This window comes from Rhinatrema bivittatum, chromosome 6, assembly GCF_901001135.1.
Source record: "Rhinatrema bivittatum chromosome 6, aRhiBiv1.1, whole genome shotgun sequence".
Taxonomy (NCBI): Eukaryota; Metazoa; Chordata; class Amphibia; order Gymnophiona; family Rhinatrematidae; genus Rhinatrema; species Rhinatrema bivittatum.
The window spans coordinates 101,150,056-102,303,488 of NC_042620.1; the positions used below are offsets into that span (position 1 = coordinate 101,150,056).

General features: G+C 44.8%; 2 protein-coding genes across 10 annotated transcripts in view; both read right to left on the bottom strand.

The window, feature by feature from the left end:
* TTC21B (tetratricopeptide repeat domain 21B) overlaps positions 1 to 759 on the bottom strand; it is a 450,819-nt gene extending 450,060 nt beyond the window's left edge. The window contains exon 1 of the mRNA XM_029605659.1: positions 603 to 759. Within this exon, the coding sequence (XP_029461519.1) occupies positions 603 to 629 (27 nt within the window). The 5' untranslated portion in view covers positions 630 to 759. The remainder of the gene's footprint in view (positions 1 to 602) is intronic.
* A 75,746-nt stretch (positions 760 to 76,505) lies between these two features.
* LOC115093628 (sodium channel protein type 2 subunit alpha-like) lies at positions 76,506 to 599,649 on the bottom strand. 9 transcript variants are annotated; one of them, XM_029605661.1, is made up of 28 exons: positions 599,383 to 599,649; positions 591,676 to 591,794; positions 589,459 to 589,548; positions 548,397 to 548,525; positions 537,392 to 537,483; positions 536,020 to 536,283; positions 515,789 to 515,852; positions 512,190 to 512,331; positions 498,211 to 498,417; positions 484,836 to 485,135; positions 482,149 to 482,502; positions 475,629 to 475,640; positions 475,142 to 475,153; positions 462,384 to 462,516; positions 393,946 to 394,184; positions 356,896 to 357,069; positions 327,521 to 327,877; positions 303,964 to 304,434; positions 276,056 to 276,188; positions 271,107 to 271,261; positions 234,652 to 234,825; positions 221,236 to 221,358; positions 190,972 to 191,244; positions 164,705 to 164,758; positions 144,081 to 144,218; positions 103,139 to 103,243; positions 100,437 to 100,707; positions 76,506 to 77,952 (listed from the first exon to the last, which is right to left on the bottom strand). In XM_029605661.1, exons 1-28 carry the CDS (start codon positions 599,647 to 599,649, stop codon positions 76,757 to 76,759), a joined length of 6,048 nt encoding a protein of 2,015 aa, XP_029461521.1. In that variant the 3' UTR covers positions 76,506 to 76,756. The 9 variants fall into 9 exon arrangements, with proteins under 9 accessions (XP_029461521.1, XP_029461525.1, XP_029461529.1 ...); XM_029605665.1 differs by having other exon boundaries at positions 498,208 to 498,417; XM_029605669.1 differs by lacking the exons at positions 475,142 to 475,153; positions 475,629 to 475,640 and adding an exon at positions 474,000 to 474,004 and having other exon boundaries at positions 144,081 to 144,214; positions 164,701 to 164,758; positions 482,310 to 482,502; positions 498,208 to 498,417.
* Positions 599,650 to 1,153,433: the final 553,784 nt, after the last annotated feature.

Below are 1,153,433 nucleotides of genomic sequence, written 5' to 3' on the forward strand. Positions count from 1 at the left end.
ACCACTGCTTCGCCTGTCCACCACGTCCCAATTTATTTGGTACTACTTCTCAAGCACTCCCTAAAAACAGAAAAGTGACCTCTCCTAGGCACCAGCCAGATTTAGGGATAAAAATAAGCTACAGCTAGAGCCATTCTGCTTCTTCTTAACAAGCTCATGCACTGGTAAAACAAGGGTCTGACACACAGCGAGCACACAGTAATCGTGGCAGAGACAAACGGTCAAAACCATCTATTGGAGGTCACATCATTTGTGATAACTGTCAGCGCTAAAGCAGCCCTAAGTTTTATTCACGTTTCCAGCTTGTCTTTTTATTTTAGTAAAGAGAGGCCCCCTTGAAGACAAAGGCTTACTTTAGCTCTTATACACTGAATCAAAACCGGAGCTTTCCCTGATGGACTTCAGGGTTCATGTTTCCCCGGCATCCAAGCAGAGATTCAGGGCTCTCGGAAAACGGACGGAAAAGCCCACATTACACCGTGAGCTGCTAGGTAAAAACAAGAATGCAGCGGGCCATCCCGACGACAGCATCCGCGGCATGGAAAGGAAAGAGAGGAACACCCGGCATTTTAAACGTATAAGAGCCCAAGACCTGCCCTTACCAACGAGACAGCATCCCCGCCCGCCATGGTCTCACAATTTCTTTCCAGGAACTAGCGGCGCCTCTTCCCTCTAAGCGGCCCGCAGCTGACAGGAAATGGCGGCCTTGGCTGGCGTCGTGGGCGGAGCTCCGGGCTCCAGGCAACGGAAGCCGTTTCCGGTGCGAGGCAGGCGTTACGTGTGGCTGCCGCTGGGTAGTGCTACGTCATAGGGCCCGGATCTTCTCAAAGTCTGGGAGTAGGGTAGGGGTTCTTTCTGCTTTCGAATGCCGGCTCCGTTAAATGAGCTGGTGTTACAGGTCAGAATTAATCTTGACTCGGCTCTTTTGGCACTAGCAGGGAGTGATAGTGTGCTGCTTCTTTAAGCAAACGCACGCTGGATTGGACTCGATGGTCACGTTTGAGTACAGTCGGTGTTTAAAAGGCTAGCTTACTGGGCATCCAATCTGGCAGTCTGTTGCTGTTTCAAGTTAGTTACTTCAGTGTAACTTGAGGATCATCTGACTATATTCTTCTGAACTCATAAGTCCTGATGTTTGATTAAATGGGCTGGATAAGTCTAGCGGAAACAAAACAGTAAATAAATTCAAGAAAGCCTTGGGCAGTTAGAGAGGATATTATGTAACATGTATATACTGCCTGCTTCAACAAAGTTTAACCCAACGTGGTTTACAGCAATGTGTAAAAATAAACATTATTATATATATAGAACATGTGTTATGTAGGTTTATCCAAACCCCCAGAAAATTGAAATAAGGTGCCCTCTTCCTGATCAATAAACCAGGGAAAATAAAAGGACCCCTCCGATTTCTCCCCACTCCCTGACCTAGCTTTTATTCCACTGGCAAGTAGTCCAGGTACGGGAGCAATCCTTAGATACTCGGTTTTTCAAAATGGCCACCAGTCAACCTGAGCCCAGCATCATTATGTTGTTGGACTATTTCAGACAGCCTTTCCTTAACAGTAGCATCGGAAATGATGGCAGAAAAAGATCAAAATGGTCCATCCAATCTGCCCAGCACCTATACTCTGGCAGATGCACACAGAAATTCCCACATGAAATGCAGCATTCACTCCCTCTTCTCCCATGTACCTTACTCAACCTCTCAGTTTGTGTCATTGCCTTTTGGTTGTAACTGTTGCTCTGAACAGGGTACCCCTATACCTTCTGTTTAAGATTGTAGTGCTGCTCCCTGCAGGTTACCTCAGTACATAAGAACATGCCATACTGGGTCAGACCAAGGGTCCATCAAACCCAGCATCCTGTCTCCAACAGCTCTATGTAGGTTACCCCAGTGCTTTATTATTGTCGTCTTACTAGTAGGGATCCTCTCTGTTCATCTTACACCTTTTTTAATTCTGTTAACGTTTTTGTCTCTGTTACCAGGCATCCACTACCCTTTCTGTGAAAAAATATTTTCTGATATTGATTCTGGAAACTACAGCCTGATATCAGTGCTGGGAAAAATGATCAAAACTATTATAAAGAACTAAATTGCTGAACATATTTATAGTCATAGTTTAATGAGACAAGCCCAACGTGGGTTTAGCCAAGGAAAGTCTGGCCTCACTAATCTGCTACATTTTTATGAAGGCGTGAATAAAGGTGAGCTAGTTGATGTAGTGTATCTGGACTTTCAGAAGGCATTTGACAAAGTATCTCAAAAGAGACTCTTAAGGAAATTAAAAAGTCATGGGATAGGAGGCAATGATCTGTTGTGAACTGATCAAAGGTTAAAAGAAAACAAAGAATATGACTAAACGGTCAATTTTATCATTGGAAAAAGTAACTAGAGGAGCGTCCCAGGGATCTGTACTGGGACCGCTGCTGTTTAACATATTTATAAATGACCTAGAGATGGGAATAACAAGTGATATGGTCAGATTTACTGATGATACAAAATTATTAAAAGTTCTTAAATCACAAGAGGACTGTGAGAAATTGCAAGTGGATCTTGCGAGACTGGACATCCAAATGGTAGATGGCATTTAATGTGGACAAGTGCAAAGTGATGCACATAGGGAAGAGGAACCCAAATTATAGCTACACGATTGTAGCTATAATTTGGGTTCCACCCAGAAAGGTTCCACCCAGAAAAATATCTAGGCAACAAAAAATGAGGTTCCACCCAGAAAATGAGGTTCCACCCAGAAAAATATCTAGGCAACAAAAAATGAGGTTCCACCCAGAAAAATATCTAGGCAACATCGTGGATAATATGTTGAATCATCTGCCCAGTGTGCGACAGCCAAGAAAGCAAATAGAATGCTAGGAATTAGTAGGAAAGGAATGGAGAATAAAACAGAGACTATCAGGGGAGGAGTCAAGATGGCACCTGAACCAGAAGTGCATGCCTGAGCTGTCCCTTAATTACCCTTTTGAATATGGAGAAGAGAAAGGGAGCAGTGTGCTACTTTCCTGAAGAGGGAAGATCACAACAAACAACTATGCCTAAGTATGTCTCTACTTCTTCAACCTCCACCCCATTGAACGGCTTGGCTGGAATTGAGGCCCCCCCCCCCCCCCCCCTGCCCATCATCGGCTAAGGTCTCTCAGCCCCGAGGTGCATTTGGCCTCACAGCTACCCAGTAATGCTGCCAATATGGAGGCTTTGTCGCTGCAACAAGGATTAGGTTTCAGTCACTCCACCGTGTTGTATGGCGGCATTTCCCTGATACAGTTTGGAGGAGGGAATCTCTGCTCTGAACTACAGGTATCTCCTCGAAGCCAGGAGCCAGAAGAAAGGTGGGAGACCATTGTGGATCCAGCCCCATAGACTGGAATCAATTTGCAGTTATTGCAGACTGCTATTTTGGGTATTCAGGTTAGACCTATTTTGATTAAGCCACCCTGTCTGTCTCTTGAAGCCCTATGGCAGGTCATGGCTTCTATGGATAAGACCTTTTTCTCCTTAGTGGTTCTCACCTTAGATATTCATACTAAGGTATTTGCCCAAGACTCTAGATTGCAGCAATGTGAGAAAAAGGTAACTGATCTGGAGTCTTCTGCTAGACAAGTGAAGCAGTGCAATCTGAGAAGGATCCTGGAACGAGACTAGGAACAGGTAAGCAGGAACATGAGCTAGGGCAATCTCAGGAATAAACCGACCCGATTGCCAAGGCAAGGAAGCAAGGCCAGGAACTTCCTTTTAACTGTTATGGTTAAGCAGTTTTTGGGTGGATTCCTAAGTACTGTGGCAGATGACCACGCCCACGGAGAGGAGCCCCGTGAGGTGCCACAGCACCGGGCTAAACGCAGACGCACAAACAAAGAGTTAGTTCTTTTATTAGACAGCTTGAGATGTACCACCAGGAGTGGCAGTAGTGAGGTAGTCTGGATGTAGCAGTCTCAGGACCCTCGGCAGAGGGAACCCTTCTCACCCCATTGGTATAGGGGAAGTCTGGTGTAGGCTTCCCAGCACTGCAGTACGGTGGATGAGATAGACTGAGAGTTAGATTACATAAGAACATAAAAACATAAGAAAATGCCATACTGGGTCAGACCAAGGGTCCATCAAGCCCAGCATCCTGTTTCCAACAGTGGCCAATCCAGGCCATAAGAACCTGGCAAGTACCCAAAAACTAAGTCTATTCCATGTTACTGTTGCTAGTAATAGCAGTGGCTATTTTCTAGATGGTTGCTATAGGTATGTGATTCCACCAGGTTGAAGAAGTTGGTACTTGGCACCGAGGCAGGGAGAGCAGGCCCTCGAGGAGCGAGTACCTGATCCCTGTAAGGCACCTGAAATAAAGCAGAGGGTCCCCGAGGAGCAGGTTCCCAGGTTAGCAATACCCCGAAAGGCAGAGAAGGAGCTTCCAGCGGCAGCACGGAAGCAGCAGAGTAGCTCAGACCGGCCAAAACCAATCTTTTGTTAACTCAATGAGCTAGCAATGACATCATGCCCGGATGGCGTGATGTCAGTAGAGGGGAACGCCCCAGAGGTTCGCGCCAATCCTGGAATAAAGACGTGCGCGCGCACCCTAGTAGACGCTTGGGAGGAGCATTGGAACATAAGAAATTGCCATGCTGGGTCAGACCAAGGGTCCATCAAGCCCAGCATCCTGTTTCCAACAGTGGCCAAGGCAGGCCATAAGAACCTGGCAGTTACCCAAACACTAAGAAAATCCCATGCCACTGATGCAATTAATAGCAGTGGCTATACCCTAAGTAAATTTAATTAATAGCCGTTAATGGACTTCTCCTCCAAGAACTTATCCAAACCTTTTTTGAACCCAGCTACACTAACTGCACTAACCACATCCTCTGGCAACAAATTCCAGAGCTTTATTGTACGCTGAGTGAAAAAGAATTTTCTCCGATTAGTCTTAAATGTGCTACTTGCTAACTTCATGGAATGCCCCCTAGGCCTTCCATTATTCAAAAGTGTAAATAACCGATTCACATCTACTCATTCAAGACCTCTCATGATCTTAAAGACCTCTATCATATCCCCCCCCTCAGCCGTCTGTTCTCCAAGCTGAAAAGCCCTAACCTCTTCAGCCTTTCTTCATAGGGGAGCTGTTCCATCCCCTTTATCATTTTTGTTGCCCTTCTCTGTATCTTCTCCATCGCAACTATATCTTTTTTGAGATGCGGCGACCAGAATTGCACACAGTATTCCAGGTTAGGTCTCACCATGGAGCGATATAGAGGCATTATGACATTTTCCGTTCTATTAACCATTCCCTTCCTAATAATTCCTAACATTCTGTTTGCTTTTTTGACTGCTGCAGCACACTGAGCCGACGATTTTAAAGAATTATCCACTATGATGCCTAGATCTTTTTCCTGGGTGGTAGCTCCTAAAATGGAACCTAACATCGTGTAACTAGAGCAAGGATTATTTTTCCCTATATGAAACAACTTGCACTTGTCCACATTAAATTTCATCTGCCATTTGGATGCCCAATCTTCCATTCTTGCAAGGTCCTCCTGTAATGTATCATAATGCGCTTGTGATTTAACTACTCTGACTAATTTTGTATCATCCGCAAATTTGATAACCTCACTCATTGTATTCCTTTCCAGATCATTTATATATATATATTGAAAAGCACCGGTCCAAGTACAGATCCCTGAGACACGTCGCTGTTTATCTTCCACTGAGAAGATTGACCATTTAATCCTACTCTTTTTCCTGTCTTTTAACCAGTTTGTAATCCACGAAAGGACATCGCCTCCTATCCCATGACTTTTTAGTTTTCTTAGAAGCCTCTCATGAGGGACTTTGACAAACGCCTTCTGAAAATCCAAATACACTACATCTACCGGTTCACCTTTATTCACATGCCCTTGGGTAAATCCATGTTGACTGTGTTCCATTAAACCATGTCTTTCTATATGCTCTACGATTTTGATCTTGAGAATAGTTTCCACTATTTTCCTGGCACTGAAGTCAGGCTCACTGGTCTATAGTTCCCCGGATCACCCCTGGAGCCTTTTTTTAAATATGGGGGTTACATTGACCAGCCTCCAGTCTTTAGGTACAATGGATGATTTTAATGATAGGTTACAAATTTTAACTAATAGATCAGAAATTTCATTCTTTAGTTCCTTCAGTACCATAGGATGCATACCATCCGGTCCAGGTGATTTGCTACTCTTTAGTTTGTCAATCTGGCCTACTACATCCTCCAGGTTCACAGTGATTTCGGTCAGTTCGTCTGACTCATCACACCTGAAAACCATCTCCGGAACTGGTATCTCCCCAACATCTTCATCAGTAAACAAGGAAGCAAAGAATTCATTTAGTCTTTCTGCAATGGCCTTATCTTCCCTAAGAGCCCCTTTAACCCCTCTGTCATCTAGTGGTCCAACAGACTCCCTCATAGGTTTCTTGTTTCGGATATATTTTAAAAAGTTTTTATTATGATTTTTTGCCTCTATGGCCAACTTCAATTCAAATTCTCTTTTTGCCTGTCTTATCAATGTTTTACACTTAACTTGACAATGCTTAACTTTTATCCTATTTTCTTCTGATGGATTCTTCTTCCAATTTTTGAAGGATGTTGTTTTGGCTAAAATAGCCTCTTTCACCTCACCTTTTAACCATGACGGTAATCGTTTTGCCTTTCTTCCACCTTTCTTAATGTATGGAATACATATGGACTGCGCCTCTAGGATTGTATTTTTAAACAATGTCCATGCCTGTTGAACACTTTTAACCTTTGCAGCTGCACCTGTCAGTTTTTTTCTAATTATTTTCCTCATTTTATCAAAGTTTCCCTTTTGAAAGTTTAGTGTTAGAGCTGCAGATTTACTTATTGTCCCCCTTCCAGTTATTAGTTTAAATTTGATCATGTTATGATCACTGTTGCCAAGTGGCCCCACCACCGTTACATCTCTCACCAAATCCTGCTTTCCACTAAGAATTAAATATAAAATAGCTCCCTCTCTTGTTGGTTCCTGAACCAATTGCTCCATGAAGCAGTCATTTATTACATCCAGGAACTTTATGTCTCTAGTAAGTCCTGATGTACATTTACCCAGTCAATATTGGGGTAATTGAAATCTCCCATTATTATTGCACTGCCAAATTGGTTAGCTTCCCTGATTTCTCTTAGCATTTCATCATCTGTCTGACCATTTTGTCCAGGTGGACGGTAGTATACTCCTATCACTATACTCTTACCCAACACACATGGGATTTCTACCCATATAGATTCTACTGAGCATTTAGTCTCTTGTATGATCTTTATCCTGTTGGACTCTATATCCTCCCGGACATAAAGTGCCACAACCCCACCAAGTTGATCCTCCCTATCATTGCGATATAATTTGTACCCTGAAATAGCACTGTCCCATTGGTTATCCTCCTTCCACCAAGTCTCTGTGATGCCAATTATGTCAATCTCATCATTTGCTGCTATACACTCTAACGCTCCCATTTTATTTCTTAGACTTCTGGCATTGGCATACAGACACGACGGGAGGCAGCACCATAGCTGTTTCGGGGACGCCGGAGAGGTCGGCTTGTAGACGTGGCGGGTAGACATTTTCCCCAAGGAAGTGGGAGGAGCTGTGAACAAGGTGAGGCAAATGGGGCAAAGCTGTCTAGCACAGACGGACGCAACAGTACCCTCCTTCAAAGGGCGTCCTCTGGACTGTTTCCTACCTGGTCTTGGTTTGTGAGGATGCATTCTGTGGAATTCTTGTAGCATCTCTTTATCCAGTATATTAGCCAAAGGTGCCCACGAATTATCTTCAGGTCCATAACCTTCCCATGACAGGAGGTATTCCCATACTCTGCCTTTTCTTCTTACATCAATGCCGCGCGCATGTTATAAAATCCAGGAACGTGCGCATGTTATAAAATCCAGGAATGGCGCGTGCCGAGCCCTAGGAGAGGCCCGATGGCTTTCCCCATTCTCTCCAAGGCCGCTCCGAAATTGGAGCGGCCTTGGAGGGAATTTATTTTTGGTCCCCCCCTCCTTTCCCTCCCTTCCCCTATCTGACCCACCCCCCAGCCCTATCTAAATACCCCCTACCTTATTTCATTGAGTTACACTATGCTGGAGCAATCTGCCCCGCCCCCGGGCCACCCCCGGACCGCCGCCATGCCCCTGGCCCGCCCCTTTTTTGAAGCCCTGGGAGATTTGCGCATCCCGGGGCTTGCATGCGCCGCCGAGCCTATGCAAAATAGGCTTGGCACGCGCAGGGGTAGGGTTTCAGGGGTTACGCAAACCCTTTGAAAATCTACCCCTTAATGCTTACATACGATATATGCTTTTTTGCAAAATACTGTTATGGTTTTGAGGTGTTTGAGTGGAATCCTGGGTACTGTGGTAGGTGACCACGCCCACAGGGAGGAGCCCCGTGGGGAGCCTCAGTACTGGGCTAGACTCAGGATGCACAAACTCTGAATTGTCTTTATTATAAAGCAGATGAAAGCCACCAGAGGTGGCAGTAGTGAGCAGGTATTGAAGTAGCAGTCCAGGGACCCTCGGCAGAGGGACCTTTCTCACCAAGTTGATATAGGTAGGTTCTGGTGTAGGGTTCCCAGCACAGCAAGCAGTAGATGAGATAGACTGAGAGAAGTTATATTACTCACTAGATGGTAGCTGTATGTAGAAGGTTCTCACCAGGCAGAAGTAGATGGTTCCAGGCACTGAGGCAGGGAGAGCAGGCCCTCAAGGAGTGAGCACCTGAAAGAAGAGGAAGGGCCCCTGAGGAGCGGGTACCCATATTAGTAGTTACCCTGAAGGGCAGAGAGAAAGCTTCCAGTAGCAGCATGGAAGCAGCAGAGCATCGTAGGCTGAACAAATCCAATCCGAATCCAGTCGTAATCCAGTCTTTGCTAACTCGATGAGCTAGCACGTAAGGGAAGGCTAAATACCTGAATGTTGTGATGTCACTCGAGGGGGGACACCCCTGAGGTTTGCACCATACTCAGAATAAAGATGTGGGTAGCGCGCGTGTACCCTGGTAGGTCCTTGGAGGAACATGGTGGGGGGCAACGCCATAGCCGTTCCGGGGACGCCGGGGAGGGCGGCAAGCAGATGCGGTGGTAGCCATTTTCCCAAGGTAAGCTGGAGGAGCCAAGAACAAGGTGAGGCATAAGGGGCGAAGCCATCTGAGACAAACGGATGCAACAAGTACATTGTACTGTTGCCAATTACCTTAACGTGGTGAAAATCTGTATGCCTAGGCAGCAGACTGGACAGTCTGATTGATTTCAGTCTGATTGATTTCAGTTGGATTTTTACTCCCGTAGGTGTTACGCTTGGGCTGTGTTCTGGTGTTGTGAACACCACCCAGAAGGGTGGCTCCAGGTGGAGAGAGACAGGGATGGCTGGAAACAGTGTCTGGGTCCAGGCTGGGTAAGGGCAGGTGGCAAGTAGCAGTGTCAGAGGTCCAGGCTGGGTCAGGGCAGGCGGCAGGTAACAGTGTCAGAGTCAAGGCTGGGTCAGGGCAGGCGGTAGGTAACAGTGTCAGAGTCCAGGCTGGGTCAGGGTACCTAGTAGTAAGGCAAAGAGCCCGAAGGCCACACACACACACACACATGGCAAGGCAGAGCGCCCGTAGGCAACACACGGACACAGGGCCCAAAGGCCTCACACACACACACAGCAGAGCAGAGGGCCCGAAGGCCTCACTCACACGGCAGGGCAGAGGGCCCGAGGACCGCACACGCAGTAAGCAAGGCAAGGCAGGGCAGAAGGCCCGAAGACCACACACAGCGTAAGGCAAGGCAAAGCAGGGTAGAAGGCCTGAAGGCCACACACACAGCGCAAGGCAAGGCAAAGCAGGGTAGAAGGCCCGAAGGCCACACACAGCGCAAGGCAAGGCAAAGCAGGGTAGAAAGCCCGAAGGCCACAAACAGCGCAAGGCAAGGCAAAGCAGGGTAGAAGGCCCGAAGGCCACACACAGCGCAAGGCAAGGCAAAGCAGGATAGAAGGCCTGAAGGCCATACAACAGCGCAAGGCAAGGCAAGGCAAAGCAAGATAGAAGGCCCAAAGGCCATACACAGCGCAAGGCAAAGCAGCCATAGCCGTAACAGTACCCCCTCCTCCTGGGTCCCATCTTTGCAGGGGGCACTCAATAATTAAGTCAGACCCCTTCTGGGGCAAGGCGGCAGGTTCAACTCCTTCCTGAGGCAGCAAAGCAGTCCATAACCCCTCCTGGGGTGATAAGGCATACACAAACCCCACCTGGGGCAGCAAAATAGTCCATAACCCCTCCTGGGGCAAGGCGGCAGGGTTAGACCCCTCTTGAGGCGACAGGGGCAGGTGCTAACCCCTCCTGGAATGACAGCAGGGCTGGTCCGGAACCCTCCAGGGGCGGCAGCTGGACCGGTACATGCCCCTCCAGGGACGGCAGCAGGACCGGTTCGGGCCCCTCCAGGGGCTGCAGCAGGACCAGTTCGGGCCCCTCCAGGGGCTGCAGCAGGACCGGTTGGGGCCCTCCAGGGGCGGCAGCAGGACCGTTTGGACCCCTCCAGGGGTGGCAGCTTGGGCCGGTTCAGCAGGCTCGACAACTGCGCAACAAGGTCTGTCACTAGGACTGGTTCTGATCCCTCCGGGGACAGCAGCAGGACCAGTTCAGGCCCCTCCAGGGGTGGTAGCAGGACCGGTTCAGACCCCTCCATGGGCGGAAGCTGGGCCGGTTCGGACCCCTCCAGGGGCGGCAGCTGGGCCGGTTCGGACCCCTCCGGGAACGGCAGCAAGGCGACCGGCTCAAGTCCCTCCTGAGGCGGCAGCAAGGCCGGTTCAAACCCCTCCAGGGGCGATGCAGCAGACTCGGACCCCCCTTGAGGCAATGCAGCGGGCTCAGACCCCTCTTGAGGCAATGCAGCAGGTTCGAACCCCTCTTGAGGCAATGCAGCAGGTTCGGACCCCTCTCGGGGCAATGCAGCGGGCTCGGACCCTTCTCGAGGCAATGCAACAGGTTCAGACCCTTCTCGAGGCAATGCAGTGGGCTCAGACACCTCTTGAGGCAACGCAGCGGGCTCGGACTCCTCTTGAGGCAATGTAGCTTGTTCGGACCCCTCTTGAGGCAATGCAGCAGGTTCGGACCCCTCTCGGGGCAATGCAGCGGGCTCGGATCCCTCTCGAGGCGGTGTAACAGGTTCAGACCCCTCTCGAGGTGATACAGCAGGCTCGGACTCTTCTCGGGGTGATGCAGCAGGCTCTGACTCCTCTCGGGGTGATGCAGCAGGCTCATACCCCTCTCGGGGGGATGCAACAGGTTCGGACCCCTCTCGGGGTGATGCAGCAGTCTTGGACCCCTCTCGGGGTGATGCAGCAATCTTGGACCCATCTTGGGGTGATGCAGCAGGCTCGGACCCCTCTCAGGGTGAAACAGCAGGTTCGGACCCCTCTCGGGGTGATGCAGCAGGCTTGGACCCATCTTGGGGTGATGCAGCAGGCTCGGACCCCTCTCGGGGTGAAACAGCAGGTTCAGACCCTTCTCGGGGTGATGCAGCAGCCTTGGACCCCTCAGGGTGGTGCAACAGGTTCAGACCCCTCTCGGGGTGATGCAGTAGGCTTGGACCCCTCTCGGGGTGATGCAGCAGGCTTGGACCCCTCTTGGGGTGATGCAGCAGGCTCAGACCCCTCTTGAGGTGATGCAGGAGGTTTGGATGGCAGAGCAACAAGGTTAGAAGTAATGCGCAGGGAGGACAAAGATTGTACTGCCGTGGGCTTGATACCTCGAGACAGAGTCTGAAGCTCCTGCTTTTGTTTGTGGATGAGCAGTTTAGAGAAGGCACAGGCAGTTCTAGGACGTCTAGGGGAGGTGCTCGTTAGTGTCTCAACAACAGCTGTGGGAAGCAGAGCCCTGCTAGAGTTAATCAGCTTTCTCCGTTTTAGAGAAACCTGTTCCCGAGGCTCTAGCACTGGTGTCACAGAAGCCTTCTTTGCCAGGTAAGTCCTGGGTTTTTCTATCCACAAACTGCCAACTAAAATGTCTGTCTTGGTTGAGCCAGAAGCAGAATACCGGTTAGGAGAGCTGATTGTTTTCTCTAATGGAACAGCTGGTCCTAGAGCTGAACAACAGGGGCACGGTTTGCCTGGTGGTAACAGACATGGAACACAGGAGCATTTCCACCACCCTGGTTTTGGAGTTACACAATTTAAACATTCCTGATAAACTGAGACGTTCCTCTTATGACAACTGCTACATACCCAGTGTTCTCGGTCTGAGAGCTGACAGGCAAGACAGTTCTTGTAACTGGGATAGCTTAGGGTCTGGCAACGAGTACAGACATAAAATCTTGGAGGCTGAGGCATATTGTGAGTAGAGGGGGAAAAAGAAAAATTGACTCACCGGTAGTACCAAGACCTATCTCTTCCCCTGGAAATTGGTGGCTTCGGCATTCTGTTACGCTCGGGCTGTGTTCTGGTGTTGTGAACACCACCCAGAAGGGTGGCTCCAGGTGGGGAGAGACAGTGATGGCTGGAAACAGTGTCTGGGTCCAGGCTGGGTCAGGGCAGGTGGCAGGTAACAGTGTCAGAGTCCAGGCTGGGTCAGGGCAGGCGGTAGGTAACAGTGTCAGAATCCAGGCTGGGTCAGGGCAGGCGGCAGGTAACAGTGTCAGAGTCCAGGCTGGGTCAGGGTACCTAGTAGTAAGGCAAAGAGCCCGAAGGTCACACATACACACACAGCAGAGCAGAGGGCCCGAAGGCCTCACTCCCCAGCAGGGCAGAGGGCCCGAGTACCGCACGCGCAGTAAGCAAGGCAAGGCAGGGCAGAAGGCCCGAAGACCACACACAGCGTAAGGCAAGGCAAGGCAAAGCAGAGTAGAAGGCCCGAAGGCCACACACACAGCGCAAGGCAAGGCAAAGCAGGGTAGAAGGCCCGAAGGCCACACACAGCGCAAGGCAAGGCAAAGCAGGATAGAAGGCCTGAAGGCCATACACAGCGCAAGGCAAGGCAAAGCAAGACAGAAGGCCCGAAGGCCATACACAGCGCAAGGCAAGGCAAAGCAAGATAGAAGGCCCAAAGGCCATGCACAGCGCAAGACAAAGCAAGGTCCAAGACCACAAGCACAGCAAGCAAGGAAGGCTAGAGCAGGGAGCCTAGGCGAGCTCGATGCCGAAGCACTGAGGGAACTGCCAGGCAGGGATATAAAGGGAAGTCCTGAACATAGAGTGAACAAGGGAGATGGACTGGGCCCATCAGGAGAGCCAGCTCTAGAGGGACCCCTGGTGGTGAGGCGGTTGCACAGCAGCCATAGCCGTAACAGTAGATGCCTATCACTTAAGTGCCCAGCATTTTAAATTATACAGGTTTTGAGTTTCAGAAACACGGACTTTGTTGAAATGGGGAAGTACCTGGAGGAAGAACTAGAAGGCTGGGAGAAAACGAGATATGTGGAACAACATTGGGCCAAACTAAAAGGAGCAATTACTGAAGCGACTAATATATATGTTAGAAAAGTAAAGAAAAGCAAGAAAAGAATGAAACCTGTCTGGTTCACAAAGGAGGTGGCTGAGAAAATAAAAGATAAAAGAACAGTGTTTAAGAAATATAAAAGATCCCAAAGGGAGGATCACAAAGGAAGACTATCTGGTAAAACTGAGGGAGACGAAGAAAGAAATCAAGAAAGCAAAAAGTCTAGCAGAAGAAAGGATTGCCAAAGAGGTAAAGCAAGGTGACAAAACATTTTTCAAATACATCAGTGAAAGGAGAAAAGTCCAAAGTGGTATAGTGAAATTGAAAGGTGAAAAGGATCAATGGGTGGAAACCGATGAAGAAAGAAAGAAGATCCCGGAGAAGGACCGTTGTTAGTTAACAAGAAACTGGAGGGGAGTGGAATGGATGAAACTCCGTTTACGGAAGAGAATGTATGGGAAGAGCTAGGAAAACTGAAAGTGGACAAAGCCATGGGGCCTGATGAGGTTCATCCCAGGATACTGAGGGAGCTAAGAGATATGGTGGCGGCTCCGCTGTGTGACCTGTTCAATAGATCCCTGGAAACAGGAGTGGTGCCAAGTAATTGGAGAAGAGCGACGGTGGTGCCTCTTCACAACAGTGGGAGCAGAGAGGAGCTGGAAACTACAGGCCGGTTAGCCTCACCTCGGTGGTGGGAAAAGAATTGGAGTCGCTGCCGAAGGAAAGAATAGTGAACTATCTACAAGCAGCAGCATTGCTGGACCAGAGGCAGCATGGTTTCACCAAAGGAAGATCCTGTCAGACAAATCTGATCGACTTTTTTGATTGGGTGACTAAGGAATTGGATCGAGGAAGAGCGCTCTACATCATGTACTTGGATTTTAGCAAAGCTTTTGATACAGTCCCGCACAGGAGGCTTCTGAATAAAATGAGAAGCTTGGGAGTGAGTACCAAGGTGGTGGCCTGGATAGCAAACTGGTTGACGGACAGAAGGCAATGTGTGATGGTAAATTAAACTTACTCGGAAGAGAGAGCGGTGATGAGCGGAGTGCTGCAAGGGTTGGTGTTGGGACCGGTCCTGTTCAATATCTTTGTGAGCAACATCGCGGACGGGATAGAAGGTAAGGTTTGTCAATTTGCGGATGATACTAAGATCTGCAACAGAGTGGACACACCGGAAGGAGTGGAGAGAATGAGACGGGATTTAAGGAAGCTGGAAGAGTGGTCGAAGATATGGCAGCTGAGATTCAATGTCAAGAAGTGCAGAGTCATGCACATGGGGTGTGGAAATCCAAAAGAAATGTATTCGATGGGGGATGAAGTACTGATGTGCACGGAGCAGGAGAGAGACCTTGGGGTGATAGTGTCTAATGATATGAAGTCGGCAAAACAATGTGATATGGCGATAGCTAAAGCCAGAAGAATGCAAGACTGCATAGAGAGAGGAATATCGAGTAAGAAAAGGGAAATGATTATCCCCTTGTACAGATCCTTGGTGAAGCCTCACCTGGAGTACTGTGCTCAGTTCTGGAGACCGTATCTCCGAAGGGACAGAGACAGGATGGAGGCAGTCCAGAGAAAGGCGACCAAAAAGGTAGATGGTCTTCATCGAATGACTTATGAGGAGAGATTGAAGAATCTAAATATGTATACCCTGGAGGAAAGGAGGGGCAGGGGTGATTATGATACAGACGTTCAGATACTTGAAAGGTTTTAATGATTCAAAGTCAACGACATAAGAACATAAGAAAATGCCATAATGGGTCAGACCAAGGGTCCATCAAGCCCAGCATCCTGCTTCCAACAGTGGCCAATCCAGGCCACAAGAACCTGGCAAGTAACCAAAAACTAAGTCTATTCCATGATACCATTGCTAATGGCAGTGGCTATTCTCTAGGTGAACTTAATAGCAGGTAATGGACTTCTCCTCCAAGAACTTATCCAATACTTTTTTAAACACAGCTATACTAACTGCACTAACCACATCCTCTGGCAACAAATTCCAGAGTTTAATTGTGCGTCGAGTAAAAAAGAACTTTCTCCGATTAGTTTTAAATGTGCCCCATGCTAACTTCATGGAGTACCCCCTAGTCTTTCTACTATCCGAAAGAGTAAATAACTGATTCACATCTACCCATTCTAGACCTCTCATGATTTTAAACACCTCTATCATATCCCCCCTCAGTCGTCTCTTCTCCAAGCTGAAAAGTCCTAACCTCTTAAGTCTTTCCTCATAGGGGAGCTGTTCCATTCCCCTTATCATTTTGGTAGCCCTTCTCTGTACCTTCTCCATCGCAATTATATCTTTTTTGAGATGCGGCGACCAGAATTGTACACAGTATTCAAGGTGCGGTCTCACCATGCAGCGATACAGAGGCATTATGACATTTTCCGTTTTATTCACCATTCCCTTTCTAATAATTCCCAACATTCTGTTTGCTTTTTTGACTGCTGCAGCACACTGAACCGACGATTTCAATGTGTTATCCACTATGACACCTAGATCTCTTTCTTGGGTTGTGGCACCTAATATGGAACCCAACATTGTGTAATTATAGCATGGGTTATTTTTCCCTATGTGCATCACCTTGCACTTATCCACATTAAATTTCATCTGCCATTTGGATGCCCAATTTTCCAGTCTCACAAGGTCTTCCTGCAATTTATCACAATCTGCTTGTGATTTAACTACTCTGAACAATTTTGTGTCATCTGCAAATTTGATTATCTCACTCATCGTATTTCTTTCCAGATCATTTATAAATATATTGAAAAGTAAGGGTCCCAATACAGATCCCTGAAGCACTCCACTGTCCACTCCCTTCCACTGAGAAAACTGTCCATTTAATCCTACTCTCTGTTTCCTGTCTTTTAGCCAGTTTGCAATCCACGAAAGGACATCGCCACCTATCCCATAACTTTTTACTTTTCCTAGAAGCCTCTCATGAGGAACTTTGTCAAACGCCTTCTGAAAATCCAAGTATACTATATCTACCGGTTCACCTTTATCCACATGTTTATTAACTCTTTCAAAAAAGTGAAGCAGATTTGTGAGGCAAGACTTGCCCTGGGTAAAGCCATGCTGACTTTGTTCCATTAAACCATGTCTTTCTATATGTTCTGTGATTTTGATGTTTAGAACACTTTCCACTATTTTTCCTGGCACTGAAGTCAGGCTAACCGGTCTGTAGTTTCCCGGATCGCCCCTGGAGCCCTTTTTAAATATTGGGGTTACATTTGCTATTCTCCAGTCTTCAGGTACAATGGATGATTTTAATGATAAGTTACAAATTTTTACTAATAGGTCTGAAATTTCATTTTTTAGTTCCTTCAGAACTCTGGGGTGTATACCATCCGGTCCAGGTGATTTACTACTCTTCAGTTTATCAATCAGGCCTACCACATCTTCTAGGTTCACCGTGATTTGATTCAGTCCATCTGAATCATTACCCATGAAAACCTTCTCCATTACGGGTACCTCCCCAACATCCTCTTCAGCAAACACCGAAGCAAAGAAATCATTTAATCTTTCCGCGATGGCCTTATCTTCTCTAAGTGCCCCTTTAACCCCTCGATCATCTAACGGTCCAATTGACTCCCTCACAGGCTTTCTGCTTCGGATATATTTTAAAAAGTTTTTACTGTGAGTTTTTGCCTCTACAGCCAAATTCTTTTCAAATTCTCTCTTAGCCTGTCTTATCAATGTCTTACATTTAACTTGCCAATGTTTATGCTTTATCCTATTTTCTTCTGTTGGATCCTTCTTCCAATTTTTGAATGAAGATCTTTTGGCTAAAATAGCTTCTTTCACCTCCCCTTTTAACCATGCCGGTAATCGTTTTGCCTTCTTTCCACCTTTCTTAATGTGTGGAATACATCTGGACTGTGCTTCTAGAATGGTATTTTTTAACAATGACCACGCCTCTTGGACATTTTTTACTGTTTTAGCTGCTCCTTTCAGTTTTTTTCTAACAATTTTTCTCATTTTATCAAAGTTTCCCTTTTGAAAGTTTAACACGAGAGCCTTGGATTTGCACACTGTTCCTCTTCCAGTCATTAAATCAAATTTGATCATATTATGATCACTATTGCCAAGTGGCCCCACCACCGTTACCTCTCTCACCAAGTCCTGTGCTCCACTGAGAATTAGATCTAAAATTGCTCCCTCTCTCGTCGGTTCCTGAACCAATTGCTCCATAAAGCTGTCATTTATTCCATCCAGGAATGTTATCTCTCTAGTGTGAACCGATGATACATTTACCCAGTCAATATTGGGGTAATTGAAGTCTCACAAAAAAATGGACAGTTAATTCTTAACACAACGAGTACAACATCTAACAAGAAAACGTTATGCAATTCAATTTTTTCTTTCAATGTGCAATATGATCTTTTAAAGGACCATCATAACACCCATGGGCATACTGACTCATTTGCAATCACGTATTGCCTCCTCGGGTCATGCTTAATCATGGGTCCATGTCCTTTATTACTAAACACTTTTCTCTTATTTTTTGTCTTATTTTTTCAAACGAATTTTTCTTTAAAATGAAAATTTTCTTTTAAAGAAAAATAAGACAAAAAAATAAGAGAAAAGGGGGTAATTTTCAAAGGAGTTACGTGCATAAATGTAACTACTATTGTAGCAATTTTCAAAAGCCATTTACTCATGTAAAGTGCACTTATGCGAGTAAATCCTATGGACGATTCAATGGCATATATTGTAGCAATTTTCAAAAGCCCACTTACTCGAGTAAAGTGCATTTACATGCGTAAAACCCAGTTTTACGCATGTAAATGCTTTTTAAAATCAGACCCAAAGTGTATAGAAATAAGGGACATGGACCCATGATTAAGCATGACCCGAGGAGGCAATAGATGATTGCAAATGAGTCAGTATGCCCACGGGTGTTATGATGGTCCTTTAAAAGATCATAAAGCACATTCAAAGAAAAAATTGAATTGCATAACGTTTTCTTAGGTAATTGAAGTCTCCCATTATTACTGCACTACCAATTTGGTTAGCTTCCCTAATTTCTCTTAGCATTTCACTGTCCGTCTCACCATCTTGACCAGGTGGATGGTAGTATACCCCTATCACTATAGTCTTCCCTGACACACAAGGGATTTCTACCCATAAAGATTCAATTTTGTATTTAGTCTCATCTAGGATGTTTATACTGTTGGACTCTATGCCATCCCGGACATAAAGCGCCACACCTCCTCCCGAGTGCTCCTCTCTGTCATTGAGATATAATTTGTACCCCGGTATAGCACTGTCCCATTGGTTATCCCCTATCCACCATGTCTCTGAGATGCCAATTAAGTCTATGTCATCATTCACTGCTATACATTCTAATTCTCCCATCTTACTTCTTAGACTTCTGGCATTAGCATACAAACATTTCAAAGTTTGTTTTTTGTTTGTATTTTCATTCTGCTTTTTAATTGATAGGGATAAGTTAGAATTTTTTAGCTCAGGTGAGTTTTTAGTTTCAGGCACTTGGACTACTTTTCTAATTATTGGAACCTCACTGTTGGGATGCCCTAATTCTAATGCATCATTAGTATCCTTTAAAGATACCTCTCTCCGAACCATGCGCTGCTGAGCGACTGTCGGCTTTCCCCTTTGTTCTAGTTTAAAAGCTGCTCTATCTCCTTTTTAAAGGTTAGCGCCAGCAGTCTGGTTCCACCCTGGTTAAGGTGGAGCCCATCCCTTTGAGACTTCCCCTTCCCCAAAAGGTTCCCCAGTTCCTAACAAAACTGAATCCCTCTTCCTTGCACCATCGTCTCATCCACGCATTGAGACTCCGGAGCTCTGCCTGCCTCTGGTGACCTGCGCATGGAACAGGGAGCCTTTCAGAGAATGCTATCCTGGAGGTTCTGGATTTAAGCTTTCTACCTAAGAGCCTAAATTTGGCTTCCAGAACCTCCCTCCCACATTTTCCTATGTCGTTGGTGCCCACATGTACCACGACAGCCGGCAAACCTTTTCGGTTGGAAAACAATCAGCAGAACCAGGGGTCACGATTTAAAACTCCAGGAAGTAAGACTCAGAACCAATGTCAAGAAGTATTTCTTCACAGAGAGGGTGGTGGATGCCTGGAATACCCTTCCAGAGGAAGTGGTAAAGACCAAAACTGTGAAAGATTTGAATGGGGCGTGGGATAAACACTGTGGATCCATAAAGTCTAGAGGATGTGAATGAAGAGAAGAGGCATGGGGGTGGCTTGCAGGAATGACAGATACTACTTGATGATTAATACCCTTATTCAATAAACATACACAAGGTTAATGTAACTCCAACATTGCTCTGTGCTTCAATGGCAAGAGGAAATGTGGAAAAAAGGATTTGCATTCACAAATAAGCGGGGGAGTAGCTTGCTTGTTGTGGCGGTTACTACCCCAAACCAAATAAGCCTGACACTTCACTTTCAATGCATATCCAGCATAGCTATCTGCTTCAATGGCAGTGGGGAATGAAGATAAGAGAATTTACATTCAGACAACAACCAACAAGGACTGAATTGCATAGTTTGGGTAAACAAATAAGCGTGGGAGTAGCTTGCTTGTTGCAGCAGTTACTACCCCGAATCAATTAAGCCTGGTACTTCACTTTGAATACATATCCAGCGCAGCTCACTGCTTGAACAGCCGGAGGGAATGAAGAAAGGAGGATTTATATTCAGACAACAACCAACAAGGACTGAATTGCACAGACTGGGTAAACAAATTGTTGCGACCGTCGCTGCTCGATGCCCTCACTCCGCCCTCTTTACCTCTGTGGTGACTCCCTCCGGTCTGATGGACGGCTGGCTGCTGCGGTGTCACCATACCGCTTCCTTCCAGCGTCCCTGGACTGGCTCGACGTTGCAGATCCGCCATGTTGCCTGAAGACTTAGGGTGCCCACGTGCACTCTGATTGAAGTACCATCAAGGGCGTGAACCTCAGGGGTGTCCCCCTGAGATGACGTCATCCGCTTCCAATATTTAAAGGTCTCTGTTATCGTTAACTAACTGATTTAGCAAGGATTTGCCAAGGATTCGCTAAGGACTTGATTTGGTTATCCAAGCTACTGTTGCATTCGTGCCTGTTCTCACCCTCGCTCCACCCTCTCTACCTTAGTGACGACTCCCTTCAGGTCTGACGGACAGATGCTGCTGTGGCTTCTCCTCGTCATACTTCCTGGAATCCCTGGGCTGGCTTGACGCGGATCTGCCATGTTGCTGTTGATGTAAGGGTGTGCGTGCGCGCGCGCTGCAGAGTTTGTACCAGCAAGGGTGCGAACCTCGGAGGCATCCCCCCGTAGTGACGTCATCCGCTTCCAGCTTAAAAGGTCTTTGCTTGCAACTACAAATTGAGTTAGCAAGGGGAATTCTTTCTCTGCTGCTCTGCCTCCACAAACCTACCAAGGGGTACCCGCTCCTCGGGGGCCCCGCTCTCTCTTCTTGATTTCAGATTGCTAAGACGGGATCCGGTACTCGCTCCTCGAGGGTCTACGTCCCTGAGTGCTCAGAAGACTCCGGACTACCTGGAAGCGATCGCAGATGTGAACACAGTGAGTTCTATTACAGATAGGAAACGGTATTCGCGCCACAAGGGCCCATGTTCCTAAATCCCTTCTCAACTCTCTTCTATCTAAGAAGTTATTACATACCTATATCTGGTGCACTACTATTTCAGATTGCAGATAGGAACTGATACTCACTCCACGAGGGCCCATGTTCCTAAACCCTTCACATACTCTCTTCTATTTCAGAAGCTATCATATACCTATATCTTGTGAATTACTATTATAGATTGCAGATAGGAACCAGTACTCGCTCCACGAGAGCCTATGTTCCTAAAACCCTCCAAGACTCTCTTCTATTCCAGAAGCCATCTCATACACAGATATTGTGAATTCTCATTCTAGACAGCATCTAGGAAACAGTACTCGCCTACGGCTCCTGTTCCTGAATATACTGAAGATTCTCTGTTGCATAGAAGCCATTACAGATATCTACAATTGTGAGTGTATCATCTACTACTGGTTATGTATCCAGCATACCCTGTCTAATCATTACCTATAGTCTCTCTCTACAGCTCAGCAACCGAGAGACTGCAATTCCAGTATCGGATGGTCTCAGTAACTTCTGCTGCTGATAAAGATGAACTGATGCAACTTGGTCATGGACACTTGACCTCCAAGGAGAGAAGATTTCAGAAGAAACACGACCTGGGCATGTACTGTGGTCAGCCCGGCCATGATGTCCCTACATGCCCCATTCGTCCGGGAAACGGACAGGCCTAAGTCCCGTGGGTGGACTGTTCTTGGGCCATACTGCGTTTTTTTCTCCGCCCTCTCTTCCAGTCTCCGTGATCTGCAAACCGGCTACGGTTCAGACTCCTGCCCTGATGGACTCAGGGACAGGAGTCAACCTTATTTTCAGACGTCTAGTGGAAGACCTGAGGAGTCCCTTCGTCAAATTAGAAGATTCATTATTGCATTCCAACTTGAAGTGGGCTTTGGACGTTCCTTTACAGTGCCACTTCTCCTGAAGATCTCAGTGTCGTCAGTTCAACTCATGGCTGCTGATATTCCTAGCGCCTTCTACGTTTACTTTGGCTCAAAGGCGTTCAACATCTATCTGCATGCATGGATTATAAACTTAGAGATATCTGCCATGTTCCATCCATTTGGAGGATGTGTCTGATGAGCCACAGCACTTTTAGTTCCGAAGAAGATATCTCTGGCAACCAGCTAGTCTGTTTCTGCTGGTAATGCCACCATCTCTAGAAGTGGATTTTTGGACGTACACCACCATCACCACTTCCGCTGAAGTCTCAGTGACGTCCATAGCATCTACTGTTGCTGCTGAATTCTACTTCATCTCTCATCCAGCAAATTCTACTGGAGAGTCATCTTTAGAAGTGGATTTTGGACGTACCCCAACATCGCCACTTCCACTGAAACCTTCAGTGACGTCCACAGCAGCTCAACCCATTGCTGCTGATATCATCAATAACACTCTGCAAGATTTTTCCAAATCTCAAGATCCACCTGTCATCAATGTAGAAGATGAATTAGAAATTAAGATCAAAGAGATTCTGGATGTTCGTATCAGAGGCAAGACTTTTGAATACCTTGTGATTTGGGAAGGCTTCGGCCCCGATTTAATCTCTTGGGAGCCTTGACCAATATCTTGGACAAAGAGATGCTTCATCAGTTCCACCTCGCGTATCCTTCTAAACCTAAGCCTGGTACCCGAAGAGGAGATTGCCCTTTGAAGAGGGGTACTGTTGCGACCGTTGCTGCTCGACGCCCTCACTCTGCTCTCTTTCCTCTGTGGCGACTCCCTCGGGTCTGATGGACGGCTGGCTGCCGCGGCGTCTCCATGCAGCCTTCCTCCAGCGTCCCCAGGACCAGCTCGAAGTTGCAGATCCGCCATGTTTCCTGAAGACTTAGGGCGCGTGCTCTGATTGAAGTACCAGCAAGGGCGCGAACCTCAGGGGCGTCCCCATGAGATGACGTCATCCGCTTCCAATATTTAAAGGTCTCTGTTATCGTTAACTAACTGAGTTAGCAAGGATTTGCCAAGGATTCGCTAAGGATTCGCTAAAGACTCGCTTTGGCTATCCAAGCTACTCTGCCTCCTCGGACTTACCAGAGGTACCCGTTCCTCGGGGACCTCGCTCTTTCCTTTACTTTCAGATTACAGATAGGAACCGGTACTCGCTCCTCGGAGGCCCATGTTCCTGGACACTCTGAAGATTCTCTACTGCCTGGAAGCTATCACTGCCACAAACAATTGTGAGTTACCATCGCTCTCTCAGAGCTTTCCCTGGAACAAAGTACTCCGCTCCTTGAGGGCCTAAACCTTTCCAGCTCTTGAGCTTCCTTGAGACCTTACGTGAGTGTTTGTCATCAGTTCTGTTCATGAACTCTGCCTACTCTACCTACTCACTTCTACAGTTTTCTCAACAGCTCAGAGCCATTCCTGGATCGCTGTACCCTTAACTGAGGGACTTCAACCCTGCCGGGCATATCAGCTCACTACTGCCACCTTCTGGTGGTTTCAAAAACTTAGTTTAATAAAAGAACGAATGTGTGTCTGTCCTCCATACTCAAGCCTAGCCGGTGGTCCCTCTCGGGATATCCTCCCGGGGGCGTGGCAGCTGCCACTGGCCCAGGGATCCCCCACTACTATATCAGAATTACAGATTGCTACTCTCAGCTCTACACAGAGCTTTCCTAACAAATTTGCTAACTCCTCCCTCTTCAGGAGTCCGCAGTCTAACTAACATCAGATTTCTAATAGATTGCTACTCCTGATTGCTCCGCCCATCAGGCATCAGATCTATGACAGATTGCTAACTCCAGCAACTCGTAGCTTCAGATCAATAACACAAATAAGCGTCGGAGTAGCTTGCTTATTGCAGCGGTTACTACCCCTAACCAATTAAGCTTGATACTTCACTTTGATGCAGCTCCAGCACTGCTCTCTACATCAGTGGCGAGGGTGGAAGGAAATTAGAACCATAAAGTTACCAATAAGGGCCCTGAACTCAGCGGTCAGAGTAACAGATAAGTATGAGAAAAATAAGTATGAAAGCTTGCTAGGCAGACTGGATGGGCCATTTGGTTTTCTGCTGTCATTTGTATGTTTCTATACAGTACTTCCATTAAATAATACTTTTCACTTCTTTTAAGTGTCTTCATAACACTGGGGGAGTAGATCTATGCAAAAAATACAGTTTTAGTTTGCCAAATAAGGAAAATTTATATACAACATTTATGAACAGTTTTGTAGCCAGCAAACACCTTTTGAATCATTCAACCTTTTGTACTCTTATGTTCCTAATAGGGATTTATTTTTGTACAGGCTAAATATGTACAAAACACCAGCATGGAACAGAGTGTGGGTGAGAGGCTTAAAAACAGCAGTTACAGTAAAGAAAAAAAAAGGCAATGTAGGCCAGCCCAGTGGCTGAAATGGTGCTGAACACTGCCATGCAGAAGGTCCTAGTTTGATTCCCAAGTCAGGTTTTCTTCTCTACGAGTCAGCTAGGGTTGGGGATGCTGCGGAGGCAGTATTCAGTATTCACAGCCCCCTGGGGAGGGAGTAATGGTCCTTGCTTAAGGTTGACAGGTGTATATCTGTGTGAGATTTCCCTTTCTCTTCTCTCTCTTAAGCATATAATGAATTGCCGTTTTCTTTAACTGGGTAACAGCAGTGCAATTTATATTTTTGGTCTGTGATTCATGCTGCTGCCTCCTTCAGACTGTGATAAATAAAGAAATATGTAATTTTGTAAGTGACAGAGTGTACAACTTGCATCACAGTGCTACATGCTGAGTGCAAGGTACAAGTCAATACACATTCACACCATCCCCACTGAACCCGATGTCAAGAATCAGGCTTGCCAGACATTTTTATTTCTATTCTGCAGGCACTTATGTTCCAGGATTCTCTGTATGCACTCTCAAGGCAACTGATCCTTATTGGATAATGAATAAGGAAACAAAGATGTATGATACTGTAGCATTCAAAATCAAGCAAACAAAAATAAGTAGACCACAAAATTATTTCTTTCCAGTATCTCTGTCTGTTTTCTTAATCATGTTAATAATTTAGGGGATAATTTTGCAACAGCCTACAGTGGGGTAAAGACTGTGGGTTCTTTATACCCACAGACCACACCATTTTCAAAGGGAAAGTATGCACATATTTTCTCTGTACAAATTATCCCACCACGACTTACCTGCACACATTTACACCTGATAATGTGAGTGAAGATATTTTTTTTTTTTTAGGAAAATTACATCCATACTTTTGAAAATGTAAAAGTAAGTGCATAATTCCAAACCCTGTTCCAATTCCACCCACAAACAAACACCGTTTCAAACTGTAGGTAAAAGTATGTACATTTAGGTTCTATGTGCATATCTTTAAGAGCATATCAGGTGGGAAATTTTGCCCACTGAAATGGCTTTGAAAGTTACTCTTATAATGTCAATATTAAGAAATCTTCTGTACAATTTTGACTGCCAATAATCAAAGATCTGAACTGGATGTCTAAATTACTGGATATCTAAATAACTAGATAGTTAAGGAGGAATGTGGAATGCTCCATGTTATTTCCATCTTGTTTGATTATATAGAGCAGTGGTTCTCAACCTTTTTTTGGCCGGGACACACCTGACAGATTGTTCTCACATGCGTGACACACTGAACATGTGACCATCACGGGGCTAAATGTAAACATGCACTCTGCATCCACAGGAATCCCCTCAACCCCCCAGCAATGAGTGCAGAGCAGATCTAGGGCATTACCCTGTACAACTCGCCATACAAAAAAAGATATTCTGGTTCTGATGACATCTCAGTAAAAGCAAAACTAACTCCTTTTACTACCAGGCAAAATAGCCTTCCTTATGAAAAGACAATAATTTACCACTAATGCATATCCTATTGAGAAAACACAACAAATAAGATTGATATAAATGCCTACATGCTAGTTAAATACCTCACCTCGGTCACACACCCTTCACCAAGTACAGAAAAACTACAAATTATAAATATGGAGACAGAAACTGGAATGAAAAACCAAAAAAGCCACTCTGCATGCAGTGTGAACCTGGAGAAATGGAAAGAGAAATATAGCACCTAACAGACTCTCAGGATTTGCAATAATGCACACAAACTAACCCACACAAAGTTACACCTGTATTATGGAACACACTCAATCAGTATCAGCCCTATCTAAGAAATACAACTATTAAACCAGGACCTAAACACTAATACATTTCCTATTGGGAAAACAGAATAAGCCAAGCTGCTATAGAGCCCCACACAGAAATAATTGTAAAGCTACACTAAAAAATCTTACAAAACAGCTGCTAAACAAAATAATATCCAACAATTAAAAAACTCATAAAATTATTAAAACATGTCCAAATATCAATAATATTTCAAACAGCAGACATCACATAATACCCAATAATTAAAATGGCAGTCAATCAAGAAAAATAACCTTAAAAAGCCACCTTTACTTACCCTCTCCAGCAACTCTCCTACTCCTTTCCCTTCCAGGCCAATAGCACTCACCTGAAGCAGCAAGGGCTGCTGAAGCTCTGTCCTCACAGTCCTCTTCCTTAGCGCCCACAACCAGTCACCCCCCCCCCCAATTAGACCCCCACGACCAGTCTCGGTCTCTTTCTCACACCAGTCATCTTCCTGACCAGTCTCTCTCTCTCACATACGCACACTAATCATCTTCCTGATCAGTCTCTCTCTCTCACACAGAAACACATCACCACCCTGACCAGACTCTCTCTCAATCACACTCATGGTCTCTTATATACAAGCTCTCTATCACACACAGATGCTCTCGCACCCATTCACACCAGCTCTTACCCAGGCTTCCATTCACACCCACAGACACAAGCTCTCACCCAGGCATCCATTCACACCCACAGACACAAGCTCTCACCCAGGCTTCCATTCACACCAGCTCTCATCCTGGCACCCATTCACACCCACAGACACAAGCTCTCACCAGGCTTCCATTCACACCCACAAGCTCTCACCCAAGCACACCAGCTCTCACCCATGCATCCATTCACACACACACAGACACAAGCTCTCACAGAGGCTTCCATTCACACCCACACACACAAGCTCTCACCCAAGCACCCATTCATACCAGCTCTCACCCAGGCTTCCATTCACACTCAAGCTCTCATTCACACCAGCTCTCACCCAGGCACTCATTCACACCCACATACACAAGCTCTCACCCAAGCACCCATTCACACCCACACACACAAGCTCTCATTCACACCCACACACAAGCTCTCACCCAGGCGTCCATTCACACCCACACACACAAGCTCTCACCCAGGCATCCATTCACACCCACACACACTCTCACCCTGGCATCCATTCACACCCACAGACACAAGTTCTCACCCAGGCTTCCATTCACACCAGCTCTTACCCTGGCACCCATTCACTCCCACCCACACAAGCTCTCACCTAGGCATCCATTCAAACCTCCACACACAAGCTCTCACCCAGGCATTCATTCACACCCACACACACAAGCTCTCACCCAGGCATTCATTCACACCCACACACACAAGCTCTCACCCAGGCATCCATTCACACCCACACCCACAAGCTCTCACCCAGGCATCCATTCACACCCACCGACACAATCTCTCACCCAGGCACGCATTCACACCAACCCACACAAGCTCTCACCCAAGTACCCATTCACACCCACCCACACAAGCTCTCACCCAGGCACCCATTCACACCCACCCACACCAGCTCTCACCCAGGCACCCATTCACAAACACCCAAACCAGCTCTCACCCAGGCACCCACTCACACCAGCTCTCACCCAAGCACCCATTCACACCAGCTCTAAGCCAGGCACTCATTCACACACAGACGCACCAGCCCTCAGCCAGGCACTCATTCACACACAGACCACAGCACCAGCACTCAGTCAGGCACTCATTCACATACAGACCACAGCAACAGCATTCAGCCAGGAACTCATTCACACACAGACGCACCAGCACTCAGCCAGGCACTCATTCACATACAGACGCACCAGCATTCAGCCATGCATTCATTCACACACAGACACTCCAGCTCTCACCCAAAAACTTCTTCCTTCATTGCAGGGATGGACTCCAGTTCCGCTGTGGCTTTACTCCGGCGGGTCTTCTTTTTTTGCCACCACGGGAATGGGCTCCCGTGGTGGCCTCGGTCGGGGTCGGGTTTTCTCTTCGCCGCCATGGGCTGTGGCGGCCTTGCTTGGTCGGGGTCTGATTTCCTCTTCGCCGCCATGGGAATGGGCTCCCATGGCGGCTTTGCTTCTTCAGGGGTTGGGTTTCCTCTTCACCGCGCGGCCTTGCTTCGTCAGAGTTCAAAAACTTCTATTCCTCCCACCCCACCCCACCCCTGGGCTTCCTCCCTTCTTCCTACTCCCACTAGTAGGGAGGAGGCTTCCAATTGGCCTGCGCGAGGCAGGCAGAATGAAGGAGGCTTCCCATTGGGCAATGGGGGTAGGAAGAAAGGAGGCTTCCAATTGGCCCGTGGGGGCTGGAAAAAGGCATAAGGAAAGTAGAACGGGGTAGTGGGACACCGGGAGACGCGACACACCTGCCGGTGTTTGGCGACACACCGGTTGAGAAGTGCTGCTGTAGAATGTGCAGGTTTTATATTGGGATTTGTCCCACTCCTATATGGAATAATTTTTGATTTGTGCTCTTGAATAATTTTAGTGGTAGTTTTACTAGATGGTTGGAACTCAGGTGTTTCTTTGTTGCTTAGAAGGTTCTTCTGTCTAGAAATGCAACTGACATGCATGTCCATCACCTTGTGCAAAATGTTTGTAGCAGTGCCTCTTACTTTATGAATAGGGGTGTCCTGACTCTGCATGTATGGAATTTGGTGACAGCGAGGTGTGGAGAGAGCCATTGGATCCCTGTCTAGATCAAACAGCATGGTTTCCCTGCCATAGGTGATTTTCTTCAAAATAATAATTTAATTAAAATAATACCATGATGGGGGGAGGGGTTTGAGAGGGAAATATGTGCACCAAATCTCTCGCTACATTTCCCATTTAGTGATGTGAGTCTGTCTCAAACATCCCTCTTTCCCTCTTCTCTACCTTTGTCTCACTCTTTATCTTTGCTCCACAGTCCATCCCATCCAGTCTCCCTCTCACTCCAGTCCATCCCTGCAAGTCTCTCTCTCTTATCCTCCACAGTCCAGACCCACCAGTTGATCTCTCACTCATGCCACCAGTCCATCTCCGTTAGTCACTTTCTCACCCTCACCAGTCCAGCCCCACCAGTTGCTTTCTCTCTCACTCCCCAAGTCCAGCCCCGCTAGTCACTTTCTCTCATCCTCCACCAGTCCAGCCCCACCAGTCACTCCCTCTCTCCCTCCACCAGTTCATCCCTGCCATTTGCTCTGTTTTTCTCCACCACCCATCCCCATCAGTCATTGTCTCTCTCCACCAGTCCGTCTCTCTCTTGCCAGAAGTCCATCCCCACCAGTCTCTCTCCCTCCACCAGTCTATCTCCACCAGTCTGTTTCTTTATCACACCCTGTTACTATATTTCTCCAGTCCATTCCTTCTGATCGCTCCAGATCCAAACATATCAAGCTGTGTGGCTACCTGTAGTTACACTATATAAGTTACTAATATGAGTGCATTTCTGCACATTTACGGCTATGCTTTGCAATTATTTGTATTCAATTTATAATGTTGTATATATTATCAACGAGTCTGGTGTGTATATAATTATTTCTTTGTTATTACATTAATAACTTTTCTATATACGGCACATAATTGCAGGTAAATATGCAAGAGAAGCATGTGGGAGTCCATGAAAATTTTGGAGACTGAAAAGAGTTAATCCTCGCAAAAAGGTTGGGATAAAGTGTTCCAAGTCTGATGCTCTGTTCAGGATCTGATACTAGGAGTTAGCAATCTGTTATTCTGTTACTGATCTGATGCCTGATGGGAGGAGCAATCAGATAGTAGTTAGCAATCTGTTCGGGATCTGTAGTTATATATGAGAGTTGAGGGTGGATCCTTGGACCAGTTGCAGATGACCAAGCCCCCGGGGGATGATCCCGAGAGGGACCACCGGTCAGGCTCAGAGTTAGGAGACAAACACACACTAGTTCTTTTATTAGACAGTATACTGAACCACCAGAGATGGCAGTAGTGAGCTGGTAAGCCCGGCAGGGCTGTAGTCCCTCAGATACTGGAACAGCGATCCCTGGAGGCTGAACTGAAGAGAGACTGAGATATAGTGAGTAGGCATGGTATGAAGATGGTAGCATTCACACAATGTCCCAATGAAGCCCAGAGACTGGAAAGTATAGGCCCTCGAGGAGCAAGTACCTGGTTCCAGGGACAGCTCAGAGAGAATGATGGTAACTTACTGATGTAGCTGATATAGCTGGTAGTGAAGACTTCCAGGCAGAGGAGTATATGAAGAAAGTCTGGGATCAGGGCCCTCGAGGAGCGAGTACCAGTTCCAGACTGTCACCTGAAAAAACAAGGAGAGAGCGAGGCCCCCAAGGAGCGGGTACCTCTGGTAAGATTGAGGAGGCAGAGTAGCTTAGGTAGCGAAACCCTTGCTAACTCGATGTGTTAGCAAATTCCAAGTCCTTAAATATCCGTCGTGGGTGACGTCATCTTCGGGGGACACCTCCGAGGTTCACGCCAATGCCGGTACTTCAATTGGGGCCGTGCTGCGTGTGTGCCCCTAGACCTCCAGGAACATGGAGGTTGCAGCATCGAGCCGGTCCGGGAATGCCCGAGGACAAGTGGCAGGAGAACGCCGCGGCAGCCAATGTTCCCGTGGATGGAGAGGGAGGCGCCAGAGAGGTAAGGAAGGCGGAGAGAGGGCGTCGGGCACCGACGGACACAACATAAAGAGATAAAAGAGAAACCATGCAAAAAAGTGTGAAGGAGACACCAGTTGCCACATTATGCTTGAAAGACATACTTTCCCCTGAAGCAGAGCTTTCAAAACATGGTTTGTGTCAGGGAGTGACTGTGATTTTTCAGTCACTGTCTTTTTCAAAGTTAAGTCAACATAACATTTTATATGCGTATGACAGAAAATGTAAAAACAGGGATGGTGACTTTGATATCGGTGAACATATATGCGCTTATACTGGCTCGCTCATGCCAAAGAACACAGCCATTTTATGTCATGCGCCCGTATATGCATGCATGGCATAAAATAGATTGTATGTGCGTTCATGTTTGCACAATTTTATATGGCCGCGTGAATGTGCGCACAAATGCCGCCTCTACCGCTTAAGTGGGGAGATTTTAGTAGACATGCATGCTGACACAATTACCAGTTTCTCCAGTTCATTCCTAGTGTGCCCAATTAAAGGAAAGGACTTCCTAAGCCCCCAAGTTAATTAGTCTCCTCTTTACCCTGAAAGCCCTGACCCTTAAAACCCCGCTGACTTGCTTAGTTTTTTTGTTTTAGGACTTATACACCATCCATAACAGGAGTAAAGTTTCGCGATAGGGGACCCCGGCGCACTTTTGAGCGCATAAGTATTTACGTGCTGGTTTCATTCATAAATCCTGGAACGCCCATGCCCCACCCAGAGCATGCCCATACCCTGCCTTTTCATAAACAAATTTTTGTGCGTGTACCAGGAAATACACGCAGATGCAGGTGCCTTTTAAAACTGCAAAGCATACGCTGACCCAACTTCTATGCATATCTCCCGGCTTTGGCACGTGCTGGGTCTTTAAAATTCACCCTAATGCCTTTCAAAGACTTGTTTCGTACCTATGATTAAAACGGTTAAGCCAGCACATTTTTTTATATGTGATTGGTTCTTATTAGGATAGTCCTATTTAAAATTTATTCGTATTTATACAAATGATGGCTTTTTGGCAATTAATTCTGAGGGAGGATTCAGTGCAATTTAATCATAAACATATTTTTTAAGAGAACATACTAAATCGATAGGATCTTATAGTCTTGCTGAGACTGATATCTAAATATTATTTATGCACTATAGGGCACTGTAGGGCAAACTGACAAATTAAAGAGTACAAAATCACCTGTATACCTCTCAGAGTGCTGAAAAACTGAAAACTGAATCTGCAGACCTGTTATTAGAAATCTGTAAACTATCATTAAAATCAGGTATGGTACCTGAAGATTGGAGGAAGGACAAAGTAATGCCAGTTTTTAAAAAGGGTTCCAGGGTGGATCCAGGAAACTACAGACCGGAGATCTTGATGTTAGTGCTGGGAAAAATGGTTGAAACTATTATTAAGAACAAAATTATTGAACATATAGATAGTCATAGGTTAATGCCACAAAGCCTGACACAAAGCCTGATTCAGCTAGCAGATGAGGATTAGATGTAGGCCACTTTTATATCTATTTTGTTCTGATATTTTTTATGTTGTTCATTGATTTTATGTATATAATATTATATAATCTGCCTCAAACTTTTTGTTGATGAGTACAGACAATAAATTTTAATAAATTCTAATTCAAAATTCAAAGCCAACATGGAATTTAGAGAAAGGAAGTCACCAATGTGCTCCACTTTTTAGAAGGTGTAAATAAACATGTGGATAAACGTAAGTCAGTTGATACATTTGACAAAGTACCTCATGTTGCGATTCGGCCTCTCCACCTCCCTTCCTCCGCGGCTGGAGCCGTGCTGTACTTCCTCGCGGCCCAGAGGCCGCTAGCACTCCCTCGTGGCAGGAGCTGAGTTTGCTTCAACCCTCGTGGCCCAGAGCCGCCGTCACACTTCCCGTGTGGCAGGAGCCGCGGTACTGCAGCCTCTGTAACCCGGAGGCTGTTCCTTCTTTCTGTTGTGGTTGGAGCCACGCTGTGTCATCTGGTGTGGTCCGGAGACTGCTGGCACCCTCACCATGCGGCATGGAGCCGCCTATAGTATTCCCATGTGGCTCGGAGGCCACTAACCTACCTCGGGCCCTCCGTGGGGAGAGGGCCTGCATCCCCGGACTCGCCTGGCAGCTGGAGCTGCCTGTGATCCTCCTTCAGCAGCAGGGAGTCATCCCTGACGCTGGGTCCTGCCCTGAGGCCTGCTTCTTCTCTGCAGCCATCCATTTTGTAGCAGGGCCGCTGTCCAGGGTCCTGCTCTGCTTCCTGCTTCCTCCTAAGGGGCAACGCTGCGCCTCTCTGCCCTTCTTAAAGGGCAAGTGCAGGTGTGGGTCCTTTCTGACTCCTCCCAGGGTGTTTCCTGCTTCTGCCTACAAAAGGCTTCCACCGTCATTCCTTCCTCACCTTCGCAAGGAGCAACTTCCTTCCTGGAGCTGGTCTCCTGAGGATCTCCGTTTCCAGCTCCTGCCTGGCATCCTTGTCTTGGGATCCCATTCCTTGTTCCTGACTTCTTTGAGGTTCTACGTTCCTAGTCTCTTGTCTTCGTGATGTCTTCAGTATCCTGATATCTCCGTTCCAGCCTTATCCTGATGTCTCCATTCCAGCCTTGATGTCTTCTGTATCCTGGTTCCGTTCCAGTTCAGAGGTTCCTGAGGTTCTGTCTTCCCATCCCTCATGGTCTGTGACCAGTCTGGCTGGGCTGGTAGGGCGTGTAGTGGCCCAGTGGTCCGCGACCACCCCGGCTGGGGTGCGTAGGGTGCTGGTGGGATTCCTCCATCTCATGGACCGAAGACCCTCCTCTTCCATCTAAGTTCCGTCTTGGATCTTCATCCTCAACTCATCTGAGTTTCATCTCGGATCTTCATCCTCAAACTATCTGAGTTTCTTCTCGGATCTTTATCCTCAATCCATCTGAGTTTCGCCTCGGATCTTCATCCTCATCTCGTCTGAGTGGCAGTTCAAGCAACTGAGAAACCCAGTTCCTATTCTCCCAGCACTGGGTTTCATCTCAGTGTTCCTACACCAGGTATCGTCTCGGTGCCCCAGGCTCCGAGTTTCGCCTCCGAGGTTCATCCTGACTCCGAGTTTTGCCTCCGAGCTTCATCATTCTTCTCATATCCTGCCTGGGTCTTCAGAGTACTTGTGCCTGCTTCTTCCTTCATCAGTCAGTCCTGACATCCTTCATCTTGGATTTCCAGTCCTGTTCTTCAGTACTCATTGTCATTTTGAACACTAATGTAATTGAGTCAATGTCAGCTTGCTGCTTCGCCTCCATTGTGGTCGGCGACCACCCAGGCTGGGGTATGTAAGGCGTAAGGCGCATGGCATCAAAGCACTCCTTTCAAGTTTACCTCAATTTCTGAGTCTTCATCTGAATCATCGTCTGAATCCTTGTCCTGTGTCTTGTCCTTGTCTGCCTTGTCCTCTGTCCGACCTGCTGCTTCCTGCCGCTCCCTAGCGGCAGTCTGAAAGGGCTTGGAACAGTTGGAGGACCATTCAGAGACCACCATTGCGTTGGTGGTCTCAAGGAAGCATGCAGGTTCGGTCGAGGCTCAGTATTGTTCATTACCTGAGGGCTGCGTCACTCAGGGAGTTCAAACCATTCTCTGCTACCAAAATGTTAAAAACCTTGAAACTTACCCTGCCTAGTTTACTTCCCAGAGATAGTCAGTAATAAGACAGACTTTCAGTTTCAAAACATAACATTTATTAAGTAGCTTAGAGATCTTATAAGAGCTGACAAAATTTGTTCATTTCATGCATGCATACAAAAATCAAGATAGCGGAAATGATAAGGAATCAGATTGTGTTTCCTTATGGGAGTAAACGTAGCCGATTACAGAATATACTGTTTCTCGAGCCATGCCGTTTGCTCAACTCTTTAAATTTGCCTTAGTCTTTTTATACATTGTTAAACATGGCTCGCAATTGCTTGTCCCCTCCCCTCTCTCACCCCTTATGTTTGCTGGTAATTTTCCTTCATGTGCCTCTCAGACGTCTGCTTACTCAGTAGTTCTTATGTTTCTTGTTTTGGCACCTTTCTTATCACTCTCATGCCATTCTCAGCCTTGAGCTGACAATTACATTTTTCCCTCTTCAGGCCTTTAAAACTGAGACTGTTTTCTGAAAGCAGTAATTTAACAATTAACCTAAATCTTCATTTCCCTCTTGATGATTGGAGACAATCATCACACTCAGAGCCATGCAACTGTCTTAGGTTGTCAAACGGCATACTCTGATCTTACCCGTCATTGTCAACATGACTCATCCTTAAGAGGTCCCTTTCCATTAGAGCTGCAGTATCAAGGAAAGCATAGAGGTTCTGTGTCATAATTGACCTCTGAATGTTGACTGTATTCAAGGTGATAGGAGATGTTCTTTAGGCCCAAAAACAATAAACAGGTAGGTAAACACATACACACAACTATCACAACTATAAGAAGGACCAGAGCAAACCACAAGAAACCCCTACCAAATTCCTCTAGGGATGTGAACCAGTTTACCAGTTGTTCCCACCAGGTATGTTGGACACGGACAGTCCCACCGGTCACATGGCTTCGGCAAACTGTTATGGCTAGCGTCAGTCTCGAGCAAGCACTCGAGGCTTGGCATACCAAGGCTCTCTAGGTAGAAGAGAAGTGAGGTGTGTCCTTGCAGTGGTGAGGACGGTCCAAGTCCCAGCCACTCTGCCAACCTACATGCCGCGGGAGACCACACAATTATGGTGGTCTCTGAACAGTCCTCCGACCGTTCTCAGCCCTTTCGGACCTGCCGCAGGGAGCAGAAGAGGTGGCAGGCTGGACGGAGGTCAGGTTGGCACAGGACTGAAGTGGAGAAAGCAAGGCCTTGGAACTTGGAGCAAAGCACAGAGGAGGTCAGGACGAAGACAGGAACAAGAGGGATGAGCAGGACGCTCAGGCGCCCTACCATTCCATTACCAACGAGCGGCCCCAATGGATGGTCGCGGACCACACTGTCTCCTTCGTGCCCTACACAGCCCAGAGGCTGGTCGCAGACCACGAGAAGAGCGGGAGAAGCTCGGGAAGTCACTCAGCCCAGGGAAGTGGAAACCCCTCGTGTCCTCCAGAGTTGGAACTAGGAATCAGAAGCAAGAGTCTAGGAACTCAGAACAGAAGCAGGAACTCTCGGAGGCATGGGTCCCACATCCTGGAGTATCAGGACTGGAACATCAGGAGCAAGTAGGAACATCAGGACTGGAACATCAGGACTGGAACATTAAGAAGTCCAAGGGAGACACAGCCTAGTTAGACTAGTGCCATTGCCGAAGCAAGGACTGAGTGAAAAGGTAGTCCTTTTATAGGACAGGAAACAAGCAACTCCCTGTGAGGAGTTCAGATGAGCCACACCTGGCTGGCCCTATAACTGGACAGAAGAGCTGCGAGCTGGCCCCTAGGGAGAAGGGCGGGGCCCAAACCAGGAAGTCTATGTGGAGACTGAAGCAGGTCTCAGGCAGGCCCCGAGGATGGTGAAGGCCTCCCAGGCCATGGAGCAAAACCTGGGCAACCAGATCAGGTGAGGCCCCGGCTTCGGAGCAGCCTCCAGAGAAAGGTGAGAGGCCTCCCGTAGCTCTAGCTACGGGAGGAATTGTAACAAGGTAGACCAAATCCATTACTATTTCAGAATTATCTACGGAAACACAACCTTGTCCTTTTACAAAAGCACATACTCTACCTTGCGATAATAACAGATAATCATTTCGTTCTGCATATGGCTGTAATAATTCATTAATAGTTTAGTTAAAAGCAAATTCAGACTCATAAAGCATAACTTCTAAAATGGCTTGTAAGCACTGTATTTTTGTACCATAAAGTGGAAAAGGAACCCTCTAACTAATAGAATGACACCTATAATGGATAATAGGGAGGTTTTGTAAGAATTAAGGAAATCTAACGACTGTTGCAATTCTTGCTTCAATTGGGAATAATTAGAGTAAACATTTGGAATTACAAACAAATTTGGATAATGTGTGTTTGTAGGATAAAACACTTGCACTGAAGTGCTCGGTATGCTTTGTGTCCACATAAAAAATGATGTCCTTGTAGGGCTACCAAACCACCTGGGTGAGTCCCTGCACAGGAAAGTAAAGGAAGTCAGGAAAATAAAATCAAGAAATAAGAGAGAAAGAATTATATATCCTTCTTGATCCCTCTTGAACCTTAAATGTGATCAGACTAGCTTCCATAGATGAGGATAGAGGAGAACATATCAAGCAATGATTTAGCTAACTCAGCAAGTAAATGCATATATGCATTAGAAGTTATAGGACTGGAAAATGCTACAAAACGCTTGGAATGTTGAGACTAATAAAAACTGCATTAATTCAGACTGTTATGATTAATTTGAAAATCTAAATAATGGCTTCAGCAAATAGGTACCTAACCAGATATTGACTAGGTATAGCATAAAATATTTCTGTTATGACAATCAGTTATTACATGTCAAATAAGGGTACATTGACTCATAAAACAAAGGAAACAGCATTTAGGTAAGGCATAGAACAAGACAAACATAAAGAGAAAATCAGGCAAGAAGTATAAACATTTCAGTTCATATAATGAAGGGTGAAAGATGGCTTCTGTGGCAAAGGATGGGATGATTTCTGAAATTAATAGCATATGGCATATACAGTATGGTATATTGTTTTGACATCGAAGCATAGCCTCTTAATTCATTATTAAGTGAGATGTATATATTACAGATCAAAACCTAATATAAGATCAAAACAAATCCAAATTAATCAGTGAGAAGACTCCATCATGGCCATAACTCCCTAGTAATCCCTACATATATACTATTACTATAGTATTCCCACTTTATTATTAGGTAACATGCAATAGTCAGAACCACAAACAACTTAAGTGTCGGGGCGGTTTGGAATCCTTTGCCAACTGGAGTCTCATCAGCCAGACTGTGTGGGACATTTGTGTTGCAGTGTGAGTTATTGCCTGCTTAAAGATTTCTTCTTTGAATTCGGACGCCAGTGGGAGGAGCCAGAGGCACGCATAAGATCCGCGACCAGAGAGAGCTCACCGGGCTGTTTGGAATCCTTTGCCAACTGGAGTCTCATCAGCCAGACTGTGTGGGACATTTTTGCTGCAGTGTGAGTTATTGCCTGCTTAAAGATTTCTTCTTTGAATTCGGATGCCAGTGGGAGGAGCCAGAGGCGTTCATAAGATCCGCGCCTCTGCGGTGCCCCGCTGCTGCTAGCGCGTGGCTTTGTTCGGCTTAGCCCGGGTTTGTACGGATTTGTAGGATAGGAAATTTCCATTGTTCAATTGTATATTATAATTTCTTGACTTAGGGAAATTCTGAACCTCCCCATAAGAGGTTTTTGAGTATTAGAACTTGATTGTATGAGAATGTTTATTTAGAAGTAAAGGCATTGTTAAAACTAATTTCCTAAGATAAAATGGCTCATAAAAGTTAAGGTGAGGGTTTTTCCAGCAGAACCCTCTTCCTTATTACAACAACGCCTCATCCCTGAATATACAATTTCGGCCGTTTTACAGGGGAATGCTAGTCCCATTGGTGAAGCGGTGGGAGGGGTACTGCTATCACCAGGAGAAATATATTTAAGCCCCCCTGAACCTCGCCAGTTGCTTACAACTTCCCCCCCAAAACTCTCCCTCGTTGTTGATGGAAATGGAGATAATTCTAACATAGTACAACAACCAGCTGGAAACTTGGCAGAGGAATTGGTGATAGTTAGGACCTCTACACCAGAATCAAATTCTGGAATTGTAGAGGATGAGATACTGACTGGGATTAAAGAACTATCAGCTGTGTCACTAGAGTCCCTTGCAGACTTGATCAGAAAACTGTCAGTTAGCATTCAGGAGCAGTCTTTAATTCTTAGAAATGTTTCCCAGAAGTTAGATTTTGTATCTCAAGATCATCAAAAAATTCTTACAGAGCAGTGTGCGCAGATACAATCACTAGGAGAAGAAGTAAAGGGGTTGAAAGATTTATCATCAACTATCACCCGAGATAAATTGGCAACATCTAGAAAAATGGAGTTTCTAGAAAAGTCCATAAAATATCTAAATATCCGGGTGCTTAATTTCCCAAAAATAAAGGAAGAGCAATTGCTTATCACCTTTAGGAAGTATCTGGTGGAAAATTTAAAAATGTTATCAGATATATTACCAGTAATAAAAAAGGTTGTTCAATTATCACGTAAGCAAACTTCCAATAATGAGAACATAGTGGGAAACCTTATAGATTTTCAAAATCTTACTAAGTTTTTAGAAGAATCTCAAGTGGAAATACTCGCACATATAACATTATTGATAACTTTTCAATCCGAACAGGATAAAAACTTAGTGATGAAAGCTTATTTTAAAAATATGGATAATAATTTTCTGGGTAGAAAGGTCAGGATATTTCCAGACCTAGCAAAAAATACTCAGCTACACCGTAAGGCTTTTCTATCTTTAAAACCTGAAGCTGATGCAATAGGAGCAATAATGACAATAAAATATCCATGTAAATGTGTGTTAAAACTTCGTGGGATAACATATATTTTCTTTGAAATAATTCAATTAAAAGAACTCTTGAAAGCAAAGAAACAGGTTCTGAGTATTGAAAATGTTAATGGAGGTAACTAAATATAAAGGTCGACTCTTATATAACAATTTCATCAGATTTCATTTTTAAAAATGTTCTTTGTATTTCCCCTAATTAATCTATACAGAAATCTCTTGTAAGTATTGCCTCTATGATGTTTTAGCAATGACATAGGCTGAGATAAGAAAACATTTTTCTTTTGAAATATTTTCTTTGTTTGATTGAGGACTATCCAAGTGTTATGACATTCTATTGTATTTCAAGTGCAAAGTGTATTTGTTTACTTTGTAAATGTTAAAAATTTAATAAAGAGATAATTAAAAAAAACAACTTAAGTGTCCAGACATTACATAGAAACATAAATTTCACTGAACTGACACACAAATTCAGTCATTCCATTCTTCAGGTGTCACGACACACAAATATTTCAAAAGACAAAAAACAATTAACACATATTTGAGCTCAAAAGCTAGACCAGAAAGTGTTTGGGAAGTGATGGATTGATCCAGAATAAAACAAAACTCAGAATTAAAAAATATCTGTTTAAAAATGAAAAGAAATCAAACTGGGAAAAATGTCATCATCAAACGTCACATCTTTCATGGCAGGAAGACTGTCAATCTGGAAAATATAAAATCTTGCATACGACACGATTAAGGTAATGGTTAAAGTGAAATTTTAAAGTGACATTGCAGTTTTCCTTGAAACCAAACATTTTGATATGCCTTAATTCAGCAATTAGCATTCATGAAGCTACTTTCTAGTTTCTATTGTTATGCCTCTAGGAGGCACTACCACAAGCTATGCTGTAGTCAGCTTTAGTTTTTAACCTTGGAATAATTTGTTTCAGTGGAATCTTAGCTACAGAGATATCTGCCTTCACTACGGGGAAAGCCTCCTCCAACCCTGAGAAACAGCAAATCATTGTTAGTGCATACTTGTAATTTTGACATAAAGACAATTCATATACAACTAGCTGTGCCCGGCCAAGCGTTGCAGTGGCAGAGTCAGGTTCTTTCCCCCCCTCCCCCTTCCTCTTGCTCATATACCTCAGTCACACATCGTCTTCCTCCTTGGTCACTCACCCCCCCCCCCTTTCCTCCCCTGTCCCCACTCTCCAGGTACAGAGAAGGGCTACCAAAATGATAAGGGGAATGGAACAATTCCCCTATGAGGAAAGACTAAAGAGGTTAGGACTTTTCAGCTTGGAGAAGAGACGACTGAGGGGGGATATGAGGTGTTTAAAATCATGAGAGGTCTAGAACGGGTAGATGTGAATCGGTTATTTACTCTTTCGGATAGTAGAAAGACTAGGGGGCACTCCATGAAGTTAGCATGGGGCACATTTAAAACTAATCGGAGAAAGTTCTTTTTTACTCAACGCACAATTAAACTCTGGAATTTGTTGCCAGAGAATGTGGTTAGTGCAGTTAGTATAGCTGTGTTTAAAAAAGGATTGGATAAGTTCTTGGAGGAGAAGTCCATTACCTGCTATTAAGTTCACTTAGGGGTAGATTTTCAAAAAACGCGAATAGGCGTACTTTTGCTGGCGCATCAGGCGCAAGCAAAAGTACGCTGGATTTTAGTAGATACGTGCGGAGCCGCGCATATCCACTAAAATCCTGGATCGGCGCGCGCAAGGCTATGAATTCTGTATAGCCGGCGCGCGCCGAGCCGCACAGCCTACCCCCGTTCCCTCCAAGGCCGCTCCGAAATCGGAGCGGCCTTGGAGGGAATCCTCTAACGCCCTCCCCTCACCTTCCCCTCCCTTCCTCTACCTAACCCACCCGCCCGGCTCTGTCTACACCCCCCCGTTACCTTTCTCCGGGGATTTACGCCTCCTGGAGGGAGAAGTAAATCCCCGCGCGCCAGCGGGCCTGTTGCGCGCCGGGACGCGACCTGGGGGCGGGTACGGAGGGCGCGGCCACGCCCCCGGACCGCCCCGGGCCAGAGCCACGCCCCGTACCCGCCCCCAAAACGCTGCTGACACGCCCCCGCCACGCCGCGACGACCGAGCCCGCCCCCGCCACGCCCCCCTCGGAGAACCCCGGTACTTACGCAAGTCCCGGGGCTCTGCGCGCGCCGGTAGGCCTATGTAAAATAGGCTCACCGGCGCGCAGGGCCCTGCTCGCCTAAATCCGCCCGGTTTTGGGCGGATTTAGGCGAGCAGGGCTCTGAAAATCCGCCCCTTAGAGAATAGCCACTGCTATTAGCAATGGTTACATGGAATAGACTTAGTTTTTGGGTACTTGCCAGGTTCTTATGGCCTGGATTGGCCACTGTTGGAAACAGGATGCTGGGCTTGATGGACCCTTGGTCTGACCCAGTATGGCATTTTCTTATGTTCTCCCCCTTCTGTCAATAACCCCCCCTTCACTCCCCTGTCTCCACTCCAACTCTCACCCCTCACACTCACCTCTCCCCTCTGTGTCTCTCCACTGACACTCACTGCCCCCTTCATTCACCCTCCCCTCACTGTCCCCTCTCCCCGCCTACTCCCTATCCTTTTGTCAGTGACACCGCACCCTCTCAATCTCCTTCCCTGATTCTGATCCCCTCCGGCTCGCAATGCCCTCCCAGCTGTCCCCCCCCCCCCCCCCCCGTCCCTCTGCCTCTTGTACGGTTCTGCGTGGCCCGCTCCCGAAGGCGCGAGGTCAGCGAGGATCCCTCCCTGTCGTGCACGTGAGCCGTACCAGATCGCCGCCACAGCTCCTCCCAGGTGTTGAATTTCGGCCGGCCGACACCACCACACCCGATATTGCCGCCGGTCCGCCGCTGCTGCTCCTCCCAGCGCCATGTTGGTCCCGCTGTGCGCGACGTGCACCGCTGCTGCCCCTCCCAGCACCATGTTGGTCCTGCTGTGCCCGACGTGCGTTCCCGCCTGCGCATGCGCAGTACAGCAGCTTCATTTCCCAAGATAGATAGCGTGTGTTGCATGTCTGTCCAACAGATGTCGCTGTTTTCCCCACACACATATAAAAACATGTTTTTTTCTGTAACCGTGTGACATCTATGTAATCTAGATAGAGAAGAACCTTGCCGAAAGTGAAAGCAAGGTTGTGTCCAAATTTGAAAGCAATTGGTGCAGTAGCTGAGCCTGGTTAAGTTGAAAAAACAGAACAGAGCAGAAAGGTTACAGTTTGTGTTTTTTTTTTTACCCCAAATGAACAGCACCAGCAAAGAATAGTTTAAATATGCAAGCACGCCTTCCTGGCCCCCCCCCCCCCAACCCAGCGAAATAGAGCAACCCACGCTACAGCCCCCCTCTCGGGAGATGTGGAGAATCAGTGGCCCCCCCCCTGTGAAAAACGCGCGGCGGAAAATAAGAACGGTCCCTCACCGTGCTCCTCCCCAGCTACATGTGTAAACTGCCAGCCGGTGGTGAGGGTGTGTGCTAGGGTTTGTTCCGCCGGCTGCCATGTCGCAAAACTTCACCGGTGAAAGTGGTGCGTCATGATTCCTGACCTAGTAAGGGCAAATGTCCGCTGAGGATATGGTGCCGACGGGCTGTTGCCCTTACTATGTCACATAGTGTACCGACGTCATTGTTGTCTCCATATAGCATAGTAAGGGCAAGGTCCACTGGCGCCATTTTTGTTGCTGGCATCCGACGGCCCTACTGAATGTGATGTGTCCCGGACTGTTCCTGTGGTGCCGGCGGAGAAGCACGGACTTGTATCAGGTGTAGTGTGTGATCGGAGTGCAGTGCGTGGGTGGGTGGAAGAGCGTACTTTAATTTAAATTCGGAGGGTGTGTGAAATGCATGGCTTCCCAATGTAGCAGCCAGGAATTCATGTTTTGGTGTGTTTTGGGAGGTTGGGTGAAGTAAGTGACATTGGCAGGCGTGTGGGTGGGGGTGTGTGGTGTGATGAGTGTGGATTTCTGTGTGTTATGAGGGAGTGTGAATGAAAGACAATAGCCCTGTGTGGGGGTGTGGTGTGGTGTGTGAGTGTGTGTGAAAGGTGTAAGAGGTTGCGCTTGCGCTGACGGCCACCAGATGTCGCTGTTTTGTGTAAGCAATTTTTAAACTTGTATTACCTGTCACAGGTGTGACCTATATGTAATGTAAGTGTATAAGATCCTTCCCGTATGGGAAGTGAATGTTGTGTGCAAATTTGAACGCATTCGGTTAAGCGGTTGGCAAGATTGGCAATGACATACAAACTATTTAACATTTTTATTTATATAGATTTGATAAAAACAATTTGGATTTGCAAGAAAGGGCCTGGGGGGGGGGGGGGGGGAGGGGAGGGGTATGGGGTGTTTTAAGTGTGCAGGTATGATGACCAAATCTTATCATGCCAAGGAATACTCGTAACTTTTTCAATGTCCTAGGGACCTGTACTTTCAAAACAGTCTCAATCCATTTCCTTTTAATTAACATTACCATGCCATCTCTTACTCTATCAGATTCACTTACGCGCACCTTGAAAACAACTTACAGTAGTAACGCTCTGTTTAAACAAACAAAACTCTTTCCAAAAAAAGGAAGAGCCATTCAATTCTGCATTCCCTGCACTGACAAGACACAGATTTTATACACTGTAAATGAACCTAAACATTCTTGCTAAATCAAGGTTATTCTTCTTCTTCTTAATGACTTCAAATTCCTCACCAGTGTGTCTCCAAAGACAAGATTGATTCATTGAATGGATGGTTTTTTTCCCCTCCTGAACAACATTTTTCTGCATCACCCACTCTCGCTCGACCCACTTTCTCTCTGCTGCTAACCCCTTTACTGCCTTGTCCTTTCAAGTTTTAAACTTTACCACTAGTAATTAACTCCCTTAGGGATTCTAAAACAAGGAAAAACAATATATCTTTTTCTGATAAATTAAATACTCATAGCCTTTTGAAATCTAATTATTATATGAAAATAGCTTCAGATGAGCACATTTTGCACAAACATGTCTCACTATAGAGCAGGAAGCAGGAATGCCAATAGATAATATCCAAAATAAAGGCAAATAGTAAAAATGCTTTCTTTTTAAGTCTAATCACCTGAGAAGATATTTTCATTTACTAAAGAAACGTGAATATTTTACCCAAAGAAAGAAATCCTATTCTGTCCTAACCACGTGATTTTTAATTTATTAAAGCAGAAAAGTAAAGAGGAATCTTATCTCATCTCTATCAGATCATGGTGTAAACAATTTCAAAAATCCTGCTTTGTTGAAAGAGAAAGGCACTCAGAGCTGAGAAACTACAGTCTTCAAACAAAATTAGCTACTATGAACAACATACAAATCTTAAAAACAGACAGTCCAAGACTGTAAATGTAAGTTTCCTTGCACTATAGCCTAACCAAGGGTTAAATTCTGATTCTTTGCTCTTGTAAGGGGGAGGGGAGCGTGGAGCTGATCCTGAACTCTGGAAATCTAATCTGGTAACTATCCTATGCTCCCGTGTAACCATAAACATGTTAAAATAATACAAATGTCATGTCATGGATTTTCATGTCTTTTATATGCTTAATGTATTGCGGCAATTCTTGCAAAACAGGGGCTGTGAAAGGAGTAATGATTTTAACTTCATGTGGGAATAATTCACAAACTAATGCTAGAAGACTGGGGAATCCTGTACCTTGTGACAAAATGAATTTAAACTTGGAATGCCTTAAAACAAAAAAAATTGCCAACTTTTTAAGCTACTATGTATCAGTCAGTAAATGATATCAACCATAGGGTGGAGGGAGTTGGTTAGCGGGGACTGGAGCTTTAGAAGAAGTGTCTCAGAACTGGCATGCATTGTCTGTGCCTCTGCCAGAGCAGTAACTTTGTAACTTTCTTTTTACAAAACTGTCGCATCTTAAAAAAGAAATAAAGACATAGAACTCGCAAGAAAAATCAGCTTAATAAAACAATAAGAAGTGTGCACATGTTTATAGCAACAATATAAAATAATAAAACAAAACTGTAACTTAAGCTATTTCATCAATTTTTTTGCTTACTTCAATCACATCAGCAGTGGTACCACGTGAGTGTGAATCACGTCGAGAGGTCACCAATTATGTTCATTACCTGAGGGCTGCATCACTCAGGGAGTTCAAAGAATCATTACCTGACCTTTCAGGGAGTTCATATCATTTCCTGAGGCTTGTGTCACTCAGGGAGTTCAAACCATTCTCTGCTACCAAAATGTTAAAAACCTTAAAACTTACCCTGCCTGGTTTACTTCCCAGAGATAGTCAGTAATGAGACAGACTTTCAGTTTCAAAACATAACATTTATTAAGTAGCTTAGAGATCTTATAAGAGCTGGCAAGATTTGTTCATTTCATGCATGCATAGAAAAATCAAGATAGCGGAAATGATAAGGAATCAGATTGTGTTTCCTTATGGGAGTAAATGTAGCCGATTACAGAATATACTATTTCTCGAGCCATGCCGTTTGCTCAACTCTTTAAATTTGCCTTAGACTTTTATACACTGTTAAACATGGCTCACATATGCATGTCCCCTCCCCTCTCTCATCCCTTACGTTTGCTGGTAATTTTCCTTCATGCACCTTTCAGACATCTGCTTACTCAGTAGTTCTTATGTTTCTTGTTTTGGCACCTTTCTTATCACTCTCACACCATTCTCAGTCTTCAGCTGACAATTACATTTTTCCCTATTCAGGCCTTTTTATTCCAGTTACTAGTCAACATGAGGCAGTTTTCTTAAAGAAGTAATTTAATAAATAACCTAAATCTTCAGGGTAAGGACGTTTCACCACAAGGGCACACATTTCTTCCCGCGCTGGAGAGCACTCCCTGGTGCTCTCATCCATCACAGCGCAACAGATTGTGAAGTCCATGTGCCCGGTGGGACATCCTGTCCCGGGTCTCGTCTCTGGACTTTGTTTCTGGCCTCACGAAAAAAATGTTTTGGGGGGATTTATTTTTTCCAAGATTTTCCTCTGAGCTTCTCATAACCTGCAAGAGGCACCTGCACCATCTTTGTTCTAGATGTCTTCGCTTGATGTTTTGACATCCCGAAGGACGGGAGGGGACCCCTTGAAGGGGGGCGTACTGTTATGATTCGGCCTATGGCAGGAGCCACAGGCTGCCTCGCCACCTCCCTTCTTCCGTGGATGGAACCGTGCTGTATATTGTTGCGGCCTGGAGGCCGCCAGTGCTCCCTTGCGGCAGGAGCCACGTTTGCTTCAACCCTCATGGCCCGGAGCCGCCGTCACACATCCCGCGTGGCAGGAGCTGTGCTACTGCAGCCTCTGTTACCCGGAGGCTGTTCCTGCTTTCTGTTGCGGCTGGAGCCGTGCTGTGTCATCCGCCGCGGTCCGGAGGCCGCTGTCACCCTCACCATGTGGAATGGAGTCACCTCTAGTGTTCCCATGTGGCCCGGAGGCCACCAACCTACCTCAGGCCCTCCGTGGGGAGAGGGCCTGCATCTCCAGACTCGCCTGGCAGCTGGAGCTGCCTGTGATCCTCCTTCAGCAGCAGGGAGTCGTCCTTGATGCTGGGGCCTGCCCTGAGGCCTGCTTATTCTCTGCAGCTATCCGTGTTGTACCAGGGCCGCTGTCCAGGGTCCTGCTCTGCTTCCTGCTTCCTCCTAAGGGGCGATGATGTGCCTCTCTGCCCTTCTTAAAGGGCCAGTGCAAGTGTGGTTCCTTCCTGACTCCTCCCAGGGTGTTTCCTGCTTCTGTCTATAAAAAGCTTCCACCGTCATTCCTTTCTCGCCTTTGCAAGGAGCAACTTCCTTCCTGGAGCTGGTCTCCAGAGGATCTCTGTTTCCAGCTCCTGTCTGGCATCCTTGTCTTGGGATACCATTCCTTGTTCCTGACTTCATTGAGGGGGTAATTTTCAAAGGAGTTACGCGCATAAATGTAACTACTATTGTAGCAATTTTCTAAAGCCATTTACTCACGTAAAGTGCACTTATGCGAATAAATCCTATGGACGATTCAATGGCATATATTGTAGCAATTTTCAAAAGCCCACTTACTCGAGTAAAGTGCATTTACATGCGTAAAACCCAGATTTACGCATGTAAATGCTTTTTAAAATCCACCCCTGAGGTTCTACGATCCTAGTCTCTTGTCTTCGTGATGTCTTCAGTATCCTGATGTCTCCGTTCCAGCCTTATCCTGATGTCTCCGTTCCCTGATGTCTCTGTTACAGCCTTGATGTCTTCTGTATCCTGGCTCTATTCCAGTTCAGAGGTTTATGAGGTTCCGTCTTCCCGTCCCTTGTGTTCCATGACCAGTCCGGCTGGGCTGGTAGGGCGCATAGTGGCCCAATGGTCCGCGACCACCCTGGCTGGGGTGTGTAGGGCGCTGGTGGGATTCCTCCATCTCACGGACCGAAGACCCTCCTCGTCCATCTAAGTTCCATCTTGGATCTTCATCTTTAACTCATCTTAGTTTCGTCTCGAATCTTAATCTTCAACCCATCTGAGTTTTGTCTCCGATCTTCATCTTCTATCCATCTGAGTTTCACCTCGGATCTTCATCCTGATCTCACCTGAGTGTGGCAGTTCAAGCAGCTGAGGACCCCGGTTCCTATTCTCCCAGCACTGGGTTTCATCTCAGTGTCCTTACACCGGGTTTCATCTCAGTGCCCCAGGCTCCCAGTTTCACCTCCGAGCTTCATCCTTCTTCTCATATCCTGCCTGGGTCTTCGGAATACTTGTGCCTGCTTCTTCCTTCATCAGTCTGTCCTGACGTCCTTCATCTTGGATTTCCAGTCCTGTTCTTCAGTACTCATTGTCATCTTGAACTCTAATGTAATTGAGTCGATGTCAGCTTGCTGCTTTGCCTCCATTGTGGTCCGCGTCCACCCCGGCTGGGGTGTGTAGGGCGCATGGCGTCACAGTACTCCTTTCAAGTTTACCTCAGTGTCTGAGTCTTTGTCTGAATCATTATCTGAATCCTTGACCTGTGTCTTGTCCTCGTCTGCCTTGTCCTCTGTTGATCTGCTGCTTCCCGCCGCTCCCTAGCAGCAGTCCGAAAGGGCTGGACCTCCGGGGTGCGTACAACCTGGTAAGGACACAACCAGGCGACAAATGGAAGACTGCGTTCAACATGAGAGACGGGCATTATGAGTACCTGGTCATGCCATTCGGCTTATGCAACGCCCGTGCGGTTTTCCAAAACCTAATGAACGAGGTGTTAAGGGATATGTTACACACCTCCGTCATAGTATATCTAGACGATGTATTGATTTATTCTAAGGACCTGACCACGCACCGCATGCACGTTCGATGAGTGCTACAGAAGCTTAGAGACAATCGTCTCTTTGCCAAGATGGAGAAGTGCCAGTTTGAACAAGAATCCTTGCCCTTCCTTGGATATAGTGTGCTTTCCACGGGCTTCCACATGGATCCTGATAAAGTAGCGGCTACAAAGGATTGGCCTTAACCAGTAGGGATTAAGGCTCTTCAATGCTTCCTTGGGTTTGCCAACTTTTACTGCCTGTTCATACCCCATTACTCCCAAATGGTGGCCCCTCTGACCGCTCTTACCAAAAAGGGAGCTGATGCAAAGAAGTGGTCTCCGGCGGAGCTAAGTGCCTTTCAGGAGCTGAAGAGAGTCTTTCTTCAGGACGTATGTCCCCATCATCAGGACGTATGTCCCCATCATCCTGATCCCCAGTGTCAGTTTATCGTGAAAGTTGATGCATCTGACCTTGCGGTGGGAGCCATTCTGAGCCAAGAATCCAAGAAAGGCAAATCAGTGCCATGTTCCTACTTTTCCCGGAAGTTCTCATCTGCTGAGAAGAATTACAGTATAGGGGATAAAGAGTTATTGGCCATAAAGCTGGCATTTGAAGAATGCCGTCAGTGGCTAGAGGGGGCCCAACATCCTGTGATAGTCTACACGGACCACAAGAATTTAGGGTTCCTGTGCCAAGCTCAACGCCTCAACAAGCTCAATGTTCTCTATTTTTTAGCCAGTTCAACTTCCTCCTCCGATACAGACCAGCGTCTAAGAACATTCAGGCGGATGCCCTCTCTCACACTATGGAAACAGAAGCTAACCCCAATCTGCCTCAATACATCCTTAACCCAGCGAAGGTCCTTATTGCAGCTTCAGAGGTGGTCCCCGCTGGAAAGACGGTAGTGCCTGCTCACTTGCGTAAGAAAGTTTTGTCATGGGCTCACGACTCTTTGACCACAGGTCATTCGGGAGTCGCTCAGACCTTGGAACTGCTGACCGAATACTACTGGTGGCCCCAGGTCAAGAAAGATGTTTACCTATATGTCAGTTCCTGTCCCACCTATGCCCGACAAAAGCCTCTGCCCAGCCGTCCCTGTGGTTTCCTCCGTTACCCATTCCCACCGAGCCATGGTCCCATCTGTCTACAGATTTCATAGTAGATTTACCACCTTCGGAAGAGAAGACTGTGATATGGGTCACGGTCGACAGATTTTCAAAGATGGCCCACTTTGTGCCTCTAAATAAGTTACCAACCGTGCCCGAGCTCGCGCAACTCTTCACTCAGCACATCTTTCGTCTACACAGACTCCCTCTCCATGTTGCCTTGGACCGAGGTTCATAGTTCACGGCTAAGTACTGGAGAGCACTCTGCAAGAAATTTGGACTCCAATTGGACTTTACTACGGCCTTTCACCCACAAGGCAATGGTCAAGCAGAGCGCACAAACCGAACCTTAAAAGCATTCCTTCGAGCATTTGTAGGAGACCAACAAGACGACTAGGTGGCTTTACTTCCATGGGCGGAATTCTCCTATAACCACCATCGGCATTCCGCTACCAATATGTCCCCCTTCCAATTGGTTTATGGGAGACGATTCAGGCCTCCTCTGCCCCTGCTTCTGGCGGTCCCGTCTCTAGCCGTGCAACTCATGGCCCAACAATTACGTAATCTTTGGAAATCCACTCAAGAAAAATTGCAACGTACTGCAGCTACTGCAAAGAAATATGCAGACCGTCGGTGACGTCCAGCCCCTGTATTTCTCCCAGGTGATAAAGTGTGGTTAAGTACCAAGATCCTTCAACTGCGGATTCCTTCCATGCGCCTGGCTCCTAGATACATTGGCCCGTTTACAGTAACGGAACGGGTAGGTGCCGTCTCCTACCGCCTACGTCTCCCCTCTACGCTATGGATTCATAATGTTTTCCATGTATCTCTACTCAAGCCCTTGGTCTTGTCTGTTTTCCACGACAAATCCCCTGAATCTGCCAACCCGGTGGCTCAAGAAGATACCATCTATCAAGTGAAAGAGGTATTAGATGTATGGTTCCATCATAAATGAAGGGAGTATCTTCTCTCCTGGGAGGGCTATGGTCCTGAGGAAAACACTTGGGAACCTGCCTCCAACATTTTGAATAAATCTCTTCTCCACAATTTTCATCTACGCCATCCTGCCAAGCCAAAACCCCCAAGAAGGGGGCGTAGAAGGGTGGGGGTACTGTTATGGTCCCGACCCACGGAGGTCCCTCGCAGAGGGAGCTCCTTCGCACGGCGCTCCCTCTGCGAGGGAGATGCCGCCGACATCATCAGCTGGCCCTGCCCATCTAGGCGCGCGCACACTGGGGCACTGAATTTAAAGAAGCCAGTGCAGGAAGAGATGGCTCCGCCCCTCGAAGGACGTCAGTTGCCGGCAGGGATTTAAACCCTGCAGTCAGCCTTACTCCTTGCCTTGCAATGAGGTTAGCTCCTGTGAGTGTGCTAGTTGCTGTTCCTGCCTTGCTTCCCTTCCAGCCCTTCCTTGTCGTCCTCTGGCTTCTGACTTCAGCTCGTCCTCTGGCTTCTGACTTCGGCTCGTCCTCCGGCTTCTGACTTCGGCTCGTCCCCTGACATCCTGCTTGCTGCCTGCCTCGACCTTGGTTTGTCTTCAGTCTCTGCTGTCTGCCCTGAATCTTGGTTTGCTTTCCTTCCTGCTCTTCGTCTTCCGGACTGCTCCGTCTAGTCCAAGCGGCTCGGGTCCTCATGGTCTCCTTCTGGGGGGACCTTGGTCTTCCAGTGGTGAAGTTCCGGTTGGCCTCCTGGTTCCAGCTTCTCCTCCTCTCTGTACTCCTGGACTACTCTTTGAATACTCACCCTCAGGAGACCACCCGTAAGTCCAAGTGGCCCGGATCCTCAAGGGCTCCTCCCAGGGGGATCTCGGGTCTCCAGTGGTGAAGATTCGGCTGGTCTCCTGGCTTGAACTGCCTCCCAGCTACAACCTCCACTGTGGGCCTTCCCACGGTGTGCCATCATCGGTTCTAGCCGGCTCAAGGGTCCACAAACTCATCAGTAATCCATAACCCTGGAAGTTCAGAGAGTGCTAGCCTTGCTTGCATTGCAGATGGAGAAGCACTTGACCAGCTGAGAAAAGAAATCTTAGTCTTCCTAACCAACAGCTCATACTATATAGAGAATGCAATTTGAGTCTAGTGGTGAGCTTGGCACTAATGGATAACTTGTGCACTGGAGCCCTCCTGGAGAGGGTTTGTCTCTGGTCAACAATCTTGCAAACAGTACTGATTTCTGATGAGAATGGGAACACTTGATCTGGGCAAAGTGATTTCCTGGCAGCTGAGGTGGAGGATAAGTTGGACACTTTGATGGACCTTGGGGGGTTAGTCTGTAGAGGTCTTCTCCAGGGATAGTGTCATTGTCGTCAGTTAGTGGAACTTCCCTTCTCCTAGTTAAACCAGGGTTTGCCATATCCATTCCATTGTATGTAAATATATTTTATGCATATTCATTTTGGATATCCTGAAAACCACATCTATTTATGACTCTTGAGAACTGGAGTTGGCTACCCTTGGTGTAACTAGATAAGGGGAAGTTCCACTAACTGACAATGATGGCGCTTGAGGAGTAGAAATGGCCATATCCATAGCACAGGTAACATAGGCATATGCCTAGGGTGCCAAATTCTGAAGGCACCCAAAAATCAGGGACTTCCCCTGCTGCTCTTTGATTTCTAAGGGAAAAACCTCCACCCCCAATCCTTTGCATATGGGTGCTGTAGTCTTAAATCCAGCCCTGGCCATACCTGAGTTAAAACCTGTGGTGCCTCTCAACAACCCTGGTTAGGTTAGATACCTCAGTTTCTAGAAGTTCCTTAAATATAAATGTCCTGGTTCAAAGTATGAATGCACTGGCACAAGAGCATAAGTCCTGCTCAAAGAGTTTAAAGGAAGGTTAGAAGCTCTACAGGGGTAAATGTCAAGAATTTAAGATCAATAAATTCTGCTCTGATTCAAGATAAAATACAGTAACATCATAAAACAGAGCAGCTGGAGAACTATTCCAAGCATTTGAATCTCCATTTTTTCAAACTTCCACAAGATATCTAGCATGACACTTAGAGATGCTTTAAAGAAATATCTAATGGAAGTTTTGAGCATTACGTTCAAATTTATTCCTGTGAATAAAGTTTTTATCTACGGGGAAGATGGATGCCAGCCAGCCAGAGGAACAAGGAGCAGCCTAGATTAATTTGGATAGTCTGGACTTAATCACCATATTGGAAAGACTATTTTGTAAGATCAGGAAAGAACCAGTGTGGAGGCCACACAGTTTATAAAATACTGCTTATTACTGCCCTGACAGTTTGCATGCTATGGGCTGGATTCACTAATGCCGCAAGGCATAGTGAATCCCGCGGTAACGGGGGGGCGGTCCTGCGCTAGCCGGCAGTGACAGCGAAAAACATGCGTACCTTTCGCTGTCTGGGAAATCTTCACAGAATCGGCCCTAGTGCCGCCCCGACTCCTCCTCTTCCGGGATCTACTCCGCTCCGAGCTATCGCACACATGCGATAGCTTTAGAAAATGACCCCCTATGTTTCAGTACATGCATATTTTTTTAATGCAGGGATCCACATAATTTATGTCTATTTTAGAAACTTACACACATATATTTTATATGTTAAATAATTGTAACATGTGAGCAAAGAGGCAAGTATTTTATAAAGTTGGCTGATGTATACACATATGGGAAGCAGATTACAGTTTACAAATCAACTCCTCTTGTTAGAATTTTCATCATTTAAAAGGTCTAAAATTCTTTGCTGATGTCAATTTTACAATGAATACCTCTGAATGTGTCTGTAACACCACTACCCCCTAACCTCAACCCACCTCCTGAAAATTCACCCCGAATCAAAGTGCCCCCTTACAATGGTCCATATATATACGACCCTTATAAAGAGTTTCTCTCTCTCTCTCCCTCCCTCCCTGAAGAGCTGTAGCAAAGTAACACATGCCAGTGCTGGCCTGCCTCTGGAACACCCATGCCCTGCCCCCTTTCCACCTATTTTTTCTACACGCACCCTTCCCGACTATTAAAAATGCATGTAGCTACCGTGCGTAAGTGGCTGTTTTTCCGCACGCAAGGCTTTTAAAATCTACATCATATTGTACTTATAAAAATACTTGGTACATCCAAGCACCAGTTTGCCTAGACTTACATCAGTTAACTCAGAGCTTCATCAGTTCACCCATACCCTCTACACATTCATCAACATCCTCCAACACTTGCTCTAGACCTCTCCACCCAAGAAATATAGGCAAAAAAGAAGTCAGATTTAATATCTGTGACTTAATTTGTAGGTGTAAAAGCATGTGTGCATTTTTGATGATGTATACATGTATTCTATTTATAAAAACTTGCAAACATGCACATACTTTCAAACTCCTCCCTAGAATGCTTTTTAATGCCCTCTGTTTGGCAGATTTTAAAACACATATGCACGCTGAAGCCAGGAGATACACGCATGAATTGGCGTAGTGCATGCCACGCGGATTTTAAAACCCATGCGGGTATGCACGTATCAACCGGTACATGCATGAAATTTTTTCACCATAAGGGGCGGAGAATGGGTGTGGTCTGGGCAGGGCATGGGCGGGCCAGAGCTGCACTATGAAGTCTGTGCATGTTTACACGCACAAGCATTTGCTGGAGTCCCCTACCGTGTAAATTTACTTCTGCTATGGATGGCATGTAAGTCGTGTAATAGAAAAAACTAGTCTAGTGAGCAGGTTTTAAGGCTCAGGGCTTAAATGGTAAAAGAGAGGCAAATTGGCTAGGGAGTTTAGGAAGTCCTCTCCTTTATTGGGCTGAACTGGGAACAAACTGGGGAAACAGGTATTTATTTATTTATTTAGCATTTTTATAGATCGATATTCGTTGGGAACATCATACCGGTTTACATATAACATTAATGCAGAATAACATTGCTTTACAGGGAACGTGTAAGTACATGTAGTATTTGGAACATCGATTAAAAGTAACATTGGAATTAACAGGAAAAATTAACATTGCAATTTTGTTCCAATTAAGATTGGAATAACATTAACATTGGAACATCGATTAGAATTAACATTTCTTTACAGGGAAATTGCTTTAGTACATATAGTATTTGTTACATGGATTAAAATATATGATAATTGTAATGAGGATTCATAACGCGGATTGGGGCATACCATGTTTGGAACCAGTGGGCTAGAAAATAATGTTAATGTTTAGCTGTACAAGGTACATAGATTAACACGTATGCTATTTGGAGCATAAATTGAATATGAGGTGATTGGAACAAAACTTGAAGTGTAATCTTTGGAAAACAGAAGGCTAGGGAAAGGATGTTTGAGTTTACAATGAATTTTGATTAGAGTGTTTAAAATTAGGGTTAAGAGGGGAAGATAACAATGTAAATCTCTGTATGTAGTAGCGTAATAGCAATATTAAGTAATAGAGGGTTAGGCTTTAGTTAGTTTAATGGGGAACAGAGTATTTGAAAAGCTAGTTGAAATGGAGTGCGGGAGGCAGGGAGGTGGCGGGCATGAAAATGGGGGGGTGGGGGGGTGGAGGAGTTGAGGGGTGGAATGGAGTGCTTAAAGGGCGGAGCTGGAGATTTTACTGCTAGGTTTTAGTTATAAGCTTGCTTGAATAGCCATGTTTTGAGTTTTTGTTTAAATTTTTGGGGGCAGTGTTCTTGTCTTAAGTCAGCTGGCATGCTGTTCCAGAGTGCTGGGCCAGCAATTGAAAATGCACGTTGTTTCGTGGATTTAAAGGGAGTAGATTTAGGGGATGGTGTGCATAGTGTAGCTAGGTATTGTGTTCTAGTGGGCCTTGCGAGAGTGTGAAAAATTAGTGAATCTTTGAACCATTGCATGTTTTGATTATGTAGGGATTTGTGTATGATAGTCAAAACTTTATATTGTATTTGGTATACTACTGGAAGCCAGTGTAAGTCCTTAAGAGTACGGGTAATGTGTTCGTTTTTGCATGTGCTAGTGAGGATCCGTGCTGCCGCATTTGTAGCATTAGGGTACATCATGTTTTTAGGAAGGCCGAGGAGTATGGCATTGCAATAGTCAACTTTTGATAAAATGGTGGACTGGAGCACTGTCCAGAAATCATTGAGGTGGAGAAAGGGGTTTTAGTTTTTTGTATGTAAAGTTTATAGAAGCATTCTCTGATTGTGGTATTGATGAATTTTTTAAGGTTAATTTGGTCGTCTAATGTAACGCCTAAATCTCTTACATGTTGTGTAAATGATAGGGAAGGGTGTGGTGTGTGTGACATGAGGGGGTTATTGGTGATTTGTTGTGGGGATATTAACATGAGTTCTGTTTTGGTTGCATTGAGGGCAAGCTGGAGGTTTTTGAGGAGATCATTAATTGTAGAGAGAGCAGTTTCCCAAGTACTGATGGCTTTGGGTATGGTGTCTGTGACAGGAATAAGTATTTGAACGTCGTCTGCATATATGAATTGCGGAAGACTAGCCTTGGATAGTAGGTTGCAGAGGGGGAGTAGGTATATATTAAAAAGTGTTGAGGATAAGGAGGATCCTTGTGGAACACCTCATGCAAGACCAATTGCTTTGGATTCATTATTGCCTATTTTAACTTTGTATTGTCTTTTGTTTAAGTTTGATTTGAACCACTGGAGAGGGACTCCAGTAATGCCAATTTCTTTGAGTCTTTCTAGTATGTCATGGTTGATGGTATCAAAGGCTGAGGATATATCAAGTAGAGCTAGGATGTATGATTGACCTTTGTCTAGACCTTTTAGGATGTAATCTGTTAGTGAGATGAGGAGGGTTTCGGTACTATGGTGTTTCCAAAATCCATATTGAGAAGGGAATAATATGTGATTGTTTTCAAAGTGGTCTGTTAATTGCTGATTGACTGTTTTTTCCAGGATTTTTGCTAGAAATGGGAGGTTGGATATAGGGCGATAGTTTGAGAGTTCAGCAGGGTTGAGTTTGGGTTATTTTTATTATTGGTTTAACTATCACTTGTTTCAGTGAGTGTGGTACAGTACCATGGGTGATGGAACAGTTGATAATGTTTACTATAGATTTGGATATAGTGTTTGTGATGGATAGGAGGTATTTAGAAGGTAACATGTCTTCGGGATGGGAGGAAGGTCTCATTTTCTTAAGGATGGATTCAAGTTCGGTGGAGGTAGTGGTCTCAAAGGTATTTAGTTTGATGTTGGAGTTGAATGGGAGAGTTTTAGAGGGGGATGTTGTGGCTGGGAAGCGTGCCGTGAGTTTGGTGATTTTGTCCTGGAAGAATGTAGCTAGGTCTTCACAATTAGATTTTGCATCTTCGTCTGGTATGGGGTTAGGTAACGTTTTGGTAAGGGTTGAAACATATTCAAAGAGGGCATGTGCATTGAATTGCAGGTTGTGTATTCTTTGGGCGTAGAAGTCACGTTTGGTTTTGTTTAAGGTTTCACGGTAAGAGTGAAGTGAAAATTTGTATTTTGCAAGTTGTGTGACGGTTGGTTCTTTGTGCCTTTTTCTTTCTTGGTTTCTCAGATTGTGTTTCAATGTCTTTAGTTCATGTGTGTACCATGGTTAGACCTGTTATTTGTACCCTCTTGTTCGATAGAATGTTCGATGTAATTTCCAACTTATGGTTCTATGTAAACCGACGTGATATGTACCAGTACATGAACATCGGTATATAAAAGCTCTTAAATAAAATAAATAAATAAATAAATAAATAAATGTTTTTTTGAATTTTGAGATGGGTTTATTTCTTTGGTTTGCAGAGGACATACTTTGTTGATTGTGACTTTCGTGATGTTAGTCCATGAATTTATGGCAAAGTTCACATCAGTTAAGTCAAGGTTGTCTAGTTCGTTGGATAGAGCTGTGATTAAGTCATCTCTTTTGAATGTTTTCTAAATTGAAAGGAGTTTTTTGAGTGGGGTAAGGTGGCGTTGTTTTTTATGGAGCAGTTAGTTTTGATGAGGAAGTGGTCTGACCAAGGAACAGGTGTGTATGAGGGAGTTTCAGGGCTGATGTGGGAGTTTACAAAGATCAAATCTAGTGCATGACCTAGTTTGTGTGTGGGTTTTGTTATGATCTGTTTGAGTCCTAGTGCGCTGAGTGAGGAAAGGAGTGCTTCACAGGTGTGTGAGGGTGGTGAGGAGTCTGTGTAGATACTGAAGTCTCCTAGGATGATGGCAGGGGAGTCTATAGTTATATTTTTTGTGATGAATTATATAAGGGGGGATGGTTTTTTTTCAAGTATGCCAGGTGGGGAGTATATTAGACAAATTTGGAGTTTTGAGGATTTGAATAAACCAATTTCTATTTTGGAAAGGGGGTTGATGGATTGGGGTAAGAGTTTGATGTCCTTTTTTTGTGGCTAGGAGACCCCCTCCTCTTTTCTTAGGTCTGGATATTGAAAAGATGTCATGTGTATTTGTTGGGAGCTGATTTATTAGCACTGTGTCAGTTTTCTTAAGCCAGGTCTCAGTAATAGCACATATTTCGGGGTTCTCATCAAGGAGTATGTCGTTGAGAATGGGTGTTTTCTTAATTATAGATTGAGAGTTGAATAAAATGAGGGTAAAGATTGTTAATCCTATGAGTTGAGTGAGTGGAGTAAGGGTAATGTGTAGTAATGATCTGGCACGTGGGCGTGTGAAAGGAAATGTATTGTTTGGAATGGTAGTGTTTAAGGATGGTGTGATACCCTTGGAGTCAACCCTAAGACAGGAGAAGGTCAGAGAACAGACCAGGCTGGAGTCTGTTCTGCTTTTCAACAGTTTAATTACAAAAAGTTCAGCAAGACAAAATCAAAATGGCTGCTTACCTCAGCAGACTGACAATGCAAGAACAGTTTTCAACAAGAGCACAGCACTCCATTTCAGCTTCCTTCTTCTCCTTCGGGCCTGACTAACTCTCTCAGGGCCTCACCTTTGTATCCCTTACCTCAGGGAAATGCCCCCACCCGAGGATCCCTTTCCTGTCTTTCTTAAGGTGGACTGGGCCAGATAGCTGGAGCCGGTCCGTTAAGGCAGTCTGAGGCTCTCTGTCATATACTCTATCACAGGCAGTCTGAGGCTCTCTGTCATATACTCTATCACATTCCCTCCCCTTCAGCTCAATCTTCCTTAGTTGAGCACCTGCCTGTACAAGGGAGACTTCTCTAGAAAGGAAGTCTGAATTTATATTCGCCTTCCCTGCTCTGTGTCGGACTTTAAAGTCAAATGGTTGGAGTGCCAGAAACCACCTCATTACTTGTCCATTGGACTCCTTATTCCAAGAGACCCAGACAAGAGGTTGGTGATCTGTTAGCAGCGCAAAATGGCGGCTCAGTAGATAATAATGAAAAGCCTCCAAGGCCCATTTGACAGCTAAGGCCTCTTTCTCTATTGTTGAATAGCATCTCTCTTGGGGTAGTAGCTTCCTGCAAATGAAGGCTACTGGATGTTCTTCGTTTTCTTTCTCTTGTGTGAGGACAGCTCCTAGCCCCACCTCTGATGCGTCTGTCTGTACTATAAAGGGCTTAGTAAAGTCTGGACTTAGCAGAAAAGATTTTGAGCATATGTCTTTCTTTAAACCCTGGAAGGCTTCCTCCGTCTCTGCAGACCATCTAACCTTCTCTGGGGCTTTCTTTTGTAATAGGCATGTGAGGGGCTCTACTTTTTCTGAAAAGTTTGGTATGAACCGTCGATGGTAACCAATGAGACCTAAAAAGGCTCTCACCTTACTCTTTGTCTGTGGAACTGGGATTTGGGTAATTGCTTCTATTTTCCGCGCCTGCGGGTGGACCTTTCCTCTCCCAAGGGAGTATCCCAGATATTGTACTTCTTGATCCCCTAATTTACATTTCTTGGGGTTGACTGTCAGTCCAGCCCTTTGTAGACTTGTAAGTACTGCCTGTAATTGCCTTAGGTGTGTCTCCCAGTCTCTATGGTAAATGACGATGTCATCAAGATAGGCCGCTGCATAACCCTGATGTGGGTGTACAAGCGGTCTACCAAGCGCTGGAAGGTAGCTGGAGCCCCATGAAGTCTGAACGGCAGTACTGTAAACTGGAAGTGTTCTTCCGGTGTTAAGAAAGCCATCTTCTCCTTCGCAGTTGGTGCCAGGGGAACTTTCCAATATCCCTTTCTCAAATCAAGCGTGGATATGTACTGGGCAGTTCCCAAGCATTCAATGAGTTCATCCACGTGGGGCATCAGGTATACGTCCAGCTTCGAAGCCTCATTGACCTTCCAGAAGTCAATACAGAACCGGATATTACCATCCGGTTTAGGTACCAGTACATTGGGAGGACCAATCACTATTGTATTCCTCTATGACCCCAAGTCGAAGCATTTCTTTCACCTCAGCTTCTACAACCTGCCTCCTGGCTTCGGGAATCCGGTAGGGCCGTTGTTTAATTATTACTCCTGGGTTTGTAATAATGTTGTGACATGCTAAGTGAGTTCTCCCAGGCATAGTCGAGAAGACATCTTTATTCCGAGTCACCAGTTTATCTAGGTCCATTTTCTGCGTTGTGGAGAGTTGGTCCCCATATAGGATCATCTGGGGCCCAGAAATTTGTGAAACATCTGAACCAAAGTTCTTCTTGGACCAGACTGCAAGTCGGAGCAACCCATTTTTTTAGTAGATTCATGTGGAAGATCTGGGCCTTCTTCCGTTTGTTGGGTTGGGCCACTTTATAATCCACCAGGCCCATCTTCTCCAGTACCTCATATGGACCTTGCCAACAGGACAGCAATTTACTTTCTTTCTTTTTTTTTTTATTTACACTTTATTAATTTTTATAACGCATGACAATATATTTGCCATATACAGTAGGAATGTCTAATTCAAAATAACAAAATAAACCACTTACAAAAGCAAGATCGGGAAAATCATTATTTCATTTAACAATTTAGCAGTCATATTTAAACCATATATTATCCCTTATTTAGACATCCTATATCAATGTAATAAACACGAGTCAAATTCTGATTTGAGCTTACACCAAGAAATTTATGATTAAATAAAGAAAAACTGGAATACTTTTACCCTATTATTTACTTTTGCGAATACCCAAAATCCCTTAATTGGCTGCCATATCCCCAATCAAATTCTTTGCCTCCAAAAACTTTTTCAAATCTATTGGTTCATAATAGATGTAATTTATATTATTCAGTTTTAACATGCATTTACTTGGGTATCGAATGGTCATTTGTGCACCAACTTGATCCGCCAAAGATTTCAAAGCTAATAATTCCTTCCTTCTTTTTTGAGTTACTCTGGTAACATCAGGGAAGATCCAGATTTGTTGATTGTAATACTTAACAGCCCGGTTCCTCAAAAATAATTTCAAAACCATGTCTCGATCTGAAGGAAAAATAAATTTAACCAGAACTGTTCCTCTCCTTTCAACTGTTTCTTCACTAGATAATTCAAGCAACTCCGTCACGTTAAGAGGTTCTTGCTGATCTTCTTCTTTAGTTTTTCTCTCATTTAGGAAGTATATTTTTGCCAGTGGTGGTCTAGATTCAGTTGGTATCTTTAACACTTTATTCATATATTGTTTGAATTGTTCATGGGTTGAGATACATCTAACTAAGGGGAAATTAATCACCCTCAGATTCAAGTATCTCAACTCATTTTCAATTCTTTCCATCTTTTTCTGCTGGACAAGTTCCCCTTGTATTAGTCCATTCTGTATTTTCTCCATTTGCTCTACTTTCTGATCTAGATCTTTCATTTGTGCCTTTTGGTCTCAGTCTGTTGTTCCGTTTTCAACATCCTACTATTCACATCTATAACAACATTAGTCAAGGTGGATATAGATTTTTCTAAAGTCATGATAGCTGTCCAAACGTTATCGAGGGTAATTATTGGAAAAAGAGGCAGCCAAGTCTGGGACTCCGACACTAGCCAGATCTTTATTTGTGTCGGAGATTGCACCTTCTCCTTGCTCATTAGGTCCTGCTTCAGATCCTCCTTGCAGGACCCTTTCCCCAGATGTTGTGAGGTTAAAGTCCACTGGGCTAGATGGGGTTACCCTATCTCCATATGGAGGAGAAGGAGTATTCGGCACTCCCAGGCTTAATGAGGTGACTGAGACAGGTGATTCCACTACAAGCTCAATTGTGGATAACACAGCGCCTCCCACTCCGGGAGTATTACCAGGGTTAGTATTGAAGAAATTTTCAATTTTAGGTTGTGAAGGGTTCACTGGAGAGGAAGTGCTAATTACCTCTCTCAGCTTTCCCTTCTGCTTTGTATGTGGCATTATTACTACCAACAAGAAATTGAGATAATAAAAGGAAATTCAAAAATTTCTTACAACCAGTATTTGCTAATTTGACTCCTGAATGGAGACTTTGGAGTAAGGATCATGCAACATCAAGAAATTTAAAGTTACAAACTAATACTCACTGTTGGTGGAGGAGGCCTAATTGATCTTCACTGTTCAGAATTCCGTCTAAGCAGCGCGCGCCCCTTAGGCAGCGCGCCGGCGTCAGCTGCGCGCCGCTAGAGGGTCGGGTTTTGTAGGCCTACCTCCGACTCCTCCCCGATGACGTCAGGACCCCGGAAGTTCCAGCGGCTCCGTCGGGGCAGATTAGTGTCCTCTGCCCCCGGTCTCAAACATACAGGGAGATGTTAAACAGTTGCCCAGTGTTCTCCTTCCTCCTCCACCTCGCCGAGCAGTTGCTAGAGGGTCGGGTTTTGTAGGCCTACCTCCGACTCCTCCCCGATGACGTCAGGACCCCGGAAGTTCCAGAGGCTCCGTCGGGGCAGGTTAGTGTCCTCTGCCCCCGGTCTCAAACACACAGGGAGATGTTAAACAGTTGCCCGGTGTTCTCCTTCCTCCTCCACCTCCAGCAATTTACTTTCTGAAGTCGGTAGTAACACTAGTACGCGGTCTCCCAGCTGGAAGACCCGATGAACAGTGGACTGGTTATATTGCCGGGCTTGGGTAGTCTGGGCCTTTTCCTGGCATAATTGGACAGCCTCCCCTGCCCTCCATAGTTGGTCCTGCATCTGGATCACATAGTCGGCCAAATTCCGTCCAGAGTTGGGTTCCTCCTAACAGGTCTCTCGTACTACATCCAGGATTCCCCGTGGTCTTCTTCCATACAATAATTTGAACGGGGAAAACCCAGTCGAACCTTGAGGGTCTTCTTGAATAGCGAACAATATATATGGCAAGAGTAAGTCCCAATTCTTGCCATCTTCCGCGATGAACTTCCTCAATACCTGCTTGAAAGTTTTGTTAAAACGCTCCAGAGCCCATCAGTTTATGGATGGTAAACTGATGTCTGCAGGGATTTTACCTGCAATAATGTGCAAACTTGCTTCACCACTTTAGAGACGAACAGGGTCCCTTGGTCGGTTAATATCTCTTTGGGTAACCCCACCCGGGAAATCACCTCCACCAAGGCCGTGGCTATTGTTTGAGTCTTCATATTTCATAGGGGAATAGCTTCTGGATACCTGGTTGCATAGTCGAGAATGACCAGAATATATTTGTTTCGGCGGATAGACCTTTCTAAGGGGCCTACTAAGTCCATAGCGACCCTCTCAAAAGGTGTCTCTATAATTGGCATGGGCACTAGGGGAGCTACGTGCGTTGCTGCCGGTCTGGTCAGCTGACAGGTAGGGCAGGACTGACAGTAGTCCTGAATGTGTCGATATAAGCCAGGCCAATAGAACTGGGCTAGAATCTTTTCTCGTGTTTTCTCTTCCCCTATGTGCTCCCCCAAAAGATGACTATGTGCGAGCCGTAACACTTGCTGACGATACTGCTGGGGAACCAAAAGCTGCTCAACTGTTTCGCCCTCCAGATTCCCCTTTGCTACTCTGTATACTAGATTTTTCTTCACTACAAAAAAAAGTGGGGGGGGGGGCTGGCTTTTGACCCTCTACCCCAGAGACTACTTCCCCATCTATCATCTGTATATTCTTTCGGGCCCCTTTTAGTGTCCCATCTTCTTTTTGGGCCAGCCTTTTTGGACTCGCCTGTCCAATCTGAGGGAACCTCTATGGGTTGGGGATCCCCCTCTAACTCCCCGACTGCCTCTAAACCTTGGGAATAATTATACTTTTCTATCCTATGTTGCCTATGAGGTTAGGTGTCTTAGGATTATTAATATACAAGCCCAGGTATTCTAATGGAAAGACCCCCGGAAATGAGGTGTCTTTCTCACTGAAGTCATCTGGGCCCCTCATGAGCCGGGCCCAAAGAGTCCCAAAGTCTGGATAATCTCATCCCAGTATCACAGGATGTAGTATCCAGGGGTATCCAGTGGTATCCAGGGGAACACTCCCATTTCTATTGTAGCTTGTCCCACTGGAGTCTTCAACAGGACGTGACTAGTCGGGTATTGTCTCTGGTCTCCATGTCTCTGGTCTCCAGTTTCTGCGTTGTGGAGAGTTGGTCCCCATATAGGATCATCTGGGGCCCGGAAATTTGAGAAACGACTGAACCAAAGCGAGGGTCACTGTATGTACATAATCAATCTGTGTTCTTTTGATCAGTTCCCTCCGAATTAGCCTTTATACTTCCCGAGTCTACTAAGGCTTGGGTCGGGTCGACATCTAGCTCCACAAGAACCACGAAGATTGTAAACCCCGAGCGGGGAATGTCCACAAATGAGCATGAGTGAGGGGCCACCAAATTGCCATCCATAAGTTCATCCTCTACTCGATAGCAGTACCGAGCAAAGTGCCCCCTCTCTCCACAGTTGAAGCAGGTCCCTTTGGTCATCCTTGCTTCTGGGTGTTTACTTGTTCCGCCCTCAGGCCCCTCTAATGCATTATCAGGGTCTCATGAGGTAGGGAGACTCTTAACTTCTTGGTCGATATAGTGGCTTAGGGTTCCGCCCCTCCATTCTCTCCTTCCTTTCTCCAAGCCCTTTACTCGGGAATTCTTCTCTGCTGGAGTAAGCCCATGGCCTGTATCTGCAGCATCCAAATAACGCTTTACTAGGAAAACCACATCCTTCAAGGTCACCGTTGTCTGTTGCCACACCCATTTGCACACTCGGGAGGGGAGAACGTCCACAAACTGTTCTGTCATGACAGTCTCCGCAACTTCAATTCCCCTTTTATTATCGGGTTCTAGCCACCGCCAGCCCTGATCCTTTAATTTCTGAGCCAGAACCCGGGGACTCTCTCCTAGTGTAAAGGTTAAGCCCCTGAAACTTTACCGATAAGACTCTTTAGACAGTCCCGGTATATCAAATATGGCAGCCTTGACTTCCTGATAGTCTTGGGCTTGCTAGTTGTCAAAGGCCCAGTATGTGGCCTGGGCCTCACCGGTTAAATGTGGGTTCACTCTCATGGCCCACTGGGACCAAGGCCAGGCCATGGCCTCCGCCACCCTTTCAAAGGTGACCAGGAATGCCTCCGAGTCATCTTGGGGCCCCATCTTTGTCAGCCGAATTTCCAGTGTTGGTGGGGTTGAACTCTGTTCCGTTCCGGTGTGTACCCCATTGGTCCCTGGTGCTGGTGTCCTTAGTAGTAATTGGCCGTTAAGCTGTGCTTGGGCTTCCAGGTGTTGCTGCAATTGTTGCAGTAGCTGCTGGTGGTGCGCATAATGGGTCTGAGCGGCTGCCCGGAGCTGTTGCTGTCCCTCCACCAGGGCTTGCAGTAGCTGCTCCATTTCCCAGTGAGGTTCCTGCAGAGCTATTCTGAGTTCCTGCCCCTTCAAGACCAGAAACCTTTCCCCTTTTTCCAAACAAAAGAAAAGCCTGCTTCACTAGCTCTAACTCACTTCTTCTGTTGCCTCCCTCCGGTGGAGCTTCTCTCCTTAGCCGGTACCAACAAACAAACAAAAAAAACCCAAACCTGTTTGGCTGCCATTGCAGCCAGGCCCCCCCATTTTTTTTTTTCTGCTAGTGTGGGTCCCTGTCTGTGCAGACGCTTAGACCAGGTAATCCCACTGCTGCCACCATATGGGATGCCCTTGGAGCGGTCTAAGACAGGAGAAGGTCGGAGAACAGACCAGGCTGGAGTCTGTTCTGCTTTTCAACAGTTTAATTACAAAAAGTTCAGCAAGACAAAATCAAAATGGCTGCTTACCTCAGCAGACTGACAATGCAAGAACAGTTTTCAACAAGAGCACAGCACTCTATTTCAGCTTCCTTCTTCTCCCTCGGGCCTGACTAACTCTCTCAGGGCCTCACCTTTGTATCCCTTACCTCAGGGAAATGCCCCACCCGAGGATCCCTTTCCTGTCTGTCTTAAGGTGGACCGGGCCAGATAGCTGGAGCCGGTCTGTTAAGGCAGTCTGAGGCTCTCTGTCATATAATCTATCACAGATGGGTATTGTGTGAGTAAACATGTTTCAGTAGGGTAATTGTCAATTGTTATATTGGGTGATGTATGTGGTTTGGAGGACCAGTAGGAGGACCAGAGGGGGTGGATTGGTTGATGTATGTTGTTTGGAGGACCAGTAGGAGGAAGTTCCTATGTTTTGGTGTTAATGTGATTGGGAGGGGGTAGACTGGATAGGATTTCAGAAATTGGTGGTGGTGGGGGGGGGGGGTTGTGTGGCAGATAGGGCTGACTGGAAAGATGTTGGAGATGTCTGTTGTGGTGTGAATATTTGCTGTTTCTTATTTCTTGTTGCCTCTGTGTTGAGTACAGAAAAACTGGAACAGCACAGAGAAGCAGCACAAAGGGGCGCACTAAGGGGTCTGCTCCTTAGTTGCGTTCCTTTGGCATGTGACGCCCGGTACGCGGCGCCTTAGGTAGGGGTAGAGGTTTTAAATCCCCTTACCCGGCGCTTGTGCTGACGTCCTGGTCAGGGCAGGCCTCGGGGCGGGCCTCGTGGCGTTGTTCGGGGCGGGTAATTGCATCAGCGTGCGTAGCTATTAAAATTCACATCAATTATGCACTCGAGTCGCCATATGTGTGCCAATGCGTGTCAATATAAAATCGTTCACATGTATGCATGTATAGCTGACTTTATAATGTGTGCGCATGTTATCAAATTGCCATGTCTATGTATGCATGCCGGCAAATGTGTTCTTTTACTTCTATATGTGCATACTTTACAGTGTGGCAGCGACGGCACATGCATACTCTTGCCCTTCTGAAAATTTGCTTACAACACAGGGATGTATGTGTGTGTATGTCAAAACCTCTGTGTATGTCTGAAAATTCACCTCTGAAAATCTATTCCTCATAAACATGATGTTATAAATGGGAAGATAATTCTAAAAAGCTAACATGATTCTGGTTTGCACAGGTGAAAAAAGCAGTAAAAGGATGGAATGGCAGGCTGTCAAAATGAACTGTGAACTTGAGGAAGAGGACAAGTGAAAGCAGGCTTACAGGTTACTTAAGAAACTAGATTCTGACAATTGCATCTGCCTTGATTCTGCAAAATACATTACCAGAAAGCATATAATCTATTGCCAGGGCACAGAAACAAAGGAAATTTACCTTCCATCTTCAGGAGGTGGAAATCTTGGTCCAGGAAGTAACCATAAAATTCACCCAACTTTCTGGAGAGCATTCTAGAATCACCAATAATGTTTGATAAATGCAGATTTTGAATCAAATCTGTTCTGATGTCAGCAGCATGGGATGGCCCTTAAAGAGATGCAGGAACTCAAACATAAGTGAAATCTGTAACTGCAATTTCTCTACAAGGTGGACAGAATTTGAAGTCATGCCCAAGGAATGAAGGGAACTCTCTTCACAGCCCTGGATAACTATTCAGCCAGAACTGCGCTGCTGACCCCACTCTCCAGGGGAAGCTTGAAATACACACCACCTCTCAGAAGTAAGATAGGAATGGAAGGCAGTCACTTCCATCACTATCAGACTAAGGCAGGAAAACAGCAACAGCTTTCTCTTCCACCTTCCTTAAAACATGTATATTTAACATGGGTATTAGTGCAGGCATAATGATTTTCTTCATTTTGATATTGATGTTTGTCATGTATTATGTATCTATTATAGTTTTGGTGTATGAACTCTGGTAGGGAAGGAAAGATCTTTGGATTGGGATAAGAAGAGCATAACAATGGGAGTGCGGTATATATGAGGCCATGAGAAAGGTAGTAGTTGTGTGACTGCAAATTGCCTAGCTAAGTGCTGGGGTATAAAGGATGAAGAAAGAAGGAAGAGTAAGGGGTACCAGTGAGGATCAAAGATGAATAATGGAAGACAAGAATAGGAGAAAGTAATTGTGGGTAATACAGAGACAAGTTTGGGGAGAAATAGTTGTTGAGATTATTACAATGGCTAAGTGGGTGTGGAAAAAGTACTGGAAAGTTCAGGTAAACAAGATGCAGGAAGAGAAATAAAAGGGGACTGATGGAATTTAAATGTAAGAAGGAAAAATTTGAATGGAAGGTGGGGAGGGAGGAACCATACGCACATTGGGGTGGATTTTAAAAGGGTTACACGTGTAATATACACTTGTAACCCTTCTAAAACCCTCCTTCATGTGCTGAGCCTACTTTGCATAGGCTCGGCAATGCGCACAAGCCCCAGGATGCGCGTATGTCCCGGGGCTTGAAAAAACGGGCGGGACCGAGGCCTCTGGCACAGCAGTCGTGCCAGGGGCTCGCGTGCCAGCCGAGGTAGGCATAAATACAGAAATAAAGGTAGGTAGGGCTGGGGGGCAGATTAGATAGGAGAAGGGAGGGGAAGGTGGGGGGGGGGGGGCAGAAGGAAAGTTCCCTCCGAGGCCGCTCCAATTTCGGAGCGGCCTCAGAGGGAACAGGAAAAGCCATCGGGGCTCCCCTAGGGCTCGGCATGCGCAAGGTGCACAAGTGTGCACCTCCTTGCACGTGCCGACCCCGGATTTTATAACATGCGCGCGGCTGCGCGTGCATGTTATAAAATCGGGCGTAGATTTGTACGCACAAATCTACGTCCGTGTGTAGATTTGAAAATCTTGCCCATTGTAAGTTAGGAGGCAGCACAAGGAAAAGGAAGGGGGTCACAAATAAAAGAAATGAGAAGTTTGGGGGAAGACTGGAAGGTCCTTTTCTGCTGTCAGTTCTATGTTTCTATGAGAAGAAGGGAATGGGGTACTGAACAAAGTGGGGAAAAGAAATGTTGTCAAAGGAGCAAATAGGTGAGAAGTCTGAGGTTATGTGAGAGGGACCTCTGTTAACTTGCTGGAGGTAAGTTTATTCATTCTGTAGGCATTTGCATGGTTTGCTGGAGGCTCCTACAAGTTTTACAGAATATCTGTTGTAGAGATGTGAATCGGAACTGGAATTGGTTCGGATTCCAGTTCCGATTCACATGTGGGTTTTTTTCCATCGGGCCCAATCGCGTTTTGTTTATCGGCTGCGCCCCAGCCGATAAACAAAAAACCCACCCCGACCCTTTAAAAGTAACCCCTTAGCTTCCCCCACCCTTCCGACCCCCCCAAAAACCTTTTACAGGTTCCTGGTGGTCCAGTGGGGGTCCCGGGAGCGATCTCCCGCTCTGGGCCATCCTCCCGCTCCCGGGCCGTCGGCTGCCATTAATCAAAATGGCGCCAATGGCCCTTTGCCCTTATCATGTGACAGGGTATCCGTGCCATTGGCCGGATCCTGTCACATGCTAGGAGCACTGGATGGCTGGCGCCATCTTGTGCTCCTACCATGTGACAGGGGCTGACCAATGGCACCGGTAGCCCCTGTGACATAGTAAAGGCAAAGGCTATTGGCGACATTTTGAATACTGGCAGCCGATGGTCCGAGTGCAGGAGGTCGCTCCTGGACCCTCCTGACCCCCACAAGACTTGCCAAAAGTCCCTGGTGGTCCAGCGGGGGTCCGGGAGCGATCTCCTGCACTCGGGCCATCGGCTGCCAGTAATCAAAATGGCGCTGATAGCCTTTGCCCTTACTATGTCACAGGGGCTACTGGTGCCATTGGTCAGCCCCTGTCACATGGTAGGAGCACAAGATGGCGCCGGCCATCCAGTGCTCCTACCATGTGAGAGGATCCGGCCAATAGCACGGATACCCTGTCACATGGTAAGGGCAAAGGGCCATCGGCGCCATTTTGATTAGTAGCAGCCGACGGCCCGGAGCGGGAGATCACTCCCGGGACCCCCACTGGACCACCAGGTACCTGTAAAAAGGTTTTGGGGGGGGTCGGGAAGGTGGAGGAAGCTAAGGGGTTACTTTTATAGGGTTGTGTTGTGGTCAAGAAAAGAAGACAGAGCTGTAGCCTTTTTGACTATATAGGAGTACAAATCTCCTTGGAAAAAGATATTTCTTCCAGTTGGCCCAAACATCTTTTTGCAGCATAATAAAAACTTATGTGAACCAAATATTCTCAGATACTCTGCCATTTAAAGGAATTTTGCAGAATCATGCATATAATCACCTGGGGCTTGATGCAGGTAGATATATATATATTTTTTTTCTTTTGTCTAGATCTAATCCTTGATTGTGACGCCCTCTGTAATTTATAGGTTCAGCCATATAAAATTCATCTACAAAGTGCAGTTTCCATTGATTATACTTGCAAGTACTTTGCAGTATTATGGGTTTCTGTTAATATTACAGATAATATGCACATTTTCTCTCCGTTCTTTTACTTTCGATTCTGTTTAAGTTCTTTTCCATTTTGTTAAGATTATTCCTAATTTTTACTCACTTTAGAACATAAAAACAAACACACACCAAGTAAATATAATTTAAAAAACCTCATCTTTATTCTTTTGGCTCATTTGTAATGTAATTTACTATTATTTCAGGTAATAGTATTTTCCTGCATGCAGTTCACTAATACATTACAAGTCAATAGTTTTAGTAAAAGGAGTCTACATTTAACTTTTGCTTGTATCGAATACAAAATGTCCCAATGTGATTGATTATGCAAATTTTCTTCTTTGTTGTGAAAAGATCGAGGGCTCCATATTCTATTTAGAACATTTCTAGTGCAGCACGAATTAACAGAAATAAAAAATAATCTATGTAAACACTCACACTGGATGAGGATGAAAAGGTCTTGCTTGAAATAGATTGAATTCAAGAAAAACCTTCCCATCCTCTTCCAATTCCAGAGTATAACTGGAAGAAAGAGAATTCTACACAAATTGTTTCATATTAAATGTGTGAAGTGTAATATTAAAAAGGAAAGTCCCACAGCTACCCACTCCCTTCTTAATTTCTTATTCTGTGACTTTTTTCAGTGATGTAGTGCTATGGAATAAAAATAAAACACATGACTAACATCAACCTATATTTTCATTTCTTATTTTATATACAAAATGCTGAAAATAAAATAAAATGATTTTGTACATTATTTATATTTCCTTAGAAAATTCTAGCCACATATTTTCAACAGGTTCAGCAGTTTGCAACATCTCCACTGAGTTTGGCTATACCCCAACCATGATCCACTTAAAATAAGAAAAGAAGCTTTTAAATACCTGCAAACTATTGCTTAATGACAAGAAAGAATGAGGTCTTGTTCAACAACTGTTTTTCACTTTACCACTGACATATGATTTCCCATATTAAAGACTTCTGGATAGTGGAAGGAACAGAATACAGCAGCACTGGTGATATTAACATGCATCTGTCATAGCTTCAAAAGTATTTATAATGGTACAGGATACTTCCTATTATCAGTCGAAAGCTTAACTACAGTTCTTGTGGTACATATTTGATGCAATAAATACTGTTTTTCATTATTTGTTTGCTCAAAAATCCAACACAGGGCAAAATAAATATTTACATAATAGAGAAAGTTTCAATGGCATATAATATATCATCTTTGCTGAGTTGATAGATAAACAGTACTGCACAATAAAGCAGAATTTTATGAGGGTTATAGTTTTTGGTCAATTCCATAATCTAGGACAGATTAATTCAGCATTTTATTTTATACAGAAGAGCACTTGACAAAAAATATGTGTCACTAGAGTCTGGAATAAAGATTGCACTAGGTGAGATTTAGGGGCCTATTTACTAAGCTGCACTAACATGTTTCCATATGGTAAACAGCATTTGCAGTGCAGTAAAACACATTAGTGCAGTAAAAAGGAAATAATGCATGGAGTTTGCACATTCCATGTATTATTTCTTGACCCCTATACTTGGTGAAATATGCGAATGAGTTGTGTTGTAAGTGGATGCATGCAAAGTACTGATTAGTATGCCATGTATTCCAGGAAAGTTAACTAAACTTCAAGATGTGTAATTAACTTCCACCTAGAAGCTATGGCATGCAACCATGTATACTGATGCTCCCAGAGCACCAGTTAAAGGTGCCCTCCCCCCACCTGCCTTAGAAAATATGATCCTGGTGGTCTATGGTGCAAGTAGCTGTTTCCCTGCCCACCCATCCCATAAATATAAAAAAGATGCCCTTTTCAAGCCCCATCCCTGTAAAAAAATATCCTTGTAGTAAACCCCGCATACATTAGATGATCGAGGGGTTAAAGGGGCACTTAGAGAAGATAAGGCCATCACGGAAAGATTAAATTATTTCTTTGCTTCGATGTTTACTGAAGAGAATGTTGGGGAGGTACCCGTATCAGAGAAGGTTTTCATGGGTAATGATTCAGATGGACTGAACCAAATCACGGTGAACCTAGAAGATGTGTTAGGCTTGATTGACAAACTGAAGAGTAGTAAATCACCTCGACCAGATAGTATATACCCCAGAGTTCTGAAGGAACTAAAAAATGAAATTTCAGACCTATTAGTAAAAATTTGTAACCTATCATTAAAATCATCCATTGTACCTGAAGACTGGAGGATAGCTAATGTAACTCCAATATTTAAAAAGGGCTCCAGGGGCAATCCGGGAAACTATAGATCAGTTAGCCTTTCGTGGATTATAAACTGGTTAAAAGACAGGAAACAAGAGAGTAGGATTAAATGGACAATTGTCTCAGTGGAAGGGAATGGGCAGTGGAGTGCCTCATGGATCTGTATTGGGACCCTTACTTTTCAATATATTTATAAATGATCTGGAAAGAAATATGACGAGTGAGGTAATCAAATTTGCAGATGATACAAAATTGTTCAGAGTAGTTAAATCACAAGCAGATTGTGATAAATTGCAGGAAGACCTTGAGAGACTGGAAAATTGGGCATCGAAATGGCAGATGAAATTTAATGTGGATAAATGCAAGGTGATGCATATAGGGAAAAATAACCCATGCTATAGTTACACAATTTTAGGTTCCATATTAGGTGCTACCGCCCAAGAAAGAGATCTAGGCGTCATAGTGGATAACTCATTGAAATCATTGGTTCAGTGTGCTGCGGCAGTCAAAAAAGCAAACAGAATGTTGGGAATTATTAGAAAGGGAATGGTGAATAAAACGGAAAATGTCATAATGCCTCTGTATTGCTCCATGGTGATACTGCACCTTGAATATTGTGTACAATTCTTGTCGCCACATCTCAAAAAAGATATAATTGCGATGGAGAAGGTACAGAGAAGGGCAACCAAAATGATAAGTGGAATGGAACAGCTCCCCTATGAGGAAAGACTCAAGAGGTTAGGACATTTCAGCTTGGAGAAGAGACGGCTGAGGGGGGATATGATAGAGGTGTTTGAAATCATGAGAGGTCTAGAACGGGTAGATGTGAATCAGTTATTTACTCTTTCAGATAATAGAAAGACTAGGGGGCACTCCATGAAGTTAGCATGTGGCACATTTAAAACTAATTGGAGAAAGTTCTTTTTCACTCAACGCACAATTAAACTCTGGAATTTGTTGCCAGAGGATGTGGTTAGTGCAGTTAGTATAGCTGTGTTTAAAAAAGGATTGGATAAGTTCTTGGAGGAGAAGTCCATTACCTGCTACTAATTAAGTTGACTTAGAAAATAGCCACTGCTATTACTAGCAACAGTAACATGGAATATACTTCGTTTTTGGGTACCTGTCAGGTTCTTATAGCCTGGCTTGGCCACTATTGGAAACAGGATGCTGGGCTTGATGGACCCTTGGTCTGACCCAGTATGGCATGTTCTTATGTTCTTATTATGACTGAGGGATGTTGCAGGAGCAAGAGTGATTCCTCCACTTGCTCCTGCCCTGCTGGTGACATCTTGGAAAATAAAGCTGGTTGACCCATGGCTCTCCTTTGCCTTTTATTTTATTTATTTATTTATTTAAATGATTTATATACCGGAGGTTCCTGTATAATATACATATCACCCCGGTTCACAAGGAACAGTAACTGTCGCTACATTTAGCGGTTTACATAGAACAGAATAAGAATAAAACAGGAGTTTTTACATTGAACAAATTAAGTAAACAAGTTTTAACATTGCAAAAATTAATCTAAGTAGGTTACTTTTCTTCGTGTTCTTGGCTCTAGGGGAAAGCTTGTTTGAACAGCCAAGTCTTAAGGTTCTTTTTAAATGTAGAGTGGCATGGTTCCAGACGAAGGTCTGGAGGGAGCGAGTTCCAAAGTGAAGGGCCCGCTGTGGATAATGCATGTTTCCTCAGAACGGATTTCGCCGGTTGTGTGATTAGTCTGTTCTGATAGGCGCTTCTGGTTGGTTTCACGGATGTGTGTAGTTGAATTGGAAATGTTAGGTTGAGAGGTGCGATGTTGTGTAAGGCCTTATGTATCATCCTTAAAGACTTAAACTGGATCCTGAATTTAATCGGAAGCCAGTGGAGATGGTGGAGGATTGGGGTGATATGATCTCTTTTTTTGGCATTTGATAGAATTCTTGCAGAGGCGTTTTATTACAAGAATGGGGCAAAGGAGAGTCATGGGTCAACTGACATCATTTTCCAAGATGGCGCTAGTAGGGCAAGAGTAAGCAGAGATTGTTCCTGTATCCTCAACAACCCTTCAAAGATGGGATAAGTTTAGGGGGTCTGGCAGTATTTTTTTTTAAAGAGGGCAGGGTTAAAAGGCTGGGGGTAGATTGAAAAGGGCACCTTTTAAAAATATTTACGGAATGGGGTGGGAGGTCAGCTAGTTGCCGTATGCAGGACTGATGCAAGAGTATTTGGTGCCCTAGGCAAAACTTCAGTTATACACCCCCCCTCCCCCAACTAACCTATTGGCAGCTCCAGCAAAGTTCTGTCTTCTTTGGTGGTATTGGCTCTGGCACAGCACCCTTCCGGACCTCACGCTGGCAGGATTTTGCTGCCCCCATTTTGGCACTTAGGTTACTGCCTAGTTTGCCTAATGGAAGCACAAGCCATGCCCCACATATCAACAGAGACAATCTCTTAAGGGTGAGGGGGCTTTTTACTAATATTTGTGGGCCCTTTAACTGGATGCTCAAGGAGGGTGCTACCACTGTAGATTGCAGAGGCTGGAAATCTGAGGTTTTTCCAGCTATGGCGACAAGACTAAAGAAATTATGACAGGATTCACTAAATAGTGGTATCAGGTACCATAGTTTAGTCAATCTTTTGATAATTTACTTGAGGTAAATGGCATGATAACACACCATTTTACTGCAGCTTAGTAAATATGGTCTTTAATGAGTTGTTTAAAACAAATGTATCTATTCTCTATTTGTGGACACATAGAGAACATTACCTGTATGTTATGAATTTACTGATGTGACATTGCATAACTAGTTAAGCGCTGCAACAGTTAGTTCCACACTGAAGCACTTAACTAATTAAACACGTTTTCTTCTGTGACTTTATGCCTTTTCATGCATGCCCATGTGCACCTTTGTGTATGTACACACTGCAGGAATCATAGTAGAATATTTGGTCCTCATACCTTTGAAATACATAACCCATCTTCCCAACATATTGTAAAACCCATTTACAAAAATAGGCCTATATTCACCAATAATGCACTGATAATGCATATGTTATTGAAAAAGGGGTGTGTTTATGGAAATTGGTAAGTTAGTACCCCATGTGATAACTTACCACTTTGATTAGGTATTATTTCATGGTGTGGTAAATTTAGCACACTCTGTGATAATCCCTATTTTTGAGAGAGAGAGAGAGAGAAATTCTATCTACAAAGCCCTCATAGTAGTTTTTTATATCTCTATAGGAGGGCCACCTGATAGGTCAAGATGAGGTGTTAGAGGTGGTTTAGGATTTAGGGGCCAGTTTCACATGTAGAGTTAGACGTACGAACAGCACAGTATACCTTGGTGAAGATTTGACATCCTTTGGAGTGAGGAAAGTCTCAAAAAGATGAAAATAGTACAAAATTTCATCTTTTTGAGACTTTCCTCAGTCCAAAGGACATCAAATCTTCATCAAGGTGTACTGTTCTGTTCATATGTCTAACTCTACATGTGAAACTGGCCCCTAAACCACCACTAACACCTCACCTTTACCTATCAGGTGGCCCTTTACAGAGATATAAATAGATGCACACAGTGAGATATAAATAGATGCACCCAGAGGCTGCACAGAGATATAAATAGATGCACCCAGAGGCTCTCTCTCTCTACTCCACTCCACTCCTTTCTCTCTCTCTCCCCCAAGCCCAGAAATGGCTAAAATGCAATTCAAAAAATTTATCATAAATTGCATAATTTCTATTTCAAACATATCGCATAGCTTAATGCCAGAGGAAAAGGTTTAGTTATTTCTGGCATTAAAACTGTACGATAGCATGCGTTATGCTATCGCACTGCACGATATGGCCCCTAAATTTACTAATTCCCACCCAATAGCCCTCCCTGATCCTGCCCTCCCAAAAAAATTTGCATTCACATTGGTGCTACAGCGTTTTTCGCAAGCAATAACACATTATCACATGTGAAAACGCCATAACACGCTTTCATGCATGACTTCCATAGTCACATATGTTAAGAAACAAAATAAGAATTAAAAAATTGATAATTTTACAAACACAAGTTCTGTAAACATAGGGCAAGTATGGCAGTTTTAATACAGAGGATACTATTTTAGTACTAAAGTGTTTTACATGAAACACACAAGCATTAAAGATTTGTATCCCTTTAAATGGTCCCAAAAGAAAGAGTAGCCATTTTGATTCTCCTCTATAGCAGTGTTAGCTGGCAGCAAAAACAGTAACCTCTAGTCAATATTCTTGCACTTTTCTTGAAAAGGGGCTATTGTCTTATTATAGGCACTGACCGTTAGTATGTATTTATAAGAACTGTAAGTTTGGCATAGATCTCCTATAGGAGTCCTGTTGATAAAATGGGTCATCTTCACAAGTTGTAAACAATTTGTCACATAAATGGATATTTTTGTTTGCATTTTACTTTTTACTCTCTCTTAAATCTTTCCCTTTATCTTCTTTTTCTATTTTGTCTTTTTCATGTTTCTCTTTGTCTGGCTTTGTTACACTGTCATATGAGGGTGGAGAAGTTGTGGAAGGAGTCATGTCAGACTTTTCTGTAGTGGAATTTCCATCGAGCTTATCAATGACCAATTCTTCTTTGATAGGCAAACTATTGTCTCCATTAATTGTATCTTTCTTATACAAATATGAAGCCCGTTTTACTGTTTTCCATAAACGATAACGACGGTAACAACGCTGAATAACAACAGCAGAAAGTTCCTCTTGTTTGCGTCGTAATGTAGTTGTAATTGGTTCATAGGATACTTTGGAAGGATTGGATGCCATGAATCGTTCTTCCATTGGTTGACGAAGATTATCCATTGAATCACCTTCACCCAAAACACGCTTTGTAAAAGCAAATAAGATGTCAAGGCAGTGAATCCTGTCACCACTTACCATGGGAAGATCCATTGCAATAAGTTGAACTTTATTTGGTTTTGGTACACGAAGAGGAGGATCCAGTGCATCTGCAAAATCAGAAAGTTTACTGTATTCTATGAACTGGGTTGCATCAGGATCAAACTTTTCCCAAACTTCATAGAACATCTCAAAATCGTCTTCACTCAATGGTTCAGCACTTTCTTCAGTAGCCACACTGAAATTCTCCAAAATAACAGCAATGTACATATTTACCACAACTAGAAATGATATAATAATGTAACTGACAAAAAAGAAAATTCCAACAGATGGATTTCCACAGTCTCCTTTAACAAGGCTTCCAGGGTGATCTTTTTCTGGATCACAGTCTGGACTTCCGCTATTCAGAATTGGTGCTAGCAAAAGATTCCAACCACCAGATGTTGTGATTTGAAACAGGCAGATCATACTATTGCCAAATGTTTCAAAGTTAAACATATCATCAATCCCAAATTCTTTCTTCACATAGGCAAAATTAGACATTCCAAAAATGGCATAAATAAACATCACCAGGAAGAGCAGGAGACCAATGTTAAATAAAGCAGGAAGTGACATCATCAAAGCAAAAAGCAATGTACGTATTCCTTTAGCACCTTTAATAAGCCTCAGGATTCGACCTATCCTGGCAAGTCGTATAACTCTGAATAAGGTAGGTGACACAAAATATTTTTCAATCACTTCAGACAGAGACAAACCTGTAAAAAAATAGAGTTTCTTAATAATGGAAGTGATTCAATTTAAAAAGACAGACACATTTAGGGGGTAATATTCAAACATCCCTATCTAAATGTAAAATCTATGGGTACAAGGTATTCACAGACCTGGTGCCTAAATTTCAAAGGGAAACTGCATAGTTTCTATATGAAAATTGCCCATGGGCCCAAAGCACCTGTAGATTTTGCACTAGCTTTTTTTGTGGGCAGATTTTTGCTGGAAAATGACGTGTGTAGATTTGAAAATCTAATTTGTATGTATTGTTGTCTCACCCTGCCATAAAAACACCCCTGCGACTGCCTTCCCTCAATGGCTAAAAGTAAGCATGCTCAGGAACACCATGTGTACTTTTAGCCAGATAGAGTAAGGGAAATTTTGGAGATAGCCAATTTATGTGTGTGAATCACTACCCAGGTAAATGACTTTGAAAACTGTCCTCCTAATGCCTACAATTGTTAAAGAACATTGATCTAAATGATGATTATAAATCAATATGAAAGCTGCATATAAAGGAATTTAAGAGAGGATACTGTGGGATCTATTCATTTAAGTCCAATATGTAAATGTAAATTTAGACAGGAAAACAGCATTACTCTATTCACCAAGGACATCATATGACATTTTTTCAAGGCAAAACAAAAATTCAGCAGGTTGGTAAGGGGGAAAGCTAATGAGTATACGTTTGCTGATGAATATACCTAAGTAAAGTTACTCAAATAATTTTAGGCCACTAAAGCCTGGATTTTCTAAAATCGCACGTCTTCCTGAATCCCGCGGTAATGGGGGGGGCGAAACGGGGGGTGGGCCTGCGAAAGCCAGCAGCGATTGCACCACTAATACTAAATATCATTGTTAACCAGATAATGCCTTGGAATATCTTTTATCAACTTAAATGTTAGCTGATAAACCCTTTTGAATATTGATCTCTGAATTTTTAGGCTCAAAAAGAGTTAGAGGCCAATTTTCAGCCTCTCAACATAGCATGCACAAAGGTATCTATAAAGCTGTATGTGCATTTTCAAAGTGAAACTCCCCATAGAGTTTCCCTTTGAAAATGTCTTGGAACTCTGTGCAATGGGAATTATTTTTATCTCCCATACATTGCAGGTACAAAGCAAATGAGATAAACAATGTGCAGGGATTTCAAAAGGAAATCCTCATATGTACTTCTCCACGTCCTGCTTCTTTACCCAGCTAGGGACAAATTTCCATTGCTGGCGGAGGAGGGGGGTCAACTCCTAGCTGCTTACCTAAAGAAGCGTTGTTCTGATCTTGTGGCATGGAAGCAGCAACCTAAATGAAATTCAGCATGGTGAATGCCCAATACCCTGCCCCCACTTCCTACTTGGAGGCAGGCCTTTGAGCGTGTAGCCATGGACTTGAATGAAACTATATTTTAGGAGCTTTTAGATTAGGTTGAGAAATTTTATATATTTTGAATTTATTTTAAGGTATGTAATGTATGCTAGCTTTAGGTTTTACTATGTATTTTAGTTTTTAACTGTTTTTATTTGTTGTGAACCGTTTCGATGGACTCTGAGCGACGGTATACAAAAATGTTAAATAAATAAATAAATAGGTAGCTGCTGCTGGTGCCACAGGATCAGAACAGCACTGCTTTAGATAAGTAGCTACGAGGCAGGCAGGCCCCAATGGAAGAGGCCCCAATGGAAGCACAGCATCAATGTCAATGCTCCAGTACCTATCAAAATTTGGCACTGGAGGCAATTGCCTATCACTAAATTCAATTGTGTATCCAGTAGGGAAAAAGACATGCACTTTTTTTTCTATGGGTAAACATCCATTTATCCATGGAAATGCCTTTGAAAACTGGTTCTATAGTCATGGTTATAATATACTATAGTAATTTCTATATTAATAAGCACTTTTTAGACAAATTAACCATCAATGGTATTCATTAAACTGTGATAAATTGTGCCACAATTATAACACCAAATGTATTGGCAGACGTTTTAACCTGGTTGAGGCAGGTAAAGATGATCAATATAAAGCACACAGCTTGCAGGAACGCCTTTTTGGGGGAAGATAGAGCCTTTATTGCCACTGTAGGTACTTGGAAGGAGGATGCAGAGACAGAAATAAAGTAGAAGGAAGAGAGGACATGTTTGAAAGTGCAAAAAAGAGAAGGTAAGATGGATGTTGATGAAGGCCAACAATTTACACAAAGAACACAAGATATTTTTACTACAGAATGGTAGATGCAAAAATCTTTTTATTTGAAGGCAACCATTCAAGACAAAACAATATATCATTTATTGAATCACAATAAAAAATCAAGATCAACACAGAAAATATGAATTGAACAGGGCATTGTGACATAATCAAGGTGCAGCTTAACACCATTTACTACCCGAATGCTTATTTTGGTAAAAACTGCTTATTTATACACACATGCCACTTCACTCCCAACTGATTTGGCCTCCAGGAAATGAAGAGTAGTCAAATATTGAGCTTTCCTGAATAGTAGAATGGCCTCCTGGTTAGAATAGTGGGCTGAGAATCAGGAAAGCCAGGGGTCAATCCTGTTTCTCCCATTGACGCTTCTTGTGACTTTGGACAAATCACTTCACTCTCAATTGCCTCAGGTACTAATTCAGATTTCAAGCCCTCTTTGGGGCAGAGGCCTACCTACTATATCTCAATTGTAGCTCACCTTGAACACAGGTTTGGAAAGGTAAATAATTAAAATCCAATCCAATTAAATCCATATTGAAACTCTGAAAACATCATTGTAAGGGCCTGAATTCAGATATTAGTAGCAAGCATGAAGTACAGACCTCTTGTACTTTCCATTTTCAGGCTTTGCTCTGCCTTCTTTTCCACCTATAAATGGGTAACCACCATGCCACAGTGCATGGGCATCTATGTCCTAGTGCCACCCTGACTCATCAAGCAAGGAGGAAAACATCCTTTCTTCTTCCAAGACACATGGTGGTTGGAACAGCATTGCTAAGCAACCTATTTGGTGGTCGACCTGGCGCATATGTTTGACATGTTCTGGTGTTAGTTGACATCAGCTGCTTCCATTGGTACCTGTGGGTATGATGCAGATAGAGGGGAGGAGCGAGCAGGAGGTTGGGAAGTGGGAGAGGGCCTGCTTCCTCTCTCCTGCAGCCACTGCCTCCCACTCTGTCTGCACATCTCTGTCTCCTGCTGTAAGTTGTTCCTTGATTGGCCGCCAACTTCCTTTTTTAGCCTGTACCAGCAACTTAAAGAAAAATTAAAGGCACAGCACTAGGCAGTATAGTCTGGTCCAGATGGGCTAAACCTGCATGTCCCACTGTCAAGACTGGTGGCCCCAGCTCACTGCACGCTGCTGCAGTGTGGCTTCAATAGTGACAAAGCCTCAGCGATGCCCCAAGAGTTGGCTTTAGTATGCCAACCTCATGGTTAATTTAACCATGTGGAATGAGAGTTAAGGGCAGCCATCAAGGAGATCAGGTGTGCCCCCTGGGTCCCTTTGGCCTTAAAAGCTAAAGTTGCAGCCAGTGGGCTGGCAATGGGTGTCTTGTGGGCACATCTATTCTGCTTGGCATGAAGGTAGATGGTGGGGGTATTGGTACCCGAAGAAGGAAAATCAGTACAGAGCATCCAGGGTTAACCCCAGGAGGGGGACAGGGGCCAGGTGTGCAGCTACTGTGCAATGCTCATCCCCTAAAAGGCAGCTCCAGGCAGTTGGATGGCAGTAATCCTCTTCCCCGAACAGGGGGTACATCTAGATGGTCTAGGCAATGGTGGCAACAGCCCTCACATGGCGGTGATTGCTGGGTGAAACTTTCTGCTTTCCCAAGTCCTCAGATGTAGTCATGTCTATGATCCCAGGAAGGGGGCTACAGGCTACATATCCTATTACATTTATACCCCACCATATCAATCCCTAGAGATCACCCTAAGAGGCTTACAACAATTAAAAAAAATACAATTCATAAAAAATACATTTCATAAACACAATAAAAAATAATACAAACTAAACTATAATAATAATAGTAATTGGGAACACGTGATGCTGTGAAGGAAGGCAGATATGTTGTAGCTCGGCTCCTTTTGGGTCCCCCTGCCATGTGACCCAACTACTTTTAATCTGAGTCTGTGGACAGCCATTTGACCCTTATTACCTTTGGGAGAATTATGCTGAAAGGTTTAGTGTCTGTTTGAGCCAGGTCATGACGAGCGGACTCACTAAAAAAGAAAAAGAGTCAAACCAGCCATACAAAGGCAGTGAATTAATGCATTGATCGAAGTGGTAACTAGGGCAGTAGAAAAGGCCATCGATATAAAACTGGACAGGAAATTTACTGAGTTTTTTGAGAAATCTGATGTTCTTTTGGGAACAAGATTCCACTGCCAAACGCTTAACTGAGATGGAGCAGCATGTTTCAGATCTTGAATGTGGTTCACGTGACAATGGCAAAACCATGAGTAAGATTGAGAAGCGACTTGTAGCCATGGAAAACAAACTTGAGGACTTAGAAAATCGTTCATGACGCAATAATTTGCGGTTCGTGGGGCTACCCAAGACTCTCTCAGATGCTGAGCTGCGGGGTTTTTTGGAAACATGGCTTCCAAACACACTGCAGCTATCTTATTCGTTAGGCCCCATACAAACTGAAAGAGCACACACCATGTTGGGCTGAGGCAGGAGAAATGTGCCTGGCCACAGGTGGTTACTGCCTGTTTCTTGAACTTTACACACAAGGTAGCAGTCCTACAAGCAGTTCACAAAGGAATACAACCCTCCATAGGGGAGCCTAAAGTCTTGATATTCCAGGACTACTCAATGAAGTTGGCTGGGCTCCACAGAGCCTTTTCTCCAATTGTAGTGCTTTATTTCAAAAAGGTACAATTTTCTCTACAGTACCCGACAATTTCGGATCACACATGCTGGGTACACCATTGTGTATACCGACCCTGAGGAGGTGCAGCGTTTTCTTCAGTTGCTGGACGGTGACTGAATTTCGAAGATTGGGTAACTGCGCGCCAGCGGGCTGCTAGCGCGCCGAGACGCGACCCGGGGGCGGTTCTGGAGGGCGCGGCCACGCCCCTGGACCGCCCCGGGCCGAAACCACGCCCCCGGGCCCGCCCCCGAAATGCCGCGTCCCGCCCCCAAAACACCGTGTCGATCGGCCCAGCCCCCGACACGCCCCCGACAAAAAACCCCGGGACTTACGCGAGTCCCGGGGCTCTGCGCGCGCCGGCAGGCCTATGGAAAATAGGCGCGCCGGCACGCAAGGCCCTGCTCGCGTAAATCCGGGCGAATTTACGCGAGCAGGGCTTTTAAAATCCGCCCCATTCAACACAGTAAATTGTGCAGATGGTGGGTGGGGGATGTTTTCTGGGCCTCTTCAGGTACTCATAGTAACGAATCTCACAAATGACAAACAAGAATCACCTCAAAGTCTTCCTGAATGAAAATGCAATGAATTAGCTAAATTTTTTAGTGACAAAATATTAAACCTAAGAAACAAACTCCCAAAAACCAGCAAACAAGCAATTGTAATGCAAAAAAGAGATGTTAACATATGGTCCTCATTTATAGAAATATCAGAACAAGAAGTTGAATCAATGATAAAAAAAATATAAACCCTGCTCCACACAAAATCGATACAATACCAACAACTGAGATAAAAAAGATTACCAATGTAGTAACCCAAACATTAACTAATATCATAAACTAACTGAAGAATTAATGCCAGATACACTAAAAGGGGCAATCATTAAACCAATCATCAAAAAGAAAAACAGTGACCCACTAATCCTCATTAACTACCGCCCAGTCTCAAACCTCCCATTATTAGCTAAATTAATAGAGAAAACAGTACAGAAACAGCTAGCTGAACACCTAGACAATAATAACATACTGTACCCTTCACAACACGGCTTCCGAAAACACTACAGAACTTCTCTCACTAACAGACAACATACTAAGAGGTTTTGATAACAGTAAACATTACATCCTTATAATGCTCGACTTATCTGCAGCCTTTGATACAGTAAACCACAAAATACTACTAAAAAGACTTGAAGAAATTGGATTATGTGACAAAACAATAAACTGGTTCAGATCCTAACTAAACAACAGGTTCTTTCAAGTCCAGATAAAAAACACATTATCAGAAAAATTTAAACTTGAAACAGGAGTACCTCAGGGTTCAGCGCTGTCTGCTACCCTCTTTAACATATATATGCTACCCTTATGTCATCTGCTGGCAGGCCTAGGGATAATACATTACATTTACGCAGACGACATTCAATTAATTCTACCAATAGACGACACAATTGAAAAAACATTGTCTAGCTAACATGTACCTAGACATAATTAAACAACTACTAAACCAAATGGAACTGGTTATCAATATTGACAAAACTGAATTCCTTCACCTTGAGAGAAAACATACTGAAATCACTCAAACACCGATAACCCTAAGAAATAACCAAAAAATTGAGCTAGCCGAAAAAGTAAGGAATCTGGGAGTAATAATGGACCCAGAAATCAACCTGAAGCAACACATATCTATAAAAGTAAGAAAAAGCTACGCAAAACTTCCAAGTTATGTTCATCCAAGTTGTTCGCTTCCCTGTTCAATGTTCAATGTTGTCATTGTTCGCATATTTGTTGAATGTAAACCGAACTGATAAGTAACCCTGTTACTTGAAGTTCGGTATATTAAATAAATAAATAAATAAATAAATTAAATAAAATAAAATAAAACTTATGGTCCTCAGAAGACTGAAACCATTACTCACACCTGCCCACTTCAGAACAGTATTGCAAACACTTATCTTTTCCAGCACTGACTACTGCAATGCATTCTTACTAGGACTCCCAAGCACATCGATAAGACCACTCCAGATACTTCAAAATACTGCAGCCAGAATACTGACGGGAAAAAAGAGGAGGGACCATATAACCAAAACTCTAGCAGACTTACATTGGTTACCCATCGAATACAGGATAAAATACAAGGCCTTATGCACCATACACAAACTAATATATGATAAAGAAGCAGACTGGCTAAACACAGCCTTACGAGTACATGTTCCACAAAAAAACCTCTGCTCAGCAAACAAAGCACTACTAACAAACCCTTCAGTAAAGTCAGCAAAATTAACCCAAGTGAGAGAAAGGGCTTTATCATTGGCTGGGCCCATACTATGGAACACGATGCCCCCCTGAACTCAGATTACAGAATAGTCTCAAAACTTTTAAGAAAAATTTATAAACATGGCTCTTTAAAAAAGCCTTCACTAAAGAGTGTGGAGGGTAGAGAATGAAAGTACAGGGCAATGCAGATGAGAATGAATTTACTCAATCCTACATTTAAGAAGTAATATCTCAAAGAGATAGTAACTCAATAATATACCTGGACTTGACCAACATTACTCAAATAATGATTTTATTTATGAAATTGTAACCGAACTTTATTGGCACCTGTTAGAATGTACGATATCCTACATTTACTTACCTTAGTCTATGTGCCTATTTGTAAACCGTTGCGATGGTATATAACTTGGCAACGGTATAGAAAAGTTTTTAAATAAATAAAATAAATAAATAATAAAGCAGGTGTGGCAATCTTAGTAAGTAAAGCCTTACACTTTCAATGTGGGGTTACCGGTACCATTACAGATCCGGGTGGTCGTTATTTGCTTATTCGGGGGTTCTTTAATGGGAAAACCCATTACTCTACATAATGTATATGCCCCTAATCTATATGATCATGGGTTCATTAGTCTCTTTTGCAAACTCTCTGGGATTTTTCTTTAGATCTCCTGGCTCTTGGGGGAGATCTTAACATGGTATATGATCCAGTGATGGATAGATCACACTCTGGGCCCACGAACAAGCTGTTACTGCATAAGGGGTTCCATTTATCTGTAAGAAACCGGATCTGATAGATGCATGTCATACTCTGCATTCCATAGAACATGACCTCATACATGTATCACAGGCGCATGCATCCGAGTCTCCTATCGATTATCTTTTAAAATCTTCCTCTCTTTTTTCCAAAGTTTCTGATGCGGTGATTGTGCTTTTAGAGATTTCAAATAATGCTTTAATTTGGTTAAATCTATATTGGTTGGATACTGGGAGAGCTTTTCATCAATGGCATTTCCCAGCTTTTTTAGCTAAAGATTAAAAGTTCCAGGCTTTGCTACATCAAAAAATGGCTTGATTATCAGGAACATAATAAAGCACACGTTGATGACCCAATTCATTTTTGGGAAATGGGAAAAGTAGTGCTTCGGGGTGATATTATCTCCTTTTTAGCACACAGGCATAGGGCCCTAGATGCTAAATTATTGCAGCTTGAAAAACAGGTAAGAAAGGATAGAGCATGATTGATTAGATGACGATCAGAGCAGTTGAGGGCTGCTTATTTTTCAGCCTTGACTGCTCTGAATTCCATGATTCAGCAGCAGACAATAAAATTCATGTTCTATTATAAGTATCAGCTTTTCCAACATGGGAATAAGGCTGGGAAATTGTTGGCTTCTCTGGTTAAGTATAAACTAGGGACTAAGTATATTGCTGTAGCATGAGATGAAAGGAGTCATATAGTTAATTCTCAGGAGGGATTGCAAAATATTTTCTTGGAATAGTTCCAACAACTTTACATTGAACAGCCTGGGGATATAGAAGCAAGGGACCAATTTCTTCAGAGGATTGTACTCCCTCAGCTCTCTGAAGAACAACTCACTAGATTAAATGCCCCTGTTAGTTTAGAAGAAATACATTATGGGATCCTGAATGCCCCTCACTACAAAGCACCCGTACCCAATGGTAACGGAGGCGAATTTTACAAAATATTGCTAGAAAGAGAATCTCCTCCCTTGCTTCTCATATATGAATATCTCATTGAATTGCAGTGTTTCCCTTACAAGACTAATAAAGCATTCATTACTTTTATACCTAAGAAGGATAAGGACCCTATTACCAGCATCATATAGACCTATTTCTCTGCTGAATTTCGACCTAAAAGTGTTGGCTAAGATTTTTGTGGATCGCCTGGACATAGTTATACCAGATTTGGTGGCAAATCATCAGGTGGGATTTGTTTGTGGACAACACTCCATTTTGAATGTGCGGAAGGTGTTGGCCTCCATTACTTGGAGTGTATCTCGTATCATCCCATCAATGCTTTTTAGCTTTGACGCCAAAAAGGCATTTGACCATGTAGTTTGGGATTATCTTTTTTATGTTTTAGACCACTCTGGTTTTTGTGGTACCTGACTGAATGTGATCCACCTATTATATTCCGACCTGTCAGTCCAGATTTTGGTCAACAGATCACCTACTGCCGAGTTTTCTCTGCAATGCGGTACACGTCAAGGATGCCCCATTTCCCTTCTTTTATTTATTTTATCCTTGGAGCCACTTTTGAGATCCATACAGTTATACAAAAATATAGCTGGCATTCAGATGGGTAACTCAATGTTTAAGACAGTGGCTTTCGCGAATGATATGATAGTACACCTCAGTAACCCAGTGGGTTCCTTAGCTGTGTTGATGGAGTTCTTGGTATTTGGTTTTTTTTCTGGTCTGAAACTTAATTTGGATAAATCGAGGCCATGGGATCTCACTCTCAGGTTCATGCATTATAGGGGACTGAGCTTTCCCTTAAGTGAGTTGGGAATGTTGAGGTCCTGGTGTCAATGGATCTTACCGGGCTATATGATCTCAGTGTGTTGTCACTATTAAGAACGATGAAATATACGTTTTTGGCTTGGAAAGATCTCCCTCTTTCGGTGACAGGCAGCATTTACTTGTTTAAAATGCTTTTTCTGGCTTCAGTGGTTAAATATTTTGCAAACAGTACCCTTACTACTGAAAAAAAGGGATATTCAATTGGTCTGTGCTATGCTCTTCCATTTCATTGGTAGGGTAAAAGGGCAAGGATATCGGTAGTAAAAATGCTGGGAAGCCTGGTGACAAGAGGGGTTGGGTATTCCAAATATTGAGGAATACAATAGGCGTGCTTATTAAGGCATGTTAAGGACTGGATATTTAACACAACATATTTTACTCCTCTTGAGTTGGAACAGGAAATCATGGCAACCTTATACTTTTGTTATATATTACTTACCAAATGTAATCAATTGCCATGGCCCCTCAGACAAAATCTTTTAATAAACTCTCTGCGGAAGGCATGGCCATATTTATGTGTTAGGATGGGACATGATCTATGAAACTGTTTATTTCCTGATTAGGTGCAATTTGGACTTCACTGATGTATTCAGTAAACAGCAGGTGGAAGTCCTACTGCCTCAATGCTCCTATGATTGTGCCACAGAGCTAATCCCAGGCAAGGTTCCACCTAGAGAAACAATCTATCCATTTTCTGTTCCTGAAACAGAAGCTATGTTTAGCTACATTAAGGAGAATCTGGACCGAGGCTTTATTTGGCCCTCTTCCTCACCTGCAGGAGTTGGATTCTTCTTCGTTCGGAAGAAGGACAGGTCATTACATCCCTGCATTGATTATTGAGGTCTCAAGTGTTATGGATCTGTTGCTGAAGACTCCTGATGTGGGAGGAGTTAGCAATCTTGTTAGGATCTGCTATGCTGATGGGAGGAGCAAGCAGATAGAAGTTAGTGATGACTCCTAAGGAAGGAGGAGTTAGCAATCCTATTAGGCTTTACTCCTCAAGATGGGAGGCATTAGTAATCTTGTTGAGGATCTGCTAGGGAATTAGTAATCCTGTTATGGTTTGACTCCTAAGGAGGGAGGAGTTAGCAATCTGTAATGCTCTACTCCTCGAGAAGGAAGAGTTAACCATCTGTAAGGTGTAGACTGTGGAGTTAGCAATCTGTTATGAATCTGTGTTGCGGACTCCTGAGAAAAGAGGAGGTAGCAAACTGTTACCAGCGGAGTGCTTAGAGAGGGCACTCGGCTATAGAGGAAAGTAGATAGGTGAATCCTTGGGCTGATGGCAGATGACTGCGCCCCCAGGAGGATATCCTGAGAGAGACCACCAGCTAGGCTTGGGTATGGAGACAGACACAGATAGTTCTTTTATTAGGTTAGTAGAAACACCAGAGGTGGCAGTAGTGAGCTGATATGCTCGGCAGGGCTGAAGTCCCTCAGGTACTGGAATGGCGTTCCCAGGGTTGCTGAGCTGTAGAGAAACTATAGATAGTGAGTAGACAGGGTATGCAGTGTACATAGCCAGAACTGGATGACAAAACTCACATAAAGTCTTAAAGAAGCTCAGTAGCTGGAAATGGTTAGACCCTTGAGGAACGAGTACCTGGTTCCAGGGAAAGCTCTGAGACAGCGATGATAACTCACAAAATGTCTGTATCTGCGATAGCTTCCAGGCAGTAGAGAATCTTCAGAGTATTCAGGAACATAGGCCCTCGAGGAGCGAGTCCCGGTTCCTATCTGGAATCTGAAATAAAGAAAGAGAGCGAGGCCTCCGAGGAGCGGATACCCCTGGTAAGTCCGAGGAGGCAGAGTAGCTTGGAGGAATCTCCCCCTTGCTAACTCAATTTGTTAGCGAATACTGAGACTTTTTATATTGGAAGTGGATGACGTCAATTCAGGGGGACGCCCCCGAGGTTCGCGCCCTTGCTGGTATATCAATGGCAACACGCGCGCCCTACGTCATCAGGCAACATGGCGGATCTGCAGCGTCGAGCCGGTCCGGGGACGCCCGAGGGAGATGGCATGGAGACGCCGCAGCAGCAAAGGCGATCGGCGCCATTTTGAATACTGGCAGCAGATCACCTTTGCCCTCACTATGTCACAGGGGCCGACCGTCGGTACCTGTGACATAGTGAGGACAAAGGCGATTGGCGCCATTTTGAGTACTGGCATCGGCCGGCCGGTGTGCAGGAGGTTGCTCCCGGACCCCCGCTGGACTTTTGGCAAGTCTTGTGGGGGTCAGGAGGCCCCCCCAAGCTGGCCAAAAGTCCCTGGGTGTCCAACGGGGGTCCCGGAGCAACCTCCTGCACTCTGGCCATCCGATGCCAGTACTCAAAATGGCGCCGATAGCCTTTGCCCATACTATGTCACAGGGGCTACCGGTGCCATTGGTCAGCCCCTGTCAAATGGTAGGAGCATAAGATGGCGCCGATGACCATGTGTCAAGGGCTGACCAATGGCACCGGTAGCCCCTGTGACAAAGGCTATCGGCGCCATGATGAAACCGGCACCGAGGGTGTGAGTGCAGGGGATGGCTCCTGGACCCCCCCGCTGGACCACCAGGGAGTTTTGGTAAGTCTTGGGGGGGGGGTTCAGGAGGGTGGGGGGTTTGTTTAAATTTTTATTTAGGTGGCCGTATAATTCGGCGAAGATTCGTGTATTCGTGGGGAGTCGCGATACGTTTCGCTTCCCTACGAATACTACGAATAGTGCAATATACGTTGCGGATCGCCAATACGGCGAAAACGAATGCACACCCCTAGCGCGAAGTGAAACTGATGAAGCATCTTTTATCCAAGATATTGGTCTGAGGCTCCCAATTGATCAATCGGGGCCGAAGCCTTCCAATCAGAAGGTATTCAAAATTCTTGCCTCCTTAGCGAACATCCAGAATCTCTTAAAAATTAATCTCCAATTTGTCTTTTGCAATGGTGACAGATGGATCTTGAGATTTGGAAGAATCTTTCAGAGTGTAATGATGATATCAGCAGCAATGGGTAGAGCTGCTGTGGACATCACTGAGGAATTCAGTGGAAGTGGTGATGTAGAAGAAATGGCCAAAATCCACTTCTAAAGATGACTCTCCAGTAGATGATGCTGGATGAGAGATGGTAGAATTTAGCAGCAATAGCAAACTGCTATAGACGCCACTGAGACTTCAACGGAAGTGGCAAAGTTAGGGTACATCCAACCCCACTTCTAAAGGTAACTCTTCTGTAAGTAACGGAATGAGGTGTAGAATTCGGCAGCAATAGCTCAGCTGCTATGACGTCAGTGAACCTTCAGCAAAAGAGGCAATGTTGGTGATCGTCCAACCCCACTACTAAGGGTAATCTCTTCAGTCATGTAACTGGATAAAGTGTTGAATTCAGCAACAATAACTCAGCTGCTATAATGTCACTGAAACTTCAACAGAAGTGGCAAGGTAGGTACTTCCAATTCCACTTCTGGATAACTCTTCCGTAGATGAAGCTGGAAGAGAGATGGTGGCAGCACCAGCAAACCAAACAGGCTGGTAGCTAGAGATATCTTCTTCAGAACTAATTGTGCTGTAGTCCTTCAGACATGACTTCCGAGTGAAATAAGCGTAGCAGATATCTCTAAGTTATAGTCCGTGAAGACGGTAAAGATGTAGAGCGCCATCTAGCCATGGCAAACATAGCAACCGCTATGTATATCAGTCCATGAAGACGGTAAAGATGTAGAGCGCCATCTAGCTGTGGCGAACATAGCAACCGCTATGTATATCAGCCCGTGAAGTAGAACGGCTATGGACGTCATTAAGATTCTCAAGAGAAGTGGCAATGTAAAGGAACATCCAAAGCCCACTTCAAATTATGATGTAGTAAAGGATCTTCTTGTTTGACGAAGGGACTCCTCAGGTCTTCCACAAGACCTGAGGAGTTGCCTCCTGCCCCAGGGCAGGGGTACCAACCATTGCTGGTTCAGAGGTCACAGAGACTGAACGAGAGAGCGGAGGAGATAACGCTGAATGACCCAAGAACAGTCCTCCCCTGGGACTTAGGCCCGTCCGTTTCCCAGACGAATGGGGCATGTAGAGACATCATGGCTGGGCTGACCACAGTACATGCACAGGCCGCGTTTCTTCCGAATTCTTCTCTCTTTTGAGGTCAAGTGACTACGACCAAGTTGCATAGGTTCCTCTTTATCAACAGCAGGAATTGTTGGACCATTCCGAGGTGCAGTGGTACTGGCCTGTTTCAACCCAGTTAACACCTTAGGCCAGAGTTTCTTCACCTTGTCTTGGAGCCGACAATCCATCCGAAGTGCAGGGGTACTGGCCTGTATCAACCCAGTTAACTCCTTAGGCTGGAATTTCTTCATTTTGTCTCGGAGTCGAGAATCAATCCGAGTAGCTAAGGCTATCAATTCTTCCAGCAAGTCAGGTGTCTGTCGAGCAGCCAGCTCATCCTTCAAGTGGGTATCCAGGCCTCTGCAGAAGAGAGTCTTGAGACAACTGGGGTCCCAGAGAAGTTCCACTGCAAGAATCTTGAGACAACTGGGGTCCCGGCGAAGTTCCACTGCAAGAGTCTTGAATTCTATGGCAAATTCAGTCAAAGATCTGTTGCCTTGCTTCAAGACCACTAAAGCAAACCCGGCAACAGACATACGAGCAGGGTCAACAGAAATGGCTTTAAACAAGTCCATAAATCCTTCTATGTCCTGCAAAATAGGGTCCTTGCGTTCCCACAAGGTAGATGCCCACGACAAGGCTCTCCCATCCAAGTATGACAGAATGTAGGTGGTCTTAGAGAGGCCCGTCGGAAACAATGAAGGCTGTAAGGTGAAATGCAAGCTGCACTGGTTCAAAAAGCCCCGCATCTTCTGGAGTTCTCTGGAGAAGCGAATAGGAGCCGCCAGTGGAACAGCTGTCTTTAAAGTTACCTCCTGTAACTGACCTTCTTGAGTAGAAGCTGTGCCTTGTATCTTCTGTGTGTGAAGCTGATGAAATGCTGCAGTAAGTTTCTCCAAGGTTTCTTGCTGTTCTGAGATGCGTTGAGCCAGGCCCGGTATAGCCTGCAAAGCGGAGAGGTGTGCTGGGTCTATGGGTTACTGACATCCCATACCTTAAGCTGGATTCCCAGGAGTACTGCTTTCTCCAAATTAAAGCCGGATCCACTGGAGTTAGGAATCTTGTTAGAGACTCCGTGAGGAGTTAGCAATCTTGTTATGGATCTGTTGCTGATGACTCCTGATGTGGGAGGAGTCTTCAGCAATCTTGTTAGGATCTGCTATGCTGATGGGAGGAGCAAGCAGATAGTAGTTAGTGATGACTCCTAAGGAAGGAGGAGTTAGCAATCCTGTTAGGCTTTACTCCTCAAGATGGGAGGAGTTAGTAATCTTGTTGAGGATCTGCTAGGGAGTTAGCAATCTGTAATGCTCTACTCCTTAAGAAGGAACAGTTAACCATCTGTAAGGTGTAGACTGCGGAGTTAGCAATCTGTTATGAATCTGTGTTGCGGACTCCTGAAAGAAGAGGAGGTAGCAAACAGTTACCAGCAGAGTGTTTGGAGAGGGCACTCGGCTGTAGAGGAATGTAGATAGGTGAATCCTTGGGCCGATGGCAGATGACTGCGCCCCCAGGAGGATATCCTGAGAGGGACCACCGGCTAGGCTTGGGTATGGAGACAGACACAGATAGTTCTTTTATTAGACAGGTTAGTAGAACCACCAGAGGTGACAGTAGTGAGCTGATATGCCCGGCAGGGCTGAAGTCCCTCAGGTACTGGAATGGCGTTCCCAGGATTGCTGAGCTGTAGAGAAACTATAGATAGTGAGTAGACAGGGTATGCAGTGTACATAGCCAGAACTGGATGACAAAACTCACATAAAGTCTTAAAGAAGCTCAGTAGCTGGAAATGGTTAGGCCCTTGTTCCTTGTTCCAGGGAAAGCTCTGAGAGAGCGATGGTAACTCACAAATGTCTGTTTCTGCGATAGCTTCCAGGCAGTAGAGAATCTTCAGAGTATAAAGGAACATAGGCCCTCGAGGAGCAAGTACCAGTTCCTGCAATCTGAAATAAAGAAAGAGAGCGAGGCCCCCAAGGAGCGGGTACCTCTGGTAAGTCTGAGGAGGCAGATTAGCTTGGAGGAATCTCCCTCTTGTTAACTCGATTTGTTAGCGAATAATGAGACCTTTTATATTGGAAGTGGATGACGTCAATTCAGGGGGACGCCTCCGAGGTTCGCTTCCTTGCTGGTACATCAATAGGAATGCGCGCGTGCCCTATGTCATCAGGCAACATGGCGGATCCGCAGCATCGATCTGGTCCGGGGAGGGTGATGGCATGGAGACGCCACGGCTGTAGCCGTCCATCAGACCCGGAGGGAGTCGCCACAGAGGTAGAGAGGGCGGAGTGAGGGCATCGAGCAGCGATGGACACAACATCAAGTCTATTACTTAGAAAAATTGATATCTGCTTTCTTTGATCTCAGAGCTCTTTGTTCACTTCCGGGGAGCACAAGTATTCATGAAGTTGGACTTCAGGGGGGCATACAACCTGATCCAAATCTCAGAAAGCGATGAGTGAAAGACATTGGGGTAGATTTTAAAAGGTTGCACGTGGGTATACATGTGCAGGCAATCGCGTTTTATAAAATCTGGGGTCGGTGCACGCAAGGGGGTGCACAATTGTGTACCTTGCGCGTGTCGAGCCCGCTCTGAGACGCGCTGCCTTCCCCCGTTCCCTCCTTCCCTTACCTCCCCCGCTCTTTCTTCCCTACCTTCTTTGAGTTCTTTTTGTTGCTAAACTTACTTCAGCCCTGGGGCTGATCTAAGTTGCGTGCACCGGCCAACTGCTGGCATACAATCCCAAGCACAGCGGCAAATCTCCGCTGCACCTTGAGCCTCTGGCCCCACCCTGCCCCCAGACCGCCCATGCCCCACCCCCTTCCTGCAAGCCCCGGGACTTACACACAATCTGGGGCTTTACGTGCATCGCCGGGCCTTTTTAAAATCCAGCCCATTATGAGTACCTAGTAATGCCCTTTGGGTTGTGCAACACCCTTGCAGTCTTCCAATTTAGGGTAAACAAGATCTTCCGGGACTTGTTCTACTCCCATGTGGTGGTTTACCTACATGACATCCTGATCTTCTCAAAGTCATTGTCAGAACACCGACACTATGTGAAACAGGTTTTTCAAAGGCTCTGTGAGCAGCATTTCATGCTAAGTTAGAGAAGTGTATCTTTGAATAGGAAGAACTCCCCTTTCTGGGGTATATTGTCTCCTGTCAAGGCCTTTGGATGGATGCAGAGAAGTTAAAAGCCATATCAGACTGGCCCCCGCCTGTAGGCTTCAAAACAATACAACTCTTCCTGGGATTCACAAACTACAAAAGCAATTTATACTTGAGTATTCTACTTTGGCAACCTCACTGATGGCCCTCACAAAAAACGGTTCAGACACCAGGAATTGGACCTCAAATGCAACTCAAGCCTTCGAACAGCTAATGAGGGAGTTCACCTTTGATACGTGCTTACACCATCCAGATCCATCTCAAACATTCATTCTGGAGGTAGATGTCTCTACCGTCCTACAGCACAACTCAAATGGTACTCTCATGACTAGCTCCTATTTTTCAAGGAAATTCTCTCTGGTAGAGAAGAATTATACTATCAGTGATTGTGAACATCTAGCAGTTAAGCTAGCTTTTGAAGAATGGCAACATCTACTGGAGGGGGGCCATGCACCCAGTAACCATTTATATGGCTTAAAGAACCATGAATATCTGGCACAATCTCAGCGACTAAACACCATGCAAGCCCATTAGTCTTTGACCAATTTGACTTTGACTGTGGTACCAGCCTGCTGACAAGAGCCATTGAGCTGATGTTCTCTCCTGGTCCTTCAATACTGAGGGAATCTCAGAACCTCCTCAGCACATTATTGACCCAGCCAAGATTGTGATTGCTACCACTTTCACAGTCCCTCCCGGCAAAATGGTGGTACCCCAACAACTACATCAAAAGGTTCTTGAGTGATGCATGGCTCCCATCTATCTGGTCATCCTGGCATTATCTGGATACTGGAATTAATTGTGTGACCTTACTGGGTGCCTCAGATGAAGACTGAGCTCTACAGGTGCCATACATAAAACTGTTAGAGCAAGACTGTGGGGGTTGTTACAACCACTGCTGGCCCCTACAGAACACTGGGGCCTATGTGGCTAGAGATTTTGTCAGTGACCTTCGCCTCTCTGGTGGCAATTCCATGATATGCTGGTTGTGGCTAGATTCTTAAAAATGGCACATTTCATCCCCTTCCCAGACTCCCATCTGTGCCTGAATTGGCTAAATTCATTGTACAACACATGGTGTCGGCTATCACTTCACATCCTCTCAGACCAAGGAATTCAATTCAGAGCCCGAAATGGGAAAGGCATAAGTAGTAAACTTGGAATTACTTTAGCGTTATGTCTGTGAACCTTTGGGCTGAGGCAAGATTGATTCTACCTGCTGGGAGGAGCTCTGCAGGTTCTCACGATTGGCAGGTGGACCTCGGTAAAGGAGAGACTCATTAGGACCTTCCCCTATACCAGACCATGTTCCCCTTGGGTTGAGCTTTGGGTTCCGGGGCCAGTAGGATGTAGGTGGGGGTCTCTGCTGATGACAGAATGTCCAATATCAGCAAGGGACGTAAGCAGGTGGTGATCAGACATATCCAGGGTCCAGGCAGAGGTCAGAGACAGGCAGTGGTCAGGCGAATCTGGAGTCCAGGCAGAGGTCTAAGGCAGGCAGTGGTCAGGAGTATCTGAAGTTCAAGGCAGGGTAAAAGGTAGGCAGTGGTCAGGCATATCCAAAATCCAGGCAGAGGTTGAAATTAGGAATCCATCCAAAGGAGAGGGAAAGGGGTGACAGGCTAAGGCAGGTAGGCTAGAGTTGGAACAAGCGAGCAACAAAAAATGGCACAGACTGGAATGAAGACTGAAGACAGGTTGGAACGAAGGCAGGAATGCTAAGACACAATTCGCACTACTAGGCAGTAACTGGACCTGTTGCTGAGGCATGGGCAGGCGTCTGGGCAGACCTTATGTATGGCGAGGTTTGTGATATCATCTAAGGATACTGTGGGGGTTTCCCCGCTGAGAGCCCTTTAAGGCTTGGAATATCGGTGTGCATGGGTGGTCTAAGGGCGTCATTGACGTCCTTCTCTACTGGCGGGGGAATGGCATCGTGTGGGCGCGTCGATGGGAGAGACTACGGTGTCCTGCTGTGCTGGGATTGAATGCAGCTGTCCTGGCCATGGAGGTGAGGGTGGCAGTTCTCTAAGGCAGCCTGTGCACCGCCAAGTACAACAGTTAGATTTCACCTTGTTTATTACCCTGAGAATAATGGACAAATTGAATGGGTGAATCAAAGCTTCAAAGCCTTCCTGCAGGCTTAAGTGATTGTACATTATGATACTTGGGCCTCTCTCCTTCCATGGGCTGAATTTTCCCATAATAATCATGTATCTCCACAGGATCATCATCTTTTTATATCATCTTTGGATGACATCCTCGTGTACCCTGACCAGTTCTTATCTCTGACAATTTTCCAGCGGCCAACCTGACAAGACAGGAGCTTCAAGAGCTTTGGTATAAGACCAACCTTCTCCCGGACAAAGTGGCAAAATGCTCTAAAGAGCAAGCCGATATGAAACATCATCCTGTTCCTCAGCTGCGTCCAGAAAGCCTAGTCTGGCTTAGCACCAAGAACCTGAGACTCAAGATGCCTTCTACGAAGTTCACTCTGTGATTCACAGGATCCTTTCCCGTTGACCAACAACTAGGCCCTGTGGCATACAAGCTCAGACTACCCCTGTCCTGAAGGATTTATGACATATTCCATGTTTCATTATTAAAACCATCAATTCTATCCTGGCTGTTGCGCCCATTGGTCGCAGACGGCGGTGACCTCTCATGCTCACCTCTTTTCTTCCTGCACCGGCTTTCCTCCGACGTATGACGGCATCCGCCTGCAAACGCCGACTCCCTCGGCATCCCCAAGATGGCATGGGCATTGCCGACCACCATCTTGGAATTGGCATAACCTAGGTACGTGCATGTGCGCGCGCACACGGGACTTTATTACACGTCATGGTGGGAATCTCAGGGGCGTCCCCTCCGCATGACGTAATCTCGCTGGTGTACTTAAGCCCTCTTCACTTCTCATGCTATGAGTTAGCAAGGATTCGTAACGACTTCGTTTGGACTTCCTTCCTGCTATTCCACTTCCTGCAGCAAGTCACTGTTCTCGCTCCTGTGTCGGATGCTCTAGGTACCCGCTCCTCGGAGGGCCTTGCTGACTGGAGCATCTACCTGAACTCTATCCAAGAGACTACTACCTTCGTGAGTACCGATTCCATCTGCCTCACTGGGATTCCTACGGCGTACCCCATACCTCGGGCCACTACCGTATTCTCTATAGAGGCTGCTACCTTGTACCATGCTACCATCATTGGTTCCTACAGACTTCTGCACCTCAACCACCAGCTACTGCGCAGTCTCCTCGGCATACCCCGCGCAGAGGGCCACTACCGGGCCTGCGTTTCTGAGGTATTCACATTCCTAAGGAACCCCTGGTGTACCGGATCATCACTACTGGTTACGTGGAACTGTATTTACATTTCCCGCTGTGTGGGCTTGCATATTCTCTCCTCAATAAAGTCTACCTTACAGCTGTGTCTTATGCTGCTGAGGCAACGCCTACCGACGTGAGTCCCCACAGGGCTCTTCCCTGTGGGTGGGAACAGCTCTCACTGCAGCCAGGGGTCCACAATCATACCAATTCATAACACTGGCTGGGCAGACCGCCCCTCCAGACAACCCAAAGTTGCCTCTGAGGAGGAAACTCAGTTTGAGGTCCAAGAAATTTTAGATTCCTGAAGGTGCTGCAAGTACCCGAGCACTTGGAAAAACTATGGACCCGAGGAGAACTCTTGGGAACCAGCTTCCAATCTATAAGCCCGCCAACTTGCAGCAGAATTACACAAAAGATTCCCTAAGAAGCTCAGGCCCAGAAGACTGGGGAAGACTTTAGAGAGGGTTACTGTTACGTTTCGCAGCTTGCAGGGAAGCCCTATGAGTTGCTGTACTCACCCCTGACACCACAAACAGCTGTGCTGCTCGTTCATGGTCGGAAGCCACTGAACTCCTTATGTGCGACAGGATGCCGCCACTACTGCCGCCTCTCCTTAGGTGTGCATGTGCCTGACCGCATTTAAAAGGCCCGTGCCACCCTAAGATAATGTCAGCCACTAAGCCCTATTTAAGAGCTTCTTGCCTTGCCTCAGCAATGGATCTCCTGCTCGCAGAATGTGTTGCTACAGCATTCCAGCCCAGCCTCATCCAGCCTGCTTTCAGCCCAGCCTTGTGTTGGCTTGTCGCTCTGGATTTTGACCTCTTGCCTGGAACCAACTATGACTTCCTGTTGCCTGGACCTGACCCCTTGCCTGGATCTGACCATTCTCACCTGCTGCCTAACCAACATTGGCTCTCCTCTGACTCTCTTGCCTGCTGTCTATCCTGGTTCTGGTGTGTCTCTGGACTCTAGTACCATCTCCACCCTAGGATCCTGCTGACTGCCAGAATCGAAGAGCTCAACCTGTGGAGGAAGCGGCTGGTAAAGGTGAAGCTCCAGACTGTCCCATTACAAGGCACATTTGCCAGCTGCCAGTGTAATCCTCGGGGATTCACCCTCGAGGCTGCATCAACTGTGCTGCAGCACTAGGGGCTCAAAGCCCCAACATCCCTTACGATAGGATGCGTCCCAAGTCATTAATGGTAATGTTTACCTCTAATAAGCATTTTTTCGAATGCATATAAGTGCTGGGAATTTCCTCATTGTTTCCTATGTAGCTATGAATAAATAACTATTTCTGTGAATGTGCAAATGAGGCAGTGTGGTGACTGAACTGTGGGCAGATGTTTTTGTCATTTTCCATGTAAATCATTATGACATGATATTAGCATGCTTGTAGGGGACCAATGGCACTTAGAATGACTCTGCATGTCTGAAAAGGGATAATCAAGTTCATGCATACAGAAATGAGACAGTTAATGCACTCCAAAGCGCAGAGCTAGGTATGCCTGAAATGTTTCATTAAATATTCCTTTTTTTACCTATTCACGGCTATTTGGTCTTCTGTGCAAGCCCTGTTTCAGATTTGAATAGTAAACTTGTTTATTTGCTGACATGCCTGAATAGTTATTTGTTTCTGGCTGCTTTCCAGTACTGCAATGCATAAATTTACCTGACAGAAATTACCATAGCTCCTTAAAACTGTAGCTGAACCTTTTGTATATAAATTTAATATGAAAAAGTGTTGTAATTTGTTCTTAGTGAATAGGGAGATACTGTAGCTTTGTGTACTCCTAAATTCCACAGAATCCTCTGTAAAACAGTTGTAGCCTTGTGAACTTGTACTCCCAAAATTTTATGTAGAGAGCACCAGCAACTCTGAGATTTTAATTGCTGCAAGAATGACAAAGTTGCTCTTGTTCAAATCTTTAAGATAAGTGTCATGATTCCACCAAACACTTCATCTAAGAGTCATGAACAATGAGTTTTTATGTAACTCTCTCCAAGAATACATGTATACATATTTTCCCTTTCATTTTAAATTTTCAGTTCACTTTGTGTGCTACTATGTGGTTGTAGGCTTTACAAGTGGGATGATATAACTGATCTAAATTTCATCGTTTTCTTTTTTTGTACAATTGACAAAAACAGAAATAAAATTAATAAAAGTAATATTTCCTCCTTACATTATAATTTATTATAAAACATTTTTCTTACCTACTATAGAGAGGATGACAACCACAAGATCAAAAATATTCCAACCTATTGTGAAGTAATAATGGCGTAGTGAAATCAACTTCAGAACAAATTCACCGGTGAAAAGAATAATAAAGACTACATTGATCCAGTATAAATTGTTTTCCATGGCTTTGCTCTGGTCATCTGTTTCTACCATCATAGTTACCATGTTAAGGCAAATAAGAATCATGATGGTAACATCAAATGCTTGTTTTGTGACAAAATCGAAAACTAGGCCTTGAAATTTATTCTGGAAAAAGAACAGAGATAAATTATGCTTACCTTTAACAATTTTCATTTTTTATCTATATTAATGTACTTTGTATTTATTTATTTATTTGTTCAGTTTTAGATACCATCATTCGGTTCAGCCATCATAACGGTTTACAAAAATCAAACAGAGAATAAACCATTCAAAACATTGATGCATAAATTAATAGTGGAAAAGAACAAGTAGTCTGATCTGTAGAATTTGCCATTCTTTAAATATTTATTTTATGTTATATTGTTTAAGAATGCTACTACCCTATATTTATCTTTTCCTAGCTGGCATCTTGTACTAACTTGGTTATCTAGTTGTGATGCCATAGCAATTAAAGATGAACTTGCCATTACTTCTATCATAAAATAAAATAACAATCTAATTCCATGCATTAAAAAGGCAGAAGAAAGACCAGACGACTGCCAACATAGTTAAATGGTGAGCTGAGAGAGACAATTAAGGCCAAAGCACATCCATCAAAAAATGGAAGGCAGATTTATTTTAAAAGATTTGTAATCCTTCGTTCAAGGCAGGAAACATAAAACCACAAAGAATTGACATATAGCAAAATAAAAATTAAGAAATATCATAAGCCGAATGCATTCTAGATGAAATATATAATTCCCTGAAAGATAACTAAAATGAGATCTAAATGAGAAACTAGGAAAGAGCATCAGCACTAATAAGTTAGATGAAAAACATTAACAAGGGAGATCAAGAAAGATTTGGGGAAAAAAAAAAGCTTTTCTGACAGGCAAAAACAAATAATAAAAATGGTTTCAAGTACATTTGAAGCAAGAAGCTTATGAAGGACTCAGCTGGACCACAAGAAGACCAAGTAGTAAAAGGGGCACTCAGGGAGGACGAGGCCTTATAAGATAAACTAAGTGAATTCTTTGCTTTGGTATTTACTGAGGGGCTGTTGGGGAGATACCCACACCAAAAACATTCTTTGATGATGATAAATCAGAACTGAAGCAAATCACTGTGAAACTGGAAGATATAATATAATAAATTGACAAATTAAAAAGTAACATATCACCAGGACTGGATAGTATTCACCCCAGAGTTCTGAAAGAAATCAAATATGAGTTTGCAGAGTTATAACTAGTAAACTGTAACCTATAATTACAAATATCCACAGTATTTGACTGTATAATGCCAATTTTAACAAACGGCTCTGAGGTAATCTGGGACACTACAGACCGGTGAGCCTGACACCAATGCTGGGCAAAATGATAGACATAGTCTTAAAAACAAAATTACTGGCCACATGGATATACATGGCATAAATAGGGAAGAATCAACATGGAGTTAGCAAAAGGAAGTCTTGCTTTACCAATCTTTTAGATTTTTTGAAGGCATTAATAAGCATGTGGATAAGGGTGAGCTGCTTGATAAAGTTTACTTTGATTTTCACAAGGCATTAGGCAAACTCTCCTGAAAGACTCTTCAGGATAGGAGGCAATATCCATAGGAAACAGAAAAAGGACTAAATAGTAGGGATGTGATTCAGCCGAACCTTTTGGTTCGGCCTTCGTTATTGGCCCACCGCAGGAAATTTCATTTCCCGCAGTTCGGGCCGATTTTTTTTTGGCTGTCCCAAACCGAAAAAACCAAAATACCCCAACCCTTCAGATTTAATTAATTACAATCCCCCACCCTCCCGACCCCCCCAAATCTTGCCTAAAGACCCTGGTGGTCCAGCAGGGGTCCCGGGAGCGATCTCCCGCTCTCGGGCCGTCGGCTGCCAGTAAACAAAATGGCACCGGTGGCCCTTTGCCCTTACCATGTGACAGGGGCTATCAGTCCCATTGGTAGGAGCAATGGACGGCTGGCACCATCTTAAAATCCTCCGGATTTACATGCGTAACCCTTTTAAAATCTGGCCCTTTATGAATAACTGCTGTGGTTAACATAAAATAAGTGGGATATACAAATATTTTGATCTGGAAATTGTTGTGTTTATATAAAAATAAGTAGGATATACAAGTATATTGGAATATTTGGAACACTTCACATTATATAAAAATATGGAGGCTATCATTATAATATAAATGATGGATAATATAAGAGCCATGTAGCTCTAGTGATTTACCTCCCGCATTTATGTATGCCTCTCACTAATATTTTATTTTAATATGGATGATATTTGTGAAAAATAGATTTAAGAGATACTTGGTATTCTATATAAAAAAAGTGAAAATTGTCCATCATATTTTTTGAATATTCATTTTAAAAGTTATGAATGACAGCAAGAAAGTATTGTTCAGATCTATGGTTACAGATAACATATACTGTAAAAACATCTCTTTGAAATCTTTTTAAAGTTTTCTGCATAGCCCTACTGTGAGAGAATATGTCTCACTCTATTTTCTGTCTTAACTAAAATTGTTAATAAAAAAAAAATCATTCTTACCGGTGGTCTAGGTATTGGTTTCTGTGGTTTCTTGGACCCCAGTTTTTTCATTGCATTGTAATATTTCTTTTGTTCTTCTGTCATGAAGATGTCTTGACCTCCAAAGTGAAGAAATAAGATCTAAACTGGTTATAATCATATTCATAGACATATTGGAGCTAATTTTATAGAAGTGCATGTAACTTGTATCCATTTTCAAAGTTAATTTATGTGACCCATACACTTAAAAAATTATCCCAACAAATTTACACAAAAGTACACCCACAAATTTTTGGTAAAATTTATACACATGCTTTTGAACATCTAAAATTATATGTGTAAGTCCAAAACTCTTCCCAACTCTGCCCCTGTTTAGTCTGGGTAAACTTATGTATGAACAGGCAGTTCATGAGTAAGTTTACCCATATAATGGGTGAGTAATTTTGTACAAGGTGATTTCTGCGAGTAAAATATCTTGTTTTTTTCAATATCTTTATTACGTTTTTCATAACAGTACAGATGGTTACGAAAAACAAAAACTGTACTAGTACATAGCACTACTTTTTGTAATTTAACCAGCAATATCCCTATAACTTCTCTCTTCCCACCCCCACCCAAACCTGTATTACGCACCCCCCCCCCCCCCCCCCATCTCCATGACTGAAGCTATACAGCTTTCCAGACCATCACATGGCATGTGTACTCACTATCTGATGAACAGTAGAATATTCATACCTCTATACCCCGGATTGTAAGATCACGTGACTGTAAGCAAACGGTCTAGTACCCCATATCTTATCCCTAAAGTGTAGCTCTTACTTCATTCCCATCAGAAAGAGAGAGTTCCATATTTCAACTGGTACCATTGAAAAAAGTGGCTTCCATACCCCTAAAAAGCATTTTTTGCTTTTCATACTTAATGGATCTACAGATGTATAATCGAGCATCGTCAGTTCCACCATATTTGCTTTCCACACTCTTTCTGAAGGACCCACCACATCCATCCATGTAGACATCATACATTTCTTTGCTACTAAACTAATCTTGATCAATAATATTTTATGAAACTTATTGACTTTAATTGTATCCCCCTTTATACCTAATAAACAGAAGGCTTCTGACCATACAATTTGGGAGCCTAGCAATGAGTTCAGGAACTGTAAAACAAGCCGCCAAAACTTTTGAATTTTGGCACATTGCCAGAGACAATGCAGAAAAATTGCCTTTATTTCATTACATTTTGGACACTGGTCAGAAGAAGTGATACGGACTTTATATGCCTTCACAGGCCAAAAATATAACTTATGAAATATTTTAAACTGCATTTCTTTAAGGGCCATATTCTCCGTGGATTTATTGATGGACAGAACACCTGCCAGAATCTCTTTTCCCCATAATATTAATACCAAGGTCCCGCCTTCACACATCCATTATGGCATCCAGTAAGTTGTATGCGGTAATAGAGTGAAGATATTTATAAGCCACAGTCATTTTCCTCGCTTTTTTTCCAAATGGAGAAAACTCTGAAAAGCACCGGAGGTGCATTCACTGATCCCATTTTTGAAAAGGCTTGAAATATAACTCTGCACTTGAAGAAAGAAAGTCTTTGGAGCTAAAACCCAAGAGGTAGATTTAAAAAAAATACACACAAGCATCCATGTGCGTGCGCTACCTGGTGACGAGATTGGGGCTCCCCCAGTTCCCTCCCAGTCCACTCCAATTAAGGAGCGGACTGGGAAGGACCTTCCCTACTCCCTACCCTAACCTCCCTTCCCCTTTCCGTCTCTTACCCACCCCTGATCCCTATCCTAGGAACCCCAATTTTTTTAAATTTACCTTTTGCTCCTCCAAAAGAGCATTAGCAAGTTGTTGTGCTGGCACAGCGGCAAATGGCCACTGTACCAGCTGCCTCCAGCCCCACCCTGTTCCCCCGGACTGCCCCTTATTGAGGCCTGGCTCTTGTGCGCATAATTTACGTGCGCGGCTGGGCCCCTTTTAAAATGAGCGCGGTGCGCGCAAGGCCCAACCACACGGAAGTCATTTAAAATCGGGCCGTTAGTGTTCAATACAATATGACAGTGAGTGCATCTTCCCCAATCTCAAATCATAGGATTGTATGGAATTGACTCTTTTAGCCTCTAGCTTCCTGAATATTACATTACCCTCAACAGCCCTAAAGTACGGATTCCCAGTTAGCGGTATGCAGGGAGAAATTTCCCAGGAAAGATGGAGTAACGACCTAAGAAATTTCCATGTCTGTCGAATGGTTCCAAAATACAATGACTTGAGAAATTTTAACAGGAAGTGAATCCATAGGGGCATGGAGTACAAATTTTAAATTCAGAGGATGTACACAATTTGCTTCTAGTTCTAAGGTACTAGAATTCTCACGACAACCCCCCTCCGCAACCATGGTGATTATATTACATGCCATATTGTAGTATTTGATATGAGAAAACCCATGCCACCCTCTGTTTTAGGATAACTAAACTTAGCCATAGAAAATCTCACCTTTTTTGACCTCTATATAAATCTAGCGCATAAGTTATTTATAAGCTTAATATCCTTATGCTTCAGTATGATGGGGACCATTTGTAAGATATATAATAACTTAGGAATTAGTATCATCTGCAAAAGAACAAAATGACCCAGGGTAGATTTTGGAAGATCCATCCAAGGACTGGTTTACTGTCGAAAATCCTTTATTAAAGGCTGTTTATTACCTGTATACCAATGCTTAGGGTTTCTATGGACCATAACCCCTAGATATTTAAATTTCTCCCCTGCCCACTTCAGTGGAAATCCAGTCCAACCTACCTCCAAATGCCCCAGTCAATTCAACCCCTCGGATTTATTTAAATTCAGCTTCAACCCTAAACATTTCCCAAAATCTGTAATTAACCTTAACACATGTGGAAGAGAAGATTATGCCTCTGATAAGGTCATTAAAATATCATCTGCAAACAGCATGATTTTAGAATCTAGTGGGCCAAAATAAATTCCCTTAATAGACTCCTCTTGCTTAATTCTCTGTATCAAAGTTTCCAAAGTTAGAATAAACAACAAAGGTAATAAGGGGTATCCATGTCTGGTCTCATGATATAAAGGGAAGGCCTCCAAAAACGCCCCATTAACTTGAATATAGGCTAATGGGTTAGAGTATAATATCTGTATTGCTTCCAGAGTATAACCACTAAAACTGAAGGCATCCAGCACAAACTGAAGGCAGGACCAAGAGACCATGTCAAAGGCCTTTTCCATGTCAAAACTAACAACTAACGGGTCTTAGATCTTATTAAACAAACTCTCTTCCATAGCCTATAGCAACCACTTAATATTAGCATTAGACGGCCTTCAAAAAACAAATCCTGACCTGTTAAGGAAGGTAGTATGTATTTTAGTCTATTGGCTAAGAGTTTGGCATACATTTTTATGTCTGGGTTAAGCAGTGAAATAGGGCAATATGAGGTAGGACAACCTGGATCCTTCCCCAGCTTGGGCAAAACAATCACCACAGCTGCCCGAGACGATTCTGGCATAGTCCCAATGTGAATCATAGACTTAAAAAGACAGGTGAGTGGCTCCTGTACTTGCTCAATTAGCACTTTATAAAAGAGGGCATGCAAACTATCCGTCCCAGGAGACTTGCTACTTGGATTTCAGCAAAGCTTTTGATACAGTCCCGCACAGGAAACTGGTGAATAAAATGAGAAGCTAAGGAGTGAGTGCCGAGGTGGTGGCCTGGATTGCAAACTGGTTGACAGACAGAAGACAATGTGTGATGATAAATGGAACTCTCTCTGAAGAGAGAGCGGTTTTAAGTGGTGTACCGCAAGGATCGGTGTTGGGACCGGTCCTGTTCAATATCTTTGTGAGCGACATTGCGGATAGGATAGAAGTTAAGATTTGTCTTTTTGCGGACGACACTAAGATCTGCAACAGAGTGGACACGCCGGAAGGAGTGGAGAGAATGAGACGGGATTTAAGGAAGCTGGAAGAGTGGTCAAAGATATGGCAGCTGAGATTCAATGCCAAGAAGTGCAGAGTCATGCATATGGGGAGTGGAAATCCAAATGACCTGTATTTGATTGGGGGGGGGGGAAGCTGATGTGCACAGAACAGGAGAGAGACCTTGGGATGATAGTGTCTAATGATCTGAAGTCGGCGAAACATGTGACAAGGCGATTGCTAAAGCCAGAAGAATGCTGGGTTGCATAGAGAGAGGAATATCGAGTAAGAAATGGGAAGTAATTATCCCCTTGTACAGGTTCTTAGTGAGGCCTCACCTGGAGTACTGTGTTCAGTTCTGGAGACCGTATCTCCAAAGAGACAGAGACAAGATGGAGGCAGTCCAGAGAAGGGTGACCAGAAAGGTGGATGGTCTTCATCGAATGACTTATGAGGAGAGATTGAAGAATCTAAATATGTACACCCTTGAGGAAAGGAGGAGCAGAGGTGATATGATACAGACTTTCAGATACTTGAAAGGTTTTAATGATCCAAAGACAAACCTTTTCCATCAGAAAAAAATCAGCAGAACCAGGGGTCACGAGTTGAAGCTCCAGGGAGGAAGACTCAGAACCAATGTCAGGAAGTATTTCTTCACGGAGAGGGTGGTGGATGCCTGGAATGCCCTTCCGGAGGAAGTGAAGACCAGAACTGTGAAGGACTTCAAAGGGGCAGGGATAAACACTGTGGATCCATAAAATCTAGAGGACGTGAATGAAGAGTGGGTGGCTCGTGGGAATGACGGTTACTGCCTGGAGATAATACTCTTATTCAATAAACATACAGACGGTTAATGCACCTCCAACATTGCTCTAAGCTTCAACGGCAAGAGGAAATGTGGAAAAAAGGATTTGCATTCACAAAAAAGCGGGGAGTAGCTTGCTTGTTACGGCAGTTACTACCCCAAACCAAATAAACCTGATACTTCACTTTCAACAGCATAGCTCTCTGCTTCAATGGCAGGGGAGAAAGACTGATACTTTACGCATATCCAACATAGCTCTCTGCTTCAATGGCAGGGGAGAAGGTCTGATACTTCACTTCAATGCATATCCAGCATAACTCTCTGCTTCAACGGCAGGGGGAATGAAGAAAAGTGGATCTATATACAGACAACAACCAACAAGGACTGAATTACATAGTCTGGGTAAACAAATAAGCATGGGTGTAGCTTGCTTATTGCGGCGGTTACTACCCCTAACTAATTAAGCTAGATATTTCACTTAGATGCAGTTCCAACACTGCTCTCTACATTAATGGTGGGGGTGGAAGGGAAATAGATCCAAAAGGTTACTAAGAGCCAAGAGTAACAGATAAGTATGAGAAAAAATAAAAGTGCGAAGCTTGGTGGGCAGACTGGATGGGCCGTTTGGTCTTCTTCTGCCGTCATTTCTATGTTTCTATTTAAGCTCTCTAATGACAGCCGCTACCTCCCCCATCGTAATTGGTTGATTTAATTTCCTCAAACCTACCTCCCCCACCTGTAGCAACTTGACCTTGGACATAAATTCCCACCACAACAATAAATCCTCCACCTCAGCAGAATACAGATCTTGATAAAAGTCCCTGAAAACCTTCCCTATCCCTTTAGTTTCAGAACAAAACTCTCCCGTGGTAGCCTTTATACCATTCAGATGTACAGAACCTCTCTGAGCCCTCACCAGATTTGCCATAATCTATCAGGTTTATTACCATGTTGATAAAGTTTGTGCTTTAGTGCAAACAGGAAATTTAAAGCCCATTGGTGAAGGGAGTCATTTAACAGTTTTTGGGTAGAGATTCCTCCTGCTACTTAATGTGTCCAGTGTCAGTGAAATGTTGTTTACATACACTCAAATGCTTAGTAAGGTCTAAAATATTTTTATTAAAGGCTTTATGCTTAAATGGCACATAATTGATAATTTCCCCTCTCATAACAGCTTTTGCCATTTCCCTTCCTTCTCTTTTTGTCTGTATATGTGTTACATTGTATCCTGCTCTGAACATCTAAATGTTCTATATTGTACCGTGCTCTGAACATAGGAAGGGCAGATAATAAGTGCTTTTAAATAAACAAATAAATAAAACAGGGTTCCCTTGATGCTATTGATTACTAATTACATAATCCTGCCATTTTTCTTACAGAAATGAATGAAATGGGAGACCAGTATTTAACCACATAGGCGTCCGCCAAAACAGAGAGTTAGAATTAAGATTCTGGCGAACCAAGGTACATTGTACCGGGCAATGGTCAGAAAGAACTAAAGGACCAATCGTAGCTTTTGAAATTTGATGGAAAAGGACCTCACTAATCAATATATAATCTATACGAGACTTAGTCTCGTATAGATTATATATACAAAATGGGTGAAGTCTTTCTTCCCTGGGTGCAGGGTCTTCCAAATATCTAAAAGATTCAAAGTGGAGCACAGAAGATTAACTCCTTTATGCACATTAGTTGTCAGCGAGTTTAAGGTAGGCCATCTATCTATGGTAGGATCAGCTATAAAACTGAAATCACCACCTGCAATTAGAGGAGCAGGGCCCATGTCCTGTAAACAAGAAATTGAATCTGTATAAAAAGTATGCTGATTAACATTGGGGGTATAAATGTACGCTAGAACTATCTCACATTCAAACAGTTTCCCCTTTACCAACACATATTGATCTTCAGGGTCAGCTTTCAACTGGTCCATTTGAAAAGATATATTTTTGCTAATGAGAACAGTTACCCTGCATCGCTTAGTGATGCCTTGTGCTGAGAATACCTGTGAAATCCAATGGCACCAAAGCTTCTTATGTTCCCTATCCATCATATGCGTCTCTTGTAAAAATATGATACTCCCTTTAAATCTTTTTAGTTGTGATAACACTTTCTCACATTTGACTGCGGGTTCCTAATCCTGCTACATTCCAGGATATAAACTCAATGCGGGTCCCCATCCCAAACCTCACTGGCCCAATATAAGAGATAGCCAAATGTCACCAGAGAGACTGGACTGTCCCATATTGAACTCCAATCTCCCCCTGTTATGAAGATAGTAAGTACTCCAAAACATATATCCAACGGAATTGCTCTCGCCATGTGATCCAATCACTGAAGAATGCCCTCCACAAACAGCCAAATGGTGAAGAAAGGCCTCCCACCCTCCCTCCCTCCCCTATATTCCAACTCTCCCCATAAAGAAAAATTAGACCTCCCCCCAAATAGAATGCCTTACTATAGTATAAGGCCAGGACCACTAATAGGTGCAATCAGGTGCTACCCCCTATAGTAAAGAATTATAGGGATAAATATACATCAAACATTATGCAACGAGCACAGTCAAACGATAACATCTGATCATAACTTCATCTATAGAGCAATATGAAAAAAGCAGTACGTAGACCAAGCAGATCTTAAATGTTTATACATAGCTCAGTTCCAGATGAAGATATTATGGATAGTCTAAATAAAACTCTATTATTTATTTATTTATTTATTTATTTATTTATTTATTTATTTAAGGATTTATATACCGGAGGTTCCTGTATAATATACATATCACCCCGGTTTACAAGGAACAGTAACTATCGCTTCATTTAGCGGTTTACATTGAACAGATTAATCGAAGTAACAAATTAGTGTATATTACTAAACAGCTAATAAACATGCGAGTTAATAAATAAATAACATGGTAATATGATTGTCAACATGAATGTATGTATATATTATGTCCACCACTACAAGCTGTTTCCAGTGTTCATGCTGAAACAATTAAAAATGTAAGAATAGAAGTCTCAAAAACTCAGCGCGATATTATGCACTGTAATAATAAACCAAAGTCATCATTCCCTGGCTGGTCATACCAAAATTTTCTTTCCACCACAGAAAAACTGGAACCTCAAAAATTGAGAACAGGACAGCGTTTTCAGACTGTAGATGTAGGTAATTCCTCTACAAATGTTTGTGCTTCGGCCACCAATTCAAAATTATGAATCTTATTATTGACCCAGAATATCAACTGTGCAGGGTAGAGCAATGCAAAGCAAATCTGTTTAGAGATGGCAGCCTCACAGACCGTTGCGAACTCCTTCCTCCTAGAAGAGACTTTGGGAGAAAAATCCTGAAATAATAAAATGTGCTGATCACACAGCCGGAATTCTTTGCGCAAAATTAAGCAGTTTAAATATTATCAACTTCGACTTGGTTCCTCCTGCCGCCACGTCACTGAGCTGATGTGTACTTTCAATAATAACAGGCCCACTGTCCGGTGGAAGGCCCAATTCCTTAGACAGACCTGTTTCCAACAGCGATTTTAATTGCCTCTTCTCCACCAATTAAGGGATTCCTTCCGCTCTCAAGTTGCTTCGTCGAGAGCAGTTTTCCAAATCATCTGTTTTTTCAGTCTGATCCATGATCAATTTCTCCAGACTCTGTATTTTCACCGCAGCTGTGATAGAGTCATCCTCTACCACTCTGATTATCCCTTCCACCACATCTAAGCAAGAGCTAAAGTCCGCAATCGTGTTTTGCGCCCCCACAATCTGAGCAGAAATGGCTTCAAATCTGCTACTCAGCACCTTCACTACTGCTTCAGTAGGGGCCGTGATGTTTGCATCTTTTACCTGATTCGGGGAAGCAGTCTCCTTTGTGGCGGCCATTTTGGAATCGGCCAAGCATAGTTTTTCCTTTTCTCTTTTTGCAAATCTGGTGGACAATACCTTTGGAATTCTTGTTATAAATCTGTCTATATGCTGTTTAGCTGCCATTATGCAGATATTGGATGCAAAAAGATGAGATTCCACTGCGATGGGGAACGATGTTTCAGGGGAAGCACCTGGAGCCCGAATTCAATCGTCCATCCGGGTTCATAGCATCACGTGGTCCATCTGAAAATACTTTTGTAACAGAAGAAATGGCTGTGAAAATTGACTATCATTATAACAGGAGATCCAGATGTGTTAAAAAAAATATATATTTTGGGCAGGTTGTGACTTTCATTCTCTTTTTTAATGGTATTTTTTTATTCAATAAATTGTATGTGTGTAATCCACTTGAAACAATTGTATAATAGTATCATGACATAGGAAGGTGTGGGGGAGGGAGGTGCTGGAAGCCAAATTTAGGCTTTCAAGTATAAAGCAGAAATCCAGAACCTCCATGGTAGAATTCTCTGAAATGCTCTCTGTCCCACACACAGGTAAAGTTCCGGAGTCTCGATTCTTGGATGAGATGCTGATGCAGGGAAGAGGACTTTAGTTTTGTTAGGAACCTGGCAACATTTTGTGGAAGGGAGAGCCTATTTCGAAAGGATGAGCACCAATTTTAACCAGGGTGGAACCAGGCTGCTGGAATTAACCTTTAAAAAAAAAAGGAGAAACCTTTAAAAAAAAACAGAAGATACAGCAGCTTTTAAACTAAATGATGGAAGAAAGCCAAGAGTCATTCAGAAGCACATGGTTTGGAATGATGCATATTTGAAGAATACTAACAAAACAGGGAAGTTACGACATCTTGATAGAGAGATTTGCAATACATGCTAAAGTAGACCAGTGCCTTTAAGTAAAGGACAGAGCAGAAAGATTCCAAATTATCCCTGTCAATTATCAAGCAGGTTGTTAATACAAATAACAAACATACTTTGACATGTCTGAATACAAATGCTAGAAGTCTTTACAATAAGATGGGAGAGTTAGAATGTATAGCACTGCATGAGGAGGTAGATATAATTGGCATCCTAGACACCTAGTGGAAGGAGGATAATCAATAGGACACTGTCATACTAGAGTAAAAATGATATCACAAAGAAAGGATGGATCAAATTGGTAGAAGGATGGCGCTACATGTTAAAGAGGGCATATTGTTGCGGCCCCGACCGCCTCCCCCACGATCGGGGTCGGGGCCACTTACCTCCGCTCCGGACCGCGGAGAGACGCGCTGTGGTCCCGGCTCTGTGGGCTGCATGGCCGCGGCGTCTCCATGTGGAGAACGCCGTCCAGGCCGGCAGAAGCTCCGCCCCTCATCTCTGCCTCGCGCGCGCGAGGGCAGTTCTTTTGAAGATCCAGCACCCGGAAGTGCTGGACAGCCCCCTGGCTGATGTCAGACGCCAGCTCTGCATATAACCGGCGTCCAGACCTGGAGAGAGTGCCTTGCAACGAGGTTCCCTGTGTTCTAGTTGCCGTCCTGTTCCTGCTTGCTGCTGGTTCCTGGTTCTCCTGTGCCTGTTCCAGTTCCTGCTTCAGCTATCCTTCTTCTGTTGTCTCCCTGGTTCCTGATCTCGGCCTGCCTCTGACTCTCCCTGCTTGCTGCCTGCCTCGACCTCGGACCTGCCTCTGATGCTTCCTGCTTGCTGCCTGCCTCGACCCCGGACCTGCCTCTGACTCTCCCTGCTTGCTGCCTGCCTCTTCCACCGGCTACCTCCAGCTCGTAAGTCCCAAGGGCCCGGATCCCTACGGGCTCCTCCTGGGGGGATCCCGGGTCCTGGGTGAAGCCTTCCTAGGCCCGCTGCCTCGTGGCCCTCCTAAGTCCCCGCGGTCCGGATCCCTACGGGCTCCTCCTGGGGGGATCCAGGAGCTCCGGGGTGAAGCCGTCCCCAGGCCGCACTAGACTCCGCCTCCAGGTCTGCCCTAAGGAATCCTCCTTCGCCAGGCCAGCCCAAGGGTCCACCGTCTCACCACCATAACAGTTTGCAAGGCCATGGACCCGGCGGAGGTGCCTAGCCTGCAGGCCATTCCCGGAATGGCACAGCGCCTGCAACAGCAGCAGCAATGCCTTGACCTCCTCGCCGCTACCGTGGAGCGGCTGGTCACCTGTTTGGAAGCGAAGGCCCTGGAAGTGCCTCCAGCACCGCCTCCGGTTCCCACCATGAGTGTAACACTGGTTACCCAACTTCCTGCTCCTACTCGCTACGCAGGGGATACCAAGGCGTGCCGGAGTTTCCTAAACCAGTGTTACGTCCGGTTCTCCTTGCTGCCCTCTCAGTTCCCATCAGACTCTGTAAAAGTAGCCTACATCTTCTCTCTACTCGATGGGAGGGCGCTTGACTGGGCCTCTCCTATGTGGGAGCGACAGGATCCCTTACTACACAACCTCCAGGAATTCGTCCTCAACTTCCAACAAGTTTTCGACGATCCGGCTTGCCAGACCACAGCTGCTGCTGAATTGCTGCAATTAAAGCAAGGATCTCGGTCCGTAGCGGACTACACCCGCACCTTCGCAATGGAGGTAGGGTGGCGCGACGACTGTCTGAATGGTATATATTTGGAGGGATTGGCAGGCCATATCAAAGACGAACTGGCAGGTTGGGACATCCCTGACGATCTAAATGACCCCATGGACGTGGCTGGCCGAGTTGACCAGCAACGGGCAAAGGAGGGGCGCCCGCTGCGCAGACTTCTGACATCACCTCCGGCACCCTCCAGAGCTACGACCTCCACGAGCACACCCAGAACACCATCCGCAACCTCTCCGTCAGACGAGCCTATGCAGATAGGCCGCGCGCCTCTAACTGCGGAGGAAAGGAGGAGACGTCGCACGCTCGGGTTATGCCTTTACTGTGGCGGGAAAGGGCATTTCTTAGCATAGTGCCAGGAGCGCCCGGAAAACGCCCAAGCCCAGGATGTTCCGGGGAGCTACTCCTAGCTGTGCTAGTTCAGCTCCTCAATGTACTGCCCCTGTGACCATTAAGTACCCTGGAGGGTATTTCCAGACATTGGCCTTCATTGACTCAGGGGCGGAAGGGAACTTTATAGTAGCTGATTTGGTTCATCAATTACGCCTTCCCACGATTCCTCGATGCCCTCCGCTACGGGTCACGTCTATCCGTGATACTTTGCTTCCCGGGACCATTTCCAGGTCCATGACCCCTTTGACCCTCCAAATGGGGGTCCTCCATTCCGAAGAAATCTCCTTCTTGGTGCTGGAAAAGGCCGTGCACCCTCTGGTGCTAGGATTACCCTGGCTACGACGTCACTCTCCCGTGATTCAGTGGGATACTCTTCAACTGGCTCAGTGGAGTCCCTTTTGCTTCACCCATTGTCTCCAGATTCCACGACCTACTCGACTGGCCTTGCTCAGCGCTTCGGCTCTCCTACCTGCACCCTACCAAGTCTTCGCTGAAGTGTTCTCCAAAGAAAAGGCGGAGATCCTTCCGCAACACCGGCCCTTCGATTGTGCAACAGACTTGCTGCCTGGCACCACACCGCCTCGTGGCCATGTGTACCCGTTATCCTTACCAGAGACTACTGCTATGTCCGAATACATCACAGAAAACCTAGCCAAGGGGTTCATTCATCCCTCTCGCTCACCTGCCGGGGCTGGTTTCTTTTTCGTGGGGAAAAAGGATGGCTCGCTCCGACCCTGCATTGATTATCGAGGGCTGAACGCCATCACAAAAAGGGACCACTACCCGCTCCCGTTGATCCCCGAGCTCCTGGACAGACTGCAAGGGGCTAAGCTGTTTACAAAACTCGACCTCAGGGGAGCTTACAATCTTGTTCGCATATGCCCAGGTGACGAGTGGAAGACTGCCTTTAACACCAGAGATGGGCACTACGAATACCTGATAATGCCCTTTGGGCTGTGCAATGCCCCGGCAGTCTTCCAAAACCTCATGAATGAGGTCTTGAGGGAGATGCTCCATTCCCACGTCATAGTATATCTTAATGATGTACTAATTTACTCTAAAGACTTGGAATCCCATCGACGACATGTCAAGCAAGTGTTACAGGCCTTGAAAGATAACAACCTGTATGCTAAACTGGAGAAGTGCATGTTTGAATGTGAGTCGCTGCCCTTCCTAGGATATATCGTGTCCTCTATCGGGTTCCGGATGGATCCAGAAAAGGTGTCAGCGATCACCAAATGGCCTCGCCCCTCAGGATTGAAAGCTTTACAGAGATTCCTGGGATTTGCCAACTTGTACAGACATTTCATTCCTCACTACTCGCGCAGGGTGGCTCCCCTCACCGCTCTGACCCGTAAGGGACTGGACGCTAGAATATGGCCTGATGCGGCTATTCAAGCCTTTGAGGATTTAAAACAAGCCTTCTTGACAGATACCTGCTTGCATCACCCGGACCCGTCACGCCCTTTCGTGGTGGAGGTTGACGCATCAAACCTTGCGGTGGGGGCTGTTCTCAGTCAGTGCTTGCCTACAGGGCGGCTACTTCCCTGCTCATACTATTCGAAAAAGTTCTCACCCGCTGAAGCGAATTACTCTATTGGGGACAATGAGCTCCTAGCCATCAAATTAGCTCTCGAGGAGTGGAGACAATGGCTGGAGGGAGCAATCCACCCGGTGACGGTCTATACAGACCACAAGAATCTTGAATTCCTATCTCAAGCACAGCGGTTGAACCCCAGACAGCCAGATGGTCGCTCTTCTTCAGTCGCTTCAACTTCACTCTCCAGTATCGCCCAGCCTCGAAGAATGTCTGAGCCAACGCATTATCCCGGACTTCGATGTCCGAGGAGGATGAGGAGCCCCCACGATACATCCTCGATCCGGTGAAGGTCCGCCTAACAGCTGTTGTGGTCCTGTCCTAAGAAAGGACCGTAGTTCCCAGACGCTCGCGAATAAAGGTGTTGCACTGGGCCCACGATTCACTAACTGGTGGGCATGCTGGGCGTGAGTGGACACTGGAATTACTAAATAGATACTACTGGTGGCCCAACCTCCGACGAGACGTCCGAGCCTACGTGAGCTCCTGCCCCACCTGCGCCAAGCAAAAACCCAAGGTCGGTTCCCCCTGGGGCCTACTGCAACTGCTTCCGGTTCCCACAGAACCGTGGACCCACATAGCCACGGACTTCGTGGTAGATCTACCCACGTCCCAGGGAAAGACTGTGATCTGGGTCACCGTAGATCGCTTTTCCAAGATGGCCCACTTCATGCCAACTACCCAAAGCTACCGTCTGCTCCTGAAGCTGGCACTCGTATTCGCACAAAACATCTTCTGGATCCACGGCCTTCCTCAGGACATTGTGTCCGACCGAGGACCACAGTTTACAGCACGATACTGGAAGGCCTTAAGTAGGTTGTTTTTCAAGGTCCAACTCAGCTTCTCCACACAGCCTTCCACCCTCAAAGCAACGGCCAGTCAAGAAAGGATGAATCGCTCCTTAAAGACATTCCTTCGCGCATTCATAAATGAGAGACAAGACAACTGGATGGAACTCCTCCCCTGGGCCGAGTTTGCATATAACAATCAGATCCACGGCTGCCACTGGAAGATCGCCCCTTTCAGATTGTATATGGGAAGCAACTCAAGCCTCCGCTGCCTCTTGCTATGCCCAGTTCTTCTCCCGCAGCGCAGTTGTCTGCACAACAACTACAGGGTCTATGGCAGACCATCCAAAGCAAGCTTGCTTTCACCGCCAGGACAGCTAAGAGATATGCTGATCGGCAACCGTCGGTCCGCGCCTGTATTCCCTTCCTGGTGACCATGTTTGGCTCAGCCACTAAGAACACTCCATCTAAGGCTGCCCTCTAAGAGTATTCACTCCCAAGTTCTGTGGACCCTTTCGGGGTGCCGAAAGAATCGGAATGGTGTCATACAGGCTGCGATTGCCATCCACCTTACAAATCCACGATGTCTTCCACGTCTCCCTCCTAAAACCAGTGGTCCTCTCCCGTTTCCACCGCAAGTCACCAGAATCCACACCTACACCCATGGCCGAGGACCCCACCTACCAAGTGAGGGAGGTTGTTGATGTACGCTTCTTCAACCGCCGATGGGAGTACCTCTTAGCCTGGGAGGGTTGCGGAGATGAAGACAATACTTGGGAACCTGCTCGCAACATCTTAGATAAATCCCTCCTCCGACAGTTCCATCTTGATCATCCTGGAAAACCTGGTCCCGAAGAGGGGGAATAAAGGAGGGGGTAACTGTTGTGGCCCGACCGACTCCCACACGATCGGGGTCGGGGCTACTTACCTCCGCTCCCGGACCGCGGAGAGACGCACTGTGGTCCTGGCTTGGTGGGCCGCATGGCTGCAGCGTCTCCACGTGGAGATGCCATCCAGGCCAGCGAAGCTCCGCCCCTCATCTCTGCCTCGCGCCGCGCGAGGGCAGTCCTTTTGAAGATCCAGCACCCAGAAGTGCTGGACAGCCCCCTGGCTGACATCAGACGCCAGCTCTGCATAAAACCGGCGTCCAGATCTGGAGAGAGTGCCTTGCAATGAGGTTCCCTGTTCTAGTTGCCGTCCTGTTTCCTGCTTGCTGTTGGTTCCTGGTTCTCCTGTGCCTGTTCCAGTTCCTGTTCCTGCTTCAGCTATCCTTCTTCTGTTGTCTCCCTGGTTCCTGATCTCGGCCTGCCTCTGACTCTCCCTGCTTGCTGCCTGCCTCGACCCCGGATCTGCCTCTGACGCTTCCTGCTTGCTGCCTGCCTCTTCCACCGGCTGCCTCCAGCTCGTAAGTCCCAAGGGCCCGGATCCCTACAGGCTCCTCATGGGGGGATCCCGGGTCCCGGGTGAAGCCTTCCTAGGCCCGCTGCCTCGTGGCCCTCCTAAGTCCCCGCGGTCTGGATCCCTACGGGCTCCTCCTGGGGGGATCCAGGAGCTCCGGGGTGAAGCCGTCCCCAGGTCACACTAGACTCCGCCTCCCGGTCTGCCCTAAGGAATCCTCCTTCGCCAGGCCGGCCCAAAGGTCCACCGTCTCACCACCATAACACATATAGTCAAACAGGATGAAAGTTGTGCAGGAAACAAAATGTACAGTGGAATCTTAATGGATAGAAATTCCATGTAAGAAGGAGAATAGAACTACAGTGGGGGCGTACCACCGTCTACCTGGCCAGAATGAAGCAAAAGATGATGAAATACTAACAGAAATTAGGGAAGCTAACAAAATTAACAACACATTAATAATGGATAATTTCAATTGCCCTAGTACTGACTGAGTAAATGTCATATCCAGACATGCTAAATATGTATAGTTTCTAGATGAAATAAATGACTGCTTCATGGAGCATCTGGTACAAGAATGGGCAAGAAGGGGAGCTATTTTAGATCTAATTCTTAATAGAACACATCATTTAGTTTGAGAGGTAACTGTGTGGTGCCACTTGGCAATAGTGATCATAACAACATCTTGGAAGCCCAGAGCAGATGTATTCCACATATTAAGGTGGAAGGAAGGCGAAATTACTGCAGGCATGGTTAAAAGTGAGGTGTGAGAGGCTATTCTAGCCAAAAGAACAGTTAGGTTTTGTGTGTGTTTGTGGGCCCTTGGCCTGAGGTGAGAGATGGGTACCGTCCACAGGGTGGAGCCCCACTGAGACTTACCATCAGGAGGCAAGGTCTGGCAGTTAGATATGTAGCACAGCAATTACTGGAGAGAGAGAGAGAGAGAGAGACAGGGCCCGGATGGGCTGGTAAGAGTTCTTGAGTCTCTCAAGTATGCTAAGGCACAGCCCCGCAGAGCGGGGGATGTGCTGGCAATCACACAGTCACAAATGGTGCTAAAGCTGTAGTGCGGTGTGCACCACGGAGAGGTCCTCTATAGAGTACTCACGGTAATGGTCCGCAACATGGGGAACACTGGGTGAGGTCCTCTGTAGAATACCACAGCAGTGGTCCACAGCACGGGGTACACCGGGTGAGGTCCTCTGTAGAATACCACGGCAATGGTCTGCAGCGTAGGGTACACCGGGTGAGGTCCTCTGTAGAATACCACGGCAATGGTCCGCAGTGCGGGATACACTGGGTGAGGTCCTCTGTAGAATACTACGGCAAGGATCCCTAGAGCAAGGTACTCACTCAAGGAGAGTCTCCGGTAGAACAGCAGGCGACCGAGGCATAGGCCCTCGGAGGAGCGGATAGCCAAAGACAGAGAGAGGGCCCCCGAGGAGCGGGTACCCAGATAGTCTCACACCAATGGAGCAGGAACTGGAGGAGAAGTCCAAAGTGGTAGTAGCGGAATCAGCAATGAAGGAACTCGTTGCCATGTCATTGAAGGTCAGGACCAGCGGGCTTAAGAGACTGAGACTGATTATGTCATCCGAGGGGGACGCCCCCGAGGTTCCTGCCATGATGTGTTTAAAGCTGGCCCGGAAGAATGCGCACGTGCCTAAGTGACTCCAAGGGTAAGATGGCAGTCGACAGCATCCTCGCTGCCCTGGGAGGTCAGAGAACAGAGACAGGAGGGTCAGAGTTAACTAGCGGATGCTGCAACTCTACCCAAATGATACAGAGAAGTGAAACAGGAGGTGAGCAACAGCGGTCGCAGCCATCTGCGGCCGATGGGCATAACAGTACCCTCCTCTTAGGGGCTCCCCCGCCAGGGGTTTGGGCTTCCTTGGGTGAGAGGCATGGAACTGCTTGATTAAGTCCTTGTCCAGGATATTGGCTGCCGGCTCCCAGATATTTTCTTCTGGTCTGAACCCCTCCCATGAGAGAAGCAATTCCCAATGCTTCCCACGCTTCCTTATGTCTAAAATGTCCTGTACCTGATAAGTAATGTCCTCCTCTGTCATCAAAGGTTGAGGTTCAGGCGATTTTTGGAGAACTCTGACAGGATGAGAGGTTTGAGAAGTGAGACGTGGAAGGCGTTGTGTATCTTGAGTGATGCGAGTAAACGAAGACTGTGTACGTAACCGGACCCACCTGGCAAGACTATAGGAAAAGGTCCAACGTATCTGGGAGCGAAGGATGCGGGTGCTAAACCACACTTTGTCTCCTGGGTTAAACTGTGGAGCCGCTTGATGGTAGGCATCATAAAACTTCTTTGATTTCAGAGCTGCTTGTTGAAGAAGTTGTTTAATATGAACCCATAATTGCTGCAGTTCCTGTGTGGTGGCCTGTGCTGCAGGGGAAGGCACAGACAGAGGCAAAGGAAGAGAAGGCAGCGGTTGGTGTCTGTATACCACATGGAAGGGTGAGGACCCAGTGGAAGCAGACTGGTGAGAATTTAGGGCAAACTCAGCCCATGGTAACAAGTCAGACCAGTCATTCTGACAAGAGTTTACGTATGCATGAATGAACTGTTTCAGCATAAGATTCGTCCTCTCAGTCAGGCCATTGGCCTGTGGGTGGTAGGCCAATGTGAGATCCAGGGCGACGTTGAACTTTTTACATAAGGATCTCCAAAATCTGGCCGTAGATTGTACTCCTTGGTCAGAGAGTATATGTTTTGGGATTCCATGGAGGCGAAAAATGTGGCGGATAAATAATTTGGCTAATTTCGGGGCCGAAGGGAGGCCAGGTAATGCCACAAAGTGAAAATCGGTCCAGGGTGATCCAAATGGTGTTATTGCCACTGGAGGAAGGAAGATCCACTATGAAATCAGTAGCAATGTGCGTCCACGGTTCACTGGGTGCAGGGAGCGGTTGTAAGAGACCCCAAGGGCGACCCACTGGCGGTTTATGACGGGCGCAAGTGGGGCATGATTCTACATATGCCTGAACATCCTTCTTCAACACTGGCCACTAGTAGAATCGCCTGAGTGAAGCAAGGGTTCTGGGTGGCCTGCAAGTAAAGAATCATGTGCCCAGCGTAGGATTTTCCTTCGGAGTTGTCGAGGAACAACCGTCTTCCCTGAAGGCGCGGTGGCAGTGGTGGATAGAAGAACCTTAGTTGGGTCTATGATATGCTGAGGGGCATCTGGAACTTTTTCGGTCTCAAATGATTGGGAGAGTGTGTCGGCTCGAGCATTCTTGTTGCCAGGGCGGTATCGTAGCACAAATTAAAACGAGTAAAAAAAGTGACCAGCGGGCCTGTCAATGGTTAAGGCGTTGCACCTTGTGCAAGTACTCAAGGTTCTTGTGATCAGTATATACTGTGATCTGGTGTTGTGTCCCCTCGAACCAGGGATGACACTCTTCAAAAGCCAGCTTGATTAATTCCTTGTCCCTGATAGCATAGTTCCGCTCAGCAGGAGAAAAGCGTTGGGAAAAGAATGAGCAGGGGGGCAAGGTGTGATTCGCTGAATGCTGGCTGAGTACTGCTCCAACCCCAATGTCAGAGGTGTCGACTTCGACGTTAAAGGGTCGTCGGGGATCAGGGTGGCGTTAGCATGGTTCACTAAGAAATGCGGCCTTGAGATCCTGAAAGGCATTCCAGGCCTCAGGCGACCACTGAGAGGGGTTGGCCTTGATTGCCGCTAGTGTGGAGTAGTGGTGAATGAATGACCTGTAGTAGTTAGTAAAGCCCAGGAATCTGCGAAGCGCCTTGAGACCAGTCGGTTGAGTCCACTCACGGATACTTTTAGTCTTTTGTGGATCCATCTGGAACCCTTGGCTTGAAACCACGTAGCCCAGGAAATGGACAGACTCTTGTTCAAAAGAACATTTCACCAGTTTGGCGTACAACTGGTTTTCTCTAAGGCGTTGAAGAACGTTGCGGACGTCCTGGTAGTGGCTCTGGAGGTCCTGCGAGAAAACCAGGATATCGTCCAAGTAGACAATGACGCAGTGATAGAGCATGTCTTTGAAGATCTCGTTCATCATATTCTGAAACACCGCTGGGGCGTTGCACAGGCCAAATGGCATTACCAAATACTCAAAGTGGCCATCACGTGTGTTAAATGCAGTTTTCCATTCGTCGCCCTGACATATCCTGATTAAATTGTAAGCTCCCCTGAGGTCCAACTTGGTGAACAACTTGGCCCCTTGAAGTCTGTCAAAAAGATCTATGATTAGAAGCAAAGGATAACGGTCCTTTAGAGTGATCTAATTGAGACCACAGTAATCAATGCACGGACGGAGGGAGCTGTCCTTTTTTCCTACAAAGAAGAACCCTGCTCCAGTGGGCGATTTGGAAGGGCAAATGAATCCTTTTGCCAGACTTTCTTGTATGTATTCTGACATCGCTTTAGTTTCGGTTAAGGAAAGTGCATAAATCCTTTCTCGAGGAGGCTCTTGTTAGGTAGCAAGTTTATTGCGCAATCACATGAGCGATGAGGGGGAAGAGTGTCAGCAGCTTTCTTAGAAAACACATCCGTGTAGGAGGAGTACTGTGGTGGAAGGCCTGGAAGGGATGCAGTAGTGGCGAGACAAGGTATGGGAGATACGACCTCCAAACATCTATTATGGCAGGAACTGCCCCAATGAGTCAGTTGTAATCAAATTGCGGAGCATGTTGTTTCAACCAAGGTAGTCCAAGAACCACCGGTGGATAGCCTTGTCCAGTAGAAGAAAGGATGTCGTTTCTGTGTATAGAGATCCGGTACGGAGTCGAATGGGAACTGTGGATCAAGTAACTTCGCCTGGTAAAGCTTCGCCATGAATGGATGAAAGCAGTAGTGGCATGGGAGTGCGAATGATGGGCACCTGAAGGTGTTCCACTAGTTGTCTTAAAATAAAGTTTCCCCCGGCCCCGAAATCCACCAATGCTAATGTGTGAAATTCTTGGTTGTCCGAAATGATGGAGGCCGGCAGAGTTAATGGAGGAGACGGTGAAGTCAGGCCTAGGAGTAGTCTTCCGGCAGAGCCTAGGCCGGAGAGTTACCCAGACAGAGTGGGCAAGAGGATACCGCATGGCCTGGTTGGCCACAGTACATGCAAAGACCTGAACATTTGCGACGATACTTCTCCTTTGAGGATAAATGACTACGGCCTAATTGCATAGGTTCTTCCTCCTCGATGCCTTGGGTAGGGACGCTTTGGGTTGCAGGTGTGATACGACTGTTTAGTGTACTAGGCACCCTCCTCTTGGATCCTTTGATCTCTTGCGAGCGTTCATGAAGACGACGGTCAATATGGCTAGTGAGGTCTATAAGAGAGTCCAGAACCCCCGGAAGTTTTCGTGCCGCTAATTCGTCTTTGATACGCTGACTTAATCCTTCGAGGTAGATGGCCCGTAGGCAGCCCGGGTCCCATTGTAGCTCAGAGAACAGAGTCCTAAACTTGATTACGTAGTCGGTCAGGGTTCTGGAACCTTGATGCAGATGAAGAAGTGTAGACCCGGAGAGGGACTTTCACCCTGGATCGTCAAAGACAGAGCAGAAGAGGGTGATGAAGCCAGACATATCTTGGAGGATCAGGTCTGCTAGTTCCCAAAGAGGTGATGCCCAGGCCAGTGCCTTCCCATCTAAAAGGGATAGGATGTACGTAGTCTTGGATACTACATCAGGAAAATATGCAGGTTATAGATAAAAGTGCATGTTGCACTGGTTCAAGAAACCCCTGCAATGCAAGGGATCACCTGCGAAGCGAAGGGGTGCCGGCAGGGGCACTGTAGGCCGGATTGGTGACGTATGCGGAGTAGGGCCTGGTTTGGCAGACATCGAGGCGGAGTCCAACCGGCTGTTCAGTTGATTAATGGCATTAGCCAAATTCTCCAGAATCTTTTGCTGTTCATAAATTCATTGGGCCAGGCCAGGGATGGCCTGAAGAGCCGAGACCTGTGCTGGGTCCATGACTTGGCAATCTGTTAGGTTTTGTGTTTGTTTGTGGGCCCTTGGCCTGAGGTGAGAGATGGTACCACCCACGTGGTGGAGCCCCACTGAGCCTCACCATCAGGAGGCAAGGTCTGGCAGTTAGATACGTAGCACAGCAATAACTGGAGAGAGAGAGAGAGAGAGACAGGGCCCAGATGGGCTGGTAAGAGTTCTTGAGTCTCTCAAGTATGCTAAGGCACAGCCCCGCAGAGCAGGGGATGTGCTGGCAATCACACAGTCACAAATGGTGCTAAAGCTGTAGTGCGGTGTGCATCACGGAGAGGTCCTCTGTAGCGTAGTCACGGCAATGGTCCGCAATGTGGGGTACACCAGGTGAGGTCCTCTGTAGAATACCATGGCAATGGTCCGTAGCACGGGGTACACCGGGTGAAGTCCTCTGTAGAATACCACGGCAATGGTCCTCAGCGCAGGGTACATTCGGCAGCGTGGGGGTACACCAGGTGAGGTCCTCTGTAGAATACCACGGCAATAGTCTGCAGTGCGGGGTACACCGGGTGAGGTCCTCTGTAGAATACCATGGCAAGGAGCCGTAGAGCAAGGTACTCACTCATGGAGAGTCTCCGGTAGAACAGCAGGCGTCCGAGGCGTAGGCCCTCCGAGGAGCGAATAGCCAAAGACAGCGAGAGGGCCCCAGAGGAGTGGGTACCTAAATAGTCTCACGCCAATGGAGCAGGAACCAGAGGAGAAGTCCAACGTGGTAGTAGCGGATTCAGCAATGAGGGAACTCATTGCCAAGTTGTTAAAGGTCAGGACCAGTGGGCTTGAGAGGCTGAGATTGATGATGTTATCCGAGGGGGACGCCCCCAAGGTTCCCGCCATGATGCGTTTAAAGCTGGCCTGGAAGCGTGCGCGCATGCGCCTAAGTGACTCCAAGGGTAAGATGGCGGTCGGCAGCGTCCTCGCTGCCCTGGGAGGTCCGAGAATGGAGACAGGAGGGTCGGAGGTAACTAGCGGATGCTGCAACGCTAACCAAATGAGACAGAGAAGTGAAACAGGAGGTGAGCAACAGCAGTCGCAGCCGTCTGCGGCCGACGGGCGTAACAAGAACATCTTTCACAAAATGGAAAAGGGAACTGAATGAAGAAAACAGGAAAGAGCATAAGTACTGACAAGTTAGATACAAAGCATTTGTAAAAAAGACAAAGGCAGAATTTTAAAAAAGCTTGCTGTGTAACTTTTTCAGGTACCTTGGAAAGCAATAAGCCTGTGAAGGAGTTAGTTGGATCATTACATTATCAAAGAGTGAAAAGGGATTTAAGGGAGAGCTAACCACAGGAGAGAGATTAAATAAATTCTTTGCTTCAGTCTTTATGGAAGAAAATATAAGGCAGATACCCATGCCAAAAGTGATATTTAAAGGTGATGATTCAGAGGACCTGAAACAAATCTCAATGAACTGGATGATGTAATAGGGCAAATTGACAAACTAAAGAGTATCAAATCACCTGGACCAGATGGTATACACTCCAGATTGCTGAATGAATAGATAAAATGAAATTGCAGAGGTAGAATTAGTAATCTGTAAACTATTATTAAAATCAGCTACAATACTTGAAGATTAGAGAGTAGCCAGTTTTTAAAAAGAGTCCCAGGGATGATTTAGGAAACTACATATCGATGAGCCTGACGTCAGTGCAGGGAAAAATGTTTGAAATTATTATAAAGAACAAAATTATTGAACATGTAGGTATTCATAGTTTAATGGGACAAAGCCAACATGGATTTAGCCAAAGGAAGTCTTGCCTTACCGATCTTTCACATTTTTTAAAGGTATGCATAAACAGGTGGATAAAAGTGCTCCAGTTGATTATAGTATATCTGGATTTTCAGGAAGCATTTGAAAAAGCACTTTATGAGAAATTCTTGAGGAAATTAAAATGTCATGGGATAGGATGCAATGTTCTATTGTGGATTGAGAGCTGGTTAAAAGAGATAAAATAAAAATTGGATTAATGGTTAATTTTGTCAATAGAGAAAGGTGAATAGTGGAGTGCTCCAGGGACCTGTACTGGGAACACTGCTTTTTAACATATTTATAAATAACCTAGAGGTGGGAACAATGAGTAAGGTGATCAAATTTCTTGATGATACAAAATTATTGAAAGTTGTTAAATCACAAGATGGTTGTGAGAAATTGCAAGAGGACCTTGGGAGACTGGGCATCTAAATGGCAGATGACATTTAATGACACAAATGCACAGTGATGCACATAAGGAAGAATAACCCAAATTACACAATGCAAGGTTCCACAATAGGAGTCACCACCCAGGGAAAGGATCTAGGCATCATCGTGGATAAAATGTTGAAATCATTTTCTCAGTGTGCGGTGGAGGCAAAAAAAAGCAAATAGAAAGCTAGAAATTATTAGGAAAGGAATGGAGAATAAAACAAGGAATATCATAATGTGTCTGTATTGCACCATGGTATGACTGCACCTTAAATATTGTGTACAATTCTGGTCACCAAATCTCAAAAAAGATATAGTGGAATTAGAAAAGGTACAGAGAAAGGCAACAAAAATGATAAAGAGGATGGAACAATTTCCCTATGAGGAAATACTAAAGAAATTAGGGCTCTTCAACTTGGAGAAGAGATGGCTAAGTGGTGATATGCTAGAAGCCAATAAAATAATGAGTGGAGTGGAATGGATAAATGTAAATCAGATGTTTAATCTTTTAAAAAGTACAAAGATTAGGGGACATGCAATGAAAATACTAGGTAACACATTTAAGACAAATCAGAGAAAATAATTTTTATTCAGCTCATAATTAAAATATGGAATTGTTGAAAACAGGATATTGGGCTCAATAGGACCTTTGGTCTGACCTAGTATGGCAAATCTTATGTTCTTATACTTTCAGATTTGTAGAAATTCCAATAAAAACAATTGGCATTGTGTGTCTATTATCTCAATTAAACTGACAACTATTATAAGGAGAAACTTTCTTACCTGTTAATTTTCTTCCCATGAATCCTGCTACACCAGTCCAGGCTGGTGGTTTATGTCCCCCTACCAGCAGATGGAGGCAGAGCACGTGTTTTCTACATTACATCACCACTACCTAGAGAGGTGGTGCAGCATAGAGACAGTATTGTTATGAAAAAGAAGTAAAACAGCATGATAGAAAGCAGAGTTGCTTACCTGTAACCGGTGTTCTCCCAGGACAGCAGGATGTTAGTCCTCACAGATGGGTGATATCATCAGGATGGAGCCCTGTCATGGAACACTTTTGTCAAAGTTTCTAGAACTTTGACTGGCACACTGAGCATACTCAGCATGCCACACGGGGTCTCCCTTCAGTCTCGTTTTATAGCAGAAGTACGAGTGAAAAATAAAATAACAAAACGAAAGTGAACCCAACTCCGCGGAATGGCGGGTGAATCTTGAGAGGCCTAACATCCTGTTGTCCTGGGAGAACACCTATTACAGGTAAGCAAGTCTGCTTTCTCCCAGGATGCTAGTCCTCACAGTTGGGTGAATAGCAAGCTGCAGGCTGCTCCCAGAACACCCTGGGACAACAGATACCCAATAACGTGCAACAGGGGTGCTGTTGGCAACAACGGGGCAGCCTGAAGACCAGACGGACCCTAGTTTTGAAGAGCTGGGTTGTTACACTGGAAACAGATTACGGAGGTCAGATTGGCCAAAGACACTGTCCTGTCGACTGTCCGTATCCAGACAGTAATGGGCTGCGAAGGTGTGAAGGGAACTCCATGTCGCGGCTTTGCAGATTTCAGAAACAGGGACTGCTTGGAAGTGTGCCACTGACGCTGCCATAGCCCTCACTGAGTGCGCTTTTACTCGGCCCTCTAGTGGAAGGCCTACTTGCTGGTAGCAGAAAGCAAAACTGTCTGCCAACCAATTAGAAAGGGTCTGCTTGCCCACCGGAACTCCCAATCTATTCTTATTGGAGGAGACAAAGAGTTGGGTGGACTGCCTATGGGCTGTGGTGCGCTCTAAATAAATGGCGTTTGTAGTCCAAGGTATGCAGAGCCTGCTCACCTGGGTGTGAGAGTGATCTCGGGAAAAAAGTGGGCAAAACAATGGACTAATTTAGGTGGAAGTCCGTAACTACCTTAGGCAGGAATTTGGGGTGAGTGCGCAGTACCACCCTATCATGAAAGAACCTCGTGTAAGGCAAATAGGTTATCATGGCCTGCAGCTCACTGACTCTGCGAGCAGAAGTAACAGCCACGAGGAAGAGGACTTTCCAAGTGAGGTGCTTGAACTCGCAGGAGCACAGGGGCTCAAACGGAGGCTGCATGAGCCATTTCAACACTATGTTGAGGTCCCAAGCCACAACAGGAGGGCGTAGCAGAGGCTTTAGCTGTAGTAAGCCTCTCATGAAGCGCTTCACTAGGGGTTGCACTGAGATTGGGGTGTCACCCATCCTTCGGTGGTATGCACTAATGGCACTCAGAAGTACCCGAATTGAGCTGGTCTGTAGACCAGACTCCGAAAGGCACCAGAGGTAGTCTAAAAGGGTCATCGTGGGGCAAGAGAAGGGGTCAAGGCCTTCTTGCGTGCACCACGAGGAGAACCTTTTCCACTTCGCCTGATATGACTGCTGCGTCGAAGGTTTTCGCGAAGCTTCTAGGACCTGTGAGACATTGGCAGAAAGGTTGAGGGGCTGGAATATCAGGCTTTCAACATCCAGGCTGTCAGGGACAGGGACCAGAGGTTTGGGTGGCATGGCCTGCCCTGATCCTGTGTGATGAGGTCGGGCGATGTGCCCAGGTGAATGGGTTCCTGGACAGAGAGGTTGCGGAGGATGGGGAACCAGACCTGACGCGTCCAATGCGGGGCTATGAGGATCATGGAGCCTTGGGCCTGTTGTAGCTTCACGAGAGACTTGGTTATTAGTAGAATCGGAGGGTACGCATATAACAGACCCGTGCTCCAGGAGTGGGTGAATGCATCCACGGGTGGTGTCCTTCGATCCCCCTGTAGGGAGCAGAATCGGTCCACCTTGTGGTTCTGCGAGGATGCAAAGAGATCGACGTCCGGCTGACCCTACCGGCAGAAGATCCTGGTTGCCACACAGGGATTCAGAGACTACTCGTGGGGCTGGAATGTCCGGCTGAGGCGGTCCGCCACTACATTCTGTGTGCCTGCCAGATAGGTGGCTCGCAGGAGCATTGAACGCGACAGGGCTCAGGCCCAAATCTGTGCCACCTCTTGGCAGAGCAGGTAAGAGCCTGTGCCCCCCTGTTTGTTGCGGTACCACATGGCTACCTGGTTGTCCGTCTGGATCAGGATGACCCTGTTGGACAGGCAGTCCTGGAATGCGTAGAGGGCGTACCGCATCGCCTGAAGTTCCAGGAAGTTGATTTGCAGGCCGCCTTGGCTCTCGACCACATTCCTTGTGTATGGAGGCCGTTGATATGGGCGCCCCAGCCCAGTTTGGAGGCATCGGTGGTCAAAGTTATTTGAGCAGTCGGGGGCTGAAAAGGAAGCCCTTTGTTCAAGTTGGATTTCTGCATTACCAGGCGAGGGAAAGCCAGAGTGGAGTGGTTATGTGGACTCGTGCTGAGAGTTTCTGAGAGGCTTGGCTCCACTGAGATCGCAGGGTCCACTGCGTGACCCTCATGGTCAGGCGGGCCATTGGAGTAATGAGGACAGATGATACTATGTGCCCCACCAACCTGAGGAGCAGGTGGGCAGAGATTGTCTGCTTGCGTTGGATGGAGGCTGCCAGGTTGGCCAAGGTGGTTACGCGTTCGTTGGGAAGAAACACATTGGCTAAAGTCATGTCCAGGTCTGCGCCGATGAACGACAGCTTTTGAGATGGAGTTAAATGGGATTTCGGGTAGTTGACCAGGAAACCCAGTGACTGAAGGAGTTGTAAGTTTAAGTGGAGGGAGTGAAGGGCTCCTTCCTTGGACGAGCTCTTGATGAGCCAATCTTCCAGATATGGGAATACATGTACGCCGCTTTAGCGCAACTGTGCTCTGACAACTGCCAGGACTTTGTGAATACCCGGGGTGTGGAGGCAAGCCCAAATGGAAGTGAAGGTGGCCCACGATGAACTGCAGATATTTGTGATGAGGTGGGAAAATCGCAATATGTGTGTACGCATCTTGTAGATCCAGAGAGAAGAGCCATGCCCCCTGCTGCAGTAGCAGGAGTAGGGTGCCCAAGGACACCATTCTGAACCGCTCTCTGTACAAGAACCTGTTTAAGGCTCGAAGGTCGAGGATAGGATGGAGGCTGCCTGTCTTTTTCGGGATTAGAAAATAGCTGGAATAGAACCCTTGGCCTTGCTGGGTCCGGGGAACCAGTTCCATGGCTCTGGACTGTAGCAGGGCCGAGAGTTATAACTTGAGAGCCCCTGTGTGATCGACCAGACTCCACGTTGGAGAAGGTGGGTAGTGTGGTGGCACCGCGAGAAGACTGAGGTGGTAACCGTGGGCTATGATGGACAATACCCATTGGTCGATGGTGATTGGTATCCAATTCATGGCGAAGTGGCAAAGATGACCTCCGACAAGTGGATTGGTTGGTGCAGGCAAGGGGGGTTGGATTCTGCTCTCTGGACGAGAATCAAAATCCAGCTGCAGGGCTAGATTGGCCTCATTGAGAGGGCCGAGTTGTATGAGCATGGGATGCTGGGGGGTTGTATCTCTGTGATTTGTAGAAGTGTTTCCTGGTGTCCCGGATGCAAAGAGATCAACGTCCGGCTGACCCTACCGGCAGAAGATCCTGGTTGCCACACAGGGATTCCAATCGATGGAATCTCTGTGTGGCATCGATTCCAATCGATGGAATCTCTGTGTGGCATCTCTGCTACCATCGATGCCCCCTCAGTAGCGTCGGGCTACTGAGGGGGCATCGATGGTAGCAGAGAACTGATGCAGGGTCTCATGGTGATCCTTGAGTTGGGCCACTGCGTCACTGATTTTATCACCAAACAGGTTCTCTCCTGTACAGGGGAGGTCCGCCAATTTGTCTTGTACCTCAGGATGAAGGTTTGAGGCTTTAAGCCAGGTTGAGATTCTTGAGGCTGTTTCGAAGGCGTCATAGGCGGCCCTCACCTCGTGCTTTCCGGCTTCCAACCCCTTTTGGAGTATGGAGTCCAGACCCTCCTGAAACTGCTGTGGCAGGGATTCCAAAAACTCCTGGACTTGTTTCCAAAGGTTTCGATTATACTGGGTCATATAAAATTGGTATGCCGCTCAGAGGAGGGAGAGGAGAAAAGATCTGACTGCTCGGGGTGAGGTTCCCGGCCCTGCGGCCCTACTCTAATTTGCTGACGTCACCTTTTTGCGACTGGACTGCCTCCATAAAGACGCTGCTGCCGCGGCGACATCTGAGGAGGGAGAGGAGAAAAGATCTGACTGCTCGGGGTGAGGTTCCCGGCCCTGCGGCCCTACTCTAATTTGCTGACGTCACCTTTTTGCGACTGGACTGCCTCCATAAAGACGCTGCTGCCGCGGCGACATCTGAGGAGGGAGAGGAGAAAAGATCTGACTGCTCGGGGTGAGGTTCCCGGCCCTGCAGCCCTACTCTAATTTGCTGATGTCACCTTTTTGCGACTGGACTGCCTCCATAAAGACGCTGCTGCCGCGGCGACATCTGAGGAGGGAGAGGAGAAAAGATCTGACTGCTCGGGGTGAGGTTCCCGGCCCTGCGGCCCTACTCTAATTTGCTGACGTCACCTTTTTGCGACTGGACTGCCTCCATAAAGACGCTGCCGCCGCAGCGCACAGCGTCCGCCGGTGCGTCGTCTAAGCCGCGCGCCGTCGAAGGGGCGCGCGCGACTTAATTTTGACTTGCTTTCGACGGCTGGAGAAGGAGGAGTATATAGTTTTCTTCATTATAATACGTCTTTGACCTCCCCTGAACCTCCCAGAGGACCAAGAAATCTGTATAAGGAAATCCGGAGTGGTAAGAACCCTTTAATTTGAATAAAATATCATGCCACACACTAAGCAGAAAGGACGTTTGCGCATGGATTCCTCTGTTCCTGTGCAATCTTCCCTAACGCAGCAAGTAATAGAAGGTTTTTTCACACCGGCTGCAGTCTCAACGCCGGGTGCTAAGTCCGCTGAAGGTGTAGGTTTGGAGCAAAACCTCACCCTCTTGGACATTCAGACTTCTTTAAGCCCCGGAGCACCTCAAATACCTTCGCACCCAACCCCGGGAAACTTTCAAAGTTTTGCTCATGAGAAGCAGCTAATTGCTAGCAGATCTATGAGCTCAGAGGAAGAACTGGGAAAGGATCCCACAAGGGAAAAGTTAACATCTGAAAGAGGTGAAGTGAACCTGGCAACTGAAATCTCAAAGATTTCAGAAGTCTGCCAGGAAGGAGGGGAGTCTTTTAATCTCAATTTGGAGAAAATAGTTCAACCTGATGTGATCACATTGGATTCCATATGGAAAGCCTTGATAACTATGGAAAAATCGATAACATTATTAACAAAATCTATAAATGCATCTCAAAGTAAAGTGAATAATATTGACTCTGTTGTGAATACTCATGATGTTAAGCTAAATGAGCTTTCGGTTCAGGTGTCATCTATGAAAGAAATACAGGTAAATCTGATTAAATCAGATGAGTTAATGAAAAGAAATTATGAAAAAATTGAGAACAGGATGAGATATTTAAACCTGAGATTATTGAATTTCCCAAGTGTGAAATTAATCTCACCGAAAGATCAATTTAAAAAATATCTGATGAATGTTCTTTTAATATCACAAGATAAAATACCTGCTCTTTCAAAAATATATTTTGTTCCCAATAAGGGAGTTAGAGAGGAAGCTAAAGCACCAGATGTTAATATAGAAGCTGAATTGACAGCCTTTCTTGAAGCACCCTCTGAAGAACAAATTGATTTCAGAGGGACATTGATAGTGTCCTTTGTAAATGAAATGGATAGAGACATGATTTTGAGAACATTTCTTCAAAATAGAGATAAAGTATATTACGGTCAAAAAATATGGATCTATCCAGATCTTACAAAGGACACGCAGACTAGAAGGAAAAAATTCGTAGAAATGATGCATGAGGTTAGGCCATTGGGAATCCAAGCAGCTATCAAATATCCATGCAAATGTACTTTTTCGTATAAAAATAACAAATATGTATTTTTTGAACCGGTACATTTAAGAGCTTTTATAGACAAATGTAAGAAAGAGATAGAAGAAACCAACCTAAGTTAATTTGAGGCATAAGTAAAGAGAGAATCTGTTTATAATTTCCTTACTTTGACTAGAATTATTGTTTGGAAGCTCCTGTTAAATTTCTGTGGTCCTTATTGCTTTATAACTATGATACAGAAGAATAGTTTATATTGGTATGTTAGTTTTCTATCTAATGGATTAAAATATGCTGTAAAGCAATGTTATAAACTATCTGTTATCTGTAAAACTAAAGAAAATGAATAAATAAAGAATTAAAAAAAAAAATTGGTATGACGATATGCGAGCAACCAGCATAGACCCCTGGCGTCTAGGGCTCTTTGGTCTTTTCCCAGAGGGGCAGAGGTGTTGTGTGTGCCGGCTGCGGTAGGCCCACGGCCAGGCCCTCTTACCCCCATTTGCCTGCTCCAGCGCCTGGTTCAGCTTCCCTTGTGGCCAGGGGCCGTCTCCTCTGACTCCGGTCCACTCCCCCTGATCCCAACTTCGCAGCGGACATCCCAGCTCCATGGGCAGATGCCGCCATCTTGCGCTGCGCCCTTTCCTAGGCGCGCGCACATCTATTCTCCTTTTGAAGGGGCCGTGGCGGAAATCCAACCCACGGCCCCAGATGATGACATCACTGGGTCCCGGTATATAAGGCCGGGCCCAGCCAGTGCTTCTCTGCCTTGGCAACAGGTCTCCACGCTAGTCGAGTGCTTAGTTGCTTCTTCCTGCGATACCTCCGAGTTTCTGGTACCTGATTCGTCTCCGTTCCTGTTCCTGATCATGGTACCTGTTCCTGCTCCTGTGTTCCGTGTCTACCCTGTTTGTCGCTACTGACTGACTCCTGGATCTGACCACTGCTTTGCCTGACCACGCTACTGACTGCCTTCTCGTTTGACCTCTGCCTTGCCTGACTATTCTCTCGCTGACCTCTGGTTTTGACCCACGCTTGTCTTGCCACTCTTGCTTGCCTGCCCTGACTTCAGCCTGCTCAACGACCCTCCTTTCAAATTCACTCTGGACTTGGCCTTTCAGGCTTCGGCCTGTTCTTACTCAGGCGCCCCCTGTCTGCCTTCTGTTCTCTTTGGTGCCCAGGTCTCCGGGACTCCGCCTCGTCCAGATCAGACCATCAACTCCTACTGCTGCTGACCCCTGGCTGACCTCCTCGTCGTCCCTTAGAAGACTTCAGACGAAGGCCCACCTAGGTCCAGCTGGCCCCGGTACCCAAGGGCTCAACCTGCGAGGAACGAGGGCTGGTATTGGCGAAGCTTCAGCCAGCCTCCATCAGTCAGCCAGCTCCGCCTGCCGATGGTGGGGACCCGTAGGGCTTGCCCTGCGGGTAGCGTCAACCCCACCTCGGCCCAAGCGTCAACCTCCTGCGCAACAAGAGGAATGACGGCGGGTCCTCTTGGCCTTCTTCTGGGCTGATTCTATGACCACTGACTGGTGGGGCAACTGGCTTTTTTGAAAACCTAGGGCCTGTTGTACTAGGTACTTGGCATCAGTCTTTTTATTGAGCTGAGGCACAGTACCGGGATGTTCCCAGAGATAGTGCAGGAGGTCTAGGAGTAAAAAAAAAAGAGACTGAAGGGTGACCCCTTGTGGCCACAGAGTTTGTGGCATGCTAGCATGCTCAGTGTGCCAGTCAAAGTTCTAGAAACTTTGACAAAAGTGTTCTGTGACAGGGTTCCATCCTGCTTGTCCTGGGAGAAAAACAGAAAACTTCAAAATGTCAACATTCAAAATTTGGAAGAAAAGATCCTTTCAGAATAATATCTGTCCTAATTCTAGAAACAAAGGTGGAACAGACAAGATAAAAGTAGAAGGGTAAAAGCATCAGGAGAAGTACTGTGTAAATGAGGAAATATTCACACAATATGCACAAATAGACATAGGAACTAGCACCTCTACCCTCCTATAATGATCTCAATTTCTGGGCAGGTCCTGGACTGGTGTAGCAGGATTCATGGAAAAAAAATTAACAGGTAAGAAAATTTCTCCTTCCATTTCATCCTATCTGCCATTAGTCCAGATAGTTGGGAAATACCAAAGCCTCTGGGAGGGAGGAAGTTAGAGCTGCCTCGAAAACATCATTCCCAAAAGCTGCGTCCTGCTTGGACACTACATCCAACTTGTAATGTTTGGAAAATGAATGAAGCAATGACCACTTTTCCGCTCTATAGATGTCCACCAGTGCAATTGCAACTGTCTCTGCCCATTAAAATGAGCTTGAACAATTTTGACATCTGCCAGCCTTTGAACAGTTGCTAAAGAAATTATTTCATTGATCTGATGTGCTAGAGTAGCTTTAGAAGCCAATTCACCCTTACAATATCCTCCAATATGTACAGTCTATATGTCTTGCGGAAAGGATTTGTGACCTCCAAATAGTAAAGGAGAACCCAGCCAGCATCCAGCAATCTCAAAGACTATTTGTTGCTTTGACATTCCTCCTTACAGAAAGCTGGCAGAGAAATAGACTGGTTGAGGTGGAACATTGATGTAACCTTTGGAAGAAAGATGGGTCAATATGAAGGGTCATCAAATCTGGTAAAAATACTAAAAAAGGAATTCTACAGGAGAGTGCCTGAATCTTAGAAATATGCAAGACAGAATAGCTACTATAAAAAACATTTTCAAAGATAATCTTTAGTCAAGCAATGTTTCAGTGGCTCAAAAGCAGAAACACTAGTGCCTTCAGAACCAAATTGAGATCCCACAGAGAAACCAATGGCCTGAGTGTAGGCTACAGCCTTTTCACTTCTCAAAGAAAATGGACACAAACTGAAAGGAAGGTGACTATGATCCCCTAAATTCTACTCTTGAAACAAGAGAAGGAAGCTACTTGAAACTTCAAAGAATTTAAGGCTAAGCCCTTATCTAAACCCCTTTGTAGGAAGGCTAAAATGGAAGGGATATTGGCACACCAAGAAGAGATCATTTCTTCCTTACACAAAACTTCAAAGATGCGCCAGATCTTAATACAGGCCAACAAAGTGGAATACTTACGAGCTTTCAAAAGAGAAGATATTACTGAAGAAGACCTTTCAAGAGCCAAGCCATAACATAAAATGCAGACAGATCCTCATGAGATCGGTATACTAAGGTCTTCTTGGCCAGTCAAGTCCCGCAGGACCACATAAGAACATAAGAAATTGCATACTGGGTCAGACCAAGGGACCATCAAGCCCAGCATCCTGTTTCCAACAGTGGCCAATCCAGGCTACAAGTACCTGACAAGTACCCAAACACTAAGCAGATCCAATGCTACTGATGCCAGTAATAGCAGTGACTATTTCCTAAGTCAGCTTGATTAATAGCAGATAATGGACTTATCCTCCAAGAACTTATCCAAACCTTTATTAAACCCAGCTACACTAACTGCACTAACCACATCCTCTGGCAACAAATTCCAGAACTTAATTGTGCATTGAGTGAAAAAGAATTTTCCCCGATTAGTTTTAAATGTGCTACTTGCTAACTTCATGGAGTGCCCCTAATCCTTCTATTATCCGAAAGAGTAAATAACCGATTTACATTTACCCATTCTAGACCTCTCAAGATTTTAAAGATCTCTATCATATCCTCCCTCAGCCGTCTCTTCTCCAAGCTGAACAGCCCTAAACTCTTCAGCTTTTCCTCATTGCAGAGCTGTTCTATCCCCTTTATCATTTTGGTTGCCCTTTTCTTCGTTCATGTCTAAGGTAATGAAACAGTCTGCACTTTGCTCAAGGTAAAAAGTCTGCATATCTCAGTGTATCACCCACAGAATGATGACTTCGTTCAGCATTATAATCAGACACTCAAGCAAATATTGAGAAAATGTATGGAAGAGGATGGCAAAAATTGGGACTCACTGTTATCCTATGTTCTGTTCACAATCTGCGACGTACCTCACAGCTCGATGTGGTTCTCTCCTTTTGAGTTACTATATATGGGAGGAGGTCGAGAGAAATCATGGACATAGCTCATGAAAATTGGAAAGACAAAAGAAACCCCTGGCAGAATCTAACTGATCTCATTCTCTGAGTGCAGGATTGTCTAAAAAAGGCTGGGGAGGCAGCCCACCTATTCCAAGAGAAGGCTCAGGCTACCAAAATCCAAAGTTGCAATCGCCCCTTGGTCCAAAGAGTATTCCAGCCAGGGTACCGTGTCCTCCTCCTATCTTCAGAAAGCAAGCTGTTAGCCAGGGGGCAAGAATCCTATGAAGTTTTGGAAAATACAGGGCCTATGGATTACAAAGTAGTCCAGCCAGATAAAAGAAAACACAAATCTCCCATGTAAATCTTCTGAAAAAATGGGCTACACTGGTGTGTGGAGTGATCCAAGAAGAAGAGTTTGGTCTAGAGATCGGGTCTGGAGTGGACCAAACCCAGGTTTCTTTTGGACAGCAGATGTACATGGCACAGAGAGCTGACTTAAATCATCTGGTGACACATAATAAGGAGATCTTCTTGAACCTAACAGGTTGTACCCACCATTATTATGCCTCCTGGAGTTGTTGTATGGCAATGACCCTATAGGATTCCTGAGGCCAGGTGTTGCATGATTGAGACTGAAGTGAAGGAGATGCTCTGGCTCGGAGTTATAGAGGAGTCTAACAGTGACTGATCCTCACCCATAGTGCTGGTGCCGAAGCCAGATGAGAGCATAATGTTCTACATTGACTTTAAAGTGGTCAATGAGATCTAAAAACTCGATGTGTACTTGATGCCTCAAGTGATTGAACTGATTGAGTGTCTGGAATCAGACCAGTTCATTTCTATCCTGGACCTTACAAAAGGGTATTGGCAGGTGCCTCTCACACCAGAAGCAAAGAAGAAGACTACGTTTTCCATACCAGGTAGACTGTTCCAGTTCACCATCCTCCCTTTTGGACTCTATGGTGTCCCTGCATCATTTCAGTGCTTGGTCGACTGCCTGCTCCACCCGCATCAAGGGTATGCAGCTGGCTACCTGGATGACCTTGTGGTGTACAGCCCATAATTCTTAAGGAATACATTACCTAATATATGAGGGTTGAGATTTCCTCTCTATGGAAGAGACAAATGTTGGAATCATCCTGTCTATCTGGAGCCACTTCACCCTCCTCCAGAGAAGCAGAGCAGGCAGAATCCTGCTGCTCTTCAGGGAACTTCATAGTCTTCTCTGAATCAACAAATGGAGTCCCCAAAGATAATCTGGGGCGCTTGATAGATACCTGGTCCTTAGGCTCCATCCTGGTGGAAGGATCCATGGGAACGGCACATAAACTTGGGAGAAGATTCCTTATTAAACCCATCTCCTGGCTGAAGGAATCCTTAACAGAAGTCCTCCCTACCAGTGCCAGCACCAGAGAACAACCAAAATTATCAGAAAATTCAGAGAGGGACTCTGGAGAAGCAGAAGCAGCCACAGGGAAAGGGACCAAAATGGCAGCCTTTCATGCCAATACGTACAACTCTAAGGCATACCCTGATCTGAGGGTTGAATACTGCACCTCAAGATATTGCTTTCCCACAGTAGCAGAAGCTTTGGAAGCCTGACCCAAAGCTTTGGAAAATGCTCCAGGGATCTCCCCCTGCTTCACACAGACCATACACAGCAGTTCCATGGCAGATGTGGACCACTTACAGCTACAGGCCCTATAACACCAACTGCAGTTGGCCCATTTCATACTGTGGAGTACCTCAGTGCTGAAGCAGGCAAACAAAGCTTCCCCCACTCCCCACTGGAGGAACTTATCCTCACTGAATCAGGCTGCTAAACTCAGCCCCTGTCTTCCAGTGCAAGCTAGAAGCCTTTTCATTCATTTAATGTGGACAAGTGCAAGGTGTTGCATATAGGGAAAAATAACCCTTGCTGGAGTTACACAATGTTAGGTTCCATATTAGGAGCTACTACCCAGGAATAAGATCTAGGTATCATAGTGGATAATACTTTAAAATTGTCGGCTCAGTGTGCTGCAGCAGTCATAAAAGCAAACAGAATGTTAGGAATTATTAGGAAGGGAATGGTTAATAAAAAAGGAAAATGTCATAATGCCTCTGTATCGCTCCATGGACCGCACCTTGAATACTGTGTACAATTCTGGTCGCTGCATCTCAAAAAAAATATAGTTGCGATGGAGAAGGTACAGAGAAGGGCAGCCAAAATGATAAAGGGGATGGAACAGCTCCCCTATGAGGAAAGGCTGAAGAGGTTAGGGCTGTTCAGCTTGGAGAAGAGATGGCTGAGGGTGGATATGATAGAGGTCTTTAAGATAATGAGAGGTCTTGAACGAGTTGATGTGAATTGGTTATTTACACTTTCGAATTATAGAAGGACTAGGGGGCATTCCATGAAGTTAGCAAGTAGCACATTTAAGACTAATCGGAGAAAATTCTTTTTCACTCAATACACAATTAAGCTCTGGAATTTGTTGCCAGAGGATGTGGTTAGTGCAGTTAGTGTAGCTGGGTTCAAAAAAGGTTTGAATAAGTTCTTGGAGGAGAAGTCCATTAATTGCTATTAATCCAGCATAGCTCTCTGCTTCAACGGCAGAGGAGAAGAAAAACTAATACTTCATGCATATCCAGCATAGCTCTCTGCTTCAACGGCAGGGGAGATGAAAAATAACCAATAAGGGCTGAATAACATAGTCTGGGTAAACATATAAGTATGGGTGTAGCTTGCTTATTGCAGCGGTTACTACCCCCCTAACTAATCAAGCTTGATAGTTCACTTGGATGCAGCTCCATCACTGCTCTCTACATTAATGGTGGGGGTGGAAGGGAAATAGAACCAAAGGTTACTAAGAGCCAAGAGAAACAGATAAGTATGAGAAAAAAAAGAAGTGTGAAGCTTGCTGGGCAGACTGGATGGGCCATTTGGTCTTCTTCTGTCGTCATTTCTATTTTTCTATGTGATCAAGTTTACTTAGGTAATAGCCACTGTTATTAATTGCATCAGTAGCATGGGATCTTCTTAGTGTTTAGGCAATTGCCAGGTTCTTGTGGCCTGGTTTGGCCTCTGTTGGAAACAGGATGCTGGGCTTGATGGACCCTTGGTCTGACCCATCATGGCAATTTCTTATGTTCTTATGTATAGTCCAGGAGCTGGGGGGGGGGGGGGGGGGTGTATGTGTCAAGGGGGGAGCAAGTGCAGAAAAGGATCTTCTTCTAAACTTGAAACTTGCTAGCACCTTCTCCTTTGCCTGATTTCAATTCAATTTTTTAAAATAAGTTCCAAGAGCGAAAAACATGCCCCCCTAAGCTCTACCCGAGTTCCTACAGGAACTAAGAACAATGCAAATGGTTTGCTAATCTGGTAGTACCAGGTGCTTGGCCCAAGAACAAATGGGCACTGATGAAATCTCTCTAAGTGGGAGGCAGGCTCACAGAAGAATCCTATTCTAGCACCAGTTGTTCTACTATCTGCTAGAGGCAAAGAATATTGGCTCTCTCTATGCTGCTCCACCTCAAAGTGCTGGTAATGACGTCACAGAGAAAACTGTGTGCTCTGCCTCCATCTGTTGGTACAGGGATATAACCCACCTTTCTGGACTGGTGTAGCAGGATGAAACGGAATTTAAAACTTTCTAGGTGGTTTCCTTGTTCTCCTGTCTCTGTCCTATCTAGAATCTGGAGCTTGTCTTCTTCATCAGAATGCCTTCCTACAAAGTTTGCGCTCTTCATTCTATCAGTCCACCTTCTCATTTACCACCTTACCTGCCACCTGCTTCTCAATGCCAATGCTCCAATTTTCTTTCTATTTGTTCCAATCACTTAATTTCCAAGGAAAAATATTTTCCAGATTCAGGGGCGGCTCAAGGCAATCTGCTGCCTGAGACGAGCGCATGTTAAATCAGCGAGGAGGCAAAGAGAGAGATCCCTATTGGAGCCTGGCCCATTTGGTGATCTGAAATGCTGGGGAAGGGGGAGGTAGGGGTCAGGGTTCCCAGAAGAGTGGCAGATAGATTGTCAATGATAATATTTCTAGGAAGCTGGCAACAGGAATCCTACCACCTGGCTCCCATCCTTCCCTAGTATCAGCACTCTGGGAAAGTGGTAGATGGTTGAACAGTGGGGGAAGGGGGGGAAGGGGGGGGCACACTCTCAAGGCCATTGCAAGGGTATTAGGCACCTTAAGTTAATCTTACAGCCTTGTTTCCCCCAACCTGGCCCTTTACACACCCACAATTAAAAAGTATTCATTTCTAATAACAGTTAACATAAAAAAGGATATCAAAGTACAGTCTTCTGAGCTAAACAAAATCACTTGCCAGATGTATATTATATTTACATGCACTGCTGTGGGGTCAACCAGACAATCCTGCAAAAATGATACTTGGAATCCATATAGTATTAGGCTATGATAACAAGTTTTAGGGTTGACCTGGCCCACAGAAAGTTATAAGTAAACTGAACTACAATCACAATACAATAAACCTCCCATAACAAAACAGCACTAACTGTCAGCACTCAAACAGTAATATCCCTACCTATGAAAAGGCAACACGCAAGTATTACATCAGGCCCTAAAATACCCATACTCCTCCTAATAGGAAAACAGAAAAATTGAGGCTGCTATAGACCGCTACACAGAAAACTTCATATCTGTCACATAGACAGAACACAGATAGATCCTCACCAAATACAGAATAAAGAGACCATAACGTATAAATAGAAATGTGCAGACAAAAGCCATACTAGAAACTTCAACAAGCCAGACCCTGTATGTAGAATAATAATGGAAAAACAGAAACATCATTCTTAATCTCAAACAAAATCAAGAAATATAAAACAACCAATCACATTAGTAAAGCCATAATAATAAAAATAATTTTTTAAAAAAGGTTATGATTAGAACATCAACAATTAAAGAATAATCTAAATTTTTTAAAATTTCACAAATACCAATAACATATTTCAAAAAGAAGATCACCAAATGACACCCAATAAGTAAATATAATAAGGAATAAAAAATTCCCAGCTCTCATTACCTCATTTTTGATATCCAATTATCCAGAGATTGTCAGAGACATGGAGGGAGAGTTGGGAGTGGGACAAACAAACACATTTCATCTCCTCCTCTCCCCAACTCACATGCTGGCTTTCTTTCACAAGTTCCCCCCCCCCCCCCGTACCCGATGGATCTCTCTCATATACTCCTGACCCCTTCCCCCATCCCAGTTCTCTCTCTCGTGCTCCTCCCCCCAAAACCAGGTTCTCAAAGGTGCCCCTTCCTCCAACTCACATGCTGGCTCGCTCTCATACGTTCCCTCCTCCCCAAAATTCTTGCTTTGTCTTATATACCCCCCCCCCAAATGCTGGCTCTCTCTCACATGCCCCCTCTTCCCTCTTACACACTGGAACTCTCACAAACCCACCCCACAAAAATGGTGGCTCTCTCACATACTCCCTCTTCTTGACACACACTGGCTATCTCTTGCACATACTCCCTCTCCCCCCTATTCACACACTCTCTCCCTCCCTCTCCTGCTCATGCATAGGTTGTCTCACATGCACCCTCCCTCTCTTTCTTACTCACACACATGTTGAGTCACATGCTCTCTCCTTCTTTCTTATGCATATGATCCCTCCCATTGTCTCCTCCACTCATCCCTCATTCCATCCTTTCCCTTACCTTATCTTCTCCACTAGCTCCCTTCCCTGTCATCCCATACCCTTTCACCACAATCTCTACTCTTCCCTTTCTCAGGCCCTGTCGTCCATTCAGCCTCCCTTACCCTAATTTCCCACTCTTCTTTCTCTCACCCCATTCCTCCAATCACTCGCCCCTCCTCCCTCCTCACTTGGCAGCTATGGTTCTTCGACTGACAGGAACTAGTCTCTTCCCCATCTGCTGTCCTCACTGGCATGGCTACTGAGTCTTCTTTAGCTGGTGGGACCTGGCCTCCCCGCCAGCTGCTATCCTACTTGGCAGGTCTGCCGGGTCTCTTTTTGCTGGCTGGGCCAGTGCGCTGCAGAGTAGGACTTTAGCTTCCTGGGGGTGGGATTCCCACTGGCATGTCAATAAATCGCATGGGACTCTTTTTGTGCTAGCAATATCTGGGAACCCTACTAGCATCTTGACTTTTGTTTGGCAAATGATTGATGCAGGGGTATTTTTGGGATGGCATTTTTTGTGGTCCCCATATTTTGCTGCCTGAGGTGATTGCCTCACCCTGCTTAATGACAGAACTGCCCTTGTCTAGACTGAAACTTGTACCGTGCAGGATGTTGTACATATATCTAGGAGAAAATTCATACTCCTGTCTCCAAATTTTGAATAATGGGATCTGCTGCTTTACATGTGTTTGAAAGTAAATAAATCATACAAATATATATATGTTACATGCTCTCTATTATTTTACACACTGTAGTCCTACTAACATGTTATAACACACATCTCAGCATTAGAAGACATTTGATCATACAAAGCAGTTAATCCAAATTCACTGTAACAATCTAAACAATTTGTTTTAGTTTATAAAGCACAATACTTATCTTCTTTTTTTGCTGGTTGAAATTATCGATGATGACACCAATAAATAGGTTCAGTGTGAAGAATGATCCAAAGATGATAAAAATTACAAAGTAGATATACATATATTTATTAACTTCATATTCTGGTTGTTCATCTACCTACAAAAAAGTAAAAAATTTTACAATGATAAGAAAAATATTTATTGTTGAAATTACAGATAATCAAATGAAAACATTGATTGATGAAACTGAAGAACTGCTTCTATATTTTGTGAGGAGATCATGTGTACAAACCTGTAATTCCATCAGTGGATTAAAGCAAGATCACAATATGACTGATATTCAACTCACTGTGAAGCAGATACATAGAAACATTTAATATGATGGCAGATATGGACACTAAGGCCCGTCTAGTCTGCCCAATTTATTGCTTGGTGCATGCTACAGAGTCCAGTTAATATCTGACTTCACGTCTTCACAACTAAGAATCCTTTATGTTTATCTCATGAATTCTGTTACTGTTTTGCTTCTACCACCTCCCTTGGGAGGTAATTTTCAAAGGAGTTACATGCGTAAATGTAACATACTATCGTAGGAATTTTCAAAAGCCATTTACTCGCATAAAGGGGCCGATTTTAAATTTTACGCGTGCAGGGTACATTTGTGCGCGCTACTCGGCGCACACAAATGTAAACCTGATTTTATAACATGTGCAAGCTGCCGCATGCATGTTATAAAATCCGGGGTCGGCGCGCGCAAGGGGGTGCACACTTGTGCCCAAGGGGAGCCCTGATGGCTTTCCCCGTTCCCTCCCTTGGCAGGAACATTTTTGGATCCCCCCCCACCTTTCCTTCCCTTCTCCTATCTAATCCACCCCCGGCCCTACCTCAATCCCCCCCCCCCCCCCCACCTTATTTGATGGAGTTACTCCTGCCTCTGGCAGGCATAACTTGCGCGCACTGGCGCGTGAACCTCCGGCACGGCCGATGTGCCGGAGGACTTGGGAACGTCCCAGCCCCGACCCCGTACCGCCTCCACAGCTGATGGAGTTCCACCGCAGAAGCCTGGGCAGCCAGAGAGGATATTGCCAAGGGTAGTGGTAACAGAGGTGGCTGACGGCCATATACAATCTGGAAAGGTATAGATCCAGTGGCGGCAGAAGGATGAGAGTTCAGGGCAAACTCAGCCGATGGGAGTAATTCTGCCCAATTGTTCTGTCTTGAGTTGACATATGAGCGTAAGAACTGCTTAAGAGTTCTATTTGTTCTTTCAGTTTGGCCATTTGACTGAGGGTGGTATGCTGACGTTAGTTCTAGACTAATGACCATTTTGTTACAAAGAGCTCTCCAGAATTTTGCCGTGAATTGCATGCCTCTATCTGAAAGGATATGCTTGGGTATACCGTGGTGGCGGAAAATATGCTGTATGAACAGCTTAGCTAATTCTGGGGCCGAGGGTAGTCCAGGCAATGCCACGAAGTGTGCCATCTTTGAGAAGTGGTCTACTGTGACCCATATAGTGTTGTTTCCACTGGAGATAGGTAGGTCAACGACGAAATCTGTCGTGATATGCATCTAGGGTTCCTCGGGCGCAGGTAAAGGCTGTAGAAGACCCCAAGGGTGACCGGCCGGGGGTTTTTGTCTGGCACAAGTAGCAGATTATTCAACTTACGTCTTTATGTTTTCCTTCACAGACGGCCACCAGTACTATCTTCCCAGTGTGGGTAATGTACGAGCTTGCCCGGGGTGTCCAGCTAAACGAGAATCATGTGCCCACTTTAAAAGTTTCTTCCTTAGGCTCTGAGGCACGATGGTCTTCCCAGCAGGCACATAATGGATAGCATCTAGTATTATCTTCTCTGGGTTGATGATGTGACGAGGTTCATCTGGAACATCCTCTGGGGTGAATGAGCGTGAGAGGGTGTCTGCCCATGTGTTTTTGTCAGCAGGACAGTATTTGAGAAGGAAGTCAAACTGATTGAAAAAGAGTGACCATCGGGCTTGTTGATGGTTGAACCGCTGCGCATGGCGCAGATATTCAAAATTTTTGTGATCTGTAAACACAGTTATCTGGTGCTATGCGCCCTCTAACCAAGGGCGCCACTCCTCAAAGATGAGCTTGATAGCCAGCAGCTCTTTATCTCCAATGCCATAGTTCCTCTCGGCAGGTGAAAAACGCCTGGAGAAAAAAAAAACATGGATACAGCGTATGGCTATTACTGTGTTGGCTAAGCACGGCTCCCATGCCGACATCTGAGGAGTCGACATCCACAATGAATGGTCGTTGTGGGTCCGGATGATGGAGGCAGGGTTTTTTTTTTAGAAAAGCCTCTTTGAGAGCTTGGAAGGCGGCAACAGCCTCGGGAGGCCATTGTGAGGGATTGGCTCCTTTTCTTGTCATGGCAGTAAGTGGTGCTGTCAGGGTAGAGTAGTGGTAGATAAATGAGTGGTAATAATTAGTGAAGCCAAGGAAGCAGCGGAGAGCTTTGAGCCCTGTAGTTTATGGCCAGTCCTGTATGCTTCTAGTCTTCTGGGGGTCCATTTGAAATCCTTTGTTGGAAACTATGTAGCCCAAAAAAGGAACTGATGTCTGATGAAATGTACCCTTTTCAAGCTTGGCGTAAAGACGGTTCTCTCAAAGCCTCTGTAGAACTTTGGTTACATCCACTTGATGACTCTGTGGGTCTCGAGAGAATATAAGTATGTCGTCTAAGTACACAACCACACATTGATAAAGCATGTCTCACAGGATCTCATTCATCATATTTTGGAAAACGGCGGAGGCAATACATAGGCCAAATGGCATCTCTAAATACTCGAAGTTGCCATCACGAGTATTAAAGGCCGTCTTCCACTCGTCCCCTTGACAAATGCGAACTAAGTTGTATGCCCCTTTCAGGTCTAACTTAGTAAAGATCTTGGCCCCTTGAAGTCGGTCAAATAGCTCTGAAATCAGAGGTAGAGGATATCTGTCCTTAATGGTGATTTCATTGAGATCTCTGTAATCGATACAAGGGCGAAGGGATCCATCCTTTTTGCCGACAAAAAAGAATCCGGCTCCAGCTGGTGACTTGGAGGGACGAATAAATCCTTTTTGTAGATTTTCTTTTACATAGGCCGACATGGCCTCAGTCTCCGAAAGGGAGAGTGGATACACTCTTCCTCTAGGGGGCTCGGAGTCCGGTTTTAAATTTATTGCACAGTCGAAAGACCGGTGTGGTGGTAGGACGTCCGCTGCTGTCTTAGAAAAGACATCCTGAAACAAGGAGTATTGAGGCGGCAATCCAGGTGGGCTGGTAGAGGGCACAGGAGTTATCTTCTTCAGACATCTGTCATGGCAAGCTGTACCCCACTGTGATAATTCCAAAGTGGCCTGTCAAACTGGGACGTGTGTTCTTTAAGCCAGGTTAGGCAAAGTACTATGGGATGGATGGCTTTGTCAAGGACGAAAAAAGAGATGGTCTCAGTATGAAGAGATCCTGTGTGCAGGCATACAGGTTGCGTAGAGCAGGAAACTTCTCCTGGCAGTGGCTTTCTGTGGATTGAAGAAAGAAGCAGTGGAGTGGATCTCAGAATGGTAGGAATCCGAAGATGCTCAACCAGTCTTCTGAGTATAAAATTGCCCCCTGCTCCAGAGTCAACTAGTGCAAGTGTTTGATACTCAAGAGTCCCGGAAATAAGTGAGACCGGGAGTGTTAGTGGAGGAGAAGGTGTAGTAAGACCTAGGAAGAGTCCTCCCAAGGATCCTAGGTCTGATGTTTCCCAGACAGATAGGGCAAGATTGAACCGCATGGCCAGGTTGTCCACAGTACATGCAAAGGCCCATCTTCTTGCGATGGTGTCTTTCTTTGCTGGTTAAATGGCTGCGCCTAATTGCATGGGCTCGTCTTCCTCAAAGATTGATGAGGGCTGGGTCTGTGTAGCTGGGGTAGGTCGAGGGCGAACACCCCCTGCAGGATATTTCTTGAGGCTCTTTAACTCCGATGAACACTCCCGCAAACGGCGATCAATTCTGCTTGTCAGGTCAATGAGAGAGTCAAGAGTGTCCGGCAATTCGCTTGCTGCTAGTTCATCCTTAATGCAGGGGTTGAGCTATAAAATCATTCAAAGATACCCCTGGTCCCAGTGAAGCTCTGAGGATAGTGTCTTGAAGTCTATAACATAGTCCGAAAATAGCTTAGTTCCTTGCCGAAGATTTAGCAGGGCAGATCCAGCAATAGTCTTGCGAGCTAGGTCGTTGAATACTGACTTGATTAAAGCCAGAAACCCTGGCAAGTCACTGAGGATGTGGTCGTTGGGTTCCCAAAGAGGTGAAGCCCAGGCCAGGGCTTTCCCGTCAAGCAAAGACAGGATGTAAGTGGTCTTGGCTAGTACCATAGGAAGTAAATTGGTTGAAATCCAAAGTGCATACAGCACAGGTTGAGAAAGCCTCTACACATCAGGGAGTCTCCTGAGAAGTGAGTGGGGGCTGGTAAAGGTACTGCAATTCCTTAACATTAGCAGCTGCCACTCGTTCTTGCGTCCGTCGTACCGTCTAATATGGCATATCAGTGCCCTAATATTTTCTGTGCTTTAACACTTATATTAGTAATCACGCTGAGACTGTTTCTGGAGGTAAAATGGCCGCAGCTTTATTTTAAAACATAACATGTTAACTTTCTGGCTACCCGAGCCGGGGGCTTTCATGTTCCGCTGCCCGCCGCCTGTACCTAGCAAGGCAGCCCAGCTCTGTAGGCCCCCCGCCTTATTCCAAGCAAGGGGGCCGTCGCCTTTTACGCCTCCTGGCGCCATCGGCTACCATACTGTTATGCGATGACACCAGCACCGCTTGTAATCCTGCCCAACCGGCCCGGGTACCGGCCTTCTATCAGCTGCGACAAAAACAGAACAAGTAAATACATTTTATGGATCTAACTAACATGAGTCACCTTACTGCAGGTAATTGCAAAGAACTGAGGGAGGGTGGGTGGGTCTTGCTCGCTCGAGCAAGTCTGGGAAAAGGGGTAGCCAGCCGCGTGTTCGGCCCCTTTAAAGGGCGTTGCATGTCATTGGAGGGTGCCACAGGCGCCCCTGATGACGTCATGACCCCACCTTCGGAGCAGGGCTGAGGATTACCTCAAAGAAAAGTTTAACTAATATAACAAAGTGTGCGAGAAATAATGGTGAAGCCTAGAATTTCAGCGGCAGTGAGAAAAAAACGCTTAACTAATATGACGAAGTATCTGAGAGACAATACTACAGCATGGAATTTCAGCGGCAGTGAGAAAAATTGAGAAAACTTTACCGCTTGTGCCGCTGATCAATACATGTCGTCTCTGCTCAAGATAGATAATAACAAAGAAACGCTGCAGGGAGTTTTAAACCCAAACCTTGGCGCCAAAAAATGTCAAACTCAAAGAGGGGGTGTGGATTAGCGTATGTGATGTGGAAAAATGAACAAACTTTATTACACAGATAAAGTAAAAAGAAACACCATGTTGTATATAAAAAAGGGGAATTTTACACATTACTCGATTACTGCCGTTATAAACGCATACCAAGAGAACTACGAATCAATAAACCTCCAAGTATGTTCCGAGAAGATTCAGAATTTATGAACAGTTGGGAAGCCATACTCAACAAATGCTCTTTGGACTTAATGATTTTGGTCATTAAAACTTCAAAAAAAAGGGAGGAACGACTGAAGGATGAATTATACACTCAATTAGAATATTTGAAAAAAAAAACGATCTTTGTTTCGATATTATTCATGAGGATTTTAAAAATAATGTCGAAAGTTTTAAGAAGAGCTTAAAGCTACAAAATACCAGAAATTTAAAAGAGATGAAGTTGATTATAAAAATAATAGGAGCGGATTTTAAAACCCCTGCGCACGCTGGCGCGCATAAAGCTCCGGGATGCGCGTAAGTCCCGGGGCTTTCGAAAAAGGGGAGGGAGGGGCGTGTCCGGGGGCGTGCCGGGGCGTTTCGGGGGCAGGCCCGGGGCGTGGTCGAGGCCTCTGGACCACGCCCCCGGGACCAGAGGACGGAGCGGGCTGCCGGCGACGCACGCAAAGTTACTGTTTCCGCTTCCCGTGCCGGCGGGGCTGTCCTCCGGGGTCGGCGGGGTTCCGCCTCTGTCCCCGTTGTTCCCGTGGCGCCGACGGCGCGCCTTCCTCTTGCACGGGCCCGACATTCCCCAAGGACGTCCGTCCTCAGGACCGACGCCGCGGGCAAATCTCGCGCTAAAGCGCGCCGTGGACACGCCCCCTGACGTCAGACGCCGGCCAGCTGCGGTTTGCGCGGGAAAGGAAAGAGATTTAAACGGAGCTTCCTGCTGAGCTCCTCGCTTCGGCCACAGTGCGCTTGGTGAGTGTTTTGGTTGCTTCCCTGCCTGTCGCTACAGCTCTTGACCCGGACTGCTTCTTGATTATTCTGCCTGCTGCCTGCCCTGACCTTGGCCTGCCCCTCTGGATTCTGTTTGCTGCCTGCCTTGACCCGGACTGACCCAGTTGATTATTCTGCCTGCTGCCTGCCCTGACCTTGGTCTGCCTCTCTGGATTTCTGTTTGCTGCCTGCCTTGACCCGGACTGACCCAGTGGATTATTCTGTTTGCTGCCTGCCCTGACCTTGGTCTGCCTCTCTGGATTTCTGTTTGCTGCCTGCCTTGACCCGGACTGACCCAGTGGATTATTCTGTTTGCTGCCTGCCCTGACCTGGACTTCTTCATTGGATTTCTGTTTGCTGCCTGCCTTGACCCGGACCGACCCAGTAGATTATCCTGTTTGCTGCCTGCCTTGATCTGGACTCCTTCCTTGGATTATCCTGTTTGCTGCCCGCCTTGACCTGGATTCCTGCATTGGATTCTTCTGCTGCCGGTCCCGACCTGGACTGTCGTTTGGGTATTCTACTGATCACTGTCTCAGGGTTGTCTCTTCTTCATCCAGGAGAGGAGGACCTTCCGTTCCTGTGCTTCCCAGACTCAAGGTAAGCGGTGTCGACCCAGGTTCCACTTAACGAACGTAACAGTTACGCCTGCTGAAAGCAGGCGTAACTTTGCCGACAAAGGTAAGGGGGGGGGTTTAGATAGGGCCGGGGGGGGGGGGGGGTTAGGTAGGGGAATGGAGGGAAAGGTGCGGGGAGGGCGAAGAAAAGTTCCGTCCGAGGCCGCTCCGATTTCGGAGCGGCCTCGGAGGGAACAGGCAGGCCGCGCTGGGCTCGGCGCGCGCAGGTTGCACAAATGTGCACCCCCTTGTGCGCGCCGACCCCGGATTTTATAAGATACGCGTGGCTACGCGCGTATCTTATAAAATTTGGTGTACTTTTGTTCGCGCCGGTGGCGCGAAACAAAAGTACCCGCACGCGTAGTGTTTGAAAATCTGCCCCATAGAGTGTACTCCTGGCAATATACTAATAAACAACAGTATAGAAACAAAAATGTTCCCAGGCACGATCAGGCTAAACCAATCGATAGAGAATAAAGGAATGACAAAAGAACATAAGGTAGTCCCAATATAGATTGGAATGCTAAACGCATAAGAAGCAGTATTGATAAAGACATTGACCCTTTGGCATCTTTGTTTAGCAATACTATAACTGATAGACCTTTACTGGATAGACCTATGACCCATTTACATGAATTAGGTAAACTTTGGAAAAAAGATTCAGTCAGAGAAGAAACAATTGAGCCGAAGTCATCCACTTCTTTTTTCAGGGGAAGGGGGGAGTGAGAAGAAGAGGGAGAGGGAGAGGAGGGAGAAGAGGGAGTTTCTACAACAACTACAATCATTACCCGGATCAGAGGTACCACAACTAGATACTGATAACTAATTGAGTACTGCTTTTTTATATACAAGGAGATTTTCCTTTGGGCAGTCCACCATTACTGCACATAGAGGACAGTGAGCAAGAGAAAAGCAGTGTGATCCCTTGAAGCAATAATGGGAGTGTGGAGAATGTTTTTCATTTTGGAAACATTGAATGTGTGTGTGTGATTGATTATGTAACGGGAGCATATTTAGGGAGAAACAGCTTGAATATTGTGTACAATTCTGGTCGCCGCATCTCAAAAAAGATATAATTGCGATGGAGAAGGTACAGAGAAGGGCTACCAAAATGATAAGGGGAATGGAACAACTCCCCTATGAGGAAAGACTAAAGAGGTTAGGACTTTTCAGCTTGGAGAAGAGACGACTGAGGGGGGATATGACAGAGGTGTTTAAAATCATGAGAGGTCTAGAACGGGTAGATGTGAATCGGTTATTTACTCTTTCGGATAGTAGAAAGACTAGGGGGCACTCCATGAAGTTAGCATGGGGCACATTTAAAACTAATCGGAGAAAGTTCTTTTTTACTCAACGCACAATTAAACTCTGGAATTTGTTGCCAGAGAATGTGGTTAGTGCAGTTAGTATAGCTGTGGTTTAAAAAAGGATTGGATAAGTTCTTGGAGGAGAAGTCCATTACCTGCTATTAAGTTCACTTAGAGAATAGCCACTGCCATTAGCAATGGTTACATGGAATGGACTTAGTTTTTGGGTACTTGCCAGGTTCTTATGGCCTGGATTGGCCACTGTTGGAAACAGGATGCTGGGCTTGATGGACCCTTGGTCTGACCCAGTATGGCATTTTCTTATGTTCTTATGAGTGTGTATCTGTGTGCAACAGGGAGGTGTACTTGCATCATGTTCAGGGGTTATGGAATACAGTTGTAGACCCTGTGTGAAACAGAGTGTGTGCTAGGATTAATACAATGAGGATTTGTTGTATTAAAGGTGTGAGTTTCCCTAAGGGACATTCTGTAAGAGTTGTGCTACTGAAAGAGGTTCATTCTAAGGGGATGTACCAGGTGTGATAACCTGGTACAGCACCTTTGGACATGGGCTACAGAGGAGCTTATAACCCATGTTCATTTTAGGATTGGGGTTTTTCCAAATAAACAAGGAGGATGTAGCTGCTACTCCATCCAGGAGTTATAGTGTGGGAGAAGCAGGCAGGGATATTCTCCAAGTTTTCCAGTAAACCTGAGGGGAAAGTAGTATGTGTGTAAATTGAAAAGAGAAGTTGAGAAGAAGAATTGCTAACTGTGGTGAAAACCACAGAACTGGGAGACTAACTGTGCCTAGTCCTAACTTGCTATGGGGTTTGGATGATCTGGATAATTGTTAGTACAATACAGTGTGTAGAGAATGAGGGGGGCCTTGTAAGCTGAAGAGTGGATTACCAAACGAACTGTGATTTTTCCTTTATCTGATGTGTTTGAGACCTTGTTTTTGCTTCTGCTCTTCTTTTTTTGTTTTTTTGAAAAGCAATTTTTATTGAGTGAATGAAACAATGGAAATTTCAACAAACAATGGTGTCTCCTACTACAAAATATCATGCCCTATACAAATGAACAGCTGTGCACCATGAGCTTATCTGAGCCAACTCAAATTTGACCTTTACCCCCCCCCCCCAGACCCTCAACACCACCCCCCTTTTATATGGAAGAACCCCGAAATACGTCAACGCCTATAGAGTTACCTGTGGAGCAGCCACGGGCACATTGTTCCTTATACACCCTGCATCCCCCCCCAGGCTCAGCCACAGACACATACTATACAATACATCACACCCCAATACCTTCTCCCCCTCCCCCTGATCCATTCAATGATTCCCTAGTCTCTCTGTGTCCTTGATGCAATTAAATTCGAGATTCCATGTTGCAAAACCAAACCTTTAATCAAGAATACGGATGCTCAGCCAACTTAGTCATTGAGTATCAAACTTCTGGTGCGATGAGGAGGGGCCTGCAAATAGGCTTCCAAGATTTGCAGGAATGAGCAACGATGCTGTGGCGAAGATCTAGAGGTGAGGTTATCCATCTGCATCATACGATGAAAGTGTATGCGCCAGGTCCAATACAAAGGGGCAGCTGGGTCTTTCCAGAAAAGTAGGATAACCTTCTTCCCCACCAGCCCCGCCTTTTTAACAAAGCAACGCGGTCCCACCTCTCTAAGCACTGATTGAGGGATGCAATCAAATAGTATTAATTGTGGAGACATTGGGATATTCACCTTCAAGATATGTGTCAAAACCCTACAATTTTACCCCAATACATTTGTATCAAGGGATAAGCCCAAAATAAATGAGAGAGTGATCCCACAGCCAGATGGCACCGTAAGCAAGTAGCATCTGGCATCTGTTTGGAGTAATATGCAATCTGAGGAAATATATATGCTCTCCGCAAAAATTTTAATTGCATTTCCCGATAGTACATGGTGACTGTATTCCGATACACATTTCTCATACAAGCAGAGAAAGCCACAATAGGAACCTGAAACACTCCATCGCTTTCCCATCTTTCCACTGACAGAGCGTACATGGGTTCTGGTCTACCCTGGCATAGTCCCTTATAATATCATGATAGGGAGGGAACTTTTGGGTTATCACAATGAAAGAAATCGTCTAAGGCTGTTGCGGTCTCCACCGCTTCCCCTCTATCTGCTGTGCTTGGTGCTCACCTCCAATGGGGGGAACGCCGCTCCCGCGGCTCCGCTAGGCCTCCAGGGCGTCCGCCATTGCCAGATTATTTCGCTGCTGCCACGAGCGCGCGCAAGGACGCACATTATGGACGCACGGCCGCCGGAAGTCTGGCCCCGCCTGGGTTAACGACGCCACGCCCCAAGCCTGATTTAACCAGCGTTTGCCTGCCTTCTCATTGCCTTGCAACGAGGGTCGCTACTGTTAGTAGTTCTTAGTTGCGCTTCTGCTGTTCTGCATTCCGGTTGACCTCAGCTTGTTCCTGACTCCGCTTCTGCCTGCCGCCTGCCATTGACCTCAGCTTGTTCCTGACTCCGCTCCTGCCTGCCGCCTGCCATTGACCTCAGCTTGTTCCTGACTCCGCTCCTGCCTGCCGCCTGCCATTGACCTCAGCTTGTGCCTGACTCCGCTCCTGCTTGCCGCCAGCCTCCGACCTTTGCCTGTTCCTGAGACTGCTTCTACTGGCTGCCAGCCTGACTTGGGTTCGTCTCCGTTCCTACTCACCACCCGTTCCAGCTCTATTGCACGCTACAGACTCCAGTCCTGCCTTCAGCTGGTCACAGTCCACAATATGCTACAGACTCTGTTCCTATTATCTATCTGCTCCGCTCCACGGCATACTACAGACCCCGGGCCTGCTCACAGACTGCTTCTATTCAGCAAGCCAGGGACTCTATCTGACCGCCCCGCTCTCGCCGGGCCTTCCAGCTCCCTGTTTACTGGACTCTGTGATTTACTCATTGCCCAGGCCTTCATTCTATACAGACTGTACTGTGCTCCTAAGTCCCAAGGTTCTAGGACCCTACGGGCTCCTCCTGGGGGGTTCCTGGTTCCCGGGTGAAGACCTTTGCCTGTGGCTCCGCCTCCTGACCTACTCTGCCTTCAGGGTAGTTCGGCTCAAGGGTTCACACCTGGACTGCAGCTTCCCAGACTGCAACAAAGGCCTGGAATATAGAAGGCTTCCGAACATCGGGGCTCAACGTCTGAATGTAGTGCCTAACCTGCAAAAATCCAAAAATATGAGTCCCGGGTAACCCATACAGGTCTTTCAAAGTGTTGAAAGGTAGGAGAGCACCCAGGTCATCCAGCAAATGTCCCAAATATAGTATGCCCTGTTTCTCCCAAGTCTGGTATATGGCAGAAGAGGACCCAGGCACAAATTCCGGATTTCCTCGTAGGGGTTGCAAATAGGAACAAACCCTCGGCAGTCCCAATGATTTGCTGAGGGACAACCAAGCCCTCCGAATGGGAATAATTAAAGGACTGCGGGACAGTGAAGAAGGTAAAGCATCGAGAGACCCCATTAAAACAAATTTCAAATCCAATGGGACCACCAGAGTCTGCGCCGCCATGATATGCACATAAAAGGATTTCCCCAGAAGCCATTCACGAGCTACTCTCAAATTTGCTGCCACCTCATAGCGAAGCAGATCTGGAACCCTCATCCCTCCCTCTCCCCACTTCAATTTTAACCAGGAGAGTGGGATGCGAGCCCTCTTTCCTTGCCATATAAAGACACGCATCATACGATCTAACTTGACAAGATCCTGACTCTTTAGTGAGATGGGAAAATTCTGCAGCACATAGAGCCACTTGGGCAAAAGGGCCATCTTAAAAAGATTAATGCGACCCCCCAATGGAAAGAGGTAAACCCTGCCAAAGGCGCAGTTTGTCCTGTGTGCTTTTGAGCAATTTGGGAATGTTGAGACTATAGACAGCCGCTGGGTCAACAGATATATGGATCCCCAAATATTTGATAGAGGCCTCAGACCACTTCAAGGGAAATGGCCCAACCCATTGCTGCTGTACGGCCTCTGGAAAAGCCAAGGCCTCTGACTTGTCCCCATTAATCTGCAAACCAGAGCAAACACCATATTCACGAATAAGGTCCAGGAGGACAGTCAAGGAGCGACCTGAGTTCGTCAAAAATACCATGATATCATCCGCAAAAGCGGCATACTTAAATACCTCCCTCTGATCTCGATAATGGAATTGAATACCCCGAATGGCTGGAGCGTCCTGAACAGCCAATAACATAGGTTCCAATGTCAGTATAAATAATAATGGCGACAAAGGGCAACCCTGACGAGTGCCCCGCAGGACTGGGAAAGGAGTGGAACACTGTCCATTAACCACTATAGCTGCCATTGGGTTGCTATATAATAGTTGTATGGCCTGATAAAAGAAGCCCCCAATTCCCATTAGACCCAGAAGTTTGAACATAAAGTTCCACTCTACTCTATCAAATGCCTTTTCGGCGTTTAAACTAGCAATGAGAAATGGTATCTTGGCTCGCGTACATAACTCCATGGTAACTGTAAGTTTCTGAATATTTGTTAAGGCATAGCGCTTTTTAAAAACCCTACCTGCCCAGGCTTAATCAGTTGGGGGCAAGATCCCACTCAGCCGATCTGCTAAGATCTCGGCCAATAATTTCTGGTCGACATTCAATAAAGAAATGGGTTGATAAGATGCTGCCAACTGTGGATCTCTCCCTGATTTAGGGATGAGAGTCACATGGGCCATATTTCCAGGTAAGGGGAAAGCCCCTTGAGACACCATAGTGTTAAATACCAACGGGAGAAGTTTAGCCAAGGAATCTATCAGACATTTATCAAACTCAGAACTATAGCCATCAGGGCCCAGAGCTTTCAGTTTGGGGGTATTTTGAATAGCCAATCGCACCTCCTCTTCAGAAATAGGCTCATTTAATAACCTACTCTGGCCTAGCGTAATGGAAGGAATATGTGCACGTTCACAAAACGCCTCCCATTTATCGGGATTCCAGCCTTCGGATTGATACAGAGTGGAAAAATAAGAGCGGATTCTTCCAGGATGTTAGGGGTATCCTTGACAATCCTCCCACTAGCTTTTTTAAGAGACGATATATGGCGAGATCCCCTAGTAGACGATCAAATTCCCTAACAATTTCCCTGATGTGTTACCATATCGGTATAACTTGTGTTGAAAATACAACAAACTCTTCTTAGCCCTTTGATGTAAAAGGGAATTAATGGCCGTTTGCAAGGCTAAATAGGTCTCTCTATTAACCCTGGAATGGGATCTCAGTAAAGCTGTTTTAGCCGATCTCAATTGCTGGGTTAAACTCAGCAACCTACTATCCAAATTTTCCTCCAATGTGTCAAATAGGAAATAATGTCCCCTCTTAATACCGCCTTGGCGGTGTTCCAATATAAAACAGGGTCCTCCTTATGCTGTGCATTGAGAGTTGCAAAATCTTTCCAGTGGGTCCGCAAAAACTCTTGAAGAGAAGGGTCCTCCGCTAAATAATAGGGATAGTGCCAGTGAAACCCTACGAGCACAGTAGGGAGTAATGTCAAATCCAGCCATATAGGCGCATGATCAGAGAGAACAAGATCTCCTATCCCTGTATCAGAGACCTTAGAGAAAAATTGCGTGCTTACCAAAAATTAATCAATCCGGGAATGGGTCGCATGCGCTCTAGAGAGATGAGTAAAGTCTCTGTCAAAGGGATGTAACGTATGCCATGAGTCTGTCAGGTGTAATGTCCCTTCCAATAAGCTAATTCCTTTACCTGATACCCCAATTCTGTGAGCAGATGAGGACCTATCCCACTCTGGATCCTGTATTTCCTTAAAGTCTCCCCCACTACCACCATGTGAGCAATATATGGCAATATTTTATGTATGGTGCGGAAAAAAGAAATTGGAGCAGAATTAGGAGCATAGATATTGCATAGTACCAAGGGAACAGAATTAAACTCTGCCACTAAAATTATGTAGCGTCCCAGCAGATCTTTAATTTCCTTGTGGATCTGCACCGGGAAATTCTTACAAATTAATATCGCCACCCCAGTGGAATGAGTGCTAGCTGATGCAAAATGGACTGCCCCCACCCAATTCTGACATAGCTTCCTGTGTTCAGGGTCCGAAAGATGAGTTTCTTGAAGGAAAGCTATGTCTGCCCCTTTCCTTTTTAAAGCCTGAAGTATCTTGGACTGTTTGATCGGAGAATTTATACTGCAAACATTCTAGGACACCAGTCTCGTACCCTGATTAGCCATCCATGTGAAGCAGAATAAGTGTAGCGATGTCGCCAGCCCAGGTTGTGTAGGGGGACAGCTATCCCAGCAGTGACACCCCCCCCCGGTATTTCATGACTCTGACATAAGGTACAAATATATGACCAATCCCGATTTGAATGGACCGGAACCGCACTCCTTCCCAACCCTCCCTCTTCAACCCATCCCCCCATCCCCAACCTCTGCCCCAACTCCAGTAGAAGCAGATTTGCAAAAAAAGTGGCAAAGTCATATGATTGCTTTCATTTCAGAGAACACTAATGCTTGTGTAAACAACACTGGTTTTAAAAGAAGTATAATTTAAAAAATTTCCCCCAAAAGTTTTTTTGCATTAAAAATAAAAATTCAAGAGGTTTATAGACCTTTGATTATAACAAAGGGTTATTTAGAATTTGAATTATCATATTCTCAACCAGTGCTGAGGTCTTTTTCCTCTTTTTGACCAAAAAGTTTTATAATACAAATCAATGTAATTTTCTACAATATATAAGCAATCAATTGACAGTAAGGTCATAAAGAAAAACATTTTTTGAAGACCTATATGAACAATTGGTGGTATATATGTACTAGTTATTTTTGTTATTTTTGATTAGACACTAGTGGTTCCCTTTCTTAAGGCAGACCAGGCTGAATGCCTGGTTCCCCTTTGTTAAAGAGGGTATATCTGGCATCCCTTTGGGTTACCTCTCAAAGTAACTTATTTTCCCACTTTCTTTTTCCACCCTGCACTGGGACACTCTATCTTCCTCCGCTAGTGGGCAAAGATGGGATGGAGACCCCTAAGCCCGGAAATACGTTTTTCTTTATATGTTTCCAGCAATATTTCAGGGATCTACTGCCAAGTAATTCTCTTTTAAATTCTCTGGGTTTACACTCCCTCACTCTTTCTAGGGAAATAGTCAAGGGTTCCTGGAATGCCCCTGGAGCTGCTTGATCGATGGGGGACCATTAGTTTTGCTCACAGCCAGAGTTGTATTCCTTTATGAAATATAAGGGTCGGATTTTCAAAGGGTTAAACATGCCGGGCCTATTTTCAAAAGGCCTGGCGACGCGCGTAAAGCCCCGGGATGCGTGTAAGTCCCGGGTCTTGCAAAAAGGGGAGGGGAAAAGGGGGTGGCCAGAGGCCTCCGCATGGCCGCTGTGCCAGGGATCATGTGCCGACAGTTGGCCGACGCACGCAACTTCAGCCCCAGGGCTGAATTAAGTTTGGAAATAAAAGAAAAACAAAGAAAAAGGTAGGGGGAAAGAGTGTGGGAGGTAGGGGAAGGGAAGGGAAGGTGGGGTGGGGGGGTAGGGAACGGGGGGAAGGCACTGCGGCTCAGCACGCGCAAGGTGCACAACTGTGCACCCCCTTGCGCACGCCAATCCCCGATTTAATAACATGCGATCCCCGGCACAGCGGCCGTGGGGAGGCCTCTGGCCATGCGCCCACCCCACTCCGCTCCGCTCCTTTTGCAAGCCTCGGGATTTACATGCGTTCCGGGGCTTTACGCACGTCGTTGGATTTACGCATGTAACCCTTTGAAAATCCGGCCCATACCTTTTTGAACAACAAAACTTTCTCCCAACCTTCCTTTCTTTCCTGTTAATGTCCGGGACATACGTGCTGTTAATGTCCGGCCCTATATGTATTGTAAATCGATATGATAAGATATCCATCTTGAATGTCGGTATAAAAAAGGTTTAAATAAAATAAATAAATAAATGTTTTGGTTTGGGATTTCCACCTTTATCCTGTTGCCGCTTGTTCTAAACTATCAGACAACATGGCATATATCATTTCATTTAAACATTCACATGTAACTTTAGTGTTCAGCAAAATACTAGCCTGGCTAACAAACCCTGTCTTCTCCAAGCCCCACAGAGTCTCCAAATTCCAGTTCACCTTTCTGCCTAGCTGGCTGCTTGTCTCAAGTGATAACTCATTTTTTCCCAGGTGCACAGCTTCTGGACCTTTGCCCGGAAAGACCTCTTTGAATTCTGTAAGTTGTCCTTCTGTTAGCTGGTTATCTGAGGTAAGGAACTGCCACTGCTCTCCCTGAGCAATTGCCCATAGGTCTGAATCCCATTGCTGCTCCTTTTATGGATCTTCTAGATCCTCTTTCCCTTTGTTGTCACTCACAAGAGTTCCTTCTGGACCAGTTGTGCCATGCACCGCTTTACACCCTTCGACTTCCTTGTCTTTGTGGTTCATCTCTTTAAGGCTGGCCTGCACATCTAATGGTCTCAGTAAGACCCACACAGCAAGGCCCCACTGCGAGCTTTCCTGCACCCATGTTTCAGTCACTGTAGGGTCAACCTCATGACTCCCGGTTCCTCCTTCTGCCAGGTGCAGTGTAAGTTTTTGTATCGCAGTCTTTTTGTTATGATATCGAGGTGTTTGGTGGATTCTCAGGGGCAACAGTGATGTTATCTTCTACGGGGAGGAGCCCCATAGGGAGACTGAAGCACCGGGCTAGACTCAGTAGCACAGACACAGAGATAGTTTCTTTTATTGTACAGCTAGGATGACCACCAGGGGTGGCAGTAGAGAGCAGATTTGCTGGCAGCAGTCTGTAATCCTTGGCAAGGGAGACCCGTCCCACAATGCTGTATGGCCTCGATGCAAATGTCCAATAAGGCACTGTAGAAGAGACAGACTGGCAGATGTTAAACACACTCCCATGTAGCTGAGTAGATAGAGTTCCCAATGAGCAGTAGAGGATAGGTGGTAGCAGTCTGTGGTCCTCGGCAGAGAAGACCCGTTCCACAATGGTGGTATAGGGCTCGATGCAGAGAGATAGCGAGGAGCTGATGATAGACTGACTGGTGGAAGTTGTACTCACTCTCTGTAGCTGATAGGTAGAATTCCAGCAGGTTGAAGAATGGAAGCAGGCACCAGGTTAGTCACACAGGCCCTCAAGGAGCGAGTACCTGAAAGAGGAAAGGCACCTGTAAATAAGCAGAGGGCCCCCGAGGAGCGGAAACCCAGGTTAGAGAACCCCGAAGGGTGAAGGTGGTTTCCAGCGAGTAGCAGCAGCAGAGTAGCTTCAGACCAGAGCTGAATCCAATCCTTGTTAACTCGGCGAGAGTCAGCAAATGGGCAACCTTAAATATGCGGAAGCAGTGACGTCACTCGAGGGGGACGCCCCCGAGGTTCACGCCAACACTGCTACAAGAGTAGGGTCGTGCGCATGTTGCACCCTAGGAGGCCTCAGGCCAAGATTGCCGAATGCCGTGCCAGAGCCGCTCCGGGGATGCCGGAGGATTCGGCAAGGAAATGCCACTGACGCCATTCTCCCGAGGCTGGTGGAAAAAGCTGAGAGAAAGGTGAGGCATGTCGGGTGAAGCCGTCTGAGCCTGACGGACGCAACACTTTTAAAGTGGTGACCTTGCTTCCTTATTTGGTCTTGCCAGAGCTTGGGTTTGGCCCTCCCTTGAAGTCATGTCAGTGTCCTTGTGGAAGCCCCTCTCAATAGTACTGGGTATGGCACCATTTGCGTCTTTCTCCTGCCCACCCTGGTCTTAATATTCTTCTGTTTTAGCATAACCTAGTTCTGGTCCTGGACTTGGCTCTGATGTCACAGGAGTCTGTGGGTTACTCTAGATTCTTGTAGTTTGTATTGTTTCCATACACCGAATCCAGGAAGCTTGTTGCTTGACTGTCCAGGACGTAGAGAAATTCCCATCTGCTGATGTCTCTCCAGGAAGGATTGAAGCAAAGCTTCCATACTACTCACTTGTAAACAAAGCTGGTTGCTCTCGAAAGACTATGTCCTGCTTTCTATTTTTTTTCTTTTGAGGAAAAGGATAAACCCTTGCTGAGTATACACAAACTACTATTTCCCTCTTTTTTGGAAAAAGAAAGAAAAAAACTCTTGCTTATCCAACTCTTACTCACTTTTAAATCCTTCTCTCAGGTGTAGTTACTCTCCTTAGCCTATTTTTAACTCTCTCGGCTGCCTCTGCAGCCAGGTTCCTTAGAGAAAAAAAATATTTTCTTCCTTATATGCTCTTGTGCTTTAAACAATGCTTAGAGCCACAGTCCTTCTTATTCATAATGGGGCAGAATTTAAAACCCTACGTGCATAAATCCTGGTGGATTTACGTGCATAGTGGGAGTTACACACGCAGGGCCTATTTTCAAAAGGCCCAGCGGTGCGCATAAAGCCCCGGGACGCGTGTAAGTCCCGGGGCTTGAAAAATGGGCGGTCCGGGGGTGAGGCGTGAGCATGGCCAGAGGCCTCTTCATGGCCACTGGGCCTGGGGATCGCGTGCTGGCATGCGCAAGGCGTATGCCAGTTCTGGCAGGCGTAACTTCTGGGATAAAGGTACGGGGGTATTTTATTTTCGGGCTGGGGGTGGGACAGGTAGGGAAAGGGAGGGGAAGTGGGGGGCGAAGGAAAGTGCCCTCCGAGGCCGCTCCAATTTTGGAGCGGTCTCAGAGGGAATGGGGAAAGTCATCGGGGCTCTCCTAGGGCTTGGCATGCGCAAGTTGTACTAGTGTGCACCCCCTTGCGTGCGCTGACCCCGGATTTTATAACATGCGTGCGGCTGCGCGCACATATTATAAAATCGGGCGTACATTTGTGCACGCGTAGGTTTTAAAATCTGCCCCAATGGGCCTGATTTTCAAAAGCATTTACACATATAAATGCACCTTTCCCTTGTAAGTGGGCTTTTGAAAATTGCTACAATATATGCCATTGAATTGTCTATAGGATTTACCTGTGTAAGTGTACTTTACACACGTAACTCCTTTTTAAAATTATCCCCACTCTTTACAAACGTTTGGAGAAGGTTTACCAGCACAGGCCTTCTGCTCTGTGCAAGAAATAAATAGGAAAAATATTTGTCTCTCTTCTTTTCTTTGCTCTGGCATGGTTTCTATCTTTGCACAGCTTAGACAAGAAATCCCCTGACACCATATGAGGCACAGCATGAGCGCTCTTAGGCTTTTTTAAGTGCTTTTATTTACAGTGCAAACAAAAATACATCAGAACCTTCAATTACAGGATCACAAGTGAATAGGTCAGTTATGTTAGATGGGCTGCTTTACCCTTATACTTACAAATAGGACAACCATGTTACAGGAGAAGGAGCTGCCTTCTCCTGGAATCCCTGGGGCCTCTCTATTCCCACTTGGCTCCAAATCTTATTCCAGCTCTCAGGGGAGACACCCTGAGAGTTGACTTCCTTTCTGTGCTCTCTTAAGGTGGACCAGATTGAATGTCTGGTCCCACTTTGTTAACCTATTATATCCCAAATTTTTTAAGAAGCTATCCTGTAAATAGGACACTGGGACATGATGGGTTAAGGAATGCATAGCCTGAACTCCTTCATAGTTGTAAAATATAGTGGTAATTTGTGTGCACCCATAAAAACACATAAATGGGCACATGTGATCAGTTTTGAAACTTATTCTCTTATTTCCTGCAACTTCAGAAAAGCAAAAAAAAAAAAAAATCAATAGAATAACTTGTGCAAGCAAAACCATTGTAGATAAAGCATTGTAGAACTTTTACCTAACAGTGCTAATCAAACATCCTACACTGCCTTCTGCACAGTTTTTGCTTGCATGATTTTTTTCTTTGCAATTACGTCTCTTCCAGGTGCTGTAGGAAACTTTGATCAAAAAATGTATTTGTCCAAAATGTAAATCCATCCCTGTGTGTTTTAAGAATATTTTCACACCTCCTATGTTCTGATTAAGGATGCAATTACATCTAATTTCTATACCATATTTCTACTTCAATTTTGCATGTATAGCTCGCTTTTTTATTCCCTAAGGATTGCCCAAAGCGGCTTACAACAGGTTAAATACAATTCAGAAAACTTGTGTCACTTATGGATACTGTTAATATTGTATAATCAGAGAACAACAAAATCAGATTTGATTATATGTAAGAAAAAGAATATATCACGACCTATGAGTTATAGAATACATGAGGAACTCTTCAATATGGCATTCACTTTTACATTAAACAGATGATGAATAATAATATATGCAGACCATAATTAATGGTAATCTTACCGGACATTAACATTTCATTACTCATATCATGGTTTATGCAATTATAGAATGGTATTAATATATATACTAACCTTTTTGGAATCAACTGCTGCATACATAATTTCCATCCATCCTTTAAATGTAGCCTACAAGCAAAATACAAAAATGTATCATTTAAATGTAACTATAAACACAGGCAGCATTATAAGCTTTCTAATTGGGTTATTTTTGCATTCTCAAACACTAATATGAAACAAGATTCTTACCTAATTATAATTAAGGCTTCCATTTTTGGGGGATTTTTATTTAACAAGGCTTGGAGCCTAGTAAGGGCACCACGATGCCAGCAGTGCCGACTTCCTTCTGCTGCTTGCAGTTGTGGCAGCACAATGATTTCTAACTGTGAAAATCACTGTGCTACAATACCTACTGGCGGCAGAAAGAAGGCCCTGCTAGTAAAGGCGTGGGCTGCAAAACTGGGCAGCTGTTCTGGAGTGAGCTTTTGGTTTGTTTGTATGTATATACTGTATACGGTGGTCGGGGAGGGGAATTGTGTACAACAGTAAAGTTATAAACAGGTTTCAGTTGGTAGACTGGCTGGAATTTAGGGCAATGTGAGCTGGCTAATCTAGGAATTAGCAACAGGGAATCTAAGAGATAGTGAAATAGGGCAGCAGTAGTGGGAGGGAAGGCATTTAAGTATTGGGAATGGACTGATATAGCAGTATGACAGAAAGGCGAAGTTACATGTGGCCATTGGCTACACTTCACCAAAGCCACCAGTGGTGCTAGAACAGAACATGAAAAGAGGCAAGGTTTTCTTGGGGGTAAGATACAGAGGTTGCATGTTGTTGCTTGGGAAATTAACGCCCCCCCCCCCCCCCACCCCACCAGTTCCTGTGCTGTCAACTCCTGGGACATCAAACAGCAGCAACCATCCATTTGCTGAAACCCCAGCTCTCTCATTCCAGCCAGACAAGATCCCATGGTCATCAGTAAGCCTATCAATAACCCATGGCAAGCCCTGCCTCCCCTCTATTTCCTGGGTTGCTGTATCTCACCTTGGAATCTCTCTGGTTTCCTCCTTCCTTTCATCAGAAACATCAGGTCCAATTATTTCAACCAACGGTGAATTTCAAGCAGCCTGGCTGAAGACAGTCTTTGTCTGGCCAGCATCTCCATGTTCTCCCAGTGTCTGGCAGCACACCCTCCCCTCCATCATAGGCAGTTCCCACAGGAGGAATCAAGAACAGTATCTGTGCTGAGGCATGGCCAAATCCAACATGGCTTCTACCACAGCTCCGGTACATTCTCTAGCTGTCTAGCATAATGGCCTCTGTAGGCCAAATGCAAACCACTTTCCCAGAAATTCCGGCTGTGGAAAGGAATACTCAGATGCTTCAATCTCTCAAGACTACAAGCAGAACAGGGGACTCCCACAGCAAAAGACCCCATATTCCCAGCAGGATCCAGCATGTAACATGAGGGGCAGTGAAGGAGAAAACTATGCTTCATGTCATACTGAAGGGCTGAGCCAAAGAAGGAGCAGGAAGCTGAGCAAGAGAAGCACAAGAGAAGAGAAAGTCTTTATGACTTTAGACCACACATTTGCTAGATGGGAGGTTACATCCCTGACTCCTGGCTACAAGCATCTACAGCAGCAGAAGGGCAGGACACATCGACCGGTGACCAAGATCAATAGCGGCTATTCATAGAATGGATGGGTGCAGTAATAGGACACTGCCCAGCCATGCAACAATGAACAGTCATAGGAGAGTCTGGCTGAGATGTTGTCCCATTCAACTGTGGGAACTGGAGGTGAATATGTCCTATATATGGAGTGAGGGATACTTATATAAATGATGATATACTCACATTCTATTACATCAGAGGGCAGGAATATCAAACTGCCACATATTGATTTAGAACTCTACAACACAGGAGGGAATGGGAAGCAAGGTATGGGCTTGGCCAAGAAAAAAGGAAAAAAAAGAAATGGGGATGCAGTGTGTTGCGATCCCCCCTGTTGCTGGCGCTACAGGAGGTCTCTTACCTTCCTCCAGAGGCCGCTTTGAAGCCAGGGCCTCGCCTGTGTTTTCATCCGGGACTTGCTCCAGGGCCTGAGAGGCCTAGCTGTTCCTGTGGCGTCGTGCCTGTGTTTGGACTTCCTGCTTCCAGCCACGCCCGTTTCTCTAGGGGCTGGCCCGCAGCTCTCTTCCCCAGTTATAGGGCCAGCAAGGGGCGGTCCTGTCTAACTCCTCCCAGGGAGTTGCCTACAACCTCCAGTATATAAGGACTTGCTTGTTAGTTCCTGTTTGCCTTCGGATCAGGTTCTACATCGTCTGTATCCTTGCTGATCCAGGTCTTCCGTGATGATATGCTTTGATGGATCCCTGTCCAGTGTCTCTGCCTAGATGTCTGTTCCTGTTCCTGCCAGCCGTAAGGGCTTCGGATGTCAGTATCCCAGCATCGGAGTTCCTGTTCGCCTGGGTCTTCCCCGCACCCTCCTTTCTTCAGCGTGGTCCGTGACCAGCCTTCCTGGGCTGTGTAGGGCGCGTCTGGGACGGGGTGGTCCGTGACCAGTCTAGCTGTGCTGGCTGAGTAGGGCGCCCTGATGGACAGTGCCATGTTTCCGTCCAGCCTTGTCTACAGTGTCTTGCTTCAGCCCTTGCCCGGATGTCTTCGTGTCTCTGCCTTGACCTACGTCCTCGTCTGGTTCCTGAGCCTTCTGTCCTGTTGGGCCCTGGAGTGGCCAACAGGAGGGATTCGTCCCACGGGCTCTTGAGCTTCTGCCAGCCGAAGGGGCTTCGGATGTGAGTATCCCAGCATCGGAGTTCCTGCTCGCCTGGACCTTTCCTTCTTGCTTCAGCCCTTGCCCTGATGTCTTCAGTGTCTTGCTTCAGCCTGTCTTGGATGTCTGCTTCAGCCTCCGTCTGACGTCTTCTGTATAAGGACTCTGTCTGCCCTCGCCTCTGTCCGGCCTGCTGCCCATTGCCGTTCCCTGCGGCGGGTCCGAAAGGGCCGGGAACAGTCGGAGGACCGTTCATTAGTCAACTTCCCCGTGTTGGCTACCATGGGCATGCAGGTCCGGCTGAGGGTCGGACTCCCTGCTTCTGTTCCTGCCTGCCTGGCTCACCATGCCTGCGCAGCTCACCTCCCACGGTGTGGCTGGGGCTCCTCCCTAGCTTTCGCCGTGGCCCAAGGGCTCACACCCGCTTACGACGACCGTGCCCCGCGCGCGCTCGTAACACAGTGATGCCTTAGATAATGAAAGCATGAGGATGGGCCCGACTTAAGTTAACAGATGGAACTACCAGTGCAATTGACCACAGATAGTAATCGATCTGCAGTAACAGGTGAAGGCTGGGAATGATACCTTGAAATTCTGTGGAGTGCAGAATTTGCGCAGAATTCCCATTTTCTGCACAGAAAATAGTAGAGGAGACCCTGGCATGCTGCGAACAGAGCGCGCGAAGACAAAAGCCCCGATAAGAGAGATAATGTATGTGTGAGAGAGGAGAAGGGGGTGTGGGGGAGGGGAGGGGAGGGGTGAGAGAGAGCATGGGAGGTAAGAGAGCAGGGGGATGCTTGAGTGTGGGTTTCAGAGAGAGGGAGCCTATATGAGGGGAGGGGGTGTTGGGGGGAGGGGAGGGGGAGAGAAAACAGGAGGGTGTGAGAGAGAGCATGGGAGGTAAGGGGGTGGGGGATGCTTGAGTGTGGGTTTCAGAGAGAGGGAGCCTATATGAGGAGATTGTGAAGGAGTGTGCATGTGTGTGAGAGATTGGGAGCTCATGTGTTTGAAAAAGGGATCGTGTGTATGTGAGGGTGCTAGCCTGTGTGAAGGGATTGTGTATGTGTGAGACAGAGCCTGTGTGAAGGGGTGCGTGAGGGAGATACATAGGTAGCCTGTGGTGAGGATGTATGTGTGAGAGAGAAAGGGAGCTTGTGTGGGGTGTGTATTGCAAGAGAGAGGGCCCTGTATGAGGGGATGTGTGTGTGTATACGAGAGAGTGAGGGAGTGTGTATGAGGGTGTGTGTATGTTTATTAGAGAGAGAGAGGGAGGGGACAGACGGAGCCCTGTGTGAGGGGCAGTACTGAGAATTGGGTCAAACTCTGGGACTGGCAATAGTGGAAGGGTTTGAGCCTAGAGGTGGAGGGAGAGATACTGGCAGGTGAAGGGAGTTGGGTCCCAAGAGGGCAAAGTGGCCAAGGGAGTAGGGAGAGCGAGTGGAAGGAACACTCTTACAGTGAATTTCTAGGGAAATTCTGCTCAAAATATTTAAAATTCTGCATCTTTAATTAATAACTTTTTTCTGTATTAATTTAAAATGTAATTAAATATCATCAAGAATCTAGATCATTGCTTCAACTTAACATCGCAGGTTTTGGAAAAGCAAGATGGACGTTTGCAGCTCAACTTACACATCGACAAACCCACACTCTCAACCAGTTGTGAAACATTCCTTACTGCCATGTCCGCCATGGGATACAAACAAATAATCAATGAACCTACACACAAGGCAGGTCGCACACTGGACCTGATCTTTCTGAACTCAGGTATAACACATTCAGCACATCCTACATGCAAACTAGTTCCATGGTCAGACCACTCATTAATCTCCACCACATTTTCGATGACCCAAATGAACAACAAACACTCCCCTCAACACTCATTTCTCTACAGAAAAGTATGCTCCGCTGACGAACTCAGCAATCAACTAACCACGGAACTCTCACTCATAGACGTCACATCACCTAATGCAGCCATAAACTCCTGGTCAACCATAACAGAAACTGTGGCAAACAAACTATGTCCACTGACAACAAAAAAAGTCAAACAAGGTGCGTCCAAAAAGCAGCCATGGTTTACAAATGAACTTAAAAACCTCAAACTCAATTTACGTCAGAAAGAAAGTAAATGGCGTAAAGCCCCTTCCCCCGCTACACTTGCTACATACAAATTCGCCCTCCACTCATACAAGAGTTCCACCTTAAAAGCAAAAAAAGACTTCTACGCACATAAGATCCATCACATTATCTACGATTCCAAAGCGCTTTTCACTTTTGTCTCCAATCTAACTCAGGCCAATCCACCAGATATTCCAGCCAACCAAGCTCAATCAAAAGCTGATGAGCTGGCACTCTTCTTCAGTAATAAAATCACGAACCTTCTAACTCAATTAAAGCCCAATACAGGCACACCAGCCAACACTTACGTACTCCACAATAAGGACATATCCCTCCAAACTCTTGAACTCACCACTTCCTCAGAGATCCAAACACTTCTGAAGAAAATGAAACCTTCATCACATCCCTTCGACCAAATCCCGTCTAAATTACTGCTTCTAATCCCGGACACCATAACCAAAACAATAGCGGACATCATAAACTGCTCGTTCATCCAGGGTTACTATCCAGACAACCTCAAACTTGCATCCATCAAACCACTTCTCAAGAAACCTAACTTGGACCCCAAAGACCCTAACAGCTACCGTCCAATCTCCAATCTTCCTTTCATTGCCAAGGTGATGGAGAAACTAGTAAACACCCAACTATCGGATTACATAGAAGAACACAAAATTCTATTCCCTACTCAATTCGGTTTCAGAAAAGCTTCAAGTACCAAATCCCTACTCATCTCTCTGACGGACTACCTTACCTTGGGCCTCGACAAAGGACAGGCCTTCCTACTGATCCTATTGGATCTATCGGCAGCATTCGACACTGTAAACCACGCCATATTACTAAACCAGCTGGCGAACATCGGTATTGCAGGATCAGCACTAACATGGTTCAAAACTTTCTTAGAGAACAGAGGTTTCAAAGTTAGAATCCTCAACAAAGATCCCATAGATTCCCATCTTCACAAGGAGTTCCTCAGGGTTCTTCTCTCTCACCAACACTTTTCAACTTATACCTTCTCCCGCTCTGCCAACTGCTAAATAAATTGAACCTAAAACACTTTATATTTGCAGACGACGTCCAGATTGTAATCCCCCTCAAGAGTCCCATCACTAAAACTCTAGAACTTTGGGAAAACTGTTTTCAAGAAATTAATGACCTCCTATCCAGCTTAAATTTAATTCTAAACCAATCAAAAAGTGAATTCCTGCTAATCTCTCCAGATAATTGCAAAATCACTATGAACCCGCCAGACAACTTGCAAATCACAAAAGTAAGAGATCTAGGAGTTTCTATAGACAACCGGCTAAACCTAAAATCATTTATTAACCAAACAACTAAGGACTGCTTCCACAAACTACACGTATTGAAAAGAATAAAACCCCTATTTCATTTCCATGATTATAGAACAGTGCTCCAAGCAATAATCTTTGCTAAATAGATTACTGCAACGCTATCCTACTAGGCCTCCCATCATCACATACTAAACCGCTCCAAATGATTCAGAACACGGCAGCAAGAATCCTAACAAACAAGAGGAGAAGAGATCACATTACACCAGTCCTTAAGGACCTGCACTGGTTGCCAATCCACTACAGAATAATCCATAAATCTCTCACCACAATCTACAAAATATTCATGGACTGGCTCCACTCCATCTACAAATAGAACTCAAAAAACACTCCTCCAACAGACCCATCAGAGAAACATACAGAGAATATCTACAGGTACCACACGCCAATACCACCCAACATATAACATTGAGAGACCGGGCATTCTCTACAGCAGGCCCACCACTATGGAACTCAATCCCCTTAGATTTACGACAGGAACCATGTCTTCCAACCTTCAGAAAAAGACTTAAAACATGGCTGTTCAAGAAAGCCTTTCCGGACCTTAATGATTCTCCTACACCAAATACAGCAAGACTGATCATCATCCATTAAACTAATATAGACATTAACAACCACCGCAAAGTTCTACTTCTTGTTAAACTTCTATCATCCTCTTCTTCTACTCCCAGTTAGAATCATCCCTGTTTTATTGTAACTTCTTTTTCTGAGCACTTGTTATAATTTGTTTATAAATTGTTATAAGTGTGTAATGTATATGCTCAAGTTATAGTTATATATTGCTCACCCCTTGTTTTATGTAAACCGACATGATACGAACTCCGTGAATGCCGGTATAGAAAAAACACAAATAAATAAATAAATAAAATAATTTTATAGAGAAAAGATAAGTACTTGCATTGAAATCAATAAGAAAAATTAGATGAATACATGTTCACTGAAGTTACGCACAGAAAAATATCCAAAAAAATATTGAACTCTCTGACTGATGATTAAATATACGGCCGAGTCTTGAAGTGTTATACTAAATGATGAAGCCTATTGTGATGGTCATATTTTCAAAGCCCCATTTTGAGTAATTGTGGTTCATGTGTCATATATAACAACATTGGAGCAGATTTTAAAAGTACGTGCGTGGCGTACGATTGTGCGCGCAACCCGGCGCGCAAAAATGTACACCTGATTTTATAACATGCGCACGCAGCCGCGCGCATGTTTATAAAATCAGGGGTTGGCGCGCGCAAAGGGGTGCACACTAGTGCACCTTGTGCGCACCGAGCCCTCGGGGAGACCAGCTGGCTTTCCCGTTCCCTACCCCCCACCTTCCCCTCCCCTCCCTTCCCCTCCCTGTCCCGTCCCCCAGCCCGAAACCTCCCTTACCTTTGTCTCATAGTAGTTACGCCTGCCAGAGGTATTGGCACACCTGCCAAGTGCCAGCGAGCGATCCCCCCGGCCCAGCAGCCTTGCAGAGGCCTCTGACCACACCCTCACTCTGCTCATTTTTCAAGCCCTGGGACTTACACGCGTCCTGAGACTTTACGCGCGCTGCTGGGCCTTTTGGAAATAGGCCCGCGCGCATAACCCCACCTACGCGCGTAAATCCACCTGGATTTACACATGTAGGCTTTTAAAATCTGCCCCAATATATTTAGGGGATTTGAATTGGGTATTGATCAATGTTGTTTGCTAAATCCAACCAGCCTATATATATTAACTCACCTGTTGCTTTCTTATAGATTACTTAAAGACTGTCATGTAAATTGTTATTTTGACCAATATAAAGTTTGCAGAATTTTAAGTTTTTGTGCACAGAATTTTGTTTTTGTGCGCAGAATTGTATGTTTTTTTGCTCAGAATTGTATGTTTTTTGCGCAGAATTCCCCCAGGAGTATAAAGAGCTTATTTATTTAGCCCCCTAGTTACTAGGCAGGTACATTTAGGTGGCCAGATTCTCGGAGGGCCCAGGGTGGAGTTAGATAAGGAGACAAAGATAGGTGACTAACACCATTTTTCAGCACTAGCCACCTTACTTGATCAGGAAACCTAGGTGCTGCAACAGCAAATCTAAATCTGGATGGCCATACTTTTTCTGGATGCCAATAAAAACTGAAAACAAAAAAACTTGTCCAATGCCTCGATCCCCCACCTGATCCTCTTTCCATCTTTATAAAAAAAAAAAAAGTGTTTTGTACCTAACAACCCCTCCCCCAATTTCCTTCTGAATTATTTTAAAGAAATCACTGTTCTATGGTGGTGTCTCAATAGTCTCTTCATCCTTTTTTTTAAACACTACTGCATCGGCACCTCAATTCCTGCACTTTTGATCCCCTTTTCAGCTTTTCCTTTTTTTTTTAAAGCACTGTCCTATAGTGACTCCCTGATCTTTCCCCTACCCATCCCCTTTTCAGCTTAAAAGAAAAAAACCCACATGGTCCCCATTTCCCTCTCCATCCTCCAGAACCTCACAGAACCCACAAAAGTCTTCCCCATGCTGAGGCAAAAGGAGGACACAGACTTACTTCTTTTCTGCCTTGGTATGGGAAATGGATGGATTCCTTTGGGGTTCTGGGTGGGGGAGTGGAAGGCCATAGGGAAAGGGAGGGAAATGGAGGAGACTTGGAGGTTTTCTTTAAGATGAAAAGGGGATTGGGGTACAAGGAGGCAAGATGGCGTCCTGAATGGAGCCATGTTTGGGAGCTGCTCTTAGACTTTCCTCTCACTATTGCTTTTATAACTATGCTGCCTAAACAGAAAGGCAAAGTGAGGGTTTTTTCCCTCTATCTCTACTCAGCTTAACGAACAGCCTCTGATTACCGGAGTTGCATCTATAGGTGGGGTTTCCCCCGCTGCGAATCTGGTTGAAGGAGAGCCGCTTTTGCCTGGGGGAGAGATTTCCCTCAGTCCCCCCGACACCCGACCACTAGGAGTGAGTTAGCTCCAGGCGCTCTGCAGGTGTCGCTGCATGATAACGTCAGCGAATTGGTACTGCAGGAAGGAGAACTTTCGGCATCTTTGCAGTCGGGGAAAGGAAAAGATTCTTCTGTGGGAGATTCATCGATAAAAGTCGGATCCCTAATGTCACCTTTCCCTGATGGTGTCCCTTTTATATTGGGTGAGCTTATGGTATCTCCAATTAAACTTGTGGTGGTCACTTTGGATACTTTATGGGAACTTACTGCTGGGCTCTCAGCGGCAGTTAAATCTTGTAATAGTAAAATGGATTTACTCACTGCCTCCTTGAATTCAAAAATTAAAGCCCAGGAGGTCACTCTTCATACTTGAAGTCCTCTGTTGCCAAGCTGGGAAATAGATATTCAACAAATTCAAAGCTTTAATGTGGCCCTCAGTTAAAGATAGATCAGCCTTATCCAGGAGGCTTGAATTAATGGAAATTGGAAAATTGGAGTCAATGTTTTGAATCTTAGATTGATACATTTTCCTAGATTATGGGTGCACTTCCATTAGTTACCTTTAAGAGATATCTTCGGGATATCCAGAAATCTCTTATTCCAGAGATAGTGCTTCCCTCGATTAATAAAGTGTATTTTGTACCTATTACCTCAGTGGAAAGTCACCCAACAATGGACCCTGGAGGACTTTCTTTGGGTATGCAAAATCTTACTACCTTTTTGGAATCATCAGGCATTGAAATCATTGATCATCCTACTTTACTTGTCTCATTACTTGATAGCTGAACAGGACATTAGTAAATTAATGTCCTGTTATTTTCGTCATTTAAATTCTCCTTTCATCACGGTTCTAATGTACGAATGTTTCCTGATATTTCAAAATTACACAAGAAAAGGAGAAAATGTTCTTAGCTATGAGACATGAAACTATTTCTTCTGGAGCTACTTTCCTATTGAGATATCCTTGTAAATGTATAGTTAAGAAAGATAGTGATTGCCTATATTTTTTTTGCCCTAGAACAGCTGAGAGCTTCCTCCCTCGATTCATCTATTACTTAGTCTTTAAATCCATAAAGTTACAACGCGCGTAAAACCCGGGGCTTGCAAAAAGGGGCGGGATGGAGGCGGTCCAGGGGGCAGGGCGGGATCAGAGGCTGAAGTAAGTTTTGAAACAAAACAAAAAAGAAGAAAAAGGAAGGGGGGAAATGGCAGGGGAGGTAGGGGAAGGGAAGGGAAGGTGGGGTGGGGGGTATGGAAGTTCCCTCCGAGGTCGCTCCGATTTCAAAGTGTCCGGGAGGGAATGGGGGAAGGCAGCGCTGCTTGGCGTGCACATTGTGCACCCCTTGCGCGCGCTGACTCCTGATTTTATAACATGCGCTCGCCTGTCATAAAATCGGGTGTACGCCAGGAAACCCAATCTCTAGGCGCAACCTTCCAATTAAGATATCCGTGCAAATGCATTATTAAGTTCAACAATGATACCTATATTTTTTTTGTCCCTGAACAACTTAAATTGTTGCTGGATTCTCATAGAAGGTTGCTGTCCACTTCTTCACCCATTGAGAGTTCTATTACTTAGACTAAAACAAGGGTAAAATTAACAAGTTAAGGTATTTCTTAATCTGATTTATCATTTAGTGGCTCCTTTTTTTTCCAGCTCCCCGCCTAGATAGAAATTTGTGGTTTGTATTAATATTTGTTCCTAATGTGATTATTACAAAAAATTGTGTTTCTATTTTCTGTACAAAGATATTATGCTTTGTAATTTTGGTAAAATGCAATAAAAAAACGTAAAAAAAAAAGGGTAAATAACTACACAATATTTTTCAAGAAAGACATATATTTGCCCGGACCAGGGGACGTAATTTACATGATTATCTAGTTAATACCTTGCCCTACTTTGAATCACAAAGTGAACATTTCAAATTTGGACAGTTTCCTTGTGGTAGATGTGTGGTATGTGAAAAAGCTTTACAACTCCAGGAGCTGCAGCACCCCGTTTGCCATATTGTGTATAAATTGTATGGTCATTTCACTGGCGATACTAAGCAAATAATTTATGTCATTGTATGCCCTTGCTGTAAAATCTATATAGGACATACAAAAACAGTCTATAAAAACTTGTATAATTCAGCATTAAAGCTGCATATACACTAATAAAATAGAAGCATCTATTGTGAAATACTGGATGGAATTCAAACACAAATTAAATCGGTTGCAGTTTTTTATGATTCAACATATTTCAGCAAATCAAGGGATAATGTGTCCTTAACTCTACAGAGATATTGAATAATTCTATATTTTCTATTGGCAAACACTACATCCATGGGGTTTGAACCAAGCTATAGAATGTGAATCATTCATGTAATGTTCATTGGATGATCAATAAAGTTAATTGAAAATGCATTGAGCAAGTTATACTTTTCAGTAATTAAAATGGTGGGGGAATACATAATTCTTGTTTCCAGTCCTTTTGAGCCATGATCGATGACAGCATGAGGCTTTGCTGAATAGTTGTTCTAAATATGTTAACCATTTATGACACTTCCAACAACGACAGTGTGAATACAACTGGGAAATAGCCAAGATAATCCAAAGAGAAAATGCCCCCCCCACACACATATATATGCAACCTGAGTTGCATATATGTGTGTGGGGGGGGGGCATTTATATGCAAACCTGAGTTCATTGTAAACCGGCATGATGTGCTCCACGAATGTCGGTAAATAAAAGTTAATAAATAAATAAATAAATAAATAAATAAGATCTTATATAATCATTATGCCATCATAATAGACACTACCAGTCAACCGACCTTCATTGTCTAATGCTTAACCATTTGGCAAAAAATCAAAACTTTTTTAAAAATAAGTTTTATATGCAATTTTTAGAACTATCTCATTTCAGTGTCACAAACACAAGTCCCATCCCGATATGGTCTGCATTTCGAAACCACTGTTTCTGCATCAGGGGGTATGAAGCGTATAGCATAACTGCATCATTCCAAATGTATTTATCGATTAATAAAAAGGCAAAAAACAAATGTTAATGACAAAGGAGACCAACCAAAAATATGTCAAACTCATCTCTACTCACACATCACATTGCAATAACACAGAAACATAGAAATGACGGCAGAAAACAAACAAATGGTCCATCTAGTCTGCCCAGCAAAGCTCCCACACTTATTTTCCCATACTTATCTGTTTCACCGACCACCAAGTTCAGGGCCCTTGTTAGTAACTGTTTGATTCGAATTTCCTGCCACCCCCTGCCATTGATGCAGAGAGTAATGTTGGAGTTGCATAAAAAATGAAGCATAAGGCTTAATGGTTAAGGGTAGTAACCGCCGCATCAAGCAAGTTACCCCGATGCTTGTTTACCCAGCCTGCACAGATTAATGCCTTGTTGGATATTGTCTGAATGTAAATCCTCTTTTCCACATTTCCCCCTGCCGTTGAAGCAGAGAGCAACGCTGGATATGCATTCAAAGTGAAGTATCAGGCTTAATTGGTTTAGGATAGTAACCGTCGCAAAAAGCAAGTTACCCCCATGCTTATGTGTTTACCCAGACTGTGCAGTTCAGTCCTTAATGCCATCTTAATAGTTTAAGATGGCGTTGAAGTCTTCAACCGGAAAAGACAATTGTTGAATGACAGGTATATAAAGTGATTTCCTGCAATGTCAAATGAATAACGTAAGCATCACAGAGATAAGAAAATTATTCCTTACCTGCTAATTTTCGTTCCTGTAGTACTTAGGATCAGTCCAGACCGTGGGTTATGTCCCCCGTCCAGCAGATGGAGTCAGAGCAAACTTCCAGGGGTGCTGACATATAAGCCTGTGCACCCCCTAGGGATCCTCAGTATCGAGAATATCAAAGCCCAGAGCCAGAAATACTGGACAGGAAAGTAGGATGGATCAAGCACCAAACAAATTGTAACCACAGAACACAAATAACCAATGCAACTTGCAATGCGAACTGTGAAAGAACGAAGTAACAAACACAAACATCAGGATGTAGAAATATGAGAGACAGAGGGTAAAAAACGTACACGAGCAGGCGTCTGACCAGCACTTAGCAACCCCGGGCGGGCGTCTGGACTGATCCTAAGTACTACAGGAACGAAAATTAGCAGGTAAGGAATAATTTTCTTTTCCCTGTACGTACTAGGATCAGTCCAGACCGTGGGATGTACCAAAGCTTCCCTAAACCGGGTGGGTCCCTGAAGACCCTGCTCGAAGAACCCTGTCTCCAAAGGAACCCGAATCACCTACCGGTAGTTGCAACCGGTAATGCTTCGAGAAGGTATGCAGCGACTTCCATGTCGCCGCGCGACAGATTTCCTGAATGGGAACGTGTTGAGACTCTGCCCGGGACGTGGCCAGAGCACGCAACGAATGAGCCCGGACACCCTCCGGGGACGCCTTCCCGGCACCGATGTAGGCCGAGGAAACCGCATCCTTGAGCCAGCGTGCGATAGTCGTCTTAGACGCTTGCCGTCCTTTCTTATTGCCGGACCAAAGCACAAAGAGATGGTCGGAAGCCCAGAACTCATTGGTCACTTCCAAGTAGTGTAGCAGAGAGCGCTTCACATCGAGACGCCGGAGGGCCTGAGGCGCATCCGACGGGAAGGCCGGCAACTCCACCCACTGGTTCAAGTGGAAGGACGACACCACTTTAGGTAGGAAAGAAGGCATCGTACGAATAGAAACTCCCGAATCCGTGAAGCGTAGAAACGGTTCCCGGCACGAGAGCGCCTGAAGCTCGGAGATGCGTCTCGCCGAGGCTATGGCGACCAGGAACACCGTCTTAAGTGTGACATCTTTGAGGGAGGCCTGCCGCAGTGGTTCGTAGGGAGCCTGTCCAAGGAGGCGGAGAACCAGGTTGAGATTCCAGGAGGGATAGGGATGCCGCACCGGCGGCCGCAGGTGTTTGACTCCCTTGAGGAAGCGCGAGACGTCCGGATGAGACGAAAGGTCAGGATGCCCCGTGGTACGAGCCAGAGAAGCTAGAGCCGAGACTTGCACACGCAGGGAGTTGTAGGAGAAGGCCCTTCTCCAAGCCCTCCTGGAGAAAGGCTAGGACCTGACGGAGCGAAGGTGTGGTCAGCGGATGCTCCGTGCCCGGCACACCAGATCTCAAGCACCTTCCAGACCCGTACATAGGCGACTGAAGTGGAGGTCTTACGTGCCTTAAGCAGCGTGTCTACCACGGTTACCTGTGTATCCTTTGCGCAGGAGACTCTGCCTCTCAAAAGCCAAGCCGCGAGACAAAAGTGTTCCGCCTGGTCCGAAAATACCGGACCCTGATGGAGCAGTCGCGGAAGGTGTGACAATCGCAGGGGTCCGTCCACTACCAAGTTGAGTAGATCCGCAAACCACGGACGCCGCGGCCACTCTGGCGCCACCAGGATGACCTGTCCTGGATGATCTTCTATCTTCCGCACCACCTTGCCCACCAGAGGCCACGGAGGAAAGACGTACAGCCGAAGACGAGGGGGCCAAGGTAGAACCAGGGCGTCCACTCCTTCCGCCCCGTGGTCCCTTCTGCGACTGTAGAACCGCGGGGCCTTTGTATTGCACGCCGTCGCCATGAGATCCATGGCGGGCGTTCCCCAGCGCCGAGTGATGAGCGACATTGCCTCGTCGGAGAGAGCCCATTCCCCTGGGTCCAGCGTCTGCCGACTCAGGTAGTCTGCCTGAATATTGTCCACGCCTGCGATGTGGGAGGCCGCTAGACGGTCGAGGAACTGCTCCGCCCAGGCCATGAGACGGGCCGCTTCGACGGCCACACCCGGGCTCTTGGTGCCTCCCTGACGGTTGATGTAGGCTACCGTGGTCGCATTGTCCGAGAGAACGCGGACCGCCCGCTGTCGGATGAGGGGCAGGAATTGAATGAGAGCCAACCGGACTGCCCTGGTCTCCAGGCGGTTGATCGACCAGGTCTTCTGTTCCTGTGTCCACTGCCCCTGGGCCGAGCTTCGGAGACACACGGCCCCCCAGCCGGTCAAACTGGCATCGGTAGTGACCACGATCCACTCCGGCGACTCCAGGGGGCACCCCTGTGCCAAGTTCCTGGGGTCCAGCCACCAACGAAGGCTGAGTCTGGCCGCCGGCGGAAGGGGTAGTATCGCCTGATAGTCCTGCGAGACCGGTTTCCACCGCGAGAGTAGCGCCATCTGCAGGGGCCTCAGGTGTGCAAAGGCCCACGGCACTAGGTTGATGGCGAAAGCCATTGATCCCAGGATCTGCAGATAATCCCTCGCTGTTGGAACCGGGAGAGCGGCAAAGTTGCAAATTTGCTCTCTGAGCGTCTGGGCCTTGTCCGGCCGCAAGAAGACCTTGCCTTGAGCGGTGTCGAAGCGCGCGCCCAGGAAGTCCAACTGCTGCGACGGAAGGAGACTGCTCTTGCCGAAGTTGACTACCCAGCCGAGAGACTGAAGAAAGCCGACCACCCTGTCGACTGCTTGCTGCCCTTGAGAGAAGGTCTTCGCTCGGATGAGCCAGTCGTCCAGGTATGGATGTACTAAAATCCCCTCTCTTCGGAGCGCGGCCGCCACAACCACCATTATCTTGATGAACGTCCTGGGCGCCGTTGCCAACCCGAAAGGGAGGGCCTGGAACTGGAAGTGTTGATCCAGTATCTTGAAGCGGAGGAGCCGGTGATGGACCGGGTGGATCGGAATGTGTAAGTAAGCCTCCGTCAGATCCAGGGAGGCCAGAAACTCTCCCTGATGAACCGCCGCGATGACGGACCGAAGAGTTTCCATACGGAACCGGGGTATCCGAGGGCCTTGTTGACTTCCTTGAGGTCTAAGATGGGACGAAAGGATCCATCTTTCTTGGGCACCACGAAGTAAATGGAATAATGACCCGAGCCCACTTCTCCGGAGGGGACGGGTGAGATGGCCCCCAGGGCTAGGAGACGGTGCAGTGTGCTTTGTACTCCCACACGCTTGTGACTTGCTCCGCAGGGTGAGAAGACGAATCTTTCTTTGGGGGGATACCGCAAATCCAAAGCGTAGCCTCGCCTTAGAATGTCTAGGACCCATTGGTCCGTGGTGATGTTGGCCCACTCCCTCGAAAAACCAGGCTAGTCGTCCTCCGATTCTCGGGAGGGGGGAGTGAGCCGGCCTAACATCATTGGGTAGACTTGCCGGAGGAGCCCGGAGCCGAGGAGTCCCTGGGTGGTCTGCGGCCCCGAAAGGACCGAGTCCATGACTGAGACCTGTTCGAGGGATTTCTCGGCCCCTGAGACCTGGAACCCCGAAATCGCCGTTGAGAGCGGGACCGATTCCTGGAGAAGGAAGTAGACGGACGATACGACCGCTGGCTGGTCCTCGGGCAACCTGTGTACGGAATTTTCCCCCAGGGATTTGATGATCTGGTCAAGATCCTCACCGAAGAGGAACCTACCCTTGAAAGGTAGAGACCCTAGGCTGGATTTGGACGAAGCGTCCGCCGCCCAATTACGAAGCCACAGCAGGCGCCTGGCGGAAACAGCCGAAACCATGGTCCTTGCCAGGACTCGTAGTAAATCGTGGAGGGCATCAGCCCCGTAGGCAATGACGGCCTCCAGCCGGTCCGCTTGCGCCGCTTCTTCCGGTGGTAGTTGCTGTGAAGTCAGTAGCTGCTGCACCCACCGAAGCCCGGCTCGCTGGGTAAGGGAGCCACAGATAGCAGCACGGACCCCCAGCGCCGAGACCTCGAAAATCTTTTTGAGGCAGACTTCCAGCTTTCTGTCCTGTACATCCCGGAGGGCCGTTCCCCCTGTCACGGGAATTGTGGTCCTCTTAGTGACGGCAGAGACTGCCGAGTCGACCTTGGGTACCTTAAGCAGATCCAAGAAGTCGCCGGGAAGAGGGTAGAGTTTGTCCATCGCTCTGCCCACTCTGAGAGAGGCCTCCGGCGTGTCCCACTCCCGCACCAAGAGATGGAGGAACGACTCATGAATCGGGAACGTTCGCGCCAGAGGACGTAAGCCCGCCAGGACCGGGTCCCCTTTTGAGCTAGCGGAGGCTACGGAGGGGGCTGGGGGCCCCGGCGGTTCGACGGGCGGATCGAGATCCAATTCCTGGAGGACGTGTGGGATGAGGTCCGACAGCTCCTCCTTACGGAAGATCCGGAGCACCCGTGGGTCGTCACACTCCAGGTGCGCTGCCAGGAGCGAGTCATCGTCAGCCGTGGAGGCCGGATCGTTCCCAGGGTCCTGCGTGGGATCCACTCCGCTGGGTGGGAGAGCCAGGAGCGTCTTATGGCCACTCCCAGATGGCGCTGGGTTGGCCCCCCCCCCCCCATCAGTCGGGGAATCTTCGCGGGCGTGGGGTTCGCTGGAGCACCCCCTGGGGATCCCCCCGCCGGCTGCAGGCTTTGGAGGTACGCCTGGTGCATCAAAAGGACAAAGTCCGCCGTAAACCCCCCTGCCGGTGGAGGGACTGCGAGCGAGAGGTCCGTGGAGGGGCCCGCAGCGATGGAGGGGGACGATGGCGTTGGTATCGGCCTGAAACGCGGTGAAAAACCATGTGTGGACTCCTCCGCCTCTGAATCAGCCGCGCTTTCCAGCTCTAAGATGGCCGCCGCTCCCGCCAAAGAAGGGGGCGGGGCCTTTCCCCTGGAGCCGCGGCGATCGGAGTTGGACGGCGAAAAAGTCGGGGAAGCCGATCCGGTCTCTCCCCCGGGGAGGCCAACCCCGGAGGGCCCGTCTCGCGATCCGCCCTGCCCCGGGTCGGGGCCGGGAGACCCCTTAAAGCGCTGCATGGCGCGCGGCCGGAGACGAAGAGTCCCCTCAGCGAACCGCCCCTAGGCCGGAGCTGAGCACTGCGCGCCGCGGGAGGAGCGAGCTCGTCCGCCCAGGCTCAACCAGGCACCCTCCCCGCAGGAGCAGCAGGGGAATGAGACTTCCCTGCTGCCGCGGCCCCGGGGAATGAAACGTCGCGGGGCCGAGGGGGAGAGAGTGCGAATCGCGGCGCGCCGGAGGGGAGAGGCTGGCCCCACCAGCATCCACCTAAGCCGTCCGACGGCGACCCTGTAAAGAAAATTTCACAAAAACTCACCGCCGGAAGGGAGGAGAAGAGGGAGAAACAGGTAGGCAAGAAAACATACCCAGTCCCGCTGGCAAGCTGACTAGGACAGGGAGGCCCGGGCAGGGCTCCAGGCTCCCTGAAGTGAGAGGAAAAATTTCCCTTTCTTTTTTTTTTTTTTCTATTTAATAAATTTAGCAGCCCAGGTCCGCTTGATCCAGTCAAAGAAGAAATAGGAGAGAGTAAGAAATGTAGCAAAAGCCACACACTGGGGAAGCAAAGGTTCCCCCACTCACATCTGCTGGAGTCAGAGAGATACTGAGGATCCCTAGGGGGTGCACAGGCTTATATGTCAGCACCCCTGGAAGTTTGCTCTGACTCCATCTGCTGGACGGGGGACATAACCCACGGTCTGGACTGATCCTAGTACGTACAGGGAATGACATTTCACTTGTCAAATTATAGAATACCATTCTATTTCTAAGTTCATTCACTGAGGAGGGAGTCACGGAATGTAAATAAAATATCCAAAATTGCTCATGCCAATTCAGTCTTTTAGTCCGATCACCCTTCTGAGGTGAATCGCTGATTTGCTCAATAATGCCCCAACGCAAATCACCGAACATGTGTTGAAAAGCCAATGTGCGACCTAAGGAGCTTGTTCCTTTTTAGTAGTCAAGTAGCTACGATGTTCAGTAAGGTGAATACAGATCATCCTCTTCGTTCTTCCTATATAAATCTTGGAATAGGGGCATATTATGAGATAGACCAGAAAAGATGACCTACAATCGGTGGCAGTTGCAAAACGTATTGGGGCGGATTTTAAAAGGGTTACATGCATAACCCTTTTAAACCCGCTCCTGTGTGCGCTGAGCCTGTTTTGCATAGGCCTGGCGACACGCACAAGCCCCGGGACACGGGTATGTCCGGGGCTTGAAAAAAGGGGCGGGGAGTTGGCGGGGCGGGGCGGTCTGGGGGCGGAACTGAGGCCTCAGGCACAGCGGCCATGCCGGGGGATCGCACGCCGGCACTCGGCTGGCGTGCGCAACCTAAGCCTGCCTGGAGGCAGGCGCAACTTATAAAATAAAGGTAGGGGGTGATTTAGGTAGGGCTGGGGGCCGGGTTAGGTAGGGGAAGGAAGGGGAAGGTGGGGGGCGCGGAAGGAAAGTTCCCTCCGAGGCTGTTCCAATTTCGGAGCGACCTCGGAGGGAAAAAGCCATCGGGGCTCCCCTAGGGCTCGGTGCGCGCAAGGTGCACAAGTGTGCACCCCCTTGTGCGTGCCGACCCTGGATTTTATAACATGCGCGCGGCTGCACGCGCATGTTATAAACTTGGGCGTAGATTTGTGCGCGCGCACAAATCTACACCCGCACGTAGCTACTAAAATCTGGCCCATTATGTGGCCTGATTGTGGCTCGTGCCATTCTGTTCCTGTTATGGTAGTAGAAAAAAAAGAACAATTGCCACAGGGATAATGTCCGGCACTCTGACATATTTCACATAAAGATGGTAGCGTGGCATGGACTAAGTAGTCCTTGAAGTTTTTTCCCCAGCTATATGCTATCAAGTGTGGTACTAAAAAATAGGATGCAGACGTAAAATCCTCCAGTGTTGTAAAAGGATAGCTTTAATAATAGATGATACATGTGAAAAATGTAAAACACATACCAAATGTTCATTGGATGGTTTCACTTGCTCACACAACAACCATTGCCGTTCAGCATGAAAAGCTCGTTTGTATGCTTTTTTTATTACAGCAAATGGATAACCCCTTGCTAGGAAACAAGCACTTAAAATTTGTGCTTGAACAATGAAGTCCTTCTTATCCGAACATAACTGCCTAATATGTAAGAATTATCCCACTGGTAGATGGCGCCTAAGGTGGTACAGATGAAAACTTGAGAATAATAAAAAATAATTTCATTCCCTAGGTTTGTGGTTAAAGTAGTACCTACTTGATGACCCATCTTATAAATCAATGTATCCAAAAAAGTATTCTTGAATTATGAAATGAAAGAGTCACACATTGTTTGGCTTTTCAACACAAGTTCGGTGATTTGCGTTGGGGCATTTTTGAGCAAATCAGTGATTCACCTTGGAAGGGTGAATGAACTAAAACACTGAACACTGGTACGAACAATTTTGGATATTTTATTTAAATTTCGTGGCTCCTCAGGGATTGAATTTAGAAACAGAATGGTATTCTATAATTTGACAAGTGATGCTTATGTCATTCATTTGACGTTGCAGGAAATCACCTTATATACCTATCATTCAACAATTGTCCTTGTCTTTAAAACTTAAGGCCATCTTAAACTATTATTGGCAATGTGATTGTTGAGTAGAGATGAGTTTGACATATTTGTGGTTGGTCTCCTTTGTCATTAACATTTGTTTTTTGCCTTTTTATAATTGATAAATGCATTTGGAATGATGCAGTTATGCTATATGCTTCATATCCCCTGATGCAGAAACTGGTTTCGAAACACGGACCGTGTCGGGATGGGACTTGTGTTTGTGACACTGAAATGAGATAAGTTTTATATGCAATTAAAAAAACTATTTAAAAAAAAGTTTTGATTTTTTGCCAAATGATTAAGCATGACAATGAAGGTCGGCTGACTGGTAGTGTCTATTATGATGGCATAATGATTATATAAGATCTTGCATATATATGTGTGTGTGTGTGTGTGGAATTTTCTCTTTGGATTAAACCATTTATGATAGTCATGGAATTGCATGGAAGAAAATATTTTTATAGAACATTTTGTAGATGATATGAGTAGTGCAAATATATTTATATAAAAAAATAAAACTATTTATAGTATACATACAAATTACAATGACTAACATTGTGAAGGTTCGGTTCATTTTCGCCATAAAATCGACTCAATACCAACATTTGAACTTAAGAAAACAGCTAACACAGTCTCCCCTACATTAGCTAAGATCATAAACCTATCCCTTAAAGAAGGAAATATGCCAGATATGCTAAAAGGGGCAATTATAAAACCAATCTTAAAGAAAAAAAACAGTTACCCCATGATCCTGAACAACTACCGACCAGTCTCAAATCTTCCCTTAATAGCTAAACTAATAGAAAAAACAGTACAGAAACAACTAGCTGAACACCTAGATAATAATAACATACTATATCCATCTCAATATGGATTTTGAAAGCACTACAGCACTGAGACACTACTTCTCTCGCTAACAGATAACATTCTAAGAGGTTTTGATAGCGGTAAACATTACATTCTAATAATGCTAGACTTATCAGCAGCCTTCAACACAGTAAACCATAAAATAATACTAAAAAGACTAGAAGAAATCGGATTGCACAGCAAAACAATAAACTGGTTTAGTTCATATCTAAATAATAGGTTCTTTCAAGTTCAGATCAACAACGCATTTTCAGAAAAAGTCAATCTTAAAACAGGAGTACCGCAGGGATCAGCCCTGTCTGCAACCCTCTTTAACATATACATGATGCCCTTATATCATCTGCTAGCGGGTCTAGGAATCATACATTACATTTATGCAGACGATATTCAACTAATCTTACCAATCGAGGACACACTAGAGAAAACGTTAAACCTAGCTAACATGTACCTAGACATTATAAAACAACTGCTAAACCGAATGGAACTTATGATTAATATTGAAAAAACAGAATTTCTACACTTAGAACGGAAAAATATTGAAATCATCCAAACTCCAATAATCCTCAAAGACAACCAGAAAATTGAACTAGCAGAAAAAGTACGAAACCTTGGAATAATAATGGACCCAGAAATCAATCTAAAACAGCATATATCGCTAAAAGTAAAAGAAGGCTATGCAAAACTCATGGTACTCAGAAAACTAAAACCACTACTAACACTAACTGATTTCAGAACAGTACTTCAAGCACTAGTTTTCTCCAGCATGGACTACTGTAATGCCCTTTTACTAGGACTCCTGAATTCAACATTAAGGCCACTTCAAATACTTCAAAACACAGCAGCTAGAATACTAACTGGAAAAATGAGGAGGGACCATATAACCGAAACCCTGGCAGAATTACATTGGCTACCTATTGAACACAGAATTAAATGCAAAGCCCTATGTACCATACATAAACTAATACATGATGAAAAATTGGACTGGATAAACACAGCATTGCGAGTGCACGCCCCACACAGAAACCTTCGATCGGCAAATAAAGCACTCTTAACGATTCCCTCAGTAAAAACAGCGAGGCTAACTCAAGTGAGAGAAAGGGCCTTATCTTTAGCAGGCCCCACACTTTGGAACACAATGCCTCTAGAGATCAGATTGCAAAGAGATCTCAAAACCTTTAAGAAAAGTTTAAAAACATGGCTTTTTAAACAAGCATTTTATAAAGAGACTGTAGAATGGAAATATACAGGAATAGGCAGAAGAACACCAGCACACAGCACTATTCTAAGAATGTGCATTTTAATAATCTATGAACTCTACCTCACAATAAATGTCATTGTAAACACTATAAATATGATTTTTACCTGTGAACCGTACCTTACAGGTAGACTTAGTCATGACCTACTTCACTAAACAACCCGTTGTCTTTAACGATTTATTGTAACTGAACCTTTTGTGGCACCTTTTAGGATGTACTATAGTACGCATCCACCTACATTAATTTATGTGCCTACATGTAAACCGTTGCGATGGTATATAACTTAGTGACGGTATAGAAAAGAATTTAAATAAATAAATAAATAAATAAATATTGGATGATTGTGTAAGATATTACTGAACAAAGTTATTGGTAGATATACAACTTATAATGAGCAAGAATTTGGTGATATTCATCTGTGAGAAAATATACAGAAAAATATTTCTGATGTAAAATCAAGCAAGAATAAGCTATCTGTTAAACAAGATCTTTTTAAGGAGCTCCCTTGAGGAATCCTTCAAGTAAACGAAAGAAGGGCCTTTTTTGGATCGTATTCATCGGATTGGAATGTATGGACTGTGATGGCATCATTTTAAACGGGTCCATCTGGAAATTTGTTGAGAAATGTGGATATGGTCTCTAGATGATACCACTTCAAATAACCAGATTGGCAGAAGTGGTGGTCTGTGCACATTTGGATAAGTGATGATTAGTCTATTTTCATACAATCAGAAGATTGTGAATAAGTACATTTTTATTATTGGTAATGTACATATGTACTGTGATAATAGGTATAACAATAAGAAACAATTTAGATGATAATTCAAATGTTTAAAATAGAGTAGTTATATATAATTTTGCTAAAAATAAACAATTTTCTAATACAAGATAGTGTAGTCTATTTTTTGAGCACACCCATGTGAGTTGATGTTACTGCCATATTTATAGTAGCAAAACAAACCACATTGGCACCTATCAAATTTCCAGGTATATGCGCAAACGATTACACAGTAACACTAATGATATAGGGGTAGATTTTAAAAAATAGCGCGATCGCGTACTTTTGTTCGCGCACCAGGCGCAAACAAAAGTACGCTGGATTTTATAAGATACGCATGTAGCCGCGCGTATCTTATAAAATCCGGGATCGGCGCGCGCAAGGCTGCCGATTTTGGGCAGCCTGCGCGCGCCGAGCCGTGCAGCCTGCCTCCGTTCCCTCCCCTCACCTTCCCCTCCCTTCCCCTACCTAACCCACCCCCCCAGCCCTATCTAACCCCCCCCCCCTACCTTTATCCATGGATTTACGCCTACCGGAGGCAGACATAAATGCACGCGCGCCAGCGGGCTGCTGGCGCGCCAAGACCCGACCCGGGGGCTGTTCCGGAGGGCGCGGCCACGCCCCCGGGCCTGCCCCCCAAACGCCGCATCACGCCCCCGAAACACCGCGTCATTTGGCGACGCCCCCGACACGCCCCTTTTTAAAAGCCCCGGGACTTACGCGCGTCCCGGGGGCCTATGCAAAATAGGCGCGCCAGGGCCCTGCTCGGGTAAATCCAGCCGGATTTACGCGGGCAGGGCATTTAAAATCCTCCCGATATTGCACAATCCCACTGAAGAAGAAAATATACAGAAAAAGCATCTATAAGAAAAACTCACAAGCAGAACTTTAAGTTGTTGCTCAACGGGGTTGTTTCTCCTAATAATATGAAAGAGGATTATTGAGAATTATAGGGGCAAATTTCCAAAGCCTATGGGGTACATTTTAAAAAACAGCGCACACGCGAACAAAAGTACGTCGGATTTTATAAGATACACGCGTAGCCGCGCGTATCTTATAAAATACAGGGTCGGCGCGCGCAAGGGGGTGCACATTTGTGCAACTTGCATGCACCGAGCCCTGCGCGCGCTGCCCATTCCTTCCGGAGGGAACTTTCCTTCCACCCCACGTCCTAGGGCTTGCGCGCGCCACCGAGCCTATGCAAAATAGGCTTGGCGCGCGCAGGTTTTTTTTTTAAGGGTTACGTGCTTAACTTAAGCATGTAACCCTTTTAAAATCCGGCCCTATGCGTGTAAATCCAGGTGGATTTATGCGTGTAGGGGGGGTTACGTGTGCCAGGACTACTTTCAAAAGGCCCGGCGGCGCACGTAAAGCCCCAGAACGCGCGTATGTCCTGGGGCTTGAAAAAAAGGCGGGGCATGGGTGGGGAGGTCCGGGGGCGAGGCCGGAGCCTCCAGGCACGGCGGCCATTTGCTACTGTGCTCGGGATCATGGGCTGTCTGTCGGCCAGCGTGCGCAACCTATGCCTGCCCAGAGGTAGGCACAACTAATAAAATAAAGGTGGGGTGGGATTTAGGTAGGGCTGAGGGGTGGGTTAGATAGGGGAAGGGAGGGGAAGGTGGGGGGGGGCCCGAAGGAAAGTTTCCTCCGAGGCCACTCCGATTTCGAAGCGAACGGGGAAAGCCATCGGAGCTCCCCTAGGGCTCGGCACGCGCATGTTATAAAATCCGGGGTCGGCGTGCACAAGGGGGTGCACACTAGTGCACCTTGCGCACAACGAGCCCTAGGAGAGCCCCAATTGCTTTCCCCCTTCCCTCCGAGCCCGCTTCGAAATCGGAGCGGCCTCGGAGGGAACTTTCCTTCGCCCCCCCCCCCCCCCCACCTTCACCTCCCTTCCCCTGTCTAACCCGCCCCGCAGCCCTACCTAAATCCCCCTCCACCTTTATTTTATTAGTTGTACCTGCCTCCAGACAGGCGTAGGTTGCGCGCGCCATACCTAAATCCCTTCCACCTTTATTTTTTTATTTATGCTGTAGGTTGCGCATGCTGGCCGAGTGGCGGCGTGCGATCCCCGGGTACAGCGGCAGTGGAGAGGCCTCTGGCCATGGCCTGCCCCAGGACTTCCCCGCCCATGTTTTCAAACCCCGGGACTTACACGTGTCCCGGGGCTTGTGCGCATCGCCGGGCCTATGCAAAATAGGCTCGGCACGCGCAGGAGCGGGTTTTCGGGGTTACGCGTGTAACCCTTTTAAAATCCGCCTCCTTGTGTGCGCCGAGCTGCGCTGCCTTCCCCCGTTCCCTCCCAGGCTGCTCCAATATCGAAGCAGCCTGAGAGAGAACTTCCCTTCCCCCTAGCTGGACCTTACCATCTCTTCCCCTAACCTTTTCCCCCCCTAGCCCTATTCAACCCCCCCCAAATTTTTTGTTTTACCTTTTGTGCCTGCCTCTGGGCAGGCGCAAGTTGTGCCTGCCGGCCAATGGCTGAAATGCGATCTCTGACATAGAGGCAAATGGCCACTGTGCCAGGAGCCGCTGACCCCACCCCGCCCCACCCACTCCAGATTTATGTGCGTAACCTTTTTAAAATCCGGCCCTATATCTTTAGTGTTACTCTCTATATATATATATATACATACACACATATATCCATCAGAGAACCCTAAAATAGGGTGTTATACCACTAATATTTTAAATGATTTGAGAGATGCTTAATATTGCAAGCTTTATTACACAATGACAAAGAATATCAAAACTATTCAAAAACACATTTATATTGATCAATTGTCCCAGTCAATCATTCTTCATTCACACACTTCTAAACTCTTTATTGTTATGCATTTTATGTACTATTTTAAGTATCCACATATCATTTTTATTTAAAGCCTAGATCAAATATACTATATAATTTATATACATATAAATATATACATACATACATTCATTGACACACACATACACATAATAATCAACTTACTACTTGAAGAAGAGCAAGATATCCAGCTCCCACATTATCAAAGTTTACTTGCACGTTTTTCCATCGGGCGCTTTCATTGAGTAATAAACATTCATTTTTAAACTTCATCACTGATCCGTTGATCATCTCATCGGTGGTGGTATTAACACAATAGTAGAATTTGCCAGCAAACATATTCACTCCCATTATGCTGAAAATCAGCCAAAATATAAGGCAAACGAGAAGCACATTCATGATAGATGGAATTGCTCCAATAAGGGCATTCACAACCACCTAGTTCAAAATTAAAGAAAAAAATACCTGTAAGAATGCATGTTTAAACTAAAGAGTAAGATAGTCTTTTACTAAGTCAACATATCCAGAAATTTAAAACATGTCTGCTTCTACAGAGGGTAAAATAAATAGTCTTATACTGTGTGTTGGGAAAATTAAAGAAGAAAGCAATATATAATGAAATCAAAAATAGCAACAGAACTAAAATGTCTAGATGGTAAACAAAATGTGTCAAATATAACAAAATGAAAGACCTGGTAGTGGAAAGATGATGTCATACAGTTTGTGCACTCTAAAAAAAAATAGAGAGGTAAATATTAAACAGAAACATAATAAAGTTGACACTTTGGGGTAGATTTTAAAAAGCATTTACTCGAGCAAAACTGGTGTTTGCTCGAGTAAATACACTTTACTCAAGTAAGTGGGCTTTTCAAAATTGCTACAATATATGCCATTGAATTGTCCATAGGATTTACTCAAGTAAGTGCACTTTACTCGAGTAAATAGCTTTTGAAAATTGCTACGATAGTATGTCACATTTACATGCATAACTCCTTTGAAAATGACCCCCATAATGTAGGAGATAATAGATTACAAGCTTAAATAATAGTAATGATATGAGAACTGACTTAAAGAAAAAAATAATATAGATTATATGTTTATGGATGTAAGTTAGTGTAAGACAAAATAGATATCGCCTGAGAAAATGTTTGTATAGAATTGGAAATCTTACAAGTCAATTTATTTATGCATGGTTATGGTTGCAATTAAAACTGAAGCAATATTGACAGAGACAATGTTAACAAGACTGCACTCTGCGCTAAACTGAATTAAAATTTGTTATACAGCAGTTACCACTGAGACATTTTCTTGCCATACACGAATTTTGCTCAAATGAATCAAGTAAAATTGTGACATTTCACAAGAACTGGGAAAAGAAGATGGGAATCCATTCTTATAATTCAAGCTCCAATTTCATTCTTCCTAAATATTTCATTTCAGTACAGTGTTTCCATTTGAGATGATGGAGGGAGTAGCTCTCAAAAGCTAGTGTGAAGTGTTTCAAGCTAGTCTTATAGAAAGACAGCACTGACATTTAGTTTGCTGACCTTTAATTTTTCGTAGTCAGGAGGACTAACATGGCAACTGCACTACATTATTTCAACAATAAAACTTCTGTGTTAAATTTAAATCTAAACAATGCAAAAACTAGGTAAAGTGAACAGGAATATAAAAAAATGGATGAGCTCATATCAAATGTAGCAAATTCTGCAGATTTAGCCAGTCCAAAACTGCAATGAATCATAGCCGCTTATCAGCCATTTTGAGGAAAGCATTTTTAAGGGAACCCCTTTCATAGAAAAATATTTTAGCTGTCCAACTATCATCACTGGAAGAGTGATATACAAGGTGGTAATAACTATTATACTTTTTTCACATTACAGTGCATTACTAGAGTAGTTCTGAATAGCCCATGTTATTTGCAAGGTATGCAGAAATGTTTAGCCTGTGTATACTGCAACCAAAGGGAAACCCACCCATAGGGGCAGATTTTCAAAGCCTAAGCGCGTAAATCGGGTTATGCACGCCGAGCCTATTTTCAAAAGGCCCGGCGGTCCCGCGTAAAGCCCTGGGAAGCGTGTATGCCCCAGGGCTTGAAAAAAGGGGCGGGGCGTGGGCAGGGCGGTCCAGGGCTGGGGGCGTGGCCGGAGCCTCCAGGCACAGCGATCATTTGCCGCTGTGCCCGGGATCGCAGGCTGGCCGTCGGCCAGTGCGCACAACCTACGCCTCCCCGGAGGCAGGCGCAACTAATAAATAAAGGTAGGGAAGGATTTAGGTAGGGCTGGGGGGGTGGGTTAGATAGGGGGAGGGGAAGGTGAGGGGGCCTGAAGGAAAGTTCCCTCTGAGGCCGCTCCAATTTCGGAGTGGCCTCGGAGGGAACGGGGAAAGCCATCGGGGCTCCCCTAGGGCTCGACGCGCACAAGGTGCACTAGTGCGCACCCTCTTGCGCGCGCCGACCCCGGATTTTATAACATGCACGCAGCTGTGCGCGCATGTTATACAATTGGGCATATATTTGTGCGCGCCGGGCTGCACGCACAAATCTACGCCCGCGCATAGCTACTAAAATCTGGCCCATATTGTTTTGCATTTGAAGCTGCTTTGTACTTTGCATCTGCTTATCTTTGTGGAAGGCTGAGGAGAGTAAAAAATAGTGTGCACCTGCTGTTTTCCCTTCCCTGACCTAAACATGCCTCCAGGGGCTCCTCTTTTTAACCCAACTAGTCATTGTGCACTGTGGAAGCCAGTTTGTACTTTTAACTGGGAAGAGGGCAATTTTCAGTCAAGTCATTTTACCAGAAAAGAGAGTTACTCATCCAAGTCAATGGCTTTGAAAATTTGCCTCTATATGATTATATCAGCTTGATGATTACCAGGGTGGTTATTTTCACCATAACTGGTCAAAGTATGTTGTGCTATTGTGTAACAAGATGCAGCTGTGGAAACAGAGATTGCAAAGAAAGGTGATTATCAACACATCACTTTTCTGATAGATCTATGGGACACATAACATAGCAGGGATATGTCAGCTTGTCTGTGCTGCTGAATGTAGAAAAGATGCTAAATAAAAATTACTGCAGGGAGTTTCATGGCCTCCATGATGTGAAATCCATGGGGTTTGTCAACAATTATCCAATTCTAAGATTCTGTAAACCATAAAACTGCTTTCAAATATTGTTTCAGACCATGAGCACAACAAATCTATCAAGAATTAAGTTGTGAAATGAAGTCTTCAGCAAATATAACAGAAATGGTGCCTAAGAGGTTAAATAGCAGGAGGCTAGATTAACTCTCAAACTGCAGTGTCAGATACTGATCTCCAGTATTCATATTTCTGATTTCAAAACATTGAGCAAACCTTGGGGCCTAGATACAAAAAATGTATTAAGAATTATGCACATGCAAACTGCTGTTAACATATATATTACACTCTAAAGGACCCAATGCATAAGACAATCTATGGTGTTTAGCATATATACAGGTGCTTCAAATTTTAATGTGCCCACATATGCTGAGCAAGTGCACAGAGTACTAACGTTATTAGCCATTAGTATGTTATATATTAGGATCCACTGACTAGGGGCTAAATTTATACACATATTTAACACACTAATAGAGTCATTTATCAAAATGCATTATGGCGTTAACGCATGCATTAATGTCATAATACATGCAATAATCGTGTTACTGCACAACGCGAATGCAAATTTTTTGAAGGGGTGGGACTGGGGAGGGGTTTGAGTGGGATTAATTAAAATGAGGGGCAATATCTTACAATGCAATACCATAATGCATGCTATCGCACATTTTTAATGCCAGAAATAACTACAACTTTTTTCCTGGCATTAAGCTGTGCGATATGCCCAAAACGGACATAACGTGATTTGCAATAAAGATTGCAAATTACATTTGGCCATTTCTGGACTTGGAGAGGGGAGAGAGGGAGTGGAGTGGAGTAGAGAGAGAGAGAGCATCTGGAGAGGCTGTTACAGTATTCAACTATTTATATTATTACTATGTTGTCTCGCCCCAGCTTGATGGTACCCTGTTATAGAGTTCATGAAGCTAGGGCGAGAGAACACTGTAGAAATCTTATCTTTGTGAGACTTTCTTCACTCCAAATGGCGTAAAATCTTCACCAAGGTGTATTGTGCTGTTCGTACGTCTCACTCTGGATGTACAACTGGCCCCTAAACCAGGGCTTCCTAAACCGGTCCTGGGGACCCCACAGTCAGTCGCGTTTTCAGGATAGCCACAATGAATATGCATGAGATATATTTGCCTAACCATGGAGACTCAGTATATTCAGATTTATCTCATGCATATTCATTGTGGCTATCCTGAAAACCCGACTGGCTGTGGGGTCCCCAGGACCGGTTTAGGAAGCCCTGCCCTAAACCACCACCAACACCTCACCTGGAGCTAGTAGCTAGCCCTCCTGCACCCTACGTTACACTACCTAGGCAAAGTGCTATGTTAGCGTGTGGTGCAATAATCCTAAAATTACCATGAACATGCCCCTTTTTCTTACCATGGGCGTTGTCCATAAATTTGCTCCCTTCAGCATGCTGTAGTAAACTACTAACACAACAATTAGGTGTCAATGTGCTTGCATGAGTGGGATGTTTGAAAGCAATACCCTCTTTATTCAGGCAAGAGACTGAGAGTGCAGAATAGATACAGAGATAAGCAAAAATTAACCAGATACATTTAACTGGCTAAATTTGCAGGGATATCCAGTGGTGTGGACACAATACTGAATATCCTCCATTATCTTAAAGTTAGCCGGAGAAGTATATTTGGATAACTATAGTGCAGATCTTCAGCTGTCCTAAAATTATCTGGCTATGTTAGTTGAATAACACTGAAAATCATCATTTATCTGGCAAACAGTGTTCTCTCGCCCTAGCCCTAGCTTCATGAACTCTATAACAGGGTACCATCAAGCTGGGGCGAGACAACATAGTAATAATATAAATAGTTGAATACTGTAACAGCCTCTCCAGATGCTCTCTCTCTCTCTACTCCACTCCACTCCCTCTCTCCCCTCTCCAAGTCATTCTTTATTGTGCGATGGGCCATTATCGCACGCAATAAAGCCCTACCGCATATGATACCGGCCGCATCATGGCGGTAAAATGCTAATTAGGAGAAGGGGAGGAGTGTGAGCGGGGTTTGGGCAGTGTTAGGCAGTGTTAGGACCTGGTAGTGCTTTGAGCAATAATGTTTTACACATTTTCGCCAGCAGCACCGTGGGAAATAACACCACCTTTTCCCATGGCGCTAAGAAGGCGATAGTGTGTAGTGTGGCCGCACCACCGCAATGCAGCCAACTGCACACTATTGCGCCCCCCCCCCCACCCCTTTTCTGGCTGCGGATCATCATTCTGCTATATGAATGATGAATCTAGGCCTAACTTAGCCAGATAGCCGACTCCTCCTCAGAACATCCTTGATCCACCTCCGAGTTAGCTGGACAACTTTTTATCCAGCTAGAAAGTAATCCAGCTAACATGGTCGGGACAGTGGGCTTTTCAAATTCTACCATTTGTCTGGCTAAGTCCGAATTTTGTCGGACAAATGGAGCTGAATATTGGCCTCCTTGTTGTGACAGATGAGGCTCATGTGCCTAGTACTCCTGACTTTGCTGCCTAGTGTGTAGTTGGAAGACAGTGAGGACATGCCAACAAAATAGGGATGGAGGACAACACAGTGTGTATAAAGGAAAGTTTTGTGGCTTGTATCTAATGAATCCTATCCATTCTTGAAAGGGACAGCTGAGAAACAATGGAGATTAGCATTTGTGTAGATAAGAACAAATGTTTTTGTTTACTTTTAGATGCATGCTGGCTTTGCATGCCAACACTTCATTCTGCCTTGCAGTTACTAAGCCTCTGGCAGTTTCTTTTCTGACGGCAGTAAGAAAATTTTAGCATGTGTGCAAGTGCTGGTGATTTTCTCACTGATTCCTACGGAACCAGAGCAAATAAGCCCTTGGGTTCTAGGGACTGGTAGGACTTTCTCTTCTGGAGAACATCATGATAATACAGGCACAGGCTTGGGGCTGGATTCAAGGCTGGGAGCTGGATATAGGCACAGGCTGGGAGCTGGATACAGACAAGAACTGGACTACACAAGGACAGGAAAGAACAAGCAACAGTAAACAAAAAAGTCCAAGCAGGGCACAAGGCTGGCTAGATGAACCTAGAAGGCCTGAAGGCCGCAAGGCAGGACAGAGACCTAGGAGGCCACTGAATAAGGCAGGAAGACCCAAGAGGGTACAGAGCAAGGCAAGGAGGCCTGGAAGGACACAGAGCAAGGCAGGAGACCAAGTTAGGCCATAAGGCAAGGCAGGAGCCCTAGGTAGGCCACAAGGCAGGAAAACAAGTTGAAGAAGCATGGACGGTCAGGTCAAGGAGCCGAGATGACTTGATAAAGAGGCAAGGAGAACTGGACAGGCTTGGTTAAGTAGGGCTGGAACTGCTGCATCATGTGATCAACGAGAGGGGCCTACCCTGCTCCAAGGTGTGGAATGCAGCATTCCACACCTTGGAGCAGGGTAGGCCCCTCTCGTTGATCACATGATGCAGCAGTTCCAGCCCTACTTAACACTATTGCGCCCCCCCCCCCCCCCCCCCACACCCCTTTTCTGGCTTCTAAATGGGTTTCTAAATGGGTTAACTGACCTCTTTAATTTTATATTATGATGTACATGTGTAATGTGCAGTATGTATAATTTTGAATATTATCTTGTTATCTGCTCTGCTTTATTGGAAGAAAGCAGAATAGAAGAACTTATAATTAAATTATAAATACATACATTTTTAACTAAATTTAACCTTATAATTTAGGAAATAGCATAATAAATGGAGTTTCACTTTTACAGACTATTACATTAGACCCTAACTGAAACAATTATTTTGAACATTCAAAGGTTTTAATCATTTTCTAATGCAAAGTTCTAGAAGCTGTACTGACTGGAGCAAACCTGATTCTTTACAGGCATTAATAGCTTTTAATAAATCAACAAAAAAATTATCCAAAGATGATGATAAGCATGAGCTTTTGAAAACATTTCTGAAAAGAGGAACTCTGTGGTCTCAAAAGTTAGCAGAATTGCTTACCTGTAACAGGTGTTCTCACAGGACAGCAGGATGTTAGTCCTCACATATGGGTGACATCATCAGGATGGAGCCCAATCACGGAAAACTTTTGTCAAAGTTTCTAAAACTTTGACTGGCAGCTACTGGGCATGCCCAGCAATGCACTGACCCTGCATCCAGCAGGGGTCCCTCTTCAGTCTCGTCTTATAGTAAAAATACATGTGAAAAATGAAATAAGAAAACGTAAACGAACCCAACACCGCGGGGTGGCGGGCGGGTTTCGTGAGGACTAATATCCTGCTGTCCTGTGAGAACACCTGTTACAGATAAGCAACTCTGCTTTCTCACAGGACAAGCAGGATGGTAGTCCTCACATATGGGTGAGTACCAAGTTGAGGATGCCCGAGCAATGCACCAAATGTACCCAAAGACGTGCAACAGGCACAACAACTGGGTTGGAAATTTGGTAGAGGGCATCCTGAATCCAAACAGGTTGGAAGAAGCTGTTGGTACTTCAATTCGCAAATAAATTGCATAGCACAGACTGGCCAAAGATGGAATCTTGTCTGCCAGCCTTGTCTAAACAATAATGGGCTGCGAAAGTGTGGAGAGAGCTCCAGTAGCAGCCTTACAATGTCGGGAAGTGGCACCGAGCGTAGGTGCGCTACTGAAGTTGCCATGGCCCTGATAGAGTGTGCCTTGCCACGGTCTTGAAGCGGAATGCCCGTCTGCTGATAGAAAAAGGCAATACAGTCCGCTAACCAGGAGGAGAGAGTCTGCTTACCCACAGGCTTACCCAATTTGATGGAATCGAAGGAAACAAACAATTGAGTGGATTTTCTGAGCAGCTGTACGGTCTAGATAAAAGCTAGAGCACGTTTTACAGTCAAGGGTATGCACAGCCTGCTCTCCTGGATTTGAATGGGGCCTGGGAAAGAAAGTGGGTAGTATAATGGATTGATTAATATGAAACTCCGATACTACTTTAGGCAGAAATTTAGGGTGAGTGCGGAGTACTACCTTATCATGCAGGAGTTTAGTGTAAGGCGGGTAGGTAACTAAGGCCTGTAACTCACTAACCCTGCGAGCTGAAGTGATTGCCAAAGAAAAATCACTTTCCAAGTGAGGGTAGCAGAGATCACAGGAGTGGAGAGGCTCAAACGGAGGTTTCATGAGCCGCCCCAAAACCATGTTTAGGTCCCAGGAAGGGGCCGGAGGGCGCAGTGGAGGTTTAAGGTGGAACAAGCCCTTCAAAAAGCATGTTACAAGGGGTTGTACTGAAATGGGTACATCCCTGATACCTTTATGGAAGGCGGCTACCGCACTGACATGTACCCTGATAGCGGAAGTTTTGAGGCCTGACTCTGACAGGTGCCAGAGATAGTCCAGAAACTTCGGTGTGGAACAAGTGAAGGGATCGATGGACATGGAGGTACACCATACCGTAAATCTGTTCCATTTATACCGATAAGACTGCCTTGTGGAAGGCTTTTGTGAAGCTACTAGGACATGGGATACCGGCTCTGAAAGGTTAAGAGGTTGGAGTATTAACCTTTCAACATCCAGGCTGTCAGGGACAGAGCCTGGAGGTTGGGGTGGTGAAGGCAGCCGCCGTTCTGAGTGATCAGAAGTGGGTCCTTCCCCAGAGGAATGCGCCGGTGCAGTGACAGGTCTTGGAGTATTGGAAACCAGACCTGGCGTGGCCAATGAGGGGCTATCAGAATCATTAGTTCCTTGTCCCTTCGCAACTTCACGAGAGTCTTTGAAATGAGTGGAAGTGGAGGGTACGCATAAAGGAGACCACTGGCCTACGAGAGGGAGAAAGCGTCTCTTGGTTGAAGGTATTGGCTGTGAGTGATGGAGCAGAAGTTCCTTACTTTGCGGTTGTGGATCGACGCAAAGAGGTCTATGTAAGGGTAACCCCAACGCCGGAACAGAGAGTCCGCTACCGTGGGGTCGAGGGACCACTCGTGCGGTTGAAAAGTGTGACTCAGCTTGTCCGCCAACACATTGTCCACTCCTGGCAAGTAGGTGGCCTTGAGGTACATCAAGTGAGATTACCGTCATGGTTAAAAGGTGAGGTATTTTAGCCAAAAAAATCCTTCAAAAATTGGATGAAGGATCTATCTGAAGAAAATAGGATAAAACATAAGCATTGTCAAGATAAGTGTAAAACATTGATAAGACAGGTGAAGAGAGAATTTGAAATGAAGTTGGCCATGGAGGCAAAAAAACTTTTAAAAATATATCCAAAGCAAGAAACCTGTGAGGGAGTCGGTTGGACCATTAGATAACCGAGGGGTTAAAGGGGCTCTTACGGAAGATAAAGCCATTGCAGAAAGACTAAATTAATTCTTTGCTTCCGTGTTTACTAATGAGGATGCTGGGGAGATACCAGTTCCAGAGATGGTTATCAAGGGTGATGATTCAGACGAACTGAATGAAATCACTGTGAACCTGGAAGATGTAGCAGGCCAGATTGACAAACTAAAGAGTAACAAATCACCTGGACCGGATGGCTATTAATCAAGTTTACTTAGGGAATAGCCACTGCTATTAATTGCATCAGTGGCATGGGATCTTCTTAGTGTTTGGGTAATTGCCAGGTTCTTGTGGCCTGATTTGGCCTCTGTTGGAAACAGGATGCTGGGCTTGATGGACCCTTGGTCTGACCCAGCATGGCAATTTATTATGTTCTTATGAGATAAGAACTGTTCAGCTTGGGGACGAGGTAACTGAGGGGAGGATATGATAGTGGTCTATGAAATCATGAGTGGAATAGAACGGATACATTTTAATCTGTTATTAACTCTTTCAAAACATAAAAAGACTACAGTCCACTGCATGAAATTAATAATTAGCATATTTAAAACAATTGAAAATTATTTTCACTCCATGTACAATTCAGCTCTGGAATTCATTGCCAGAGGATGTTGTAAAGGCGGTTAGCATACCTGGGTTTAAAAAAGGTTTGGACAAGTTCCTGGAGGATTAGTCCATAACTGTTATTAACAAATTAAGTCTTGGGCAAAACCACTACTTATCCCTGGCTATTAGAGCATGCTATCTACTGTTTGGGATTGTAGGGTGGTATCTCCTGTTTACCAATGATGCACCAATTATGAATTATAATAATGTACAGGCCAAATTCTGAGAGGCCTAGATGCTGCTACAACAAGAGATGGAATTTACCAGGTGAACTTTAAACTGCATTGCATCAGTGGAAACTAGAAGCCTTGTTCTAATGCAGAGAAGGATGCCTTATCAGATGTGCCTGTTTGTCAGTTCCTGTGTGAATAAAGAAACCAGACACAAGAGGCAATATGACTTAAGATCCTAAGCAAGTGTCAGGGACATTCAAGCAAGCAAGCAGAGACCCCCATTTTTGAAAGAAAGGGGGACAGCCTGAGACAATGCTGACACTCTGACACACAGCTTGGATTGCCAACATGGCAGTTCCCCCCCCCCCCAAAGAAATGGGAGGGGGGAGGGTAAAGGACCTGCAATGTGACAGGACCCCTCCCGAAGTAATGGGGAGGGAAAAAAGACCTATAATGCGGCTAGCAATCCTCCACCCACCATGAGGTTATGCATGAGCTGAGGCATATTTATCAGCTGTGAAGTATAAGACAGGGGGGCAAGGAAAAGAAAAGAGAGAAAAAGAAAAGAACCCTGTTATGGAGAGCATCCCTGAGAGAAAGAAAGAAACAGACCCCCTGGCAGGGCAACCCTGAAACCAAAAGTGAGTAGGGAGGCAAGCCACGGACCCCAGAGGAAGAGGAGGCACAAATCCTGAATGCAAACCTGAGAGCGAGAACCTGTGCTGAGGTGTCCCTGGAAGCGAAAGGAGGGTCGAAGGCTGACCAGATCTCCATGCTGTCACGAAGGGTGAGAACCAGCCCAGACAGCCAGCAAGCACCAAGCCAAGGAGCAAGCCTCTCCCCTGCCCACACTCTCCAGCATTCCAGCCAGAACCTGCTTCATAGTTGAACAGAGGAATCACATGAAAGTTAGAAGTAGAGGTAACTAAGTTAGTCATAAGTATTAGTATCTTAAGCAGGCTAAGGTTTATGGCATGTTGGTTACCATCCTTGATACAGAACTTTCTTTCTTTCTTTTATTTATTTATTTAGTGTTTTTTTATACCGGGCATTCACGATAGGCATCACATCATGCCGGTTTACATTTAACAAGGGGTGAAAAAAAAAAAGAGAAAATACAATAAAACTTTAACAAGTGCGGAGCTAAAAATGTTGCAGTTACAATAAAACAGGGATGTACACAACTGGGAGCAGAAAAAGAAAAAGGCGATAGGAATTTAACAGAAAGAGCAGTTATTTACAATTATGATGTAATTGTAATTGTTTACAGTGTGATGGTAAAGTCTGATAGTAAATTGATGGTGAGTTAAAGGTTCAGTTGGGGTCTGGAAAGGAAAAACTGGTGATTAGTAGCCAGGATGTTAAAGATAGCAATTGTTATTTTCTATATGCTATGTCCTGCCAAATCTGATAAATAAAGATCTATTTCCGAGGAGCATACATGTTGTCTTTTACCTGACTTAGGATTTTAAGTAAGGTGGGAAGGCAGCTGGCAGTTTCTTGTAGCAGACAGATTCCTGCACTCCCCAACCTGCCTACAGGATCTTACCAAGTACTTGTAACCTAAATTGGCCACTGTTAGAATCAGAATACTGGTCTGATTCAGTATAGTATTTCTTATGGTCCTATGTGATGCCTTTGAAAATTAACTTCTATATTTTATTACTAAGGATTAAAGAATTTGTTGTTTTTTGTTTATTAGGTTTATGAATGTAGAGGATTGCTGCCCTGGTTATGTCCCAGTTCAGAAGGGGGGGAGGCGCTAGGACAGTAGAGAATATGGTCATTTTGGTTTGGCTTCTGGAGTGTGAGGAGCTATTTTGTTTACTTCTGTGTTGCATTAGGGCCTCCCAGTCTATCTTGGTGTTTGCGAGGAGATTCCTGCAGTGCACTCCTAGCCTGTTGGATCTGCCTCCAGTTTAGTGGCAAGAGACTTTTGTTATAGTTTGGGCATTTTGGGATTTTAACTCTGGTGAGGGACAAGCCTAGGATCTGGGGGACAGGGGTTAGAAGACCGGAGTTCCCCTCTCCCTGCAAGTGAAGGGTTGCAGTGACTTATCACCTCAGAGGAAGTTTGGACTTTGAAAGTGTTTTCCACTTTTGATTTGTGAGGATGTCAGTACTACCCTTCTTCACACTGAAGCCGGGCTGTAACAGCTGGGGTTTTTCCCAGCAATAGACTTTCCAATAGGAGGTCATATCAGGAGAAAAAAGGATGAAGAAAAGAGGGAAGATCTTTGGAGACCCATCCCTGGGGTTTCCACCCTTTCGGGACACAGGACACAGGCTGGGGTTTGACAGTACTGGACTCTTGTGGACCTCAGGTACAATTTTGAGACTAAGGGGATCCTTCTTCACATAGAGATTTCCCTGCCCTACTGGGATATCTTATTCTCTCACTCCCTGAGGGATATGCTCTAGCCCAGGATCCTGAACTGAGGGCACATACACAGAGAGACAGAGAAGGGGGGGGGGGGGGGGGAGGGAAGAAGAGAGAGGGGGAAAGAAGTAAAAGTAAAAGAAGTAAAAGAAATCAGTTTGAACACAAATGTACTTGGGATCAGTTATTTCAAATTGATTGGATTTTATTTATTCTGAAGCAAATCAAAGTAAACTTTATTTACTTTGGCACAGATGTCCTGTCTGATCCCTGCAGCACCATTCAAAAGCAAGCACATTAACACACAGAATAAAGGAGGGAATTCCACCAAACCACCTGGGTCTTGAAAGTCATCCTTCCCCTCAAAAGAAAATAACTCATTCTTTAGGACAAGAAGACTGGGGAAAGTGAAAATTGGAATTAGTCCCGAGATATAAATTATTTTATGGATCCTTAGGGTCTTCTGTCTACAGGTATTCCTGGATTCTCAAGGCTTCCAAAAATGCTACATGAACTTTTACTGTTTAAAATAATTTAGAGCCAACTATATAAGATATGTATAATTGCATTATTGTGTGCCTTTGGTTTTTGGAGGGGCAGGTTTAACTTAAGCCAAGAAGTGTGGAATCCAGACTGCTTTTGAAGAAAAAAAAAACAACCCTTTATTTCTGGCTTTGTTCCTATAGGTCAGTGGGGCTGATTGACTTGCCTGGCCATAAGACTCTTGTGTTGAGGAAGAACAAAATCTTCTGTCTGCAGTTTTCCTGGATTCACAAGGCTTCCAAAAATGCTAAGTGAAGTCAGCTGAGTGAACTCAGCCCTCAGCCAGTGTTCTGGCTGTGGGCTGAGCAGCTTCCTGACTCCCGACTCCTAATTGGCTAAATTTGAAAACTCTAATTTAATATAAACTTTCTTCTTTATTTTTCCTCAATATAGAATATACTGCTTTATTTCTGTTCTTCTGTGAGGCTGGATTATGTTTTGCCAATAGATATTTTTATTCTGCTGTTGCTTTTGTCTGGTATGGGGCTGATAACATTCTCTCCCCCCCCCCCCCCCCCCACACACACAAAAAAAAAGTCTTCTCCATTAGTGTTTTATTTTTGCTGCTGCTTATTTTATCTTGTGTATTGCTTGGATTCTTACATTTTTGTTGCCTAGGTGATATTATCTTTGCTAGTTACTATTTTTAATTTCCTATCAGCCCGATACGTAAAGTCCGTGGGAGAGCGGACGAACGCCCCCCGCTCTCCCGGCGCACGCACCGGCCCTTGGCCGGTGGCGAGCGATTCAGTATTCAAATGAGCTGACGCGGTGCAAACGAGAAGAGGAAAAGGAGGCGCTAGGGACACTAGCGCGTCCCTAGCGCCTCCTTTTGGCCTGGAGCGGCGGCTGTCAGCGGGTTTGACAGCCGACGCTCAATTTTGCCGGCGTCGGTTCTCGAGCCCGCTGACAGCCACGGGCTCGGAAACCGGACGCCGGCAAAATTGAGCGTCCGGTTTTCGGCCCGACAGCCGCGGGCCGAATTCAAAATTTTTTTTTTTTTTTTTTTTTTACTTTTTTTACTTTTGGGGACCTCCAACTTAATATCGCTATGATATTAAGTCGGAGGGTGCACAGAAAAGCAGTTTTTACTGCTTTTCTGTGCACTTCCCTGGCGCCGGAAGAAATTAGCGCCGACCTTTGGGCGGCGCTAATTTCTTAGAGTAAAATGTGCGGCTTGCTGCACATTTTACTTACTGGATCGCTCGGGCATACCTAATAGGGCCATCAACATGCATTTGCATGTTGAGGGCGCTATTAGGTGCCGCGGGTGGGCCGCGTGTTTTCCTCCCCTTACTGAATAAGGGGTAAGGGAAAACACGCGTCCAGAGCAGGGTGACAGTGCGCTCCGACGGAGCACACTTTACTGTATCGACCTGTATGTGTTTTTAAGAGGAATACAGGGCTGTACCTAGCAGTCTTGTGGGTGCAGTGTGTAATCAGTTGCACAGCAAGAGGTATTGAACCAACACACCCAGAAATCTACCAACATAATCAAATGTCATTAAAGAGAGCTTCTTAAACTCAGACTCAGTCATCAGAGGAACCAATATGGGAACTCAATTTGTTGGGGACTCATTCCCCATCATTCATCTGGGGACCAATGACCTCGCTAGAAATGGTATCCATAAAGTGCAGAATGACTTCCAAAATCTAGGTAAGAAAATGAGACACATGCAAAAACTATTGCCTTTTCGTAAACATTACCTGTTCATGGAAAAGGAAGGGAAAGGCTATACCATATACCTTAGTCATGGTAATTAATAGCCCTACCTCATAAGGGCAATTCATCAATGCTTTAAGCACATTGTCTGGCATATTTGTTCTCTCTATTTAAACCCCTGCTTCTTTTCTCTGATCCAAGTTATTACTCCCTTGTTTTATTGTAACTGCATTCCTTAGCCTTCTCTTGTTTAATGTTTTGTTTTGTTTTTTTACTACTATTATTATTATTACTAAGATCAATGTTATTTTTTGCCTTTTGTTCCCTATCCACTTGTTAATTGTAAACCAACATGATGCGATATTTATCGCGAATGCCGGTATAGAAAAACTTAAAATACATAAATAAATAAATAAATAAATAAATAAATAAATAAAGATAATTTCAATTTGGGACTCAAAACCTGGTGTAAAGAAAGTGGTTTTGGATACATTGGAGGCTGGGGCCATGTATAGAACAGTAAAAGGTTATATGGTAGGGATGGCCTACATTTGTCTGTGGTAGGAAAGTGGATGCTAAAAGAGAAATTCAGATCATACATTATCAGGCATTTAAACTAGAGAGCGGGGATGGCAGCAGGTGGTCGATGATATTGGCAGGTCACCCTCAAGAAATACAGCAAGTAAGAGAGAATAACAAAATCAATCAGTTCAAAAAAGGAATAGTAGCTGAAAAGCTTTGATCATAAATGATCAGAATTTGGGCAATAAAATCCCAGACCTGCAAGCCCTAATGGTGCAGGCGGACATGGATATTGTTTCTGTTACAGAGACATGGTTCACTGAGTCTCAAGATTGGGATATGGCCATACTAGCTATAACTTGTTTAGGAAGGACAAAGAGGACAGAAATGGTGGAGGAGTAGCTCTTTATGTCAAAACAATATCCAAGCAACTGAACTGCAAGTAGAGAAGAAGCATTATGGTCTGTCCTAAAAAAAGATGGTGCTTCCATTTTTTCTCGTGTGATCAACAGGATTCCTTCGCAAACAGACAGAGATCTGATGGAAGGCATCCAAAAAGTGGGAAAGAAGGGAGACGTGTTGCTCATTGAAGATTTTAATCTACCAGATGTGGATTAGAGTATTCCTTCTGTGGAATCTACATGAAGTAGACTGAAAGTGGATGCCCTTCAAAGGCTCTGCTCAAACGGTAATGGAACCCACGAGGGAGGGTGTTATACTCAACTTAGTGCTTACCAATGGGGATAATATCTCTAATGTCCAGATAGGTGTCCACTGAGCACCAGTGATTATCAGACAGTATGGTTTGATATCGCGAATAGGATACAGAGAAGTCACACAAAGACCCACGTTTTGAATTTCACAAATATGGACGTTGTTAAAATGGGGATGCACCTTGAAAGAACTGGAAGACTGGGAGAAAATGGGTGAGGTGAAATAATAGTGGGCCAACTAAAAGGAGCTATTACAAAGGCAACAAATCTATATGTTCGAAAGAAAACAAAAGTAAGAGAAAAAACAAACCAATCTGGTTCTCAAATGAGGTAGCTGACAAAATAAAGGGAAAAAGAACAGCAATCAAGAAGTACAAAGGACCCAAAAAGAAGAACATGGGAAGAATATCTGGTAAAGCTAAGGGAGTCAAAGAATGAAATCAATAAAGCAAAAGGTAAAGCGGAAGAAAGGATTGCCAAAGAGGCAAAGTGAGGTGACAAAACATTTTTCAGATATATCAGAGAAAGAAGGAAGTTCCAAAGTAGTATAGTGAAATTGAAAGGAACAATGTGTGGAGAGAGATGTAGAAATGGTGAAAATATTAAACAAATACTTCAATTTGGTGTTCACTAAAGAAGAACCTGGAGAAGGACTGTTGATGGTTGACAAGACCGTAGATGAGGATGAGACAGACAAAACTCTGTTTACAGAAGAGAATACATGGGATGAACTAAATAAAATGAAAGTGGACAATGCCATGAAGCCAGATGAGGTACATACCAGGATACTGAGGGAGTTCAGAGATGTGCTGGCAAGTCTACTGAAGGATGTGTTCAATAGATCCCTGGAAACAGGAGTGATGCCATGGCACTGGAGAAGAGTATTGGTGGTCCCACTTTACAAGAGTATTAGCAGAGAGGAGGCTGGAAACTACAGACTGGTTAGTCTCACTTCGGTGCTGGGAAAATCAATGGAGACCTTGCTGAAGGAAAGGATAGTGAACTATCTGCAATTGAGTGGATTACTGGACCCGAGGCAGGGGAAGGTCCAGTCAGACAAAGCTGATTGATTTTTTTTTTGTTTGGATGACTAGAGATTGATCAAGGAAGAGCACTTGATGTAATCTTCTTGGATTTCAGCAAAGCTTTTGATATGGTCCCACATAGGAGGCTTGTGAATAAAATCAGAAGCTTTGGAGTGTGCGCCCAGGTGGGGGCATGGATTACAAATTGGTTGGTTTATTTATTTATTTATTTATTTATTTATTTATTTAAGGCTTTTATATACCGACTTTCTTGATACAAATCAAATCAACTCGGTTTACATCGAACAAAGCGGTTAACCGTAACCAAATAACAGGAGACACAGATTGAAGAAGCAAAAAGTTACATTGTAACAGGGGTGCAAAAACTGGGGATAGGAAATATAGGGGGGAGAACAGAGATAAATAACGTTTTACAGAAGAAGGTGTGGGAGGGGGGCAAGGAGCCCATCACATTATAACGTATGAGTACTTAGTGTTTGTTTAATCACAGTAGAGTTGGGATCAATTCTAAATCAAGCTATTGGTTTAGGAACAGGGAAAGGCTCGACAGAAAAGCCAAGTCTTAAGTTTCTTTTTAAAAGTTATGAGACAGGTTTCCTGCCTGAGGTCCGGTGGCATGGTGTTCCAGATGGAGGGACCTATTGTTGAGAATGCCCGGTCTCTGATGTAAGATTGGTGCACTGCTTTGATTGGAGGGACATGTAAGGATCCTTTGTAAGCTTCCGTTAAGGGTCTGGTCGTAGAGTGAAATTTGAGTGGGTGTAGCAGGTCAAGAGGGGTCTGATGGTGTATGCTTTTGTGAATAATTGTAAGTGATTTATGGAGAATCCTAAAGTTTACTGGGAGCCAATGAAGATCTTTTGATTGACATGAGGCAGCATGTAATGGTAAATGGAACCTACACTGAAGAGAGAACCATGTTAAGTGGAGTGCCACAGGGATCGGTACTGGGACCAGTTCTGTTCAATATTTTTGTGAGTGACATTGCAGAAGGGATAGAAAGTAATGTTTGCCTATTTGTGGAAGTTACTAAGAGCTACAACAGAGTAGACACACATGAAGGAACAGAGGGAATGAAAAGTGATTTCAGAAAGCTTGAAAAGTGCTCGAAGATTTGGCAGCTGGGATTCAATGCCAAGAAGCACAGAGTCATGCATCTGGGATGCAGTAATCCAAAAGAGCTGTATGTGATGGGGTGAAAACCTGATGTGTATGGACCAAGAGAAAAATCTTGGGGAAATGTCTGGTGATCTAAAGATGGTGAAGCAATGTGATAAGGCGATAGCTAAGGCTAGAAAATACTGGGCTGCATACAGAGAGAAATAACCAATAAGAAAAATGAGGTGATAATGCCATTGTCAGGTCCCTTTTGAGTCCTTACCTGAGTACTGTGTTCAGATTTGAAGCTCATATCTCAAAAAGGATATGTTTGCACTGATGGTGGACCCGTGGCCTGAGTTGGGGTTGGCGCTACCCGCAGGGCAAGTCCTACGGGTCCCCCCAGTCGGGTGGCGGAGCAGGCTAGGAGACGGAGGCTGAATGGAGCTTCGTTAATACTAGCCCACATTCCCCTTAGGTTGAGCCCTCAGGTGCCGGGGCTGGCTGGACTTAGGCGGGCCTCCATAAGACGACTCCCAGTTGAAGTAGACAAGAGTACGCCAGAGACCAGCAGAGGTACTGGAAGGCCGAGGATGGTCCAGACGAGGCAGGGTTCCAAAGACCCAGATGCCAACAGGTACAAAGGAGAATGGGGGGTGTCCAGGTAAAGATAGGCCGAAGCCTGAGAGGCCAGGTCCGTAGGAGACAAGGAGGGTCCAAGGCAAGCTGGAGTCAGGGCAGGCGGCAGGAAGACACAGTACCAGGAGCGAAGCAGAGGTCAGAGCTAGGAGATAGATCAGACGTAATCTAGACAAGCAAGGCTCAGTACCAGAGGATCAGTCCAAGCGTAATCCAAGCGAAGCAGAGGTCAATACCAGAGAATCAGTCCAAGCGTAGTCCAGGTAATGCAGGGGTCAATACCAGAGAATCAGTCCAGGCGATGCAAGGGTCAATACCAAAGTATCAGTCCGAGGAACGAGGGGCAGACAAGGGAACACGCAGGGACAGGAACCAGGAACGGTGACAGGAACTGAAGACAGGAACGAAGACAGGAACCAGGAACAAGCAACTAGTACACGAGCAATCGTGGAGACCTGTTGCCAAGGCAGGGAACAAGTGGCTGGTCCCTGCCTTTTATACAGAGGCCCAGTGATGTCATCATCTGGGGCCGCAGGCTACTTTCCTGCCGCGGCCCCTTTAAAAAAGCGTAAGTTGTGCATGTGCGCCTAAGCCAGAGCCCAGAGGAAGGAGGGTGGTGGTGTCGCTCTGCGGCCTGAGTGGAGAGGCCTGCCGGGGGCCAGGAGGAACCGTGCAGGAGTCAGAAGCGGAAGAGGTGGCAGCAGGCGCTCGGGGATGGAGCCGGCTGCCCACCGTCGTGAGCGAAGGTTAACCGGGGCTGGCAGCTGAGCTCCTAGGGTGAGTAGGCTCAGGCATGGGCCTTACATGGCTGGGACTTGTAACAGCACCCCCTCCTTTACACGCCCCTCTTGGAGGTCGGGGCTTGCCCGGATGGGCACGGTGGAACTTAAGGAGGATCCTTTGTCCAGGATGTTACTGGCCGGTTCCCAGGAGTTTTCCTCAGGTCCGTAACCCTCCCATGAGAGAAGGTACTCCCAATGGCGTCCTCTTCTCCAGACATTCAGGACCTCTTGAACCCAATATGTGGTATCGGTCTTGGAGGAAACTGGAGATGGCACCGGAGTTTTACGTGATGGCCATGAAAGTATCATTGGCTTGAGTAGTGACACATGGAACGAATTGCGTACCCCCAAGGTGGGTGGTAACCGAAGTTGGTAGGTAACAGGTCCAATACGTCGGGTCACAGGGAATGGACCAATGTACCTGGGAGCAAACCTTTGACAAGGTAACTTTAGCCGGATGTAGCAGGTACTCAACCAGACCTTTTGGCCTAGCTGAAATTCCGGAGCCGGGCGACGGTGAGAGTCGGCGGCCTTCTTGGCTTGAGCAGCTGCTTGGCGAAGATGTTTATTCGTCTGATTCCAGGTGACTTGCAGAGTATCAGCAGTGGTCTGAGCTGCAGGGAAGGCACTGACAAAGGAACTGGTAAGAGAAGCCGTGGTTGTTTGCTGTAGACTATAGAAAACGATGAGGCTCTGGTGGCGGCTGCCATATGAGAATTGTGCGAGAATTCTGCCAATGGCAAGAGCTTTGCCCAATTATCCTGTTGATCGTTAGAATAAGACCGCAGGAAGTTCTTCAGAGAGCGATTGGTACGCTCGGCCTGGCCGTTGGCTTGCGGATGGTATGCAGTTGTCAGGCTGATATTAATTCCAAATTTCCTGCAGAGGAGCGCCAGTAGCGAGTGACGAATTGAGGTCCTCTGTCGGAGGCGATATCTGTGGACAAGCCATGGAGACGAAACACCTGTTGAAAGAAAAGACGTGCGAGCTCTGGGGCTGAGTGCAAGGCAGGCAGTGGCACAAAATGGGCCATCTTGGAGAAGCGGTCTATGATGACCCAGATTACTGTGTTTCCCTTGGATGGGGAAAATCTATGATGAAATCCGTGGAAAGATGAGTCCATGGCTCATCAGGTGCAGGCAACGGCTGGAGAAGGCCCCAAGGACGACCAACTGGAAGCTTCTGCTGGGTAAAGGTGATACAAGAGTCCACAAAAGCACAGGTGTCAGAAACCATAGTAAGCCACCAATAGAAATGTTGTAGTAGCCCCAAGGTCCGGGCACACCCAGGATGACCAGCAAGTTTGGAGTCGTGCGCCCAGTGTAGGACCCTCTCACAGAGTCGACGAAGCACAATGGTTTTTACGGCTGGGACGGTGAAGGTGGTGGAAAGACAGATGCAAGCAGGATCAATTATATGGCTGGGTTCTTCTTGAATGCCATCAGGATCAAATGAGCGAGGTTCTTCTCCGCCGGAAGGTATTGGAGCTCAAAATCAAATCGAGAGAAAAATAAAGCCCAGAGGGCCTGGCGAGCATTAAGACGCTGGGTATGCCGAAGATGTTCGAGATTTTTGTGGTCGGTATAGACGGTGAATTTGTGCTGCGTGCCCTCCAACCAGGGGCGCCATTCCTCGAGGGCATGCTTAATGGCCAGCAATTCCCGGTCTCCAATACTATAATTCTGTTCAGTACTGGAGAACTCATGGGAAAAGAAGGAACAAGGTAGAAGAGTCCTCGAGTGGATTGCTGACTTAGAGCTTCCCGGCACCAATAGCCGAAGCATCAACCTTGACAACAAAAGGGCGACTTGGATCCAGGTGGCGCAGACAAGGTCCAGAAAAGAAGGCATTCTTAAGATTTTGAAAGGGGCTTCTGGGGACCAATTTCTTGTATCGCTGCCTTTTCTAGTCATGGCTGTGAGGGGTGTGGCCAACACAGAGTAATTCGCTATAAAATGATGGTAGTAGTTGATAAATCCGAGAAATCTTTGAAGTGCCCGTAGGCCTACTGGATGGGGCCAATTGCGGATACCCTTTAGCTTACTAGGGTTCAAGGTAAAACCTCGTTGGGAGATGATATATGCCAAGAATGGCAAACTGGACTTCTCGAATAAACATTTGTCCAATTTGGCAAACAGGTGATTTTCACGAAGCCATTGGAGCACGGTGCGGACATCAGCTCGATGAGTCTCCAGGTTCTTCGAGAAGATGAGGTCGTCATACAGATATGCAATGACCTTCATGTATAAGAGGTCACGAAAGATCTCGTTCTTCATTCGTTAAAATACTGCAGGGGCACTGCAGAGTCCGAAAGGCATGACAAGGTATTCATAATGTCCGACTCTTGTGTTAAACGCTGTCTTCCAGACATCCTCTGGGCGAATACAAACTAAATTGTAGACACCCCGCAGGTCCAGTTTAGTAAAGACAGTAGCGCCCTGTAGGCTGTCAAACAGTTCAGTGATCAGGAGTAACGGGCACCGATCCTTCCAGATGAAAGCATTTAGCCCACGGTAGTCGATACAAGGTCTTAATGACCCATTCTTCTTCTTAACAAAGAAAAAACCTGCTCCTGCAGGCGAGGTGGACGGTTGGATAAACCCCTTAGCCAAATTTTCCTGGATGTATTCGGTCATGGCTTGGGTTTCAGGTAAAGACAAAGGATAAGTCCTACCCCTGGGAGGGGCAGTGCCCAGTAGCAGGTCAATTTGACAATCAAACTTACGCAGAGGCGGAAGGATATCTGCTTTCTGCTTAGAGAAGACGTCCTCGAAGTCCCCGTTGGGAGGCAGAAAACCAGAGATGGATACTGCAAGGGGGACTGCAGACGAAGGCTCCACCTTCTTCAAGCATTGTTGGCATCAAGCAGGACTCCATTTGGTGAACTGCAAGGCTGGGGGGAGTAATGCTGGAGCCATGGCAATCCCAGAGCTATGGGATGGATGGATTTCTCCAACATGAGAAGTTCAATCTCCTCCTCGTGGAGGGCACCAGAAGGTAGCCAAACAGGTGCTGTAATTTGAGAGATCCACCGAGGTAGCGGTTCGCCGTGGATGGAGGCGATCTGCAGAGGGACTTCTATGGCATGAATAGGTATGCCTAAAAGGTGTACCAGGTCTTTCAAGATAAAACTCCCTCTTGCTCCAGAGTCAACTAGAGCCATGGTTGGAAAAGGATGGGAGTTCCAGGTTAGCGTGACTGGCAAGGATAATTGAGGGTCCGGAGTAGTAGTACCTAAGTTCAGGACCCCAATCGAACTTAGGCCCGGGAGTTTACCAGATGGATAGAATAAGTCTGGAGGCGGTGGCCGGAAACCCCGCAGTACAGGCACAAGCCGGAGTCCCTCCATCTGAGACTTTCCTCTGGAGTAAGGTGCCCACGACCCAGCTGCTGACTTGATAGACTGAACACCACTGCTAGTGGGCTTCATAGTGGGAGGAGAGTAAGATCGCTCAATAGCAACACATCAGGGTGTTCAAACTTCACAGTGACGGTCCTGGAGGCGGTGGTCAATCCGGCCTGTCAAGTCGATTAAATCCTGCATTTATGGCGCAATATTAATGCAAGCAGTGTTTCAAGGTACAGCAGGTAAATAATTGTGTAGGAAACCTCTATCTTGGTTCATTTTTATATTTTATTTTTTATTTTATTTCTATTTATACAGATTCCAGAATTTGATGTGATTATTTTTTTTCTCTCTAGCCTATGTATGACACTGAGTCACCAGCCCTGCAGGTTATTTTTCAGTCCTGCTCCATTTGAGTAAGCATTTCAGTTTATATATTCATCCTTGTTTTTTCTGTTTGTTTCTGCTTTCACCACTTATTTTTCCATCATGATCAGAACATAGTTTTTCTAACACAAAGTCCTCCGCTCCAGTCTCATATTATATGCACATTAATACAGTGTTTTAGTTATGTACTTGTACACAATATGGTTTTTTGTTTCTTAATCCACATTCTGTTTGTATACCATTATTTATATTTGTCACATATGCATGTATTATTTTAAGCTTTTGAGTTTGTACATCTATATATGTTTATTGATTTTAATTTTATTTGTTTGTATATTTGCTTTTAGTTGCCCCTGAGGCAGCTCTATTTAAGAGCGAAACTCGGCCAGAGTCGGGCATATTTTAATAAAGGGCTTGTTCATCATCCGATCCTCATTTTGTCTTACTGTTACACAGCCAGCTGGATCGACTACCGCTTTGTTTCTTGAATCTTCAAGAAGGCTCTTCACCCAGTAAAAATGTTGCTAGCAGTAAATATTTTATGGGTTATCATAAGGCTTGGGGATAACTGCACAAAGCAGCAGCTACTAGTCTTAAGAAATCATGGGGGTAACCTGCACGGTGTGGTAGATACTACCATAAGAGGCTTGCTGGGAAGACTGGATGGACCATTTGGTCCTTTTCTGCCGTCATTTCTATGTTTCTCAGGATACAGCCCATTCACTAAAAAGGGGTTACATATGAACTTTTCAAAATGTAGAATGTATGTGGTGGTATATCAAGGAATACAGCCAGATATCTAATTTGAATGAATTGAAAATTGCCTCCATCAAGATAAGGTAAGTTTTTTTCTCATTTAAAATACAGTAAGAGTAAGAATTAATTTTTTGTATTAATTGTTGTGACCAGGAATGTGGACCCTTGGGCCAGCCTTGCAGAGAAGAGTTGGAAGAGAAGTTGGACTCCGCTGAAGAGAAGACCAGGTTGGTGGCTAGCTAACCGAGTACCGTGTAGAAGCTTCACCCTGGAAGTCTGTGGTACACCCGGGAGGAGCCCGTGAGCACCCGGACCGCTGGGACTTAGGCGAGAGTAGTGAAGAGGGAGTCTTCACCCTGGAAGTCCAAGATCCCCCCAGGAGGAGACCATGAGGACCTGGACCGCTGGGACTAAGGCGACGGTAATGAAGAGGAAGTCTTCACCCTGGAAGTCCAAGATCCCTCCAGGAGGAGCCTGTGAGGACCTGGACCGCTGGGACTTAGGCGGTGGTGGTGCGAAGAGATGAGAAGACGATCCAGAAGTTGAAGCAAGCGGCAGACAAGAGAATCGGACGAGAGGCTGAGGTCAAGAGCCAGAGAATCAAGCTAGGGAATTTGAAACAGATACCGTGGACTAGATCAGGATCAGCAAGGCAGGAGTCACAGAAGCTGAAGAGTCAGGAACTGGAGTCACCGGAGCAGAAGTCACAGAAGCAGGAATCACAGGAGCTGGAACTGCAGGATGGCAACTACACTCTCTGAAAAGAAACTTCGTTGCTAAGCAATTCTGAGCAGGCAGATGCCGGCTTAAGTATCTTGCCGGTCTCTGACGTCATCTAGGGGGCTGTCCTCTGCCTGCAGGTGCTGAACAATTAGCAGCTTCCTTCTCGCGCGCGCATGCTCCTGGAGGGGTGGAGCTAAGATCGGACCTCGGCGGCGTCTCCCTCGTGGAGACGCCGCCACAACGCGGCCCGGCAGGCCCGACACTCTCCGCGACCTGTCATGGCCTCCCGGGGAAGGACAAAGGTAAGGACCCGGTCGCTAGGCTAGCGACCGGGTCCGCAACATTAATGACAAAAATTTGAAGATATTTTGACAGATATCGCAATTTTTTGAAGAAGTAAATAATGGGACTTATAGAGCAATTAAAAAATAAAAAATAAAACAAATACTGAGAACATAAGAACATAAGAAATTGCCATGCTGGGACAGACCAAGGGTCCATCAAGCCCAGCATCCTGTTTCCAACAGAGGCCAAAAACCAGGCCACAAGAACCTGGCAATTACCCAAACACTAAGAAGAACCCATGCTACTGATGCAATTAATAGCAGTGGCTATTCCCTAAGTATAATTGATTAATAGCCATTAATGGACTTCTCCTCCAAGAACTTATCCAAACCTTTTTTGAACCCAGCTACACTAACTGCACTAACTACCTTCTCTGGCAACAAATTCCAGAGCTTTATTGTGCGTTGAGTGAAAAAGAATTTTCTCCGATTAGTCTTAAATGTGTTACTTGCTAACTTCATGGAATGCCCCCTAGTCCTTCTATTATTCGAAAGTGTAAATAACCGAGTCACATCTACTCGTTCAAGACCTCTCATGATCTTAAAGACCTCTATCATATCCCCCCTCAGCCGTCTCTTCTCCAAGCTGAACAGCCCTAACCTCTTCAGCCTTTCCTCATAGGGGAGCTGTTCCATCCCCTTTATCATTTTGGTTGCCCTTCTCTGTACCTTCTCCATCGCAACTATATCTTTTTTGAGATGCGGCGACCAGAATTGTACACAGTATTCAAGGTGCGGTCTCACCATGGAGCGATACAGAGGCATTATGACATTTTCCGTTCTAGTAACCATTCCCTTCCTAATAATTCCTAACATTCTATTTGCTTTTTTGACTGCTGCAGCACACTGAGCCGACGATTTTAAAGTATTATCCACTATGATGCCTAGATCTTTTTCCTGGGTGGTAGCTCCTAATATGGAACCTAACATCGTGTAACTACAGCAAGGGTTATTTTCCCCTATGTACAACACCTTGCACTTGTCCACATTAAATTTCATCTGCCATTTGGATGCCCAATCTTCCAGTCTTGTAAGGTCCTCCTGTAATGTATCACAGTCTGCCTGTGATTTAACTACTCTGAATAATTTTGTATCATCCGCAAATTTGATAACCTCACTCGTCGTATTCCTTTCCAGATCATTTATATATATATTGAAAAGCACTGGTACCAATACAGATCCCTGAGGTACTCCACTGTTTACCCTTTTCCACTGAGAATATTGACCATTTAATCCTACTCTCTGTTTCCTGTCTTTTAACCAGTTTGTAATCCACGAAAGGACATCGCCTCCTATCCCATGACTTTTTAGTTTTCATAGAAGCCTCTCATGAGGGACTTTGTCAAACGCCTTCTGAAAATCCAAATACACTACATCTACTGGTTCACCTTTATCCACATGTTTATTAACCCCTTCAAAAAAATGAAGCAGATTTGTTAGGCAAGACTTCCCTTGGGTAAATCCATGTTGACTGTGTCCCATTAAATCATGCTCTACAATTTTGATCTTGAGAATAGTTTCCACTATTTTTCCCGGCACTGAAGTCAGGCTCACTGGTCTATAATTACCCGGATCGCCCCTGGAGCCTTTTTTAACTATTGGGGTTACATTGGCCACCCTCCAGTCTTCAGGTACAATGGATGATTTTAATGATAGGTTACAAATTTTAACTAATAGATCAGAAATTTCATTTTTGAGTTCCTTCAGAACCCTAGGATGCATACCATCCGGTCCAGGTGATTTGCTACTCTTTAGTTTGTCAATCTGGCCTACTACATCTTCCAGGTTCACAGTGATTTCGTTCTGTTCATCTGAGTCATCACCCCTGAAAACCATCTCCGGAACTGGTATCTCCCCAACATCCTCATTAGTAAACACGGAGGCAAAGAATTCATGTAGTCTTTCTGCAATGGCCTTATCTTCCCTAAGAGCCCCTTTAACCCCTCTGTCATCTAATGGTCCAACCGACTCCCTCACTGGTTTCTTGCTTTGGATATATTTAAAAAAGTTTTTATTATGAGTTTTTGCCTCTATGGCCAACTTCATTTCAAATTCTCTCTTCGCCTGTCTTATCAATGTTTTACACTTACCTTGACAATGCTTATGTTTTATCCTATTTTCTTCAGATGGATCCTTCTTCCAATTTTTGAAGGATTTTTTTTGGCTAAAATAGCCTCTTTCACCTCACCTTTTAACCATGACGGTAATCGTTTTGCCTTCCTTCCACCTTTCTTAATGCGCGGAATACATATGGACTGCGCCTCTAGGATTGTATTTTTAAACAATGTCCAAGCCTGTTGAACACTTTTAACCTTTGCAGCTGCACCTTTCAGTTTTTTTCTAACTATTTTCCTCATTTTATCAAAGTTTCCCTTTTTAAAATTTAGTGTTAGAGCTGTAGATTTACTTATTGTCCCCCTTCCAGTTATTAGTTTAAATTTGATCATGTTATGATCACTGTTGCCAAGTGGCCCCACCACCGTTACTTCTTTCACCAAATCTTGCATTCCACTAAGAATTAAATCTAAAATAGCTCCCTCTCTTGTAGGTTCCTGAACCAATTGCTCCATGAAGCAGTCATTTATTACATCCAGGAACTTTATGTCTCTAGCAAGTCCTGATGTTACATTTACCCAGTCAATATTGGGGTAATTGAAATCTGATCACCAAAAATGTGGAACCCAAAATACAACACTTTAATTAATAGCCTATGAAGGTGTCAGCAAGCCTTGACGTTATGTGTCACTTTCAAGTAGACACAAACCGGTCTTATCTATCATCCACCTTCATCATTATTTTAATGCAACACAATATTTTTTCTTCTTTTTTCTATTTTCAAATTAAAACAGTCCTCCATTCATATGAACAAAAATGACTCTTTCATATGTAGTTAGTAGGAAAGCCCTACACTGGCCGGTGTTTCGCTGGGTAAGCTTCCTCAGGGGCGTATAGTAATAATTCTAACAAGAGCCACATATCTTCTTAGACGGGACCAGACGTCTCAACCATCTTGAAAAGGAAACAAATGGATATGTGGCTCTTGTTAGAATTATTACTATACGCCCCTGAGGAAGCTTACCCAGCGAAACACCGGCCAGTGTAGGGCTTTCCTACTAACTACATATGAAAGAGTCATTTTTGTTCATATGAATGGAGGACTGTTTTAATTTGAAAATAGAAAAAAGAAGAAAAAATATTGTGTTGCATTAAAATAATGATGAAGGTGGATGATAGATAAGACCGGTTAGTGTCTACTTGAAAGTAACACATAACGTCAAGGCTTGCTGACACCTTCATAGGCTATTAATTAAAGTGTTGTATTTTGGGTTCCACATTTTTGGTGATCTGATTATGTGTTGTGGTTAACCGCTGACTCCTTTGTGTGAGTAGGGTAATTGAAATCTCCCATTATTATTGCACTGCCAAATTGGTTTGCTTCCCTGATTTCTCTTAGCATTTCATCATCTGTCTGACCATTTTGTCCAGGTGGACGGTAGTATACTCCTATCACTATACTCTTACCCAACACACATGGGATTTCTACCCATATAGATTCTACTGAGCATTTACTCTCTTGTATGATCTTTATTCTGTTGGACTCTATACCCTCCCGGACATAAAGTGCCACACCCCCACCAAGTTGATCCTCCCTATCATTGCGATATAATTTGTACCCTGATATAGCACTGTCCCATTGGTTATCCTCCTTCCACCAAGTCTCTGTGATGCCAATTATGTCAATCTCATCATTTGCTGCTAAACATTCTAACTCTCCCATCTTACTTCTTAGACTTCTGGCATTGGCATACAGACATTTCAAAGTGTGGTTTTTGCTTGTTTTAACAACCTGCTTTTCAGTTGTTTGGGATAATTCGGTAATCATTAGCTTTGGTGATTTTTTACATATAGGCATATGAACTATGTTTGCTTTTGATGGAACCTCTCTGTTGGGATGCCCTAACTCTCCTGTTTCATTAGTATCCTTCAAGGATACATTTCTCTGAACCATGCACTGCTGAGTGACTGTCGGCTTTCCCCCTTGTTCTAGTTTAAAAGCTGCTCTATCTCCTTTTTGAAAGTTAGTGCCAGCAGCTTGGTTCCACTCTGGTTAAGGTGGAGCCCGTCCTTTCGGAAAAGTCTCCCCTTTCCCCAAAAGTTTCCCCAGTTCCTTACAAAGCTGAATCCCTCTTCCCTGCACCATCGTCTTATCCACGCATTGAAACTCTGGAGCTCTGCCTGCCTTTGGGGACCTGCACGTGGAACAGGAAGCATTTCAGAGAATGCCACCCTGGAGGTTCTGGATTTCAGCTTCCTACCTAAAATCCTAAATTTGGCTTCCAGATAACAAAATTACATATAGATTTCTATTGTGGAATTCATTACAATGAAAAGTGGATCTCTTCTCACTATTTTTACAGGGTCCTTTTATAATATAAATGAATGAAGAATGATGAAAAGATGATTTATATTCAGACAAAAACCAACAAGGACTGAATTGCACAGGCTGGATAAACAAATAAGAGTGGGAGTAGCTTGCTTATTGTGGCGGTTAATACCCCTAACCAATTAAGCTGGATACTTTACTTTGATGCAGCTCCAGCACTGCTCTCTGCCTCAGTGGCAGGGGGGAAGGAAATTAGAACCAAAAAGTTACCAATAAGGGCCAAGAGTAACAGATAAGCATGAGAAAAATAAGTATGAAAGCTTGCTGGGCAGACTGGATGGGCCATTTGGTCTTCTTCTGCCATCATTTCTATGTTTCTATTAAAATTAACAGAAATTTAGTAAATCATAAAAAATTCTGCTGAATTAAAATACAGAATTTGATATAAATCTCAAGGCTGCTATCTACACTGAGGAGATTTACTTTCCAGTAAAGGCAGCATTGTTCAATCAGATTGAAGAGTCTTTCATTTTCGCTTCCTTGGTCTATCTATGCGGGAAACATGCATTGACCTGGGTATCTGAATAAACCCCACAGATTATAAATTCATTCTTTATTTATTCCTAGTAATGCTGTTAGAAGCATCAATACATCTATGCATCTGATGATTCTTTAACAGATTATTTAGGCCATGAAGTTGTCTAAATAACCAAAACTAATGTGTGATCCCATATGACTTTAGGTGATGTATCAAAGCAACTTTCAGCATATCTGTTAATGATGGGAAAAAGGCAAGATGGCACAAGAACATTTCTGCACAAATTCTTCATTCTCTACCTTTATTTTGCATGTATCATTTTTATGTATGCATTATTTCAGGATCATTTATTTTGTCTTACCCTCATCCCTTCAAATCGTGATAAGGCTCGGAGAGGTCTCAATGCTCTTAGTGTTCTAAGGGATTTAATGGCACCTAGCTCTGAATACCCCAAGGCATTAGCAATTAAGCTAATCAAAGAGACCTACAAAAAAACCAAAAACAAATATTTATTCAGATTGTCTTCCATACAGATTGATGCATTGTGTACCAAGGGCTTTTCAAGACTCATTAAGGTTTGACTTTCTCCTTCTTGAAGCCCTATTATGGTCTAGGAAAGAAAAATAAAAAGGGAAAAGTCATATTGGAAATATCAGTCAATAAAATTCTGTTGGTAAAAGAGAACATAAACTATAAAGGTTATACTACCTGTCATTTTGAAAATGATCCATTCAAGTATGAAAGAAAGCTAAGTCAATCAGAAAAGTACCTATAGTAAAGAAAATAGGTGAATGTGGGTAATATAAATGTAGAACCACTATTCAATTAGTGTATCACTCTATATTTCTATAGGCAAAGTTTGAGATAAGGTCTGTTTTATTATAAGTTACTCATTTTTATACAGGTCTATATTCAGACACAGTCCACATAGCAAAATTAGGGGGTTATTTTCCAACTCACGTTATGGCCTTTTCGCATGCGTCCATCAAGCTAGGTTGAGAGAACATTGTACAAATCTCATCTTTGTGTGAGTTTCCTCACTCCGAAGGATATCAAATCTTCACAAGAGTATACTGTTCTGTTCGTACGTCTCACTCTGAATGTCAACATGGCCTCTAACCCCTACACTACTACCTAAACCTCATCTAGAGTTACTAGGTGGGCCTCCTATAGAGGTCTAAATACCTAACTACTAGAAGGGCCTTATAGCTAGTCTCTCTCTCTCTCTCTGTTGTAAGTAAGAATTGCAACAATTGTGGTATTACTGCAAAGTGTGAAAAAGTTATTGCACTCTGTGGTAATACCTATGTGAAGTGCTAAGATAGCGCATATTGCAATAAATAGGCCATTACCATAAAACACACTTTTCCAATCGCATGCGATAGTTTGATGAATCTAGCCTTTAGCCGGATAAAGTTATTCGGCTAACTTTGGAGACATATTCTATAGTGCAGGACCCAAAAAACAAAGCGGAAGCCGATCCAGTTGGCTGTGTAACAGTGAAGACAATAAGAATCGGAAGATGAACAGAAGCCCTTTATTACAATGCTTCTGTTCATCTTCCGATTCTTATTGACTTCAATATTCAATAGTGCAGCCACACTATTAAATATAGCTGGCTATCTTAGGCCTGGATTCACCATTCTATCGCAGAATGGTGAATCTATTGGTAACGAAGGGCGGGCCTGCGAAAGCTGGCAGCCATCGCACCACCGCTGTGTTATCGCTGCCGGCTTTCGCACCCAATAGCACCACCGTGGAAGGTGGCCATGGCCAATAGCACCACCGTGAAAGGTTGTGCTATTGGGCGCGCTACTGGCGACGATAACATGGCTTACCTTATCGCTGCAAGTGAAGACAGGGGCGATAAGGTAAGCCACCTCGCCGCCCCGACTCCTCCCCTCCCCTCGCCACCCCCCACATGCTATTGCATGTGAAAAGGGACTTTTTGCGTGCAATAGCCGCTTATCGCATGCAATAAGCATTAGAAAATGACCCCCTTAGCTGGCTAAGTCATCTGGCTAATGCTGAATATTGGAGTTAGCTGGTTAACTGATCTGGCTAACTCAAGTCCTGGACCGCCCCTAATTTATCCAGTTAAATTCTAGTTTATTAGCCAGATAAGGGCTGAATATAGCCGGGTAAGCCATTTAGGTGGAAAACTATTACTTTGTCTGTCTAACTGGTTTCTGAATATGGACCTCATATATATTTTTTATCCCATGCAAATTAAAACATCGTTAAAGTATCAGATCTTCATTAATGACCACATGTGTTACAAAAACAGCAAAATGCAATATTCAAAATGTTCTTAACAGAAATTAGCTGGTGATAGCTACAAAGCACCCTGACACGGTGCCATGTTTTGTTCAATGATGCATCAGGTGGTCTTCTTACTGCCTCTTAATCCCACATATGGTGACATCAGCGCGGCTCATAATCCACAATAATAATCCTTTTCTTAGCTTCTCATTTCAATATCATTCACTTATCTGGGGGGATTTGTCTATTTTGTTTAATTTGTATTTTCCAGCTTTTTAGGTATTCAGGGCATTTTTGTGTTTTTCAACAGGTGAATGTGTATATTTTGCTAGTCTAGGTGTTTGCCTTATCCTAAGCCTTTCAAATCTTGATCTCTGCAGATATTTCAGTGCTCTCAAGCTTCTTAAAGATTTAATAGTAGTCAGTGGGTCTTACTCCCCTGACTCTGGCTACTGGCTAAAGGGGAAATTATATAAATTCAGAATTAATAGATATGTTAATAATTAACAAATTAAACTAATGCTACGTAATTGGGTTTAAGAAGAATTCTACTGCTGGCCAAAGAAATTTGTTGCAGTTTGCACAAAACACGTGAACTTCCCCCTTTTAAAATCTGAGCTACATATATGTGTCACAATAGCAAAGGTACAGTAATTATGACATCTATGAAATAAATATGAAAGTGGCATTGTGATCCTCTGAAAATATATATTTACCAAAAAAGGTAGTAACAATTGATATACACATACAGGTTGACTGATATGCCAAAAGTCCAAATACTTTACCAATGTTTTTTACATAAACACAGCATTGTCAGAAATGTCAGTTTACCATTCTCATGTATTATGTCTATTTTTTAACTCTATTTATAAGCAGAAAAAAACAGTATAATACAAAACTCAGTATGTATAGACAACTTTGAATTGCCATGGATATACAGCTCATATGACGACAGTTCAGGGTGACCTCTACCATCAATCCCCTTTTACTAAAATGATGTATTATGTTTTTGATAGAATGTTTTCTTCAGTTTTATAGTTATAATAAGAGTATCAGGAACTAAAATGGAAGTAGCATCCAATAGATGATCACAGTTGAAGGGAATACTTGCTATAAAAGAGTTGCTTGCATCTACTGTATGTTGAAGAGGTAGACCCCTGGACTGAGATGAGGTTGATGCTACCTACAGGAAGCAGCCCTGCAGGTCCTCGTCGTTGGCAGGCAGAACTGGTCGGCGTGGATACCCAATAGGACCTTCACCAATACCAGCCCTCATTCCCCACGTTGAGCCCTTGGGTGCCGTGGAGGGCTGGACTTAGGTACAGGTCTCCGATTGTGATGATTCCCACGAAGATGGAGGCTAGCAGCCGAGATGGTATCTACAGTAATCCAGCAGGCTGCAAGCAGTGTCAAAGCGTTCCATGGGTCAAGGCAGGTGGTGATCAAGCGAAGTCCAGAAGACATACCAGAGGTCGAGACCAAAGAAGAAATCTGGAGGAGAGACAAGAGAGGGACGTAGAGACGGAGACAGGAACACAGAACCACTTACTCCAAAGAGTTTGACCTGTTGCTGAGGCATCTAATGTGGATCTGGCCGGGCCTTAAATGGTAAGGCCTAGGTGACATCATCAGTAGGTGCTGCGGGAGGTTTTCCACCATGGGCCCTTTAGGTAGGGGCGAGATGTGCGCATGTGCATAGGGACGCTTGCACAGCTGAGCGGCATTCCCAGTGTGGCACGTCCCATCGTGCATGGCAGCCTGTCGAGCCTGGAGCCGGGAGGTCGTAGCGGTGGTCTTCCTGTCACCCGAAATCCCAGGTGAGAGCAGCCGCACCATGAATACTGTGTACAATTCTGGTCGCCGCATCTCAAAAAAGATATAGTTGCGATGGAGAAGGTACAAAGAAGGACAACCAAAATGATAAAGGGGATGGAACAGCTCCCCTATGAGGAAAGGCTGAAGAGGTTAGGGATGTTCAGTTTGGAGAAGAGACGGCTGAGGGGGGATATGATAGAGGTCTTTAAGATCATGAGAGGTCTTCAACGAGTAGATGCAAATCGGTTATTTACACTTTTGAATAATAGAAGGACTAGGGGGCATTCCATGAAGTTGGCAAGTAACACAGTTAAGACTAATCGGAGAAAACTCTGTTTCACTCAATGCACAATAAAGCTCTGGAATTTGTTGCCAGAAGATGTGGTTAATGCAGTTAGTGTAGCTGGGTTCAAAAAAGGTTTGGATAAGTTCTTGGAGGAGAAGTCCATTAACGGCTATTAATCAAGTTTACTTAGGGAATAGCCACTGCTATTAATTGCATCAGTAGCTTGGGATCTTCTTAGTGTTTGCCAGGTTCTTGTGGCCTGGTTTGCCTCTATTGGAAACAGGATGCTGGGCTTGATGGACCCTTGGTCTGACCCAGCATGGCAATTTCTTATGTTCTTATATAACCACATCCTCTGGCAACAAATTCCAGAGCTTTATTGTGCGTTGAGTGAAAAAGAATTTTCTTCGATTAGTCTTAAATGTGCTACTTGCTAATTTCATAGAATGCCCCCTAGTCTTTCTGTTATTCAAAAGTGTAAATAAGCGATTCACATCTACTCGTTCAAGACCTCTCATGATCTTAAACACCTCTATCATATCCCCCCTCAGCCGTCTCTTCTCCAAGCTGAACAGCCCTAAACTCTTCAGCCTTTCCTCACAGGGGAGCTGTTCCATCCACTTTATCATTTTAGTTGCCCTTCTCTGTACCTTCTCCATCGCAACTATATCTTTTTTGAGATGCGGCGACCAGAATTATACAAAGTATTTAAGGTGCGGTCTCACCATGGAGCGATACAGAGGCATTATGACATTTTCCGTTTTATTAACCATTCTCTTCCTAATAATTCCTAACATTCTGTTTGCTTTTTTGACTGCTGCAGCACACTGAGCCGATGATTTTAAAGTATTATCCACTATGATGCCTAGATCTTTTTCCTGGGTGGTAGCTCCTAATATGGAACCTAACATCGTGTAACTACAGCAAGGGTTATTTTTCCCTATATGTAACACCTTGCACTTGTCCACATTAAATTTCATCTGCCATTTGGATGCCCAATCTTCCAGTCTCGCAAGGTTCTCCTGTAATGTATCACAATCTGCTTGTGATTTAACTACTCTGAATAATTTTGTATCATCCGCAAATTTGATAACCTCACTCATCGCATTCCTTTCCAGATCATTTATATATATATTGAAAAGCACCAGTCCAAGTACAGATCCCTGAGGCACTCCACTGTTTACCCTTTTCCACTGAGAAAATTGACCATTTAATCCTACTCTCTGTTTCCTGTCTTTTAACCAGTTTGTAATCCACGAAAGGACATCGCCTCCTATCCCATGACTTTTTAGTTTTCTTAGAAGCCTCTCATGAGGGACTTTGTCAAACGCATTCTGAAAATTCAAATACACTACATCTACCGGTTCACCTTTATCCACATGTTTATTAACCCCTTCAAAAAAATGAAGCAGATTTGTTAGGCAAGACTTCCCTTGGGTAAATCCATGTTGACTGTGTTCCATTAAACCATATCTTTCTATATGCTCTACGATTTTGATCTTGAGAATAGTTTCCACTATTTTTCCCGGCACTGAAGTCAGGCTCACTGGTCTATAGTTATCCGGATCACCCCTAGAGCCTTTTTTAAATATTGGGGTTACATTGGCCACCCTCCAGTCTTCAGGTACAATGGATGATTTTAATGATAGGTTACAAATTTTAACTAATAGATCAGAAATTTCATTTTTGAGTTCCTTCAGAACCCTAGGATGCATACCATCCGGTCCAGGTGATTTGCTACTCTTTAGTTTGTCAATCTGGCCTACTACATCTTCCAGGTTCACAGTGATTTCGTTCAGTTCGTCTGACTCATCACCCCTGAAAACCATCTCCGGAACTGGTATCTCCCCAACATCCTCATTAGTAAACACAGAAGCAAAGAATTAAATTAGTCTTTCTGCAATGGCCTTATCTTCCGTAAGAGCCCCTTTAACCCCTCGATCATCTAATAGTCCAACTGACTTCCTCACAGGTTTCTTGCTTTGGATATATTTAAAAAAGTTTTTATTATGAGTTTTTGCCTCTATGGCCAACTTCATTTCAAATTCTCTCTTCGCCTGTCTTATCAATGTTTTACACTTAACTCGACAATGCTTATGTTTTATCCTATTTTCTTCAGATTGATCCTTCTTCCAATTTTTGAAGGATTTTTTTTTGGCTAAAATAGCCTCTTTCACCTCAACTTTTAACCATGATGATAATTGTTTTGCTTTCCTTCCACCTTTCTTAATGTGTGGAATGTATATGGACTGCACCTCTAGGATTGTATTTTTAAACAATGTCCATGCCTGTTGAACACTTTTAATCTTTGCAGTTGCACCTTTCAGTATTTTTCTATTTTCCTCATTTTATCAAAGTTTCCCTTTTGAAAGTTTAGTGATAGAGCTGCAGATTTAATTATTGCCCCCCTTCCAGTTATTAGTTTAAATTTGATCATGTTATGATCACTGTTGCCAAGTGACCCCACCACCATTACCTCTCTCACCAAATCCTGCATTCCACTAAGAATTAAATATAAAATACCTCCCTCTCTTGTTGGTTCCTGAACCAATTGCTCCATGAAGCAGTCATTTATTACATCCAGGAACTTTATGTCTCTAGCAAGTCCTGATGTTACATTTACCCAGTCAATATTGGGGTACTTGAAATCTCCCATTATTACTGCACTGCCAAATTGGTTAGCTTCCATGATTTCTCTTAGCATTTCATCATCTGCCTGACCATTTTTTCCAGTTGGATGGTAGTATACTCCTTTCACTATACTCTTATCCAACAAACATGGGATTTCTACCTATATAGATTCTACTGAGCATTTAGTCTTTTGTATGATCTTTATCCTGTTGGACTCTATATCCTCCCGGACATAAAGGACCACACCAAGTTGATCCTCCCTATCACTGCGATATAATTTGTTTCCTGATATAGCACTGTCCCATTGGTTATCCTCCTTCCACCAAGTCTCTGTGATGCCAATTATGTCAATCTCATCATTTGCTGCTATACACTCTAACTCTCCCATCTTACTTCTCAGACTTCTGGCATTGGTATACAGACATTTCAAAGTGTGTTGTTTGTTTGTATTAACAACCTGCTTTTCAGTTGTTAGGGATAATTCGGAAATCATTAGCTTCGGTGAATTTTTACATATAGGCACATGGACTACATTTGTTTTTATTGGAACCTCTCTGTTGAGATGCCCTAACTCTCCTGTTTCATTAGTATCCTTCAAGGATACACTTCTCCGAACCATGCACTGCTGAGTGACTGTCGGCTTTCCTCCTTGTTCTAATTTAAAAGCTGCTCTATCTCCTTTTTGAAAGTTAGTGCCAGCAGCTTGGTTCCACTCTGTTTAAGGTAGAGCCCTTCCTTTTGAAAAAGTCTCTCCCTTCCCCAAAGGTTTCCCCAGTTCCTTACAAAACTGAATCCCTCTTCCCTGCACCATCGTCTCATCCACACATTGAAACTCTGGAGCTCTGCCTGCCTCTGGGGACCTGGATGTGGAACAGGAAGCATTTCAGAGAATGCCACCCTGGAGGTTCTGTAATTCAGCTTCCTACCTAAAATCCTAAATTTGGTTTCCAAAACCTCTCTCCCACATTTTCGTATGTCGTTGGTGCCCACATATACCACAACAGCTGGCTCCTCCCCAGCACTGTCTATAATCCTATCTAGGTGACGCGTGAGGTCTGCTACCTTCACACCAGGCAGGCAAGTTACCAGGCTTCCACTTGACTATTGGCTTATGGGTGGTATGCAGTGGTAAAATCCAGTGTAATGTTGAATTTATGGCATAAGAAATGCCAGTACTTGGTAGTAAATTAGGCACCTTGATCTGAGGCAATGTGCTATGATAATCCATGTAGGCGGAAGATATGGGCGATAAAAAATCTTGCCGATTCAGGTGTGGATGGTAGGCCAGGAAGGGCAATGAAGTGGGCCATTTTAGAGAACCAGTCAATCACAACCCAGATAATATGACACCTATTTGAAAGGGGACGATCCACCACAAAGTCAGTGGACAAATGGGTCCACGGTTCCTTGGGGGCTGGCAACGGCTGTAACAGCCCCCAAGGTTGTCCCACCATAGGTTTTTGTTGGGCGCAGGCCAGACAAGAATCCACATAGGCCTTGACATCTTTTTGCATTTGGGGCCAGCAGTAATACCACTGGAGAAGTGCGAGTGTCCTGGCCCGACCAGGACGGCCTGCGACTGTAGAATCATGGGACCATTCTAAAACCTTTTAACAAAGTTGTGGATCGACCGTCTTTCCCGGAGGAACAATCATGGTGGTAACCAGCAGGATTCATGCCGGGTCAATGATGTGACCGGGAGGGTCAGGTGTATCTTCTATCTCGAAGGACCAGGATAGAGCGTCTGCCTTGTTTTCTTAGTTGCCGGCTTATATCTCATCTCAAAATCAAAGCGGACGAAAAACAGGAGCCACCGGGCTTGGCGGACATTCAAATATTGTGCAAGAGGAGGTGTTCTAAATTTTTATGATCGATATAAACAGAGATGTGGTGTTGCGCACCATCTAACCATTGTTACCATTCTTCGAATGACATCTTTATGGCTAATAATTCCTTGTCCCCAATGTCATAGTATCGTTCTGCAGTGGAAAATTTTCAAGAGAAGGAGCATGGACGGAGGGCTCCTATATCTGAATGTTGACTCAATAAAGCCCCTATTCCCACGGAGGAAGTGTCCACCTCAAGTATAAAAGGATGTATGGGATCAGGATGGCGGAGGCAGGGTTCACGAAGGTAGGCTTGCTTCAAGTGAGGAAGGTGTTGACTGCCTATGAGGGCCAATCATTGGTATTTGTATCTTTTTTCAGTGAAAGCCCTGAGGGGTGCGGCGATCTGGGAGTAATTAGGAATAAAATGTTGGTAGAAGGTCGCAAATCCCAGAAAGCTTTGCAGGGGGCGAAGGCCGGAGGGCTGTGGCCAGTTTAGAATACTTTTTTATTTCTTCACGGTGAGGGTGGTGGATGCCTGGAACACCCTTCTGGAGGAAGTGGTGAAGACCAAAACTGTGAAGGATTTCAAAGGGCATGGGATAAACACTGTGGATCCATAAAGTCTAGAGAATGTGAATGAAGAGAAGCGGTATGGGGGTGGCTTGCAGGAATGACAGCTACTACCTGGAGATTAATACCCTTATTCAATAAACATACACACAGTTAATGCGACTCCATTGCTCTATGCTTCAACGTCAAGAGGAAATGTGGAAAAAAGAATTTGCATTCACAAATAAGCGGGGGAGTAGATTGCTTGTTGTGGTGGTTACTACCCCAAACCAAATAAGCCTGATACTTCACTTTCAATGCATATCCAGCATAGCTCTCTGCTTCAACGGCAGTGGGGAATGAAGATAAGAGGATTTACATCCAGGCAACAACCAACAAGGTCTGAATTGCATAGTCTGGGTAAACAAATAAGCGTGGGTGTAGCTTGCTTGTTGCGGTGGTTACTACCCCGAATCAACTAAGCCTGATACTTCACTTGGGATACATATCCAGCGCAGCTCACTGCTTCAACGGCACGGGGGGAATGAAGAAAAGATAATTTATATTCAGAAAAAACAACAAGGAGTGAATTGCACAGGCTGGGTAAACAAATAAGCGTGGGAGTAGCTTGCTTATTGCGGCGGTTACTACCCCTAACCAATTAAACTAGATACTTCATTTTGATGCAGCTCCAGCACTGCTCTCTACATCAGTGGCGGGGGTAGAAGGTAACTAGAACCAAAAAGTTACTAATAAGGGCCAAGAGTAACAGATGAGAAAAAAATAAGTGTGAAAGCTTGCTGGGCAGACTGGATGGATTGTTTGGTCTTCTTCTGCCGTCATTTCTATGCTTCTATGTTTTTACTTCCACACGAATGCCGCTGCTGGGGATTATATATCAAAAGAAGGTTAAGCTTTCCTTTTCAAAAATGCACTTCACAAGTTTAGCAAACAGCTTGTTAGAGCATAGGCTTTGGAAAACCTGCCAAATGTCCCGACGGTGAAAAGAAGATCTTTGAAGAAAATGAGAATATCATCAAGGTAGATTACAACGCAGACGTACAAGAGGACTCTGAAAATCTCATTCATCATATTTTGAAATACTGAAGGGACGTTGCACAGATCAAAGGGCATTATCAGATATTCATATTGGCCATCCCACGTGTTGAACGCCTCAGGGATTTGTACTTGGACCGGTGCTTTTTAATATATTTATAAATGATCCGGAATGGAATATAACGAGTGAGGTTATCAAATTTGCGGATGATACAAAATTATTCAGAGTAGTTAATTCACAAGCAGATTGTGATACAGTACAGGAGGACCTTGCAAGACTGGAAGATTGGGCATCCAAATGGCAGATGAAATTTAATGAGGACAAGTGCAAGGTGTTGCATATAGGGAAAAATAACCCTTGCTGTAATTACACGATGTTAGGTTCCATATTAGGAGCTACCACCCAGGAAAAAGATCTAGGCATCATAGTGGATAATGCACTTTAAAACCATCGGCTCAGTGTGCTGCAGCAGTCAAAAAAGCAAACAGAATGTTAGGAATTATTAGGAAGGGAATGGTTAATAAAACGGAAAATGTCATAATGCCTCTGTATCGCTCCATGGTGAGACCACACCTTGAATACTGTGTAGAATTCTGGTCGCCGCATCTCAAAAAAAGATATAGTTGCAATTGAGAAGGTACAGAGAAGGGCTGAAGAGGTTAGGGCTGTTCAGCTTGGAGAAGAGACGGCTGATAGAGGTCTTTAAAATCATGAGAGGTCTTGATCGAGAAGATGTAAATCAGTTATTTACACTTTCGGATAATAGAAGGACTAGGGGGCACTCCATGAAGTTAACAAGTTAAGACTAATTGGAGAAAATTCTTTTTCACTCAACGCATCATTAAGATCTGGAATTTGTTGCCAGAGGATGTGGTTAGTGCATTTACTGCAGCTGGGTTCAAAAAAGGTTTGGATAAGTTCTTGGAGGAGAAGTCCATTAACTGCTATTAATCAAGTTGACTTAGGGAATAGCCACTGCTATTAATTGCATCAGTAGCATGGAATCTTCTTGGTGTTTGGGTACTTGTGGCCTGGTTTGGCCTCTGTTGGAAACAGGATGCTGGGCTTGATAGACCCTTGGTCTGACCCAGCATGGCAATTTCCTATGTTCTTATATGCCCCCCCCGGAGATCAAGTCTTTGCATGGTCATAGTGTACCGTCCTTCTGAGACATGAAGAAGAATCCTGCCCCGGCCGGGGACGTAGATGGTCGGATGAACCTTCTCTCAATGTTCTCCTGGATGTACTGAGACATAGCCTTAGTTCAGGTAGAGACAGGTGTGGTAGTGCCTGGTATAAGACTGATGGCACAGTCGAAGGACCGATGCTCCAGTAAGGTCTCAGCCTATTTCTTAGAGAATACATCTGCATAATCAGCGTACTGAGGTCATGGCTAGTGAAACAGGATAGAGGGGCCGAATTGAACGAAGGCAAGAGGTATGGCAGCAAGGACCCCACTTTGTTAGTTCCAAAGTTCACCAGTGAAAACTGGGAGAATGAAGCTGCATCCAGGGCAACACTACTAGGTGTACAGCCTTCTCAATAATGAACAAGGTTATCTCCTCCACATGTAGGACACTAGTGCAGAGGTGTAGTGGAGCGATCGTCAAAGCGATCTGGCCTGGAAGAGGTTCCCTGTAGATGGAGGAGATGATTAATGGTGAGTCCTTGGGAACCATCGGTAGCTTCAGGTGATCCTCCAGGGCCTTCATGATGAAGTTTCCTCCTGTATCGGAGACCACTAGTGGAAAAGTGAAGAATATGCAATCTTCCGAGGGGATTTCCACAGGAAGAGTGAGTTGGGGAGAGGGAACATTATAGCCTAGGGACATCTCCTCACTGGCTCCTAGGCTCAGCAGTTTCCCTGTTTCACTGGGCATTGTGCCAGAAGGTGCCCCTTCCCTGTGCAGTAAAAATAGAGACCCTGGGTATGGCAATGATTCTTCTCCTCCAACGTGATGTGGCTCCATCCGAGCTGCATGGGTTCCACCGGATGGGCTGAAGCAGGCGTTGTCACAGGAGCTGGTATATAGTGCTCACAACTCCCGAGCCCGTTGTTGAAGAAGCCGGTCAATCTTCCCGGTCAGATCAATGAAGGCATCTAGGGAGTTGGGCAGTTCTCTGGCAGCTAGCTCATTTTTGATTTGGGAGGACAATCCTTCTAAAAAAAAAAATACTCTGAAGACTGTCCTCCCATCAATTTAGTTCTGTGGCCATAGTGTGAAATTCGATGGCATAATCCATCAGGGTCTGGAGCACTGCCGCAGGTGCAGCAGCTCTGATCCGATAGTATCCAGATGGCCTGGTTCATCAAATATCTGCTTAAAGGCCTTGATGAATTGTTGTAGGTCCTGAAGTAATATGTCTCCATGCTCCCAGAGAGGGGAGGCCCAGGCTAAGGCCTTCCCATCAAGAGGAGAGAGAGAATAAAGGTGGAATAGTGTTGCTGGAAAACTGGGAGGGCTGAAGAGAGAAGTACTGATTTAAAAATCCACAGCATTGTCCCGGATCCCCCGCGAACCTGGATGATACTGGAAGACGTTCTGCTGGAGTAGCCGCCATGGTTACAGGTGTTGCCAGAGGTCCAGTGATTGTTAAAGCGGTGGTAGCATCAAGATAGGTGCTTAAACGTTCCATCGATCTTGCCAGTGCCTTCAGGAATTGTTGCTGCTACAGCATCTTCTGAGCCAAGCCCGGGATGGCTTGAAGGCCTGAGAGACACGCCGGGTCCAAGGCCTTAGCAAACTGTTGAAGAGGTGGACCCCTGGACTGAAATGAGGTTGACGCTAACTGCAGGAAGGAGCCCTGCAGGTCCTTGTCGGCAGGCGGAACTGGTTGGAGTGGAGACCCAATAGAACCTTCACCAATACCAGCCCTCGTTTCCCGCAGGTTGAGCCTTTGGGTGTCGGGGCTGGCTGGACTTAGGTGCGGGTCTCTGATGGTGATGATTCCCTTGAAGATTTCACCCGAAATCCCAGTTGAGAGTGGAGCTACCCTGCGATCGGCCAAGTGCAACATTGTACATAACAGTATAAAAAAAGTAGTATATTTTATGTTTGTATTTGTTGCAATTGAAACATCAGTCTATATAACATTTCAAACTGATTAATATCTAAATCTGCACAAAACAGCCTAATGCTTCATTTGGACAATATCAGACTCTGAAAAGAAACACAAAATATGCAACAAAACATACCATAAATATACAGCTCTAGAAACATCACAATAAAGTTAAAGAACATTAGCAAAATATATTCAGTTAGATAGAGCATTCATATTATTGATGCAAAAATGTAACATGAGGATAATACAAAACATTATAAAAGGAGAGGACTTAATTATACTTACATCAACAATAAGGAAGTCCAGCCAACACCAGGCATTAGTGAAATATTTTGCAAATCCATATGCCACCCATTTCAGAAGCATTTCCAAAATAAAAATATAAGTGAAGATCTTATCAGCATATTCCAGTACGGTCTTAATGGTCTTTCTCTGTTCAATATAAATGTCTTCAAAGGCCTGTACAAGAAGTTTAAAAGCAACAAATAGAATAATGAAGTACAAAGCACCCATTTTACAACACAATGTGGCTAACAGAATTTGGCACAGGAGGTGCTAAATAAATGCAACACTAAGTCTAACTTTGCATGTTGTAAATTCAGAATAGCTCATTACAGGCAAGAGATTAAAGAAGCCAAAAAAACATAATGTATCTCAAAACTTCTTGCGTTAGTCATGCTTCTGGAGTATGGTAATCTAAAAGAGCTTGGTGTGATGGTGGGTGAAAGACTAATGTGTATGGACTGGGAGTGGGACTGGCAATCTGAAGGTGGTGAAGCAATGTGACGAGGCAATAGCTAAAGCCAGAAGAATGCTGGGCTGCATAGAGAGAGAAATAACCAGTAAGAAAAAGGAAGTGATAATGCCCTTGTACAGGTCCTTGGTGAGGCCTCACCTGGACCAAGGACCAAAGACCAAGGTCAGTTTTGGAGACCGTATTTCAAAAAGGATAAAGACAGGACAGAGGTGGTTCAAAGAAGGGTGACCAAAATGGTGTGGGGTCTGTATCTGAAGACTTATGAGGAGAGGCTGAACAATCTAAATATGCATACCCTGGAAGACAGGTGCTGCAAGGGAGATATGATGCAGACCTTCAAATACCTGACCTTCAGATACCTGAAAGGTTTTAGTTCAAATCTGTTTATTGAAATTCAGCATAGTCACACAGAAACATATTCTCTTAATCCCAAACATTACCAATATATACAATAACAGATTATCTACATCCATAAACGTTTTAAGTCTCCCCCAATAAGTCCATTATCTGTGGTTAGCTGAGAGTCATACTCTTGTACACCCAGCCAGTAAGGGATTTATTCTATTCCCTCTCTTATACCCCTACTACCATCCCCCTCCCCTTTATTTGGAACCCCACCTGAAAGATTTTAATAATGCATATCCTTCGAACCTTTTCTGTAGGAAAGCAATCAGTAGAATTAGGTGTTGCGATATGCAACTTCAGGGGGGACTCAGAAGCAATGTCCGGAAATATTTCTTCACAGAGAAGATGTTTGATGCCTGGATTGCCCTTCCAGAAGAGGTAGTGAAGACGAAAACAGTAAATGAATTCAGGGGCAGATTGGCCTATCGGGGGATTGGGCATCCACTGTTGGGTCGGTTGCATGGTCTTCACCTCAGTTCCTGCTGAGAGAGGTTGCCCCGGGACAAGGCCTTTGGTGAGGCCACGACAGAACCCAACCTGTCGCAGCCTGAGGGAGATCTCAGTTGGGCCATGATGGAACCCAGCTGGTCGTGGCCTGAGGAAGGTCTCGGTGAAGCCGCGACGGAGTCCAGCCCATCGCAGCCCAAGGAAGGCCTCGGTGGGGCCACGATGGAACCCAACCCAATGTGGGCCGAAGGAGGTCTTGGCGGGGCTGTGACAGAGCCCAACCCACCACAGCCTGAAGGAAGTCTTGGTGGGGGTCACAACAGAGCCCAATCCAATGCAGCCCGAGGGAGGTCTTGGTGGGGCCATGACAGAGCCGTGGCTAGAAGAAAGGCCTACGACCTGGGGTTGGCAGAAGGATGCATCTGGTGGAAGCAGGGCACTAAATAAGCAGAATCGTGAGCACGGCGAAAGCCAGGAGGACACCTGACAGAGGATGGGTGTGTGTGTGATGTGTTTGTATAAGAGAAAGAGAACTTGCAAGTGTGCATGAGAGAGAGCACCTGTAAATATATGAGAGAGCACCTGCATGTGTGTATGAGAGACAGAGAGCATCTGCATGTGTGCATGAGGCAGTGAGAGCCTGCATATCTGTATGAGAGACAGCGACTGCGTGTATATAAGAGAGCACCTGCATGATATTTGAGAGCTGCATGTGTGCATGAGAGCCTTCGGATGTGTATCAGAAAGAGAGCCCGCGTGTGAGAGCCTGCGTGTGAGAGCCTGGCATGAGAAACAGTGAAAGCCTGAATGTGTGAGCGAGAGCCTGCATATGTATGAGAGAGAGAGTGCCTGTGTTTGAAGGAGAGAGAGAGAGCAGATATAAATTGTGGGCCCCCTTCACCCAAATCCACAACAATCTCTGGAAATCAAAAATTGCCAGGTATTTATTTATCTAATGGTATGGAGAGCTGGATATTTTTAGTTATTTAATTTTTTATTATTTTAAATTATGGGGTGTTATTTCATATGTCTGCCGTTTAAAAATATTTTATTGATGTTTGGGAAATAGAACAAATGTATGTGATTTTTTAAAATCATTAGGGGCCTAATATTGAAAGATGGCCGTTTAAGTAACTTGGCCAGATATAACTTATCCCATTAAATTACATGGTACATTCAGCGGCATGGCTATGTCACTGAACGTACGCGTATATATTTGTACTTAGCCGTATAAGATATAACCATCTAACATGGCTGGTTAACTTATGCAGCAAAGACTGAATATTGTTCCTTAGCTGCATTAGTTATATGGCTAAGTTGCTCCCACCCACAATTTATGCAGCTAACGTTTTAGCCATATAAGGGACATATGTGGCTAAACAGCAACTGTTAAATGTAAACGCATATTCAGCAGCCGCTACTTAACCAAAAAAGTCATGCTTATCCAGCTAAGTAGTGCTGAATGAGCTTTATTTATTTATTTAGACATTATATATACCGTCGTATAAAAGATTGCAATGGTTTACAACAGTAACATTCATAATTATAAATCAACAGGTAATAACGGGTAAAGGAGGTAGTTTTCACAAATAGGCATTGACATCTATCAATTGAATTGTTCTGATACATTTGACTCAAGGTTTAAGACATGGTCAAGGGTAAAGAAAGTTAAAATAGAATAAAATAAAATGATATAAAATGAACACATCTGTGTTAGGTATGAGTATAGTGATAGGAGTATACTACCGTCCACTTGGACAAAATGGTCAGACAGATGATGAAATGCTAAGAGAAATCAGGGAAGCTAACCAATTTGGCAGTGCAATAATAATGGTTAAAAGACAGGAAACAGAGAGCAGGATTAAATGGTCAATTTTCTCAGTGGAAAAGGGTAAACAGTGGAGTGCCTCAGGGATCTGTACTTGGACCGGTGTTTTTCAATATATATATAAATGATCTGGAAAGGAATACGACGAGTGAGGTTATCAAATCTGCGGACGATACAAAATTATTTAGAGTAGTTAAATCACAAGCAGATTGTGATATATTACATAACGACCTTGCAAGACTGGAAGATTGGGTATTCAAATAGCAGATGAAATTTAATGTGGAAAAGTGCAAGGTGTTGCATATAGGGAAAAATAACCCTTGCTGTAGCTACACGATGTTAGGTTCCAAATTAGTAGCTACCACCCAGGAAAAAGATCTAGGCATCATAGTGGATAATACTTTAAAATCGTCAGCTCAGTGTGCTGCAGCAGTCAAAAAAGCAAACAGAATGTTAGGAATTATTAGGAAGGGAATGGTTAATAAAACGGAAAATGTCATAATGCCTCTATATCGCTCCATGGTGAGACCACACCTTGAATACTGTGTACAATCCTGGTCACCGCATCTCAAAAAAGATATAGTGCGATGAAGAAGGTACAGAGAAGGGCAACCAAAATGATAAACGGGATGGAACAGCTCCCCTATGGGGAAAGGCTGAAAAGGTTAGGGCTGTTCAGCCTGGAGAAGAGACGGCTATGGGGGGATATGATAGAGGTCTTTAAGATCATGAGAGGTCTTGATCGAGTAGATGTGAATCAGCTATTTACACTTTCGGATAATAGGAGGACTAGGGGGCATTCAATGAAGTTAGCAAGTACCACATTTAAGACTAATTGTAGAAAATTCTTTTTCACTCAACGCACAGTTAAGTTCTAGAATTTGTTGCCAGAGGATGTGGTTAGTGCAGTTAGTGTAGCTGGGTTAAAAAAAGGTTTTGATAAGTTCTTGGAGGAGAAGTCCATTAACTGCTATTAATCAAGTTTACTTAGGGAATAGCCACCGCTATTAATTGCATCAGTAGCATGAGATCTTCTTGGTGTTTGTGTAATTGCCAGGTTCTTATGGCCTGGTTTTGTCTCTGTTAGAAACAGGATGCTGGGCTTGATGGACCCTTGGTCTGACCCAGCATGGCAATTTCTTATGTTCTTATATACTTCTCGATGGTTGTTCATGCTGTTCAGTGCTGTTTATTGTTAAAACTACAATAAAGACATTTATAAAAAAAAATGATATAATGGATTTTACATTTAGTTATTATGTTATTTCGATTCTTTAATTCTCTTCATGCTTCATTTAGTATTTTTTGACCTTCTTGTTTTTGCTTTTTTCTACATTCAGTTGCTTTAAGTCAGGTTATATGCATTTTTTAAAAACCATGTTTTTATCTCACATTTAAACCAATTTCTGCCTGGTATTAACCTTATCATCTTAAGTAGGGAATTCCATAGCTTTGGACCCTCTATGGAAAGCACATAATCTCTTACTTGTGTCAGGTATGTGCTCTATAATGTGCGAACAGTCAATAGTCCTTTATTTTGAGAACTTGTGTTCGCTGAGGTGTGTATGGTTGTATTGTTACCCCTAACATACCGTTGTTACTGGAATTCATGATTTTGAATATTAGCATTTAATACCTTAAAATGTATTCAAGATTGTACTGGCAGCCAGTGCAGAGAGATCAGAGATGGTAATGTGATCAAATTTCCTGGTTCCTAACAAAAATCTTCCTGAGGCATTTTGTAATACTTGTAACAATTGTAATAAATATGTTGGAAGACCGAGTAATAATGAGTTACATAGGTTTGAGAAAATTAGGGTTTGCAGGACAGTACGAAAGTCCTCAAATGTTAATAAAGATTTCAATCTTTGAAATATGCACAACTTAGTGTAACCTGCAGTTACTAATTTATTGATGTGCTTTTTCATCGTAAGGTTCTCGGCAACCTGGACCCCTAGATCACATATTTGATTTGGTGTAGTAATTTGGAAATTGCCCAGGTCTAGAGCTGGTAGTTTTACTATCAAGGAGTTTTTGCTTAACCAAATGATTTTAGTCTTTTTGGGGTTTAATGTTAATTTAAGTTGTGTTAATTGCTGTTGTATTGGTTTCAAATATGTAGAAAGTGTCGATACTGTATTTTCAAATGATTTGAAGAATGGAATGTAAAATTATATGTTGTCAGCATATAAGAAGAAGGTAATTCCTAATTCCACCAGTAATTTACACAGTGGGATCATATAGATATTGAACAGTGTTGCCAAGATGGCTGAGCCTTGAGGGACACCTGTATCAATATGGAAAGTATCAGAAATGTGGTTTTCTAATTTGATAGAAAGGAGGAGAACCATTTGAAAACACAGCCATCAAACCCAGTGTTGCTCAGCTGTTGGCACAGCAGGGTATGGCCCACAGTGTCAAAGGCGGCTGTTAGGTCGATTAGGTCTAGGAAATAAGAATCATTAGCATCAATCCCTAGTGAGAGAAGTAATGTTTCAGTTGAATGACTTTTTCTAAATCCAAATTGATTTGGGAAGAGAATTATCTTGGTCTTCCAGATGATTTACAAGTTGGGATAGCACTGCTTTTTCAAGTACTTTTGAGGGAAATGAGAGGTTGGATATTGGACGATAGTTGTTTCAATCGTCAATTCTACCAGTTTTATTTTTTTGAATGGGCTTTATTATTGCTGGTTTTAATCCCTGTGGAATGATTCCTTCTGAGAGAGAGTAATTAATTAAGGATGTAATTGGCATATTTGTTTCAGGGAACTGGCAGGAATTGGGTCACGTGGGTGAATAGCAGGATTAATTTTAGCAATGATTTGATCTATTTTGAAATTACTCACTCTGTCAAATGTGGACCACTTAACCTGGTTGTGTGGATCTCCTGGTACTATTTTAGGAGAACTGATTGGGAACTGAGTTTTCAACTTATTGATGTTGTTTAAAAATGATGTGGCATATTCCTTGCAGGTAGCCTTTGAGAAGTTATAGTTTCTCAAGATAGAAGATGACGGGACCTTAATTAAGTGTTTTACAACATCAAAGAGCAATTTAGAATTAAATATTACCCCGTGAATCTGTTTAGTCATCTTTTTTTGTTTTATTGGTTAGGGCACAGAATTTTGTTAGGAGAGATTTATATTTTACTAGGGATTCAGATGACTGGCTTTTCTGCAATTTTTTTTCTCTAATTTTCTAAGGCTTTGTTTAGTGTGTTAGATCATCATTGTACCAGGGCTTCTTCTGTTTAGAGGTATTCCTTTCTTTGTTAATAGTTTTCGTCTGGACAGGACTGAGGTTTTCAGTTATGTCATTGATAATCTTATCGATAAATAATCAACAAACAAAGAAGCAGAACACCTCTCTAATATACTCAAAAAACCAAAAGAGAGGGAAAAGGATCAACAGTCCAATCCACAAAACTTCAACTGATTAATGGCAAATGACGATATCATAAACGATCTTTGCTTTGAAATTTCAATCCGTGGCCTCTCGCCTCGCAATGGGCCGCAAGCCTTAATCAGCTTACAAAGCAGAGTAATATATAATCATCTATCGTCATTTGCTCATATTAATACTAAACTTTATTACAGTCTCCTAATTTTTACCGCAAATGTGAAGCAAAAACTATACTTCCCACCAATCTTAAAAATTGAAAATTTTTTTTTTTTTATATATATATCCAAAAATTTAGAGAGAAATACTTAGCCCATGCTTTATAGGATATCGATTAATTAATTAATTTATTTATTTATTAATCGATAATTAATTAATCGATAATTAATTAATCAATATCCTATAAAGCATGGGCTAAGTATTCCTCTCTCTAAATTTTTGGATATATATAAAAAAAATTTTTTCAATTTTTAAGATTGGTGGGAAGTATAGTTTTTGTTTCACATTTGTGGTAAAAATTAGGAGACTGTAATAAAGTTTAGTATTAATATGAGCAAATGACGATAGATGATTATATATTACTCTGCTTTGTAAGCTGATTAAGGCTTGCGGCCCATTGCGAGGCGAGAGGCCGCGGATTGAAATTTCAAAGCAAAGATCGTTTATGATATCGTCATTTGCCATTAATCAGTTGAAGGTTTGTGGATTGGACTGTTGATCCTTTTCCCTCTCTTTTGGTTTTTTGATTGATAATCTTATCCCAGGAATCAAATGCAGAGGAGGCATTGGCTTGATTTAGTTCATGTAGCTTATTTTCTTTTGTTTCTGCAAGTAACTCTGAGTCTATCTTTTTCTTGAAGGTAAAGGTTTGGTTATTTTCTATACTTTTGTGAGTTAGGTTGAGAAAGGTTATTTCTGCCTTTATTAACTGGTGATCAGACCACAGCAATATTGTGTGAGAAGTGTTGATTAGACAGTTACTGGTATTGGCAACTATTAGGTCTAGAATATGTCCTGCTTTATGAGTCGCTTTATAAACAAATTGGGACCATCCCAAAGGTTCCATTGTCTCTAAAAACGTTTCACAGCTATGTTTCTCGGTGTTTTATCTATATGGAGGTTAAAGTCTCCTATTATTAAGGTTGAATCTGGAGATGAAAATACCTTAAGCCCGGATTTTAAAAGCCCTGCATGCATAAAATCCGGGCTTTATGCACTTGGCCGGGCCTTGCACGCGCCAAGCCAATTTTCAAAGGGGCCCGGCCACAAGCGTAAAGCCAGGTAAGCGCATAAGTGCCGGGCTTCTTCGAAGAGGCAGGTCAGGGTGCGTGTTCTGGGCGGGAAGGGGGTCAGGCCGGAACAGCGCTACTGTTCGCTGTCCCAACAACCCCGCTGCCGGCATGTGTAACTTACTTCAGCTCGGGATCTGAAGTTATGTAACAAGGAAAAAAAAAATGAAAAAGGTAAGGTTTAGGAGGTGGTGAAGAGAAGGGAAGGGGAAGGTAGGTTAGGTGGGGGGGGGTAGGGAAGTTCCCTCTTAAACCGCTCCTTAATTGGAGTGGACTGGGAGGGAACTGGGGAAGGCCGGAATGCGTCACTGCACGGAAATCGCAGAAGTCTCCCCCCTTGTGCGTGCTGCCTGCACATACGCGCACGGATTAGAAAATCCAGGGTGCATGTGTGCGAGGCCCAAGGATTTTCCACCATGTGTGCGCCAGCACGAGCATGGTAGAAATTCGGCACGCGAATGGACGTGCAAATGCAAAGTGGAAAATCTACCCCTTAGTGAATAATTCAATCAGTGGAGAGCAATCTTTTTGTAGTATCCCTGGAGGACAACATACCAGTCATATGTTTAGTTGAGGAGATTTTAGAATTGTCACATCATAGGGAGGTTTAATCTCAACTTTGTAAGGTTCTAGCTTAAGTTCTTTTTTACTATTATTAATAAGCCCCCACCTTTTTGTTTAGGTCTAGGAAGATGAAATATATCATAGTTAGGATTAGAAATTTGATTTAAGAGTACATTATCTTTGTCAGTCAGCCAGATTTCAGTTATGCAAAAATATTGGGATTTAAGTCCTCTAGCAGGTCATTAATTAGGTGGATTTTTTTTGACAGAGACTGAACATTTAATAGGAGCAGAGTTAACATTAAGCAGGAAGATATAGTGGCATGATTGTTACTTATTGTAGGGAAGACCAGATTTGTATTCCTTCTTTGTTTCATTCTTGGTACACTTATTACATCTCCATAAAGACCCTGACCTAGCATAGGCTCAGTGAAGCATGTTTGATCCATGATAGTCACCGTTAGGTTCAGGATGCACTGAGTACTTACTTCGAGATTGCACTTCGGGTCTGCATGAAGGAGCACGGCAAAAGAATAGCTCCTTTGTTGTGCTCATTTGTGCATGTACCAATGGTGCAAGCGCCTTTGGCATCGCCACTGAAGTGCAGGGCTTCCGTCAGTGTGCAGGCGGTGGGCGGGAGGACCCAGCTTTGTGGAAGCTGGCATCTCCCTTGTCGTTCAGGGGTGGGACGGCCATTCCCTTGGTGGTGGAGACGACCAGACAAGTGCCACGGTGCAGGGCTTCTGTCAGTGGATGGGCAGTGGGAGGGTCCAGCCTTGTGGGTGCCGGCATCTCTCTCATCGCTCGGGAGTGGGAACGTCCTCACCTCCATTATCTCAGTGCTCTATCTGCCAGTGGTGGAGGCGGCCAGGCAAATGCTGCGATGGCCTCGCTCTCCGAGTCTCCACAGCGGTGCAGGGCTTCCGCCGGTGGCCGGGTGGGCAGTGGGAGGGCCCAGCCTTGTGGGCGCTGGCATCCCCCTAGTCACTCGGGGGTGGAGGGGGCATCCTCACCTCCTATTTTTGTTGGCTGTTTTGACATATTTATTCTTTTCATTGTTTTAATGTTATGAATGATCTTTTATATCTCTTGATTTTATTGCTTGATGTTTTGTGAGGAGTGATTATGTTTCTGTTTTTCTATTATTGCACTGCATAATACAGTCAGGCTTGTTTGGGCACTGGTTACCAGAGCACATTTGTGACCAAGAAAGAACAAGTAAGCCTATGAGCACATGTTTGAGCAAGAGGACTATTTAGGCCATTGGGCTTGTGTGTGAGTGTAAAAGAGAGCAATTGAGCCAGTAAGCTTGTGTGTGAGCAAGAATGAGTCAGTGAATACATGTGTGAGCATGTGAGACAACATGAGAGAACCAGTGAGCATATGTGTGAATAAGAGCATCAGTGTGGGACACAGTAATCATTTCTGTGAAAGAGTGCATGTGAGCCAGTGAGCATGAACGAGAGAGAGAATGTGATCTAGTGAGCAAGTGTGTGAGAGGGAATATAAGGGAGTTTGTATGAGAATGAACATGTGTGTTAGACAGAGAAGAAAGTCTGCGCATATCTCCCACCTCTTACTAATCCATGACAATTTCAGGGTAACTGGAATCTAAAATTCCCAGGTACAGAGAGGAAGGGATTTATTTTAGCTTTAATTTTAACTACTGGATGTTGTTTGCTGTGTCTGCTAGTTTGAAATATTTTATTGATGTTTGGGAAATTAAAAAAAAATGCTATATGTTCATAATCATTGGATGTTCTTTTCATCAGCTGTTTTGAAGTATTTTTTTTCTTTTTATGAATTTGGTTTTACTATTAGGATTGATGCTTTATATTTCTTGATGTTCTTGTTTGATGTTTAGTGAGGAATATTTGTTTTTCCATTCCATAGAAAGTCTGGCTTGTTCCACTTTCAAGTTCAGTTTTTCTCTGCATGTTTCTATTTATATTTTATCATCTTTTCATTTTGAATTTGGTAATGATCTGTCTGTGTTCTAAATGTGTGACTGATGTGAGATAATGTGCTAGAATGTAGCAATGCTTCCTCCAAGGAGTGACTAGGTGTCTACAAATTTTTTTTTGTGTGAGCAACAATTTTTTAAACCAACAATTTGAGCGCCAGCATTAGTGTTCCATTTCTGTATATAGCACAAAGAAACATTTATGTGAGCGATCATGTAAAACCTGTGAGCAGTGCTCTAAAATGTATGAGCAATCACTCATGCGCTCAGCTTAGAGGGAACTATAGCATGTAGTTTCTGTGCAGCGATCTATAACAGCTTGGCTTATTCTGCTTTCCTAATAGCAGGTATATTGGTGTTTTAGGGTCTGATGTAATATTTGTGTTGCGTGCCCCAGTCTCGCCAAGGCCGTGCCTGCTCACCTTGTTCCCAGCTCCGCGGGCTCCGGGCCTACCTCTCCCACTGCCGCAGCAAGTCGGCTGTGCCCCCGGCTCAGGGCAGCGGCGTCCCCGGCTCCCTCCAGCTTTTCGGCATCCCAGGCCTCACTCCTTGCCTGCCTTGACTCTGCCCTTTAAAGGGTCAATGGCGGGAAACTGGCGCGTTCTGATGATGTCACCTGACCATAATATAAAAGGCGAGGCCCTTTCTCCAGAAACCTCATCTTAGAAACAAGTCGTCACCTCGTGTGAGATAGTGGCCGTCCTCGTTCCTGAGTTCCTGTACTTATTCCAGTGTTCCCATATTCCTGTGCTTGTTCCAGTGTTCCTGCATCTGCTCCTGTGTTCCCCTGGTCCTTCCTGTGTTCCAGTACCTGATCCTGTGTTTCTTCGTTCCCAAGTGCCTCTCTACATTCTGTAGCCCAGGTCGTACTCCTTGGACTGATACCTGGTACTGACCTTGGCTAGCCCTTGACTAAGCTTGGACTGATACCTGGATTTGACCTCTGCTTGCCTCTGACCACGCTTGGAGTGATACCTGGAACTGGCCTCTGTTGGCCTCTGACCATGCTTGGACTGATATCTGGAACTGACCCTTGCTTTGGCTGACCATTCTCGGATGGATACTCTGGCTTTGACCCTTGCGCTCCATTCGGACAGTCGCCCTGCTACTCCTGAGACCACCAGGTTCACCTGCCTGGACGCTGTACATGGCCTTCCTTGAGCTAGACCGCTAGGCGCTGCCTACTCTGCCCGGAGGACCTTCAGCTCCTGCTTCACACCCATGGACTCCGGTACTCTCTGTTCCAGTCTAGCTCGCCTGTTTCTCGCCAGCCGCACACCTCTACTCCTGGTGGGCACATCTCTCTATCATCTCTCCGGGAGACCCTCAGAGGCCCACCTAAGTCCAGGTGGCCCAGGAATCCAAAGGCTCAAGCCATGGAGCCCCTGGGCTGTTATTGGCGAAGCTCCAGCTTGCCTGTCTCCTTGTGTGCTCCGCCTCCTGGCGGCAGGTGCCCTCTGGGATCCCTCAGGGGGCCGTACCAATCCTGCACCAGGCCAAGAGTCCACCTCCAGCGCAACAATTTGCAGTGTTGCCTTTACATAGGTAGTTATTACTGTTTGAGTGCTGGCAGTTAATGCTTTTTTTGATGGGAGGTTTACTATATTGCAATTCAGTTTACTCAAAGCTTTCTGAAGGCTAAGCCCACATCCAACACCCTTTATAATAAGCTGTAATACCATATAGTTGCAAGTGGCATTTTTGCAGAGTTTTCTGGTTTTGCCATAGTAGGGCATGTAAATAATGTACATGTTGTATGTGATATTTTTACATTAGAAGACTGTACTTTGAGTGCTCTTTTTCATGTAAACTCTTTTATTCTAAATCACCCTTGCACCAGCCCTGGCTGCACTGGCACCATAAGAGAAAGCAGAATTCCCATCTGGAGCTGGGCTAGTGGCTCTCCCTTGTCTTGGCCAGGATTTAAGTTTTTCTTTTCATAAGCCCATGGAAAAGTATGCATAACTTCTGATCCTGTATCCTCTGGAGTAGGTATGCAGAGTCAAGCCTGGGGAACCATTAAAAGTAGCAGACTGTGTAGCATGCAGTCAATGGGAATGTACTGGAGTGGTGGGAGGGTGGTGGAGAAGTGGAGGCAAGCTACAGGCACAGGAAGGGAGAGAGTGAGCCTGGAGAAAGTACCTGTGCAAGTTAGTTATAAAGTCTGAACTTGGATTGGATAGCTACTTACTCAATATTGTTAATAACAGTCTGGAGTAGGGTTGCTTTCCATCTGCATTAAAATAAGCCAGAACTCTTCCACTTTTGATGGAGTTTTTGGGCTCTGGATTTCTTAAATTTAATAGACCAGTCTCCAACCTGCCTTTCTTAGGAAAGATAATTGAAAAGTCATATTGCATCAGCTGAATCAGTATTTTTAAACATCTAATGCATTTCACCCTAGACAGTTGGGTTTCTGTTTAGGTCATAGCATGGAGAATACTCCGATTGTCCTTGTTAATGAGATCAGGGATATAGCAGATTTGGGCTTTGATGTCCTTGTTGTCTTACTTGGTATGTCAGCTGTATTTGATACTGTTGACCATCAATTTTATCATTACAGCATTTGGTCAATCTTGTAATTGCCAAGCAAGTTCTCTTGTTGTTTCATTCATATCTTTTCTATCGTTCCTATAGAATCAGGTGGGTTAATCAATTGTCAGATTCTAGACTATTAGAATGTGGTGTATCCCAGGATATTATTCTGGTTACCTGTTTTTATATTTATCTCTATTAGCTACTCTCATTCATAGTAAGAGACACAGTTCCTATTTTTTGGCTGATTCAAATCATAGCCTACGTTCAACACAACTGTGTAGAGGAATTAGATTGCTTAAGTTCAAATAATGTAGCCTCCTAGCTAAAAGATCAAAAACAAAGTAAATCCCAACAAATTAGAAGCTTTATGGATAACTAGAAAAGCTAAAACTTTGATTAAAAACCCTCACACTGTTGGCAAAAAAATTGATCCATCTGATTCTATCTTGGTGCTTGGAGTTAAGATTGGTGCAAAACAATATTTTAGATCAATTATCATCTGTAATTTGTTCTTTTTTTCCTTTTTACATTTAATTCATCGACTAAATCATTTTCTGTAGCTACATGATGTGCGTATATTGATTCATAGCTTGCTGTTTTCTAGAATTGACTATTGCAATAATCTTTAACAAAGTTTGCCAATCACTTCTCTCAAACATATACAATTACTGCAGAGCACAGCTGCCAAGTTGTTTTACGCTCTGAAAAAGTTTGACCATATTAATTGGCATGTAGTCCTGGCTAGAATTAAATTTAAAATTCTATGCTTAGTTTTTAAGGTTTTATGGTCAGCCTGATTAGTTAGCTAATCTATTAATTCCAAATGGTCCAGCAAGAACCCTAAGATCCTCTCAGCAAGGTCTTCTTAGACTTCCTGATCCATCTGAACTTAGGTTAGAAGGTATTCAGCATACATTGTTTTCTTACCAGGCACCACTATTATTGATATATATTTGTTTCAAAATGATTATATAAAGTTCCAAAGGGGGTTAAAATCTAGCTATTTAACCAGGCTTCCAGTAAAGAAATAAATAAACAGCTGATTGATTTATAATCTCCTTGTATATCTTATTGTGTGTCTTTTGTTTTATTGGTTTAAAGATAATTTACATGTTATATAAATTAATTTTATAGCCTCATGAGATTCAGAGGTGAAGGGAAGGCATATGTAGAGGCTGACAAAGAAAAAGTCAAATTGTATAACAAATATTTCTGTTTGGTGTTTACTGTGGAAAGGCCAGCAGACTTATGTAGGATTTATCACACCAGGAAATACTAGAAATAGCTGACACATTTTGGCAGAGAAGTACTTAAAGTGTGTTTACATGGCTAGTATGATTGTTAGATGAGGAGGCTGAACACATCTATATCTATGCTGCAGATGTAAAATGGATGGGTGTCTTCTGTAGGGACCCACATATCTTATGTGAAATTTAAAAATGCCTGGGGAGGACTCAGAACTTACTGGCATAGGTAGTTACATGTGTAAGGAGTAAGTATACGACCGAGTCTGAGTTGGAGGATGACCCAAAGCCCTGGAAAAACTTAAGGGAAGCTATACAAATTGTGAAGGAACAGGGTATGAAGTCTGTAATGTATCAGGATAGTTATACAATCATTAATGATCATCGCCATGCACCACCAGTTAATCCGGAGCACACTGGTTATGTATAAGGGGGTCCTTCTGGCCCTACTCTCCGCAGCACATGAGGCCACTGTCAGAAGGGTGGTTAAAGATTTGTGGCAGCTAGGGGAGAATGAACAATTAAAGCAGGCAAATGTTAGAGAAGAGTCCTTTCGCTCTTCTCAGAAAATGTCACCCTGGAGATTCGGGGGAATTGAAAATTTACGTGTGTGACCTTTTGAAATCTGGCCCTTAGGATGCAGAAACCGAAAGAAGTACAATGGAGGGGGTGAAATTCTTCTAAGCACGAAAGACACGCAGGATCTGGGGGGTGATTGTATCTTATAATCTTAAGGTGGCCAAGAGGTGGGTAAGGTGAAGTAAAAAATGAAAAGTTAAATGCTTGGCTGAATAGGGAGAGGAATAGTCATCAGAAAAAAGGAGGCAGTATTGCCCCTATATAAGTTCCTGGTGAGACCTCATTTGGAATACTGTGTTCAATTCTGGAGACTGCACCTTCAAAAGGATATAAATGGGCTGGAGTCGGTCCAGAGGGTGACTGCTAAAACGATTAGTGGTCTTTGTTCTAAAATATATGGAGATAGACTTAAAGATCTCACCATGTATATCCTAGAGAAAAGGCAAGCTAGGGGAGATATGACAGAAACATTCAAATAAATCCAAGGTTTCTATGCACAGGAAATGGTCCTCTTTCAACGGAAAGGAGGCTCTAAAACAAGGGGTCATGGGATGAGGATTAAAGGGGGTAGACACAGGAGTATGGAACAACCTTCCCATAGAGGAACAGTATCTGAGTTCAAGAAAACATGGGATAAACATGGGGATCTCTTAGGAGTGGATTGTAAAGCTGAATTAGTTGATGTGGATTGGCAGAATAGATAGGCTGTATAGACTTTTTCTGCTGTCACATTTCTCTGTTTTATTATTTTATATATTATCTTGTTGTGTGTTTTAACTATTATATTTATTTTACTTGTTTGTAAACACTTTGATTTGTGAAAGGTGGTACAGCAAAGTAAATAAAATAAACTATGAGGCTTTTAAACTCACACACTAGAACAAACTTCTAATTTTGCATAGCTGCTGTGATCATATCAGGCATGCAAAATAAAAAAAGGACTGTTGCCATATTTATGTTAATTTGAGCATTCCCCATGCAAATCAGTTGTGTGACTAATTTGGAGTTGGTCTGTATGGCCATACAACCATGCTATCCAAAAGCAGATCAGAAAAGGACTACTAAAATGGTGCATGTCCTACGATAGAAAGGGGCCTATGCACTAAAACTCATACTAAAATCTTTTTAGCATGGATTCTCTAAAAATGTAAACATGCATTCTAAAATGGCACTTAAAGGCAAAACATATTTTTTAATTAAAAAAGCCTCACTAGCAAATGTACACTAACCCAAAAGCATAGTGTCTATACGTTATATTCACCTGATTGCTAAACAGGGTGTAGATGCTACACAAATTAGTGTATATAAGATAAACTGAGGCCTCATGGCTCAGCACCATTGCTGCAAACCTCTATAGAAGCAAGCCTGGCACATAGAACTGGCTGTCAATACTAAGGGAAGAAGTGGTAAAACATCTAGTCTCTAGGAGAGGAAAAAAACAGACCAAAAGCACAAACCACAGATTTTTGCCAAGGAGGTAGAGGAGGCAAAAAGGACAGAGGAATCTAAGAAGCTAAGTGAGGGCATCATACAGGATACGGTGCTACACATACCCAGGATGCCATACAGCCAGTAGAGTCTGCAAAAAGTAGAGGAATCAGCCAACCACAAGGCATATCCATCCTATTGATGCCAGTGAGGACTCTGGAAGACACCAGCATCCGACCATCCTCCCACCATAAGCACCATATAGTGTTGGGGCCAGGCCCAGTGCAGCCTTTTCTCCAGTGGTACGTTCTGTAGGAAATCTAAACATACTGTGGGGAGAGTGTTGCTGATTCAAGGCTTGCTGAGGCTACAATAGCAGGAAGAAAGCAGTCCAGATGAATCTCAAAAGAGCTAAGAAATGAGTTGCATAGTCAAACAAACAGGTTTGTTGACTCAATGAAGCCCTCACTGCCACACCACTTTTCTGGGTCAAGACTCAGAATAGCTGTAATGGTCTTTGGACTGAAGAACCAGACCTAGGACAGCAATAACCATCTCAGTCATGCCATTTTATAGGAAATTGTGGAATGGCCCTTTATTAGAGCAAATAAAACCACCGGGGTAGATTTTAAAAGAAGAGCGTGTGGCCTACATGTGCGCATGCTACCCGTGCTACCCGGCGCTCGCACATGTACGCCCGATTTTATAACATGCGCGCGCAGGCAAGCGCATGTTATAAAATCCAGGGTCGGCGCGCACAAGGGGATGCGCAATTGTGCACCTTGTGAGTGCCGAGCCACCAGCCTTCCTCCGTTCCCTTTCCCCTAACCTAACCTAACCTAACCTTCCCATCCCTTCCCTTAACCTTCCCCCTCCAGCCCTACTCTAACCCCCCGACCTTTATTTTACCTTTTGCGCCTGCTGGCCAACTGCCGGCACACAATCCTCCGAAGAGCTGCAATGGCCGCTCTGTCGGAGGCCTCTGGCCCTGCCCCCGGACCGCCTAGCCCCGCCCCAGACAGCCCCCCGGGGCTTTACGAGTGCCACCGGGCCTATTTAAAATAGGTCTGGCACGCGTAACCTTTTTAAAATCCGGCCCACTGTGCCTTATACAGTGCAAAGTGTACAACAATGTCTGCAAACGCCTGCGAAGGGGACATCAGGGTGCAGTCAGACCCGGAAGAGGAGGAGTTGGGGCGTCGCTGGGGCCGACTCCGCGAAGACGGCGCAGACAACAAAAAGGTAAGGAATCTTTTCGCTGCCTAATTTGCGCCGAATAACTACACCTTTTATGGTGTAGTTATTCGGCGCGACGCCGCGGAGGTGCGATCGCTGCCAGCTAGCGCAGGACCGCCCCCTCCTTCCCCCCCTGCCCACCGTTATCGCCAGGATTCACTAAGCCTTGTGGCATTAGTTAATCCAGGCCATTGTATCCGGATTTTCAGAAAGTGTTTAACAAAGTCCCTCATGAGAGACTCCTGAAGAAATTAAGAAGTTATGGGATAGGAGGGAATGACCTATTGTAGACTGGAAACTGGTTAAAGGATAGAAATCAGAGAGTAGGACTAAATGGTAAATTTTCTCAATGGAGTGCCCCAGAGATCTAATGTTCCCACTGCTTTTGTACATATGTAAAAATGGCCTGGAAATGGAAACAATGAGTGATATGATCAAATTTTCAGAAGATACAAAATTGTTCAAAGTCCTCACAAGAGGATTTTTAGAAATTGCAAGACGACTTTTTGAGACAGGGGATCCAATGGCAAATTAAATTTAATGTGGACAAGTGTAAAGTGATGCACATAGGGAAGAGCAACCTAAATTACAGCTACACAATACAAGGGTCCACATTAGAAGTCACCACCCAGGAAAAGGATCTAGGCATCATGGTGAATAATATGTTGAAAATCATCTGCTTAGTGTGCGGGGCCAGCCAAGAAAGCAAATAGAATGCTAGGAATTATTAGGAAAAGAATGGAGAATAGAAAAAAACATGATGCCTCTGTACTGCTCCATGGTGCAACCATACCTTGAGTACTATATTGTATGCAATTTTGGTCACTGCATCTCAAAAAAGATATAGCAAAATTAGAAAAGATATAAAGAAGGAAGACCAAAATGATAAAGGGAATGCAACAATTCCTCTATGAGGAAAGGCTAAAGAAGTTAGGGCTCTTCAGCTTGGAGAAGAGATGGCTGAGGGGAGATATGATAGAGGTCTATAAAATAATGAGTGGAATGGAACTGATAAATGTGAATCTGTTATTTACTATTTCAAAAAGTACAAGATTAGAGGACATACAATAAAGTTACTAGATAGTACATTTAAAACAAATAGGAGAAAATACTTTTTAACTTAAAGCATAATTAAGCTCTAAAATTTGTTGCTGGAGGATGTGGTAAAAGCTGTTAGGGGCAGATTTTTAATCCTACGCACGCTGGGTACATTTGTGCGCGCTACCCGGCATGCACAAATGTACACCCAATTTTATAACATGCACGCGCTGAGCCCTAGGGAACTTTTCTTTCGTTCCGCCCCCCCCCACCTTCCCCTCCCTTCCCCTATCTAACCCACCCCCCAGCCCTACATACACACTTCCCGGGGCTTGCGTGTGTAAGTTATGCGCGTAACCCTTTGAAAATCTACCCCTTAGTGTAGCTGAGTTTAAAAATGATTTAGACAAGTTCCAGGAGGAAAAGTCCATAAACCATTATTAAGGTGTATTTGGGGAAATCCACTGTTTATTCTTGGAATCTATTGACTTTTTGGGATCCTGCCAGGTACTTGTGACATAGATTGACCACTTTTGGAAACAGGCTACTGGGCTTTATGGCCTTTTGGACTGACCGTGTATGGCAAATCTTATGTTCTTAACATTTGAAGGCTGTTAATCTTTGATTTGAAAAGATATTTTTGAGGTGCAATTAAAGGTGGTTTTGTGTAGGAAGTTACAAAAAACAGTGGAGGTAATTTTCTAAGGCGTTACACACATAAAAGTAGTGTATATCATAGCAATTTTCAAAAGCCCAGTTATGCATTTAAAATCTTTTGACAACTCAGCCCTATGAAATGAATTTTCAAAGGAGCTGCACGATTAAGCGTAGCAGTTTTCTGAAGCCTGTAAATTCTTTTGAAAATTGCCTCAAAGTGTGTTGGTATTTTTTCTTTTCCAAAGAGATGTGAGGAATATGTATTATAGCACAAGGGGCCTCATTTTCCAAGCACTTTACCGCGTGCGATAAATTCGCGTTAACAGCTGTTAACACGAATTAGTCATTCAGGGGGCGGAGTTGGGGCGGAGCATATGTAAAGCGGGAACCTGTGTATCGTGTGCGGCGAAACGGGCCTGAAAAGGATTACCGCCATCCACAATAGTCCCAGACAGCCTGTTGAGAGAGAGAGAGAGAGAGAGAGAGAGAGAGAGAGAGAGAGAGAGAGAGAGAGAGAGAGAGAGAGAGAGAGAGAGACTTACTATAGTGCCTATGCCCTACATAGGTATTTTAACCCCTATGGGAGGGCCACCTACTAACTCGGGGTGGGGATTAGGTATGAGCGTCGGGGGTTGGGGGCCACTTTCGCATTCCACATGAGACCTACGGACTGAACAGTGGTCTCTAGTGCAGATTTGCTGGCCGTCGGAGTGAGGACGCTCACTCCAAGCGGAGATTTGGCCAACATTCTCTCCACCTAGCATGTTGTTGCCCAGGTAGAGTGTCCATCAAGCTAGGTAGAGAGAACGTTGCCCAAACCACTTCTTGGAGTGAGCGTCCTCACTCCGACGGCCAGCAAATCTGCACTAGAGACCACTGTTCAGTCCGTAGGTCTCATGTGGAATGCGAAAGTGGCCCCCAACCCCCGACGCTCATACCTAATCCCCACCCCGAGTTAGTAGGTGGCCCTCCCATAGGGGTTAAAATACCTATGTAGGGCATAGGCACTATAGTAAGGCGCTCTCTCTCTCTCTCTCTCTCTCTCTCTCTCTCTCTCTCTCTCTCTCTCTCTCTCTCTCTCTCTCTCTCTCTCTCTCTCTCTCTCTCTCTCTCTCTCTCTCGAGCCTGCAACAGGCTGTCTGGGACTAATGTTTTCGTGAATGGCGAAAACATCGCCGCACGCGATTTTTCCCCACTGCACGAAAGAAGCCTCATTTGCATTGGTAACGCCCCCTAATGCGTTACCAATGCGATATTGGAAAATAAGGCCCAAGGTCCGGTAAATAAACTTTCACGATATCAGTTCTGGTACATCTGATAGCCAAAATTCTTGCTGACCGGCGCTGAGCCCCTAAAATAGCATGTATGCTAAAACATAAACAAGTGGCCCAAGGCAGATGTTACATTTTAGGTCTAAATAGAACATGGAGGGCAGCATACCACATGATTTTGTGAACTCCCGCTAAAACCTAATCTGCATTTGACATTCCTTAATTTACATAAACATACCTGTTATTTTTAGCACATATGTGCTAATATCCTCAGGGTCTAATTTAGCTTGTGCTCTAAACTTTAGAGATTAATTTTCAAAGGAGTTGTGCATGTAAATGTAACATACTATCACAGAACTTTTCAAAAGCCATTTACCTGTGTAAGTGCACTTAACATGGATAAATCCTATGGACAATTCGATGGCATGTATTGTAGCAATTTTTGAAAACCCACTTAAATGGGTAAAATGCATTTACATGTGTAAAACCCAGTTTTAAGTATGTAAATGCTTTTGAAAATCAAGCCCTAAGTGCATAGGCTGCTAATCTGGATACATGCTAAACAGCCTTTGCATGCACACTAATCTTTATTGAATAAGGATAGGGAAATACCTACAAACCTTGAATGTAACCAGCTTTGAACTGCTGAAAAGAAGAATATAAATCGATGAAATAGGCTCCAAACCTTTAAAGAGAGGTTTAAAACACTGATCATGTACTTACTGAAGGAAGGAAGGGAAAGGTGGGACTTCACTAAAATATGGGAAGGTGAAATTTTCCACAAGAAAGGAAATTCAAGGATAGGGGGTTGTGATCTGAAGTTGCAGGGAGGAAGATTCAGAGAAAACCTGAGAAAATAATAATTTACTGAGAGGATAGTAGATGTCTTAATAGCCTACTAACAGAAGTAATACAAACGAAAACCATGACAGGATTCAAGCATGCTTGGAATAGACATTCAGGACAGTGGTAAGACAAAAGTTAAGCTAACACCCAACCTTCACTTCCTCAACAGCAGGTGCAAGTGGAGAGGAGTTAAGGAGAAAAAAATGTGCAGATAAAGTAAACATGAGCTAGCAACATGGAGGCCAAGGGGTAGCTGGGTGGGAATCAGTATGCCAACCATGCTGGGTGGGAATCATCATGCCAACCATGCCCAGGCACTGTCCAGCAAGGCCATGGGCACATAAGTTGCTGGATGTTAGGGCAACAGCCTTATTAGTGTTGGTTGCTGTTTAGACTATTGCAAAACTTGGTAGTAAGGCATGGAAAGCATGAGGACCTAGGTGCTGGACTATTAGAATGTGTTTGCTCATAAAGAACCAAAGAGGAAAAAAACAAACTTATCTGGAAAAGGAATGATATTTTACAAGCGGTCAAGCTTCTATAACTGGCAGCTAGGATATATCCTTTGAAAAACAGACCTCCCCCCAATCCCTGATCTGTTCCCAACCCAATCCATGAACCCTTCCTCTTCCAGCCCTGAACCTCGATCCTAGATGCCACAACTCCTTGTAGCCACTGTTGCCCTTCCTCCCACCTTTCTCCTGCTGGCACTGCTGAGCTATGCAGATTGGTGCTGCCTAATGTGATGTGGTGAAGGGCTGCAAGGCAGTGGTTCCATTCTAATCCCAGCAGGAATATTGTGTCCCTCATGCTGGCAAAGAAAAAAGACACTCTGAAATCATGAGCTGAGATTCCAGAAGGGTTGGAGAGAGCTCTGGGAACTTTCTGGTGTGAGGGTTTGGGCTATAGGAGGGTCAGAAAGTGGAAGGCAGGGTAGTGCTTGCTTACATAAGTTTTTGCTTCTGAGATCAAGGTTTAGGTGGCTAGAGGGAGAAAGCTACTACTCTAGGGGTTCCTACATCTGGGATTGTTTTGAGAGAAAGAATAGCTAATTGTAACCTGGAGTACAGGGATAGCTACTGGATTATGATTAGCTATCACAGTACTTAGCACTGAAAAACAATATTATGGAGTACATTTTCAAAGGGGTTTCATGCATAAGTAGCATGTACTCTCTGATATGTTATTTTATAAATGCTGAGAGCATGCATGTATTATTCAATTTACATATACCTTATACCTGCAAGAAAAAGGGGCAGGCTATGGGCATTTAGGGGTGGGGTTCAGAACAAGGGCAGATTGGCCTCTCAGGGCTTCAGGCATGCCCCAGTGGGTTGGTCCAGCCAATCACATTGTTAGTGTTGGTTGCAGCGGCCTCATGCCTGTGGGGTCACAGCGACCAACCCCAGGCCTCAGCCATGCTTCTCCCGTGATGTGAGCCTCCTCTGATGTTTTCTGTCACTGAGGAATGATATCTTCTCAATTGCCAGACCCAAGAAAAGAGGCGGAGATATTCTACTTGCTGTAAAAAAAGATTTCAAGCTTTTACAGCAACCAATCAACCTCCCCCTCAAATTTGAAATAGGCCTGTTCAAATCTCCTAATCTGCAAATATGCTTAATCTACACCCCACCAGGTATACTAGACAGGGAACCATCTCCCCTCATCGAACTTATTGCTTCTAACACATCACTTGACACACCAGCTATTATCCTTGGAGACCTTAATCTGCATGTAGACACCATTCCCCTATCACACACTTGTGAAACAATCTTGACCTCTCTCCATGCCATGGGATTCCAACAGATCATAATTAACCCCACTCATAAAGCAGGCCATTCCCTTGACCTAATCTTTACTAATTCCTTACTCCTTCCTGACCCCCCCCCCCTCCTACACTCCCATCCCTTGGTCAGATCACTACCTCATTCGCACTTCCTGCTCTATAAAAAAAACAATGCACCCAGATCAAACACAAAAATAACCATCCACTTTAGAAAAACTTGCACCAGAGACGATCTAATAGATGCCCTCTCTGACCAGCTTAAAATACTTGATTTAACTGATACAGAATCTGCTCTTTCATCCTGGAACCACCTTACCTGCAACATTGCCAACAAGATCTGCCCCTTAAGAACAAAAGAAATAAACCCTGTACACAACACCAAAAAGTCCTGGTACACTCCAGAATTAAAAACTCTGAACCACAATCTGAGAACGCAAGAAAAGAAATGGCGCAAGGAACCCTCACCCACCCAATTAGCGAAATATAAATCCCTCCTACACTCCTACCGTGAAAATATTCTTAAAACTAAAAGAGACTTCTATGCTCAAAGAATCCATAACCTACAATTTAATCCCTGAGCCCTCTTCTCATTTGTGTCTGACCTCACCAAAACCTCAACAACCTCCATCCCAAGTGAGGAAGCCAAAATAAAATGTGAGGAACTTGTACAGTACTTCGATGATAAAATATCGAAACTCACAACACGATTCCCTACATCCACATCCCCTATTAAAGCCCCCACTAAAACCCATAATGCCAAACTAAACATCTTTGAGACCACTGCCTCCACAGAAACAGAAGCAATTCTGAAGAAAATGAGACCAACCACACATCCATCAGACGCAATCCCTTCCAAATCCCTCCTATCCATCCCTAATATAATTGCCCAACCCTTCGCTAGTATTATTAATAGTTACATCACACTTGGAATTGTGCCTTCCCCCCTCAAACAAGCCATTGTCAAACCAATACTTAAAAAACCTAAACTCGACTCCTCAGATCTGGCGAACTACCGCCCCATATCTAATCTTCCTTTTATAGCAAAAGTCCTTGAAAAAATTGTTAACCGTCAACTAACAGACTACCTAGAACAACACCACTTCTCTTCGCATCTCAACACAGCTTTCGCAAACATCGTAGCACGGAGACTCTACTGACTACCCTTACCTACTATCTCCTGAAAGGTCTAGACAAAGGGCATTCATACATACTGGCCATACTCAACATTTCCTCAGCCTTCGATACCATTAGCCACAACATTCTAATGGAACAGCTATCTGAATTAGGCATCTCTGGAATCCCACTGCTCTGGTTTAAATCCTTCATAAGTAACAGGAATTACAAAGTCAAAATAGGTACCAGCGAATCCAAGGCAATTAACATAACTTGAGGTGTACCTCAAAGTTCCTCTCTCTCCTCTACACTCTTCAACATTTACCTACTGCCCCTTTGCCACCTCCTCTCAGAGCTCTCTTTCCCGCATTTCATATATGCAGATGATGTGCAAATAGTTATCCCCATCAATGATTCCATACCTAAAGCCCTCGAGACTTGGGATTCCGCCCTGTCGTCCATCAACAAACTCCTTTCCAAGCTCCACCTAGCCCTCAACACTAACAAAACAGAACTTATGATCGTTGCCCCCCAACACAATACCATTAATACTACCCCCCCCAACAATGTCCCACCCACCTTCAACTTCTCTCCACACTTATGTGACCTAGGCGTCACCCTCTAAAAAAACTAAAACCCCTACTGCACCTAAACAACTTCCGATCTGTACTTCAATCCATTATTCTCTCCAAAATCGACTACTCCAATAGCATCCTCCTAGGCCTCCCCAAAAACACCCTAGCCCCTCTACAAATGCTCCAAAATGCTGCTGCATGCATCCTGACTGGTACACACAAAAAAGAACGTATCACCCCCATTCTCAAACAACTTTACTGGCTCCCGATATCCACCAGAATTAATTACAAGACACTCTCCCTCATTTACAAAGCCCTTCACAACCCCAACATGCATTGGTTTAGCGACTCCCTACTGTTCCGCCCCTCCACTAGGCCCACTAGATCGCAATACTTAGCAACATTACAAACTCCTTCACCTAAACTCACCCACCTTATGTCCACAAATGAACGCTCACTATCTATTGCTAGACTCACCTTATGGAATACCATGCCCCCTGATCTACGACAAGAACTATGCCCCAAAAAATTCAAACAAAATCTCAAAACATGGCTGTTCATACAAGCCTACAGAAGCAACACGTAACCCACATTCTCTCCCTCTCTCCGATCATATTTTTTAACTAGATTCATCACCCTGTAATTAGTGATTTTGTGATCATTATATGATCTATTTGCTCTACACTCTTGCTCCAATTTTAACCTCTCTCTATCCTGTAAATAGCCTCAGCCCCTGTAATTAGTGATTTTATGATTTATTTATTTATTTAACACTTTTTATATACCGGCATTCGTAGGACATATCATGTCGGTTCACAAGTAACTGAGAAAGGAAATTACAATGAACGAAGATGGAGGGCTAACTGGGAAATAGTTGGATAATATACGAACTGGATAACATATGAAAGTACAGGATAGAGAGTCAAAGAGCAGGGATATAACTTTGTTGAACGACATGGAATTTGCTTATCCATGTTAAGATAAAATATGCATAAGCAGTGTTTGTGTGCACTTATAAACTTGGTATATGAACTTATTTACAGTATATGGGAGGCAAGTGCACTTATGTACAATTATATGCAGAGGGAGGAGGGAGGGAGCGAAGGGGGAGAGGAGGAAGGGGTGGAGGGAACAAGGGGACATTATGGTAAGGTACTTTCGGGGAAAGTTTACTGAAGGGTGACGGGCGGGGTGGAAGGGAGGCTGCGGGGTACAGGGGAAAGGTGTGGGGAAGGGAGCAGGGGGGTACTAGGATGGTGAGGGGGAGGTAAGGAGAAGGTATGGAGGCTGGGCGGGAGCTGAGATAGTTCAGAGAAGAGCAATGATTAGGGTTGAGAGGAGTTGGGGTATGCCTGTTTAAAGAGCCATCTTTATGTGATCTTTGTAATTGTTACGGCCTGCTTATCCTATTATTTCCAAATTGCTAGTTGCCTGTTATAGCCTCCCCTTATAGAATTAATACGCCTTCCCCCTTGTTTGACCTCCGATTTATGTGAATCATGTGATTGATGTGTCTGTCACGAATCGCCTTTCATATCATTCCCAATTTGCTTTTGCCTATTATAATTTGCTGTCTGCCTACTATAATCTCCCCTGTTATAGTTTTAATAACTTTCAGTTTGTCTGTTATAATTTCCCATGTCATAGTTTTGAATACCTCTCCCCTCACCCCCCTGTTCAAACTAAGTTCTTTGTACAGCTCTGTTACGCTGCATTTCTAGTTCTATAGAAACCGATGTGATGTTTCTAACGAATGTCAGTATATAAAAATGTTAAATAAAATAAACTAAATAAATAAAATAAAATAAGTTTCCTGTTGCAGCAGCAGTAGCTTTCTACTCCCCTTTCCGCTGCTGTCTCGGACCTGCTCACCACCTTCACCGTGGAGGCAGGAAACAGTTCAGCCACCTCCCCTCATACCTCAAGTTCTCTCTCTCCCTTCGGGAGGCGGGCCTTATTTTATTGATTTAGACATTTGATATACTTTCGTTCCATATGTAGATCACAACTGTTTACAAAGTGACGTTCATAATTTAACTCAACAAACAAATAAACAAAGACTGATTACAGGGGAGGTATTCATAGTCAGGCATTGATATCAAGGGAACTTTTCTAGTACATATTAAATCTGATCTAGTGCATAAGGCCTTAGGCCTCCCACTGCTGCCTCATCCCTGGGTCCATGCTGCATGCCTTCTGCTCCTCTGCTGCGGGTCCCCCTAGTCCTCAGGCCCTGGAAAAAACCCAAAAAACAGAGTATCGAGACTTACAGCCTGCCCCTTCCTAAGGCAAAGAATGCCTTCTCCAACAGCAACAGGCAGCCAGCTCACTGGTACCTTGTTAACTCTGGGCTTTGCCTACATCCCCCTAACCACCAATGTGAGTAAAAATATATATATTTTTAAAGTTAATAGGCTGCTGCTACAGCTTCTGCATTTTTTGGGGTGGGTGAGAGAGAGTGTGAGAGTGATCAGTCTGAGACTGTGACTGTATGTGTTTCTCAGTTGTGAGAAAATGTGTGTGAGACTGAGCATTTGTGTGGGTCAATGAGCATGTGAGAAAGTGTTTGTGCAACTGAGTGTTTGTGTATCTCAGTGAACATATGAAAAAGCATGTATGAGACTGAGCATGTGTGTCCGAGCATCTGAAAAAGTGTCTGAGCGTTTGTGTGTATCAGTGAGCATATGAGAAAGCGTGTGCATGATTAAGCTTTTGTGTGTGTCACTGAGCATGTGAGAGTGTCAGTCAGTGAGCGTGTAAGACTATGTGTGTGACTGAGCATTTTTGTGTATGTCAATAAGCATGTGTGACAGTGTGTGTGCATGACTGGGTGTGTGTATGAGTCAGTGAGTGTGTGTGACTGTCTGAAAGTGTGACAGTGTTGTGTGTGAGTGAACATGTAAGTGTGTGTCAGTATGTTAGAGAGTGTGTATGCGTTGAGTGTATATGAGTGTGATAGGAGAAAGTCTGTGCACATCCCTCAGCCCCAACCTACTCAGGGTTGCCATTTCCAGGGTGGGGATATGTTTCCTTCCCCTCCTCCACTCTCTTTGCCTTCTGGCACTCTCCTGCCTTCCTCCATCCTCCTCACTCTCCTACCCTCCTCTCACTATCTCCCCCCCCCCCCAATACCACTCTCACACTCTGTTCTGCAGCTCCCTGCTACTTCTGACCCATTATCACTCCGGCATTCCTCCTCACTCACTCCAATCACACACCTCTCATGCCCACTTGCACTCCTGCCACTTGCCATTCTTACCTCTAGCACACACACCCAAGCAGTCATTTCATACTCTAAATCAGCGCTTTTCAACCGGTGTGTGGCGACACACCAGTGTGTCGCAAAAAACACCAGCAAGTGTGTCATGTCTCCCGGTGTCCCACTGCCCCTTTGTACTTTCCTTCTCCCTTTTTTCCAGCCCCCGCAGGCCAATTGGAAGCCTCCTTTCTTCCTACCCCCACTGCCCATTGGTAAGCCTCCTTCATTCTGCCTGCCTCCGCGCAGGCCAATCGGAAGCCTCCTCCCTTCTACCTGTCAGTGGGAGTAGGAAGAAGGGAGGAAGCCTTTGACTGGCCGGTGAGGCAGGCATTGCATAGCCCGGGGAAGGGGTGAAAGGAATGGCAGTGTCGAACCCCGATGAAGCAAGGCCGTTAAGGGAGCCCATCCCTGTAGCAGTGAAGAGGAACACCCGACCCCGACGAAGCAAGGCCGCTATGGGAGCCCATCCCCTTAGCGGTGAAGAGGAAAACCTGACTTCGACGAAGCAAGGTCGCTATGGGAGCCCATCTCCATAGCGATGAAGAGGAAAACCCGATCCCGACGAAGCAAGGCCGCTACGGGAGCCCATTTCCGTAGCGGCAAAGTGGAAAACCCAACCCCGATGAAGCAAAGCTGTTACGGGAGCCCATTCCCATAGTGGCGAAGAGGAAACCCGACCCCCGACCGAGGCCACCACGGGAGGCCATCCCTGTGCCGCCGAAAAAAGAAGGCCCACCGGAGTAAAGCCGCAGCGGAACTGGAGCCCATCCCTGCAGTGAAGGAAGAAGTTGTTTTTGGTGAGAATTTGTGTCTGAGTGTGAATGGGTGCCTAAGTGAGAGCTTGTGTCTGTGGGTGTGAATGGGTGCCTGGGTGAGAGCTTGTGTCTGAGGGTGTGAATGGGTGCCTAAGTGAGAGCTTGTGTTTGTGGGTGTGAATGGGTGCCTAAGTGAGAGCTTGTGTCTGTGGATGTGAATGGGTGAGAGCTTGTGTCTGTGGGTGTGAATGGAAGCCTGGATGACAGCTGGTATGGATGGGTGCTTGGGTGAGAGCTTGTGTGTGTGGGTGTGAATGGAAGCCTGGGTGAGAGCTGATGTGAATGGGTGCGAGAGCATTTGTGTGTAATTGAGAGCTTGTATATAAGAGAGCATGAGTGTGATTGAGAGAGACTGGTCAGGAAGATGACTGGTGTGAGAGAGACCGAGACTGGTCACTGGGTCTAATTGGAGGTGGCTGTGTGTGTGTGCTAAGGAAGAGGACTGTGAGGACAGAGCTTCAGCAGCCCTTGCTGCTTCTGGTGAGTGCTATTGGCCTGGAAGGGAAAGGAGTAGGAGAGTTGCTGGAGAGGGTAAGTAAATGTGGCTTTTGAAATTTATTTTTCTTGATTGACTGCCATTTTAATTATTGAGTTACATGCGATGTCTGCTGTTTTGAAATATTTTATTGATATTTGGACATGTTTTAATAATTTTTATGAGTTTTTAATTGTTGGATATTATTCTGTTCAGCAGCTGTTTTGAAACATTTTTAGTATAGCTTTACAATTATTTCTGTTTGGGGCTCTATAGCAGCTTGGCTTATTCTGTTTTCCCAATAGGAAATGTATTAGTGTTTAGGGCCTGGTTTAATAGTTGTATTTCTTAGATAGGGTTGTTACTGTTTGAGTGTGTTCCATAATACAGGTGTAACTTTTTGCGGGTTAGTTTGTGTGCATTATTGCAAATCCTGAGAGTCTGTTAGGTGCTATATTTCTCTTTCCATTTCTCCAGGTTGGCACTGCATGCAGAGTGGCTTTTTTTGTTTTCCATTCCAGTTTCTGTGTTCATATTTATAATTTGTGGTTTTTTTGTACTTGGTGAAGGTCAGTTCTGGGTGTGTGACCGAGGTGAGGTATTTTACTAGCATGTAGGCATTTGTATCAATCTTATTTGATGTGTTTTCTCAATAGGATATGCATTAGTGGTAAATTACTGTCTTTTTATAAGGAAGGCTATTGTGCCTGCTAGTAAAGGGAGTTTGTTTTGCATTTACTGAGATGTCATCAGAACCAGAAAATCTTTTTTGTATGACAAATTGTACAGGATAATGCCCTAGATCTGCTCTGCATTCATTGCTGGGGGTTGAGGGGATTCCTGTGAATGCAGAGTGCATGTTTACATTTAGCCTCGTGATGGTCACATGTTTAGTGTGTCACGTAAGTGAGAACCATCTGTCAGGTGTTTCCAGGCCAAAAAAAGGTTGAGAACCACAGTTCTAAACATAAAGGACAGAGGAGACAGACAAGATGGATTTTAGAGCTGATATAGTAGTTCATTTTATGTTTTATTTTTACTGTTTTATGTATTAATGTGTTGATTTTACTGTTTTAGGTTATAAGGATTCTCAGAATAGTTTTAGGAGAAAGGAGGAGCAGTGAATAGGAGTTTTGATGTATTTTAGGATCATTTATGAAATGTCGCTATTAGTTTTAATTTTTAAGTTTTATATTGTTTTATGTTTTACTTGGCTGTTTTATCGTTATAATGTATTTATTGTTGTTGTAAACTGTTGTGATAGAATCTGAGTGACGGTATATAAGATCCAATAAATAAATAAATAAACAAAACTTCTTTAACTCATAAAGACTATGAACAATGGGAAAGGTAATGACACTAGGAAAAACAAGAAAAGACAGCAGTCAGATAATCAAAATCTATAGCTTCTTCTCCAGAAAAATTCTTTCTCTCACTTTCTAATCCTTTCTCCTCCCGTGTCTAACCAACCCTCAAAGGAGCAGGAACAGGAAATTGGCTTTTATAGAGCAAGAAAATATCCACGCAAAGCAGTATTTCATTTCATGCGATATTTTTATAACTACACCTCCTAGCTTTCTGAATAAGATGATACACATTATTTATTTATTTATTTATTTATTTATTTATGATCTTTTATATACCGAAGTATAGCATTCTGCCTTCACTCCGGTTTACATGAGAACAACATGATACATACAGTTAACCTAGAACATTGTGTAACATTACAAAACGAAATTGTATATGAGAAAGAGATTACTTAATAGAACTATTATAACATTACTGGAAAGTACAAATATATGAAGTTAGCAGGGCAAGAGCTGAAGAGTTGATTGACTGATCGGCGATTGGGGCTTATATAGGAGACCGGAGCATAGTGGGTGGGGCGGCTCATGACATAAGGTGATTAGGAGGGGTGGGGATGGAAAGGCGGGGGCGCGAGGAAGGTATGTCTAATGAGCGGGACCGGAGATGTGTAGTGGTTCAAGATAAATGTACGTTGCTTAGCCCACGCCGTCTCTGAATGTTTGAATAGATAATAGTCATTATCGATTACCATGCAATTTTAATGATAACCATGTGGTAATTACTGTTATTTACCACAGTTTAGTGAATAAGTCTCCAAGACTGTAGACTTTTAAAGAATGAACTTTGGAAAAATGGGATACATTTTCAGAAGGCACCTTATAGACTAACCACTTTATTGAAGCATGAGCTTTTAAGGACAGAGTCTACTTCTGTACTCGAAAGCTCGTGCTTCAAAAAATAGGTTAGTCAATAAGGTGCCACTCGAGTCCTGTCATTTTTGCTATACGAGATTAACACGGCTGTCCTTTTAAAGATTTTCAAAAGGGTACCTAATTTCAAAGGTATATGAGTACTTCCAAGCCCATATGCAGCAGGGTGATTTTCAAATATGAGATACCGGAGTTTGAAATTTGCCCTTAGATTTATCATTCTGCTATATTTATAGATATGTCGTGAATAAAAATTGGGGGGGGGGGGGGCGCAATACTGGGCAGTCGGCTTCATTGCGGCTGTGTGGTTTCGCCCGCCGCAGTGTGATCACACCGCACACTATCGCCCCCATAGCGCCAAGAGAAAAGGTGTAGCAATTTCCTGCGGTGCTGCCGGCGATAATGTGAAAAACATTATCGCCCACAGCACTGCCGGGAGCTAACTCTGCCCAAACCTCACCCACACTCCTCCCCTTCCCCTAATTTTAATAATACCGCACGCGATACCGACACATTGCACAATAAAGTATGACCCTGTTGGTTTGTATTGTGCAGGCTTAAAAGTACATATATATATATATATTCTGCTGTTAAGCTGTTCAATTGAAATTTTACCCCAAAATTTGTCACTTACAAATCAGAATTTTGGGATCACTACCAGTTTGAAGCTCCAGTGAAGTTTTATATCATTGTGATTTGTTTCTAGGGATGTGAATCGTGTGCCCGATCGACTTAACGATTGAAATCGTCTGGCAGGAGAAGAAAATCGTGTTTGGCACGATTTTTTAGTTAAAAAATCGGTTTTTCCGATTAGTGCGCACTAACGGGAGTTAGTGCGCGCTAACGGGAGTTAGTGCGCGCTAACAGGAAATTAGCGCGCACTAACAGAAAATGATACAATTTGACACTTTTCAGGTCAGATAAGGTCAGTTTAGGAATGAATATGTATTCCTATTGGCTGCCCTCTTATTTATTCATGTTACCAAGGTTCCCACTGACAGTATATGGGGGATGGGAAATGGAAACAGTTGGTAGCTTGACAAAAAAAGTAATGTGATCAGTCAATGTGACTAGAACTTGTGCCCTAACCCTGATACCAGGGGTGTTGTGATCTTCCTGCACACAGTGCCTTAACCCTGGCACCAGGGGTGTTGTGATCTTCCTGCACTCAGTGCCATATCCCTGATACTGGGAGTGTTGTGATCTTCCTGCACGCAGTGCCCTAACCCTGATACCAGGGGTGTTGTGATCTTCCTGCACACAGTGCCCTATCCCTGATACCGGGAGTGTTGTGATCTTCCTGCACACAGTGCCCTAACCCTGATACCAGGAGTGTTGTGATCTTCCTGCAGGCAGTGCCCTATCCCTGATACCAGGGGTGTTGTGATCTTCCTGCACTCAGTGCCATATCCCTGATACTGGGAGTGTTGTGATCTTCCTGCACGCAGTGCCCTATCCCTGATACCAGGGGTGTTAAGAACATAAGAACATAAGAAATTGCCATGCTGGGTCAGACCAAGGGTCCATCAAGCCCAGCATCCTGTTTCCAACAGAGGCCAAACCAGGCCACAAGAACCTGGCAATTACCCAAACACCTAGAAGATCCCATGCTACTGATGCAATTAATAGCAGTGGCTATTCCCTAAGTAAACTTGATTAATAGCAGTTAATGGATTTCTCTTCCAAGAACTTATCCAAACCTTTTTTGAACCCAGCTACACTAACTGCACTAACCACATCCTCTGGCAACAAATTCCAGAGCTTTATTGTGCGTTGAGTGAAAAAGAATTTTCTCCGATTAGTCTTAAATGTGCTACTTGCTAACTTCATGGAATGCCCCCTAGTCCTTCTATTATTCGAAAGTGTAAATAACCGAGTAACATCTACTTGTTCAAGACCTCTCATGATCTTAAAGACCTCTATTATATCCCCCCTCAGCCGTCTCTTCTCCAAGCTGAAAAGCCCTAATCTCTTCAGCCTTTCCTCATAGGGGAGCTGTTCCATCCCCTTTATCATTTTGGTTGCCCTTCTCTGTACCTTCTCCATTGCAACTATATCTTTTTTGAGATACGGCGACCAGAATTGTACACAATATTCAAGGTGCGGTCTCACCATGGAGCGATACAGAGGCATTATGATATTTTCCGTTTTATTAACCATTCCCTTCCTAATAATTCCTAACATTCTATTTGCTTTATTGACTGCTGCAGCACACTGAGCCAACAATTTCAATGTATTATCTACTATGACACCTAGATCTTTTTCCTGGGTGGTAGCTCCTAATATGGAACCTAACATCGTGTTACTACAGCAAGGGTTATTTTTCCCTATATGCAACACCTTGCACTTGTCCACATTAAATTTGATCTGCCATTTGGATGCCCAATCTTCCAGTCTTGCAAGGTCCTCCTGTAATGTATCACAGTCTGCTTGTGATTTAACTACTCTGAATAATTTTGTATCATCCGCAAATTTGATAACGTCACTCGTCGTATTCCTTTCCAGATCATTGATATATATATTGAAAAGCACCGGTCCAAGTACAGATCCCTGAGGCACTCCACTGTTTACCCTTTTCCACTGAGAAAAGTGACCATTTAGTCCTACTCTCTGTTTCCTGTCTTTTAACCAGTTTGTAATCCACGAAACGACATCGCCTCCTATCCCATGACTTTTTAGTTTTCGTAGAAGCCTCTCATGAGGGACTTTGTCAAACACCTTCTGAAAATCCAAATACACTACATCTACCGGTTCACCTTTATCCACATGTTTATTAACCCCTTCAAAAAAATGAAGCAGGTTTGTTAGGCAAGACTTCCCTTGGGTAAATCCATGTTGACTGTGTTCCATTAAATCATGTCTTTCTATATGCTCTACAATTTTGATCTTGAGGATAGTTTCCACTATTTTTCCCGACACTGAAGTTAGGCTCACTGGTCTATAGTTATCCGGATCACCCCTGGAGCCTTTTTTAAATATTGGGGTTACATTGGCCACCCTCCAGTCTTCAGGTACAATGGATGATTTTAATGATAGGTTACAAATTTTAACTAGTAGGTCAGAAATTTAATTTTTGAGTTCCTTTAGTACCCTAGGATGCATACCATCCGGTCCAGGTGACTTGCTACTCTTTAGTTTGTCAATCTGGCCTACTACATCTTCCAGGTTGACAGTGATTTCGTTCAGTTTGTCTGACTCATCACCCCTGAAAACCAACTCCGGAACTGGTATCTCCCCAACATCCTCATTAGTAAACACGGAAGCAAAGAATTCATTTAGTCTTTCTGCAATGGCTGTATCTTCCCTAAGAGCCCCTTTAACCCCTCGGTCATCTAATGGTCCAACCGACTCCCTCACAGATTTCTTGCTTTGGATGTATTTAAAAAAGTTTTTATTATGAGTTTTTGCCTCTATGGCCAACTTCATTTCAAATTCTCTCTTCGCTTGTTTTATCAATGTTTTACACTTAACTTGACAGTGCATTGTGTTGTGTTGTGATCTTCCTGCACTCAGTGCCATATCCCTGATACTGGGAGTGTTGTGATCTTCCTGCACACACTAGTGCCCTAACCCTGATACCGGGAGTGTTGTGATCTTCCTGCATGCAGTGCCCTATCCCTGATACCGGGGGTGTTGTGATCTTCCTGCACTCAGTGCCCTATCCCTGATACCGGGAGTGTTGTGATCTTCCTGCATGCAGTGCCGTATCCCTGATACCGGGAGTGTTGTGATCTTCCTGCACACAGTGCCCTAACCCTGATACCGGGAGTGTTGTGATCTTCCTGCATGCAGTGCCGTATCCCTGCTCAGTGCAGGAAGATCACAACACCCCCGGTATCAGGGTTAGGGCACTGCGTGCAGGAAGATCACAACACTCCCGGTATCAGGGTTAGAGAACTGTGTGCAGGAAGATCACAACACTCCCGGTATCAGGGATAGGCACAAGTTCTAGTCACATTGACTGATCACATAACTTTTTTTGTCAAGCTACCAACCGTTTCCATTTCCCATCCCCCCAACCATCACCTCAGTGGGAACCTTGGTAACATCAATAAATAAGAGGGCAGCCAGCCAATAGGAATACATATTCATTCCTAACTGACCTGAAAAGTGTCAATTTGTATCATTTTCTGTTAGTGCGCACTAACCCGATTAACGATTTTTTAACGATAATTCATTAGAATTCCTATTGTATCGTGTTCTTTAACGATTTAAGACGATTTTAAAATTATCGGACGATAATTTTAATCGTTGAAAAACGATTCACATCCCTATTTGTTTCCATAGAGAAAGCAGATATAATACATTTCCACACTTGCTTAGCTAAAACAATGCAAGTAAAACAAATCTGTTCATATTTATTTTATTTGTAAGAATTAAAAAAAATGTTTTGTTGCAAGAATAAAATAGTTTATGCTTCCCTCTTAAAATATTGCTCATGTAACTAAATATAAAGGATCACCCAGTTATGATATACCTCTGTATTTTATGTACGCTTGTTTGTAACCCGCCGTGAACTTTGGTTGTGAGCTGGATATAAATCTGTAAAAATAAATAAATAAAACAAATACATTTTCTATATATTTCTCTAATCATTCTTAGCACTGGTAAGAGTTGCTCCTCAGTTTCCCCTAGATGTGTCGCAAAAAAAAAAGGGGGTGCGGAGGAGATAGTGGGCAGCCGGCTGCATCACAGTAGAGCAGTTTCGCTCGCTGCGATATGACCACACCACCCACTATCACCCCACAGTGCCATGGGAAAAGGTGGTGTTATTTCTCATGGTGCTGCCGGTGATAATGTGAAAAACATTATCGCCCACAGTGCTGCCAGGCGATAACTCCGCCCAAATCCCACCCACACTCCTCCCCTTCCCCTAATTTGAATAATACCGCCACGATACCGGCACATCGCACAGTAAAGAATGACCCTGTTTGTTTGCTCACAGACAGAACTGATTGGCAGTAAATCGGGAATCACAGCTTTGACTCACCAGGGCTCCACTGCTGAGGAGAATCATAAAGATAATGAAGCTCTCAAACCAATTGTGTTCAACTATCCTGAAGCAGGTTTTCCTAAATGTCCACCATAATTTTCCTCTCCCATCTTCAATGCTGACTTGACAACACGTGAACTTCTTAACACAGCCTGGTAAATAAACATTTGAAACTGTGAGATACTGGAATAAAATTAAAGAGTACTAGCAAATCAAGAAGGCAGATTTCTTCCTCTTTATTTTACTAGTTTTTCAGTCACTAATTCATTATACTATTAACTGTTAAAGAATGCCCTTATTGTCCTCGTTATGTTCAAAATCATTAATAATTAAACTTATTCATAACATTATGCTGTTTTCTCCTATCAATATCTTCCCATTTATTGTTCTTGTTTTATGCTGACAAATCACTTTAACACAACAGCATTCAATGTTCAAAAAGGAGTAAATCAAATGCACAATTAGATGAGTTGTGAATTTCTTTGGTTAGTGCAGAAATGTTATGCATGCAGTCTTACTGGCATATGTGCCTGTTTGAATTTAGAAACTGCACAGTTTTTTGCTAGCATGATATCTAGATTCAAACATGCACTGACATTAGAACAGGGGTTGCCAAGGTGTGGGTCATGATCCCAGATGGAGTCACAAGAAATAACCTTGCTCCTTACCAGCTCGCTTTCACAAGCTCTGTTCCCTCTTCTTGTACAGTCTTTCTAAACACACATACTTTACTACTATGTGGACTGTTTGAAAATTACCCTCCCCATCAGAGTGAACTTAGGCAACTGGAAGTCCACCCTGTTATTGGAATAACTTGAGACCCCTCTTGCACAGTCGTGTTTTTATAGTAGGACGGACCCACAAAACAGGACGGTAAACGGTCTAGAGTAGCCACACATGTGAAGAAAACAAAACAAGACCGGGGCCTTGGAAAGAGAATTTATTCAATTGATCAGGGCTGGTTCTGATCAATTGAATAAATTCTCTTTCCAAGGCCCTGGTCTTATCTTATAGTAGGACAGCCCGCTGATGCATCACCAAGGAAAGACACTCCCCTCCCTTTGTTTACCGGCAACTTGAAAATTTGGAGGGGGAACCCCATCCCACCCCGAGGGGTATGAATTTAGAGGGGAGCAGCTAGCATGGATGGCGCTGAAGAGTTGAATCCATTGTTGTTTATAATTATATTTACTGAGCTACAATAAAAATGGGAATATTATTTAACCACAAAACAACTCAGATCATACAACATAAGAACATAAGAACATAAGAAAATGCCATACTGGGTCAGACCAAGGGTCCATCAAGCCCAGCATCCTGTTTCCAACAGTGGCCAATCCAGGCCATAAGAACCTGGCAAGTACCCCAAAACAGTCTATTCCATGTTACCGTTGCTAGAAATAGCAGTGGCTATTCTCTAAGTGAACTTAATAGCAGGTAATGGACTTCTCCTCCAAGAACCTATCCAATCCTTTTTTAAACACAGCTATACTAACTGCACTAACCACATCCTCTGGCAACAAATTCCAGAGTTTAATTGCTTTTAGCGTCACGATAAAATTAAAAAAAAAATTTTCAAAAATTATTTTTTCAGCTAATAAAATTAAGTTTTTTAGTGATGGTGAATGATTAGAGGACCGGTTGGGTTTTGGGTTAAAATCACAACGTCTGGCTTGATGACACCGTCACTTAGGCTATAATTTAAATTATATTCGGTTGCCCTTGTTACTGACAGTTTTTCCTATTGGGTTACTGTACTGACTCCTCTTGTTATAAATTAGAATTCAATTACCCCAATATTGACTGGGTAAATATATCATCGGGACACGCTAGAGAGATAGCGTTCCTGGATGGAATAAATGATAGCTTTGTGGAGCAATTGGTTCGGGAACCAACGAGAGAGGGAGCAATTTTGGATCTAATTCTCAGTGGAGCACAGGACTTGGTGAGAGAGGTGGCGGTGGTGGTGGGGCCGCTTGGCAATGGTGATCATAATATGATCAAATTTGATTTAATGACTGGAAGAAGAACAGTGTGCAAATCCATGGCTCTCGTCCTAAACTTTCAAAAGGGAAACTTTGATAAAATGAGAAAAATTGTTAGAAAAAAACTGAAAGGAGCAGCTACAAAAGTAAAAAATGTCCAAGAGGCGTGGTCATTGTTAAAAAATACCATTCTAGAAGCACAGTCCAGATGTATTTCACACATTAAGAAAGGTGGAAAGAAGGCAAAACGATTACCGGCATGGTTAAAAGGGGAGGTGAAAGAAGCTATTTTAGCCAGAAGATCTTCATTCAAAAATTGGAAGAAGGATCCAACAGAAGAAAATGGAATAAAGCATTACATTTTTAAAATGCCAACTAGAAAAAATATTATTTGGAGAGAGTAGAAGGTTTCATATATAGTGTAGGTGTCCCTGCACCAATTTGTTGCAGTTATAATCATTAACCTCCTACCACCTCCATGTTAATTTTTTTTTTTAACATTGTTTTTGAAAAATTGGTGCAGGGACATCTACACTATATATGAAACCTTCTACTCTCTCCAAATAATCTTTTTTCTAGTTGGCATTTGAAAAATATTCTTTAAAAAAAATCCACTTAGTGTGTAGGTATTGAAAATAATAACGAAATCGATATAAAATATTAATAAATCTAACAAAAAATAATCTCCACAGTGACAGAACTGTCATTTCTGTTCTAGATATGATTATAACTTATGAGTTAGCCAGCTAAATGCTTTTGAATATGGACCTCATGAAAGTCACCTCACAGAAATTGAATTGTATTGGATCTTAATGGCTATATTGCAAATGGGATTAGACACTTTTAATGAAAAATTCAGCAACATAATTTGGTACTCTCCTGCCAGGAGAGCAGTTTCAAGAAATTTAGACTTGGATTTGGGATTTGAAACTTCCTGATTTATTTAGTCCTATGTTACAACTCATTGTATCTGGTTTTCAAATACTGGCCTGGATTTATCAAAATGCACTAAATATCGCCTGCGATAGAAAAAGGGGTGTGTTTTATGGTAATAGGCACTTTATCACAATTTGCACTAATACCTATGTGGAGAGCTAAGTTACTGCAAATTGTGATAACTTTTTCACACTCTGAGATAAGTGCCAGAATGTGGTATTTCCTACATACAACCACTGGGGGAGAGAGGAGAGAGAGAGAGAGAGAGAGAGAGAGAGAGAGAGAGAGAGAGAGAGAGACTAGCTGTAATGCCCTCATACTAGATAGGTATTTATATCCTATGGGAGGCCCACCTAGTAACTCGAGGTGAGGTTTAGGTATTAGTGTAGGGGTTAGGGGCCACTCTGACATTCAAAGTGAGATGTACGAACAGAACAGTGCTCTCTAGTGAAGATTTGATGACCCTCGGAGTGAGGACACTCACCCAAAGATGAGATTTGTGCAATTTTCTCTCAACCTAGCTTGATGGACTCTCTACCTGGTAACCGGCATCCGTGAAAACCTTCGCAACGGGTGATACAGCCTTAATGCTACTGAAAACGTTGTACTTAAAGCTGTGCGATAGGGCTTTGCAAAACGGTAAACCCAGTCTGCCCCTAACTCCTCCTCTTTTTCGGATTTACATCGCATCATACGATATGGTGCTATCGCATGCATTAACGGTGCTTTTCGCATGCGATAAGGCCTTAATGCATGCGAAAATGCCTTATAGCATTTTGATAAATGAGGGGGACAGTGCACAAAAGGAATGTTTTTTTCTAATCAAGATGGAAGCGCATGCTGACAACTATTGCATCTTCTTACTTTCACTCCTCTTGGAAGACAAGAACTGTGTCCCTAACATACAGGCCGATTCAGTAAACCGCGCGGGAGAGCCGGCGCTCCGAGGCGAGCACCCGCTCTCCCAACGCGCGCCCAGGCCACTCTCCTGGGCATGCGATTCAGTATGCAATGAGGGCCCGTGCTAATAAGAGGCGTTATGGACACTAGCGCGTCCCTAGCGCCTCCTTATTGGCAGAAGCGGCGGTTGTCAGCGGGTTTGGCAGTCAACGCTTAATTTTACCGGCGTCGGTTGTCAAACCCGCTGACAGCCACGGGTTCGGAAAATGGACGCCGGCAAAATCGAGTGTCCGTTTTCCAACCTGCGAGCAGATTTTTTATTTTTTTTAATTTTTGGGGCTTCCGACTTAATATCGCTATGCTATTAAGTCGAACGGTGTACAGAAAAGCAGTTTTTTCTGCTTTTCTGTACACTTTCCTGGTGCTGGCTGAAATTAACTCCTTCCTTTGGGTAGGCATTAATTTCAGAGAGTAAAATGTGCGGCTTGGCTGCACATTTTACTTTCTGTATCGCGCGGGACTAACTAATAGGCTCATCAACATGCATTTGAATGTTGCGGGCGCTATTAGTTTTGGGGGGGGTTGGCTGCGCGTTTTCCACGCGCTATTACCCCTTACTGTATAAAGGGTAAAAATAGCGCGTGGAAAATGCGCGGCCAAACGGGGGCTAATGGTGCACTCGGCCGAGCGCACCATACTGTATTGGCCTGATAACAGTCTCCAACTCACCTAAGAAAGTTTAAAAGTTTATTTTGTCAATAGTTTTGCCATAAATACAGAACAGTAGAAATCCATTTGAAATAGTTATGGGCAAAAGTGGATATCTCTAGCAAATAAAATAAAATCATTACTCTGAGGACAAGGTTTCTGTTACTACTTATAGGTATTGTCAGGAAAGTACAGACTGCCTGAAACTGACTTGGTGTTAAGTTTCATACATCTATAAATTGCTCCATTTGTAATCTTAAAAGATGAATGTATGATCTAGCTAGAATGATATCTGGGGCAATCTAAAGCAGCTGAAGATTATATACTTAAAACAATTACAATACATTCTAAGTATTAAACATATGAAAATAAACTGAAATGTAACATAAAACTCAAACCTTTAATGTTATCCCTTACCTTCTGTAAAACAAGCCTCAGGTTCAAGTGATTCTTCAGGTTCAGTCTCAACTGGTTCTCCTTCTCCTTCTACTGCTCCTGGAAATTTGATATTAACTGTGCTGCCTTCAGAGGAGCTAGACATATTTAGCTTCTGCAAATAAACCCCACCCCCATATCAGACTTGTTTAGTATTACATTTCTGCTGAAAACATATCAAGTTAATATACCTATTAAGCTTAACAGTTCATGTTCGTGCGCCACAGATTTCTGATTTATGAAAAACAAATATGTAATGCCAATCTTTTTTTTTTTTTTTACTATAGATAAGGTCACAAGATTGAATGAGTATCCAAATTTAATTTTTTTTTCCAATAGAGAACAAACTTTAGCTGTAATATTGTAGTGAAGGTTATATATTATCGTAACAACTGGGTAAGCTAAATGTTCTTCTGAGTTACTTAATTATCATTAATGGATAAAAGGCTTGTGAAGGTCATGTCAGGTTTTGTTTCCAATATTATGACCAGACCAACAGTAAACTTAACAAAAAGTATTTTCATGTCTATTACAGATAAGATTATAAAAAATGAATGAGCTGAAAAGGTTTATGGTATACCTCCTTACAGCAGCAATATTTTCTGACATGAAAATACATATTGTCAGTCATTTGTGAATGGTTTCCAAGAGTCAGCATTTTCAGAAAGATTAGAGCCATAGCTGCTAGACTGCATTTTTTCAAGGCAATGCACACATCATGTTGTGCATTTTGAAACTACTTGTCACTATGGTATGCATACCTGTCCTTCTTATTAATTAAAAATGACACATTAAATAAATTTTGTTCTTCCTTTACAATTAATTTTGAATGGTGGAATACTGTTATTAAGAAATGAACAATTCAGATTTATCAAAACTGGATTCCATTAAGAACACATTATTGTTTAGCTGAAAATGTGCTATACAAGTACAAAATTCTCATATTGATTATTTTTTAAGAAGTATCTGGGTACACTGTATGGCTATCCAAGGACAAGTATGGTACCATTCAAAATCAGAGTAGTTATGGTCATTCACAGCATTCCTTATAGCATTCTCTGACCTTATAACAATGTCATGAAATGTATAGCATCCGTAATGGTTGCACTGATTAACAGCAAATGTACAACAGGAATAATGTAAGCACATTTGCATTTATCAGTTTGGTTATGAGGAATTTAATGGGGATGTATGCTCTATGGCAGTATTTGGAGATGTTTTCTGTACTTTGTTTCTACAGTTAAACAGACTAAAAATCAGTGGCGTCACTTTTTAATAGGGTATTCCACTAAATGTTTTTCTTCCTTTTTCTAGTTACGTTTTTAAAATTTTCATATGAAAAGACTCTATCTACAATGGAGACTAAAATATTCTTTTCATTTATAATTTGGAAACATAATACAAACAATGCATCTTTATAATGTCTATAACAGTGGTCCCTAACCTTGTCCTGGGGGCCCACCAGCCAGTCGGGTTTTCAGGATATCCACAATGAATATGCATGAGAGAAAATTTGCATGCACTGCCTCCATAACATGCAAATTTTATCTCATGCATATTCATTGTGGATATCCTGAAAACACGTCTGGCTGGTGGGCCCCCAGGACAGGGTTGGGGACCACTGGTCTAAAAGATCAATGGGAGGACTAAAGATTCTAATAGATGCTTGTTAGGGAGCCTAAGGAATAATTACTGCATGCGCCTCAAAAAAAGTATGGCAGACTCAATATGTTTTGTAAAATTTTTCAGTAGGTTCATATACAATGATGCTTCCCTGCAGTAGCTTAAAATATCTGATTATTAAGGACAAAGATATCGCAGCCTGCGTGTGATACAAATACTCTCCACAGTTTCAAAGAGTTACTATATATGCCTGAAAGATTTAATTTTAGGTTCTTATATTAAGTAAAATTGAATTATGAAGTCATTGAAATGTGCGTGCGATAGCTTGATAGGGGCGGAGTCGGGCCGGAGTCAGGGCGGCGAGGAGGCGGACTGGCGGTGTCTTCACTGGCGGCGATAAGGTAAGCACCATTATCGTCGCCAGTAGCGTGTCCAATAGCACCACCTTTCACGGTGGCGCTGTTGGGTGCGAAAGCTGCCGGCTTTCGCAGGCCTGCCCCCCCCCTTCGCCCCCTGTTTTCGCTGGATTCACCATTCTGCGATAGAATGGTGAATCCAGGCCTATTATATCAAATGTCAACCTAAAATATACAAACAGAAAAAAATTCACTGGCACACTAAAAAACGTGAGACCTGCCAATACTAATATTGAAACAATAGATATCTTCCTTCTTGACCATGCAATGTAAGGTACTTATGATGTGTGACTGAATATTTTTCTACCCGCTACAGTGTGTGATTGACTATAATCACTACTAATCCTAAATTTCTTGGGTCTCTAGTCTGCAGCAATACATGGAGGGGAGCAATTTCCAAAGGCATCTTTGGAGGTAAATCAGTGCTTTGAAAATGTCCTGCCTGGTGAGTATGGACATTTACAGGCATATATAGATATGTGTGTAAACTTATGCATGCACTGGGATAGGCATTCCAGGATTAGAGTCGGGCACGGCTGGGATTTACATGCAAACTTTTACTTTCAAAATTTATGCACGTAAATTCTGCTGGAAATTGTATCCACACAAACAGCCGGTGCAATACTGTGCAGGTACTTTTTCTAACTTAATTTTCAAGGCAAATTACCCATAGACTTTATCCTTCTTTGCAGTTTTAAAATTGCCCCTAAAACTGGTTTCAGTAACTGCAACAAGTTGCAGTTTCCTAAAATAGGATAAACCCTTACTAAACATACTTTGGTTATAACACTTCTATTGTAAACTACTGATCCCCCCCAAACCAGAACTAAGACAAAATGCAAGTTCTGTGTTTCAAAGAAAGGTGAGGAACCAGAAGGACAACATATTTAACTGAAACAACGCAGCGCTATTATCTTTTATAACTCTCTTGCGAACAAGAATATATTTAGTATTTTGATTTTTCTATTAAAGCATATATTTTATATTTATTATTTTATCATGATCTATGCAAAATACAGCAGCACCAGAGCAGAAATAAGAACTATATTCTGTTTTGTAAGAAAAAAAATGTAAAATCATATACTCTTAATTAGGAAAGTAACAGAGATGAAATGAACAGAGTGTTCATTTTGTACAGAACTCCTTCATTAATAAGTAGATGTAAAATGAAAAATTATTCTATGGCTAAAACAAATTCAAGCTGATCATCTACCGGATGGTATGCATCCTAGGGTACTGAAGGAACTCAAAGATGAAATTTCTGATCTATTAGTTAAAATTTGTAACCTATCATTAAAATCATCCATTGTACCTGAAGACTGGAGGGTGGCCAATGTAACCCCAATATTTAAAAAAGGCTCCAGGGGTGATCCGGGTAACTATAGACCAGTGAGTCTGACTTCAGTGCCGGGAAAAATAGTGGAAACTATTCTCAAGATAAAATCGTAGAGCATATAGAAAGACATGGTTTAATGGAACACAGTCAACATGGATTTACCCAAGGGAAGTCTTGCCTAACAAATCTGCTTCATTTTTTTGAACGGGGTTAATAAACATGTGGATAAAGGTGAACCAGTAGATGTAGTGTATTTGGATTTTCAGAAGGCGTTTGACAAAGTCCCTCATGAGAGGCTTCTAAGAAAACTAAAAAGTCTTGGGATAGGAGGCGATGTCCTTTCGTGGATTACAAACTGGTTAAAAGACAGGAAACAGAGTAGGATTAAATGGTCAATTTTCTCAGTGGAAAAGGGTAAACAGTGGAGTGCCTCAGGGACCAGGGCTTTTCAATATATATATATAAATGATCTGGAAAGGAATACGATGAGTGAGGTTATCAAATTTGCGGATGATGCAAAATTATTCAGAGTAGTTAAATCACAAGCGGATTGTGATACATTACAGGAGGACCTTGCAAGACTAGAAGATTGGGCATCCAAATGGCAGATGAAATTTAATGTGGACAAGTGCAAGGTGTTGCATATAGGGAAAAATAACCCTTGCTATAGTTACACAATGTTAGGTTCCATATTAGGAGCTACCACTCAGGAAAAAGATCTAGGCATCATAGTAGATAATACTTTAAAATCGTCAGCTCAGTGTGCTGCAGCAGTCAAAAAAGCAAACAGAATGTTAGGAATTATTAGGAAGGGAATGGTTAATAAAACGGAAAATGTCATAATGCCTCTATATCGCTCCATGGTGAGACCACACCTTGAATACTGTGTACAATTCTGGTCGCCGCATCTCAAAAAAGATATAGTTGCGATGGAGAAGGTACAGAGAAGGGCAACCAAAATGATAAAGTTGATGGAACAGCTCCCCTATGAGCAAAGGCTGAAGAGGTTAGGGTTGTTCAGCTTGGAGAAGAGAAGGCTGAGGGTGGATATGATAGAGGTTTTTAAGATCATGAGAGGTCTTGAACAAGTAGATGTAAATCAGTTATTTACACTTTTGAATAATAGGACAAGGGGGCATTCCATGAAGTTACAAGTAGCACATTTAAGACTAATCGGAGAAAATTCTTTTTCACTCAACACACAGTAGAGCTCTGGAATTTGTTGCCAGAGGATGTGGTTAGTGCAGTTAGTGTAGCTGGGTTCAAAAAAGGTTTGGATAAGTTCTTGGAGGAGAAGTCCATTAACGGCTATTAATCAAGTTTACTTAGGGAATAGCCACTGCTATTGATTGCATCAGTAGCATGGGATCTTCTTAGTGTTTGGGTAATTGCCAGGTTCTTGTGGCCTGGTTTGGCCTCTGTTGGAAACAGGATGCTAGGCTTGATGGACCCTTGGTCTGACCCAGCATGGCAATTTCTTATGTTCTTAACTATTTTAAAAGTTCAGAAATCTAAATTGAATATAATACAATAATATCTAGTAAGACTATTCAGATGTACTTTATACTGATCCTGTGTGAGGTAAATTGGTTTTACAAGTTTCTTCTCAGTGAATTCCTGATATACTTTTTTCTTTTTTTGTCCTTGGTGGCTCCTCCTTTCTCTTCCAGCTCAATTGGGGCCACTGCTATGATCCTGGCACCATGAGCCTTCACTTGTAACTAACCATGGATTTCTTCCCATTTTAATAGAGCTTCCCCTGGTTCCTAGTCTGTTCATTGTAGCAATGGTCCTGAGGCCAGGAGCCATGCACCAGAGTTCCCTTCTGGAACCCAATATCATGGGCTCTAAATCTGACCACCAGGCATTTTCCTTATTGATGATGCTGATTTCCCCGATCCCACTCACAGGGACTGTGAACACTGCTTTCACAGCCCCTGCAAGTGGGAACCAATCATATTGGGGAATTACTCAACCCTCATCACTCAGAAGCAGGGTATACTACATCATCCCAACATCAGATTAATAAGCCCTAACAGCCTCGATGTTGAGAGTAGCACTCAATTTCCTTAAGCTATTTGAGTATGTGTCTAGAATTCTTCTGGCTTCTAGAAAGGATTACATAAGGAAATCATATAGTTTTAAATGGATGAAGCTTGCCTTCTAGTGTCAGCAAAAGGCTCAAAGGCTGTTTGAATGCTTTTTGCATCTTTCAAAGTCTGCTCTGAGGACTACTTATTTATTTATTTTTTAATTTATTTAAAAACATGTTTTTTTTTCTATACTGTCATTAAGTTATTTACCATCACAACGGTTTACATCAAGGCACATAAAATATCATAAAATATTTAAAATGGATAAAATGTTATAAAAGTGCCAACGCAAATCCAGTTACAAAATATAATCTTATAAAAATCTATTTAATATATTTCATTTGTCTTGTCTCTTAAATACATGTACCATAGTTAGTCTACATGTACATATATAAATCTTTCCTGTAATTAATAGTCTATATAAAAGCTATCATTTTAAAATGTACCAAATACTCCAGTGAACTAGCTCTGTTAAGATTCATCACAAACCAATTAGAGCTTACACCACCATGTGCAAGGTAAACTCAACTCTGTACAACTTTTGGTTGTCAGGTTCATGTGGGGATTGCTTCAGGTGTAGCCTCCAATTAAGCTTTCCTCTGTGAATTGGGACCTCAATGTGGTCAACCAGTTGATGAGAGCTTCTTTTGAACCACAAAACTCCTGTGAGCTGAAACACCTGACTTGGGCAGTCATATTTTTGATGGCAGTCGTTCTGGCACACAGAATCAATGAACTCCAGGCCCTATTGACTTGTCTGCCTTACACTTTTTTTTTTAATAGGATAGTTCTGCCCCCACATCCTAAGTTTCTGCCTAAGATAGTGTCAGACTTCTACCTTAACCAGTCAGTCATCATTCCAACATTATTTCAAGGGCATGTGTCCACAAATATGAACTAACTTTACATAGTTTGGATCGTAAACAAGCCTCAGTCTTCTATCTGGTGTGCACCGATGCCCTTAGAAAGTCCACCTAGTTTTTTGTTTCTTTTGACCTAACCAACCTGGAACTTCCATTGCCAAGCACACCCTTTCTCATTGATTAGCAAACTGCATCTCCTTTTGTTATGCCCAAGAAGGCTTGACTGTAGACAGGCATGATAAGGCTCATAGTATTAAAGCCATGACAATGTTGGTGGCCACTTGGGATCAGCCTCCATGGAAGAGATTTGCAAGGCTGTGACATGGAGCTCAGTCCACACATTCACATCCCATTTCTGTTTGGGCATCCAGATGTCAGATGAAATTTAACATGGATAAGTGCAAAATAATGCACATGAGGAAAAGTAACCCAGACTGTAGTCACACAATGAAAGGTTCCATATTAAGAGTTACCAACCAGGAAAAGAATCTGGATGTCATTGTGGACAATACTTTGAAATCCTTGGTTCATTATGCAGCAATGGTCAAAAAAGCAAACAATGTTAGAAATTATTAGGAAAGGAAAGGAGGATAAAACAGAGAATTTCATAATACCTCTGTATCGCTTCATAGTGAGACTGCGCCTATTTATGTATTTATTTATAAAACTTATATACCACTTATTTGCCATAGCTCCTGTTCTAGATCAGTGTGCAGTTCTGGTTACCACATTTCAAAAGAGATATAGCTAAACTGAAAAGGTAAAGATGGGCAACCAAAATGATAAAAGGGATGCAACAGATCCCCTATGAGAAAAGATTAAAGAGGTTAGGACTGTTCAGGTTAGAGAAGAGAAGGCCGATGAGGGATATGAGAGATCTATAAAATAGGTAAATGTGAAGCGGTGATTTACTCTTTCAAAAAATACAGAAATTAGGGGGCACTCTATGAAGTTAGTAAGTAGCACATTTTTTAAAAATCGGAGAAAATTATTTTTCACTCAACACACAATTAGGCTCTGGAATTCATTGCCAAAGATAAAGGCAGCTAGTATAGCTGGGTTTAAAAAAGTTTTGGACAAGTTCCTGGAAAGTCCATAAACTATTATCAACCAGATAGATTTGGGGAAAGCCACTACGTATCCCTGGGTGTTAGCAGAATGGGATCTATCTACTGTTTGGGATCCTGCCAGGTACTTGTGACCTGGAATAGCCATTGTTGGAAACAGGATACTGAGCTTGATGGACCCAAGCCCTGACCAGTATGGCAATTCTATGTTCTTAAAAAGACCCTTGGCATGTCAGTAGGTTTGGCCAATCTGACCGGCAGTATCTATTTGAGATTTAGAATTGAACTCTGTTACTGATCTGACAGTGGACCTTTGGTCCGAAGTAAGCGCTACCTAGGAAGGTAAACCCTCTTAGGTCCCTACCGTCGGAAGGCGAGGCCTGATGATGTAGACGTGGAATGAAGACTCTACCCTGGAAGCCCGCAATTCCCCAAGGAGGAGCCCGTGGGAACCGACCGCTGGGACTTAGGATACTCCCTGGAGACCGAAGAAGATCTGGATGCAGGCGCCTCCTGCAGGTCGTGTAATCCAGATAGCTGGCGCCTCCAGCAGGTCAGAGTCAATTCAGTGTAGATATCCAGATAATGGTCCGAAGCCGGTCTGAGGGTCTAAGCCAGAAGAATGGTCAGAAGCCGGTCCAGGAGTCAAAGCCAGAGGAATGGTCGGAAGCTGGGCCAGGGGTCGAAGCCAGAGGAATGGTCGGAAGCCGGTCCAGGGATCAAAGCCAGAGGAATCCGTCCAATGAAAGTAGAATCAGGAACAAGGACCAAGAAGAACAGGAACCAGATGAGCAGGCAGCGGACCAAGAACTCGAGGCACAGGAACACACAGGACCAAGAGCCAAGATACCAAGGCAAGGTCTGAGAAGCAGACCTTGCCTTAAATACAGGAAACCAGGAAGGAGTCCTATAGAGGAGCCATGACCATTTCCTGTCATGGTCCCTTTAAATTACCTCAGGAGCCGCGCGTGCGGCTCTAGGAGACCTGGCAGGGGTGGAGTCAGCAGAAGAGGCGGCCATCTTGGAAGCGGCACAGCTGCAAAGAAACTTCAGAGGCGGCTGCCGGCTCCTGCGGGCGTCCCAAGGGGAGTCCGACGCCGCAGGTAAGTGGCCGGCCCCGGTTGCAGACTGCTGCGACCGGCGGCCATAACAGTACCTCCTCCTTTAGGCCTCCCCCTAGAAGGCTTGGGCTTTCCTGGGTGATCTATGTGAAAGTTGTGTATGAGGTTCTTATCCAGAATGTTCTTAGCAGGCTCCCAGGAATTCTCCTCAGGCCCGAATCCCTCCCAAGCTAGGTGATATTCCCACTTCCTGCCTCGTCTGCAGGACATCGAGAACCTCATGAACCTGGTATGTAGGGTCTTCCTCCGCTGTAGGTTGCGGAGCTGCAGGAACCTTCCAAATAGGCCAAGTAAGAACCAAGGGCTTCAAGAGAGACATGTGGAAAAAATTGTGGAATCTTAATGTGGGAGGCAGACGAAGTTGATAGGTCACGGGACCCAGCTGCCACAGCACCGAGAAGGAACCTATGTAGCAAGGAGCAAGTCACATGGATGGAACCTGTAGACGAATATGCCTGGTGCTAAGCCACACCTTTTCTCCTGGATGGAAACGAGGAGCTGGTCTTCGGTGTTTGTCTGCAAATTTTTTCGCGGTGCGGGCCGCCCGTAGTAGCATTTGCCAGGTATGCACCCAGAGTCTTTTCAATTGTGTTGCTGTTAGCTGTGCTGCTGGTGAGGGAACAGGCAACGGCAGGGGTAACGGTAGCCTGGGTTGTCGACCAAAAACAATTTGAAATGGAGAAGCCCCAGTCGAAGTACAGGCATGAGAGTGGTGGGAGAACTCGGTCTAAGAAAGAAGTGCTGCCCAATCGTCTTGACCGGTGTTAACATATAAGCGTAGAAATTGTTTCAAGGTATGATTAGTCCGTTCCGCTTGACTGTCAGCTTGTGGATGGAATGCCGTGGTAAAGTTCAAAGAAATACGAAACTTCTTGCAGAGACTGGACCAATATCAGGCCGTGAATTGAGGTCCGCGATCAGATGCGATGTGCTGTTGCAGTCCATGGAGGCGGAAAATATGAGACATGAATAGTTGGGCCAGGCGAGGAGCAGATGCAAGGCAGGGAAGCGGGGTGAAATGGACCATTTTGGAGAATCGGTCCACTACTACCCATATTACTGTATTGCCCTCAGAGGGTGGAAGATCCATGATGAAGTCTGTGGAAATGTGAGTCTATGGCTTCGTGGGCATAGGAAGCGGTTGTACGAGACCCCAAGTTTTTCCTGTTGGAATTTTATGTTGGGCACAGCTTGTGCAAGAATCGACGTAAGCTTGTATATCCTTGCGCATCTGAATTGCCGAAGAAGATTCAGAGTCCAGTCACATCCTGGATGTCCAGCCAACTGGGAGTCATGTGCCCAGACTAGCACCTTGCTACGGAGGCTTTTTGGCACCACTGTTTTCCCTGGTGGTACCGTAAAGGTTGCAGAGTTGATGATACGAGCCGGGTCGATGATATGCTGAATGGGCTCATCCGAGTGTGCTGCAGAGAAAGAGCGGCAGGGCATCTGCCTTAATGTTCTTACTAGTGGGTCGATAGCAGAGTTCGAAATTAAAACGTGAAAAGAAGAGCACCCATCGAGCTTGGAGCAGGTTAAGACGTTGGGCCTCTTGGAGATATATCAAGTTCTTATGGTCAGTAAAAATGGTTATACGATGTTGTGCTCCCTCAAGCCATTGACGCCATTCTTCTAGCGCAAGCTTAATGGCTAGGAGCTCCTTGTCACCAATAGAGTAATTATGTTCCGCTGGAGAGAATTTTCTTGAAAAGTAGGAGCATGGGTGAGATGTTCCAGATGTGTCATTTGGCTGAGCACTGCTCCTACTCCAACAGCGGAGGCGTTTATTTCTACCGTAAATGATGTCTAGGATCCGGGTGCCGAAAGCAAGGTTTCTGCAGGAAGGATTTCTTAAGGTCCCGGAAGGCTTCTTCAGCTTCAACGGGCCATGCCTTGATGTCCGCCCCCTTGCGAGTTAGAGCAGTGAGGGGAGCAGCCGGTTTGAAAAAGTTCCGGATAAAACTACGATAGTAGTTGGTGAAACCCAGAAAGCGCTGGAGCGCACGTAACCCAGTAAGCTGAGGCCATTCTTGGATACATTTTAACTTGGAGGGATCCATTTGGAAGCCCAGATTGGAAATAATGTACCCCAAGAAGGTTAGAGATTATTTTTCAAAGACGCATTTTTCAACCTTGGCAAAAAGTCTATTCTCTCTTAAGCGTTGTAAAACCTGTAAAACATGTTGTCGATGCATCTTTAGATCCCGGGAAAAAATGTCGTCCAAGTAGACTACCACGCATACATAGAGCAAGTCTCAAAATATTTCATTAATAAAGTGCTGGAAGACTGCAGGAGCATTAGTTAGATCGAACGGCATGACAAGATATTCATAATGGCCGTCCCTGGTATTAAAAGCCGTCTTCCACTCATCACCCTCTCGTATCCTGATCAAATTGTATGCTCCTTGTAGGTCTAATTTTGAGAACACCCTGGCTTCCTGTAAGCGGTCAAAGAGTTCAGCTATAAATGGTAGTGGATAGTGGTCCTTGATAGTAATAGCATTAAGCCCCCGAAAATTGATACAGGTTTGCAAAGTCCCATCTTTTTTCCCAACAAAGAAAAAACTTGGCTGTCTGATAAACCCCTTCTTGAGATTGTCCTGAATATATTCAGTCATAGCCTGAGTCTCTGGGATGGATAAGGAATAAACTCTTCCACGAGGCAGAGTGGTTCCAGGGACTAAATTAATGGCACAGTCAAATTCTCGATGCGGAGGCAAAATGTCAGCTGCTTTCTTGGAAAATACATCCACATACTGATTGTAGTGAACAGGCAATCCCTCCAGGATAGAGGGACACAAATAGCTACTGGAAGAGGCTGTTCCCTTAAGGCAGGTTTTGTGACATGCAGAAACCCAATGAGTTAATTTTAAAGAGGTCCAGTCGAACTGGGGGTTATGTCGTTGCAACCAGGGAATACTGAGAACGACTGGGTGGATGGCTTTCTGGATGACATACAGCGAAAGTTGTTCTGTGTGGTTAGGTACAATGAAGCAATCCAGAGGAACTGTTTGGTGTGTAATTTTCCCTGGCAAGGGGTCTCCATGGATAGAGGAGATAGTCAGCGATCTCGGGCATGGACGGATAGGAATGAGCAGTTGTTTCACGATATCTTGCAAGATGAAATTTCCTCCGGCCCCAGAATCTACTAGAGCCAGCATGGTGAATTTCTGACCTCTGAGGCAAAAGGTAACAGGCAAGGAAAGTGGAAGGGCTGGTGAAGTGACGCCTAGGGTTACTCCTCCGGAGGTCCCTAAACTTTGTAATTTCCCGGGATGTAAAGGACAGCCAGCAATGAAATGGCCCGAACTTCCACAATATAGACAAAGGCCGGCCTTATAACGCCTTTGTCGTTCCTCTGGGGAGAGAGGACCACACCCAAACTGCATAGGTTCTTCTGTAGTTCCTTCAGAGATTGATGAAGTGCGGGGAACTGAAGAAGCGTGTGGAGGACAAGGAACTGTCATATGCCTTTTTGAACCCTGAGCCTCACGAGCCCTTTGTTGCAGACGGTGGTTAATCTTGGTCATTAGTTCAATGAGGGCGTTCAATGACAAAGGAAGTTCCCGAGCTGCCAGCTCGTCCTTAATCTTATCTGACAGTCCTTCAAGAAAGATGGTCCGAAGGACGCGTTCCTCCCAATGGAGTTCAGAGGCTAAAGTTCTGAATTCAATTGTGTAGTCAGTGAGAGTACGTCCTCCTTGATGGATATGTAGCAGATCGGCCCCCGCGGCTGTCTCTTTACCGGGTTCCTCAAACACAGCTCTGAATAACTCCAGAAACTGAGGAAAATCCTGTAGGACTGGATCTGAACGGTGCCACAGTGGAGAGGCCCAAGCCAATGCCTTGCCTTCTAACAGGGACAAGATGTAAGTCGTCTTCGTCAAATCATCTGGAAAGAGGTCAGCTTGAAGACGGAAGTGCATGTTGCATTGGTCGAGAAACCCCAGACACAGACGAGGTTCGCTGGAGTAACCTGGCGGAACAGGTAGCGGAATTACCGGATGAGGGTATGTCTGTATTACTGAGGCTGTCGAAGCTGGTGGAGGATTGGCTTGACCTGCGACTACTGCATCTATGCGAACGTGGAGTCGACCTATGGAAAATGCCAAGGACTCCGATATCTGCTGTTGCTCCATCATCTGTTGGGCAAAACCTGGGATTGCTTGCAGATCAGAGGCCTCTACTGGGTCCATGGCCTTGGTTTTCTGTTATTGATCTGGCAGTGGATCCTTGGTCCGAAGTAGAGTTAGCGCTACCTAGGAAGGTAAACCCTCTTAGGTCCCTACCATCGGAAGCCAAGGCCTGATGATGTAGACGTGAAATGAAGACTTCACCCTGGAAGCCCGCGATTCCCCCAGGAGGAGCCCGTGGGAACCCGACCACTGGGACTTAGGAGACTCCCTGGAGACCAAAGAAGATCTGGATGCAGGCGCCTCCTACAGCTCGTGTAATCCAGATAGCTGGCGCCTCCAGCAGGTCAAAGTCAATTCAGCGTAGATATCCGTAGAATGGTCGAAAGCCGAGGGTCTAAGCCAGAAGAATGGTCGAAAGCCGGTCCAGGAATCAAAGCCAGAGGAATGGTCGGAAGCTGGTCCAGGGGTCAAAGCCTGAGGAATGGTCGGAAGCCGGTCCAGGGGTCAAAGCCAGAGGAATCCATCCAACGAGAGGAGAATCAGGAACAAGGACCAAGAAGAACAGGAACCAGATGAGCAGGCAGTGGACCAAGAACTCAAGGCACAGGAACACACAGGACCAAGAGCCAAGATACCAAGGCAAGGTCTGAGGAGCAGACATTGCCTTAAATACAGGAAACCAGGAAGGAGTCCTATAGAGCAGCCATGACCATTTCCTGTCATGGTCCCTTTAAATTACCTCAGCAGCCACGCGCGCAGCTCTAGGAGACCCGGCGGGGGCGGAGTCAGCAGAAGAGGTGGCCATCTTGGAAATGGCACAGCCGCGAAGAAACTTCAGCGGCAGCTGCTGGCTCCCGTGGGCGTCCCAAGGGGAGTCCGATGCCGCGGGTAAGTGGCTGGCCCCGGTTGCGGACCACTGAGACTGGCGGCCGTAACAAACTCTATCTCCTCTGTGGCCCATTATTATTGTTTCTAGGTTGCCTTTAAAAAAATGATAAAATGGCTTCTTGCCACCAAATAATTTGCCTGCTGGCTCAGATTTTGTGAATGTTTTCCCCTTTTATTCATTAATGGCAATCTATAGGTGAGGATTCCCCTCTGAGAATTTCACATCCTGCTTGTCTGCAGCAAAAGTGAAAGTTGCTTATCTTTAACAATGTTCTCTAAGGACAGAGAACCCATCTCCCCTTGGAACTGATTTACATTTTTAGCAATTTTAAGAACTGAGGTGCCCTGTGCGATATCCATGAAGCAAGATGGCACATACATATTCAATAGAGCATGCTAAAAACTATAAAGAGATCTTCACTGGGATGGATAGGGTGACATCACCCAACTGTGAGGACTTACCTCCTGCTGTCCTTGAGAATACGTAAATAAGTAAATTTTGCTTTATTTACCATTGGGAAAACACTGTGAGGTTGCTGTGGCTCAACAGTTGCCTGTCAAAGGTTATCCCTGTGGATGAGAATTCATAGGCTTAAGATAAACTCCTCCAAGACAGGAAGATCAGGAGACCTTTTTCTTTGGGTATTAGTTGGAAGGGGTTTTGGGGTGATGAGGTTTTACTTGTAGTGGAGCACGTTTGTATTTTGGAATCGTTTTTGATTCTCACTTAAACTTTGATAGACATATTTCACAGGTTGTAACGACTGTCACTATTTCATCTGTCTTTTCTGCTATAAACGGTCATTTATATATCAAAAAGCTCTTGCTACTGTGACTCAAGCCTTCATTATTTCAAAGTCTTATTATTGTTATTCAATTTATCTGGGTTTCCTTGCAAAGGTTGTCCAGCATCTGCAACTCTATTAGAACAATGCAGCTCACATTTTCACTGTCTTTGTATGATACAAACATATCAAAACCACTCTCTGGAATTTCCTATTCCTATTCAGGGTTCAGGTTAAGATCTTAATGCTGATATTTGTGATTTACATCTAATTGTCCAGCTTATTTATCAGACTTTCTTGTGGATTTTGTTCCAGGTCACACTTTGCGGTCTTCTCAAGAGACTTTACTCCAGCTTCTTTTTCTTAGGACCTGCAAACTGGAGAGAACTCGTCAAAGGGTGTTCTTGTTTGCTGGGACCTAAACTGTGAAATTCTACGCCTCAAGTCTTTGGTTTCCTTAATGATTACCTGCCTATTTGCAAAGCAATTAAATCATGGCTTTTTTATGCTGCTTCTTCCAGACTGATGTTAAATTTGAGTTATCTGTTTGCCCTGGATTTATTTTGTTGATATTAGTAGTTGGTTTATTGAGCCTCTTAGGCTTTATTTAAATTCAATATTTGATGATTATCTTGTTTCATATTGGTTTTTATTTTTGGATTTCTGTTTGATTTAAATTACACCCTTTTTTTCTTGCAGATTATTTACTTTTTTAAATTATATTGTTTATTTGTTTATCTGTTTATTGTTAATTTGATCTCACTTTCTATGCTTTTGTTCTGTTTGGAGCCAAGACCCAAACTATCTGATCTGATGGTTTCAAGTTTTAATAATAACAGTCGTCTAATGAAAATTAGGGGGTTACATTTAGCTGGTTAACCCAGTCAATTTTTAAAGGCTTTGATCTAGCCAGCTGAGTCCTTAGTTACCCAGCTAGATCCCTTTGAAGAATGTTTAGCTTGATGTCCTATCCATATCATATTTTTAGGACATATCTTGGGGAAGATGAGGGCTTTGATAGAGATGGGTGATTTTTGGATCCATGCATATGCATATCCCATAAAGCAGGCTCCTTTAGTTCTGGGTGGAACTTATTACATTTCATTTTTTTTTCCAATTCTTTTTCTTTTTGTTTGTTTTATCTTTGCTTTTCCCTCCCCTCAAAACTTTCTTCCCCCATTCTTCCCTTATGCAGCCCAGCAGCTGCTCATTACTAGTCTGACCCCTGCCATCGCTACTGGCTCCTGGCCGGGACCAATATCCTCTCTTCTTGTTACTGTTACAGTTGCTAATGATTTTTCTCCTGGGGCTGCTGCTATACTCTCCAGCCCTAAGGCTTCCATTGCTTCTCCCTACCCCAGCTGCCAATGCCTATTCCAGTCAGGCCCCTCATTCTAGCTGAGCCTCCTGTTATTCTTTCTGACCTGTCAGACACTGCTCCTCCACCTCCCATGCATCAAACTGAAAGCATCTGGGTGACCTGGTGCTTAGGTGGTATTATGTGTGTGTGTGTATATATTTTATTTATTTACTTATTTATTTAAAACTTTTTTATACTGGCATTAGTAGGTATATCATACCGGTTCACATCTGAACAAAAGCTGGAAAGTACAAAAACAGGGAATGGGGTTGGATCAACAAAGAGTGAAGGCAGAAAGATAGCGCACCAGGCAACAGATAAAATATAAGTAACAGGAGCTGTCAATGATAACAATATAAATAAGAAATAATAGGAAATATTAAAATTACAAAATACAAAGCTATATACATGGGTTCAGGTCAGATGACGATGACGCTTCAGGAGGGTGAGAGTGAGAAAACTAATCTGGGTAAGCCTGCTTAAATAGCCACATCTTTAATTTCTTTTTAAATTTGGTGGTGCATGGTTCGAGATGGAGAATTGTAGGCAGTGAGTTCCATCGTGAGGGACCAGCAATGGAGATAGCACACCTCTCCATTGAGGAGAGGTGTGCCTTTTTGAGAGAGGGCACACAGAGGGTTCCTTTATTGTTTGTTCTGGTGGGGCGATTGGAGTGAGTGAGGCTGAAGGGAACATCGAGCCAGTTAGAATTGTGATTGTGTATAGATTTATGGATGATGGTGAGGGTTTTATATAAGATCCGAGAGGGGATGGGGAGCCAGTGGAGGTCCTTAAGGATGGGCGTAATGTGGTCTGATTTACGGGCATTAGTGATAGTCCTTGCTACGGCATTCTGGAGCATTTGGAGCGGCTTTATGGTGAAATAGGGGAGCCCAAGAAGGAGGGAGTTGCAGTAATCCAATTTGGAGGATAGAGTGGTTTGGATCACAGAGCGGAAGTCCTGGGTATGGAGTAATGTTTTTAATTTTTTTAGTACATTGAGCTTGAAGAAACCCTCTTTAAGGATAGTACTAACATATTTATTTAAATTCAAATGCTGGTCTAAGGAAACCCCTAGGTCTCTTACAAATGGTTGAGCAGAGATGGAGATGAATGCTGGGTCGTTTGCCAGGGAGGGTTTAGGGGTTTGGTGTTGGGAGATGAATAGCAGTTCCATTTTATTGGTGTTTAGGGCAAGGTGTAGATTAGAGAGTAGGGTGTTGATGGAGGAAAGGCATGTTTCCCATAATTTTAAGGAATCGGAGATAGAGTCGTTAACAGGTATGATAATTTGTACATCGTCGGCATATAAATAGAACTTTAGTCCAAGATCTGAGAGGAGCTGGCAGAGGGGTGTGAGGTAGATATTAAATAAGGTTGAGGATAAGGAGGAGCCTTGTGGGACCCCTTGTGAGAGGGCGTAGGGTGTGGATTCAGCATTACCAATTTTGACAGAGAATTTTCTGTTAGACAGGTAGGATTTGAACTAAACGAGGGCTAAACCTGAGATGCCGATGTCAGCAAGGAGGGAGAGGTGATTGTGGCTTATGGTGTCAAAAACAGAGGAGATATCAAGGAGGGCAAGGAGGTAGCAGTGGCCGTGGTCCATTCCTCTGAGGAGATGGTCAGAGAGGGTGAGTAGGAGGGTTTCCATGTTAAGGTGCTTACGAAAGCCAAATTGTGAAGGGTGAAGGATATTGTTGCTTTCGAGGTAATCCATGAGTTGTGTGTTGACTGCTTTCTCCAAAATTTTGGCGATAAATGGGAGGTTTGAGATGGGATAGAAATTGGAAGGACTGTTAGAGTCTAGTGAGGGTTATTTTAGTAGGGGTATGACCACTGCCTGCTTGAGTGTGTCTGGGATAATGCCGGAGGCGAGTGAGCAATTAATAATGTTGGCTAAGGGTTTGGCAATGGCATTGGGGATGGTCAGGAGTGCTTTGGTGGGGATGGTGTCAGTGGGATGGGAAGCAGGTTTATTCTTTTTGAGAATGGACTCAATTTCCTTAGAAGAGGTGAGATCAAGAGAGTCAAGAGTAGCGGTAGATGGGTCCGTACCAGGGGGGATGGAATAAGAGTGTTGGGGAATCTAAGGAGTATATTCACTATTTTGTTGTGGAAGTAGAGTGCCAATTCTTCACATTTGGTGGAGGCTTCGGAGTCAGGAATGGTGGGCGGAGCATATTTGATGAGGCCCGCAACATAGGAAAACAGGGCTTTGGGGTTGTACATATATTCATGTATTTTTAAGGCGTAAAAGTCCCGTTTGGACTTGAGGGTGGAGAGTCTGTAGCAGTGAAGGGCAGATTTGTAACTAGAGGTGTGTTGAGGGATCGGGTCCTTACGCCATATTCTCTCTTTCTGTCTGAGTTTATTTTTTATTAATTTTAACTCAGGGGTGTACCATGGGTTCAAGTTTTAGAGGATGGGGACAACTCACGTCTAGTGATGGGGCAGAGTTTGTTAGCAATGTCCAAGGTGAGGTTGCTCCATGAGGCTAGGGCAGCTTCAGGGTTGGTGCAGACAAGATTGGGCAAGGAAGTGGATAATGAGGATGTGAGGTCATCACTGGAGCAAGATTTTATATATATCTATATCGGGGCTGGGTGGCCCAGAGCAGGGTATTCCCCCAGCAGGAGCAGTAAAAGACTCAAGGGTAGAGCAATGCAGGTTTTTCTGCCTGGCAGGTTGAGCCCGCAGATTCTGGCAGCCAGCAGGACTTCGCTGACAGGGCACTTGGAGCAGGGGTTCAGGTAGGAACAAATCAGGCTGAGGTCTAGGTAGGAAGGGAACAGGACAGGCAAGGATACAGGAACAGGGGAAGTAAACAAGTGCAAGGCAGGAATAAGGTGCAACAGAAGGGAAAGCACACACAAATAAGAAAGGTCACTGGAAGGTCTAACCAGAGCAAGGAATGAGGAATGAGACTCAAAGACAAGAAAGGCTACCAGGGGACCTAAGTAAAGCAAGGAAAAAGATTGGAATACACAGACAGGGACAAGGTAAAACAAGGGCAGGACAAACCATAACCAGACTGCAGGGCAAAACAAGGATTAAACCAACAAAGGCAAAACAGACAAGATAGGTCACCAAGAGGCCTAGATAGGACAAGGGCAAGGCAAGGAATACATAGGCAAGCTAGGTCACTGGGAGACCTAGATAGGAAAAGAGCAAAGCAAGTAATATACAGGCATGCTAGGCCACTGGAAGATCTATACAGAACAAGTGCAAGATAAAAAAATATACAGGCAAGCGAGGCTACTGGGAGACCTAGAAAGGGCAAAAACAAGGCAAGGTATACACACAGGCAAGGCATATTGGATCCTTTGGTAAGGCAAAGTAATAGCAAGGATGGCCAAAGCAAGGGGCAGGTGCAATTCAATGATGAGGTCCCAAGCTGAGAGTGAAGGAAGGATTTATAAAGTTGGCTTTAATGCATCATGCATCCTTCAAGGTGGAGGCTAAAGCAGATCTGAGCATAGCCCAGTGAATGTCCCTTATGGCAGGAAGGCGGCTGACTAGCAGCCAGTATCGTTACAGTCAATCTATCTATATTTATCTCTCTCTCTCTCTTTCTCTAGACAGTATATTGATGGATTGCTTAGGACACACTGGTGGCTACATCTAGTACTAGATTCCCAAACTAAGTGTTGCGTCCGTCGGTCGCAGACAGCGGTGAGCGCGCTGCCTCACCTCTCTTCTACCATTTTCCTCCTCCCTGGGAAGGATGGCTGCCTCCAGTGCTGATCGCCGAATCCCTCGGCATCTCCAACACAGCATGGGCGTCCCCATTTGCCATGCTTCTTCCTGAGGCCTCCTAGGCACGCACGTCACCTACGCTCTTGAATAGTCATGGCGGGAACCTCGGGGCGACCCTACCGCATGACGTCAGTACCTCTGGGTATTTAAACTTCCGCTCCGCTATAGCCCAACGAGTTAGCAAGGACTTCGGTTTTGCTACTCTGACCGCTTCTAAGCTGCTCGCTTGGATTCCTCTCTACCCTCCAGGGTAACTCGCTCCATCGGAAGCTCTGGGTACCCGCTCCTCAGGGGCCTCTCGCTTCTATCTACCCTTCAGGGTTCATCTACCTAACCTAGGACACCTGCTCCTCGGGGGTCCTATCTACTTTCTTCCAGGATCCTTCGGCACTCCTAGGTACTCGCTCCTCGAGGGCCTATCCAGCTCAAGGTATCCTGAACCTCGGACCTCGGGTCCCTCGCTCCATTCATCTATCAAGGAAGTTACCAGCACTGCCACTCTGTGAGTATCGCTACGCTCCAGCTCTCCTTATTCCACCCTTCAGGTTCGGCTTATCCCGCGCTGTGGAACACTACCAACCTTGCTACATTCGGGTGAGACCATCATCTATAGAGACTGTCTGAGCTACTGTGATATCGCTGGCCTACAGTACTATTCCTTCCTTGAAGCAAGACTCCACTTACATCAGCAATACAATAAAGCTTTCTTTCCTCAGTGTACACTTACTAGAGTCTAGCCTATTGCTGTGGTTCCCCACGGGGCCCCTCCCCATGGGAGGAGTCATCGCCACTTCGACCAAGAGTCCACAATATGCCACAAACCCAACACTAAGGACTAAGAAAGCAGAAAATTAATAAAGTTAGGTGGAATAAAAAAAAGACAGGAAGATAAAATGGAAGTTCCTAGGAGAAGCTCGGGAAGAGAGAGTCACCAAGCTCCACCACTCAGTAAGAGCCAACACTGAAGGGCCTAGAAAAGGCTGGAGGAAAGGCAGCCAAGGGAGACGAGATGGCGTTGCATTTAGAAAGAGACTGGAGTGGACTAAAATAGAATCCTGAAGAAATTTACAGCTACTAAACAAGAGTATATTATCTGGCATGAGGAATCAAGTATGGAGAACCCTACAGCATACTGCAAATCAAGGCTTAGCTGGTCCTCTTTGGGGTCCCATCTATTTGCCACACATTCTCGGAAGAGGAAATGGAAGAACAAAAGAGACTGGCAAGCTTAAATGCACATATATAAGGTATACATAGGTGGTCCGAAAGGACCAAAAAAGTAGCTGGAGGGCTAGCCCAATATTTTATCTATCTGTCTCTCTCTCTCTCCCTCTATGTATATATATTAGACTTTCTGAATATTGCATCCACAACATCTCCAGCCCTGGCAGGTGGGGAACCAGAAACCTGGATTAGAAACTGAACAAAGATCTCTCAAATAGCAGCACAAAGCACTGCCACGGAGCCAGTGGGCCAGTCTGACAGTCTTTCAATATTAAAAATTTGTTTTCTTATTTATGCTAGAAAACTAATAGAATATTTATAAAATCCTAATTCAAACAACCAATTTTAAACAAATTATATTTTAAAGGATTACATGCAATTAAGGGTGCATTCATAATTCTCCAAAGATAAAAAAAAATGTACAAAGACACTTGTTCATTTGATTGGGTAAACATATTCAAACTGTGTGAATGTACCATCTCCATAACAGAAATAAATGTGACAATAATATAAGAATATAATACAACAGATCTATGTATGATGTTTATCAGCAAAACAAATTTATAAATTGGGAGAAACTTTTATAAAAAAAGAATTTTTACACTGTGGTTCTAAAAATGATGCATACCTTCTTAGCAGATTTCTGAACTTTAATATTCCTATATCTGTATGATTGAGAAAACCTGATTAGCATGCGCTTGATATGAAATACTATTTATATATGTATAAAAGGTTCTTATAGAAATTATTAGGTTGAGCAAAAAAACATTGGGAGCTGCCAATCTCGCCTGACCATGGTATGATGTGAGTCACATGACTCAGTTTTGGGCGCAGCTGTATGTGTTTGTGCTGTAATGCAATGGACAGACACAGGACATAACCAAGTTGCATGCAAGCCAATCAAAATTCATTTTAATTATAAAGTATTTATTTGGTTAACCTTTGTAAAATTTGTGACATTTCTCTGCCGTGTTAAAAAGCACCAGAGCTGCATCCTTGATTGCTCCAGATAGATTTTACCCCTGTGAGAAGTAAGAAGGGTAAGCAATGAAGGTCAAAACATAGTACCCCCATATCTCTAGTTCTCTGCTCTGAAAATCTCAGAGCTTCTAAATTTTCAGGAACATTATCCAAACCATCTGTTACCTATTACCAATTTGCCAAAGGGGTCACACAGTAATTAGAGATTTTAACTTAAACATATCTTTGACATCAGTTTAAACATATTAAAATAATATAATGCTAAATAGCAAAAACAAAAATATGCATTATAGACTTGTGACATATAAAAAAAAAGAACAAGAACAGCCATTATTATAACATGATTATGACAGCATTGGAATATATCTCAGCTTAAACTTCAGCATTGTACTCAACTTCTATTAGTATTGTTGTATTATTTCCAACTTTTAAGCCTACTTGACTCTCTCCATACATGATCACAACTTCTTTGAAGAATATGTTGTTCACACAAAATTACTATTTGCCTATATTGCTAAAACTGAATATGTACTGTACTCAGAGTGACAGTGTAAAAAGTTCATAGGTTTAGTCATTTAATGCATCTATACTATCCAAAACAGAATTTTGACAATTTTGTGTTATTATTCCAATAGTTTAATATTTTACAAAGTTTTATAAACCACAGGTTTTTAAAAATTCAGCAAACGCTGTAAAATTTCACTTTATTTCCTGCTTTCCATGACAGAATTTCAACTTTGGAATTCAGTAAATAGTTTTACTCTATCCATCTTCGTAAGCTTTGCGCTCTCTACCATTTTTTGCTCATTTTATTCTGACCTAAGGATGAGCTCTCAAAAACTAGTCAAGAAATGTATTAAGTTAGTCCAATAAAAAGGTATCACCTTATATATATTTTTGTTATTTTTATTTTTTGACATTTCTATTCTATCTCTGTAAGTAAACTGATTTCCTGATAATTTTTCTCTTCCTCTTACTGTATTCACCTAGCTTCCTGTTGTTATATAGAGACTGTTTCCTTACTGGGGGCAGGAACTTCTGGTGTGTTGCCTCATTTAAGCAAAACAGTTCCTATTAAATCTGATATTTTTGGAGTAACTAGCATAAAGTAAGCTAAAGGATAAGGAAAACAGTACAGTGAAATGTCTGTAGAGTTGCAATAAGTTGCCTCATCTGTGTTCAGCTCTCTTCATTAAAGAGGGAAACTGGCAGACTAAATGCTGAGCTATAGTGGAATAAAAGAACAACTCTGAGACTACTTTGTCCAGTCCTGCTGGTATGGAGCCTCCAAACAGGCAGGGGAGTCTGACTTATTACAGGCTCGGGGAGAACTCAGACTGTGGATCTGTTATGTATTGCTCCATCACAAAAATATTACCATGCATGTGTACTGAGATATTGGGCACTAGGGGCAACCAGAATAGAGATTGAAGTTGATGAGGGAGTCTTCTGAAACAAAGACCTTGAAAGACCTTGCAGATGTACCCTAAGAAGAACTAGACACATTCTGAAAGAAGATGCCAGTGTAATGGCTATACAGTTGAGAAATAACTATGAAGAAAGGGCAATGATTTGTTTTTGAGGACCCTTGGTTTGCAGGGGTGAGCATAAAGTACAGGGGTTAACTAGAGAAATTCCAAAAGAATGTGAACTAGATATTTGTGTACCTGTAATACAAATGAACAAATTATATGGCTAATCATGAGTTAGTAAAAATTCTAAAACAAATTAAGGAGTTAGGGAGAAGTAGCTAAATCCATGATCTTCTCAGAAGTGCTCCAAGTGTACACCATAGCAGTAGAAAGAAATATTCTTACAAATAACTTCAAATCATGATTAATAGCAACACAGTAATTGATGGTAAAAAAAAAGTCCATCCAGCCCATCTGGATTTCCCAGTTACTAAGGATACATACCAACTACCAAGAGTTTACTACTTGCAAGATATTGTTGTGAAAATTCTATATTTTATGCTGTGTTTTTATTTGTTTGCTGTCTATATTATGAACTTAGTGGGCTGCAGAATGCAAGGCAGCATGGTTTTATCATGGAAAAATCATGTCAAACATATCACATTTTTTGCCCTAATTCTAATGCATCATTAGTATCCTTTTAAGATACCTCTCTCCGAACCATGAGCTGCTGAGCGACTGTCGGCTTTCCCCTTTGTTCTAATTTAAAAGCTGCTCTATCTCCTTTTTAAAGTTTAGTGCCAGCAGTCTGGTTCCATCCTGGTTAAGGTGGAGCCCATCCCTTCGGGAGACACTCTCCCTTCCCCAAAAGGTTCCCCAGTTCCCTAACAAAACTGAATCCCTCTTCCTTGCACCATCATAACCTTGGAAAAGGTTCTGTGCGCAGTGGCCAAACCAAAAGGTAGAGCTCAAAACTGATAACGATGCCCCAAAACTGCGAAACACCGGATGGGAATATGAAGGTACCCCTTGGACAAGTCCATAGATGTCAGAAACTCCCCCAACTGTACTGCCATTATCACAGAGTGCATGGTTTCCATGTGAAAATAAGTCACCCGCAAATGACAGTTGATCCCCTTGAGGTCCAGAATGGGGAAAAAGAGCCCTCCTTCTTGGGCTTAATGAAATAAATGGAATATCAGCCCATATTTTCTTGAGATGTGGGCACTGGATCCACAGCCTGCAGGCTGAGGAGTCTTGACAACATACACTCTACTGCCTGTCTCTTCTGTGGAGGGTTACAGGGATACACCAAGGAATATTGTGAAACTCCAGCGCATAGCCATCTCTTATCACCTTCAGAACCCACTGGTCTGACATGATCTCGACCCACCTCGGATAAAAAAGAGAGAGGAGACCCCTTATGTTCTAATCCCAGGGGTGGGTCGGCACACCTTCACGGGGAGGTTCATGGGACTCCATTACCTGACTCTGCGCCCCCTCTGGATTGCCTGGGATGAAAGGACTGAAACCTACTCAAAGGTCGAGCCCAATGAATGGCCGCTCCTCTGTAGGGTTGAAAACATCTGAACCCCCTATTACAACCTCTCGTGCTGGAGGAGCGCGGCGTCTGTTTCTTATCCTCTGGTAACCGAGGAACCTGGGACTCCCCCCACGTTTGGCCATTTTCTCCAGCTCGCTCCCAAATAAGAACGAGTTTTTAAAGGGCAATTTCGTAAGGTTAGACTTTGAGTTTGTATCAGCCGACCAATTTCTCAGCCAGAGCTGACGCCTGGCCGCTATTACTGAAGCCACCCGTCTGGCTGAAGTGCAGACTGAATCGCAGCCTGCATCTGTCAAAAAGATGGCTGCTGATTCCATAACTGCCCTAGAATTCACAGCAGATTAATCGACCTTCTGAGAGAGAAGTAAACAAGAGCGAGCCACTAGGGAACAACAAGAAGTTGACTTAGAAAATAGCCACTGCTATTACTAGCAACGGGGACACGAAATAGACTTAGTTTTTGGTACTTGCCAGGTTCTTATGGCCTGAATTGGCCACTGTTGGAAACAGGATGCTGGGCTTGATGGACCCTTGGTCTGACCCAGTATGGCATGTTCTTATGTTCTTAAGAAGCTATCTGCAAATTCACTGCCATTGTTTCAAAAGCCTGCCTCAATTCTAATATGCTGTACATCCTTCAAGGCCACTCCCCCTTCCTCGGGGATAGTCATCCACTTGGTAACGGCACACACAAGCGCATCCACCTTTGGAAAGCACAATTGCTCTCTTGCAGCTGGGTCTAGGGGGTACAGTCCTTCCAAGGCTCAACCCCTTTTAAAATTAGCTTCTGGGGCACCCCATTCAAGATCTATCAGTTCTTGAATGGCCTCCATAATAGAGAAGAAACAAGAGGTTTTATGCAAAGAAATCAAAATAGGATCTTTCTTTGGCTTAGACCTGGATTCAACCCCCGGTTCTCCCAGCATCTTCAATGTCTGGGAAATCAGAGCCGGTAACTCATCTCTGTGAAAGAACCGCACCATATGGCTCCAATCCCAGAGGAATTTCCCCATCCTCCAGGGAGTAAGGATCAGCTTCATCATTTGTGCCATCTGGTCCCTATTGGGAAGACCCGCCGCAGATCTTGGCATACTCTAACGCTTATCCTCAGCACCAGCCTTGCAGGAATCTGCCAGCTGCGATCCTGACCTGTTAAGATTGATCGGGCTAAGGACTGCACCTGAAGAAAAGACTGCAGTCCTTGAAAAAAATTCTACCCAAGAAAAGGTAGATAAATCCATGCCAATACCAGGGGGCATCAGACCTGTGCCCACTGAACTGTCTTCCCTCGCTGACGAACCAGTTAGGGGAGCCTCAAAATCAGCTCTGGCAGCTCTTCTTCTATTCTCGTACCAGGCTGGGAAGAACAGGCTTAGTAAAATCAGATGGAAGCAATTCTCCCTGACCCTCCAAACAGCGCTGACACAAATTAAAGGGATCGCCAGGCTGGGATGCCAAATATGACAAGCAACACAAAGGGCAAGGCGCTTAGGCTTCTTTGCTATGGTTGTCATCAGTCTGCAATATGCCCCAACAGGTGTCTGACAAGAGTGTGTCCAATTGTGTTCATGCTGCAAAAACTAGGAGCCCAAAATGTAGGTGCATTAAAATTAGGTGCTCAACACTGTGTCTTGATAAATGAACAAACTGAGCTCCTACCAGGATGTTTCAGGTAGTGCGCGGAAATAAGTGCGTGCATGTGTGCCCATAACTGAGTGCCCTGGTAGGCGCTACTATGTGCCTAACTAGGCAACCCAACTAGGCACACAACCAGGCACATAACCTGGACGCACAATCTGGACAAAAAGCCGATTGCAAAGCACAAATCGATGCAATTGAAGAGGGCAGTCTTATGCACAAGAAAACACGTGAAAACACTGCCGCAGCCTACCACATAGCGAACAAGACAATCCTGAGAGCGGGAACTAGCCAAAAGGCTGCTCAACCCGCCAAGCTCCCATGTTCCCATAGCTCCCTCGAAGGTGGGAACAAATATCGGATTGGCATGCCAAGCAAGGAGAACGGGGTGAAAAGGGATCCCTACTTAACCCCTCTTCTTCTCTCTCTCTTTTTTTTAATTATCCTTTAACTGAGCTCAACCCGCCTTGGCTAAGTACAAGGTCGGTCTCTGGCTGAGGTGGTGGGGGGGAGGGCAAGGATCGTCACCCCTGGGCTTGGCTTCCAGCACCTGCTTGCCTTTCAGCTTTTGTTTTTGTTTTCACAGCTAAGTCCACGCCAGCTGAAAAATCAGTTATTGGACCAAGGCACTCATCTGAGGGAGGGATCCAAAGATATCATCTCAGGGATTCTCAACTGAGGGAGGGACCACAAAGTATCACCATAGGAGAGCAGAGCGAGTAAATCTCCTTCTTCTCTTTGAAATTTTTTTTTAAGCAATCCCTAGTAGGGAGATGCACGTCCACAATCTGCTGGAGACGGAGAATACTGGCGGGCTGATGTCACTGCAGAGGTAAATATACAATGATATCAGCTTTGCTCGGTCTCCATATGATAGTGAGGTGCATAACCCATTGATTCTGGATTCATCTGTCCGTATGCTAAGAAATTTATGATTCACTTGTATTTTCTGGCAATGTCATCTTTAACTCTGATCTACCAGTATTCATTCTGTTTGGACCTGAGGAAGGGAATGTTAATTCCTTAAAATTAATCAAGAAATGTATTGTTAGTCCAATAAAAAGGTATCACTTTATTTTCTATGTTGTTTGTGGACCCTTATTTTTGTGCATTCAAATGGAATAATATGGCTACCATACTACTTTATCTAATATGACTCACAAAATACTATGGCAACTAAATTCTGAAATCCAGGAATTATACATGTAAACACATTCTTTTCTCCAAAGAAGCCATGCTTTTGCATGGATTGCATGAAATCTGCATAGTTATCTAATTTTAATTCTGCAAATATTTTAAGTTGCATTTTAGAAAAAGATCAAACAGTTTTCAGTCTGCAGGTAAGAAAACATGAATGTTACATTGAGTTACAAAATAGTATCTTTGAAAAAAGGCAAATTAAAATTTTACAGCAATAAACAAAACTGGATATTTTAGAGGTTTTTGCTTTCCGTTCCTAGAAGAACGGAACCAGTTCACAGGTTTGTCATAATCATTTCTCTAAATCATATCTTTGTATACCATATAACTAACTAGATCTAGCTACCAAATTAGAAAAAAGACAAATTAAGATAAGTCACTAATTCGTGTTTAATAAATATTAAAAATATAAATAATATCATACCTCTTTGCTTTCTTCAGGATCAGATTCACTACTACAATCTTCTGTATTTACATTTTCAAAATCAGATTCTCCAATGGCTATGGGAACTGTTACGGTAAGATTCGGGCTATCAAGGAATGACATATAATCATGTTCATCAATTATATATTTTTCCACAGGTCTGTCAATGCCACTGGAAGTTCCATTACCATCTTTGTGATAATCATGGTCTTTGCTTATTTCACTTGGGTTATGATTAAACATGCAGGTCTCTTTCTTGTGAAGATCCTCAAGTGATTTATCTAAAACGTTCTGCTTTCTAATAAAGGCTTTCTGAACAAATTCACATAAAACATTTTTAGTATAATCTATTCCCTTCTGTATTCTTCCCACAGCAATCTGAATATTGTTCACTTCATTATCTTCTTCTGTAGCTGAAAGATTATCTGAACTAAATGAGCTCAGCAGCAAGGCCAGAAACAGGTTCAAGACCTAAAAGTCAAGAAAAAGAAAATATAATGATATGTAGAAAGTCTTTAGGGAAGATGCATTTATATCATTTGGGCTACTTCCTATATTCACTTTCATTTTAATGGCAGGCCATATTTTTTAGATTTTGTTTTGTTTGTGATACTATATACCAAATTATTGTCTTTTTAAAAGCAACGTAAGAAGGTAAGTCTATCCTGAGAGGGTAACTTTCAAACAATTGCGCAGGGGGGGCATATAAGTACACATATGGCCATACATAGATCTATGTTAGTATTTTATATCCCGTGCACATCACATATGTTTGTATTATAAAATATACGTTATCTCCATCCTGCAACATCCGCTTGTATATATGCTTACACATGAATACATGTAATGCATTGAAAGCGAGTACTTCATTGCACTGAACTTGCATACTTTTTCTACCTATTTTTAAATTATACATGTATATATTATACACACAAAAAAAGTGCAGTTGCTTACCTATAACAGGTGTTCTCATAGGATAGCAGGATGTTAGTCCTCACATGTGGGTGACATCATCAGATGGAGCCTGGCACAGAAAACTTTTGTCAAAGTTTCTAGAAACTTTGATTGGCAGACTGAGCATGTCCAGTCTGCTGCTATCCGCATGCCCACACGAGGTCCCCCTTCAGTCTCGTAATAAAGCAAAAACTACGAGCGAGAAAAATAACATAACAAACCGAAGGTGAACCCAACATCATGGGGAGGCGGGTGGGATTCCTGAGGACTAACATCCTGCTATCCTAGGAGAACACCTGTTACAGGTAAGCAACTGCGCTTTCTCCTAGGACAAGCAGGATGGTAGTCCTCACATGTGGGTGATTACAGAGCTCCAGACTGTTCCACTTGACCAAGGAGACCTACAGTAGCCGAACAAGTTGCCAATGGGCACAGCACAGCTGTGGTACTGTGGGGAAAATCAGGGGCTGTCTGGTCCCACAGAGAGCACGTTGAAAAACAGTTGTGTTCAGGACTGGAATAGATTGCATAGGACAGACTGGCCAAAAGTGTTGTCCTGGCAACTGTCCCTGTCAAGGCAATAGTGAGCTGCGAATGTGTGGAGAGAACTCCAGGTTACGGCCCAACAGATTTCTGCGACCATGACCGCACACAGATGGGCCACTGATGCCGCCATAGCGCCTTCAGCTGGCTGGCAGAGTTTTCACCCTGCCAGCCAGCTGAAGACCTGCCTGCTCATAGCCAAAGGCAATGCAATCCGCTAGCCAGTTGGACAAGGTTTGTTTCCCCACTGATGCTTCCAGCCTATTGGGATCAAAAGACACAAAGAGCTGGGCGGACTACCAATGGCTCGCTGTACGGTCCAAGTAGAAAGCGAGTGCCTGCTTGCAATCCAGGGTATGGAGAGCACGTTTCCCCAGGTGGGAATGAGGACGTGAGAAGAATGTGGGAAGGATGATTGACTCGTTGATGTGGAAAGCAGTTGCCACTTAAGGCAGAAATTTTGGATTTGTACGCAGCACCACACAGTCATAGAAGAATTTCGTGTAGGGAGTGTACAAGACCAGGGCTTGGATCTCACTGACCCTGCGAGCAGAAGTGATCACCACCAGGAACATGACTTTCCAGGTGAGGAGCTTCAAGTCACAGGACTTAAGAGGCTCGAATGGAGACCGCATGAGCCTCGCCAGGACAACACTGAGATCACACAGGGTTGCTGGTGGATGAAGTGGGGGCTTCAGCTGAACAAGGCCCCGCATTAAGCGCCCGACCAGGGGCTGGACTGAAATGGGCGCACTGGCGACACCCTGGTGGTGGGCGCTGAGGTGTACTTGGACTGAGCTGGTTTGGAGGCCAGACTCGGACAGATGCCAGAGGTAATCCAGCAAGCGGGGAAGCGGACAGGAGAACAGATCCAGTCCATGACAACCGCACCATATGGAAAAAACGCTTCCACTTTGAATTGTAGGATTTCCGGGTGGAAGGCTTTCGTGACTCAATCAAGACCTTGGAGACACCATCCGAGAGCTGCAAAGGCCAGAGGATCATGCGCTCAACATCCACGCCATGAGGACCAGGGTCCAGAGGTTCGGGTGGCACAAGGTGCCCTAGTTCTGTGATATGAGGTCATGGGCCATTCCCAGCGGGATTGGCGCACTCACTGACAGGTCCTGAAGAGGAGGAAACCACACCTGCCTTGTCCAGGAGGGGGCCACCAGGATCATGGTCCCCCCGTCCTCCTGCAGTTTTGTCAGTGTCCTCGAGAGGAGCGGGAGAAGGGGGTATACATACATGACACCCTGTCCCCAGTGAAGGGAGAAGGCGTCGCAGGCCGGATGGCCCTTCCTTGGAATCAGAGAGCAGAAGGCGCTCACCTTGTAAATGAGGGGACAGGCAAACAAGTCCATGCCCAGCATGCCCCAGCGACAGAAAAGGTAAGCTGCTACTGAGGGTTCAGGGACCACTCATGTGGCTGGAAGGATCGGCTGAGACAGTCCGCCAGCGTGTTTAGGTGACCCAGCATGTAGGTGGCCCGACTCCTTTCTCCACTGCCTCCTGTCAGTGGAGAAAGGAGTCCGTGCTGCCCTGCTTGTTCATGTACCATATTGTCACCTGGTTGTCTGTTTTGATGAGGACAACTTTGGAGGACAGCCTGTCCTGGAAGGCCCACATGGCGTACCGTATCGCCTGAAGCTCCATGATGTTTATCTGGATGTGGGCTTCGGCTGCGGTCCAAAGACCCTGGGTGTGCAGGCTGTCTGTGTGGGCCCCCCACCCCTGAGGGGAGGCATTGGTTGGGAAGGGCTTCCCACCAGTCCAGGGACGAGCGGAGGGGGTACATGACCGTGACTGGTGCCTCCAGGTCCTGGGATGCCTGCCGCCACTGGGACCGCAAGGCCCACTGAGGGTTCCTCGCGGAGGCGGGCCAAAGGGGTCCCATGGACCGAGGCCGCCATGTGGCTCAGCAGGCGGAGCAACAGATGAGCTGGCACCAATGAGGGTGGCCAGCGAAGAGAGGGCGATCGTCCGATCCCTTGGCACAAAAGCCTTTGCTTCTGCCGTATCCATCCTGGTGCCAATGAAATCTAGCTGTGGAGACGGACAGAGATGTGACTTGGGGAAGTTAATGACAAATCCCAACATCTGCAAAGTCTGAACCGTCAGGGCCAGTGTGTTCAAGGCCCCGGAGTGGGAGTCGCTCCGGATCAGCCAATCGTCCAGGTATGGAAAGACATGAACCGAGCGATGCCTGAGGTAGGCAGCCACCACCGCCAAGCATTTTGTGAAGATGCGTGGGGCTGATGCCAGCCCAAAGGGCAGCACTTTTTAACTGAAAATGTGCCATCCCCACCAGAAAGCGGAGGTACTTTCTGTGGTTGGGGACAACTGCAATATGAGTGTAAACCTCCTTTAAGTCAAGGAAGCAGGGCCAGTCTCCTCTTTTAGAGGAGTGGGATCAGTGTGCCCAGAGAGACCATTTTGAATTTCTCTCTTACGGGAAACCAATTTAACACATTGAGGTCGAGAATGGGGCTCAAGCCTCCATTCATCTTCGGAATAAGGAAGTACCTCGAGTAGAAGCCGTGGCCCCGATGCTCGTGGGGGACCGGTTCCCCTGCACCCACCACTAAAAGGGTGGCGAGTCCAATTGGAGGATTACCTGATGGGCGGACGAACCCCAAGATGGACATGGGAGCCTCTGGGAGCCTGCTGAAATTCAGGCGGTAACCCTGGCAGACAATGGAGAGGACCCAATGGTCTAAGGTGATTGCTTCCCAGCGGCGGGCAAAGCAAAGAAGCCTGCCACCAACTGGGGGATAAACTGTCAAGGAAACCGGCTTTTGGCTCGTGCCCCCTCGCCACCAGTCAAAAGCCTGTGGCAGGGGCCTGCTGGGAGGCTGGCTGGGTCCTCGGAAGCCGCTGTTGTTGGCCACGACCTCTGGGACTGGTCCGAGGCGAGCAGGCACATGTGGCTGGAGGATAGAATTTCCTCAGCCGGTAAAAGGGCTTATGAGGGCCTGGCCTGGAGGACTTCCTGGCGGAGGAAGCACCTTCAGAGGGGCTGGCGGAGAGCTGCTGAAGAGTGTCATGCTGATCTTTCAGCTGTGCCATGACCTCTTTCACCTTATCCCCAAACAGGTTCTCGCCTGTACAGGGGAGATCCACAAGCCTGTCCTGAGCCTCTGGTCGGAGTCCTGAGGCTCGGAGTCAAGCCAGCCATCTGGCGCCGACGCCCCCAGAGGCTAGGCGGGCTGTGGTCTCGAAGACGTTGTAGGCAGACCTCACCTCGTATCTACCCACCTCAAGGCCCAGCATGACAGTGGTTGCAAGAGACTTCTGCTGCTGCTGGGGAAGGCCCTCCGCAAACTCTTGGACCTGCTTCCATAGATTGCGGCTGTATTGGGTCATGTATAGCTGGTAGGCCGCAATGCGGGCCACCAGCATAGCCCACTGGTGCCATCGAGCTCCCTGTGCTCACGCTCCGGAGGTGCAGAAGCTTATGTCTGGGAGCATCTGGCATTTTTAAGCGCAGACTCCACCACCGCCGACTGGTGGGGGAGGTGCCGCCATTCAAAACCCACAGCCTGTTGCACTGGGTAAGCTGCATCTGCCTTCCTGTTTACTGGGCTCACCGACACTGGGTGTTCCCACTTGTGGAGGAGGAGCTCCTTAAAGATGTCGTGGACCGGCATCGCCATGTTTTCCTTGGGAGCATCGATGAACTGAAGGATCTCCAGCATCTTGTGATGGGTATCCTCCTCCAACAGGAGTTGGAAGGGGATGGCTTCTGCCATGGCCCTTACCAAAACTGGCAAACAATAGGTCTTTGGGTGGAGACCAATACTGTTCTTCCGGAGGGGAAGGCTCCGAGAGGGTTTTGTCGGAGAACTCAGAGGATGAGTCCAAGGAGTCATCGCCCCATGGGTCATAGGTACCCTCCTCCTCGCTGGGGCGCGGATGCTGAGGGCAGGGGCCGGGAGGGGCAGTGGGCCTAGGCCATGGGGGCACTAGCAGCATCGATGGAACCCCCAGCATTGGGGGATATCAGCTGCGATACGCCAGGAGGAACTGGCGGCGGTCTGGGAACCATGGGCAAGGGTGCCCGGTTCCCGAGGCCTCATCATTCTCGGAGGACCTGGGAATCGGGATTGCTCCAGTGGAGGGCGTCGGTGGCTGAGGAGGTACCGAGGGCCTTTCAGGCACTGGTTGCGTCGGTAGGGCGCCAAGGATGTCCAGACGCTCTAGCAGGGGTGCGAGCATCGATGGCGGGGGCTCGGGCACCGGCAGCTTGATGCTCTGTGGTGCTTTTAGCACCACCGACTGCACCCTGCGGTCAAGTTCCTCCTGAAAGTCCTGGGTGGTTAGGACTGATGGAGGGGGATGAGATGTCGCCGGCACTTCCTCGGAAGGATCACAAGGAGGCACGGCGCCCAGCACCGTTGCTGGTGGGGAACACTTTGGGCTACCAAGGGCACGGAGGATGGGGCCTCCGGTGGCCGATGCTGCTTCGATGGCTGCTTGGCAGCCAGCAATGCTGCTCCGGAACCTAAACCGTGGAGAGATGGTGACTGGTGTCGATGCTTCCTGGTTTCTGGCGTTCAGCCCAGTCTTTCCCCAGCACCTAGGATGATGAGGACCACTGAGGACCGATCTCCCTCTCCCCGATCCTTAGGGGTACTGGAGAGCGGAACTTCCAGGGGAAGAGATGGGGACAGTTCCCCACAGTCCTTTGGTGTCGAGGATACTGAAGCCGAAGTAGAGGGTTTTGGAGAGCCGAAGAGCTTCTCCATTTTGTCCAGGCAACCTCGATGCCCTTTGGGGGTCATTCGGTCACACAAACGACACTCCCAGATGTCATGCGAGGCCCCCAGACAGAAGATACACACCTCATGCGGATCCGTGATGGACATGGTCCGCGGACACTGGGGGCACTGTCGAAAACCTGATGACCAAGAAAAAAGTACATTTTGACATTATTGTATGTCCTTATTATTTATTGTATTATCATTTTTTATGTTTTTATAATGTGTTGGTATACATGGCTTTATATGTCTTAAATGTTTGACATGTTTTAATATATTTATATGTATTAATTGTTTTTATATGTTTTTATATGTGTTTTATTAGCCCCTGAAGCAGCTCTTTTGAGCGAAACTCGGCCTGAGTCGGGCTTTTCTGGTGCATAGTGCTTAATAAAGAATTAAGAATCCCTGGTGTTCACCTGTTCTTTTTCTTGGTTGCTACTGCAATATTGGACCGGTTTCTGGTTTGCTTTTTTGGAAAACCTGATGACGCCATCAAAAAAAGATCACGGCGCATGGTCGATAACCGACGTGCACCACGGTGCGGAAGTTGGGAATCGACCGCGAAGAACGAAGGCAAAACCCAAGGGTACCTACTGAATGGAGGAACCAAGCGCGAAGGGGGACCCAATGCAGAAATAATCCAGAAAAGTTTGAAAACAATTTCAAGGAGTTGGAGCTCCACTACCATGAGGGTACTGCACTGCGGAAAAGAAGAGACTGTTTGGGAGCCATACCTGTAATCGCTTCCTCACCAGGCTCGGAGCCGTATTCTCAACGATTGACGTTCTCCCGCCTTGAGATGGATTCGACGTTCTTAGGAGTTTTTTTTTTCTTCTTTCTCCATTCTCCATCGTGATGGAAGTCCACGAGCGTGATATGGACTGGAATTCCTTCCGAGAGGCGAATGGTTACGAGTCAACGGAGAAGGGGGGGTGGAGGGAGGGAGGGTTAGGGGGTTTATGCTCTAGTTCAGACATTGCTGTAATTATTGTCAGTGTTGCTGGGGGTAGTGGCAGAACAACCTGCGCCCAGACAAATGTAATTTGATACTTTGCAAAACTTTAATAAAATGTTTAAACATAAAGAAGAGACTGAAGGGGGACCTTACGTTGATGCGCGGATAGCAGCAGGCTGGGCATGGTCAATCTGCCAGTCAAAGTTTCTACAAACTTTGACAAACGTTTTCCTTGCTGGGGTCCTTCTTATGATATCACCCACATGTGAAGACTACCATCCTGCTTGTTCTAGGAGAATAAACGTATGCACATAAACCCGATTTACGCGCATATGTCAGTCTATTTTAAAACGTTCGTGTTATTGAAATTAACCAATTTACTAATTACTCCAATAGTTCTTGCCCAATCCATCTTTGTGTCACTGAGACCCTCCTGGTTCTTCAGTCTAAACTTCAACCCAGACCCCAGCCAATAGTATACTATAAATGCGTTTTATACCACATACACAAGATAATTAGCAGGTGCAAAATTACACAAGTACATTGCCAAATCTGCATGTGTGTCTTTTAAAATAGAAACTTGCACATTTAAATGTGGGTCCCACCTAGGAATGCCCCTAGACTGTCCCTTTTATGCACATATATGTAAGAACATAAGAACATAAGAAATTGCCATGCTGGGTCAGACCAAGGGTCCATCAAGTCCAGCATCCTGTTTCCAAGAGAGGCCAAACCAGTCCACATAAACCTGGCAATTACCCAAACACTAAGAAGATCCCATGCTACTGATGCAGTTAATAGCAGTGGCTATTCCCTAAGTTAACTTGATTAATAGCCATTAATGGACTTCTCCTCCAAGAACTTATCCAAACCTTTTTTGAACCCAGCTACACTAACTGCACTAACCACATCCTCTGGCAACAAATTCCAGAGCTTTATTGTGCGTTGAGTGAAAAATAATTTTCTCTGATTCTTCTTAAATGTGTTACTTGCTAACTTCATGGAATGCCCCCTAGTCCTTCTGTTATTCGAAAGTGTAAATAACCGATTCACATCTACCCGTAGGCGCTAAAAGTAAAGTACGCACGTATTTTCAACATTTATAAAATACAGATTGCGTAAATATAGTGTACTTCTGCATGTATTTGTTAATTCACCCCAAAGCTTTTAACAATATTTTATTTTGAGCATTTTAGAAGTTTTAAAGAATAATATGTTAGAAGTAGTACCATATATTTAAAGTCAATGTGAACAATTTTCAAGGGTTTTCTTTTTTTTACCTAGAAACACAGAATCTTCCCTCCATGTAGGGTATCACTCTGACACTCAATGCCTTGAAAATCATTTATCTGCAGTGTGCGCTTTTGTATAGCATCACATGTGGAACAATGAAAACAACAGAAAGATGCTAGAAGTAGGAAGTGAGCAAATAGGACAGAATAATAAGATGGGAGGTTATCTACTGTAAAGAAATGTATATGAAAGCACAGAAGGCCAGCCACAGAAGGGTATATTCATCAACCAAGTAACTGTTTGCATTTACAAATGCTTATGTTTTGTACTTGTGTTAATACATTGGAACACATTTCCTTAAAATTCAAGGTGGCTTGCTGTACGGATACCTCACTGCGCCCCCATCAGGAGATTAGGTTTTAGATCCAGACTGTGTCAGGCCGATGCAATACAGATGTGCTAAAAACACGTGTCCAAACTGAAGCACTTTTTTTTAATGTGTGCACAATCATCTCTCCTAGGGTGCTCAATGCAATAGGTAAATGAGCCGCCATGCTAAAAAGGACGCGCTAGGTATAAATTGTGCATCCCTAGTATATCCATGGCATTGGGCGCCCAGAAGAAGTGGCTGTGCGCGGGTTAGGAATATGGACGTTTAATTTTACGAGCATCTGTTTTCCTAACCTGTACACAGCCACGGGTTAGGAAAATGGACGCTCGTAAATTGATCGTTCGTTTTCCTAACCTGACCGCCGGCTAGACTTTTTAAAATTTTTTATTTCATGCTGCTGCTTTCTATGTTTCCTCCTACTTAATATTGCCATGATATCAAGTTGGAGGAACCATAGAAAAGCAATATTTTCTGCTTTTCTGTAAACCTTTGGGGCTCCTCAAGACTTAATGCCAGCTCCAGGACTAGCGTTAATTTTTTAGAGTACAAATGTGTGTGTTGGACGCACATTTATTTTTTACATAAGGAGGGTACTAGCTGATAGCCTCATCAACATGGCATTTATGTGCGATGAGCGCTATTAACTACGTGCTAGTTTGGACATGCTAATCCCTTTATTGCATAAGGGGTTATGTATGTGTGTCCAACCATGGGTTAACTTGTGTGTTAGCATGAATGCATGGTATTTCATCGGCATGTGTATGTTCTCACTTCTGGCTGCTCAGTGTCATCAACAATACAAAAAGTGAAGTCAGCAAGCTCTATTTACTGTGAAAAAAGTGAGCTTGTTGACATTGCAAATTGCCTGCTACTAGTTCAGCAAAAAAAGATATATTCAATAGCAACTGGATCACAGTTTGATTTTGTCTAAAATGTAGATGTTATGTTTTTGTATGAATGCGAACCCTGGCCCAAGATGAGAGATGACTCTGCCCACAGGGAGGAGCCCTGTGAGCTTCACTGTCGGTAGGCTTGGTCTTGATTGCACAGGACACTGCTGGAGAGAGGCTTGTTACAGGGAAATGAGGTAGAGCCCGCAGAGCGGGAGAGAGGAGAGAGACACAGTTCTGAGCAGTAGGGGAATACTCCAGAGATGCCGCTGATGACGTAGATCTGGTAGTGGCCCGTGGAGCCGGGTATGCCAGGATGTTCTCTCAGGCGAAAAGTGTACCTCAGGTTACAGATCTGGTAGTGGCCCGCGGCGTGGGGTATGCCAAGGAGTCTGACCTACCAAAGCACATAGTCTCGGACAGAGGATCTCAATTCACGGCAAGATTCTGGAATGCTTTGTGCAAGCTATTTGATATCTCTCTGGATTATACATCTGCCTATCATCCACAATCTAATGGCCAAACTGAAAGGATGAATAGGACCCTGAAAAAGTTCATTCGAGCGTATGTGAGTTGCCATCAGAATAACTGGGCCGAGCTGTGACCATGGGCTGAATTCGCCTTTAATTCACATCCAGCATCATCCACTGGATCAACACCATTTGGACGTTTACCTTCACCACCACTTCCACTGAAGCTCACAGTGTCATCCCCAGCAGCTCAATCCACTGCTGATGATATCCATCAACTATGGACTCAGACTAAAAAAATGCTAATCAGAGGGGGTGATAGAGCAAAGAAGTCCTACGACCTCACCATACTACAGTGCCTATATTTCAACCTGGTGACAAAGTCTGGCTATCAATTAAGCATCTGAGACTAAAATTACCCTCCACTCGATTTGCTCCTCGCTACATTGGACCATTTCCAATCCTCCAACGTCTTAGCAACATTACAAACAGTCTGAAGCTACCGCCTGGATTGAAAATCCACAACACATTCCACGTTTCACTTCTGAAACCACTCATTCTCAGTGAGTTCTCATCCAAGTCTCCTGAACCATCTTCTATCAATGCAGAAGAAGACCTAGAATACAAGGTTGAAGCCATTCTAGACGTAAGAAGACATGACAAGACTTGGGAATATCTTCTGTCTTGGGAAGGTTACGGCCCTGAAGAAAATTCTTGGGAGCCGATGGCTAATATCCTGGATAAAGAGATGCTTCATCAGTTTCACCAGATGCATCCCCTCAAACCAAGACCTAGTACGAGAGTTGGAGAGTTGGAGTCCGCCCTTTGAAGGGGAATACTGTTGCGACCGTTGGTCTGTGACGGCTTCGCCCCGCCTACCTTCCTCTTCTTGAGGCTCCTCCCGCTTTCCTCGGACTACTGGCTGCCGCGGCGTCTGTCTGTCATCTTCTCCGGCATCCCCGGACTGGCTTTGGTGCTGCTTCCCGCCATGCTCCTCCAAGGTACCATAGAGCGTGTGTGCGCACGCTGCCCTCATCTTTATTTCCACGTTGGCACGAACTTCAGGGGCGTCCCCCTGAGATGATGTTACGCTGCCCAGATATTTAAGCCTACAATTTTTGCTAGCTAATCGAGTTAGCAACCGGAACTCTACGGATGGGATTCGCTCTCTGTACCGAAGCTACTCTGCCATTCCAGCGCTATCTGGAACTCTTATTGCTAAAGGGGTACCCGCTTCTTGGGGGCCTCTTCTGCTTCTTTCAAGTGCTATCAGGAAACCGGTACTTGCTCCTCGAGGGCCCATGTTCCCTGAGTCGCTGCCTGCATCTACAAACCTCTCTTCTTGGAAGACTTCACTGTTTCCATCTGTGAGTACAACTACCATCTATTCCACAGTACTGCTTCCCTGGAACCAGGTACTCGCTCCTTGAGGGCCTGCCCTCTGTTCAGATGCCAGACCTCTCATCTAGTGGAATCGCTGCTACGGCTGTGCGAGTACAATACCACTGAGTCTCTCTGCTCTAAGGGATCAGGTACTCACTCCTCGAGGGCCTGCCCTCCCTGTCTTGGAGCTTCTCCTAATTCTACCTGGGACTCTGAATGCTTCTCATTGTGTACTCATAACTCTCAGTCTCTTTCCTCTACAGCACAGCCAAGCAGAGGAATCGCTGTTCCAGTGTCCTGTGGGATACCTGCCCAGCCGGGCTCAACATCTACTACTCACTACTGCCACCTCTGGCAGTTTCCAAAACTGTCTAATAAAAGATTCAAATCTGTGTTTGTCTGTCCAGAGTCTAGCCTAACACCGTGGTCCCTCACGGGACTGCCCCCCCCCCCCGTGGGCGTGGTCAGCTGCCACAGTGTCCAAGGATCCACCCAAACATCAATAACCATAACAAAGACTGAGCTGTAGACAGCCCGAAGGAAGCTGTAGCTGACGCGGCAGGTTCTTGCAGCTCTAGGTGTTCAGGAAGGCTTTGCTGAAGAGAAGCGGTAGTGGCCCGCGGCACGGGGTACATCGCAGATGAATTCAGCAAGCGGCAATGTAGTAATTCGAGTAGTACTCACAGATGGTAGTCCCAGAGTAGCTCCGAGGCAGTGGGTCGGCAGAATCATGAACAAGTAGGCCCTCCGAGGAGCGGATAGCCAAGGGCCCAGGAGAGCCCCTAAGGAGCGGGTACTTACAGCGCCGAAGACCCACGTAGGAACAGGAACAGGAAGTCCAAGTGTTGAGTGGATTCAGCAATGAGGAAACTCTTTGCTAACTCGGCTTAGCCAAGGGCCGGTCGGCTTAAGTACAGAGGATCGCTGACGTCATCGGGAGGGGACGCCCTCAAGGTTCCCACCATGACGTGTATTTAGGAGGTCCTTGCACGCGTGCCCGCCCTAGGTAATACCAGGTTCAAGATGGCGGTCAGCAGCACCCACGCTGTCCTGGGAAGGCTGGGGAGGTTGGCGTTGGCTGGTGGATGCTGCCATTCGTCCTAGGGTTGACAATACAGGGAGAAAAGAGGTAAGCATGAGAGGTCGCAGCCGTCTGCAACTGACGGACATAACAGTACCCCCCTTCTTAGGGCCCCTCCCAGGGGGTTTCGGTTTTCTGGGGTGATCCAAATGAAACTGTTTGATGAGATCCTTGTCAAGGGTGTTACTTGCCAGCTCCCAGCTGTTTTCCTCCGGTCCAAATCCTTCCCAGGATATGAGGTACTCCCAGCGTCTCCCATGTTTTCACACGTCGAGGATGTCCTCCACCTGGTAGATGATGTCCTCCTCTGCAAAGAGGGGTTGCGGATCAGGTGTCTTCCTTCTGACAAGACGAGCGGCTTCAACAGGGATATGTGAAAGGCATTGTCGATTCGAAGTGAGGACGGCAACTACAAACTGTATGTCACTGGCCCCAGGCGGCAGAGGATAGCAAAAGGCCCTATGTAGTGTGGTGCGAATCGTGCGGAAGGCAGTTTAAGGCGTATGAAGTGGGTGCTGAGCCATACCTTGTCTCTGGGTTGTAGTAGCGGAGCTGCCCTGTGGTGAGCATCGTAAAACTTTTTGGCCTGCTGTTCTGCCTTCTGAAGGAGGCCCTTAGTGTGTTCCCGTACCTGATGCAGTTCTTGCGCCGACACCTTAGCTGCAGGAGATGATACTGACAAGAGTATTGGTAATGGAGACAGCGGTTGACGTCCATACATGAGCTGGAAAGGCAAGGATCCAGTGGAAGCAGACAGGTGTGAATTTAGTGCAAATTCGGCACAGGGGAGCAACTCTGACCAGTCATTTTGTATGGTGTTAAGAACATAGAAACTGCTTAAGCGTGCGGTTCGTCCTTTCTGTTTGTCCGTTAGCTTGTGAATGGTAAGCTGACGTCAGATCCAGGGACATATCGAACTTTTTGCAGAGGGACCTCCAGAACTTTGCCGTGAATTGAACCCCTCTATTGGAGAGGATGTACTTCGACATGCCGTGCAGGCGAAATATGTGGCGAATAAACAGCTTCACCAGTTCTGGAGCAGTAGGTAACCTGGAAAGTGCCACAAAATGTGCCATTTTGGAAAAACAGTCAATTTTGACCCATATGGTGTTGTTGCCACTGGACACGGGTAGGTCAGCCACAAAGTCTGTGGCTATGTGCGTCCATGGTTCACTTGGTGCGGGCAATGGTTGGAGGAGTCCCTAAGGACGGCCAGCCAGAGGTTTTGTCTCGCAGAGGTAGAGCATGACTCCACATAGGCCTTTAAGTCCTCCCTCATAGATGGCCACCAATAGTATCTCCCAATGGTAACCAAGGTTCACGATTGACCGGGATGGCCCGCGAGGAAAGAGTCATGGGCCCATTTAAGGATTTTCTTCCTGAGAGTCTGTGGGACCACCATCTTCCCAGTGGGGACCGTGTGCGTAGCCGAAAGCATCACCTTTGCAGGGTCAATTATATGTCGTGGTTCATCCGAAGCATCCTCGGTGGAGAAGGAACATGAAAGTGCATCCGCACAGGTATTTTTGTCATCAGGACGATATTTCAAAAGGAAATCCAAATGATTGAAAATAGGGACCAATGGGCTTGCCTGTGGTTCAGGCGCAGCGCATGACGTAAGTATTCTAAGGTTTTGTGGTCCGTGTAGACTGTTATCTGATGTTTATTTATTTATTTATTTAACAGTTTTTTATACCGACCTTCATAGTAAATAACCATATCGGATCGGTTTACATTTAACAAGGGTATAACTGGAGTGACAATTCAAGTAAACGAAAGAAAACAATAGGTAGAATAAGTCAAAGTTACAATCAACAGGGAAGGAGAACTTGGAAGCTTGCAACAAGCTGGAAAGAAGATAAGGCAGGAAATAACTATAAGGGTTACCATAGAGCGTACGGGTTAAAAGCTTAAAAGGTGCTTTGACCTCGAAGTGTCAGGGACCATTGTTCGTGAGTAAATGCCAGACCGGGTAAGAGTGAGGACAACTAGTGATTGTCTGGTGGATCGGCAAAGGCTTGGTGGAAGAGCCAGGTTTTAAGTCTTTTTCTGAAAGTTAAGAGGCATGGCTCCAATCTGAGATTTGATGGGATGCCATTCCAGATAGATGGGCCAGCTATCGAGAAAGCTCTGTCTTTGGTCGTAGAAAGGCGTGAGGCTTTAGTGGGGGGAAATTTCAGAGTGCCTTTGTGGATATCTCTAGTTGGTCTGTTTGAGGAGTGGAGTTTGAGTGGGATTTCCAGGTCGAGTTGAAGTTGATGATGGATAGTTTTGTGAATTAAGGTGATTGATTTGTATAGAATTCTGAAAATCACTGGTAACCAATGTAGGTTCCTGAGGATGGGTGAGATGTGTTCGCCGCGGCTGGTACTGGTCAGCAATCTCGCTGCCGCATTTTGTATCATCTGCAGTGGTATCATCTGCAGTGGTATCATCTGCAGTGGTTTGCTCCCTCGAGCAATGGGCGCCATTCTTCAAACGCCAGTTTGATGGCAAGCAGCTTCTTGTCTCCTATCCTATAGTGTCGCTCGGCTGGGAAAAAATGCCGAGAAAAAAAAGAGCATGGATTTAATGTTTGGGTGTCGCTATGCTGTCTCAGGACAGCACCCACTTCGACGTTTGAGGCGTCCACCTCAACTATGAATGGTCATCGGGGATCCGGGTGGTGAAGAGAAGGCTCTCGAAGGAATGCCCTCTTGAGTTCCTGGAAGGCGTCTAGAGTTTCTGGAGACCACTGAGAGTGATTGGTTCCCTTTTGTGTCATAGCTGTTAGAGGTGCGGTCAAGGTAGAATAGGGATGGATGAATGGGCGATAATAGTGAATCTGAGGAAACATCGTAAGGCTTTGAGACCAGTAGGTTGGGGCCAATCCTGGAAACTCTTGGTTTTCTGCGGGTCCATTTGGAACCCCTGGATGGATACCACGTAGTCCAAAAAAGGAACAGACTCTTGGTTAAAAGCGCACTTCTCTAGTTTGGCATATAAACGGTTCTTGCATAGTCTCTGTAGAACCTTTGCAACATCTCGTTGATGACTTGGAAGGTCTTGTGAGAAGACCAGAATGTCATCTAAATACACTACTACACTCTGGTACAGCATGTCTTGAAGGATGTCATTCATCATATTTTGGAATGCAGCAGGGGCATTACAAAGGCCAAATGGCATGACCAAATATTAAAAATGGCCATCGCGGGTATTAAATGCCATCTTCCATTTGTCTCCTTGATGTATGCGGACCAGGTTGTACGCGCCTCTAAGGTCCAACTTCGTAAATATTTTGGCTCCCTGGAGCCTATCAAAAAGTTCAGAGATCAGTGGTAAGGGGTAGAGGTCCTTCACTGTTATCTCGTCAAGTCCACGGTAGTCTATACATGGGCGAAGGGATCCATCCTTCTTACCCACAAAAAAGAATCTGGCTCCAGCCGGGGACTTGGATGGACGAATAAACCCCTTCTCCAGGTTTTTTTGAATATAGGCCAACATGGCCTTGGTCTCTGACAGAGAAAGCGGGTACACCTTCCCCTGGTGGCTCGGAAATGGGTTTCGAGTTGATGCACAGTCGAAAGACCAGTGAGGCGGAAGAGTATTGGCTGCCTTCTTAGAAAACACGTTTTGATATGAGTATTGTGGTGCTAGGCCTGGAAGGGAAGTGGTGGTAATTATGCAAGGCATAGGTTTTATCTTCTTCAGGCACTTTTCATGGCAATCTGGTCCCCATTGTGACAATTCTAGGGTACTCCAATCGAATTGGGGTTTGTGCGTCTGTAGCCATGGTAACCCAAGTACCTCCGGATGTATAGCCTTATCCAGAACTAGGAATGAGAGGTTCTCGGAGTGAAGAGAATCTGTGCGTAGACAGATGGGTTGTCTAGAGAAGGAGACCTCACCAGTTAATGGCTCGCCATGTATAGCTAATAAAAGCAGCGGCGTAGGAATCCGAACAGTGGGGATTCATAGGTGCTCTACGAGTTGTCTGAGTATGAAGTTCCCACCGGCACCGGAGTCCACTAATGCTAAAGTGTGGAATTCAAGGGTTTCCGAGATAATAGAGACTGGAAGTGTTAGTGTTAGTCAATTTTCTCAGTGGAAAAGGGTAAACAGTGGAGTGCCTCAGGGATCTGTACTTGGACTGGTGCTTTTCAATATATATACATAAATGATCTGGAAAGGAATACGACGAGTGAGGATATCAAATTTGCGGATGATACAAAATTATTCATAGTAGTTAAATCACAAGAGGACTGTGATATATTACAAGAGGACCTTGCAAGACTGGAAGATTGGGCATCTAAATGGCAGATGAAATTTAATGTGGACAAGTGCAAGGTGTTGCATATAAGGAAAAATAACCCTTGCTGTAGTTACTTGATGTTATGTTCCATATTAGGAGTTACCACCCAGGAAAAAGATCTAGGCATCATAGTGGATAATACTTTAAAATCGTCAGCTCAGTGTGCTGCAGCAGTCAAAAAAGCAAACAGAATGTTAGGAATTATTAGGAATTATTAGGAAGGGAATGATTAATAAAACGGAAAATGTCATAATGCCTCTATATCGCTCCATGGTGAGACCGAACCTTGAATACTGTGTACAATTCTGGTCGCCGCATCTCAAAAAAGGTATAGTTGCGATGAAGAAGGTACAGAGAAGGGCAACCAAAATGATAAAGGGGATGGAACAGCTCCCCTATGAGGAAAGGCTGAAGAGGTTAGGGCTGTTCAGCTGGAGAAGAGACGGCTGAGGGGGAATATGATAAAGGTCTTTAAGATCATGAGAGGTCTTGAACGAGTAGATGTGACTCGATTATTTACACTTTCGAATAATAGAAGGACTAGGGAGCATTCCATGAAGTTAGCAAGTAGCACATTTAAGACTAATCGGAGAAAATTCTTTTTCACTCAATGCACAATAAAGCTCTGGAATTTGTTGCCAAATGATGTGGTTAGTGTAGCTGGGTTCAAAAAAGGTTTGGATAAGTTTTTGGAGGACAAGTCCATTAACTGCTATTAGTCAAGTTCTTGGAGGAGAAGTCCATTAATGGCTATTAATCAAGTTTACTTAGGGAATAGCCACTGCTATTAATTGCATCAGTAGCATGGGATCTTCTTAGTGTTTGGGTAATTGCCAGGTTCTTGTGGCCTGGTTTGGCCTCTGTTGGAAATACGATGCTGGGCTTGATGGACCCTTGGTCTGACCCAGCATGGCAATTTCTTATGTTCTTAACAGTACATACAGAGACCTAATCTCTTGCGATGACATCTCTCTTTGGCGGATAGGTGGCTGTAGCCTAGTTGCATGGGTTCTTCCTCCTCGAGACTGGGAGTGGATGTGGTTTGAGTAACAGGCACAGAACGAGAGCGTGGAACCCCAGATGCAGATTTCTTGTGTCCCTTTAACTTTTGTGATCGCTCTCATAGGCGACGGTCAATTCGCCCTGCGAGGTCAATGAGGGAGTCCAGTATATCCGGAAGCACACGTGCTACTAATTCGTCCTTAATGTGGGAATTGAGACCTTCTAGGAAAATAGTCCGGAGGCACCCCAGGTCCCAATGCAATTCCAAAGATTTATTTATTTATTTGAAACATTTATATACCGGCATTAGTAAGCATACATCATACCGGTTCACATTGTAACTGAAAGGCTGAAATTACAATCAACGGGGAGGGGAAACAGGGAGGAATATACATAGAGCAGAGGGCAAAGAAATTAAAGCAAAGAAATTAAAGCAATCAAACAACTGTAACAGGCTATTTGAAGGTATATATATTTACAGGTCTATAAATAAAGGCTTATATATAAGGCTTAAGCAGGTTACTAACTGGAGTCTATATACAATATACAATAAGATAATGTCTTAAACTCAATGACATAGTCAATCAGTAGTTTAGCATCTTGCTATAGATGCAGAAGAGCAGATCCAGCGACAGTTTTGCAAGCGGGGTCATCAAATACAGACTGGAAGAGAGCAAGGAAGCCTGTCAAATCACTGATAATTGAATCCTTACGCTCCCAGATACGTGAAGCCCAGGCCAGGGCTTTCCCGTCTATTAGAGACAGGATATAAGTTGGCTGTAGAGAAAAGTGCATACAGCACTGATTTAAAAAACCCCTACAAAACAAAGGATCTCCCGCAAAGCGAGTAGGAGCAGGCAAGGGCACTGAGACTCATGCAGGTAGCCCCAGGGGCGAGGAAGTGTCCTTGTCAGGTGTCACAGTAGAATTCAGCCGAAAGTTTAGTTGATTGAAGGCGGAAGCCAAAGTCTCCAAGGTTCTTTGTTGTTCAGCAAGGCATTGGGCCAGGCCAGGGATGGCCTGGAGGGCTGAGACCTGAGCCGGGTCCATGGAGTTAGCAATCTGTTATGTTTTTGTAAGAATGTGAACCCTGGACCGAGATGAAAGATGACTCTGCCCACAGGGAAGAGCCCTATGAGCTTCACCGTCGGTAGGCTTGGTCTCGATTGCACAGGACACTGCTGGAGAGAGAGACTTTATTATAGGAAAATGAGGTAGAGCCCGCAGAGCGGGAGAGAGGAGAGAGACACAGTTCTGAGCAGTGGGGGAATACCCCAAAGATGCCGCTGATGATGTAGATCTGGTAGTGGCCCGCGGAGCAGGGTATGCCAGGATGTTCCCTCAGGCGAAGGGTGTACCTCAGGTTACAGATCCGGTAGTGGCCCACAGCACGGGGTATGCTGAGGAGTCTGAGCTGATGGTGAAGACTGAGGTGTAGACAGCCGAAGGAAGCTGTGGCTGATGCGGCAGGTTCTTGCAGCTCTAGGTGTTCAGGAAGGCTTTGCTGAAGAGAAGCGGTAGTGGCCCGCGGTATGGGGTACACTGCAGATGAATTCAGCAAGCGGCAATGTAGTAATTCGAGTAGTACTCACAGATGGAAGTCCCAGAGTAGATCCAAGCCAGTGGGGTCTGCAGAATCACGAACACTTAGGCCGTCCGAGGAGCAGATAGCCAAGGGCACAGGAGAGCCCCCGAGGAGCGGGTACTCAGAGCGCCGTAGACCCACGTAGGAACAGGAACAGGAAGTCCAAGTGTCGAGTGGATTCAGCAATGAGGAAACTCCTTGCTAACTCGTCTTAGCCAAGGGCCAGTCGGGTTAAGTACAGAGGATCGCTGACGTCATCGGGAGGGGATGCCCCCGAGGTTCCCACCATGCCGTGTATTTAGGAGACCCTTGCGCGCGCGCCCTAGGTAATACCAGGTTCAAGATGGCGGTTGGCAGTGCCCACGCTGTTCTGGGGATGCCGGGGAGGTTGGCATTGGCTGGTGGATGCCGCCATTCGTCCTAGGGTTGACGATACAGGGAGAAAAGAGGTGAGCATGAGAGGTCGCAGCCATCTGCGATCGACGGGCATAACAGTAGAGTCCAGCTTGGAAATATCTATCTATATGTTGTGATGCAGTACAACATAGCCAGGGGCAGAAGCAGCCTAGATATAAAAAAACAGAGGCAGGCAGTACTAAAAATATATACCAGAGTGCGATCAGGAAGGCAGCAAGAACTACAACTCCCAGGTTCCCAGAGCCGTCACCTGACGCCTGGGTTGAGGAAGAGCAGGAACAGGTGTGGGAAGTAGGGAGTAATGATTCTGACTCAGCTGAGTCTATGGAGCTGGAGGAGGCGGGTGTGCCAGCTTGGTGGCGTTGGCCACAAAAGCTTAGCTCCTCAGAATCAGAGGAGGAGGAGATGGAGGTAGGATCGGAAGGGGAAAGATCCACCAGCTCTTCTATGGAGATGGAATGACCGTGAGGTTGGGGGATGGTAAAAGAATGATATTTTAAAAAGAATGTTTTGGAGGAAATGTGTGAAAGCAATGTTTGGTTTAAAAGCTTTCAAAACCTGTTTAGCTGAAGTTTTGTGAAAGGAATATTTTACTAGAACGGCAGCACTCCTCAGGCACAAGCAGCTTGGCAGAGGAAGGCCCTAGCCGCGCACAACGAGGGGAGTCAGGGGCGAGTTGTGTGTTTCCCTAACTGGGAGTGGTAGTGGTTGGCTAAGGATAGCCTAAGTGCTTGAGACTTGTGCTCTCGAGAACAGCCAGGTATTACCGTATGGACAACAGCGTGCATTAAACCTTGCTTTGATAAAACTTTATGTTATACTGTTTGGGAGTGCCGGGGCTAGGCCTGGCACTCTGACTAAAGGAACTTGTCCAGAGAAGCGGTGCAAAGGGCCGGACGGGTGGACAGAAAGGGGCACCCGACCGAAGAGGTACCCTAGAACCAGGACGAGCGGCTGAGGAGAGCTGCGATGATGGCGTAATCGTGACAATGTGTGTATATATATATATATATATATGTATATATATGTGTGCACTAAAATTAAAGTATGCACGCATATATATATATATATATTCACTGTATATGTACCTTTGATTCTTGAGGATAGGAGTTCCTCTTCGGATAATAATGGGGGTAGCTGTAAGAAAGGGAGCCCAGAAGCATAAGACAATTTCTGTTTGTGAAGCAGACCACTGTGTTGTTGTCTCTACTAACATGAAAGAAAAGGTATTTACTAACCTATCTATTGGTTAAAAGAATACGAGGTAAAGGTGTAAGTCGAGAACAATAAGATATATCATCTCAGTGAGAATGAAGTCACTTTCCATAATTTATCTTTCTGACCTTGGCATGTGTTTTATTGAAAACCTTTCAGCCACTGTAGTTGTAATGACTTTGCAAACTGTGTTGTTGCTTGCTGAGACGTATTATAGTCATTTCTGTTCATGGAGCCTAGAAGATTGAGTATCCTAAACTGCAAACTAATGCCCGCCTAAGAGCTAAGCCATAAAAGAAAGTTGCCCCTTCCATGCATCGTGCAGTATTTTGAAAAGGCATCTTACAAAGAACAGTGTGAGCCCAATATGAATTAAAATTTATTTTGGCAATATTACAAGTAAGTTTTCCAAATCTCAGGGGAAAATTATGATCAGAACAATATCAGACTATCTTATGCACACCGGATCTGACTGATCCATATTGGTTGTGATATCTCAAATTCCACCACACACATTAATGTTTTGTGATGAGGAACAAATAGATTCAAATAAATAAATAAATACATTATATATTATATGCAAAGTAATTTGTGACATTTTTCTGAACATAGCTGTTCTCAGAAATTCTGCAGAACTTCACAAAAGTTGCTTGAAGAATTTCAATAACAGCGTCAAAATAAAATTTGTAATTGATGCATGGTGCACATTACTACTTGCCATAAGATTTTTTTTTAATTTATAAAGTGCATGATGAATGCTTTCTTGATAAACTACTACTCTGTCTAAGGGTGAAATCTGGACTGGCTACAAGCTACCAGTAATAACTAAGGGGGTCATTCTCTAATGCTATCGCATGTGAAAAAGGATGTTTCACATGTGAAAAGTCCCTTTTCGCGTGCAATAGCTAGCTCGAGGTGGAGTCGGCCCCGGAAGAGGAGGAGTCAGGGCGGCACCGGGGCCTATGCTGCGCAGACATCGCTGGCGGCGAAAGGTAAGATTCCTTATCGCTGCCAGTTTTGCGCCGCCAGTTTTGTGCGAAAGCCAGCAGCGATTGCACCGCGGAGGTGCAATCGCTGCCGGCTATCGCAGGACCTTGCCCCGCTTCGCCCCTCTGCCCCCCGTTACTGCCGGATTCTCTAAGATCTGTGACCTTAGAGAATTCAGGCCCAATTGACAAAAGTTTGCTCTGCTATTGTGCTGAAAGAACCCAGATTTTCCTCATTCTGACGAGGAAAAAGGAAATGAACAAAAAAGTTAGCAAGAAGAGAAAAATATCTCTAGTTTCGCGCCGAATAACTACACCTTTTATGGTGTACACCTTTTATGGTGTAGTTATTCGGCGTGAAAGCTGGCAGCGATCGCACCTCGCAGGACCGCCCACCACTTCGCCCCCCATTACCGCCGGATTCTCTAAGGTCGCAGGCCCGTGACAAAGGTTTGCTCTATTGGGCTGAAAGCACCCAGATTTTCCTCATTCTGAAGAGGAAAAAGGTGATGAACAAAAAGGTTAGCAATATCTCTAGTTCTGAAGAACTTGCTCCACTTCCATCAAACCACAATAAAGCTGGGGCAATAACTTTTTTAGATCCTCTGTCCATGTAATTTTCTTGAAAATATGAAATAATTTTTATCTTTTTATTGTATGCTTTTGTGTGTGCTGTATTCTGTGTGAATCTGAAATTCATGATTAATGACTCATAGGGGCCGAAGCAATTAAAATGTGTTGAAAGCGGGCGCTAAGTGTATTGCATCGGCCCCATTCTGTATTAATTTCTAGTGTCCAAAGGAAGAATGTTTCATAATTTTTTTAGTTGATGAAGATACTTTCTTCAGGTCTATCTTTGTAAGGGCATATACAACAGTCCAGCTTATGAAGCCAGATTAAAAGTCTAATAGGAAACATTTGAAGTTCAGTAGGATAAAAATAATCCTTAGAGTCTAAGAGAAATAAATGGGTCAGACCACACTACACAAAATAGTATATTCAGAATAAGATTCCAAATTCAAAGTCAGACCTTTACGTGTTCCAAGAATTTCAGCCTTTTTGCCAACAGCAGAATAAAAGTCTAGAAAATCTTTCCCACCCTTAATATTTCAATATGAGATAATGAGTAGAATCAGAAAAATCAACACTGTTTAGGAGATGAACAACAGTCAAGACAAGCTACTATTGACAGTCTAACTAGTCATTTAATAAATGAGTTGTTCAGTGGTTAGAAAAAGAAAAAAACAATATAAATGCTTTTCTACATTTAACAGCTGTTTAGTTCCAAAGAAGCTTAAACACAACAAAAAACAGGACAATCTCGTGCAAGACTTATTATCCACTTGCATAGGTACCATTTTTGTTTTAGTAAATATTTAACAATTTTTGACTACATACCACCAGGTTTCCAATCACCATGACCATCATGAAAACAGTGATGCACATGGCTTGTCCAGCAACTTCCATACAGTCCCACATTGTCTCTATCCATTCTCCACACAGGACCCGAAACACAATCAAAAAGGAGTGGAAGAAGTCATTCATGTGCCAGCGTGGAAGTTTACAATTTGGACTGATCTTGCAGACACACTCTTTGTAGTTTTTGCCAAATAGTTGCATTCCAACCACAGCAAAAATGAAGACAATGATGGCCAACACCAAGGTCAGATTTCCCAAAGCCCCTACTGAGTTGCCAATAATTTTTATCAGCATATTTAGTGTTGGCCAAGATTTTGCCAGCTTAAACACTCGTAGCTGAAAAACAAAAATTTAAAGCAATTAATAGTTTCAATTTTAATGAAGCCATATTTGTATTAGAAATGAGTGAACCTTCTTTGACTTGTCTGGAATTCAGGTTTAGTTTTCCTTTGATTTTACACAATAATTTCCATTAGCTACAACTGCTTTAAATCAATGTATATGTTTTTCTTATATCCTGGAACTAGTTTGCATTCATATAAATATTAGCAGATTTGATGACAATACAAATGTTTTAATTCTTTAAACACGTGACTGTTAATAGTTGCAAGTGAACAAAGTGTAGAACTGACCACACAGCTTCTATTTAATTTTAGCTTGACCCAGTTGGCTCTGTTTATTCAAATCTTCTCTGTCAAATTAGGCTTGATTCATCAAGCCGTGATGCTTTCTCACAAGCGGGTCCCACTATCATGGGGAGGTGTTGCCATAAGAGTGGGGCTCCTCCCCCGAAAATAGACTGCAGTTCTAAAGTGCGTTCTTTTGTCTCACGGCCAGACATTGTGGGACAAAAGAACGCAGTGAGTGGCTCGTTAGGTGTGATGGCAATCCCAACCTCAAGGGACTGCCATCACCTTATAGGGCCGTTGCCAAAAAAAAATGCTGCAGCTAAAAAAAAGTTTGAGTGGGTATCAGGGCCGACTCCTGGCTCAACCTGGGGAAGCTTGTGGCGGTCATGACTCCTCAAAATAAAAATAAATTTGAAATGCTATATGCAGTGAACCACCCCAATGAATTTAGGGGTAGGGGGTACTCCTGAACCCCAATGGGTTTTCTTTTAAACTTTGGAGGGGGCCGTTGCTACACGTGATTTTCAACATATTCTTTTTTAATCTTTAGGGAGTCGAGGCTGCCTCGAGCTGAGCTGGAGGTCATCTCTGACTCCCGCTCAACTTTCCTTTCAGCTGCATCAGTTATTTTTAGTTCCGGGCCATTTAAATGTAACTTGGAAGCCTTGGGACCCAAGTTACATTTCCCAGGAGGGTGCTATTTTATTGTGGCTGACCACTTTCTTGGTCAGGTACAATAAAATATTAACATCAAATTGCCTGTTAATGACCTCCTTTGTATGCATTTGCATTATTCATGCACGCAAATCAGGTGTTTGTAATAGAGGGCAACCTGGACAGGGCCATGCACAATATTGCTTTAATGCGCTATAAACACTGTTTAATGAGCGTTAGAGTGCTATCGCAGCTTGCATCATCACCCAGTTAGATTGAGATTTGATCCAAAGCAGTCTGCCCATCCCTAATCTGCATCTTAATTGTGAAAAATCTAGTGTAAAATGATACAATTTAATCATCACAGTTTAGTAAAATTTGACTTCTGTGGGTACTCTCCCTCTATGCACAATTCCGTAATTCAGAGCAAGGTCATCAACTGTTAGATTGTATCTTTATTATTTCCAAAGCATGTAGCATTGAACAACTATATTATTAGAACTATGTGAAATATCACCAATGAGAAAAATTCCCAAAAATTATGAACAGTTTTACAAGTAGAATCCAGTTTTCTGCAATTTAATGTAAGAAATAGCCATCAAATAGTCTTTTTTGTTCTGCTTTCATATTTTTATTCAATATACAGCTTTATAAATGTGATGTAGGTACCCTTTACCTGTCTGTGTATCAGGTACCTGGATGCCTGTATCATGTTTCCTTTGTTTTAGGATGTCCACATTTAGCCCTTTCACTGTCTAAGGATATCCTGCATGCAAAGGGTTAATCAAGGATCAGTTCTGTATTTTCAGGCCCAAGAAAAAAATCTGTCTTCAAGCAGTAAGCAAGCCCCACCACTGACTGACAGTGTTTCCTCCAATCAGGAGAGAGAGAATTGTGTTTGCTTTCTGCAAAGGTTTCCTGTGACATGTTTCTTGATTTTGGCTGTGAGGTAGAAGGTTGCCCACAGTTGTAGGGTTTGCATGGCATTTTTCTTTTCTGCCAGCACCAGGCAGAGAAGGAGAAAGAGACAACATGGTTTTCCTTTGGAGAGAAAGACATGTTAGGAATCTCAGAAGAGCAAGCCCTGCTCCGGAGAGAGTGTCAGTAAAGACTTTCATGAGGCAAGGAGCTGCAGTGCTGAGTACTGCCAGCTGCAGAAAGGTGTGGAGAGAGTCTTGATTTAACAATATGGTTGGCTTTGTAGTCTCCACTGTGGAAACCTAAAAGGAGAATTCACTCCATGGGAGGAAACAATTATCAATTATCTGACTGCATTTCTAGAATTTAGTGAGGCACAACTGAAATCTCAATGCCTCTGGGGAAGGCACAGACAGGCCTGCACCAAAGACTGTTAACACAGGATTGTATTGTTTTCACTTTTTTCTTCATGAATTGTATCTTCATTCTATTGTATACCACAACTCACCAAGTTCTACATTTTTTCACTCAAAAGTGTACTGAAAGAGATTCCCTCTCTCCTTTTTGTCTTTTCTCTTAACTGGAACTGTTTTGTTTAGAGCAACTCTGGGACATTAATAACTGGGAGACTAATTCATAAGGTTTAATGTTTTATATTACATGTGTATCAGTATGCTATATATGTACTAATATTGCCATTTCTTCATCATTTAATTTCCTTAATTAAGTAATGTTGAAGTTATTTTCATTCTTCTATGTGGTTACTGTGCTCATGTGTTGTAATAAGTGTATTGGGTGTCTACGAATTGTGTTTTGCAGAGTGCTCTCCATAGGAAAAATCCAGAATTTTTCAGCTAGTGACCTAAAAAAAGAGAGGAGGGTTGGCAGGGCATAAAACAAGAGTTATGAAAAAAAAAGCTGTCTCCTCAACCCCCAAGTTAATCAAACCCATTTATTATACTCTTGTATTTGATATTCAGCACATATATACACATTTTTTGTGACCCTCCCCCCTCCTTTGGTATATAAAATAATCAGAGGGGGGCATTATATTAATAAAACAGAAACCTGGATGAAAAATTGAAGGTGGTGTCAATGCAGTTATGTATTAAAAGCCTGATTTTAAAAAGCATTTACCCAAGTAATTAGGCTTTTGAAAATTGCTACTATACCATTGTCCATAGGATTTACTCACTTAAGTGCACTTTACTCAAATAAATAGCTTTTGAAAATTTCTACAACAGTAATTACATTTACACGCATATGAAATCATATCACTTGGCATTCTATTGGCTATACATCACTTAGGGTTGCAATTTAAGACACTGTCTCATTTTTTGGTGTCTTAATAGAAGGAACACAATATTTGGCAGATTGATTGAACTACTATAAAGCTAGTATATCTTTACGATCCTCACAATAGGGTCTTCTGAAAATCCTCTCATTGTCTAGAATCTGCTTAAAATGCAGTAAATGTTCTACATTATTTCCCTCAAAGCTTTAGAATGCATGCCCATTAGTCATTTGGGAAGATTTAAATTACTTATGCTTCAGAAAGAAATATGAAAGCATGGCTCTTCATTGTCCCTCCAGAGGACTATATAAGGGTCACTGATCTGCTGTGAGAAGTCTGTAGGACACTTCAAGAAGCCTTACATTACACTTATTTATTTATTTATTTCATTTTTTGCAAGGCCTTAGAGCCTGCCTCCTTCAATATAATTGTTCAATGCAGGTAATAAAGAAACTGTAGGTATTATCTGACTTATGCATTTGGGTTTTAACCTTCCCCTTCTCGCTATGAGATCTTCTCCCACTTTACAGTGGCTAGGGTTCAGTGTACTGATTTTCCAAATTAAGATGTTTTTAATAGGAAAATCCCTTTTACAAGTGGGGGTGATTAAGAGGAATACCCGCCTTTCATTCAGGGCACCTGACCAGGACTACTTGGGAATTACTTCCACCTGAACTCATCCCTCGGAGATAGAGGTGAAAGGCAGGGTCAATAAGAGAATGTAAATGAGGAAATACCTTTCAATTTTTCTTTTATTTATATGAATTTAAATATATTTGTTGTTATAAGAATCATATTCTTATGCAAATCGTGTATTCTTATGCAAGTCTTATGCAAGTCGGCAGAGTTGCGGGATTCTGGTGCCTGTCGTTTCCGTACGCCGGCGTGGGCCTCCACTGTAGCCACCGGGTCGGGAGCCATCCCTGCTCCTCCCTCGCAGCATCGGGCAGCTTTCCTCCGCGGCCAGGAATCCAAGATGGCCGCCGCCATCTTAGGCGCATCCTTTCTGAATTTAAAGGGACCTCGTCCCTTTAATTGCCTGCACCTGTTTTCTATGAATCAGACCAGGGGAAGTATATAAGGGAACTTCCTCTGCTCATTCCTTGTCTTGGCAACTTCCGTGGTTGTTCGAGTCTGCTTGCTTCGGTGAGTCTTCTTGTGCTTCAGGTCCTTGTTCCTGGTTCCTGTTTCGTTTCTGTGATTCCTGGTATCTGACTTCGGATTGGCAAGCGGTGATTCCTGGTGTGTGACTTCGGAATGGCAAGCGGCAATCTCTCAGTGTGTGACCTCGGACTGGTAAGCGACGACCCTCTGGCATTTGACTTTGGACTTCTTCTGGACCATCGTCTCCAAGGGCCCACCTAAGTCCCAGTGGCCTGGGTCCCTACGGGCTCCTCCCGGGGGGACCGTGGGCTTCCAGTGGCGAAGAACCAGTTGACTTCTCCGACGTCTCGACTCTTCGCTTTCACCACGGTCGCCTCAGTCTTCAGTGCCGAGGGTCAGCCAGTCACATCTCCTGTTCCGTCCCGCCATCCGACGGGGGAACCTAAGGATCCACCTAAGGTATACTATCCCCCCCGTCGGTCCAAGGGTTCACAAGCCTGATCATAACATCAGCATATAACATGGATAACAATATATTATATTATACTCTAAAATATTTACAATCATGTTTGTCAGGTAAGTACTATTTGTTTTCTCCTCTTTATTTAACATTCCCTTTAAAACTTATTTAAGCTAATATTCTTATCTATAAAATTAATAAAAGCTATGAGTCTTTGTGCACTATTTTGTATTGCAGATGTGACATGAGTTTAGTATTCCAGAACCAAAAGGTAAGCATTCTTTTTTTTTTTACATTAATGTTTTTTCTTGTCTATTCTGTCTTTAAATTCTGTATAAACTTGTCTCCTTGCAATTTCTTATTTCTGTTAATGTCATTCAGTGTTGGTGTATGCATACACTTATCTTTATTTTTTTTTTCAAAATCGTCTTCTTTCTTCTTCTTTCTTTTCTGTATTCTCTTCTTTCTTTAACCTACTAACTTATGCTTTAACAAAATCAACAAAAGAAACTTCCTTCCTACAACCGCTCCAGATCTTCCGTAAGCTAGTCAATGTGTTCCCTCAATATGTCTTTGACAGTTTATTGATACTGCATTTCTAAGTTTAAAAAAAAGATAATTGAAATGACCCTAATTCTTTTTATATGAAAGAAAAGCTCACAAAATAATAAAATAACTTTTGTCATTCAGACATTCATTCTTCTTTTCCTGCCATATTACATTTAAATATTCTCTATATCAGGCGTGGACTTTGGCTTCCACATATATATATATATATATATATATATATATATATATATATATATATATATATCAAGATTGAACCCAGAACTTTCTTTTTTTTTTTTGTAGGACAGCGAATTCAATATTTGCTTTAACAAGTATTGTTATTACTATTAACAGTTACTCTCTCATCCGACAGTATGTTTAACAACTCCTCAGGATAGAGTGTATCTCTCTCATGTGATCTCCATTTCCTTTGATGAAGCGCTCTGAATTCTCAATTTTTCAGAGTACATCAATAATAACAATCACGATCACTCACAATCTAGTATAGATTCTAATAATTGCTGTGTTAACACGCGGTACAGCAACAAAGTTTATATTTAAACTTTCCTAAATTACATCTTACCTTTAGCAGGAACCTACAAACATTCACTCATTCATTCATTCTTTCTTTCTTTCCTAACAGTGTGAGTGTTCTTTCATTACTTGAAAGTATTTATTATACTTTATATAAGCCCTTGAAGTCAGTACATTTAGGGCCGGATTTTAATACCTACACATGGGCGTGGATTTGTGTGCGCAACCCTGCGCGCACAAATCTACACCCAATTTTATAACATGCGTGCTCAGCTGAACATCTAAAGGTCGAGAGAGTAGCAATCCGCCCTGATGAAGCGTTAGGCGAAACGTTAACGTTGGCGGGGATGATCAGCACAGACTTGTTGTGAAAAAAAGAAAATCTGCAACAAGTTTAAAGATAAGTGCTTTCTTTCATGTTGTCGGGAAGGTTTCAGATATAACACACATATATTTTCTGAAACTCTAACATGTCAATATACTCTATCTCGAAGTAATGAGTTACAAGTTAGACGGGCTGTCACGAAGAACATAAGTTGCTGTGATATCAAAGCTGCGATACAACGCCATTAAAATTTGACTGGAGTGTAGCATTTCAAGTGTGAATTAAATTGCTGCGATACTAACATAGCAGCAGAGGTTTTTTCCTAGATGGAATTTTCTGCAATAAAAAGACATTTGACATTTATTTCCTAAAAGAAATGGGAAACAACCATGTTTTTACAAAAAAAGAGAAAAGGAGACAATAAAGACCAGTGATTAAACTTACTTGCTTACAAAATCAGTGGTCATTTAGACCTTTTTTTGCCAGTTCTGAGGTCTTCTCTCAAGAATTATAAAATATTGTTGTAACAAATTAATAAAGAATAATTTTTAACAGTAACCAATGATATTGGGGTAACTTATGTCAGGTTCCCACAGTTAGTTACGAGCATTGACATACAAACGTAGAAACTGTTTCAATGTGCGATTCGTACGTTCTGCCTGTCCGTTGGCTTCAGGGTGAAACGTGCTGGTAAGGTTCAGGGCAACGCGAAACCTCCTATAGAGGTTGAGCCAGTATCGAGCCATGAATTGAGGGCCGCGATCAGAAGCGATGTGCTGAGATATTCCGTGGAGGCGGAAGATATGTAGCATGAACATCTGGGCCAGACGAGGAGCCGACGGGAGGGAGGTTAACAGGGTGAAGTGGGCCATTTTGGAAAATCGATCCACTACTACCCATATCACTGTGTTGTCATCAGAAGGTGGGAGGTCCACAATGAAGTCCGTGGAGATATGCGTCCAAGGCTTCGTGGGTATTGGGAGCGGTTGTAATAACCCCCCAAGTTTTCCCTGCTGGAATCTTGTGTTGAGCGCAGGTTGGGCAGGAATCAACATACGCTCATATGTCTTTGCACATCTCGAGCCACAAATAATGTTGCTGGAGAAGGGTTTGGGTCCGAGCTCGTCCAGGATGTCCAGCTAAGTGGGAATCGTGAGCCCAAGCTACGACCTTACAACGAAGCCTCTTCGACACCACAGTTTTACCAGGTGAAACGGTGAATGTAGCAGAGAGGATGATGCGAGCCGGGTCTATGATGTGCTGAATAGGATCATCAGTGTCTTCAGCGAAGAAAGATCTGGATAAGGCATCTGCCTTAACATTCTTGTTAGCTGGTCGATATCGGAGTTCAAAGTCGAAACGTGTGAAAAAGAGCGCCCAACGAGCTTGGCGTGGATTCAGGCACTGGGCTTGCTGGAAATACACCAAGTTCTTATGGTCAGTGTAGACTGTGATATGGTGATGTGCTCCCTCCAGCCATTGTCACCACTTTTCTAACACAAGCTTAATGGCTAGGAGCTCCTTCTTGTCGATGGAATAGTTGCATTCTGCCGGAGAGAATTTTTTTGAGAAATAGGAGCAGGGATGGGAGGTTCTTGATGCATCATTCTGGTTCAAAATGGCTCCTACTCCTTCAGTGGAGGCGTCCGCCTCCACCGTAAATGGGCGTCTAGGATCTGGATGTCGCAGGCACAGTCGCTGTAGGAAGGACTTCTTGAGAGCCTGGAATGCTTCTTCAGCCTCCAAAGGCCAGACTTTGATGTTTGCTCCCTTACATGTAAGGGCAGTAAGAGGAGCAGCCAGTTTTGAAAAGTTCTGGATAAAACTACGATAGTAGTTAGCAAATCCAAGGAAATGCTGGAGTGCGCGTAACCGCTAGGTTGGGGCCATTCTTGGATACATTTCAACTTGGAGGGTTCCATCTGGAAATCTTGATTTGAGATAATATACCCCAGAAAGGGTAATGACTCCTTTTTAAAGATGCACTTTTCTATTTTGGCATAAAGTCAGAACCTGGATAACATGTTGTCGATGCGTTTGTAGATCATGAGAAAAAATCAGGATGTCGTCTAAGTAGACTACTACGCACTCATAGAGCAGATCTCGCAATGTTTCATTAATGAAGTACTGAAACACAGCAAGAGTGTTGGTTAATCCGAACGGCATGACGAGGTATTCATAATGGCCGTCCCTGGTATTGAAAGCCGTTTTCCACTCGTCAGCCTCTCAAATCCTGATCAGATTGTAGGCTCCTCGGAGGTCCAATTTCGAGAAAACCCTGGCTCCTTCTAACCGGTCAAAAGGTTCGGCTATCAGGGGCAATGGGTACCGGTCCTTAACGGTAATAGCGTTCAGCCCACGGAAGTCAATACAAGGATGCAAAGTCTCATCCTTTTTGCCAACGAAGAAGAAGCCGGCCCCGGCTGGAGACAAGGATCGTCGGATAAACCCCTTCTGGAGGTTATCCTGGATGTATTCGGACATGGCTCAGGTCTCCAGGGCAGATAGCGGATAGACTCGTCCACGAGGCGGAGTGGTTCCAGGAATGAGATATATAGTGCAATTGAATTCTTGATGCGGGGGCAAGATGTCAGCAGCCTTCTTAGAGAATATGTCAGTGAACCGATCATACTGCGGTGGCAAACCTTCTAAGCGTGAGGTACAGAAGTAGCTAGCAGAGGGAGCAGCTCCCTTATGGCAAATTTCCTGCCAGGATGGACCACAGTGGGTCAGTTGTAATGTTGTCCAGTTGAACTGTGGGTTGTGGCGTTGCAACCACGGAATGCCAAGTACAACCAGATAGATGGGTTTCTGGATAACATAGAGAGATATGTTCTGTATGGCCCGGTGTGATGTGGCATTCCAGGGGGACCGTGTGGTGTGTTATTCTCCCTGCAAAAGGTCTCTGTGGATGGAGGAGAGAATCATAGGCCTTGGGCACGGGCTAGTAGGTATATGCAGCTGTTCCACAATGTCTCGTAGGATGAAGTTTTCTCCAGCCCCGGAATCTATTAGGGCCAGCGTGGAAAATTTGTGGCCTCCAAGGGAGAGGGTGATCGGCAGGGAAAGTGGGGGAGCTGAAGTATTGCCTACGGTTACTCCCCCAGTGGAGCCTAGGCTGTGGAGTTTCCCGGTTGAATTGGGCGACGAGCAATAAGATGACCCGATCCCCCTCAACAAAGGCAGAGACCTGCCTTACGGCATCTTTGTCACTCCTCCGGAGAGAGAGGGCCTCGTCCTAATTGCATCTGTTCTTCATCTGTCCCCTCGGAGATGGCCAAATTTCGAGAATTGGAATGAAAAGGACATGAGGGAGTAGGGGCCGTCATACGCCTTCTCGAGCTCGGACATTCACGAGCTCTTTCTTGCAGGTGGCGGTCAATCCTAGCTGCCATTTCAATAAGGGAATCCAGCGAGCGTGGTAGCTCCCGGGCTGCCAACTCATCCTTGATCCTGGCCGATAATCCCTGGAGGAATATGGTGCGGAGACAGCTCTCCTCCCAATGGAGTTCTGATGCTAGGGTTCTAAATTCAATCGTGTAGTCCGTGAGCGGACGTCCTCCTTGGTGAAAACGCAGAAGACTGGAACCAGCGGTTACTTGTTTTCCCGGATACTCGAATACTGTTCGGAACAGCTCCAAGAAGCTAGGGAGATTCTGCAGGACAGGATCTAAACGTTGCCATAATGGGTAAGCCCAGGCCAGGGCCTTGCCCTCTTATAGAGATAGAATGTAGGTAGTCTTTGTAATGTCATCCGGAAGACGGAAGTGCATGCTGCATTGATCGAGGAACCCCTGACACAGAGTAACGTGGAGGAGTTGGAGGTCGAATTACCAGGTAATGCTGTCCCTGTATTATGGGCGGAAGTGGTGCTGGTGGAGAAATTACGTGAGCAGCGACCACAGAATCAAGGCGGGTGTTGAGCCGATCCAGGGAGGACGCCAGAGATTCTAACACCCGTTGTTGCTCCAGGATCTTCTGGGCCAGGCCTGGAATGGCCTGTAGAGCAGAAGCCTCTGCCAGTTCCATGGCCTTGGTTTACTGTTATGACCCGAGAGGTGGATCCTTAGTCCGAGGTAGACTTGGCACTACCTGAGAGAGAAGACTCTTACAGGTCCCAACTGTAGGAAGGTGAGGCTGTACTAAAGGAAGGCCAGCTGAAGTTTCACTACTGGAAGCCCGCGGTCCCCCCCAGAGGAGCCCGTAGGGACCTGGGCCGCTTGGACTTAGGTGGACCTCCATAAATGCAAGAACAAAGTCAATATACAGTCCAAGGTCGAAAACCTGAGGGTGGTCGAAGGCTGGTCCAGATGTCAGTGCCAGGAGAATGGTCGGAAGCCGGTCCAAGGATCAAAGCCACATGAGCGTCGGTAGCCGGTCCAAGGGTCAAAAGCCAGAGGAAGTCATCAGTAGCCAGTGCAAGGGTCAAAAGCCAGAGGAAATCCAACAAAGTAGAGAGCGGAGCACAGGAACACAAGAACAGGAACTTGGAACCAGAAGCCAAGAAACCAAGGCAAGGTCTGAGGAGCAGACCCTGCCTTTAAATAGGAAAAGGCCATCGGAAGTCTCAGGGAGGGGCCGTGACAATTTCCTGTCGTGGCCCCTTTAAATGTGGAAGAGAGAGCGCACGCGCTCTAGCAGGCCCAGCGGGGGAGGAGCCAACATCAGAGAGGCAGGGTGGCCGAAGACGCTGCCGGGTTCAGCGGTGGCTGGGACGGCCGCCGGCAGATGCCAGTGCCCCGAGAGCGGTCCGACCATGCCGGTGAGTGGCAGGGCCCGGTCGCGGACCGCCACGGCCGGCAGCCATGACAATGTGGCTGTATTTGGGCCTCTTAATTTTTTTCATTAATTGCTGAGACTTGTTTTCTACTACAAAGGGTCCATGAACAGGTTCACCATGCATATGACAATGGCAAAGGCATTAATTTTCCCCTGAAAATTCTGCCCTATTGCTTCTACTATCATTAGCGCTAAAGCTAAGAATGGGCACCTCTTTATTCCTGGGCAATATTTGGCCAGTATGGATTTGTCATGTTGCTTCTTATCATACTTAAATAATAGCGGCTGCCTTACTGAGAGTTGGTCTAGATGTTATACAATGAGATCACCGCATGACTTGCTCTGCAAAACACAGCAAGATAATTTTACTCTATTCAATTATTCTTAGAACCTAACCTTCCCATCCCCTAACCTTTCCCCCCCTAGCCCTACTCTAAACCCCCCCCCAAATTGTTATCTTACCTTTTGCGCCTGCCTCTGGGCAGGTGCAAGTTGCACGCACCGGCACGCAATCCTTCAACACAGTGGCAATGGCCTCTGGCCCTGCCCAGCCCCGCGTATAACCTTTTGAAAATCCAGCCCTCTATGTGTTCTGCACTGTGCACTTTAATTTGTTTCTGCTGCTATTTACTAGTGGGAGAGGGAGCCCTACCTAAGCCTTATTGAACCCGCTCACCATCACGGCCACATCAACAAAGAAGAATAAGCTGCCTGTAAAAAGGAATCGCCTGCCTGTAGGCTCTCCAGCAGCAGGTTACTGGTGAAGAATCACAGGCAAAGGGAATGTCTCTTTGCTGGCCCCTCTGCTGATTTTTGGAAATTATCTAAGTTGGTTAAGTTGGGGTTTATTATGTTTTATGGTTGGTTATATGAGTATGCCTAATCATATTCCGGTGGTTCAGAGGATAGGGTCGGCATAATTTAGGTTATAGAGGGATGATGTTAAAAACACGTGGACGAGTTTCTTTGCATTATTTAGTCCCCTCTATAATATCACCCTCTGGGCAGAATTCAAAGGAATTAGTGATTAGACATATTAATACATGCTCGGTAAGAAAAAATCCAGAATTATTTTTTATGCCAATTCTTGAACACAACAGACATTTTATTACAGAATCTTGACATACTGAAGTTGATATTGTGATTTTAATCAATTATGTCCTCCGGGTTATTCTTATTATCAACATTCCAGGAGTGCCCGATGGGGTGATGGGGTAGTATTGGTTAATTGAGCATCCCTAGCTATTGTATTGTCCCCTCATAAGCTGGGTTGAGATTGTGAGTCTTTAGTTGTGAGTGAAGTCTTTGATAGCTTAGCTGGTAAAGCGGAGGACTGTGAATCTTTAGTTGTGAAAAGTGGTCAGTCGATTATTAGAGATGTGCATTCGTTTTTGCTGAATTGGAAAATTGCAACGAAATTGTCCAATTCGGCATGTTTCAGGGAGCCCGAAAAAAATCAGGATTTTCCTGTTTTTTCGCAAAAATTCGTTTTTCCGATTAGTGCGCACTAACGGGAGTCAGTGCGCGCTAACTCCTCGTTAGTGCGCGCTAAGTCCTGTTAGTGCGCACTAACAAAAACTAACAAAAAGTAACAAAAACTAACAAAATCTAACGGTTTTTGTTAGTGCGCGCTAACAGGAGTTAGCGCGCACTAACTGGGAGTTAGCGCGCACTAACTAAAAATCGATTTTTCGCGAAAAAAAAGACCCGAACCGAAAAAAAACGACATTTTCCATGGCGGCCGAAAAACGAAGAGCGACACAAACACAAAAAACTATGCACATCTCTATCGATTATGGGACTGAAGGAGCTTTCTCTTAACTGAGCAAATTAGGGATGAACTAGTAAACTGAGAATGTTATTAGCGTGTGCCAATAAGGCTTAGGTAGGGCTCAATAAAGGTTCAATAAGGCTTAGGTAGGGCTCCCTCTCCCACTCTGGAGGCTAGAGTGGCAGACCTGGAGGAGCTGAGGCAGACAGAGAGGTATATAGATGAGACCTTCAGGGACATAGTAGTCAAGTCCCAACTTCAGACTGGCAGCCCTGGTGCTGCCTTGGAGGAAGAAGGTCTCATAATGGGAGAGCACCAACCAGGTGTAGCAGGAAAGGATCCTTTAGCAAGGACCTGCTCTCTAGGTGATGCATTGTCCTTTCGCACTGAGGATATCTCCCCAAGGCCTACTGCCCAGGAGGGAAGGGTTAGGTCGGCCGTCATAGTTGGTGATTCGATTATAAGGAATGTAGATAGCTGGGTGGCTGGTGGGCGTGAGGATCGCCTGGTAACATGCCTACCTGGTGCGAAGGTGGCGGACCTCACGCGTCACCTAGATAGGATTTTAGACAGTGCTGGGGAGGAGCCGGCTGTCGTGGTACACGTGGGCACCAACGACATAGGAAAATGTGGGAGGGAGGTTCTGGAAGCCAAATTTAGGCTCTTAGGTAGAAAGATTAAATCCAGAACCTCCAGGGTAGCATTCTCTGAAATGCTCCCTGTTCCACGCGCAGGTCACCAGAGGCAGGCAGAGCTCCGGAGTCTCAATGCGTGGATGAGACGATGGTGCAAGGAAGAGGGATTCAGTTTTGTTAGGAACTGGGGAACCTTCTGGGGAAGGGGAGTCTCTTCCGAAGGGATGGGCTCCACCTTAACCAGGGTGGAACCAGACTGCTGGCGCTATCCTTTAAAAAGGAGATAGAGCAGCTTTTAAACTAGAACAAAGGGGAAAGCCGACAGTCGCTCAGCAGCGCATGGTTCGGAGAGAGGTATCTTTAAAGGATACTAATGATGCATTAGAATTAGGGCATCCCGACAGTGAGGTTCCAATAATTAGAAAAGCAGTCCAAGTGCCTGTAACTTAAAACTCACCTGAACTAAAAAATTCTAACTTATCCCTATCAATTAAAAAGCAGAATAAAAATACAAACAAAAAACAAACTTTGAAATGTTTGTATGCTAATGCCAGAAGTCTAAGAAGTAAGATGGGAGAATTAGAATGTATAGCAGTAAATGATGACAAAGACTTAATTGGCATCTCAGAGACATGGTGGAAAGAGGATAACCAATGGGACAGTGCTATACCGGGGTACAAATTATATCGCAATGACAGAGAGGAGCAGTCGGGAGGAGGTGTGGCGCTTTATGTCCGGGATGGCATAGAGTCCAACAGGATAAACATCCTGCATGAGACTAAATACAAAATTGAATCTTTATCGGTAGAAATCCCTTGTGTGTCAGGGAAGACTACCGTGATAGGGGTATACTACCGTCCACCTGATCAAGATGGTGAGATGGGCAGTGAAATGCTAAGAGAAATTAGGGAAGCTAACCAAATTGGTAGTGCAGTAATAATGGGAGACTTCAATTACCCCAATATAGACTGGGTAAATGTATCATCGGGTCACGCTAGAGAGATAACGTTCCTGGATGGAATAAATGATAGCTTTATGGAGCAATTGGTTCAGGAACCAATGAGAGAGGGAGCAATTTTAGATCTAATTCTCAGTGGAGCACAGGACTTGGTGAGAGAGGTAACGGTGGTGGGGCCGCTTGGCAATAGTGATCATAATATGATCAAATTTGATTTAATGACTGGAAAAGGAACAGTGTGCAAATCCAAGGCTCTCGTGCTAAACTTTCAAAAGGGAAACTTTGATAAAATGAGAAAAATTGTTAGAAAAAAACTGAAAGGAGCAGCTACAAAAGTAAAAAATGTCCAAGAGGCGTGGTCATTGTTAAAAAATACCATTCTAGAAGCACAGTCCTGATGTATTCCACACATTAAGAAAGGTGGAAAGAAGGCAAAACGATTACCGGCATGGTTAAAAGGGGAGGTGAAAGAAGCTATTTTAGCCAAAAGATCTTCATTCAAAAATTGGAAGAAGGATCCAACAGAAGAAAATAGGATAAAGCATAAACATTGGCAAGTTAAATGTAAGACATTGATAAGACAGGCTAAGAGAGAATTTGAAAAGAGGCTGTAGAGGCAAAAACTCATAGTAAAAACTTTTTTAAATATATCCGAAGTAGAAAGCCTGTGAGGGAGTCAGTTGGACCGTTAGATGATCGAGGGGTTAAAGGGGCACTTAGAGAAGATAAGGCCATCGTGGAAAGATTAAATGATTTCTTTGCTTCGGTGTTTACTGAAGAGGATGTTGGGGAGGTACCCGTAATGGAGAAGGTTTTCATGGGTAATGATTCAGATGGACTGAATCAAATCACGGTGAACCTAGAAGATGTGGTAGGCCTGATTGACAAACTGAAGAGTAGTAAATCACCTGGACCGGATGGTATACACCCCAGAGTTCTGAAGGAACTAAAAAATGAAATTTCAGACCTATTAGTAAAAATTTGTAACTTATCATTAAAATCATCCATTGTACCTGAAGACTGGAGAATAGCAAATGTAACCCCAATATTTAAAATGGGCTCCAGGGGCGATCCGGGAAACTACAGACCGGTTAGCCTGACTTCAGTGCCAGGAAAAATAGTGGAAAGTGTTCTAAACATCAAAATCACAGAACATATAGAAAGACATGGTTTAATGGAACAAAGTCAGCATGGCTTTACCCAGGGCAAGTCTTGCCTCACAAATCTGCTTCACTTTTTTGAAGGAGTTAATAAACATGTGGATAAAGGTGAACCGGTAGATATAGTATACTTGGATTTTCAGAAGGCGTTTGACAAAGTTCCTCATGAGAGGCTTCTAGGAAAAGTAAAAAGTCATGGGATAGGTGGCGATGTCCTTGCGTGGATTGCAAACTGGCTAAAAGACAGGAAACAGAGAGTAGGATTAAATGGGCAATTTTCTCAGTGGAAGGGAGTGGACAGTGGAGTGCCTCAGGGATCTGTATTGGGACCCTTACTGTTCAATATATTTATAAATGATCTGGAAAGAAATACGACGAGTGAGATAATCAAATTTGCAGATGACACAAAATTGTTCAGAGTAGTTAAATCACAAGCAGATTGTGATAAATTGCAGGAAGACCTTGTGAGACTGGAAAATTGGGCATCCAAATGGCAGATGAAATTTAATGTGGATAAGTGCAAGGTGATGCATATAGGGAAAAATAACCCATGCTATAATTACACAATGTTGGGTTCCATATTAGGTGCTACAACCCAAGAAAGAGATCTAGGTGTCATAGTGGATAACACATTGAAATCGTCGGTGCAGTGTGCTGTGGCAGTCAAAAAAGCAAACAGAATGTTGGGAATTATTAGAAAAGGAATGATGAATAAAATGGAAAATGTCATAATGCCTCTGTATCGCTCCATGGTGAGACCGCACCTTGAATACTGTGTACAATTCTGGTCGCCGCATCTCAAAAAAGATATAATTGCGATGGAGAAGGTACAGAGAAGGGCTACCAAAATGATAAAGGGAATGGAACAACTCCCCTATGAGGAAAGACTAAAGAGGTTAGGACTTTTCAGCTTGGAGAAGAGACGACTGAGGGGGGATATGATAGAGGTGTTTAAAATCATGAGAGGTCTAGAACGGGTAGATGTGAATCGGTTATTTACTCTTTCGGATAGTAGAAAGACTAGGGGGCACTCCATGAAGTTAGCATGGGGCACATTTAAAACTAATCAGAGAAAGTTCTTTTTTACTCGACGCACAATTAAACTCTGGAATTTGTTGCCAGAGAATGTGGTTCGTGCAGTTAGTATAGCTGTGTTTAAAAAAGGATTGGATAAGTTCTTGGAGGAGAAGTCCATTACCTGCTATTAAGTTCACTTAGAGAATAGCCACTGCCATTAGCAATGGTTACATGGAATAGACTTAGTTTTTGGGTACTTGCCAGGTTCTTATGGCCTGGATTGGCCACTGTCGGAAACAGGATGCTGGGCTTGATGGACCCTTGGTCTGACCCAGTATGGCATTTTCTTATGTTCTTATGTTTAAAATCCCCCGACTTACGCAGTAGAAGAGGGATTTGTGCGCCCCTGCATGTGCCCACTTAAAATTTGGCGCAAATGCATGTTATAAAATACCCGCGATTCTGGGTGTGGGCCGACATGTGCACAAATGTTTGGACGCTTGCCAGTTTGAAAGTTTCCGTCTTAATGTACAAGTTGATACTGATAATTTTACTTCAGATTTTTTAGCAATGCTTACATTGTTAGGTTTATCTCAAACTGTAAATTGCTTGAACCATCGAGATTTAGTTCTTCCTACTGAATTTTTACAAGCAGATGTGATTTTATAGATACAGCTGTCTAAGGTATTATGATCAAATCATTTTTTTACTATCATTAAGTTGAATTTTAAAAGCCCAACATCCGCCAAAACTGGAAGATACATGAATATGTTGGCCTGGTGCGTGCCAAGCAGTTTTTAAAACTCGCTCGAGTAAGCTTGTATCTCCTGCTGAATGCACAAATAAAGTTCCAAAAAAGGGGTGGGATGTAGTCTAGGTGGGGAATGGGCATTCCTGGATTTCAACTTCAAATTAGTGCATAAATACTTACGTGCACAGGTGCGTGCCAGGGTCTCCTGCCACTTAACTTTACTTCTGCTATAGAGGATGTGTAAGTAATAAAATAAAGATAAATAGATTGGCGGGGTTTTAAGGGTTGGGGCCAACAGGGGAGAAGGGAGGCTATTAATCTAGAGAGGTTTGGAAGTGTTATCCCTTACCTGGGCAATTTGGGAATGAACTATGAAAACTGGTAATGGTGTTGGCGCATGTGTATATTAAAATCTTCCCACTTATGCGGTAGAAATGGCAATTGCTTGCATGGTTGCACCCCTACTTAAAATTATGCTCACATGTGCGTACCATCAGCCTATTTTGTATCGTGCACGCATATACGTGCTTTTATTATAAAAAGCCATGTCTCTGGGCACAGGCCGATGAATGCGCACACATGTGCGTCCACATGCATATTTAAAAGGTATCATCATTCTGTTTTTGACCATTGTTACATTGTTCACTATAGAAAAATATAATTATATATAGCAAGTTCAAGGTAATATTGATGTTCAAGCATTTCTTTGAAATGGGAGAGGTGAGTGAAATGTTGGTTGGGAATTCTGTTGTAATGATGGCAGATTCTTTATCCAGGGTACTACAAGAGGTTATTGAAGAGGTTGCTCCCCTTGAAGACGGTAAGATGTCATATAGTTAGACATTGTGTAACATGATTTACTTCTGCCTTAGTGCAGTTTCTCAAGAATGCTGCACTTACCATCGGCCGCACTACAGTACGCCACCAAAACCCAGCTGCCAAGCCGCCGCTTTGGCTCTTTGCTTAGGCGCAAAACTTATGTGTCCATTCTCTGATGACATCACTGACTCTGGCTATTATCAGGCTTCACAGGACACCACTGTAGCGCCTCAGCAACAAGTCTCCTGGTGCTTATTGTGTCCAGTGTGTGTTGCTACCCTTGTCCCATCCATGTCTTCTGCCTTTTGCCTGTTCCTTGTCTCTTATATTACTCCTTTGCCTGGTGCTTACCTCCTCCCTGCTCTGTTCTGTGTCCCATTGCTTCCCGTCCGCTTGTTCCTTCCTTGCTTGTTCTATTGGTCCTGTCTTGTCCATCTTGTTTGCTTTGGACTGATTCCTGGATTCTGACTCTGGCCTGGTCCCTGACCATCTGTTCTGCTGTCAGCTGCCTGCCCTGACCTCTGGTCTGCTATCCATTCTTCTGTTTGCTATCTGCTCCAACCTCTGGCCTGTTATCCATTCTGCTGTCTGCCGCCTATCACAACCCTTGCTCAGATTGCACTCTCCCTCTGCATAGCCCTAGGGATTCATCTAAGTTCTGCCGACCGCTAGACCTCAAGGGCTCAACCTGCCTTCCTTGTTATAAGGAAGTCGTCCCCTGCACTTCATTGCCTTGGCAATCGGGTCTGTGTCCTGATAGATTGTCACTGCGTTCCCGCCTGCTCCTGTTTGTTCCTAGTCTCGTTTCAGGATCTCGTTTCAGGATCCTTCTGTTCCAGTTCTGTTCCTGCCTTGTTCCTGCTTCCTAGTACTCCAGTGTCCTCCTGTTCCTGTTCTTCTGTTCGTCTACCCAGGTAGTACCTATGACTGCACTACTGGTACTAACCTCGGCTTGCTCCTCAACTCGTTTGCCTGCCTGCTGCCTGCCTCCTGACTCCGGTCTGTTCCTTGACCTGCCTGTCTGCCTGCTGCCTGCCTTCTGACTCCAATTCGTCCCTTGACTCGCCTGCCTGCTGCCTGCATCTTGACTCCAGTTTGTCCCTCATCTCGTCTGCCTGCTGCCTGCCTGTGACCTCGGCCTGTTCAGTCTCTGCTTTGCCTGGGTCCTCCCGCTGACAGCGAGTACCCGTAGTGCTTCTCCCTGCAGGTATTGCCAATCTCGCCTCAGCCCAAGGGTCAACACAACACCCACCTACCCCGATCCCCTCTTTTCCACTCCTTCCTGCTCAACAGCCTCCCTCTCTCTTCCACCTCTCTCTGCTCCTCATCTCAACCTCCTCTCCCCAACCCCACACAAGGTGAAGAGAGCATCAGTAGTATCACTTCCATTCTCAGCGGGGGGAAGATAATGTTGCTGTCCCATCAGCAGGAGTTGGCGACATCTCATTCTGATCTGAGTAAAGGGGGAAATAGCTTCCTTCTGGACCAGAAAGAGGGGAAAGAAGAAAGAGTCAACCGACTCCCACCTGGGTTGATAAGGAGAAAGTCAACTGCCGATCCTGTTACACACCTCCCAGGACCTCGACACACCAGTGTGTTTGACACATCTGTTGAGAACAACTGAGTTAGAGGGCTAAAAAACTAGAAAACTGTCCATGAAAGAAATCTGAGTAAAAGTTAAAACCAAAAACGGAGCCCTATTATTCTCATCCAAACAAATATATACCAAAGTATCAAAAAGGAAGAAGACCAACCACTGCTGTAAGTCAAGAGATGTGGTATCATACACTGTACTAAAAGAGCATCAAAAATAACTCATTCACTTACAGCATGCTGCACTATAGCATAATAATATACCACTGCATCATGTTCAAGAAATGTTATGATCTTTTTACTTTTTGGTTATATGCAAATAAAGTTGTAAATCAATGTATCTGAACACTCGGTAGATCTTTATGAAAATTCAGAAGTTCTCAGCTAAGCCCCCTGCCAAAATAGATGATCTCAAGTATAGAAAAAACACCGAGAATGCCTGACACTCAGGGGTAGATTTTTTAAAAAAGCGCGATCGCGTACTTTTGTTGGCGCACCAGGCGCCAACAAAAGTACGCTGGATTTTATAAGATGCGCGCGTAGCCACGCGTATCTTATAAAATCCTGGATCGGCGCGCGCAAGGCTGCTGATTTTGGGCAGCCGGAGTCGCACAGCCTGCCTCCGTTCCCTCCAAGGCCGCTCCGAAATCGGAGCGACTTCGGAGGGAACTTTCTTTCGCCCTCCTCTCACCTTCCCCTCCCTTCCCCTACCTAACCCACCCCCCCGGCCCTATCTAAACCCCCCCCCACCTTTATCCATGGATTTACGCCTCCCGGAGGGAGACATAAATCCACGCGCGCCAGCAGCCTGCTGGCGCGCCGAGACCCGACCCAGGGGCAGTTCCGGAGGGCGCAGCCACGCCCCCGGAACGCCTCGGTCAGAAACTACGCCCCTGGGCCCGCCCCCGAAACACCGCGTCCTGCCTCCAAAACGCCGCGTCGTTCGGCCACGCCCCCGACACGCCCCCTAAAAAAAACCCTGGGACTTACGCGCGTCCCGGGGCTCTGTGCGCGCCGGCGCGCGAGGGCCCTGCTCGCGTAAATCCGTGCGGATTTACGCGAGCAGGGCTTTTAAAATCCGCCCGTCAGTGTTTCAGCACAGCTGCCTACTTCAGAGGCCAACAAGGTGCTTGCTTTTTACCATGACTAGTAGCTTCTTTACATGTGAAGATCTTCTGAGTGTTCAGATAAGTTGATTTATAATCTTATTTGCATATAACGAAAAACTAAAATGATCATAACAAATTATTACAAGTTGTTAAATTGCAAGCCAATTGTGAGAAATTGCATGATGACCTTGCAAGATTAGACAACCAAATGGCAGATAAAATTTAATATGGAGGAGTGCAAAGTGTTGCATATAGGGAAAAATAATCCAAACTGCAGTTACATTATGAGTCACCACCCAGAAAAGGGATCTAGCTGTCATCATGGGCAAATGCATTGAAATCCTTGGCTCAGTATGCAGCAGTGGTCAAAACAAGCAAACAGAATGTTAGGAATTATTAAGAAAGGAAAGGAGAATAAAATATAGAATATCCTAATACCTCTATATCAATCTATGCTGCTGTAGGATAATGAAGGCGTAATTGATTCTTGTGGTTGTTTGTTGCATTGATACTGTAAATACTAAAAAATGACTGTTTAATAAAAAAAAAAAACCTGAAGACTTGAAGTTTCTATATTTGCTCAGATAAAATGGATAGTGGTATGCTGGAGATTGACAAGAACTGCGGAGGATCTGAAATAACATGCAATATGCTGTTTTCAATCAGATAAAGATGCAGTCAGTGACCGTTTAAAAATATTGCAGATAAACATCTGTTGGTATTTGCTAGAAAATAGCCATGCCTATAGCCATGACTGTATATGGCTAGTAGCATCAAAAACTTGGCTATTCATACAGGATGTTGTGCATGAAGTCCTTTTATGAGAGAAAGAACTGGAACATACATCCAATCAGAAAAAGACACGTGTTCTCAACTACATTTTCAAGGTATTGAGAAGTTATAAAAGGCATTGTTAATATTGCATCATCTGAGACAAAGAGAAGATCAAAAGAAGTCGAAGACTTCTCTGCATCCTGTCTCCCCACTACCAAGATTTAGCTCATTAGGATGATTTGGAGTAAGTGTCAATGCAGAGATGAAAGACAAGAATTTAAAATTGTACCACATTACTACTATTTTACCATTAAAGATCCCTAGATAATATTATGAGCAAAGCTACTTATACAGTATACATTGAGGGGCGGATTTTCAGAGCCCTGCTCGCGTAAATCCGCCCAAAACCGGGCGGATTTACGCGAGCAGGGCCCTGCGCGCCGGGAAGCCTATTTTACATAGGCCTCCCGGCGCACGCAGAGCCCCGGGACTCGCGTAAGTCCCGGGGTTCTCCGAGGGGGGCGTGTCGGGGGCGGGCCCGGTCGTCGCGGCGTTTTGGGGGCGTGTCGGCAGCGTTTTGGGGGCGGGCACGGGGGCGTGGCTACGGCCCGGGGCGGTCCGGGGGCGTGGCCGCCCTCCGTACCCGCCCCCAGGTCGCGGCCCGGCGCGCAGGAGGCCCGCTGGCGCGCGGGGATTTACGCCTCCCTCTGGGAGGCGTAAATCCCCCGACAAAGGTAAGGGGGGGGTTTAGACAGGGCCGGGCGGGTGGGTTAGGTAGGGGAAGGGAGGGGAAGGTGAGGGGAGGGAATGGGGGTAGGCTGCGCGGCTCGGCGCGCGCCGGCTATACAAAATCCATAGCCTTGCGCGCGCCGATCCAGGTTTTTAGCAGATACGCGCGGCTCCGCGCGTATCTACTAAAATCCAGCGTACTTTTGTTTGCGCCTGGAGCGCAAACAAAAGTAGGCTATTCGCGCGCCTTTTAAAATCCGCCCCTATATAAACTGTATTTAATAATAATATAAGGTTTGTTTACTTCTTATCATCTGTTATCAAGTTTAACAATATATTATCTGATGTCCAGATAATTTTTCTAAATTTTCATAATCAGAATAAATGTAAATGTTTACATACAAAGTTACAAGTGGCTTTTTTTATTGTTATATTCCCTGCAAAGTTAAGACTGCGCCAAGAATACTGTGTGCAATTCTAGTTACCGCATCTGAAAAAAGATATAGCGGAACCAGCAAAGGTACAGAGAAGGGCAACCAGAAAGTGATGGAACAGCTTCCCTATAAGGACAGCCATCTCTTCAAGCTGAAGAGGTTAAGGCTCTTTAGCATAGAAAAGAGATAGCTGAGGGGAGATATGACAGAGGTCTAGAGTGGAACAGCTAAATACAAATTGGGGGTTTATTCTTTCAAAATATAGAAAGACTAGGGGATACTCCATGAAGTTACTAAGCATCTTATTTTTTCAATCTACACAAAATTAAATTCTGAAATTCATTGCTGGAGGATGCAGTAAAGTCAGTTACCACAGCTGTCTGATTCCAAGTCCCCTGAGCCATCCTGATCTCAACAGAGTGCTTCCCATCCAAATAGACTGGATTCAGTTGTTACCACTGTCCGTTAAGAGATTCGATATCTAACACCCCCCCCCCCCCCCACACACACACACACAACCTCCAGATTTTGGACTAGAAGCCACAAAGTCAAGCTGGCTCTGGTCTCTTCCTGCAAAAGAAGCTTCACTGAGTATACCAGAGTCACAGGAGACCACCTTGAGAACAAGATTCTTTACAAAGGCCTCTTGTGTGTTCTTGCCCATGGCACAAAATTCAGCGTTGCCACTAAAGCTAGTTCCACACTTTGGGACTCTGCACTGCTACCATACCTCACACAACTCTGAAGTTTGAGGATCCTTTCCTCTATCATGTTTATATGCCACCTTCCTGTGTCAGATTCTCCAGGTGCTATAGATTCTAAGAGGGAACCAATTACTTCTTGGCAAAGTTGACCACCCAGCCCAATTCCTGCAATAATAACATCACCCTGGCAGAGTCCACTGACTTCACCCAGATGAACTGCCCAGTTAGGGATGCACCAAGATCTCATCTTGATGCACAGCAGCTATCATCACCACTATCATCACCTTGGAAAATGTTCTTGGAGCTGGCAATGACATCCTAGGGATAAAAACTCATCAATCTTTCATTATCTGAAGGCCTTGTTTTACCTTCACTCAAGCATGCAGTTGTACGCCCTCTTCTAAAAAATCATTCTCTTGATCCATCTGATCCCAATAATTATCGCCCAATTTCATCTCTCCCATTTTTCACCAAAATTTTACAATCTGTGATCCTCACGCAATTGAATGACTTTGTCGAAAGACCTGAATTCCTTGATCCGTATCAATTCAGTTTTCGCCGTACATTAAGTACAGAACTCCTTCTCAATCTTACGACATGCTTAGACATGGCTTAGATTCTGGACAGCAGTTTATTCTAGTTTCCCTGATATATCTGCCACCTTTGATATGATCGATCACGGCATACTACTATATAGACTCAAGGAATTTGGCATATCAGGTTTGGTGTTAAAATGGTTTCGTTCTTGCCTTTCCGATTGTACTTAAATCATTAAGCTAAAAATGCCACCTCTTCAGTTTCTCATGTTACCACTGGCGTCCCACAGGGTTCATCTCTTTCCTCTACTCTCTTTAATCTCTATCTTGCTCCCATTTGCAAATATCTTGCTGCATTGACTGATTCATACAAGTTATATGCAGATGACATACAATTTGTCAAAAGTCTTGGAGTCATTCTAGATCACACTCTATCTTTCGGGTCCCACATTAAACACATCATTGCTCAAGAGTTCGTATTTTATCAGGTCTTAAAAAACTCCTCCAAGCACAAGATTTTCGAACAGTACTACAAGCTTCACTCTTCCCTATAGTCGACTATTGCAATTCATTTTATCTTGGATTACCCAATATTGCCATTAAGCCTTTGCAGCTATTACTCAATGCTGCTGCCCACCTTCTCTCTGGCTTAAGACATTCTGATCATATCACCTCCGCTCTGATCGAATTACACTGGCTTTCCATCCCTGAAAGGATAAAGTACAAGGTTGCAATAACAATTTTGCTGAATGATGAATCCACTGTTTGGGCTAATGCCATGCTTCTCTTTTATCAACCCACAAGGACTCTGCATTCGTCACAAAGTGGTCTTCTTGATGTACTATCCCCAAGACTTGCCAGACTCCATGTCACATGTGAATGTGCTTTCTCTATAGCAGGCCCTACTCTCTAGAATTATTTTCCCTTCTAAATTCCCTTCTAAAATTATTTTCCCTTCTAAAATTAGACTCCATCAAGAATTTTAGAAAGTTAATTAAAACCTATCTTTTTAATTATGCTTATTTTTAATCCTGATTTTATTTCTTATTGTTTATATTCTTTTTGGAAGTCATGTTTTTAGTATTGGTTTATTTAGTTTTATGCTGACCTTGTAATATTTAATGATTTTGGGGGTTTTTTTATTCATTTAAGTTTTATTCTGTTTTTACATTTTATTATGTATGTTCCTTTGTACATTGCCTAGTCCTCTTTTGTGTTAGGCGATTCAAAAATTAATAAAATCTAAATCTAAATCTAAACCTCAGGTACTGCTGGCGTTCCTCCCCTATAAAAATATGGAGGTGGATCTCAGTCAAGTCTAAGGAAGTCAAAAACTCTCCCCGTCTTCTCACCATCATGACTAACCTCTGAGTCTCCATTCTGAAATAAGAAAACTTCAGGGCCTTGTTGACTTGTTTCAAGTCTAGAATAAGCTGCCTTCCTTCTTGGTAACAAAGTAAATGGAATACCTTCCTTGTCCCCTTTATGACATCAGAACTGGCACTACTGGTTCTATGTGACAAAGTTGATTCAGTGTTATCCACACAGCCACCTTCATTATTGGGGAAGCCCAGGGAAACATCATAAAAGCAGCTGCGACAGAACAGGAAAATTCCAGGATTAAACCTTCTCTTACAATCTTCAGCGCCCATTAGTCTGCGGTTAATTGGACCCATCTTCAGTAAAAGGCCGAAATATGATCACCTGTCAACTGGGGAGGTTCAGTCTCAAGGCTCAACTCCTCTGAATTCATTTTCACCCAGCTTAGGTCAGGCATTAGCTTGCAGCATAGGATGCTTGCCTATCATATGCTGCAGACAGAAAAACTGGCAGGCTGAGGTCAGCACTAGACTCTATATAGGGTGACATCAGCAAACCTGTTCTCTTTCTCCTTCTGCTGATAGGGCATCATAAACCCATGCATCTGAACTGGTCTGACTGGATGAAGACGAAGAGGGTAATTGTTAGGCATGCCAGCCGTGGCTATCGGCGGCCGGCCCCCCTCACCTCTTTCGCCGAAGCTGGAATCTCCGCCGGGACCCGCGCAGCCAAGGAGAGACATCTCTGCCGTGCGTGCCAGGTCCCAGCTGCTTTCGTTGCTTCCGCCACCGGACCTTGCCACCTCCTGGGTGGGGGAGACGACCGCCGACCTCCTCTTCGCAGCACAGGTCCGCAGACTGAAGCCTCTGGCAGCCCTCTCTGGGCCAGGCCCTCCCTAGGCGCGCAGCCACGCCTCCTGCGGACTTTTAAAGGACCAGCCTCACAAATTATAAGTCCAGCCCATGGATGATGTCTGGAGCCTATTACTATTTCAAGGGGCCTCCTCTTCCAGTTCCTCGACTTGGCAACGAGTCTGCTTCGCTTCGGTGAGGTCTCCTGTGCTTCGTTGGTGCCGTGGTTCCTGTTCTTGCCTTCCAAGTCCTGTTCCTGCCTTCTGAGTCCTGTTCCTTCTCCTGTTCCCATCCTCTGGTTCCTTCGGATGGATCTCCTGGCTTCTGATCTTGGAATGACTTCGGATTATTCTTCCGGCTGTTCTTCCACTGTCTTCACAGGGGTCCATGTAAGACCAGCCGGCCCCCGCACCCAAGGGCTCAACCAGCGGGGAATGGGGTTGGTACTGGCGAAGCTCCAGCCGGCCCTTGCAACAGCCCAGCCTCGCCTTCTGATGGTGGGGACCTGCGGGGGTTCGCCCTCTTAGTGCCAACTCCACCTCGGACAAGGGGTCCACATTCTCGTCAGTGACTTAACAGTAATTTTCAAACAGCCTGCATCAGAAAGGTGGGAAAAAGTGGAGGAGTTATACAAGTTTTCAAGGTAGACTTGTGTGCAATAAGTCCACTTTGAAAATTCTCATCAAATCTATGCAAGTTACATCTGCTATTTAGTGCACTCAAATTAAAAACCTGAAAACGTGTATGCATACTATCAAATTTTACAAAGTATGCACATAAGTCCAAATTCCACCCTAAAATTCCCCCCCCCCCCCCGAACATTTCTGCTCAGTAAGGGTAAACCTATGTGAATCTGATATACATGCATACGTTTATCCATATAATTGGTGGGCAATTTTATAAAATTGAATAAAACACTGACATAGTGGCAAAAGAGAAAAACACGAGAACGGCATTGTTAATAGAAATATCAATACCAAGTGACTATTCTTTACTAGATATGGAGAAAGAGAAGACCATTAAATAACAACAGATGCAGAGACCATGAAAACAAGGCAGAAAGATAGTCCCAAGAGTCTTGCATACCACCAATCTGATTAAAAAGAACTTCTAGTAAACTCCAATATATTGTCTGTACAAATTACATCTTACAAGCTCGTTTGGCACAATAAGAAGAGCACCAGCAGCAAACTTGAGATTGAGATTATACACAACATACCCTGTTTTAAGAGTGAGGTTCATTCCTGTCATAGTATGAATAAAACAAACCCCTTTAGAAATACTACCTGAAAAGTATTTCCTTCACCCAAAATATAGAACACCTTAACTTATAGAAAGAACATTTGCAAAAGTATCACCATGCCTTCATACAGAGACATGGTTTCAGTTCATTGGCATAGATGCTGAGTCTTAATGCTAGACGCTTACAGAGTTTAGCAGTACTATGTCAGTACACCACAATTTATTACTGTATAGGGCTTTAAAGTAGAAAAGTGAACTATAAGTAGAAAATATATTCCAACAACCGGCCTTTATTTATTTATTATTATAAGAACATAAGAACATAAGAAAATGCCATACTGGGTCAGACCAAGGGTCCATCAAGCCCAGCATCCTGTTTCCAACAGTGGCCAATCCAGGCCATAAGAACCTGGCAAGTACCCAAAAACTAAGTCTATTCCATGTAACCATTGCTAATGGCAGTGGCTATTCTCTAAGTGAACTTAATAGCAGGTAATGGACTTCTCCTCCAAGAACTTATCCAATCCTTTTTTAAACACAGCTATACTAACTGCACGAACCACATTCTCTGGCAACAAATTCCAGAGTTTAATTGTGCGTTGAGTAAAAAAGAACTTTCTCCGATTAGTTTTAAATGTGCCCCATGCTAACTTCATGGAGTGTCCCCTAGTCCTTCTACTATCCGAAAGAGTAAATAACCGATTCACATCTACCCGTTCTAGACCTCTCATGATTTTAAACACCTGTATCATATCCCCCCTCAGTCGTCTCTTCTCCAAGCTGAAAAGTCCTAACCTCTTTAGTCTTTCCTCATAGGGGAGTTGTTCCATTCCCCTTATCATTTTGGTAGCCCTTCTCTGTACCTTCTCCATCGCAATTATATCTTTTTTGAGATGCGGCGACCAGAATTGTACACAGTATTCAAGGTGCGGTCTCACCATGGACTGCCGCAGCACACTGAACCGATGATTTCAATGTGTTATCCACTATGACACCTAGATCTCTTTCTTGGGTTGTAGCACCTAATATGGAACCCAACATCGTGTAATTATAGCATGGGTTATTTTTCCCTATATGCATCACCTTGCACTTATCCACATTAAATTTCATCTGCCATTTGGATGCCCAATTTTCCAGTCTCACAAAGGTCTTCCTGCAATTTATCACAATCTGCTTGTGATTTAACTACTCTGCACAATTTTGTGTCATCTGCAAATTTGATTATCTCACTCGTCGTATTTCTTTCCAGATCATTTATAAATATATTGAACAGTAAGGGTCCCAACACAGAACCCTGAGGTACTCCACTGTCCACTCCCTTCCACTGAGAAAATTGCCCATTTAATCCTACTCTCTGTTTCCTGTCTTTTAGCCAGTTTGCAATCCACGAAAGGACATCGCCACCTATCCCATGACTTTTTACTTTTCCTAGAAGCCTCTCATGAGGAACTTTGTCAAACGCCTTCTGAAAATCCAAGTATACTATATCTACTGGTTCACCTTTATCCACATGTTTATTAACTCCTTCAAAAAAGTGAAGCAGTAAAACGGTATAGAAATGTGTTAAATAAACAAACAAACAAACAAATAAATAAATCATATATTACCTATGCGGCGGATAAACAAACTATGATGCAGACATAAAAAGTGAAAATAGAATTATACTATTAAAATTTAAGAACATCCTATTGATTAATGTGCTTACCAGTCTGAAAGATCGGAGAACAGATAACCCTTCCACATTTGCAAGACCCAGTTCCATTAAGCTAAGGCCAACGATAATGCCATCAAAAATGTTCCAGCCTTCTTGGAAATAATAGTATGGATCCATGGCAATCAATTTGAAAACCATTTCTGCTGTAAAGATCCCAGTAAAGACCTAAAAACAAGTAAGTTATCTAATATTAGGAAACATTAGAAAATGTTATAGATTTAGTTAGTGTATGGCTTTATTTGTTTTTGTGAGCTCCTCATTAGCCATACGTTTTTCAAACTGTTTTATGATTTCATCACCAGAAATGTACTGCCAGGTATCTACCCTGGTGGTAGCTGCATGCATGTTTCTACTGTACTAAATATTTTAAATAGTATTTCCAGTCCTGTTTTTGTTTTTTTTAAAACAGTTTTTATTGGAAGTATATGCATGTTCCATAAACAAAGGTTACATTTCAAATATTTATATACATATCAGCAGACAGCCAGAATGTGTGACAAAAACAGTAACAGTAACATTAACCGTTCTGACATATAATATTCTTTCAAAAATCCTTCGGAAGCACCCATGTTTCAGAGAATGAATAAACTAGTGCAACAGTTTTTTATTTTACCGTTTTTTATTTTATACCGTTTTTTATTTTATACCGTTTTTTATTTTACTGTGGTGTATCTGAATCCCACCCCTGTCCTCCCTTCCCTTCCCCACCCTCCCCCTCCCGGGGTCTTCAAGTATATGATGGAGTATGGGAATAACTCATAAACTCACACCGTATTACTCAGCCATAGTAAAGAGCTTTCCGATAGATACATACCAGAGAATCATTTCCCCGAAGCCTGTTTCGACTCCCAGATTTCATACTGAGACCATACCTTGTTAAATTGAGGTATGCGTTTTTGTTTATAAACAGTTATCTTCCCCAAAGTATATAAACTGTATACCCGTGTTTGAATATCTTGGAGTGAAGGGACCCCCGCATCTTTCCACACCTTGGCTATGGCACATTGAGTAGCTACCGTGCCAAAGTTATGAAATCATGTGTGTGCAGCATTTGTCCCTTTGGGTTCTAAATACAGCAGCGCTTGCAGCGCTGTAAATGTGACAGATTCCTGCAGTATTTCTCCCAGCCATGCAGACACTTGTAACCATAAATTCCGAATCTTAGGGCAACTCCACCACATGTGGAAGAAAGTGCCCTGTTCTCCGCAGAGTTTCCAACACTTGTAGATGATGCTGGGAACATGTGGTGTAGTTTGTCTGGGCCGATATGCCAGCAATACAACACTTTGTAACTATTCTCTATGTGCCCTGCAGATATTAGGCCTTTACCTATATTATGATAAATATCCATCCAAGTCACCTCTGAGAAGGTCCCAGGTAAGTCACGTTCCCACGCCTGGGTATGCGCATGTAAGCGAGTTACAGGAGAGTGGAGTAGAGAGTATAAGGTGGAGATAATTTTTGTTGCCTTATCGGCATGGCGACACAAGTTCTCAAATGAGGATATACCTTGAGCTAAGTCGACACTGAACGTCTGACCCTGGAGAAAATGTCTCAATTGCAAATAAGAGAGCATATCTTTGCCGCATAGTTGATATCTATCTCTAAGGGTGGTGTACGCTACTATTCCCCCAGGCTCCCATAAGTGCTCCAACTTAAATATACCTCTACCTTTCCAATCGTTGAAAGCTGATGTTTGCTGGCCAGGGCTAAACAAGATGTTATGGAATAAATGAGAGCTGTAAAAATAGTCCCTTTGTCCCACCAAGTGTTTTTTCCAACGTGTCCAGATGGTATAAGAGACCTCTATTGTACAAGGGAAATCTACCACTGTGGTCCATGATTGTTTTGGTTGCCATACCATGGCGGATAAGGGAAGAGAGCCTAAGATAGCTTGTTCCAACTTCACCCAAAGCTGCTGTTTACTCTGTTTATGCTAGTCAACAACTGCTTTAAGATGAGCTGCTGCATGGTACCAATGCAAATTCGGGACTCCCATCCTGCCTTGTTTTTTTAGGCATAATTAGCACCTTTTTAGCTACTCTTGGATGTTTCCCTCTCCAAACAAATTTAAGAATCCTCTTCTGCCATTTCTCCAGCAGTTTTTTCGAAGCAGCAATAGGGAATGTTTGGAACAAATAGAGAATCCGAGGCAGTATATTCATTTTGAGAACTGCAATTCGGCCCACCCATGAAATATGATAACGGTTCCACTCTTCTAAATTTTTAATTATCTTTTCCATAAGCGGAGGATAGTTTAATTGGTACAGATCATCCTTATTTCCTATGTAAATCCCCAAATATTTAATCTTTGACTTGGCCCATCGAAAGGGGTGATTTTTCTTGAGGTGTTCAACTGTGGCCTCTGGAGCCGAAATGTTAAGGTTCCGATTTGTCCCAATTTATTTTAAACCCTGACACTCGGCTAAATTCCATTATTTCTGAACTAATGGCTGGTAATGACTTTAGAGGGTCTGTGATAGTGAACAAAATATCATCTGCAAAGAGCGATAATTTAGATGAAAAATCTCCCTCTTTTATCCCTCCTATCTGGTCATTATGTTGAATTCGATATGTGAATGGTTCTAAGAAAAGTGCAAATAGGAGGGGAGATAGAGGACACCCTTGCCTCATACCTCTACCTATAGAGAAAGTATTGAAGTAACCTCCATTAACCTTTAGGCGGGCTAGGGGTGCTTCATAAAGTTTCTTTATCCATCCTAAAAAGGATATTTGCATGGATTTTAATGTTTGAAATAAAAAGGGCCAGTGAACATAATCGAATGCTTTTTCTGCGTCTACCGCTAATAGCAAGCAGTGGTTATTTTGAGCTTTGGACCACCATATAGAATTCACCATTTTGCGGATATTATCGGATGCCATTCTTCCTGGGATGAATCCTGATTGATCAGGGTGTAACAACGCTGGGAGGATGGTATTCAGTCTATTTGCTAGTATTTTTGTTAGGAGTTTCATGTCTAAATTGATTAGGGATATTGGTCTATAAAAGCCATAAATCGTGGGATCTCTCCCTGGTTTGGCCAATATTGTTATTCCTGCTGCGTTGGTATTTGGGGACAATACCCCTTTTGATCTCAATGAATTAAACAGCCGGGCCAGGACAGGTATCAGTTGAGTAGCATATTTTTTATAGAAGATAGCTGTATAGCCATCGAGTCCTGGTGACTTACCATTTTTTAATTCTTTGATCGCCCACGTAATTTCAACTTGAGTGATTTCTCTGTCCAGAAAATCTTTTTGAGTTTGCGAAATCTGGGGAAGATTGTCATTAAGTAAATATGAATCGATCTGTTCATTGGCTATAGAGGTGTCAGTTGTGTACAATTCTGTATAGGTGGAGAAATCGATTCCTAATATCAGTGTTAGTTGTCAAATTGGTACCCCTCTCATCTTTGATTTTTACTATATGATTAATGGATTATTGCACTTTTAATTTTCAGGCTAATTGTTTCCCTGCTTTGTTACCCCCTTCATAGTGGAGTTGTTTTAATAATTCTAAACGATGGGCTATTGCAACTGCCTCTAAATCTTCCAATTTGCACCTACATTGGTCTAGATGCTTCAGAATTCTATGAGAACTTGTTCTCTTGTGTGCATCGGCGAGTTGCTTAATCTGTGTGAGTAAATTTTCCCTCTCTGCTTCTTTCTTTTTTTGACATATGCCGCCCTAGCTATTAATTTGCCTCTTATCACCGCCTTTAAGCAACCCCTAGTGTCATAGGGGTTACCTCGCCATCATCATTTTGGATTATATAATCAGTGATGTCTCCCTGTAGTAGTAAAGAAAAGGCCTCGTCTTCCAGCAAGCTGTCATTCAGCTTCCAGAATTACATAACCCTATCATATTGCTCAAGTTTTAAAGAAATACCTATTGAGGCATGGTCGGACCATGTTATAGAATCAATGTATGGTTTTTCCACCCTATTTATGATGGTTTTATCTACGGAAAGAAAATCAATTCTAAAGTATGATTGATGGGCTCTAGAAAAGAAAGTGTAATTCCTAGATGTTGGATTTCGTACCCTCCAAGCGTCAAGCAGACCTTGTCTGGATAGGAAAGCTTTAAACAGCTTTCTATCTTTCCCCAGAGTTGGTCCTTGCCCTTTAGAGTTGTCCAGGTGCGGATTGACCGTTAGATTACAGTCCCCACCTAAAATCAAGCAGCCTGCTCCCTTGGTGTCTATAACATTTTCCAGTTTTGAGAAAAAAGACCCCTGATTAGTATTGGGGGCATATATATTTAAAAAGGTATATTTTGTGCCACCCAACATTATTGTCAACAATACATATCTACCCTCGGGGTCAGGTATGTAGGCTATTTGTTCAAAAGTTATATCTTTATGAATGAGAATCCCCACTCCTGCATATTTACTAGTTTTAGTGCAGGCTGCCCAATATTGATGTGGGAATAGCGCATGTTTCATAGTATGTTCATATCTGCGTTTGAGATGGGATTCCTGTATAAAAGCTATATCTGCATGTTGGCATTGTAATTCAGAGAATAAAAATTGGCATTTTCTATATGTATTAAGTCCCTTAACATTAAGGGATAATACTTGAAGATCAGTCATTGAAAAACTTACATTCTTAAATAGGAAAAGAGAAAAAAAACCTCCCTGCATGGTGATATCTTCACACCTTGACATCCCCCACACTGACCGCGACTGTGATACAGAATGAATGTGTGTGAGTTAATATTTGACCCCTCATAAACATCCCCATGTTCTGTCCTACCAGATACCCCTTTTGAGTTCCCCCAAATATCCCAACCCCTTGGCTTTGTACCAGCAAGGGCGTGAACCTCGGGGCATCCCCCCATAGTGACGTCATCCATTTCCACTTTAAAAGGTCTTTGTTTGCTAACCTCTAACGAGTTAGCAAGGAACTCCAACAGGACTTGCTTCGGCAGTCCACGATACTTGCAACAACGATCCGAGACAGCAAGGGGAATTCTTCTCCACTGCTCGGCCTTTTCAAACTTACCAGGAGTACCCGCTCCAGGGGGGATCCACTCTCTCTTCTTGATTTCAGATTGCCAAGACAGGATACGGTACTCGCTCCTCGAGGGCCTACATCCCTGCATACTCGGAAGCCTCCTCATTGCCTGGAAGTGATCGCAGATGTGAACACAGTGAGTTCTATTGTAGATAGGAATCGGTACTCGCTCCATGAGGGCCTACATTCCTATAGCTCTGAAGACTCCCTCCTGTCCAAGACGTTATTGCAGGTAATGGAGATTGAGAGTTATATTGGCAAGATTGCAGATAGGAACCGGTACTCACTCCATGAGGGCCCATGTTCCTAGAATCCTTTACAGACTCTCTTCTATTCTAGAAGCCATTTCATATATAGCTATTGCGAGTTCTTATTACAGACTGTTTATAGGAACCAGTGCTCGCCTACGGCTCCTGTCCTGAATATACTGAAGACTCTCTGTGGCATAGAGACCATTGCAGACATCTACTATCATTAGTATACCATCTTGTATCCAGTATACCCTGTCTACTCACTACTTCTAGTCTCTCTCTACAGCTCAGCGACCCAGAGATTATATTCCAGTATCAGAAGGACTTCAGTCTTGCCGAACACATCGACTCACTACTGCCACCCCTGGTGGTCCAGCTTCCAGTCTAATAAAGAACTATTTGTGTTTATTTCATATTCTAGCCTAGCCAGTGATTCCTCTCAGGAACTCCTCCTGGAGGCGCTGTCATCTGCCATCGGCCCAGGGATTCACCATTTCCTCCAAGTGGTCATTCCTTACACTACTATCACTCTGTGGGAGCCAACATTACCGACCACTAACACCGCTTACGGAAGTATTATATAGATAGCTACCTTCTCTCTCTTTGGGACTTGCCAGCAGCCTATATATATAACAGATTGCTACTTCGTAGTGGTGGCATGATAGATTGCTATCTCAGTAGCGAAGTACAATATATCTATTGTTAGCTCCTCTCCTATGAAGAGTATCATTGAACAGATTGCCAACTCCTCTTCCTTGGGGAGTTGATCCATCACAAATTGCTACCTCCTTCCTTAGAGGAGCATCTAACAGCAGTTCGCTAACAAGATTACTAACTCCGCCTTCCTGGCGGGTAAGCACTACAGATAGCTAACGCCTCTCTTCTGGAGGAGCAGATCATGACAGATTGCTAACTCCTCCCCCTTTCAGGAGAAAAGTAGAATAGATTGCTAACTCCGCCCTCCTGGCGGGGTGAGCGATAATACATTGCTAATTCCTACCCTCTGGAGGAGAAGAGCGTAACAGATCGCTAACTCCAGTGAATCTGGCTGAATATATGAATAAATAACTTCAGTGAAGCTGGCTTGAGTTTGTTACCTTTAACTCCAGTGAATTCGGCTTTCAGGAAAAGAATTGGAGAAGCTTAAACTTGTAGCCAGCTTTCAAAAAAAAAAAAAAAGAATTGGAAAAAGCAGTTCTCCTGGGGATTCAGCTCAAGGTATTGGATGTTTGTAGCCCATGGAACCGGCTCACCTTTCTGCCTTGCAGGCTATACCGGGCCTGGCTCAACGCCTTTCAGAACAGCAAGAAACACTGGAGAAACTTACTGCAGCCTTTCACCAGCTTCATACACAGAAGGCACAAAGCACAGCTTCTATACAAGAGAACCAATGCAGCTTACACTTTACTCTACAACCTTCATTGTTTCCCACAAGTCTCTCCAAGACCAGCTATATTCTGTCTTATTTGGATGGGAGAACCTTATCGTGGACTTCTACCTTGTGGGAACACAAGGACCCTATCTTGCAGGACATAGAAGGATTTATGGACTTCTTTAAATCCGTCTTTGATGACCCTGCTTGTATGTCTGTTGCTGGATTTGCTTTGGTGGACTTAAAGCAAGGCAACAGATCCCTGGCAGAATTTGCCATTGAATTTAAAACTCTAGCAGCAGATCTGTGCTGGGACCCCAGATGTCTGAAGACACTCTTTTGCAGAGGCCTGGACACTCGTATGAGTTGGCTGCTCATCAAACACCTGACTCGCTGGAAGAATTGATATCCTTAGCCACTCGGATTGACTGGCGGCTCCGAGACAAGGTAAAGGAATTCCGGCCTAAGGTGTTACCTGGGTTAAAACCAACCAGTGCTTCTGCACTAACAAGGGGAATAGCACCTCCTGCTGTGGAGAAGAAGGAACCGAAGGAATCTGGTCGTGGTCACTTGATGTCTAGATATAGAAGGAAGAATGGCCTGTGCATGTACTATGGTCAGCCAGGCCATGATGTTTCTGTCTGCCCTAATCGTCCGGAAAATGGACAAGCCTGAGTCCCGCGGGAGGACTGTTCTTGGGCTATACAGCAATATCTCCTCCACTCTCTCATCCAGTCTCGATGAACCCTGAAACAGTGACGGTTCGAACCTCTGCCCTGAAGGACTCAGGGGCAAGAGACAACTACCATCTCAGATGTTTTGTGGAATACCTGAGGAGTCCATGTGGTAAATTTGAAGATCCAATATTGTTTCACACTATGAAGTGGGCCTTGGACGATTCTTTTCACCATCACTTCTTTTGAAGATCTTATCAACATCACCATCAGTTTTTCTAAATCATGCTGATAGTCATAGCGGTTGCTATGCATGCCATAGCTAGGTGGCACTCTTCATCTACGATATCTTCTTGGATTACAAAATTGAGAATATTACTACATTCTACCTACTTGGAAGTCGTGCTGAAGGACTACAGCACTGTTGATTCCGAAGTAGAAGTCATCTCTACCTCTCAATTTTGTGTTGGTCCACTCGGAGGTCGTGCTGGAGGTTTACAGCACTGCTGATTCCGAAGAAAGAAGACATTCCTAGTTACCAGTATTGCGATTGGCCTACTCAGAAGTCGTGCTGGAGTTACAGCACTTGATTCCGAAGAAAGAAGATATCTCTAGTCATCAACCTTATTTAAGGTTTACTCGGAAGTCGTGTCCATAACCTATGGCACTGGTTGATTCTGAGGAAAGAAAAAGATGTTTCTACCCATCAACTTCGTTGGATCATTCAGAAGTCATGCTGGGGGGGCTACAGCACTGTTTGATTCCGAGGATGAAGATTTATCCATCCAACAGCCTGTTCGTTTTGCTGGTATCATCAACATCTCTCTTCCAGCATCCTGCGGAAGAGCCACATCAGAAGTGGATATTGGACCAACTTCTACATCACCAATTCCACTGAAACCTCAGTGATGTCCACGGCAGCCCTCTTATTGCTGCTGACTTTATTATACATTCTACTAGATTCTTCAATTCTACATCTATCTGTGCTATACGGACTTGAACTCAAGTCTTTGAGACCTTGGATGTTTGAACAGAGACTGAACTTTGTTTGCCTGGAAAGGCTTCGACCCAAAAACAAACTGGGATCCTTAGACCTATTGGATAAGAGATGCTCATCAGTTCCACCTCGCGCAAATCTGGTACTTAAACTGGTACCCGAAGAGGAGATCACCCTTTGAAGGGGGGTACTGTTGCGTTCGTGCCTCTTCTCGCCCCTCGTTCCACCCTCTCTACCTTGGGAGCAACTCCCTTCGGCTCTGATGGACAGATGCAGCCGCGGCTTCTCCCTGCCTCTTGGTCCCGGTGTCCCCAGGCTGGCTTGACGCTACGGATCCGTCATGTTCCTGATGACGTAAGGGCGCATGCCCTCCAGACTTTGTTCCAGCAAGGACGCGAACCTCGGGGACGTCCCCCGTAGTGACATCATCCATTTCCACTTTAAAAGGTCTTTGTTTGCTAACCTCTAATGTGTTAGCAAGGAACTCCAACAGGACTTGCTTCAGCAGTCCATGATACTTGCGACAATGATCCGAGTCAGCAAGGGGAATCCCACTCTGTGGAAGCTTATGGAAGTATTATAAAGATAGCTACCTTCTCTCTCTTTGGGACTTGCCAGCAGCCTATATATATAACAGATTGCTACTTCGTAGCAGTGGCATGATAGATTGCTATCTCAGTAGCGAAGTACAATATATCTATTGTTAGCTCCTCTCCTCTGAAGATATCATTGAAAAGATTGCCAACTCTTCTTCCTTGGGGAGTTGATCCATCACAGATTGCTACCTCCTTCCTTACAGGAGCATCTAACAGCAGTTCGCTAACAAGATTACTAACTCCGCCTTCCTGGCGGATAAACACTACAGATAGCTAACGCCTCTCTTCTGGAGGAGCAGATCATGACAGATTGCTAACTCCTCCCCCTTTCAGGAGAAAAGCAGAATAGATTGCTAACTCCGTCCTCCTGGCGGGGTGAGCGATAACACATTGCTAACGCCTCCCCTCTGGAGGAGGAGAGCATAACAATGATAACACTCACACCATAGTCTCTTGAGGCAGCCCAGGAGTTAGAATGCAGTAGGCCCTGGAGGAGCGAGTACCTGGTCCCAGGGAAAGCTCTGAGAGATAGATGGAAAACTCACTAATGTTGTAAGCAGCGATGACTTCTTAGCAGAAGTGGCCAGGACGTGGGCCCTCGAGGAGCGAGTACCGGTTCCGGACTGCGACCTGAAATGAAAAAGAGAAGGCGATGCCCCCGAGGAGCGGGTACCACTAGTGAAGTCCGAGGAAGCAGAGTAGCTAGGTTTGCGGAGAGCGAATCCCATCCGCAGCGACCTGGAGGAAGCGAACCCTTGCTAACTCATCTTGTTAGCAAAAACTGAGACCTTAAATATCTGGAGCTGATGACGTCATCTCAGGGGGATGCCCCTGAGGTTCGCGCCAACGCCGGTACATCAGTCAGGCCGTGTGCGCGCGTGCGCCCTTAAGCATCTAATCAACATGGCAGCTTGCAGCATCGAGTCAGTCCGGGAATGCTGGAAGAGGACGGCCAAGAGACACCGCAGCAGCTAGCCTTCCATCAACCCCGAAGGGAGTCGCCAATAAGGTAAGGTAGGCGGAGCAGAGATGTCGGACAGCGACGGACACAACACTCAGGGCAGCTACATGGTTGCGAGCAGGAGTGATGGCTAATCGCTTTTACCTTGTTGACACTCAGGATAATTTTTTAATGAGCGCATGTGTGTCCGTATACATGCATATTGGTGCATGAGTGGAGATATGCTTGAATTTTAAATTATGCACTCACTAGCATGCATATGATTTAAAATATGTCTACCGTGCATAAGTACGCTCCTAATTTTAAGAAGTTACTAGAGCAAATCTACTTCACGTACCTTCACAGGACATTGCTGTCTTCAACGCGCTTTTGTAAGCGGATTTTTAAACATACTCGCAACATGAGACATTCCCAGTTTTTCCAATTAGTCCACCAGTTTGCCCAGTCAATCTCGAGTCATTCAGACCATTCTGGTTCTTCAGCCTGCAGGCTATCAGTTGACCCAGACCCCTCACCCTGTCTTCTAAGCCCCAAAACGCGAGACCTGCAAACTTGCTCCTCATCAGTAGCAGCAGTAAAGTTACGCGGCTAACAAGCTGCTATATGCTGCCCCTCTGGTTTTAAAATATGGAGTTACATGTGTAACAGTTGGCCCTGCCCCAGAATGCTCAAGCCCCATCCTCTTTTCTGCCACTTGATGGACACTCTACCTGGGCAACAACAAGCTAGTTTGAGAGACCATTGCCCAAATCTCTTGGAGTGAGTTTCCTTACTCCGAAGGCCATCAAATCTGCACAAGAGACCACTGTTCTGTTCGTACGTCTCATGTTGAATGTCAAAGTGGCCCCAACCCCCTACACTCATACCTAATCCCCACCTCGAGTTACTAGGTGGGCCTCCCACCTAGTAACTCGAGGTGGGGATTACTAGGTGGGAGGCCTACTAGGTGGGCCTCCCACCTAGTAGGCCTCCCACCTTACTAGGTGGGCCTCCAACCTAGTAATGTCTACTCCCTAGACAAATACCTGTCTAGGGAGTAGACATTATAGCAACTCTCTCTCTCTCTCTCCCCCCCCCCCCCCCCCCCCCCAGTGCAGGATACTGAAACAGGCTGTCCAGAAATGTTGTGAACCACAATCAACCTTTCGTGCAGTGCGATGATTCTTTGGTTTTTTATCGTGCACCGCGAAGATGTTTTCGCAATTCGCGAATACATTTGCGCAAATCGCGAAAACATCGCGGCACTCGAAGTTTCCCCGCTGCACGAAAAAAGCCTCATTTGCATGGGAAACGCTCCTTCATGCGTTACCAATGCGATATTGGAAAATGAGGCCCTTAGTTTTAGTTTGTGCATGTGCATACATGCATAGAAATCGCAGCTTTTAAAATCCGTGTTATTTATGGGCAGCTCACATATGCACATATGTTGGCATTTTAGCATGAGCAACACTTTTAAAATTCACCCCACTGTGATTCAAAATGGTGACAGTTGACCTACGGCCCCCTTTTGCCCCTCACCCATTCACATGAACAAAGGCACATAAATTTGAATATAATGACCATAGTCCATGTTTTCATAAATGCAGGGATGTAAGTCTGAATAGAAATAAATATTCTTATATAGATACAGGGTCTGACTTATCAGCATTTTAAAAGTATTTGCTTCAGCTCTGACTATTTAGAATGGTACTTTATTTTTATGACATGCTATAGGAAAGGAACTTGGATATGACTCTAAGAACAAACACTTCTCTGCTGGATGCCTAACCAGAAGGCTTTCATGGTAGTAGACAAATATTAAGGAAGCTATGCGGTAATTTTAAGTTTGGAACACTCTAGTCCAGAATTTCACATTACTGATAACATTGCCACATCTGCAACTAAATAATCTTTCCTGTTTTAGTGACTGTGATTATTTTTACACACACACAGACACACACATATTCTAAATAGAATTCTTGATACTGCATACAAGCACACAGCATGCAAAAGGTGAAAGTCATTCTTGGAAAATAGAAGTGCAGAATTACTACCTGAAGTCTTTTGTTATATTCAAGCATGTCAGTCAGTTTGAACATCTCTAGAATCAGCAGGCAAGTGAAAATTGCTTTATTATTTCTATGGTTCAAGGATAGACAAGAAGTAACAACAGTAATTACTACTTACAAAACAATTTATCTGACATACGAAGTGAACTCCAGGATAAGATTATGGTAAAAAAGGTACAACTAAGCAAATAGCACATTTTTGATGAAGGCAGAAGTTAGTGACTTATGCTGGGGGCTTATGATTCCACAGTGATCTTTCGGAATCAGTGTATTAAAGTACTAACATGCTTATTTATTGGGTCTATTCCCATTATTTTATTGGTATTGTTTCTCAACTGCTTTTCTTTGCTATTCAAATTTCTTTTTGTTTCTGATCTTTTTGCACTATTTTACATACAAAATACATTAAACAAATGAGGATAAACCGTGTAAATGCATGGATTTGGAGCACTTTCAACTTTGACTTAATTGAAAATGACAATTTATACCAAATTGAGGTCATTTTCATTGGGAGAAATCCCAAGGCCAAGGCCTTTCCTCCAAATCCCAGCCTAATCAGCCCCCAAGCAGGCAGGTTATTGTGCTTATAGTTGGACAAGTTAACCATTCGATTAGCATGTTCAAACTTAATTGAACAGCACTAAACAGAGAAATATTGGGAGAGCACAGCTATTTATGTGAAAACTCCTTTCTGTTAGTCTCAATCCAGACTAGATCCGGTGAGTACAACACCACCTACTTTGGTGACACAAGCAATGGGGCAGATTTTCAAAGGGGTATGCGCGTATCTCCCCCCTTAAAACCTGCCCCAACCTCCCCCTGCACGTGCCGAGCCTATGTTGAATAGGCTTGGCGGTACGCGGAAGCCCCAGGACGCACGTAAGTCCCAGGGCTTTCCTGAGGGGCGTGTCGGGGGCGTGTTGCGGTGGCGCGTCATTCGGGGGCGGGGCTGCGGGTGTGGTTCCGGCCGGGGGAAGTTTCGAGGGCATGGCCAAGGCCTCTGAAACTGCTCCCAGGCCGGGGAATCGCTTGCTGGCGGCCGGCTCAGCGCACGCAAGTTACGCCTGCCTCGGGCAGGCGTAACTTTGCCAACAAAGGTGGGGGGGGGAGGTTTAGATAGGGCTGGGGGTGGGTTAGGTAGGGGAAGGAAGGGAAAGGTACGGGGGTGGAAGGAAAGTTCCCTCCGAGGCCGCTCCAATTTTGGAGCGGCCTCGGAGGGAACGGAGGCAGGCTGTGCGGCTCGGCGCGTGCAGGCTGCCGATTTTGTGCAGTCTTGCGCGTACCGACCCCGGATTTTAAAAGATACGCGCGGCTACGCGCGTATCTATTAAAATCCAGCGTACTTTTGTTTGCGCCGGTTGCGCGAACATAAGTACGTGCGGGAGCAGTTTTTTTAAATCTACCCCAATATCTTTTAGGAGCTGTCATCTCCTCCTTCCCTCCCTTCAATAGTGACATTTTCCTCCCAGCAACAGAAGTTCTTCAGGAAATACAAATTATAGCACTATATACTCTCAATTCTTCCAATCACTACCCTGCTGTGATCAAAGAGAAATAGGATGGGTTGGGCTAGTGTGATATGAGATTAACAGAAATGAGTTATTAAGTAACTGATCTATTCTGCTATGTCTAACCTTGAACTGCCAAATCAGCAAAAAAAGAGCAAAAATCGGTCCTATATATAAAATATCAAAAAAAACAAAAGGAATCCACCAATATGTGATTCAACAACGCTCATCACCAAATCCTAGATTCAATTTGATTTGTTTATGTAAGCCGCATCAGTAAGCCTGTCAACGTGTCCTGCAAGATGCAGAGCCGTCCGGTCTTTTAATCATTTGCAGCTATAGAAACATCAAAAGAGCATCAGTTAGTGCTTCTAACAATTTTAAGAGAGAACTAATTGCATATGTATTTATGAAAAAATGTCCATCTGTGTCCGTTGATCAACATCTAACAGCTGACCTGACAACGGCCGGTGTTTCGCAACAAAACAAGTTGCTTCAACAGGAGTCAGTGTGACAGAAAGTATGTCGCTAGGTCTTTTAATTGCTCCCCTAGCTTCACATTGCCTTGAACACTCTCACTCTTTTGATGATCTGAAGGCAGGTGTATTGGAACAACTTCACCCTATGTGGCGCGGAGGAGATTTCAATGCTTTGTTATTAACTCTGGATTCATCGTCTAGGCATGGTCCACCTCCACCCCGCCGGTCTAAATGCCGCATTGGAACTCTAAGTTTTCTTATGAGAATTCCTACATACCAATATTATGCATAGTAAGTAGGGATGTGAATCGTTTTTTGACGATTTAAAATATCGTCCGATATATTTTAAATTGTCAAAAATAGTTAGGGCCACGATACAATACCAATTCCCCCGATTTATCGTTAAAAAATCGTAAATCGGGGGAAGGGGGAGGGCAGGAAAACCGGCACACTAAAACCCCCTAAAACCCACCCCCGACCCTTTAAATTAAATCCCCCACCCTCCCGAACCCCCCCCAAATGCTTTAAATTACCTGGGGATCCAGCGGTGGTCCAGAACGGCGGCGGTCCGGAACGGCCCCCTCAATTGAATCCTTTTGTCTTCAGCCGGCGCCATTTTGCAAAATGGCCGCCGCAAAATGGCGGCGGCCATAGACAAAAACGATTCGACGCAGGAGGTCATTCCGGACCCCCGCTGGACTTTTGGCAAGTCTTGTGGGGGTCAGGAGGCCCCCCCAAGCTGGCCAAAAGTTTCTGGGAGTCCAGCGGGGTTCAGGAAGCGATTTCTTGCCGCGAATCGTTTTCCGTACGGACCCCCACAAGACTTGCCAAAAGTCCAGCGGGGGTCCGGAACGACCTCCTGCGTCGAATCGTTTTTGTCTATGGCCGCCGCCATTTTGTGGCGGCCATTTTGCAAAATGGCGCCGGCTGAAGACAAAAGGATTCAATTGAGGGGGCCGTTCCGGACCGCCGCCGTTCTGGACCACCGCTGGATCCCCAGGTATTTTAAAGCATTGGGGGGGGGGATCGGGAGGGTGGGGGATTTAATTTAATTTAAAGGGTTGGGGGTGGGTTTTAGGGGGTTGGCTCACGATTTTAACGATTTTTCACGATATTTTTAAAACCCAAACGGCAACAATACGATTCCCTCCCCCTCCCAGCCGAAATCGATCGTTAAGACGATCGAGGACACGATTCACATCTCTAATAGTAAGCATCTCTGTTTCTTAGATAACATGACACGCTGACACTATAATGTCATCACATTGGCAAAGCGCGGGCTATTGAATTCTTCAGACCGGTCGGAGGCGGTCTCTGTCCCGCATCTCATAAAATTCTTTGAGATCTGGTGTCTGAATGAAGAGGTTCGCTGCACCATTTGAAGGAAGCTAAGTACTAAAACTTTATTACCACAAACATGTCTGACTATCCTGTACTGTTTGTTTATAGATACACCTAGCGACATACTTTCTGTCACACTGACTCCTGATGAAGCAACTTGTTTTGTTGCAAAACAATGGCCGTTGTCGGGTCAGCTGTTAGATATTGATCAATGGGCACAGATGGACATTTTTTCATAAATACATATGCAATTAATTCTCTCTTAAACTTACTGATGCTCTTTTGATAAGTTTCTATAGCTGCAAATGATTAAAAGACTGGAAGGCTCTGCATGTTGCAGGACACGTCAGGTTTACTGATGCGGCTTACATAAACAAATCAAATTAAATCTAGGATTTGGTGATGAGCGTTGTTGAATCACATGTTGGTGGATTCCTTTTGTTTTTAGGATAACCTTGAACTGCACCATCTACTACAGCAGTCCCTTTCTAGGGAGAGTTTATCAATGCTTGTAGACCTCTAAATTTAAAAGCCATATCTGCAGATGTGTCAATGCGATAATGCTTACTGACGGTGTGTACTATCTTCCAAGTAGCTGTGTTGCAGATATCAGTCAGGGAGGAATTTACACATTCCATATGAGATGCCATAGCAATGGTAGGGTGCATTTTCACAAATTCAGGTATCTAATAATTACTTTACCTACAGGATTCTCTTATTGGACCGGTGCTTTTAAAAAAAAAAAAAAAAATATATATATAAATGATCTGGAAAGGAATATGACGAATGAGGTTATCAAATTTGCGGACGATACAAAATTATTCAGAGTAGTCAAATCACAAGCGGATTATGATACATTATAGGAGGACCTTGCAAGACTGGAAGATTGAGTATCCAAATGGCAGATGAAATTTAATGTGGACAAGTACAAGGAGTTGCACATAGGGAAAAATAACTCTTGCTGCAGTAATACGAAGTTAGGTTCCATATTAGGAACTGCCACACAGGAAAAAGATCTAGGCATCATAGTAGATAATTCTTTAAAATCAAGTAAAATCGTCAGTTTAGTGTGCTGCAGCAGTCAAAAAAACAAACAGAATGTTAGGAATTATGAGGAAGGGAATGGTTAATAAAACGGAAAATGTCATAATGCCTTTGTATCGCTCCATGGTGAGACCGCACCTTGAATACTGTGTACAATTCCGGTCACCACATCTCAAAAAAGATATAGTTGCAATGGAGAAGGTATAGAGAAGGGCAACCAAAATGATAAAGGGGATGGAACAGCTCCCCTATGAGGAAAGGCTGAAGAGGTTAGGACTGTTCAGCTTGGAGAACAGACGGCTGAGGGGGGAATCTTTAAGATCATGAGAGGTCTTGAATGAATTGATGTGAATCGGTTACTTACACTTTCGGATAATAGAAGGACTAGGGGGCACTCCATGAAGTTAGCAAGTAGCACATTTAAGACTAATTGGAGAAAATTCTTTTTCACTCAACGCACAATTAAGCTCTGGAATTTGTTGTCAGAGGATGTGGTTAGTGCAGTTAGTGTAGCTAGGTTCAAAAAAGGTTTGGATAAGTTCTTGGAGGAGAAGTCCATTAACTACTATTAATGAAGTTGGCTTAGGGAATAGCCACTGCTATTAATTGCATCAGTAGCATGGGATCTTCTTGGTGTTTGGGTGATTGCCAGGTTCTTGTGGCCTGGTTTGGCCTCTGTTGGAAACAGGATGCTGGGCTTGATGGACCCTCGGTCTGACCCAGCATGACAATTTCTTATGTTCTTATTTGGACCAAAGACAATAAAGAATCAGTCCTGTAGAACTTCAGACTTCTTCTGACATCAAGAAAATGGAGAATCTTTTCTATATCCAATTTAGGTTGCAGACAAAGCAAAGATATTAAACCTCTTTAGTATGAAAGACTGAATTAACCTACAGAATAAAATTTGATACTGTTCTTAGTGCGGATCTTATTAAAGAAGTCAAGGAAGGGCGAAATCGAGAACAAAGCCTACAACTTGCCTATCCCTTCTGGACAAGCAGATGACCACCAAAAACATAATTTAGTGTACATGTTGCAGTTGGGTGCTGCAGGCAGGATAGTGGACCCTTGGGCCGGTCTACCCAGGATGACAGGGTAGGCCGGGAGGCGGAGCCACAGGCTGGCGGTGTTCACCCGGGAACCAGGAGCCCCCCAGGAGGAGCCCGTAGGGTCCTGGAACCTTGGGACTTGGGATATCAGCTCAGAGTCAAATAGCAGATAAAGCCTGGGCAATGAGTGTAGTAAGAATAAGTCCAAAGGGTGAAAGATAGTCTGTAGGCCGGCAGTGCAGGTCGAGGGCCAGCTGATGACAGGACAGCGGGCGGCAGCGATACCTGTAGTAAGCCGGACCGTGAGGCAGGGTTTGTAGAATACAGGACCAGGAACCGGCTGAAGGCTGAAGTAGAATTGATAGCAGGCTGTGGACTGGAACAGGCTGTAGACTGGAACAGAGTCTACAGCTGGCTGTGAACTGAAGCAGGCGGTAGCCTGGAATGGAGCAGTAGCTGGCTGTGGACTGGAGCAGGCTGTGGCCTGGAATGGAGTCTGTAGCTGGCTGTGAACCAGAGCAGGCTGTAGACTGGAACGGAGTCTGTAGCTGGCTGTGAACCAGAGCAGGCTGTAGACTGGAACGGAGTCTGTAGCTGGCTGTTGAACTGGAGCAGACTGTAGACTGGAACGGAGTCTGTAGCTGGCTGTGAACTGAAGCAGGCTGTAGCGGAGTCAGGAGCGGACCAAGGTCGGAGGCAGGCGGCAGGCTGAAGCGGAGTCAGGAGCGGACCAAGGTCGGAGGCAGGCGGCAGGCTGAAGCGGAGTCAAAGGCAATCCAAAGGTCAAGTCAGGAACGAGGAACAGACGAAGCGCAACTCAGAACTACTAGGCAGTAGTGAACCTCGTTGCAAGGCCCTGAGAGGACGTCCGGACGCCGGTTAAGAAGGCCTTGAGACATGACGTCATCAGTGTAGGCGGGACCCGACCTCCGGGTACTGGACGCTCAAAGAGAGCGTCCCTGCGCGCGCGCGGGGCACGGAGGAGAGAGAACAGCCATGGTGGTCGCCGCGTGGAGCGGCCAGCGCCGCCGGGGCCCCGACCACGCAGGACGCGGCGTTTCCAGCCGCTGAGGTAGGTCCGGCACGGCCCGAGGGAGGGGGAAGCGGCGGAGATCGCAACAGTACAGGAATAAATAAAACAGTTCAGTGGCTCAAAAGAAGAATGACATGCACCTTCAATACAAAATTTAGGTTCCACAAAAGGTAGTGAATTAACTATCACTGGCCTGGTTACTGGAAACTAATAATACTCTGTAGAACAGAAATATTCTCTCTTTTTTATAGACTCTCTAATCTAGGTAATTTACCACTCTGAAATCTGAAGAAGCTCACTTTCAGATCTTTTTCCAAGCAATTAAATAAGAATTTCAAAATAAATTTAACAGAAGCTTAGGAAGTTTAAATATCTCTTTATAGAACTGAAGAAAAATGTTCTTCACTTTAAGAAGTAAACCTTATTGGTGGAGGATTTTCTGGAACTGAAAAGATCAGAAATAATTCTTTTTGGAATAGCCTTATTTCCTCAATAATTAATTTTATAGTAATTTTTAGATTTTTTTAAATTTATTTTTTACTAGCAGTACCCGGCCACGCGTTGCTGTGGCTCAGTCTGGTTTAATTTCACAATGCGCATTAGCTCTGCTCCGGCCGTCCCAACGCCCTCCCCCCCCCCCCCCCTTCCCCGGCGGTGGACGGACTGGCTCGGCGACTCTTTTACCCTTTCCTCCTCCTGTGTGTAACTGTCCGGCAGTCCCTACTCCCTCCCCCCTTCCCCAGCGGCGGAGGAACGGGCTGAGCCGTTTCTCGGAGCGCGTTGCCGTGGCTCAGTCTGGTTTAATTTCACAATGCGCATTAGCTCTGCTCCGGCCGTCCCAACTCCCTCCCCCCCTTCCCTGGTGCTGGACAGACTGGCTAGGCGACTCTTCTACCCTTTCCTCCTACCCGCCACACGTTGCTATGGCTCAGTCTGGTTAAATGGAAAAGAAAGAAAAGAGAAAGCGCACGTTTCTATTGGGGTAGATTTTCAGAGCCCTGCTCGCCTAAATCCGCCCAAAACCGGGCGGATTTACGCGAGCAGGGCCCTGCGCGCCGGTGAGCCTATTTTACATAGGCTCACCGGCGCGCGCACAACCCCGGGACTCGCGTAAGTCCCGGGGTTTTCGGAGTGGGCGTGTCGGGAGGCGTGTCGGGGGGCGGGGCCGGATTGCGCGGCGTTTCGGGGGCGTGCCGGCAGCGTTTTGGGGGCGGGTACGGGGGCGTGGCTACGCCCCGGGGCGGTCCGGGGGCGTGGCCTCGCCCTCCGTACCCGCCCCCAGGTCGCGGCCCGGCGCGCAGGGGTCCCGCTCGCGCGCGGGGATTTACGCCTCCCTCTGGGAGGCGTAAATCCCCCGACAAAGGTAGGATCGGGGTTTAGACAGGGCCGGGCGGGTGGGTTAGGTAGGGGAAGGGAGGGGAAGGTGAGGGGAGGGCAAAGGAAAGTTCCCTTCTAGGCCGCTCCGATTTCGGAGCGGCCTAGGAGGGAACGGGGGTAGGCTGCGCGGCTCGGCGCGCGCAGGCTATACGAAATCGATAGCCTTGCGCGCGCCGATCCAGGATTTTAGCCGATACGCGCGACTATGCGCGTATCTACTAAAATCCAGCGTACTTTTGTTTGCGCCTGGAGCGCAAACAAAAGTAGGCTGTTCGCGCTCGTTTGAAAATCTACCCCATTATGTTTAATTTCACAATGCGCATTTGCTCTGCTCCGGCCGTCCCAACTCCCTCCCCCCCTTCCCCGGCGGTGGACGGACTGGCTCGGCAACTCTTCTACCCTTTCCTCCTCCTGTGTGTAACTGTCCGGCAGTCCCTACTCCCTCCCCCCTTCCCCAGCGACGGAGGAATGGGCTGAGCCGTTTCTTGGAGCGGTGACTCGTCTGCCCTTTCCTCCTCCCCTCTGTGACACCCAGCACGTAGCGCAGAGCTCTAAGGTCCGCACATGCGCGGTAGAGCTGCTCTCTACTGCGCATTTGCGATCCGTCGGTCAGAGCCCATTTATTCTGTAGATAGCGTCTTTTGCTTTTACGTCCAACAGATGGCACTGTTTTTCCAAAAAAGCATGTTTTTACCTGTCACAGGTGTGACATCTATATAATATAGATATATAAAAACGCGCGTATTCGAATGCAATGTTGTGTCAAAATTTCAAAGCAATCGGTGAAGAACTTTCGGAGATTTAAGATTTTGAACAAACGAACATTTACATTTTTATTTATATAGATTATATCTTAACAAAGCATAAAAGAAAACAGCCAACTGGAGAATAAAACATCATCTCAAAGTCAATATAAAGATCAACATCCCACCCCAATAAACAACCACCCAACTACCTACCCCAAAAGGCCCATAGAGACAGGAAAAAATGATAGCAATGAAAAGAGACTGCAAAAAATGGATCCACCTTCCCATCTTAATATCCTCCTGCTCTACCTCAACCCCCCCTCCTTCTAAGTCCTCATTAACTCTTGCCAAAAGATATTCATCATGAGACAAAATTTAAGCCTTCAAATTCTTCAGCATAGGATCCCATAGACTCATTGCTCTTCCAGGATTCCCACTAATCCTATCCGTTCAAACTTCCATTTCCATCATCAAGCCAATTCCCACAAGCTAGTCTTTCATTATAGGAGGATCAACCAATTTCCATTTTCCCAAAACCATTTTCCTTCCTACCAACAATAGCTTTTTAGCAAGTTGCTAGCTAAAAAGGTAGGTAGCATGATGGATTGATTGATATGAAAAGTAGAAATTTTGGGTGAGTATGGAGAACCACCCTGTACTGGAAAAATTGAATGTATGGAGGATAGTGGACGAGAGCTTGAAGTTCGCTAACCCTTCTAGCTGAGGTCACTGCGACAAGGAACATTATTTTCCATGTCCAGTACTTTAAAGAAGCTGATGCCAATGGTTCATAGAGGCTTCATTAACTGGAAAAGGGCCACATTCAGATCCCATAGAAAAGACGGTTTTGTACTGGAGGATTGATGTGCCACAGACCTTTCATGAAAAGAGATGTGAAAGGGTGAATGGATATTGGTTTGCTATCTACCTGAGTATGATAAGCCACTACAGCGCTGAAGTACATTCACACCGAAGAAGTGGTGAGACATGAGTCTGAAAGGTGGAGCAACGTTTCAGCAGATGCTTGGCCTTGTAAGAGACTGGTTCCAAAGTATTCTGTTGGCAATTCCTGGAATATCTATTCCAATTGAAAGCATAATTTCTACTAGTTGAAGGCTTTCTGGAAGAGACTAGTACATCCATGATCTCCACAGGTGATCTGTGATCACTAAGCGCTTAACATTCAAGCTATTATGTTAAGGGCTGAAAGATTGGGATAATAAAGCATCCCGTCTTCCCGAGTTAACAATGCAGGGTCTATTCCCAGATGAATGGGGAGGACTACTGGAAAGTAGTACAAGATAAGTATATCAGATTGTCTTGGCCATTCGAGGGCTATGAGAATTAGCTGAGTGCAGTCCTGAAGAACCTTCTATACTATTCTGGCTATAAGCAGTAACAGTGGAAAAGTGTACATAAGGGTTTGCCTCTAGTCAAGGAGGAAAGCATCCTGAGCTATCCTGAGATTGCTTGGCAGGCCTGAGCAAAACTGATTTAGTTTTGAATTATATTATTATGCGAATAGGCCCACTGACCATAGACACCCCCCCCCCCCCCCCCCCATAAACTGAACGGTTCATCTGTCACTGATTGCTGTAGAGACCACTTGTGAAGCTGGAATACTCTGCTGAGTTGATCTGCCAACATGTTGAAAACACTTGACAGATAGATGGACTGATGGATGGCTTGCTGTCTTTTTGCCCAATTCCATATCCATAGGGCCTCCTGACAAAGAGGCCATGATCCCATTTCATCTGTGCTTATTGAAGAAGTATATAGCCATCTGGTTGTCAGTTTGTATCAGGAGTCTCCTCTCAAGGAGAAAGTACACAAATGCTGATAAAGCGTGACTGATGGCTCTCAGCTCAGGAAGATTGATTTAACAGCTTTCTTGAAGAGACCACATACCCTAGGTTTGAACGGTTCCAGTGTGTATGCCCCATCATTTGGTGGAGACGTCCATTAACAACACTGTTTGGTAGGGGAGCGAGCTGATTTCTGATCACTCAGGACACAACCACCACTGCAAGTCCCATTTCATTGCTGCAGTAATTCTCACTGGAGAAGAGAGTGGCTGAGACAACTTGATCCCATTGGGTATATAGACCCAAATTGGAAGTGTAATGGTTTGTGGGTGTGTGAGCCCTTGGCCTGAGGTGAGTGTTGTTATTACCTGTGGGGAGGGGCCCCACAGGTCTACATCTTCGGGAGGCGAGTAGAGTAGAGAATTCTTGGGAGAGACTGAGGAGAGTTCCAGAGGAGCGGGGCTGAGACACTGCAGGAAGGGATTCCCAAAGTGCGTGGAACAGTCTGGAGGTCGTACCTGGACAAAGGCCTCCGGAGGAGATGGTGCTAGGCAGGCCTGCAGAACGGGGAGCGTGACACAGGATGTGCAGAATGTATTCCGGAGAGACAACCCCGAGGTGCAGAGCTGCACAGTAAAGGAGGTACTTGGTGCAATGATGGAGCGGAGTGGGGAAGCCCGAGTCAGGTCTCCAACGAATGACATAGAATAGTCCCGAGGAGCAAGAGGCACTGGTGGAGCCCAGTAATAGAGTCAAGGGTACTGCCCCGAAGAGCGGGAAAGCCCGGATAGTCCCAAAGGTAAACGTAGGCACTACCCCGAGGAGTGGGGAAGCACAGACAGTCACAGAAAAGAGTGTAGACACTTCCCTGAGGAGCGGGAGAACACAGAGGTAGAACTCCCAGGTGGTAAAGGTGTTCCCAGAGGCGGCCCCAAGGAGCAAGGAGCCAGCAGGATAGGACTTACTGGAAGGCGCAGGGCTAGCCCAAGGAGCGGGGGAAGCCAGGAGACCAGGTCCCCGTAGAGTACGCACACTGGCCCCTGAGGAGCGGGTACCAGGCAGGGTCCAGAGTCCAAGCGATCCGATGCGTCCTCAGGAATGAAAGAGACAGGAGCTTGTAGGTTGAACTGATTGCCAAGTCGGCTAGCTGAGGGAGAAGGTGGAGCTTAAGTACTCTGATGCAATGATGTCATCAATCTGGGATGCCCCCGAGGTTCCCACCGAAGGGGCTTTAAAAAAGGGTCTGGTGGCTCGTGCGCACGCCTAGGAAGGCCTGGAGTTGGCGCGGAGCCATAGGGAATGCGGCGGCAGAGACTCGCCCGTGCCACGAGCAGGACTGTAGCAGGAAGCAGGACAGTGCAAGATGTAAGAACACGCGGTCGTGGCCCTCTGCGACCGACGTTCATAACAGTACCCCCCTCTTAAGACCCCCCTCCCCGGGGGTTTGGGTTTGCGAGGATGCTTGGCATGGAATTGCCAAATGATATCCTTGGGACTAAAAAAGCAGCAAGGAAGGTTGCTTAATAAAGCCGTGAGAGCAAAAGTACACAATAAGCAACCAAATGTCCGATCTTATACAACTTTATTGTGTAGAAACAATGTATGCAAATGAGCCTGACTCCAGCCGAGTTTCGCCCTCTTTCAATAGGACTGCATCTGGAGGTCGTACCTGGACTGCAGTCTGGAGGTTGTACCTGGACAGAGGCCTCCGAAGGAGATGGCGCTAGGCAGGGCTGCGGAGCGGAGAGCGTGACACAGGACTTGCAGAACATATTCCGGAGAGACAACCCCGAGGGGTGGAGCTGCACAGTGAAGGAGGTACTTGGTGTGAAGACGTACGCCAATCTGCGGAGCGGGAAAGCCCAAGTCAGATCTCCAGCGAATGATGTAGGATAGTCCCGAGGAGCGGGAGGCACCGGTGGATCCCGGTAGCAGAGTCAAGGGTACTGCCCCAAGGAGTGGGGAAGCCCCTATAGTCCCAAAGGAAAACATAGGCACTACCCTGAGGAGCAGGGAAGCACATTCACAGAAAAGAGCATAGGCACTTCCCCAAGGAGCAAGGGAGCATGGAGGTAGAACTCCCAGGTGGTAAAGGTGTTCTCAAAGGCAGCCCCCAGGAGCCAGCAGGATAGGAAGGCACAGGGCTAGCCCAAAGAGCGGGGGAAACCAGGAGACCAGGTCCCCGTAGAGTGCGCACACTGGCCCCTGAGGAGCGGGTACCAGGCAGGGTCCAGAGTCCAAGCGATACGAAAGCGTCACCTCAGGAACCGTAGACAGGAGCTCGTAAAGAAGTAGTGGAACTCATTGCCAAGTCAGCTAGCTGAGAGAGAAGGTGGAGCTTAAGTACTCTGATGCAATGACGTCATCAATCCGGGACGCCCCCCGAGGTTCCCGCCAAAGGGGCTTTAATATAGGGTCTGGTGGCGCGCGCACACATCTAGGAAGGCCCGAAGTCAGTGTGGAGAATGACAGTGTCTGGACCACCACGAGGAGCCATAGAGAATGTGGCGGCAGAGACTTTCCCGCGTCGCGAGCAGGCCCAGAGCAGGAAGCAGGATGGTGCAAGATGTAAGTACATGTGGTGCAGCCGTCATAACAGGAAGTAGCAGATATGAAGGCAGGTCAGTGGAACCATATGTTTGGTTACAACGGTATGACAGAGAACTACAAGGAGCCTCCTAGCTGTTGAGCGTGGGGTGGATAGTAGCTTATGAATGAGCAATGTCATTGTTTTTGCTCTGTCCAGAGGCAGGCAAGCTCTTTTCTGTGCCAAATCTATCCAAGAATCTTGAGTCACTGAGTAGGCTGGAGACTGCACTTCTCGAAGTTTATCAGAAAGCTTAGGCACTGTAGAAGCTGAATGGTTGTGCTCAGAGACTGGAGCTCTTTCTCTTGAGAGTTTGCTGCAATCAGCCAATCATCCAGGTAAGGGAAGATCAATATTCCCTGATGACATAGATGAGCTGCCACTATTGTAAAAACCCTCGGTGCTGACAACAAACTGAACGGGAACACTCTGTACTAGCAATAGAAAGAATCCACCTGAAAGCTGGTGCGAAGAATGGATGGGTATGTAAGCATATGCATCCTTTAGATCAAGACACTTCATCCTTCTGAATGTATGGGAGAATCATGTTGAGGGAATTAATTTTCATTTTTTCTCCAAAGCATTTGTTTGTTCAAATGACTCAGGTCCAGAATGGGCTGCAATCCACTTGACTTACTGAGGATGAGGAAATACCGGGCGTGAAAACCACATACATGGAGAGATGCAGGGATTGGCTCTATCACAAGTTGTTGGAGAAGCAATTGGACAGACGAAGCCGCAGCAGATTAGATAGATTCACATGAAGTGTCAAACAATGTGGGAGAGATGAAGGTCAAGAGAAACGTAATCAGTACCCAGACTGCACAATTTGGAGGACCTCCACAAAATGATGGATTCCTCCGCCTCTTGGATGGATTGTTCTCGAGGAACAAAACTAGGGCCCAGTTTGGGCTCGGTTTGTTAAGTGATTTTTTGGCTGGTGGCATTCTTTCTTTTGAGGCCTGAACAGATGTTGCTGCTGATGCTGGCTGGAAAGGGTGGTAGATGGTACTGTTGAAATGACCTGTAGAGTTGTCTGTGAAAGGGTGGATGTTTGAATGGACAGAAGTGACATCTCGACATCTGCTCAGGAGAAGTCGAAAAATATTGGACCACTAAATTTTGGTCTTTTATTTGACTTACTGTTTTCTGAAGCTTTTCGCCAAACAGGTTGTCCTCCAAGCATGGCAAGTCCACCAATTTTTCATGAACGTTCTCACAGATGCTAATTGCTCAAACCATGGCATACATCTAGCCATAGTGGAGGCTTAGGAGATACGTAAAATTGAATCAAATGATGCCCTCTTCTGTATCCAGGAGCAGTTGGGGATAGTTATTGCCTTAATCAGTGGAACGTATAAATGCTTTAGCTTCTGAAATCAGCCGTGAATATACTGCATCATGTAGAAATGATGGATAATAATGCAAGCAGAAAGTATTGCGCTTCGAAAGGTCTTTTTGCCAAACTTATCTAAGAGTTTATGGTCTTTTCCTGAAGGAGAATTTGAATGAAATTTGTATCTTTGCCTTTTTCATTGCAAATGTGACCAGTATGGACTGGTGAGGCAGGTATATGATGCCAAAGCCCAGTGACTATTAGAGCCAGTATTTGAGTTCTAACACTTCTTAGCTGTAGGAGTGCCTAAAAAGGGCATTTCCCACATTCTTATCAGAAAAATGATGAGGATGTTGTGACCTGGAAGATTCGCTGGTTCAGCTAAAGCATCTAGGACTTGAAGACCAAGTAGCTCAAAATGGGGGGTCTTTGTCTTTGCGGACATAGATACCCAATGCTATTCCCATCTTTTCTATAAATTTAGAATATGTAAGTTCCTCTAGGGATGATGTGTGGTCTGAAGGATCGGGAAGCAGGTCGGAGAGAATGCTGGTTGAGTTGTCGTCTAAATCTAACTGCACCAGGTCACTCAACAAGGACTTGTGTTGAAGAGGGTGAACAGGAAGGTGCTTCCGATTGACTCCAGCTAGGTCTATCTCCTCTGACCTACTAAACTAAGTCCTCCTAAAAAAAATTCTACAATGGAAGTAGAATCCCACCTTAAAATAAAAAGGAAAGCTGCTAACTTGCAGGAAAGATTTTTTCTTTGTAGGTTTGGAATCCAGCACAGGACTGCTGTGGAGGAGGGAAAATTTAGATGTGTGTCAAGTACCTGAGACAGACAAATATTGGGGCCACCATAAATATTGTAAGGTTTAATATAGTCCTGGGATGAACACCATAGTGCAAGAATAGTTAAGAACAGTTAGGGAAAGGGTGCTTAGGCTTTTTCCTGCTTTGTGCTAGCGAGAAAGAACATTTCTGGTTAACATCCTGATGACAGCCAGCTTTTTGTTGAAGAAAGTTTGTCCAAATTCAAGCTGTTTCAAAGACATTTATTAAGAACGCTATGGAGCATGGATATCTACAATCACTTATAAGAAACTCTCCCCATAAGCATGAAAAACAAGCTAAGCTACTATGTTCCCAGCAACTCCCATATGCCTGCAGAGGTAGTCCGCCACGGAAACAGCTCAGTCAAGTGAGAAGATTAGCTTCTACTGCTAACTGGAAAGATCAGAAAAATTCTGGCCAGGCACAGAGCATCTCTTCTGTGCAACAATTGGCTATAATAATGTGTGTATGTGGAAAATGCAATGGAGTACAGCAGCGGCAGCAGCAGCTAATGATGCATGGATTTAAACCGTGGCGCTCTTGTGTCCTTTGCTTCTGGCCAAAACAGGGAACTAGCTAAATGTGTGAGGTACATTCTATTAATTTGGTAACTAGGCAAAAACTGGAGCTGGATACCATAGGCTTTATTTTTGTCTGTTTATATTCAGTTACAATAAATCTTACATGACTTCTGGTAAGTCTCTGTCTATCTTTATATTCCCATCACATGCTTTATCTACAACACTACGTGTATACCTTAAACAAAACTAAAACCTGGGCTAAAAGTTAAAAAAAACCCTACTCGAATTAAGCAGCAGACAGGCAGAACATAATTGCAGAATCCTGTCAAATCAAAGTAGACATGACTTATCACAACCACTAAGTAATATTTAATATGAAACTATGTTACAGTATTTGATGGCACCTGTTTAGTTAATATAACTCAACACATTTAAGTTTGAAATTATGTGCCTTATTGTGAACCGTTGTGACGGCAACTAGCTTAACGACGATATAGAAAAGATTTTAAATAAAAATAAAATAAATAAATAAATCAGTAGGTTATGGATATAAGTACTGCTTCTTGATTTTCACTATATTCTGTAAATAAATATTAAGCTGGGAATCACCTCTGCTTCCCATCTGTTTATGAGACAGCCCAGTCCTCCTAGCAAGACTGTAGTCTGTAGATAGCCACTTAAGACTCCAAGGGTTAGCAATAGTAGGATATATGTTCTCAAAAGTTGCAGGGCAGAGGAGTGACTAGCAGACCAACTACGCCATGGAAAGATTGCAATGGGAATCAACGGAGGGACAGCAGCAATTGCAAACTGTCATTCAGGGCCAGTAGGTCCAACAGCAGAATTTACAGGAGCACTCTGAACAACAGCAGGTCTCACTGACTGAACAGGCATATGCAGTTCAGGTAATGCAGATCATATCTCTTCCTGCACTCTGGCTATGCCAAATATAAAAGGGTATTTTAGAAGAGAGATTACTGCAATGCTGAAGAAAGCATACAAACTTATTTTTATGCAATAAAAGTCACTGTTTGGAAATGACTCCATTCAGAAAAAAGGACCAGGCCAGAAATAACTATGGAGGTCCTCTGGCAAGAGTTCATACAAGGACAAAAAGTATCCAAGTAACAGTCGAACAGGCAGCATCCAAAGAAAATCACTGAGAGTATGCTGACACTGGTGGAAGTGTTCTAGCAAATCAGAGAAGCTCAATGAACCGTGTCAGCTATGGTCAGTAAACCAAGGTAGAGGGGACTTCTCTCATAAGCCAAGAAGTTCCCATCACAGCTTAGGGCTATATATTTTCTCAGCAGGGACCACGTACAACTGGGGAGATCTGACTCTACCAATGTGCTTTAACTGCAATAGTTGAGGTGACCATGCTGAAAGCTGGAACCTGTCCAATAGGAACCTATGGATACAACCTTTAGGTTTTTACACTTGGGGCAGGTTCTCCAAATGGGTTTATTTTGTACATACATTGACAGGACTGAACCTCATTTGGAAGCCATGGCAGGTTGGGGATGATCTTGATCTCTCAAATTTACTGCTAATGCTCTTCTTAGTACTTACATTGTACCGAAGAGAGCCTCCTTCTGGAGTTTATAAGGTGTAATCTTATCAGGTAACATATCAAGATTTACATGAAGATTCTTCTTAATCAGATCAGTGGCATCCAATATGATTGGGTCTATTTCTTTATCTTTTTGCCACATTTACTTCGTCTGACTGCATCTCGTTACTTAAGGATCTTTGCTTTTTCATACAATCTACAAAATAATCGCTGGAGGTGAAACCTCTATCAACAATGCCATTCTTGTGTTCTTCTTCACCAGAATATCCAATTTTTGCACATCATTCTTCCTGTCGGTGGGAAAAGGAATGCCCCATATATTCAAAACTTTGTCTTTCTCTTCTATTCTATTAGGGTTGTGCCTCCAATGTTTATTTGGTACGTTGATGTTATAAAGTTTACACAACTTCCAATGAATAAGCTGTGCTACTTTGTGTCTCTTTGTATACAGGTCTTCTGACTTCAGCACATCACATCCTGTGACAAGGTGTGTAACCATTTCAAGTTCTGTTCCGCAGAATCTAGATTTGTCCATTTTACCAATCATTTTTATGTTGGCTGTGAATCACCTCATCCACAATCCACTATCTTGTGCTGCAATTACTAATCTCTCATCCATAGTTTTAAATTCACTTCTTCTTAACTATTGCTGTGCCAAATCTTGATCCACATAGGATTGCTGAAGTAGATCTCTGTACTGCCCACTGTACTTATGCTTGCACCAATTATCCTTCCTTGTTTGCTGATCTGATTCTTTAAAGAGTTTCTTATCTTATCTGGAACCCCTCGGCTGAGATAATGTAGCCCAGGAACGGCAAGGACGGCTGTTCAAAAATGCACTTCTCCAGCTTTGCGTACAGGCTGTGTTGGCGTAGAATCCGTACTACTTGACGGACCTGCTCTCTATGAGTGGGCAAGTCCCGGGAGAATATTAGGACGTCATCCAAATAGACAATCACACAAGTATTCAAGAGTTCTCGGAGGATGTCATTCATCAAGTTCTGGAAGACCGCGGGGGCATTACAAAGGCCGAAGGGCATCACAAGATACTCGTAATGCCCATCCCTGGTGTTGAACGCAGTCTTCCATTCGTCTCTGGCGCGGATTCTCACCAAATTATAGGCACCCCGAAGGTTGAGCTTGTTGAATATTCTTGCACCCTTTAACCAGTCTAGTAGCTCCGGGATGAGCGGAAGCGGGTAGCGGTCACGTCTGGTAATGGCATTTAAGCCGCGGTAATCGATGCAGGGCCTGAGCGATCCATCTTTCTTGGTAACAAAAAAGAAACCGGCACCTGCAGGGAACTTCAAGGGTCGGATGAACCCTTTGGCGAGGTTTTCTGCTATGTATTCCGACATAGCTCTGGTTTCCGGCAAGGACAAGGGGTATACTCGGCCCCTAGGAGGGGTTGTACCAGGCAGCAGTTCGATGGCGCAGTCATATGGGCGATGCTGAGGTAGGATCTCCGCTTTGGTTTTAGAGAAGACATCAGCGTAATCTTCGTAAGGGGCGGGAGGCCCCAGGGCAGCGTGCGACAGCAGGCGAGCTGATGGTCTAGGCAGCTTCATGCAGTGTTCGGTACAATAGGGACTCCACTTGACAATCTGCATAGTCGACCACTGAATGGTGGGTGAGTGTTTTTGGAGCCATGGAAGACCAAGCACCGGGGGGTGGATAGCTCTCTCTAAGACCAAGAAGGCTACCTCCTCCACGTGGATCGCCCCTGTGCGAACTGTCAACGGAATGGTAGAGATCAGAATACGAGCTGGCAGAAGTGTCCCTTGGATGGAAGTTATCCTCAAGGGGGCCTCCCGTCTTATCGTAGGTATCCCCAGCTGAAGGACCAGTTGTTCTTGCATGAAGTTGCCTTCAGCGCGCTGGAGTCCACGAAGGCAGAGATCTCTAAAGAACCCCCCGGGTACTCTAGAGTAACAAGCAAGGTACTATGAGGAGCAGTGGTACAACCTAGGAGGTGCTCCTCTCGGCCCCCTAGGTGCTGGCGTTTTTCCACCCGTTTTTGACAGCGGGCCAGGAAGTGCTCCTTCTGGCCACAATAGAGACATAAGCCTAACGAGCGTCGACGTTGTCTCTCCTCCTTGGAGAGAGACGCTCGGCCCAGTTGCATGGGCTCGGAGGCAGGAGACTCAGGCTGGACGGCCTTCTGAGGCGGAAGCAGGCGAGGTGAGCTGGATCAGCTATGGCGGGCCTCATGCGCCCTTTGCTGCAAACGGCGATCTATATGTGCGGCCATCTCCACCATAGCGCTGAGGTCCTCTGGGAGCTCCCGGGCGGCAATCTCATCCTTGATTCGCCTGGAGATGCCCTCAAGGAAGATGGCCTTGAGACTTCCATCCTGCCAGCCCGCCTCCTGAGCGAGGGTCCTAAAGTCCATCACATAATCTGCTAATGGACGGGTTCCCTGGCGAAGCTGCAGGAGGTCGGAAGTGGCAGTGGCCCGACGGGCTGGTTCATTGAAAGCCTGCTTGAAAATTAAAATGAAGCGTTGCAAATCATTCAAGGCAGGATCGTTGTTCTCCCACAAGGGAGAGGCCCAGACCAAGGCCTTCCCATCAAGCAGCGATAGCACGTAAGCGACCTTGACTGTATCGGTGGGAAACTGGCGGGGCAGCAGCGAGAAGCAGATGAAACACTGATTTAAAAATCCTCGGCAAGTCTTGGTATCCCCAGCATAACGTGAGGGAGCCGGCAATTGAGTTACAGATGCAGCCGACAGTAAAGGTTCGGCGTCTGCGCCAGGCGGGGGTTGGGCATCCAAAGCGTCCAGTCTGGCGACCAGTTGTCCAAGGGAGCCGGCTAGTACATCCAAGTACTGTTGCTGTTGTTGCAGCTGTTGGCGCAGCTCCGGATCGTCCTGGGGCCAGGAAGCACCGGGGACTTCCACAGTAGAGGGGCCAGTGTCGATGAGGGCCACGGCCCTTCACATGGAACCAATCAGGGCATCCACGTCCTGTTGTTGGTCCAGCAAGTGAAAATGAAGCTGCTGGGTGAGGACGCTAAGGCCCCGGTCTTCGGGTACATCTGCCGAGTCCATGGCCTTGCAATCTGTTGTCGACTAGCTAGACGGTGGACCCTTAGGCTGGCCTGCGGGAGACCTGGGGTAGTTGGACTATGGTCTCGGGGCAGCAGGCCGGTAGGCAGACCAGGCTGGTGTAGACAGTAAGCTTCACCCGGAGACTGGTACTCCCCCGGGAGGAGCCCTTGGGATCCCAGCCGCTTGGGACTCAGGAGGTTCACCCTGGAAGCCGGTGTCCCCCTGGGAGGAGCCCGTAGGAACCCGGCCGCTGGGACTTAGGTGATCTCTGGTCCGGATCTTGAATAGGCTGGAACTGGAGCGGATGAATGAGGCCTAGCAGGAACTGCAGCGAGCCGAAGGCAGGCAGAGCGGGACCAGGCAGGAACCTGGAAAGGTGCTGAAGCAAGCAAGAACTGAGAGGTTAGAAGAGCGAGCAAGTCAAGTAGTGGACCAAGCAGGCAGGCAGGCAGGAACGGTGTGCGAGGACGTCACACACTGGGGCTCAGGGCAACTGGGCACCGCAAGGGACCCAGTTGCAAGGCGTCGTAGTGGAGTCCTCGGGGAATTTAAGTAGGACTGGGCGTCTGAAGTCAGGAGCGGGGGCGGAGCGCGCTCTGGCGGGAAACAGGCTATATCAGCACCGTGACAGCGCGCACGCCTAAGGAGCCCAGTGTAATGGCATCTCCCCTGCGGAGATGCTCACGGAGCTGGTTCAGGCATCGAGTGGCCCAGCTGGAACTCTGAGGTAAGGGCCGGGAGGCAAGGGTCGCGGAGCGGACCGCAACAATACCTGCAGTGTACGTTCAAGGTGTACTGCCGCTGTGAAGCGGTCCAGCGCGTCAGAACGATATTTATGAGAAATCTCGCGATGTTTCAATCGGTACCCGCCAAAAACGAAACTGGTTAGAGCCAGTAACTGACCGTCAGTGCAGCGAATCGCATAGTGAAACAGAAATACAAGAGTCCAATTATGGGACAATGTCTACACATTGTTATGATGAAAAACAGTAGAGGAATGCAATCACATGTTTGCAGTGATTCTAAGAAACTGAGCGCTCTGGCAACATAAACGGGAAGAGTGAGGATACTTAGCAGCCCAAGGGGAGCCCCGATGGCTTTCCCTGTTCCCTCCGAGGCCGCTCCGAAATCGGAGCGGCCTCGGAGGGAACTTTTCTTCCACTCCCCCCCCACCTTCCCCTCCCTTCCCCTATCTAACCCCCCCTCAGTCCTACCTAAATCCCCCCCCCACCTTGTTTTACTTATTTACGCCTACCTGTGGCAGGCATAACTCGCGTGCGCCGGCCAGCTGCCGGCGCGCCATTGCTAAATCTCTGGCCGACATCATTAATTGCTCCCTCATTCAAGGAACTGTCCCTGACTCATAACAATGTGTAGACATTGTCCCATAATTTGTTTTTGGTGGGTACCGATTGAAACACCACGAGATTTCTCATAACCATAATGAGTCAGGGACAGTTCCTTGAATGAGGGAGCAATTAATGATGTCGGCCAGAGACTCATTAAAAATTGTTTCTCTGAAACCTCTTCTGAAAAAACCTAACCTGGACCCAGCCATCCCCGGAAATTTTCGCCCAATTGCAAACTTACCTTTTATAGCCAAGCTAATGGAAAAGCTAGTTAACATCCGACTCACTGACTACCTTGACTCCCACAATATTCTCTACCCTTCTCAATTCGGATTCAGGAAACGTCTAAACACAGAATCTCTCCTTCTTTCATTAACGGACAACATCCTGATGGGCCTTGACAAAGGCCAATCCTACCTTCTAGCTCTCCTCGACATTTCAGCAGCGTTCGACACGGTAAATCATTCAATCCTCATCAACCGTCTAAAAGAAATAGGCATTTCTGGCTCTGCACTTCTCTGGTTCAAATCCTTTCTTTACAACAGGCATTACAAAGTTAAAATAAATGACAAAGAATCCCACTCAGTCCCTTCTAACCAAGGAGTACCACAAGGTTCTTCACTCTCTCCTACCCTGTTCAATATTTATCTACTTCCTCTATGACAATTTCTCAATAGCCTCAACCTCATCCACTATATATATGCTGATGATGTGCAGATTCTAATCCCCATCTCGGACACCATCTCCACCACACTAAACTTCTGGAACAATTGCCTGCACTCCATCAACATCCTTCTCTCGAGTCTCAACCTGGTTCTTAACACATCCAAAACAGAACTCCTTGTCATCTCCCCCAGCGACGATAACCCCGTTGCCAACAATGCGACTATACCTCTAGCTAACCAGGTGAGAGACCTTGGGGCCACCCTAGACTCCAGATTGAATTTCAAAAAGTTCATCAACACCACAACAAAAGAATGTTTCTTTAAGCTACAGGTCCTAAAACAGCTAAGACCACTCCTACATTTCCACGATTTCCGTTCAGTTCTTCAAGCCATACTGTTTTCAAAGATAGACTACTGCAACTCACTACTACTCGGTCTCCCCGCCTCATCTACCAAACCTCTACAGATGCTACAAAACGCAGCGGCCAGGATTCTCACAAACACACGTCGTAAGGACCACATCACTCCAATCCTAAAAATCCTACACTGGCTACCCATCCACTACCGAATACTCTTCAAGACTCGTACCATCATTCACAAATCCGTCTACCAGCAATCCTCTCTCCAACTCTCCATCCCTCTCGAACTTCATGCTTCCACAAGGCCGATCAGATCCGCATACATAGGCTCTCTACAGGCTCCCCTGAACAAATCCTCAATCAACAACACCATTCACAAACGAGCTCTTTCAACAGCAGGTCCGCTACAGTGGAATTCTCTTCCCCCAGATTTACGCCAGGAACAATGCCATCTATCCTTCAGAAAGAGACTGAAAACATGGCTATTCGCTCAAGCTTACTGTTGAGTGAGCCTCCATTAACTAACATTGACTTTCGCATCTCCCTTCCCATTCCCTTCCTCCTCCCTCCCTCCTCGCTCCGGTCCCTGCCTGGCCTCCTCCCCCCCCCCACCACCCCCCGTTTACATCCCCTGCTCCTCCCCACATAGGAAATGTTATGCTAATAATTGAATTCAACAAATTCTACAGCTGAATTTTCAGCTACCTTATGTTATCCTTTTAGGTCTCGCTACTTATTGCCTTTCGCTGATTATTTTCAATACTCTCCAACATATTCGTTTTGAAATCTTTCCTTTCTTCCAACGCCCATGTTTTTTCTCCCTTGTTTAATGTAACTTTATCTTCTATGTAGTTGTTTGTTTATTGGTTCTCCCCCTGTTCCTTTGTAAACCGGTTCGATAAGACATGGTCTTGAGCATCGGTATATTTAAATAATTTAAATAAATTAATTAATTAACAGCATATCTTTTATTTTATTCTAGTCCGATAAAAAGGGTACACCTTCGTGACAACAAAGATAAAATCAAATCATACAAAATGCAAAAACAAAATAAAGGTAAAATAAGTTAAAATAGAAATAGATAAAAAACCAATAAAAAGGAAAATAAAATATATGCGCCAAGCAGTAAAACTATGGTACAAAACTAGTCTCTAGTTGTGCTCTGTTCCAACAGAAAGGGTACATGTAAATTGTGTAAAAATTATTAAGAAAACTAACTGTAATTTATCTGAGGAACCTGAATAATTTGGTCGGACAACTAAACATATATATCAATATCATTTTATTCGCTGATATATCTCTTAGTCTTGTTTGAACTCTGTATTTTGTGTTCTTTTACATACCATTACGATGTCTCCACAAATATACACATTTTCATGTACTGATTTATGTTTTTATGATTTAAGATGTCTGTAATGTTTAAATACCCATGTATGTTATTTATTATTTTTTCTTATATGTGTATTTTAATTTCAATTGAATTTGATTTTTAATTCTAGTAGCCCCTGAGGCAGCTCTTTACAAAGAGCAAAACTCTGTCAGAGTCGGGCAAGTTTCAATAAAGATCTTTTTTTAAAAAAACAGTATGACATTCACTTTTTCTGTCACATTTGAATTTAAAAGACCTGTATGTTTTGTTGCAAACTTTGGTAAACATGGTAAAACATTTTACCATAGGACTAGATGATTGTATTACATTTGTTTTTCAAAAAACTGCTTTTTTCAAGTCTTTGAACAATGATTTTATCAAATTTAACAAGTGTAGTCCTTAAAACACTCCCAAAGTAAGAGAAAACTGGGCTTCCGGGTCTTTTAACTATGAGGTCATTACAATTAATGGAGCAGACATCCAATATTTATTATGGCATAATATTTCAAATAAAAGATGCTGCATTCATCCATTTTTGCCACAGTAATTCCACTAATCAGTCTCTATCCATATTAATCCCAGTGGACTGGGAAGAATAGCCAGAGAGAAGGGAAAATCCAGAGTGAGTGAAGAAGAAAACAAAGAGGTGCTGAGGGACAACAAGAACAAGAAAAAGATGGGAGACAGCTAGAAAAGGTAATAGAAAGACATTCAGGCTAAGAAAAAGATAAAAAAGAAAGATAGAAAGATAGAAAGATGAAGACAGAAAATGAAGAGATGATGAAGGTATCAGAGGAACAGGAGAATAAAATGGAAAATCAGAACGAGAGAAACTTAGGAACGGCAGAAAAAGAAATGAAGGAAACAAAGACAGGAAAGCCAAGAAAAGAGATACAAGTGAAGACAAAGGAACAACAGAAAAGAAAGAAAGGCACCAAGGAAGTGGTATCATGTATATTGGTACTAACAGCAGCATCACTGAAATCAGTGAGCCATTGTAAGCACAGTAGTCAAGCTACATATGATGAAAATAATTAGGATATTCATTCAGCCTTCACGGTGAACATGTCGCACAATCTATGGTATTAAAACTTACCTGGTTTCCTACTAAAAGCATGTTGCAGAAATTCGGATCCATTGGATAATGTTCCATGGCCATAAACAGAGTATTCAACACAATGCAGATGGTAATAGCAAGGTCCACAAATGGATCCATCACAATCAATTTAACAAAATGCTTTAATTTTAACCATGGTTCGCAACAATCCCAGATCAAGAATGTATTGGCAAATTTATACCAGCAAGGTGGGCATTTCTGTCTTGATTCTTCAAGTTCTACAATAAAATATATATAAGAATATGTTATCTGAGTTACGCTTTGTTTTCAGGCATGCATGCTTATATGAAGAATGAATGACCAAATAAATGAATTAAATAGTAATACTCTTTGCCAGCTTAGACAAAAGGAAATACATATACATATAAAGGTACATGGAAGCTGGCTTCCCAGGAAAAACACCACACAGAAGAGACTGTTGAACTCAGTAAAGACTTATGGAGTCTCACAAAACAGCTCTATTGTGAGGAGTGTTAAAACATACAAAAAGATCTCCATGTACCTTATGTCAGGCTGAAACTGGTTGCTCACTCTGTCACTATCTGTTTCAGAACAGTTTCTACGAGGAGAGTAACTTACACCAGAGAAAAATCTCCATGTGCTCTGTCAGACAAGCATTTGAGCATCAATCTGCACTATCTGAATACATCTAGCTACATTGTAAAGTTTAACTCCTGCAATAACTGCTCATATAAAGTTCAGAAAAGTGTTTCAAAAACAGAAACTTCAAAGTTGACAGTTCAAGTGAATACAAAAAAGGGCTTAACTGTTTTCTCCAGGAACAAACACTTCTCATTTGCTCTTTCTTAGAGAAATAAATGACTGCTTCATGGAGTAGCTGGTTCAGAAACTGATGAGAGGGGGGACTATTTTAGACCTAATCCTTAGTATTTTGGTGCAAGAGGTAATGGCAGTGGGGCCACTTGGTAATAGCAATCAAAACATGATCAAATTTGACTTAATACTTGGAGGGAGGCCATTAAAAAAACAAAACAAACTACTGGACTACCATTTAACTTTCACAAAAGGGAGACTGAAAAATTGAAGGAAAACAGAAAAAAAAACTGAAAGGTGCAGCTGCAAAGATTGAGCGTTTACATCAGGCATGGACATTGTTTATGTATTCCATGCATTAAAAAAGGAGAAGGCCAAATGATTACCAGCACAGTTAATAAGTGCAGTGAAAGAATCTATTATAGCTAAAAGAACATCTTTCAAAAAAATGGAAAGAGGAATCAAATGAAGACAATAAGAAAAGCAAAGGCACTGGCAAGTGAGATGCAAAACATTGATAAAGAAGACAAAGATTTTGAAAAAATGCTTGCCATGGATGCAAAAACTAAAATATATCCGAAGCAGGAAACGGGTAAGGGAGTCAGTTGAAACCATTAGATGATGGAGGGGTAAAAGGAAAGACAAGGCCATAGCAGAAAGACTAAATTAATTATTTTCTTTGGTGGTTACCGAGGAGGATGTTAGAAAAATGCCCATTTTTAAACAAAACGTCGATTGTTAACTTTAAATTAAATTCAACTTATTTCTAATTGACCCCAAGAAATAATGTGTAAGCATATACTATTTTATATTTTTCATTTTCTTTTAATCGACGTTTTGTTTAAAAATATATTGGATTCGTTGATTATCAAGAGGAGCACAACTGTTTTATTAGTAAGATACCCATGCCAGAAATGGTATTTAATGGTGATGATTTGGAGGAACTGAAACAAATCATGGTGAACCTGAAAGATGTAAAAGAGTTGACAAATTAAAGAGTAGAAATCAACTGGATCAGATGGTATATACCCCACGGTTCTGAAAAAACTAAAAAATGAAACTGGTGACCTATTACTAGTAATTTGTAACCTATCATTAAAATTGTTCAATGTACCAGAAGATTGGAGGGTGACTAATGTAATCTCCATCTTTATAAAGAGCTCGAAAAAGCTATAGTCCAGTGAGTCTGCATCACTGCTGGTAAAAACGGAAGAAACTATTCTAAAGGAAAGAAATTATAGACTATATAGACAAACATGATTTAAATGAACAGAGTCAATATAGTTTTACACATGAGAAGTCTTGCTTTACCAATCTGCTACATTTTTTAGAAGGGGGTTACTAAGCATGTGGATTAATGGTAAAAACCAGTGGATATAGTGTATTTGGATTTTCAGTAGGAATTTGACAAAATCCGTCATGAGAAACTCCTGAAAAAAATTAAAAAGTAATAGGATAGGAGACATTGTCCAATTATAGTCTGTCAACCATAAAATATAGGACATAAAAAATAGGTTAAAAGAAAGGAAAGACAGTAGGATTGAATGGGCTGTTTCCTCAGTGGAGGAAGATAAACAACAGAGTGCCCAGGGATGTGTACTGGACCGATACTATTTAACATATTTATAAATGATCAGGAAAAGAGAACAAAGCGTGAGGTTATCACATTTGTAGATGACACAAAATTATTCCACGTTGTTAAATCACAAGCAGATTGTGAGAAATTGCAGGAGGACCTTGCCAGATTAGGAAACTAAGCATCCAAATGTTAGATGAAATTTAATATGGACAAGTACAAAAAGTACAAAAAGATGAATAAATGGAAAAATAATCCAAACTATAGTTACACAATTTTAGGATTCATACTGGGATTCTCTAGCGAGGAAAATGATCTAGGCATCATCATGAAAAATATGTTAAAATCCTCAGGTTAGTGTGTCAGTGGTCAAAAAAGCAAACAGAATATTAGGAATTAATAGGAAAGGAATGGAAAATAAGGTAAAATTGTTTTTCCTAATGATTTTTTCTTGAATCCTGCTAGACCAGTCCATTACTCTTGGGATTTCCCCACCCCTCAGCTGTCAGAGATAGAGGGTACATCCGTTTCATGATATCCGTTTCATATTTTCCAAACTTTCAGTTATTATGTGAACCGGTATGATGTACCCACTAATGCCGGTATATAAAAGTTTCTAAATAAATAAATAAATAAATAAAAGTGATAAAAGAGGGAGTGGTTGTAGGCCTTTGCCCTGGACAAAGACCCCTTTATCTGCCCTTTTTTTTTAACTTCACTTATTTACATCTTTCCATTTTTTTTTGGTCCCCTCAAGGTCACCCTTGCTCAGGGGAGGAGGAAGAGATCAAGGAAAGGAGGAAGAGAGAATGAGTCTAATCTGCTTATGGCCCTTTTATTCCTAGGTGGGGCCTGGACTAGTCCAGTAAGACTCAAGGAAAGAAAATTATCAGAAAAGAACAATTTAACCCCCTTTATACTTGCTAAACCAATCCATTCCTCTTGGTTGAAACTAAAGCTACCCCCTAGGCCAGGAAGAAGAATGACAGGGCCCCAATTCCAAAAGCCACTGTCTCCTTTATCTGTACATCCAGCCTGTAATGCTTGGAAAACGAGAGTAGGATGACCAAGTAGCAGCCCTGCAGACTTCACATAGAAACATATATAGAAACATAGAAATGATGGCAGAAGAAGACCAAACAGTCCATCCAGTCTGCCCAGCAAGATTTCACATCTATTTATTTATTTATTTATTTATTTCATACTTATCTATTACTTTTGTCCCTTGCAAATAAATTTTTGGTTCTATTTCCCTTCCACCCCCACCATCGATGTAGTTAGCAGTGTTGGAGCTGCATCTAAGTGAAGTATCTAGCTAATTGGTTAGGGGTAGTAACCACCGTCATAGCAAGCTACTCCCACGCATGTTTATCCAGCCTGTGCAATTCAGTCCTTGTTGGTTGTTGTTCGAATATAAATCTTTTCATCATGCCCCCTGCCGCTGAAGCAGAGAGCTATGCTGGATATGCATTGAAAGTGAAGTATTAGGCTTATTGGTTTGGGGTAGTAATCGCCGTAACAAGCAAGCTACTCCCCTGCTTTTTGTGGATACAAATCCTTTTTTTTTTTCACATTTTCTCTTGCCGTTGAAGCTAGAGCAATGTTGGAGTCGCATTAACTGTGTGTATGTTTATTGAATAAGGATATTAATCTCAGGTAGTAGCCGTCTTTCCCGCAAGCTGCTCCCATGCCTCTTCACTTCATTCACATCCTCTAGACTTTATGGATCCACAGTGTTTATCCCATACCTCTTTAAAATCCTTCACAGTTTTGGTCTTTACCACTTCCTCCGGAAGGGCGTTCCAGGCATCCACCACCCTCTCCGTGAAGAAAAACTTCCTGACATTGGTTCTGAGTCTTCCTCCCTGGAGTTTTAAATCGTGACCCCCGGTTCTGCTGATTTTTTTGCAACGGAAAAGGTTTGTCATCTTTGGATCATTAAAACCTTTCAAGTATCTGAAAGTCTGTATCATATCACCTCTGCTCCTCCTTTCCTCCAGGGTGTACATATTTAGATTCTTCAATCTCTCCTCATAAGTCATTCGATGAAGACCTTCCACCTTTTTGGTCACCCTTCTCTGGACCGCCTCCATCCTGTCTCTGTCCCTTCGGAGATACGATCTCCAGCACTGAACACAGTACTCGAGGTGAAGCCTCACCAAGGACCTGTACAAGGGGATAATCACATGCCTTTTCTTACTCGATATTCCCCTCTCTATGCAGCCCAGCATTCTTCTGGCTTTAGCTATCACCTTGTCACATTGTTTCGCCGACTTCAGATCATTAGACATTATCACCCCAAGGTCTCTCTCCTGCTCCATGCACATCAGCCCTTCTCCCCCCATCGAATACAGTTCTTTCGGATTTCCACACCCCATATGCATGACTCTGCACTTCTTGGCGTTGAATCTCAGCTGCCAGATCTTCGACCACTCTTCCAGTTTTCTTACGTCCCGTCTCATTCTCTCCACTCCATCCGGCGTGTCCACTCTGTTACAGATCTTAGTGTCATCTGCAAAAAGACAAAACTTACCTTTTTATCCTGTCCGCAATGTCGCTCACAAAGATATTGAACAGGACCGGTCCCAACACCAATCCTTGTGGCACTCCGCTCAACACCGCTCTTTCTTCAGAGTAAGCTCCATTTATCATCACACATTGTCTTCTGTCCGTCAACCAGTTTGCAATCCAGGCCACCACTTTGCCACTCACTCCTAAGCTTCTCGTTTTATTCACCAGTCTCCTGTGCGGGACTGTATCAAAAGCTTTGCTGAAGTCCAAGTAGATGACATCAAGCGCTCTTCCTCGATCCAATTCCTTGGTTACCCAATCAAAAAAAGTCAATCAGATTTGTCTGACAGGATCTTCCCCTGGTGAATCCATGCTGCCTCTGGTTCAGCAATTCTCCCGACTGTAGATAGTTCACTATTCTTTCTTTCAACAGCGACTCCATTACTTTTCCCACCACCGAGGTGAGGCTAACTGGTCTGTAGTTACCAGCCTCTTCTCTGTTCCCACTCTTGTGAAGCGGGACCACCACTGCTCTTCTCTAATCACTCGGCACCACTCCCGTTTCTAGGGATCTATTGAACAGGTCACACAGCGGACCCGCCAGCACATCTCTGAGCTCCCTCAGTATCCTGGGATGAACCTCATCAGGCCCCATGGCTTTGTCCACTTTCAGTTTCCCCAGCTCTTCCCATACATTCTGTACTGTAAATGGAGTTTCATCTACTCCATTCCCCTCCAATTTCTTGTTAACTAGCGAATGTCCTTCTCCAGGGTCCTCTTTAGTGAACACAGAACTGAAATATTCGTTTAATATTTCTGCCATTTCTTCGTCTCTCTCCTACACATTGATCCTTTTCACCTTTCAATTTCACTACACCACTTTGAACTTTTCTCCTTTCGCTGATGTATCTGAAAAATATTTTGTCGCCTCTCTTGATCTCTTTGGCAATCCTTTCTTCTGCTTGACATTTTGCCTTCTTGATTACTTTCTTTGTCTCCCTCAGTTCTACCAGATATTCTTCTTTGTGTTCCTCCCTTTGGGATCCTTTATATTTCTTGAACGCTATTCTTTTAGCCTTTATTCTGTCAGCCACCTCCTTTGAGAACCAGATAGGTTTCATTCTTCTTTTGCTTTTCTTTACTGTTCTAACATATAGTTGCCATGGTAATTGCTCCTTTTAGTTTGGTCCACTGTTGTTCCACATCTCTCTTGTTCTCCCAGCCTACTAATTCTTCCTCCAGGTGTTTCCCCATTTCATCAAAGACTGTGTTTTTGAACTGCAAAACTTGGGTCCATGTGCTTCTTTTCCATATCCTTTTTGTGAAATTAAACCATACCGTTTGATGATCACTGGTGCTGAGGTGGGTGCCCCCCTGGACATCAGAGACATTATCTCCATTAGTGAGCACTAAATCTAGTATAGCTACTTCTCTTGTGGGTTCCATTACCATTTGTTTGAACAAAGCTCCTTGCAGAGCATCCACTATTTCTCCACTATTGTTAGATTCTGCAGATGGGATTCTCCAGTCTACATCCGGCAAATTAAAGTCTCTAACGATCACCACTTCTCCTTTCTTTCCCATCTTTTGGATGTCTTCAGCCAGATCTCTGTCAAGCTCTTCCTTTTGGTTTGGAGGCCTGTAAACCACTTCAATAAAAATGGATGCCCCATCTTTTTTTAGGTTGGCCCATAGTGCTTCTTCATTGTCCTATCTTCCTTGCAGCTCAGATGCTTGGATATTGTTTCTGATTTAAAGAGCCACTCCTCCCCCTATCCTATCCTCTCTGTCCTTTCTTAACAAGTTATAGCCCGGTATTGCCGTATCCCAATCATGAGATTCCGTGAACCAAGTCTTCGTGACAGCAACGATGTCCAAGTCCACCTCCACCATTAGGGCTTGCAGATCTGGGATTTTATTGCCCAAACTATGAGCATTTGTGCGCATAGCTTTCCAGCTTTCCTCGTTCAGGTTACTGCTGTTCTTGGACTCCTTTTGTGACCTCTTAAGTTGAGTTTTGTTAACCACTTCTCCCTTTCCCTTTGCATTTGTGCAAAGGAAAGGATTAATGCCTTTGATGAGAGATTCATCCAGCATAATGAGCTTTTTCCTTTGGTTATTGATCTGGAATTTCTGTATGCATTGGGTTTCTTCTTTTCTGTTAACACTTCAATCTTTTTCTCAAGAACTTCTTCAGTATTTAATACGGAGAAGGCTTTTTGTACTTGTTGCACTTGATGCAGTGTATGTCTCTGCATCACAGGTCTAATTCTACCAGAGCCCACTGTAATCCTGTTATTGACTTCCTTCGTGCCCTGTGTAAGTGGGGAGATAGACTTGTGGGCTGCACAGTTGTCAAAAACGGGCGCCTGTGGGTCACAGGTCTTATCCTACCTGAGCCCACTGTAAATCTCTTTTTCCTTGACTTTTTTTTTTTTTGTGGTAATGGGAAATTAATTCCTGAATATTGTAAAGTGGGTGCAATTTTCTTCATTGAAGCTAATTCAGCTTTAACTTCAGCCAGCTCCTTTTCCAAGGAAGAGCGTTCTGTACAAATGGGGAAAGCCCTAAGTTTCCAGATGATTTCCCTCAGAATAAATGTATTTGATGGTTAACACCTAAGGAAATACCAATTTACTAATTTATCTTGTTGCCAATTATGAATTTAGGTAGACTATATTAGAAAAACAAACCTAGGGGTGGGTGAGCAGAGGGGTAGGGTGGGAGGGAGTTAAACAGTTAACCCTTGGTCAAGCTAGGTACAAAAGGGACACTTCTGGAAGTTTAGTTTTCCTTTGTATTAAATTGTTTACCCAGCTCTTTATGCCCCAATATTCCTATCTAAACAGAGATTATTAGTGACAGCTAAATCTATAAGAGATAGATTCTATCAGATAAAAAAGCTGTAATGGTTTTTTGGTTTTTGTTTTTTTTGTTTTTTCTTTTTTAAATCTTGAACTTAACAGCAGAGAAACCCAAAAAGCCCTATTGTAAACCGTTATGATGGTAAATAACTTAATGACGGTATATAAAAACTTTTAAATAAAAAAATAATAATATACACTGTTTATATCTGACTATAATGAAATGAAATCACCGAAAGCAATATATTGTACAGAAGCCTTATACAATAATTTAAGTATTAAGCAGGAATGACTTATCTGCCCAGGGAAATAGGCAGCCTCCAAGCTGTGCATTGCTTCAATGAATGTCACCTCAGGAGATTGCTGATGCTTCTTTCTAGGAAGATGCCTATGCTCAAGTACAGTGGGCATGAAACACTGTCAGCACTTGTTTACCATTCAGCATATAAGCTGAAGGGATAGTAGCTTTGATCCAGTTCACTAATGTTGCCTTAGAGGCTGCTTCTCCCTTACAAAGTCTGCAGAACAACACAAACAGCCTATCAGATTTCCTGGAAGGGTTTGTCAGCTTCAGGGATCTTAGTATTACCAGATGTGTGCCCAGAAACATAGTAACATAGTAATGACGGCAGAAAAAGACCAACATGGTCCATCCAGTTTGCCCAGAAAGCGTCCCAAAGTAGCAACTGCCGCTATGTACAGGTTACCCCCATGTTTCTCTTAAGGGTAGTAACTGCTGCTCTGTGCAGGTTACCCCCATGTTTCTCTTAAGGGTAGTAACTGCCGCTCCGTGCAGGTTACCCCCATGTTTCTCTTATGGATAGTAACTGCCGCTCCAGCCAGTTTAGCTTTTTTATTTATTCCCATCCTCTAGCCTTTTAGGGATCCACAGTGTTAATCCCATGCCCCTTTGAAATCCTTCACAGTTTTAGTCTTCACCACTTCCTCTGGAAGGGTATTCTAGGCATCCACCACCCTCTCAGTGAAGAAATATTTCCTGACATTTGGTCTAAGTCTTCCTCCCTGGAGTTTCAAATCGTGACCCCTAATTCTACTAAATTATTTCCAATGGAAAAGGTTTGTTGACAGTCATGGATCATTAAAACCTTTCAAGTATCTGAAGGTCTGTATCATATCTCCCCTGCTCCTCCTCTCCTCCAGGGTATTCATATTCAGGTTCTTCAACCTTTCCTCATAAGACATTCGATGGAGACCACCCACTATTTTGGTCGCTCTTCTTTGAAGCCCCTCCATCCTGTCTCTGTCTCCTTTGAGAGACGGTCTCCAGAACTGAACATAGTACTCCAGGTGAAGCCTCACCAAGGCCCAGTACAAGGGGATTATCACTTCCCTTTTCTTACTAGATATTCCTCTCTCTATGCAGCCCAGCAATCTTCTGGCTTTGGATATCGCCATGTCACACTGCTTGTCGACTTCAGGTCGTTAGACACTATCACCCCAAGGTCTCTCTCCTGCTCCGTACACATCAGCCCTTCACCCCCAACGCATATCATAAGAACATAAGAACATAAGAAAATGCCATACTGGGTCAGACCAAGGGTCCATCAAGCCCAGCATCGTGCTTCCAACAGTGGCCAATCCAGGCCATAAGAACCTGGCAAGTATCCAAAAACTAAGTCTATTCCATGTAACCATTGCTAATGGCAGTGGCTATTCTCTAAGGGGGTCATTTTCAAAGGAGTTACGCATGTAAATGTGACATACTATCGTAGCAATTTTCAAAAGCTATTTACTCGAGTAAAGTGCACTTACTTGAGTAAATCCTATGGACAATTCAATGGCATATATTGTAGCAATTTTGAAAAGCCCACTTACTTGAGTAAAGTGTATTTACTCGAGCTAAAATCTACCCCATAGTGAACTTAATAGCAGGTAATGGACTTCTCTTCCAAGAACTTATCCAATCCTTTTTTAAACACAGCTATACTAACTGCACTAACCACATTCTCTGGCAACAAATTCCAGAGTTTAATTGTGCGTTGAGTAAAAAAGAACTTTCTCCGATTAGTTTTAAATGTGCCCCATGCTAACTTCATGGAGTGCCCCCTAGTCTTTCTACTATCCGAAAGAGTAAATAACCGATTCACATCTACCCGTTCTAGACCTCTCATGATTTTAAACACCTCTATCATATCCCCCCTCAGTCGTATCGTTCTGTTGGATTACCACGCCCCAGATGCATGACTCTGCATTTCATGGCATTGAATTCCAGCTGCCATATGCTCAACCACTCTTCCAGCTTCCTTAAATCCCATCTCATTCTCTGTACTCCTTCCAGCGTGTCCACTCTGTTGTAGATCTTAGTTTCATCTGCAAACAGACAAACTTTACCTTCTAACCCTTCAGCAATGTCGCTCACGAAGATGATGAACAGAACCAGTCCCAACATAGATCCCTGTGGCACTCCACTTAACACCATTCTCTCTTCAGAGTAGGTTCCATTTACCATCACCCGTTGTCTTCTATCCATCAACCAGTTTGTAATCCATGCCAACACCTTGGAGCTGACTCCCAAGCTTCTCATTTTGTTGATGAGTCTTCTGTGTGGGACTGTATCAAAAGCTTTGCTAAACTCCAAGTAAATTACATCGAGCGCTCTTCCCTGATCCAGTTCTCTAGTCACCCCATCAAAGAAATCAATTAGATTCGTCTGACAGGACCTTCCTCTGGTGAATCCATGCTGCTTCTGAGAGTAAAGACTACTCTCTGCCCCTTTACACTCCCTCTTTCTGAAAACGGGCAACACCACTGCTTGATTCAGATAGAAGGGAGACACTACATTTGGAAAGAATGAACTGGCTTAAAGGTGACTGAATGCAGGGATATTACTAAGTAGGGCTCTCTATTTGAGAAGGCTTGCAAGTCCGAGATGCTTTTGGCCAAGCAGACTGCTACCTGGAAGCTAGCCTGGGGCTGAGCATTACTCTACTGCTTGTCCACATATGCCACCACCGTGGAACTGTCTGAAAGGACTCTGACTGCTTTCCCCACTAACCTTGGCAGAAAGATCTGAAGTGCTAACCTGATTACCTTGAACTCCACCTTGTTTATTGGTCATATAGCTTCCTCTTCAGATCAATTCCCCTGAGCCATTTGGCCCTGGCAATGAGCTCCCCTCCCGACAATAGTGGCATCCAGTAGAATGGTTCCAAGTCTACTTCCTTTGCAAGGTTGTGGGATTCCAGTTCCACTATAAGCTTTCCTCTGCCATCCAAGAAACCGGTAGGCAATGATTGTAATTCTGGGAAGCTGGGCTAGCAGAGCATGTTGTAATGGGCGCATATGTACCCTGGCCCAGAGAACTAAGTTTATCACGGCTGTCATTAATCCCAGTAGCTGGAGGTAATCCAATACTCTGGCTGCCTCTAGGGTGTGAAATGTCTTCACTTGTTGTAATATCTTGGAGATTCACTTGGGTGGTAGGTACGTATGCCCTTCCCATATACAGAAGAGCGCACCTAAGAACTCTAGCAACTGGGAAGTTTCCAAGTTGCTCTTTCTATAGTTCACTACCCAACCTAGTCTTTCTAGGAGCCAGATCATCATGGGTGATGCCTGCTGGCTGTCCTGGGAAAAGTTTGCTCTAATGAGTCAATCGTCCCAATATGTATGAATTGTTATCCCTTCGTGTGCATCCAGCCATTGCTATGATCACCATAACCTTGTTTATTTTATGTTAAATCTGTTTTTATTATTAATAAAAGCATGAAACCAACAAGAGAATGGCATATGATACATAATTTGTTCTGTTACATATCATACAACAGTAAACTTTTATGAACGATGTTTCAGACCCCCCCTTAATCCCAACTCATCCCATACTCCCCGCCCCCCCCATCTCCCCCCTCCCCCACCAGGCACTGAGAGGAACTAATAGACTAGAACATCAGCGGTCATAAATGAGAAAGAAATCAATTAAAATCACTTTAAGCACATTAAACATCTATACGGTTAAGATATTGACTTTTGGAATCCTGTGGCAAAGTTAGAATAAATGGCATCCATACTGCATTGAGCGCTTGTCTGACCTTGATTGACAGTTGTTTGCTGGCCAGCGTTTCCATCATGAGGAAATGAAGAATGGATGAATGCCACTGCACCTTAGATGGGCCATCCGGTGTCCTCCAGACTGCAAGAATAGCTTTGCTGGCTAGTAGGAATACTTTTGTAATCCAAAGAATGTGCCCTCTTTTCCCAACGAAAGACTGGGAAAATGCCAAAAAGGGCTACTAGAGGCGAGTATGGTATCTTGAGTCCCAGGAGTCCGTTCGCAAAGCGAAAAACCTTTTTCCAAAAAGTCTGAATTATTCGGCATCCCCAAAGGGCGTGTCCCAAATGTGCCCCCTTAGAGTGGTATTTGATACAGTCTTCAGACTCCGTGATCCCCACCAGAAAAGCCTGGTATTGTGAAATGAACATCCGATAGATAATTTTATAGTGTGTTTCTCTCAGCAGAGTATTACTGGTTATCCGTGGTGTTTTGACAAAGACAGACTTGAACGCTGCTGGGGAGATCGAGTATGTGAGCTCCTTCTGCCATTTGAGCCGCACATTATCGAGAGACCAACTCTTATAGGTGGTTTCCAGGTGTCTGTAATAAAATGAGATTGAATGTTTTTGGGGTTTAAGTCGAACCATTGTCACAGAAATTGCCGCTTGGAGTCCGAGAAGCCAAGATGTCCGAGCGATCGCACATGGTGCCGTACTTGGTGATATTGGAGAAAATCCTGAGGTGGGATTCCAAAAAGGTGACATATCCCAGAAAAGTCCATCAGGGATCCATCCGCCTGAATCAACTGATCTATGCAGGTAAGATTTTGCCTCTCCCACTCCTGGAATTTGGATGAGCTGACCCCTGCGGGGAATGCTAGATTGCCACGGAGTGGAAGATACGGGGAGACATTCGTTGGCAGTGAAGCCATCTTCATAAGCCATGTCCACGTCTGTCTCAAGGGTTGTAATAATAGTCCCGATCTAATATCCGTAGAGAAAGATGTGAAAGGCACATGGAGAGCACAGCACAGAGATATGGGATAAAGTAATTGTGACTCAAAGCTAGTATCAGAGAAGAACGAGGTGTGTAAGAGCCAGTCTCCGATGTGTCTCAGTTTGATGGCATGATTGTAAACTCTCAGATCTGGTAGGCCGAAACCACCCACTGATTTTGGTCACATCAAGAGTTTTAAAGCCAGCCAAGGTCGTTTTCCACGCCAAAGAAATCTTGTCAAAGTCCTCTGAAATTTAGTTATGGTGGCTTGTTTTAAAATAAGTGGAAGGACACCTAGAACATACAACCATCGGGGTAACACAGTCATTTTCAGCAGATGTATGCAACCAAGAAGCGAAAGGGGAAGATGGAGCCAAGTGGACAAAGAAGTTTCCATTTTATCCTGCAGTTTAACAACATTTACATCATATAAATCAGGAATGTTTTTTGGTATCCAAATTCCTAAGTACTTTACCCTATCTGTTGCCCATTTTAGGGGAAAGGCCCCGTCCCAGGGAAAAGAGCCTCTGGATCCTATCAACATAGCCTCAGATTTGTCAAGGTTTAATTTGAGATCAGCGTGTAAACCATATTCCTTTATTATTTTGTGTACTGTGTATATAAGTTTCTATATTTCCTCCATGCCTAATGCTCTCCTTCTGCTGTGCATTCTCCTTAGGCACTCCCCAGTTCCTCTTTACTCTGTTTTTTGTAACTGTTCTTCTCCTATTTCGTTCTCCCCTATTACATGTAAACCAGCATGATGTCTCTGATGAAAAACATTAAATAAATAAATAAACAAATAAAAATATTTTGAGTGCGGCAGGAAGAGAACAGGTGGGATTTGTCAGATGGAGCAGGAGATCATCAGCGAAAGCTGCCGTTTTAAATGTCGCAACCCCAAATTGAATCCCCTCAATGGTTTGCGTTTCCTCCAGGATACGCAATAGGGGGTCTAAAGAAAGAACAAAAAGGAGGGGAGACAGAGGGCATCCCTGGCTAGTGCCCCAGGACAGTGTGAAATTGTGAGAGAGTTCCCCATTTACCCAGATATTGGCCTGTGGTTTCAAATAGACTGTGGTGAGAAAAGACACGAAAGGGCCTCAGAAACCATAATAATAGAGGGTTTCAAAAAGAAAAGTCCAGTTCACCCTGTCAAATGCCTTTTTGGCATCAAAGCTTATAAGAAGAGAGTTTAATTTCTCTTTTTGCGAAAAAGCTGTGGAGGCTAGGACATGCCTAATATTTGTTACTGCTTGACGACCCCAGACAAATCCCACCTGGGAAGGAAAAATAAGTTTATACATAAAGGAAGTCAGGCGGTCCACCATGACCTTGGCCATTAATTTCAGATCGCGGTTGATGAGAAAAATGGGCCTATAAAAACCCGGAGATTTCTGATTCTGTCCCGGTTTAGGGAGTACTACAATGGTGGCTCTATTCGCTGGCCATGTCTGGAAGTCATCTGGTGCTAAGGTGCCGTAGACCTATTGAAAAGGTGGGCTGACCTGTGTACTGATCGAAGAGAATCTTGTAAAACTCATTCATAAGGCCATATGGGCCTGGGAATTTGCCTAAAGCAGTAGATTTAATTGCCATTTCCAGTTCAAGTTTACCCATTGGAGCATTTAAGAGCTGTAAGTCTGACTCCTGCACCTGAGGAAGCCTCAATCCGGAAAGATAGGCTTGTATATCTGGGCGGCTGCAGGGGTCAGCTGTATAGAGTTGTTGGTAATAGTCAGTGAATAATGCACCTATGTCCTTGGTTAAGGTTTTTAGCTGACCCTTGCTGTCTCGTAGGCTCTTAACGTAGGATTGACCTTCCCAGGATTTCACTAGACTAGCCAGTAGTTTCCCTGCCTTATTTCCAAATTGGAAAAGCTTATATTTATAATAAAGAAGGCTCTTTTGTGTCTTTTGCTGAATATACTCATGTAATATACTTTGGGTGGAATAGAATTGTGTGTGATTATCTTTAGTGGGATTGGAGTTAAGTTTATATTTGGCTTTTTGCAACTGCCTTTCTAATCTTATAATGCAGGCATATATCTTTTTGTTCTTCCTAGCCATGTAAGCTATTGTTTTGCCTCCTTAAGACAGCTTTAGCAGCATCCCAGTACAGGACCGGGTCTGACTTGTGTTGCTGATTGAAGTGGGCATATTCTTTCCATTTGTCTCTGATGTAAGTTTTAAAGCCCTCATCATAATAGAGTTTGGCTGGAATCTCCAATGTCTTTGGCCTCCTGAGTCAGTCAGGCCTGAGAGGTCCACCCATACAGGCGCATGGTCAGAGATAACTAAGGGCCCGATTTCGGAACCTGTGATTTTGGAGAAGTAATTATGGCTTACCAGGACATAATCTAACCAGGATTGGGACCCATGGGCATGAGAGATATGCATATAATTAGTCTCGGTCGGATGGAGGACCCTCCATGTATCAATCAAATCTAGGTGTTTGCATAGAGAGGGTAGGCCCCTTGTGGAATCTAATCTGGAGGCTGGTTTAGGTGGCTGCCTTAGAAGGGTCTATGACCGCATTAAAGACCCCCCCCCCAACAATAAGGGGGAGATGTGAATTCACTTGGAGAAGGTGAAATGTCTTGTTATAGAAGCCTTGAGAATACGTATTTGGAGCATAGATATTGCCCAGAAACAGTCTTTTTCCATAGATCTCGATTTCTAGAAATAGGTACCGCCCCTCTGGGTTTACTATAGACTGGTGTAGGTGAAAAGGGAGCATCTTATGTAGTAATATAGCTACTTCGGCTTTACTCGAGGTAGAAGAGGCGTAAAAGGATTTCCCCACCCATTGTTTATTTATATATTTATTTTATTTAAAAGTTTTTATATACCGTCATTAAGTTATTCACCATCATAACGGTTTACAATAGGGCACCTATATCAAAGGAAAATATAGCTCATAAATTACATGGGTGGTGCCATTAGAATTCGGTAACAAACAAGAGTTTATATCAAAAGACATTACTTGTGGTTGAGTGTTTAATAGAAATTCATTCTGATGGTTGACTATAGTTAAAAATAGGTTGAACTAATTCCAATAGGAGCTGGAATATAGGCATTGGGTGCTTTATGCCGCTTATCCTTAATTAATTTATTTAATTTAATTGCCTGCGTCGTTCTCCTTCTTGGCTTGTTTGAAAAGCCAGGTTTTGAGTTGCGTTTTGAAAAATGTATGATTGCTCTGGAGTCTGAGGTCAAGGGGCATAGAGTTCCATAATGTGGGTCCGGCTAGAGATAATGTGCGTTCCCTTACCGGGTGAGTCTTGCTGTTTTTACAGATGGGATGGGTAGAAGTGCTCTGTTTGCTGATCTTAGATTTCTGTGTGGGACATGTACTTTAAGTGATGTGTTTAGCCATTCTGCTTTTTGGTCGTGGATGAGTTTGTGTATTAAGCACAGTGCTTTGAATTGTATTCTCCATGTATTTTCATGTTCTCCATTGTATTTTCATGTTCGGAATCAGTTAGTCTAGTCTTTTGTAATATAGCAATTTGTACTTTATAGCGCCGCAGGGCTTGTAAAATTTTGTAATGCTTCATAATCGAGCCTATACCACATACATTCCAAGTTCAGCAGCGTATGTTAATCATTAGTGTGTGAAATCAAGGAAAATATCTTGCAACAGTCGAGCACAATTTGACAAATGGGTAGTGGTCCCCCAGCTTAGACCTCCACCCATTAGGGTAACAGCTATAGTGATCGAAACTAATGAAACCTTGTAATAATGCTTATAGAAAGGTAAACAATCCCAATCCCCTGTCCCTCTCAGTGCAATACCCCCTATAATTCCCTCCTGTAGATGTATGAAGCCACAACAGAGAAGCCAAAAGTTAACCCTGGAGGCTGCCATAACATCTAGTCGATAACACAGGATCACTAGAGCTGTGAGGACCCCCCACCCAGAGACAACATATCAACAATGTCTTAATAACCAACAGTAATCCACGATTAGGACAATCACCTTAAAGGTCTACCGGGTGTGCAGCACCCGGGGCTCTAAGAAAACAATATGGCATATAAAGTGATTATAGACCAATTAACCGGGGTGTATTCCTTAGATAAAGGTGCTTGCCGCTGTTGCATCATTGAAGATATGGACTTGACCATTGTGGGTAAGTCGTAGTTTGGCAGGGTATAGCAAGGTTGCACGAATGTGTAAGTTGGCAAGTTGGCAAGCTGGGAGCGCGCTGGGGCAAAGGCCTTCCTCTGTGCAGCCACTGAAGCTGAATACCTCATCATCCATAAAACCTTTACAGATGGTACAAAACGCCGCGGCGAGGCTACTCACCAACTCCAACAGAAGAGACCACATCACTCCAATTCTGCACTACCTCCACTGGCTTCCCATAAAAGCTAGAATCACCTTCAAGACATTATCAATGATCCACAAGGATATTATGGGAAGCACCCACCTAAATCTTACTTCGCAACTCCGCCTTCACACATCAAAAAGACCTATCAGATATAACTACAAAGGTTCTCTACACACTCCCCCGATTAAAACCTCGCTAGCCAAACGAGCACTCTCCACAGCTGGGCCCACCCTTTGGAACTCACTTCCGCCAGATCTTCGACTCGAAACTTGCCATCTAACATTCAAGAAAAACCTTAAAACATGGCTCTTTCGGCAAGCATTCCCGGAATTGCAGGATCACTTCGACACAGGACAAAGAACAAAATAGCGCAATATAAAGTTCACCGCTAACTTAATACCCCCAGGAACATCAGGACCTTATAGCTTGTTTTAAAGTAACTCTACACGTTCTCTGTTCAATACTATGTTTACTGTTTAATGTAACGACCTTATTGATTGTTAAATGTAATGCTACACGTTCTCCGTTCAATACTATGTTTATTGTTTAATGTAACGCCCCCCGGCGACAGTTGTGTTAAATGGAAACCGACTTGATTTGATATATATATATATCAAGAAAGTCGGTATATAAAAACCCTAAATAAATAAATAAATAAATAGTCCTGAAACAGGAGAACCTTATCCCCCTGAAAAGTCAGATCTGATGTCTTTCGATAGGCCCGGAGAATCTGAACTTTGTGGGCAAAATTAAGAACACTGAGTATGACTGCTCTCAGTCTTGTTTGCAAAGCCGCCCCCGAGGTGGGGGGGTGGGGACCCTAGTCTGTGGGCATGCTCTATGCGGAGAGCCCCATGTTGTGTGCCAAGTTAAAGTGTCTGAGAAAGCCAGGTTTCCAGCCGGGTGCCGAGTTCCGGTTCTGAGAGACTTTCAGGAATCCCTATGAGTCTTAAGTTATTGCGTCTCAATCTATTTTCAAGATCATCCAGTTTGTTTTGGAGCGCAGCCTGAGAGTCTTTAAGGGCCTGCACCACCCGCCCCTCTGACTCCATTGTCCTCAACATTTGAGATCCTTTGCTCTGCAGCCTGTAGTTGTGATTGAATTGCAACCAGCTGCGTACTGACACCTGTAATTTGGGAGGAGAGCTGCAGAAATCTGCCTTCTAAAGCAGCAATAACCGTGGCCGTGATATCCGCTCCCGCGGGTTCAAAGGGTTCCATTACCAGCTGCGAGTCTGCTGCGTCAGCCATCTTGGCATCGGGCCCCTTCGCCTTCTCCTTTTCTTTTTTGCTTGACTTTGTCGCCATGCTGCGGGTAGGGCTGCGAACCGAAAGCCGAAGCCGTGCCAGGTGATTTAAGCTGGTCCCTCAGTAGATTTTGCAAAGGATTAAAGCCCTACATAAGCTCTTTAGTTGGATAGGTTTGGATGGGGGTCCTCGGAGAGATCAGCCTCACGTCTGATCACTCGGTCAGCATCACGTGATCTCTCAACCTTATTTTATTTATTTAAAATTCTTATAGACAGCTTATACAGAATCAATCTAAGTGGTGAACAAAACCACTTAAATCATTCAGAGAAACACAAACACAAACAAGCATGTCAATTAAAATAATACATAACATCTAAATAAATAAAAGTAGATAAATTCTGGTGAAAGTCTTGGTGAAAGTCATTGGCATCATTGCTAATCCAAAGGGTTAGGCCTGAAACTGAAAGTGCTGGCCCAAAATACCAGAACAAAGGAACCTCTGAAATGACTGACTCGTGGGAATATGTAGATAGATCTCTGCCAAATCCAGTAACAGCAGAAATTCTCCTTATTGCCGTCATTACTGAGCAGAGGGTCTGCATCCTGGAGTACTCTTAAACACCTATTGACACCTTTCAGAGACCAGGACAGGCTGAAAGGTGCCATCCTTCTTTGGCACTACAAACTAAATTAAATATACCCCTTGTCCTTCTTCTTGGGATGGAACTGGAACTATAGCCTCCAAGTCCCATAACTTTAGCAGCATTGTTTTCACTGTGACACGCAGGAAGACATCATGAATATGTTAGGTACTGGGGATATGCATTCCCCCCACCCAAGATTATGTCCAGAAATGAATGGTCTGCCATAATCTGGGCCCACTCCGTATGAAACCGCACCAGGTGACTACCTATTGGTATTACCGATGGTTGATATCATTCTGTAGGGCGACTGCTACCTGTGATGCAGGTAGATCTATCCTTGGTCTCTTGCCCAGGAAAGGGCTAGAATTTACCTGTAGATGCATACACTGCTGCCATGCCCGATGTTTTGCCCTTGCGTTGGTACTTGAACTGTTATCTTATAAAGCTACATCAACTCAGGCACTTTCTGTCCTCTGGGAACCTTTGAGGCTTGGTTTTGCCCAAGTCCTTAACTAATTTCTCCGAGCAATTTCGATCACCAGGCCAAAATTGTGGAATAGTTTGCCAGTTCATCTTAGAGTGCAGGACAATTTGAAAAAATTTAAGAAAGATCTAAAAACATGGTGTTTCCAGCAGGCTTTTGGAATTGAACCCAAAGAGTGTTAGCTAACACAGAAGTCATTTGAGGAGTCTTTTATTTTCTTAACTTTGTTATCTTTTTAATGAGTAGTTTTTAACTATCTTAGTATTTTATTTTTATTGAAATTTCTTAATGTATTTATATCTGTTTCTAACTGTTTGTTTTGTATATTATCATGTAAACCGTACAGATAGAATTTTATATTCTGTGACACGGTATATAAAAGTTGCATAAATAAATAAATAAGTAAGTCTTTTCCGAATAGGATTCCCTCCCTTAAAGAGGAGTTTACACAGATGTAACCTGGAAGCTAAGTCCACTGCCCAATTACGGAGCCAAACCAACATCCTCGTTGGTATCCCAGAAGTGGCTGACCTAAAAGCGAGTTTCACTGGGTCATACAAAGTATCTACCAAAAAAGCTACTGCCGATTCCATTCACGCAGTTTCCTGACTTTCAGGCAATTGCAGCATCCAGGCATAAAGCTGCTTGTGCCACATAGCCCCTGCAAATCAAAGCCTGGATTGCCATTGCCCCTGTGGAGAAGGCCTGTATTATTACAGCCTCTATCTTTCTAATCTGAGGGTCTACTTAATGTGGTACTTCCCTCTACCAGGATGATAGCCCTACTAGTCACTGCTGATACCAGCATTTCCACCTTATGGACCCAACAACTTGTTCCCTTACTCTGCAGGGAGGGTACTATTTCCCCATCAACCTGCCATCTCTTACTTTATCCTGGATTTATTAATCGCCTTCTGCTGTAGCACAAGGCAATTTACAAGCAAACATAAAATCAATAATAAATAATCAAGTTAAAACAAACATAACAGAAAATCTGATAACATATCAAGTTTCTGAATAAAACTAAACATAATGGGAGACTACCTAGCATACTGCCTAATAAAAAGCCTGCTTAAATAATACAGTTTTAAGAGAAATTCTAAAAGCTTGTGGGTATTCCACCAGATACATTTCAGCTGGTAGAGAATTCCATAAATCTGAAGCTGCCACAGAAAAGGATCTTTCCCTTGTTTCAGCTAGTCACATATCTTACAGAAGGAACATCTGAAAGGTCTCTTTGTTGTGAGTGCTCTTAGCTGCCTTCCCCCCCCCCCCCCAAACAGAGGAGTCCCGTGGCCCTGCCCACTACCGACGGTAAAGCACCACATGGCCCACATTTCTCTCCCTGCCCCCCCCCTTCCCTGAGAACACTCATCATCTCCAGGAGAATAACAAACGCTGGACACCAGCATCTGCCAGGTCTGCCTGCTGCAGCCACATTCCTGTCGTGGTTGCTGTGGCTTCTCTCTCTCCACGGCCTGTTCCATTTGCCTTTTTATATTTTATTTTGGAGACTTCCAATCAGACCTCAATGCCGAGGCCCCATAGGGGAAGGGCTGCTAAGGCAAGCAGGAGAGAGAGTGAGAACAGGAAGGGAGAGGGGAAGAAGGGTACATGAAAGAGAGAAAGTCACCTTAGGCCAAGAAAACAGCTTTCCTCTAGAATCTCCTACTCTCTAGAGAGTATGTGATCCTCCTGGGGGTATTCTCGGACTCTTGGGAGCAGGGAAACCACCCCTAGATGCCTGCAATCAGGGGGAGACCCACCTAGAAGGCAGCTGCACTGAGGGAAGCAAACCCTAGATGTTGTTGCCCTAGGAAATCAATGGTCTCTACCAGGCTGGGGCCACATTCTGACTATGGGAGCTTGACAAGTCTGAGTATCCCTGTCCACAGCTACAGGGGACAGAAACTACTGGCAAGGGCCTATGACAAGCTTCCCCTTTTATGACCAGAAGTGTGGTCATGAAAAAGGTGTGCCCTTTGTCTCCACCAGCGGAGGAGTGGAGAAATCCCAAGGGTAATGCAATAGTCTAGCAGGCAAAAAGAAAAACAGAGAATATCATAGTATTTTTGTATCACTCTAAGGTGCGATTACACCTAAAGTACTCTGTACAATTCTAGTCACTGCATCTCTGAAAAGATATAGCAGGACTAGAAAAGGCACAGAGAGGGCTGACCAAAATAAGAAATGGGATGGAACAGCTCCCCTATGAGGAAAGCAAAAGAAATTAGGGATTTTCAGCTTGGAGAAGAGATGGCTGAAGGAAGCCTATAAAATCATGAATGGAGTGGAATGGGTAAATAAGGATCAGTTATTTACTCTTTCAAAAATATAAAGAAAAGGAGGACAATCCATAAAAGTATTAAGTAGCACATTTAAAACAAATTGGAGAAAATATATTTTCACTAAACAAAAATGAAGCTCTTAAATTCATTGCAGGAGGATGTGGTAAATGCTCTTAGCATATTTGGGTTTAAAAAAGGTTTGGACAAGTTCTCAGAGGAAAAGTCCATAAATTGTTATTAACCAGGTAGACTTGGGGAAAGCCATTGCTTATGACTGGATGTAAGCAATATGGAATCTATCTACTGTTTGGAATCCTGCCAGATACGTATGACCTGAATTGATCACTGTCGGAGATAGGATGCTGGCTTGATGGACTTTTGATCTGACTCAGTATGGTAGTTCTTATCAGAGCCATAGCTAGCCTATGGCCGATATGGCCTTGGCTACAAACACCATTGTGCAAGAAGCATCGGCCTCCTCCATCCCCTTGCACCAACAATGAGAAGCAGAGCAGCCTGCAGGGCTGCAAAAAGTTTTGGCGTTCTCCTCCCATTTCCTGCCCTGGCAGTGAAGATCAGTGCGGCCCATGGAGCCGCGAAAAGCACTGGCCTCCTCCTCTCTCTTCCTGCACTGTCAAAGAGCAATGAGAAGCAGGTTAGCCTGTGGGTCCTCAAGAAACATTGGTCTCCCCTTCTTCCCCTGCATCTGCAGTGAGGAACACTATGGCACGCAAGACCATGGGAAGCATCGTCCTCTCCTCCTCATCCCCATAGTGAGAAGTAGCACAGCCCTTGGCGCATTGACCTTCCTTCTCATGCTCCAGCCTTCCTTTCCACAGTTGGAAGTAGGAGCAGCAAACCTAGAATAAAGAGGAAGTCTGATGGCAGGAGCAGCAAACATGGAGGTTAGAAGAAAGAGGAAGTCTGCCTCTGCCCCTTTGCTTCCAGAGGTAAAAACAAAGAGCATGTGTATATGTATGATTAAAATACAAAAGGATCCAGCTATGTAAAGAACTCAATGTGAACTTACTTGGCAACCGTCATACATAGCCTCAGTAGTATATTGGCTTATGGTGTCAAGCCCTTGCAACTCTGGGCTTGAATAATCATAGGTTGCTGTAAGAATTTAAGAACCAAACACTGTGTGAAAACTACAAATGTTAGCTCATTAAGAGCTAACATTTGTAGTTTTCACACAGTGTTTGGTTCTTAAATTCTTACAGCAACCTATGATTATTCAAGCCCAGAGTTGCAAGGGCTTGACACCATAAGCCAATATACTACTGAGGCTATGTATGACGGTTGCCAAGTAAGTTCACATTGAGTTCTTTACATAGCTGGATCCTTTTGTATTTTGACAGTTTCTGATTTTCAGCTATCCTGAGTTGATCAAAAATACTATATGTATGATTAAGCATGCAACAAAGAACAGATGAGTGTGTGTGTGAGACACTGAGCATGTTAGAGTATAAGAGTGTGTGTGTATGTCTATGATTGAACATGTGAGAGAGTATATGAGCTTGTATGTATGATTAAGTATGTGAGAGCATATGAATGTGTGTGTGCGTATGATTGAAATGAAAATTGGTTCTTACCTGCTAATTTTTGTTCCTGTAATACCAGAGATTAGTCCAGAAAAGTGGGTTGTGTATCCCTACCAGCAGGTGGAGTCAGAGAACAATTAGAACTTTGGGCACTGCTACAAAACGAGAGTGCCACCTGCAGTCACTCAGTATTGACCTGTACCCAAGCCCATGCTAACAGAACTAAATAACGAAGGGTAGCACCCAACCAAAATTTCCGGACTACCACTTCGCCGCTGGCAAAAACCAGACCGAATAACTGCTAAAAACTGCTCCATGAATCATGTCTGCAAAAAAGGAGCTTCAACAATAAAAAACTTAAGTAGGTGCTGACCAAGACAGTCTTTCGGTATCTGAAGAAAGGGGCGGGCCTCTGGACTGATCTGTGGTATTACAGGAATGAAAATTAGCAGGTAAGAATCAATTTTCATTTCTTGAACATACCCAGATCAGTCCAGAAAAGTGGGATGAACCCAAGCCACCCTACACTCGGCGGGAACCCTTAAGACCCGCACGAAGCACACTCTCCCCAAAGGTCGGTTCATCAGAAGCCTTAACGTCCAATCGGTAATGTTTTGTAAAAGTGTGGATAGACGACCACATTACTGCCCTACAGATCTCCTGAGGCGACAATAACTGACACTCTGCCCAGAAAGTAGCCTGAGCCCTAGTGGAATGAGCTCTGAGACCCAAAGGCACCTGACACCCTCGGGCTATGTATGCCGCACAAATGGCTTCCTTAACCCACCGAGATAAAGTCATCTTTGATGCTTTGTCCCCCTTCTTTGGGCCACCAAAGAGAACGAACAAATGATCGGAACGTCTGAAGTCATTGGTAACCTCCAGATAACGCAATAAGGCGCGCCGCACATCCAAAAGGTGAAGGTCTCTATTCTGAGAAGACACCCGGGACCAATTAGGAAACACCGGAAGCTCCACAGTTGATTGACATGAAAGGCTGAAACCACCTTAGGGACAAAGGAAGGAACCGTACGTAACGATACCCGATCGTCGTAAATCTGAAGAAAAGGATCACGACAAGACAGCCCCTGCAACTCTGAGATCCAATGGGCCGAGCAAATGGCCACCAAAAACACCGTTTTCAAAGTCAGATCTTTCAGGGAAGCTCCACAAAGAGGCTCAAAAGGAGCGCCACATAGAACTCACAGGACTAAATTCAAACTCCAATCCGGACTCACCGAACGGATGGGAGGGCGCAAATGTTTGACCCCCCTTAAGAAATTGAGCAATATCTGGATGCGCTGCCAGCAAACAGTCGTCAAAGTTTCCCCACAAGGCACCTAGAGCTGCAACTTGAATTGAACGCCAAGCCCTTACCGAGGCCCTGTTGCAGATAGTCAAGCACCCAAGGAACATGCACTGCTAAAGGGTCGCAGGAAATCTGATGACACCACGTCTCAAAAAGCTTCCAAACTCTCACATAGGCCATAGAGGTGGCTGGACATCTCGCCTGCAGGAGGGTGGAAATGACTTGTTCTGAATAACCCCTTAAGCGTATACGTCGCCTCTCAAAGGTCAAGCCGCAAGAGAGAAGTGATCCTCCCGGTCCGAAAATATAGGCCCCTGATGGAGCAGATGTGTTAGATAAGCCAGCTGAAGTGGACCCTCTAGAGCCAAGTGTACCCAGGGGAATGGGAACTATCTCTCGAGGCGTGGAATCTCATTTGCGCCAGATGGGGAACTCCTCAGCTGGATCTGATGGCAAAGCAGGCAAATGCAAAAAAGTTCGTTTTTTCATCCGTCGCCGAGAACAGGGCTCGGTGGGCATAGATGCTCTCGTGTGTCTTGGCCCATGGGGATTCTTCTGTATACCTTCCCGCCCTGGCCCCTCATAGGTTGGCTTCTCCGTCGCATAGAGCGGCACCCGGGAAAAGTGGACGACGTGGCCACTCCGGTGCCACCAGAATCACCCTTCCCGGGTGCCGCTCTATGCGACGGAGAAGCCAACCTATGAGGGGCCAGGGTGGGAAGGCATACAGAAGAATCCCCATGGGCCAAGGACACACGAGAGCATCTATGCCCACCGAGCCCTGCTTTGCCATCAGATCCAGCTGAGGAGTTCCCCATCTGGCGCAAATGAGATTCCACGCCTCGAGAGATAGTTCCCATTCCCCTGGGTCTAGTTGCTGACGGCTGAGATAATCAGCTTGCACATTCTCTACTCCCGCGATATGGGATGCGGCAATGCCCTCGAGATGGCGCTCCACCCAGGTAAACAGAAGAAGTGCCTCCAGTGCTACAGCGGGATTTCAAGTCCCACCTTGCCATTGATGTACGCCACCGTTGTCGCATAGTCAAAGAAGACTCGCACCATTCTGCCCTGCCCGCAGGGTCAGACGTACAGCCCTGGTTTTGAGACGGTTTATGGAACATGATCTTTCCATCGCCGACCAGAGCCCTTGGATGGACTTGTCTGCACACACTGCCCCCCAACCTGAGAGGCTGGCATCGCTGGAGATTATCAGCCAATTCAGAGTGTCCAAATCCAACCCCCATTCCAGATTGTCTAGTGACAGCCACCATGACAGATTGACTCTGGATTCCGGAAGTAGAGGCATTGGTAGATGGAATTGCTCCAACACCAGGCTCTAGCGAGACAAAAGTGCATGCTGTAAAGGTCTTAAGTGAGCAAACGTCCAAGGAAGCAAATCCAAGGTTGAAGCCATGGAGCCCAGGACCTGAAGATGATGCCACACTGTGGGATTGTTCCTTCGAAGAAGGGAATGTATTTGTTCCTGCAACTTCCCTATTCGATCCGCTGCTAGAAACACTTTGCCCAGCAAGGTATTGAATTGTGCTCTGAGATAAATCAACTTCTGAGTGGTTTCCAAGTAACTCTTCTGCACATTGATTACCCAACCTAGGGATCGTAATGTGAACATCACCATGTGCACCGATCTCTCGCAGTCCTCCCGAGACTTCGTGAAAATCAACCAGTCGTCCAGGTACGGGTGGATCAAGATTCCCTCCTGATGAAGAAAGGCCGCCACCACCACCATCACCTTGGTGAACGTGCAAGGAGCTGTTGCGAGACCAAATGGGAGGGCTCGAAATTGGAAGTGTCATCCCAAGACCTTTAACCGCAGAAACCTCTGGTGATTCAGCCATATCGGAATGTGTAAATACGCCTCCGTGAGGTCCAGAGAATCGAGAAACTCCCCTTTTCGAACCGCAGCAATCACTATCCTCAGGGTTTCCATATGAAAGCGAGGAACCCGAAGGCAACGGTTTACCTTCTGCAGATCGAGGATGGGCCAAAACGTGCCCTCCTTCTTGGGGACCACAAAGTACACCGAGTACTGAGCTCATCCCTGTTGAGCCTCCAGAACTGGGACAATAGCTTTGAACTCGAGAAGTCGTTGTAGAGTCACCCGGACCTCCTCTCGCTTGACACTTGAGGCCACTCGGGAGTCCACAAAAACCTCCTGGACTGGGCACGAGAACTCCAGTGCAAAACCGTCTTTGATCATTTCTAAGACCCAGCGGTCTGATGTAATTCTTGCCCATTCTGTGTAAAAGTTGGATAATCAGCTTTGGACAGCTTCGACGACGGAATGGGTGCTCGTGGCTTCATTGGGGTTTTTTATTACTTCCTGCACCAAGATGTCCCGAATCTCTCCCGGGCCGGCGACCCCCTCGAAAGGACTGCTGGCGCCCCGAAGCAGGTTTAGAAGCAGGTGGTGCAGAGTATCTACCCGCTCTGAAGTGGCGAGAGTCCCGAAACCTAGGTCGAGGAGGAAAGACTTTCTTAGAAGATCTTTTATCTTCCGGCAACTGATTGCCTTTGGATTCGGTAAGCAGCTTTACCAGCTGATCCAGATCAGGGGCCTATCGGGGGATCGGGCATCCCCCGGTGGGCCGGTCCAGCTGGTCACATGGTCTCGATTGAGTGGCTCTTCCTCAGCCCAGCCTCAGCACCTCCCAGCCAGCCCCCGCCATTAGACCAAGCCAGCGTGGGCCAAAGAAAAGAAGATTAGCCAGCCCCCGCGGAAGATCAAGCCGGCAGGGGGCCGACTAAATTAAAATCGAGGCCAGCGGCGGCCGAAGAAATGAAGATGGGGACTGACTAAATTAAAATTGAGGCCGGCGGCGGCAGCCGAAGAAATGAAGATGCGGCTGACTAAATTAAAGTCGAGGCCGGCGGCGGCCGAAGAAAAGAAGATGGGCGCCTCCCAGCCAGCCTCAAGCGGGGGCTGGCTGGGCGGCACCTATCTTCTTTTCTTCGGCCCCCGCCAGCCTCGATTTTAATTTCTTCGGCCCCCACCGGCCTCGATTTTAATTTCTTCGGCCCCCGCCGGAGACCAAGCCGGGGGGCCGAAGAAATTAAAATCGAGGCCGGCAGGGAACGAAGAAATTAAAATCGAGGCCCCCGCTGAACAGCTGATCTCCACCGGCGGTTAGCAGCACCGGTGTTCACTTTTTCGGCCCCCGCCGGCCTCGATTTTAGAGGGTCGAAGAAATTAAAACCGAGGCCGGCGGGGGCCGAAGAAGTGAACACCAGTGCTGCTAACCGCTGGCGGAGATCAGCTGTTCAGCGGGGGCCTTGGATCAGAAGGGTGCTTCTGTGTGTATGTGAGAAAGGAACGGTGCTTCTGTGTGTGTGTGTATATGTGTGTGTGAATGTGAAAAGGGATGGTGCTTCTGTGTGTGTGTGTCTGCAGTATGTATGTGAGAAAGGAATCTGCCAGTTTAAAAAAAAAAGAAATGTGATAATACATATAACTCAACTTTTGTGCTGGTAGTGCAACTTTTGAAAAGTTGGATGAAAGATTAAATTACTGGAAAATAAAATTTAGCAAAGTGGGTAGAGACAAATACTAAAGCAAAAAAAATTAAACTATTTAAAATGTTCATCTCAGCAAAATCACAAATTTAAGATACTGATGCCAGGTGGGTTTTTTTTTTAAGCATAATTTAAGCATGAAGACTAGAATAGTTCCAATCTGAAACGGTTTTGCTATTTTTTTAAGCCTTTAGAAAATGTATATTTTTAAATGACTAAGACTGGAATCTTCCCATTTAAAAGGGAAGTTGACTAAAGATGTCTTTCGGTTCCATATCTCCCACATGAATAATCATATGACTGATAGTTTGAAGAAAGACACTTGCTTTATTGCCTGAAAGTGCAAAACAAGAGAAGCTGTACAGTGTGGGTGGCTGTCCCTAGGGAGGACAGAACCTGAAGGAAGGGTGTCATTTCGCCTTCTGATAGGAATGTGGTTTTCTTATTTAATGGTTGGGATCATCACTTTCACTTTTAGTAAAAGTGAAAAAATGCTGCAAGTCTGAAAGCAAGGTGCTTCAGTGAGAGTGTGACCTGTATGTGAGACAGGGAGGGTGCTTCTGTGTGTCAATGTGTATGCGCAAGAGAGATGGAGCATGTATTTGGCTGGCTTGTGGCTGTGAGAGAGGGCATGTGTGTGATTGAGCCTGTTTGTAAGTGAGAGAGAACATGTGTGTGATTGAGAGCTTGTGTGTAAGTGAAATAGAGAGAGCATGTGTGTGATTGAAAGCCTTTGTGTAAGAGAGAGCGAGAGCATTGTGTGATTGAGAGAGATTGGCCAGAGAGGTAACATGTATATGTGTGAAACTGATCAGGGAGATGACTGGTATGTGTGTGCTTGTGTGTATGTGTGTGTGTGTGTGTGAGAGAGAGAGAGAGACTGGTTGGGGAGATGATTGGTGTGTGAGAGACAGAAACTGGTCTTGAGGGTATGACTGGTGTGTGTGTGTGTGTGTGTGTGTGAGTGAGTGAGAGAGAAGAGATTGGTTGTGGTCCCTAAGGAAGAGGACCGTGAGGACAGCTTCAGCAGCTACTGCTGCTTCTGGTGTGGCCTGCAAGGGAAAGGAGTAGGAGAACTGCTGGAGAGGGTAAGTAAAGGTGGCTTTTTAAGTTCATTTTTCTTGATTGACTACCATTTTAATTATTGGGTAGTATGTGATGTGTCTGCTGTTTGAAATATTTTATTGGTGTTTGGTAAAGGTTTCAAAATTTGCTTGAGTCTTTAATTAATGGATATTCTATTCATCAGCTGTTTTGAAATTATTTTATTAGTATGATTTTATAATTATGATTCATGATTTATATATCTTGATTTTATTGATTGTTTCATGAGGAATGGTGACATTTTTGTTTTTCCATTGTTGCTCTGTATAGAGTCTGGCATGATACGTTTTACAGTTTAGTTTTTGTCTGCACATTTCTATTTATACTTTATGTGGCTTTATTCTGTATTTGATGAGGGTCTGTGTTCTGCATGCGAGACTGAGATGAAGCATTCTTTTAGCATGTAGTTTCTCTGTAGGGATCTGTAGTAGCTTGGCCTGTTCTGTTTTCCTGATAGGTGTATTGATATTTTAGATTCTGGTGTAATATTTGTGGTATTCTTTTTCATAGGTGGGGTTGTTATTCTTTGAGTTTTGGCAAATAGTACTGTGTTGATACGGGAGGACCATGCCGAAATATAGGGATGTGTACATACATATGTAAATTATATTGTATATGTAATTGGGTACCCATGGGCCAGTATGGAGAAAAATCCCCCGGGCCACTATTTTCCCTCAATCCGCCCCTGATCCAGATCCTCCCCAAACAGGAGCTTGCCCTTAAAGGGTAGATTACAAAGCTGGGACTTGGAGGACAAATCTGCCGCCCAATTTCACAGCCAAAGGAGACGCCGCGTTGACACCAAGGACACCATACCTCTTGCCGAGGTCCTCACCAGATCATACAAAGCATCTGCAACATAAGTGATGCCTGCTTCAAGGTGGGTGAACTGCAGAGCCCCACTTTCGCCCATACTGGCCCCGGCAGCCGACTCCTGGACCTAACACAGACATGCCCTCTGCATGAGACTAGCGCAAACCGCTGCCCGAAGGCTTAGCGCGGCAACCTCGAATGCTCACTTCAACTGGATCTCCAGCTTGCAGTCCTGCATATTCTTAAGGGCAGCCGCCCCAGCAACCAGGATAGTGGTCTTTTTCGTGACTGCCGAGACCGCGGCATCCACTTTTGGAATCTTCAGTAACTCCAAAACATCAGACGATAACGGGTACAGTTTCCCTATAGCTCTACCCACCTTCAAGCCGGAGTCTCCCACTCCCGGGTCACTAGTTTGCGAACCTTCTTAGGCAGAGGAAAAGATGTTGTGGGATGCCTAATGCCGACGAGGACTGGATTGATGGCCTTGTTGTCAGACTCTTCTTGAGAAACCTTAAGTTCCAGAACTTCAAGGACCTGGGGAATAAGGGGTCTTAACTCATCCCGCTTGAAAAAATGCACCACGGTGGGGTCCTCCCCCTCCGCAGGAGGGTCATCGGGCTCATCCGGATCATCAATATCCACATCAGCTGGATCCGGCCATGGATTTGGGTCTGCCGCCCATACTACCCCAGAAGCCGGCGTTGCCCCAGACCTCGGGATTGGATCTCGCATACCCTAGGGAGAATCCCCTGTGGGATGAGCCTGATCAGGGAGGCGCTGATGAGGGTCCGCATCCCAACCTCTTTTCTCAGGTGGGTCCGAACCTGCCCCCAGGAGACCGGGCCGCTTTACCGCCGAGCGTTTCCTTGCCAGGAAAGCCTGGTGCATAAGGAGGACAAAATCTGGGGGAAACCACTCTGGGTCCACCTCCCCCACTTGAGAGTCAGCTGGGGTGATATCAGTTCCCCCGATGAGGTCTTCCCTCATCGGGGCTGTTACAGGCAGAGAATCCTCATCCCGCGAAGCCGAAGGCGAGATAAGACGTTCCCTCCCTGAGGGAGGAGGCAAGAAGCCCTGAAGAGCCTTCTAACCCCGGGGAACACGCTGCGCATAAGGAAGCCGCATCTAATGCCTGGCCGCGTGACCCACATGCGCGGCAGGCCTGCGATTCTGTTTTCGGTCCCATCCGCAGCAGCACGCCGATAGTCTGAAGTGAAATAGAAAAGGGCGCAAATAAAAAAAGAAACGCTCAGTGCCGCGACGCAGAGAAAATTTCAGTCAGGCCGGGCCGGAAAAACAAACTTTTCGTGCTGCGGGCTAAGAGACTACCAGCTCAGGAGGAAAAACGCGCACAACCGTGCCGAGGGAAAGGAGACTGTCTATAGTGAAATCGCAAGGCCTCCAGCAGGGAATGGCAAGTAAACGAAGCACACAGAGAAAAACTCACCCTTGCCCTCAGAAAACGACCCGGAGTCCCGGGAGCTGAGGGGAACACTGCTGACAGCTTCCCCGGTCGGCCTTAAAAGACCGGGTCCCTCCTGCACCTCTCCTTACCTCAGCACTGAAGACTGTCAGTCAGCCGCCTTGAAAATAGCTCTTTTTTTTTTTTTTTTACATTAAACTTTACCAAGACAAAGAGAAACGTTGTTGCAGGAGACAAGGGAGCAGCTGTAGCAGAGACGGTGATGAGTAGCCAGGAGCCCCTGGTCGTCAGACACCGAACTGTGGCGGGCAAAACCCTGACAGAAATGTCCAATTCCCCAGACGCCCGCTCCTACTGAGGGATGGCCCACGAAGGCGCCTAATACCTCAGGAAGTGACCGTAAACCAAAAAATTAAATTCAAACTAACTAAATAAAAAATATAACTAAAGACTGCAGGTGTGCATCTGTACCACCCGCTGGAGTCAGAGAAATACTGAGTGACTGCAGGTGGCACTCTCGTTATGTAGCAGTGCCCAAAGTTCTAATTGTTCTCTGACTCCACCTGCTGGTAGTGATACACAACCCACTTTTCTGGACTGATCTGGGTTCAAAAGGTTACGCCTGCCTGAGGCGATTCCCCGGCCCGGGAGCGGTTTCGGAGGCCTCGGCCATGCCCCCGGGCCCGCACCGCCGAGCCTATTCAACATAGGCTCGGCGCGCGCAGGGGAAGCTTGGGGCAGGTTTTCGGGGGGGTACGCGCGTATCTTACGCGCGTACCCCTTTGAAAATCTGCCCCATAAAGAATACATAGAAATTGCCTTTAAAATGTTTCGCGCATTTCCTTCACTAAACTGCATAGAACTAGTGGTGACATTAATTTTAAACTATCCTTTTGCTTATTCTACACAGCATATTCTTTTATCCCTAACCCTGCTATCCCTTCAAAAAGATTCCTATTTCTTTCTTTCTTTGTAATATTTACGGTAATTTAGACAAGGTTCAGTACATTTTCAAAGGCGTTCTGTTTTGAAAAGTAGCATATATGAGTGTAACTAGCATGTATTCACATATATGTTATTTTATAAACACTGAAAGTACGTGCATATTTTCAGTTTCATTAACATATTTTAACAGTGCAAAAATGGGGCAATCTGGGCGTTCTGGAATGGAGCAAAGAAGTATGCACAGTAGTTACTATTGTACAAATTTTATACCTGCTAAATGGACGTCTGCAATTTTTGGGTGGGAGGTCTGTGTGAACTGCTGGGGGTTCAGGGTGAAGTGCTAGAGGGTGTAGGGGAACTGGAGATGAACTGGGTAAACTGGCAGAGGTATCCAGCCAAATGGTGATTTCAAGTACGCATGCAAGTGTTTTCAAGATAATATGCGTGAATACTTTCAGACCATAACTATATGGCTATTTTATTAAGGGGCCGACTTTAAATTTTACGCGCGCGGGGTACATTTGCGCGCTAGCCGGCGCGCACAAATGCACACCTGATTTTATAACATGCGCGCGCTGCCGCGCGCATCTTATAAAATCCAAGGTCGGCATGCGCAAGGGGGTGCACACTTATGCACCTTGCGCACGCCGAGCCCAAGGGGAGCCCCGATGGCTTTCCCCGTTCCCCCCAAGGCCGCTCCGAAATCGGTGCGGCCTCGGAGGGAACCTTTCTACCGCTCCCCCTACCTTCCCCTCCCTTCCCCTATCTAACCCACCTCCCAGCCTTAATTAAATCCTCCCCCCACCTTTGTTTCAAAAGTTACGCCTGCTGCCGGCGCGCCATTCTCCTGCACAGGCCACTGTGCCGGAAGACTCGGGACCGCCCCGGACCTCTGCCATGCCCCTGGCCCCGCCCCCGGACCGCCCATTTTTTAAAGCCCCGGGACATATGTGCGTCCTGGGACTTGTGCGCGCCGCCGAGCCTATGCAAAATAGGCTCGGTGCGCACAGGGGTAGGTTTTCGGGGGTTATGCCTCGAGCATATCTTACGCGCGTTACCCTTTGAAAATCTACCCCAAACTGTGCAGCTCCCACAGCACAGTTTATAAAATAGGATAAATCTCCATGGGGTAGATTTTAAAAAATTGCGCGATTGCATACTTTTGTTCGCGCAGCAGGCGTGAACAAAACTACGCTGGATTTTATAAGATACGCGCGTAGCCACGCGTATCTTATAAAATCCGGGGTCGGCGCGCGCAAGGGGGTGCACATTTGTGCAACTTGCGAGCGCCGAACCCAGCGCGCGCTGCCTGTTCCCTCCGAGGCCGCTCCAATTTCAGAGCGGTCTCAGAGGGAACTTTCCTTCGCCCTACCCCCACTTTCCCCTCCCTTCCCCTACCTAACCCACCCCCCCGGCCCTATCTAAACCCCCCCCTTACCTTTGTCGGCAAAGTTACGCCTGCCGGCCCGGCAGCCCCACTCCGTGTTCCAGTCCCGGGGGCTGGTCTGGAGGCCGCGGCCACGCCCCGGAACACCCCTGGGCCGAAACAATGCCCGCGTCGCCGCCCCCAAATCACCGCGTCACTCCGGCCATGCCCCCAACACGCCCCCCGACACGCCCCTTTTCGAAAGCCCCGGGACTTACGCGCGTCCCGGGGCTTTACGCGCGCCAGCGGCCTATGCAAAATAGGTGCACCGGCGCGCGAGTGCCCTGCGCGCGTAAATCCGGAAGGATTTACGCGCGCAGGGCTTTTAAAATCTGCCCCCATGTGTTCAATTATGCAAGCAAATGCAGTACTAGGAATAAGTTTCAAAGCTAGGCTTGGTATGTTTAAGCAGTTTTAAAACCCTTGCGTGCAGATTTCCCTCATATTTAACTCAGATACCTCAGTAGATTTTAGAACAGTTTTACAAGCTTTGATCTTCTCAAAAATGGACTATTGTAACGCTCTCTTGTTGGGCCTTCCACTAGCTACTATCAGGCCCCTCCAACTGCTCCAAAATGCAGTTGTGAGAGTTTTAACCAGTTCCAAGAAATATGACCATATTACACCCATTTTAAAAGACTTGCATTTGCTACCGATCACTTATAGAATCCAATTCAAAGTTTTATCACCGATCAACAAATCGTTATTTAATGACAATGCAGAATGGTTCAGCACAGCACTCCATTTTCATACACCACAATTTGTGTTCTGCTAACAAAGGTTTACTTTCAATACCGTCTCTTAGATTAGCACATTTAAATAGTGTGAGAGAGAGGCCGGACCCAAATTATGGAGCTCCTTACCATCTGATTTAAGGCTTGAGTGATATTCACAGACATTTAAGAAGAAGCTAGAAACTTGGTTATTTCAGCAGGCATTTGGTAAGCACACATGAAATCTTGGTTATTCCCTCGGCCATATTTCTGTTTTATTTTAATTTGATGTTCTTTTTTTATTATCTTTTTAATTTTATTAATTTTATTGTTTTATTTTATTGTTGAATATTTAATGTATTATTTGATCACATTTTATAATTTTAATTGATATATTTTAACAAATTTTGTTATTTATGTACTTAAATAATGTGAACCAGTATGAAGTCCCACGAATATCGGTATATAAAAATAAGTAAATAAATAAATAAATATATGCCACATAAATGCACACAAGTAATGAAAATCTTGCAAACACAAAGGGAGACTTATCAAGCCATGATATTTATTAAAGGAGGCACAAATTATTGTAGGGGGGCCAAACCACAAGGTGTAAACATGCGATAAAACAATGAGCCATGAAAATGGCCCGAAACACACGATGATAGCCAACCTTGGCTAGGGCGGCCATCACTTCAAAGGCCCGAGGCCCAAATATCTGCCCCTCCCTGAAATCTGCTCCCCCAGGAGTCAATGACAACCCCTGCCTGTAGAGGTGGCGGCAATTCCCACAAGTGAAAAAAGGGAAAGTTTTAAAATGCGTGATATCCCGCCCCCTTCCCTTAATCCTCCACTAGGTGTCTAATACAACCCTCCACCCAAAACAAATAGCCCCCCTTCAAAACCCCTCTACCAGTATCAAGTTCCTTCTGCCCCCCCCCCCCCCATCCCCGGTCCAAATTCAAACATATCCTTGAGATCTACTGGACCCCCCCCAACCAAGATCTTTTCATACTTTTTAGATTACTTCTCTTTTTCTTGAAAATTTTTGCAAAGATGTGCAACATACTATGTTACGACTTTCCAATATAAACATACCATTGAAAATCTCAGTTTATATACAATGCATTATTTCAGAGAAGGTCAAGTGGTTAGGTCAATGTCTATTATTAGCAGCAAGGTAAAGGCTAGCCAAGTATTACAAAAAAATTACTCCTCCTACTTGGTTTGAATGTATAAACATTTGGGCTATAGGTGGTATGGAGAAACGTGACCTTTGAGATAAATAGGCTTTTGGGGAGATGGGCATCTGGATGCCCTTCTTTAATTTTGTGTAATGATAGTTTGCAATTAATATCCAAAATGTCTTCTATCATTAATAGAAAATTTCAAAATTTGGGCAAAGATGTATAACTATCTGATGATGTGCTTTTTATTGCTACTGAACTATAATAAAAATGAAATGTATTTGAAAAAATATCTCATTGGTGTAAATATCACACGGATCAAGCCTTATCCAGTAAAAAGGAAATTCTAAAACAAGCAGTCACAGTATGAAATCCAAGGGAATAATATCAGAAAATATTTCTTCATAGAAAAGTTGGAGAATGCATGAAATAGTCTTTTGATGGAGGTGACGGGGCAAAAAAAGTAACTGAATTCAAAAAAGTATGTGATAAGCACACAGGATCCCTGATTTTGAAAAAGTGAAAGCTAGAGATCAACTGGGGTCTATGACATCATACTACCAAGTAAACTGGGCAGATTAGATGGGCCTTATTAGCCCTCATATATAGCCATATTTTAGGTTTCTGGAAGAAATGTAAGACTAAAGACTAGGAAAATATACTACAAAAGCATTTCTAGCATCCAAATAAAATATAAATCCACACAACTTGTTAGAACTTGTGGGTTAGTGGATGGTACCATCTCTCACCTTGCCCAAGGTGAGAGATGGTACCATCCACGGGGAGGAGCCCCACAGGCCTCACTATCGGGAGGCGAGGACAGCAGCAATAGGTGACACAGCCAGGAGAGTATGGAGAGAGGGATGTGGATAGTTGCCAGAATAGGTCCCCCTAGTGGTGAGCAGCTGGGCAGGCTCCAAGGCTCGGCGATGCAAGCTGAGTAAGGAGGAGTGTAGAGAGAGAGCGACCCCAGGGACGGAGCCACGGAGAGCATCAGCATGAGAGTATGACGCAGGCTTACCCGAGGAGCGGGGAAGCCCAGGGGGTCTCTGGCAATGAGAGAGAAAAAACTACTTCAAGGAGCGGGGGAATGCTGCACAGTCTCAGCGATGCAGCAGGACGCCACCCTGAGGAGCAGGAAGCGAGGTGTAGTCACTGGGATACTCAAGGCACTACACTGAGGAGCAGGGAAATGCTGCACAGTCACAAGATACACTACACGCTACCCCGAGGAGCGGCACAGTCACAAATGAAAAGCAATGGCCCGGGGTACACCTCCATAGGTACACTTCCGATGGTCTCCACGAAGCAGAGTAGGAAGACAATCGCCCGCAGAGCGGGGTACACTTGTGTAGAGTCTGCACAAGGTGGAAAGGTTCCAGGATAACCCTGATGAGCGGTTGAGCTGGTAGGCAGAATCCAAGGCGCAGGGCCCTTCGAGGAGCAGATAGCTGGAGATAGGAGTAGGGCCCCCGAGGAGTGGATACCCGAGTGTGTCTCACGCCAGGAAGAACAGGAACCAGGAACCGACATCCCTAGAGAGATCAGCAGGATTCAGCAAGGAAGGAACTTGTTGCCAAGTTGATTAGGGCCAGGCCCCGAAGGAGCTTAAGAGTTCAGGGCTAGTGATGTAATCAAGGGGAGACGCTCCTGAAGTTCCCGCCCAGGCATCCATAAGAGGGGCCATGTAGCGCGCGCGTGTGCCTAGGGAGGTCCGGAGAAGACATGGTGGTCGGTGGCATCCTCGCTGCACCAGGAAGTCCTGGAATGGACCAAAGAGCGACGGAAGTGGCTGGCCACAGCAGAACACGTAGTGAGAAATAGCGGTCGCAGTCGTCTGCGACCGACGGTCATAACACAATTATAATAAACTACTTTTTAAAATAATTCTTCAAAATGAAGACCATAAGATAAACTAATAAAATGTTTCCTGATCAATTATACTATCAATAAAAGTATGGAAAAAAGATATGTTGCTGTCCATTTAAATGCATAAATTTCAGGAGAGACAAATCTTATTCTTTACTTTCTTGCCTGGAGCTGCTTTGTGAACTGTGGCAGGGTCAACATAAGCACAGCCTGCTAATTAGATATGTGTACTATTCACACAGGGCCGGATTTTAAAAGCTCTACGCGCTTAATCGCCTTACACGCGCCGGGCCTATTTTATAAAGGCCCAGTGACGAGCGTAAAGCCACGGGATACGTCTAAGTCCCGGGGCTTTACTAAAGGGGCAGTCCGGGGGTGGGGCCAGAGGCCTCTGACACAACGGCTATTTGACGCTGTGCCGGGGATCGCACACCGGCAGTCAGCCGGCGCGTGCAAGTTTTGCAACAAAACAAAAAAGAAGAAGAAGGTAGGGGAGGAAAGGGCAGGGTAGGTAGGGGAAGAGAAGGGAAGGAGGGGTGGGGGGTTAGGGAATGGAGGAAGGCAGTGCGGCTCGGCGCGGGCTCCGCACACGCAAGTTGCACAATTGTGCACTCCCTTGTGCGCGCCGAACCCCGATTTTATAACATGTACGCCTGTACGCAGATTTTAAAATCTACCCCATAGTTACTGGAATAGTGGTAATATATTTCATTAAAATAATCCATTCTACCTGAAGTCTAGAGGGTGGCTTATGTAACCCCAATATTTGAAAAGGGCTCCAGGGGCGATCCGGGAAACTACAGACCTGTTAGCCTAACTTCAGTACCAGGAAAAATAGTGGAAAGTGTTCTAAAGATCAAAATCACAGAACATATGGAAAGGAATGATTTAATGGAATAAAGTCAGCATGGCTTTACTCAAGGCAAGTCGCCTCACAAGTCAGCTTTACTTTTTTGAAGGGGTTAATAAACATGTAGATAAAGGTGAACTGGTAGATGTAGTGTATTTGGATTTTCAGAAGGCATTTGACATGAGAGGCTTCTAGGAAAAGTAAAAAGTCATGGGATAGGTGGCGATGTCCTTTCTTGGATTACAATCTGGTTAAAAGACAGGAAACAGAGAGTAGGATTAAATGGACAATTTTCTCAGTGGAGGGGAGTGGGCAGTGGAATGCCTCAGGGATTTGTACTGGGACCCATGCTTTTCAATATATTTATCAATGATCTGGAAAGGAATACGAGTGAGGTAATCAAATTTGCAGATTATACAAAATTATTCAGAGTAGTTAAAAAATGATAAATTGCAAAAGGACCTTGTGAACCTGGAAGATTAGGCTTCCAAATAGTAGATGTAACTTAATGTGGACAAGTGCAAGGTGATGCATATAGGGAAAAATAACCCATGCTATAGTTACACGATGTTAGGTTCCATAATAAGAGCTACCAGCCAGGAAAGAGATCTAGGCGTCATAGTGGATAATACATTGAAATAGTTGGCTCAGTGTGCTGCAGCAGTCAAAAAAGCAAACAGAATATTAGGAATTATTAGGAAGGGAATGGTGAATAAAACGGAAAATGTCATAATGCCTCTGTATCGCTCGATGGTGAGTCCATCCCTTGAATACTGTGTACAATTCTGGTCACCGCATCTCAAAAAAGATATAATTGCGATGGAGACAGTACAGAGAAGGGCAACCAAAATGATAAAGGGGATGGGACAGCTCCCCTATGAGGAAAGACTAAAGAGGTTAGAACTGTTCAGCTTGGAGAAAAGACGGCTGAGGGGGGATATGATAGAGGTGTTTAAAATCATGAGAGGTCTAGAACGGGTAAATGTGAATCGGTTATTTACTCTTTCGGATAATAGAAGGACTAGGGGGCATTCCATGAAATTAGAATGTAGCATATTGGAAACTTATCAGAGAAAGTTCTTTTTCACTCAACGCACAATTAAACCCTGGAATTTGTTGCCAGGGGAGTGGTTAGTGCAGTTAGTGTAGCTTGGTTTAAAAAAGGTTTCCCTGTACGTACCCGGATATGTCCAGGCAGTGGGTTATGTCCCCCTTCCAGCAGATGGAGTCAGAATAAACTTCGAAGGATGCTCCCTTATAAAGCAGTGCACCCTCTGTTATCCTCAGTATTGTTCTGACTCTAGCAGATGCGAGTGGCTGAAGTTTGGTTCCCCACTGAGATTTCTGGAAAGCTAATATAGGGATCTTTCTCTACTTTCCTTGACTTTCTCCTTCTTGGATGGATCAAGTTTGACTATTTAAAAAAAAAAAAAAAAAAAAAAAAGAATTAAAATTTCTTGATGATAGAGAGCTGGCCGGTAGCCTCAACTCCTTGCTTAGTGTGAGCATTTTATAGCTTGCAGGCAGAACTATTTGCAGATCTCCCCTTTCCCTGTCTGGTTTGCCGGGATAAGTTGTGATTATTTTCCTTTATTACAGATTAATTTATCTCTCCCTCTCTCCGGGGTGCAAGTTGGTGGTCCAACCTCTCCCCCATTGCTGCTATCCGACCCGCTGCCCTGAGAAGCCGTTTGCCTCGGGGCAGCCTGCACAGAGAGGCGATATTCCTCTGTGCCTTTGCACCAAGTAACTAGCAAGCCGGTGAGAGTGAGAGAGAGCAGGACTGAAGCAGAGGCCCTTACCCGCTTCTCACAACCTCAAGCCTGGTGAGAGTAAGGTAGTGCAGGTCTGCAGCGGAGGCCCTTTCCTGCTCCTCGCAGCCATAAACCTTACCTGTTTCTCTCAGGAGAAATCAGCTGATTCCCTCACGGCTCCATCGGGGATTCCTATGCCGCGATCGTCCAGATGTTCGGCATGCGGGGAGCCCATTTCGCGGCTCTCCCGCGAGGGGTTCTACACGAGGTGCCTCCCTGGTGGGGAGGGTCCCTCGCAGCCGGCAGGACGCTCTGGTTCGCGCTTTCAGGCGTGCCTCGAGGGACAGAGGCCGGCTCCGATCCCGCTGAATGCAAGAACGGCGGACATTTTGAATACAGACTCGGCTGCCCTGCGCTGCCAGGAGAGGATTAGGATGCAATTTTTTCATCTCTTCCGCTGATTCTGATGCCAGTCCCTCCTTGGGAACCCTTTCCTCTGTCAGGGGATCCCCCCATGTTGCCTCCCTCGGGACCAACTCAGTTTTCTACGGATTTTGTACTCCTGCTTCACAACGCTTACCTGGCTTGGTTGGGCTAGCACCAAGATTTAATGACAGGGCCTCCCACTCCCAAGGTCCCCAGGATGGCTGACCCCCCAGGTGCTGCGGGGGGTGCCTAAGGGTCAGGGGCCCCAGAGGCTGGGGTCCCACTGCCCATCCAAGGTTCTTCTAGGGTCCAATTGGTGCACCCCTCTGTGGGGGGGTCAGATCCTACTCCGGACCAGGACCTGGATGAGTCCTCGTCTACGGCTCAAATGGAAGGGGACGATCCTAGAGTCCTGCGAATCTTCCAGAGGGATGAGTTGGACCCCCTCATCCCATTTATCCTGCAGGAATTGGACATTGAGGCCCCACAGGATCCCCCTGAGCCTATGCCACCGGTGAAGAAGGGGGACCCCCTCCTGGCTGGTCTATGTCCTCCATCCAGGTCTTTTCCTTCCCATCCTACTCTCCTCCAACTATTATCTAGGGAATGGGATTCCCCGGAGGCCTCCCTCAAGGTCGGCAGAAGCTGTACCCCCTCCCAGATGACTTTCTGGAGCTTCTTAAGGTTCCTAAATTAGACTCAGCGGTCTCTGCGGTGACGAAGAGAACTACCATTCCAGTGACGGGAGGCGCAGCTCTGCAAGACCTGCAGGATAGGAAGCTTGAAGTGTATCTCAAGAGAGTGTTTGAGGTGTCCGCTCTGGGGGTCAGGGCGGCCTTTTGTAGCTCCCTCGCCCAAAGGGCAGGTCTCCGCTGGGTCCAACAGCTGCTCAGCACCCAGGAGCTGCCTCCTCAGGAAGCGCAACAGGCAGACCGCCTGGAGGCCGCCATAGCATATGGAGCAGATGCTCTGTATGACCTTCTCCAAGTCTTGGCCAGATCTATGGTCTCTGCAGTCGTGGCTAGACACCTCCTCTGGCTCTGCAACTGGTCGGCGGATTCCTTTTCCAAGACGCAGTTAGGATCTCTACCTTTCAAGAGGAAACTATTATTTGGGGAAGACCTGGATCAGATTATCAAGTCCCTCAGAGAGAATAAGGTGCATAAGCTTCCAGAGGATCGTCGTAGATCGTCTAGGACATTCAGTTCCTCCAGAAGCCGATTCAGGGGTCAACGACATTTCCGCCATTTATTTATTTATTTATTTCGGTTTTTTTCTATACCGGCGTTCATGAGCAGGTCACATCATGCCGGTTTACATTAGAACAAGGGGTGCATAGAACAATAAAACTATAACTGGTGCATCAGGGTTGCAGTTACAATGAAACAAGGTAATAGAACTGGGAGAAGGAGAAAAGAGCAGTATAGGTTAACATAAGTTAACTATTTACAGTGCCAGGTGGTTACATTGTTTGGGAGGAAATGGAGGTGGTTAAGAGTTGTCTGGGAAGGCTTGTTTAAATAACCAAGTCTTCAATCTTTTTCAAAATGTTGGTAGGCAAGGTTTTTGGCGCAGATTCGTAGGGATGGAGTTCCAGAGTGAGGGTCCGGCAGTCGAGAAAGCCCGGTCTCTTGAAGTTGTATGCCGGGTGGATTTTGTGTTCGGTAGCTGGAGGGATCCTCTGTAGGCTTTTCTGGTCGGTCTTTGAGAGACATGTAGGCTAAACGGATATTTTATCCGTTTAGCCTACATGTCGTGAAGAGGGCTCACGTTTAGCCTACAACGTGAAGAGGGCTGACAAGAGGCCTGCTGCCCCTTGTCAGCCCTCTTCACGTTCCCAGTCCTGGGCTCATTCCTTTCGAGGCCGCAGACCGGCCCGGAACGGCCTGGCCCAAGGGGCACCTTCCAAGTCTTCGCAATGAAGCTATGCCGGCCCACTCCCCAATCCCCAGGATAGGGGGACGACTCTCTCTCTTCTACGAGGAGTGGGTCAAAATTACGTCGGATCAGTGGGTCCTGAATATTCTAAGGCACAGCTACGCGTTAGAATTTGCTCGACCCCTAAGAGACAGGTTCCTCTTCTCCCCCTGCGGACCTGTACAGAAGCAACTCATAGTACGGCAAAAGCTCAACAGGCTCCTGGCTCTCAAAGCAATTTGCCTGGTTCCTCCAAAGGAAGTAGGAGGGGACCATTATTCGGTCTACTTCGAAGTCCCCAAGAAGGAAGACTCCTTCCGCTCGATCTTGGATCTCAAGATGGTCAACAGGGCTCTCAAGGTTCCACACTTCTGGATGGAAACCTTGCTTTTAGTGATAGCGGCGGTGCACAGCGGATAATTTTTGGCCTTCTTGGATTTGACGGAGCCTTATCTGCACATTCCGATCCTCCAGGCGCATCAGCGTTTTCTTCGATTCAAGATTCTGGGACACCATTTCCAATTCCAGGCTCTGGACTGGAGACCGCCCCCCAGACCTTCACGAAAGTCATGGTCATGGTAGCCGCAATCCTCAGACGGGAGGGAATCTTGGTCCACCCAAACCTGGATGATTGGCTCATCCGAGCAAAGTCCTCAGCCCAGTGTCAGCGGGCGGTCGACAGAGTTGAATCTTCTCCAATCCCTCGGATGGGTGGTCAACTTCGCCAAAGCAGCCTTACTCCATCTCAGTCTCTGGACTTCCTGGGAGCACGCTTCGACACAGCGGTGGGCGAGGTGTACCTGCACCCGGACTGGGCTCAAGTGATCATAGCTCAGGTACGCTTCACTTGTCATTCTCTTCCCACAGCTTGGGATTACCTCCAGGTCCTGGGATCCATGGCTTCCACCATCGATCTGGACCCCTGGGCTTTTGCGCTCATGCGTCCTTTACAGAGAGCCTTGCTCTCCGCTGGAAGCCGGTGTCTCGGGAGTTCCAGGCCATCCTCCCACTTCCATAGGGGGCCAAGGACAGTCTCTCATGGTGGCTCAATCTACATCATCTCCTGCAACTTGTCATCATCTCCTGCAACTTGCCAGTCTATCCGACTGGGGAGCGGTGTGTTAAATGAGTTCCGCTCAGGGGAAGTGGACGCCGTTACAAGCAATCTGGCTGATCAATCGCTTGGAGTCCAGAGCGGTACGTCTGGCGTTGAAACGTTTCCTCCCCCTCGTCTATCGTCGGGCAGTTTTGATACTGTCATACAACGCAACCATTGTAGCGTACATCAATCGTCAAGGGGGAACAAGGAGTCGTCACGTCTCTCGAGAGACGGACAAGTCGATGGCATGGGCGGAGGTTCACCTTTCCCACCTAGCAGCTTCCCACATCGCGGGAGTAGACAAAGTTCAAGCCGACTTCCTGAGTCATCAACATATAGATCCCGGGGAGTGGGAACTCTCCGAGGAGGCGGTAATACTACTGTTCCACCGATGGGGGTCTCCCCACCTGGACCTGATGGCCACCTCTCGGAACGCGAAGGCACCCCGGTTCTTCAGCCGCAGAAGAGAGCACGGCGCAAAGGGAGTAGATGCCTTAGTCCTCCCCTGGCCCCATCACATTCTCCTCTACGTGTTCCCGCCTTGGCCTCTGGTGGGCAAAGTGCTCCGGAGAATAGAGGCCCACGAAGGTCTGGTAATACTGGTGGCGCCGGAATGGCCACGTCAGCCGTGGTTCGCAGACTTGATCAATCTCGCTGTGGATGGGCCTCTTTGTCTGGGTCATCTGCCACGCTTACTCCGCCAGGGTCCAGTATATTTCGCCCAGGCAGATCGCTTCTGTCTTGCAGCCTGGCTTTTGAGAGGCGCTGGTTGAGACGGCGTGGATACCCAGAGGCCGTTATCTTGACCCTCCTCAAGGCTAGGAAGATGTCTACCTCATCTCCTGTGTCCAGGTATGGAAGGTTTTTGAGAGCTGTGTGCCTCCATACCTGTGTCGCCGTGGTCCTCCTCGGTGGCTCAGATTCTGTCTTTCCTACAGCAGGGACTAGACAAGGGTTTGGCCTACAATTTGCTGAGGGTTCAAGTATATTCCGATTCCTCAGGGGAGTGAAGCACGTGAAACCTCCGGTGCACGCCCTGTGTCCCTCCTGGAGCCTTAACCTAGTCCTTCGGATCCTAGGTGGACCACCTTTTGAACCAATGCATTCCGCGACCCTCAAAGATCTCACCCTCAAGACGGTTTTCCTGGTGGCTATCTGTTCTGCCCGCAGGATTTCGGAGTTTCAAACACTGTCATGCAGAGAGCCCTATCTCCGTTTCATGGACTCGGGAGTTTCCTTGCACACAGTGCCTTCGTTCCTGCCTAAGGTGGTGTCCGCATTCCACATGAATCAGACGGTGGAGCTTCCGTCCTTCTCAGCTGACGATTCAGGAGATCTACGCAAACTCGATGTCAAGCGCATCCTCATTCGCTATCTGGAGGTCACTAATGAATTTCACTTGTTGGATCATCTTTTCGTCCTCTGGAGTGGTCCAAAGAAGGGTTCCAAGGCCGAGATAGCTTCTTTTAGCCAGCGAATTGTTCGCTGGCTAAAAGAAGCTATCTCGGCAGCATACATTGGGGCCGGACGACAGCCTCCGATGGGTGTCAAGGCCCATTCTCTTCGAGCTTAAGCAGCTTTCTGGGTAGAGAGACAGTCGGTCTCGTCCCAGGAGATATGTCGAGCGGTGACCTGGAAATCGTTAAATACTTTTGCTCGGCACTATCGTTTGAACATACCGTCGTCTACTTTTGGCTCCTTTGGCACTTGGGTCATTCAAGCAGGGCTATCCGGGCCCACCCTACGTAGGGAAACTTTGGTACATCCCACTCTAGGGACTGATCTGGGTACGTACAGAGAAAAGAAAATTATTCCTTATCTGCTAATTTTCGTTCCTGTAGTACCACAGATCAGTCCAGACGCCCTCCCTGAGATTTCTTTGGGGGGTTGGGATTGCTTCTCTGCTCAAATTGTTCTATATTCAGCGCCTTCTCTTTTGGCTGGTTAATGGTTCATTTTGCAAGTTGTTGTTTGGCACAGTTCATGCCCTTTACATGCTGTTCTAAGTTACAGAGTTCTGTTTCCTTGATCCATCCTGGTTTCCTCTTTGCTTTGATATTCTACATACTGAGGATTACAGAAAGTGCACTGCCTTATAAGGGAGCACCCTTCTAAGTTTTCTCTGACTCCAACTGCTGGAAGGGGGACATAACCCACTGTCTGGACTGATCCGTGGCACTACAGGAATGAAAATTAGCAGGTAAGGAATAATTTTCTTTTGGATAAGTTCTTGGTGAAGTCCATTACCTGCTGTTAATCAAGCTTACTTAGAAAATAGCCACTGCTATTTCTAGCATCAGTAGCATGGGATAGACTTAGTTTTTGGGTCCTTGCCAGGTACTTATAGTCTGGATTGGCCACTATTAGAAACAGGATGCTGGGCTTGATGGACCCTTGGTTTGACCCAGTATAGCATGTTCTTATTTCATACTTGTAATACAATTATTTAAAAGAAGGGCACCTTTGTAGGGCTAAAAATGTTTAAATAAGTAAGCTTTTTGGATTACTAATGACTCTTCTTCAGGTACCGTACTGAAAATGAAACTGAAGTTCTCTTTATAATATGAGCATTCATACCAGTGGCCCTCCTTCCCTTCTACCATCTCACCTAATAGAACATCCCTAGTGCACCAATATGTTGTGATTAATATGACCACAACTTTATTAACAATTGAGAGGACTTAATTCAAATTAAGCAAATTTGCTTATCTGAAACAGGTGTTCTTCGTGGACAGGAGCCACACAAGTGAATGATGTCTCCTAAATGCGCCAACATGGGAAAAACTCCTCAGCTATTACTGAGCAAAACAAGTCTTTTAAGCATGCGTGAAAGTTCCTGCGGTGCCATCTCCGCATGATCCCTGCAAGTTATTTCCTAGTTGAGCTTCAACTTCTGTGAGGCAGGAGGGATTGTGTGGCTGATTTGTCTTGCTGTCCACAGAGAACACCTGTTACAGGTAAGTAACTTCGCTTTTTCTGTGGACAAGCAGGGTAAAGGCCACACAGATAAAGACGCCCTGACTCAGGACTGCTTGAAAGACATCAATATATAGTATTGTTGTAATATCTACTTATGATGGTAACAGTGACTAAAATATAACACAGACAATATTTAAACAAACAAAATCTTTGTTTATTAATTTATTAAAGTGTAAAGACTGTCACTGTTACCATTGTAATTTTGAACAGTCTGTAGCAGTTGTTGTACATAGTAATATCTACTTATTCCTATATAAAATCTTTTTTTTTTTTTTTGCAACCCGCTAAACTAACAGGAAGGAAGCTGAAGCTGTTAACAAGATAGAATTTAAAAGTGATTGACCATAACTAGTATTGTATGGGAATCTTGTTCCAAACAATAATGCTTTATAAAAGTGTGAATGGTTGGTCAAGTGGCAGCTTTACAAATATCTTAAATAGAGACTTGTGTTAAATGAGCAATGGTGGATGTCATCGCTGTTAACTGGTGTGCTGTTATCCTTTGTAGGAGATGCACATCTGCTTTGGGGAAAAGAAATACACTATGATAACCAATTAGATAGTGTTTGCTTTTTGAATGAATAGCCGTATTTGTTCTTTGAGTATGTTAGGAATAGTTGTGTAGATTTCTTATAAGATTAGGTTCTAAGTAAAATAATAAAGCTGTCTGAAAGTCCAGGGTATGGAGATCTTGTTATGCTGTCTATGAATGAGGTTTTGGAAAGAATGTTGGAAGATTAAAGGCTTGGTTTAGGTGAAACTATTTTTTGCCAAGAATTTCATGCGATTCTTACAGAAACATACATACATACATACATGGAAATGACGGCAGAAGAAGACCAAATGGTCCATCCAGTCTGCCCAGCAAGCTTTTACACTTCTTTTTTGGTTCTATTTCCCTTCCATCCCCGCCATTGTAGATAGCAGTGCTGGAGCTGCATCTAAGTGAAGTATCTAGCTAATTGGTTTGGGGTAGTAATCGCCGTAATAAGCAAGCTATTCCCACGCTTGTTTACCCAGCCTGTGCAAATCAGTCCTTGTTGGTTGTTATAACAATTTTGTTAGGGATATCTGAGAATACAGCAGGTAAGTTACCAGTGCTTGCAGTTCACTAACTCTTCATACGGTGTAATTGCTATGGGGAATAAAAGTTTCCAAGACAACCATTTAGCATCTGTAATTGCTAAAGACTCAAATAATGGCATCATTAGTTGAGACAGAAATATGTTACTGTTCCATTTAGGTGTTGTTTTTATTGAAAGTTTCAAATAGAATAATCCCTTTATTAATTTTGATATTACTGGTAGTTGAGAAATAGCAAAATCTCCTGAAAAATGATGGTATTCTGCAATGGCACTCAAATGATTTTAATCCTGCATTGGACAGGTGGAATAGGTATTGAAGTAATGATGCCACTGAGTAGATAAAGGACTTGGTTCAGATTTCCGGACTTTACCCCAGCAAATGGCTGGGGCAAAGTCAGGTCGGCACCATTTTGGAAATCCACGATGCAGGATCTGTTTTCAGGTATGGGTGGGGGTGGGGGGGGGTGCGGGAATGGGAGGAGAGTGGGAAGGGGGAGAGGGCCATCACTGTCACTTGGGCAGTGGGGGAAGGGGAGGGGTTGTTGCTGTCACTTGGAGAGTGGGGGGGGGCTACTATCACATGGGGGTGGGGAGCTGTCATCACGTGGGGAGAGGGGGAGGGGCCATCACTGTCATTTGGGGATGGGAAGAGGCCTGATGCTGTCACTTGGGGGTGAGAGATTTGGAATCAGGGGAGATCTCTGTCAGTTGTGGGGGGTGGGGTGTATGGCAGTGGGGGGCAAGGGTCACATTTTCTTTTTCAGATTTGGAGAGGGGGGAAGGGGACCGGAGCCGTCACTGCATGGGTCTTATTTTTAACATTTTGGGGAATCTAGCTGTCTGAAATGGTGGCCCTGGGTTGAGAAAGAGGTCAGCACCGAACCCTTCTCAACCTCATCTTTTGCTGCAATTTTTTTTTCCTGCCACTTTAAATGTGCAGTGGGAGCCTTAGGACCTGTATTAGGATCCCAAGCCTCACGTTGCACATTTAATGCATTTCAAACAGGTGGCATTATTTTGTCGCAGCTGACCACCTTCTCAGTTGGCCGCAATAAAATATTTAGATCAAATTGATTAGTAATGACCTTCTTTGAATGCACTTGCATTATTCATGTATGCAAATCGCATGCAAAGAAGATCATTGTAATAGAGGAGGATAAGTGGGCAGTGAGATAAAAAATATCGTATATATTGTGCAATATCACCGCGATATGCAATATAACACATGTTAGAGCATTACCGTGGCTTACTGAATTGCCCCCTTAGCCTGACAGGTAGTGATTTTAAGCCTTATCTGTTAACCGTATAAATTAGACGTCGCCCATAGCAGGTCTAAAGTAAGCCAGATATGCTTATCTGGCTAACTTTAATACTTTAATATCTGGTTATATTCAGCAGCATACTGTGCAGCTGAATATCCCGTATAAATTAGCTGGATAAGGTTCTGGTCCTCTTGGTATTTATTTAGGCTCCAACAAACTACAGGCATTGAGTGAGCTATAGTATGGATATTTCTAAACTGACTATGAAGTCTAGTAGACTTAGAATTCAGATTATGAATTGACATCTCTTTTGGATTAAATGTAAGCTCTGCTCGATATTAAGCAATTGTCTAAATAAAGAAATAGGAGAATGTAATTTCTTCTGAAATGTGCTGCTATTATTGCTAGACTTTTTATGAACATTCTGGGTGTGCTTGCCAAACCGAAGGGTAGAATTCTGTATTTGAAAATGTTATTTCTTCAGAGCAAACTGGAGATATTACCTGTGTGTTTTGCGGATGGGAATATGCAAGTAGGCATCCTTTTAAGTATGGCATGGATAGTCAATTGTTCTTTTACAAATCTTTTACAAATAGTTCACAACAAATTCATCTTGAATTTTTCTTTTTTTAGATGGGACAGCCAGAATTGGATGGTAACCTCCTGCTTTTTTTTTTTTTGGGGGGGGGGATGAGGAAATAATTTGAATAAAAGCCTCTTCCTCTGTGGGGATGGGGAACATATTTTATCACTCAAGCTCTTAAGAACATATGAAATTGCCATGCTGGGTCAGACCAAGGGTTCATCAAGCCCAGCATTCTGTTTCAACAGAGGCCAAACCAGGCCACAAGAACCTGGCAACTACCCAAACACTAAGAAGATCCCATGCTACTGATGCAATTAATAGCAGCGGCTATTCCCTAAGTAAACTTGATCAATAGCCGTTAATGGACTTCTCCTCCAAGAACTTATCCAAACCTTTTTGAACCCAGCTACTAACCACATCCTCTGGCAACAAATTCCAGAGCTTTATTGTGCGTTGAGTGAAAAAGAATTTCCGTCGATTAGTCTTAAATGTGCTACTTGCTAACTTCATGGAATGCCCCCTAGTCCTTTTATTATTCGAAAGTGTAAATAACCGAGTCACATCTACTCGTTCAAGACCTCTCATGATCTTAAAGACCTCTATCATATCCCCCCATAGCTGTCTCTTCTCCAAGCTGAACAGCCCTAACCTCTTCAGCCTTTCCTCATAGGGGAGCTGTTCCATTCCCTTTATCATTTTGGTTGCCCTTCTCTGTACCTTCTCCATCGCAACTATACCTTTTTTGAGATGTGGCGTCCAGAATTGTACACAGTATTCAAGGTGCGGTCTCACCATGGAGTGATACAGAGGCATTATGACATTTTCCATTTTATTCACCATTCCCTTTCTAATAATTCCCAACATTCTGTTTGCAAGATGTGGATGAAGATGTGTTTACATGAAATTGCAAATCAATGTAAATGTATAAAAGAATGACCATCACACCAAGACTTTGATAGGCTTATCATGCTAATTTGCAATTTTGCCCATATCAAGTGCTTAAATTTTTAATCATCAGTCATTCTTAAATTGGTAAGGGGCCTCCTCTCACTGTGTATCCCAAACACTATAGCCTCCTTCTGTATTTTTTGAAAAAAATTTTATGCACTTAAAAAGATCATGTATATAATTTAGACAACACTTAACTTTAAAGTTGTCTTCAAAAAGTAAATGGGATGCTGATTGAAAGATGTTTCCCAATGTTTGAATGTGAAACTCCCGACATTGCAATGTTTCGGAAGATAAAAGGATCTTCCTTCCTCAGGGGAGAGATGAATCGTTGTTGAAAATAATATTCAGCAAAATCCCATATTTTCTATAAGAAAAAACAGTAAATTCCTTTTTTTAAAAAATGGGGGGTGAAAATGCTGAACACATCTCAAAAACTGACACGGACATAAGAATGCATTGAGATCACTTACTTGCAAACAGTTTGGAAACGTAGTTACTCTGTGCAGCACACTTGAGTCTCTTAAAAAGCCGTGCTTGCGTACCACTGCAGCTTAGAGGCAGGAAATAGCTGATACGCTGCCGGTTGAGAAAGCTGCTAAACCTGTTCTGTCATCGTCTCTGCAGTTAAGAAGAAAAAACGCGCGAACGGAGCTGTCCATCAAAGTAAAACAGGAAGTGGGCAATCCCGATGGTGTTCTTTTTATCTTGTAAATGCAGTTAAACCCTTGTATGAATTAAATCTATTCAAAATAAATTACAAAAGTGGCTTTAACTTTGAAAACAATTGCTGTAGTTGAACAATGTGAGCCAAAGTGCTAGTAGTTATCCAAAACATGTTCTTATGGAATGGGATAAATGATAGGGGTGTGATCGATCGTCTTAACGATCGATTTTGGCTGGGGGGGGAGGGAAATCTGATCGTCGTGTTTTTTATTTTTAAAAAATTGTTAAAAATCGTAAATCGGGGGAGGGCGGGAAAACCAGCACACCAAAAAAACCCTAAAACCCACCCCGAACCTTTAAAACAAATCCCCCACCCTCCCGAACCCCCCCAAAATGTTTTAAATTACCTGGGGTCCAGTGGGGGTCTCCCGGCGCGATCTCCCTCTCTCTCTGGCCACGGCTGCGTTGATAAATGGCGCCAGTGGCCCTTTGCCCTTATCATGTGACAGGGCAAAGGTAGCGCCGGAGCCATTTTGGTTCCTGGCTCCCGACGTCTCGTGTGCAGGAGATCGACCCCAGACCCCCAGGGACTTTTGGCCAGCTTGGGGGGGGCCTCCTGACCCCCTCAAGACTTGCCAAAAGTCCAGCGGTGGTCAGGGAGCGACCTCCTGCACGCGGGCCGTATTGCCAATCTTCAAAATGGCGCCGGCGCTACCTTTGCCCTCACTATGTCATACGGGCGACCGTATGACATAGTGAGGGCAAAGGTAGCGCATGACATAGTGAGGGCAAAGGTAGCGCCGGCGCCATTTTGAAGATTGGCAATACGGCCCGCGTGCAGGAGGTCGCTCCCAGACCCCCGCTGGACTTTTGGCAAGTCTTGTGGGGGTCAGGAGGCCCCCCCCAAGCTGGCCAAAAGTCCCTGGGGGTCCAGCGGGGGTCCGGGGGCGATCTCCTGCACGCGTGATGTCGGGAGCCAGGAACCAAAATGGCGCCGGCGCTACCTTTGCCCTGTCACATGATAAGGGCAAAGGGCCACCGGCACCATTTCTCAACGCAGCCGTGGCCAGAGAGAGAGGGAGATCGCGCCGGGAGACCCCCACTGGACCCCAGGTAATTTAAAACATTTTGGGGGGGTTCGGGAGGGTGGGGGATTTGTTTTAAAGGATCGGGGCGGGTTTTAGGGTTTTTTTGGTGTGCCGGTTTTCCCGCGCCCTATTAAACGATACAATACAAATGCCCCTGACGATAAATCGGGGGCATTTGTATTGTATTGTGCACTCAAACGATTTTGGACGATTTTAAAATTATCTGACGATAATTTTAATCGTTCAAAAACGATTCACATCCCTAATAAATGATAATATGAGAAGATATGGAACCAGAAAAAATAAAATAAAATGAAAAAAAAATTTTGCACTGTAGCCCATGATGGAAAACTACTCTAATTAAAGCATATGCCAGTCTATCTTATTATTCATATCACTGGGAAAAACTGTATTTAATTTATAAATCCAAAAATGTTCTTTGTGATTAAGCTGAGATACAATGTCACCGCCCCAGGATGGGGGTGGTATATGGTCTAAAACAGTCCATCGAAGCTCTTTGAAAGTATGTGTCGCTGTCACACAATGTAATACCATTGGGGTCCGTTCATCTTTAGTGGAAATTCGGCTTCTATGTTCTATTAGCCGGACCCTCACTGGACGGGTGGTTCTGCCTATATACATTTTGCCTATATATATTCTTACACTTTTGGGTTTCATTGTCTAGAGATTTCAGAATGAGGTAATTGGTTGACAACACCTTGTATGCTATACACAGAGCTGATGACTGAGAGTCTCTCAGACCACTTGCTTTGCTGACCACAAATTGTTAAACCGACAAACATCACATGAGACACAGCATATAGGACAGCAATTCTTCCATCTTGGCCTCAAGTCACAGCAGCTAAGTGGACCAGCAAGGGCATCCAAACTTAAAATACCAGAAAAGTAGTGACTCACCTTGGAAATTGATCATTCTGCAAGGTGTTCACCCCAGGAATCCTCAGTCTATGTGCTTTAGGCCACAGATATCATTAAGGGTTAGATTTATAGATAAAATCTGGGGTCTGCGCGCACAAGGGGGTGCACATTAGTGCAATTTGCGCGCGCTGACACCCGCAACCTTACCTCCGAAATCGGAGCAGCCTGGGAGGGAACTTCCCAACCCCCTAATCTCCTTTCTCCTTCCCCTAACCTACCCACCCTCTAGCCCTAACCTAGGACCACCCCCCCCTCCCCGACCTGTCTTACCTTCTGCGCCTGCCGTCACCCTGCTGGCATGCCGGGAGCCTCTGACCCCACCCCGCTCCCTCTTCGGCCCCTTTTTCCGAAGCCCCAGGGCATATGCTCATCCCATGGCTTTTAGCGCATGGCCGGGCCTTTTTAAAAGAGGCCTGGCATACGTAGGCCTTTTAAAATCCGGGCCGAAGTATGTAACTGATATTAGCTATTGTAGGAAACTACTCTGCATATTTTCTAGGTACATACATACAGCAGTACCACATGACTAGCCTTGAGCTGCACCGGCTAAGGACCTTGCAGCACCGTGACATCTCTATATTTGACATAGACTACCTGTGATGTGTCAGGCAAGGCAAACAGCTGCTAATACACTTTTGCAATAGGTTCAATGATGTGAACTTGTTCTCAGGAGACATCTGGGTGCTATAAGAAAATTATTCCTTACCTGCTAATTTTCGTTCCTGTAGTACCATGGATCAGTCCAGACGGTGGGTTATGTCCCCCGTCCAGCAGATGGAGTCAGAACAGACTTCGAGGGATGTCACCAGTATAAGCTAGTATACCCTCTGCTGGAGCTCAGTATAACGTATAGCAAAGCCCGATTAAACCAGGAACAGTCTGGATCAAGTTACGTAAACATACATAAGACCTGAATTAACCAGAGATAATAATAATAATAATAATAATAAACCGCCAACTAGCGGCAAGGCGCCCAACTTGTAGGGGGCTGTGAACAGTGACAATCACGAACAAAGAAAATACAGAAGAAATTGACAGTGAACAAAACACCCGAGCAGAAGCAGAAAACCCAAAGTGGTGGGCGTCTGGACTGATCCATGGTACTACAGGAAGGAAAATTAGCAGGTAAGGAATAATTTTCTTTTCCCTGTACGTACCAGGATCAGTCCAGACGGTGGGATGTACCCAAGCTTCCCTAAACCGGGTGGGCCCCTGAAAGCCCTGCTCGGAGTACCTGGCCGCCAAAATGCTCAGTGGCTGACGATGCCAGGTGTAGTCTATAATGCCGTGAGAAGGTGTGCAGCGACTTCCACGTTGCTGCCCGGCAAATCTCCTGGGGGGAGACGGAACGAGTTTCCACCCATGACGCAGCCTGCGAGCGGGTCGAGTGAGCTACAACGCCGCGGGGCGGAATGCGTCCTGCACCAATGTAAGATGCGGAGATAACTTGCTTCAACCATCTCGCAATCGTTGTCTTCGAAGCCTGGCAGCCCTTCTTCGGACCCGACCAGAGGACGAAAAGGTGATCGGAGACCCGGAAGTCATTAGTAACCTCCAAGTAGTGGCGCAAAGCGCGCTTGACGTCCAAAAACCGAAGGGTCCGTGACTCGTCGGGCCCAAAGGCCGGAAGTTCCACTGTCTGATTCAAGTGAAAAGACGAGACCACCTTCGGGAGAAACGAAGGAACGGTGCGCAGGGAAACTCCCGAATCCGTGAATCTGAGATAAGGTTCCCTGCAGGACAATGCTTGTAGCTCCGAGATATGACGCGCCGAACAAATAGCCACGAGGAAGACTGTCTTGAGAGTGAGATCCTTGAGAGTCGCTCCACGTAACGGTTCGAAAGGCGCCCCTGACAAGGCACGAAGCACAAGGTTGAGACTCCAAGAGGGACAAGGATCCCGTACCGGGGGTCGTATGTGCTTGGCACCCTTGAGAAAATGTGCGATTTCCGGATGAAGGAGGAGAGAACCGTCCCCTTGCACAAGAGAATTGAGGGCCGCCACCTGGACCCAAAGGGAATTATATGCGAGACCCTTGTCCAAGCCATCCTGAAGAAATTGTAGAATCGACGGGACCGACGCCTCCGTGGACCGCAACCCACGTGTAGAGCACCAGAGCTCGAAAACCCTCCAGACTCGGACGTAGGCAACCGAAGTGGAAGATTTGCGGGCCCGCAGCATAGTAGACACTACCGCCTCCGGGTAGTTCTGCGCCGGAGCCGATGCCGTTCAAAAGCCATGCCGCAAGACAGAAGAGTTCGGCCTGCTCGAAATATACCGGTCCCTGGTGCAGCAGACGAGGGAGATGACCTAGTCGTAGCGGACCGTCCACTGCCAACTGTAGGAGGTCTGCAAACCAAGGCCGATGCGGTCACTCCAGGGCGACGAGAATCACTGGTCCCTGATGATTTTCTATCCTGCGGAGAATCTTGCCCACCAAGGGCCACGGGGGGAAGACGTAGAGCAGACGGTGTGCCGGCCACGGAAGAGCTAGGGCATCCACCCCTTCTGCGCCGCGCTCCCTCCTGCGACTGAAGAAGCGTGGTGCCTTGGAGTTGATGGAGGTCGCCATCAGATCCAAGTGTGGTGCACCCCATCGGCGGACCAGTAGCCGAATCGCCTCATCGGAGAGAGCCCATTCGCCGGAATCCAGCTGTTGACGACTCAGGTAGTCCGCCTGAACGTTGTCCACCCCGGCGATGTGTGAGGTCGCGAGCCGGACATGCAACTCCGCCCATTCCATCAGGGGCGTCGACTCGAGTGAGACATGCTTGCTCCTTGTGCCCCCTTGCCGATTGATATAGGCCACGGTGGTGGCGTTGTCCGAGAGAATCCGTACTTCTCTGTTCTGCACCAGCGGCAGGAAATGGTGGAGCGCCAGGCGTACCGCCCTGGTTTCCAGGCGGTTGATCGGCCACGCTGCTTCTACCGGGGACCACGTCCCCTGCGTGGTGCTTCGATCGCAGACGGCGCCCCAGCCCACCAGGCTGGCGTCAGTGGTGACTACCACCCAGTTGGGTACCTCGATGGAGACTCCGCGCGCCAGGTTCGCCAGGACCAGCCACCAATCCAGACTGGCCCTGGCGATTGGTGGGAGTGGTAGGACAACTTGATAATCCTGTGACACAGGTTTCCACCTGGAGAGGAGAGCCGTCTGCAGGGGACGCAGATGCGCAAATGCCCAAGGGACCATATCGATAGTGGAGGCCATCACGCCCAACAGCTGCAGATAATTCCAGGAGGTGGGCTCCGGCAATGCAGAAAAACGACAGACATGTTCCCGCAATGATTGAGCCTTGGCCGGGCGCAAGAATACCTTGCCCTGCTGTGTGTCGAAGCTGGCCCCCCAAAAATCCAAGCGTTGCGAGGGTACAAGGGAGCTTTTGGAGAAGTTCACCACCCAGCCCAGGGAGTGGAGAACCTGGACAACCCTGGCCACCGAGGCCTGTCCGTGGTCGAAGGACTTCGCCCGAATCAGCCAGTCGTCCAGATAGGGATGCACCAGGATGCCCTCCTTCCTTAGGGCCGCTGCCACGACAACCATGATCTTGGTGAATGTACGAGGAGCGGTCGCCAGTCCGAACGGGAGAGCCGTGAATTGGAAGTGCTGGGCCAGAACCTTGAAGCGGAGGAATCGACGGTGTGCCGGAAGGATGGGAATGTGCAGATAGGCTTCCGTCAAATCCAGAGAGTCCAAAAACTCTCCCCGGTGTACCGCCGCAATCACTGAGCGAAGCGTTTCCATGTGGAACCGGCTGACACGCAGAGACTTGTTGACCTCCTTCAGATCGAGGATGGGCCGAAAGGAACCGTCCTTCTTTGGCACAACGAAGTAGATGGAATAGTGGCCCAAGACCACCTCGCCGAAGGGGACGGTGGAAATGGCCCCTATGCTCTGCAGCAGATCCAGGGTTTGTTGGACTGCCGCCCTCTTGAGGTCCGAGCCACAGGGGGAGAAGAGGAATCTGTCCCTTGGAGGGCGGACAAACTCCAAGGCGTAGCCGTTCCTTATAGTGTCCAGTACCCATTAGTCTGCGGATATACGTACCCACTCCTCGTAGAATTCCGCCAGCCGACCCCCTATCCTGGGAGTGGAGGAGTGGGCGGATCTGGCATCATTGGGTAGCCTTTGGTGGGGGGTTACCCTGCCCCGATCCGTCACGCATGGGCCTACGCCCACGAAAGGACTGCGGCCAGGACTGAGGTCTGGAGGAGCCTGTGCGAGTCCCAGACTGCCTGTAAGACCTATAGCGCCTCTGTGCTCTGGCCCTGGTCCGAGCAGAAGCAAATGACCGGGAAGTCCGATGTCGATCCTCGGGGAGCCTGTGGACTGCATTCTCCCCCAGAGACCTGATGAGTTGATCCAAGTCATCTCCAAAAAGAAACTTGCCCCGGAACGGCAAGGAGCCCAAGCTCGACTTGGAGGAGGCATCCACCGCCCAATTGCGCAGCCAGAGAAGCCGTCGGGCCGCCACCACTGATACCATGGACCGCGCCAGAACTCGGAAGAGATCATAAAGAGCATCAGCCCCGTAGGCTATGGCGGACTCCAAGCGGTCTGCCTGTGCGGTCTCTTCTAGAGGCAGAGACTGGGAGGTGAGTAGTTGCTGAACCCACCGAAGGCTGGCGCGCTGCGTCAGCGAGGTACACATGACGGCACGCATTCCCAAGGCGGAGACTTCAAAAACCCTCTTCAGGAAGACTTCCAGCTTTCGATCCTGGGTGTCCCGCAGGGCCGTGCTGCCCGTGACCGGGATCGTCGTCCTCTTGGTAACCACCGAAACAGCCGAGTCCACCTTGGGAACCTTAATGAGATCCAAGAAATCTTCCGGTAGCGGGTACAATTTCTCCATGGCCCGCGTGACCTTCAACGAGGCTTCAGGAGTATCCCACTCCCTGGTGAGCAGCTGAAGAAAAGAATCATGGATGGGGAAAGCCCGAGGTCTAGGGCGAAGAGTGGCAAGGACCGGGTCCCCCTTCCTGGAAGAGGTGGCGACTGCGGGTGCAACTGGAGCCGGCGGATCCGGTGGAGGATCAAGGTCCAGTTCCAGGAGGATCTGTGGAATCAGATCATTCAGCTCATCCCTCTGGAAAATGCGGAGAGCCAGCGGGTCGTCCACTTCGGACGGCAGATCCGAGTGCGCAGGGTCCGAAGGCACCGGAGAAGTTCCCCCCGGAGGCAAAGCCACTCCTGTACCCCCCTGGGTAGAACGTAGGCGAGGAAGCGGTCCAGGGGCCCCTGACACCGAACCCACCAGGTCGAGGGGTGCAACCTGAGGAGCCGAGGAGACCCTAGGGGTCTTGGCCAGTGGAGGGCCCGGGGGGGGGACGACCCCCTGGGGCCCCCAGTCCCTGCAAATACGCGCTATGCATGAGAAGAATGAATTCTGGAGAAAACCGCGGCAAGCTGGGAGGGGGCCCCGAGGAGGGGACCTCTGGAGGCTCCGAGATGGACAATCCCCCCTCCGGGGATAAATTCGGGGGAGAGACCTCCCTGAAATCCCTCCGCTCCTGTGCCGAATCCTGTACAGCATCGTGCTGAAAATCTAACATGGCCGCCGTTCCCGCCAACGGCGGCGAAGTGGCCGGCCCGCGCCGCCCGTGATGCGGGGAGGGGAGAAAGGAGAACGTGGCGAGCGGCTGCGAGGTGCCTTCCCCACCGGGGAGACAACTCGCGCAAATCCCCTCCCGCGAGATCCGGGACCCCGGCTCGCCGCAGGCCGCACAACGGGACGACCGCGGCATGAGAAACGCCGGGGTAAGGCAGCACTATGCCTCGGGGGGGGGGGGCCTGAAGAAACCAAAGAGTGCCGCAGGGGGGCCCTGAAGGCCTGCGCAACCCGCCCAAGGCATCCCGCAGCGCCGGGGAAGACCCCTTCCCAGGATAAGAGAGCCGCGAAAATAGGCCGCTGGGCCGCGGGACCGTCAGCCCACAGGTGGAGAGGCCGGCACCACCGGCATCCACGGGGCACTGCACACGCTGTTGGGGAAGGCAAAACCTGCAACAGAATAAGGACAAACGAAAGAAACCCCAACAACTTACCCCAACCGACGGCGGAGAAGGGAAAGGCCGAGAGAGGCAGACAGAAAGACACGCCTCCTCAGAAGTTGGAGCTTTTTTTTTTTTTTTTTTTTTTAACTCAGAACTTGAAAACTTGATCCAAAGAGCTCAAAGGAAGATGACAGTGAGAAATAGAAAGAAGAGAAAACCTATAATCCTGTCACCCTGGGGGAGCCAATGGGTCCCCCCAACTCTCATCTGCTGGAGTCAGAAAGATACTGTGCTCCAGCAGAGGGTGTACTAGTTTATACTGGTGACGTCCCTCGAAGTCTGTTCTGACTCCATCTGCTGGACGGGGGATATAACCCACCGTCTGGACTGATCCTGGTACGTACAGGGAATAGTCATTAGAAAGCAGACTGTGCCCTTGTCATTTCACAAGTGACATTCAAATGCAAGTGAAGACATGACACCATCTGATTCCCAATCCTGCCTTCACATAGTCTGACCAGCATAAGAACATGCCATACTGGGTCAGACCAAGGGTCCATCAAGCCCAGCATCCTGTCTCCAACAGTGGCCAATCCAGTCTATAAGTACCTGGCAAGTACCCCAAAACTAAGTCTATCCCATGTTACTGATGCTAATAATAGCTGTGGCTATTTTCTAAGTAAATTTGATTAACAGCAGGTAATGGTCTTCTCCTCCAAGAACTTATCCAAACCTTTTTTAAACCCAGCTACACTAACTGCACTAACCACATCCCCTGGCAACAAATTCCAGAGTTTAATTGTGTGTTGAGTGAAAAAGAACTTTCTCCAATTAGTTTTAAATGCATTACATCCTAACTTCATGGACTGCCCCCTAGTCCTTTTATTGTCCGAAAGAGTAAATAACCGATTCACATTTACCCGTTCTAGACCTCTCATGATTTTAAACACCTCTATCATATCCCCCCTCAGCCATTTCTTCTCCAAGCTGAAAAGTCCTAACCTCTTTAGTCTTTCCTCATAGGGAAGCTGTTCCATCCCTTTTATCATTTTGGTTGCCCTTCTCTGTACCTTCTCCATCGCAACTATATCTTTTTTGAGATGTAGTGACCAGAACTGTACACAGTATTCAAGGTGCGGTCTCACCATAGAACGATACAGAGGCATTATGACATTTTCTGTTTTATTCACCTTTACCTTCCTAATAATTCCTAACATTCTGTTTGCTTTTTTTGACTGCTACAGCACACTGAGCTGACGATTTCAATGTATTATCCACTATGACGTTTAGATCTGTTTCCTGGGTGGTAGCTCCTAATATGGAACCTAACCGTGTAACTATAGCATGGTTTTTTTTCCCCCTATATGCATTACCTTGCACTTATCCACATTAAATTTCATCTGCCATTTGGATGCCCAATTTTCCAGTCTCACAAGGTTTCTATTTATAAATATATTGAAAAGCTCGGGTCCCAGTACAGATCCCTGAGGCACTCCACTGCCCACCCCCCTCCACTGACAAAATTGTCCATTTAATCCTATTCACTGTTTCCTGTCTTTTAACCAGTTTGTAATCCATGAAAGTATATCGCCACCTATCCCATGACTTTTTACTTTTCCTAGAAGCCTCTCATGAGGAACTTTGTCAAATGCCTTCTGAAAATCCAAATGCACTACATCTATCGGTTCACCTTTATCCACATGTTTATTAACTCCTTCAAAAAAGTGAAGCAAATTTGAGAGGCAAGACTTGCCTTGGGTAAAGTCATGCTGACTTTGTTGCATTAAACGATGCCTTTCTATATATTCTGTGATTTTGATCTTTAGAATACTTTCCACTATTTTTCCAGGCACTTAAGTCAGGCTAACTGGTCTGTAGTTTTCCGGATCACCACTGAAGCCCTTTTTAAATGTTGGGGTTACATTAGCCACCCACTAGTCTTCAATTACAAAATTACAATGGATGATTTTAATGACAGGTTACAAATTTTTACTAATAGATCTGAAATTTCATTTTTTAGTTTCTTTAGATCCCTGAGGTGTATACAATCCGGTCCAGGTGATTTACTACTCTTCAGTTTGTTAATCAGGTCTACCACATCTTCTAGGTTTACCATGATTTTGTTCAGTTCATCTGAATCATTACCCATGAAAACCTTCTCCAGAACGGGTATCTCCCCAACATCCTCTTTAGTAAACACTGAAGCATAGAAATCGTTTAATCTTTCCACGATGGCCTTATCTTCTCTAAGTGCCCCTTTAACCCCTCGATCATCTAACAGTCCAACTGATTCCCTCGCAGGCTTCGGATATATTTTAAAAGTTTTTATTGTGAGTTTTTGTCTCTATGGCAAACTTCTTTTCAAGTTCTCTCTTAGTCTGTCTTATCAATGTCTTACATTTAACTTGCCAACGCTTATGCTGTAACCTATTTTCTTCTGTTGGATCCTTCTTCCAATTTTTGAATGAAGATCTTTTGGCTAAAATAGCCTCTTTCACCTCACCTTTTAAGCATACCGGTGTTGCGCTCGGGGTGGACCCTTGTCCTGGGGCAGTGGAGGAGGACCTCCTGATAGGGATCAGGAGGCAATTCCCCCCAGGGGGTGGAGCACTGGAGGAGACAGGCTAGGATCAGCTTCACCACTGGAAGTCCGAGGTCCCCACAGGAGGAGCCCATAGGGACCCGGACCGCTTGGACTTAGGTGGGTCTCGCATGGTTTCCCACCAAGTCTCTGCCACTCTCGGTCTGCTGAGTCTCTACTACTCTCAGCAGTCAGTGGGATAGGCTTCGCTCGCAGCCCACCTTCTCTACTCCTCTCAGCTGTGCCCACAGACGGATGGACAGCACGATCAGGTGCGAGACTGGAGGTGGGATGCAACAAGGAAGACCAGTAGAGCGTAGGTGATAACAAGGCTAGGAGCAGAGCCAGGATCTAGCAACGTGGTCAATCAGGCAAAGGTCAAAGTCCAGGAGTCAGTCCGAGGAATGGTCAATGAAGCAAAGGTCAGGTACTGGAGGTCAGACGAGGTCACAGGCAGGCCGAGGTCAGAAGGCAGGCAGCAGGCAGACGAAACGAGGAACAGACTGAGGTCACAGGCCGGCAGCAGGCAGACGAGTCGAGGGACAAAGCTGGACTCAGAAGGCAAGCGGCAGACAGGTGAGTCGAGGGACGAACTGGAGTCAGGAGGCAGGCAGTAGGCAGATGAGTCAAGGGATGAACTGGAGTCAGGAGGCAGGCAGCAGGCAGGCAGGCAAGTTGAGGAATGAACTGGAGTCAGGAGGCAGGCAGCAGGCAGGCAGGCAAGTCGAGGTACAGACTGGAATCAGGAGGCAGGCAGCAGACAGGTAGGTCAAGGAGCAAGCCGAGGTCAGTACCAGTAAGACAGTCTGGGGTACTACCTGGGTAGATGAACACACGAACAGGAACAGGAGGACACTGGAGTACTATGAAGCAGGAACAAGGCAGGAACAGAACTGGAACAGAAGGATCCTGGAACAAGACTTCGAACAGACAGGAGCCAGCAGAAACGCAGTGACATTCTAACAAGAGACTAACCCGATTGCCAAGGCAAGGAAGTGCAGGGGACGACTTCCTTATAACAAGGAATCAATCAGGACGCGCTGCGGAACTCGGGCCCACCCTTGGCCCTACAATAGGCCGGACGGTCTGCGCGCACGCACGTAGGGGTGTGGCCAAGACATCTGGTGTGTAACAGCTGGAATCGTTTTGCCTTCCTTCCACCTTTCTTAAAGTGTGGAACACATCTGGACTGTGCTTCTAGGATGGTATTTTTTAACAATGTCCACAACACTTGCACGTTTTTTACCTTTGTAGCTGCTCCTTTCAGTTTTTTTCTAACTATTTTTCTCATTTTATCAAAGTTTCCCTTTTGAAAGTGTAGCACTAGAGCCATGGATTTGCTTACTGTCCCCTTTCAGTCATTAATTCAAATTTGATCATATTATGATCACTATTGCCAAGCAGCCCCACCACCGTTACCTCTCTTACCAAATCCTGTGCTCCACTGAGAATTAGATCTTAACTTGATTCCTCTCAGCATCCTTGTCTAGCCTCCCTGAGAAGCTATCATAACCAACATGACATCCCAAAGGCAAAAGCCCTCACCATCTGTATATTATAGTTGACATTTTGCCTAGGCAGGTGTAGCAGGGTGCATCTGTGCATGGGTGCGTGCAACCCCAAAGAGGTATGCTAGCTTGCAATGACCTGGCAGTACTGTGGCAATGCCACAATCTTTGCAAGTGCTTTAGAAAAGCCTGTAATTGAAGGCCAGCTAGGTGAGTACTCTGAAGTCAGCAGTGACTATGAAATAGCTGAGGCAGTGCAGTCCAGGGCTGGCGCATCCCAACAGGTGAACTAGTCGGTTGCCTAGGGCACCAGCCATTAGGAGGTGGCAATGAGCAGCCTTGCGGGGCCGCAAGCGGATCCTATCCCACTCACAGCTGAGAGGAGTAGAGAAGGTGGGCTGCGAACGAAGCCTATTCCGCTGGCTGCCGAGAGTAGTAGAGACTCAGCAGGCCGAGAGCGGCAGAGACTTGGTGGGCTGCAAGCAGCCAGGGAAGAGGTCCCAAAGCAGAAGTTTCTCCTAGGACGACTAATATCCTTACACCTGCCCTGGTGCTGTCAGTAGTGTCTTTGCAGGCTCATGTGACACAAAGCATCCCAAGTACAAGCGCATAACTTCACATGCACACGGCTGTCTGCTAAGAGGTGAGGCTGTAAAATTGCAATTCTGTGATTGATACTGTAAACTGTCAATATGTAGCTTTTGGCTGTGCTTAAGCTTCAGAGCTACTTGTGATTTATAGGATTTCTAGAGCTGTTGCTCTCTATGTGCAAGGCCCTGCTGGAGTTCCCTCAGATCTATTCAATATCTCGTCCACATATGATGGCTAGGACAGGGTTAGGGCCACCAAGGAAAACGCCGCAACCTGGTCAAGCTATGTACACTGTATTGGCAGTCCTACATGAAAACTACTGCAAAACATGCCTCTTTTAGACTCACTATCAATCAGAAAACATTAGATCAGCCACATGTATTTAGTGTTATCTTTACTTTGACTACAAATTTTCCACTATAGTCTACTGTTCCATTGTGAAAATGAAGAGTATCTTGCATAGTTGGTTTCTGTTACACACTGATCCAGTCAGAGGAGTAATTAGTCAAAGAAATATGACAGAGAGAAGAACAGGTGTAAAAACTCTACTGGCCTCCTTGCCTTGGAAGGGGAAGGGGTAGTTGAGGCCTAACAGGCAAAGTAGCACTCTAGAAGGCTTTGCCGAAGTTGGCTGCCACTCAGCGTGTGTCCTCAGCTTCTGCAGCTGCACATGGGGGATCCAGGGGTAGATCAGGAAGTATCTCCATTGGTATCCATGGTGTAGAACAAGATTATGGAACATACAGCAGAGCAGCCATTTTTAAAGATGGCACCGGCCATCCAGTGCTCCCTCCCTGTGACAGGGGCCGGCCAATGGCACGGATACCCTGTCACATAGTAAGGGCAAAGGCCATCGGCACCATTTTTTTTATTAGTGGCAGCCGACGGCCCGAAAGCGGGAGATCGCTCCCGGGACCCCCACTGGACCACCAGGTACCTATAAAATGTTTTTGGGGGGGTCAGGAGGGTGGGGGAAGCTAAGGGATTAGTTTTAAAGGATCGGGGTGGGTTTAGGGGTTATTTTTGTGTGCCGTTTTTCCCGCCCTCCCCCAAAATGATAAGAGAACCCCCACGAACAATATCGTGGGGTTTTCCTATCATTTTGGGGGAGCCCCCGATTTCTGACGATTTTGAAAATATCGTACGATATTTTCAATCATCCGAAGCCCAATTCACATTCCTAACACCGAATCTATGAGTACCAGCAGTGTGGACACTTAAAGGTTGGGAATAACCAGTGAATTTCCACTGCTCCAAATGGGAGGATTGGAAAAGGCCGGTGTTTAAAGTGAACCTGTAGAAAGTGTATAATGGTTGCTCACTCACAAAGCTTTATGTCTTTATGGCATTGTTTGGCCTCTTAAGATTAGCAGGCCTCTCAAGCATGGGGAAAGAAAGCCAGGCCCTGGTGAAATGGTGTGCAGATCTAACTGTTCAACCACTTGTCATGTCAGTGATGCTGTTACATCTCCCATAGCCCCCCCCATGTCTGTGCCATTTGCTGCAAACATATAGCAAAGAGAGGGAATAGAGAAATAATCATCTCTCTTACCTATGAGCTAACTCTTGGTAGACGCCGCCTCAAAATGTTCAAAGACAGCAAGAAAAAGTGGTCTGGGACATTCCCCCAAAGACCCCTACTGTCATCTGGAAGGAGCCGGATGCTAGGAAATGCAGGGTGGCCAATAGTGTGGTGAGCCCTGGTATAGCATGGGACCTTTCCGTGACTGATCCAGATCCCCTCATATTTCTTCATATAATTCCAGGATAGCCTGAGAGCTGAGGCGATATCTGCTTACTACATAATCTTCTGGTATGCCCAGCAATGAAGCTTGTGAAGGAAAGATGTTCTCCCTGATCTCCTCTGCCACGGCCACCTGAATGCCAAGCGCTGCCATGGGCCATGACCCCTCTTTCTGCGGGGCGTGGCTTGAGCTCCGGTGAAGGGACTTCCCTAGGAGGAGTTTGAACTTCCCTTGCCTGTTTTTGTGGTTGTTCTTGTTGTGGTTTGTATCGAGCATCCTGATGCAGCCAATATCCCCCAATAAGTAAACCTGCCACAAACATAATAAGTCTAGGACGACAGACCAGGTAAAAAAAAGGAGTTTTTATTGGCCCAGGAGGGCGTGGTAGGTGTGCCTAATAGAAGGCCTCGTTTTATTGTGCAAGATAATAGCCCCAGTTCGCAATAATGGCCGTTGCACACCCCCCCCTTACAAAATTGCATTAACTCCTCCCACTTGCATACCAATATTTAAATTTGCATGGAAGCTTGCGATATTTCTCGCATGCACTATGTGTGATAGACCTCATTTAACATGCGTTAGGGCCCTAATGCATTTTGATAAATGACCCTGTTAGTCAGATAAGTGAAATTAGCTGATCAGCACAGCGCTAAAGTAGAGTGCGCCAAAGTGCAATGCTGAAGAATACATTGGTGCTGGAACATTGCTGCAGTATTTTTTCCGTTGAGAATGATATTGCATTGATTTATCCATTCAGCGTGTTTTAGTAGGTAAATAATAATGCTTCCTCTTTTGTGAAGATTCACTTGAATCTTGAGATTCCAACTGACATGGTGCCGGTCTCTTTGATGAAGCACTTTCTTTCTCTGAAGAGAAAAAGAGCTCATAGCTAAGCTTCATTATTCTGCATTTTATTGCACTTGGAAACAATTTTCCATATGGCCTATCGACTGAGGTGTCATAGTAAGGGCTCAGATATTTAAGACATCATTCATGCAGATCTTCCACTCCTATCTTATATTTACACTGTCTACATAATTTTAAGGGACTCTTCTCCATCTTAGGTGTCTGTTTTGGTTTTTTTTTAATGATAGGAAAATTAAATATAATCTACACTAAACTAAAAGTATAAATGATTGGGTACGGCACTATGAAAGAGTGATCCTAGAGCACATCTGTATGCTGTCACTGTCAGAAAAATAGTAATAGGGCTTGTGCGGAGACAGTACCCTGGGAATTTCTACGCATGCTGTAAAGAATTATTTTGTTCAGTAATAGCTATGGGGCAGATCTTCCTGCATCTGCGCTTTCGGGAGATGTCATTCATGTATGGCTGTTTGTCCTGCTTGTCCACTGAGAAACAGCAATTTGTGATTAATGCATCAGTGAAATTTTGCAAACTACTGAATAAAAACACAATTGATTGTGGAAGACCGATGATAAGGACTACAGTACTCAAAGAGATACAAGTTATCTTGGAGTTTAAAAATCTGTTCTGAGGTCCTTCCTCCTTAAACAGTAGTGGTGCATGTTTTCTTGGGAACTATTTCAAAAGTCTTGTCTATTTAAACATTGTAGATACATGAAAGAACAAGGAAGGGTACAGGGTAGGGGTGCTGTTGGACAAAAGTCATGTTACACTGTTTTGCTCCTTAGACAATTAGAAACTATCCCAATAAGTGAGTTTTCTAGTTCTCAAATATATACATACAAACACATATATAACCTCAGTTTAATATGCATTACACTAAAAATAATGGTGGTAGCCCTGAAAGATTACATCTGTAAACATTAAGGGGTACATTTTAAGAAACTGCGCGCGCGCGTACTTTTGTTCGCACACCAGGCGCGAACAAAAGTATGCTGGATTTTATAAGATACGCGCATAGCCGCGCATATCTTATAAAATCCGGGGTTGGCGCGTGCAAGGGGGTGCACATTTGTGCACCTTGCGCGCGCCGAGCCCTGTGCGCGCTGCCCGTTCCCTCCGAGGCCGCTCCCTCCGGCCGAGGCCGCTCCGAAATCGGAGCGGCCTCGGAGCGGCCTTGGAGGGAACTTTCCTTCCACCCACCCGCACCTTCCCCTCCCTTCCCCTACCTAATCCACCCCCCCGGCCCTATCTAACCCCCCTCCCCCCACCTTTATTCTAAAAGTTACGCCTGCGCCAGTGGGCTGCTGGCACACTATCTCCCGACCCGGGGGCTATTCCGGAGGCCTCAGCCGCGCCCCTGGAACGCCCCCGGGCCAGCACCACGCCTCTCGACATGCCCCCGGGAACGCCCCGATCGTCGCGCCGCCCACCCGACACGCCCCCGACACGCCCCCGACATGCCCCCCCTAGCGAAGCCCCAGGACTTACGCGCGTCCCGGGGCTTGCGCGCGCCGCCGAGCCTATGCAAAATAGGCTCGGCGCGCGCAGTGGGGTTTTAAAAGGGTTACGCGCGTACCTTATGCGCGTAACCCTTTTAAAATCCGGCCCACAGTTTAATTTTCATTTGTCCCCAATTACTTTGCTGGTTTTTGTAATTGTATTTTTATGCGCATTACTTTCTTCTTATTTTTAATGAAGTTTAAAGCACTAACTGCACTTAATATAACAATAAATTCTGTTTTAGTCAGCAAAATAATATCGATTAGCATGGACTTTGCATTAAGAAGTCATCTAAATGTTTCCAAGCTTGTAAAATTTACTTTCACCTAACTGTACATGCTCCATTTTATTTTCTAAGATGTACTTCTCAATACTTTTAAACTGCTGTCATACAGCTTAAAACTTCTTCAGTGTTAATACCATACCTTCTATTGTATTTGTCAGTATACTAGCTATACTCAATGCTCTTTGCCTTTGAGCAGGATCTTCCAGAAAATCCATTGAAACCTGATAGAAACTAGACTTTCTCTTTTTCATCTCTGTTTCCGTTGTAGTGCCCTATAAGACAAATATTAATGAATTACAATGTCATATTAATCAGAGATCACATTGTGTATGCACCAGAAAGGTTTCATGCATTTAAAAGAATAGCATAGTTAAATAAACATTAACCCAAACTTATTTTAGTATTCCACATTACTACATTTCAGAAAACATATGAGGGTCAATTTGCAAAACCATATAGATAAATGCTAAATCCATGGCAACTTTTCCCCATAGACCAAACACATTCTAAAAAAGGAAAGCACACATGTATTTTCCCTTTTAAAATTGCCTAAGGAAAAAGTACTCACAGAGATTTGCAACCTGCTTTTTCTGAGGATATTTTTCCCTGAAAAATATCATATATAGTTCTGAAAATGCAAAGCTTTGCATGAAGTTGCCTTACCTGACCCAATCCCTCGGGTAAAAGTTGGCATGTTGTTGATCTCTACACATTCTTTAACCCATGTACAAGGTGCATAATTTTTAGACAGCCCCTGGGAAAATGGCTTCTAAAATTGCCTTTTAACTAAAATTGCATTGTAACTGCACATAAGTTACGATGATTTTTCAAAACAGACTCATATAAGTCCACTTAGAAAATTATCCCAGCAAAGCTATGCACATAGAATTACATCTGCTATTTAGTACATGTAGTTTTGATGAGAGACTTAATGCACATAGATGGTAACTTTTGATATTGGTGCATGGGCGCACATATAGGCGCATATGCCGGCTTGCGCGGACACAGCCATTTTACAACATACAAGCACATATGCATGCATATGGCCACGGAAGTGTGTGCACAAATGCCGTCTCTACCGTGCAAGTGGGGGAATTTTAGTAGACACACGTGCCGATGCAATCAGTTTCTCCAGTTCATTTCCAGTTCGCCCAGGTAAAGGATAGAACTTCCTAACTCCCTAGTTAATTAGCCTTCCTTTTACCCTGTTAGCCCCTACCCTTAAAACCCCGCTGACCAGCCTAGGCTTTTTTTGTTTTAGGACTTAGACACCATCCATAGTAGAAGTAAAGTTATGCAGTAGGGGACCCTAGCACATGTTTGTGCATGTATTTATGTACAGGTTTCATTCATAAATCCTGAACGCACATGCCTCGCCCAGACCACTCCCATGCCCCGCCCCTTTTTCAGAGAAAACATGTTTGTGTGCGTAAAGTAGCTTCATGCGTACGTAGGTGCCTTATAAAATCCATGTGGTGCAAGATGGCCCTGCGCATATATATCCCAGCTTTAGTGCAAGCTGGGCTTTTAAAATTCACCCCATACTTTTTCAAATAAAAAAAGTATCAGGTGAAATTTCAAAGGAGTTACGCATGTAAATGTAACATACTATCATAGCAAATTACAAAGGCCATTTATACATGCAACGTGCACTTCTGCGGGTTAATCCTATGGACAATTCAACAGTATATATTATAGCAATTTTCAAAATTCCACATATGGGTAAAGTGCATTTTCATGTGTTTAACATGTAAATGCTTTTGAAAATCAGGTCCTATATGTGTAATTTTTAACCCCACTGAGGCACCACCCCCTGGAACACCTCGCCCCTATATGCATAAAAGCACATGCATACAGTATGTATGCATATAATTCTATGCGCGTATTGATCACAACATTTTCTAAAGGGTCATTTCTGCAGATAAACACTGCTTTATCAGCAGAAATCCCTTTGACAATTTCTCTCCCTATTCCAATCAGATTCTTGGTTTCAAAATGTTTTATTATTCTGTAACTAAGAAAGATGAACTCAGAATGTTTATTTAAAGTAGGCACACCTGGGAGAAAAACATAAATTTAATTATTTTTTTAAACTAAACATCACAAACCTTTTCCATTGGAAACAATTTACTAGAACTAGGGGTCCCGATTTGAAACTCGAGGGAGGAAGACTTAGAACCAATGACAGGAAATATTTCTTCACTGAGAGGGTGGTGGATGCCTGGAATGCTCTACCGGAGGAAGTGGTGAAGACTAAAACTGTGAAGGATTTCTAAGCGGCATGGGATAAACACTGTGGATCTCTAAAGGCTAGAGGATGGGAATAAATAAAAAAGCTTAACCGGCACGGAACGGCAGTTACTACCCTTAAGGGAAACATGGGAGTAACCTGCATGGAACGGCAGTCACTACCTTGGGAAGCTTGCTGGGCAGACTAGATGGACCATTTTGGGTTTTTTCTGCTGTAATTATTATGTTACTATGCTACTATAAAAGGGCAATTTTGAAAGTCACTTGAGCGAATTGCCCTTACTTAGTTCAGTTAAAAGTAAGCACAGTCTTCTATAATCCATATACTTTTAGGGGCAGATTTTCAAAGGGGTACGCGCGTACCCCCTAAAACCTGCCCCAACCTCCCCCTGCGCGTGCCAAGACTATGTTGAATAGGCTCAGCGGTGCGCGCAAGCCCCGGGACGCGCGTACGTCCCGGGGCTTTGCTTGGGGGGCGTGCCGGGGGCATGTCACAGTGGTGCGTCATCCGGGGGTGGGGCCGCGGGCGTGGTTCTGGCCCAGGGGTGTTTCGGGGGCGTGGACGAGGCCTCCGAAACTGCTCCCGGGCTGGGGAATTGCTCGCCGGCGGCCAGCCCAGCACGCGCAAGTTACGCCTGCCTTAGGCAGGCGTCACTTTGCCAACAAAGGTAGACGGGGGGGTTTAGATAGGGCTGGGGGGTGGGTTAGGTAGGGGAAGGGAGGGAAGGTGCGTGGGGAGGGGTGGAAGGAAAGTTCCCTCTGAGGCCGCTCCGATTTCGGAGCGGCCTCGGAGGGAATGGAGGCAGGCTGCGCGGCTCAGCGCGCACAGGCTGCCAATTTTGCACAGCCTTGCGTGCGCCGACCCCAGATTTTAAAAGATACGCGTGGCTATGAGCGTATCTATTAAAATCCGGCATACTCTTCTTCACGCCTGGTGCGCGAACAAAAGTACGGGCGGGCGTACTTTATTAAAATCTACCCTTTAGTCTGTTTGCAAGGAGTCATTCCCAGAGATATATTTAGGTTGAGGGAGAAAACAGTAAGGATGTGCATTTGTTTATTTTGTTTCTGTGCTGAATATGGAATTGCAGAATACAAGATGTTTTAATAAATAAACAAATAACTGAATACATTTTGATTAGTACACACTAAAAAAAATTAGTGTGCACTTATGGTATCTTCCAATAAGGGTGAGCAGTAAAGGGCAATGGGCAAAAAGGCGTGCCAAAATAGGCACCGTGAAAAAAGGGAGCAATTTATGAGGGCGTGCCACAAAAAGGCTCGCCTTAATAGAGGCGAGGATTGATAAGGGCGCGCCCGTTGCCCTTTACTGCTCGCCGCCGTTCCCGACACCCCCTGTATCCCCCCACTCGGCTATCTAGGACAGCCCCCCTGCACCCCCCACTCGATGAACCAGGACCCCCCCTGCACCCCCCCCCCAACTCGGCAATCCAGGACACCCCCCCCCCCCCCCGCACAGTTATCTAGAAGGGCCGAGTTGGGGGGTGCCACAAAACAGAAGATATTAGAAATTTTTCTGCTGCACATCCCTACAAAATAGAGTGTGTGCATGGCAATTTCACGAGTATTAATGCTATTTTCCTCTTCTCCACTACCTACACAAAACAGCAGGTGCAAAATATGTGACTGCTTTTAATGTGTGTATATTTTACTCAATTTTTCAAAAAGAAACCTACCACATGGTTAGCTTAAACTATGGGGTAGATTTTAAAAGGTGCGCGCATGCGTCCATATGCATGCGGTTCCCGGTGCGTGCGGGGGGGCTGAATTTCAGCAAACTACACACGGCGATGCAATTGGGTCTCCCCCAGTTACCTCCCAATCCCCTCCAATTAAGAAGCGGACTGGGAGGGAACTTCCCTACCCCCCTGCCTAACCTTCCTTCCCTTTCCCCTCTCCTGCCCAACTCCTACCCCCTACCTAACTAAAATAATTTTTTTTATTTTTGTACTTACTGCGCAGTCAGAGCAGAAGCAACTTGCGCATGCCAGCCAGCTAATGGCCGCTATCCCGGCCGGCCTCCATCCCACCCTGCCCCTCCCTATCCAGATCACACCCCCCCCCCCCCCACCAGCCCGCCCCTTTTTCAGGGCCCAGCAGCTGTGTGCTTATCGGCAGTTTCGCGCGTGGCTGGACCCTTTTGAAAATGCGCGCTGCACACACAGGGCCCAACCATACATGTAAGTGCCAATTTTTACACGTGCAACCATTTTAAAATTCAGCAGTATGTGTTCAAAGTGCCTGTTTATTTTAGAACTTCATAGGATATTAGAAAATTGTTCCTTAAAATCCATACCAAATATTCTTTAGAATTTACTGGCGAAAACTGTGAACATGGATGCTAAAACATAATTTGCAGCCAAATTTTAACACCCCCCAGTCCAGAGGTTACATGCGCAGCTGGGCCTTGCGCACACCGCGCATTTTAGAAAAGGCCTGGCCATGCGTGTAACCTCCGTTACGCACACAAGAGCCTGGCCTCTTGAAAGAGGTGGTTCCGGGATCGGGAAGGGGCGGTCCGGGGGGCAGGGAGGGGCGGGGCTGTTGGCAGTTGGTACAGCAGCCATTTGCCGCTGTGCTGGGAGATCGCTCGCCGGCAGGCTGCCAGTGCGCGCAACGTACGCCAGCTCAGGAGATGTTACATAGATATTTCTTGGAAAATTTATCCATGAAGGAAAGTTTGCTTTCTCCTGTTTCAAAAGCTTACTATGTTCCTGTGAATCCGAAAACTGTTCAAGTGAGAGATGTTCTTCCTGATGTTGGTTTATCAGATTCCTCACATTTTTCCACATTTCTTGAAAGAATGGCGGATGACAATGTTGTTTCTTCTACTCTACTTGTTACTTTGGCTCCAGATTCTGATTGGGATTTTATCCTGAAGTTTTTTCGTAAGAGAAAAAATCCCTTTTTAGGATTTAAGATCCAGATGTTTCTAAAGTAACTCAAACCAAGAGGAAACATTTTTTGCTTATGCATCCTGCAGTTTTAAATTTGGGGGCTTTGTTTTGGTTGTATTTTCCCTGTAAATGTGTTGTTAAATTTCAGGGAGATAAATATGTTTCTTTTGATCCCTCCCAATTAAATGTTTTTCTTAATGATAGATGCAGCCAGGATATTGTGCCTGTAACACCCAGCTAAGAATCTCTGTGATTTATGGCACCGTAATATTTTGAAGATTCTCTTCCTTAGCATTTGACGGTCTTTTTTTTTCTTTTGGATTATATTTCCTCTTTTAGAGGTAGATTTTCAAAAGTACGCGCGGGTGTACATGTGCATGCGCTACCCGGCGCACACTCATGTATGCTCGATTTTATAACATGCGCGCACAGGAGCGGCCTTGGAGGGAATGGGGAAAGCCATTGGGGCTCCCCTGCACGCGCCGAGCCCGGATTTTATAATATGCGCACAGCATGTTATAAAATCATGTTATAAAATCATGCCCCTGCGCGAGGCCGAGCCTATTTTGCATAGGCTCGGCGGCGCGTGCAAGCCCCAGGACGCACATATGTCCCAGGGCTTTCGAAAATGGGCGGATCGGGGCGGGGGCAGGGGCATGGCAGCGGTATGGGGGTGGTCTGGAGGCATTCCAAGTCCTCCGGTACAGCGGCTGTGCTGGAGGTTTGCGCGCCAGCAGATGGCCGGCGCACGCAAGTTAGGCCTGCCTCGGGCAGACGTAACTCACTGAAATAAAGTAGGGGGGGATTTAGGTAGGTCTGGGGGGTGGGTTAGATAGGGGAAGGGAGGGAAAGGTGGGGAAAGGTGGGGGGGGGGTGAAAAAAAGTTCTCTCCGAGGCCGCTCCGATTTCGGAGCGGCCTCAGAGGGAACGGAGAAAGCCATCGGGAATGGAGGGAATGGGGGAAAGCCAGCGGCCTTAGAGGGAACGGGGAAAGCCATCGGGGCTCCCCTCGGGCTCGGTGCGTGCAATGTGCACAAGTGTGCACCCCCTTGCGCGCATCGACCCCGGATTTTATAACATGCGTGCACAAATCTACGCCCACGCATAAGTTTTAAAATCTGGCCCAGTATGTACAGTCCTTTTTTCTTCATGACTTAGGCCCCTTGCTCCAAATCTATATAAAATTAAGCCTGGCACATTGAGTTTGATGCTGCTTAGCATTTTTACCCACATTTCTAATTCTCATTCAAGGCATGTTATGAGAACTTCTCTGCTAGGAACACAGCGTATGCGAGTCACAAATCCTAGAAGGTGTGTTTACTAGAAAACCTAATAAACTGCTCAAAAGTGGCATAATATAGGTACCCATAAGATTTTTTCTCCTAAAAGACTGCCCTCTAGAAGTATAAAATATTCTGTAAAGAGGATGTGTATTAAGCTCCTAATTTTGTAAAAGCTATTTCACCTACTGTTTTGTGGCACGTTTGTTAGTTTACGTGAAGTATGGAACATCAGTGATAGTGCTATTGCATCTTAGGTACTATAAAAATGCACCATTGACTATGTTTGACACAGCCAATAAAGCTAAACAATTGAAATCTAACTTGACAACTCTGTTAGACTTTGCTATAGAATATAAACTATAGTATCCCAAAAACATTTTGTACTATCGGTATATATTTTATACAGTGAAGTTACAATAAAAAAAAAGGAAGCCTCAAAACAACAAGGGCCCGATATTCAGCTATATCCAGTTAAGTTACAAGGGATATTCATTGGCACGGCTATGCCGCTGAATATCCGTGGACAAATTGCACTTAGCCGGATAAGTTGTATCCAGATAAGTGAGTTATCTGGCTATCTAGCAGCCGCTGAATATACCTGCTAGATAGCCAGATAAATCCAACTTATCCAGCTATTGAGCGCTGAACATGCTTTGAATATGCTACCCCAAGTCTCCATCAAATAGCTGTTTTCATAATTGTAATCATTTTGAGCCCAAAACACCCTTCAGTGAAAAAATGAATACCCAAAACATACTTAAATATATTTAAAGACTTCCAGAAACAATTAGACAAATTATGGCTCCATTAGTGATATTAAAGCAATCAATATGCTACATTAGACATATCTGACATCAGTGATGATACTGATTCAAGATAAAGGGCCTTTGTTTCGCCATAAAGGCTTTCTCAAGGGAGTGTTTGTAAATGCTTGTGTTGGTCCAAAACCAGTACTTATTTTGTACAACAATTTAAGAATACTATTTAAACAATTAGATGCACTTATCTAAACATAGTGGTGCTTTCCAAGAAGTCTGAGGGAATTCCTATCATATCATGGATTTATAAACACCAAATTGTGCATATTTCTATAAGACAAACAAAAAAACAAAAGGGATTACACAAAGTACACCCCATAATCAATTTGTCTTGTAGAAATACAGCAAAACAAACACCCTTTATTGGGATCAATATTGGGGAACAATAATGAAGTCAAACAGATCAGCAATATAAATGTAGTGTGGACTATTATTCCTTTAATATCATGAATGGAACCATAATCTGTCTAGCTATTTCTGAAAGTCTTTAAAAATATTTAAGAACTTTTTTGACTCTCAAAAACCAGTCTATTTTTAACATTGGAGCATGTTTTGGCTCAAAAAGATTACAATTAAGGAGCAACCATCTGTGGTTGAAACTAATTTTTGGAATGTTTGAGCTTTTTTTCATTTTAATTTTGGATCACAAAGGGATATTAGAATATTCTGAGTATTGATTATATTTGGGGGTTTTTTTAGATTTGGTGCTCTGAAACTTCTTTTTTTTAATTGTGTTTTTGGGATGCTAGTTTTTGATAGTCTCATGTATGTTTTTATGTTCACTGCCTTTGTTTATTTGTCTCTGGACACAGAAGTTAGACATCAACTTTTGTTAGTTTTGTCAGTTATAGACTAAGAATTGCATTTAGAAAACACAGAAATAGAGAAAAATTATGACAGATTGAGGACCGTATGGCTCATCTAGTCTGCCTATTCCTGATGCACTATCAGAGTCCACTTGATCTCAGACTTTATCATTATGTCCTCTTAACGGGGATGGTAACTTTGAAACAGCGCATGGGTGCACATGTACCGTTAATGCCAGCTCGCGCCAAAGGACACAGCCATATTATAACATACTAGCTGTACCCGGCCACGCGTTGCAGTGGCAGAGCCAGGTTAAGTGGAAAAGAAAGAAAAGAGAATGGGGATAACCGCCCCCTGCCCCCCCCCCCCCCGAACATGGACGCAAGAACATCCCCACGCCCCCCCCTCCCCTGCAGGCCCGCCGATACCTGTCAAAAATGGTAGTCAGTGGAGCGGGCGTTCGTTCCGGCATGGAAGTATTAGCGCCGGGCCTTTGGCAGCCAGCGCTGAAACTGTCTCCGATGGCTGTTAGAACTTACACGGTCAGTGGGGTGGAGCAATGGGAGCGGTCGTCTCGCTCAGATAGTAAGGGCGAAGGTGCGCCAGTTGCCAGTCCAGAAAATGGCGTCGACGGGCCCTCGCCCTTACTATGTCACATGGGCTACTGCCGCCATTGGCGTTCCCGAGTGTCCTAGTAAGGGACAGAGCCGTCGGCGCCATTTTGATTGCTGGCAGCCGACGGCCATAGTGTATGCGATGTGTCACGGAGCGGTGTTGCCCCCCCCCCCCCGCTGGAGTAGCCCGAACTATTCTGCCGTTTTGCGTGCGTTCTGAGGGTGTGGGCAGTAAGTAGAAAAATCATGGGTGTGGAGGGTGTGAGGAGGGTGTTTTTGTGTGAGTTCGTAGGGTGTGGGAATAGCAAACATGTGGTATGTGAGTGGCCTCCCGGTGTAGCATGCTGGAATTTTGTGTGTTTTTGTGTGTTTTGGGAGGGTGTGTGAAGTAAGTACAATTGGCATGTGTGTGGGGGGGGTGTGAGGAGGGTGGATGTGTGGCTGGTCGGAGGGTGTGTGAATCCCAAACATTGGTCACGTCTGTGTGGGGTGTGAGCGTTTGTGCAAGGTGTAAGACCTTGCACTTACGACCAGCAGATGTCGCTGTTTTGTGGAACCAAATATTAAAACTTTTTTACCAGCCCCCGGTGTGACATATATGTAACGTAAGTGTAGAAGAACCTTGCCGTATGTGAGGTTAAGCTTGTGTCCAAATTTGAAAGCAATCGGTTCACGCGTTGCTATGGCTGAGCCTGGTTAAGTTGAAAAAACAGAACAGAGCAGTAAAGGTTACAGTTTGTGTGTTTTTTTGTGTTTTTTTTTACCCCAAATGAACAGCACCAGCAAAGAATAGTTTAAATATGCAAGCACACCTTCCTGGCCCCCCCCCCCCAACCCGGCAAAATAGAGTAACCCACGCTACAGCCCCCCTTTCGGGAGATGTGGAGAATGAGTGCCCCCCTCTGTGAAAAACACGCAGCGGAAAATAAGAATGGTCCCCCACCGTGCTCCTCCCCGGCTACCTGTGTAAACTGCCAGCCGGTGGTGAGGGTGTGTGCTAGGGTTTGTTCCGCCGGCTGCCATGTTGCAAAACTTCACCGGTGAAAGGGATGCATCAGGATTCGTGACCTAGTAAGGGCAAATGTCCGCTGAGGATATGGCGCCGACGGGCTCTTGCCCTTACTATGTCACATGGTGTACCGACGTCATTGTTGTCTCCGTATAGCATAGTAAGGGCAAGGTCCGCCGGCGCCATTTTTGTTGCTGGCATCCGACGGCCCTACTGAATGCGATGTGTCCCGGACCGTTCCTGTGGTGCCGGCGGAGAAGCATGGACTTGTATCAGGTGTACTGTGTGATCGGAGTGCAGTGCGTGGGTGGGTGGAAGAGGGTACTTTAATTTAAATTCGGAGGGTGTGTGAAATGCGTGGCTTCCCAATGTAGCAGCCAGGAATCCGTGTTTTGGTGTGTTTTGGGAGGGTGGGTGAAGTAAGTGACATTGGCAGGCGTGTGGGTGGGGGTGTGTGGTGTGATGAGTGTGGATTTCTGTGTGTTATGAGGGAGTGTGAATGAAAGACAATAGCCCTGTGTGGGGGTGGGGTGTGGTGTGTGAGTGTGTGTGAAAGGTGTAAGAGGTTGCGCTTGCGCTGACGGCCACCAGATGTCGCTGTTTTGTGTAAGCAATTTTTAAACTTGTATTACCTGATGTAAGTGTATAAGATCCTTCCCGTATGGGAAGTGAATGTTGTGTGCAAATTTGAACGCATTCGGTTAAGTGGTTGGCGAGATTAGCGACGACGTACAAACTATTTAACATTTTTATTTATATAGATGTGCAAATATGCATGCGTGGTATAAAATAGGCTGTACGTGTATACATGTGTTAGAAATGCATGTGACACAATTACCAGTTTCCCCAGTTTTTCTCCAGTTTACCCAGGTAAAGGATAGGCCTTCCTGACTCCTCTAGTTAACTAGCCTACTTTTTACCCTGTTAGCCCTAACTCTTAACACCGCTAACCTCTTTAGTTATTTTTGTTTCAGGACCTACATACCATCCATAGCAGAAATAACGTTACATGGCAGGGGACCCTGGCACGTGCTTATGCACGTAAATACTTATGCGCAGATGTCATTGAGAAATCTAGGAATGTCCATGCCCAGCCCAGACCATGCTCTGCCCCTTTTTTGCAAACAATTTTCTGTGCACGTACCAGAAGATATGCGCATACTTGCACGGTTTTTTAAATCCTCATGGTGCATGCTGGCCCAACATCTGTGTGTATCTTGGCTTTGGCGCATGTGGCGCTTTTAAAATTCACCTGTAAGTATCTTCTCCGTTTAATCCCATGCAGTTCTGGTGACCAGGACAGGGTTACACTTTGTACTTTAGGATCCAACTTTCTTGCTACAGGCAGAGTACATAGTGGCATTTCCACATTTTTGTCTGGAGTTCATGTAATACACTATGTACTGGGAATGCACCTACTTATTTAGGAAACTGGATAAATTTTAGTACTCCAAAAGTGTCTTCTTTGATATTTTCCTGCAACATAAATGGGATAGTTTTTGCCTTCTTTTGCAGAAAAGCTAGATATGATATGTCCTCAGATGGCGTAAGACTTCCAGCAGGCTGAGATGAATAGTCTGAAGTCAGGCTAGTTGATTCGTTATCGTCTGAATGGTATAAGAAAGAACTGTAAGATGATTGTGATCCTTCCTGGGAGTCTGTCAGTATTATTGGTGGCTCCTCTGATTTTGACCTATCTTTAGATGAATGGAAACTTTGTGACTTGAAAGGAGGATTAAGTTGCAGGTTATATTGTTTGGCCTGATGTAGGGGAAGGGTTGTATGTAGTATTATGCACTGACATTCTGAGGCACCTCATCTCTGCTGTATTCTGCATACTAGTTTCTAGACAAAGAAAGAAGAGCACCCTGAATACGTGCTGGAATGCAATGAGCCGACACCCCAGACCCTTTAGCTGATTGGTCTAATACATAATCAAATCATATATACCGCACTTATCTAAAACAACACCCTGAATATGCTCTGATTGGTCAGTATGAAGGGTTTATAATGTTATGCACACTGCTGGAGGAGCTGAGTAGCTGAATGTTAACACGTTTGCTGTAAAAACCTGTGCTACTCCAGGAACAAATTACGGGAACTCAACTTGACAAAAGCATTTCCTGGTATTAGTGCTTAAAAACGCTAATGACACTGGTAGTTAAAGGGTTACTTGAGCAGAATCTTAACAAAAAAAAAAAGAAGGAAGAAGAGGAAGGAGGGGTTGAATCAGCATGTGGGTGAATGCAGTGAAGCACTTCCTTCAGTGCAGGCGAATGGAGAGAAAGAAAAACAAAAAATTAGGTTTTGTTTGTTTAAACAAACGGAGCAATCCTATTGAAGGCTTGTGTATGTGAATGAAGATGGAAGTGTGGCTAATTAGATTGTTTTGAAAGTACAAACACCCTGAATATGCTCTGATTGGTCAGTATGAAGGGTTTATAATGCTATGCACACTGCTGGAGGAGCTGAGTAGCCAAGTGTTAACACGATTGCTGTAAAAACCTGTGCTATTCCAGGAACAAATTACGGGAACTTAACTTCCTCATTCTTTGTTCCTTCCCCTTTTGTCTTTGTCTTTCTCTCTCTAATAAAAAGTTTGGTTTTAGATTACCTGCTGCCTGCAGTCTCATTACTCGAATCAACAGGGTAGTTCCCTGTATGTACCCGGATCAGTCCAGACAGTGGGTTATGTCCCCCTTCCAGCAGATGGAGTCAGAGCAAAACTCAAAGGGTGGACTCTTATAAGCTGGAGCACCCTCTCTGTCCCTTCAGTATTTCTCTGACTCCAGCAGATGAAAGGTGGCAGCCCCTTCGGTCTCCTAACTCGATGTAGAAAGAATAGATTTTCCTTTATTTTCTTATTTCTCTTGAAGTATTTCCTTACTTTGGATGGATCTCTTTGCTTCAAGCTATTTAAAAAAAACAACTTCTAACTAATAAATTTCAGGGACAGTCTCCCTCATGTTCTAAAACTTGCAAGCTGAGCCTGTGGTACTTTTTTGGGGGTAAGTGCTGTTCCGTTTTATCGTTTTCAGGTCCCGATTTCTTCTGGAGTGAATTTAAGGGCTCAGGGGTGAATGCTGGTGGTCCAGCCCCCCCCCCCCCACAACGACATAGTACCCTGCCCTGAGAGGTCGCTTCCTCGGGGCAATGTTATCAGAGAAGCGTTATTCCTCTGGCTCCAGGCTTGCAAGCCTTGTCGTTGCTCTGTCAGCAGACGTTTTTTCCTTACCCGCTTCTGACAGCCTGTATCTTTGCAGCTTGCCAGCTCCTCCAATAACATGCCACGCCCAACTCGTTGCTGCGCCTGTGGAGAGCCAGGATCGCGGCTCTCCCGGGAAGGTATTTTTGTGAGATGTCTCCCCGGCAGGGAGGGCTCCTCACAGGTGGCTGGATGCCTTCTCGCGGTGAGGCCGGCCCCGTTCCCACCCAGCGCGAGAGCGGCGGCCATCTTGGATTCCCTGCCAATGGCTCCTGCGCTCCCAGATGCCGACTCTGACCCTGAATCTCCACCGGACCTTTTTCCAGTGTCTCCCCTGGACCCGGAGCCACAGCCTCCTCCTGCCCAGCCCTCGGGCCCCCCCCCCCCCCGGTGTTTGTTCCTTCGGCTCCTCCCCTGGTCCGTTTTCAACAGATTTTGTTATGTTGTTGCATAGCGCATATGTGGCCAGTATGACCCAACAGCAGGGCGCTGCTGCAGGGCCTCTGCCTCCCAAAGTGCTCCTGTTGTCAGATCCTGAAAGCGGTCAGCCTTCTGGATCCCAGGATAGCCTTGTGGTCCCACGGCCTGTGGGATCCTTAGGGGCCACGCAGCCTCCGGCCCCCCCTGGTGAAGGGGGGGCAGCAACCTGTTTCCAGGATAAGATTGGTACCACCTGTCACTGTGCAGGATGACTCAGATACGGATGATCTCTCTTCTCCCGTACAAATGGAAGATGACGACCCACAGGTCCTGCGTCTCTTTCAAAGGGACAAGTTGGATCCCATTACTCCTCACGTCCTGGCCGAACTGGACAGAGAGACCCCACCAGAACCACCTGCTTCTGCTACATCATCTTGCAAAGGGGATTCGCTCCTAGCTGGTTTGCGTCCACCTTCTCGAACCTTCCCTTTCCATCCTATGCTACAACTGTTAACTAGGGAATGGGATTTGCCGGAGTGTTCTCTCAAGCTGGGCAGAGCTATGGATAAGCTATACCTTCTGCCGGAAGAGTTCCTGGATCTCCTAAAGGTCCCTAAGGTAGACGCGTCTGTATCAGCGGTTACGAAACGAACTACAATTCCGGTTACTGGTGGAACGGCCCTGAAAGATCTGCAAGACCGCAAGCTGGAAGTTTACCTCAAAAGAATTTTTGAGGTGTTGGCTCTAGGGGTCAGGGCTACCTTTTGCAGCTCTCTTATGTAGCGGGCAGGGCTCCGTTGGGTTCAACAAATGCTCAGCGCACATGATTTGCCACCCGAGGAAGCTCAGTAGGCTGAACGCCTGGAAGCAGTTATTGCGTATGGGGCTGATGCTCCATATGATCTTCTGCGGGTTCTTGCCAGATCCATGGTTTCCGTGGTCTCAGCTAGACATCTGCTTTGGCTTTGCAACTGGTCGGCGGACTCGTCTTCCAAATTGCAATTGGGATCTCCTCCATTCAAAGGATAATTGCTGTTCGGCGAGGATTTGGAACAACTGATCAGTCACTCGGGGAAAACAAAGTCCATAAGCTGCCCGAGGATCGTCCATGGACCTTTAGGACCTTCAGCTCTTCGAGAACTCGTTTCCGAGGACAACGCCGGTTTCATCAGACAAGGCCGCCTGCACAGAGACCACCCTCCTCACGTTCGCAGTCCTGGTCTCCTTCCTTTCGAGGCCGGAGAGCAGTCCGAGACAACTTCCCTCAAGGGTCTTCTTCCAAGTCTTCCCTTTGAATGCTTGCCGACCCATTCTTCCATTCCCAAGATAGGCAGCCGCCTGTCTCTCTTTTACGAGGAGTGGGTCAAGATTACTTCAGATCTATGGGTCTTGGATATTTTAAGATGTGGCTACGCTTTAGAGTTTGCTCGGCTTCTACGAGACAGGTTTCTCTTCTCCCCTTGCGGAAGCCTTCAGAAGCAGGCTGTGGTCCAACCGACACTTGACTGCCTCTTGGCCCTAGGGGCCATTCTGCCAGTGCCAACGATGGAGCAAGGATTAGGCCATTATTCTGTCTACTTCGTGGTTCCCAAAAAGGAAGGCTCCTTCTGTCTCATCCTGGACCTCAAGATAGTCAACAAGGCTCTAAAGATGCCTCACTTCCGGATGGAGACCCTACGCTCAGTTGTGGCGGCCATACACCAGGGGGAATTCCTGGCCTCCTTGGACCTGACGGAGGCTTATCTTCATATTCCCATCCTCATGGCACATCAACGATTCCTGCATTTCAAGGTTCTTGGTCAGCATTTCCAGTTCCAGGCCCAACCATTCGAGTTGGCAACAGCCCCCCGCAACTTCACCAAGATAATGGTAGTGGTGGCAGCTGCTCTGCAAAGGGAAGGAACCTTAATCCATCCCTACCTGGACAACTGGCTCATTTGGGCAAAGTCAAAAGAACTATGTCATCAAGCGATGGACCGAGTTCTCAACCTTCTCCGCTCCCTCAGATGGGTCGTCAACTTGGCCAAGAGCAATCTTACTCCTTCCCAAGCTCTGGACTTCTTAGGAGCACGCTTCGATACCAACATGTGAAAAGTCTTCCTTCACCAGGATCGGGCTCGGTCCCTGACAATGCAGGTGCAACGCTTTTGGAGCCTCCAACGTCCCACAGTGTGGGACTACCTTCAAGTCCTAGGCACCATGGCTTCTACTATAGATTTAGTGCCGTGGGCTTTTGCGCATATGCATCCATTAGAGGGCATTGCTTTCCCGCTGGAAGCCAGTGTCTCAGGATTTTCAAGCCCTCCTACTGCTGCCAGACCTGGCCAGACACAGCCTGAGCTGATGGCTCAGCCCCAACCACTTGTTGCAAGGAGTGGATCTGGAGGTGCCGCAGTGGGTAATAATCACCACGGATGCAAGTCTCTCCGGCTGGGGAGTGGTGTGCCAAACGCAGTCGGCTCAGGGAAAATGGACGATGGTCCAGTCCTCTTGGCCCATCAACCGACTGGAGACCAGAGCTGTCCGCCTGGCGTTGCAGCGATTCCTCCCATTGGTTCATCGTCAAGCGGTATGGATTCTATCTGACAATGCAACCACGGTGGCATATATCAATCGCCAAGTGGGCACAAAGAGCCAGCATGTCGTGTGGGAAGCTGTCAAGCTGATGGCGTACGCGTAACTTCACCTTTCACGCCTTGCAGCATCCCACATAGCGGGAGTTGACAATATTCAGGCGGACTTTCTCAGCCGGCAACGCATAGATCCAGGAGAGTGGGAACTCTCCGACGAAGCGGTGACTCTTCTCTTCAATAGATGGGGGACCCCGCACCTGGACCTAATGGCGACCTTCAGGAATGTGAAAGTTCCACGCTTCTTCAGCCGCCGAAGGGAACACAGCGCAGAGGGCGTGGATGCCCTCATCCTTCCTTGGCCGCGAAATCTCCTTCTCTATGTATTCCCGCTATGGCCCCTGGTGGGCAAGGTGCTGCGCAGAATAGAGCTTCATCAGGGGCCAGTCATTCTGGTGGCCCCAGAATGGCCACGAAGACCATGGTTCGCAGACCTAGTCAACCTAGCGGTCAACGGCCCTCTCCGCCTCGGGAACCTACCGAACCTTCTGCGACAAGGTCCTGTATTTTTCGACCAAGCAGATTGCTTTTGTCTTGCGGCATGACTTTTGAACGGTGAAGGCTGAGGAAACATGGCTATCCAGAAGCGGTCATTTCCACGCTCCTCCAGGCTCGAAAGACGTCCACCTCCATTTCCTATATCCGGATCTGGAAAGTATTTGAGTCTTGGTGCGCTTCCATGGATATTCCCCCATGTCGGGCTTCCATACCACATGTTTTGTCTTTACTACAGCACGGTCTGGACAAGGGCTTGGCATACAATTCCTTACGAGTTCAAGTAGCGGCGCTCGAAGTTCTGATCAGCCATCAGGAAGCAGCTCCTCTATCTACACATCCAGATATAGTACGATTCTTACAAGAAGAAAAGCATGTCAAACCACCGGTTCACTCCTTATGTCCTTCGTGGAGTCTCAATTTGGTCCTTCGAGTGCTCGCCAGCCCACCATTCGGGCCCTTGCGGTGCACATCTCTCAAGGATCTGACCATGAAAACAGTGTTCCTTGTGTCCATCTCTTCGGCGCGCAGAATCTCGGAGCTTCAGGCTCTCTCCTGCCGAAAACCTTTTCTCCGTTTCACGGACTCTGAAGTGTCCTTGACCATAGTGCCCTCCTTCTTGCCCAAGGTTGTTTCGCCGTTTCATCTGAATCAGTCTGTGGAACTCCCATCCTTTGCCGCCAAGGATCGGAGAGAACTCCGAAGGCTTGATGTCAAGCGAGTCCTTATGCGTTATCTGGAAGTCACCAATGAGTTTCGATTATCGGACCATCTGTTTGTTCTGTGGAGTGGGCCCAGGCGAGGACACCAAGCTTCCAAAACTACTATTGCGCGCTGGTTGAAGGATGCCATTGCCTCAGCATACATTGGAGTAGGTCATCAGCCTCTGGATGTCATCAAGGATCATTCGCTTCGTGCCCAAGCAGCCTCCTGGGCTGAGAGTAGCTCTGTCTCACCGCAGGAAATATGTAGAGCGGCGACATGGAAATCGTTGCATACATTTGGAAGACATTATCGATTGAATCTACAGCCTCCAGGTTTTGGCTCTTTTGGCAACCAGGTCATTCGAGCCGGGCTATCCGGGGCCCACCCTACGTAGGAAAGCTTTGGTACATCCCACTGTACTGATCCAGGTACGTACAGGGAAAAGAAAATTATTCCTTACCTGCTAATTTTCGTTCCTGTAGTATCACGGATCAGTCGAGACGCCCACCCTCAGAATCATGGGTTTGGGATAGCGACGCTCTCATACTGCTGTTTACTACTGTTACTGCCAGGTGGTTCATGTTGCAAGTTTTTTGCCTGTTGGCATGTTTCTTTCAATTTGTATTACACTGTTGATATGTTCAGCACTTAATTACGGTTTCTTGATCCATCCAAAAGTTTTCTCTTGCTTTGATATTCTTAATGCTGAAGGGACAGAGAGGGTGCTCCAGCTTATAAGAGGCCACCCTTTGAGTTTTGCTCTGACTCCATTTGCTGGAAGGGGACATAACCCACTGTCTGGACTGATCCATGGTACTACAGGAATGAAAATTAGTAGGTAAGGAATAATTTCTTATTGTTTCAGACTACAGCCAAGGACTGCAAAATATAGCAAAGATAAAGAAGACAGAAAGTCAGGAATGTTTGTAAAATATATATATTTTTTTTTAAAAAGTATAGTCACATCTTCCTTATAAAGGGGTGGTATTCTGCAGCTGGAGGAGGAATTTCCGTGGAAGAACTATTCAATTCCAGAACTAGAAATGGCATATATTTCTTAGAATTGGAATTATTATTTTTGATTGTTCAGTGCCGATATTTGAATCTCTGTACAAAAAATATAGATGGCACTGGGAAGGATTCAGCACCGAAGAGAAGTGATCTTAATTCTCTGATGAATCATCAACGCAGACCAGGTTTGTCTCAGTGCCTAATTGTTTTGGCACCATGGGGTGCATTCTCTATCCATCCTTGACCAAGAAAGAATGATGTCTGCCATCAAGACTTCTGGGAATCATTGTGCTTAGCATTTTATTTTAGGTGCCGGTGCCTCAGCTGTATGCTTCCTTTTTTGGTGCTGATGGAATTTGAAAAGAATTTAAATATCCTTTAAGAGTCAGCTTTCTGAACCTCAAAGTCCTGGAAGATATTTGGGCACACAGTTCACAATCGGGGACATCATATGATGGTCCCAGACAGTGCAGTCAGTGGTCATGAAGAACTAATATGGACATTTTATAAGAACATTTGGGGCATCTTGTGAAACATGTTTTTGACCACCATAGCAAAATGGATGGAAGCTAAATCAAACTTAAATTTTGTAAGTTTGAGAAGAAAATAATATTTAATTTTTCATGAGCCTTCCAAAAATAAAAAAGGGAAAAAGAAGACAGAAATCTATGAAGAAAAATAATAAAATAACAAAAAAATATGGCGAGCGGCATGAAGAGAGCGCAAAAATCACATCCTTTTGTCAGAGCATAAGAGTGAAGACTGAGGAGACTTATGTGACAATGGCTATGCAGGAACTCCTGGGCATGCTCAGAATGACCCTCTCAATTTTTCTAAGCTCTGAGAAAGCTTTATCATGTTGGTGCCATCAGATGACAACATTCCATTTGAGTGGCAGATTCTTTATTTATTTATTTATTTATTTATTTAAATAATTTTTATTTACCTTTTTTTACTAGGAAGTAGTCAAAACGGTTTACAGTGCATACATACATAATAAAAGGACAAAGTAAAAAACTCACATATTAAAAGAGAAGATAATAGAAAAATAAATTAAAATTAAAAGTATAAGTATAAGTAAAAAGGAAAAAACAATTAGTCAGTAAAATTAAAAATAACCTAAAATTAAAGATAGATTCCTACGGGAGTGTCAGATGGCGGAACTATATTTAGATATGGCAGGAGCAATAGGGTCGGTCAAAGGCCTGGTGATAGCTAGTCAGGAAGTGTAGTTAGAGCTGATTCATTAGTTGTTTCTGGTAAATGCTTTTTCAAAAAGATAGGTTTTTATGTTCTTTTTGAGTTTTTTCTTGCTAAAAGCATTTCTAAGGGTGTCTGGGATTGAGTTCCAGAGTTGGGGACCCACTACAGAAAAAGCTCGTTTTCTGGTTATGTCTAATCGTACAGTTTTAATGGTTGGGACTTCTTGTCTTGACCATGGGGAAAACTAAAATTCTTAGTTGTTTATGAAACTATTTATTAGATCAACGTGAAAAGCGCAGTGCTCCCTTCAAATGTCAAAATGAAGAGAACTATGTGACCTTAATAGTTCAGGTACTATATCATTTTTGAACTATTTTTATGTTGGTTCAATGGAAAGTATTATAACCTATAAAATATTCTACCTTATCCATTCAGGGATAGTACCTATGACATCCTGGTCTGTGGAAACACTAGAGAAAGAGGATGATATTACATTCAAATGATACAAAACATCCTGCCATTAGAAACTATATAACTATTATCACCTCTGGTAAAAGTAGTCCAACAGGCGACATAGGAGCTGATGGACCTCCAACTAAGGAAACCACTCCATTGCAATCCACGGTGCTGTGCATCTTTCCATTCCTTGGAAACACTGGCAGGATCCTGGATGACTTGCTGGTCTGGCTAATATTACTGTTACGTCGTCCCCCTTGTCTACCGGGCACAAAAAGTGAACCCCTTCTGCTCTCATCTTCAAATGTGCTGTGTTCATCATCTGCAAAGTCATTTTCTGATCCTATGTCCTTTGCTTGCCCTCTGTAGCTGAAAAGGCTTGCTCTGCTGTTGCGTCTTGGGAAAAAAAGGGAACCACGGATACTCAGCAGTGACTGTAAACATTAAGAAGAGATATTGTTAGATAAAATTCTCAAAATGTTTTAATCATGGACTATGATATAAAATGGAATATCATATTGAGAGATTATTTCTACATTCAACAATACAAAAAATTATTTCTATATCTTTATTTTAAAAAGATATAAAAGTAACAATTCTTTATAACTCAAAATACATTTAAGTACAGATTAATAGGGTACTCAAGTTACCAATGGTTTTATCTAATATCGATAAGGAGACCACATATTGTATTACTTTTCTTGGAGAAGATATAAAATAATATAGTTGGTGTTACTTTAGGAAGTACCTATTTAAGTCTTCCCTGATTTAGTATGAGAAGACAAAATATTGTCTCATTTGGAAGTTTTCTTCAGTGCAAGTACATGGTGTACACACTGGGCAGATCTCTGCTCCAGTGCAACAACTGCTCTGGATATATTCATGAAAATATCCCGATATAAAACACTGGTGCAAAACCCGAACAATTTTTCTCTGGAGAAAAACTGGAGCAAAAGTCTGGTACATCTATGGCTCAAAATCACTTAATTCTGAATCATTAAAACACTGCAGTTTTCCATGTAAACACATTTTGCTGATATAATTGCATATTTAATTAGCTATGGACACCCATTCATTATAAAGCTGAAGTTGCTGTCTGAGGGTCTGCTAATATAAAACAATTACTAAATGATGAGTGGTTTGAGGTGACATTCAAATCACAATAGCAATTACAAACTTAGGCCTGGATTCATCATTCATCGCAGAATGATGAATCCAGCGAAAACGGGGGGCAGGGGGGCGAAGGGGGGTGGGCCTGCGAAAGTCACTGTGAAAGGTAGTGTTATTCGGCGTGCTACTGCCGACAAAAATGTTATCTCAGGCAGCGAAGACACCGCAGACTCCGCCCCCTCCCCGCCCGACTCCTCCCCTCTCCCTGATTTGCATGCTATCACACACGAAAAGGGCCTTTTTACGTACGATAGAGGCTTATCGTATGTGATACAGCCGTATCGCGTGCGATAAGCCTTTGATAAATGACCCCCTTAGAGGTCTATGTATTAGCCAGGTCAAAGACACCATGATAACAAGAGATACCTATCAAATGTAATATCAGATGTATACTGAGCTTTAACACCCGACGCCTTAAACTAATGTTATGTAGAATGCAGCAGTGTAGCCATGGTCATGAAAGACAGCGGAGTTATGGTACCACTACTACACTCAGCATTTAATGTTTCCCTGTGCTAACCAGCTGAAAGTGAAAGGGGCAATTACCATAGGGAAACAACCCTCAGCCCCTTCCCACCAGCAATCAGAAATACCACTCAGAGCCCCAGTGCAGACCCTCCAATGCCCTCCAAAGAGAAATTGAGATACCTGTTAACCCCTCTGCTCCCAAAAGGAAACTGAGCTTCTTGAAAATACATCTTCCCTGTAAAAACCTCACCCTTTATCCCCAAACAGAAATCAAGTCCTTGAGCCAGCAACCCTCCACATCCCAACAGAATTCAGGCTTCAGTGTCCACCAAGACTCCATGCACTGGAAACAAGGGCTGGTTAGATTGTCAGCAGTGCCACTTTGGATATGGAACATGAGCAGCAGGAGGAAACCAACTTTCTCTTGTTGATAAAGGATTGGGAGCTTTCTGCAAAAGCTGTAGAGTGCTTGTGCCCAAAGGCCAAATTTCTGTTTCGGTGCACGCACTCAGAGCCCAGATTTCAGTTTTGAAGGTGGTGGGAGGAGGGGAGGAGTCTTCTCCAGCCTGGAAGCCTTATTTATGTTTAGGAGAGGAGATTATGTTAGAAGTTCATGAGTCCAGAGGTTTCATTTCCATTTTGAGTGAGGGCCTACAGAGGGAGGAGGCACGAAATCCCAATTTCTGTTTGGATGAGGGTTTGAAGGGCCCAGAAGTCTGATTCTGATGGGGCAGAGGGTGAGGAGGCCAAATGTATATTTGGTTGGGAGCAATAGTATAATATGGAGGTGGTTCTCAGAGGCTCAATTTCTGTTTGCCAGGGGTGTGTGGCGAGAGTGTGGGGGGCGGGTTCAAGCACTTAAGATGCAAGTTAACATGATTTACTACAGCCAGTAAAATTAACTACACCATGTTTCTTTTCTTTTTACTTTTGGACATTAGCATGCAATAGCTTGTTTAACTAGTGCCTGCTTTAGCAGAAACATAGAAATAGAACTGCAGAAAAAGAAGATATGGCCTATCTAGTCTGCTCATCCACACAACTGTGCAGCTCTACAATCCCATACACTCCCACAGAGATCACTTGCGATTATCCCATGTTTTCCTGAATTCAGATACTGCTTATGTACCTGGTTTGGTGATGAGAACTTCTTTTCGTATGTTAGCCGGCTCCCTTCAATGGAAAAACGGAAATCTTTCGTTCTGATGTTGGTATCAGATTCTGATTTGTGGAACTTTTCATTATAATCCTTCTCTCCTCTCTCAATCTGCTCTTTCTGTTTGCTTTTCCTCCTGTTTCTTCTCTCTTTTGCACTCTTTGAGCTCAGCTTTGATGCTATAGAAGAACTGTCAGAAAGTCCACCAAACTGAGTCCCACTACTAAATTCTCTTGATTCAGCCATGGTTTCTGAAACAGCTGCTGCTGCAATCTGTTATCAATAAAATATACAGTAGGTGTCTTAAGAATTTAGCAAACTATCATCATATATGTTTACTACTTAGCAGAAAAGAAAATTTAAACCATCTTATTTCAGATGCTCTATCCAATTTAGGACCTGGTTAGTGCATATAATGGAATTTACTATTCTTGAAGCAATGCAAACTTAGCTCCACAGTGGGATTTTCTTTCTCAGCAAAGGAAAACTGGTTCTTACCTGCTAATTTTCGTTCCTCTGGTACCACGGATCAGTCCAGACCATGGGTTGAGCCTCCTGTAGCAGATGGAGACAGACTAAAACTGAAAGGATATCCTATATCAAGATAGAGCCTACCCCGCAGCCCTTCAGTATAACCATTTTGAAAGCAGATAACTATAAAGATAACCAGTGGAAGATCAAGCACATAACAATATCCACACCCCCACGACCAGATCTGTGAAGGACTTCAAAGGGGCATGGGATAAACACTGTGGATCCATAAAGTCTAGAGGACGTGAATGAAGAGTGGGTGGCTCGCGGGAATGACGGCTACTGCCTGGAGATAATACCCTTATTCAATAAACATACACACGGTTAATGTGACTCCAACATTGCTCTAAGCTTCAATGGCAAGAGGAAACGTGGAAAAAGATTAGCATTCACAAAAAAAGCGGGGAGTAGCTTGCTGTGATGGCGGTTACTACCCCAAACCAAATAAGCCTGGTACTTCACTTTCAATGCATATCCAGCATAGCTCTCTGCTTCAACGGCAGGGGAGAAAGTCTCATAGTTAACTTTCAATGCATATCCAGCATAACTCTCTGCTTCTACGGCAGGGGAGAAAGACTGATACTTCACATATATCTAGCATAGCTCTCTGCTTCAACAGCAGGGGAGAAAGTCAGATACTTCACTTTCAATGCATATTCAGCATAACTCTCTGCTTCAACGGCAGGGGAGAAAGTCAGATACTTCACTTTCAATGCATATCCAGCATAACTCTCTGCTTCAACGGCAGGGGGAATGAAGAAAAGTAGATCTACATACAGACAACAACCAACAAGGTCTGAATTATTTAGTCTGGGTAAACAAACAAGCATGGGTATAGCTTGCTTATTGTGGCGGTTACTACCCCTAACTAATTAAGCTAGATATTTCACTTAGAGGCAGTTCCAACACTGCTCTCTACATTAATGGTGGGGGTGGAAGGGAAATAGAATCAAAAGGTTACTAAGAGCCAAGAGTAACAGATAAGTATGAGAGAAAAAAAAAAGTGCAAAACTTGCTGGGCAGACTGGATGGGCCGTTTGGTCTTCTTCTGCCGTCATTTCTATGTTTCTATGTTAATAACAATGAAAACTGAACAATTGAAAACACTGAATGGACTCTGTATATGAGCGCTCTTGCATAGATATCCATTGTCATCAACAAGATGCTTCCAGTGCCTCCAAATCCAATCACAGATGAAGGTATCCAGCATCCTGCAAAGGAGAAAAAAGTTTCGAGCGGACAGCAGGAAAGTACAGGGAAGGGTGTTTGGACTTATCCGTGGTACTACAGAAACGAAAATTAGCAGGTAAGAACCAATTTTCCTTTCCCTGTACGTACCCGGATCAGTCCAGACCATGGGATGTACCAAAGCTTCCCTACAGAGGATGGGACCGTGACAGTCCCGCTCGAAGCACCTGCCGACCAAAGGAACCAAACACTGGCGCCTGTACATCAAGGCGGTAATGCTGAGCAAATGTATGCAGGGATTTCCACGTAGCTGCCCTACATATCTCCTGCAGAGAAGACCGATTGACTCTCCGCCCAAGAAGTAGCCTGAGAACGCAAGGAATGAGCCTTTAGGCCCTCCGGGACCACTCAGCCTTGACAGATATAGGCCGAAGAAATCGCCTCCTTCAACCACCGAGCAATCGTAGCCTTAAAGCCTTGTTGCCCCTATTTGGTTCACTCCACAAGACAAAAAGATGGTCCGAGACCCGGAAGTAATTTGTAACCTGAAGATAGCGCATTAAGATGCGTTTTACATCAAGGCAGTGAAGGTCACCCCCAACTGTGCTCGCTATATCTTCAGGAGAAAATGCGGGAAGCACCACCGACTGATTGACATGAAAAGAAGAAATAGCCTTCGGCTAGAAAGAAGGTACAGTCTTAAGGGAAACCCCTGAATCAGAAAACCGTAGGAAAGGCTCCCTACAGGACATCACTTGAATCTCTGACACCCTTCTGGCAGAGCAAATAGAAACTAGGAAGACAGTCTTGAGCGTCAGATCCTAAGAGTAGACCGGCGAGAGGTTTGAAAGGTGCCTCGCAGAGAGCCCGAAGGACTAAGTTAAGACTCCACGAAGGAAAAGTGGCATGGATAGGCGGATTCAAATGCTTGGCACCCTTGAGGAAACGGACAACATCCAGATGAGATGCTACCGCGTAACCATCAATACTGCCTAAGAGGGAGCTGAGAGCAGACACCTGCACACGCAACAAGCTGAATGAGAGACCCTTGGAGAGGCCCTTCTGGAGGAAGGAAAGAACCAGGGATACCGGAGCTGAACGAACTGAAACACTGGAGTCCATACAGACATTTTCAAAAACTTTCCAAATGCGGACATAAGCGAGCGAGGTAGAAGGCTTATGAGCTCACAGCAGAGTGGATATAACTTCATCTTTATATCCCTTCTTTCTTAGTCTCCGCCGTTCAAAAGCCAGGCTGCTAGACAGAAGTGATCTGCCTGGTTGAAAAATACGGGATCCTGCCGGAGCAGGCATGGGAGATGGCCAAGACAAAGAGGACCATACGTCGCCAGGTTTACCAGGTCCACGAACCACGGTCTGTGGGGCCACTCGGGAGCCACGAGAATGACCGGACCCTTGTGAAGTTCTATTCTTCTGAGAACCTTTCCCACTTGGGGCGAAGGAGGAAACATGTACAGGAGAACGTCGTGAGGCCAGGGAAGGACAAGGGTATCCACTCTTTCCGAGCAGTGCTCCCTCAGTGGCTGAAGAATCTGGGAGCTTTGATATTGTTCAATGTAGCCATCAGGTCCAGGTGAGGAGGACCCCACTTGCAGACAATCAGATCCATTGCTCCATCTGACAGTTCCCACTCGCCGGGATCGAGACGCTGACGGCTCAGGAAATCGGTTTGTACGTTTTCTTTGCCCACTATGTTTGAAGCTGCTAAGCGATCCAGATGCTGCTCCGCCCAGACGAAGAGCTTGCTGGCTTCTAGGGCCACCAAACGACTCCTAATGCTCCCCTGTCGATTGATATAGACCACTGTGGTGGAATTGTCCGAGAGCACTTGCACCGCATTGCAGCGGATCATATGAAAAAAACCCTTGAGCACCAGGTGAACCGCTCGGGCCTCCAGCCGATTGATGTGCCAGCGGGACTGGACTGGGGATCAGTAGCCCTGCGTAGCCTGGGACTGACAGACTGCGCCCCATCAGGAGAGGCTGGCATCCCTTGACTATGATCCACTGCAGAGTCTGTAAGGACATTCCCTTCAAGAGATGCGCTAGTGATAGTCACCACTGTATGTCGGCGATGGTAGAGTTGGAGAGCGGGAGAGCCATCTGAAACTGCTCCGACACTGGCTTCCAGCAGGACAGTAAAGCTTTCTGTAATGGTCACATATGTGCAAAAGCCCAGGGGACCAGGCTGATAGTGGAAGCCATGGTCCCCAGGACCTGAAGGTAGTCCCACGCCGTGGGAAGCGGGAGCGAGAGAAGGTTGTGCAATTGGTCCATAAGTTTGAGAGCCCAAGAGTCCGGCAGAAACACCTTGCCGACTCGGGTATCGAAGCGCGTCCCCAGAAATTCCAGGACCTGGGAGGGCTGAAGATTGCTCTTGGGAAAATTGATTATCCATCCTAGAGAGGTGAGGAGAGCAAGGACCCGGTCGACCGCTATCCTGCAAAGAGTCTCCAACTTGGCTCGCACGAGCTAATCTTCCAGGCAAGGACAGACTAGGACTCCTTCTCGAAGGAGAGCAGCCGCCACCACCACCATGACCTTTGTAAAGGTGTGCGGTGCAGTGGCGAGGCCGACGGGTAGAGCCCGGAACTGGAAGTGTTTGCCCAGAATGTTGAAGCAGAGATACTTCTGATGTTCACGTCGGATAGGTATGTGTAGATAAGCCTCCGTCAAATCGAGGGAGGCCAGATATTCACCTGTGCAAACTGCCGCTACCACCGCCCTCAGGGTTTTCATTCGAAAATGAGGTACCCTGAGTGTCCAGTTGACTCTCTTGAGGTCCAAGATTGGACAGAAAGAACTGTCCTTTTTCGGCACGACGAAGTAGATGGAATACTGGCCTGTACCTTGTTCCTCCACCGGGACGGGGACTATGGCTCCCAGTCCCTGGAGCATGATGTTGTGTCCGTCGTTGCCCGACGCTCACTCTCCGCCCTCCTTACCTCTGGCGCCTCCCTCTCCGACTGCGGGAACATTGGCTGCCGCGGCATTCTTCTGCCGCAAGTCTTCGGGCGTTCCTGGACTGGCTCGACGCTGCTATCTGCCATGTTCCTGGAGGCCTAGGGGCACGCACGCAGCGTGGTCCCGACTGAAGTACCGGCAATGGCGTGAACCTCGGGGGCGTCCTCCGAAGATGACGTCACCCGCGACGGATATTTAAGGTCTCAGTATTTGCTAACACATCGAGTTAGCATGGGTTTCGCTACCTAAGCTACTCTGCCTCTTCAGACTTACCAGAGGTACCCGCTCCTCGGGGGCCTCGCTTTCTCCTTTGTTTTTCAGTTGACAGTCTGGAACCGGTATTCGCTCCTCGAGGGCCCTTGTTTTCAGACTTGCTTCATATACTCTTCTGACTGGAAGTCATCACTACCAACTATATCAGCTACATCAGTGAGTTACCATCGTTCTCTCTGAGCTTTGTGTGAGTGTTACCATCTGCATACCCTGCCTACTCACTATCAGGTCGATACAGTAACGTTGAGTTAAAGATTCCCCGTCTGTAACGTGCTGGGAGCGCACAATACAGACGAGTAAGGCCATCCAGCGATACAGTCTCCAGTTTCACGCGTCCTTAGCGCTTCCTAAACCCTTTCCTAAACCCTTTCCGCACCCAGCATGTAAATGAACAAAAAAGCTGTATAATGAAGGAATTAGCTATTCCCCTGCGATACTGTAACGGGCGCTGATATTATCTCCTCTGTAACCCGCTGTTCTGCCGCGGCCTTAACCTGCTAGTTTACCGCCTCCCCCTAGTAGGAGTTAGTGTAGTGTAAAAACATTGCTTACCCGCCCTGGTCCCGTCCGGTCTCCTGCAGCCCCGTCCGGTCCCCTCCTCCCGAAGCAAAAAAAAACCAAACGAAAAAGTAGCAAGGCTCGGGCCTGCTACGGTAAGTGTGAAAAGTGTAAAAAACAAAAAACCTGTGTGTTATATAAAAAAATAAAACAATTTTAAATACCTGTCGGAGGGCCGTGGGTCCAGGTGGCCGGTGGGCGGCGGGCAGCCATCAGCGGCATCCGGTAGTCCCTTCTCCCTTCCTCCCTCCCTCCCCTGCCTGGATGAGCGCCAAAATCGCACGGGCGGGTCGGCAGCGCAGCGGGGGGGCGGCAGCAGGATCCGGGAGCGGCAGGTAGGCAGCAGCGGGGTCCGGGGGGGCAGCGGCAGCAGAATCCAGGGGCGGCAGCGTGTTCGATCGGGCAGGCAGGTAGGTGGCAAAAAAAAGATGGCCGCCTGCACGGGAAAAGCGTGCAATTGGCCGCTGAAGACGTGACGTCACGACGTTTGGCGTCACGGGGTGTGACGTCACGTCTTCAGTGGCCAATTGCAGCTTTCCCCCGTGCAGGCGGCCATCTTTTTTTCCCACCTACCTGCCCGATCGAACACGCTGCCGCCCCTGGATCCTGCTGCCGCTGCCCCCCCGGACCCCGCTGCCGCTGCCCCCCGGACCCCGCTGCTGCCTACCCGCCGCTCCCCGATCCTGCTGCCGCCCCCCCCCCCCCCCCGCTGCCGACCCGCCCGTGCGATTTTGGCGCTCATCCAGGCAGGGGAGGGAGGGAGGAAGGGAGAAGGGACTACCGGATGCCGCTGATGGCTGCCCACCGGCCGCCTGGACCCACGGCCCTCCGACAGGTATTTAAAATTGTTTTATTTTTTTATATAACACACAGGTTTTTTGTTTTTTACACTTTTTACACTTTTTACACTTTTTACACTTTTTTACACTTCCTGGTGCCTGTCATTTCAAATGTCATTTGAAATGACAGGTACCAGCGCACCCAGGTTACTGTATAGGCGCTGTTACAGCGCCTATACAGTAAAATGGGTTGCGCGGGCATAACCCTTCCCTAACGCTTCACAGCTGCGGCATGCATTTGCATGCGATTAGAAGAGAGAATCAGGCGTTAGGTCAGGAGAACTGTGCGTGCGGGGAGGAAGGGTGCGCCTGACACTGCCGCACTGTTTTTACCGCAGCCTTACTGTATCGAGCCGTATATCTCAGTTTCTCTACAGCTCAGCCTCCAGGGATTGCTGTTCCAGTATCTGAGGGACTACAGCCCAGACGGGCTTTCCAGCTCACTACTGCCATCTCTGGTAGTTCAATATATTGTTTAATAAAAGAACTAGTGTGTTTCTGTCTCCAAACTCTGAGTCTGACCGGTGGTCCCTCTCAGGATCTTCCCCCGGGGGCGTGGTCATCTGCCACCGGCCCAAGGATCCACCCACAACTATAACAGAGACTGCTAACTCTTATCTGATTGCTCCTCCCATCAGGCAGCAGATTCTGAACAGATTGCTAACTCCATGGATCCGGCACAACTCAGTGCGTTGCAGGCCATACCGTGCCTGGCCCAACGTATTGTGGAGCTGCAAGATGCTTTGGAAAAACTTACTTCAGTGGTTCATTAACTATACACACAGAAGGCTCAAGGCACAACCTCCAACCAAGAAGGTCAGTCACCGGAGGTAACTTTGAAGACTGCTGTACCACTGGCGGCTCCAATCTGCTTTTCCGGAGAAATCCGGGGGCGTCCCCCGAAGATGACGTCACCCGCGACGGATATTTAAGGTCTCAGTATTTGCTAACACATCGAGTTAGCATGGGTTTCGCTACCTAAGCTACTCTGCCTCCTCGGACTTACCAGAGGTACCATCTCCTCGGGGGCCTCGCTCTCTCCTTTGTTTTTCAGGTGACAGTCTGGAACCGGTACTCGCTCCTCAAAGGCCATTGTTTCCAGACTTGCTTCATATACTCTTCTGCCTGGAAGTCATCACTACCAACTATATCAGCTACATCAGTGAGTTACCATTGTTTTCTCTGAGCTTTCCCTGGAACCAGGTACTCACTCCTCGAGGGCTATACAATCTAGCTCCTGGGCTTCTATTGGGACATTGTGTGAGTGATACCATCTGCATACCCTGCCTACTCACTATATCTCAGTTTCTCTACAGCTCAGCCTCCAGGGATCGCTATTCCAGTATCTGAGGGACTACAGCCCAGATGGGCTTTCCAGCTCACTACTGCCATCTCTGGTGGTTCAATATTTTGTTTAATAAAAGAACTAGTGTGTCTTTGTCTCCAAACTCTGAGCCTGACCGGTGGTCCCTCTTGGGATCTTCCCCGGGGGTGTGGTCATCTGCCACCGGCCCAAGGATCCACCCACAACTATAACAGAGACTGCTAACTCCTATCTGATTGCTCCTTCCATCAGGCAGCAGATTCTGAACAGATTACTAACTCCTTAGCAGATTCGGAACACCTGGCAAGTCTGGCAGACAGCAGCCCGCTTCCAGTGTCCACAAGTAGAGAGTATGTACAGATCCGGCAGATCCCGAGCAAACTCTAATGCGTAACCTTTCTCTTTCACTTCAAGGACCCACTGGTCTGACATGATTTTGACCCATTCCTCTAGAAACTGTTAGTGATCTGATGCTCGAGTCAGCCATCTGTTATAGAACTCCGTGAGGAGTTAGCAATCAGTTAAAGATCTGACTGCGTAGTAGCAATCTGATATGGAGAAGATGCGTGATGGGAGGAGCAATCAGATAGGAGGAGCAATCTGTAGAGAAAGCTCTGTGTAGTGGGCTCCTGGAGAGGGAGGAGTCATCAATCTTGTAGTGTCACAGATATCGTCTTGCTAAGGAGTAGCAATCTGTAATGAATCTGATATAGTTGTGGGTGGATCCCTGGGCCAATGGCAGATGACCACGCTCTCGGGAGGATACCCAAGAGGGACCACCGGCTAGGCTGGAGTATGGAGACAGACACACATTAGTTCTTTTATTAAACAGGTTATTAGAAACCACCAGAGGTGGCAGTAGTGAGCTGATATGCCCGGCAGGGCTGTAGTCCCTCAGGTACTGGAACAACGATCCCAGGATGGCTGAGCTGTTGAGAAACTGTAGAAAGTGAGTATGCAGAGTAGGCAAAGTTCATGAATAGAACTAGATGACAAAACTCACATAAGGTCTCAAGTAAGCTCAGGAGCTGGAAAGGATTAGGCCCTCGAGGAGCGAGTACCTGGTTCCAGGGAAAGCTCTGAGAGAGCGATGGTAACTCACATTTGTTTGTAGCAATGATAACTTCCAGGCAGTAGAGAATCTTCAGAGTGTTCAGGAACATGGGCCCTCAAGGAGTGAGTACCGGTTCCTATCTGTAATCTGAAAATAAAGAAAAGACAGAGGCCCCCGAGGAGTCGGTACCTCTGGTAAGTTCAAGGAAGCAGAGTAGCTTGGAACTTTGCGTTTCCGTCCTTGCTAACTCGGTTTGTTAGCATTTTCAAAGACCTTTAAATATTGGAAGCAGATGACGTCATCTCAGGGGGACGCCCCTGAGGTTCACGCCCTTGCTGGTACAAGAGTCGGGACGCGCACGCGCGCGCGTGCGCCCTAGGCATCAGAACAAGATGGAGGAGTTGCAGCGTCGAGTCGGTCTGGGTACGCCAGAGGGAGACGGCATGGAGACGCCATGGTAGCCAGCCGTCCATCAGACCCAGAGGGAGTCGCCACAGAGGTAAAGAGGGCGGAGTGAGGGCATCGAGCAGCGACAGACACAACAGAAAGTTCCTAAGTTTGGAACGGAGGAATGGGCCGGCTGGATCTCATTGGGAAGTGGGCTTTGTGGTTGAGTGTTGTGGGTTACCATCTCGGAAGGCACGGTGGCCCCGAAAGGAATGAGACTAGCACTGAGACCTGGAGGTTGTCCTCCTAGGAAAGGAACCCAAGCCCTGTTATTATACCTCCGCTGGCCTCTGAAACGGGAACACGTAGGGAAGAAGGATCTAGGCTGTTTAGGGTGCTCCTCCGGTAGTTTATGGATTTTGTTCTCACCCAAGGATTTAATAAGCTGTTCTAGGTCCTCGTCAAAAAGCAACTTACCCTTGAAAGGAAGTATGTCCAACTGAGCCTTGGAAGAAGAGTCTGCCGACCAATTGCGCAGCCAGGGGAGACGTCTGGCTGACACTGCTGAAACCATCGCCTTGGCCTGTACCCAGAGTAAGTCATAGAGAGCATCCGCTCCATACTCCACAGCGCCCCGCAGTCGTTCAGCCTCCTCCGCCTCTTCAGACAGGAGGTCCTGGGTGCTGAGCAATTGTTGGACCCACCTAAGACTTGTCTGCTGCATGAGACTGCTGCAGATCGTCGCCCGGACCCCTAAGGCCAAGACTTCGAAGATCCGCTTGAGATAAAATTCAAGTTTGCGGTCCTGGACATCTTTCAAAGCTGTGGCTTTCACTACCGGAATAGTGGTGTGCTTAGTGACAGCAGATACGGAAGAATCCACCTTGGGAATTCTAAGCATGTCCAGGCAAACCTCGGGAAGAGGATAGAGCTTGTCCATAGCTCTACCCACTCGCAGCCCCGTCTCGGGAGCTTCCTATTCCCGAAGGAGAAGCAGCTTGTGCATGGGATGGAACGGAAAAGTGCGTGGAGGTGCCCTGAGTCCCACCAGGACCGGGTCCACGTGAGCTGGCATCGCGGCCGAGACCGTATCCTCCGGAGGAACTTCAATCCCCAGCTCCTGTAGGATGAAGGGAATGAGTGGCTCCAGCTCCTTCCTTTGAAATAAGCGGAGCACTCGGGGATTATCCCCCCTCAAGAGGGGGAGCTGGCAATGACAAATCCGCATCCGGATCCTGGTCTAAAGCCGCGGGAGGCTGAGGCGGATCAGGGGGGGAACCCCCGGCACTACCCTAACCCTAACGGAGCCTTGAGCATCCGGCGCCGCAGGAGCAAGCGGTGTGGGCATCCGTGGGATTTTAGCGGGAGGAGGACCTAGGGGAGGGTCTTCCTCCTCCTGTAGGCTAGCCAAATAAGATTTGTGCAGTAACATCGTGGCCTGCATTTCCCGGAGGAGGGGGGAGTCAGGGACCTCATCCGGAGGTGGCACTGGATTAAATCAGGAGGAGAAGCATGAAAATCTGGCTCCTCACGCTCCTGCAGCCCCGAATCGGCAGCTGCACTAATTCCCAAAATGGACGCCGTTCTCGCACTTTGCCGAGTCGGGAACGGCCTAGCCATGCAGCGAGGAGCCCTCCCCCAGGTCGCCGGCTGGGTTGGTGCCGCAGAGGGACCCTCCCCACCCGGCAGGCACCCGGAACTGTTACCTCGGCCGCGCGGGTTACAGCGGGGCGGCGCACGAGAGGGGGCGTTCGTGGCCCGGGGAGCAGCAGGACTGGTTTGGCGACATCCGCAGCACGGTCTCGCACTAATCGGGGCGTTTCCTCCGGCACGGACGCCAGCACCTCCGCGCGGACATGGGCAGTCAATTCTCGCACGATTCGGAGTCAGGCCACGTCAGACACCGACGGAGGCTCAGTTTGCGCAGGAGATGGGCTATTTAAAGAGAGCCTTTCTCCCTTGCTCTCTGCTTCGGCCACGAGTGTTTTTTGGAGCTCTCGCTTGAGGAATTGCTTGGTGTCTTTCTGCTCTGACCCGGTCTGTTTTGGTTCCTGCCTGTTTGGTGCCTGCCTATTTGGATTATCTGCTTCGGTTCCTGATTGCCTGCTGCCTGCCCTGACTCGGACTGCCTATTGGATTACCCTGCCTGCTGCCTGCCCTGACTCAGACTGCCTATTGGATTACCCTGCCTGCTGCCTGCCTATTTGGATTATCTGCTTCGGTTCCTGATTGCCTGCTGCCTGCCCTGACTTGGACTGCATATTGGATTACCCTGCCTGCTGCCTGCCCTGACTCGGACTGCCTATTGGATTACCCTGCTTGCTGCCTGCCTATTTGGATTATCTGCTTCGGTTCCTGGCTGCCTGCTGCCAGCCCTGACCCGGACTGCCTATCGGAGCACGCTGCACCTCCCGGATTCCAGGTTCCCCTTACACAAGGTAAGCGGTCTAAACTGTGGTTCCACTAAAATCTGCAAGATAGTTGTAACAGGAACAAAGCCCATCGTGGGAGAGCTGAGAAGCAGGCTCTCCGCAGGCTAAACACAAATGAGAACGCGGCATGACAGAGCAAAAATCACCGCGAGGCAGGGGAAACAGCTGAGCTGTGCTGGTCTGAGGAGCGAGTGCAGGACAACAAACCCTGCTCGCTCCCTTCTCTGACTGAAGCAGAGGTAAAGCTACTGATTTAATTTTTATTTCCTTTTTGGCCCTTTATATTTTATTTATTTTATTTTTTCAAAGGCAGGGGAATGAGCTTCCCTGTTAGTACAGCCGGGTAATTAAACTTCCCGGGGGAGTCAAGGCAGCTATACAGGAGGAGTGACTGGACCACCAGTATCGCCCCAATCAAACAGGTCACTGGGAAGGGAGCCTAGGCTGAATAACTCAAGGGGCAAGCCCCCCTAGCCCCTCCAAGAGCGAGGGGACAGCTCTGTCTCCTAAAGTAACAGAGTTTCTTCAAAACTTTTATTTTTTTTCAAAAACTTATAGAGAAGACTAATACTTGCTTGATTTTGTTAGATAAAAAGAGAAAAAACCCCAAAGGGCAAAGGGAAAATAATGAGGAAAGGGAACCGCAGGGTAAGCTGCCTGCATCTGCTGGAGACAGACAAATACTGAAGGGCTGCAGGGTAGTCTCTGTCCTGATATAAGATACCCTTTCAGTTTTAGTCTGTCTCCATCTGTTGGACAGGAGGCTCAACCCATAGTCTGGACTGATCCGGGTACATACAGGGAACCACATAGCTAAAGGCTATTCTTTCAGGGGAGAAAATTCACAAGATGGGAAAATGTTTTCTCATTCTCAAAGGTGATTAGCAGTTTCCAGTGCAACTGCCAAATATGCAACTATTTTATAGAAAAAATGTGCATCCTTCACTAAACATACTGCCTATTTGTCCAGGACTTATGAAGAAAACAAATCACTTTAAAGACTGATTAAAAAGAAACCTCAAAACAATTTAAAGTGATACATTTTAAAATAAAATAATATTCATATTTTCTTGCAAACATGAACTGCTATGCAAAATCGGCAGAAATGTCCTACTCAAATTATTTATACACTAATAGTGTCTTCATTAATGTTATCAAAACTTGGTCCACACTATGATTGACATCTCAGGTTCTTACATGAAAGGTATTTTAATTCCGTCACATCTACATTATTCCTGGTACAAGAATTACCTTTCTTCTGCAGGATATCTACAGTATATTCTTGCTTCATACTTCCTATAGCAAAAGATTAAAACTGTAACCGTGGATTTTTATTAGCACTATAGGAATAAATTTAAGACTTTCCACATAATTCCAAAGCTTGCAAATACTTTTTTATCTGCAGAATTTGTACTAATTTTCAAAATGAAATGCATATACTTTCACTTTGGAAATTAGCCCAGGATAAGTCTCCATACACATTTTCACCTAATTTGTATGGGTACTTTTCACCGCAAAAACTATATGCATACTTTTTAAAATCAAAAGGTAGGCATATGGCTCCAAACCCCACTCCAACCCCATCCTCAGGAACGCCTTCTGCTACTGTAGGTAAAATTACACACATAAAAGCCCTTTGTGAGTGCTTTTACCTATATAGAGGGATGGTCATTTTTCAAAAAGCTCATTCCCACGGGTGAAACATTATTTTACCTGCAGAAATGGCTTTTAAGATACCCTCATATAGTACTAATGACATACTTCCAAGCTTTTACTACCTGTATATCATCTGGCATTTTTTTTAATTGTTCCAGCATCTGCTGAAATTCTGCCTCTTTCCGCTCTGCTTCTTCTAGTGTCGCTTGGTTCTGTTCTTCGTAAGCCATGGCAACAACAGCCAGGATCAAATTTATCAAATAGAAAGAGCCCAGGAAAATCACCAGAACAAAGAATATCATGTAGGTTTTACCAGCAGCACGCAAAGTCTGTGGGAAAATATATAAAATAATATTTCTATACCATCTTTCCAATTTTAGCTTGAGGTGGTTTACAACATTTTACAGATATAATAAGCCCATTCCCCAATGACTTTACAATCTAATTTTAAAAGCATTTACATGCATAAGATTGTACTTTATCTATGTAAGTGGCTTTTAAAATTGTTACAATATATGCTATTGAATTGTCCATAGAATATTCATATTAAAGTGCACTTTACTCATGTAAATTTTGCTACTATAGTATGTTATATTTACATGTCTAACTCCTTTTAAATTTCACCTGTAAGTGGGTACCTGGTGCAAGGGAGATATAGTAACTTGCCCAGGCAGAAGAAATGTCAGTGAGTAAAGTGCAATTTGAACTCCGGTTTACAGCTCATTGCTCTAACCACTAGGCCACTATAGCCCGAATTTTAAATCGCCGGCGTTACATGCATGGCTGGGCCCTGTGTGCGCTGAGCGCATTTTAGAAAAAGCCTGGCGATGCGCGTAACTCCTCATATGTGCAGAGGTTTTGGGCCTGAAGAAAGGGGCGGGCCGGGACAGCAGCATTAAATGCTGTCCCGAGGAAGCGCGCTCCAGCAGCTGGCCAGCTCGCGGAGTTTACTTCTGCTCCGGAGAAGCACTAAGTATAAAAACAAAAAATTGGGGATAGCTAGGGTATGTTTAGGGGTCAGAGAGGAAAGGGGAAGAGGCAGGAAAGATAGGGTTAGGGTAGAGTGCCCTTGCACCCTAGGCAGACCAATATAACACTGCCCCCCCCCCAAAAAAAAAAATCCCGAATTGAATGTGCTCCTCTTACAGTGGGAGATATATAGAGTGTCATATTGTTTCTCTTGCAGAGTTTCTCTCTCTCTCTTTCTCTCTCTCTTTCTCTCTCTCTTCCCTCCCCCACCTCCCCCAATTAAGGGCCCCACTGGTTCCTTGTCCCGTTAGCCCGAACTCTTGAAAGTCTTAAAACTTTAAAATCTACCTTTTTGTTGGCAATATTTCAGAGACGTTAGAGGACTTTTTTTCCAATGACTAAGATCTGTAACAGAATAGACAGCCCTGAAGGTACAGGCAAAATGAAAAATGATCCAAGAAAGCTTGAGGAATGGTCTAATACTTGGCAATTGAGATTTAATAAACCACAATCACAGATGCACAAATCTAAGCTGAAAACTTTATGTCCGGTATTGCTTTGCTCTATTAAAAGCAACCAATAGCTCTTTTTTGATTTTCATTTTTTTATGCAAACAAAATCTCTTTATTCTTGGAAAAATTGTAAGGTACTTGTCCTCATTAAATAGTCCTCCTGATGGAGAGTTATAGAGTACAGCAGCTTTATTATCAAATATCACAAACTTATCTTGCTTGCTTGTTTGCTTATCCATTTCTGGCTGGTGTAATACTTCAAATCACTGGCAGTGTTTCGACGCATTGTGTCTGCGTCAGGGGCCAAAGGACTGGATAAAGCATATAGAATGTCAGCAATAATGTACCCAAGACTATTAAATTGGCATAAGCTTATAACTATTTACTAGTAATAATGTTCCCATGCCTTCCAACTGCCGTCTCACCATTGGACGGCGTTCGACTTTCCCCGCCCTCAGTGCCGCCCAAAATGTTGATATCTCGCCGGATGACCAGCAATAGAAAACCATGTCAATATACAACTCTGATTGCAATAACATCCATTCTTTCCAATATTTGTCCCTTGGGGGTCACAAAAATATTTGATTATCCAGAGATTCCAAAAACCAAAGTCCCGGATCACTCAATTATGTTGAACGAATAGATGTTAAAAATTGTGTTCAGTTCTCAACCCAGTTGGGCCCGGCCCATACTGAATACAACTGAAGTCTTCAATCACGTCCTCATTGACTAAAAACACCATTGTACAACACATCCAGTTCCCAATCAGGTCCTAATCTACCGGGATTTGAAGTAATAAGGCACCTCCTGTTTTTCATCATGTCCTTAAATCAAATCCAATATTTACTTCCTATTTCCCTGTCAGGTCCGCAGAGAATATGAACCGCCAAATAATGGCTCCGAGTGATGCAATTACGGACTCACGACCAAATATAGAAATACCTGGAAATAAAAAATGTTCCAGGACATCGGTATTAGTCCATTGGAACTCCAATCTTGCCAAGCATAATCCCAAATGGATCAGATTTAATAAAACACTGCTCATTCGATTTCCTTATTTAATCCTCTGAGGATCACGGTGTTCCAGTGAAAAATAACTTCTGTTCTATTTGCAGAAGTTTTAAGTCATAATCACCGCCTCTCTGTGGTCGCGGAACCTGCACCAATCCTGCAGCTCTCACATCTTCATCTCGATGTGATGCGGACAGCCAATGGTCTACCAAAGGGCCCCAATTTTCTGTCTCCTGATGCAACTTAGATGTTCTTGGATGCCTATCTTCAATTTACGAGAGGTTTTAAACCAAATTGCAAGGGCACCAAATTGCATACATGATGCCCTCTGATATGCGTGATAAATACTGCTGGAAAATGAATGGACATCATCCCAGAACCAAGACAGAGCCTTGATGGACTATGGTACACACATTACATTGGCCAGATCTAAAATGTCTTTTTCTTGTCTCTACTGTCTTAGATGGAACCTCTCAAGGTAAATGGGAATGCACAATAAAATCGCGGAAATTTCTAGCTCTCTTCAAGGCAAAAATAGGTGTTTGTGAAAAGACTGAATGTATCTGTAGTATATGCCAATATTTCCTAATGCTGTTCTTCATATGGTATGTGTGAGGAGTGAATGGCAACACACATACAATTTGATGTTCATCTTGGTGAGGAACAGTCTGTTGTAATAGCAAATCTCTGTTGGCCACCTGGCCCTCTTGTAGGCTTTCTTAACAACACTTAGCGGATATCCCCTTTAGATAAACCTCTGTTACATATCTAATGCTTTCTCCTGGAAATCTTCCATGTGAGAAATCAATCTCAACCATAGGAATTGACCTAAGGGGAGGTTATCTCTAAGATGTGGGGGATGAAAACTGGTGAATTGTAATAAAGAATTTCTATCAGTTTTGTTACGAAAAATAGAGAAGTCACAACTCCTATTGTTCAATATAATCTCAATGTCCAAAAAATAGATTATTTCCTTGCTGTGGTTAAAAGAAAACTTCGAGGACTGCGCGTATTCAACCACTCCATAAATTGCTGAAGTACTTCCTCACGGCCATGTCACATCATAAATATAAAAAAATAAATAAAAAACAAAAAAATAAAACGTGCTATATGAGAGAATCCTGAATATGATCAAGTTGTACCTTCATACGTAGCTGCAAAAATGTGGCTATCGTGTCTGTGAGCCGATTACTATCAGGCTTTATAAATCATTAGGTACCTTGATCTTTTTGGTAATTTTTGCCACGCAAATAGTGTTCACATAAATTGTGGTTGCATTCACTTACATCCACTTATTTACCTGTACTTGATTTTACTTGCTTTTCCACTTAAACTGGTGAAGAATTTTTGTGTGTCACAATATACCACTTATCTTGTGCTGTCAGATGAACTCTGAATTCTTCACACAAAAATTCTTCACCAGTTTAAGTGGAAAAGCAAGTAAAATCAAGTACAGGTAAATAAGTGGATGTAAGTGAATGCAACCACAATTTATGTGAACACTATTTGCGTGGCAAAAATTACCAAAAAGATCAAGGTACCTAATGATTTATAAAGCCTGATAGTAATCGGCTCACAGACACGATAGCCACATTTTTGCAGCTACGTATGAAGGTACAACTTGATCATATTCAGGATTCTCTCATATAGCACGTTTTATTTTTTTGATTTTTGCTTCCTGCTATATTCATTGGATCTTACATGAAGTAGTATTTACGATAACTCACATCATAAATATGTCATCTAAGAAACGTCAAAAATTGATGAAGCAGCTACCTCTCCTAAATCAATCACGTAACAAAGGAGAGAGGAGAATAAACTCACTCAGTACATCTAACAAACAATTTTTAACAAGACTATTTTGTTGAAAGTAAATAACCCAACAAATGACAATATCATACGAGATTTTTTGCTCAAATGATGTAATCTGCAGCCTCTCACCACGCAATGGGTCGCAGGCTGTTGTCAGCTCACAGAGCTTGCTTGTTGTAATCATTTACCGTCATTTGTCCACCCACCAAATACCTTTATTTAAACCATTTACTTAACCTTCTAAATTTCCAAAAATTTTTTAAATATTAAATCTTACTTAGAACAGAACGTTCTTTTAAATATCAAATCCAAAAATAGAATACTTAGCCGTAAATGTTTTCAATCAAGCCAGTACAGTGCTTTGCTGAACATGAATCATGTTTCAACTGAAGTATCAGTCTTCTTCAGGGGAAATGTGAATTCTCAATTCAGGCCAATATATTCTGTATACCCCGGACCAAGCTTAAAGGTCTCTCTCTTGGGATTCAAAAATGGCGCGTCAGCGTGAGACGCTGACGCGCCATTGCGTGGTGAGAGGCTGCAGATTACATCATTTGAGCAAAAAATCTCGTATGATATTGTCATTTGTTGGGTTATTTACTTTCAACAAAATAGTCTTGTTAAAAATTGTTTGTTAGATGTACTGAGTGAGTTTATTCTCCTCTCTCCTTTGTTACGTGATTGATCTAAGAAACGTCTCCATAACTGAATATGTTTCTTAAATGGACTGTCTGGTAGCTACCTCTGTTCAAATGACCTAACATATAAATTAGCTAGGATGGGAGCCATTGTGGCTTCCATAGCTGATCCTTTACTCTGTAGGTAAAACTGTCTCTGAAATGTAAAAAAAAAATTCTAAATTGCAATGGAGGCAAGCTGTACCAAAAAATGCGAGGGGACCCTACTACGCGCCTCAACCGCCTCCAATGTTTGTGCGACTATTTCTAGTACTTCTTGTTGCAGAATTGGCCAGCTACCATTTAAATAGGACAACGTAAAGTCGAACGCCATCTGATGGTGAGACGGCAGTTGGAAGGCGTGGGAACCTTATTACTAGTAAGTACTACAAGCTTATGCTGATTTACTGATCTTGGGTACATTATTGTTGACATTCTATATGTTTTATCCAGTCCACCGGCCTCTGACGCAGACGCAATGTGTCAAAACACTGCCAGTGTCGGGCGGGCATGTCCTTTCAGTGATCTGAAGTATTACACCAGCCAGAAGTGGACAAGCAAGCAAGATATGTTTGTGATATTTGATAATAAAGCTTCATCGGGAGGACTATATATAATAGGACAAGTACCTTACAAATGGTGTGGGATTTGTATCTAAAGCCCTATGAAATGAGACTGAAGAAATTCAATATGTATACCCCAGAAGAGAGGCGAGATAGGAGGATGTGATATGGACATTTAAATACATGAAAGGTATTAATACACAGGAAGCCAAGCTTTTTCAGTGGAAAGGAAGCTGTATGAAGCTTCAGTGAAGTAGGTTCAGGAGCAATATCAGGAAGTATTTTTTCACAAAGAGGGTAGTGGATGTCTGGAATGCCCTCATGGAGGAGTAGCAGCCTTCAGAAAAGAATGGGCTAAGCACAGAGGATCTAGAGCACTGGGCAATCTTCACTGAGAGATGGCTGCAGCCCAGGGAAGCAATGATATGGCTGCCAATGTTCCCTCTAAGTTGCGCGCATGCGGAGCCACGCACAATTTCTCTGGAGGCTACGCTCAACTTTTCTATCCCCGTGCAGTAAGACCAGAGGGGCCGTGGTGGAGCTCATTCCACCACGGCCCGAAGCACAGACAAGACTCCCATAGCTCCGGATGACCCATAGTATTAAAAATTCACAAAAGTGGCACTTTCTCTATGCTGATCACGCAATGCATGAGATCAGCATGAAGGAAATGCTAGCCCCGCAAATTTTTAATATAACAGGGCCTGCACAGAGGAGGCAGCAGTACGGGCTTCAGTGTCAATAGCAGCGATTGGTTCCTCCCCAATAGTCATTCAGAGCAGTGACAGCAGCAGCAGAGTGAGAGAGGCTCCAGGTAAAAGAAAGAGGAGGCCTTCCTTAAATATGTGTATGAATGGGATGTTGCCTGGGGGTGTGTGTGTGTGTGTGTGTGTGTGTGTGTGTGTGTGTGTGTGTGTGTGTGTGAATGAATGGGTGCCCAGCTGGGGAGTCTCTGTGGGTATATGAGATGTGAGAATGTGTGCCTTCCTGGGGGTCTGTGTGAAAATGGGTTCCTGCCTGAGGTGACTGTCAATCTGTGTGTGTGTGTGTGTGTGTGTGTGCATGTGTGTGAGAGGAAATGAATGGGTGCCTGCCTGGGCTCCTCCCTGGGGGTCTCTCAATCTATATATATGTGTGTGTGTGTGTGTGTGTGTGTGTATGTGTGTGAAAATGAATGGATGCTTACCTGGGGATCTGTGTGTGGGTGTGAAAATGAATAGAAGCCTGCCTGGGGGTGGGAGGAGCAGTGTGAGAATGAATGGAAGCTTGCCTGGGTGTTTGTGTGTGTGAGGCAGCCAGTGAGAGTGAGTGCATGTGTGTGTTTGTGAGAGACAGCATGTGTGTTTGTGTGAGAGATCATGTGAGAGAGAGCCTGTGTGTGAAAGTGTAAGAGAGCATGTGAGAAAACTGGTGTGTATATATGAGAGAGAGAGAGCATATGAAAGTGAGAGCTGTGTGTAAGGCACAGCATGTGAGAGTGGGAGCCTATATGTGTGTGAGAGAGTATTTGAGAGAGATGGTGTGTGAGAATGAGTGCCTGAGTGTGTGTTTGAGAGAGGAAGAGAAGAAGACAGGAAGAGAGAGAAGAAACAGAGAAAAAAGGAAAATTGGTTCTTACCTGCTAATTTTTTTTCCTGTAGTACCACAGATCAGTCCAGACTCCTAGGATTTGTCTCTCTTCCAGCAGATGGAGACAGAGAAATGTTTACAGCCACTAGCATATAACCTGGTGTAGAACCTGCAGTCCCTCAGTATTACTATGTACCCAAGCAGATACAGTAAATCACCCCTAACAAATTTTAGAAACAACCCCTCTCAAACGAGCAGAGGCAAAAAACAACATGTAATCATAAACAATCTAAAAACCTCATAGAGAAAAAGAAAACCTGTGCCATTCTTCAGACAATGGGGACCACAGGAAAAAAGACAGATCAAGTGGACTCTCCAAAACCACATGCCCTGTGGGCGGGACTCTGGACTGATCTGTGGTACTACAGGAACAAAAATTAGCAGGTAAGAACCAATTTTCCTTTCCCTGTATGAACCCAGATCAGTCCAGACTCCTGGGATATACCAAAGCTTCCCTAACCTGGGTGGGACTGTGAGAGTCCCACTCGAAAGATACTCTCTCCGAAACTAGCAATTTCCGGTGCCTGAACGTCCAATGTCCAATGGCAAAGGTATGCAAGATTTCCAAGTTGCTGCCCTGCAAATCTCTTGCGGGGACACTAGCTGACATTCTGCCCAGGAGGCCGCCTGGGACTGGGTTGAATGAGCCCTTAACTCCTCTGGGACAGGACAACTGCAACAAAAGTAAGCAGAACCAATGGCCTCCTTCAACCAATGCGCAATCGTTGGTTTCAAAGCCTTCTGACCCCTTTTCGCACCACTCCATAGCACAAAAAAGGAATCCGACAATCTGAAACTGTTAGTAACCTCCAGGTAATGTAACAAGGCGCGTCTGAAATCCAAATGCTTTAGATCTTTAGCATGAGGCATTCCAGGCTCCAGATTTGAAAAAGCTGGAAGTTCCACTGATTGACGTAAGTGGAACACTGAAACCATCTTAGGTAGAAAAGACGAAACCATCCTCAATGAGACGCTCGAATCTGAGATCCGTAAGAAAGGCTCCCTGCAGGAGAGGGCTTGGAGTTCAGAGACCCTTCTGGCAGAACAAATAGCGACCAAGAAAACCACCTTCAAAGTGAGATCCTTTAAGGTAGCCCTTTTGAGAGGCTCAAACAGCACTGCACATATGCCTTTGAGAACCAAATTAAGACTCCAACAGGGACATACTGACCTACAAGGAGGCCGCAAATGATTTGCCTCCCTGAGAAAATGCGCCACATCTGGATGTGATGCCAAAGATGTCACATAAATCTGACTGCACATAAATCGAAAACAGCCAAGAGCCACAACCTAAACTCTTACGGAGTTGAAAGATAAACCCTTTGTCAACCCTTTCTGCAGAAAAGCTAGGGTCTGCGCCACTGATGCTCACCTTGGATCGATCTTTTTATCAGTACACCAAGACTTGAAAATCCTCCACACTCTGACATACGCCAGAAGAGTGGAAGTCTTTCGTGCCTGAAGCAGAGTAGTAATGACATCCTCAGGATAATCCTTCTTTCTTAATCGCTTCCTCTCAAAAGCCAAGCCGCTAGACAAAAGCAATCTGCCTGATTTAAAAATATGGGTCCCTGATGAAGCAGGTTTGGAAGATGACCCAGCTTCAAAGGACCGTCCAGTGCCAGACTGACCAAATCCATGAATCAAGGTCTCCAAGGCCACTCTGGAGCCATCAGGATTACCTTTCTTGGATGTACTTCTATTGTCCTGACTATTTTGCCTACCAAAGGCCACGGCGGAAACACTTGGATGAGAATGTCACTTGGCCAAGGAAGAACCAGGGCATCAACTGCTTCCGCTCCTCACTCTCTCCTGCGACTGAAGAATTGAAGAGCCTTGGCATTCTGCTGAGTCGCCATTAGATCCATATGAGGAACACCCCATCTGCATGTAATGAGTTCCCATTCTCTGGGAACTCATTACATTCACTCTCTCCTGCGACTGAAGAATTGAAGAGCCTTGGCATTCTGCTGAGTCGCCATTAGATCCATATGAGGAACACCCCATCTGCATGTAATGAGTTCCAATTCTCTGGGATCCACCTGCTGTTGACTGAGAAAGTCGGCCTGCACATTGTCGGATCCCGCAATGTGGGAGGCTGCTATCTAAGACAGATGCTGCTCCGCCCAACATATGAGCATCTCCATCTCCTGAGCCACTGCTCGACTCTTGGTCCCCCCTTGGCAGTTGATGTAGGCCACTGTCGTTGCATTGTCGGATAGAACCCTGACCGGATGGTTGTGCAACAGAGGTAAGAACGCCTGGAGTGCTAACCACACCACTCTTGTCTCGAGACGATTGATGGACCATGACACTTCCTCTGACGTCCATTGACCTTGAACTGACTGGGACTGGCAGACTGTTCCCCAACCAGAGAGGTTAGCATCAGTAGTCACCACCATTCACTGAGGAACCTCCAAGTCTACTCTTCAGCTCAAATGGCGGCGAGAAAGCCAACATGACAGACTGGACCTTGCTGGATCGGAAAGCGGTAGGGGAAGATTAAACTGTTCCGATACTGGATCCCAGTGGGATAGCAACACCTGTTGAAGTGGGCGCAAATGAGCAAATGCTCAGGGAACGAGCTCCAAGGTAGATGCCATGGAGCTGTAAGTAGTCCCATAACATGGGCACACGAGCCTGTAAAAGATTCCATACCTGGGACTGTAACTTGAGCATGCGCTGCTCCATGAGAAAAACTTCCCCACTCGGGTATCGGAATGTGCTCCCGGAAATTTCAATACTTGGGAGAGGAGAAGCTGGCTCTTGGAGAAGTTCACTATCCAACCCAACAACTGCAAGCAGCATATCACTACCTCCACCTCCTGCTTGCACAGGTCTTCCGACTTTGCTTGAATCATCCAGATATGGGTGTACAAGCACGCCCTCTTTCCTGAGGGCTGCCGCCACTACCACCACCATCACTTTGGTGATGGTCCAGGGAGCTGACGCCAAGCCGAACGGAAGGGCGCAAAATTGAAAATGCTCTCCTAGGACCATGAACCGGAGATACTTCTGATGGTCTGGTATCCTGATATGCAGATACCCCTCCGTCAGATCCAGGGATGCTAAAAACTCTCTTCTTCGAACCACTGCGATGATGAAATGCAAAGTTTCCATTCGAAAATGAGGAACTTTGAGAGCCAATATTGGGCGGAACGCCCCATCCTTTTTGGGTACCACAAAATATATGGTGTAACGATCCGTTCTTCGCTTCTGTGGAGGCACAGGAACTATGGCCTCTAGTTGACGCAGTCGATCGAGAGTCTGGAGCATGATTCGCTTCTATACCATGGCGGCATAAGGAGACACCATGAAGAGGCTTCGCAGTAGATGAGTAAACTATTAAGCATAACCATGTTCTATCATGCTTAGAACCTACCGATCTGATGTGATCTTGGCCCACTCCTCATAAAAATGAGAAAGACAACCCCCTATCACCAGGACAGAGGCGTGGGCCAGCCTCCATTCATTGTGAGGGTTTATCTCTGCAGAACCCTGGCTGGAGCCATTCCTGCCCAGTCTGTGGGTCCAAAAGGACTCAGTCCAGGACTTCAACCTCCCCGAGGCCTGCCGTTGACCAGTAACCAGAGCTCTGCTTTGCCTGAAGCGCCTTTGTCCCTGAAACCAGTAGCAAGACTGAAAGGATCCCTTAGACCCCTTAGGCTTGTCCTCCAGAATTTGTGAACCTTATTCTCTCCCAACAGCTTAATCAGCTGATCCAAGTCCTCACCAAAAAGAAGCTTGCCTTTGAATGGCAATGCCCCAAGCTCAGCCTTTGAGGACAAATCAGCAGACTAGTTGAACCAAAGAAGTCTCCTGGCGGAAACCGCAGAAACCATCATTCAAGACGATGTATAAATGAGGTCATATAAAGCAGCTTCCAGACGATTTGCCTGCTGAGACTCCATGGGTGACATATCCACATGTCCTTGTAACTGTTGCACCCACCGCAGAGATGCTCGAAGCATAAAACTGCTGCAGACAGCCACACGAATGCCCAGTGCAGACACCTCAAAAATCCTTTTAAGATGCAGTTCAAGCTTCTTACCTTGCACATCCATCAGAGCGGCAGTCCCCATAAGTGGAATGGTTGTCCTCTTTGTAACTATCAAAACAGAGGCATTCACCTTCGAAATCCGAAGCAACTCCAAAGTGTCCTCGGGCAGTGGATACAGCATATCCATAGCTCTGCTCAACTTCAGGCCAGTCTCTGGAGTATCCCACTCCCTGACCACCAATTGTTGCACCAAATTATAAAAAGGAAAAGTCTTGCTGGGTAGATCCAGTGATGCTGGGCCCACCATCACTGGATCTACCTCCTCATGGTCAAAAAAGACATGGGGAGCCGCTATGCCTACGACATGCGGGATCAAAGGACCCAGCTCCTCCTTGGTATCATTGCCCTCTACAGACTGGACCGACTCTGCTTCCTCAAACGGGTCCTGCGGGCCCCGATCAGGATCAGTGTCTGAGGCGCCAACCACTGGAGGCAATTCCTCCTCAGAATCCTCGGAGGAGACCCCCTCCAAATTCCCCGTCATCAGAGGCACAGGACTTGCCGAACCCTTGTGGTCCCCAGGGCCCCCAAGAGCTTAGATCTCTTCCCCTTGGGAGGATCAGTGGCCCGTCGCTTACGAAAGGGCCAACCCTTGACTAAAAAAGCTTTGTGCATCAAGAGCACAAACTCAGGTGAAAAGGGGGAGAAACAATCCGGCTCCTCGTCTAGAGGATCTGACTCCCCCTCAGACTGCCCCCCGTGGGCCCCATGGGCTTCTTCAGGGCTTAAATGAGCCAGTGAAAGCGAAGGTGGGAGATCCCCTCTCCCTGCCATAAAATGATGCCTTAGGTGCGAAGGTCCCCAAAATGGCCGCTGTTCCTGTGCTCTGCAGCAGAGGAGCTTCAGTCTCACTCCGTGCAGCCTTCAATCTGCCAGACTGGCGCTGCCGGGGAGATGTAGCCGTGGGCCCCTCCCAATGTGCCCTCACTGATGGTGAGGCATCGGACACAGCGGCCTGCATGCGACAAACTTGGGGAAGTTGACTCGCGAACGGTGCATCGAAGCTTGCGAGGCATTCAGAGACACAGCGGTTACCACGTGGGCCGAGGAAGCAAAGCGGGAGAAGGAAACAGAGAAACAACTAACCCCCAAAGCGCTTCTCAGCACGGCTGATCCGAAGAATCAAACCACCCGATCTCCCACTGCCTATCTGTCCCACTTCCTTTCTTCTTCTTCTTTTTTTTTTTTCTAAACTTTATAAGGGAAAAAACTATAAACAGGCAGAAAAAAGAGCACGGCAAAAAAGGAAGCAAGCTTAACTGAAGAGTGGCAAAGTAATCATCCTCAGGCTCCTGAAGATGAGGGAACTGGACCACCAGTTTTCGTCTCCAATAGGTCACTAAGAGCAATTTAGGGTCCCCAACCCCTGCTTGTTCGATCCTACCAGGACTTGACAACCTCCTAGCAGGGAATCTTCTATCCACTCACTGAAGTTTCTCAGACTTCTTCTTTTTTTTTTTTTTTGAGGTTCAGAACTGCAGATTTTGCACCTCCTCTATCTACTGGAGACAGAGAAATACTGAGGGACTGCAGGTGCTACACCAGGTTATATGCCAGTGGCTGTAAAAATGTCTGTCTCCATCTGCTGGAAGGGAGGCAAAACCTCAGAGTCTGGACTGATCTGGGTACAAACAGGGAAAAAGAGATCCTGTAAAAGGTATTGGGAAAAGACCGAAAAAGAGAACGTGGAAAAAAAAGGCCTGGAACCAACCGATTAGAGAAATAAGATCAGACAACAAAGGTAAAAAAAATTATTTTGAATTTTTAGTGATTGGCATATGTTATCTTTGGGTATGTGCATTACATATTCATATTTTGTTCTTTCTTCAGTATTCTACTGTTCAGAATCTGGTTTCTCAGGCTTTCCATTTTATTTTTGTCTGCCTGTTTCTGTTTCTAATTTGTAGTCCCTTATTCTGTATTGGGTAAGTTTCTGTCTGTGCTCTACATGTGTGACTGAGGTGCAGTATGATTACTGGCATGTAGTTTTTCTGTGGGGCTTTGAAGCAGTAGGTGATGTATTAGTGTTCTAGGGCATTGTATAATTGCATTACTGCCATGTCATAGATAAGGCTGAGTCCTGAGATAGTGCAGGTATGGTATGGTATGGCAAGGTTCTAGGTGTCTTTTTTTTTTTAGGGGTTTGTGTTACTTCTCAAAGTGTTTGGCAGTGAAGGGTTCGCAGTTACTGAGATGTGTGTGTGTGTGTGTGTGTGTGTGGAAGAGGAGGAGAACTGAGTGTGTGTGCATGTGCATGAGAGACTCTGGGGAGCGAATGAGAGGCATGAGAGTATGTGTATTTGAGAGAATGAGTGTGAATATGTGAGAGAGTATGAGAGTGAACATGCAAGTATGCATATGTAAGAAGGTTTGTGTGCATGCTGCTCCAATGTTCCCTCTTAGGATGGTGTTGCTGTGGCATTAAAATTGATAAAAATTTTTGCATCAGAGAAAATAGTGCTCAAGGGTTAATGAAACCATATTTGTTTGCTCACAAGCAAAAATGTTTGCACAAAGCAACCCAATCCTTAGAGGGAACATTGATGGCTATACTGTGCTCCTTCCTGGCTTAAGGTAACCTGCACAGAGCAGCAGTTGCAATCCTGAAGGGTTACAATGGGATTGGGGGTTGGGGTTGGGAGTTGGGTTCCATGTGGGAATTTTATCTACGTTAGGTAAATGCACATAAAATCACTACTGGACAGATGAGGTGGGCCTTTTTGGTCTTTATCTGCCACAATTTACTATATTATGATTAACAATACACTTTATCTTGCTAAATTGCACTTCAGTGGTTTGGATTTAGAACATTATTACTACATTTTACAATAGTGAAAGCCAAGTGAAAGCACTGCCCTTTGTTCTTACCTGCTGATAAAGGTTTTCCCAGTAGTCCTGAGTCATCAACCGGAACAGAGACAAGAATGCCCAGCTGAACGTGTCAAAGCTCGTATAACCATAGTCAGGGTTTTTACCAATTTTCATACATATATATCCTTCAGGACACTGACTATAAAAAAAAACAGAAAGAAGTTAAGCAAATGCATTTATTTATTACGAAGTTACCAAGACATATATTAAATTATCCTACTGTCCAGGAATAGGACCAGCCTTTCTACAGCATTTTAGATATCAGAATGAAATTCTTTGTCATTTCATATTTGTGTATTATAGAACAGTTCAATAAAATCAGTGAGAATAATGTGATGCAATTTGCTTTTCCATATCTCTTCTACCTATGTCTTCATCTTTACAATATGTGTCATTTAAAAAACATACTGCAAAACTATTTATAAAAATGTGGAGGTTGATAATCAGTGCCACTTAACTGCTTTAGTTCTGATTTAGCCAACAAAGTGGCACTGATGAATAGCCGGCCACTTAGCAGCTACCATTAAGCTAGCTGTTTATCCAGTTAATCAGTTAGCCGGAGAAGTAAGGGGTGGGAAGGGGACATTCTGGGGCAAAGCTATTTATCTGGCTAATTTATAGGGTCATTCTTTATTGTGCGATGTGCCAGTATCACGGCGGCATTATTAAAATTAGGGGAAGAGGAGGAATGTGGACGGGGTTTGGGCAGAGTTATCTCCTGGCAGCGCTGCGGGCAAAACCGCAACGCCGCGATGCAGCCGGCTGCCCAGTATCTTTTTTTTCGCAACATATCATTCTGCTAAAAATATAGCAGAAGGATGAATCTAGGGGTTAACTGGATAACTGAGTTTCAGCCTTATGTTAGGGCCTAATTCACTAAAGCTTTTTTTCTCATTCTCAGACCGATACAGTACAGTGCGCTCCAACGGAGCACACTGTTAACCCGTCCTTTGACGCGCGTTTTCCCTTACCCCTTATTCAGTAAGGGGCGGGAAACGCGCGTCCAACCCACCGAACCTAATAGCGCCCTCAACATGCAAATACATGTTGATGGCCCTATTAGGTACTCGCGCGCGATTCAGAAAGTAAAATGTGCAGTAAAAACTGCTTTTCTGTGCACCCTCCGACTTAATATCATGGCGATATTAAGTCGGAGGTCCCGAAGAGTAAAAAATGTAAAAAATAAAAATAAAAAAAAAATTGGAAGTCGGCCGGCGGCTATCAGGTCGAAAACCGGATGCTCAATTTTGACGGTGTCCGGTTTCCAAGCCCATGGCTGTCAGCGGGCTCGAGAACTGACGCTGGCAAAATTGAGCATCGGCTGTCAAACCCGCTGACAGCCGCTGCTCCTGTCAAAAAGGAGGAGCTAGGGATGCGCTAGTGTCCCTAGCGCCTCCTTTTGCCCGTTTTTTACCGCCGGGCCTAATTTAAATACTGAATCGCGTGCGCCGAGAAAGCGGGCATTTGCCCGCTCTCCCGCGGACTTTACTGAATTGACCTGTTTGTGTCAAGGGAAAAACAGCTTAGTAAGTTATTTGGCTATCCTATAGTTAACCTGATAAATGTATCCAATAGCTATAAAATAGGAGAATATGTTTAGTGGCGTGGCAGCAGTGTTGAGTATCTCAGCCAAATTAGCTAGATCTTAGGCAAATTAGCTAGATATGTTTACCAACTAGTGCCAGAATATTGGTCTCTTGATATTTTAACTTTTCATAAAAGTCGGCCCAAGACAGTAAGTAAGTAATGGATACATATAGATAAGAAATACAGATATGTGGGAGTTTGCAAGTAAATATAAAAGAAGTGGGGTACATTAGCAGGCCGATGCAGTATCGGGTGCAAAGTTCAGCACGCCACTGAACGAGCTGTTGGACGCGCGTTTTGGATGCACTAGACTTATGCCCAATGCAATACCGGGATTAGCGTGTCCAAAATCCACGTTCAAACCAGTGCATAGCTATTAATGCTCATCACATGTAAATGCATGTCGATGAGGCTAGTAGGGGTGGCCAAAAGTTCCGTTTGTGTCCAACGAGGGGTCCGGGAGCGGAACCGCGGTGGACCACGTGACAGCCGCGTCACTCCGACGTGACGCGGACGTCACGTGCTCCTCGCAAAGGAATAGAGGAATGGCTTCCTGACTCCCCGCTGGACCACCAGGGAATTTTGGTAAGTCTTGGGGGGGGGGGATTAAGGAGGGTGAGGGGTTTAAATTTTTATTTAGGGAACCGGTGCACGTATGGACATAGACTCAACTTATGGAATTCTCCATATGTCCATATTGACCGAAATTGACCCCCCTTTTCGACTTATGGACTTATGAACATAAACTTTTTGTCTGCACATCCCTATTAGCTAGTATGCCCAATGTAAAAAGTTACTGCATGCTGGATGCGCACGTTTTTATGCTCAAAAATTAATGTCAGCCCCAGAGCTGGCAGGTTAGGAAAAGAGACTTTCAAATTATGAGCATTCATTTTCCTAACCCGTGGCTGTGCACAGGTTAAGAAAAGGACACCAAGGAACACACAATTTATCCCTAGCACGGCCTTTTTAGCGTGGCAGCATCAAGCACCCAGGAGAGGAGACTCTGCGCTTGTTAAAAATAAAGTGCGTCCGGTTTGGGCACACGTTTTTAGCGCTTCAGTAAGGTAATGGAAGCAGGTACATTAGGTATAAATTGCATGTGTATAGTTAAGAAATAAGTTAAATACCAATGCTGTGAAAGATATTAAGAACCAGTTGGATAGAGGTAGCCCAGAAGTGGGCAAACTTTATGGGATTTGCAGTCAGGAAGATTTCCGGTGGGCAGGTATTAGAGGATGAACATCTGTTGCGGAGTCTACAGAAGGCCTGGTTAAAAAGCCAAGCTTTTACTTTTTTCCAGAAAATGAGGTAACAAGTTTCCAGGCGCAATGTTAGAGTTAACTTGTTTTATATTTTAGGGGTAGAGCAGCCGACTTCACGGAATCTCATACATTAGTGTACCTGAAGCCAGTGGGAGGACAAAAATGCCTGTTGGAACAATGGAAATACCTTTGTGGGATGCAGAAGAGTAAAAGTCAGGAAAGACATTTGGGCCCATTTGAGTCATGCAGTTGAAGACAAATCTGTGCTTTAAATTTTATCCTGCTCTTTTATCCTTACAACTGTCTTTTGCCCCATTTTATTCAGTCCTCTTTCTCTCTCTCTACTTTTTGATAACTGTTATCACTAAGCAGATCTCAAATGGGGTACCGCATTTTGATAAATCTAGGCCTATATCTCAGTTTCTCTACAGCTCAGCCTCCAGGGATCGCTGTTCCAGTATCTGAGGGACTACAGCCCAGCTGGGCTTTCCAGCTCACTACTGCCACCTCTGGTGGTTCAATATATTGTTTAATAAAAGAACTGGTGTGTGACTGTCTCCAAACTCTGAGCCTGACCGGTGGTCCCTTTTGGGATCTTCCCCCGGGGGCATGGTCATCTGCCACCAGTCCAAGGATCCACCCACAACTATAACAGAGACTGCTAACTCCCTAGCAGATTCTGAACAGATTGCTAACTCCTATCTGATTGCTCCTCCAATCAGGCAGCAGATTCTGAACACTTACCCCGCATCTGTACTGTTACCACAAAGCAAAGGATCTCGTTGCCCTTCCAGTCTGTAAAAACGACCTGTACAGCAAGACAAAGTTACACCAGTAAACAAGAATTAGTTTTTGTCACCAGTGTGTGCAATAAACAAATACAAATTCATAGCCAGGAAACAGGGGCCTATCATTTCCATTATCTTTAATTTAAAAACCAACAAAACAATACAGCCATATGTTTACAATCAGTTTAGCTGCAGTGAAATAGAATGGAAATAAATCATTTTTGCATTTCAGTGAACAGGTAGGCATTTCCAATAACAAGTGAAGAATCATTATTGGGATCAATGAAAATAGTACATTCTTGCTGGTTTCTAGATGCTTCTGAATTTAGCAAATTATAAAATACATTAAAAGGGTAGCTTTTAAAGCCATTTATTCAAGTAAAAGAGTGCTTTGGCTGCAGAAATTGACTTGTACAAAAGTGCCTACCTGATAATCGAGTAAATGCTCACATGCATGGTCTGTATGAATGTAGTTTTACCCACAGTGAGCAGCGGCATCCCAAGGCACAGGGTTGGAGAAGGGTTTGAACTTTCAGGCAAACTTTTGCATTTTAGATTTTTCCATGAAAAATCTACTTGTACACATTAGCAGGTGTAAATATGTGCAGGTGGTTTTAATGGAATAATGTTCAAAGAGTGTCATGAAAGGCAGAATACAAATACAAATTGAAAAAAAAATAAGAGAAAGTATATGGTTTAAAATCTGCAGGTAATGGACTTTGAATCTATGTGGGCGATTATAAAATGACACTAATTGAAAAAGATTCATAGTTCAAAATTGTTAAGAAGACAATTTAGAAATAAATCTAAAAAATCTATAACATTTAAAAAGCTTGGCTTTTTTCAAATTATTTTGACTGAGTTTTTTATTTTATGTAATGATGCCCATTTTATCTTTTGGCTGTTTTAATATTGCTTTGTTGATTAGATTTTCAGTTTAGTTTATGATTTACTGATTATGAATGTATGATTTTATTCTTTTATTTGTAATGTTTAAACTTATGTTTACATAAATATGTTGTACACTGCACTGAGCTTATATTATATATGTAATATATAAATGCAATAAATAATATTATTTACTGTGAACATGAGAAGAAAAGCTAGGATCAATACTACTTTTCACTTGAAAAAGAATGATAATTGTATTAATGAGCTGCAAAAGGTTTTGTTAAGAATGGAAGTAATTTTCAAGCAAATAAACACTTTTCAGTTGATAGTGATTAACCAAATGCTTTTACATAAGCAATATGCAGTTAACCACATTTTAAAGAAGCACTAGTATATAAGTGGTCTACATTTACTGGGCTTGCAATGATCCTCATAAGAACAGCCAGTCTTTCAGCAGCATGTCAATTCAACCAATCTAAGGCCTAGATTCATCAAAATGCTATAAATATAGCAGAAATAGTGCCCATGATAAAAAAAAATGGGCATGGTTAGGATAATTTTCTATTTTCTGCATCGCGCAGGCAATTACCACTAAGCGTGCTATGTTATCACATCTCGTGATGTTGATTTATGCATGGCGCGTTATTTTTTCTGTTTATATATCCCGGCTTCCTGCAGCTGCCTCTTTGAGGGTGTGTCTAAACAACCCTAGAGAATTATGTGTGGCCGTTAAGAAACTAATTAACCCCAGCTCAGCCGCCTCTTCTTTTCCACCCTCACCGCACATTTTACCAACAAGACAGCAACGGTAAACAAAATCTTTAATAACTCCCATCCAGAAGAAACTAATGAACTGAACTCGGATGGCCTATCCTGGGAATGTTTTTGTTATAGTTTTGAGGTGTTTGTGTGGATTCTTGAGTACTGTGGAAGTTGACCACGCTCACAGGGAGGGGCCCCGTGGGGAGCCACAGTACTGGGCTAGACTCAGGATGCACAAACACTGAATTGATCTTTTATTATACAGCAGATGTAGGCCACCAGAGGTGGCAGTAGTGAGAAGTAGTAGTTCAGGGACCCTCGGCAGAGGGAGCCCATCTCACCAAGGTGGTATAGGGAGATCCCGGTGTAGGTTTCCCAGCACGGCAAAGCTGTAGATGAGATAGACTGAGAATTAGATTACTCACTAGATGGTAGCTGTAATGTTGATGGTTCCACCAGGCAGAAGTAGATGGTTCCAGGCATCAAGGCAGGGAGAGCAGGCCCTCAAGGAGCGAGTACCTGATCCCAGTAAGGCACCTGAAAGAAAAGGAAGGCCCCTGAGGAGCGGGTACCCAGGTTAGCAATTACCCCGAAGGGCAGAGAGAGAGCTTCCAGCAGCAGCACGGAAGCAGTAGAGTAGCATAGACCAGACAAATCCAATCCTTGCTAACTCAATGAGCTAGCAAACAAGAGAAGGCTAAATACCCGGATGTTAGAACATAAGAACATGCCATACTGGGTCAGACCAAAGGTCCATCAAGCCCAGCATCCTGTTTCCAACAGTGGCCAATCCAGGCCATAAGAACCTGTCAAGTACCCAAAAACTAAATCAATTCCATTTTACTAAAGCATTGTTATCATATCATTGTTGTGACGTTGCTTGAGAGGGACGCCCCCGAGGTTCGCGCCATAGCTGGAATAAAGACGTGGATAGCGCACGCGCACCCTAGGAGGTCCTTGGGAAGAACATGGCAGAAGACCACGCCATAGCCATTCCGGGGACGCCGGAGAGAGCGGCTTGCAGACACAGCGGTGGCCATTTTCCCAAGGCTAGCGGGGAGAGCAGAGAAAAAGGTGAGGCACAAAGGTCGAAGCCATCTGAGACCGACGCACGCAACAGTACCCCTCTTCAAAGGGCCCCCCTCCAGACCTTCTACCTGGTCTTGGTTTCCAAGGATGCATTCTGTGGAATTGTTGAAGCATCTCTATTTCCATGATATTTGCCAAATGTTCCCAAGAGTTATTTTCAGGTGCATAACCCTCCCAAGACAGGAGGTATTCCCATACTCTGCCTCTTTTTCTGACATCAAGGATAGCATCTACCTTGTATTCGATGTCTTCTTCTGCATCAATAGGTGTAAGTTCAGGTGTCTTGGTTGAGAATTCATTAAGGATTAATGGTTTCAATAGTGAGACATGGAACGCATTATGAATCTTCAATGCTGGTGGAAGTTTTAGTCTGTATGTAAGAGTACCTAGTCATCGGAGAATGGAAAAGAGTCCGACGAAGCAAGGAGCAAAACAAGCTGAAGGTAGCTTGAGTCTTAGATGTTTTGTAGACAGCCAGACTTTATCACCAGGCTGGAATTCTGGAGCCTTGACGTGATGAGTATCATAGCCTTACTTTGCTCTTTGCCCTGCTTTACGCAGCATCTCTTTAGTTTTAGTCCAACGTTGTTGAATGTTTTTGGCAGTAGATTGAGCTGCCGGGGATGACACTGAAAGTGGAAGTGATAAAGGTGGTGATGGTAGTCGTCCGTAGACCACTTCAAATGGTGTTGATCCAGTGGATGTTGCTGGTTGAGAGTTGATGGCGAATTCAGCCCAGGGCAGCAGTTCAGCCCAATCATCTTGACGTGCGCCAATATAGGCACGAATGAACTGTTTGAGGGTCCTATTCATTCTCTCTGTTTGCCCGTTTGACTGAGGTTGGTATGCAGAGGTGAAGTCGAGAGAGATATCAAACTTCTTGCATAATGCCTTCCAGAACTTAGCTGTGAATTGAGTTCCTCTGTCAGAGACGTTGTGCTTTGGCATGCCGTGTAGGCGAAAGATGTGAGTGATGAAAAATTTTGCAAGCTCTATGGCTGAAGGCAAGCCAGAGAAAGCCACGAAGTGAGCCATCTTCGAGAAATGATCCACTGTTACCCAGATGGTGTTGTTTCCTCCTGAAAGTGGTAAGTCTACTACAAAGTCTGTAGCAATGTGAGTCCAATGCTCGTCTGGCACTGGCAAAGGTTGGAGAAGGGCCCAAGGATGCCCGGGCGGCGGTTTCTGTCTGGCACAATTGGAGCAAGAAGCAACTTAGGAGAATGTGTCTTCCTTCATGGTGGGCCACCAATAGTACTGCTGTAGTTTTGCCAGAGTTCTGCGTTTTCCAGGGTGTCCAGTCAGTTTAGAGTCGTGAGACCATGCTAATAACTTTTTCCTTACGTTTCTGGGTACAAAGGTCTTACCCGTAGGTACAGGGTGAGTAGCTGACAAGATAACTCTTTTCAGGTCAATGATATGTTGAGGTTCATCTGGTACGTCCTCGGAGAGGAATGAGCAAGATAGGGCATCTGCTCTGACGTTCTTATCTCCACGGCGGTATTTTAGCACAAAGTCAAACCTGTTAAAGAACAGGGACCATCTCGCCTGCCTATGGTTTAGGCGTTGAGCGTGGCAGAGGTACTCCAGGTTTTTGTGATCCGTGATCTGATGTTGTGCACCTTCAAGCCAGGGTCGCCACTCTTCGAATGCCATCTTTATTGCCAGTAATTCTTTACCCCCTATGCCGTAGTTCTTCTCCGCTGGCGAGAAGCGACAGGAGAAAAAAGAGCATAGTTGTAGGATTTTGGAGTTACCGGACTGGCTTAGCATGGCCCCTACGCAACGTCTGAGGCATCGACTTCTACGATGAAGGGCCGGTTCGGATCCGGATGTCGGAGGCATGGCTTGCTTGAGAATGCGTCTTTCAATTTCTGGAATGCGGTTACTGTCTCCGTAGACCAATTGGCGACGTTGGCACCTTTCTTGGTCATTGTTGTCAATGGGACAGTTAGTGAGGAGTAGTTCTTGATGAAAGTTCTGTAATAGTTAGTAAATCCCAGGAAACGTCTAAGAGCCTTGTGACCTGTGGGTTGTGTCCATTTCTGAATGCTCTCCAGCTTCTGGGGGTCCATCTGGAAGCCTTGATTGGAAACAATGTACCCTAAGAAAGGCACTGATTCCTTGTGGAACTCGCATTTTGACAACTTGGCGTATAAGCGGTTCTCGCGGAGTCTTTGCAACAACCTTTTGACATTTTCTAGATGAGTGTTTATGTCTTGGGAAAAGATCAAGATGCCATCCAAGTACACAACAACACATTTGTAGAGTAGATCATGTAGGATGTCATTCATCATGTTTTGGAAGACGGCTGGGACGTTACACAGGCCGAAGGGCATCACTAGATACTCAAAGTGTCCATCCCAGGTCTTGAAGACTGTCTTCCATTCATCGCCAGAGCAAATGCAAACTAGGATGTAGGCTCCCTTGAGATCAAGCTTGGAGAATATCTTGGCTCCCTGTAGTCTGTCAAATAGCTCTGAGATGAGTGGTAAGGAATAGTGGTCTTTCACAGTAATCTCGTTTAGACTTCTGTAGTCAATGCATGGATGCAATGTTCCGTCCTTCTTCCCCACAAAGAAGAAGCCTGCACCGGCAGGAGATTTGGAGGGTCGTATGAACCCTTTCTGGAGAATCTCCTGTATGTATTCAGACATGGCCTTATTTTCTACCACAGAAAGAGGGTAGACTCTTCCTTTGGGTGGTTCAGTGTTAGGCTTCAAATTGATGGTGCAGTCGTAGGATCTGTGTGGAGGTAGTATGTCTGCAGCTTCTTTGGAAAATACATCTTGAAAAGATACATACTGAGGCGGCAACCCGGTCATCACTGGGGTAGTTGGCATGCAGGGTATAGGAGAAAACTCCATCAGACATTTACCCTGGCACTCTGGACCCCAACGTGAAAGCTCCAGAGTGGACCAATTGAATTGAGGCATATGCTGCTGCAGCCACGGTAGTCCCAGTACTATAGGGTGCATGGCCTTCTCTAGTACAAAGAAGGAGATAGTCTCTGAGTGAAGAGCACCGGTCCATAAACTCACTGGTTCCAAGAGCTGGGTTACTTTGCCCGGTAAAGGCTCCCCATGAATTGAACATAGGATTAGTGGAGTCATCATGGTAGTGGTGGAAATCCGCAAGTGCTCCACTAATCGTTTCAAAATGAAGTTGCCTCCTGCTCCTGAATCCACTAGGGCAAGAGTCTGGTATTCTAAGGGTCCGCAGATTAACGATACAGAAAGAGAGAGTGGAGGAGAGGGTGCAGTTAGACCTAAGAAAAGTCCTCCCTCAGGACTTAGGTCTGCCAGTTTCCCAGATATAGGGCATGTTTGTACAGCGTGGCCAGCTTGTCCACAATACATGCATAGTCCCAACCTCTTCTGTGTTCTTCTCTCTTTTGATGTCAGGTGACTGCGGCCTAATTGCATTGATTCTTCTTCGCCAGCAACTGGACCCAAGGGAACAGGCCTGGGAATAGACTTAACTTGAGTCTCACCCTGAAGGAATCTTTTGGGAGGCTTGGCTTCTTGAACCTTGTCGCGAAGCCGGCGATCAATCCTGGTTGCCAACTTCACCAGTTCGGCCAAGGTCTCCGGCATCTCACGAGCTGCCAGCTCGGCTTTCAAACGAGAGTTCAGTCCTTCAAAGAAAAGGGTCTTCAGGCATTTAGGGTCCCAATGTAATTCAGACGCCAGTGTCTTGAATTCAATGGCGAAGTCTGATAAAGGTTTATTACCTTGCTTCAAGTTAGCCAACTAAGATCCTGCAATGGTATCCCGGGCAGGGTCATCAAAAACTGATCGGAACAGTTCAAGGAACCCGGCTAGATCATGTAGGATAGGATCATCATGCTCCCACAGCGAAGAGGCCCAAGCCAACGCTCTTCTGTCTAGATAAGACAAGATGTAGGCAGTCTTGGCATATGCTGTAGGAAAATGATTAGGTTGCAGAGAAAACTGCATGCAACATGAGAAACAAGTTGGAGCAGATAGAGGTACAATTGTCTTGACCATCACTTCAGGCAGTGTAGCTTCTTTACCTGTGGTGGTTGGTAAATTCATCTGTGCGTGCAGCTGATTAAATGCAGTCAAACTCTCCAGCGCGTCCTGTTGTTCAGAGATTCGCTGGGTGAAGCCTGGAATGGCCTGCAATGCGGTGAGCTGAGCCGGTTACGGTTTTGAGGTGTTTGTGTGGATTCTTGGGTACTGTGGAAGATGACCACGCCCACGGGTCATCTCCCCAGTACTGGCCTAGACTCAGGATGCACAAACACTGAATTGATCTTTTATTATACAGCAGATGTAGGCCACCAGAGGTGGCAGTAGTGAGTAGATCCTGAAGTAGTAGTTCAGGGATCCTCGGCAGAGGGAGCCCGTCTCACCAAGGTTGGTATAGGGAGATCCCGGTGTAGGTTTCCCAGCACAGCAAAGCTGTAGATGAGATAGACTGAGAATTAGATTACTCACTAGATGGTAGCTGTAATGTTGATGGTTCCACCAGGCAGAAGTAGATAGTTCCAGGCATCAAGGCAGGGAGAGCAGGCCCTCAAGGAGTGAGTACCTGATCCCAGTAAGGCACCTGAAATAAAAGGAAGGGCCCCCGAGGAGCAGGTACCCAGGTTAGCAGTTACCTCGAAGGGCAGAGAGAGAACTTCCAGCGGCAGCACGGAAGCGGCAGAGTAGTGTAGACCAGACAAATCCAATCCTTGCTAGCTCAATGAGCTAGCAAACAAGCAAAGGCTAAATACTCGGATGTTGTGACGTCACTCGAGGGGTCATTCAACAGCAAGACTCCTTACGGACACTCCGATGCGTGCTCACATCTCTCCTGTTCTCAAATTCCTACAGCGGCTCCCAATCCCATTCCGGGTACAATACAAGCTTGCCATGATTATACACTCCTTGCATTCACCCTGAATTCCCTATATAATAAATTACACACCCCCTCCCAGCAGCACAGAACATCCAATCTCATGTTTTTAGATGTCCCATCCCCTAGGCTCACACCAAGAGGAAACCACAGAATGCGCCTTCTCCGCGGGACCTCTCCTTTGGAACACCCTACCCAAAGAACTACTCTACCTCCAAAACAGAACTTTCTTTAAAAAAATCTCTCAAAACCTTTTTCAAAAACGTTTTCTCAAGATTAAATGATAAAAGTCTATTCCCAATATGTCCCCCCTTAGGGGAGGCCACCTAGAGCCAGAACCAAGGGCAGAACTCAGCTTTCTCAAATGTATGAATTTCCCTCCAGGCGTTTTAGTTCTATCCTCTCCCCCCTCTCCTGATGATCATGGATTATTATAATGACTGATGCTATTCCTGGATGATATATGTAATGTCTGTTTCCCCTTTTATTTCTGTTTATGTATGCTCTTACTCTTCCCCGCTCTGAATGTAGGTAGGGTGGGTAATAAATGTCTTTCAATAAATAACTAAATAGGCATTGGATAGAGGAGAGGAAGTGAACTGATGGTTTAGTTAATTGATTAGTGTAGATTAGTGATATCTGAGTGCGTTGTCCTGTTCTTTTCTGTTCTCATCTGTTTCCCTTTCCCTTTCCCTCACCTCGGTGGTGGGAAAAGTATTGGAGTTGCTGCTGAAGGAAAGAATAGTGAACTATCTACAAGCAGCATAATTGCTGGACCAGAGGCAGCATGGTTTCACCAAGGGAAGGTCCTGTCAGACGAATCTGATAGACTTTTTTGATTGGTTGACTAAGGAATTGGATCAAGTAAGAGCGCTCGATGTCATCTACTTGGATTTTAGCAAAGCTTTTGATATGGTCCCGCACAAGAGGCTAGTGAATAAAATGAGAAGCTTGGGAGTGAGTGCCAAGGTGGTGGCCTGGATAGCAAACTGGATGAAGGACAGAAGACAATGTGTGATGGTAAATGGAAGAGAGAGCGGTGATGAGCGGAGTGCTGCAAGGGTCGGTGTTGGGACCGGTCCTGTTCAATATCTTCATGAGCGACATCGCGGACGGGCTAGAAGGTAAGGTTTGTCTATTTGCGGATGATACTAAGATCTGCAACAGAGTGGACACGCCGAAAGGAGTGGAGAGAATGAGATGGGTTTTAAGGAAGCTGGAAGACTGGTCTAAGATATGGCAGCTGAAATTCAATGCCATGAAGTGCAGAGTCATGCATATGGGCTGTGGAAATCCAAAAGAAATGTATTCAATGGGGGGTGAAGGGCTAATGTGCACGGAGCAGGAGAGAGACCTTGGGGTGATAGTGTCTAACAATCTGAAGTCTGCAAAACAACGTGACAAGGCAATAGCTAAAGCCAGAAGAATGCTGGGCTGCATAGAGAGAGGAATATCAAGTAAGAAAAGGGAAGTGATTATCCCCTTGTACAAGTCCTTGGTGAGGCCTCACCTGGAGTACTGTGCTCAGTTCTGGAGACCATATCTCCGAAAGGACAGGGACAAGATGGAGGCAGTCCAGAGAAGGGTGACCAAAAAGGTGTATGGTCTTCATCAAATGCCTTATGAGGAAAGATTGAAGAATCTAAATATGATTACACAGAGGAAAGGAGGAGCAGGGGTGATATGATACAGACCTTCAGATACTTGAAAGGTTTTAATGATCCAAAGTCAACAACAGACCTTTTCCATTGCAAAAAAATCAGCAGAACCAGGGGTCACGATTTAAAACATAAGAACATGCCATACTGGGTCAGAACAAACTCCAGGGAGGAAGACTCAGAACCAATATCAGGAAGTATTTCTTCATGGAGAGGGTGGAGGATGCCTAGAATGCCCTTCCGGAGGAAGTGGTGAAGACTAAAACTGTGAAGAATTTCAAAGGTGCGTGGGATAAACACTGTGGATCTTGAGGATGTGAATGAAGAGAAGGGGGTGGATTGCAGGAATGATGGCTACTACTTGGTGATTAATATCCTTATTCAATAAACATACACACGGTTAATGCGACTCCAACATTGCTCTATGCTTCAACTGCAAGAGGAAATGTGGGACAAAGGATTTGCATTCACAAATACGCGTGGGAGTAGCTTGCTTATTGCGGCGGTTACTACCCCAAACCAATTAAGTCTGATACTTCACTTTCAATACATTTATAGCGCAGCTCACTGCTTCAACGGCTGTGAATAATGAAGATAAGAGGATTTACATTCAGACAACTACCAACAAGGACTGAATTGCATAGTCTGGGTAAACAAATAAGCATGGGAGTAGCTTGCTTGTTGTGGCGGTTACTACCCCGAGCCAATTAAGCCTGATACTTCACTTTGAATACATATACAGCTCAGCTCACTGCTTCAACGGCAGGGGAGGAATGAAGAAAAGAGGATTTATTTATTTATTTATTTATTTATTAACTTTTATCTACCGACATTCATGAAGCACATCATGCCGGTTTACAATGAACTCAGGTGGGAGATACAGTATAACAATATGACAATAAAACAGTATGAAAAAACTAACGCAAGAGCAAAAAACAAACCAAAACCAAATACAACAAAATAAACAATAAATGGAACCAAGGAATAGAGATTTGAGGGGGGTAGGGGGGGGAGAAAAGGGAAGGTGTAGGAGGTGGGTGGGAAAGGGGGATAAGGGGGGAAGGGGGGAGAGGTATAGTTAACAGAGGTAAAGGGAGGGAATAAAGCGGAAAAGAGGAATACTATGTACAGATGACTAATGTACAGGAAACATTTGATTAAATAGGAATATGGAACAATTGAAACAGGAGGTAATTGCTGGGAAGGTTTTCTTCAAGGGTATGTAGGGGGTATGTAGGGGGTGTGGAGACAACCAACAAGGACTAAATTGCACAGGCTGGGTAAACAAGTGTGGGAGTAGCTTGTTATTGCAGCGGTTACTACCCCTAACTTATTAGGCTTGATACTTCACTTTTATGCAGCTCCAGCACTGCTCTCTACATCAATGGCAGGGGTGAAAGGAAATTAGAACCAAAAAGTTACCAATAAGGGCCCTGACCTCAGTGGTCAGAGTAACAGATAAGTATGAGAAAAATAACTGTGAAAACTTGCTGGGCAGACTGGATGGGCTGTTTGATCTTCTTCTGCCGTCATTTCTATGTTTCTATGTTTCTATGTGTGTGAAAGTTTTTGTCAATTTGCCATGTTTGTCTCTGTCTTTTTGTGTGGAGGCGTTATGAGTGATGGTGGTAGTGGTGTGAAGGAATAAGGAGGCCTGAAGAGCATTGGTGGTGTGGAGGAATGAGAAGGAATAATGGTAGTGGTGGGAAGGAGTGAGGAGGAGTGGTAGTGGTGTGGAGGAATGAGGAAGAGTGGTGGTAGTGAGGAGGAGAGGAGAGAGGAAAGGAGAGGTGTGAGGAGAGGAGGGGATGAGGGAGGAGAGGGGGAAGGAGGATGAGGGCAGGAGTGCTAGGAGAAGGAATAGGAGTAGGGACAGGAGTGGTGGGGAAGGGATAGGAGGAGGCAGGAAGGGAAAGGGGATAGGCAGATGAGTCTGGTGGGAGGAAGATGACAGGCTAAAGACAGACAGAGAGGGAAGAGAAGATGGGAGTTGGTAAGGCAGGTGCATGAGGGGGAGGGAAAGGAGAGGGGAGTGTGAGCGAGAGTCAGAAAAGGGAGGTCACCTCTCCGGAAGCAGAAGTGGCACCCCATTCTGGCAGCCAGGCTGCAAGGTGCATTAGTCTGAGGGCGTTGAAGTTCAGCCTGAGGACAGTGAGATGATTATTGCAGGGGTCCTGGAACATTATGCCATGCTCTTCGGCAACTGTGCGGCCAAAACCTCAAGGACATCCAAGGGCCAGATCTGGTGCACCATCGCCCAGGCTATCTCCAGGCAGCAGCCTGAAACACAGTGGGGAACAGGCAGCACATAACGGGACATAAAGGCCCAATCGAAGACAAAGGGCTCTAACCTCAACAAATACATTTGCCAGACTGGTGGAGGAGCCCCTTGTCCAAAAGTGCTCACACCCATGGAGGATCGCCTCGTGCAACGACTGGGACTGAATGTGTTTGAGGGCATGGCTGAACAGCTAGACACCACGTGAGCTGCAGCTGGTAAGTTCACCTCATCTGTAAATGGCAAGGCTGATACAGTTGTTCACATCATTTGGCATATGATGCTCACACACATAGAGATGCAAAGTGCATCTCTGATGCCAAATGGTAAATGGCTACTTCTTGTCATTGGTACATATGACTTCTTTGTTTCCAAGGCTCTCGCCCACGAAGTTGCCAGTCCAAGCCATCAAGCCCCAGGAACCAGCAGCTCACCAGCACTTTTCCGGAGCCCCTTGCTGATGGATGCCCAGAACAGTTCAGTGAGCAGGAGAAGGCAGAGGAGGAGCAGCAGCAGCAACATCCTCAGCAGCCCATGCAGACGCTGCAAGCCCTCGGGTCAGCCAGCCCTTTCAATGTTACCCTAAATATCTCTGGCTTAATGGAGGAAATAAGCTTGCAGTGAGAGAACTGAGGCAGCACAACCTCAGGCAAGCACATCATGGTGCAGGAAAGCCCCAGCACCGGTACCAGCATCAACCCTGGTACCAACACAGACCTCAATGCATGAGCAGCTGCACCGGCTTGAAAGGAAGCATGGGGAACACCTGCATCAGATATGGGCTGAGCTACTGCAACTCAGGAAGGTTGTAAATAGTTCCACCCAGGCTCTGCGGTATCAGACTGCAGCACACACATAGGCTCTAACTATGGTGGCAACATTATTTTATAATATGACCAGCGTCCTCACTCAAATTCTACAAAGGATGCTAGAGCCTCCACCTGTGTCTTCCCCTGCATCCCAGAACTCAACACCCCAGAGCAGTTCCCTTTCCGACAGATGCCCCAGGGGTAGGCCCCCCCAAAAACATGCTCCCCCCAAATGGCAAGCCACGCAGTTCAGCGAGAAGGAGGAAGCTGTGGAGGAGCAGCAGCAACATCCTCAGCAACCCATGCTGATGCTGGAAGCCCTTGGTTCAGTCAGTTCTCTCAATGTTACCCTAAATATCTCTGGCTTAATTACAGAAACAAGCCTACAGTGGAAGCCAGTTGAGGCAGTGCAACCTCAGGTGATCACACCATGGTGCCAGCATGAGGCAGCAGGAATTCAGGAAGAGCAGGCCATCAGCTCCCTCATGTCATTACTGAAGGCCCAGCATCAACCCTGACACTAACACGGACATCAATGCATGAGTAGCTGGATCGGCTGGGAAGGAGGCATGGGGTACACCTCCACCACTGTTGCAGCCTCCTGTAATGGTCCAGCTGCTGTTTCTTCTCATCAGGACTCAAATCCTGCTCTTGATGCTGGGGTGTCTCATCTCATCTCATTCTGCTGCTGCCTCCGTGCTGTTGTCTCATTTCATCTCATCTCATTCTGCTGTTGCCTTCATGCTGGTGTCTCATTTCATCCTGTGCAGCCTCCATGCTGGTATCCCACTCATCTCATTTTATCCTGCTGCTGCCTCCATGCTGGTGTTTCATCTCATCCTGCTGCTGCCTCCATGCTAGTGTCTCATCTCATCCCATCTTATCCTGCTGCAGCCTCCATGCTGGTATCTCATCTCATCCTGCTGCTGCCTCCATGCTGCTGTGGTCCAAAGAAACAAACCAGAACCGATCCAATATTGCGAAGTCGCGACCAAATGAAGAAGACCGGTGAAACACCAAGGATTCTTATTAGCACAAAACATCATAAAAAGCCCGACTCAGGCCGATTTTCACTCTTATGTCAAGCTGGCTGCTCTGCAATATGTCCTCCAGAGGTTCCAATTTGTGTGCCCTAACACAGGGAATATGATAAGCCCAAAAATGCACAGGCCAATGCTTCTGGTTTGCCTGTGTGACGGGCAAGAAAAACTGTGCCTGACATCTTGGCTGACCCATCACTACCAGGGCATACCAGATCTGTGAGTACCAGCAGTGAAGGCAGAAAGGTTGCAGTTAACCAGTGAGATTTCAACTGCTCCAAATGGGAGGATTGGAAAAGGCCAATGTTTAAAGTGAATCTGTAGAAGTGTATAGCGGCTACTCACACACAAAGCTTTATGGCACGTGCATTGTTTGGTCTTACAAGATTAGCAGGCCTCTTCAGCATGGGGAGAGAAAGCCAGGCCCTGGCACAATGGCATGCAGACCTAACTGTACAAGCCACTTATGTCAGCGATGCTGTTACATCCCTCACAATCCCCCCTGTCAGTGCTATTTGCTGGAAACACATAGCCAGAGAAGGAATAGAGAAAGAATCATCTCTTATCTACGAGCCAACCATCACCATAGTGGCTGTCCAAAGTATAAAAGATTTGTGCGCAGCTCCTGGGCTGGCCACCACATCAGGGATACCCAGTCAAGTGTTACAGACCACTGGCAAGTTGAGGGAATGAAAGAGTTTTCTATTGTGGATGATCTCCTCCCTGTTATGGGGTGGGATGATGGCTACGTGAGTGTAGTCGATAGCTCCCAGAACATTGGGAAAGCTATGGCATTCAAGCCTCTCTTCAATTCTATCAAGTCCTGTCTGTCCTGAGGAAATGCTATGTAGTGATCAATGAGGTTAGATACAGCTGTTATGACCTGGTCCAGACAGCAGGAAGAAGTGGTTTGGGATATTCCCCCGATGACTCCTACTGTCTGGAAGGAGCCGGATGCCTAGAAATGCAGGATTGCCAATAGCTTGGTGAGCCCCGATATAGCATTGGACATTTCCGTGACCAGATCCAGATCCCCTCAGATTTCTTCATATAATTCCAGGATAGCCTGAGAGCTGAGGTGATACCTGCTAACCACGTAATCTGGCATGCCCAGCAATGAAGCTTGTGGAAGAAAGATGCACGCCCTGTATCTCCTCTGCCTTGGCTGCCTGTGTGCCAAGCGTTGCCATGGGCCATGACTGTCCCCCTGCAGGGCCAGTGGTTCCAACCCTCCAAAGGAGTTGAAACCTCCCTTGCCTGTTCTTACAGTTGTTGTTGTTGTCTGCAACAAGCATCCTGAAGCAGCCAGTATCCCCCAAAAAGTAAACCTGCCACAAACATAATAGGTTTAGGAAGACAGACTAGGCAAGAAAAGTTGTTTTTATTGGCCCAGACGGGGGAGGTAGGTGTGTAGTTATTTCTGACATTAAATCCAGTGTTAGTGTGCGTTAATCTATCGCGGAATGCAGTAGGACAACTTAATTTGCATTAATTCCTCCCACTTGCACAATAAAATTAAAATTTGCATGCTAGCTTGCACTGCGATAGTTATCGCACACATAAGGCCCTAACGCATTTTGATGAATGACCCAGTAAGTCAGACACCAGTGCATTTTTTAAAATTTATCTCATTATTGGCCAGATTTTAAAAGCTCTATGAGCATAAATCAGCTTTCACTTGCCGCGCCTATTTTATAAAGGTCCGGCGACGCACGTAAAGCCCCGGGACGCATGTAAGTCCCGGGGCTTACAAAAAGGGGCAGGGAGAGGGCGGGGTGGTTCGGGGAGCAGGGTGGACCATTTGCCCCTGTGCCGGGGATCCAAACTTACTTCAGCCCCAGGGCGATCTACTCTATAAATGTGTCATTGTGTACTTGGATGACATCTTGATCTTTTCCCAAGACATGAACTCACATCTGGAAGATGTCAAAAGGGTGTTTTCAAAAGGGTGTTGCAAAAACTCCGTGAGAACCACTTATACGCCACGCTGTCAAAATGTGAGTTCCACAAGGAATCAGTGCCTTTCTTAGGGTACATTGTTTCTAATCAAGGCTTTCAGATGGACTCACAGAAGCTGGATAGCATTCAGAAATGGACACAACCCACAGGTCTCAAAGCTCTTAGACGTTTTCTGGGATTTACTATTACAGAACTACTCCTCACTAACTGTCCCGCTGACAGCAATGACCAAAAAAAGTGCCAACGTCGCCAATTTGTCTACGGAGGCAGTAACAGCATTGCAGAAATTGAAAGATGCTTTTTCAAGCAAACCATGCCTCTGACATCCAGATCCGAACCAGCCCTTCATAGAAGAGGTTGATGCCTCTGACGTAGGCATAGGGGCCGTGTTAAGCCAGTCTGGTGATTCCAAGACTTTATACCCATGATATTTTTTCTCCCGTTGCTTCTCGCCAGTGGAAAAGAACTACGGCATAGGGGATAAAGAATTACTGGCAATAAAGATGGCATTCGAAGAGTGGCGACCCTGGCTTGAAGGTGCACAACATCAGATCACAGTCTTCACGGATCACAAGAATCTGGAGTACCTCCGCCACGCTCAACGCCTAAACCATAGGCAGGCGAGATGGTCCCTGTTCTTTAACAGGTTTGACTTTGTGCTGACATACCGCCCTGGAGATAAAAACATCAGAGCAGATGCCCTATCTCACTCATTCCTCTCCAAGGACGTACCAGATGAATCTCAACATATCATTGACCCGAAAAACGTTATCTTGTCAGCTACTCACCCTGTACCTGCGGGTAAGACCATTATACCCAAGAACCAAAGGAAAAAGCTATTAGCATGGGCTCACGACTCTAAACCGACTGGACAGCCTGGTCAAATCAGAACCCTGGCAAAGTTACAGAAGTACTACTGGTGGCCCACCATGAAGGAAGACACGTTCTCCTACGTTGCTTCATGTACCAATTGTGCCAGACAGAAACCACCGCCCGGACGTCTTTGGGGCCTTCTCCAACCGCTGCCAGTGCCAGACGAGCCCTGGACTCACATTGCTACAGACTTTGTGGTAGACTTACCACTTTCGGGAGGAAACAACACCATCTGGGTAACAGTGGATTGTTTCTCGAAGATGGCTCACTTCATGGCTCTCCCTGGCTTACCCTCAGCCATTGAGCTTGCAAAACTTTCCATAGTTCACATCTTCCGCCTACACGGCATGCCTGTTAGCTATTAGACTGCGGAGTTAGCAATCTGTTAGAGACTCCATGAGGAGTTAGCAATCTGTTAGTGACTGACAGCTCGAGTAGCAATTTGTTATAGAGAAGATGCTTAATGGGAGGAGCAATCAGACAGGAGGAGCAATCTGTAGAGAAGGCTCTGTGTGGCGGGCTTCTGGAGAGGGAGGAGTCAGCAATCTTATAGTCTCAGATATCGTCTTGCTAAGATATAGCAATCTGTAATGAATCTGATATAGTTGTAGGTGGATCCCCGGGACGATGGCAGATGACCACGCTCTCGGGAGGATACCCCAAGAGGGATCACCGGCTAGGCTGGAGTATGGAGACAGACACACATTAGTTCTTTTATTAAACAGGTTATTTGAAACCACCAGAGGTGGCAGTAGTGAGCTGATATGCCCGGCAGGGTTGTAGTCCCTCAGGTACTGGAACAACGATCCCAGGATGGCTGAGCTGTTGAGAACCTGTAGAAAGTGAGTAAGCAGAGTTCATGAATAGAACTAGATGACAAAACTCACGTAAGGTCTCAAGTAAGCTCAGGAGCTGGAAAGGATTAGGCCCTCGAGGAGTGAGTACCTGGTTCTAGGGAAAGCTCTGAGAGAACCAAGCTATGTCTTTGGATATTAATTTGACAGAACTCAGCCAAACATTGGCCATAATCTTTAAAAACAAAATTGAAAAATTGAGGAGAGAACTTAATAAAATACCATGAAGTGTCTGTAAATGAAGTGTTAACCTTAATCAAGAATTTAAACCCCACTCAGCATCCAAATTATTCAATTCCCATTACAGCTCTAAAACAAATCGCTACCTCAATTGCCCCTGTTTTTTAATATAATTAATATAATTAATATATTTCTGGTTGATGGTATACTCCCAGATCAACTAAAGCAAGCTGTTATTAAACCAGTTCTGAAAAAAAGTCTCTTGATCCAACAGTGTTAAACAATTTTCGACCAATCTCCAACCTTTCATTTATTGCCAAGCTTACTGAGAAGGTGGTACTTAAACAATTCATGGATCATATTGAAAATAATTACATATTACACTCAACGCAATTTGGGTTTCATAAACACTTTAGTACCGAAATGCTTTTTCTCTCTCTCTCAGATACTGTATTAAAAGGTTTTGAATACAGGCAACGTAATCTAATGGTGCTGCTTGATTTGTCAGCAGCGTTAGATACTGTTGATCATGGTATCCTCATTACTAGACTTTCTGAAATTGGCCTTAAGGATAAAACTCTGGAATTGTTCTCATCCTATCTTAATAACTGTTCATATCGGATTTATATCAATAACATTTATTGCAAAATTTTTCCATTAGAAAATGGAGTTCCACAAGGTTCAGCACTTTCTGCCACACTGTTTAATGTCTACATGTTGCCACTTATTATCCGGTTTATAGATTAATTACTACATTTATGCGGATGACATTCAGCTCATCGTCCCAATAAACGACTCAATAGACAAAACACTCAAAATTACCAGTATGTATCTAAACATCATAAGACAATTACTAACCCAAATGAAGCTTAGTTTAAATGTAGAAAAAAACAAAATTATGTTACTTGAACGTAAATTGTCACCTATAGATCAATGTAAATCCCTTACATTTGAAAATTCAACACTTACACTAAGTAATAAAGTAAGAGATTTAGGAATGTGGCTTGACCTGGAATTCAGTCTAAAAAAACATATTTCCATCAAAATACAAGAAGGCTATTACAAACTGTTAATACTTTGACGCTTAAAACACCTTCTAAATCAGAATGAATTCAGAACAGTTCTGCAAGCTTTAATCTTTACAAATATTGATTACTGCAATTCTTTATATCTTGGACTTCTGCAAACATCGATTAGACCCCTCCAAATACTTCAGAACTCTGCTGCCAGAATTCTTACAGGAACAAACAAAAAAGATCATATAACTCCCGTGTTGACTGCACTCCACTGGTTGCCAGTGGAATATAGAGTTAAATACAAAACTCTATGTTTAATACACAAAGCCATTTACACCGAACAGGTTGATTAGATGAATGCTGCCATACGCATTTATACACCACAACGAAATTAACGTTCAGCCAACAAAGGTTTATTATCAATTCCCTCTGTTGCATTGGCTAAACTCACATTGGTCAGAGAAAGAGCTGTTTCAATAGCTGGGCTTACATTATGGAACACCCTAACTGTTGAGCTAAGACTCCAGAAAGATTTGAAACTTTTCAAAAAAGCACTGAAAACGTGGCTTTTTGTACAAGCATTCGGAACAGTTGCCAGCCAGTGATTATTTTGATTGTTTATTTTATGTTTTGATCCTTACTTATTATTTTATGTGTATGATCGCTTTTTATTTTTACATTAATGATTATTAATTTATTTCTATTATGAATTTAATGAGTGATTATATTGCTTCTTATTAATAGGTTATACTTTTATATTTTTATTGAATGTTTTAATTTTGTCAATAAAATAAGTGTAATTTTTATATTATTATGATTGTATTTTTGCTTTTACAAAGAAACTTAAACCGTTGTGAAGGTCAACACCTAACATCGGTATATAAAACTTGCTAAAAAAAGAAATTGTAATAAAAGAAAAATGAAGAAAAAGGTAGGGGGGAAAGGGCGGGGGAGGTAGGGGAAGGGAAAGGAAGGCGGGGTGGGGGGTAGGGAAGATTTTGGAGTGGCCTGGGAGGAAACGGGGGAAGGCAGCGTGACTTGGCACAGGCTCGGCGCGCGCAAGGTGCACAATTGTGCACCCCCTTGCGCGCGCTGACCCCCGACTTTTTAACATGCACGCACCTGTGCACGCATGTTATAAAATCACGTGTCCATGTGTGCGCCCCGAGTAGCGTGCGCACATGGACACGCTCGTGCAAGTTTTAAAATCTACCCCTATGGGAATCCTGATAACCCAAGTGGATTGCAGCCCTTGAGGATCAAGTTTGGGAAACTCTGAATTAGACTCTATTTCCACAACAGACATTTTTGACATAGTAGTTACATTTTTTATAGTGAATTGTGGACCCAAAATTTTGATTACTATGCTGTTGCTTGTCCTACCGCTATAACCCCTTCATCATCCTTGGTAGGAATTAAAGAATTTCACCTATAGGGTTACCAAACTAGTTCAGGGAAACAAAGGCTTTTCGTTTTTTTCTGAAACAATATAGATATTCTGACAGTCTGTGAAATTCAAACTTGGTGAACCTTTATCAGATCACATCGATGTGACCACAATTTATGCAACTTCTTGACATATAAATAACTTTTTACTAATTGAACAGAAGTTACTAGAAAGAATTTTCTTGTAATATTTTGTCTCAGCCCCAATCAGACATCTGTACCATTTTTTTTTTACAACAGAAGTTTGCTATTTGTGCAAATAATGAGGTGAGCGAAGAGGACTTGGAAGCTATATTCAGGATATTAAGCATTTTGAATGAAACATATATATCCAGTTTTATCTAAAATTATTTTTGGGTCATTCTTATTCATCTATTCTAACCAAAATATCTGTCTTTTTTATCCTTTTAAATATTTAACAGCCATATTATAAGCAAGTAATAAAAATTATAGCAAAGGTTCTTACTTTCTTTACTGATGTACTCCGTAAGGTTAAATGTGCTTACAGTTTGATTAACAAATGCACCAACTGAACTGTTCCAATAGGAAGTAATGTTAAGTTCATAAGCAGACTCATCTGGAGGCCACGGCACACATTTATTCCTCAAGTGGCCCATGAACAACTGCAGTCCTATTAGTGCAAATACACTCAGACAAAACACAGTCAGAATCATTACATCTGAAAGCTTCTTCACTGACTGAATCAGGGCTCCCACAATGGTCTTCAAGCCTGAAATATGAAATAAATCGATGTTATCCTTTTTGTTGAAGGTTATACAGCTATTATGCAAGATATGAAATTCTACAATTAGAAAAATTCTGTGTCATGCAGAAGCTGAGACAAATAACTAATTCTCAGGAAGCAGTAAAAATGAAGATCCTGATCACTTAAGGAGATGAATGAGAACATGGGATTGAAGATATATGTTCATCTGCAACTGTGAATGCCAACAAATAAAACAAATTACAAAATACTTGTTTCTGAGAAAGAAAAAAACAAGCATTTTTTTTTCATTCATGCTTTATATAAATTCTACAAGAAGGAAAAACAATCTTGCTTTTATGTTTTGCCAATGCCTCTTGCCCAAACTTTACTTGGCTATTTTTAATTGCATGTTGCACTGGTCCAACTAAGGATCTTATTCACAAAATATTATGTTACATTAAAACATGTGTTTTGAGCTTGGATACAGTTTGGAAAAGAAAAGCATTCTAAAATAACTATTTACTCATGCAATGCCCATGCCATTATTTAGTTACTGTTAGCTTTCTTGCTAAATTCATTTTTTAAAATGGCTGCAGGTTTCAAACTGAAATGAAACACAGTAAGCACATTTCAGATAAGCACATTTCAGTAAATTATTTTGCTGAATATATGAAAAAAAAACTCATCATGAGATGCAAATTGCACAGGCTACATACTGCAATGTCTCATGCAAGAATTTGTTAAACTTCAAGGCTGATTTCAAAAAGAAAAAAATAAGCTAATGCAAAAAGCAAGGAATCTGTTCTCTCTAGATTCCTGCTTTTCTGCTTTTGCACCATGAATAGAATGCAACAAGACTTATGTTTTAAAAAAAACAACCCTGCAATCTCTGATTCGATGGAATAAAAGTCAGCCTATGTGTTTAACCTATATTAGCTCTCACCTGGAATGACTGATATTGTTTTCAGTGCTCGGAGAACTCTGAATGTTCTCAACGCTGAGACACTGCCCAGGTCCACAAACTCTGTCACATATCTGTAATAGGGGAGTTCACACACAAACACAATGACAGGACACAAAGAAACAGCTGGATGTACAAGGGACCTAACACCTTACACCAACAACTTCTTACCTGGGATTACAGAAATAGTTTTCAAAGCTCTCAGTACTCTGAAAGTTCGAAGAGCTGAAACATTGCCTAGGTTTACAAATTCTGTTACATACCTGTAGAATTAAATCACAGTTATTGAGAATTTAGGCAGAGTTTATTTTATTTGTTTGGTCTTTCATCAAGACCTCTGGTGATATTCACATGTGAATTCCAAGTAATAGCAAGTAGAGATGTGCAAAAAGTTCAGTATGCTATGCAAGCCTTCACATTAAGGTAGAGCTCTTACCTTTCATACTAGGTTTTTTTTTCAGAATTCTTCTGCACAATCCAGATGCAGAGATTACTTTTAAGTAATGTCACTCTTTCATTTGTAGAGGAGAACAGAAACAGCTCAGTTGGAAGACTGAGAAATGGTAACTGGAAAACCTTAAATCTAATTACAGTATTAACAATGAGCAAAGTTATGCATGATGCCATTGGAGTTAGTCATTTTTATTAAAAAAAAGAATATTTTAATTTGGACAACAAAAATGTGATAAACTACTTGTTAACATGTAAAGTATTTGCCCTTTTAAAGCAGTAGAAATGTTTAAAGCTTCGTAAAGATAGCCCAAATAGAATGCATTTGTTTTTTTCCCAAATCAACTAAAATACTTTGGCGTCGTTCGCTATATAAAAAATATCAAGGTAATAAAAGGAAGACTAAACTTAATGAACTGTTTGACACTCTAAAATGTTTCAATTTACATAAAAGATACCATTCTCCTGCAGATCATAGGTCTGAACTGTTCCTATTCCATCTGCAAAACATAGAACATGGCAGCAGATAAAGGCCATATGGCCCATCCACATCTCCTGCTCAGCTTTACAATCCCTTTCCCTTCCTCAGAGATCCTCTGTGCTTGTCCCATCCTCTCTTGAAGTCTGATGCTGCCCTTGTTTCCTCCAACTCTACAGGAGAGCTGTTTCATGCATCAACAATCCATTCTATAATACAATATTTCCGTAGGTTACTCCTATCCCCTTTCACTTTCATCCTATGAATCCTCATTCCAGAGCCTCCTTCTTGTTAGAAGAGGCCCAGGTTTTGTGCATTTGTTCTATGGAGGTTTTTAAATGTTTATATCATATCTCCCATTTCTCTCCTTTCCTCCAGGGTATACATGTTTAGATCTTTAAGTCTATCTCCAAAAGCTCTATGGTGAAAACTGTTGAACATTTTAGTAGCTGCCCTCTAGACCGATTCTATTCAGTTTATATCCTTTTGAAGGTGCAGTCTCCAGAATTGTACACAGTCTTCTAAAAGAGGTCTCATCAAAGACATAGAGGCCAAGATCACCTCCCCTTTTTTGCTGGCTATTCCTCTTTTTGTGCACTCAAGCATCCTTCTGGCTTTTGCAATTGCCTTATCCACTTGTTCAGCTATCTTAAGATCATCAGATATGATCATCCTAGATCCCATTCCTGTCTTGTGCACAGAAAAACCTTCAACCCCTATATTGTACTGTTCCCTTGGATTTCTGCAACCCATATGAAAGACCTTTCAATTTTTAGCATTAAGTCTTAAATTACTAGACTCTAGACCATTCCTCAAAGTTAAATAGATCACTCCTCATATTTTCCACATCTTCCAGGGTGTCTATGCTGTTGCAAATTTTGGTTTTTACATGCAAAACTACAAACCTTTCCTAATAACCATTCTGCATTATGTTGCAATCCTGCCCGTGGCAGCGCCACAAGCAGGCTCTTACCTCGCAGCCCAGAGGCCGCTCTGAAGCCCGGACTTCTCTTCCTGTCTAGCTCCCACGGCACGGAGCTGCGCCGCCATTTCTGCCAGCGGCACGAGGCCGCCAACATCATCTTCGGTGGCAGGAGCCACCGCCCACACAGTCTTCGACAGGCCTGAGGCCTGCTCCACAGCGGCAAGGACACCGCCTGGCTCTGCCTTCACATCGGGGCCTGCGCAGAGGCCCAGCTTCTCTTCCTGCTCTGGCGTGCTGACATCCTGCAGGGCTGCTGTCTGTGGTCCTGCAGCCCTCTGTCTGTTCTCCTTAGGTGCGGGGCCACGCCTCCTCCCTGGACTTAAAGGGCCAATAGGGAGTGGTCCCTCTGGCTCCACCTTCAAGCTCCTCCCTGGGTGTTTCCTGCTTCACCCTATAAAAGGATTCTTTGGTCATTCCTACGTTGCCTTTGCAAGGAATAAGTTCTTCCTAGGACTTCCTGCTCTCGTCTCTTGCTAGGTGTTCCTGTTTCATCGTTGAAGCTTCTTCGTCTCCTGGTTCCTGGTCTCTCCCTTGGACCTCCCTCGTTGTCATTGTTCCTGATGTCTTCTGCATCCTGATGATCTGTCCAGTCCTGATGTCTTCTGCATCCTGATATTGATCCAGTCCTGATGTCTTTTGTATCCTGATGTTCCATTCCCGTCCAGAGGTTCCTGAGGTTCCGTCTTCCTGTCCCTTATGGTCCACGACCAGCCCGGCTGAGCTGGTAGGACGTGTAGTGGCCCAGTGGTCCGTGACCACCCTGGCTGGGATGTGTAGGGTGCTGGTGGGATTCCTCCATCTCACGGACCGAAGATCCTCATCGCCCATCTGATTTTCATCTCAGATCTTCATCTTCAAGCCATCTGAATTTCTCTTCGGATCTTCAATCCATCTGAATTTCACCTCAGACCTTCATGGCAGTCAAGCAGCTGGGGACTCCGGTTCTTATTCTCCCTGAACTGGGTTTTGTCCTGGCTCTGAGTTCTGCCTCCAAGCTTCATCCTGGCTCCGAGTTCCGTCTCCGAGCTTCATCCTTCTCCTCATATCCTGCCTGGGTTTTCGGAGTACTTGCACATGCTTCATCCTTAACCCACCTGAGTTTTGCCTCGGATCTTCATCCTCAATCTATCTGAGTTTTGCCTCGGATCCTCATCCTCAATCCATCTGAGTTTCACCTCGGATCTTTATCCTCAACCCATCTGAGTTTTGCTTCGGATCTTCATCTTCAGCCCATCTGAGTTTCGCCTCGGATCCTTATCCTCACATCTTGAACTCTAAGGTAACTGAGTCGATGTCAGCCTGGCTGCTTCGTTTCCATCGTGGTCCGCGACCATCCCGGCTAGGGTGTGTAGGGCGCGTGGCGTCACAGCACTCCCTTCAAGTTTTCCTCCTGTGTCTTCGTCTGCACCCTGGTTTTTGTCCAAGTCTGTTCCTTGTCCAAGTTCTCCTCTGCCTCTTGCCCGGCCTGCTGCTTCTGCTGCTTCCTGCAGCGAGTCTGAAAGGGCTGGGAATGGTCGGAAGACCATTCAGAGACCACCATTGCGTTGGTGGTCTCACGCAGGCGTGCAGGTCCAGGCGAGGTCCCCGATGTCCTAGTTTCCAGACTTGGACCATCTCGCCACAAGGGCACACATCTTGCCCGCGCTGGCGATCCCTTCCATCCACAGCGTGCAACACATTATTGTTTACAAAAATGTTAAAAAGAACGAGACCAAGGACCAATCCCTGCAGCACACCACTGATAACCCCCCTTTCATTGGAGTAAAGTCTGTTTATCACTACACTTTGTCACCTCCCTTCCAAACTGCTTCTAACCCTGTCAGTTATTTTAGGGTCAATACCCCAGGTACTCTATTTATGATTCATTTATGTGGAACCATATCAAATGCCTTGCTGAAATCCAAGTATATAATACATCTAGCACTTTCCCCTGATCTAACACTCTGGCCACCCAGTCAAAGACATTGATTAGATTCACCTGACAAGAGCTAACTCTGGTAAAATCATGCTGCCTTGGATACTATTATCCATTGGACTTGAGAAACTGCATTATCCTCTATCAGATTAATCGGCCTACTAGTTTTCAGACTCCTCCTTACTTCCATATTTGAGAAAAGGAACCATCTCTGCTCATCTCCAATCCTTTGGAATCATTCCGGACTCTAAAACTGCCAGAACCTCTCTAAGTCCCCTTATTACCCTTAGTTGTATCCCATCCATCTCCATTGCATTTTCTACTTTTAGTCCTGCAAACTCCTTGCAAACATAGGGCCTCATTTTCTAAAGTACCGCAGGCCTGTGATACTTTACGGAATGAGGGGTGGGGGGCCGAAACGGGGGGCGGTCCTGCGCTAGCCGGCAGCGATCACACTGCCGCGGTGCGATCGCTGCCGGTTTCGCACCCAATAGCGCCACCATAGAAGGAGTAGCTATTGGGCGCGAACTCGGATGTGAAAAGGGCCTTACCTTTTCATCGTCCGCGGCGTCTTCGCGGAGGCGGCCCCGGTGACGCCCCGACTCCTCCTCTTCCGGGGCCGACTCCGCCCCCATTTTGGTATCGCGTGCGATCCGGATGGAAAATGAGGCCCATAGTCTTTTGAAAATTGTTTGAGGTTTAGCTCATGTCCATTCCTATGTGTAGCAATATTCCAAGGTCCTATTCCAAGACCTTCCTTAGTGAAAATGGAACATAATTATCTGTTAAGCAAATTTGCACATTATATTAGGGGTTTGTGAACCTGTCTGCTACTGTGCAACTCATTTTCCCCTCTCCTACACCTATCGGGATCGGCAGTGCTACAGACAATTCTCTTTACTACCTCCTATACCCACACAATCCGAATAGTTCAGGAGAGACCACGTGCTTTATCCACAGAATTAGACTTTTATTTGTCAGGCTTTGCAGGATTAGTGTTTAAAAGAAAATAAACAGTACGTATCTCTAAATTCCTTGCTTCTTAGCAACAGTTTATACGAAGTAAAGAACTGCATCATTAGTGTCTTGATATGTGCTAGAAACCTTAGCTTGCGTAGAGTACTAATAAAGGTAACTAACTGGCTAGCTCCACCCCACTTGGGAGATCCCCTTCTTACCTCTAGAGCAGTCTCTGGTTGGATGTCTCAGCAACCGTCTCGAGGGAAGGAGCTTGCTTCCTTGGTCGGGATACTGGCTGGGCTGAGTATGCATCTCCCAGCTCTGGGACTGTCTCTGGCTAGAGATCTCTGAGACCATCTCGTGGGAAAAAGCTTGCTTCCTTGGTCCTGGTACTGACTTCTTGGCAGGTGGCCAGATATCAAGCAGGGCTCTTTTCTCCTTGGTCTCCCCAGACACTCCCAGTCCTTTACCTCCTTGACATAGGGAGGGGAAGATGTTGCCTCCACGTTATCTGGCTGCACCTTCTTATAACAGTCAGCTGAATATGCATAAAGTTCATGCATAGCTATGCAGTGGGTGGATGGAGTCATCTCTGCATTTCAGGTCTTTTCTATAGGGAGTGTCACTGCTCTGGACTGTGTCTGGTCACGTCTTGACCAGCGATGTCTTGCAACATCAGCAATTTTCTTCCTTTCAGAAGCTCCCTCCTTGTTCAAGTGAGTCCCTGCTCCTGTCCGATGAACTATCCTTGGACAGGCTCTGTTTTTTCTCTTAGGGATTAAGCTATTTTTTGGTTGCTGCTTACTTTTATTTAGAAAGGAGCTTAAAGATAACATGGTGATTTGATAAGCTGGGTAGCATTGCTAGACTAGTCAAAGTTCTAATCTTGTTTCTCTCTGTTGAGACAGTGTTTCTTGGCTGGAGCATACTTATCAGCATCCATCTTTAACAGCTTGTGTCCCTCTGAGGTCAATATTCCTATTTTGTTGCCTCCAGTGGTAGATCATCAGGTATCTCCCTACAAGTTCTCTTTCTTCTCATCAGTCTCTATATAATCAGTCTCTATATAAACATCCCTCTTCACTTTGAGTCATACATTTTTGCACTTCCTCCTGTCACTAACATTTCTAAAAAAATATCTTGTCCAATTGTTTTACTGAATTAGCAATTTTTTCTTCCATTTATGTCTTCGCTCTCCTACTTTCTCCGCTTCTCTTAGCTATTCCAGATGTTGTTGCCTACCTTGTTTTCTGTATGGTCTCTTGTAATTTACGAATGCCAACCAGTTTTTCCTTACCTTTGCAGCCATTCATTAGAATTAGGGTTCTCATCCCAGTCCTTGGAACATACCTGGCCAGTCAGGTTTTCAGAATATCCACAATGAATATATATGAGATACATCTGCATAAAGTGGAGGCAAGGTGTTCTAATCTATCTCATGCATATTCATCTGCTTTAGACAACCAGTGGCCTCTTTTTCCTCTTACCTTTATATACTTTTTTAAATTTTTAACAAATAGTTTTGTTGCCCTTACAATATCTTCTTGTTTTGCCCATTGCTCTTCTACTTCCCCTGCTGCATTCCATCCAGTTAATGTCTCCTTGAGGTACTCCCCCAATTTAACAAAGATATATTTTTTTTAAGTCTAGGATCCTCACCTTTGAATGGACGAACCACCTCTGCCTGTGCTCTAATATTGATACACACCATCCCGTAATCACTGGATTAAGAACATAAGAATATAAGAAATGCTGTGCTGGGTCAGACCAAGGTTAATCAAGCTCAGCATTCTATCTTCGATAGTGGCCTGTTGCGATCCTGCCCACGAGGAGCGCAGGCAGACTCTTACCTTTGCGGCCAGTCAGGCTGCTGACGCTCTTCTCTTCCCCCGAATCAGCTGGGGCCTTCCCCGCAGCTGTTTCCATGCAGCTGGGACCTTCGTTCCTGCTCCTGCCTCTCTCCGGCATGCTGCAGCCGATGCTGGGGTCTTCAGCCGGCAGGGAGGCCGTCCCTGCTGGTGCCTGCAGTCTTCTACAGCTCCCTGCAGCCAGCACTTCTGCCTACAGCTTTCGTCTAGTCATGCAGCCTGCCTTTCTCTCCAGCTTCTGGGCAGGGCTGCCCCGCTTCTGCCTCCACTGCTTGCCCTGCTTTTCTTCGGGCCCTCCACGTGGCCAAGGGCGCCACCAGAGGATCCTGCTTCTTTCTTCTCCAGCTCTCCTTAGGCGCGGGCGCGCGCCTCTCGTCTGTTTTTCAAGGGCCAGCCAGGTGTGGCCCTCTGCTGATCCCTCCCTGGGCGTTGTCCTCTTCAGCCCTACAAAAGGGCTCAGCGTCCATTCCAGCTTGGCCTTCGCAAGGAGTTGGTCACTCCTGGGATCCTGCTGTCCTTCGCTCCAGGAGTCGTCCTTGTTCCAGCACTTCTTCAAGGTCCTGTGTTTCCTGTTTTTCATTGGAGCTCCTCGTCTTGTCTACGTTCCAGTCCTGATGTTCACCTGCTGTTCCAGATGTCCGTGTGCCAGCCCTAAGGTCTGTCTCCTGATCCAGTACCTGTGTTCCAGTCCAGATGTTTGTTCCTGATATCCGTGATCCAGCCTGATGTTGCTTCTCCTGATCCTGAAGTCCGTGAGTCTGTCTTGCTCTCTGATTCCCTGGTTCCTTGTTCCTGGGTCGTCTGCACGCTTGGTACCTCGCGGCAAGCCATGTCGTGGTCTGCGACCAGCCCCACGGGCGGGCTGAGTAGGGCGCTTCATGATGCAAGCCTTGTACCTTGTTCCTGAGTCTTCTAAAAGCCAATTACCTTGTTCCTGAGTCTTCTGAAAGCCAAGTACCTCGTTCCTGAGTCTTCTGAAAGCAAGTACCTTGTTCCTGAATCTTCTGTACGCTCGGTACCTCGTGGCAAGCCATGTCGTGGTCCGCGACCAGCCCCATGGGCGGGCTGAGTAGGGCGCTTCATGATGCAAGCCTTGTACCTTGTTCCTGAGTCTTATGAAAGCCAAGTACCTCGTTCCTGAATCTCTGAAAGCCAAGTACCTTGTTCCTGAATCCTCTGTACGCTCGGTACCTCGGGGCAAGCCATGTCGTGGTCCGCGACCAGCCCCACGGGCGGGCTGAGCAGGGTGCTTCATGATGCAAGCCTTGTACTTTGTTCCTGAGTCTTCTGAAAGCCTAGTACCTCGTTCCTGAGTCTTCGCCTATGCCTGAGACTTCGTCTGTGCATCCCAGAACCTTGTTCCTGAGTCTTTGTCTATGCCTGAGTCTTCGTCTGTGTATCCCAGTACCTCGTTCCTGAGTCTACGCCTATGCCTGTGTCTACGTCTGTGTATCCAGGTACCTCGTCCCTGAGTCTCGTCTGAATCTCCATGTTCCGGTCTCCGCTGCCCTGGCCTCCATCCGGCCTGCTGCTTCTTGCCGTACCCTGCGGCAGGTCCGAAAGGGCTTGGAACGGTCGGAGGACTGTTCATAAGACCATCATTGCGTTGTTGGTCTTCCAAAGCGTGCAGGTCCGGAGGAGGGTCAGTATCTCCAGTCTTCAGTCCAGCCTCGCTCCTGTTCAACCCATGCTCGGGCATGCCTCGCCTACCGCGACACCTCTTCAGAATTCCTCTGGGGACGGGCCGTGGCCCAAGAACACACATTTCTCGGTAAGTGGGACAGCTCTCCTAGCGCTCCACAACAGTGGCCAGTCCAGGTCGCAGGCACTCAGCAGATCCCATAAAGTAGATCTAATTCCTGTTACTCAATCCTAGGGATAACAAAATCTTTCTTTAGTCTACCTATCTAATAGTGTTTTATGGACTTGTCCACACCTCTTAAATCCTGCTCGGCTAGTCAACTTGATAACATCCTCTGGCAACAGATTCCATGTACACCGAATAAAAAAGTACTATCTACAATTTGTTTTAAATCTGCTAGTTGTTAGTTTCATGTTGTGTCCTCTTGTTTTAGTATTATTTAAAAGGGTAAATAGCCATCTTTTGTTTACCAAATCAAACCCCACTCATGGTTTTATAAACTTCTATCATATTCCCTCTCAGGTATTTCTTTTCCAAGTAGAAGAGCCCTAGCCTTCAAAGCCTCTCATCACAGGGGAGCAGTTCCATTCCCATTATCATTTTTGTCACCCTCTTCTGGTCTGTTTCTAGTTCCACTATGTCTTTTTTGAGTCAGTGTGACCAGAATTGCACATAATACTTAAGATGGGGTTGTACTATGGATCAATAGAGGCAATATGATATTTTCCATATTATCCTCCTTTTCTTTTCAGATCATTCCTAACATTATTTTATTTTTTTGATTGCCATGCATACTGAGACAAGGATTTTGATGTATTGTTAATAAGCACTCCAAGGTTCTTTTCCTTGGAGTGCTTATTATTATTGGTGACTCCCAATACAGAACCTAGCATTGTGCACCTGTAGTTGGGATTATTTTGCCCTATGTGCAACACTTTGCATTCTTCCACATTACATTTCACCTGCCAGTCTCCTAGTCTCACAAATTCCTTCTATAGTTCCCTCCAATCCATTACAATTTTAACTTTGAAAAAATTTCTCTCATTTGCAAATTTGATCACTTCACTTGCTGTTCTCTTTTCCAGATCATTTATGAATATGTTAAACAGCACCTGTCCAAGTACTGATCTGTGTGATACTCCACTAATGACCTTTTTTCCATTTGGAAAACTAACCATTTAGTCCTAACCATTTTTTCCTGCCTTTTAACCAGTTACCAATACACAACAGGACACTGCCTCCAATTCCAACATACTTCATTTCCTGAGGAATCTGTCATGGGGGGCTTTGTGAAATGCCTTATGAGGACAATCATATATGATGATCTTAAGGTGACCAAACAGTTGGATGTGATGACAGCAAAAGCCAGAAATATGCTTTGCTGCAGAAATAAAGGAACGGTCAGTAGAAAAAGAGAGGCGATATTGCCCCAATGAGACCTCACTTGGAATACTGTGTAGAATTCTGCAGACCATGTCTTCAAAAGGATATAAATCAGTTGGAGATGGTCAGAGGGTGGCTACTAAAATGGTCAGTGGTCTTCATTGTAAAGCAAACTTGAAGATCTGAACAAAAATACCTTAAAGGAAAGGCAAGATATGATAGAAACATTTAAATACCTTCAAGGTTTCCATGCAGAGAAGGTGGGCCTCTCAACAGAAAGAAGGCTCTATAATGAGGGGGTCATGGGAGAAGGGTGAAAGGGGGTAGACTTGGGAATAATCTGAGGAAATAGATTTTTACAGAGCGGGTAGTGAATGCATGGAAAAGCCTCCCCAGGGAGGCGTTGGAGACAAGAACAGTATCTGAATTCAGGGAAACATGGGATAAACACAGGGGATCTTTGAAGAAGCAGTAGGGATTTTAAAGCTCAATTAGGCCATATGTTCTTTTTCTACCATCATGTTTCTATGCAACAAATTAGCTTCATTTTTCACAGAGATCATCACTCACATCTGAACCAAACTGGAAAAAGTACCAATACGAAGCCCATTACAGGTGAACATGACTCGTTGACCATACGCCTTAACCACCTTTCATCCATTATCAATAGAAGACATTGACTAGCACCTACCAAATATGACCTATTTTATTCAGAATATTGACAACTAACTTGCTTTGAACTCTTTTCATGGAATAGCATGTCATAAACAAACAATGATGATGATGATTTTTGAGAGAGACTGGGACACACCTGTGTGATAGCTGAGATAAGACTGAGAGGCTCATGAGACAGCATGTATGCTCAGGAAGTCCCGTGCAAGCTCATTAAAGCCTTTACTGAGCTCTAAGAACTGGATCCATGTTGGTACTATTTAATGATACCACCCATGTATAATAGCTAATTCATGCCTGCTTGTCAACACAGAATATTTGTAATTTTGATGACCTAGCCCAGTGACAGCTGACGTTTTTGCACACCTCTGTTCAACACTATAACTTTTGTTGCAATTTGCATTTATTCATTGCAGTTATTTAATATGCTTTCATGATCATAACATTTAATTTTAACTCAACTAAATAAAATCACACAAATGATTTTTACAAAATCCTTATTCCACTTTAAAACTCAGATTAATTTAAATTGTTCTGAAAGGTTTTAGAGTGAAGAATGAAAATGGCTCGGGTGAACAAACAAACAGGGCAAGGAATTAGCTTCCTTTAGCAGTACCTGTAATAATGGACTGGTAACCCATACTTGAATTTCTTTCAGTATACTTTTGCTTTAGAATATAATTGCTAAAATGTGTAAACATACATAAACAGTAAGATAGGCTTTCATTTTTACACTAAACAAACACATATAAATTCTATGATAATGTTATTTGATACTATCAATTTCATGCTTTGCAAAGGATATGGAAAATAAAATACTTACGCCATAACAATGACACTGAAATCAAGCCAGTTCCATGGATCTCGAAGGAAAGTGAATTTTTCTAAGCAGAAGCCCCTTGCCATTATTTTTATAAGTGATTCAAATGTATAGATTCCAGTGAATGTGTACCTGAAAAATAGTGTCCAAGAAGGAATTACAGACACGAAATCTTCATGGCACATATATCTTGTATCTTTTCTTCATAATGGACCAGATATATTAAGCATTTTTCCTACAAATGGAAAAAAAGCCTTTAATATATCTTGCCCACTATGTATGCTTGCATAAAACCTTTTGAAACATTCTACAGATATTACACACATGCTATGTTACTTGGGAATTCTAAGAAAAGACAACTTATAGTAATGCAAACCTAAACCTCCGTGTCGATCTTGGTTTGGAGATTGCAGATTATAAAACATGCAAAATAAATATTAAAATATAATATATTCATGACAATTAACATTCATATAGGACAAAGGTTCCCTAACTTCAGGACTCCCAGCCAGTCAAGTTTTCAAGATATCCATAATGATTATGCATGTGATAAATTTGCATGAACTGCCTCTAAAGCATGCAAATGTTATATTATACATACTGGAGATTTTAAAATGTGTGCCGCCCACGTGGACGTGGGTATTTTATAACATGTGCGCGTCAGCGCGCACGTTACAAAATACAGTTCCCACGCGCACATGTTATAAAATACGGTTCCCACGCGCACATGTGGGTCGGGACTCACACTCGCCTGGGGGGGAATTTAAAAAACTATGTACGGCGACGCGAGTAGGGCTTCCCCAGTATCCTCCCAGTCCACTCCAATTAAGGAGCAGACTGGGAGGGAACTTCCCTATACCCCTACCTAATTTTCCTACCCTTTCCCCACTCCTCCCCGAACCCTAACCCCTTCCTAGCTATTATAATTTTTTTTTATTTACCTTGCTGCTCCTTTGGAGCTGCCCTGGGGAAGCGTGCCAGCACATGCTTCCCCAGGGCAGCGGCTAATGGCGCTGTTCCGGCACGTCCCCCGCCCTGCTCCTCCCCACCCAGACCTCATCCCCCAGCCTGCCCCTTTCAGACAGGCCAGCACTTCGGCGCATAACAGAGAATACGCACATGGCTGGGTCCGTTATAAAATTTGCGCAAAGCATGCAAGGCCGGGCCACATGTGTAACCCCCAAAATATTTGCGTGCGACCTTTTTAGAATCGGGGCAATTCATTGTGGATATCCTTTAAACCTGACTGGCTGGGGGCCCTCCAGGACAGGTCTGGGAACCACTGATACAATGTGCTTACTATCTAAGGATCTAGGAAGAGAAAAGGCAGAGCTAGTAGCTATGAGCATAATACTGGAGAGGTTAATTTAAGCTCTGTGCACCCTAGTAAATAGAGTCTAAAAAACAAAATGATTAGGTGAATATTTTATAACTGCTATCGTGGTACACTAGTGGTCCTAACTGGTTTTGACTGATTTTTGGTGTTTCATATTTTTAATAATGTAAATTGTTGATGTATTCTAGTGGCTGATGGTTGCGTCTGTCCCACAAACACAGATATACACACACCCTCATGAGGCAAATTACAGATGCAATTAGATTTTGTGTGAAGTTGCATTGCTACCAGATTATTTTATTTTTCTGGCACTTAGTTTTCTGCATGATTTCGTCTCCATTGTTAACTTTTAATGTTTATCATGTTTAACTGCCTGAGTCTTTAGATACTCACTGATGCTTTCTGCTCTCAACGTGGACACAGGTGACTGTGCTCAGACACTAAAAACCATGAATGGATATTTACTAGAAAACACCAAAATTGCATTTCTGTGAATTTTGAAAAGCACATTTTTGTAAAATATACTGCACATCCTGGTGTACACCAGTATCACTCACAGCATTAATTACTATGATGCAGATAGCACACCATATAATGCCTCACTATTCTTTCAAAGTCCCAGATCACAAGAATATATGCTTAATGTGATTTATTGTAAATAGCATTTCCACAACAGAAAAAATATCCCAAGTTTAGTTTTGATATTTATTCATCCCATTTTCCACAAATTTAATGAATTATTAAATCCCTGAAATAAACATGATGGAAAAAGCATATATACATATATACACACACACACACGAATGTATATACTCATGAGCGTGGAGAGAAACACGTCTTTTAGTTAAATACACTATTAAAACGACCTGACATTCATCTCTGCTCTGTTTATTGTATTTATTAATTTTCTATTAATATTTGTACAATAACTGATAACACAAATGTAACTCATTTTCTCTTACACCTGTTTCAGTCTAACAGGCTGATATTGAAAAGATCAAACTGCCTAATATAAGGCATTCGGTGCCTAGACCTGCTTAAATAAAAATCACCCCGCCCCTGCTGCATGCCTACATTTAGATGCCTATTTTCACTAGGTTCCTAAATATGGATGAGGCCAGGTCAGAGAAGTAAATTAGGTGCTCAGCACTGACTTCTAGTGCTAGGCATCTAAGGGGGTCATTTATCAAAGTGCTATATGGAGTTTTCGCATGCGAAAAGCACCTTTAATGCATGCGAAAACACAATAACGCATGGTTTGATGCAAATTAGGAAAAGGGGAGGAGTTCTGGCCAAGTTGGCTGGCTTTGTGAAGCCATATCCTGCAGTTTTAACTACACCTTTTTCATTTGTGTTAAGCCGTGTGATATGGCTTTATTGCACTTTGTGATGTTTTTGCAAATAGCATTTTAAATGGGGGAGAGGGAGAGAGGGAGAGACTAGCTATAAGGCCGCATACTAGGTAGGTATTTATACCTCTATATGAGGCCCACCTAGTTACTCGAGGTGAGGTTTAGGTAATAGTGTAGGAGTTAGGGGCCACTTTGACATGCAGAGTGCGACGTATGAATAGAACAGTGCACTCTTTTGAAGGTTTGATGACTTTCGGAGTGAGGAAACTCACACAAAGATGAGATTTGTGCAATGTTCTCTCAACCTAGCTTGATGGACTCTCTACCTGGGTAACATCAAGCCAGCAATAAACAGTCTATTACCATAAAACACATCCCTTTTCCTATCGCATGCAATATTTAGTGCATTTTGATAAATCCAAGCCTAAATTAGGCTCCTAAATGTAGGGAAACAGCAGAGCCAATTTACAAAACTCCTAACTTGTTGAAAATTTACTAGGCCTGAGTACCTAAATTTAGGCTCCTAGTTTCATTAGGTTCCAAAATTTAGGAGCTTAAAAAGTAGGTGGCTACAGGGGAGGAGCTAGGGTGGGGAAAAATAGTTAGGGTGTTAGCACTGATTTTCAGAACTAGACACCTAATCTTGGATCCTAAATCTAGTCCTAAATTTAAGGACCTAACTTTTAGGCTCTTAAGTTCAGCTGAAAATGAGCACCTAGTTTAGGCTCCTAATTTATTGGCCTAAATTTCAGAGCTCAGCTTTTTTTTTTTTTTTTTTTTTTTTATATCGGCCCAAACAGGCCTAATTAAGGTGCATATGTTCACTGGTTCTTAGGCTTCTAACTTATGCGCTGAAAATAGACTTCTAACCTGAGGTCCTGAATCTAGATTCTCAACTTTTTTTCAAGATTGGACTGTAAAAGAGTGTATGTTAAACCGCCCTTAAAAGTCCAGGACCAGGCATTTAGCTAAGTCCACCTTAAGACAACTAACAAGAAAATCCTGGTTACCAAATTGTCTCTCTTGGGGAGAGGGATAAGAAGGCAGACCCCAGAGAGGACCCCATAAGTAAAGAGAAGGAAGCAGGAGTTTTGCTAAAGATACTTATCTGAAGACTATTGCAATTTTGTTTCCAGCACTGCTCGATCTTGGTTGTTTACTTTGCCTGTAAATAAGGAGAACAGCCGGAGTCCAATCTACTCTGACCTCCGGCAATCCAAAGACCACTCACACTATGTTAAATATGGTGGTAGCAGTGGGATGTTCCTGTTCTAAGCAGCTGCACAGGCAGGGACTCACATCAGCAGCAGAAAAGAAGAATTTTTTTTCTGGGGCCTGGCTGCAACAGCTGTATTAAGTAAAGCAGGCCAAGGAGATAGCCCCACCTGAAAAGACAAGCAATTAAAGTCAGTTAAAGCTGGACAGGCTAGGATTTTTTTTTTTCTATTTTTAATTTCCGAGAAAAGGGGACGTTGTGTTTCGTGGGTTCCTGAATAACAGTAAGGAACTGCAGCAGAAAAAGCCTTGGTGATGCCAAGGCTTATTAATTAACATGGATCAGCGTGCAGACTCACGCTGAAGGGCAGCTCCACTTCAGAAAATGGTTCAAGCCCTACATGAACACTTAAACTAGCAATAGATGGTGTTGGCATAGATAGCCCAAGCAATGCAAGCCACAAAATGCAGGCAACCCTATTGTCTCCAATCTTCTTTAAAAGAAAACAGTAGAAGACCTGGATGTTTTCTTAAGGAATTCTGAGAAAACCGCTCACTTGTCTGGCTGGCCAGAAGCCACCTGGACCACCAACCTGGTGAATCTGCTTACAGGCAAAAGCCAAGCAGCTTTTCAAGGCTGCCAACCCAAATGGAAGCGCCATCCTGGAAAGAGCGGGTTACACTATAGAGACATGCCGGCAACAGTTCCAGCACGGCAGCCAACATAGCCTGAGGAAATTCCACAGGGCCTTTTTCATTGGCTAAATAATGTCAGATGGAAGTGACTATAGCCCGAGATGAAATCAGGCCTCGAAGTAGCCAATCAGGTCCTCCTGGAGCAGATGCTGAATGGGCTAGACCAACCTATATAGAAGTGGGGGTGTCAGCACCTGGGACTCACCCTGGAAACCAAATTGGAAGTGGTGGATGCCTTCCATCAGACTCAGCTGATGCCAGAACTAATACTCTCTCTGCTGTTCCTTGGAGAACAGAGAGAGTGCAAGACTCTACTAATGATCCTCTAAGCAGGACAGCTCTGGTTCCCTATTCTAGTCACAGACCCTGGGCTCGCCAACTTGTTTTAATTGTGGAAAGAGGTCATTTTGTCAAAGACTGTCTCTACGAATGGAGCGAATCTATAGATGTCAACCTGGTGACATAGCCAGTGCTAGAAGTTAAAGTTTGCATGGGTGAGCTAAAATCTGAAACAGTCTTATCAGAACTGAAAAAAATCTCTGTGTATCTGGAACATGCAGTAGAACAAATTGACAAACTAAAGAGAAGCAAATTACCTGGACCAGATGGTATATAAGAACATAAGAACATGCCATACTGGGTCAGACCAAAGGTCCATCAAGCCCAGCATCCTGTTTCCAACAGTGGTCAATCCAGGCCATAAGAACCTGGCATCCTTGACTGCTGAAAGAACTGAAAAATTAAATTGCGGACCTGCTATTAGTAATTTGTAAACTATCATTAAAATTGTCTATGGTTTCTGGAGTGTTACCAATATAATGCCAATTTTAAAAAAGGGATTAAGGGGTAATATAGGAAACTACAAACCAGTGAGTCTGATGTCTGTGCCATGCAAAATGGTAGAAACTATCATAAAAGAACAAAATTACTGAATATATAGATAGGCATAGTTTAATGGGACAAAGCCAACATGGATTTAACCAAAAGAAATCTTGCCTCACCAATCTACTACATTTTTTCAAGGCATAAACGTGGATAAAGGTGAGCCAACTGATACAATGTATCTGGATTTCCAGAAAGTTTTTGACAAAGACCCTCATGAGTGACTTCTTAGGAAATTAAAAAGTCAAGGGATAGGGGACAGTGTCCTATTGTGACTGGGAGCTGGTTAAAAGATATAAATGATAGAGTAGGTCTAAATGGTAAATTTTCCCAATGAAGAAAGGGGAATACTGAAGTGCTCCAGGACCCGTTCTGAGATCACTGCTTTTCAATAAACGATGAGGAAATGGGAACGAGTGAAGTGATCAAATTCACAAAATTATTCAAAATTGTTAAATCACAAGAGGTTTGTGAGAAATTGAAGAGGACCTTGTAAAACTGGGAGACTGGGAATGCAAATAGCAAATGGACTTTAATGTGTACAAGTTCAAAGTGATGCACTTAGAGAAGACTAACCCAAATTATAGCTATATAGTGCAAGGTTCCACATTAGGAGTCACCACTCAGGAAAAGGATCTAGGTGTTATTGTTGAAAATATGTTGAATTATTCTGCATAGTGTGCAGCAGCAGCAGCCAAAAAAGCAAATAGAATGCCAGGGATTATTAGGAAAGGAAGGAGAATAGCATAATGTCTCTTTAATTGCTCCATGGTACGGACCTCATCTTGAGTATTGTGTGCAGTTCTGGACACCACATCTCAAAAAGATATAGCAGAATTAGTAAAAGTACAAAGAAGGGCAAGAAAAATTATAAAGGGGATGGGATTATTCCCCTATGAGGAAAGGCTAAAGAGATTATAGCCTGAAGAAGAGATGGCTGAAAGGAGATATGATAGGTCTATAAAATAATGAGTGGCATAGAATGAGAAAACGTTAATCAGTTGTTTACTCTTTCAAAGAGTACAAAGACTAGGGGACACCCAACGAAGTTACTGGGTGATATATTTAAATCTAATACGAGAAATTATTTTGTATTCAATGCAGAATTAAGCTCTGGAATACATTGCCAGAGGATATGGTAAAAGTTATTAGTGTAGCTGTGTTTAAAAAAGGTTTGGACAAGTTCCTGGCGGAAAAGTCCATAAACTATTATTAAGATGGAGTTGCAGAAATCCACTTCTTATCCCTGGGATAAGCAGCATAGAATCTATCTACACCTTGGGATCCTGCCAGGTATTTGTGACCTGGATTGGCCACTGTTGGTAACAGGATACTGGACTTGATGAACCTTTGGTTTGATCCAGTATGGCAAATCTTATCTTCTTATATACCACCAGAGAAGGGACAATCACCAAGTTTAACGCCTGTCAGTCACAGACAGCTACGACCTCTCAGACTCACCTCCTTTTTCCCTGCACCATCAATTATGGGAAGAATGGCTATCTCTGCAAAACACCGTTGACCTCTTCGGCGTTACCAGGACAGCGTAGGCGCTGCTGACTGCCATCTTGGATCTGGAATCACCTAGGTGCACGCGCGCACGCACGCACAGGGCCTCTTTTTGAATATGTCAAGGCAGGAACCTCAGGGGCGTCCCCTCCCGATGACGTCAAACCTCCAGCATACTTAACCTGATCGGCCCTTGCCTTCCTCAAGTTAGCATGGAGTTCCGTCTTGCTGAATCCACCTCATTCAGGGACTTCCTGTTCCTGTCTGGTCTTGGCAACTAACGCTTTGAGTACCCGCTCCTCGGGGGCTCCCCTGCGTTCCCGGCTATCCGCTCCTCGGAGGACCTACCTGCCTGACTGCTACCAGACCTGCTTCCCAGGTCTTTCTCGTTCTCCTGGAACCATCTCTTGTGAGTACCTCTACTGACTTCTTTTACTTGGATCTATAGTGAAGAATTCCCGTGGTGTACCCCAAACCTCGGGCCACTACCGCTTTCCTCCACTAGAGACTATTCAGCCTTCTCTGTGCTTCAGAGCATTGTCATCTACTACGGGAGCCACTTCCGCATTCCGGCATCTCTGCCTGCTCTACAACTTCTACGGTACAGTATCCTAGGCATACCCCACTCCGCAGGCCACTACCGGATCTGTTTCCCTGAGGTGCCTTCACTCGTCAGAGGGGATTCACAGCGTACCCCGCCTGCAGGTTCCTACTGGATCTTCTCTCTGGTGGCTTCACTCTGGTTAACTACTATTGCTCTGGACTATATTGCTACAACTATAATTCTGGGGATAATACTTTTTCCTTCCTTCATAGTAAAGTCTCTGCTTATAGCTGTATCCCACACCATCAAGACTACGCCTGCTGATGGTGAGACTCACAGGGCTCCTCCCTGTGGGTAGACACATCTCTCATCTCAGCCCAGGGTTCACATTTCCACCAAAACCTTAACCATGGGCAGGCTCCCACTGTAGAGATAAAGCACATGTTATCAAAGACTGTCCCTGGCTTGAAGATGACGAGTGGGAGCACAATCTGACAAAGCTCCACAGCTCTAGCTTCATTGATATTCCTTGTTTAAGACTTAGGATTTTGTGGTTCCAATTAAACTGAATGAGATCCATACCAAAGCTCTGGTAGATTCAGGGTGCACATAGATTCTTATCAGGAAGCAGCTAGCCCAAAGTGGGTATATCAATTACAAGAAGGAGACACCCGCCTGCATACAAGATGACCAGTAATAGAACCCAATCAGTCAGGTTCTACTGACGACTCCGACAGGGTCAAGCCAATATAGAAGTGGGAATACGTCCCAAGCTTCCATACACAGTTTTTCTGGGGCAAAATTATCCCCAGTTTGAGACTCTGTGGAGCCAACTGTGAGATAATGTGAACTTACACAGCACAGAACTGAAGATACTCAGAACATAGAGGCAGTGCCGGAAAGAAAATCCAAGAGGTCTTGGTGTTTGGAGACCGCTATGGACAGAATTCTCCTGAAGACAAAAAGAAACATGGTGTTCTTGATTGGGAAAAAATTTGCAGGGACTTTACATTTTCAACTTTCCATGGTGACATGGATCAAAAAGAGCGAAAAAAAGAGTGAAGAAATCCCCAGAAATATATCCGATATCACAGAAAAGGGAAAACAGTATGAGTTCCTCAATAATATTGCCCACCCATATGCTTAAAATGTATTGTTTATATTTATTTTTGTTTATTTTTATTTTATATATTAATAAATAATTGTTTGTATGTGTGTTCTTTTGTAATGGACCACATCAGCAAGCCAGACAGCGTATCTCATATGGAAAATGAGATCGCTCGGTCTAATCAATCATTTGCAGTGCATTACTGTGAAAGAATATTTTCAAAATTAGAAATGATGGTATCGTATCAGACAACAGTTCAAGACACATGTAGTTTAGTGGGCTCCACAATGGCCGAAGTTTCGCTGTTATGCTTCGTCAGGAGCCTGTTTTATAAATCTTCTGATGTGTCAAAGAATCATTCAATATATGTATAAATCCAATATAAAGTTGAACCTTACATAGAAAAGAAAATCGAAAAATTAGAAATTTATTGTAGTACTTAGCTTTCTTGGTGAACAAGGGTTCCGAATCCTTACTTGGGACCAATACGTCTCCCGCTTGTTTTTTAAAACCAAACAGAAACCAGTGCATAGATCAGCCTCAGTTTAAATCTAGCAGACTACTAAACCACATAGCCAATGGGGACAGCCCATGTCAGAGATGGCGTCATCTCATGATAATCCCAAAATATTCAAAGAAACACCTGTAAATCCAAACTAACGTTTAATTCATTAGGGTGTCCAGTATGCAGACGATGTATCCATCGTTGTTCAAAGCGAAGTAATTGAAGATGTAAATCTCCCCCGTGCCAACAGGGACATTGTGTTCCAAAACACATACTCGCAGGTCATCAAAAACATGTGATGAATCATTACAATGACTTACTAATGGAGCATTAATGCGATTGTTAGTGAGACAAGAACGATGTTCGATCAGTCTGGTTTTTAAAAAGCGCTTAGTTTTCCCCACATAAAATTTGTTACAGGGACATTTGATTATATAGACCACCCCAGATGTCATACAGGTAGTAGTCGCTTGTAAAAAAAAACTGTCTCATTGATTAATGTAAAAAAGAGTGAAGAAACATCCATCATGACCTGACAAACAGAACAATTCCTGCATGCTTTGTGCAATCCATCAGCAATAAATGGAACTTTCGGAGTGGAGTCAGTAAAAACTAATTGATCCCTAAGGTTTCAACCGCGGGTGTAAGTCCAGCATGGTGTTTGGGAAAACTCATCGTGTGATTATAAAATGTGCCCATTTTGGGAAATGAGATTTTTCATTGTAGAAGCCATAGGTGAAAACGGTATAATGAATGTTAGACTATCCTTGTCTTCTTCGTTATCTGTGCGAGGCAAAAAAAGCCAATCTCGATGTGTGTTTTTGGCACGCAAGTAGAATTGCAGGACTTCTAGCATTTTGTGCCTAGAATCTTCCTCCATCTGCAGTTGGAAGGGGATGGTCTCCGCCATCTCCTTTATAAAATTTATAAAGGAGACGTCTTCCGGTGGAGACTTACACCTTTCGTCTGGAGGATACGGCTCTGATGGAACCACTGTGGAATCCTGGGTATCCGTGGAATCATCTGTCCAGGGATCATAAGGCTGATTGCTTGCATCCCTCGGGTGGTCCAACTGGAAAATCTGGAAATTCTCCAGCTGAGGTTCAGGTTGGACAGGTATCGGTGCTGGCATCGAGGGACCTGGTATAGTCATCAGAAACCTGAGATCTGGCATCGGCACCGGTCATCTGGGCATCGATGGCACTGGGGATTTCGTCGGTGGCCTCGATGGTGGTACTCCTGACGGTCCCAGAACCGGCTCCGGTGAGGTATCCTCCTCCCCCGAAGAAAGCGGGATGGGCATAGATGGAATCATCGGTATCAGTGATTTTCTCGGTGCCCCTGGTAGGGCACCAATGAGCAGATCCAGCTTATCCAGGAGAGGCAGCAGCACCGGAGGCATCGGTGTCGCTTCCGGCAGAGGCACCAGTGCTGGCGTCGGTGGTCGCGGAAGGCTTTGGATCGCCTGGACCGCAGCCTTTTGCACCATCCAGTGCAATTCCTCTCGGAGCGCTGGGGTGGTGAACCCCAGGTCCGGAATGGGAGGCACTACAGGCAGTACCGCAGGGTCCACCAATCCCAGTGGAGTCTCGGTAGCCCCTTCCACCAAAGGCGCAGGACGCCTCGGTGCATCCGGCTTCGAGAGCACTGAATGCTCCTCGGCTCGGGCCTTTTTCATCGGCAGTTCCGTCGATGGCTCCACCGACGTAGTGGAAGCGGAAGGCACTGGCCTCCGATGTTTATGTCGGTGCTTTTTTCGACGGTCCACTCTCCCCGATTCCGGCATCAATGATGTAGATGCCGAGGAATGGGACAGCGATCGGATGTCTTCAGCCTCGCAGCGACATCAATGCTTTGGCAAGGATCGAGTTGATGGTACCTGCGGAGACTGGCGATGGAATAAAAGTGCCATCTTTTCCAACCGTGCCTTACGGCCCTTTGGGGTCATTTGGGCACAATCGGTACACTTTTCCATGTCGTGCAATGGTCCAAGGCATAAAACACAGACTAAATGAGGATCCGTGATTGACATAGTCCTCAGACAGTCAGGGCACTGACGAAAACCCATCGCCATTGTGGCCCTCGATAAATTTAGGTTGGCTGCAGTGGGTGCCGACAAGGCCTAGAGAGGTCCCCGCTGGGAACCGACCAAAAAACACTGGTAAACTTACCGCACGACCTGGTATTCGACGACGAAGAAGGGAGACCTTTAGGGGGTATAAACTTTTGCAAGTTTTGAAAATAATTTCCTGAGGAAACTTTCCAGTCAGGAACTGTGAAGAACTCCAAAAATCCACGTGGCTATTAGCTGAGCGGAAAAAAAGAGACTGAAGGGAGATCCCTGCTGGATGCAGGGTTATTGCCATGATGGGCATGCCCAGTAGGTGCCCGTCAAAGTTCTAGAAACTTTGACAAAAGAATTCAGTGATTGGCTCCATTGAATGAAGTCACCCACATGTGAGGACTACCATCCTGCTTGTCCTATGAGAATCTGTAGTTATGGCTGTCACCTTGAAGTTCAAAGATTTGATTGCCCCCTGCAATGGACTATGAATCACCTGCCCAAAGCTGAATAGAACAATCCCTTTTTTTGGGGGGATGTTTTGTTTTGGGTTTTTTTGCTTAAACACACAGAAGTGCAGAGTCATGCATATTGGGTGTGGAAATCCGAAAGAACTGTATTCGATGGGTGGAGAAGGGCTGATGTGCATGGAGCACAAGAGAGACCTGGGGGTGATAGTGTCTAATGATCTGAAGTCGGCGAAACAATGTGACAAGGCGATAGCTAAAGCCAGAAGAATGCTGGGCTGCATAGAGAGAGGAATATCGAGTAAGAAAAGGCATGTGATTATCCCCTTATACAGGTCCTTGGTGAGGCCTCATTTGGAGTACTGTGTTCAGTTCTGGAGACCGTATCTACGAAGGAACAGAGACAGGGTGGAGGCGGTACAGAGAAGGGTGACCAAAAAGGTGGAGGGTCTTCATCAAATGACTTATGAGGGGAGATTGAAGAATCTAAATATGTACACCCTGGAGGAAAGGAGGAGCAGAGGTGATATGATACAGACTTTCAGATACTTGAAAGGTTTTAATGATCCAAAGACAACGACAAACCTTTTCCGTTGCAAAAAAATCAGCAGAACCAGGGGTCACAATTTAAAACTCCAGGGAGGAAGACTCAGAACCAATGTCAGGAAGTATTTCTTCATGGAGAGGGTGGTGGATGCCTGGAATGCCCTTCCGGAGGAAGTGGTGAAGACCAAAAATGTGAAGGATTTCAAAGAGGCATGGGATAAACACTGTGGATCCATAAAGTCTAGAGGATGTGAATGAAGTGAAGAGGCATGGGGGAGGCTTGCGGGAATGACGGCTACTACCTGGAGATTAATATCCTAATTCAATAAACATACACATGGTTAATGCGATTCCAACACTGCTCTATGCTTCAACGGCAAGAGGAAATGTGAAAAAAAAGGATTTGCATCCACAAAAAAGCAGGGGAGTAGCTGCTTGATGTGGCGTTTACTACCCCAAACCAAATAAGCCTGATACTTCACTTTCAGTGATATCCAGCATAGTTCTTTGCTTCAACGGCAGGGGGAATGATGAAAAGATCTCTACTCAATGGCAGGAGGAATGATGAAAAGATGATTTAAATTTGGACAACAACCAAGAAGGACTGAGTTGCACAGGCTGGATAAACATGCGTGGGAGTAGCTTGCTATGACGGCGGTTACTACCCCTAAACAATTAGCTAGATACTTCACTTAGATGCAGCTCCAGTACTGATACTTCACTTAGATGCAGCTCCAGCACTACTAACTACATCGATGGTGGGGGTGAAAGGGAAATAGATCAATGGTGGGGGTAGAAGGGAAATAGTTCGATGGTGGGGGTGGAAGGGAAATAGATCGATGGCGGGGGTGGAAGGGAAATAGAACAAAAAAGTCACTTACAAGGGACAAGAGTAACGGATAAGTATGGGGAAAAAAAGTCACTTAAAGGGATAAGAGTAACAGATAAGTATGCTGGGCAGACTGAATGGAATGTTTGGTCTTCTTCTGCCGTCATTTCTATGTTTCTATGTTTCTATGTTAATCGCAATATCTAGGAAAATATAGAGATAAGGCCAGCACTACACAGAAAACAGAAAAATATAACCAAGAAATCCTCTAAAATAAGGATAAATAAAACATTTATCTTAGCTGGTCCCAAGAATCTGTAGTTATTTATTTTTGATTTATTGATTTTTATATACCGATGTTCGTGTACACACATCACATCAGTTTACAATTGCTAACAAATGTACAGTTAAGAACATTTGCGTTTCCAAAAGAATAAGAAAATAGTCATAAATACATAAAATTCAATAATAAAGCATATAAAATAGAATAAAAATATAAAATTCTTAAATACAGTATTAAAATTACTAGAAGCAAAGAAATGTTGGAAAGAAATTAAAGCTCTAGTTATTAAAAGGCTTGTTGAAACAATCATGTTCTAACGCCATTCTTAAAAATCCTAATGTTTGTTTCCAGCCTTAAAGAGTTCCACAATTGAGGCTCAGCGATGGATAGGGCTCTTTCTCTGACTGTATTTAGATGGGCTGATTTTGGGGATAGTATTGGTAGAGTCCCAGTACCTGTTGATCTTGTTGTCCTTGGTGGGGTGTGGAAATGTAAAGCCGCAGTAAGCCATTCAACTTTATCATTGTAAAGAGTCTTGTGTATTAAGGATAATGATTTATATTGGATCCAGAATGTGATAGGCAATCAGTGCAGGTCTTTCAAAACCGGAGTAATATGTTCAGTCTTTCTGGTGTTAGTTAGAATTCTTGCAGCTGAATTTTGAAGAAGCTGAAGCGGTCTGGTGGAGGAGGCAGGCTGGCAGGCCCAACAATAAAGCATTATAATAATCAGTCTTGGAGAAAATGAGGGCTTGCAAAACTGTTCTGAAATCATTTTTATATAAAAGGGGGTCTTAGTCTCTTTAAGATGTTTAATTTAAAATATCCATCTTTTATTATTCTGTTTCTCCATCTTTTTAAATTAATTTCACTGTCAAGATGAATCCCAAGGTCTCTAACTTCAAAAGAGATAGGAAATTTATTAGAGGCATCCAGTACCTCTGACTCTTTTTGTTGGTTCAATTTGGGACAGATATAGAGCATTTCAGTTTTCTTGGAATTATGTGAAAGGCTCATTTGCTTTAAAACTTTGTTAATTGCGGAGAAATGAATATCCCAGAGTTTGTGTGGATTCAATAGAAAGCAAATGTTGCTTACCTGTAACAGGTGTTCTCTCAGGACAGCAGGATGTTAGTCCTCACATATGGGTGACATCATCAGGATGGAGCCCAATCATGGAAAACTTCTATCAAAGTTTCCAGAACTTTGACTGGCCCCTACTGGGCATGCCCAGCATGGCATTAACCCTGCAGACAGCAGGGGTCCCCCTTCAGTCTTGTTTTGAAAGCTACAGGCAGTGCCGAAAAAATAAAATAAGAAAACGAACCCAACACCGCTGGGCGGCGGGCGGGTTTCATGAGGACTAACATCCTGCTGTCCTGTGAGAACACCTGTTACACGTAAGCAACATTTGCTTTCTCACAGGACAAGCAGGATGGTAGTCCTCACATATGGGTGAGTACCGCGCTGAGGATGTCCAAACATGCACCAAATGTACCCAATGGCGTGCAACAGGCACAACAACTGGGGTAGAATTTGGTAGAGGGCATCCTGAACCCCACCGGGCAGGTGGAAGGGTGTTGCTACGTCACGTTGGAAATAGGTTACGCAGGACAGATTGGCCGAAGATGGAATCCTGTCTTCCGGCTTTGTCCAAGCAATAGTGGGCTGCAAAAGTGTGGAGTGAGCTCCAGGTGGCAGCCCTGCAAATGTCAGGAAGAGGCACTGATCGTAGGTGTGCTACTGAAGTCGCCATGGCCATCACAGAGTGTGCTTTAACATGGTCTTGAAAAGGAATGCCTGCTTGCTGGTAGCAAAAAGATATGCAGTCCGCCAACCCGGAGGAGAGAGTCTGCTTACCCACAGGTTGCCCTAATTTGTTGGAATGGAAAGAGATGAATAACTGAGTGCTCTTCCTGTGGGCAACTGTACGGTCTAGGTAGAACGCTAGAGCCCGTTTACAGTCGAGGGTATGCAGAGCCTGTTCCCCTGGGTTGGAGTGGGGCCTGGGGAAGAAGATAGGTAGTATGATGGATTGATTAATGTGAAACTCCGAAAATACCTTAGGCAAAAACTTAGGGTGAGTGCGGAGGTCCACCCGGTCCTGCAGGAGTTTAGTGTAAGGCGGATAGGTAACTAGGGCCTATAACTCACTAACCCTGCGAGCTGAAGTGATAGCTAAAAGGAAAATCACTTTCCATGTGAGATATTTTAGGTCACAGGAGTGAAGAGGCTCAAATGGAGGTTTCATGAGCTGACCGAGAACCAGATTAAGGTCCCAAGAAGGGGCCGGAGGACGCAAAGGTGGCTTGATATGGAGCAAGCATTTGAGAAAGCGTGTTACAAGGGGTTGTACCGATATAGGGACATCCCCGACACCTTTATGGAAGGCGGCTACCGCACTGACATGCATTCTGATTGAAGAGGTCTTTAGATCTGATTCCGATAAATGCCAGAGATAGCCCAAAAATCTTGGGATTGGACAGGAAAAGGGATCAAGAGACTGTGAATAACACCATGATGTATACTTTTTCCATTTATAGGAATAAGACTTTCTTGTGGAAGGCTTCCGTGAAGCAATCAGGACATGAGAAACCGAATCTGAAAGGTTAAGTGGCTGAAGGATTAACCTTTCAACATCCATGCCGTCAGGGACAAGGCCTGAAGATTGGGATGGCGTAGACATCCGTTGTTCTGAGTGATCAGAAGCGGGTCCGTTCCCAAGGGAAGGTGCCTGCGGATGGAAAGATCCTGGAGTATGGGGAACCACACTTGGCGTGGCCAGTGAGGTGCTATCAGGATCATGGTTCTCTTGTCCTGACGGGGCTTCACGAGAGTCTTCGAGAGAAGAGGAAGTGGAGGGAATGCATAAAGCAGACCGGTTGTCCACGAGAGGGAGAACGCATCTCTGGGCTGAGAGCGCTCGCTCCAAATGAGGGAGCAGTAATTGTTTACTTTGTGGTTCTGAGGGGACGCAAAGAGGTCTATTTGGGGATAAACCCATTGCTGGAAGAGAGAGGTCGCTACCGAGGGATTGGGCGACCACTCGTGCGGTTGGAAGACACGACTCAGTGTATCTGCCAAGACATTGTGCACTCCCGGCAAGTAGGTGGCCCTGAGGTACATCAAGCGGGAGAGCGCTTCCGCCCAAATCTGCACAGCTTCCTGACACAGAAGGAAGGAGCCTGTGCCTCCCTGTTTGTTGATGTACCACATGGCCACCTGATTGTCCATCTGAATCAGGATGACGTGATTTGATAGGCAATACTGAAAAGCTCTGAGAGCATATCGCATTGCTCGAAGCTCCAGGAAATTTACCTGGTGTTTGGCTTCCTTGGAGACCAAGATCCTTGAGTCTGTAGATTGTTCACATGAGCTCTCCAGCCGAGGTTGGAAGCATCGGTGGTGAGAATGAGTTGAGGATCTGGCACTTGAAAGAGCAGTCCCTGGAGGAGATTGTTCTGATCTTTCCACCAGGCGAGAGACAGACGGAGTGCATCGGTGATGTGGACAATGGTTGACAAAGGCTGAGTCACTTGAAGCCATTGTGACCTCAGAGTCCAATGCATGACTCTCCTAGCCAGGCGGGCCATCGGTGTGAGATGGACTGAGGACGCCATGTGTCCAAGAAGGACACATGGCGTCCAAGAAGTTGCCAAGCTGTTGCTGTATGCTGAGACTGCAACTGGTGAGCGAGAGACACGAGGGTTTGTACTTGTTGTCGAGATAGAAAGGCTTTTGCCTGTAAGGTGTCCAAGTCTGCCCCAATGAAGGACAAGGTTTGAGATGGGACTAAATAGGATTTCTCATAATTGACGAAAATCCTAGAGAAATTAGAGTGTGTAGGGTCAAATCCAGGGACGATCAAGCGGCTTGCTGGGTTGGGGCCCTGATTAACCAGTCGTCTAAATAGGGGTAGATGTGAACACCTTCTTTCCTGAGAAAGGCTGCGGCAACTACGAGACATTTGGTAAAGACTCGTGGTGCTGATGCTAGATCAAATGGAAGCACCCGGTATTGATAATGCCTTGGGCCTACTAAAAACTGGAGGTACTTGCGATGAGCTGGAGCTATCGCAATGTGGGTGTATGCGTCCTGGAGGTCCAGAGAGCAGAGCCAGTCTCCACTTTGTAGAAGAGGTAGAAGCGAGCCCAAGGTTACCATCTTGAACTTTTCCCGCTGGAGGTACTTGTTGAGGGCACGTAGGTCCAGAATTGGACGAAGTCCCCCGGATTTTTTCGGGATCAAAAAGTACCGTGAATAGAACCCTAGACCTTGTTGTGAAAGAGGAACGGGTTCTATTGCTCTTAACTGGAGAAGAAAGGAAACCTCCTGCTCCAGAAGAACAGAGTGGTCGGTTACTCTCCACGCTTGTAGAGGTGGGGAGTCCGGTGGAAGAGCAAGAAAGTTCAGGCGGTAACCCTGAGCAATGATTGCTAGCACCCATTGGTCGGTTGTGATTGATTGCTACATTCATTTAAAGTGGCATAATCGACCTCCTACTGGAATGCCTGGCAGAGGGATCAGGCTGCAGCTCTCCGAGTGAAAGTCAAAAACCTGAAGCAGGCCCCGGCTGGGGAGCTGCTTGTGGCTTTTGCTTCCGGGGTTGGCGAGGCTGAGATTTTTGATAAGGCCTCGTAACTCGGGACCTTGTCAGTGGGGGATAGTACTTCCTTGGGCGGAAGAATGACTTCTTAGAATCCTTCTTGAAGTGTTGTCTAGAAGGGAAGTCAGAAGGTATCGATGAGAGCTGTTTGAGGGTCTCATGATGGTCCTTTAACTCAGCCACTATTTGCTGAATCTGTTCACCGAATAGGTTATCTCCTATACAGGGCAGGTCAGAGAGCCTGTCTTGTACTTCTGGGCGAAGGTCAGAAGACTTGAGCCAGGCCCAGCGTCTCGCCGAAATGGCAGCTGCAGACACTCTGTTACGGTCCCAGGCCATGCCCCGGTCCCTCTACCTACCTCGGGGGCGGCCCGGGCCGTTTCGACGCTTCCTCGGGCCTGCAGGCCCTCCAGCGCATCTCTCTCTCCTCGGGAGAGACGCCGACGGCTCGGCGTGACTGGCCCTGCCCCCTGACGCGCGCGCGCGTGCGGGGAGCAGCTCCCTTTAAAGGGGCCAGCGCGGGAAAATCCTCTGTGCAGCTGTGGATGACGTCAGACGCCTTCAGGGTATAAGTACCCTGCATCTAGATCACCCCAGTGCCTTGCAACAAGGTTCCTGGTCTCCGTGTTGTTGCTGCGTTCCTGATTGTCTTCGTTCCGACCCGGCTTGGCTCCTGACTCCTGTCCGCTTCATCCTTGGTTCCGGTTCTTCGTCCCGCTTCTGCTCTGCCCTCCTTGCTGGATTGACTCTTCTGGACTCCGACCCCTGGACTGGCTTTGGACCGCTCTCTGGACTCCGACCCCTGGACTGGCTTTGGACCGCTCTCCGGACTCCGACCCCTGGACTGGCTTTGGACCGCTCTCTGGACACCGATCCCTGGACTGGCTGCGGACCGCTTTTTGGACTCCGACTCCTGGACCGGCCTTTGGATTCTCTTCAAAGACTACCTACGACCTGCTGGAGGCGCCAGCTGTCTGGAACCCACGACCTGCAGGAGGCGCCTGCGTCCAAACCATCTTCAACCTTCAGGAGTTGCCTAAGTCCCAGCGGCCGAGTCCCTACGGGCTTCTCCTGGGGGGACTTCGGCTTCCAGGGTGAATCTCCAAAAGTCCCAGCGGCTGGACTCCTAAGGGCTCCTCCCGGGGGAGTGCCGGTCTCCAGGGTGAAGACTCTTCAATTCTCAGAGTCCAACGTCGTCCGTCCTCCCACGGGGTACCGAGTCCTTGGTCGCATAGGGCTCCACCGTAGTCCAGTGTCTCCGCTTGCTCCGAGTCTACGAGCCACCTCCTGGTTGGGACACTTGCTGTGGACCTCTACAGCACTCCATCCTCTGTCCTAACCAGCCCAAGGGTCCACGAACACTAACACAATCTAGTGGAAGTGTCTAAGATATCGAAAGCTGTTCTTATCTCATGCTTCCCTGCCTCAAACCCTTTGTTGACAAGGGTCTGAAGATGTTCTTGGAATTGGTCTGGCAGGGTTTCAGAGAAGTCCTGTATTTGCTTGAAAATGACCCTGTTATATTGGGTCATGTACAGATGGTAAGAAGCAATTCTGGATATGAGCATGGCCCCTTGGAACACTCGTCGACCAATATTGTCTAGGAATTTGTGTTCCTTGACAGGAGGGATAGAGGAGTGTGGCTTTGTCCTTTTTGCTTTCTTTTGAGCTGATTCCAACACAACTGAGTGGTGGTCAAGCTGAGATTTCTGAAAACCAGGGGCTGACTATACTAGATAAGTAGTGTCAGCCTTTCTGTGTACTGGAGCAATTGATCCAGGATTTTCCCAGTTCTTTTTGAGGAGGTCAAGAACAACTTGATGAATGGGAATAGAAGTGATCACTTTAGGGGCATCCAGGAACTGGAGAAGCTCCATCATCTGGTGCCTATCATCTTGCTCCGTCTGAAGCTGAAAAGGGACCAATTCCGACATTTCCTTCACAAAATTAATGAAAGAGAGGTCCTCTGGAGGAGAATGCTTCCTGCTTTCAGTAGGAGAAGGAGGTGAAGGTAAATCATCGGTGTCTGTGGAAGTATCACCACCCCAGGTGTCATAAGGATCAGCAGGCTGATCTGTAGGACGAGAAGGGGGTTGGATACCAGAGAGACCCGGCTGAGGCTCCGAGAAAATCGAAGGAATCGCCGGGGGCACCGTATACGCCCTGGGGGGCATCGGTGCTGGCATCGAAGGCATCGATGGCGCCGATGTGTGTATCGCTCCCGATGAATGAATCAGTGGCGAGGGACGACATGGCATCGATGGCTGAGGCAATACTCCCGAAGGAGGAATGCGGAACGGTGTTTCTCCTCCCGATGAAGCTCTCATCGGGGAGTGCCCTGGAGCCATCAGAGACCCGGGAATCACCGGTGGAAGGGCAGTCATGAGCGCCTCCATCCGGGATAGCAGCGGTGCCAGAGCTGCTGGAATCGGGTCGATGACCGGTTCCACTCTCGGTGCCGGTGTCGGTGCTGGAGGAACCTGGAGTCGTTGCATCGCCTTGTCGATGGCCTCCTGGACCAGCTGGTCCAGTTCTTCCCGGAGACCTGGGGCAATCAGCCCCGGCTCCGTGACGAAAGAGGGAGGCTGAGGCACAGTCGGAGGGACCACCTTTACAGGCGGAATCGCGACTCCCAAACCCTGATCGGGAGAGGGTGGCCTCGATGTCCCGGTCGCAGGAATGGTCAGTGCCGTTCCTGGACAGGACTTATTTATTTATTTATTTAGTGATTTTTTTTTATATACCACGGCACGTTAAAAACATCACCTCGGTTTACAATAAACAATAACACAGCAATAAGCTTTACATTCAACAGGAAATACAGTGTACAAAATGGTTCAATTATTAACAAGAATTTAAAACAATAAACCAATGAACGAATGCAAAGAACAGTTCAATGTTAAATAGTAAGTCGAGTGTTAACCATGTGATCAGAGACAGTAAAGTCAATTTATAGCAGTGAGGAACATCTATACGGGTCAGCAGTGGAGGATCGTAGGAGAAGGGTTATACAGGATAGATAAATCGGAAAGTCAGGAGTAGACATGGTCAGTGAGTGTAAGCTTGCTCAAACAGCCAGGTTTTGAGGTTCTGCTTAAATTTCCTGTGGCAGGGTTCTAGGCGTAGATCAGTGGGCATTTTGTTCCAAATGTTAATGCCGGCTATCGTGAATGAGCGTTCTCTAGTGGCCGCATGTTTGATGTGTTTAATTGGAAATAACGAAAGTTTGGCTTGGTGCATTTTTCTAATTGGTCTCTTTGAAGTGTGGAAAGTAAAGTGGTCGTGGAACCATTGCATATCTTGGTTGTAGATCGACTTATGGATGAGTGTGAGAACTTTGAAAAGAATCCTAGATGCTACAGGAAGCCAATGAAGGAACATGAGAGCTGGAGTAATGTGATCATGGCGGTGTGTATTAGTGTATTAGACTTCTTCGGTGGTGGCTCAGACGGTGGCTCGGTCGATGATTTCGCTCCCTCGACGGTCCGAGACTTATGATGCCGATGACGATGTTTCTTCCTGCGATCCCCTCGATCTTGAGGAGGAGAAACGGGAGTCGATGGCCGTGAAGACGTCAATGGCGGACGGTCACCGGACGGTTGTCGATGGTGGTGCGACGCCGACGGTGCTGGTTCCGATGACGTCGATGCGATGGACGGCGTCGGGGTGTGAGCACAGAAAAGGAGTCCCATCTTCTCCATTCTGGCTTTGCGACCTTTTGGTGTCATAAGGGCACATTTGGTGCAAGCCAGGACATCGTGCTCACGGCCTAAACACATTACACAGACTCTATGAGGGTCTGTGATAGACATGGTGCGAGTACAGTCTGGGCACCGACGAAAACCCGACGCCATGGCCATAGAAAAAATTGAGCCGCGGTACGGTCGACAGCCAGTAGGCCACGAGGGCCAAACTCGACGGTAATCGACGAAACAGTGAAAAAACTTACCAGAGTACCGTGGCCTGTATAAGTTAGAGGAGGGACCCCTGTGGGGCAATTTAATTTTAATTAACTCTGTGAGGAAAATTCCTGTCAGGAATCTCTTCAGAGCTCCTAAACCGCGAGGCTACTGCTGCACGGAAAAAAGAAGACTGAAGGGGGACCCCTGCTGGCTGCAGGGTTAGTGCCATGCTGGGCATGCCCAGTAGGGGCCAGTCAAATTTCTGGAAACTTTGACAGACGTTTTCCATGATTGGGCTCCATCCTGATGATGTCACCCATATGTGAGGACTACCATCCTGCTTGTCCTGTGAGAACTTGTAATCCTAATTAAAATCTGAACATCGTCTGCATAAATAAAATGAGTTAAACTGAGACCTGCTAAAAGCTTACATAATGGAAGTGTTGTGCGTCCCGTACACGCTTGGCCGGCACCCGGGCCTGCTCATCTCTCTAAGACCTCCGCGGGTCCCGGGTCAGCTTCCCCAGCATCAGCGCATCCAGCTAGGCCTTGGCGTCCCGCGGCGGTGGTCGCCAGGCCTCACAGCAAGGATCAGCGTCCTCCATGGCATCGGCCCAGCCCCTAGACGCGTGCGCTTGGACCACCCAGCCTCTTAAAGGGCCAGGGGCGGATCCCAGCTTCACGGCGTGCCCTGATTAGTCTCAGCATAAAAGGAAGTTCCTATCATCACTTCCTTGCCTTGGCAATCGGGTCAATCACATCGTGATTTCTAGTTTGCCTATGCGTTCCAGTCTGTGTTCCAGTCTCGTTCCAGCCTTGTTCCAGTCCTGTTCCAGTCTCATTCCAGTGGTGTACTTAGATGACATCCTGATATTCTCAAAAGACCTGGTCCCATTGCTCCCATGTCAGAATCGTTCTGCATCGCCTCCGAGAGAATCATCTGTACGCAAAGCTACAGAAATGCATCTTTGAGCAGAATCGTCTACCATTCCTAGGGTACATTATTTCCAATCAAGGATTTACAATGGATCCCGAAAAACCTCAAGGAATACGTGACTGGCCCTAGCCAGTAGGCCTTCGTGTCTTACAAAGATTTCTTGGGTTCATGAATTATTATAGAAGCTTTATAGCCAACTACTCCACATTAGCTGCTCCATTCACCGCAATGACCAAGAAAGGAACCAATCTCCGGGTTTGGAGTCCCCAAGTTCAATCAGCATTCCATGCGTTGAAGGAAGTATTCTTCTCTGGTCCATGTTTATGACACTCTGATCCAAGCCGCCCATTTGTCATCGAGGTAGACACATCCGCCAGCGGGGCCAGTGCGGTACTAAGCCAGTACTCCTCCAAGGGTACACTTGTACCGTGTTCTTTTAATTCTCATAAATTTTCGCCCGTGGAGCAGAACTACACCATTGGTGATCGTGAACGCCTAGCTGTCAAACTAGCACTCCAGGAGTGGTGCCCTTGGCTGGAAGGCACCCAACACAGATTTACTGTATTCACAGATCACAAGAATCTGGAGCACAATTGTTAAATCCTAGACAATTGTTAAATCCTAGACAAGCCCGCTGGGCACAATTGTTAAATCCTAGACAAGCCCGCTGGGCATTATTCTTCGAGCGATTCAACTTTGAGCTGTGCTACCGACCTGCCTCAAAAAGCCTTTGCGCAGACGCACTCTCTCGAGCCTGAAGACCCCCCAGACATCCCAAGACACATCATTAATCTGGCCTGTGTGTCCCTTGCTGTGACAACAACAGTACCGGCTGGTAAAACGGTCATTCTGCGCCGACTGCGTGAATGTGTACTCCGCTGGGCCCATGATTCAAAACTAGCTGGACATCCTGGTCGAGCGCAAACCCTAGAAATCTTGAGACGCTTTTACTGGTGGCCCAGCATAGTAACAGACTCCCGCAACTATGTGGACTCATGTCCAATATGTGCTCAACAAAAGCCACCTACCAGTCGGCCATGGGGACTTCTCCAGCCACTTCCAGCACCCAATGAACCTTGGTCCAGTATATCAATGGATTTCATCACTGATCTTCCTTCTCTCAAAACAACACTGTCATCTGGGTCATCATCGACCGCTTCTCCAAGATGGGACACTTCATTCCACTCCGGAGCCTTCCATCGGCCCCTGAACTTGCCAAGCTGTTCCTGAGGCATATCTTCTGCCTACATGGGCTTCCTAAAGAAATCGTATTGGCCAGAGGTCTGCAGTTCACCGCGAAGTACTGGCGATCCTTATGTTAAAAATTTAACATTCAGCTAAGTTTCACCTCAACATAGCACCCTCAGGCGAACGGCCAAGCCGAAAGAACTAACCGGACCTTGAAAGCCTTTCTAAGATCTTATATAAATGACCAACAGGACAATTGGGCCGACTTACTCCCCTGGGCCGAACTATCACATAATACACATCTTGCTGCCGCCACAGACGTCTCCCCATTCTCAGTGGTATGTGGACGCCAGCCACGACTACCCTTGCCTGTACCACTCTCTGTGCCTTCGCCAGCAGCGCAGTTCACTGCGCAAAGTATCTGCAATGTGTGGAATCAAGTAAAAGAAAGACTCACTCAAGACGCAGAATGTTCAAAGAGGATTGTTGTCGCTCATAGGCGGTCAACTCCACTCTTTAGACCCGATCAAAAGGTATGGCTAAGTACCAAGCACATTAGACTGCGACTCCCCTCATTTCGTCTGGCACCAAAATATATTGGACCTTTTCCTATCTTCTGGAGAGTAGGAGCAGTTACCTACCAGCTACAATTGCCACGATCCCTGGGTATCCACAATACCTTCCACATTTCGCTGCTAAAGTCACTCGTGCTCTCCTGGCCTTCCCGCAAAGATCCTCCTCCGCCACAAGTATCCGCCGAGCCAGATCATGCCCTCCAGGTAAGAGAGGTCCTTGACGTACATCGACGTCGAGGCCGTTGGGAGTACCTTCTCTCCTGGGAGGAGTATGGGGCCGAGGAGAACTCCTGGGAGCCCTCACAAAATATTCTCGATAAAGACCTTCTAAAGCCTTTCACAGATTACATCCTGACAAGCCTCGTCCGAGGAGGGGGAGGCCTAGAAAGGGGGGGGAGGGGGGTACTGTTGCGCTTCCCTTCCGAGTACGGCCCACACCCGGGCCTAATCACCTCTCTAAGACCTCTGTGGGTCCTGGGTCAGCCTCCCCAGCAGCACCAGTGCATCCAGCTAGGCCTCGGCATCCCGCTGCAGCGGTCACCGGGCCTTCCTCCTCTAGCCAGGCTTCATAGCGGGGATCAGCGTCCTCCATGGCGTCGGCCCAGCCCCTAGGCGTGCGAGCGCGGACCGCCCGGCCTCTTAAAGGGCATGGGGCAGATCCCAGCTCCATGGCGCCCCCTGATTAGTCTCAGCATAAAAGGAAGTTCCTACCATCACTTCCTTGCCTTGGCAATCGGGTTGATCACATCGTGATTTCTAGTTTGCCTATGCATTCCAGTCTGTGTTCCAGTCTCGTTCCAGCCTTGTTCCAGTCCTGTTCCAGTCTCGTTCCAGTCCTGTTCCAGTGTCCTTCTATTCCAGCATCCTTCTATTCCAGTCCTCCTGTTCCAGCGTCCTTCCATTCCAGCATCTTCTAGTTCCAGCATCCTTCTGTTCCAGGGTCCTTCTGTTCCAGGGTCCTTATGTCTCCTCGGCTCCCCAGGTAGTACCTCTCGGAATGTCTTCTCGGTACTGACCTCGGCCTTTTCTTGACTACGTTGATCGCTGCCTGCCTCTAACCTTCTGCCTGTTTCTACGACCACGTCTGCACGCTGCCTGGAACTGACCTCTGCCTGAACACGACCATGCCTGACTGTCTCCTGGAACCTGACCTCTGCTTTGGCTGACTATCCACAGACTGATTACTGGCTCTGACCCTTGCATTGGCTGACCACGCTTCCTTGACTCTGGCCTTGATCCTTGCCATACATTCAGAGACTCTCTTTTGGCCTTCTCAGGCACCCTGGACTTGTGGCCTGAATATCGACCGCGCGCCCTTGATCGTGGTGGGCACACCTCTAAACTTTCTCTCAAGGAGATCCTGCGAGGCCCACCTGACCAGGCAGCCCGGGTACCCAAGGGCTCAAACCGAGGGAACCCCGGATTGCTAGTGGCGAAGCTCCAACTAGCCTCTGTCTCCTCTTGTGCTCTGACTCCTAGTGGCAGGCGCTCTCTGGGTCCGACCAGGGAGCCTACCAATCCTGCACTAGGCCAAGGGTCCACCTCCCAGCGCAACAGGAAGCATATAAATATTAAAAAGTGTGGCGGACAGTGAAGATCCCTGAGGGACACCATGAAGTAAATTAATTTGATCTGATTCCTTGTCATTTATTTTTACTTTATATGATCTATTAGCCAGATAAGATTTGAACCACTGAAGTGTAATATCATTTAAACCTATTTCTCTTAGTCTGTCAAGTAAGGTGTTGTGATTAACCGTATCAAAAGCTCAGATATGTCAAGCATAACTAACAGATAGGTTTGTCCATTGTCTAAACCTCTCAGGACAGTGTCCTGAAGGGAGACCAGGAGAGTTTCTGTGCTATAGAATTTTCGGAATCCAAACTGAGAGGGGTAAAGTATATTGTGCGTTTCTAAATGTTCTGTAAGCTGTTTATTGACCACTTTTTCTAGGATTTTAGAGAGGAAAGGTAGGTTGGAGATAGGTCTAAAATTGTTAGTTTGAGATTTTTTCAGGATTGGTTTCACTATGGCACATTTAAGGATATACAGAAAAGAACCTTGGTTTAATGAAAGGTTAATAATATCAGATATGGGTTTGGCAATTAGATTGGGTATTGTCTTTAATAATTTGATAGAAATGACGTCCAGAGGGTGGCTAGCAGGGTTCATATTTTTTATGATGCACTCAATCTCAGTTAAAGAAATATTATCAAATGCTGACCATATCTGACTGGATTCCTGAAAACGTATATTTTTTAGCAAGTTGAGAGTTTTGTCTCTGAACAAATTTGCGATCTCATCACACTTTCTTTCAGAGATATTATGTGAAATTGAATTAAATGAGGAGTTGGTTAGATCAGCTATGTATGAGAATAGTGCTCTCGGATTATATTGGTAGTTGTGGAGTTTATATGCATAATAATCTCTTTTAAACTTATTTATACTAGCTTTATATTTAGTAGCAAGATCCTGTATTTACTTAATGTTATAGTGGTAGGGTTCTTTCGCCATTTCTTTTCTGCGTTCCTTAGGGAACGCTTCATTGATTTAAGCTCAGGGGTATACCAGGGGGATCTGTGTTTATTATTATCTTTTATTTCTTTTTTAATTATAGGACAGCAAGTGTCGGCTACATTTTTTGTAAGTAAATTCCAGGAGTTTGTGGCATTTACAATATTGGACAAGTCTAGGTTTTCCAAAGCCTTTGGTATGAGTTCTATTAGTGGTTCTATTAGTTCGTCTAAATGACATGGTATCCTGTATTCTATAATTATTATTTTTATTTATTTTATATTCCTCTTTTCACACTTTTTCAGCACTTCAAAGCGGATTATATTCAGGTACTGTAGTATTTTCCCTAACCCCAGAGGGCTTACAATCTAAGTTCAAGGTAGAAGGTATTTCGCATTTGGATGAAGTATCTTGAGATTTGTAGAGATTAACCAGTGGTCTGACCAGGGAATTGATAAGATGTGGGAGTAAATGGAGTTTCTACTTGAGAATTGATGAATATAAGATCCAGTGTGTGACCAGGCCTATGAGTTGGAAGATTTATGATTTGCTGAAAACCTATAGCATACAAGGCGGATAAGAATGCTTCACAGTTGGAGGATAAAGGGACCGCATCCACATGCAAGTTAAAGTCTCCAAGTATAACTGCAGGGAGATCTATGTTTATATTATTCACAATAAATTCAATTAATGGAGAGACATTAACATCTAATAATCCCAGGGGGGCATAAATTAAACAAATTTATAAATGATTTGATTTTAGTTAAGTAATTTCAAAATGGGTGGGAATGTCCACTGGTTGAAGGGCTAGTTTAAATTCCTTTTTTATCAACATCATTAAGCCTCTGCACCTTTTGTTAATTCTGGGGACGGAGTAGATGTCATATACATTTTTTGGCAATTGATTTATTAGCACAGTATCTGATTTTTTGAACCATGTTTCTGTTACTTCACAAAAGGCAGGATTCTTTTCTAGTAAAAGATCTGTAAAGACTGGCATTTTTTTAACAAGACATTGGGCATTGACTGGTATTACTGATAACATTGATAACCCAGGATTGTTGAATTAGTAATTAAAGGAATGGGGGTGAGAATTCTCGGTTTATGGTATGATTTTGATTTGCTAAATCTGAGATTCTGTCTGGAGAGCGTGATGATTGAGAGTATTTGAGCGTTTTCCATGGTTATGGCTGTCTCCTTGAAGTTCAAGGCAGAATGAAGACTTGATTGCTCCTTGCAATGCACTATGAGTCACCTGCCCAAAGATGAATAGAACAATCCCTTTTTTTTTGGGGGGGGGGGGGGTTTGCTTAAACAAGCACAAAGCAATTTAATGCAGCAATATCAATATCTAGGAAAATATAGATTTAAGGCTAACACTACAAAGAAAACAGAAAAATATAACCAAGAAACCCTCTAAAATAAAGATAAATTAAATTTTATCTTTGCTGGTCCCAATAATCTGTAGTTATGGCTTTCTCCTTGAAATTCAAAACAGATTCAAACCACAGTAAAAGCTGGGAATGGATTGGTTCCCTTGGGCCGGGATAGTCGAGTAGTGGGAGGAGTTTGGGTTATTTTGGGCGTCAGGCACAGCAGTGCAAGTGACACTAGCCCTGCTATAATTGCTGCAGCTGCATCCCACCCGCCCATAAGAAAATTATTCCTTACCTGCTAATTTTCGTTCCTGTAGTACTAAGGATCAGTCCAGACGGTGGGTTATGTCCCCCGTCCAGCAGATGGAGTCAGAGCAAACTTCGAAGGGTGTTGGCATATAAGCTGGTGCACCCTCCCTAGGTCCTCAGTATCGAGAATATCAAAGCCAAGACAGAGCACATGACAGACAGAGAAGGATGGATCAAGCACATTCGCAATTGAAACCGTAGAAATGTAAAAACAATGCAACTTGCAAAGAGAACTGTCAAAGTGGTAAGAATAAACGAACAACAGAACCGAAGGAATCGTAGGACAGGAGAGGAAATATACGAGCAGGTGTCCCCCTATGTCCCAGTAAGACCAGGGTGGGCGTCTGGACTGATCCTTAGTACTACAGGAACGAAAATTAGCAGGTAAGGAATAATTTTCTTTTCCCTGTACGTACCAGGATCAGTCCAGACGGTGGGATGTACCAAAGCTTCCCTAAACTGGGTGGGTCCCTAAAGACCCTGCTCGAATTACCCTGTCCCCAAAGGAACCGGAATCAGATACCGGCAAGTGTAGCCGGTAATGTTTCAAGAACGTGTGCAGAGACTTCCAAGTCGCTGCTCGACAGATTTCCTGAAGGGAGACATGTTGAGACTCCGCCCAGGACGTGGCCTGGGTGCGCAAGGAATGAGCCTTCATCCCTGCCGGAGGATCCCTACCGGTGCCTATGTACGCAGAGACCACCGCTTCCTTGAGCCATCTAGCTATAGTATCTTTGACGCTTGATGACCTCTTTTATTCCCGGACCAGAGCACGAAGAGATGATCGGATGCCCGGAATTCGTTGGTCACCTCCAGGTAGTGTGGGAGAATGCGCTTTACGTCTAGGCGCCGGAGCGACTTGGGGGCATCCGACGGGAATGCTGGTAGCTCCACCGCCTGGTTCAAGTGAAACGACGAGACCACCTTAGGCAGGAACGAAGGAACTGTCCGAATGGAGACTACCGAGTCCGTGAAACGCAGGAAGGGCTCCCTACAAGAGAGCGCCTGAAGCTCAGAGATGCGCCTCGCCGATGCTATGGCCACCAGGAATACCGCTTTCAGAGTGACGTCCTTGAGAGAGGCCTGACGTAGCGGTTCGAAGGGAGGCCCCACTAGGGCCCGAAGAACCAGATTGAGATTCCAGGAGGGATAAGGGAGACGCACCGGCGGCCGCAGGTGCTTGACCCCCTTGAGGAACCTCGAAATGTCTGGGTGAGAAGATGGATCTGGCCTTCCCGTGGTGCGCGCTAGGGAAGCCAGCGCCGAAACTTGTACACGCAGAGAATTGTAGGAGAGACCTTTCTCCAAACCCTCCTGGAGGAACGCCAGGGTCTGCTGTAGCGAGGCCGTGGTCGCGTAAGCACCGTGTCCGGAACACCAGCCCTCAAACACCTTCCACACCCGCACATAAGCGACCGATGTCGAGGTCTTACACGCTTTGAGGAGGGTGTCTACAACGGGGACTGCGTAGCCCTTGTGCAGGAGACTCTGCCTCTCAAAAGCCAGGCCGCAAGACAGAAGTGTTCCGCCTGGTCCGAAAATACCGGCCCCTGACGAAGCAGCCGAGGCAGGTGCGAGAGCTGAAGGGGACCGTCCACCACAATGTTGAGCAGGTCTGCGAACCATGGCCGCCGCAGCCATTCTGGAGCCACTAGAAAGCAAAATTGCTTACCTTGTAATAATTGTTATCCCAGGACAGCAGGATGTAGTCCTCACATATGGGTGACGTCACTGAACGGAGCCCAGGCGGGAAAGCTTTCTGTCAAAGTTTCTAGAAACTTTTGACTGGCCCTGTGAGGCCACTGAGCATGCCAAGCATGCTATGATATTCTCTGCCACAGGTGTCTCTCTTCAGTCTGTTATATAGCATAAAGCGTTAGCAAAAATAAAATAATAAATGTATGAGGCCCAACTCCGCGGGGTGGCGGGTGGGTTCTGTGAGGACTACATCCTGCTGTCCTGGGATAACACCTATTACAAGGTAAGCAATTTTGCTTTATCCCAGGACAAGCAGGATGCTAGTCCTCACATATGGGTGAATAGCAAGCTAGAGGCTGAGTCATTTTGTATTGAGGCAACAGTGTAGTATTGCTGTTGAAATGAGTCAGCCGAAGATGAGAGAACACTGGATGTCGAAGGAGTTGGGATTAAACTGGAAACAAGTTCTTTAAGACAGATTGTCCATAGGCTGAATCTTGTCGTCCTTCTTTGTCTAAGCAGTAATGAGCTGCAAAAGTGTGAAGAGAACTCCATGTTGCTGCTTTGCAGATGTCTAGAATTGGCACTGAACGAAAATGTGCTACTGATGTTGACATTGCTCTTACTGAATGTGCCTTTACTCGCCCTTGAAGAGGGAGGCCTGCTTGTTCATAGCAGAACTCTATGCAATCTGCTATCCAATTGGATAGGGTATGTTTACCCACTGCTTTACCCGGTTTGTTTGGGTCATAAGAAACAAAAAGCTGAGTGGATTTTCTGTGGACTGCAGTACGGTTTAAATAGAAAGCAAGTGTACGCTTGCAGTCCAGGGTGTGTAAGGCTGTTTCTCCTGGATGGGAATGAGGCCTTGGAAAGAAAGTAGGTAAATTTATAGATTGATTCAAGTGGAATTCCGTAACTACTTTGGGAAGGAATTTTGGGTGTGTATGGAGAACCACTCTGTCATGTAGGAACTTTGTATAAGGTTCGTATGTGACAAGTGCTTGTAACTCACTAACCCTTCTAGCTGAGGTAATGGCTATGAGGAAGATAGTCTTCCATGTGAGAAATTTAAGATTACAAGAGTCGATGGGTTCGAAAGGAGAACGCATGAGTCTTGTTAGAACCAAATTCAGATCCCAGCTTGGGACAGGTTTTCGAATTGGTGGTTTCAAGTGAGTTAAACCTCTCATAAATCTATTTACGAGAGGTTGTGTGGAAATAGGTGCATCTCCTATCTTGTTATGGTAAGCAGAGATTGCACTTAAATGTACTCTTACAGATGAAGTCTGAAGACCAGAGTCCAACAGATGGTATAAGTATTCCAGTAGAAAAGCTGTGGGGCAAGTGAAAGGATTTATATCTTTTGCTGAGCACCAGAAAGTGAATCTCTTCCATTTAGAAGAATAGTTCTTTCTTGTGGAAGGTTTACGTGAAGCTATAAGCACTTGAGATATATGGGATGAAAGATTGAGTGGTTGTAATATTAAGCTTTCAACATCCATGCTGTCAGGGATAGGGACTGAAGGTTGGGATGGCGCAACCAGCCCTGGTCCTGAGTTATGAGAGTGGGATCCCTGACTGAGAGGTCTAGGAGTGTGGGAAACCATATTTGTCGAGGCCAATGTGGGGCTATGAGTATCATGGTCCCTTTGTCTTGCTGTAGCTTTACTAGAGTTTTGGTTATAAGCGGTATTGGAGGATACGCATATAGTAGGCCTGAGTTCCAAGGGCGAGCAAAAGCGTCCTTGGCTGGTTGATGGTTCTGTTTGTGTAGAGAACAGAATTTGTCCACTTTGTGATTCAGATGTGAAGCAAAGAGGTCTATTGTTGGTTGACCCCAACGCTGAAATATCCTGGTTGCTACTGCAGTATCCAGGGACCATTCGTGTGGCTGGAATTGACGACTGAGTCGATCCGCTACTACGTTGTGTATGCCTGTCAGATAAGTGGCTCGTAGGAACATTGAATGATTCAGGGCCCAGCCCCAAATTTGTGCAGCTTCTTGACAAAGGAGATACGAGCCCGTACCTCCCTGTTTGTTGATGTACCACATGGCTACTGTGTTGTCTGTTTGGATGAGAACAGTCTTGTGGGAAAGGCAGTCCTGGAATGCATGCAGTGCATAACGTATCGCTCGAAGCTCCAGAAAATTGATTTGATATGTCGCTTCGAGTTTTGTCCAAGTCCCTTGAGTGTGGAGATTGTCTATATGAGCTCCCCATCCCAAGGTGGATGCATCTGTAGTTAAAGTTATCTGTGGGACTGGTTGTTGGAAAGGTAGGCCTTTGCACAGGTTGTCTTTGTTGGTCCACCAAAGTAGAGATGATCTCAGTTGGTGGATCACTTGAATTGGATAATGAAGTGGTTGAATGGCTTGAATCCATTGTGACCTTAAAGTCCATTGGGTAACTCGCATGGCTAGCCGTGCCATAGGAGTAACATGAACTGTGGAGGCCATGTGACCTAGCAGTATGAGAAACTGATGAGCTATGGTTTGTGTCATTAAGGAAATGGACTTTGCTAGTAGAATGAGGGCCTCTGCTCGATCCATAGGTAGAAGTGCCTTTGCTAGATCTGTGTTCAACTCTGCTCCTATGAATTGAAGTAGATGAGTTGGAGTAAGATGGGATTTTTGATAATTGATGAGAAACCCCATGGAGTGAAGTAGAGCAATTGTCCTGTTGAGAGAAGTTATTGCTCCTTTTTGAGATGGACTCTTTATGAGCCAGTCGTCTAGATATGGAAAAACATGGACACCTTCTTTGTGCAAGTGTCCTGCTATTACTGCTAGACATTTGGTGAAGACTCTTGGAGCAGACGCTAGTCCAAATGGTAGAACTCTATATTGGTAATGTTGATGGAGTACCATGAAGCGCAGGTACTTGCGATGAGGAGGGTATATTGGAATGTGAGCATAAGCATCTTGAAGATCCAGAGAACAAAGCCAGTCCCTTGCTTGAAGAAGTGGAAGTATGGTGCCTAGAGAAACCATTCTGAATTTTTCTCTCTTTAGAAATTTGTTGAGATTTCTGAGGTCTAGGATAGGACGTAGGCCTCCGGTTTTCTTTGGAATGAGGAAATATCTGGAGTAGAATCCTCTGCCTTTCTGTGACCGGGGCACTGGTTGAATGGCCTTGGATCTCAGAAGGGTGGATAATTCTTTTTGTAATTGATGAAGTTGAGAGTTTTGTTGTTGGCAGAATGTTGGTGGACATTCTGGAGGAATGGAAGTGAAATTTAGTTTGTAACCTCGGGCGACTATGGAAAGAACCCATTGATCTGAGGTTATGTTTTGCCAATTTGTGTGAAAGAGGGATATTCTGCCTCCCACTGGAAGATTTGGCTTGGGATTGCAAGGTAGAATTTGTCCTCTGGTGTAATTCTCAAAAGCCTGTTGCAGGCCCTGTTTGTGCAGGAGCTTGTGGACGAGCCGGTCTGGGTTGTCTGGCTTGGGATCGTTGTGTTGGCCTGGTAGATCTACCCCTATTTGCTTGTTGATAATACCTGCGAGGCCTGTAATAAGAGCGTCTTACATCTCTACGTGGAGGACGACGAGAAGTTTGGTTTGCAGGTTCTTGAGGGGTTTGAGACAGTTGTTTAAGGGTCTCCGTGTGATCTTTCAGCTGTTGTACCGCCTCTTGAATTTTATCTCCAAAGAGATTGTCCCCAAGACAGGGAAGGTCTACAAGCTTATCTTGAACCTCAAGCCTGAGGTCAGATGCTTTGAGCCAGGCCCACCGGCGAGCAGTGATTCCTGCTGCTGCTGTTCTTGAAGCAGTTTCAAAGTTATCATACACTGCTCTTACTTCGTGTTTCCCTGCTTCAAGACCTTTCGATATGATTGCTTGAACAGGCTCTTGAAATTGTGTGGGTAAGGAAGTGATGTACTGTTCCATCTCTTTCCAGAGATTTCTCTGGTGTTGAGTTATGTAGAGCTGATATGCAGATATTTTTGTACTCAGCATGGAACTCTGGTAAATTTTCTTACCCATTGTGTCCAGGAACCTGTGGTCCCTGCCTGGTGGGATGGAGGAATGTGGGCGCACACGCTTAGATTTTTTCTGTGCTGATTCTACCACAACAGACTGGTGTGGCAATTGCTGTTTTTGGTACCCTGGAGCTGGCTGAACAATGTAGGTGGTTTCCACTCTCTTGTTTACTGCAGGGATTGAAGCTGGGTGTTCCCAGATTCTCTTCTGAAGATCCAGCAAGACTTCGTGTACAGGTACTGCTAATACCTGTTTGGGTGGATCCACGAACTGTAACACTTCAAGCGTTTGTGCTCTTGTGTCTTCCTCGGCAGTCAACTTAAATGGAATGGAATCAGACATAGTTTGTATGAATGATGAGAAGGAAAGATCTTCTGGGGGTGACTTCTTCCTTCTGTCAGGGGAAGAAGGGTTAGACATGAACTCCTCTGAAGAAAATTGAGAGGGTTCATCATCCCAGGAGTCTTCTGAATCTTCCCTATAAGTTGACTGGGTTGTTGGTGCTGGTGGGATATGAAGTCCGGAAGGCCCAGGTTGAGGATCATCGATGAAAGTTTCTGCAGATGTTCTTGGGGTGATAGGCGGTAATTTGTCGATGACAGTCTGGTACCTTTGTAGAAGGTGACGGTAAAAAGCCTCATCTTGTATTTCTGTAGGCTGATCTGGTGGTGGTAGGGATGCTGTCGATGGAATCATCGATGGAATTTGAAATAACATCGATGTGGATTGTGTTTAGAGCCTTGGTGTTGTGGTGATGAATCCCGTCAAGGATCTTGAAATGAAAGATATTGTAGTCATCGGTGTTATCACCGGCATCGATGTTGTAGGAAAAAACATCGGCATTGATACCGAGGATGTAGGTATCGGCATCGATGAGAGAGTTATCGGCATCGATGTTAAAGTCATCGGCATCGATGCGGGGGGCATCGGCATCGATGCTGGCGGCATCGGCATCGATAATGAGGGTATCGGCATCGATATCGAGGGTATCGGCATCGACCCAGAGGTCGGCATCGACAGGCCTGTCGGTATTTGTTGCTCCTGTAGAGCTTGTAGGACAGCTTGTCTAATAAGTGTAGACAATTCTGGCTGTGAAGACACCGATGGTGTGCGCAGTGGCGGTGCCGCGATGTCCATAGATGACGTCGTAGGTATTGGTGACTGTGAAGGCCCAACCACCGATGTATCTTGATGTTTAGGCCGCTTTGGCATCGATTCGTCCTGGGACACCGATGCGGACCATGATCGATGTCGATGGCGATGTTTGGCTTTTGAACAGTCTGTCGACTTAGTGGAGATCACAGATGATGGCAAGGACGGATGATCACCGGAGCCATCCGGACGCGGTTTTTTCAGTAAAACTTTCTTTGTTGCTCCTGCCGGAGACGACCTCGGTGCTTTTGAGGAAGAAGGGATTAGCTGAAGAGAAAAAAGGTGTTCCATCTTCTCTTGTCTGGCTTTTCTTCCCTTAACTGTCATTTCTGCGCATTTGGTACATGTGCTGACGTCGTGTTGTTCCCCGAGGCACAGTACACATTCCAAATGCGGATCAGTGATGGACATATTTCGGTTACATACCGGACATTTTTTGAAACCGGTCGCCATTTTCGATCGACGGCCGTCGATGAAACGAACGTGTGTTTGTAAAACATTTTCAGCCGAAAATTATTACAAGACAGTACTCACCAGCCGGCGAGGCAGAGACTTCCCCGTGACAGAGAATATTTAGAGAAAACTGACTTTTCAGTCAAAAAAGAGATTCCCGACTAAGGGCTATCAGTCCGCGGTGCGAATGGCAGCGCGGAAAAGTGAAGACTGAAGAGAGACACCTGTGGCAGAGAATATCATAGCATGCTGGGCATGCTCAGTGGCCTCACAGGGCCAGTCAAAAATTTCTAGAAACTTTGACAGAAAGCTTTCCCGCCTGGGCTCCGTTCAGTGACGTCACCCATATGTGAGGACTAGCATCCTGCTTGTCCTGGGATAATTACTGCTCCTTGGTGGGTCTCTATCCTCCGTAGGACCTTGCCAACCAGAGGCCACGGAGGGAAGACATACAGCAGGAGCCGGGGCGGCCAGGGGAGAACCAGGGCGTCCACCCCTTCTGCGCCGTGTTCCCTTCTTCGACTGAAGAACCGGGGAGCTTTCGCGTTGGAGGACGTTGCCATGAGATCTATTGAGGGCGTCCCCCAGCGCCGTGTAATGAGAAACATCGCTTCGTTGGAGAGGGCCCATTCTCCGGGGTCCAACATCTGACGACTCAAATAGTCCGCTTGAATGTTGTCTACCCCGGCGATGTGTGAGGCCCCCAGGCGGTCGAGGAAAAGTTCCGCCCAGGCCATCAGTCGTGCAGCTTCGAGGGCCACTTGACGGCTCCTGGTGCCTCCTTGCCGGTTGATGTAGGCCACCGTGGTCGCATTGTCCGAGAGGACACACCGCCCGGCGTCGTAGCAGGGGCAAGAAATGTATGAGCACCAGACGCACCGCTCTGGTCTCCAGGCGATTGATCGGCCAGGTTGCCTGTTCCTTTGTCCACTGACCCTGGGCCGAACTTCGGTGACAAACCGCCCCCCAACCGGTCAGACTGGCATCGGTAGTGACCACCACCCAATCCGGTGTCTCCAGAGGACAACCTTGAGCCAAGTTCCTTGGGTCCAGCCACCACCGCAGGCTGTTCCTGGTGGTCCGGGGAAGAGGGAGTACCGCCTGGTAATCCCGAGAGACTGGCTTCCACCGCGAGAGCAGGGCCATTTGCAGAGGTCTCAGGTGCGCAAAGGCCCACGGTACTAGATCGATTGCGAAAGCCATAGATCCTAGGATTTGAAGGTAAAACCACGCTGTGTGGTCCGGAAGAGACGCAAAACGAAGGATTTGATCTTGCAGTGCTTGGGCCTTGTCTGGGCGGAGGAAGACCTTGCCCTGGGCCTTGTCGAAGCGTGCCCTGAGGAAGTCCAGTTGTTGAGACAGAAGTAGACTGATCTTGCTGAAGTTGACCACCCAGCCGAGGGACTGGAGGAAGCACACTACCCTGTCGACCACCGCCTGCCCCTGCAAGAAGGTCTTTGCCCAAATGAGCCAATCGTCCAGGTAAGGGTGGACCAGGATCCCTTCTCGACGTAGTGCGGCTGCCACTACCACCATGACCTTGGTGAAAGTTCTGGACGCGGTCGCCAGACCAAAGGGTAGGGCCTGGAACTGAAAGTGTTGACTCAGAATCTTGAAGCGAAGGAACATGCGATGGGCCGGTAGGATAGGAATGTGCAGATAGGCCTCCGTCAGGTCCAGGGAGGCTAGGAACTCCCCCTGATGCACCGCCGCAATGACTGAGCGGAGAGTTTCCATGCGGAACCGGGATATCCGTAGCACCTTGTTGACTTCCTTGAGGTCTAGGATGGGACGAAAGGAGCCGTCCTTTTTGGGCACCACGAAGTAAATCGAATAATGCCCCAAGCCCACCTTTCCGGAGGGGACGGGCGAGATGGCTCCGAGGTCCAGAAGTCTGTCCAGCGTGCGCCGTACCCCCAGGCGCTTGGGACTTGACCCACAGGGTGAGAAGATGAACCTGTCTTTGGGAAGCCGCACAAATTCCAATGCGTAGCCGTGCCTTAGAATATCCAGGACTCACTGGTCCGTGGTGATGTTGGCCCACTCCTCGTAGAACAAGGCGATGCGCCCTCCAATCCGAGGTAGAGAGGAGTGGGCTGGCCTGGCATCCTTGGGGAGGCTTGCCAGAGGCTCCCTGCACCGGAGAGTCCCTGGGCGATCTGCGGCCATGAAAGGGCCGGGGCCACGATTATGACCTGGCAGAGGGAGTCCTAGGGCCTTGCTGCCTGGAGCCCCGAAATCGACGTTGGGCGCGGGAACGGTTCCTGGAAGCGGAAGAAGACGGACGATATGATCGCTGACGGTCCTCGGGGAACCAATGGACCAAATTTCCCCCCAGGGATTTGATGATCTAGTCGAGATCTTCGCCGAAGAGAAACCTGCCCTTGAAGGGCAGGGCCCCCAGGCTAGATTTGGACGAGGCGTCCGCCGCCCAATTTCGTAGCCACAACAGACGCCTGGCGGACACCGCCGATACCATAGTTCTTGCTAGGACCCGCAGCAAATCATGAAGGGCATCTGCCCCGTAAGCAATGACGGCTTCCAAACGATCCGCTTGAGCAGCTTCCTCCAGTGGCAATTGTTGAGAAGTGAGGAGCTGCTGTACCCACCGAAGACCGACTCTCTGAGTAAGAGAGCCGCAGATGGCTGCGCGAACCCCCAGCGCCGAGACCTCAAAAATCTTGAGGCAGACCTCCAGTTTTCTGTCCTGTAGATCCCGGAGGGCTGTGCCCCCCGTTACCGGAATCGTGGTTCTCTTCGTGACGGCGGAGACCGCTGAGTCAACCTTGGGGACCTTAAGGAGATCCAGAAAGTCTCCAGGGAGAGGATAGAGCTTGTCCATTGCCCTGCCGACCCGGAGAGATGCCTCCGGCGTGTCCCACTCTCTCACCAGTAGCTGGAGAAACGAATCATGGATTGGGAAGGTCCGTGCCAAGGGACGCAGTCCTGCCAAGACAGGGTCCTCCTTTTTGCTAGAGGAGGCTACGGAGAGAGCCGGGGGGCCCGGCGGCTCGACGGGAGCATCGAGGTCTAATTCCTGGAGGACGTGAGGAATGAGGTCCGCCAATTCTTCCTTACGAAAGATCCGTAGGACACGCGGATCGTCACACTCTAGGTGTGCTGCTAGGAGCGTGTCATCATCTGCCGTCGACGCCAGGTCACTCCCTGGGTCCGGGGATGGAGCCACCCCACTCAGTGGTAGGGCCAGGTGTACCCTGGGACCCCCCCCCCCACGGCTCCCGGTGTTGGGCCCACCGCGCCGGCGATCCGGGGCACCTTAGCGGGCGTGGGATCCGTCAATAACCCCCCCGGCGGCTGCAGACTCTGAAGATATGTCTGATGCATTAGGACTACGAAGTCGGCCGAAAAACCGGTTGGCAGCGGGGGGGGGGGGGAGGGAGTGGGGGGTTCCTGGGGGGCCCCAGGGTGGCTAGGGGAGGACCCGGGTCCCGAATCGGCGTCGACCGTGGAGAAAAATCCTGCTGAGTCTCTTCAGCATCTGAAACAATGCAGCCCTCCAGTTCTAAAATGGCCACCGTTCCCGCCAAAGGAGGGGGCGGGGCTATCCCCTGAGGCCCGCGGTGCTCCGACGAGCGCGGCGGCGAGGTTGCCGGGGGAGCAGAGCTGGTCTCCCCCCCAGGGAGACACCTGCCGCAGGAACCATCCCGCGATCCGCCCTGCCCGGGGCCGCCCCAGGAAGGACACCGAACACGCTGCATCGCGCGGGCCCGGGAGGCGGATCAACGGCGCAGAGGCCAGAGAAGCCGGGGAAGCATGCCGCGGGAGGAGCGGGCTCGGCTCGCCCAAGCTCGACTCAACAAGCCCTCCCCTCAGGAGCGGCAGGGGAAATGGGACCTCCGTGCCGCTTCGGCCCCGGGAAATGGAGCGTCGCAGGGCCGAGGGGGAGGGGACCGACCGCGGCGAGGAGGAGGGGAGAGACTGGCCCCACCAGCATCCACCCCCTCAGTACAGAATCCACTGTGCTGCAAAACAAAATAACAGCGCAAAACTTACCCCCAAAGGAAAAGAACAGAGAGAGGGACTGGGAAAGAAAAACAGTCCTGATGGCAAGCCAAAACAGGGGCTGCAAGGCCTGGGCAGGGAGCCCAGAGTGACTCCCAAGGTTTTCTTTTTTTTTTTTTAACCCAGGCCTGCTTGATCCAATCCTTAGAGGAATAATAGAAAGACGCACACAATGTGGAACAGAAGCCACTAACTAGGGGAAGCAATGGGTTCCCCTCCTCACATCTGCTGGAGTCAGAGAGATACTGAGGACCTAGGGAGGGTGCACCAGCTTATATGCCAGCACCCTTCGAAGTTTGCTTTGACTCCATCTGCTGGACGGGGGACATAACCCACCGTCTGGACTGATCCTGGTACGTACAGGGAACCCTAATTTGTTCTTGTTGTGTTTGAATATGGTTTGTATTGTCACAGCGGGGTAGGGAATGGGTAGACCTAGCTGACTGGAGTTCTGCCTGGTGCTGATCGGCTAGCTGACTTGACAGTGGTCATGTCAGGAATTCCTGGGAGAACTGGGTGCAGTTGTTCCACATACGGCTCCTTGCTGGATGGTGGCGGGGATCTACATGCACAGTTTCTTGCTGGGTGGTGGCGGGGGCCATGAGTATGTTTATTGTTAATATTAACATTCAGGCTGGGTAGCCTGGTGATGTCCATCTTGCTGGTCGGTGGCTGATAGACGTTGTGGTTTGATTGTTATTTTACATCTGGCTTGGGCTCCTGGTGGTTACTGGAAATAAAGGTGCAGCCTGTTATGACCCCATTATATTGTATGTATATTTTATTGTATGTTTTTTTCTGAAGGGATGGGCATGGGAAAAGCATAAGTCCTGACTACCCATATTATTGCAAACGATGGTTTGTGACTATCTGAAACAAAGTGTCATTCTAGCTATTCTCAGTGGTACATAAAGTTGTAAGCTATGAAAAGTCACAACAAGGAACAAAATATTTTAAATGTAAAGTTCTAATGCAAGAATAATTTTATAGAGATCATGTTCACTTACTCTACGTTCTTCGCCCAGTCTGGAGGGCTAGTCAAAGTCATAAATGCACAGTTGGTCAAAATAGTGCACATAATGAGCATGCTGAATAATGTAGACAACAGTCAAGGAATCTATGCCAGAAAGTCTTATAATGCAATGGAAGAAACATACATTTATATTTTAATTGGATCAGGCAAATATCTTAAATATCATCAATAATTTTGCAGAATTAGCTAGCAAAATGATTTCTAAATATATTATTAATCAGGTTCTTGTACATTACGGGGGTAATTTTGTTACAGCCTGCATAAGAAAAATAGCAAATATGCACACCAGTTTTCAAATTGAGCTTATGTGCATATGTTCACTTTGAAAATTATACCACCAAAATGTCCTGCCCACAATTACATCTGTTAATTTGTGTGCAGGAAAATTTGCAAGTATTCTTTTGAAAATCCATAAGTGTAAGTGCAAACTCCTTCCTAATTCTACCCCTAGGAACACATGCAGTCACTCCAGGTTAACTTAAGCACATTATAGGACATAAGGCTGTGTGCAAAAGCTTAACACTTTTTTCACATTTAATGTTTCAATGAATCTGTATTTGAACAGAAGTCAATACAATGACACAACCGTTACAGTGCACAAAGTTAAACACAAAAACAGATAAAGTGGAGAGCTACCGACCGGTGTGAAAGTGCATTACTAGAGGGAATAGATAGAAGAGAATACAAGTCTGTCAAAAATGCTTATAGCAAAAAGTCATTGAAAACAATTATAATTTTTTAATGAATGAAGAGTAAGCCAAAAATCATAATGCAAACATCTCAATATCCCAAATGGCTAACAAAGAAAAGTTTCACAAAAACAGGTAAAATAAGCAACAAGGAATTAACAATCCCTTGGCAGAGGCGTCCCCAGACACATGAAAGGCATTCTGGTTCTTCAAGATTTTTCTCCTGCCCCCTTAAGACAGCTAGTGTGAACCATGCCCTGTGTCAGGGGACTCTTATGTTGAACCAGATTCTGTTCACTTAGATATTCACTGAAACTACAATTTGACCAGGATGCCTAAACTTTTGCACACAACCGTTTGCGAGTAAGTTTACCCTAAAAAATGCCTTTGAAAATTACCCTCTACCTATGTCTGCTAAAGTTTACCAGGATTGAGAGGAGGCATTCCCAAGGCGGAGTTAGGGAGGGGATTGGATTTACGTGCATACTTTTGGAATTTCAAAAGTATATTAGTGGAATCATTTTCAAAGTAAGCATATGCATTTATTCACTTGTGGGTTGATTTTAAAAGTGTTGCTCGTGCAAAAACGCTCACATACGAACAATGTGGATTTTTTAAAAAGCCACAAAATACACGAGTATATACCTGTGTGCACGTGAAGACTAAGGGGTGGAAAAGGAGCAGGGCATGGGTGGGGCATAGGAGTTCTAGGGCAGGGCCAAGTCTTACGCACATAACTCCAAATTTTAAAAACTAAATCTACAGCGTGCGTACGCTAGACATCCATGTAACTTTACTGCTACTCCTGATGAGAAGCAAGTCTGTAGATCTCAAGTTTTAGGCCTTATAGGAAAGGGAGTGGGTCCAGCTCGACTGGGTAGCATGCAGGATGAAGAACCAGATGGGTCTGAAAGATCTCAATATTATCTTGACTAACTGGTGAACTAATTGGAAAATTAGGAAGGTGCCTTGCACAAGTATGTTTTAAAATTCATTAACATACGTGAGTAGAAGCCGACATGGTCCTATTAAAGGCACATGCGTGCTAGCTGTGCTCCAGTAACCTCTGAAAATTAGGAACATACTTATGTGCAGTTGGTGCAATTTAAACATATGCATGTAAGTGCGTGCACGATTAAACATTCTAGCGTATCCTCGCTCACATGTCGTTACTCGCATGTATGAGTGCACTCACACACGTTTTAAAATCAACCTCTTTGAAAATTGGTGTGGTTTATGCACACTTTGTCAATTTTCGTATGCATGCTTTTACAAACTTACCCCCAAACTGTACATCTCAGTACATCAGGTCACAGATAAATCATCACAATAGATAAACAGCTAGAATTCAATAATTCAGACTCTGTATTTCTAGAACAGCACGTTTTTAAGCATCCTTCCAGAAAATATGTTGCAATTTACAACAGAATGACAACAGAACAATTTTACAAGAAAAAGCAATATTTTTGTTTTTATTTAAACCAACCACTTAAAAAGGATATGAATGTACCAAAATCTTGATAGCTATTTTTCTAAGAGGATTGAAAGGAGTTAAAATGTACAAGGCAGATGTGGCACTGAAGCGGAAAATTGCCTTCCCTCTATTCAATACTATAAACGTCTGCAATATAAAAGAGACAATTTAAAATATAAACTATAACACGGAATGATTTTTACCTGTCACACTATTTTCCATCTCATTAAAACATGACTGCCAGATATTTATTGTGGCTAAAATTTGCATTGAGTACATCAGTATAGCAAGTAACTTTCAACTTCTGCAGGTAAAACTGTTTTATGCACATTATAAACAGGATAAAATGGCCTTTTACACACGTGCTCTCCCTCTATATGGGTAAACTTATGTGTAGTATGTCATGTCCGCATGTAAGCTTACCTAGAATAAGTGGAGACATTCCTGGGGGCGAACTGGGAAAGGGGTTTGAATTTATATTCATATTTTAGAAAATTCAAACATCTGTGGGTATATTTTCTGGAAAAATCTGTGCATTTGTTTTGGTAGGTGTAACTTGAATGGGCAGTTTTGGTGGGATCATTTTCAAAGCAGACATATGAGTATAAGTTTGTTTTGAAAACTGGCTTAATGCAAACATGTTTTTGCTGACTTTCTTATGCAGGCTGTTTGAAAATTACCTTCTTTAACATAATATGACTAAAAGTAAAAAAAAAAAAAAAAAAGTCGTTTTGCAAACATACTAAACATTCAACTACATTACCTGTTTACCGGGCCAGTCCAGGGACTCAATGGCAGTATTGTGCATTGCATACAGAGATCCTGGCTTTCATTCTAGGGTCAGGTTTTTCACTCCCTAGGCCAACTGATGGCTCAGGGTGCTGCAAAGGTAGCATTCAAAGCCTCTTTGTGAGAAAGTTCCAGTCAGTGCATAATAGCAACACTTAGGGACGGATTTTAAAAGGGTTACGCGCATAACCCTTAAAAAAGCCCCTGCGAGCACCGAGCCTATTTTGCATAGGCTCGGCGGCGCACGCAAGCCCCAGGACGCGCATATGTCCCGGGGCTTGCAAAAAGGGGCAGGGTGTGGGCAGTCCGGGGTGGGGCGGGGGCGGGCTGGGGCCTGAGCCTCCAGGCACAGCGGCCATTTGCCGCTGTGCCCAGGATCGCGGGCCGGCCATTGGCCGGCACGCGTAAGTTACGCCTGTCGGGAGGCAGGCGTAACTTCTTCAACAAAGGTAAGGGGGGGTTCTAGGTAGGGCTGGGAGGCGGGTTAGGTAGGGGAAGGGAGGGGAAGGTGTGGGGGGGGGGGGGGCGGAAGGAAAGTTCCCTCCGAGGCCCCTCCGATTTCGGAGCAGCCTCGGAGGGAATGGAGGCAGGCTGCGCGGCTCGGCTTGCGCAAGTTGCACAATTGTGCACCCCCTTGCAAGCGCTGACCCTGGATTTTATAACATGTGCACGGCTGCGCCCGCATGTTATAAATTCGGGCGTAGATTTGTTCGCGCCGGGTTGCGCGAACAAATCTGCGCCCGCACGCAGGCTTTAAAATCTGCCCCATAATGCCTGGATTTAAATGCCCACCATTGACAGACCCAGGAAGGAGTCGAGATGCATGGCCACCAGGTGAGGACTGTCACAAACATGATTGAGGTAGGTGAGTTGGGAAGGATATAAAATAAGGGGAAAAACATCCCCAGTTAGCTGTGAAAGTAAGCTTGAGAATCAGATCCCAGCCATGGCTCCAACTGAGCTGAAGGCTCAAAAAACAGAAGGAAACTGCCAAGCCCTTCCGAAAAATATCATTAACATAGTGTCATGCAAAATAGACATGTGATTCGGCTGAACCTTTTGGTTTGGCCTTTGTTATCAGCCCGCTGCAGGAAACTTCATTTTCCCGCGGTTCACACCGATTTTTTTTCAGCCACCCCCGGCACACTAATCCCGAAAAATGAATTTTCCCGAAATTTCGGGAAAATCCGCTTCGTTTTCGGGGTGGCCGAATTAGGACGCATGCACATCCCTAATGCAAAATAATACTTGTTCCATTTTGTTTAGCCAGTACTCTTGCAAATAGTACTTCAGATTAAAAACAGATTAAAAACAGATTAAAAACAGATTAAAAACAGATTAAAAACTGAAGTCAACATTATCTGGTTTGACATTCTTGCACTGGACAGTCAGTTTAAGGACTGCTATATGGGAGACATAGGCTCTCTCTCGCTGAATCTGGCCTTGCTCATTGGGCAGGACAGAGTTGACAATACTGAGGAGGAAGTTTTCATAAACACCACGGAAAGGGAGTTTCAGTCATTGCAGAATAATGACAGCTAGTGGCTAGATGCAAGAGGAATGTATACTAGGTACTAGAAGTAGTCATAACAAGGCTAATGACTGCTGGTGCAATTGCTAAACTAAATTGGGGGTACAAAGATATAAAATGGAGGGGGAGAAGGGACATTTTGCATGAAGGATCATGGCTACATTGTCCAACAAAGATTGGTTCCAACTGAGCTGGAAGCCCAAAGCCCATTTCTGCACTCCAGGAACAGAACAGGAATGCCTATATATCCTTCAAGACCATAAAAACATAAGAACATGCCACACTGGGTCAGACCAAGGGTCCATCAAGCCCAGCATCCTGTTTCCAACAGTGGCCAATCCTGGCCTAAGAACCTGGCAAGTACCCAAAAAACTAAGTCTATTCCATGATACTGTTGCTAGTAATAGCAGTGGTAAAAAAATAAAAAGCAGTAGTAGAAGTCTTAAGTCATTTTTACAATTCACTTGCTACTTTTTTATTGAGTAATCTATTAGCTACTTTTAACTCTGAGCACGAGAGCTCCTTTTTAATATAATCTTACAGCCAAGAAATAATGACTCAAGTAAAGTAAAATGAACAGAGGGACTGCTATAAAGAATTATATACGTTACCCTGAAATGGACAGTATGTAGGAGAGTAAACACATGCAATATATTTACGGATCTTCACTTTCAATTTTTGTTTTTATTTTGCATGGGAATTCCAATGTTATAAAAAAAAGGTCAGTGGAAAAAATGACTTTGATATAACACACAGGAGAAAAAGCAGTGGAAAAGTGTTATGAATCCTGCCCGCGGGTGTTCCCCGCGAGCAGGCACCTCACCTCTGCTGCTGCTTTCACCATCGCGGCACGGAGCCGCCGACATTTCTCGCGGCCGGTGCCGCAGTCAGCCCTGCTTCTTCGGCATGGCAGGAGCCGCGGACTTCGGCCTGCCTCCTTGGCACGGCGGGCCTGCCACCATGCCTATTCGCGGCTGGAGCCGCCGCCGCCGTCCCGGTCATCTTCACAGCTGGAGGCCGCAATCCCCGAGCTTGCCTGGTGGCCGGAGCTGCCCTTGGGGCCTCCTGCAGCGGCAGGAGCCGCTGCCGACGTCGGGGCCTGCTCCTCGGCCCAACCCTGCCTCTGCTACGTTGACGTCGGTGCAGGGCCGCTGTCCACGGTCCTGCACAGCTCCCTGTTCCTGTCCCTAGGCACGCGGCCATGCCTCTCTTCAAGATTTAAAGGGCCCACGGCCGGATATGCCCTGGGTCCCACCTTAAGACTGTTTCCTGTGCCAGCCCTCTATAAGGGCTGCTCCTGCATTCTATCTTTGCCTTGTATCGGAGTTACTTCACTCCTGGAAGACCCTATCTTCCAGCGCTCCGTCAGGTCCTTCTTGTTCTTCGTTGGAGCTCCATGTCTCGTCAGTTCTTGTTCCATGTCTTCGTTTCCTGAGGTCCTTGTCCAGGTCTTTGATGTCTTGATGTTCCTAACGTCCTCCGTCTCTGCTCTCCGGATGTTCCTGAAGTTCTGATGTCCTCGATGGCTAGAGGTCCTTGACGTTCTGATCTTCCTGATGTCTGTTCCTGCAATGTTCCAGCTCTCTGAGTCCTCCAGGTGGCCTCTCCGAGGGTAAATCCGTTCCATCCGGTTCCTGTTTCCGGTCACTGAAGCCCCTGCCAGCTGGATTCCGTTCCTGAGCCTGCCCCACTCCTGCATGGTCCATGACCTGCCTCCTTAGGCTGAGTAGGGTGCGTAGAGGACAGGGTGGTCCGTGACCAGCCCATTGGGTCCGCCCTGAGTAGTGGGCTGTGTAGGGCACCCTGAGGAACAGTGCTCACCTGTCTCGTCTAAGTATTCCTTTTCGTCTCATCTGGATTTCCCAAGGTCCGTAAGAGTCATCCTTGCCCCAGACATTTCTCTTGCCTGGAGACCTCATCTTCACTAGTTTCAGATGACTTCTATAACCGGAGCTTCCATCTTCCAAGCTTCAGCTCGTGTCCGCCCTTGTCTCGTGTCCGGCCTGCTGCTCCATGCCGATCCTATGCGGCAGGTCCGAAAGGGCTGGGAACGGTCGGAGGACTGTTTAATTACCAACATCTTCTTGTTGGCTCCGGGAGCATGCAGGCCGGCAGAGGGTAAGACCTTGTCTCCGCCATGCTGGGACATGCCGCCAACCCTCGGTTCGGTCCTAGATTTGCCTGGGGTCGGGCCGAGGCCCAAAGGCACACGAAAACCCGAACATAACAAAAAGTCATGTTTCCCAATTTCCTTTTTGTTCTAATATTGAAATTCCCAGGCAAAATAAAATAAAAACTGAAAATGAAGGTCCCTAAGTATATTTTATTTCATAGTGAAATCAAAATCAACCCTCAACAATATCACTAGTTACTCACAATTTCAGTGATATTCTTGAGATATGAGATGGGCCAAGCACCACTGACTGCAGCCAGCAGGAACTTTGTACTGTGCACAGCAGGACTGATGTCACATACTCTCAGTTCCCGCATCAGCTCTGCCTCCTCCTGCTACGGGTTTCTTATTTTAATAGGGAGGAGGAAGCAGGGCTTCTGCAGGGGATTATGAGCGTGTGAGTTCATAGTCCTGCGCACAGTACAAAGTTCATGCTGGCTGCAATCAGCAGTACTTGGCTCTGCTGCGGTGGTGGTGTGGCTGTCTTGGATGAAAAAATGGTGGTGGCAGCAACTGTAGTGAACAAAATGAGCAATGGTACCCAGGGTGGTGATAGAGCTAGGGGCAACAGACAAAACAATGGCAGCATAGAGGTAGGCACAAATGCAAGTACAGGGCTGCATACTGGTTTGTGAACAAGTCACAAGTATTGACCATGAAAATGGTGTCCAAAAGAGAGGCTTCTAGAAAAATAAAAAGTCATGGGATAGGTGGCGATGTCCTTTCGTGGATTACAAATTGGCTAAAAGACAGGAAACAGAGAGTAGGATTAAATGGACAATTTTCTCAGTGGAAGGGAGTGGGCAATGGAGTGCCTTAGGGATCTGTATTGGGACCCTTACTTTACAATATATTTATAAATGATCTGGAAAGAAATACAACGAGTGAGATAATCAGATTTGCAGATGATACAAAATTGTTCAGAGTAGTTAAATCACAAGCAGATTGTGATAAATTGCAGGAAGACCTTGTGAGGCTGGAAAATTGGGCATCAAAATGGCAGATGAAATATAATGTGGACAAGTGCAAGGTGATGCATATAGGGAAAAATAACCCATGCTATAGTTTCACAATGTTAGGTTCCATATTAGGTGCTACTACCCAAGAAAGAGATCTAGGCGTCATAGTGGATAACACATTGAAATCGTCGGTTCAGTGTGCTGCAGCAGTCAAAAAAGCAAACAGAATGTTGGGTATTATTAGAAAGGGAATGGTGAATAAAACAGAAAATGTCATAATGCCTCTGTATCGCTCCATGGTGAGACCGCACCTTGAATACTGTGTACAATTCTGGTCGCCGCATCTCAAAAAAGATATAATTGCGATGGAGAAGGTACAGAGAAGGGTGACCAAAATGATAAAGGGAATGGAACTGCTCCCCTATGAGGAAAGACTAAAGAGGTTAGGAGTTATCAGCTTGGAGAAGAGACGGCTGAGGGGGGATATAATAGAGGTGTTTAAAATCATGAGAGGTCTAGAACGGGTAGATGTGAATCAGTTTTTCACTCTTTCGGATAATAAAAAAGATTAGGGGGCACTCCATGAAGTTAGCATGGGGCACTTTTAAAACTAATCGGAGAAAGTTCTTTTTCACTCAACGCACAATTAAACTCTGGAATTTGTTGCCATAGTATGTGGTTAGTGCAGTTAGTATAGCTGTGTTTAAAAAAGGATTGGATAAGTTCTTGGAGGAGAAGTCCATTACCTGCTATTAATTAAGTTGACTTAGATAATAACCACCGCTATTACTAGCAACGGTAACATGGAATAAACTTAGTTTTTGGGTACTTGCCAGGTTCTTATGGCCTGGATTGGCCACTGTTGGAAACAGGATGCTGGGCTTGATGGATCCTTGGTCTGACCCAGTATGGCATGTTCTTATGTTCTTAGGAAGGATAAGTTTGAAAGGCATATACATTGGTGCTTTTACCCACAGAAAAAAAATGGTTATAAAATTTTCCACCTGATATGCCATATGATGATTTCCTGTATCAGCATGAGTTTACTAGGATTGAGCGGATGGATTTCCAAAGATGCACACACTTCTGGATTTTCAAAATTATGTATGGAAATTTCCATGAACATTGCCTGTTCATAAATTTGCAAGTATAGGGGTAGATTTTAAGACATGTGTGCGTGCACGTCCATATGCACGCGCTACCCGGCACGCACACATGGACACTCAATTTTATAACATGCGCACAGGTGCACTCGTTATAAAATTGGGGGTTAGTGCGCGCAAGGGGGTGCACATTAGTGCACCCCCTTGCGCGCACTAACCCCCAATTTTAGTGCGCGTACCGACACCCGCAGCCTTCCCCCGTTCCCTCCCAGGCCGCTCCAATTTAGAATCAGCCTGGGAGGGAACTTCCTTACCTCCTAATCCATCCTTCCTACCCTTTCCCCTAACCTTCCCGCCCCCTAGCCTTAACCTAGGCCCCCCCAAACTTTTTTGTTACTTCTTGTGCCTGCCGGCACCCTGCCGGCACGTGATCCCCCGGCACAGCAGCAAATGGCCACTGTGCCGGGGGCCTCTAGTCCCGCCCCACTTCCGGACCACCTCACCCCTCCCCGCCCCTTTCTCAAAGCTCCGGGACTTACACATGTCCCGGGGCTTTACGTGCGTGGTCGGGCCTTTTAAAATAGGCCTGGCGCGTAAGGCCTCCTACTCGCGTAAATCTTTTAAAATCCGGGCCATAATTTTGTGCAGTTAGTTTTGGTGGGATAATTTTCAAAGTGAAGATGAGCGCATATGTTCACTTTGAAGATCTGTGTAACTTATGCATGTATTTACCGTCATTTTTATGCAAAGTTTTACAAAATGACCCCTTAAATATAAACATTACCAACTTTCTAGTTATTTAGTCAAAAGAAACAAACCAAACAATATTTAAAACTATTTTGAAAGTACAAAACCCTCAATTACCAATTCATTCAAAGAAACACTGGTATTAGTGTTGCCACAGAGGCTCTGCTCTGTGGCAACTCTATATTCAAAACAAGTAACTGGCAAAATATTTTTCAAATATTTTGGATTCTGTTCTGTAATGTTTCTTAAATCATTTTCAGATAACGAAAAGAGCTGAAATGAAGATGAGTAAAAATCACCCAAACCAAATTACAATTCCAACACTGCATCGATGTATAAAAAAAATTCTCTCTGAAATCAAGAACATTTTAAATCTGGTAGCATGATACATTCTGTTTGCAGTATCCTACTAACAAAATAAATGAACACTCACTTTCTGATTACTATAATATGGGTCCAGGTCCTCCAAAGGCTCTGAAACCATTCCTGGAGGAATGTCACCATATATAAATGGCAGTGATTTTCCAGCTTCCAAGTCACTGTTCGGCTTTGGGCCATTTTCATCATCCTCTGCTCTGCTGTCTTGTTTGGGCTTCTTATCTTTTTCCTCTGCAATACGCTTCTCAATAGCTTCAAGAGATTCTCTAGTAAAGTAGTGGAAGCTGTGAGGTCCTGGTGGTACAAGCTGTGGCAGTGCCATCTTTTCATCCTGCACCTTTTAATTAATGTTTAACCTCTTGCATAATAAAATACTGCAAAAAAGAGAAAAGCACAAATATTAAAAATCAAACATCTTAAGTTACATTGATGTCATTTTTCTAACCAAAATATCAATTAGATACTTTTACAACGATACACATGATTTATTATCATTATAAGATCTCAAAATAAGAAAAGCACATGGAAACGCATTATTTATTTATTTATTTATACAAACTTCTACTCTGCTGATTCACAAATCTCAGCGGAGTACAAAAAAACATACACAATAAAATCATACAAACAATAACATTAAGCAGTACTAGCAATTAAGGAGCAAATATTAATACATTTAGTCTGGAGATTACTTCTTTCATGATATGTTGTCATTTTAGAGGTGCATGGTTATAAACTAGTTTAAATGAGACCCCTTCCCAGGTAATAATGGAGATTTCTAATAGTTCATTTAATTACCAAACACTCTTCCTTAAATGTGGCATACCTGTTCTCTCTGGAGTACAACTTTCTATTCTGGAAGGGGCCTAGATGTTCTATGTCTTCCACCTCTTGGGATAATACTGCTCTCAACCCCATCTGAGAGACATCTTTCTGGAGGATGAATTTTTAGGAGAAATCTGTACCTCTCAGGACTACTGCTTTGCAAAGAATCTTCTTAACTCTTTTGAAGCCCTTCTGGCTAACTGGGGACCACAGGTGTCCTCTTTATCATGAGATATGTCAATGGTGCCATGAAAGTGGAGAAGTATATGATAAACCAACTAGCCAGCAAAGTCTAAGAAGGACCTTCATCCTTGAAGTTTCACACATTGTTTTTCAGAGCCAAAAGCATCATTGCTCATACATAGGCTAACACCTATAAGATGAATTTTAAAAGCCCGGTGCATGCATTGATCAGGGGATGTGTGAAGAAGTCAGGCTCGTACACACCGACTATATTTAAAAAGCACCCAGATACATGTGTAAATGCCTTAGGGGCGGATTTTCAGAGCCCTGCTCGCGTAAATCCGCCCAAAACCGGGCGGATTTACGCGAGCAGGGCCCTGCGCGCCGGGAAGCCTATTTTACATAGGCCACCCGGCGCGCGCAGAGCCCCGGGACTCGCGGAAGTCCCGGGGTTCTCGGGGGGGGGCGTGTCGGGGGGCGGGCCCAGTCGTCGCGGCGTTCCGGGGGCGTGTCGGCAGCGTTTTGGGGGCGGGTACGGGTGCGTGGCTATGGCCCGGGGGCGTGGCCGCGCCCTCCGTACCCGCCCCCAGGTCGCGGCCCGGCGCGCAGCAGGCCCGCTGGCGCGCGGGGATTTATGTCTCCCTCCGGGAGGCGTAAATCCCCCGACAAAGGTAAGGGGGGGGTGTAGACAGGGCCGGGTGGGTGGGTTAGGTAGGGGAAGGGAGGGTAAGGTGAGGGGAGGGCAAAGGAAAGTTCCCTCCGAGGCCGCTCCGATTTCGGAGCGGCCTTGGAGGGAACGGGGGGAGGCAGCGCGGCTCGGCGCGCACAGGCTATACAAAATCGATAGCCTTGCGCGCGCCGATCCAGGATTTTAGTGGATACGCGCGGCTCCGCGCGTATCTACTAAAATCCAGCGTACTTTTGCTTGAGTCTGATGCGCAAGCAAAAGTAGGCTGATCGCGCTTCTTTTAAAATCTACCCCTTAGTGCACACATCTCAAAAAAGTTTCCAAAAAAGGGTTGGGACATGGGCATAGTTTGAGCAGGATGTGGGTGTTTTGTGGCCTGGCCAAGAGATGTGCATGTCACTACATATGCACCCTGACGCATGCCAAGGTCCCCTTCTGCTATGGATGATGCGTAAGTTATAAAATAAAAGGATTGAGCCATTTCTGATAGGTTTAAAGGGTTTGGGGTAACTGGGGGGGAAGCATAGGCTATCAAACCAGGGGGGGGGGGGAGGAGGGTTGGAGGACTTAGGTGTTAACTGGGTGAACTGGTGGACAAATTGGTAAACTGGAAATGGTGTGGCAGCATGCCCCTTTTAAAATCCCGACTTCTGAGGTAGAAGCGGGATTTGCAAGCCCATTTAAAATTTGGTGCACATGTGCATGTGGCCAGACTATTTTATAACACGCATGCATATTCTTGCACAAGTTATAAAATAGCCGCGTCACTGGACATGGGCCGGCGCAGGTGCGCAAATCTGCACCTGCATGTCAGTTTGAAAGGTACTGTCCCTGTGAAGAGAACAAAGTGTCAGGCTATATTTTTTTAATCATAGCACACTAAACACACTTGCAAAATGTATTTTGGGAAAATCTTTAACAAATCAAAATTGCTTAAAAAGCGAAATACAAAAATATCTCCCAAGAAACTGTATCTTATATGTGATATATAGCTGTAGCCTTCATAATATAATTGCATTCTCTAAGCCAAAATAGTCATTTAAATTAATTGTGATCAAATACGTGTGTAATCCTCCTAAAGGACTTCTATACACCATCCTTAATAATATCTGTCTATCTGTGCCAGTTTTGCTGACTCTTACTAAAGAAGCCTTGGCAGGGAGAAGATCAGCATCGCCGCGATCGGCCCGAGAAGATCAGGGCCGCTGCAGAGCCCATCCTGCAGTGACCCGTGAAGAGGAGGCCCAGAGGTAAGAGAGAGGCTGAGGGCCCGTAGAGTGTGTGTATGAGATGAGTTGTGTGCGTGTATGAGGTGAGTTGAGAGATTGGGTGCGTATATGAGGTGAGTTGAGAGATTGGGTGCGTGTATGAGATGAGTTGAGAGATTGGGTGTGGGAGTGAGGACCTGAATGTTTGCAGAGACAGCATGTGAGAGCCTGTGTGTGTGTGTGTGTGTGTGTGTGTGTGTGAGAGAGAGAGAGAGAGCATGTGACAGTGATAGCCTGTGCTTGAGCAAGAAAGCATGTGGGAGTGAGAGAGAGCCTGGGTGTGTGAGAGTCAGACAGCATGTGCAAGAGAGAGACTTGTGTATGAATGATTGTATGAGAGAGAGCATGTGACAGTGAGAGCCTGTGCTTGAGCAAGACAGCATGTGGGAGTGAGAGAGAGCCTGGGTGTGTGAGAGTCAGACAGCATGTGCAAGAGAGAGACTGTATGAATGATTGTATGAGAGACAGCATGTGAGAGTGAGAGCCAGAGAGAGAGAGAGAGAAAGCATGTGAGAATGAGAACCTGACTGAATGTTTGAGGGAAGAAGATAGATGGAGAGAAAAGAAATAGAAAAAAAAGACAATATGAAAGGAATTGGCAAAAAAATAAGAAAGGGGAGGTGGAACAAAAAAAGCCTGTGACCAACCGATTAGAAAACTAAGATCAGACAGCAAAGGTAAAAAAAAAGAAATAAATTACTTTTTACTGATTGGCACATGTAATCTTTGGTAATGTGCAAGAGTAGCACTTTCTCTATGCGGATCTCACAATGTACGAGATCAACATGGAGGAAGTGGAAACCCACAGGGCCTGCACAGAGGAGGCAGCAGAATGGGCTTCAGTGCCAATAGCAGCAATCAGCGCCTCCCCAATAGCCATGCGGCATCAGTGACAGTGGCAGCAGAGGAATGAGAGCGGCTCCGAGGTTGCTGGCAAAAGAAAGAGAGGGGGTCTGCCTTTAGTGTGTGCATGTGTATGAATGGGAGTCTGCCTGGGGGTGTATGTGTGTGAATGCATGGGTGCCTGCCTGAGGGTGTGTCTGTGTATGAGAATGTATGGGTGTCTTCCTGGGGTTTGTATGTGTGAGAACAGATGCCGGCCTGTGTGTGGTGTATGTGTGTGTGTGTGTGTGTGTGTGTGAGAATGAATGTGTGCATGCCTGGGGGATGGTGAGGGAGTGGTGTGAAAATGAATGGGAGCCTGCCTGGGGGTCAGTTTCAGTGTGTGAGAATGACTGGGAGCTTGCCTGGGTGTGCGTGTTTGTGTGAGAATGATTGGGAACTTGCCTGGGTGTGTGTGTTTGTGTGAGAATGATTGGGAACTTGCCTGGGTGTGTGTGTATGTGTGTATGTGAGGGAGCCAGAGAGAGTGTGTATGAGAAAATCCAGGGGAGTAAGAGTTTGTGTGGGGGGGGGTGTGTGTGGAGGGGGAGAGAGTGTATTAGAGCCTGAGAGTGTGTCAGTGTCTGTGAGAGCGAGAGGTTATGGTGGGTATAAGAGCATGAATGTGTATGTATGTGACAGTGTATGTGTGAGAGAGAATGGACATGTGAGTCTGTGTGAGAGAGGATAACCTCCTAATCCTGGACAATATCAGGGTGACTGGAAATCAAGAGCTCCCATGTATGGCCAGCAGGGGCTTTTTAAAATCCTTATTAGTTTTAATTATTGGGTGTTATTTGATATATGTGCTGTTTTGAAATATTTTATTGGTGTTTGGGAAATTGTAAAAAATGTATATGATTTTAATTAATAGAAATTCTATTTAACAGTAGTTTTAAAATGTTCTTTTATTAGTATGGTTTTACTATTATAACTGATGCTTTATGTTTCTTGATTTTATTTGTTTTATGAGGAATGGTGGTTCTGTTTTTCCATTGTTAATACACAGAGTCTGGCTTCTTGGGGTTTCCATTTCAATTTTTGTGTAATTTGTGCTCCTTTATTTTGTATCCTGTATTTGGTGAGGGTCTGTCTCTGCTCTGTGTGTGTGTGACCATGATGAGAGATTCTGCTAGCATAGGGCTCTATAGCAATCGGGTTTGTTTTGTTTCCTCAGTAGGTGCTGTATTGGTATTCTAGGACCCAGTGTAATATTTACCCTTGCGTTTTCACAGGTAGGGTTATTGTTGTTTGAGTTCTTGGTGTTATTACTGTTATGTTACAATGGGATTGCAGTATAGATTTTGAGTGTCTTTTTTGCGAGGTTTTATAATGTGCCTGGCAGTGGAAGGTGTTTGTGCTGCTGTTACTGTGAGGCGACACCAGCATTTGAAAATATCTTTTACTATGATGAGCTGTAAGGGAAACATCCAAGCTCCATTGTTTGGGGGAATTTCAGTGGATGCACAGAGTTACAGAACTGGAGGTACAGGATTTATATTGACATTCTCTCCCTTCCTATAAATTCCAGACTTCACTCTCATAGCCATATAGAATTAGTTGAATGAGGCTATCAAATAATTATATAGTGTGAAACTGGCCAGCTTTTTAAAATTATGCAGAAGACCCTTTGGACTTTTTTATTAACACCAAATATTCAAAAGCTGTGTTCATCCCATCAAGCTCATATATCTCATTAAAGAGGTAAATTGAATAACACAATAACTTTTGTTTTATTATTGTTACTCATAAATTATAACAATAACATTAATCTTGGAATATTATATATTTTTAATATAAACAAAAGGTTTTCACAAGATATGTTGTGTCGTGAAACATTTTATTATGTATATATTTAAGGAAACATACATAAATTGTCGAAATAAATTTCGTTCGTTTAACCTTTAACCTCCGGTTTGCTAGTAGACTGAATTACTGTGTCCCAAAATTATGTTTGTCTAAAAAGTGTGTCACCAACATGAAAAGTTTGGAAAGCTCTGTTCTACGGAGTATCCAGCATCCAGATTCATAACAGATTACTAACTCCTCCCCTCTGGGGGAGCAGATCTATAACAGATTGCTAACTCCTCTCCTCTGGGGACCAGGTCTATAACAGATTGCTAACTCCTCTCCTCTGGGGACCAGGTCTATAACAGATTGCTAACTCCTCCCCTCTGGGGGAGCAGGTCTATAACACACTGTACACTAAAAGCTGGGGGCAAGATGAATGAAACGATGAGCCAAGCCCCTCTCTTAAGCTCATTCCTGGAATCTAAGGTCCAGATGGATTGCAAGACTGATTAATCCCTCCAAGGTAGTGGTCAAGTCTTGGCCGACCAGTACATCTTTGATGAAATAGCAGTTAAGCTGTCAATGCCCCATTGGAGCTCAGATGCCAGTGTGTGGAAATTAATCATGTATTATCCTGCAGACCAGGAGCCTTGTTGGATATGAAGAAGCTCTTCCACACTAGAAGATGTGTGGCCGGGTTCATCAAATATTATGCAGAATTCTTGGAAGAAGTTACCCAGATCTCCTAGGAGCGGATTATCTTTCTCCCAGAAGGATGAAGCCCAGTCTAAACTGGAACACCCCCCCTCCCTCCCAACAGAGACAGGATATATTTAATCTTGAACCAGTTGGATGATAAAAGGGGTGCTTGCAATTCATAGAAACATAGAAACATAGAAATGACCGCAGAAGAAGACCAAATGGCCCATCAAGTCTGCCCAGCAAGCTACGCACTTTATCCATTTTTTTTCCCTTTTTCACTCTCCCACCTGTTACTATTGGCTTCCAGTACCCTCCAGCCCTAATTCCCCTCCACCCAATTTAGAGAGCAGCTCTGTATCTGCATCCAAGTGACATCCAGCTCAATTAGGGGTAGCAACCGCTGTAACAAGCAGGCCACCCCCTTGCCCCATACTCTTACCCACCCCTGTTTTTATTTTTTGTTTTGTTTTATTTTTTTTTGGAAATAGCAGCCCTCCATCCTTCCGCTCCGTGAAGGTGGAACACCAACTACTGGCCACTGGCATCCCGCTCCGTGAATGCTTCTGTGGCTACTGCCGCTCCGTGCAGTGTTTGAATGCCGCTGTGGCTACTGCTGCTCCGTGCAGTGTTTGAATGCCGCTGTGGCTACTGCCGCTCCATGCAGTGTTTGAATGCCTCCACTTTATTCACGCCCTCTAGACTTGATGGATCCACAGTGTTTATCCCACGCCCCTTTGAAGTCGTTCACAGTTTTAGACTTCACCACTTCCTCCGGAAGGGCATTCCAGGCATCCACCACCCTTTCCGTGAAGAAATACTTCCTGACATTGGTTCTTAGTCTTCCTCCCTGGAGCCTCAGCTCGTGACCTCTGGTTCTGCTGATTTTTTTCCGACGGAAAAGGTTTGTCGTTGTCTTTGGATCATTAAATTTTTCAAGTATCTGAAAGTCTGAATCATATCACCCCTGCTCCTCCTTTCCTCCAGGGAGTACATATTTAGATTCTTCAATCTCTCCTCGTATGTCATCCTATGAAGACCCTCCACCTTCCTGGTCACCCTTCTCTGTACCGCTTCCATCTTGTCCTTGTCTCTTTGTAGATACGGTCTCCATAAGAACATAAGAACATAAGAAAATGCCATACTGGGTCAGACCAAGGGTCCATCAAGCCCAGCATCCTGCCTCCAACAGTGGCCAATCCAGGCCACAAGAACCTGGCAAGTACCCAAAAACTAAGTCTATTCCATGTAACCATTGCTAATGGCAGTGGCTATTCTCTAAGTGAACTTAATAGCAGGTAATGGACTTCTCCTCCAAGAACTTATCCAATCCTTTTTTAAACACAGCTATACTAACTGCACTAACCACATTCTCTGGCAACAAATTCCAGAGTTTAATTGTGCGTTGAGTAAAAAAGAACTTTCTCCGATTAGTTTTAAATGTGCCCCATGCTAACTTCATGGAGTGCCCCCTAGTCTTTCTACTATCCGAAAGAGTAAATAACCGATTCACATCTACCCGTTCTAGACCTCTCATGATTTTAAACACCTCTATCATATCCCCCCTCAGTCGTCTCTTCTCCAAGCTGAAAAGTCCTAACCTCTTTAGTCTTTCCTCATAGGGGAACACAGTACTCCAGGTGTGGCCTCACCAAGGATCTGTACAAGGGGATAATCACTTCCCTTTCCTTACTTGATATTCCTCTCTCTATGCATCCCAGCATTCTTCTGGCTTTTGCTATCGCCTTGTCGCATTGTTTCGCAGACTTCATATCATTAGACACTATCACCCCAAGGTCTCTCTCCTGCTCCGTGCACATCAGCCTTTCCCCCCCCCATCGAATATAGTTCATTCGGATTTCCACTCCCCATATGCATGACTTTGCACTTCTTGGCATTGAATCTCAGCTGCCATATCTTCGACCACTCTTCCAGTTTCCTTAAATCCCGTCTCATTCTCTCCACTCCTTCCGGCGTGTCCACTCTGTTGCAGATCTTAGTGTCATCCGCAAAAAGACAAACCTTACCTTCTATCCCATCCGCAATGTCGCTCACAAAGATATTGAACAGGACCGGTCCCAACACCGATCCTTGCGGTACACCTCTTAAAACCGCTCTCTCTTCAGAGAAAGTTCCATTTACCATCACGCATTCAAACTGCATCTGGCATTGGTTCAAAAAGTTTCTACACTTTGTGGGATCCCCATCATACCTCGGGGGGTGGGGGGGGGGAGGAGATGAAGCATGGGAGTAACAGGTTGTGCAAGTGGTGCCGGAGCAGACAGTGGGATCTGGACAAGTAGCCAGACCCTGAAGATAATTAGCCATAGTGTTTAGTTACTCCTGCTGCTATTTCAGTTAATGAGCAAGCAGGCAATGGCGGAGGACTGGGACAAGTCCTCCAAGCTCATAGACTCAGCAAACTGTAATAAGTGGTGTGGGAGTAAGCTCTTACTGTTGTGGCGTAGCTGACACAGCCTCCTAGATGAACCTACGAGACCAACACCAACAGCTGATGAACGAGTCCAGAAGCAGGCAGACTGGAGCTTCACCTATACCATCCGCATCCCCCACAGGTTAAACCCTTGGGTTCGGCTACCAGCAGGACTTAGGCGGGTCCCTAGTGTGGTAGTATGAACAAGAATCTAAGGGGACACCGGAGTCAAGACAGGAAGTAGACTGGAGTTACTGGGAACAGGCCAAGGATCGGGGCAGGCGGCAAGCAGCATAGTCAGGTCTAAGGAAATGGCCAGGTCCAGGTGGCAGGCAAGCGTGATCAAGTACAAGGGAAGAAGTCAGTACCAGGAGATCAAGCCAAAGAATTGGACGAGGAAGGGCAGGAGAAACTGGGCAAGGCAAGCTTGGATGAGACAGGCGGGGTAAGGCAAGGCTGGACAAGACAGGCTGGGCAAGGCAAGAATGGATGAGACAGGAGCTCAGAAACATAGAAACACAGGAATGGCTGGAATGCTGGAACAACACACAGTGCACTAGGAAGGAGACCCATTGCTGAGGCATTTGCTGCTCCTCAGGAGTCTTAAATAATGGACAGCTAGTGATGTCATCAAAGAATGCCATGGCTGCTTTCTCACCGGGGGGTTCTTTAAGTAGCTAGAAATCAGGCACACATGCACCTAGGGGGAGCCTAGCAGACAGCAGCATGATGGCATCCCATACCACTCTAGGCAGCAATCATCATCGGATGGGAAGCAGGGAAGGGATTCCAGTGGTGTCAGGATGAGTGGTGCGGCTTGCAGGCCATACTGCGAACCGCCAAACGTAACAGTCAGTTTTGCAACCGTTAGACATTTGTCTCAATAAGTCATTCAAAAACCAGGTATGAAAGAAATGGTATGTTTCAAGTCTCTCTATATACTCAATTTACACAGTCGATCTGGGACAGGGGAAAAACCTTATTGGGGGAGGATAGGAAGGGTTTTTTAAGACCCCTTTACATTTTAATACGGGATTTCCTCCAGGCCTTACCTCTCTTGATTATGTTAGATGGGATGCCTTGGGATTACAATCTCTGGAACAATTTTGGAATAATAGTTCAATCGAGACTTTGCTAAAATGATGGATACATATTTGGCAGACAGATATTTCTATCCTTATATGCAAATGTGCCATTATATGAAATTAGTAAAGATCAGCTTGGCACATCTAAAGGTAAATCCTCCATAGAAAGACTATGTGATAGTGACGGGAAGGTTAAAAGGATACTGCTGAAATTATATAAGGACTTGATTGGTGATTGTATTTAAAACAAAACATATTCTACTTTAGGAAACTGATATAGGTGAGAATATAATGGATTCGTCTCTTTGGAACTTATGTTATCAATCAGTTCGTAAAAGATCTATGTCCACTTTGCTAATAGAAAGTGGCTATAAAATCTTATATAGGTAGTATCTTACTCCGGACTGACTGTCCAAAATGTATGGTACTATTACATCAGTATGTTGGAGGCAACGGGGGTCAGTGGGGTCCATGATCCATATTTGGTGGGAATGTCCCAAGGTGTCAAGTTTTGGGATGATATTCTGGAATTTATTAAGATGTTGACACAACAGTCTATATCTAAGGATCCCAAGTGCTTGCTGCAAAATATACAATTCTCTATCTCAGTTATGGTTCAGGATTTGATAGACCAGATTGGATTGACTGCCAGATTATCTATAGCCAAACACTGGAAGCAGACTTCATGTCCATCTATAGATGTAGTTTGCAAAAGATTGTATAAAATATATTTTCTTAATTATCTCACTGCCGTGAATTAAAATTGTGCAATTTAATAAGAAGTGGTATCCCTACATTAAGTGGCTGAATGTAGTCAGCTCACAGTGTGCTTCTGCAAATCGCATTCAAATGCTCAAGCATCTGGTGGGCACCTATACTTTATTTTTTTCTTCTCTTCTTTGTTTAGCTCTGTCATACTTTGAATCTGTAGCATAGTGGTTCAGTTTTGCCAGAAGGAGGAGGGAGTGGGAAGGGGTGTAACCTGAAAATTGTACCATATGTCAATATATGTGTGGTATGATGTAAGGATTTGTGTATTGTTATGGTTAATAAACGTTAAATAAAAAAAATTTAAAAAGAAAGAAGTGGTATGAATGAATGTGTTCTGGACAAGCATGCCTGACAAAAGATGACAACTTTATGAAACCAGATATTGAATTTGTTGGCAAATGGATCTAAGAAGCGTGATTATGCCATCCCCTTTGAGATGGTAAAGAAATCCTTCTTGAAGTGTAGCATAAGCAATGCGATGGATAGTTCGATGATGACAATGCAGATGACAACTCAGATGCATCGATTCTGGTGAAGAAAATGGTGACGAACTTAATGACATTTATGCTGATGAAGTTTGCAAAGTCGATTTTTACAAAATTTTGGGAAATTTGGATAATGAGCACTCTGACTTGAAGGGGTTGAGTAGTCTCCCATATAATAAATTCTTATACTTTTACACTTTATTTTTTCAGTTTTTCTATGAGGAAAGACTTAGGACTGTTCAGCTTGGAGAAGAGACAACTGAGGGGGGATGTGATAGAGGTGTTTAAAGTCATGAGAAGTCTAGAACGGGTAAATGTTAATTGGTTATTTACTCTTTCAGATAATAGAAAGACTAGGGGGCACTCCGTGAAGTTAGCATGTGGCACATTTAAAACTAATCAGAGAAAGTTCTTTTTCACTCAACGCACAATTAAACTCTGGAATTTCTTGCCAGGGGATGTGGTTAGTGCAGTTAGTGTAGCTGGGTTTAAAAAAGGTTTGGATAAGTTCTTGAAGAAGTCCATTACCTGCTATTAATCAAGCTGACTTAAAAAGTAGCCACTACTATTACTAGCATCAGTAGCATGGAATAGACTTAGTTTTTGGGTACTTGCCAGGTTCTTATGGCCTGGATTGGCCACTGTTGGAAACAGAATGCTGGGCTTGATGGAACCTTGGTCTGACCCAGTATGGTATGTTCTTGTGTTCTTAACTATGTTGATATTTTTAAGCATTTCAAGTTTTACAGTATGCTTTTATTGCATCTTGCACACCACATGACATTTTCTTGCATTTTTAAGTCAGATATGGCTTTTCCTGAATTCTTATCATTTAGGCTTGATTTCCTGATTGCTCACTCATTTTAAACCTTGACATACACATTTTCAATGGACTTTGATCTCAAAATTGCCTGTCAACATACATGAGATAGACATAGATGAGCATATACGGTACTCTCTGTACCAAGGTGACTGTTACAAGGTAAGGAATTTCAAATCCATTGACTCAAACAGTTCAGAAGGAGGTTTCACAACCTGAGCAAAGACTACACTGAGGTACCACAGAACTGAAGTTTTACTGACTGGAGGTTTGGAAGTGCATTTCCCTTCATGAACTTGGAAATTAAGTGGTGGAGAGAGATCAGAGCTCCTTTCACCTGTTGATTAAAAGCTGCATTAGTGCTACGATGAACCATGACTGAGCAAGTATTAAGGCCGAAGAATGAGAGGAAGAATAGATACTGAAACAAGTCAATACTGAGCCATAGGAGAGGGGCTCTAGATGTCTGGGTCCATACCAAGTCAAGAGCCTTCTCCACTTGAAACTGTATGATCTTTTGGCTAAGGAATTTCTAGTCAGGATCAGCACATCCTACACCTCCTTCAGAAGGAAAAAGGAGAAGTCTACTACATGTTCAACATCTATGCCATGAGGGCCAGAGATGGAAGATTAGGATCGAAGAGTTTGTCATCATTCTAAGAGATGAGTGTCAGAGATATCCCATTTGGGATTGGAGGCTGAATTAATATATGGACAAGATATGGAAACCACACCTATCTTGGCCAGGCTGGAGCAATGAGAACTATCCTTATTTTGTTTCAAAGGATCTTCTGGACAGCCCTGGTGATGAGAGGAGTCAGTCACTAAACACAGAGTAGACAGAAATTCCAGTTTAGCAGAAAAAAGATAAGATGACATGATAGAGCTTTTCACAACAAACTGGCCAAAAAACACAACGTGTACTCCAGAAACCTAAAAGTACTAGTACAATATATCAAAGCGGTTTTACTGATCAAATTGTATTATTACAATTCGCCACCAATTCTAGGGTAATAAATGAAATTAGTTTTGTAGGACCAATACGCAAAGAGTCTGTATATCAATCAAACCCACCATGGTAAGGTCACATTACTTTCGGGTCTATCCTGTACCGAGCAGTAGGAAGAGCTGCGTTAGTACCTGCGGCACCCGCGGTTGCCGCACGCACAGTGCAGCACACCTACCGCTCGATCCTGAACATTAATTTTATGTAAATGTAAACCGCGTCCGTGAAGCCTTAGGCCCGCGCAACCCATTTTACTGGATAGAGCGCCTATACAGTATCCTGGGTGCGCGGGCCTAACGCATCACGCCACGCTGGTATCTGTCATTTCAAATGTCATTTGAAATGACAGATACCAGGAAGTCTGGACTGCCAGTCCCCCCTCCCCTCCTCCCGAAGCAGGGCGCGAAAAGCAGCCTTGCTCCGGGAGGAACAAAGAATAGACACTGACAGCGGCGAAGCGAAAAAAAACCAAAAGCAATTTTGGGTTTTTTTCAAAATTTTGGTTTTTTTCCAAAAGCGACAATTTTGGTTTTTTTCCAAAAGTGACTTACTTTTGGGATCTGTCAAGATCCCAAAAGTAAGTCACTTTTGGACGCCTGCACAACTTACTTTTTTTTGCAGCCATCAGCAGGAACACATGGCGATTGTGGCTCCCGTATCTCCTCCCGACGAAGATGGCCGCCTGCATGGGGGAAAGCGTGCAATTGGCCGCTCAAGACGTGGCATCACATCCCGTGACGCCAAACGTCGTGACTTCATAATAATACAAGAGACTAAATGCTCAGTAGAATCTATATGGGTAGAAATCCCATGTGTGCTGGGTAAGAGTATAGTGATAGGAGTATACTACCTTCCACCTGGACAAAATGGTCAGACAGTTGATGAAATGTTAAAAGAAATCAGGAAGCAAACCAATTTGGCAGTGCAATAATAATGGGAGATTTCAATTACCAATAAGTCCAGCGTGCAAGAAGCAATAGCAAAGTCCATCAATAACTTTATAACAGATTTTTATTAGAACCAAGATATCAACTGTTATTTATGGCAACTCCATATACCTTCAAAGATGCAAGTGCAAGAGTCCCCCGACACGGTCCGTGTTTCGCGGTCGCTGCATCGGGAGGGACCCACAGAAATAATTTCATCTTATGTGTTCATCCTGGAGCGCTCCAGGATGAACACATAAGATGAAATTATTTCTGTGGGTCCCTCCCGATGCAGCGACCGCGAAACACGGACCGTGTCGGGGGACTCTTGCACTTGCATCTTTGAAGGTATATGGAGTTGCCATAAATAACAGTTGATATCTTGGTTCTAATAAAAATCTGTTATAAAGTTATTGATGGACTTTGCTATTGCTTCTTGCACGCTGGACTTATTGATTTGATTGTTGTGCAAGCTACCCCTGCTTCATGTCTCTGTTTGGTAGATTTCAATTACCCCAATATTGACTGGCTAAATGTAACATCAGGACTTGCTAGAGACATAAAGTTCCTGGATGTAATAAATGATTGCTTCATGGAGCAATTGGTTCAGGAACCAACAAGAGAGGGAGCTATTTTAGATTTAATTCTTAGTGGAACGCAGGATTTGGTGAGAGAGGTAACGGTGGTGGGGCCACTTGGCAACAGTGATCATAACATGATCAAATTTAAACTAATAACTGGAAGGGGGACAATAACTAAATCTGCAGTTCTAACACTAAACTTTCAAAAGGGAAACTTTGACAAAATGAGGAAAATAGTTAGAAAAAAACGGAAAGGTGCAGCTGCAAAGGATAAAGTGTTCAACAGGCTTGGACATTGTTTAAAAATACAATCCTAGAGGCGCAGTCCATATTTTTTCCACATATTTAGAAAGGTGGAAGGAAGGCAAAACGATTACCATCATGGTTAAAAGGTGAGGTGAAAGAGGCTATTTTAGCCAAAAAAACATCCTTCAAAAATTGGAAGAAGGATCCATCTGAAGAAAATAGGATAAAACATAAGCATTGTCAAGTTAAGTGTAAAACATTGATAAGACAGGCGAAGAGAGAATTTGAAATGAAGTTGGCCATAAGAGGCAAAAACTCATAATAAAAACTTTTTTAAAAATATATCGAAAGCAAGAAACCTGTGAGGGAGTCAGTTGGACCATTAGATGACCGAGGGGATAAAGAGGCTCTTAAGGAAGATAAGGCCATTGCAGAAAGACTAAATGAATTCTTTGCTTCCGTGTTTACTAATGAGGATGTTGGAGTTCCGGAGATGGTTTTCAGGGGTGATGAGTCAGACGTACTGAACGAAATCACTGTGAACCTGGAAGATGTAGTAGGCCAGATTGACAAACTAAAGAGTAGCAAATCACCTGGACTGGATTGTATGCATCCTAGGGTACTGAAGGAACTAAAAAATGAAATTTCTGATCTATTACTTAAAATTTGTAACCTATTATTAAAATCATCCATTGTACCTGAAGACTGGAGAATAGCTAATGTAACCCCCATATTTAAAAAGGGCTCCAGGGGAGATCCGGGAAATTACAGACCGGTTAGCCTGAATTCAGTGCCAGGAAAAATAGTGGAAAGTGTTCTAAACATCAAAATCACAGAACATATAGAAAGACATGGTTTAATAAAACAAAGTCAGCATGGCTTTACCCAAGGCAAGTCTTGCCTCACAAATCTGCTTCACTTTTTTGAAGGGTTAATAAACATGTGGATAAAGGTGAACCGGTAGATGTAGTGTACTTGGATTTTCAGAAGGCATTTGACAAAGTTCCTCATGAGAGGCTTCTAGGAAAAGTAAAACGTCATGGGATAGGTGACGATGTCCTTTCATGGATTACAAACTGGCTAAAAGACAGGAAACAGAGAGTAGGATTAAATGGACAATTTTCTCATTGGAAGGGAGTGGGCAGTGGAGTGCCTCAGGGATCTGTACTGGGACCCATACTTTTCAATATATTTATAAATGATCTGGAAAGAAATACGACGAGTGAGGTAATCAAATTTGCAGATGATACAAAATTGTTCAGAGTAGTTAAATCACAAGCAGATTGTGATAAATTGCAGGAAGGCCTTGTGAGGCTGGAAAATTGGGCATCTAAATGGCAGATGAAATTTAATGTGGACAAGTGCAAGGTGATGCATATTGGGAAAAATAACCCATGCTATAGTTATACAATGTTAGGTTCCATATTAGGTGCTACTACCCAAGAAAGAGATCTAGGCGTCATAATGGATAACACATTGAAATCGTCGGTTCAGTGTGCTGTGGCAGTCAAAAAAGCAAACAGAATGTTGGGAATTATTAGAAAGGGAATGGTGAATAAAACAGAAAAAATCATAATGCCTCTGTATCACTCCATGGTGAGACCGCACCTTGAATATTGTGTACAATTCTGGTCGCCGCATCTCAAAAAAGATATAATTGCAATGGAGAAGGTACAGAGAAGGGCTACCAAAATGATAAAGGGAATGGAATAGCTCCCCTATGAGGAAAGACTAAAGAGGTTAGGACTTTTCAGCTTGGAGAAGAGACGGCTAAGGGGGGATATGATAGAGGTGTTTAAAATCATGAGAGGTCTAGAACGGGTAGATGTGAATCGGTTTTTTACTCTTTCGGATAATAGAAAGACTAGGGGGCACTCCATGAAGTTAGCATGTGGCACATTTAAAACTAATCGGAGAAAGTTCTTTTTCACTCAACGCACAATTAAACTCTGGAATTTGTTGCCAGAGGATGTGGTTAGTGCAGTTAGGATAGCTGTGTTTAAAAAAGGATTGGATAAGTTCTTGGACAAGAAGTCCATTACCTGCTATTAATTAAGTTCACTTATATAATAACCACCTCTATTACTAGCAACGGTAACATGGAATAGACTTAGTTTTTGGGTACTTGCCAGATTCTTATGGCCTGGATTGGCCACTGTTGGAAACAGGATGCTGGGCTTGATGGACCCTTGGTCTGACCCAGTATGGCATATTCTTATGTTCTTATGTGACTTCCCTCCCTCTTGGCCTTTATATCAAACCATACTGACTGATGCTCACTTGTGTCCAAGTGAGTACCTACCTGGATATTTGAGATACCGTCTCCATTTCTGAGTAGCAGATACGGTATCTCTCCTCCCCTCGTGGGTTCCATCACCATTTGTTTGGACATAGCCCACTGAAAGGCACCCAAAATCTCTCTACTTCTTGCAGATTCTATAGCAGGGATACTCCAATCCATATCCAACAAATTAAAATCTCCAATAAGCAGCACTAGAACTAGCATTAGAAGCTACATTATGACATAGAGGCTGACGTTTCATAACAACACGAATAGCTGGCCTCTCTTTTCTAGAAAATTGTTGGGGGGGTTTTCAGATGAAAAGCATATCTGTCCCATCCTGAATCACCAGTATAGGGTCAGCAACATCTGACATATCAAATTCAGCAGTTATACTCCAAGCAAGCAAAACCCCCAAAATTTAAATTAACATAATTCTTAATTGCTCAGGTACAAATGAAGGAGCAAGGTGTCATTACAACAAAATCAGCATTAAGCTCACCAAGTTGTATTCAATTAAAATGGGTCCAAACACCTGCATGCTTCCTTGAATTAAATTGTCCAGATTATGTGTAATTTAATGAACTTTCTTCTATGAAACCAAAGTTATAGGCAAAGCGGCAAAAGAAAAAATAAAAGGTAACCCCCACCCAAAAAAAACCTAAACAACACAAAAAAAGAAAACCTGACAAAAATTAATATTTTATGAAATATTGGCTTATTAAATTGACCAGCATTTATAAAAAGTGCTTAACATCCCACGTAGGCATTAGGCTTATACTTGGCCGTACAAATTTGAGAATATTTATTTATTTATTTATAAGGTTTAATACACCGACATTCGTACGAAACATCACGCCGGTTTACAATTAACAATTAAAGATGGAGAAATTACAATGAACAGAGAGGGGGGAAGGGGGAGAAGGCTAGAAAGAGAAGAAGGGAGAGGAAAGAGGAAAAGTAGAGAGCTAGCGAAGGAAAAATGAGAGGAACAATTATATGGAAAGAAATGGAGAATAACCTTGAAATGTGACTACAAAAAACATCACAGGATATGTAAATGAGTCTTACACTATATACAATCTTATGAAGTAGCAATGCTGAGTTCTGTAGGAAGGGGAGGGCGGGGGGGGGCTGAGGGAGGGATGCAGGAAAAGGCGGGAGGGGTTAATGGCAGTCATGAGGGAGTGGATAGTGGGTGTTAGGTTAGGTTTGGTTTGAATCGGGGTAGGCCTGTTTGAAAAGCCATGTCTTGATTCCTTTTTTGAAGTTACGTAAGGAAGGCTCTAGACGAAGATTGGAAGGTAGGGAATTCCAGAGGGAAGGGCCAACGATGGAGAAGGCTCTTTGTCTAGTGAGGGCATGGTGAGCAGTTTTGAGTGATGGGCAATTAAGGGTACCTGCCAGGGAGGTTCTGGAAGGGCGGTTGGATGTGCGGAAACGCGGCATTTCCTCAAGCCAGGCGTGGTTGTGTTTGTACAGCGTGTTGTGTAGGATGGTGAGGGTTTTGTATTGAATACGGAAGTGAATGGGCAGCCAGTGCAGGTCCTTTAGAATGGGGGTGATATGGTCCCTTTTACGTGTGTTAGTTATGATCCTGGCCATAACGTTCTGCAGGATTTGTAGGGGTTTAATGGTGGAAACGGGAAGGCCCAGGAGAAGGGAGTTGCAGTAATCCAGTTTAGATAGAATAGTGGTCTGAAGTACTAAACGGAAGTCTTGAGCATGCAGGAGGGGTTTGAGTTTTTTTTAAGAATGTTGAGTTTAAAGAAATCCCCTTTTAGGAGAGTATTGATGTGGGGTTTGAAGTTTAAATGTTGGTCTAGGGAGACACCTAAGTCTCTGACGGAGTGCAGGGTGGCGTGACTAAGAGAAGTGTTGAGAGAGGTGGCTTGGGATATAAGGTCATATTGATTTGAGAATATGAGGATTTCTGTTTTAGATGCGTTTAGTGCAAGATAGAGGTTGGATAGTAGGGAGTTGATGGACGCAAGGCAAGATTCCCAGAATTGCAAGGATTCGTTAAGGGATTTTTAAATGGGGATGAGGATTTGCACATCGTCTGCATATAGGAAAAACTGCAGGCCAAGGTCAGAGAGGAGGTGGCAGAGTGGCAGAAGATAAATATTGAAAAGGGTGGAGGAAAATGAGGATTCCTTGGGGGACACCTTGAGTAAGGGGAATATGTGAGGATTCACTGTTATCAATTTTTACTACGTATTCTCTGTGGTTGAGATAGGAGGTAAACCATAACAGGGGTGTGTCAGAGATGCCTACCTCTGCTAAGCGGGAGATTAGAATTTCATGGTTGACAGTATCAAAGGCTGCTGAGATGCTAAGAAGGTGAGTAGATATGATTTACCATGGTCCATACCTTTGAGGATGGTGTCAGTGATAGCTAACAGGAGATTTTCAGTGTTTCTAGCTTTACAGAATCCAAATTGTGATGGGTGTAGGATACTATGGTCTTCTAGAAAATCAGTAAGTTGTGTGTTAACTACCTTTTCCAATATTTTGGATATGAAGGGCAGGTTTGAGATTATTCAGTAGTTTGCTGAGTTGGAGGGGTCAAGGGTGGGTTTTTTGAGGTGGGGTTTGACGACCGCAAGTTTGAGGGGGTCTGGGACTTTTCCGAAGGAGAGTGAGCAGTTAATTATGTTGGTTAGCGGTTTCGAAATGGCAGCGGGGATAGTCAGGAGTGCTTTCGTAGGTATTGTATCAGAAATGTGGGTAGCTGGTTTAATCTTTCTTAAAATGGATTCGATCTCCTTGGTGGTCGTGAGGTCGAAGGACGCGAAAGTGACCTTGTTGTCATTAGTGAGTGGGGTGATAGGGGTAGGATTGGTGGGGAAGCGTAGTAGGACATTGGCTATTTTGTTTTTGAAGAACAGAGCTAATTCTTTGCATTTACCACTGGCGTTATCTTCAGTATTATTGTGATGAGTGGAGTTTGTAAGCTCCACGACATACGAGAATAGGGCATGTAAATTGAATTGGTAGTCGTGAATTCTGAAAGAGTAGAAGTCTCGCTTAGCTAGGTGGGTGATTTGTCTGTAAGTATGCAAAGTGTTTTTGTAAGCTGCTTTGTGAGTAAGGGATGGTTGTTTACGCCATGTACTTTTTTTGGATCTAAGATCTTTTTTTATCCTTTTTAGTTCAGCAGTGTTCCATTGTTTTCTTGCTATTTGCGTGAGGGGTATCTCTTTGTGGACCATGGGGCAGGTGTCATTAGCTACAGTGGATGTAAGATTTTTCCATGAGAGTAGTGCAGATTCAGGGTTGGTGAGGTCGAGGTTCATAGCTGCTTTGTCAAATGCTAAGGTAAGGTCCTCTGGTGAGCATGGTTTACGGAATGAGATTGTCTTGGTCTGCATATGGGATGCTGGAAGAGGGGTGTTTGTGGTGAGGAGGACACTGATGAGGGAGTGGTCGGACCATGGGACTGGGGTTGCTATAGGTGTGTTAGACGATGTTATGTGGGAGTTAATGAAAATAGCAAAAGGGTTTAACAAATACATATTTTTCTGCTCTCTGTGAAACCCAGGAACCCCTTATCATAGAATAAAGCATACTATTGAACACAAAGTGACACCAATCATCTATCACCCTGCCCCAATCCAAATATTTTAGGGATGAAAACAATTCCTAACCTTCATTTGTATCAGCGGGGAAGCTGAATCACATGGATAACAGGCTAGGCACAAGAAAAGTTACAGCTGGAAGCATTTTAGTTCACATCTAAGCAACAGCTGGCAGGGCAGATGCAAAGGTATTAGATGCTCTAGGCAAACCTTCAACCATGTGCCCCTCTTCCCTGCTTCCTTCCCACAGCCTAACGCAGAAGTGCTAGTGCTGACTGTAACTGCCGACATGTTTGCTGTGAAATATTAAGTTCTGACTCCACTAGATAACATACTACACACCATGGATCACCTCAGCTAGTAATCGCATACTAAAATACTAATGCTCAAAACATCATTACAACCCTAATATGTATCACTTTCACACGAAAATAACAAAAGATAACACCCAGATTCCTGCTTGATATACAATATACCTTAACAAACCTTAATCACCACATTGTCTCTCATGATAAATTCCCATCGACTATCAATCATCACCTGACATATTCCACTTCTCCCCTTTTAGTCTGTTACCAGAAACATGCTGACAAACGGAGTCATCAGGAAATACCACACCTCATCCCCTCAAGACAACAAACACTTGACACACACACATTCACCATCACAAATCCCAAACAAATCTAATATTTCAAGTTCTATGTTAATGCCCCGTTCCTCCAGTCATTTTTTATGGGCTTTTCCACTAGTACTTAACAGTATAAAAATAAAACAGCATACCATAAAACCAAAACACATTAATAAATCCAGCAATAAAGCAAACCACATAAAATTTTACAGAAAAGCCAGGCTATAGCTTTGGCACATTATTTTCTCCTCTGGTTGTGGCAGCTCTGAATCTGAAAGATGCTTATGTGCACATTCCCATTCACCCTGCCCAGTGGAAGTTTCTCAGGTTCATGGCTGAGGGTGTGCAATACCAAGATGCTTCCATTTGGCCTCTTTGTTGATCAAAGAGTGTTTACGAAATGTCTTGTAGTTGTAACTGCACAGATTTTTCAGCAGTGAGTCTGTATGTTCCATACTTGGATGCTTGATTGGTGACAGGCCTGTCTCTAGCAGGTATACCTTAGTCCTTCAGAATGACTATCTGGCTTCTCCAGTTACTATGGTTCCTGGATGGTCAGACACCACTTAGGGGGGCTTCCTTGTTGCCCTCAATTAGGCTTTGAGGCTGAAGGTATTAGACTGGTTTGGTCAATCACATGTTTTGATGTCCTGTTTCTCCCTTGAAAAGAGGTCAGGGGCCTAGTACTATTTATTTCAGGGCTGTGAGTTCTTCTGTTCTTCAGGGCTCTCCGCAAAATGACAGACCCCTTCTTAGGCAGTTCTCCACATGGATACACAGGGCATTCTCCCTTATCTCCTCTAGGGGTGTTGTGATTGTGGACCCTTGGGCCGGTTGGAACAGAGGATGGAGTGCTGTAGAGGTCCACAGCAAGTGTCCCAACCGGGAGGCGGTTTGGGGAACTCGGAGCAAGCTGAGACACTGGACTAAGGTGGAGTCCTATGTGACCAAGGACTCGGTAACCAGAGGAAGGACAGACGACATTGGGCCCTGGTGACTGAAGAGTATTCACCCTGGAGACCGGTACTACCCCGGGAGGAGCCCTTAGGAGTCCAGCCGCTGGGACTTTTGGAGATTCACCCTGGAAGCCAGAGCCCTCCCAGGAGGAGCCCGTAGGGGCCCGGCCGCTGGGACTTAGGCAAATCTTCGGGACCGGTGAACACCAGGAACCAGAGGAGCAATGATGGCCAAAGTCGGAGTCCAGGAACGATGCCGAGTCGGAAACCAGGAGTCGCAGGAGGAACCAAGCCAGGGATGAGACAGGAGATGGAGTCGTGGACGGAGCCGGGTCAGAACCAGAAGTCGGAGGACGACAAGCCAAAGACAGAAGCTGAAGACGGAGTCATGGGCGAAGCCAGGTCAGAACCAGAAGTCAGAAGGAGAACCGGAACCAAGGGATGAGGCAGAGGAGAGTCAGGAGTCAAGCCGGGTCGGAGACGAAAGAGCAGTCCAAGGAACACAGCAACTAGCAGACAGAAGACCTGTGGAACCTCATTGCAAGGCGAAGAAGGAACCAGGAAGCAGGGCTGAAGTAGTCTGGGCGTCTGACGTCATCCTGGGATGGCCCAGAGGTTTTCCCGCACTGGCCCCTTTAAATCCCCAGCCCCTGCGCATGCGCGCCTAGGGGGCGGGGCCAGCCGCGGCGAAACGCCGGCGTCTCCCTCGAGGAGGGAGAGCCGCGGCAGAGGCCTGAACAGGCCTTGACGAATCTTCCCCGGACCGGACCGACCTCGGGGTAGGTAGGGGACCCAGGATACGGGCCGGGGCCGTAACAAGGGGTTACTTTCATATATTTCTCACATGCACTATCCTGGATCCATTACCAACAGCTATCAAGCTGTCCCCTTGTGCTAACCATAACCCTAGATATCTGCTGGTCAAGGCATAGTAAAGATCTTCCTACGCAGAAAGGGGCTGTAGTTCCTTCTTTATTCAGATGTCTGACTACTCAGGCCAGAGCAAAGCAGGAAAACCATTTGGCCGAGCCAGAGTTATGCAGATGTGGAAACCCTAGGTTGACTGATTATCCTGGACAGCAATTAGTTCTTCCCAGTCTCTGGAATATAGGAAATTCATCTTTTATCCAAAGAAGAAAATGGTCTTATGGCCTTGAACTTCAAGATATGTAGACCTTAATCTTGGTTCACTGATGCCCTGTTTCCATGTCCACTCTGAGCATGGTCCATTCTGCATGTCCTAGGCTCCAGGGAAAGGGCCCTGAAGGTTGTGCCTTGGGCACAGACTCACATGCATCTCACTCAATTCACACTCCTGTCAAGGTAATATCCAGTTGTCCAATGCTGCAAAGCTACTTTCTCTGTCTCTTGAAAGGTCAGAAGGAGCCTGAGCAGATAGCTTTTCATAGTAGTCACCTACAGGGAATAGATTTGCAGTCTCTTTCACAATTATTTTCTACCATAGGCATGAGCTTCTTAGGTTAGGAGAGGAATTATAATCCAAGTCAGCTGAAGTGAAGCAAAATCAATGCGTCTAGGACTAGATAGAGGGCCAGATCCAGCTGTCCAGCACTCCAGAAATCTTGACCTCTAGCTAAGGAGAAGGAAACCAAATAGCAACAGTCAGTGTAATGCAATCAGCTGATGTGAACAAGTTGAGGGAATCTAGTAGCTCTCAGGTACCCTGGTGAGTGTTGGGTTTGAGACATAGTGTGGACTCTTGGTTGCTGTGGAGATGACTCTGCCCACGGGGAGAAGCCCCATGGGGAACCACAGCAATAGGCTAGACTCAGAGAGCAGACACTGGAAGTGGAAAGCTTTATTATACTGCTGTAGATAGATGGTAGTAATGCAGGAAGAGAAGGCACTGTAGTCCAGCAAGGTGCCAATACGTTCAGACAGCCTCAGGTAGAAAGTCTCACCCAGATGTACAAGATTGGTAGTGTTCCGCAGAGCGGGATAAGCCGAACCTGGTGGGTGGAAATGCAGAGCCGGATCATAGAGGTACTCACTGAAGAGTAGTGCAGGAATCCTCCTGGTAGCTGATGATAGATGGGACCAGTGGTCCATGATGCAGGATATGTCTGAGCTGAACAGGCCCTCGAGGAGTGAGTACCTGGAAGCACAGGTGATCCTGTAAAGAGAAGAGAGACCCCAAAGGAGCGGTTGACTAGTTAGTAGAGAAAAACCCCGAAGGGTAGTTGGAAGCGAGAGGCCCCTGAGGAGCGGGTGCCCAGAGCTTCTTCAGGAGCGGGATACCCTGGAGGGTAGCGAGGAATCTAAGCGAACAGTTTAGAACGGTCAGAGTAGCTAAACCGAAGTCCTTGCTAACTCATTCGCTGTGAGCAAAGCGGAGGCTTAAATACCCAGAGGTATTGATGTCATGCAGTGGGGATTCCCCGAGGTTCACGCCATGACGTGTAGATAAGCGTTGGCAGCATGCGCGTGCTCGCCCTAGGGGGCCACGGGAAGAAGCATGGCGGACGGGGACGCCGATGCTCAGTTGGAGACGCCGAAGGTTTTGGCACTCGGCACCGGAGGCAGCCATCTTACCCTTGGAGGAGGAGAAAGGCAAAAAAAAGGTGAGGCAGAGCGGTCGCAGCCACCTGAGACCGATGGACGCAACAGTGAGTAAGTCAGATTTGGTCTGGGATAGAGTTCTCAAGCAATAACTAGCAGTAGCTCACATGGACAACACTGTCATTATACAGACAAATATTTTGAGCTGACACTCTTGAAACCCTGAAGCATAAGGACTGGACAGAAGCAGTTAAATGCAAAATCCAGTTAAATGCAAATCCAGTTAAATGGGGTGCCAACTGGCCCTACTAACGGTTACGCCAACACAAGTGAACTTCAGATTAGACCTGCGAAGCTCCTTTCGGAGTCTGGGGGTTTGCAGAAGATTTGAAGCACTGCACCCAATGGCCTAGGTCCTGGCTAGGCTTCATCTCACGTCCTGGGCTTATGTAGGGTGAGATGTGCAGTTCGGTGTACAGGCTATGCAAGGGGAAGGAGGAGGAGGAAGAGCAGTAGCAGTAGCAGCAGCATCTGCCTCAAATTGTGTGGAAGGTAGTGCAGCCAAAAAATGTGATGCCAGGGAGTAGGATAACACAGCATCACAGGGCCTGAGGCGATCTCCTCAGTTTCCTCCTAGGGGCAACCATGCAGCTGCAGCTCCTTTAGAGCATGATTTATTAAGGCTGCTTTCCCATTCTGTGTCTATGGAGAAAAAAGCTTAATAAATCAGGCCCACCTACCCAAGCAGTGTTCCCAGTAATCTCCCTTTCTCAACACCCCACTCTATCCGCAGAAGTCGCCATCTCAAACACCCTCATCACAAGCATTCTCAATCTCCCACAAGACTCCCCTCACAAACGATTTCCCTGCCTGCTATTCATTTTGTCCATTTATCCCCAAGTCAGCCATCCCCCTTCCTCCTCAGTCAGATATCCCCCAGCAAGCTGACCCCTCCCCCCCCCCCCAGTCAACTCCAGTTCCAGTTGTAGTTCTCCCACCCCCCAGCCGGCTTGAACCAGACATACCTTGAGACTCCTTCCAGCTACACTTTCCCCTCAACTTCTGACTGCTGTTCCTTCCTTGTCAGACTTGTTCCTGCACTACATGGCATGCAATGAGTTTGAGCCACATGAGGCCAGTGCCAGAGTATAGGTACCAAGTCATTTGAGACCAGCAACAGAGTTTGGGCACTGCACAACAAATTCACTAAGAGCTGTGCAGTACAGATACAGGCCCTGGCTCCAACTGGAAAAAAGCAGCTGATATGGCAGCAGGAACAAGCAGTACCTGGAGTGGGGCTTAAAAATCCATGGTGCCATGATGAAATTTCTGGTCACCATAGCAACCTGGCACCCAGATTTGTTGAGCCTTGGCTTATGACATACAGACACTGCTGCACCTCAAAAATATTATGGGTCACCTGATTCTACTGCACAAGGTCTATACAAGTATTACTATTTTATCATTTTAAAAACAATTGTTATAAACATTAACATACTTCAGAGTTGTTAATTGTTGCAGGATGGATATTATTACACATTCATGCCACAATGACTTGCAGTGACCAAAATCTGTTAAAATATTTTAGTAAGATAATTACTTTAAGAAATAGTTAGTCTCCCATGATTATACTGTTGTGTTATGACTCTGAAGATGGGTAATTACTATTTGAATTTAAAAATAGATTGTGTGTAGTTGAAACAAAGAGTAGATTAAATCATTTTACGAAACCCCAATTAGCTGTACTCTAAGTCTCCAGTGTGAGGAAAAACAATCAACAACACACCCTGGGTGACTGTCAGATGTTACACTCTCAAATTAGGATGCACTGTATTGAAGCAGTTATACTGGGGAGGTACATTAACTTCATGCAAAATACTTGTAATAAAATAACTGGCAAGATACTTTTTAAGGATTCAGCTAGTTTGCTTATTGCAAAGTGTTCTCTGTAGACAGCAGGATGAATTAGTCATGACATGTGGGTGACGTCATTCGACAGCACCGAATGCACCCTTTTCTCTCAGCTCATAGAGTTTTTACAAGAGTTCCCACTGGAGCATTGTCTCTTGAGCTCCTTAGTCGATTTTAGAGCTAAGTCTAGCTAGGTAGTCTACTCTCCAGGGAGGTGGGTGGGTATTTGGCATGGCTAATTCATCCTGCTATCTATGGAGAACACTGTTTATGGTAAGAAAATTTACTTTCGTTGTCAACAAGCAGGGCTGAATTAGCTGTGACACATGGGCACTCCAAGTGGAGGACTGCAGCGAAGCATTTACTGAATACGCAACCCAAACCCCACCAAGGAGAGTAGGCTACTGGAAGAACAGGCTATGCAAAACTGCTTGTCCAAATTTACTATCATTTCTTGATAGATTATCTAGATATGAAGGTGTGCACTGACGACCAAGTTGCAGGTTTTAAGATGTCTGTTACGCATGGCTAGCAGATGAGTCACTGACACAGCCATGGCGCTCACTTGAAGAGCCTTAACTAATCTGAAATCTGGAAGCCAGCTAGTGCATAACAATGTGTGAGATGCAATCTGCTAGCCAACTGAACAAAGCAACTGCTATACCCAATCAGTTGGCAACTGCTATACCCAATCAGTTAGGATCGTAAACGATAAACAATTGCAAGGCCTGATGATGTGGTTGAGTTCTTTTGCTGTAATAAGACAAAGCTCTCTTATAGTCCAATGAACGAAAGGCTTTTTCAACTTCAAGCGCATGTGGTCTTGGAAAGAATGTGGGCAACATGATGGCTTCATTTATATGAAAAGCTAATACCAGTTGTAGGATAAACATGTTCTTGTTAAACAGGTTGTGCAGCTCAGCTTTCTGGTTCCCTGTCAGGAATAAGGCGGTCTGATCAATCGCCTACATGCCAAGGACAGGATGAGTCCGAGTGGGCAGTAGCAACTGTTGAAACATAACATGGGAGGATAGTGATCAATCATTTCTCTCTCGCACGCACACTTGTTTACGGCATGGTATAAAACAGCTGGACTTTCCAGTGTCCAGCGGGAGTAGGAGATATTGCCTCTATAGACGTACAGAGTGCTGGACACTGAAAACCCCCTTCTCGCCTTTGCTGACCTGACGACTCCTCGATACAAGGCTGATGACACGAAGGGTGCTGGATGGCATACACTATCATGTGGTATGTAAATAACTTTCTGTAAATAACGTCTATTACCATGATGTCACATTAATAAATGATGTCATAGATATTGTGTCAGAGTACCTTACTCTCTCATTCCCAACATTTGGCGTCACGCACAGGATGTCTCTATTTAAAAGGAAAGAGACATCAGAACCACCAAGCCCGGTGGATCTTAAAATTCCCGGATGGGAAAAAACCCCGTATAAAATGTTGGCCCAGGAATGGGCTACGAATACAGGGCTCGCGGAGGCTTGGGATATAGGAGGAGAACCTTTAGATATTGTAAATCAACTCCAACAGGTCCCCGTAATAAAAGGAAAAGAATTGGGGACAGTGGGACGGAGAGGATGGGAAGTATTAACAGGATATAGGAAATGTCATGAACAAAAAAGTGTGTTGCAAGAGAAATTAGTTGAATTAGAGTGAGAGATAGACAACCTCCTCAAAGATAATGTGATGCTTAGGTGTCACTTAGAGACGTTTACACAGAAGGCAGAACATTATCAGACGGTGGCTGAACGAGCCGCTATGCAGGTAGCACAACACAAATATAGAAAATGAAGAGGAAGAGTAAATCATTCTAAAATACGAGCATGGATTATGAAAGATGACTGGGATCCAGAGATATGGGACGGGGACATATGGGACTCTACGGACAGTGAGGAGGAGGCAGTAATACCCCCTTCCCCCGTATAGTAAGCCTGTCCCATAGTCAGGCGTAAATTAAAGCAGACCAGCTATAGAACAGGAGGGTACACAAGTAATGGAGGACTTCACCCAACAAGAAGTAAGTGAGATATTGGATCGCATGGGGCAAAAACCAGGAGAACCTATTGACCGCTGGTTAGTGAGATTATATGAATCGGGGGCGGGAGACATTATGATTGATCAAAAAGATGTTAAGGGCAGCTATCAGAACAGTAGTTTGGCAAGGGGACATGACGGACTTGTTTCGAGTAGTTGCCGCTGCCACTAAAACAAGGTATAGCACTGTATTAGATTGGCCCGTCAGTGACTGTATCCGGACTTATCCTGGGCACAATAAGAAAAAGGCCATACCCCCCAAATCGCTGCCGTCACTGTGGATAATCGCCCCCATATTGGGGTAGAAATACAACGGCGAAATGGGGCACAGCAGGTGATGGCTTTAGTAGATAGGGGGCGGAGGCCACTTTAATATTTGGAAATCCCAAGAAACATGGAGGGCAAAAGGTAGAATTAGCGGGTCTCGGAGGAAAAACTGTGATAGGAAAACGAGCCATAATTTCTTTAGTCGTGGGAGGATACAAAATTCCTCAAGCTAAGGTAGTAATTGTACCCATTAAGGAATATATAATTGGGATGGATCTGTTACAGGGACTTGAATACAACATGTGGGCAAATGGTGTTTGGAAAGGCGCCAAGTAAGCAAGTAGCATTTGAAAACAATAGACCAGTATATCTATCCAGAACAATAATAGTGGGTAAAACTGTGGGACCAGAAATAGCTTTGCCTAAAACAAGGGGTCCGGTATGCCAAAAGCAATACCGGATACCTGGAGGACATAAAGAGATAACAGAAACAATTAAGGATTTACAGGAAGCGGGGGTGCTAATTCCAACCACTAGCGGTTGGAATAATCCCATCTGGCCAGTGAAGAAATCAGATGGTTCGTGGAGAATGACAGTAGATTACAGGGCTTTGAACAAAAATACGGACCCTCTGACTGCCACGGTCCCCGATATTGTAACATTGGTAGAGCAGATACAGCAACATTCGGGGAAGTGGTACACCGTAATTGATTTAGCAAATGCTTTTTTCACAATTCCTATCTGTAAAGAAAACCAAGAACAATTTGCCTTCACGTGGGAAGGACGACAGTATACCTTCACTAGACTACCTCAGGGATACTTACATAGCCCTACCATATGTCACCGGAGGGTGGCAGAAGATTTAGAAAGGTATGATTGTCCAAAAGACATACAATTAACTCACTACATTGATGATATATTAATACAAGGGGATACAAAAGAGCAAGTAGCGATAGCTCTAGCACAAGTAGTAGAAAATATGGAGAATAAAGGTTGGAAAATTAACAAGAATAAAATACAAGGACCTAGCAACACTGTGAAATTTTTGGGGATACAGTGGTCGAATGGTAAAAGAGAAATCTTACCAAAGGCAAAGGATAAGATATTGTTGTTTTCCCCATCGCGGAATCAAAAAGAAGCCCAGAAGTTTATAGGACTATTTGGATTCTGGCGACAGCACATTCCACATTTGGGGCAAATATTGTCCCCATTGTATAAAGTCACTCGAAAAAAGGAAAAATTCGAATGGGGACGATTACAACAAGATGCTTTTGATCAGGCTAAGGTCGCTATCCAAACAGCATTAGACTTATGGCCTATCAGGGAGGGGCCAGTAGAATTACAAGTTTCATTTTCATCTTGTTATGCAGACTGGAGTCTGTGGCAGAAACAAGACGGTAAACGAGTACCGTTAGAGTTTTGGAGCAGGAAATTACCTGATGCTGCATGGCAGTATTCAGCCTTTGAGAAGCAGTTACTAGCATGTTACTGGGCTTTGTTAGACATGGACCAATTAATTCAGAACCATGAAATCCTTATGCGCCCTTTAATCCCAATTATGCAGTGGGTACACAGCACCCCGCATACCCATCGGATAGGGTATGCGCAAGAAGCTTCCATTGTAAAATGGAAATGGTATATCCAGGACAGGGCGAAATCAGGCTTGGTTGGGCATTCCATGCTCCATGAACAGGTAGCAGAAATTCCTATTAATCAAGAAAAAGAACAGATAGAAACATTGGATATTCCTCCTTCTCCGGTTACTACCGGGGTACCATTCGCCCAATTATCCAAAGAACAGCAGTTACATGCTTGGTTTACGGACGGTTCGGCTAGAATGAAGGGAACCGAGCGATTATGGAAGGCTGTAGTGTATAATCCCCATACAAACGAAATAAGTCAGGAGGAAGGGAAAGGCAAATCTAGCCAGTTTGCGGAACTTTATGCCATATGGATGGCTTTACAAAAAGGGGAAACGGATTGCCACATTTATACTGACAGTTGGGCAGTCATGAAAGGAATGACTCAGTGGATGCCAAAATGGCATAAAGATCAATGGAAGATACATCACCACCCGGTATGAGGCGCTGACATTTGGCAAAAAATCTGGGCTGAGTGTCACAAAAAGCATGTTACAGTGATCCATGTAGACGCACATGTGAAAGATGTTTATCTAATCTGTACAATTCCATTGCAGATAAACATGCAAAAATCCGAGCCAGTGTCACGACCACAAACGAGCAGGGGCTATGGAAATGGGCACATGAAAAAAGTGGCCACTTGGGAGCAGAAGCTACTCACAGGTGGGCCCAAGCCAAAGGGATACCAGGATCTCTCCCTGATTTTCAAAACATACACACACAATGTGAATATTGTCAGTTGACACATCCAAGGTCACCACAAGCCATTGAGCAGGGGCATATCCATCGTGGTTTAAGTCCTGCCACTATTTGGCAAATAGATTTTATAGTCCCTTTACAAAAATGTGGAGGAGATGTATATTTATATTTGGCAGTAAATACATTATGTGGAATCATGATGGCTGTGCCTGCACCAGAGGCTAATCAGAAAGCTACGTTAAAACTTTTAAATGAAATGAGTCGGTATTATGGAATACCAAAACAAGTTCAGAGCAATAGAGGGACTCACTTTACTGGTAACTTAGTGCAGCAATATGCTAGAGACAACTACATTGATTGGATCTTTCACATTCCATATTACCCGCAAGCTGCCGGCCTTATTGAGCGTATGAATGGGTTATTAAAAAATATGTTACGCTCTCTTACAAAATCTGCCACCTGGAAGAGGTGGAAATCTGTATTGTCCACAGCTCTACAGCTACTAAATAGTAGACCTTTAAAAAAGGATGGAAAGACTCCTTTCCAGAAGTTATATAATCAGGAACCTGCTTCTACTCAGACCCGAAATATCATTTGCTGGGCTACAGCTTCGGGAAACGTCGAATTGCCCCGCCAAAATAGTTATGAAGCTGCGGGATATGATGTAACCAATCCCACTGCTATAGTGATACCTCCCCATGAATCTTTATTGTATGATTTACAGATTGGGTGCAGCATCCCTAAGCAACATTTCGGATGGCTGTGTATTCGATCTAGTTGGGCAAAACAAGGCAAAACTGTATTGGGGGGAATCATTGATTCTGACTACCGTGGTCCCATATATGTACTGTATCACAACTTGACGAATAAAGAAATTTACGTTCCTGCCCAAACCAAAATGGTACAATTGATTATTATTCCCTATGTAACAGACCAAATGGTATGGGTTATTCCCAATTCCACTCCCCGAGGTGCCTTTGGAAGCATCTCCAATCCAAGTAAGCTACATCCAGGAGCTAAAATATGGATCTTCACACCTCATAGAGAACCTAGGAAAGGTGAAATTTTAGCTGTTGGCAAATATGCAGTACTGACTGTACTACCAGAAGGAGATGAACATTGGATACAGGTACCCAGTATCCGATGTAAACTAAAGGAATAACTAACGATGTGTTCTCTCACTACAGGTTGGCTTTCACCTCCCGTTTATGACGATCAACCTCTTTGCCATCAATGGTATGGTGCACACCCTATATCAGCCTGTAGAAGTAACCTCCGGCGGGGGACTATCAAGTGGAAGAACAGCACCTCCTCTCGGACGCAGGATAATTTCACATGTAAAGCATACGATGCTTGTGTGGTTTGGAACATCACCACAACTGCAAAAGTAGTGAAAGCAAAGACAACACAGGACAAAATCACTAGATTACTCGTCAAGTATCACATCGGAGATCAGTTTTCTATAGCCAGTTACACCGCCATACAGTGTCATAACTATTCGGCTCCTTGTCTACAATATACCTGAGCTATGTGGAAGGAGAAGATATGCAATTCCACCCCAATCCAATCACTCAATATGACACTTACTAGTATTAATGACTGGGTGCTAGTATGTGAAAAATGCTACTGCAATTACAAATCGGACCTGCTTTGGGTACTTTTGGACAATGCTACCTATAAAAGAAGTTACTAGTCATTCCCAGCTGGTGGTCCGATTCCCCGAGACATGCATTCCTTTTATACCATATGTTACAAAACATGTGTTGAAATTTAACATAACATTTCCCCACCGACCCAAACTTACACGATAAAAACGAGCATGGTATGATACACTATTGGGAGGATTGGGTACAGGAATGGGAGCATTAAGTACTATGGACATAGAGGTATTAGCGAACAGAATTGCCACGGCTGGAGGGGATACAGGCCTCATCACTAACATTATTGCAAATTGGATTCCCGACCCCACACACATGCAACAGTATGTGCAGAAGTATTTGCATTTAAATAATGATTTGGTTATAGAAGGGTGGAATGCCACTTGGGAAATGGGACATAATCTGACTGCATTTGTTAATTGGACACAATCCCGTATGCAAGCTTTGTATCTACAACAACAGATAGAGATGATACAAACCAAACTATACATGAGTATTTCTCCTATTTGGAAGGAATTGTTCCAATCATATGTACCATACCAATATCCTGTAGGCTGGCTGCCACAGCCACAGTATACGATATGCGACACAAATTGGTGTACAGGCCAAATCACGTTTTATAATGCCTCCAATACATTAACAGATACTGTATGTAAATTTACATCATTTCCTTTCCCAGTCTATCTTCCTGAAAGAGGAAGCGTACTAATACAAGTTTTGCATACTAACAATTGGATACGGACCACCAATAATCACACTATTGACAATACAATATGTACCCCTACACTAATGGGATTGGCTTGCCCTTTAATGCATTCCACATTACCCGATGATTGCTCATTGTAGCAACCTTTGGCACACTGTAGTCTTCTAATATTACCTGATAATGTGACTGGTTTCATAATTCCATTCCCTGAAACTGTATGTGTATATAATTTGACTTTTATAGGATGCCTGTATAATGTTACTTGGTTTACTTTTGGTTCTCGACAATATTATTTACCACCAATGGACATCACTGATGCGCAATTGGGAGTAAGGTTGGACTTATCATTCTTTAAGACACCATTGTTGGATTTGACTAAACTGCAAAAGGTATTGAATATCTCAGATTCGTTGAAACAGACCCTGAGACATGTGGACATGACTGTGACTGGTGCTCTGTTTCGAGTGGACTTTGCCAAGGAACGCCTACTACATTTACAACAACAATTGATAAAAGACATCTCTCATTCTTGGTGGGATGTGTTTTTCGGACGTTCCTCTACTGCTACAATGACTCTGAATTGGATTTTTCATCCTATCCTTATTGTAATGTGTGTATGCCTCCTGTGCCTAGTGTGTACTTGTTATCTTACCTATCGAGTGCATAAAATAGCACGTCAAAGTAAATATACCACTACAGTGGCTTCGTATGCAGTGGTGCCTGCATTGAAGAGTGATTGATCAAGGGTGGAATGTAGGATAAACATGTTCTTGTTAAACAGGTTGTGCAGCTCAGCTTTCTGGCTCCCTGTCAGGAATAAGGCGGTCTGATCAATTGCCTACATGCCAGGGACAGGATGAGTCCGAGTGGGCAGTAGCAACTGTTGACACATAACATGGGGGGATCGTGATCAATCATTTCTCTCTCGCACGCACACTTGTTTACGGCATGGTATAAAACAGCTGGACTTTCCAGTGTCCAGCGGGAGTAGGAGATATTGCCTCTATAGACATATAGAGTGCTGGACACTGAAAACCCCCTTCTCGCCTTTGCTGACCTGACGACTCGATACAAGGCTGATGACACGAAGGGTGCTGGATGGCATATGCAATCATGTGGTATGTAAATAACTTTCTGTAAATAATGTCTATTACCATGATGTCACATTAATAAATGATGTCATAGATATTGTGTCAGAGTACCTTACTCTCTCATTCCCAACACCAGTTTTGGCAGAAACTTTGGGAGAGTGCGGAGCACCACTCTGTTGTGAAAAAATTGCATCTAAGGAGAGTAATGGACAAAAGTGTGAAGCTCACTGACTCTTCTGGCTGATGCAATCACAAAAATGAATAGTACTTTTCATACCACGAAAGGGGCAGGGGTTAGACATGTGAGAAACCTCAGAAAAGCAGACTCCAATGGTTCAAAGGGTGACTTCATAAGTTGAGCTAGAACCACATTAAGATCATATTGGACAGGAAGCCACCGAAGGTTTAGTATGCCATAAATCTTTCATAAATTTTGACACTATAGGATGAGTGGTAATCAGTTCCCTCTATCTGAACATGGTAGGCTGCTATAGCTCTGAGATGAACCTTTACTGATAAGGTGCTGAAACTAGAGGAGGAAAGAAAGAAAAAGTAGTGAAGCAGTCATGATTTGCATGTGAACAAGTCCTAGGGGCTTTGTTGACTCCAGGATGAAAACTGTTTCCATTTAAAGCCATATCTTCTAATTGAGAGCCTCATAAAAACATAAGAAGTTGCCATACTGGGTCAGACCAAGGGTCCATCAAGTCCAGCATCCTGTTTCCAACAGTGACCAATACAAAATATAAGTGCCTGGCAAGTACCCAAACATTAAACAGCTCCCATGCTACTAATGCTGGTAATAAGCAGTGACTATTTCCTAAGTCAACTTGACTAATAGCAGTTTATAGACTTCTCCTCCAGGAAGTTGTCAAAACTTTTTTTAATCCAAATAAGCTAAATGCCTTAGCCATATACTCTGGCAACGAATTCCAGAGGTTAATTATGCATTAAGGGCCGGATTTTAAAAGGGTTACGCACATAAGGTACGCGCGTAACCCTTCTAAAACGGCCCTGCGCGCGCCAAGCCTATATTGCATAGGCTTCCGGCGCGCGCAAAGCCCCGGGACACTCATAACTCCCGGGGCTTTCTTGGGGTGGACGTGTCGAGGGCGTGACGCGATCGGCACGTCATCCAGGGGCGGTCGGGGGGCGTGACGTGTAACTTGTGAAACAGAGGTGAGGGGGTTTAGATAGGGCCGGGGGGATGGGGTAGGTAGGGGAAGGGAGGGGAAGGGAAGGGAAGGTCGGGGGAGGCGGAAGAAAAGTTCCCTCCAAGGCCGAAATTGGAGCGGCCTCGGAGGGAATGGGCAGCACGCGCTGGGCTCAGCGTGGGCAAGTTGCACGAATGTGCACCCCCTTGCGCGCGCCGACCCCAGATTTTAAAATGTACCCCTAAGTGAAAAAGAATTTTCTTTGATTTCTTGCAAACTTCATGGAGTGCCCTCTAGTCCTTCTATTATCTGAAAGAATAAGCAACCGATTTACATTGACCCATTCTAGTCCTCTCATGACTTTATAGACCTCCATCATATCCCTCCTCAAACATCTCTTCTCCAGGTTATACAGCCCAAACCTCTTTAGCTTTTCCTCACAGGGGAGCCTTTTGATCCCCTTTATCATTTTGGTCGCTCTTCTCTGTACTTTCTCCAGTGCATCAATATCTTTTTTGAGATGCAGCAACAAGAATTGAACACAGCACTCAAGATGTGGTCTCACCATGGAGTGATACAGAGGCATTATGACATTCTCCATTTTATTCACCATTTCCTTTCTAACAATTCCTAATATTCTGTTTGCTTTTTTAACTGCCGAAGCACACTGAGCTGATGATTTCTATGTATTTTCCACTATGACGCCTAGATCTTTATTCTGGGTGGTAATTCCTAACATGAAACCTAACATCGTATAACTACAGCATGGGTTATTTTTACCCATATGCATCATCCTTGCAGATACTATTACATCTTCATCTTCCTTGGGGAAAAAAGAGAGAAGCGATCAGCAAGCACTTGACATCCAGGCAGTCAAACTGAAAGAGGGCAGGTTCAGATGATATAGACGATTCTCTTCTTCAATTAATGAGGAAAGATCAACCTCTAGATAGATAAGGGAGGTGTTACGATTGACGGTCCACAGGCTGCCCCATGAACCACGCTCTCACCTCCAGGCCCTAGTCTGGCCAAATGCAGCAGGACGCTGCCACAATGTCAATCCCAGGTAGGCCCACTGCTCCTTGATGCACCAAGACACCGCCAATGATCACATGCGGTTGGACGATGACAACAACCCCTTCATGGTGTGTCCTCCTTATAGCGGGCATGTCTCTTGGCACTATTTAAAGGGACCGTAGCAAGAAAACCCTGTGGTCTCTAATGATGATGTCAGCACCAAAGACTGACAAAAGGGCAGCGTCCTAGACTACATGCCTCAGCAACAGTCCACATACTCTACAGGGAATGGAACAGCTCCCCTATGAGGAAAGACTAAAGAGGTTAGGACTTTCCAGCTTGGAGAAGAGACGGCTGAGGGGAGATATGATAGAGGTGTTTAAAATCATGAGAGGTCTAGAATGGGTAGATGTGAATCGGTTATTTACTCTTTTGGATAATAGAAAGACTAGGGGCACTCCATGAAGTTAGCATGTGGCACATTTAAAACTAATCGGAGAAAGTTCTTTTTCACTCAATGCACAATTAAACTCTAGAATTTGTTGCCAGAGGATGTGGTTAGTGCAGTTAGTGTAGCTGTGTTTAAAAAAGGATTGGATAAGCTCTTGGAGGAGAAGTCCATTACCTGCTATTAATTAAGTTGACTTAGAAAATAGCCACTGTTATTACTAGCAACTGTAACATGGAATAGACTTAATTTTTGGGTACTTGCCAGGTTCTTATGGCCTGGATTGGCCACTGTTGGAAACAGGATGCTGGGCTTGATGGACCCTTGGTCTGACCCAGTATGGCATGTTCTTATGTTGCTTCCAATGCCCTTGTCTTCAGTTTCTTCATTTCAGCAGCCTTGCCTTCAGTTCTTTAGCCCAGCCTGTCTTCTCTCGTGTCATTTGTCTTCTAACTTTGTCTGCTTGTCTCAAGCCCTATTCCTGTTGTGCTTGCCATGCCTATCCATCCCTTGTCTTCTCCCTTGAACGGATACCTGGTAATGACATTGGCCTGATCTTTGACACACTTGACCACTGTCTGCCTCTAACCACCACCTGATCCCAGATATGCCGAACCACTGCCTGACTCTGACCATCACCTGGATCTTAGACTCATCTGATCTCTGCCTGCCTATGACTCAAGCTATCCAAGGACCACCACTTCTGCTATCAGCAGAGACCCCATCTAAGACCTGCCGGCCCTGTTACCCAAAAGAAGTCTCTTCTTTGTCCGGGTCCGCTTGTCGATGGTGGGAACCTGCAAAGTGGGAATTGGTGGAAAAGTGTACATGAGATCTGCATTCCAGTTGTGCAGAAAAGCATCCTAAGTGGATCAGAGTTCACTGGGAAGAATGGAACATTTTTCTACTTTCCTGTTTTCCTCCAATGCAGAGTTCAATTGAGGGATGTCCCCAAAGGTTGAATGGTCAAGTGTTGACTGGCATAGGGATCATTAATGAGGATGGAAGACTCTGTTGAGGCAATCCACTATTGTGTTGGCAATCCTTGACAGATGGACTGCTTGTAGAACCACTTAATGATTGGACTCCAATTCCCATATGCTTATGTCCTCTTGCTTGTGGATGCCTGAGACACAGGGCTTTGCAGACAGAACATATTATCTTTGCACACTGCGCCTTCCATTGTTCAGGCAACCATCACAACAGTGTGACCAACCAACGCAAGCTTTGATGAAACAGGGCAGTAGGTTTTATATGGCCCTGAGGAATTGGACTGGCCTACAGATGACTACCAATGTTTCTTTCTGTGGTAGTCCAGATGCCTCAGGACAGAAATTGGCAACTGTAAGTATGAAGTGAACACTGATGCATGGAATACAGTTGATTTTCAGTGCAAGTGGCTGGCTCTTAGCTGTGTGTTCCAGAGAACTGTCAGTAGGTCGTGCAGGACCCAGGCGATAACCTGTGTTGTGAGTGTGCATGCATGTGTGCGTGTATACTGTGTATATAGATATATAAAGTATATTCACTTTAACCTGAATTGCAAAAAAAAACAGGTCAACTTACATTACCACTGACCCCACTGAAATCCAAAGGTACTGGATTAATGCAGAAGTGGGCAAACTACAGCGCATGGGCCAAATCCAGCCCATCAATTGCTTCTTTCCAGCCCCCCCCCCCCCCTAACTTTTACAATGGTTGCATTATGTGCAGCCCACCGATGCTCGAACCTCCTTGTCTGAGTGCCAAAGTGTCGCTCTTGATAATGCAGAGAAAAGTGCAACGTCGGCCTTGAATGAAATCAAGCAGGCAGGTCCAAATGTCAGCACCACGGCCTGGAGAGGATCACTCTCACCACACAACGGCACCATGTAATGGTACTCTGGCAGGGTTCCCACCCCATCGGTAAGTAGAGGTAACGGTGCTATGTAATAATGTGCTGGTGGGGTTCCCACTTCCCATCAGCGAGAAAAGGCCCTGCGCAGTGGTCCCATGATGGCGCACTGGCAGGTTTTCACTCCTGCCTGTGAGAATAGGCCCCAAACAGCGGTGACATGCTGGGGAGCTTCCAGTATCAAGCCGGTAGACAGAAAACAATGACGATCTGGAGAGGAGGGGTGAGTCATAAGGTCATGGTAAACGGAAAGGGAATAGGTATGACTAAGAGAATGAAGGGGGGGTTGGCGAGAGGGAGGCGAGGGAGAGGGTGAAGTGGTGAGTGGGATAGAGGGAGAGAATGGGAAGGGAGGGAGTGGGAGGGAGTAAATGAGTGATTGAAAAGGGAAGGGAGTGAGTGGGGGTAGAGAGATAGTGAATGACAGAGGGAAGGTAAGGGTTGAGTGACAGAGGAAATCGGGTGAGAATGAGGGAACAAAAGAGTGAGGGGTGAGCAACTGAGAAGAAAGAGAAGGGGGTGACTGATTGAGGGAAAGAAAGGTAGTGAATGGGAGGGAGGTAGTGACCGAGGGATGGGAAGGGAAGGGAGTGAATAGGAAGAAGGGGTGAATGACACAGATGGAAGAGAAGGGGTGAGTGGGCGTAAGGGGTGAGTGACTGAGAAGAAAGTAAAGGGGTGAAGGGTTGAATGATTGAGAGGAAAGGGGAGTGGGAGTGAGGGAGTGAATGTCAGAGGGAGAGAAGAGGATTGAGTGGAAGGGTAAAGGACTGAGAAGGGAGAGAAAGGGTGAATGACAGAGTGAAGGGAAGGGGGTTGAGTGACTGACAGGCAAGGGGAAGAGGTGAGTGAGAGGGAAGGGAAGTGAGAGAGAGGAATTAGAGAGAGTAGAAGGGGTTCATAAGGGTATGTGTGTGTGTATGTGTGAATGATCGCGTGTGCATGTGAGAGAGAAAGGAGGAAGTTTGTGTATTCCCTCCTCTCTTATCCCCTATTAAGACACTACAATTTTGGGGTGACTGGAAATGAAGTTCCAGGTATGGAGAGAGGGGAATTATTTAGTCATTATTAGTTTGGGTGTTTGATATGTCTGCTGTTTTGAAATATTCAGTTGATTTTTGTAAAAAAAAAAATTACTGTTAATTATTAAATGTTGTTCTATTTGTCAAATGTTTTGAAATATTTAATTAGTATGGTTTAATCACTGTTAAGATTCATGATTTATATTTTTTTATTTTGTTTTATGAGGAGTGGTAATATTTCAGTTTTGGCATTTTTGCACCGCAAATGAGTCTGGCTTTGTGGTTTCCAATTTATTTTTTGTCTGCACCTTTCTATTTATACTTTATGGCCTTTTTGTTCTGCATTTGTGACCGAGGTGAGACAGTCTGCTAGCTGGGAAATGCCTTGTACCTCTTAGCTTGAAGGTTTTGTTGATTTTGCTAGAGGCTGGGATCCATGAATGAAGGAGCTTCTTGGGTGCTAAAAATGATGGTACTTAAGTCTGTTGGATAATGACATGCATGCAGCAAGTGCTAGGGTTTTGATTGCTGTGTCGAGGAGCTCCAATGGGGAACCCCACCCCGACCCTCACTGCGGTCGATAACTTATAATGTGGCCCCAGCATAAAAAAGTGCGACCACCCTTGGATAAAAGCTATCTACAAATAATCTGGCAGAGGAGAATTACTGGAAATGTAAACCTAGACTCACCAGCTTGGTTTCATTTACATTTTCAGGATGAAATACCTTGGGGATACTTTTCTTGGCAGTATTTCAGCCCCCAGTCTTCCGCACAAGCTTTTCCCAATCTTTTGCAGAGTACTCTCTGTAAAGTGCTCAATGCAGGGAGGAATTAAAGTAGACTCTGTGTGTACTCAAAAGAGTCCAGCGATTGAGAGAGATACAGACATGTAAGAAACTGAAAGGAGAGCAAAGCAGAGTGAAATTAAAAACACACAAACAAAAATGAAACAGGGCAGAAAGAAGGAAAAAAAGAGAAAACAAGAAGGTTCCTGTTAGTAAGACAAAAAAGAAGCCAGTCTGACTGCTTCATCTCTAGAGGATACAATTAATAAATTTATTTTTAGCCCTGCAGTTTTGAAGATACAAAGCTTTTGTGTTGCTTGTGAGTTGCTCTTTTTGATCTATATATATATATATATATATATATATAATAGCAAAAAATGCCTGTGTTGCTTGGGCAGTCTGGTCTATAAGAGCCTCTGTATGTATGCCTGCATATGTGTGTGATTGGGAGAGCATGTGTGTGTGTGTTTCTGCATTCTTGCGTGAACTTATGCACATTTCTGCGGGCTTGCCTGCACCTTCATGTGCATGCCTTTGCCCACATGTGTGTGGCAGCATGAGAGAAAGGACTTCACTGACAGATCATATTAGCGAACATTACGCTGCGTTGCTTGGGTTGTCTGGTCAATAACAGACTGTGGGGGGGGGGGGCACACCTTTTCGTGTGTGTGTGTGTGTGTGTTTGCGTGTGAGTGTGAGTAGGTACATGTGCACAGGGGCGGATTGGCCGATCGGCGGATCGGGCATTCCCCGGTGGGCCGGTCGCGCTAGTCATGTGGTCTGCCGAGCGCGGCCGTGATAGAGCCGCGCTCGGAGACCACGTGGTATCTCCTGGGTCGGCCTGGGCGGCGAATCCCCGGGCCGGTCTTCATCAGGAATCCGCTGCTGTATGTGCATGTGCCTAGGTGTGTGTGCATGTGTCTCTCTCCCTGTGTCTGTGCATCTACCTGGGTACGCATGCCTGTGCCTGTGTACCTGCATGCATGTGTGCCTATGTCCATGTACCCGTGTGTGTTTGCAACAATTACAAATTGGAAACAAAAAAATTTGTAATCCATGCACAACCCAAAAATCAGAACAGTAAAAAACTTTTAATCCAACATAAAAAATATTAATATACTTGCATAAGAGATGTATTTTCATAACTAGGATGAAAAAGCCAGTTCATAACTTACTACACACAACCATAAGCGCTTTCACTTGCTCCTTTTTGTCACCTGGCTTTGCAAGAACTTTTAATCATTACTGGCACAAAAAACATCCTTATGTTTTGCCAAGAATCCCAGTATCAGGTCAATCCAGTAAAGTGCGGCCGCGTTTACCTCGCTCCTAACCCGCTTTCTACTCACTTTCCAGCCGCGTTAGCCCTTCTTGCGATCCACAATCCCTTTTAACCTACTCTTACCGCGTCCTTAAATCCCCGGGTAACCCCTTCCGCACGCGGCATGTATATTACATGTAAACGATCGAATTAGCTATTCCCTACCATCCAGTAATGCGCGCCCCGACTATCGCTTTTTTACCCTGCCGTTTTGCCGCGCGTTTAACCTGCTAACTTACCGCCTACCCTTACCCCTGCGTTAGAGGCAGGGGTAAGGGTAGGCGGCAAACTTTCCCCCAGCCCCCGCTCACCTGCCCTGGCCGCGTCCATGGGTGCCGGTCTCCGGGGCAGCCCCAGTGCTCTCCCCTCCTCCCGAAGCAACAAAAGCGAAAAAAATCAAAAAAGCGAAAAAAAAAAGTTGCAAGAGAGAGAGGGGAGAGAGGACGGGCAATCCTACGCTCGGGATTGCCAGTCCCCTCTCCCCTCCTGCCGAAGCAAGGCGCGAAAAGCAGCCTTGCTCCGGGAGGAGGGGAGAGAGGACTGGCAGTGTAAAGCGACGAAGCGACTTACTTTTTTTGCAGCCCTCCGGAGACGGACATCGGCGAGGACGACCGCGGCTCCCCTGCCTCCAGCTGCCCGCGAAGATGGACGCCTGCACGGGCGAAAGCAGCCCCTGTGCGTACAATTGGGCCGCTCAAGGCATGACGTCACGACGTTTGGCGTCACAGCATGTGACGTCACGTCTTGAGCGGCCCAATTGCACGCACAGGGGCCGCTTTCGCCCATGCAGGCATCCATCTTCGCCGGGAGGCAGGGGAGCCGCAATCCATCTCCGCCGATGGCCGTCTCCGGAGAGGGGCTGCAAAAAAAAGTAAGTCGCTTCGTCTCTTTACACTGCCAGTCCTCTCTCCCCTCCTCCCGGAGCAAGGCTGCTTTTCGCGCCTTGCTTCGGGAGGAGGGGAGAGAGGACTGGCAATCCCGAGCATAGGATTGCCCGTCCTCTCTCTTGCTACTTTTTTTTTTTTTCCCTTTTTTTTTTTTTTCGCTTTTTTCCGCTTTCGTTGCTTGCTTCGGGAGGAGGGGAGAGAGGGCTGACAATCCAGAGCGTCGGAGAACTGTCCACTTCCTGGTACCTGTCATTTCAAATGTCATTTGAAATGACATTTGAAATGACAGATACCAGCGTGTCCGTGAAGCGTTAGGCCCGCGCACCCAGGTTACTGTATAGGCGCTGTATAGCGCTCTATACAGTAAAATGGGTTGCGCGGGCCTAACACTTCACGGACGCTTCTTAGACGCAGCTTGTATTTGCAAGCTATTTACATATAGGATCAAGCGGTAGGTGAGCTGGACTGTGCATGCGGCAACTGCGGGTGCGCCGGGCACTAACGCAGCTCTTCCTACCACTCGTTACTGGATTGACCTGTATGTGAGATATGTGGTTAGCCAATCAAACATCAAAGTGTGGATTAATGATCAATAATTAATGCTGCCTTAAACCTCTATTGTCCAGTAGGAACCCTGAGATCCTCGAGTCAGATTCTTTTGAATGTTCCATCATTCAAAATCATATGTTTGGATGAAACTCATGACTTTTTTAAGTTCAGGGCCCTGAATTATGGCATGCCCTACCTCAAAGTTTAAAAGAAAAATCTTCCCTTTTGAAATTCAGAAAAATGTTAAAACTCTTTTTGTTTCCCAGGCCTTTCTGATTAGTACATGATCGGAAAAAAAGAACAACCAGTTTCCATCAAAATGGCATTTGTAGCTGAGAAGCCTCATTGTTTACGATCATTTTCTGTATAAGTCATGGCATTGGGAAGGTCAAGTGTGATATGAGTAGAAAATTACATTACATAAGACTGAGAGTATTTTGTTGGTATGACAGATGTATCAATTAGTCTGTGCGATTTGTTTTGTTTCATGTATAATGGATTTTGTGAATGTTTTATTGTTAATCGCTCAGAAATCATGATTTGCGGTATATAAATTTGAAATAAATAAATAAATAAATTATAATAACCAAACAGCATTTAATGATGCTACTATCACTCAAAAGATGTTCAGCTCAACACTTTGTAAACATTATACTACCTCAACAAAAGGAATTTGTCTCGCCCTTGTCCATAGCTTCCTCATAGGAATTATATAAAAAATGAAAACACTGAACTTAATCTTGTAGCGTCAATAACGTATTAAATGACTGACTTGTTCATGCAGCAAAATAATTCTTTATTAGACACCACAGCCTAGCATATCCCAAATTAACTGATAGCAGCAACACAGGGGATATGCTAGGTTGTCGCATCTAAAAAATTATTTAGCTGCATGAACAAGCCAATTATTTAAGATGTTGTTATGAATGCTTTAACATAAGTTCAGCATTTTAATTTTTTATTCAGTCCTCCTGAGGAAGCTATGGACAAGGATGAAACAAAAGGCCTATTGTCGAGGTAGTACGTTTACTAAGATTTGAGCTAAACATCTTTTGAGGCAAATGTGGCATCATTAAATACCTCTCTGAAATAGGTATCTCTGGAATAGCCCTGAGCTGGTTTGAATCCTTCCTCAACAATAGGCACTACAAGGTCAAAATTGGCGCTCACGAATCCAACCCCATTAACTTAACCTGCGGAGTTCCCCAAGGTTCTTCCCTATCCCCAACACTCTTCAATGTCTATCTTCTCCCCCATGCCAACTCCTAGCTGATCTTGGTCTCACCCACTATATCTATGCGGATGATGTACAAATACTCATCCCCATCACCAAATCCATACCCAAAGCCCTCAAGACCTGGGAAAACTGCCTCACCTCTATCAACTGCCTCCTAACTAACCTCAACCTCGCCTTAAACATGACAAAAACTGAGCTCCTACTCATCTCCCCTGATAACCACAACACCCCCCCCCCCCTTCCCACCAGACCGCTTCCTTCTCACAGCAAGTAAGAGATTTAGGAGTTTTAATCGACAGCCATCTGAACTTAAAAAAATTTATCAGCAACACCACTAAAGACTGTTTCTACAAACTGCACATCCTTAAGAAACTAAGACCACTCCTTCTTTACAATGATTTCCGGACTGTCCTCCAAGCGACTTTATTTACCAAGATCGACTACTGTAATATTCTCTTAGGCCTCCCTGCAGTTTCCATCAAACTGCTCCAAATGCTGCAAAACGCAGCAGCTAGAATCCTCACCAACTCCCGCAGAATAGACCACATTACGCCAATCACGCCAATCCATTGGCTCCCCATCCCATCTAGAATACTCCATAAGACCCTCAGCATAACTCAGAGATGATTTTTGTGCTAGTAATGATTTAAAGTTCTTGCAAAACCAGGTGGCAAAAAGGTAGGAAGTGAAAGAGAAAAGGCTATGTGCAGTAAGTTATGAACTGGCTTTTTTTTTGCAAGTATATTTATATATGTTGGCTTAAAAGTGTTTTAGTGTTCAGATTTTTGGGTTTTATATATATCTATATCTATATATTTATATCTATAGTAGATGACTGCAAAGTCAAAACCTGTTGTAGGCACCTGATACCCTAAAATAAAGAAAAGCTTGGAGCTTATTCAGAAAGATTATTTAGATTCAAATAATGAGATTATTGTTGTTCATAACAATGTAGATAGCAGCATAAATGATAAAACTGATGATGTGCATGTTTCTAGTGTTCAGCAGGAACTGGGTTCTTCCTGAATCCTAACTCACCATCTTCATGCTCCTTTGATTGCAATACTGATAGTGATGCTTGATTGTTTTTTTTCTTTTTCACCTTACACTATTTCTTGCATCTTTAACTGTGTCTTCTTTGTACTAAGCATTTTCACATAAACATTAGTGGGACAAAATCCTAAGTACATCAGATCCACTGTAAGAAAGTAAATTCTTGATTCAAATGCTGGTGTAACACTAGAGCTAACTTTTTTCCAAAAAGGCTATTTGTCATAAAATCTGGTTTAAAATAGTGAATGAAAGCCCCCAGTTTTTAGTTCCTCAATACATCCATTTTTACAATCCAAACTTCATCATATAGTACTTTACTATATGAAGTGCTCTGTTTAAAGAAAAAAAAAGCAAGATGTTGGTCAACTGCACAGAGAGAGGCATGGAGCACATGCACACACTCCTTTACAGTCCCACAGCACCACACTGAGCATGGGATGAAGAGAGATTGCCAAGAATGTTGCCACAGAAAGTGAGCGGGGAGGCAGAGAGGGAGAAAGAGATCGGGGGGGGGGGGGGGGAGGGCAGGAGTGAGGAAGAACATGTGGGGTGTGCTGGATAATAAAGCTTCTACTGTATGTGTTGTTCCTCTGTAACCACTATTTCTATGATTGATGAAAATATTGGGGTCACTCGTTACAAGTCCATTGGCACCACCTGGTCTATTAATGTTAATTGTATGTTGTGAAATTAAATGTAAATTTTAGCTTTCCAGGATTAGAAATCTTTCTACACACTGCAGGCTTTCTGGTCAGTTATTCTTATGTATTTATACTTTATATACACACAAACATAGAAAGTGTTGAGCAATAATATCTAAGAGGTAGATTTTAAAAGACTGATGTGTGCCAAAATAGGGAGATACATAGTGGGTGCTCACGCGCACCCATCGAATTTTAAAAGCTGCCCAGATGCACACATATCTCCCCCTTATAATTCCCTCTTTAGCTGAGCACGTGAGTGTTTGCTCATACATTTCGGAGCACTGCTCATATGTTTTACATGATCGCCCACATACATTTTCTTTGTGCTATAGACAGAAATGCTACGTTAATACTGGTGCTCAAAAATTGTTGGTTTTAAAAAAAACTGTTGCTCATACGGAAAAAAAATGTGCTCACACCTAGTTACTCCTTGGAGGGAGCATTGCTCCCACTGGAGCAGATTTTAAAAGCCCTGCGCGCCTAAATCCAGCCAGTACTCGCCGGCACTCGCTCCTCAAGGGCCCATATTCCTGAACACTCTGAAGATTCTCTACTGCCTGGAAGCTATCGCAGATACAGACATTTGTGAGTTACCACCGCTCTCTCAGAGCTTTCCCTGGAACCAGGTACTCGCTCCTCGAGGGCCTAACCCTTTCCAGCTACTGAGCTTCCTAAAGACCTTATGTGAGTTTTGTCATCTAGTTAAGGCTATGAATACAGCATACCCTGTCTACTCACTCTCTATAGTTTCTCTACAGCTCAGCAACCCTGGGATCGCTGTTCCAGTACCTGAGGGACTTCAGCCCTGCCGAGCATATCAGCTCACTACTGCCCTCTGGTGGTTCTACTAACCTGTCTAATAAAAGAATTATCTGTGTCTGTCTCCGTACTCAAGCCTAGCTGGTGGTCCCTCTCAGGATATCTTCCTGGGGGCGCAGTCATCTGCCATCGGCCCAAAGATCCACCTATCTACATTCCTCTACAGCTGAGTGCCCTCTCCAAGCACTCTGCTGGTAACAGATTGCTACTTCTTCTCCATCAGGAGTCTCCAGCAACAGATTCATAACAGATTGCTACTCTGCATTCTAAACCCTAACAGATCGTTTACTACTCCCTCTACAGGAGCTGAGCATATCAGATTGCTAACTCCTCCTTCCACAGGAGCAGATTCATTACAGATTGCTAATTCCTCCCTTCTTGAGGAGTAGATCATTATTTATTTATTTATTTAGCATTTTTCTATATCGACTTTCCAATAACAGAATTATTGATCAATTCGGTTTACATTCTAAACAATAACAGTGACAAGTAAATGTCTTACAATGAACAGGTCGAATTAACTTGGATTAAGATATATGGGGTTAATAACATAATTAAAAGGTACGGTGCCTAATGAAGTCTAGATAAACAGGTGGTAGTATAAAGTTATTAGATATTAGACTGCCAAAGATCATGTGATTTCTAGAGAAGGTCTATATAGTTCTCTAGCGTGTTACCATGGAGGGGATCATTGGCAGAGATATTCCGCAAGTTGATGTTATGGGAAAGCTTGGTTGAATAACCAAGTCTTGAGTTGTTTTTTAAATGTAGTGGAGCATTGCACTGATCTGAGATCTGACGGGAGAGTGTTCCAGATTTTAGGACCAGCGGGTTGCGCGAACAAATCTATGCCAGTGCAGAACTTTAAAAATCTACCCCACTGCGTGCACATCTAAAATGTTTTCAAAAAGGGGTGGCCAGGGTCTCAGCGGGACATGGGCATCTCAGGGCATGGCCAAGAAATGTGCACATCAATACTTATGCGCCTAGGCGCATGTCCCGATCCCATTGCCGCATAAGTTTACCCCTGCTATGGACGAGGTGTAAGTTTAAAAAAAATATAAAAAACTAGCCATACGTGAGGGGTTTTAAGGGTCTGGGAAAAATGTGAGGAGTGTAAGATATTCAATTAGGGGGGTTTTGAGGATTTAGCTGTTAACTGAGCGAACTGGTGGACAAACTGGTAAAATTGGCAGTGGCATGGATGCGCGCCCCTTTTAAAATTCCCCGACTTACCTGACAGAGGCAAGATTTAAATGCATAGGCACACTCCCTCTTAAAACTGAGCACATGTATGTATACAGTCAGGCTATTTTATAACATGCGCGCATTTACATGCACAAGTTATAAAATGGCCACATATTTCGGTGCGCGATGACACGCATGCGCCAAAGTGCACCCACTCACTGGTTTGAAAGTTACTGACTAAGGCCTGGATTCACTATTCTCGCAAAGAATAGTGAATTGCGCGGTAGCTGGGGGCAGCGGGGCAGGCCTGCGAAAGCCGGCAGCCATCACACCACTGCGGTGCGCTGTCTGCCAGCTTTCGCACCGAATAACTACACCATAAAAGGCCCCGACTCCTCCTCTTCCGGAGCCAACTCCGCCCCAACTCCGCCCGATCACCCTATCATGCGAAAACTATTGAAAATGACCCCCTAAGTGTTTTTAGGCTAATGCACCACAACAACTCCACACATTTTCGGAAATGAGGTTATTCACCTTATCTTTACTGAACACACAATCACTAACGAAAAAGTCTCACCTTCTTCACGACTATGTTTTGGATACGTACCCTGACCTTTGTGCCATCACCGAAACCTGGCTAAAGCCAGAAGACATTGCTACAATCAACCAACTTCCTGTTCACTCGTATGACATATTCTCCATCCCCAGACTGAAAAAAAGAGGAGGCGGTCTCCTTCTTGCTGCTAACAAAAAACTAGGAATGTCGCTACAGGTTACAAACACATCACACTCTCTGGAATTCGCAGTCTTTAAATCCTCCCACCTGCAAATAGGTCTCATCTATGCCCCCCCAGGATGCCTCGAATCAGACCCATCCCCACTGATTGAATGTATAGCGAAACACATCAATACTGACATGCCGGCTATACTCCTGGGAGATTTTAATCTCCATGTGGATTCCACTCCTTGTTCTTCCAGCTGTGAAACTTTCCTCAACACGCTTAACTTCATGGGTTTCAAACAAATCGTTAATGAACCCACCCATAAAGCAGGACACACGCTGGACCTCCTTTTCATTAACCAGGGCCTCACCTCATCCTCCCATGCAGTATGCCTGCCAGTCCCTTGGTCAGACCATATGCTTATCACCACCTCGCTGAAGACTCACCAACCTACCCCCTTGGCAAAGCAGAAAAACACGGTCCAATTCAGGAAGCGATGCAACCAGGAAACCCTCAGCTCTCACTTATCTGCAGAACGTAACCACCTGGACCTCTCGGATGCGGACTCAGCCGCAGCCTCCTGGACTAAAATCACCAAACAAGTGGCCGATATTACCTGCCCGATAACCACCAAAGTCACTCAAGCAAATAAAGACAACAAAAAACCATGGTACACACCAGAACTAAAATCCACAAAGCGTGAACTCAGAAAGAGAGAGCATCTATGGCGCAAAAACCCGTCAACTGCAAACCTCTCGGCTTTCAAATCCATGATGCACCACTACAGGATCTCCATTCTCCACACCAAAAGAGACTTTTATTCACAAAAAATCCACCACTTCCTCTTTGACCCTAAGGCTCTCTTCCTTAGTATCTTCCCTCACCAAACCGCCCGCGACGTCTATCCCAGATGATAAAGCTGCAATCAAAGCTGCGGAACTAGCTACTTACTTCAAGAACAAGATCTCTAACCTATTGCCCCCTACTAAGGAAAACAAAGATACTATTCTTTCATTTCCCTTCACTGCTACGTCACAACAAACCGCAAGCCTGGAGGACTTTGAGCCTACCTCCGCTTTAGAGATCGAAAACGTGCTTAAGAAACTTAAACCAGCTTCTCATCCTATGGATGCCATCCCAACCAACCTCCTCATCACTTGCTCTAAAACCATCTCCAAGCCTATCGCCCAAATTATCAACTGCTCCCTAGCACAGGGGCTAGTTCCTGACCCCCTCAAACTCGCCATCCTAAAACCGCTCCTGAAAAAAACAAATCTCTCTCCAGATAACTACTGCAATTCACTGCTACTCTGCCTCCCCGTGAACACCATAAAACCTTTTCAGATGTTACAAAACGCTACAGCAAGGATTCTAACCAAAACCAACAAAAGAGACCATATAACACCCATTCTAAAGAACCTGCACTGGCTCCCAATCAAATTCAGAATTCTGTTCAAAGTTCTATCATCAATCCACAAAGCGATACATAACATCACCCCCCTGGAGCTCAGGATCCCACTTCAACCTCGCACCTCCTCCAGACCGGTGAGACAAGCATATAGAGACAATCTACAGGCCCTACTGATTAAAACAGCATTAAGTAAAAGAGCTTTCTCCACTGCTGGCCCTAAGCATTGGAACTCTCTTCCATCAGACCTCAGACTAGTACATTGCCCAATCACCTTTAAAAAAAGACTCAAGACCTGGTTGTTCAACCAAGCCTTCTCCTAACTCAATATCTTATTAGATTTCCCACCAGTGATTTCAGTCTTTGGTAACTCCTTAAGAGAACGCTCGCCCTATTTATCCCGATGTAGTCAAATCTTAATACCTTTTGCTCTACTATTAATCTCTGATCTTTACACCAGCCAACATTAGGCTCGCTGGTCTCCTTACCTATTTTATTTATGTTGTTAAACCCAGTTTTTTGTATCCAAGTTCGATCATCCTGTTTATTGTAAGACATTCTCATGTCATGGTTATTGTTGGAATGTAAACAGACTTGATTGGTAACTCTGTTACTTGAATATCGGTATATAAAAGTGCTAAATAAAATAATAAATTATTCATCCATATTCCTACCCAAAAGTCAAAAGATTAAGAAATCTGATGTTTGGCCTCACATTTTAAATTGTAGCATCACAATTTATACTGAGAAATGTATTATAAGCAAGCTCCATGCACTGTCTGAATGCCATACAATTTCACTTGTTTAAAATGGATTCAGCAAAGAGAACTCAAAGATGGCACTAATTAAAAGATAGAAAACAGAGAATAGGGCTAAATAGTAAATTTTCTCAATGGAGTGTTACGATTCCTCCTGTAGTTGTGCCACAGGAGGCCTCTCACCTTTTCTCTGAAGGCCGCACCGAAGCTGGGGCCTTGCCTGGACAGTCTATCCCGGTTTTGCTCCATGGCCTGGGAGGCCTTTCTTGCCATCTGGGCCTGCCTGAGGCCTGCTCCACTTCCTCCTGGACTCTCTGGTTTGAGCCTCGCCCCGCCTTCCTAAGGGGCCAGCCCGCAGCTCTTCGCTTTAGTTTTAGGGCCAGCCGGGTGTGGCCCATCTAAACTTCTCCCAGGGAGTTGCCTGCTTCCTGCACTACAAAAGGACTTTGCTTTCAGTTCTGCATTGCCTTGCATTGGAGTTACATGCTCCTGGATGTCTCGCCTGCCAGCGCTCCGTCAGGTCTTCGTTGGAGCTCCATGTCTTGTCTTGTTGTTCCTCGCCTGTTCCTGATGTCTGTGATCTAGTCCTGATGTTCCTCGCCTATTCCTGATGTCCTGTACCTCAGGTTCCTCGTTGCCTCCTTTCTGGCGTGCCATGTTGTGGTCCGTGACCAGCCCATGGGCAGTGGCTGTGTAGGGCACTCATGGTACAAGGCCATCTTCACCTGCGCAAGTACAAGCCTCCGGAAGACTTCCGTTTCAGTCCTGAGTTGTCTTAGAATCCTTGCTTGCTTCCATCCCGGTCTGTGGAGTTCCTTGCAATGTGTCCGTCCATGCCAAAGATTCAGAATGAATCTGTGCCATTCCAGTGTGGTCCGCGACCAGCCTAGGAGGGGCTGTGTAGGGCGCGCCTTGGTACAGGCTTCTACCGAATCTTCGCTATGTTCCAGCTTCAGTTGTTCCACAACTCGTCTAGAGCCTGCTTCGCATGCAAGCGTGGTCTGCGACCAGCCCATGGATAGTGGCTGTGTAGGGCGCGCTGCGTGGCAGCCTCAACCCAGTCCTTGATCCTGCTTCTGAATACCATGCACCCAAGTACCTTGTTCCTGAGCCTTTGTCTGTGCACCCAAGTACCTTGTTCCTGAGTCTACGTCTGTGCACTCAAGTACCTTGTTCCTGAGTCTACTTCTGTACCTCCATGTTCCGGTCTTCGCTGCCCTGGCTGCATCCGGCCTGCCGCTTCTTACCGTACCTTGCAGCAGGTCCGAAAGGGCTTGGAACGGTCGGAGGACTGTTCATAAGACCACCATTGCATTGATGGTCTTTCTGAAGCATGCAGGTCTGGAGGAGGGTCAATATCTTCAGTCATCTGTCTTCAGTCCAGCCTCGCTCCTGTCCAGCCCATGCTGGGACACGCCTCATCTACCTCGGTGCTGCCTTGGAGCTCTCTGGGGTCATGCCGAGGCCCAAGGGCACACAATCCCCTCGAGTGGGACCGCTCCCTCAGCACTCCCATAACAGAATGCAAGGCCTTCTCGAACAGGAAGGCCTTCCGTAACATGGAAAAAGGTGAATAGTGGAGTGCTCCAGAGATCTGTTCTGGGACTACTGTTTTTTAATATATTTATAAATGACTTGGAAATGGGAACAATGAGTGAGGTGATCAAATTTGCCAATAACATAAAATTATTCACAGTTGCTAAATCAAAAGAGGATTATAGGAAACTGCAGAGGACCTTGCAAGAGTGGGAGACTGGATATGCAAATCGTAAATGACATTTAATGTGGACAAATGGAAAGTAATGCACTTAGGGAAGAGCAATCTAAATTATAGCTACATAAGTTTCTACATTAGGAGTCACCACTCAGGAAAAGGATTTAGACATTATCATGAATAATATGTTGAAATCCTCTTTCCAGTGTGCATCAGTAGTAAGAAAGAAAACAGAATGCTAGGAATTATTAGGGAAGGAATGGAGAATAAAACAAAGAATATCATCATGCCTCTGTATCGCTCCATCTTCAGTATTGTGTGCAGTTCTGGTCACCACATCACAGAATTAGAAAAGGTATAAACAAGGGCAACCAAAATGATAAGAGAGATTAACGATTCCCCTATAAGGAAAGGCTAAAGAAGTTAGGTCTCTTCAGCTAGAAGAAGAGACGGCTGAGGGGAGATATGACAGAGGTCTATAAAATAATGAGTGGAATGAAACGGGTGAATGCAAATCAGTTTACTCTTTAAAAAGGAGAAAGGCAAGGGAACACACAATGAAGTTACTAAGTAGTACATTTAAAATAAATAGAAAATATGTTTTTACTCAAAGCATAATTAAGCTCTGGAATTTGTTGTCAGAGAATATGGAGAAAGCTTTTAATGTAGTAGGCTTTAATAAAGGTTTGGACAAGATTCTGGAGGATAAGTCCATAAACTATTATTAAGGTGGACTTAGGGAAATCCACTGTTTATCCCTGGGCCATGCAGCATAGAATCTATCAAACTTTTGTGATCTTGCCAGGTACTTGTGAGCTGAATTGGCCACTGCTGGAAACAGGATACTGGTCTTGACAGACCTTTGGTCTGACCCAGTATGGGAAATTTTACATTGTTATGTTCTAATTGTTTTTCATACCGAGCATCTTGCAATTTCATTTACATCTCAAAGTTCAGAATATGCTCCATTGTTCATAAGAGTGAAACATGATCAGTATCAAAGTGCTATTTATTATATATATAATATACAAGTAGGGTGTATGTGTCAAAATGTAAATATAAATAACAGGATCAATTCACTTATCATAATCCCAAATCGGAGAGTTATCTTCAAAGGATACTAATGACGCATTAGAATTAGGGCATCCCGACAGTGAGGTTCCAATAATAAGAAAAGTAGTCCAAGTGCCTGTAACTAAAAACTCATCTGAGCTAAAAAATTCTAACTTATCCCTATCAATTAAAAAGCAGAATGAAAATACAAACAAAAACAAACTTTGAAATGTTTGTATACTAATGCCAGAAGTCTAAGAAGTAAGATGGGAGAATTAGAATGTATAGCAATGAATTTGCATCTCAGAGACAGGGTGGAAGGAGGACAACCAATGGGACAGTGCTATACTGGGGTACAAATTATATTGCAAGGACAGAGAGGAGCACCCGGGAGGAGGTGTGGTGCTTTATGTCCGGGATGGCATAGAGTCCAACAGGATAAACATCCTGCACGAGACTAAATGCACAATTGAATCTTTATGGGTAGAAATTCCTTGTGTGTCGGGGAAGACTATAGTGATAAGAGTATACTACCATCCACCTGGTCAAGATGGTGAGACTGACAGTGAAATGCTAAGAGAAATTAGGGAAACTAACCAAATTGGTAGTGTGGTAATAATGGGAGACTTCAATTACCCCAATATTGACTGGGTAAATGTATCATCGGGACACGCTAGAGCAGGGGTGGGCAAGTCCGGTCCTCGAGGGCTGCAAACCAGTCGGGTTTTCAGGATACCCCTAATGAATATGCATGAAATAGATTTGCATACAACTGAGGCAATGTGTATGCAGGTCTCGCTCATGCATATTCATTAAGGATATCCTGAAAACCCGACTGGTTTGCAGCCCTCGAGGACCGGAATTGCCCACCCCTGCGCTAGAGAGATAAAACTTCCTGGATGGAATAAATGTTAGCTTTATGGAGCAATTGGTTCAGGAACCGACGAGACAGGGAGCAATTGCGATGGAGAAGGTACAGAGAAGGGCTATCAAAATGATAAGGGGAATGGAACAGCTCCTCTATGAGGAAAGACTAAAGAGGTTAGGACTTTTCAACCTGGAGAAGAGACGGCCGAGGGAGGATATGATGGAGGTGTTTAAAATCATGAGAGGTCTAGAACGGGTAAATGTGAATCGGTTATTTACTCTTTCGGATAATAGAAAGACTAGGGGGCACTCCATGAAGTTAGCATGTGACACATTTAAAACTAATCGGAGAAAGTTCTTTTTTACTCAACGCACAATTAAACTCTGGAATTTGTTGCCAGAAGATGTGGTTAGTGCAGTTAGTATAGCTGTATTTAAAAAGGATTGGATAAGTTCTTGGAGGAGAAGTCCATTACCTGCTATTAATTAAGTTGACTTAGATAATAACCACCGCTATTACTAGCAACGGTAACATGGAATAGACTTAGTTTTTAGGGTACTTGCCAGGTTCTTATGGCCTGGATTGGCCACTGTTGGAGATGGGATGCTGGGCTTGATGGACCCTTGGTCTGACCCAGTATGGCATGTTCTTATGTTCTTAATATTCTGTTTCAGAGATTATAAAGGATAATGACTAAGCTGTTCTTACAATGGTCAATTTTCTCAGTGGAAAAAGGTAAACAATGGAAGTGCCTCAGGGATCTGTACTTGAACCGGTGCCTTTCAATATATTAATAAATGATCTGGAAAGGGATATGATGAGTAGGATAATCAAATCTGAAATGATACAAAATTATACAGAATAGTTAAATCACATATGGATTGTGATAAATTGCGAGGATCTTGCGAGACTGGAAGCTTGAGTATGCAAATGGCAGATTAAATTTTATGTGGACAAGTGCAAGGTGATGCATATTGGGAAAAATAACCCATGCTGTAGTTACACAATGTTAGATTCCATATTTGGAGCTATGACCCAGGAAACAGGTCTAGGTATCATAGTGGATAATACATTGAAATTGTTAGCTTAGTGTGCTGTGGCAGCCAAAAAAGCAAACAGAATGTTAGGAATTATTAGGAAGGTAATGGTGAATATAACAGAAAATGTCATAATGCCTCTATATCGCTGCATGGTGAGGCCACAGCTTAAGTACTTTGTGTAATTCTGGTTGCAACATCTCAAAAATGATATAGTTGCACTGGAGAAGGTACAGAGAAGGGTGACTAAAATGATAAAGGGGATGAAACAGCTCCCCTATAAGGAAAGGCTAAAGAGGTTAAAGTTGTTCAGCTTAGAGAAGAAACGGCTGAGGGGGGATATGTTAGAGTTCTATAAAATCATGAGAGGTCTAGAATGGGTAAATGTGAATTGGTTATTTACTCTTTTGGATAATAAAAGGACTAGGGGCACTCCATGAAGTTAGCAAGTAGCACATTTAAAACAAAATCAGAGAAAATTCTTTTTCAATAAATGTACAATTAAGCTCTGGAATTCATAACCAGAGGATGTGATTAGGGAAGTTATGGAGCTGGGCATAAAAAAGATTTGGATGAGTTCCTGAAGGAGAAGTCCATAACACACACCCAATCCTTCGTCTCCTCTCTCTCCCACACAACCCTTCCTGTCTCTCTCTCTCCCCCAGACACAAAGACACACACACAAAACCCTTCCATATTCTCGCTCTTCAAGATACAGATACACACAATCTTTCCTCTCTCATATATACACAAACATGTTACGATCCGAAGGTGGATCCTTGGGCCGACCGACACTGGAGGACGGTCGGGAGGCAAACACACGCTGAGAGGTCCAAACCTTCACCTGGAAACCCGTGACCCCCCCAGAGGAGCTGTTGGGGCCCGGGTCGCTAGGACTTAGGTGTCTTCGCCCTGGAAGTCCGCGGTCCCCCCAGGAGGAGCCTGTAGGGACCCGGACCGCTGGGACTTAGGAGAACGTCCGTCTAGCAGGAACTGAAGCAGAGACACGAACCGGAGTCAAGGCAGGTGGCAGGAATCAGAAGCGGAGTCACGAACCGGAGTCAGGGCAGGCAGACAGGAATCAGAAGCGGAGTCACGAACCGGAGTCAGGGCAGGCAGACAGGAATCAGAAGCGGAGTCACGAACCGGAGTCAGGGCAGGCAGACAGGAATCAGAAGCGGAGTCACGAACCGGAGTCAAGGCAGGCAGACAGGCAGAGATCCAAGGCTGGGAACAAGGCGAGGACGGGCTGGCAAGGAAGCAGGCAGGCAGGCAGGCAGGAATCTGGAACGAGCAGGCAGGAACAGCAACTAGAGACTCAGCTGAGTGACCACGTTGCAAGGCAAAGAAGTCTCCCAAAACGCCGAGTTTAAATGTCCCTCAGCGTCTGACGTCACCCCGTGGGCGGGGCTGGCCTTTCGCGCCAGAGGCCCTTCAAAAGGGCTTCCTCCGCGCGCGCACGAGCCCTAGGGGCGGGCCTCACGTTCCTGGTGGCATCTCCCTCGTGGGAGCGCCGCGAGCTAGGCCGCAGCGGCGGATTCGCGCGTCCTGCAGTCTCCCCCGAGCCGAAGCTGGAAGGAGGTAAGGGACCGGTCGCGCTCCTCGCGACCGGAACCGTAACACAAACATTCTTGATTACACATGCAGATTGTGCTAGGGCATTCTCTGCCCCACGTATCATCCAATCAAAAATGAGATGTTAATAAATCCACTGCTGGGAAACTGGAGAACTTTAAAAAAAATTCACCCCATTCCATTTCCTTCCTTAGCAAAATAACTAAACTTTAATGACCTCCAAGGCGAGAATGTCAGTGTACAAACACATATTAAAAATCTCACAGAAAAAATGTGTACTGTGCTAACCACACAGAGAATCTCATTTTGTGAAAAAAATTAAACTGCAGATGGTGTTTTGGTTTGGAAAATCATTGGTATCTGCCTAAAAAGCGATACTGGGAGTCTTCCAATCATTATTATGGAGTGAATCACCAGATAATGACTTAAAAGTAATATTTTCTAATGCTCACTGCAAAATTCTTTCTAGACAATTAACCTGATTATTTTCCTGGCATTAGCTTTGCGTTTCTCATTCTGACATCTTGCACTTAGCTCTGTTCACTGAAGAAGCAAAGAAAATCAGGGTAACATGAATTTTAATATCATATGCCGGAATGGACACCTATCTGGCAGGAAAAGATGAAGTTCAGCAGTCTAAGAGTCTCAATTTAGTTCTAAAACACTAGTCAGCTTTTATTAATAGTGTAATGCAATGATCACTATTTCATAAAATAATCGTACAAATTCTGTGGATTACAAAATATTACGAAAACTCCCCATCTGGCTGCTGAAGGCTCTGATCCACTCCCATATTTGCCTAACAGTACAATATATAAAGTAGCCTTGCCTCCTAGACATGTCTAAAAAGGTTTTTAAAATGTGCTTCTTGAGGTAACCCCATTACTGAGACTGCAGCACTATGCACTAAGTGAACTATATTTCAATCTCCTGTTCAAAGACCCAGGAGAGAGAGATTTTAGCATAAACCACAGAGATGATGAGCTCAATCCAGGAAAGGGAGGGAAGGTAGCAACTCCCATCAGCAAAACCAGCAGTGTTGAGGGTAAATCTCAGAGGAGATTTCTCTCCAGTCCTCCCAGCCAGTGAGGATACATGTGTTGCCCAGGCATGTCATCCAGGGTGGTGACTCGAGTGTTTTATAAAGAGACGTAAAAGTGGAAAAAATGTGCTTCTTTGCTCCTCAGAATTTTTTATTTTTATTTTTTTTGCATTTTTATTTCTAAATTTTTTTATATTTGCCCAACTTTGAGGGATGACAAGCTTTTTCCTCTTTCTTTCTAGTGTGTCTATAATACCTCTATACCCATCTCCTTCATCGTTGCTCGCATTCAATACTGCTCAAGAATGTTGGCTTTAACTTAGAAGTTTACTGGTGGTCATTCATAAACAGGTTCATTAACAGCGTGAAAAGTACTCTTCTATAATTTCTGAGAACCCTAGACACAAGCAATTTACATGGGTCACAAAGAGGAAAAGAAGAGTATTGTAGGGGGACTGTTTACTAATGTGTGTAACAATAATGCAAGCTTTAACACTTGTTAAGGCAGCACAATGCACATTCACACTTGCATTATTTAATTCTTTTTAGCACATTAGTCTGTATTAACATTAAAATAGATTAATGTGATACAAATTGTGTGAAGTAACGGGAGGTAAAGTAAAACTGTAGCTTTAGCCTCAGGAGGCTAAAACATGCTCCAGTGGGGGCTTCTGTCTCACTCCCCACAAGCCTACCAAACGAAAGGAAAGCTTCATTAATCCACCACTCACTAAGTACCGGATTCCGAATTATCAGGGGGAGAAACTGTGCGCGTCCCAGCCGTGTGGGTGCTGCGACTGGGCCTGCTAATCTTGCGCTACCCTCCACTAGCTCCGGTCTTGCCGCTGCTGCCAGCTCCCGGCATCCCCGACTCTCACTGCAGCCCTCTCCGGCTTCCTCCACGCCGCAGGCCTCGCAGCGGAGCACCCATCGGGTGCTCCATGCCCCTAGGCGCGCACGCGGCCGATGTCCTGTGCTTTAAAGGGCCAAGCGTGGGAAAACCGATTCGGCGCAATATGATGACATCACTTAGTAGCCCTATAAATAGCGAGGCCCTGTCCCCAGGACCTCGCCTTGGCAATCGGGTCGACACCATGGTGTTCTAGTTTGCTTGATTCTGTGTTCCAGCGTTTCCTTGTTCCAGGGTCTCCTTGATCCAATGTCTTCTTGTTCCAGCGTCTCCTTGTTCCAGCATTCCTGTGTTCACGTGGTCCTCAGTGTCTCTAGCGTCTGTTGTGTCCCTGCACCATGTTCCCTGGTAGTACCCTTCGGACTGATTCTCGGTACTGACCTCTGCTTGCCTGACTACGACTGACCGCTGCCTGGACCTGACCTTTGCTTGCCTTCTGACCTCGTTTGACCACTGCCTGGAACTGACCTTTGCCTACTTGACAACGTTGATCGCTGCCTGGAACTGACCCTCGCTTGCCTTGACTACGCTCGGACTGACCTTGGAAATGATCCTTGGTTTGGCTGACCACTTCTGGACGGATACCCTGGCTTTGACCCTTGCGCTTCACTCGGACGCTCTCTTTCTGCCTTCAGCGACCACCAGACCAACCGGCTTAGACTCTGACCAGACCTACATGCTCTGCCTGTCTCGCCCGGAGGATCTTCCTGAACTGTTACCTCCCTGAGGTCTCCGGAGCCTCCAGTTCGGGTCTGGTCCACTCTCCCTACATCAGCCGCACACCCTTGCTCGTGGTGGGCACACCACTCCGCTACCTCTCTGGGAGACCCTCTGAGGCCCACCTAAGTCCAGGCAGTCCGGGTACCCAAGGGCTCAACCTGCAGAAACCCCGGACTGTTATTGGCGAAGCTCCAGCTAGCCTCTGTCTCCTCCTGTGCTCCGCCTCCTGGTGGCAGGCGCTCTCTGGGTCAGACCAGAGGGCCGTACCAATCCTGAACCAGGCCAAGGGTCCACCTCCAGCGCAAAAGAAATGAGCCTTAAGATTTTTCCCCAGTGCTAACCAGGCCATTAACTGAAGACTAACAGCATGGTGAATGTATGATTTTCTGTCTTTTAAAAAGACATTAAAAACTTGGCTTTTTGAAAAGGCATACAATTCTTAAATTTTTTAGCAGTCAAGGCATGTTTGCAATGTATAATTTTGAGTTCATATTTTAGTTGTTTATCACTTTGTATGTTCTGTTACTTAAAATTTAAAATTTGTACTTTTTATATTTATTTTAACGATTTTATATTATAATTTATTATTTAAAGTTTATTATTACGCTGTACACCATTAAGATTGTCTTTACAGACTGACGGTATATAAAAGCAATAAATAAAATAAATAAAAATAAGTAACAGGGACCTGACCCCTATTACCGCAGAAACTTTGCATGGTTCTTATTTACATATAACAGGTTTAGTGAATGTAAAGCCTGAAAAATTACCCGTGTAAGCTTTCACACTAACATTTTAGCGAATCGGCCTCATAATGGCACATATCTATCTCTCTTATAATTGAGCGGTGACAGACGTGCCGCGAATGTGCAGAAGAGAGCAGTCGGGCTGTCGGGCCTGCCAGGAATCAAAATGGCGCTGGTGGCCCTTTGCCCTTACCATGGGACAGGGGCTACCGGCACCATCTTGGACAATAGCGCAGGCCATCCATTGCTCCTTCCATGTGACAGGGGCCAACCAACAGCACCAGTAGCCCCTGTCACATGGTAAGGGTAAAGGGCCACCGGTGCCATTTTGATTAGTGGCAGCCGAGATCGCTCCCGGAACCCTGCTGGACCACCAGGGCTTTTAGTAAGTTTGGGGGAGGGGGGATTGGGATGGTGGGGGGGTTGTAATTAAGTAGATTTGAAGGGTTGGGGTGGGTTGGGGGGTTTTTTCGGGCTTCTTCCAAAACGAAACGAAAAAGGTTTTCCGGTTCACAGCCCGAGAGGGAGAGATCACTCCCGGAGCCCCGCTGGACCACCAGGGCTTTCAGTAAGTTGGGGGGGGGGGGGGTCGGGATGGTGGGGGAGGATTGTAATTAAGTACATTTGAAGGGTTGGGGTGGGTTGTTGTTTTTTTCAGGCCTCTTCCGAAAACGAAACGAAAAAAGTTTTCCGGTTCGGGGAGTGGACTGAAATGCTCCACCCCGAACCCGACATTGAAAACGAACCGAAAACCAAAACTGTGCGCAGCCCAGCTCTATGTGGCATTTTCTAAAATTAGAAGGCCATCAGATATCAAAGTATTAGTTAAAGAGACATCAGAACAAGGTAAATTGATTAAAGGATATAATTCTGTTTACACAAAGAACGTAGTATATAAAAGTGTACTGGAGACATAAACTCTAATTTTGTTCTTCGGCTCTTTCATTTAATTTTTAAAAACTATAATCTCGCCCATTTTAACGGGCTTAACGGCTTGTACGTTTATAATCAACAGATACTATATATTAACCAACAGGCTAAGTAACTATAGTATGGAAAAGGAGTAGCAGCTTAGTAGTTAAAGCAGTGGGCTACATCTCCGGGAAGCTGTGGTACAAATCCCACTGCTGCTTCTTGTGATCTTGGGCAAGTCACTTTTCTCTCCACTGCCTCAGGAACAAGCTTAGATTGTGAGCCCCCTAGGGACAGGGAAATACCTACATGTAATCTGTACGAAGGCCCAAAAAGCAGAATATAAATTAAATAATATTTCTCATTGTCAGTGATTTCTCATTGTCAGGTCACACAGCATGATCAACAAGTAGAAGAGTAACCTAATGGTTAGAGCAATGAGCTACAAACCAGAGAAACTAGGGTTCAAATTGCACTGCTGCTCCTTGTGGCCTTGAACACGTCACTTTATCTTCTATTGTCTCACGTACAAATTTACTGGGAGAAGCATCAAGCTGCTGCAGTGCTCTAACACGTGATATATGCTGTATATCACACAATATTTAGGATATCCCTGTCCTGGTACACTCCCTTATTAAAATGACCTTCTTTGCATGCATTTTGCAAATGCATGCAAGAAGGTCAACAATAGTCAGTTTGATGTAAATATTTTATTGCTGCTAAGAAAGTGGTCAGCAGTGACAAAGTAACACTTATTTGAACACGATAGAGTGTGGGTCCAGAAGCTCCCGCATCACATTTAAAGTACTGGCAACCAAAAAAAAAGACACTGTGGCTAGAGAAAAGTTTGAGTGGGGGTCAGGCCTGATCCCCAGTTCAACCCATGGCTGCTATTCAAGATGGCCCTGACCACTCAAAAGTTAAAAAACAGATTACTATGCCCATACATTGACAGCTCCCCCCAATGTTCCAGAATAATCATTGAGGGTTCAGTGGGTCCACAATCTCCCAGCCCCTACCCCTACCCCTACCCACAAAGGTGTGAAAACAACCTCCTGACCCTCCTCCCATGCCCCCAATCCTTAAAAAAACAGGTCTAGTCCCTCAGTGGGGCCGGGGCGCCCCCTAATTCCCCACTCAGTTGACACCATTATTCAAAATGGCGCTGACCTGACTTGCCCCAGACAAGGAGCCTGTGAGCCAGTAGGCTTTCTGGCCCTGCAGCTGCCCCAATCTCTCTTTGCACAAGGCTTCACAGAAACTCATGCAGGGGCAGGGTCACTGCAGGGCTTGTGAGTGTACACTGGCTCACAGGCCCTATGCTGACCTCCACTCCTATTGTTGCTACTGCTGGCATTTGAGGAATCTATAACACCAACTGAAGGTTTTGTGACCCAATTTGGGATCCCAACCCACAGACTGGGAAGCCCTATATTGTGTGCATATGAGAGATAAAGAGGAGAATGTTTGTGCTGCCCCCAGTTCCCTGGCTACACACACAAATTCATGACAATCTCAGGAAGATAAAAAATCAGAAGTTACCAGGTATGGAGAATAGTGCATTATTTTATCCTTATTAGTTTTTTTAATATTTTACTGTTTGGAAAATATTTTTTAAAGTGTTATCATTTTTAATTATTGAATGTTCTATTCATCACATCTTTTGAAATATTTATTCTTCTACTTTTAGGATGGCTTTACTATTATGATTTCTGTTTTATATTTATTGATTTTATTGCTTGATATTTTGTGAGGCATGGCGATGTTTAATTTTTTACATTGTTGCTTTACATAAAGAGTCTGGCTTGCTTGTGGTTTCCAGTTCAGTTTTTGTCAGCATGGTCTTATTTATACTTTATGCTCCCTCTATTCTTTATTTGGTGATGGTCTGTCAATGTTCTGCAAGTGTAACCAAGGTGAGCTATTCTACTAGCATATAGTTTCTGTGTAGGGACTATAGCAGCTGGCTTGATCTGTTTAAGGAGGTGTATAGGTGTTTTAGGGCCAGGTGTAATATTTGCCATATTGCCTTTACTGTTTTGAGTCCTGGCAGATAGTGTTGTTTTGGTACAGGAGGTTTACTTTATTGTAATTCAGTTTACTCTTTTTTTCTGAGGGCAAAGCCCATACCCAACACATAACAACAGACCCAATAATACATAAGGCGGAGATTTAAATATGTGCAAAACATTCTCAATAATGCTTAGTAAAATGGCCTCATTACTAATTTACAGGCCAATACAGTACAGTGCGTTCCGACGGAGCGCACTGTTAACTTGCCATTGGATGCGCGTTTTCCCTTACCCCTTATTCAGTAAGGGGCGGAAAACGCGTGTCCAACCCGCTGAACCTAATAGCACCCTCAACATGCAAATGCATGTTGATGGCCCTATTAGGTATTCGCGCGATTCAGTAAGTAAAATGTGCAGCCAAGCCATACATTTTACTTTCAGAAATTAGCGCCTACCCAAAGGTAGGCGCTAATTTCTTCGGGCACTGGGAAAGTGCACAGAAAAGCAGTAAAAACTGCTTTTCTGTGCATCCTCCGACTTAATATCATGGCGATATTAAGTCGGAGGTCCCAAAGGGTAGAAAAAGTAAAAAAAGAAAAAGAAAAAAAAAATTTTGAAGTCGGCCGGCGGCTGTCGGGTCGAAAACCGGACGCTCAATTTTGCCGGCGTCCGGTTTCCGAGCCCGTGGCTGTCAGCGGGCCCGAGAACCGACGCCGGCAAAATTGAGCGTCGGCTGTCAAACCCACTGACAGCCGCCGCTCCAGGGCAAAAGGAGGTGCTAGGGACACTCTTATATGCTCTCCCACACACACTGTTACATTTGGTGATTCGCGGGCTGTCCCTGAATCCGCTGCACTCACTTCTCCATCCGCTTCCCTCGCTGCAAAACGCTGTGCTCCAATGCGGCAGGATGGCGCTGGGCCCATCCAGATGCATTCCTCCTTAGATACGCGCATGCCCATCCTCATTTTATTTAAAAGGCTCACGGCGGGAAAAGCTCTGTGTGCACGCTTATGACCTCACACACACCAAGCCCTATAAAGGGCTCCTTCTTTCCTTACCTCACTGCCTCAGCAACAGGTCCTACTACTTCATAAGAGCATGTTGTTTCCAGCATTCCTGTCTTCAGTCCTCGTTTCAGCCTTGTTTTTAGTCCTCATCTAGCTGTCTTCGCTTTGTCTTCTGTCTTCTTTCAAATCTGTCCCATCTTCGTTGCCCACCTGTTGTTGTCCTTGCCTGCCTGCCCTGCCTCTCTTTCCCTCTTCTCCTCTCTCAGACAGATCTCTGGTTTTGACCTTAGCCTGGACCTCAGATAAGAATAACCGCTTCCTGCCTTTGACCATTGCCTGGACCTCAGAAATGACTGACAGCTGCCTGCCTCTGACCACTGCCTGGTCCACAGACATGCCTGACTGCCACCTGCCTGTGACCCTAGCTAACCACGAACCTTCTCTTCTGCCATCAGCAGAGACCCCACGTAAGTCCTGCCATCCCCAGCATCCAAAGGCTCAAACCGAATGGCACGTGAAGGTCCTAACTGGTCTCTGTTTCACCTGAGTCTGCCTGCCGATGGTGGGAACCTGTAGGGCTTCTCCCTGCAGGTAGAGTCAATCCTGTCTCGACCCATGGGTCCACAGATGCAACACTCACAAGATCTCACGTTCACATGCTGTCCCTCTCTCACACACACAACACACACACACACACATACACACACACACACACACTCTCACATATTCTCCTACACAAACGCAAGCTCTCTCATACTCTCCCTTTCTTTCTTTCACACACAACACCCTAATGTCTCCAGATCTTCTTTAATTGGGCTCCACCAGTAGCCCCAGCCCCTCCTCTTCACTTTCGACATGTGACAAATTGGTAACTGGTGAGTGATCTACAGCCTCTTCCTTATCCTGGCTGCCAGTGGGTTGGGGTCTGCCGGACAGTCTCGCAGCCTCCTCCGAATGGCCACTGGTGGGTTGGGTCGCCAGGCAGGTCCGTGTTCTCAACCAGCCTTTGACTGCTGGGGGGTTGGGGTCTGCCGGGCAGCCTTGCAGATTCCTCGGGTCTTCAGCCACCAGGGGGTTGTGCTCTGCCAGGCAGCCCCACAGCCTCCTCCGATCTTCAGCTCTGGTGGGCTGGGCTCCACTGGGCAGCCCTGCGGCCTCCTCTGATCTATGGCCTTCAGATCTTCCAAAGTGGAGGAGCCAGAGGAAGTCAACCAGAGCAGCAGAGATTTCAATGCCCTAGTGATTGGTACCTTGGGTGACTGTCCGGTTGGCCCACCCCTTAATCTGGCACCATCTGAGGCTTCTTTTCCATATCTTCAAGGTTAGGAAGCTCTGCTAGGTTTTTTTCTGATTGAAAATCCATCCTCACGCAACAGGCAGAAGGAGCCAGCTTCAGATTTATTTATTTATTTTATTTATTTAGAAACTTTTATATACCGGTATTAGTGGGGACATCATACCGGTTCACATAATAACTGAAAGCTTGGAAAATACATTTCAACAAGGAGAAGGAAACTGGGTGGGGGTAAACCAAAGGCAGTAGGAAGGATAGAGAAAACAAGAAGGTCATAACTAGAGAAAACAATTTACAAATTTACAATGAATGTCTCCTTAGGATAAGGAGAGGGCGGTCACCTGAATGGGGGGGGGGGGGACTACGGAGGGGAAGTGCAAGAACTATTCTGTGTAGGCATGGTTGAACAGGAGAGTTTTTAGTTTCTTTTTGAATTTAATTGCACAAGGTTCAAGGCACATGTGGACAGGTAGAGAATTCCAGAGAGCCGGGCCGGCAATGGAGATGGCACGGTCGCGGGTGGAGGAGAGATGAGCCATTTTCAGGGATTGGACATGTAGGGTGCCACTGTTGGCAGATCTGGTGGCTCGGGTGGACAGGGGGGCAGTGAAGGGGAGGTCGAGCCAGTTGGAGTTGTGGGTGTGGATGGACTTGTGTATTATGGTCAGGGTTTTGTAGTGTATACGGGCCAGGATGGGGAGCCAATGTAGGTCCTTGAGGATAGGGGTTATATGGTCATGTTTGCGTGTGTTAGTAATGAGTCTTGCAGTAGCATTTTGCAGAAGTTGAAGGGGTTTTATCGAAGACAGTGGGAGCCCTAAAAGGAGGGCATTACAGTAATCTATTTTGGAGGTGAGGGTAGCTTGAATCACTGTGCGGAGGTCATGGGTGTAGAGCAGGGGTCTGAGTTTCTTTAGAACATTAAGCTTGAAGAAGCCAGATTTGAGGATAGAATTGATGTGAGGTTTCATACTAAGATTGGGATCAAGGAGGATACAGAGGTCCCTAATGGAAGGTAGCGCTGTGAGGAGGTTAAGTTTAGGGTCATTAGGCAGGAGGTCAGGGGGATGCAAGGAGATGTGGAGGAGTTCTGTTTTGTTCGTGTTGAGTGCAAGCTGGAGGTTGGTGAGAAGGGTGTTGATAGCAGCAAGGCACTTTTCCCAGTGCTCCAGGGCGTCGGATATAGAGTTGTGAATGGGAATGATGATCTGAACATCATCAGCATAGAGGTAGAATTTGAGTTTAAGGTCGGAGAGGAGGTGGCAGAGGGGGGTGAGGTAAATATTGAAGAGGGTGGATGACAGGGATGAGCCTTGCGGAACTCCTTGTTGTAGGGGGTATGAGGCTGATAGGTTGTTTCCAATTTTAACAGAGAACTTTCTGTTAGAGAGATAGGATTTGAACCAGGCTAGAGCTATTCCTGAGATGCCGATGTTTTCTAGCCGTGTCAGGAGGTGGTGGTGGCTGATGGTGTCAAAGGCCGCTGAAACCTCAGCCTTGGACCCACATACAACACAACACTTTCTTTTCTGATGGCACATATTCTTTTCTGCGGAGGCTTGGTTTCCAGTCCCCCTAAGTAAAATTATCTATGGGAGGAAACACCCTGAATGATCCAACCCTTAGCTAAAACTCAAGTAGTACCACAGACCAAATTAATCCAAACTCTTGAGTGCAACTGGGAGAAGAATCTCAAGAGAAAGAGACTGATCACCCCAAAGGACCTGCTCAATCACAGAACCTAAAATCTACAAAAAGCAACACCAAAATAAGTGGGTCACCAAAATTTCCCAATCAACTTTCTTCTCCTACAGAAAAAGCCTACAGCAGTCAAAATACTGAACACCATTTTCCAGTGGGCATGATGTTTTACTCACAGTTCTGAAAATAAAGAAAATGTGCTGGATTTTAAAAGCTTTATGTGCATAAATTGCCTTCCGCGCCACGGGCCTATTTTATAAAGGCCCGGCGATGCGTGTAAAGCCCCGGGAGGCGTCTAAGTCCTGGGGCTTGCGATAAGGTGTGGGGCGGTCTGGGGGCGGGGTGGGGTGGTGCCAGAGGCCTCAGACACAGTGACCATTTGCCGCTATGTCGGAGGTTCGCATGCCGGCAGGCTGCCGGTGCACACAACCCGCGCGTGCCTCAAGGTTTGATAACAATTTTGGGGGGATTAGAGTAGGGCTGGGGGGGAATGGTTAGGGGAAGGGATGGGAAGGTTAGGGGGGAGGGAATAGGGGAAGCCCGCGGGCGTCGGCGCGCTCAAGGTGCACTAGTGTGCACCCCCTTACATGTGCTGACTCACACAAATTATAAAATCAGGCGTATATGTGTGCGCGCCGGGTAGCGCGTGCACATGTATGCCCGCGCGCAGGTCTTAAAATCTACCCAGATATTTCTCCCCATATCCAAGAGAGTCCCCTGGTAGCTAAATATACAGTCTAAGTCTGCCAGCATAAAATGTCAGCTGCAGGGGCCCAAGCACAAAGCCAGTTCCACCTCATTGTTGCAGTAGTTAGGCTGCCAAGCACTTGCTCACTGTGAGGTAGTTGCAACCCTATGAGCTCAGTTTGCTCTTTTTCTTATTTTCTGTTCAAGTGGGTCAGTAGGGATGTGCATTTGTTTGAAATTAATGGATCAATTTTCAATTCATTTCAGTGTGTGCAAAACATATAGATGGGCCCTACAAAAGTGCCAAAAATGTGTTTCACTCATTTTCAGATACATTACAGTCTTTACAGCAAGGAAAACAGCACTTTTTTTTCTGCAAGCTAGACAAAGCAGAGCCAGAGTGGGAAGGGTCAGAGAATGATGACCAAGGAAGGTGAAGTACTTTTTCAACCGACCTATTCCAACATGACTTCCTTCCTCATATTTTTGTATCTGATACTGAAAGCAAAATGTAACTCTGAGCAGTCAGTCTGTCATTTCTCTGTTGGATTTCAAATAGGGAAGGTTCTGATTCTAAAGTTCTTTCTCAGAGTAAAAGAAAAGGTTTAGAAAATGATTTAGAAAGAAGGTGAACTTTTGTCTCCTATTGTCCACTCATCACTGTGTCAGAGGAGACACTATAATCTCCCTGTTGACTGTTAAATAGATACTGGAAAATTCCACAAAGGTGTGGCTGCACTCTGCAGAATAGAGAGATCTGTAGCATACAGCAGCAACAACATACAGCTGTAGCAACTCTGTGACTGGCAGCCAGATACAGCAGTTTTCTCACTGGTCTCTGACTTTCTGTATTTTGAAAAGGAGTTAGTGTTGTGTACTGTGTTTTTGTGAGAGACTTTTCCACTGTGGAAATTTTAAGAAATTTGTCTCAACTTTTCTAGCGCCCTAGTGATTCTCTCCACCATTTTAAAACAGACAAAAATGAATCTGTTGCAGTACAAATCTACCAAGTTTAATTGAAATGTAATATTCTCATAGGAAAAATATCACATTTGAGAAAACCACACTTCGAACAGGATCTCAATGGGCAGTCTCAAAATCCAATAATTACAATCAATCTTATATAATGTTTCTAAACATAAGGTCAGCATGATAAAGTAAAACATTAAAAGAATTCTATCTTAAGAAACAATTACAGTTCCATTTCTGCATTTTATTCAAATACCATAGGTTTTAGTTCCTGACTAATCAACAAGTCAGCCTGACATAGGTTCTATTTGCAATTACTTTCAAGCACAATACATTTTATTACTGATAGGAAAAGGTCACATATCAATTTATTTATTTTCTACCAATTGTAATTATCTTTTGTCTTGTCCATGGAGCCAAAAGGTCTACTGATGTACCACCTTGTACAAATGTGTTTAGGTATCTTTCATTCTTATTATAATCTAAACAGTAGCTTCTATGTTTGTTCATAGCAGGCACAAGCATAGCATAAATCAGGAAAGAACATTATAAGCTAAATTGAACTATACTGCACCTACACTGAACAGAGAGATACAATAAAGCTTTTTTAGTAACTTACTAGTATAAGTCCACATAATCAGCAAACAGTATATGGCATGCTTTGAAAGTAATTTAGTCTGTTCAGCGCTTTGTCTGTCCCATATTAGTAATGGGTGTTAGGGGTGTGCAGGCAAAATATTTTTTAGTTTAGTTCATTTGTTTTCAGTCCGCCTTTTGGTCGAATTTTGTTTCAGGGCGCAGGGTGAGAAGAAAGAGTGTTTTTATTTCATTTTGGCAAATAACATGCACTATACGTAAGAAGTGCATGCTATTTGCAAAAATCAGAATTTTTTAGTTGTTGAAGGTATTTTCAATAAATTTCAGATTTAGCAAAACAAAACAAATAGGGCCTCATTTGGTTCAGAATTCATATCCCTACTAGTTGCACATTACACTACACTGTTAACACTAAAAACACCTAGCCTCTACACTACTAGTGACTGAAGGTATCAAATTTCATCGCACCACTGGGAAGAAAAGATAAAGGTGGCACTGGCAACAATAATGGCAGAGGAAGAGTAGAGTGGAGGAGTGGCCCTAATAGTCAGAGCTGCAAGCTGAGAAGGAGGGAAGCCAGGTTTCCAATCTTGCTTTCCACAGATATGATTTGTGACTTTGGGGCAAGTCATTTCACCCTCCATTGCCACAGGACTGCATGTCATTCGAGAAGTACAAGACATTTTCTTCTCCTTGTATTACTGCACCATCAGATATTTAATTTTTGAATTTCCATTTACCTCAGGTAAATTATTTTCTGTGAACAAAATAAGCAGAACGTTTATTCCTAGCATCTAAAATATAACTAATAAAATAAATCAATTCTTTTAGGTTTAACCCTCTATTTCAGGGGTAGGCAAACGTTTTGTGCTGGGGCCACATTACAAGTTATCGGCTGCAACAAGGGCTGGGGCTCCTCTGCCCGACAATCAAACCCCCTGCACTTGCTGCAGGCATTTCAGTACCCAGCAGGCTTAAGCACCACCATTTTTAGCACTCGTGGAGCCCTTTCAAAGATGGATCACATCCTCTACCAAAATCAGCAAAATCTTCAACCCAAGAGGTACAAGGCATTTTCCCAGCTAGCAGACTACCTCACCTTGGTCACAAATGCAGAACACAAACAAACCCTCACTAAATAAGAATAAAAAGACCATAAAGTATAAATAGAAAGGTAAAGGCAAAAAATTGAACTGAAAACCACTAAAAGCCAGACTCATATGCAGTGTAATATTGCAAAAACAGAAATATCATCATTCCTCATAACACAAAAATAAAGAAATATAAAATCAATGAGATGAATAGAACATTGAATAATTAATAAGAATAAGGAAAAAACTGTTGTGTGCCGTGGCATGCCACGGCCGCAGCCTCCTACCTTGTCTGCTGCGTTCCTTCGCCGCGGGAGCCCCGGGGGAGGAATCTGATCCGGGCCATCGTTCCCGCGCGGCCTCCGGTGCTACTCGCTGCAGGGGGAGCCGTCCTGCTCCCCCCTCGCGGCGTCCAGCGGCGTCTTTCCTCCGCGGGGTAAAATCCAAGATGGCCACTGCCATCCTTAGGCACGAGGCCGCGCCTCCTCCACTGATTTAAAGGGACCTGATCCCTTTAACAAGCTTCACCTGTTCCTCAGCAGCCTAAGCAGGGGAATTATAAAGGGAGACTTCCTCTGCTCATCCAGTGACTTGGCAACGTTCTCCAGTGCTGTCTAGTCTTCTTGCTTCGGTGAGTTCCTTGAGCTTGGATTGCTGTTCCTCTTCGTCTTGGTGTTCCCTGTTCCTGACTTCGGATTGGCTTACGGTGATTCTCTGGCATACGACTTCCGATTGGCAAGCGGTGATTCTCTGGTATATGACTTCGGACTGGTGAGTGATGACCCTGTGGCACTCGACCTAGGACTCCTTCAAGACTACCGTCTCCAAGGGCCCGCCTAAGGCCCGGGTCCCTACGGGCTCCTCCAGGGGGGACCGCGGGCTTCCAGGGTGAAGTTCCAGTCAGCCCTTGCTCCGACACCTGACCCCTCAAAGGTACACCTAAGTCCCAGCGGTCTGGGTCCCTACGGGCTCCTCCTGGGGGGATCACAGACTTCCAGGGGTGAAGACACAGCTTCTCCTCATCTCTTCATCCGCTTATGCAGTCGTCTCAGTCCCCAGTGCCAAGGGTCAGCTGGTCCCGTCTTCTGCTCTGCCTCGCCACCCGACGAGAGAACCTATGGATCCTCCGAAAGGTATACCATCCTCCCGTCGGCCAAGGGTTCACAAGCCTGAGCATAACAAAAACATTAAACATTTGCCAAAAATCAATTAAATATTTCAAATCAGCAGTCACTCAACCTCTCCCTCCAATCTCACCCCTTCCATCTGTCACTCTCTCTCCCTCCCCACTCACTTTCATCCTGCTCAGTCACTCACCATTTCCCTCCTCCCACTCATCACCTTCCTTCTCAGTCACTCACCCTCTCCCTCCCCACTTACTTTCATCCTGCTCAGTCACTCACCATTTCCCTCCTCCCAATCATCCCCTTCCTTCTCAGTCACTCACCCTCTCCCTCCTCCTACTCACTCCTTTCTGTTACACTCCATGTCCCCACTCACTCCTTTCCTGTTACTCTCACTCTCCCTTCCCTATTTATTCCCTTCCCTATAAGTCAATCTCCCTTACCCCACTCCCTTCCCCCTTAGTCACCCTCCTTTTCTCCACTCACTCCCTTCCCTCTCAGTCACTCTCCCTTGCCACTCACTCCCTTCCCTCTCAGTAACCTTCCCTCTCCCCACTCCAACTCACTTTCTTCCCGTCACTATCCCTCTCTCTCCACACTCCTTCCTTCTTTCATTCTCCTTTTCTCTTCCCCACTCACTCACTTTCCTCTGTCACTCTCCCTTTCCACTCACTTCTTTCCCTCTCACTCTCCCTCTCCCTTGTCCACTCACTCCCTTCCCTATCAGTCACTGTCTCACTCTCCACTCACTCCTTTCCCTCTCACTCTCCCTCACCCACTCACTCCCTTCCCTTTCACACTCTCTCTCTCCCTTCCCACTCACTCCCTTCCCCATTACTCTCCTTGTCCCTTCCCAACTCCTTCCCTTCCCATCTGTCATTCTTCCTTTTCCTTTCCCTCCCCTCCTTCCCTTCTCTGTCGCTCACCTTCTCTCTCCTCTCTCATTCAGTCTCCCTCCCCTGTTCATGCCTTTCCTTCTCAGTCACTTTTTTACCCCTCACACCATCCTTTCCCTCTTAGTCACTTACAGTATCCTTCCCCCATTCATTCTCTTCCCTTCCCTCCCTTAGTCACTCGGCATCCTCACCCCCTTCCCTTCCCTTATATTGTTACAACTCACCATGTAACTCATCCCTCCTTCCTCAGATCATCATTGTCTTTTTCCTGCTGGCTGGTTGCTGGAAGCTCACCGGCAGGTCAACTTCGGGCCTACTGCCATGCTGGCAGGGCTTGAGAACCCTGCCAGCATGTCGCTCCATGAAGCATGGTGCAGATCTTGCTGGTGGGGGATGGGAACCCCCCACAGCGTATCACTCTAGGCAGTGCAGGTCTTGTTGACGGGGGATGGGAATTCCGCCACTGCTTCATTCCAGGCACACAGTGAAGGTCTTCTTCTTGCTGGAAGGTCTTCTTCCAGCTTCCTGGAAGAGTGGTCGAAGATATGGCAGCTGAGATTCAATGCCAAGAAGTGCAGAGTCATGCATATGGGGAGTGGAAATCCGAAAGAACTGTATTCAATGGGGGGGAGAAAGGCTGATGTGCACAGAGCAAGAGAAACCTTGGGGTGATAGTGTCTAATGATCTGAAGTCGGCGAAACAATGTGACAAGGCGATAGCTAAAGCCAGAAGAATGCTGGGCTGCATAGAGAGAGGAATATCAAGTAAGAAAAGGGAAGTGATGATCCCCTTGTACAGGTCCTTGGTGAGGCCTCACCTGGAGTACTGTGTTCAGTTCTGGAGACCATATCTCCAAAGAGACAGAGACCAGATGGAGGCGGTCCAGAGAAGGGTGACCAAAAAGGTGGAGGGTCTTCATCAAATGACTTATGAGGAGAGATTAAGAATCTAAATATGTATACCCTGGAAGAAAGGAGGAGCAGAGGTGATATGATACAGACTTTCAGATCTTGAAAGGTTTTAATGATCCAAAGACAACGACAAACCTTTTCCGTTGGAAAAAAATCAACAGACCCAGAGGTCACGATTTGAAGTTCCAGGGAGGAAGACTCAGAACCAATGTCAGGAAGTATTTCTTCACGGAGAGGGTGATGGATGCCTGGAATGCCCTTCCGGAGGAAGTGGTGAAGACCAGAACTGTGAAGGACTTCAAAGGGGCGTGGGATAAACACTGTGGATCCATAAAGTCTAGAGGACGTGAATGAAGAGTGGGTGGCTCACGGGAATGACGGCTACTACCTGGAGATAATACACTTATTCAATAAACATACACATGGTTAATGCGACTCTAACATTGCTCTAAGAGTCCAACATTGCTCTAAGCTTCAATGGTAAGAAGAAATGTGGAAAAAAGGATTTGCATTCACAAAAAAGTGGGGAGTAGCTTGCTTGTTACAGTGGTTACTACCCCAAACCAAATAAGCCTGATACTTCACTTTCAATGCATATCCAGCATAGCTCTCTACTTCAATGGCAGGGGAGAAAGACCGATACTTCACGCATATCCAGCATAGCTCTCTGCTTCAACGGCAGGGGGAATGAAGAAAAGTGGATCTATATATAGACAACAACCAACAAGGACTGAATTACATAGTCTGGGTAAACAAATAAGCATGGGTGTAGCTTGCTTATTGCGGCGGTTACTACCCCTAACTAATTAAGCTAGATATTTCACTTAGATGCAGTTCCAACACTGCTCTCTACATTAATGGTGGGGTGGAAGGGAAATAGAACCAAAAGGTTACTAAGAGCCAAGAGAAACAGATAAGTATGAGAAAAAAAAAAAGTGCGAAGCTTGCTGGGCAGACTGGATGGGCCGTTTGGTCTTCTTCTGCCGTCATTTCTATGTTTCTATGTTTCTATATCTGGTTAAATTCTAGATGGCTGAAAAGTTAGGGGGCTAGAATTTATCCGGATACATTAGGAGCATTCCATGGGCATAACTGGGAGGCATAACTGGGAGGAGTAGAGTCAGCCAGCTAAGGCCTAGATTTATCAAAATGCAGTAAAGGGGTTTTAATCCAAGTCACGTTATATGTGCAAATATCAAAGATTAGAGTGCAGCTCTGTACCCCGACATGGAACCGTGTTTCGCTGAAGCTGTATCAGGAGGAACAATTAAGCACTTATCTAAGGAAAGAGTCAAAACATAAATTATTAAAAACATAAATAGTTACATTACAGACCGCAAAATAATGGTATAACAGCAAATGTAAGCTTAGAAAAGGGTTACATACCCTGAATAGGCATACCTGGACTGTAACTGGTTATAATAATCTGTGAATAAAATAAGGAAATAAAACAACAGCCGGTTATAAAATATTGATTGTGAAGAAAAACATCAAATGGAAGGCAGAGGAACATTAACAAGAAAATGTAAAATGATTACATACCCTGATCTGGTATACAAACAATGTAACTGGATAGGGCAGAATAAACGCTGTGAGTGAAATGAAAAAAAGATGTCAAACAGTATAAGCAAAACAGTTCTTTGAGAAGATCAAAGTACAAATAAACACAGGTAAATAAAAAGACTAAGGCAAGGATTTGTGACAAACAGAAAACAGGAGACAGCGAATGTACACACCTTGTAGAGGAGTTGTTGTAACGTATGAAAGGTTTTTTTCGGCTTAACAGCGAGGAAGTGAGGAAGAGCTGAAAGATAAAGGTCGCGAAAGTGAAAAGCGTGCGAAAGAAACAAACCAATGAATGAGCAAGGGGGTGGAGTCAAGGATGATGACGCGAGAGGAGACGAGGGCCTACCCTCATAATGGGAAAAAGAAGCTGAGAATATAAATAAAAGTATAAAAAGAGTTGAAAAATGAAAGGAAATTGAAAAAAATGGAAGTTCAAGGAGATTCACAGAAAATTCAAAGAAAAAGTCAAAGAAAAGCTGACCACACAATTTCTCTATTTAAACCAAAAGGAATGAGGGAATGAAGTTCATAGAGCCAGCATTGTTCGTGGTGGGTAAGGAGTCCAGAAAAATCACCTTCACGGGGGGGGGGGGGGGGGGGAAGTATCACCTAGAGCAAAGAAACGCAAATCGGTTGTACAGTGGCCCATTTCAAGCCAATGGGACACTAGAGGGGCTTCCAGTTTGGAATTGCTGATGTAAGAACAGTGTTCAAAGATCCTTGTTTTTAACTGTCGAGTGGTCTTGCCTATGTATAAAAGGTTAATGGGCAGGTTATCAGTAGATCACCCCCATAGTGTTACAGTGAGAAGTGTGATTTTTTTTTTTTTTAACGTGCCCCGGTATATAAAAAATCTTTAAATAAATAATAAATAAAGTTTTTTAGAATTCGGATGGATAATGTGCAGGACATTGGGCAAGCTGAACAATGGCCACAAGGCCTGCAGATTGAGCGTGAATAGGTGTTGAGCATTTGAAAAAAGAAGAGACTAATGTATTGTGAAGATTTTTACCCCTTTTAAAAGCGAATCTTGGTGGGTCTGAAAAAATTGGTATTGGGGAAAGCACATGCCAGTATTTATTAATAATGGAGCAGATTTCGTTGATGCAGCAAGAAAAGGGGAGAGTACAAGGCACTGGCTCAATCCTAGAACCTTTATCTATTTTCACTGACAAATTCTTGCATCCATTTGTAACTGCTTGTACATCCTATGTAAGGGATGCAGCACACTTCATTACGTGTCTTCAACAGATTACATTTACTTCTCATCCCTTTTACCTACTCACTTTAGACACTGCATCTCTGTATACCAATGTTCCACAGGATCAAGCTTTACTCATAATTGAATCCCATTTCGAATCATGCCCCTGCCCAACCCATACTTCCTACCAATTTCATTCTCCACCTAGCCACAATTGCTCTCACCAAGTACTTTTTTATTTTTCAGGACACTTTTTACCAACAAATCAAAGGGAATGCCATGGACACTACCATGGCACCAGACATAGCCTGTTTATACGTATCTCATTTTGAATCCCAACACATTTACAGGTCGCCTTTTTTTCAGCTTTTCATCCCTATTTGGTTATGTTTTATTGATGATGTTTTTTTCACATGAACAGGCTCTAATCATTCAATTCTACACATTTTTTGATTGGATTAACCAATATGACCTTAATGTACATTCCTCTTACTCCTTATCATGCCATTGTAGTCACATCTATCTACAGAAAACCCACTGACCGAAACACTTTTTTTAAATTCACTAGTGATCACCCAAGATCTTTAAGATCTAAATAGACCAATTTTTATGCCTTCGATGTCTGTGTTCCTCAACTTCTGATTTCATTACACTGGCACAAACCATGTCCTTGCATTTTCTCTGTAGAGGGTACCCTCATCATCTCATTAAGAAAGCATATAAATGTGCACTTTATGCTCATCGAGAATGGGTTTTTTTGCCCCCTACTGCAAACCAAGATATTCGGATCACATGTATTCAACCCTTTTCTTGCTGCATCAATGAAAGCTGCTCCACTATTAATAAATACTGGCATGTGCTTTCCCCAATACTAATTTTTTTAGACCCATCAAGATTCACTTTTAAAAGGGGTAAAAATCTTTGAGATACATTAGTCTCTTCTTTTTTCAAATGCCCACCTATTCACACTCATTCTGCAGGCCATTCCCCTTGTGTCCATTGTTCAGCTTGCCCAATGTCCTGCACATTATCCATATTTACACATTCGACTCTGCATCACACTTCTCACTGTAACACTATGGAGGTGTTCTATGTGATTTCCTGCTCATGTAACCTTTTCTACATATCAAAACACAGAAGAACCTCACAAATCTGGAAACTCCTTAAAGATATATATAAAAAGTGGGAAGATCTCAAGATCAAAATCGTAGAGCAAATAGAAAGACATGATTTAATGGAACACAGTCAACATGGATTTACCCAAGGGAAGACTTGCCTAACAAATCTGCTTCATTTTTTTGAAGGGGTTAATAAACGTGTGGATAAAGGTGAACCGGTAGATGTAGTGCACTGTATTGCAACGGCCCCTTAGACCGCTAACTCAAAATACCAAGGTAATCTATTTTGCTTGCTTTGAACAGACAGGAGCTCACCATTCCAGCCAACTTAGTACATAAAAGATATAGTGTATTTGGATTTTCAGAACGCTTTTGACAAAGTCCCTCATGAGAGGCTTCTACGAAAACTAAAAAGTCATGGGATAGGTGGCGATGTCCTTTCGTGGATTACAAACTGGTTAAAAGACAGGAAACAGAGAGTAGGATTAAATGGTCAATTTTCTCAGTGGAAAAGGGTAAACAGTGGAGTGCCTCAGGGATCTGTACTTGGACCGGTGCTTTTCAATATATATATATAAATGATCTGGAAAGGAATACGATGAGTGAGGTTATCAAATTTGCAGATGATACAAAATTATTCAGAGTAGTAAAATCACAAGCAGACTGTGATACATTACAGGATTACCTTGCAAGACTGGATGACTGGGCATCCAATTGGCAGATGAAATTTAATGTGGACAAGTGCAAGGTGTGGACCCAAAAAACAAATCGGAAGCCGATCCAGTTGGCTGTGATACAGTAAAGACAATGAGAATCGGACGATCAGAAGAAGCCCTTTATTTCAATGCCAAAAAAGACACTAGCAGAAGGAATGTCAGAGTGTTTTGCAGACACTAATGATATTGTGACATTGTGACAGTGTGACAGCAGCCCTGCAGGCATATTTTAAGTCCTGCTAATTGAATTGCCCCTGAGGCAGCTCTATGAGCGAAACTCGGCCAGAGTCGGGCATTGAAATAAAGGGCTTCTTCTGATCGTCCGATTCTCATTGTCTTTACTGTATCAAGTGCAAGGTGTTGCATATAGGGAAAAATAACCCTTGCTATAGTTACATGATGTTAGGTTCCATATTAGGAGCTACCACCCAGGAAAAAGATCTAGGCATCATAGTGGATAATACTTTAAAATCGACGGCTCAGTGTGCTGCAGCAGTCAAAAAAGCAAATAGAATGTTAGGAATTATTAGGAAGGGAATGGTTAATAGAACGGAAAATGTCATAATGCCTCTGTATCGCTCCATGGTGAGACCACACCTTGAATACTGTGTACAATTCTGGTCGCCGCATCTCAAAAAAGATATAGTTGCAATGGAGAAGGTACAGAGAAGGGCAACCAAAATGATAAAGGGGATGGAACAGCTCCCCTATGAGGAAAGACTAAAGAGGTTAGGACTTTTCAGCTTGGAGAAGAGACGGATGAGGGGGGATATGATAGAGGTCTTTAAGATCATGAGAGGTCTTGAACGAGTAGATGTGACTCGGTTATTTACATTTTTTAATAATAGATGGACTAGGAGGCATTCCATGAAGTTAGAAAGTAGCACATTTAAGACTAATCGGAGAAAATTCTTTTTCACTCAACGCATAATAAAGCTCTGGAATTTGTTGCCAGAGGATGTGGTTAGTGCAGTTAGTGTAGCTGGGTTCAAAAAAGGTTTGGATAAGTTCTTGGAGGAGAAGTCCATTAACGGATATTAATCAAATTTACTTAGGGCATAGCCACTGCTATTAACTGCATCAGTAGCATGAGATCTTCTTAGTGTTTGGGCAAATGCCAGGTTCTTGTGGTCTGGTTTGGCCTCTGTTGGAAACAGGATGCTGGGCTTGATGGACCATTGGTCTGACCCAGCATGGCAATTTCTTATGTTCTTATGTTCTTATATGAAGGTGCAATTTTTTATGCTGTCTCTTGACCAGACATACAGTTATTTAAGGTGAATACATATGAATGTGTATCACCGAAGTGCAACCTTTAAATATAATCATTTGGTTCCACACTTTTTTAAACCAAATGACATTTTTTCATTATATGTCCTAATGCCACAACTTAATGCGCTCTAAAGAAAAAACAAAAAGCGCTCTTATCTTAAAAAACTGCGGTGCTTTTATCCACTCGTATGGTTGGTTTCATAATACACGGCCCGACACAGCTCGTGTTTCACAACCTTCTTCAGGGGCCTCAAGCATATGTTAACCAACTTCAAAAGAATGAACAAAATATATCATTAGAGTGGCCAAAGACATTTTAACCTAACATTTAAACTTATCCAAATACATACATGTTTTAACTCCGGTTACTTCATCCACACTTCAAACGTGGCCATAGCGTTTCCAAAAGGATCCACCTTTGAAATCCCTTATGTTTTATACCCCTCCTTAAAGCAATCCCTTAACCAATGAGTGACTGGTTTATTCACAGACCAATGAGGAAAACCCGCCAAACCTTTTCAAATTAACATCATCCACTCAATGTTGTCATTCATCCCATTGAGTCCCTGTATCTTTTTTGTTGTCGTTGGCTCAATTGTTGTTACAGAAACATTTTTTCATGTTCAATGATCAATTTTATTTGCAAATACATGGCATTGCCATGGGGTCATCAGTAGCGCCATCTATTGCAAATTTGGTTATGAATCATTTTGAAGTAACCCATATCTATAAATATCCTTTCTTTAAATCTGTCACATTTTGGGTTCGTCACATAGATGAACTGTTATTTATCTGGGACGCAAATGAAAATATTTTACATCAATTTTTTGAGTGGATAAACACCATTGATTCAGATTTAAAATTTTCATTTCAATTTGATCGTCAAGAGATTTCATTTCTGGATATATTGATCGTTAAAGAAGATCTTCATTTGAAAACCACGTTATACAGCAAATCCACAGACAGGAACAATTTCTTGATGTACCATAGTTTCCACCCTAAGGCGTTTAAAAACGGGTTGCCTGTAATCCAATTTTTTCACATTTGGCGTTAATATTCATCCATCAAAGAGTTTAAAAAGCAATCTTATGATCTTGCAATGAGATTTTTGGAACGGGGCTACCCCTTTACAGTAGTGCGCACAGCGTACAAGAGGGCTGTGTATTCGCCATGTTCTTCATTGTTAGAATATCGAGCCAGTCTATTTCTAAACAAGTTTGTGTTTTAGAACATACCGATAAATCATTGGCCATAGTACGAAGCATTTACCGTCATTGGCACATGTTACAACTGTATCCAATTTTTTTGGAGGAACCACTGATTATGTTTAAGCGGGGACGGAATATTAAAAATCATGTTGTCCATGTCGTGTTGCTTTCTAACATGGTGCCTATAACTGATGTGGGTCATCGATCATGTGGGAACTGTGATATGTGTTCAAATACTATGCAAGGAGATACGTGGCAACACCCTCTCACTGGTTGAATATACAAGAAAAAAGTTCAAACGGATTGTAATTCTTCAAATGTGATCTATCTTCTGCAGTGTCCGTGCCCTCAATTATACATTGGACGCACATCCAGAGCAGTCAAAATTTGATTAAGGGAGCATCAGAGTCGTTTACATACTCAAAATCTAGAAGCCCCAATTGTTAAACATTGTTTACAAACTAATCACGCTTTTAAATTAAGATGGACTGTCTTAGAAAAAGTACAAGTGTCAACTAGTGGGGGAGATGTATGTTCTCTTTTGAATTATAAAGAACAAAGATGGATTTACACTTTATCATCCCAATATCCGTATGGGATGAATGGCAACATCGAGTGGATGACGTTAATTTGAAAGGGTTTGGCAGGTTTTCCTCATTGGTCTGCGAATAAACCAGTCACCCATTGGTTGAGGGATTGCTTTAAGGAGGGCAATAAAACATAACGGATTTCAAGGGTGTATCCTTTTGGAAACGCTATGGCCGCGTTTTTTCTTTAGAGCGCATTAAGTTGTGGCATTAGGACAAAGAATGAAAAAAATGTTATTTGGTTTAAAAAAAGTGTGGAACCCAATGATTATATTTAAAGGTTGCACAATCACTTCGGTGATACACGTTCATATGTATTCACCTTAAATAAGTGAATGGCTGGTCAAGAGACAGCATAAAAATTGCACCTTCATATATGAGGTTCTTCCCACTTTTTATATATATCTTTAAGGAGTTTCCAGATTTGTGTGGTTCTTCTATATTTTGATCATCATATTTACCATACAACTTATCAGTTTTTGAGTATCGCAGTGTCACCTTTTATACATAGGCAAGACCATTCAAGGATTTCTGAACACTATTCTTGTATCAGAAATTCCAAACTGGAAGCCCCTCTAGTGTCCCATTGGCTTGAAATGGGCCACTTTGCAACCGATTTACATTTCTTTGCTCTACATGTGATATTTTCCTCCCCCCTGTGGAGGTGATTTTTCTGGACTCCTTACCCACCACGAGTAAGGCCAGATCTATGAACTTCATTCCCTAATTCCTTTTGGTTTAAACAGACAAATTGAGTAGTCAGCATTTCTTTGACTTTTTATTTGAATTACCTATCTCCTTGAACTTCCATTTTTTAAATTTCCTTTCATTTTTCAATTCTTTTCCTATTTTAATTTTTATTCTCAGCTTCTTTTTCCCATTATGAGGGTAGGCCCTCGTCTCCCTTCACATCATCATCCTTGACTCCACCCCCTTACTCATTTATTGGTTTGTTTCTTTTGCATGCTTTTCACTTCCCAACCTTTATCTTTCAGCTCTTCCTCACTTCCTCGCTGTTAAGCCGAAAAAACCTTTCATACGTTACAACTCCACTACAAGGTGTGTACATTCGCTGTCTCCTGTTTTCTCTTTGTCACAAATCCTTGCCTTAGTCTTTTTATTTACCTATGTTTATTTGTACTTTGATCTTCTCAAAGAACTGTTTTGCTTATACTGTTTGACATCTTTTTTTCATTTCACTCACAGCGTTTATTCTGCCCTATCCAGTTACATTGTTTGTATACCAGATCAGGGTATGTAATCATTTTACATTTTCTTGTTAATGTTCCTCTGCCTTTCGTTTGATGTTTTACTTCACATACAATTTTTTTTAACTGGCTATTGTTTTATTTCCTTATTTTATTCACAGATTATTATAACCAGTTACAATCCAGATATGCCTACTCAGGGTATGTAATCCTTTTCTAAGCTTACATTTGCTGTTATACCATTATTTTGCATTCTGTAATGTAACAATTTATGTTTTTATTTTTTTTAATAATTTATGTTTTGACTCTATCCTTAAATAAGTGCTTAATTGTTCCTCCTGATGCAGCTTCAGCGAAACACGGTCCCATGTCGGGGTACGGAGCTGCACTCTAACCTTTGATATTTGCCTACCCAATGTGACTTAGATTTAAACTCCTTTATCTTCACAAATAAAAGTAACTACTTTACTTCTATGTTTGGTCATTACTGAAGTTCTTCAGATCGCTAGACTCTCGCAGCATACATCTGCCTTCTTATTTGATATATAAGAGTGCTTTGCGCTTCGTCCCATATTTTTGCATGATAATCTTGCTTACTCCATTTGTCAGTGACCTATAATTGACTTACTTTTTCTTTATAGTCAGGATTAATTTGCAATAATTGTGAGGTCACTCATTGACTTCTATTATACACAATTTTTCCAACCCCCCCTAATTAGGCAGTTGTCTGTAAATCAAGATTTGAGTCTGGATGGTATGGATGGTAGTTAGGGTGGGGGATAAACACTCACTTTCCAGCAAACAAATAAGTTTATATTTTAAATCTTTAAACACTAGTGGGCAGATTTTAAATCACCCGCGAGCGTAAAATACAGGGATTACATGTGCGGCTGGGCCTTGCATGCTCCGCGTGCATTTTAGAAGAAGCCCGTTACGCGCAGAAGTGCCGGGCCGAAGAAAAGGGGTGGTCCAGGGGGTGGGGGCTTGAGGTGCCGGTACAGCGGCCATTTGCTGCTGTGCCGGAGAAGCATGCACTGGCACGCGCAACTTGCTACTGCTCCTGTTAAGGAGCAAAATGTAAAATAAAAAAAACATGGGTAGCTAGGATAGGGATAGGGGGCGGGGAGGAGAGGAGAGGAGAGGGGAAGGGAAAGGGAGATTAGGGTAGGGGGTAGGGAAATTCCCTCCCAGTCCGCTCCTTAATTGGAACGGACTGGGAGAGAACTTGGGGAAGGCTGCGATGCATCACCGCATGAAAACTGTATTATTCCACCCCCTCTTGTGCGTACTGCCATGGATTTTATAACATGCGTGCGCGCATGTTTAAAAATATACCCCTCCGTTTTTATTTAAGCTTTCTATTCTGCTTTTTGTGGCTGGTCAGGCACTTCAAAGTGCATCACATTGATTAGTCTGGTTGAAAAGCATTATCTGCAATCTAGAGCTTGAAAACATAATAGATTGCTACATAAAACTGGGGTTTTGGCTAATGGATCTATACATAAGTCAGCTTCTGACATTCTAAGGTATTTACTCACTAATCTCCAAACTTGTATAATATGAGCTATTATGGAATTTTGTCCTACGAATCTAGGAACAGAAATGGCAATATCCAGCAGAATCTGTGGATGACAACACTGGTGGAGCAGGAGCAATTAAAATCATTCCTGCCCATTAAGACCTGGGGGCGGGCTCCTACTGATAAGGAGAGTAGAGATAATTTGCTAAGAGGTTTCAATAGGGAAACTTGTATTGCATTTTGGATGTGTGGAGATTGGGACTGGATATTAACGGTTTGGAGAAAGAGTTCTTGGAAGGGTACTTTTCGATAAAAGGGATTTGCTTTGGGATAAGAAGGAAGAATTATTTCATTTGGTTCAGAGGAGGGCCTAAATTGTGGCTTCAGACCCCTTTATGAATCAGTGAGTGATAGGAACAAAAATGTGCAGATATTACCACTGTTGATAATATCCACAGGTTGAATACCACGTTGTATTTAATATGCAGTGGTATGAGAGTATAGCTGTTTAGTGAAGATCGAGGTAATTAAAATCAGTTAGTAAACAGAGCCTATTGATAGCAGTATTGATAGTAAATTAATCTAAAAACTAAAATAGTATAATAGTATGGAGGATCTCTTATCACAATCAAGTCTCATCTGAACTTGCACTTTTCTTTACAGGTATTTTTATAGATGTCATAGAACCCATTTCTCCTTTATGATTTTTAACAACATTCCTGCATCTGCAACCTTCTCTCTTTTGTATGCTTCCCTTTCTTCACATCTGGACTGTAAGTACTCTGAGTAGGAAAGTACTGTACCTGCATGAATTGTGTTAAAAATGTACTGTATTCTAGTACTGACTGACTGCACTGCAAATGGCTTACATTCTCCGTGCTAGATTAAAATAGAATAATGATAACAGAAAATAAGTCTTCAATCGCAGCCCAAATAGTATGGAAATTGTTCCACTGTTTGTCAGTTTTCCGAAAATGATGAACAAGGTAGACCACAGCGAAGCTATTACTGTAATTACGGCCTTTGTAAGGGGAAAGACAGTGAATGTTAATTACTACCATACCTACTCAGATTGAACAACTGATCATGAATAGTTATACTGCAAGCCCCACCAAAAAGGAAAACAGATCTCGAAACATATAGTAGGCCTACGGGAAAGCAGACTACAATACAAAGATATAATACATTTTAATGTTAACAGTATGTAATTACTTAATATATTTTGTATATTTTGTTTTGTTTCAATAATGACTGATTATAGGGTCGAAACTGCAACCTTGTAGTTAATGGTCTATCACACGTAACATTGTAAAGCTGTATTTCAGCTCATTAGAACTGTATGTTAAAGAATTTCTTCTGGAATTAAGATCATCTCATTAGTTTTTTTGCTTCTAGAGGGTTTCTAAAAAAAAAAAAAAAAAGATGTACAGGAAACTACTATAGCAGCAGATTGGCCTTTCGGGCATGCCTGGTGGGCCGGTCCACCCAATCATGTGGTTAGTGTTGGCTGCAGCAGCTCCATGCCTGTGGAGCCCCTGCAACCAACACTCGGTCCCCATTGCTTCTGACACAGTAGGAGCCTCCTGCTCATTATATTTATATTTGGCCCGTTCCGCTGCATTGCCGGTGGGCACCGTGGATTCCCATAGCCAGCAAGAAACCTGAAAGCCAGAAACGTGATTACAGCGGCACTTAGTCCCCTTCTGCTGACTGCGCATTTTTCTCCCAATTCCCTATCCTCTCGCTTCTCTCTGAGAGACGGCTGAAGTTGGAGGAGAGGATCCAATAAAGCCACAAGAGGATAGGGAACTGCGCCTCGTGTCTCCTCTGCCGACTCAACCTCTGCTGTGGACCCCGGCAAAAGAAAAAAAAATCTAATAGAGTACTGGAGTCTTGCAGCCCACAATTCCCATGGCAAGAGACACAATCTTCTATAGCAATAGGCAGCCCACCGAGACACTTTTATCCCAGAGCATTGCCTGGCCTCCTTAACCACCAGTAAGTGAGCATAAAGTTTTTGGATTATTCACAGGAGCTATTGCAGCTTTTAAACTGTGGAGGAGGGAGAAGAGAGAGTACGTGAATGACTGGGCATTTGTGTGAGCAGTCAGAGTCTGTGTAAGTGTGTATGTGAGACTGATCATATGTGTGTCAGTATCTGAGAGAATATATGCAATTGCATGTTTGCCAGCATGTGGGTGTATGTGTCGGCATGTGGGAGTATATATGTAACTGATCGTGTGTCAGTGAGCATGTAAGAATGTATGTGTGACTGATCACGCATGTCAGCATATATGTGCAATCGTGTGTGTATCAGCATGTGAATGTATGTGTGACTGATTATATGTGTGTCAGCATCTGAGTATATGTGTGATTGTGTGTGTGTGTCAGCATGTGAGTGTATGTGTGACCGATCGTGTATCAGCTTGTGAAAGTATGTGTGACTGACTGTGTGTATCAGCGTATATGTGTGAACGAGTGGGTGTGTCAACGCCTTAAACTGTATGTGTAATCGAATGTGTGTCAGCGAATGTATGACTCGGTGTGTCAGTGAGCATGGGAGTGTGTGGGTTAGAGAATGCATGTATATGAAAGCAAAAAGAGAGTCTATGCACACCCCCAACAACCTCAAAGTGTTTGGAATCAAAAGTTCCCAGGGGGAGAGCAGGGAATTTTTTTTATCATTATTGGTTTTAATTATTGGGTGTTTGATGTGTCTGCCATTTTGAAATATTTTATTCTGGTTTGGGAAATTTTTAAAAAATGTTTGAATTTTTAATTATAGGATATTTTATTCAATTGTATTGAAATATGTTTTCTTTTTATTAGTATGGTCTTACTATTACGATTGATTTATATTTCTTGATTTTATTGTTTGATCTTGTATGAGGAACGGTGGCTATTCTGTTTTTCCACTGTTGCACCGAATACGGAGTATGGCTTGTTGCGGTTTCCAATTCAGTTTTATTCTGTACATTTCCATTTATATTTTATGATCTCTTTATTCTGTGCTTGAAAGGGTCTGTCTGTATTCTGCATATGTGACCGACATGAAGTATTCTGCCAGCATGTAGTTTCTGTGTAGACTGCTATAGATCCCTATGTTCTGTTCTCCTAATAGGAGATGTATTTGTGTTTTTTTGGGCCTGATTAATATTTGCAGTGTTTCCTTTTCATAGGTAGTTTTATTACTGTTTGAGTGCTAGCAGTTAGTGCTATTTAATATAGGAGGTTTACTATATTGTAATCGTAATTCAGTTTACTCAAGGCTTTCCGAGGGCCAAGCCCATACCCAGCATGTGTAACAATAGGCCTAATACCAAAAGGGCTCCAAGTGTCTTTTTTTTTTTTTGGCAGGATTTTCTGATTGGCACCACTGCAGTGCATGTAAATATAATATAATATACATGTTGCTGTAAATGATATCTTTACCTCAGAAGACTGTACTTTGAATGTCTTTTTCATGTAGAATCTGCTAAACAATCTATAAATGTGTGTGGGGAGGGTACAAGGCTGTAAGGTTCACCTAGGGTGCCTTATACTCATGCACCAGCCCTGGCTGCACTGGCTTCATGTGGGAAAGCAGGATTCCATCTCAAACTGTGCTGCTTTGGGTCAGTGGATATCCCCAGTCTTAGCTGCAGCAGTGATGTGTGCAGTCTCGGCCATGGCCAAATTTTCTTTTTTTAACCCCAGAAGAAGCCAGCAGCATGGATTACTTCTGGTTCTCCCTCCCCTAATGTAGGTAGGCAGAGCAGAGCCTGGAGAACCATAACTGTAAAAGCAGCAGACTCTGTAGCACACAATCAATGGGGATGTACTGGTGAGGGGACCAGAGGAGTGGAGGCAAGCTACAATCACAGAAAGCAAAGGGTGAACCAGAAAGAAATGCCTTACACTGTTAGTGAGAATTCTGACTGAGGTGGATGGGCTGAACTCTGAGCTGGCTGTAGAACCAGTGAGTCTCCTGGGAAGACAGGGTACAGAAAAAGGGCGGGAAAGGGAAGGGGTGCTGCAGACTGGGGACGGACTGGCAGCAAGCAAAATTGTCTCCCTCATAATGATGTGGTAGACATTCACTAAGAGACGGATTTTAGAAGCTCTACGCGCGTAAATCCAGTGGCTTATGCGCACCGGGCCTATTTTATAAAGGCCTGGCGACACGCGTAAAGCCCCGGGACGTGTCTAAGTCCCGGGGCTTTACTAAAGGGGCAGTCTGGGGGTGGGGCAGGGGGGGGCGAGGACGGGGCCAGAGGCCTCCGGCACAGCGGCCATTTGCCGCTGTGTCGAAGGATCGCTTGCTGGCAGGATGCTGGCACGCACAACCTGCGCCTGCCTCCGGGCAGGCGCAAAAGGTATTAAAATAATTTGGGGGGGGGGTTAGAGTAGGGCTGGGGGGGGAAAGGTTAGGGGGAACGGGGGAAGCCCACGCACACATGTTATAAAATCGGGTGTACATGTGTGCGCGCCGGGTAGCACGCGCACACGTACGCCCGCTCGGGTTTGAAAATTCACCCCAAAGTGAGCATATAAGCAGCAGCAGCACAACATCAGAATGTGTATATATATCTGTGTGTGTGTGTGAGAGAGAGAGAGACAAAGTGTCTGAGCCACTGGTTAGAGGTGTAGTTGCCTCATTGCTTGGCAACTGGTTCAAGAGGAGGTTAGATGGCATCACCATGTATATAAACATACATGAAAGATTTAACCAAATTGGTGTCGGGCCAACCAGTTGAAAGGATGGGAGACTGCAGTTCTGTTTGCTCATCCCTGGTCTATGGTGTGCTCTATTTCTTAGTTATTTAGGAAAAAATGTGAAATTTACAATAGAGATATTTTGGTTCCAGGTCACATGAAGGACCTCTCAAGGATTGCCTTAGCATGCTTTTGGAAACTGTTGAAACATGTGCTGCACAGAAAACTCACAAAGGGGCGGATTTTAAAAGGCGCGCGAATAGCCTACTTTTGTTTGCGCTCCAGGCGCAAACAAAAGTACGCTGGATTTTAGTAGATACGCGCGGAGCCGCGCGTATCTGCTAAAATCCTGGATCGGCGCGCGCAAGGCTATCAATTACTTTCCTTTGCCCTCCCCTCACCTTCCCCTCCCTTCCCCTACCTAACGCACCCGCCCGGCCCTGTCTAAACCCCCCCCTTACCTTTGTCGGGGGATTTACGCCTCCCAGAGGGAGGCGTAAATCCCCGCGCGCCAGCGGGCCTCCTGCGTGCCGGGCCGCGACTTGGGGGCGGGTACGGAGGGCGCGGCCACGCCCCCGGACCGCCCCGGGCCGTAGCCACGCCCCCGTACCCGCCCCAAAACGCTGCCGACACGCCCCCGAAACGCCGCGACGACCGGGCCCGCCCCCGACACGCCCCCCTCGGAGAACCCCGGGACTTACGCGAGTCCCGGGGTTCTGCGCGCGCCGGGAGGCCTATGTAAAATAGGCTTCCCGGCGCGCAGGGCCCTGCTCGCGTAAATCCGCCCGGTTTTGGGCGGATTTACGCGAGCAGGGCTCTGAAAATCCGCCCCAAAGTGTCAGACATATAGGGGTAGATTTTCAAAAAGCGCGAATAGGCCTACTTTTGCTTGCGCATCAGACTCAAGCAAAAGTACGCCTGATTTTAGTAGATAAGCGCGGAGCCGCGCGTATCCACTAAAATCCCTGGATCGGCGCGCGCAAGGCTATTGATTTTGTATAGCCGGCGCGCGCCGAGCCGCGCTGCCTACCCCGTTCCCTCCAAGGCCGCTCCGAAATCGGAGCGGCCTCGGAGGGAACTTTCCTTTGCCCTCCCCTCACCTTCCCCTCCCTTCCCCTACCTAACCCACCCGCCCGGCCCTGTCTAAACCCCCCCCTTACCTTTGTCGGGGGATTTACGCCTCCCGGAGGGAGACGTAAATCCCCGCGCGCCAGCGGGCCTCCTGCGCGCCGGGCCGCGACCTGGGGGCGGGTACGGAGGGCGCGGCCACGCCCCGGGCCGTAGCCACGCCCCCGTACCCGCCCCCAAAACGCTGCCAACACGCCCCCGAAACGCCGCGACGACCGGGCCCGCCCCCCCGACACGCCCCCCCTCCGAAAACCCCGGGACTTACGCGAGTCCCGGGGCTCTGCGCGCGCCAGTAGGCCTATGTAAAATAGGCTTCCCGGCGCGCAGGGCCCTGCTCGCGTAAATCCGCCCGGTTTTGGGCGGATTTACGCGAGCAGGGCTCTGAAAATCCGCCCCATAATCTGTGAGCCTGTTTTGAAAAAAAATCCCCCAGGCCAATATTTTCCTACAGTCCGCCCCTGAGCTGCTATATTTCTGAGACCAAGCAAAATATATCAATGCACACAATTACAGAAGAAAATGAATGAACACTTGCAGGTTGTATATTTAGACACTTAAATACATAAAGGGGCGGATTTTAAAACGAGCGCGAATAGCCTACTTTTGTTTGCGCTCCAGGCGCAAACAAAAGTACGCTGGATTTTAGTAGATACGCGCGGAGCCGCGCGTATCCGCTAAAATCCTGGATCGGCGCGCGCAAGGCTATCGATTTCGTATAGCCGGCGCGCGCCGAGCCGCGCAGCCTACCCCCGTTCCCTCCAAGGCCGCTCCGAAATCGGAGCGGCCTCGGAGGGAACTTTCCTTTGCCCTCCCCTCACCTTCCCCTCCCTTCCCCTACCTAACCCACCCGCCCGGCCCTGTCTAAACCCCCCCCTTACCTTTGTCGGGGGATTTACGCCTCCCAGAGGGAGGCGTAAATCCCCGCGCGTCAGCGGGCCTCCTGCGCGCCGGGACGCGACCTGGGGGCGGGTCCGGAGGGCGCGGCCACACCCCCGGGCCGTAGCCACGCCCCCGGAATGCTCCCGACACGCCCCGAAAACGCCGCGCGGTTCGGGCCCGCCCCCCGACACGCCCCCCTCTGAAAACCCCGGGACTTACGCGAGTCCCGGGGCTCTGCGCGCGCCGGTAGGCCTATGTAAAATAGGCTTCCCGGCGCGCAGGGCCCTGCTCGCGTAAATCCGCCCGGTTTTGGGCGGATTTACGTGAGCAGGGCTCTGAAAATCTGCCCCAAAGTGCTTTGGGACTGATGGTGTCTATCAGTGCTGTTTCTCCTTAAATCAGTCTTTGCTCCTCCCCATTCCTAAATGATATACTTGGGCAGCTCAGGAGACTCTTGCCAACCTGAAGCCTAAAAGGAACCTTTTCTGAGGTACATCCTCAGTGAAACTTGTTGGCTAAGAGGGGCCACCATAGTAGCAGCATCCACCTAAATGCCTCACCTCTGCACATACCGGAACATTTTTAATTAAGAAAATGAAAAATGGTGAAGTGAACCTTTTATAATGTATGCACAATTTTTTTTAACAAATGAAGAAATTGTCCAGAGCACAAAATCAAATTCCGCCACCTTTGCACCAGGTAGGCATGTAACGACTGGGGCCCGTGAAACAGATTTTTTTCCATAGTCTGGTTTGCAATTCCTGCAGGATGTCATAGAATGGAATGGCTGCTGGCTCAGCCAATGCTTCCAGAAATTGGCAGAAACCAAAGATGTTTGTTTGAGAATCTTTGTTCTTAGTAACGCTGAGGTCTTTTCCCAACTTGTCCTGAAAATCTGAAGTAGGAAAGGTCTTCTGGTAGAGACAAGTTTTCTGAAGGCTGCAGTAAAGGGATAGAAGAGATACCTGTCAACCCCATTTCAGAGTCTGGAAGTGAAGGAACACTAATCCAGGACCTCAGCAATGAAGGTAACTGAGGCAGGGTCTTAGCTGACATCCTATGACTGGCTGGGCTCTTCTGCAAGTAAATATTATAGATTTAAACTATCTTGTGAGAGATTTAATGGAATATATACAGATACTGGATACTTGGTCTTCTTCCTAGAAAGAAGAGGTTGGAAGGTCTTTTTCTTATCATTAGCCACTACAGGACTACAGTATTCCCTGGAAGCGAGGACTCCTCTTACTACTGGAGAATACAATCATCCTTTGAAAATGCTAAAGGGTTCTCTTCCAGGACAGTCCCTGAGGGCGGCAGGAAGGTTTTCCCCTAGAGTCTTTCATAGTTTAACCTAATCACTACTCCTTAACTATCCACCTGTCTGGATCAGAGTAGAGTACATGCAAAAAAAACCAGAACATTTTTATCAGTTGAAAAATTAGAGGGCCAGAAACTTCCTCCTACAGACCTAGGAATCTTGTTCTGATGCTGAACTTTGCTCTGCATGGGAACACTGAAATTGCATAAGTGGCACCAGCCAGGAGTTGACGGGACCAGCAGTGCTAGAATTGACTGGCGGCGCCAGACATCAGCGCGAAGCTCTGGACTTGCATCAATGGCACTTCATAGGTTCTGGCTGTGTTTTCATATCTCAGCAGAGCTGGATGCTTCGACAATTCTAGAAGTTCCAGAGCTGGAGACTGGCTCTAAATTTTAGAAGTCTCAGAGCCGCCTGCAGGGGCTGAGGTTAGGGAAATTTATACAGAGACTTAAGGCTCTAATTCCCCACGCTTCAGCTCTTCCCACAGGACCTATCAGAAGTGGTATTGCAGGCCACCAGGTCTTCTTTTTCGATAGTTTTCTTCTCATTATAATTTTTTAAAAGCACTGAACTGCTACTGAGAGACAGCAAAAAAAAAAAAGAAGGAACAGTTCTTAAACCCACTTACTGTGAGTTTTTTTTCTTTTGACATTCTAAAGAAAAAAATCTTTCCTTTTGAAAGTACAGCACTGAAAAAGTGCTGAGGCAACATTTTATAAAGAATTATAAAGATATATAGTGAAAAAACAAAGAAATAGGTACACCTCTGTGCTGGGATCAGATGAAAAAAGACTGAAAAGGCTCATGAGGCAATACCCAGGCAAAAGCTCTACTAGCTAAGACAGAGAGGTCCGACCGGTGCTGCCAAATGATGCCACTCACATTATGGCTAATTCAGCCCTGCTTATCGATGGAAGAAATGTTTATAACCAGCGATGAGTTGCAAAATAGCTGTCAAGAGCCTGAACTGTCTATGATCCAAACATTTTCCTGCAGAAAGGGTTCACTGGATCACAATAAGAAGATCCCTAGTAAAGTCCCAAATATGATCATGAACTATGGATGGGATTTCTCTACCCATTGTTACTTACAGCAATCATGAGAAACATCAGCATCAGAACACATCCCTATATAAGCAGGCACATGGATAAATGAGCAGCATGGATGAGAAGCATGATGCAAGAGCATGTGCAAAGTGATCTGTAACCCCAAAAATACATGCCACCATAAATGTATATATAAGGCATGACACCTACTGTAGCGTTAACACACATTTTTTATGGTTATATAACAGCAATTACAGCTGAGGAGTCATCGGCTGTCTTGGTACATGCGGGTACCAATCACATAGGAAGGTGTAGGAGGGAGGTTCTGGAAGCCACATTTATGATTTTCGGTAGAAATTTGAAATCCAAAACCTCCAAGGTTGCATTCTCAGAAATGCTCCCAGGCCTACGCACTGGACCCCAGAGACAGGAAGAGCTCATGAGTCTCAATGCATGGATGAAACAACGGTGCAGGAAAGAGGGATTTAGGTTCGTTAGGAACTGGTTAACATTTTAGAGAATGGGGGGGGGGGGAGGGTTCCAAAAGGATTGGCTCCACATTAATCAGGGTGGAACCAGGTTGCTGGCACTAACCTTTAAAAAGAAGATGGAGCAGCTTTTAAATTATATGACATGACAATTGACAGTCGCTCAGGAGCGCATGGCTCAGACTGATGTATCTTTGAAGGATACTAACAAAACAGGGAAGTTAGGGCTTCCCGATAGAAAGGTTTCAATAAATGCAAAAGTAGCCCAGGTGCTGTTAAGTAATAAGCAGACTGAGTTGAAAGATTCAAAATAACCCCCTTGACAAATAAGTTTTTAATTTAAACAAAAAACATGTCCAAGAGTAACAAAATATAGATCCTTGGCATCTCGAAACCGCACCTGAATTCATCTAACATAGACATCAATAATGTCTCTGTATTGTGATGTGGACGGAATCCAAATTGGATAGATTCTAGAATACTGCAGTCTACATTAGAAGGTAAGAATACCACAGAACAAATACATTGCCTATCGATAAAATATGATCTTAAAAGCACTGCACACAAATAACAAATCTAGAATTGTACAGCAAGTTAAAAGAATACAATTTCTGAGTGATCGCCACAGGGAATGAAGCGGGAGAGGGAAAGAAGGCCAGGGATGAGGATAGTAGAGGGGTGTGGTGGTGGGAGGGTTAAGGAGGTTCCAGAATCTGGGGAAGAGGTTCTGGGATCAGGAGAACCCAGGATCAAAGGAAAGAGGATCCAGATTGGGAGGAAGGGAAGGGAAGGAAATTAAATTCTCCTGGTTCAAGCAGTATCCTCCTTAATTCCCAAACCCACTCTAACCTACTCTCTCACCTCCCCCCAATCCCAATCCTATCTTTCACATACAATCCCAACCAATCCCCTTCTCTTTCAAATAATCCCCAGCTGATCCTCCCCCTCACCCCGTTTCCACAATCGACAGGCTCTCCCCCTGTCTTTCCCCAGTTCTCCTTCATCCTCAGCCAATCCCCCTACCCCTTTTCCTCTACCACTGATTTGAGCCTGTAGGTAGAGAAGCAGGAGACTGTATCTTATGCCATGTCTGGGTTTACCTTGTTTTTCTAATTGCAAACAACATCGTACTGCCATCCAGTTCAAAGTTGCAGTTGCACCCTGGGCAGCACAGACACTCTTGTTCTCCCTCTGCCAGCCCAATCAGCAGCAGTGAGAGAGGTATTAGTGGAGGAGGGTAGAAGACTGCGGATTACATTCCTGGAAGAGAAGTATGCTCATACATCCTTCACCTGCCTCCTGGGATCCTGGCTATTGGTTTAACTGCCTATCCACTGCTGCTGCACGTCATAGACTGACAAACCAAACACACAAATATATTTTCCATTCATAAAATATGCAAAAATAGTAGATAAAAACAATCTAATACACATTTGCAGAGCAGAGGAGGACCCCAGGGAATATTTTACTATAATTTGTCTTCAGAGAAGATCATGAATCAAATTGTGGATTCTGTAATGAAGCTGGCAAGATAGCTTAGTTACAAAATTGTAATGAAACTTATGACTTTCAAGCTTTAAGGCACACAACATCCCTAGGGACTGATTTATTAAGCTTTTTCCCCTCAGATATAGAATTGGGGGGAAAACCCTTTATAAATAAGGCCCTTAATCTCTTACTTTTCCTTTTATGATCTTAATTCAGTCATCATTCAACACTTAAAGACAGGAGTAGGTACTAGATAAAATAGCCAACGGCTCTAGAATTCATTCATCTCTAGTTTTAATCAGCTCTACTTTTTAGAGTTTGCTTCCTTTGACAAACTGGGTGTTCTTAATTTTGCAGATCTTGTACTTTAAGCAATAATTACTGGACAAGTTCGGACCCATGCAATTACTATAATGAAATAATTGTACGTGTTAGAATCTTCATTAACCAATCATGGTGCTCGATTTCTTCCAGATGTTTTATAATGGTAACTAATTAATCCCCATATAATCAACTATTTAAAAACACTTTAGATAGTTTATGACAGAAAAACTACAATAAAACATAGACAAAAGTAGTTAGCTGAAAATAAGCTTGGATAACAGGAATCAATCTCTATAATATCCAGTGGTTCCAAAAGTTTTGAAGTTAGTACTAATTTGGAAGCTTCTGAAAGCTACTGAAACAAATCTCAGAGCCATCTACAAATTTAAAAAAATATTCAGAAACCATATCAAACTGCAATTTTTCACACAGCTGAATGCTGAAAATGTGATGCTGTAAGCTGAAAAGCCTTTCCTCTGTATGTTTTCATTTACACAGAACCTTTCATCTAAACAGAGCTCTATATTAATATCATATTTATATACAAAGAATTAATTCCTGGTATGGGACAATAATTACATCTACAGCTCAAGCATTAAATTTTCAAAAAGGAGATTTTCGTAAAATGAAGAAGATAGAAAAAAACTGAAAAGTGCAGCTACAAAGGTTAAGAATGTACAACAAGTGTAGACATTGTTTAAAAATACCATTTTATAAATGCAGTCCAGATGTATTCCATGCATTAAGAAAGGTGAAAGGAAGGTCAAACGCCTGCCAGCTTGGTTAAAAGGCAAAGTGAAAGAGACTGTTTTAGCCAAAAATACTTCCTTCAAAAAAATGGAAGGATCCACCTAAAGAAAATAGATAAAAGCATAAGTATTGGCAAGTTAAATGTAAAACATTGATAAGACGGGATAAGAGAGAATTTGAAAAGAAGCTGGCTGTATATTTTAAAAACTTTTAAAATATATCTGAAGCAGGAAACTTGCAAGGAAGTTGCTTAGACCGTTAGTTTATTGAGGGGTTAAAGAGATACTTAGGGAAGATAAGGCCATTGTGGAAAGACTGTGGGGCAGATTTTTAAAAAATACGCGAGCGCGTACTTTTGTTCGCGCACCAGGCGCGAACAAAAGTACGCTGGATTTTATAAGATACGCACGTAGCCGCGCGTATCTTATAAAATCCGGGGTCGGCGCACACAAGGGGGTGCACATTTGTGCAACCTGCGCGCGCCGAGCCCAGCACGAGCTGCATGTTCCCTCCGAGGCCGCTCCGATTTCGGAGCGGCCTCAGAGGGAACTTTTCTTCGCCCTCCCCCCACCTTCCCCTCCCTTCCCCTATCTAACCCACCCCCCCGGCCCTATCTAAACCCTCCCCCTTACCTTTGTTAGCAAAGTTACGCCTGCTTTCAGCAGGCGTAACTTTGCGCGCGTCGCCGGCAGCCCCGCTCCGTCCTCCGGTCCCGGGGGCTGGTCTGGAGGCCTCGACCACACCCCCGGGCCCGCCCCCGAAACGCCGCATCGTTTCGGGAACGCCCCCGGACACGCCCCCTCCCTCCCCTTTTCGAAAGCCCTGGGACTTATGCGCGTCCTGGGGCTTTACACGCGCCGGCGGCCTATGCAAAATAGGCGTGCCGGCACGCGAGGGCCCTGCGCGTGTAAATCCCAAAGGATTTACGCGTGCGGCCCTTTTAAGATCCGCCCCTAAATGAATTGTTTCAGTGTTTACAGATGAGGATGTTGGAGAGAAAACCATTAAAGAGACGGTTTTCAAGATGAACTGAACCAAATCACAGTGAATCTGGAAGGTGTAGTAGGCCAGATTGACAAACTGAAGAATAGCAAATTGCCCAGACCAAATGGTATAAACTCCAAGGTTCTTAAAGAATTCAAAAATGAAATTTCAGATCTATTACTAGAAATTTGTAACCTATCCTTAAAATCGTCCATTGTACCTGGCCAATATAACCTCAATATTTAAAAAAGGGGTCCAGCGGTGATCCGGGAAACTACAGGCCGGAGAACCCGACTTCAGAGCCAGGATAAATTGTGGAAACTATTCTAAAGAACAAAATCACAGAATAGATAGATAGACAGGGTTTAATGGGACACAACCAGCATGGATTTACCCAAGGGAAGACTTGCCTCACAAATCTGCTCATTTTTTTGAAGGGGTGAATAAACATGTGGCTAAAGGTGAATCGGTAGATGTAGTGTATTTGAATTTTCAGGAGGCGTTTGACAAAGTCCCCCACGAGAAGCTTCTAAGAAAATTAAAAAGTCATGATATAGGAGGCAATGTACTTTTGTGGACGGCAAACTGGTTAAAAAACAGGAAACAGAGGTGGACTTTCTCAGGGAGATCTACGTGGACCAGTGGTTTTTAATATATTTATAAATGATTTGGAAAGGTGAGGTGAGGTGATCAAATTTTCAAATGACACAAAATTATTCAGAGTAATTAAATCATAAGCAAACAGTGATAAATTGCAGGAGGACTTTGTGAGACTGGAAGACTGGGCATCCAAATGGCAGATGAAATTTAATGTCGTCAAGTGCAAGATTATGCACATAGAGAAAAATAACCCATGCTATAGTTATGATGTTAGGTTTCATGTTAGGAGTTACCACCCAGAAAAAAATCTAGGCATCATAGTGCAAAATACATTGAAATTGTTGGCTCAATGTGTTGCGGTGTTCAAAAAAGCAAACAGAATGTTAGGAATTATTAGGAAGGGAATGGTGAATAAAAAAGGAAAATTGGTTCATACCTGCTAATTTTCATTCCTGAAGTACCATGGATCAGTCCAGGCATCTGGGTTTATTCATCCCTACCAGCAGATGGAAGCAGAGAACAAAACTTTGAGGCACTGCTATATAACCGAGAATGCCATCTGTTGTCCCTCAGTATTGACCTGTACCCAAGCCAAGATGACTACCCTAACAAACCTGGGTGAACAGATACCTAAGGTTGGGGCCCCCTGAAAACTAGGCCTTCTTAACCTAACAGAACGCACATCTGAAAACTATGTACACTTTTCATTAATCGTAATATATTACACATCAGCTCAGAAACATCCAGAAGCGAGGACGTCTTTTGAAAGATGGGAACAGGTCTCTGGAATGATCCATGGTACCTCAGAAATGAAAATTAGCAGTTAACAACCAATTTTCCTTTCCTGTTCGTACCCTGGATCAGTCCTGACAAGTAGGATATACCCAAGCCCCTCTATTCTGGGCGGGAACTCGAAAGGCCCGCACGCAAAACACTTTCCCCAACTGAAGCCTCATCTGATGCCTGCATATCCAAGCGATGTCTGGTAAAAGTGTGAAGCGAAGACCCCGTCGCCGCATGACAAATCTCCTGCAGAGAAAGCAGCTGGCACTCTGCCCACGAGGTTGCCTGCGCCCTAATGGAATGCGCTCTCAACCCCTCTGGCACTGACCAACCCTTACGGATACAGGCTGAAGCTATCATCTCTTTCAGCCATCGTGCAATAGTGCCCTTGGACGCCTTATTTCCCTTCTTAGCGTCACTGAACAGGACAAACAAATGATCAGATCTTCAAAAGGCATTTGTCACCTTAAGATATCACAAAAGAATTCTGCACACATCCAACAAGTGAAGCTCCCTTGCCATAGGAGCATCCACAGACAAATTCGGAAAGGCCAGTAACTCGATCACCTGATTGAAGTGAAACGAGGAAACCACCTTAGACAAAAAGGAAGGAACCGTCTGTAAAGAAACCCCCTCCTCCAAAAAATGCAGGAAAGGGTCCCTACATGATAAAGTTTGCAGCTCAGAAATCCTTCTAGTGGAACAGATAGCCACCAGGAAAACAGCCTTCAGGGTTAAGTCCTTTAGCGAAGTCCTCCTAACCGGTTCAAAGGGAAGACACCCCCCCCCCCCCCCCGAAGAACCAAGTTCAGATTTCATGCTGGACAAATCTTCCGAACTGGAGGATGCAGATGTTTTGCCACTTGTGGAAACGAACCACATCCAGATAGTTTTCCCCGAATACTACCTCAAAGGGAACCTAAGGCTGCTACCTGAACCCGCAGGGAATTAAAAGCCAAACCCTTGGTCATGCCGTCTTGCAAAAATGCTAAAATCTGTGGGACATCCACCTTCAAAGGTTGCACCTTGAACTGCAAACACCAGGATTCAAAGACTCTCCACATTCGGACTTAAGCCAAAGACACGGAAGTCTTCCTTGCCTGAAGCAAAGTCGCAATCACAGGCTCTGAATAACCTTTCAAGCAGAATCGTCACCTCTCAAAAGCCAAACCACTAGACAGAAGTGATCCTCCCGGCCTGAAAATATGGGTCCCTGTTGCAGCAACCCTGACAGATGGGCCAAGTGAATGGGACCATCCACCGCTAGACGACGAAGATCCGCAAACCACAGTCGGCACGGCCACTCGGACGCCACCAAAATCACCCTGCCTGGATGAATCTCGATGCGCCGTAGCACTCGAACTATGAGAGGCCATGGAGGGAACATGTACAGCAACTGATTGTTATAAATCTGCTGCTCGGAGTTAGCAATCTGTTATCGAGCTACTCCTGTAGGGGGAGGAGTTAGCAGTCTGTTATGGATCTCCTCCTGGAGAGGGAGGAGTTAACAATCTGTTATCAATCCCTGCTGCTAGGAGTAGCAATCTGTTATAAGTCCACCAGGGAGTTAGCAATCTGTTATGGATCGCCCTGCCAAGGGGAAGAGCTAACAATTGTAATACTCCGTAGGCGGAGTTAATGATCTGTGGTGGGTTGGCTTCCCACAGAGTGGCAGTCGTATAATACTGCTCTAGTAGTGTAAGGAATGAAAACTTAAAGTAAATTGGTGAATCCCTGGGCCGATGGCAGATGACAGCACCCCAAGGAGGATATCCTGAGAGGGACCACCGGCTAGGCTGGAGTATGGAGGCAAACACAGATAGTTTTTTATTAGACAGGAAGTAGAACCACCAGAGGTGGCAGTAGTGAGCTAATGTGCCCGGCAGGGCTGAAGTCCTTCAGATACTGGAATTGCGGTCTCTGGGTTGCTGAGCTGTAGAGAGAGCTATAGGTAATGAGTAGACAGGGTATGCTGGATACAACCAGTAGTAGATGATACACTCACAATTGTAGAGATCTGTAATGACTTCTATGCAACAGAGAGTCTTCAGTATATTCAGGAACAGGTGCCGTAGGCGAGTACTGGTTCCTATATGCAGTCTGGAATCAAACTCACAATATCTGTGTATGAGATGGCTTATGGAATAGAAGAGAGTCTTTGAAGGGTTTTAGGAACATAGGCCTTCGTGGAGCGAGTACCGGTTCCTATCTGCAATCTATAATAGTAATTCACAAGATATAGGTATATGATAGCTTCTGATATAGAAAAGAGTTGAGAAGGGATTTAGGAACATGGGCCCTCGTGGAGTGAGTACCGGTTCCTATCTGCAATCTGCAATACTGACTCACGATCTCCGTACCTGCGATAACGTCTTAGACAGAAGGGAGTCTTCGGAGATTAGGAACATATGCCCTCATGGAGCGAGTACCGGTTCCTATCTGTAATAGAACTCACAGTATTCACGTCTGCGATCGCTTCCAGGTAGTAAGAAGTCTTCTGAGCATTCAGGGATGTAGGCCCTCGAGGAGCGAGTACCGGATCCCATCTTAGCAACCTGAAATCAAGAAGAGAGAGCGGGGCCCCCGAGGAGCGGGTACCCCTAGGTAAGTTTGTGGAGGCAGAGCAGTGGAGAAAGAATTCTCCTTGCTAATTCAATTCGTAGTTGCAAGCAAAGACCTTTTAAGGTGGAAGCGGATGATGTCACTCTGGGGGGACACCCCCGAGGTTCGCGCCCTTGCCGGTACAATCTCTGGAGCACGCATGCGTGCCCTTACGTCATCAGGAACATGGCAGATCCGCAGCATCATGCCAGCCCGGGCATTCCAGGAAGAAACGCGAGGAGAAGCCTCGGCAGCATCTGTCCGTCAGACCCGAAGGGAGTCGCCACTAAGGTAGAGAGGGTGGAGCGAGGGTGAGAACAAGCACGAACGCAACACTGATGTGTCAGCCACAATTGAACTAGAGCTTCGATACCCTCCGATCCGACCTCTCTACTGCGATTGAAACACAGCTCCGTTTTTAAATTTCTCAGAGTCGTCATGAGGTCCACTACTGGTCTGTCCCATCTTGCCTGAAGTAAGGCAAATACTTCCGCCGACAACTTCCACTCTCCTGGGTGCAGATGCTGTCTGCTGAGGAAATCCGCCTGCACGCTGTCCACCCCAGCCACATGGGAAGCAACTATCCTTACTAGATGTTTCTCAGCCCACACAAACAATTCTTGAGCCTCCTGCGCTACTAGACAACTCTTTGTTCCGCCCTGATGGTTGATGTACGCCACTGTCGTCGCATTGTCCAAGAAAACTCGCACAGACTTGTTCCACACAAGTGACAGAAATGCCTGTAAGGCTTCGCGCACTGCCCTGGTTTCCAGCCGATTGTTGGACCAGGTCGCCTCCTCCGACGACCACTGACTTTGGGCCAATTTTCCTTGACAAATCGCCCCCCAGCCTGATAGATTGACATCCGTGGTGACCACTACCCAGTCGGGCACTTCAAGGTCCATTCTTCTCTCCAAACTGTGCCAAGACAGCCATCACGAGAGGTAGGACCCGGCCTCCTCCGGCAAAAGTAAAGGAAGCTAAAATTCCTCCAAAAGCGGATTCCAACAGGAAAACAGAGCCCTCTGCAGAGGACGCATGCGAGCAAAGGCCCATAGAACCAATTCCAGCATAGAAGCCATGGAACCCAGGACCTGTAAATAATCCCAGACCCTGGGAACTGACAGACCCAGCAGCCGAAGAACCTGATTCTGTAATTTGACTACCCTTTCTGTAGTCAGAAACACCTTCCCTATCCAGGTATCGAAGCATGCCCCCAGATATTCCAATGACTGAGCTGGCTTCAAATGACACTTTGCCAGGTTTGTCACCCAGCCCGAGTCCAGGGGTTGCAGGACCCGCTGAAATAAGCGACCACATCCCACTTACGATTTCACCCATACTAGCCAATCGACAAGATACGGGTGCACCGGGATACCATCCTTCCTGAGCACCACCGCCACTACCACCATCACTTTTGTGAATGTGCACAGCACTATTGCTAAAGCAAATGGAAGAGCCCGAAACTGGAAATGTTCCCCTAGGACCATAAACCTCAGTAACTTCCAGTGTTCGGCTCGAATAGGGATATGGAAATAGGCTTCTGTCAAGTCCAACAACGGCAGAAACTCCCCTTTGCGCACTGCTACCACTATGCGCGACATCTCCATCTGAAACTGCAGCACCCGGAGGGCAGCATTGACCCTCTGCAGATTGAGAATGGGCTGAAAGGTCCCAACCTTCTTTGGTACCATGAAGAACACGGAGTATCGACCCAGTCCCTTTCAAGCGGGGGCACTGGAACTATGGCGCACAGGAACTGTAGCCGTTGCAATGTCTCCTGCACCACCTCTCGCTTGGCTCTGGAGATACAGTGGGAGGTTACAAAGGCATCTCTGAGTGGATGAGAAAATTCAATGGTGTAGCCATCTCTCACCACCTCTAGGACCCACTGATCCGATGTGATCTTGGTCTACTCCTCATAAAAGAGGGACAGCCTCCCTCCAATAGCCTCTAAAGAGGAGTGAACCAGCCCACCTTCATTGGGCAATTTTACTTCCACCTCCCCCTGAGGTCCTCCGTCCCTCGGAGGCCTTTATTGGGTTTGAAAGGACTTATGTGTGCCCAAACTCTGTTTTTGCGCCACCAGCCCAGGGCTCCTGCCAGCGCAAAACCTCCTCGTTTCTCAGAATCGAGCTCGCAAAGGAAAAAAATTATTGGGGGTCTTCTTGTCCTCAGGCAACTTATTACCCTTTGACTCCCCCAACTGCTTCATAAGCAGCTCCAAATCCTCTCCAAGCAGCAGCTTTCCCTTAAAGGGGAGGTTAGACAGCTGGGCTTTAGACCACACATCCGCCAACCAATTCCGTAGCCATGGTAGTCTCCGTGCTGCTACCGCAGAGATCATACTTCTGGCAGAAGTCCGGATCATGTCATACAGGGCATCCGCCACATAGGCCACGCCCGCTTCCAAATGGGCAGCTTGAGCCACTACATGGTCATTCCTGACCGTTTATTGTGCGCCTTCTGCATCCAGCACAAGCAGACCCTCTGCATCAGACTTCCGCAGACTGCCACCTGAAGGCTCAGAGCCGATACCTCAAACAGCCTCTTAAGGAGAATTTCCTGTTTCCAATCCTGGATATACTTCAAAGCAGCAGCACCTGCCACCAGGATGGTCGTCCTTTTGGTAACCACGGAAATGCAGTATCCACCTTGGGAATCTTCCACGACTCCAAAGTCTGTTCCAGCAATGTATAATTTGGCCATAGCCCTAACTACATTCAAGCCCGCTTCGGGAGATTTCCACTCCCAATCCACCAACTTCTTTACCATCTTAGGCAATAGAAAAGCCTTAGGGGGCCCCATAATCCTTCCAGGGCTGGGTTTACCCCTTCATTAACCGAATCTTCCTAAGTGACCTTAAGCCCCAGCTCCTCCAGAACTTGGGGAATTAGCGGGCCCAACTCATCCCTACGGAAAAGGTGAACCACCCGAGGATCGTCCCGGTCCATCATGACTGGAACCTCATCCAGGTCCTGCATTGGATCCCCAATGCAGTAACAAGATCCTGGTCCAGATCCTGCAACTGATCCAACAAGGTGCTCACAGGGTCCCTGCCTGGCTCCACCGGTCCTCCCTGTAGCCGATGTGGATCCTCTGTCTCCTCTGACACATCTTCTTCTTCCACAGCAGACCTCGTGAGACCCAAGGACTGCAGAATCCCTCCAGACTCTGCCTGCCTACGCTTTTTGGATGCCCAGGACTTCCTGGATAGAAGCCCCTTGGTCCCTGCTCCCTTCCTAGCCAAATAGGCCTTAGAACATAAGAACATAACAGCATAAGAAATGCCATACTGGTTCCGACCAAGGGTCCATCAAGCCCAGTATCCTGTTTCCAACAGTGGCCATCCAAGTCACATGTACCTGGCAAGTACCCAAACATTAGACAGATCACAAGCAACTATTGCTTATTAATTACCATCATAGCAGTTTATGGATTTAACCTGTAGGAACTTATCCAAAATTTTTTTAAACCCAGTAATACTAACTGCTTAAACTACATACCCTGGCAATGAATTCCAGAATTTAACTATGCACTGAGTGAAAATGAATTTTCTTTGATTTGTATTAAATGAGCTACTTGTTAATTTCATGGAGTGCCCCCGATCCTTCTATTATCTGAGAGAGTAAATAACGATTTACATTAATTTGTTCAAGTCCTTTCATGATTTTGTAGACTTCTATCATATCCCCCCTCAGTCGTCTCTTCTCCAAACTGAACATCCCTAACTTCTTTAGCCTTTCCTCATAGGGCAGCTGTTCCATGCCCCATATCATTTTGGTCACCCTTCTCTGCACTTTCTCCAGTGCAGCTATATCGTTTTTGAGATGCAATGACCAGAATTGCACACAGTATTCAAGGTGTGGTCTCACCATGTAGCGATACAGAGGCATTATGATATTCTCCGTTCCTGTTCGTACCCCGGATCAGTTCAGACAAGTGGGTTTATTCATCCCTACTAGCAGATGGAGGCAGAGAACAAAACTTTGAGGCAATGCTATCAATTGGTCACTGAAAGGGTGACCAAATAATAAATGGTGTATTATTTGGTCACTGAGAAGGGTGACCAAATAATAAAGGGGTTGGAATGGCTCCCCTATGAGGGAAGGCTAAAGAGGTTAGGGCTGTTCAACATGAAGAAGAGCTGGCTGAAGGGGGATATGAGAGGTGTCTACAAAATCATGAGAGAACTAGAATGGGTAAATGTGAATCAGTTGTTTACTCTTTCAGATAATGGAAGGTCTAAGAAGCAGTCCATGAAGTTAGTGAGTAGCACATTTAAAACAAATCAGAGAAAAATCTTTTTTACTCAATGCACAATTAAGCTCTGGAAGTCATTGCCAGAGGATGTGGTTAAGGCACAAAAAGTTTGGATAAGTTCCTGAAGGAGAAGTTCATTAATTGCTAATTGCCAAGCTGACTTAGGGAATAGCCATTGATTGTTAGCAGCATTATTGGCATAGGATATATTTAATGTTTGAATACTTGCCAGTTTCTTGTAACTTGGATTGTCCACGTCTAAAAACAGGATGCTGGGATTGATGGACCCTCAGTCTGACCCAATATGGCAACTTCTTATTTTCTTAGGTTGATATTGGTAAAGATTTCTCAGTAAAATGTAAATGTAAAGTCATATGCAAGACATGGATTATATTTAGAAAACACACTTTTAATGGAACTTTGATATAGATCATTATTATTCACAATTTTTGCATAAGCAAATTAATGAAAATTCTCAAATCAACCAAATATTATTTACTCTGTTGCCTTTAGTTTCCTACTTCTTGCTATTTGTATTATAAAATCAGGAGAAGCAAAAAAGCAACCCACTGAGATTTGAATGCATTTGCACTTTGTTGTCTTGTTTTTTTTTATATTTGGCAGAATTATATTCTTTATGATGGAACTAGTGAAATATCCAAAATCGGTTAGGTTTTTTAGGATGTAGATAGTCATTTGAAAGTACAAAGTAAAATTGAATAAACTTGTTTATTAAAAAGATTAAAAATATTCATTTTTATTTTATTATATAGCCTTAAATAATCTCAATACACAGAACAGATGTTAGTACAGTTTCCGATTCATCTCAAGATTGTAAGATTTGTTTTACATAAATTAAATTTTACATAGACTGTCTTATTCAAGTTGAAAGTTTAAAAATACAACAAGAGTAATAACAAACTAGTTGATGTTAAGTCTTAAAAATTCCCCACCTTCAACATTAATCAAAAGAATGAAACAAAAAAAATAGGCAGCAATTAAATTATTTATCCTGGTTACTTGATAATATTTGGCCAGACTATCTAATATGAGCAAATTCTCAAACAAATTAGGCCTATTTGGAATACTAAGATCAAACTCTCCGGTGTTTTTTTTCCTTAGATTCCCTACACAAGAAAGTATACATTTGATCTGGATTAAAGAAAGCATATGTGACATCACATCCAGGACTGGATTTACACACAGGCCTACTAGGCCTGTGCCTAGGACATCAGATTTCCTACCCCCCACTGCCCTGCAAAATTACTTCAGAACTTGTATGGTAACCCTCCTGCTGCGGCGGCATTAGCTCCTCCCCCAGACCTTGGTTCCAGTAGCAATCCTCAAAGCACAGTGAGCATGAGGACTATGCCTCTGCTCACAGGCTCTGTCCCATTCTGGACTTATGTGTGGGGCACAGACGGTGAGCTTACTGTGCTTTGAGGATTACTATTGAAGCCAAGGTCCAGGGTACCGCATATAGCTTGGAGGTTTAGCAAAGGGTGGGGCAGCATGGCACTGTAAGACCTAGTCCAGGTCTTCCTTAATGAAGCTGGGTGTGTCAACTGAACCAAACAAGTTGGTTCCTAGTACACAGGATGGATGCTACCAAATTGTATGGAGACAAAGAACTATTGTTCAGAAAACAGGACATTGTCTGAAACTTGCTGGCATAGCTAATACACAAATTTGTTGAAGCTGCTATGGCTTTGAGAGACACTGAATCCCTCTTAATAGGAGATTCTGATCAATAAGATGTCATTAACAGCACATCCACCTTCACGTGAAGGAAATGAGCTTCTAACACCCATTATTGGTATCCCCATGGACTGTGGTGTATCATCCATTCAATGCTTACTTTTGAACAGTGGGCCTTCAAGTGAGGACCCGAAAAGGCCATGAAAGTCTAAAACAAAGGAATTAACTAAGAAAAGAACTAACAAGAACGGGATTTTGTTGCTGGGTGTTTCTCTTAGGCCTCTGAAGACTTGTCTGTAACTTGCTGAGAACCATCTGCCAGTTCTCTCTCTCTCAGAGAGCCATCTGATGTTCCAGGACTGATGAGACATTTGCAGATTACATGTATCTGTTGCATGCTGTGGGCGTATTGGCTGCCCCAAGACCAGACCTTAGACCTGATACCTGGGACTGCAGACTCTTTGCTTGCCACGTACACTTAAGACCTGGACTTGTTTACTCCTTATATGACTGCTATTTAGCCTGCAATGCATTTGTAGATTGGAATTGATTTAGCACAGATGATGTAGGCATTTTTTAATTCATAGTGATTTATAGGTGTAGCATAACAAGTCTAAGCAATGTGTCATGTATCTGTCCTTCATTGTGAACATTTTTGTGTCACAATAAACTGAAAAAAGGCATAAAATCATTCTGGTCCCTAATAACCTTAAATTGTTTTATTGGCTAGGATCCAAACAATTTCATCTATTATCTGTTAGCCATTCTGCCAAAGAGCACAAGCACTGAATCAGTACCATGGGGAAGTGGCCGCCCAACTCCATCCCTGAACACAAAAGCTCAATAACAATGTAAAGACACTACAACCAAAAAATAATGTGAAAAATCTGTACATTTTGCAAGGCTTTATTCATGACAATGAAAATCCATTATACTTCAACATTTTTTAATTACAAATACTAATTTTATCACACAGTATCCTGTATTATTTGAAAATGTGAATATTCCTGTGAATTAAATGCCATGCTTATGAAATGAAACAAAAATACCTCATTAACATTTAAATAAAAAGACAGAAAAATCTACACTGTGAATAAGGGCCAAAGTGGTAACTGAACTCCTACTTTCTCCACTGTTACATAAACTACACTTCTTGATTGTTCTTTTTTAATCTATCAAATCTAGTGTGATCTTGCATGCCCAAATGATTTTATTTTTCAGAGACTGAAACATGACACTTTGTATTGTTATCAGTTATATAATTATCCCATGTTCTTTTATAAATACCTACCTATAAAGGCCTTAGAATGTACTGCAAGTTTAGAATGATAATTTACAGGACATGCTCTCCAGTTAGCAACTGGTAAATGTGGTGAACTTTGGTTCAGAAATTTTCTTTGTGGAAAAGCTTGAAAAATGAATTCTGCTGGAAGATTATAAGACGTCAAAAACCATACTATTATTTCATGAAAAATCTGTGTAAAAAACTTTAGCAAAAGGTAGAGGGATCTTAATTAAAAGCAAAGGGGATCATTTTCAAAAGGAGATATGTGCGTCATGTAACTACTATTGTAGCAATTTTCAAAAGCCATTTACTCGCGTAAAGTGCATTTACATGAGGAAATCCTATGGATAATTCAATGGCATATACTGTAGCAATTTTCAAAAGCCCATTTACTCGAATAAAGTGCATTTACTCAAGTAAATCCCAGTTTTACTTGAGTAAATGCTTTTTAAAATCAGGCCCTTAATCTGCTCTAAATATGTGACTGTCCAACTACATTTTCTACATATGTTTGTAAGTTTATTTTTTATATGCTATTTTATTTTTGGCCTGAAATGGCAAATGAGGAAACATCAGTTAACAAAAGTGTAATTCTGTCAACAGGATGACAACAGGTCACTTATCAATAGAAAATATATGGAAATAAAGAATGCGTTAAAGAACTATTTGCAAGAACCACTCAGAGGTTTACAATCTACAGAGAGATCATCCACATGAGAAAGGAAATACTGAGAGAGAACATACAAGATTAACATTTAGAGAATGGCAACAATACAATAAGCCTGGATGTGTTTTTCTTTTCTGCAGGAGGGAACAATTACACCTTTATCAGCTATTTTCTTCTTCTCTTTTATAAGCAAGCTACTGGATGGTTAGAGAATTAACATCTAGTAAAGCATCTATGTAAAATGCTACAATCCTAACATTTTGTTAGGGTTTCATTAGCAATACAGGAAAGACAAGGCAGCATATGCTTTGGTACCAGAATAATTTACAGCACTCCAAAATACAAGGCCCTAATTCCAGAGAATCAATAACATAAAGGCAAGCTTCTGTCCTCATATATGTGCTTTTGACGATGGATTTAATAATCATTTTTTATTTTTAAAGATAAATATAAAAAATAAAAAGGTATGACCCTTCTTATTGTTACATAATCAAATCCCTTGACATCTTCCAGCCATTTCCACCACAGACCCTGCCTTACTGGCTGAGAGCTGTTTATCTCTACTACAGTTAATCCCACTGCATGTGGTATTTTCTCCATTAGACTACTATTTTAGATCATCTTGTAAAGGGTGTGATCTGATGTCTCACTGCATGGATGTCTTCAATCACTAACAAGCTTCTTTCTCTTGGAAATTCAGTAATATGCTGTCATGAAAAAACTAGACTTAAAGCGTCTGCCTTGCCCTTTTTTTTTAGGATGTCCCTGTCCCTATCTTAGACGATGGAGAGAAATCAATCATACCACAGCACTGGTCTACTCTCTTCCAGAAAATGACTCTACTACTCAGTATAGAATGGGAGCAAACAGCTCCGAATGTATTGCGTGCAAGGGAGGAAGGGGAGGGAAGACGTCGCAACAAATTCGAATCCGGGGAAATATTTCTAAAATAAGAAAATCTACGCATCAGAACTAAAGACAGTCTTTTTCCACAGGTAGTACTATTGAGCTTCAGAATACCTTTTGCTAAAATTTGTTTTTCAGTATACCTAAACCAACCTCAATTCTAAGGCGAGGAGGGGTTTATATCCATTATTTCACCGATGCAGAAATAAATCAATCTGGGTGCTAGAAAAGAAAAACAACGCAACGCGATGATGGTTACCCAATACAAACCAAGCCAGGCTAACCCACAACCTACCGACCATCATCAAAAGGGAGAGACGCGGTACTTCTCCTCAACAGCCTCCGTCACGACCCAGTTTTCATCAGCTTCGGAAAATATGTTTTCCCCTTTCTATATTTTTGTCCCCCAGATCACTACATGTAATTGAATCTGTGCAGTCCCTGACGTGAGGCTGTGGCACTGCCCTTGCCCGTCTCCTCTGACTGGCTGTGCCCCGCCCGGTTGCTGACAGCTCGGGGGATGCCACACGGGAACGCGAGCAGCAGAGAATTAAGGAGGGGGAAACAGGGGAGGAAGAGCGCAGGCGCGCACAGCGCGGCAGGTAGAACCTCAGCGGCTTAGATGAATGAAGAGAACAGCGTAATCCCGGAGGCCCCAGAGCCTCCCCCCCCCCCCCTGTCACGTGACAGCGGGCAAACAACCACGGCGCGGGAAGCAGCAACCAAAGGAAACGTCTGTTTGGCTTTTGCAGAAAAGGGCGCAAAGCCGATGTAGGTGTTTGTTTATTTATTTGATTTGTATTCCGCTGTTCAGGCACTTCAAAACGGATTAAATCCAGGTACTGTAGGTGTTAGTGCTTCCACTTGGTATTTCTCTGTTGCTGCCTTTTCCTTGGGTCGAACGATGATGGAGAGAAGAGCTGTCTGCACTCGGGAACTGGTGATTTCAGCCCCATTGCGCGTGCAGTCAGATTTCAGTCAAGGATTTGAATAGAGGAAGGAGACTTGGAGGGTTTCCTTAGAAAACTAAATGCAAGGTCCTTGAAACAACTGGTACAGGGGAAGTAATACAACATTAGCTGTTTTTTTGACACATACGAATTGAAAGATATTGGGTTATGTTGGATTTTTCTGTAAACAAAGGGCTAGCAAACAAATTATTGGTTTGCTTTACTAAGATATTTTTCCTATTCTGGGCAAGGTCCTATAGGGCCCTTACCAAAGTATAACTTGATAGACTAAACAGCATAGATTTAGAGGAGCATACTCTTATTTTACAGCATCCCCTTAGGCCACAGAATTGGTTTTTGCCATGTCATAAGGTGGGGATAAGTGTGTGGATTTGTAGTTGCCGAATAGGAGGCGTGGCTAAAACATGTCCCCACACAACAGAAAGCAAAAGTAGACTGAGCACAACGTCAAGATCAAAAAATATGTCTAGAGGTTCTAGTCTCAGCATAACATTTATTCCTGCATCAGTCTAAATTATATTCAGACATAAAAGACAAATCTGGTCCCCCAACACAACTGTGTTTAGCCTTGTGGTTTCACCAGGAGGGCCAAATCTCTCAAGACAGTGCCCAAGCAGTTTCCGATGAAACCGCAAGGCTAAATACAGTTGTGTCGGGGGACCAAAATTGTCTTTTATGACTAAATATATTTTGGATTGATGAAGAAATAAATGTTTAGCTGAGATTTTAGAACCTTTGGAAAGAATTATTTATTTTGACTTTTACTTGTTCATCACAGTACTTTTGCTTTCAATTTGTAGTTGAACATTAGAGGTCAAGGAATGTTTTGTTTAAATAATAGATTTCTTCTTTAAGAAGGGATTTCAAGGCCCCACACTTCGTGGCCTAGACTAAGTGAATAAATCCTAGATTTACTCTCTTGTGAGTTTTCCCTTTTGGAGGTGGAAGAGTTTGAGTACTTTTGAAGAAAGTTTTTTCAACTTTCCATTTAGGAGCATTGGGAGAGATGTTCCAATTTTCCTATTTCTCTCCAACTGAGAGATACAGTATTCACTTCACCACATCATGGTTTAGAATTCAAAAATTAATCCAGTGTCTGAAGGGAGTAAAGGTGTAAAGGATGAGGAGAAAAGTGGAATTCAGACACTATGACCATGCAAATACCTAAGAACATAAGAACATGCCATACTGGGTCAGACCAAGGATCCATCAAGCCCAGCATCCTGTTTCCAGCAGTGGCCAATCCAGGCCATAAGAACCTGGCAAGTACCCAAAAACTAAGTCTATTCCATGTTACCGTTGCTAGTAATAGCGATGGTTATTATCTAAGTCAACTTAATTAATAGCAGGTAATGGACTTCTCCTCCAAGAACTTATCCAATCCTTTTTTAAACACAGCTATACTAACTGCACTAACCACATCTGGCAACAAATTCCAGAGTTTAATTGTGCGTTGAGTGAAAAATAACTTTCTCCGATTCGTTTTAAATGTGCCATATGCTAACTTCATGCAGTGCCCCCTAGTCTTTCTATTATCCGAAAGAGTAAATAACCGATTCACATCTACCCATTCTAGACTTCTCATGATTTTAAACACCTCTATCATATCCCCACTCAGCCGTCTCTTCTCCAAGCTGAAAAGTCCTAACCTCTTTAGTCTTTCCTCATAGGGGAGCTGTTCCATTCCCCTTATCATTTTGGTTGCCCATCTCTGTACCTTCTCCATCGCAATTATATCTTTTTTGAGATGCGGTGACCAGAATTGTACACAATATTTAAGGTGCAGTCTCACCATGGAGCAATACAAAGGCATTATGACATTTTCCGTTTTATTCACCATTCCCTTTCTAATAATTCCCAACATTCTGTTTGCTTTTTTGACTGCTGCAACACACTGAACCGACAGTTTCAATGTGTTATCCACTATGACGCCTAGATCTCTTTCTTGGGTAGTAGCACCTAATATGGAACCTAACATTGTGTAACTATAGCATGGGTTATTTTTCCCTATATGCAACACCTTGCCCTTGTCCACATTAAATTTCATCTGCCATTTTGATGCCCAATTTTCCAGCCTCACAAGGTCTTCTGCAATTTATCACAATCTGGTTGTGATTTAACTACTCTGAACAATTTTGTATCATCTGCAAATTTGATTACCTCTCTCCCCTCGTATTTCTTTCCAGATCATTTATAAATATATTGAAAAGTAAGGGTCCCAATACAGATCCCTGAGGCACTCCTTTGCCCACCCGCCTCCACTGAGACAATTGTCTGTTTAATCCTATTCTGTTTCCTGTCTTTTAACCAGTTTGTAATCCACGAAAGGACATTGCCACATATCCCATGACTTTTTATTTTTCCTAGAAGCCTCTCATGAGGAACTTTGTCAAATGCCTTCTGAAATGGATGATATATATATCCAAGATGGGGTCCTTTGTTAGATACCTATCTGGTATCCAGGGGATTGAAAGAAGAGGTGCTCTTCAGGTACCAAAGCTATAAGGCAGTGATTACCAGGATATCTGAGTCAAGGTAAGAGAGGGTTACATTTTTTGATTAATCACCCTTATGAGTAAAGATCTCCAAATGAAGAAACTCTTGTCTATTACCAGAGTAGAGAAGTAGTTATATGAGAACATACTATTGAATATAATCCAGAGTAACAGATTTACCACAAGCAACTTTTTTTTTCCGTCGATAAGCAGGCTGAATTAGCCATGCTATTTGGGTGATGTCATCGGACGGCGCACTGGATCGGACATTTTCTTCAAGAAACAGTCTTTTGAGCTGCGCCTGCGCTCAGCTTCAGTTATTTTTTTTTTCCACGCTCAGGCACGGACGCTTTCTTCTCTCTGTCAGAGACCTTCCACAACAGCAACAACAACAACAACAAAAAAACCCCAGCATTTTTGAGTGCTCTATGACCGCGAAAAAACCCGGCTTCAAGTAGTGTCAGTGTGGACACATAATGTCCGTCACTGACAACCATAACTATTGTTATATTTGCTTGGACCCCGACCATGACCAAGTGTCATGTCGGGATTGTGGACGCATGTCCCCAAGAGCCCAATGACAGGGCTGCTAAGATAGCTAGCCTTCATCAGGACAACTCTCGAAATTCGGGCTCATATGCCCCCACCCCGGGACGTTCTATTCAGTCGTTCCCGGGGTCCAGGACAAAATCTAAAAATTTACCCAGACAATCCTCTTCGGCTGAACCAAGACCTAAAAGGCATTGGTCCACATCGGAGACACAAAAAGTAAAGTCGAGGAGGGAGAAGCATTGTCCCGACCCAGTTGCGCCACATGTGCCGCAAGATATCCAACGCACGATGCAACAGCCGATGCAATCACTTAAGATACTGTGTCAAAGAAGAAACACGACGCATCGATACCCAACGCAACGCCTATAAGCCAAAGCACTCGGCGCAAACTGCGCCACGACCAAACAAAAGCGACGCAACAGTGCACTCCTACACACCGATGCATACCCGAAGCAAAGACCATGATGCACTGACGCACTCGCGCCATCATTCAAATTCTCTGACGCACAAATGACACAAAATGACACATGCATCTTCTAAACATAAGAGCAAATCCCCATCAAGGGGTCATCTAACAAAGGACCCCATCTTGGATATATTATCGAATCATCCATGGGTTTCACCTCAAAAACCACTTTCAATTAGTTCAACATCTTCACAAATGGTTGTTGAGAATGTTCAGGGCTTTCTTCTAATTCCCTTCACAAAACAAAAAATTTGCAAGAACTAACTCAAAAAACCATACCTTCCCTACAGGAGCAGGTCTCTTGGACCCCCAAACCTCCTTCAGACATCCTACTAGTGGGCATACACCACCGAAAGTTACCTTTTAAAGCTTCACAACAAAAAGCTCAACCTCAGAAGGCCCATGGGGATACAAATACATTCCACTCCCAGGAGGCCATTAATCAAATCTCTGCAATTAGAACAAATCTTTTTTCATCTTTGCATCCGCAAGTCTGTCCACCAGTTTTCTGTGTCCTACAGGAAACACACGATTCCCCATTACTCCTGACTCACCATGCTCTCCCAACCCAGAGCAGACCACAGAAAACAACCAGTCGCCTCATTCCACACCCCGGGATTCATCAGGCGACCACTCCCCCAACAGCTCCACAGGTATCCCCTCCGATCCATGGGAGGAGCTGCCTGACCATTCAGCTCTGCCTGAAGACCTTTTTCTTGTTTCTTTGAGAAACTAGGTACCCTTCTAGGGGTAGAAATCAGAAAACTACTAGACTCTAGAGAGGAGGTTTTTGGAATTCTAAAAAGTTTAGATGCTCCCGCTGAACCATCAGCTTTTCCATCTCACAAATTATTAGACTCCATTCTATCAAAGTTTCTAGAAAACTAGATTTGAAGTTCAGACCACAAAAATCTAACATTTATGGAGTAGTTCAACTTCCACATTCGTTGCAGAATTAGCTCTGAAACGAGCAAAAAAGACCAAACTACATTCATCAACACAGCCTATAAAATATAATAGGATCCTAGATGAATACGCCAGAAAATCTTTACAAAGTGCGATGCTCACTTCCCGCATCCAACAACATCAATTTTACATCTTCCAATATCTTTATGAATCCCTCCAACTGCTAAAAACGTTTCTCCGTACAGAAACAGGACAACCCATCACACCTCAACCTTTTTATGACATGGAAGAGGGTCTCAGACATCTTCTACGGGCATAATAACATAAGAAATTGCCATACTGGGTCAGACCAAGGGTCCATCAAGCACAGCATCCTGTTTCCAACAGAGGCCAAACCAGGCGACAAGAACCTGGCAATTACCCAAACACCAAGAAGATCCCATGCTACTGATGCAATTAATAGCAGTGGCTATTCCCTAAGTAAACTTGATTAATAGCAGCTAATGGACTTCTCTTCCAAGAACTTATCCAAACCTTTTTTGAACCCAGCTACACTAACTGCACTAACCACATCCTCTAGCAACAAATTCCAGAGCTTAATTGTGCATTGAGTGAAAAATAATTTTCTCCGATTAGTCTTAAATGTGCTACTTGCTAATTCATGGAATGCCCTCTAGTCCTTCTATTATTCGAAAGTGTAAATAACCGATTCACATCTACTCGTTCAAGACCTTTCATGATCTTAAAGACCTCTATCATATCCCCCCTCAGCCGTCTCTTCTCCAAGCTGAACAGCCATAACCTCTTCAGCCTTTCCTCATAGGGGAGCTGTTCCATCCCCTTTATCATTTTGGTTGCCCTCCTCTGTAACTTCTCCATCGCAACTATATCTTTTTTGAGATGCGGCGACCAGAATTGTACACAGTATTCAAGGTGCGATCTCACCATGGAGCAATACAGAAACATTATGACATTTTCCGTTTTATTAACCATTCCCTTCCTAATAATTCCTAACATTCTGTTTGCTTTTTTGACTGCTGCAGCACACTGAGCTGACAATTTTAAAGTATTATCCACTATGATGCCTAGATATTTTTCCTGGGTGGTAGCTCCTAATATGGAACCTAACATCATGTAACTACAGCAAGGGTTATTTTTCCCTATATGCAACAACTTGCACTTGTCCACATTAAATTTAATCTGCCATTTGGATGCCCAATCGTCCAGTCTTGCATCACAATCTGCTTGTGATTTAACTACTCTGAATAATTTTGTATCGTCCGCAAATTTGATAACCTCACTCATCGTATTCCTTTCCAGATCATTTATATAAATATATATTGAACAGCACCGGTCCAAGTACAGATCCCTGAGGCACTCCACTGTTTACCCTTTTCCACTAAGAAATTGACCATTTAATCCTTCTCTGTATTTCCTGTCTTTTAACCAGTTTGTAATCCATGAAAGGACATCGCCTTCTATCCCATGACTTTTTTGTTTTCTTAGAAGCCTCTCATGAGAGACTTTGTCAAACGCCTTCTGAAAATCTAAATACACTACATCTACCAGTTCACCTTTATCCACATGTTTATTAACCCCTTCAAAAAAATGAAGCAGATTTGTTAGGCAAGAATTCCCTTGGGTAAATCCATGTTGACTGTGTTCCATTAAACCATGTCCTTCTATATGCTCTATGATTTTGAGCTGTAGAATAGTTTCCACTATTTTTCCCGCACTGAAGTCAAGCTCACTGGTCTATAGTTACCTGGATTGCCCCTGGAGCCATTTTTAAATATTGGGGTTACATTGGCCACCCTCCAGTCTTCAGGTACAATGGATTTTAATGATAGGTTACAAATTTTAACTAATAGATCAGAAATTTCATATTTGAGTTCCTTCAGTACCCTAGGATGAATACCATCCAGTCCAGGTGATTTGCTACTCTTTAGTTTGTCAATCTGGCCTATTACATCTTCCAGGTTCACAGTGATTTGGTTCAGTTTGTCTGACTCATCACCCTTGAAAACCATCTCCGGAACTGGTATCTCCCCAACATCCTCATTAGTAAATACGGAAGCAAAGAATTCACTTAGTCTTTCTGCAATGGACTTATCTTCCCTAAGAGCCCCTTTAATCCTTCGGTCATCTAATGGTCCAACTGACTCCCTCACAGGTTTCTTGCTTTGGATATATTTAAAAACGTTTTTATTATGAGTTCTTGCCTCTATGGCCAACTTCATTTCAAATTCTCTCTTCGCCTGTCTTAGTGTTTTACATTAAACTTGACAATGCTTATGTTTTATCCTATTTTCTTCAGATGGATCCTTCTTCCAATTTTTGAAGGATGTTTTTTTTTTTTGGCTAAAATAGCCTCTTTCACCTCACCTTTTAACCATGATGGTAATCATTTTGCCTTCCTTTCACCTTTCTTAATGCGTGGAATATTTCTTGACTGCGCCTCTAGGATTGTATTTTTAAACAATGTCCATGCCTGTTGAACACTTTTAACCTTTGCAGCTGCACCTTTCAGTTTTTTTCTAACTATTTTCCTCATTTTATCAAAGTTTCCCTTTTGAAAGTATATGAATCTTTTGAAACACCTGCCAGAACATCAGCCATAGCCATTTCAGCTCGTTGCATGGCGTGGCTAAGCTCCAGTTCTATCAGAGAAAATATTCATGAAAAACTGGCTAACCTCCCTTGTGTAGGAAACAACTTGTTCAGAGACAAACTTAAAAACATGGTCGCAAAACCTAAAGATTAAATGTTGCAGTCAGGATCCGACAATCCCCAATCCTCTTTTCGGTGCTACTACTAAAGAAAATCTATGTATTTTCAAAGAAGACCATACAAAACTTACATTCCATACAGAACACAACAATTCCAACCTTACCAACTACCTCGACCCCAGCCTCAAGCAGCTCAGGCTAGACCCCACCATAGAGAAAGAAAACAACAGAAACTAGTCCAGACTCCTCTCCATCACAGTCTTTTTGAAGATAAATCAGCCACAGCCAGAATTACCTATTGAGGGACAAATTCAATATTATTTCTCAGAATGACAAAAGATCATCTCAGACCAATGGGTGCTCCAAATAGTGAAGGAGGGATACCATCTCAATTTCCTATCCAAACCTCATCTCCTTTGCCTCTCCACCAGAGCGTTGGATATCTCCACTGTTCACCTACTAGAATAAGAACTACAGACATTGCTCCAACAACAAGCCATCCAAATAATTCCAAAAAACAAAATCAATTCAGGATTTTACTCCCAATATTTCCTCATTCTGAAATGCTCAGGGGGTCTCCGTCCAATTCTAGACTTTCAACCCCTAAACAGATTCCTACGGAAGGAGAAATTCAAGATGACATCACTCAAATTAGTTCTCCCATTCATACAACAGAACGATTGGATGTGTGCTCTAGAGCTCAAGGATGCATACACTCACATCCTGATACATCCCTCCTGCTGGCAGTTCCTTTGCTTCCAGGTGAACTCCATACATTACCAGTACAAAGTCCTGCCCTTTGGTCTTTCCTCCGCTCCCAGAATCTTCACCAAATGCCTGGCTATGGCAGTGGCCCACTTGAGGTGTCAGGGAATTTGCCTATTCCCTTACCTAGACAATTGGTTAATAGTTTCCCCCGACCCAATCTTATCTCGACACCTGAAGAAGACAGTCTCGTGTCTAGAATCTCTGGGTTTCCTCATAAATTACGGGAAATCGGTACTCAAACTGACTCAGGTTATTCAATTCATAAGGGCAAAGATAAACACAATAGAAGCTTGTGCATTCCTTCCCCAAGAAAGGATAAATTGACTGTATCAAATAGGTAGGGATTTACTATCAACAACAAAATCGAGTGCCCACCAAATTCTGATTTTCCTGGGACACTTAACAGCGCAATTCACATAGCTCCCCATAACCGACTCCATATGTGTTGTCTTCAATGGGGATTGAAAACTCAGTGGATTCAATTCCTGATGCCAGTGTCCACAGAGATAACAATCACGGAATCCATGGCAAAGGATATCACTTGGTGGTTACATACAAACAGTTTAATGGGATCTCCTCTTCAAGACCCAGTCCACAACTTAATTTTGACAACAGATGCCTCAGCACAAGGATGGGGAGCACATCTGCTACATTATAAGATGCAAGGATTACTGACACAAACCGAAAGATCATTTCCAATCAATCTTTTGGAACTCAGAGCCATAAAAAATGCATTAAAAGCTTTCATACATCTTTTGAGAGGGAAACCCTTAATAATACACACAGACAATCAAGTCGCGATGTTCTATATAAGCAAGCAAGGAGGATCAGGTTCCTGGACTCTCTGCAGGGAAGCTGTCTGGATATGGGAGTGGGCTCTCCATAACTCAATATTGTTAAAGGCAACTTATTTACCAGGTGTAGTCAATATTTTAGCCGATCGCCTCAGCAGAATATTTCACCCCCACGAATGGTTACTGAACCAAGCAGTTGCAAACAAGATATTCCTACAGTGGAGTCACCCTTGGGTAGACATTTTCGCAACGGAACAAAATCGAAAAGTTCAACAATTCTGCTCAGTACATCCCAGCCTCATCAGATACAAACAGAATGCCTTTCTGGTGTCATGGTCACAGGGTCTTCTTTATGCATTTTGTCCAATTCCTCTCATATCAAGGACATTTCAGATACTCATAGCTCCTCATGGCCAAGACAGCCTTGGTATGCTTATCTAGTACAGTACTCCGAAACAGAACCCTGGAACCTCGGTCAGGATCCAAATCTTCTAACCCAAGAAAACAAAACTCTCCTTCACCCCTTACACTCCTCACTTCATCTAAAAGCTTGGATGTTGAATGCGAGATCTTAAAGGACTTCATTCTTTCAGATGACATTGAGCGCATCATTATAGCATCCAGAAAAACCATCAACCAGAAGAAATTACTCCTTCAAATGGAAGAGGTACACTTTGTGGTGCTATACTCAAAAGATTCCTTCCTTCTTATCAATGCCTACAGAAATCCTCACCTACTTGCTTCATCTTTCTAAATCAGGCTTAGCTACTTCCTCAGTAAGAGTTCACCTAAGTGCCATAGCAGCCTATCATGAAAGACTTAATGGTACTTTTATAGCCTCACATCCTTTAATATCTCGTTTCCTAAAAGGACTTTCTAACCTCCACCCTCCACTCCGAAAACCTCCAGTTCCATGGGACCTAAACATAATCTTATCAAATTTAATGAAACCTCCTTTTGAACCAATTCAGTCTTCTTATTTGAAATGTTTAACTTGGAAAGTAGTTTTTCTAGTCACAATAACTTCAGCTTGACGAATAAGTGAACTGCAAGCCTTAGTTAATTACTCACCTTACCTGAAATTTCTTCATGATATAGTAGTTCTAAGAACTCATCCAAAATTCCTGCCAAAAGTAATGTCAGCTTTTCATATCAATCAAAGCATCGTACTTCCAATATTCTTCCCTAAACCTCATGCTAACAAAAGAGAGTCTCAGCTACATACACTGGACTGCAAGAGAGCACTAGTTTATTATAAACAAAGAACTAAACCTTTTCGTAAGTCTTCTCAATTGTTTGTATCTTTCAACCTGAACTTACTAGGGGTCTCAAAACAAACCATATCCAACTGGATCTCAAACTGCAATCAGTTCTGCCATTACTCATCACAAATTCCCTTTTCAAGTTCAGTCTCAACACACCAACTTTGAGCAAAGGCATCTTACATTGCCTATGTCAAAAACATACCAATGGAAGACATCTGTAGAGCTGCGACTTGGTCTTCAGTTCATACTTTCACAGCTCATTACAGCTTAGACCACTCAGCAACTTCAGACAGCAAACTCAGTCAAGACGTTCTCTCCTCTGCTCTAGATCAGAAAACCATGTCCACCAAGGAGTAAAATAAAAAAAAATTGGTGCAAATTGGAACCCCCAAGTATTATATATCACTACTTTATTCCATAACTGCAATTACTAACCATATGCTCGGGGTCTCCCACATAGCAGGGCTAATTCAGCCTGCTTTTTGACGATAAAGATCAAGTTTGCTTACCATAAACAGTATTTTCTGTAGATAGCAGGATGAATTAGCCATGCTTCCCACCCTCCTCCCTGGATATGTAGTTTTCTGCTTCTTTACTATAAATCCGAAGCCTTATAGCTTGGAGATCAACTGAAGCTGAAGAGCTGCAAGCTGCACGCGGGAAGTGCCGTGCATGCACAGCTCAAAAGACTTTGTTCCTTGAAGAAAATGTCTGATCCAGCGCGCCATCTGATGATGGCTAATTCATGGCTAATTCATCCAATCTACAAAAAACACCATTTACGGTAAGCAAACTTGCTCTTCACAGATGATGAGAAAATACTTGAAAAGAATTACCATATTGTACTTCTAAAATACATTTTCAGTAACATAGAAATGACCGCAGAAGAAGACCAAACGGCCCATCCAGTCTGCTCAGCAAGCTATGCACTTCTTTTTTTTTTTTTTTCTCATACTTCTGTTACTCTTGGCTCTTAGTAACCCTTTGGTTCCATTTCCCCTCCTCCCGCACCATTAATGTAGAGAGCAGTGTTGGAATTGCATCCAAGTGAATATCTACCATAGTTAGGGGTAGTAACCGCCGCAATAAGCAAGCTACACCCATGCCTTTGTTTACCCAGACTATGTAACTCAGTCCTTGTTGGTTATTGTCTGTATATAGATCCACCTTTCTACGTTCCCCCTGCCGTTGAAGCAGAGAGCTATGCTGGATGTGTGTTGAAAGTGAAGTATCAGACTTTCTCCCCTGCTGTAGAAGCAGAGAGCAATGTTGGGTATGCGTGAAGTATCAGACTTCCTCCCCTGCTGTAGAAGCAGAGAGCTGTGTTGGATATGCGTTGAAAGTGAAGTATCAGACTTTCTCTGCTGCCGTAGAGGCAGAGAGCTATGGTGGATTTGCTTGAAGTATCAGACTTCTCCCCTGCCGTTGAAGCAGAGCTATGCTGGATGTGTGTTGAAAGTGAAGTATCAGACTTTCTCCCCTGCCGTAGAAGCAGAGAGCTATGTTGGATATGCATGAGGTATCAGACTTTCTCCCCTGCCGAGAAGCAGAGAGCTATGTTGGATTTGCTTGAAGTATCAGACTTCTCCCCTGCCGTTGAAGCAGAGAGCTATGCTGGATATACATTGAAAGTAAAGTATCTGGCCTATTTAGTTTGGGGCAGCAACCGCCGTGACAAGCAAGCCACTCCCCGCTTTTCGTGAATGCAAATCCTTTTTTTCCACACTTCCTCCTGCCGCTGAAGCCCAGAGCAACGCTGGAATCGCACCAACCGTGCGCATGTTCATTGAATAAGGGCATAATCTCCCTTAGCCATCACTCCCGTGAGCCACCCACTCTTCAGTCACGTCCTCTAGACTTGATGGATCCACAGTGTTTATCCCACGCCCCTTTGAAGTCCTTCACAGTTCTTGTCTACACCACTTCCTCTGGAAGGGCATTCCAGGCATCCACCACCCTCTCCGTGAAGAAATACTTCCTGACATTGGTTCTGAGTCTTCCTCCTTGGAGCTTCAACTCGTGACCCTTGGGTCTGCTGATTTTTTTCCGACAGAAAAGGTTTGTCGTTGTCTTTGGATCGTTAAAACCTTTCAAGTATCTGAAAGTTTGAATCATATCACCCCTGCTCCTCCTTTCTTCCAGGGTGTACATATTTAGATTCTTCAATCTCTCCTCATAAGTCATTCGATGAAGACCCTCCACCTTTCTGGTCGCCCTTCTCTGGACCGCTTCCATCTTGTCTCTGTCTCTTTGGAGATATGGTCTCCAGAACTGAACACAGTGCTTCAGGTGAGGCCTCACCAAGGACCTGTACAAGGGGATAATCACTTCCCTTTTCTTACTCGATATTCCTCTCTCAATGCAGCCCAGCATTCTTCTGGCTTTTGCTATCGCTTTGTCACATTGTTTCGCTGACTTCAGATCATTAGACACCATCACCCCAAGGTCTCTCTCCTGCTCCATGCACATCAGCCTTCCCCCCCCCCCCCCCCCCCCCCCCCCCCCCCCATTGAATACAGTTCATTTGGATTTCCTCTTCCCATATGCATGACTTTGCACTTCTTGGCATTGAATCTCAGCTGCCATATCTTCGACCACTCTTCCAGCTTCCTTAAATCCCGTCTCATTCTCTCCACTCCTTCTGGCATGTCCACTCTATTGCAGATAGTGTTGTCCACAAAAAGACAAATTTTACCTTCTATCCCATCCGCAATGTCGCTCACAAAGATATTGAACAGGATTGGTCCAAACACCGATCCTTGTGGTACACCGCTTAAAACCGTTCTCTCTTCAGAGAGAGTTCCATTTACCATCACACATTGTCTTCTGTCCGTCAACCAGTTTGCAATCCAGGCCACCACCTCGGCACTCACTCCTAAGCTTCTCATTTTATTCACCAGTCTCCTGTGCGGAGCTGTATCAAAAGCTTTGCTGAAATCCAAGTAGATGACATCGAGCGCTCTTCCTTGATCCAATTCCTTGGTTACCCAGTCAAAAAAGTCAATCAGATTTGTCTGACAGGATCTTCCCCTGGTGAATCCATGCTGCCTTCGGTCCATCAATTCTCCCGACTGTAGATAGTTCACTATTCTCTCTTTCAACAGTGACTCCATTACTTTTCCCACCACCGTATTTACCAGCCTCTTCTCTGTTTCCACTCTTGTGAAGCAGGACCACCACCGCTCTTTTCCAATCACTCGGCACCACTCCCGTTTCTAGGGATCTATTGAACAGGTCACACAGCGGACCCGCCAGCACATCTCTGAGTTCCCTCAGTATCCTGGGATGAACCTCATCAAGCCCCATGGCTTTGTCCACTTTCAGATTCTTCAGCTCTTCCCATACCTTTTCTACTGTAAATGGAGTTTCATCTACTCCACTCTCCTCCAGTTTCTTGTTAAGTAGAGATGGTCCTTCTCCAGGGTCTTCTTTAGTGAACACAGAACTGAAGTAATCGTTTAATATTTCTACCATTTCCTTGTCTTTCTCCACACATTGATCCTTTCCACCTTTCAATTTCACTATATCACTTTAAATTTTCTCTTTTCACTGATGTATCTGAAAAATGTTTTGTCACCATTCTTTATCTCCTTGGCAATCCTCTCTTCCGCTTGACTTTTTGCCATCTTGATTAATTTCTTCATCTCACTCAGTTCTACCAAATATTCTTCTTTGTGCTCCTCCCTTTGGGATCTTTTATATTTCTTGGACGCTGTTCTTTTAGCCTTTATTTTATCAGCCACCTCCTTTGAGAACCAGATAGGTTTCATTTTTCTTTTGCTTTTCTTTACTTTTCTAACATATAGATTAGTTGCCTTGGTAATTGCTCCTTTTAGAGTGATCCACTGCTGATCCACATCTCTCTCGTTCTCCCAGCCTTTTAGTTCTTCCTCCAAGTATTTCCCCATTTCATCAAAGTCTGTGTTTTTGAACTGCAAAACTCGGGTTTTTGAGTTTCTTTTCTGTATCCTTTTTGTGATATTAAACCATACCATTTCATGATCACTGGTGCTGAGGTGGGCGCCCACCTGGACATCAGAGACATTATCTCCATTAGTGAGCACTAAGTCGAGTATAGCTCCTTCTCTCGTGGATTGTATTACCATTTGTTTGAATAAAGCTACTTGCATGGCATCCACTAAAGTTATGTTAGAATACCCATTGGTCTCCAGCATGATTATTACTAAATATCAAGGCTTAATTTGTGGGGGCACAGCATGGAACACTGTTCCAGCATTTCTTTTCATATTTACGAGGAAAAGCAGCAGTGTTCTGCTCCAGCCCCTCCCTTCTAAGCAGCCTGCAAGGTAGAGGAGGATGAGCCTAGAGCAGAGAGCAGCTACTCTGTCCCTGTTGTTCTGCCTCCTCTCCTCCTGTTCTTCAGGGAACAGGGAGGAGAGTGAGTGTGTTATACTTGGTGGTCCGTGGGCTTCTCCCATGAACTGCTGCACTCACCCTCCGGTCCGGGCCACTTCTGTCAGCTCCAGCCGGCCGATGAGCAACCTCACTCTCCCACGCGGCAGGACGACATGCTTCAATGAGGCAAGACGTCACCGATGCGCTTCGCGGCAGAATGCCGCTACCTCCCAGCCAGGTTTCCTCCTAGGCACATGATTCTTTAAAAGCCCATGGCAGGAAATCCCCTGCAGCGCCTGTTGATGACCTCAAAGGTTCAGGCCTTTATAAGGCCTTCGCCCTCTCTTCCACGCTACCTCATCAACTTTGGTAGTAGTGCATGTTGCTCCAGCATCTTGCTTCTTGTTCAGCATTCCTTGTCTTTAGTTTTTCAGTTCCACAAGCGCATGAGCGGGCGGCGCACACAGGGGGGCCTAATTTTAACAGAGCACATGCGGCGATAAGATCGGGCCTCTCCTAATTCCCTCCCAGTCCACTCCAATTAAGGAGTGGGCTGGGAGGGAGCTTTCCAACCCACCTACCTAAACTCCCTTCCCCTTCTTCTCTCCTCCCCACCCCTTAACCTAAGCTACCTTACCTATTTTTTTTTTCTTTAAATTGCTGCTCCGCTGGAGCAGTAGCAACTTGTGTACGCCGGCCGACTGCTGGCACGCGCTTCCCCAGCACAGCGGCAAATGGCTCTCTCCCTCACCTGTACAAAGGTGCACTCACACTCATTGGCTGTCACTCACACAAGCATACATACTCACTTGCACAGGTGCTTTCATTCTCACTGGTTCTCTCTCTCTCACATGCACATATGCACAAGCTCTCACACACTCATTGGCTTTCTCTTTCATACACACAAACTCTGTGATAGGCGCTGTCTTACTCCAGGCCTCTGCTTCAGCTGCTGCCAGAGGGGATGTGTCATGGCCCTGCTGGGCCTCTTATTGTTCACCGCAGGTGGGAGAGTGGATGACAGCAGCCTGCTGTGTCTCTCATTGTTTGACCACATCAGGAGGGTATGTAGGAGGCCCCTGGGCCTGTTGCTGTTCACCACAGATGTCAGAGAAGATGTATGCTGGAAGTGAAGTGCCGGGGCCATACCAGGTCTCTCACTATTTGGCCACATCAGGAGGTGAGGTGCCGGAGCTCCGCTGGGCCTGTTGCTGTTCATCGAGAGCAGAAGGGGAGATGCGAGAGGGAGGGGAGATGCAGGGGCCCCGCTGGACCTCTTCTTCTGCATGCATTTTGGGGCAGTGCCCCCCTTCCCTCCCCAACCCCGCCATTGCTTCCGGGCCTGAGGTCAATTCTGCTAGCCACTCTCAGACCGGTTATTGGCTGTGCAGCAGTGCGGAACCAGGAACTTAAATAAAATACTGACTGGAAGAATTGTATCCACTCGGCTTAATGGGAGCAACTTTGTTCTCTTTAGAAGATGTTGCAACAACCCAGCCCAGCCCTCATTCCCTTACATTTTCACCACTGTCTGCAGGGCAGGCTCTGAACCAGATGACCCTGATGGCTCCCCTGCTGCTGCCCTCCCGAGTGTGCCGCCCCATGCAATTGCACGGTATGCACACCCGGTAGCGCCAGGCCTGTGTATGTTCTTGGTGTAACACAGGGAAGGTACATTTCTGTGCCCCCACTCCTGCAGAATCATGGCTGGGAGACTCTCCCAGTACATTGCCACTGACCTGGATGGATGTGGCTGAAATTAGGCATTTGTATTGACACCTCCTAACAAATTTGAGTCAGATCTATCCATGTAGAGGGCTTCTGATATTTGAGTGTGTGCAGACATATAGGCAGCATTTTACACTGATAAAGTGGACCTTAAAAAACCATTTTGGATATAGAACCCTCAATGTCTAAGCAGTGAACTGGCTAATAGCTTGATGTAAAATTGGTAAGTGCAATGCTATAAGTAAAGTGCATTCTTTCATACAATCCAATCCTTTTAAGAAGATTGGAAACATTGGCATAAATAGCCTTTGCAACCATTTATTATAATTATGTTCAACTTGTGGCTCTTACAACTGCAACAGAATTAATGCTTAATCAAAGACTGATGTTTTGTTTTATTCATATTGTAAGAAATAAACATAACACATTTGACAAAGTAGTGTGGGGCTTTTTAATATATCATGCCAGGAACAAAACAAAGATTATCAATTTTCCAATAACTATCCATCCCAAATCTACCCACCCTCAACTTTAACTCATATCAGAGATAAAAATTAGCCATTTCCACAGATGATTAAACAGATCACGTATGATCATTCAAGATTTGACTTCTCACTTTGTGTAGTAAAGAGTCCAGATAAGGAGCTTAGAGGTTACGCGCCCCACCTGCAGTCGTCCCACGCTCAGGACCGCTCAAAGGTCACACAGCGGGTCCCGGTCCTGTCTCCCTTGCAGCCCTCGCGAGCCCAGCTAGGCCCCGGCGGCCCGTGGCGGCGGTTGCCAGGCCTTCGGTCACACGCCAGGCCCCACGCCGGGCCTCGGCCTCAAAGCAGCTAGCCACGCCCCTATGCGCACGCGGACCAGCCGTCCTGATATGGGTTCTAGGGCAGGGCCTAGTTCCGCAGCGCACCCTGATTGAATGGATGTTAAAAGGAAGTTCCTGGCCTCACTTCCTTGCCTTGGCAATCAGGTCGGTTTGTTCCTGAGATTGCCCTTGCTATTGTTCCTGCTTGCCTGTTCCTAGTCTCGTTCCAGGATCCTTCTGTTCCAGTTCTGTTCCTGCTTCCTTGCCCTGCTTGTTCCTGTCTTTGTTGTTCGTCTTCCTGGTATTACCTCGGACTGCCTTTATGGTAAAGACCTCAGCTTGTTCCTGACCTGCCTGCCTGCTGCCTGCCAAAGACCTCAGCCTGTTCCTGTCTCATCTGCCTGCCTGTCGCCTGCCCAAGACCTCTGCCTGTTCTTCGACCCTGCCTGACCTCTGGACCTTGACCCTTGCTTCGTTGACCACTCCTCAGACTGATTCTTGGACTTGACCTTGCTCGCCTGACCTTGCTTGATTCTGGCTCTGTCCCTAGCCTGGTCGTCACCAACATTCTTCTGGTTCGTTTATCTCCAACCTATTTCCAGCCTCGCCCCGATAGCGCTCTTCCAGTCCCTGTGGGCACGCCGGACTCAGACTCTCCCAGGAGACCCTGCGAGGCCCACCTAAGTCCCAGTGGCCGGGTCCCTACGGGCTCCTCCTGGGGGGACCTCGGGCTTCCAGTGGTGAAGATCTACACGGCCTCTGTCTCCTTCAGTGCTCCGCCCCCTGTGGTCAGTTCCCATACCTCCTCAGGCCAGGGGTCCATCCCGAGCGCAACATTACATATGTAAAAATTCAGGCTTTCTTTTAAAAGAAGTTTTGGCGCCCATCACAACAAAACTGTGCATTGCATCGCTCCACTGAGTAAAGCTGGGGAAGTAGGAATCTCACCAAAACTGTAGAACTGTTTTCTTTCCAAGTAAAAATCTTTTGTTAGCCACAATTTAATATTTATTCCACAAGGAAAGTGGAGAAAAGTCATGAAGCAAAGGATTACATGGAATAGCAAAGCACAAAAACTTTCCCCACAGGGGCGGTTCTATAATGAGGCAGGGTGAGGCAGCCGTTTCAGGCGGCAAAAAATGCCCCTCTCAGAACACCTCTGCCTCACCCTGCCTACCCCTGCCATGGCTGCTGACCCAGGCCGGCGGCAGCAGAAAAGAGGAGGGTCGCTGCCGCAGGCCATCACCAGAGGCCAGGCCAGTGGCATGGAGGAGGGAGAAGGGCCACCGCCGCCGGAGGCCGGGCTGGCAGCGTGGAGGAGAGCCACCATCACCGGAGGCCAGTCCGGTGGCATGGAGGAGGGTTGCCGCCGGTAGAGACCAGACAGGTGGCAGGGAGGAGGGACAGGGCGGAGTGAGAGGGGGCGGGGTGAGGAGGGCGCCATCTTATCCTTTGCCTCACGCAGCAGATTGCCTTCAGCCGCTCCTGTTTCCCCATATAAAAAAGCATCTTATACCACAATTTTTGAACTTCAATAGAGTGCAAAAAGCATGGCGCAAAGTTCTGGTCTAATTGTGGCATTTCAGACAGACCTCAGAAGCAGAAATCTTGGCCAGAAAGGCTCTATTTGTGAAATATAGAAGCAAATTACAAATGTATATTGGATTTCTCTTAACACCATGGTGCTAGACATAGCATTTATGGTCTTAAACAGTAGGAAAATTGTTTAACCATCAATGACAAATGTAAATCCTGCTTTCAATTATCTAATAAAGGATAAATTGGTTAAGCCTTTTTTTCCCATTGTGTGACTTTGAGAAAAAAGCTTAGTACATGGACACCCCCCCCCCCCCAAAATTTGAAAGTCTACTTGTTAGTCTGTTTCAGTAATTTATGAAGGACAGAAGGTCAGAAAAAGATGGATGTTCAAGTTCTGTTATATCAGACTGGGCCACTGCTAGCCGACCAAAGAAAATATGTCAAGACCCTGAATATAGAGATAGATTTCAAAAGCTTTGCATGTGCAAAAACAGCCACACACCCATGTAAGTGGGCCACACAGGAGCTATGCAAATTTTAAATAGCTGGGAAGGGTACATGTACCCAGAAAAAGGGAATTCCCAAGGACTGACGCACGTAACCCCTATTTTCCTCAGTGAGTGCATGTATGTTATGTGTGCCATAGCTCCTTGGTGGGTGAGAGAGAGAGACTCTGTATAAGGTTCAGTCTGATACTCTATATATGCACCCTTGTAAGGGGACACTTTGATTCGGGGTGAGATTTCGGGAAGTGGGTTGGGGGGCTGTTGTTACAAACACATTCAGAGATATTCATTGTAAAATTGATATCATTAAAGAATTTTAGACCTTATAAGTGAAGAAAATTCTAACAAGAGAAGTTGATTTGTACACTGTAATCTCTGCTAGCTGCATTGTACAAATCAACTCCTCATCACTTATAAGGACAAAAATTCTTTAATAATGTCAATTTTACAATGAATACCTCTGAATGTGTCTGTAACAACAGCCCCCCAACCCACCTCCCGAAAACTCACCCTGAAATAAAGTGCCTCCTTATAATGGTCCATATATTGAGTGTAAGACTGAGCCTTATACAGTCAGTCTCTGTCTGTCTATCTCTCTCAGATATACATGAAAAGTATTTTATAACTTACCACTAGGAGTAGCCTAGTGGTTAGAGCAGTGGGCTGAAGACTAGGTTTCAAGACTCACTGTTGAACCTTGGGCAAGTCACTTTACCCTCCATTGCCTCAGGTACAAACTTAGGGCCTCATTTTCTAAAGTATCGCAGGCCTGCGATACTTTAGGTAATGAGGGGTGGGGGACAAAACGGGGGGGGGGGGCGGTCCTGCACTAGCCGGCAGCGATCGCACCGCCGCGGTGCAATCACTGCTGGTTTCACACCCAATAGCGCCACCATAGAAGGTGTAGCTATTGGGCGTGAACTCAGATGCAAAAAGGCCCTTACCTTTTCGCCGTCCGCGGAGTCTTCACGGAGTCGGCCCCGGTGATGCCCCGACTCCTCCTCTTCTGGGGCCGACTCCGCCCCCATCCTGGTATCGCACACGATAAGGGACTTTTCGCATGCCACTTGGAAAATGACCCCCTTAGATAGTAAACCCTCTGGGGATAGGGAAATACCTCCAGTACCTGAATGTAATCCGCTGCAAAAAGCGGAATAAAATAAAATACTGCGCATTTATGGGTGCACACATGGCCCTTTTAAAATCTACCTGATAATGTCTAACTTGTGAATAAACAAAAATATCCTTTTGGTCTAAGCTATAAGATCTTTGCAATTCTTGAAAAGGTAGAATGGCACACTGTGACTCTATTATTTGGAATACCATAACCAGACCCTTTTGATACCATTCCCTAAAGATACCCTGAAAGAATCCTGGGGCAAAATTAGTATTACCAACCAATGATTAAAAAGGGAGTGTGTGTATACTGAAGGTAAAAGTCTTTACGTAGCCATCGCCAAGACTGCAATAAAGGTTGACCTAAAATACTAAATTTTTAAACTGTACTGGGCGTTTTGTCCCAGATATCCCTGAGACCACAGCTTCATCATAAACTGCAATAATGTATGTGATTTCTTTTCCCAACCAAATAAAATTTCTTCCAGAGTTCGTTAATAGATGCTTTAATATGACGTGAAAGGTATATAGGGAGCAGGCTAACATAGATCCACCTAGGCAAAAAAATCATTTTAAACAACTGAATTTTCCTCTTCAGAGAGAAGGAAAATTGAGACCCATATATATATAGCATCTTCTCAGTGGCTGCCAACAAATGTGAAATATTAATATGTGCAATAGTTGTAAGATTATTACTAACAGCCACTCCCAAATACTTGAAGGCTCTCCAGCCCATTTAAGAAGAGATGTGCCCATTTAAGAGGAGATCCATTTATGGGGACCAAAAATACCTACTGGGATAGCTTCAGATTTATCTAAATTTAATTTCAATCCTGATTATTTCCCCATATCTCTGGAATTCCCTAGGAATAGATTTAAGAAGGTTAGATATAGTATATGAAGAAGTATGTCATCTACAAAGGCAGCTAGCTTAAAAATAGTTTTACCCAGAGGGATACCAGGAATCTCTAGTTGGTTATTAATGACATGAAGCAAATGATAAAAGGATAAAAGCAAAAGTAATGGAGAAAGTGGACATCTCTGTCTGGGCCCTCTTTACAGTGAGATTTCCTCTGAAAATGTTCCATTAAACAAAGACTGAGGTGGTGAGAGATGGACTGAGGGCATTCAGTATATTACTAAATTGGGCCTCAAATTCAAATTGACTTAAAAATTCCATCAAGGAAACCTAATCTACTTTGTCAAACGGCTTTTTGGCATCAAGGCTTACCAAAAGTGAATCTTGTTGCAGTTATTGGATTGCTCAATAGATGCAATAAGTCTATATACATTAACTATAGATTGTCTTTCTTTAACAAAAACAACCTAATCTTGCAAAATGCGGGACAGTCTGTTTGCCATAATCTTAGCAAGTAATTTTACATCAAAGTTGGTTAAGAAAATAGGCCTATAAGATTGCAGCTTTAAAGGATCTTTGCCAGGTTTAGAATAACTTTGTTTTGTTTGGAACCATAAATAAATTTCCCCTTATCGATCAAGTCTTCAAAAGAGCTAACCAACAAGGTGGCAACTGGTCCAATAACAATTTATAAAATTCAACAGAAAAGCCATTAAGCCTAGATGTCTTGTATAGTTTAAGTTAGGATAGTATTGTACAGATCTCTTCTAATTTAATTGGTTCATTTAAGAATTGGAGTTGCTGTTGAGACCATTTTGGGAAATCCACTGAGAAGAGATAATTATGGGCTACTTCAATTTTACAAAATTCCTTTGAGTAAAAGTGAGTATAATAACAATGAAAAACAAAATTAGAATTAACAAGATTACCTAAGCCATCACCATAGCTGAAATGAATTTAGAACCCACCCAAGATCTAACTATTCTTGCTAACATATGTTCTGCTTTATTACCGTATTGAAAAAAAACAAAATTTATAGTATAGAAGAATTTTTTTTTTGCGCTGATGGATTTGTGAATTAAGAGAAATCTATGTGGCTACAAATTGGGACCTGTTAGCAGGAGTAAGGCAAGAATTATACTTAGATTTCCAATTGAAGATTTTTTTCCAGTTTCAAAATATCAATCTCTCTCTGTGTGCCACATATGCAATAACATTCCCCTGTAAAACAACTTTAGCTGTCTCCCAAAACAAAGAGGCACTGTTTTGATGGTTTATATTGTTATGCACAAAGTCCTTCCACATATGACGCCAAAAATCCTTAAAAGCTCAATTCTTATAAAGATTGGTAGAAAAATGCCAGCAATCCCGATAGCTAGTTCACTAAAGTCTTCTAATAATATCCATACAATTGAATGATCTGATACAATCATAGGGCCAATTTGAACCTCCAAGACTTTAGCCAAAATATTTTTGAAAAGTAATAAATAATCCAATCTAGACTGGGTACCATGCACTCTTGATTTGTGGATATAACCCCTTTCCATCAGAAGCAAATTATGCCAAGAGTCAATTAAATCTAAAGAACTGCAAAGATAAGAAACACTTTTAAGCCACGCTTGTTGAGCTTTGCTAGTGGATAAGCTTTTATCTAATGATATATCATGAACACAATAGTCCCTATCTACTAATAGGAAGGAATGTACATAAGGAGAAAACAACTAATAAATCTTTTAAAAGAAACTGTGAGAATATTGGGGGTGTATATTGCAAAGCTGTGACAGACAAGCCACTTCATTGTCTTCAATAATTTTGATCGCTTGAAAGGGCACTGATTTTCATATCAAAATGATAATGGAGGATTGATATTACAAGAACATGTAAATGCATGTAACCATCCCGAGGATCTTACTGCATCCAGTGGGGCCATAAAATATTTTAAAGTTTCTTCGGAGCTGGAACCCCAGGCTAGCTCAAACACCGTCTCTTACTCTCAAGGCCTGGATTCTTTGTTGGATATGGGGAAAGGTTTCCCTTTCAAGGCTCAGAATGCTAGGGGTGACTTGTTAATCTTTTACCCTGGGAGAGGGGTGCTTCACCTTCACAGTGGGTGTTATACCTGCCAGAGAACAACAATGGAGACTTTTGTATTAGTGTCCAAAAAAATAAGTTTTTACTGATGATAATTCAGATAGGTAAATAGCACAACTACTTAGTCCTCAGCACCACCATGTGTTTTAGTTAGTCTTTTCCCTCAGTCTATGCATGAGTCTCTTAATACCAGGGCAACATCCAAGGGCCCCCAAGGAGAGGTTTCCCCAAGACCTCTCCCCAAGCAAACACCCTGGGGTTTCACGGTCCTCTTACTGCCAAACACATCGCAAACATCCTTAACAAATCCATTACGCTAGGCCAAGTCCCAAAGCAACTCAAACATGCTATTATCAAACCCACTCTCAAAAAACCTAATTTGGATCCTAACGAACTAGCCAACTATCACCCAGTATCAAACCTCCCATTCCTTTCCAAAATACTGGAAAAGATTATCAACAAACAACTTACTGAATACATTGATGAACACAACATTCTTTCCACATCCCAATTTGGTTTTCGCAAACACCATAGTACAGAAACGCTACTCATCACCCTCTCAGAATCTATACTTAAAGCCATGGACAACAGACAATCCCACATACTTGCACTATTAGACATCTCTGCGGCATTCGACACAGTCAACCACCTCACACTCATCAAACGCCTCATGGAAATTGGAATTGCGGGCACAGCCCTACTATGGTTCCAATCATACCTTAGTGACAGAAGCTACAGTGTAAAAATTGGTGGTAATAAATCTAACCCTGTCAAACTATCTCAAGGAGTACCACAGGGTTCATCCCTCTCTTCTACACTCTTTAATATATACCTCCTTCCCCTCTGCCATCTCCTCTCTAAACTCGGTATCCAGCACTTTATATATGCTGACGACGTGCAGATACTCATCCCTATTAAGGATTCCATTACAAATGCAATGAAGATCTGGAACTCTGCGCTATCTGAGATAAATAAATTGCTCTCCGATAACTTCCTAGCACTCAATACTAACAAAACAGAGCTACTCATTCTTTCCCCTCCTAACAACCCATCACGCAGTCTCTCCCCCACACCCTCACTACCCAGTTGCCCTCCCACCCCTCTAGTCCGCAACCTTGGAATTATGATAGACAACCAATTTAACCTCAAAAAATTCATTTCAGCCACCATAAAAAGCGGATTCTTCAAACTCCACACCTTGAAGAGAATCAAACCTCTTCTTCATACCTCTGACTTCCGCACAGTTCTGCAAGCTATGATCCTGTCCAAACTTGATTATTGCAACGCTATCCTCCTAGGCTTACCAAAAAGTACTCTACAACCTCTACAGTTATTACAAAATGTCGCGGCACGCATCCTTACCAACACTCACCGTCATGACCACATTACTCCCGTCCTTCAATCATTACATTGGCTCCCCGTAACCTCCAGGATAGTATATAAAGTACTCACGCTCATACACAAAGCCATCCATAACCATGACATGCAATGGTTCCCAGAACATCTCCAGCTTCACACTCCGACAAGACCCACAAGAACGCATCACCTGGCCAAACTCCAAATACCCTCCCCTAAGCACATAAAGCATACCACCTTTAGAAAGCGATCGTTCATCACTGCAGGAACCGCTCACTGGAATAAAATGCCCTCCCAACTACGTCAGGAACCTTGCCACAAAAAATTCAAACACAATCTTAAAACATGGCTGTTCAAACTAGCGTACCCTGACTAACGAACTGTCTTTCCCCTAAGATGTGATATGACCGTCCATCTGACCTTTGCCCTTTCTATCCTCTCCCTACCCCCACCCTCTGTAGATATACTCCTCTTCCTCCCCTTCCCTATTTTTTACAATCCCCTGCTATTTAGCCTGATTGCTTTGTCTCTCTTATTAAAACTAGCATGTACATTTGTATATAATCCTTGTATTATCAGCTCCTGCCCTTGTTAACCCTCTCCCTGTTAATGTTACTATTGTAAAGCTTGTTGCTAAGTTACGTTACACTATGAACCGAGGTGATGTTTTGCAAACGTGCCTCGGTATATAAAAAACCCTTAAATAAATAAATAAATAAATAAATAACTAACTAACAATAAAGGTGAAAAATCCCCAAATTAACCCAGGACAACCAACCTGCACCTAAGGAGTGGGCTGCAGGACTGAAGTCCCCAACCTAACTCAAAAGATCCCAAGCTAGGTGGAACCTAAACCTCAAGGTAGGCTAAAACTGTTAGCTCCACAGAAAAAAAACTCTCCAACCTCCTCCAAAACCTCCTCCAAAACTAATATTGCCCCTCCCCCGAGCTCTCAGGAGATAGCTGCTTATAAACCCTAAGAAGGGGACAGCCATTCCAGCACCCTCAAAGGGAGGGACTACTCTGAATGGATCCTTCCCTCATTATTCCACTCTAAATACACTATCCCTAACTCATAGTTCCTTACCAAGGGTGCTACTGGTAATGTGTCTGGAGGGTCCGTTACATTTGGATCATTTGAGACTGCTTGTTTCTGTGGTGCAGCATTGTATGAGAAATATTGAGTAAGATAATATGCTAATATGCAAGATCTTTCATTTTTTCAGATAATTTTTTCATAGCTGATCTAAATATATTCTCTGTTTCAAGCAAATACTAACATACATATAAGGTTGTCAACCTGCTGCTGTTTCATGGGACCTGGCCAGCTGTGTTTAAAGGAGGATTTGAACTGGACTATTTAATGTTAAATAACTTTAGGGTTAGAGACTCTCCTATTCACAGTGAGTGAGTCATTCTCTCTGGTCTCTAGCTTCTACATTTCCTCAGATCCTGTGCCTTTCGGGAGGAATTTCATTTCCTCCTCCTCTGGTTCCTGAGCTGTCTTAACTGCCTCTGAAAATTGGTTAGGTGGCCAACTGTGTCTCCTCCCTGTCTCAGATTGGAAACCACCCACTGCTTTCCATTGGATATTCCAATCTGTCCCTCTTACTCTAGGAGGGCTTAACCACCTCCCCTATGCCAGTCTATCAAAGTCAGCTGCCTGCCCCTCCCCCACAGACTGACTCACATTCTTTTCTTTAAAATGGCTCTGATTGCTTTGTTGACCCTTGCTTCTTTATCTCCTGCATATCATAGAGTGGGTAGTCAAAGACTGTCTCATAGCTTAAAAATGTGGTGTACAGTTAATATATTATTGCACTTGACAGTGGAAGGTGCTTCCCCTATTTCTTCTTTGATACATAATCCTTCCTTATCATTAGTGACTATGTCCGTTGATCAGATGATTGGTTGATTAAGGGCTTAAAATTCTTAGATCAAATATGAGTCGGCCAGAAATTTAAATCATTTGAGGACCTTCATACTGGATTTGGAATATCCCCCATACAAAATATATTTACAAGCAGTTGCATAGAGATTTACTGTGTGGGGATGATTTTTTTATTTTATTTATTTGTGTTTTTCTATACCGGCATTCACGGCAGTTCGTATCATGTCGGTTTACATAAAACAAGGGGGTGAGCAATACATTATAACGTACACTTCAACGTACACTTCAACGTACACTTCAATCCTGTACACTTGCGACCGTGTACAGGATTGAAGAGGTTATTGACAATCTCTGTCTTCAGTAATAAATTTACAGGATGAGATTAAAACATTGGAAACCAATGCTACATTTATAGATAAATGGATTGATGATTTGCCCTTTACATTAGATGATGATGATTGGAGAGATATGTGGCATGTTACTTTAAAGTTGTCTATATGTAACAAGAATCGGGAACTGATGTTTTGTCTCCTACACAGAACATATAGATATCCTTTGTATTTTGAAAAATTTAGTGCTGCGAGTCCACCTTGTTGGAGAGGTTGTGCATCGACTTCTTATCTGTATCTATGGTGGGGTTGTCCAATAGTAACTGACTTTTGGTTGCAGGTACAGAGCTCCATATTGCTTATCACTAATTTTGATATTCGACTCACTGCACCTTCCTGCTTTTTTTTTTTTTTTTAACTCTGTATTTATACATTCTCAAATGTTAACTTGATTGGAAATAATACAAAGAGATTAAAATATGCATGAAAAAACATACATTTGAAGAAGTAATCGATCTCAAGTACTTTATCAGACCCCAAAAATTGGGAAATCCAATACAAAATAAAGAGGAAATAGAATACAAATAAGAAATCAGTGGAATGCTAAAGGAGAATCTTCAAATTGTTTAAGCACCCTAAGGCCTGGATTTTCTAAGGTCGCAGACCTTAGAAAATCCAGTGGTGACGGGGGGGCGGCGAAGCGGGGGGCGGGCCTGCGAAAGCTGGCAGCCATCGCACCACTGCAGTGCGCTGGCTGCCGACTTTCGCACCGAATAACTACACCATGAAAGGTGGTTATTCGGCACGAAACTGGCGGCGATAAGGGTCCTTACCTTTTGTCACCAGCGATGTCTCCACAGCGTCGGCCCCAGTGCCCCCCGACTCCTCCTCTTCCGGGGCCGACTCCACCCCCATTTAGTGATCGCACGTGAAAATGACTCCCTAAGTCATGAAAATTGACTAGTTACTAGGGGAGCAGGAACCTGTCTGCATCTATCATTAAGAATAACATTTAGTTGGGAAGGGTCAAAAAAGACATATTTAACACATGTACCAGGAAAAAATAACCAAAACAAAGCTCAAGTTCAAAACAGCAGGATGCATCAATAAAAAACATTTCTTCTTAGATTGTGTGACCTTAGCTACGTCTGGGAACATACGAATTTTAAACCCTAAAAAGGGACTCTCTCTCTTACAAAAAAAACCAACTTCAAAATAAAGTCACGATCAGAATCTAAAGCAAGGGTGACAAAGTTGAAGGCTGAATATCTTCATCCTCTGATCTTTCAAGGAACGAAGAAAGATGTTAAGAGTCTAATAAATCAGCAGCAGAATTTTCTCTTGCTTGAATATCTTTCTGACTCACTGGAACATAATAGGCTTTCAATATAGAAGGAAGCAAGCTTTCAGTAATAGATTTTCCATGAAATATTTATGTAGCATCTCTACAGGAGAAATCATCTTCTTAGGAAAACTGATAATTCTAATATTCCAGCAGCGAAACACATTTTCAAGGTTTTCCATCTTATTTTGCAAATATAAGTGGCCAGAGGAAAGTACTTCAACAGATTTCTGCAAAACTGGTTTCCCAGGAATCAACTTTGGATGAAATTTCAAGTAGTTGAGAGTGTGAAGCTTGAACTGAATTAAAAGATCTCGTTGCTGTGAAACAAACTGTGCAACCTGAGTAGAAAGATTGGCTATAGCTTCCCAGATGATATCCAAGGTAACATTCAGAGGTTTAACCAAAGGAGTAAACAGTGCCTCTTTGAAGGTAATCCCTTCCACAGGAGTAGTAGAAGAAAAAGAAGCAGGTAAGGATTCGGCTCCCTGCGCACACCAGCTAGAAGAAACATGGTTCAGCTCCATCGTTCGGGCACCTCCCAATGCTGCAGAGCAGACACTCCGATGTCATCCAAACACAACAGAGGTGAATCACTCCCATTGGCAGCAGCGATGAGTGGTCCGGGTTACAGAGGAATTTGGCGCATTTCTGGAGTTAAAGATGATTCCAAATCTGGGACTGCCATCGGCAGACCTCTACTCGGCAAGCTGTCCAACGACGCCTCGACAGAGAGTGATAGAGGATCCTGGGCCCAGAAGATATGCTTGCTCATCAGGCCAGTTGGAGTGGAAGTCTCGGACACCTCCAAGTACACTCTTTCCTTGCCCTTCCTCTTACCCATAGCAGGAGGAAAGAAAAGTAAGTATGAGGCAAAAAATTCAGAAAGGTAAGAGGAAAACCATGGAGCAGCTCCCTTTAACATGCAGCCATCTTGGATTCCCCGGAGAAATACCAACTGACCTTTCTGCTTCTTGGTACGATGTGAAGAAGATACTCCAAACAAGTAAACTCAAACATTTATTGTACATTTACTACATGCTGCTAGGATCATTATCACCTACTTTTGGAAATCGAAGCCATAATTTGGTCATTGGCAGCGGGTAGTTGTGAACATTGCGATAATGGAACATATGTCTCACGGGCTTCATGATTCATTGAATCAGTATGAGGGGGGGCTTATTGGGAATGGAGAAATATTTCTTGTGGGGAGGAGTAATTGGACAATTGTGTTATAGTAATTCATGGCTTTCTTTTTTCTGTTTCTGACAGGGTATCCTCTATACTCTCATGTTCTATGATATGTTTTTGCAATTCTTAACATACCTGTGTATGTTTTCTGTATCTTTTTTGTTTTGTATAATAAACTTTATTGAAGTTTTTCAGCATTACAGCAACCAAAATACACTTTCTGGACTTCCAGTATTTAACCTACGACAAGTGTATACAAACAGGCGAACAATTGAACTTTGTGATAATGTTTCTGGAATTGGAATTAACCAGACTTTAAAGACTAAGTTGCTTAATCCTTTCTTATTGTTTTTTTAACATGTTGGAGTGAAGCAACATATAAAACTGGAAATTAGGTCGCAAAATACCTTGATAGCTGACATTAAATTTATCATAACTTAGAATACCAGATAGCGTTAGATAATATCAGATAATTTCGTAGTCCCCCCCCCCCCCCCTTGTTCTTTGCGAAACAGGAAACTTACTGAAAGCTTACTAAAAAGTGTCAGGAAGTGGTTCGTGGCTCTACCCCTTCAGGAGGGGCTCTTAAAAGTGCAAAATCTTAGATTGATGAACTTACCTAAAAGTGGAGGTTTAAGCAGTGGAAGGTTAAGCAATGGGCAGTTAAGCAATGGAGGCTGGAACATGAGATGAGAATAGTCCATAAAACTCCTCCAGATCTCCTGGGTTTTAATGAAGTTCTTTTTTGTGCCCCCTTCAGCTGCCAAATAGTCAAAAGTAAAGAGCTTCACTATGTGTCTGAACCACTGTAGGGCTTGTGGACTCTCTTGGCCTATCCAATTAGCCAAAATTACATTTTTACCTATTAAACTTGCCTTTTTCAGGAAAAGGCCTTCAGCTAAGGGAATTTTGGGGGTGCATGGAGGTAGTATACCAAACAACCAGAGCCGCATGTCTCTGGGGAGTTGAATCTTCAGCATACCTGTGCAGTCACAAGCTATCTGTGCCCAGAAAGTTTGAATTTTAAGACATGCCCAGAAAACATGCAGGTAGTCCCCAGTCTCTGTCTTGCACTTAGGGCATATAGGGGAGACAGACAGTTTAGCTAGATATGCTTTATCCGGAGGCATATAAAAATAACCATAGGAATTTTAGTTGGTATTCTCTAAGCTCACTGTTCGTCATGAGCATTGATATATCGCCAAAATCTCCCTTGAACATAGAAAACTGGAGGGATGGGAACGCTTTGTGCGCCATTTATCATAAAGAGTGTGTAGACAGTCCTCATAATAGAAGGCGTGCACATTTCTTATATAAGCAGCTTTGGTTGGGCGTTGGGTATTGTTGAAAAAAACAATCTTTAAGTGATTGAAAGATGAGAACTCAAAGGAGAGTGGTTCCAGTGATTTAACAAAATGTCTAATTTGAAGATAGGCATTAAAATCTTTCTGTGGAAGAGCAAATTTGGCTTGTAGATCCTTAAAGGACATAAATGACTCATCCATCTGATCAAAAAACTGAAAGATATGGGAGAGGCCCTGTTCTTTCCAGATATAAAAGGTACTCCTTTGGAGCCCGGGGTTGAACATAGGGTTGTCGGCAATTGATAAAAGGGGAGTCAGACTCCCTGGGAGCTGGAATATAGAGCAGAAGGCTGCCCATGCATTCCTACAGGATTTGACTAGTAAATGTGAGGAAAGGTGAGGAAAGGTGAGGATCTACCTCCTCCCTGTCTGTTTGCAGTATGTAATTTAGGGAACAGGTTTCATACCAGCTCACAAGATGTTGTCTGGAGGAGTAATATTCTTTTTCCAGTATCCATGTTAGGATTCGTGGACCCTTGGCCCGAGGTGGAGGTTGATCCTACCTGAGAGGTGGAGCCCCACAGGTCCTCACCGTCGGGAGGTGAGGTCAGCTGCAGCAGGGGACATAACCGTAGTTCAGTAGAGCGAGAACGTCCTGCATCACTGCCACGTGATCACAGGTGCCTGCACTGGGATGTACTGTGAGGCGTCCCGGGGAACGGGGCGAAGAGACACAGTTCAGAGGAGTCACAGTACTTAGGCAGGACTAAAGAGACAGTTTACCAGAGCAGGAACCTCCAAAACAGAGGAGCGCTGGGCAGGCCCCGAGGAGCAGGGAGCACAAGACAGGAACTTCTGGAGGAGTGGTGCGGAGACTGTCCCGAGAGGTGGGACAGCGTAGCAACAGAGTCACTGGTGTGAAGACGTAGGGGCTGCCCTGAGGAGCGGGGAAGCGCAGAGTCAAGTCTCTGATATAGTGATGTAGGCTGCCCCGAGGAGCAGGGAAGCATAGTGTTGCGGTTCCCAGCCGCGGCAGGCCACAGCCGGTCCCCCCTACCTCCTCTACTGCTGGCTGCCGCCGCCGCCCGATGCAATGCATCCCGCTCTAGGGCAGGCCGACCGCGGCCTCACATGTGGCAGCAAACGCAGTCTTCCTCTGACCAGCGGGGCTCTCCCTAGGCACACGCGCAAGACTCCGCCCGTTAAAGGGGCCGCGGCAAGAAACCTTGGCCCAGCCCAGATTGATGACGTCACTCCAGAGGAGTATTTAAACCCCTGCAGCAGTCTGCAGCACCTTGCCTTTGCAACAGGTCGTCTCCTTGGAGTGCTAGTTGCTGTTCCAGACATCTCTTGTTTCTGTTCCTGCTCCAGTCCTTGGGTTCCTGCGTCCTGTCCTGGCGTTCCAGTTCCTGCTTCCCTGCCTGTGCCTCCATTCCTGATTCCGGCCTCCTTCTCGTCCTCCAGTTCCCGTGATTCCTTCCTCGGCTTGATCTCCTGGTTTGACCTTGGCTTGTCTTCTCGTCTTTGCCTGTCTGCTGCCCGTTTTGACCCTTGGCCTGGTACTTTATCCTTGCTTGTCTGCTGCCTGCCCCGGATCTTTGGATTGGACTTTCATTCCACACCTCCGCTGCCTGCCCTGACCCGGACTACTGGCCGTCATCTTCAGTGTCTCCGCCCTCGACGAGGCACCCGCACCTAAGTCCTACCGGCCCCGGCACCCAAGGGCCCAACCTGCGGGGAATGAGGGCTGATATAGGTGAAGCTCCTGCTGGGTTGTCCTCACCAGCTCCACCTGCCAGCAGCGATATCCATTGGGGGCAATCCCCCAGTGGTAGTTTCATCACTCGTCCCAGTCCAAGGATCCACAGTCATAACAGTTTGCAAAGGCCATGGACTCAGTGGACTTGTCCGGTCTTCAGGCCATTCCGGATTTGGCCCAGCGTATACAGCAGCAGCAGCAGCAATGCCTTGATGTTTTGTCTGCTACGGTTGAGCACCTGCTTCCATGTCCGGGGTCGTTGCCCCTCCCCTAGTGGTCTCTTCTCTACCATCTCCGCTCTTACATTTGCCTGCTCCATCTCATTATGCCAGGGATCCGAAACTATGCCGAGGGTTTTTGAACCATTGTTTTATAAGGTTCTCCCTCCAACCCACGCAGTTCCCAAGCAGCTAGATTAAGACTACCTTCATCCTATCCCTACTGGATGGCAAGGCCCTGGCCTGGGCCTCTCCGCTGTGGGAACGCGGGGATTCCGTCCTTGGAGACCTGCCCTGATTTGTCCAAACCTTCTGTCAGGTGTTCGACGAACCAGGATGCCAGTCCATTGCTGCTTCTGAACTTCTCCATCTCTGTCAGGGTTCCCGTATGCTGGCTGAATATGCGGTGGAGTTCCGCACCCTGGCTTCAGAACTGGGCTGGTGGGAGGATAGCCTACAGAGTATTTTTCTCGAAGAACTGTGCTCACATGTAAAAGGCAAATTGGCCACTCGAGAACTCCCGGAGGAACTGGAGGCACTTATCGATCTGGCAGTTGAATAGATCGGCGTCTTCAGCAGTGCTTGAAAGAACTAAAGCCGGCTTGTCGAGCGGTTCCTTTGGCACCAACCTTTTCTCCTCCTCTGGTCTCTCCAGCCGTTCCCGAGAGTTCACCGCAGTGCAGTGAGGAGCCCATGGAACTGGTCGAAGCCGTTTAACCACGGAGGAGAAGCAGTGCCGCAGGTCCCTAGGACTATGACTGTACTGTGATAGCACGGGCCACCTGCTAGCCCAATGTCCAGAACATCTGGGAAACTCTCGGGCCTAGGCGTCACAGGGGAGCTGACCCTAGGCTGCATCAATCCTGCTCCTCAATGCACGGTTCCAGTGACGCTTCAGTTTACCAGAGGATCCTTTACAACTCTGGCCTTCATAGATTCCGGGGCCGGAGGAAACTTCATCTTGTCCAAACTTGTGCATAAACTACAACTCCCAGTGATTCATCGCACCCCACCATTACTGGTTTCCTCCATCCAGGGTGACCCACTTCCTGCCCGAATTTCCCTTTGCACTGCCCCCGTGACCCTCTGCACTGGAGTACTCCACAAGGAAGAAAAATCCTTCTTCATCCTTGAAAAAGCCATTCGCCCGGTGGTGTTAGGTCTTCCTTGGTTGCAAAAACACTCCACAAATCGCTGCTTGGGGTTCTGACTGTTTCTTTACTGCATACAACAGGTGCCTCAACCTCACCTTTTGCTCACTGCCACCACCCTTCCTCTACTTTCACAGTACACCAACTACACTGACGTATTTTCTAAATAGAAGGCGGAGACCCTTTCAGAACACCATCCTTTCGATTGTGCCTTTGGCCTCCTGCCCAACACAGTTCCGCCCCGTGGTTGGGAGTATCCGTTATCTCTACCCGAGACCCAAGCGATGTCCCAATACATTAAAGAAAACCTTGACAGGGGTTTCATTTGCCCCTCCACATCTTTTTCGTAGCCAAAAAGGATGGTTCGTTAAGATCCTGCATTGACTACCGAGGGCTCAATGCTATCACTCGCAGGGATCGGTATCCGCTCCCCCTCATTCCAGAACTCTTGGACCATCTCCAAGGAGCCAGAATCTTCACAAAATTGGACCTTCACGGGGCCTACAATCTGGTTCAAATTAAGCCTGGGGACGAATGGAAGACCGCCTTCAATACACACGACAGTCATTACGAATACCTAGTAATGCCTTTTGGACTGTGCAACACGCCAGCGGTCTTCCAAAACCTAATAAATGAAGTCTTTAGGGACATGCACCATAATGGAGTAATCGTCTACCTTGATGATGTCCTGATCTACTCTAAAGACATAAGAACATAAGAAATTGTCATACTGGGTCAGACCAAGAGTCCATTAAGCCCAGCATCCTGTTTCCAACAGAGGCCAAACCAGGCCACAAGAACCTGGCAATTACCCAAACAAGAAGAAGATCCCATGCTACTGATGCAATTAATAGCAGTGGCTATTCCCTAAGTAAACTTGATTAATAGCAGTTAATGGACTTCTCCAAGAACTTATCCAAAACTTTTTTGAACCCAGCTACACTAACTGCACTAACCATATCCTCTGACAAAAAATTCCAGAGCTTAATTGTGCATTGAGTGAAAAAGAATTTTCTCCGATTAGTCTTAAATGTGCTACTTGCTAACTTCATGGAATGCCCCCTAGTCCTTCTATTATCCGAAAGTGTAAATAACCGATTCACATCTACTCATTGAAGACCTCTCATGATCTTAAAGACCTCCATCATATCCCACCTCAGCCATCTCTTCTCCAAGCTGAACAGCCCTAAACTCTTCAGCCTTTCCTCATAGGAAAGCTGTTCCATCCCCTTTATCATTTTGGTTGCCCTTCTCTGACTACGCATCGTGCTGACGTCCATCGGGTTCTCCAGCGCTTAAGAGAACATCACCTGTTCGCTAAACTAGAAAAGTGCCTCTTCGAACAAATATCCTTGCCCTTCTTGGGCTTTATTGTTTCGACCTCCGGCTTCCAAATGGACCCAGACAAGCTAGCGAGCATCCAGGAGTGGCCGCAACCGGTAGGACTTCGTTCTTTGCAGCAGTTCCTTGGCTTCATCAACTTTTACAGGAATTTCATCCCGCGGTATTCCTATATCGTGGCACCACTTACAGCCCTAACAAAGAAGGGCTCTGACGCCAGGCATTGGCCTCCTGAGGTTATCCAAGCTTACGAAGAGTTGAAAAGGTCATTCATGCAAGAGCCCTGTCTCCATCACCCAGACCCAGCTTGCCCATTCATCGTGGAGGTAGATGCTTCCGACATAGCCGTGGGGGCAGTACTCAGCCAGGTCAGGGCAGCCAGTGGGCAACAGAATTGAGATCCAGACATAGGTTGGGGCAGGCAGACATCAAGCAGTGTCAAGGTCCAGGCAAAGGTCAGGCACAGGATAGCAGTCCAAAGGAGGGAACAGGTTAGATCACGAGCAAGGCAAGGACAGAGAAAGGACTGGAGACAAGGTGGGACGAAGCTAGGCAGATGCAAGGTAGTACAAAGCAAAGCAGAAGCAAGGCTGGGCAGAGGCAAAGCAGAATAAGCAAGATTCCAATAGCAACACACACTGCAGATGATGCTGGAGGACTTGTTGCTATGGTGCCAGCAGGGAGCACAGTAGGGGTCGAAATACCCAGTCATGTTGACATTATCAATGGGTGATTCCAGGAGGGTTGCCACTGCGGGGCCCATGTAATGTACATAGTGAATGCACCATGCTTATGGTTGGCAGCATCTGGAGGGGCTTGGTGTTGTGATGGTGTGCCTGATGCTGGAGATCTTTGCAGCATCCTGTGGTGAATGTGACTGGTGATGGGGTCATCTCAAAGCTTGTCTAACATTACAGTACCCAACATCTAAGCCTCCTCCCTAGACTCTGGGTTTAGGCTTAGGTGGGAAGAAGCAGTGGAATTCTCGAGTGAGATGAGGAGCCTGGATGTTGATCATAGGTTCCCATATATTTTCTTCTGGACCAAAGCCTTGCCCCTAATTCGCTTGGAGGTTAGGATGACTTCTATATTCAGACTGATACAGAACGGTGCGCTCAGCCGAGCACACCATTTAGCCTCCATTTGGCCGTGCATTTTAGATACACTATTATTACCCCCTTATACTGTAAGGGGTAGAAATAGCGCGTGGAAAACGCATGGCCAACCACCCCGAAAATAATAGCGATCATCACATGCAAATGCATGTTGATGAGCCTATTAGTTATTACCCCGGAATACTGAAAGTAAAATGTGTGGCCAAGTCACACATTTTACTCTCAGAAATTAATAGTCATTCGAAAACGGACACTCAGTTTTGCCGGCGTCCGTTTTCTGAACCCATGGCTGTCAGCGGATTCCACAACAGACACCAGCAAAATTAAGCATCGGTTGTCAGACTGGCTGACAGCCACCTCTTCTGCTAATAAGGAGGCGATAAGGATGCCCTATTGTCCCCAGCGCCTCCTATTAGCGCAACACAATTTAAATAGAGAACCGCGCGCCCAGGAGAAATGCCTGGGTGCCCGCTAAGAGAGCAGGCGCTCAACCCGGAGTGCCAGCTCTCCCGCATGTTTTATTGAATTGGCCTGAATGGCAGGTAAACATTTGAGTAAGGACACATGTAATGTGTTGTGAACCTTAAAGGCAGGGGGCAGCTTAAGTTGATAGCTAACCGGCACTACTTGCCATATGATGGGAAAGGGCCCAATAAATCTGGATGAGAAATTCATAGACAAGGTCTTCAACTGAAGTTTGTGGGTACTGTGCCAGACCCTGAACCAGGTTCAAAGCGTGGTGCTGGGGAGTGCCTGCTTTTTGTACTTTGCCGCCAGGACCAAGAGCTGTCAATTTATTTGGCAGAGTTCTCCAAAGTTTGACCATGGTATTAGCAGAGGGGTAAGGGACAGTCAAAGGAACAGACAAGGGGGTACGTGGATGTGTTCCATACACAATCTTAAAAGATAAAGAGCCAGCAGCTTCTCAGGTATAGTTATTGTGGCAGAATTCCACCCATGTAACAGATGCTCAATTGTCCTGTCATTCATTGACATATGCTCATAGAAAACATTTGAAGATCTGTTTGATCTTGTTGGTTTGTGGATGGTAAGCTGATAAGTAGACCAGGGAAATCTTAAACTTGTGGCAGAGGTTTTTCCAGAATTTGGCAGGAAATGGTGTTCCACGATCCGAAAGGATATGTTCAGGTACATGATGAAGTTAGAATATTTATTTATTTAAGGCTTTTATATACCGATGTTCCTGTACTAGTACATATCACGTCGGTTTACATAGAACCAAAGTTGGAAATTACATCAAACAAGAGGGTACAGATAACAGGACTAACTTCGTATGAACTTATAGATAAAGCAGCGAACGACTTAAAATAAAATTAAATTATTATAAATATAAGTATAAATATACAAAATATAAATAAACATAAACATTCAACAAACTTGGATTTACTGCAGACTTGAAAAGCATGAATGCATTATAACATACAGCTTGCGGGGAAATAATGAGATTAAATTATAAGATTAAATGGTTACGGCGTCGGACATCTCGCATCATCGTGAATCTGACCCCGAGGGAGAGACCTTTAGGTGAAGGCTTTTGTGAAAAGCCAAGTTTTGAGCTTCTTTTTGAACGTCCGACTACAAGTTTCTAGCCGAAGGTCTGTGGGAAGGGCATTCCAGTGAGAGGGGCTGGCGGTCGAGAATGCACGTTTCTTGAGCGATGACTTGGCTGGAGGTGCATATAAGGTGCCTAAGTAGCTGGATCTGATTGGTCTCGATGATGCGTGGGGACGAAGTGGGTCACTTAGATTTAGCAAAGTTTGGGAATGAATGGTCTTGTGGGTTATGGTTAGTACTTTGAATATGATTCTAAATTTAATAGGGAGCCAGTGTAGGTTCTTTAGAATAGGTGTGATGTGTTCTCCTCTACTAGAGTTGGTTAGGATCCTGGCAGCCGAGTTCTGCAGCATTTGTAATGGTTTGGTGGTGATAGCTGGGAGGCCAAATAGCAGAGAGTTGCAATAGTCAATTTTTGAAAATAGAATAGTTTGGAGGACTGTTCTAAAGTCCTGAAAGTGGAGGAGAGGTTTTAGCTTTTCCAATATGTGTAGCTTGTGAAAACATTCTTTCGAAGTGTTTGTGACAAATCTTTTGAGATTCAGCCTATTGTCGATAGTAACGCCAAGGTCTCTTACGTGAGTGGGGGAGATCATTAGCGGTGTGATTAGATTGTTGGCAGCCTGACAGTTGTCATCCAGGGTGATCAGCATACGTTCTGTTTTTGCAGTATTGAGAACTAAGTTAAGGCTAGTGAGGAGGGAATTTATGGACTGTAGCCAGTTGTTCCAGAAATTGATGGTGTTGGAGATAGATTCAGTGATAGGCAACAGGATCTGGACGTCGGCGGCGTATATGAAGTGTGTGATCTTTAGACTTGAAAGCAGATGACATAGTGGGAGAAGATAAATGTTAAACAGGGTTGGGGAGAGGGAGGATCCTTGTGGGACTCCAAGAGTGGACTTGACCGGGTGTGATTCCTTGTTGCTTATTCTGACCTTGTATGTCCTATTGTTAAGGAATGATCTGAACCATTCAAGGGCTGATCCTGAGATGCCTATGTCTAAGAGCCGGTTGATGAGGATAGAATGCTTTACAGTGTCAAAAGCTGCAGATATATTGAGAAGTGCCAGGAGGTAGGGGGTCTTTTTCTCCAAGCCGGAGAGGACTCTGTCCGTCAATGAGATTAAGAGGGATTCCTTGTTGAGGGATTTGCGGAATCTGAATTGGGCTGTTGTGAGAATCTTGTGGTCTTCTAGGAATTCCGACAACTGTTTGTTAACTATTCTCAAAAAGCACAAAGGAAGGCAATCTATAAAAGCCGTCAGGATGAACAAAAGGATAGATGCCTGATGTCTTGTAAATTCCTTTATTGAAGTGGAGACACAAAATTTGCCCGACTCAGGCCGAGTTTCGCCGTTTGAAAACGGCTGCCTCAGGGGCTACAACATAAATAAATAAATATATAAATATATATAAAAAACATAATAGTATAAATCCAAAACAATCCTTTTTTTTAAAAATTCTATTAGATATGTTAAAATTGGTGACATATAGGAAGCGCATAGAAATACATAAAATTCAAAACATTATAAACAGCTCTCAAAACACTTATAATTTGAAAACTCACGGTTTGCATAACAAAACTTATTCAATAAAACTTAAAAAAACTTAAGAGAATAAAAATTATTCAAAGTTACCTTGTATTCTCTCTGATTCACAATTAAAGTATCTGTATATCGAAGGTAGGTTAGCGATGGGGCAGAAATTGGCTGGGTCTGCAGGGTTCAGGTTGGGTTTCTTGAGGAGAGGTTTGAGAGTGGCTAGTTTCAGCGTGTCTGGTACAAGTCCTTGTGTTAGCGAGCGGTTGATGATCTCTGCTAAGGGCTTCGCAATGATGTTTGGGATGGTGAGTAGTAATTTAGATGGAATGGCGTCTATCGGATGAGTGGAAGGTTTCATCTTTTTGAGAATCGATTCAATTTCGAGTGAGGAAGTGAGTTCGAAGGATTCTAGGTTTGCTTTCTGGCTGAAGGGGGGGGGGGAGTAGAGAGGGGCGGTTCTGTATTACACGTAGCCAGAGGTGCTATTAGCTTGAGGATTTTGTTTTCGAAGAATTGTGCAAGTTCAGAGCATCTGGATTGAGCTTGGTCATCAGGGATAACTGGTGAAGTGGGTTTTGTGAGCTCTGATACATATGAGAACAGTGCTTTGGCATCGAAGGCAAAATTGTGAATTTTGTGTGCATAATAATCTCTCTTTGTGCGAAGAATGTTGTTTCTGTAGCTGTGCATGAGAATTTTGTACTCATTTAGAGTAATATTAAATGGTCTCTTTCACCATGCTTGTTCTTTTTTTCTCAGTTCTAGTTTGATGTTTTTTAGTTCTTGAGTGAACTATGGTTTTTTGTTTTTACGGGATGGGACGAGCTCTTTAGTTTTTAAGGGGCATCGTTTTTCTGCCACCTTGTGATGCTCTGCCATGTAGAGATGGCTGTTTCTGCATCGGAAAGGTCGAGGTTAGTGAGTTCCGATGAAAGATGGGAGGTAAGGTCTATCATGGAGCAAGAGTTCCTGTAATGAATTGTGGTTTTGGTGATTGGTGACACAGGGTTGTCATTGATACAGAAATCTGCTGTGATCATTAGATGGTCTGACCATGGGATAGGGGAGCAAAGAGGCGGGGAAGATAGTGTAAGGCCGGAATTAATGAATATAAGGTCCAGTGTGTGCCCCGCTTTGTGTGTGGGACTTTTAACGATTTGTGAGAATCCCATAGCCTTGAAGGAGGATAGTAGCATTTCGCAGTTGAAGGATAGGGGGAATCACATCAGTGTTAAGGTTAAAGTCTCCCAAGATGACTGCTGGGGTGTCATTTTTGATGTGTTTGGCAATGAGCTCAATGAGTGGAGATGGATCCGAATCTAGGATGCCGGGCGGAGCGTAGATTAGACAAATTTGGAGCTGTTTTGAGCTAAAGAGGGCAAACTCCAGACGGGAGGGATGTATCGAGATCTGTAGGGATAGTCTCAGCTCTTTTTTTGCAGCTAAGCAGAGTCCCCCTCCTCTTTTTTTAGGTCTAGGTATTGAATAGATATCATAGAGGTGGAGTGGTAGTTGATTTATAAGAGCTAGGTCTGTGGGTTTCAACCAAGTTTCTGTGATAGTACATATATCCGGTTGTGAGTCCAGGAGATAGTCGTTGATTAAGTGTGTTTTTTTCAACATTGATTGGGCGTTAAAGAGTGTTAGTGAGAATAAGGATAGCCCAAGGAATTGAGTGAAAGGGGATGTCATAATTGGTATCAGACGCTTAAGTTGGGGGAGTGTAGGGTCAGGACGTTTTTTTCGGTTATTGTAGAGATTTTTGATGATGGGGATAGGGAACATGATCATAGTTGAGGCCCCAAAGAATAAAGACGAAGGAGAGTCGATGATGGCTGGATGAGGCTAGTCTCTGCGGGAAGTGATAGCTGAGAGGGATGGAGCACTTAATAGAGAATTAACTGAGCGGGAAAAGTGATTGATTGAGTGTGAAGGAGTCCTTAGAGGTTGTAATGAGGGGCGCACAAAGGTCGTTGCGTGGCGTGTGGTCTGCGGTCCGCCAGTCGGAAGAAAGCTGGATGAGTTCTAGACGTGAATGGAAGAGGCTGGCTGAGTGCTAGATGGCTGGACGTGGATGGATGAGAGCTGGACATAGATGGAGCTGGATGAGTGCTGGAAGTATATGGATGAAATCAGGATCTGGATGAGTGCTGGAAGATGGATGAAATCAGGATCTGGATGAGAGCTGGACTTAAATGGATGAGAGCTGGATGAGTGCTGGAAGATGGATGAAATCAGGATCTGGATGAGAGCTGGATGAAATCAGGATCTGGATGAGAGCTGGACTTAAATGGATGAGAGCTGGATGAGTGCTAGACGTAGAAGAATGTAAGTTGGACAAATGCAGGCCGAGGCGGGAGGAGTACAAGTATGTTGGTTGCGAGTTGTGTGTAGCACTGCTGTGGCGAGGCAGTGTAGCGAAAGGTGGGCCTTTCGTCTGAATCCTCACAAAGGCGCACTAAGGGGCAGGCCCCTTAGGTCGCACTCCTTCGGGCGCATGATGCCTGGTGCGCGACGCCCCGGGAAGCGTCTGCAATTTAAGGGCCTGAAAACAGTGCTGGGATAGACCAGCTGGGTTGGGGGTGGGAGCAGTATCACTCACCACGTGGTCCTGCTGCTTCTCTTTATTTTGCAGGTTTCTGGGCCCTCTTCTCTTGAAAGAAAGGATGTGCTTACTCCTGGGGGGAGAAAGTGGGCCAATTTTGAAAATCAGTCTACTATCACCCAAATAGTGCAACCATCGGAGTTAGGAAAGTCTATGACAAAGTCCATGGTAAGATGTGACCATGGTTTCTCAGGGATTGGAAAGGGTTGTAGTGGACCCCATGGACAGGCATGAGAAGATTTGTTGACCGTACTGTTGTGGCAAGATTCTCCCCACTGAAAGGGATGCATGGCTAAACCATGCCATGCTTATTATGATGAGACTACATTCTGGCAACTCACTCCCTCCTGAGCTTGCAGTGCCTCCACAGCCCTAAGACTCTACAGCATAGCCATGTTTTTCAACCTTGATTAGCCAGCCAGCCAGTGTGCCCCCCATTGTTCAAGCCTCCCCTCGGGGTCCTGGCCCATAGTTGGCTTATCCCTGCTCCAAGAGAATCAATGTGAACAGAAACCAGGAAATTGCTCTTTTCAGCATGCATAACAATGGTGAGGTACTTGCAGAGCACAGTACTAAGCATCCAAAGGATCAGAGCTGGAAACACTTCAGAGTATCTGATATCAGGACTTCTGTTATCTTTCACATGGCAGAATTGTTTAAGGCTGCAGATCACTAAGCTTTCTGATATTTTTGGCTTCTTCCAGCTCTACCTCTCTATCTCTTGTAGTTCAAGCTTTCAAACTATACCCCCTCCAATTGGCTTTCCCAACGGTGGGAAAAAAAATAAGCCCAAAGACAACATGAGAAGTTCAGATGAGGGATGAAAATGACATTTTAAGTGATGTGCATTTTTTAATAAAGTACTGATGCTGTGTTATCTCATATTCCTAGATATGCTGGTTACTTAAGCTCTTCTACAGCTCTGTAAGGTGGTTACATAGAAACTTAGAAAGGATGACAGAAAAAGACCAAACAGGCCATCAGGTCTGCCCAGCAAGCTCCCATATTTACCAGTTTCACAGGCCGCCAAGGCCAGGGCCCTTGATGGTTACTGTTTTTCCAATTTCCTGCCACCCCCTAAGGAAGCGGTTTTAAAGTGTTGGGGTCGGTTTTTTGTTTATTGGATCGGGCGCAGCAGATAAAAAAAAAAGATGATCGGGCCAGACGAAAAAAAATGCACGATTTCAATCGGAACCGAACCGATTCACATCTCTATTAGTCACCCAATCAAAGAAATCAATCAGATTTGTCCGACAGGACCTTCCCCTGGTAAATCCATGCTGTCTTTGATTGAGCAACCCACTGGCTTGTAGATAGTTCACTATCCTTTCCTTCAGCAGAATCTCCAGGGGTGGATTGGCCTATAGGGGGATCGGGCATCCCCCAGTGAGCCGGTCGCTCTAGTCACATGGTCTGCCGTGCACAGCCGCGACAGAGGCTTTGGTGAGGCTTCACCTGGAGTACTGTGTTCATTTCTGGAGACCATATCTCAAAAGGGACAGAGAGAGGATGGAGGTGGTCCAGAGAAGGGCGACCAAAATGGTGGGTGGTCTCCATCAAATGACTTATGAGGAGAGGTTGAAGAACCTGATTATGATACAGACCTTCAGATACATGAAAGATTTTAATGATCCATGGTCAACAAACCTTTTTCCATTGGAAAGAAATCAGTAGAACTAGGAGTCACAATTTGAAACTCCAGGGAGGAAGACTTAGAACCGAGGTGATGCTAACCAACCTGTAGTTTCCAGCCTCGTCTCTGCTATCGCTCTTGTGAAGCAGGATTACCACTGCTCTTCTCCAGTCACAAGGCACAACGCCCTTTTCCAGGGATCTATTGAACAGGTCACACAGTGGACCCACCAGCACCTCTCTGAGCTCCCTCAGTATTCTAGGATGAACCTCATCAGGGCCCATGGTTTTGTCCACATTCAGTATTCCTAGCTCTTCCCATACATTCTCACCTGTAAACGGAGTTTAATCTACCCCACCCCCTTCCACAGTTTTGTTAACTAGCAACGGCTTCTCCAGGGTCTTCCTTAGTGAACACAGAACTGAAGTATTTGTTTAATATTTCTGCCATTTCTTCGTCTCTTTCCACACATTGATCCTTTTCACCTTTCAATTTCACTATACCACTTTGGACTTTTCTTCTTTCTTTGATGTAGCTGAAAAATGTTTTGTCACTCGCTTTACCTCCTTGCCAATCCTTTCCTCCGCCTGATTTTTTGCTTTCTTGATTACTTTTGTCTCCCTCAGTCTGTAAGTTTTTTATTTCTTCACAATGTTTGCAGAGAAGAGAAAATGTCTGTAACTGATGGACATCTGCCTCAGTGCTTAATGGCTGTGTGACTGTTGCGTGCCCCGTCTGCGGTGGGTCCGCAACAGGGCCTACTCTCCCTTGCATTGCTGCTCCCAGACCCGGACCATCCTTGCTCGTGGCTGTGGGCAACCACCTACGCCCCCGAACACCTACTGCCTTCTCGGCTGTTCCTGGCTCCTCTGCGGACCTCCCCAGTTCCTGGTGGGTCTCCCCACGTGTGCCACGGGGAGATGCAGTCGCTCAGCCCCCTGCGGGCCCTGGCCTTAGGCATGCACTTCGCTCTGACCTTTAAAGGGGCCATGACAGGAAACTAGTCCATGGCCCTGGATGATGATTTCATCGGGCCCTGATATATATGGCAGGGCTCCACCACTAGTTCCTTGCCTTGGCAACAGGTCTCCATGTTTGTGTACTCGTTGCCCTTCGTTCCTGATCCTGTCTATGTTCCTGGACTGATTTTTGGCTTTGACCCTCGCTCCGTTGGACTCAGTACCTTGCCTTGCTCAGCCACCTGCCCTGACTCCAGCGTGTCTTCGACCATGCCTCCGGTATCTCCCTGGACTTGGCCTCTGAGGTTTCGGCCTTCTTCTACCTGAGCGCCCCTGTCTTTGCCCTGTTCCTATTGGCGCCCGGGCCTCTGGATCCCTGCCTCGTCCGGACCTACATCAGTCCCCGGATACCTCTGCTGGTCCTCAGCAACCCTTGTGTTTCATCTACTGGGAGTCATCTCACGGAGGCCCGCCTAAAACCAGCCAGCCCCGGCACCCAAGGGCTCGACCTGTGGGGAACGAGGGCTGGTATTGGCAAAGCTCCAGTTGGCCTCAGTCTCCTAGTCAGCTTCGCCTCCCGATGGTGGGGACCCATAGGGCTTGCGTCAACCCCACCTCGGGCCAAGAGTCCACTACCAGCACAACAGTGACAACGTCTTGCTGTTTTTCAAAATGTTATGGTGGTATTAGCAAATAAGAGTCAACACGAGATATCCATGAACACAACATTTATTTTATTTTACTGTAACAAATAAATAATTTTAGGCAGTTATGTGCAAATATCATGAAGGCACTCAGATCACCTCACTTCTCATGGTATAGATTTATGAGCAACCAGCTGCTGTCCTGTAACTCTGCCCTCAAAGCCCTTATTTTCCGGCTCTGGACTGCGCCTTGCCTTACAGTGGGCCTGTTCGTGCCAGACTATATCCAGTACGCGGCGCAAATGTCTGTTTTCCTCCAGTACCTGCTGCACCATGGTCCCAACACTCTATGGCTGTTTCCTGTCCGGCTGCTGGCTGGCACAAGGCTGGGACTGGATATCTGGTGGTTGTTGAACCTCCTCTTCCAGCAACTATTCACCAGTATCACCTTCAGTAGCTTGCTGGTCATGTTGCTTCTGTATTTCCCGCTGTCCAGGACCTGACCCAGCAGCTCCTGAAGAGGCACTTCGTGAAAAGACAAATATTATACATGATAAACTTCATTTGGAGTGGTACCTAGTCTGACTTTACAAACCACTTTAATTTAAGCTCTTCTCTTTTCATAGTCCACAATGACTGATCACTAGACGTTATGGGATACCTCCACGGTGCCTAATCAAAGGCCTGTCAAGTATAGTGGTATCAATGTAAATCCATACATTCTTGGTGTAGCAGATTGGCTTTCTGGTCTCCTGGGCTAGAGCGGTACAACTCTGTTTTGGTTTGGCCTCGGGCACCTACAGTGGGTACTCTGGAGAAATAGTCATTAGAATTTTGTCCTCCTTACTCCAAAGTGGTGTTAGCATCCCACTCCACAAAAGGGAAAAAAAAAATTCCAATAGTATCCATGCTCGCTATAAGTGTGGGACCACAACCTATCCTTTTCAAGCCTATTTAAGATCACAATAAAAAAAAAAAATAGGGGGAAAGCCTTTGCCTGTACCTCTTTTGATGCCCCAAAAAGAACCTCTGGTCTGACTTCACCACCTAAGGTTCTGTATTCCCCACTTACAGCCCCAGTCACAGAGGAAAACAAATAGCAAATGTTCAGCTAGTAACCAGGAAGCTGGGGAAAGCCCTGGTTCCCCCCACCCTCTACTGCAAGGGGTTTCTACACAGCCGTAAACGGCTCCAAAAGAAAGTTTAGTGAAGAATACCTCTCCTTTAGCCAGGAGGCTTTCTTTGCTTTTTCCCCATCAGAGTCTGAACAAAAAAAAAAAATAAACTGGATAAATATTATAGCAGCAATGGCAAACTTTAGTGATTGCTATGGTTTTTGTTACAAAAAGAAAAACCAACCCTGCAGGTAACCATTTCCCTGCTCACTTGCTGCAGCCATAATTAGCAAACCCAGGTAATTGCTGTCCCTTTCAGTCTGTGTGTACTACAAACAGAACCCAAAAAAAAAGTCCTTACAAAGACTCTCACACATTATCATCAAATTGCCAGCAGATGTTTTTTCAATAGCAAACTTCTCCTTAGCTGGGACATTTGTTAAAACGTCTTTTGCACACTTGCCCTCTCCTGCAGCAGTATAACACTGCTGGGGATTTCAACCTCCCTCTCCTCCCACTGAAATCCACTTTGTGTGCAGTCCTCAGCTATCTTTTTTCTATTTTTACATACAAAAGATCTTTGTCCTAATCCCCTAGCTGGGACATACCTCCTCTGGAGTTATTCTAATGTAGATCAGGATTGTCTTAGGATCAGGATCCTCTTAGGACTCCTCTGTTTCTTCAATCTCCATGGGTTCTGGAGCCAAGAGCTCTGCTGCTTCCCCTCCCCAAAAGGCTTCTTCTGGTGTTTGAGAAGTCCCACCCACTACATGCAGCCTCATAAGGGATTCCCTCTGGGGTCTGTCTCCCAGGGTTTCCCCTCCCCTGGCTTGCCACCAGCTTACTTTTGCCTGAGGAACCCTGGGAACTGTAGTTTTCGGGGGATTTTCTTTTAATCTGGGCATTCTACACCTTTGCCTGGCTCTAGGAGCATTCCTGGCTGCTTGCGGGCTCTGAGTAGGGACAGAGGGAGTCTCCTTTTCTTCACTACATACCACCCCCTTTTAAGTCCCTACTTATGAGCCTTTACTTGGGGCTTCTCCTCTTCCCCCTGTCTGGACAGTGCGTCAGCATTAGTATGGTATTTTCTTGCTTTATGAGAGAAATAATAGTTATAGGGCTGGAGGGCCAAGTACCACCGAATTAATCTATTATTTGAATTTCTCATCTGGTGTAATCAGTTGAGGGGTGCATGGTCTGCTAGTAACTAACACCACCGGCCAGCTAAGTAGTAGTGCAGGGTCTCAATGGCCCATTAAATTGCTAAACACTCTTAATAGTGTAGTATTTTCTTTCGTGCTCCAAGAATTTACAACATAAATACATTTCTGGGTGCCCTTCTCCTTGATGGGTCTGTCACAATACGGCATCCAGGCCAATCCCTGAAGCGTCAGTTTGTAATATAAATTCCTGCCCGAAGTCTAAACCCCTTGGAACTGAGTCTTGACACAATGCCTCTTTTAGGTTTACGAACGTGGTTTCTTGGGATGGCCCCCAGCAAAACTGTCTTGTACTGCCCTTCAAGAGCTCCATGAGCGGGTTACTCATTCAGCAAAATAAAGTATGAAGTGTCAGTAATAACCCACTAAACCAAGGAATGCCCTAATATTCCTTCTATTCCAGGGATGGGGATAGTTACATATTGTTGCTACTTTGTCCAGTACTGGCCTCACCATTCCCCGACCCACTATATGTCCTAGGTATTGGAGTTCCTCTTCGGCTAGCCAGCACTTCTTGGGGTTCACGGTTAGGCTGGCTTCCCATAGCGACCCCAAAACAGCTTCTGCCTTGGCCAAAATTATTTTCCCAGTCCTGTGAGTGGATGACAAGTCATCCAAATATGCTCCTGCAAAAAGCTGATGGGGGCATAACACTTTCATCATTCTTTGAAAACTTGCAGCTGACCCTTGCAACACGAAGGGCATCCAAGTGGTATAGCCCCTGTGGGGTGGTGAAAGCGGTCTTTTTGGTACTGGGATCTAGGGGAATCTGCCAGTAGCCCCTGGTTAAGTCCAAGGTGGAAATGTAGTGAGCTTTACTTAGTCTATCAGCTAATCTATTCGGGGCATGGGATATGCATCAAATTGGGAAATGGCATTTACCTGCCAGAAATCTATGCAGAAGTGTAATGTCCCATCTGACTTAGGTACCAAAACTATGGGGCTAGCCCATGGGCTATAAGATTTTTCAATGACCATGAGGCAGAGCATCTAATCTATCTGCCTATCTACCTCCTCTTGCTTAGCCCGAGGTAGTCTGTAGGGGCATTATCTAATTACTTTGCGTGGGGGGATTCTGGCCTACCAGGGTTTGTATTTGCTCCTGCTGAGCTTTACACAGCACATAGGCCAGGGTTACTATCCCCCCTCCTCCTGCATTTCCCTAACGAGGCCCTAGATCACATTCATATACCTCCCCCTTGTAGTATATAGTATCTCCCAGGCCACCCAAGGCTTCATCATGTTAACATCATAGATCTGTATATGCCTAGGCCCTAGATGTACCTGATAATCTAGTGGACCGACCTGTTGAATGACTGTTTTGGGTCCCCGCCATTTGGCTAGCAGCTTATTGGGTGAAGACAGTAAGAACACTAACACTTGGTCTCCCTCTTTTAATAATCTCTGTCTATCCCCCTGATCAGAGTTAAGTTTCTGCCTTTCTTGGGCATTCTGAAGGTTATTTTTAGCTTTCCCTCTTGCTCGTTCCATTTATCTCCGTAACCCCATTAGATAAGGCAGAATGTCCTCTCCTTCTAGAGGGATCCCCTCCCAATCTTCTCGGACCCCAACCTAAGGTCCCCAGGGTTGCCAGCCAAACATAAGTTCAAAAGGGGAGAACCCAGTTGATACTTGTTTCTGGCCCAGGAGAGTCCACAAACAAAGGGAATCAGTTGATCCCAGTCTTTGAGGTCTTGGCCTAAACACCATCTTAACATGCTCTTCAGTGTGCGATTGAACCTTTCAACTAGACCGTCCATTTGTGGATGATAGGCAGCAGTGCATACATGCTGGATCCCGAACACCTTCCAGACTTGTTTCAGTGTGTGAGACATAACAATTAGTGCCTCTATCAGTTGGGACCTCTCTGGGAAATCCTACCATACAAAACATCTTTACCAACTCCCAGGCAATAGTGGTCACTCTAGTGCTGCGCAGGGGTACTGCCCAGGGAAACCTCATCGTATAATCTATGACTAAGAGATATTAGTAGTTTCTCCTACTCCTCTCTAGTGGTCCTATGAAATCTATTGCAATTCGAGTTTGGGGTTTTTCTACCACGGGTAAGAGTACCAGAAGCACACCTGGGGGTATACCAATGGGAACCAAAAATATATCAGAGCAAACTGCACTTTGAAATAATCTCACATCAGACAGAAAGTGCAGGTGGGGGGTCAATCCTGACGAAAGACTCCAAATGGATTTCAAAGTTAATAAGGATTTTTATTCATTTATTAGGCAACTCCACTGATTTAAATCCCAAGCAATGCTTTATGGCGGCCCCCGACACGGTCCCGTGTTTCGCCTAGGGCTGCATCGGGAGGGTAGCGCCAACAGGGTTTCTCAATAGGAAAGCTAAAACAAATTAAACAAAACGTCAGGATGCTATATAGGACTTACGCCGACTTAAAATACAAGCAATGATAATACCATAACTCTTACCTGACAGCTTGATGTGCTGAATTCTGACAGGGAGCGCACTTACCCTAAACGCTGTCAGGTATTTCAAGGATAGCAGTGGCGCCAAAATCACAGGTGAACCAATGACGTGGGTAAATTGTCCCCGTTCATTGGTTCCCGTTCCTGTAGGGTGCCCTAGCAGCATAGTATGTGACCAGCCCTTACTGTGAGAAATCTTATGTAAACAAGAACCATTCTATCTCCCAATTGAGTCCCTTGGGGGTTACTGAATCTAAAATAAATATCCACCGCTGTTCAATGCGTCCTAGCTGTTCTGCATAACAGCCCCCTCGAGCGGGACGTGGGAACACTTCGATAACACTGAACTTGAGATCAGCGAGGTTATGAGATTTGTTTACCCAGTGGTCTACCAAGGGTTCGTTCTCTCTTGCGTGCCGGATGTTAGAGCAATGCTCAATAATACGTGTTTTAACCATTCTTGTAGTTTTGCCTACATATATTAAAGGGCACGGACAAGTGATCACGTAAATAACTCCTGAGGTGGTGCAATCGGAGTAGGAGCAAAGCGGAAAAACTCTATTGGATGTTGGATGAATGAATGAAGTGGTAGATTGTGTGTATGAACATACTATACAGTGGCCACAAGGGTGGTGTCCAAATGTATTGGATGGATGCCGTTGCTGTACCAAATCTGCGTGAACAAGTTTGTCTCGTAAATTTTTACCCCGCCGGTACGTGAACCGTAGGGGACCAGGGAATACCAACTGCATGGATAGTGCACGCCAGTGTTTGCAAATCATAGTTGTGATTTGACGGCTAAGTGTTGAAAATGGCAAAATACAATTTGTGACTGTAGTATTGGAGCTAGAATGTGGGAGAAACAGCAAATCACGGTTGGTAAATAAGGCCCGTTTCATAGCTCGCCTTACCACCCGCTTAGGATATCCACGGGTCAGAAAACGGGCTGACATTATTTCTGCCTGAAGGAGAAATTCTTCACGAGTGGAGCATAACCTGCGGAGTCTAAAAAATTGACCCGTGGGGATGTTATTTCTTAAGGGGCTAGGATGACAGCTGTGAAACTCTAGTAGTGTGTTTCTGTCTGTATCTTTTCGGTGAATAGTGGTCAGAAATTGGGCATTGTGAACTGAAACTGTAATGTCTAAAAAGGCTATCTGAGATTGATGCCAACTGAGATTAAATTGTAAATTAGAGTCTTGAGCATTAAGCCAGTCAATAAACAGAAACAACTGTATTTCTGTGCCTAACCAGACCAGAAATACATCATCGATGTATCTTAACCAGGTTGCAATGTGTTGAAACCCTTCTGAGGGATATATATGGGAGTCTTCAAACTCTGCCACAAAAAGGCAAGCTAGACTAGGGGCCATAGTGGCTCCCATCGCCGTGCCTTTTACCTGTAAATAGAATTTGTCATGAAATCTGAAATAATTGTGTGTAAGAGCTAAAGATGCCAGCGTGACTAACAATGAAGTTGGGATTCTCTGGGGATTTGTACGAGTATTTAATACTTTCTCAATGATTCTAAGAGCCTCAAATTGAGGAATGTTGGTGTAGAGAGATACTATATCCAAGGTGACTAACAGAAACGGTTCCATAGGAAACGGTATGGAATGTAGAAGTGTGATAAAGTGAGCCGAGTCCCTTATATAAGACCGGATCTGTGGTACAAATGGCTTGAGAAAAATATCCACAAATTGAGACAAAGGTTCCAATAATGAACCAATGCCAGCCACTATAGGACGGCCAGGTGGGTGTTGAAGATCTTTGTGAACCTTGGGTACCGTGTAAAAAACCGGAGTAATAGGATGTTCAGTGATCAAAAATTTAGCCTCTCTAGGGGTTAGAATGCGGCGGTCAACTGCCTACTCCACAATAACTTTAATCTCCTGAAGTAGCTGAGGGGTAGGGTCCTCCAATAGTACTTGGTAAAAGGAAGTGTCAGAAAGTTGACGTGTAGCTTCCAACATGTAGTCATCCCTGTCTTGAATAACTATCCCCCCTCCCTTATCTGCTGGCTTTACTATAATGGAAGGGTCATTCTGCAGGTTCACCAGCGCTTGTGATTCCTGTCTGGTGAGATTAAATTGAGTATAATGCCGGGCAGAGGTATTATCATTGCTTGTATTTTAAGTCGGCGTAAGTCCTATATAGCATCCTGACGTTTTGTTTAATTTGTTTTAGCTTTCCTATTGAGAAACCCTGTTGGCGCTACCCTCCCGATGCAGCCCTAGGCGAAACACGGGACCGTGTCGGGGGCCGCCATAAAGCATTGCTTGGGATTTAAATCAGTGGAGTTGCCTAATAAATGAATAAAAATCCTTATTAACTTTGAAATCCATTTGGAGTCTTTCGTCAGGATTGACCCTCCACCTGCACTTTCTGTCTGATGTGAGGTATACCAATGGGGAAATATATCGGCAATGGGGGCAAGATATAATTCCTTACTTCCCTATATATTCCTGGCCAAGTAATCGGGCCTTTATCCTGGCTGAAGTATTATGAATGCTTTGGTGCCCAGCCAGCAGTTGTTCATGAGCCTGCCCTATCACTTGCCCTCATTAGTCCTTGGGTAATACTAGCTGTATGTTAGGTTGTGCACCCAAAGGGTGCCCTTCCACTCTATACAATAATCCACCTCGGGACTCATAGTAAGGGTAGGTTGTCTTAACATCCTTATTTATTAGTTTTCCATCCTTTACTTGTATTTGCTGCCTTGCCTCCCGGAGGTTCTGGTTTTGCACCTATTTTATCTGAAACCATGAGCTTCCTATAGCCTCAGCTTCTATGGGCTCTTCTGAAGCGAGGTCCCCACCTTCCCCAAACCCTAATTCTCTCCTCTCCCTTTTCAGCAGGCCCTGGGTTTGCGCACCCTCCATGGCCCAGAAAATAATTCTGCATCTTGAAAGGAGAGAATCTGTCCTATGGGGGGGGGGGGGGTCTTAAGTCTCCCTTGAGCGTTGATAAAGAGAAAGTTCCCTTGGTTGCGTATGAGGGCCAGTCCCAGCCCAATATAGCCTCAAAAAGCAGCCCAGCTACTAGTGCCACTTGAAGGGTATCCTTTTGTCCTTCCTCTGTTATCTTTATTCTTCTGGTGTCATAGCCTTTTGGGTGGCTATGCATACAATTCACTAGTACCCAACTCATCCCCCATTTCGACTGGCTACCTGAAGTTCCCAATAAGCCTGCTTTTTGTGCCCATTCCAACGACACCATAGACTGGTTCAAGCCTATATCTAGCAACGTCTTTGCTAGATACCCATTCATATTCACCTCCTCCACATACAGGTTACTTCCTCTTGAACCCGCAGTTTCCCCAGCTGGCCTTCCCCAGGAAGAGGGAAAGTTCTATTTTGGACATGCCCGCCATACTTGCCCTATATCTCCACAGTTATAGTATTTCATTCTATGATTTGGGCCGTCTTGCCTAGAAGGAAAAGAACCCCCTATCAGGGTATTTATATTTCACATCCCCTGTCCCTGGACAGGGTGCATGTGATTGTACTGAAGAAAGGCCCGACCTCTCTTTTTCTATCCCCGGTGCCTGCTGTTTAGGAGGATTATTTTTCTGTCTGTTAGCCTCGTCAGCTCTAAGAGCAGACTCAGCCTCCAGGAACTGTTCCGCGAGCATCACAGGGTAGAAGCTCCTTACTTTACAACCTATTCCCTTACTCTTGAGGGCAGGGTGCTTAAGAATTGCTCTAGTACTACCAGAGAGACAATTTCTCTTTTGACTAAATCCAGCGGCATGCTAAATCCCTGGGCCTGTCATTGGGACTCATCCTAACTGCCCTAAACCTCTGTTTGTAGACTTCCCTTGTAAGCCCTAGCCTGTCCTTAATGGCCACTTTCAGGGTCTCATAGCTTGAGGTCTACTCCAGTCTCAAAGCCCTAAAAGCTGCCTCTGCCTCACCAGGGAGTGAGGCACAGCCAGCCGTTGTAGCAACCCTTTCAAACATAATTAGGAAGACCTCTGGATCATCCCCCTCCCCCATCCATGCTAGCGACAACCCTTGTCTAAATCCTAAGTCCCCAGTGGTCTCAGTACCTCCCTTTTGCTGGTCCTTTGGGTAACCATCTGCTTCATGGTCTTCACCTGTTCCTCTCTCAATGCATAGCAGGTGTTGCTTGGCAAGTGCCTGTTGAATTAATTGGTGCAGACCTTCCTGCTGCTGTTGGAGGCGCTCCATCAGCCACTTTAGGATCTCCTCCGATGCCATTCTGCGGTCTCTGAAAGGCTAAGCAAAATAAACAAAGTGCAGACTTGGGGGGTTATCGCGTACCCTTCCCCAGGTTGCGGGCTCGCCGCCTACCAAGTGCACAGATGTTCTCACAGGCCAAAATAAACTCATGTGCCATCCCCCTAGGTAGGCCCATTTTCCCTGGTGTCCTTAAAATACTCACATTGTGCAGGTATCACCTCTCTGGCACACCTGCTGGATCCCTTCCTGACTGCTGGGTCTGTGCTGGTCTCCCAACAACTTGTGATCTACTGATCCCACTGCTGACATCATGTGTAGAGGACTGGCTCTCTGTCTTCTGAGCTAGAGCAGTGCAACTCTGTCTTGATTTGACTTCGGGCATGTGCAATGGGTATCCTAAAGAAACAGTCTTTAGTATCTTGTCCTCCTTCCTCCAAAGTGGCGTTAACCTCCCCTTTCCAAGAAAAGGAGGAAAAAACCTTCCAACAGTATCCATGCTCGCTAGAAGCCTGGGGCCATGACCTATCCTTTTCAAGCCTATGTAAGAGCACAGTCCAAAAAATAAAACAAACCAAAACACATAGGGCAAGCTGTTGCCCTTACCTTTTTTGACGCCCCCAAAAGAACCTCTAATCTGACTGGACTGCCTAAGTTTCCATATTTCCCACTTGCAGCCCCAATCACAGAGGAAAAAACAGCAAATGTTAAGATAGTTACCAAGAAGCTGGGGCAAACCCTGGTCTGTTTTTAATTTTCTTTATAGTCTGTGTTTCATTTCTTTATAGTAAGTTATTAATCTAGTAAGTTGATTTGCTGTTTGAATAAAGCTAGAAGGAAGAAAAAAAAAAAACCAAAAAAGAAACCTCCAAACAGACAGCTCTCCAGCTTTTAAACTGCTTTTAAACAGCTTTTAAAACAGTTTTTAAACTCTCCCTTGGAGTTAGTTGGCACAAAAAATCGGTTCAAACTACAAATTGGGGCATAAAGACTGTTTTTTAAAACAATTGACCAAAAGCAAAGGCAACAGTCCAGAAGTGCCCTACTTTACCCAGCTTGTCCCAGGCTAAACTGTTTGACTCCCTCCCTCGCTACCCCTGGGGCTTGTTTTCTAATAAAGCCTGCCTAACTTCCCATTGGCAGCGAGATAAAGTAGTACATTGGTAACAGTCAAGGAAATACAAATCACAAATTACCAAGATGAGGACTATCCAATGTAACTGCTGTGGAGCCTTTATTCTGAGGGAAAGCATCTGGAAACTTAGAGCTTGCCCAATTTGTGCACAACTCTCTTCCTTGAAAATGGAGCTGACTGAGATAAAAGCTCAATTAGCTTCAATTAAAGGTAGTACACCCACATTGCATTACACAGATAATAATTCCCCAATATCACGGAAAAACCAGGAGTCAAGAAAAGGAGATCCATTAGGCTCAGGTAGGACCCACAGTAACCCATTCTTGACAGATGAGCAGCCAACAGGTATACCCCCCCACTCAAACAAGTCATTAAAAAATTCTTTAAAATCCAGGAAGACAGTGGGCTCTGGTAGAATTAGACCTGTGATGAGGAGACACACAATGTACCAAATGCAAAAAGAACAAGCCCTCTCTATATTAAAAACTGAGGAAGTTCTTGAGAAAAACATTGCAGTATTACCAGAAAAGAGAGAAAAAACACAATGCATGCAGTATTTCAAGATCCATAACCAAAAGAAAAATCTAATTGAGATGGATAACTCTGTCAACAGTGGCACAACTACAAACAGAAAGAGTAAAGTGAATAACAAATCTCAACTAATATCTCATAAGGAGTCCAGGAAAAGCAATAACCTTAAAGAGAGTACCTGGAAGGCTATGACCACAAATGCTCATAGTTTGGGAAATAAAATCCCTGATCTGCAGGCCCTAATGGCTGAGGCAGAATTGGACATTGTTGCTATCACAGAAACATGGTTCACAGAATCTCATGAATGGGATACAACAATACCAGGCTACAACTTGTTAAGGAAGGACAGAGAGGATAGAAAAGGGGGAGGTGTGGCTCTTTATGTCAGAAACAACATCCAAGCATCTGAGCTACAAGGAAGTTGGGGTAAAGAAGAAGCTCTATGGGTCGACCTAAAAAAAGATGACGGAGTGTCCATTTATATTGGAGTGGTTTACAGGCCTCCAAACCAAAAGGAAGAGCTGGACAGAGATCTGATTGAAGACATCCATAAGATAGGCAGGAAGGGAGAAGTGGTGATCATGGGTGACTTTAATATGCCAGATGTAGACTGGAAAATCCCATCTGCAGAAACTAAAAATAGTAGAGCAATAATGGATGCCATGCAAGTATCTTTGTTCAAACAAATGGTGTTGGAACCCACGAGAGAAGGTGCTGTACTCGACTTATTGCTCAATAATGCAGATAAAGTCTCAGATGTCCAGTTGGGCACCCACCTCAGCAGCAGTGATCATCGAACGGTATGGTTTAATATCACTAATAGAATAGGGAAAAGAACCACAAAGACCCCAGTTTTACAGTTCAAAAAACACAGACTTTGAGGAAATGGGAAAGTACCTGGAGGAAGAACTTAAAGGATGGGAGAACGAGAGAGATGTGGATCAGCAGTGGACCAATCTAAAAGGAGCAATCACCAAGGCAACTGCTCTATATGTTAGAAACATAAAGAAAAGCAAAAGAAAATTGAAACCTATCTGGTTCTCAAAGGAGGTGGCTGACAAAATTAAAGCTAAAAGAACAGCATTCAAGAAATATAAAGGATCCCAAAGGGAGGAGCACAAAGAAGAATATTTGTATCAACTGAGGGAGACGAAGAAAACAATCAAGTTGGCAAAAAATCAAGCAGAAGAGAGGATTGCCAAGGAGATAAAAAATGGTGACAAAACATTTTTCAGATACATCAGCGAAAAGAGAAAGGTCCAAAGTGGTATAGTGAAATTGAAAGGTGGTAATGATCAATGTGTGGAGACAGACGAAGAAATGGCAGAAATATTAAACGAATACTTCAGCTCTGTGTTCACTAAAGAAGACCCTGGAGAAGGACCATCTCTATACAACAAGAAACTGGAGGGAAGTGGAATAGATGAAAATCCTTTTACAGTAGAAAATGTGTGGGAAGAGCTAAAGAACCTGAAAGTGGACAAAGCCATGGGGCCTGATGGGATTCATCCAAGGATATTGAGGGAGCTCAGAGATGTTCTGGCGGATCCGCTGTGTGACCTGTTCAATAGATCCCTAGAAACGGGAGTGGTGCCGAGAGATTGGAGAAGAGCGGTGGTGGTCCCGCTTCACAAGAGTGGGAACAGGGAGGAGGCTGGCAACTACAGGCCGGTTAGCCTCACTTCGGTGGTGGGAAAAGTAATGGAGTCTCTGCTGAAAGAGAGAATAGTGAACTATCTACAGTCCGGAGAATTGATGGACCAGAGGCAACATGGATTCACCAGGGGAAGATCCTGTCAGACAAATCTGATTGACTTTTTTGACTGGGTAACCAAGGAATTGGATCAAGGAAGAGCGCTCGATGTCATATACTTGGATTTCAGCAAAGCTTTTGATACGGTTCCGCACAGGAGACTGGTGAATAAAACGAGAAGCTTGGGAGTGAGTGCCGAGGTGGTGACCTGGATTGCAAATTGGTTGACGGACAGAAAATGTGTGATGGTAAACGGAACCTTCTCTGAAGAGAGAGCGGTTTTAAGTGGTGTACCGCAAGGATCGGTGTTGGGACCGGTCCTGTTCAATATCTTTGTGAGCGACATTGCGGACGGGATAGAAGGTAAGGTTTGTCTGTTTGCGGATGACACTAAGATCTGCAACAGAGTGGACACGCCGGAAGGAGTGGAGAGAATGAGACGGGATCTAAGGAAACTGGAAGAGTGGTCGAAGATATGGCAGCTGAGATTCAATGCCAAGAAGTGCAAAGTCATGCATATGGGGAGCGGAAATCCGAATGAACTGTATTCGATGGGGGGGGGGGAAGGCTGACGTGCACGGAGCAGGAGAGGGACCTTGGGGTGATAGTGTCTAATGATATGAAGTCTGCGAAACAATGCGACAAGGCGATAGCAAAAGCCAGAAGAATGCTGGGCTGCATAGAGAGAGGAATATCGAGTAAGAAAAGGGAAGTGATTATTCCCTTGTACAGGTCCTTGGTGAGGCCTCACCTGGAGTACTGTGTTCAGTTCTGGAGACCGTATCTACAAAAAAGACAAAGACAAGATGGAAGCGGTACAGAGAAGGGCGACCAGGAAGGTGGAGGATCTTCATCGCATGACGTACGAGGAGAGATTGAAGAATCTAAATATGTACACCCTGGAGGAAAGGAGGAGCAGAGGTGATATGATACAGACTTTCAGATACTTGAAAGGTTTTAATGATCCAAAGGCAACGACAAACCTTTACCATAAGAAAAAAATCAGCAGAACCAGGGGTCACGATTTGAAGCTCCAGGGAGGAAGATTCAGAACCAATGTCAGGAAGTATTTCTTCACGGAGAGGGTGGTGGATGCCTGGAATGCCCTTCCGGAGGAAGTGGTGAAGACCAGAACTGTGAAGGACTTCAAAGGGGCGTGGGATAAACACTGTGGATCCATAAAGTCAAGAGGCCGCCAATGAAGAGTAGGTGACTCGCCAGAATGATGGCTACTGCCTGGAGACAATACCCTTATTCAATAAACATACACATGGTTACTGTGACTCCAACATCACTCTAAGGTTCAACAGCAAGAGGAAATGTGGAAAAAAGGATTTGCACTCACAAAGACGGGAGTAGCTGGCTTGTTACGGCGGTTACTACCCCAAACCAAATAACCAAATTACTACCTCCACCTTCCTCTATTCCTGATGCCTTTCAACTAGCTTGATCACTCCATTCTTATACTTCACTTTCAATGCATATCCAGCATAGTTCTCTGCTTCAACAGCAGGGGAGAAGAAAAAACTGTTACTTCACACATCCAGCAGAGCTCTCTGCTTAAACGGCAGGGGAAGAAGAAAAAAGGGTTCGCACTCACAAAGCGGGGAGTAGCTGGCTTGTTACGGCGGTTACTACCCCAAACCAAATGTACCTGATACTTCACTCTCGACGCATATCCAGCATGGCTCTCTGCTTCAACGGCATGGAAGAAAGACTGATACATCACGAATTTCCAGCATAGCTCTCTGCTTCAACGGCAGGGGAAAAGAAAAACTGATACTTCACGCATATCCAGCATAACGTCAACGGCAGGGGAGAAGAAAAAAGGATTCACACTCACAAAGCGGGGAGTAGCTGGCTTGTTACGGCGGTTACTACCCCAAACCAAATGTGCCTGATACTTCACTTTCGATGCATATCCAGCATAGCTCTCTGCTTCAACGGCAGGGGAGAAGAAAAACAACCAATAAGGGCTGTATAACATAATCTGGGTAAAAACAAATAAGCATGGGTGTAGCTTGCTTATTGCGGCGGTTACTACCCCTACTACCTCTAACTAATCAAGCTAGATATTTCACTTGGATGCAGCTCCATCACCGCTCTCTACATTAATGGTGGGGGTGGAAGGGAATTAGAACCAAGAGCTAAGAGAAACAGATAAGTATGAGAGAAAAAATGAGGGAAGCTTGCTAGGCAGACTGGATGGGCCATTTGGTCTTCTTCTGCCGTCATTTCTATGTTTCTATAAATAAAAAAAACAATGGGGAAGCTGGGTTTCTACACATTCATGGACTGCTCCAAAAGAAAGTTTAGTGAACGCTGCTTCTCCTTTAGCAGAGAGGCTTCCTTTGCTTTTACCCACCAGAGTCCGAACAAAACAAAAATTTTTAAAACACAACTGGGTAAACATTGTAGCACCAGTTGGCAAATTCCAGTGATTGCTAAGGCTTTCAGTCTAAAAAAAAAAAAAAAAAAAAACCCCTGCAGGTAACCTTTTCCTGCTCATTTACTGTAGCCGTAATTAGCAAACCCAGGTGATTGACCTCCCTTTCAGTCTCTGGGTGTAACACAAACAGAACCCAAACAAAAAAATAAGTCCTTACAAAGGCTTTCTCACATTGTCATCAAATTGCCAGCAGTTTCTTTTTCCTTTTTTTTTTTTTTCAACAGCAAACCTCTCAGCAGGGAAATTTGTTAACAAGTCTCTTTTGCACACTTGCCCTCTCCTGCAGCAGTATAACACTGCTGGAGATTTCATCCTCCCTCTCCTCCCACTGAAATCCACTTTGTGTGCAGTCCTCAGCTATCTGGTTTTTTTTCCTTTTTTTACATTCAAAAGATCTTTGTCCTACTTCCCCAGCTGGGGCCTACCTCCTCTGGAGTTATTCTGATGTATCCATGAAGTCAGGATTGTCTTGTGACTACTGCTTCTTCAGTCTCCATGGGTTCTGGAGCCAGAAGCTGTGCTGCTTCCCCTCCCCAAAAGGATTCTTCTGGTATTTGAGAAGTCCTACCCCCTTCGTGCAGCATATCTTCCCCATCTAGCCCCTGTCTTTGCCTCATGAGTGGTTCCCTCAGGGGCCTGCCTCCCTGGTTTTCCCCTCCCCCATCTTGCCACTAGCTTGCCTTTGCCTGAGGAACCCTGGGAACTGTAGTTTTCAGGGTTTTTTCTTTTAATCTGGGTATTGTGGGGAGGAGGAATAGCCTACTGGTTAGAGCAGTGGACTATGACCCAGAAGACCAGGGTTCAAGTCCTGCTGTCACTCCTTGTGACCTTGGGCAAGGCACTTAACTCTCCATTGCCTCAGGTACAAAATGTAGATTGTAAGCCCTCCAGGGATAGAGAAGTACCTGAATGTAAACCAGTGTGATCAAAAATAATAAATAAATGTTATGCCTTGGCCTGGCTCTAGGAGCATTCCTGGCTGCTAGTGGGCTCTGAGTAAGGACAGAGAGAGTCTCCTCTTCTTCACTGGACTTGGATACTTGAAAGCTGTTCAAGTAGTAGTAATCATTTTTTTCTTCATAATAAAGGCCCAAAGGTATAATTTAACCAGCATATTGCTCAATCAGAACTTTCAATTACCTTGACCCATACAGGTATATGAACTGACACATATAATACACATAATGGAAGGTATGTAAATCTCTGTTGGACACTTGTATCCAACTACTATCTTACTCATTATAGCTACTGTCACAGGGAAGGAAGCACTGAGAAGTTAAAAAAAAATTGGACTGAAGGAGTTCTGGTGCTAGAATTGCAACAAGGTAGAAATGACTTGGATGAGTGCTGAACTTGTGAAAGCTGATACATGAGGTAACATAATGCATGGAAAATTCAAGTGTTTTACATGGGTGCAGGCCAAATTAGTTTGAACTGTATTTCCACAGTTAAATAACACTTGTCTAGTCTCATTTGAGATTTTAGCTGTTCAGCAGCAGTAGAAGTTTCTTTCATGAATATAGAAGACTTTATAAGTACGGTACATTCATATGTTTATCTTCTTTTACAGCTTATGCTTGTCAGAATATTCTTAGAAACTAGCTTTCCCATGCTAATATTCTCTGTGTGCTAGAAAGCTATACCATTTTAAAAAAGGAAACATGCCTTCATCTTGCAAAAATAAAATACATACTGATAGGCCCTATTAAATATGTGAACACTTACCCTCACTAGTCTGAAGTTCCTTACGAATTTCCTCTAGTAGATCCGACTTCCTCCACCTAATCTTCCTGAATTTGGCCTTTAATTCCTCTACCGGCGCTACCTTTGACCTGTCATATGACAGGTCAAAGGTAGCGCCGGCACCATTTTGTTTTTTTGTCCCCCGACGTCAGGAGCATAGGAGATCGCTCCCGGACCCCCGCTGGACCCCCAGGGACTTTTGGCCAGCTTGGGGGGGCCTCCTGACTCCCACAAGACTTGCCAAAAGTCCAGCGGGGGTCCGGAACGATCTCCTACCGCGAATCGTTTTTCCGTACGGAAAATGGTGCCGGCCATGTGCATAAAGCCCCGGGATGTGTGTAAGTCCCGGGGCCTTGGGAAAGGGGCGGGGAGGGGGCAGGACAGTTTGGGGGGTGGAGCAGGGCGTAGCTAGATGCCCCCAGCACAGCGGCCATTTGTCGCTGTTCCGTGGGATCGCATGCCGGCAGGGTGCCGGCGCCCGCAACAGGTAAGTTAGGAATTTGGGAGGGTTAGGATAGGGCTAGGGGGTGGGAAGGTTAGGGGAAGGAGTAGGAAGGTTAGAATAGGGGGTAGGGAACTGGGGAAGGCCGCAGGCGTCGGCGCGCGCAGGTTGCACAAATGTGCACCACCTTGCGTGCGCCAACCCCCAATTTTATAACATGCGCACACCAGCGCGCGCATGTTATAAAATCGCGTGTCCATGTGTGCTCGCCAGGTAGCGCACGCACATGGTAGCACGCGCTCTAGTTTTGAAAATCTACCTCTTAATGAATCAGTCAGTAAGTTTGCTAACTTAACTGTGTCTGAATATGGACTTCTATATGGTTATTTTTCTAAAAAGCTAATGTGTATTTTTATATTCCACCTTTCAGGTGCTTCAAAGCAGATTACATTCAGGTATTATAGATACCTCCCTGTCCCCAGGGAACTCACAGTCTAAGTTCTGTATCTGAGGCAATGGAGGCTAAAGTAACTTGCCCAAGAAGCAGCAATGGGATTTGAACCTTAGATGCCCTGGTTCATAGCTTGCTTCTTTAACCACTTGTATAGCCTCTAATAAGATGTGTCCATTTTATGAAATAAGTGTGACAGTGTAAGCAGTAGTGCTGCATATAAGTGCTAATGGTAGGTGTGTAACAGGATGACCAGCAATAGACTGACAGCAGGGATGAAAATCAAATAGCCATTTTAAGGGCAATTTCTAAACTGACACTTTAGCACAAAGTAACTTTGCACCAAATTTTAAAACAAAGCACATATGTATATTTTTTCATCAGTTAGCAGGGTGGGTGACATAATCCAGTGGCACCAAACAGATCCCTCTCTCTTAGCTAGTAGAGATTTTTCCTGTACTGAGCATGTGCAGGAATTCCCTCATAGGCATTGCCTCATGAGTCCCGTCAGTCTTTTTTCATTTGAATCAGGCATGGAAGTTTACCTCTCTCATTCTTCATATTTTCTATAAATAAAAAAGAAAATTTTGACTATTCTCCACAGGATGAACATGTTAGCAAATCGCCTCAGCAGAGTTTTTTGATCTCACAAGTGGTCTCTATGTCAGTCAATGGCCAATAAAACAAACCCCTTATATTACTAAAACCACCCTCTCCCAACCCCACTTCCAGAATTACCCATTGAATTAGCTAGCAGAAATAAAGAGAGGACTTAAGGGGCAATGCATTTTTAAAACAGCAATCATAACAAAAACATGCTGAGCTACCTGCATTCCAAAGTTTTGCTCTGTATTAAAGTCTACAAATAATTGATGCTGCCACAAGTGAGAATTTGACATACAAAAGAAAGAGAAGAACGAACAAATAAAAACAAGAATGAAAAGCTAGAACAATAGGAAGAATGGAAAAATAGCAAGAAAATTTGCTGGATCACCAAGATTTCCCCTCTAAAAGAAAAAGCAATAACCAAGCACTTATATACATTCATATATTAGCAGGTATTTCACTGCCACCTGCTGGATATCAATCTCCATCCTCTCCTTCCAGTTTAGTACACTTCCCATTGTCTGACAGGTATTGAGATGCACAGCCTGGAAAGAATATGTCAATCAAGGCAACATTACCCTGAAGGGCTTCAGTTCACAGCTCTATCATTCATTCAATGAATCTGAGCTTTGCCTTGGTCACACTAATCACCCAATGCTGACAGCTTTAAATTAATAAAGAACCAAACGACAAAATTATCATCACCGTTAATATTTGCTGAAGAGCCATATAATAACGTACAGCAACGCCCACATACATGAGGAAAATTTAGCAACTGTATCATGATCTGTAATGAACTTGAAAAACAATCTAATAAAACAGAAAAGAATAAATTATATGCAACAAAAAGAAATAAAAAAAGCTCAGAGAGGACTTAAGGGGTAATGCATTTTTAAAAAAGCAATCATAACAAAAACATGCTGAGCTACCTGCATTCCAAAGTTTTGCTCTGTATACCAATAATTAATGCTGCCACAAGTAAGAATCTCAGAAAGCAAATCAGAAGCCCATCCAGTTGGCTGTGTAGCAGTAAAGATAGCGATTCCCTTGAGGTGACGTCATCTCCACTGGATATTTAAGGTCTCTGAAATCGCTAACTAATAGAGTTAGCAAGAAATGGTTTTCTTACGCTCCTAACTACTCTGCCTCCTCGGACTTACCAGGGGTACCCGCTCCTCAGGGGCCTCATTTTCTCTTTGCCTTTCAGGTCACAGTCTGGAACCGGTACTTGCTCCTCGAGGGCCCACGTTCCCGGACTTGCTACTGAATACCACTTCTGGTAGGAAGTCATCGCTGCCTACAACATCAGTGAGTTACCATCTCTCTCTCAGAGCGTTCCCTAGAACCAGGTACTCGCTCCTCGAGGGCCTACTTCTTTCCAGCTCCTGGGCTGCTTCTAAGAGACTATTGTGTGAGAGTTACCATCAAGGTTCTGTTCTTGAACTCTGCATACCCTGCCTACTCACTATATTCAGTTTCTCTACAGCTCAGTTATCCAGGATCGCTGTTCCAGTATCTGAGGGACTGTAGCCCAGCCGGGCGTACCAGCTCACTACTGCCACCTCTGGTGATTCCATATACTGTCTAATAAAAGAACTAATGTTTGTCTGTCTCCATACTCTGAGCCTGACCGGTGGTCCCTCTCGGGATCTTCCCCCAGGGGCGTGGTCATCTGCCACCGGCCCAAGGATCCACCCACAACTACCTCAAACACCAACACTACCAAAATGATAAGGGGAATGGAACAGTTCCCCTATGAGGAAAGACTAAAGAGGTTAGGACTTTTCAGCTTGGAGAAGAGACGGCTGAGGGGGGATATGATAGAGGTGTTTAAAATCATGAGAGGTCTACAACAGGTAGATGTGAATCGGTTATTTACTCTTTCGGATAATAGAAAGACTAGGGGGCACTCCATAAAGTTAGCATGTGGCACATTTAAAACTAATCGGAGAAAGTTCTTTTTCACTCAACGCACAATTAAACTCTGGAATTTGTTGCCAGAGGATGTGGTTAGTATAGCTGTGTTTAAAAAAGGATTGGATAAGTTCTTGGAGGAGAAGTCCATTACCTGCTATTAATTGAGTTGACTTAGAAAATAGCCACTGCTATTACCAGCAATGGTAACATGGAATAGACTTAGTTTTTGGGTACTTGCCAGGTTCTTATGGCCTAGATTGGCCACTGTTGGAAACAGGATGCTGGGCTTGATGGACCCTTGGTCTGATCCAGTATGGCATGTTCTTATGTTCTTAGGAAAGAAAAGATGAAAATATGGATAAAATTAGGAATAAAAAGAATAATAAAAAGGAGTAAAAGTGAAAATTAAAAAGTAATAAAAGACAAAATAACGGGAGATCATGACAAAACAAATAATCAATACTGCAATCCAATCTGTCGACATGCATTCCCAAGGGCACTCCCTCAATAAAAAATAAAAAAGAGTTCTGAAAAAGTCACAAAATGGCACAAATAAAAGCTAAATCTTGTTGCAGTCAAGAATAGCACAATATTCCAGATATAATGCATAAAAGATTTGTTCTGCACATTTTGTCTCTAGTTATATTGGATTTATTTGGAGGTTCAAGAGAAATTGGGTATATCTCAGGTGGGGTTTAGTGTGGTTGCAACACTGAGACCATCATAGTAGATTTGATGGAATCAGTGCTGCAACACCTCAACAGTGGATTTTCTTCTCTTATTGTGTTTTCAGACTTTTCCGTGTAGCGAGCGCAGCCATCTGGAGCTGATAGTGCGGGCTCGGCGCACGTCACTTAGCTCACAGGAGAGTGGAGCCCATGGGCCATGGGGCGACTCAGGTCGGGACACGAGTCACACCCATGGTGAAGTGTGTGTGCAGGATGGGCAGCATAGGAAAAGAGTTGGATGAAGCTTGGAAGGCTGGGCTTTGTGACGTAAGCCTCAGGCGAGGACTTGGAGACAAGAAGCTGGGAACTAGGAAGAAATAAAGCTGTGAAGCTTGGAAGATGTGGAGCTTTGAAACTTGGAAGACATGAAGCTGAGAAGCTTGGATGTAGGCGTAAGGACAGGAGACTTGAAGGCTTGAAGACTTGGACGTAGACTTGAAGACAGGAGACTTGGAGACTTGAAGACTTGGAACTGAGGGGACGAGAAGACGAAGACTTGGAAGGGAGGAGACAAGGAGACGAAGACTTGGAACTCAAGTGACGAGGATAGGAAACAAGGAGGGATGAGCGAGACCCTCAGGCGCCCTACACAGCACATGGGCCTGGTTGCGAACTGCACTGTCCCCTTCGCAGCCTACACAGCCAGATGGCTGGTCGCGGACCACGAGGAGATCGGGACAGGCTCAAGAAGTCTCTTAGCTCAGGGTTGCAGCGACCCGCTCGGATCCTCCGGAGTCAGGACTTGGGAGAACAAGATAAAACCTTGGAGCTTGGACACTCTGATTAAAAACAGGGAATCTCCGGAGGCACGGGTCCTTCAGAACCTGGAGCTTTAGGACCAGATACATGATGGAACGTGGGACATCAAGGAGATTTGGAACATCAAATGACAGTTGAACATGACTGGAGAGGAGTCCCGGCCATGGCTGGAGTGGAGCCATGGATGTCGCTGGAATGGAGTCACGGATGTCGCTGGAATGGAGTCACGACATCACTCTGGAATTGAGACACTGGAATGGAGTCATGGATATCACTCTGGAAAGGAGTCACTGGAATGGATTCACGGACATCTCTCTGGAAAGGAGTCACTGGAATGGAGTCACGGACATCTCTCTGGAATGGACTCACTGAGCATGGACATCAGGACATGGAATAGACATCTGTATTCGGCGTCACGGACATCAGGACATAGAACAGACATCAGGATTCGGAGTTACAGACATCAGGACATGGAATGGACATCTGGATTCGGCGTCATGGACATCAGGATATGGAACAGACATCAGGATCTGGATACTCGGACATCCAGACTTGGAACAGGCATCAGGACTGAAGAGAACTCTTCAGGAGCATCTGGATAGATACGAAGACAAGGAGGAATGAAGCAAGGCCCTCTTATAGTGCAGACCCATGAAGAGGGCGGAGACTGACAGTTGGTGGGGCTGCAGCCACTTCCTGTTACTATCCCTTTAAAAGGAGGAGAGAGGCGCTGCCGCGTGCCTAAGGAAGGCCAGAGGCAGGCTGCAGGACCCTGGAGACTGGCCCTGCAGAGCAGGAGGAAGCAGGCCATGTCGGCGGCATTCTAGCCACATGGGAGGAGGGCCCAGAGGCAGGCGACATCTGTGGCTTCCCTGCAAGGTCAGAGGGTAGGGCTGGAGATAGCACCCAGCCACGAAGAACCTTGAGGGTGGCCTCCTGCCCGCGAGGGAAGCGGCGTCCGAGGGCAGGCAGGCCTGAAGTAGCGTCGGCGGCTTCCAGGCCACATGAGGCCTGATTGTCAGCGGCTCCAGCCACGAAGGCAGCAGCAGCTCCGAGCCATGAGTGGCAGAGGAGCTAAGGCCCTGTCTGCGGGTACCGCAGGCAGGGGCTCAACAGTACCTCCCTTCAAAGGCCCCTTCTTCAACTCCTTCTTACTGGCTAGAGGAGGAAGGTAATTGGTGTGTTGGAAACTCAGGGGTTCAACACACTTCCCAGGCTGGAGAGCTGAAATGATAAAAGAGAAAATAGCTTGCCATCAACATGTCATAGGTATAATTTGAAAGGAGACAAGACCCTGATGGAATAGGGGGCACCGAAGTATCAGTGGAAATCCAGTTCATTTCTAATTGACCCTATTAGTAGATGGCCAATTCACTGCGACTTCTTCTGGAGAAAAATGTCTAGATACTGACTGAGGTGGTGGTACAGAATCTGGAACTGGGTTGATATACCAGGAACGGACTGTGTCTTCTTTGGAGAATAGTACCCAGAACAGAAAGGGCATCTTGGAAACCTTGGCCACAGGCTGAGCCAAGGACGGTTGAATCTACGTAGTGAAATGAGTAATACTAGATAGAAGCAAGAAATCCAAATATCAAGTAAGATGGAAAAGTCCTTATGAAAGTAAAGTCGATGATGGGACAGGCCAGGTTCACTCAACCCTCAGTTGGACCAATTGATTTCTTTACTCGATAGTCCTCAGTAAAGACACTAGAGGACAAAGCCAAGTCTGGGTGGAGGTGCCTCCTGCTGGTCGATAGACCCAGGACCTTGATACCGGAAGACATTCAAGGTTCCGTTCTGGAAACTGAAGGACATTGGATCAAATAGCGAGAAGAGAAGAACCTGGGCACAGATGCCTCCTGCAGGTCGATGGAACCCAGGGGACAATATCACTTCTCTACGGAAGAGTAGGGAAGATCATGGATTAGTGCAGACACTTTCTGTTGGTAAGAACAGATTGCAGGCGCCTCCTGCTGGTTGAGGTAAACTATGGAACTGGAACTGACTGATGGAGAATCAGATTGCAGACACCTCCTACTGGTCGTAGAAGACTCTGGGACTTGAGCCGGCTGGTAGAGGATCAGATTGCAGGCGCCTCCTGCAGGTCGTTGGAACATCCGAACCTTGACTGCCAATCTGGAAGAGCACAGAAACTGGAGTAACTTGAAGATTAGGATGCAAGTCTCTTGCGGGGTAGAATCCGAATGTACTGAAGAAGGCAAGCGAGCAAAACATTTTTCAAGGAAATGGTGTATTTAACAACAAGACAGTCCATAGGAAGTCCAGGGACAAGGACAGGAAACAGGAACTTAGAAACATCCAGGCAATTTGAAAAAAACTTTTAGGTCAGACTTCTAGATAGTCAAAAAAACAAAAATATCCAACACTCTGAGCCCAGCACACCACACTGAGCTTTGGTTTTCGCATTCTGTAGCGAGCGCAGCCTTCAGGAGCCGATGGTGCGGGCTCAGCGCGCGTCACTTAGCTGATAGGAGAGCGGAGCCCTTTGGCCTTGGGGCGACTCAGGTCAGGACACGAGTTGCACCCATGGTGAAGTGTGTGTTCAGGATGGGCAGCATAGGAACAGAGTTGGACAAAGCTTGGAAGGCAGGGCTTTGTGACATAAGCTTCAGGCACGGACTTGAAGACAAGAAGCTGGGAACTAGGAAGACGTAAAGCTGTGAAGCTTGGAAGACATGGAGCTGTGAATCTTGGAAGACGTGGAGCTGTGAAGCTTGGAAGACATGGAGCTGTGAAGCTTGAACATAGGTGTAAGGACAGGAGACTTGGAAACTTGAAGACTTGGATGTAGACTTGAAGACAGGAGACTTGGAGAATTGAAGACTTGGAACTGAGGGGACAAGAATACAAAGACTTGGAAGGGAGGAGACGAGGATAAGAAACAAGGAGGGATGAGACCCTCAGGCACCCTACACAGCAAGTGGGGCTGGTTGCGGACCGCACTGTCCCCTTTGTGCCCTACACAGCTGGATGGCTGGTCACGGACCACGAGGAGATTGAGACAGGCTCAGGAAGTCTCTTAGCGGGGTTGCAGTGACCCCTTGGATCCTCCAGAGTCGGGACTTGGGAGAACAAGGTAAAACCTTGGAGCTTGGTCACTCTGATTAAAAACAGGGAATCTCCAGAGGCACGGGTCCTACAGAACCTGGAGCATTAGGACCAGATACATGACGGAACATGGGACATCAAGGAGACTTGGGACATCAAGGAGAGTTGGAACATCAGATGACAGTTGGACATGACTAGAGAGGAGTCCCAGACATGACTGGATTGGAGTCAAGGACGTCGTTGGAATGGAGTCACAGATGTCGCTGGAATGGAGTCACAGATGTCACTCTGGAATGGATAAACTGGAATGGAGTCTTGTATGTCACTCTGGAAAGGAGTCACTGGAATGGAGTCATGGACGTCTCTCTGGAATGGACTCACGGAGCATGGACATCAAGACATGGAACAGTCATCAGGATTTGGAGTTACGGACATCAGGACATGGAACGGACATCTGGATTCGGCGTCATGGACATCAGGACATGGAACAGACATCAGGATTCGGAGTTACGGACATCAGGACATGGAACGGACGTCTGGATTTGGCGTCACGGACATCGGGACATGGAACAGACATCAGGATCTGGATACTTGGACATCCAGACTTGGAACAGGCATCAGGACTGAAGAGAACTCTTCAGGAGCATCTGGATAGATACGAAGACAAGGAGGAATGAAGCAAGGCCCTCTTATAGTGCAGACCCATGAAGAGGGCGGAGACTGACAGTCTGTGATGCTGCAGCTACTTCCTATTACTAGCCCTTTAAAAGGAGGAGAGAGGCACGGCCACGTGCCTAAGGAAGGCCAGAGGCAGGCTGCAGGACCCTGGAGAGCGGCCCTGCAGAGCAGGAGGAAGCAGGCCATGTCGGCGGCATTCTAGCCACATGGGAGGAGGACCCAGAGGCAGGCGACATCTGTGGCGTCCCTGCCAGATCAGAGGGCAGGGCTGGAGATGGCACCCAGCTGTGAAGAACCTCGAGAGTGGCCTCCTGCCCACGAGGGAAGCGGCGTCTGAGGGCAGGCAGGCCCGAAGTAGCAGCGGTGGCTTCCAGGCCACATGAGGCCTGATCGTCAGCGGCTCCAGCCGCGAAGTCAGCAGCGGCTCCGAGCTGCGAGGGGTAGCGGAGGTAAGGCCCTGTCCGCGAGTACCGTGGGCAGGGGCGCAATAGTCCAGTGCTTTTAATCTGGAAGACCATTCAATGTTGTTGGCTCATTGTTCAGAACTACATGTGAAAGGGAAGGTTTTGCAATGGTGAGATTCTTTTTTAGAGGATAGAATACAAATAGTGAATTTTCAGGGTGAAAGGGTGACTGAGTGAATCACCGAGGCTGGAGAAGAAACCACACTGACTCCATTCTTTTCAAATGCACTTTCACTTTATTCACATGAACAGTACTTCAACAGCAAGAATGATTGCCTACCTTTGCAGTACATTTCCCACTCCCTGGGATTATGGGTCCACAATTACAGGATTACAGAATTACAGGAGCTGCCTCTCCTGGAGATGTATGGATCTCCTGAACCCAGCTGGGCTTATGCTCTTATTCTTTTTTTTTTTTAATAATTTTATCTTTATTAACTTTTTCAAATATAACAAAGTATAAACTTTGTAATGGTAGTTGAGAGAACATATAGAAAAATGTTTTTACAATACGTGAAAATCACCCTTAGGATAAACAAAACTCTCATCCATCATAAAGAAACATATAAAGGGAGTAGATAAACTGAGAAGAAAAACTGGAAATATTTAAATGTGGAAATTACACATGAGATAATCCTAAAAAGTTACAATGACCCAAGTGTAATACTTATTGTTAGGAGGGACTATCACTCTGGCAATGTAGAAATCCCTCAATTGTTCTGGACCAAATTTCTCTATACTTAATTATACACTTGCATGGATATCATAATATCATTTCTACATCAGAGCTCTCCAAATATTCAGATGGATTAGAGATATTCCCCTTTTCACTAAATTAGTTAACTTGCAATATTCTTTGTCTCTGCGAAAGAAAAAAACTATCTTCTTTAACTGCAGGAATTAATTCACAGGACATTTTTAGAACGTCAGACAAAAATTTCTTAAAAGTGATAAGAGGAAGTTCACCAAGTATTCTAGGAAAGTTTAGAAAATGTAGGTTGAGATGTTTCAGTGAATTCTCCAATGATTCCAATCTTCTTGCAGTAAATGTACAGTCACGAATAACTGCCACATTAGAAGCTTGTAAGGTTTTGATATCTTCTCCCAGAGTGTGAATGGAAGAAAATTGTTCCTGAAGAATACGCTTATGATCTTGTGCTACTGTATCAATTCTCTCCGAAGCTAAGGCCCAGTGTTGAGAATATTCATTGAAAGCAGAGTTCATTCCTACAGTCAGGTCCCAAAGGGACTCAAAGGTTACCACTGCCAGTTTTATAATCTCAAAAAGGGGCCGAGCAACACTAGCTCCCTCACAAACACTCACAGCTGATGGTACTGGGGTGTGGCTCCACAATCACCAACATTCCCCGATGTTGTTCTTGAGGAGCAGATCGTCCTGCCACTCCACTCACTCCAGGAAACTCCATTAGAGGGGCGGCATAGGAACTCAGCACCACCTCTGGCAAAACACCGGTGATTCCATCTGTCTGGCGTGCCGAAATGAGATCATTACGAAGCGCTCCAGCCTCGTCGGTAGAGGAAGAGGTCATCAGTGGCAGTCGAAGGTCAGGAGGCATCAGCAAAATTTCCCCAGGTGAGAGCTGCGCTCCTCTCGCCGGCTCGTCAGCGGGGCTTGACACCCTCAGATCTGGAGTAGGGACCACATACTGGTAGATGGAACGTTGGTCTGAGGGGGGTGCTAAGTTCAGATGGGTAAACCCGCACCTTGCCCTTCCTCTTATGAGGCATAATAAAGGAAAAAAATATCGAAATGACAGAAAAAATGTAGGAAATCTCAGACCGGGCAGTACAGCAGCGTCCTCTCATGCAGCCACCCTGGATCCGTCCCGAAGCAAACTCTCTTATACTCTTATTCTGACCCCAGCTGGTCCCACCCTCATGACTCTCCCTGTCCCAGCAGGGTCCCACCCACATAGCTTTCTCCCTCTGTGAGATTTAAGGTGGACCAGGTCCCATGCCTGGTCCTGCACAGGTTTAAAGGGGGAAACGGTCACTCTGACACACAGGGTGTGTTCTTTAGCTTGGAAGGTGGAATTTGGGAATCCTCTTTGTCCCCAATGCTTTTTAATATTTATCTGGTCCCGCTGGGGCAACTAATTTGTTCATTCGGATTTGTCCTATTTTTATATGCAGATGATATTCACATTTTTTGTATATTCAGGACCAGATTCTGAAATTATCTTAAAAAGCATTAGAGTCTGATGGCTGTTAGTAAGTGGCTGAACCATAGTGGTTTAATTTTGAATTTGAGTAAGTCCAGAACAATTTTGCTTGCAGATTGAAGAGGCAGTTGTTCCAACCAAGGAGGAGATTAAAACATTAGGGGTGATGTTTTTTGGTGGTTGGAGTTTTGAAAATCAAATTTCCAGGGTGGTGCATATAGCATATCTGCGGTTGAGAATGGTCTGTCAATTGAGACCTTTCTTAAACATTCAAACTTTGAATTCAGTGGTTTATATTCTAGTGATGGCTATGGTCGACTACTATAATGCAATCTACTGTGCTTTACTAGGGATCTTAATACAACACCTGTATGTTATCCAAAATACAGCAGCGAGAGTAGTGTTGGGGTACATGAGGCGGAACCATGCAGCACCGCTTTTTAAAAAACTACATTGGTTCCCTATTAGATCTCACTGTAAATTTAAGGTGCTACTGCTAGCCTTTAAAATCTTAGGGCCGGATTTTAAGATTTAGGCGCGGGCGTAGATTTGTGCGCGCAACCTGGTGCGCACAAATCTACGCCCAATTTTATAACATGTGCGTGCAGCCACCCACATGTTATAAAATCCGGTGTTGGCGCACACAAGGGCGTGCATACTTGTGCACCTTGTGTGCGCCGAGCCGCGCAGCCTTCCTCTGTTCCCTCCGCCCCACCTTCCCTTACCTAATCCGCCCCCCAGCCCTACCTAAAACTCCCCTTACCTTTAACTTAGAAGTTGCGCCTGCCTCCAGACAGGCGTAGGTTGTGCGTCCTGGCCAACAGCTGGCCCGCGATCCCAGGCACCACAGCAAATGGCCGCTGTGCCTGGAGGCTCCTCCCCCTCCCCACCCCTGGACCACCTTGGTCCTCCCACTCCCCGCCCATTTTTTCAAGCCCCGGGACATACGCGCATCCCGGGGCTTGTGCGCGTCGCATGGCCTATGCAAAATAGGCTCAGTGCGCGCAGGAGCGGGTTTTCGGGGTTACGCACGTAATATATGTGCGTAACCCTTTGAAAATCCGCCCCTTAATGGGTAAGGTTCCTCCACATATGAAAAATCAGCTGTCTAGGAAAAAAACAAGTAGGTTGCAAAGATCACAACAATAGTTTCAAGTACAGTTACTGTCTATTAAGACAATCAGTCATGTTACATTACAGAACAGAGTGTTTTCCACCACAGCTCCAAATTTATGGAATGGCCTATTCTTGGAGATTAAGGAAGAGCAAGACTTTATGAAATTTTCTAATAAGTTAAAGATTTGGAGGTCAATATTCAGTAGGCTGTTTAGAGGACAAGTTATCCAGCTACAGTTAATAGGGTAATTTGTCCAGTATATTCAAAGGGATAAATGTCCCACTGAATATACTTGTTTAAAGTTATCCGGCTACCTATAGCCAGATAACGTTAACCTTAATTGGCCATTGATTGAAAGTGGCTGGTTAGGACTGAAGTTATCCAGTAACTTGCTGCTTACCCCTATATTTTCAGAGATATCCGGCTAATTGGTGCATCTTAAAAGAAAACAAAAACAAATTGTGAGCTTCCTGGCCCAATGTGCCCCCCCCCCCCCCCTCACACACACACACACACACTACATGTATCTCTGCATCTCTCTACTCCACAATGCGAAAAAGCTGCTGAGAACCTTTAAATCTATAAAATATCCCCACCAGCCTTGGCCTCCCTCCCCGCTAAAAAATGTTTACATTTCCTGCATTCCCCAGTCACTCCCCTCTCCCCCACCCTTGGCTGACACTCTCCTACCAACCCGATACCTCCAAAAGTGGCCCTCTTCTCTGGGCCAGGATCACTGTTCTCAGCGATCACCGCTGCTTACAGTGTAACTTAGGTAATAGCCTAAGTAACGCTTCCAATGTTACAGAGGTAATAGCGCTGGAAGTGGCCTAAAATTATCCAGCTAGGCTAGCCGGATATACCCGATATTCAGCTAGGCTAACCAGATAATTCAGTCCCTCCACGGAACGCCCCCAAATGCTCCTTTTTTTATCCATTTAAATTATAGTGGATAACTACTTATCTGGCTATATTTTAGGCACATAAGTGGCTGAATATGCCACATTTGACATTTAGATGGATAACATTTGATTTTTCCTTCTAAATAGCTTTTGAATATGGATCTCTTGATGATTAATGATGAGAACTGAGGAAAGCTGAAAGTCCAGTCTGCAATGAGTTGATAAATATGATCCTTCTGAATTGATTGTTGTTTTATTGTTTGTTTTATTTTATTGTGTTTTATTTCAATTTTATTGTTGTAGACCGCTTTGCGCGATGTTATTTAATTCAGGAAAACAGTCTATAAATTTTATTAAATACTGTAGAGCAGACTTTCAAACTAATCACCATCTACTTGACTGCTATTAAACAACTTCTTTGCCATATGAAACTTGCTTTAAACATGGAAAAAACAGAGATCATTTTACTACATAGAAAACAAAAAAATATTGTTACAATACCCTTAACTTGCCAAATAACATTAAGTTAACTCTTGCAGATTCAGTCAGAGATTTAGGGATAACTATTGACTGCCAATTAAACTTTAAAAAACATATCTCTACTAAATTAAGGGAAGGTTATTACAAATTGTTGGTTCTGAGATGACCAAAACCCCTGCTTGATGCGAACGATTTTCGCTCAGTGCTACAAGCTTTAATTTTCTCCTCCTTAGACTACTGTAATTCCCTACTGTTGGGTCTCCCACAAACCACTTTACGTCCGCTGCAAGTACTCCAGAACTCTGCAGCCAGAGTTCTAACAAATTGCAAAAAACGTGATCATATCACACCCGTTTTGATAAATTTACATTGGCTCCCAATCACACAAAGAATATATTATAAAACCTGCTGTATCCTTCATAAAGCAATCTATGGCCAAAAAACTGATTGGCTGAACTTCTCAATCCACTTACACACCTCACACATAATACTGAGATCGGCAAAGGATTACTTCAGATCCCCTCGGTAAATACAGCCCATCTCACGTTAGTGCACGAGAGAATCATCTCTATCGCAGGACCCAGTTTTTGGAATACTATGCCTGCTGAACTAAGACTCAAAACGGAGTTTAACAATTTTAAAAAAGCTTTAAAGACCTGGCTTTTTGAACAAGCCTATTCAGACAACCTTGAGAAAGGTTAATAATATCAAGAACCAAAGGTTGTTTTAATCTTCATGTTTTGTATTTCTTTTATGACGGTGTATCTTTTCTTACCTAGTGTGAGTTTTATAAATTTTGTGTACCCTGTGTTTTTATGTTATCCTATGTAAACCGTTGTGATGTATTTTTGAGCAACAGTATACAAGACCTTTTAAATAAACAAACAAACAAATAAATAAATAAATAAATAAAATATAGCTATATCAGTCATTATCCTCTGTCCTTATCGAGTTGACTGTAGATATTTCTCCACAAATTTCATCTCTTTAAAGACTGTTGTGTGTCTGCACCAGGTCACTTTTAGCTTTTCTGGGAAGAGCATAGAATATAATGCTTGATGCTTTTGCAGCTCGTTTTTGACCAAGACAAACTCCTACCAGTATCGCTCAAGTTCTTCTGAAAGTCTTGGAATACAAAAATCCTGGAGTCTTAATAGTATATTTCTTTCGTCTTATGAGCTTCAGCCATTATTTGCACCTTCTCTCCAAAATTATCAAATTATTACTGGTCTCAGTCTTTTATTTGCCTCCAGCAGTGGGTCCAGTGAATGACGTGCATGGTCTATCCTGTAACATGCTTTGGTTGCTGCCAGACTGAGAAGATACGAGAGCCATTCTGAAAACAAATCCACCACTAGTAGCCCTTGTTTTCTCTGGTGGTGCCAGTTTTCAAGGTCATCCTGCTTTTTAGTCAAAGTTTTAATGACTTATTCTGTCTTATCTATTTTCTGACGTTCAACCAGAAGAGAATCCTCTACTCCACCACTCTCGGTGCAGTTTCTTCCATCGGTGTATTATTTACTGTAGAAATCAGGTATGTAACTTTATCAACAACTAATTAGCATGAATATTAGTTGATAATTGAGTCACAACCTTCTTCATGGCTGTTTATCATTCCTAGTGGGAAGAAAGGATCAGTGAATTCTAGGACAAGCAGGATGGTAGTCTTCACACATGGGCGACATCATCAGCTGGAGCCCGGCATGGAACCTTGACCTCAAAGATTCTAGAATTCTCAAACATGCTCCATTGAGTATATGCAGCTGTAGTTATCACCCTGCCCCCTCAGTCTCTTTTTTGTATTCAGTTTTGCTCTCTTCTCACAGTTCTTGTAGGTGATTTTTTTCTAGAGCTGCAGCTGTTTTCTTTCCTTAAGATAGTTTTATTCTTCTATTTTTTTCCTTTTCTTTCCAACTATCTGCCGGCCGCATGGTGGGCTTTCCCTTGTGCAACCTGGGAGAGTGTTACTATTCAAAAAAACAAAGAAAGAAAAACTACTGCAGTTTTGTATCTTGCTCAGTCTCCTTTTTTTCCTTTCCCCAGTGCTGACAGGACTTACTTTTGCACACCATTGGTGATCTGTGTGGGCCACTGAGCCTGGGGACTCACGTGAGTTCTACATGGGCTGAAGTTCCATGTCGTTTCACCGAAGGATCGGCATTGATGGATTCGGATGGTGCAGGGATCGAGGACCATGCCATTCCTGTGGGGAGAAGAGCTCATTCTCCCCACATCCCAAGGAACTAGTCTCCACAGACAGGAGCCCTGGAAGACATAGCCTCCCCTCCTGTTTGCCAGTCTTGGCAGTGCAGTCTCCTTGGGAGAGAGGGTGAGCAGGAGCCCAGGCTAGCAGCAGTAACAGTTGCCCATGCACAGCTGTGACCAGTGCACTGTTCATCTGACGCATCGATGTCTGGACTGCATTGGGGACCAGGCCCACCATTGTGTACCATGGTCACCCTTGACACCATTGAGGTTCAGGGATGCCCTCAATCCATCTAGGTCCATGACTGCCCACGATGCCGTAGAGACTCTCTGTGTTGTCGTAATCGGTGGAAGTGGAGTCTCGCTGCATTGGCTTGGGCATCGAGGTGGCAGAGTAGCAACGCAAATCAGTGCCATTGATTGAGGCCGCACTGCCATCGATACTGCAATGCCATTTACACTGTGATGCCCTCAGTGCTGCGATGTCATTAGTGCCTCAATGCCATCGATGCCATGGCACCATCGAAACCACTGTGCCTTTGATGCCACAGTTCCCTCAGTGCATTCGATGCCACGGTGCCCTCGATGCCACAGTGCCCTCGCTGCACGCAATACCACAGTACCCACAATGCCATTGATGCCACTGTGCCCTCAATGCCCATTGTGCTCTCAATGCCTTTAGGGCCCTTGACACCTGCGGTGCCACTGATGCCATCAACACCCTCAATCCCATCAAGGTGTGTGCGTGGCCACCCTCGGAGCTGTTGAGATTGAAGCAGTGGCAGGCCCTCGATGCTGTCAAGGTGCTTAGCCTCGATCCTGCAGCAGCCCTTGATGCCATCGAGGTGCGTATCCTCGAGGCCGTGGCTGCCCACTAGATTGTCATGGTGAGTGGCCTCAATGCCAGCACAGGATGTGTCCTCAGGCCATCGCAATGCGGTAGTGCCTCAATACCATTGATGCTTTCGAGGTGCGGGGCCACCAATGTTTTTTGTTCCCGCTTTGACTACGTCTAGCACCACCGACCAGGCACTGGGTTTGCTATTGAGTGCCGTGATCATCCCTGAGGACATCAACCGCCGGGGCTTTTGGAAGCCCCTGTGTGACCCTGCAGCCCTCGGGTGGCAGGAGTTTTTGGGCCTTGAATGGATCGAGCGCAGGGGTCGCCCTCTACTCGTGGTACTCTGGTAAGCTGGGGCATCCGAGTACAGTGATCCTGTGCCCTCAAGGCTCCTTGGTGGTGTCCTTTACGAGGCACTGAGAAGCTCTGTGCTATCCCTTCATGGGCTATAGCTATTGGAACCTTAGTACTTGTGAGAACATCGAGCTTGCTGCATCAACGCCCTCGGGCGAATAAGTGAGCCGAGGGGAACAGTCGATGGAGCTGGCGATCATCGATTCCTTTGGGCATTGGTGATCTGTGTATGGGCTGCAGGGCCCCTCCCTACAGATGCCCATGGCCTCCTTGGTACCACTGAATGCCGGTCACTGGAGTCTCCATCGGGGCCACCGGGTGGTCGGTATCTGTGGGCACCTGTGGTGCCGGGGATGGCGCTATATGCCGTCAAACCTATTATGGTTCGGTCAAGTGCCATCAAAGCCCTGGATGCAGAGTTACTGGGTGCCCTTGATGTGACTTTGTGTTGGTGAGCATGAAAGCACCATGGGCCCTATGGGCACTGTCACCACTCTGGGCAACATTGGCTGCAGTCGGAGGCCACAGGACATAAGCACTAAACCCCATGGGCACCTTCGGGCACCAGGGACTTCAATGCTGTAATTCCCTTAGGGAATCGAAGGCGAGCCATTCTTGACGCAGTTCAAGGGCCCACTTCTCGCAGCATTATCAGGTACTGGATGGGGTGACACCATAGACTGCCACCCTTCACCATGCCTTACCTAGAGAACCTATGGTTGTAGGGAATCTGACGTCACACTGTTCTTCACTTCTCTGCAATTACTGTGATGTTGGTGCGCAACATGCGCAGTCGGGAAAGGCTAGGCATCTGCTAGGCAAGTGCCTTGGGCAATGGCAGATGGCATTCTCCCTGTCTGTGCAGTCATCAGCCATACCAGGGTTCTGCCATTGTCCCGTCATGGTCCCAGCCTCCTCATCAGTTCTGCACAGCACAATGCTGAGAAGCACTGGTGGGAGAGGCGTCATCACACACTCCGTGCTTTGTCGTGGGGCAGCGTGTAGCCACAGATTCTGGCATTGGCACACTGTCCTAGCTGTGGCGTGGGATTCTGCCTACAGGCATGGCGCATGGGATCATAGGTGTACCACCATCCATAGGATGGGATATTACTGTATGAGTTCCACTCAACGTGCATTTACAGCAGAAGGTTCATTCCTCCAGTTGCTCTTTGCCATCTGGGTGTCTCTGTATGTGTGTTTTTCCCTCCAGGTGGACACAACAGGTTGTGTTCCACAGCTACCGGACCAAGTAAGGACTGCGTTCCTGGTCAGACCCTGAGGGGAGTAGATCAAGAAAGTGGTTCGGGAGTCTTCTCCTTCCTCAGCAGATTCATGTGTTTTTTGACCTCTCCCAAGTCCAAAACTCCTTTTTGTGGGGAAGCCCTTAAGGCTCCGTCCCTAGCAGGGTTTTCTCTGAACCGGGGCCTAGATTCTTGAATTGGTGCATCTTCTTGGAGGCCAGGGCCAGGGACCAGCAACGACGGTCATTGGACCATTTTCGCTGGGGCCCCTCCGTGGATTATGGTTATGACCACTCCCATCCATGGCTGGCTGCCTCTGGTGGGTTGGTCGCTTCACCAACAACCCAGCAATCAGTGATTGTGCCTCAGCTTTCCTCTGGGGAGTTGAAAGGTCTTTTGGGATTGGGAGGCCCAGATCCCATTGCTTTCCTCTCCCTTCTGGAAGAGGAGATTCGACTGGGTTCCAGGGCAACCTTTATGGGTTCTCCTTGATGCCCAACTGTGCATCCCTTTGAGGGGTGTTCCTCGTTCCTCTGTTCCTGGAGAAGGGATGGCTCTGCTCTGGCTGGCGTTCGCTCTTGCTTTCTCTCCAGCCCCGAGAACAGGTCGAGTGGTAGCGCTCTCCCTTGGTCGTCTAAGAGCCATCAAGTCTATTCACGAGGGAGCCCGTCCAGTATTGCTCCTCAGTAACCCCCCAGGATTTCCCCTGCTCAGGAGTCACTTTGATACTTGCTGGCCTCTGTGGGCGACTTTTCTTAGGGACCTCTATTGCCAGTCATTTATGTCTGCGGGACCCTCCTCTGTGAGGAGAGTTCTAGTCCATCAAATGGACGAGCATGCCTTTCACCCTCTCACCATGTCCATAGCTGAGGGAGTTGGGGGGGGGGGAGCAAGTGACCCAGCAACAGAGGCACTTCTCTTGCTTGCAGTAGCAAGCAAGCTATTCTCCCCTTTTTCTGGATCACCCTGTCTGTGGACAGGGAAGTCCTGGGTCATGCAACAATTGTCCATTGCTGGACTACATGCTTCCTTGGGGGAGAAGTATATGCACTCATGGCTGGAGTAGTGATGCCTCAGCCAGGTGCTTGGCAATCTGTTCCGAGATCACCCTGGGCCTATCCTGGTGTCCTTCGGGTTTCCGGCCCAGTAATGAAATCCTGTTCTACCGATGTTTGCACATGCGACTCCCCAGCTTCCCTTCTCCTAGTGGAGTTTTCGGGATTTCTCCCCTGGGGCATTCGCTCTCAGTTTCCGCTGTTCCAAGCAGGCTGAGGGCTCTATCTTAGTGGGTAACTCCCAACTGGATTCGACAGTGAGTTGTTTGCTTGGGGTTGATAGACAGCCTGGCAACTTGTGCTTGCCCCGGCAGTCCACCGGTCTGCCTCCTTGTGACCTTCACTTCTTCCGACTTTCGGTTGGATTGTCAGGGGGAGGGGAGGACAAGCTAAGGCACTTGTGGTATATCTTCTGTATATCTGTAGGGCAGGTTACACCACATTTTTCCATATATTTTCACCATGCTGTGGTCAATTCTGTCTTTAGCTTTTCTCATTTCTCTAGATTGTCCAAAGGGCCTTCCGCCTCCCCTGTGCTATCCTGTGCCAGGATAGATGAACCTGTTCTTGACAGGTGCTTTTGGGTGAGCTTCAGGCCTATCTCATCTTCCTGTTCGGGTGTTTTGGGTTACATGTCTGTTTCAGGGATTGCCCTTCATTCCCTGAAACCCTTGATGCTGTCCTGCACGGTCAGCTAGGTCCGATGATTCGGCACGTAGTGTCTGTCCCAGGCCTTGTCGTGGTTTGCTGCTTGTTCTTCCAAGCATTGCTTGGCTTTCTTCTGCCCATTATACCTACCAGCCAAACCTGGGCACTCTTCTGCAGAGACATTTGGTCCTTCAGATGTCAGCAGACTGTAGTTTCTCTCTGGGGGGCTCTCAGGCCTCAGTTTGTTTTTCAGTTGTCTTTTAACACTGTCGGAAACTTCGGTCTTCTTCCAAAAGTTTTTCTATTGCCTACACCTGTGGGTTCTTCCTGTATCAGGAGGTTCTAGACCTACTGTTGTTGTCAGGGTTTACTTATCAGGAACCCTGTTTGTACTGTTTTCCATGATGCGGAGTTTGCTTCTGCTTGTACTCACATTACTTCTCTGCCTTAGGCACCTCTGCTGCACAGGAGGGTTTGTGTCTCAGTCTTTTCTATAGATTTTCTTTATAGAACCCAACTGTTCTCCAGCCTGTATCCCTGGTGGGTCGGCTGCCTCACAGGCAAAGGAGAGAGGTAGCACTTCAGCATTGTACGGTTTCCAGCTTTGTCCTGCTCAGACAACCTATAGCTAGGGATTCACCTATGTATGAGGACTACCATCCTGCTTGTCCTAGGAGAAAGCAAAGTTGCTTACCTGTAACAGGTGTTCTCCTAGGACAGCGGGATGTTAGTCCTTACAAAACCCACCCGCCTCCCCTGGGAATTGGTTTCTCCATGTATTAGCTATATCATGGACCAAGGGACTCTGCCTAGGATGCAGGATGATGACTATAGCTGCACATGCTCAGTTGGGCTTGTTCAACTAGAATCTTTGAGATCAAAGTTCCGTGTCGGGCTCCATCCGATGATGTCACCCATGTGTGAGAACTAACATCCTGCTGTCCTAGGAGAACACCTATTACAGGTAAGCAACTCTGCTTTCAATATCCTCTGATACCATTTTCTTTTCTGTCTCAGCCCTCTTCACCACAACTTTTCTACTTACTGTTTTATCTTTATCAAACTGATCTGACCAAAGTGCCAATAGAGAAGAGTTTGGAGGGTCCTTGCTCACAGATTTTCACATTTTGTAAGAGATTATATTGCTGAAAAAATGGAAAATGTAGAAAATTGCCACAGGAGCACAGCTTTTGTACTGCTCATGCTGCTAAAATATTACATAACACCTTCCTCCCCCCAACAAATTTTGCATTTTTAACCAAGTAGAGAGTGAGTTTTTAGCTATCTGACTTCTTTCTACCTATACTGTTGTACAGCTGGGAGTTACTATAAACAACAAGCATTTTCTGATTTTTGTTTTGTGGAAAGCTGTCATGTGAAGAGAGAGCTGCAAATGAGTCATAGTGGAGTAAGACAGAATATATGAGGTGAGTGGCAGTGCTATATGGAGCAATATCTCATTATTATTAATACTTGTAACTTGAAAGATGCATCAGTTTCTGAAAGTGAAGGCATAGCTGAAGCCTGTTACCGGCCAGGAGAGTCTGAGTGTCTATACAAAGCCTGAACTGTGAATCACACTGCCAGTTTCGAGCCAAAAAAATATTGGGCATGTGGTAAGTACGTCTTCCAGGAGCGGAGACTCATATTTTCCTGGCTTCTTGTAAATCTAAGCATTAGAGAGAGAGAAAAATCCTCCTCTGAGGTCCTAGGAGTAGTTTCTCTCAGAAAGCAAATAGGGAGAAATAAAGTGAGATTTGGATTGGCCATTTAAACCAGGGCTTCACACACCTGTCCTGGTGACCCCACAGCAAGTCAGGTTTTCAGGATATCCATAATGAATATGCAGAAGAGAAAATTGCATTTTTTAAAGCCTTGAATATATGCACATTTATTTCAGGTATATTCATTGTAGATATCCTGAAAATTCGACTGGCTGTGGGTTCACCTGGTCAGGTTTGGGAAGCCTTCCGTTAAACTTAATACTGTAATTCTAAAACAGAAAATGTGAGGAGACCTCTACTCACTTTCCTTCGTGAGTAGCTTTATTAAAATAGCATATAGGAAGAGAGAGAAATAAAATAGAAATTCCCTAAGACTTTATTCTTCTTTTGTGCTTTAGTTGTTGTTATTTGGATATTATATGAGATTTTTCAGGTGCCCAACAAACACATAAGATCAGACTGCAAGCACAACATAAATCGGGTCAGAATTTACACACATTAATAACCTGGCCTACACTGACAAAATTAATTCACAGTTGTGGTATTAACATTTTCTGCTTCCAAACTTTTATTACATGTTGGAAATAGTCTGTTGATTCTGGACATAGGGCTAAAGTAGTAATAGTAAGCAAGTGAAATAGTTTTGAGAAAATGGAGAATACTTGTACATCTTTATGCATACTTCAATTCCTTCATTCATTAGGGATGATACCAATTCCCAAGATAAATAGAAAAGGTGATGTAAAAAAGATGTGAGGGGATTCCTTGTAGCTCACCTCTGTGTTTATTCTGCTTGAGGTTGAGAAACATTCTGTAAAAAAAAATGTGTTGCAAAAATGTGAACATTATTGAGATTATTGTTATTGCTTTAAAGTATTACTTACCTTTGTGACAAATGCTGACATTTCTTCCAGTTGACCAAGAAATATTCCTGAGAGAGAAACAAATATTTTTCTAAAGTTGTGTATTCATTGGGTATTTCATATAGGGGTAGATTTTAAAAGAAGCGCGATCAGCCTACTTTTGCTTGCGCATCAGACTCAAGCAAAAGTACGCTGGATTTTAGTAGATACGCGCGGAGCCGCGCGTATCCACTAAAATCCTGGATCGGCGCGCGCAAGGCTATCGATTTTGTATAGCCTGCGCGCGCCGAGCCGCGCTGCCTCCCCCCGTTCCCTCCAAGGCCGCTCCGAAATCGGAGCGGCCTCGGAGGGAACTTTCCTTTGCCCTCCCCTCACCTTACCCTCCCTTCCCCTACCTAACCCACCCACCCGGCCCTGTCTACACCCCCCCCTTACCTTTGTCGGGGGATTTACGCCTCCCGGAGGGAGACGTAAATCCCCGCGCGCCAGCGGGCCTGCTGCGCGCCGGGCCGCGACCTGGGGGCGGGTACGGAGGGCGCGGCCATGCCCCCGGGCCGTAGCCACGCCCCGTACCCGCCCCCAAAACGCTGCCGACACGCCCCCGCAACGCCGCGCGCTCCGGCCCCGCCCCCCGACATGCCCCCCTCCGAGAACCCCGGGACGTACGCGAGTCCCGGGGCTCTGCGCGCGCCGGGAGGCCTATGTAAAATAGGCTTCCCGGCGCGCAGGGCCCTGCTCGCGTAAATCCGCCCGGTTTTGGGCGGATTTACGCGAGCAGGGCTCTGAAAATCCGCCCCATAACTTACAGGTAGCTAAAGCTAAAACTAATTAATATCCAACTTCCAGATGTGGCACCCCTACCAGGTCTGGCCACTAAATGCCACTATCCATCCCTGTCCTTAGAACACAGATAGGAGCCATCGATACCCTTCAGTCCCTCCAACCTGGCGTTTCTGATTGGATAACTCAGTGTTATTTAGCCCAGCCATTTTGACAATCAGGGGTTCAGTTTGAAGAAGCAGTCACAGACTAAAGATTTATTTTTTACACATTCTGGTAGGGACTCCCAGCCTTGCCCTAAGGAGTTTTATTTCAAAGGGGATACCTCACCTTGCACTCCCTGCCAGAGAGAGTAACTTAAGTTACAGAGAGATAGATTCTTGAGCCTGGTACCTTTTAGGGGCTCTCACCAGGGGACTAAAGACCTGTGAGCCTTCTCAAAAACTCTAGTAGGCAAGCACCAGTGATGGATCCTACTGCAAGAGACAGTGAAGGCTAGAGGAGTCTATTTGGGTTTTTTAAAATTATTTATAATTTCCAATTACATATTTCAAGAGTTAACACTTGAATAGAAAAACATTATGACATTCTCAAAATACTTATACAAAAAAGAAAAAATCAGGAAATACACTTTTTTGTCAATGTAGTTAGTCCTCAAAATTGAGATCCAATCCACTACCTTGAGGAAATAGAAATATCTATATTACTTAACAAAAAGCTGGTTAAACAAGTCCTTTCCTTTTTTTTAACGGTTATGCTTACAGATTTTCAAACAACAGGGGATGATATCGCAACTGGCATAAATCTATCAATTATAAAAGAGGAAAGCTGTGCAGGATTATAGAAAATGTATGATGCATTTTGATACTTTACTAGACAATTACACGGAAATTTAAGGAAATATGCAGCCCCCATTTCTAACACCTTAGGTTTTAAAATAAAAAATTGTTTCCTCTTTTTTTGAGTCTCTTTTGCCAAGTCCAGAAAAAACTTGAACTTTCAAACTCAGAAAGCTTTCAGATCTATATCTAAAGAACCTTTTAAATATCCATTCTTTATCTGTCTCCAAAAGAAATGACACAATAAGTGCAACTGGCGTAACCTGTTCGCTCAAAGAGCTTTCAATAATATTAGTCACATCCATTTGAAGTTCTAATGTTGAACAAATCTGTCCTCCACGTAATTCTTCATTTCCCCTTTTAAGGGGTGATATATAGTCAATCCTTGATATTAAAGGCAAAGTCTGTTCAGGTATTTTAAGGATTTCTAAGAGGTACCTTTTCCACATATCCCTTGATGCAATTAAAGAATTTTTTGGAAAATTTAGAAGACGGATATTTTTTCTCTGAGCCTGATTTTCAATGGATTCCATTTTCATCTTCATACCTAAATTTTCTTTTATGATGGAATACTGAACATCTTTAATTGTATTTATTTCCTTTTTCACATTCTCACATTCTTCATGATTTTCCTTTATCTCCTTTTCTACCTTACTCATATAATCTTCCAAACCATTTAGGACTTCAACCATGGGTTTCAGTTGACTAGCAACATTTCCATTTAACAAACATATAGTGTCCTAAATTGCCGAGTGTTGATGGCTTCAGCAAATCTCTTGGCCCAGGAAACGGCTTGGTGTAAGTGAAGATTCATCTGGTTCCAAAATGCCTTGAGAGCATCGGCAGTGGCTTGCACAGCAGGAGAAGGCACCGACAATGTTATGGGTAGCGGTTGTTGTGGTTGTTTCCTGTAGACGACGGAAAAGGGCGATGTATCTGTGGCAGCGGCAATGTGGGAGTTGTGGGAGAACTCTGCCCAAGAAGAAGCTCCGACCAATTGTCCTGATAATCGTTTATATATGCGCGGAGGAAGGACTTCAATCAGCAGTTTATGCGCTCGGCTTGTCCATTGGCTTCAGGATAGTATGCTGTTGTTAAACTGATGTTAATGCCAAACTTCTTTCAAAGAGCACGCCAATATCTGGTGATGAATTGTGGGCCTCTGTCAGAAACAATGTCCTTGGGTAAGCTGTGTAGTCGGAAGATGTATCAAAAGAACAGGTGTGCCAATTCGGGTGCAGATGGTAGGCCTGGTAATGGAACAAAATGGGCCATTTTGGAGAATCTGTCAATTGTAACCCATATGATTGTGTGGCCTTTAGGTGGTGGCAAATCCACGATGAAATCCGTGGAAAGATGTGTCCACGGTTCTTCGGGAGCTTGGAAGTGGCTGGAGGAAACCCTAAGGTCGCCCAACCAGGGGCTTCTGTTGAGCACAGGTACTGCAGGAATCGACGTACGGTTTAGCGTCAGAGACCATAGTGGGCCACCAGAAGAACCGCTGAAGCAGCTCTAAGGTTCATACTCGCCCTGGGTGACTGGCAAACAGAGTCATGTGCCCACCGGATGACTCTTTCATGGAGTCGATGGGGCACCACAGTTTTCCCAGTAGGAACAGGATGAGTAGCCGAAAGACAAATGCAGGCTGGATAAATAATATGACTGGGTTCATCGGGTTTGTCTTCAGGTTCAAATGAACGTGATAGGGCATCTGCCCGGAGATTTTTCTCTGCTGGGCGGTAGCGAAGCTCGAAGTTAAATCTGGAAAAGAACAGAGCCCATCGGGCTTGACGGGCATTGAGACTTTGGGCTTGGCTCAAGTGTTCCACGTTTTTATGATCTGTGAACACTGTAAATTTATGTTGAGTGCCCTCTAGCCATGGGCACCATTCCTCCAAAGCCAACTTGATGGCGAGTAACTCGCGGTCTCCAATGCTGTAATTTTTTTCTGCAGCAGAGAATTTGCACGAGTAGAAGGAACATGGGACCACAGATCTGGAAGCAGAACGTTGGTTCAGGACTGCCCCCGCTCCAATCGCAGAGGCATCTACCTCAACTGGAAGGGTCGATTAGGGTCCAGATGATGGAGAGAGGATCCTGTTAAGAAAGCCTCTTGGAGGCGATTAAAGACGAAAATAGCCTCCGGGGTCCAGTTTCGGGTGTCTTGACCCTTACGGGTTAAAGCTGTAAGAGGAGCCGCCAACATAGAGTAGTGCAGTATAAAGTGGTGGTAGTAATTCGTGAATCCTAGAAAATGTTGAAGTGCCTTCAGGCCCATGGGTTGTGGCCAGTCTTGGATTCCTTTGAGTTTCACAGGATCCATTGAGAGCCCTTGTTGGGAAATTATGTACTCCAGAAAGGGCAAGCTGGGTTTTTCAAACAGGCACTTGTCCAATTTTGCGAACAGGTGGTTCTCCAGAAGACGTTGAAGTACGGTACGAACATCGGTACGGTGCGTAGCCAGGTCCTTGGAGAAGACAAGAATGTCATCCAGGTACGCCACAACTTTGAGGTACAAAGGCCGAATGGCATTACTAAATATTCATAATGTCCATCTCTGGTATTGAAAGCAGTCTTCCAGATGTCATCAGGGTGAATGTGCACCAAGTTATAGGCTTTGCGTAAGTCTAACTTGGTGAAGATAGAAGCTCCGTGTAGCCAATCAAACAGTTCAGATATCAAGGGCAGAGAGTACTTGTCCTTGAGAGTGATCACATTCAGACCACGGTAATCGATACTCGGTCTTATAGATCTGTCCTTTTTTGTGATGAAAAAGAACCCTGCACCAGCAGGGGAGGTAGAGGGGCAAATGAACCCCTTCACAAGATTCTCCCGGATGTATTCCGTCATGGCCTTGGTCTCAGGAAGAGACTGAGGATAGGTACACCACTTTATGTAGACAAGTTTGGTGACAGGTGGAGCCCCATTCTGTCAGCTGAAGAGACCCCCAATCGAATTGGGGGGAGTGACGTTGGAGCCAAGGTAGTCCTAGAACTACCGGGTGGATGGATTTCTCTAGAACCAAAAGTTCATTTTCTTTGGAATGGAGAGTGCCAGTGAGAAGTCGAACTAGCTCTGTGGATAAGGAGATTCGACCGGGTAACGGTTCTCTATAGACTGAAGCAATGCACAAGGAAGTCTCAAGAGGACGGGTATTGATATCCATGAGTTGGACTAGGTCTTTAAGGATAAAATTACCACCTGCTCCGGAATCTACCAGAGCAAGGACAGGAAATGATCGAGAGTCCCAGACTATGGTAACAGGCACGGATAGTTGAGTGGCCGGGGATGTTGCGCCCAAGTTCAGGACCCCAACTGAACTTAGGCCGGGAAGTTTCCTGGACGGACTGGGCAAGTCTGTAGGTGATGGCCGGGTGCTCCACAGTACACACAGCCTGTATGTCTCTGCCAGAGGCGCTCTTCTGGGGACAGGTACCCATGACCCAACTGCATGAGTTCGTCAGTCTCGGCCACAGCAGAATTCCTACCAGTAGTAGGGTTGGTAGCAGGTGGCGAGTGGGAACGGACCCGAGAGGGTTTCTTGGGTATCCAGTTCTCCCAGTGATAGACTAGTACTTGCCACGGCATTCCACCCAGGATCATCAAAGGTTCGCCGGAAGACGGCCATGAACCGAGACAGTTCCTGTAGGAGTGAGTCCGATCACTCCCACAAGGGAGAAGCCCACACCAGCACCTTCCCTTCTAGGCGAGATAAGATGAAGGTGACCTTGGTTAATTCGTTTTGAAAGATGGAGGGTTGAAGAACAAAGTGCATGTAGCACTGGTTAATAAATCCTCTGCACAGTTTGGAGTCATCGTTGAAACGAGATGGGGCTGGTAGGGCCTGTAAGACTCTGGAGGAGGAAGTAGATGGCTGTGGCGGAGAGGAAGCTGTCACTGGAGCTGAGTTGCTGGACATGTCATCTAGCTGTGTATGCAGATGCTCGAGGGAAGAGGCCAGAGCCTTGAGAAACTGTTGCTGTTCTTGTACCTGTAGGGCCAGGCCAGGAATAGCTTGGAGGGCACTCGGCTCCACCAAGTCCATGGCTTTTGCAATCTGTTGCGCCGGAGGTGGACCACTGGGCCGAGGTGGGGTTGACGCTACCCATAGGAGGGATCCTACGGATCCCAATCGTCGGCAGGCAGAGAGGGCTGATGGATGGAGACTGGCTGGCGCTTCACTAATACCAGCCCTCGTTCCCCGTGGGTTGAGCCTTTGGATACTGGGGCCGGCGGCTGGACTTTGGTGGTCTCCATCAGTGGTTGTCGATGGGTCGATCGAGGTCAGCCCAGAGGCAGCAACTAGTGTAGGTATCAGTCTGTACTGGACGAGGCGGAGTCCCAGAGACCCTGGCGCCAATAGGAATAAAGTTTGTCAGAGGGTGCCCAAGTAAGAGCAGGCCAAAGCCTGAATGAACCATGTCCAGGACAAAAGCTGAAAAGGCATCTTTAAGCAAGCTGGGATCAGGGCTGGCGGCAATCTGGAAGCAGTGGCAAGCAAGGCTGAGGTCTAGATGAGGAGAGAGTCAAAAGGATGGTCAGACGAAGCAGAAGTCCAGGGCTGGAGAGAAGCAACGGCATAGTCAAGGGATGTAGAGGTCTGGGGCTGGAGAGGCAACAGAGTAGTCAGGCAATGCAGAGGTCTGGGGCTGGAGAGAGGCAACGGAGTAGACAGGCAATGCAGAGGTCAAACCAGGTTAGCAATCTGAAGGAGAGATGAAGGACCAGGAACACAGGATCAAGGAAACAGGAACGAAGGCAATCAGGATAGGGAACCAGGAACTGAAGAGGCAACGAGTACTTGACTAGCGAGGAGACCTGTTGCAAAGGCAATTTGAGAGATCGGTGCCTGGGCTTTTATACTGGAGCTCTGCTGACGCGGGCCCTATGAAAAGACTAGCTGTGCATGCGCATATGCCTAGGGAGGGGTGTGGCGCTGGTCAGGATGGCGTCTCTCTGCGGGCCATGCGGAAGGGCCCGACACAGAGCATCAGGAGCTGCAGCAGAGCCGGAGGCACCAGGGGTGACCCGAGGATGGAGCCAGCGGCCCACAACCGCCAGAGTCGAGGGACCAGATGCTGGATTACTTTGAAAGAGGTGAGGGGGCCGAGCCACAGGTCTGCTGCGGCCAGCGCGCGTAACAGAGCTCTCCACTGTGAGCTCAGGGAGCAATCTTTTAGTTTGACAGAGAGTGAAGAGCTAGTGATATTTTATATTATGTTATTTTTCAGACCCAGTCAGTAAAGGCAGGCTAACCTAGCTTGTTGGTCCTGACCAGGGTCATGAGGGATTCCCTCTTCCAGTACACAACTTGTCTGGTTGAGTTCCCTCTGGGTCTAATTTAAGGGATTTTTGGGATTTTTATTTAGGAGCCTCATTGGACACCTGGGCCTGTCTTGCATGTAGGTATTGGGGAACCCTGTGTGTGAACTATCCAGTGATAGGGAAGATACACTCCTGACGTGGTGCTGACCTGCTCTGAGGAGGGGACTTTCTTCCTGCCTCACTGCCAGGGCCTCTGCTGACCGCTCCACATGATCAGCGTAGACCTATAGGGGTCAGGAGCTGCCGAGACCGCCTCATTCGTCCCCTCCTCATCTGGACCCGAGGCCCACCCGCCCCACGACGTCACCATTTGCGACCGGGACAGCCCTTAAAGCAAGGCACCGACCTCAGGCGTCAGCCGAAGGAGCGCAACCAAGGAACCAGCCCCCTGAAGCGCCCCTTAGCGCTGACCATTAACGCTAACCCTGAAGTTACACAGCCTTTCTCTTCTCCCTTCCCTCAGCCTCACACACCTCTTCCTTCTGTTAGTATTTGCCCTAATTTTTTTCTCTTGCAAGAACGGGGCTTTCTTACTCATCGTCTACTTGCCTTTTCCCCTCCCCATCCTTCATCCTCTGCATCTCTACCCCCGCCCTCATCTATCCTTGCCACCCCCACCACCCGCTCTCAACCTCGCTATACTCCCACTATCAACAGCCCTTCCTCAGTCTACACACCCCATCAGCCAAACATGCTAGCATGCCCTATTCCTATACTCAAACATTAGACTCCCAAACTCAGAAAACCCCTTTTAACCACTCCTACCTCTCACCCAAGATCTCTGTTGCCAATCATGTTAGCCCCTCTCACACAGTTTATTGGCCTCACAGCTTTCTCCCTTATACTCTTCAACTCCCAATCCATTGTTAAAAAGACTCCCATCCTAAATGATATCCTGCTGGATTGCAATTCTGATATCTGTGCTACAACCGAAACTTGGCTCAAAGAAACAGATTCAGTTCTCTTAAACCAACTCCCCACGCACATATATGACATCTTCTCTATACCAAGGCCTAAAAAAAGAGGAGGAGGTCTCCTACTAGCAGCCAAGAAAGACCTTAGACTAATATCCCAGACAGTCAACACCGCACCCAGATTTGACATTGGTCTCTTCAAATCATCACAACTACAAGTATGCTTAGTCTACACTCCCCCACCAGGTCTCCTTGATATCGACACCTCCCCCCTCATCGAATTTATAACCAAGAAAATAGAAATGGATATTCCTGCCATTATACTTGGGGACTTCAACCTCCACGTAGACTCCATCCCTTTTTCCCCCACATGCAACAACGCTATGGGCTTCAAACAAATTATAACCAGCCCCACACACAAAGCAGGTCATTCCTTAGATGTAATCTTTATAAACTCTCACATTCTCTCTACTGATACTCCCTCCTGCACCCCTGTCCCTTGGTCTGACCACTCACTCATAAAAACCAAGCTATCAATAAAGAAAATAGCTATTTCTCATCACACAAACAATAATACCATCCATTTCAGAAAACCCTGGACCAAAGACGACCTAATCACATCCCTCACTAATGCCCTTGATAAACTTGATCTAACTGATGCCAATTCTGCACTCTCCACTTGAAATAATCTCACTATCAACATTGCTGACAAAATCTGCCTGCTATCCACCAAAGAACTAAACCCTTCTCACAATACTAAAAAACCCTGGTACTCACCTGAATTAAAAAAACTTAAACGTGACACAAGAATCAACGAAAAGAAATGGTGCAAAGATCCCTCTCCTACCCAGCTGGCAGTATACAAATCCTCCCTGCACATCTACAGAACGACCATCCTTAAAACTAAATGAGACTTCTACGCTCTTAAAATCCACAACTTGCAATACAATGCCAAAGCCCTCTTCTCGTACGTCTCTGATCTTACTAAAACTTCCCCCCTCCCATATCTGAAGAAGATTCCAAAACAAAATGTGATGACTTGTGTTGCGGTCTCGGTCGCCACCGTGGCGTCCGAGGCCTTACCTCCTCTTCGGGTCCCGGAGAGCTGCCGCGTTCCGCGGACTCGGGACCTCAGCCGCTGCTTCCTCCCGCGTTCCGCGGACTCGGGACCTCAGCCGCTGCTTCCTCCTGCCGCTCTGACCCCCCGCGGCCCTACTGGGCCTTCAGACGCCATGCTCCAGCTCCCTCACGGCCGCCGGCGTTCTCTCGCGGCTAGCCCCGCCCCCAGGCGCGCGCGCGCGGCTGACCTCCGTTTTTATGGGGACCAGCGCGGGAAAACTCGGCTCCTCCCGTTTCTGACGTCAGACGCTGCAGGGCTATTTAAGCCCTGCAGTTCCTAGCCCTCCTTGCCTTGCAACGAGGTTCACTACTTCTGGTAGCTCTGAGTTGCGTTCCTGGATTGCCTGTTTCCTGCCTGACTCCGCTTTGCCTGACTCCGCTTTGCCTGACCCAGCTTGCCTGTCTCCTGCCTTGACCTCGGATAGCTTGACCACGCTTGTCTTCAGCCTGCCTTGACTCCGGTCCGTGACTGCGATACCTGCTTCTCTTCAGCCTGCCTTGACTCCGGTCCGTGACTTCGACTCCTGTTGTCTTCAGCCTGCCTTGACCCCGGTTCGTGACCCCGACTGCTGCTTGCTCGCCGCCTGCCCAGACTCCAGTCCGGATTCCACTCGTGGGTTTCTTCGTTCTCGCCTAAGTCCCAGCGGCCCGGGTCCCTACGGGCTCCTCCTGGGGGGACCTTGGGCTTCCAGGGCGAAGTCTCCTAAGTCCTAGCAACCCGGGCTCCCACAGCTCCTCTGGAGGAGTCACGGGTTTCCAGGTGAAGCTCCAATTGCCCAGTGGGAGTTCTGCCTACCGACTGTTCCTTCGGGTCGGTCGGCCTAAGGATCCACATCCGGATTTTCTCCATCGCAACAGTTTGCAAGGCCATGGATCCGGCAGACCTCGCCGGGCTACAGGCCATTCCGGTTTGGCCCAGCGGTTGGTTCAGCAACAGCAAGTCCTGGACTCCCTGGCTGCTACGGCAGAGCGGCTGGCGTCTCGCATGGATACCGAGCCGCCCACGCCTGTTCCAGTACCAGCACCCGTTCCTGCACCACTGGTAACCCTCCAGTCCCCTACGCAGCTCCCTGCACCCTCTCGCTATGCCGGGGATGCCAAGGCGTGTCGAGGGTTCTTAAACCAATGTTATGTGCGCTTTGCACTACTGCCCAACCAGTTCCCTACTGATGGCACCAAGGTGGCGTACATTTTTGCCCTTCTGGATGGACGGGCCCTGAATTGGGCTTCCCCCATGTGGGAGAATAATGATCCTGCCCTGGGGGATTTGAACCGTTTTGTGGAAGAGTTCAAAGCGGCCTTTGATGAGCCAGCGCGCCAGGCCTCCGCTACTTCAGAGTTACTCCAGCTCCGGCAAGGATCGCGGACTTTGGCAGACTACGCGTTGGAATTTCGCACCCTCGCCCATGAGGTAGGCTGGCAGGATGAGGCTCTCCGGGGCGTGTTCCTGGAGGGCTTGGCCGGTCGTATTAAGGACGAGCTAGCGGCTCGGGATCTGCCGGAGACCCTGAGTTCCCTGATTGACTTAGCGGGTCGAATTGATCGGCGTTTGCAGCAGAGGGCGAAAGAGGGGCGCCCTTTCCGACGCTCGACGCCCGTGACTCCCAGGTTCTCGAATTCAAGTTCGGGGTCACGGGGAACTGCCTCTTCACCAGCAACTGCCTCTGACGAGCCCATGCAAGTGGGTCGTTCGTCTTTGTCACCCGAAGAAAGACAGCGACGCCGTGACTTGAGGCTGTGCCTGTACTGTGGCGGAAAGGGCCACTACCTTGCACAGTGTAAAGAACGGGCGGAAAACTCCCACGCCTAGGTGTAAGGGAGGAGTGTCCCCTAGGCTGCCTTAGCCCTGCTCCTCAATGTACTATACCGGTAACCTTGGAATATCCTGGCGGTTCCTTCCTCACGCAAGCCCTAGTTGACTCCGGGGCTGGAGGCAACTTCATTACTAAGGATTTGGTGCAACAGCTGAATCTCCCTACGCGATCCAGGACTCCTGCCTTGCGGGTAACCTCCATTCAAGGTACCCCTTTGTCGGGGTGCATCTCCTCCGAGACCGTACCGTTGATTTTGCAGACGGGCTTATTACACACAGAGGAGATTTCGTTGCTTGTGTTGGAGAGAGCTGTACATCCGGTGGTTCTTGGGTTACCCTGGCTTCAGAAACACTCTCCTGTGAGCCGCTGGAAGGATTTTCAGATTACCCAGTGGAGTTCTGAGTGTTTTCAATCCTGCCTCCAAGCGAAAAGATTCCAACGGATTCCGCTGGCTCACACCTCGCCGGTATTACCGGCTCCGTATGCTGACTTTCTGGACGTCTTTTCCAAGGAAAAAGCAGAATTGTTACCGCAACACCGACCTTTTGACTGTGCGATAGAGTTGCTTCCAGGTACCACTCCCCCCCGAGGACGAGTTTATCCTTTGTCTCAGCCAGAGACCCGGGCTATGTCCGAATACACCGAGAATCTGGCCAAGGGCTTCATACGCCCTTCCAAGTCCCCCGCCGGAGCAGGTTTCTTTTTTGTTGCAAAAAAGGATGGAGCCTTGCGGCCTTGCATTGATTACCGTGGGCTCAATGCTATCACCAAGAAGAACCGGTATCCGCTTCCTCTCATTCCGGAACTGTTGGACTGACTCCAAGGAGCCCAAGTTTTCTCTAAATTGGACCTCCGCGGCGCATACAATCTGGTCCGAATCCGCCCCGGGGACGAATGGAAGACGGCGTTCAACACCCGGGACGGCCATTATGAATACCTGGTGATGCCATTTGGACTGTGCAACGCTCCCGCTGTATTCCAGCACTTGATGAATGAGATTCTGCGTGACTTATTGCACTCCTGCGTGATTGTCTATCTGGACGACGTTCTCATACACTCCCCGGATCTTGGCTCCCATCGGCAACATGTGAGACAAGTACTCCAGATCTTACGAGACCACCATTTGTATGCTAAGTTCGAAAAATGTCTCTTTGAGCAAGAGTCGTTACCCTTCCTCGGGTATATAGTGTCCTCTACGGGTTTCCGGATGGACCCCAGCAAGGTATCCGCCATCAGGAAGTGGCCCCGACCCGAGGGGCTAAAAGCATTGCAACGTTTCTTGGGGTTTGCTAACTTCTATAGACATTTTATTCCCCAGTACTCTCGCTTGGTGGTACCTTTAACCGCGCTAACTCGGAAAGGCACAAACACTCGCCATTGGCCTGAGGGAGCTTGTGAAGCTTTCGAACAATTAAAGAAGGCGTTTCTCCAAGATACCTGTTTACGGCACCCGGATCCAACCCGGCCATTCTTTGTCGAGGTCGATGCCTCTAACATCGCTGTGGGAGCGGTCCTCTCGCAAGTCTCTAACTCCGGACATCTCCTACCCTGCTCCTATTTTTCCAAGAAATTCTCGTCAGCCGAGTGCAATTACGGCATTGGGGATAAGGAGTTGCTGGCGGTCAAACTAGCACTGGAGGAGTGGAGACAGTGGTTGGAGGGCTCCCTTCATCCGGTTACAATTTATACAGATCACAAGAACCTGGAGTTCCTTAACCAGGCCCAACGTCTTAATCCTCGACAAGCACGTTGGTCCCTTTTCTTTAACTGTTTCAATTTCATACTGAAGTACCGGCCCGCCTTGAAGAATGTACGGGCTGACGCGCTCTCCCGTTATGAAATGCAGGAGGAGAAGGAAGACCTCCCACAACACATTATTGATCCCGCTAAAATCCAGTTAGCCAGCACCACAGTTTCCACCCAAGGACAAGTGGTGGTTTCCCACAAAGACCGCAGAAGGGTCTTAGCTTGGGCCCACGACTCTCTTTCCGGGGGTCACGCCGGCAGGGAAAGGACGCTCGATCTGCTTAGCCGATATTACTGGTGGCCTCGAATGCGACAAGATGTCCGAGTATATGTCGACTCATGTCCAGTATGTGCCCGACAAAAACCGCCTAGTGGTCGGCCCTGGGGGCTCCTGCAGCCGCTGCCTATTCCCGTGGAACCCTGGTCCCACATAGCCACGGACTTTGTAGTGGATCTGCCCCCCTCGGAAGGTAATACGGTGATTTGGGTAACCGTAGACCGTTTTTCTAAAATGATTCGCCTGGTACCTTTGCCTAAGCTGCCCTCTGCACCTGAACTCGCACTTCTGTTTACTCTCCACGTCTTCCGGGCTCATGGACTACCACAGAGTATCGTATCGGATCGAGGGCCACAGTTTACGGCTCGTTTTTGGCATGCCCTTTGCAGGAAATTTGGGGTCCAATTAAATTTGTCCACGGCCTTTCACCCCCAGACTAATGGCCAGACAGAGCGCACGAACCGCACTCTTAAAACCTTCCTCCGCAGTTTCATCTCCGAAAAGGGAAACAACTGGGTTTCTCTCCTGCCTTGGGCAGAGTTCGCCTACAACAATCATACCCATGCTGCCACAGGACAAACCCCTTTCCAGATCGTCTATGGACGTCATCCAAGACCGCCTTTGCCGCTTCCTATTTCTATCCCATCACCTGCTGCCTTAACCACAGCACGTCAAGTGCATCATCTCTGGAAGGGGATTCAACTCAAATTGACTACGGCAGCAAGAAAGTCCCAGCAGTATACCAACCGTCATCGACGACCAGCGCCAGTTTTTCTGCCAGGTACCAAGGTGTGGTTAAGCACTCGGAATCTCCAGCTACCTAACCGCTCTCGTAAGTTGGCCCCTCGATACTGCGGGCCTTTTCAAGTTGCAGAGCGTATTGGTACAGTATCCTACAGGCTTCGTCTCCCGTCATCACTCCGCATCCATAACGTGTTCCACGTATCTTTGCTGAAACCGGTGGTACTGTCCCGGTACCACCATCCTTCCACTGATGCACTATCATCTCCTACGTCTACGGAGACTACGTATCAGGTACGAGAAGTCTTGGACGTTCGCTTCCATGCCCGCCGCTGGGAATACCTGCTGGCATGGGAGGGGTGTGGTTCCGAGGAGGACTCTTGGGAACCAGCTCGGAACATCTTGGACAAATCATTGCTAACTCAATTTCATCTGGACCATCCCGGGAAGCCTGGCCCTCGGCGGAGGGGGCGTAAGAGGGGGGGGTACTGTTGCGGTCTCGGTCGCCACCGTGGCGTCCGAGGCCTTACCTCCTCTTCGGGTCCCGGAGAGCTGCCGCGTTCCGCGGACTCGGGACCTCAGCCGCTGCTTCCTCCCGCGTTCCGCGGACTCGGGACCTCAGCCGCTGCTTCCTCCTGCCGCTCTGACCCCCCGCGGCCCTACTGGGCCTTCAGACGCCATGCTCCAGCTCCCTCACGGCCGCCGGCGTTCTCTCGCGGCTAGCCCCGCCCCCAGGCGCGTGCGCGCGGCTGACCTCCGTTTTTATGGGGACCAGCGCGGGAAAACTCGGCTCCTCCCGTTTCTGACGTCAGACGCTGCAGGGCTATTTAAGCCCTGCAGTTCCTAGCCCTCCTTGCCTTGCAACGAGGTTCACTACTTCTGGTAGCTCTGAGTTGCGTTCCTGGATTGCCTGTTTCCTGCCTGACTCCGCTTTGCCTGACTCCGCTTTGCCTGACCCAGCTTGCCTGTCTCCTGCCTTGACCTCGGATAGCTTGACCACGCTTGTCTTCAGCCTGCCTTGACTCCGGTCCGTGACTGCGATACCTGCTTCTCTTCAGCCTGCCTTGACTCCGGTCCGTGACTTCGACTCCTGTTGTCTTCAGCCTGCCTTGACCCCGGTTCGTGACCCCGACTGCTGCTTGCTCGCCGCCTGCCCAGACTCCAGTCCGGATTCCACTCCTGGGTTTCTTCGTTCTCGCCTAAGTCCCAGCGGCCCGGGTCCCTACGGGCTCCTCCTGGGGGGACCTCGGGCTTCCAGGGCGAAGTCTCCTAAGTCCTAGCAACCCGGGCTCCCACAGCTCCTCTGGAGGAGTCACGGGTTTCCAGGTGAAGCTCCAATTGCCCAGTGGGAGTTCTGCCTACCGACTATTCCTTCGGGTCGGTCGGCCTAAGGATCCACATCCGGATTTTCTCCATCGCAACAACTTGCCCACTTTTTCAATGACAAAATCTCTAAACTTATGCTACGTTTTCCTCCATCTACCTTATACACCAACGCCCTCCCAAAAAATCCTCATGCTACCCTGAACTCCTTTGAAACCACCTCCTCCTCCGAAATAGAATCACTCTTAAAGAAAATGAAACCTTCATCACACCCATCAGATACCATCCCCACTAGATCCCTCCTGTCCATCCCTAACATAATAGCCCAACTCCTGGCAGGCATCATCAACTGTTCCCTCACTCTTTGACATGTTCCTGCCTCATTAAAACAAGCCATTATCAAACCCAAACTAAAGAAACCGCTTCAAATACTGCAGAATTCTGCTGCAAGAATATTGACAGGTAAAAGGAAAAGAGACCACATTACTGGAACACTTGCAGAACTACACTGGTTATCTATAGAACAAAGAGTACAATATAAAGCACTATGTACAATACACAAATTAATTCATGATGAAAAAGCGGAATGGCTGAACACAGCACTACGTGTACATGTACCACACAGAAATCTGAGGTTGGCTAATAAGGCACTACTGACTGTTCCATCTGTTACGTTAGCACGACTCTCACAAGTAAGGGAGCGAGCACTGTCTTTGGCAGAACCCATATTGTGGAATTCAATACCACTGGAGATAAGACTGCAGAGAAATTTCAAACTTTTCAAAGAAAGTCTAAAAACTTGGCTTTTTAAACAGGCTTTTTATAAAGAGAACGGAGAAAGCAAATAAGCGTGAACTCAGCACCGAGCACATTGTTTTTAGTTTTTTCTTTTTCTCTTTTTCTTTCCCGCCATTAAATACACCTTAGAATTATAACTTTTTATATGAACTGCAAAAGAGACTTTTCAATCTACATATAAACAAAACTCAACAAATAGTTTTATATTAAAAGAACCCTGTTACCGCTTATTGTTGGCATGTCTATAATGTGTTATCTATTTTAAACAATTTCTATTACTTTATGTGCCTTTTTTGTAAACCACTGTGATGGTAAATTAACTTAACGATGGTATAGAAAAGATTTTAAATAAAAAAATAAACCAAATCTCGACCCCACAGAACTTGCAAGCTTTCGGCTAATCTCAAACTTACCCTTCTTACCAAAAATGCTTGAAAAAGTAGTAAACCTCCAACTCTCTGACCACTTAGAAAAACACAGTATTTTATTCCCCTCCCAATTTGGTTTCCGCAAATTCTTCAGTACTGAAACTCTTCTAATCTCACTCATAGACTCTATCCTCAAAGGCTTAGACAAGGGCCACTCTTACATTCTTGCATTGCTAGATATATCATCCGCCTTTGACATCATTAGCCACAACATCCTACTAAACTGTCTCACTGAAATTGGCATCTCAGGAACCCCACTTCGCTGGATAACAGACACTACAAGGTCAGAATAGGTAATAGTGAATCCAAACCCATCAACCTAACTCGAGGCCTTCCCCAAGGCTCCTCCCTATCCTATACCCTTTTCAATATTTACCTGCTGCCCCTTTGCCAACTCCGATCTAGGACTCACTCACTTTATTTACGCGAACGACATCCAAATCCTTATCCCTATTACAGACTCTTTATCCAAATCCCTCAAAATCTGGGAAAACTCTCTCTCTTTGATCAACCATCTCCTCACTAACCTCAACCTCACAGTTAATACATCCAAAACTGAACTCCTTATCATCTCTCCCCACCATAATACCATGACCCTCTCTGACATCAACTCCTATCCCCCTTCAATATCTATTTCACAACATGTTCAAGACCTAGGTGTCACCATAGATAGCCAACTAAACCTAAAAAAATTCATTAACTCTACCATGAAAGAATGCTACTACAAACTCCATATTTTAAAGAAACTAAGACCCCCTCCTCCATTTCAATGACTTCCGCACTGTTCTTCAGACCACTATATTCTCCAAAATCGATTACTGTAATGCCCTCCTTCTAGGCCTCCCCACAACTTCTATTAAACCACTCCAAATGCTACAAAATGCTGCCGCTAGAGTCCTCACTAACACTCGCAAAAAAGATCATATCTCGCCCATCCTCAGATATCTCCATTGGCTCCCAATATCCTTCAGAATTCTCTACAAGACTCTCACATTTATACACAAAACTCTACACAACCAAAACATACACTGGCTAAACGACTCCCTACACTTCCATACCTCAAATAGACCCACCAGATCTTCCTATAAAGGAATCCTACACACACCCTTGCCTAAACTCACTCATCTTGTCTCCACTAAAGAACGTGCACTATCTATTGCAGGACCTTCAATCTGGAACTCCATGCCCCCTGACCTACGCCAGGAACACTGCACCCAGAAATTAAAAAAGAAACTGAAAACCTGGCTTTTCAAACAGGCTTTTGCATAATCCCTCCCACCCGTATACACCCTTTCCACATTGTCCTAATTAATTCTACTGCTCTATTTTTATAGCTCATTTGTTCTTATAACATTTCTTTTTGCCACTTTCCTTTACGTTTTGCACACCTTGTTTAATTATCAACCTTATTTATAATTGTTGCAATACTCTGTTATGGACGAGATATTATCCTTCCCTGTTGCCATGCCTTATTATTGTTATTGTTATACCAGTTTCATGTAAACTTTGAACGTTGTTATTATACCTGTTCCATGTAAACTGATGTGATGTTCAAATGAATGTCGGTATAAAAAAACTTTAAATAAGTAAACAAAAATCTGATAACCATGAGTAAAGGAAAAAACATCACTGGGGACACCCATCTGGTGTTCACCACCCTGAGGAGAGAAAGAAAGGTTTCGCTGTTTGTGTCATAGATTTTGCTATTTTTATTAGCTTGGAAGGGGTTTTGACCATCCTAAAGACCCTGCCCATCAGGGAACTCCACTTAATTAAACCAAGAGAGTGGATGTTTCCCCTTACCCTGGTATAAGTGAGTCCTGCTCAGATAGGGGAAAGAGACTGTAGAGGAAATGAAGAGTTTTATGGTATTCACCATCAGTGTTTAAAAGTAAAGACTTTCATTTTGGACAGTAATCCAGCGGCTCCAGAGTATTTATTTCTGCACTCACTGTACCCACATCAAGGATTACCTCCCTCTCCAGGGGAAACTACATACATCTGGGAATGTGTAAAGAAACCACCCCTGTCACATCAGGACCTGAAGGGGAAGGGGCTGTTTTCTTCCCCGAGTCTATCAAATCCACACCTTGGGAAGTAAAGAGCTAGTCAGAGTCCTAACCCAGAAGAGGATAAATAACTTTATGGCCTCACCTGTGCTTGACGGGCACTCCGGGGTGGGGTTATACATAAGATTTTATGTGAAGGAGGAGGACACCATCTGATGACATCACTTGCATCACCACAGATTCTTGATGCTGGAAGTTCCTGGTGCAGTGAATGTGCCTGGCAAAGGTAATTCCAGGCTCCAGCTCCCCAACAATATTGTAGGCACACGAGATCTTATGAGAAGTAGGGGGTGCCATCTAATGACATAATTTGTATGACCCCGGATTCTTGATGCTGTGTTCCAGATGCAGCGAATCTTCCTGGTAAAGGTAATTCCAGGCTCTGTGCTCCCCCTAGATTTTTTTTTGTTTCATTTCAAAATCAGAACAACGTAGGATGGAATACATGCCATTGACTTTTTCTATGCTATTTCAAATGACTGCATATCCTTACAGTTCCAAAGAAAACACATCCAACGTGTATGTGTTTTCTTTGGAACTGTTCAGAAAACATTCATTTGAACATGATTTTTAGTCTCCCATGAGACAGCTAGTCACCACTTGGTTATTATGGTAACATCATAATAACAATGCAATTAAGGAAGACATTTTCTTCTGCAGTACTTCTCTAATAGGGAAGATTCCTCTTGGGATCTGGAGGGGAAATTATTCTGCTTTAACTAAGTGCTACTCTCTTTTGCTGCAGTTCTGCTTTTGTACTGGGTCGAAGGTTTTAAGAGAATCTCCCTTAATGGGAAACCATAGGCCATTCACAACAGATAATGATGGATGTTCAGTACTGTTGTGCTACATTAAAGAAGTTAATTTGGTGCATCTTACTTTATTTGCAATAATCCATGCTAAATGTAATGGAGAAATGAACAAATTATTGAATAGTTGCCAGATTTCTGAGATATGATTAAATATAGTTATCTAGACCACCTTATCTGTTGTGCTTTTTTGAGGTTGCATGATAACATTCCATGCAAGGTGTTACATTCTTTTTATCTGTTTATGTATATGTTTAAAGATAACTTTTCATTCTGTTGATATTATCTTTATGTTTTGTGGAAAGCGATCCTTTGTAAACCGTTGTGATGGCGTTACCGAACGACGGTATATAAAACTCGATAAATAAATAAATAAATAAATACCACAAATAAAGATTTCTCTGCTGTAAAATAAATGACACAGCAAAGTGGAAGCCTTTCTAAAATAACTAGCATAAGGGCTTGACAAAAATGGCAGGACAAAAAGGCATTTGCCTATTGTGACAGAGTGCCCTATAAAAACCCTCAAAACACCTTAATAGACTGGTCCCAGCAGTCTGGGCCTGGTCTACCTTAACGCAGGGCATTCTGGGTACAGGGCATCTTCTCTGAGCAGGAATAAAGCATAGGCTCAGAGGGGAGCAAGACATTTATTTATTTAAAAAGTTTTTATATACTTGCATGTACATATACAAAGTAGATCTAGGCGGTTTACAAATGAGACAGTAACATACCTAATGATTATAAAGGAATAAAAACAAGAATAAAACATTGAATAAATCAGAGGTTCAATCTCTGGTTAAAACATGAAGGTTGAGTTGTTTGGATTAGGAAAGACTTGTGAGAATAGATAGGTTTTAATTGCTTTTTTGAAGTCAAGTTTTGTGGAAAGTTAACAAATGTGATTGGGTAAGGAGTTCCATATTTTGGGAGAAGGAAAAGACAGCTCCTTAAACATAACTTACCTACTATTGTTGTTTTACTGAAGTACTACAAGGTAAGCAGTTTTGGAATTAGTTTATTGTGTGAAGAATAAAGTTGTGCAAGAGAAAACTGGAGTCCAGACTGTATTCTGCCCTCCAGCCAGCCATAGATCTCTCATGCCCTGTGACATACTGTGTTAACTCGGGGATTTTCTGCACTAAGCGACTGCACAGGCAGATGTCCAAGCCTCCTAGACGTTTCTAGAAAGAGCAGAGTTTTTGAAAGGGTCTGCCCTGGCAGGAACTCTGCTTCACTGAAGGAAGAGAGTTTGTTTGAGAAAGTGTTTGCTTTAAGCACCACATAGAGAAACACTGCTGTAAAGCACATGGGAGAAAAAAACCCTGTAAAGGTTTTTCTTTTCCTGGGGCCTACCACTTATTCGTACACTCCCAGCATTGGCTTTAAGCCAAAGAGGCTATCCTCGCCGTTATAGTTAGGGGTCAAGCAGTGAGAAAAGGCTGGAGAGGCCAGCATGTATTTATTGTTTCCCTATCCATGGGGAGATGCGTGCAAGCGCTTATTTTCTGGGGAGGAGAAGGAAGAAGAGCTGGAGGACTTTGGAGAGGTTCAAAGTAATAAAGCCACTCCCAGAGGCCATGGATGCCCAGAAAGTGAAAGGCAGATTTAAGTGACAGTAGTTGGTCGCATCACTTCAGGAGGTGACCCAATGGGAGGCGGACCTAAAGCAAGTCACCAGAGAGAACACTATGCTAGTGAGCAAACTGGGGCAACATGCTCCAGAAACCCTGGAGGGCCTGAAAGCAGAGGAATGCAGCAGGGAAAAGCCAAAGTGAGGCGCTGCAGGGAGGCCTGAGGTCATCGCTACAGGAGGTCCCAAGTAAGGCCCTGTAGTGTGCCCAAACATCGAAAAGAGCCCAAAAGAGGGCAACAGAGACTGCCCATAGGGGGACAGTACCAAGGAGCATAAAAGGGAGTCCATTCTGACCAAGATGGAGAAGCCAAAGAGGCCAACTCCAGTCTGGAGAGTTCCAAAAGGGCTGGGCCCTAAGGATATTCCCCATCTTGGACTTAGTGCTGGCAGATTATGGGGAGAGTGAGCAGCTGTAGCAGTGCAAAATTCACTTCCCCACCAGCAACAATGATAAACAAAAAAAAAAAGAATGTCCATGGGGCTTGGACCTACAGGTTTGTCTGTATTACAGAGAGAGTTCAGAGACTGCTCTGCTGGAACAGATAGTAGAGCAAAAGCCAGAAGGACAGGAGTGCTATGCACTGTTACAAACAGGAGGGCGGCACCTTTTTAGCATGGCTACCCCACTCATCAAAGGCAGTATGACCCAGGAAGCCAAGGGGATGAAGCCAGAACAAGAGGTCAATATTGAGGCGGTGGTAGAGGTCTGGAACTCAGAGGTCCATTAAATGGAGTAGAAGCCCGCTACCCATCAGCAAGAGGAAGAGACGAAGGAAACCAGAACCAGCAAGAAAATGGAATTTTTGGGAATCCAGCCCAGAGAAGTCAAGATGCCAGAAGAGGCTGGTGAAATGGACATTCTGGGGAATGGGACTTTGGAGCTAACCAGGATGGGCTGCCTGGAGAACCAAGAGGGTTTGAGGGGCTGTAAGGAAGCTTTATATAGAAATCCTGAAGGTTGAGGAAAGGGTACCTCGGTAGAAGAGGAAGTTACCTTTGATGAAGAGAATCCCCAGTGGGTAAAGTGAAAAGCATTCCCTGGTTGGGACCCCTGATTGTAAAACAGGTGGGGATGAGATTGGGAAAGAGGTTATCCCAAGTTGAGACAGGACCCAAGGGAAAGCATTGTGGGGTCCTATGGCGAGTCATAGCCCCTAGTAGGAACAGTCGCTCAAGTGGGTATCATTGAGCTGAGGGGGAGGATATGTGATGGAGTGCCCTATAGAAACCCTCAGAACACCTTAATAGATTAGTCCCAGCAGTCTGAGCCCAGTCCAGATTAACACAGGGCATTCAGGGTACAGGGTGTCTCCTCTGAGCAGAAATAAAGCATAGACTCTGGAGAGCAAAACAGGCCTAGAGAATAAGGCAGCTCCTTAAACATAACTGACTTACTGATGTTGTTTTGCTCAAGTACTGCAGGGTAAGCAGTTTTGGAACGTTTGTGTGAAGAAAAAAGTTGTGCAAGAGAAAACTGTTGTTCAGACTGTATTCTGTCCTCCAGCTAGCCATAGACCGCTCATGCTTTGTGACACCTATATACATTCACTCCCCTCGCATTCAGGAATGCCCCTTTTCATAGTGATTGAAATATATGCACTATTTCATAGCGAGTGAACTTTTTCCAGCGGGTGTAACAGGAAATAAATCTATTCCATGGGATCTGCCAGGTACTTGCAACCTGGACTGGCCATTGTCTGAAACATGATGCTGGGCTTGATGGACTTTGCTCTGACCCAGCATGGCATTTTTTATGTTCTTTTGGTGTATGAGTGTGAGGCTGTGTGCACATTTCTGTGAGGGGAAAATGTGCATGCTGTTATATAAGGCACATACTTTTAGCTGCACTATTACACAGTGGGCATAGAGGCTGAAAAATGTTCAGAAGAGTATTATATGCACATAAACATGGCAGTTTTTGCCATCTTGTCTCCCATAATAAAATCACTTTTATTATAGTTTGTATTCAATTAAGTTTGTTAAAGAAGAATTTTTGTTGGAATACCAAGTACATCTACAAAATCAGTAATTGTCCTGAAATGTTAGCACAAATATTTTTTTCAAATATGACTGACATAGTGACCAACACACAAATATAGCAAATCTGAAACATCACAGATTAGTCTAATGTAATAAATTATGAAAATAAAACTAGTATAAGATCTAAAATCAATTCTTAAAACAAGCTGAGTTTCTCAGAACATTTTCCCCAGAAACTCAACAAATCAGAAACCAGCCTTAAAAAGGACCTATGTGCTCTTGAAAATTTATATGCTATAATATATATATTTTTTTCTGGTCACAAAATCCTTGTTTCTTCAATTCCATTCTATTACTAGAACTCTGTCCTAAAGATCAGGTGTTAATGGCACTCTGCCAGAATAAATCTATAATCTGTATAAATAAAAATGTTAAATAGTTTGTACGTTGTCGCTAATCTTGCCAACCGCTTAACCGAATGCGTTCAAATTTGCACACAACATTCACTTCCCATACGGAAAGGATCTTATACACTTACATTACATATAGGTCACACCTGTGACAGGTAATACAAGTTTAAAAATTGCTTACACAAAACAGCGACATCTGGTGGCCGTCAGCGCAAGCGCAACCTCTTACACCTTTCACACACACTCACACACCACACCACACCCCCACACAGGGCTATTGTCTTTCATTCACACTCCCTCATAACACACAGAAATCCACACTCATCACACCACACACCCCCACCCACACGCCTGCCAATGTCACTTACTTCACCCACCCTCCCAAAACACACCAAAACACGAATTCCTGGCTGCTACATTGGGAAGCCATGCATTTCACACACCCTCCAATTTTAAATTAAAGTACCCTCTTCCACCCACCCAAGCACTGCACTCCGATCACACACTACACCTGAAACAAGTCCGTGCTTCTCCGCTGGCACCACAGGAACGGTCCGGGACACATCGCATTCAGTAGGGCCGTCAGATGCCAGCAACCAAAATGGCGCCAAGCACCTTGCCCTTACTAAGCTATACGGAGACAACAATGACGTCGGTACACCATGTGACATAGTAAGGGCAAGAGCCCGTTGGCGCCATATCCTCAGCGGACATTTGCCCTTACTAGGTCAGGAATCCTGACGCACATCTTTCACCGGTGAAGTTTTGCGACATGGCAGCCGGCGGAACAAATCCTAGCACACACTCTCGCCACTGGCTGGCAGTTTACACAGGTAGCCGGGGAGGAGCACGGTGGGGGACCGTTCTTATTTTCCGCCGCGTGTTTTTCACAGGGGGGGCCACTCATTCTCCACATCTCCCGAGAGGGGGGCTGTAGCGTGGGTTGCTCTATTTCACAGGGTTGGGGGGGGGGGGGCCAGGAAGGTGTGCTTGCATATTTAAACTATTCTTTGCTGGTGCTGTTCATTTGGGGTTCAAAAAAAAAAAAAAAAAAACCACACAAACTGTAACCTTTACTGCTCCGTTCTGTTTTTTCAACTTAACCAGGCTCAGCCACAGCAACGCGTGAACCGATTGCTTTCAAATTTGGACACAAGCTTCACCTCACATACGGCAAGGTTCTTCTACACTTACGTTACATATATGTCACACCGGGGGCTGGTAAAAAAGTTTTTAAATTTGGTTCCACAAAACATTGACATCTGCTGGACGTAAGTGCAAGGTCTTACACCTTGCACAAACGCTCACACCCCACACACACGTGACCAATGTTTGGGATTCACACACCCTCCGACCAGACACAAATCCACCCTCCTCACACACCCCCGCACACATGCCAATTGTACTTACTTCACACACCCTCCCAAAACACACAAAATTCCAGCATGCTACACCAGGAGGCCACTCACATGCCACATGTTTTCTATTCCCACACCCTACGAACTCACCCCCCCCCCCCCCCCCACACCCATGACTTTTCTACTTACTGCTCACACCCTCAGAACGCACGCAAAACGGCAGAATAGTTCGGGCTACTCCAGCGGGGGGGGGGGGGGGGCAACACCACTCTGTGACACATCGCATACACTACGGCCGTCGGCTGCCAGCAATCAAAATGGCGCCGACGGCTCTGTCCCTTACTAGGACACTCGGGAACGCCAATGGCGGCAGTAGCCCATGTGACATAGTAAGGGCGAGGGCCCTTCGACGCCATTTTCTGGACTGGCAATCGGCGCACCTTTGCCCTTACTATCTGAGCGAGACGACCGCTCCCATTGCTCCACCCCACTGACAGAGTAAGTTCTAACAGCCATCGGAGACAGTTTCAGTGCTGGCTGCCAAAGGCCCGGCGCTAATACTTCCATGCCGGAACAAACGCCCGCTCCACCGACTACCATTTTTGACAGGTATCGGTGGGCCTGCAGGGGCGGGGGGGCGTGGGGATGTTCTTGCGTCCATGTTCGGGGGGGGGGGGGGGGCAGGGGGCGGTTATCCCCATTCTCTTTTCTTTCTTTTCCACTTAACCTGGCTCTGCCACTGCAACGCGTGGCCGGGTACAGCTAGTATAATATAAAAAGCTCCCAGATCAATGGTAAATGAATCAAAGGCAACAAAATAAATACATTAAACAGAAGTCAATATAATATGAATACTTTGCCATAACCCAGCCAGGGGAAATTGCAGGGTTGTTTATATTTTCCCATTGTCTGCCTAAAGTTCAGGGTCTGAAGCCAGGACTAGTGTACTTTCCCCCCTAAAGACTCATCAGATCTGCCCATTCTGCAGATCTTAAGCAAATTCTTGACCAGTATAGATCTGAAAGTACTTGAAAAGTATACTTGTACTATGCCTCCTTGCAATGAAAAATACCAGCATTGAATCATAGAATTCTAGACAGTAAGTGGGGTTAACATATAGCTCCTTGCCTTTAAGAAGAGGTTGAACCAGTCCTGGTTTTCTGCCCATTGTCTGCCTGGACCCATAGTATCTGTTTAAGAAATTGAAGTACAAGCCCTTTGTTGCGTCCGTCGGTCTCATACAGCTTCGACCTCTGTGCCTCACCTTTCTTCCTTCTCTCTCCTCAACCCTTGGGAAGATGGCTGCTGCCGCGTCTTCATGCTGCTCTCTCCAGCGTCCCCGGAACGGCAATGGCGACGGTGTTCACCATGTTTCTCCTGAGGGTCTCCGAGGGTGCGTACGTGCATGCCACCCACGTCTTTATCCACGTCATGGTGGGAACCTCGGAGGCGTCCCCTCTGAGTGACGTCATGCCATCCGGGTATTTAGCCTGCCCTTCGTTTGCTAACAAACTGAGTTAGCAAGGATTATTATCCCTTATTTTAATTCATTTTTTTCCAAGTTCACTCTCCTGTTCTATGTAAGACTCACATGTTTAGTCATCCTAATGTTATATGTAAACCGAGGTGATTGGTAACATTGTTACCAGAACCTCGGTATATAAAAAAAATGTTAAATAAATAAATAAGGATCGTAATGGATTGGAATGCCTCCGGTCTAAGCTTCTCTACCACTTCCTTGCTGCCGCTGGAAGCTCTCTCTGCCCTTCAGGGTCTTTCATCTCTAACCTGGTTACCCTCTCCTCGGGGGCCTTTGTGCTTTCCCAGGTGCCTATCTGGGATACCGGGTACTCGCTCCTCGAGGGCCTGCTCTCCCTGCCTTGGTGCCTGCAATTCATCTACTTCTGCCTGCCAGGATCTCCATCAATACAGCTATCTACTTCAGTGAGTAATCTAACCTTGTCAGTCTATCTCACCTACAGCTCAGCGGTGGGAGTCTGCATCCAGGACTTCCTCTACTACCTTGCGCTGCCTACCATCTATTCAAGTGTGGGACTGGTCTCCTCTGCTGAGGACCCCTGGACTGCTTCTTCTGGATTACCTCACTACTGCCACCCCCTGGCCAGTATCTCCAAGCTGTATAATAAATACAAATCCTCTGCGCGTATAGAGTCTAGCCTAGTACTGCAGTTCCTCACGGGGCTCCTCCCCGTGGGAATGGCCATCGCTGAGGAACCCAAGAATCCACTCCAACACCTCAAAACCATAACACCCTTGTATGTAATGAAAATAAAACCAAGATGGTCTCAGTCTCTTCCTACAGACATGGAACTATTTTACCTTGCAGCTTACAGGTGTCAGGGGCAGCAAGAATTGAACAGATAGATCCAGATAGTCAAGACTGGGAGATTGTGCAGTAGAGCTAAGAAGGCTGCTGACTCGCCAGGGAATCATAGTATATTTATCCTTTGTATTAGAACGAGTTAAACATGTCTCTTTAGGCTCCCATTGGACCAGTATTGGGTGTGTGTCCCAAATTGAGGACTGCATATAAGGAGTTCCAGGCTGACACACCTTTGCTGGTCTGTAGGGAGATATCCCATTTTTAACCACTGAAAGCACCCAATAAGAATCATAATAGCTAAAGAAGGATGCAGACATGTATACTGACAGGCCAAAACACTGCCACAGCTAAAGAAAAGAAACTTTGCCTAGATTAGAACTTTAAACCAGAACTGAAGGATACTTATCAAAATCTGCCTGTTTGTAAGCTCCTGTGTAAATAAAACCAAGGCTGAGGGACAATGCAGCAACTTAAGCTCATAAACAGAAGTCACGGACCAGCCAAGGGAAGTCCAGAGGTCAGAAGGACCCCACTGTTGGATGAAGGGGGAGCATTCTGAAATGGAGAAAACCCTGATGCTAGCATAGAGCTTCAGTCTAGATGTGACAGGACTCCCCATCCCAAAGAAAAGGGGATGGAGAAAAGACCTGCAATGCAGCAAAGACCTTCTACCCACTACATGATTATGAACAAGTTTAGGCATATTTATCAGCTGGAAAGTATAAGATGGGGGCAAATAAGGAGAAAGGGAGCGGACCTAAAACAGCCCAGCACCCCTTGCCTTCGAGAAGGGAGAAGACAAGGTGTGGCCAAGAGACCAGAGAGAGGAGGCACCCTGCCTGTGGTTGGATGGTGGCATGGACTCTGAGACGGTGAGGACCCGACAGCAGTTTAGCGGTCTGGTACTCTGCCAGTACCTGACCTGGAAGAAACCCCCCGAACAGCCTGGCAGCTCTGCCAATAGTAGGCCCAGAAGCAAGCCTTCTTCCCAGATGGTTCTTCAGACCTCCAGCCAGAGCCTGCTTCAGAAGTAAACAGAGTAAAATTGGCTGAAGTTGGAACCAGGGGTAAGTTAGCCATGTATTAATATATTAGGCAAGCTAAGAATTATGGCATGTTTGAAACCACCTATGATACAGAACCTTCTTTAGGGTAAGCTGGTGCTTAGTAGCCAGGATATTAAAGACATAGAAACATATAGAAACATAGAAATGACGGCAGAAGAAGACCAACCGGTCCATCCAGTCTGCCCAGCAAGCTTCACACATTTGTTCTCATACTTAACTGTTTCTCTTGGCTCTTAGTAACCTTATGTTCTAATTCCCTTTTCACCCCCACCATTAATGTAGAGAGCAGTGCTGGAGCTGCTTCCAAGTGAAATATTAAGTTTGATTAGTTGGGTAAGCGGCAGCATAGCTCTCTGCCATGAAGCAGAGGGCAATGCTGGAAATGTGTGAAGTATCAGTTTTTCTTTTCCCCTGTCATTGAAGCAAGGAGTCATGCCGGACATGCACCGAAAGTGAAGAATGCCTTGAAAGTCACATTAACTATCATCAAATATTGAAAAGCCTAATAATTGGTAATACCTATAAGCCCATGAACCCATCCCTGTTTTTTTTTCTTTTTTTCTTTTCTTTTTTTAATTGGGAGATGGATGCCCTTCATCCTTCTACTCTGTGAAGGTGGACACCTACCACCGGCCACTGGCATCCCGCTCCGTTAATGCCTCTGTGGCTACTGCCGCTCCATGCAGTGTTTTACTACCTGCTCTTTATATGCGTCCTCTAGAACTGATGGATCCCATCCCTGGGTTTTTTTATTATTTATTTAATTGGGAGATGACAGCCCTCCATCCTTCCGCTCCGTGAAGGTGGACACCTACCACTGGCCACTGGCATCCCGCTCCGTGAATGCCTCTGTGGCTACTGCCGCTCTGTGCAGTATTTTACTACCTGCTCTTTATATGGACACCTACCACTGGCCACTGGCATCCCGCTCCGTGAATGCCTCTGTGGCTACTGCCGCTCCGTGCAGTATTTTACTACCTGCTCTTTATATGTGTCCTCTAGACCTGATGGATCCCATCCCTGTTTTGTTTTTTGTTTTTGTTTTTTATTTAATTGGGAGATGACAGCCCTACATCCTTCCGCTCCATGAAGGTGGACACCTACCACTGGCCACTGGCATCCCGCTCCGTGAATGCCTCTGTGGCTACTGCCGCTCCGTGCAGTATTTTACTACCTGCTCTTTATATGCGTCCTCTGGACCTGATGGATCCACAATATTTATCCCATGCCCCTTTGAAGTGCTTCACAGTTTTGGACTTCACCACTTCCTCCGGAAGGGCATTCCAGGCATCCACCACTCTCTCCGTGAAGAAATTCTTCCTGACATTGGTTCTTAGTCTTCCTCCTTGGAGCCTCAGCTCGTGACCTCTGGTTCTGCTGATTTTTTTTCTGTTGGAAAAGGTTTGTCATTGTCTTTGGATCGTTAAAGTTTTTCAAGTATCTGAAAGTTTGAATCATATCACCCCTGCTCCTCCTTTCCTCCAGGGTGTACATATTTAGATTCTTCAATCTCTCCTCGTATGTCAACCGATGAAGACCCTCCACCTTCCTGGTCGCCCTTCTCTGTACCGCCTCCAACTTGTCCTTGTCTCTTTGTAGATACGGTCCTCCAGAACTGAACACAGTACTCCAGGTGAGGCCTCACCAAGGACCTGTACAAGGGGATTATCACTTCCCTTTTCTTACTCGATATTCCTCTCTCTATGCATCCCAGCATTCTTCTGGCTTTTGCAATCGCCTTGTCGCATTGTTTCGCCGACTTCATATCATTAGACACTATCACCCCAAGGTCTCTCTCCTGCTCCGTGCACATCAGCCTTTCCCCCCCCATCGAATACAGTTCATTCGGATTTCCACTCCCCAAATGCATGACTTTGCACTTCTTGGCATTGAATTTCAGCTGCCATATCTTCGACCACTCTTCCAGCTTCCTTAAATCCCGTCTCATTCTCTCCACTCCTTCCGGCGTGTCCACTCTGTTGCAGATCTTAGTGTCGTCCGCAAAAAGACAAACCTTACCTTCTATCCCGTCCGCAATGTCGCTCACAAAGATATTGAACAGGACCGGTCCCAACACCGATCCTTGCGGTACACCACTTAAAACCGCTCTCTCTTCAGAGAAAGTTCCATTTACCATCACGCATTGTCTTCTGTCCGTCAACCAGTTTGCAATCCAGGTCACCACTTCGGCACTCACTCCCAAGCTTTTTGTTTTATTCACCAGTCTCCTGTGCGGAACCGTATCAAAAGCTTTGCTGAAATCCAAGTAGATGACATCTAGCGCTCTTCCTTGATCCAATTCCTTGGTTACCCAGTCGAAAAAGTCAATCAGATTTGTCTGACAGGATCTTCCCCTGGTGAATCCATGCTGCCTCTGGTCCATCAATTCTCCGGACTGTAGATATTTCACTATTCTCTCTTTCAACAGTGACTCCATTACTTTTCCCACCACCGAAGTGAGGCTAACCGGTCTGTAGTTACCAGCCTCTTCTCTGTTCCCACTCTTGTGAAGCGGGACCACCACCGCTCTTCTCCAATCACTCGGCACCACTCCCGTTTCTAGGGATCTATTGAACAGGTCACACAGCGGACCCGCCAGCACATCTCTGAGCTCCCTCAGAATCCTTGGATGAATCCCATCAGGCCCCATGGCTTTGTCCACTTTCAGATTCTTTAGCTCTTCCCATACATTTTCTACTGTAAAATGATTTTCATCTATTCCACTACCCTCCAGCTTCTTGTGTAGAAATGGTCCTTCTCCAGGGTCTTCTTTAGTGAATACAGAGCTGAAGTATTCATTTAATATTTCTGCCATTTCTTCGTCTCTCTCCACACATTGATCATTTCCACCTTTCATTTTCCTTTTGCTTTTCTTTACATTTCTAACATAAAGAGTAGTTGCCTTGGTGATTGCTCCTTTTAGATTGATCCACTGCTGATCCACATCTCTCTCATTCTCCCATCCATTTAGTTCTTCCTCTAGGTACTTCCCCATTTCCTCAAAGTCTGTGTTTTTGAATTGTAAAACTCGGGTCTTTGTGGTTCTTTTCCCTATTCTTTTAGTGATATTAAACCATATTGTTTGATGATCACTGGTGCTGAGGTGGGTGCCCACCTCGACATCAGAGACATTATCTGCATTAGTGAGCACTAAGTCGAGTATATTTCCTTCTCTCGTGGGTTCTAATACCATTTGTTTGAACAAAGCTACTTGCATGGCATCCACTATTGCTCTACTATTTTTAGATTCTGCAGATGGGATTTTCCAGTCTACATCTGGCATATTAAAGTCACCCACGATCACCACTTCTCCCTTCTTACCTATCTTATGGATGTCTTCAACCAGGTCTCTGTCCAGCTCTTCCTTTTGGTTCGGGGGCCTGTAAACCACTCCAATATAAATTGATGCTCCATCATCTGTTTTTAGGTCTACCCATAGTGCTTCTTCCTTGCCCCAACTTCCTTGTAGCTCAGATGCTTGGATATTGTTTCTGACATAAAGAGCCACACCTCCCCCTTTTCTATCCACTCTGTCCTTCCTTAACAAGTTATAGCCTGGTATTGCCGTATCCCAATCATGAGATTCTGTGAACCATGTCTCTGTGATAGCAACAATGTCCACTTCTGCCTCTATCATTAGGGCCTGCAGATCTGGTATTTTATTTCCCAAACTATGAGCATTTGTGGTCATAGCTTTCCAGGTACTCTCTTTAAGATTATTGCTTTTCCTGTACTCCTTATGAGACTTTAGTTGAGATTTGTTATTCACTTCACTCTTTCCTTTTGCAGTTGTGCCACTGATGCCAGAGTTATCCATCTCAATTTGCTTTTTCTTTTGGTTATGTATCTTGAAATTCTGCATGCATTGGTTTTCTCTCTTTTCTGGTAACACTTCAATGTTTTTCTCTAGGACTTCAGTTTTTAATATAGGGAAGGCTTTTTGTTCTTGTTGCATTTGATACTGTGTGTGTCTCCTAGTAACTGGTCCAATTCTACCAGAGCCCACTGTAATTCTGGTTTTTAATGATTTACTTAATGACCTGCTTGAGTGGGGGGGTATACTTGTTGGCTGCAAATCTGTCACGAATGGGTGACTATGGGACACATGTGTAATCCTACCTGAGCCTACTGTATTTCTTTTTCTTGACTCCTGGTTATTCTTTGGTATTGGGGAATTATTTTCTGAGTAATGCAATGTGGGTGTATTTTTTGTAATTAAAGCTAATTGAGCTTTAACCTCAGTCAGCTCCTTTTTCATAGAAGAGAGTTGTGCACAGATTGGGCAAGTTCTACGTTTCCAGATGTTTTCCCTCAGAATAAAGGCTCCACAACAGTTGCAAAGGATAGTTCTCATATTGGTAAAGTTTTGGGTTGGTGATTCTTAGATGGTAACAATTTACTAATTTATCTTGTTGCTAATGCTAATTTAGTCAGTCTATATTAGAATCTAAGGCCAGGGGTGGGAGGGAAACAAACAGTTGAACCTGGGACAAGCTGAGTAGAGCAGGACACTTTCTGGAACTTTATTCGTCCTTAAGCTATTAAAGATCCCTCAGCACTTCTGTGCCAATATTAAGCAGATTATTAAAGAACAGCTATACAAAATAGAAATGCAGTTATACTGGATCTTAAAAAACAGACAGTTTGCAAGGAACCAATTATAATTATTATATAATAACAGACCTAGAGAAAGGTATAAACTGAGCAGTTCTACTTCACAGAGAACTCAGATATTAATGGAGCACAGAGCAATGATCAGAAGGAAAAGTGAAAGTAAACCAGCAGGGTTTTGGGGTTTTTTTTTTGTTTTTGTGGTTTGTTTTTTTCCCCCAGAAAGACCACCACCAAAATTAAGAGTAAGAGCACTTGAAAGAAGGGAGATTGAGAGACTTTTTCCCCAGAAAGAGCACCACAGAAATTAAGAGTAAGAGCACTTGAAAGAAGGGAAATTGAGAGACTTTCCTATTACACAGCGCTCAGAGGCTAGTAAATCAAATCACCAGTAGAGGAATATTAAGAAACACTGATATCTATTATGCACAGATTCTCTACTATATATTAATTCAAATTTTAAGACAGCCTTATCTGCACCGGGAACAGAAGATTCCTCTTTTGGTCTTCCACTAAGCAGTCTGCAATGCTCTAGCCAGGTCACTAATTAGCTTCTCTGCCACACCCAGTCTGGTTTTAACCGGACACCTTTAGGAACCTTCCAGTTCTTAGATATTAAAGATCCCTCAGCACTTCTGTGCCAATATTAAGCAGATTATTAAAGAACAGCTATACAAAATAGAAATGCAGTTATACTGGATCTTAAAAAACAGACAGTTTGCAAGGAACCAATTATAATTATTATATAATAACAGACCTAGAGAAAGGTATAAACTGAGCAGTTCTACTTCACAGAGAACTCAGATATTAATGGAGCACAGAGCAATGATCAGAAGGAAAAGTGAAAGTAAACCAGCAGGGTTTTGGGGTTTTTTTTTTGTTTTTGTGGTTTGTTTTTTTCCCCCAGAAAGACCACCACCAAAATTAAGAGTAAGAGCACTTGAAAGAAGGGAGATTGAGAGACTTTTTCCCCAGAAAGAGCACCACAGAAATTAAGAGTAAGAGCACTTGAAAGAAGGGAAATTGAGAGACTTTCCTATTACACAGCGCTCAGAGGCTAGTAAATCAAATCACCAGTAGAGGAATATTAAGAAACACTGATATCTATTATGCACAGATTCTCTACTATATATTAATTCAAATTTTAAGACAGCCTTATCTGCACCGGGAACAGAAGATTCCTCTTTTGGTCTTCCACTAAGCAGTCTGCAATGCTCTAGCCAGGTCACTAATTAGCTTCACTGCCACACCCAGTCTGGTTTTAACCGGACACCTTTAGGAACCTTCCAGTTCTTAGATATTAAAGATCCCTCAGCACTTCTGTGCCAATATTAAGCAGATTATTAAAGAACAGCTATACAAAATAGAAATGCAGTTATACTGGATCTTAAAAAACAGACAGTTTGCATCTATTGTTGTTATCTTCTAAATGCTAATCCTGTCAAATCTGATAAATTTATTTATTTTATTTATTTACTTAAATGCTTTTAAATATACCGACATTTATAGGACATATCATGCCGGTTTACAATCAACTTTGTAGCAAGGAAAGAGAAAATTACAAATAACAGGGAAAGGAGAAGGGGAGCAGGATTGGAAAAAGGAGAGGATGGGGGGCAGGTGAAAGCAAGCGCATAAGTAGTGGGAAGAACAAAGGTAGTCAAGCGTAAAGGGAGAGAGAAAATATAGGAACTGTATTAAGCATTAATATAAAATAATAATTCAATAATTTACATAATCAACATTTCCTTAAGATGCATCAATGATTAGCAGGTAGTGGTGGGGGGGGGGGGGGCAAGTGAGGAAGCAATGTAGGGGGTTTAGGTCTGATTGGCATCAGGGTAGGCCTGTAAGAAAAGCCAGGTTTGATGCCTTTTTTGAAGTTGGGTAAAGAGGGCTCAAGGCAAAGAGACATGGGGAGAGAGTTCCATAGGGTAGGGCCGGCGATGGTAAAAGCTCTTTCTCTTGTAATGGAGAGGTGTGCAATTCTGAGGGGTGGGATGTGTAGGGTGCCCGTAAGGTTAGCTCTGGATGGGCGATTGGAGGTGCGGAAATGCGGCATTTCCTTGAGCCATTCGGGGTTGTTTTTGTGGAGCACATTATGGAGTATGGTGAGGGTTTTGTATTTTATACGGAAAGGGATGGGAAGCCAGTGCAGATCTTTTAAAATTGGGGTGATGTGTTCTCTTTTGCATGTGTCTGTGATGATTCGTGCCATGGAATTCTGCAGGATTTGTAGTGGTTTAATTGTAGAATAGGGGAGGCCTAGGAGAAGGGAATTGCAGTAATCCAATTTAGATAGTATTGTGGACTGCAAAACTAGGCGGAAATCCTGAGCGTGGAGCAGGGGTTTAAGTTTTTTGAGGATGTGGAGTTTGTAGAAACCAACTTTAAGCAGTGACTTGACGTGTGGTTGGAAGTTAAGGTGTTTATCTAGTACAACACCTAGGTCTCTTACAGATGGCAGGAGGGGGTGGGTTGTGGTGGGTATTTTGGGTGTGACCTGCGAGATGAACTTGGGCTTGTTGGATATGAGGATGATTTCCGTTTTAGCTGTTAAGTGCGAGTTGGAGGTTGGCTAATAGTGCGTTGATGGAAGCTAGGCAGGATTCCCAGAAGTTCAGAGTGTCTTGGAGGGTTTTTTGAATGGGGATGAGGATCTGGACATCATCCGCATACATGAAGAAATTAAGACCAAGGTCAGAAAGTAGCTAGCAGAGAGGGAGGAGATATATGTTAAAAAGGGTGGAGGATAAGGAGGATCCTTGGGGGACACCCTGCACGAGAGGGATGCGTGGGGATTCGGAGTTGTCAATATTGACCAGGTATTCTCTGTGGGTGAGATAGGAAGTGAACCATGAGAGCACTGTGCCGGAGATGCCTATTTCTGATAGTCGGGATAGAAGGATTTGGTGGTTGACTGTGTCGAATGCAGCTGAGATATCTAGGATGGTGAGTAAGTATGAGTTTCCTTGGTCCATGCCAATATGAATGGTGTTGGTGACTGCTAGAAGGAGGTTTTCCGTGTTACGAACTTTGCGGAAGCCAAATTGAGAGGGGTGCAGAATGTTGTGGTCTTCGAGGTAGTCAGAGAGTTGAGTATTGACAACCTTTTCAAGGATTTTGGATAAGAATGGAAGGTTGGATATGGGCCAGTAGTTGGAGGGGTCTTTGGGGTCTAAGGTGGGTTTTCTTAAGAGAGGCTTGACGATCGCAAGTTTGTAGAGCAATTGGTTCAGGAACCAACAAGAGAAGGAGTTATTTTAGATTTAATTCTTAGTGGAACGCAGGATTTGGTGAGAGAGGTAACGGTGGTGGGGCCACTTGGCAACAATGATCATAACATGATCAAATTTAAACTAATAACTGGAAGGGGGACAATAAGTAAATCTGCAGCTCTAACACTAAACTTTCAAAAGGGAAACTTTGATAAAATGAGGAAAATAGAAAAAAAATGAAAGTTGCAGCTGCAAAGGTTAAAAGTGTTCAATAAGCTTGGACATTGTTTAAAATTACAATCCTAGAGGCACAGTCCATATGTATTCCACACATTAAGAAAGGTGGAAAGAAGGCAAAACAATTACCGTCATGGTTAAAAGGTGAGGTGAAAAAGGCTATTTTAGCCAAAAAGAATCCTTCAAAAATTGGAAGAAGGATCCATCTGAAGAAAATAGGATAAAATATAGGCATTGTCAAGTTAAGTGTAAAACATTGATCAGACAGGCGAAGAGAGAATTTGAAATGAAGTTGGCCATAGAGGCAAAAATTAATAATAAAAACTTTTTAAAATATATTCGAAGCAAGAAACCTGTGAGGGAGTCAGTTGGACCATTAGATGACCGAGGGGTTAAAGGGGCTCTTAGGGAAGATAAGGCCATTGCAGAAAGACTAAATACATTCTTTGTTTCCGTGTTTACTAATGAGGATGTTGGGGAGATACCAGTTCTGGAGATGGTTTTCAGGGGTGATGAGTCAGACGAACTGAACAAAATCACTGTGAACCTGGAAGATGTAGTAGGCCAGATTGACAAACTAAAGAGTAACAAATTACCTGGACCAGATGGTATGCATCCTAGGGTACTGAAGGAACTAAAAAAATGAAATTTCTGATCTATTAGTTACAATTTGTAACCTTTCATTAAAGTCATCCATTGTACCTGAAGACCGGAAGGTGGCCAATGTAACCCCAATATTTAAAAAAGGCTCCAGGGGCGAACCGGGTAACTATAGACCAGTGAGCCTGACTTCAGTGCTTGGAAAACTAGTGGAAACTATTCTCAAGATCAAAATCGTAGAGCATATAGAAAGACATGGTTTAATGAAGCACAGTCAACATGGATTTACCCAAGGGAAGTCTTGCCTAACAAATCTGCTTCATTTTTTTGAAAGGGTTAATAAACATTTGGATAAAGGTGAACTGGTAGATGTAGTGTATTTGGATTTTCAGAAGGCGTTTGACAAAGTCCCTCATGAGAGGCTTCTAAGAAAACTAAAAAGTCATGGGATAGGAGGCGTTGTCCTTTTGTGGATTACAAACTGGTTAAAAGACAGGAAACAGAGAGTAGGATTAAATGGTCAATTTTCTCAGTGGAAAAGGGTAAACAGTGGAGTGCCTCAGGGATCTGTACTTGGACCGGTGCTTTTCAATATATATATAAATGATTTGGAAAGTAATATGATGAGTGAGGTTATTAAATTTGTGGATGATACAAAATTATTCAGAGTAGTTAAATCACAAGCGGACTGTGATACATTACAGGAGGACCTTGCAAGACTGGAAGATTTTGCATCCAAATGGCAGATGAAATTTAATGTGGACAAGTGCAAGGTGTTGCATATAGGGAACAATAACCCTTGCTGTAGTTACACAATGTTAGGTTCCATATTAGGAGCTACCACCCAGGAAAAAGATCTAGGCATCATAGTGGATAATACTTTAAAATCGTCGGCTCAGTGTGCTGCAGCAGTCAAAAAAGCAAACAGAATGTTAGGAATTATTAGGAAGGGAATGGTTAATAAAACGGAAAATGTAATAATGCCTCTATATCGCTCCATGGTGAGACTGCACCTTGAATACTGTGTACAATTCTGGTCACCGCATCTCAAAAAAGATATAGTTGCGATGGAGAAGGTACAGAGAAGGGCAACCAAAATGATAAAGGGGATGGAAAGGCTGAAGGGGAGGAAAGGCTGAAGAGGTTAGGGCTGTTCAGCTTGGAGAAGAGACTGCTGAGGGGGGGATATGATAGAGGTCTTTAAGATCATGAAAGGTCTTGAACGAGTAGATGTGACTCGGTCATTTACACTTTCAAATAATAGAAGGACTAGAGGGCATTCCATGACGTTAGCAAGTTGCACATTTAAGACTAATTGGAGAAAATTTGTTTTCACTCAACGCACAATAAAGCTCTGGAATTTGTTGCCAGAGGATGTGGTTAGTGCAGTTAGTGTAGCTGGGTTCAAAAAAGGTTTGGATAAGTTCTTGGAGGAGAAGTCCATTAACGGCTATTAATCAAGTTTACTTAGTGAATGGCCACTAGGGATGTGCAGAGCAAAATTTTATGTTCATATTTTTTATGTCCGAAAGGGGGTCCCACTTGCGGCCAATATGGACATAAAAAAAATCCAATGAGTTGGGTATATGTACATATGTGCAAAAAAAAAATTTAAACCCCCTCACCCTCCTTAATCCCCCCCCCCAGACTTACCACAACTCCCTGGTGATCGAGCGAGGAGTGAGGACGTCATTTCTGCAATCCTTGGCGAGAAGCATGTGACGTCGGTGGCACGTCGAGTGATGCGGCGTCACGTGATTCCCGGCTCGTTCGCGCCGGACGGCTCGTTCGGCCCAAAAAGAACTTTTGGCCAGCTTGGGGGGGCCTCCTGACCCCCCCAAGCTGGCCAAAAGTTCTTTTTGGGCCGAACAAGCCGTCCGGCGCGAACGAGCCGGGAATCACGTGGCGCCGCGTCACTCAGACGCGACGTCACGTGATTCCCGGCAAGTTCGCGCCGGATGGCTCGTTCGGCCCAAAAAGAACTTTTGGCCAGCTTGGGGGGGCCTCCTGACCCCCTCAAGCTGGCCAAAAGTTCTTTTTGGGCCGAACGAGCCGTCCGGCGCGAACGAGCCGGGAATCACGTGACGCCGGCGTCACTCGACGTGCCGCCGACGTCACATGCTTCTCGCCAAGGATTGCAGAAATGGCGTCCTCACTCCTTGCTCCATCACCAGGGAGTTGTGGTAAGTCGGGGGGGGGGGATTAAGGAGGGTGAGGGGGTTTATATTTTTATTTTGGCTCAACAATCGCGATTTCCCACATATCGAACATATCTATGTTCGATATGTGGGAAATCCGATCGTTTATGTCGAATCAATTTTTTAAGTAAAAAAAAAATATGAGTTGCGTTTTACTAATGCGGTCAATCCGAATGCACACCCCTAATGGCCACTGCTATTAATTGCATCAGTAGCATGGGATCTTCTTAGTGTTTGGGTAATTGCCAGGTTCTTGTGGCCTGGTTTGTCCTCTGTTGGAAACAGGATGCTGGGCTTGATAGACCCTTGGTCCGACCCAGCATGGCAATTTCTTATGTTCTTATGTTCCTGAACTTATGATCGTGAAGTGAAGTGGGAGAGGAACTGGAAGTTTCCTGTAATAGGCAGGTCCCTGCACCTCTAAAACTAACTTACAGGTCCAAGTCTTCTTGGAGTATGCTCTGGGAAACAGTTGGTTCCTGCTCTGTATTTGCTTCCTATTTCCTCTCTAGTAGCCATGGTGGTCATCTGCACCCAAGGTTCCAACCCACAAGGAACAGCACTAGCTATAAGCTGAAGATTGCCTGTTCTGCCGTCAGTTATATCAGGCTGCTCCTTTTATTCAGGCATGGTACCTTTCTGGCTTATGTGACAGTTTGGACCAACCCAAAACAAAGGCAAGTTTAAGACGGATCAGTCTCTGAGAACTCAAGTTATCAAAAAGACTTAACAAATGTTTTTCAAGAATTACAGGACTAGTTCCCTATCTTTCAGTGAATAACATATGATGTTTCTTGAAAAGATGAACGGTTCAAGGAAAAAATATTGTGGGTTCTTTTCTGATGTCTGTTGGTCAAGGTAAGAACAAGATCTGTGTAGAGTACAGCAACAAAGTGGCTGCCTGAATAGACCTTTTAAGTGTAACCCTATGACTGGGCACATAAAATGATGGGGGGTGGGGGAATTCTCTGTTATTCAAGGGTCATCTCTTCCATCTTTTGTGTGGATTCTTTAAAATAGGTCATGCAGATGGTAAAGTTGACCTAATGGAGACAGTATGCTCCATGCATCATAAGAGCATAGAACATTAGAACATAAGATATGCCATATTGGATGAGACCAAGGGTCCATCAAGCCCAGCATCCTGTGTCCAACAGTTGCCAATCCAAGTCACAAGTACATGACAAGTAACCAAACATTAAATACATTCCAAGGAGTAGGCATCTGAGTCTCCCGTGCAGGGGTAAAAGCTTTCTTACAAAACTGTCGCATTCTTATCAGTAGATAAAGATATGAAAGTCTTAAAATAAAGCAGAACAACAAAACTATGATAAGCACACAGATTCAGCACAAAAATATAAAAGGTTAAAACAAGGCTATAACTTACCCCAATAATTGCAGGAGTGGTGGGCAGGAGCTAGTCCTATCGCTTACCCATATCTCATCAGCAGTGTTATTGGGGTTCGTAAGTTAAGTTGCCGCTTTCTCTTGACTGGCTCGTCAGAATGTTCAACTGGGGACAGTGTCTCCCAGGTATACGTTCTTCCAGGGATCTTTTCACCTGTGTTTACATTCCAAAGGCCATAACTCTCGAGTTGTATGGCTGGTAACCAAAGAAATATCTCAGTCTTATGACTAAGCAATAATCTTTAATAAGTAAAGTAGGAAAATAAGATCAGATAAGAATGCAAGAAATACAGGTTTCTTGGGAGCAGACTGAGATAGTGCTAATAATGACGTGCCCCAGAGTCTACTCAACTTTTACATAGCATATAGCTTTGTTATATACAGTCATTGCTGGCAAAGTGTTTTACTTTTTTTTCTTTTCCGGAACTTTCCTTATTTGGAATGGAAGACTACAGAATCTTTCTAAAACTAAAGCTAGGACTGAGGGCTGCCAGGTGCCTTATCTGAGATATTCTTTTCTGTTCATTGGTTTCTGGCCTTGGGCTGTGGGTGAATTTGTCTATCCCACTGTTTCAGTTTCATGCTCAAATTTATTGCTCATTTTTAAGGAAGTGCCTGTTTCTCACTTGTGCTGAATTATGCTGAGCTAGTCTTTTTATTTAATCCAGGCTATTCTCAATGGGGAACCACAGCGATAGGCTAAACTCAGATAGCAGACACTTAGTAGACGGAAGACTTTATTGTACTGCTGTAGATAGATGGTATTAAGCAGGAAGGTAAGGCACTGCAGTCTGCGAGGTGCCAATACGTTCAACAGTCTCTGATGTTGGAGTCTCACCAGATGTTCAGATAGGTGGGAGCCCGCAGTACTGGTAACACCGAGCCTGGTGGGTGGAGTTGAAGCACCGGATTGTAGAGGTACTCACAGGAGCGTAGTGTAGGCATCTTCCTGGTAATGAAGATGGTGGGACCGAAGGTCTGAAGTGCAGGATACACAGACTGATAGACCCTCGAGGAGCAAGTACCTGATAGTCCAGAGATCCTGAAATAGAAAGAGAGAGAGAGACCCCCGAGGAGTGGTTGTCTAGTTAGTGGAGGCCCCGAATGGAGTTGGAAGCGAGAGACCCCCGAGGAGCGGGTGCCTAGAGCTTCGTAAGGCGCGAGGCCCGGAGTGAAGAGAGGTGTCTAAGCGAGCAGCTTAGAGCGGTCGGAGTAGCTAAACCAAAGTCCTTGCTAACTCAATGATGGGAGCGAAGCGGAGGCTTTAAATACCCGGAGGTATTGAAGTCATGCGGTGAGGATGCCCCCGAGGTTCCCGCCATGATGTCTATTCCCTGTACGTACCAGGATCAGTCCAGACGGTGGGTTATGTCCCCCGTCCAGCAGATGGAGTCAGAACAGAGCTCGAGGGCACCGCCTCTTATACCAGCGCACCCTCTGCTGGAGCTCAGTATCTTTCTGACTCCAGCAGATGCGAGTTGGGGAAACAGTGCTTCCCCAGTGTGACAGGATTTGAGTTTGTTTTTATTACTTTGAGTCTCTCCTGTCATTTATTTCTTTTGTCTTTAACAATTTGGATCAAGATATATAAAAAAAAAACCCAAAAAAAACCAGGTAAAGGGATTTTTGCCTGTCAGTAATTTTGAGGAGGCGTGCTGGTCTGTTCTGTCTCCTCCTGCAGCTTGTTTTTGTTTCTGTTCGGGTAAGTGTTTGCTTTTGTTTTCAGCTGTTCGCGCTGTGTTTGCCGGTTCAGCCGGCTCCTGCACACGTCTTCCGACAGTCCCTCGGCCCGGCGAACTCTACCTCGGGCCTGGGCGCGCCAGCAGCGGTTTTTTCCCGCCGGCGCCCAAGGATCAGTCGGACGGGTGGCGTAGGCCTTCAGGCCCCCCCGCGGTGTTTTTTCAGCGTCGGCCCCCCCCGAGGCTTCCCCGTAGCGGCGTCCGTGTCTGATGCCGCGCCTGTCTCGTTGTGAGACCTGCGGCGAGGCAGGGTCTCATATTTCGGCAGAGGGAGTCTGCTCGCGCTGTCTCGCCGATGGGGACACTTCTGCGCACGGTGCGGGTTCGCGCCCAGAGCCCCTCTCGCTGCAGCCAGGGAAGCGCGGGCCGGCCACGTTCTCGTCAGGGGCGGGAACGGCGGCCATTTTAGAGATTTTACTGAGGTACTCTCTCCGGATGCGGCGGATGCAGTTCGGGGCGTCCCCCGCCTGCACCGAGGCCCTGAAGAGGGCCCCTCAACCCGGCCACCACAAGGGGACTCTACTACTTCGGCTTCACCCGGTCTTCCGTTTTTCTCGCCGGACTTCATTTTGAAGATGCACACAGCCTATCTACAGGGACTGGCGGACCCGGGGGCTGTTACCACGGGACCTCCGGCATCCAAGATCTCCAAGCTCGCGGTCCCCGTCCCCGGGCCCCTGGTTCCACCTGGCGCGGCCCCAGGGCCCTCATCTGTGCCATCCCAGCCGCTTGCGGTGGGAGGGGCTTTCCCGCCGGGCCCTGACCCCTCGGACCCTCCGGATCCTGCGCATGCTGAGGGACAAGCCGAGGGCGACGACCCGCGAGCCCTGCGCATCTTCCACAAGGAAGAGCTGGAAGATCTCTTGCAACGGACTCTACAGGAACTGGATCTGGATCCACCGCCGGACCCCCCGGCCCCTGTGGCCCCAGCGGTCGCGACATGCTCCAAGAAGGGGGATCCGGTACTGGCTGCTCTTAGGCCTAGGGCCAAGGCTTTCCCGGTCCATGAGTCCTTTCTACAGCTCCTCACCGGGGAATGGGACTTTCCGGAGGTGTCCTTGAGGGTTTCCCGGGCCATGGAGAAATTATATCCATTGCCGGAAGATTTCCTGGATCTCGTCCGGTTTCCAAAGGTGGACTCTGCGGTCTCGGCAGTGACTAAGCGAACTACGATCCCAGTCACGGGCGGCACGGCCCTACGGGACACGCAAGACCGCAAGTTGGAGACGTTCCTCAAGAAAGTTTTTGAGGTGTCGGCCTTAGGGATGCGGGCCGTCATGTGCACCTCTTTGACCCAGAGGGCCAGCCTTCTCTGGGTACAACAGCTTCTAACGTCGCAGCAGTTGCCTCCGGACGAAGCCGCTCAGGCTGACAGCCTGGAGTCTGCCATCGCTTACGGAGCGGATGCCCTATATGACCTCTTTCGCGTCCTGGCTCGGTCCATGGTCTCGGTGGTGGCGGCTCGTAGACTCCTGTGGCTCCGAAATTGGGCTGCGGACACCTCCTCTAAGTCGAGCCTGGGATCCCTTCCTTTCCGGGGGAAGTTCCTCTTCGGAAATGACCTGGATCAGATCATCAAGTCTCTGGGAGAAAACTCAGTGCATCGCCTGCCCGAGGATCGGCAAAGGTCTTATCGGGGTTTTGCCTCCACCAGAACCAGGGCTCGGGCTCAACGGCGCTACAGGTCTTACCGGCAGACAAGCTCTCGGACAACCTCCGGTAGACCACAGCCGTGGTCGCGCTCCTTTCGAGGCAGGAGGCCCTCGAGGGAGGGTTCAGGGCAGGGGAACACCCCCGCCAAATCTGCTCAATGATGCCAGACCGGCCCACTCCTCCTGCCCGACCATCGGGGGTCGACTCACACAGTTCGTAGAGGAGTGGGTAAAGATTACTTCAGATCAGTGGGTCCTGGACACCATTCAAGACGGCTACGCTTTGGAGTCTGTCCGCCGCCCTCGGGACAGGTTTCTCTTCTCTCCTTGCGGCTCCGACCTCAAGCGGATGGCGGTTCAACAGACACTAGATCGGCTGCAAGCCATAGAAGCTATCGTTCCCGTGCCCTTCGCAGAGGTGGGCTCGGGCCATTATTCCATCTACTTCGTAGTGCCCAAGAAAGATGGGTCATTCCGGCCCATACTGGATTTGAAGGAGGTAAACCGCTCGTTGCGGGTCAGCCGGTTCCGCATGGAGACTCTGCGGTCAGTGATTGCCGCGGTCCACCATGGCGAGTTTCTGGCGTCCCTAGATCTGACGGAGGCGTACCTGCACATCCCGATACATCGGAACCACAGGCGGTACCTACGCTTCAAAATTCTTGGTCAACACTTTCAGTTTCGGGCACTACCCTTCGGGCTCGCAACGGCCCCGCGGACGTTCACCAAGATCATGGTGGTAGTGGCGGCGGCCCTCCGGAAGGAGGGTATACTAGTGCACCCTTACCTGGACGACTGGCTGGTACGGGCAAAGTCTTTCTCTCAGGGACAGGACTCGGTGGCCAGAGTCTTGGAAGTGCTTCGCTCCCTGGGTTGGGTCGTGAACCTCCCCAAGAGTTCTCTCGTTCCATCGCAACGCCTGGATTTTCTGGGAGCAACTTTCGACACACAACTGGGCATGGTCTTCCTTCGTCCGGACAAGGCCATCTCTTTGAGGGAGCACATCCACCGCTTTGCGGCCCTGTCGGAACCCACAGCGTGGAATTATCTACAGCTTCTGGGAGTGATGGCTTCCACCATCGACATGGTGCCCTGGGCGTTTGCTCACTTGCGACCTCTGCAGGCGTCCCTCCTGTCTCGCTGGAAACCAGTGTCGCAGGAGTATCAGGTGATCCTGCCTCTCCCTCAGGCGGCTCGGGACAGTCTGAAGTGGTGGTTGGTTCCTTCTCACCTGGCCCGCGGCGTCTCGCTCGACGTTCCCACTTGGGTGGTGGTGACAACCGACGCCAGCCTCGTGGGATGGGGCGCAGTCTGCGGCCGGAGCGCCACACAGGGGATGTGGTCCCCGGAGGAGGCGAAGTGGCCGATCAATCGTCTGGAGACCAGGGCGGTGCGCTTAGCACTTCAACGGTTTCTACCGCTGGTTCGGGACAGGGAGGTGCGAATTCTCTCGGACAACGCCACCACAGTGGCTTACATCAATCGTCAAGGCGGAACGCGAAGCGAGCAGGTCTCCGCGGAAACCACGCTCCTGATGGAATGGGCAGAACTCCATCTCGCTCGTCTCGCGGCCTCCCACATCGCCGGGGTGGACAACATTCAGGCAGATTACCTCAGTCGTCAGCGCTTGGACCCCGGCGAATGGTCTCTCTCCGCCGAAGCGATGGACCTCCTGGTTCGGCGTTGGGGACCGCCACGGTTGGACTTGATGGCCACAGCTCTCAACACCAAGGCCCCGCGCTTCTTCAGTCGCAGACGGGAGCGCGGCGCGGAGGGGGTGGATGCCCTAGCGTTACCGTGGCCGGCAGGCCAGCTCCTATATGTGTTTCCCCCCTGGCCCTTGGTGGGCAAGATTCTTCGACGCATCGAAAATCACCACGGTCCTGTGATTCTCGTGGCTCCGGAATGGCCGCGGCGGCCTTGGTTTGCGGATCTGGTTTACATGGCTGTGGACGGTCCACTCCGTCTGGGTCATCTTCCACGACTACTACACCAGGGTCCGGTATTTTTCGAGCAGGCGGCACTCTTTTGTCTTGCGGCCTGGCTTTTGAACGGCGCCCGCCTCCGACGCCGAGGATATCCGGAAGCGGTGATCTCTCTACGATGCTTAGGGCTCGTAAGCCCTCGACCTCTGTTGCCTACGTGCGAGTGTGGAAGGTCTTCGAGTCCTGGTGTGTCGGTCAGGGGACCCGGCCGACGGAAGCAACGGTTCCTCTGATCCTTCAATTTTTGCAGGACGGATTGGATAAGGGTCTAGCATACAATTCTCTTCGAGTACAGGTGGCGGCCCTGAATGTTCTGGTACAGACACCGGTTTCTCTGCCCCTTCAAGCGGATATCGCTCGTTTCCTGAAGGGTGCTAAGCATCTCCGACCTCCGGTTCGAGATCCCTGTCCGTCGTGGAACCTTAATTTAGTTCTCCGGGCGCTGGTGAGTGCCCCTTTCGAGCCCCTACAGGATGCTTCTCTCAAGGACCTCACTATGAAGACGGTGTTTTTGGTCGCGATCTCTTCTGGCCGGCGCATCTCGGAGCTCCAGGCCCTCTCCTGCAGGGAACCGTACCTCCGTCTTTCGGAGGCGGGAGTTTCACTACGTACCGTACCATCTTTCCTGCCGAAGGTGGTCTCCCCCTTCTATTTGAACCAGACGGTGGAACTACCGGCGTTTCCTCCAGGAGAAGAGAGGTCTCTTCGTCTTTTGGACGTCAAACGTGTTCTGCTCCGTTATCTGGAAGCTACCAATGATTTCCGGATTTCCGATCATCTCTTTGTGCTCTGGTCGGGTCCTAAGAAGGGCTCCTCCGCATCGAAGACAACGATTGCCCGCTGGATTAAGGATGCCATTTCGGCGTCTTATATCGGAGCGGGGCGTACTCCTCCTGCGGGCGTCAGAGCTCATTCTACGCGCTCGCAGGCGGCTTCTTGGGCGGAGGCCCGGTCCGTCTCTCCACAGGAAATCTGCCGGGCAGCGACATGGAAGTCGTTGCATACCTTTGCTCGGCATTATCGGCTACACCTGCCGTCTTCGGATCCTGCGCCTTTTGGCGATCAGGTTCTCCGAGCAGGGCTCTCAAGGGCCCACCCGGTTTAGGGAAGCTTGGGTACATCCCACCGTCTGGACTGATCCTGGTACGTACAGGGAAAAGAAAATTATTCCTTACCTGCTAATTTTCGTTCCTGTAGTACCATAGATCAGTCCAGACGCCCACCACTCTGGGTTTGTGCGCTCCTGCTCGGAATCTTATGCGTCTTCTGTCTCTCTTCTTCTCTGGTTCTCTATCAGAGTTGTACAGCTCCTCACAAATTAACTGGGGCGACCTCGTTTGGGTTCGTGCCTATTCATTGTTCTTGATGTTGACTTAAGTCAGGTTTTTTGATCCAAATTGTTTTGTTATTGCTCTTTTGGGCTTTGTTATTCATGATACTGAGCTCCAGCAGAGGGTGCGCTGGTATAAGAGGCGGTGCCCTCGAGCTCTGTTCTGACTCCATCTGCTGGACGGGGGACATAACCCACCGTCTGGACTGATCCATGGTACTACAGGAACGAAATTAGCAGGTAAGGAATAATTTTCTTTTTGAGTGCAGGCAACGTGCACACGCGTGCCCTAGGAGGTCCTGGGAATGAGCATGGCGGACTGGAACGCCCATGCTGAGCTGGAGATGCCGAGGCCCTTGGCACTCGGCACTGGAGGCAGCCATCTTGCCCTGTGAGGAGATAAAGGGGAGAAAAGAGGTAAGGCAGAGTAGTCGCAGCCGTCTGCGACTGACGGATGCAACAATAAAAAACCAATTTACATTAACTAGTTCAAGTATTTTCATGATTTTGTAGACCTCTATCATATCCCCCCTCAGCCATCTCTTCTCCAAGCTGAACAGCCCTAACCTCTTTAGCCTTTCCTCATAGGGGAGCCATTCCATGCCCCTTATCTGCACTTTCTTCAGTGCAACTATATCTTTTTTGAGATGTCGCGACCAGAATTACACACAGTATTCAAGGTGCAGTCTCACCATGGAGCAATACAGAGGCATTATGACATCCATCTTTTTATTTGCTATTCTCTTTCTAATAATTTCCAACATTCTGTTTGCTTTTTTGACCGCCATAGCACGGTAAACTGACAATTTCAATGTATTATCCACTATGATGCCTAGATCTCTTGGGTGGTAACTCCTAAAATGGAACCTGATATTGTGTAACTATAGCAAGGGTTATTTTTCCCTATATGCATCCCCTCACACTTGTCCACATTAAATTTGATCTGCCATTTCGAAGCCCAATCTTCCAGTTTCATGAGGTCCTCCTGCAATTTATCACAATCCACTTGAGATTTAACTACTCTGCTTAATTTTTTTTCATCCACAAATTTGATCACTTCACTCGTTGTACCCTTTTCCAGATAATTTCTAAATATATTAAAATGCATCGGTCCAAGTACAGATCCCTGAGGCACACTACTGTTTACCTTTTTCCACTGTGAAAACAGACCATTTAATCCTAATCTCTGTTTCCTGTCTTTTAACCAGTTTGCAATCCATAAAAGGACATCATCTCCTATCCCATGAATTTTTAGTTTGCTTAGAAGCCTCTCATGAGAAACTTTGTGGAATGCCTTCCGAAAATCCAAATATACCACGTCTGCTGGTTCACCTTTGTCCACATGCTTATTCACCCCTTCAAATAAATGTAGGAGATTTGTGAGGCAAGACTTCCCTTGAGTAAATCCATGCTGGTTGTGTTCCATTAAACCATGTCTATCTAAATGATTTGTGATTTTATTCTTTATAACAGTTTCCATGATTTTTCCACAGCACTGAAATCAGGCTCAACAGTCTATAGTTTCCTGGATCACTCCTGGAACTCTTTTTACATATCAGGGTTACATTTGCCAGCTTCCAGTCTTCAGGTACAGTGGATGATTTTAATGATAGGTTACAAATGAATTGTAATAGGTCTGAAATTTCATTTTTGAGTTCTTTCAGAAACCTGGGGTGTATGCCATCTGGTCCAGGCTATTTAATACTCTTCAGTTTGTTAATCTGGCCTACTACATCTTCCAGGTTCACCATGATTTGGTTCAGTTCATCTGAATCATCACCCTTGAAATCTGTCTTCAGAACTGGTATCTCCCCAACATCCTTTTCAGTAAACACTGAAGCAAAGAATTTGTTTAGTTTTTCCAAGATGGCCTTAGCTTCCCTAAGTGTCCCTTTAACCTCTCAATCATCTAACGATCCAACCAACTCCCTTGCAGGCTTTCTGCTTCAGATATATTGTAAAAAGTTTCTATTATGAGTTTTTGCCTCTATGGCCAGCTTCTTTTCAAATTCTCTCTTAGCCTGTCTTATCAATGTCTTACATTTAACTTGCCAGTGCTTATGCTTTAGCCTATTTTCTTCTGATGTAGCCTTCTTCCAATTTTTGAATGAAGATCTTTTAGCTTAAATAGCCTCTTTCACCTCACCTTTTAACCATGCTGGCAATCATTTGGTCTCCCTTCCACCTTTCTCAATGCATGGAATGCATCTGGGCTGCGCTTCTAAGATGTTTTTGTTTTTTTTTAACAATGTCCATGCCTGTTACACACTCTTAACCTTTGTAGATGCACCTTTCAGATTTTTTTAAACTATTTTTCTCATTTTATCAAAGTTTCCCTTTTGAAAGTTTAGTTAGTGCTAGAGCCGTGGATTTACTTACTGTCCCCCTTCCAGTCATTAATTCAAATTTGATCATATTATGATCACTATTGCCATATCACCACCGTTATTTCTCTCACCAAATCCTGAACTCCACTGAGAATTAGATCTAAAATTGCTCCCTCTGTCATCAGGTCCTGAACCAATTGCTCCATAAAACTGACATTGATTCCATCCAGGAACTTTATCTTTCTAGTATGTCTTGATGTTACACTTACCCAGCCAATATTGGGGTTACTGAAATCTCCCATTATTACTGCACTACCAATTTGGTTACCTTCCCTAATTTCTTTTATTCTTTCACTGTCTGTCTCATCATTTTGTCCAAGTGGGCAGTAGAATACTCCTATCACTATACTCTTCCACAACACACATTCCTGCAAATCTCCTTTTTAGATGTTGTTAAGGCTTGTGGGTTTTGTGGACCCTTGGGCCAAGGTGTGAGTTGTTACCATCTGTGGGGAGGAGCTCCACAGGTCCACACCACTGGTAGGCGAGGTCTGGTATGGCAGGAGCTCTGGGAGAAAGTCTGTGGGGAGGTCCCGAGAAGCAGGGTGAGACACAGCAGTGAGGGACCCCACAGTAAGCTGATAGGCTGGAGAGCAGTATCTGGGCGGAGACCTCTGAGAGGGTGGCGCTAGGCAGGCCCGAGGAGCAGGCAGTGTGAGGCAGGGAGCGCAGGAGGTATACTGCAGAGACAACCATGAGAGGTGGAGCCACGTAGCAAGGAAGGTACTGATGCAATGATGTAGGTTACCCCTTGGAGCGGGGAAGCCCGAGCCAGGTCTCCAGATGATGACATAACCCAACCCAGAGAAGCGGGGAAGTGCCAGCAAGCACCAGCATAGAATGTAGGCACTGCCCCGAGGAGCGGGGAAGCCCCGAGAGTCTCTGGTATAGAACGTAGGCATTGCCCCGCGGAGTGGGGAAGCACAGACAATCTCTGTAGAACGTAGGCACTGCCCTGAGGAGCGGGGAAGCACGGTGATAGGTCTCCCAAGTGGTGAGGGTGTAACAGGAGCAACCCCAAAGAGCAGGGAAGCCAGTGGAAAGAACTCCTGGAAGGCACAGGGCTAGCCCGAGGAGCAGGGGAAGCCAGGAGACCAGGACTCCAGAGAGATCGCACACAGGCCCCCGAGGAGCGGGTACCTGAGCCAGGGTCCAATCACCACAGGTCCAGGGAGACAGCAGCTAGTACAGTAGCAATGGAACTTGTTGCCAAGTCGACTAGCAAGGGGAGAAGGTGGTGCTTAAGAACCCTGATCCAATGATGTCATCAGTCAGGGACGCCCCTGAGGTTCCCACTGTAGCAACTTCAAAAGAAAGGCCCGGTGACGCGCGCACGCCTAGGAAGGCCTGGAGTCAACGATGATGGTGGCGGCAGCCTGGCTGCCATGAGGGACCATGAGATACACGGCGGTGGAGGCTGGCCCCCGCCGCGAGTAGGCCCGGAGAGGGAAGCAGGACAGTACAAGATGTGAGTAGATGTGGTCGCAGCCATCTGCGACCGAAGGTCATAACAGATGTAGAGGAAAAGAATCCATGCCTTGCCCCTCTGGTACTCCTTCACTCCAGTTCAACCATGAAAGAATTAACTTATTTAATGATTGTGCTATTCTGTGATGCATAATTAAATTTGAAACCGATTAAAAATAACAGACATGTTCTGTCTGATCACTCATGCTTTCTTAAAATGCTACAGATAGTACAAATTCTGCCATTGGTATGTAAACTTATGAGCACAACTGTATATACTCAGGCCCAGCAGTAGTTCCTCACATCAGCAGCAAGTCTCCTGATGTGCTTTGCTCATCAGTACATGTTGCCTTGTTCCAGTGTTCTTGCATTCCAGTCCTGCCTTTGTCTCCTGCCTTGTTCCTGAGCCCCTGCGTTGCATCATCCTTGCCTTGCCCAGGCCTGTTCCTCTCTTTGCCTGTATTGTATTGTTTTGTTTTGTCTTGTCTTTCCCTCCCTTGGCCTGACTTCCTGGATTCTGACCTTGGCTCTGTACTTTGACCATTCTTGTCTGCTGCTTGCTCTGACCTCCAACCTGGCTACTGGTGCTTGTTGTCTTCTGCCTGCCCTGACCTCTACCCAGCCTTTGGACTGTTGTTCTTGCCACTGCACTAGGGACCCACCTAAGACCTGCTGGCCACTAGAACCCAAGGGCTCAACGTGCATGGAAGGAAGGTATTAGAGGCAAAGGTCCAGTCAGTCCCACCACAGGGCACATTTGCCAACTATGGGGTGGGCCTAGTGGGTTTGCCCACTAGGCTGTGCCAATCAAACCTCAGCACCAAGGGTCCACCATCATCTGATCTTTTACCGGTGTTAGAAAAGGATGCTCAGGGAAGACAAAGAAATAGCAGAACATTGAATGAATTCTTTGTCTTGGTCTTTCCAGAGGAGGATGTTGGGAACATACTCACACCAGAAACATTTCTTAATGGTGCAGATTCTGAGCAATTAAAACAAATATCTGTGAAATGGAGGATGTAATAGATCAGTCTGACAAACTAAAGAGTAACAAATCACTAAGACCGGATGGTATCCACCCCAGAGTTCTAAAAGAACTAAAACATGAAATTGCTAACCATTTAGTAGTAATCTATAACCTATCAATTAAAACAACCATGATTCCTGAAGACTGGAAGGTGGCCAATGTGATGCTAATTTTTAAAAAGCACTCGAGACGTGATCTGGGAAACCATAGACCTGTGAGTCCGTCATCAATGCTGGGCAAAATGGCAGGTGCCATTCTTAAAGACAAAATCACAAGGCTCAATGAGGAAGAGTTAATATGGTTTTAGCAAGAGGAAGTCTTGTCATACCAATCTTTTAGATTTTTTTAAGGCATAAATAAACATGTAGATAAAGGTGAGCTGGTTGATATAGCATATTTGGATTTTCAGAAGGCATTTGACAAAGTCCCCCTTGAGAGATTCCTCAGGAAATTAAAAAGTCATGAGATAGAAAGCAGCGTTCTATTGTGTTAAAAGGCTGGAAAAAGAGGGTATGACTAAATGGTCAGTTTTCCAAATGGAGAAAGGTAATTAGTGGAGTTCCACAGGATCGGTACTGAGACCTGTGTTGTTTAGTTTATTCATAAATAATCAGGAAAAGGGAATGACGAGTGAGGTGATCAAATTTGGAGATGACACAAAATTATTAAGATTTGTTAAAATAGCTGTGGATTGTGAAAAAAATGAAGAAAAACCTTGTAAGACTAGGAGAATTGGCAACTGAATGACAAATGAAATTTAATGTGGAAAACTGCACATAGGGAAAAATATTCCCAACTACAGCAACACAATGCTGGGTTCTGTATTGGGAGTTACTACCCTGGAAAAGGATCCTGGTGTCTTCATGGACAATATGTTGAAATCCTCAGCACAGTGTGCAGTGGCAGTCAAAAAGCAAATAGAATGTTAGGGATGATAAGAAAAGGAGTGGAGAATAAAACAGAAAATATCATATTACCTCTGTATAGAGCCATGGTGTGACTGCACCTTGAGTATTGTGTGCAGTTCTGGTAGCCTCATCTTAAGAAAGGCATAGTGGAACTTGAATAGGTGCAGAGGAGGGCCACAAAAATGATAAAGTAGATCGAACATCTCCTATAATGAGAGGCTATGCAGGGTAGGGCTCTTCAGCTTGGAAAAGAGACAGCCCAGTGGAGACATAATAAAAGTTTATACAATCATGAGTGGAGTGGAATGGGTAAATAAAGGACGAGTATTTACCCTTTTAAATAGTACTTATATACAAGGAGACACTCCATGAAACTAACAACCAGCAGATTCAAAATAAATCATAAAAAGTAATTTTTCACTTAGGACATTATCAAGTTGTGGAATCTAGTGCCAGATGAAGTGAGCAAGGCAACTAGCATACAGGCCGATACAGTAAAGTGTGCTCCGACGGAGCGCACTGTTAGCCTGCTCTTGGACTCGCATTTTCCCTTACCCCTTATTCCGTAAGGGGAGGAAAACGCGCGTCCAACCCGCAGCACCTAATAGCGCCCTCAACATGCAAATGCATGTTGATGGCCCTATTAGGTATGCGCGCGGGATACAGAAAGTAAAATGTGCAGCCGCACATTTTACTTTCAGAAATTAGCGCCGACCCAAAAGTCGGCGCTAATTTCTTCCAGCACCGGGAAAGTGCACAGAAAAGCAGTAAAAACTGCTTTTCTGTGCACCCACCGACTTAATATCATGGTGATATTAAGTCGGAGGTCCCGAAGAGTAAAAAAAGTTTAAAAAAAAATAAATTTGAATTCGGCCCGCGGCTGTCAGACCGAAAACCGGACGCTCAATTTTGCCAGCGCCCGGTTTCCGAGCCCGTAGCTGTCAGCGGGCTTGAGAATCGACGCCGGCAAAATTGAGCGTCGGCTGTCAAACCCACTGACAGCCGCCGCTCCGGCCTAAAAGGAGGCGCTATGGATGCGCTAATGTCCCTAGCGCCTCCTTTTGCCCGATTCTACCGCACCACCTCATTTCCATACTGTATCGCGTGCACCGGCGAGTGGCCGGTGTGCGCGCTGGGAGAGCGGGCGTTCGTCCGCTCTCCCGCGTTTTTACTGAATCGGCCTGAAAGTGGGGTTGAAAAGAGGTTTGGACAAGTTCCTGAAGAAAAAGTCCATAATACATTATTAGCCAGATAGACTAAAGAAAGCTATTGCTATCCCTGGGAGTGAGTAACAGGAATTAGATCTAGTTGGATCTGCTAGGTACTTGCAGCATGGTTTGGTTACTAGCAGAGGCAGGATGCTGGCCTCAGTGGACCTTGGTCTGACCCACCATGGCAATTCTTATGTTTTTAGGACTGAATGTCTATGAATGCAATGAAGCAAAATCAGGAATAGATCAGCCTCTTTGGGGTGGCCTGGATAAGTTGACAGCCCTACCTGTAAAGCTTTCTTAGGCTGGGAGGCTTGCCTTTTTCTAACTCCTAAGCCCTACTTTTCTGCTTCTAGAACAGGTTTTTGGTTTTTTTTTTTAATTACTGCTTTGTCAGCTCTTCCAAACTACTCTGTCAGCCAACCTCTTATCATTTGTCCAAGTTGCCACACCTAGGAATGGAGCAAAAATACTGGGGATGGTATGCATCTTTCAAAAGGATAATGAAATTGGATGATTAATATTGCTGTGATGCAATTACACTATCCTATGGTTGCCTGACATCAGCGACAGCATATTATCTAGGTTAACTGGTTGGAGGAAAATGCATTAGACTATACTTATTATCAGAGCTTTATTATAAAGTAAATGGATCATAGGCAAGAAATCACTTTCTGTAATATCCACAAGAGGGCACTTTTATTTAACATCTGAATCCTAAATCCAAATAAAGAATATGCTAGTAATGATTTTTTTTACACTGAATTTGTGTAACACTTGACAGCTTTTCCATAATTTAAAGTATAAAAAGTTTAATCATGGATTTTAGTGCTGGTAAGCCAAGAATATCTTGACAGTTAACTAAGGAGCTTGCTAGCTAGAACTGACCCCAAATCAATAATGCACTAAAATGACAATTCTTATAGAAGTATATTTCTTCTATGGGAAATATTCATAGTTGTTTTGTAAAACCTGCAGCATTTATTTGATCAAATTTGAATCAGTATTAGTCATTACTGTAAGGCAGTTAACTAAAACTGTCATGAATTGTAGTTTCTGACAGCAAGAAAGAGGTTTAAAAGTAAATTTGTGGAAGGCGAATCATTATGCCCATGTTGTGATTTGCTTAAACTTATATTTAGGGCAGCTCATTTATTATTAAGTAGCATTCTTATGATTCACTTCATCAAGATCTAAACTCTTGGTTTTGAAAGTGTCTGAGAAGAATATAAAATATACTCCACCAGATATTTAAATTTCCAGAGCTCGCTTCCACTCAGAAACTCTGCCACCTCATTGAAAATCCAATGAACAGATATACATGCGGATCTGTTTGTGTTCTTTCCATTGATATTCTTAATCCAGTGGACCCTGTTTATTTATTGGTTTTCTTCTAGTTTGTATGTTAAGTAAAAGTGATAAAGATTTCATGGCAGAAAATAAATGAAAAGTATCTCCAGCTTTCACTTCTCTGTCCTCTCGCCACTAGGCTGCACTATTAGCCCATGTCACTCCCATGTTCTTGTTTGTTCGTATAAAAAGTAGTATGGGCAATGGGCATCGATTTAATTCAGGAGCATATACTAACAACCTGTTTGCAACCCCATTTGCTATAGTTAGTTTTCTTTAACTGACCTCGGTCACTGAGAAATGAAGCATATATGTCTCTCAAATTTTGGCAGATTCTCCCTGAGGACTGGTACTCATTTTTAATGCAGTGCTTAGCTCTGAAGGTACTTGGCACAAGGGCAAGAAGCACACATCATAGTGGTTAAATCAACTTTTTATCTAATTCTATAATATGTTAAAAAAGAAACATTATAATTTATAGGATAAGTATGCCAGTCATTTGATATTTTTTATAGATATCTTCCATTGTTGAACCAAAACACAAGTTGTTAGTGATTGCATATTAACCATATAAGGGTACATTTTCAATCGAGTGCCTAACTGCAACAGTGCATGGGTATTTATCACTACACATACCCAGCTGATTTTCAGACACAAAGTAGCTGTGTACTTTGGGTTTGAATTTCAGCTTGCTATGTGGATAAAAGTATACATGTACTCTTAAACAGTGTTGATAAACAGTACCATAAAGTACATATATTAGCAGCATGCATACCATGCACCTAATATTTTTGAAATTTAAATATGAGTTTACAACCAAGCCCCTAAATTCCTTTGGGCATGTCTCTTTTTAATGCAGCTAAAAGTACATAAGAACATGCCATACTGGGTCAGACCAAGGGTCCATCAAGCCCAGCATCCTGTTTCCAACAGTGGCCAATCCAGGCCATAAGAAGCTGACAAGTACCCAAAAACTAAGTCTATTCCATGTTACCGTTGCTAATAATAGCGGTGGTTATTATATAAGTCAACTTAATTAATAGCAGGTAATGGACTTCTCGTCCAAGAACTTATCCAATCCTTTTTTAAACACAGCTATACTAACTGCACTAACCACATCCTCTGGCAACAAATTTCAGAGTTTAATTGTGCGTTGAGTGAAAAAGAACTTTCTCCGATTAGTTTTAAATGTGCCACACGCATTGGGGAAAGTCCAATGACATGGATTCAGTAAATCTATCTGCATCTCTCCTTATTTTACATATATAACTTTTGCCTTTGAAAATGTACGCTAAAGTTTCTCTTTATCTGTTACAAATTATTGCTTTATTGCATGGTTTTATTATCTCATGTCCCTCATCTATTATTTCCTTAATCTATAAATAAAAGATTTTAGATTCTCACTACAATGCAACTCTTTCAACCATAAGTTTGCTTCAGCCAACTGTTGGCAAAAAACTATTTCAGCTAGTCACTTCAATGCCTAATTAGCGTTCTTCTCTTCCTCTGGGTTTGTCCTCTTGTTCAGCTGATAAATTTGCATCATTTTTCTTTGACAAAATCTATCTAATTTACAATCATTTTCCTACTACTCCTACTGAACTGGATCCTATCTCATATCATTCTTCCAGTTTTTCTGCTCAGTTAGTATCATTTAATCCCATCTCAATAATTTATTTTATTTATTTATTTATTTATTTAATTTTATATACCGGCAACCGTTTGCACATCGTGCCGGTTTACAGATAACTTACAAACCAAGATAAATATAGGCGGAGCCTTTTACAAAGAACTGTGTGTAACATGAGCATAGTAACATAGTAAGAACTCGAAAACTAGGGGAGGGAGGGGTGAGGGTGATCTTGACGAGGGGGGGGGGGGGGTGCGGGGGGGTGAGGACGGGTACAGGAGGAGAAAATATGTACAGGGAGTCAATAAATAGAGAATATGTACAGGGGTTGTATACTAAAGTTGTATGTGCGCATGAAGAGCAGGGAGGGGGGTGAGGTAAAATGTACAATTGTATTAGGTGATGGCTTGTTAAGTGAATGATGTTAGGTGAGGGGTTTGAGGTTGTCCTGAGGGGAAAGGTGTAGGTCCTGTGGTGGGGGTGTTAGAATTAGGAGGAGGTTGAGAGGGGGTGTTTATAGGTGAGGATGGTGATTGGGGGTATGCTTGGAGGAAGAGCCAGGTTTTGAGTTTTTTTTTAAAGGTAGGGGTGGAAGTTTCGATGCGAAGGTCAAGGGGCATGGAGTTCCATAGGGAGGGGCCTGCGAGGGAGAGGGCCCTCTTGGTGGAGGAGATGAGCCTTGTCGATTTTATAGAGGGGGGAATAAGGGTTCCACGAAGGGAGGAGCGGGTGGGTCTTGTGGAGGTACGTGGGAGGAAAGGAGGGTTTAACCAGTTGAAGTGTTCATTTGTAATGCTTTTGTGTATTAGGGTAAGTGTTTTGTATAAGATTCGTGAATGGATGGGAAGCCAATGGAGGTTGATGAGGGTGGGGGTAATGTGGTCTTTCTTCTTGACATTAGAGAGGATGCGTGCAGTGGCGTTTTGGAGGAGTTGGAGAGGTCTGATGTGGGTGGCCGGGAGTCCAAGTAAGAGTGCGTTACAGTAATCAATTTTTGAAAAAATAAGGGATTGGAGTACTGTGCGGAAGTCATGGAAGTAGAGGAGGGGTTTGAGTTTTTTGAGGGTTTGGAGTTTGAAATAGCAACTGCTAAGGATAGATTTGATGTATGGTTTAAAGGTAAGTTGATTGTCAAGTATAACACCCAAGTTTCTTGTGTTGGAAGAGAGGTTGGGAAGGTGGAATGTGGAGGGACAGGTTGTGGGTGTATGTTTAGAGGAGATGAGGAGGAGTTCAGTCTTTTGTGGGTTAAGGGCTAGGTGCATGTCTGTGAGAAGTTGGTTAATGGAAGTGAGGATGGTGTCCCATTTGTGTAGAGCAGTGAGTACAGTGTCTGTGAAGGGAATGAGTATTTGCACATCATCTGCGTAGATGAAGTGTGTAATGCCAAGGTTGGAAAGGAGGTGTGTGAGGGGGAGCATGTAGATATTGAATAGAGTGGAAGAGAGAGAAGATCCTTGGGGGACGCCACAGTTGAGATTAACAGGGGGGGAGGTGAAATTGTCAGTGAAGACTGTGTAGGTGCGGTTTTGGAGGAAGGACTTTATCCAGGAGAGGGTGGTGCCTGAGATTCCTATGCTGGTGAGTGTGTTGATGAGGATGTTATGATTTATGGTATCGAAAGCAGCGGAGATGTCTAGCATGGCAATGAGATAGGAGTTGCCGGCATCCATTCCTTTGATGATAGTGTTTGTGAGGGAGAGGAGGAGGGATTCCGTACTGAGGTGTTTACGGAAGCCATATTGTGTAGATGGGAGTATGTTGGATTGTTCTAGGTGGTCGGAGAGACGGGAGTTAACTAGTTTCTCAATGATTTTGGAGAGGAAGGGGAGATTGGAGATGGGGCGGAGATTGGAAAGGTTGGTGGGGTCAAGGGAGGGTTTTTTTTAGGATAGGTTTGACCACAGCTTGTTTCAGTGAGTTGGGTACCATGCCGTGTTCCAGGGAGCAATTCACGATTTTGGAGAGTGAAGAGGCTATTGTTTTAGGGATAGCGAGAAGTAACTTAGTAGGGATAGTTTCGGAGGGGTGGGAGGAGGGTCTCATCTTCTTTAGAATGTTTTCTATTTCTAGTGTTGAGGAGGGTTCAAAGGAAGATAGGATATTAGGCGTGTGTGGGATAGGGGGAGTTGTGTTGTTAATGTTGGGGGAATTGTTAGTGTTTGTAGTAAACTTGGCGGTGATGTTTGATATTTTGTTCTTAAAGAATAGGGCAATGTCATTACATCGGGTCTGGGTGGAGGCGACTTGTGGTGTAGACATGTTAGGTTTGGTGAGGTTTGAGACTAGGGTAAACAGTGCTTTTGGGTTGAATTGGAGGTGGTGAATTTTTTTGGCATAGTATTCCTTTTTTGTAGCTTGAATGGCGTTTCTATATGCGTGCATGAGTTGGTAGTAAATGGTTTTTGTGGCGGTGGTAGGGTGTTTGCGCCAATGTCTTTCTGCTGCTCTAAGCTGGATTTTTTGGGATTTGAGTATCTGGGTGTACCAGGGTTTTTTAGATGATTTGGTTTGAGTGATTGTTTTTTGAATGAACGGGCATAGGTTGTTGGCGATTTTCAGGGTGGTTTCTGTCCAGGTGGATATAGCGTTATCTACTGTTTGAAGGTCAATATGGCCTGAGATGTTGGAGCAAGCTGTGGCCAGGGTATCTATAGGGCAGGTTTTGCGGAAATGGAAGGATTTAGGTTGGGTAGGAGGGGAGGTAGGAGGGATTTGTAGGGAGAGGGTTGTGTTGATGATGGAGTGATCGGACCAGGGGACAGGAAGGCATGTGGGGGAGTGGATGATGTTTATGAGAGGATTGGTGAAGATGAGGTCAAGGGTATGACCGGCTTTGTGGGTTGGGGAATGGATGAGTTGTTTTATATTAAAAAAATGCAGTTATTTGTAAATCATCCACATAAAATTGGTGACTTTTGTATTAAAATCAATTTGTTTAACTACTTCTAAGTTGGATCCCTTGCTTTCTAGATTACTATTAGACCTTACATTAGATTTGGCACCTTTGATAGCAGCTCTGATTAACAGCTCTATAATTACAGGGATTTTCCTCCATCAGCTGAAAATGGCCATGGTTCAGCCATTGATAATGAAAGAATCATTGGACCCCTTGGAGGTTTCTAATTATAAACTAGTTTCCAATTTACCCTATCCTATGAAACATAATTAAGAAGATGGTATTTAACCAGCTAAATGACTTCATATGTAAGACTAATGTGCTGCACTCATGTCAGACAGGCTTTCGTGAAGCACATAGTACAGAAACAGCTCTACTGACATCAGAGTTCATTTATATATTTCAAAGATTATATTGACAGTATTTTTAGACATGAGTGCCGCATTTGACACCATAAATCACCAGCTTCTTATTAGTAGATTGAGTAAAATTAGTCATGCAGATGAAGCCCTAGCTTGGTTCTCATCTTTTCTTTCAGATTGTTCCTTTCTGTAACAATGAAATTTCTAATGTAGTCAAGCTTCCACTTGGAGTCCTGCAGGGCTCCATCTTATCTCCTTTGCTGTTTAAGATCTTTGTTTCCCCACTGGCAATGTTAATTCAGGTCTTGGGATTTCATCCTTCATTTTATGTGGATGATTTACAAATAACTGCATTTTTTTAATATAAAACATTCTATTGATTTGTCTCTCTTCAATAATTGCCTAGATAGGGTTGCAAACTTGCTCTCTAATCATAATGTGTTACGTTTAGGCAGTGGTCAGGTGTCGTGAACACCACCTTCAGGAGTGACTCCAGGTGGAGAGAGACAGGGATACCTGGAAAGTCTTTGATGATGGCTGGGAAGGCATGTGATGCAGGCAGGAGAGTGTGGAACTGGGTGATGGCTATGATAAGTGGAACAGAGTACTGGCTGGCAAACAAAGTCAAAGTCCAGGCAGGATCAAGGCAGGCAGCAGGCAACAAAGTCAAAGTCCAGGCAGGGCCAAGGTAGGCAAACACAGGAGTCCACAACCAGGCAGCCGAACAAGAACCTTAATGCAAGGCAGAGGGCCCAAAGGCCACACTCACATAGCAAGGCAGAAGGCCCGAAGGCCACACCCACACAGCAAGGCAGAAGGCCAGAAGGCCACACACATACAGCAAGGCAAAGGGCCCGAAGGCCACGCACACACAGCAAGGCAGAAGGCCCGAAGGCCACGCACACACAGCAAGGCAGAAGGCCTGAAGGCCACACACACACACAGCAAGGCAGAAGGCCCAAAGGCCACACACATACAGCAAGGTAAAGGGCCCGAAGGCCATGCACACATAGCAAGGCAGAAGGCCCGAAGGCCACGCTCATACAGCAAGGCAAAGGGCCTGAAGGCCACACACACACAGCAAGGCAGAGGGCCTGAAGGCCACACCCACACAGCAAGGCAGAAGGCCAGAAGGCCACACACATACAGCAAGGCAAAGGGCCCGAAGGCCACGCACACACAGCAAGGCAGAAGGCCTGAAGGCCACACACACACACACAGCAAGGCAGAAGGCCCGAAGGCCACACACTTACAGCAAGGTAAAGGGCCCGAAGGCCATGCACACATAGGAAGGCAGAAGGCCCGAAGGCCACACACATACAGCAAGGCAAAGGGCCCGAAGGCCACGCACACACAGCAAGGCAGAAGGCCTGAAGGCCACACACACACACACAGCAAGGCAGAAGGCCCGAAGGCCACGCACACACACACAGCAAGGCAGAAGGCCCGAAGGCCATACACATACAGCAAGGTAAAGGGCCCGAAGGCCACGCACACACACACAGCAAGGCAGAAGGCCAGAAGGCCACACACATACAGCAAGGCAAAGGGCCCGAAGGCCACGCACACACAGCAAGGCAGAAGGCCTGAAGGCCACACACACACACACAGCAAGGCAGAAGGCCCGAAGGCCACACACTTACAGCAAGGTAAAGGGCCCGAAGGCCATGCACACATAGGAAGGCAGAAGGCCCGAAGGCCACGCTCATACAGCAAGGCAAAGGGCCTGAAGGCCACACACACACAGCAAGGCAGAGGGCCTGAAGGCCACACACACACACGGCAAGGCAGAATCCTGAAGGCAAGGTAGCAAGGCAGAGGCCCAAAGGCAAACACAGCAGACAGAGGCCCGAAGGCCAGGCACACAGCATGGTAGAGGGCCCGAAGGTCACACACATACAGCTAGGCAGAAGGCCCGAAGGCCACACACACGGCAAGGCAGAAGCCCGAAGGCCAGGTAGCAGGGCAGGAGCCCGAAGGCAGGTAATAAGGCAGAAGCCCGAAGGCAGGTAGCAAGGCAGAAGCCCGAAGGCCAGGTAGCAAGGCAGAGGCCCGAAGGCAAGGTAGCAAGGAGGCTATAGTAGGGAGCCCAAACGAGCTCGATGCCGAAGCCCTAGAGTCTTGGGTAGGCAGGGTTATAAGGACAGTCCAAGACATAGAATAGCTGACGGTTGGGTCAGTCAGGGGAGCCTGCTCTTGAGGGACCCCTGGTGGTGAGGCGGTTGCATAGCAGCAAGCCGTAACATAATGTCCAGGTGAGCTCCGCAAAATCAGAGGCAGTATGGTTTAGTGTCAGATCTTCTGTCCTGGTAGTGGCTCCCGTGATGCTATAAAACCTATGGTGACTTCTTTAGGTGTCCACCCTCACAATGTCAAACTTAATTTCAGGTACTGTACAAACATCATATTTTTTCTTGAGATATATTAGGAACATTTTCTCATTGTTAGAGGTAAAAGACCTTAAATCTCTGGTACATCCATTCATGATCTCAAAGTTGGATTATTGCAACTCTTCGTTACACAATGTTACAAATACACAGTTGAAGCATCTTCAGTTGTTGTAGAATATTGCAGCCAGGTTGATTTTTGGTCTTTGTAAGTATGATCATATTTCACCTGCTCTGAAACAATTACATTGGTTTCCAGTTACCTATAGGATTAGATTTAAAATTTTAAGTATGTCTTCTGTACTCTCTTAGGGGGTCTACCTCTCTATTTATCGAAAATATTGATTCCTTACATTCCAATCAACACTCTACATTCATCACAAGCAGGGCTTCTCCATGTTTCACCATTTCCAGAAATCCATTTGGATTCTACCAGAGAAACCACATTCAGGTACCGTGCACCTTCTTTATGGAACTCTTTACCTCTTGGCATTCATTTCATCTCTGACTATTTAAATTTCAGGAAAACAGTTAAGACCTGTTTTTTCAGTAAAGTATTTGACAATACTTAAATTGTCTCTGCAGCAGCAATTATCTTAGTTTTGTTCTGCTTTAAATGCTGTTAGCATGTTGATTATTTATTTAGTACTAGCTGTACCCGGCCACGCGTTGCTGTGGCTCAGTCTGGTTAAATGGAAAAGAAAGAAAAGAGAAAGTGCACGTTTCGAATATGGTTAATTTCACAATGCTTGTGGGTATACAATATTTTTTGTTGTTCCATTGTCTGTGCAGATATAGAGATTGTCTGGTTTGCCGACTGTACAACTCGCAACATATAATTGTCCATGTGAGAAGCAATCCGTGTCTAGATGTAAACTGCATAATTCTAGAAATGAAAAAGAATGAAAAAAGAAAAAACATAAACTATACTCACTAAATGAATGGTATGGTAAATGACACAGCTCAATTCCAATGCAATGTCACACGAAATAATTAAATAAAAATGAAAATAAATCGAAATCTATGAAAATTCAATTTAACAATGCAATCAGAAACATTGAAATGGAATCATAAAATATTTAGTCCAAGCCATTAAGCCCGTTAAAATGGGTGAGATTTTTGTCCCCTCTCCTATGTCTTTGCTCTGCTCCGCTCCCCCGCCCCCCAGCACCACGAAGGGCCAGAGGCGGGGCGGTGGTAGGAGCTGCAGCGGTGGCCAAGGGGGATCTCGCGAGGCATAATGGTCCTGCCATCCCAACTCCCTCCCCCCTTCCCCGGTGGCGGAGGGTCAGGCTCAGACGCCTTTCACCCTATCCTTACAGGCACCAACTCCTTTGCTCTCCCATTCCCCTCTACACTGAACCCCTTCCACTGTAACCTATAAGTGAAGAGCTGGGGGGGAGGGGGATAGAGAATTTCTCTCTCATACAGCCCCCTACATAGGCTTCCTCTCTCTGTCTCTCTCTTGCACATACACTCTCCCTCTGTCCCTCACACACGCATGCCCAATCCCTCTCACACACACATACACAATCCCTCACGTCATCTCCCTCTCTCTCTGGCACCCACACTCGCCTTCAGTGCACATTACCACTCTTCTCTCTCTCACAGTTAAAACGGGCGGGATTTTTGTCCCCTCCCCACCTAAGTCTTTGCTCTGCACTCGCAAGAGCTTGCAAAGTTCCTACGCCAGTTGTGTCTGGGAGAGAGAGGAAAACACTCCGTCCCCCACCCCCCTCTCAAAGGGCAGGCGGCAGGCACTGCAACAGATTCAGGACACGTTGCCTAGCTTACTTTGCTCTTTCTGGCAGACCTGTGCCTTTAAGAAATCTGATCGGGGGCTTGAGAGGGAGGAGGGAGCAGGGCTCTGGCTTTCACTTTCGTCACGGTGCTTTGCTGGGAGTGGGTGTGGAGCGATGCCCATGTAAACTCTTCCCGTGGTGGCTGAGACCCACGGGCGGGCTGACAGCACTGCCTTCCCCCTCCCCCCCCTGCAGTTGTGGGATATTTCCTTGGCTTCTCCTTATCTGCGGGACTCAGGGGGCAGGGGAGGAGGGCAAGCTGTTCTCTGTTCAGCTCTTTTCGCTTTGGCTGCTGAAGGCTGCAGCTGCTTGTGATCGCTTCACAGCCGCTTTCTACTGCATTTGCTCTGCTCCGGCCATCCCAACTCCCTCCCTCCCTTGCCTGGCGGTGGATGGACTGGCTCGGCGACTCTTCTACCCTTTCCTCCTCCTGTGTGTAACTGTCTGGTAGTCCCTACTCCCTCCCCCCTTCCCCAGCGGGGGAGGAACAGGCTGAGCCATTTCTCGGAGCGGCGACTCGTCTGCCCTTTCCTCCTCCCCTCTGTGAGACCCAGCACATAGCGCAAAGCTCAATGGTCCGCACATGCGCGGTAGAGCTGCTCTCTACTGCGCATTTGCGGGCCGTGGGTCAGAGCCCATTTATATTGTAGATAGCGTGTGTTGCTTGTACGTCCAACAGATGGCACTGTTTTTCCAAAAAAGCATGTTTTTACCTGTCACAGGTGTGACATCTATATAATATAGGTATATAAAAATACGCGCGTATTCGAATACAACGTTGTGTCAAAATTTCAAAGCAATCAGTGAAGAACTTTAAGATTTTGAACAAACGAACATTTACATTTTTATTTATATAGATATTTTAATTTGATTGTGTTTTGCGGGATTATTATTTGTATTTTATGCTTATGTTATAGTTTAGTTTGAAGTTTATGATAGTTTTAAATTTGTATTACTTGGGTTACATGTTTTACAAGCAGTTTGTAAAGTTTTAATAAATGAAATGACATACATAGTAATGACGGCAGAAAAAGAAAATGGACAATTTTCTCAGTGGAAGGGAGTGGGCAGTGAAGTGCCTCAGAGACCCTTACTTTTCAATATATTTATAAATGATCTGGAAAGAAATATGACAAGTGAGGTAATCAAATTTGCAGATGATACAAAATTGTTCAGAGTAGTTAAATCACAAGCAGATTGTGATAAATTGCAGGAAGACCTTGTGAGACTGGAAAATTGGGCATCGAAATGGCAGATGAAATTTAATGTGGATAAATGCAAGGTGATGCATATAGGGAGAAATAACCCATGCTATAGTTACACAATGTTAGGTTCCATATTAGGTGCTACCACCCAAGAAAGAAATATAGGCGTCATAGTGGATAACACATTGAAATCATCGGTTCAGTGTGCTGCGGCAGTCAAAAAAGCAAACAGAATGTTGGGAATTATTAGGAAGGGAATGGTGAATAAAACGGAAAATGTCATAATGCCTCTGTATCGCTCCATGGTGAGACCCCACCTTGAATACTGTGTACAATTCTGGTCGCCGCATCTCAAAAAAGATATAATTGTGATGGAGAAGGTACAGAGAAGGGTGACCAAAATGATAAGGAGAATGAAACAGCTCCCCTATGAGGAAAGACTAAAGAGGATAGGTCTTTCAGCTTCGAGAAGAGACGGCTGAGGGGGGATATGATAGAAGTGTTTAAAATCATGAGAGGTCTAGAACAGGTAGATGTGAATCGGTTATTTAGTCTTTCAGATAATAGAAAGACTAGGGGGCACTCCATCAAGTTAGCATGTGGCACATTTAAAACTTATCAGAGAAAATTCTTCTTCACTCAACGCATAATTAAACTCTGGAATTTGTTGCCAGAGGATGTGGTTAGTGCAGTTAGTATAGCTGTGTTTAAAAAAGGATTGGATAAATTCTTGGAGGAGAAGTCCATTACTTGCTATTAATTAAGTTGACTTAGAAAATAGCCACTGCTATTACTAGCAACGGTAACATGAAATAGATTTAGTTTTTGGGTACCTGCCAGGTTCTTATGGCCTGGATTGGCCACTGTTGAAAACAGGATGCTGGGCTTGATGGACCCTTGGTCTCACCCAGTATGACATGTTCTTATGTTCTTAACAAGGGTAGGTGTCAGTGTTCATGTGTATGAGAGAGAAGGGATTGGTGCCAAGTGTACGTGTATGTCATATTGTGTGGGATGCTAGAAAGGGGGATGAAAGTAGGAGAATACTAGAGTAAGGTAAAGACACCTCCCTCCTCTCTTCTCTGTAATTCAAATCCTTCCTCCTTTCTTTGATCTGGATTCTATCCCCTAAATCCTTGAAGCTCCTTTCCTACCTCTCCTTTCTCCCCAGATCCTGAAACCCATTCCGCAACCCTTCCTATTCCCTCTTCCTCTTCCTCAATCCAAGAACCTGCCTCACTCTCCCTCTTCTTCCCCATCCCAGTTTCCTAATCTTACCATCCCCATTCTCCCCATCCCTAGTCCTCTTTCCTTCTCGCACTCATCCTCCTTTCTCTTCGCCCCATTCCTGATCTTTCTCCCTTGCTCTCCCCCATTTCTGAGGTCTCCTCCCTGTACTGATACTTGAGATTACATTTCTTCACCAATAAAAATAAAATAAATTATACTAATGCATATACTGCAAAACTAATTTATTTTTATAATGTAATATAAAAGATAGAAATATTTTTGTTTCAGAATTTTTAAAATTTTCCCATAGAATCTACCCTGACTGCCATAGGAAACTAGGGGGACTGTGTCTTACAGACTTTCTGCTCCCTATTTTTCAACCTCGGGGGGGGGGGGGGGGGAGAGGGGGATGGCAGTGGGTGACAGTACCAATAATACCTAGTGGCGCAAATATCTTAAATTTGTCTCTGACTAGGAGATTCCCAATCAGAATCTCTGTCCCAGGATGCAGGACCACAAACAGGCTGGAGTTCGGGACATGCGACATGGATCTCTGGTACTGTGGGTACCAGGGTCACCACACACAGCCATGCTGGGATTCTCATCTTCCCAAATGGAGGATACAAATATCTCAATTTCCCATACTGAGGAACACTTACACAGGAGAAGAACATTAAATATTCTGTACTCTAAAGTTTCTACCAAACCTGGATGTAAATGGATTCTGAGTTATTTATATATCTTGATTATGTTATTGCAATTGACAGTAACATATTATTTGATTACCCAGCTTGTGAGTCAAGCCTGGTCTATTCAGGTGCCTGCACTGGAGCAAGGGTAACACACACATACACACACACAGAAGATTTCTTGTGCCTGGGCCATGAAGATTAGCCTTCACAGAAAGGACTCACCTCTATATGCCCTGGGAAATAGAGACATTCCTGGAAAAGGTTACACATGTTAACTCGTATTATTTGTAACTAGGCCCAATTTCAAATAATGGGAACCATGGTAAATAAGTGGCATTAATATGGAGTAATCGCACATCATACCTTGATAAATAGACCCCAAGGTATGAAGGAAATGAGGCTGGTGGTTATTATGTGTTTCATATAATGAGTAAGATATGGCTTCTTTCAGCTATACCTTTTCGCAGAAGTTGTACAAGTAGAGTATCTGTCTCACTAATTATAAACTCTTTCTGTTCTTGAACATAGATATTTTTGAAGTCCTTCATTGCCCAGTCTTTCCATAGGAGTCAATAAAACTGTAAATATCCAAGAAAGATCCTTTTGCTGTCTACCCAGAATACTGAAAGAGAGTTGAAAAGCTGAGGTTCTGCAATGGCACATCCTATACAATTTCACATTATTTCAGGCACAGTTCACTTGTGCAATTTAGTGGATTGATGTCTTAAACTGCAAATGGTTTGCTGCCTACGTTTAGTACTAAATATAATCCATTTTCTTTCTCACGATCTTCTGTAATGAGTTTTCTTACAAAAGAGATGGCAGCAGAAAACAAAATCCATTATTGATCTCAAAGACTAAGCACAGCGTATCATCATAGTGGAAGATGTTTGTTCTGCACTATCAATTAAGTCCACTGGAGTTGGTACAAGGCTGGCCCTGTCTATACTAGAAAAGAGAAAAAATAATGCTCTCCATCAGGTACAGAAGTTTATGTGGACATAGAAAAGCCTGTGCTTAGTTAAAGTTAAAAAAAATTGCAAAAATATCCTGGTAGATATGCATTTCTGATCTATATTAATCCAGCAGGGACCCCTAAGATTTCCAACTAAATGAACCTGTCCTTTTCTAAAATAGACATACTATGGTGCTGTAAGGAGTTGATCTGGTCCATATGTAAGAGCACCCCTTTTGGGAGGTTGCCAGAGTGGATTGGGCCTGTGAGGAGATATACAGACACCTGGAGTTTTAGAATAGTCAGTAGAAATGGCCCATCTAGTTTCGCTCAGTAAATATGCATATAAAATTCCCAACACCAACTCCCCCCATACTTCTTGTCTTCCACCCAACCTCTCAACCCTCCCCTCATATCTATCCCAAGCATGATCAAAATCTATCACAGTGATGGCCTCCCTATGCTTTCTTGGAGCCCTGATAAACTTGCATTACTGTTGTTTAGCATTATAATTTCTGCTTCATGTCGGATACCCCAATGCTCCCTTGGAGGCCTGATGCAATCATACTACTTTTGTAACGACTACTCCATTCAGATTACCCTATGCTTTTCTTGAAAACAGAGTGCAGTCATACAACTGCTGTTTTGGAATTAACTGTCACTCCAGGTTACCTAGTGCTTTATTTCCAGCCTATTACCAGTTGGATCCTCTGTGTTTATGTCACAATTGTTTTTAATTCTGTTACTGTTTTTGTTTGCACTACCTCCTTCGAAGGGCATTCCAGGCATCTACCATCCTTTCTGTGAATAAAGTTTTCTTATGTAGTTTAGAGTTTTATCCACTTTGGAGCATCACATAATAACCCCTAGTTTTAAAATGTCTCTTCTGTTGAAAAACGTTTGTCTCTTGTGAACCATTACAACTTTTCAAGTATTTAAATGCAATGGTAATTTTCTTAAAAACTGGGTCAAGGCAAGCAGTAGCCTCCATCTTCTACATTTTCCAATGGGTAAAAGGAAGCAAGTTTAAAAAGATTCTACATCAATCATCTGGCAGAAAATCACTGTTTAAAATGTCTCTATCATATGTATTGCAGTAAAATATAATAATCAGCTACAAGGTGCCATCCTATTTTTTTTTTTACTTCCTGTCTGTTGTTGCTTTTACCTTGTGTGTTGCTTACTGGGTAATTACAATGTGGCACCTGTTCACTTGCAGCTATCAGTTGTCTTTAATTCTACATATGAAACATGGTGTCAGAAGTATTTGAAGCTGCATTGCTTCTCTATATCTAAAATGCAGAGTTTCTGGAGTGCAATGGGCTCTGGAATTGTGAGCAGAAGGCAAGGTGTGCAGTAATATTGATTGGTTTAGGATTGCATGTGCCCATCTATGAGCAAAGAAGCACAAGAGCATTTTTGTGACTTGTCAGCTGCTAACAGCATTCCATCCCCCCTAAAGCATAAAGGTTAGTGGTGGTTTAAGTAGGAACTTGGACAATTTCAGGGCAGGATTTGAAGACTACTACTCTAGACACAAACATATATAAGACATCCAAAGTGCAGGCAGCTACTTTGAGGAGGGTAATGGGTACTGAATGCTATCATGTTAATGAGCACAATTTGAACCTTACAGAGGAACAGAGAAAGGATATAAATGCCACAATCAAGTGTTGCAAGATAATGTGCCTCAATCTTGATCAAGTGATTTAGGATAATGTGCCTCAATCTGCATGCAGTTTGAATGGTTTGCTACTGACTGGAACTATGATCATGCCACTGCCTTACCACAATACCCACAAGCTAATGAAAAAACTAAATCAGCTATGAATATAGTGAAAACTTATTTATTTATTTATTTAGTTTTCGTTTTTTTATTTACCGCTGTTCCTGTATAATATACATATCACAACGGTTTACAAGGAACTGAAACAGTCGCCTCTGGGGCGTCATACATTGGAACAAGTTGAAAAAAAGAACTTGCAGAGAGATAAAAAAGGACTACATTCAAAGAGACTATTAGCAGAAATAAAGTACAACTCAAAAACATATGTACAGAGGGATAGATGGGCCGGGGTCTATAATGTCATCGACTTCATCGGGCCTTAGCTCTCCGGGAACGCTTGGGCGAAAAGCCAAGTCCTTAGCTTCTTTTTGAATGTCATGAGGCAGGGTTCTTGGCGGAGGTCCGGAGGGAGCGAGTTCCAAAGTGGGGGACCAGCAGTGGAAAGGGCGCGTTTCCTCAGTGAGGTTTTTGCCGGCTGGGTGTGTAGCATGTTCTTGTACGCACTTCTTATGCAAGAATGCAAAAAAGGGAAGGCAAAGACCCATGAAAAGAAGAAACACACCAATGAAAATAATGGATAGACGTCCAGCTCAGCCCCTGATGACAAGGAGACTGATGACATCATTGACAGTAAACTATTTGAGTCCTGCATGATAGAAGGTATATAGGAAAGACTGTGCCATGAGACAAGCTTCTAGAGCAGTAGTTCCCAATCTGGGGGCCACGAGATCATCACATGGGGTCCACCAGAAGGGAGACAAACAAATTGCAATTATTAAGAAAAAGAGCAGGCTAACTTCACCTCTGAGGAGCTGCATTCTAAGGTTGCTAGGTTGCTGCGGCCTAATCCCACTACCTGATCCTTTGCTGAGAAGAAAGGAAGATTGTAGCCTTGAGAAATCCCAAGCCAGTACAGAGAGGAAGCAGGGAAAAAGTGCAGCCCAAGAGCCAGCAAACGTAGCAACCAGACTATGGTTCCTGGGTGCAAAAGAGTTGCAGGGCAACGTCTTTTTTCTGCTTGCACCTTAAAATGCTTGGCTGCTTGATCCAGAAGATGGTGGGTCTTTAACCATAATTCATGGAGCTCTCGACTCCTTAAAGTGGCTGCTGGGCAATTGTCTGAAGTAGAAACAGGCTTAAGTATCCAGGGGTGGCAACCAAAGATGAAAAAAGGGGACGAGCCATAGAGCTGCTGACATGATTGTTGTGGGCAAATGCTGCCCATGGGAGCAGAGAGGCCCAATTGTCCTGTCTTTAAGTTGCAGAGGCATGTAGGAATGCCTTGAGCCCTTGATTCACCCGCTTGATTTGGCAATTGCTCTGGAGGTTGTAGGCAGAGAAGTCTAGTGTGATTCCAAACTTCCGGCATAAGATCCTCTAATAACGGGCAGTAAACTGAACTCCTCGATCCTATTGGATTTGGCAGGGAGGCCATGCAGATGAAAAATGTGCTGCTCAAAGAATTTGGCTAATTCAGGTGTGGATAGAAGGCCTAGGAGAGGAACAAAGTGCACCATTTTTGAGAATCTTGTCACGATCACCTAGATGGTGGTGTTGCCACTAGAGATGGGAAGGTCACAGGTTAAATCTGTGGCCACATGGGTCTAGGGCTCCATGGGAGCTGGCACAGGCGGTAACAACCCCCACAGTCATGCTCTGAAACTTTTCTGCATGGCACCCATAGGGCAGGACTCAACTTAACACTGAGTGTTAGTTTTTATCTGTGGCTACCAGTAGTGTCGCACAATTAATTCTAAAGTCCGGGTGATGTCAGGATGACCAGATAGACAGGCGTCATGTGCCCATTCAAGAATCTTTTGTCATAGACACTGGGGCACCACCATCTTATGAGGAGGAACTGTGAAAGTGGCAGCAATCACAATCTTTGCTAGGTCAATAGTGTGCTGTGGAGGTTCCAAGGTTTCCTCAGTATCGAATGAGAGAGGAGAGAGGATTATCTCAGTGGTTCTTGGAATTGGGCCAGTACCGCAGGTCAAAGTCAAACTAATTAGAAAACAAGGACCAGCAGGGTTGTCTGGGGTTTAATCTCTGGGCTTGTGCTAAATATTCAAGGTTTTTGTGATCCATATAGATGGTCATGGTGTGCTCTGCTCCCTCCAGCACATGCCGTCATTCTTCCAAGGTCAGCTTGACCACTAGTAGCTCCTAGTCTCCTTTGGTATAGTTTTTCTCTGCTGGGGAGAATTTCCTTGAGAAATAGGAGCAGTTCACAAGTCTACTATTGGAATTATGGTGCAGGAGGACAGCACCTACCTCTAGAGTAGATGCATCTACCTCAAGAACAAAGGGCTCGGCCGCATCTGGATGGTATAAACACAGACCCCGGATAAATTCCTCTTTGTGTTGCTTGAAGGCTTGAATGGCAACTGCAGACCAATTTTTGGTATCCAATCCTTTCTTTGGGCAGTAAGAAGAGCTGTCAAAGAGGAGTAGATAGGGATAAATTGTCTATAGCATTGACGAAGCCCAGGAAGTGTTGCAGTGCTTTGAGGCCCACGGGTTGGGGCCATTCCAAGATGATCTTTAACTTATCTGGGTTCATATTGAGGCCTTGATGGCCAATGATGTATCCAAAAAAAGGAAGTGCTTCCTTTTCAAAGCCACACTTCTCTAGCTTAGCATAGAGGTGATGTTCACTGTGTCTTTGCAGGACCTTTTTTATGAATTCCTGATCTTCCATAATGACTTGGAAAAAAACAGGATGTCATCTAAATAAGCTACTACATGGGAAAAGATCTCTGAAAATCTCACTAACCATGAATTGAAACATTGCGGGAGCATTACACAAGCCAAAAGGCATCACTAAATATTTGTAGTGTCCGTCACAGGTGTTTAAAGCAGTTTTCCATTCATCAACCTCACAAATTCTAATCAAATTGTAAGTTCCCTGGAGGTCCAACTTAGTAAACATCTGTACGCCCCTTAGGCATTTGAAGAGCTCAGAGATCAAAGTGAGAGAATAGTGATTTTTTTTACTAATGGAATTAAGGCCCTGATAATCTATACAGGGGCTCACGGATCCATCCTTCTTTCCAATAAAAAAGAATCCAGCCCTGGCAGGCAACAATGAAGGGCGGATAAAACCTCAGTCCAGATTCTCCTTAATACACTTAGTCATTGCTTCCATTTCAGGTGTAGAGGGAGGGTAGACTCTGCCTTTGGGTGGAATCTTGCCTGGGATCAAATCTATGGTACAGTTGTGGACTCAGTGAGGTGATAGGTCCTACACCTGCTGTTTATTGAATACGTTTGAATGGGCTGAGTACTGGGAAGACAGGCCGGGTATGTTAGCAAGAGTCATTTGGCCCAGGAGCTTTTTTGCTCGACCCAGGGTTAAACAATGTGGTTCGTAGGAGGCCCCCCTATTGTGAAATCTCCAGGATACCCCAGTTGATGTGGGGCTGGTGTTGCCTCATCTACGAAAGGCCTAAGATCACGCTATTGACAACCCCCGGCAAAACCTATAGGCGGACTCACTCCTGATGGAGCAGGCCAGTTTGCATCTTCAGTAGCCCGGTGGACAGGGTAACCTAGCTTAACAGAGGCTCTCAAGTGATAGATGAGACAGTGAGTGCCATTTCCAACGGGTCCGTGGGAATCTTTTGACGGTGTACTAGGTCTTTGGTGATGAAATTCCCAGCCGCCCCATATCTAGGAAAGTTTGCAGATGGATATGAACTCCCTCCGTGCAGGGCTGGTGGAAGTACTTGGCGAGCTAGGCCAGGGCCTAGGGTACTGAACATTAGGGAGTGCCGCCGCTGCTGCTTGCAAGCCAATGAGGCAGGGTGAGGCGGCCGCTTCAGGCAGCAGAATTTTGAAGGGAAAAAAAGTGCTCCTTCAAAATTCTGCCCAGCCCCCACCTCACTCTGTCTTTCCTCCCATTGCGCCACCCTGTGGAGGTACCATTAAAAACACATATATGAAACCACCTCTGTCCATCTTCACATATTTTTTAATGTAATTTTTTACATAGTGTCTCCATCATATGTTTTTTGATAAGTAGTGGATGTGATTGTTTTTGTTAGTCGATCTATTTTTCTCACTACAGGGGATTTTTTTGTATGTTTTGGTTTGTCACAGTATATTGTTATGCCTGTACTCTGCATCCAAGCCTCCAGGCAGTATCTGTCTCCAGCCTTACTAGCCTGTGCAAGCCTTGCTAATAACCTGCCAGACCACATTACCCACTTAGCTGCCACTTTGCCTCATAAGTACATAGGTCTTTGCCTGTGAGGCACAGTGCCCAAGCTACATTGTGAGAGTTGTCAAGATGTAGCTACATAGGGGTAACTACAACCAGATCTCAACTCAGTTTCATACTCATTTGGCAAAGTACACTGGACATATGAGCTCTTATGCAGCCAGTGTTTTCAATCCCCTGTTGGATGAATGAATAAACAGGGCCCGGCCAAGGTGGAATGTTAGGTAACAATGCATGAGGCTATTTTCTAACTGCCTAAATATTACCATACCTGTAGCTTCCATCCTAAGAGAGGAAGGATAGGATTGCTTGTGGCTAAAGCCAGTGTGTGCTCATTGGGTGCACACACTGTCCATGCTCTGGTGTATGCATTGGTTAGGTAATGAAGAAAACCACCAGACCTACATCGCCCCCAGACACTGATATAGACCAAGGCGTACCCAGCACATCACATCACTTACCCAGACACACATACACATATGTTAGGGAATTGTTGTTTACAGACTCCCTCCAGCACTTTGGTAAACTACAGAGGCTATAAATTGCTGTTCCTGGCCTGTTCATTTTCCAACATCAATGATGACTATGCCTAGCTTATCCCTACCTGCTAATGAGGCAGTCAGAGTCATAACTACTCACAGAAGATTGTCTACAGCAGGCAGCCTGACAGACATCTGTTGGAAGCATATATGCTCACTGATTCTTCTTTGTAACAAGACATGGGCTCCTACGGGCCTCAGATGCCAAAAAATGCATGTATTTCCACTAAACAACAATGCAATTGCAGAAGACACCATGTTTTCCACATGATATCTCTGGGAGTAGTTTGGCTATGCATTTTTCACTGTGGCAGTCTTCAGAAAGAGACATGTTATAAGCCCATGTGCTCATCAGCAAACAATACCTTCGCTTGCCTTAATGCTAATGCCGCGATGATTGAGAATCTATCAGCACACCTGCCTTAGTCTCAGTATCCACAAAGTCTAAAATGCACTAACACCACAGGAGACACATCCTATAGGACTGCAACTCTACTATGTTTGTGACAAGTTATGACAGAAGATGACCTTTTCTAACTCCTATGTGCCAGCCACATGGAAAAGCAAGGGCCTCAAACCTGTATACACCTGAAAGATTGCGCCTCTACTTAGAGGATGACAATTCTGATAGCATATCTCCCCTGGAATACTCTATGTGTTGTAAGTATGGCAAAATATAGGATAAGGACTGTAATTCATACCTGCTATCAGAACAATCAAACTACTCTGCAGATCTTCAATGTACTTACATAAAGCTGAACAATATGAATAACCCAGAACTGGATAGCTTTGATATATCTATTTCCCAATGGCTCCATGTTACATGTCAGGGTAGGTAGATAGCTTCTAAGACAGCTTTACCTTTGGTTCAGTGAGGTGAACCTTTTGTGATGTTACATGCGGGTGCTGTTATTGTCATCACCAAAAAAAGTATGACCTATACATTTCAGAGCTTTCTATCTACACCATGTGAAGGCATGACTCTATCCTATTCACAATGCAGGCCTTTTTTTAAAAGTGACGGCCGCATAGCACAGTTCTTTAAATGAATAAACTTTAAAAACTGTTTCTCGACCCTTAAGGAAAATCTAGCATGGCTGTTATTATAACTTGACTAAAATTTTCACTTCAAGCGCCGACCGCTCTACCGATTAGAGTCTAACCAGTGCCCTTCTCGAGAACCTCATTAAAGTTCAATAACAGCCTTTTCAGATTTTTCAAGGACTGAGAAATGGTTCTATGACCTATTTACTCAAAGAATAGTTTTCTGTGCTTTTCATCTGATTAGAACCCTACCGGAGTATGGAAAAGTTATTTCGGCTTATAAACTACTGATTGACAATGCAAAATCAGGAGGAATATTAGTAAATATTCTTATTGTTGTGCTGGGAGTGGACCCTTGGCCTGGTGCAGGATTGGTACGGCCCTCTGGTTGGACCCGGAGAGAGCCTGCCACCAGGAGGCGGAGCGCAAGCGGAGACAGAGGCTAGCTGGAGCTTCACCAATAGCAACCCGGGGTTCCCTCAGGTTGAGCCCTTGGTTACCCGGGCTGCCTGATCTTAGGTGGGCCTCGCAGAGTCTCCTAGACAGACAGTTCAAAGGAGTGCCCACTGCGAACAAGACTGTGCGGTCGGTGTGCAAACAGGAAAGTCCAGAGGTCGCAGGAGGCCAAAAGAGAGTGTCCGAGTGTATGGCAAGGATCAAGGCCAGAGTAGTAGTCCAGAGATGTCAGCCAAAGCAGGGTAGGTAACAGAGGTCAGTCTGGGTGTAGTCAGGTCAGGCAAAGGTCAAGTTCCAAGCGGCAATGAAGAGTAGTCAGGTTCCAGGCAGAAGTCACGTCAGGCAGCGATCAAGAGTAGTCGGAGTTCCAGGCAGAGGTCAGGTCAGGCAGCGATCAAGAGTAGTCGGAGTTCCAGGCAGAGGTCAGTACTGTGAGATCAGTCCGAAGGGTACTACCAGGAATGGAGAGGCGAAGGAACAGGAGACGCTAGAACAGGAGACACAGAAGATGCTGGAACTGGAGTCACAGGAGACACTGGAACTGGAGACGCTGAAACAGAGAGACTGGAACAGGAGACACAGTAGTAAGACACTGGAACGTGGGAAGGCAAACTAGAGACACCGGAGTGTATGACCTGATTGCCAAGGTGAGGAAGTGGTGTCAGACCACTTCCTTTAGTATAGCCATCAATCAGGGTGCGCCGTGGAGGTGGGATCCGCCCCTGTCCCTTTAAGAGGCCGGGCGGTCCCCGTGCGCCTAGGGGTGGGTCTGACACCACGATGTGAGGCCAGGACAGGAGACTGTGGGGGAGCCGGGGATGCCGCGAAGCGACTGTGGCAGGAGAGCAGGAGAGCCCAGAGCTTGTGGACGGGAGAGAAAGTTAAGCAAGCCCGGCGGCTTTGGTATGCACAAGCTCACCTTCCTTGGAATCACTGTTGCTGTCCTTGCTTGCACTGTAGAGACAACATCCAGGGTCAAAGTCTCCCAGAGCACACGGTAGCAAGGTCCCACTCCGTCCTCCTCAGTCCCCGGCAGGAGACTGAGACTGCTCTGCTAAGGACTCCTTTTTATATCGTGTTGACTCCTCCTCCAGTAGCAAGGGATTGCTCCTAGGGCTCCACCCTCTTTTTTCCCCGTCCCCCTGCAGCCAGGGATTGGCTTCTGGATCTCCACCCACTATTTCCCACACCTGTGGCTCCTCTTTCTCTATGGTTACAGGGGGAAGGAACCAGGGTGCGTCCTTGACTTTGTGTCGCCGGGTTTTTCTCCCCCCCCCCCTGGGATTTTTGGTTCCAGGGACTTTTTGTTCCTGAGGTTTTATTCTACCTCCCCGGGCTGGAATATAGACCCCGTCACACCGGTCTCCTTGTCCTGATGTTCCTGGTCTCATCCTTCATTGGAGCTCCTTTGTTGCCTATTCCATGTCCTGATGTTCCATGTCCTGATGTTCCATGGTTCCGTTCCTGAGTCCTGATGTTCCAGATGTTCCGGGTTCCTGATGTATTGTTCCTGATGCCTTTGTCTTCGTCTCTGCAACCAGTTTCCAATTTCCTGCGTCCACCTTTCCTGGCATGCCACTGTCATGGTCCATGACCAACCCATAAGGGGATGTGTAGGGCGCTTCTTGGTACAAGGCCTTCTTTTCGTCTGCAGCGCAAATCTCCGGAAGACCCTTGTTTTTAATGTTCCGAGTTCCAAGTTCTGAGTCTTGAATCCTGAGTCTTGAATCCTGTCCCGGTCTTCGGAGTAACTTGCCTGCTTCCGTCCTTGCCCAAGACTCTGCCAGAACTTGCTCCGCTCCAGCGTGGTCCGCGACCAGCCATAGGCAGCTGTGTAAGGAGCGCCCCAGTGCAGGCCTCTATTGAATCTTTGACATGTTGCAGTCTCAAGTTCCACTACTTCGCCTGGAGTCTGCTACACGCTCAGCGTGGTCTGTGACCAGCCATGGGCGGCTGTGTAGGGCATGCTGCAATGCAGTTCTCACCTAGTACTTTCGCCTGAGTCCTGAAACCTTGCCTGAGATCTTCAGAGTAACTTGAATCATTGTCCGAGTCTTCTGAGTAACCTGAATCCTTGTTTGAGTCTTCTGAGTATACAAGTCCTCATCCGAGTCCTTCCAAGTTTCAAGTCTTTGTCTGAGTCTTCCGAGTAACCTGAGTCTTTGTCTGAGTCCTTCCAAGTCTTAATCTGAGTCCTTCCAAGTTCCAGGTCTTCTTCTGAGTCCTTCCAAGTTCCAAATCTTTGTCTTGTTCCTGGCCTCAGCCTCCGTTTGGCCTCACGCACTCGTCGTTCCCAAGCGGAGGGTCCGAAAGGGCTTTTGAGTGGCCAGAGGGTTACTCCTGAGACCAGCATTGCATTGCTGGGTCTCCTTGGTGCGTGTAGGTCCAGCGGAGGGCTGATCCTGCTTGGTGCCTGTTCCAAGTTCCTTGCTTTAGTTCCAGTCCTGCTTTGTTCCTGCTCCGCCCGTGCTTGCATGCACTCACCTCCCACGGTGTGGCTCGGGGCTCCTCTCTGAGTCATGCCGTGGTTTAGTGGCTCACGCTCTCCCATGAGCTAGCGGCCGCGCCCATATCAGGACCTGTAGATCGCAGTTGCAATACCCAAAACTAAGCATATCCCATGCTACTGATGCTACTAGTAGCAGTGGCTATTTTCTAAGTCAATTTGATTAATAGCAGGTAATGGACTTCTCCTCCAAGAACTTATCCAACCCTTTTTTAAACCCAGCTACACGAACTTCACTAACCACATCCTCCGGCAACCTCTATCATATCCCCCCTCAGCCATCTCTTCTCCAAGCTGAACAGCCCTAACCTCTTTTGTCCTTCCTCATAGGGAAGCTGTTCCATTCCCTTTATCATTTTAGTTGCCCTTCTCTGTACCGTCTCCATCGCAACTATATCTTTTTTTAGATGCGGCGAACAGAATTGTACTCAGTATTCAAGGTGCAGTCTCACCATGGAGCGATACAGAGGCATTATGACATTTTCCGTTTATTCGCCATTCTCTTCCTAATAATTCCTAACATTCTGTTTGCTTTTTTGACTGCCCAGCACACTGAGCTGACAATTTCAATGTATTATCCACTATGATACCTAGATCTCTTTCCTAGGTGGTAGCTCCTAATATGGAATATAACATCGTGTAACATCAGCATGGGTTATTTTTCCCTATATGAATCACCTTGTACTTATCCACATTAAATTTCATCTGCCATTTGGATGCCAAATTTTCCAGTCTCACAAGGTCCTCCTGCAATTTATCACAATCTGCTTGTGATTTAACTACTTCTCTGAATAATTTTGTATCGTCTGCAAATTTGATTACCTCACTCGTCGGATTACTTTCCAGATCATTTATAAATATATTGAAAAGCACGGGTCCTGGTACAGATCCTGGCGGCACTCCACTGTTTACCCTTTTCCACTGAGAAAATTGACCATTTAATCCTACTCTCTGTTTCCTTTTAACCAGTTTGTAATCCACGAAAGGACATTGCCACCTATCCTATGACTTTTTATTTTTCTTAGAAGCCTCTCATGAAGAACTTTTTAAAATGCCTTCTGAAAATCCAAATACACTACATCTACCGGTTCACCTTTATCTACGTGTTTATTAACCCCTTCAAAACAGTGAAGTAGATTTGTGAGGCAAGACTTGCCGTGGGTAAAGCCATGCTGACTTTGTTCCATTGAACCATGTCTTTCTATAGTTCTGTGAGTCTGATCTTTAGAACACGTTCCACTATTTTTCCTGGCACTGAAGTCAGGCTAACTGGTCTTTAGTTTCCCGGATCGTCCCTGGAGGCCTTTTTAAATATTGGGTTTACATTAGCCACCCTCCAGGTACAATGGATGATTTTAACGATAGGTTACAAATTTTTACTAATAAATCTGAAATTTCATTTTTTAGTTCCTTCAGAACCCTAGGGTGTATACCATCCAGTCCAGGTGATTTACTACTCTTCCATTTGTCAATCAGGCCTATCATATCTTTTAGGTTCACTGTGATTTGGTTCAATTCATCTGAATCATTACTCTTGAAAACCTTCTCCAGAATGGGTATCTCCCCAACATCCCCTTCAGTAAACACCAAAGCAATCATTTAATCTTTCTGCAATGGCCTTATCTTCTCTAAGTGCCCCTTTAACCCCTCTATCATCTAATGGTCCAATTGACTTCCTTGCAAGCTTTCTGCTTCGGATATAGTTTTTAAAGTTTTTACTGTGAGTTTTTGCCTCTACGGCCAATTTCTTTTCAAATTCTCTCTTAGCCTGTCTTATCAATGTGTTACATTTAACTTGCCAACACTAATGCTTTATCCTATTTTCTTCTGTTAGATCCTTCTTCCAATTTTTGAATGAAGATCTTTTGGCTAAAATGGCCTCTTTCAGAAAGAAGACTCTTCTTTCTTTATACCTCATTATTAAATGCAAGGAATTCTTGTTTAATCGTTTTGCCTTCCTTCCACCTTTCTTAATGTGTGGAATACATCTGGTCTGTGCTTCTAGGATGATATTTTTTAACAATGTCCATGCCTCTTGCACACTTTTTACCTTTGTAGCTGCTCTTTTCAGTTTTTTTCTATTTTTCTCATTTTATCAAAGTTTCTCTTTTGAAAGTTTAGCACTTGAGTCATGGATTTACTTATTGTCCCCCTTCTAGTCATTAATTCAAATTTGATCATATTATGATCACTATTGCCAAGTTGCCCCACCACCATTATCTCTCTCACCAAATCCTGTACTCCACTGAGAATTAGATCTAAAATGTCTCCCTCTCTCATTGGTTCCTGAACCAATTGCTCCATAAAACTGTCATTTATTCCATCCAGGAACTTTATCTCTCTAGAATGTCCTGATGTTACATTTACCCAGTCAATATTGGAGTAATTGATATCTCCCATTATTACTGAACTACCAATTTGGTTAGCTTCCCTAATTTCTCTTAGCAATTCACTGTCCGTCTCACCATCTTGGCCAGGTGGACGGTTGTATACTCCTATCACTATACTCTTTCCCAATACACAAGGATTTCTACCCATAAAAATTCAATTGTGCATTTAGTCTCAGGCAGTAACTTTATCCTGTTGGACGCTATGTCATCCCGGATATAAAGCGCCACCCCACCTCCCAGATGTTCCTCTCTGTCATTGCGATTTAATTTGTACCCCAGTATAGCACTGTCCCATTGGTAATCCTCCTTCCACCATGTCTCTGAGATGCCAATTAAGTAAATATCATTATTCACTGCTATACATTCTAATTCTCCCATCTTACTTCTTAGACTGCAACGCTGTCCAAGGAGATGTGGACCCCTTGCCCGAGGGGGAGTTGGCACTACATGAGGGAGCAAATTCTCACAGACCCCCACCTTCTGGAGGCAAGGCAGACCTGGAACAAAGGCCAACTGGGGCTTAGGTGGGCCCTTGGGAAGATGAAGGATTCGTCGATGTCCAGTCCAAGGTCAGAAGCCAGAGGGTCTCCAATAGCCGGTCCAAGCTCACAAACCAGAGAGTCATAAATCGCCGGTCCGAGGTCAGCAGCCAGAGAATCAGTCCAGGAGCTGCAGAGGGGACGACAGGAACAGGACTCGGAAGGACAGGAACAGGACTCGGAAGGCAGGACTCGGAGAGGCAGGAACAGGACTCAGAAAAGCAGGAATGAGCACCAGAGGCACAGACAGGCTTACCAAAGCAAGCAGACTCATTGCCAAGTCGAGGCACAGGAAGAGGAGGCTCCCATAAGTAGTACCCGGGTCCTGACGTCATCTGGTAGGCTGGGCTGAATCAAGATGGCCTGCCCCTTTAAGAGGAGCTCCAGAGGCATGGCCCAGAATCTAGGGGGCGTCCTGCCTGATGTGAGCCATGGTAGAGGAGGGCTGCGGCCTGCTGCCGTGAAGAGAAGGACCGGGAAACATCCCGGCCACCGAGGAGTGCTGGACAGGCGCTGTGGCAGGGCCCACGGGCATGGGGGAGGCCCGATGCCTGCGGCGGAAGTTGCTCCCCGCCGTGGCACAGCTGCCGACGCCTGTGCTTAATGTAATAGGGGACGATTGCGGGCGCCCGCAGCATCCAACAGTACCCCCCTCTTTAGGGCATCTCCCCGGGAGTTTTGGTGTGGAAGGATGGGTACGGTGGAACTGTGCGAGAAGATCCCTGTCCAAGATGTTGGCAAGAGGCTCCCAAGTATTTTCTTCTGGTCCGAATCCTTCCCAGGCTAGCAGATATTCCCACCTCCTCCTGCGTTTTATGACATCCAGCACTTCTCAGACTTGATAGGTGGAGTCATCCTTGGAGGAGAGAGGCTGTGGTTCAGGTGGTATTCTGGTTGGCCATGTCAACACCAGAGGTTTCAAAAGTGACACGTGAAAGGTGTTGGGAATTTTGAGGGAGGGAGGAAGCTGAAGTTGATAGGCTACTGCGCCTATGCAGCAGATTATAGGGAATGGACAGATGAAACGAGGAGCAAGTCGGTTGGATGGCAGCTTCAATCGGATAAACCGCAAACTTAGCCAAACCTTCTGACCAGGTCTAAGGAGTAGACTAGGTCTCCGATGACGGTCAGAGAACCTTTTGGCTGTTTGGTTAGCTTTGATCAGCGTTTGCCGAGTTGTGTTTATTGAAAATATTGTGAAACATCTTCAATTCTGCAGAAATAAAATCATAGAAGTGTTTTTCTTTTAAACGGTTGAGGTCTTCACTACTAACAATGTATCGTTTTATTCAATTTTCTGCATTGCTGTCTTCTGTAGTCATCATTATAGTATCCATTTTTTGCTTAATGTCTAATGGAGCTTATCATCAAAGAATTTGAATGCCGCAGTTTCTGGTAATAGATACCATAAATGGTTTGCGAATTTTTTCACGGCAGCACTACTATTTTCTGGATCTACGTCCTTATACTCGATTAATTTCACTAAAAAATTGTAATCTAGATACGGAGCTTTCAGAGCCAGCAGTCCTTGGAACCAGGCTCCTAAATAGAGTCTGTTAAGAAAAATGCATGTTCTTCTGATTGAATCATTCTCTTTTTTGGTCAGTTTAAATTGATCTTGGCTCCAGGAATATGAAATGAGACTCCTTTTGGGGGAGTATCACTGAGGAAGGTCATGGCCAATTCTAATAATTCACAGTAATCATCTCTGTGCTGTTTATGACGTAACTGTTCTTGTAGAAATACCAGCATACTGACATGAACATCTTTGGTGACATCTTCTATCCCACTGCGGTACTTTTGTTGTCTTTGGCCAACCAGGTTTCCCTAAATCTTTTAAACAAATTCACATCTGGTCTGGAAGATGTACCCATTACTGCTTGAAAAGAGCAATGAAGTCAGGTAGCTTGGAGAGGATGGGGTCAGAACGTTCCCATAAGGGAGAGGCCCATGCCAGAGCCTTCCCTTCTAAACGGGACAGAATGAAGGTGGCTTTAGTGATCTCCTTCAAAAACAATGAGGGTTGCAGTGCAAACTGCATAAAGCACTGATTAAGGAAGCCACGGCAGGAGCGTGGATCCCCATTATACCTGGGGGGTGCAGGAAGTGCCAGAGTTGCTTTGGGAAGCAAAGTGGCCAAGAGGCCCATTGGGTTGGCCATTGCTGTATCTTGTAATTGAGAGCGTAGCTCTTCAACCGAAGAAGCCAGCGTCTCTAAAGCTTGATGATGTTGTTTCACTGTGGCAGCCAGTCCTGGTAGGGCCCTGGAGGCGGAAGACTCTGCTGAGTCCATGGCCTTGGCAACCTGTTGCGCTAGGGGGTGGACCCTTGTCCTGGGACAGTGATGGAGTGTCTCCTGAAAGGGAACAGGAGGTAACTGGCCCCAGGGGGCGGAGCACTGGAGGAGACAGAGGCTATAAAGAGCTTTACCACTGGAAGCCCAAGGTCCCCCCGGGAGAAGCCTGTAGGGAACTGGGCCACTTGGACTTAGGTGGGTCTCGCAGGGTCTCCTGAGAGAATGAAAGTCTGGTGTGCCCACAGACACAGGGGGAGCGCGATTGGGAAGATGTACCCATTACTGCATCAAAACTACTTCTCAAGACTAATTCAAAGATGTGATGTCGACACGGAAGGTAGAGTAAATCACGATCAAACATTTTCTCAAGATTTGTACAGGCACCACTTATTCGACCAGTGTTGCTTGCAGTTGTGTCAAATCACAACGCCTGTATTTTTTCTTCTATGCCCCATTTTTCCACTCCTTGGTAAACAGCTACAGCATGATCTTCTCCTGTAGATATTGGAATTTCAGGTAAACCTAATAATTGTTCTTTGCTGTGAAAAGTAACAAAAAGTAACCTTTTCCATGCCAGATAAATCTGGAAGCAGCTTTCTATCCCAGTGTAACACCAAAGCGTTGCAATCTGCTAGATTAAATTTTCCTTTAATTTCTGCTTCTCTCTGTTCCCTGAATTCTTTCCGTCAATGTTGAAATGAAGTATGATAAATAATTAAGTTTCAGTGTTACATTTGAAAGCCTCTGCTGCAGCCATTAGAAGGAGAACCGCATTTTCGTTGGACATTTTACATCTGTCTAGTGCTTCAGACAGATGTGGAGTGAAAAAATCTAGTGTACCTCTCATACCTGAAGTATTTGATTCGCTCACTCTCATGGTATCACTTGAGTCTGTTCTGTATCTTGAGCAGGATCATTAGAATGTAGGCTGTCATCTTCATCTTCACTATCACTGCTTGAAAATGATGGTAGCTGAACCATAACGTTTCATTCCATTTCCTCGTAAGTTCTCTTTCTTCTCTCTGTTTCCTTTTCTATGCATTCTTGTTTTTTTTCTTCACTGGCTTTAAATTTGCGATCAATGCCAGCCATGGAACCTGGTCGTCCATTCTTGTGCTTCAATAATAAAAACTGCTTATTCTCTTCATTCTTAATGATGTTTAATGCATTCTCATGTGCAACATCGAATAAATCATCTAATTTATCCAAGAATTTTGTTTGTTTTTTTGCTTTGACATCTGAGTCTCTACCCAATCACTTCTGTAAATCTTGCCATTCTTTAAGTAGTGATATAACTTTTTCAAAGCAATGATCAGTTCATTTTGGGGGAATTCGTTCTTTCTCTCAAAAAACAAAAACTTCTTTTACAACTAAGGTCGCACTTTCTTTGATTGATAATTTAACAACATGTAAATTGAAGAAAAGAACACTGAGTACTTACCAATTTGAGTTATGCCCGTCAGTCGCAGACGGCTGCGACCGGGACTACTTATATCCTGCACAGTTCTCCTGCCCTCCCCAGGTCTGCTCATCGGCTTTGGGTCTTCCTAGGCGCGTGCCACTGGGCCCTCCTTTGAAGCCTTTTCGGCGGGAACCTCGGGGGCTTTCCTGATTGATGATGTCATTGGATCAAGGTACTTAAGCTCCACCTTCACCCTCAGCTAGCCAACTTGGCAACAAGTTCCGTACGTCTCTACAAGCTCCTGTCTCCGTGTTCCTGTGGCTATGCTATCGGACTCCTTGGACCTGGACTCTGTCTGGTACCCTCTCCTCGGGGGCCAATGTGCGCACTCTATGGGGACTTGGTTTCCTGGCCTCCCCCGCTCCTCGGGCTGGCCCTGCACCTCCTGAAGTCCTACCCTGCAAAGCTCCCTCTCCTCAGGGCTGACCCCTGGAACAACTTTGCTACTTGGGAGTTCTACCTTAGCACTTCCCTGCTCCTCGGGGTTGCGCCTATGAGCTGTACAACAGACTGTCAGCGCTTCCCCGCTCCTCGGGGCTGTGCTTCCATGCCATACTGAGACTGTCCTCACTTTCCCACTCCTCGGGTTTGTGCTTATGCGCTATACAGAGACTGCCAGCACTTCCCCGCTCCTTGGGGCAGTGCTTCCGTGCCATACAGAGATTGTCTGTGCTTTCCGCTTCTCGGGCTTGAGCATACGTCATCACTGGAAACCTGACTCGGGCTTCCCTGCTCCACAGGTTGGCCTACGTCATTGCATCTGCACCTTCTTCGCTGCGCAGCTCCGCCCCTCGGGGTTGCCTCTTCGGAATACCTCCTGCATGGCCAGTCTTGCGCCTCTTTCTCTGCGGCCTGCCCAGCACCTGCTCCCTCAGGGTCTTTGGTCAGGTATTATCTCCAACCTGTCTACTATAATATGATATTGATATCAAAAGTTTTTCCTTATCTTGTAACTATCTCTATACCATGTTCAAGTTGTACGTTGTTTTATAGTTATATGTAAAGCCCGTTGTCTTATAGTTATAGTTATATGTAAAGCCCCTTCCTTTTGGGCATCTCACTGTTTTATGTAAACCGGAGTGATTTGTATCTGATACAAGAACCTCGGTATATAAAAATTAAAAATAAATAAATAAATAAATACCCACTGTGGGAAACCCTCTTGGCTCCTCGGGATTTCTCCACAGCCTCACCCAGAGCTCCCTGCTGTGCCTGACCTCACCTCCCGACAGTGTGGACATGTGGGGCTCCTACCCACAGGTAGTAACAACTCTCATCTCGGGCCAAAGGTTCACATACCCACAAACCATAACAATTTGAAGGTAGTTTTGCTCCTACAATTTGGTTTGTTATGTTTCCAATGAGACTACATTTGTAATCTTTCTGTAAGCAGCGTGAAAGTCTTGAAGTGGACTTTGATGATGATGATGCCATTATATCGCACAAATGAACTACACTTCACAAAGCACAAACTCACTAATACGAGAACTTACTAAAATCTTAACGAATAGAACTGTAACTTGAAATCTAAGTCTGAACTTTGAAAACTGCCTTATTGGCTGTAAGACTTGAATTGAACTGATTGAGAGTTTTTTTTAACACACTTTTTTTTTTTTATATACCGGCATTCGTAGGACACATCATGTCGGTTTACAAGTAACTGAGAAAGGAAATTACAATGAACGAGTAAAGAGGGCTAACTGGATAATATACAAAAGTACAGATGAAGAGAGTCAACGAGCAGAGTTACCACTTTTTGCATTCATGCTAGGGTTAGATATGCAAGTGAACTATAAACAATGTTAAGGAAGCATGTGCACTTAAGAACTTAGCATATGGAACTTATTTACAGTATAAAGGAGGCAAGTGCACGTATGTGCAGATAAATGCTGGTGCAGGGGGGAGGAAATGAGGGAGGGAGCGGGAAGGGAAAGGAGAAGGGAAAAGGAGCAGGGGGGGTGGAGGGAACAGGGGTACAACTGAGCAAGGGTACTTTCAGGGACAGATTGCTAGGAGGTGAAAGGGCGGGGTAGGAGGAGGATGAGGGGTGCTAGGGGGAGGGAGGAGGGGGGGGGGGGTTGAGTGATGCCATCTATATATAGGCCTCAGAACTTTCTTGATGGTTGTAGAACCTTCTAAAAGATTCTAGAACCTTCCACAACCTTCTATAAGCTTCCAGAAGCATTTTTTATTGCAAATTAAATTCTCTTTCAATCATATTCTAACTTCTTTTAAAAAGGTATGATAAAGATGATAAAAACAGTTTAATATAGAAAATATCAATTTTGTTAAATTCTGAAACTTCATGGCCTTTGGGGGCCATTTTAATATTATCTGATTGAGCTGAACTTTTACAGAAAGTACTTTTACACGGATTGGAACAATTTTTGAGGTTGGGAGATGAAAAATATTTCAGTTCACAAAATCATATACAACTAAGGGCCACCCTAATGTAGATGTGTCAGAGAGAAGGCCTATCCCGCAATAACGGTTGCTATGGCACGCTAAAAAACATTTTGTCCCCTACCACAAATCAAAGAAATGTTATTTCCCACATTAAATTTAGCATTAGTATATGATATTATACCGCGAAATGCAGTAGGAGTGCTTCATTTGCCTAATTTTCTTGGTTTTGCATACTCATTATCATATTTAAAAAGTAATGCAAGTTGTGATAAGCATCGTGCACTTATCACATGTTAAACTTCATTTATCGAGCGATGATGCCCTAACGCATCTTGATGAATGACCTAGAAAGTTTGTAGAAGACTGATTTTAAAACAGATTGTTCTTTACTCGTAGAAGTCCCTTTGAAAATTACCCTCCCTAAGACAAACGCATGTCATTAAATTCACTCAGAAGGTGTTATGGAAAAATAATTTAACAGAAAATATATTTACAAATAGAGCCAAGTAAAATCTGTTACATGTGTACATCGTCTTTTCATTTGCACTGTATCTGCTGCCTCCAAGAATTTCACACTTTGGCTCTCCCAATCTGTCTGGTTTTACACATGTAAGCAATCTCTTCACACATTGTTCTTTCACTGTGAGTCTGTAACTAAATCGAAAGTACAGGATTTTCCAATTTGCTCTGCCAGCAAATTAAATCTTGAATTTTAACACTTCAATAAAATATAATTCTGCATCAAACAACATGTCATTATAGTCAGTTGAACTCAAAGAAACATGGGCCAAGGCTATTGCCTTTTTTCAGGTAATGAATCATTTCCCTCCTTCAACATTTTCTCCAACAGGCCAATGTTCAAAGGTCATACTTTGAATATAGATAGATTGTCAGCTCAGCAGAAATTTTGGCTCAATGTTTTTTACTCATTTACATGGAGCTAAACAACTAAGTAATGATAAGCAAAATAAAATAGATAAAAATATAAAATATGGAATGGAATGAAAAGTAGACATGGGTATGGCAGTGGAATTCTAAGGAATTTAGTGGGCAATGTATAAATTGTCTAGAAAAATGAGACAGCAATAGTAAACATTTGTGGGCAAAGTGTGTGTGTGTGTGGCGGGCTTGGAAGAGGGATGGGGAAGGGGACTGGAAAAGTTGTCCTGGAAAGCCTTGTATGGCAGAGGTCCCCATTGTACAGTGTGATCATGATGTGAATCATTGGGGATAAAAAAAGTAGTTACTAAAAATGGGTGTAGGCTGCTCTGAGATGAAACTGTGTGCTTCATGTGACAGTTTGGAAAGACACTAATGTCTGCTTGCCTTTGGTAGAAGGAAGAGGGCCTACTGGATTCCCAACACTGGGTAATTATAAAGCCAAAAGTGATGGGAAACTCATAAGTGAAGTAAAGGTAAACTGCAAAGTAAAAGCGAAATAAACTCAAAATGGAAAGCAAATTGATGGGCCCAGATGGTTTTGTGGTACAGGGGGCAGTAAAGGTATCCCTTGAAAGCACAGCCAGGCATTACAGAACGTGAACTAATAAAAATTAAGATGACTTAAAGGTACCTGCTAACAGGAGCGATGAGGCTTACTTGGAAATTAGAATTTCACATGTTCAACTAAATAATCCAGGCATTAGGTCGATTACTCCAGTCATGGAGGAAATGGGCAGTAATCTTGGACCTGGGCAAGACAAGGCTCAACAAACCCATTTAAATAATGACTTCGTGGAATATGATGGCAAATAAAGACCCTAAAGTCCATCTAGTCTGCCCATTTTACTTCCTGGTGCAATGCCTGAGTCCCAAGTTGGACTCCTTCATTTCTTCACAACTAGGGATCCTCAATTTTAGTTTATTCTTGTCTGTCTGAAATTGTTGAATATGAAAGAAACCTATGATGGCATTTGCAATTTTGTTGTTCAATAAATTCATTTTCAAAACATTTGTCTTAAGCTGATTGTTTGTTATTATTTCTAAACTCATTCAATTTACCATCACTGAGCCTCCTATATTATCTTACTTTTTTTTGTAATAGTCTTGCCATTTTCTGTACATTTACTCAAATTTTGTATTGGCATTCTGTAAAACCCATGTCATGTAAGTCCAAATTTGAGATCACAACAAACATAAATAGGGTCCATATTTAACAATAGCCTCATGCTTCTATGAGTTTTTATAGCACATGTAGTTTGTTCTGTTTGACAGTAATTGATGGTTGTTAACAAAAACAGAAGTGCTTAGTATCTCTGTAGTACAGTGAATTTAAAAATAATTACACAAAATATTTTATGCATGCATTCTTCTTATCTTCAAACCTCTCTCCTTAATTGCATAAAAATAATAAAGGGAAAAGGACTTACAGAGAACAAAACAAGATAATTAGAAACTTACATTTTGATTTATCCTTTTTTGTGCCAAAAGAATGAAAATTAAATAATTCTCACGATTTTATCACACATCCAAATATTCTGAGTTGGGAATGCAACCTAAATAGTAAGTGCTACTTACATCTTAGTCAATGAATGAGCCCTCAAAATATTAAAGCAAGCAGTTTATGCCATGTCCCAATTTTCAATCATTCTAACTTTTAATACTTATCATGACTGGGCAAAACAGAGGGAGTATAACTTAAAAGAATTGCATGCAAGCCAACATTTGTACCCATATAGGCTTGCGTGCACACGCACTAGAATTTTATATCATACGTGCACAATTGCATGAATGATATAAAATGTGCATAACTTTTATATGCACCTTATACATGGAATTTATATATACATTTGTGCATGGTTTCTCATTTGCATGAAACTGTTCTCATGTATCAGGAAGCTAGAAATATCTCACATTTTAGTAGGGTTATAGAGAAGGCATCCCGCAGATCTATCCAGGCAATGGAATGGAAATGTGTTTTGAGTAGGCCGGAGATTCTTTCGATGATTACCCTGGTTTGCTGGTGGATGCTGTTGTAGTGAACATCTGCAGTGGTCTGAGAGTTCACTAGCAGAATCATGAGCAGGTTTTGAGTGGATATCTGCTATCACCTGTAGGGGAAAGGGCATAGAAGAGCAGTTAGATATGCCGTTGGGTTGGGTAGCAGGGTAGTAAACAGGACAGGATTAGAGCAGTCCTTCTGGATCAATGATGTCATTCCATGTAGATATGAAGGAGACAATAAGAAGAGGTTAGTTGTTGTGTTGTGGTAGAGAAAAATACATTCTCCTAGGACAAGCAGGATGGCAGTCCTCACATGTCGCTTGGCACTACCCACGCGTCCATGCGGGATCCTTCTTCAGTCTCTTATTTTTCCATGAAGTATTTGCCTCATGGTGGTGGAGCTCTGCTTTTTTGTTTGTTTTTCTACAATTTTTCAGTTAATCTTGGCTGTTACTGCACCTAGTCCCTCTTTCACCAGTCGGTTCTTTCCCACACCGTGGTAAGTTTACTTTTTTTCCTTGTTGTGGTTGATTTCCAGTGTGTCGCTCTTCGGTGGCCACCAGCCATCGAATGCTTGCTGGTTGCTTTTTATAGCATTGTATGGTTTTCGGCAATGCCCCCAGTGCCCCCAGTGGTCTATGTCTATCACTGATCCGCATGAGGCCTGCAACCTCTTCCTGGGGGCGTTGCACAACGTCCAGAGGTGCTCTCTCTGCAATCAGATGACCTCCAAAGTCTGTCGCGCCTGGCTGGATAAGTATGGGGCCAAAATGTCTGATCTATCTACTCCGACATCGGGGGCGTTGACACCAGGAGGCCAGGGGGAACCATTAGATACACCATCTCTTTCCACTCCTCCATCGGGCCCCTCTCTCTTGAGAGAGAGGAGCCGGAGTTAGGCCTTCTCTGGTGTCTTTGTAGTCTAAGACATTGGGATCTACACCTTCCTCAACACCAGAGAAAGACCGGGCCAAGCATTGAGGGAAGTTCCCCAAGCATCAGGAATTGTGGTGCCATTGGTACCCTCGATGCCCTTGGGGCCATCGGTTCCCTTGATGCCCTCAGTGCACAAATCGAGAGGCTTGGGCAGGGACTCTCCACATCAGCCCCCAGGGGACCTTAGCGAGGAGGAGGCCTCATATGATCCATGGGGAATGATACCTCTGAGTCCTCCTCTGATGACTCAGGTGACTTTCTCTCGGAACTGTTTCCACTGGACGAGAGGCATAGATCACCTCCAGAAGACCTTTCCTTTGTGGGCTTTGTCCGGGTGATGGTGGAGACCCTCACATTTCAGCTCCTCACTGAGGAGGATGCCCAGCACAGAATGCTGAAAGTCCTCCAGTTCATGGATGCCCCAGAGTAAATATTGGAAGTCTTCAGTCTCATAATATAGAATCCCGAGTAAAAAAATAAAACAACAAAATGCAGGAGAACCCAACTCCACGGTGTGGCGGGTGGGTTTCCTGAGGACTAACATCCTGCTGTCCTAGGAGAACATCTGTTAAAGGTAAGCAACTCTGCTTTCTCCTAGTACAAGCAGGATGATAGTCCTGAAGTAGTTTACCACTGTATTCAAAAGAGTCTTCAAAGAGCCCATCCGGTTGGCCACCATGGGCTCAGAACTTCTGCACCTGTACCAGGGTACCCAGTCTCTAGCAGAATATGCCATTGAATTTTGGACCCTGGCCACCAAACTCAACTGAAGGGAGGATTGCCTCTGCAGTATTTTCCTGGAGGGAATGTCCCCCAGGATGAAAGATGAACTGGCAGCCCAAGATGTTACAGCAACTCTGGAGGGGCTCATCGACCTGACGGATAAAATAGACTGTCACCTTCAGCAAGAGCCAGGGAGGCTCAACCCTCTTGCAGTACCATCATGCTGGCTCCCTGCTTTCAGCAGCTAATATCTCCACCGACTCCCACTCTAACCTCCACTGGTCTCTCTGATAAACTCATGCAGCTCAGTTACAGCTGCCTTGCACCTGAAGAGAGTCGCCATTGCCAGCAACTAGGACTGTGTCTGTACTGTGTGGGCAAGGGTCATCTACTCGCCCAATGCCCGCTGAGACCAGAAAACTCCCAAGCCTAGGATCTGATGAGGAGATGATCCTAGGCTTCACTACACTCATTCCCCAACTGATACTTCCAGTGACCATCACTTTGGGCCACTTGAATTTCCTCACTCAATCCCTGTTGCTGATTCTGGGGGAAATTTTGTGATGAAATAATTTGTAGATCAACTATGGATTCCCACCATCCAGAGGAAGTCGCCATTGATTATTTCCTCCATCTATGAGAATCCTTTGCCTGGTCAGATCACCCTAGCAACTGCATCTCCTGACCTTATGCACAGGATTTCTCCACCAAGAACATTGCTAGAGCCATTCACTGAATTGTACTGGGGCTACCCTGGCTCCACAACTCAACTGGGCCACTCTGTAGCTCACCTGCTGGGATCGGCAATGCCATGACTCGTGCTTGGAGCATGTGGAACCCCCGCCCAACTTATCTATGGCCACTACACTATCGGGCCTTCCTCCTCAATATAGTGGCTTTGAGGATGTATTTTACAAGAGGAAGATCGAGACTCTACAACCCTATCATTAGTAAGACTGTGGGATTGAGCTTCTTCCTGACACCAAGCCACCATAGAGCAGAGTCTATCCCTTTTCTCTCCCCGAGACCTGAGCAATGTTGGACTATATCTGAAAGAATCTTGAGCAAGACTTCATCTGACCATCCTCATCCCTGGTGGGTACCGGCTTCTTTTATGTGGACAAAAAAAGATAGCTCACTCAGGCCATGCATTGACTACCACAGCTTAAACACCATCACCAAAAAGGACCAGTACCCTCTGCCATTAAATCTCAACTTTTTGACCAGCTCCAAGGTGAATGAATCTTTTATGGAGCAACTGTGAGCATTGGCTTGTTGCATGTGATTATATTGTGACTAAATCTTGGACTGTGCTGTTGTTTTCCTGTCCTGATTAACGACATCTTGTGAAGCCATTTTTGTGATTGATTCATCACATCTAATGTGGTTGCCCATTTTTCCTCATTGGTTTAAAATAAGAGCTGCTGGATCCCAGGACTTGTAAATTCACCATAAGTTTGGGGCTGAAGAAAGATGATCCCATGAGAAGAAATAGTTTTTGTGTATTTTCTGAGGTTGTGCGATGAATATTCAATTTGGGAGGGTGGGGGAGGGGAGGGTAAAGGATGTGTGAGTGTATATGCATGGTGTGTGGTTTAGTTCTAAGCAGTTTGTTTGTTACATAGTTGGTACCTGTTGCAGTCAACTTTGAGATTTTTTGCACAAACTCTGCCCGGTGAGGGTTTATGCTGGGAAACTCTTCCTGGGAATATTTGGCTGATATTTACATTCTTTTTTATTTGTACTTGATTAATGGCTAATCTAAATTTTTTGCTGCTTGAAAATAGAAGGACTTCACTCACCTATTAAAAGAAAGAAAATGTTGATTATGTTACATAAAAATAAAGCTAACAATACTTTTTTACAGGAGATGCACCTAAACGATCTTGAACATCAAAAACTTCATCGAGAGTGGATAGGGCAATGTTACTTCTCTTCTTTTTCTGACAGACAGCGGGTGTAGCAATTCTTGTGAAGAAAAATACTCCCTTTAGTTTTGAATATCAAATCTTAGTTTTGGGTTCTCTCTTTGGAATTAAATTATTGTCCAATATCTATGCATCCAATCAGTACTCACCAATTTTTTTTTCTAACTTGGTCACTAAACTCCCGACGCTGTTTTTCTTGGGGGGAAGGGGGCAGATAACCCACTTTTTGAGAAGAGAAGAGACAGGGGAAATATGATACAGACCTTCAAATACTAAGGAGATCTGTCCTCTTGTGGGATTTAAATTGGACCAGACCCCTTGCTTGGTCCCGCATAGATTTAAAGGGGGAAAACAGGGTCCCTCTGTCACATACCCACCCCTCAGCTTGGACCTATTGGTCATAAGAACATAAGAAATTGCCATGCTGGGTCAGACCAAGGGTCCATCAAGCCCAGCATCCTGTTTCCAACAGAGGCCAAAACCAGGCCACAAGAACCTGGCAATTACCCAAACACTAAGAAGATCCCATGCTACTGATGCAATTAATAGCAGTGGCTATTCCCTAAGTAAAATTGATTAATAGCCATTAATGGACTTCTCCTCCAAGAACTTATCCAAACCTTTTTTGAACCCAGCTACACTAATTGCACTAACCACATCCTCTGGCAACAAATTCCAGAACTTTATTGTGCGTTGAGTGAAAAAGAATTTTCTCCGATTAGTCTTAAATGTGCTACTTGCTAACTTCATGGAATGCCCCCTAGTCCTTCTATTATTCGAAAGTGAAAATAACCGAGTCACATCTACTCGTTCAAGACCTCTCATGATCTTAAAGACCTCTATCATCACTGCTCCCTCCAGGGCCGGTGCAAGGGTATTAGACACCCTAGGCAAACCTTACAGTCTGGCGCCCCCTCCCCATACACAATTTTACATTATGCATTTATAACATTTTACATGAAAAATGACATTCTAAGGTAAAATTAATATACAAGTTGTGATAATTTCATGCATTGTTGTGATGCCAACAAGAAAACTTTGCATCTTGGAATTCATATGGCATCATACCTATTATGATATATTTCGGCATGGTCCTCCCATATCAACACAATACTATCTGCCAACACTCAAAGAATAACAACCCTACCTATGAAAAAGAATACCAAAAATATTACACCAGAATCTAAAATATCAATACACCTCCTATCAGGAAAACGGAACAGGCTAAGCTACTACAAATCCCTACAGAGAAACCACATGCTAAAATAATACTTCATCTCAGTCTTTGCATGCAGAACACAAACCCTCACCAAATACAGAATAAAGCTACATAAAGTATAGATAGAAATGTGCAGACAAAAACTGAACTGTAAAACGCATCACGCCAGACTTTATACAGTGTACCAATGGAAAAACAAAAATTTCACCATTCCTCGTGAAACAAATCAATAAAATAAAGATATATAAATCATTAATCTTAATTATAAAATCACACAAATAAAATAATTTCAAAACAGCTGGTGAATAGAATATCCAATAATTAAAGACTCATGCAAATTTTGAAAGCTTTACCAAACACCAATAAAATATTTCAAACAGCAGACACATCACATACTACCCAATAATTAAAATGATAGTCAATCAAGAAAAATGAACTTACAAAGCCACCTTTACTTACCCTCTCCAGCAGTTCTCCTACTCCTTTCCCTTGCAGGCCATACCAGAAGCAGCAGTAGCTGCTGAAGCTGTCCTCACAGACCTCTTCCTTAGAGATCACAACCAGTCTCTTCTCTCTCTCACACACACACACCAGTCACACCCTCAGGACCAGTTTCTGTCTCTCACACACCAATCATCTCCTCAAACAGTCTCTCTCTCACACACACACACACACCAGTCATCTCCCTAATCAGCCTTTCTCACACATACACACGTCACCTCTCTGGCCAGTCTCTCTCAATCACAGATGCTCTCGCTCTCTCTTACATACACACAGGCTTTCAATCACACACATGTTCTATCTCACTTACAAACAGGCTCAATCACACACATGCCCTCTCTCACAGCCACAAGCCAGCCAAAAACATGCTCCATCTCTCTCACGCACACACATTGACGCACAGAAGCACCCTCCCTGACTCACATATACACCACACACATACAAAAGCACCCTCCCTGTCTCACATACACAAAGCACCCTCCCTGTCTCACATACATATTATACTCTCACGGAAGCACCTTGCTTTCAGACTTGCAGCATTTTTCACTTTTACTAAAAGTGAAAGTGATGCTCCCAACCGTTAAATAAGAAAACCACATTCCTATCAAAAGGCGAAATGACACCCTTCCTTCAGGTTCTGTCCTCCCAAGGGACAGCCACCCACACAGTACAGCTTCTCTTGTTTTACGCTTCCAGGCAATAAAGCAAGTGTATTTTTTCAAACTATCAGTTGTATGATTATTCATGTGGGAGATATGGAACAGAAAGACATCCTTAGTCAGCTTCCCTTTTAAAATGGGAAGATTCCAGTCTTAGTCATTTAAAAATATACGTTTTCTAAAGGCTTAAAAAAAAAAAAAAAAAGCAAAACCATTTCAGGTTCTATTCTAGTCTTCATGCTTAAATTATGCTTAAAAAAAACAAAACAAAACCCCACCTGGCATCAGTATCTTAAATTTGTGATTTTGCTGAGATGAACATTTTAAATACTTTAATTTTTTTTGCTTTAGTATTTGGGTCTACCCACTTTAAGTTAAATTTTATTTTCCAGAAGAGGGATGCTTAAAATTCAGTAATTTTATCTTTCATCCAACTTTTCAAAAGTTCATGTATATGTATTATCATATTTCATTTTTTTAAACTGGCAGATTCCTTTCTTACATACACATACACTCACAGAAAGAAGATCGGCGCCGAGACTTAGGGGGTGCCGCGGCAGGCAGGCAGCCAGCTCCCGACTCGCCCTGCCTCCCCGCCAGTGCCACCCTCCCGACACCCCGCTACTGGTCCAGCAGAGGTCCCGGGAGCGATCTGCAGCTCCAGAGGCCTCGGCTGCCACTAAGCAAAATGGCGCCGGTGGCCTTCAGCCCCTACCATGTGACAGGGGCTAACAGTGCCATTGGTTGACCCCTGCCACATGGTAGGGGCTGAAGGTAACAGGCACCATTTTGCTTAGTGGCAGCCAAGGCCCCTGGAGTGGTAGATCGCTCCCAGGACCTCCACTGGACCACTAGGGGGGTGTCGGGAGGGTGACACTCGGGGGGAGGCAGGGTGAGTCGGGAGCTGGCTGCCTGCCATGGCGCCCCCTAAATCTCGGCGCTTGGTCTCCATCTAGGCGAGTCGAAGGCTGGCAGAATTTTAAAAGGGCACTTTTTGCCCTTTCAAAATTCTGCTGCCTGCCGCTGCGCCCCCTAAGTCTCGGTGCACTAGGCACAGGCCTAGCTCGCCTAGTGGTTCCGCCGGCCCTGGCTCCCTCCTGTATTCCATCCAGGGAAGTACCACACATCCCATTCCCCTTAATCTGGCCTCCCACCAACTTGGCTTGGGGATGAGGACCTAGGGTCATTCTCACCCCTATACATTAGGTTACTCCATACCACAGTGTCAGGACCACCCACTGCAGTCCTCGCCCAGTGTAACTGAGTCCTTCTGTAGCACTGTGTTCCATTTCCATCATAGTGGTACTCCTTGGACTGGTTGTGGAACTTGCAGTAAGTACTTTTCACTTATCTCTGTGGTGACTTGTGCCTCCTTTGCTCTGTCAAGACCAGCACCCTCTGGCAACTCCATCATGGCTCTCGCTGACTCCTCATCGCTGCCATGCATTGGCTACTCTGTATTCCCTTTCATTAGGGACTCCATGGCCTCTGTGTCCTCTCCACATGGCTCCTTGGCAACATCCCTGTCAAGCTCCTCGATACTGCCTCTCGCAGGGCAGTCTGTGTTGCCCTCTCGGGCATTTTTCAGTGTTTGGGCACCCTACAGGGCCTTCCTCAGGACCTTCTGTAGTGTCAACTTTAGACTTCCCTGCAGTGCCGTTCTCAGGCTTCTTCCTGCTGCATTCCTTGCTCTCTATGAGACCTCTCTCAGGGGTCTCTGTAGGCTATTGCCACAACTCGACCAGCTCACCAGACATCTCTGCCAGCAGCACATCCAAGTCCTCCATGAATTATTGGTATTCCTTGTCCAGTCACTCTAGGCATTCATTCTCTTGTCTGGCCTGGACTCTTGGAAGTGGGTTCTCTCACTCCATTACTCTGGCTTCACTTTCTTCTTTTGCATGCACTGCAGTATACCCACTGGATCCATATCAGGGTTTTGGTAGTACCGCCAGGCCTCTAAGCTCTCTGACTTCTGCACTTGCTTAGCAGTTTAACTTTCACACTGGTCCACGCCCCGCTCCAGCCACAGTGCACAACTGCTTTTTTCTCTCTCTTTTTATTTTTCTTTTTGAGGAAAAAAAGTAAACAAAATCTAGCCTCACCAGTGCTAACGACACTGTGTAGCACAATCCCTAACTCAAGACGAGGCTTCTTCCTCATAGTCTGGAAAACAAACCTAACTCTGACTACCTTCCAGGCCCCCCAGACCCTTCACTCTCTTAAAGACAGTTTCAGAGGTTTTTTTTTAATGCTCTTCTATGAGCCCACAAACCTCTGTCTGCCAGTGCTTTTAAACACAATTTAAGAGCATCGCTCTGCTCCGGTGAGCTCCTTGAGCCACAACCTTTTAGCTCCAGCTTCCAGTGCTCTGGTACACAGTTTAAGAACACTGGTCTGCTTCAGTGAGCTTCCAGAGCCACACCCTTTACTTACAACTTCCAGTGTCCTTGTACACCATCTAGGAAAGGTGGTTTTCTTCTGTCCTAGCCCCCTTCCTGAGTTAAGACTAGACAGATTTTCTTCATGGAGCCTGCTTAACTTTAGGGTGCTCCCAGAGCCACACCCTTCCTCTGCAGCGCTGCTTTGCCTCCAATGTCTTTGGCAGACCAGACAACAACTTTAACTTCACAGTACTTCATTGGAGGACTTGGTTTTGTCCTATGCCAAGCATAATTTATGTGGCTAACTCGACTCGTCCCTGAAATGCCTCCGACTCACCCCCGGATGGCTTCTGGCTTATGCAGCTAAATTCTAGCCTGCAGCTGCTAAATTTAGCCACATATGGCTTCCAATATAGCTGCTTTGCCATTTAGATAGATACATTTCAGTTATCCATCTAAATGGCTATTGGATATTGACCTCCTTGTATTTAATAATAAAGTAGAAGAGTTGAATTTGCTCAACGTATGTTTTTCTAATGTTGCGTAGATAAATTCAAGATTGGGTCTCTTGTGGAAATAAATATGATACTGATGGATTATTAGAAAATTGGGTTTATTCCTGTAAATCCATTAATCTTTTACATTGTCAAAGATCTAAATTGGTTTCTTTTTTATAATTTTGCTTCTGGTTGTTTGTAATAAAGAAGGCATGAAAATGGTGGAGATTACAAATCAAGTGTAGTGATTTTGGTTCCATTTTTCTAAAACTTGTGGATAATATGGATTTCCCAGAGGACTAGGTCACTTTACATTCAAGGAGTGGGTAACATGGGGTCTTTGCTTCTTGGGGCAGTTGGTTGTGCACACTCATAATTGTATTTTTTCTTTTCAAGAACTCCAAGTTTATCAGGATCCTCCTATGCATATTTTTTTTGCATATTTATTTTTACAGCAGGGCAGGCTGGGATCAGGAATCACCCCCACAGAAATAACACAGGGCTGCAGGGCAGGATTAGAGATGGTTTTCTGCCTATACCAGTCACCTCCCCCATAGGTTGAGCCCTTGGGTTCAGGTGGCTGGCAGGACTTAGCTAGAGGCATGGCTGGTGATAGGACACGGTACAGACTGGGAGATGGAACACAGTACAGGCTGGGAACAAGATACAGGCTAGGCAGGAGACAAGGGATCAAGGGCAGGCATGGACCAGAAGACAAGGGTCAAGGTCTGAACAAAGGACATGGGCAAGACCTGTGAAACAGACAAGGAACTGAACTAGTCTGGACAGGGCAGGACAAGGACTGGACAAAGATAGGACTAGACAAGGACAGGGCTAGAACAGGCAACAATAAACAAGAAGGTCAAACTTTGCACAAGGCTGGGTAGGAAAACCTAGAAGGCCCAAAGGTTGCTTGAAAGGACAGGGAGGCCCAGGAGACCACTGAACAAGGCAGGAAGACCCAAGAGGCCACTAAGCAAGGCAAGGAGGCCTAGAAAGCCATAGAGCAAGGCAGGATGCCAAAGTAGGCCAGAAGGCAAGAGGCCTAGGTATGCCACAAGATAGGAAGCAAGGCAAGGGAGCATGGATGGCCAAGTCAAGGATTTGAGGTGACTTGATGAACAGGCACTGAGGCAATAGCAGGCTGAATTTAATAAGGCTAGAGTCACCACCCTATTGAATCAGCAAGAAGGTGGCTAGAGGAGCTATGAGAGAGACTTGTTGATGACCTCTGCTGGTGGGGCTGCATTGCAGAAAGAATCATAACATTTACAAGCTCATCATTATTGTCTTTCTCAGTATAAAGAGAATATTGATTCCAAAATATACACTGATCTTGGGGAAACCTTTAGAGATACTATCCCTAAGCAGTCTTTGACTGCTATCTGATATACAATGTTAAAAGATGGCTTGTAATCCTCACACTTAGAAAATCTGGATAATGCCTACAGTACTGATCTAGGAGTCAATTTGGATGCATTTGCTATTTCCAGCGCTTTTAATGCTGTTTACCATTATGTGTATTAGTCTAATATGCGGGGAATGCAGTTTAAGATCAAATATTGGATCTACTTTACTAGGGAGAAGGGGGTCAGAATTAAATTATGGGATTCTGATCTTTGTCTCAAGTGCAATTTCTCAACTGGAACTCTATGTCATATGTTCACTAATTGCCATAAGTTCGATGCAGAATTTTTGTTTACTTAGAGAAAACTTTAAAATGTACTATTGAATGCACTGCTCCTTTAATATATTTACATCTTTTTCAGCTGCTCATGTTTTGCCTTCTGGGGGGAAGAAATTTCTTTATTGCTTGCCAAAAAGATTATTCTTTTATGTTGGATAGGGGAAGAAGTACCGACTTTCCTACAATGAAGAATGGAAATGTGCAATTTTGCATCTTTGGAACTATTGAGAACACCTGAATTGTTTCGTAATAGACTGTTATCATTCAAACAGGCTTAGTTTTAATTATGGGCTATAATCCAGAGAGAAGCTGTCTAGATTTTGTTTTGTATATTGTGTCTTTGACTGCTTCTGTAATAGATTTAAATAGTACATACATCTACTTAGTTTTTAAAGTACTTGTGACCTGGATTGGCCACTATTGGAAACAGGATACTGGGCTTGATGGACTTTGGTCTGACCCAGTATGGCAATCTTATGTTTTATGAATGTGTGTGTGTGTGTGGGGGGGGGGGGGGTAATTCATGAAAATTTGGTTACATTGTGTTAATAATATAAAATAAAATACAAAATTCCTCAGGGAAAAACAGCCATGGAGAAGCTAGTTACGTTAGCCAAATACATCTAAATATATCCAGCTATCTTAAAGTATATCCAAGAAATTATAGGACAGCCTTACGGTGCGACCAGAGTTAGCCATATCACCTATGCAGCTAACTCTGCTCCTCCTGGAAATGCCTCTGGCCCATCCCGATTTATGTGGCTAGTGACTACATTCTAGCAACTAGAATGTAGCTGCATATGGTAATGAATATCACCTTTTTTCCATTTAGATGGATAACTTTTCAGTTATCTCTTTAAATGTCTTTTGAATATCAACCTCTTTTAGCCACTGTCATTTGTAGCAAGCCACACAGTGAAAATGCTTGAGAAAATAAAACCCAACTCTTTTTGACTAAAAAAAAAAAATTTAACAGGTCTCCTGTAGCTGTAAAGGCTTTGGATAGGTACTCTCAAATGGAAAAGAAAAACAATTCATTGGCAGTTCTTTGGTAGCTGTAAGGACTTTGCCAAAGTGGTTAGATAAAAGGCACAAAAGAAACCTCCTCTTTAAATGCAATTAATTATCAGGTTTCCAGTAGGTGCAGTGCTTCTGTAGCTACAGAGAACAGTAAGATAGAAACTGCTTTGGCCAATAATAAATTAACCCTTCTCTTTTAGCTATGAGGTGTTTTTAGTAATCTATAGTGGGAAGGGACAAACTGCTCTTGGCAAATAATTGCAAAATATCTCCACTCGTAGGGTTAACACTTTAACACAAATACAAAAAAAATTATTTACCTCACTGATTATTTAAACAAACGTGTGTAGAGGATACTGCTTTATCTACTTTGTTTTCAAAAAATGGAAGTGATGGGCGGTGGTAGTTTCATATATACACTATTCAAGGAACCATCCCGGTTACCCTTTAGTCATTAAGTTATGATCATTAACTACCCACCGGCCACCCTTATCTAATGATTGTAGTTTCACACAAAAAAAATGTTTTTTGAAAAAAATATATTTTTGCTTCTAAAAAATGTACACCACATGTGTCTCTTAGAAACAAATCACTGAACTTCTTGAATGCAGCGCCATTAACAAACTGCAATATTGATCAACCGCTACCCTCGATTTACTCACTCCAATCTAATTGTTGAAAAAAGCCATCTACATAGACTTAAATTTCATAAGTCTTAACTTTACCCATGGTTACTTAACTTATTGTTACCAAACATGGCCAAGTTTCAGAACATGTCCTTCGTCAGAGGAACAATTGTGATGGTAACATCTATATATTGTTAAATGAGACTCTTCCACATATCTGGCAACTTTCTTCTTCCTGCAACTTCAGTGGTCTATGTAGGTGGCTTTTTCCAACAATTAGTCAAGGTAAGGTCAGGATAGTTGAGTTAATATTAATTCTAATGCTGCAACATGGAGACTTTAAGCAGCTTAATTAAACTAGCAGAAAGGCTGTAAGAGTGCATGCTGGAGAGATAACATAACTTGTTCAGGGAACATGACAAGATATTGGATATATAGTCATACACTGCCTTACATTGTGTATAAGACAAAATACAGACAAGGTGTATGTTTTCCTCTATAAAACATAACTGAGAAAACTACTGAAAAGTAACAAGTTATTAACCCTGGCATGCTACCTCATTTGTTACAAAAGATAACAAACAGGCCGATGCAATATCCGTATGTGAAAAACGGGCCCTCATGATTGAGTGCCCACTTTCCTAATGCGTGCCCATCCACCTCTTCAGGGTATATGATGCAGTAGGCAAATGAGCCGCTGCATTAAAGAGGAGGCACTAGAGGAAACTGTGTGTCCCTAGCACCTCCTCGGAATCAGGCACCCAGGAGAAGTGGCTGTGCGAGGATTAGGAAAACGGACGCTCAATTATACAAGCGTCCATTTTCCTAACCCGTGCACAACTACCTGACCGCTGACAAGACATTTTTAAAAGAACATTTTTCACACTTTTGCTTTCTGTGGTTCCTCCGACTTAATATCACCACAATATTAAGTCAGAGGAACCACAGAAAAGCAGTATTTTCTGCTTTTCAGTTCAACTTTTGGGGCTCCTCAAAACGTAATGCTAGCTCCAGAGCTGGTGCTAATTTTTGAGAGTTAAAATGAGTGCAGCGGGCGCACGGTTATTTTTTACATCAGGGATAATAGCTAATAGCCTCATTAACATGGCATTTACATGTGATGAGCGCTATTAGCTACGCCCTGGTTTGAACATGCATTTTAGATGCGCTGATCCCTTTGTTGCATCAGGGGTTATAGATGTGCATTCAAAACATGCATCCAACTGTAGGTTAGCCTATGCGCTAGCCTGAGCACATGGTGTTGCCTCAGCTTGAAAGTGAGAAAATACAGTGTTAAGTGCTTAGGGTGAGTGACCTAATCCTTGAGTGAGTGTTAATAATCGCACAGTAATTTCCCACAGATAGGGCTGAATCAATTATATGTTGTTTTTTTGAATTAGCTAGATACCCAGTAAACACCAAGCTGTTGAGGGGGAAAATGCATACACTAGGCTGCGGAAGACTGATCAGTGCAAGGAGGCAGATTCTTTTTTGAGTTTATTAAAATGATAGGCAGCAGGAAGAACAGAGAAAGAAGACAGAAGAAGGAATAATCATCACAAGATAGAGTTAAGTATGTGCACACACCGACACGACAGTAACACGAACTGAAAAATAAAGAAACAGAAAAGAAAGCCTGAGAGAAAGAGAAGAAATAGAAAACAAATACTAAGACACACCAGGAGAGACAGACAAAGAAAGAAACTTAAAAAAAAATACATATATTTACCTAGAGCACTCAAAAGTTTACCCTTGGTCAGTTCTGTAATCTTGGAAAATATAAAAACAACACAAAGGATCAATTCTTGGTTAATTAACAAAGACAAATTTAGTCTATAAATTAAGAATTTTTATAATTGGCTTATTCTTATCTGATTATAAGCTTGAACAGATGCTTGGAACTTGGATGCATTCCATCCTACGTTTTGATAGTGACAGGATCCAGAAAAAAAAAAAAGGAAAATGCATAGAGTTTTTTTTAAGTGTGTATTCTATTAGATAAAATAGAGAATTGTTTACTACAGAAATTTTGATAGGAAATAATATATTTATTATAATTTAACTTTAACATATTAAATCTTAAAAAAATGTTTATATTACTGGTGATTCAATTTAATTTACTTCATCTCAAAACTCTGTCTTTCCCCTCTACCCCTGAGGGACTCTTCAGGTGAGATCATTGTCCTGAAAGAAAAGAGAGTATTGCTCTACACTAACCCCCTTTTGTGAACATTTAGTGACATCAAACTTAAAACATCTGAAACAATATGGGCCGTATTTTAAAAGCTCTACGCGCACCGAGCCTATTTTTATAAAGGCCCAGCAATGCACGTAAAGCCCTGGGACGCGTGTAAAGCCCTGGGAGCGGGGCGGGGGGCGGGACTAGAGGCCTCCAACACAGAGTGCTGGCGGGGGGGGGGGGGGGGGGGGAGGGTTTAGAGTAGGGCTAGGGAAGGAAAGGTTAGGGGAAGGGGTGGGAAGGTTAATTAAGGGGGAAGGGAAGTTCCCTCACAGGCCACTCCGATTTCAGAGCGGCCTGAGAGGGAACAAGGGAAGGCAGTGCGGCTCGGCGCACAAGGCACACAACTGTTCACCCCCTTGCGCGCGCCGACCCCTATTTTATAACATGCGTGCGCTTGCGTGTGCATGTTATAGAATCGTGTGCACATGTACGCCCGCGTGCAGGTCTTAAATCTACCCCAGCATTTATAACTCGGCCACCAAAAGCGGGAAGGTTGTCGCGCCTCAAAAGAGGGGGAGGGTAGATATAAACTCCATGGACTTTCTGAACTATTCAGATTGCCTAAGCACTGGAGGCACACTGCCCTTCCTGATAGGTGTGGGGCAGGGGGAAGGAAGTGCACAGTATTAAACAGGTTACAGAACATCCTCATACTGCTTACAGTGCACCCCCTCTCCTACACACACACACACACATACACACACACGCTGGGTTCATTCCCTCTCCTCCACATACATACACACACAAGCTGATTCTACTCCCTCTTCTCCACACACACACACACACACACACACATACTGGCTCCAGTCCCGCATCTCCAAACACACATACATACTGGCTCCAGTCAAGGTCCAGTGCTAGCTTTTTTGCTGCCTTATGCAATCAAGTACTGTGTGCCCCCCACCTCCAATTCATTCAATCTCTGTCCCAGGCCCGTCAAATAGAGCCCAGCTCCCTCCAGCAATCTTTATTTTTAAAAACTCACACCTGCCCCCCCCCCCCCCCCCACAGAACCCATGATGAAGGGAAGGATATTAGGTACCCTAGGAAAACCTTACAGCCTTGCACATACACAACCCCTCCCCTCCCTCTACAGATACACACAATTAAATTATGTATGTATAATAAATTTTACATGAAAAGTGCAGTCTTCTGAGACAAAAATGTCACGTATAACATGCACTGCTATGGTGCCAACCAGAAAACTCTGCAAAAAAGACACTTGGAAATTCTATGGAATAGGACTTTTTGTAATGTGTGTTGGGTGTGGGCTTGGCCTTTAGAGAGCCATGAATAAATGGAATTACCATTACAATATAGTATATCTGCCATACAAAAAACAACCCTAACTGCCAGCTCTCAAACAGTAACAACTTTATCTATGAAAAGGCAACTCTGCATATATTACACCAGGCCCTAGAACACCAATACACCTCCTATTAGGAAAACAAAATATATCAGACTGCTATAGATCCCTACACAGAAACTACATGCCAGCAAAACACCTCACCTCAGTCACACATGCAGAACATAGACAGACCCTGACCAAATCATAATAAAGAGACCAGAAAATATAAATAGAAACATTCAGAAAAGAACTGAACTGGAACCCACAAAAGGCCAAGCCTCTACATGCAAAGCAACAACATAAGAACATAAGAAATTGCCATGCTGGGTCAGACCAAGGGTCCATCAAGCCCAGCATCCTGTTTCCAACAGAGGCCAAACCAGGCCACAAGAACCTGGCAATTACCCAAACACTAAGAAGATCCCATGCTACTGATGCAATTAATAGCAGTGGCTATTCCCTAAGTAAACTTGATTAATAGCCGTTAATGGACTTCTCCTCCAAGAACTTATCCAAACCATTTTTGAACCCAGCTATACTATCTGCACTAACCACATCCTCTGGCAACAAATTCCAGAGCTTTATTGTGCGTTGAGTGAAAAAGAATTTTCTCCGATTAGTCTTAAATGTGCTACTTGCTAACTTCATGGAATGCCCCCTAGTCCTTCTATTATTCGAAAGTGTAAATAACCGATTCACATCCACTCATTCAAGACCTCTCATGATCTTAAAGACCTCTATCATATCCCCCCTCAGCCGTCTCTTCTCCAAGCTGAACAGCCCTAACCTCTTCAACCTTTCCTCATAGGGGAGCTGTTCCATCCCCTTTATCACTTAAAACATTAAATAATAAAATCAAGAAATATAAAACATCAATCATATTAGTAAAATCATATTCTTAAAAAGAATGAATATTTCAAACTAGTTAATGAATAGAATATCCAAAATTTCCAAAACACCAATAAAATATTTCAAAACATATGATAAATTAAAAATCCAATAAATAAAAAATGTTCTAATATTTCCCCAAAACACAATCAAATATTTAAAAACAGCAGAAACATCAAATTACACTCAATGATTAAAACTAATAAGGATTTTAAAAAATTGCTTTTTTGCACTTCAAAGTGGATTACATTAGGTACTGTAGTTATTTCTCTAGAGAGAAAGAGAGAGAGAGAGAGAGAGAGATCCTGTGATGTCATCACCGCCTAGAGTGGCTGCAGACCCTTGCACCAGCACTGCAACTATGGGGAAAAACACTATAAGGACAAATTTCATATTCCCTGAGGGACTGCCTACTCATTTTCAAAGGAAATTCTTCATGGAGTTTGCTGTTACTTAGCACCTACAAAGAAGCCGGTGTAAAATGCTTATCAGAAAGCATGCATGTAGATTTAAAAATGAAATCTCCACATGTATTTTCATTCCCTTGACCTGTATGCCCCACCCCTTTTTATATGCAAAATAAAGTATGCTTGCTGAGGGAGTGAGGGGAGAATATTAAAAATATATTTTATGCATTTATCCACATGAAAAGCTTTGATAATTGCCTCTTATTTTAAAGGTTTTATTAAAGAAAAAAATAACTTTTAGTAAAGGTTTCGCCTGATTGATTTATCCTTTTTTAATCTGTGATATGAACTAAAGGTGAAATTTGCTAGAAAATGTATATCTTAGACCAGAGATTTATTTTCTGACTGCATGTTGGGAAGCAATCATGATACTTCTAAAACTGCTAATTTTCTTGTCCATGGATTCTTAGATTTAGAAGTATTAAAAATCTGGGAATGTTTTCATTACCCTAGAAACTGGTTTCCATAATATAGTACTCTTTCAGCTTTGCCAAGTAATGCTTTCTCAAAATTACAAGAGCAATTACTAGGACTAAAGACAATAAATATATATCCACATTGCAGTAGTCACTGTATTGGTTTCCAAGAAAACAAAAATATAATTTTATAGTCGGTATAGGATGTAATCTTTGTATTGAAAATATGCTTTCAAAATGCAAGCCATTATCTATTGCTCCCTGTTACATGAAAATGTACTCTAACACAGAAATTAGCTACTACTTCCAAAGCAAAAAGGTTAACTAAGGGGGTCATTTTTCAAAGTGATCGCACGCGAAAATGGGTAGAGTCAAGACTGGAACAGGAGGAGTTGGGGTGGCACTGGGGTGGACGCCACGAAGACAGCGTGGACGGCGAAAAGGTAAGGAGCCTTCTCGCTTCCAATTTTGCGCCCAATAGCACCACCTTTTATGATGGCGATATTGGGTGCGAACGTCGGCAGCGATCACACTGCAGAGGTGTGATCGTTGCCGGCTATCGCAGGCCCACCCTCCGCTTTGCCCCCCGCCCCTCTGTACCGCGCGATTCACGATGCTGCGGTGTCTTAGAAAATCTAGGCCTAAATTTCTACGTTAAATAATTATCAGTTTTAATGTTGAAATTTTACTTAAGAAATATAGGTGAAGTTATTAGGGGTGTGCATTCATTTGCAACGTATTGGCAATCCGCAATGTATATGTCCATATTAGTTGTATTCGTGGGGTCGCGAAACGTATTGCGATTCCCCATGAATATAACATATCATCCATTCTATACGTTTGGCACCGCGCGCTTTTCTTAGCGGCCATTTGAAATCGGAGAACGCCATTTGGGTGTATCCATAGCCAAAAACCAGCCCTTTCCTGTGAGTCATAAGTGACCTCACAGCCCTGTCAGAGTGGGTCAGACAGGTTGGCAAGGAGACCAGAATGCAACGTATCAGCGAAAAGAATTTTAGCAATGCAGCCAATCGCGCTCTCACTCAGTGGTCAATGACGCTTTTCCTGATGACCCAGCACTAAATATACTTAAGCACGTGGTGGGCCACGCACTTTCTTTGCAGGGGTGATCTGGGGAGGCCGGGAGGTGGTCTGTCTCTGCGGAAGGTGCTGCACTCAGAGCTAGTCTGAGTTCTCAAATCTGTATTCAATTGCTAGCTAGGCTAGTTACTTAGATAGAAAAAGATATTTGTTCTTCATTTGGTTGCAGTGCCAGCTAGCCCTGTTTTTTTTTTTTAAGCACTTTTTTTAGTTGATCTGAGACGGTCTCTCTGTGCCACAGAGAGAAGCTGCTAGCTAGTTTGCTAGAATTTCCATTGAAAAATATATTTCATAGATTTTCCTGCTGTGCCAATTCTAGCTTTTTTGTTAACTGCATTTTTTAATTGAACTCACTCAGTCTCTCTGTGCACTGGGCATCAGTGTCAGTGGGCACTGGATAGTTTTGCAGACTCAAGTATATTAGGACAGTGGGTGTTTGTGAAGCCAAATCCCCAGTGGGCCTCTTTTGTAGTTACAAGCTCGGTGTGTGCACACACATTACATGAGTGCATATCAAGGCACTGTGCCTGTGGGCAGCCAGTTTTGCAGACTCAAGTATATTGGGACAGCAGTGGTCTATGAAGCCAAATCCCCAGTGGGCCTCTTTTGTAGTTATAAGCTCGGTGTGTGCACACACATTACATTAGTGAATATCAAGGCACTGTACCCGTGAGCAGCCAGTAGGCACTAGGCAGTGACATTAAATCCATAATGTCAGGGAAAGCTAGATGTGGTCGAGTGATCGGGACTGGCAGAGGAGGCACTTCAAAAGGCACTAGTGCCAGTCCTCCATTAAAGTTAAAAAGGGACCTGTCACAATCTAAACTCTTTGGAGGGGCAGGCAGTTACATCCAGAAAAAAATGAAATCTAAACATGATGCATCACCACCATCTGTTTCTGACCCTGTAGTTTGGAGGTGAGGGAAGGGGAGGCTGAGTCATGCAAGACAAAATGGTGACACCCAAAAGCAGCAGTCTCGACTTAGCATTGACAATGTAGCGCAGGCACTGTTTGCTTCTGATTCCGATGAAGAATCATCTTGTGTGGGATTCTCATCAGAAACGGAAGAAGTAACAGCTGATAGTTAGTCCTGTCTTAGCCTCCACTTCAGTGCAGCAGGGGAGAGATGAAACTAATGATGATAAGGAAGAGGAAGAGCAGTCAGCGCAGGCACAGAGTGTGACTGAGGCCCCTGGCATTGCTTCTCAGGGTGCCTCCACTACTTCAGCTCCAGTGCCAGCATCCACCCCCAAGGCTATACAGAAGGGAGGATCATGAAAGACATCTGCGATCTGGAGCCACTTTAAAGTGACGGAGGACCCGCGTTTTGCTCGGTGTAATTACTGTGGCAGGGCTATTAGCAGAGTCAAGCAAATGGGACATCTATCTAATTTTGGCATGACGCATCATATGAAGAGGCAACACCCAACAACAGTACAGCAATCTGGGGATGGTGGCAGTACCAGTCAGGGGACCCCTTCCAAGCAGCGTAAAGTGGTTGAAAAGGAGCAGCATCACCCCATGCTCTCAGCCCCTTCTAGCAGTCAGGTGGCAGGCCAGCAACCCCCTGACATGTGGCAGAAGCAACAACCCACCATGGAGGAAATGTGGTGGAGTGCGGTAACGCTATCCCAGGGTAGGAGGCAGGCAGCCTCAAACGTTGTAACCAGGACTATTGGGGAAATGATTGCCTTTGATGACCAGCCCTTGCAGTTAGTGGAGAATGTGGGTTTCAAGCATTTTCTGAAGGTCGTACTTCCAAATTACAAAGTCCCCTCCAGAACCACATTTAGCAGAAAGGTCATCCCCAGCCTGTACAAGCAGAGTCGCAGTCGCATCCAAGCACTGCTAGCTAAGGCAGAGAGGAGTGTGCATTTTACCTGTGATACCTAGACTGCCATGAATGCTGCACACTCTTACCTCTCCCTGACAGCACACTGGTGGCACCTGGCTGAGGCAGGGGCAGGCAGCAGCTCTATTAGTGAACAAGTATCAGGGTGGAGGTGGGCTTTACTGCACACCCACCTGACGGACCAGGCCCATACCGCAGCCAATCTTATTTATTTATTTATTTATTTATTTATTTATTTATTTAAGGGTTTTTTATATACCGCAGCACGTTTGGAACATCACCTCGGTTTACAGTGGAACATAATGCAGCAACATGATTTACAATGAAATAATTATACAACAAGGTTTGAAAATACATGAGATAATACATCAGACAGATCCTGGAGGGCTGGCAACTACACCAGCGAGACAGGAATCCTCAGTCAGGGTTCTTTGTCACAGACAATGGTGCAAACATGGTTAAGGCAATAACCGATGGGCGCTTTAAGAACATCCAATGTTTTGCACACACTCTGCACCTTGTAGTGAAGTCAGCTCTGGGGTTGGAGTCCATTGACCCAAGAGAATGAATACCTGCATAGGTTAATACAGAAGTGCAGGAATATAGCAGTGCACTTCCACAGAAGTGTGAAGGCAGGGCAGGTTCTCCGACAAAAGCAGACTGATTTGGACATGCCTCACAAGTGTCTCATTCAAGACATTGCCACTCAGTGGTTAGTCATGAGTCAGCTGGTAAAAATCCTGCAGCCCTTCAAGGATATCACAGAGGAGCTGAGTTCCAGAAGTGCCACCTTGGCTGACATCATCCCTATAGTTAATTTCCTGGATAAAAATTTGCAGGCCTTTAAACAGGAAGAGGGAATTACAGTTGAGGTGCTGCATTGTCTGGACGTTTTGAAGCAGCAGGTGGAAGAGAGATTAAGGCCTTTAACAGAAGAGAACACATACATGCTTGCCACAGTCTGTGATCCCCATGTGAAAGGGAAACTCACCCTGTAATAAGATTGTCTCCTATTGGTGAAGGACCTGCTGTTAGCAAACGTCAGTGAACAGGAGCGCCATAGGCAGAGACAGATTAGGCGTGAAGCAGAGGAGGAAACAGCGGGCACTTCAGAAAGTTCTGCTAGCCCAAGCAGGAACAGCAGTCTGTCAGCGACAGCTAGTACTTCCTCCTCCTCCACTTCAGGACGCCAAAGGCATGTTGCCCATAAAGATTCATCTTTTGTGCTACGGGCTAGAGAGAAAGCAGCTGGCATGAGTGACTCTCAGCCCAACCAAGCAAAGGAAACACCAGCCAGCTGTCAGTGACACGGTATCTCTCAGAACCCACAGAGAACATGCAGACAGATCCGCTGGCATATTGGGCACACAAGTCCAATGTCTGGACACACCTAGCTAAAGTGGCTCAGTGATATATGTCATGTCCACCAACCAGTGTGCCCAGTGAACGTGTCTTTTCAATGACAGGGGATATCAATGACAGGGGATATCAACTCTGGTGCCAGCTCAAGGCTGGCACCAGAGTTGATGGAAATGCTAGTGTTTTTGAAAGTAAACCTGCCTTTCAAAAATAATCTCCAGCTCAGTTCTTGCTTCACAAATGGCAGTATCTATTGCTCTAAAAGCATCCTCTGTTGAATTATCTTTCAGAAATGAAAAAGATGCCATTTTCTTCTGGCAGTGAACCAGTTCAGAAAGAATTGACAGGTCAAACCACAACATACCTGCACAAAGGAAATCCTTGAATGCTGTGCCTGTCCGTCCAGATCTTATGTCCCTACGTGGGCTTGACCTCTGTCCGTGAATGCTGTGCCTGTCCGTCCAGGCTTTATGTCCCTGCAAGGGCTTGACCTCTGTCCTCGAATGCTGTGCCTGTCCATCCAGGTCTTGTGTCTCTACATGGGCTTGACTTCTGTCCTCGAATGCTGTGCCTGCCTGTCCATCCAGGCCTTATGTCCCTACAAAGGGCTTGACCTCTGGCCTCAAATGCTGTGCCTGTCCATCCAGGCCTTATGTCCCTATAAGGGGTTGACCTATGTTCTCGAATTCTGTGCCTGCCTGTTCATCCAGGCCTTATGTCCCTACAAGGGCTTGACCTCTGTCCTCGAATGCTGTGCCTGTCTGTCCAGGCCTTATGTCCCTACAAGGGCTTGACATCTGTCCTCAAATGCTGTGCCTGTTCGTCCAGGCCTTAAGTCTCTACAAGGGCTTGACCTCTGTCCTTGAATGCTGTGCCTGTCCGTCCAGGCCTTATGTCCCTATGTGAACTTGACCTCTGTCCTCGAATGCTGTGCCTGTTTGTCCAGGCCTTAAGTCCCTACAAGGGCTTGACCTCTGTCCTTGAATGCTGGGCCTACCTGTCCATCCAGGCCTTATGTCCCTACAAGTGTTTGACTTCTGTCCTCGAATGCTGTGCCTGCCTGTCCGTTTAGGCCTTATGTCCCTACAAGGGTTTGACCTCTATCCTCGAATGCTATGCCTGTTCAAACACTGTGCTTGTCCGTCCACATTTGAAATGTACAAGCATAAAAAGCTGACTTAAGATGTTTGGAGCTTGCGTATTTCATATGCTCAAAAGTTTTCGTGACATTCATAATTTGGGCCATGTTCCCTAAATCTTTCCTAGGTGTCAACATTAATGTTTCTTCTAGTACTATCGAAAACCGGTGGTAGTTGCACTCTAGTTCATCCTCTGTGTTCCCATAGTTTACACAGGCACTGTAGGATACAAAGTCAGCATAGGTTGAAATTTTAGATTTGGGCGGGAGATGACGTCAGCACTTTTTTTGGTCCTAACAGCTGAACCCTCATTGCAAAGGGAAACCTCAGTCTCTGGCAATTCAAATTACTAATCCTTCTCAGCATGGATCCTTAAATCTAGTTTCAGGGCAGAGAAGAGAACTTCCTCCATCTTGCTCATGAAGTCATGATCTGTTTGCAAATGCTTAAATCGTAACAATTTGTAGCATTATACACTCAAGGGGCCAACCCATTCCAGGGAGCCCTTTTCTGCTCAAAGGAAAGGGAACTCTCCCCGGGTGTAGCAGCCTATCTCTTATCACCTAGTGACCCATGTTCAGAACGAGAAAAGAGCTCCAAGGTACTTAGACTGTGGCAAACACAGTGAGACCATGCTCCACGTCGCCATGCTTTGAAGGCTCGTGCTCCAGTCTAGGGGCCAACCCATTCCGGGGAGCCCTTTCCTGCTCAAAGGAAAGGGAACTCTCCCCAGGTGTAGCCAGCCTGTATCTACTCTCTGCCACTCTGCCTTGCTACCAAACACCAGATGACTCACTCAACTCCTTGTGGTGTTCTTGCCACTAGCATGGTTCCACATTGTGTTAGTGCTAGTCTTTCTGCTTGCTATGTTCCCCCTTCATTGTGCTGTGGTATATTGATGCCACTTGTCTTGCCGCTTTGAGGGTTCACGCATTTGTTATTGATGTGCTCTTTTGAAGCTGTGGTGTGTTTTGATACTCTCGCTGCTGCTTTGCTCCTCTATTAAAGCACTTTTGCTACCCCTGGTACCCCTTTGCCCCTTTAAAGTACCTTAGGCTATTCATGCCACTTTGGTGCCACTTTGGTGCCACTTTGCCACAGTCTAAGTACCTTGGAGCTCTTTTCTTGTTCTGAAGATTGCTCCCCAGAAGTTTCATCAAAATTGATAAGAAAACCCCAATTCTGCAGCCAAAAATAGGCTGCAAATACTTCCCCCATTGACTTTAATGGGAATCGGAAAACGAATGAAACATATCAACGGATCAGGGCCACCATTGAACGAATGCAACGTATTTGGCTCCCGACGAATATGAATACCGAATCGAACGAATCCGTCCCTTCTGTACATCCCTAGAAGTTATGTTTGTTATGTTATGTGTAATAATGTGAATCGTTTTTTGACGATTTAAAAAAATCGTCAGATATTTTTTAAATCATCATAAATCGTTAGAGTCGCGATACAATAGAAATTTCCCCGATTTATCATGAAAAATCGTAAATCGGGGGAGGGGGGAGGGCGGGAAATCCGGCACACCAAAACAACCCCTAAACCCACCCCGACCCTTTAAAACAAATCCCCCACCCTCCCGAACCTCCCCAAAATGTTTTAAATTACCTGGTGGTCCAGTGGGGGGGGGGGGGGATCCCGGCGCAATCTCCCGCTCTCGGGCCATCGGCGCCATTTTGGCTGCGACTAATATAAATGGCGCCGATGGCCCGATAAAAAAACCAAAAACCACCCGACCCTTTAAAATGACCACCTTAGCCTCCCCCACCCTCCCGACCCCCCCCCCCCAAACCTTTTAAAATTACCTGGTGGTCCAGCGGGGGTGCGGGGAGTGATCTCCCACTCTCGGGCCATTGGCTGCCACTAATAAAAATGGCGCCGATGGCCCTTTGCCCTTACCATGTGACAGGGTATCCATGCCATTGGCCGGCCCCTGTCACATGGCAGGAGCACTGGATGGCTGGTGCTGGACCCCCAGGGACTTTTGGCTAGCTTGGGGGGCCCTCCTGACCCCCCCAAGACTTGCCAAAAGTCCAGTGGGGGTCCGGGAGCAACCTCCTGCACTCGGGCCGTATCGCCAGTATTCAAAATGGCGCCTGCGCTACCTTTGCCCTCACTATGTCACAAGGACCGCCATTTTGAATACTGGCGATACGGCCCGAGTGCAGGAGGTCGCTCCCGCACCCCCACTGGACTTTTGGCAAGCTGGCCAAAAGTCCCTGGGGGTCCAGCGTGGGTCTGGGAGCGATCTCCTGCACTCAGGCCGTATTGCCAGTATTCAAAATGGCGCCGGCACTACCTTTGCCCTGTCACATGGTAAGGGCAAAGGGCCATCTGCGCCATTTTTATTAACGCAGCCGATGGCCTGAGAGCGGGAGATCGCTCCCCGCGCTCCCGCTGGACCACCAGGTAATTTTAAAACCTTTTTTGGGGGTTCGAGAGTGTGGGGGAGGGTTTTTTGATTATCGGATCGGGCGCAGCCGATAATCAAAACTCAAATCGGGCTGGGCGATAAAAATTTTAAGATTTGATCGGAACCGATCAGATTCCGGTTCCGATTCACATCTTTAGTAATAATGAATGCTCATCATATAATCTGCATTAGAAAATGAGATTGGAAGCTAAGGAATATAAGAATAAAAAAAAAAATGAATTAAAGCCCTGAAGTTAAATTTCAGTGTTAAGACTAAGATGAAATGACACCTTTTCACACTTTTAAGCCGCATGCTGAAAGACATGAGCACTGCAAAAATGTGAATAATGCACTGAATTTACAAGTTCCACATTTGATTTCCTGGCTCCTAAATCTAGCTCAACACAGATAAGCAAATGAGCTGCATTGCTTCTAAATGCAAATACAAGTTAGATAATTGGTATGCAAAAAAGTAGCACAGTGCTTAACTATAGGAAAATTAGCTACACCTCAAGAAACGTAGTAACTTTCCTCTTGGAATATCACTAGGCTAACACATCTGGCAATGTGTCTGGGACTACCATCTAAAAGGGGCTGCAAGATCCCATAAGCATCAACCCCCATATCCCCTGTCAAAATGTTCTGTTAGTCTATGGTGCTACAATCCCCTACCACCGTCCTTGCCACTCAGCTATTAAAAAGTAAACATTAATAAGCCACAATTAAGTCCCACCTCATCCTGAAAATCCCACCTCTTTAAAAATAATTCAAATCCCATCCCCGAAGACTGTGCTCCTGGGGTGCTCAGGGGTCTCACTCCTGCCCCACTAGTGCCATAATGGAATTTGTTGACCCTAGGCCTTCCTTTGCCTCAAGCATACACATGCAAGGCAAAAGACAGCTTAGGGAAAGCCAATACAATTTTGTTGTACAGAACTGGTGGGGCAGGAGCAAGTGAACGCTGTTATTTTTGGACATTTTAAATGTCTTCATTAAAGTGATCTGGATGGCCTTCTAAAGAGACAACATTCATATAAATGTGTCCAAACCTATATATTCATTATCCTTCCAAGGAAGGTGCTGCTGAAACATTGGCTAGTGTTGGGAATATTTTTATGTCTGCACTTTTTTTTTAACAGTTTGAGTTTTCATTTGTCCTACATTTTGAAAAACAAAACAAAAAATTGCTCATTTGCTAGGAATCACAGGAGGTAAATGATTGATACTGTTGAGCATGACAGGCTATTTATCAGCTGAGCCCTGTGGGTGTGATATCCCCTGTATATATATTTAAGAACTTTTTTTTATATTACTCACATTCCTTTGCCCAGTGCTTGCTGAATTAAACATTTACTAGTTTTAAGATTGCTTATACACTCCTTTTTTTGTATCTGGAATTGGTGTAAAGTTGTGGTTTGCTCTACATTCTTTTGGGACTGAATTTCAATTATTAACTGGCAATATTTTTAAATGGTTGCCCATACTTCTGAGTTCAGTGAACTCAGATGAACTGATGACATTTTTAAAAGACTAATTCTGTGGAGCTGTTGTACTATGTATTGCATAGTATCAGGATATCTCAGGTCCAGGGTCCCAGACTAGAGGGTACAGGTGAAAGTTTCACTGTCCTACAAGAGTAGGGCAAAGTAGCACCAAAAGTGTCATGAAATTCCTAAGGCATCAAATCAGCCAAAACAAAAGTATGAATCCCAAAATACCTTAAGAGGAACAAAACAGCACCAACAGTGTCAAGAACATCCAAGGGCACTAAAAGAGGGACAATGGGCTCCAGCTTGAGTGGCAAGCGCACCCTGAGGCACTAATAGAGGGTCAGATAGCATGAAGGCACCAAAAGAAGGGAAAGTGCACCAACACTGTTATGCTCGTTGGTCGCAGATGGCTGCGACCACTACTGCTCACCTGTTTCTTTGCTTCCCTGACTCCATGGGGTAGATTGGCAGCCTCCACTAGCTGCCGACAACCTGCCTACCGCTCTCAGGCCTCTCGGGTTGACACAGACACCGCTGACCGCCATCTTGCCATCGGGTCCCTCTAGGCGCATGCACGCGCACACAGGCCAGTCTTATCCACGTCATGGCAGGAACCTCGGGGATGTCCCTTCCAGATGATGTCATTCCCCTCAGATATTTAAACCAGCTGGCCCTGCCTAAAGACAATTTGGCAAAGTGTCTCATCCTTGCTAATTCCGCCTCGCTTCCTGAGGACCCTGCGTTCCAGTTCCAGTTCCGATGTGGACGTCTCAGGTACCTGCTCCTCGGGGACCTCTCTCTCGTCCTGGCTATCCGCTCCTCGGAGGGCCTGATGCCTGGAACTCTGTCTGTCCTGCTCCCTGGGGCTTTCCTGGAACCAACACTGCTCTTTCGTGAGTACTCCGCCCTACAGATCACTTTCTGCTCTACCAAGTGCCTCCCTGGTGTACCCGCGCTGCAGACCATTACCATCTTTAAGGAGGACTCCTTCAGAGGCACCCGCTCTATGGATCTTTACCACTCTATCGAGGACTTCACATGTGCACCCCGCCTTGCAGACCACTGCCAGCTCTACCGAGGACCCTCACCGGTGTACCCCACTCTGCGGGCCATTGCCACCTCCTCTGAGGGCCTCGACTGTGCACTTTGCTCTGCAGACTACTGTCATCTCTATAGAGGACCCCACCAGCATATCCTGCTCTGCGGGTTATTATCATCTCTACCGAGGACACTATTGGTGTACCCTGCCGCGCAGGCCACTACCATCTCTACCAAGACCTCTTCGGTGTACCCTGCTTCGCGGGCCATTACCATCTCTACAGGAGACCTCTTCGGTGTACCCGCTCCACGGACCTCTACCAATGCTATGGAGGTATTCCTTCTGGGCACTTCCTATTCCATCGACCCTTTGTCTCTGGGTCTGTGTGACCTCCTCTCTGGCACCTCCTGCTCCACGGGTAGTGCTTCTATCTCTTTAATAAAGACTTTATATTGCTTCCGTGTCTAACCCCAGCTGAGACCTAGCCTCCCGATAGTGAGGCTCATGGGGCTCCTCCCTGTGGGTGGTACCACCTCTCACTTCGGCCCAGGGTTCACGTACCTATTGATATTTACAGAATCCTAACAAACACAGTGCTATGAACAGCCTACTTTACTTTACCAAATGAGCAGCAAAGAGCAACAACAGTGGCAAGAATACCGCGGCTGGATACCCTTATCTCCGCAGGCAGGCAACCCACTCCAGCTCCCCTCCATCGCTGCTCCTCACGGCCGACACCAATCGGCACTACAGCGGCCTGCTCTCGCGGTGTTCCTGCATGCTGCCATGCCGAGCTCCGCATCTGGCCCACCTAGGTGTGCGCGTGCCGCTGCTATAAATTTAAAGGGCTCGTGGTTGGAAAGTTCCCCGCGCCCCACAAAGATGACATCAGACAGGGTGGGTATATATACCCTGCCCTGCCACTAGCATTTTGCCTCATCAAAGGTTGTCGGGAAAGGTTTGTCTTTTTCCCATTGATACAAAATCTGTAACAGGATAGACAGCCAGGAAGGAATGAAAAACATAGGAGGGATCTAGTGAAGCTTGAGGAATGGTCTAAGATCTGGCAGCTAGGATTTAATGCTAAAAAATGCAGAGTAATGCTTTTAGGATGCGAAAACCCAAGGGAAAGGTACAGTATTGGAGTGAAATTCTTCTAAGCACAAAGGAAGAGCAGTATCTGGGAGTAATTGTATCTGATGATCTTAATGTGGCCAAACAGGTGGATAAAGCAACAGTAAGAGCCAGCAAGATGTTTGGCTACATAGGGAGAGGAATGGTCAGCAGATAAAGGAGGATGATATTGCCCCTGTATAGGACCCTGGTGAAACATCACTTGGAATATTGTGTAGAATTCTGGAGAATGCACATTCAAAAGAATATAAACAGGATGGAGTAGATCCAGAGGGTAGCTTCTAATAGGGATGTGCAGCCAGAAAGTATTTGTTGCATTCAGGATACTTATTCGTCGGGGGTCATTTCCGTTGCATTCGGACGTATGGTGCCCCGATACGTCGATACGTGAATTCGTTTTCCGGTTCCCATTAAAGTCAATGGGGGAAGGATTTCCAGCCTATTTTTGGCTGCAGAATTGTGATTTTATTATCAATTTTGATGAAACTTCTGGGGAGCAATCATCAGAACAACAAAAGAGCTCCAAGGTACTTAGACTGTGGCAAAGTGGCACCAAAGTGGCATGAATAGCCTAAGGTACTTTAAAGGGGCAAAGGGGTACCAGAAGTGGCAAGAGTGCTTTAACAGAGGCACAAAGCAGCAGTGAGAGTGTCAAAAACACACCACAGCTTCAAAAGAGAGCACCGATAACAGATGCATGAACCCTCGAAGGCAGCACGACAGGCAACGTGGCAAGACAAGTGGCATTAACATCCTACAGCACAATTAAGGGGGAACATAGCAAGCAGAAAGACTAGCACCAACACACTGAGGAACCATAATAGTGGCAAGAACACCACAAGGAGTTGAGCGAGTCACCTGCTGATTGGCAGCAAGGCAGAGTGGCAGAAAGTTGATAGGGGCAAGACAGGCTGGCAGAGCCGAGGTAGTCAGGTCGCTATGGTTTGATAAGGGAAAGACAAGGAGGCAAGACAAGACGAGGCTCAGCATGTGGCGGGATGTCAACTGGGCGTACTGTGCACCCGACCCATCTTGAAACAGGGACCAGGGAGTCTAACACAAGTGCTAGGACCTGAAACATGATGAACTATGCCTGGGTGGAGTGGAGCATCTGCGGGTGCCAATTTTGGTGGTAGTAGCAAATATTCAAACAAGAGGCCTGGGGAGAGTTCCCTTTCCTTTGAGCAGGAAAGGGCTTCCTAGAATGGGTTCGCCCCTTAACAGCGGTTCAACATGGGTCAGAAGGTAGAAACAGGCAGGCTACACCCGGGGAGAGTTCCCTTTCCTTTGCACAGGAAAGGGCTCCCTAGAATGGGTTCGCTCCTAAACAGCGGTTCAACATGAGTCGGAGGGTATAAACAGGCAAGCTACACACGGGACCCCAAGGGACATTAGTGTGAGAATATCCTTGACAAAAGACAGGGAGGCCGGAAAGCAGTCAGAGTACTGCTTGGCATAGAAAGAGGCTGATTTCAAAATGGAACAGCGCTTCAACATGGGTCGGAGGGTAGATACAGGCAGGCTACACCCTGGGAGAGTTCCCTTTCCTTTGCGCAGGAAAGGGCTCCCTAGAATGGGTTCACCCCTAAACAGCGGTTCAACATGGGTCGGAGGGTAGAAATAGGCAGGCTATACCCGGGGAGAGTTCCCTTTCCTTTGCGTAGGAAAGGGCTCCCTAGAATGGGTTTACCCCTAAACAACGGTTCAACATGGGTCGGAGGGCAGAAACAGGCAGGCGACACACGGGGCCCTGAGGGACTTTAGTGTGAGAATAACCTTGACAAAAGACAGGGAGGCTGGAAAGCAGTCAGACTACTGCTTGTCGTAGAAAAAGGCTGATTTCAAAATGGAAGAAACGACCGGATGTAAAACACTAATAAAAAGGACTTCATCAAGTGAAGTAAAATCCCAAATGCCAGCTGTTGTGTTAGTAGAAACAGAGGCTTTGAAGAACTTTACTATTCCGAAGCTAAGAAGAAGTGTTATGGGAGTCTCTGTTTAGTGGACCCTTGGGCTGACCTGCTGGAGACTGGGAAAGGTGGTCAATGTCTCTAATGAATAGCAGGCCGGGAGGCAGATGTTCAGGCAGGACGTAGATGTTCTTCACCCTGGAAGCTGGTACTCCCATGGGAGGAGCCCATAGGAGCCCAACCGCTGGGACTTAGGTGGCTTCACCCTTGGAAGCCGAAGCCCCCCCGGGAGGAGCCCGTAGGGGCCTGGCCGCTGGGTTGTGGATCAGGACAGGTAACTGGAACCAGACTAGGACAGTAGCAATACTGTAACTGGACTCAGGTTCTGGAACCAGGCAGGAACTGTAGCAAGACTCGGGTACTGGAACCAGGCAATAACTGTAGCAGGATTCAGATACTGGAACCAGGCAGGAACTGTAACAAGATTCGGGTACTGGAACCAGGCAGGAACTGTAGCAGGATTCGGGTACTGGAACCAGGCAGGAACTGTAGCAGGATTCGGGTACTGGAACTAAGCAGGAACTAAGCAGGTCCTGTAGCAGGCAGGCAGGAACCAAGCAGGTACTGTAGCAAGCCAGCAGGAACCAAGCAGGTACTGTAGCAGGCAGGCAGGAACCAAGCAGATACTGTAGCAGGAACGGAGCGAGAAGCAAGGCGAGTCACTCCAGGGCACAGCGCAACAGGAAACCGGGAGGCTAACCCATTGCAAGCCAAAGACTGGATGACCGCGGCCGGCTTATGAAGGCCGCGGCGTCTGATGTCAGGAGTTGGGCGGAGTCACCACTGGCGGGAAACGGCCTAGAAAAGGGCCCAAGGGAAACCTCGCAGCGGCGCAGCCCCAGCGGGGACGCCGCCAAACAGGCCGCAACCCAGGCCTCTGGAAGCGGGAGCAGGTCCGGGAACCTGGAGGTAAGGGCCTGCCTGCGGTGCTCGCAGCCAGAACCGCAACAAGAAGAACTAATAAAGTGTGCTTGGCACCTTGCAACACAGATAGAAGAGAGTACATACAGATGAATTATACTTTAGAAGAATCAAGATTTGATATGTGCTATCATCTGCACTCTTCTTGACATTTTCGTGATATGAAACTTGAATATACAAACGAGAATTGTCAAGCCGAGGCAGAGGAGGTTACCATGTAAACAGCGGTTAAACATGGGTCAGAGGGTAGATAGATATAGGCAAGCCACACCCTGGGAGAGTTTCCTTTCTTTTGCGCAGGAAAGGGCTCCCTAGAATGGGTTCGTCCCTAAAGTGGGGGGTTTCCTTTGGGGTCCAGTGGGCTCTCGCTGGTCTTTTAAAATCAGTCTGGCTGCACATGGGATCCCCAGGGACTGTAGTGTGAGAATATCCTTGACAAAAGACAGGGAGGCTGGAAAGCAGTCAGAGTACTGCTTGGCATAGAAAGAGGCTGATTTCAAAATGGAAGAAACGATCGGAGGTAAAACACTAATAAAAAGGACTTCATCAAGTGAAGTAAAATCCCAAATGCCAGCTGTTGTGTTAGAAGAAACAGAGGCTTTGAAGAACTTTACTATTCCGAAGCTAAGAAGAAGTACTAATAAAGTGTGCTTGGCACCTTGCAACACAGATAGAAGAGAGTACATACAGATGAATTATACTTTAGAAGAATCAAGATTTGATATATGCTATCATCTGCACTCTTCCTGGCATTTTCGTGATATAAAACTTGAATATATAAACGAGAGTTTTCAAGGCTGAGGCGGATGAGGGTGCCATGTGAACAGCGGTTGAACATGGGTCAACAGGTCCTAAGAGATAGGCTGCAACACCGGGGAGACTTCCCTTTCCTAAGAGCAGGAAAGGGCTTCCTTGGAATGGGTTGGCCCCTAGAGTGGAGCACTAGCCTTCAAAGTGTGGCAACATGGAGGAGGGTGCTATGTGAACAGCGGTTGAACATGGGTCAACAGATCCTAAGAGATAGGCTGCAACACCGGGGAGACTTCCCTTTCCTAAGAGCAGGAAAGGGCTTCCTTGGAATGGGTTGGCCCCTAGAGTGGAGCACGAGCCTTCAAAGCATGGCGACATGGAGCAGGGTCTTACTGTGAGCATGGTCTCACTGTTTTTGCCAAAGTCTAAGTACCTTGGACATCTTTTCTGTTCTGAACATGGGTCAACAGGTACTAAGAGGCTGCAACACCAGGGAGAGTTCCCTTTCTTTGAGCAGCAAAGGGCTCCCTGGAATGGATTGGTCCCTAGAGTGTATAATGGAACAAATTGTTAGGATTTAAGCATATGCAAACAGATCATGACATCATAAGCAAGAGGGAGGAAGTTCTCTTCTCTGCCCTGAAAGTAAAGAAAACCGTTTGTTTTATTTAAGGATCCATGCTGTGAAGGAATACTAGTTTTAACTGCCAGAGACTGAGATTTCCCTTTGCAATGAGGGTTCAGCCATTAGGACTGGACATAAGGCCTGGACAAACAAGCACAGCAGTCGAGGACAGAGTCAATCCCACCTAGGGACATAAGGCCTGGACAGACAGGCACAGCAATTGAGGTCAAACACTTTTAGGAACATAAGGCCTGGACGGACAGGCATAGCAATCGAGGTCAAACACTTGTAGGAATATAAGGCCTGGACGGACAGGCACAGCAATCGAGGTCAAATACTTGTAGAAACATAAAGCCTGGATGGACAGGCACAGCAATCGAGGTTAAACACTTGTAGTTACATAAGGCATGGACGGACAGGCAAAGCAGTTGAGGAAAGAGGTCAAGCCCACCTAGAGACATAAGGCCTGGACAGACAGGCACAGCAGTCAAGATCAAACACTTGTAGGAACATAAGGCATGGACGGACAGGCACAGCAGTGGAGGACAGAGGTCAAGCCCACCTAGGGACATAAGGCCTGGACAGACAGGCACAGTAGTTGAGGACAGAGGTCAAACCCATGTAGGGACATAAGGCCAGACAGGCACAGCAATCGAGGTCAAAGACTTGTAGGAACATAAGGCCTGGACGGACAGGCACAGCAATCGAGGACAGAGGTCAAGCCCACCTAGGGACATAAGGCCTGGATGGACAGGCACAGCAGTTTTTTTTAATTTATTTATTTATCTTCCAATTTTCAAACGTTTCCAGCACTTCATAGTCGATTACACTCAGGTACTGTAGGTATTTCCCTATCCCCAGAGGGCTTACATTCTAAGTCAGACCCTTGTAGGAACACAAGGCCTGGACGGACAGGCACAGCAATCAAGGTACACCCTTGTAGGGACATAAGCCCTGGATGGACAGGCACAGCAGATTTTTTTTCTTAATTAATTTATATTCCTATTTTCAAACGTTTCCAGCACTTCATAGTCGATTACACTCAGGTACTGTAGGTATTTCCCTATCCCCAGAGAGCTTACAATCTAAGTCAGACCCTTGTAGGAACACAAGGCCTGGACGGACAGGCAAAGCAATCGAGGTCAAACACATGTGGGGACATAGGGCCTGGATGGACAGGCACAGCAGGTTTTTTTTCTTAATTAATTTATATTACTATTTTCAAACGTTTCCTACACTTTATAGTCGATTACACTCAGGTACTGTAGGTATTTCCCTATCCCCAGAGGGCTTACAATCTAAGTCAGACCCTTGTAGGAACACAAGGCCTGGATGGACAGGCAAAGCAATCGAGGTCAAACACATGTGGGAACATAAGGCCTGGACGGACAGGCACAGCAAGTTTTTTTTCTTAATTAATTTATATTCCTATTTTCAAACGTTTCCAGCACTTCATAGTCGATTACACTCAGGTACTGTAGGTATTTCCCTATCCCCAGAGGGCTTACATTATAAGTCAAACCCTTGTCGGAACATAAGGCCTGGACTGACAGGCACAGCATTCGAGGACAGAGGTCAAGCCCATGTATGGACACAAGTAGATGCCAGCCCTCCAGCATCTGTCTGATGCATGCTAGAATATTGGCTGCGGTATGGGCCTGGTCCGTCAGGTGGGTGTGCAGTAAAGCTCACCTCCACCCTGATACTTGTTCAGTAATAGAGCTGCTGGCTGCCCCTTCCTCAGCAAGGTCCCACCAGTGTGCTATCAGGGAGAGGTAAGAGTGTGCAGTAGACGGTCAGGCACAGCATTTAAGGTCAGGCCCTTGTAGGTACGTACGGCCTTGACAGTGGACGGTCAGGCACAGTGTTTCAGGTCAGGTACATGTGCTGCAGTGCTTATATTATCTGGAGCATAGGAGGCAGTTGGAGCTGCTGCAAGGCTTTCAATTGCTTTTATTCATCTTGCCATTCACAGGGAAAATTTGGAAACCCAAGCAAAGGCAGGTTAACTTACAAAAACACTAGTAATTCCATCAACTCTGCTGCCAGCCTTCAGCGGTGAGGACTCATGATATCCCCTGTCATTGAAAACACACGTTCACTGGGCACACTGGTTGGTGGACATGACAGATATCGCTGAGCCACTTTGGCTAGGTGTGGCCAGACAGTGGACTTGTGTGCCCAATATGGCAGCGGATCTGTCTGCATGTTCTCTATCGGCTCTGAGAGATACCGTGTCACTGACATCTGTACTGGTGTATCCTTTGCTTGGTCGAGCTGAGTCACTCATGCCAGCTGCTTTTTCTCTTGCCCATCGCACAACAGATGAATTTTTATGGGCAACATGCCTTGGGGTTTCTGAAGTGGAGGAGGAGGTACTTTCTGTCGCTGACACAGTGCTGCTCCTACTTGGGCTAGCAGCACAACACTCTGAAGTGCCCGCTGTCTCCACCTCTGCTTCAAGCCTAATCTGTCTCTGCCTATGGCGCTCCTGTTCACAGACTTTTGCTAACAGCAGGTCCTTCACCAATAACAGACAATCGTACTATAGGGCGAGTTTCACTTTCACACGGGGATCACAGACTGTGGCGAGCATGTATGTGTGGTCTTATGTTAAAGGCGTTAATCTCTCTTTCACCTGCTGCTGCAAAACGTCCAGACAATCCAGCACCTCAACTGTCATTCCCTCTTCCTGTTTAAAGGCCTCCAAATGTTCATCCAGGAGATGAACTATAGGGATGATGTCAGCCAAGGTGGCACTTCTGGAACTCAGCTCCTCCATGACATCCTTGAAGGGCTGCAGGATTTTTACCAGCTGATTCATGACTAACCAATCATGATGCCCTAGGGGATTCTGCACACCTATGTCCATTGTACCAGAAAGTTCATGAAGGGGTGTCTGCAGATCCAGTAACCTCTATAGCATCATAAAGGTGGAATTCCACCGGGTGGCAATGTCTTGAATGAGACGCTTGTGAGGCATGTCCAAATCAGTCTGCTTTTGTCAGAGAACCTGCCCTGCCTTGACACTTCTGTGGAAGTGCGCTGCTATGTTCCTGCACTTTTGTATTAACTTATGCAGGTATTGATTCTCTTTGTCATTGGACTCCAACCCCAGAGCTGACTTCATTACCAGGTGCAGAGTGTGTGCAAAACATCGGATGTTCTTAAAGCGCCCGTCGTTTATTGCCTTACCATGTTTGCACCATTGTCTGTGACAAAGAACCCTGCCTGAGTTTTCCTGACTCGCTGGTGTAGTTGCCAGCCCTCCAACATCTGTCTGATGCATGCTAGAATATTGGCTGCGGTATGTGCCTGGTCCGTCAGGTGGGTGTGCAGTAAAGCTGCTGGCTGCCCCTGCCTCAGCCAGGTCTCACCAGTGTGCTGTCAGGGAGAGGTAAGAGTGTGCAGCATTCATGGCGGTCCAGATATCGCAGGTGAAATGCACTCTCCCCTATGCCTTAGCTAGCAGTACTTGCATGCGACTACGACACAGCTTGTACAGGCTGGGGATGACCTTTCTATTAAATGTGGTTCTGGAGGGGACTTTGTAATTTGGAAGTATGACCTTCAGAAAACACTTGAAACCCACATTCTCCACTAACTGCAAGGGCTGGTCATCAAAGGCAATCATTTCCCCAATAGTCCTGGTTACAACGTTTGAGGCTGCCTGCCTCCTACCCCGGTATAGCGTTACAGCACTCTACCCCATTTCCTCCATGGTGGGTTGTCGCTTCTTCCACATGTCAGGAGGTTGCTGGCCTGCCACTTGACTGCTAGAAGTGGATGAAGGCGTGGGCTGACTCTGCTGCTTTTGAACCACTGCACACTGCTTGAAAGGGGTCCCTCAACTGGTACTGCCACCATTCCCAGATGGCAGTAATCTTGTTGGGTGTTGCCTCTTCATATGATGGTTCATGCCAAAATTAAATAGATGTCCCATTTGCTTGCCTCTGCTAATATCCCTGGCACAGTCATTACACCGAGCAAAACGCGGGTCTTCCGTCACTTTAAAGTGGCTCCAGATTGCAGTCTTTCGTGATCCTCCCCTCTCTAAAGCCTTGGGGGTGGAAGCTGCCACTGGAGCTGAGGTAGTGGGTGCACCCTGAGAAGCAATGCCAGGGGCCTCAGTCACCCTCTGTGCCTGTGCTGACTGCTCTTCCTCCTCCTCCTCCTCCTCCTCCTCCTCCTCATCAGTTTCATCTCTCCCCTGCTGCACTGAAGTGGAAGCTAAGACAGGACTAACTGATCCTCCCGAAGATTTGTCAGCTACTACTTCTTCCGTTTCAGATAAGAATCCCACACAAGATGATTCTTCATCTGAATCAGAAGCAAACAGTGACTGTGCTACCTTGTCAATGCTAAGTGTTAGTCGAGACTTCTGTCCCCTGCTACTTTTGGGTGTCGAAATTTTGTCTGGCATGACTCTGCCTCCCCTTCCCTCACCTCCAAAATTACAGGGCCAGAAACATGTGGTGGTGATGGCAATGCATCATGGTGAGATTTCATTTTTTTTGGGATGGAACTGCCGGCCCCTACAAAGTGTTTAGATTGTGACAGGTGCCTTTTTAACTTTAATGGCGGAGTTGCACTAGTGTCTTTTGAAGTGCCTCCTCTGCCAGTCCCAATCACTTGACTACATCTAGCTTTCCCTGACATTATGGATTTAATGTCACTGAGTAGTGCCTACCCACAGCCCACTGTCACGGTGCCTTTCTGTGCACTAATGTAAGGTGTGTGGTGTGCACACAGACGCTGCTTGCTTGTAAGCACAAAAGAGGCAGACTGGGCACTTGACTGCACAGACCGACCCAATAATAAGGTTCAGTCTGTTAAACTAGCCACTGCCCACTGAAGCCCAGTGCACAGAGAGACTGTGACTTGAATTTAAAAAACTCAGTTTAAAAAAGCAGGAATTTTTGTCACACTAGGAAAATGGATGAAAATATATCTCTCCCAGCCAGCCACAACACCCTAGCAGCTTCTCTGCCTGGCACAGCATCACAGTCAGATCACCTAAATAAACTGCTTGAAACAGAAACAGGACTAACTGGCACTGCAGCAAAATAAAGAATAAATAGATTTTTCTTTCTCTTTAGTCTTTTCTAACTACTAGTAGCCTATCTCTCAGTGCAGCAGCCTCCTTACACAAACCCCACCTCCCCACACCACCGCTGTAAAGTAAGTGCGTGGTTCTCCTCGTGCTGATGTATATATAGTGCTGGCTCATTAGTAAAATCCACAGAGAGCACTGAATGACAGCGCGATTGGCTGCATTCAATGCATTTCACAAAATGTCAGCGCTGATACGCTGCATTCGCTGATACGCTGCATTCCGGTATCCATGTGGACCTGTCCGACCCTTTCCTGTGAGTCCTGTGACTCGGCATGGATACCGGAATGTAGGGTATGGGCACTGCCATTTTGTGAAATCATAGCTAGCTAATGGGGGTGAAGAAAAGCGCGTACCGCGGGGCACACCGAATTAGACGGATAATAAGTTATATACGTGGGGAGTCCGATGCATTTCGCCTCCCCACGTATATAACGAAAAGTGCAATATACGTTGCGGATTGCCAATACAGTGAAAACAAATGCACACCCTTAGCTCTAAAATGGTCAGTGGTCTTCATTCAATAGCATATGGGGATAGACTTAAAGATCTAAATATGTGTATGCTAGAGGAAAGGCGAAATATGGGAGTTATGATAGAGATATTCAAATATCTCAAAAGTTTCTCTAAGGAAGTGATGAGAATTATAATGCTAAATTAATTAGATAGATGGGCAAACTGGATAGGCCATATGGTCTTTTTCTGCAGTCATGTTTCTATGTTTCTAAAGTCAATTAAAGTTTGCCAAACAGCCAGATTTTCATTTCTCATCATCATCATCACCAGCAATATTTATTTATTTATTTATTTATTTATTTCATGCTTTTTGAGCTGGAGAGCTCAAAATCTATTACAGCAGGTTAATGTTTACATTCACACTTTTACAGATAAGTAGGGACCTTTATTTTCAGTTTATATTTATTTTCCCTGGGAATTTCAGTGTTATAATAAAAAATTAATATCAGTGGAAAAATGATTTTTCTACTGATTTTTCTCCTGTTTGTTATAACAAAGTCACTTTTCCACTGAATTTTTTTTTGTTTTAACATTGAAATCTCCATAGAAAATAAAAGCTGAAGGTCCTTACATATAAGATAAAAGATACCGGTCAGTGTATTCATTCATAATTTTATAAATAAGATGAAAAGCACAGTGTCAATGGAAGAGAGTAATAACAATTTTAACATCTCAAATAAGAAATAATAGAGAACTTCTCAAATAAATAAAAGATATAACCTCACAAATAGGTGACAAAAGTACAGTGTTACAGCAGATTAGTATTTATAGTTCTAACATCTCTAGTAAATAAAAGGTATAATGGTCATAAAACATATTAATGACAGCAGAAAAGGATCATCCAGTCTGCCCAGCCACATTTTTACTAGGTGATTAACCTTCTTGAAAATTCAGACAGTGCTGCTTGACATGCTTTGCTTATGGACTTAGCCTTAGAAGCAGTCCTGTGCTTTTTCCTCTGTGTCTGTGTATCAGTACACTAAACTGTAAAAGTCAGGAGTCGTGTTGATTTTTGTCTGAATCCAATTCTCTTTCCACACCCCCCACCACCACCGTCAAAGCAGAGAGTGATGTTGCAGTTGTATCAAAAGCATCAAGACTTATTGATTATGGGTAGTAGTCCCATGCCTTCTGATAAGGGACTGATGGGGATAACTGCTGCTCTATGCAAGTTATCCCCATGCTTATAGGTTCCCCAGACCATAAAAGCCAGGGCCCTCATTGGTTGTTGTCTGAATCCAGCTCCCCTTTTCCCCTGCCATTGAAGCAGAGAGAAAAGTTACAGTTGCATCAAAAGTATCAAGGCTTAATGGTTGAGGTAGTAACCTCTGCACCAGCAAGTTATCCCCATGCACCCTTTTCTTCATTTCCATCTTCTAGCTTTTAGAGATCCACAGTGAAGAAATATTTCCTGATGTTGGTTCTGAGTCGTTCCCCCTGGAGTTTCATTTCCTGACCCCTACTTCTAACGGAAAAGGCTCGAAGTTCGTGCATCATTAAAATCTTTCAAATTTCTGAAAGTCAGTATCATATCTCCCCTGCATCTCCTCTCTTCCAGGGTATACATATTTGGATCCTTTAGCCTCTCCTCATAAGTCGTCCAATACTGACCCCACACCATTTTGGTCACCCTTCTCTGGACTGCCTCCATCCTGTCTCTATCCTTTTTGAGATATGGACTCCAGAACTGAACACAGTACTTCAGGTGAGGCCTCACCAAGGACCTGTACAAGGGCATTATCACCTCATTTTTCTATGCAGCACATCATTCTTCTGGCTTTAGCTATCAACTTATTACATTGCTTCGCCATCTTCAGATCGCCCGACACTGTTACCCCAAGATCCATCTCTTGGTCCATGCACATCAGTCTTTCACCTACTCCCCGCCCCCTCCTCATCACGTACATCTCTTTTGGATTACCGCATCCTAGATGCATGAATCTGTACTTTTTGGCATTGAATCCCAGCTGCACAATCAAGGGGCTGAATTGCCTAAATGGCTGTCTCTGGTATCATATTTTGTGGAATCCGTCATATACCAGTGTAAGTCCATCACTTTTTAAAATATTTTTCTTTGCAGATAAAATCATTTAGAATTACTTTCTCTTTCTCCCAGTTATTCTACAGCAGGACACATACTTGTTATTACCAATTAAAGTGACTTATCTTTATATTTCTTGTGAATGTAAGTTCTTGTGCTGTCAATTATTTATTCTATCTGTTTCTGCTGTATATTGTGCCCGACATTGGCAGCATTTCAACAATTTCACATCTGCTTCAGGGGCTAGGGAGAATTATTGTTAGCCGGTATCTCATTCAAAAAATGGCCTCCATTTTATGGAGTATCAGCCCATATTAAATCCAAGCTGCCAAATCTTCGACCAATCTTCAAGCTTTCCTGAATCACTTTGCATTCTCTCTACTCCTTCAGGCATGTCCACTGTGTTGCAAATCTTAGTATCATCCTTAAATAGACAAACTTTACTTTCTATACCTTCTGCAATGATGCTTACAAAAATATTGAACAGAGCCAGTCCATAGGGGTGTGCATTCGTATTGAACATAAATGTAAAACGCTACTTTTTTTTTTTTTTAACTTAAAAAAGTGATGAGACATAAACGATTGGATTTCCAACTTATTCAACATAGCTATGTTGAATAAGTTGGAAATCGCGATTGTTGATCCAAAATAAAAATTTAAACCCCTCACCTTCCTTAATCCCCCCCCAAAGACTTACCACAACTCCCTGGTGATCCAGCGAGGAGTGAGGACGCCATTTCTGAAAGCCTTTCCGAGGAGCACGTGATGTCGGCGCCACGTCGGAGTGATGCGGCGTCACGTGATTCCCCGCGGGTTCGCGCCGGAACGCTCGTTCGGCCCAAAAGGAACTTTTGGCCAGCTTGGGGGGGGGTCAGGAGATTTGGTTAAATTAAATAGTGATGGGATTGTTTCTTCAAATTTAGAAAATGCTGGGCAACAATTAGGCCTGAGACCGCAAGAAACGGTCAACGCGCCTAGTGTTCCCCAGAATATCACTTTACGGAATGTTTGGATGGCTGCAGATAATCTTCAGAAAATTATGACAAATTCAATAGAGCAGAATAGAATAACTATCTGTGAAATTAAAAATGTATTGGATGGGCATGGCAATCATTTGGTACATGTAGAAGAGCAATCTAAGGCTATGTCTTCCCAGATAGAAACACTTAAGGAAGTAAACAATTCTTCTATAAAAGATGGTATAGTCATTCACCGGCAGATGGAAATTCTGGAAAAACAAAATCGGAGTAGGAATTTAAGGCTATTGAATTTTCCTGAAACCAGATTAATATCTGCCACTGAATTACTTAAAAAGTATCTTTCTGAAGTTTTATCTATTACAACAATAGATGAGACAGGTATATCTAAGATACACTATGTCTCAAAGTCGAGGTTAAGGACACAAGAGGGTCAAGAGGATATGGATATTGTCCAACATTCCCCAAATTTGACTTCATTTCTGGAGGCCTCTCAAGATGATATATCGCTAAGGTCAACTTTATTAGTAACCTTTTGTAGAGAGAGAGATAAGAATTTGGTTCTGCAAAAATACTTTGAAAACAAAGATTATAAGTTTTGTGGACAACGGATCCAGATTTTTCCTGATGTAGCCAGAGCAACTCAAGTTAGGCGTAAGCAATTCTTGACTTTTAAGTCTAGAGCAGTGGTTCTCAACCTTTCTAATGCCGTGACCCCGTAATACAGTTCCTCATGTTGCGGTGACCCCTCGCCCTGCGAGGGCGGGGTGAGGGCGGGGCTTTGGTCATATGGGGCGGGGTTATGGATGGGGTTGGATTTTAGTGCATACTTATTTATTATGACATTTATAAACAAAACCTCCATTCCTCATAAAACAATAAAATTAAGAAACATAAAGCATCAGTTATAATAGTAAAACCATACTAATAAAATAATATTTTAAAATTACTGATAAATAGAATTTCTATTAATTAAAATCATATACATTTTTATAATTTCCCAAACACCAATAAAATATTTCAAAACAGCACATATATCAAATAATACCCAATAATTAAAACTAATAAGGATTTTAAAAAGCCCCTGCTGTCCATACATGGGAGCTCTTGATTTCCAGTCACCCTGATATTGTCGAGGATTAGGAGGTTATCCTCTCTCTCTCACACATACACTGTCACATACATACACATTCATGCTCTTATACCCACCATAACCTCTCACTCTCACAGACACTGACACACTCTCAGGGTGTAAGACACTCTCTCCCCCCCCCTCCCACTCACACACACTCTTACTCCCCTGGATTTTCTCATACACACTCATGCTCTCACTCTTACTGGCTCCCTCACAACCTCAGAGCCTCTCAGATAAAACTCTATGCAGCAGAAATAATGCTGAATGTTGAGAATTGTGTTATGCAGACTAATCTGGAAAATGCACTAATTTCTACATGAGTCATAATGAATCAGTCCTCAGCTGCAGGCTTCAATTGATTATCCTGGCTCCCTTTAATTTAATGTTTGCCAAATACAGTTCATGTGTAACAGCAATCCTAATTCTCCACCAGATCAAGCTGATTTCACATCCCACTTCATACTTTGTCACCTCCAGCTGAGTCAAACAATTAATCTAATTACTGCCACTGCTGCCACGTGGCTATTGGGGAGGCGCTGATTGCTGCTATTGGCACTGAAGCCCATTCTGCTGCTTATCTGTGCAGGCCCCCTGGGTTTCCACTTCCTCCATGTTGATCTCGTACATTGTGAGATTTGCAATAGAGAAAGTGCTACTCTTGCACATTCCCAAAGATTACATGTACCAATCAATAAAAAGAAATTTTTTCTTTTTACATCTGCTTCCCTTTATTTTTTTGCCATTTCCTTTTATATTGCCTTTTTTTCTGTTTCTTTTCTCTCCACCTGTCTTCTTCCCTCAAACACACAGTCAGGTTCTCATTCTCACATGCATTTCTCTGTCACACACACATATACACACAGGATCTCACTGTCACATGCTCTTTCTGTCATGCAATCATTCATACACACAGTCTCTCACTGGCACAGGCTGTCTGAGTCTCACACACAGGCTCTCTCACACCCCCACATGCTGCCTTGCTCAAGCACAGGCTCTCACTGTCACATGCTGTCTCTTTCACACACACAGAGGCTCTCACATGCTGTCTCTGCAAACACACACAGTCTCTCAGTTCACTCTCACACACAATCTCTCAACTCATCTCATACTCGCACACACCTCTCTCTCACCTCTGGGCCTCTTCTTTACGGGTTGCCACAGGATGGGCTCTGCAGCGGTCCTAGTCTTCCCGGCCCCGCTGTTCCTCTTCTGCATGCGGCTGATGCGCCTCCTCCTTCCTGCCCGTGCGGCTCCGGCAACATTTGTCTTCCGGGGCAGGGCGGGCAGGAAGTAAGTAGGAGGAGCAGCGCGACGCGCTCTCTTTTGGGGTTGGAGGAGGCAGGTCTCCAGCTTCGCCCCGCCTCCCCGCAGCAGCCGTGGCGCCGTGGACCGGCAAAAAACCCCAACGGCCCGGTACTGGTCTGCGGACCGGGCCGTTGGGGTCGGTCCGCAGACCAGTTTTGGTCGAACGACCTGTGTTTTGGTCAAACGACCAAAACACAGGTGACCCCTGTATTTTGGTCGTTGAACCCCCGCTGGGGTCGCGACCCACAGGTTGAGAACCGCTGGTCTAGAGTGTTAGCCCTAGGGGCAACATTCTATTTAAAATTTCCTTGTAAGTGCTCTGTGATCTATCAGAAGAATAAATTTATCTTCCAGGATCCTCCCCACTTAGAGTCCTTTTTGTTGGATAAAGAACTAGTGTTGAGAAATGGATCTGCAATAAATTGATATACTCTCCTTTTCTGTAATGTGGACTAGATATTACTGTTTTGATAGTATTATGGTAAATGTATTGCCTGATATGATATTTGCCTGTGTTTTTTTTTCACAAAGTAAAGTGCTATTTCTCCCCCTTATCTGTCTGCTCTGTCCTTTTTTAACAACTTATAGCCTGGGATTGTCATCTCTCAGTCATGAGACTCCGTTAACCATGTCTCCATAATGGCAAAAATGTCCAAATCCGCTTCCACCATTAAAGGCTTCATATCTGGGATTTTGTTGCCAAAGCTATGAGCATTTGTGATCATAACTTTCTAGATTTCCTCCCTTGGTTTGCTGATCATCATAGTTATCTTTTCTGCTATTTTTTTTTTAAGTGGAATGTTGAGCTTGCAAATTTTGTTATTTGCTCTTGTTTCCTATATTGCTTGAGGGTGGCATTCCAATTTCATTGGCCAACATCTGCCACCCATCCTGTAGGTTAATTGCCTAATGATGTATGACCAGAATTTCTTGTTTAGGATCTTCTTTCCTGCCGCTGTCAAATATAAGCCATCTTTATTATATAGTCTTTTACTGCTCCATACATGACCCCAGTCTCCACTGTATCCAAATCCACTTTCTTTACACCATATTTTGTGCCATGTATTGAACTTTTCTATCTGGCTTATCCTATCTTTACCTTTTCGTGAACAGCTAATATTTCAGAAAAGGCAATATTCTTTACCATGGGTTTAATCTCCTTCTCTAGAGACTGGAAATCTTTTTGTACTACTTTGATACTGTTTCTAGAGAGGTTGTTTGTCCCCAGAGGATGATAACATTGATATTAGAGTCTTAATTTTCTTCCATAATTGCACCAATTACCTGGTTTGCATTTCTACTAGCTAAAAATCCTGGTAGGCATTTAATTATTGTGTCACCTTTGAAAAGAGATCCCAAATTAGTTCCTCTAATGATTGAGTGTCCTATCAGAAGGAGCTTTCTTTTATGAGGTTTGATAATGTTAAAGGATTTTTGGTTGCATTGGGTGGCTTCTTTTACAGACATCCACTATTGGAGGAGCAGCTTCCATTTCCAATGCAGAAAAGGCATTATGTCAAGGTATCAATGCAGACAGAGGATGTCTCTTCACTCCAGACCTTATTCTACCAGAGCCCACTATAATCCATTTATTCCTGGATATTTGACTCCTCTGTGGGAGTGGGGGAATATATCCTGAATGTTTCTCAGTTAAGGAGACTGGTTGTCTCTGGGTCACAGGTCTTGTTCTACCAGAACATCAATACATTAATACATCAGCTTACATTAAGAAAGGGGATTAGGCTGATCATAGTTTAGAAAACAGAATGTATCAGATGGATGCTAATTAAGAGCAATGATCATAAAAATGGATTTCAAATTATGGCTTAAATTGTGGCTTTGAGTTAAAAGTTGTTTAAGAGAGCAATGTTTTTAAGAACTTTCTGAAAAATAGAAGATCTGGAGCTTGTCTTGTGATAGAGAGTTTCATATGGTTAGGACAGAACTTAAGAAAATGGGATTGATTGTTGAGGTAGGATTTATATCAGGTTTGAGCTGGGCCTGTTAGACCTAGGTCCCTTAAGCAAGTAATTAGGACTCCATGGTCTACAGTATTAAAAGGCACTGAGAGGAAAAGGAACATCAGAAAGACTACTTGTTCTAGATCAAAGCAGAGTTGTAATTCACTTACTAGGCTTACTAGTACAGTTTCTGTGTTGTGGAGGTTGTAAAACTGGATTGGCATGGTCTAGATTGCTTATAGTCTGTAAAAACTCAGATGCTATATTTGTAGTAGTGCAGCCTTTTTAATGATTTTGCTCAGAAATGGAAGGTTGGAGATTGAATCATACCATATGAAGATCTGACAAGGAAAGTTGGGTGGTTTGGATGTTCTTAATGGTTAGTGTGGCGCAAGTACCAGGCTGAGTATGTGGCCTCTGTCATGAGTTGGTTTGTTGACTAAGTTGGTTAGCCTAAGGCTTCTTCTGAGATCAGGAATCATGGGCAGAGTCCAAGTCTTGCTCATCTACAATTGTGCTTATAAGTGTTGCATGTGTGGACCCTTAGGCCGAGGCGGAGTTGGCACTTCTTGCAGGGAGGAGCCCCACAGATTCTCACTGTCAGCATTTGGACCTGGCTGAAGCATAAGCCCAACTGGAGCTTTTCAAATACCAGCCCACATTTTCCTCAGGTTGAGCCCTTGGGTGCTGGGGCTGGCTGGTCTTGGGTGTGGGCCTCTGTGGAGGTGAAGGTCCATCGAAATGAAGTCAGACAAGCAGCGGTTGGGGCAGGCAGCAATCGCCAGGGTCAGGTTCAGGCTGTGGTCAGAGGCAAGCGGCGTTCTAGCAGTGTCATGGTCCAGGCAGTGGACTTGGCAGGCAGAGTTCAATCAGAAGCAGAAGCAGGCGGTGGTCACAGGTAGGCAGAGATCAAGCAACATTGAGATCCAAACCAAAGTCAAAGCCAGAAGTTCAATCTGAAATCAAAGCCAGAAGTCCAATCCAAATGAGATGAAAAAGAAAGGACAAGGAACCACATGAGCAGGATGAGGCACTGAACATGAGCGAAGAGGAGACTGATCATGAAGACAAGAACACTGAAGAAAAACCAGACTGCCAAGAACCAGCACCAGGACACAGGAACTCAGGAAGACAAACAGCAGAGAGAGGAACCAAGAAGTAAGGATCAGGAACCAGGAATCAGGAATGCAGAGGCAAAGCACTACTCCAATGGATTTGACCTATTGCCGAGGCCTTGGAAGGGTGTCCAGGAACGCTCTTTAGACAGAGGGACCCATGATATCATTATAGGGCACCATGAAAGATTTTCTGGCATGGACCCTTTTAATCCTGGCCAGTCAGGCACGTGCACCCTAGGGAGGCTCTGCAGCAGGGCCAACGGCAGTGGCGTCGTTGGCCTAGCTATGCTGTTGCGGATGGCCACATCTTCATCAGGGAGACTGGCCATGGATTCTGGGAGCTATGTACCAGAGTCCAGGCTGGAGGTAAGAGACCTGCGATCTACAAAAAGCAATGGTACCCCGACCCTTAAACTCCAAGGTTACGTTTCCTGGAGTGAGAAGCATGGAATTCTCTCAGGAGACTCTTATCCAGGATATTGGAGGCAGGTTCCCATGTGTTTTCCTCCAGTCCATATCCTTCCCAAGAGATGAGATACTCCCAACACTTGCCGTGTTGTCTGACATCTAGGATCTATTTTACTTGATAGGAGGCTCTGGAGGTTTCCGGGAGGGCCAGGAGAGAACTAGGGGCTTGAGCAGTGAAGCATGGAAAATGTTAAGGATTCCCAATGATGCAGGTAACCGAGCTGGTATGTTGCTGGACTAAGTTGTCGGATGACAGAAAATGGTCTGATGTACCAAGGAGTGAGCATCATGGAGGGCACTCGGAGTCTGCTATAGCATGTACTCTTCCATACCTTTTCGCCAGGTTTAAATTGAGGCGTGGGTCTGCGATGAATGTCAGTGAACCTTTTGGCCTTTAGGGCTGCTCTCTGGAGCAGCTGGGCAGACAGCTGGGCCCCTGTCAATGGAATGGTTAAAGGAAGAGATAGAAGGGGTAGCAATTGCCTTCCATAGGCTATTTGGAAGGGTGAGGAGCCCGTGGCTGTACAGGTGTGCAAGTTGTGAGAAAAGTCTGCACAGGTCAGGAGAGATGCTCAGTTATTCTGTCGTTCATTCATATATACTCTCAAAAATGTTTTGAGGGTATGGTTGGTCTGTTCAGATTGCCCATTTCCCTGGGCATGGTATGCTGTCATGGAGTCCAGGGAAACACCGAACTTTCTACACAACTCTGTGAATTGAGTTCCTCAATCAAAGACGATGTGTTTAGGCAGACCATGTAGACAGAACACGTGGTGTGTGAACAGGCAGGCCATCGCGAGCACAGAGGGAAGTCCAGAAGTGGAATGAAGTGGGCCATCTTTGAGAAATGGTTGATCACGACCCATATAATGGTACAACTGTTAGAGAGAGGGAGGTCCACTATGAAACCTGTCGACAAATGGGTCCAGGATTCCTTGGGAGCAAGCAATGGCAGTAGAAGAGGACCGGAAGGCTCATCTGCATAGTGTTCCCAGCATCCCCTGAGAGAGGACTCCATAGGTCACAGCAAGCAATCTAGGCTTTGAACTCCACAGTCCCAGATACAAGAGACCCCGCACCCTTTGCAGTAGAAGAGGACCGGAAGGCTTATCTGCATACTGTTCCCAGCATCCTCCGACAGAGGACCCCAGAGGTCACAGTGAGTGACCCAGGTTTCGAACTGCACAGCCCCAGCTTCCAGAGGCCCTGCACCCTTTACAGTAGAAAAGGACCAGAAGCGCGTGCCTAACGGCATGCAAATCTCAAACTTTTCAATCATTTAAGTGATGATCAGCTTAATGGCGGTTGAAGAGAATTGGTAAGTATAGCTTTGGAAAATGTTAAGACTTAAAAACGTTTGGGAAGAGGTGAAATAGTGGGATATATTCTTTGGAGTTTGTGTGTGTCTGAGATAATATGCAAGCCAGAGGGAGTTAATTCTAGTGTCTGTCTTTCCCTCCTACCCAGCCCAAGCTCAACCCTTGATTTTTAGGCAAGAGATACTTTTTCATTAAAAATCAAGGGAAGGGAGCGGAGGAGAAACTTGCCTGTTACCATTACCTGATTGCCAGCTGAGCCCGAATTTCTTCCCGTGGAGGGGCGGAGGAGTAGCGGTTCCCGGCCCCTGGAGCACCGCCCACGGACCGACGACGCTGACGTCATCAGCTGGGGACTGGCAGTTCAAAAGCCGGTCTCCCTCGGCGCTTGTCGGAAGGGAGTGGAGGAGAAACTTGCCTGTTACCATTACCTGATTGCCAGCTGAGCCCGAGTTTCTTCCCGTGGAGGGGTGGAGGAGTGGCAGTTCCCGGCCCCTGGAGCACCGCCCACGGACCGACGATGCTGGCGTCATCGGCTGGGGACTGGCAGTTCAGGAGCCGGTCTCCCTCGGTGCTTGTCGGAGGGGAGCGGAGGAGAAACTTGCCTGTTGCCATTACCTGATTGCCAGCTGAGCCCGAATTTCTTCCCGTGGAGGGGCGGAGGAGTAGCGGTTCCCGGCTCCTGGAGCACTGCCCACGGACCGACGACGCTGACGTCATCAGCTGGGGACTGGCAGTTCAAAAGCCGGTCTCCCTCGGCGCTTGTCGCCGTCCGGCGCGTGTCGCCACTGAGTGGGAAATTCGGTCGTCGGAAGTCGTTTAGAACTGTGAGTAAACATTATAATTCTCCTAAAACGCTCCCAACCCGCTCAGATTAGAGATCTACTTCAAACCAAGAGGACTTTTGGATAAAAGTAATATCTGGAATCATTATACATTTGCTTTAAAAAATGCCACACACAAAAAGAAAGGCAAAGATAAGAGAGGCAACAATCTCCTCTCTATCTGAGCCAATTCAATCCCAGATTCCAGCATTTTTTTCATCCACTCCTAGAATGCAACTGGAAGAGCAGGTCATTGTAGATAGAGGCACGGAGCGGGAGCCTGATCTACCGACCGAAACATCTCTTAGCCCCGGTGCTCCGTGTACCCCTCCACCGCCACAAATTATTTCCTCAGAAGTATTTCAAATTTCTTCTTTAATCAATGAAGGCAGTAGAGAGGACCTGGCTAATAAGGGGAAAGAAGAATCAGGATCAGGATCAGGAACTGAATTGAAGATCTTACCATTTAAACCAAATGAAATCACACTGGAATCTTTGTGGTTCGCCATTGTCTCTTTGGAAACTGCAATAGTAAAGTTAACCCAGCAGACTACAGATGTAAATTCCCAATCAAAAAAAATGGAAACTTCAATAGAAAGAATGGATAAGGACAAACAAGGGATGGAATTAAGGTTAAATACGCTTGAAACCTGTCATCAAAGGTTCACAAGAACTGAGTTATTACATAGTAAAAGATTAGAAATGATTGAGAACCAACAAAAATATTTAAATTTACATGTGTTAAACTTTCCCAAGTGAACTCTAATCTCACCTTTGGATATGTTCAAAGAGTATTTATAGCATATATTGAAATGGCCAGAAAAATCAATGCCCACCATATCCAAAATATACTATGTTGATACCAAGAGCAATGTACCAGAAGGGAATAAAGCTGAAGGGTTATCATTAAATTTATCCGAAGTATTGGAAATCACATTAGATTCTAAAATTGAAACAAGATCAACATTACATGTTAGCTTTGTTTTCGCAATAGATAGAGAAGCTGTCTTTAGATTGTTTATGAAAAAAAGAACAGAAAATTTCCACGGTGGAAAGATCTGGGTTTACCCGGATCTTTCTAGAACAACTCAACTAAGAAGGAAAAAATTCCTAGAATTAAAATCAGACGTGGAAAATAAGGGGGGGAAAATGATAGTAAAATATCCATGTAGGTGTGAAATCTGGCGAAATGGTCAAAAATGTGTTTATTTTGAAATAACACAATTGAAAAAATTTCTTGATTCTCATTCTCCTTCCCCATAATTTTTAGCAATAGGGACGAAGCAGAAGTATAAAAATATATCTAGGAGTAGTCTTCTTCTTTTCAGATGTAAAAGGGTTTTTCCTGTTTTCCTTATACCGCTCTAAATTCTTTCTCAATTCTGAGCAATGCTTATTTTCTTTTACTACAACTATGCAGATTATAAATGAATGATACAGTGTGATATATCAATATTATTGTAATACAATTGTGTATCTGTATTGGTATCTTTTTCTTCTATGTAATGATTATAAAATCTGCATAAATAAAAAAAAAAAAAAATCAATCAGGCTCCTATCTAATTAATACTATTGCACCAGCCCTTATTGAGAGTTTAATCATCCCTTGTAGGACACTAGCAAATTAATTAATAAACACACCTGTAAATTTAAAGTACTCTTCCAACTCCCTTTCCAGTCTTTTCCATTGAGTGTCACATGTATGATTTTTGTTGCGCTCGGGGGTGGACCCTTGTCCTGGGACAGTGATGGAGTGTCTCCTGAAAGGGAACAGGAGGTAACTGGCCCCAGGGGGTGGAGCACTGGAGGAGACAGAGGCTGTGAAGAGCTTTACCACTGGAAGCCCGAGGTCCCCCCGGGAGGAGCCCATAGGGACCCGGGCCGCTTGGACTTAGGTGGGCCTCGCAGGGTCTCCTGAGAGAATGAAAGTCTGGCGTGCCCATGGACACAGGGGGAGGGTGATCGGGTTCAAAGTTGGCTGGTTGGAACAAGGAGAACCAGAACAGAGTTGGTGATGACAAGGCGAGGAACAGAGCCAGAATCTGGAGACAAGGTCAAGCAGGCAAAGGTCAAGATCCAGAGGTCAATCTGAGGAATGGTCAGCAAAGCAGGGGTCAGGTACCGGAGGTCAGATGAGGTCAAAGGCAGGCTGAGGTCTTGAGGCAGGTGGCAGGCAGGCAGGCTGGTCAGGAGCAAGCTGAGGTCGTAGAGGCAGACGGCAGGCAGGCAGGCAAGTCATTAGCAAGCTAAGGTCAGTACCAGTAAGACAGTCCGAGGGTACTACCTGGGTAGACAAACAGACAAACACGGGAACAAGCAGGATGCAGGAACTAGGACACAGGAACAAGTCAGGAACAGAACTGGAACAGAAGGATCCTGGAACGAGACTAGGAACAAGCAGGAACAGGAACAAATGCAGAGGCAGTCTTAGAAGAAACCGACCCAATTGCCAAGGCAAGGAAGCATAGACAGGAACTTCCTTATATCGAGGGATCAATCAGGGCACGCTGCAGAGCTAAGACCGGCCCTAGGCCCTACATGTGCCCGAGTGGTCTGCGCGCACTCATAAGGGCAAGGCTAACATGGCAGAGGACGCTGAGCCTCGGCGTGAGGCCTGGCACACAAAGGAAGGCCCGGCCTGGCAGGGCTGGCAACTACTGCGAGGGAGGTCGTCCTGGGACCCGCTGTGGAACTATGAAGGTGAGCAGGCCCTTGCGCAGGACAGCCGTGGGCGGGGCACGTAACAATTATTTACCCGCCAGTGAGAGATTGTATGTGTGTACGCTGAGCAAAGAGTTCTTGGCTCTCAGAGAATTAATTTGATCTCTGGAGGTTAGAGTGGCAGACCTGGAGGACCTGAGGCAGATAGAGAGGCACATTGATGAGACCTTCAGGGACATAGTAGCCAAGTCCAAAATCCAGTCTGGCAACCACAGTGCTTTCTTGGATCAGAAAGGTCTGCCGGTTGGAGAACATCACCCTGGTGTAGCAGGAAGAAATCCTGTAGCAAGGACCTGCTCTTCAGGTGATGCGTTATCCTCTCGCACTGAAGACAATTCTCCCACTGCACTGGGAAGGAAGGGTTAGGTTGACCATTATAGTTGGTGATTTGATTATTACAAATGTAGATAGCTGGGAGGCTGCTGTACATGATGACCGCCTGGTATCTTGCCTGCTTGGTGCAAAGGTGGTGGACCTCACATGTCACCTAGATAGTATTATAGTCAGTGCTGGGGAGAAGCCAGCTGTTGTGGTACATGTGGGCACCAACGACATAGGAAAATGTGGGAGGGAGGTTCTAGAAGCCAAATGTAGGTTTTAGGTAGAAAGCTGAAATCCAAAACCTCCAGGGTGGCATTCTCTGAAATGCTCCTTATTCCACTTGCAGGTCCCCAGAGACAGGCAGAGCTCAGGAGTCTCAATATGTGGATGAGACGATGGTGCAGGGAAGAGGGTTTCAGTTTGTAAGGAACTGGGAAACCTTTTGGGAAAGGAGGAGACTTTTCCGAAAGGAACCAGGCTGCTGATGCTAACTTTTAAAAAGGAAATAGAGCAGGTTTTAAACTAGAACAAGGGAGAAAGCCAACAGTCAATCAGTAGTGCATGGTTCAGAGGAATGTATCTTTGAAGGATACTAATGAAAAAGGGGAGTTAGGGCATCCCAACAGAGAAGTTCCAATAAAAGCAAAATGTGCCTATAAGTAAAGAATCACCTGAGCTAAAGAATTTCAAATTATCCCTATGAACTGAAAAGTAGGTTATTAATACAAACAAAAAATGCACTTTGAAATGTCTGTGTACCAATGCCAGACGTCTAAGATATAAGATGGGAGAGTTAGATTGTATAGCAGTAAATGATGAGATAGCCATAATTAACATCTCAGAGACCAAGTGAAAGGAGGATAACCAATGGGACAGTGCTATATCAGGGTACAAATTATATCACAATGATAGGGAGGAGCAACTTGATGGGGGTGTGGCACTTTATACCCAGGAGGGTATAGAGTCCAACAGGATAAAGATCTTACAATGCTTAGTAGAATGTATATGGATAGAAATCCCATGTGTGTAGGATAAAGAGTATAGTGATAGAAGTATATTACCATACACCTGGCCAAAATGTTCACACAGATGATGAAATGCTAAGAGAAGTCAGGGAAGCTAACCAATTTGGCAGTGCAGTAATAATAATGGGAGATTTCAATTACCAACTAGTAAAAAGAAACTACTGGCTAAAGATAAATTACTTCCCTATAGAGATATCTCATAAATACAGGAGGGCAAGGGTATAGTCCATTAAAAAAAAATGTAAACATCAATTTTAAAAAAAATCTTTAAACATTTTAAATAATATTTTAATGTTTTTTTTTAATAGACTATACACTTGAGGCGAAGTTAACTATTTGGGAATATTATTTAGTGTGTTTGTGCTTTTAAAAGTCAGTAAGGCAGCGAATAAACAGAAGTTAGTGTGTTTATTTTTAATACTTTGTAAGGCAGCTAATAAGCAGAAGTTAGAGTGTTTGTATATTAAAAACAAAACAAAACAAAAAAAGAAGCCGAAGCTAGAAATAAGCTAGGAGTAGTGTATACCTATGTAAAAAGTTGAAAAGTTCAGTTCAGTTACTCACCTTGGAAAGGTGTTAAGGTAGTTGATTTTGTTTGATTAGGTACCAACATTTATTAATCAAGAGAGCAGTGAGTCACTCTGGCTGACTAACTGAAGTAAGACTGTTTGTATTTCCCAACCCTCCTACCCTTCACTCACCCACCCCTAGCTCATCCTTTAATTTATAGGCAGGTGCTACTTTCACAAAAAAACAAACAAACAAAAAACCCCCCACCTTATTGAGAGTTTGATCATTCCCCTGTAGGACACTACCAGACATATAGTGAATTCACTAATACATTTAAAGGACATTAATTAGACACATTCCTACTCCCTAGCAACCTAAAAATTAAGTAGGAACTGAACAAATTTGAGATGAAGGCAGCAGTCCAGCAGCAAGAGGGAGGCTTCCCAGTCTTTTGCATTGAGTGTCACATGTATGATTTTTTTGCCTGCCTGTGAGAAATTGTACATGTGCAAGCAATGCAAAGAGCTCCTGGCTCTCAGAGAACGAGTCCAATCTCTGGAGGCTAGAGTGGCAGACCTGGAGGAACTGAGGCAGACAGAGAGGTATATAGATGAGACCTTCAGGGACATAGTAGCCAAGTCCCAACCTCAGACTGGCAGCCCTGGTGCTGCCTTGGAGGAAGAATCTCATGATTGGAGAGCATCAATCTGATGCAGCAGGAAAGGATCCTGTAGCAAGGACCTGCTCTCCAGGTGGTGCATTGTCCTTTCGCACCGAGGATGTCTCCCCAAGGCCTACTGCCCAGGAGGGAAGGGTTAGGTCTGCCGTCATAGTTGGTGATTCGATTATTAGAAATGTAGACAGCCGGGTGGCTGGTGGGTGTGAGGATCGCCTCGTAACATGCCTACCTAGTGCAAAGGAGGCGGACCTCACACGTCACCTAGATAGGATTTTCGACAGTGCTGGGGAGGAGCCGGCTGTTGTGGTACATTTGGGTACCAACAACATAGGAAAATGTGGGAGGGAGGTTCTGGAAGCCAAATATAGGCTCTTAGGTAGAAAGCTTAAATCTAGAACCTCCAGGGTAGCATTCTCTGAAATGCTCCCTGTTCCACGTGCAGGTCCCCAGAGGCAGGCAGAGCTCTGGAGTCTCAATGTGTGGATGAGATGATGGTGCAAGGAAGAGGGATTCAGTTTTGTAAGGAACTGGGGAACCTTTTGGGGAAGGGGAAGTCTCTTCTGAAGGGATGGGCTCCACCTGAACCAGGGTGGAACCAGACTGCTGGCACTAACCTTTAAAAAGGAGATAGAGCAGATTTTAAACTAGAACAAAGGGGAAAGCCAACAGTCACTCAGCAGTGCATGGTTCAGAGGGAGGTATCTTCAAAGGATACTAATGATGCATTAGAATTAGGGCATCCCAACAGTGAGGTTCCAATAATAAGAAAAATAGTCCAAGTGCCTGTAACTAAAAACTCACCTGAGCTAAAAAAATTCTAACTTATCCCTATCAATTAAAAAGCAGAATGAAAATACAAACAAAAAACAAACTTTGAAATGTTTGTATGCTAATGCCAGAAGTCTAAGAAGTAAGATGGAAGAATTAGAATGTATAGCAGTGAATGATGACATAGACTTAATTGGCATCTCAGAGACATGGTGGAAGGAGGACAACCAATGGGACAGTGCTCTACTGGGGTACAAATTATATCGCAATAACAGAGAGGAGTAAACAGGAGGCGGTGTAGAGCTTTATCTCTGGGATGGCATAGAGTCCAACATGATAAACATCCTGCATGAGACTAAATGCACAATCGATAGGATTATAGACAGTGCTGGGGAGGAGCCAGCTGTCGTGGTACATGTGGACACCAACGACATAGGAAAATGTGGGAGAGAGGTTCTGGAATCCAAATTTAGGATTTTAGGTAGGAAGCTGAAATCCAAAACCCCCAGGGTGGCATTCTCTGAAATGCTTCCTGTTCCACGTGCAGGTCCCCAGAGGCAGGCAGAGCGCCAGAGTTTCAATGTGTGGATGAGACGATAGTGCAGGGAAGAGGGATTCAGCTTTGTAAGGAACTGGGGAAACTTTTGGGGAAAGGGGAGACTTTTCTGAAAGGATGGGCTCCACCTTAACCAGACTGGAACCAAACTGCTGGCACTAACTTAAAAAAGGAGATAGAGCAGCTTTTAAACTAGAACAAGGGGGAAAGCTGACAAGTCACTCAGCAGTGCATGGTTCGGAGAAATGTATCCTTGAAGAATACTAATGAAACAGGAGAGTTAGGGCATCCCAACAAAGAGGTTCCATTAAAAGCAAACATAGGTCATATGCCTATATGTAAAAAATCACCAAAGCTAATGATTTCCGAATTATCCCAAACAACTGAAAAGCAGTTTGTTAAAACAAGCAAAAACCACACTTTGAAATGTATGTATGCCAATGCCAGAAGTCTAAGAAGTAAGATGGGAGAGTTAGAGTGTATAGCAGCAAATGATGAGATTGACATAATTGGCATCACAGAGACTTGGTGGAAGGAGGATAACCAATGGGACAGTGCTATACCAGGGTACAAATTATATCGCAATGATAGGGAGGATCAACTTGGTGGGGGTGTGGCACTTTATGTCCGTGAGGGTATAGAGTCCAACAGGAGAAAGATCATACAAGAGAGTAAATGCTCAGTAGAATCTATATGAGTAGAAATCCCATGTGTGTCGGGACACCTGGACAAAATGGTCAGACAGATGATGAAATACTAAGAAAAATCAGGGAAACAAACCAATTTGGCAGTATAATAATAATGGGAGATTTCAATTACCCCAGTATTGACTGGGTAAATGTAACATCAGGACTTGCCAGAGACATAAAGTTCCTGGATGTAATAAATGATTGCTTCATGGAGCAGTTGGTTCAGGAACCAACAAGAGAGGGAGCTATTTTAGATTTAATTCTTAGTGGAACGCAAGACTTAGGGCCTCATTTTCCAAGCACTTTACCGCGTGCAGTAAATTCACAAATCATGTTAACAGCTGTTAATGCAAATTAGTAATTTGGTATTCAGGGGGTGGAGTTGGGGCGGAGCATATGTAAAGCAGGAACCTGTTTATCGTGTGCGGCGAAACAGGAGAGAGAGAGAGAGAGAGAGAGAGAGAGAGAGAGAGAGCGCCTTACTATAGTGCCTATGCCCTACATAGGTATTTGAATCCCTATGGGAGGGCCACCTACTAACTCGGGGTGGGGATTAGGTATGAGCGTCGGGGGTTGGGGGCCACTTTCGCATTCCACATGAGACCTACGGACAGAACAGTGGTCTCTAGTGCAGATTTGCTGGCCGTCGGAGTGAGGACGCTCACTCCAAGAAGTGGTTTGGGCAACGTTCTCTCTACCTAGCTTGATGGACACTCTACCTGGGCAACAACATGCTAGGTGGAGAGAACGTTGCCCAAATCTCCTGTGAGGAAGCCAGTTGGACTGTTAGATGATTGAGTGGTTAAAGGGGCACTTAAAGAAGATAAGGCCATCACGGAAAGATTAAATGATTTCCTTGCTTCGGTGTTTACTGAAGAGGATGTTGGGGAGGTACCTGTACCGGCGAAGGTTTTAATGGGGAATGATTCAGATGGACTGAACCAAATCACGGTGAACCTAGAAGATGTGGTAGGCCTGATTGACAAACTGAAGAGTATTAAATCACCTGGACCGGATGGTATACACCCCAGGGTTCTGAAGCAACTAAACAATGAAATTCCAGACCTATTAGTAAAAATGTGTAACCTATCATTAAAATAATCTATTGTACCTGAAGACTGGAGGGGGGCTAATGTAACCCCAATATTTAAAAAGGGCTCCAGGGGTGATCCTGGAAACTACAGACCAGTTAGCCTGACTTCAGTGCCAGGAAAAATAGTGGAAAGTGTTCTAAATATCAAAATCACAGAACATATAGAAAAACATGGTTTAATGGAACAAAGTCAGCATGGCTTTACCCTAGGCAAGTCTTGCCTCACAAATTTGCTTCACTTTTTTTGAAGGAGTTAATAAACACGTAGATAAAGGTGAACCGGTAGATGTAGTGTATTTGGATTTTCAGAAAGCATATGACAAAGCTCCTCATGAGAGGCTTCTAGGAAAAGTAAAAAGCCATGGGATAGGTGGCGATGTCCTTTCGTGGATTACAAACTAGCTAAAAGACAGGAAACAGAGAGTAGGATTAAATGGACAATTTTCTCAGTAGAAGGGAGTGGGCAGTGGAGTACCTCAGGGATCTGTATTGGGACCCGCACTTTTCAATATATTTATAATTAATCTGGAAAGAAATACAACGAGTGAGGCAATCAAATTTGCAGATGATACAAAATTGTTCAGAGTAGTTAAATCACAAGCAGATTGTGATAAATTGCAGGAGACCTTGTGAGACTAGAAAATTGGGCATCGAAATGGCAGATGAAATTTAATGTGGATAAGTGCAAGGTGATGCATATAGGGAAAAATAACCCATACTATAGTTACACAATGTTAGGTTCCATATTAGGAGCTACCACCCAAGAAAGAGATCTAGGCGTCATAGTGGATAGCACATTGAATTCATCGGTTCAGTGTGCTGCGGCAGTGAAAAAAGCAAACAGAATGTTGGGAATTTTTAGAAAGGGAATGGTGAATAAAACGGAAAATGTCATAATGCCTCTGTATTGCTCCATGGTGAGACCGCACCTTGAATACTGTGTACAATTCTGGTCGCTGCATCTCAAAAAAGATATAGTTATGATGGTGAAGGTACAGAGAAGGGTGACCAAAATGATAAAGGGAATGGAACAGCTTCCCTATGAGGAAAGACTAAAGAGGTTAGGACTTTTCAGCTTGGAGAAGAGCCGGCTGAGGGGGGATATGACAGAGGTGTTTAAAATCATGAGAGGTCTAGAATGGGTAAATGTGAATCAGTTATTTACTCTTTCATATAATAGAAGGACTAGGGGGTACTCCATAAAGTTAGCATTTGGCACATTTAAAACTAATCAGAGAAAGTTCTTTTTCACTCAATGCACAATTAAACTCTGGAATTTGTTGCCAGAGGATGTGTTTAGTGCAGTTAGTGTAGCTGTGTTTAAAAAAGGATTGGATAAGTTATTGGAGGAGAAGTCCATTACCTGCTATTATATAAGTTGACTTAGAAAATAGCTCTGCTATTACTAGCAACAGTAACATGGAATAGACTTAGTTTTTGGGTACTTGCCAGGTTCTTATGGCCTGGATTTGCCACTGTTGGAAACAGGATGCTGGGCTTGATGGACTCTTGGTCTGACCCAGTATGGCGTGTTCTTATGTTCTTATGTTCTTGCCCTCCTGTATTTATGAGATTTCAATTACCCCGATATTGACTGGGTTTTTGTAAATTAGGACATGCTAGAGATATAAAGCTCCTGGATGGAATCAACGACTGCTTCATGGAGAAATTGGTTCAGGAATCAATGAGAGAGGGAGCTATTTTAGATTTAATTCTTATTGGAATGCAGGATTTGGTGAAAAAGATAATGGTGGTGGGGCTACTTTGCAATACTGAGCATGACATGATCAAATTTGAACTGACTGGAAGGGGGACAATATGTAAATCTACAGCTCTAACACTAAATTTTCAAAAGGGAAACTTTGATAAAATGAGAAAAATAGAAAAGAGCTGAAAGGTGCAGCTGCAAAGGTTAAAAGTGTACAACAGGCATGGTCATTGTTTAATAATACAGTCTTAGAAGTGCAGACCAGATGAATTCCACAGATTAAGAAAGGTCGAAGGAAGGCAAAATGATTACCAGCATGGATAAAAGGTGAGGTAAAAGAGGTTATTTTATCCTAAAAACATCATTCAAAAAGTGGAAGAACGAAGAAAATAGGAAAAAGTATAAGCATTGTGAAGTTAAGTGTAAAACATTGATAAGGCAGGCTAAGAGACAATTTGAAATGAAGTTGGCTCATAGAGGTAAAAACTCATAATAAAAACTTTTTCAAATATATCCAAAGCAAGAAACCTGTGGGGGAGTCGGTTGGACCGTTAGATGACTGAGGGGTTAAAGGGGCTCTTAGGAAAGATAAGGACATTATGGAAAGATTAAAGGAATTCTTTGTTTCTATGTTTATTAATGAGGATGTTGGGGGGATACTTGTTCCAGAGATGGTTTTCAAGGGTGATGAGTCAGATGAACTGAACCAAATCACTGTGAACCTGGAAGATGTAGTAGGCCAGATTGACAAACTAAAGAGTATAAAATCATCTGGAGCAGATGGTATGCATACCAGGGTTCTGAAGGAACTAAAAAATGAAATTTCAGATCTATTAGTTAAAACTTGTAACCTATCATTAAAATTATCCATTGTACCTGAAGACTGGAGGGTGGCCAATGTAACAGCAATATTTAAAAAGGGCTCCAGGGGCAATCTGGGAAATGATAGACCAGTGAGCCTGACTTCAGTGCCAGGAAAAATAGTGGAAATTATTCTAAAGATCAAAATCACAGAGCATTTAGAAAGACATGGTTTAATGGAACACAATCAGCATGGATTTACCCAAGGGAAGTCTTGCCTCACAAAACTGCTTCTTTTTTTTTTGAAGGGGTTAATAAACATGTGGATAAAGGTGAATTGGTAGATGTAATGTTTTTGGATTTCCAGAAATTGTTTGACAAAGTCCCTCATGAGAGACTTCTAAGAAAACTAAAAAGTCATGGGATAGGAGGTGATGCCCTTTTGTGGATTACAAACTGGTTAAAAGTCAGGAAACAGAGAGTAGGATTAAATGGTCAATTTTCTCATTGTACAATTCTGGTCGCCGCATCTCAAAAAAGATATAGTTGCACTGAAGAAGGTACAATCAAAATGATAAAGGTGATGGAATAGCTGCCTATGAGGAAAGACTAAAGAGGTTAGGACTGTTCAGCTTGGAGAAGAGATGGCTGAGGGGGGATATGATAGAGGTCTTTAAAATCATGAGAGGTCTAGAGCAGGTAAATGCGAATCAGTTATTTACTCTTTTGGAGTTAACCCTCGGGGGTCAGGGTGAAGAGCTGGGGGGTTCACTGGAAGGTCTAGGTTAACTAGTGGAGGTGTGGGTGAATGAGTGATTGCAAGTACATGCTCAAGTACTTTCATAAGTGGAGAATTTTCATTCTTTATACACTATATGCCTTTATATATAATTTGGGGTTAGTAAATGCACATGTTACAGTTATGAACATAAAATATGTGCACATATATTTTTATAATGGGTAGACATGTATGTTTTGTCCTGCATTACAAATATACATATACTGAAACTTATGTATTTACTTTCAGGGCAGAAATATGTGATATTTTATAAATTGTGCAGCTCTCACCACATAGTTTATAAAATACTGCTGTAACTTTAGATGCACTGACCTAAGTGCTGATTTATGCAGACTATTGAAAATTATGCTCCCTAAATATACATTTTACTTACCAGAATGAGTAGTAGATTTGTCAAATGTTTTTGCTTTGATTTCTTTCTACCTTTGGGAGACAAATCCTGGCTGCATGTTTAAATACCGCAGAAGGAAAATATAGTTAGTATTTTTGTGTGCCATCTTCTAAAGCAGTACTGTCACTGGTCAAAAACATCTTATCCTTCCCAAAGGACACTGTGACAGAAGAAACAGCAGTGACGGGTTGCTTTGGGAACAGGAGATTTACAGTGTCATTCTTCCTGATCAAAGACTCAATATAATGCTTCATCAACAGTCCAAAGGGAAAGAAATGAGTGGAAATCCTATGAACATATGAAAACCAAAGTGAAAAATACCTACCTAAATGTATGTCGTGCAAAACTCTTTACTACCATTAAAAATGTCGGAAAATAGCTCAGAGGGCAGCAGTTTTCATGTAGTCAAGAAATGCTGCACTACAAGTCATTCATTGGTCTGAAAAACCTCCAAGTCCTTTTTTTTATTTTCAATGTTTAAAGCCCCTATTTAAAAAAAAAAATAAAAATCTTTTAGGTGAAATGAACTTAACTTATATATCCAAATTGTTTCACCTTCTCTTCTCATTAATGTCATTACTTTTTTTTACATTTGATAGGAGAACCAATAACAGATAGTAAATATTGATGGTGTTTAATAAAATAGTATAATGGAAACTAGCATAACGTATTAAAGTGGAATAAACTGTAACTAGATTAGTCACTATCTCCCAACTTAAACACTAACTTTCAAGCCAGCAAATCTTTTTTTAACTACTTTTGTATTGTGCAGTATTAGAAGGAAATATTCTCAAATACCTGCAAAATCTTATGACCATCTTCACTGGATGAAAATGCTGCATATCCAAACATATCCCAACATCCAGAAACAAATCAGCCATAAGGTATTACTCACAATTACACAAATTACATTGGTAAGTTTCACAGAATATTAAAAAAAAAAATGTAACTTTACCCTCATATGAGAGATAATTTCAAATACAACACTATTACTAGTAATTAGAAGCATACCTTAACAACACCAGTGATAAAAATTCACATATTCATACCTTCAGATCAGTATACAGCAACATTTTATCAGGGAACTCAAGACTGCATGCATTCCAATATTTTCAACTCAATCTCACACAGCAAAAGAGGAAAAAAATGAAGAAAATGAATTTCCTGCACTACCCACCAGGCAAGCTACACATCTGCTTGTGTACCATGCTGATCCCTCAGAGGTTTAGCCTAGCATGTGGGTTGCATATCCACAAATATTTATCTTGAGGGATCACTGAGAGCAGAAGAAAATGTTGTTGGTAACTGAAGAGGATCGATGAGCATTGCTTTACTGGGTAATTTTGGGACTTAAAGTTTAGGTGAAGGTGAGATTGTAGAATAAACTAATCCTTAGTTTGTGTGCTTCATTAAAAAAAGAAAGTAGATAATCCTAAATGTCTGTGCCCGATAGAAATGTGTAAAGATTGGTGCTGCGGCATCACTGATTCAGCCTCGTAGCGGAATCTACGAGGCCTACACCGGCAGCCCTGTAGCGGGACAAGCTGGAGCTTCACCTGTATCAGCTGCTTCCCTCGCAGGTTGAGCTCTTGGGTTCTGGTGGCCATCAGGGCTTAGGTGGGTTCCTATAACACACTGGGATCGGGCAGGCAGCGGGCAGGTGGAGTCAGAGGCAGGCCAAGTTCGGAGCAGACTAGAAACAGATATGGTTAGATCCAGGCAAACATGGTCCGGTCCAGGCCGAAGGTCAGGTCCAGGCAGCAGACAAGCATGGTCAAATCCAGGCAGAAGATCAAGATCCAGGGAATCAAGCCAAGGGAGGACAAAGACACAGTGAAGACACTGGATGAGACAAGAGAAACTGGAAAAGGTGGGCTGATCGGAGGCAGCAAGAGAAGACAAGGCAAGGAAGAGGGAAGGCAAGGCTGGAGAATGCAAGCCAAGGCAGGAGGCATGCTGAAGATGCAGGAACTCAGGACCTCTGGCAACACGTACTACAAAGCAAGAGATCCATTGCTGAAGCAAAGGTGAGCCATCCAAGAAGTCCATATATAGGAAGGGCTGGTCAACTATATCAGAGGATGCCATGGGAACTTTCCTGCTGTGGGCCCTTTAAGCCTGGTTACTGCGTGTATGCGTGCGTTCCTATGGAGAGACCAAGCCGCAGAGGCATGGCGGCGTGGGAAGTTGGATCCAGTGACATTCCTGCTGCTCTGAGACCAAGCGGCATCAAGGACGAGTGCTATGGGTTGCGGGGCTACCTGTGGGCAGCAAATCCTAACAAAAGGTAGGTAATGTTTAAAAGTGTGCACGCACATATATTTATTTATTATATATCAACATTTGATTGAGATATCACACCGGTTTACATTCAGGTACTGTAGGTATTTCTCTATCCCCAGAGGGCTTACAATCTAAGTTTTTGTACCTGAGGCAATGGAGGGTAAAGTGACTTGCCCAAGGTCATAAGGAGCAACAGCAAGACTTGAATCCTGGTTTCTTGGTTCCTAGTCCACTGCTCTAACCACTAGGCTATTCCTAGCATGCCCACATACATACGAATCTTATATCATCGACGGAAGTGTGCATGTATTATATAAAAACACATGCAAGTGTGCTACTAATTTTTTTTTTTTATTATTTTTATTTGGGTCAAATGTGCTCCTAATTTTAAGTATTTACACAAGCAACTGCTATTCATGCATTTTTCTTACGAACTGTTGCCTTTTATATAAACAAGTGAGCTCATTTTATCACATGCATGTGTGAAGGAAATGACCAGTTTTACCAGTTAGTCCACCAGTTTCCCCAGTATGTCACCAAGACCCCTCTGGTTCTTTAGCCTGCACTCGCCCCAATTTACCCAGACCCTCTTACATTGTCTGTATTTGGCTATAAATAGTTTTATTCAGACTTACACCTAATAAATAGCAGAAATAAATATGAGCAGGTACAAGCCATACACACGCTGAGTTTGCAGGATATAAAATCAGCACTATATGTTGGCCCAGCCCTGGAAGACCCCAAATCCGCTCCTTTGATACAACATCAAAGATATTTGCACATTTGTACTTGTGTGCGTATGTGCGATGATTATAAAATAGCCCCAGCATGAATAAGTGCTACTTGTGTGCACATCTGCTGTTTGTGCACACTCATCTCTTTTAAAATTCACTGTTAAGTGTGTATGCTTGTTAAAAAGAAAAGAAAGGTAGGTAATTGTAAGTATATATACCTGATAAAAAGAAAAGAATGGTAGGTAACTTTAAAAGAGGCACGCATGCAACCATATATGCACGTATGAGCACGCGAGTGCACATTTGCTGGAATTTTAAATCAACCGTGCAAGTGCGCATACATACATGTATGTATGCTCCTAATTTAAAGTATTTATGTGAGGAAACGTTCTTTGTGCATCTTCCTTAGGAATTTGTTGGCTTTACCAAATGCAGATAGGCAGCTTTTAAAATATATTTGCATGAAGGAAATAGTTTGACGCATTAGTCCACCAGTTTTCCCAGTCTATCTCTAGATCATCCAGACTCCTCTGGTTTTTCAACCTGCATTCCTTCCAGTTTACCCAGACCCCTCACCTAGTCATTTTAGGCCTAAAATGAGTTTACTTGAGACTTAAACCTCATCAAGAGCAGAAGTAAATAAATGTAGGTAACAGTCCAATGTGTACTGCAGACATGGGATTTAAAACTCATATTTACACGTAATGCTAGCATCTCCCTAGAATGCCCCTGACACACCCTAACTTTTTCCCATGTATTAGGTTGCTTACGCACGCACATATATGCATGAAATTGGATTGTTTAAAAATATGATTTACTTGGGCTCAGCCCAGATATTGTGTATATGGGCCTTTTAACACAAGCAACTCTTTTAAAAGTCACCCCTATTTGTGTGTGCCAGAAAAAAAAAAAGAAAAGAAAGTTAAGTAATTCTGTGTGTGCCTGATAAAAAGAAAAGAAAGGTAAGTAATTCTAGGTGTGCCTTCTTTTCTCTCCCATCTACCTCAACTCCCAGCCACCCCATAAGAATATTCTTTGATATATATATATATATATATATATATATATATATATATATATATACTGTTATCCCATTTAAGAAGGCAAGAGACATTTTCACACCAAAAATCAATCAGGGATTTATTTAAAACCAGGGAGTGACCTAGCCCTTATCAATAGATTAAATGTCTCTTTGCGGGCCTTTAGCAAATTAACATTATAAATACCACATACATTTAAAGAACTTTAGTTTACACATCTCTACTCTCTTAGCAACTTAAATTAACCAAGAAAACAACAATATTACAAATCAGACAGAAATCTAGCAGCAAGATGGGGCCTTCCAGTTTTTTGCACCAAGTGCCACATGTATGATTGGTGAGAGGTTGTATGTGTTCCCCTGGTGCAAAGAGCTCCTAGGTTTCAGAGAATGAGTCTGATCACTGGAGGCTAGACCAAGAGGCAGACAGAGATATATAGGGGAGAACTATTTAGAAGCCAAATCTCAACTCTAGTCTAGAACCCTCAATGCTGCCTTGGAGGAGCAAGTTCATCTGAATGGAGAGAATCAACTTTGTGTAGGAGGAAGAGATCCTGAGGCTAGGACCTGCACCCCCAGGTGATGCATTATCCTTTTGTACCGAGGATGGGCTGCCAAAGCCTTGTGCTCAGGAGGGAAGAGTTAGATTGGCTGTCATAGTTGGTGATTTGATCATTAAAAATGTAGATAGCTGGGTGGCTGGTGGATGTGAGGATAGCTTGGTAACTTGCCTACCCGTTGCAAAGGTAGCAGACCTCATGCATCACTTAGATAGGATTTTAGACAGTGCTAGGGAGAAGTCGGCAGTCATGGTACATGTGGGCACCAATGACATAGGAAGCTGTGTGAGGGAAGTTCTAGAAGTCAAATTTCAGCTTTTAGGTAGAAAGTTGAAATCCAGAAACTCCAGGGTAGCATTCTTTGAAATGGTCCCTGTTCCAATTGCAGGATCCTAGAGGCAGACAGAGGTCTGGAGTCTCAATGTATGCGTGAGACAATGGTGCAGAGAAGAGGGCTTTCGTTTTCTTAGGACCTAGGCAATATTTTGGGGAATGGAGAGCCAGCCTATTCCCAGAGGTTGGGGTCCTTCTTAAACGATGTGGAACAATGCTGTTGGCACTAACCCTTTTAAACTAGAACATGGGGGGGGGGGGGGGGGGGAGACAACAGTTCCTCAACAGTGCATGGTTCAGAGGAAGGTTATCTTCAAAGGATACTAAAATAACAAGGGAGTTAGGGCATCCTGAAAGAAAGGCTCCAATAAAAGCAAAAGTAGCCCATGTGCCTATAAGTAAAGAACAGATTGACTTAAAAGATTCCAAATTATCCCTGTCAATTGTTAAGAAAGTTATTTATACAAATAAAAAAAATATATTGAAATGTCTGTATGTTAGTGCATGAAGTCTAACAGGTAAGATGGGAGAGTTATCATGTATGGCACTGAATGAAGAGGTAGACTTAATTGGCATCTCAGAGACATGGTGGAAGGAAGATAAGCAATGGGAGAGTACTATATCAGAGTATAAATGCAATAGCAATGATAAGGTGGATCAATTTGGTGGTGGTTTGGGGGGGGGGGGTGCTTTATATTAGGAATGGAATAGAGTCCAATGGGATAAAGAAATTGCAGAAGACTAAATGCACAGTAGAATCTTTATGGGTGGAAATTCCATGTGTGATAGGGAAGAATATCACGGATGGATTTAGCATTTTGCCACTATTAGACACTTTTGGTTCTTTCACCCCCCCACTTCCTGTAAAGATCTGTTATAGGGTAACAGAGAGCTGTTCTTTGCTGAAGAGATTCAGAGAGGCTATAATATATAAAAGAATATCTTTCAGGAAATGGAAAAGGGAGCTGAATGAAGAAAACAGGAAACAGCATAAGCACTGGCAAGTCAGAAACAAAGTATTGATGAGGAAAGCAAAGAGAGAATTTGAAAAGAAGCTTGCTGTGGAAGCAAAAACTCATAATAAAAACTTTTTCAAGCACATTTGAGGTAAAAAGCCTGCAGAATCAGTTGGATCATTAGATGATCAAGAGATAAAAGGGGCACTTAGGGATGACAAAGTCATAGCAGATTTATTTATTTTATGTATTTATATTCTGCTTTTCGGCACGTCACCTGTAACGAAATGCCACCAAATTAAGCATTTTTAATCCCAAATCTCATAACTGGGGACAGTCTACAGGTATAGGACATCCTCTTGGATGATCCATGTCTTTGGTTTGCTTTATTTTGGGCTCTTTTAAATGTTTTAAGTACTTTTATTCATGTGGCCACCATTTTGAATTTGTGGCTTTAAGACTCATATGGGACCCTTCTTAGATATCCCCTACCTGAATTTGTTTTGTTTTATTATTATTATATCACTTTATTTTTGCTTATTATTATCTTCTAAAACTGGTGTGGTTGTTCTGCCTTAGCCTTATTCCCTATAAACATCCAGAGGCTGGATTTTGCTGCCTGCAAGCAGCAGCAGCTTGCAGCACAGCCTCTCTCTATATACACTGCACCAGAAGTGACCAGCTAAATTCCCCTGCTGCAGCCTGCACAGCTGACAGCCCTCCTGCAGTAACACATACAGTGAGAGAAAGGAAAGAAAAAGAAAAGGAAATACTCCACAGTCTAGCGATGCTTTCTTACAGCCTCAGGACTGCATCTCAGCAGTTTATGCTCCCTTCCAAAAGGCTGCCTTCATTTCTGCAGTACAAACAGCCAGGAAAAAAGGATTTTTTTTATATCAGACCCCTCTTACTTATTTTAACTCTGGTTACATCTGGAAAAGGTTAAGACGAGTGAGGTGATCAAATCTGCAGATACCACAAAATTATTTTGAGTAGTGAAATCACAAGCAGATTGTGAGAAATTGCAGGAAGACTTCGAGAGACTGGGAGATTGGCAATCAAAATTGGAGATGAATTTTAATGTGCATGAGTGCGAAGACATGCACATAAGGAAAAGTAACCCATACTATAGTTACACAATGCTGTTCCATGTTAGGGCTTACAACCCAGAAAAAGAATCTGGGAGTTAATGTGGAATATACTTTGAAATCCTCAGCTCAGCGTGCTGCAGCAGTCAAAAAGCAAATAGAATGCTAGGAATTATGGGGAAAGGAATGGAGAATAAAGCAGAGAATGTCATAAAACCTCTGTATCACTCCATGATGAGACTGCACCTAGAATACTGTGTGCAATTCTGGTCGCTGCATCTCAAAAATGATATAGCTAAACTGTAAAAGATACAAAGAAGGGTAACCAAAATGATAAAGGAGATGAACAGTTCTCTATGAGGAAAGGCTAACGAGGTTAGGGCTGTTCAGCTTGGAGAAGAGATGACTGAGGTGGGATATGATAGATGTCTATAAAATCATGAGAGGTTTAGAATGGGTGAATGTGAATTGGTTATTTACTCTTCAAATAATATAATAACTAGGGGACATTCTATGAAGTTAGTAAATAGCATATTTAAAACACTGGAGAAAATTCTTTTTTACTCAAAGCACAATTAAGATCTGGAATTCATTGCTGGAAGATGTGGTAAAGGCAGCTAGGTTAGCTGGCTTTAAAAATGGTTTGGACTAGTTCTTGGAGAAGTCCATAAACTGTTGTTAATCAGACAGACTTGGAAAAAGCCACTACTTATCCCTGGGTGTTAGCAGCATGGAATCTATCTACTGTTTGGGATCCTGCCAGGTATTTGTGGTCTAGATTGGTCATTGTTGGAAAGAGGATACTGGGCTTGATGGACCCTTGTCTGACCCAATATGGCAATTCTTATAATATGTTCTTATGTCAAAAGAAAAGAAAAGTTTAAAAATACATAAGAAGGAAATAAATTATTGTACAACACATGCCCCCAAACGAAAGATACAGTGTTGTGTCCTCTTGCTGATGAAAGTAAAACAAAAAAGGAAGCTTTTTTGAGTGACATCTTATGGCAGGCCATTGTGTTCCATCTGGAGTAACACAGTTTTGCTTCAGTTGAGTCTTCTTTTTATCTATCACTATAGACCCCATATGACAGACCAAGATTTTTCCAGGCTTTAACAAATAAATAGTTACTTTGTAAGAGATATTGCTCACAATTATTTTGGCTGAAAGCTCACTTTACACAGCTATTCTCCATGTGTGGAGAAAATTTGGCAGTTTCTGAGGCCAGATCAAATACTACTGTCTGTCTATATAAAAAATGGCATTTAAATAGGTATAAAAAGAAAAATTGTCCCTTCTTCGACAGAGTAGAACAAATTGGCATCATTTCTTTGCGTAATTTAAATGTTCTTAATTGGGTAAGGGTCCCCCACTCCCACCATTCAAGCCAACCCGATCCCTATCTTCTTATCTGGAACCCCCAAATGGGAAGGCCATTAGGGTTGTGGTACAAGTAAACTTCTCTTGGAGGCATAAGTTGTTGTCTTGACAGCAATGCCGGTAACATAAGCTATTTTATTTGCGACTTCTGAAGAGGGGACCTTTATAGTCTCAAGAATTTGCAGTATATGAGATTTTGAGACTACAAAGGTCCCCTTTTCAGAAAACACAAATAAAATGTGGCACAACTAAAGAAAACTGGAATCTTTTCTGATTGTGCCACATTTTATTTAGACATTAACATTTTGAAAAGTGAATGCATTCTATTGTAAGCTTTTCGACTGCCTGCTTTGTATGGCTATTCTGTTATAGAGTACACTCTACTGTAACTTCACCTATCTTTTTTTTGGAAAATTTATTAGACATCCAGCTGGACCCCTTTGGATGTTTATACTGCAATTCTGAAGGACTAAATGCTGTGAAACCAGTAGAAAATTTAGCCCACAAGAATGCAAAAAGAACAGGAAATGGCACATGATGAGCTTCTTTTTATAAATGTACAGCTTGACAGCAGCTGTCCATTGTCAGCAGTCACCAAGTAATAAGAATAGGGAGACATGGAGCTCTTATTCACTTCCCTTTGTCCTTAACTGCTGACAGATGAGAAAGTCTCTTTTATATTGACTCAAGTGATTTATTTTTTCTTATGTGACTTTCAGTTGCCTCTTGCTCTTGTTGATAGACTTATCACTTGCACTAGAACTATGCAATTCTATCATATTATTATTCCATTTTTCATACAAGGGTTATATTTCTTAATAACACTGGGTTATACTGGGGGGTGCAAGTGAGTGTATTTGGGCAGACTGGGCTACACAGGAATGTAACTAGGACATATTGAGGTATACTGGGGGTGGCACTGAATGTATCTGGGATTAAGAGGACCACACTTGGGGTAGGAATCTATAGTGGAGAATCTATTTTCAAAATGACTCTAAAGGGATTATGGATATTCATGTCATAATGGTTGAGGAGGGAGAGAGAACAGAGGAGGAGGAGGAGGTACATTTTACAGAAAGTGTACAGAACTGAGGCACGGTTTTTGGATTTGTCAGAGGAGCAAGTCATGTGCAGGTTCAGATTCAACAAGGACACCATATTGTATCTATCCCAGCAGTTAGAGCAGAAACTGTAACCTTCACCTGTAGGGTTAACACCTTGCCTCTATATGTTAAGATCACAATCACATTGGTATTTTTGGCCACCAGCACCTTCTAGAAACCTCTAGGGGTCATGACTGGAAATAGCCAATCTGCCAACTCTATATGTATTGATCAGTTCCTGGTAGCGATTCTCAGGAAAACACACCAATATGTATATTTTCCTCAGAGCAGAAGGTAACAATAACAAATAATGACTAATTTACACAACACAGCGCACTCCCCCTTTGACTTGGGGATTATTGATTGCACTCATATTCTTATAAAGGCACAGGGGACAACGAAGCCACCTACCACTACTCCAAGGGCTTTCACTCCCTCAAAATGCAGGTAGTCTGTGATACCAAAGACATCATCTTGGATGTAATGTCCAGGTTTCCAAGATCCAATCAAGATGTTTACATCCTCTTACAGTCAGGAATTCATGACTGCTTCCAGGTACGGCACATCATCGGGAGCTGGCTTCTAAGTGGGAATGTACTTTCCATACCACCACACAGCATCTAACTCTTCTTTTGGTCTCCCTCATATCTAGGTGAACTGACAGCATTGGCTCAGAAGGGCATCACCAATTTCAAACAGGAAATTACCCCACTGCCCAATATTAAATGATATTGAAATCTGTTCTTCTCCGAGATCTCCCCTACAGAAGATAAAGGATATCTACTCAAAACCTGGCTCATGATTCAGCTAACTAACCCACAAACCACTGCAGAGGCTCACTATAACAGGGCCCACCAGCAGACCAGGGCAGTCAATGAGAGAATATTCTGCCTACTCAAAATGCATTCTGCTGCCTAGACAGATCTAAGGAATGCTTTCTATAAAAGCATACTGAAGTCTTTGCGTTCTTTCTAGCCTGCTGCATGCTTCATAACCTGGCCGAAACCAGAGATCTGCCTCTTCCAGAGAGACTAGTAGATCATCTGGAAGAAGAGAAAGCACATAACCTGAGTCAGGAGGAATTGATACATCACTAGACTCTACAGCAGGCTAGACAGGAAAGAAAGTCTGATACAAAGACATTTTAAATAGAGAAGTTGGATTTATTTACATGGAGTGCTTAATGTGATAATTATTAAATTTTATATATTTAGTGTTTTCTTGGCCAGCCTTTTTTTTTTTTTTTGGGGGGGGGGGGGGGCTCTGGTGCTTGTCCTAGCTCCTCACAAATATATCCAAAGCAAGAAACCTCTGAGGGAGTTGGTTGGACCATTAGATGACCGAGGGATTAAAGGGGCTTTTAGGGAAGATAAAGATATTGCAGAAAGAACAAATGAATTATTTGCTTCTGTGTTTACTAATGAGGATGTTGGGGAGATACAAGTTCCGTAAATGGTTTTCAAGGGTGATGAGTCAGATGAACTAAACCAAATCACTGTGAACCAGGAAGATATAGTAGGCCAGATTGACAAACTAAAGAGTAGCAAATCACCTGTACTGGATGGTATGCATCCTAGGGTACTAAAGGAACTAAAAAATGAAATTTCTGATCTAATAGTTAAAATTTGTAACCTATCATTAAAATCATCCATTGTACTTGAAGACTGGAGGGTGGCCAATGTAACCCCAATATTTAAAAAGGGCTCCAGGGGTGATTCGGTTAACTATAGACCAGTGAACCTGACTTCAGTGCTGGGAAAAATAGTGGAAACTATTCTAAAGATCAAAATCGTAGAGCATATAGAAAGACATAGTTTAATGGAACACAGTCAACATGGATTTATCCAAGGGAAGTCTTGCCTAACAAATCTGCTTCATTTTTTTGAAGGGGTTAATAAACATGTGCGTAAAGCTGAACCGGTAGATGTAGCGTATTTGGATTTTCAAAAAGCATTTGACAAAGTCTCTCATGAGAGGCTTCTAAGAAAACTAAAAAGTCATGGAATAGGAGGCGATGTCCTTTCGTGGATTACAAACTAGTTAAAAGACAGGAAACAGAGAGTAGGATTAAATGGTCAATTTTCTCAGTGGAAAAGGGTAAACAGTGGAGTGCCTCAGGGATCTGTACTTGGACTGGTGCTTTTCAATATATATATATAAATGATCTGGAAAGGAATATGACGAGTGAAGTTATCAAATTTGCAGACGATACAAAATTATTCAGAGTAGTTAAATCACAAGCAGATTGTGATACATTATAGGAGGACCTTGCAAGACTGGAAGATTGGGCATCCAAATGGCAGATGAAATTTAATGTGGACAAGGGCAAGGTGTTGCTCATAGGGAAAAATAACACTTGCTGAAGTTACACTATGTTAGGTTCCATATTAGGAACTACCACCCAGGAAAAAGATCTAGGCATCATAGTGGATAATACTTTAAAATTGTCGGGCCAGCAAACACAATGTTAGGAATTATTAGGAAGGGAATGGTTAATAAAACGGAAAATGTCATAATGCCTCTGTATCGCTCCATGGTGACACCTCACCTTGAATACTGTGTACAATTCTGGTCGCTGCATCTCAAAAAAGATATAGTTGCGATGGAGAAGTGACAGAGAAGGGTAACCAAAATGATAAAGGGGATGGAACAGCTCCCCTATGAGGAAAGTCTGAAGAGGTTTAGGGCTGTTCAGCTTGGAGAAGAGACGGCTGAGGGGGGATATGATAGAGGTCTTTAAGATCATGAGAGGTCTTGAATGAGTAGATGTGAATCGGTTATTTACACTTTCAGATAATAGAAGGACTAGGGGGCATTCCATGAAGTTAGCAAGTAGCACATTTAAGACTAATTGGCGAAAATTCTTTTTCACTCAACGCACAATTAAGCTCTGGAATTTGTTGCCAGAGGATGTGGTTAGTGCAGTTAGCGTAGCTGGGTTCAAAAAAGGTTTGGTTAAGTTCTTGGAGGAGAAGTCCATTAACTGCTATTAATCAAGTTTACTTAGGGAATAGCCACTGTTATAATTGCAGGGTCAGAAGCCAAGAGTCAAGAATCAGTGGAGGCGAACCGAAGTCCAACACAGCAACTAGAGACACAGAAGACTGTGGAACCTCGTTGCAAGGCAAGGAAGGAGCCTGGCTGCAGGACTTAAGTAGGGCTGAGCGTCTGACATCATCTGGAGGCAGTCCTGTGGTTTCCCTCGCTGGCCCCTTTAAATCCCCAGCTCCTGCACGCCTAGGGGGCGGGGTCAGCCGCGAAGGAATGTCGGCGTCTCCCTCAAGGAGGGAGAGCCACGGAAGAGGCCTGGACAGGCCGAATAGGGACCTCAGCGACCCGGGCTGGCTTCGAGGTAGGTGGGGGACCCAGGGCACTGCCCGGGGCACGGCCCGGGGCCATAACAGTACCCCCCCTCCTATGCCCCCTTCCCGGAGGTCCGGTTTACCCCGATGATCCATGTGGAACTGATGAAGGATAGACTTGTCCAGGATATGGGAAGAAGGCTCCCAAGAGTTCTCCTCCGGACCGTAACCCTCCCATGAGAGGAGGTACTTCCATCAGCGCCGGGGGAAGCGAACGTCTAGAACATCCTTCATTGTATAGGTGACGTCGGCATCTGCCTCAGTGGTTGTAGGTTCTGGAGGTGTACCATGAAAGGTGGAGAGCACCTCAGGCTTAAGCAAAGACATGTGGAACACATTGTGGATTCTCAGGGTGGAGGGCAGACGTAACCGGTAGGAGACTGCCCCTACTCGCTCTGCTATCATGAACGGGTCAATGTACCTGGGGGCCAGGCGCATAGAGGGAGTCCGTAGGTGGATGTTCCTGGTGCTCAACCAAACTTTCTGCCCCGGGAGGAAGGCCGGGGCAGGTCGCCGCAACTTGTCGGCGTATCTCTTAGCCTTGGCTGCCGTCAAACGGAGTTTTTCTTGGGTGGTGCTCCAGAGGTTGCGCAACTGTCGCGCCGTAAGTTGGACTGCTGGAGATGGCACCGTCAAAGGCAAAGGCAGGGGAGGCCTTAGAGTCTTTCCGTAGACCACCTGGAATGGGGAGAGGTTGGTCGCGGAGTGCTTGTGGCGGTTATAGGAGAACACCCACGGTAACAAGGAAACCAAATCATCTTGGAGGTCCCCCACAAAGGACCGGAGGAAGGCCTTTAAGGTCCTATTCGTGCGCTCGGCCTGCCCGTTGGCCTGGGGATGGAAAGCAGTAGTTAAGTCGAGTTGCACTCCAAACTTCCTACAAAGGGCCTTCCAGTATTTTGCAGTAAACTGCGCACCCTGGTCAGAGGTTATGTGCAACGGGAGGCCATGTAGGTGGAAAATGTGCTGCGTGAAGAGGGTAGCTAATTCTGGTGCCAAAGGCAGTTTAGCGAGAGGCACGAAATGAGCCATCTTTGAGAAACGGTCGACCGTGACCCAGATTACGGTCTTCCCGTCCGAAACCGGCAAATCGACAATAAAGTCAGTGGACAGGTGGGTCCAGGGCTCGGTAGGAATGGGTAGCAGCTGAAGAAGACCCAGGGGCGACCATGCAGGGGTTTTTGCAGGGCGCAAGTGGGACATGACTGGACATAGAGGTGGACTTCCCTCTTGAGCTGTGGCCACCAATAGAATTCTGAAAGAAGATCCAGGGTCCTGGCTATTCCTGGATGTCCAGCGGTCAGGGGGTCGTGGGCCCAGTCTAACACTTTCCGATGGGAACGAGATGGCATCACAGTCTTCCCCGCGGGAGCCACCTCAGAAGCTGCTAGAAGAACCTTGGCCAGATCCAGAATGTACTGAGGCGAGTGGGAGACATCTTCAGTCTCCGTCATGCGGGAGAGAGCATCCACTCGAACGTTCTTGGAGGCAGGTCGGTAACAGAGAGAAAAGTTAAAACGGCTGAAGAAAAGCGACCAGCGTGCCTGCCTTGGATTAAGGCGCTGGGCGCGACACAGGTACTCCAGGTTCTTGTGGTTGGTGTAGACAATTATCGGGTGTTGGGCCCCCTCCAGCCATTGGTGCCACTCTTCAAAGGCAAGTTTGATGGCCAGTAGTTCTTTACCCCCTATGCTGTAGTTCCTCTCAGCAGGAGAGAACGCGTGAGTAGTAGGAACACGGCAGGGGTTTTCCTCCTTTGGATGACTGGCTTAGAACGGCCCCGACCACAACATCGGAGGTGTTGACCTCCACGATGAACGGGCGTTGGGGGTCAGGGTGGCGGAGGCAAGTGTCTTGGAGGAACGCCTCTTTTAAGTCCTGGAAGGCTCATAGGGCTGTCTGCGGCCAGTGCTTAGCGTCGGCGCCCTTCCTGGTAAGGGCCGTCAGCGGAGCTACCTTCTGGGAGTAGTAGGGGATAAATTGCCGGTAAAAGTTGGCGAATCCCAGGAATTGTTGGAGTGCCTTCACCCCCAGTGGTTGTGGCCAGTCCCGGATCGCCGCGACCTTCTCAGTGTCCATAAGAAAACCTGTGGAGGATACAATGTACCCAAGGAAGGGTAACGAATCCTGCTCAGAGATGCACTTCTCAAACTTAGCGTAAAGTCAGTTGTCTCGCAGCTTCTGTAGTACTCGGACATCTTGGAGGTGCGTCTCCAAGTCTTTGGAGTATATGAGCACATCATCGAAGTAAACGATTACCAAGGAGTGTAACATGTCTCTGAGAACCTCATTCATGAGGTTTTGAAAAACCGTTGGGGCATTGCAGAGGCCGAAGGGCATGACTAAGTACTCGTAATGGCCATCCCTTGTGTTAAATGCGGTTTCCCATTCGTCGCCAGGATGAATCCTTACCAGGTTATACGCCCCACGGAGATCCAGCTTAGTGAACACCTTGGCCCCTTGTAGTATGTCCAGAAGTTCCGGGATTAAAGGCAGAGGGTACTGATCCCGCTGTGTAATGCTGTTCAGGCTTCGGTAATCTATGTAGGATCGGAGGGACCCGTCCTTCTTCTTCTCTACGAATAAGAAGCCCGCTCCAGCCGGGGACTTAGATGGTCAAATAAACCCTCGGTCCAGGTTCTCCCGGATGTATGCAGACATGGCTTGTGTTTCTGGAAGGGACAACGGGTAGACCCGTCCTCGTGGCAGCATGGTACCAGGGAGCAGGTTGATCCCGCGGTTGAAGGGGTGGTGCTCTTGGAGGATCTCAGCCTTCTTTGGAAAAAACGACAAGATAGTCCTGGTAGTGGGGTGTCAGTGCCACGGTCGATGTCAGGAGAGGTATCGGTGGCTGAGGGACCGCAGCCAGGCTGGAATCGAAGCACACCGATCCCCAGGATGCCACCTGGAGGGAATACCATGAGACTACAGGTGAGTGCTTCTGAAGCCAAGGTAGCCCCAGGATGACCAGATGCATGGACTTCTCTAGGATGAGGAAGGAGATCTTCTCCTGATGCAGAATGCCAGTGCGTAAGATGAGAGGTTTGGTGTGGGTAGCGATGGTGCCTGGGAAGAGTTTCCCCTGAATGGAAGAAACGCGGAGAGGGGGCCTTTGGGGTTGAGCCCCAATTTGGAGTTGCTGAATTAAGTCCTTAAGTATGAAGTTCCCCCCGGCTCCAGAGTCGATCAGGGCTTGCGTATCGAACTCCCCCTCGGGGAGAAGTAGGTTCACCGGGACGATGCACGGGGAGTCAGAGGTGGTGTGACCTAGGGTTAGCTCCCCGACTGTCCCTAGGTCTGAGCGTTTCCCGGACACCCGCTACAGCGGGCAACAAAATGGCCCTTGCCACCGCAGTACAGGCATAAGCCCAGAGACCGGCGTCTCCTTGTTTCTTCCTGGGAGATAGTCCCCCAACACACCTGCATGGATTCGGTATCTTGGGCCCCTGGAGAAGCTGGCGGAGAACTCTCACTTCGGGAAGGAGTGGTTCCTAAGGTCCCAGGCCTATGAGCCGACCTCTTCTCTCAGAACCGGCGTTGGATGCGGTGGTCCACGCGGCCCGCTAGATCAATGAGATCGTTCAGGTCGTCTAGGAGGTCTCTGGCCTCCAATTTGTCCTGGAGTCTTGGGGAAAGACTTTCCAAAAAGATACCGTGCAAGTTGTCACTTCCCCAGTTCAATTCGGCGGCAAGGGTCTGGAAGTCCACGGCGTGTTCCGCCAAAGGCTGGTTATCCTGACGCAGCTGGAGCAGCTCTAATGCAGCAGTAGGTTTGCGGGAGGACTCATCGAAGACCCGCCTAAAGGCAGAGACAAAGTGCACCAGTTTTTCCAGGCAGGAGTCCTGGTGCTCCCAGAGGTTGGAGGCCCATGCCAGGGGTCTCCCCTCCAGGAGAGAGATAATGAAGCTTGTCTTGACCCGGTCTGTCGGAAACTGAAGCGGAAGGAGGTTGAATCGAATATAGCACTGGTTTAGGAACCCTTGGCAAAGCTTCGCATCTCCTGAAAACCGCGAAGGTATGGGCATCTGTATGGGTGCTGTAGATCCGGAATTGGTCCCAGCTCCGGGTACCGAGGGACTGGCAGCCGTGGTTCTGCCAACACGGTCGGCTAATCCCTGCACCGTCGCCATCAGGGTGTCGAGGCAGGTTTCCTGCTGTTGCAGCCTCTGGGCAATACCTGGGATGGCTTTCAGGCCTTGCAAAATCCGCCGGGTCCATGGCCTTGCAAACTTTTACGATCGTGGACCCTTGGGCAGGCTGAGACAGCGGATGGTATGCTGTGGAGGCCCACAGCGAGCATCACAGCCGGGAGGCGGCACGGAAGAGACTCAGAGAAGCTTCACCACTGGAAGTCCGCGGTCCCCCCAGGAGAAGCCCGTAGGGACCAGGACCTCTTGGACTTAGGTGGGACCCTATGTGACCAAGGATATAGGCTGCAGCCGAAGAGATGGACGGAGGATGACTGGGTCCAGGTAGATGATGAGTCTTCACCCTCGGAAGCCTGCGGCTCCCCCAGGAGGAGCCCGTGAGAGCCCGAGCCGCTGGGACTTAGGAGAATCCTCTGGGCCAGCAAGTACCAGATACCTGAGATGATGGAAGAAGCCGAAGTCGGAGTCCAAGAGCGAAGCCGGGCTAGAAGCCAGAAGTCAGAGATCCAAACCAAAGCCAGGGACGAAAGCTGAAGACGAAGTCGTGGGACAGAGCCGGGTCAAAAGCCAGAAGTCAGAGGATGAACCAAAACCAGGAGCGGAAGCTGAAGATGAAGTCAGGAGGCAAAGAAGGGTCAGAAGCCAGGAGTCAAGAGTCAGCGGAGGCGAACCGAAGTCCAACGCAGCAACTAGAGACACAGAAGACTGTGGAACCTTGTTACAAGGCAAGGAAGGAACCTGGCTGCAGGACTTAAGTAGAGCTGAACGTCTGACGTCATCTGGAGGCAGTCCTGTGGTTTCCCGCGCTGGCCCCTTTAAATCCCCAGCTCCTGCGCGTGCATGCGCCTAGGGGGCGGGGGCGAGCCGTGAAGGAATGTGGCATCTCCCTCGAGGAGGGAGAGCCACGGCAGAAGCCTGGAAGAGCCAAATCGGGACCGCAGCAACCCGGGCCGGCCTCGAGGTAGGTGGGGGACCCGGGGCACGGCCCGGGGTCGTAACACTAGGAGTAAAAGATTTAAAGTAACTATCATCTACTGGGGTGCCCAGGGAGGAATTGGTACCTGTTCCTAAAACCTGTCCCAATGTAGTGGATCTTCAGGTGACAAGAAAATGAGTTATAGTAGTTTCAGTGTGCATACAGATACTATGGCAACAGTATACAGAAACGTTTCCTGGTTAGACATTCATTTCCCATCACTTAGTAAAACTTTTTATTTTCTACCATTGCACAGGTGTGCAGAGCATTTTAATGAAGATTTTAACTAATGAGAAGGAAAAGTCTCTGTGATTACAACTGCATTATGGCAAATAAATTACTCAGGTTTTCTCTCCTATGCAGGAACTTTGGAAGGTCATGAAGTCTTGGGTTGTCCAATAGCTCTCCCTGGATGGCCACATGCCCAGGACCTTCACTGTACAACTTTGATAAATGGGTAGTACTAGACATAATTATAGTCATTACATACATACAAGCACTTTATATGACTTTCCTGAAGAAAATGCTTATTGAGCTGGAGGAGGACCCTTGACCTGGCACAGGATTGGTACGGCCCTCTGAGTGATCCCAGAGAGTGCCTGCCACCAGGAGGCGGAGCACACAAGGAGACAGAGGCAAACTGGAGCTTCACCAATAATGGCCTGGGGGCTCTGCGGGTTGAGCCCTTGGATTCCTGGGCTGCCTGGGCTTAGGAGGGCCTCTGGGGGTCTCCCGGAGAGATGGTGGAGAGGTGTGCCCACAAGGAGGAGAGGTGCGTGGCTGAGGGTGAACAGATGAGCTAGACCGGAACAGAGAGTACCAGAGACCATGGGTTCGAGGCAGGAATTGAAGGTCCTCTGGGCAGGGTAGGCAGTGCCTAGTGGTCTAGCTCGAGGAAGGTCACAGACAGCAACAAGGCAGGTGGGCCTGGTGGTCTCAGGAGTAGCAAAAAGAGTGTCCGAATGGAGCGTAAGGGTCAAAGCTAGGGTATCCATCCGAGAATGGTCAGCCAAAGCAAGGGTCAGTTCCAGGTATCAGTCCAAGCGTGGTCAGAGGCAAGTGGAGGTCAGTTCCAGGTATCGGTCCAAGCAAGGTCAGAGGCAAGCAGAGGTCAGTCCAAGCATGGTCAGAGGCAAGCCGAGGTCAGTTCCAGGTATCGGTCCAAGCGTGGTCAGAGGCAAGCAGAGGTCAGTACCAGGTATCAGTCCAAGCGAGGTCAGAGGCAAGCCGAGGTCTGTACCAAATATCAATCCTAGAGGTAGAACCTGGGTTGCAGAACGTGGAACAAACTCAGGAGCGAAGGAACACAGGAACAGGTGCTGGAACACAGGAAGGACCATGGCAACACAGAAACAACGCAGGAACACTGGAACGAGAAAAGGAACCCAGGAACACTGGAAGAAGCACAGGAACACGGGAACACTGGAACAAGCACAGGAAAGCAGGAACGAGGACGGCAACTAGCTCACACAATGTGACGACCCAAGGCAAGGAATGGAGGGCTGAGCCCTGCCTTTTATGCAGGGCTCAAGTGATGCTATCGCTGGGCGCCATGGAGCAGTTTCTCGCCACGGCGTCTTTAAAGGTTGGTCCTGTGCATGTGTACATGCCTAGGGGCCGACTGCAGGAAGGGTCCGAAGCTGAGGAGGAAGGGTCCCAAGCATGGTCATAGGCAAGCCGAGGTCAGTTCCAGGTATCAGTCCAAGCGTGGTCAGAGGCAAGCAGAGGTCAGTACAAGGTATCAGTCCAAGCGAGGTCAGAGGCAAGCCAAGGTCTGTACCGAATATCAATCCGAGAGGTAGAACCTGGGTTGCAGATTGTGGAACAAACTCAGGAACGAAGGAACACAGGAACAGGCGCTGGAACACAGGAAGGACCATGGCAACACAGAAACAATGCAGGAACACTGGAACGAGAAAAGGAACCCAGGAACATTGGAAGAAGCACAGGAACACGGGAACACTGGAACAAGCACAGGAAAGCAGGAACGAGGACGGCAACTAGCTCACACAATGTGACGACCCAAGGCAAGGAATGGAGGGCTGAGCCCTGCCTTTTATGCAGGGCTCAGGTGATGCTATCGCTGGGCGCCATGGAGCAGTTTCTCGCCACGGCATCTTTAAAGGTTGGCCCTGTGCATGTGTGCATGCCTAGGGGCCAACTGCAGGAAGGGTCCGAAGCTGAGGAGGAAGGGTCCGAAGCTGAGGAGGAAGGGTCCGAAGCTGAGGAAGAAGGGTCCCAAGCATGGTCAGAGGCAAGCCGAGGTCAGTTCCAGGTATCAGTCCAAGCGTGGTCAGAGACAAGCAGAGGTCAGTACCAGGTATCATTCCAAGCAAGGTCAGAGGCAAGCCGAGGTCTGTACCGAATATCAATCCGAGAGGTAGAACCTGGGTTGCAGAACGTGGAACAAACTCAGGAACGAAGGAACACAGGAACAGGCGCTGGAACACAGGAAGGACCATGGCAACACAGAAACAATGCAGGAACACTGGAACGAGAAAAGGAACCCAGGAACACTGGAAGAAGCACAGGAACACGGGAACACTGGAACAAGCACAGGAAAGCAGGAACAAGGACGGCAACTAGCTCACACAATGTGACGACCCAAGGCAAGGAATGGAGGGCTGAGCCCTGCCTTTTATGCAGGGCTCAGGTGATGCTATCGCTGGGCGCCATGGAGCAGTTTCTCGCCACGGCGTCTTTAAAGGTTGGCCCTGTGCATGTGTGCATGCCTAGGGGCCGACTGCAGGAAGGGTCCGAAGCTGAGGAGGCTGAGGAGCTAGGAACCCGAGGGCGCAGACGGCTAGCTACGACCGCGGGAGAGGCCAGGGGAGCAGTGGAGGCGGGGTCTAGAAGGTGAGCAGGGCCGGTCGCAGCCCTAGCGCAGCCGGGGCGCACAACAATGCTCACTTGGATAGCCTTCAGGTTGTAAGGTGTCCAAGTGTAGGGGGAACTAGTAAACACTGGATACCAACAGCCAGTAAGAGAAAAATCAGTTTATTATAAGATATAAGGAGCAGTGCTTAAAAGGCAATATAGAGTAAATACCAGCCCAACTTTTCTAGCCTTTACAATCATGGGTTAATCTGTTTTTGTTTTTTTTTTGCATAACATTTTCCAACTGGTTGACATTATAATTTTATCTCATATATGTTAATACAACTGGATTTTTGTAAGTCATATGATTTCATATAAATTGAGTCCACAAAGCAGAAATGAAATTCAATGTTGACCTTTAACATACTAGTTAACCTTTAGCTTCTTTTAGCATTTAAACAGCCTTGACTATTTCTACACATTTAATCATTACAAACTCATTGTGCTGTTATTATTTTTATCTTTCTTCACCACCAACCTAGTTTGACTTCAAAGAGAACTCTCTCCAAGCAGCCTTCCATTCCACCTTTTGTCATATTTAGTATGACAATATATGTTCCAAGCTCCAATACCACTGGTCACCATTACATGTCTTAGTTTGGTTCCATGCAGGACTAGCCCATGGAGCAATGGGATAGCTTAGAACTCTTACCAGTCTTAGGGGTGGAGACTCTGGGCTAGTCTCATGTTAGTTGACATTGATCTGTAAGATCTGGAATTTTTTTTCCTTGGGGGGGGGGGGGGGGGGGCGAGGGACACAGAAATATGAGGGTAATAAAAACAGTCTAAGATCTTCTTTTTGGAGTGGAGATCAGAAAGTCCAGTACAACAGGAAATAGGGCCAATATCATCATAGACTGGTGGTGGACTTATGGCAGAGCCTTATTACACATTGATAAACAAGGCACAAAACAATAAAGAAAATTAATATAATTGAAAATAATAACAAATACCACATCAGTTTTATTCCTAAACCTTCATACCAGTTTGGTTCCATCATGTAGGATGTCCCAGACCTATTTTTGTTGGATAGGCTGCAATTTGTGGAACGAGTAGTGCAAATAGCAAATTTAAAAAGGTCTATTGGGGCTGAGACAGAGCAGTTCCAAACCTTGGGCCATTAGAATGCAAAGTGACAGTCTTATTACAGGTGGGACATAGAGAGACATCTTATTTCCTTTGGTCCATTGCATACATATGTCAGCACTTGACACAGGGACTTACAATAGGAAATATTGACATTAAGAAACATTTGTAGTTCTGAATTATTGGTCCCCCCAGGGGAAGGAGCAGGAAATGGCCAAGTGTCTTTTGTTTACACTGCAAAACTCAATCAGTAAGGTTTAAAGAAGGATGCAGTTAGATTAACATGTTTATGGAAAGTGGATAGGCTTCTAGCACTAGTCCACAAGAAGGGCATACGTTTTGTAAGACTACTGTGGCTAGGGACTATATTTCTGTTTGTAAACTCTCTATGCGATTAATAGTTTCATTAGCCAGAGATTTTACTGTGACTGAGATATTACATATGTCTGACTCTAGCTCAGTTACATCTAATTGGAGAAACAGTACCCTCACAAAATTACGGAATTCCGTGGGTTAGAAACTTACAGGACACAAAAGATACGATCACATCACCCCAATTCTAAAAGTCTTACACTGGTTACCTGTGAACAGAAGAATCGAATATAAAACTCTGACAATAATACACAGTGCAATTCACAACAGTAAAAACACTGGCCTAAATAACATAATACAGATACACGTATCGCAACGCAACACCAGATCAACAAACAAATTAAAATTTGACATCCCAACAATCTCAACCGCCAAACATGCTACAGTAAGAAACAGAGCCATCGCCATCGCAGGTCCTCACCTCTGGAACTCACTACCAGAATAACTAAGATTACAAAATAACATCAAAACTTTCAAAAAAGACCTTAAGACATGGCTATTCAGACAAGCCTTCAAAGACGGGATTGGTTAATCAACCCATCACAATCATCATCCATATCCTCACGGTTGTGTAAGAATTTCAGACATATATACTAAACATACTTTTATGGTCATCGAAACCTTATAGCGATACACCCAAGATACCCCTAGAATAGATGCTAACCCAAACTCATTCTCATCCATTACCGTGATCAATACCACAACGTAATCCCTCCTACTATATCCTAATCGCTGATCTGCCAGTTTTCTTGTTTATAATGTTATATTTAAAAAAACAAACAAGCGAAATGTGCAGAAGAATTTAATGTCCACACAGGATTTGAAATGAAAAAAATTATTATTTTAAGACGGCAAACTCCACAGTGTTGTACAATGCAATAGTTCAAAAAGGGGTCCCCCGACACGGACCCGTGTTTCGCCGCGAGGCTGCGTTGGGAGGGACAGAGCAAAATTGTGTTTTTTCTGTAATAATTTTCACGGATGGCATCACTGGGAGTGTTATATTTAACCATATTATACCTTGTTAAAGCTCGTCATATACTATATCATCATTTATAACCCCCAACATTATCAGTTTACTGTATTGTGATTCTATGTTTTCTTCAAATGTATTATGTTGTTACAATTGTAAACCGGAGTGAAGGCCTCTAGCTAAACTTCGGTATATAAAAATGATTACATAAATTAAAAAATTAAATAAATAAATAAATAAATAAAGAGGATTAGCATTGCGATGTGGGATCTCACACAAATGCTCCCAGATTGAGCTATCAGGGAATCTTTGCTCTTTTCATGATCTCGTGCCCACACCTACCTCCACCACCTGTAATTCTTAATGACTATCACACAAGAAGCCTTCAGAACTGAGCTATCACCTGAAGCAGGGATAAAACTGTAGTTTTTCTCATGTGCTTCCCACCCTTTAAATAATTACAACACAAAAGAGTTTTTTGGGTAGATGATCTAGGAGATATAAGGGGGTCAATATTAAAATCCTGGCCAGCTAAGTAATTTACCTCTAGATTTATCAAAATGCTATAAATATAGCGGAAATAGCACCCACAATAAAAAAGGGGGCGTGATTAGGCTAATTTCCCTGATCCCACATCGCATAGGTAATTTCTGTATCACGAGCTACATTATCATGTCGCGTGGTATGTTATCATATTGCATTCTACATAATCGCATTCCGCAATGTGTTAGCACTGTGCGTAATTAGCCACGGCATGCACTAATAGCTGCGTTTCACATTGTTTTATGCATGTTGTGCGATTTTTGGGTTATATATATACACCCACTTTCTACAGCTGCCTCTTTGAAGCTGTGTCAGGAGTAGGAGAGAGGAGGTAAGGAGTTGCTGGAGTTAAGATAGTTTGAGCTTTTTGTACAATTACAGATTGAGTTGTCCTGTTGTTTTGAATTATAATCTGTTTCCCTTTCCCTTGCTCATTTGTCATTTTTTGTGTGTGAAAGTTTTGTTTGTTTGTTATGTTTGTCTGTTGTTTTTTTTCTGTAGAGTAGTGGTGATGTGGAGGAGTGAGGAGGTGTGTGGAGGAGAAGTGGAGGGGTGAGAAGGTCTGTGGAGGAGGAATGAGGAGTGTGGAAGAGTGAGAAGAGTGTGGAGTAGTGTTGGTTGTAGAGAGGATGGAGTGTGAAAGGTGTGGGGAGAGAGGAGAGGAATGGAAGAGGGAGGAGAGGAGGTGGGAGGATGAGGGAAGGAGTGCCTCCACATGACCTTGCAAGCTAGTGTGCCCTTGCACATTCCAATGAGGCACTTATCTGGAAGGTGAAAGCTCAATGTATGCTCCCAGGGAAGACAGCAAGATCTAAACCTGAAGCTCCTTATTGTGGAACTTCACTCTTGGCTCCTGTTGCCTTCTTCACTCAGCATACGGTTAACTAAGTCTTAGGTACATGGTATGTAAGATGGCCACTAGGTAGCTAGTGTTCACCTCCATATGCTGTCCGGTACAATTGGTATCAAAATGTTTGGCTACAGGTGCAGTAGCTATGTCTTCACGCTGTGGGGCCTAATCAGTGGTGGAGCTATGCGCCCATCATAGCCCTCTTCCATTGTGAAGATTTATCACTTCTGACCTTACAATGGGCCTTCTCTCTGGTTCTGAGCCTGAATGCTCTCATGACATCACTCTTTTCACAGAGGCCTACTTGAACAATTACGAAAGTCTGAGGTTTTGTTCATCAGTAGAGAGCTGAAATATGCAGCGGCAGGGGCCAGGGCCAGAGAGTTCATTTTGAATATGTCATGCTTGTGTGATGTTAAATGAAAGTTTCGGTCCTCGCCACACAAAACTTTACCTTGGGCCACCTTACTTGTGTCCTCAGGACAATTGAAATGCTATGTGCACCCACACATAGCTGCTGCTACTTTTTGGGACCAAACAGACTGGCACAGACCAGCTGCCACCCCTGTACTGGCCTCGACTTTGGATCTATTAGCTAAAGATGAACTTACAGGGATTAGACAGATCCACAAGACAGGCCAGTACAGGGGTGGCAGCCAATCTGCCTGGTCCCAACAGCAGCAGCAGCAGCCCTCTAGACAGTCTGCTCTTGGCCTGTGGCCATTCTTTACAAGACACAACTCCCTCACTCCTCCTTACTTATCACATGGCAGATGTGATAAGTAAGGCACCAGATGGCACCATGTTCCAGCAGCCTGTAGCAAAACAGCGGTGCATAATACCAAGGTTGGTTATTGGCCAAGATAAAGTCCAAAGGTTTAAAAACAAACCTGTCCCCTAGATTATTTATTTATTTATTTTATTTATTTATCTTGTTTTATATACCGTCATTCAGTTTTGCCATCATAATAGTTTACAGTTATCAGGAAATGTGTTAGTTAAACATCATCACAACGGATTGCCAACACAACAGTTGACAATTTCAGGATTTGTGTGTTAATTAATACAGCATGCTTAAAGGAAGATAGGGAGGAGTAACAGGATCAGGAAATTGGGTAGGTATGTAACTGGGAGGTGTAAATACAGGCTTTCCAGGATCAAGATACAATTATGATGTGGTTTACAATTATGATGTGGTTAGATATACACTTGAGATTAGTTAAATAAATTAAACGCTTCGAATGGTAGTAGATATTTTGTTGTTCATAAGATGGAACAACATCTTATGAACAACAAGGCGCCTCCCCCCTCCCCGCCTTAATCCTTCATCGCTGTGTGAAGGGCTGCTCATGCTGGAAACACAACCCCAGGTGAAGACCAAAACTGTGAAGGATTTCAAAAGGGCATGGGATAAACACTGTGGATCCATAAAGTCTAGAGGATGTGAATGAAGAGGCTCGGGAGTGGCTTACTTGCAGGAATGATGGCTACTACCTGAAGATTAATATCCTTATTCAATAAACATTCACACAGTTAATATGACTCCAACATTGCTCTCTGCTTCAACGACAAGAGGAAATGTGGAAAAAAGGATTTGCATACTCAAAAAAGCAGGGGAGTAGCTTGCTTGTTACAGCGGTTACTACCCCCAAACCAAATAAGCCTGATACTTCACTTTCAATGCATATCCATATCGGCAGGGAGAATGGAGAATGAAGAAAAGACAATTTATATTCAGACAACAACCAACAAGGAATGAAATACATACTCTGGGTAAACAAATAAGCATGGGTGTAGCTTGCTTATTACGGCGGTTACTACATAAGAACATAAGAACATAAGAAAATGCCATACTGGGTAAGACCAAGGGTCCATCAAGCCCAGCATCCTGTTTCCAACAGTGGCCAATCCAGGTCATAAGAACCTGGCAAGTACCCAAAAACTAAGTCTATTCCATGTAACCATTGCTAATGGCAGTGGCTATTCTCTAAGGGGCGGATTTTCAGAGCCCTGCTCGCATAAATCCGCCCAAAACCGGGCGGATTTACGCGAGCAGGGCCCTGCGCGCTGGGAAGCCTATTTTACATAGGCCTACCGGCGCGCGCAGAGCCCCGGGACTCGCGTAAGTCCCGGGGTTTTCGGAGGGGGCGTGTCGGGGGGCATGTCGGGGGTGGGCCCGAACCGCGCGGCGTTTTCGGGGCGTGTCGGGAGCGTTCCGGGGGCGTGGCTACGGCCCGGGGCGGCCCGGGGGCATGGCCGCGCCCTCCGGACCCGCCCCCAGGTCGCGTCCCGGCGCGCAGGAGGCCCGCTGACGCGCGGGGATTTACGCCTCCCTCTGGGAGGCGTAAATCCCCCGACAAAGGTCAGGGGGGGGTTTAGACAGGGCCGGGCGGGTGGGTTAGGTAGGGGAAGGGAGGGGAAGGTGAGGGGAGGGCAAAGGAAAGTTCCCTCCGAGGCCGCTCCGATTTCGGAGCGGCCTTGGAGGGAACGGGGGTAGGCTGCGCGGCTCGGCGCGCGCCGGCTATACGAAATCGATAGCCTTGCGCGCGCCGATCCAGGATTTTAGCGGATACGCGCGGCTCCGCGCGTATCTACTAAAATCCAGCGTACTTTTGTTTGCGCCTGGAGCGCAAACAAAAGTAGGCTATTCGCGCTCGTTTTAAAATCCGCCCCAGAGTGAACTTAATAGCAGGTAATGGACTTCTCCTCCAAGAACTTATCCAATCCTTTTTTAAACACAGCTATACTAACTGCACGAACCACATTCTCTGGCAACAAATTCCAGAGTTTAATTGTGCGTTGAGTAAAAAAGAACTTTCTCCGATTAGTTTTAAATGTGCCCCATGCTAACTTCATGGAGTGTCCTCTAGTCTTTCTACTATCTAAAGAGTAAATAACCGATTCACATCTACCCGTTCTAGACCTCTCATGATTTTAAACACCTCTATCATATCCCCCCTCAGTCGTCTCTTCTCTACCCCGAATCAATTAAGCCTGATACTTGGAATACATATCCGGCACAGTTCACTGCTTCAACGGCAGGGGGGAATAAAGTAGAGGATTTATATTCAGACAACCAACAAGGACTGAATTGCACAGACAGGGTAAACAAGCGTGGGAGTAGCTTGCTTATTACGGCGGTTACTACCCCAAACCAATTAGCTAGATAGTTCACTTAGATGCAGCTCCAGCACTGCTCTCTACATCAATGGTGGGGGTGGAAGGGAATTGGAACCAAAAAGTACCAATAAGGGCCCTGGATTCAGCGGTCAGAGTAACAGATAAGTATGAAAACAATTAAGTCTGAAAGCTTGCTGGGCAGACTGGATGGGCCGTTTGGTCTTCTTCTGCCGTCACTTCTATGTTTCTATTGAAGGATGTTCCTTTATATTGAGCTGCGTAGGTGGCTGGTTGTATAGATAGATACCACCACTTCTTTTTCTGCACTGACAGGGCTTGAAGGTCTGGCTCCTGTGTGGGTACTTCCCTAGGATGCGTTTGAACCTCCCTTACCTGATATTGTTGTTGCTGAGCAGCCTGAAGCAGCCAGAATCCCACTACTAGTATACTTCCCCCTAACATTGTAGCTTTAGGGAAACAAGGCAGGTAAGAAAAGATGTTTTTATTGGCCCACCAGGGGTGTGTACGTGTATCTCTCTAAGGCCTCTTTTTATCACATGGGATATTATCCGTGATCAGCGATAATGGCTGCCGTTGCCCGATAAAAGCTTTTTTCCAGGCTACCACAAATCAAATAGGTGCTGTTATTTTTTACATTAAATACAGCATTATTATGCATTATTTTTCGTGAAATGCAGTTTGCATACCTCATTTGCATAATTTTCTATCTTTTGCATACTCATTATCATACTTACATACTAACTCATGGTGCAATAAACATTGTGCATCTGTTGTGCATTAGAACCCATTTATCACATGATGAGGTCCTAATGCAGCTTAACGAATGACCCTAAATAGCAATTTATCTGTGGATATTTAGCTGCATAGCCATGCAGCTAAATATGCTGTTTAAGTTAGGAGAGAGTCATTACAGGTGATGAATTCTGGGTGGGGTTGAGACTTATGCACGTACATTTTTTAATTTTTATTTATCAGCTTTTTCATTCAATTTACAAAGAACTATGCAATGCAACTAAGAGAAGAAATCTCTAATACGTATTATATATTACATATAATTCAATATATATGTCTACTAAACTTAGAAACAACAATTTACCTCTTAATGATTTCAAAGGAAATATCTGGGGGGAAAGGAAATCAGAGGAGACTTATAAGAAAACAAATTAGAACGATACTGCTTGATACTCCATCACAACAGTTACAGATCCCTTCCCATATTGCAGATCTATGCCCTCCCATTCAGGAACTGTTTGAGAGGATGCTACTGCAGCTGCTCTGCCTCCTTGTTACCTGAAAAAGTTTTTCTCCTTCAAATTTAAAAGAAAATGCCACATAAAAGGAAGGGGAAAGTTCAGGTCTATCCACCGGACTCAGCTAGCCCCGCAGGGTGGCGTTTTATATCTCAGTATGCGGTTCCTACCTCTGGATTGAGGGCTTCCAGCCCCTCTAGCGAGACTGGGAAAGGAGCCCCGTTTTCGCTGGGGGAAGTGATGCTGAGCCCACCTGATCCCCGAGAACTGCCGCGATCTTCTCCCCTGCGCGAGGCCAATAGGGCAGGGCTCCCGGATGAAGACGTCGCGGGGCAGGCCCAGTGGGGTGGACTTGCCGAGGCTGGCACAGCTGGGGTGTCCTCTTCCCTCCAGGTTGCGCTTCCGGGGGCTCCTGAGAGGGGAGGATTGAGTGCAGGAGGCAGCCCCCTGGAGACAACGGGGGATGGAGCGCGTGTGGTGGAGGAAGGAGTGGACAACTTGACCCCCCCTGGAGATTATTAAACTGGCGGTGATCACATTGGAGTCCCTATGGGACTTAATAGCAGGTATGACCCGAACATTCAGTGAGCAGGCCCAGCGCTTGGAGAGATCAGAGAAGAAAATAGACTCAGTCAAAAAGGAACATTTACTGTTATTGCAGGAGCACTCCAATTCCATACAAGTATTGTCTGACGATGTTAAAAGTTTACAAGATTCCAACAATTCCATCATGAGTGATCAAATATCCTCTTTAAGAAGATTGGAGTCTATGGAGAACTATTTGAGACATTTAAATGTGAGATTGCTAAATTTCCCAAACGTTTTGAGTGAATCGCCCTTAGTGACCTTTAAAAGATTTATGTTAGAGACTCTTAAGATTCCCATAGAATCAGTACTAGCTGTTAAGAAAATTTCTACCACAAAGAAAGAGCCCTACCCAGTCATTAGTTGCTAGTGATCGGGGTGATTTTGCTAATCTTACTGAATATCTTGAAAATTCTAATATGGAGATGCTCCTATATTTTGATTTTAAAAAGTATGCACATAGATTCTCTCGACAATACTATATATATACCATATAGCAGGTGTAATTGTTTTGTCAGAATAATTTTCAGAGTCATATCCAGCTAAATTATTTAAACAGCCAGCTTTCAATTTTGGGCCCTCTTAGTTTTTGGGACAAAATTAAGGCAAGAATCCTGACACTGAAGTGTTCAGAAGTACTTTACAGGATTCTGAACTTAGATATCAACAATGGTTTACCTTTGGTATTTTCAGAGAGCACAGAATAAGAGTGAACTCCTCATAAACCAGACCCTATTGCTATTCAGATAAAGGAGAAAGCTTAGAAAGGATAGAATTGCAGCCAAGCACTGAACCATATGCAAACAAGGGATAAGTGTTAATAAAGAGTTCCTACTCCATAAGCTGAATTTCAAGCAATTTGGTATGTTTGCATTCCTCAGTCGATATTTCAGCATATAGTATTACACAAATTATACTACATACCTTATAAAATAAAAGCTGTGAGAATCATAAAAAAGTATAAACAACTGTAGTTATGATAGCTGTATCTCTTACAATGACACCCAAAGTGCTGAGAAGATGGAAGAAGAAATTATTCAAAATGAGTTTTAGGCAAAGGACTATAAAGTTTTAAAGGTAGCTATTGGAAATAAAGATTAAATTATACTGTCAATTTACAGCATGAAAGATAATGTTTGCTATCCAGGCTACCGCACCTGACTGTGTTACATTTTATATATATTTGTTGTAGTTAGACTTGCTATAACCATCAGCTTATGGTATTTATAAGGCTTCTGATTTTAGATTTTAACCGATAAACCCTGATAGATCTCTGATGCAAAAAAAAAAAAAGGTGTATATGAGATCAGGAGTGGGCAAACCGTTTTGTGCTGGAACCACATTATAAGTCATCGACCGCAACGAGGTCAGAATGTCCCTCTTGGAGCTACTCGACACAGCAATCAAACTCTCACCACTAGCTGCAGGCATTTCAGTATCCAGCACCATCAATTTTAGCATCCAAGGAGCCTCTTCAATCAGCCTCTACCAAAATCAGCAAAACCTTCAACCCAAGGCATTTTCCTGGCTTGCAAACTACCTCATCTTGGTCGCAAATGCAGAACACAGACAGACCCTCACCAAATAAGAATAAAAAGACCATAAAGTATAATTAGAAAGATGCAGACAAAACAATGAACTGGAAAGCACTAAAAGCCAGACTCAAAGGCAGTGTAAAAAATAGAAACAGAAATTTCTCACAGGACAAGCAGGATGGTTGTCCTCACAAATGGGTGACATCGAGGATGGAGCCCACCACGGAAAACTTCTGTCAAAGTTTAAACAGAACTTTGACTGGCCCCTACTGGGCATGCCCAGCAAGGCACTGACCCTGCAGCCAGCAGGGGTCTCCCTTCAGTCTTCTTTTTTCCGCGCAGCAGTTGCCACGCGGTGAAAGGAGCTCTCTTACCACGTTCCTGACAGGAATTCGGTATTTTTCTATCCGAAGAAAATTTGCCCCTCAGGGGTCTCCCTTCGACAAATTTTTGTCACTTTCGCGGAAACCGGTAAGTTTTTTCCCTTTTTTAATCGGCGGCCGTCGATTTTGGCCCTTGAGGCCTGTGGGAACTTACTGAGCCCGCGACTAAATTTGGCCTTAAGCCATGGCGACGGGGTTCCGTCGATGTCCGGATTGTACCCGGACCATGTCCATCACTGACCCCCATAGGGTTTGTGTTTTATGTTTGGGTAGTGAGCATGATGTCCTGACTTGCACCAAATGTGCCTTAATGACACCTAAGGGTCGCAAGGCCAGGATGGAGAAGATGGGGCTCCTCTTCCATGCACCCACCCCAACGCCATCGATAGCATCGACGTCATCGGAACCGGCACCGTCGAAGTTGCACCACCATCGCCAACCCGCCGGTGACCGTCCACCATCGATGACTTCTCGGCCGTCGACTCCTGTCCCCTCCCCGGATGACCGAGGAGATCGGAAGGATAAGCATCGCCATCGACGGCACAAGTCTCGGCCCGTCGAGGATCCGCAACCATCGACCTCTGAACAGGCCGAGCCACCGAAGAAAAAGCCTCGGTCGGACCTGGCACCGTCCACGTCTCGTTCGCAGGCACCGAGGAAACCCTCACCCTCCCGGGGTGCGGGGGCCGTGATCCCACCGGTTACGGTGGTCCCTCCGGCCCTGCCTCAGCCTCCCTCTCCCGTCGAGCCGGGTATGCTTACCCCTGGTCTCCGGGCAGAACTGGACCGGCTGGTCCAGGAGGCCATCGAGAATGCGATGCGAAGATTCCAGCCTCCACCGGCACCGCCTCCGGCACCGATTCCGGCACCGCCTCAGGCACCGACCTCAGCACCGACTCTGCCACCGAGGATGGAACCGACCACCGAGCCTATAGTGGAAGCGTTGGCACCGATACTAAATCGTATGGAGGCACTCATGCGAGCCCTTCCATCGGTGATTTCATTAGCACCGACTACACCATCATCTCCGGAAGGACATTCATCGACAGGAGAAACACCGTTCCGGATTCCTCCGTCCGGTGTCGTTCCATCGGTGCCTTCACATACCTTTCCACCGATTTATCCTTCGGCTCCATCGATTCCAAGATCGGCACCGATTCCATCGGTGGCCCCGAAGCCCTCGATGCCGTTCACTGTTCCGCTTGCAGCACCGGTTCCATCGATGCCTTTGGATCCTCTACCAGGTCCTTCAGGACAGCAAACCTTACATGATCCTTATGATACCTGGGGTGATGATTCATCTTCAGATACAGATTTACCATCCCCACCATCTCCTACAGAGAGTAGAAAACGATCTCCTCCTGAAGATCTCTCCTTTATAAATTTTGTAAAGGAGATGTCAGAAGTTGTGCCTTTTCAGCTGCAATCTGAGACCGATGACAGGCACCAAATGATGGAGCTGCTCCAATTTCTGGATGCCCCCAAGATCATCGCTTCCATCCCCATTCACCAAGTATTTCTGGATCTTTTAAAGAAAAACTGGGAATCACCTTCATCTGTGTCACCAGTCAATAAAAAAGCTGACTCAACCTACCTCGTTCAGTCAGCACCAGGATTTCAGAAGTCTCAACTGGATCATCGCTCTGTTGTAGTTGAGTCTGCGCAAAAGAAAGCCAAGCGTTTAAAGCCACACTCTTCCACTCCCCCTATCAAAGACAACCAATTTCTTGATAGTGTGGGAAGGAAAGTGTATCATGGGGCTATGTTGATATCTCGTATAGCTTCATACCAACTTTATATGACTCAGTACAACAGAGCTATCCTTAAACAAATGCAGGACTACGCTGACACCTTACCGGACCAATACCAGCCACAGCTTCAAGCCCTCCTTCACAAAGGATTTGAAGCTGGGAAGCACGAGATCCGAACGGCCTACGATATCTTCGATGCTTCCACGAAAGTCTCAGCTACTGCCATCTCAGCCAGACGTTGGGCTTGGTTAAAATCATCCAACCTTCGCCCAGAGGTTCAGGATCGTCTAGCCGATTTACCCTGCTTAGGGGATAATCTGTTCGGAGAACAGATTCAACAAATTGTGGCGGAATTGAAGGATCACCACGAGACGTTGAAACAACTTTCGTCTGTTCCATCTGAGGTATCCTCCAAACCACCACCTAAGAAGGACTCCAAAAAGTCATTCTTTCGGCCACGTCGTTATTACCCTCCGTCGACTAGGCCTCGTCCGGCTCGATCCTCCACCAGACCTCAGCCACGCCAACCTCGGAAACAAAGACCTGCTGTAGCCCCACCCCCCGGGCCTGCGGCAGGCCTTTGACTTCCCGACTCGGAGCACATGCCATATCCCACTCCCCCACATCCCTGTAGGGGGTCGTCTGTGCCACTTTCTACAGCATTGGATACGGATTACCTCAGACCAGTGGGTGCTGGCGATTATCGCACAGGGTTGCCACCTCAATTTCATAACTCTTCCGGCAGACTCCCCGCCGCTTCAAGCGTGGAGTCTATCCAGCCATTTGGCTCAATTACAACAGGAAGTATCTCTTCTTCTGCAATCAAATGCTATAGAACTCGTTCCTCCCTCTCAACGAGGCAAGGGATTCTATTCCAGATACTTCCTAATTCCAAAGAAATCAGGAGGGCTACGTCCAATTTTAGACCTTCGAGCCCTCAACAAGTATCTGCAAAAAGAAAAGTTCAAGATGGTAACCCTGGGCACGTTACTCCCTCTGCTGCAGAAAGGGGATTGGCTGTGCTCCCTCGACCTCAAGGAAGCTTATACCCATATTGCGATAACACAATCCCATCGCAAATATCTGCGGTTTCTCGTAGGCCGCGACCATTATCAATACCGAGTACTGCCTTTCGGTCTGGCATCTGCTCCACGGGTCTTCACCAAATGCCTCGTAGTTGTAGCAGCATTCCTCAGGAAGGAAGGTGTCCACGTATACCCCTATCTGGACGACTGGCTGATCAGGGCCTCCACCCCTCAGATTGCCCGGTCCTCCCTACAATTGACAATCAACACACTCCTTTCCTTAGGGTTTCTTGTCAATTACGAGAAATCTTGCTTCGTCCCATCTCAAACCTTATCTTTCATTGGGGCAGACTTGGACACCTTACAGGCAAAGGCCTACCTTCCGCTACAACGGGTCCAAACTCTCATGTCCCTAGCTCACCAGCTCCAGTCTCAAGACACTGCCACAGCTCGCCAATTCCTAGTTCTCCTAGGACACATGGCATCCTCGGTTCAAGTCACTCCCATGACCAGACTAGCCATGAGGGTAACACAATGGACTCTACGACAACAATGGATTCAAGCTTTTCAGCCTCTGTCCTCCATAATCACAGTCACACAAGCGCTGCGCCTATCCTTAACTTGGTGGACGACTCAGGTCAACCTCCTTCAGGGCTTACCCTTTCTTCCACCGGATCCGCAAGTTATCCTAACCACCGACGCTTCCCACATCGGTTGGGGGGCCCATGTGGACAATTTTCAAACCCAAGGGTTATGGTCCAACGAGGAAGCCGAACACCAGATCAATTTCCTGGAACTTCGAGCAATCCGCTATGCGCTCCGCACTTTCAAAGATCATCTCTTTCATCAGATAATCTTAATCCAGACGGACAACCAAGTGGCCATGTGGTACATAAACAAGCAGGGAGGCACAGGCTCCTTCCTTCTGTGTCAGGAAGCTGCGCAGATCTGGGCGGAAGCCCTCTCCCACTCTATGTACCTCAGGGCCACTTACCTGCCGGGAGTAGACAATGTATTGGCAGACCGGCTGAGCCGTGTCTTCCGACCGCACGAGTGGTCACTCGATCCTCTGGTAGCGACCTCTCTGTTTCACAAGTGGGGTTCTCCCCGCATAGACCTCTTTGCGTCCCCTCAGAACCACAAAGTGGACGATTACTGCTCTCTCATTCGGAGCCAGAACTCTCGGCCGAGGGATGCATTCTCCCTCAAGTGGACAACCGGTCTGCTCTACGCATTCCCCCCACTTCCTCTTGTGTCAAAGACTCTCGTGAAGCTACGCCAGGACGGAGGAACCATGATCCTGATAGCACCTTACTGGCCACGCCAAGTATGGTTTCCAATACTCCAGGATCTCTCCATCCGCAGGCACATTCCTCTGGGAAAGGACCCGCATCTGCTCACTCAAAACGACGGATGCCTCCTCCATCCCAACCTCCAAGCCTTGTCCCTGACGGCATGGATGTTGAAAGGTTAGTCCTTCAGCCTTTCAACCTTTCAGATTCCGTTTCTCGAGTCCTGATAGCTTCACGAAAGCCTTCCACAAGAAAGTCTTACTCATACAAATGGAAAAGGTACACATCATGGTGCACTTCTCAGTCCCTTGATCCCCTTTCCTGTCCAATTTCCAAATTCTTGGACTATTTATGGCATCTCTCTGAATCAGGTCTTAAAACCTCTTCCATTAGGATGCATGTCAGTGCGGTAGCCGCCTTCCATAAAGGTGTACAGGGTGTCCCTATTTCAGTACAACCCCTAGTAACACGTTTTCTTAAAGGCTTGCTCCATCTGAAGCCACCCTTACGGCCTCCGGCCCCATCCTGGGACCTTAATCTGGTTCTTGGTCGTCTAATGAAACCTCCTTTCGAACCTCTGCACTCCTGTGAGTTAAAGTATCTCACATGGAAAGTGTTATTCCTTTTGGCTATCACTTCAGCTCGCAGGGTTAGTGAATTACAGGCCCTAGTTACCTATCCGCCTTACACTAAACTCCTGCAGGACCGGGCGGTACTCCGCACTCACCCTAAATTTTTACCTAAGGTAGTTTCTGAGTTTCATATCAATCAATCCATCATACTACCTATCTTTTTTCCCAGGCCCCACTCCAACTCTGGAGAACAGACCCTGCATACCCTAGACTGTAAACGAGCTCTAGCCTTTTACCTAGACCGTACAGTTTCTCACAGGAAGAGCACTCAATTATTCGTCTCTTTCCATCCTAACAAGTTAGGACAACCTGTGGGTAAGCAGGCTCTTTCCTCCTGGTTGGCGGACTGCATTTCTTTCTGCTATGAGCAGGCTGGCATTCCTTTCCAAGACCGTGTCAAAGCACACTCTGTGAGGGCCATGGCGACGTCAGTGGCACACCTTCGATCGGTGCCGCTTCCTGACATCTGCAGGGCTGCAACCTGGAGTTCTCTCCATACCTTTGCAGCCCACTATTGTTTGGACAAAGCTGGAAGACAGGACTCCATCTTCGGCCAATCTGTCTTGCGTAACCTTTTTCCAACCTGATGTACCAACACCCTTCCACCTTCCCGGTAGGGTGCGGATGCCCTTTCCCAAATTCCACCCCACTTGTACTGCCTGTTGCACGTCGTTGGGTGCATTTGGTGCAAGTCAGGACATCCTCAGCTCGGTACTCACCCATTTGTGAGGACAACCATCCTGCTTGTCCTGTGAGAAAGCAAATGTTGCTTACCTGATGTAACAGGTGTTCTCACAGGACAGCAGGATGTTAGTCCTCACGAAACCCGCCCGCCACCCCGCGGTGTTGGGTTCGTTTTGTTTTTACTTTCTAGGCACTGCCTGTAGCTTTGAAAATCAGACTGAAGGGAGACCCCTGCTGGCTGCAGGGTCAGTGCCTTGCTGGGCATGCCCAGTAGGGGCCAGTCAAAGTTCTGTTTAAACTTTGACAGAAGTTTTCCGTGGTGGGCTCCATCCTCGATGTCACCCATTTGTGAGGACTAACATCCTGCTGTCCTGTGAGAACACCTGTTACATCAGGTAAGCAACATTTGCTATCACCAGTCCTCATAAAACAAAATCAAGAAATATAAATCAGCAATCATAATAGTGAGTAAACCGTACTAATAAAATGAATATTTCAAAAGAGATGACAAGTAGAACAACATCTAATATTTAAGAAGAATAAGGATAAAAAAGACTATGTCCCAAAAATCAATCAAATATTTCAAAACAGCAGACATATCAAACCCAATAATTAAAACTAAAAAGGATAAAAAAAACCCTCCCCCTTTCCATAATTGAAACCTTTTCATTTCCAGTCACCCTAAGATTGTACTGGATTAGTAGGGGGTAGGAGAGGAAGGAACACAAACTTCTTCCTTTCTCTCTCCTATTCACACACATTCATTGACACATACCCTTCTACTCTTCTTCTTCTGACTACCCTCTTTTACTTCCTCCTACTCAGTCACTCAACCCCCTACCCTCTCAGTCACTCAATCCCCTTCCCTTCCCTTTCCTTCCCTTCCCTCTGTCACTTACCCCTTTCCCTCCGCTCTGTCATTCACCCACAATCCTCTTCTTCCCCTCTGTTATGCACTCCCTCACTCCCACTCACCCTTTTCCCTTTCCTCCTAGTCACTCACCCCCTCATTCCCAATCACTTACTTCCCATCCTCAGTCAGTCCCTCCCTCTGTCACTCACTCTCTGTTACGGGTTTGGACTGTAGCCTGGTGTGGTGAACACCACCTGCAGGAGTGACACAGGACAGGAGGACGGGAGCAATAGCAGGTGATCTGGTGAGGCCGGGTGCAGGATGATAAGAATTCCTGGAGCTGGGTGCTGGCTCAGACCTTCTGAACTGGGTGCTGGCTAAGAGAAGTCTCTGGAGCTGAAAGCGTGGTGGTAAGAGTGAACTTCAGAAAACACTGGAACAGAATAGATGTGAATGCAGGTAAGCGTGAACTTTTACACTGGAACTGAGTGCAGGTATGAGTGAAATCAGAATAGCGTGCAGGTAAGCGTGAGCTGGAGGAGGGGAACCCGGGCAAGGAAGACAGACAATGACAGGACTAGACAAACCAGGACAAGGACTACACTGAACATGAAAACACAAAATGCCCTAAGGCAGCAAGGCAAAGAAGTCCAAAGGAAGCAGGGGGAAGCAGAAGAGTAATAGAAGCTACAAAGGGATTCAGGGAGAGAGGGGACAACAGGGCAGGTGAGAACTAGAATGCCTGTTAGGGGTGTGCATTCATTTGCAACGTATTGGTAATCTGCAACGTATAGGGCCATATTCGTTGTATTCATGGGGAAGCGAAACGTATTGTGATTCCCCACAAATGCAACAGATCTTCACCGAATTATTTGGCCATATAAAGGAGAAAATTTAAACAAAACCCCCACCCTCCTGACCCCCCCAAAAATTACCAAAACTCCCTGGTGGTCCAGCGGGGGGTCCGGGAGCCATCTACTGCACTCATGACGTCGGCTGCCGGTATTCAAAATGGCGCCGATAGCCTTTGCCCTTACTATGTCACAGAGGCTGCCGGTGCCATTGGTCAGCCCCTGTCACATGGTGCCATCTTGTGCTCCTACCATGTGACAGGGGCTGACCAATGGCACCGGTAGCCCCTGTGACATAGTAAGGGCAAAGGCTATCGGCGTCATTTTGATTACTGGCAGCCGATAGCCCGAGTGCAGGAGATTGCTCCTGGACCCCCACTGGACCATCAGGGACTTTTGGCAAGTCTTGGGGGACCCTCCTGACCCCCACGCCCTTGGGGGAAATCCTGAGAGGGACCACTGGTCAGGCTTAGTGTAGGAGAGACACACACTAGTTCTTTTATTAGACAATATAGTAAACCACCAGAGGTGGCAGTAGTGAGCTGGAAGCGCCCGGCTGGGCTGTAGTCCCTCAGCTTCTGGAACAGCGATCCTAAGGTGGCTGAGCTGTAGAGAAACTAAGAAAGTGAGTAGGCAAAGCATGCGGCGTTCAGGAACAAGTCCTTGATGTTAACACTCACACAATAGTCTCTTAAGGCAGCCCAGGAGATGGTATGCATTAGACCCTCGAGGAGCGAGTACCTGGACCCAGGCAAACTCTGAGAAATAGATGGAAACAATGACTTCTTAGCAGAAGTGGTATTCAGGAGCAAGTCCGGGACGTGGGCCCTCGAGGAGCGAGTACCGATTCCGGACTGCGACCTGAAAAGAAAAAGAGAGAGTGAGGGCCCCAAGGAGCGGGTGCCTCTAGTGGTCCGAGGAGGCAGAATAGCTGGGCTTGCAGAGAGTGAATCCCATCCGCAGTGACCAGGAGGAAGCTAGGTAACGAATCCCTTGCTAACTCAACTTGTTAGCGAAAACTGAGACTTTAAATATCTGGAGCTGGTGACGTCATCTCAAGGGGGACGTCCCTGAGGTTCACGCCAACACTGGTATATCAGTCGGGCCACGCGCGCGCGCCCTTAGGCATCTGGTCAATATGGCGGCTTGCAACATCGAGCCGGTCCGGGAACATCGGAGGAGGACAGCCTGGAGACGCCACAGCAGCTAGCCTTCCATCAACTCCGAAGGGAGTCACCAATGAGGTAAGGTGGGCAGAGCAGAGACGTCGGTCAGCAACGGACACAACAGTACCCCCCTTCAAAGGGCGGTCTCCTCTTCGGGTACCAGGTTTGAGTTTGAAAGATGTGCGAGATGGAATCGATGAAGTATCACTTATCCACGATAATGGTCTGAGTGTGTACTTCAGGGCCGAACCCTTCCCTTCTTAGAAGGTATTCAAAAATCTTGCCTCTATTACGAACATCCAGTATCTCTTGAATTTGATCTCAAGTCGTCTTTTGCATAGATGACAGGTGGATAGGGAACAGGAGATGGCATATGGGAGAGAGGACAGGAGACAAGTGTCTTAGATTTTCTGACTAGAAATCTGGTAATCTTCAGCTATTTACTTTTTTTCTTGGCTCTGTTTTTTGCCTTTGCCTCTGACTCTGTAACTTTTTGTGTGTCTGTCATTGTGCCTCTTTGTGCTTGTGTTAGGGAATTATTGCAAAAGGGATGATAAGCAGCATGGAATCTTTCTATCCCTTGGGATCCTGCCAGGTACTTGTGACCTGGAGTGGCCACTGTTGGAAACAGGATACTGGGCTTGATGGACCTTTGGTCTGACCCAATATGGCAAATGTTATGTTCTTAAGTTTACTAGTCATATGACTCACCTCTCCACCCTAGGACGTTGTATTTTCTACCTGCTGGCTGGGTTCTGGAAGCCCACCGGCATGAGCTTTTGTACACTGACAAAAGGGAGGTGAAGCTAAGCAACTTGATTAGCTAGAATGCAGATCAGTTCCTTTTTGGATTTACCAGAGCTAAGAAAACAGACCATGTGAGTTTATGTATTTATGTATGTATTTATTTATTTGAATGTTATATATATCCCACGCCCTCCAAATGTTCGGGGTGGGGTACAATTTTATATATACAATAGTTAAAAACACAAATTTCACATACATAATAATTAAAATGTAGCCTAAGAAACAAGTAAAAACAAAGGTAGGAGAACGGGGACATCGATAAGGGATGGACAGCTGATACAGTGCAAAGAAAATAATCTAACCATGGTGGAATTATGTAGCTATATCACTGCTATGTTCAGTGGTCTCAAATGCCTTTTTAAATAGGAAAGTTTTCAGGGCTCTTTTAAATATTTTGGGATCTGGCATGCTACATAATACTGTAGGCAAGGAGCTCCATAGCAAAGGGCCATCCACAGAGAAGTCTCACTCATGTGTTTCCGAAATGTGGTTTAGGAGAAGGAACATCTAAAAAATTTCAACTTAATGAGTGAAGGGTAAGGATTGAAGTGTGAACTTTCAATGTGGATAAAACCCAGGGAGACAATGTTATTTAATAGATTATGGATATTGGTTGCTAAAAATCATTACCTTCATTTTTTTATATGCAAAACAAAATTGTTATCAAAGCAACTACCAGGTAATTCTTTATTATATATTTAGAAAAAGAGATAATTTAGTTTTTATAAAACACATAACAATGAATTAATAATTTAGCCTAATTATTAATGTATGGGGGACTAAATGTCTTCTATAACTAGAAGTATAACCTTATTAATTTGCTTTTACAAAGATTTTGAAAATTCACAAGTAATATATCTGGTTTTAAAAACAATTCTTGTTTTGCATTTATAGCACCTGAATTTTAGATCCTGTATATTACTTTTAGAAATGAACTTAAGTCTGTACATACACTACATTGCTTAGGTTAATTTTTACAGTAGATGATATTTTCTAGATTTGTACTAACTGTAGAGAAAATGTGCCAGGCTTTATATATTTTTAAAATTTTCTTGGAAATTTAATATGTAGGATGCCTCGACAAACAATACCAAATGCCTATTGTATGCAGAACTCAAGTTCCAATTTCAAATTAGTTTTGCTTTAGTTTTGCATTTTGCTAGTGACAGAGAATGCCATGAACAAGTGGTAGCATTGCCCCTGTTTATTCTATTGTAGTTTTGAATATTCTAATATTAGATGGTAAAACACTGTAGACCAGAATTACTAAGTATTTTTTCCATAGACATTAGGGATGTGAATCGTTTTTGAACGATTAAAATTATCGTCGCCCGTATGACATAGTGAGGGCAAAGGTAGCGCCAGCGCCATTTTGAAGATTGGCAATACGGCCTGCGTGCAGGAGGTCGCTCCCGGACCCCCGCTGGACTTTTGGCAAGTCTTGTGGGGGTCAGGAGGCCCCCCCCCAAGCTGGCCAAAAGTCCCTGGAGGTCCAGCGGGGGTACGGGGGCGATCTCCTGCACGCGTGATGTCGGGAGCCAGGAACCAAAATGGCGCCGGCACTACCTTTGCCCTGTCACATGATAAGGGCAAAGGGCCACCGGCGCCATTTCTCTTAACGCAGTCGTGGCCAGAGAGAGGGAGATCGCGCCGGGACCCCCCGACTGGACCCCAGGTAATTTAAAACATTTTGGGGGGGTTCGGGAGGGTGGGGGATTTGTTTTAAAGGTTCGGGGTGGGTTTTAGGGTTTTTTTGGTGTGCCTGTTTTCCCGCCCTCCCCCGATTTACGATTTTTAACGATTTAAAAAAAACAAAACAAAACACGACGATAAGATTTCCCTCCCCCCCCCAGCCAAAATCGATCGTTAAGACAATCGATCACACGATTCACACCCCTAATAGACACTAAATCGGGGCTGAGTCCGCACCGGAAGGGAAGGAGTTGGGCCGGCGTCAGGGAAGACTCTGCGACGACTTCACTGACGGCGAAAAGATAGGACACCTTATCGCTGCCAGTAGCATACCCAATAGCACCACCTTTCACGGTGGCACTATTAGGTGCGAAGGGGGGCAGCGATAGCACCGCGGAGGTGCTATCTCTGCCGGCTTTCGCAGGCCCGCCCCCTGTTATCGCTGGATTCTCTAAGGTCTGCGACCTTAGAAAATCCAGGCCTAAATGGAGGCAACACCTTAATACATCTAGAGGCTGATGCATTAAACTGTGAATAGCTTTAGAAATATGATAACGTGAAAAATCAGCAAATAATACACGTAATCACATTTGCAAATATTAATGCACACTATTTGATGCTTTTTTGTATTTGCGAAAACATTTCCAAAAAGTATGCAGAATCACTAATTAGTTGAAGAATAATCTAAATCAGTTCATTAGTGATTTCTGCTTAGCAAATTTTGAGCAGAAACGTGCAAATTGATGATTTTCTGTGAAACTTATTTACACCTCAGGAAGATGTAGTTAAGATGTTTTGTGTAGCTTTACTGCAAGAACATTTTCACAAAACTAATTTGTATATTATGTAAATTTGCATTATTTCTGCAAGCATTTTTTTTTAAATAAAGTGAAATGGAAGTATTTTATGTGCAGTTCTGTGTTTGGTGGGAAGTATGTTAGATTTTGTTTTTAGGATTTCAATTCTGTACATATTTAATTTTATGTATTATGAATGTACTCTGTGTTGAACAATATGGAAACAGCAGAAAATAAGACGGAGTAAATAAATAAATGACCCAATATTGCAAAAAAACATTTTTTTAGTACAAGGCCATTCCTGTGCCTTTGCTGCAACTTAGTACATCAGCCTCCTGATGCACTATGAGTTGAGACATTTGCTAAAACTACTCAGTTTGGATTTTATTCTCACATCTCAAAGAATGATATGTTAGAAAGTTTCAGACCCTAAGGAGTTAGGTATTTTGACTGTTGGCAACAAAACTAAATTAAGCATAAGAGGTTGATCCAATTTGGTTCTCCTAAACCCAGTTTCACTGACTTTTCCTACAAGTCTCAGTATACAATAGCATAAGCTTTATGAAAATCAGAACTGACTCGGCATAAGAGTTGACCTGACTCAGGCTGAAATACTTATTTTGATAGCTTTTTCATAAGTTTCTCTTCTTTGAAACTTGTTTCTGCAGCAGTATTAGACTATAGGAGTTTGAGATGCCTCCAGAAATATTATTACAGCTGATGATTGATTGATGCTGTGACATTGCTTACACAAGTTCTGAATTTTGGAAATGTGATTTGTGGAGTGACATACTAATTTATCTTGGTGAAGCATTGTTTTGAATTGTAGATGAGCTTCATGGCATATTTTTTACAAACTCACCATGCTCATTCATAAATTACTCCATCACTCTAAGTCGCCATGAATAAATTTGACTCTACGAATTTATAGGTCTCAAAATCTCTCAGGTCCACAAATCGTGGCTTATTAGAGATCCTCTCACTAAAATTAACTCATTTAACTGAGTCACATGAGCATACCTTTTCAGTAGCTGACCTGATCTTCTGGAACACTTTTCCTGAAGAATTGTGCTTGTGCATAGACTCACGCAGCTGTTTGAAAGAGGTCTCAAGGCCTACCTGTTCAAAAAGGCATTTGATTTGCACATATAATTTGTGGCACTTTGTTCTCCTGTGCTTCTGTTTTCTATCCTTACTGCCTAGTCCTTCAGAACAGTTGGCTTAACAGTTAATTGTATGTAATGTTTGTTATGTTTCCTATAATTTTACCATTGTTTTATTTGTTATAAATTATTTAAAAATAAATAAATAAATAGAAATAAAGCACAATGCTATCAACCTTAATATTGTTAATTTGGACAGGATGAGTGTTACTTTAGGGGTCCTATATACTAACATTTGTACAAAATTCTTTTTGGTATGCACTTACTAAAAATTTCAGTACATATATGTACCCCTCCTACTTTGCTGTTAGAGTCGAATTGATTCTGGTGATACACTCAGTCCCAGTACAAATCCCCAGTTCACAGTCACTAATCTTTTTACCCTGGGTTATGGATTCTTCAAGTTGGGGGAGGAAACTGAATCTCTAGGGCCGAAGCTGTGCCGGGGGGGGGACGACAAGTCTCTTTCTTCTGTTCACTCTCTCTCTCTCTCTCTCACCTTCTTGAATGTGCTCACTGTTTTGTGACCTTGCTGCAGAGATCATCTCCAGATACAAAAATATACCGGACACTTGAGTACAATGTTCCAAACTCAAAGCTTTATTGTAAAAAACTCTTCCACTCAATCATATGGTATTCTTCAATTGATCTTCAAGACAAATCTAAATGCATTTTTTTAATCTTAGTCCTACTATATCTGAGTTAGTGTCCCTCAAAAAGGCAGACACTATGAAAAACCTGGCCCTCCAGGTGTTAGAAGATGGGCTTCTAGTGTGAATACTGGGGTCTCCTGTTCTCCTCTGGTAGTCACTAAGGATGCACCTTTGTTTAAAACAATTGAGCATTCTGAAACAGATTGGGTCTAATTCATTTTTGGGGGGTTCCTGAAACAAATAAAGAGGGACCCCTAAATTAAACAAATCTTATTAATTTAGAAATGAATCATTTATATGAGCCATTAAAGTCAACGGCCTCATAGAAATCAATAGGAGAGCAATAGGTGTACAGTTAGGAATTGATACAAAGTATAGAGCAGCCAGGCAGCAGATATGGGTACGACGGACATGTTGTCAAGAAGACAATTATAGTGAAGCATTTTTCCAAGTCAACTTATTGCTGCATACCGTATCTGTGATGCTGATCTTTTGGAAGCTTGTCTGATATTTGCTGTGCATGCCTTCTGAAACCATTATCTGTGAAAGATGCTGTTTAAGCTGAGTTCTTAGTTAATTTTTCCCAAAATAACTTTTTGGTTGCTGCCCATTGTAAACTGTCGCCTTGCTAGTCAGCAGAGAAAGATAGCCAGGCACTGCTGCAGAAGGTGTGTGTCAGTGTTTATAGTTTTTTTACTCTCCCTTAATAAAAACAAGTTTATTCATAATGAACAAGAAAATAGCAAAACATGCATGCAGCATAAGAAATCACATGATAAATTTACAATACATCATAAACAAACAAGAGGTCAAGTACAAAGCTTGCTGTCTATAGAGTCTGATGTAGGCTAAAGACCCACAATCAAACAATTTAAACAAAGACAATGTTATCCCCTTTTACCTCCCCTTCATGATATCATTTGACAGGAATCATCTGGTGCCTGGTTCTTGTGCACTCACAAGTCATCAAAATTACCCAAAGAAATAAAGCATGAAACAAAAGCTAAAGCAAGTAAAAGTTATCAGTTATTTCCCAACCCTCCTCCCCTACCCCTCTCTTAAAGTCTACATGAATAAGTGCCTAAACATAATATGGTCAACACACCAACATTTGAGAAATCACAGATTATTCAAAATCAAACTCCCAGCTCGAGGTAACAAGCTCTGAATATATGGATCTTAAATTGCTAAGTACTTCTTCTTTCAATTATAGTTAGCACAATTGTGTAGAACCAAAGCTTCCATACACATCATGTCATGCACTGAGTTCCTCCATTGCCATTAAGAAGGTGGAGATTCCTCTTGCCATACTACTAACACAATCAATTTTTTTCCCTAGTATAAAGGCTTTACCTGCAAAGACAATATCTTTCTTTCTCACAAAGCACTTAGAAAGATCAGTCTCAAACAAAATGAGTTTGAGAGATAATGGAACTGGATACTCCAACAATTTTGCTACCTACTTTGCCCCAAAATTACAATATTAAGTCACATTGCCAATAAGCAGGAGTCAAAGAACCTTTCTCTTTTTTGCATTTGGCACAAACCTTAGAAGCAGAGTGTTTAGCATGATAAGCCAACAATTGAGAAATATAAGCCCTATGTAAGAACTAACAGGGTCATTCATCAAAATGCGTTAGGGCCCTATCGCCCACGATAATGGCCTAGCACCCACGATAACACCATAACACATGCATTATTTATTGCATCACAAGATGTGAATGCAAATTTTTAGTTTTGCATCAAAGGGGAGGGGTTTATGAAAATAAAGGGCATTAACACACATTATCAACGCTGGAAATAACTACACCTTTTTTACCTGGTGTTAAGCTGTGCAGTATGGCCAAAACAGAATTTGTAACTAGATGGGTCATCTAGTAACTCGAGGTGAGATTTTGGTGGTGGGCTAGGGATTTGGAGCCAGTTTTACATGCACAGTTAGACATATGAACAGAACAATATACATCAGTGAAGACTGGATGTGATTTGGAATGAGGAAAGATACACAAAGATGAGATTTCTACAATCTTCTCTCGCCCTAGCTTGACAGTACCCAGGTAGAGATGCATCAAGCTAGGGCGAGAAAAGATTGTAGAAATCTCATCTTTGTGTATGTATCCTACCCAGGAGTGGTTCTATAATGAGATAGGGTGAGGCGGCCGCTTCAGGAGCAGAATTTTGAGATGGCAAAAAAATGCTACTCTCAGAACGTTGCTGTGGCATCCTCCTCATCCTGCTTGCCCTGGCACAGCTGCCTCAGCTCAGGCCGGTGGCAGCTGAGGAATGAAGAGAGACTCGGGGCTGCCACTGGAGCTTAGGCTAGTGGCGGCTGAAGAACAGAGACTTGGCTCAGGGCCGCTGCCGGATTTCAGGCCAGCAGCAGCCAAAGAACAAAGAAAGGCCCCACGTGAGAGAGAGGAACTTGCTTGTGTGTGTGTGAGTGTGTATGTGTGAGTGTGAGCACTTTTTTTTGTGAGAGGCAGCTTGTGTGTATGTGCACGTGTGTGGGCTTGTGTGTGTGTAAGTTTGAGAGGCAGCTTGTATGAGTCTGAGAGGCAGCTTGCTTGTGTGTATGTGAGTGGCAGCTTGTCTGTGTGTGTGTGTGTGTGTGTGTGTGCGTGTGAGAGAGATTGCGAGCCTGGTTTTGGGGGGGGGGGGTGAGAGAGCAGGTGCGAGGGTGCTTGGGGGAGTGTGAGAGAGAGCATGTGTGAGGGTGCTTTCATGTGGGTGCCAGAGAGAGGAAGCCTACGGGAGAGAAGAGAGGGATGGGGTGGATGGGTCGCTATCTCATCCCTCACCTCAGGCAGCAGATAGCCTTGAGCTGTCCCTGATCTTTCCTCACTCCAAATCACACCAGATGTTCGCCGATGTGTACTGTGCTGTTCGTACATCTGCCAGTGCATGTAAAACTGGCCCCAAAACCCTAGTCCATCACCAAAACCTCACCTTGAGTTACTAGATGACACTCCTATAGTGGTATAAATAATTGACTACTATGAGATCCTTATAAAGAGTCTCTCTCTCTCTCAAAACAAAGAAATTCTTGGCAGGGCACTACTCAGCTTGCAAAGTAGAAATATCACAGATGTGATAAATTTAACACACACTGCAGTAAAATATCTATGGAAAGCACTAAAATAGCACACATTGCAGTAAGTGAAAAATTATCCTAATCACACCCCTTTTTTAAGGCAGGCACTATTCATGTAAAATTTATAGCATTTTGATGAATCTAGGCCTTAAATTGCAATTCCCTAGATACATGTTTGAGGAAATTTTCTTCAGTCACTTAAAGCAGAATTCCATCTCTTTTTCTGAGATAAGAAAGTTACCTTCTTTTACCCAGCGAGATTTAACAATTTCATGAGTTAACAGAAGATGTTTTTTTGCAAATCTTTTTAGAGGAGTGATATTGATACTCTTCTTCTTTCAATATGAAAAAATCCTCAACTTTCTCCACCTTCTCCTGGGTTAATGTTCCCATCAATAATGAACATAAATAATATCACAACTGCAAATATGGAAATAAATCTACATATCGAAGATCAAATTAAGTCTTCAACTCTTGAAAGGATAAAATAGCGTGATCTATAGCCAAAACCTGCTGCAAAGTTACAATACCAGCATCATGCCAACGGGAATAAAATGTAGATTGGGAACCAGGAGAAAAATCCAAGTTTCCCCTAATTAATAAAAACAAAAGTGAGCTAGAACTAACAATATGTAAAAGATCCATAGCTCTTTGCCAAACCCATTTAGTAACCTTTTAGTAACTATGGTGGCTGCAGCATGCAACAAATAACGTAAGTCCATTAGTAATGCTAAAGACTTTTCACTTTCTAGAGAAACATACTTGGCATCTTGAAACATCCAATCACGCACTATCCTCAGTAGAATAGCCAAATTATATTTTTCCATATCTGGAATACTGAGACCGCCAGAACTCCAGGGCAACTTAAGTCTTTGGAAAGCAATTCTAGGTTTCTTACCTTTCCAAATAAAGAAACTAAGTAAGCATAGTTTCCAGTTTTTGGATATCCCCCTACTTCAATTTGATAGGCAAGGCCTGAATAATATATAATCATTTTGAAATAGTATCATTTTAAAGAGATTTAACCAGCCAAAGACAGTGGTAACTGTTGCCACATTTGAAGCTTATTTTTAATAAATGTCAAAAGAGGCAACATATTTAAACTATACAATTTCCCTAAGTCATGTGACATTTGCAAGCTTAAATACTTAAATGTTCCTGAGGCCCAGTGGAGAGGAAAATCACCTACCCAGTGAGATCTAAGTGATTCAGATGCACAATAGCTTCCAGCTTATCCATATTAAGCCTGAAGCATGGGATCTCCCCAAAATGATGTATGAATCCCAAAGATGCAGGCAAAGAAGAGGACAGAGAGGAAAGGAAGACTAACAGATTATCTGCAAAAGCAGCATATTTAAAGTGGTGGTTACCCAAATGCACACCTTGCATATCAGCATCCTGCCTGACTGCAATAAAGGTTCCAAAGTGAGAAGAAATAACAGTGGCGACAACGGGCAACCTTGTCTGGTACCCCTATTAATATTAAAGACCTCAGAATAAACACCATTGGCCACCATCTGAGCCTGAGGGTTATTGTACAAAAGGTGCATCATCTTACTAAATAACCCACCCAAGCCCTTATGGTCTAGTATACTAAATAGATAGGACCTCTCGACCCTATCAAATGCTTTTTCAGCATCAAAACTGATCACTAAGAAGATTGTTTATAGGAGAAAATTGCAGTAAGAAGAGACCAAACATTAGCCAATGATTATCTTCTCCAGAGAAAGCCAACTTGGCCTGGATCAATATACTTGTGAAAATAAGGCTAATCTATCAGCCATGATAGATTAGCCTTATTAGCCTCTACTATTTTTCCACGACTTCAGGACAGTTCTGCAAGCTCTGCTATTTGCCAAAATAGACTACTGCAGTGCTCTCCTCCTGGGTCTCCCTAGCTCTACCACCAAACCTCTACAGTTGATACAGAATGCCGCGGCAAGAATCCTGACCAACACCAACCGTGGAGAACACATATCATCCATCCTCCGTAACTTACACTGGCTCCCAGTTAAATACAGAATCCTTCACAAATCACTCACCTTAATTCACAAATCCATCCACAATCACCTTCATCTGGACCTCGAATTCCCTCTCAGACTCCATATCTCTAACAGACCGACTAGAGAAGTATACAAAGGAACTCTACAAGCCCCACCAACCAAAGCCACACGCCGCAACTCGACCAAAGACCGATCCTTCTCGACAGCAGGCCCAACTATTTGGAACAACATCCCCTCAGACCTTAGGCTAGAACCCTTCCTCTTAACATTTAGGAAAAAACGTAAGACCTGGCTTTTCCGCCAAGCCTTCTCAGATCCCCCTGATACACACTAGACGACCGTACAACCTCATGAACAATGGATCTATGTACTACCTTTAAGTACTTAATTAGCTACCCCTGATTCATCAATTGTTTGTACTCTTTGTTTATTGCCTTCTTAGACCTTTCTTTCCAGCTGTCTACGCTTCCAAGTTTTACTATCCTTGTTGAATGTAACTTTGCTCTTCCTTTTCAAACGATTGTTCTTTTGTTACAGTTCCCCAATTCGATGTAAACCGATCTGATATGGTCATTTAACCATGAAGGTCGGTATAGAAAAGTGTTAAATAAATAAATAAATAATTTTGGCTAAAAGTTTCTGATCAAAATTTATAAGAGAAATTGGCCAATATGAGGCTGCCTGCGGTGGATCCTTTCCTGATTTGGGTATAACTGTTATAATTGCCCTATTTGTGCGATCGGGATATTCCCCTTTTTCAAAAGAGCCTCAAAGGTTGCACTAAGTGAAGGAGGAAGGCAAAGGAATTCTGGGAGACCATTTAAGGTAGAAAAGGTGAATTTGGCTAGCTTTGTGTGTGCAGAGTGGTGATGGCCACAAGTTGGACCCAGGAGCCAGGAAAAGATGAGTGCTTCTGACAGTCCTGCAACCATTTCTTCTCCTGAAGTGATAATTATCAAGAGGGAGAGACAGAAATCTATGCTTTGAGGAAATAGAGTAGCTTCATAGCTGAGCTACTTGTAAAATCCCAAGAAGACAGAGGAGCCAGGAGCTGAGAGACTTCCTTTCCAGAGATATCCAGGCCCAGGAGCACATGGATGGATCACCATCCTAAGACTGAGTTATGTAATCTAAACTTTGTCCAGAGAGTATTTTAGCAGAGGAGGGAGATGGTTTAATTTCCTTGCCTTTTGTTCCCAGATTCAGTTTTTCTTTTTAATTGCTTCAGATTTTCATCCAAAGGCAAGTATAAAACCTTGCTGGGAAAGAAAAACTGGTGGACCATGGTCTTTCTGTTTAGAACCAAGTAAACCACTGGGGGAAACTTTCTAGGAGAGAGAGACCTTTCTCACACTGTAGTGCTCATCTATTTATTTTATTTATTTATTTATTTATTTGCAGTTTTTATATACCGACATTTGTTCACAGATAACAGAAACATTGCAGCTGTGCGAACTAGAACAAACATATGCAACAGTGCTTTACAAAAAACATTTACAACAATCAATAAACCTTGACAATAATCAATAAACATTTTATTTGGTTTGCCATCTAGCCAGCTCCACCATCAAGAGGGAATTCTTCATTTTCTTGACTGCATTTTCCACACAATTTTGCATTTGGAACATAGTGCACCCTTTATAAACTGGTGACATTGGGACAGAGCTGTACCCACCCCCTTTTTTTGAGTACTCAGGAGTAAAGACAATTTTTGAAAGCTGTGTACTTTACTGCCTTTCCCCCCACTTTTCTCTATTAGCATTCCTATTTTTCTTTACTAACCATATGAGTGTGTTAGTTGCCCTGGCTAACAGGCCATACCCAGTGTTATGTTTACATTGCTTGATATAAAATAAGAAAACTGCAATTTATACGTCACTACTGTACTTTTCCCATTTAATGTTCTGGTTGGATTTACTGTGTACTTACACAGTACTAGTAAAAGGGTTAATTACTGTTTTATTCTGATGTGATTATTTTATCTGGTCTGTGGTGCCTCAAGGGAGAGGTTGTTTGGGAAGGGCACAGAATTGTGATATCGGGGTGACAGGGATCCTGTCTCATCTCTCACTCAGGCTACAAACCCGAAGATAAATCATATTAGTAAATATATTTTCTCATGTGGTACTCCCCACCCCAAGCATAGGGGTAATTAATTGTCTGGACAAAGGGGGGGGGGGGGGGGGGAGGGGGGCACATTACAGTTACCCATCTAGATTATATTCTCATCAAGGGTGCAATTTTGAATCAGCAGATATTAGAGTATTATGCTTGGAAAAGACAATTTGACCTGTGTTCTAGAGGGGATCAAAACGTCCTAAGAAAATTTTAACACAGAAGCAGTCAGAAAATGGCTGATGTCTAGGAGAAGGACCCATATGAGGTGGTAGAATCTTTCAACCAGAAGGAAGTACTTATATAATAAAAATCTTTGGATGGATTGTGCACAGTGGTACATAGGAATCACATTGAATTATTTCTCTTCCCAGAATTTGATAATGAGGATACATTAGATATAGAGAATAAAGTGGGAATAAGTATAGATGAGGATGTTGTTGAACTTGAGTGCACTAAATCTGAGGTGACCAGGTAAGATAGTACAGAGCAGACCTGGTTCTTAATTGAGGAACCTGTGTTCTGGAACCCAGTGTGACTCTTTTTTTTTTTTATTTATATTTTATTAATTATAACATTTCTTTACAGAATGTGATAATCAAGGTATACAGGTAACTTATTAACCAATTATCAGTTCACAATACTATTATCGCAATATACTCATTGTAAAGTCCACATCTCCAGTGTGACTCTTTCAGGGGTACAGGGTACAAATGTTCCAGTAACAGTGTATGGAATAATAGATACTGATGATGATCAGGAAAATAAATTGGCAATCTCAAATAATGAACGAATGCTTAGAAGAACTAATTGTGGATGGTTACCAGTACATTTCAAAACAAAATTTCTCTGCTTTATTAATTGAGTAACTTTGAAGAGCATAAACTGAACATATCTCAATTGTCTGGGGAGAACTAAGCTAGCAGCAAGAAGCATGAGATTTGTTGTACAGTTTTCTTAAATGAATAATTAGTTTTAGAAAACTGACTTCTTGTTGTATGTGTTCCTAATCAGGGAATATTGTTCAGATACTTTGTGATTAATGATATATCTAATAAGTTGATTGTTCTAATTCTTGCCTTTAGAGAATGCTTAATCTGAGTGAATGTGAGGATTATATTTAAAATGTGCCTAGAATACTGAGGACAACATTAGGTTTTAGCAGTGGCGGGGGTGGTAAAATAAGGGTCCATAAATAAGTTTGTACAAAGTTATTAAAAACAAACTGTTACGACTCTGGCTGCTGTGCAGCCTCCTCACCACCAGAGGCCCCCCATGAGTACGCTCCCCGACTGGCCTGGCCTTCTTTGCCTATCTGCTCCATGTCCAGAACTGCCTATTTAACCCCGCATAGCCCATACCTCGGTGCTTTGGTATCGAATTTCTTTGGGCTCCCTCTTTTAGCCATCTGGTCCTTGCCTTGCGTGCCTTCGGGCATCCTGCTTTCCTGCCTTGCTCTGTGGCCTATGGGCCTTTGCTGATCTTGCTCTGTGGCCTCCAGGCATTCTAGTTCTTGCCTGCCTTCTTGTCCCCTCTCTCCCTGAATCCCTTTGTAGTTTCCATTACTCTTCTGCTTCCCCCTGCTTCCTATGGACTTCCTTGCCTTGCTTCCTTCGGGCATTTTGTGTTTTCATGTTCAGTGTAGTCCTTGTCCTGGTTTGTCTAGTCCTGTCATTGTCCGTCTTCCTTTCTCTAGTTCACTTTCTCCAGCTCAGGCTTACCTGCATCCAGTCCCATGCTTACCTGCACATTATTCTGATTTCACCCATACCTGCACTCGGTTCCAGTGTAACATTTCACGCTTATCTGCATTCACATCTATGCATACCCACTTGCTGTTCCAGTGTTTCCTGAAATTCACCCTTACCACCACGCTCCCAGCTCCAGAAGCCCTTCTCAGCTGGAACCCAGCTCCAGAGGGTCTTCTCAGCCAGAACCCAGCTCCAGGAATTCTTATTATCCTGCACCTGGCTCCGGAGATTCTACCCAGTCTCACCAAATCACCTGCTATTGCTCCCGTCCTCCTGTCCTCTGTCACTCCTGCAGGTGGTGTTCACCACACCAAGCTATAGCCCCAAACTGTAACACAAACGTTAGCTATTGGAAAAGGCTCATTTTTTGCCTGAAGGTGCCATTGAAGGGTTGGTTGATAGATTTGGCTGGTGTAAGGCTGGTGTGAGTTATTGAAGAAAAAGGGGCTGTGATATTCTAATCCGAGCAAGCAGGATGGCAATCTATGCCTGTGATGGGCTGGATCTGAGATATTCAGGTCCTGGTCTAAACCTCCAATTATAAACAGTGTTGTGCTAAAATGAATGGAGAGCTGGGAGTGGCAGGAGTTAAATCACAAGCAGATTGTGATAAATTGCAGGAAGACCTTGTGAGACTGGAAAATTGGGCATCCAAATGGCAGATGAAATTTAATGTGGATAAGTGCAAGGTGATGCATATAGGGAAAAATAACCCATGCTATAATTACACAATGTTGGGTTCCATATTAGGTGGCTACAACCCAAGAAGAGATCTAGGTGTCATAGTGGATAACACATTGAAATCGTCAAAAAAGCAAACAGAATGTTGGAAATTATTAGAAAAGGAATGATGAATAAAACGGAAAATGTCATAATGCCTCTGTATCGCTCCATGGTGAGACCGCACCTTGAATACTGTGTACAATTCTGGTCGCCGCATCTCAAAAAAGATATAATTGCGATGGAGAAGGTACAGAGAAGGGCTACCAAAATGATAAGGGGAATGGAACAACTCCCCTATGAGGAAAGACTAAGAGGTTAGGACTTTTCAGCTTGGAGAAGAGACGACTGAGGGGGGATATGATAGAGGTGTTTAAAATCATGAGAGGTCTAGAACGGGTAGATGTGAATCGGTTATTTACTCTTTCGGATAGTAGAAAGACTAGGGGGCACTCCATGAAGTTAGCATGGGGCACATTTAAAACTAATCGGAGAAAGTTCTTTTTTACTCAATGCACAATTAAACTCTGGAATTTGTTGCCAGAGAATGTGGTTCGTGCAGTTAGTATAGCTGTGTTTAAAAAAGGATTGGATAAGTTCTTGGAGGAGAAGTCCATTACCTGCTATTAAGTTCACTTAGAGAATAGCCACTGCCATTAGCAATGGTTACATGGAATAGACTTAGTTTTTGGGTACTTGCCAGGTTCTTATGGCCTGGATTGGCCACTGTTGGAAACAGGATGCTGGGCTTGATGGACCCTTGGTCTGACCCAGTATGGCATTTTCTTATGTTCTTATGTTCTATTCCCTCCTGCAGTACTCCAGAGAGAGAGTGAAAGTAACATGTGAGAGCCTCTACCATTACTGCACGATAGGGGTGGTGTAAGCAGTAGTTTTCAACTATTATCACTGCCATTTTCCCTAGTTGCAGTAGTAGCGTCTGAGAGCCACAGTTTTTTTCCACCAGCTCAGGCTGGCAGCAGCAAATGTCTGGGGGCCTTGGGGAATTCCCCGGCACCGAAGAAGAATATCAGCTGGGTCCAGCGGTACATAAGGACATAAGATATGCCCTACTGGGTCAGACCAATGTTTCATCAAGCCCAGCAACCTGTTTCCAACAGTGGCTAATCCGAGTCACAAGTACTTGGCAAGTACACAAACATCAACTAGATCTCAAGCTACTATTATTTATTAATTAATAGCAGTTTAAGGATTTTTATAAGAACATAAGAACATAAGAAATTGCCATGCTGGGTCAGACCATGGGTCCATCAAGCCCAGCATCCTGTTTCCAACAGAGGCCAAAACCAGGCCACAAGAACCTGGCAATTACCCAAACACTAAGAAGAACCCATGCTACTGATGCAATTAATAGCAGTGGCTATTCCCTAAGTATAATTGATTAATAGCCATTAATGAACTTCTCCTCCAAGAACTTATCCAAACCTTTTTTGAACCCAGCTACACTAACTGCACTAACCATATCCTCTGGCAACAAATTCCAGAGCTTTATTGTGCTTTGAGTGAAAAAGAATTTTCTCTGATTAGTCTTAAATGTGCTACTTGCTAACTTCATGGAATGCCCCCTAGTCCTTCTATTATTCGAAAGTGTAAATAACCGAGTCACATCTATTCATTCAAGACCTCTCATGATCTTAAAGACCTCTATCATATCCCCCCTCAGCCGTCTCTTCTCCAATCTGAACAGCCCTAACCTCTTCATCCTTTCCTCATAGGGGAGCTGTTCCATCCCCTTTATCATTTTGGTTGCCCTTCTCTGTACCTTCTCCATCACAATTATATCTTTTTTGAGATGCGGCGACCAGAATTGTACACAGTATTCAAGGTGCGGTCTCACCATGGAGCGATACAGAGGCATTATGACCTTTTCTGTTTTTATTAACCATTCCCTTCCTAATAATTCTTAACATTCTATTTGCTTTTTTGACTGCTGCAGCACACTGAGCCGACAATTTTAAAGTATAATCCACTATGATGCCTAGATCTTTTTCCTGGGTGGTAATATGGAACCTTACATCGTGTAACTACAGCAAGGGTTATTTTTCCCTCTATGCAACACCTTGCACTTGTCCACATTAAATTTCATCTGCCATTTGGATGGCCAATCTTCCAGTCTTGCAAGGTCCTCCTGTAATGTATCACAGTTTGCTTGTGATTTAACTACTCTGAATAGTTTTGTATCATCCGCAAATTTGATAACCTCACTCGTCGTATTCCTTTCCAGATCATTTATATATATATTGAAAGGCACAGGTCCAAGTACAGATCCCTGAGGCACTCCACTGTTTACCCTTTTCCACTGAGAAAATTGACCATTTAATCCTACTCTCTGTTTCCTGTCTTTTAACCAGTTTGTAATCCATGAAAGGACATCGCCTCCTATCCCATGACTTTTTAGTTTTCTTAGAAGCCTCTCATGAGGGACTTTGTCAAACGCCTTCTGAAAATCCAAATACACTACATCTACCGGTTTACCTTTATCCACATGTTTATTAACCCCTTCAAAAAAATGAAGCAGATTTGTTAAGCAAAACTTCCCTTGGGTAAATCCATGTTGACTGTGTCCCATTAAATCATGTCTTTCTATATGCTCTACGATTTTGAACTTGAGAATAGTTTCTACTATTTTTCCCGGCACTGAAGTCAGGCTCACTGGTCTATAGTTACCCGGATCGCCACAGGGGCCTTTTTTAAATATTGGGGTTACATTGGCCACCCTCCAGTCTTCAGGGATAATGGATGATTTTAATGATAGGTTACAAATTTTAACTATTAGAGATCCCCTCAGTTCATCAGGCACGACTTTTCAATACTAGGGAAACCTCCTTTTCTATAGCGGCACCAATCCAATGGAACCTCATTCCTTTTGATCTCCGTGCTTTGGAAGATGTTAAAAAATTTAAGATGTCATTTAAGGCTTATTTGCTCAATCGTGCATTTAATATTGTATAATGCAATGTGAATGAGTTTTAATATGTCAGTTCAAGTGAATATAAGGAGTGTTATTTTTTAATCTCCCTCTTGCGATTATCATCTGATGTGAATGTGTTTTAATATGTTAGGTCAAGTGACTATAAGGAATGTCATTCTGTGAATCTCCCTATTGGGATAACCATCTAATGCTAACATATTTGATGATTTGATATGGTTTCTATGAAACCTAAACATATTTGAGTGTGTTTTGTTTGTTTTTGCTTTTATTATGTATGTATATTTTGTACATCGCCTAGGCCTTTTAGTGATAGGCGATTAAAAATTTTATTAAATGAAAATGAAATGAAATGAAAAAATGTAATAGATCAGAAATTTCATTTTTGAGTTCCTTCAGAACCCTAGGATGCATACCATCCGGTGCCGGTGATTTGCTACTCTTTAGTTTGTCAATCTGGCCTACTACAACTTCCAGGTTTACAGTGATTTTGTTCAGTTCGTCTGACTCATCACCCCTGCAAACCATCTCTGGAACTGGTATCTCCCCAACATCCTCATTAGTAAACACGGAGGCAAATAATTCATTTAGGCTTTCTGCAATGGCCTTATCTTCCCTAAGAGCCCCTTTAACCCCTCTGTCATCTAATGGTCCAACCGACTCCCTCACAGATTTCTTGCTTGGATATATTTAAAAACGTTTTATTATGAGTTTTTGCCTCTATGGCCAACTTCATTTCAAATTCTCTCTTCGCCTGTCTTATCAATGTTTTACACTTACCTTGACAATGCTTATGTTTTATCCTATTTTCTTCAGATGGATCCTTCTTCCAATTTTTGAAGGATGTTTTTTGGGCTAACATAGCCTCTTTCACCTCACCTTTTAACCATGACGGTAATCATTTTGCCTTCCTTCCACTTTTCTTAATGCGCGGAATACATATGGACTGCACCTCTAGGAATGTATTTTTAAACAGTGTCCAAGCCTGTTGAACACTTTTAACCTTTGCAGCTGCACCTTTCAGTTTTTTCTAACTATTTTCCTCATTTTATCAAAGTTTCCTTTTTTAAAATTTAGTGTTAGAGCTGCAGATTTACTTATTGTCCCCCTTCCAGTTATTAGTTTAAATTTGATCACGTTATGATCACTGTTGCCAAGTGGCCCCACCACCGTTACTTCTCTCACCAAATCTTGCGTTCCACTAAGAATTAAATCTAAAATAGCTCCCTCTCTTGTTGGTTCCTGAACCAATTGCTCCATGAAGCAATCATTTATTACATCCAGGAACTTTGTGTCTCTAGCAAGTCCTGATGTTACATTTAGCCAGACAATATTGGGGTATATGAAATCTAATACAAACAATGGGGTAGATTTTAAAAATGTGCACGATCGCGTACTTTTGTTCGCGCACCAGGCGCGAACAAAAGTACGCTGGATTTTATAAGATACGCGCGTAGCCACGCATATCTTATAAAATCCGGGGTCGGCGCATGCAAGGGGGTGCACATTTGTGCAACCTGCGCGCGCCGAGCCCAGCGCGCGCTGCCTGTTCCCTCCAAGGCAGCTCCAATTTCGGAGCGGCCTCGGAGGGAACTTTCCTTCACCCTCCCCCCACCTTCCCCTCCCTTCCCCTACCTAACCCCCCCCCCCGGCCCTATCTAAACGCCCCCCTTAACTTTGCATGCGCCGGCCGGCAGCCCCGCTCCGTGTTCCGGTCCCGGGGGCTGGTCCGGAGGACGCGGCCATGCCCCCGGAACACACCCCTGGGCCAAAACCACGCCTGCGTCGCCGCCCCCGAAACGCCGCGTCGCTTCGGGCACGCCCCCGACACGCCCCGACACTCCCGACACGCCCCTTTTACAAAGCCCTGGGACTTACGCGCGTCCCGGGCTCTGCGCGCGCCGGCGACCTATGCAAAATAGGCGCGCCGGCACACGAGGGCTTGCGTGTGTAAATCTGGCCGGATTTACGCGCGCAGGGCATTTAAAATCCGCCCCAATGTCTCTTAGTCTATAGACCCACGATTAATGTAACATAAAAGTAAAGAACGTGGTTCAATATTTTTTTCAATCTGTAATGCTGTGTGTTATGTTCATAATAATTTTAAAGAAATACACAATTATCTGAAATTAGGGACCATCATACCACCCACTGTGCTTACAAGTTAAAACTTGTATTTTATGCACTTTGTTGAGTCACTTTTAATCATCGGTCCAAACAAGTCCAGTATTCAAGTGTTCAATTTTTAACTTTTTAACTTTTTTATGAACTTATATATAAAAAGAGTACAGGAGATATAACTTCCCTTCAGTGGCTGTCGGGGTCAGTAGTCCGATGCGCGCGTTTCGCAACACTGCTGCTTCAGAGACATGAATTTTTTCTGACTCTCCTGGTCCAGCACTCCCCATGCGTCTTACAGATGGGATTGTGGGCAAATCTTCCGCGCCCTTGTTGCTTTAGAAATCGCCAAATGTTGCTGAAGTGAACTTAATAGAAACTGAAGGTCCACTATAATTTCTAAAAAATCAAAGACTCTAAGTTAAATCATCTTTATAACAATCTTAGCTTTTCCAGCATTATATAAACATTTTTCTAAAATTATTTTAATGATGCATTTTTTCGCAGTTGGGACGGCATAGCTTGTAAACATACTTACCGGACCCGACACCATTTCTCCGCTTAAAGTTTTAGCAGTGAAACAACTCGGGCCAGGTCTAGCTTTAAATAAAGTGCTCAAGAAACCACCTGACATCCAATTCAGTCCTGATTTCGGCGGGAAATCACATGAAGTGAAACCATTCGATCTCTTTATTCAGTCCACCGGGAGTGACTGATTGTAGATAGAAAATGCAGCAAGGGCGCGGAAGATTTGCCCACAATCCCGTCTGTAAGACGCATGGGGAGTGCTGGACCAGGAGAGTCAGAAAAAATTCATGTCTCTGAAGCAGCAGTGTTGCGAAACGCGCGCGTCGGACTACTGACCCCGACAGCCACTGAAGGGAAGTTATATCTCCTGTACTCTTTTTATATATAAGTTCATAAACAAGTTAAAAAGTTAAAAATTGAACACTTGAATACTGGACTTGTTTGGACCGATGATTAAAAGTGACCCAACAAAGTGCATAAAATACAAGTTTTAACTTGCAAGCACAGTGGGTGGTATGATGGTCCCTAATTTCAGGTAATTGTGTATTTCTTTAAAATTATTATGAACATAACACACAGCATTACAGATTGAAAAAAATATTGAACCACGTTCTCTACTTTTATGGTAATTGAAATCTCCCATTATTATTGCACTGCCAAATTGGTTTGCTTCCCTGATTTCTCTTAGCATTTCATCATCTGTCTGACCATTTTGTCCGGGTGGATGGTAGTATACTCCTATCACTATACTCTTACCCAACACACATGGGATTTCTACCCATATAGATTCGACTGAGGGAGGGTATAGAGTCCTGTTGGACTCTATACCCTCCCAGACATAAAGTGCCACACCCCCACCACGTTGATCCTCCCTATCATTGCGATATAATTTGTACCCTGATATAGCTGTCCAATTGCTTATCCTCCTTCCACATGCCGTGAAAGTGGCACAATCAACCTCCCACTGGTATGCTTGGCAGAGGAATCAGGCTGCTGCTCTCCAATTGAAAGTCAAAAACCTGAAGCAGGCCCCGGCTGGGGAGCTGCTTGTGGCTTTTGCTTTCGGGCCTGGTGAGGCTGAGGTTTTTGAGTAGGTCTCGTAGTTCGGGACTTTGCTGGTGGAGGATAGTACTTCCTTGGATGGAAGAATGACTTCTTAGAGTCCTTCCTAAAGGTCTGTCTTGAGGGGAAGTCGGAAGGTATCAATGAGAGCTGTTTAAGGGTCTCATGATGGTCCTTTAATTCAGCCACTATTTGCTGGATCTGTTCACCGAACAGATTGTCTCCTACACATGGCAGATCAGACAGCCTGTCTTGTACTTCTGGGCGAAAGTCAGAAGATTTGAGCCAGGCCCATCGTCTTGCCGAAATGGCAGCTGTAGACACTCTAGTAGAGGTGTCGAAGATATCGTAAGCAGTTCTTATCTCATGCTTTCCTGCCTCAAACCCCTTGTTGACAAGGATTTGAAGCTGTTGTTGGAATTGGTCAGGCAGGGTTTCAGAGAAGTCCTGTATCTGCTTGAAAATGACCCTATGGTATTGAGTCATATAGAGCTGGTAAGCAGCAATTCTGGAGATGAGCATGGCCCCTTGGAACACTCGTCGACCAATATTGTCTAGGAACTTGTGTTCCTTAACAGGAGGGGTAGATGAGTGAGGCTTCGTCCTTTTTGCTTTCTTTTGAGCCGATTCCACCACCACTGAGTGGTGGTCAAGCTGAGATTTTTGAAAGCCGAGGGCTGATTGTACTAAATAGGTAGTGTCGGCTTTTCTATGGACTGGGGCAACGGATCCAGGGTTTTCCCAGTTCTTTTTGAGGAGGTCAAGAAGAACTTGATGAATGGGAATAGAAGTGATCACTTTAGGGCCATCCAGGAATTGGAGGAGCTACATCATCTGGTGCCTATCATCCTGCTCCATCTGAAGCTGAAAAGGGATCAACTCTGACATTTCCTTCACAAAATTAATGAAAGAAAGGTCCTCTGGAGGAGAACGCTTTCTACTTTCAGTAGGAGAGGGAGGTGAAGGTAAGTCATCGGTGTCTGTGCTAAGGATCAGCAGATTGACCTGTAGGACGAGAAGGGGGTTGGATACCTGAAGGACCCGGTTTAGGCTCCGAGAAAATCGAAGGAATCGCTGGGGACACCGTGGACGGCCTGGAAGGCATCGGTGCCGGTATCGAAGGCATCAATGGCGCCGATGTGCGTATCGCCCCCGGTGAATGAATCGGTGGCGAGGGATGAATTGGGGTTGGTTTTTTTTTCAATACAAGCACTCAGTTTTTTATTTTCAATAAAAGCACTCAGTTAGTATTAAATACAAATACTCAACTCTTTAAAAGTCTGGAGAACACTCAGTTCTGCAGACTTTTTAAAAAATAAACACACTACCAACTGCTACCTTATTGACTGACTAAAAATACAAACGGTCTAACTTGTTTATTCACTGCCTACCTCTTGCTACCTTATTGACTGACTATTTAAAAATGCAAACAGTCTAACTTGTTTATTCACTGCCTTTCTGACTATTAAAGGCACAAACACACTAAATAATATCCCCAAATAGTTAACTTTGCCCCAATACTTTTAAAAAAGACAATTTCCCAAGCAAAAACTTACTGATTCCTTTCAGCCACCAGCAAGGTGATCCTCTCCTCTCAGTGTTCCCACAAAACCCCAAAATGAAAAAAAATAGATTTTGAGCATTTTTTTCAGTGGTGCATTGTTTTTGTTGTTTTAATTGTTTTAATCGATGTTTATTTAGTTATTAAAATGTACAACATGCAGGTTCCATGGGCAGTACACAGAGGTTTATATCAACTCATACATTAGCTTAGTTTCATATATATGTACAAAATAATGTTACATTGTGTTACACTTGGCGGTCCGCAGCCAAGTGTAACACAAGCATCCTGCATGCCGCGCCCACAACCGTGGTGGAAGCCCGGCCAGTTCCAGGCCCAACGAGGTGCGCCCCGGCGGCGGGGGAGGGCTCCTGCTCCACAGTGCCTGGTATGTTGCTGGCATTGTCTGTTTCTGCTGAAGCAGGCAGCCTTCTTCCGCTCTGCTCCCCAGGCCTTCCCTACATGCATGCACACGCCGACTGAGCCCTCTTAAAGGGCCAGTAGTGAGAATCTTGCAGAGGCACCCTCTGATGTCATTGGGCCTCTGGTATTAAAGCCTACCCGGACCTGCCTCAGACGCTTAGGCAATAGGTCAAACTCCATTGAGTAGCTGTTTGCCACGCTGATCCTGTGCCTTGTCTTCAGTTCCGGATCTTTGGTTCCTGTTCCTGTGTCTTCGTTGGTTCCTGTCTCCTTGTCTGGTGTTTCCAGGTTCATCTGCTCCCTGCTTCCCTGCCTTGTCTTCAGCTTTGGACCTTGACACGGACCCTGGCTTCTTCTTTGGCATTGGATTCTCGGATGACCTCGGTCCTCCTGGACTTCGCTGGATTGCTGCCTGCCCCGACCTCAGTTTGTCTTCATTTCTGCTGCCTGCTGCCTGCCTCAACTTCTGCCCAAACTGACCTGTCTTCTTCTTCTCCCTGGCCTCCTTCTTCTAAGACGGATCCTCCATATCCAGAGGTCCGCGCCTAAGTCCTGCTGGCCACGGCACCCAAGGGTTCAACCTGCGGGGAACGTTGTCTGGTACTGATGAAGTCTCTGTTGGGCCTCTGCTCCAGCCAGCTCCGCCTGCGGACGGTGAGGACCTGCAGGGCTCCTCCCTGTGAGTAGCGCTAACCTCACCTCGGTCCAAGGGTCCACACTCGCAACACAGTGTCAATAAAAAACATGAAAAAGGTAAATTAACAGTTAACAGTTTTTTATTCTATAATGAAAACTGGCTTAAACACTGTACTTGATATGAAGATAATCTGTGCTTCTCTCACAGCCTCACAGGAGATGTGCTATTTTAATCTCACAGTTCTGTAGTTTACTTCACTCCTGATGTTAAATGAGTCACTGAGGAAAGATTCACAGCTGTAGGCAACTTAGCTCACACTGGGGAAGTAAAGTCTGGCTGGACACTACTTCAGACATTTTTCCCTTCCTCCTGTTGTGCTTCTTGGGAAAAAAGAAATAACACATTAGCTGATTTTGCCAGTCACTTGGGATCCTTACCAAGATAAGATTCTTATACTTGGGGCTCTCTACTACTGTGGAGTAGCAATACTGGCTTCTGTGTCTCTCAGACTGTTTCTTGCACCAGGAGCTTCATTTAGTTATTTTATCACTTGTTACAACTCAATCACAGACTGTCCATGATGGCACTTTGCTCTCTCACGCCTCTTCTATTATCTCCTTTCTGATTGCTGAACAAGCTTGATCTAAACTTCATTCTTTGTTCCCAATTGGACAGAACCTTCTAACAGCCTCTGTGCACTGATTGGCTCCCTTACTATTTTGCTTTTGAATATCATTATTGGCAAGGCTGTCTCTTACAATCTACGGTTATCTCTTTAAAAGTGGCAGTAAATAGAAAAATACTGATTTCCTAGCGTGTAAATAGATGGATTCAGGACCAGTGGGTTTATGCTCCCCTGCCAGCAGATGGAGACGAAGCAAACTGACATCACAGTATATATAACCCCGCAGTGACCCCAGTCTGCCAGTATTCTCCGTCTCCAGCAGATGGTGGACTTGCATCTCCCTATGGGGATTGCTTTGAGCTTTTTGAAAGGAGAAATTTGAAATTCTAAATTCAAGAAAAGAAAGCCCCACTCTCCTGCGATAATTTCTAAATGTCCCTCCCCCAATTGAGACTTCCTGAGGCAATTTCCATGTCCCTCAGAGGTGTGCCTTGGTCCGGTAGCTGGGTTTCCTGGTGTGGACAGCTGCTAGTTCAGCTGAAAGTGGGTGCAGAAGGCCAAGTGCAGCGGTGTCGGCAGATGCTCTCTCCCCCCGCAGCTGGAGACCGTCTCTGTACTCAGCTGGTAAGCGCTGAGCTCCGGTAAGGTTTAAAAAAAAAAAAGGAGAAAGTTTTACCTGAATCAGAGACATTTAGAGGGGTTTCAGGACTTCCTTCGGTCTCCGTTCTAGGCGCGCCATGCCGACATTCGTTTCTGCTCCCATTAGGGTTGGGGAACTGGGCAGTCTGGCAGGTTGAGTGGTCCCTGGTGGGCTAGGCCCCGCATTTAGGCTTTTTTCTTGCATGCTGCGTGGTTGGCCGTGGCAGCTGTTTTTTTGCACATGTATGTTTGTTCTGCTGCCCTCTATAGGCCGTCAATGTGTGCAGTGTTGGCTCTATGCATACTTTCTGCACTCAGTTTTTGGGCTGCTTTTTATGCACACAAACTTTTTTATGCGCTTAACTTGGTGCACATGTTTTGTGTGCATCTTGCCATGCTTTCTTCTATGCGCTTATTTTTTGGGCACATTTCATTTTTTAGTGCAAACCGTTCCAAGGCATTTCCACAGTGATGGTGCTGGTAATCAAGAAGCCTAAGCATCTTCCTATTTGTGTTGCCTGTCATATTAGGGCTTCTCAGCCTGACCTGGCTTCTAACCTGTATCAGTGTTGCTCAGACGCTCAGGGAGAGTTGTCTTCCTCGGATTTCTGCTAAGTCATTCTAATGATGGGTTGGTCATGGCCTTGACTGGGGAGACTCCAGATCTTGGTTATCCCTTGACTGGCTCCTCCCCTGATGAGGGCAGGTCTGTGGGACCAGCTCCAGTTCCTTCTGGGCTAGGTCTGGGCCCAGTGGAATTTTTCAAGGCTTACAAGCCTTTCTTCAGGCGCAGTCCCTTGCTTCCCCCCGTTTCTGCCCAGTTGGACTCTCAGCCGGTGGATCTTCTCTCTTCCAGTCCTATGCTTAAGCACTGGGGCTCGCCTCGGCTCCCTGCGGGTGTTCCTGATGAATCCGGATGGCACTGATGATGAGGTTGATCCGGATTTCCTGGAAGATGTGTAAATTCCTCCAGGGCTGCAACCATATCGAACCATGTTGTGGTTCTTTCATAGAGATGAACTGCCGGCCTTGATTTCCCAGACCTTGAAACAACTGGTTGTTCCTGGTTCGGACGCTATGTCAGAGACGAGGAAGAATCTCATTTTGGTTTCCTTACATAAAGCCTCTTGTTTTTTCCCAGTGATGGATGCCATCCAGGAATTGATTGATCTGCAATGGGATGCCCAAGAGGAATATTTTAAAGGGGATTGGACATTGGAAGTCTTGTACCACTTGGATCCAGCTGTGAGAGAGCGATTGTGTTTTCCCAAAGTGGATGCTCTGGTATATGCTGTTTCTAAGCAGACGACTGTCCCTGTAGAGGGAGGAGCGACCTTGAAGGATGTACATGATAGAAGGATTGAGGCTATTCTTAAACAAGCCTTTGAGGCAGTGGCAATGAATTTACAGATTGCCTCCTGTTGTGCCCTAGTGGCAAGATCTTGTCTGCTTCTCTCTCAGGAGGTTGAAGAGTCTGGAGGGAAATTCAGAGCAGTTATGGAATTGCTGCTGCCTTTTTAGCAGATGCAGGCTGTGATTTGGTCCAGAATTCGGCCAGAGGAGTGGCTTTGGTGATAGCGGCCAGGCGTCAACTCTCATTGTGAAATTGGTCAGCTGACACAATCTTACCAAGATGCCCTTTAAAGGCTCATTCTTGTTTGGGAGCGAGTTGGAAAAACTGGCCAGTAAGTGGGGCAAGTCTCTGGTGCCTCGGTTGCCAGAGGATAAGAAAGTTACAGTGCCCCTTTGGTATAAGAGGTCGTTTCTGGGATTCTGGGTGTTTTCGTCCCTACAGAGGGACGGCCTTTTGGTGGACTCGGCCTTTTGGTAGGTCTCAGTCCTTTCATCCCCGGCAGCCCATGAGAGGAGTGGGCCGAGTGGTGGACATTCCCGAGCTTCCCAATGAAGGTTTGCTGATTCACCTTCCGGAACAGGAAATAGGGGGGGGACTTCTCTCTTTCTTTTATTGGCGGTGGGTTGAGATCACATTGGACCAGAGCATCCTGGAGGTGATATGCGAAGGCTATGCACTGGAATTCCGCAGTATTCCTCAGGACATGTTCATGGTGCCCCCCTTGCCACTCCCTGTAGAAGAAGAAGGCAGTGGAGTTCATATTTCAAAGGATCCTCAGACTGAGGGCTGTGGTTCCGGTGTTCACGTCTCAAGAAAGTATGGGGCGATATTCCACTTATTTTGTTGTACCCAAGAAGGAGTGCTCTTTTGCCCCATCTTGGATCTCAAGAGGATCAACCATCACTTGAAGGTGACTCATTTTCAAATGGAAACCTTACATTCTGTAATAATGGCGGTGCAGTCGGGGGAATTTCTGACCTCCTTGGATCTGTCAGAGGCTTACCTTCATATTCCCATCTGAATGGAACACCAACGCTTTCTACGCTTTGCAGTGCTGGGGCACCATTATCAGTTCTGGGCGCTGCCTTTTGGTCTTGCCACCGCTCCTAGAATATTTTCCAAAATTATGGTGGTGGTAGTGGTGGCCTTGCAAAAAGAAGGAATCCTGCTGCACCTATATTTGGACGACTGGCTGACTCGAGCCAAGTCTCAGGAAGAGAGCCACCTGGTGACACACAAGGTGATCTCCTTATTGCAGGAGCTCGGTTGGGTGGTGAACCTAACCAAGAGCAATCTTCAACCATCCCAGTCATTGGAGTACCTGGGGGTCCAGTTCGACATGGGACAGGACAGTGTTTTCCTACTGGAAGTTTTCCTACTTGAAGTTCAGATCCAAGTGAGTCACTTGATGAACACCAAATACCCAACAGTGTGGTCCTACCTACAGGTACTCGGTTTAATGGCAGCTACCCTGGAAGTGGTGCCATGGGCAAGGGCGCATATGCATCCTCTTCAGTGATCTCTGTTATCTCATTGGAACCCACAGGATTATGTGATTCGGCTCCACTTGCCGATGGAAATCTGTTCCCGCCTCCAGTGGTGGTTGCAGGAGGATCATCTGAAAAAGGGAGTTCCCTTGTCCTCTCCAGTTTGGTTGGTGGGGACAGATGCAAGTCTCCATGGTAGGGGGCTCACTATCTGGAGTTAACAGCCCAGGGGTGCTGGAATGCCAAGAGTCCCGCTAGAACATCAGTCACCTGGAAGCCTGGGCAATAAATGCTTGCAGTTCAGCCACAGGCTATGGAATCAAGCGGTTCACGTGATGTCAGATAATGCAATGATGGTGGCCTAAATCAATCACCAGGGAGGAACCAAGAGCCAGCAAGTGTTTCAGGAAATAGACTAGCTGATGCAATGGGTGGAATGTTATCTGCAGATGATCTCGGCCTCTCACATTGCAGGAAAAGACAACGTAAGTGTGGACTTTCTCAGCAGGGAGTATCTGGACTCAGGAGATTGGGTGTTGTCAACCAAGGTGTTTCAGCTGATTGTGGATTGCTGGGGGCCTTACGTTCCTAGACCTGCTGGCGAGTTCTCAAAATATGACAGTTCCTCACTTCTAAAGTCGCAGGAGAGATCTGTGGTCCCTGGGAATAGATGCTCTCGTACAAATCTGGTCAGAAGACAGATTGTTTTATGCCTTTCCTCCGTGGCCCTTGCTGGACAGTATAATTTGCAAGATCAAAGGCCACAGGGGGCTAGTAGTGCTGGTGGCACCGGACTGACCTAGGCATCCATGGTATGTGGATGTGCGATGACTCTTGGTGAAGGCCCCCACTTCGTCTTCAGCAGGTACCAGTTCTTCACGAGGATCCGACGATACTGTTTTACGGTTTGGCCCTTGAGAGGGCTCGCCTGTTAAAGCGTGGTTATTCCTCTGCGGTGATTGCCACTTTATTCCGTGCTCACAAGTTATCCACTTCCTTGGCTTATGTGCGGGTTTGGAGAGTTTTTGAGGCCTGGTGCGAGGAGTGGGGTGCTCTTCCTCACTCAGTTAAGATCCCTCTCATTCTGGATTTTTTGCAGGATAGATTGAATAAAGGCTTGGCCCTTAATTCCTTAAAGGTGCAGGTTGTGGCTCTTGCCTATTTCAGAGGCCTGGTGAATGGTGTTTCCTTGTCATCTTATCCTGATGTGGCCCAATTTTTGAAGGGAGTGAAGCACCTTAGGCTTTCCTTGAGGTTACCGGTTCCATAGTCTTAATTTGGTACTGGACTTTTTGGCAGGCCCTACGTTCTGACCATTGCATAGCCTTTCTTTACAGTTGTTGACTTTGAAGACTGTGTTCCCGGTGGCTATGTGTTCTGTGTGTCGAATTTCTGAGCTGCAGGCTTTGTCTTGCTGGGAGCCGTTCCTTCGGGTGACTTCGGGGGTGTTATAGCTGTGTACTATTTCATCCTTCTTGCCCAAGATAGTCTCGGACTTTCATTTGAATCAGTCTATTTCCTTGCCATCCCTGGATATGGTCAGGAATGTGGAGGAGTTTTGCCTTTTGCGCTCCTTGGATGTTAAGCGTCTTGTCGTGCAGTATCTGGTGGTCTCTGAATCTTTTCAAAAGACGGCTCGCCTGTTTGTTCTCCATGGCAGGAGTAAGCAGGGTGCTCTGGCTTTGCGGGCTACCATAGCTCATTGGACTAAAGAGATGGTCATGGCCATGTATGTAGATGCTGGAAAGCCATTGCCTACTCAGGTTAGGGCTTATTCCATTAGGGCTCAGGCAGTGTCATAGGTGGAGATTAGTCTGTTGTTTCCTGTCGATACCTGCCGAGCTGTGACGTGGTCCTCCTACACACTTTTCCCAGGTTTTATTGTCTGGATGGGCAGGCTCGGGTGGATGCAGCCTTTGCATGTGCGGTGTTGACTGGATTGTGGGCAGTCTCCCACCCTATTGGGGAGTAGCTTTGGTATATCCCACTGGTCCAAAGTCTAACTGTCTACATGCTAAGAAATGGAGAAATTACTTACCTGATAATTTCATTTTCCTTAGTGTAGACAGATGGACTCAGCTTCTTACCCCCGGCTGCCATATGAGTGTGTCAATAGTCCTCCTGTGGGGCTCTGAGTCCCAAGGGATTACTGATAAGTGTTCATCCAGACCCTAGCTTGGGTACCTAGAACCTTATGTGAGTTCATTGTTTATGGTTGCTTGAGTTAAGTTCTGGTTACTTGTTTTTAATCATGTTTTTAATCAAGTTTTTTTTTAGTCTGTTCACAGTTGCTTTTGAAGAAAATACTGGCAGGCTGGAGTCACTGCAGGGTTATGAATACTGTGACATCAGCTTGCTCTGTCTCAATCTGCTAGCAGGGGAGCATAAACCCACTGGTCCTGAGTCTATCTGTCTACACTAAGGAAAACAAAATTATCAGGTAATTTCCCCATTTCAAAGTAAAGTGCCCTTAACTTTTGGATACTTAAAGCCAAGGGTAAAATTAAATAGCATACCTTATCCAGGTACTGTACATATTTTAAGGTAGGGACTACATGTGATTCTGAGTAGTAAGCTTCCTAAGACATGCATTTAGGGTGTTTGTTTCTTTAGATATAAACAGAACCTCTAAGACATATTATTAAAGATAGACAGGGCAATTTTCAAAGTCATTTATCCCAGTAAATCCTGATTTACCTATCTGAAAACTGCCCTCACACAGTCCAGCTAAAAGTATATGTGGGCTTCCACAGCACACTACACATTTTATTGTGATCCCAGTAAAGCCTCAATTACATATGATACTCCCAAATTTACATTTGGATATGCATTAAATTTTGGATGTAGTGGCTAATATTTATTTTTTTATTTTTTATTATTATGTTTATTTTTTATTAATATGTTGGGGGCTGATTAACTAGGTACATGAAAATGTTATTGCATAGCATGCTATTTTTAGCATTTCCAAATGATCTTAATGCACTTGCTAAATTTTATTGCATAGACCTGTATATGCAGATAATTATGATGATACTCTCATTTGTATATTATATGCTAGTAGCGGTGTTCTTTGTTTACATGTTCTCTTTTTGTACATTTTATTGTGCTCAGCTCCTGGGCTTTTCTTTTTGGATCTCTCTGTTTCTGAGTACTATATAAGGTGTGTGCAAACATTCTTTTTTTCATTTTGCTGTTTCCATTTTATTTGCTTCAAGTTATTCTTGATGTCTCTATATTTTTAAATTGCATAAATAAATAAAAGGTTTTTTAAACCAGTTTCCAATGTTCAAAGCCAAAATGTACTAAGAAACAGACAAAAACATGTTTAGATGAGAGATACAAAGGCATTTACCTATAAATCACCAAAATGGAATAGATATATATTGTGATATAAATGGACTGTTAGTGATTTGCACAGTAGGGGGAATGAAACAAAGAAAATTGAAATAAGAGTCACTGCTTTGTAAACAGGGCCTGCATAGATATCATGTGAGGGATTTGTGCTGGACTTTGTTCTCAAATAGATAAATGTCTTCACAATCAAAGAAGTGTCAAAAGGAAACAATACTCTGGAGGAAAATTCATCTCACATAAACTCTTAGCAAAAAAATAAAACATGACAAGTGTACTTGTGGCTGCAAACCACCTATATTGCTTAAAGAACTGCTTATACACTGCTGGAACAAATAACTTTCACAGCTTAGCTGCTAAAAAGAAAGAAAGTTATAAAATAATGCAATTTCAATGAAACAGGGGATTAGGAATGTCCCTTGGACTACTCAATTTAGATCAGAAGGCCCCTATTCAGCAGAACTGCCATGCTTAAAAGATGCATAAAATTGGATCATTCTGATGGGCAGACAAATATTTATTTTTTAATATGATTCTAAAAAATGTCATAAGAAAAAAGCTGTTTTATAAATGTAATCATTTTATGCGTGTACTGTTCTTTATGTTAACTATTAGCACAATTGATACATGCAACACTTCAGGGCAATGTTTCTCAACCTTCTTCAGGAGGCACATCTATTCAGTCAGGTTTTCAGGATTGCCACAATGAATATGCATTGGAGAACTAGTGCATGCAAATCAATCTCCTGCATATTCATTAGGGATATCCTGAAAATCTGACTGGAAAGAGTTGAGAAACAGTGGTTTAAGGAGTACTTTATGTAGCACTCTGACATGGTTACTGTATTTTGCAATGAAGGGCCACAGAATAACACTTAACTCCTCGGATGTGGCACAGGTGTATCTAAATCCCAGTTGTACCCTTTGCTTCTATGTAGTGCTTTCCTTAATAGATAGTGTATTTTAGCTTGGGTACAATGAAAGAGGAATCCCCACAGAAGAAATAGATGTATGGGTCTATGGGTTCACAACCTTTAAATGTAGATAGCGGTCCTATGCCAATACCCTAGCAAGTGTTTGTTTTTTTCACCTTCTTTACTCACCATGCTAGCAACACAATGGGTAAACAAAATTAAACATCTTTTACTTATCACTGGTAAACAAATTTCCGAGAACATTTTGTTTCCTCCACAACCTTCAGTGAAACAAGTAGATTTTAACAAGCTGAACACAAATATGCATTTATTATGTCTATATCACGTACCATTTGCCAGAAAAGTGCGATATACATTAAACATTGCTACGTGTCTGTAGCGGCATAAGCTATAATGGCAATGTTGGCACCAGAAAACAAAACTAAAAATGTTTTGCCGCAGATTTTTGTTTGTAATCACTGTCCAACACTTCACGGATGAGAGTCCATCAATAGTCACCCAGCATGGAGGGGTTCCACTTGCCTTGATACCATTTCTCCATTTTGACAATGTCTTGATGAAACCTTTCACCATGTTCATCACTCACAGTGCCAAGGTTGTCTGGGAAGAAGTCCAAGTCGGAATGAAAAAAATGTATCTTTAATGACATGTTGCACTTCATCAATCTGTATGCCTGAAACAGATTTTCAACCTATTCGACATAGTCTACTGCCTTATAGTTGCCTAGAAAGTTACAAACAATATTCTTGAAGACTGTGCATGCAACACGTTCTATACCTTGTAGAAGACCATCAAAGTGGCTGTTCTTCATCATAGCTCAGATTTGTGGGCCAACGAAAACACCTTCTTTTATCTTGGTGTCACTTATGCGAGGAAACATTTGCAGCAAATAATCAAAGGCTTTACTTTGCTAGTTCATTGCCTTAATGAAGTTTTTCATCAGCCCAAGTTTGATGTGCAAAGGTGGAAGAAATATCTTCCTTGGATCCACCAATGGGTCAAGCACAACATTCTTCTGCCCTGGAACCAACTTCTGGCGGAGAGTCCAGACTTTTCTGACGTAATGCGAATCTCTTGCTCGACTGTTCCACTCACATAGGAAGCAACAATACTTGGTTAACCAAGCTGCAGACCCAGTAGAATTGCAACTACCTTGAGATCACCACACAAATTCCAGTTTTTCCTTGAGTATTCAATGTGGTTCAGCAATAAAACTAATGTGGTTCAGCAATAAAACTAATGTGTTCAGCAATAAAACTAATGTGGTTCAGCAATAAAACTAATCGGAGAAAGTTCTTTTTTACTCAACGCACAATTAAACTCTGGAATTTGTTGCCAGATGATGTGGTTAGTGCAGTTAGTATAGCTGTGTTTAAAAAAGGATTGGATGAGTTCTTGGAGGAGAAGTCCATTACCTGCTATTAAGTTCACTTAGGGGTAGATTTTTAAAAAAAGCGCATTCGCGTACTTTTGTTTGCGCACCAGGCGCAAACAAAAGTACGCTGGATTTTATAAGATACGCGCGTAGCCGCGCGTATCTTCTAAAATCCTGGATCGGCGCATGCAAGGCTGCCGAATTTGGGCAGCCGGCGCGCGCCGAGCCGTGCAGCCTGTCTCCGTTCCCTCCGAGGCCGCTCCGAAATCGGAGCGGCCTCGGAGGGAACTTTCTTTCGCCCTCCCCTCACCTTCCCCTCCCTTCCCCTACCTAACCCACCCCCCGGCCCTATCTAAACCCCCCCCCCACCTTTATCCACGGATTTACGCCTCCCGGAGGGAGACGTAAATCCACGCGCGCCAGCGGGTTGCTGGCGCGCCGAGACTCGACCCGGGGGCGGTTCCGGAGGGCGCGGTCACGTCCCCAAAATGCCCTGGGCCGAAACCACGCCACCGGTCCCGCCCCCAAAACGCCACGCTCCGCCCCCGAAACGCCGCGTCATCGGGTCCCGCCCCGACACACCCCTGACATGCCCCCTTCCAAAAACCCTGGGACGTACGCGCGTCCCGGGGCTCTGCGTGCTCCGGCGGCCTATGGAAAATAGGCGCGCTGGCGCGCAAGGCCCTGCTCACGTAAATCCGGGCGGATTTACGCGAGCAAGGCTTTTAAAATCCGCCCGTTAGAGAATAGCATCTGCCATTAGCAATGGTAACAAGGAATAGACTTAGTTTTTGGGTACTTGCCCAGGTTCTTATGGCCTGGATTGGCCACTGTTGGAAACAGGATGCTGGGCTTGATGGCCCCTTGGTCTGACCCAGTATGGCATTTTCTTATGTTCTGGAATCATTTTTAAATATATTGAAAAGTAAGGGTCCCAATACAGATCCCTGGGGCACTCCACTGTCCACTCCCTTCTACTGAGAAAATTATCCATTTAATCCTACTCTGTTTCCTGTCTTTTAGCCAGTTTGCAATCCACGAAAGGACATCGCCACCTATCCCATGACTTTTTACTTTTCCTAGAAGCCTCTCATGAGGAACTTTGTCAAACGCCTTCTGAAAATCCAAGTATACTACATCTACCGGTTCACCTTTATCCACATGTTTATTAACTCCTTCAAAAAAGTGAAGCAGATTTGTGAGGCAAGACTTGCCCTGGGTAAAGCCATGCTGACTTTGTTCCATTAAACCATGTCTTTCTATATGTTCTGTGATTTTGATGTTTAGAACACTTTCCACTATTTTTCCTGGCAATGAAGTCAGGTTAACCGGTCTGTAGTTTCCCGGATCGCCCCTGGAGCACTTTTTAAATATTGGGGTTACATTTGCTATCCTTCAGTCTTCAGGTACAATGAATGATTTTAATGATAGGTTACAAATTTTTACTAATAGGTCTGAAATTTCATTTTTTAGTTCCTTCAGAACTCTGGGGTGTATACCATCCAGTCCAGGTGATTTACTACTCTTCAGTTTGTCAATCAGGCCTACCACATCTTCTAGGTTCACCGTGATTTGATTCAGTCCATCTGAATCATTACCAATGGAAACCTTCTCCATTACGGGTACCTCCCCAACATCCTCTTCAGTAAACACCAAAGCAAAGAAATCATTTAATCTTTCCGAGATGGCCTTATCTTCTCTAAGTGCCCCTTTAACCCCTCGATCATCTAACGGTCCAACTCGTCGGCTCAGTCTGCAGCAGTCAAAAAAGCAAATAGAATGTTAGGAATTATTAGGAAGGGAATGGTTAATAGAACGGAAAATGTCATAATGCGTCTGTATCGCTCCATGGTGAGACCACACCTTGAATACTGTGTACAATTCTGGTCGCCGCATCTAAAAAAAGATATAGTTGCGATGGAGAAGGTACAGAGAAGGGCAACCAAAATGATAAAGGGGATGGAACAGCTCCCCTATGAGGAAAGGCTGAAGAGGTTCGGGCTGTTCAGCTTGGAGAAGAGACGGCTGTGGGGGGATATGATAGAGGTCTTTAAGATCATGAGAGGTCTTGAACGAGTAGATGTGACTCGGTTATTTACACTTTCGAATAATAGAAGGACTAGGGGGCATTCCATGAAGTTAGCAAGTAACACATTTAAGACTAATCGGAGAAAATTCTTTTTCACTCAACACACAATAAAGCTCTGGAATTTGTTGCCAGAGGAGGTGGTTAGTGCAGTTAGTGTAGCTGGGTTCAAAAACGGTTTGGATAAGTTCTTGGAGGAGAAGTCCATTAATGGCTATTAATCAATTATACTTAGGGGCGGATTTTCAGAGCCCTGCTCGCGTAAATCCGCCCAAACCGGGCGGATTTACGCGAGCAGGGCCCTGTGCGCCGGGAAGCCTATTTTACATAGGCCTCCCGGCGCGCGCAGAGCCCCGGGACTCGCGTAAGTCCCGGGGTTCTCCGAGGGGGGCGTGTCGGGGGCGTGTCGGAGGGCGGGCCCGGTCGTCGCGGCGTTTCGGGGGCGTGTCGGCAGCATTTTGGGGGCGGGTATGGGGGCGTGGCTACTGCCCGGGGCGGTCCGGGGGCGTGGCCACGCCCTCCGTACCCGCCCCCAGGTCGCGGCCCGGTGCGCAGGAGGCCCGCTGGCACGCGGGGATTTACGCCTCCCTCCGGGAGGCATAAATCCCCCGACACAGGTAAGGGGGGGGTTTAGACAGGGCCGGGCGGGTGGGTTAGGTAGGGGAAGGGAGGGGAAGGTGAGGGGAGGGCAAAGGAAAGTTCCCTCCGAGGCCGCTCCGATTTCGGAGCGGCCTTGGAGGGAACGGGGGTAGGCTGCGCGGCTCGGCGCGCGCCGGCTATACAAAATCCATAGCCTTGCGCGCGCCGATCCAGGTTTTTAGTAGATACGCGCGGCTCCGCGCGTATCTACTAAAATCCAGCGTACTTTTGTTTGCGCCTGGAGCGCAAACAAAAGTAGGCTATTCGCGCGCCTTTTAAAATCCGCCCCTTAGGGAATAGCCACTGCTATTAATTGCATCAGTAGCATGGGTTCTTCTTAGTGTTTGGGTAATTGCCAGGTTCTTGTGGCCTGGTTTTGGCCTCTGTTGGAAACAGGATGCTGGGCTTGATGGACCCTTGGTCTGACCCAGCATGGCAAGTTCTTATGTTCTTATGTTCTTAACTGACTCCCTCACAGGCTTTCTGCTTCGGATATATTTAAAAAAGTTTTTACTGTGAGTTTTTGCCTCTACAGCCAACTTCTTTTCAAATTCTCTCTTAGCCTGTCTTATCAATGTCTTACATTACTTGCCAACGTTTATGCTTTATCCTATTTTCTTCTGTTGGTTCCTTCTTCTGAGCTGGTTACCCCCACATTTCTGTTAAGGGTAGTAACTGCTGCTCCGTGCAGGTTACTCCCATGTTTCTGTTAAGAGTAGTAACTGCTGCTCTGTGCAGGTTACCCCCATATTTCTGTTAAGGGTAGTAACTGCCTCTCCGTGCAAGTTACCCTCACGTTTCTGTTAAGGGTAGTAACTGCCGCTTTGTGCAGGTTACCCCCACATTTCTGTTAAGGATAGTACCTGCTGCTCTATGCAGGTTACTCTCACGTTTCTGTTAAGGGTAGTAACTTCCGCTTGTGCAGGTTACCCCCACATTTCTGTTAAGGGTAGTAACTGCTGCTCTATGCAGGTTACCCCCATGTTTCTGTTAATGGTAGTAACTGCCGCTCCGTGCAGGTTACCCCCATATTACTGTTAAGGGTAGTAACTACTGCTCTATGCAGGTAACCCCCACATTTCTGTTAAGGGTAGTAACAATCTTACAATCTTGCACCCTTGATCCTCCCCACACACAATAAAAAATTATCGGCCGAATTTTCAAAAGGACCCTGCCATGCACGTAAGTGGTGATATTTGTACAAGTGCCAGGCCCTGAGAAAGAGGCAGGCTGGGGGGGGGGGGGGGGGGGGGTGGTGGGATGATGTGTTCTGGGCGGGGAGGGATGGGGCGGGACGGTGGTTGGCTGGGACAGTGGCCATTAGCCAGTGTCCCAGGGAAGTGTGCACCGGCAGCCGGCCAGCGCGCGTAAATTACTTTTGCTCCCAAGGAGCAGCAAGAAATAAAATTTAAATATTCTGGCAAGACAGGTCAGCTTTAGGGGGTGTGGAGGAGAGGGGAAGAGGGAGGGAGTTTAGGTAGAGGGGTAGGGAAGTTCCCTCCCAGTCCACTCCTTAATTGGAATGGACTGGGAGGGAAGGCCCGATTGCGACGCTGCACAGAAATTGCAAAAGTTAACCCCCCTTGTATGCACCTCCCAGAAATATGTGTGCGGATTGTAATACCCGCACACATGTGTGCGCAGTCACCTGATTTTATAACGACGCGCGCATGTTATAAAATCGGCGCATCCCCAATGCATTTATAATTGATTTTACATGAAAAAAGATATTCAAAGTACAGTCTTCTGAGCTAAAACATCATTTATAACAACATGTATATTATATTTACATACAGTACTGTGGTGTCAAGCACAAAAGCCTGCAGAAGACATTTGGAACCTATCTGGTATTAGGCCTATTGTTAGGCATGTTGGGTATGGACTTGGCCCTTGGAAAGTTTTGTGTATACTGAATTACAATATAGTAAACACAAAATAGCACTAACTGCCATCACTCAAACAGTAACAACCTTACCTATGAACAGGCAACATTGTGAATATTAATCTAGATTCTAAAACACCACCAGTTAGAAAAATAGAACAAGTTAGGCTGCTACTGATCCCTACACATAAACCACACACTAGCAGAATCCCTTACCTCGATTACACATGCAAAACACAGATAGACCCTCACCAAATACAGACTGAAGAGATCATAAAGTATAAATAGAAACCTGCAGACAAAACCAAACTGGAAACCACAACAAGCCAGACTCTATTTGCAGTACAACAATGGAAAAAACAGAAATCTCACCATTTCTCATAAAACAAAAACCAAAATCAAGAAGTATAAAACATCAATCATAATAGAAAAAATCATGCTAATAAAAAGAATACATATTTCAAAACAGTTGATGAATAGAATATCCAATAATTAAAATTTCATATAAAATGTTTAAAAAATTTCCCAAAACCAAAAAACTATTTCATAAAAGCAAGCACATAAAAAACTCAACAATTAAAACCAATAAAGATAAAAAAAATCTCTTACATATAAATCAAAATAAATAAATAAATTTAAAAAACCCTTTGAACTTTTTCTTTTGATTCCAAAAATCCTGAGATAGTTGTTGGTGAGGTACGCACAAAGTGTTTCTCCATTCGCTTTCTTATTCACACATTTAACACATACACACACTCTAACACATTCACTGACACTTATATGTTCATTCACAGACAACATTTTCACAATGTCACACAGTCTCACACATTCACTGATTTATACAAACACCCAGTTGTGCATACACACTGTCATACACGCTCACTAGCATACACACAGATGCTTAGTCATGCGCACACACTTTCACAGACACTTTCTGACACAGTCTCACACACGCTTTTTTTACTTCTATTTTATTGATTTTAATGAATACATCAAATACAAATTTCATATTTGACAGAAAAAAGTGCAAAGCAATAGAAATAAATATAAATAAGATGAAAAACAAACAAAACAAGCAAATACATGCACTTATACAGACCACTCTGATGGGGGGGAGAATGATATAAGACCTGAGGTAAGGCTCTAAGAACATAAGAATATGCCATACTGGGTCAGACCAAGGGTCCATCAAGCCCAGCATCCTGTTTCCAACAGTGGCCAATCCAGGCCATAAGAACCTGGAAAGTACCCAAAAATTAAGTCTATTCCATGTTACTGTTGCTAGTAATAGCAGTGGCTATTTTCTAAGTCAACTTAATTAATAGAGGTAATGGACTTCTTCTCCAAGAACTTATCCAATCCTTTTTAAACACAGCTACAGTAACTGCACTAACCACATCCTCTGGCAACAAATTCCAGAGTTTAATTGTGCATTGAGTGAAAAAGAACTTTCTCCGATTACTTTTAAATGTACCACATGCTAACTTCATAGAAACACAGAAATGATGGCAGAAGAATACCAAATGGCTCATCCAGTCTGCCCAGCAAGCTTTCACTTTTTTTTCCCATACTTATCTTTTTCTCTTGTCCCTTGTAATCAATTTTTTTCTATTTCCCTTCCACCCCCACCATCGATATATTTCCCTTCCAACCCCGCCATCGATGTAGTTAGCAGTGCTGGAGCTGCATCTAAGTGAAGTATCAGTGTTGGAGCTGCATCTAAGTGGTATCTAGCTAATTGTTTAGGGGTAGTAACCGCCGTCATAGCAAGCTACTCCCACGCATGTTTATCCAGCCTGTGCAACTCAGTCCTTGTTGGTTGTTGTCCGAATATAAGTCATCTTTTCATCAATCCCCCTGCCGTTGAAGCAGAGATTCGTCATTCCCCCTGCCATTGAAGCAGAGAACTATGCTGGATATCATTGAAAGTGTAGTATAAGGCTAATTTGGTTTGGGGGTAGTAACCGCCGTATCAAGCAAGCTACTCTCCTGCTTTTTTGTGGATGCAAATCCTTTTTTTTCCCATTTCCTCTTGCCGTTGAAGCATAGAGCAATGTTGGAGTCGCATTAACCGTGTGTATGTTTATTTAATTAGGATATTAATTAGGGATGTGAATCGTGTCCTCGATCGTCTTAACGATCGATTTCGGCTGGGAGGGGGAGGGAATCGTATTGTTGCCGTTTGGGGGGGTAAAATATCGTGAAAAATCGTGAAAAATCGTGAAAAATCTAAAAATCTAAAAATCGCAAAACCGGCACATTAAAACCCCCTAAAACCCACCCCCGACCCTTTAAATTAAATCCCCCACCCTCCCGAACCCCCCCCAAATGAGTTAAATAACCTGCGGGTCCAGCGGCGGTCCGGAACGGCAGCGGTCCGGAACGGGCTCCTGCTCCTGAATCTTGTTGTCTTCAGCCGGCGCCATTTTCCAAAATGGCGCCGAAAAATGGCGGCGGCCATAGACGAACACGATTGGACGGCAGGAGGTCCTTCCGGACCCCCGCTGGACTTTTGGCAAGTCTCGTGGGGGTCAGGAGGCCCCCCACAAGCTGGCCAAAAGTTCCTGGAGGTCCAGCGGGGGTCAGGGAGCGATTTCCCGCCGCGAATCGTTTTCGTACGGAAAATGGCGCCGGCAGGAGATCGACTGCAGGAGGTCGTTCAGCGAGGGTTCCGGCGCCTCCAAATATTTAGTTTATTTATTTAAAATATTTTTATTCCACTCATAGCAGAACAACTGTGCTGGGCAGATAGTAAAATATTAATAATTAAAAACACAATTATTACTTCAAAAGAGGTCTTCTAAAAAAGAAGATTACATTATGTCTAGCTTTTACAGCGCTCTTTCTTATCTAGTAATTTTTCAAAAACTAGGCACTATGAGGTCAGTAAGTAGCACAATTAAAACAAATTGGAGAACACAAAATTAGCTTTGGAATTTATTGCCAGAGGATGTGGTAAAGACAGCTAGCATAGATGGTTTTTAAAAAGTTTGAACAAGTTCTTGGAGTAGAAGTCCATAAACAATTATTAATCAGACAGACTTGGGAAAAGCCACTACTTATCCAGGGTGTTAGCAGCATGGGATCTATCTATTGTTTGGGATCCTGCCAGGAATTTGTGACCTGGCTTATCCACTATTGGAAACAATATACTGGGCTTACATTTTTAAGGTGAAATTACAAGATCACACTGGTCTGTCTGTGATTTTAATTCATGTTTTGGAATTTCAACCATTTGTTTATATACAAGAGAGAGAAATTTATAACAGTATTTATGTCCATATTTTTTTACTTTCAAAAAGTGATATATCTCTACAAAATCTTACAGGTGAAAGAATGAAGGATATTATTACTGAGAATATTTTTCAGTTAGAAATATTTCTTCTCAATATATATCTTTTGGAAATCCAATTGACATCCAATCTACAATCTGAATTATTTTGCTTCAACTTTTGTGATCTATGTAATTGAATGCTCATGTTCCAACTTGTACGTAGGCAAAACAGAGTTCTATGTGCATGCCTGACTGAACTTTGTAGTTGTCTGCGTCTTATGAAAACTGAAGCACCTATTGTTTCTCACTGTATAGAAAATCATTATATTTTTGAATCACTAATAGCTTACATGATTGATCAAGTGTCTATCCATCCACATGGAGGGGATCGTGTATATATGTTGAGCCAATTGGAACAAAAGTAGATTTGTAAGCTACAATCAGTTGAAACTATGGGTTTGAATGCCAATATAGAATGGGCTTTATTTTTATGATGTTTCATTAAAAATAAATTAATTGAATAAAATCTGTATTCTTATTGCACACTGAATTAAAAAAATATGATCGGTGCATTGTGGACATTTTTCAATTTGTATTTGCTAGAGAATCTATCAATCACTGATCATAAGAAAGAGGTTGGTGTAAGATTTTTCTCCTAGGACAAGCAGGATGTTAGCCCTCACACATGGGTGACATCATCAGATGGAGCCCAGCACAGAAAATTTCTGTCAAAGTTTCTAGAAACTTTGGCTGGCACACTGAGCATGCCCAGCATGCTACTATCCCTGCATCCATGCGGGGGTCTCTCTTCAGTCCTTTCTTTTCTGCAGAGCTATCATCTCCCGGAGGTGAAGCTCATGCCTTTTTTTGAGGAAAACTAGTCTTTTTGCGAATAAGTTTTGGCTTTTTTTCTACACTGGGTGTCTTTCTCAGACCCCTCAGGTTTTTGCGGTCGATGAGTAATTTTTTCGTCTTCCTTCCATATCCACCGGCCATTGTGCCCGTGCAGACTCTGCATGCCTCATGAAGGTTTCAGGTTGCCGTCGATGTCCCCAGTGCCCCTGGACTATGTCCCTAATGGATCCACATGAAGTATGCATTCTCTGCCTGGGGGCATTGCACGATGTCCGTGGCTGCGAATTGTGGGCTCAGATGACCCCGAAAGGCCAGCGATCCAGACTGGATAAAATGGATAAGGTCTTCGGCTTGGGTAAGTCTGACACTTCTATGAAGGTGTCAGTGTCCTCAATGCCTCGGGACCGGGAGAAACTGATTACCCTCAATGACCTGATCACCACACCTCCCCTGAAGCTTTTGGAGAAGTGGAGCTCCGGGGATCGTCCTGTTTCGGTGTCCTCGAAGTCCCGGCTATCCAGGTCATCATTGTCGTCCTTGGCACCAGGGAAGGACTGAACCAAGCACCATGGGAGATCTCACAAACATCGGCACCGGTCTCTGTCCGAGCACGGGTCCAGGCCGGTGAGGACCATGGTGCTTTTTGCCCTGCCGCTTAAGTGGCATAGACATGAGGAGGCCCAATCCTCCCTCGATGTCAGTGGACCGGGGCCATCCGCACCAATTCTGGTGCTAGACATCGATCTTCCTTTGGGCCCTGGGGAGGAGTCGAGTCCAGCCCTCCCCTCTCAGCCTCCGCTGTTGGCTGAGGCCTTCGAGGAGGAGTTGGAGTGTTGGGTGCACCTGGCAGTGGAATGCGCTTTGCGCGAGCAGGAGTTGGTGGCCTCGCCAGCAATGCCAGTGCATTCCCCGATTCCGGTGCCTTCGCTGATGCTCTCACAGCCGGCACCGATGCTGACTGCGGTAACTGGGCTAGAACCGTTGTTGGACCGCCTCGACATCCTCCTTGGTGTCCTCCCAACCCAGTTGATGCTGGTGGTTCATGATCCTTTGGTGCCCCATACGGCCTCAAAGTGCAAGGCATCCGAGTTGGTACTCATTAAAGATTCCTCGCATGATGAAGGACTGTCGGTGCCATCCACACCTCAAGGTCCCTCAGCACCATGCTTGGCACTCCTGGGGCCAGGGCCCAGCCCTCTGGGTCCCTTGGTCCCACTAAGCCTCCCGGCGCCTATGCCTAAGGTCTTGCTCGAAGCTCTGCACCCCAACTCTCCAGGTGGCTTCGAAGAGCCTGAAGGACCATATGATTCCTGGGGCCAGGATACTACCGATGCCTCATTGATGGGTTCCAATGACCTTCCATCAGATCCTTCCCCTTTTGGAAGAGCAGCGGCATTCCCCTCCAGAGGATTTAACCTTCACTGGGTTCATCCAGGAGATGGCCGAAGCTATCCCCTTCCAGCTCATGACGGAAGAGGATGCCCGCCAGAAAATGCTTGAGATCCTCTAATTTTTTGATGCCCTGGAAGGAGAGCCCGGTACATGAGATCTTCCGAGAGCTGCTTCTCTCATTATGGGAAGACTCCCTCTTGGTTGCCCCAGTCAACCTGGTGCAGCAGGCTGTAGGCTTCGAAAAGCGTCAGCTTCCCCACCAATTGGTGGTGGTTGAGTCAGCACTCAAGAAGGCAAAGCGGGCTAAAATCCATGCGTCAGCCCCCCCCCCCCAGGTAAGGACAACTGGGTATGGGACGCTATGGAACGGGGTATATCAGGGATCCGTGCTCATAGCTTGGATCGCCTCCTATCTTTTGTACATGACCCAGTATACATGCAACCTCTGGAAGTGAGTCCAGGAGGTGTCAGATGGTCTGCCCCAGAAGCCCCAGGAGGCCCTCATAGCACTTGTTCAACAGGGCTTTGAATGTGGTAAGCATGAGATGCGTGCTACCTATGGTGTCTTTGAGACAGCTGGGCGTGTGGCGGTGGCAGGTATTTCTGTCCATTGTCTAGCATGGCTTCAGGCCTCGGACCTTCGTCCTGAGGTCCAGAACCAGCTAGCGGATTTACCTTGCACTGGGGATAACCTTTTTGGCGACAAGGTGAAGGAGGCGGTTGCACAATTGAAGGATCACCATGAGACCCTCCAGCACCTGTCCACTGGGCCCTCAGCCTCCCCGGCCTCTTCCAAAAGGTAGATCCACTCAGGTCCAAGGAGACCTCTCTACAGGCCTACAAAGTACTTCCCTCTGGCCCCATGTGCCAGGCCACAACAGATGAGCACCTGTTATGATTCTGCCTGCGGCTTGGGCCGAGGGCAGCCTCTCAATTTTTTTTTCAGCTTCTTCCACGGCCCGGAGGCTACCATCGTCCCCTCTGCGCGGCTGGAGCCGCTGTTTGTCCTTGTGGCCAGGAGGCCACTGACGGCATTCCTACGCAGCCCGGAGGCCGCCAATGGCATTCCTATGTGGCCTGGAGGCCGCCGCCGTTCCTTGTGCTCTGTGGCGGCAGGGAGCGCCAGCCCACTTTCATGCAGCCTGGAGGCTGTCAACGTTCCTGCTGCTGTCCGGCGGTGGGAGGCTGCCTGCAGTCTTCCTGCGGTCCGGAGGCCATCCCTTCCTGCGCCCTCGCGGCTGGAGCTGCCGTTTGGTCCCTCTTCTGTGGCGGGGAGCCGCCTCCAATATTGCTGGGTCGGGGGTTGCGACCTAGTTCTGCTCCTGCTCTGAGCCGGCAGGACGCCGCTCTCCAGGGTCCTGCCTTAGCGCAAGGCTGTGCCTCTCTTCAATTCTTAAAGGGCCCACGGTGGGAGTAGTCCCGCGGCCCCTCCTGATGACATCATCGTGGGTGTTCCTTTCAGCCCAAAAGAAGGGCCTTTCTTCATTTCCTCGATGCCTTTGCAATAAGACAGTCTTCCTTAGGACTTCACCTCATTCCATCTTCTCCTAGGTATTCTGTTCTTTGTAGGAATTACTTGTCTTGTCCTGGTCTCTCGTCGGATCCTGAGTCTTCACCTCGTCGGTTCCTGATATTGTTGCCTTGATGTTCCTGATGTTCCAGATGTCCTGTTCCTCTGATGTCCTTGTGTCCAGATGATCTCGTATCCAGATGTTCTCATCGGCAGCGCAAGCCTCTGGAAGACCCTTGTTTTTATGTTCCAAGTCTCAAGTTCCAAGTTCCGAGCTTTGTGAATCAGTTATTTACTCTTTCGGATAGTAGAAAGACTAGGGGGCACTCCATGAAGTTAGCATGGGGCACATTTAAAACTAATCGGAGAAAGTTCTTTTTTACTCAACGCACAATTAAACTCTGGAATTTGTTGCCAGAGGATGTGGTTAGTGCAGTTAGTATAGCTGTGTTTAAAAAAGGATTGGATAAGTTCTTGGAGGAGAAGTCCATTACCTGCCATTAAGTTCACTTAGAGAATAGCCACTGCCATTAGCAATGGTAACATGGAATAGACTTAGTTTTTGGGTACTTGCCAGGTTCTTATGGCCTGGATTGGCCACTGTTGGAAACAGGATGCTGGGCTTGATGGACCCTTGGTCTGACCCAGTATGGCATTATCTTATGTTCTTATGTTCTTATGTTCTTATCCTGAATCTTGAATCCTGTCCTGGTCTTTGGAGATCCTTGTGTCTGCTTCTGTCCATGTCTAAGACTCTGCCTGAACCTGCTCCGTTCCAGTGTGGCCCATGCCTTGCATTGACTGGCTGTGGAGGGTGCATCCCGGTGCTGGTCTCTCCTGAATCTTCATCATGTTTTGATTCGAAGTTCCACTGCTTCACTTGGAGTCTGCTTCGCCTTCAGCGTGGTCCGTGACTTGCCTTGAGTGGCTGTGTAGGAAGTGCGGTGTGGCAGCACTCACTCAGTATTCTCCATAATTCTGAATCTCCAAGCAACCTGAGTCTCCATCCAAGTCCGTCAAGTATCCTGAGTCTTCGTCTGAGTCTGTTTGTTTCAGCCCTCAGCCTCTGTCTGTCCTGTCGCTTCTGCCGTTCCCGTACGGCAAGTCCAAAAGAGCTATCGAGTGGCCAGAGGGCTACTCCACAGACCAACATTGCGTTGTTGGGTCTCTTTGATGCATACATGTTCGGCAGAGGCCAAGGTTCCTTATCTCCAGCATGTCCGCCCATGCTTGGACACATCTTGCCTGCCTCAGCGCTTCCTCGGAGCTCCTCTGCGGTTGCATCATGGTGTAAGGGTACACAAGCTTTCCAGAAATGGGACAGCCTCCAGCGCTCCCGTAACATCACCAGGGGCTGATCCTGGCAGCAGCGGGGCCATGCCCACAGCCAGCCCCCCAGGCTAGTCAGGCTATGGGATTTTGACTGGCAACGAGGGAGCATATGCCAGTCATCTCTTTCTGTGCCAGGAAACACCCAGTTGGGGGCTGGCTCTGCTTTTTCGCAGACCAGTGGGTCACCTAGAAATGTCACTTGCCCGTCATCAAGCGAGGTTATCGGTTGAATCTTGTCGACAATCCACTGGATTCTCACCAGAAACCCGCAGTGAGGTCCCGTCCTACATTCAGAGCGCTTTAAAGGGACCTCTCGGCCCTTCTTCAGGCCAGAGTGGTGAACCAGTCCCTTAGGGGCAGCAGGGTTGGGGTTTATATTCCCGTAACTTTCTGATTCCAAAGGCAATAGAAAGCCTTCGACCCATTCTGGATTTGCTGGCCTTGAACAGATTTATAAAAAAAGAAAAGTTCAAGATGGTATCCTTGAGCATCATAATTCCCCTGCTGAACCAAGGGGACTGGCTTTGCTCCCTTGACTTAAAGGACACATTCGCACACATTGCGATCCTCCCAAATCACAGGAGAAATCTTCACTTTGTGGTGGTGCTTCAACATTATCAATACCGCGTGCTCCCATTCGGTCTTGCCTCTGCACCAGGAGTGTTCACAAAGTGTCTCGCTGTGATGGGGGCTTATCTGTGCCAACTCGGAGTCCAGGTCTTTCCATACCCAGAAGACTGCCTGGTGCAGAGCAACACGCAAGCTGGGGCCCTGCGGGCACTGCACACCACCATTCAAGTCCTGGGACATCTGGGGTTCTTAATCAACTATCTGAAATCAAACCTCCACCTCTCGTCACTGCTGGATTTGATCAGGTCCATCCTGGACGCATCACAGGCCAAGGCCTTCCTGCCTCACAATAGAGGGTGTGCATTGGCCTCTCTGGTAAGGGAAGACCAGGCAAGCAGACTGGTTTCAGCGCGGCACATGTTACAGCTCTTTGGACACATGGCCACAGCGGCAATGTTACTCCCTTTGCCTATCTTCATATGCGACGCACCCAGTGGTCCCTATGCTCCCAATGGCGACAGGCCACTCAGGGCTTTCAGGTCCATATTTGGGTGTCTCCACCGCTCAGAACCTCCCTGTCTTGATAGATATCTCACCTCAACCTGGAATGCGGTGTTCCCTTTCAGGCACCCTCACCTCAGCTTTCACTGACCACAGACGCGTCCCACCTGGGGTGGAGAGCCTACGTTGATGGCCTCCATATCCAAGGGCTATGGAGCGCACAGGAGTCATAGTACCAGATAAACCTCCTGGAATTGAGGGCTATCCAGTATGCCCTATGGACCTTCTGAGACCTCTTGGCCCACAAGGTTGACCTTGTTCGGACGGACAACCAAGTGGCCATGTGGTAAATCAACATGCAGGGAGGTACCAGGTCCTTCCGCCTGTGTCAGGAGGCAGTGCAAATCTGGAGCTGGGCACTGGTGCGGAAACTTTTCTGAGCAGTGTACCTCGCGGGCACTCAGAACGCCCTGGTGCACCAGCTGAGCCGCACCTTCCAACATCACGAGTGATCTCTGAAACAGGAGCTAGCGGATCAATTCTTCTGTCTCTGGGGACCCTGGACGTAGATCTGTTCACCTCCCCCAGCAACGCGAAGGTGCCCCGATACTGATCTCTGATCAGATCGGGCGATATGCCGCCCACGGATGCCTTTGTGATCCATTGGGGGACAAGCCTATCCACCTCTTCCAGTAGTGTTGAAGACCCTCCTGAAACTTTGCCAAGACTGGGGATCCATGATCCTTATTGCCTCACATTGGCCACAACAGGCATGGTTCCCTTTTCTGCGGCAACTGGCCAGGCAGAACCCTATCTCTCTGGGGACAGCTCCAGACCTCCTCTCCCAGGACCAGGGTAGACTGTGCCATCCTAACCTCCGTGCCCTGTCCCTCATGGCGTGGAAGTTGAGTTGATCCTGCAACCCATGGCTCTGTGAGAGGACGTGACCAGTGTCCTGGTGGCTTCCAGGAAGCCATCCAATCAGAAGTCTTATGCATTGAAGTGGAAGAGGTTCACCATTTGGTGCAAGCAGAAGGGTCTCGATCCCTTCTCTTGCCCTCTCCAACACCTCCTGAACTATCTTCTGCACCTCTCGGAGGCGGGTCTTAAAACTAACTCTGTGTGGGTGCACCTCAGCTCCATAGGGGGTACCATCAAGAACTGGACGGTCGCCCGTCTCGATGCTACCTATTGTGGGGCAGTTCATATGAGGTCTTCTTCAGCTGTGGCCTCCACTGCGACCCCCTGCAATCTCATGGGACCTGAACGTGGTGCTGGCCCAGCTGATGAAATCGCCCTTTGAGCCGCTGCATTCATGTGCTCTAAAGCATCTAACATGGAAGATAGTCACATCAGCGCACAGGGTCAGTGAACTGCATGCCTTAGTTACTTATCTGCCCTACACTAGATTCTCTCATGACAGGGTGGTTCTGTACATGCATCCTTAATATCTGCCCAAGGTGGTTACCAATTTCCATCTTAACCAGTCCATTGTGCTGCCAGCCTTCTTCCCCCAGTCAGCCCGGGGGAGAGGGTGCTTCACACACTGGATTGCAAGAGGGCCCTGGCCTTCTACTTGGACCGTACAGCAGGCCACAGGCTGTCCATCCAGCTTTTTATCTCATTTGATTTCAATTGGCTGGGTAGGGCCATTGCTAAGCAGACTCTTTCCACCTGGATAGCAGACTGTATTTCCTTCTGCTATGGTCAGGCAGACCTGCAGTTGGTGTGTCCTGCCATGGCATATTCCGTAATGGCCGTGGCGACCTCCGTGGCCTATCCCCGTGCATTTCCGATGGGAGAGATTTTCAGGGCAGCAACATGGAGTTCCCTTCACACTTTCGCTGCACATTATTACCTGGACAGGGATGGCCGACGGAATAGCAGATTTGGTCAGTCTGTCCTGCTCAACCTTTTTCAGCTGTGAACCCAACTCTTCCACCGGGGGCCCCTGTTTTTTTTTGTTCAGGCTATCCCCGAACTCATCACCAGCACCTCTGTTGTTGTGCCCGTTGATACCTGTTTCAGTGTCTGTTGGTTCCCTTGAGTCGGATCCGGCCTGGAGCTAGGGATTCACCAATATATGAGGACTACCATCTTCTTGTCCTAGGATAAAGCGCAGTTACTTACTTGTAACAGGTGTTCTCCTAGGACAACAGGATATTAGTCCTCACGAAAGCTGCCCGCCGCCCACGGAGTTGGGTTCTCCTAGTTGATTTTGTATTAATGATATCTACTTACATGACTGAAGAGAGATCCCGTATGGACACAGGGATAGTAACATGCTGGACATGCTCAGTGTGCCAGCCAAAGTTTCTAGAAACTTTGACAGAAGTTTTCCATGCCAGGCTACATCTGATGATGTCACCCATGTGTGAGGACTAACATCCTGTTGTCCTAGGAGATCACCTGTTACAGGTAAGCAACTGCGCTTTACATTGCATACCCATCATTTTATTGGCTTATTTTTATTTAAATAGCTGCCTTCCTCCACAATCTGTATTCATATTATTCTAAAGATAGCAGGTGTGCAACCACATTAACCACATTAACATTTGAGCTTCTCAAAGACTAAGTATGTTTATTATAGCTCTGAAAAGTTATGTTTTTGAATGTAATTAATATTTGGATCCTTTTGATAGTCTAGAGCCTTAATGAAACAAGAATGCAAAATGTTGTCAACCAATATTGTTTTGATATTTGCAAAGTATAACATCATGAACCGACTTGTTTCTATGATAAGATGAGTATTGTTTTGTTTCGCAGTTATAAGTATGACTAACATTATAGACTGCATTGCTTTAGTTTTGTTTTGAAATTGTTGTGTGTGCAGCCTTCAGGGGCCGATGGTGTGGGCTTGGCGTGCATCACTTGGCTGTTGGGAGAGCGGAACCCTTAGGCCTCAGGGCGGCTCAGGTCGGGACATGAGTCGCACCAGTGGTTAGGTTTGTGTGTGGGAATGGGTGTCACAGGAGCAGAGCTAGAAGGAGCTAGGAACACAGGACTACAATGTAGGTCTCTGGCTAGGACTAGGAACTTGGAACATAGGAACTTGGAACTTGGAACTCTCGTGGAGGATGACGTGGGGCTTGGGACTCTCGAAGAGTACGTCATGGAACTTGGGACTTGGAACGTGGAGACGTAGAGCTTGGGACTTGGAATGTAGAGATGAAGACTTGGAACTTGGAACATAGAATGAAGACTTGGGACTTGGAGTGTAGAGATGAAGACTTGGAACGAAGACTTGGATAAGGAAGGCGAGTGCCTCAGGTGCCCTACACAGCACGTAGGACTGTTTGCGGACCACACTGAAGACTCAGGTGAGAAACAAGACACAGGCGGCGATGAGCAAGACCCTCAGGTGCCCTACACAGCATGTGGGGCTGGTCACGGACCACACTGTCCCTTTCGTGCCCTACACAGCCGGATGGCTGGTCGTGGACCACGAGGAGACCGGGGCGAGCTCAGGATGTCTCATAGCACAGGGTAGTGGAAACCCCTAGGATCCTCCGGAGTCAGAACTAGGAACAGATAAAAGCAGGGAATCTCTGGAGGCATGGGTCCCCCCAGATCTGGAGCATTAGGACTGGGACAACATCAAAGGGAGACAAGGGACATCACAGTACGAGGACTCACAGACATCTTGGAACTTGGAACTAGGAACTAAGAACATTTTAGAACATCTTGGTCCTCACTCCCACACACAATCTCTCAACACATCTCATACATGCCCACACACACACACACTCTACAGACCCTCAGCCTCTCTCTCACCTCTGGGCCTCCTCTTCGCGGGTCACCACAGGATGGGCTCTGCAGCGGCCCTGATCTTCTCGGGCGCGGCTACTTGGGATTCGCGGCGGCCCATAAGCGCTGCTCCTCTTCTGCACGCGCTGATGCTCCTCCTCCTTCCTGCCCACGCGGCTCCGGCAACGTTTACTTCTGGGGCCACACAGGCAGGAAGGAGGAGGAGCATCAGCGCGTTTAAACCAGATTTTTTTCTTCGGGCCGTGGTAACGTGAGCCTCACCTCAGCCCTGCCGATCTGCTTGTCACAGCGCCACATGAGCCTCCCTGCGCCTGGGGGCATTGGCTCCCCTCGGGATACCACAACTCGCGGCACCCCAGGCCCAGGCCTAGTGTTTCCACCGGCCCTGCCCGCAGGCTTCTCTTCGGGCCGCAGCACCAGCAGACCCTCTTCTTGTCTTTGGCCGGGAAGTTAAACAAAAAAAAAATCATGTGATGGGAGCGACCAGCCCACCGGGGGAAGCCCAATCCCCCGATAGACCTATCTACCCCTCCCCCGTGCACATGCACGTGTATATATGCGCATGCACATGCTTCCACAAGGGCAGTACTTCTGGTTGAGCAGGGGTGTGGAGTCTGACAATGCCTGCATCAGCCCAGCAGCCAAATTTCACCGCTAGGGATGTCACGCATGTGGCGTGCATATACGCGCATATGTCATCCTTTTTAAAATAAGGATTGCACATATTCGGGCTACATACATGCGTATATGGCCCTTTTTGTGCGAGTAACCCTTGGAAAATTACCTCCATAATTAGGAGGAAGTTATTGTATATTTTCAGAGTATTTGAAAGCTTGCCAACCTGTGTGCCACAGAGCAGAAGAAAAAAACAAGGACCACAAAGTACAAAAATAACTAAATGATGGGAAATACTAATTCTTTCTAGGAGATTTAGGAATTGTAATGGCAGATAATTTAGAATTGGTTAGAGAAAGAAATAAAAGCATGTAAGAATACTCACAGTTCCAGTTAGAATGTTTAGACCTCTCTTTATCATGTTGATACACAAATAAAGTACACATAAAACAACAGTTCCGTGGACAAGAATAAAAGATGAAGTAATTCTTTCTAGGGCAGACAAAGCACTATCCATCAATTCACTAGATGGTAGCACATTTTTAGAGTAGTTCTGCTGCAGTTCATTAATCATTGCTTAGTTGTTAGAGATCTTTGGAGGGGATTTCTATATTAGGGGATCCATTCCACCACTAAAGCCTTTTCCCAATAGTGTATTAATGTAAGAAACTATCCTAACATTTCTAAAACATTCCATCAAAAGTAGGAATAACTTTATTAACATCATATGTTATACAGTGTGTTTTTCCTGGTGACCAAGGGAACATGTAAAGAAGTATGCCTGTTGTATTTTATGGCGTTCACATAATTTTTTCAATGGTGGTCACAGATATCCTGGGACAACACAGATGCTATAACAAAAAATAGGAGAAATCGTTCATCCCCTCTGGTAGAAAGCTATATAGTGGTAGCATCCAAAAATATTTCAAGCAATGTTACCCAACAGAGTGACTGTTGGGGATTCAGAGGACCAAGATAATGGGCAGATATGTACTTCCCCCCTGCAAGGCCACCATCCCTGGGAGATACCCACGCTGTAGTTTATATTGCTATTGTACACTATATTATTATGAATATGAAAAATTAAATAGTTGTAAGATATTTTAGTAGCTTATAACTTCACTAAAAATACTGCTAGAAATGGAGATTCGCATTTGTATCCAATTGGTCCTAATAAATCTCTCTTAGCTCATTAGTGGTTGCTACTGTAGACAACTGGAAACAGGATACTGGGCTTGATGGACCCTCTGTCTGACCCAGCATGGCAATTCTTATGTTCTTATGTTAAGAGCAAGCATTATCACGTACAAATATTGTTTTTGTGTACGTTGACACTAATGTGATTTGACGAATCAGTCCTTTAGTCTCTAAGGATCAGATTTAAACAGTTTGCAGTGGTATTTCTTAATCTTTAGATGGTTAATTTTGAAACGTCACAGACATAAAAAATAGCCCTTCCGTATGTAAAATAGCATATTCATGACTAAGTATATGCTACTTTAGAAACCTCAAAATACATGTGTAAATCAGGATCTGTGAGTAAATTTGTGGGTGATAAAAAGGGGTGGGTCAGAGACATTCTGGGGAAGGGCTAATATTTACGAAAATATGTTGCTATTTTATAAGCAATTTGAGTATGTCAATGTGATACCTTGCTGCTCAATATCAGGAGTAAGTGATCATAAGCATCTTAAAAGTGAAAAAAATGACTGGATGAGAGGTCTGGGTGAAATGGGGGGAGTTTAGGCTGAAAAGCCAGGAGTGTCTTCTGGAGCTGCAGATGGACTGGGCTTACAGGTAGACTAATTAGTAAAACTGATTATTTCATTACCTACACATGTAAAAGCTGACTTATATGGGATAAATGCATCTAAAAAATGCATGGAAAATGTACTCACATGTCCCTTTATAGTTGGAAGTAAAGATACAGGGCTAAATTTGACTTATTTGGCTAAGTAGCACCTTTGCCGCTAATTTGACAGACAAGTTCCAATTTAACTGGCTAAATAGCACCAAGGAGCTATTTAGCTAGATAAGTCTGAAAAGTGCTACTTGTCTAAGTACTGCTTTTCAGATTTTCCTAGTTAAGGAGGTCATTTTTCAAATCTCATTAGGGCCTTATCGCGCTCATTATGGGGCGGATTTTAAAAGCCCTGCGCGCGTAAATCCTTCCGGATTTATACGCACAGGGCCCTCGCGGGCTGGCGCACCTATTTGCATAGGCCGCCGGGGCGCGCAGAGCCCCGGGACGCCCGTAAGTCCCGGGGCTTTCTAAAAGGGGCGGGGGAGGGGGCGTGTCGGGGGCGTTCCCGAAACGACGCTGCATTTCGGGGGCGGGCCCGGGGGCGTGGCGCCGGCCTGGGGGCGTGGTCGAGGCCTCTGGACCAGCCCCCAGGTCGGGTGACGGCGCGCCAGCAGCACGCTGGCGCGCACAGATTTACGTCTGCTTTTAGCAGGAGTAAATCTGCCAACAAAGGTAAGGGGGGTTTAGATAGGACCGGGGGGGGGGTGGGTTAGGGAGGGGAAGGGAGGGGAAGGTGGGGGGAGGGCGAAGGAAAGTTCCCTCCGAGGCCGCTCCGAAATCAGAGCGGCCTGGAAGGGAACAGACAGCGCGCGCTGGGCTCGGCGCACGCAGGTTGCACAAATGTGCACCCCCTTATGTGCGCCAACCCCGGATTTTATAAGATACGCGCGGCTACGCGCGTATCTTATAAAATCCAGCGTACGTTTGTTCGCGCCTGGTGCGCGAACAAAAGTACGTGATCGCGCAATTTTTTAAAATTTACCCCTATGGTGTTATCGCATGCGATAACGCCATGGGGTAGATTTTCAAAAACGGCGCATTGGCGTACTTTTGTTGGCGCTCCAGGCGCCAACAAAAGTACGTGGGATTTTAGTAGATACGCGCGTAGCCGCGCGTATCCGCTAAAATCCTGGATTGGCGCGCGCAAGGCTACCGATTTCGTGTAGCCGGTGCGCGCCGAGCCGCGCAGCCTGCCTCCGTTCCCTCCGAGGCCACTCCGGAGGGAAGCTTGTTTAAAGAGCCAGATTTTCAGATTGGTTTTGAATATTTTCAAATTTCTCTGCAGCCTTATTTCTAGTGGCATGGTGTTCCATTGTACGGGACCTGCAAGTGACAGTGCTCTTTCCCTAACTTGTATGAGGCGTGCTGATTTGACAGAGGGGACAGTTAGTAGAGCCTTATTAGCAGATCTCAGGTTTCTTTGCGGGACATGTACACGTATTGCAGTGTTAAGCCAGTCTGCTTTTTCATCGTGGATAAGTTTATGGATTATACATAGAGCCTTATATTGTATTCTTTGTTCAATTGGAAGCCAGTGTAGCTCGGCAAGTGTTCCTGTTATGTGGTCACTCTTTTTTTTTTCCAGTCAAGATTCTAGCGGCGGAATTCTGCAGTATTTGCAGTGGCCGAATCGTAGATTGTGGTAGCCCTAAAAGCAGGGAGTTACAGTAATCTGTGCCTGCGAAAATCATTGCCTGAAGGACTGTGCGAAAATTGCTTAGTGTTAGCAGAGGTTTTAGTCTTCTCAGAATCATTAGTTTTGCGTATCCTTCTTTTTTTTTTTTTTTTTTTTTTTTTGAATAAACAATTTTATTGAGTTTTCAGTAGATAACAACAATTAAAGCCAAAAAGAACTTCCCAATACAGACAGGTTTTGCCTTAACAATAAAACCCCCGACCCTTCCCTGACCCCCTCTGCCCCCCCCCTCTCCAATGTCTCTTTGCCATCCGGAAACCAGGTCTTTATTCAGGTCGTTGATGTTAAGTGTGGGAATCACCGAAGTTCAGTCACCAATTTACAATTAAGCTACGCACTCGGTGTGGAAGTCTTTGTAAGTATGGCTCCCATATTTCCAAGAAGTGTTTCCTCCGCCGTAGATCTAGGCGTGTTATAGAGGATTCCATCTGCATCATATGATGTAAATTATTGCGCCACGCCCAATAAGATGGCCTCGCAGGCTCCCTCCAATATAGAAGGATCGTCTTCTTGGCTACTAGGCACGCTTTTTGTATAAACAGACGGGCTCCCAGAGCTTTCACCTTCAAATGCGAAATGCAGCCAAAAAGTAGCCAATAATAGGAGAAATGAATATGGAACCCCAGTACTGACTCCAAGTACTGCACCACCTTCTGCCAAAATTGTTGGACCTGCGGGCAAGCCCAAAATGCATGGGATAACGAGCCCCGCGCTGAGCCACAACGCAGACATTGAGACGAAGGCGCTATTTTACAATAAAATGCCTCTTGGGCAGCCACATAGCTGCGGCGGAGAAATTTGTACTGCATTTCGCGGTAGTACATGTTAGTGGAGAGCTGCGGGATTCGTCTAAAACACATTTCAAGAATAGCAGCATTTAACACAAATACCCCATCCCTATTCCATCTTTCCACCAATATGGCCCTGTTATCTTTTAGCTGTAATTGCTTAAGCAATCGATAATGCTGAGACAATGACGACGGCTTTTCCTGCTCTAATAGCAAGTGGGTTTTAATCTTCTCAAGGGAGGTCACCTGTTCCCCTCCCAATGACAGAGACGCAATATAATGTTTAAGCTGCAAATATGGGAATACCTCCTTAGTGGAAACTCCATATGTGTCCTGCAATTCTTTCAAAGAAAAGAATGTGCCCTCCGGCTTTACCACGTGTCCCACATAGGTTATTCCCAGCTTGCCCCACCTTTGAAATGGAGCCGTATGTAATCCCGGAAGAAATTCTGGATTCCCTTGAACAGGTAACAGCAAGGGGTTCACCTTGTCCACCTTTAGCAAGCGCATAAATTTAACCCAGGTTTGACGAAGAGGCTTAACCAGCACACTAGAAACTAAGTAAGTATTTAAGCTTGCAGGAGAGGCTTGTAACACAGCTAGTAGCCCATACGGGTGAGCCCAGGCCTGATCCACCCGCAGCGGGGAATATGTGGATGTGCCCATGATCCAGTCTTTAACTAAGCGGAGATTCCCGGCCAAATTATATGATGCCAGATCTGGAACTCCCAGTCCTCCCTTCCCCCAGGGGCTGCGCATCCACTCCAGCGGGATGCGCGCTTTCCCCCCCTTCCAGTAAAACCGCCTCTGTAACTTGTCCAACTGGGCCAGGTCTGCCCGACGCAAGATAAGAGGCAGATTTTGGAACAGATAAAGCCATTTAGGCAAAATCACCATCTTAAACAACTGCACTCTGCCTCCTAAGGAAAGGGGTAGGTCCATCCAGGCTTTCAATCGTTCACTGGTGTGTTGCATCAATGGAGGCACATTTAAATTATACAACTTTGTGAGATCCCTGGGAATATGTATTCCGAGGTATTTAAAAGAGTCCAATGCCCATTGCAGAGGAAAGTCTCCCATCCACTGTTGTTGCAACGAAACTTCGCCGGCCAAAGCCTTAGATTTACTCATATTCAGCCGCAACCCGGAAAATGCCCCAAAAGTCTGAATAAGTTGTAAGAGCCTCCGCAAGGACTCACGCGGTTCCGTTAAAAAAACCAGCATATCATCAGCAAACGCTGCATACTTAAAAAGGGACGAGTTAAACCGCACCCCTCTTATCTCCTTTGTGAGCTGTATTGCTAACAATAACGGCTCTAATTGCAATATGAATAATAACGGGGACAGCGGACATCCCTGTCGTGTGCCTCGAGAGACTGAAAATACTTCCGATTGTGACCCATTCGCCAAAATGATCGCCTCCGGACTGTTATATAATAACTGTATCGCCTGGACAAAGAAACCTTCAAATCCCATCAACTCCAGTACATGAAATAAATAAGGCCACTCCACCCTATCAAAGGCTTTCTCTGCGTCAAAGCTTATTGCCAAAAAGGGTGTGCCCGAGCATTGACACATGGACATAGCTGCTAGGATTTTTCGAATATTAGCAAGCGCATAACGTCGCCGCACAAAACCTACTTGATCTTCCCCAATCAAAAAAGGAATCACGGTTGCCAACCTATCTGCCATGACCTTGGCAAATATCTTTTGATCGAAATTTAACAAGGAGATCGGCCGATAAGATTCAGGATCTAATGGGTCTTTCCCCTGTTTGGGAATAAGCGTGATATGCGCGCGATTTTCATTTTTTGGAAAAGAACTCGTTGCCAACATGGCTTCATAAGCACGTGTCAGCGGTCCAGTTACCTGTTCTATTAAACATTTATAAAATTCCGCCCCATAGCCATCTGGCCCCGGTGCCTTGAGCTTTTTCGCGAACCGAATGGCCCCTCATACTTCGTCCTCTGAAACAGGCCTGTTTAAAAAAATTTTTTGTTCCACTGTTAACCGCGGGAACTGAAATTGAGAGCAAAATTTTTCACACGCCTCTCCACTCCAGCTCTCGGCTGTATACAAGTCCCTAAAAAAATCCCGAAAACGTTGCAGTATGTCTTTACTCTCTGTGAGCAAGAGCCCCGTCCGTGATCGTATAGCAGGTATATGTCGCGAGCCCCGTGCCGACTTTACTAGATTAGCCATTAACCGCCCAGCTTTATTGCTGTGCTGATACAGCTTATGTTGATAGAACAGAATGCTTTTACGTGCTTTTTGATGTAATAAGGTATTTAGTTCTCCCTGAGTTGTGTGATAGTACGCTCTGTTTTCTGCAGTATTATAGCGAAGTAAACGAATGCGTGCCCGCTTAAGCTGTGCGGTCAAAGACAGGAGTTGATGTGCCATGACTTTTTTCCTGTGCGACATATAGGAGATGATATTCCCTCTTAATACTGCCTTAGCCGTATACCAGTAGAGAGCCGGGGAGGTAGTCTGTTCCTCATTAAATTCCGCATAATCTGCCCAACTATTGAGCAAAAGCTCTCGGAACTTCTCATCGGCCTCCAAAAAAAAGGGAAACTTCCAGTGAGTAGAATTTGGCACAAAAGGATTTAATTCGACCTCTAACTTCACCAGGGCATGGTCCGAAATCACAATATCAGCTATTTCAATACCCCGAATCTTCGCACAGCCATGCACACTTGTCAGAAAATAGTCAATCCTGGTGAGAGTCCCGTGCGCTCTCGATATGTGGGTGAAGTCTTTTTCGCCCGGGTGAAAGACTCTCCATGTATCCATCAATTGTAAAGAGGATTCTAAAAATGATGGGCCTCTGCCTGGATCCAGGCGTTGTTTTAGTGGCGGGGACCTATCCAAGATGGGGTCCCGGATTGCATTAAAATCTCCGCCTACTATCAGAAAATCCCCCAAATAGGGGATCATGTGCTTATGCAACTCTTTGTAAAAGCTGGGCTTATAATTATTGTGCGCATACACATTACAAAAAATTACTTTTGTATTCGCAATTTCCACTACCAAAATGAGGTACCGTCCCAACGGATCTTTAATTTCATTACATAAAGTATATGCTAGCGAGCGCTGAATAAGAATGGCCACCCCCGCCGATTTCGTGGAAGCGGATGCATAATAAATGTCTCCCCCCCATAAACGCCCCAATTTAGCATGCTCCAGATCAGTCAGGTGTGTCTCTTGCAGGAAAGCCACTTGAGCCCTCCTTCTTTTCAACAATGATAAAATCTTCCTCCTCTTAACCGGTGAATTAATACCACAGACATTCCAGGTTATCACATTAGTGGCTGAATTAGAGATTTACTAAAAGTTTAAACACAGTGAAAAACCAGCATTTTAATAGACCACAGTGGAGACCCTCCCAGCCAAAATCTCCAACTGTTTGCCAAAGGATTCCCAAATCCCTCATCCCCCTGGCCTCTTTTAACAAAACCAAACTACCAAAGATGGCAAAGAGAACAGTCCCCTTAAAGCCCCTTCTCCTCCCCTCTCCCACCCCCCCATTCCCGTTAACACCAGCTCCTTGCATATCCTACTGATCTTAACACAGATCAAGATCACTGACCTCTAAACAACCCCAACCCCACCTCTGGACCCCATCCAGCCCTCCTTAAACTACTGAATATGTCCCTCCAGCACCCTTTTAACACTTATTCAACTTAGCTGCGACTACTATTCCAGCCCAGCCTAGGCAGGATACACAGCTCTCTGCTATAAACCACTCATAACACCCTACCCTTCCACCCCCCCCCCCCCCCCCCCCCCCCCTTCCATTCCCGCTGCGTTACGAAGTATAAAACAAATAGCTTGTATCCCAGTACACCTTACATTCTAAACCAGCCCTGCTCCCCCGCCCCCGCACGGCTCCCCACAGTGAATTAGCGCTCTAGAAGTCCCTAAATCCATAACCCTAGTTCCTAAAAAACTGCACCATCGGACCCCAAATACTATTAAACTAGGGAAATTGCGGTTCTGACGAATCCGTGTTCATTTCAATGCAAAGGGGTTACCTCTTATTTTCCAGCTCCCCACTGCCTCGCTTTACATCAAATGCATGCAATCAAAATCCATGTACAGTAGGTGAACCATAGCAAAAAATATGCATCAGCAATGTGGTACAATAACATAGCCCCACCAGTCATTATAAGAAAATCCCAACCCTGAAACATCAATCTGTTTAATTTATATTCGTCACAACCTCCCCCATGCTAACCACTTCCCTACTTCCCCACCCCCCTCCCTCTGCTTAACTCGAAGCTTAGCCGCTACACCCACTATCAACAATTAAACGATTATAATGTTTTTCTACTCAACTTCCCCCAGTCCGGGTACACTACCAGCTGTGTATAGCTACCAAGTCCTCCTCCAGGCTTGTAACGGAGTAAATCTCTAGTCCCGTGCAGTGCTGCTTTAAGGGTGTCGGCCATAAACCACGTGATCAATTAACTTTAATTGAAGCTCCGTCCAATTAATCTGCTGTCGCCGGCCCTTCCTTAAATCCCCCACATCCCAGTCCTGAAATCAGATTCTTAATGTACCACTTTGCAGTTAAGTCTCAAAGATCCCAATTCAAAAAAATTTTTCTGACTTTTCAATTGAACATGCAGTGCTATTCTTTTCTATCCAATTTTTTAAATTAATTCTCTGGTACTAAAAAGTGACACTGAGGAATCTTGCAACTCCCAGATCTTGTTGGGATATCACACGTTCTTGGATAATGCTTGTGTATTTTAGAAGATTATTTGTTTAAAAAAAAAATGTAGTTTCTTCTTTGACAAAAGTAGAGGAACTAAGTTGTTTCACATTCATAATTCATCTATATACTGCCTAGGAAACAATAGCAATGTTCTTTATTTTAAAAAAAAAGATGGTACGCAAGATTAGACTCACTCTTAACAGTATTGTCTTTGATAACATATTAAAGAAAATGTATCTTTTATTAAAACTATTGGAGGTAATTTTCAAAAAGATTAATGCATGTAAAACTGGGTTTTACACATGTACATGGACTTTATGCATGGGCATGAGCTTTTGAAAATTGCTACTTATGCATGCATGATTTATTTGAAAATTCACTCCATGGGGATGAATTTTCAAAAGGTTTTATGCGCGTAAATGGACTTTATGCATATAAATGGGCTTTTGAAAATTGCTATAATAGATGTTACTTTTACATGCATAACTCCTTTGAAAATTCACTCCATAATTTTTAGCTTCCATTTTATGTTATTTTTATAGTGTCCATATTCAGTGACAATTAGCCAGATAACTTGTGAGTTATCCAGTTAAAATTGGACTTTTGACTATTTCAATCACTTATCTCACAGGTGGCAAACTACGGTCCCCAAGGGCCACACAGGCCAGGTTTTCAGGATATCCACAATGAATCTACATGAGATAGATCTGCATACTCTGTCTCCAATGTATGCAAAACTATCTCATGCATATTCATTGTGGTTATCCTGAAAACCTGGCCTGTTTTGTGGCCCTCGAGGACTGGAGTTCGTCACCCCTGACTTATCTGGTGACGGTTTAGTTGGATAATTCATCTGGATAAAATTTAGCTGGATAGTGAAGAGACATTCAAGAGTCATTCCAAAGGCAAAGTTAAGTTAGCTGGTCCTGGTGCCAAGGCTTAGGCTGAAGCCAAACCCAGCATTGAATTCTAGGTCCAAGTCAGACCTAGTGCCAAGGCCAGGCAGCACCTGCCTGGGTCCCAGTGCGTTAAATTTGTGCTGTCTGCCTGGAACATGGTGTCGAAGTGAAATCACTTTGGTGCCTTCCACTGATACAACTGGCACCATTTTGATGTATGGTCATACATTTCAATGACTGTACATCAAAATAGTTTCTACTGCACCTAAAGAATGTGATGAAGTGATGTCATTTTGACACCTTCCCTCACTGCAGCCAGTGCCATTTTGATGTACAGCCATTGAAATATATGTGCATTGAACCTTTGGTTTCCCTAAGAAGAGAGTATCGGTTTTCTTTTTGATTGCCTTTAATGGGCCAAGATCTTCACCAAGTTAGATCTACAGGGAGCATACAACCTCCTTGGCATCAGGGAAGGAGTCTAGTGGAAATCCACATGAAATACTCAAGATGGGCATTATGAATACCTCATCATGCCATTCGGACTCTGCAATGCCCCATCAATATTTCAAAATATGGTAAATTAAATTTTCTGAGATCTCTTTTACTCCTATGTTATGGTCTACATTGATGACATACTCATCTGCTATCAGTCCCTGACTCTGCATCAAGAACATGTTAAACAGGTGCTACAATGACTACAAGATCATTATTTGTATGCAAAACTTCAAAACAGTCTCTTTGAACAAGAGCAACTTCATTTCCTTGGTTACATCATTTCTCAGACTAGCTTCCTTATAGATCCTGCAAAACAGAAAGCCATCCTAGACTGGCCTTAGCTGGTTGGCCTTTGGGTGCTACAGTGATTTCTAAGATTTTCTAACTACTACCACCAATTTATTCCTGGGTATTCAACCCTTGCAATACCACTCACTGCCTTGACTAGAAAAGGTACAGATATCCAGAATTGTGAAACTCCTGCCTTAAACAGTTGTGTCACACATAGTCTCACTGTGAAGTGCACATATCAGGTAGCCCCAAGGTCACAGTCTGTTATGTGACACAGACAGTCATGTGGTGCAGCAGAATGCAGATATGTATATACCCCGAACATATGCAAATTCTTCAATCTTTACCTATACCTACTATCTCTTACACTGCAGCTGTAATCTGTGAGCCCTGTTAGAGTCCATTGGCTGAGCACTCCTGTCCAAAATACTTTAATAGTGATGAGGAACACACATCGTTGCACACATTTCGATGCTTTCATGGTTGCATGGTGATGGTGATGCACATGCCTGTGCCCATGTCTGTGTACAGATGAACAGCTCATCAATAAGAGCTGTTAATGACTTCTATAGTTCGTTATGAACAGCCGAGGTGGGGTCCCACAAACTCAATGTACTCGACTGTGTATTGCGTTCAGTGTTGACCAAGCATTGTCAGCTGAACTGTTCTGAGCCTACAAGATGGCTTCATACTAAATGCTATACAGCCAGGAATGTATAGGCCTACTCCTACCACAGATGTCATGTGCTTTGCCATGATAGGAGATGGTCTTTCTGTGTTGCTGTCTTCACAGAGGCACATTTACTTCCACCTAAGGCCTTGAGAGGCCCATGTCACACCATTGCACTAAGTACGGTGATATATGTCTCTGAGAGAATTGTTTCCTGGGGCCAGCTATAGATAATGTTTGTATAGGAAGGACTCACCCAGCATCATTAGTAGTTACTGCAAGCATGCACACATATAGTTTTATGACAAACATTGCAGGAACAAAGGCCTTGCACATGTGTAGGTGCATGAAATGGAGCTTGGAGTCCCTACTGCTAATATAAGTGAGTAAGTGACTCATTGACTGATGTGGTGTGTGTGTGTGTGTGTGTGTGTGTGTTTGCTTTGTTCAATCGGTGTGTGTGGGTGCTGTAGCTTTCGGAGGTTGCTTCTTTGGCCCTGCAATCCAATTCCTCTTAGCAGGCAGTGTGTGTACCAAAACAGTGCACAGTCAGGTTTAGCACTGCGTTGATCAAATGTTAGCCCTCTGTTGAAGGTATGTGTCTGACAGGGCAGCATACGGACAGCTGTAAGAATGGTATGAGCTGTTGGACAGTTAATTTTCCATAAGTACACTCATAGTTAATATGTTGTGTTCACAGAGGGGAAGAGATGTTCCTTGTGGGCATGGGGAAACATCCAATATGCTTACAACATTTAATGTTATACTTAACATTTGCCTGTTGTTATGACCATGGTCTCCACCCCCATACTGATGTTTTAGCACCAACTAATAGTAGTAGGAAGATAGTGCTGTTATTATGGGATGTGCTGGCTACTCACATCTAGGCCTGCCTGAGAGGCTTGGAAAATAATGGAGGGAAGAAGCCCAGTGAATGTGTAAATGATGTGTTGGCTGGAACTGCCAGTGTAAAGGACTAGGTAATGCAATGCTTATAGCGGCAAATCGGATGACTGACTAGGATGATGATGCTTTACACGCTGCATGTGCTGAGCAACATCGAGCATGGTTTTGTGTGTGTGTGTGTGGGGGGGGGGGGGGAGTTGTGGTTGCTCTTGCTTTGCTTGCCATGTGTAACTGGCATTGCAGAACTCCTATTACATAGTCCTTTTTTGTTCTCACATTTCTCATTTGCCACCTCTCCGTTGATCATATCATGCACAGTTCACATAGAGGTTGCCACACCAGCCCCCACTTTTTTACACTCAGTCAGTGCTGTGTAGATGGTGGGATGGTATGCCTGCCATCTTTCACCCATATTAAGGACTAAAGATTTTCTTTGCAAAGAGCCATGGTGCGCTTATATATACCTACAGATGGAGGGGCCATTTCAACTTCACTTCAACACTAAACTAACATTTACTTCCACTACGCTCTGTTCTTAATGACTCTTTAAAAACATTTTATCTGCTGTGTGACAAGTAGGAAGGAGGAGTGAGTGACTATTGTGTGGTAAACAATGTGCATAGATGCAGAGTAGAGGACGAACAGTGGTGATGCTGGTGCTGTGGACCAGGCACACTTCCACAGACTGGCATTCCTGTACTGACCTGCCATTGTGATCTTGATGCTAGCTGTACGCTCATCCGTACCTTACATGTCTTATGCAGACCCCCCAAGCTATGGCAGAACAGGGGTGGGAGCCAGAGGGTTTAAGTCAGCCTGGTACCCAGTACCCCTGTAGGCCCTCTGGTGGTTGGCCGTGGACATTGTACAGCAGATGGTATTCCCTCATTCCTCATCCCTACTTGTGACCCAGCAGCTGACAATGGGTATGAACACTCAGCAAGTACTCATCATATTGGGTTAATTGTGTAAGCTACAATTGTCTCTGGTCACATGCCCCGGCAGTCCCTTCCAAAATAATAGGTCAGAAAAAAAAATGTTGTGTCTTGCTGAGTCCAATTTAGGATTCACAGCACCCAAGATGTACAGGCACACTATATAAAGTGTTGGCCATGAAGGTAGTGAGCATGTAACATACAGGCGCACGTAAGCTGGAGGAACCAAACGGAATGCTGTGGGAAGAAGGCAACAAGAGGCTATGGTGTAGGGCCCCAGTAAGGAGCTTCTTATTTACCTGTGCCTGTCTTCCTTACCAGCAGACAGGCAGCTTTCATTCAGGGTGAATCTATAAAGTGCGCTTGGCCGAAAGCACTGTTTATCGAGCCTTCTGACGCATGTTTGAAATGCTCGTCCATTACCTCTTACACTGTAGAAAACACACAGCCAACCTCCCCCCCCCAAAAAAAAAAAAGAATAGCGCTCATCACATGAAAATGCATGTTAATGGCGCTATTAGTTATTCACCCGTGATACTTCAAGTAAATTGTGTGCCCAATCTGTACATTTAATGCTCAAAATTAACAACTGCCCTAAGGGCAGGCATAGATGTCTGAGCAGCCTTAAAAAGGGTACACAAAAACTAAAAAAACACGCTTTTCTGTGACCCCTCCGACAATATCCTAGATATACAAAGTTAGAGAAATCAAAAAATAAACCGTACAGATAAACCAAAATGTTATTACGAAACCTATGGCGGACAGTCAGGGTAGGGGAACGGACACTCTGTTTCAGCGGCGTCCGTTTTTGTGATCGATGGCTGTCAGTGGGTTCTGAAAAGCCATGCTTGGAAAAATCAGCATCGCTTTATTTTAATCTGCTGACAGCCACCTCTCCTGGGTTTGCTGGGGCCTCCTGGCTGGGACCGGTATGTTGTTGGGCGAGAGCTGTGGAAACAAAACATAACACTTAAGTGCCAATGAGAGTAAGTAACCTGTGTTTTCCTTTGGCATCAGAGGTGCACTTTGCTTCTTTGCATTGCGAGCATCTGATGCCAAGTGATGTGTACACCTGTTGCTGCCTACCCATTTATAGGTGAGATGAACTTACCGGCTGCGAATCTTGTGGTGTCCAGCAGCTCATCCATTCCCTCAAATACATCTGGTCCCAGCCTTTGTATAAGATGATTCTCCATCTCAGTGAGGAATATGGGACATGGGGCTCCTCCTCCCGTCATTCTTCGGTGTTTGTTTTGGGCCGCCACCTTGGCTTTAAGCTGCTTCTTTATATCTCGGTACCAGTGGGCGACCTGCTCCCCGCTTCTCTGGATGCCACTATGTCTGGTGATGCTCTGGGCTAGGCTTCTCCAGATCTGGGCCTTGGCTGCCTTTGATGTTTTAGTGGCCCGGTTGCCAAACAGCGTGGCATAGTTTTCCAGGACTCCTGCTATTACCATTTCGTTCTCCGTGACACTGAGCTTAATGGCACGAAGACGAAGGCGTCCTGCTGCCTGGCTGCCAGATGGGGGTGCCACATCCTCTTCCAGAGAGGTGTCCTCCCTGTCCTCATTCTCCATCCTGCTCAACTTTTCCCTCCCTTCCTTCCCCTGACCCTGCCTTGCAAACTCCCTTCCTCTCTGCCTATCTCTAGCCTGCCTTACTCCTCCCTCCATGCTTGTCTGCCTATCTTCCTGCCCTTCCCGCCTCCTCTTATCCCTTCCATGCTGCCTCTCTCTACTCCTGTCCCTACTCCGACTCTTACTTCTCCTTCTCCTAACACTCCTGTCCTCTTCCTCCCACCTCTTCACCTCCTTCCGCCCCTCCTCTCCTCATGCCTTGCCTCACCTCTCCTCTCTCCCCACACTTCTCACGCTCCACTCGATTCACCTCCTTCACACCTTCCCTCATTACCTCCTCTACTCACCACCTCCATCAACCACCTCTACCATCTCCTCCACTCACCACCTCCTCCACAGAACAAAAGACAAATGGACAAACTTTACAAACAAACACACACATACACACACACAGGCAAAAGACAAAGGTAAAGGTTCCCAACAGGAAGCATAGAAAAGCACAGGACACCATACTCAGAAATCGCAAATAGAAACTAGCTCTAACCACCATCACTGCAACTACCCTCCTCTCCTTTAAAACATGCCTCGACACATCCTCAAAGAGGCAGCTGCAGAAAGGCTGTATATATAACCTGCAAAAATAACGTGCTGCGTGATGACGCAATGCGGTACAGGATGACGTACCACTGCATGCGATGACATTTCGCAGCGTGCGATAAAATTTTGCCGCATGCTTTAGTTAGCTGCAGCCATCACCTTTACCTAACCACGCCCCTTTTTATCGCAGGTGCTATTTTTGCTATATTTATAGCATTTGATGAATCTAGGCCTAAACCAGGCACGCTGACATATTATCGTTTGCTCTCTGAACTCCTTCACCATAGACTTAAGTGACTCTAAAAATCCTGTTAAAAGAAAAATCTGTATGAAATAATAGAGACAGTTGCAAAATTCCAGAGGAAAAGAACATATTTAAAAAGCGAAATGGATTATTTTCCAATAATTACTGTATATAATATATAATCCTGGTTCATTTTCTGAATATTTTGAAAAATTGCTGTTGAACTTAAGTAGTTAAAACTGTTATGTAAATAAAGCAGACATCACTCTGAAAGAAATAATACAAATATGCAATAAGAGGTGGGCTTTATGCAGCAATTAAACCTCCAACTGACATTACTCATCTCTGATGCACACATAAAATAAGCAGACAAAGTTGCACAAAAAATTCATCATCTATAGAAAAATGAAGGAAGAAATGTTTAATTATTCATTGAGCTTAATGTATTCTAGAAACATCCTGCTGAAATTCCGTTTAAAAACAGAAAACCCTTAAAACTATTTTGTCTGGGGGCATTCTAAAGCCATTTATAATTATTTAATTTTCTCCTAGTGTTAGAAATTATTGTGAAAAATGACAACTTTAAAAGAATGTTGTTTTGGGGAATAACTGGAACATGAATACCTTATTATGAGCACAGACTGTAAATAAAGAAGTGGTTTCTCTCAACCACCAATTCTCATTACCAAGATTAGAAAAATCAAACACAGCAGAACACCACTGCAGCACTCATCAAAACAAGAGGAGAGAACAGTCATTTCATATTTTATGACATTCAACGCATGATTTATGTTTCATTGAAGTAGAATAGGAAAGTGTTTATTTCTGCATTGGAAGAAAGAATTGACATTTTATGCTACTATAAAGATCCACAGAGTTAGCACTCGTAAAGTCAATGAACCAATGCAACACCCTGCTGGCACTCACAGGCCAGATCCTCTCAGCCTGCAGATGTTTCTACAATTCAAAAGGAGTCCTGAGTTAGCCTCTTGCTTGTCTTGGACAATAAATCAAGTTTCTTCTTGCAAAGAAGTGGTTTAATAAAAAAGGCTTCTAGCGGTACCTGCATTCATAAGGACTTCAGAAGAACTATTTACACAGATTTTTATGCACCCATATTTAGCTTAGAGGAATAAAATGGCCTATAATACAGTACTCAGAGAACACAACCAGTGCAAAATAAATAGAGGGTTACTAAGTAATAAAGGAAGAATAAAAAGTTGTAGAACAAACAAGATAAAGGATCTGCAGTTCTCAATCAGTCCAGCCTTCCACAAGAAAGAATTAACTGTTCTAGCTCGTAGACTAGGGCCCTTTCCAGGACACCTGTGTGTACGTAACATCAGCTATTGTTCAGAAGGTACATTGTACTTGTATTAAAAGTTCTGGAATTCTTTACCATGCACATTAAAAGAAGAAACCTCAAGCCTCAAATTTAGAAAACTGGCAAAGAGCTTCTTTTTTCAGCAGGCTTTAATCTAATTGAATGCTGTCAGAACGGAGTCCAGTTAAGATCTGTTTATCAGGCATAAGTCAAGTTTTATTTATTTATTTTTATAATTGATTTTATTTTATATTGTCCTGGGCATTGCTCTCTGTGATGTGACATGATGCAATTTTGGAGGTGTGGTGCACAGCTCTCTGGTCTTGTTTATTAGCTTAGTATGCCTTATTACTTTATGTTATGTCTTTGATGTTTAATTTGTCATTTTATTTATTTATTTATTTATTTATTTGACAGCTTTTTTATACCGACATTAGAATACACATCATATCGGTTTACATCTCAACAGTAGGTAGAAATTACAATGAACAGGGGCAGGGGTGGGGGACAACAAAAGCAAGAAATAGGAGGCTCAAACGGCGAGCCTGAGAAGTGGAACTAGGATGGTAAGAATAACTTGAGCGGGAACATATTTACATAAATATAAAATGTGTGTTGCTTGAAGCGATGCGAGAATGGTTGGACGGGTGGGCGGGGAGGCACAGTAATTACAGAAGTTAGTCTGGAAAGGCCTGGTGGAAGAGCCAGGTGTTTAGCATTTTCCTGAATTTAAATGGGCATGGCTCCAGGCGGAGGTTTGAAGGTAGTGCATTCCAGTGAGTTGGGCCAGCAATTGAGAGAGCACGGGCCCTTGTTGCTGTGAGTCGGGCCTTCTTGAGAGGTGGGACTTGTAGGGTGCATTTGAGGTTTGCTCTGGTGGGGCAGGCCGATTGTGTGACTCTGAAAGGTTCGCTGAGCCAGGAGGAGTTATTTTCATGGATAGATTTGTGTATAATAGTGAGAGTTTTGAATAGGATGCGGGATGAGATAAGGAGCCAGTGTAGGTCTTTGAGGATGGGGATTAATTGGTCTGTTTTGCGTGCGTTACTGATTATCCTTGCCGTTGCATTTTGTAGTATTTGTAGGGGTTTGATGGTGGAGTAGGGGAGGCCAAGGTACAGGGAGTTGCAGTAATCAAGTTTAGATGATAAGGTGGCTTGGATGATGGTTCTGAGATCGTGTATGTGGAGTAGGGGCTTGAACTTTTTTATGACATTGAGCTTGTAGAAACCTCCTTTTGGGACAGAGCTAATGTGTTTTTTTAGGGTCAGATGTGGATCGATTAGAATGCCAAGGTTTCATACAGGGGACTGTGAGGTGAGGGAGATGGCCATGGGGTCATTGGAGGGAGGGAGCTTGAAGGTTTGGTGGTTGTGGTTAAGAAGGACTCAGTTTTTGATGAGTTGAGGGCAAGTTGTAGGGATGTGAGTAGTGAGTTAATGGATGAGAGGCATTTCTCCCAAAAGCTTAGTGTTGCAGATAATGATTCACGGAGAGGGATAATGATTTGAACATCATCTGCATAGATGTAGAATTTGAGATCAAGAACTGATAGAAGATGACAGAGGGGTAGGAGGTATATGTTAAAGAGGGTGGAAGAAAGGGAGGAGCCTTTAGGCACTCCTTGGGAAAGGGTGTAGTGAGTGGATTCTGAGGTGCCTAGCTTAACAGAGTCTGTTGGCCAGGTAGGATTTGAAGCAGAGGAGGGCTATGTCGGCTAGGCGGGATATGAGGAGGTTGTGGCTTATCATATCAAAAGCCGCAGAGATGTCGAGGAAAGCAATGAGATAGTTATGACCTTGGTCAAGGCCAGTGAGGAGGGAGTCAGTGAGGGATAGTAGGAGGGTTTCTGTGCTCAGATTTTTATGGAAGCTAAATTGTGAGGAGTGTAGGATGTTGTTGTCTTCGAAATAATCCATTAGTTGTGTGTTTACCACCTTTTCCATAATTTTGGCGATGAGGGGGAGATTAGAGATGGGACGGTAGCTGGCTGGGTCTTTGGGGGTCAAGGGATGGTTTCTTGATAAGGGGTTTGACTACAGCGTGTTTTAGGGGATCGGGAACTGAGCCAGAGGATATGTTATTTGTGGATGTTATGATAGTTTTATTGGAAACCGCTAAGAAATTCTGATTGGGGGTATACAAATATTAAAATAAATAAATAAAAAACAATATTCTGAAAAGATGTCTCTGTTAAAAGTTAATTATATTTAAAACAAATTGTTCTGGAATGATGAAGAAAAATGTCAAGGTAATGTGGCCTGTACTTTCAAAGAAGTATTATGTATTGTATGGTGTGTTTTTGGCAGGGGAGGGTGGGGGAGGGATGTCATGGATGAGGAGAGGAAGGAGATTAGGACAAAAGGAGCAACATGCTATTTTTATGACAATGATGAGTTAAACATTACAGAATGGAAAGCCACTTAAAATGTACATATAAATTTGCCCAAAATTACAGATATTATGTTCTTTATGTGGCAAAACAAATATGGAAAATTTGTTAAATTATTTAGCACTTGACAATCATTTAGCCTATTTTCTTGAATGTAGATATAAAAGAATGCATTGAAAATGTTTACAGATCAAGAAATATATTTTCAAAAAGCAAAGTCAGGAATTCATGTAAAATAAGGAATTATGGGGTAAATTTTAAAACACAGCGCGCGTGCGTACTTTTGTTCGCGCACCGGGCGCGAACAAAAGTAGGCCGGATTTTATAAAATACATGCGTAGCCACATGTATCTTATAAAATCCATGGTCAGCGCGCGCAAGGGGGTGCACATTTGTGCAACTTGCGCGCGCCGAGCCCAGCGCGCGCTGCCCGTTCCCTCTGAGGCCGCTCCGAAATCGGAGCGGCCTCGGAGGGAACTTTCATTCTGCCTCTCCCCACCTTCCCCTCCCTTCCCCTCCCTAACCCACCCCCCCGGCCAATCTAAACTCCCCCTTACCTCTGTCGCACAAGTTTCGCCTGCTAGAGGCAGGCGTAACTTTGCGCGTGCCGGGTCGGCTGCCACGTGCCATGTTCCGGTCCGGGGCTGGTCCGGAGGCCGCGGCCACACCCCCGGGCCGAAACCACGCCCGCAGCACCGCCCCCAGATGACGCGCCGATCGCATCACGCCCCTCGACACGCCCCCGGATGACGCGCCGACCGCGTCACGCCCACCCCAAGAAAGCCCCGGGACTTATGGGCGACCCGGGGCTTTGTGCACACCGGAAGCCTATGCAATATAGGCTCGGCGTGCGCAGGGCCATTTTAGAAGGGTTACACGCGTACCTTATGTGTGTAACCCTTTTAAAATCCGGCCCTATGCATTTAACTCAGATCTATATGCTTAGTGTTGGTTTTCAATTGCCTAAAAATATGCCCAGAATGTCATTAAATGCATAACATAGTGAGGCCCTGATTATTTACTAAGGCTTTTTTCCTATGCTGTTTCTAGGGGAAAAAGCTTAGTAAATCATCCCCTATATCCTCCTAAAGCTATATCTGGCTAACTTAACTAGCCGGTCAGCAGCTGAATATCGGCCCCAATATTTATTAATTTTAACATAAATACAAAGCACCATAGATTTTGCCAGAAACAGAGGGTAGATTTATAATGTGTGTGCGCACACATGGATGCGCCAATTTTCTAACATGTGCACGCTAGCATGCACATGTTAGAAAATCGGGTGGCTGCGCACATATGTGCGTGCGTTGCACGCAAGGTGGGGTGTACTTTTGCAAACTCTATGTGGCGACACAATCAGGCCTTCGCCAGTTTCAATTAAGGAGTGGACTGGGCGAGAACTTCCCTAACCCACTGACTAACCTTCCTTCCAATTCTCCTCTCCTCTCCTCCCCACCCCCTAACCTTCCTTCCAATTCTCCTCTCCTCCCCACCCCCTAAAACTAACCTATCTGCCCTGAATTTTTTTATTTCATTATTCACTGCTCCTCAGGAGCAGAAGTAATTTATGCTTGCCAGCCGGCAAGCTAATGGCCGCTGTCCTGGCCAGGCTCTGTCCTGCCCTGCCCCATCCCTCCCCCGCCCAGACCCTGCCCCCTGGCCCATACTTCTGATGAGGCCTGGCACTTGTGTGCATACAGGGGTTTACGCACTTGGCCGGGCCCCTTTGAAAATTCGCCCGGCGTTTGCAAGGCCCAGCAACGCACGTAACCCAGGGATTTACGCATGCAGGCCATTTAAAATCCAGCCGATAGTGGGCAAATATAAGCAATACCTCAAAATAGAGAATGTTATGTGTTCTTACCAGGGCCGGCGCGTCCATTAGGCGAACTTTGTCGGTCGCCTAGGGTGCCGAGCTGTAGGAGGCGCCGAAGAGCAGCCACGTGGTGCCGCAAGCGGGGCCTATCCCGCTCGCAGTAAACAGAAATAGAGACGCGGCCCTGAGACGCACACAGTGTCACACCCCCCCTCCCTACCTGTTTCGGCGCTGACTGTTTCTATTTCTCTTTGCTGCAAGCGGGATAGGCCCCACTTACGGCACCACGTGGCTGTTCTTCGGTGCCCCATACGGCTTGGCGCCCTGAGAAGCACACAGTCGGTGCCGAAACAGGTAGGGGGGGTGCGACTGGGGAGGGGGGCGCAATGGGGGTGGGGGGGGGGCAGCAGCGCAAGGGTCGCCTAGGGCACCCAATACCCTTGCACCGGCCCTGGTTCTTACTCCCAGAACAGTTACGATTCTTCAAGGACTCTAAGAAATTAATTTCTTCTACCCCATCATTGAGTTCTTTGAAAGTTATTATATTGAGTGGGATATAAATTCATGTTATGGCTGATTATTTAATTTCCTAAAGTCTCCTGTATTTTATTTTCTCTCCTCATATTACATGGTGGGCTAATTTGTGTGATAAAATGATATTATTATTAATAGCCTCTTTAACCTCATCAGTTAGCCATATTGGCAGATGTTTGGTCTTCCTTCACTCTTCCTTCAACTCTGAGTTTCTTCTCAAATTCTTTCTTGGCCTGCCGTATTAATGTTTTATACCTAACTTGCTAGTGCTTATGTTCTTTTCTATTGTTCTGACTTCCATTTTTTGAAAGATGCATGTTTTTAAATATCCTCTTTTACATCATCATTTCACCATGTTGGCAACACTGGGTCTTAGTTCACCATTTTTAATGTATTGAATATATTTTATCTGGGCTTCCAGGATAGTATATTTAAACAATCTCAATGGCTCATGCAAACATTTTAACCCTTGCCATTGCTCCTTTGAATTGTTTTCTAAACTAATTTCCTCATCTATCATTGTTTCCCTTTTTTAAAGTTAAATGCTGCTGCAATAGTTTTACTTGATATCCTTTTTCCAGTGATTATGTAAAATTGGATTACATTATATTCACTATTTCCAAGTGGATTAAACATCTTTACCCCCTATACCAAGTATTGTATTCAACTGAAAGCTAGGTCTACAATATTTACCTCTCTCATTGGTACAAGGAGCATGAAACATTATTTAATGGAATTTTAAGGACTTTACTTCCCTAGCATGTTCCAATGAGACATTTATCCCATCAATAGTAGGGTAATCAAAATCTCCCTTTTTTTTTCATCTTGTCTATTTTAATAGTCTGTCTAATTTCTGTCAGCATTCACAGTATGTCTTTTCATCCTGGCCAGGGTGATGGTACTATAATCTTCACTGTTGTACTAGTCATCTATCACACAGAAAATTTCTATCCATAAAGGGGCCAATATTCAACTGCTATCTGGCTTCCTAAATTAGCCAGATAAACTTATTCAACTAACTTGACCGAGATATTCAGCAGCATGGCTGAGCTAATGAATATACTCAGCTAACTTAAAGTTAGCCGGATAGGTTTATCTGGCTAACTTCAGAACAGCCTAATATCTGTCTTAGACATATCTGGCTTAGGGATGTGAATCGTTTTCCATATCGTCTTAACGATATAAATCGTGTGGCAGGGCAAGAAAATCGTGTTAGGCACGATTTTTTAGTTAAAAAATAGTTAAAAATCGTTTTTTCCGATTAGTGCGCACTAACTCGAGTTAGTGCGCGCTAACGGGAGTTAGCGCGCATTAACTGGGAGTTAGTGCGCACTAACTGAAAATGATACAATTTGACATTTTTCAGGTCAGTTAAGGTCAGTTTAGGAATGAATATGTATTCCTATTGGTTGCCCTCTTATTTATTCATGTTACCAAGGTTCCCACTGACAGTATATGGGGGATGGGAAATGGAAACAGTTGGTAGCTTGACAAAACAAGTAATGTGATCAGTCAATGTGACTAGAACTTGTGCCCTAACCCTGATACCAGGGGTATTGTGATCTTCCTGCACACAGTGCCCTATCCCTATTAATACCAGGAGTGTTGTGATCTTCCTGCACACAGTGCCCTAACCCTGGCACCAGGGGTGTTGTGATCTTCCTGCACACAGTGCCCTATCCCTATTAATACCAGGAGTGTTGTGATCTTCCTGCACACAGTGCCCTAACCCTGGCACCAGGGGTGTTGTGATCTTCATGTACACAGTGCCCTATCCCTATTAATACCAGGAGTGTTGTGATCTTCCTGCACACAGTGCCCTATCCCTAATACCAGGGGTGTTGTGATCTTCCTGCACACAGTGCCCTATTCCTGATACCGGGGGTGTTGTGATCTTCCTGCACACAGTGCCCTATTCCTGATACCGGTGGTGTTGTGATCTTCTTGCACACATCCCGGAATCAGGGATAGGGCACTGCATGCAGGAAGATCACAACACTCTTGGTATCAGGAATAGGGCACTGTGTGCAGGAAGATCACAACACCCCTGATATTAGGGATAGGGCACTGCGTGCAGGAAGATCACAACACTCCTGGTATTAATAGGGATAGGGCACTGCATGCAGGAAGATCACAACACCCCTGGTATCAGGGATAGGGCACTGTGTGCAGGAAGATCACAATACCCCGGAGGAGTGAGGGTCAGGCAGCTCCCCCCTGTCTGTGAAGCCAGCCTCTCACTAGTAATGCAGGGAGGGAGCTGTCTCAGACTTCACCATCCTCCCCCCCCCCTTCACCCACACACCATTCACTAGCTGGGACATGGGGGAAGTCAGGAGTGAGGGTCAGGCAGCTCCCCCCTGTCTGTGAAGCCAGCCTCTCACTAGTAATGCAGGGAGGGAGCTGTCTCAGACTTCACCATCCTCCCCCCCCCCCTCACCCACACACCATTCACTAGCTGGGACATGGGGGAAGTCAGGAGTGAGGGTCAGGCAGCTCCCCCCTGTCTGTGAAGCCAGCCTCTCACTAGTAATGCAGGGAGGGAGCTGTCTCAGACTTCACCATCCTCCCCCCCCCCCCCTCACCCACACACCATTCACTAGCTGGGACATGGGGGAAGTCAGGAGTAAGGGTCAGGCAGCTCCCCCCTGTCTGTGAAGCCAGCCTCTCACTAGTAATGCAGGGAGGGAGCTGTCTCAGACTTCACCATCCTCCCCCCCCCTCACCCACACACCATTCACTAGCTGGGACATGGGGGAAGTCAGGAGTGAGGGTCAGGCAGCTCCCCCCTGTCTGTGAAGCCAGCCTCTCACTAGTAATGCAGGGAGGGAGCTGTCTCAGACTTCACCATCCTCCCCCCCCCCTCACCCACACACCATTCACTAGCTGGGACATGGGGGAAGTCAGGAGTGAGGGTCAGGCAGCTCCCCCCTGTCTGTGAAGCCAGCCTCTCACTAGTAATGCAGGGAGGGAGCTGTCTCAGACTTCACCATCCTCCCCCCCCCCCCCCCCTCACCCACACACCATTCACTAGCTGGGACATGGGGGAAGTCAGGAGTGAGGGTCAGGCAGCTCCCCCCTGTCTGTGAAGCCAGCCTCTCACTAGTAATGCAGGGAGGGAGCTGTCTCAGACTTCACCATCCTCCCCCCCCCCTCACCCACACACCATTCACTAGCTGGGACATGGGGGAAGTCAGGAGTGAGGGTCAGGCAGCTCCCCCCTGTCTGTGAAGCCAGCCTCTCACTAGTAATGCAGGGAGGGAGCTGTCTCAGACTTCACCATCCTCCCCCCCCCCTCACCCACACACCATTCACTAGCTGGGACATGGGGGAAGTCAGGAGTGAGGGTCAGGCAGCTCCCCCCTGTCTGTGAAGCCAGCCTCTCACTAGTAATTCAGGGAGGGAGCTGTCTCAGACTTCACCATCCTCCCCCCCCCCTCACCCACACACCATTCACTAGCTGGGACATGGGGGAAGTCAGGAGTGAGGGTCAGGCAGCTCCCCCCTATCTGTGAAGCCAGCCTCTCACTAGTAATGCAGGGAGGGAGCTGTCTCAGACTTCACCATCCTCCCCCCCTCTCACCCACACACCATTCACTGGCTGGGACATGGGGGAAGTCAGGAGTGAGGGTCAGGCAGCTCCCCCCTGTCTGTGAAGCCAGCCTCTCACTAGTAATGCAGGGAGGGAGCTGTCTCAGACTGGTATCAGGGATAGGGCACTGAGTGCAGGAAGATCACAACACCCCTGGTATCAGGAATAGGGCACAGGTTCTAGTCATATTGACTGATCACATTACTTTTTTTGTCAACTACAAACAGTTTCCATTTCCCATCCCCCCAACCATCACCTCAGTTGGAACCTTGGTAACATCAATAGATAAGAGGGCAGCCAGCCAATAGGAATACATATTCATTCCTAACTGACCTTTACTGACCTGGATAGTGTCAATAATTTGTATCATTTTCTGTTAGTGTTCCTGAGTTTCCATTTCCATTTCCCATCCCCCCAACCATCACCTCAGTGGGAACCTGGTTAACATCAATAGATAAGAGGGCAGCCAGCCAATAGGAACACATATTCATTCCTAACTGACCTTTACTGACCTGGAAAGTGTCAATTTGTATCATTTTCAGTTAGTGCGCACTAACTCGAGCGCACTAACTGGGAGTTAGTGCGCACTAACACGATTTAACGATTTTTAACGATAAATCGTTAGAATTTCTATTGTATTGTGTTCTATAACGATTTAAGACGATATTAAAATTATCGGACGATAATTTTAATAGTTAAAAAACGATTCACATCCCTAATCTGGCTACCTATTCTGAATATCAGTAAGTTAATAAGAACACCCTTATAGCACCCTTCACTTAGCCAGATAAAAGTTAGCTGGTTAAATGGGAACCACTGTGGAATTTTTAAATTCCATCCTTTGGTACTCTAAGTCCAAACTTAGCTAGTCAAATAGCACTGAATATCATAGTAACATAGTAATGACAGCAGATAAAGACCAAATGGTTCATTTTGTCTGCCCAGAAATTTGCTTTTGGTAGTAATTGCCGCTCCGTGCAGGTTACCCCCATGCATTCTGATTACCCCCAGGCATTCTGGACCTCTGGTTCCAGAGGCAGTTTGTTCACCGCAGAACTTTAATTCTGCTTGACTCCCTCCCCACCCTTATCATTTAGTGCCAGCCCTCTACCCATTTGGACTGCCCTGTCACTGTGATACAGTTTGTTCCCCGGAATTGCAGGTCCTATTGGTTCATGTTTTCACCAAGTCTTTAAGATGCCTATTGTTTTTATATCTTCATTTAGTACCATATAATCTAAAACTCCAGTCTTATTTTATAGACTTCTGGCATTTGCATACAGACAATTAAAAGCATGCTTTCTATTGACAAGAAGCTTATTATTAGCAGTTGATATTTGTCTGCTCTGTATTTAAATCCATCTGAGCTACTTCACCCCTTACCATAACTTCTCTTTTTGGGCACTTTAACTTTCCTGTTTTGACAGCATTCTTAGAAGATACCTCACTCCAAAATATGCATTGCTGAGTTACTGTTGGCTTCCCCCATGTTCTAGTTTTAAAACTGATTTAACACTTTTTCTAATATTAATGCCAGCAGCCTGCTTCCACCTGGTTAAGATGGAGCCCATCCCTTCAAAATAGGCTTCTTGTTTCCCAAGATATTATCCAGTTCCAACAAATCTAAACCACTTTTTCCTGCACCATCATCTCATCCATGCATTGAGATTCCAGTCTGCCTCTAGTGTCCTGCACATGGCATGTTAACCTGAAGGTTCTGGAGTTCAACAGTAGAATTAAATTAGAAAAGACCCTCTTGGTGTCTTGGGGTCTTCATTATTAGGCCAATTTTGCAAAGGGTATTGCTGTGGAACAAATAGCTGAGCTAAACAATTAGTTTTTGTATCTGTCTAAAGTCTTATGATCTGATTAAGAAATGAAAGATTAAGTCATAACTATCTGTAAACAAGAATTATTTTAAACCTGCACTTGGAGCATTAGATCAAACATAAAACTCCAATTGTTCCCCATATTCGTAGGAGGTAAACATGTTTTTCTGTTGAAAGAGTAAAAACATCACATGATGCTCCATCTAAGATGGAAGACAAAAGGACAGCTTGTCCTTGGATGTAAAATGGAGGATAAGATCTAAGATGGATAAAAGGGGCGTACTAATTAGTATATCTTTATATGAAGGAATAAATCTCCTGCTTGACTGGCCCTATGAGATGATGATGTCATGAGAATATGATGCAAGGAAATGGCTAATAATGTATTGAGTGGCTATGTATGTGGATAATGAAAATGTAAAGTATATAACGAGTTACCTGTGCAGGATACGGATGACAAACTGTTTTGGTTTTTTTTAGAGTTGAACTTATTGCAATAAATCACCTAAAAGAAGAAGTTTTGGTTTCATGTCAGATTTTCTTGGTTAATGTCATGCTGCTAATTCTGAAGCCAGGGATTTTTAAAGGAAATAAGGGGCTAGTTTTCCCAATTTCTATGCAACCTCCTAACTAAAATCTTAAATTTGGCTTCTAGAATTTCTCTCCTGTGTCTTCCCCCATCATTAGTATACACATACATAATGACAGCTGGCTCCTTTCCAGTGCTTTCAGGGTTCCAGAAGGGGCCTGGTTCATGGTCCTGGCTAAAGACTGGGATAGGTGAATTGAGGGAGGATATAAAATATAGGGAAAACATACCTGAGTAGTTTCAAATGAAGGCTTATGGTGCTAGATCACAATCCCACTTCTGAATTGGAAGCCCAAAGGAGCAGAATGAAGATGCCAGGCCAGTCCCCTCTCACCTTCCCCCCCCCCCACCCCCTAAAAAGATTCTAACTGGATAAGGTTATGCATGTGTGTTTAGCCACATAGCAATTTGATTATCAGATTCAACTTGTATGTTTATCTTATGTTTGAAGCATAAGATATTTAATAAAAATGAACATGCCAGATTTTTGGGAGCCCAGCTTCTGTCCACAGTACACCATTTGTGCTATTTTATATATTGTGTGGTGGGAGGTGCACAGTTTGTAGAATACTGCATATTCCTGTACCAAAAGTATGCGCATATATTTGTAATGCATCAAAACGCATACTTTCTGTACTTATTTTATAAAAATACATGTGTATATTTTACACGCATAGTTGTGACAATTCATATATAAAACCCATAATTAATTGTGGAGATAGGCATTGTATAATAATATGCATACTCCACTTGATTGATTAATCGATTGATTTATATTCCACTTTTCAGACTTTTCAAAGCGGATTACATGCAGGTACGTTATTTAGAATCTCCAGTTCGATGCTATCTCTTCCAGTTCACTCAGAGCTTCACCAGTTCATCCAGACCTCCCACCCAAAAACTGTAGACAATGGCAACTGCAAGTTGAATTGTGCAAATCAATTAGCAGGTTTAACAGTGTACAGACACGTTTGGTAATGTGTGTGCATATATTGCTTACAAAAGAGCAACTTGTGCAGGTACTTCCAAACCCTGCCCCTAAACTGCTTCTTTTTTCACTGTTCACATTTACACATGACACTGCAAGTATGCACATGATCTTGAAGTTTATAAAATAGCATCTATATGCATACATGCTACTAATTCATGTATAGGATAATTTTGCATGTGTAATTTGTGTAACTATTTGATAATTAACTCCTATATGTAAGCTTTCAGAAAGATTGATTAAGTCACAGCAGGCACTGCTGGAAGAGCTGACCCAAAAGAATTCTGAATTAAGGGACAGGCTTTCCATATTGTTTATAATAAAACTATTAGGACAGCAGAAGGTGAAATCTACCCATAAATGAGCTAGTTATCAGTTCTTACTGACAGTATGTTTCCATCAGCATATAACATCTGGTTATGAATTTTTAATTTTTTTAGGATTTCACATTTAAGTGGTTGTGTCATGTTCCCATCTATTGAAAGCGGGCAAGGCTGAATGTTTGTAACTTTGCAGAATTCTATATTAATATTTACTACATGAATTGCTATATATATATATATATATATATATATATATTCATTGAAATGAAAAGACTATACTTTTTTGAATTCTCATGTTTTAAAGTCATCAAAAGAATTAAATTATTTTCCAATTTATTATCAGAATTCATAGAGATGGCACGCCATCTGTCAGCAGTGCCACTGCTATAGAATTTAGCATTCTATGCTGAAACAATTGGAAGTTGCCCTCCCCCCCTACACATACACACACATACACACACTTTGTTAAGTGGTCAACAATAACAGTTGTGTCATTGCATACATCCTCCGACAGCTCTGTCTATGTCCTTCTCATAGATGTGCCTTGTGCCACCATGCCACCACATTTTCTGCATCCCCCAGACACAACCCTGTCTCTCCGAACTGTAACTGGGAGATTTTAGAAAGTTATTCAGTTATCCTCCCACCCTTCCTCAAGCTCTGATCCTATAAGTATCCCCTCACTGGACCAGGTGAATACCCTCCCTTCCTCCCCAAAGCTCTGATCTTCTGAGCACCCACTCCTTGGACTAACCAAACACCATTCCTTCCTCCTCCCTGATAACCTTGGGGTTGTGGGGAGGGAAGAATGATGTTCAGCCTGTCTGGGGAAGGGCTGCTCACAAGATCATGGATTTGGGAAAGGAGGGAGAGTGTTTGGCCAGTCAGAAGGATGAACTTCAATAAGGAAATCAGAGCATTGCGAAGGGAGGACCATGCTTGGCTGATTTGCTAGGAGGTGAGCCTAGGATAAGGGCATTTGGAAGGGAGGGAGGTTGTTTGGCCAAACCGGGGGAAAGGGTGGAGGTGAGTCTAGGATACAGGTTTCAGGGAATATGGTGGCTGCTTGATTGATTTGGAAAGTGGCAGGGAGAGGAAGGTTAAAGGAATATGTTGGCTTCATAAAAAGAGGGAAGAGCACCAGGGCTGTGAGGTGTATTTGCAGAAGATCAGGATGCTGGAATGAGAGGAATCAGGGTATTTATTTTAAGGTTCTATATGTCTGACTTATGGAGTTAGGTGGATAGATCCTCTGGGGTAAATTTTAATTAAGCTACTCAGGAACAACATATTTGGCTAGATTACAGTTGGCTAAATTGACTTAGGATAATGTTCAGTCACTTGTGGCAGAAAATTATCCTAGAGATAGCCAGCTAAAAATAGCTTGGATGCTCAGCAGCTCTTTGAAAATTGGTCCCCAATAGCCTGATCCATCAAGGTGTAGAGATCCTGTTAGATGTCTACCAGTAACAGTGTAGAGTGGTTCATGGTTATGGAGGAAGAACAGAATTGTAGTGTGAGTGTATGGCTCCCCCATGTGGGAGAAAGTAAAGGATGAGTTCCTCTGATATATAAACTCTGACCACCATTTTATATTGTAGAGCTTTTAGTTTTTGGCTGTCCCCTGTTTTGATTTTGTTGAAGGGGTAAAGTCCTCTGTGAGGTTCTTAAAATGAGACTTGAGACAGAGATGGAGGCCGAGAGCCTTCCTTTTAGTTTTGAGGAACCATTTGCAGAATATTTCTTTAGTCGAGCAAGGAATTGTTTCCACCCTCCTGACCTCATCCTGTTCCCCCTCTTTTTGTTAAAATATTTTTGTTATATTTTTCTTGGGTTCCTATTAATTAGGGGCTCGGTCTTTTTTTTTTTTTTTTTTTGCTACTAATAAAACAAGAGAGAGGTTACTTCACAGAGAAGGGACCCGAGGATCATTTGTATCCAGAGAAGGGATGATTTACAGCCATCCAGAGGAGGAGAAAGAGAAAGGGGAGAAAGGAGGTGGGGTTGTCCCCTAACAGGGCCATGAATATTTACTTAAGATCTTGGGAGAAGAGGACTGCAAACAGAATCAACCTAATACCATAAGGAGAAAGGGAGTACTTGACTGAAACTTCTAGAAAGGTAGGAGATAAGAGACTTTGTATTTGGACACAAATAAAAATTGGAATAAACATTCTCTTTGCCAATCATGTGGGAGGGAAGATCAAAAACGTGCAGTAAAACATGGGAATGTGAAGCAGTGAAAAATGGTTTTATCATCTTAAAGTTTAATATATCTCTATGAAGTCACGAATTTATTTGAAAGCACTTGCAACAGTTTTAAAGAATATTTTCATCACTTCAGAACATCTCAATATGGAAACCAAGTCAGCTTTCAGGGTGTGCTTCTTACTGCCTAGTGACTTTAATGCTCATCAGTGCTGTTATCATCACTGCTTATACAATAACTTTCAACTGGGAGTTAAGTGTTTGCAATGCTAAGGGCCTTGAAAGTTATCTTCTCCCCTGGACAGGGAATCCTGACCACACTGTGGCCTCTTCAACCTTATATCTGGGACTACCAGCTCTAAGACCAGAGTTTCCAAATTCAGTCCTTGAGAGCCACAACCCAGTCAGGTTTTCAGGATTCTCACAATAAATATGCACGAGATCTCTTTGCATATTTGCCTCCATGTTATATGCAAATAGGTCTCATGCATATTCATTGAGGAGATCCTGAAAACTCAGCTGGGTTGTGACACTCAAGGACCAAGTAGGGGGACCTGTGCACTAAACCTCTTTTGAGGTTTTCACATTTTTGCAATATTTCACCAACTTTATTGTGCCAAAAATGTACAGTGTTATCATGGCATGCACTAAGAATTACAGTAGGTATGAAGAGAATTAAAACTTTTAAGTGCAATACAGGTGCAGCAATATTTTTGTTTCTAGGATGACAAAGTTTTCAAGAGAAAAGTCAAAATTGTCTACAAAAATAGCATTGTTGCCATAAGGAGAACAATTTTCAAATTCATTTAAATAAATAAATAGCAATTTACATAATAAATTGGCAACCTGAAAATTGCCCTCCTTTAGAGCAGTTTTTTCCTAATAAAGTTCAAATCCCAAAGAGAACTCTCTTGCAAGTGTGTATTTCTTTTAGATCATTTTTCAAGGTGCACACTGGTTGCAGCATTTGTAACACTTAAGAGTTGGGTATTGATTAGTGTAGAACTCTATATCATCATATTAATAATTGATCTAAGTGATCTGTACCTTGTATTGAAGGTCTAGTCTGACCACAGATAAATATGTCAAAGCTAGGTTTGAATGGCTGAAGAAGGAAGTGTACTCGGTGTTCTTTGACAGTCAGTGCACCTCACACATGTTTTTAGTACCTTGAAGAGGCTTCAGATATAGAACTTTGTGGAGTGGAATGGAGTTATTAAGGTAAAAAAAGTGGAGGAGCAAAAGATAGCCAGGGCAAACAAATCTAGTTTAGAAGTAAGTGCAAGGAATACAAGAAATGTTAAATTTAAATAAATCTAACTGCAGAGTTCAAATCCTTACGGATAGATTTTAAAACCCTGGGGCACGTAAATCCCAGGGTTTACGCACGGGGCCGGGCCTTACGCACGCCTGGCCAATTTTCAAACAGGCCCGGCCCCATGCGTAAACACTGGGACGCGTGTAAGTGCTAGGGCTTTAAAAGTGGGCGGTCCGGGAGGTGGGGTGGGGCTAGAGGTGCCCGGTACAGCGGCTATTTGCTTCTGTGCCGAGGGATCACACGCGCAACTTGCTCCTGCTCCTTTGCAGGTCAAAAGGTAAAACAAAAAAAATTGGGGTAGTTAGGATAGGGGGAGGGTAGGATAGGGGAAGGGGAAGGAAGGTTAGGGTAGGGGGTTGGGAAGTTCCCTCCCAGTCCGCTCCTTAATTGGAGCGGACTGGGAGGGAACTGGGAAAGGCCCTGATGCGTTGCTGCATGATTTTGCAAAATTAGACCCCCCCCCCTTGCGCACGCTGACCTGGCATTTTATAACATGCGCGCGCCAGCGTGCGCATGTTATAAAATCACACTTTCATGTGTGTGCGCCAGGTAGCGCGTGCACATGGACGCACGCGTGTACTTTTGGAAAATCTACCGCTTCCTCTTTTGAGAGGGGCATGACAATTTTATTTATTTGTTTATGTATTTATTTATTTAAATATTTTTATATACCGCTTATACAGTGGGAGTGGGTCTAAGTGGTTCACAAAATAAAACACTCATAATAAAAACATAAAACAAAACCAAGGTTAACAAGGCAGTTTTGAGAACTAGAAGAATGTTGGAGTACATAGTATAGGTCCCAAAAAGCATGAAGGTAGGCAGTCTAAGAAAGCCGTCAGGAAGAAAACAAGGGTTAGACGCCACAGTCTTTTTCAAAACTTTATTGTAGTGGAGACGTATATATTATTACAGACTGACTTTGGCCGAGTTTCACCGTTGACAAAACGGCTGCCTCAGGGGCTAAAAGCAAATCATAAAATCAAATCATAAAAAACTCAAATGAGTACAAATAAATAAACAATAAATAATCAACTACCAACAACAGCATAAATATTAAATGTCAGTCAAATAAAACCATATTTTAAAAGAACATAATATTTAATCAAAGGTCATTTATATAATGGTGACAGTAAGCTATGACATTAAAAGATGTAGTATTGAAAATTATTAAAAGTGAAAAATCCCTTTTTTTTTAAATTTTCTAATATTATAAAAAATCTTATCTAAAAAATTTTAGTATAAAATTTTTTTTTAATTTGCAGTTTGCCCATATTCAAAAATATTTGAAAACATATTTCAACAACCAAGAGAATTAAGAGATGAAGTTTTACCTCAAATTTGTTTGGACTCAGAGTGAAACAACTGTGATCTTGTATCCCACATATATTTATCCAAGTGCAATCTGCTGTATCAATGGTTTTAAAAAGTATATATGAGACCATTTTATTTTATTCTACTTTATTTGGGAGAATTTTATTAATTAGATCCTACGCCTGTGCCCCTAATTGTACTGACCTTTTAATTTCATATGTCATTCATAATCTTGTTGATGCGATGCGTTTCCAACTCAGACATTGCATGAGTCATGCACTACGGCTACTTAAGCTAAAAAATGTGAAGTAAATAATATTAACAATAAATATATATTGCATACATCAAAAATTATTTAAATCAATTTTGTCTATGTGTATATTAGAATTCATCAATCATTGGGCTTCATTTTCTAAAGTATCGCAGGCCTGCGATATTTTAGAAGATGAGGGGCGGGGGGCCGAAATGGGGGGAGGGCCTGCGCTAGCCGGCAGCGATCGCACCATTGCGGTGCGATCGCTGCTGGTTTCGCACCCAATAGTGCCACCATAGGAGGTGTAGCTATTGGGAGCGAAAGCTGCCGCGAAAAGGCACTTACCTTTTCGCTGTCCGCGGCGTTGGCGCAGAGTCGGCCCCGGTGACGCCCTGACTCCTCCTCTTCCGGAACCGACTCCTCCCCGAATCCTCCTCTTCCAGAGCCGACTCCGCCCCAACTCCACCCCCATCCTGGTATCGCACGCGATAAGGGACTTTTCGCGTGCGAAAGGTCCCTTATCGCGTGCGAGCGGCGTGGAAAATGAGGCCCATTGGGTCCATCAGAAAGGGTGCCCAATATTTTGGATTATTTTAGGGAGCAGTTTTAACTGCACAAATTGATTCACCATTGGCAGAGAAGGGTAAGAAATGAAAATAAAAGGTGTAGTTATTCGGCGCGAAATAGGCAGCGAAAAGGCTCCTTACCTTTTCGCTGTCCGCGTCGTCCTCGCAGAGTCGGCCGACTCCGCCCCGATGTAGGTAGCGCAGGCGTGCGATAGCCTTAGAAAATAAGGCCCTCAGTTACCACAAAGGTACTAATAATGTACAAGAAACAAGTATTTTCAAAGAAAAGAGGTTCAATTGAGATAGCCCTAGGGTAATATAAGAAAATATTTATTCATAAAAATAGTCCCTCAGAAGAAGTGCTAGAGGCCAAAACAGAATAGAATTCAAGAAAATATGGCATATGCAGTAGTATACACACTTATCCTTAGTTTTAAGGATGGGGCTTTTTTGCCAGCATCAATTTGGCCTGGAGGGAAGTGCCAGTGAGTTTTGTTATTGTTATGGCCTGTAACTGGTAGAAGGACCTTCCTGTGGATTAAGTGGGCCAACAGCACAGTTCACAATCCAGCTGATCTCCTGTTCTCCGTTTCCCCTCATGCCAAAATAAACTGTCTATTCCACGGATGAGGTGATGCTTAACAGCAAAAATGGTAACTTTCAAACCGGCATGCATGTGCACATTTGTGTGCATACATTGACCCTCAGGTACAAAGCCATTATATAACATACGTACACATGTTATAAAGTAGTCTGGCCGTGTGCACATGTGAGCCAAATTTTAAGTGGGAACGCACATGTGCGCGCAAATCCTGCTTCTATTGCATAAATCAGGAGATTTTAAAAGGGGTGTGCACCAATAACATTCCCAGTTTTACCAGTTCATCCCCAGTTCACCCAGTTAAGAGATAGGTCCTCCAAACCCCCCTAGCTTAATAGCCTTTACTCCCCCCCAGTTAGCCCTGACCTGTAAAACTCTACAGATCTGCCTAGTTTTCTTTCTTTTTTAACTTTGCCATCCATAGCAGAAATAAAGTTACGCGGCAGGGGACCTCAGTGCGAGGCAGGCTGCGTCAGTATTTGTGCTCACATCTTAGCTTCATGCCCTGCCCAAACTGTGCATACACCTTGCCCCTTCTTGAATACTTTCAAGATGTGCATGCAGCCGAAGATACGCACGTATCTTGGCGTCTTTTAAATTCAGTTTGGCATGTGCAAACTTGACTCCTTTGCGCATCCCCTAATTAATGCACATGTCGAGCTTTTAAAATTTACCTCTAAAAGTAGGGACGTAGAAGACCATTGCAAAGTAGAGCATCTGAAGGCAGCCATGCTATATAAAACAAAGGTTTCCTGTGAAAACGTGTGAATTGTGAGTGGTTTCTCCATCCTGGCAGGGTAATAGTGATATGTAAGGTTAGTTGGCAGCAGCCAGAACACCTACATGTTTCTCCCCCTAAAGTGCATCCTGCCAGCTGGTCCCTTTTGTAATATGTGCATAATGTGATTAATGTCTACTCTGGAGTAGGTGATACTTTTTTTTGGCATCAGTGTGCAGTCACTAAATACTTAAATAGCACATGGTATAGTAACTAAGATGGTAGCTGTAAGTGAAATCATTATGCATTCATGTACATACCCTCTTGTCCATGATTTTCAAAAATACACCTGCTATTTTGCTTCCCCTGAGATGCCCGCACATATATTAGAGGCAAAGTACATGGACACATTTGATGTGTGCACTTTGGATTTGCTCATTTTCAAAAGAAACAACCATAGTTTCTTTATGAAAATTTTTCCTAATAAGCATTAACAGTTCCTACATAGTTTGGAACCATGCGGGATATATAAATATTGTCCTAGCTATTGTCCAATGTAGGTATCAATGGGAATATATGTTTGAATATTATATTCAAGACCAATAAGAGAAGGAAGGACGTGGAAGATTCAATTAACGACCAAACAGTTTACATTTTTATTTGTGTTCGAAGCAAGCGAAACATTCAAGTGTCAGCATCCAGCCACAAATATTTATATCAGTAATTTCATGGTCTCCCGACATGGGCCATGTTTCGAAAAGTCTGTGTCAAAAAGGAGCCTAGCAAAGAAAGAAAACATTTTTTAAAATCAAAAAGACAAGTAGATAACAAAATGGACATCAACAACAGGAAATACACAAGTATATATATAAAAACCCCCCAAATACATTAATATGTTCATAGAGACAGTAAACTCAAATAATAAGAAAATATACATATAAACATCAGATCCTCCATAAACAAACATGTGGTCCTTCATAAACAAACATGTATATAGTAAAGTGTTTATAATATCACAAATTGTATAGAAGGCAGCTTATATTAGAAAAAATGAATATTAAAAAATGAATATTATATTCATCATTATATTCATTATTATATTGTATTGCTCAACTAAAAATGTAACCAGAGTACTCAGTTCAACCAAAGCTTAATTTATTGTGATTAGCAAAGTAATTTATTGCACATTTTATATTAATTGTTAATATATTTTATTTGTTTTTTGTGCAGAATTAATTAACATGATGCACAAATTGCTATTATTATTAAAACAGTAAAATCTAAATCAAAACCAGATTCAGACAATAACAATAGCAAGTTTATGATTCTCTTGCCATAAAAAAAAAAGGCTAAGGCCTCCACACTGATTGAACCAACAAAGATGAAATGGCAGATGACATTTAATGTGGGCAATTGCAAAGTGATACAAAGTGATGCACATAGGAAAAAATAATCCTCATTGTAGTTACATGATGTTAGGTTCCATATTAGGAGTTACCACCCAGGAAAAAGATCTGGATGTCAAGTGGACAATACATTGAACTCATTGGCTCAGTGTTCAGCAGCGGCCAAAAAGTAAATAGACTTCTGGCATTAGCATACAAACATTTCAAGTGTGGTTTTTGTTTGTACTAACATTCTGTTTTTAAGTTGACAGGAATAAATTGAAATTTTAGCTCAGGTGAGTTTTTAATTATCGGCACTTGGACTGCTTTTCTTATTATTGGAACCTCTCTGTTGGGATGCCCTAATTCTAATGCTTTATTTGTATCCTTTGAAGATACCTCCTTCTGAACCAGATGCTGCTGAGTGACTGTCTGCTTTCCCCTTTGATTTAGTTTAAAAGCTGCTCTATCTCCTTTCTAGTGCCAGCAGCCTGGATCCACCCTGGTTAAAGTGGAGTCCATCCCTTCAGAAAAGACTCCCCCCTTCCCCAAAAGATTCCCCAGTTCCTTACAAAACTGAATCCCTCTTCCTTGCACCATCAACTCATCCACGCATTGAGACTCCAGAGCTTTGCCTGCCTCTGGATTAACATTTGTTAATCAAGGGAGCTGTGAGTCACTCAGGCGGACTAACTAAAGTTAGACTGTTTGTAATTCCCAACCCTCCCACCCCTCGCCCACCCACCCCAAGCTCATCCCTTAATTTATAGGCAGGTGCCACTTGCACAAAAAAAACCAAAAACCCATCAACAAAAACTTTATTGAGAATTCGATCAGACCCCAGTAGGCCACTACCAGACATATAGTGAATTCACTAATACATTTAAAGGAACTTAGACACATTCCTACTCCCATAGCAACCTAAAACTTAACTAGGAACTGATCAAAAATGAGATGAAGGCAGCAGTCCAGCAGCAAGAGGGGGGCTTCCCAGTCTTTTGCATCGAGTGTCACATGTATGATTTTTTACCCACCGGTGAGAAGTTCTAAATGTGCATGCGATGCAAAGAGCTCCTGGCTCTCAGAGAACGAGTCCGATCTCTGGAGGCTAGAGTGGCAGACCTGGAGGAGCTGAGGGAGACAGGTATATAGATGAGACCTTCAGGGACATAGTAGTCCAGTCCCAACTTCAGACTGGCAGCCCTGGTGCTGCCTTGGAGGAAGAAGGTCTCATAATGGGAGAGCACCAACCAGGTGTAGCAGGAAAGGATCCTGTAGCAAGGACCTGCTCTCTAGGTGATGCATTGTCCTTTCGCACTGAGGATATCTCCCCAAGGCCTACTGCCCAGGAGGGAAGGGTTAGGTCGGCCGTCATAGTTGGTGATTCGATTATTAGGAATATAGATAGCTGGGTGGCGAGTGGGCGTGATGATCGCCTGGTAACATGCCTACCTGGTGCGAAGGTGGCGGACCTCACGCGCCATCTAGATAGGATTTTAGACAGTGCTGGGGAGGAGCCGGCTGTCGTGGTACACGTGGGCACCAACGACATAGGAAAATGTGGGAGGGAGGTTCTGGAAGCCAAATTTAGGCTCTTAGGTAGAAAGATTAAATCCAGACCTCCAGGGTAGCATTCTCTGAAATGCTCCCTGTTCCACGCGCAGGTCACCAGAGGCAGGCAGAGCTCCGGAGTCTCAATGCGTGGATGAGACGATGGTGCAAGGAAGAGGGATTCAGTTTTGTTAGGAACTGGGGAACCTTTTGGGGAAGGGGGAGTCTCTTCCGAAGGGATGGGCTCCACCTTAACCAGGGTGGAACCAGACTGCTGGCGCTAACCTTTAAAAAGGAGATAGAGCAGCTTTTAAACTAGAACAAAGGGGAAAACCGACAGTCGCTCAGCAGCGCATGGTTCGGAGAGATGTATCTTTAAAGGATACTAATGATGCATTAGAATTAGGGCATCCCGACAGTGAGGTTCCAATAATTAGAAAAGTAGTCCAAGTGCCTGTAACTAAAAACTCACCTGAGCTAAAAAATTCTAACTTATCCCTATCAATTAAAAAGCAGAATAAAAATACAAACAAAAAACAAACTTTGAAATGTTTGTATGCTAATGCCAGAAGTCTAAGAAGTAAGATGGGAGAATTAGAATGTATAGCAGTAAATGATGACATTAGACTTAATTGGCATCTCAGAGACATGGTGGAAAGAGGATAACCAATGGGACAGTGCTATACCGGGGTACAAATTATATCGCAATGACAGAGAGGAGCAGTCGGGAGGAGGTGTGGCGCTTTATGTCCGGGATGGCATAGAGTCCAACAGGATAAACATCCTGCATGAGACTAAATACAAAATTGAATCTTTATGGGTAGAAATCCCTTGTGTATCAGGGAAGACTACAGTGATAGGGGTATACTACCGTCCACCTGGTCAAGATGGTGAGATGGACAGTGAAATGCTAAGAGAAATTAGGGAAGCTAACCAAATTGGTAGTGCAGTAATAATGGGAGACTTCAATTACCCCAATATAGACTGGGTAAATGTATCATCGGGTCACGCTAGAGAGATAACGTTCCTGTATGGAATAAATGATAGCTTTATGGAGCAATTGGTTCAGGAACCGACGAGAGAGGGAGCAATTTTAGATCTAATTCTCAGTGGAGCACAGGACTTGGTGAGAGAGGTAACAGTGGTGGGGCCGCTTGGCAATAGTGATCATAATATGATCAAATTTGATTTAATGACTGGAAAAGGAACAGTGTGCAAATCCAAGGCTCTCGTGCTAAACTTTCAAAAGGGAACTTTGATAAAATGAGAAAAATTGTTAGAAAAAAAACTGAAAGGAGCAGCTACAAAAGTAAAAAATGTCCAAGAGGCGTGGTCATTGTTAAAAAATACCATTCTAGAAGCACAGTCCAGATGTATTCCACACATTAAGAAAGGTGGAAAGAAGGCAAAACGATTACCGGCATGGTTAAAAGGGAAGGTGAAAGAAGCTATTTTAGCCAAAAGATCTTCATTCAAAAATTGGAAGAAGGATCCAACAGAAGAAAATAGGATAAAGCATAAACATTGGCAAGTTAAATGTAAGACATTGATAAGACAGGCTAAGAGAGAATTTGAAAAGAAGTTGGCTGTAGAGGCAAAAACTCACAGTAAAAACTTTTTAAAATATATCCGAAGCAGAAAGCCTGTGAGGGAGTCAGTTGGACCGTTAGATGATCGAGAGGTTAAAGGGGCACTTAGAGAAGATAAGGCCATCGTGGAAAGATTAAATGATTTCTTTGCTTCGGTGTTTACTGAAGAGGATGTTGGGGAGGTACCCGTAATGGAGAAGGTTTTCATGGGTAATGATTCAGATGGACTGAATCAAATCACGGTGAACCTAGAAGATGTGGTAGGCCTGATTGACAAACTGAAGAGTAGTAAATCACCTGGACCGGATGGTATACACCCCAGAGTTCTGAAGGAACTAAAAAATGAAATTTCAGACCTATTAGTAAAAATTTGTAACTTATCATTAAAATCATCCATTGTACCTGAAGACTGGAGGATAGCAAATGTAACCCCAATATTTAAAAAGGGCTCCAGGGGCGATCCAGGAAACTACAGACCGGTTAGCCTGACTTCAGTGCCAGGAAAAATAGTGGAAAGTGTTCTAAACATCAAAATCACAGAACATATAGAAAGACATGGTTTAATGGAACAAAGTCAGCATGGCTTTACCCAGGGCAAGTCTTGCCTCACAAATCTGCTTCACTTTTTTGAAGGAGTTAATAAACATGTGGATAAAGGTGAACCGGTAGATATAGGATACTTGGATTTTCAGAAGGCGTTTGACAAAGTTCCTCATGAGAGGCTTCTAGGAAAAGTAAAAAGTCATGGGATAGGTGGCGATGTCCTTTCGTGGATTGCAAACTGGCTAAAAGACAGGAAACAGAGAGTAGGATTAAATGGGCAATTTTCTCAGTGGAAGGGAGTGGACAGTGGAGTGCCTCAGGGATCTGTATTGGGACCCTTACTGTTCAATATATTTATAAATGATCTGGAAAGAAATACGACGAGTGAGATAATCAAATTTGCAGATGACACAAAATTGTTCAGAGTAGTTAAATCACAAGCAGATTGTGATAAATTGCAGGAAGACCTTGTGAGACTGGAAAATTGGGCATCCAAATGGCAGATGAAATTTAATGTGGATAAGTGCAAGGTGATGCATATAGGGAAAAATAACCCATGCTATAATTACACGATGTTGGGTTCCATATTAGGTGCTACAACCCAAGAAAGAGATCTAGGTGTCATAGTGGATAACACATTGAAATCGTCGGTTCAGTGTGCTGCGGCAGTCAAAAAAGCAAACAGAATGTTGGGAATTATTAGAAAAGGAATGATGAATAAAACGGAAAATGTCATAATGCCTCTGTATCGCTCCATGGTGAGACCGCACCTTGAATACTGTGTACAATTCTGGTCGCTGCATCTCAAAAAAGATATAATTGCGATGGAGAAGGTACAGAGAAGGGCTACCAAAATGATAAGGGGAATGGAACAACTCCCCTATGAGGAAAGACTAAAGAGGTTAGGACTTTTCAGCTTGGAGAAGAGACGACTGAGGGGGGATATGATAGAGGTGTTTAAAATCATGAGAGGTCTAGAACAGGTAGATGTGAATCGGTTATTTACTCTTTCGGATAGTAGAAAGACTAGGGGACACTCCATGAAGTTAGCATGGGGCACATTTAAAACTAATCGGAGAAAGTTCTTTTTTACTCAACGCACAATTAAACTCTGGAATTTGTTGCCAGAGGATGTGGTTAGTGCAGTTAGTAAAGCTGTGTTTAAAAAAGGATTGGATAAGTTCTTGGAGGAGAAGTCCATTACCTGCTATTAAGTTCACTTAGAGAATAGCCACTGCCATTAACAATGTTAACATGGAATAGACTTAGTTTTTGGGTACTTGCCAGGTTCTTATGGCCTGGATTGGCCACTGTTGGAAACAGGATGCTGGGCTTGATGGACCCTTGGTCTGACCCAGTATGGCATTTTCTTATGTTCTTATGTTCTTATGTGCATGAGGAACAGGAAGCATTTCAGAGAATGCTACCCTGGAGGTTCTGGATTTCAGCTTTCTAGTTAAGAGCCTAATTTGGCTTCCAGGACCGCCCTCCCACTTTTTCCTATGTCCTTGGTACCCACTTGTACCACAACAACCGGCTCCTCCCCAGCACTGTCTAAAATCCTATCTAGGTGACACAGGAAGTCTACTACCTTCGTACCAGGTAGGCATGTTACCAGTCAATCCTCATGCCCACCAGCCACCCAGCTGTCTACATTCCTAATAATCTAATCACCAGCTATGATGGCCAAACTAACCCTTCCCTCCTGGGCAGTAGTCCTAGGAGACACATCCTCAGAATGAGAGGACAATGCACCACCTGTAGTGAAGGCCCTTGCTACAGGATCATGTCTTGCTGCACCAGGTTGATGCTCTCTGATCATGAGAACTTCTTCCTCCAAAGCAGCACCAGGGCTGCCAGACTGGAGTTGGCTACTATTTCTCTGAAGGTCTCATCTATATACTTCTCTGGCTTCCTCAGCTCCTCCAGGTTTGCCACTCTAGCCTCCAAAGATCGGACTCATTCTCTGAGAGACAGGAGCTCTTTGCATCGGATTCACATGTATAATTTCTCACCAGTGGGTAAGAAATCACACTCAATGCAAAAGACTGGGAGATCCCCCCTTTTGCTGCTGGACTGCTGTCTTCATCTTAAATTTGATTAGTTCTTAGTTAAGTTTTAGGTTGCTATGGGAGTAGGAATGCATGCAATTAGGGTCCTTTAAATGTATTAGTGTATTCACTGACGGGCGGATTTTAAATGCCCTGCTTGCGTAAATCCGGCTTGATTTACGCGAGCAGGGCCCTTGTGCGCCGGCGAGCCTATTTTGCATAGGCCGCCGGCGCGTGCAGAGCCCTGGGACGCGCGTAAGTCCCGGGGCTTTTTTAAGGGGGCGTGTCGGGGGCGTCGCCAAATGATGTGGCATTTCGGGGGCGTGACGCGGCGTTTGGGGGTGGGCCCGGGGGGCGTGGTGCCGGCCCGGGGGTGTTCCGGGGGCGTGGACGCGCCCTCCGGAACAGCCCCCGGGTCGGGTCTTGGTGCGCCAGCAGCCCGCTGGCGCACGCGGATTTACGTCTGCCTCCGGGAGGCATAAATCCATGGATAAAGGTAGGGGGGGTTAGATAGGGCCGGGGGGGTGGGTTAGGTAGGGGAAGGGAGGGGAAGGGAGGGGAAGGTGAGGGGAGGGTGAAAGAAAGTTCCCTCTGAGGCCGCTCCGATTTTGGAACGGCCTCGGAGGGAACGGAGGCAGGCTGTGCGGCTCGGCGCGCGCAGGCTGCCCAAAATCGGCAGCCTTGCACGTGCCGATCCCGAATTTTATAAGATACGCGCAGCTACGCGCGTATCTTATAAAATCCAGCATACTTTTGTTTGCGCCTGGTGCACGAACAAAAGTACACAATCGCGCTATTTTTTAAAATCTACCCCTATATATCTGGTAGTAACCTACAAGGGAATGATTAAATTCTTGATAAGGTGTGGGGAATTTCTGAATATAAGTTAAAAGGCTGAATATTTTTTTTGTGTGTAAAAGTGTCACCTGCCTATATATTGAAGGCTATTCACTCAAGCCTTCCCTTGATGGACACCCCACTAACAGCACAGCCCTGCACTTCATTTTCACAGATCCGCCCCCACTTTTCATTATCATTTTCACAGATCATTTTCACAGATCCGCCCCCACCTTCTCCCACATTCATGCCTGTAGTTATAGACCTAAAGATTAAGCTATTGTCAAAGCTTGCTACATTCGTTCCTTATGTTAAACTTTGTTATGTTAAACTTTGTTATGTTATACTTTGTTATGTTAATCGTATGCTTTTGCTCTCAACTCTCCCACTCTGTAAATCCCTGTTCATTGTAACTTTATCTTCCTAGTTAATTGGTTACACCTTGTTTCTCTGTAAACCGGTACGCTAAGACACTAGTTTTGAGTATCGGTATATCAAAAGAATTTAAATAAATAAATAAATAAATATTAAAGGATGAGCTAGGGTGGGTGGGAGAGGGGTGGGAAGATTGGGAAATACAAATTTCTGTTTTTTTGCCTGCATTTCTGACTACTTATTTAATACAAATACACAAACTTCTGTTTTTTTGCTTGCCTTTCTGAATTCCTATTTAATATAAACACTCAAACTTCTGTTTTTTGCCTGCCCTCTGATTAGCTATTCAATAAGGATATACAAACTGTTGCGCTCCTCCCGCTGCTGGAGCCACGGGAGGCGCTTACCTTTGCGGCTCAGAGCTGCTGCCATTCCGCGGCCCAGAGGCCACAATCCCCGGACTCCCCTGCAGCAGGGAAGCCGCTTCCGAAGCTCCTCTTCAGTGGCAAGACGCCGCCACTCCTACGATGGGGGCCTGCATGCGGCCCAGCTTCCTCCTGTGCTCCTGTGCGGCAGCATGGCCACTGTCCATGGTCCTGCCCCTTCCTCCTAGGGGCACGGCTGCGTCTTATTTCCCTTCTTAAAGGGACAGCGCAGGTGTGGCCCTCCTTGGACTCCTCCCTGGGCGTCCCTGGTCCTGCCCTACAAAAGGGCGCCGAGCTCACTTCATCCTGGCCTTGGCAAATCTGTTGCGCTGCGGTGGAGGCCTTAAGCATCTGAATGCTCAGAGGCCTTGGCAAGGAGCCAGTCCTCTTGGGAGCTTCTCTTCCACGGAGTACGCTGCATCTTGCTCCTGCCTGTCATTCGTGTACCTGATGTCCGAGTTCCTGATAGCCACGTCCTGATGTCCTCGTCTTTATGTCCCAGGTGCTGAGTACCCGTGCCTACAGAGGTTCCTTCTTTTTACATGATCCGAGATTCCAGTTTCCAAGTTCCATGTTTTAAAGACTGTTTCCTGTTCCGACTCCAGAGGATCCAAGGGGTAACTTGTCCTGACCTGTGTCTACGTCCAGAGCTTGCCCACTCCTCTTGTGGTCCGTGAACAGCCATCCAGCTATGTAGGGCACCCCGAGGACAGTGTGGTCTGCGACCAGCCTACGGGCTGTGTAGGGCTCCTGAGGGACCTTGCTCGCCATGTCTTGTCCCCTGTGATCCAAGCTCCACGTCTTGTCTTCAGAGTTCCAAGCTCCATGTCTTGTCTCTGGACTTTCTTGCTCCGTTCCCAGACAAGGCTTCGTCTCACCGCAAGGGCACACTTCCCTGGTTCCGCCATGGGGAGTGCCCCCTAGCACTTCCATCATAGCGCAACAGATTTGCCAAGGCCTCCAAGCGTTCCGATGCTCAAGGCCTCCACCACAGTGCAACACAAATACCTTAAACAATATACCCCAGTAGTTTACTTCTCCTGAATACTTTAAAGTTTTGAAAATTTCCCTAAGCAGTACTTACTGATTCTTTTCAGCCACCAGCAAGGTGATCCTCTCCTCTCAGTGCTCTCACTGGATTGTGGGTTATTAAGCTCTTCCCTTGCAATGTATTTTGCGCTTCTAAGGTAAATTAGTACAAAACAAACCCTTTGGAGATTTACACTACAGTTAGTTGTTCTGAGTGACTCACTGCTGTCCTGATTAGCAAATGTTGGTACCTAATCAAATCAATCACACTATCCTAACACCTTTCCAAAGTAAGTAACATACCTTTTTCAACCTTTTTACTTAGGTATACACTGCTCCTAGCTTCTGACTATCTATTTAATACAAACTAAGGATGTGCATCATTTTTTTGACAGATGAAAATATCATATGATATTTTCTAATCCGTCAAGTATCGGGGGTCCCCAAAAATGATAGGAAAACCCCACAAAATTTTCGTGTGGTTTTCTTATTGTTTTTTTGGGGGGGGGGGAGGGGAAGAAAGGGCACATAGAAAAAAAACCCAAACCCACATCGACCCTTTAGATCTAATTATTTAGAATCCCCCACTGCGCCATTTTTTAAGATGGTGCTGGCCGTCCATTGCTCCTACCATGTGACAGGGGCCGGCCAATGGCACCGATAGTCCCTGTCACATGGTAAGGGCAAAGGGCCACTGGCGCCATTTTGTTTACTGGCAGCTGAAGGCCCGAGAGCAGGAGATTGCTCCTGGGGCCCCAGTGGACCACCAAGTACTTTAGGAAAGTTTGGGGGGGGGGGGTCGGGAGGATGGGGGATTCTATATAATTAGATTTAAAGGTCAGGGTGTGTTTTTTTTCGGCTCAGGACAGCCAAAAACAAAAACCGTCCAGACCTGCGAGAAACGGAATTTCCCATGGGTCCATGATCCCAAAACTGGAACCGATTCTGGCACCCGATTCACATCTCTAATATAAACACACAAACTTATTTTTTTTGCCTGCCTTTCTGACTACCTATTTAATATAAATGAACTTCTTTATTTGCCTGCCTTTCTATCTATTTAATACAAACACTCAAACTTCTATTTTTTGCCTGCCCTCTGACTAGCTATTCAATTGTTATGATATTGAGGTGCTTGGTGGATTCTCAGGGGCAACAGTGATGGTATCTCCTACGGGGAGAAGCCCCGTAGGGAGCTGTAGCACCGGGCTAGACTCAGATGCACAAACACAGAGATTATATCTTTATTATACAGCTTGTATGGTTCACCAGAGGTGGCAGCAGAGAGTGGATTAGATGGCAACAGTCTGTGATCCTCAGCTTAGGAGACCCGTCCCACAATGGTGGTGTAAGGCCCTGATGCAGGTATCCAATAAAGCACTGTCGGAAAGACAGACTGGCAGATGTTATAACATACTCCCTTGTAGCTGAGTAGATAGAGTTCCCAATGAGCAGTAAAGAGAGTATAGGTATTAGGGATGTGCAGAGCAAAAGTTTATGTTCATAAGTCCATAAGTCGAAAGGGGGTCCCATTTGCGGTCAATATGGACATATGGAGAATTCCATAAGTTGAGTCTATGTCCATATGTGCAAATAAAAATTTAAACCCCTCACCCTCCTTAATCCCCCCCCCCCAAGACTTACCAAAACTCCCTGGTGATACAGCAGGGAGTCAGGACGCCATTTCTGAACTCCTTTGCGAGGAGCACGTGACGTCGGCGTCACGTCGGAGTGACGCGGCGTCACGTGATTCCCCGCGCGATCACTCCGGGACCCTCGTTGCACCCAAAAGGAACTTTTGGCCAGCTTGGGGGGGTCAGGAGGCCCCCCCAAGCTGGCCAAAAGTTCCTATATAGACACTAAGAAACACAAAAAGATGAGGTTGATAGACACAGACCTTTCCCATAAATGTAAGATGGAGAGTGGCATGGTGCTACACCTTTTCCTATTATGCCATAGGAATTTTCAATTTTGGGGAGATATTCTGCCTGCTATGAATAAATGTATGGGAATGACCATGCCCTTTGAAGGAGACTTTGTTGGTGGTGACTTACACACCTATACTATTAAAAGTTCTTCTTTGTCACATAGGCATAAATGTTTCATAAATATAGGTTTTCTTTTAGCATGCAAATGTCTACTGCAGCTCTGGATAGAGGAGTCTTCACTAGCATTTTATTATGGCAGGAACATATGTCTAATGTAATGCACTTGGATAATAAGGATGTGCGTTTCTCATTCCACAAAGTGCACCCTGATTATGTTGAGGCCTGGAATAAGTTTTATAATCTGCTATCTGAAGACAGAAAACATGCTTTAGCTGAACTAGGTTATACTGTATCATGGTCATAAACCTCTTTGTTAGCTGTTCAGATAAGATGATGATTGTATGGGGGAGATAGGGATATGAGTGGAGTGGAAGATGGATGTCACATTGTAGTATTGGGGTGGGATGATTTTTCATAATGATGTATTTTGCATAATGATGTATTGAAAAATGAGATATGGCACTGTGGTCTAATTCATTGCTATTTCTTATGATGTATATTATTTTTTAATTCTGTACGAATGTGACTGTGGTTTTCTTGTATGTTTTGTGTCTCTAATAAACAAATGTTGAAAAACAAAGTATGCACAGAATCTGGTTTCATGTGTACTATTGGGAGTAGGTATTCCAGAGGGCAGAGCTGTTGCTGGGATACAGCCTATGTGCATACTTTCATATTTTTGAAAGTATACTTCTAAGTTACCAAGCACGATTTATGTTCTACTTGTCACATGTATATCTTTGTTGTGTGGACAATTCTGCGCATATCCAGCCAATTAACAAAGGATTTTCAAAGCAAACATGCATATAAATTTGCATTGAAAATCCTTGATAAAGTCTGAGTGCATATTATACATTGGAGATACAAACTTTACGGCTATGTGGGGAGTGAGCATGCTTCCTTGTTTTGTTGTCAGTTTTAATGTAAGGTCATTTATTAATAACTTTAGTTTGCTTAATCATGAACTTACAAAGAGGATAACGTTCAAACCAATTCATGTTACTGTATATACACTTGTACGTGGACATGTGGAGTTTATCCTAGTATTTTAGAAACTGTGTATCAAGAGCTGAACAATTTATAAAATACTGGGTACTTATGGTCCAAAAGTATGCATGTGATTTCTGAACACGAGTATATTTCCAATGCAATGTAAGTACTTACTTTTCCTATCTGTTTTATAAACATATGTGTGTATATTTTAGTGTGTAAAATGTAGAATATGTATGCTGTAAAAATAGATATTTTGTAATATACTTGCATATACCATAGAAACATAGAAATGATGGCAGAACATCATCAAATGATCCATCCAGTCTGCCCTGCAAGCTTATGGTAGTATCTGCTGTGCCATCAGAACCGGTGCAAGAATATTTGGCATCCTAGGTGAACCTTCTGTCATTTCTCCCTCCACCAAAAATAAATTATTAGTGAGTGTTCCAACACAGTGCTCTCTCCCACTGGCAGCAGTGCCTCCAGCACAGTGCTCCCTTCTTTGGTCATATTGACTCTGGGACTGCACCACTCAGGACCTCATGCTAGCAGGATTTTCATGCCCCCAAAATGATGGTGCTCAAGGCGACTGCCTAGTTTGCCTAATAGAAGCACCAGTTCACTTAGATCTTCCACCCCAAAATTGCAGGCAACAGACAAGTCCAATTTTCAATTGTCCTAGTCAATTAGCAAGTGTAAAATGGTGTGAATACCTTAGATAACTTATATGTGAAAATGTCTTATAAAAATAACAACTTACATGCATACCTCTTCATCCAACCCTGGAATGGCTCTAGACCACCCCATTTCTGCGCTGGTAAATGTGTGTGCAAAATTAAAAATATGTGCGTACTTTCAATATTTATAAAATAGAATGTACATGAATACAGGTTACTTACGTGCATATATGCTAATTTTCCATGTGTAAACCCTTTGAAAATTTACTCAAAGATAATCTTTCATGTCTGTGCTCTTTCATGCCTGTGCTCTTTCATGCCTGTGCTCTTCCCTTGACCTCTGAACTCCTGCAAATAGCTTGAGGACTAAAACTTTAAAGGCACAGTGTTGCCAGTATTGTAGATATCATAGAAATACAACACTGCTGAAGTCCAGACTTCCTCAGCTTGGCATTAAGGAAGTCACATCTAAGAATAAAGAAACAAAAGGAATTCCATGGCATCAAATTATTTATAGGATCTTAAAGAGTTAAATTGAAGATGCCCTTGGTTAAATTTTTGAATAAATCATGGCGGTTAACATCAGTCACTTGAATTTTCAACAATTACATCCTGAACCACTGCCACTCCAGCCCATTTAAATAGCATAGCCAATACTTATTTTGTTAAATGTTACTCTTCACTCACTGTTGCATGTTTTGTTTCCAGCTTTGTAATATACGAGTAGCTATTGCTACTACTTCCCTATTTTTGGAAAGCAGTAAATATCTATGCTACTAAAATATTTAAGAAACTCATGTTCAGTCTCGGCTGAGACAAGGGAGATTAAAATTGATTTCTAAGGCTCAAAAGCTTAGAATGCAGATCTATTGATAGGATAAGAAGTCTCAAAGGGAACGACCAAATAATCAGTTTGTCAAAAATCAAATAATTAAACATAAAATTTAAAAAAAAAGTGCAAACATACTACCAGATATTTCCATTGAAAATATTGACAAATATATATGCTACAGCATCATAAAATAATATGAGGTCCATGAGCATAACTTCTGTTAAGTCCTAAGAACATATTGCAAGCTTCTCTTCAAACATAAAATATTCATTTTTTTTTTCTCAGAACAGCACAGAATACTAATGACTGTCAGGTAGCATAAAAGCTTGACATCTTATCTTTCGGCTGATTTAAGGAATGTTAAAAAAAAAATATTTAGAAGAAGATTCACAATTGAATTCTAAATATATCAATGTGATATTTTAAGAATTTTCTTAGATGCCAAGCTTTTAATAATATAGCATGGGCTGCAGTTTGAGCTTTATCTTTACTGTCCACTTGGGGATCATAAAAATATGAATACAGTACTGTTAACTAAAGTCATCTTCCCCATAAAATATATGCTTTCCAGCTGGGTGCTACTTAACTTGGTCTGATATTGATGTTCTTAAAGGACTGAACTGCAGATGGACATAAAAGTTGTCATCTCCAGATGGCCTTTTTCTGCTCCAACAGTCACATGCAGTTCAAATCAGTTCTTTGGAACTTTTAATTTTGTTACAAAAATATATATATATTAGGGATGTGAATCGTTTTCCATATCGTCTTAACGATAGAAATCGTGTGGCAGGGCAAGAAAATCGTCTTAGGCACGATTTTTTAGTTAAAAAATCGTTAAAAATCGTTTTTTCCGATTAGTGCGCACTAACGGGAGTTAGTGCGCACTAACTGAAAATGATACAATTTGACACTTTTCAGGTCAGTTAAGGTCAGTTTAGGAATGAATATGTATTCCTATTGGCTGCCCTCTTATTTATTCATGTTACCAAGTTTCCTACTGACAGTATATGGGGGATGGGAAATGGAAACAGTTGGTAGCTTGACAAAACAAGTAATGTGATCAGTCAATGTGACTAGAACTTGTGCCCTAACCCTGATACCAGGGGTATTGTGATCTTCCTGCACACAGTGCCCTATCCCTATTAATACCAGGAGTGTTGTGATCTTCCTGCACACAGTGCCCTATCCCTAATACCAGGGGTGTTGTGATCTTCCTGCACACAGTGCCCTATTCCTGATACTGGGGGTGTTGTGATCTTCCTGCACACAGTGCCCTATTCCTGATACCGGGGGTGTTGTGATCTTCTTGCACACATCCCGGTATCAGGGATAGGGCACTGCATGCAGGAATATCACAACACTCCTGGTATTAATAGGGATAGGGCACTGCATGCAGGAAGATCACAACACTCCTGGTATTAATAGGGATAGGGCACTGCATGCAGGAAGATCACAACACCCCTGGTATCAGGGATAGGGCACTGTGTGCAGGAAGATCACAATACCCCGGAGGAGTGAGGGTCAGGCAGCTCCCCCCTGTCTGTGAAGCCAGCCTCTCACTAGTAATGCAGGGAGGGAGCTGTCTCAGACTTCACCATCCTCCCCCCCCCCCCTTACCCACACACCATTCACTAGCTGGGACATGGGGGAAGTCAGGAGTGAGGGTCAGGCAGCTCCCCCCTGTCTGTGAAGCCAGCCTCTCACTAGTAATGCAGGGAGGGAGCTGTCTCAGACTTCACCATCCACCCCCCCCCCTCACCCACACACCATTCACTAGCTGGGACATAGGGGAAGTCAGGAGTGAGGGTCAGGCAGCTCCCCCCTGTCTGTGAAGCCAGCCTCTCACTAGTAATGCAGGGAGGGAGCTGTCTCAGACTTCACCATCCTCCCCCCCCCCTTCCCCACACACCATTCACTAGCTGGGACATGGGGGAAGTCAGGAGTGAGGGTCAGGCAGCTCCCCCCTGTCTGTGAAGCCAGCCTCTCACTAGTAATGCAGGGAGGGAGCTGTCTCAGACTTCACCATCCTCCCCCCCCCCCCCTTACCCACACACCATTCACTAGCTGGGACATGGGGGAAGTCAGGAGTGAGGGTCAGGCAGCTCCCCCCTGTCTGTGAAGCCAGCCTCTCACTAGTAATGCAGGGAGGGAGCTGTCTCAGACTTCACCATCCACCCCCCCCTCACCCACACACCATTCACTATCTGGGACATAGGGGAAGTCAGGAGTGAGGGTCAGGCAGCTCCCCCCTGTCTGTGAAGCCAGCCTCTCACTAGTAATGCAGGGAGGGAGCTGTCTCAGACTTCACCATCCTCCCCCCCCCCCCCCTCACCCACACACCATTCACTAGCTGGGACATGGGGGAAGTCAGGAGTGAGGGTCAGGCAGCTCCCCCCTGTCTGTGAAGCCAGCCTCTCACTAGTAATGCAGGGAGGGAGCTGTCTCAGACTTCACCATCCTCCCCCCCCCCCCTCCCCCACACACCATTCACTAGCTGGGACATGGGGGAAGTCAGGAGTGAGGGTCAGGCAGCTCCCCCCTGTCTGTGAAGCCAGCCTCTCACTAGTAATGCAGGGAGGGAGCTGTCTCAGACTGGTATCAGGGTTAGGGCACTGTGTGCAGGAAGATCACAACACTCCTGGTATTAATAGGGATAGGGCACTGTAAGAGATGACTGTAGTAGATTGAATAAAGATCTGATGTTTCTGCTCTCCTCACACCAAACAAAAACAACACATAAGCAGAGAAGCCCTTCTTACAAAGCTGAGCTAGTGAGTTAAGTAGGAGGAAAAGTAAACATACTGGTGCCAGTGTGGCTACTTAAAAAATACACTTACCAACAATCAATTACATATATTTGAACTGTGTACAGTTCCAGCCAGGACCACCTTTCTAAAATGCACAGTGATTGGCAAATTCAACATGCACTAGCATTTCAGGTGCCTGCTAACAAAAATAATAAACAAACAAGTTCTAGTCACGTGAGTGCTGATCATTACATTACTTTTTTTGTCAAGCTTCCAACTGTTTCCATTTCACATCCCCCCAACCATATTGGTAACATCAATAGATAAGAGCACAGCCAGCCAATAGGAATACATACATACATATTCATTCCTAAGTGACCTTTACTGACCTGGGAAGTGTGAACACTTTGTTTCATTTTCTGTTGGTGTTCGTTAGTTTCCAGTTCCATTTCCCATCCCCCCAACCATCACCTCAGTGGTAACCTTGGTAACATCAATAGATAAGAGGGCAGCCAGCCAATAGGAACACATATTCATTCCTAACTGACCTTCAGTGACCTGGAAAGTGTTTATTTGTATCATTTTCAGTTAGTGCGCACTAAATCGAGTTAGTGCGCACTAACGGGGAGTTAGTGCGCACTAACTCGAGTTAGTGCGCACTAACACGATTTAACGATTTTTAACGATAAATCGTTAGAATTTCTATTGTATCGTGTTCTGTAACGATTTAAGACGATATAAACATTATCGGACGATAATTTTAATCGTTGAAAAACGATTCACATCCCTAATATATATATCATCAAAATTTCTGGAGATCCTCAGCGAGTATGTATTTAAAAATATAATCATGTTGACCCAGTAATGCTCACAGAGCAAAGAAGCTTCATAAAATGGAGGTGACCAGATGGTTCTGGCCCATTTGGGAAAGGTGAGAGAGTCCTTTTGTTTATCTTCTAACACTCTGAGATGTGTAGAGATGGCCACTATTTAAAAAGAAACATCTAAACCCTTTCAATCAGACAGGTCTTAAAGGTCAAGGATCTAGAAATGATTCAAAAAGGACAAATTGCCAGTAAGGCAAACTGTGAATCACATGCCAATTTATATTTCTGTTTGTAAATTACTAATATACAATAGAAATGACTGTTTTCATGGGGGTTGATTTGCATTCTGTTTTCCCTCCCTTCCCAGCAGTTTCTGCCTCCAGGTAGCAAATAGTGGCTGAATATTGGGCTTTCCCAAATGTCTACAGTTATAAAAAGGGATATTCATTTCTTTTTGGTGTATTCTCAAAGGCTTCATTAAATATATTCAGAGGGGTACATTTTCAAAGGGTTACATGCGTAATACATGCGTGTAACCCTTTAAATCCTCCCTGCGCACGCCGAGCCTATTTTGCATAGGCTCAGCGGCGCGCGCAAGCCCCGGGTCTCGCGTATGTCCTAGTGCTTTGAAAAAGGGGCGGAAAGGGGGCGGGGTGGCTGTCCGAGGGCAGTCCCGAGTCCTCCAGCACAGCAACTGTGCTGGGGGATGACGCACCAGCAGCCGGCAGGTGCGAGCAAGTTACGCCTCAGGCAGGCGCCTCAGGCAGGCGTAACTTAGACAACAAAGGTGTGGGGGGGATTTAGCTGGGCTGAGGGGTGGGTTAGAAAGGGGAAGGGAGGGGAAGGTGGGGGGAAGCAAAAGGAAAGTTCCCTCCAAGGCCGCTCCGATTTCGGAGCGGCCTCGGAGGGAACGGGGAAAGCCATCGGGCCTCCCCTAGGGCTCGGCGCGTGCAAGGTGCACAAGCGTGCACCCCCTTGCACGCGCGGACTCCGGATTTTAGAACATGCGCGCAGCGGTGCGTGCATGTTATAAAATCGGGTGTGCATTTGTGCACGCTGGGTAGCATGCACAAATGTACCCCGCACGTGCTCCTCTAAAAATCTTCCCCAGAGTGTGCAAATGGCAAACCCTACCTATGCTTTCGATCATACGGGGTCATTTTCTATGCGGATTGCACGCGATACCAAGATCGGGGAGGAGTCGGGGCGGCGTCAACCCCGGAAGAGGAGGAGTTGTGGCGGCACCGGGGCTGATGCCAGGAAGACTTCGCCGAAAGCGAAAGGTACGCTTCTTTATTGCTGCCAGTTTCGCGCCGAATAACTACACCTTTTATGGTGTAGTTATTCGGCGCAATGCCAGCAGCGATTGCACTGCGGTGGTGTGATCGCTGCCGGCTATGGCAGGACTGCCCCCCGCTTTGCCCCCTCGCCCCCCGTTACCCGCGTGATTCACGCCGCCGTGGTGTTTTTGTAAATCTAGGCCTAGATTTACCAATGTCGCAGGGCTCCCTGAATTGCACGCTAATGGGGAGCGGGGGGTCAAAGCGGGCGATGGGCCTGCAAAAGCTGGCAGCGATCACACCTCTGCTGTGTGATCACTGCCGGCTTTTGCACCCAATAGCGCCATCATAAAAGGTGGTGCTATTGGGAGCGAAATGGGCAGTGAAAAGGGTTCTTAACTTTTCGCTGTCCGCGATGTCCTCCTAGCGTCCGCCCCAACTCCTCCTCTTTCGGGTAGACGCCGCCCCGACTCCACCCCTCTTTTGCTATCGCACGCAAAAAGGGACTTTTTGCGTGCGAAACGTCCCTTTTCGCTTGCGCTAACTTTGGTAAATAACCCCCTTAGTCTCCTCGCTATCTTTGCTCTCACCGTCAAAGGTTTATTCAGCTACTATCTAGATATATGATTCTTATTTGTCTTCTTGGGATCTATAACTGAATACATTTCTTCTTAACAAAAGCAGGAGTAAATCCATCCAGCCTCCTCAACATTTTTGATAGAGTGGGGCCTGGGATTGGTGGGGATAGTCCCACAATATCTGTAGTAAGATTCAATTTCCAGAATTGAGTTGGGACTTATTTAATATATAGTACTACTGCTAGCATTGTATTAGCAATAGGATACAACAGCAGTCAGTGTAAATCAGGATTAAGTCAATATTGAGATGTAATGTTTTCTAAGAGGCTATGTGTGCAAAATTAGCATATATGCGCTTTAGTAGCTTGTATTTATGTATATGCTATTTTATAAACATCAAAAGTACATGTGTATATTCAATTTTGAGTGCACAGTTATGGTGTAACAAAGGGGTGGTCTAGGGGCATTCTGTGGTGGGGTCATGATGTATGCATGGAAGTAACTACTCTTACTACCGACAAGCCCACACACAAAGCAGGACACTCCCTTGATCTATCATTTACTAATCATAAACACTTAGAACACATCAACACCGAATATAAACAGATCCCTTGGTCAGATCATTTCCTCATTAAATCCTCCTTCAAATATACTGAACAACAAAGGAAAATAAAAAGTGTACCCATTTGGCCGGATTTTAAAAGGGTTACGTGCAAAAGTTATGCGCGTAACCCGGGGACATGGCGCCGGCCCGGTAGGGGGAAGGGTTAGATAGGGCCAGGGGGAGGGGGAAGGGAGGGGAAAGGAGGTGAAGGTGCGGCGGGGGTAGAAGGAAAGTTCCCTCCAAGGTCGCTCGGATTTCGGAGCGGCCTCGGAGGGAAAGGGCAGGGCGCGCCGGGCTCAGGACTCGCAAGTTGCACAAATGTTCACCCCCTTGCGCTCGCCGACGCACGTATCTTATAAAATCAGGTGTACTTTTGTTCGCGCTTGTACGTGCGTGCGTAGATTTAGAAAATCTACCCCATTGAATTTAACAGCTGCCTGCCATATAACATAGACATCCTGAAAGACAATTTAGAAGTGAGATTAAAAGAAATAGATTACACAAACTGCTGCTCTGCTACCTCAACAATGAGATAGCTAATTTTTTCAAGGACAATATTATGAACCTAAAAACAAAGATTCCAAAATCATGAACACAAACAATCAAAATGCAAAAAAGAGACGTTAAACAATGGACAGCATTCACTGAAATATCAGAACCAGAAGTAGAGTCAATGCTAAAAAAGCTAAATCCCACCCCACATACACAAGACACAATACCGACCATAGACTTAAAAAAATTAGCCTCCACAGTCTCTCTGAATCTAATATCATTAATTTATCCTTATCAGAAGGGACCATGCCAGATATGCTTAAAGGAGCAACAGTGAAACCAATTTTAAAGAAAAAAAACATTGATCCACTTGTCCTTAGCAACTATAGGCCGGTATCAAACCTACCTCTACTTGCAAAACTAATAGGAAAAAACTGTACAAAACAAATTAGCAGAACACTTAGAAACCAATAACATCATATACTCATCACAACATGGATTTTGAAAAAACTATAGCACTGAAACTCTCCTGCTTGCACTAACAGACAATATCATGAGAGGGTTTGACAGCTGTAAACATTATATACTGGAAATGCTAGACCTATCAGCGGCATTCGATACAGTAAACCACGGAACACTGCTAAATAGATTAGCAGAAATAGGACTAAGCAATAAAACAATTAAGTGGTTCAAATCATACCTAAATAACAGATACTTCCAAGTACAGATCAAAGATATAATGTCAAATAAAATAGAACTTCAAACAGGAGTTCCACAAGGGTCTGCCCTATCCGCCATGCTATTTAACATATACATGCTGCCACTATGCCACCTATTAGCTGGACTGGGCATAACGCATTATATATACGCTGATGATATTCAATTAATTCTTCCCATTGACAATACAATCGAAAAAACTCTGGACCTAGCCAACATGTATCTAGATATTATTAAACAGCTTCTTAACCAAATGGAGTTAGTTATTAACATAGAGAAAACAGAATTCTTACATCTAGAAAGAAAAAATCTAGAAATCATTCAGAATTCTATAACAGTCAAAAACAACCATAAGATTGAACTAGCTGAGAAAGTACGAAACCTAGACGTGATAATTGACACTGAACTGAATATGAAACAACATATATCTTTTAAAACAAGAGAAGGCTACAACAAACTTATGACTCTTAGGAGACTAAAACCCATGTTAACAACAAACAACTTCCAATCGGTGCTACAAGCAATAATCTTTGCAAGCACTGACTACTCTAATGCCCTGCTCCTGGGTCTACCATACACAACAATTAGACCACTCCAGATACTGCAAAACACTGCGGCAAGAATTCTGACTGGAAAAAGTAGAAGGGACCATATCACTGACACCCTAATTGAACTACAGTGGTTACCCATTGAACAGAGAAAACAATACAAATCACTATGTACCATACATAAATTAATCCATGCCGAAAAAACAGATTGGCTAAACACTGCACGTCCCCAACAGGAACCTGAGATCCGCAAACAAGGCATTACTATTCCCTCAGTCAAAACAGCAAGACTAACTCAAGTAAGGGATAGAGCCCTATCATTAGCAGGGCCTACATTATGGAACACCATGCCATCAGAAATCAGATTGCAAAAAGACATCAAACTATTCAAAAAAAGCCTAAAACATGGCTATTTAAACAAGCATACCACAAAGAGAATGGAGAAAAGAATCCAAAGAATTGTAGAAAGCGATGAGTTTGTGCTTTGACACAACACACCTACTCATTCTGAGTATTTTTTACTTTTAAGCAGCAACAAATAACATGCAGAATATTAATAATTTTGAACTGATCTGATAAATCTAAGCATAACAATCTCACCTAGCATCATATAGCTATTATGAAACTCTGTACCGTACCTTACAGGCACCTGTCTAGATGTTAAATAACACAGTTAAGCAACATTAATTTAAGTGCCTTATTGTTAACCGTTGTGATGACTTCTAGCTTAACGACGGTATAGAAAAGAGTTAAAATAAATAAATATAAGAGATATTGCCATATAAATAATTATATAACTGATTGGTGCAATTTTACATGTGCTAATTTACAATGTTATCGGATCTATCTGTTGTCTGTAATTTTTATGTGGGAGGTCTGGGTGAATTTGTAGGGTTCAGGATGAAGTGATAGAGGGCTTAGGTGAGTAGAGAAGCTCTAGGTGAACTGGCGGAGATATCGTCAAACTAGTGATTTAAAGTATGCATGCAAGAAAGTATTTATGTGCCCATATAGGTATAACTGGAACCAATTGTGGAAACATCAAATCCCCTAAATACTCTTTTAAAGCCAGGGAACTGGGTGGTGTGGAGGACTGAAAGGTTGGTAAGAGCCCTGTTGTGTTCACCTTTTGGTAGCCATTAGGAACAAAAGAGGCTGTGATTTTTAGAATGGACCAACATATGTAAACCGTTGTGATCTTCTTTTAGAATGATGGTATATGAAATGCATAAATAAATAAATAAATAAATATATATGTTATTAAATGTCTATTTTTTAAGGCAAGATGGCGGCATAGCAGGAGTCAGGGACGCTCGTGCTCCATATAGAAATTTTTTTTCCTCAAATATGCCTGCTAAAAGAAAGGGTAAGGTGAGGATTTACCCCACCGAGTCCTTACCATCTATGACCCAACTGGAAATCGATCGGTTCCTGTCCACTTCGGTAAATCGAGGTACTGAGGAGCCCGCTGAGAGCCCAGGCATGGGAGAGCATGGGGCTCTCTTGGAGGAGGTTTCCTTGAGCCCCGAACAGCGTCAGCCTCCAGCACAGCGCGACACCGACGCTGACCCGTCCCCGGCGCTGACCGATGACGCGGTAGAAGCGCCGGAGCAGGAGGGGGGAGAAGCCTCGGAAGAGAAGCGCGCTGCAACCCTCCAGAACGCCGTGGGAGGAGAAAACTCCGGCGGGATAGGAGGTGAAAGTGGGCTGCAGAAAAGTGGAGGAGCAGAGGGAGAGAGCCTTTCTGCGGGAGATCGAGCCCAGATGTCAGCAGAACCTGGAGGTGAGTCCGCGGTCAATTTTACAAGACCGCAGACTATAACTTTGGAAAGCATATGGGAAGTGATGATGGGACTGGGGGCCTCCATGAATAGACTTGAAAAAAAAAATGGACTCCGTTGCAAATAATTCTCAGGAGAAAATAGAGGAGGTAAATGTACGGATAACACAGATGTCTTCTAAAATTGACGTGGCAGAAAACAAGATAAAAAATATACAAGAAATAAATGGGATAATTATAAGAGATCAAATATCTTGCTCTAGGAGACTGGAAGCTATGGAAAACAGTGCTAAACATTTAAACATCAGGATTCTAAATTTTCCTAAGGTTGCGGGTGAAATCCCTTTTACCACTTTAAAGAGATTTCTAAGCGAGGCTCTCTCTTTTCAGCCTGATCAAATGCCGTCAATAAACTCTTGTTTCTTTATTAATAAGAGAACCTCGGCTGGAGAAATTAATCAAGTTAATTTTCCCGCTAATTTGACCAGTTTCCTGGAGAACTCAAGTCTGGAAATTATGGAGAGGGGTACTCTCCTGGCATCTTTCATTTATAAGCAGGATGTTAACTCCATCATGAAATCTTACTTTAGGAAATTTCCTCTGAGTTTTTATGCACAACCGGTAAAACTATTTCCAGATGTGGCTCAGGCCACTCAAATACGAAGAAGAGAGTTTCTCTCTTTTAGACAGAAAGCGATTGATTTAGGTTTCTCCTATGTTTTACGTTATCCATGCAAATGTATTCTAAGAAAAGGCAATGAAGTTTATGTTTTCTTTCAATTTGAGCAGTTTAAGAAATTTGTGGAGGCCAGATTACCCACTACCTCCTCTCCAATACTTACCAATGTTTAGGGTAAACAATTAGGTAACTGAAGAAAAAGCTATGTTAATGCCCTGTCTTTAAATTAATAATGTGGTTTTCTTAAAATTCTCTCAAGATTTCACTTGCCTCCCCTTTATGTTATCTTTATGAATGTTAGATAAGAAATAAATCAATCATATACTAAGCTGTAATGGTTATTGAAGAAAATGATTACGGCGAAATGTTTCTGTAAAATCAGCCTATGTATATAGATGATTTATTTTCCTGATGTGTAAATGGAAAATCTGATAAATAAAGATTTAAAAAAAAAAAAAAAAAAAAATGTCTATTTTTAGACTTACTTTATTTATTTAGTTATCGTCGCTTAGATTCCACAATAGGGATGTGAATCGTTTTTGAACGATTAAAATTATCGTTAGATAATTTTAAAATCGTCCTAAATTGTCAGAGTGCACGATACAATACAAATGCCCCCGATTTATCGTCATAAATCGTACTAAATCGTTAAATAGGGCACGGGAATTATTTGGGGGAGGGCGGGAAAACCGGCACACCAAAACAACCCCTAAACCCACCCCGACCCTTTAAAACCAATTCCTTACCCTCCCCCACCCTCCCAAACCCCCCCAAAATGTTAAATTACCTGGTGGTCCAGTGGGGGGGTCCCAGCGCGATCTCCCGCTCTTGGGCTATCAGCGCCATTTTGGCTGCCACTAATTAAAATGGCGCTGATGGCCCGATAAAAAAAAAACCCACCCGACCCTTTAAAAAAAAATTAGCGATTCCAATTCACATCGCTAATTTTTTTTTTAGGGAGGCCCGCACCGCTAAAAAAAAAACCCACCTGACCCTTTAAATCGACCCCCCCCTTAGCCTCCCCCACCCTCCCGAAACCCCCAAAACCTTTTAAAATTACCTGGTGGTCCAGGAGGGCCTCGGGGAGCGATTTCCCGTTCCCAGGCATCAGCTGCGCTAAAAAAAAATGGCGCCTATGCCCCTTTGCCCTTACCATGTGACAGGGTATCCGTGCCATTGGCCGGCCCCTGTCACATGGTAGGAGCACTGGATTGGCCGGCGCCATCTTTAAAGATGGCGCCGGCCATCATTAGTGCTCCTACCATCTCTTGGCACCACTCTGGAATGTGCACCCCTGCCCACATTCTGCCTCTTTTTCCCTAATGCAAGATATTCGCGCATCAGGGCTTGTGCCCTCATGTGGGAGGCTTATAAAATCGGGTGGACATGCTCAGGTGCTCCAAGGGCGCATATCTCCTGATTTTGGTGTGTATCTGGCTTTTAAAATACACCTTTAAGTGTGTAATCAGGTTATGTGCATACTTTTGCACACATATCTGCCAGAGGTATTTTCAAAGAACCACTTGCTTACATATAACTCAGTTTTATGCACATAAAGGTCTTTTAAAATTACCCAGATAAATCTAGCCAGTTAACAATTCTGCTTGCCCCTGGCTGGCTGAAATCTCTCTATAAAATTATTACTGGGGCACATCCAAGATGGCGATGATGTGAAAGTTGCTCCTGTTCTCCTCACTGACTTGTCCTGTCTTATTTTCCTGCAATATAATTCCTCACAATGGTGAAAAAGAAGGGTTGAATAAGGAGATTCCCTCTGCTGTCCCTCTTCCCAAAGAACAATTCTGCAGTGTTTGGGAGGAATCTAGGTGCCTGTCAGCTTGGGCCATTGCCTCATTGCTGATGGTGGAGGAGAGAGAACTCCAGCCCAGCTGGAGGTTTAGTTCATGCTCAGTCTCATGTGCCACTTACCTCCCACCGCTCTGGGTTTTGGAGGTGGTGTGAAGCCACTTGGTGCACATAGGGGTAGATTTTAAGAAACCGGATGCCCAATTTTATAACATGCGATCCTCCCACACAGCAGCAAATGGCCGCTGTGCCAGAGGCCTCTGGCTCCCGCCCCCTCCCCACCCCTTTTTCGAAGCCCCGGGACTTAGACGCGTCCTGAGTCTTTACGCGCATCTAAGTCTCGGGGATTTACACGTGTAGGGCTTTTAAAATCTGGCCCTTAGTGTTTAAGAGGTCGTGGTAGCTTTCGGTGTCCTGGAAGAACAGCGATTGCTGCTGCTTCCCTGGATAAGGGAGCTGCAATGAGTGCCCATGTTTTGATGAGATGAGGATGCCGCATCTGCTTTGTTTAGGGAGCGGGGAGCTTAGGGAAGGAATGCAATCTCTCTAACTCCCAGGGAATCCCCTGAAGCATTGTGGACTTCAGCCTTGGTGAGACCTGCAGATATTAAAGAATTTGACAGGCAATAGTTAAGTAAAAGACTGGATGATTTTGGTTTCTCTGCGGAAGTAGTTAAAGGGAAAATTTCTGCTGTTGAAGCTTTGGTTAATGGCTATGATTGGGAAAATCAAGTCAGTTAATGGCTGTGCAAGAATTTAAAACATTTGCTGCTAAAAACAGAGGGGCGGATTTTAAACCCCCTGCTCGCGTAAATCCAGCCGGATTTACGCGAGCAGGGCCCTCCCGCCCTGGCGCGCCTATTTTGCATAGGCCGCCGGCGCACGCAGAGCCCCGGGACTCGCGTAAGTCCTGGGATTTCTGAAAAGAAGCGTGTCGGGGCGTGTCAGGGGCGTCGCCGAGTGACACCATGTTTGGGGGCGTGGCGCGGCATTTGGGGGCCGGCCCGGGGGCGTTCCGGGGGCATGGTCGCGCCCTCCGGAACAGCCCCAGGGGCATGGTCGCGCCCTCCAGAACAGCCCCAGGGGCGTGGTCGCGCCCTCCGGAACAGCCCCAGGGTCGGGTCTCGGCGGGCCAGCAGTCCGCTGGCGCGCGCGGATTTACGTCTGCCTCCGGCAGGCGTAAATCCATGGATAAAGGTAGGGGGGGGGTTTAGATAGGGCCGGGGGGGGGGGGTGGGTTAGGGAGGGGAAGGGAGGGGAAGGGAGGGGAAGGTGAGGGGAGGGTGAAAGTAAGTTCCCTCCGAGGCCGCTCCGATTTCGGAGCGGCCTCGGAGGGAACGGAGGCAGGCTGTGCGGCTTGGCGCGCGCAGGCTGCCCAAAATCGGCAGCCTTGCGCGCGCTGATCCTGGATTTTATAAGATACGCGCGGCTACGCGCGTATCTTATAAAATCCAGCGTACTTTTGTTTGCGCCTGGTGCGCAAACAAAAGTACGCGAACGAGCAATTTTTTAAAATCTACCCGAGAATTACTATTCATAGAAAGTGAAATTTTTGAAAATTTGTGGAAGGGTTTGAATCTTTGGTTCCTCTACATTCCTAGATTATCATTGATTGGTTTTCAGGTATTGTTAAAGAAATATATAAGAAGTTTTTGAATAAAGCTTTAAGAAAAAAGAAGAGAATGCTTTGGCATTATTTCCAGTTTCATCTGCAAGTTTGGATCTGACTGACTACTTGGAACAAGCAACTGTGAAAGTGAAGGACTGGGCTACTTTGCTGATTAGATGTATTTCTGAGAAGGCCAAAATCTTATTATGAAACGTTTTTTCAGTAACAGAGAGGCTCTTTTTTGGGACAATAAGTATGGACCTTCCCAGATTTTTGCGAGCATACAGAGTAGAAGGAAGTCCTTTAGTTGCGTGATAATATATTGGCTTTGGGAGGGTAATATTTTTGTTAGATAACCTGCAAAATGTATGATTCAGATCTTGATATTAACTATGTCAGTTAAAATCCTTTTCTAGATGGTAGGATTGCTGGCGTGCCTGCCTTGACTTCCAAATTTGTCTGCTATTGGCTAAATTTGCGGCTATATTTAGCTCTTACTCAGTGCCTGTTTCCTATTATTTGACTTTCCATGTTTCAGTTTTGTCTCTTTACTTATACTGGTGTAACCGCCCCTGAAAATTGCGGGCTCAGTAGAGGATTTTTACGTGTAATTTTTTCCTTTAGATCTGTATTTTGTGGTAACCCACCCCGAACCTTGATGGGTGTGGGCTATAAATTCTTTCAAATAAATAAATAAAAAATACTATTTTCTACAAGTATTTTTCTATTTTGCATCAAGCGTTTTTGCTGGTGAGTTTGTATAAAAAAATCTTATAAATGAAGTTAAAAACTAAATAAAATTTTTATATGCACAGATGTAGTTGGACAAAAAACAGGCAAGGGTGGGGTGTGCCTGGGGCAGAGTTTTCTAATTTTACTGGTTATCGTGATATAGAGCTAACTAGCTAAATATATTTTCTAATTATCTGCCTTACATCTAACCACACTAGCTTTGTATGATTAGATTTAGCAGGAGAATCAACCTCATCTTTAGTTGGTTAGCTGTGGAAGGAGAAAGATTTGCTTGTACCTCCAAGATATCCCAACTATCAGCTTCAGGGCCTGATGTAATACAATGGTACACTTAGCACAGTGCATAGTTTTACCCCGCAATTTTGCACATGTTTTTTGTGCACAAACTTTACTCCCAATGCAGCAGGAAGTGTGTCCGGAACTGCAGGCCTTGCTTGGTGCCATTGCATGGAACTTCCATGCTCATGAAGTTAAATAACTATTATTCCCCAATGCAGAGAGGTGCACTGGCTTAACTTATATTTTCTTAGCATTGGAAATTTTACTCCTGGTGAGTGGGCTATGGGCAGAAACAGGAGTTCTGGTGCCAGGATTTGGATTTATGCCCAGAAAACATGTTTTGTACACACTATAAAGTGTAACGTTCAAACAACTCCATGCAGTCGCATATCCATGTGTATATGGCTGCACGGAGATCTACAATATGGGGCAGATTTCAAATACTTGCGCGAGCGCGTACTTTTGTTCGCGCAGCAGGTGCGAACAAAAGTACGTTGGATTTTATAAGATACGCGCGCAAGGGGGTGCACATTTGTGCAACCTGCGCGCGCCGAGCCCAGCGCGCGCTACCTGTTCCCTCCGAGGCCGCTCCGATTTTGGAGTGGCCTCGGAGGGAACTTTCCTTCACCCTCCTCCCACCTTCCCCTCCCTTCCCCTACCTAACCCACCTCCCCGGCCCTATCTAAATCCCCCCCTTACCTTTGTCGGCAAAGTTACGCCTGCTGAAAGCAGGCGTAACTTTGCGCGCGTCGGCCGGCTGCCCCGCTCTGTGGTCCGGTCCCGGGGGCTGTTCCGGAGGCCGCGGCCACACCCCAGTAATGCCCCCTGGCCGAAACCATGCCCATGTCGCCGCCCCCGAAATGCCGTGCCCCGCCCCCTAAACGCCGCGTCATCCCACCACACCCCCCAACAGGAAGCCCCGGGACTTACGCGCGTCCCGGGGCTCTGCGCGCGCCGGCGGCCTATGCAAAATAGGCGCGCCGGCGTGCGAGCGTAAATCCGGAAGGATTTACGCGCGCAGGGGTTTTAAAATCCGCCCCTATGTATAATACATTGAAAGAATATTTCAATGTATTGAATGCATATACTGTTCATACTGGGGTAGATTTTCAAAGGGGTACGCGCGTACCCCCGAAAACCTACCCCAAACCCCCCCTGCGCGCGCCGAGCCTATTTTGCATAGGCTCGGCGGCGTGCGCAAGCCCCAGGATGCGCGTAAGTCCCGGGGCTTGCATGGAGGGGCGTGTCAGGGGGCATGTCGGGGGCGTTGCCGGGAGTGACGCGGCGTTTCGGGGGCGTGTCCGGGGGCGTGGTTCCAGCCCGGGGGCGTTCTGGGGGTGTGACAGTGGCCCCTGGACCAGCTCCCGGACCGGAACATGGAGCACGGCAGCCGGCCCGGCGCGCGCAAAGTTACGCCTGCTGGAAGCAGGCGTAACTTTCAGGATAGAGGTAGGGAGGAGGTTTAGATAGGGCCGGGGGGGGGGGGGGGTGGGTTAGGTAGGGGAAGGGAGGGGAGGGGAAGGTGGGGGGAGGGCGAAGGAAAGTTCCCTCCGAGGAGCGGCCTCGGAGGGAACGGAGGCAGGCTGCGCGGCTCAGCGAGCGCAGGCTGCCGATTTTGGGCAGCCTTGCATGCGCCGACCCCGGATTTTAATGGATACACGCAGCTATGCGCGTATCTATTGAAATCCCGCGTACTCTTGTTTGCGCCTGGTGCGCGAACAAAAGTACGCGTGTGCGCAGATTTATAAAATCTGCCCCACTATTTTTAAAAATACACATGCATATATTTTGCTTGTGAAAATAATGTAGGACTTCCTCGTGTAAAACCTGATTTATGTGCGTGAGTTGGCATATTTTAAAACATGCTTGCATAATTGAAATTACCCGTTTCCCAATTTCTTCTCTGGTTCACCCAATCCTTCTCCTGGTTCTTCATCCTGAACTCCCCCCAACTCACCAGACTTTCCTCCAAACTAAGAGTACACAATAAACAAGGCTGATTTCAATGACACAAGATAATTAGCAGAAGCAAAATTACCGTATGTGAGTAAATTTCCAAATGTACGTGCATATGTCTCTTATAAAACAGCAACTTGGCACATTAAGATGCTATAGATAGCCCTCTCTGTTGACATTTATTCTTTCTCTTTTTAACTTGCTTTCTGCTTCAATGCCGCATACCAAGAGGAAGGGGCAACTTAGAGGTGATACACCAGCACCCCCTGAGCTCCCAGGGCCAGCAGAAAATAGTGGGATTTCTTGCTTTGGCATCAGATTTCACTCCGGGTATGTCCTTGGTGGGTGGGACTGTGGCGTGAATGGCCCCGCTGCCAGACCTTGATACCTTTCTGAGCCCCAGAGCTCCTCAGACTCCCTCCCTACCGAAATTAAACAACTTGATCAGGGAGGTCCAGCAGTTAAGCTTTCCAGCAGTTCAGGATGAGCTGACAGCTGTGGCTGGGGAAACCCTTCCTTTTGACATTGTGGGATTCAGAGCAGGAAGCATAGCAGATGTTTCACTATTGGGAGATCACTGGGCCGCGTTTGTAAGCGGCTTTGATTATTTCTTCGTAACCTTGTTTAAAGTGCAGAAAGCGTGGATTTATCCAGATGTTGCTAGAATAACTCAGGCCTGTCGACGGACGTTTCTGGCTATGAGACAGGAAGCTATGTCTTTGGGGGCACAATTTGTAGTTCGTTATACTTGCAAATGTATATTAAACTTCAAGGATGCTAGATATGTTTATTTTGAGCCATCCCAATTAAGGTTTTTCTTGGACTCTCATAGGCCCATGACACCAAATTCTCATGAGGTTTAATTTAATTTATAATTATCTAATGCTTTGACTTAAGTAATATTATTTTCTTATTTACAATGCTCCTTTGCATCTTGTCCCCCCCTTTTACTTTTAATTTGATGGATACTGGAATTAGTAATATTTTCTTTGTCTTTGATGATTTTATGTATGGTAAAATTTGTAAATTCCAGTTGCTCCATATGTTCTGTGTCAGGTATATCTTGTATTAACAATAAAAATTTGCAATAAAAAAACAAACCATGCACTTAAGAGTGTAACTGTTGGCTCTGTCCTAGAATGCCCCTTTTTATTGCACATATATATATATATACACACAAAACCTAAAGTATGAACATACTTTTGATGTTTATAAAATAGCGATAACACAAGTACAGGCTACTTACATGCTCATATGCTAATATTTATGCATGTAACTCTGAAAATTCACCCCAAAGCCTGTTTTCTGCCAGTGCTTTCGCTCTGGAAAATAAAGGTGCCGGTACTCCTATGCAGGATACATGGGTTTGTTTTTTTTTGGGGGGGGGGGGGGGCGGGGGTTTGAGGGACTACAGGGCAAATCAAGGAGGTGGAGAAAAATGATGCCAGTGGCTCGGTATTGGCAAGTAACTCCTGAAAAAAAAACAATGCCCTGCTTTCCGCACCTAAAATATTTAAGATGAATTTTAAAAGCCGGGCATGCACTGAAATTGGGATTCGTGCGCTCATGTAGCGCATGGCCATGTCCACCTGATTTTAAAAGCCACACTAATACCGATGCACTACTATCTTGGATCAGGGGGAAAAAAGGGCAGAATGTGGGCAGAATGTGGGCATTCCAGGGCATGGCCAAGAGATAAGCGCGCAGGTAGCTAAGTGCCTGGACATGCGCCCTGGTATAGTTGAGTGCAAATTTATGTCTGCTAAGGAGGAGGTGTAAGTCTTTATAAAACTATTTCCAGGCATCTCTGAAGTGTTTGAGGGGTCTGGGTTAACTGGGAGGAGTGCAGAGGAAAGAACCTGTGGGGGGGGGGGGGTTTGGAGGACCTAGCTCAAGACTGGGCAAAGTGGTGGATGAACTGGTGAAACTGGTCATAGGCTGGATGTGCATCTGTTAAAAATTTCCCTCACTTGCAGGTTCCAAAGCCAACTTACGCAGCTGTACACACACATACCTGTAAAATTAGAAGCACGCATTCACTCACCAGTGCTATTTTAATATTTTATAACATGTGTGTTGTGCAGGATATAAAATTACCACGTATCTAGCTGTGCCCATATATATGTGTGGCCCACGAGCCTGTTTGAAAGTTACCATCTTTAAGGTGAATTTTAAAAGCCTGGGAGATACACACACAAATCAGACTCACGTGCACTGAGTGGATTTTAAAAGCCACCCAGATACACGCGGATCTCCCACAGTGCACACATCTCAAAAGTTTTCAATAAGGGGTGGAGCGTGGGCGGGGCATAGGCATTTTGGGGTATGAACCAGAGATGTGCATGTAAATACTTATGACCTGGGCGCGTACCCAGAACCCCTGCTGTGTAAGATTACTTTTGCTATAGAGGAGGTGTAAGTTATAAAATAAAGAAAACTAGGCAGATCTGCAAAGTTTTAAGGGTGAACGCTGTAGTGGGGAGTGAAGGCTATTAAACTAGGAGGCTTTTGAGGATCTCTCTCTTACGGGCCGATTCAGTAAAGTCCGCGGGAGAGCGGGCGAACACCCACACGCATGCACAGGCCATTCAGTATTTGCTACATGAATTTCGGTATATAAAAATGTTAAATAAATAAATAAATTTAAATTAGGTCCGGCGGTAGAAATGGGCAAAAGGAGGCGCTAGGGACACTAGCGCGTCCCTAGCGCCTCCTTTTGGCCCGGAGCGGTGGCTGTCAGAAGGTTTGACAGCCGACACTCAATTTTGCCGGCGTTGGTTCTCGAGCCCGCTGACAGCCACGGCTCGGAAACCAGACGCCGGCAAAATTGAGCGTCCGGTTTTCAACCCGACAGCCGCCGGCCAACTTCAAAATTTTTTTTTCTTTTTTTCTTTTTTTTACTTTTTTACCCTTCGGGACCTCCGACTTAATATCGCCATGATATTAAGTCGGAGGGTGCACAGAAAAGCAGTTTTTACTGCTTTTCTGTGCACTTTCCCGGTGCCCGAAGAAATTAGCGCCTACCTTTGGGTAGGCGCTAATTTCTGAAAGTAAAATGTGCGGCTTGGCTGCACATTTTACTTACTGAATTGCGCGTGAATACCTAATAGGGCCATCAACATGCATTTGCATGTTGAGGGCGCTATTATGTTTGGCGGGTTGGACGTGCGGTTTCCGCTCCTTACTGAATAAGGGGTAAGGGAAAATGCGTGTCCAATGGCAGGTTAACAGTGCTGGGGACAAACTGGTAAAACTGGGAATGGCATTGGTACATGGCATGCCCCCTTTTAAAATCCCCCAACATACGTGCTAAAAGTTGGATTTGCATACACATGTGCGCACACACATGCGCATTCCCACTTAAAATTTGGTGCACATGTGCACGCAGCCACATTATTTTAGAACATGTGCGCGTATGTACGTGTATGTTATTAAAATGGCCATGTGCCAACAAATGTGTACCTCCATGCCAGTTTGGAAGTTACTATCCCTATGTGCATAAACGTTTCTGAGCTGAAAGCATTTTTGTGTGCATTAATCATATTTTATGTGCACAAAATAATGATTTTTATGCTCACAAAATGATTTGTAATTGTTTTAATTTTAAACTTGTACACATTGTAGAGACTTTCCCAAGCTAATGTGTGCAAAAGGCTGGATGTACATTTTTACTTGGGTTTGTATGCACATTATGCTAGTCGACATTAGCATTAGCAAACCAATTTTAGTGAGTGCATTAAGAAACTGTTCACCGGATTTCAGTGCATAGTTTTAATGCTTACCTTATTTTATCAGGATCTCATAGAGAAGATCCTCCTCTCTTAGTCTATTCATTCTGCAGAGACGTCTGGGGATATTTATCATAAATTTGACAATCATGGCACTGAGATAGAGTTGTCATTTTGTCAGAGATTGAAAATAAGTAGCGGAAAGATTTTGTACTGGCAGGTGCAGCTAGGTAAAGATCATTAAAAGAACAGATGTGGGAAAGAAAAAAAACTGACAAATTGGTCTTTTCTTCTTCTGAACTGTAATTTTTATTGATGATGATGGTTATGGTAACAACAAGAGTGGTGACACAGCTAATCAAATTGCAGAAGATACAAGTCAAGCAACGAATTAGAGAAGGTGCCAGATAGGTAGGTAGAAATATTAATAAACAGATAAAAAAGTTCGATTAGAAAAATGGAAATTTCTCACATTAGTAGATATTTGTTTTGAAAATTGGGGAGACTGTGATTAGCAAACAGAAACTATTAGTCATATGGGTATGGGTATACAATAGTTTCTGCAAGGCTATTGCATGGATGCATGGAAGAGCGACCCAGTGAAGGTGGTGGAGCAAAGACAGTATGAATTCAAATTAGCATGGGACAAGCACTTGTGGAGTGGTAGGGATTGTAGAGCTGAGCAGTTGGTGTGGCTGGACAGACAAGATACGCTGGATAGTCTTTTTCTGACATCACGTTTCTATGTAAATATACATTTTATATCTAATTTTGATTCATTACTGTACTTAAATAAGGAAATAAAAGTATGATTGATCAAAGTAACCGTCAATCAAACTAATAAAAGTTCTATTACAAAACTTTCAAGTATCACTTCAATGGCTAACTTAGAAAATGAACTGACTGTGAAAATAAAAAAAAAAAGTGATCTATTAATGCCCAGAAGTTTGGGCCTCTGCTAGGTTAACAGTGATAAACAATAGATTTTTCTCAGATATTTACAGTTGAGGTTTTAGTTTTTGAATCCTATGAAGCTAGAGCAAAGAAGTGGTTCAAAGAGTGAAAATGAAACAGTGTGACATATGTAGGCAGGCAATTTTGCGTTCCTGACCTTAGTCGGAGCTGGCATCATGACCCACAAATGCACAGTGTGGTTTCCCTGCTTTTTTCCATAGAGGACCAGAGCAAGTTTGCACGTGAAACAAAAGACAAGGAGATTCATGCATTGTGTAATGAGGCAGTTAATGCTTTCTGCAACCCCAAATGTTTCATTATATGTTCATTATTACCCATTGCGGCTTCTTGTGCAAGCTTTGCTCCAGCTTTGAATAAAAAATGTTTTTTTCTTTCACCAGTCTTTCTGAATAGCTTTTCACCACAGCCTCTTTTCTAATCTCAAATTAGGAAGGAGCTCGTTTCTCATATTTGCATAACATAAACAAGTGACTGTGCTGAATTCCTTCATCACTCAGTTTAGTACCTTTCACTCAAGGGGCAAAAATCAAATTGCCCACATTGGTGGTGCAAACACTGTGGGGTAAATTTTCAAAGACGGGCGGACGTGTTCATGCGCGTGCGGTTCCCGGCACGTGCAGATAGACGCACTGATTTCATAACATGCACGCAGCATGCACGCCCGATTTAGTATCGGTGCACGGGTACCCACTCGCGCATGCAGGGGGGAGGGGGTCATTTTTTAACACACGCGCAGCAAAGGAGCAGACTGGGAGAGAACTTCCCTATCCCCCTAACTATCCTTCCTCCCTTTTCCCCTCTCACCCCTGACCCCTAAATCCACCCTAACTATTCTATTTTTTTTTTTTTAGAACTTACCTGCTCCTCCGAGCAGGAGTAAGTTCTGTGCATCACCTGGCTGCCGACGTGCACGTCACCGTGACAACGCAAAATGGCGCTGTCCCGGCTGGCCCCGGCCTACCCCTTTTCAAAACCCCGGCTCTTCTGCGCGTACCGGGAGATACACGCATGGCCGGACCATTTTGAAAATGCGCTTGGCACACGCCGAGCCCAGCCACGCGCGTATCTCTTGGGATTTCCATGTGCCACGTTTTGAAAATGTACTTGAGTGGGTACTTTTTATTCATGGGATTTGCACCAATATCAGAACAAAATGAGGTGCAGATTTTTGCTTTGATTATTGCCCAAGAAAAAAGTATCCACAGATATGTGCAGCCACTTTTACTCATGGAAATAACATGCATAGACCTGAGAATGTCATCTATGTGGGTTATTTCCTTCCCTACCTAAACACATCCTTGGGAAAGCCTCCTGCTAATGCAAGGAAAATTGCAGAGCAAGGTGCATAATTTTACCACATTAAGGGCAGGCAATTTACAAACAGCCTATTTCTTCTGGTAAAATTCTGTCTTTATCTGCAGAAATGACTGATTGATTATTGCTCTTTTCTGTGATTAGCACATTCATTAGCCTACAAACTAATGTGAGTCAGTGCAGAGGCTAATAATGGCACCAATTAGTGAATCAGTCTTTAATGTTCTTTGGTGCTAAATTTATTGAAATTAGTGAATGTACTAAATAAATTCACAAGTTCTGAAAGCATTGCTAGCAGCATTTTTATTAGATTTTTATAACTAGTTTTCCATGTAGTTTAATTGCTATTTATATATTATCCAGATTATGTCACTCTTGTCAAAACAAAATGAAAAAAATTAATGTCAAACATTTTATAAGTGGAACATCTCATTCAGGATTGTAGTTTTATAAAATGATATACTCACTTTATGGGTATTGAAGTTAATATGTCATAGCCATATATGTTCTGAATAAATGTGGAAAACATAGAATGATAGAACTATCGATAGATATTGAAATAAGAACTATAGAGTGGAAATTTAGACATAATTGCCTACTGGAGTTTGGTTTTGAAACCCACAGGTCATTTCTACTATAAACCTGAAATGTCTAGGACATACCTAATTTATGATACCCTTACATATATAAATCTCCTTCTTTTACACTCACGCCCTGCTGTTAATGCTTCAGGCATCCAGTTTGCTGTGGTAGCTAAGGAATAGATTCTGCAGCGAATATTAGACAGGTGAGCAGTAGGACCAGCCCAGGGACTCAGTGGCAAGCACGGGGAGACGTCTCAGCTATTAGATATTTATAGGTGACTTTTCCAAGGAATTACACACATGTTAATGTAACATACTATTGTACCAATTTTCAAAAGGTCACTTACACAGGTAACGTTCATGTTATATATGTAAAACCCAGTTTTAAATATGCAAATCCTTTTGAAAATCAGGCCCAATATGTTTGGTGCTCATTTCCCCCAATCACTGAGGAAGGCCCTGGGAAGACTGTTTTCAATGCAGAAAAATTGTGTGCATATAAAATTTATATAAATCATATTTTATGCCAGGTTATCTGCAAAGCATGTTTTCTGCTCATTAATTCCAACTATAGGCCCCAGCACCAAAACTCCTGTTTCTGTCCAGATACTAACAATAGCACCAGAAACTTGACTCCACCTTTGACCAGGAGTAAAATGTGCAGGTCTAAGAAAACATGACTTAAGGCAGCCAGGTCTAAGTACAAAAAACTAGTAAGCTAGATTTAAGGCATCCATTTGTGTGGCCATGATTAGGGTGACAAATTATTCTGGTTAGCTATATATCATGATAGCCAGCTAAAGGGTCTATTTCACAAGTAAAAACTGCAAATAATGCTCACAGTCACATTTGTGACTTTTTATACATTCCATATGCCATTTTAAAAAACATATTTAAAGTTTTCTTCTCAAATAGTTATTTTTCATGAATAGATTTTTTTGTTCAAATTCATTGCTACTAACTGTGATGCAAAATTAGGCAGAGCATTAAAAACACTTCACAAATATGATTTTGCCAAAAAAAAATGAACTACAGCTCATTGAATTGTAGTTAAATTTTTGCATAAAATTCCACACACTATCTTGCTACTGGGCTTATTGTCATATAATTCACAGGTTTAGTGCATTAGCCTCCATAAAAGTTTATTTTTTGGGGGTAGATGATTACAGCATGACACCATTGTTTTTTAGTGCTGTTGTCAGCATTAAGCACTTCCCCGGATCACTTTTTTTCAAGTTAAACATAGTGGGGCAGAAGTTCAAAGACCTATGTGCATAAATCCAGGAGTATTTATGCGTGTAGAGGGGTTATGCGCGCCGGGCCTATTTTCAAAAGGCCCGGCGGCACGCATAAAGCCCTGGAACGCGTGCATGTCCCGGGGCTTTTCTGAATGGGCGGGCAGGGGGCGGGACAGGTACTGGACGGGGGTGTGGCTGGGAGGTACGGGGCGGTCCGGGTGCCATGGCCGAGGACTCTGGCATAGCGGCCAGGGATCGTGTGCCGGCACAGCACTCGGCCGGCACGCACAAGTTACGCCTGCCTCTGGCGTAACTTCCAAAACAAAGGTACGGGGTTTTTTTTCGGGCTGGGGGCGGGACAGGTAGGGGAAGGGAAGGAAAGGTGGTGGGGGAAGGAAAGTTCCCTCCGAGGCCACTCCAATTTCGGAGCGGCCATGGAGGGAACAGGGAAAGCCAGCTGGTCTCCCCGCGGACTCGGCGCACACAAGATGCACTAGTGTGCACCCCCTTGCGTGCGCCGACTCCTGATTTTATAACATGCACGCGGCTGCGCGCGCATGTTATAAAATCGGGCGTACATTTTAAAATCTGCCCCTATGTATGATTGTATATGTGTTGCAAATAAACGAGAGGTTTCTTTAAGGAATTCGTTTGTGTGCTTTCAAACATCTCTTTAATAGAGTGGGTCCCCTGGATTCAATGGGAATTAATTCTTTTCAACATCACTATTAACTTTGATATAAAATCTACAATATATTATTCTATTAGCTCCTATGCTTTCTCTATTAATTCTTATGATCTCCCTTCATTACATTCAACATCTTTCCATTTTTGCTGTGTATTTGAGTTCTTTTCACTCTCAGATGATATATCACTTGTTCGTAGGCAGTTTTATGCCTCTCTTATCAAGTAACAGCACTTTCAATTGATGTTTTGTTAAGTTTTATAAATAAAACTGACAAACTGGTTTTTGTTAATGTTCCAGTTTCTCCATTTATTTAAAGAACAATGTTGCCTGATTGAAAGTCTTTAAAGTCCAGTCAGCTAAGTGTGCAGAGGCATGGCTTCAGGAATGCTTTCCTGAGTTAGTGTTAATTGTATCAGTGCCTGAGCTTGGTATATAGGTCAGCCAAGCTAAGGAATATCTGCCATTCTTGGAGGAGCTCAGTTACAAACAGAGGTCATTTTTCTTCATTGCTTTTGTTTTGTTTATTTTTGAAATTTGAAAAAGGGATATGGTTTACGTTGCTTTTCTATCGCTTAGGTTTATAGAGAGGAATTTTAGGGAAAGGGCTGATTTGCTGTTTTTTTTTTTTCTACCTCTGGTTTCTTCCCTCCCTCCCTAATTTGTACCCACCCCTAACTTCCATTCTAATTATATAAGCTAACCCTTTAATTAGGGGGTTGTATTACACAGAATAACTCGACATTGGTTGGCAGAAAAACATAAGGAAGTAATTTAGATAAATTTAGTCATGTGAAAATAGAACATTTAAGTAAAATTCAGAGGGAGCTTAATTGGTGTTATCATAGTAAATCCTTCAGGAAATTACTTTTAGTTGGTCTGATCTTTAGGAATCAATTCAACACGATTCTTTATAGAGTACCCATCAGATGGATATGACAACACATTTTCTAAATTAAAAGTGGATTTTGGGATAAGGTGACATAAATAAATTGAGCACCCATTGCATGGGCCACACCTCTTGCACACTTTTTACTTTTGTAGCTGCTTCTTTCAGTTTTTTTCTAACTATTTTTCTCATTTTATCAAAATTTGCCTTTTGAAAGTTTAGCATGAGAGCCGTGGATTTGCTTACTGTCCCCCTTCCAGTCATTAAATCAAATTTGATCATATTATGTTCACTATTGCCAAGCGGCCCCACCACCGTTACCTCTCTCACCAAGTCCTGGGCTCCACTGCGAATTAGATCTAAAATTGCTCCCTCTCTCATTGGTTCCTGAACCAATTGCTCCATAAAGCTATCATTTATTCCATCCAGGAACGATATCTGTCTAGTGTGTCCCGATGATACATTTACCCAGTCAATATTGGGGAAATTGAAGTCTCCCATTATTACCGCACTACCAATTTGGTTAGCTTTCCTAATTTCTCTTAGCATTTCACTGTCCATCTCACCATCTTGACCAGGTGGACGGTAGTATACGCCTATCACTATAGTCACTATAGACACACAAGGGATTTCTACCCATAAAGATTAAATTGTGCATTTAGTCCCGTGCAGGATGTTTATCCTGTTGGACTCTATGCCATCCCAGACATAAAGCACCACACCGCCTCCCAGGTGCTCCTTTCTGTCATTGCGATATAATTTGTACCCCATATAGCACTGTCCCATTGGTTGTCCTCCTTCCACCATGTCTCTGAGATGCCAATTAAGTCTATGTCATCATTCACTGCTATACATTCTAATTCTCCCATCTTACTTCTTAGACTTCTGGCATTAGCATACAAACATTTCAAAGTTTGTTTTTTGTTTGTATTTTCAAACACAGAGGATCGCTCAAGGAGTGATAGGAATTGTAAAGCTGAGTATTTGGTGGATGGACTAACTGTATGGTCTTGTTCTGCCATCATGTTTTTATGGGTTTTTTTTTAATTTTATTTTATATTTCTTCATTTTACAATCAATGGACGGCCGACGCCATCTTGTGCTCCTACCATGTGACAGGGGCCGACCAATGGCACCGGTAGCCTCTGTGACATAGTAAGGGCAAAGGCAATCGGCGCCATTTTGATTGCTGACAGCCGACGGCCTGAGTGCAGGAGATCACTCCTGGACTCCTTTTGGACCACCAGGGACCTTTGGGGGGTTCAGGAGGGTGAGGGGTTGTAGTTAATTAAATTTTAGCCGGGAAACAAATAAGAATGGAACGCATGAACAGATCAGGGGCCCCCCTTGCCAAATGCAACGTATTTGCCCCCCGACGAATACGAATACCGAATGTAACATATGCGGTCCCTCTGCACATCCCTACCTTAAAACCCCACTAACCTCTTTAGTTTTCTTTGTTTCAGGACTTACACGCCATCTATAGTAGAAGTAATGTCACGTGGTAAATACTTTTGCACAGATTCTGTTGAGAAATCTCAGAAAGCCCATGCTCTGCCCAGAACACGCTCATGCCCCTTTTTTGCAAAAATATGTTTGTGTGTGTACCGGGAGATACGCATGTACTTGTGCACTTTTTAAAATCTGTGTGGCATGCCGGCCCAATTTCAGCGTGTATCTCTCAGCTTTGGCCCATGTAGGGTTTTTAAAATTTTCCCTGAAGGGAGCTCAGACAGGTGCTGGTGAGTCTGCTGAAAGAACGTTTCAATAGATTCTTGGAAATGGGAGTGGTACTGCAAGATTGGAGAAGGGTGGTTGTGGTCCTGATTAACAACAGTGGTAGAAGAGGATAAGTTGGAAGCTACAGGCTAATTAGCCTTACCTCAGTAGTAGGAAAATTAATGTAGACTCTGCTGAAGGAAAGGATAATGGACTATGTACAATCCAGTGGGTTGCAGGATTCAAACCCAAAATGCTTTTACCAGATTCATGTCAAATGAATCTAATTTTCTGATTGAGTTACAAGAGAATTAGATCAAGATCAGGCATATGATGTGGTTTACTTAGATTTCAGCAAAGCTTTTAGTACAGGCCCACAAAGGAGGCTCATGAATAAAATGAGCAGCCTGGAAGTAAGTCCCAAGGTAGTGGAATGGATACAAAAATTGGTTGACTGACAGATGAAAGTGGGTACTAGTGAATGATGGAACTCACTCCCAGGAGAGAATGGTGATTAGTGGAGTGCCTCAGGGATTGGCTCTAGAATCATTTCTGTTCAGTAACTTAGTGAGTGATATTGTGGAGGGATTAAAAGGAAAAGTTGTCTTTTTTTTGGATGACATTGAGATCTGTAACAGAGTAGACACCCCTGAATGAATATAGAGAATGAGAAGAGATCTAAGAAAGCTTGAGGAGTAATCAAAGGTTTGGCAGCTAGGATTCAATGTGAAGAAATGTAGAGTTAAACGTGATGGGAGGATGAAAGACTGATATGCAAAAATCAGGAGTTAGACCTTGGGGTGACAGTATCTGATGATCTGAAGTAGTAAAGCAATGTGATAAGGCAGTGACTAGGGCCAGGGGGTTGCTGGGCTGCATAGAGAGAGACATAACCAGCAGGAAAAAGGAGGTGATAATGCTCCTGTCATTGGTGAGATTTCAACTGGAGGATAAGTTCATTTCTGGAGGCTGTATCTCAAAAAAGACAGATAGGATAGAAACAGTCCAGAGAAAGGTGACCAAAATAGTGCAGAGTCTGCACTGAAAGCCATATAAGATGGGACTTGAGGGCCTAAATATATACTGTAGAGGAGAGGAGAGATAGGGATGATATGATTATAGACTTTTAAGTACCTGAAAGGTATTAATAATGCACAAGAATCAAAGCTGTAGAACTAAGGGTCATAATATGAAACTCAAAGGGAGTAAACTCAAGGACAACATAGGAAATATTTATTTCACAGAAAGGGTGATGGATGCTTGTCCAGAAGAGGTGGTGAAGAAAGATTGGTAACAGAATTCAAAAGGACATAGGATAAACACAGAGGATCCCTAGTGGCAAGAGGATGGAAATAAAGCATAGTGTGTTATTTATTAAGCACTCTGTAAACCCTCATTTACAGTATATACCTGCACACTAAATGAGTGCAGAGACCAAAATGGTTCAGCTAGTCTGCCAGTTGAAATTCTTCCAATTATGCAAACCAACACCAGCCTCCCTCCATATCTTTAACCTATCCTCTCAACCATTTAGCCACCGTTGTCCTCCATATTTGTGCCAAGCCTGCAGAAAATCTGCCACAGTGATGGTCTCCATCACCTCTGCTTACTGAGTCATTTCAGGCCTTGCCATCCTCAGCTTTGCTTCTCATAAATCCATTACTTAAGCCAAACCCCAAGCTTTGTAATAACCCCCACAGCCATCAAAGTTAGTGATGCTGTGGTAAAAATGATCATTGATGTTTGGTTTTAACCATAGGCCCTCCACGCAGGTCATCCCAGTCTTCCTGGAAGCCCAAGCCTGTTAAATTACTGCTTGTTTGGGTTGTAACCGCTACTCCATGCAGATTTATCCCAGTGCTTTTTTGGAGGCCTGGTGTAATCATATCACTGCTGTTTAGGGTTATAACCGCCACTCCATGCAGGTTGCTCCAATGCTTGTGTAACCTTGTAATATATGTGTGACACTGGTTTCTTGTAGGTTATTTCTTTAGGGTTAACCAGACTATACAAGGTTAAGGCTGTAGAGACCTGCAGTTCAACTGATAGCCCAGCACCAATAATTAAGTTACACACCACATTAGCATATAACAGCATTAAACTTTACTGAATAATTAGCAGACTTAATCATTCTGCTCACTCTGCAAACACATGCACACTGTAGTAGCTTAGAATTGAAATACTGCTCAAAGATTTCAACTGGTGATACTTCAGCAGCTATCGCCAATCTTTTACACAGTCATTGCATTTATTTCAAAGTCCCAGCTGGTGTCCTACTGTAAAACCCTTTGAATGCTAAGGGGCGGGAGATGACCTCAGAGCTTCTTCTGGTCCTAAGGGCTGAACCCTCAGTCTCTGGCAATTCAAATGACTAATCCTTCGCAGCATGGATCCTTAATTAAAACAGACAATTTTCTTTAGTTGCAGGGCAAAGCAGAGAACTTCCTCTGTCTTGCTCAGGAAGCAATGATCTGCTTGCACATGCCCCAAACTGCCTCAGCTCAGCTGTGTGTTTACAGCCCTTAAAGAGACAGCACCCAACTGGCAGTTCTTCAGTGTCATTGTCTTTTTTTTTTTTTTACTAAAGTGGGTTACACTTGCTATTATTTCAGTGCCTTCTTGAAAGCACAAAGCAGTAACACCAATCCTGTTAAGGGCTGAACTGCTGATCCAGGTAGAATATACCAGTACTTCATTATCTTGTCTGCAGCGATCCTCTGTGTTTATCCTACTGGTTTTTGTATCCTGTTACTGTTTTTCTCTCCATTACCTCCTCTGGAAGAGCATTCCAGACATCCACCACTTTCTGTGAAAAAAATATTTTCTGATATTGATCCTGAGTCTACCCCTTCGATCATGAGCCCTAGTTCTACAACTTTTGTGTTCAATTGAAAAAGGTTTGCTTCTTGTGCATTATTAATACCAATCAGGTATTTAAATATCTCTATCCTATCCCCCCATCTATCCTCTGCTTTAGGTATATATTCTTCAGTCTCATCTCATATGGCTTTTGGTGCAGACTCTGAACCATTCTGTTTCCCTTTCTCTGCACCATCTCTAGGCTGCCTCTATCCTTTTTGAGATAAAGCCTACAGAACTGAAGAAAGTACTCCAGGTGAGGTCTCATCAAGGACCTGTACAGAACCATTATCACCTCCTTATGTTTTACTGGTTATGCCTTTTCTTATGCATCTCAGCATCTTTCTGACTCTGGCCTACGCCTTATGAACAGTTTTGCTTTCTTGAGATCATCAGATATTATCACCCTAAGGTCTCTCTCCTGGTTGGTGCACAACAACTTTTCACCCCTTTTACTGAAATACATCCAAACAAATCGAAACCAAATTTTTTTGTTGTGTACATTCCTACTGCAAAGAAGTGTACCTTAGAGTGGCGCTGAGGGGGTAAAGCATTTATGCGTGCACTTTTGATTTGTGATTTTTGAACCTCATTAGCAGGTGTAAATGTGCTCTTCAAAAGTATGCACAATCCTGCTAATTTTTAAAACAGATTTGCATGTGAACTTCAGCCCTGCTGTTATAAAATTGGGCTCTATTATTCCATTATTTATTATTTAAATCCAATAAACATCCCTGAAATCTCAGCAATTTTAATAGTATCAGCAGAAAATACGGCATTAGGTATTTTCCTGTGATAAATGGTATGCAATGCTTCTTGGAAATCTATTTTCAAAAATTATCAGAATAGCATAAATCGAAGACATATTTTATTTTAGTTGAAGTTCATTCCACTGAAAATGTTAATATTGAGATGTCTAGTTGAGGATAAACATTTACAGAGAACAATTTTTTTAAACATTCTCCCTCATTCCAATTGTTTTTTCTCTTTCATTAAAAATATTAAATAAGTTATTTTATTCAAACTACATAAAAGTTATAGACCGTTACTTTAAAACAGGCACACGGGTGCACATATACACGTGTGTGGGTTGCGGCAAGATTCATGGCAATTTTAAATTCTGAGCACATGCTATAAAATAACCCTGTTGTGTGCATGTGAGCACCTAATTTTACAGGTGTGCATGCACAGCTGTGTAATGCCGGGTTTGAGTCCTGAATTTAGATATTAATCCCATGGTTATAAAAAAATATGAAGGCAATGTGGCCCACTCAAACAGTTCAGAATGAAGTGTGGCACTCCTACAGGTTGGCCACTAGATGTCCCTTGCAGCCCACAAAACATCTACCAGGAATACCACTTTACAGCTGCGCCTCTAGGCAGCCTGAGTGGGTGGACCTTGTTAATAACCAGGGGATGAGAGGAGAGCAGGTGTGGGTTTCATTTTAGCTCTGGGGCCTGTATCCCTCACTAGGTGTGGTTTCTGTTAAGGGAAATCCCTATCAGATACTCCCTGTCAGAGTGGGGCTACCTTGAGAGTTATAGAGAAATTGCTTTAGATTTTTCCTAAATTGGGGATTTTTGAGATTGGAAGTGGGAACCTGAAATTTCCTTGGAAAAGGTCACCTCCCAGATCCAGGAACCTGGGATCTGAAGACCTGTAGTCTCTTAGCTGAAGAAAGAAAGGGATATAGTGACAATGCAGTGACAATGAGGAGATTTTGATGTTAAGTAGTTTTGATCCGGATTTTGTTTCGAGGAGGTTCTGTTTGCCACCACTCCTCTGTTGGGGCTGGAACTGTGTTCACACAGCCCTGAAGTACCATTTCAGGCCTTTCCCCATTAGAGGTCACGTCAAGGAGACAGATGAAAGAATAATAATCTTAAAGACCCTCCACAGGATCTTCCCACCAGGGACACAGGCACAGGCTGGGTAAAAGTCTACTGGAATTCAGATAGGACTGGGTAAATCTCAAAGAGGTTCGCACTCACTGTGTAGGATCTCCCCAAGAAACTCGGACGCTGACAATCTCAGAGCAGGAGAGCTAGAAGCCTCTCCAGGAGCCGGAATTGTCAACACTTACACAGAGAAAGAACTGGACACTCATCTATAATATTATTTATTCCACCTGGACATTGATTATCTTTTTGAAGAAATCAGTAGAAGTTATTATTTGAACACCCAGACCTGTGTCCTGCATCATCTTTCCCCACAAAGCCTCAGCCTCACACCCAACACCTGTACACTGAGAAGAGAGTCACCTCACCGCCTGGGCCAGAAACATTAGTTCCCCCCCCCCCCCAGACTGAAATGACTTACCCTGGGGTCGTAAGGAGGAGGAGGGCACACGTGGCAGGAGAGGCAGCCCAAAGAGAAAGAAATCTTTTTTTTTGTGTGCCCTCGGAGGACATACCCCTTCAAAGAAAAGAGTTATCTGCTCACATGGATGGTAACTTTTAATCAGCCGCGTGGGCACACATGCACACCATCCATAGCAGAAGTAAAGTTAAGTGGCAGGGGACCCCTGTGCACGCTTGTGCGCATAAGTATCTTCTCGCTAGCTTCATTGTGAAATCCAGGCACGCCCACGCCCTTCCCCTTTTTTGGGAACATGTATATTTATTTATTTATTTATTTTGGATTTTTATAGACCGACCTTCGCGGCAAGTATGCGTGTATGCGGGCGCCTTTTAAAATCTGCTCGGCTTGCGCCTGCCCGACTTGTGCTTGTATTTCCTGGTTTTGGAGCACGCAGGGCTTTTAAAATTCACCTTATTAATAGTAATGAAAATCTGTTGTTTTGCAACACTGATCAATTAAAATATATGAAAATTTCTGAAGTGCTTTGAATTGCTTAATACTGCTTCATGAAGGTCAGTTTATAAGATTTTTGCAAAAGCCAGTTCTTGGTTAAAAAATTATTGCTAAGCAACAGAAATGAATAACATTTCCAGTTATTCTCTTCTTAGCATTTTATTGGCAGATTTGTTTGTAGCCTAGTCAGTTTATTTCTTTCATCAAGTAATGGAAGCTGCAGCAGATGCACCACACTGAGACACCATGTGATGGAGAGCCCCAAAATGGTTCTTTTTATCTTATTAAAAACCACAAATTACATAATTATATGTCCTGGAAGATAATTATTCTTGTTATTAATGGATGGCACATTACACCATTACTATATTCACAATTCATTCATTTAATGTGCAAAAATAAGTTAGTTTTGCTGTGGCAAGTTCTGGAGCATTGCTCCAGTGCTGGCAGACATGTTGGAAGAAGTGGACTTACGAGATGTCTCATGCCATTGTATTGTATTTTACCTCTTTCTTTCTTAGAGTGGTGATTCATAAATCTAAGTAATAAATAAATAAAATTGTATGTTAGCCTGGTACAATTATTTGCAATCAGGGCTTACCAAATAATGCAGTTATACTTTTTAAGTTTAGAAATTCCAAATGTATCCATAAGAAATTTCCATGCTGGATCAGACCAAGGGTCCATCAAGCCCAGCATCCTGTTTCCAACAGAGGCCAAACCAGGCCACAAGAACCTGGAAATTACCCAAACACTAAGGGCCTCATTTTCCAAGCACTTTACCACATGCGATAAATTCACAAATCACGTTAACGGTTATGGGAGAGAGAGAGAGAGAGAGAGAGAGAGAGAGAGAGAGAGAGAGAGAGAGAGAGAGAGAGAGAGAGAGAGAGAGAGAGAGAGAGAGAGAGAGAGAGAGAGAACCTTACTATAGTGCCTATGCCCTACATAGGTATTTTAACCCCTATAGGAGGGCCACCTACTAACTCGGGGTGGGGATTAGGTATGAGCGTCGGGGGTTGGGGGCCACTTTCGCATTCCACATGAGACCTACGGACTGAACAGTGGTCCCTAGTGCAGATTTGCTGGCCGTCGGAGTGAGGACGCTCACTCCAAGTGGAGATTTGGCCAACATTCTCTCCACCTAGCATGTTGTTGCCCAGGTAGAGTGTCCATCAAGCTAGGTAGAGAGAACGTTGCCCAAACCACTTCTTGGAGTGAGCGTCCTCACTCCGACAGCCAGCAAATCTGCACTAGAGACCACTGTTCTGTCCGTAGGTCTCATGTGGAATGCGAAAGTGGCCCCCAACCCCCGACGCTCATACCTAATCCCCACCCCGAGTTAGTAGGTGGCCCTCCTATAGGGGTTAAAATACCTATGTAGGGCATAGCACTATAGTAAGTCTCTCTCTCTCTCTCTCTCTCTCTCTCTCTCTCTCTCTCTCTCTCTCTCTCTCTCTCTCTCTCTCTCTCTCTCTCTCTCTCTCTCTCTCTCTCTCTCTCTCTAAAACAGGCTGTCTAGGAATATTGTGCACTGTGATGAAAGAATCATTGTGCAGTGGGAAAACATCGCGTGCAGTGCTAATGTTATGGTGAAAACATCGCTGCACACGATGTTTCCCCACTGCACGAAAGAAGCCTCATTTGCATTGGTAATGCCCCCTAATGCGTTACCAATGCGATATTGGAAAATAAGGCCCTAAGAAGATCCCATGCTACTGATGAAATTAATAGCAGTGGCTAATCCCTAAGTAAACTTGATTAATAGCCATTAATGGACTTCTCCTCCAAGAACTTATCCAAATCTTTTTTGAACCCAGCTGCTCTAACTGCACTAACCACATCCTCTGGCAACAAATTCCAGAGCTTTATTGTACGATGAGTGAAAAAAGTTTTCTCCGATTAGTCTTAAATGTGCTACTTGCTAACTTCATGGAATGCCCCCTTGTCCTTCTATTATTCAAAAGTGTAAATAACCGATTCACATTTACTCGTTCAAGACCTCTCATGATCTTAAAGACCTCTCTCATATTAATTATTACAACACATGTAAAATAATGCAGAGCTGAAGTATTATAACATCTTTTGTTGTAATAAAATTACTCATCAATGTCCATTCTCTTGTTCAATAAAAATGCAGTGTGTTTTCATGAACTTGTGTATACCATTGACAACATCATGCTAAGAATACCACATGAGGGTTTTATTGAAAAAGTACAGAAAACAGTATTACTACATTTTACATTCATCAAAAATGTTATTGATCATCTTTGCACTATGAATAATGAGTATTCTATACAATATTATCAACTGTGGTCTAAGTCCACAGCTGCCATCACATATAATCAGGAAAAAACCTAGCTGAAGTTTTGGTGAAATATTATAAAATTCTGGTGTCATAGAATTATTATTATTAGCATAACTAAAATACTCATTACTGTGTCATCTCAGCATAATAGCTTTACATTTAAAAAACTGTGCAATATGAAAGACTCGAGGTCTTACCCTAGAAATTGCATACACAGTTAAAGTGTAATAAGAATAGTCTCTTACTACTTGAATAGTTACAGAATTATATTAATTTCATGTCTGCTAAGTATATTCATTCTTTAATGGGCCCTTCATGCCAGGCACAGTAACTTTGAAAGAAGCGCAAGGGCTGGAATTTTAAATCACTATTATGAAAAAGACCCAATATATAGCATGTATTAGAAAACACAATATAAATCAAAACTTGCTATATGAGGTGACTCGTTTAGGGCCTCATTTTCCAGACGGATCGCACACGATAAGGGACGTTTCGCATGCGAAAAGTCCCTTATCGCGTGCGATACCACGATGGGGGCGGAGTCGGCCCCGGAAGAGGAGGAGTCGGGGCGTCACCGGGGCCGACTCCGCGAAGACGCCGCGGACGACGAAAAGGTAAGGGCCTTTTCGCGTCCAATTTCGCGCCCAATAGCTACACCTTCTATGGTGGCGCTATTGGGTGCGAAACCGGCAGCGATCGCACCGCGGCGATGCGATCGCTGCCGGCTAGCGCAGGACCGCCCCCCCGTTTCGGCCCCCCCGCCCCTCATTACCTAAAGTATCGCAGGCCTGCGATACTTTAGAAAATGAGGCCCTTAGTTTCGAGTAAACCTTCATATGGTGCCACTGTTCAATTTGTGGCTATCCTCATGATAATCCCTGTGAACACTAGGGCTTTTTAATCATTAGGTTACTTGATACAATTTTTTATGATTCTTCCGATATGAAGCTATCAAGTGTCAGTCACACTTATCTGAGTGAAGTGCACTGATATTTGATGATCAAGCCATAATTTAATAAATTAATTTATATTATACCTTTTATTGAACCAGTTAGTAACTATACATTTATATAAATTAACTATGGGAAATTTAACTGGCATTTCAACCTGAAACTGTCTTGTACCTTCTCTGTTCCTCCAGACATTTCATAAATTTCTGGCAGGGCTGAAATAGACAACAGATGGAACTTTGATGTAGACAACTAATGGTTCTACATACACCTACCATGTGTAAATGTGCTCCTAATTTTAAGCCGCTGCTCGAGCAAATGCACTTCAAGTATCTTCCTTAGGATTTAAATCCGCAGGTTAAGCGGATTTTAAAACATGCTTGTGTAAAGGACATTCTCATTTTTACCACTTAGTCCACCGGTTTGCTTAGCCTATCTCGAGGTCATCTAGAACCCTCTTGTTCTTCAGCCTGTACTCCCGCTAGTTGACCCGGACCCCTCACCCTGTCATATTAGGCCTACAAAGTGATTTCTGTACACTTAAACCTCGTCAGAAGCAGCATGGGCCCGGCCCGGCATGCTCCAACATGTCCTAGCTCTGCCCCTTGTCTTTTTACTTGTGCCCATGTATAACAGCACATTATTTGCAGCTTTTAAAATATGCATCCCTCACGCGCAGCCAGGACACTAGCATGTATGGGCCTTTTAGTGCAAGCAATGCATATAAAATTCATCCCTATAAAGGTATAAGTAATAGATCTCAATGCATTAGATGAAACACCTTTACTATAATACTTTATACTTATTTTCTGTACTTCTCTTGACATTACAATTATTAAATTAATTTATATTATTCCTTTTATTGAACCAGTTAGTAACTATACATTTATATAAATTATCTATGGGAAATTTAACTGGCATTTCAACTTGAAACTGTCTTGTACCTTCTCTGTTCCTCCAGACATTTCATAAATTTCTGGCAGGGCTGAAATAGGCAACAGATGGAACTTTGATGTAGACAACTAATGGTTGACGCTCAAGATCATCTTTTCTCATATCCTAGAGCATGAAAACTTCATTAATTCCAGCAATATTGACATATTTCAATTTCAGGGTCTTCTTACTGTGGCTGTTGGAATGAAGAAATATTTTTTCTTTCAAGTACAAAGAAGTAATTCAAGGTTTCTACTTTTTGTTCTTGCCTGCATTCTCTGTTCAAATATCAGAGCAAGAAAAGGGGATATCTTCCAGGCATTACCATAACTGATATAATCAATGAACTGTAAAGTTCTGATTCATCAAGGCCTTTTCCGATAGATGTAGAATGGGGAAAAAGCCTAAGATGGTAACTTTCAAAAGGGTGCGTGGGCTCACATTAATGCATGTGTTTTGGCATGTGCCCAGGGACGTTCTAATTTTATAGCATATGTGCACATAAACTTGTACGTTCTAAAACAGCCTAGATGCATGCATGTGTGCACCTAATTTGGCAAATATTCATGCACAACCACGCAAATTGGGTTTCAGCTGCATAAATCAGGGAATATGTTTTACCGGTGCACATCTATGCGAAGACCAATTTTACCAGGTCATCCACTAGTTTGCAGTGTAGAGCTAGGTCCTTCAAACTTCCCTGGTTTAATAGCCTGCACTCCCCCCATTTACCCCAGACCCATTAAACCCCTCAGAAAGGTTGGTTTTGGTTTTTTTTTTTTTAAGTTTCACATTCTCCATAGCAGAAGTAAACTTAAATGGGACTGGATCTGGGTATGCGCCCTTGCACGTAAATATTTGCATGCACATCTGCTGGCCCCATGCTGGAATGACCACTGCCCGCCCACCCTACGCCCCTTTTTGAATTGGAGTGGGATGTGCATGCAGCAGGAGATGCGCCCACATCTAGGCAGTTTTTAAAATGCGATCGGTGCATGTAAGCCCTACTTATGTGCACATCCCTTTATTGATGCACACTGGGCTTTTAAAACTCACTTTTTAATGAATCAGACTATAAGGGGCTTACTTACTAAAATGCATTAGCAGTGATGCTGGCGAATGCCTGCAGTACCACTTACCATGTGATAAAGAGGCATTGACATTCGGTAATGTGTTTTCATTAATGATAATGTACAAATGTCCCAATTTATGCATATTTACATGTAAAATATTTAAAGAATCTGTTAATTCAAAATCATGCAAAATTCCTCATTTAAATATAGCCAAAAAACAGATAGATCTCACACTAAACAATCTAAGATAAAGCAATGAAGTGTGAGGAAAAATTGTAGTCACAATTAAAGGGAAAAAGTTGTTTTTCTTTTCAATTCCAAGCTGAACATTTATTCATCAATATTCATATTTGTAGTCCACAAATATGAAATATCAATTGGTCATGAAAAATACTGCATAGAGACAAAATATTTAAATATTGTTCAACTTGCATTAATATGGATCTATGTTAATACATCTGTTAATGCAAATATTTAACTATACCTCTAGAGAGAGAGTTATTTTTTGTGCACCAAGTGCATATTAATGTGTATTTTTAATGTGTTATTGCAGTGCTTTTCAATTAGTAATGCACATGTAAAAAGTCATTAACACTGGCTTTTAGTAGTGGATTTTAATAAATAGACTCCAAACATCACTAAGCTCTAAGGCCTTGATTCAAGCAAACATTTGGAATTTAAGGATACAGATGGGCTGAGTTATCTCAAACCCCATCCACAGTTCCAGGGGCAATGGATTGGGTGACTAGAAGAAGATGTTTTCCCAAAATAATTGGCATGTTCAGTTTGGGCTGGTTAATAGGCAGAGCGTGCAGTTAAAGGGCTGTGCTTCCATTAACATAGTCTATTCTAATCCCTGCATGCTGTCCATAATTTGCTTAATATACTGGGCTTTAAAGTCTGATGTGCCACATATGTTAAAACTAATTTTAATGTGACGTAGTACCTGGTTCTTATATCACTGAATGCTGGAAAAGGTTTTGACCAGGTGATGTGAATTTCCAGGGAAAGACTATTGTACACTTACTGGATTGGTGCAAATTTGAGAAAATGGATACTTACAATGTACAAATCTCCCAGAGGTGATGTACATTCTCTTCATTTCTGGTTGGGTAGAGGACAAGGCAACAGTGTCACTTATCCCTATTGTTATTAGCAATGGTAGTGGAACCACTTTCTTTGCATATAAGAACTTCTACAAGGATGAAGGGTAAAACAGAACTCCATTTATCCAGAATAGTTAAGACCACGATCATTCCAGGTAATGATTTTTTTTATAGATATTGGAAGTTTTGGTTCTTTTTCCCTGTGGTCTGACCTTTCCTTCCCACAGCTTGACTTCGCTCCCCTACTTGGATCAGCCTTGCCAAGCTCTTCCCTTATAATCTCCTCCTGCTGTCAGTGCCTCTCCCTTACAGGCAGTTCACAGCTCAGATAAGAACATATGAAATTGCCATAGTGGATCAGACCAAGGGTCCATCAAGCCCAGCATCCTGTTTCCAACAGTGGCCAGTCCAGGCTACAAGTACCTGGCAAGAACCCAAAAACTAAGTATACTCCATGCTACTGATACTAGTAGTAGTAATAGCAGTGGCTATTTTCTGTCAGCTTGATTAATAGCAGGTAATGGACTTCTCCAAGAACTTATCCAATTCTTTTTTTAAACCCAGCTACACTAACCACATCCCCTGACAACAAATTCCAGAGTTTAATTGTGCGTTGAGTGAAAAAGAATGTTCTCTGATTAGTTTTAAATGTGCTACATGCTAACTTCATGGAGTGCTCCCTAGTCCTATTATCTGAAAGAGTAAATAACTGATTCACATTTACCCGTTCTAGATCTCTCATGATTTTAAACACCTCTATCATATCCCCCCTCAGCCATCTCTTCTTCAAGCTGAACAGCCTAACCTCTTTAGTCTTTCCTCATAGGGGAGCTGTTCCATCCACTATATCATTTTGGTCACCCTTCTCTGTACCTTCATCGCAACTATATCTTTTTTGAGATGCGGCGACCAGAATTGTACACAGTATGTGATTTCACTATGGAGTGATACAGAGGCATTATGACACTTTCTGTCTTATTCACCCTTCCATTCCTAATAATTCCTAACATTCTGTTTGCTTTTTTGACTGCCACAGCACAATGAGCTGACAATTTCAATGTATTTTGCACTATGATGCCTAGATCTCTTTCTTGGGTGGTAGCTCCTAATATGGAACCTAACAACTGTTTGAACTATGGGGTATTCCTATGCTTTCATCTGTGAACAATGTGGGTGAGAGAAGAATGGCAGCAGGAGAAGCCAGTAAGAGAAAAGCCTCATATTCCAGATGAGAGCTTGCAGATATGGATCTCTAGATAAATGATGCTCTACTAAATTAGGGTAGAAGGAGTAGAGCAAAAATTGATCTTGTATGCAGAGAACATTTTATTTAATGTCTCAGTTCCATATCTAGATCCATGAAACGTTTGGAGGCCTTTCTGGGTAATGATTAATGGGGCAAACTTTCAAAGGTTTAATCAGAATTTACATGTGTAATATAAATAGTTACATGGGTAGATTGACTGATTCTGCATACATGGATTTTCAGTCATCTAAAATTATGCACGTAATTTCACAAAGCATGTATTTTCTGTATATAAAGAGGTGTTTCAGGCAAGTTTCAATGGTCTGGATGATAAATTATTGGGGAAGATGGTCATCCTTCTCAATCCTGGAAAGCACTGGTCCACTCACAGAGCGTGGGAGAGCACAGGTTCTGTGGCATAGGGGCAGGAATACTTCTGCAGGGCCACTATGAATTTTTTACAGTCAAAAAAATATAGAAACAGAGAAATGACAGCAGAAAAGGACAAATGGTCCATCCAGTCTGCCCAGCAAGCTTCCCATGGTAGTCTCTGCAGTGTTGTGCATGTTACCCCCATGTGTCAGTCAGTACTGCTTGACATGCTTTGTTTATGGAATTGGCTGTAGAAGCAGTCCTGTGTTTTTTCCTTAATGTCTGTGCATCAGTACCCCAGACTGTAAAAAAGTAATGTCTTGTGTTGGTTGTTCCTGAATCCAAATTCCTCTTTCCCCCCACCCTCCTTCGAAGCAGAGAGCAATGTTGCAATTGCATTAAAAGCATCACGGCTTATTGGTTAAGGGTGGCAATTCCATGCTTTCTGTTAAGGATGTAATAGCTGCTCTGTACAGGTTCCTCCCATGCTTATCAGTTCCCCAGACTGTAAACGTTGGGGCCCTCGTTGGTCGCTATCTGAATCCAATTCCACTTTTCCCCTGCTGTTGAAGCAGAGAACAATGCTGAAGTTGCATCAAAAGTATCAAAGTTTATTGATTAAGGGTAGTAACTGCCGCACCAGCAAGGTACTCCCATGCATGCTTTCTTTGTTTCTTTTAGGACTTGGTCATAGAAGCAGTCCTGTGCTTTTCCCCTTATGTTTGAGTATTAGTTTCCCTTATGTCTGCATATCAGTATCCCAGACCATGGAGGTTGTCATCTGAATCCAATTCCTTTTCTCCCCCTGCCCTCTAAGTGGGGAACAATGTTGCAGATGCATTAAAAGCCTAAAAGCATATTGGTTAAGGGTAGTAATCTCCATGCCTTCTGCTAAGGGTAGTAACCACCATGCCAGCAAGTTACCCCCAGTACGCTTATTTCACTTCTGTCCTCTAGCCTTTAGATATCCACAGTGTTTAGCCCATACCCGTTTGAATTCTTTCATCATTTTCTTCTTCACCACCTCCTATGGAAAGGATTCCAGGTCTCCAACACCCTCTCTTTGAAGAAATATTTCCTGTCATTGGTTCTGAGTTGTCCCCTTTGGAGTTTCATTTTGTGACCTTTATTTCTATTGTTTTCTTTCCAGTGGAAAAGGTTCAAAATCCATACATCATTGAAAACGTTTAGGTATCTGGAGGTCTCTATCATATCTCCCCTGCACCTCCTCTCTTCCAGAGTATAAATATTCAGATCCTTCAGCCTTTCCACATAGGTCTTCTAATTGTTGCGACCGTCGCTGCCCGACGTCTTCACTCCGCCCTCTTTACCTCTGTGGCGACTCCCTCCAGGTCTGAAGGACGGCTGGCTGCCGCGGCATCTCCCTGCCGTCTCTCTCCGGCATCCCTGGGCCGGCATGATGCTGCAGATCCGCCATGTTGCCTGAAGCCTAGGGCGCGCGCGCGCTCCGAGTGAAGTACCAGCAAGGGCGCGAACCTCAGGGGCATCCCCCTGAGATGACGTCATCCGCTTCCGATATTTAAAGTTCTCTGATATCGCTACTAGAGTTAGCAAGGGCTAAGGTTCAGATTGGGTTCCCTGCCTAAGCTACTCTGCCTCCTCGGACTTATCAGAGGTACCCGCTCCTCGGAGGCCTCGCTCTCTCTCTTTGCCTTTCAGGTTACAGACAGGAACCAGTACTCGCTCCTCGAGGGCCCTCGTTCCTGACTACCTGCTGATTCTCTTCTGCCTGGAAGTCATCATTATCTACATCATTGTGAGTTACCATCGCTCTCTCAGAGCTTTCCCTGGAACCAGGTACTCGCTCCTCGAGGGCCTATCCTTTCCAGCTCCTGAGCTCCCTGAGACCAATTTGTGAGTGTTGTCATCTAGTTCTGTTCATGAACTCTGCATATCCTGCCTACTCACTGTCTACTAGGGATGTGAATCGTGTCCTCGATCGTCTTAACGATCAATTTCGGCTGGGAGGGGGAGGGAATCGTATTGTTGCCGTTTGGGGGGGTAAAATATCGTGAAAAATCGTGAAAAATCGTGAAAAATCTAAAAATCTAAAAATCGCAAAACCGGCACACTAAAACCCCCTAAAACCCACCCCCGACCCTTTAAATTAAATCCCCCACCCTCCCGAACCCCCCCCAAATGAGTTAAATAACCTGCGGGTCCAGCGGCGGTCCGGAACGGCAGCGGTCCGGAACGGGCTCCTGCTCCTGAATCTTGTTGTCTTCAGCCGGCGCCATTTTCCAAAATGGCGCCGGAACCCTCGCTGAACGACCTCCTGCAGTCGATCTCCTGCCGGCGCCATTTTCCGTACGAAAACGATTCGCGGCGGGAAATCGCTCCCTGACCCCCGCTGGACCTCCAGGAACTTTTGGCCAGCTTGTGGGGGGCCTCCTGACCCCCACGAGACTTGCCAAAAGTCCAGCGGGGGTCCGGAAGGACCTCCTGCCGTCCAATCGTGTTCGTCTATGGCCGCCGCCATTTTTCGGCGCCATTTTGGAAAATGGCGCCGGCTGAAGACAACAAGATTCAGGAGCAGGAGCCCGTTCCGGACCGCTGCCGTTCCGGACCGCCGCTGGACCCGCAGGTTATTTAACTCATTTGGGGGGGGGTTCGGGAGGGTGGGGGATTTAATTTAAAGGGTCGGGGGTGGGTTTTAGGGGGTTTTAGTGTGCCGGCTCACGATTCTAACGATTTATAACGATAAATCGTTAGAATCTCTATTGTATTGTGTTCCATAACGGTTTAAGACGATATTAAAATTATCGGACGATAATTTTAATCGTCCTAAAACGATTCACATCCCTACTGTCTACAGTTTCTCAACAGCTCAGCCATCCAGGGATCACAGTTACAGTATCTGAGGGACTTCAGCCCTACCGGGCACTTCACCTCACTACTGCCACCTCTGGTGGTTTCAAGACCTGTTTAATAAAAGAACTAGTGTGTGTCTGTCTCCATACTCTAAGCCTAGCCGGGGGGTCCCTCTCGGGATCTTTCCCTGGGGGCGTGGTCATCTGCCACTGGCCCAAGGATCCACTTACTACTATCTCCAGCAGTCTATAACAAGATTGCTAAGTCCGCCTACGGAATACATCAGATTGACACCCCTATCTGATTGCTCCTCCCACCAGCATAGAGGATCATGACACTAATACAGACCCCACACCATTTTCATCCCCCTTCTCTGGACAGCCTCCATCCTGTCTCTATCCATTTTGAGTTACAGGCTCCAGAACTGAACATAATACTCCAGGTGAGGCCTCACCAAGGATCTGTACAAGGGCATTATCACCTCCTTTTTCTTACTGGTTATTCCTCTCTCTGTGCAGCCCAGCATTCTTCTGGCTTTAGTTATTGCCTTGTCACATTGCTTCACCATCTTCAGATCCCCAGATACTACCACCCCAAGATCCCTCTTTTGGTCCGTGCACATTCACTCTTTCACCCACATCACATACAGCTCTTTTGGTCCGGGCACATCACTCTTTCACCCACATCACATACAGCTCTTTTGGATTACCGCATCCAAGATGCATGACTCTGCACTTTTTGGCATTGAATCCCAGCTGCCAAATGTTCAACCACTCTTCATTAAATCACTTTTCATTCTCTCTACTATTTCAGGATTGTCCACTCTGTTGCAGATCTTAGTATCATTTGCAAATAGACATACTTTACCTTCTATCCCTTCTACAATGTCTCTCACAAACATATTGAACAGAATCGGTCCCAACTCTGATCTCTGTGGCACTCTGCTTAACACGGCTCTCTCTTCAGAGAAGGTTCTATTCACTATTAGATGCTGTCTCCTAGCAGTCAACCAGTTTGTAATCCATGCCACCACCTTGGCCCTCACTCCCAAGTTTCTCATTTTTTCACAAGCCTTCTATGTGGGATCGTATCAAAAGCTTTGCTGAAATCCAAGTAGATTACATTGAGTGGTCTCCTTCGATCCAATTCTCTAGTCACCCAATAGAAAAAAGCAATCAGATTTGTCTTTCAGGACCTTCCCCTGTTGAATCCATGCTGCCTTGCATCCAGCAGCCCACCAGATTGTAGATAGTTCATTATCCTTTTCTTCCATTAATTTTCCCATCACTGATGTGAGGCTAACCAGTCTGTAGTTTCCAGCCCCCTCTCTGCTACCACTTTTGTGAAGTGGGACCACCACCGCTCTTCTCCAATCTTGCAGTACCACTCCCGTTTCCAGGGATCTATTGAAAAAGTCCTTCAGCAGACCTGCCAGGACATCTCTGGACTCCATCAGTATCTGGGGATGTACCTCATCTGGCCCCATGGCCTTGTCCACTTTCAGTTTGCCTAGCTCTTCCCATAAATTCTGTTCCATAAATGGAATTTCATCTACCCATTCCCATCTACAATCTTGTCTACCAGCTGCAGTTCTTCTCCAGAGTCTTCTTTAGTGAATACCAAACTGAAGTATTTATTTAATTTTTATGCCATTTCTTTGTCTATCTCCACATATTGATCCTTGTCACCTTTCAGTTTCACTATACACTTCGGACCTTCCTTATTTCTCTGATATATCTCAAAAATATTTTATCACCTCACTTTACCTCTTTGGCAATCCTCTCTTCCACTTCTTTTGCTTTTCTGATTTCTTTCTTTATCTCCCGCAGTTTCTCTGTGTTCCTCTTTTTGGGATCCTTTATACTTCTTGAACGATGTTCTTTTTGCCTTTATTTTTTCAGCCACTTCTTATAGAACCAGATTGGTTTCTTTTTCTTACTTTTGTTTACTTTTCTGGCTTATAGATTTATTGCTTTTTAATAGCTCCTCTCAATTTGGCCCATTGTTGTTCTACTTCACCCATTTTCTCCCAGTCTTTCAGATTTTCCTCTAGGAATATTCCCATTTTGACAAAGTCTGTATTTGTGAAATTCAAAACTCGGCTTTTTCTATGTCTTCTCTGTATCCTGTTTGTGATATCAAACCATACCTTCTAATGATCAGTGGTGCTCAGGTGGGCACCTAATCTGACATTTAAGACATTATTCCCATTTGTGAACACCAGGTCAAGTATCACATCCTCCCTCATAGGTTCCATTAACATTTGTTTGAACAAAGCCCCTTGAAAAGCATCCATGGGGAATCCAAGATGGCCACTGTCAAGCATACCGTGTAAGTACAGCTTCTTTTTCCTTCTCATCCTGGAGTTACTTTTGCCTTTTTGATACTGCATTCGGCCCAAAAATGTCAGGCAAAAGAAAGGACTTTGTAACCTATCATTAAAATCATATGATGTACTTGAAGATTGGAAGATGGCCAATGTAATACCTATATTTAAAAAGGGATCCAGGGGTTATCTTGGAAACTATAGATTGATGAGCCTGACTTCAGTGCCAGGAAAAATCATGGAAACTGTTATAAAGAATAAAATCACAAAACATTTAGATAGACATGGCTTGATGGGACACAGCCAACATGGATTTACCAAAGGGAAGTCTTGCCTCACAAATCTACATTTTTTTGAAGGTGTGAATAAACATGTAGACAAAGGTGAACTGATAGATGTGGTGTATTTGGATTTCCAGAAGGCATTTGACAAAATCCCACATGAGAGGCTTCTAAGAAACCTAAAAAGTCATGGGATAAGAGGCAATGTCCTTTTGAGGATTGCAAGTTGGTTAAAAGACAAGAAACAGGGAGTAGGATTAAATGGTAAATAGTGGAGTGCCTCAGGGATCTGTACTTGGACTGGTGCTTTTTAATATATTTATAAATGATCTGGAAAGGGGTTCAACGAGTGAGGTGATCAAATTTGTGGATGACACAAAATTATGCAGAGTAGTTACATTTCAAGCAGATTGTGATGAATTACATTGCAGCGGCCCGAGAAGAGGAAGAGGCCCCAGCAACAGGGCCGCTGTGGCCCGAGAAGAGGAAGAGGCCCCGGCAGCAGGGCCGCTGCGGCCTGAGAAGAGGAAGAGGCCCCGGCAGCAGGGCCGCTGTGGCCTGAGAAGAGGAAGAGGCCCCGGCAGCAGGGCCGCTGTGGCCTGAGAAGAGGAAGAGGCCCGGTAGCAGGGCCGCTGCAGAGCCCATCCTGCAGCGACCCCTGAAGAGGAGGCCCAGAGGTGAGAGAGAGGCTGAGGGTCTGTAGAGTGTGTGTGTGTGTGCGTGCATGAGATGAGTTGAGAGACTGTGTGTGGGAATGAGGACCTGAATGTTTGCAGAGACAGCATGTAAGAGCCTCTGTGTGTGTGAGAGAGACAGCATGTGACAGTGAGAGCCTGTGCTTGAGCAAGACAGCATGTGGGAGTGAGAGTGTCATCACAAACCAGCATAACCAGACAACTATTCAGAATATAATAAATGTTCATTTTTTTGTTCAACAATATATGTGAATTCTTCTTCATGGAAAAATAAGACATCCCCTGAAAATAAGGCCTAGTGCATCTTTGGTAGCAAAAATTAATATAAGACACTGTCTTATTTTCGGCGAAACAGGGTATCAATGTTAATTACAATTGCACTTGAACCATAGTTTATGATCATCGCAGGATTAAGGATCACTGGTGCATATTCCAAAATGAAATAAACCAATTTCGTTAACTAATGTAGGCTGTAAGATTCATACAAAGGATTTCTGAAAAAGATTAGGTCACATATTGGAAAAAATTATAAATGGATCATTCAGGGTTTGTGAAAGAAAGATTATTGTTAGATAATCAAGACTTTTGTGTAATATTTTGTAGATAGAATAAAAGACAGAGGTACCAGCTGTAGCGATCTCTTTGAAACTTCATTTTTATTGGGCTTTACTGCAGAACTAATACATCAAGGAAAGGATGTCTCTGATGAGGTATTCCAAAAGGGGTCACGACTTGAGCAGATGCTTAGAGCGAATTTAGGGGGTGTTTACGTCATCTATGCCTTCCCTTCTTAGGGAGATAGAGTTAGTGGAGTGCCTTGTGGGCTATGGAGTTTACTGGGTTGTATTTGTCCAGGATATCAAAGGTTATTTTTTGGTTTTGTAATTAAATTATTTTTATGTTATATTTATAAACTGTGTCCCATTCCCTATTGAGAGTAGGGATTTTGATTCAGTTGGGTGTTAAGAATTTATTTGGTCATTGCTATTATTAATATTATTTTTACGTTGGTTATTAAATTGAGCATTATAAATATGAAATGCTTTATATTTTTCTCTGAAAGATTAATTTGTATATATGAAATTGTGGTCCCAAAAAACAAAGCGGAAGCCGATCCAAGATGGCTGACAGTGATAAACATGAAGAGAAGGATCGGTAAAACAGGAACTTTTTATTAAATCTTTGCCTGACTCTGGCCGAGTTTCGCTCCTCTCGGAGCTGCCTCAGGGGCTTCTGTATACAAAAACTCCAAGTAGAATGATTCCAACAAATGAAATAACAGGTAATGCATATGGTAGTTTCTTAACAAACATATCTCTTGACTCCTCCACGTGCACACTACTTTTGAAAGTTATTATGGGATATTGATTGTTGGACATTTTAATGCATTATAAACTAAGTATAAGAAGTATACTTATTTCTTGAATCCACACTGCGGCATGGAGACAGCCACTATTCTACTCTTCCGTCTGTACCAGCCACCTCTCCTATAGGTTGAGCTCTTGGATTCTGGCAGCTGGCTGTACTTTGGCTGCGGCTGGAATCAAGGTGCAGGTTGGAACTTAGAGACACAGGCTAGAGACAAGGACTAGATATAAAGGCAAGGCAGGACTGGATACTGAGGCAATTCAGGATGGGAGACTGAGGCAAGGCAGGACTGGAGACAAGGGCTGGGCACATGTGGAACTAGGCTAGACAGGCTGAGCAGACTGGAACAAGGTAATGCACTGGCAGTACAGGGAATGGATACCAGGGACAGGACTAGGCTAGACAAGGACAAGACAGACAAGGACAGGACAGAACAGAGCCATAGGAGTAGGCAAGACAGAGCTGGAAGGTGGTCTTCCCTTCCAGATTAGCTCTTTGGAAGACATCTTGACTACTCCCAATGAGTAGAGTCCCCAGATAGGTAGCCCACCTGTCCTCTGGCCAGCCTGCCAGTCATGCTGTGCATTCACAGTTTTTCAAAAACCCATCGGGGTCATCTCTAGGGATCATCCTAAGTAGTCTCGAGGACATGGAAGGTGGACTGGTAATAGTTGTTTGCATTGCTTGGGCTATCTGCGTTAGCACCATTTGCTGCTGCACCACCTGCTCTTGTAATGCCTGCTGCTGAACAATTTGGGTTTGCAGGACATTTTGCAATTGTTGCTGTCCTGTAGCAAGGTCCTGGATAACCTGCTCCATTTCCCATGCTTACTGAGCTGCCTCTAATTATGACCCTTTCCAGGGATAGGAGAGTGGGGAAAAAACAAAAAAAAACCCCAAAAAACCCTGTTGGCCTATCTGACCCTTACTCACTTCTTGACCCCTGACTATACAGTTGGGGATAGTCCCCTTAGCCTATTGTGCAAAAGCTCTGTGAGTGCAACTGGGTGCCCCCTTAAGGTAGTTTGAGGGAGTTTTCATATACTCCCTCATAGTATGCTTTTCTAATGAAATGAAGTCACCAATAACACATTTTTAAAAATATTTTGATATCTAAATGTGTTCTTAAAGAACAAGGAGAAAACATAGAAGATCAGTAGCTAATGGTCTGTTTAGAATTAACCCAGTTCTCAATCTTCTCTGGATGAAGGATTTAGTAAGGCCACTCTTCTATTTCTTTAGGGCTGAGAAAGAGCTGATTCTCGGAGATTTATCTGTTTTAAATTAAATGCTTGTCTTGGTTGTAATGTTCATGTATACCCAGATTTATTAAGGTTAAATTGAAATCTTGTTATCATTTGATTTCACTAGGCAATTTATGCAGGATAAACACAATGTTAATGTTGCATGGATTGTTTAAAGAAGTATACCCATCACAGCGCAGATTGCGAGGAAAAAGATGAATCTCAGAGAGAGCCTGCAACAGCCTATTGTTTTCTGTAATACAAAATGCAACATATTGTTTCTCTTATTGACTAAAAAAAAACCCCCTTTCCAAGGCTTTAATCATTATTGGACATATTAATGAGTGTGGGCTTTTTCCCTTTCAACTTACTCTTTTGAAACCAAAGCTGTATCCTCTTGTATTCAGCTCTGACGTGTAAGGCGAGTACAGAGTAAAGCTTTAGGCACTGTATGACAGAAAGTATCCGCCTTTTCTCTACAAGTCACTAAATAATGTATTTCCAAGAGGCAGACATAGGAGATTCTGTGTCTTTTTATCTGCTATCAGATGCATGCACATCCTGCTTGGAGTCCATTAGTTAGAAGAGTTCTGTTAGCTTAATGTAAGCTATGAACAGCTACTATTCTTGTATTCTTTCAACAGATGCTTGAATACTGTTGTACAGTCACAAAGGAAGTTTACTGGGGGAAAAAAACCCAAACATAAACAAGAAGGTAAGATACATCCATTTCTAATGTGCTGTTTGATATATTTTTAATAGAGATTTCTGGATTCAGGCAGTATAGTATACTATGTCAAATATCTGATTGAAGGATTCATGAAAGGAAAATTAACGCACAAAAAATTGTTCTTTTTTGGTGTATTACAATTATTGCATGCATTCTATACTGACTGTTTAGTTTGACAATGCATAAATCCATTTGTGAAGCATGTTAATTTATTGATTCTCCCAGAACTGTCCAGAAAAGCATCTATTTATATGAAAGATAAAAGTACTGCATTTAAAATGAATTTAATAAATGGAAACAAAAATGTGCTTTCAGCATATTTCAAAGTAAGGCCAGATCTAATAGGATTCTTGGTTCTATCCAGATGTTGGAACACATCATATTTTAAACTTTAGCAATAACCCATTTTAACATTGGTTTTCTGAAGGCTTTTTAATTTACATAAAACCTACATTTATCATTTAGGAAAGAGGTGCTAGAGTCATTTTGGATAGTTCTATAAGCACATAGGCCAATATACTGCATTGGTAAAAAAGGCAAATTGGATGCTGGGAATTCTTAAAAGGGAATTAAAAATGAAACAGAAAAGTCATTATATTTTTCAAATCCATGGTAGGCACAAAATCATCACCATATATGATCAAAAAGAACAGAGTAGGCATAGAAAAGGCACAGAGAAGGGTAGCAGAGATGATCAGAGCTATGGAGTAATTTTCATACCCCAGGACTCAAAAAAATTTCAACTCTTTAACTTAGAAAATAGGCAACTGAGAAACATCCGATAGAGGTATACTGTATACAATCAGGAAAGGTGTGAAGAATGTATGCATAACAGACAGAGATATGATATTGGGCTCAGAGGTTCTCTAAACCATGATTGCTGGAAACTGGGAGGAACTTTATACAGGCACTGCTCTTACAAGTGCTCTCTACTTGCCATTGTAAAAGAAAATGTAATCCCCCGGATGTGGCATACAAAATGTTAAGAGGGTCTGGCACCTGTGTAGGCTGAGTGCCAGTCTCTCAGGTTTAGGGTTTAGCAATGTGGGTCAAGCAGTGGACCTGGGCTAGAGGAAGAAGGGGTGTATATTTGTTTCCTGTGCTGAACAGGGAGGTCATCAATTTTTAACCTCATTAATCTAATCAGTTAATAATCCCCCCTCTTCCACACAGCTAAAATCTGTCTTTAAAAAATTTGCTGCATACACAGATTTATCCCAATAAATAAGGCACTAGATAGAGGACATACCTGGGTAGAGTTTTCAAATTTATGGCTCGATACAGTAAGGCCGCGGTAAATACAGTGCGGCAGTGTCAGGCGCACCCTTCCTCCCCGCACGCACAGTTCTCTTCACTAACTCCCCGATACTCTCCTCTAATCGCATGCAAATGCATGCCGCGGCTGTGAAGCGTTAGGGAAGGGTTATGCCCGCGCAACCCATTTTAATGTATAGGCGCTGTAACAGCGCCTATACAGTAACCTGGGTGCGCTGGTACCTGTCATTTCAAATGACATTTGAAATGACAGGCACCAGGAAGTGTAAAAAAGTGTAAAAAACAAAAAACCTGTGTGTTATATAAAAAAATAAAACAATTTTAAATACCTGTCGGAGGGCCGTGGGTCCAGGCGGCCGGTGGGCGGCGGGCAGCCATCAGCGGCATCTGGTAGTCCCTTCTCCCTTCCTCCCTCCCTCCCCTGCCTGAATGAGCGCCAAAATCGCACGGGCGGGTCGGCAGCGGGGGGGGGGGGGGGGCGGCAGCGGGGGGGTGGCAGCAGGATCCGGGAGCGGCGGGTAGGCAGCAGCGGGGTCCGGGGGGGCAGCGGCAGCGGGGTCCGGGGGGGCAGCGGCAGCAGGATCCAGGGGCGGCAGCGAGATCCGGGGAGCGAGTAGCGGCAGCGTGTTCGATCGTCTTCAGCGGCCAATTGCACGATTTTCCCGTGCAGGCGGCCATCTTTATTTTGCCACCTACCTGCCTGCCCGATCGAACACGCTGCCACTACTCGCTCCCCGGATCTCGCTGCCGCCCCTGGATCCTGCTGCCGCTGCCCCCCCGGACCCCGCTGCCGCTGCCCCCCCGGACCCCGCTGCTGCCTACCCGCCGCTCCCGGATCCTGCTGCCGCCCCCCCGCTGCCGACCCGCCCGTGCGATTTTGGCGCTCATCCAGGCAGGGGAGGGAGGGAGGAAGGGAGAAGGGACTACCGGATGCCGCTGATGGCTGCCCGCCGCCCACCGGCTGCCTGGACCCACGGCCCTCCGACAGGTATTTAAAATTGTTTTATTTTTTTATATAACACACAGGTTTTTTGTTTTTAACACTTTTTACACTTTTTACACTTACCATAGCAGGCCCGAGCCTTGCTACTTTTTCGTTTGTTTTTTTTTTGCTTCGGGAGGAGGGGACCGGATGGGGCTGCAGGAGACCGGACGGGACCAGGGCGGGTAAGCAATGTTTTTACACTACACTACACTACACTAACTCCTACTAGGGGGAGGCGGTAAACTAGCAGGTTAAGGCCGTGGCAGAACAGCGGGTTACGGAGGAGATAATATCAGCGCCCGTTACAGTATCGCAGGGGAATAGCTAATTCCTTCATTATACAGCTTTTTCGTTCATTTACATGCTGGGTGCGGAAAGGGTTTAGGAAAGGGTTTAGGAAGCGCTAAGGACGCGTGAAACTGGAGACTGTATCGCTGGATGGCCTTACTCGTCTGTATTGTGCGCTCCCAGCACGTTACAGACCGGGAATCTTTAACTCAAGGTTACTGTATCGACCTGTTAGTAGGTTAGCAGGATATTCAGCATTAACTGGTAAAATCTGTCCATCTAAGGCCTAGATTTATCAATCTGCAGTAAATATTTCATGCAATAGGGGTGTGTTTTATGGTAATAGACTATTTATTACAATGTGTGTTAACTTTTCACACATTGCACTAATACCTACATAATTACATTTCCTTACCTGCAAAATGCTCATTTCACTACTGGGAACGGGGGCAAGGGAGAGAGACTATCTACAAGTCCTGCTAGTCGTTAGCTATTTATGCTACTTTAGGAGGCCCACCTAGTAACTCGAGGTGAGGTTTAGGTAGTAGTGTACACTGTTCTGTACACTACTATTAGGTAGTTATACTACTATTTACTATATATTTTTATATATATATATATATATATATATAATATATATATATATTATATATATATTTACACTACTATTAGGTAGTTATGTACACTGTTCCAAGTTTCATAACCTTGTTCTATGTAATGCCTTTTGGCAATTTTCATGTTCTGTTTCAATGTAAACCGATGTGATCTTTATTTCATATAGGAACACCGGTATATAAAAATCTAAAAATAAATAAAATAAATAAATAGTGTAGGTGTTAGGGGCCACTTTTACATGCAGATAAAGACGTACGAACAGAACAGTACACTCTTGTGAAGATTTGATGTCCTTCGGAGTGAGGAAACTCATACAAAGATGAGATTTGTACAATGTTCTCTCAACCTAGCTTGATGGACTCTCTACCTGGTAACATCAAGCTAGGTTGAGAGAACATTGTACAAATCTCATCTTTGTATGAGTTTCCTCACTCTGAAGGATGTCAAATCTTCACAAGAGTGTACTGTTCTGTTCGTACGTCTTTATCTGCATGTAAAAGTGGCCCCTAACACCTACACTACTACCTAAACCTCACCTCGAGATATTAGGTGGGCCTCCTAAAGTAGCATAAATAGCTGCTTACTATGGTGGTGCTCCCAGCGGCTCTCTCTCTCCCTCTATTTCTCCCCTTCCCCTACCTTCCAGCCCATTCTCCAGCCTAAAAAGTCCAAAACCGAATCTGCAAAAACATCACAAATTGCATTATGGACATAATGCACAAGATCACACAGCTTAAGGCAATTGAAAAAGGCATAGTTATTTTCAGCATTAAAACTGTGCAATATCATGTATTATGGCCGTGTGAAGCAGCCCACTTTTGTAGAATTCCCACCTCCGACTCCTCCCCAATCCCTCCCTTTAAAAAATTCACATCGCACTATGCGTTATGGTGCTTAACACATGTGAAAACACTATAACGCGAGTTGATAAATGTCCCTGTAAGTTTGGTCCTCCCTAAATCTAACCATATGGGTTTTATGCAGTTAGATTTAACCGGGCTGCTTAGCCATGGCTGAATATCTGGACAAATTAATTGGTTATCTTTGCTGCTCAGCAGCTAATTTAAAAACCCTACCCTATAGCGGTTGGCTAATTCACAAACAATGTACCAACAATTGCACAAAAATTCAGTCAGAATTCAGAGGGCCTTATTTGGCCATATCAGGGCTTTCCATACCTGTCCTTGAGAACTCACTGTCAACTGGGTTTTTAGGATATCCACAAGGACAATGCATGAGATAAATCTGTAGACAATGCTGCATGCAAATTTATCTCATCCATAATCATTGTGGCTGGCATGAAAAGCCAACTGGCAGTGGGGTTGCTAGGACAGGTTTTGGGAAGCTCTGGTCTAATTTTAACCCATCTCCTGCCTATGAAAAAACTTTTGATACATTATTTAAACGAGTGCATTAGAAATACAATTTTTAAATGTAGGATGTTTTGATTGACTAAAGCACAGAGTCTGCTGTGAGTGAACCAGAAGGCTGATTTTCTATGCTGGAACAATAAATTGCTCTGTATTGGAACGATATCCCTGAGGTAAGTGTATCTAAGAGTCTGTTTCTCACATGCTTCCATATTTCTCTGTTTCCAAACCATTTGTTATAATTTAAGTAATGCTAGTGGAATAAGATGTTGTGGCAGGGTAATACCCATCTGCTTTGAAGAGATGATAAATGTTTGCTTCACTATTTATTTTGTAAATACATTGGCATCAGATCACATCAAGGATTACAAAATATGATTAGCATTCATTCCCTATGGAAAATAAGGATGACTAGTTATGCATTATAAATTACATGCAGGAAACCAGCCAGAATGAGGAATCCTGCTGAATTCCTGAACAGAGTGATTATTTGACACATTTTGTCCCTCAAACATACGATATACTTTCAAAATTATAAATGGCTTAACATTTATAAAGCCCCTCCCCCACCTTCAGGTTGCCAGGGACTCATGTGGGAGCTCATGGGCCACTTCTGCACCATGCCACGAGGCTGTTCCTGCATAGTGGGAAGAGGAACAGTCTTTAAGGTTATTAAGGGTATTCTAGAGGCCCCTCTGCAACATACACACATCACCCTGCAAGTGTTGTTCAAAAATAAAACTCTTTTACTGATAACTTGATTACAGGTGGAATCGCAGTGGGTACACGTCAGGTCATTGCACATTCAATACAGAAGACACAGTTCCAAGAATCTGAGTCTCTGTAAATAGCAATTCTTCATACCCTTAGTAGTAGGTTCTCTTTGGCAGGAAAACCTCCCTGGGCACTACTTCTATTGGTACTATTTTTACTTCTGGATGCAGCTCCTGGAACCCAGTAGATTAAAACTGGATACTCCTTTTTAGACCCAAAGTGAGCCTATACTGATGCTTTCCTCAGACACGAACTCTGGGGACATTTTCCCTGTAAGGTAGTCTTCTCTCTGAGTCTGCACAAAGATGAATCCTCTCTCTCTCTCTTTAACTTTGAAGACGTCCTTTCTGGGACAGAAGAGATGTTAGACATTATCTTCCCTCTTACTTTAGATTTCCTCTCTGGCACCTCAACACAAACTTAGGAATCCACTCTTGGATTCTAAGTCAAAACCTTCCTGCTTCGGAAGACCTGGGCAGCCTGGCCTTGAGACCAAGTCACCTTCCAAAGATAGGAAGGAGTACAGGTGGTCCTCTTCCCTTGGAACGATCACCCCTGCCAGTACCTCTTTCTAGAAAGGGATAGCACACAAAGCCCATGAACCATGAGGACACAGGAGTTTAGTTAAAACACCAACACCTTCCATTGGTGAGTGCCAGTCACGTCTACCACTTGTTCTATCACTTTCAGGGTCTGGTGAAACTCTGTGGCTTGCTAGTAAGAGACAGTTTTAGGAACTCTTTATGCTTGGGATGTCCCACTGTTGAGTTTCTAAATAGCAGAAGCGAGAAAGTGGTTTGAAATATGAAGTTGACTATTCCAACTTTAGAAGTGAGTTTTAGAAGCCTGGCATGCGCATTAATTAGGGGATGTGTGAATAAGTCGGGTTTGCGTGTGCCCAGCGGATTTTAAAAGCTGCCTGGATACATGCATATCTCCCGAAGCGTGCACATTTCCATAGATTTCAAAAAGGGGAAGAAAATGGGCAGGGCATGAACCAGAGATGTGCGTGTAAATACTTGTATGCTCTGGCATGCATCAAGGTCCCATGCCGCGCAACTTTACTTCTGCTATGGATGACATGTAAGTTAAAAATGAAAGAAAACTAGACAGATCAGGGTTTTAAGGGTCAGGGCTAACTGGGGGGAGTGAAGGTTATTAAACTAAGGGCTTTGGAGGATCTCTCGCTTAACTGGGTGAACTGGAGACAACTGGTATACTGGGAATGATATCGGCGCATGCCCCTTTTTAAAATTCTCCAATTTACACAGTAGAAGTAGGATTTGCATGCACATGCGAGCTCCCACTTAAAATTCAGCACACACGTGCATACGGCAAGACTATTTTAGAGGATACGTGCATATGCGCATTTGTTATAAAATGGCCACAGCCCTGGGCATGGGCTGACATATGTGTGCTCACGCACTGGTTAGAAAGTTAACATCTTAGTATTTTCTATCATTTATTATAGTCTTTATAATCAGAAACCTTGGTTTCCTGTGACAGATTTTTCAAGATTCTTTAGCAAGAATTAGCATATTCTGTGAAAGAATTTTCAAACTTCTGAGCAATTCTGTGGAAAATTTGCATAATTTTGCATATATTTGCAATTTAAATGCTTTTTTTTACTTAATAAAAATGAAGGTGTTTTCTGACATTTATGTGTCCAGTTAATTTATTTGATCTTTATAGAGGAAAAGGGATTTTAGTGATTAAGATTGGGGAGGAAGGAGGGGATGGCATCTGGAATGGAAGAGAGAAGATCTCAGAAGAGGGAAAGGGGATCTGAGAAGGAAATGAAGGAAAAATTTAGGCAGGAGGGATAGAAGGATGAGAGAAAGAGATGGAGTAGGACAGAGGCACAGAGGGAGGAGAGAATAGAGGAATCTGGGAGGATAAGGAAAGGGATTGAGGGAAGGGAAGAGGAATCAGTAATGGGGAGGAAGATATAGGAAGAAAGGGAATATTGTGAATGGGGTGTAAAAGAAGAAGGAAAGATCAGAGTGAAGAAGAGAACGGGATGGGGAGGAGAAGGAAGCCACAGATCCACAATCACACCCCCATCCCCTCTTTCCTTTACCTTCCTGGCAAAGCAACTTTGATTCCCTCACACCCCATAACCCCTCTAATCCTCTCACTCATATCCTACACCCCCTCCAATCTCCTCGCACCATGGTGATCCCTCATCACATTCACTCCAATCTCCTCACTTTGCCCCTGATTTCCATCCTCACTTTCACAATGGCACTCTCTCCCATCCCCCACAATTCTTCTGTCACTTTCTTCTTTTACTTACTTGCTCCAAGATCTCTCAGTCACTCTTCCACTCAGCCCCAAGGTCCCTTCACTCACATCCCTAATTCACTTGCTCCTATCCCCTTCTATCCTGTCTCATTCCCTTTCTCCCCTTACTACTTCCCCTATGATCTCCTCACTCACTCTTCCATTCACCCCATCCCTTCACTCTCTTTTATTTGCTGACACCATGCCCTTAATCTCTCATTCACTGCTCTTCCTAACCATCCTCTTACTCTTCCTTGTTCACTTCCCTTCCCCATCTCTTTATATTCCATTGTTCATTTCTCTCCACCTGATTCCCTCACCCTCCCTGGTTTTCTTTCCTTCCTCCTATTCTCCCTTGTTCATGCCCCTCCCCCACAATACCTTCACTCCCCCTCCTTTCCTCTTTCTCCAACTCACTCTCATTGATTTCCAATCTCCCACAACTCCCTCACTCACCCTCCTTCATTTCCAACCCCACTCACTCACCATTCCCACAATCCCTTTATCCACCTTCCCTCTTTCCCCAACTCACTCTCAATGACCCCTCCTATGATCCCATCTCTCACCTTCCTTCTCTTTCTCTCCTCTCCTCATTCACTCTCATTTACTCCCTTCCCCCAATTCCTTCACTCACCCTTCTTGGTGGTAAAAGGAGGAAGGCCATGTCCTGTATCTCTGCCTCTTTGAACCAGGTGGTTCAAAGCGTGACATTCAGGTGTCAGCAGTGGAGGAGGTGGATGTGACAATTTGGCCAGTACTGGCCAATTCTGCAGGAAGGGCCAAATTTTGCTGCTGCACAATTGTGGGAGATTGGGGACCCTGCTTATAATTATAGAGCCTTATGTGAGTAATGTAATAGGAAAGAAAAGGCACTCGGTCAGTTAGAGGGTAATATTCAAAGGCATTTGCACCGATAAAACTCTTTCACCGACAGAAATGATTTTCAAAAGTATGTGTACAGATTTCTTCAGAAATATTCTGTGCACTAATTAGCAGGTGCAATTGTATGCAGGAAATTTTGGGGGGATAAGTTTTAAAGCAAATGATTTCTCTTTGAACTCTGGTGTATCTTATATCCATATTTGCTGACTTTCTTATGCAGGCTGTCAGTAAATGTCCCCCTTTATGATCAGTGCCATTATGAGAAAGCCAAAGGAAAATACATTTCCTTGCCTTGGTCACTATCTGTGAGTACATTCTGTAATGTCAGTATTAAAATATTACAGCCAAACTCTTTTTGACATTTTTTTTACTGCTCTATGTGGATGTGTGTGCCACTGATTATTTACCGTAGCTGACCTTCCTGAACAGCTTGAATATTGCTTGTTTGGACAAGGGACCTGTATACGTCAGGGGCTTCTATAGTTTTAGAAGAGATATTGCATTTATAACATGACTTTTCAGCAGCATGAATTAGTGGGATCTTTAATATGAACTCCAAAATTAGACCTAGCCCCACTATCCCTATAAAGTTTCCCTATGCAACCTGAATATAAAAGAAATATCTCTGTATCTTCTCTTTAGCTGGAATGGAATGAGCTTTTACAACTGAAAAATATTGTTTGATCCACAATTTTTCAGTTTATAGGAGTAAATATTCAATGATTTAGATACTTTTTTTAGAGATAAAAATAAAACTAGTCTCACTAAGTCATATCTGGGTAGCTGAATTTTTAGCCACATGAAAGCACTTATGCTTTCTTTTTGGCCAGAGGTTTTCTGGAGGGCATTTCAGTATATGTTTGGAAACTCTGAGTACATTTAGAGGGTAATTTTATTGCTGTGTGTGCTTGGGTAAAGTCTGGGCATACCTTTTTCGTACAGACTTCACACTGAATTTTTAAAGTGAACTATGTGCATACATTTGCTTTGAAAATTCACAGGTAATTGGCCCAGTTCATTCAAAGATGAACTCACACAAAGTTACATCTCCTCTTTGGAAGGCATAATTTACACAGATATACTGATATGCATACTTTGTGAAATAAAACAAGTATGCATGTAAGCTGCACCGTTGCCCCAACTCCGCTCTCCAGAGCGTCTCTCCTCAGTTTGTGTAAAAGTATACATGTAACTAGGTGTTTGTGCATACTTTCACATGGAGCCCAGACTATTTTCTAATAGCTCTTTAGCTATATAAAACTAGAGCCTCTATATTTTTGCAGAAGATTTTTTTTTAACATTCTGTCACAAATATGAACAAATGAGCACAATTTTGCATAAAGTACAAAAATGATCTATTTATAAAGTAGATATACAGAATATATTACAAATTTTAAAATGTGAGATGTCACTTTTTTGAAAATGAAATGCAGTGCAATCTTTTTATATTTTCTTGAGAAAGTCCTTGTCTTCTTTCTGAGAATATTAGTTTATGTATTCTGACTCTGCCCTCGACATCAGCGATTTGTCATGTTTTTAATTACACAGACAAATATGTGCACATATAGGGGTAAATTTTAAAAGAAGCGTGCGGGTGAAATGTGCGTGCGCTACCCAGCACGCACACATGGATACCAGATTTTTATAACATGCGCGCGCATGTTATAAAATCGGGGATCAGCGCACGCAAGGGGGTGCACAATTGTGCGCCCTGCATGCACCAATGCCCGTGGCCTTTACCCGTTCCTTCCCTGGCTGCTCCGATTTCGGAGCGGCCTGGGAGGGAACTTCCCTTCCCCCTAAACTAACCTATTCCCCCCCCCAGCCCTATCCTAAACCCCCAACTTTTGTTTCACCAAATGTCCGCTGTGCCGGGAACCTCTGACCCCGCCCCACCCCCTGGACTGCCCCGCCCCTTTTTCAAAGCCCTGGGGCTTAGATGTGTCCCGGGGCTTTACGCACGTCACTGTGCCTTTATAAAATAGGCCTGGCATGCGTAACTCCCCTACGCGCGTAATTCCTCTGGATTTACGTGCGTAGGGCTTTGAAAATCTGGCCCATATTGAAGATTGGATATATTGGATATTGGTAACAGACATAAAAAGGGGTTGAATTAGCACAACTTTGAAACTTGTATGCTGTTGCACCTGTCATCAAGGCTTCTAAAATTAATGCCATCTTTGCCAGCTGTGGGACACCACCAGTTATAGTCTTCCAAAACTCACCCAAGTCTTTATATCTGATGTATGGTTGGTCTTTTGTATAAAGATGAAATTCTTCTAAAGGGATCTCACCTCATCTAGGATATTATATTAAAATCATCTTCGGGTTAATTTAAGAGATCTTTGAGGGATCAAAAATTCTGACTGCTTAATCTGTTTACTCCAACCCCACCCCTCCTGTTCCTTTCAGGACAGGAAATAAGGGAAAAACAGGAGTGGAGGAGTTCGATTGGGGAGCAAAGTGCCCCTTCTCTGCCTGTCTGCTCTAGCCTTAGCCTTACCCCCCTCCCCTCCTATTCCCTGCAGACTGCCTCTGAAGGGAGGGACAGGAGGAGCAAACAGCAGCTGCAACTGAAAGCAGGTACAATGAAGCTTTCTTCAAATGATTGAATTAGGAGATGGGGGAGCTTCAGGTTTGTTCACTGGGCCGGAGTTTCAAAAGGTTACGCGTGCCGGGCCTATTTTCAAAAGGCCTGGCGACGCACGTAAAGCCCCCGGGATGCGTGTAAGTCCCGGGGCTTGAAAAAGGGGGCAGGGAGGGGCGGTTCAGGGGGCAGGGCGGGGTCAGAGGCTCCCAGCACAGCGGCCATTTGCCGCTGTGCTGGGGATCGCGCACTGGCAGTCGGCCGGCGTGCGCAACTTACTTCAGCCCCAGGACTGAAGTAAGTTTTTTAAAACAACAAAATAAAGAAGAGAAAGGTAGGGGGGAAAGAGCGGGGGAGGTAGGGGAAGGAAAGGTGGGGTGGGGGTAGGCAGCACGGGCTTGGCACACGCAAGTTGCACAATTGTGCACCCCTTTGTGCGCGCCAACCCACGATTTTATATCATGCGCGCGCATGTTATAAAATCGGGCGTAGATATGTGCGCGCTACCCAGCGTGCACACGTACACCCTTGCATACTTTTGAAAATCTACTCCATTGTGTAACAGCTTGCAAATTATGCAGCAATGGACTACTTATGCAGTTTCTCCTGTGGCCACAGAATCGTGAGAGCCTGAGAACACTGCATAA

Coding starts and splice junctions, on each gene's coding strand:
- LOC115093628 (XM_029605665.1), bottom strand. CDS start 599,649: ATGGCACTGCCACAGCTTGTACCACCAGGACCTCACAGCTTCCACTAC. Junction 271,262..276,055: donor TGAGGCTTGTTTTACAGAAG/GTAAGGGATAAC, acceptor TTTATTTACCAG/GCTGTGTTAAGAAGTTCACG. Junction 100,708..103,138: donor AACCAATACCTAGACCACCG/GTAAGAATGATT, acceptor TTCTTTTTCCAG/AATAAATTTCAAGGCCTAGT.